This window comes from Rhinopithecus roxellana, chromosome 8 (assembly GCF_007565055.1).
Source record: "Rhinopithecus roxellana isolate Shanxi Qingling chromosome 8, ASM756505v1, whole genome shotgun sequence".
NCBI lineage: Eukaryota > Metazoa > Chordata > Mammalia > Primates > Cercopithecidae > Rhinopithecus > Rhinopithecus roxellana.
In genome coordinates, this window is record NC_044556.1 from 107,338,042 (window position 1) to 108,491,474 (window position 1,153,433).

A 1,153,433-nucleotide genomic window follows, 5' to 3' on the forward strand; every position below is an offset into this window, starting at 1 on the left:
TCTGCCTTTTGCAAGTTGATTTTTCACCAAACTTTGAGACCTTTCAGGGCACCTTGGCCCCCCCTCATCCCTCTCTGTGGTCTAGACTGTGAGATCATTCGCTGCGTCTTCTAACTGCTGCTGGTGACGTTTGGAAGGCAGTGGGAAGGCATGCAAAACTGCATTTGAAAATGAAGGACAAATTCAGACCAGACGAAAACTAAGAGAAAAGAGTCAGTCTTTGGAAAGCATTGTTGTCTATTTCTCCTCCAATGTGCAGAGAGGTAACCGTAAAGAATCTGAAAATGCATCAAACACACTTGCTCAGCAATACAGAAAATGTAATTTACTTTATATTTCCTTCACTCTCATTGCAAGTGAGGGGATATGGGAGCAGCTTAGCGAAACAATCCTATACAATTTAGTTGGAAATGGTGGGTGGATATTAACACAACCCTCTCAGGACGGAGAAGAAGCTGCTAGCCCAACCTCCACCTCCGCCTCCTGGAGTCTGGCCAGGCTCATGCTGCCCTATCCGGATATCTAGAGTGAGCAGCCCACAGGCACAGAGCCAAATCCAGAAGTAAGTCAAGTTCGACTTGATCGCAGGAGAAGACTGGAAATTCACTCAGAGGGAGGCCTCAGTGACTTATTACGGCCTAAAACATGAGGCCTCAGCAAACCGTCTTTCTCGATGGTCTTTGTGCTCTCTCAGGACTCAGAGCCTTTAGGAAAATGTCCTGCTGGACCCATGTAAGAAAGAAGGACTGCTCAGCGTTGCTGAGCCTTGAGTAAAACCCTGAGAACACGCCTCCTGTAAGCAGCTTTAGAAGATGTCTCTGACCCAGCCTTCTAGTAGCCCACAAGCCAGTAACCTATAAGCCAGTTGTGCCGGAGACGCCTGTTCAGGGTGATAATTCCAGGATTATACAACCCTCACAGTCTTTCCTAACATCTGCCTAACTCTGCCTAATATAGTGCCCTTCTTCTGTTCTTCAGAAAAACAGAATAATTTTCCTTCCCTCCCCTCCCCCGCCTCCTCTCTCCTTCCTCTCTCTCCTTTTCCTTCTCTCTTTCACACACACACACGCGCGCACATACACACGCACCCATTGGTGTTGCAAGCCCTTACATCTGTCCTTCTCCAAATCCAGGACACCCAATTAAATTCCTCCAGGCTGGGCACGGTGACTCACGCCTGTAATCCCAGCACTTTGGGAGGCCGAGGCAGATGAATCACGAGGTCAGGAGATTGAGACCATCCTGGCTAACACGGTGAAACCCCGTTTCTACTAAAAAAATACAAACAATTAGCCAGGCGTAATGGCAGGCGCCTGTAGTCCCAGCTACTCAGGAAGCTGAGGCAGGAGAATGGCGTGAACCCAGAAGGCGGAGCGTACAGTGAGCCGAGATCACACCACTGCACTCCAGCCTGGAAGACAGTGAGACTCCATCTCAAAAAAATAGTAATAATGATAAAAAATAATAAATAATAAATAAAAATAAATTCTTCCAAAGAAGAAGAGAAAAACAGCAAACCATCTCCATTAACTTTCTTCACTCCTAGATTGCACATGCAGGTATCTTATAAACCCACATGGCCTCAAAGACAGCATTCATTACTCTGGGCCTGCCAGGAGAGTGATTCCAGCCCTTTAGAAGGCTAGGGCAAGGCTGTCTTCTGAAGTTCACCATACTAACTTCTTGCCTCTGACACACCTTTCATTGTTAGTACTCGAAGAGGCACTGAAAAGTAAAAATAACTCTGAAGACCTGAGAGGTTGATAACTTGGCTACTTTGCAGCAATGTGCTGGCCTGGGGATTCACAATCTCTGTTTCTTTTCCAGGTCATTTAAAGGGACACATCTCCCGATGAGAAGATGTACCGTTCATCATGTCACCCGAGACAATCATGGCAGGGCAGTGAGTCCTGTGTATTTGTGTCATTCGTGTGGCAAACATTTCTGGATAATGGATACAATGCCCACCCTCTCTCCATCTATTCCAGCATAGAACAGGGTCACATCTAATGCACCTACAGAAAAGCTCTTGTGTTTAATGCACTGCTTTCAGTCCATTTCACCAGCATGTAAGAGCCCATTTGGATGATACATGCTTTCCCCTCTACTCTCCGTTCAAAGACATCATTTCTCTAAATAAAGTTTCCATCAGGACAGTGTGCCCCTAGCTACTCGGACACTGTTCCTCAGGCCCTTCTACTTACCCACACCTCCCACCCTGCTTATCTGACCCTTCCATTCATTTAGCCAGTCGTTCCAAGCAGCATTTTACGGGCACTTCCCGTGTGGTAAATGCTGGGCATACCCTGGGCCATGAAAATGAATTATCTCTGCCCACCAGAATGCCAGAGCCTAGCTGGGGAGACAAGTACGAAGCTATCATAATAACATGACACCTGTGAAAGAAGAAAGTCTCTCAAGATGCTATAGCAGTACAGTGATGGAGAAACTAACAACGTGAGTCAGGAAAGGCCTCTCACAGAAGGTGATAAAAGAAATGGTATTTACTATGGGACTGAGAAAAGCACAGATGCTTACCAGGTGGAAACAGAGAGGGCAGAAGGAATCAACACTGACCAATAACGACGGGGTCAGGCACTGGACACTCACCTGGTAGTTCCAGCATCAGATGAAGCCTCACTCCAAGTCCTTAAGACACTTGGCTTAGTCTCTGTACATTGAGAACCACGCACCTGCCCTCTCTGGGAACCTCTGGTTTAATTAAACTAGAAACCAGTACTCGGTGGAGAGGAGTGGCTTGCTCATCATCATCCCATGAGCGGTGTGTCTTGTTTTTTGTTCTCACTGACTCCTCTTCCAAATAAAATAAACCCTTTCTTAAAGCATTCTGATTCTTCATGTTAAAGCTTCCCTTGCAGAAAGAAAAGCATCCAAATGCCAAACACTTGTAGGAAACAATATAGAGGCCTTACCTCAGCCAGCAATGTGTGTAAGCCATTGTTAAATCTCACAGCAGCAATCACACTGGCACAGGCAGAAATCAGGAAAACTTAAATGTAATAAATATGGCTCTTTCTTTTTAGAATCGCTAGTACATGTTCAGTAGTAGCCAACTCATATCATTTAGGAAAACAATATTAGTTCTATCATTTAGGAAAATGATAATTGAATATTATTATTCAATATTCAATAGATAGAATACCCATGGCTGGAGAGTCAAGATCTAGAACAGTCTCAACATTGACTCCACGTGAAAATCACCAGGGAGGCTCTTTCTGTAAGACTCAATGCTGCAGGCCAGGCACAGAGACTCACGCCTGTAATCCCAGCACTTTGGGAGGCCGAGGCAGGTGGATCACCCAAGATCCGGAGTTCGAGACCAGCCTGGCCAACATGGTGAAACCCGGTCTCTACTAAAAACACAAAAATCAGCTGGGTGTGGTGGCACATGCCTGTAATCCCAGCTACTCAGGAGGCAGAGGCAGGAGAATCGCTTGAACCCAGGAGGTGGAGGTTGCAGTGAGCCAAGATCGTGGCACTGAACTCCACTCTGTCTCACAAAAAAAAAAAAAAAAAGGAATTAATGCTGCAAAGCAATGAAAACCTGTGTCTGGAGGTGGGGCCTGGGAATCTCCCCAGGTAGACCCAGCCTTCAGGCAAGGGGAGAGCCATGGGTCTTAGAGGACCTGGCCCAGGAGGAAGAAGACCAGCAAGGCCCTGGTCATGGGATGACAGTGAGCAAACCACTCCTCTCTGCTAAGTACTGGTTTCCTGATCTGTAAAATAAGGAGAAATCTGGTTGTTTACAAGGTTTTTGTATGAGTCACGGGAGGGAGTTTGGATAGAAATGCTTTATAACTATCAAGAATCCCTTAGAGAAAAGGAAATGGCGTCAATGAATAGCAACCCCTCTAATTGAAGTACTGGGTTATGGGGACATAAAGGTTGATATTTCTGGTAGTTGTTTATCTCAAATGCCTTGGAGGGAAATGGTATATTCATAAAAATGAGCAACGTGGAGGAGCATGTCTGTGGAGGTGAGTTACCAACCTTGATTTTCATGTGTTAATTTTGAGATGCAGGTAGAGAGGTCCACAAGAAAGGCAGTTGAACAGGCAGAACATAGCTTGAGAGAAATTAGGACTAAAAGTACAGATTGGGTAAATATCTGTGTATAATTTGGGTGACACTGATACTTGCAACCCATAAATCTGCTGCCTAGGCCGGGCGGGGTGGCTCACGCCTGTAATCCCAACACTTTGAGAGGCCGAGGTGGCTGAATCATGAGGTCAAAGGATCGAGACCATCCTGGCCAACATGGTGAAACCTGGTCTCCACTAAAAATACAAAAAATTAGCCGGGCATGGTGGCACGCACCTGTAGTCCCAGCTACTCTGGAGGCTGAGGCAGGAGAATGGCATGAATCCGGAAGGCAGAGCTTACAGTGAGCTGAGATCGTGCCACTGCACTCCAGCCTGGGCGACAGAGTGAGACTCCGTCTCAAAAAAAAAAAAAAAAAAAAAAAATCTGCTGCCTAAATGTCTTCTGAGCCTTCCAGGCTTTCCTTTAATAGTTCAGTAAAATGGCTCCGATTTCCATGTGCAGTCCATTTGAGATCAACTGTCCTGGACCTTGACTCTCCAGCCACAGGTAGAATATTCTATCTATTGAATTCTTAAATAATGATATTCAACGAATATTATATTCTACGGGAAACCCAGTGCTCCCATTAAGATTTCTGTAGATTCCCAGAAAATTAGGGGTGTGGAGTGCAGCTTATGTTTATTACAACTTTTCTTTCCACTAAATCTTCTATATCCTTTCTAATTGGTTTGTACTGACTCCCCAAAGCCCTACGAACACAATGTCCCACACTTTTTTTTTTTTCTGAGATGGAGTCTTGCTCTGTCACCAGGCTGGAGTGCATTGTCGTGATCTCAGCTCACTGCAAGCTCCGCCTCCCGGGTTCAAGCGATTCCCCTGCCTCAGCCTCCTGAGTAGCTGGGACTACAGCCCGGCTAGTTTTTGTATTTTAGCACAGACGGGGTTTTACCATGTTGACCAGGATGGTCTCCATCTCCTGACCTCGTGATCCACCCGCCTCGGCCTCCCAAAGTGCTGGGATTACAGGCATGAGCCACCGCGCCTGGCCCTGTCCCACACTTCTATTAGGTTTGGCAGTAATGGCAGAAGATAAAACCAAGACCAGGAACAACTTCACCTTGGCAGCTGGACATCCCATCCCACCCCAACCTTGGAAAGTTTCTCCTTGGATAGATTTCTCTGCAGTCCTCATCTGCTTCCCTGTTTGTAGCCCCCTTTCCCTACCCTGCCTGCACACTCTACTCAGAGCTCTCTCATTCTCTACACGTTTCTACTTTTGCTTTCAGTCCTACTTCCTGAATTGCCCATGGGATCTCAAAATTCTTCTCCCTTTATCATGCAGATGAAGTCAGTTCTATCTTATACTTAATGTCACCCAAATAGGTTGTGTCAAGGAGGCGTTTCACTTTTTGTCCATAAAAGGTCCTCTCAAGCTGCATCAACTCATATTCTTAAACAATAGAAATACCTACCCATAAAACAAGGTTCGCTGCTTCTGCAGATGACAAAAGCAGCCGCAGCTATCTTGGAAAAGACATATTTCCTTCCTGCTACAAAAAGAGAAGGCTGCCGTATTAACAATTGCAATAGCAATCTTTTTGTAAGCATATTCCATGGATGAGGGAAGAAAAGAATTGTGGTATGTCTTACAGGCATTCTACTGTTTGACTCTCACAACAAATCCATTTTACAGACAAAGAAACTAGGGTTCAGAGAGATTAGGCAATTTACCCAGGCTGACACGATGCTTGACGGAGACTCAAAGCTTACCATGCCATTCTTCAATGACTACAGCCTCACCACCGCACTCCGTGTGTGCTGACAAATGTTTAACAGCCGGCTCTACAAAGACAAAATCCTTGCGTTGTACAGTGTCAATTCCCACAGTGACAACATGCCTACCAAGACCAATTTCAAGTTACCAATGTGACATCACGGAACACAGAACTGGGAAGGGATAGACAGCAGCACATCTTTAGAGAGCAATTCTGTCGTACAGATACGATATAATAGACAAAAAACCCAAGAGCATAGATCACACGGATAAAATGTAGTCCAATCACTAGAAAGTGGTGAGTTTGGCCTGGCACGGTGGGATTACACATCTGTAATCCCAGCACTTTGGGAGGCCGAGGTGGGTGGATCACCTGAGGTCAGGAGTTCAAGACCAGCCTGGCCAACATGGCGAAACCCCATCTCTACCTAAAATACAAAAATTAGCCAGGCGTGGTGGTGGGCTCCTGTAATCCCAGCTACTCAGGAGACTGAGGCACGGAGAATTGCTTGAATCCAGGAAGCAGAGACTGCAGTGAGCCGAGATCACGCAACGGCACTCCAGCCTGGGCAAGGAAGCGAGACCCCGTCTCAAAAATAAAAATTTAAAAAGTGATATTTTACATATTTATTACCTGTTATAATATGTTAAATAAATAACATAAACATATATAAATAATATGTAAAGACTATAAGTTTAAGCAATTTTACTTTTTTATCATGGCTGGGTTTCATAACCAACTTGCAAAATTCCTGAAAATTTAACAATTGTTTCTAGCAAGCCAATATAAGCCATCTCTAGCACACACACAACTGCTCCTTGAGTGTGCCATAAATATAATCCAGACTTAGAGGAATTAGGGAAGGAAATAACATGAAGACGGAAAGAGAATTAGAAACGTGTTCCATGAAGAGGGCAAAAAAATTCAAGAAGCTGGGGCTGGAGACTGGGAAGGATAAATATTTTCTTAAGCAATGTGATAGTGTTTGGAGTTTAGATACATTTGTCATGAGTTCAAAATTCAATTCAATAGACAAAATGGTTAGGGGGCACCATGGGGTTGTTTGTTATTGATCATCTTAAAGCTATAAATAAAACAGGAGCCTAATGATATCTTAGAAAAATACCCATGAAATCATAATGAATGTCAGTACTCTGGGTTTAGGAAATAAATGCTGGCTTGGTTTGGGGAGCTAAGTTTTTTGTTTGTTTGTTTGTTTGTTTGTTTGTTTGTTTGTTTTACTTTATTTTAGGTTTGGGAGTACATGTGAAGGTTTGTTACATAGGTAAACACGTGTCACGGGGGTTTGCTGGAGAGATTATTTCATTAGCCAGGTATTAAGCCCAGTACCCAATAGTGATCTTTTCCGCTCCTCTCCCTTCTCCCACCCTCCATCCTCAAGTGGGATGTTGTTTCCTTCTTTGTGTTTGTAAGTTCTTATCATTTAGCCCCCACTTATAAGTAAGAACAGGCAATATTGGAGAGCTAGATATCTTAATCCACTCCAAATATCTTTTTATTATTAATTTTTAAATATTTTCCTATTGGAACAATCCTATGAGGATTTCATGCAGACTAAAGATCATCTTCCAAGACTTTTGGTGTCACACCCATCTGGTGTAGGGGGTGGAAACAAGGCACCCCATATGCCATTCCTGCTGTCAGAGACTGAGAAACAGAGACCAATAGAGACTAGCACTATCTAGTTTGGAGGCCTGAGCCCTGGATTCCAGCCTCTGTTTTTTCACTTGTTGACTTTTTGATTTGAGGACAAGGAAATTGACCTTTTTCAGCCTCAGTTGACATGCCCCCCAAATACTGATCATCATGACTGGCCTATCTGGCTATGTATCCACATGATAGTGGTGACAATGGTAATCGAAGCCAAAGTACCTGGAATTCAACTCACTTTGAGAAATACTGCCTGAGCACATAACTTTTGGTCAGGAACTAGGGCTAAAATCATAAGCAACAGAGACACAATCTCCGCCTGTAAGGAATGTTCAGTGGATTGGTAAAGCAAAGGGTGTTTAGAGAAGCACACATCTGTGTACTTTTGTGATTTGCTGTTCAAGAATATTCTTTGGCAAAACCAAAAATTTAAAAATAACCCATGGACCTCCAGAACTCGCAGGATTTTCTACGCAGCCTCCTAAAATCCGTTCACTGTGACGCCACCATCAGACTGGATGAGCTGTGTTTATATAATTAAAAGAAAGGGACAGAGTTACACTGAGATAACGATTTTCATAATAAAAAAGACCCATCATTAGTACCAGCTTCAAAGCCAAGACAACTTCTCCTTCTTGACAATTTTTTTTATTTTAAGAAACTAAATAGATGGTTTCATCACAAATAGACAGCATATAGAAGATAATTATATGGTGAAATAAAGCCAAGATAAATGCCTAAAAGTTTTTTCATCCTTCCTTATATGGCTGTTGTTGGCAACAAGGTTAGTTTTAAGTTGGACCCAGGGGATTTCACCTTGAATGTCTGGCTTTCATTTGCATAACAATAAGTTCTGGCTATTGTACACTCTGTCCAAAAATCTAAAACTCTATTATTACTGGCTTAATGGCCTGTGTAACCTAATTTAAAATAGGAAAGTGAACGTCAGGTTTTCTCTCTTCAGTTTACTGTGAAGTAGGTATTAGCATATCATTGTCTTCTTCTATCCTTCATCACTTACTGTGTCTCCAAGTGAGTTTGCCATGTCATGAGTTTGATTCAAAGATACTTGATGAGAATGGCTTAGAAGAACACAAAGGAACACAGTAGACTGTAGATGGGGAGGACGTGGGCTTTCGGAGGCACAGAAATTTACATTTCAATCTAGGTTCTACATTTCACTGATGACTCAATGTGACCTTGAGCATGAAGGCAGATATATCTGACCTTCAGTTGCCTTGTCTGTAAAATGGGACTAGTGACTGCAGTAGACAGCCTCTATGGGGGCTGCCCTCTCTGCAGACACAGGGGTATGGGTCCCAAGGGGTCATGACTGTACCAAGTAATCTTCCCACCTGTATTATGTATTAGTCTGTTTTCACACTGCTGTAAAGAACTGCCCGAGACTGGGTAATTTATAAAGGCAAGAGGTTTAATGGACTCACAATTCAGCATGGCTGGGGAGGCCTCAGGAAACTTACAATCATGGTAGAAGGTGAAGGGGAAGCAAGGCACCCTCTTCACAGGGCGGCAGGAAGGAGAATGAACGCAGGAAGAACTACCAAACGCTTATAAAACCATCAGATCTCAAGAGAATTCACTCACTATCATGAGAACAGCATGGGGGAAACTGCCCCCATGATCCAATTACCTCCACCTGGTCTCTCCCTTGATGCATGGGGATTATGGGGATTATAATACAGGATAGATTTGTGTGGGGACACAAAGCCTAAGCATATCACCACCCATATGCTACAACCCGACTCAGCCCGAGGCGACACCTGGCCCAATATAAGACAACTCAATTCTCTTTCCTGGAAATTGGATGTTTGTACAGAAAGGCAGAAACCTGAGAATCTTTGCTGCAAAAAAATAATAATAGTAATGCAAACAGATAGGGTTTACTGTGCACCAAACACTGTTCTAAGCACTCTTTTCTATTAACTTGTTTACATCCTCAGAACACATCTATGTACAATGTACTAGTAATATTATCATCTTTGCTTGCAGATGAGGAAACTGGGACCAGAAAGTTGGAATTAAAGTCATATTCCTAGTAACCTTTTGGGAAGAAGATGTACAAAGTCCTGCTGCTCAGGTCCCTGGGGTTGTCCAGGCTCTGACCCCTCCTGAATCTTGTGGTCCAGCTGTTAGGATTCTATAGGAGACCTCAATGCTTCCTGAAAAAACACCTCTGGCTAAAGTTGGCCAGCGTCAAGTTGTTTGTAAACATATAAGGCTGTGTGTAAACAAAAATAATAAAATATTTATGAATGCAATACTAACTATTATGGTTTTTAGAAATAGCTTAGGTAAAGCTGCTAACAAGGGGCCTAGCATAGGTACAGGAGAGATTCTAGAAAAATTTTAGCACTGAACCATCACAACTATCCAAGGTCCTCTAGTCCCCATAGAGTAGACCCTTGGGTTATAGCTATAGCTATAATACCACTAATAATAATCATTGTTGAAAGATTCCTCTGTGCTTGGCACTGTGCTTTGCCTGCATTATCTCATTTGATTCCTACAAAGCCTCTCTAAGGCAAGCACTTTCCTTCTCTCTATTTTATGTGTGGAAAAACACAATTCTGGTTCTCTTCATCACTCCCCTTCCTCACCCCTGAGTGGAAGCAGGGTCTAGCTTAGTATAAGTGAGAGATTCTGTGACTGTTAATGTCTGTGAGGATCTGACCAACATCAGCAAGAAAAGTTGGCTTATCTTGCAGATGCTATAATTTACAGAATGGAAAAGCCCTAAGGCCACTCTGACCTACAGTATCTGAATCTAGAAACACTGGTCATCAAGATGGGAAGCACCTGCTAGAGGGAGCTGGGACTCTGAGGTGCAAAGAGTGGACCAAGGAAGAGAAAAAATCAGAGGAGGAAGGCAGCGAGAGAAGGAGCTCCCCAGTACTGTTGAAGTCCAGTCTGGAGACTTGACCAGGAAAGAAGGGAAATCCTGTGGATGCTGAGGCACCCATCATTGTCAAAGCCAAGATGGTTTCCTAACTGATCATGAACAAGACCTGTGAGACACGATGGGCAGTGTTAGGAGTTTCCATACAAATGAGGACACTTTAGCCGAGAGATGTGAAGTGATCTTCTCACAGTCACACAGCCAGAGTTGATAGAGGGAGAATTGGAACCCAGGCTGCCTGATTCTGGAGTCCATGTTCCTCACCCACTATTCCACATTGTACCCTCTTCGGCTAGAGGTTGTTCTGGGTTTCACACCTTGGAGCTTTATTTGACCTGCATTTGTTCACATCAATCCCCAAAACCTTTTTGAAATTCTTTCAAAGCCATGCTCAAATGCCACCTTTTCCAGAATCTCCAACCTCAGCACCACTCTCTCATCCTGACCCCAAAATGTCTGTGCCCTCCCCCAAAATTCATATGTTACAATCCTAACTCCCAAAGCAATGGCACTAGGAGGTGGGGTCTTTAGGAGGTAATTAGGTCTTGAGTATGGAGGCCTCATGAATGGGATTGGTGTCCTTAATAAAGAGACCCCAAAGAGGCCCTTCCACCATGTGAGGACACAGAGAGAAGGCATCATCTCTGAACCAGAAATCGAGCCCCCACCAAACACCAACTCTACCAGTACCTTGATCTTGGATTTCCCAGTCTCTAAAAGTGAGAAATAAATGTCTGTTGTTTATAAGCCACCCAGTTTAAGATACTTTTGTTAATTTTCTACTTTTTATTTTTGTGGAGAGGGAGTCTTGCCATGTTGCCCAGGCTAGTCTCAAACTTCTGGGCTCAAGGGATCCCCAAGCTCAGGCTCCTGAGCAGCTGGGACTTTGGGTATGCCACCACAGCTAGCTAAGGTATTTTTGTTATAGCAGCCCAAACTGCCTAAGACATCCCACAGCACTTTACCTCCCTAAACCTCACAAAATGAATTCTGCTTGCCATGAGAGCTGGGTGGATGTGTCTCATCTCCCCTACTAATCGAGGTCCTCAAGGGCAGAGGTATTTTATACATTTTCTACTTCCCCCGACTCTATCCCAACACACACACCACCACTGTCACCAACAGGACAGTGCGCTGCGCTTGGCACTCAAGAAATAGGTATTGAAGGAAGGCAGATATTCGGAGATTTCAAACAACCACAAACACATCCCAGGCTCAGAGAAAATGTCCAGGTCAGTATCTGCTCCCGCTCCGTCCCTCAAGGCCAGAAGGCCAGCAGGAGTCTTGGAGTCAACTGTTTCGGGAAGCTTCTTCCAAAGATAGCGATATGGTATCTTATAAGTTATCTGTTGACTCTTTATATGTGAACAGTTAATTTGTTGTCTCATTCAAATGCACACACAAAGAGACCAGGAGGAAGCTCCTGTGGTGGAATCGATTTAATTCACCACATTTACTCTGGTAATTTCCCCTGAAGCCCATTTGATACAGGAAATGCTTTTCTAACCGCAGGTGCCTCTCAGCTCCCTGTTCCCAAGCTTCAAGCAGTGCCCGGGATCCCCTGGTGGTAACACAGCCAGCAGTCGCCCCTGAGGAGCCACCTTCCATGTGGCTCCAGGATGTCACCGCAGCTCCTCAAGTTCCATATGCTGAGCATCGGCCTGGGAGCGAACTACCAACTTTGGGAGGTGAAATATCTTCCAGAAGGAGTGTGGGAGAAGAAAAGGCATTATAAGTAAAGACCATCTTAGAACCTGTTAACTAAACCACCACAGATTAGTGTCAGTGAGTGGTGAGGATGGAGCCTTTAAGAGAAACTTCCATAAAGCCTGATTGAAAACAAGCTGGGGAGGCAGCCTGGGCTTCAGCTGACACCTTTGTGTTGCTGTTAAATTTACATACCCATTTGTAGGGGTAATTGCAAAATAAGAGAGGAGCTAAGAAGTGGTACCGGCTTTCTCCCTAGTGGTCAGGTCTTGCATTTGTTTGTTGTTTGTTTGTTTGTTTGTTTTGAGATGGAGTCTCCTTCTGTCACCCAGGCTGGAGTGCAGTGGCACGATCTCAGCTCACTGCAACCTCTGCCTCCAGGGTTCAAGCGATTCTCCTGCCTCAGTCGCCTGGGTAGCTGGGATTACAGGCATGCACCACCACACCTGGCTAATTTTTTTTTTTTTTGTATTTTTAATAGAGATGGGGTTTTACATGTTGACCAGGCTGGTCTCAAACTCCTGACCTCAGGTGATCCTCCTGCCTCAGCCTTCCAAAGTGCTGGGATTACAGGTGTGAGCCACCACACCCGGCCAGGTCTTCCATTTTACAAGAGCAAATGACCCAGGTGCAAGTCAGGGCTGGCCTGTCAGGCAAGTGGGCTCATTCTGCTCACCCTGCAAACCTCCCTAGTTCAGACTCAACATGAAATACCTGCTCCTGTGGAAATTGTTTTCTAAGAGCTTAAGGAAACACTTCCGTGTACAAAGTTCTTACATTAGATTGCATGACTGTGCTGTTCTGCCACTTACTTGACAGCTCTCTCATCCTCTTATGTGCTCAGAAGGTGAGCTGCCCTTTGCAACTCACACAGGTGTTAGCCTGTGCTTAGTCCACAGGCTCCACATAAGCCAACTCTGTATTTCTTTTTTTTTTTTTTTTTTTTTTTCATTTTTAGACACAAGGTCTTGCTCTGTTGCTCTGGCTGGAGTGCAGTGGTGCGATCATAGTTCACTGCAGCCTTGAACTCCTGGGCTCACGTGATCATCCCACCTCAGTCTTCCAAGTAGCTAGGATTATAGGCATGGGTCACCATGCCTGGTTAATTTTCAGAAAATTTCTGTAGAGATAGGGTCTCATTATGTTGCCCAGGCTGGAGTGCAGTGACAGGATCATAGTTCACTGCAGCCTCGAATTCCTGAGCTCAAGCAATCCTCCTACCTCAGCCTCCTGAATCCAGCTCTCTATTTCATATCTTTTTTGTGCTGTATCCAAAAAGTCATCCCAAAGCCCAGTAGCTGGAATTCCACTTCCTTGAAAATTTTTAGACCCCCATCTCAGAACTACCTAGAAACTACCTCCGGCTGTCCCTGGTGGCTCATGCCTGCAATCCCAACACTTGGGAGGCCCAGGCAGGCAGATCACCTGAGGTAAGGAGTTTGAGACCAGCCTGGCCAACATGGTGAAATACCGTCACTATTAAAAATTAAAAAAAAAAAAAAATTAGCCAGGCATGGTGGCGGGGACCTGTAATCCCAGCTACTCTGGAGCCTGAGGCAGGAGAATCACTTGAACCTGGGAAGCGGAGGCTGCAATGAGCCAAGATTATGCCATTGCACTCCAGCCTGGGTGACAGAGCGAGACTCCATCGAAGAAGAAGAAGAAGAAGAGGAAGAGAAAGAGGAAGAAGAAGAAGGAGGAGGAGGAGAAGCAGGAGGAGGAGGAGGAGGAGGAGGAGGAGAAGGAGAAGCAGGAGAAGGAGAAGCAGGAGAAGGAGAAGAAGAAGAAGAGAGACAGAGAAAGAGAAGAGAAGAGAAGAGAAGAGAAGAGAAGAGAAGAGAAGAGAAGAGAAGAGAAGAGAAGAGAAGAGAACTACCTCCCAAACCTAGGATTAGCAGTTGTAACAGTTCTGAGTAAATGCTCTAAAATATACGTTTCTTTGTATTGACTATCTGCCTTGTACCTAGCCCTCTGCTAAGAAGGAAGGCAAACCTAGGTGCAATGATGATGGTAGATGATTCAAGTCAGCCCGCAAGGAAGGGCTAAGCTATAGGTTGTATGGGCTGCAGAATCCAGAAGAGAAAGACAAATAAATGAAGCCAAGTAACAAGGATACGTAGAGAGAAGATTGGACTTGAGCTGAAAGTAGAAGAATGGATAGGCTGTAGATATGCAAAATAGCATGAGGAAAGAGCATTCTAGATAAGGGAAGCCTCAAAGGTGGGAATGAGCCCAGTGAACTCATGCTGCAGGAGACCACAAAGAGAACGCTGCCCATCATAGGGAATAAGCTCTGGAAAAGGAACAATATGGTGGAGGACCATGAAAGGATCTTAAAAATGTGCTTAGTGATTTAAAATTGACATATGGACTTTTCAAAGATTCCTCATCTCTCTACCTAAGTGGGCTAGCTCTTTTTACATTTTTAAATATACTTTTTACTTAAATACTGCACATCAAACTGAAGCTTTGGCAAACATGTCTTGAGTGTCAGCTGTGCCAGGGCCCTGAATGGGGCTAGAGAATTGTAGATGAAACTCCCGACCACACCCTCGAGGAGTTCTCACGTGTACGAAGAGGCTCGCCTCCACACAGTTATAAGTAGTGGTTGTCTCTAGGTGGTAGAATTTGGGTGGCTTTTGTTTTCTTGTTTGTAATTTTCTAATTTTTTTCCAACTTTCTTCAAAGAGAAAAGATTATATTTTTATAAAATTAACAATAATGTCAGCTGGGCATGATGGCTCACACCTGTAATCCCAGCACTTTGGGAGGGTGAGGCGGGTGGATCACTTGAGGTCAGGAGTTCGAGACCAGCTTAGCCAACATGGTGAAACCCTGTCTCTACTAAAAATACAAAAATTAGCCAGGTGTGGTGGCAGGTGCCTATAATCCCAGCTACTTGGGAGGCTGAGGCAGTAGAACCATTTGAACCCAGGAGGCAGAGGTTGCAATGAGCTGAGACCATGCCATTGCACTCCAGCCTGGGTGACAGAGCAAGACTCCATCTCAAAAAAATAATAACAAAATAAAATAACAATAACAGTAATGTCTATGTGAAAATCTGATGTGATATATAGGGTGGAGTTTAAAAACGGAGTGCTTGGGGAAAGGGATGCTATTTCCCTTGTGTCAAGAAAAAATAATAAAAGCTAAAAAACAAAACAAAACCATTCTCCAGATTATTTTCAAATAAATTCATAGAGAGATACTATATAAGATAGTTCTGAAGTTACACAAAAGAAAACGACAAGGGATGATGTTCTAAATAACTAAACATACTGTTGGAGACAGTGCCCCAGGGACCAGCCATCTGACGTATGTAACTCTCAAGGCCTTTAATAAAAGGTCCTCTGAGAAGGTGGCATTTAAAGCCAGGGACTCAGTGCTAGTTCCCTTTCTTCTCTTAGTAGCTCTGGGAGTGCCTGTCAAGAACAGCTTGAACCAGGGTTCCCTCCATTCATGCAGTTTTCTACCGCGGTCCGTGAACAGACAGCTCTTTAAATCACATCTGCCAAGGTCAACCAGGCAACACTAGTCTCAAAGGTAGAAGCAATCTTCAGAGAATACCTAATGTTCCCTCAGGTCTGTTACCTGCTCCTTTCACCCTTTCCTCTCACTTGCCCTTTCACATGCAACAGATGAGAAGGATCAGGGCTTTGGGTTCAGAGTTGAACTGCTTCAGCTCACTCTGGCTTCTCCCTCTGCTGACTGTGACCTGGAGCTACTTACTAACCTCTCTAAGTCTGCTAAGACACATTTTCACCTTTTGCAAAATGGGCATGTGGATAAAAGGATGGATGGATGGATGGATGGATGGATGGACGGATGAATAGATGGATGGATATAGAGATAGGTGGGTAGCACTTTGGGAGGCTGAGGCAGGTGGATCACTTGAGGTCAGGAGTTTGAGACCACCCTGGCCAACATGGTGAAACCCCATCTCTACTAAAACTACAAAAATTAGTTGGGTATGGTGGTGGGTGCCTGTAATCCCAGCTACTCAGGAGGCTGAGGCATGAGAATCGCTTGAACCTAGGAGGCAGAGGTTGCAGTAAGCTGAGATCACACCACTGTACTCCAGCCTGGGTGACAAAGTGAAATTCTGTCTCAAAAATAAATAAATAAATAAATAAGAGATAGGTAAGTAGATAGATTATAGATAGATAGATGATAGATAAAAATTGATCTTCCTAACTAGCTTCCTGCTTCCGGTGCTACCCTCAATCTCATTTTCAATTTAATCAGAATTATACTTTCCCATGCTTTTTTTTTTTTTTTTTTTTTTTTTGAGACGGAGTCTCGCTCTGTCACCCGGGCTGGAGTGCAGTGGCCAGATCTCAGCTCACTGCAAGCTCCGCCTCCCGAGTTTACGCCATTTTCCTGCCTCAGCCTCCTGAGTAGCAGGGACTACAGGTGTCCGCCACCTCGCCCGGCTAGTTTTTTTTGTATTTTTTTAGTAGAGACGGGGTTTCACCATGTTAGCCAGGATGATCTCGATCTCCTGACCTCGTGATCCGCCCGTCTCGGCCTCCCAAAGTGCTGGGATTACAGGCTTGAGCCACCGCACCCGGCCTCCCATGCTTTTTTAAAAAATCAAATAATTCTACAAGTCCTCTCACAAAACAATAGCATTCCCCAGTCATTCCTTTACCGTCCTATTTCCCCCTCTCTGAAAACAGCCACCTTCAATTTGTTTAATTAATCCATTGTATTTACCTCCATATCTCTGAATAACTCATTACTAGTCAGGTTTTGGCATTATCTATTGATTTGCTGCCGTGGAGAATGAGGCTGTGGCTTTTGTTCTCGGACTGCACCTCCTAGTTACCCTATCTTCACAATCCACTAATTTTGATTTAATAATCAGGATTTACATTATTATTACTCTGTAAACCAGTGATTTTTCTATCTGGCTCAGCAACGCCCGTAAGAAGAAATTTGAAGTGTGGGGCAGCATTTTGGTTTGTCAGAGTATTGGGTTAGGAGGAGAAACCGGATCAGTGGTGTCTAGTGGGTGAGCATCAGGGATGCTATAAATTCTGCAATATGCAGAACATTGCTGCACAAAATAATCCCCAAATATCAATAAGTCCTCCTGAGAAGCAGTTAACACTGTTTACTGCTAATCCATGCAGTATACAATGGTTACCTTTCTTTCTTGAGCAATGTTTTCTTTCCCTGGAGTTAACAATGGCCTTGATGTTTTCATTTTTATCCTCTGAAAGCTTTGATAGCCATCTCTTTGTTCCTCAGTATTCTGATATTTCACAATGTATGTTAGCACATTTTCATCCACAGCGTTGGGCATTCAGAGAGCCCTTTCAATCTGAAGATTTCTGTACTTTAGTTCTGGATTATTTTCTAAAACTGTTTCTTGATTTTTTTTTCCATCTCTTTTCCATGACTCTTTGATTAATTCATGTTATGTAAGTTTTGGAATTCCTGGTGCTCACCTTTTTGTAATTTTTTTTTTCTTTAACCTTTTTTTTTTTTTTTTTTTTTTTACAGAGATCACTCTGTCACCCAGGCTGGAGTGCAGTGGTGCAGTCTCGGCTCACTGCAACCTCCACCTCCCAGGTTCAAGCAATTCTCATGCCTCAGCCTCCCAAGTAGCTAGGACTACAGGTGCACACCACCACACATGGCTAATTTTTGTATTTTTGGTAGAGATGAGGTTTCGCCATAATGGTCAGGCTGGTCTCGAACTCCTGGCCTCAAGTGATCTGCCTGCCTCAGCCTCCCAAAGTGCTGGGATTATAGGTGTGAGCTACTGCACACAGCCTAATCTTTTTGTTTGCTATATTTCCAGGAAGATTTCCTCAGTTTTTCCTTTGAATCATTCCACTGAGTAGATTTTTGTTTTGTTGTGATGTTTTTAATCACAGCTATGGCGGTGGGTATAGGCCCCAAGATCTGTTTGTTTTCTAAAGGTTTCTATTTTCTAGCATTCTATCCCTGATCCACAGATGCACTATCTTCTTTTATCTTTTCAGGGAAATTAGTATAAATAACTTTTTGTCTGATTTTGCATTTTCTTTTTCTTATAGGGAAATCTCCTCCATGATACTTTGTTCTGCTTGTGCATTTGTTTGGCTTTAATAATTTATATTATAATATAAAAAATGGAGCCCAAATGTCTGGTGATCCTTGGCAGTCTGTGAATATTTAAATGAAGTGCTAAAAAGCTGGCTACCTGTGCACATAACTATAGACCTCCCCACAAGGTGATCTATTCAGACTATTTCTTTGGGAATCCCCATGTCAGTATCTGAACTTCTTTTCTTAGACTAGTACAGTTTCCCCAGAAAAAGCTTTTCTAATATCCTGCCTGAGGGTTATAAGTTTTGCTGTCAACTTTCTAAGAACTCATATGCTATGTAAACTTTCATTTAATTTGCCTGTTTTTATTCTGGTACCTCTTCTCCCACTGTGCCTGGGTAACTCTAGAGACCCTCAGTTTTTACCCCTTCAAAGAAGGAATCTTCAGTCTTCTGAAGAGGGCAGGAAGGACAGTCACCAGCTGCATGGAATGACAGAATCAATTTGCAAGTCTATTTGCTTCTTAAACTGACCATCAACCAATGCTTCAACGTTCACCTCGACCTCATTTCCAGAGGCACCTGATCTTGGTGAGCCCTGAGCCTTTGCAAGAGCTTTGGAGGGGAGGGTATCTACAGAACAAATCAGAACCTCTCCTTCTCCCATTGTCACCTCATACCTGACAAGTCAGGTTCTTCTTGGAGCTGACAAATCAGACACCACTCATCCATCTGTTTTTCAGCTTCTAAAGTAGTGTTGCCATCATGTCCTCTTTAACTCTCATCGTACTTACAGGTTTTACCTTTTTATTTAAATTTCTTAATGGTCATTTTAGTAGGGTGTTGGGGAGAAGCAGAGAGTAATGGAAAAATTGACCCACTGTCATCTTGCAAGTCCTATGATTCAGTCCTTACACAGCAGCCAGAGTGATATTTTTAAAATTCATATTAGATCCTATTACTACCTGGAACCCAAATTGTCAATGGCTTTTCATTATCATTACAATGTATTTCAAACTCTCTCTGGCTTACAGTTTACAAAACTCTACATTTCCTGGGCTCTGACAAATCTTTGGCCTCATTTTCTACCTCCTTGCTTCTTTTTCACTAGATCCTAGTCGTTTTGGCCTTTGTTACTCATGCCACGCCTGTTCCCACCTCAGAGCCTTCGCACTTACTGTTCTCCCTGTTGGGAAGCTTTTACCTCCAGGTCTTCCGGCAGGCTAATTTTTTTTTTTTTTTTTTTTTTTTTTTTTTTTTTGAGATGAAGTCTCACTCTGTTGCCCAGGCTGGAGTGCAGTGGCATGATCTTGGCTCACTGCAACCTCCACCTCCTGGGTTCAAGTGATTCTCCTGCCTCAGCCTCCTGAGTAGTGGGGACTACAGGCATGTGCCACCATGCCCAGCTAGTTTTTTGTATTTTTAGTAGAGATGGGGTTTCACCGTGTTTACCAGGATGGTCTCGATTTCCTGACCTTGTAATCCACCCACCTTGGCCTCCCAAAGTGCTGGGATTACAGGTATGAGCCACCACACCCGGCCCTAGCAGACTAATGTTTTGTCATCAAAGCTCAGTGTAAATGTCACCTCCTCAAAAAGACTTTCCATGATCACTCAATCTAAAAGAGCCAGCCAGTCACTTACCACCATATTATCTTGTTTAATTCTCTGCACAGGCTTGTGCATGATTTGATATCATTCTTGTTCATTTGTTTGTTTGCTGTGTTTATTATAAGAATGTAAGGTCGGTGAGAGCAGGGGCATTACTTTCTTATTCACTTTATCTTGCTGCATAGAATAATTCTTGTATCAGTCAAGGTTGTCAGAGAAACAGAACCAATAAGCTATATGTGTGTGTGTATAGAAAGAGAGATTAGTTATAAGAAATTGGCTCACGTGTATGAAGGCTGAGAAGTCCAGACCCAGGAGAGCTGATGGCGACAGTTCCAGTCAGAACCTGAGTCAGAAGGCAGGAGAAGACTGACATCCCAGCTGGAAGACAATCAGACACAGAGAAAGGATTCTTCTTATTTGGGCTTTTGTTCCACATAGGCTTTCAACGGCTTAGAAAAGGTCCATCCACATCAGGGGGAATAATTTACTTTCCTCAGTCTATCTATTCAAATGGTAATCCCACTTACTGAGTACAATGTTTATTATTTGAGTGATGGATACCCTGAAAACCCCGATTTCACCACTCTGCAATCGATGCATACAACAAAATTACACTTGTACATCATACATTTATAGAAATGTAAAAATAAAATTAAATTAAAATGTTAAAAATGTTAATTTCATCCAGAAACTCCCTCAGAAAAACATCAGTATTTGGTTAGAATATTGTCTAACCGGCCAGGTGCGGTGGCTCACGCCTGTAATCCCAGGACTTTGGGAGGCCAAGGCAGGTGGATCACAAGGTCAGGAGATTGAGACCATCCTGGCTAACACAGTGAAACCCTGTCTCTACCAAAAATACAAAAAATTAGCCAAGTGTGGTGGCACACGCCTGTAGTCCCAGTTGCTCTGGAGGCTGAGGCAGGAGAACCACTTGAACACAGAAGGTGGAGCTTGCAGTGAGCCGAGACTGCACTACTGCACTCCAGCCTGGGCGACAGAGCAAGACTCTTGTCTCAAAAAAAAATACATACATATATACATACACACACACACACACACACACACACACACACACACACATATATATTAGAATGTTATCTAACCAAATATCTGAATATTGTCTAACCAAATATCTGAGTACCCTGTGGTCCAATCAAGTTGACACATAAAATTAACAATTATAGTGCCTGACATTGTTCAATAAGTGTTTGTTGAAAGAACAAACAAATAAGTAGGGAGAGAGGGCAAGATGGCCAACTAGACACAGCCAGGTGGAAGAGCTGCCACCAAGGGACTGGGTTGACTGGCGCACTCCTAAAAGACCTTCAGAGGGAAGGCACTGAGAATGAACTGGGGGCACGGGGGAGGACACAGAAGCTGGGCTGAAGCGGGAGGAAACTGGGAACACTGCATGGGGCTACCATGCACTGGGACTCACTCCTGGCCCCCGACAACTCTGGGGGAATGAGTGAGTTGAACTGGCAAGGAGCAACCCACTCTCATCATGGGCCTCTGGAATCCTGGCAGGAGAAGATCCCTTGACCACCATGGACACTCGAGTTGGCAGGGAGAGCTGCTTAGAGAAGTGGTAGGAGCAGCATAGTAGCTGAAATCGAGCCCAGAGGGTTTGGTGTGGGACTATGTGTAGCACAACACAGCCAGGGACACCCATCTCCCTTGGCTCAGTTTGCACCCATAGGAGACTTTAACCCTAGGGGAACTGTCAGACCTGAACTCTGCATGGTTGTCTTGCATATCAAATGGGGCCAGTCTGATCTGAACCTGGCCTCTCCCAGGGTCCCAGCCTGGCCATGCCTACTTGCAGGGCAGCCTCAGGTTCCCTTGGAGCTCACATCATAACTTCTGTGCGGGCAGATCCTGCCTGTCCGGTGGACAGCTCCACCAGGGTGGCCCCCATGGCCACTCACCAGCCCACTTGCTCCCTCCCCACACTGCAGCCTTCCCCTGGATCCATGGCAAACCCCCATATCACTTTGCCAGCACATGTGTGCACAGGAAAGTTTTGCCTTCCTTGCCCCACCAGTGCACCTGTGTGCATGCAACCTGCCCTGCCACTGCTGCAGCAGGAGTACACGCCACCCTCACCTCCCCTAACCTGACTGCCATTGCAATTGGAGCCTTGGTGGGCTCAGAGTCAGACAGCCCCACCCCCACCAGCACCCTGCCCTTCTGCAAACACTGCCGCAGGAGCGAAACTAGACGCAGAGAACCATGGACCCTCCCCAACCCTGAGTGACCACCCCTGCCTATGGCACACAGAGAAAACACACAGACCTGTGCCTGCCAGCACCCTGCCCCCATGCTCACACCACCACCAGCACGACCATGTGCACAGCTGCCATCAGACCCTCCCAACCCCCACAGCCATGCTGCCTCTGCCATAGTGAATGCACCCATGGAGGCAGGCACCCTGGCAGCCACTAGCACCCTGCCAGAGCCATCAAGCATGCACCCCACCATACTGCCACTGCAGGCACATGCAACAAGGATGGATCCCATTGCTATCACATTGCAAAATGCTTTGGCTGACACCATCCATCACAGTGTAGTGCCCAGCAGTCTAGAAGTGCCTCAGCACCCCCAGCCCAGTGAATTCCTAACCTCAAGGAGCCAGAGAACAAAGCTGGGGCCTGCTACAAGTCCCTCAGAGTTAGAGCACACTGTCCAGGAGTTGGGAGCTGAGCACTGGCCTTCTAAAATCTTCCAGAAATGAAGCCAGTCAGCTAAATCCACCTTATACCACAATCAAACCCTCAAGGTCCTCAAATAGGATAAAAGGGGGAAAATCCCACCCAAAGACTGAAGAAACATCAGCCCACAAAGATGACAAAGAACCAGTGCAGAAACCCTGACAACTAAAAAGCCAGAGTGCCGTCTTTCCTCCAAATGACCACACCATTGCTCTGGCAAGGGTCCTGAATCATCGAGCTTTAGGAAAATGTTGAAACCCCATCCAAGGAAGCTAAGAATCACAATAAAATGATACAAGAGCTGACAGACAAAATTAGCCAGTATAGAAAAGAATATAACTGAGCTAATAGAGCTGAAAAACACACTACAAGAATTTCATAATGCAAACGAAGTATTAATAGCAGAATAGACCAACCTGAGGAAAGAATCTCAGAGCTTGGAAACTGGCTTTCTGAAATAACACAGTCAGGAAAGAATAGAGAAAAAAGAATAAAAAGGAATGAACAAAAGCTCCAAGAAATATCGAATTATGTAAAGAGACCAAATATATGACTCATAGGTGTCCCTGAAAGAGATGGGGAGAGTGTAAGTAGCTTGGGAAACGTATTTTAGGATATCATCCATAAGAACTTCCCCAAACTAGGTAGACAGGCCAACATCCAAATTCAGGAAATGCAGAGAACCCCAGTAAGATATTTCACAAGAAGATCATCCCCAAAATACATAATCATTAGATTCTCCAAGGTCAAAAAGAAAGAAAAAATGTTAAAGACAGAGAAAGAGAGAAAGGTCAGGTCACCTACAAAGAGAAGCCCATCAGACTAACAGCAGACCTCTCAGCAGAAACTCTATAAGCCAGAAAAGATTGAGGGCCAATATTCAATATTCTTAAAGAAAAGAAATGCCAACCTGGAATTTTATATTTGGTCAAACTAAGCTTCATAAGTGGAGAAATAGCAATCCTTTTCAGACAAACAAATGCCTAGGGAATTCATTACCAGAATACCTGCCTTATAAGAGCTCTTGAAGGAAGCTCTAACTATGGAAAGACCATTACCACCAACTACAAAAACACACTTAAATACATGACTAGTGACACTATGAAGCAACCACATATACAAGTCTGCGTAAAAACCAGCTAACATCGTAACGACAGAATCAAATCCACACATATCAATACTAACCTTGAATGTAAATGGGTAAACGTCCCAATTAAAAGGCACAGCGTGGCAAGCTGGATAAGGAACCAAGACCCATTGGTATGTGGTCTTCAAGAGACCCATCTCACATGCAGTGACACACATAGGCTCAAAGTAATGGGATGGAGAAAAATCTACCAAGCAAATGGAAAACAGAAAAAAGCAGGGGTTGTCATCCTAGTTTCCAATAAAACAGACTTTAAACCAACAGAGATCAAAAAAGACAAAGAAGGGCAATACATAATGGTGAAGGGTTCAATTCAATAAGAAGACCTAACTATCCTAAATATATATGCACCCAACACAGGAGCACCCAGATTCATAAAGCAAGTTCCTAGAGACCTTCAAAGAGACAGATTCCCACACAATTATAATGGAGACTTTAACACCCCACTGACAGTATTAAACAGGTTATCAAAGCAGAAAATTAACAAATATATTCAGGACCTCAATCAGCACTGGATCAAATGGACATGATAGACATCTCATCTACAGAATTTTCCACCCAAAAGCAACAGAATATACATTCTTCCCCGTGACACACATGACACGTACTCTGAAACTGACTACCTATTCAGACACAGAACACTCCCCAGCACATGCCAAAGACCTGAAATTATAATAACCACTCTCTCAGACCATAGCACTATCAAATTAGAAATCAAGACTAAGAAATTTGCTCAAAACCATAAAATTACATGGAAATTGAATAACTTGCTTCTGAATGACTTTTGAATAAATAATGAAATTAAGGCAGAAATCAGTAAGTTCTTTGAAACTAATGAGAACAAAGATGTAACATACCAGAATCTCTGGGACACAGGTAAGGCAGTGTTAAAAGGGAAGTTTATAGCACTAAATGCCCACATCAAAAAGTTAGAAAGATCTCAATTTAACAACCTAACATCACAACTAAAAGAACTAGAGAACCAAAAGCAAACCAACCCCAAAGCCAACAGAAGACAATAAATCATCAAAATCAGAGCTGAACTGAAGGAGACAGAGGCACAAGAAAAATGTTCAAAACATCAATGAATCCAGGAGTTGGCATTCTGAAAAAAATAAAAGAGATAGACCACTAGCTAGACTAATAAACAAGAAAAGAGGGAAGATCCAAATAAACACAATTAGAAATGACAAAAGGGATATTATCACTAACTCCACAGAAATACAAATAATCATCAGAGAATATTATGAACACCTCTATGTACATAAACTAGAAAATCTAGAAGAAGTGGATAAATTTGTGGACACATACACACACCTTCCCTAGACTGAGCCAGGAAGAAATTGAATCCCTGAACAGAGTAATAACGCACTTTGAAATAGAATCAGTAATAAACAGCCTACTACTCAAAAAAGCCCAGGACCAGACAGATTCACAGCTAAATTCTACCAGATGCACAAAGAAGAGCTGGTACTGTTTTTTGTTTTGTTTTGTTTTGTTGTTTTTTGTTTTGGTTTTTGTTTTTTTGTTTTTTGAGACAGAGTCTCAATCTGTCACCCAGGCTGGAGTATAGTGGCACGATCTTAGCTCACTGCAACCTCCACCTCCCAGGTTCAAGCAATTCTCCTGCTTCAGCATCCCAAGTAGCTGGGACTATAGGCATGCACTATTACACTCAGCTAATTTTTGTATTTTTAGTAGAGATGGGGTTTTGCCATGTTGGCCAGGCTGGTCTTCAACTCCTCACCTCAGGTGATCTGCCCACCTCGACCTCCAAAAGTGCTGGGATTACAGGCATAAGACACCATTCCCAGCTGAGCTGGTACCACTTCTACTGAAACTATTCTTAAAAAGTTGAGGAGAAAGGATTCCTCCTTAACTCATGCTATGAGGCCAGCATCATCCTTATACCAAAACCTGACAGAGACACAACAAAAAAAAGAAAATTTCAGGTCAATATCCATGATGAACACTGATGCAAAAATCCTCAACAAAATACTGGTTAATCAAATCTAGCAGTACATCAAAAAGCTTATCCATCATGATCAAGCAGGCTTTATCCCAAGGATGCAAGATTGGTTCAACATATGCAAATCAATAAATGTGATTCATCACATATACAGAACCAAAGACAAAAACTACATGATTATTTCAATAGATGCAGAAAAGGCGTTTCAATAAAATTCAACACTTCTTTCTTTTAAAATCTGTCAAAAAACTAGGTATTGAAGTAACATACCTCAAAACAATAAGAACCATCTATGACAAACCCACAGCCAACATCATACTAAATGGGCAAAAGCTGGGATTATTCTCCTCGAACCAGCACAAAACAAGGATGCACTCTCTCACCACTTTTATTCAACATGATTTTTGGAAGTCCTGGCCAGAGCAATCAAGCAAGAGAAAGAAATAAAGGGCATCCAAATAGGAAGAGAAAAGTCGAAATATCCCTGTTTGCAGGCAACATGATCCTATATCTAGAAAATCCCATCATCTCGGCCTAAAAGCTCCTTAAGCTGATAAACAATTTCAGCAAATTCTCAGGATACAAAATCAATGTACAAAACTCACTAGCATTCCTATACACCAACAATAGTTAAGCCAAGAGCCAAATCAGGAACACAATCCCATTCACAATTGCCAGCAAAGAATAAAATACCTAGGAATACAGCTAACCAGGGAGGTGAAAGACAAGGAGTGATAAGAACTACAAAACACTCCTCAAGGAAATAACAGATGATACAAACAAATGAAAAAACATTCCATGCTCATGGATAGGAAGAATCAATATAATTAAAATGGCCATACTGCCCAAAGAAATTTATAGATTCAATGTTATTTCTATCAAACTACCAATGACATTCTTCACAGAACTAGAAAAATCTATTTTAAAATTCACATGGAACCAAAAAAAAAAAGAGCTCGAATAACCAAGGCAATCCTTAGCAAGAAGAACAAAGCTGGAGGCATCATGCTACCTGACTTCAAACTATACTACATGGGTATAGTATTCAAAACAACATGGTACTGGTACAAAAACAGATACATAGACCAATGGAACAGAATATCAAGTCAAGATATAAGGCCGCAGGCTGGGTGCAGTGGCTCACACCTGTAATCCCAGCACTTTGGGAGGCTGAGGTGGGTGGATCACCTGAGGTCGGGAGTTCAAAACCAGCCTGACCAACATGGAGAAACCCCATCTCTACTAAAAATACAACATTAGCTGGGTGTTGTAGTGCATGCCTGTAATCCCAGCTACTCAGGAGGCTGAGGCAGGAGAATTGCTTGGACCCAGGAGACAGAGGTTGCGGTGAGTGGAGATTGCACCATTACACTCCAGCCTGGGCAACAAGAGTGAAACTCCATCTCAAGAAGAAGGAAAAGACAAGACAAAACAAGACAAGAGAAGAGAAGGAAAGAAAGAAAAAGAGAAAGAAAAGAAAAGAAAGAGAAAGAAAGGAAGAAAAGAAAAGAAGAAAAGAAAAGAAGGAAAGGAAAAGAAAAGAAAGAGGGAGAGAGGAAGGGAGGCAGGGAGGGAGGGCAGGCAGGCAGCACATCTTTATCTGATCTTTGACAAAGCTGATAAGAACAAGCAATGGGGAAAGGATTTTCTATTCAGTGAATGGTGCTGGGATAATTGGCTAGCCATATGGAGAAGATTAAAACTTTACCCCTTCCTTACACCATATACAAAAATCAACTCAAGATGGATTAAAGACTTAAATGTAAAATCCAAGACTACAAAAACCCTGGAAGACAACCTAGGCAATACTATCCTGGCCATAGGAATGGGCGAAGATTTCATGACCAAGATGCTAAAAGCAACAGCAACAAAAGCAAAAATTGACAAATGGGATCTAATTAAACTAAAGACCTTCTGCACAGCAAAATAAATTATCAATAGGGTAAACAAACAACCTACAGAATGGGAGAAAATTTTTGCAAGCACGTATCTGACAAAGGTCTAATATCCAGCATCTATAAGGCTCTTAAACAGATTAATAAGAGAAAAACAACCCCATTGAAAAGTGGGCAAAGGACATGAACAGACACTTTTCAAAAAGATACACATGTGGCTAAGAAACATATGAATAAAAGCTCAACATCACTGATTATTAAAGAAATGCAAATCAAAACCACAGTGAGATACCATCTCACACCAGTCAGAATGTCTATTATTAAAAAGTCAAAAAACAAAAAAAAACAACAACAAAAAAGAAACAGGTGCTGGCAAGGCTGCAGAGAAAAAGGAATGCTTATGAACTATTGGTGGGAGTGTAAATTAGTTTAACCACTGTGGAAAACAGTGTGGCACTTTCTCAAAGACCTAAAAACAGAATCCCCATTTGACCCAGCCATCTCATTACTGGGTATATATCCAAAGGAATATAAATCATTCCATTATAAAGACACATGTACACATATGTTCATTGCGGCATTAATCACAATAGCAAAGACATGAAATTCACCTAAATGTCAATGGTAGATTGCATAAAGAAAATGTGGTACATATATGCCATGGAATACTATGCAGCCATAAAAAATGAGATCATGTCCTTTGCAAGAATATAAATGGAGGTGGAGGCCATTATCCTTAGCAAACTAATGCAGGAACAGAAAACCAAATGCCACATATTCTCACTTATAAGTGGGAGCTAAATGACGAAAATACACGGAAACATAGGGGAGAACAACATACACTGGGGCCTACTGGAGGGTGGAGGGTGGGAGGAGGTAGAGGATCAGGAAAACTAACTAATAGGTACTAGGATTAATACCTGGGTGATGAAATAATCTGTACAACAAACCCCCATGACACGAGTTTACCCATGTAACAAACCTACACAAGTACCAGTGAACTTAAAATAAATTTTTTTAGAAAAGAAAGGAAGAACAAATCAATAAATTCTCTGATTTTAACAGTAGTAGACCCTGTTCAGGTATACTTGAAAGTGAGTGGAGTCTGTTTCCTTGTGTCTCCACACACCCTACCCACACACACAATGCTTCACCCGAGTATCCTCAGCTGCTTGCAAACTTAGCTCTAAACCTCTGCTTGGCATCAGGGCTAAGGCCAGTCTTCTCCCAGTGTCACAACCCCTGCCTTGGCGCTGTCATCATGCCATGCTCTGCAGAACATGCTCCAGAACCTGGCTTAGTTAGAGACTGCTCCTTTTGGCTCAGTAATCCCCCGCCCACCCTAGGTAGGGCCCACAGCAATGGAGAGGAGCATGTGGAGGGTTTGGTACCTCTGAGTTTCAAAAGGGGCCTTCTGCAGGGATGGTAGGAAATCTGAGAACAGAGGTTTAGAATGACTGAAAATGCCACCTCTGTGCTGTTGTGGGACTTTCAACAGCCCATCCCCACAGCCCTTCCTTGAACCACCACCATAAGCATCTCCCTCCATGATCCACATGTAAGGGCACATCTAGGAAAGCCTCTAATTGACAGGGCAACTCTTTCCTATGATGCTTTCCAACTGATGTGTCACCTATCAGTTCCTTTCTTCAAGCATCTACATATACAATTCCAACTCCTCAGGCTGTGCCAGCACTGATCAAAGCACTACCATCTAGTTATAGTAGTGACACTGTGGAAGAAATCAAACAGCATCTCCAGCTGCAAGATCGTAACTCTTCATAACTCTTCGGTTCGGCAGGATACAACCTATCACTGATGCAGTGGTACTTATGTGCTGAGTATTTAATTTATTAACCCACTGTGGCTGAGTGGGGAGAATGGAAAGTTCTGGAGTATGAAGACAACTTCTTGCATGTGGTTAGTGTATCTAAGAAACATGTATTGAAATAATTGGTGACTCAATAATCTTTTCACGCTTTAAATCTGAGTCCAAGGTACCCTCTGCAAGGAAGCTAAAATTCTAGCATTATGTTTCCTGATGTGGAAATACTCCTTCCTGAAGACCCTGGAATTCACACGTGATGGTTTTCTACAGAGGACACCTGTCCTTAAACCTCCTAGGAATAAAGGTCTTTGAGAACCTCCTCCTTTGTGCCTTCTACCTTTAGTAGTGCTTTATCCACACCCCTAGCACAGCATTTGCTCCAGGGATTTCTGGTGAGGTGTCTATTTCTTTGCCTTCCCTGCTAGAAGACTAGCTCCTAAGAACACAGACTATGCCTTATTAACTGTAATCTCCCAAATAAATGCTCAAGAATTCATAACCAATGGCTACAGTGAATCCAGGCAATAACCATAATTAAACCGAGAAGAATCATATTTCTTGGCCATCCAGAAAGTAGTAGAGAGTCCACTATGTTCATTCTTAGCAATAAGTAGCTATTAAGAAACCTTAGCAGTTATGTGCTAGGCAATGAATGGAAAATTAAAATAGCAATTGTCAGACACAGTGTGTTTTATGAAAAACTGCTTCAGAACACATTCCGGCAATTATGGGGATGGAAACACACTGGGGCAGTCACAATTTCAGTGAAGTTTTCTCCTCTGTTCCAGCCTTCCCAGTAGCAACCCTAAGCCACACATTTGAAAGGCTTACAACCATTTCTTTTTTTTTTTTTTTTTTTTTTTTTTTTGTGATGGAGTCTCTCTCTGTCTGCCAGGCCAGAGTACAGTGGCAGGATCTCAGCTCACTGCAACCGCCACCTCCAGGGTTCAAGCAATTCTCCTGCCTCAGCCTCCCAAGTAGCTGGGATTACAGGCATGCACCAGCATGCCCAGCTAATTTTTGTATTTTTAGTAGAGATGGGGTTTTGCCATGTTCGCCAGGCTGGTCTCAAACTCCTGACCTCAGGTGATCCACCTGCCTCGGCCTCCCAAAGTGCTGGGATTATAGGCTGAGCCACCGCACCCAGACACAACCATTTCATTATCTCTTCCCACCCTTCCCCTAACCCCCCATAACACAAAACTAGTAGGTATCATCCTCACCTTAGCAACATCAGATATTGTGCAATGGTTACAGCGTACTTTCTGGTGACTGCATTTATACCCTACTGGGTGTAGAATGAATTCATTTTCAGCCTTTCCCAGATAACTCCCGATTCGGAGCACTCTTTGTTCAGCTGCCAGAAGTAATAGTGCTTTTTATTTTAGGAATTCAAGAAGTTTCTTCTTTTAACATCCTCACATTTCACAAATAAATTGCTGAAGGCCATTTAAAAAGAATGTCCTATTTTCTCAGCTATTTATTTCCTGGAGCACCTACTTTTTCAGACCTGAAGACTTAATGCCATTCATTCATTAGATATACATCCAATCAAGCTCAAAATCCATGGCAGTCTTAGAAAGGTGCAATTTACCAGCCCCTATCTTGGACCTGGAGTTTACAAATATATAGAATCTTATCTTGTTAAGGCAGCTGAGGAGTTTCAAAGGAAAGGTGGAACTTGATATCTAGCCTGCATTTGTGAATCCTACCTGGAAGGACAGTCTCTCTCCCGGGTTGCCGATAAGGCTTTGCCTTGTATTTTGATAAGAAAACGAGAGTACCGGACTTGAACATAAGGGTGATGGTGAAGACTCCTCCTCAGAAAGTCATCTTCAGCCAAGCATGCCTTCCTAAAGTTAGCCAAGGCCAAGCAAGGTACATTTCAATTTACAAAGAACACAAGTGGAAACAGTGTAAAAGAGGGTGCCCGGGAGGAACCGCCAGCCAGGTGCACATGGTGGCCCACAAGCAGATGAGAAGTCAGACTCTTCCATCTTGCTACTTGTTACTACTCTTCAGTATCTATACACAGAAAGCGTAGAAGTCACAGATTCTTTTTAAAAATTCTGCTATTTGTTTCATGTCAGACTCCCCAGAACATTTCAGTTGAGTACGACAGCAAAACTTGCTGCTCTTTGCCTCTCCTTTAACCTTTACTCACTGGTGCTAATAAATTCAAAAACAGCCAAAAGGTGAGCTGGAAAAAGAAAATTGAGGACAAAAAAAAAGAGTTCAAATCAGAATAGCTGGTTCCTCGGCCCTTGTAAAACTTATTCCTCAATGAGTGCAGATGCCAAATGACTCTAGACTCATTAACTGATTGCACGTTGCTGACACCTTCCCTTCGAAAACTCCACTGACATTTCAAACAGTGCTGCCCACGAATCTTCTCAAAGAAAGATACCACTCACGCCTGTAATCCCAGCACTTTGGGAGGCCGAAGCTGGTGAATCACGAGGTCAGGAGATCGAGACCAACCTGGCTAACAGGGTGAAACCCCATCTCTACTAAAAAATATAAAAAACTAGCCGGGCGAGGTGGCGGCGCCTGTAGTCCCAGCTACTCGGAGGCTGAGGCAGGAGAATGGCGTGAACCCGGGACGCGGAGCTTGCAGTGAGCCAAGATCATGTCACTGCACTCCAGCCTGGGCGACAGGGCGAGATTCTGTCTCAAAAAAAAGAAAGAAAGAAAGAAAGAAAGATACCAAAGTAGAAAGGTATCTCTTAGAAAACCTAAGAAATAGATGGTACATCAGAAAATTATTATTATTATTTTTTTTTTTTTTTTTTTTTTTGAGGCGGAGTCTCGCTCTGTCGCCCGGGCTGGAGTGCAGTGGCCGGATCTCAGCTCACTGCAAGCTCCGCCTCCCGGGTTCACGCCATTCTCCTGCCTCAGCCTCCCGAGTAGCTGGGACTACAGGCGCCGCCACTTCGCTCGGCTAGTTTTTTGTATTTTTTTTTTAGTAGAGACGGGGTTTCACCGTGTTAGCCAGGATGGTCTTGATCTCCTGACCTTGTGATCCGCCCGTCTCGGCCTCCCAAAGTGCTGGGATTACAGGCTTGAGCCACCGCGCCCGGCCAGAAAATTATTTTTAGACCGGGCTCACGCCTGTAATCCCAGAACTTTGGGAGCCTGAGGCAGGCCGATCACGAGGTCAGGAGATCAAGACCATCCTGGCTAACACAGTGAACCCCGTCTCTACTAAAAATACAAAAAAATTAGCTGGGCTTAGTGTTAGGCGCCTGTAGTCCCTGAGGCAGGAGAATGGCGTGAACCTGAGAGGCAGAACTTGTAGTGAGCCAAGATCATGCCACTGCACTCCAGCCTGGGTGACAGAACAAGACTCTGTCTCCAAAAAAATAAATAAATAAATCATTTATAATCAAGCAAATCTTCTAAAGTCAACCTGAGCCGCCCCAGTGTGGATTTTGTTGATCAAATTTTTCTAACCAACGTAGAGGAGAATAAAGCAGGGGACCCAAGGAGAACAATCTCTGCCTCCTGTATTTTCATGAAATTAGAGCATCAGTCTCTTTACCTGCTGTTCAGAGATATCCAAAATGCCCAGAAGTAGTTCGTTTGCAGAGAAAGATATACTTAACGTGGCCAGCGGGAGGTAAGGGAGAGTTCTCTTTGCAGAACATGCAATTTAAAGGCTAGTTTGGTGCTTGATACACAGAGGACAATCACTCAATAAATGCTATTGACTGACAAATAACCTGAAAAGTAGTCTGAATGCTCCTGGAATTAATGATCTCTTATCCCCCTTCAGCCTGTTTTTATGTTGGCATTTGAAGCATCATCCTCAGGCCTCTGTTTTAAACAGTCATTTTAGATTCTTCTAGAGCTTTAAGATGCCTTTTAATTTCATGGACCTTAAAGGTTTAGGGTCAGACCACCAAAGATGATGAATGTGAATGGAGGAGCCATGGCTTCTATGATTTTAAATAATCTTTCTTCAAATTGGGCTGACAGTCACTGAGTACACAGAGAACTAAGTCATCTTTCTCCTAGCTGCAACCGATGTTCTGGCTGCCCTGGTAAATAGAAGATTGCAGAAAGCACAGACTGATGCCCATTTCCTCTTCTCATAGGTGCCTCTACCTCCAGTCTTGACCTGTCACCTCTTAATTTGTAGATGTATTGTGTGATGTCACCAGAAAAGCAACATTACAGCAACTTCCCCTCTTTTACATGTTAAGGTAAATTCTGTCTTTGTGAACTTTCTTGGATGTATGAAAACGGGGTAAGAAGTGACAGGAGGGATGTTAAAAGCCATCAAAGCGAGCTGAGTTTATTTACATGGGAAACGGCAGATAATTTTGGGTCAATGAATATAGACTAGAGACAGAAGGTAAGATGGCAAAAATAAAAAAAGAAAAAGGAGAGCCACCAGAACAGCGTTGGAAAGTTTCGAAAGAGGAAACAGCCCGGGCTCAGTGGCTCATACTTGTAATCCCAGCACTTTGGGAGGCCGAGGTGGGCGGATCACAAGGTCAGGAGTTTGAGACCAGCCTGGCCAAAATAGTGAAACCCTGTCTCTACTAAAGATACAAAAAATCAGCCAAGCGTGGTGGTGCACGCCTGTAATCCCAGCTACCCTGGAGGCTGAGGCAGGAGAATTGCTTGAACTTGGGAGGCGGAGGTTGCAGTGAGCTGAGATCGGGCCATTGCACTCCAGCCTGGGTGACAGGGTGAGACTCCATCTCAAAAAATAAAAGCTTGGCGGGGCGGGTGGGGGGGGTGGCGCTGAGTTCAGATAAAGGAGGAAAAAACTACAAGAGTAACTGTCGTGTTCGTGAGTTACTCACAAAGACAGGCAAGTGGGAAAAAGATTTTAATAAGCTTGCTCTGTATTGAGAATGATCTAGGGAATTATTCATAGTATTAAAATTGCTTTTCAAAAATCGCTGCTGAATGTCAGGTTGCTGCTCTTGCAAATGCCACACTGTGCCAAGCCTGGGCCACCAGGGAGCTCAGCTTTATAGGAATTAGACAGGTTGTCACAGTTTCGCCCAATTCAATACTCTACAGGTGGAAATGTATGTAAATGCACCATGTTGTTTTACTTGTCTCCACATTGCTTGCTAAGAAGTTCCTCTTTAAAACACAGCGCCACAGAATCTGAGAGCTGGGCGGGACTTCCGAGTGAATCAAAGCAGGCTGAATGCTCAACCCTACTGAATTTAATTTAAAAAAAGAAAAAGTAACCTTTTGTGATTTCTAAAGGTTTTATTAATTTTAGAACTTGGGGTGTACTTGATATAGTTCTTTTTATAATAAACTATTTAAATTCTCACACTCGCAAGTTATTGATTGATATCCTTTTTCGGTAACAGCTTTACTGAGATATAATTCACATACTGTACAATTTACCGATTTAAAGTATACAATTAAGTGCTTTTTAGTATATTCAGAGTTGTGCAAGCATTACCACAATTTTAGAATATTTTCATCACTCCAAAAGAAACCTCATACTGTTTCACTATCACCTCTGAACCCTGCTATCAGCTTTTTCCATAGCCAACCACTAATCTACCTTCTGTCTCTATAGAAAATCTGTTCTAGACATTCATACAAATACAATGATAATTTGTGGTCTTTTATGACCGACTTCTTTCACCAGGCATCATGTTTTCAAGATGTATTCATGTCGTAGTACGTATCAGTGATTTTTATGGACCCTTTTAGCCACATGGTATTCCATTGTACAGATCTACCACTTTTGCTTTACTCTTTCATCAACTGATGGTCACTTGGTTGTTTCCAACTTTTGGCTGTTTCAGCTATTATAAGTAATGTTGCTATGAACATTCAGGTATAGATTTTCATGTGGACATATGTTTTTATTCCTCCTGGATATATACCTGGAATTGCAGAGTCATTGAGTGACTCTATGTTTAACATTTTGAGGAGCTGTCAGACTGTTTTCCAAAGTGGCTGCACCATTTCCCATTTCCACCAGCAACATATGTGGGTTCCAATTTCCCCATATCCTCACCAACACTTGTTTGTATCTGACTTTTTTGTTACAGCCCATTCTAGTGTGTATGAAGTGATTCACTGTGGTTTTGATTTGTATTTCCATGATGACTAATGGTGTCAAGCATCTTTTTATGTGCTGTTAGCCATTTGTTTAAATAACGGAGAAATCTCTATTCATGTCTCTGTCCATTATTTGAGTTGGTTCTCTTTTTATTCTTGAGTGGTATGAGGTTTTTATATGTGTTAGATACAACTCCCTTATCAGATATATGACTTTCAAAAATTGGCTCCCATACCATGGGTTTTTATTTTATTTTATTTTATTTTATTTTGAGATGGAGTCTCACCTTTGTCACCCAGGCAGGTATGGTCTCGGCTCAATGCAACCTCCACCTCCTGGGTTCAAGTGATTCTCCCACCTCAGCCTCCCGAGTAGCTGGGACTACAAGCCCATGCCACTGAACCTGGTTAATTTTTGTATTTTTAGTAGAGACAGGGTTTCCCCATATTGGCCAGGCTGGTCTCAAACTCCTGACCTCATGATTTGCCTGCCTCAGCCTCCCAGTGTTGGGATTACAGGCGTGAGCCACCGTGTCTGGTGGGATGTCTTTTCAACTTCTTGATAGCATCCTTTGGAGTATGAAAGTTTTAATATTGATGAAACCCAATTGATAATTTTTTTAATTGATTGTTTATGTTTTTGCTCTATTTGGCCATTGCCAAATTGGGGGTCTTGAAGATTTACTTCTATGTTCTCTTTTAAGAGTTGCATAATTTTAGCTCTTACATCTAGGTCTTTGATCCATTTTGAATTAATGTTTGTACCTAGTGTGAGGCAAGGGTCCAACTTCATTATTTTGCATGTGGATAGCCAATTGCCCTAGCACCATTTGTGGAAAAGACTATTCTTTCCTTATTGAATGGTCTTGGCACCCTTGTTGAAAATCAATTGCCTATAGATGCATTGGTTTAATTTCTGGTCTCTCAATTCTACTCAATTATGGCAGTACTCTCTTGATTACCATTAGTTTATAATAAGTTTGAAATCAGGAAGTGTGAGTTCTCCTACTTTGTTCTTTTTCAAGATTATTTTAGCTATTCTGAGTCCCTTGCAGTTCTGAAATTTAGACTCAGTATGTCAATTTCTACAACGAAGCCAGCAGGAATTGTGTTAAATCTGTAGATCAATTTTGAGAGGACTTTCATCTTAACAATATCCCAGTCTATGGAAATGGAATCTCTTTCAATTTATTGAAATCTTATTCAATTTATTTCAACAATGTTTTGTAGTTTCCAGAGCATAGAAGCTTTGCACTTCTTTGTTAAATTTATTCCTAAGTATTTTATTCTTTTTTATGCTATTATAAATGTAATTGTTTTACTTTCCATTTAAGATTGTTTGTTGCAGGTGTATAGAAATATAATTAATGTTTATATATTGATATTATATTCTGAAATCTTGATGAACTCATGCATTAGTTTTTAAAGTGTTTTAGAGGATTTCTTGAAATTTTCTACATATGTAATTAGGTTGTCTGAGAGTAGAGACAGTTTGGTTTCTTTCTTCTCTATGTGGACGCCATTTATTTCATTTTCTTGATGAATTGCCCTGGCTAGAACCTCCAGCACAATGTTAAATAGAAATGATGAGAACAATATATCTCTGTGGGTTTTTCTGGATGTCCTTTAGCAGGTTGAGGAAGTTCCTTCTATTACTAATTTGTTAACTGTTTTTATCAAGAAATCATGTTGGAGTTTGTCAAATACTTTCTCTATTGAGATGATCGCACGGTTTTTGTTTTTTATCACATCGATATGGTATATTACATTAATTGATTGCAAATGTTAAACCAACCCTGCATCCTTAGGATAAATCTTGCTTCTCCATGTGCTTAGTTCTTTCTGTATGTTGCTGTTTTTTCTAGAATTTTCTTGAGGATGTTTGCCTCTATATTCACAAGAGATATTGGTCTGTGGTTTTCTTTTCTTTCAATGTCTTTGGCTTGGCATTATAGTGATACAAGACTCATAGAACGAACTGGGAAATGTTCCCTCCTATTCTACTTTTTAGAAGAGTCTGTGAAGAATTGATATTAACTCTTCTTTAAGTGTTTGATAGTGATCCATTCATTTTCTTATTCATAAATATTTGTCCAGGGCCTCCTAGGTACAAGGCACTGTTCTATACACTAGGGATACAGTAGTAAATAAGTTCCCACCCTCGGAAGGCTAACATTTTTGCCAATTTTGAGGGTTTTGTTTCGATACCTGAAACTTGAATATTTAGTTTATTTCTGCCCTTCCCTACATTAACTTAAGATTTAATAACAACAAAAGAAGTAGAAGATAAGGACATAGATAAATTTAGTATTCTGATTCCCATGGGCTCCATTCAGGATGTAGCATAAAATGAAATCTCTTACTCTCTTTTTCCTCTCTTCCCACCCCACACATACTCATTTTCTTTTTCTCTCTCTCTCCCTCTCGCTCTTTCTCTCCTTCTTAATTCTAAGCTCTACCTCCTGATCACTGCCCTGCCTCCCTGTTGACACTTACTCTTGCAAACTAATACAGGATTTTAAAAAATATATGAGTACCTTACCTAAAATAATCCCTGCTACTGTGTAAACTAGCAAATGTGTCGTCTTCCTTAGACTTCTCAGTCTTTGAGAAGTGATGAGGATGGCAGGTTCTACAGCATAGGGGAGGCACTCCTGGGTGTGCGTGGAGTGTCGAGGGCTTTCTTTATCACTCTAATCACAGCATCATGACAGTTTCTACTACAGGCAGGACTTGTTCCGACATTCCCTGTAAAGTTTTCCCCCAGGGGTTATAGGAAAGTTTATATTCAAAACAAGACGTCTGTATCTCTGCCACAGATTCTGGAGATGGTCAATGCTCCCTGAAATGGCTGAAAGGAACCTTTCAAACCGCGTCCCCAGCAAAAGAATATGATTTTTTCCCCATATAAGACATAACAGAGAATTCAATCCCGGACAGCCACAGGATCCCCTTTGACAGGTTGATTTAACGCTCAAGGAAGATTCTTCTAGACAGTATTATCATCAGTGACTGAGGACAGAAACGTTAGAAGCCGACTCTAAGGAAGAAGCAAATCTCTACAGAATTGACAACTCCCTCTTCTAGTGATCACAACCACAGAACCGGTACAATTCCTTCTCTGGTAATACATTCATTCACAGCCTTCAACAGACATTTGGTGACCACTTACCCTATATCCAGGACTGTGTCAAATAATTATGACGCTAAGTAAGAAAAGACTCTATTCTCCAAGACTCTGAACTTGTGGGGAATTCCCAGTCCAGTGTAGCATAGGGGACAAGGTACTTATTTGCTCCCAGTTCAAACTCCTCATGCTACCAGAGGACCTGGACAAAAAAACCTTATAATGGCCTGAGGTTATGAGTTACATTTAAAGTTTTAATACAATGTAATTAACATCATAACATAAACAGGAACATTCCAGGAAGTGTCTACACATCCCAGAATTCCATAATAAAGTGAATAAATGCCTATGAGCACCTCTTTGTGCCAGGGACTATGCCAAGTGTTAAAACACGACATTGAATAAGACACAATCCTTTGCCTTTGAAAGGGGTACATTTAGTTCAGTAACTCAAATAAGAGAGCAACTCTGTGAAAAGTGATAAACTTCTGAAAGAACCAAAGAAAACTATAAACCACAAGGATTACTGTTACAAAATACACTAAAGCCCTTGTAAGGCGCAACTTACTAATTAACAATGTTCTACAAAGACTCAAGGTCCCTGGCAATCTTCAAATCAAGTGTCAGATTACTCTCTTAATTGATTTGTTTTGTTTTGTTTTTCAGACAGAGTCTCACTCTGTCACCCAGGCTGGAATACAGTGGCACAATCTCGGCTCACTGCAACCTCCACCTCCCAGGTTCAAGCAATTCTCCCGCCCCAGCCTCCCAAGTAGCTGGGACTACAGGCCCATGCCACCACACCTGGATAACTTCTGTATTTTTAGTAGAGATAGGGTTTTAGCATGTTGCCCAGGCTGGTCTCGAACTCCTTACCTCAGGTGATCCACCTGCCTTGGCCTCTCAAAGTGCTGGAATTACAGGTGTGAGCCACTGCGACTGGCTTATCTGTGTCTTTTTAACTGAAAACATGACTAGAATGATACCTTTCCTGGATCTTGGTATCACAAACCATTTAATATCTTTAATAAGGCAGAAAGCAATGTAAAATAAAATCCCCTGTAGGTCAAGATGCATACTTAGCATAGATTTGTGTGGGGTTTTTTTCTGATTTCCACTATTAGTTCCAACATTTGCCTTGTACCCACTCTGTAGCAGTTGTACTGCAGAGCTGAGGGCTTTATAAGAGGAAGGAAAACAGCCCAGTGATGAGGTCGCAGCCTTGGAGCAGCCCTGGATCCTGCTCCAGGAGTTTATGGTCTAGGATGGGAGTGAAGACACCACTACAATATTTTAGGTAGAAAGTGAAGTCCTGATGAAACCCTGTTAGGGCAGGAAATTAACAAAGGAAGAAATAAGCTATACCCAAACCATATTTTTTCTCTTTTTTTCTTTTTTTTTTTTTTTTGGTTGTGTGTCAGAGTCTCATTCTGTCACCCAGGCTGGAGTGTGCAATGGTGCGGTCATAACTCACTGCAGTCCTGAACTCCTGGGATCAAGCGATCCTCCCATCTCAGCCTCCTGAGTAGCTAGCACTGCAGGGGTGCACCAACATGGCCAGCTAATGTTTGTATCTTTTGCCAAGACAGAATCTCACTATGTTGCCCAGGCTTGTCTCAAACTCCTAGCATCAAGCAATCCTCCTGCCTCAGCCTCCCAAAGTACTGGGATTACAGGCCTTGTGCCCGGCCCCCTATGATTAGCATATGTTTATTCATGTATTCTTATTAGTTGAGAACTCCATCTCCTATGTCAGAAGGCTACATGAAAAAAAGAAGATACTAAGACATACAAGATAAGCTACCAGGGATCGATACACAAGTTCTTAGGGCTGCTGGAAGGATTGTCCATCTGGGCTCAAGCCAAGCGCAAGCTTGGCACAGGGGAACTCAGAAAGGCATCTGGACCAGAAACCACATCCTCGTGAGGTGGTAGTTCACCATTTAGGTGAAACTAGAGGGAAAAATGTCAACAATGCTAATGATCATTTCAAATGTACAAAGTGCCACTGCTCACCACCCTCCCTTGTTCAATCCCACACACCCCTCTCCCCAGCCACACTGGGATCTTCTGGCTCCTGGATGTGACTAGGTTCTACTGCAGGGTCTCCACATATGCTGCACCCTCAAGTGGAATATTCTTTCCCCTTCTCTCCCTTGGGTAATGGCTACTCAACTGTCAGATGTTAGTTTAAATGCAACTTTTCAAAGCTCCTTTCTCTGAGTCTTTATTCTACAAAAAAGTGGCTCTGTTGGCCTCTCTCATGGCATCTTACATACATTTTCTTCAGAGCATTTTTTGCAATCTGTGGTTATGTATTTGTATTTAGATTTTAATCTGTCCCCACTACTAGACTACCTTAATGAGGGTGAGAATTACATCTGTTCACCACTGTATACCCAGTGCCTACCACATAGTAAGGTGCAAAAAAGTACATGATCCTAAATGGATTTCAGGTTTGAGAGAGATTTTCATAGGTCAGAGCTAAGACCAATGGAAAGAAGACTATACCAACACTATAAATAAAAAATTCTTATTTCCTTATTAGCATCATAACCAATATTAAATTTGTAATATAAATTAATTATAATGTATTTCTAAATTATATGCCCTAATCATTATGCTAAGTAAGGAACTTGCCATGTCAATAACCAATGAGATCTCAGACACCAACAGGGTTTGAGAGGAAGCAAGGTGATCCCCTTGATTCTGAAAACAAAGGGGTGTTGGGCATATGTATCAGCTACTTTGCTAGATGTTGAAGATACAAAAATAAATAAGAAAATATTGATGATCCCAAGGAGCTCCTCTTTGGTGATTGTTCTTTGTTGTTGCTTTTTTGTTTTGTTTTGAGATGGAGTTTCGCTCTTGTTGCCCAGGTTGGAGTACAGTGGCGTGATTTCAGCTCACCACAACCTCCGCCTCCTGTGTTCAAGCGATTCTCCTGCCTCAGCCTCCCGAGTAGCTGGGATTACAGGCATGCGCCACCACGCCTGGCTAATTTTGTATTTTTAGTAGAGATGGGGTTTCTTCATATTGGTCAGGCTGGTCTCGAACTCCCGACCTCAGGTAATCCACCCACCTCAGCCTCCCAAAGTGAGGGGATTACCGGTGTGAGCCACTGCGCCCAGCCAGTGATCATTCTTAAAGAAAACATTTAGACTAGAAGATCTACAATAATCTAGATGGAAATTTGTTGATCAGATTATAGAAGTCACCTAGCAAACTCCATTGGGACTGACCTGCAGACAGGTCCACAGTGATGGTGCAATGAGAACCCTGAAACAGCATCTTCTCGGCTCCCTCACGCCTGTCCAGCAACAGCACTTTAGGTGGCATGAGTTGATAGATGATCTCTGAATTGAATAAAAGGCATGCATCTGGAAGTAGAGATGGCCCCAGATGAAGCAATTCTGTGAGGAGACCTCAGAGATACAAGACAGTCCTTGCCTTCCCCATGAAGAGAGGGTTCCAGAAAGAGTGTATTAGTATGTAGCGGCTGTTATAACAAAGCACCGCAGCCTGGTGGACTTAAGCAACAGACATTTGTTTTCTCATTATTCTGGAGGGTAGAAGAGTGAGATCAAGGTGTTGGCAGGGTTGCTTTCTTCTGAGACCTCTCTCCTTGACTTGCAAAGGGTCATTTTTTTCCCTGTGTCTTCATATGGTCTTCCTTCTATATGTGTTTATGTCCTCATCTCCCCTTCTAAAAAGGATACCAGTCATATTGAAAAAGGCCCCATCCTAATGACCTCACTTAACCTTAATTGCCTTTTTGAAGATCGTGTCTCCAAATGTAGTCACTTTATGAGGTAATAACCCCTAGTAAGGGATTGGGACTTCGACATATGAATTTGTGAGGGAACACAATTTAGCCCATAGCAGCAAAGAAGCAGAATATTGAAGACAAATTGCCCTTACTTTCACAATTTTCACTTTAAAATCAACTTAGTCCCCTCTCCTTAGTCCTGTCCCTATTAAAATGCCACTGCCCAGAAAAGAAAAACAAAGACACCTGAAGCAGCAATGAGCTCATACTTACATTCACTAGGAAGGTGGGACACATTAAGCCAGTAGCTCCCAACACCTGACTCATCAAAATAAGATCTTAGGATCAATTTTTGTAATCTAGATTACTGGGCCCCATCATGTTACCAAAATGTCAGGGGTTCAGTCTAGGTCCTGCTGCTTGCCACATAGTAAGCCAACCAATCACTAACACAATGAGTATTTCTGAAGAAGAACGCTTTAATTGGGTGCTGTAGCCAAGGAGATGGGAGATGAGTCTCAAATCCATCTCTTTGACTAACTAAAATTAGGTGTTTATATAGCAGGGAAGAAATATAACCATGCAGGAAAACAGGAAATAGAGAGAAGTTAGAACAAGGAGTTGGTCAACAGAAAGCAGGTAGTCAGTTAGGCAATCCTGAAGGATGAGGGGTCTGTCATCTCATCATCCAGATGCAGTGATCTGGTAAGTTTCAGTTCCCTGAGAGGCTGAATAGTTGGTTTCCTGAGAAAGGAACTCAGATAAGACAAATGCAACTTTCTCAAGTTTCAAGACTAGGAGTGCCAATTTCCATGTTTATTCAAAAGAAACCATAAAAATCAGTTTGATGGGGGCCGGGCGCAGTGGCTCACACCTGTAATCCCAGCACTTTGGGAGGCCGAGGTGGGCAGATCATGAGATCAGGAGATCGAGACCATGGTGAAACCCCGTCTCTACTAAAAATACAAAAAATTAGCCAGGCACGGTGGCGGGCGCCTGTAGTCCCACCCACTCGGGAGGCTGAGACAGGAGAATGGTGTGAACCCAGGAGGCAGAGCTTGCAGTGAGCTGAGATCGCGCCACTGAACTCCAGCCTGGGTGACAGAGCAAGACTGTCTCAAAAAAAAAAAAAAAATCAGTTTGATGGGACAACTGGATCAGTTTCAGTCATAAACCAATGAATTAGAAATACCTAGTGAGTCTGTATTTCTCTAAATCTCCTTGAATGTTTCTAGTAATTAGTAAGGTTTGAGAACCACTACTTTTGACTTTCTGGCAAAATTAATAATTGTTTTCATGGAAAAAAAGTGTGTCTTGCCACTTCCATATTACTACTCTCCCATCCCCCTACCCCTGCTAAGAATGGGGATGGTTTGGTGGACACAATGTGGTCCCTGCCTTTGGTCCAGCTCTTGTATGTTTCTGTGCATAAAGTCTCCTGCTTTCAGAGGAGGCAATGGGATTCTTCAGCTTCTGGCTGCTGTCTGAGGTTTAGACTCATCAAGGTGAGGAATGTATTTGTTGCCAGGCTAGAGTGGGGAGCTTCTCTTGAGGGTTGTGGCCCGATTGGAAAGCCAGCCACAAATCATGCTCAGATTGATAGTGCTCTTAAAAATAAATTATCTCCTGGTCTTATGCTGCTGATGGTGTTGTCAAGAAGGACATTAATCCTATGCTCCCTTTAATCACATGCCAGTGTTGCGTACAAGCCAACTGAGACAAAAAAGGTACCTACACAGCTGGACACAGCAAACTGTTTAAATGACAGCCCTGGCTCAAACAGCTTTTCTAGAATGTGTGTGTGTGTGTGTGTGTGTGTGTGTGTGTGTGTGTGTGTGTGTGTGTATGTGAGAGAGAGAGAGAGAGAGAGAGAGAGATTCTCACTGGCATTTGCACATACATTTCCAAATCAGTACTAAGGGTAACCAATAGGCCTGGCCTGTTGGCCCAAGCCTAATAGTAAGGACATGGCATTTAACCAAGCTTAATTCCCCTGCTTGGTTTCTGGCTATTCAAAGATAACTCCAGTGTCCAGACTGTAGCAATCTTTGCTCCTTTCTGAATAATTGACAGGTTAAATATAATTGTGCCAATAGCCAAGGACACTAAGATATTCTTGATTCTTAAAGACACCAAGCAAGTGTGAAGGGGATGATGAAACACAGATTAGCCTCATCTAGGATACTGCTCTTTAGGCCGGATTTCCTATTGGTTAGTTGGGAGAAAGCAGATTGCCTTGTGGTTTGAGACCTGATATCCAGTCCAGTTGGTGCCCACAATGAGGAGATTCTTTGGAACTAAACAAATGGCACTTGCTCACTTTTATCTTGACCTCATGTTTATTCCTCAGCTCTTCCCTTGTCATGCAAAGTGGATCCTGTTTTTCTAGGACTATATTTCAACCTGCATCTGCTTCAGAACCAAGTAAGTCTCTCGCATTCCCCCTCCACCCCTTGCAGTAGTTTTTCTTGCCTCTCTAATGTGCAAGAAAAATTACATGACTGGACCAAGAAAAATGTACTTAGCCTTAAGCCAATGACTCCAAATGATCAAAAATAAACAGCAGAAATGCTAAGGTCATCCCTGCATTGGCCAAGAGCTCTTTATTTTTGCATACTCAGTGGAGCAGAGAAAAATGGATTCGAGCCTGGGAGAATGTGAGTATGTCTACTGTTCATTGATGATCAGCTACTGCTGTGTTTTCAATAAAAGGGTGGGTCTCTTCTCTCTGACCCTAGTTTGATTCAAATACTTTTATGCTCTAGTTCAGCAATTTGAATGAATGTCAGCTCCCATATCTGGGGAGAGAATTGGGGCCTGAGATAGATTAGGATATTCAGCCCTCAGCGTACCCCAGCAAGTTCTGACAATACTGTACCATCAGATGTAAGCCATTTTAAATTCCCACTTATTCTCTGCAGAACCTGACTCTCAACAGTAAATTACAGGAATAAAGAGCCATCCTCTGGAGGTAAGAAGTGGGAGATTAATAATAGAGAGCATAAAGACTAGTTAAATTTATTTATTTTTAATCTAAGTGTTGCTTTTATTACCAGATTTGGGACTCAGGAGAATAAGGAGGTCAAAGAGGTAGGGAGAATACACGTGGCTGAGATTATATAATACCTTTCTAACACAGTAATAAAAGTGTCATAAACCCCCTGACATTTAATGCCCTAAAGGACAGCTAGCAATCTTAAGGACTAAACAGCTTAGGAAATTTCCTTTAGAGATAAAGAGTGTGTCCTCAATCAAAGGGCTCTGGACTCGGTCCCTCCTTCACATTTTATGATGACATAGGATGATTTGCTTACAAATTGAGAAAACAAACCACGTCCGCAAGTGCCAGCTACGAGGCAAAACGGGGAAAACAAATCTACCTATATTGGCCATTTGAAATGAAATAAAACCTTTCTGATTAAGGTTTGCGGATTTCTTTCCTTGTTTTCATCACAAAGAAAAGAGAAATGGAAAGGAGGGAAGAAAGGCAAAGCCCACTGCTCCTTGAAATATAGATCACAAGGCCCACAGGACCATGTTTTTCTTGGATATATACATTTTTATACAATTAAGCATTCCTGGAGTTGGGCTCTGTTAGGAAATGTATCCAACAACCTGATCACTAGCCAGAAACCATAGAGTGAATGTTGAAGAAGCTGACCCACGTATTTCCAAGGTACCTTTAAAATACATCTTTTTAAAGATGATCAGTTCTTCTGGTGATTCACCTAGCTGGGCAGTGGTCCAACTTCACTGTCTAATGTCTTTTTCCATGAACAGTTTCTCAGCAGTGGACAGGGGAGCAGCATTGACCACCCAATGCTCCACTTGAGTTTAGGACATAGAAAGCCACAAGAGAATGTTACTGCCACCTCTACAACCAGAACAAGTGATAAGGTCTTCAAGAGGATACCATTTTTCAGCTCCTCAGAGAGCTGAGATTATAAAGTAACCTACTGAATTAAACTCATGCTACTCCAAAGACAGAGGAACATACAAGTTTTTCATTCCCAACGTAGGCCAAAAGTGGACATAATCTCCAAAGGGGGAAGAACTTGACAGGTTTCATCAACATTTCAAAACTTCCTCTCAAGCTAAATTGATTTAAAAATGGCTATTAGGACTGGGCACAGTGGCTCATGCCTGTAATTCCAGCACCTTAGGAGGCCGAGGCGGGTGGATCACAAGGTCAGGAGATCGAGACCATCCTGGCTAACACGGTGAAACCCAGTCTCCACTAAAAATACAAAAAATTAGCGGGGCGTGGTGGCGGGCGCCGGTAGTCCCAGCTACTCAGGAGGCTGAGGCAGGAGAATGGTGTGAACCCGGGAGACGGAGCTTGCAGTGAGCCGAGATCGCGCCACTGCACTCCAGCCTGGGCAACAGAATGAGACTCCGTCTCAAAAAAAAAAAAAAAAAAAGAAAAGAAAAACCTCTTAGATGGCCAGGAACAATAGTTCATGCCTATAATCCCAGTACTTTGGAAGACTGAGGTGGGAGAATCACTGGAGGCCAGGAGTTCAAGAACAGCCTGGGCAAGATAGCAGACTTGTCTCTACAAAACATAAAAAAAATAGCCGGGTGTGGTGATGTGTGCCTATAGTCCCAGCTACTCAGAAGGCTAAGGCAGGAGAATCCCTTGAATCTAGGAGTTTGAGGTTACAGTGAACTATGATTGTGCCACTGCACTCCAGCCTTGGTGACAGAGAGACATTGTCTCTAAAATAAAAATTTTAAAACCCTGTAAGTCACTCAACAATTATTTATAAATAATTAATAATGACTAGTGTTTAGCATGTTATATGCTAAACTTCATATATTAGACCTTCTAACTCTTGAATCAAATATTGCCACTGAAAAACTTTTTTAATAGGTAAATAACCCAAAGCTTAGCGAAAGTGAAATAATTTGCTCAGAAACTATTTTACAAAGCCTTTAGCCCAGACCAGGCTACTCTTCCACTGCTGTTTGTGATCAGAATGAAAATCAGGAGGTGCTTACATTGCTAAAAGTTTCTGAATATCTGAGGCAGATTTTCTTTTAAGTCCCAAGGAATCATTGTGACATTCCCCTTGAATTGCAAAAGCCTGAAGTTTTAAAACATATGCACGCTTTCAATTTAACTGCCCAAATCATCTGAATTGATTATGAAACCAGCCCAATATCCCTATAGAACTGAAGTTTATACGTTAAAAAAAATAAACATAGAAATGGACCCCTCTGGTCTTAAAACTTAAGAAACTTACATTTGTCTTATCTGAGTTCCTTTGTTAGGAAACCCACCATCAGGCCTCCCAGATAGTATCAAAGAACTGAAACTTATTAGATCACCGCATCTGGACAAGGAGATGCCAGACCCCTCCCTAATTCCCGTTCACCTACACATAGTTCCTGTTGACCAAATCCTCTTCCTTACCCCTCTCTAATTCTGTTCTCCAACGTGTAGTTAAATTCCTTCGCTATTGTATAAACCCCTAATTTTAGTCAGTTGCAGAGATGCGTTTGAGACTGGTTTCCCATCTTTTTGGCTGCAGCAATCAATTAAAGTCTTTTTCCTTGGCAATACTCGTTGTCTCAGTGATTGGCTTTATTATTATTTTAATCTATTCATTTATTTATTTTGAGGCTGGGCTATGAGACTGGCTGATTGTTGTATTTTTGGTAGAGACAGGGTTTCACCATGTTGCTCAGGCTTGTCTTGAACTTCTGGGCTCAAGTGATTCACCTGTCCCAGCCAGCCAAAGTGCTGGAATTAAAGGTGTGAGCCACTGTGCTCAGCCCCAGTGATTGGCTTTCTGTGCAAAGAGCAATAGGACCTAGATCGAACTCCCAACATTTTGTTAACAGTTATTTAAATTCTCAAAGGAATTGTGCAGGGAAATTCAAGATATGCAAAGACTAAACGTTACTTGAAATAAACATTTAGATGCCTAAGCCCCTCGTTGCATAATCACTCTTGACTTTTTTTTCCCTTAGGTGGCATATCTATGTAATTATTATAAAAGATATTATAAAAGTTAGAATTTAAAATGTAAATATTCATTCCATGCATGCTTTGTTCAGAAATGTTATAATGATTTAAAACTAGAATAAGCTACATCATCAATGGTATTTAACACACTACTTATAAAGGCTTAATATTTAGAATTCGACCCAATTTCTTTTTCAACACACTAGACTGAGGTGGTATCACTTTCCCTTCTCATTTAAACAAGTTGTAAGAAAGGCTGTTCAAAGGGAAAAACATACTTCCTAACATAGATAAAAGAGTATTCTGCATCTCAGCCAGCCACGGTGGTGGCTCATGCCTGTAATCCCAGCACTTTGGGAAGCCGAGGCATAGATCACCTGAGGTCAGGAGTTCAAGACCAGCCTGACTAACGTGGTGAAACCCTGTCTGTACCAAAAATGCAAAAATTAGCCGGGCATGGTGGCATGCCCCTGCAATCCCAGCTACTCAGGAGGCTGAAGTGGCAGAATTGCTTGAACTCAGGAGGCAGAGGCTGCAGTGAACTGAGATCTTATCACTACACTCCAGCCTGAGTGACAGTACAAGACCCTATCTCAAAAAAAAAGAGAAAAAAGTATTCTGTGTCTCTGAAACTGTTGTGGTTACCTCATGGCTACATATTTCCATTAGTTTCATACCTGTTTCCCATTCTTTGCTGAGAAACACGGGCTCAGAGTGTGACCACACTGGACCAACTGGGCTCCACTTTTAGGTCACAATGTTGTAGTTGGTTTTCAGTTGTCATGGACCACAGATTGAAGGTCACATAGCCTGAGCAGGCCCAGAGGAACAAAGTGTGCAACCACAGGGGAAACCTAAGGGCTCAGACTGAGGAGAAGGGACTGAATTCAGACTGGATACAACACGATAGGATCCAGGGTCTAATTAGATCAGACTCTGGCATCACCCCATGGCAGGATCCAGACAGATCCTACCTCCCAGCATCATCTCATTGCAAGATCCAATGAGATCACATCTCATCACCTTATGCTTATAAAACCAACCCAAACCCCAGCTCAGGGAGACAGATTTGAGCACATAATCCTGTCTGCTTGTCAGGCGACTCGCAGTAAAGCTCTTCTTTTCTCAAAAGCTAGTCCAATGGTGTTAGCCTCTCTGCACCTTGGGCAGTGAGTTCATTTACTCAGTAATGAGAGGACTTAACTAAGAGTTACTTAGCGCATAAGCCATCCCTGCCATGAACTACCTAGAAAGATGATGTTGATGGCAATGACGATGATGATGGATAATTATGAAATAGTCACTAAGTGGCTGGTGCAGTGGCTCATGCCTATAATCCCAGCATCTTGCCAGGCCAAGGCGGGCAGATGACTTGACGCCAGGAGTTTGAGACCAGCCTAGGAAACATGGCAGAACCCTGCCTCTACTAAAAATACAAAAATTATCTGGGTGTGGTGGTAGACGCCTGTAGTCCCAGCTATTTGGGAGGCTGAGGCACGAGAATTGCTTGAAACCTAGGGACAAAGGTTGCAGTGAGCTGAGATCACACCACTACACTCCAGCCTGGGAAACAGAGTGGACTCTGTCTCAAAGAAATAAATAATAAAAGTAAATAAATAAATAAATAAATATTCACTAAGTGTTTTATGTTAGATTATCTGGTTTAAAAGTCACAACAGCTTTCTAAGGAGGATATTATTATTGTTGTTATTCCAACTTTATAGATGAGGACACAGCAAAAAAGATCTGAAGTGCCTTGCCCAGGACCACATAGCTAGAGAGGATTAATACCTAGAGGCAAACTCAATAATCTGATTCCAAAGCCATGTCCTTTGCTCTATTGTGCCTCTGAGCCACTAGAGCTTACCATGTTATATAAAGTCTCTTGAACTCCTAGTCATAACTTGTTAAACAAGACCTTTCGTCTACTGGCTTCAGATTCTGGGTTCTCACAAATTTCACCCATGGAAATAAGGTGTGTGGATGCATAAAATGCACTGGAATACCCCTCACTTCTCCACCATGTCAATGTATTAATTAGCACGTGCTTATTGCATGGTGGCAGGCTTTAGCTAGATGCTAAGGAATGCTCCTACTTCAGGTTTTTAGCATCTGTTTAGAAATACTCATTTTACTGGGCCAGGCACAGTGGCTCATGCCTGTAATCCCAACACTTTGGAAGGCCAAGGCGGATTACTTGAGGTCAGGAGTTTTGAGACCAGCCTGGCCAACATGGTGAAGCCCTATCTCTACTAAAAATACAAAAATTAGCCAGGCATGGGGGTGCATGCCTGTAATCCCAGCTACTCAGGAAGCTGAGGTGGGAGAACCGCTGGAATCCAGGAGGCGGAGGTTGCAGTAAGCTGAGATTGTGTTGCTGCACTCCAGACTGGGCAACAGAGCAAGACTCTGTCTTACAAAATAATAATAAAAAGAAATATTCATTTTCCTATTATTCTATAAATTAGAAGTCACTTAGAGATACTTTTTGAAGCAAGTTCTTGTCATCAAAGCAACCCTCAGACACTCGGATCTTCAATGTTAGAATTTTTAAAAACATGACCATGTTCTTTTACAAAAAATCATCCTCAAACAGTTATCAACTGATGTCTGATCTCAATTCATGCAGCCAACTACCCTAAACTGCCCCATTTTGGATTATTTTTAAGCAAATCCCAGATATTAAATCATCTCACATGTAAATAACTCAGTGTGTATTGACAACTTCAGGAAAAAATTCCACAGAACCAGAATCTCATTATTATACTTCAAAAAAAAGTATTAACTTGTTACTATCAAGTATTCAGTTAGCATTCAATTTCTCTGAGGGTGTCCTAACTTTTTTTTATACTTTGAGTATCATGTTGTTCTTTGTGGTAATTAAAGGTTATCATTTCCCAAAGTGTCTTCTTTGAGATATTAATTGATGTTATGCAATTTTTAAAAAACATCTTGCGGGCCAATAAATTTAGAGAACACTGTAGGAAAACAGAGTTAAACAGATTTCTCACTGCAGGAGTTGCTTAAGCCTTCGATACATTAATGTGCATTGAGACCTTCAACAGAGGCACTTGGCCTGCAGCTCTTCCTAAATCAGTTTGAACATGAATATTTTTTTCTGAAACACACCTTAGAAAACATTGCCATGGGCAAGTCACTTGATTTTTGTCTCAGTTTTCTTTTCCTTGTGTGAAATTTAATGGGGTTCGTTTTGTCCTCCTAGAAATCTTAATGGAGACCAGTTTCGCCTGTACACAGCCTAAATTCTGTTAATGAAGGGATTGGTTCAGAACAGCGGTTACAGTGTTAGCATGTGAGTAGAGCAATGGCCACCATATTTTCTGCAAATAAAAGTTTAGTACATGCTGGATTGATACATGGTTTGAATACATGACTTAGCAAAAATGCAGAATATTTAAACCAGCACTGTTCTTAGAATTAAGCATATGTGATCAGGCTTTTGGATAAAATGAAGTTGTTCTTTAACAGGGAAACAGCCCATTCTTACTGCGCAACAACTTGCATAGTGACTGTGCTTTCCAAAAACTGATAGAACATATTGTATGAAATAGGATTTTTGTATCGCAAGGGGCTAGACGTAAGCGATCTGAGAAATATAGATTTAATTCCAAAAAGAAAAAGAGAAATGTCTAGGACATTTTATCGGTTTATAGAAACAACAAGGTAAAACATTTGAAATTAGGAGTCTCCAAGAGGTTTGAGATGTGCTGTCTTTGAATGAGAAATGGCCGCATAGACTTATCTAGTTCAGACACTGGATTTTCAGTTTCTCTTGAGGTACATGTTCTATGTCTAGCACTCACTCCATAATCCTAAAACCAATACCATAGAGGAAAAAGTGGCTCAATTTATGTTTCAAGATGAAAGCAGCTATACTGGCAGAGGACAATTATTTCCCATCTTCTAGCAATGAGGGCAAGGGAGAAAATGGAAGGCTGAAATCGTATTATGTTAGGATTGACTCAGTTGGCCCAGGTGACCCTGATGTTTCTGTAATATCCCCAGGATCATACCCTCCACCAAGGCTCGTCTTTCAAATGCCCCCTATCTTTTAATCTAAAGCAGTCACCATCCCTATGTAATGAGATGATGCATATCTACCAAGGACCTTTCCAAAGCCTGAATCTTTTAGGACAGTCGTATGAGTGCAGTAGCCCAGGGTTTATGTGTGGTTTCAGGATTTTACCTAGCTAACTTGCTTTCGCTTGGGCAGAAACAGCAATCAAATCAAAATGAGTGATGCTAATTGGGAGGCTGGTTGATTTCTATTTTCTTTTGCATCAACTGCTCTGAGAGCAAAGTTAGAAAAGTTTGTTTTCACTGGCAGGCGTCAGGAACATGACTGCAGTTACCACCCTCTCATTTTCCAAGCTAAGGCTATAAAGAGTGAAGAATGACAATGTCTTCTTCTACTGTGGCCACATTTTTTGAATTGCTGGTCTGTGCGAATTTCTCTGTTGCCTCTGGTTAAGGACCAGGCACCTGTATTGAGGCATTAGCCCCAGAAACCTGTGGGCACTGGGCTTGGCTACAGAGGTACAGAGTCAGGCCCTAGACCTTCAGGGGTTTGCAGTCTAACTGGGGAGAGATGGCTAAATTATCAATCATGGAGTGTGTGGTCTCCTTTCTTTCCAACCTTTTATTATGAAAAATGTCAACAGTCAGAAAAGCTAAAGGAATATACTGAGCACCGACATACTCGTCCAGTTAGATTAAAAAACTAACAGCTGCCATTAGTTGCTTTATCACTGTGTGTGTGTGATATTTTTGAACAACTTGAAAGTTGCAGAGATCATGACACTTAAAACCCGTAAATAATTCAGCTACATCTCTTAAAAATGAGAACATTCTCCTATCTAACCAGAGTACTACTATTATATCTAAGAAAATTTATAACTCCCTAATACCACTTAATATCCCATGTATATTCAAATATCCTAACTTGTCCCCAAAACATCTTTTGGTACTGTGTTGTTCTAACCAGAATGCAATTAAGGTTTATACATTAGATTTGGTTGTCATGTTTCTTTAGTATCTTTTTTTTTTTTTTTTCTGGAGACAAGAGTTTCACTCTGTTGCCCAGGCTGGAGTGCAGAGGCGTAATCTCGGCTCACTGCAACCTCTGCCTCCTGGGTTCAAGCGATTCTCCTGCCTCAGCCTCCAGAGTAGCTGGGATTACAAGCATCCACCATCACCACTCCTGGCTAGTTTTTGCATTTTTAGTAGAGACAGCGTTCTGTCATGGTAGCCAGGCTGGTGTCGAACTTCTGACCTCAGGTGATCCACCCGCCTCGGCCCCCCAAATTGCTGGGATTATGGGCGTGAGCCACCACACCCAGCCTCTTTAGTACCTTTTAATCTCAAACAGTCACCACTCCTCTTGTGTCAGGACACCAGCGCCCTGACTTTCGGAAGTGCTCAGGCCAGTTACAGAATGCGCTACTTTATAGATGTGCTTCATTGCCCCCTCATGGTGTCCGTTAATGATTTCCTCTTTCAATGTTTCCTATAGACCAGAAATTATGTCGAAAGTCTTGATTAACCAGATTAAACATGTTTGACAAGAAAACTTAAGTGCACATATGAGACAGTACAGCAGCTTTAGAAAACAATCTGGAAGCTCCTCAAAATACGAAGCATGGAGTTCCCGCCTGATCCGGCAGTTCTGCTCCGAGATATACACCCAAGAAAAATGAAAATGTGTCCAAACAAAAACCTGGAACAAGTGTTCATAGCAACATTATTGATAATAGCCAAAAACTGGAAAACAACTCAACTCTCCATTAAATAATAGATTTTTTGTTAATGTGGCATATTCCCTGGTGCGATGGCTCACGCCTGGAATCCCAGCACTTTGGGAGGCCGAGGCGGGCGGATCACTTGAGGTCAGGAGTTTGAGACCAGCCTGGTCAACATGGTGAAACCCTGTCTCTACTAAAAATACAAAAATTTACTGGGCATGGTGGCCCACACCTGTAATCCCAGCTACTCGGGAGGCTGAGGCATGAGAATCACCTTAACCCAGGAGGCAAATGTTGCAGTGAACCAAGATCACACCACTGCACTCCAGCCTAGGTGAAAGAGTTAGACTCTGTCTCAAAAAAAAAAAAAGATAAAATGTGGCCTATTTATACAATGGAATATTATACAAGGAATAAAGTGCTGATATCTTGAGGAACCCTGAAAACATCCTGGGTGAAAGAAGCCAGTGACAAAGGCCACATATTAATAATATATGATTCTACTTATATGAAATGTTCATAATAAGAAAATACGCACAAAAGAAAGTAGATTTGTGGTTGTCCAGGGCTGGGGGTGGGAGGAGGGAGATAGAGAAATGACTGCTCATGGCTATGGGGCTTCTTTTGGGGGTGATGAAAGTGTTCTAAAATTAGATTCTGGTGGTCACACAACTCTGTGAATATAAAAAGCCTTTGAATTGTATCTTTAAATGGGTGGATTGTGTGATATATGAATTATAGCTAAATAAATCTGTCAGAAGAAAAAGAAAATGTTCGTAGATGCTGCTGTGCATTTTGTAGGGTGTCACATCAAGAGGCTCCCAAGTTCACACCATCCCCTGTTTAATGATGCTCAACCTCTTAGTTGAGACGGTGACCTCAGGTCTCTCCAGAGGAAAGGTTTGCTTTCCATTTGGACAGAGCGAGCAATCTGTGGTGTGACAGATTGTAAGCACACGAACAGCCTGCTCCCAGCATCTTCCCACCTCATGCTTTAGCAGACACTGCTAAGTCTGGTAAGACACTGCTAAGACTGACAAGTCTTACCGGAATCAATCATTTCACTGGGATTACAGAACAGCCAACACTTCTTCTTACAGATTCAAAAGCTCAGATGGTTTGACAGACTTTCCAGAGTCACTAGACAGGATGGTAACAGAACAGGGACTAGAGCCCAGGGCTCCCTTTTCTAGCCCACTCCTGGTGCCACTGTCTTAGGCTGTAATTCACCTGTGTATAAAGAGAGCTTCCGCTGCACTGAGGGGCAGGAAAGTGCTGAATAAGGAGTATTTGAATAAGGAGTATTTCAAGGATCTGGCAGCAAAATTATTGCCTCACAACCTGGAGGAAATCCAGAAAGACTTCCTGGATGAGGTTGGGCTGTTGCTGTAGGCCTTGAAGGTTAATTAAGAAAACACAGGAGGATTCCAGCTGTAGCAGAAGCAAAGAGTCCCGGCAGGGGAAAAACAGGGGAGTTAGAATTAGTTATAACCTAGCACTAAAGGGGATGAGCTCTAGAGCCAAACTGTCAGGATTTGAGCACCAGCTCTGCCACTTACTGCCATAACCTCTCAGTACCTTGATTCCTTGGTTATGAAAAGGGGATCACAACCTCATGGGGGTTTTTATGATAGTTAAATGAGTTTGAGAACAGTTAGTCTATCTAGCAACAGTAAGTTGTCAAAAATATTGGTTATCTTTACATTGCACAAAATGTTTGGATGGCAATTTGCAAAGAATAGGAGTGCTATAGAAGTTAACGACAGCCAACTGCCTTTCCCTCTGGAAACGTGGCATTGCCCCTGCTCAGTAAGCCCCCTTGGGGACTGCTACTGCAAGAGGCAAAGTGGGTTTTAGGGAAATAAGTCAGGATTGAAACCAGGATATCTGGATTGCAATCTCCCATCTGCCACCAACCACTGAGTGATGTAGAGTGAGTCCCCTGTCTTCTCTGAGCCTGTCTCTACAGTGTAAAATGGAGAGGTTGGACTAGTACATGTTCAACGACCCTTCTGCCTCTGACTTCTGACATGTGATTCTAAGAGACTTCAGTGGGTATTTCAGCTCCTGCGTCCTGCTCAGGGCTGCTAGGTTATGTGGAGTTGGCTCCTAGAACTCTAAGGCATTACTTCTCTGAAGTCAGAGTTGGTACATCTCAGAGCATCCAAGGTTACGCAAGGTTACTGCCATTTATCCATTTATCAGAGGGAGTAGATTCTTCCCTCTGTTTGCACAGAAGATTAGTTCTAGAATCCCCACATATTCCACATTGACCATACTCAAGTCCTATAGTCAGCCCTGCGTACAGAAAAACTTGGTCCTCTATACACATGGGTTTCTTGTCCATGAATACTGTATTTTTGATCCAAGTTTGGTTGAAAAAAATCCACTTATAAGTGGACCCATGAAGTTCAAACCTGCGTTGTTCAAGAGTCAACTGTAGTTTTAAAAGACTCACCTGAGTTAATCAATCCCACGGTGAGTATGTAATTTTTTATAGTTACTATTATTGTGAGTCGTAAGTAGCTCATTGTGTCAGTGTCATAAAAGTTACGCTTTCTTTCATTGTTTTCTACTTTTTAGTCTATCTGCAACTTATAAATAAGCATATTGGCTAGAAAACAGAATTCATGGGGAAAAAATGTAAAGCTTTGTTTGCACAAAGGTTTCTTTCACGCTCGTAAGTACACAGCATGAAGCACATCTAAACATGTATGTTGTATTTATGATTGAGAAAGAATCATGTGAAAAACAGAATTCTGGTGTGTCCTCAACTCCACATTCCATATATAATATTTTCCTTCTTTGCATTTTCTGAGACATAGTAGTCAATCAGCAAAGATAACTGATTGACTGATATTATATTCTATAGTGGAGAAAGGGGGCTGAAAACATTTCCAAGCTGACCCATCCTCCCCTCCCCTCCGCTCAAGACAGGATCTCGTTCTGCCAGCCTGGATGGAGTACAGTGGCCCAATCACAGCTCACTGCAGCCATGATCTCCCAGGCTCAAGTAATCCTCCCACCCCAGCCTCCCAAGTAGCTGGGACTACAGATACATGCCACCATGTCTGGCTAACTTTTAGTTTTTTGTAGAGATGGGGTCTCCCTATGTTCTCCAGGCTGGTTTCCAACTCTTGGGCTCAAGCGATCTTCCTGCCTTCACCTCCCAAAGTCTCCACCAGCTCTGTCTCCAGGCTGGAGTGCAGTGGCGCTATCTCGGCTCACTGCAAGCTCCAACCCCCTGGTTCAAGTGATTTTCCTGCCTTAGCCTCCCAAGTAGCTGAGGTTACAGGCATGGGCCACCACACCCAGCTAATTTTTGTATTTTTAGTAGAGATGGGATTTCACCATGTTGGCCAGGATAGTCTCAATCTCCTGACCTTGTGATCCACCTGCCTCAGCTTCCCAAAGTGCTAGGATTACAGGCGTGAGCCATCATGCCAGCATATATATATATCGTGAAACTCCATCTCTACTAAAAATACAAAAATTAGCCAGGTATGGTGGTAGGCGCCTGTAACCCCAGCTACTTGGGAAGCTGAGGCAGGATAATTGCTTGAACCCAGGAGACAGAGGCTGCAGTGAGCCAAGATCACACCACTATACTCCAGGCTGGGCAACAGAGCGAGACTCTGTCTCAAAAAACTATACACACACACACAGACACACACACACACACACACACACACACACACACACACACATCTACAAATTCCTTGACACTTTTCCTTTCAAGAAGTAGAACTTAATTACTCTCCCTTTTAAATGTAGGCTGGATTTCGTGATTCACTTCTAATGAACAAAACAAAGCAGAAGTGTCTGGGCATGGTGGCCCACACCAGTAATCCCAGTGTGGGGAGGCCAAGGCAGGAGGATGGCTTAAGGCCAGATATTTGAAACCAGCCTAGGCAAGGTAGCAAGACCTCATCTCTACAAAAATAAAAATGTAAAAAGTATTAAAAATTAGCATAAATCAGAAGTAAAGGCATACAATTTTAGGGACTAGATCACAAAATGCACTACAGTTTCTTCCTCACTCTCTCTTGAATCTCTCAGTCTGAGTGGAAGTAGCTGACGTACTGTGAGCAGCCCTATGGCAAGGCCCACATAATGAGGAACTGAGACCTCCAGCCAACAGCCATGTACAGGAACCCTTGCAGAGCAAAATCCTCCAGCCACAGGCAAACCTTGAGATGACAGCATTCCCAGTCAACATCTTGACTACAGCCTAAGGAAAGACCCTGAACCAGGACCACCCAGCTCAGCCATTCTCACATTCCTGACCTTTAGAAACTTTACAAGAAGACAAATGATTGGTGTCGTAAACCACTACGTTTGGAAGTGATTTGTTATGCAGCAATAGTAACTAATACAGATGCATAAATGAAAAGAAAATGTGTTGCACATTTATGTACTCGAAGAATGCTAATATCCAAACATCTTTTTTCTTTTAAGTTCTCCAATTTATTCCTTTTTTGGTTGTGTCAGTAAACACACAATCCCATGGGTAATTTTGCGGTAGAGCTGTCAAAATTACAAGAAAAATATAATGAAATATATGATCTGATTAAGATCAAGTAAGACATGTGAGAAGTCTAGCAAACTAGAGGGAAAACCCTGAAAAGTCACATTGGTATGAGACACAATTCTCTGTCTTGCCTTCTCCACACTCATGCATAAGCTGTGAGTCCTCTTTTCCTCCTCTTTATAGGGAAGAAAGTTGCTTCCCCTGCTCCTTCCTTTTAGCTTAGAAGAAAAAAAAAAAGGCAAGCTGTAGATTTTTAGCAGCAGCAACCTGCTCTAAAGCAAGCCATGTTATCTAGGAGAAACAGGAACATTTCAATCAGGGCTAAGATGATTTCCTTAAGGATAAAGGGCCCAATATATCTCAAATGGAATTTTCCAGGAAAGGAACATATGGTGAGTCTAGCTCCCAAGTTAGTCCGCTGGCTAATACACTTGAGAAGCCAGGGTTACTGGTTGTATCTTTCCAAACCAGCATGGTTAGTTTGGTGGGTTTCAACATGGCATAAATAAATCCAAACTTCTGAGTTTAATAATCACAGTATTAGAGGCAACACTGACTGCTTCAACAACAAAATTAACCCCAAAATGTAGAATGGCTCTCAACATAATACAAGTTTATTTCTCACGAACATAAAGTCCAAAACACACATTCTTGATCAGTAGGAGGCACTTATCTGAGCCAGGCACCCAGACCCTTTCATCTTGTGACAGACATGTGGCTTCCCATCTGCTGTCTTTGTTCACATGGAAACAGAGAAGGCACACAAAGAACTGCAAGGTAGAGAGTCTGTGGGTCAGGCCGTGAAGTTGCAGGCATCACTTCTGCTCAGATTTTTATTGTCTAAGCCTCAGTCACTTGGGATCCCGACCACAAAGATCATTGGTAAGCACAGGAAGAAGGGGAGACAGATGCTTGAACAGTTAGCCCGTCTCTGCCATAGTAAATGGCACCACTTACTCCTGCACGGCCACAGATAACCTCCTCAGCCCTCTCCCCTCCAGAGCCCATTTCATTCTTACCTGCACCCCTAACCCAAGACAGATTGAACCCCCTTCCTCTCTGCTCCAGGGAACCTTGCACCCATCTTATCTCCATCATATTAATTATTGCTCAGTTGCCATTGTTTATGGGCCTGTCATTCTACTACTGTGTTAACATCTGGAGAGCAGAGAGCATGTCTTTTCCTCTGTATATCATGGTGTCTGGCATCGAGTAGACACTGATAGATTGAAGGATGAATAAAGTGTTACTCAAAACGAGTCCAGGTAAAATAATATGGATAATTGTGTGTTAAGACTACTCTTTGATAGAACACAAGGTTGGGCCCAAAGGCTCATGCCTGTAATCCCAGCACTTTGGAGGCCAAGGAGAGAGGATCACTTGAGCCTGGGAGTTCAAGACCAGCCTAGGCAACATAGTGAGACCTTGTTTCTACAACAGAAAAATAAAAAATTGGCCAGGCATGGTGGCAAGGACCAACTACTTGGGAGACTGAGCTGAGAAGATCACTTGAGCTCAGGAGTTTGATGTTACAGTGAGTTATGATCCTGTCACTGCACTCTGCCTAGGTGACAGAGCAAGAGCTTGTTTCAACACAATGTGAAAAGGAAATATAAGAAATAACAGAGCCATGCCATATTCAAAAACAAAGGGCAGCTCTTCTGGTTCCATCTCCTATCTGGGAAGTGTCAAGACAAAAACAAGAATTCTAGTATTTACGACAGGCTGGTCATGGGCCGTGCGAACTCTCACTTCAACATTCATGTTTTTAGGGAATCTAGGATGTACTGCCAGGGACCATAACAGGGTGAAATTTGGACCTGGGCCAGGCACGGTGGCTCACGCCTGTAATCCCAGCACTTTGGGAGGCCAAGGCGGGCAGATCACGAGGTCAGGAGATCAAGACCATCCTGGCTAACACGGTGAAACCCCATCTCAACTACAAATACAAAAACAAAATTAGCCGGGCGTGGTGGTAGGCGCCTGTAGTCTCAGCTGCTCGGGAGGCTGAGGCAGGAGAATGAGAATGGAGTGAACCGGGAAGTGGAGCTGAGATTGCGCCGCTGCACTCCAGCCTGGGCGACAGAGCTTGACTCCGTCTCACAAAAAAAAAAAGAAAGAAAAAGTTGGACCTGTAGGGGAAATGACAGGAAGGCAGACTCAGTCATAATTGAAGAAAGGAAAGGACATGGAGCGGACATCAGATGCTCTGAAGTTCTAGTGTTGGCTCTGCCCTTGGCTAGTGGTACATCCTGGGATAAATCATTTAATCTTTCCATGCCTCAGATTTCTTGCCAGGGAATGAATGAAGTTGGAGTAATTGGCCTTCTGCATCTAGAATCCTAAGACCCCCTTGAACTAGAGCGTGCAAACAAGCTACCTTAGGAGGCCAGTAGCTCCCCATCACTGGAAGTATTTGAGCAAAGATGAGATGACCTTAATAACCATGACAGCCTCCTTTATTCCGTGCTTACTATGTTTCTGGAAGTGTGCTAAGCATTTCTTTTTTTGCATGCTTCCTCTTAAGAATACTATGGAGTAGGTACTAATATCTTCCACATTTTACAGGTAAGGAAACTGTTTATAGAAGTCAAGTCACTTCCTGAAAGTCATTCTGCTGCCCAGTGGTGATGCCAGGATTTGAGCCCTGACTAGTGTCTTGTTTTGTGTCTGTGTGCTACATTTCTGTGCTTGAGTTAAAGGTCTGACTGGATGGCCTCATAAGGACAAACTTCCTTTTTTTTTTTTTTTTTTTCTGATATGGAGTCTCACTCAGTCGCCCAGGCTGGAGTGCAGTGGCACAATCTCGGCTCACTGCAACCTCCACCTCCTGGGTTCAAGCCATCCTCCTGCCTAAGCCTCCTAGGTAGCTGGGACAACAGGCACATGCCACCATGCCCAGCTAATTTCTGTAGTTTTAGTAGAAAGGGAGTTTCTCCATGCTGCCCACGCTGGTCTCGAACTCCTGACCTCAGATGATCTGCCTGCCTTGGCCTCCCAAATTGCTGGAATTATAGGAGTGAGCCACCCCACCTGGCTGGGACACTACTTACTTATGGAAACTATATGTTAAGAAATTGAGGGACTGGCCTGGAAGGGGACAGGGGAAACTCCTGAGCAAACCAACCTCTCCTATTTTTACGATCTTAGCATTTATAATTGCATGCTGGTCATCAGGCACGGCTCCCATGGGCCTAAGAAAGCTTTCTGAGCTGGGAGGAGGAAAGTAAATCAAAGTGTTCTGCCCAGCAACAGCGTGTGGGACACCGAGGCTCAGCTGAGCTGAAGCAAATAGAAGACTTGAAATGGCTTTATTTAGTAGGGGTTTGTTTAGTAGTTGTTGTTTTTTAATTTTGTTTCAGTTTGGCTTTTTGAGATGAAGTCTCTGTTGCCCAGGCTGGAGTGTAGTGGTGGTGCTATCACAGCTCACTGCAGCCTCGACCTCATGGGCTCAAGGGATCCTCCTGCCTCAGCCTCTCGTGTAGCTGGGACCTGACTAGTTGGCCAGCCATATCCCTCTAATATTTATTTATTTATTTAGGAAGAGACAGGTCTCCCCATGTTGGCCAGGCTGGTCTCAAACTCCTGAGCTCAAGTGATCCTCTCACTTCATCCTCACAAAGTCCTGGGATTACAGGCCTGAGCCACAGCAACTGGCCTTGTTTTGTTTTGGTGAATGAAACTGCCTTTTGAGGGAGCTACAGAGGCAATATAGCAGCTTGGGACCCAGGAAGCTTCCTTGGTCTTGTGTTTCCAAGGCTCCCAGGCATATTGTAAGCAACTGCTCCTGATGGAGGCGCTAGCGTATGAAGAGCTAGGTTCTGGAGCTAGACCGCCTGGACTTCTGTCTTGATCATGTGCTTTTGGGAACATGACCTATCCTGTCAGTGCCTCGCCCTCTTCACAGGCAAAGTAGAAACAATGACAGCAGCTGCCATGTCGGGGTTACTATGATGATGGATGTCATGACTTAAAACACATAAGGTGCCGACAGCAGCGGCTGACGCGTAATGGATACTTCATGGAGCCATTCCTTTCAGGGTCAATGGGGTGATGACTATTTTATTTTTTCTTTTTTTGTTTTATTGTTTTCTTTGTCTTTTTTTTTTTTTCAATTTGAGACCAAGGACTCAAAAAAAATTCAGGCCAGACGCAGTGGCTCATGCCTATAATCCCAGCACTTTGGGAGGCTGAGGCGGGTGGATCACTGGAGGTCAGAAGTTCAAAACCAGCCTGGCCAACATGGAGAAACCCCATCTCTACTAAAAATACAAAAATCAGCCAGGCATGGTGGCACACGCCTGTAATACCAGCTACTCGGGAAACTGAGGTGGGAGGATCGCTTGAACTCAGGAGCCGGAGGTTGCAGTGAGCTGGGATCATGCCTCTGTACTCCTACACCCCAACCTGGGGGACAGAGCAAGACTCTGTCTCAAAAAAAAAAAAAAAAATTCTGAAGTCATAAAGCGAAAGAGTGACAAAGGTGGGCAGGCGGGAACTACTCAGCAGCGTAGAACAGGCCCTAGAAGCAAGGATTATTCCAGAGTCATCTGAACTCAGACTCACAGGCATCACGGACTGGCCAGTCCTGCCTCGGCTCAAGCCCTGCTACTAGGGGGACCAGGCTGGGTGGGGGTGAGTGGGGGATGGCCCTTGCAAAACAGCCTCTACCCTGTGCAACAGTTTACAATTCAGCAGACAGTGTTTTAAGATATGTCCAACTGGATATATGGCATCGCTGTTGAAATTGTTTTTATTACCTTATGGAACTACAAGAAAGCCTAGGGATGTATTAATACGTGTAGGGTTGACAGGCCCATAACTATAAAGTAATAGCAGGCATTATCCATATATATTCATGGAAGTGGGAGTCCAGGGGCAGACACAGAACGTTCCCAGAGGGAGCTGACCCACTTTATTATTTTTATGTAGGTTCAGATATTATTTATTTCTCAGGTACAGCATAAAATGATGCTTTATTCCATCAACTATAACCCAGGCACACACAGTCATTCCATTTCCCAAAGGAATACAAGCAAATAAACCTTTAGGCAGCAGACGGAAATGCATTTTCTCTCCTCTCCCTGCCTTCTTTTGAGGAACAGAATTAGCAGGTTTGCCTAGAGTACATTCTTCTCTCTCGAACCACATCCTCAGTCCCCAAACGGGACAGTGAGATCTGCCCCCAGAGGTAGTTCAAAGCTGGGGGCCCTTTCATTTGTTAGGATCTATCCCAGCTTCTCGGGAGACTGAGGCAGGAGGATCACTTGAGGCCAGGAGTTTGAGAGCAGCCTGGACAACATAGTGAGACCCTGTCTCTACAAAAAAAAATTTTAAACTAGCCAAATGTGGTGGGGGCATGCCTGTAGTCCCAGCTACTCAGGAGGCTGAGGTGGGAGGATTGCTTGAGCCCAGGAGTTTCAGGTTACAGTGAGCAATGATGGCATCCCTGCCCTCCATCCTGGGCGACAGACCAAGAGCCTAGCCCTAAAAAAATTTTCTTTATTTAAAAATTTTTTAATCTTTAAAAATTAAAAATCTTAAATTTTTCTTTAAGATTTATAAGAGGACTCAATAAAGGCTGTGCTGGCATAACATCAAACTACTGAATTCTTTGAGAACTCACTGGAGATGATTATTTTGCATGACATAACTGAACATCGTAATGGCTGGCTTAATTACTTAAATGTCAGTCTGTGTGCTTTTGCTGTGGTAAGTACAAAGCTTAAAAATGTTAGTTTTAGGGCCAAGAGTGGTGGCTCACACTTGCAATCCCAGCACTTTGGGAGGCCCAGCCAGGCGGATCACCTGAGGTCAGGAGTTTGAAACCAGCCTGCCCAACATGGTGAAACCCCTTCTCTACTAAAAATACAAAAAATTAGCCAGGCATGGTGGCAGGCATCTGTAATTCCAGCTACTGGGGAGGTTGAGGCAGGAGAATTGCTTGAACCCAGGAGGCAGAGTTTGCAGTGAGCCAAGACCGCACCATTGCAGTCCAGACTGGGCGACAAGAGCAAAACTCCGTCTCAAAAAAAAAAAAGAAATGTTACTTTTAAAACAAAGTACTAGCTCATCTCTGAGCAGTACTGTTTAAGTAGGCAAGAGCCCCTGGAGGTAGCCTGAACTTTTTATAGCCTTAGCTGAGGGGACAGAACAGAAATGATATGGCATTTACAGAAACCCTTTGTGGCCTGGCCTCATTGGAATTTTTTCTGTTAGTTAAATAAAGACCATTTGTTTTTATTGATTAAAAACAAAATAATTCATATGATGGGTTCAAGAAAACAAATTATTTCGCTTATGGACAATGTAGGTCAGGATTAGAAGCAAACAAGGATCTATGACCCCTTCCACATCTCAGCACTCAAGCAAAAACTCAAATAAAACAATGATACTGATGGCCACGTCATGCACGGTGCTCACACAAGGATGCCAAGAGGCTTAATATGTGTTCCTTACCTGGACCCTTTTCACTGGGTCAGATACCCGGACGTCTTAGTCTAATAAACATCCTCTGCTAATGCATTTTAAATGATTGAATCAATAATTCGATGGGCCACTTTCTATAAGATACTACGATACCCTATGAAGCACTATTAAAATATTCCTATTTCTGCACACCAGATGTGGCCCGATTGTTCATAACCAATATTGGTTCTCTGGCAAGAGGACCAAAGACAACCCTCTAAGATACTCCTCACTGATACTCCATTTTTCAGTGGCTAGAGAGACATGAGTAGGAAGCAAAGCTGGGTTCCTGCACCCCTGATCTTGGTGCCAGCACAGTGCCGCTGCTGGCAGGTTCCCGGGCACCATCTGAGACCACCCCACTGTGATGCTGAAGGAGGCTGATCAGAACAGTAGTCCTCCACCTCCTCCCTGACTTCCCAAGTCACCTTCTATTTATGTGGAAGTATTCCCATAACTGGGGCCAGATGATCCCACCCTGGAAAGACTGGGGAAATTCCCAGAATGCTGACGTGAAAGTCCAGTTTTCCCAATGTTTCTGCTGTTCCCACGTCATAAGTCTTTGGGCAAAAATCTCCCAGGCTTGAGAGATTTCAATCCAGCCTGGATCACCTCTCCACTTCCTCCAGCCCAGAGTGAAATTAAAAATCCCGTCTACTGTTGATGAGGAGTCCCCTCAGGCTCTAAAGTTAAGGAAGAAGAATCCCTATCTTGTCTTCTTCACTGTCATCCCAGCACATCAGTTACTTAAAACAATCCAATTTCAAGAACCTATAGACCTTCATTTCTGGACATGCCAAAAACAAGCAAATTCCAGAGGACCGGCTTCAGGGTGGCAGAATGGAAAGAGTAAAAGCCAACCACAGGGTCGGGTGCAGTGGCTCAGGCCTGTAATCCCAGCACTTTGGGAGGCTGAGGTGGGCAGATCACCTGAGGTCAGGAGTTCAAGACCAGCCTGGTCAACATGGTGAAACCCCATCTCTATTAAAAACACAAAAGATTAGCCAGGCATGGTGGTGGGCGCTGGTAGTCCCAGCTACTCGGGAGGCTGAGGCAGGAGAATCACTTGAACCAAGGAGGCGGAAGTTGTGGTGAGCCGAGATCGTACCACTGCACTCCAGCCTGGGTGGTGAGTGAAACTCCATCTCAAACAACAACAAAGTCAACCATGGGATCTGTAGCACAGCTCTCACTTCCACCGTTAGCTCAGCCAGGACTGCTGAGGGAGTGCCCACTGGAGAATCTTATCCTCTGCTCCTTAGCTGTTTAGAAGTATAAAGCCTGAGGGCTTTGCACCTAATTAGGGTTTCAGAGTTTTGTTTTTCTCTCATCTAATTACATTTGCCCTGTGGGGAAGAGCCTCTGTCCAGGAGGCAGTGCTCTCTGAAAATGTCTCAGCCCAACAAAAGGTGCTGCAAGGTGAATAGCTCATCTCCCCACCAATGCAGTGAGATGCAGAACCAGGCCGCGGCTCCTTCTTGCTCCTCTCCTTTCATTATCTCTAACTCCCACGTCAGCCCTCAAGCAGTCCCCTGCTTTGTCACCCTTGGCAAGGTGGGGAATGTTCTCTCAACCTGCAGCTTTCGCCTTCGAGAACAAAGCACAACCTCTTAGCAGCTGGCAATCAACTCCTGTGCTCTGGGCCTTCCAGCCAGACCTTCCGCGGTGCACCCTGGTGGGGGGTAAATTATCCTGAGCTTGGAAAATATGACTGAAATGACCTCCGACCGAGGGAAAGGGTTTTCACAGAAAATGTTTCCTCACCTTCGGTTACAGCTCAATTCAACTGACCGTTTCCCACTCTAGATCTCAAACGAAATTTCGGTTTTGCTTCTGGGTTTGGGCCCAGGTGATAATGAAAGGTACTTAGGAAGCCGGGCCTAATGAAGCAGCGTAGCCCTCAGAGGGGCATGGCTGACTTGGCTAAGAGTAGGACAGGGTGTGGGGTTGAGGAATCCATGGGGACTCAGGGCATCCTGTCGCAGACACAGGAGCTGACCCAGCCACGGGGTCATAGGACAGAGTGCTACCAGCCTGTGTCACCACAGTCTCTGTGCAGAGTCCAGAGTTCACAAAAGAGATAAATGGACATTTGCTGACTGGGGTAACTCAGCATCTATTCACCCTATTTCTGGGAAAAGCCTCAATTTACATGTGGGAATGCACCACCCGTTTATTGTTATAGGAGTTATGAAGAAATTGTTTTAGGCAAACAGAGAGGAAAAGAGGTCCTTGGGAAGTTTTTGTCTCTTTTAAAGCAGATCCAGAAACCTTTCTTGTGTAACAGGAGAGCCCCAGCTCTAAGAGTCACCAGCAAGCTTTGACAGGCCATTAGAAACTGGGTCCACCCAAATATGGAGATTCCAGCCGTTTTCTTCCTCCCCCCAACAGATGCCTGGCAAGATGGCTGCCCCCACATATCCCCACGTGTTTAGAACATCAGGGCGCCCTGCATTTGCATCTTAAAAGGCTAGAGTGGGAGGGCCAGTTTTTTCCCAGGCTAGGTGAATGACATGCCTGGTCAAATCAATCCTCTGAGTCCTATGCAAGTCAGACACCGCCTCCTCCAGTCTCCTCATATAACTAGCCGCTTACACCACACACACCCCCTTCCCCCCACGCCCCCCTCCCCGCCAGGGTTTTCTCTCTGTTCAAATCTCCTCTCCCTCTCTGTACAGGGAAGCTGTTTTCTTCTTCCTTCCTTCTTTCTTGTATATTAAACTTTTCGCTCCTTAAAACCACTCCAGGTGTGTCCGTGTCATTTTGTCCAAATGTGTGCTAGACCAAGAACCCTGGTGTTCCTCCAGTCATCTGAGCCGTATCATTATCTCATTCTATTTTTGATAGCACTAATCACCACCATACCCTGCTCCATCAGAGCACTCATCCTCCTGAGCTCTGTAAATGGCCCAGGATGCATGAGTAAGAGAAAAATGTAGCCAAGTGAGGAGGCAGAGAGAAACTGCCTCCTGGTAACACAGTGTACGCCCCTGGATCAAGCCGTGCCTGAAGGCAGTTTATTCTGAACTTTTACAATAAGTGCTGTTTTTATTTAAATCATTTTGGATTGGGTTTTTGTTGACTTGTAAGCAAAAGCACACTATGATAAAAGCGGATACACGACAAGTATCACAAATCCAGAAATGGGGAGGGCCCAACCCCAGAGCCCAGGCCAGTCAGGGAAGTGAAGAAACAGACAGCATCTGAGACGCCTGTGCCCAGTATCCAGGGGCTGGGTCCATGATCTTTGAGCCTTAATATGCAGGAGATGCCTGTGGGGAACTTTATAACAGCGTAGATTCCCACTCATTCCTGCAGCCAATTCTGATCCTAGAGTCTGGAAGGTGAACCAGAGGTCTGGATTTTAACCAATATCCAGGCAATTTGGAAGCAGATAACACAGATAACACTTTGAGAAACACTTCCCTACACTCTGAGCTGGGAGTTAAAGGACAGGGTTCCAGTCTCTGCAGTGAGGCAGTGGCAAGAGCTCCGTGGGTGGGAAGAATATTAGACCAGAGCTTAGAACAGGACTGCAGAAGCAAGCGTGGAACGGAAGCGCATCTGGTGATTTGTCAGACACCACCTCCTCCTGCAGATCACAGGCAATGATTTTTGGAAACTCACCACACAACAGTTTGAAGCAGCGGGAACAGTGATTTGATCCAAAGTGCCATGTGAACACTTCTGAGTCTACAAATGCTTTCATAGGTCAGTCTAAGCTGTTCCTCCCAACCAACCTGCCTGGCAATGAGAGATTAGGAAATTAAAACTCAGAGTGTCTAAACAGCGTGCAGAAAGCCACACAGCTCACTGCTTCAGTAGCCGACACCTGGGTCCTAGTCTGTCTGACACCAAACCCCACACTTTTCAAATAATTCTCCCTTCCACTGGGGGGGAAGGGCTGGGTCTCAGGAAAGGTCTAAGGGACACGCAGTGTAGGGATCAGTGAGACCATGTTCAGCAGACCCAGATGAGGGAAGCGGGTGTTCTACCTGACTGCGTAGGAAGGCAGGGCCATTTTATTTATTTATTTATTTATTTTCACTTTTTACCATGATATGCAATTTACTGGAGAGACAAACTTCTCACACGAAGAGGTTTCAAGTGGATACTCACAAAACATAAGCTCATGCAATAGGAACAGTAGGTGGCTATGAAATCATTACAGCAGTACAATATGTACCAAAATGTATTTTATGCAGTTATGATTTAACACTGCCTCTTTACATTTGTTTATATTTCTCTTGACTGTAAATGATACCATGTACAGTCTGTAAGTATGTGTATAAGTTTAGATAAATTTCAACTTTATATAATAAATATATGTATATCTTGTGGTACTATATGATAAAATAGACTAGCATCCACATATATTTTGTGTATTCATCACATACCTAATTTTTTTCTTAATTTCTTTTTTAATATTTCTAGACTATACAGCCAATCTATGAGGTTTTTTTGAATTGTCACAAATCTTCAAAAAATGTTTCCAATGTATTAATTTTTTAAAACCTGTTTATAAAGGAACCCACACAATTGAGAACCATGTTGTTCAAGGGTCAACTGTATAATCAATTAAACCAGCACAAGGCTGAGTGCAGTGGCTCACACTTGTAATCCCAGCACTTTGGGAGGTCGAAGCAGGTAGATCACTTGAGTACAAGAATTCGAGACCAGCCTGGGCAACACAGTGAGAGTCTGTCTCTACAAAAAATACAAAAATTAGCCAGGTGTGGTGGTGCGCTACTCGGGAGGCTGATGCGAAAGAATTGCTTGAGTTGGAGGCAGAGGTTGCAGTGAGCAGAGATCATGCCACTGCACTCAAGCCTGGAAGACAGAGTGAGAACTTGTCTCCAAAAAAAAAAAGTACAACTCAATAAAAATAAAAATGAGCAAAGACTAAAAAATGATTACTAGGGAAAAATGGCTAATAAACCTATAGGAATATGAGAAAACATTAGTAATCAATGATACACAAAAGTAAATGAGATGCAATTTCAACCCCTCAAATTGGCAAAAGTTTAAAAGCCTGACCATATGGAGCAATGAGAGATCTTGTGTATTGTTGGGAGGGTAAAATTGTGCAATTGCTCTGGAGAAAAATTTGATCTTATCTAGTGAGGTGAAGATGTGCATCTTCTGCAATCCACCAGTTCCGCTCCTCAGTACATACCCGAAAAAATTCTCGCACAGACCACCATGAGACATGCACAAGAGTCATTGTACTATTGTTAATATCAATGAGTGGTTCATCTATAAAATGGAGATAAGTTTAATACCTACTTCATGGAATTGTTGCAAGAAATAAATGAGTTAAGGCATGTAAATTCTTTTTTTTTATTATTATACTTTAAGTTCTAGGGTACATGTACACAACGTGCAGGTTTGTTACATATGTATACATGTGCCATGTTGGTGTGCTGCACCCCTTAACTCGTCATTTACATTAGGTATATCTCCTAATATCCAGAACCTAGAAAGAACCCAATCAAATTTACAAGAAAAAAACAAACAACCCCATCAAAAACTGGGTAAAGGATATGAACAGACACTTCTCAAAAGAAGACATTCATACAGCCAACAGACAGATGAAAAAATGCTCCTCATCACTCGCCATCAGAGGAATGCAAATCAAGACCACAATGAGATACCATCTCACACCAGTTAGAATGGCAATCATTAAAAAATCAGGAAACAACAGGTTCTGGAGAGGATGTGGAGAAATAAGAACACTTTTACACTGTTGGTGGGACTGTAAACTGGTTCAACCATTGTGGAAAACAGTGCAGTGATTCCTCAAGGATCTAGAACTAGAAATACCATTTGACCCAGCCATCCCATTACTGGGTTTATGCCCAAAGTATTATAAGTCATCCTGCCATAAAGACACATGCATACGTATGTTTATTGCAGCACTATTCACAATAGCAAAGACTTGGAATCAACCCAAATGTCCATAAGTGACAGAATGGATTAAGAAAATGTGGCACATATACACCATGGAATACTATACAGCCATAAAAAAGGATGAGTTCGTGTCCTTTGTAGGGACATGGATGCAGCTGGAAACCATCATTCTCAGCAAACTATCACAAGAACAGAAAACCAAATACTGCATGTTCTCACTCATAGGTGGGAACTGAACAATGAGATCGCTTGGACACAGGAAGGGAATCATCACACACCGGGGCCTGTTGTGGGGGCGGGGGAAGGATAGCATTAGGCAGGGCCATTTTAACTTTGCAGCCTCATCAACTCATCTGGCTCAGGAAATCCCAGCCCAGCTTGGGTATGCAGAGTGGAGGAAGACAGAAGCACCCTTGGAAGTGAGGACTAAGCTCTGATTTTTTTTTTTAAATTGTACCCAAATTCCCTATCTAAAGGGTCTGGGGAGTGATGCCCTACAAACCATAAATTCTCATCAGATGGATTTTATTTAACCCTATATATTGTGACTTACTTTCCAACCTGACTCTGTCATAACATTATGACACAAAGAAGAAAATCAAAATATTTTACCCCAAAACATGGGCTTTTTTGTACATATCTTGAAATGGCCCTGTCCCTTGTGGGGGAAAATTTGTATCTATAAAGAATCTATTAACATAGCTAGATATTTTTCTTCCAGGCCCTCCCAATCCTAAAGAGATTAACTAAAAGTCTAGCAGTTTTTTGTTGTTGTTGAGACACAGTCTGACTCTGTCACCCAGGCTGGAGTGCAATGACATGATCTCGGCTCACTGCAACCTCTGCCTCCTGGGTTCAAGCGATTTTTCTGCCTCAGCCTCCTGAGTAGCTGGGACTACAACGCCTGCAACCATGCCTGGCTAATTTTTATATTTTTAGTAGAGACGGGGTTTCACCATATTGGCCAGGCTGGTCTCGAACTCCTGACATTGTGATCCACACCCACCTGTGCTGGGATTACATGCGTGAGCCACCATGCCTGGCCAAGTCTAGCACCTTTTAAAGATCTGAATAGGAAACATTTGTCATCTATTGTCTCTGAGGACAGCCACTACAAGACTTCAAAAGAACCTTGGTCTCCACCATCTTTTATCTTAACTTGAACATTTCCTTTCTATGGATCTCAGGTCTTTAGACAAACTCACTGAAATTTACCTATAGCCTGGGGGCACCCCTCTGCTCCCGCTTTGGTCCCACCTTTCTGGACCAAACCAATGTATTTTTTTTTTTTTTTTTTTTTTTTTTTTTTTTGAGACGGAGTCTGGCTCTGCTGCCCAGGCTGGAGTGCAGTGGCGCAATCTAAGCTCACTGCAAGCTCCGCCTCCTGGGTTCACGCCATTCTCCTGCCTCAGCCTCCCCAGTAGCTGGGACTACAGGCGCCCGCCACCACGCCCGGCTAATTTTTTGTATTTTTTAGTAGAGATGGGGTTTCACCGTATTAGCCAGGAGGGTCTCCATCTCCTGACCTCGTGATCTGCCCACCTCGGCCTCCCAAAGTGCTGGGATTACTGGCGTGGGCCACTGCGCCCGGCCCCAATGTATTTCTTAAATATACTTGATTGATGTCTCATGCTTTTCTAAAATACATAAAAGCAAGCTGCACCCCCACCACCTTGGACACTTGTTCTCAGGACCTCCTGAGGGCTATGGCAAGGGCCATGGTCACTCGTATTTGGTTCAGAATACATCTCTTCAGATATTTTACCGAGTTTGACTCTTCGTTTACAGGAGCAATGGAAATGATTTTCTTTGATCGCAGTGTCAGCTCCTGACATTGGGATGCGCCCATCTGTGCTGTTGACTCTTCCCTTGGAATCAGAGAGGGAGACGGCTCCCAGTGTGGTTGGAAGTCACCCCGATCCCCAACAACACAGTGCAGCAGGCCCCGGCTGCATGTCCATTCTGTTCAGGACATGTTTTTTGGAGCATCTACACTGGGCCAGGCCTTGGGCTGGGCCCGTCGGATACTGAGATGAAATAGAGACAGTTCCTGCCTTTGAAGGGTGTGATTTTCTGGTGGGGAGAAAGGAAGAGGCCTATTGTGTCTATGGAAGGTAAGAAGGGGCACAACCGCCATGGCAGAGGAGGGGAGTCACAAAGGAGGGGCATTCAGCCTGCCGGGAGGCCCCAGGACTTTCGTGGAGGATCAGTCCCCAAATTGACTATGACAGGGAGCAGTACTCAGATAACAGCAGAGGCCAGAATAAGAGTCTGTGAGTGAGCAGAATTCCCTCCAGGGTGGTGAGGGGAGCCAACTTCAGATGAGGGCATTTCATTCTTCTCTGAAAGGCAGCTGAGAACTGGTCAGCCTCACTCCCTTGCTGAGACCAATAGCAATCCCTGATGACCTCGCCGCAGGGCCAGCAGGTGCCCCATCCACACCTTGTCCCCAGCCCCTACCTGGAAGCTCCAAACAGGACACCTCCTGCCTCTTGTTATAGAACATTGATAAGGAAACAGGACTGAGTTCTAAGCTTCTTTCCATGTCAAATATTTAAAGGCAATATAATGTTCATGTTTAAATAATATTTCATGTGTAAACAATCCCTTATTGTTAAGTAGATGGGTTCCAATTTTAAACTACTATAATCTGTGTATGTGTCCTTGATTAAATCCTTAAGAGAAATCCCCAGAAACATCATCTTAGGGTCAAATGGTTTGGCCATTCTTTAAACTGCTGATATATATGGGAAATTGCCTTCCAGGAAGGTTATAACAATTTTCCTGGTCCCCAGCAGCAACAGACTTTACAAAGTACACAGTATCTAATGTTTAACTTTGATAAAGATAAGCTTCTGCCTTCTTTTTCACTTAAAATGCTGTGTCCCACCCACTTTTCAGTGTCTCTTCACACCGTCAAGACAGTTGGCAAATGCTCACACTTCAGAGCCTGCAAAGCACCTTTATATACTTTTAATCCTCGTAACAACTGTGAGAAATGGAGCTTACTGTTATCATCTGCGTTTGCAAATGAGGCCCTGAGAAGTTGAGTGATTTCTGTAAGGTCTCAGAGCAAATAGACACTGGTAATGAGATAAAACCCAAGGCCCCTTATCTTTGGAGCCCAGTGTTCCTTCCACATAGGTGGTTCTCCACCCAGGCTGCCCAGGAGAATGTGGAATCTCCAGAAGTTCTGACTTGGCCACTGGCCTGGTGTGGATGTCTGTGATGGGTGAACATTCCCAGGCCCTTTTGAGAACCTGATAACCCACTTCCCAGAAAAAAGAATGCACAAAGGCACAACAAAATAATTGTCCTGAGTGGGTCTCACCAAATCAAATGAACCCTTTAAATCTGAATCTATAGGTCAGAGACTGAGAACATGAGACATGCGAAAGAGATTCAGTGCCAGAGAAATCCTCCTACTGGTTTTGAAGATGGATGGCACCCTGTGTCAACAACCCGAGAGTGGCCTTGAGGAGCTGAGAGCACCCCAGACTGACAAACAGCAAGAAGAATATGGGGACCTCAGTCCTACAACCACAGGAACTGAATTCTACTGACAACCAATGAGCTTGGAAAGAGGACTTGGAGCCCCAGATGAGAAGCAACCCTGGCTACCCCTGATCTCAGCCCTGTGAGATCCTCAACAGACAATCCAGCCATGCAGTACCCCAACTTCTGACCTATAGAAACCCTGAGATAGTAAATGGGCATTGTTCTCAATCACCAAGTCTGTGGTGCTTTGTTACACAGCCATAGGAAGTGAACCGACCTGATGTATCTGAGCACCTACTAGGTCATCATTAAGATGACTCTTCGAAGGGAAAAATTATTTTTCAAAATGTTTCTGCTCTACCTTCCGTGAGCATCTGGTGATGGATGAACACATACACGTAAAGACAGACTGTGTTTAGGTGGGCATGGTGGTGCATGCCTGTGGTCCCGGCTACTCAGGAGGCTGAAAGAGGAGGGTCACTAGGACCCAGGAGTTCAAGGCTGCAATGAAGCTGTGATTGAACCATTGCACTCAAACTTGGGCAACAGAGCAAGACACCAGCTCTAAAAAAAGAAAAAGAAAAAAACCAACCTGCTGAACGCTATAAGATTAGAACCTGCTCTGCTTTTACAAGACCACTGTCACATGACCACTGACAAACAAGAAGACTGTGAGCTGGTCTCTGCAGGAAGCAGGGGCCTGGGCAGCTCTGGGTATAAGGATGGGAGTGCTCTGGGGGCAGAGGAGACAGGCCTGGGGCAGAGACACCTCAGGGCATTTTCAGAAAACAGCCAAAGCAACCGTTCCAGCTTGCCCAGGTAGATGGCAAGTCAATGGAAAATAATTCCAGAAAGGTAGGGAAAGGTGGAATTCTGGAGAGCATTGGACCTGAGATTGGGAGTCTGGACATCTTTCCATGTGCATCAGGAATTCATGGAAAATTCACAGACTGGAGCGGCTTTGGCAAAGGTGGGATTTAGGAAGACTGATCAAGGCACGGGATAGACCCATGGATGAATAGCCTTCTGGTCGGTTTGTCCCTGTGGTTTTCTGTGCTGAGGAGGTGGGAATGTGCTGGGTGAGTGAGCTGTGTATTTGTGTCCCTGCCCCACCTCATTTCCCACTGTCGTGGATTTGTTGGCTCATCTGTAGTGTGCTCCCTGAAGAAACACTCCATTCACTCAGCTTGTTTCTAACCCAAAATACTCTGCAGGGCCCATCCTCTTGTCCTTCTCTAGGGATGCCTTCCACCTTAGTACTAGTGGGCTAAATGATGACTGCCTTGCTGTCCCAACACCACCAATCAAAGGGAACACATCGCCACTGGGGCCAGTACAGCCCAAGTGACAAACTCTATTCCCTTCTTTCTCTCCATCCCATGGACCCTTGATTTGTTAAGTGGGAAGACACTTTCTCGTGGTTCAACATCACTTAATCTGCCCAATTTCTTCTGCAGGCTGACTCAGCCAGAGACCCTTGATATCTGGGCAAAAGTGCGTATAACTTTTAAAAGGATTACTACTGCTTTTAATATTCCATCTGTCTTGAGTCAGACCACCACCAAGGGCAGATCAGAGTTAATATTATAAGTAAAAGTCCTGCCATCAACCTGTAGGATTTATTACTAGCATCCGTCCACTCCAGAGCTATGAGAACCGATGGAATTGGATCTAAGGTTTTGAGTTGGCTCTTCTGCATGGAAATTTGATGCAAACACTCTAATTTATTGGCCCTAAAGGGCTTTGGCAAGTCATTTTGGCAAGTCACCCACTGAACATAGAGTGAAATTTGCAGACATTTCCCCTCTACTGGAACAGTGGCGTTCTCAGCACGTACAGGGAAGTTCTGCCCCTTTCCAGCCAGGTGAGCTAGGGGATTTTGCCTACCCTTTCTGAACCTCAGTTTTCTCATCCATAAGATGGGAATAAAAACACAGTCCTGGATACATGTCTCATGCTAGGCACCGAGGCAGGGTACTCTCTACTCTGAACACCTTGCTATTGACCCCTCACCAGTAAGGCATGCATCCATTGCACAGAAACTTAGGCATATGCCTGCCAACAAGCCCGATGTTGTGTGAGGCCGGACCTGTGTGAGGATGCACTTCCGTCTGTGTGAATGGATTCAGGAGACCCGCCCTCACTCTCAGGACTGAGGGCATTGGTGCTCTAATGTGGCTGAATATTGGAATCAGCTAGAGAGATTCTATAAATTACCGGTCCCATTCCACCCCTGAGATTCTGATTTCATTGCAGCCTGGTCGTTGGGATTTTTAAAACTCTCCCTAGGAATTCCAACGTGCAGCCAAGTTTGCAACTACACGGAGCCAGGTCAGTGGTGCGGTCAGCATGGTGATAATTGGGCTCAGGGACCCATGACCTCAGCTTCATCAGGAGACCTGCTGTAAGTACTGGCCCAACAGGAGGGAAAGGAGCTGAGTCAGATGATCCCACTGAGCGGCATGCGCAAATGAAAAAAACAGGAACCCAGCCGTGAAACTGGGTCTGAGTGTTGGAGATGCCACTCTAGAGACCCTGGTCTTAGCAATCCAGACTTTTCCCCAGTAGAAGGGAGACAGAGGCAAAGATTATCCTGGCAAGGACTGTGTAAGGCCTTTCAAGGTTGACCGTCCATCTCAGCCTGCTGTTTCCCTCCTCCCCTGCAGACCAGCCTTTCACCTGAATGCTCCAGGCTTTTGGTTAACAACCCCTGGTCTTTTATACCCATTCATACTCAAAATCAGGGGGAATTCCCTGAAGTGGTTAAAATGCAAAAGTGATATTTAGAAGCCCCGTGAATGAAACAACAAGCCAACAAAAAATTCCCAACACTTTAAGTAGGTGCTTTTGAGGCAGAGCCTTTAAATTGGCACTGTCCCAGAAGCTTCTGGAATCGTGTGTGTGTGTGTGTGCGTGCGTGCGTGTGTGTGTAGAGGATCAGATAAAGCAGCAACCATAAGGTAGCCTACTTCAGGTCTGGCACCTGTTTTCACTGCTGTCATGCCCTCTTCACTGAGATCCTGACTGAAATATGTACACATATGAATGCTGATTTCTTAGCATGAATTTTAACTCAGCTGCTGCTCGAGCATCAGTGATTCCCGATTCCCAGTTTCCATCAGAGTGAATGGCCCTTTCCTGGTCTCTGCAGTCAGTCCTCCGAAGCTGCTCAGCTGCACCCCTGGGAGCTGAGGGGCCAACTCTGACTCCCAAGGAGGTGACCCCTGTCTCCCTTCCAGGGCCGGAGAAGCAACATCACACACACACTGCCTTTGGAACGTGTGATTAAGCTTTTGGCTGCCAGTAGCCTGACAGCTTCCAGCAGCTTTGTCTGCCACTGTGTCCGCTTCTCTGTGCCAAAGTCGCTGAAACAAAGGGACTGCAGATGTTTCTGTGAAGTCCTTCCGATTCTCCAGGACAGAGGAAAGCACTACATTGGTGGGGGGCGGGGGGTGATGGACTGTGGGAAACCTGCACGATGGGCATGAAACAATAAAAATGAAGCTGATTTTCTTCACAGCATTTGCTGCCATGGAGATACATTTGTTTTTGTGTCCCTCTCACTGGACTGTAAACTCTCTGAAAGCAAGGACTTGGCTTATTGCTGTATTCCAAGAGCCTGACACAGTGTCTGGCACATGGTAGACACTCAACAGATGTTTGAGATATGAAGGGAGGGAGGCAGAAAAGGAGGCAGGGAGGGAAGGAGGCAGAACGGAGGTATGGAGGGAGGTATGGAGGGAGGGAGGAAGGGAGGGAGGGAGGGAGGGAGGAAGGGAGGGAGGGAGGGAGGGAGGGAGGGAGGGAGGAGGAGGAAGGAAGGAAGGAAGGAAGGAAGGAAGGAAGGAAGGAAGGAAGGAAGGAAGGAAGGAAGGAAGGAAGGGAAGGAAGGAGGGAAAGCAGGCAGGCAGACAGACTGGAATTGGATAGACTTGGCTTTAAATCCTTTCTGTAGCAATTCTAACTGTGTAAAAATACATAAGTGAGTCACTTATTTTCTTTGACTCTCTTTCTTCATCATAGTACCAATTAACAGGGCTGGGGTAAAGAGAGTGATATATGTAAGGTTGCTAGCACTATTGGCAATCAAAACATGAGAGCTACTTATTTACATTATGGGTATTACCACTACTGATATTATTAGTTCTGGACATTACTAATGATGTGCGTACTGGCCTTTCATGGGAGCTTACTGGATAAGGAACATTTACCATCTTGTCTCTGCTCATTGTGCTAAGGTTCCTTCTTTATCCAACAACACTTTCTTCTGTTTTCCCAATTTAGTGAAAGGATTAATCTTTTCACTCTTCCTGGTTTGTTTCCCCTAATACCAGTCCCATCCTTCCTCATGAGATGGGTATCTCAGCAATTGAGCCTGCCGCACCCACGTATTTGACCCTGATCCAAGACCCTCCCTTCTGGGAGTGAACCTCAGATCAGCCATGACAGAGGAGAGCTGGTTTTATCCTTTTTGCTTCTGACCAGGATTCAACAACTGTCATAAAATTTTCCCCAGCCTGTTCAGTGGAATTGTCAAAGCATAATTTTCAAAAAGTGAAAACATGATTCTTATATAAGCCTATAGGGAGTGCATATAAAGATCTGTTTACTTCACAAAAGAAAGAACCAGAGGATGGTAAAGCTGTTTGAAAAGAGAACTGGAAGGAGAAAGATTTGGATAGACCATCAGAAACAGCATGCTGACATAAGTTTGCGAATTTGGGAACCTCACTCATTAATGTCCTGTAGAGCAATAAAATATTTTTACAGGACAAAAATCATTTGCATCTCTACCAGACAAAAATTAACATGTAACTTGGCAGAGTCTGGGCCCTAATCAATAGTAAATAGTAAGTCAAACAAAAGTACATTCCCTTAGAGAGTTAAAAAACAGCTTTGGTGGTTTGTTAGGCAACCTTCCAGCATGGCATTAGAAAGACGAGCAGTCATCCTATTTTTACTTCTAAGTTTGGGATACATTTTTTTTGAGATGGAATTTTGCCCTTATTGGTCAGGCTGGAATGCAGTGGCGTGATCTCAGCTCACGGCAACCTCCATCTCCCCAGTCCAAGCAATTCTCCTGCCTCAGCCTTCCCAGCAGCTGGGATTACAGGTGCATGCCACCACACCTGGCTAATTTTTGTATTTTTTAGCAGACACGGGATTTTGTCATGTTGGCCAGGCTGGTCTCAAACTCCTGACCTCAAGTGATCTGCCCACCTTGGCCTCTCAAAGTGTTGGGATTACAGGCATGAGCCACCATGCCTGGCCAAGTTTGGGATACATTTTTAAAATAAAATTGGTCCCCCTCAGCCTGGTGGATGTCCCTGCTGTATGTAATACTATTATGTTCTAGATGCCTTAGGCTGTCAGTTCTCAATGGCCAGAAGAGGGCATCTGCTCAGATCAGCTCAGGTGTCTATCCCTGGTCCCATCGCCTGTGCCCAGGGTAGCATATCAGGTACACAGGGCTGTTTCTTCTCTGCTATTGGTAGAGCAGCTTTTCCAAGAAAGGGATAGGCTAGAATGGAAGAAAAGAGTCCAAAGAGGAAGGAACCACAACAGAAAGAGAATTGCTTTCCTTTCCATTGTGGGAGTGCCAGTTTAATCCCTCTTTTCCACATTTGCTCAGTAGAGGAAATGTTTGAGCTGAATGACAGAAAACCTAGGGTAGCCTTTTTGGTGCCTCCTGACAATCTCAGAAGCAGGCTGGCATCCCACCCAGATACGGTAGAGCAAGTGAGCCCACCTAGGTGGGAATCTTTACCCTCCTAATCCTGCAGGTTCACCTGCACAATCTTGTGTAGACCTTATACTTAAACCGTCATTTAGACAGTTATATGAAATGGGGTATTTTCTGGAGAAACGGACAATGAATGGGTTTTTTTTTTTTTTTTTTTGGTTTTTTTTTTTTTTTTTTTTCTTTTGAGACAGAGTCTCACTCTGTCACCCAGGCTGCAGTGCAGTGGTGCAATCTCAGCTCACTGCAACCTCTGCCTCCTGGGTTCAAGCGATTCTCCTGCCTCAGCCTCCCGAGTAGCTGGGATCACAGACACGCACCACCACACCCGGCTAATTTTTATGTTTTTAGTACAGACAGGGTTTCACCATGTTGGCCAGGGTGGTCTCAAACTCCTGACCTCCGGGTAATCTGCCCGCCATGGCCTCTCAAAGTGCTGGGATTACAGGCATGAGCCACCGTGCCAGGCCAGGGATTTCTAAGTCCACTTGGCTCTCTCCCCTTTGGGCCTCAATGGACAGCATTTTATCTGTAGCCTTTTTATCTTATAATAGTTTAAGCAATGGATCTATTTTGAGTAAGGACATGTACAAATCCTTTTGTGATTCCAGGAGATGAGAAGTACAAAGTGCAATTACAAAATTATCATTGTCACCATTATCTCCAATCAGCACATCATTCACAGTGACAGTTCTAAGAGCTTTATATGGGAAAAGTGTAATCTATTGCAAATAGAGGGCCATCATTACTGCCCTTAGGCTCCCTTTAGGATTAGGGATGCAAGTTTTCATTTAGACCCTGCGGTCTCCTGGAGAGGACAGGGAGCACCATCTCCATTAGTTGAAAGAAAGAAACGTAAACATTATGAGATGAGACTAGGGCGATGACTCCCTGTTCTTGAGACAACCAGTCCATTCAGTGTCAAAGAAAAACGCAATAAGCTCTGATGCCTTGCTCTTAACCCACAAAATAGGTAGAACCACAGAAAGAACACGGAGCAAAATGAAGAAACAGTTGAGTTCCTGTAAGGATCCTTTCATACCTATGCATTGCTTAATCCAGATGACTGATTTTTCAAAGAATCTCTTGACATATCTGATTTGAAAGCACACAAACTAGGTGGCTACTTCACACCTCATCTCTTGGCTCTAGGATCATATTGGGATCAGGCTTCCGGATCAGGTTCTTTGCAGATCAGAAATGGCATAGGTGAGTGTGCCGGGGGTCAGACTAACCTAAGCACACATCCAGATTCTGCCTTTTTTTTTTTTTTTTTTTTAGCTGTGTGGGAAAATCTCTTTTCTACTGCCATGGTTTGGCTCTGTTTCCCCACCCAAACCTCATGTTGAATTGTAATCCCCAGTGTTGGAGGTGTAGCCTGATGGGAGGTGATCGGATCATGGGGGTGGTTTCTAATGGTTTAGCACCATCTCCCTAGTGCTGTCTCATGATAGAGTGCTCATGAGATCTGGTTGTTTAAAAGTCTATAACACCCCCCACTTTAGCTTTCTTCCTCTTTCTCCAGCCATGTAAGACATGCCTCCTTCCCCTTCACCTTCTGCCATGATTGTCAATTTCCTGAGGCCTCCCGAGTCATGCTTCCTGTATGGCCTGTAGAACTGTGAGTCAATTAAACCTCTTCTTTTTTTTTTCTTTTTGAGATGGAGTCTCACTCTGTCACTCAGGCTTGAGTGCAGTGTATTGGCTCACTGCAACCTCTGTCTCTTGGGTTCAAGCAATTCTCCTGCCTCAGCCTCCTGAGTAGCTAGGACTACAGGTGCACGCCACCACACCCAACTAGTGTGTGTGTGTGTGTGTGTGTGTGTGTGTGTGTGTGTGTGTGTATTTCAGTAGAGACGGGGTTTCGCCATGTTTGCCAGGCTGGTCTCTAACTCCCGACCTCGTGGTTCGCCTGCCTCAGCCTCCCAAAGTGCTGGGATTACAGGCATGAGCCACCATGCCTGGCCCACCTCTTTTCTTTATAAGTTACCTGGTCTCAGGTAGTTCTTTATAGCAATGCGAGAACAGACTAATGCAACTACTCTGAGTTTCACCTTTCCTTCTTTGGAAAAATATCTCCATTGAAGTGTTATGGTGAAGATTCAATAAAATTAAATGATAAAATATATGTAAAGGTCTTAGCAATAATCCAATGGATAATAAGCAGTCAAGAAGTGGTAGCTATCAGTATAGTCAGCCTCTAAGAAGAGAGCAAATGTTTATTTTCAAGAAGAATTATGCAGAAAGGGCCACTTTCAGTCTACCATCCCCCCAAATTCCTTGAAGGAAGGATGATATGAGCAGCAAGGGAAGCAAGGAGAGAGGGCATGAAACACTATAGGTCCTGCTAGCAATGAAGTCCCTCTGTGTATGCCTATATCAATAATTTAAACTTACACATTCATGAGATGCACTGTGTTTATTAGGATGTACATGTGCCTCCCTAAGAAGCTGAGAGTTCCTGAGAGACAGAGACGGTGTCTTATTCATCTTCTCTCCACAGGTCCTGGCTTACTACCTGGCATTTATTGGGTAATGAATGTCTGTTGAATGCATGGGCAAAGAAAGGTAGGAAAGGTATGAAGGAGAAGATGGAGGTCCCAACCAGTAGAAATCTCAGCCATTCTGCCTAGACTCCATGTCATCTCCCTGCTATGAGGCCCATCAGAATGTAAGCACAAATGCCTAGAGAATGACAAGCTTCTTTGGGACTCTGCTGACCAGACATGACATAAGGCTGGGCAGCTCCTGGGGAACCTCCAAGAGCTGACTCCAGGCAAAGTGACTAATCCTAGGAGTTGCTGGCTTGGCTGCCTCTCTCCCTTCCTTATTTCCAAGATTGGTCAGCTCCTGCTCTGAAATAGCAATTGATTTTCAGACATGAGTTGATAGAGCCATGATTTTCTAATACTGTTCCAAAGGAGCTAAAGTACCTCTGAGGAGCAGTGCAGGCTAGGATCAAACTCTCCCTACCTTCCACTCCACTCTCTACCTTGCCCCTCCACCTCTGCCCACTTTCTATGTCCTCAGGCACAGCAGCTTCTACATTATGGATGACAAATTCTGGTCATCCACCTATGGTTGCATTAGGAAAAGAGTACTGCTACTTTCATTTTCTTTTCTAATCACTGCCCTAGAAGAATAACACCTCACATTCTCTGGTAGACTGAAGCTTGTAGCTGCAATGATGCTCAGAAAACCAGGCTTCTATTCATTGGCCACTTGCTGCACTTTCTGTCCCTTGATCCTTGCAATGTTCCTTTGAGATAGGCACAAAAATCCCCATTTACAAGTGAGAAAACCAAGGCAGAAGAGATTCCGTTTATTTCAGGCTCAAATGTACTTCCAATAGCTTATAGCCTCTACATCTAGTGTGTGAACCCAGGTCTGAAACAAATAGGAACGAGAAGGGGAGGGAAAAGAGGAACAGAAATTCTTTTCTATAAAACCATTGTTTATGCAGCCAGCATTTGTTAAAATCCAGTTTGTGCCTACAGACACAATCTTTGAATTTGCTTTGTTTCTTGATGAATAACTTGGAAGCTATTCAAATAACTTGGAAGCTTCCTTTAAAAGGAACATCAGGAGGTGATTTTTGACTAACCATAGGTATACTTTCTGAGCCAAATAGATTTGCAAATAAGAAAATGGGAGGACATGAGCTTGAGGAAAATGATAGGCATTCCAACCTCACCTGCTTGCTGACGACCTCCACATGATTTCAACAATGATTTCAAATATTTCACTTTAAGTCAGCATGACTTAAATATGAAATTGGCTCTCCCTAAAGCTCCCCTGAGGCCTAAACAGTCATCATTACCGTAGCTGTGACAGGGAGACTGTTGAATTTATAATCGATTGACCATTCACAGCATAGTGTATAAACCTAGCTCATGATTTCTTTGCAATAGAAGTGCACTTTTTCATCATATTCCCTTCACAACTTACTCACCAGATCAGACTTTGAGCTCTCCTCCTGGCTTAGCCTGGATCAATTGAAATAGTCATCTATTAGGCCAGGCATGGTGACTCACGCCTGTAATCCCAGCACTTTGGGAGGCCGAGACGGCCGGATCACGAGGTCAGGAGATCTAGACCATCCTGGCTAACACGGGGAAACCCTGTCTCTACTAAAAATACAAAAAATTAGCCGAGCGTGGTGGCGGGCGCCTGTAGTCCCAGCTATTCAGGAGGCTGAGGCAGGAGAATGTCATGAACCCGGGAGGCGGAGCTTGCAGTGAGCCGAGATCATGCCACTGCACTCCAGCCTGGGGCAACAGAGCGAGACTCTGTCTCAAACAGAAAAAAAATAAAAAAAGAAAAAGAAACAGTCATCTATCCTTTGGCCCCAATACCTCACCTAAAGTCTATGAACAATAAGATGATTTTCTTGAGTGGGACTTTTTTGTTTAATACAATAAGACATTAGATATTTCCCCTGATACAGGGCTCAATCTTTTTCTTTTTAAAGCAATATTTCTCAAAGTACACTTTTTTCAAAGTACATTTCACAGAACTTAAGTTTCATTAAGTACTTCACTAACAGAAGAATCTGTGATCTAATAAATTTGGAAAATATTGAGAATTAGAGCCCCCTCTTAGATATGTACTGTAGCCACTCAGCTTGTTACAGATGACGTAAACATTGTAACGTTCGCCCAGCTTTTGAATGATGTCTATTAACGTCACCCAGATGAGTATTCCATGGAATGCACTTTGGGAAAACCTATTATTCAAAAAAATTCTGGAGCATGAAAACTATTAATAAACCCATTCACAAAATCACACCAAATATCTGAAATCATGCCAAAAATCTCCTAGATATGGGTTGAATTGCCCACTTCAGAGACGAGGTGATTCTTTTGTAATAACGAGTATTGTTAAGTGAATACTTCTTATCTCATTGAATCCCAAGGACTACCTCACAAGGTAAGTATAGCTCTTTTCATTACTCATGACAAACAAGGCTCAGAGAGGTTAAGTATCTTGCATAAGGTCACAAAACTGCAGAGCAACAAAACTAGAATTTTGAATCTAAGCTCAAAGGGTCACCAAACCGAATTTGGGTCCACTCACCCAGCACATCAAAGTCAAGCACTGATATCGGCATTGGTGACACAGAAGTTGAGGCATTTATTGCAGGCAGCAAGCAAGGAGTATCAGGCAGCTAATGCTTAAGACCTAATCTCCCTGATGGCTTACGTGTAAGGGTTTTTTAAAGGTGGGAAGGCAGGGGTTGCAGGCAAGGTCATACAATACATGGAAGCTACATCTTGGTTTGGCCACAAAAGGCAAAACCACTCAAAGTGAGGGCCCACAGGATAGGTGACCATTGGATGAATTCAAAGATTTTCTGATTTGAGATGAGGTGTGGTGGCTCACACCTGTAATCTCAGCACTTTGGGAGGCCGAGGCGGGTGGATAAGTTAAGGCCAGGAGTTTGAGACCAGCCAGACCAACATGGCAAAACACCACCTCTACTAAAAATACAAAAATTAGCTGGGCGTGGTGGTGCACACCTGTAATCCCAGCTACTCAGGAGGCTGAAGCATAAGAATTTCTTGAACCTAGGAGGCAGAGGGTGCAATGAGCTGAGATCGTGCCACTGCACTCCAGCCTGGGCAGCAGTGAGACTCTTTCTCAAACAAACAAACAAAAACCCAAAGATTTTCTGATTTGTGATTGGCTAAGCTTTGGCTACAAACTTGGGGTCAACAGAAAGGAATGTTCTGTTCTGGCCTGTGAGCGTGACTTCCTCCAGGTCCCTCAGGAAGAAATTTACAACAAAGAAGAGTTGTCAGAGTTCAGTCCTCAGTTCTTCCTTATCTGAGATCTACATGTCAACAGGTGGTATTTTCCATTTAGCAGGATCTGGGTTTCCACAAAACAACTCAGGGACATACGTTAAGATGTTATCTCTAGTTTCTATAGGGAAACAAACATTTTGTGGCTCTAATTTTCTTGGCTATTGTTTTAAGCTATTAATACCTTCTGATCAGCGTGCTCATCTACTTCTTGAGGCTAGGCAGGTGGCTGGAATTTTCCTTGAAGGGACTCAAGAGTTTCCTTTATTTTTCATGCCTTAAACAGGTCTGTCCTCCCTCTTCAAAGCTCAAGCTCTTAAGAACTATGCTATTGTTGGATTTTTCATATTGGAGAAGACCTTCCCTCCTCCTCAAGAACATCCCTTCTTCAGATAGCCTGACTGGGTCTTCATCCTGGGAGAGCTCATGAAACACAAACCAGATCTTGGCCCTCACATGTGTCTAGGCAGAGCTGAGCCTGGGCAACACCAACCGTACCCCTGGTTTTACATCCCCCAACCAATCCAGACTCAAGATCCATGCTCAGCAACTTCCCATCAAAGTGCTAATGATGAAGGATGGGGATCAAGTCAGCAAACTCCAGAAACGGTCTTACACTAGGAGTCAAGCCTTGAGATCCCATCACACACCAGACTCATTCCCTGATTAGAGCTGCTGAATTCTTTTACTCTCACTGCACTCATACTAAGGTTTCTTCCCTCCAGCCTCCTAACCCCAGAGGAGGCTGAGCCATGATACCCATTGTCAAGCAATAAATATTTAAGGAACCCCTGCGATATGTCAAGCACCATCGTAGGTTCTAGGACAAGTGAATGTGACTGGGAAAGTCCCTCCCCTCTCAGAGGTTCTTTTCAAGTTGGAGGACAGAAAATACAGAAATATAGAGCCTAAAATAACAAGAGGGAGTAATAAACACTTTGAAGAAAAATAAAGTGGAATAAGAAGGTAGGGTTGCATTAGGGTTCTCTGGGCAGTCTTCTATGGGAAGCCCACTTGTTTGTGCAGAGAGATCTGAATAAAGTGAGGGAGCAGCAAACAAAAGACGTCTGAAAGGAAGACTATGAGCCCTCCATAAGTGCGTTCTGGTCTGCACACAGGGCAATGGGCATGTAATTTCCTACGATGAAGACCTAGAGTATGTACGATATTACTACAATAGACCCTGAGACTGACTTAGCATTGTTTCACAGCATCTGAGTTGCTCTGCTGGAGGAAAGTACATGTGATGGGCATTCATTTACTTCCCCCATCAGACAGAGTCTCTACCTTTGTCCTTCCTGCAAGATTCCCTAGGAAGCCAAGGCGCAGTGGCTCACACCTGTAATCCCAGCAATTTGGGAGGCCGAGGCGGGCAGATCACAAGGTCAGGAGTTCAAGACCAGCTTGGCCAACATGGTGAAACCCCATCTCTACTAAATATACACGAATTAGCTGGGCATGGTGACGTGTGCCTGTAATCCCAGCTACTCAGGAGGCTGAGGCAGGAGAATTGCTTGAACAGGGACCTGGGAGGTGGAGGTCGCAGTGAGCCAAGATCACACCATTGCATTCCAGCTTGGGCTACAGAGCGGGACTCTGTCTCATAAATAAATAAATAAATGATTCCCTAGGAAGCTGACTCCCACTGAATGTGCCACTCAGGAATCCCTGCTCTCTAGATTACGGGTGAGTTTGGTCAATGCAAGGCCCCAGCAGAAATGTTGAAAGTAAGAGCAAATATGTAGTTAGCCACTTTTTTTTTTCTTTTTTTCTGAGACAGTCTCGCTCTGTCGCCCAGGCTGGAGTGCAGTGGTATGATCTCGGCTCACTGCAAGCTCCGCCTCCCGGGTTCACACCATTCTTCTGCCTCAGCCTCCAGAGTAGCTGGGACTACAGGCACTCACCACCACGCCCGGAGATTTCTTTGTATTTTTAGTGGAGACGGGGTTTCACCATGTTAGCCAGGATGGTCTAGATCTCCTGACCTCGTGATCCACCTGCCTCAGCCTCCCAAAGTGCTGGGATTACAGGCATAAGCCACAGCACCCGGCCTCATTAACCAGTCTTTAAAACAACAATGGGTGTATCCTTCTCTGGCCTCAGTTCCTGTGGGGAAGCTCTGGTGCCAGTCCCTGGGTGCTTCACCATTTTTAGTTAGTTCCTTAACCTTGTAAACAGACCCTTCATTAAACTCTTCCTAGTTAACCCTTTGAGAGTGAAGCCATTTCCTGCCAGGACCCTGACAGATATAGAGAACCCACAGCCAACTGCTGGGTGTGTGGCAGACCTAGTGCATGGCTCCACACTGCCATCTTGGGGGCTGGCACAGGCTGGCACCAAGTCTGGGGAAGGGAGCTGGGGCTGGAGGTGTGGAGGGGAGGACCATGCATAGTTGCTTCCTGATCAGCTTTTTATTTGATTGAGAGTGAGGCAGGGAAGATTAGTGGGAAACTTGCAGTGGAATTCATAGTGGGAAACTTGCAGTGGAATTCAGGGCTGAGGCTGCTTTTCTTTTGCTCCTTGTAATTTCCTACAGTGTTGTCAGCATCCACATCCTTCTCTGTGGGGTTGGTCTCAGAGCCAGGTTACCTCGTCTTAGGTCCAGTGGCACCCTGACTGGCCTGGTGTCCTTGAACAAGTTACCTAACCTCTCTGTACCTCAGTCCCTCAGCTGTAAAATTAAAAAAAAAAAAAAAAAGAGAGTAAGAATACCTACTCTATAGCATTGATTTAAAGATTGAATGAGTTAGTATGTATACAATGTTTAGAAGAAGTGCCTGACACATAAAAAGCTCTCAACAAACACTGTCCTTTACTAATATCCTATGTGTCTGTATCAGAGTTGGGGGCGTGGGGGTACAGAAAGAAATGGGAGAAGGGAAACAGATGGGCAAATGATCTCTAAAATCTCTCTGGCACTAACACAATTCTTTATTATGTGTTTTGTCTGGCTCTTTATATTGATAGCTATTTCAGAGGCAATCAATACCTATTAGTTGGCTTTATTCTTATTTTTCTGTCTGATCTTACAGGGGAGCAAACTGAGGCAAAGCATGAACTTACTTCTCAGGAAATTAACCATTATGTTGGCAATCACTGTGATTATTTGAACGGCAGCATCTGGACAAATTTAGTCACCTGAAGTACAGACGAGAGATTTCTCATGGTTAAAACGAAGCTCTCTTTATTTGCTTCTGCTAATTAAAAAATCAGAGCTAAAGATACTTAAACACTACAATTAAAATGCCATGGCTGTCTATTGGCTTAATGAATTCTCTTATGAAATCAACTCTAAAATGTTATCCATCGTAAATCATGAAACACAATTTTTCTTATTCTCTTTTGAGCTTTACAGTTCATCTTAAAGATTAGTGTTTATATTCTCTTCTGTAGGCTGTACAATAACCTTTGGCCAGAAGAAATAAAAGTCTGGCTTTCTGACTCACAGTTGTGTTCCCTTAAAGGAAAAGGAAAATATGCCCTCTTTAAAATTGATGATCATTGGTCACCTCAACTTTATTGAAGTTCACTTCTGACCTCTTTAGATGTAGTTCTCTACATAAAACTGCCCACCAGAATTCTCCATCTGAATGCCTCCTCCACAAACAATATTTTAAGAACTAAAATCATCATCTTTCCTTCCAAATGTGTTCTCCCTATGTCCCCAGGTCTCTCCATGTGTAGAGCTGAGACCAGTTGCCACTCCGTTTCCTCACTCAATTAATTACAAGTCCCAACAACTTTCATTTTTTTTTTTTTTTTTTTTTTTTTTTTTTTTTTTAGACAGAGTCTTGCTTTGTCACCAGCCTGGAGTGCGGTGGTGCGATCTCAGCTCACTACAACCTCTGCTGCCTGGGTTCAAGCTATTCTGCCTCAGCTTCCCAAGTAGCTGGGACTATAAACGCATGCTACCACGCCCAGTTAATTTTTGTATTTTTAGTAGAGACAGGGTTTCACCATATTGGCCAGGATGATCTCAATCTCCTGACCTTGTGATCCGCCCACCTTGGCCTCCCAAAGTGCTGGGATTAGGGCATGAGCCACCGTGCCTGGCCCAATTTTGCCTTTTTAACATCCCTCAGCTCTTCAAACCCGTTTTCTTTTCTCTAACACCTCCTCCATTCCCCAGCTCATAGTGAACTCTTAAATAGATTACTACAATCACCTCCCAAATGGTCTTCCTGGCTCCATCAGCCTTGTGACCTTCAAGTTCATTCTCCACATGGATGCCAGAGTAACTTTCTAAAATGAAAATCTGACCATGTTCCTCTCTTGCCTAAATCCATCGATGGCTGCTGTTAGGAGTAAGTCTAAACTCCCAACCCTGGAACATCAGGTCTTCGTGCTCTGGTCACTGCTTCTCTACCTCACCTGCAACCAACACCACTCCCACATTCATATTCTGCTCACCGTGGATCGACATGAACAGGATGTGGCTGATTCAGTCCCCAAGACGACATGGGGCATTTTCAATCATCTGCTGCTGTGTAATAACCACCCCGCAAACAGACCACATGATTTAACTTTGCCAGGGTTCCTTCCTTGGGCTGTGTTCAGTGAAAGGGTTTACTGAGCTGGCAGGTCAGGTCTAAGATGGCCTCACTCACAGGACTGGCTGTTGATGGGAGCCTTGATGCTTTGGGGCTGACCCCTTATCCTCCAGTAGGTTAGAGCTTCTTACAGTGGTTTCAGGCAGCATTTGAAGACAGTAAAAGCAGAAGCTCCAAGGCTTCTGATGTTCTAGCCTTAAAAGTCACATCAACTTTGCTTCCTTCACATTTTTTGGGCAAATCAAGTTGCAAGTCCTGCCCAGGTTAGGGTAAAGAGGCTCCTTCTCTTGATGAAAGGAGTAGTGAAGTCACATGGCATGTCCTTGCAAAGGGACATGCAGACCACATTAGGGAGAATATGTGTCTGCATTTTGCGATCTGTACCATGGGCGTAAACTAAATGTTTTCTAAAAGGAATGTGGCAAAACCAAAAGGACTTTGACCACTCCTTTGGCCCTGAGTAAATCCAGGAAGCCTAAGAGTATGACTATCCTGAGGTAGAGAGAGGGTCACATGCCGGATAAGAGGGACCTGGGCTCTCCACTTACAAGAAGAGAGCATGGTTATATTTATAATCACCATTCCCAACATGCTGTGAGTGCAGGTAGCTACAAGGAAGACAAAGGAGATAACCAGGACAACCATCCACTCTCTAAATCTGTTAATTCAATCACATGGAACACTTCTATTTAAAATTCCTGAGGGTTAAGATGTAAGAATGCTTATCAAAGTAAACGCTGTTCGCTTTTTTTTTTTTTTTTTTTTTTTTTTTTTTTTTTTTTGAGACAGCGTCTCGCTCTAGTTGCCCAAGCTGGAGTGCAGTGGTGCAATCTCGGCTCACTGCAAGCTCCGCCTCCTGGGTTCAAGAGATTCTCCCACCTCAGCCTCCTGAGTAGCTGGGATTGCAGGTGTGCGCCACCATGCCTGGCTAATTTTTGTATTTGTGGTAGAGATGGGGTTTCACCATGTTGGCCAGGTTGGTCTCAAACCCCTGGGCTCAGATGATCAGCCTGCCTCGGCCTCCCAAAGTTCTGGGATTACAGGTGCAAGCCACCATGCCCGGCCTTGCTATTCACATTTCTTAGAGTGTCAGGCCTAGATCTCTAACCATCAGAAATAATAATATCAATAACAACAACAGCAACATGATGATGGGGCAATTTCTTTTTTTTTTTTTTTTTGAGACGGAGTCTCCCTCTGTCGCCCAGGCTGGAGTGCAGTGATGCGATCTCGGCTCGCTGCAAGCTCTGCTTCCCGGGTTCATGCCATTCTCCTGCCTCAGCCTCCCAAGTAGCTGGAACTACAGGCACCCGCGACCACACCCAGCTAATTTTTTGTAGTTTTTAGTAGAGACGGGGTTTCACCATGTTAGCCAGGATGGTCTTGATCTCCTGACCTCATGATCCACCCACCTCGGCCTCCCAAAGTGCTGGGATTACAGGCGTGAGCCACTGCACCTGGCCAATGATGGGGCAATTTCTGAATAGCACCATGTATTTTATCGATACATGTCCACTGCAGAAAATCCTGGTGACTCCAAAGAAGAAAATAAATGTCTTCCACAATCCTGTAGCCCAGAGCTAACTAACCACTATAAAGAATCCAGCGCGGTTTTAACTAATGAACCAAAAGATGCTCATCAAAGGCTCTCAGCTTTCCTGGGTTCCAACAGGAAACATCCAGCATCTCTGGTCTCTCCAAGGCCGCAGGGGTCTTTGCCCACAGTGTCTGATTTATGTCAGGGAAAGAATCGACCTGGGAGCCAAGCCCAGGAATCAGGACGACCAAGACGCACTGGACAAGGAGGGAACAAACCCATCCAAGGACACTCAAGGCCAAATCAAACACACGAATTCAGGGGAAACCTACTCATGGTCTGTTTTGCTGCTCAGCGTGGCTAGGAGGCATAGTGGAAGATCATACAGCCCACCCATGGGACTCTGCCGGAGCCTGAGCGCTCTCTGCTGCCCACAGGCTAGGGGTAGGACAGTTGGGATGGGTCCATGCCTTCCAGCTAGGCTGTGGGTCCCCTCAGTCTTGGGCATGGTGACAGCCCAGCATCAGACAGAGGTCAACTAGAAAATTTAATAAATGCTGTCAGATTTGTAGACCCCAGGAAAATGTAAACTGCCAATCATGGAGGGAAAAAATCTCTCAATGATCTTACCTTTATATGAGTCTCTTACTGCCTGGAAATTGAGATTTCCATGGGGATAATCTGGTCATAGGATTGGTGAAGGTGGAAGGGAGGCAACCTCCGAAGGTGGGCCCTTTGCTCACCTGAGACAGGGAGGGCAGGAGGTAGGTGTCTGTGCGGGCTGGCTAGGAGGGTGGGAGTGGAGTTTCCAGATGTTCCACTTTTATCCTCATTAGATAATAATGAATGGGTGATTTCCCTAGTCACTGCAGTGTGAGAAAATCTACAAAAGTAATTTCCCAATACGCTTTACAGGATAGGTGGAGAAAACCATGAAGCACAACTGCGGTGGGTTATAAAAAATGGCCTTTCAAGTTGAGCAATAAATTCATTCAAGCAGCCCTTCTGAAGGACAAATGTGGCTCTGTATTTAAGAGGGGCATTCCGGCACTTCTCTAGCCACTGGGTTGACAATGATTCACCAAAGCCTCTGGGAGCCACCACAGGACGCCCAGAGCGTATGTTTTAAAGCTGAACACCAAACTGCAGACTTCGGGAGTTAAGTGAGCTGACTGGTTTTTATTGTTTTGCTGCTTTTAACATTACAGTAACTGTTATAGGTTCCAGCAGGCTAAGTGGGTGGAAGGGAGTTTGGTTTCATTTAGTCTCTCTAAAGAGAAAGCAAGTCGGTAGACTAATACCTAATAAAAGCAAAGCTGCCAGCAATTGAAATTGCTTGGGCTGCTCTGTGTGCACCACTTGCATGGGTGTGGGTGCCAGTGTGTGTGCATGTGCATGTGTGTATGTGTGTGCATGTGCACACATGTGCATGTGTGTTGGGATAGGGTGGTAAGAAAACGGGAAATAATAAGAATGTTCAGTCCATAGCCTTTCATTATAAAAAGGTGAGCTGTAATAAATACTATTACCACATTTAGCCAAAACTACTTCAGCTAAAGGTGATATGTTCATCACATCCTGTGATTACTTTGTTCTTCATCTTTTATATTCTTCCTAGATGGGCTCAGAACATGCAAGAATTAAGCCCACATCTTATTTTCCAGTGATAATGCTACCAGCAAATTCTGTTGTTTGTATCAGCATCGGCCATGTTTATATAACTAAACTAGTGCTTTGTTTTGTCAATTCAGCAAGAAATTAGACCAAATGGTGGCTTAATGATGCATTGATTTGGCTATCAGTTTTTCACTTTTCTGCAAAATATGTAATATGTTATTAAGCTGAATTTTGCTGATGCCATGGTTGTTCTTATCTCAATTGTCTTAAAATTCATTTAATTTTTTTCCTTTAGCCTTCATTATTCAAATTTTAACTTCAGTTCTCAAGATCTTATTTGATGGAGAGATGGAGTCCATTACTAAGGACTCTATTGTGCCCCATCATGCCAGAGTTGTGAAATAGATCTTTTAAAGGAAATTTACTATGATTTTTTTCTATTTAAGAGCTTCTACTCCAGTTGAGCATATAAGAAAATTATACCAGGAGAATACAGTAAACTCTATGAGACAAGCTATAAACATGTAGAATTGTGATTAGGGCTGGTTCTCCTTCTAGAAACATGGGAGGATTGCAACCTCATACCATCCTGGGAGTTAGGGAGAGCCATGTGACTCATTTGGCCAATAAACTATGAGCAGAATGACATGTCACTTTGAGTAGAAGCTTTAAGAATCAGAGAGATTCATACATTTTCCATGTGCTGTAGCCCTGATACCCTACCCTACGCCTGGGTCCCAAGTGACCATGACAGGCAGAGCTCCCTGTTGAGCCATGGAGAATTGGAGAATGGCTGTTAATACAGCATCATCTAGCCCATCCTGACTAATCCAATATGAACATGTATAATAAAGAATTCTATCAATGCTGAGGGAAGATGATTAGCTAAGATCCTAGGTTGCAGGTCTCAAAACCTCTTCTAAGGATTGTAGACAGGAAATTAAATAACTCCTAATCCCTAGAGTTCCCAATCTTCTACCATCCCATCCTAATATGACAGAAGTAATTCCTGAGTTGCTTCTGGAACCAGAGCTTCCCTCAGAACCCTTAGCCTGCCAGATTGCTTCTTGGAGAGCCCTCACTCACTTTTCTCCTTCTGCTATTGCTGCTGATTCATTCCAGCTTTTAAAAATTCATCTTTATCCAGGAACCTCACTTCTAGAAAAGTCATACAGGTGCTTCCAGGAGGCTACATGAGCACCCATATTTCTCTAGCCACATTCATTAGACCATTGCAGCAGAGAAGAGAAGCCTCAATAATTATTATGACATGGCATGTTAGGATACCAAGTAAATTGCATTTGTAAGATGTGATTTTCTGTTGGTGTTCACTTCTACTCTACTGACATTTGGTAAGTATTATTGATTGACTAATTAACTAATGTGGTCATTAGTCTTCATAAAGAAAGACTCTATAAAAATGGAGGGATGCCCTTTTTCTGGCATTTAATACGTAAGAAATTGCCTCAGATAGAAACCAGAGTTGCCTAATTACTATCAGCACAGGAGAAAAGGATTCATGTGCCTTCCTAGTAACAGGTTTTTAGAAAGTCAAATATAAATAAGCTGGTCTATTTGTGTGTGTGCATGTGGTGGTGGGGAGGGAAGAAGAAAGAGAGAGGGAAAGAAAGAGAAATAAGAACCAAATTTATTATACTGCACTCGGGGAAAATTTCTCCCAAGACCCTAACAGAAGGGCAAAGTGCCACTGTCAACAACCTCAGTAGTGTTAGGGTTGCTTTTATTTATTTTTCCTTTTTTTTTTTTTTTTTTTTTTTTTTTTTGACAGAGTCTCACACTGTCACCTGGGCTGGAGTGCATTGGCGCAATCTTGACTCGCTGCAACCTCCGCCTCCCAGGTTCAAGTAATTCTCCTGCCTCAGCCTTCCAAGCAGCTGGGATTACAGGTGTCTGCCACCACGCCTAGCTAATTTTTTTGTATGTTTAGTAGAGACGAGTTTTCACTATGTTGGCCAAGCTGGTCTCAAACTCCTGACCTGGTGATCCGCCCACCTCAGCCTCCCAAAGTGCTGGGATTATAGGCATGAGCCACCCCACCTGACCAGGATTGCTTTTATAGCCATTTTTCTGGTGCCCACTGTAGGAACAATGTCATTTAACCCTTGGGATTATTCTGTGCTAAATCTGGATGATGACTAATCTTCAACACAGATATTCTCAGCTGAGAAGAGCAACTAGCAAATTCATAAATTAAGTGCTTGCTTTCTTGTCGTCAAATATAAACGTTTGTTAAAAGATATTATTTTGCTTTAAATTTTTTCTCTTGGAAATAAACAGATGTTTGAATTCCCACAGTGCTGCTGGAGCCTCACACCATGTCATCCTGCCAGGCACCCAGATCCAGTTCTAGAGTTTCACATGATCATGAGTGTTGGTTAATAAGTCAATGTGAACTGGGAGGGGATATTTTGCAGGAGTGCCACAGCGTTCTCCCTTTAATCACATACACTCCCTGCTTTTATTGGAAAGTGTACAGTGTTGTCAGAGTGCCCCAGAATGGAGCTAGTTGGAAGACTGCCATCATAGGGATGCCTTAGTGAACTAAGAAGGTTTTAATTTCTGGCTCTCAACCTTGTAGATGCAAAAGTTGGTTTATCAACATGTGAGAAAGGATGAATCTTTCTGGAGGTGATGTCATCACCCTCACTAAGCACACAGAGAATAATGTATGGAATCTGAGTGCCACGTTATCAAATTATACTGAGACTCTTGCAGTCACACGGGCTGATATGTAAGCATTGTCATGCCTAGTACAGACTCTCCCTGCAGATGAAATTATACGGGATGCTAAATTACAATCAGAACAATGTTTGGTGAGCCAAAACTACAATGAGGGAAGCTAATTGGATGAATTTATAAAAATATGCCTCAGCCAAAATAGCTTAATGCAGTCTCCCTTATCATAAGAATAATCTTGCCTAAAGGGACAGTAATATTAAAGACACTAGGAATGACTTCTGTACTTTGGACAGTAGACCTGCATGGCCCATTAGGCCTCAATGAAGTCTTATGCAAGACCAGAAGCCAATTTACCATTTTAAGGTGATTCTCCATGTTTCTGCTCTAACTGTGCTTCACAATACTCAAAACACTGAATCAGGATGTTCCCTGGAGGTCAGGGAGCTGTCCGTGGTCCTGAGCAGCTCTCAGCAACCCGAAGATCCTACTGACTCCTCATCAGACTTCTTTCTCACTGGAATTTTACACCTGGGCTGTTAACACCAGGCCAGGTCAAATTCAAGTGAGAGAAAAAAGGTCATTATGAATGGTAAAATCCAAAACATGATACATAAAAATATGTATGCACAATTTTTATACATAAAGATTTCATAAAGCTAAAAGATCAGGAAATGAAAAGAGCTATAGAAAGAAAAATGATGGTAAATGAGATATTAATTTACCCTTCTAATCTCATATCACAGCAAAAAGGTAATAAAAAAATCTATATGAGGTCCAAAAAATACACAAAAATTATGTAGCAAAGCCTATAGCCTGAAAAAGTAAACATTGAAATTTATATGTCCATAAAATATTTACAAAATTGAGTACATATTACACACCCCACCCCCAAAAAAATCTAAGCAAAGTAGAGAACGTAGAAATGCTACAGATTATATTCTCTGATTATGATACAACAAAACTAGAAATTACAGCATGGAAATTTAAAAGCTTTCTCTTAAATAATTCTATGTCAAAAAGAAATCCAGGCCAGGTACAGTGGCTCACACCTGTAACTCCAGTACTTTGGGAAGCCAAAGCGGGCAGGTCACTTGAGGTCAAGAGTTCAAGACCAGCCTCGCCAACATGGTGACACACTGTCTCTACTAAAAATACAAAAATTAGCTGGGCCTGGTGGCGCATGCCGTAATCCCAGCTACTCAGGAGGCTGAGGCAGGAGAATTCCTTGAACCCAGAAGATGGAGGTTGCAGTGAGCCGAGTTTGCACCGCTGCACTCCAGGCTAGGTGACATGGCAAGACTCTGTCAAAAAAAAGAAGAAGAAGAAAGAAGAAGAAGAAGAAGAAGAAGAAGAAGAAGAAGAAGAAGAAGAAGAAGAAGAGGAAGAGGAAGAGGAAGAGGAGGAGGAGGAGGAGGAGGAGGAGGAGGAAGCGGAAGCGGAAGAGGAAGCGGAGGAGGAGGAGGAAGAGGAAGAGGAGGAAGAAGAAGAGGAAGAGGAGGAGGAGGAGGGGGGAAGGAGGAGGAGGAGGAAGAGGAAGAAGAGGAAGAGGAGGAAGAAGAATAGGAAGAAGAATAAGAGGAAGAGGAAGAAGAGGAAGAGGAAGAAGAAGAAGTTCAAATAAAATTTCCAGAATATGTGGAAAACAGTGACAATAAAAATATTACACATGTGCAATCCCAGCATTTTGAGATGTCAGGGTGGGAGGATCGCTTGAGGGCAGGAATTCGAGACCAGCCTGGACAACATAGGGAGACTCCATCTCCACAAAAAAAATTTTTTAAATACCCAGGTATAGGGGTACTTCCCTGTAATCCCAGGTACCTGGAAGGCTAAGGTGGGAGAATCACCTGACCTCAGGAGTTCAAGTCTTTAGCAAGCTATGATCATATCACTGCACTCCAGCCTCAGCAACAGAGCAAGATCCTGTCTCCAAAAAAAAAAAAAAAAAAAAAAAAAATCACATGTGGGAAATAGCTATAGCACAATAAAAATGAATACACCAAGTATTTATAACAAAAAAGCTAGTAAAGGTTGAACAACTATCCTTAGGAAAGTAGAAATAATGTGTTAATAAATATGAAAGCAGGCTAGGCACGGTGACTCACATCTATAATCCCAGCAGTTTGGGAGGCCGAGGTGGGCAGATCACCTGAGGTCAGGAGTTCCAGACCAGCCTGGCCAACATGGTAAAATCTTGTCTCTACTACAAATACAAAAACTAACCAGGCATGGTTGTGCACACCTGTAATTCCATCTACTTGGGAGGCTGATGCAGGAGAATCTCTTGAACCCGGGAGGCGGAGGTTACAATGAGTCAAAATCATGCCACTGCGCTCCAAGTGGGGCAACAGACTGACACTTGATCTCAAAATAAATAAATAAGAAAGCAGAAACTAATAAATTAGAAAACAGAAACATAGAACTAATTTATAAATCAAAGCACTATGTCTTGAAAAGAGGGAGAAAACTTCTGAATTAAGGAAGGGAAGGCAGAGATCATTTAAGGAGCAAAAGCATGCGGAGAAGCAAAGCCCCTGAAAGACGAACAGGGCTCTGAAAGAAACGCTTGACTGCTATCTTTTCAAATGACTGCAGTTCCCAGTGACCTCATTTTTCTCCTCCCTGGAAGTCTGAGGCGCAGTTCACTTATCTCCTCCTCTCCCCTACACTCCTCACCCCACACTCAAAACCAGTCTATGCTCCTCTCCTTCTTATATGACAGATTTCAGATGGCATTCTTATTTCCCTGATTTCTTTTTGAGATAGCTTGCATTTCTCTCCTCTCTATAAAACCACCATTTATCAAATGCCTACATGGACCAAGCAGGCCATAAGGGCTTCACAGACAGTTTCACTAAACTCATGCCAAAACTTTCGGGCTTTTTTTTCTTTTTTGGAGACTGAGTTTCGCTGTCGCCCAGGCTGGAGTGCAGTGACGCGATCTCGGCTCACTGCAAACTCCGCCTCCCGGGTTCACGCCATTCTCCTGCCTCAGCCTCCCACGTAGCTGGGACTACAGGCGGCCGCCACTGTGCCCAGCTAATTTTTGGTATTTTTAGTAGAGACGGGGTTTCACCATGGTCTCGATTTCCTGACCTCGTGATCCGCCCACCTCCGCCTCCCAAAGTGCTGGGATTACAGGCGTGAGCCACCGCGCCTGGCCCCACTTTCAGGCTTTATACCTACCTTATAGATAAAGAAATTGAAGCTTACAGAGTTTAAGTAATGTTTCCAAAGCCTCGTGGCTAGTAATTCAAACCTAATTTCTGCCTACTCTAAAGTCTATTTTTCCTCATACTATACTGCCTCTCCATGGATAAAGACAGCGATCACATATTAATAAAATTTGCACAAAGTTGGCAAACTGTTAGAAGGGAAGGTTAAGATGATTAATAAAATCAAAAGCCAGATGATCTCAACAACCTGAAATAACTGGCTGACAACCAACTTGAATAACTCCCTGCTGGTGAAGTTCAAAGTACTATTTTGGGTTTTAAAAAACAGTTTGGCCAGGCGCGGTGGCTCATGCCTGTAATCCCAGCACTTTGGGAGGCCGAGGCGGGCAGATCACGAGGTCAGGAGTTCAAGACCAGCCTGGCCAACATGGTGAAATCCAGTCTCTACTAAAAATAAAAAATTAGCCAGGTGCGGTGACATGTACATGTAGTACCAGCTACTCGGGAGGCTGAGGCAGGAGAATCGCTTGAACCTGGGAGGCGGAGGTTGTAGTGAGCTAAGACTGTACCACTGCACTCCAGTCTTGGCAACAGAGTGAGACTCCATCTAAAAATACAAATAAAATAAAAACTACAAGTTTGATATATTCAGAATCAGGAGGTCTGTTGAAAACTTCCTCAGCGTTTTAGTGGTCTGTATGGTCCCTCTATCTGTCAGGGTCCTAGCAGGAAATTGTTGCACTCTCAAAGGGTTAAGTAGAAAGAGTTTGATGAAGGGTCTCTTTCCAGGGTTAAGGGAACTACTAGGGTTTGGGTATTTGACCATTCCAAACTCATGTTGAAATGTGATCCCATTGTTGGAGGCAGGGCCTAATGGGAGGTGTTGTGGGCATGAGTGAGGACCTCTCATGAATGTCTTGGTGCCATCCTTGGTGATGACTGAGTTCTCACTCTCTCTCTCTCTCTCCCCTCTTTTTTTGAGTGAGTTTCACTCTTGTTGCTCAGACTGGAGTGCAATGGTGCAATCTTGGCTCACTGCAACCTCCACCTCCAGGGTTCAACCCATTCTCCTGTCTCAGCCTCCTGAATAGCTGGGATTACAGGTGCCCACCACTATGCCCAGCTAATTTTTGTATTTTTAGTAGAGATGGGGTTTCACCATGTTGGTCAGGCTGGTCTCAAACTCCTGACCTCAGGTGATTCGCCCGCCTTGGCCTCCCAAAGTGCTGGGACTATAGGCGTGAGCTCACCTACTTCTAGCTCTCTAAATTTCCACAAGAGCTGGTTGTTAACAAGAGCCTGGCACAAACCCCTTCCTCTCTCGCAACATGATCTCTGAACATGCCAGCTTCCCTTCCCCTTCTGCCATGCGTGGAAACAGCCTAAAGCCCTCACCAGAGGCAGATGGTGGCACCATGCTTCTTGCACACCTTCAGAACTGTGAACCAAATAAACCTCTCTTCTTTAAAATTACCCAGCCTCTGGTATTCCTTTATAACAACACACACACACACACACACACACACACACACACACATACATACACACACAAAAGCAGACTAAAATGGGAACTAATTAGAAATAGTGAAGACCCCAGGGACTGGCACCAAGGCTCCCCAACAGAAACTGAGGCCATGGATAGAACGACACATTCATTGTTATTTTTTTCTAATGGTTAAGTAATTATTTGCTCTTACTTTCAAAATTTCTGCCAAGGCCTCCCATGGACCAAGCTCAACTGGAATCTAGAAAGCATTCGGTAGAAGTCAGCTTCCTAGGGAACCTTGCAGGAAGGATGAAGGTAGAGAATCTGGTGGGGAAGCAAACAAATGCCCATCACACGCACTTTCCTCCAACAGAGCGACTCAGATGCTATGAAACAACATAGCTAATTCAGTCTCAGGGTCTGATTGCAGTAACGTACAATTCAGGTTTTAATCACCAGAAATCACAGTCCTATTGTCTTCTGCACAGACCCAAACACACTTGGAGGTCATGTTCAATATGAATACCTCACAGAGAAGGACATTTACACACAAGAAGTACATCCAGAGAAAGCCAGCTGGCATGTCGACCATTCAAAAACTCAGGGTATTTAGGATAAAAAAGACTCAGGAAGACAAGTATGAAGCATAATCTGTGGCGCTCCACACAGCAGACATTAGACACATACAAGAGAGTTGTTGGAAAGAGGAATTTATCTTCATATAAACAAGAGAGTTGCTGGAAAGAGGAATTTATCTTCATATAAATAATACTGAGCTAAATCTCAGTATTTCAGATCTCTAGAACTATCCATCAGTGAAATGGATTGCCAACAGAAAGAGTAATAGCATGTCACTTAAGAATACAATCATGGACGAGGCTGCCACCTGCTGTTGGGGGCCACTGCAGAAGAAATTCCAGAACACTGGGCTGGAGAGCGTCTCACTCTAAGTTTCTGACTCAGTGACCTGGTGTCGGTACCATATAAACCAACACCCACTTGCATAGATGACTGTTCTTCACATTAGGCCCATGGAGACAGGGGTAAAATTCTGAATTTGCTCAGATACCTTCTCTGTTACTGACATCTAGGCATTACAGAATTCATCTCTTCATACTTAATCTTTGAAGTTTGCTACTTCTCAGAGAGACTAATGAGTAGTGACCAAATATCCTGAAGCTTAGAATGCTTCTAACTCCTCTCAAAACAGAATATTCATCACAACAGAGCAGTTCTGCACTTAACTTTAGGCCTTGTCTAATGCCTCCTTTCTTGGCAGTAATTGTGGCCAGAATAGCTCTTTCCGGGGACAGAGAAAGGACCTTTTGAAAGGATAAGATCTCTAGATAGAAAAGCAAATGCCTCATTCCAGAAGGTCTTCAAGAAAAAAGTGCTGTGGCGATAACAAAGATAACTGAGTATAATCTATTCTATTAAAAAAAGTTTATGAAACAGTATCTGTGTGTATACAGTCCATAAGAAGAGCTGAATATATACACACACACACACACGCTCAAATAAACAATAGTTTTCTCTAACTAGAGGAATTCCAGTTGCCTTATCTTTTCTTCTTTTTCCTTACTTTATTTTCTACGGTAAACTTGTATTTTTAACAAGAAAAGTATTTTCTGGTGTGCTTCTTAATTTTTTGTTTGTTTGTTTAACTGAGAGTGGGGCTACATAACTACATGGCTGGGAACATTTTTAGAAAACTTGGCTGCTCTGGAAAATTGACATATCCTGATTTCTTCCAGAGCTTGGATCTTGACCTACAGGGAAATATAAAAATGTTGACTTGAACCTGAAGGGTGCTATTTTCACTGCTGAAGCAGTTTCATGGATCATGAATTGGAGAAATGACTTCAGCAACATGGGTGTTAAAAACAGAAAGCACAAGTGACCTACAACAGATGATGGAGAACAAAGAGCAAGCTGGGAAAAGCAGTGGCCTTTAATACACACGCGATTAATTACCCTTTGAAAGGAAGCAACCCTCCACTCTGCTCCCCACATTCCCATATGCAACTATAAACTTCCAATGGCTCATTTTAGAAAACCCAAGGGTACCAAGTGATGTGCCAAGGGCAGGGTGGAGGGAGTGGTCAGTCCCCATGGATGCAAGAAGGCACTGTCTGCAGAAAATTGAAAAACAGTCATGACACTGAGTAAAACTGTGTCTGCCTTTGCAAAATCCTATGCATCAGCAATGCCACCCACCCTTGGTACCTGGCCAACGGCATCATAAAAGCCCCAGTGGAGAATTTGCGGATGGAACAAGGGAGTTTCTTCTCCAATCTTGAAGAAAGTAAGTTTTATGATTTTTGGTGTATACTTCTATTCCCCCTTACTTTGGTATATTTTCCTCCCTCTCTTAACTTCTCTTCTTTTGTCTGTTCTTGTTTGTTTGTTGGGTGGCAGGAAGAATATACATTCCTTTAACTAGAAATAGAGTTAGTGGGGTCACCTGTGTTACAAAAACCTGAAAAAGGGCTGATTTGAGACTGGACAACTTCTGTTGATTTGTTCCTTTCATTAGCACAACATTCCATTTTAACTGGATTTTAGGGTCATATTGCTTTCTTTTTCATTTAAAGAGTTTGCCCCCCAAATACGGGCATGGTGGCTCATGCCTGTAATCCCAGCACTTTGGGAGGTTGAGGTGGGCGGATCACGAGGTCAAGAGACCAAGACCATCTGGCCAACGTGATGAAACACCATCTCTACTAAAAATACAAAACTTAGCTGGGTGTGGTGGCCCTCACCTATAGTCCCAGCTATTCAGAAAGCTGAAGCAGGAGAACTGCTTGAACCCGGGAGGTGGAGGTTGCAGTGAGCCGAGATCGCGCCATTGCACTCCAGCCTGGCAACAGAGCGAGACTTTGTTTCAAAAAAAAAAGTGCCCCTCAAATTTCCTCTCTTCTTTGAAAACCTAGTATTTTTCTTCTTTTTTTCACTCCTATATTTATATGCAACTTTCCTATAAATATTGGGGTTTGATCACCCAAGGACAAATGCTTCTGGGATAAATTTTCCTTATTATATGCTGTATATTATTTTTCCAGGTATCTTATAATGTTTTTATGCCATAATGCTATTAGAATTTTATCACCTTGATACTGCAAGGCTAAGTAATTTCTTTGTGGCATCTCTGATTATATAAAGTTAATATGCCTACAGATTCCACAGGGCCTGAAATGCTTTCAAAATTGCAGTCTCTCCCTTTTCATTCATATGATATTTTTAGTTTTGAAATTCTTTTCAGGTAAAGTTGAAAACCAAGTACAGAGGAAACATCCAGAGGAACAATCCTATTCTTACAATCCTATCGTTTTAGTTCAACTGGATATATCTCATTTTAACGACAATGAAACTGAGACCGAAAGAGTACTTTTGGTTTGTAGACTCATATCAACCCCAGAATTCACACACCACACAAATAGCAGCAGGGAAGGCCAAGGCATTGAAAATGCTAGAACATGGTTCCAGAAGGACCCAGTGTTAACTCAGTTTTTAAGAGTAAACTTTTATTATTATTATTATTATTATTATTATTATTATTATTGAGACAGAGTCTTGCTCTGTTGCCCAGACTGGAGTACAGTGGCATGATCCTGGCTCACTGCAACTTTCACCTCCCAGGTTCAAGAGATTCTCCTGCCTTAGCCTCCCGAGTAGCTGGAATTACAGGCGCCTGCCACCACACCCAGCTAATTTTTGTATTTTTAGTAGAGACCAGGTTTTGCCATGTTGACCAGGCTGGTCTTGAACTGCTGACCTCAGGTGATCTGCCCGCTTTGGCCTCTCAAAGTGCTGGGATTACAGGCATGAGCCACCATGCCCCGGCAAGAGTAAACTTTCATAGCACTTTTTTCTTCTGGTATTCTTTAAAGATAATGAACTAGAATCTCTGTAGTATCGAATGTATTATCAGGTAGTAATGGAAGGTCCTGAAGGGAAGCACAGTCACACTGGAGACATCTAGTGCTCTGAACATGCCTCTTTCAGGTTAACTGATTTATAAAAAATAGCTGTACCATGGGAGCCATATTTTTTCAACAAAGTTATTTAGTACAGTTGTGTTGTGTGAATTTTTATCAGAGTAGCGAATCACTTAAATGGACACAACTTCCAATTAACCACAGAAACAAAGAACGTTTCAAAGATAATCCCCCTCTGACATCATTATGGTTCTTTACACAGCCATATAAAAGTACCTACAAATAACAAGAATTATTGTTATCATATATGCAGAGAGTAAAATGGTGGGGGTTACCAGAAGCTGGAGGGTGAGGGGATTAGAGAGATGCTGGTCAAAGGATACCAAATTTCATTTAGACAGGAGGAATAAGTTCAAGAGATCCCTTGTACATCATGGTGACTATAGTTAATAATGATATGTTGTATGCTTGAAAATTGCCAAGACAGTAGAATTTTAAGCATTCACATTTTTTATACTGTCACAATTTATTCTTACAATAATTCTGGGAGGTAAGTGTTATTAAGCGATTTAATGGTTGAGAAGAATGAGGCATTTTTACCCATGGAAATGCACTTCAATAATAATGGTTAATATTTGCTTTACCCTAAACAGTCTAGTATGAAGTATATTTTATATAATTTGACAAAGCTACTCACCACAAAACACAACCTAGTGACCTACAAAAACATAATGATGTGTTCATAATATGGGTTTACTGAGAGAACATCTTTAGCCCTAGAGAGAAGTTCTCTTATTCACGCTTATCAAACACTCCTTATATAGGACTAGTTTACTACCAATAGACTTCACATAGGTATTTAAAAGTGACTTTCCCAAAAGTTACATAGCAGATCGACAACCAATATTGGAACATAATACACGCCTCCGTACCTCTTATCCACTCTGTAAGCACTCAAAGGAGTCCTGTTTACTCAAATATTGTGAAACTGTTTTTTTGTTGCTTTTTTGTTTTCGAGATGAATTCTCGCTCTTGTCCCTCAGGCTGGAGTGCAATGGCGCAATCTCAGCTCACTGCAACCTCCGCCTCGTGGTTCAAGCAATTCTCCTGCCTCAGCCTCCCGAGTAGCTGGGATTACAGGCCCTTGCAACCACACCCAGCTAATGTTTGTACTTTTAGTAGAAACGGGGTTTCACCATGTTGGCCAGGCTGGTCTCGAACTCCTAATCTCAGGTGATCCGCCTGCCCCAGCCTCCCAAAGTGCTGGGATTATAGGCATGAGCCACCATGCCCGGCCTAAGACTACTTTTAAAAAACTTTGGACATAGTGCCTTAAATTAGTGATTTATATAAATATCTCTTCTAGTTTCATAAATGTTACTAGGAAGTAAAGTTCCAGGACACACCAAGAAATCCTCATATGAGTTTCTTAAATCTACGATGTCAGAGGCTACTAGTTGCTTCCCAGTATCTATTAGCTGGGCACATTGACATCTGGAATAAAAGACTTATTTTCTAAGATCTCTTGCAGTCAGGTGAGGGCCTATGAATAAGTTCTGACTAAAGACATGTAAGCAGAAGTGTTGAGAGAGATTTCCAGGAAGTCTCCTTTTCAGATTTGGCTTATCTAGGAAAAGTAGTCTTTTGCCCTTTGGCCTTCCTCATCTTCCTTGAAAACTGCAAGGAAGTCTGTGATGGCTGGAACCCAAACAGCTATTATGAACCCTGAGGTGACCACAGGGAGTAAAGCCACATACTAGGGAGGATATAAGATAGAAGGAACCTGATTCCCTGATGACTATGAAAGTGTCCTCCTAACCCTGGACTACCTATGTCAAGACTTATTTTATGAGACCCAGAGATAATAGTCTGTTCTGGGAGGCAGAGATAGAGATTCTGTTATATACAGCCAGCTAACAAATACAACCATCACCCAAATACAGCTCCCCACCCCACTCACCACAGGAAAACTGAACTGATAGGCTATCCCTATAAAAGTCCCCGCCCTAAAAAATGACAAACAGAAAATTAAAGAAGCAGACCTGTAATCCCAGCACTTTGGCAGATCACTTGGGTCAGGAGTTCGAGACCAGCCTGGCCAACATGGTGAAACCTGATTCTACTAAAAATGCAAAAATTAGCCAGACGTGGTGGTGCACATCTGTAATCCCAGTTACTCAGGAGGCTGAGGCAGGAGAATTGCTTGAACCCAGTAGGTGGAGGTTGCAGTAAGCCAACGTGGTACCACTACACTACACCCTGGGTGTGAGCAGGAGAAAATTATCAAACTGGAATAGGAAGTCTCCCTCTGTCAATGGTTAATTTAGTGGTCTCAGATCAGTTCACTGACACAGAACAACTAAAAACCCTGGACAAAAATTAAAAAAAAAAAACAAACAAAAAAAAAAACAAAAAACAAACAAAAAAAAACTAATTGTTTGAAGGTTTCAGAAACGTATGAAGATAGTGAGAATTTGGAGGGGCTAACATCCAGAAGAGGAAGGAATCCAGAAAGTCACATCAAGTGTCTGGGGCCACTTTAAATCTCATTATAACTGGTGATTCCAAAAGTAAAAGCAGCAGCCAAGAAGCAAAGGAACAGAGCAGAGGTATTGGCAATTTCACAGAGCTAAAAACATGAGAATTAGAGTTCAGGGGCCCTTGATGAGGAGAGTCCTGATAAACACCTCAAGATTTTTATTGGAACCCCAAAGAGCTATACCTGGAATAACGTTCAACTTCAGTCTCTATTCCTGATTCTGATCCTACCTTAGCCTAGTTGATTGACTGATGAATAAGTAGTCAATCAAAAGAGAGAGAGAGAAATTAAGCAGAAGAAATAGATCCCTGGAGCTTCATATATTAGAATTATAAGACTGGCCAAGGAATTAAAGCACAAGGTGGTACATTTTGGCAGAAAACTAAAGAATCAAATGGATTTTCTATAACTGAAAATTTCAATGACTAAAATTAAGATATTACCAGATAGGTTTAACAGAAAATTGCATAAAATTGGCAAGAAAACAAGTAAACTTGGACACAGGACAGAAGTAGAATAAAAGCACTGAGAAGCAAAGAATGCAAAATTTAGAAAAGAGCTTAAGAGACATATCAGACATGATAAAAAGGTTTAACAAAGTATAATCAAACTTTCCTAGCTCTATTCACAGAAAGGACCCAGAAGCAGTGACACCTCAACAGCAATGAGCACACATGCTACCTAGAACTTGGCTTCTAAAAACCATCCTCCTCTAAAGGGAAACAGAGCTCATTGAAGAAATGGTCATTTCAAAGCAAGAGCAGAGAAAGTGTAAGATGAGCCCAGAATATCTTTTTGTGCAAGAAAGTAAGAAAATTCTCAAAGAATGATGGAGACATAACCAAAAAAAAGCAGAGAAGTCAACTTGAAAAGATTCCAACAAGCCAAATATGGGACAATTTGAACATCAGAATAAATAACAATAACAGAATTGTAACGCATTAAGTAGGAATTCATGACACCATATTAATATAAATAATTAAATATATTGAAACGTTTTAAGGGGAATGAGATATTTACATAGTCTTAAGGTATCTTCTCCCAAATTATGTATTACTTACAAAGGGAAAAAGTGCAGGTTGGCAGGTGAGAATCTTGGCAGAACCACTTTAATTAAGAGGTTTAGTTGAGCATTATCAGTAACAGAGTAAATCAAAATCATGAGCCACTTGATAGATACAATGAGAAAATAAAGCATCACTTCAGTGATACCCCTACAAAATATGTATCTAATAATGAGGAAATATTAGGAAAAAACCAAACTGAGAGACATTCTGCAAATAAATCATCCTGTAATCTTCAAAAATTTCAAGGTTACGAAAGTCAAGAAAAATAGACAATTTTTTCCAAACTTCAGGGAACTAAAGAGGCATGAAATCTACATGCTTAATTCTGGATTTCATCTTTTTGATATAAAGAACATTATTGAGACTATTGATGAAATTTGAGTGGGGTCTGAACATTCATTGGTAGTAGTAAGCTCAAGTTAATTTCCTCACTTTGATCATTGTACTCTGGTTTTGTAGAATTTCTAGTCAACATGTAATATGCATTAAACTAATCAAGAGTGATAGAGAATTATATCAGTCACTTATCAATAAACATTTCAGAGAAAAAAAGTTACTTGCATTGTTACTGCAATTTTCTGTAAGTTTGAGATTGCCCCTCCAAAACAGTAAGAATTTTCCAAAGCAAACAAAAGATATCAAGCCACAGATTCAACATGCTATAAACTCCATGCATGATGAGTGCATTAAAAAAATTCCTACCTAGGTACGTCGCAAAAAAACCCAACCTCAGAGTTTCTAGCTCTCATGACAAATTCCTCCCATCCTGCCACTAACAGATTTCTCCAAACATCTCTGCACCTCAGAGTGCAAATACAATGAAACATTTCACTCTACCAAGGCCTTCCTCCTTTGTTGCTTCAAAATTTTTTATGAAAGGAACTTCCATTTTATTCAAAGTACCTCCAAACCTGCAATCCTAAGGTCCAGCAATTCAATCCCAAAAATCCACCATAGATGTCCAAAGGCTGGAGTGTTTAGTCTTCAACATTTTTGCCTTTATGGCTCCCAGTCAAGATAGAGCTGCACCAAGTCCAGTTCCATTCCTCAACACAGATGAATTTTTCCACTTTAAGATCAGAACTATACAACCTTCTTGCTTAGTGTCAGCATGCTGTTGCACCCATGGGCAAATTCTTAGGTAAGACAAAAACACAGCCCCGAGGGCAGGTAGTAATTTTTTCAGAAAAAGGTAAAGCAATCATTTATCTCAGTCTGCCCAGGACAGTCCCAATTTACACATGTATATTCTCCCAATCTGTAGGCTGTCTTTTCATTTCGGTGATTATTTCATTTAATTTTTTATTATTTATTTATTTTGTAGGGATAGATCTCATTATGTTGCCCAGGGTGATCCTTGATCTCCTGGCCTCAAGTGACCCTCCAATCTTGGCCTCCCAAAGCACTAGGATTACAGATGTGAACTACCACACCCAGCCAATGCGCAGAAAGTTTTCAGTTTGATGTAGTCTGATGTAGTCTCACCTATTCATCCTTGTTGTTGTTGCCTGAGCTTTTGGTGTGATATCCAAAAATATCATTGCCAAGATCAATATCGAGAAACTTTCCCCCTATGTTTCTTATAGAAATTTTATGGTTTCAGATTTTTCATCCATTTTGAGTTTATTTTTGTGTATAATGTAAGATGAGGGTCCAGTCTCTCCAGTGGTGGATGTCCAATTTTAACAGCACCATTTATTGAAGAGATTATTCTTTCTCCATTGTGTTTTCTTAATGTCCTTGTCAAAAACTAGTTGGCTTTTATATGCTTGGGTTTATTTCTGGGCTCTCTAATCTGTTTCATTGTTTTACGTCTCTATTTTCATGCCAGTGCCACAGTGTTTTGATTACTATAGCTTTATTAATATAATTTGAAATCAGAATGTGTAACACCTATAACTTTGTTTTTCACTCTAAAGATTTTTTTTTTTTTTTTTTTTTTTTTTTTTGGCCATTTCAGGTCTTTTGTGGTTTCACATGAATTTTAGAATAATTTTTCCTATTTCTGTGAAAAATGCCATTGACATTTTGACAGGGCTTGTGTTGAATCTATATTGCTTTGGATAGTATGGACACTTTAACACTATTAATTCTCCCAATCCATGAACATGAAATATCTTTCCATTCACTTGTGTCTTCTTCAATTTCTTTCATCAATGTTTTATAGTTTTCATTGTGCAGATCTTTCACTTTGCTGGTTAAATTTATTCCTAGAATTTCATTCTTCTTGATATTAGAGTAAATCAAATTGTTTTCTTGATTTCTATAAGTTATTTCTTATAATACTCATACTTCTCAGGCCTCTGGGCCCAAGCCTGCACATACACATCCAGATGGCCTGAAGTAACTGAAGAATCACAAAAGAAGTGAAAATGGCCAGTCCCTGCCTTAACTGATGACACTACCTTGTGAAATTCCTTCTCCTGGCTCAGAAGCTCCCCTGCTGAGCACCTTGTGACCACCCCCGCCACCCGACTGCCCCACCTGCCAGAGAACCCCCTTTGACTGTGATCTTCCACTACCCACCCAAATCCTATACAACAGCCCCACCCCTATCTCCCTTCACTGACTTCTTTTTCGGACTCAGCCCGCCTGCACCCACATGAAATCAACAGCATTGTTGCTCACACAAAGCCTGTTGGTGGACTCTCTTCACACGGATGCACATGACAATACTAACACTATTATTATTTTGATTTGTCAGATGGAAAAGTGAGGCTTGAAGAGGTTAGAAATAACTTTTCCAAGGTCACAGAGCTAATCATCACAATTAAAACTCAGCTCTAGTATGTGAACAAAGATTTTTTTTATACCAAACCAAAATCATTTGTTTCTACTCCACTATTCTGTCATGGTGAGTTTTAGGTGCTAATGGGAAAAGGTGCTCTATGATGGTGTCCAACAGACAATTAAAATTCAAATCTGGAAATGAAATCTGGACTGAAGATTTTTTTTTAAATAGCCCTCATCACATTTAGTCAGTTGTAGAAATCCTTAGCATGGCTGAAATTTTTCATATTAAGAAAAGACTAGAACTTGGCCAGGTGTGGTGGCTCACACCTGTAATCCCATCACTTTGGGAGGCTGAGGTGGGTGGATCACCTGAGGTCTGGAGTTCGAGACCAGCTGACCAACATGGTGAAACCCCATCTCTACTAAAAATACAAAAAATTATCCAGGCATGGTTGCACATGCCTGTAATCCCAGCTACTTGGGAGACTGAGGTAGGAGAATCGCTTGAACCTGGGAGGTAGAGGTTGCAGCGAGCCGAGATCGTGCCATTGCACCGCAGTTTGGGCAAAAAGAGCAAAACTCTGAAGAAAGAAAGAGAGAAAGAGAGAGGGAGAGAGAAAGAAGGAGAGAATGAGAGAGAGAGAGAAGGAGAAAGAGAGAGAAGGAGAGAGAAGGAGAGAAAAGAGAGAGACAGAAAGAAAAGAAAAGGAGAAAAGAAAAGAAAACAACGAACGAACAAATGAACTAGAAATCAAGCAGGAAACTGGGAGGACATATTGCTTAATGGGAGGGCCAAAGAAAGTAAGTTAGGGCAAGAGGCCAAGGTATGCCAGAGACCCAGGACAAAACACAGTGCAGAGTGATGTCACAGAGCCAAATGGGAGTGTAATCTATGGCAAGCCCTCCCAAGTATGTGTGGGTGAAATGTAATTAAATTCAGAATCTCTCAACCCCAAAATTTTCCACAAAGGAAGTATAGAAACAAAACAGTTCATTATTGAATAAGCATTAAACCAGAATGTGATGTGCACTATAGGCAACCCACAAAGACAGAAAGAAATCTCACCTTTTTTTTTTTTTTGAGACTGAGTCTCACCCTGTTGCCCAGGCTGGAGTGCAATGGCATGATCTTGACTCACTGCAAGCTCGGCCTCCCACGTTCATGCCATTCTCCTGCCTCAGCCTCCAGAGTAGCTGAGACTACAGGCACCCACCACCACATCTGGCTAATTTTTTGTATTTTTAGTAGAGACGGGGTTTCACCGTGTTAGCCAGGATGGTCTCGATCTCCTGACCTCATGATCTGCCCGCCTCGGCCTCCCAAAGTGCTGGGATTACAGGCGTGAGCCACCACGCCTGGCCAATCTCACCCTTTTATACAGCCAAGCAGAAACAACCTGTTACATACATGTTCTCAAAATAAACAATAACTAGTCCTCAAGTAAGAAGAATTGACAGTACCATTTGTCACACATAGTTTATCCTTGATTAACCTGGCAATTGGGGTGACTATGTTAGTTAATTTGCTTTATACAAAGGAAAATAAATGTTTCATATCTTTGTCACAGGAGGTAGTTTTGAAAGTTGGAACAAGGCACCCACTATCACCCAAGCTAGGCGTCTACACTTCCACAGAACCTGGGAGACAGGGGTGCTATTTCCTTTCTTCCTTGATGTTTAAATTCCAAAGAGATGGTTTCCATGTCTTTGAGAAAGACCTTACTCCTGGACCATAAAGCCGACAAAAAGGGCTAGCTAGTTTTCCAAAGGGTTTATATGCATTTCAAAGACAGGAGGGAGAATTTATAATGACAAGTTTTCTGAAGTAAATGCTCTAAGAAAAGGAAGGGGAGAGAAGTGCAAGAAGAGAAGTTCCTTTTCTTATTTTCAACAGGAAAAAAATAAGCCACTTATTTTTCATTTGTATTTGCATTTACATATGAATAGACACCTCCATGCATTCAATCAAGACTGAAACTGAAGTTTTTTTGTTTTGTTCTGTTTTGTTTTTAAGATTAAGCAATGCAATGGGTTGAGGAGTGAGAATATGAGAGGTATCAAGGACGGAGGGCCACAGTACTTTGCAATAAGTTTAATCAGGAAGAAAAATAGAGAGATGAGATTTATGCTAGAATATAATATTTGTAGCACAGATCCAACCAGGTTTATTTGCTAAGGGCATGGAGGCAGTGGAAAGGACAAGTTTCAAAGACCAGGAAGAGAGAGGCTACCAATGATGGTGAAGAGTTTTGGAGGAAGTAAGAAGAGGGGTAGTCAAGAGCTGGGTGGAGGGGTTCATTTTGGCCAGGAGAAACCCTTCCTCCAAGCACAGGCGATGGGAAATAAAGGATGAAAGGAAGGATGGGGATGTACAGGTTTGAAGGAAATGGTAGAGGAAGTAGAAAAAGTTTATATTTAATGGTTTCTACAGTCTCTAGGGAACTGGAGACAAAGAGATCCATTAAGTGGAGAATCATAGTTCTTCAACAAACCTAGGGGAAGGCAGTGTGGTACCTTTGGTTTATGAGCCAAAGAGATGTGAGTGAGTCCTGATTGATATAATAGCATTGTGAGACTGAAATTAGATGATTATAATATGCTCTCTTAGTTGTCTTAGACCACCATAACAAAATACATAGGGTGACTTAAACAGTTTTCAAACTTACTTCACAGTTCTGGGGGCTAGAAATCCAAGATTAGTGTGCTAGTATGATCCGGTTCTGGTGAGGACCCTCTTTTTGCTTTGCAGACAGATGCCTTCCTGCTGTGTCATGGCATGGCAGAGAATGAGAGCCTCTCATGTCTCTTCTTATAAGGGTACTAATCCCATTCATGAGGGCAGAGCCCTCATGACCTAATGACCTCCCAAAGGCCCTGCCTCCAAATACCATCACATTGGAGATTATGGCATCAACATATGAATTTTGGGGGTTCACATTCAGTCCATAGCATATGCCCAACACCTAGCGAGCAGCAGTCAGCCAGTAAATAGTAACTGTTAATATAACCCAAAGTCAGACAAGCATATGCTAGAGCCAAGACTAGACTCAGCACTCACTGTCCTTTCCTCTGTGCCAGGCTACCTTTTGCCATCTGGGTGACCGAGGCAACTTGTTTACTCTCTGAGTCTCAGTCTCCTGCAAAATTAGAGGATTAACTTTATTGGTCTAAGTTCCTTAACCCCTTTGCATCTTTGGCATTGGAGTAGAAATCCATCGGTCAACTGGCATCCAGAACCACTGCAAGAGGGCATGTTGGGGCTCATCAGTCCACAGAATGGAACAAGGAACCAGAAACGAGGAAACCTTGACACAGAAGCAAACTTCGTCAGCAGTTCAGTCCAACAAACTTTGTTGATAACCTACTGTATTCTAGGTACTGTGCTGGGAAATTGCTGTACATCATCTCATTTAATCCTCTTACCCATCTAGATTAGGTTTCATAGTACCCATTTAACAGATGAGGAAACTGAGTCTCCAAAATCATGCAACTTTTCCAAAGTCATGCAGCTAGAACAAGCGGGACCAGGATTCAAACTCAGATATATTTGACTGTAGAATTTAAGATATGTTCACCACTTCAGGCCCAGGAAAGGTTCTTATCTTGTGTCTCTCTGCAGAAAAATCAATCGGTCAAAGTCAAATTAGGGGCTATAAGTGACTCCAGAGGATGGAAAAACACCTATACACACACACACACACATATATATATATGCTCTTAATGTCTTAAATTGTAAGAAAAAAATCGAGAAAGACTTTGAAATTTAGTAGGCATCCTAACTGTCTCATCCATCTGGGTCATTCCTGCCCTTCATTGTGATTGACCAGACTATTGTACAACCCTGTGGAAACAGAAGTTACCTGTAGAAACATATTAGTAATGAAATAATTTCTGCCATACATAGATAAATTCTGTCCCATGGAAGTTCAATCGGCTTCTCTCCCTCAAGTGGAAGAAGACAGGCTTTTTTTTAAATGTGCTTTAATGTAAATACATTCAGCATGCTTAATAATAGACTATAATTGCGTCTGCTGTTTGGATTCTCCTTTGAACAATTTGTAACAATTTTCTAGTTCCCTCATTAATTAACGAGCAGATGAGCCAGAAGTCTGCCATGAGGGGATGCGGAAGTGCTGTGGGTCACCCGACAAAATACCAGATGCCAGGTAAGTTTGAATTTCAGATAAACCACAAATAATAATCTTTCATGTGTGTCCATTTTATATTTGTATGAGAGTCAGATTGTATCCTTTCTTTTTTTTTTTTCAGATGGAGTCTACGCTCTGTTGCCCAGGCTGGAATGCAGTGGTGCAGTCTCGACTCACTGCAACCTCCGCCTCCCAGGTTCAAGCAATTCTCTGCCTCAGCCTTCCGAGTAGCTGGGGTCACAGGTGCCTGCCACCATGCCTGGCTAATTTTTGTACTTTTAGTAGAGACGGGGTTTCACCATGTTGGCCAGGCTGGTCTCGAACTCCTGACCTCAGGTGATCCACCCACCTCGGTCTCCCAAAGTGCTGGGATTACAGGTATAAGCCACCGCGCCCAGCCTGTATCCTCTTTGAAAATCAATGTGTTCTCATCTTTGGTTGTTCCCAGTTTCAAATAGTCCTATAAGAAGAGATATCTAGCCTTTCCGGGTCATCATCTCTTCCTGTCACAGAAAGTACCCTGCCTGCCCTTAACCTAAGGCATCACATTGGATGCCTGTATCAAAATAACTCACGTACCCCATAAATATACACACCTGCTATGTATCCATAAAAGTCCTTTTAAATTAAATTTTAAAAGCACATTAAAAAAAAAAAAAAAAAAAAAAAAGACTAAGCCATGGCATGATGCTCATGTTACTGAAAAGAAGGAGAAGATGGAACAGAGGAGGTAAGTCTGATTCTTTTCCCCCAGTGAAGTGCAAAAAGGAACCTGGAGGTAGAGAAAGAACAAGGTCAGACATAAGCAGTCTCCTTTCCTTACTTCCCTAAGATTTGAACCTCACCTGGTGATGGGGCTGAGGAAATGGTGAGGTAGCTAGAAAAGCATCCAAGAAAACCAGTCTGTTTCCCTGCTCGTGGGTGGAGAGATACTGGCCTCTTCTGGAAACTTCATGTTCAGCCTCACAAATGCACAAGACCAGGATTCTGGCGGGGAGCTGACTAGAGAGCTTCCCGGGGTCTCCTCCAGGTTTCCACATGGTGAGCAGATGAGCCGGAAGTCTGCCATGAGGGGATGCGGAAGTGCTGTGGGTCACCCGACAAAATACCGGATGCCAGGTAAGTTTAAATTTCAGATAAACCACAAATAATAACAAGTATTACTGTTATTATTTTAGAGACAAGGTTTGTGCTGTATCGACTCAGGCTGGAGTGCAGTGGCGCAATCACACCTCACTATAATCTCTAACTTCTGGGCTGAAGTGATCATCTCACCTCGGCCTTCCAGAGGCAAACAATTTTTCAATATTCGTTTAGCTGCATGCTTATGCTAAAAATTATTTGGCGTTTATCTAAAATTCAAATGTAACTGAGTGTCCTGTATTTTATTTGCTAAATCTGACAACTCCCAGAGGCTCCACAGCCTCCTCCCTCCTGGCTCGACCATCACGGGTGTCCCGGAAACACACCCAGACACCATCCGGGAGAGGGACTGAGAGCAGAAATCTGAAAGTCCATGTTATCCTAACAGGATCATCCAAAAAGGAAGAGATTTTGTTCAGTAATTAGCAAGTTTAAAGTTATTGTTCCCACCCGCTCCTGCAGGTAGAGATTCCTGTAAAAGATTAATTGGATTAGGTGTAAAGAAATCAAGAAGCTGTTTTCCTTTGCACATCTAAACAGTATGGGTGTTAAAGTTTTGACCCTTGCTACGCTGGCTAGAAGAGATGTTTGGGGTAGGTGTATGGACAGGTCCTAAAACACAGGGCCAGGAGAGTGCCCATCCCCTCCTGAGAGAAGTACTAGAGGTTGCAGCTACATCCAGAGGCTGGGAGCAAATGGCACATGCCCATCCCTACTTGTACCTATTAGGGTAACTGGAAAGCATGTGGCTCCCCAACTTCCTATGATAAATGGTGAGAATTTGGGCTTTGTTTTATATTCATTGCTTTTGCTTATGGCACATCCAGAAAACCATAGGGAACTTCTACAAATGACTAATGGAGCAATTAAATTATATCCAGCAACTGAAATTTCCCTTAAACAAAAGCACCTGAGCTTCTCTCTCCTGGAAAGAATTACACTTTCTACTTCACAACAGTTTTATGAAGATTAATAAGTTGATGTTTTCAAAGGTGGTTGAGAACTCTGGATGGGATGGCAGTGTCTACATTGACTGTTTTAGAAATGTATGATAATTTGCATTACTACAGTACTTACGTTTAGACTCAAAAAAACCAGAGTCATGTCCTACGTGGTTAGCACCTTGCCACATGTGGCTATTGAGCACTTAAAATGTAGCTAGTCTGAGGAACTGAATTTTCAGTTTTATTTAATTTTAATTAATTAAAAGTTCAATAATAGTCTCATGGAGCCAGTGGCTACATATTATACAACGCAGCATTAGAACAATAACAAAATAGGAGCATTTAATATTTTAAGGGTCCAGCCCATGGTAAGGTTCTAGAAATAATCATTGCAATGACACATGATTATACATATTTTAAACATCTAGACAGAGTTTCCCCAACTGATTTTGCAAACAGCACTTTTCCCTCAGGAAATATTAAGTTTAATAAAATGTTTGATTAAACCAAATTAAGCAGAACTTGTCAGATCCTTTAATATTAATATGCATTATGCATATTATGCATATTTAAGCATAAGACATCATATGCAGGGTTTTTCAATGTTTCTTCCAAACTTATTTATTCCCAGAACCTCTTTTAGCCACAGAGTGCCTGTTCACATCTCCTGAAACTTGTGTTTGGGACGTCTTCTTAAAGACAGTTTGGGAAATGCTGGTGTGGAGAAAAGTGATGCAATAAAATGAAAATCTTTAACCTAACAGTACTACTTTTGAAATAAGCCTATGTCAGCATTAGGAGTTGATGCTATTCATTATTTTGTGGTTGATAACCTTTTTCTATCACTTTTTTTTTTTTTTTTTCTTGAGACAGAGTCTGGCTCTGTCACCCAGGCTGGAGCACAGTGGCGCCATCTGGGTTCACTGCAACCTCCGCCTCCAGGGTTCAAGCGATTCTCCTGCCTCACTCTCCCGAGTGGCTAGGATTACAGGTGTGTGCCACTATGCCTGGCTAATTTTTTGTATTTCTAGTACAGACAGGGTTTCACCATGTTAGCCAGGATGGTCTCAATCTCCTGACGTTGTCGTCTGCCTGCCTCGGCCTCCCAAAGTGCTGGAATTCCAGGCGTGAGCCACCATGCCCAGTCTTTCTATCACTATTCTTACCCCATTCATTGAACCTAAACTGGCCCACATATATTCTGTTGTGGCAATCACTAAGAAAGGTTTCCACAATAGTGTCTAAAACTGTTGTTTTTAACTTATTCTTAAGCATTGGAGCACATTTTAAAAATGTATTCTTACAGAAAATTTGACAATTTCTATACCTAATAGATTATGACAGTTATCTTATATGTGTATTTTAGACCTATATATTTACGATGACTTGTAATCACGGTAATTAATGAAAATAATAATAACAAAAATTTCCAGTTGGGGGCTATGGACATTAAAAGCCATCTTACATCTTTCTCAGTGTATAATTGATTTTGGTGTTTTGTTTTAGTTGTAAAAGTATTAAAAGGTTACCACTTATATGTAGAAGTAATTGAATGTGATAACAGGGCTTTTGTGTATTTTGTTTTGTTTTCTTAGTAGCTGTTTTACAATTACAGGATACTCTTAGGTTACACATATTTAGCAGAAAAAAATTTTACCTAAAAACTGATTTAAGCTTTCCACTTCTAGCCAAGATACAGTAATATCGACCATATTTATCCTTAGTAAACAACAACAAACAGGCAAAGTATATGAAGCAACATCTTTCAGATATTTGACATCAACCAGTACAAGAGAATGATACCTGAGAGGGGCTCCTACAGGTTGAGTCCTACAATCGTCCCAACTTACTGCCTGGAGAGTGTTCTCAGGGTACAACCCAGAGAAGGCATTATCAGTGGAGCCCAGCAGCCTCTCAGACATCAAGAGACAGAACTGGGAGTCCAGCATGCCAAGACAGTGACAATTCACAGGGCAAAATGCCAAGAAGAGAGAACTGAACAGAGAAAGAATTGAGGAGATCTACAGAGGATTCCCCCTCGATTGTTTAGCACAGTACTGATACTAATGAGCACATTTGTGTGAGAAAACTACCCAAGGAGCTCACATGGGGCTGGAACTTGTGTTTCCCCAGCCAGGATAGAAGAATCTCATAATTCATGGAACATTGGGTGTATCAGTAGGAAAGTTTTGCCTCAATAGAGGGATAAAATTAGCCCTAAAGACTGCTCTGATGCCACCTAGTGAAAGCAAGCCTCACAAGAATCAATGTTTCTAACTAACTGTATCCAAGAACAAAGTCCAAAAATTTCATAGAAACACAAAAATATTCAGTACTTAAAAAGGTAAAAATTCAAAATGTTTAGCATCCAATCAAAAATTACCAGACATGCAAAGTAGCAGGAAAGTACAACTTTTGAGGAGAAAAATTAATCAATAGAAATAGACCCCAAAATGGCAAAGATGATAGAATTGGTAGGCAAAACGTGTCAGAACAGTCATTAAAACTATTTCCCTATGTTCAAAAAGGTAGAAGAAAGATGGAGCATGCTAAGTAGTCATGAAAGTTATAAAGATATGTCTTAAGAAGACCCAAATTGAAAGTACAAAATCTGAGATGAAAAATACACTAGAGGGATTAATGACAGATTAGATATTGCAGAGGAAAGATTAGTCAACCTAAAGACAGCAGTAGAGACTATGTAAAATGAAACACAGCAGGGAAATGACTTAAAAAAATGAACACAGCATCAGGACAACTTTAAGGGGCCTGATATGTGTGGAATTAGAATCTTTAAGAGGTAAGTAGGAGTAATGAAATAAACATTGGAAGAAATCACCAAAAGCTTTCCAAATTTGATGCAAACCATCAACTCACAAACCTAAGAAAGTGAAAAACAAAAAACAAAAACCTCCAAAACCAAACACCAGAAATGTAAAGAAAACTACACTAGTACACATCATAATCAAATTGCTTAAAACAGTGTTACAGAGAAGAATCTCTTGGGAGTCCAAGGCAGGCACATCATGAGGTCAAGAGATGGAAACCATCCTGGCCAACATGGTGAAACCCAGTCTCTACTAAGAATACACAAATTAGCTGGGTGTGGTGGTGCGTACCTGTAATCCCAGATTTTTCGGAGGCTGAGGCAGGAGAATTGCTTGAACCTGGAAGGTGGAGGTTGCAGTGAGCCGAGATTGTGCCACTGCACCCCAGCCTGGCAACAGAGGGAGACTTCGTCTCAAAGAAAAATAAAAAAAAGAGACAAATCTTACCAGCAGCCTGTGAACCAGGAAGTGAAAGTCCAGCCCAAGCTCAAGACAGTGAAGTCAGCATTTGCTCCACCTAGCAAGCCCCTTCCTCTTCTCCAGAGACTCCAGACTTTGCTTCACCTCCTCAAAACCTTTCTTCTTACTTGGTTGGGAGGCATTTGACCATAGCAACTGTATCACTCAAGGTCAACTAGAAGTAGAAGCATTAAGAGATTTTTTAGAAGATAGAAATAGAGATATAGATACCGGTGTTAGAGATATAGAAATGATAGAGATAGATGAGAGAAACAGAGATGAGAGATAGAAATATAGAGATGACATGAAAATAGAGATAGAGATGGTAGAGGCAGAGATCATAGAGATAGAAATAGACATATACAGGGTTTTGTTAGAGGTGTGTAAGTTGTCAGAATCAAAATGGAGTCGCTTATGTTAAGATAACCTTGACAAATAGAGTCAGGGAAGGACAAGAAGAGAGGACTCTCATGCTTACATGCCTGCTAACAGAAACGACTACCAAAAACAATAAAAACTACAACTTTGCACAAAGGCTGTCACAACCTTACATAAAAAATACTCCTGCAAGGACATCTGCCTAGTGACTGCCTGTATACTCTCGGACTGGCATCACCCTTGCTATTGTTCTTCGTAGCCCAGGATAATTATTTCAAAACAATTATGTAATCCTCCTTATTTTTTCCTGTAAAAATCTTTGTCTTCCTTTAACCTCCCTGAATACCAACATAGTTTACTGTTGCATGCATATTTCCATTGCAGTGCTTTATTCCCAAATAAGCATCTTTTAGAGAGCTTCTCTCTGCTGTTTAGGGTGACAGAGGTATTTAACCTTAAGCAATTGTGGGAGCTGGTTAAATCATCTCTGAAAAGCTGTTTTTGTGTCTGAGGGAAGTTGACGTCTATAGGGTAGGCAGTTGAGAAGTGTGTTAGGCTGTTCTTGCATTGCTATAAAGAAATACCTAGGACTGGGTAATTTATAAAGAAAAGAGGTTTAAATGGTTCATACTTCTGTAGGCTGCACAGGAAATACAGCTCCAGCATCAGCTTCTGGGGAGGCCTCTGGAAGCCTACAGTCATGGCAGACAAAACAGGAGCTTACATGCTGCATGGTGAAACTAGGAGCAAGAGGAAGGGGGGAAATGCCACACACTTTTAACCAGATTTTGCAATAACTCACTACGGTGAGAATAGCACCAAGGGGATGGTTCTAAACCATTCATGAGAATTCTACCCCCATGATTCAGTCACCTCCCACCACGCCCCACCTCCAATACTGGGGATGACAATGCAACATCAGATTTGGGTGGGGCAAATATACAAACTATTAATATATCAGAAAGGAAATATGGATATTAAAAGAGAAAGAGCAGGCCAGGCACAGTGGCTCACACCTAATCCCAGCACTTTGGGAGGCTGAGGCAGGTGGATAGGGAGATCAGGCATTCAAGACCAGCCTGGCCAAGATGGTGAAACCCCGTCTCTACTAAAAATACAAAAAAATTAGCCAGGCATGGTGGCAGGCATCCTGTAATCCCAGCTACTTGGGATTACAGGAGAATCGCTTGAACCCGGGAGGCAGAGGTTGCAGTGAGCCGAGATAGCACTACTGCACTCCAGCCTGGGTGACAGAGCGAGACTCCATCTCAAAAAAAATAAAAAGAGGAAGAGCAATGTAAAACCACAATTATGAGCTGAGATGGAGCCCACAAAGATGGACTGAAGCCCTTTTCAGTTCTTGTTGCATCTGACCTTGATGGTGACCTTGATGTCCTGCAGTAACCAACACCATCCCAGAGCTAAACACATACTCAGGAGTGGGAGAAGCTGAGGCAGGCTTGGGAGGGTGGAGCAGTTTAAGGCCTGACCCCTGCCTCATGTGAACACAAGGTGAGCCAGGAGATGAGTGACGAGGTGTGTGAGCTACACAATGGCTTCAACTTCCCTTGCTTCCCACAAATCTCCTGGAAGAATCGGTTTTGTGGCCCATCCCAACCGAAAACCAATAGGAAAGATAATTTTGGGAAATGTAATTCAACCAAGCTAAACCAACACATTAAAAAAACCATCAGAGCAACTGAAATAGCATTTGTGGGATAGCAGAGAATTTCCATTACCCATGTTCTTTCTTCTCCCAATTAGCATTGACAATCAAAAATGTGTCTGTGGGTGGTCTATCCAGGTTTATCACATAATGAATTGTTTTACAATCACCTTTCCCTGTATTTGGAAATCCTGCCAGAACACCGTGATGAATTCTCCACGTAGCTCAAGCTGCTTTTTAATGGAGAGGGAATAAAAAGACTTACAGGAGAATACAAACCCACTAAATAATGCTAAAGAAAGATTCCATCTGTAGAGAACTTCCCCTCAATATCCAAGGTCACGAGGAAAGAGGTGAGGGTATCTGCTCTAAGAAAGAACAAGGTTGACCAACTGCAGAATGAGCCAGAATAGAAAGGGATAGTTAATGAATTTGAATTTTAGTTGCCTTAAAAGGATGATGATCCAAGCATGAGCTCTTGAGGTTAATGTAATCTGATGCAGGAAAGACCTCAGTGGTAACAAATTTTTTTCCTAGGGATGGCCCAGAGGTCATTTTCCATTGTGAGACAGGAAAGACCTGGAAACAGCTTAATTAGGACCCAAAGTGTTTTAGTGGTGCTCAAAACTGGTGAAAGCAGCGGCCAGAATCCTTCATAGACACAGGGGCAAAGGGACTCCATGTGTGAGAGCCAGACCAACTTCAATTGATCTCTAGCGGATGCACGTGTAGAGCCATCCCTGGTGGTCTGAAGGGAGAAAAGCAGCATCTGTCAATGGAACACCTGATGAAGACAGGCCCGCAGCGGAGAACAGCTGGCAGCAGAAGGGGCTGGGGGACTTCTCGTTCGGAGCCGGGTTTCTGGAAGCCAAGTAGGAAACACAAACGCACCACCACCACCACCATCACCTTCTTTGAAGGGGTAGGCAGCCCTGTAACAATAAGGGCTGCAAGTTCTAAGTGTTCAGAAGATTGTTTAGAAGCCATAAAGATGGAACAAAGGCTGGGTGCAGTGGCTCATACCTGCAATCCCAGCACTTTAGAGACTGAGGCAGGTGGATCACTTGAGCCCAGGAGTTTGAGACCAACCTGAGCAACATAAGAAGATCCCCTCTATAAATATATATTATTTATATATGTAAATATATGTATATTTGCATACATATAAATATATAAATATGTATATTTGTATACATCTATAAATATTTATGTATATTTGTATACATATTTATATGTATATAAATACACATATAAATATGTAAATATATTTGTATATAAATCTATTATATATCTATTTATGTATTTATATATTATATTATATATTATATACTATATATTTATTTATATATAATATATTCATATATAATATATAATTTACATATATGCATAATTGCATATGTATATATAAAAATCTACATGTATAATTTACATATATGATATATAAATATATATTTATATATTTATATTTATTTATATATAAATATATACATATATTTAATAAAGACATATTAAATATATAAATATATACGTATTAAATATATAAACATATAGATACATATTAAACATATTTATATATTATATATTAAATATATATTTATATATAAATATAAAAATATATAAATTTAATATATATATTTATGTATAAATTGGGCATGGTGGTACATGCCTGTAGTCCCTACAGGCTGAGGTGGTGCACATCTGTAGCACCTGAGCCTCCTGAGTAGCTGAGGGACTATAGGGAGTCCCATATTGCCCCAATTGTTCATCCCTCCTTAAATCTATAGTTTCTACTGTGTAAATTTGCAGTTCCTTCCACTCAAGATGTAAACTGCCCTCACTCATAACATCTGGCTTGGCCATGTAACTCCCTCCTACTTCAGCCTCCCGAGTAGCTGAGGGACTCCCTGCTGAGGTAGGAGGATCGCTTGAGCCCCAGAGGTTGAGGCTGCAATGAGCTGTGGTCACACCACTGCACCACAACCTGGGTGACAGAGAGAGACCGTATCTCAAAAAAAAAAAAAATAGGTGGACCAAGACATATATTGGGTCATTCAAGGGCCATTGAGTTCACAAGAGATGCAAGGAACATTGAGGATTTTGTGCTACTGGATTAAAGGAGAGTTCTACCTTCTCTACCTTAAATTCTGAATATACATGCATTTTCAATTTCTTATTTCCAGGGGATTCAGGAACTCAGATTTCTCCCCCACTTCCTGATCCCTGTAATAATAACAGACATACCCTTTCCATCCTTGCAACAGTCCTCTGAAGTGATCAAGGAGGTGGGATTTTTGGAACACTCAAGCTGATAAAAGCAGCCTGGGGATGGAGGCATGCTGAGGATCACTGTGTGATGGAATAGGCCTGGGTCATCACACGGCATCAATCCAGAATCACAGGCGGCCCGCGTCTTAAGTACCATTATGGACTAGAGACCTGCACTTAAGCTGTGCAATGAGCTTTCTGCCTGTTCACATAATTGCCTTTGCCCAGAAAGGACTAATGGTTTCTCAGGATGAAGAAACTGTAGTAAGATGTGAGATGCCTATTTATGGCTAATTGAAGATTAATGAGCTTTTAGTGCCATTTACCAAGTGTTAAATCGCAAACAGGTAATTTCTAGGCATAACCACATCAGGTCTCGGATTTCACTTCAATTCTCCAGGGGAGGTGTGTGATTGTGGGCAGCCACAGCTTTTCACTGCTCACACAAATCCCACAGAGTTGCAAACTGTGAGGACTGAGTATTCTTTTGTTTACTTTCTGTGTGTAAAACTACAATTGGCCTTCGATATTCTTATATTTGGCTTATGCAAGAATGTCAAATGTTACGAATTATCAAAAGCAGTCTTCATCAGCACATAGAGCTGGTAATTAGTATTATATGAAGCCTGCTAATGAATCTATGATGCTGGTAATTCACTGTTACCTTGAAACTGTCCTGCATCCCCATTTTCCCAATTCTGCCCTCCAGCAAGTATAAAAAGTTGCTTTTGATCATGAATTTCCTAGCAGTGGTAGATTGGACTATTGCCCCCGATTTTTCATCCCTCCTTAAATCTATCATTTCCTACCACGTCAATTTGCAGTTCTGCTCAAGATGTAAACTGCCCCAACTCATAACATCAGGCTTAGCCGTGTCACTCCTCTGCCTAAGTGAATGGAGGCAAAAGTGATGGTTTAGCTGGTTCTGTGCATAAACTTTCAGAGGCTACAATGTATTTTCCTTTTCCCTCTTGGGCTTCTGCCATTTCCAGAAGAACATGCCCTAGGTGGCCTGCTAGTTCAAGGGCAACGCAAGATACGAGGAGCAGAGATGGACCCAACGTGTGGCTGACGGCTAACCTCAGCTGCACCAAGTACAGATCGGCCCATGCCAGCTGGCTCACAGCTCCTGACCAAAAGTAAGACAGCTGTTTTAAGCCACTGAATTTTGGGATGGGTCGTAAAGCAGAGCTAACTGATTATTGATTGAACCTCTGTGATATTCTAGCCATGGGTTAGGACCAGGGCATACAGAGACATGCAAAACGTAAGTCTTTGCCTCCAGGAAGGGCCAGTCTCACCGGGACATTGTGTCACTTCCCAATGAGGTACTTCTGACTGGGAGGAAGGTGCGGAGGGCCAGGCTTCCAGACTCGTTTCCAGCATCACTTTATTTCACGAGTTCAGCGTCAGTAACGTAAATGATGACTGTCGTGGTGCTAATAGAGAAATCTAGTGAAGAGGTTATGGGAATTCTTACTAAATTTGAGCTTTTGTCCAAACTCCAGCGGCTGCTTTTTCAAATATTTTTTTTTTCATTTGCCAAAACAAAGTCATTGAAAGATCCCTATAAACCTGTGGCTCTCAAAAAGCTTCAAAAAATCCCAGTGGGCAGTGAGTGACTTTATTTGGAAATTCAGAATCCTCAGGGATTCCAATTCGGTCTGTCTGGGATTCGACACTAGAATCGGCATTTTTTTCATGCTTCACTCTTCTCCCTTTACCCAGCAAAATTGTGATGCTGTAAGTCTGCAGGCCACTGTTTGAGAAATCCTGCTCAAAATGGCAAGCTTCCTGGGGATGGTTACCATGGAAATGGACACGAATCTACGGGGACCTCATCCTGGATTTGTTGGCAGAGCTCTTTGGCTTGTCCCGACATTTCTGCAACCTTGTTTCCTGATTCCTGCCTCTTGACTTGATCGGCCTGGACTCTAGATATTTCTCTGAACTTAGTAGGTGCCTGCTGTGGTTTGACTGTCATCCCAAACCTCGTGTTGAAATTTGATCACAGTGCTGGAGGTGGGGCCTTATGGCAGGTGTTTGGGTCATGAGGGCAGATCGGTCATGAAGAGATTAATGCCCAGGGTGGGGCATGGAGTGGAGTGAGCTCTCACTCCATTAGTTCCCAGGAGAACTAGTTATGAAAAAAAGAGCCCAAACCAGGCATGGTGGCTCATGCCTCTAATCCCAGCACTTTGGGAGGCCGAGGCAGGTGGATCACGAGGTCAGGTGATCAAGACCATCTTGGCTAACACAGTGAAATGCCATCTCTACTAAAAATACAAAAATTAGCCAGGCATGATGGTGCGCATCTATAGTTCCAGCTACTTGGAAGGCTGAGGCAGGAGAATTGCTTGAACCTGGGAGGTGGAGGTTGCAGCGAGCCAAGATCGCGCCACTGCACTCCAGCCTGGGCGATAGTGAATTAAATTTAAAAAAAAATTAAAAAAAAAAAAAAAGAGCCTGGCACCTTCTTGCCCTCTCTTGCTTCCTGTCTTGCTATGTGATCTCTGCACACACCTGCCCCCCTTTGTCTTCCACTATAAGTGGAAGCAGCCTGAGGCTTTCACCGGAAGCCCAGTCTTCCAGCCACCAGAATTGTGAGCCAGATAAACTACTTTTTAAAATAAATTACCCAGCCTCAAGTATTCCTTTATGGCCACACAGAAGGACTAAGACAATGCCCAACCAATGTTTTTTAATTGAATTAATGAGCTTGTCACCACCTGGATCCAGATGCCTGCCTGTCTGTCCTTGAGCACTAACTGCTGTAGATCTGAGCACTGGCCTGATGCTGTGAGCTGGCTGCCCTCATCTGTCTCAAAGTTCTGGACCATCCTCATTTCTTCCTCCTCCACCCCCACATCCACCCCACTTGTCTTTCTCTGGTTCCCTAATACTCAGGGCTGACTTTCTGAGCTTCATGTTCATCGGGATCTACAGCCAGTGGGACATCAGCTGCCAGACCAGCATCTCTGCTATTATTGAGACTGGTCTGAACTCTCAAAGCTTCAACGTATCTTAACACGTCGTAAGGGGGAAGAAAGGTGGAAGGTTTCCATCTATAAATAAGAACTGGCCACCTGTGACTACACTGAGGCAAAACAGTATCAAATGCCATCCCAGCAATGTCACAGTCAGGGTGCAGCAGCCATGTTTACAATGCAGATCTAAATCATTTAGAATTATTGAAGTCTAGTCCAGAATATGGTGCTGCTGGCTTTTTAATAGGGATCGATAAATAATTTCAGCACATAGTGAAATTAAAACTCTGCACTGCCATCTGGAACTTGGTGTTCATATGCTGATTAGAAACCAACTAGCTGATGTAATTCTATTTCTCACAATATCCCTGAGCACAAAGGGATTTTTCAAAGAAGACACACAAGAGAGAATGAGGTTCAAGTCTGGTCTGTGTGTTTAGGAGCTGTTCTCAGAGAACAGGAATTTGTTTTGTTTTGTTTTTCTAAATGGAAGTCTGTTTAGCGACCCCTCCAACCTTGGGATTCTGCCTTTTTTAGATGCTGCGTAACATTAATTATCACTTAAACTCATTGTAACTTGGGGACAAATAAAAGGAGGTTATGGAGTGACATCTTTTACCCAGTAAACACATGGCCAAAGGGCTGCATGTAAATTCATTTGTGGTAGGTCAAGTGACAGGTTTGTTTTTGTTTTTGAGACAGAATCTTGCTCTGTCACCCAGGTTGGAGTGCAGTGGTGCAATCTTGGCTCACTGCAACCTCCACCTCCTAGGTTTAAGTGACTCTCTTGCCTGAGCCTCCCGAGTAACTGGCATTATAGGCACCCACCACCATGCCCGCCTAATTTTTGTATTTTTAGTAGAAACAGGGTTTCATCATGTTGGCCAGGCTGATCTCAAACCCCTGACCTCAGATGATCCACCTGTCTCGGCCTCCCAAAGTGCTGGGATTACAGGCATGAGCCACCTCGCCTGGCCTCGTGACAGTTTTAATTCAACCACAAAGGTTGTCATTTAGAGGAATCCTATGACAGATTCTTTTGTAAAATCAAAAATTGCCTTAAAATATATAGATGATAATAAAAGTTTCATATGGATGCACACAACACATTCCTGTACCTCTCTAAAGGCACATGTAAGTTTGTATTTGTTCTAGCATTTCTATGTAACTCTGTTATACCTCTGGCTAGTCTATTCACTCTTTTAGAATGGACCTTCCTGATCATTGAATTCTGTCAGCAGCTGTCTCATGCTGTGAACAAAGCAGGAACTTGTTTTTGTTAAATGAGTATCTGGAGGGTGCAATTTATTTTGTTTAATGTGGCAGCCAGGTGATATATGCCTCTCTTTGGTATCAAAAGATGACACCACCTGGAAACTTAAATCAACTTTTAAAAGAGTGTAAACTTGTGTTCAAGAATGACAGATCCATTGATGGTATTATCTAAAATGACATTGCCCAGAATTTTTTAGGACAGCTAGCATTGTCACATATATATATATATATATATATATATATATATATATATATGGGATTTTTTTAGACAGAGTCTCACTTTGTCACCCAGGCTGGAGTGCAATGGCACGATCTGGGCTCACTGCAGCTTCCACCTCCCAGGTTCAAGTGATTCTCCTGCCTCAGCCCAGTAGCTGGGATTACAGGTACACACCACCATGCCTGGCTAATTTTTGTATTTTTAGTAGAGACAGGGTTTCACCGTGTTAGACAGGCTGGTCTTGAACTCCTGACCTCAGGTGATCCACCGGCCTCAGCCTCCCAAAGTGTTGGGATTATAGGCGTGAACCACCGCACTCGGCCTCGCTCGTATACATTAATCTCGCTCAATGCTGTTGTCAGAAAAGGAATTCCGTAGTACATAGACCAAGGGTAGGAGGGCAGACGATGGGGAGGAGCAGAACTCATGTTCTGTCCTGGTGGGAATTGATCCACACGGTGAGTAACCATCCCCCAAGCCAGACTGGAAGTCAGGGCAAAGCCCCGATTGCATTCAAATCCCAGCCCCCAGGTGACAATGACAGAAACAAAAAGTTAACGATTCCAAATGAAGCTGTTTCTCCTACGCAAACTTATTACTTCAAACAAGCATTTCAGCATCTTTGAGAACACAAAACAGAAGAATTAGAATGAGTGGGGCTTTAAATGTGAAATGACTTTGTTCACATAATTCATGCCTTCAGTGTCCATTTTGAACACCTATCATGGGCTTGCCCATAAATCATTCCCGATCTGTGCCCTGGTGAAGCTCACATCCTGGTCAGGAGGAGAATCCAGTGGACATGGAAGTGCCCTGTGAGATAATAAATCAGTAACATGTGTGTGCCAATGCAAGGGCGTGGCAGGGAGGATGAAGCATGTTTTGCAGGATGTGGAGAAATGGCAGAAAGGAAGCAGTAGCTGATGTCGCTCGGTGGAGTGGACATGTCGGCGCCCATCTGTACCCCTCAGATCCCTTTGACCATGTCTAGCACCTCATTCTTGGGGTTCATATTTCTGCTTCTAATGCTACATGTCTCTGGCTCTTTCAGAGCACCGTCCTCAGACTGTGCAGGCAAAGCAGCCCCAGCACAGACAGCTGCAAGTACCTGGGAGTTTTAGGATACCCTGCCCCCTACTGCAAGCCAATGACTGATGGAGTACAAGGAACATGAAGGTCCAGATCCCCGCCTCAGGGTGGAACAACTCCAGGCCATCGCTTACTCCAGAGCCCCTGCAGGATCAGGCTGCCACCATCCTTCATGGGCCTTCACCTAAAATGCCACCGTTGTTTGGCTCCTTTCCTTTCCCTGTCCTGACTCCTCCACTCTCTTACTATTTTCTCCTAGGAGCATTTCCTTCTTCAATCCCTTGCATGTGCCTTCTCACCTCAGAGTACGTTTTGGGCCACTGGCCTGAGGCATATGAGGAGATTTTTCAGGAGAACATGGAGAAAATAAAGGGTGTTCCAGCCAGAAGGAAAAGCACTTGCAAAGGCTTCGGGGCATGAAAGAATTCGAAATGGTGGACTGTAGCCTGGGCATGTGTTGAGTTGCGGGGGGGTGGGTTGGATAAAATAAGAATAAGCAGAACCCTGTTGTGAAGAACCCTGTGTACCATGTTCAGAAGTTTCTACTCTAGCTCACAGGCAGTGGGGAGCCAAGGGGGTTTGTAAGCAGGAGACAGAAATAAGAGGGATGAATTTAGATCTAAGATTTAGACAGATGCCTTTGGTCTGTTATAGACTCAATGTTTGTGTACCCCTAAATCTCTGTGTTGAAGCCCTAACCGCTAATGTGATGGTATTTGGACATGGGACCATTGAGAGGCAACTAGGGTTAAATGAGGTCACGAGGGTGGGCCCCCCTGTGATGGGATTAGTGTCCTTTTAAGGAGAGACCCAAGAGGGCTTGCTCTCTTTTTCTCTCTCTGCCAAGTGAGACCACTGTAAGAAGGCAGCCATCTGCAAGCCAGGAAGAGAGCCCTCACCAGAATCCAACCATAATGGCACTCTGATCTTGAATTTCTAGCCTCCAGAACTGTGAGAAATAAATGTCTGTTGTTTAAATCACCCAGTCTATGAGAGCCTGAGTTGACCAATACAGCCTTTTGCATCTAAACATGTTTTCCACACCTACATTTTGAGATTTAAATAGTATAGCCATTATGTAAGTAAGTCTTGTATTTCTTCAAATCTAACATGCACTTTTAACCTTCAGATCTTACGGTTTCATGTGACTTATAACCCAAGTATAAAATGTGTAGGTTTTTGGCCGGGCGCGGTGGCTCAAGCCTGTAATCCCAGCACTTTGGGAGGCCGAGACGGGTGGATCGCGAGGTCAGGAGATTGAGACCATCCTGGCTAACACAGTGAAACCCCGTCTCTACTGAAAAATACAAAAAATTAGCCGGGCGAGGTGGCGGGCGCCTGTAGTCCCAGCTACTCGGGAGGCGGAGGCAGGAGAATGGTGTAAACCCGGGAGGCGGAGCTTGCAGTGAGCTGAGATCCAGCCACTGCACTCCAGCCCGGGCGACAGAGCAAGACTCCGTCTCAAAAAAAAATAAAAAGAGGAGTTCCCCCACACAAGCTCTCTTTGCCTGCTGCCATCCATGTAAGACATGACTTGCTCCTCCTTGCCTTCTGCCATGATTGTGAGGCTTCCCTAGCCACGTGGAACTGTAAGTCCAATTAAACCTCTTTCTTTTATAAATTGTGTGTCTTTATCAGCAGCATGAACGTGAACTAATACACAGGGTGAGGGAAGCCACCTGGAGAGGCATGTGGCCTTCTATCCTGCAGCTATGAGTTTAGGAACAAAAGGAAAGCAGATTTTGTTTTTTGCTGTTGTTGTAGTTGTTTTTTGCATGACTCAGCTCCCAAACTTAACTTTTCCCTTTGGCTTAGGGGGTTTGAGGTCCCAAAGATTTTATCTTCCTTTCACATAACCATAGAAGGCAAGGGATATCTTAACTCACTTGATTATGGTAATCATTTCACAATATATAAACATATCAAATCATATTGTACCTCTTAAATGTATATAATTGTATTTGCCAGTTATAGCTCAATAAAGCTGGAGGAGAAGAAATTTATCAAAAACACATAAAAAAAACAGGCATTGCTGTAACTGAGGTGGGGAAGGCTGCAGATAGAGTGGGCTTGGTGTAAGATGGGAGATCGGGGTTGAACTTAAAACATTGTAAGCCTGAAAAGTCTGTGGGATACATAGGCAGATTCCCAGTGCACCCTGGATGAAGTCCGTCTCATCTCCGCTTCTCCCATGTCACAGAATGTCCCCTGGAGCCAGAGTCAGCAGATCCAGGTGGTGATGTTGGCCTTACCACAAAGAAGCTCTTTGACTGCGGGGAGGTCACTAGTGCACTCCATCTCTCCTCATGTGTGCAGTGGGTCAGTAAAACATGCCAACAGAGTTATTCTGAGCATTCTGTGACATAAGTATATGGCAGAGCTTTGCCAATTAAAACATAGGATAGAAAATGGCCTGGCCGCTGCTGCTGCGGTTCACAGTAATGGTCTCATCAAAGAGGTCAGCTGGCTGCTTTGCGATAAAACACAACAAAAAAGTGGATCACATTTTCCTAGAGTCTCATGATCCCAGGTATCCAGAAACACAATTTGGAAACACTGAAGTTATTTAATTTTTCTTCCTTTGATGTGCTAATTTTTCATTCCAGCCTACTCCACTCTGGGCAATTCCCTGTAGAATTCCTTGAGCAACATGAGCTCTTTTGCTGACTCAGATAAAATTGGACATTATGTAAGGTCCTGTGACCCTTACCTGGAAGCTATCCCAGCTGGCTGCTGGGGTTCAGTCATACCCTTAGGACCAGGCTGACCCTGAGGCCTGGTGACTGCCGAGCTCCCTGTCCAACTGTCTGGAGAGCAGCAAGCACAGGTGGGAGCCGGACCCTGTGCAGTTTGGAGCAGCGGGACACTCACTTTGAGACAGACAGGCCTGGAACTGAGCAGCCACTTTCCACTTCACCATGTGGCACATGATGGATGTTCAGCAACAAATATCAGACTCCTGTCTTCTCCTGGCCCCTCCCCTGGCTCAGGCAAGTGGTGAGTTTCTGCCAATCCGCTCTGATTTTGGGCTCAGGGGAGTATAGTGCGGAGCAGCACGTGATTGCCTTCCAGATGTCAGTCCCAACACACCCCAAATCCTCTTCATTTCTCTCGCAAAACATTTTGACTCTGTCATGCATGGGTTACCTGGATTCTTTTTCAAGCAATTCAGCAGGATTTCATAGCGCCTCTTGGTGAGGGGATGCGCGTACATTTCCTATTGAAGCATAAAATAATTCTGCCCACTGTTTTATTTAAAAACCACCTAACTCAAGGCTCCAGGGATTTCCTTTCCTCCTGGTAGCCTGGGGTTTGGTGAACTCCTCAGGCTACCCACACTTTGGGCTGTGTTCTTCCTCAGTTTCCCTAGATGTACAGCCAACAGTTATAACTGGACAGTTGCAGACATGGCCTGTGTATTGATATTGACATTTCTAGCAGATTATTGCAGGTGTTTGTAAGACAGCCTTAATTATAAGCTTCTCATTAGGATCTTAGCAGCTAAGAGAAAAAATATTTTCGTGTATATTTTTTTCTTTCTCCAAATCCAGTGAGGGTGAATCATGGCTCCTTAGAGAATCCAAAGTTGAGGCCGAGCGCTGTGGCTCAAGCCTGTAATCCCAGCACTTTGGGAGGCGGAGACGGGCGGATCACGAGGTCAGGAGATTGAGACCATCCTGGCTAACACGGTGAAACCCCATCTCTACTAAAAATACAAAAACTAGCCGGGCGAGGTGGCGGGCGCCTATAGTCCCAGCTACTCGGGAGGCTGAGGCAGGAGAATGGCGTAAACCCGGGAGGCGGAGCTTGCAGTGAGCTGAGATCTGGCCACTACACTCCAGTCCGGGCGATAGAGCGAGACCCCGCCTCAAAAAAAAAAAAAAAAAAAAAAAAAAGAGAGAGAGAATCCAAAGTTGAAAATCAAGATAAATATTGCAGTTTAGACCAGGCATGGTGGCTCACACCTGTGATTCCAGCGCTTTGGGAGGCCGAGGAGGGTGGATCACCTGAGGTCAGGAGTTTGAGACCAGCATGGGCAACATGGCAAGACCCGGTTTCTACCAGAAGTATAAACAATTAGCTGGGTGTGGTGGTGCATGCCTGTAATCTCAGCTACTTGGGAGGCTGAGGTGAAAGAATCACCTGAGTGAGCCTGGGGAAGTCAAGGCTGCGGTGAGCCATGTTCATGCCACTGCACTCCAGCCTGGGTGATGGGAGTGAGATCCTGTCTCAAAAAAAAAAAAAAAAAAAAAAAAAAAAAGATGCAGTTTAGGCAACATATTGTCCTGATGAAGCCCTTGCACCATCACTATCCTTATAGCGCACACTTACAAAATGTAAAAGGGGAAAATGCCTCCTTTTTGCTTATTCCATTAAGGATGTAATAACTCTGATGGTCTTTCACGAACAGCATGTTCTCCAAATGCATTGCATCTGGAGACTCCCGAGGGGCTCTGGAACGGATTTACTGCTTTCTCTGAAAACTAGGACATGGCCTGTTTCATACAATATTATTTTATTCAAACACATAAGAATAAAAAATAACTTCTAGTGCTAAAAGTCAGCAACCCTGACGTACGGTTTTGCTCCCCGAGTGACGAGATGGGAACAACACAGTGGATTTGCCTTCTCTTGTGTGATTGAAGAAGGGAAGAGCTGTAGGTTTTTATTTCACACAACCCAGGAGATGGCTATTTTCACAGGATCGACCTGGATTGCACAAAACTTATGGCCTGGCTCCTATCCTTGGTCCATCTCTTACTCTAGCCACTGCTACAGCAAGCAGCTTCGAGCAGATGGAACCTCCCAACACCGCCCCCTGCTGCAGCACATCTCTTGCTTTTTGACACCACAGCATGGAACACCCGCAGCAACCAGCCCAGCACTCACACAAGCGTCATCCCAACGCACAAGAGAACGAGTGCCCCAAGAGCACCGCTTGAAGAACTGGAGCTGGAAACTGATGAATCAAGGCTCCCTCTGTCTTTCAGGCACACAGGCAGTCCATTCTGAGGTGCATTCTGTGGCTCATTAGGAGCCCCTGGGCAGTCATGCCCCAGCTGCCTACAGGAGTGACCAAACTGAGACTGTACTCTTATTCGCCTTCCTTCCTTCCCTGTGCCACCCTTGCCAATCCCTCAATCTTGTTTTCGGGAACACTCCCAACTTAGAAAATTCTGGAGGCCAATTAAGACAGTAAGCCAGGGAAATGTGTTATGTAACCCTGTGATGAACTCACAAGAGATACTTGGATACTTGGAGAAGTCCATATCCTGTGTCTAGGTGACACCACAGCTAAGTCACTGACCAAAGAAACTTTGTATTTAAAAAAAAAAAAAAAACTTAGAAAAATGAAATTCCAAAATCACCATTAGTAATTCTATTAGGTATTCAGATATTCACTGATATACATTCATCTAAATTTTCCTGAATGCAAAGCAGGAGATACAGAGGTCTGAATGTTGGATGTAAGAACTCATGTCTGCAATTGCATGAGCCAAAGAATAAGCTTAACGGATCTAGATTCTGTGATTTTATTCTTTTCAGAAGTGCTAGTTCAGTTTCAGAAAAGTTCAAGTGTCATTTTTTTCTTTTTACATTTATCTCCATCAAGTTTATGACAAGTAGATGCAACGATTTCCTCTCGATCAGAAATACTGGAAATTTACTCTCAATTTCAGTCCTTTAGCCTATTGGTATCCTTTAAACATAATGAAGGGGAAAAGGAAATATATCTTAAAACATTTTTTTTTAAATGTGAAACAATTCAGGTCTTACAAAAAACACAGAAAATGATAAATTCTGTGGTATACCACCAAGATCAAACAGCTATTAATATTTTATCTTATTTGCTTCAAATCCATCTTTTCAGTAAACAAGCATGCTATTTATTTAATAAACAATATATTACAGTCCAGCTCCTGCCTCCCCCAGTGTGCATCACCCTCTCTTTCCCCCCATCCCTGGACATAACTCTATTCAAAACTTAGTGTGTATCGGCTGGGCGTGGTGGCTCACACCTGTAATCCCAGCACTTTAGGAGGCCAAGGCGGGTGATCACCTGAGGTCAGGAGTTTGAGTGGCCAACATGGTGAAACCGTGTCTCCACTAAAAATACAAAAACTGGCTGGGTGTGGTGGTGGGTGCCTCTAATCCCAGCTACTGGAGAAGCTGAGGCAGGAGAATTGTTTGAACATGGGAGTCGGAGGTTACAGTGAGCCAAGATTGCATCACTGCACGCCAGCCTGGGTGACAGGGTGAGACTCCATCTCCAAAAAAACAACAACAAAAAAATTAGTGTGTATCATCCCCACATCTACTTTCATACTTCTTCTGCATAAATATACACCCATAAACAATATATATTAGTCCTCTGCATTCTAGCTTTTTGTGTTGCTATTAAGAAATCTAGGCCGGACGCGGTGGCTCAAGCCTGTAATCCCAGCACTTTGGGAGGCCGAGACGGGTGGATCACGAGGTCAGGAGATCGAGACCATCCTGGCCTACACAGTGAAACCCTGTCTCTACTAAAAAATACAAAAAAAAAAACTAGCCGGGCGAGATGGCAGGCCCCTGTAGTCCCAGCTACTCGGGAGGCTGAGGCAGGAGAATGGTGTGAACCTGGGAGGTGGAGTTTGCAGTGAGCTGAGATCCGGCCACTGCACTCCAACCTGGGTGACAGAGTGAGACTCCATCTCAAAAAAAAAAAAAAAAGAACTCTAGTTGAAGTTCTTGGTAAATAACCTTTCAATCATCTGACATATAATATTCATATAATATTATAAAGAGAGAAACAGATTTTTATTAATGCCTCATCAAAAGTAAGTTTTTCACCAGGAATATGCTTGTGAATGCAACATAAACATTTATAAATGTACCATTCGTCGGTTTTCTTTCCTGATGGGAATAGCGAAAAAAAAAAAAAAAATAGAATTCATCAGAACTCCTGTGCTGCTTTGGCACAGACTTATAGCAATACAATGAATAGCAAGCACACCTATGTATGAAGTCTTATTTTGTACACCTCAACTATCAAAACCAAACTTGATCAACTATGCTGGAGGGAAGACCGAGTCTCTTTCTCTTCTCTCCATGGAAAACTGATACTACAAAATTGTCATCACATATTGAGGTCAGCAAAGAGAATATAGCCAGATGACACAGGAAATGACATTTCTCAAAAGAAGACATACAAATAGCCAATAGGTATTAAAAAAAAAAAGGTTCAACATCACTAGTCATCAAAGAAAGGCAAATTAAAACCACAATAATATATCACCACATACCTGTTAGAATAGCTATTATCAAAAAGATGAAAGATAGCAAGTGTTGGAGAGGATATGGAGACAATTTTTATTTATAAGTTTATATAGTTATTTATATTTCAACACTATTGCTAGAAACATAAATGACTATGGAAAACAGTATGGGGATACCTGAAAAAATTAAAAATAGAACTGCCATGATACAGTCATCCCATTACTGGGTATCTACCCAAAGGAAATGAAATCAGTATGTTGAAGAGATATCTGCATTCCCATGCTCATTGCAGCACTATTCACAATAGCCAAGATATGGAAGCAACGTAAGCGTCCAGCAACAAATGAGTGGATCAAGACAATGTGGGATGTACAGCATATATACACAGTGGAATGCTATTCAGCCTTAAAAAAAAAAAGGAAATTCTGTCATTTGTGACAACATGGATGAACCTGAAGGATTTTATGCTAACTCAGATAAGCCAAGCACTGAAAGACAAATACCGCATGATCTCGTTTATGTGTTGTAACCAAACCCAGGTTCAGGTACTCACCAAAAGTCAAACATGAGATACAAGAGTTGGTGGGACAGGCTGGGTGTGGTGACTCATGCCTGTAATCCCAGCGCTTTGGGAGGCTGAGGCGGGTGGATCACTTGAGGTCAGGAGTTCGAGACCAGCCTGACCAACATGATGAAACCCCATCTCCACTAAAAATACAAAATTAGTCAGGCATGGTTGCACGTGCCTGTAATCCCAGATGCTTGGGAGGCTGAGGCAGGAGAATTGCTTGAACCTGGCAGGTGGAGGTTGCAGCGAGCCAAGAGATCAGATCTCGCCATTGCACGCCAGCCTGGGCAGCAACAAGAGCTAAACTCCATCTCCCCAACTCAAAAAAAAAAAAAAAAAAAAGTGTTGGTGAGACAAAAGCCGGGTTTAGTCACAGAGCCAGTAAACCAAGAAGACACTAGCATCCTAAAGTGCTGTCTTAAGTCAGGACAAATTTCAGTCTCTTTTTATGTTAAGAGCAGAGGGAAGAGATGGGGCTTGGAATCAATAGGTGACTGTTGACTACAGACATCTGGGTGCCAGTAAGGGTCCTAGAAGATGGGGAAAGTCTTAGCTTTTGGTCAGGTCACAACGCTCCTATAAGTCTTTTTATTTTATTTTTTAAATAGGATCTTGGTCTGTCACTCAGGCTGGAATGCAGTGGCATGATCATAGCTCACTGCAGCCTCAGGTTCCTGGGCTCAAGCAAATCCTCCTGCCTCAGTCCCAGTGGCTGGGACTATAGTTACACACCACCATGTGTGGCTAATTTTTCCATTTTTTTTTTTTTTTGTAAATATGGGGTCTCACTATGTTGTCCAGACTCGTCTTGAACTCCTGGACTCAAGTGATCCTCCCACCCAAAGTGCTGGGGGTATAGGTGTGACCCACTGTGCTCCACTCCTATAAATCTTTAACAAAACAGTTTACATACTTCTCCTTTAATCTCAGATGATTGTTTTTGTGTTTTATCTCAGAGCTCTAAAATTATCCCAGCCTATGTGCCAGAATGGGTGAAGACCACTTAAACAAAAATGGAGTTAGTTATGTTCTTTCGCTGTTTCGCTGTTATATAATTGAAAGCTAAAAATGTCGATTGCATGGAAACAGAGTAGAGTGGTGGTTACCAGGGGCTGGGTAGTTGGGGAGATGTTAGTTAACGAATACAAAATTTCAGTGAAATAGAAGAAATAAGTTCAAGAAGTCTATCGTAAAACATGGTGGCTCTGGTTAATAACAATATATTGGGCTGGGCACGGTGGCTCACACCTGTAATCCCAGCACTTTGGGAGGCCAAGGAGGGCAGATGAGCTGAGGTCAGGAGTTCACGACCAACCTGGCCAACACGGCAAAACCAGGTCTCTACTAAGAAAAAAAAAAAAAATACAAAAATTATCCAGGCAAGATGGCACATGTCTGTAATCCCAGTTACTCGGGAGGCTGAGGCAAGAGAATCACTTGAACTTGGGAGGTGGAGGTTGTAGTGAGCTGAGATCAGGCCACTGCACTCCAGCCTGGGTGACAGAGTAAGACTCCGTCTCAAAAAAAAAAAAAAAGCCAACGTATCGTATTCTTAAAAATTGCTAAGAGAGTAGATTTTAAATGTTTGAACTACAAAAACATGAACAGTATGTGAGGCAAGGCATATGTTAATTAGCTCGATTTAATAACCATTCTGCTATGTATACATATTTCAAAACAACATGTTGTCAACAATACACACATTTTTAATTTGTCAGTTGAAAATAAATGTTTTTAAATGCAGGAAAATTGTCGAGGTTTATTTTTCCTGGGTCTGGTGATGTTGTGGCTTTTCTCCCCCCAGGTTTTTGAAATTTTTGGTTTGTTGTGACTTCTTGTCTCTTTCTAAATAAATATTCACTTTACTGACAAATTTTGTATCCATACTTTTGTATTCTTTGTCTTTTAAATGGCTTCCTAAATGGTAAACATCATAGGCCCTCAAAATGTGCTCCACCCGCTTTGAACCGTAAAACCCCTGGGGACCCCTAACCCACACAGCTCCCACCCTCCCCAGCACTCTCCGCTGGCTGTGCCCGCAGGCTTTCTGCAGACGCCCCAGGCATGGAAAGGAAGGAAACCAAACGCTCCACGCTGCTGGGTGTCTGACTCCTGGAGCTGCAGCTCCCATGACTTTGCAAAGGGCATGCGCCACGCAGGGCATGTGCCCCAAGCACCAGGCATTACTCGCTGCTCTCTTGGCTTTCGAAAACGAGACAGCAGGAAGTGATGGCAAGCACTGTGGTCATCGAATGTGGATCAACTTAAAATTTGTTAACCAAATGGAAACACTTCGGGGAGTGAAAGTGGGGGCACTGTTCATTTTTTTTTTTTTTTTTTTAAGTCAGGATCTCACTCTGTGGCCTCAGCTGGGATTTAATGATGTGATCAGGGCTCATTGCAGCCTGGACCCCCCAGCTCAGCTGATTCTCCCACTTCAGCCTCCTAAGTAGCTGGGACAGCAGGTACATAACACCATACCCAGCTAATTTTCTGTAGAGACGGGGTTTCAACCATGTTGCCCAGACTAGTCTCAAGCTTCTAGACTCAAGTGATCCAGGATGCCTAGACCCCCCCCCCTAAAATGTTGGGGTTACCAGCGTGAGCCACTTTGCCTGGCCTTCATTTGCCAGATTGTCCCAGAGGAAGTGACTTTGGCTGAAACCCTGGCTCTGCTTCTTCTGGCCGTGGGGCCAGAAGTGAATAACCAAATCTCCCTGGGCTTGTGTCCTCACCGCAAAAAATGGCAATAAGAACTACCTCACAGGCCAGGTACGGTGGTGCACACCTGTAATCCCAGCAATTTGGGAGGCCAAGGCATGAGGATTGCTTGAGCTCAGGAGTTTGAGACCAGCCTGGGCAACATAGTAAGACCCCACCTCTACAAAAATCAAATTAGATGGGCATGGTGTCTCATGCCTATAGTCCCAGATACTTGGGAAGCTGAGGTGGGAGGATCATTTGAGCCCAGGAAGGTGGAGGCTACAGTGAGCTATGATCACTCTATTGTACTCCAGCCTGGGTGACAGAGCCAGATCCTGTCTCTGAAGAAAAAGAAAAAAAGAAAAGAAAAGGAACTACGTCAGTATTTTGTTAAAGGTTAAGGTTAGATTACCTAGATATAGCCTCTCTTTCTCTCCACATATATCTGTGTATCTATCTATATACACATATATAGTTAGAGCTATGTATAGATACACAGAGAGATAGGTATAGCTGTAGATAGATCTATATAAATATATATATAGACATAGAGCTATCTCTTTACGTACGGATATATATATTTTTATGTATCAATCCGTAATTCATAAACTTGGATATGCACAAAATATCACATTTTATCTAAACCAGCTTAATTTTTATTTCAAACGCCCCTTCACAGGAGGCTGGGAGGATGCTTGAACTCAGTCTTTTTGAGGTATCTCACTGCCCCCTCCAAGATACGCTACAAACTCCCACACTGTGTCAAGCTCTGCACAGGAGTTACCTTGGAGAGCCTGTTGTCCCGGGAGCCTGACCCAGGAGTCCTAGGGGTCCCTGCTGCTTCCATGTGGACATTAAGTCCAGGGGCCTCTTTCCCAGGCTGCCCAGACACACTGTGCTGCAGCTTTTCCTTGGGATGTTGTCTCCCCAATGACTCTGCGGTGACCTTTCTGGGGACCTAGGATCCTCATTTTTTAGTGTGGAAGAAATCCTTTCTTCACATTCAGCTAAAACATTCTATCAAAGCCTGAGAATCTGCTTCCTTTTCATTTCTCTTAAACAATCATATACATTCTAGGCTGGGCACAGTGGCTCACGCCTGTAATCCCAGCACTTTGGGAGGCCAAGGCGGGAGGATCACAAGGTCAGAAGATCGAGACCATCCTGGCCAACATGGTGAAACTCTGTCTCTACTAAAATACAAAAAATTAGCCCGGTGTGGTGGTGCATGCCCATAGTCCCAGCTACTTGGGAAACTGAGGCAAGGGAATTGCTTGAACCCTGGAGGCAGAGGTTGCAGTGAGCCAAGACCATGCCACTGTACTCCAGTCTGGCGACAATGTGAGAGTCCACCTCAAAATAAATAAATAAATAAATAAATTCATATACATTCTACTAAGGGCTTTGGTCCTGAAAATCTCAAAACTAGTGAGGACTGCAGTTGAGTTTTGCTTTCTACCTTGCCACATCTCTCCTCGCAGTGCATGAGCAATTGGGTTGGCCAATGGGAGAAATGTGGGGAAAACAAACTTTCACAATACTGCACTGGCCATACAGCACCTGCCATAAAGAAGGGGTTCGGTAAGTGCTTGGCCCTTTTCCTGGAAATGATACCATAATCACCAGGATATACTGATCCAGCCCGAACTACTGGCAGCCTTTACACGGGCAGAAGTGAAATGAGCAAAACATTACGGTGAAGCAATAAGACTGAACATTTCTGGGAGAAGCAGTTGAAAGAAGAATAACTTCTGGACAAAACAGTGAACACCTGGTAAGTCACCCATTAAGCAGGACAGGAAGAGAGGCAGAATTACTGACAAATAAAGAGCTAACAAAACGTTTCTTCCAGAAATTTGGGGGAAAAGAGTAAACAGAATAGCTGAAGTCCACAGAATAGCCACTAACAGCAAAGAAGATAACTTGGAGCTCAACTACTTAACATCATCCCCACCCCGTTTTACAAGTAATGAGGCTACAGCTGAAAGCACTTGCACAAAACCAGTAACACATTAAGTTTAGCTGCAAGATTCCTAACTCCACCAATTGGTTTTTTACTCTAATTACAATATGTTGTCTTTTTATGCCTGAAAATAGAGGGTTGAAAAAGTCAGTTGGACCAGGGTTAAGATTTTGACTCTCTCACTTACTTTGTAACCTAGAGTCTCTTCTTTAGCCCTAGCCTCTACTTCTTCTGTAACACAGGACTAAGAATTCTTGTGGAAGAGTCTGGGTTGTTGTGAAGATTAAATGAGGTACTGAAGGACCCAGTACAGTGTCAGCACATTGTAGCTGCTTGTTTTAGAGTGGCAATATTAAGATTCTTTCCAGTTCTTCCAGTATGATTCATTTTGATTAACTAAAAGTCTTCATGAGAAATATCCCATTTGCTTTTTTTTTAAAAGAACACATATCCAAGATTTTTTTAACCTTTAATTAATGAGGAAACCAATAATATGTTAAAACCAATACAAAGGAAAATCTAGAGGACACGTAGGCAAGGAGGAATGCAAATAAATGCAAAACTGGCCACTTTCATGCATGGTTGTGTCTTCACCTGACATGTATCCATTTCTACAGTGTTATAAAGAAATATCTGAGACTGTGTAATTTTTAAGAAAAGAGGCTTAATTGACTCACAGTTCTGCATGGCTGGGGAAGCCTCAGGAAACTTGCAATCGTGGCAGAAGGCACCTCTTCACAGGGCGGCAGGAAAGCGAGAATGCGTGCAAGCAGGGGCTTGCAGACGCTTATAAAACCATCCGATCTCGTGAGACTTACCCACTATCACAAAACAGCTTAGGGGAACTGCCCCCATAATCTGATGACCTCCACCTGGTCCTGCCCTTGACACGTGGGGATAATGGGGATTAGAATTCAAAGTGAGATTTGGGTGGGGACATAGAGCTAAACCGTATCAAGATGCATCATTCATTATTTTCTTTTATTGTTAACAGCTTTATTGAGAGATAATTCACATACCTGTTATAAATATATATGCAATAATGTAACTGTTGTAATTGTACAATTAAATGGGTTTTTTTGGTGTGTCTTTGAGACAGAGTCTTGCTCTGGTCACCCAGGCTGGAGTGCAGTGGCACGATCTCGGCTCACTGAAACCTCTGCATCCCGGGTTCAAGGGATTCTCCTACCTCAGCCTCCTGAGTAGCTGGGACTACAGGCACGTGCCACCATGCCTGGCTAATTTTTGTATTTTTAGAAGAGACGGAGTTTCACCATGTTGGTCAGGCTGGTCTCAAACTCCTGACCTCATGATCCGCCCACCTCGGCCTCTCAAAGTGCTGGGATTACAGGCGTGAGCCACCATAGCCAGCCAATTCAATGGTTTCTAATGTATTTACACAGCAGTGCAACCATCACCACAATCAATTTGGAATCTTTTCATGATGCCAAAAGGAAACTCTGCCTTTTAACCATAACTCTTTTTTTTTTGAGACGGAGTCTCGCTCTGTCGCCCGGGCTGGAGTGCAGTGGCCGGATCTCAGCTCACTGCAAGCTCCGCCTCCCGGGTTCACGCCATTCTCCTGCCTCAGCCTCCCGAGTAGCTGGGACTACAGGCGCCCACCACCACGCCCGGCTAGTTTTTTTTTTTTTGTATTTTTAGTAGAGACGGGGTTTCACGGTGTTAGCTAGGATGGTCTCGATCTCCTGACCTCGTGATCCGCCCGTCTCGGCCTCCCAAAGTGCTGGGATTACAGGCTTGAGCCACCGCGCCCGGCCTTAACCATAACTCTTAACCTGCCACTTCTATTCTCACCTCCAGCCATAGTCAACCCCTAGTCTATTTCCTGTTTCTGTAGATTTTCTCTCCTGGACATTACATGTAAATGGAATTGTACAATATGTGGTCTTTTGTGGCTGGCTTCTTTCACTTGACATACTGTTTTCAAGGTTCGTACTTGTTGGAGCATGTATCAGTGCTTCATTTTTTTTTTATATTTCAGTGATATTCTACTATGTGGCTCATTTTAAAATACTGACTGTGCATTTAGTGAGCTTTCATGAGAAGCAAAATACGGAGAACTCTTTTTTTTTTTTTTTGAGAGGTTCAGTACGTTTGTCTTCTGGCTCTTTGTTTGAAATTTATATTTGCTTTCATACAGCTTAGCACAACCTGGCTAAAAGTAAATCCCACTCACGCATTGGCCAGTTTTCCATGGTGGCAGGCACCGTGGACTCTTCTAGGAACTGCATGTCTGGAAAAACAACATAAAACAAAGGAGTCTCTAGAGAACATCCGTCAAATATTATAGTTTGATACGGTGACCTGAGGTCTGATCTGGGGGCATGTGCTTAGAAATATCAAAAGAAAGTAGGCAGCTTCAATTCCTCTTACCCTCTCAGCTGTTCCCAGCAAGCTGTGGATGAGTTGAGTTTGCCTCCCCACCTTCCCACTCACCCATTGTCTGCCCTTTTACCTGCTAGCACTTGGTAAAAGGCCACAGGGCTGTGGCCACTCCTTCCAATGAGGGAACATCTGACCAAACTACTGACTTAATAAGAAATTGCTGATTCGGCAGGAACTTTGTATATCCAGAGAGGAGGCCAAGGAAAGGGCCGTATGATTTGTAGACAGAATCTCTAACAGAATCTCTGAAGTCTTTTCCTTCAAAAAAAAAAAAAAAAAGTGCATAATCTTTTTCTTTCTTTTTTTTGGAGACAGAGACTCACTCTATTGCTCAGCCCAGGCTGGAGTCCAGTGGCAGGATTTCGGCTCACCACAACCTCTGCCTCCCAGGTTCAAGTGATTCTCCTGCCTCAGGATCCTGAGTGGCTGGGATTACAGGAGCCCACCATCATGCCCTGCTAATTTTTGTATTTTCAGTAGAGATGGGGTTTCACCATGTTGGCCAGGCTGGTCTCGAATTCCTGACCTCAAGTGATCCACCTGCCTCAGCCTCCCAAAGTGCTGGGATTACAGGTGTGAGCCCACTGGCCCAGCCCCAAGTGCATAATCTTAGTTCAGACACAACTGAGATCAGAATTCTGCTTGCTCTTTTTAGTTCACCCATTCATCCATCCATGCATCCATGCATCCATGCATCCATCCATCCATCCATCCATCCATCCATCCATCCATCCATCCATCCATCCATCCAATGAACATATTTATTCAATACCAGTTTGGTCAGTCTTCAAGCCTAGTGTTAGGTAGAAGGGAGCAATCTGGGCTGAAAACTTTTTCACAAATTGTATTTAAATTATGTATTTGCGTCTTGTGGTAGTGTTTGAACTTCTTCTTCCTTAAGGACAAGGACTGTATTCATTCCTATGAATATATAGATGATGATTACATAATATTCTTGATCATAGAGATACTTGAATAGATGACCACATGTATGTTTGGCAGTCAGCCTAGTGCTCGTCTGTTGGTGGTGTGGATGAGGAAGCCTCCCTGGGAACCAGGGATCTCTCCAAGTGGTAATAGACTACAGAAGCCAAGCTGACCACAGTCTGTTGGCACACTTTATTACATCTGCTGGAGCTAAATGAAAAGGAATACAGTTCAACGATGGCCCTTCACGATGACTGTTGTTTGCTTTTGTCCTGTGAAAGTCAACTTCTTCCCTCTGAAGGCTGCTTGATTCCTAGACTGACCCTGGAGAGGAAAGCAGTAACTCTGGAAAAGTCACGGTGACACTTCCTAGTAATAGGACGCTTTGGAGAGCTAAGAATCCGTACAGCAATGCAGGAGAAAGAGGTGACGTGCTCCCCAAAAAGCAGTTCGAGGAAGTAATTATGTGCATCAAAGTTATAGACAACTACCCGTGCCATTTTAACATGGATCAACTTTATTGAGAAATAGTTTACATTTGATAAAAAGTATCATTTTAAATGTACCTGGTGAGTTTCATGACATGTACTCACTCCTGTGAATAACTGTCGCCATGCCCAAAAAACTCGCTTGTGGCCAGGCGCGGTGGCTCAAGCCTGTAATTCCAGCACTTTGGGAGGCCGAGACGGGCGGATCACGAGGTCAGGAGATCGAGACCATCCTGGCTAACACGGTGAAACCCCGTCTCTACTAAAAAATACAAAAAACGAGCCGGGCGAGGTGGCGGCGCCTGTAGTCCCAGCTACTTGGGAGGCTGAGGCAGGAGAATGGCAGGAACCCAGGAGGCAGAGCTTGCAGTGAGTGGAGATCGTGCCACTGCACTCCAGCCTGGGCAACAGAGCGAGACTCCGTCTCAAAACAAAACAACAACAACAACAAAAAACTTGCTTGTGATTTTTTTGTAGGCAATTTCCTCTCACCTCCCATCCCCACTAGCACTGATCTCAGTCACTATCAGTGTTTTGTCTTTTCTAGAATTTCACATACATTGAATCATCAAGCATGCCCTTTTTTGGGTCAGTTGCTTTAGCTCAGCATGTTTTTGAAATTGGTCCATGTTACCCTGTGTCAGTAGCGTGTTGGTTTCTATTGCTGAACAGGATCTCATTTTATGAATGTTTCACTATTTGTGATGCATCCTATTTGGGATCCATTCACTTGTTGGTGAACATTGGAATGCCAGTTTCTGGCTATAACAAATACGGCTTCTATAAGCATTGTGTAGGGGTGGTTTTGTGGACATATGATTTTATTTCACTTGGGTAAAATACCTAGGAGTGGAATGGCTGGGTTGTGTGGTAGGTGTACATTAATGAGGAATTTCTAGTTTTCCAAAGTGGTTCGACCATTTTTTCTTTGTGCCTTTTTGAAAACGCTGTTCGTATTATGAAGTCTTATAGGGCAATTAAAAATTTAGGATAAATTGATATATTTTTTTTCTCTTGAAGGGAAGACTCTGGGCTATAACCATAGACAAGACTGGTAACAGGCAGCAGATGTGGCAAAGGTCACAGATCCTCCGTATGCTGGACATAATGGTCTTTGCCAAACAGCTGAAAGTCTTGGCCATGAAATGCTGCTTTTCTTCACTGAGTAGACACTATTGGAAAAGCAAGCGGGAAGCCAGAGCTCCAGAGACTTGGGTGCAAACACCACCATGAAAATAGCACAAAGAGACTTTGTGTTTTATTTCGTGTCAAATTTGGTGGAAATTTTTCTCATTCAAGAAAAATCCAACTGTCACTACCCTTGCTCATTATTGCAAATTGGCGTAGGAGCCCCCTACACTTTTTACTGTTTTATCTCTTAAGTGTCGGGTTAAGACCATGCTGCTTTCTGCCTTGCTACACTCCAGCCACTGTTCGTCCTGAGAGATTTCCATGGTCATGTTCTGTTAGTCCAAGGGGTGGTTTTTTACTCCATTTCATTTGGCCTGGCTCAGAGACAAGTGTTGTAATCAATAGCTTGGGAGGCAGCTCACTGGTCACACAGCTCGATGTGGACTCACCAGAGTTTCTATTGGCAGCCCTGGGTTTTCATCTCTTTAAAGCAAGTGGAGAGTACAGTCAGCTCATAAGCTGACGCGGTTCTTCACAGCATTCTTCCGGAAGCACCCAACATCCAGCTTTCAAGGAGACAGTTCATTATCTCTTTCTTTTTCTTTCTTTTTTTTTTTTTTTTGAGACAGAGTCTCGCTCTGTCGCCCAGGCTAGAGTGCAGTGGCCGGATCTCAGCTCACTGCAAACTCCGCCTCCCGGGTTCACGCCATTCTCCTGCCTCAGCCTCCCGAGTAGCTGGGACTACAGGCGCCCGCCACGTCGCCCGGCTAGTTTTTTGTATTTTTTAACAGAGACGGGGTTTCACCGTATTAGCCAGGATGGTCTCGATCTCCTGACCTCGTGATCCACCCGACTCGGCCTCCCAAAGTGCTGGGATTACAGGCTTGAGCCACCGCGCCCGGCCGTTCATTATCTCTTTCAAAGAATCTGTTTCACGTAACAGACATTCCTAGCATTTGGTCATTGCTTGTCGTCAGTAGAGAAGTTTACTAGGAGAAATGTCAGGATCCCCAGCTCTAGAAGTTCTACTCAAGAGCAGAGTAAGGGCCTGGTGACCTCTTCGGGTCTGTGGTCATGGGACAAAGCTGTGAAGGGTGAATACAAGTCACTTGGTTTGTCCAGGCTCTACCAGTTGTTTGCTGGGAGACAGCCCGTGGAGAATGGTTATAAAGAGTTTGGATTTCCAAGTCAAATACATGTGGATCAAATCCCAACTGGGCCGCTGCCTCCGTTCCTTCATCTCTAATGTGGGAATAATAGCTTATTAATGAGTTGTGAGCATTAAAAGGGACAGTACATGTAAAGCATTTATTCTACTGCCTAGAAAAACAGCCCCTCCCTCCTTCTTCTATTTGTTTCAATTGCCCTAAATATGACGTTGCTGAACTAGTGTTGAGCATTTCTAGAGCTAATGTACTATGCCTCAAAAGTTACAGAATTTTTCATCTTTCAGTTCAAGGTTAGACCTCACAGTAGCAGTAGTAAATTACAGTGGTAATAACTTTCAAATATTTTAATTAACAAAATCTACAAAATTGTTGTACCTTGCAGGATGTACAAGAGTTAAAGAGAACTAAATATTCAACAAGAATCAGTTCCAGGTGATGAGGTGTTGTGAGAGAGAGAATGTGGCTGATGGGGAACTTTTCCTTATGGTCAAAATTCAGGAAAAGCAGCAACAAATGTTAACAGTGAAACAGCAAAAGGACTAGCATAACTAATTCCATCTCCATTTAAGAGGCCTTGGCCCATTTCTGCAGGTAGGTTAGGATGCTTTCAGAGCACTGGGGTGAACACAAAAGCAGCAACCATGTAGTTTTTGAAACTAACTGCGATTAAAGCATGTAAACAACCACGTTCTGTTCAAGACTTACAGGAGCAAGCAGGCTTGGCTGCTGTCACATGGGAGACCATGACTCAAAGACAAAGACCTTTCATAAACCTCCCCCAAACCCTTGCTGGCAGCCAGATGTCTGCGGTTGTTGGCCCCCCAGCCTGTCCCCCTTACCTAAACCTAGAAGACCAAAAAAAAAAAAAAAAAAAGAAAAAAAAAAAGCCTGCATTTGTCTCCTATGTGGAGAGATCCCATTCTACCTTACCTTAGAGTGAATTGTTTACACAGCTATCTCCCAATAGACTGTTTCTTGAAAGTAAGTACATACATCTCAATTAATGCCGATTCAATTAAATACATTTTTATTTTGGTTTCTAAGAACTTTCTGTGTTATGCAAACACAATGAAAGGAAGATCATGACAAAGAATCAGAAAAAGCTTTTTGAAGGAGAACATTTCATACAGTCAGAGACAACTTAAGACTAAAAGGGACTTGGATAATAACACTGATGTCCTAATTTTGCAGATGAGAGGAAGGAACGCACTGATAGCTAGGAGGGAGTGGGTCTGGATCTCAGACTTCCAGGTTTGGTTTCCTTTTCAAGTCTGAATCTTTTCAGGCAGACGTGGCAAGCAAACCCAAGGAGATGAAGGAGGCAAAATGGCACAGATGTTTCAAAGCAAAGGGACTATCCAGGAAATGAAGATTACTTTAGTTACCAGGGAAGAAACGTGTATATGTCATGGGGGAAGGGAAGAGAAAATGCACGTATGTGGCACAGCCCTATGTGGTGCGGTCACGTGAAGGAAGCTGTATGAAGAAGTTGGTGGGACCCTGAAGAATGAAAGGGCTATGGTAAGCAGGAAGGAAGGGGAGGAAGATACAGGGTACACACAGAAGGATGAAAAGCTCATGGTGGTCAAGGAAGTTGTAAATGGTGGTAGATACTACGATGGGACACACAGGCACATAAGAAAAGGCCAGAACGCACCAAGTCTCAAAAGGTTAAGCTGTGAAATTTATAATTTTGAATAATACTGAGACATTCAAGATTCTTGAGCTTGAGTGATAGGATAACAAAGAAACAGTATAAATTGATAGTTACCAAATTTAAGATGACAAAGGTATTTTAAATTTCTACTTTATTCCCAACATAGATCACTGTCATAAAGCTTTCTGATGATCTAAAGCTGGTTAAAAATGAAAACCTTGTATAGGCACATTACTTTAGGACATTAAGCTAAGTGAATTATATTCATCATAATCTGCTAAGGAAATTTTTTTCTTTAAATAGTCAAACTAATAAGAGATTTCACAGTAACCACATATTAATAGAACTGGAGGATTCTTGCTTTTGCTAAGCCTTGGGAAATGGTTTATAATCATTTGATAAGTTGATGAAGTATTAGCAAGCAAGATGGTAAAATAAATAAAATATACAATCATTGTATAAAGTTCCAGAAACACTTTATTTAAAAATGGAGTTGTAAATGCATAACAAAATAACATAAGTAATAAATGTAACAAAAATAAATAAGGAGGATAATGTATTCATACAAAATAAAAATAACATAGTAAAAGGCCAAATGTTTATAATTGAACCAAACTGTGTAAACACTTAAACAAGAATGTAAGCAGAGTAGATTGTAATATTTTCCTAAACTCCTTACCTTCTACTTCCATGTGGATATAATCAGTACCCAAATATTAAATAAAAGAGGGAGCAATGCTGATTATTTTGTCCAACTTTTTCTTCAAATGGATTGACCCTGTTTTAACGTTTCGTTTATTCCTTCAAAGCATTTGTATCTTTCCATTTATGTTCTTTAAAACCTTTTTTCAGTCTTCCTTTATTAGACAGAATGGGGAATTTAGCTTTATGAGGAGAATAGTTCATTTACCTTTTTTTTTTTGAATTTAAAGAAAAATAGGGGATCCATTATACTTTTGTTTTTACATCTCTATAAAGTTTTTTGCATCTTTATTAATTGATCCAACAATACAGGATTTTAAAAATCCTGTAAAGTCTTGAAGTGTGTAGAGTTACTTTGTTTCTTAAAACAAATATAGCACAGGATTATTGTGGAAATATTAAAGACCATTTCATAAAAGTTGCAGTTTAACCTTAATAGACTGATGGGGTCAAGGGGGAAAATCCAGGTCTACTAATAATATTTAACTGAATGAAGATACACCCCAATTATAGTGTTCTGGAAACACAAAGGTAATTACTTTTCTTTTTTCTTTTTTTAAAGTTATCCAAATGTCAACTTACTGGAAAGAGAAAAAACAAGTTTAAAGAAGAAATTTTTCATAGGCTTCTTGTTTAGTAGCACAGGCCAAAGGCCTTTGTCGTCGTCGTCTTGCAGGGTCCTTATAAATGTGTAAGACAGACAGGATTTCCTATTGAGTCCTATAGGGAGACACACAGGAGCAATTCATTGCTTGGGAGCGAAACTATCAACTCATCTTACGACTACGGGTTCTCCACGTCCCCTAATGAAGAACATTTTAACCTCATGATCATTTCAAGGGAATTTTTTTTTCAACTGTCACATATAAACTTGGTAACACAGGACCAATATACATGTTCTGAGTTTTAAAAATATACTCCACCTAAACTATCTGTCTAGTTTAATCTTTCTAGTTATCGTTTAACCTAAAGTGAGAGACCAAATCTTATTTCCATTAAAAAAAATGAAAAAAAGTGCCAGATTGATCTTTTTGAAAGTGGAGTAAAACACTGTGGGGTTAAAACAAATACAGTATTATCAATCTCCTATGTACAAAAAAGACAGTTAGTCCTTATTGATATATAGATATGTCCACCTACCACTCCCAGCAAATCTTAGTGCAAACATAATAGTTAATTTCCGTAAACCCCAAGACAATTTACGTATCAACAAAGTTATATAAATCACATCTATGTTGGAAAATTTTAGGACACAGAGTGACTGTTGTGGAAGGTCTGCTTTACTGTGGAGAGTACTTCTGTCATTGTGTCCAATGGTAATGAGTACTAATATAAATCCTATTATTAAGAAGCAAATAGAATGGTTTAACAAATCTGTACAGATGAAGAAGTCCATTTCAGGGAGCAGCTTGGCACAGGAGACACAGGGGTTCAGAAATGTTGGCTATTTAGTTTGCTTGTAGGTCACAGCATGGCTTAAAAAAAAGAAAAAAGATCTATGAAGGGAAAGGGTGTAATCATAAAATTCAATTTGAAAATCATAAAACCACAAAAGGTGACACTGCCACAATCTGCTTTTTCCTATTTGTGCATCAAGTGGTTATCTAAATGGTTTGAAAGGATTGATATACTACATTGTAAGTCAAAAATAAATAAATAAAATTAAGAAGACAGGGATTCCAAGATTGTAGCTGACCAAGCTGTCTTGTTTTGTGTACGTCAACACTATGCTGCTTCCAATATTCCTAGTCATTCCACAGGTAATGATTTTTCAACACTCAAGAGAAAGTCATTCATGTACTGTAACATCTTCCTCTTCCCCATCGGGGTTGAATCTATTGAAATGTATACTGAAATCAGCCTCAGATTCAGCATTCTCAAATTCAGCTGAGACTGAAATAGCAGCAGGATGAAGAGCCCTAGCTTCTGGTTGGCCAAGTGTTGGTGTCTGACCCGGGCTGCTATGGTTATTCACAGGGCTGGACTTCTGTTTTGGTGGAGATGGCAACATAGCACTGGGAAATCCCATGTTGTTCAGAGCCTCCAAAGTTCCATCAGGATCAATCATAGCGTTGATTGCTAAAGGGAGGGAAAAGGGAATAATTCTAGATGCAGTTACATTCATGTATAAACACTGTTTATGATTTGGATAATACTTAAACTATCAGCGCATATGTGATCTTAAATGTGGCTAATCTTCCGATTCTATATTTAAAACTCCATTCTTAGTTATTCTGTAGTTATACTGTAAATTACCCAGCCCTGAATTCTTTCTCTGGGTCCTTTGATGGGTCACTGATGGGCATTTCAGAGACCTGTAAGTCTGGTATTTGAAGATGTAGAATTCAAGAAAAGACTTGTTGAAATTTGTCTTTATTATTGTGAGAGGATAGAGAAAATACTGAATATGATTTTTAATAAATATCTAAACCCTATTTATCACTCAGATAACTGAGGAATTAGCTGCTAAGTCAGGGTTCAGAGTAACCTCAAGGCTGGAGAGGCCAGAAGAATATCAGCATACTTTGAATGCTACCATAGAATATGTCATTTAGCCTGGCCAGAGTGCTAGGGTATCAGCTGTATATACCACTGAGATACGGGGGTTCCCTCAGAGCCTACAGACTAATATTGCAGGGCAGCTTGCAAAGCCAAACAGACTTGCTGCCTGTATGGGAGGGGTCAGTTAAAGATCAGCTTTCAATCCAAAAGATCTTTGGGTTGACATGGAAAGTTCACAGGCTGTGATTTTCAGTTTGGCACTGGGCAGAGTAGGGAGCTGGGAGAAGGAAGTAACACAGATGTAAGAATCATGTCGAAGGTACTTTTAAAAGTATACCCCAGTCTACCAGCTAAGAAGTGCTGTGTTAGCAAGCTGCTTTTACTCATGGGGTGTATCATAACCCTTAGGCATGTTGGGGCTGAATAAAGGGTAAAAATCATTTTGATATGATCCACATATGTACCTATGATTATTCAATAGATAAAGACTCAGTAGAATCAGCAGTGGACTATGGAACCTGCTTGTTGTACTACTGGGGACTTCTAGGTCAAGACATACGCAGGCGTTAACGCACAATCCAGCTCTGACACAAACCAAACGATGTCCCTTTCAAAGTTGAGAGGGCAGTCTCTTTCATGTTCTCCTCTCCTTTCTCTTCTGGTCTCTATGGCCAATGTGTACTCATTTCTTGTTAACTAAGCAACTATTATTTCTATTAGAATGTAAGTTTGTTTCAGGTTACCCAACCAACATAATTTAAGAATTGTCAAATCACACAAATAATGCTAATTAACACAACTTTATTACATATTTTTCACGTATTATTTATATGTAATACATAAAAAGTGTCAATTAGTTTATGACATCTAGCCTACTGTCAAACCTATGAACTAAAATATGCCCCACACATATCTTTATTATATTTTAAAATTTACACTGGGTTTAAAAAATTCCTTATGAGTAATGTGAATGTATAGAACTCTATATTTTATGTATGTCATTACATTTAATCAAATAATATGCTAACAATAAGAATATTTTAAGAAATACCACTTAGAAGGCACTTATTCTAAATTATTAGCTCTTTATACTTAATTCAGTAGTCAATTTACCTTGTAGCTGTTTTTCTACTCTTTTCAGTTCCTGTAAGATAGAAGAAATCTCCTGCAGGGAAAGCAATAACAAAAATTAGCCTCTACTTTAGCTAAATGGTATCCCTTTACAAGCAATGAATTTCACTGTCATTTTATTTGGAACACTTAATATTATCTACATGGTACTTACTACGTTAATAGCAACATGATATGAAATAATTATATCTAGTAAACAAGATTCAAACTAAAATATTTAAATTACAATGAAATAGAATGATTTTTTCAATGAGATGATTGTAGCAGATGAAAAGTTTAAAGTCATTTACTACTATTTAAGCAAAGTTTTTTTTTTTTGGAGACTGATTCTCGCTCTGTTGCCCAGACTGGAGTGCAATGGTGCAATCTTGGCTCACTGTAACCTCCTCCTCCTAGGTTCAAGTAATTCTCTTGCCTCAGTCCCCCAAGGAGCTGGGCTGATAGGTGCCCACCACAATGCCTGGCTAATTTTTGTACTTTTAGTAGAGACAGGGTTTCGCCATATTGGCCAGGCTGGTCTTGAACTCCTGACCTCAAGTGATCCACCCTCCTTGGCCTGACAAAGTGTTGGGATTATAGGCATGAGCTACTCTGCCCGGCCGCAAAGATTTTTAAAAATTCTTATTAATCAACCTTGCAATGACAATGTAAAAATGCCTTCAAATTATCTTTGTAAAAACATATAAACTGCAACCTCAATATTATAATTATATTCTGAGCAATGAAAATCTGTACAAATTCTTTTAAAAAGATAAGTATTACATTAAGTAAACAGAAATAACTTATGTCAACTTAATATTTTCATGTTAAATTTGGTTCTCTTTTTTTTTTTTTGAGACGGAGTCTTGCTCTGCCGCCCAGGCTGGAGTGCAGTGGCCGGATCTCAGCTCACTGCAAGCTCCGCCTCCCAGGTTCCCGCCATTCTCCTGCCTCAGCCTCCCGAGTAGCTGGGACTACAGGCGCCGCCACCTCGCCCGGCTAGTTTTTTGTATTTTTTTAGTAGAGATGGGGTTTCACCGTGTTAGCCAGGATGGTCTCGATCTCCTGACCTCGTGATCCGCCCGCCTCGGCCTCCCAAAGTGCTGGGATTACAGGCTTGAGCCACCACGCCCGGCCTAAATTTGGTTCTCTTTAAAAATTTCATGTTTCTAATGTTTATTACAAGAACAATATATACTAGTAAGAAACACAAAAGGCTCCTCCTTCATACCCTCTGCAACTCTGAAACAATCAACATTTTAAACCTGTGAGTCAGTAGAAGCAAGAAAATTTCCCAAAAGTTTGCATTTATATATTCTTTTGAAAAAGCAAATCAACGAATAGCTCAAAAATAAGGGTATTTTCCTTAAAATAAAACTCTACTAAAATGTTTTAATCTTCAAGAAAAATTACTATACCATGCTTGAGGTTTTCACAATAGGGACTTCACTTTCGGCTCTTAATTTGCTTTCTATGTCATCCCAGTTCCGATCTTTGTCTTTAAATAATATTCTATAAATCAAAAAACAGAAGCATATAACTTTTTATATTTTAAAAACTTATTTTTTTTTGTTAATGATACCAAAACAATGTATCTTTTCAAGGTACATGAAGAAAAAAAACTCAACCACTGCATAAATTGAGAATTAAAATACTAAGCCAACAATACCAATTAATTCATGTGTATGAGCTCCAATTGAATGCTTCTTAATACATGAATACATTTTTTACTGTTTATCTTATTCTTTATTGAAAACAAAATATAAAACAAATGTAAAGATGTTATGACCTCAAAACTTTAACATTTATAATTTACAATACAGGACTGCCCTCTTCTCTACGGTTTCTTTTTCCAAGGTTTTAGTTAGTGGCAGTCAAGAGTGGTCCGAAACTATTACAGTATTTCGGGAGAGGCAGAGAGAGAGAGAGAAAAAGACCACATTCACATAACTTTTTTTTACAGTATACTGTTATAAATCTTCTATTTTATTATTAGTTACCATTGTTAATCTCTTAATGTGCCTAATTTATAAAGTAAACTTTATCACAGGCATGTATGTGTAGGAAAAAACACAGTATATTAGGTTTTAGAACTATCTGTGGTGTCAGGCATCCATTAGGTGTCTTGGAACAACATGTATCACCTGATTATAAGGAGAAACAACTGTGTAACTGTCACTTATAAAGAAAATGCAATTTTGTTCAGACAGAATATATGGAGTATAGGAATAAGTGAGATGAAAATAGATTGAATTAGGTATAAACAATTGTGTCTGTAAAGACTTCTTTATATAGGAATAAGCACCTTATTGATCAAGAAAAGTGTGTATATTATTTTAAAGACTGAAAATTGGGAGTACTTACTGTGCTTTTCTTTAAAAATTGTTAATTCGTGTTAGTATATTTGTAAATAATAACCTATTAGGAATTAGGATGCTATCCTTTTAATAAAAACAATTGCCAATAAAGATAATTATTCTATCATTATCCTAACATCAAATAACTTATAAAATAAAGGACCACAACATTTTGATGTGTCTTCCAAATGTGGGACACTTTTCTCTCTAACACTTTAGAATCTATCAGACATGATTCAGCAGTTTTAGAAAGATGTAAAATACTAGCTACTTTTTTGGTTTCTTTTAAAATTTCTTCAGTACATCTGGAAATCTATTGTAAACACTATAAACCTCATGTAAATTTATTACTACTGGAAGCTGAACAGCATTTAAGAGGTAAACTAAGTGAATATTTGTGCTGGTATTTCCTCAAAGATCAACGTATCAGACTTACCTTATGTAAAATCACGAAATTCATTAACATCACATCGAGTCTGGAACATTTGCCTAAGGTGACAATGGGTCTAGAATCTGGTATAAGAATATTCTTATCGCCTACTTATTAAATTTTCTAAACTCAAAAAAAAAAAAAAAAAAAAAAAACACCCTTGCCAGCCATCTTTTCTAAACTATTATGTTCTTATAAAAGAGTCCTTGCAGCATTAGGACTGATGGAAAATAAGGAAATAATGACTATTTCATGGACCAACTTAGAACTTTAATGGACTTACACAATAAAGTAAGTCTCTGTTTAGCCACACAGTGCTAAAAATTCAGTGAATTTTTCCAGAGGACGGCTACTGAGTATAGTGTTTGTGGATCTAAAACCGTTAAACCATAGACATTTCACCATAGTTACCTATGGTCCCTGAAAAAAAAAATGTGCCACTGAAGAAATAAAAGGTTTACTTTAAAATACAGTTTGTTGGCCAGGCACAGTGGCTCATGCCTGTAATCCTAGCACTTTAGGAAGGCAAAGTGGGTGGATCACTTGCTGCCAGGAGTTCGAGACCAGCCTGGGCAACATGGCGAGACCTCATCTCTATAAAAAATACAAAAAAATTAGCCAGGTGTGGTGCAGATGCCTGTAGTCCTAGCTTCTAAGAAGGCTGAGGTGGGAGGATCACTTGTGCCCAGGAATGTCGAGGCTGCACTGAGTGAGTGAGCTGTGATCATGCCACTATACTTTAGCCCATCTCAAAAAAAAAAAAACAAAAATAAAAAAAAAAAAACAAAAAAACAAAACACAAAAAACAATTTGTAAATATAATGGTACAGATCTAAGAAGTCAAACTTGCCTTTTTTTTTTTTTTTTTTTTTTTTTTTTTTGATACAGAATCTCACTTTGTCCCCCAGGCTGGAGTGCAGTGGGTGTTGGGTGTGATCTCGGCTCACTGCAGGCTCCGCCTCCCGGGCTCACACCATTCTCCTGCCTCAGCCTCCTGAGTAGCTGGGACTACAGGCGCCCGCCACCGCGCCCAGCTAATTTTTTGTATTTTTAGTAGAGACGGGGTTTCACTGTGGTCTCGATCTCCTGACCTTGTGATCTGCCCGCCTCGGCCTCCCAAAGTGCTGGGATTACAGGCGTGAGCCACCGCGCCCGGCCCAAACTTGCCATTTTGACATTACGAAATAAACTTTAATGTAATACTTAAATACTAGAGAATCAGAAAGTTAGACCAAGAAATTAGTTTAGACCAGGCTATAATGATCAGAACTGGTTTTTGTTCAAAGGTCCTTATCCATTTTAAACTGAAAAATCATAGCTTTCAAAGTCATATTCAGATTACATTATAGATTTAAAATAAGCTAAACTTCAGCATGAACATACACAAAATTCCAAAGCTCATTTCATTCAACAGTTTAAGAATGAAGTTAGAGTACTTTTTGATGAAGCCATTGGTTTTGGGGAAAGAAACAAACAGAATTCTCAGGCTCCTATCCTACGAGCCAGAACCAGTTCTCTAGTACTAGCCATTAAAACATGCAAACGCGGAGTTGTGAACTGATGGCCTACCAATGCAAGGCCGTGTGACACAACCTAAGGGGGTCATTTTCACATGGAACGCGATGAGAATGCTGTACATACAACAGGAGTTCCTGTATAAATATTTAAAAATTGATTCAACAGACAGTGTTCATCACAATGTAAATACGCATGCCTCTAGGATGAACCCCAGTAGACATCTGAGGTTATAACTCCTGACACAAAGCTTAAAGACCAGTTGATGCTCAAACTACGCTGGCACTTTTCATGCAGAAGGCCCAGGTCTCTACCCCTTAGGTTTGGTTATCACAACTCAGGTCTACCTTTGAACAGTATCTTCTTCCCAAAGTCTTCCCTAATCATCCTAGGTGAAAGTGATCCTTTCTTTGCCTATATATCTGAGCACTAATCTATTTTATGCTATCTTGTACAATAGTTGATTTTATATGTGCCTCACCTTCCAACTATACTGGAAACGCTTTAATAATAGAAATGGTTTTATCTTCATTACCTTCCATAAAGCCTGCCATAGTGTCCAAACTCAACGCTCAAACTGAAGGCAATTCAAATACATTCAACATTCGGTATTTATGTATAACTTTATTGAGGCACTTTTATGCATCTTTTTTTAAACTTCATAAATTCTGTCACTTTCTGAGACAACAGAGTTTGTCAATCCATCAGCAATGTGTTCTTTGTTTTCAATTTTAATTCAATGTCAAAGCTATAAAAAATATTTTTCTTTGGGGGAAGACTACAGAATGTAGGAAAGCTGCTCTGTGGTAAGGAAGAGAATGGTACAGGGCAGGTAATCTGTGAACATCTGCTGAATAAATGAATGAGTGGTTAAGAATCCAGTTATCAGGGACGAAGACCTGTATTTCAGTAGGTAGGATGAAAAAAACATGGGGCATTTGTTTATAGGTAAGGAGACTCCAGGGTTTTCCAGTTGCAAGCCACATGACCACACAAGACTCTCATGATATTTTTATGGGTAACACTGGTGTATCAAGAGGACCCATATTGGATATATTAGCTTCCTATGGTTTTTAATGATAAAATCCAAACTACTTAACAAATTCTGCCCAAACAGATTCATCCTCATCTCTCTAGTGTCATCTCTCACCATACTCTGGCCCTTTCACTTCATGTAGTTTTTGACTAACTCCTCTCCTCATCATTCAGGACTTAAACTGCATGGCAATTTCTCTAAGAGTCCTTCTCTGGATTTCCAAAGTGCCCTTGCTATGGGCTTCCATAGTAACCATCATGTATTTCCCTGAACACACTGAACTGTAATTACCTGTTTACCTGCCTTCTGCACTAAAATGTGAGGACATCAAAAACAGTGCTAGACAAATAACATACAGTCAAAAATCATTCAATGAATGAATGAGTCTGGAGACTTTATTCCCACATAATATGATCTTAACCAATGTTTATTTCATTTATTTCTTTCTTTGGTTAATAATCCTTCCATAATGCCCCAGCTCTAGAAAATAATTTTAGTGGAACTAAAATAAAAATGATAACAATTATATATTACATTTAACTACAATGAATGCTTGAGCCAAATCTGAGGCATGAACCATGGTATTAATAAGCAGCTGTGTGATTGAGGCCTACAGATTTGTTTATTCATGTGTAATAACTAATAAGTTAAGCTTAAAATTTTTTTTCCCTACAAATTTCAGTGAGGCTTTACCCCAGGGAATGGTGGACTTCATTTGTCTCCGGTCATAGGGTATATTAGCAAATCATAGGTGAATGAGTTGCACGGTGAAGGAGATTTCTCTTACTTGTGAAAGAAGTAAACCTGGGAATGATGGAGTCACAAGGGGAAAACATGTACTATATCTTACATAAGACAATAATAGGGTGTTAATTACTTAATCACTGAGTGTGAGTAAAAGAAAAACAATGGACTCATTTATAAGCCCTATCAGGATTTATAAAATGTGGTATTTATAAACAGCATGCAACTACTTTAATTTCTCTAAAATCAATTATAACCCTTAAAATTTCTTAGTTAATAAGGTTCCAGTTTATACCTGAAATTAATAGTTATTATACTTTTAATCTCATCAATATAAGCAGTGATTTTAGTATTAAGAAAAAGTTGATGCAGGTAATTGGGCTTCAAGTGGAAACAGAAAATGTGAATAGTAAAATACAGGGAATATTCAAGTGAAATAACGGAATTAAGTCAAATCATGTGTCGACAGCAGAAATAGCTAACTTAATACAAGCTGATTGGTTTACATGGTATAGAATGTACATTCCATCAGAACAGGGGTCTTTGTTTTGTCAATGTCTAATTATAAAGTGACTAGAATGTATTTAATACTTATTTGTTAATAAGTAAATATTAAAATATTATTCTGTAGAAAATTAAGTCTGTTTAAAATTCATAAGAATATATAGGATTTGATAAAGGTTAATTCTCTTCAAAAAAAACAATGGATAGGTACGTAATGGCAGTCATTAAAAACACTTTTGACATTATTTATATGTACAAGGTACTCCTTACGAAAAGCTAAACATTAAATGTTCTATTGCTTTTTTTTGAGATTGCGTCTTGCTCTGTTGCCCAGGCTGCGGTGCACTGGCACGATCACAGCTCACTGTAACTCTGAACTCATGAGCTCCAGTGATCCTCCCATTTCAGCCTCTCAAGTAGCTGGGAGTATAGGCATGTGCCACCATGCCCAGCCAAGTTTTTTTTTTTTTTATCTCACTATATTGCCCAGGTTGGTCTCCAAGTCCTAGGCTCAAGTGATCCATCTGCCTTGGTCTCCCAAAGTGCTAGGATTACCAAGCATGAGCCACTGCGCCCAGACTCAGCTGTTTTTTCACTAAGGCAGCATGCCTCATATTCCAATCAAACATGGAGGGGTCTGTCAGTGCTTTTCACTCATACTCTTTGGGAAAAGTAAAGATCTAATTAAGAGAAAAGATCAAGGTACAAAAGTAAATAAAATATGTTCATATTTGTATAAACCTTTGAGAAATGAACCCAGAGTGGGGAAACACACCACTATTAGATATAATATACATTTTTCTGGAAGATTTATATTTTTTAACCATGTTCACGTACTACTCTTGCTAAAAAGACACACATTTTAAAATAAGTAGAAAAACGGGACAAGACAGTACAGAGTACATTATTTTTAACATAAGGAATTTTAAATTAATATTCTTTTAGGAGGCAATAAAGTGAAGAGAAGTTCTCGTACACCTTTAAGAATTTTTTTTTTTTTTTGAGACGGAGTCTCGCTCTGTTGCCCAGGCTGGAGTGCAGTGGTGTGATCCTGGCTCACTGCACGCTCCGCCTCCCGGGTTCCCGCCATTCTCCTGCCTCAGCCTCCCGAGTAGCTGGGACTACAGGCGCCCGCCACCTCGCCCGGCTAGTTTTTTTGTATTTTTAGTACAGACAGGGTTTCACCGTGTTAGCCAGGATGGTCTCGATCTCCTGAACTCGTGATCGGCCCCCCTCGGCCTCCCACAGTGCTGGGATGACAGGCGGGAGCCACCGCGCCCGGCCGCCTTTAAGACATTTTTAAGATACAGGCTCAAGACAACTTAAAACACATTGTTTTAAGCTAAATAGACTGTTTTTAAGAATACTTTAAGTTGGCCGGGCGCGGTGGCTCAAGCCTGTAATCCCAGCACTTTGGGAGGCCGAGACGGGCGGATCACGAGGTCAGGAGATCGAGACCATCCTGGCTAACACGGTGAAACCCCGTCTCTACTAAAAATACAAAAAACTAGCCGGGCGCGGTGGTGGGCGCCTGTAGTCCCAGCTACTCGGGAGGCTGAGGCAGGAGAATGGCGTAAACCCGGGAGGCGGAGCTTGCAGTGAGCTGAGATCCGGCCACTGCACTCCAGCCCCGGCGACAGAGCGAGACTCTGTCTCAAAAAAAAAAAAAAAAAAAAAAAGAATACTTCAAGTTTTAAATGGTGTTTTTGAAATTATTTTTGAAAAAATTTAATGGCTTCTTGGTCCTCATCAAACGCTGATAAAATATATTATTTCAATATATAAGCAATATAGAATTATATTTGTGTGGACTATCACAATTCACAAACCATGTTCAAATACTGTTTCATTACATTTTAAATTTTAATTATAGGAATCAGAAATAAGCAATAGCAGCATGGATTTCTGAAGTACTGTTAAATAAAATCTCTAAGTCTATTTATGTTTTGAATTAGTAATAAATTTAAAGTTACAAAGTAGTACTGGATAGATATTTACTTTGGGACAAATTTTTCCAAAGGTAAACACGTTCATTCTGATGATACATTTTTAGCCTTGAGAAAAAGCAACAAAAAGTAAAGTGAGGTGATATTAAAGTTAAAAAAACATAAGCTATATGTATATGTACCTGATCTTTCCAGCTGTCTTATCTATAGACTGTCTTATCTTCTTAGAGAACTGAAAGACAGATGACAGCAGCAGATTATCTCCCATGACCTGCAACAGCCAAAGAAAAATGTAGATATTAAAATATTACCCCTGTATTGTATAACTCCTGGGATCACCAGTCACAAGTCACTACAGTTAGAGGCAGTTAGTATTCATGCTTATTTTTATTATAAACCAATGAAGAATATAATTAATACGTAACTAAAATGAGAAAGTGAAGGAAACACTATTAACAAAGGATTTCTTTTATTAAATAACTTGTCAAGTTTCCGTGTTATTTTGGTCTTATCAGTTTCCAAACACAATCCATTTTATCCTCAGTTTATCTTCAATTACTATCATGATCCTGTCTCTCTTACTTCCAACTGAAGTATAAAAGAGAAGATACAAGTAACTTAGAGTACCAAATTTATTTATTCTTTCACCAAGTAATGTGAATACAGAAGAAGAGTACAATCCTTGTTCTCCAGCAAAGAGTCTAGTGGGAAAGATACATTTTTAAAAATTTACTCAAAATAGTAAGATTTTATACTGGGTGTTGGTATTACTCCAGCTGAGATGCATGGGCAAAACCAGAGGCCACCAACCTCTGTAAAGAGCCAGAGGGTGAAGGTTTAGTCTTTGAGGGACATAGGGTCTCTGCCACAATTCCTCAAGTCTGCCTTTGCAGTGTGAAAGCAGCCACAGATAATGAGCAAATCATGCATGTGGACATAGCTGTGTTGGAACAAAACTTTTACAAAACAAGTGACAGGCTGGATTTGGCCTATGGGCTGAAGTTTGCCAAGCCCTAGGCCAAATCATGAAAGGCAAAGCTAATGAAGCACAGTAGAAAAAGGACAAAATTTGAGTCTAGATCTGGTTTTCAAAATCAGCTCCTTATATTGTCAGTACTGTATGTAGCGTCTGAAAGAAAACAGAAGATAAGGCCCTAGATGGCAAAAAGGTTTAAAGATCACTGGGGGAGATGATGGTAATATACAAGGAATACAATTACATGTTTTATCAGAAAGCCTAAGGTCTACAAAACCAGGAGACGTTCAGATACATTTTGGGATTCGGTGCCGTAAGAATTCTAATGAGGCGGGGCACAGAGGCTCACGCCTGTAATCCCAGCACTTTGGGAGGCTGGGGTGGATGGATCACAAGGTCAGGAGATCGAGATCATCCTGGCAAACATGGTGAAACCCCATCTCTACTAAAAATACAAAAATTAGCTGGCCACGGTGGCGGGCACCTGTAGTCCCAGCTACTTGGGAGGCTGAAGCAGAAGGATTGCCTGAACCTGGGAGGCAGAGGTTGCAGTGGGTGGAGATAGCGCCACTGCCCTCCAGCCTGGCGACAAAGCGAGACTCCCTCTCAAAATAAAAAAAAAAAAAACAATAACAAATAATTCTAATGAAAGAGAGTTCACTGATGAGTGGCATAAATAAGGAAGTGATCATGGAAAAATGTGAACTAACTTCAGAATGACAAGGATTTGAATTTAGTGGGCAATAAAAGGTTATTTAGGTTGTGAAAAGTAACATTGTCAAGGAAAGGATAAATAAGTAAAATGGTTTTTGTGGGCCTTAAGAAAACAATCAAATACAGATGGAAGACATATACAAATTAGGAAGGCATGAGAAAGGGCAGGAGAGTCTAAGGTGAGATTACAACACAGAATAGGATATTTCTCTTTTCTTTGCTCATGAAGTTTAGTTTCTTGTCACAAAGCATTAAATAAATTCCTGACATCAACCTTGAGATAACTATCAATCTAGATGTTTCCATTCTCTTTAAAAACATAAACTTCTTCCACATAGTTTTATTATGTTTGGAGAAATTTGTCTTCCTAGACATCAGGACAGAATGAGTAGAGTAAGATTAGAGAATGGGCCCTTTTCCTGACACCAAGAACAAATCAACTATTAGGCCAAGAGAGATCAAGTATGCTTTAAAACTTTTTAGTATACTTCAATTTTAACTTTCAGGCTAGTTGCATACTTTTCCACCAGGTAGATCTTTTTCTACTCAGTACCATGAGAAACATACATATTCTTACATAATAATCTCAAGATCCTATTCCAAAATCCAGGCATCCACAAATATTAATCTATCATCAATCTCGTCTTGTCAACTGTTTCTTTCTACACTATTCCTGTACCCAGCCCTTAAGCATATACCACCTCTGTGCGTTGTTCCTAAATCACCTCTTTCCATAGTAGTATTTGAAATAACCACTCTTTGATGAAGGAGCTCCTATATATCCTTGAATTTTTTATTACTCTATAATTGTTCAATTTGGGAATATACCAGTTTATACATTCACTTTTCAGCCGGTGTAAACAGTTTCCAAGTTTTTGATACTGTCAACAATGTTACTATAAATGTAACTTCTACTGTCAATAAGAAAGGGTTTTTCCTGTACATATACTAGCAAGAAAATTGCTAGATCATGTGATGTCTTTATTTTCAACTTTAGGAGATAGTGTCAAACTGTTTTCCAGAGCCACAGCACCAACTTAACCTCCACCAACCACACATAAGAAAGCCTATGTATCTACATTTCCTCCAACACTTAACATTTTAAAACTTTTTAACGTGGCAACAATTTAATGATTATAATCTCACTGTAGTCTTGACATGCATTTTTCTGAACACTCGTTAAGTTAAACATGCCTTTATGTTTTCTAGGCCTTAAATATTTTCTCTTTTTTTTGTCATTTTTTTTTTTTTTTTCAGAGACAGATTCTCACCCTGTCACCCAGGCTGGAGTGCAGTGGTGTAGGTTCAGCTCACTGCAACCTCTGCCTCCCAGGTTCAAGCGATTTTCCTGCTTCACCCTGCTGAGTAGCTGGGATTACAGGCACGTGCCACCATGCCTGGCTAATTTTCGTATTTTTAGTAGAGACAGAGTTTCCCCATGTTGGCCAGGCTGGTTTGAAACTCCTGACCTCAAGTGATCTGCCCGCCTCGGCATTTTCTCTTTGGTGAAATGTTGTTCATGTCTTTTGCAGATTTTTCTATTGTGTTTTTTAATTGATTGGAGGGAGTTCTTTTTTTTTTTTTTTTTTTTTTTTGAGGCGGAGTCTTGCTCTGTCGCCCGGACTGGAGTGCAGTGGCCGGATCTCAGCTCACTGCAAGCTCCACCTCTCGGGTTTACACCATTCTCCTGCCTCAGCCTCCCGAGTAGCTGGGACTACAGGCGCCCACCACCTCGCCCAGCTAGTTTTTGTATTTTTTAGTAGAGACGGGGTTTCACTGTGTTAGCCAGGATGGTCTCGATCTCCTGACCTTGTGATCCACCCGTCTCGGCCTCCCAAAGTGCTGGGATTACAGGCTTGAGCCACCGCGCCCGGCCTGGAGGGAGTTCTTTATATATACTGTATACTAATCCTTCATAGGCTTTATGTTTTGCAAAAGTTTGTAACTTGTATTTCTACCTTCTTTATTATTTAATAAAGAAAAAGTCCTTAATTTTAATATACTCAAATGTATCAATTTTCTAAGGCCAAAACTTTTTGTTTCTCTTAAGAAATCACTCCCTAGTACAATATTGAAAGAAATTTGCCTGTATTTTTTAAGTAAAAGTTCTACAGTTTTTTTTCTTTTTTTTTTTTTTTTTTGAGATGGAGTCTCGCTCTGTCGCCCAGGCTGGAGTGCAGTGGCCGGATCTCAGCTCACTGCAAGCTCCACCTCCCGGGTTCACGCCATTCTCCTGCCTCAGCCTCCCGAGTAGCTGGGACTACAGGCGCCCGCCACCTCGCCCAGCTAGTTTTTTGTATTTTTTAGTAGAGACAGAGTTTCATCGTGTTAGCCAGGATGGTCTCGATCTCCTGACCTCGTGATCTGCCCGTCTCGGCCTCCCAAAGTGCTGGGATTACAGGCTTGGGCCACCGCACCCGGCCAAGTTTTACAGTTTTTCTTGCATTATTTAATAACTAAATTCGTTTGGAGTTAATTATTTGTATATGATGTGATGTCATGGTGAAATTTCATTGCATTTATTAAGGAGAATCACTTTTTCCCCAGCGCTACTTACTGAATGGTTCCTCCTATTCTCACTTACGGAACATGCTTCTTCTGCCGTATGTTAAAATTTATAGTTTACTTACTTCATCCCTGCTCCAGGTTCTCCGCCTTGTAATTGTTAAGTGATCAGGAGGCTCTGCTGCTTGAGATCTTGGATCACCAGATCGACCGTTGTTTCCTTCTGGTGTTTTAGAATGAACTAATGGAGGAATCTTTCGGAAGTTGAGGCTTTCATCAAAAACACGATCAACCAACTAATGGGACAAAAGCAAACCTTTATGAGAACACAGTAATTTGAAAAAGTACCAATATTGGCATTACAATTTTTATGATTAGACAGAAGTTATTCCATTCTCAAGTAGTAACAGCGGCATGACATCTTCAATAAACCAATTACTCTTTCTTTTTATAAGCACTTCAAAGGTATTTCCTTTATAAAATCGAGGTTTATCTACATAGGTTTTATTTTCAAAATCCAAAGTAAGTAACTATGTTAAATTTAATTCTTCCATGGATAAGATTTTCTCCAAATGGAAAACAGATGGTAAATAGAAAAAAAGCTGAGCCACGTAGACGGACAATGAGTTCATTTTACTCACATTGCCTTACCAGTATAAAATAATGTTTCTTTTTCTTTTAGTTTCCTTTTTTTCCTCCCCAAATCCAGGTGTCAAATTTCTTCACAAGATACATAAATTACAAATTCCAATTAAGTTTACAAAAGGAAAATGTTTTTTTAAACCACAAAAGAAATATTTTGGTCTTAGTCAGATAAACTTTTAACAGTGCTACAGAAATTATACATTCTAATAAAAATGATATACTGCCATCTACAGTGCAAATCACAGACATACAATACTAAGTAACTCGGGTTTACTGAAGAGGGAATCAACCTAGTACAATATTCTGAAATAAAACAAAAAAAAAAATGAAATTTATTCAATGGAATGTTTAAGTAATTTTACTGAGTCTGAGTGAATGTATAATTATGTTAGGTAAAATTTAGTTAGAAAGCTGAGAAAATAATATCTTCATCATTTTAAATGTACCAGAAGAATTGTGTATGTCTTGCCACCAGGACGATCCTTAAGGTTTTCATCAATAAGGATGATTTCATATACAGTTACATTTGATCAATGTGGTAACAAAACTCTACACAGATTGATGAAGTATCATTTAATAAGTTAAACAACACATTGAAGGAAAACAAACAAAAAAGTGACCATTAAAGAATCAGATTAAAGAATAAATGTGACAAAAAGCAAATGAAGAAAATATTATTAGCACAGTTTACCACAATTAAATTTGTCAGAAAGGCTAGCCATTTTTGCCTACTATTTAGGATGGTCTTGTAAAATTGAAGAAACAGAACAATCAATATCAGGGGCTGGCAAACTTTTATGCATAAAGAGACAGATAATAAAAGTTCAGGCTTTGCAGCCATACAATCTTTCTCTCAACTACTCAGTTCTGCCCCTGTAGCAAAGAAACAGTCATAGATGAGAGTTAAACAAATGAGTGTGGCTGTGTTCTAATAAAACTATTTATGAACACCAAAATTTGAATTTCATGTAATTTTCATGTTGCAAATTAGTATTCTTTAGATGTTTTTTCCTGGCATTCAAAAATGTAAAAACCATTCCTAGTTCTTTGGTCTGTATTAAAACTGGCAGCAAGGCCAGTTTGCCAGTCTCCAAACACAGAAGTTCATTCATTTAAATGCCAATCCTTTGCTTACATATCTGTCCCAGATGAAAACAGCCAACATGGCCAAAGAGTACCACTAATTTTGTATTATATGTTAAAGGCGCTGTCTGGAGCAATGTTATGCAAATGGTGCCTCCTGGAGTTGTACTGTAAGAGGCCCTGATATTGGATGGGTAATAGTCTACATATGCTAACTGGTATTCCAGACTTTATAAAAATGTTCTGAATATGTATTTGTATGTGTGTATATTACATACATATTTCAATTTTTCAAAATATCTTTAAGTATATGGGTATTTATCAAAAGAATTATTAAAGCAGTGAAACTGTAGGATTTTTCTCTTTCTTTGTTATTGGAGTATCATCTAGTTAACTAGCAATGAAAATACTTTTAATTAGAGCATTTTCATAGTCAAACTTTATAGAAACTTTATACAATCATTTATCAAATTTTGGGTTGCTTTTCAAGGTACCATTTATATTCACATTTCAAGTGAAGCTATGGACCAAGAATTAGCAGGTAAAATGCTGCTTCTAAAGAATTTTCCAGCTTCATGTTAATAGTAGACCAAATGTTAGCCTTCACTAGTTTCGTTACAAAAACATAAAATAAACTGTTAAAGCAAAGTTGGAAAATGCAGAGCTTCATGCAAACAGGGAGGGTGGACATAACTAAAATAAACTAAGCAAAAAGCTAAAAGCAAAAGAAATAAAGAAAAGAAAGAACCTTATGCATTTCTCCATGAAGATCTCCTACCTCTTCTCTAGTGTCTATGGCAGAGCCAGGGGTGGTGGCAGCAGTGCTTACTGTGGTACTAGGGGCAGTGCCTGATGAAGTCACTGAATCTATCTCTCCTGCTACATCGTTGATCTCCCGAGCAATGAGAGCAAGATCTTGGCTGATCCTGGTAATAATTTTAGAAAAGAAGTTTAATCCCTTTTAAATAAACAGCTCTAGAAACAATCATTTGTGAGATAATCAGTCATGTAAGTTGTATATCTAATTAAATATTTGTACCCCAAATTAACTATTAACTATTTTATAGTTAACATAATCAAACTCTTAAACCTTAATTCCAAAATTAAGATTGATGAAACTAAACTCCAAATAACCTACAAGACATCACCTTGATAAATGTACTTTAAATACCCTTGAGTAGATATATGCCCTTAACATACACTGTTAGTGTTAATGACTAGCATTAATATATTACAGGGGTTCTTAAACTTGGGGAATAATGGATAGAATTCAAGGAGTTCATGAACTTAACTGAGAAAAAACAATTACAATATCATTTTCACTAACCTCTAAGTGACGCTTAGCACTTCTTTCAATTATAAATACAGGCAACAAACCACAGTGGTATTAGCAATACTGGTGATTTTTGTCATCAACAGAGATCACATTACAGTGGCTACAGGTATCTTAAAACATCATTTATGGTCATCACTACTTCAAAATTACTGAAGTCATTAAACACACAACAATAACATTTTATTTAATGTTAATAAAGAACCATAAATTACTCTATTACTTTCAAATATTTTCATAACTGAATTTCAATATAATTGGATTTCTTTGTAATTCTTTTATGTTTACACCTGAGAAGGGTTCTACAAGCTTCACAAGATGGCCAAAGGGGTCTCCAGTAAAAAGAAATTAAGAACTCTGCACTCTTTAGTAGAGCACTTTACACTATGCACAGCACTTTCTAGTACATGTTGTGTCACTTGAGGCCCACCCAGTTCTTTTGAGGTAGGATTTATCTGACTTTATCACAGTCTCAGAGAACCTGAATGGCTTGCTCATGAGCACATATTCAGATGTAGCTAAGGCAGGACCGGATCCAAGCTTTAGTGCTCATTTCCATAAAGCCATTTGCATTTTTACCTACATGGACTGAAGAACTAAATAACTGTTACCAGTGATAATCAAAGGGGAAAACAGATTTTTCTTTTAGATTTTTTTTCAAGAGGGAGAAACTTACAAAACCTACCACTGATATTCTTGTTTTTTGAGAAACATTTCGTTTCAGTAAGATATTAACGTTTTCCAAGTTGCATCCACTGCCCATAAACTCAATGTGGCTATTTCCACAGAAAAGGTTTTGGAATGACAGAATATTATTAAAAGTATATGAAAGTTTCTGCAACTTCAAAATCCAAAGGAAATAAAAAGTAACTTTAAAAAAAAAAAAAAAAAAAGGAGCCTAGGAGGTCTGGCTATATTGCCCAGGCTGGTCTCAAACTCCTGAGTTCAAGCAGTCCTCCAACCTCAGCCTCCCAAATAGCTAAGATTACAGACATGTGCCTGGCTTAAAGCAACTTTTTTTAACTTACACAAAATGAAAGTTTGAAAGACTTTCAAGCACATTAGTAATTACATAAAAATTTAGATTTAAAAAGAGAACTAGGTTGAAGTTATGGACCAACAGAAGCAATTTATGGTCAATATATAAACTTTGTAAGAAATGACAGTTAATTCCTCATTTATTTATCAACACAAAAAGGCAGGAAAAACACCTACAAATATTTACCAATTCCTTATTATGTGCCAGGCACTGTGCTAAGTCTTAAAGACTACAACAATGAAGAAGCAGAAAGAGTCCTTGTCCTCATGAAGCTTAGAATAAATAGAAGGCACCATTATAATATAATGAGAACATTACAAAGCAGCTTCATATTCCTCAACTCATTTAATTCCCACAACCACTCTGTAAGAGAAGTATTACTCATCTTGTTTTACAGATAAGGAAAATGAGACACAGGAGAAGACATGTGACCATTTTTTTGGCCAAGGTCACAAATAGTTAAGTGCCATAATTGGATCTTTTCACTATGCCATGGTATATCTCACATGATCGCTGCATATATAATTTTAAAAAGCATATTAACTGTTGATGTGATTCTTTTGAAAATGTGTTAAAAGTGTTCCCCTATATAATATAGCAAATCCTTGCAATTCCCCAAAATAAATGAACTAGAATGAGAAACAGAGTAATAAAGCTTAATGAGAAAAAATACAGATGAGCATCAGTGTATCCAAAACACTATTTTTCATTAAAGTTTTTTTATGCAGATGATCTGTACAATGAAGTTTCTAATATTTGTGGAAAACAGTATAAAGTAATTAGAAAAAACACGGACAACAGCAATCTCCACATGTGATATAGTAAAATATGTATTAAAGTGAGCAATCTTAATGTATACATATATTGTTGATTTGAAAACCTAATTGATATTTTCACATTTAATTCCATTTTATTACAAAATTTAGATAAGAAAATAGCACCAAAGGAACAAAACAGAAACGAAGGGTTCATTTCTCTAACATTAGTCTAGTCTTTATGTTTTCCCGAGTGTCAGAACCACTGACTCAGTTTCAACAATTCCGTAGAAGTATGCATTATCGAAGAAAAAAAGGTGAGATAACATGATAAATGTACTTTAAGTCATAAAGTTTGTAATTTTTCTATGTAAACTATCTCAGTCATAACACTTTTTTTTCACTGAAAGGCTGTATACTGGCAAAAATAATTGTACATTTTGGGTATATTGGAACATTAAAGGATATATTAAAAACTATAGTTCTTGTGATATGCATACCCAACTAAATATACAATCTTTGCAAGATTATATATCATTACAACCACAATAGAAACAAACTATCGTACTTTACTGATTTAAAGTGCCAACACAACATTGTTTTAAATTAGCTATTTAAAAATTTGCCTTATTTATTATTATTTTTTGAGACAGACTCTCACTCTGTTGCCAGGCTGGAGTGCAGTGGTACGATCTCAGCTCACTGCAACCTCTGCCTCCTGGGTTCAAGCAATTCTCCTGCCTCAGCCTCCAGAGTAGCCGGGATTACAGGCACGTGCCACCACGCTCGGCTAATTTTTGTATTTTTAGAAGAGATGGAGTTTTACCATGCTGAACAGGATGGTCTTGATCTCTTGACCTTGTGATATGCCCACCTTGGTCCCCTAAAGTGCTGGGATTACAGGCGTGAGCCTCTGTGCCCAGCCAAAAATTTGCCCTATTTTTTAATAGCACATTAGTTTTCAAAAGTTTTTACATGTAAAACTTTCCAGAGGATACACACATGAACCACTGGAATTAAGTTTCCTTTGACATTACTGGAAAAAAGCAACTGGTGGGCTATTTATGAAGTATACTAGCTTTAGAATCCTAAAACCGAAGCTGATGACAGCAAGTCAAACCTCCTGTTACTTTAACATTGGCGAAGAGATCATAACTGTAATGACTCAGCTTTTAAGAAATAATTTCGTCTAGTTTGCAAATGACCAGAAGTGTTAAAATGTAAAATGAGTTTAAGGAGAGACATTTAAGGGTCGTTCCAAAAAGCTCATGATTTCCACATGATCTAGAAGAGTTTAGTAAGAAAAAAAAGTTTTGTAAGAGGAAAAAGGGCTAGCCAATTTTCCCAGCACCATTTATTAAATAGGGAATCCTTTTCCCATTTCTTGTTTTTGTCAGGTTTGTCAAAGATCAGATGGCTGTAGATGTGTGGAAAACAGTGTGGCGATTCCTAAAGGATTTAGAACTAGAAATACCATTTGACCCAGCCATCCCATTACTGGGTATATACCCAAAGGATTATAAATCATGCTGCTATAAAGACACATGCACACGTATGTTTATTGCAGCACTATTCACAATAGCAAAGACTTGGAATCAACCCAAATGTCCATCAGTGACAGACTGGATTAAGAAAATGTGGCTCATATACACCATAGGGAAATGGATGCAGCTGGAAACCATCATTCTCAGCAAACTATCGCAAGAACAGAAAACCAAACACCGCATGTTCTCACTCATAGGTGGGAACTGAACAATGAGATGACTTGGGCACAGGAAGGGGAACATCACACACCGGGGCCTAGTGTGGGGTGGGGGGGAGGGGGAGGGATAGCATTAGGAGATATACCTAATGTAAATGACGAGTTAATGGGTGCAGCACACCGACATGGCACATATACATATGTAACAAACCTGCATGTTGTGCACATGTACACTAGAACTTAAAAAAAAAAGAGGAAAAAGGGGATATCAGCTGAAAGGTACTCAGGAAAGCTGGAAAAAGAAAATAGAAGGAAAAAAAGTCTAAGGTCAATTATTCTAAGTGAAGTAACTCAGGAATGAAAAATCAAACACCACATGTTCTCACTTGTAAGTGGGAGTTAAGCTATTGAGGATGCAAAGGTGTAAGAATGACAGGAATTAGCTTTTAATCCTTGTATAAATTATGAACTCACTTAGAACATAGGCTCTGTGTTTCAGGTTTTTTTTGCCTCCCCAACAGTGGCAAATATGGTCAGCGATTCATAAGAAACATGATTTATAACAGGATGCACCAGGGAAACTTTGAATCTGAATAGAGATCATGGTAATGAGATACGGGAAGAAGAATGTAGAAGAAATTAGTGGTCCCTCTCCCTCCCAACTCCTTGCAATGGTATAAAAGCCAGTCAGCCAAACAATAAAGAGCCATATTATTTTTACAGAGTCAAGGATCCTGTATCGGGCCCCAAAACTTCAAAGGGAGGTATAAAGTAAAAATTCATAAGCATGTGGCTAAAAAGTTTTTTATTTCCATAGGTAAAAACAAATGTTGTTTCATTAAGGATTTGGTTTAGCTTGTATTTTTCCTTCTAAGTGATGAGCTCACTCATGCTCTCCCCTGCACCTCAAATAGAACAAGTATAGTGGTTTAAGGTTTACAAGGCATGGGAAGAAAAAAAAACAAACCCCGAGATATTAGCAAATTCACTTCATTTCATTTAAAATTCTCATTGCTTATACAATGCAGGAAAAAGTACACTTGTAAGAGACCCCGTAATAGCACACAGAGGGGGTAAAAAGTCAAGCTAGAAGTACACGAATGCAGGCACCAACTGGACCTATAAAACAGGACATATAAGGTTTTCACTTTGTGTATGAGCAAAAAGTTCTAGATGTTCTCTAACCAGTAAAGACCAACTGTGAATCCCCTGTCTAGAGGCAATCCAGATGGAATGCTCAGTATCACTGGCTACGAAGCATGAACGCTTAGCAAGGTCAACTAGATATTTGGAAATTCTATCTCCAAATAAAAGACAGAATTCTTATTACTACACTGCCTACAAATAAAAATACGGTACTTTTTTTTGGTATATAAAAAAGTACCCAGATGAGGCTTTAATGTGATAAGGCTGTAATTTTAAAAAATGTACATGCCTTGTAAATACTTATAACTACATTTTCCCCTGAAGGCTTTTCCTGGTTTTGGCCCATTATTCAAGATTATTTTTCTCAGCTGTTAAAAGCAATGAACATAACCACATTTATGTGATTCTGTCATTAACTGGATCTCTTCTTTCTTTTTTATTAGACAGCACCTAATTTTAATACAGCCTCTGGCTTGTGGTAAAGCCACATCTGATCTTCAGTTCTTCTTGACATGCCTTTCATACAGATGTGTTACCACTGTAAACAGCTCAAGCTGATCCTAAGAAATTCACCTAAGGTTTCCTAGAAATGTCATTCACATGAGTTCTGTATTTTAAACCATGACTTTGAAAATAAGCTATGTAAAAATCTTTGGAGTTTGACTTAAAAATTTTCAAATTGGAATCTTAAGCATTTAAACTATTCACGGCCTACTGATAATGAGCTAGATATCTTTTAAAAAACAAAAGAGGCCGGGCACAGTGGCTCACACCTGTAATCTCAGCACTTTGGGAGGCTGAGGCAGGTGGATCATTTGAGGTCAGGAGTTCAAGACCAGTCTGGCCAACACAGTGAAACCCCATCTCCACTAAAAATACAAAAAAATTAGCCAGGCATGGTGGTATGCGCCTGTAATCCCAGCTACTCGGGATGCTGAGGCACGAGAATTGCTTGAACCTGGGAGGCGGAGGTTGCAGTGAGCTGAGATCACGCCACTACACTCCAGTCTGGGTGACAGAGTGAGACTGTCTCAAAATAAAATAATTTAAAAAATTTATTTGGTATTTACAAAGCAATGGTTATGAATGATTTCATGATCTCACTGTACAATAAAGAATAAAAAGTTCAGTCAAGAGGCTTGAAGATTAATTTATGTATTGATTAACTCATATATTTGACTTACATACCAACTATAAGGAAGGTTCACAAAAAAGTTTCCTAATGAAAAGAAAAGGTTTTTCTCTTCCATTAGTGGAAACTGTCAGTTAATTTATTAGATGTTAGTGGCATTGTGATTCAATAATAGAAGACCTTAATGAAAAAAATTTGGCAAACCCCATTCTTTATGCAACAAAAGTATGGAGAACTGGGACAGAGCTACTCTGAGCCACAAAAGGTTTAGGATGGGATAATAATGAGTTGAAATCGGAGGTTTCTTTTGGGCAGCAAGAGCAATTTAATGAGTGACCTGATTACAAAAGCAGAGTTCGAACAAAGTATATGGAGTCTACTTCTAGCCATCAAGAGACAGGATTTAATTTTTTTTAAGGCACCTCAAATTATTGTCAATGAAATGTTTATCACTACAGATAAGTTACATTTGATAAAATGTAGAAAGATTCTAGTCTCGAAACTAGACTTATGAATGTGCTTCAAATAAGCAGAGAAAGTCACAAATAAAGAGGTAATTAAGAGGATAACTTTGCAGGTTTTAGCAAATCCATGCTATCTCCACCAATGACAAAATCAGTAAGTTAAAAGAAGATGGTCTGATGTCATGTGACAGGAAAGTACTTATTCAATAAACAAGACCTGAGATCGCCAGAGTAGTTTTAGAAACTCGGGTAGAGACTATGAGGAAGGAATAATGAAGTTTTAGGAAATGTGGGAAACTACAGAGAAATTGAAGAATCACTGTCATCTGAACCTATGGGCAGATGATTTATTTCCCTACTCTTGCTGTTTGGATCTGACTAGCCCAACAAAATAACAGGGCCTAGACTTTAGATATTATGAATCAATAAATTATGTCTTAAAACTGACTTAGCAGATATGCCTTATTCCTTGATTAAGGTAGTTTTTAGTTCCATAATATTTTCTCCAAAACAAAAAACATTTTGGTATTATCAAAGCTCACCTCCACTCACAACTTCAAATGTAGTATATCCTTCAATTATATTGTAATTAAAGACATGTTAGCTAAATTACAATACACAGAAAAGCATTATATTACCTTATAGACAATAAGAAAACCCATACCATTTAATTCTGACAACTAAATTGGTTCCTACCAACAAAATAAACAAAAAAAGCACAAAGCTTTCGATAATGTATTAAAATTACAAGTAATTTGGTTTCTTACTGTTAAGATTACCACTCATTCATAACTGTAACTGCAAATATTTTAGGCTTGAAAAACATAAACCATAGTTCTATTTTAAAATGTTTTCAAAGAATTTGATCAGTATTCTTTTTACTTGAATTTCACTAATAAAATTACGTGTAAATGGCTCAGTAATAATAAAAGCTTTTTGTCTTACAATGCCAAGAGTTTCATTTGGGGTCAACAAACCAGGGAATGGGACTGATAGGTGTTCTGTGATATATTTATTTTTTTTTAGACAGAGTCTCACTCTGTCATCCTGGCTGGAGTGCAGTGGTGCGATCTCGGCTCACTGCAACCTCCGCTTCCTGAGTTTCAACAATTCTCCTGCCTCAGCCACCCGAGTAGCTGGGATTACAGGTGCGCGCCATCACACCCGGCTAATTTTTGTATTTTTAGTAGAGATGGTGTTTCACCATGTTGCCCAGGCTGGTCTCGAACTCCTGACCTCAGGGGATCTGCCCACCTTGGTCTCCCAAGTGCTGGGATTACAAAGGTGAGCCACCGTGCCCAGCCGACACACCTATTTAATGATCACTTTAATATTAAAAAATAAGCCACTTACATACCACTGTTTTTACCAACAGGTCAAAAACATTTGTAATAATTAAGTTTGGACTGAAAATCTGAACAAAGCATTGGCTGGGATTCTTAAGCATAAATAAGGTAAGGCTAGCATTTTATAAACTGTAGGAATGTAATGCTGATTCTAAAATTCCAATTATATCTGGATTCTCATAAATTTAAATATGTGAGCTCTACAGAAAATTGAAAACTCCAAATAAAGTTCTAACTATAATCATAAACCACTGTTTTCTCTGTATCCCTCTTAAATATAACTAACATTTATTGACTGCTGACTATATGTCAAGCACTAGGTTAAGTATTTGCATCAACTTGTCACCTCTCTCAGGTTGGCACCATTACGTCCATTTTACAGATGAGATCACTAGAGCACAGTTAATTAACTCACCCAGGGTCACACAGACCTTGTGGTCGAGTTGGGTTTGAATCTCAGACCAGGAATACGGTCTGAGTCCACAGTCCATATTCTTCACCATTCAGCTACACTGCATCCCTGTCACTGAGGTTATCTCAGAGTTCAGCTGCATTTGCAGCTCCCTCACCATTCCCTGGTGATACCATCTATCCAAATATTTACTCTTCACGAATGACTCTACAACGATGAGTCTAGCTCTCACGGCTTCCTGTTTCACAGCCACGGTTCAACTGTCTGCTAGATTTTTTCACAGGGCTATCCTTTAGGCATCTTGGTGTCAGTATGACCAAAATACAACCTATCTTCTTTTTCCATACCTTCTGGGTTCCCTACTCTCACCAATCTCCCATCTGATCAACCATGGAACCATTTTAAATTCTGCCTTACTATTCCAGCAATCATCAAAAGCTAGGCCTCTTGTGCCACACAGCCAAGTTGTGGATGCAAAGGAAAAGCTTTTGAAGTAAATTAAAAGTGCTACTCTAGTGAACACAGGAATGATATGAAAGCAAAACAGCCTAAATAGCCTAATGCTGATATGGACAAAGTCTGAGTGGTCTGGATAGAAGATCAAACCAGCCACAACATTCCCTTATGCCAAACTAATCCAGAGCAAAACCCAAACTCTCTTCAACTCTGTGAATGCTGACAGAGGTGAGGAAACTGCAAAAGAAAAGTTTGCAGAGGTCGGTTCATGAGGCTTGAGGAACGAAACCATCCCCTTAACATAAAAGTGCACAGAGAAGCAGCAAGTGCTGATACAGAAGCTGTAGCAAGTTATCCAGAAGATCTAGCTGAGGTAACTGATTAAGGTGGTTATAATAACAACTGGTTTTCAATGTTGATAAAACAGCCTAGGACTTTCATAGCCAGAGAGAAGACAACGCCCCGCTTCAAAGCTTCGAAGGAGGCTGACTCTCTTGTTAGGGGTTCATGTAGCTGGTGACTTTATGTTGGAAGCCAATGCTCATTTTCCATCCCAAAAGTCATAGGGCCCTTAAGAATTATGCTAAATCTACTCTGCTTGTGCTCTACACATGGAACAATAAAGCCTGGATTACGGCATATTTCCAGTGTGGTTCACTAAATATTTTAAGCCCACTGTTGAGACAAACTGCTCAGAAAAAAAAGATTACTTGCAAAATATTACTGCTCATGGACAATGTACCTGCTTACCTAAGAGCTCTGACTGAGATGTACAAGGGGATTAATGCTGTTTTCATGCCTGCTAATATCCATTCTGCAGCCCATGGATCAAGGAGTCATTTTGACTTTTTGTTGTTGTTGTTGAGATAGAGTCTCGCTCTGTCCCAGGCTGGAGTGCAGTGGCACAATCTCGGCTTACTGCAATCTCTGCCTCCCAGATTCAAACGATTCTCCTGCCTCAGCCTCCCGAGTAGCTGGGATTACAGGAGCATACCACTGTGCCCAGATAATTTTTTCTATTTCTAGTAGAGATGGGGTTTCACTGTGTTAGCCAGGATGGTCTCGATCTTCTGACCTCGTGATCTGCCTGCCTCGGCCTCCCAAAGTGCTGGGATTACGGGTGTGAGCCACCGCGCCTGGCCCATTTTTGTCTTCTAAGCAGAAAATGTATTCCTTTATTTAAGAAATACATTTTGCAAGACTATAGCTGTCATAGGTAACGATTCCTCTAATATACCTGGACAAAGTAACTGAAAATCTTTTGGAAAGGATTCACCATTCTACATGCCATTAAGGACATTTGTGATTCATAGAGGAGGTAAAAATATCAAGATTAACAGGAGTTTGGAAGAAACTGATTCCAACCCTCATGGATGACTTTCAGGGTTCAAGACTTCAGTGGAGGAAGTCACTGCAGATATGGTGGAAATAGCAAGAGCGCTAGAAGGACTAGAAGTACAAGTGGAGCCTGAATATGGGACTGGATTGCTGCAATCTCACGAGAAAACATTAACAGATAAGAAGCTGCTTCTTCTGGATGGGAAAAGAAAGTGGTATCTTGCAATAGAATTTACTCCTGGTGAAGCTGTGGTGAGCACTATTGAGTTGACAACAAAGGATTCAGAATATTACATAAACTCAGTTGATAAGCCAGCAGCAGGACTGACTGCAGTTTCGAAAGAAGTTGTACTCTGGGTAAAATGCTATCAAGCAGCATTGCATTGCTACAAGGAAATCTTTCATCAAAGGAAGAGTCAATCAATGTGGCAGACTTCACTGCTGTCTTATTTTAATTAAGAAATCACAGCCGGGCACGGTGGCTCACGCTTGTAATCCCAGCACTTGGGGAGGCCGAGGCGGGAGGATCATGAGGTCAGGAGGTCGAGACCATCCTGGCTAACACGGTAAAATCTCGTCTCTACTAAAAATACAAAAAATTAGCTGGGCGTGGTGGCGGACACCTGTAGTCCCAGCTACTTGGGAGGCTGAGGCAGGAGAACGGCGTGAACGCGGGAGGCAGAGCTTGCAGTGAGCCGAGACTGCACCACTGCACTCCAGCCTGGGTGACAGAGCAAGACACTGTCTCAGAAGAAAAAACAAGAAATCGCCACAGTCACCCCAGCCTTCAGCAACCACCACTCTCAAATAAGTCAGCAGTCATCAGCAGGGATGTAAGACCCTATGCCAACAAAAAGCTGATGACTTACTAAAGGCTCAGATGATCACTAGTGTTTTTAGCACTAAAATATTTACTTGTTTAGGTATATATTTTTTTTAAGAAGCAGTGTTACTGCACACAGTATGGTGTGAACATAATTTTTATATGCACTAGGAAACAAAAAAAATTCTGTGACTTACTTTATTGAGATATTTGCCTTACTACAGTGGTCTGAAACCAAACCTGCACTATCTTTGAGGTGTTACTGTAGATAATCATCCAGTATAAGTTTTTGGTTAAATATATTTCATTTGGTCATCTGTAAAGCTGGTATTATAGCTCTATTTACCCTAATATTCATGAAAGTCTGCATCATGTCTTATATTCCTATTAGATGGAAGTTAATATCTGTATTCATAACAGAGAAACTGAGGCAGGAGCTAACAAAGCACATGCATCAGGGATACCTGAAAGAAACTTTCCCTCATCAAACTGAAGACCAAATATGCCCTATCTCGCTTATATACTTTATATTCTAAATGGAGCTTGCTTTTGTGCTTTAAATTTAAATGCAGGTAAACAGTTACTATGTACAGATTAACAAAGTGCTGATCAAGTGAAATAGCCCTAAATTCTGAACGGAAAAAGTAGGCTAAAGCCTAAAACATTTTGATAATAAATTAAAACTCACTATTATATTTTCCAAATAAAAGTGTCTTTACTACTCTTCAAATATTGCTCTTAGCACAGGAGTCTTTTAGGTGACAGTAGTAGTTCATGTAAATAAAATTATTTCTCATATGCTACTTAGTGATTCACAGCCATTTGAAAATGAATTTTCTCACGCTAAGCAAACTTATCACTGCCCTATAGAAACATTACATATCAACATTTCCTTCCATATTTTGTATTTTTCCTTCTTCCTTCCACTACCCTCTTTTTTTCTCCATATAAAATAAAACAAAAAAACCCCACTTCTCTAGCTTTGAGATATATGTCTGGAAAGTGTATGTTGAAAAATTAAAATCCCAAAGTCAAGTTTTATTAGCAGAGTGCTACTGACAAACTAGAGGGATAAGGCATGAACATCACTGGAGGTTAAATAGCCTGGCCTTGAAGCCCTGCCATAGATAATAAAAAGTACACATTGATAATAGTAACACTATGCACATAGCAAAATAGAACCAAGTGAAAATACAGTGTATAACCCTTATTCCCTCTTCTGTTTGCATTACAACTATGTTTTTATTTGAGGGTAGGGAAGTGTATTTGGCTCAGAAGAAGGGTTTTAGTCTTTCTAGTTTGGGGTAGAAGGAGCTCGAGAGAGGAGGCCTCCTGCCAGGAGGCATCTAGACATACAGGCACCACTGGATCTTGTATATGGACATCTTTTTCAAGGGAAGGGGAAAAATGATGAGATAAGAGTAAGACCTGTGGTTGCTAGCTGCGCCTGGAAGTACAAAAAATGTGTCAAGATGCTCTCACTACAAGCATTTTGTCGGCCCATAATGATCCATGGATGCCAAAGCACATATATGCCTTTCCTCTAACTAGAACAACTGGCTTAAAATGCTTCAGTAATTACTCTCCTAAAAAGCTAGTTGTATGTTAAAGCAAAAATGTTTTAAGCAGCACAATGAGATTAGAAAGGCATGTTTTCTCCAAGAATAAAAGCAATGACAAGTAAATAGTCTTTAAAAACAAAAAACTAAACATCAAACCAATGAGCCAGAAAAAACACAATTCACAGAAGTCAATGAAATAAAGGAAAAAAAGATGAACATTAAGATAGAGTAAAAGTTTGTTGTTTTTTAAAAGCATCTATGAAATATTATGTATAAACTCTTTAATAATGTTCTCAAGTATACAACTTGAAGATTAAGGTCTTAAAGACAGAAGTAAGCTTAGTATGTACACAGTGAAAATGTTTAGGTAACATATGGTATAGTGCAATAAAATTGAACATCTCACAAACTTTAAACAAAAAATCCTTATATTTTAAGTACTATAATATCTGCTTGAGTATAATCTCTCTTCAAAGTTCAGCCATAGTAAGTTATTAATTATAAGTTATTAATTAAAAATCATCTGCAGCACAAATTTTATTTTTTGTACATAATCTAAATCTAAAAGTTACTATAAACATATTTATTTAATCTTCAAAATAACCATATTTTGTTTTACTTACTAAAGGGTTGAACTGACCATACTTCATGAGCTCATAAAAGTATGAGTGAAAATCTGCTTACCCTAATTCTCTCCAGAGAGCATTAGCCACTCTAACAGGTATACTATTATATCTTTGGAAGTTTAAAGGAAAGTAATCCATAAATTGCCTGCACAGTTCTTAATTATGTAGATCTGATACTGCCTCCCTTTCAAAGTTATACTTACTTATCACCATCTATAAAAGAAATTCTTAAAAAGGGAGGAGAGGAGAGAGAGAAAAGGTCAAAATAAATCAGTTCTACAATATGTTAGTGGCACAGGCATAGAAAAAAAAGGAAAAAAGTTGGATAGAGAGTAATACTACTGACTAAACAGAGTTCACAGCTATCTGTGGATTTCAGTTCTTAGACTATTAGTAAAAATGAAGTACAAGCTAAACTTTGTTACCAAGTTGTAATGTTCTTAGAAATTTTCAGTTCTTAAAGATAAGTTCTGAAAACCAACCTGGCTATCTCTTCTCGGTGAGCAGTCCAATCCCGGATGTAGTCTTCCTGCTCTTTAATCCGGTGCTTGAATGAAGAACTAGTAGGCATTGCTGATCCAGCGCTCTGCAAGCGAGTGGTTTTCAGGGCTGGAGAAGTACGTAGACGGGTATGTTTAGGGGAATTACGGTTTGATCCAAATTCATCTTCTGAGGTGGAAGCATAATCAGTAGGAAAGCGCCTCCATCTTGAATTTACTAAATTAGTTTAATTATTAAAAAAAGAATTATTATATTATCATTTAAAGGAGGTAAAAGTCACGACTTCAAAACACCATGAAAGCGCACACACAGCACAATTTTCAATAACTGACATACACATACCTCACAAAAACCATAAGTCTACTACTCCTTAGAGATAGAAACATTACACTTTGGTGAATTAAAAACAATGAAGAATCAAAAACATTGACAGACCATGTTTTCCATAGTGTGGTGAATAAACATTTAGATGAAAAATTCCACTAATGACACACAACTAAGCAAGCTCTATCCATCGATGTGTAACTGGAGCACTTTTCAATTGCAAATATTTCTTATTTGAGTGAAAATATGAATTTTTCAAAAAAAAAAAAAAAGAGACAGTAACAACATCAATGACAACAAAAATAAAAACAAGGGAAAAGATTTCCTCATGCCACATGGACTTTCAACATGGAGATGGTAAAAACTCTCTTTTCCCAACACACAGATGTGCATAATTCCGGCTGTGGAAATTATGCCTTTATGGCAGAAAAAAAAAACATTACCTCTGTCATTCAACATCCTGTTACGCTATGGTTGGAAAAAATCTTTTTACATGGTAAAAAAACACAACAAAGCATCTTCAGTACAACTCTCTGCTGCTTTGACACTGAAAGCATATGGTGAAAATAGACAATGGCATAAAATCTACAAAAAGCAAAACTCTACAAGCTTTTGTCACAACCATTGACATTGAAGGCACAGGAGATACTGTGAAGAGTCACATTAAAGAAAGTGGCAATCACTTTCTTATTTACAGTTAGTAAAGACATTAAAAAAATGGTACTGCTGAAACATTTAAAAAATCAGAAGACAAAGCAGACACTTTACTACTGTTAATATGAGAATCAAACATACAAATAATTTGTGAAGCATAAATAGAGGTAAAAAAGAGAAATAAAGGCTAATTCCTGGTAAACTTCACAAGGGCAGGAACCATGTCTGTTTAATCCAATAATGTATATCTAGCACTTAGCTGAATGTTGGCTAGCAAATTTTTCACAAATATTTTGGAAAAAATGTAAGAATTCCTGGATATAAACACTTACTTTTCCGAAACCTAGTGAAAAGCATTAAATGTTATCGGCGTTTTAAAGTAATAAAACCTTAGCATCTTTTTCCTTTTCAATAGAAACTGATCCTAAGCTGCATAGAATCCAGAAGTTCCTCCACTCGAATTTTATGCCTTTTATGTCTTTTCCTCCAAAAAGTACATTTTTACCTGGGGATCTCTAAGGCTGAGCTTGCTCTCAGATAAAACTGGCATACATTGCCACTAGAACTGGCTTAAGAAACAGAGAACTCTATAATGAGGAATATGCCATAAATTAGAGCCTATTGATTTGTCCTTATTCACACCCCTATTTGGAGATCCTGATGTTTGGAACTAGATTCCTTCATAGATACTAGAGAACGAACATATGCAGACAGTCCATGGCTCTCTGTAAAAGTGTATGCAAATGCATATACTAGGTAATTAGTCATAGTTTTTTTGAGGAGCTTAAATATAATTTCTGATTTTAACACTGTAAGATAATTTATTAACATAGATAATATTTTTACCATGGTGATAATGTACTCATTTCTAGATATAAAAACTTCCATGAGTTGAAGTGATCCTGAGACTTGAAACCAATTTTAGGAAAAGTTTAGGAACAAGAGTAAAGAGGTTTAGAAAAAAATTAGAAATATGGCAGGCAAAATCAGAAATACTGTAAACAAATTTGTACTTTTCAAAAAAGCATTTCATTAAATGCTAAATGTGTGTTTATTTTGCTATTTTACAATAGTGTTCATAAGGAAGAGAAAAATCAATTGTCACATCAAATTTTCTGATTTTTGATTAGGCAACTGTGGTCACCATACATATGATTGGAAACTAGAGAGAAAAGAAAAGCAATTAACAAAGAGCTTTAATAAACTGGAGAACATATGAAAACATAAGTATGATAAAACTAAGACAGTTAATTCGAGGTAACTTAGAAAGAATGTCATTGATGGCTGACTACATGAAAGCAGAATGAGAGACTGAGTGCCAAGTACTGTTAATATATGTTAAATGTCAGGTAACCACATATAAGTAGAGCCATGCTAGAATTAACTTTAAATAGTCTGAGCTTAGGATCAAAAAGCAATTACATTTTGAGGAAAAAAAGTAAGAGAAAAACTTCCTTTTCACAAACTTTCCATCTCTTTTCATAGGCTGGTCTACCTCGAAGTCAGTAAGAATAGTAAAGCTACTAATAACATCTTTTAAAAGCAATCAGAGGCCGGGTGCGGGGCTCACGCCTGTAATCCCAGCACTTTGGGACACTGAGGCGGGCGGATCACAAGGGCAGGAGGTCGGGACCCTCCTGGCCAACATGGCGAAACCCCATCTCTACTAAAAAGACAAAAATTAGCCAGGCGTGGTGGTGCATGCCTGTAATCCCAGCTACACGGGAGGCTAAGGCAGGAGAATCACATGAACCCAGGAGTCAGAGGTTGCAGTAAGCTGAGATTGCACCACTGCACTCTGGCCTGGTGACAGAGCCAGACTCCATCTCAAACACAAAAAGAAAAGCAATCAAAAGAATACAGCATATTTTAAAAAGTAAAAGGTAACATCTTTAGGTACGTTCTTTTAAAACTGAGGAGGAGGCCGGGCGTGGTGGCTCATGCCTGTAATCCCAGCACTTTGGGAGGCCGAGACGGGCGGATCACGAGGTCAGGAGGTCAAGACCATCCTGGCTAACACGATGAAACCCCGTCTCTACTAAAAAATACAACAATCTAGCCGGGCGAGGTGGCGGGCGCCTGTAGTCCCAGCTACTCGGGAGGCTGAGGCAGGAGAATGGCGTGAACCCGGAAGGCGGAGCTTGCAGTGAGTGGAGATCATGCCACTGCACTCCAGCCCGAGCGACAGAGTGAGACTCCGTCTCAAAAAAAAAAAAAAAAAGGAATACAGCATATTTTAAAAAGTAAAAGGTAACATCTTTAGGTACGTTCTTTTAAAATTGAGGAGGAAACTGGATAAAATAATCAGCATATAGCATAGAAATAAAAATGTGATTAAAAATTATGAAGTAATTAAGAGCTCTCTTTGCCAGTGGAAAACACATCACACGTGGTGTGCTATGAAGAAAAGCTCCAGTTACCTCTGGACACACTGAGTCTGTGTAACAACCAACAGCAGAGCAGAGACTGAGTGAAATGATGGCTACTGGCGCAGAAGGAACTGGGAAAGGGAGTTCAATGCTAGGCCTTTTAACCTGTTATTTCTCAAAGAATTGATTTCAAAACTTTTTCTTTCTTAACATTTGCTTCCAAACTATAGCAGCTACCCAACTTTTTTTTTTCCTAAATTCCCTACCACCCGCTAATTAACACCAAAGAAACTTCAAGTTAAAATATTTTAAATTTTTCCCCATCTACTTATTTCATAGAATTTTGGAACAGAATGACCTTTGACATGAGTCTAAATTATTCCATTTACAGAGAAGAAACAGGCCCAGAGAGGTCTTACCTTGCTAAAATCAAAGTATAAGCCAGGTCTATGGACTCCCAGACTTCAAAACTAATTCTCTGAGATTCCAAGTGTTGTATACATTCTACACTTTTGTTTCCAGTAAGTTCTTTCTTTGAGATGGAGTGTCCCTCTGTCACCTGGGCTGGAGGGCAATGGTGCCATCTCGGCTCACTGCAACCTCCGCCTCCCAGGTTCAAGCGATTCTCCTGCCCTCAGCCTCCAGAGTAGCTGGAATTATAGGCACCTGCCACCATGTCTGGCGAATTTTTGTATTGTTAGTAGAGAGGGGGGTTTCACCATGTTGGCCAGGCTGATCTGGAACTCCTGACCTCAAGTAAACCACCTGCCTCAGCCTCCCAAAGTCCTAGGATTATAGGCATGAGCTGCCGTGCCCAGCCAAGTTGTTTTAAAAAGACATCCTAAATTTCTCACGTAATGATAGTTTTTCTGATTTCTACCTGTGTTGAAGAAAAACGTTCTTTCTCTTGAATTTTATTCAGCTTAAGTAACAATATATAAAAATAAATTAGATTTTCTTAATATATTATTAGGCTCATTTGATGGGTTGATATTACTAAGGCATTTAAAGGTGTTTGAAATACCAATCTCTAAGAGACTTATTGGTTAGTAAAGGCCGAGACAGCATATACATTAAAATGAAAGTTCCAAGATAGGCTTGATTAAGCTTGTAGCTAGAGCTACAGCATTCATTACAAAACTTAGTTTTTAATTATAAAATAGGCAACATTCCCTCTTGTGTTGTAGTACCAAACTACTATATTCACTACAAAAACATACTATCATTTATGATGTCTACAGAATTAAAAAGGAAAAAAAGTTGTTAGTATCGTATTTCTGTGAATGTTCCAATTTCTTTGTTGGCATTAAAATGTGCAACTATAGATTTTGCGAACACTTCAGAAAACACACATTGCATCTTCATACTATATCAGAATATTTTAGTGGAAAATTACCACAAACATGTTTTGCATGTATATTTATGAGCACGCAGCAATAAGATCAGTTGGGGAGAAAAACTGCTGACAATGCTCTGTTTTGTCCTTTGATCTGAAGAAAGAGTTAATTCAAGCCATGCATGTCCAACATTTAATTTCTACTGCCTATAAATTGTGAAGATTAGAATTGAAAAGGGACAGCAAACAGTCTAAAAAAATTTTAAGGATATTAACATAATGTTTTCATTTTCTAAAATGTGCACTTAAAACATAATGAAAACCAAGTGCTTTATTTTGATAATTCAAGGTCTTTAAATTTAAATATATCTTGCCAAAATAAATCTGGATATCTCAGTTACAACTTGATATCAAGAATCACTGAAGGAGGCCGGGCGCCTGTTAATCCCAGCACTTTGGGAGGCTGAGACAGGAGGACAGACCAGGCTAACCAATATGGTGAAACCTCGTCTCTACTAAAAATACAAAAAATTAGCCGGGCATGGTGGCACATGCCTGTAATCCCAGCTACTTGGGAGGCTGAGGCAGGAGAATTACTTGAATCCGGGAGGCAGAGGTTGCAGTGAGCCGAGATCATGCCATTACACTCCAGCCTGGGCAGCAAGAGCAAGACTCTGTCTCAAACAAACAAACAAACAAACAAAAAATCATTGAAGGAATGTTTTGGGGAAAAAAAAAACTAGTTAAACTCCTAGAAGCAAACTGCAAATTATATCAGAGAAACATACAGAACTCTTCTCTTAATGCTAAATCTGAGATTTCCAATCTTCTATTTTTATCACACACATTTCTTTAAAAAAACTCTTTTTTTTTTTTTTTTTTTTTTTTTTAATGGAGACAGGGTCTCACTTGTCCCAGGCTGGAATGCAGTAGTGTCATCACAGCTCACTGCAGCCTTCAACTCCTGGGCTCAAGTAATCCTCCAACTTTGCCCTCCCCTAAAATACTGGGATTACAGGCAGGAAACACTGTGGTGGCCTAAAACTATTTTAAAGACATCATCTAAAAGATGGAATTGGAAACATTACAGAATTATTTTTACATATCCAACTGGGACAATATCAAAGGTGCTAGGTTCAGATTATTTCCAAAGTCTTTAAAGTTTATACCGTGCACAGCAGCACTCATCAGTATGATTTAACATTCTTTTAAGTCATGTTTCAAAAGATAACATTTTTCTTTTTTTTCCATTCAAAATAGTATAATTATCTTAAACAGAAATGTTATAATATCAAAGGTACCTAAATTAGCAAAATCAAACAGGTATGTTTGTTTGTTTGTTTGATGACCTTCTCCATACAGCTATTATAGTATGTTCACACTGAATGAAAGATCCTGGCTACTGTGCTAGATAAGATGTAAAACTATAAATGGGTACCTTGAGAGAATCTGAATATACAATCCCAGATTACAATGTGGCTTTATGCTCATAAGGTGGAATAGAGAATATAAACTGGGTAAAACATCAGAATTGCAAAGATTTTAGTAAACAATACCAAAACCTTTATATTGTATATTGACCTTGCATATACTCCTGATAATAATCCAGTAGATTCCAGCTATCTTCTGGAAGCTTGCATACAAGTAAACACTCAAACTATTTCTTAGAGCTAGAATAAATATGGCAGAACAACAACAGGGTGGGGGTTAAAAGCCTTTGATTCTCATTCCGCCCCTGCCACAGCCATGTGCCCAGGGCAGGTTATTTCCTCTCTTGGCCTCAGTTCCCTTAAGGGAATAACCCTTCTAACTCTTAAATTCCATGATTCTTATTATTTAATATACTGCTAGTAAGTATGAAAAGACCAAAATCATATACTTCAATTTGTCCTAGGGAATTTCATATACAATTCAAGGTTCTTTTGGACATAGAAAACTGAGTATTTATCAAGTTCTGTATTCAAAGAAGCAGAAAATGAAATGTAGCTTTATATATAGCATCTTACAGTTGTTTCTTAGACTTGCTGAAGTCATCATATTTAGCTTGGCTCTCAAGCCTTATCCTAAATATCAAGGAATAAAACCACATCATGTGTCAAGAGGTACTCCAAGCTACCTGGTAACATGGAAATTACGTTAAGACAGGAAAATACACACATATCTTAATGGAGATGAGGTGATAAAACACGGAGTATAGCAGAAGAAATTTCTTCAGGAAATGCAGCAGAGATGAAATGTGAATTGAAGGAGTAGAACCATAAGCAACAACAGAATGAAAAAAAAAAAAAATAGTTAGTTTTAAAATATTTGGCGATAAATTTATGAACCACCAACTAAAGCTTCAAGTGTGGAAATGAGGACTGGGGTAATAAGGAAAATGTTGTCTAATTTTTTTTTGGAATCATGATTATATGTTATCCGGCTTCAGCCTACATCTATTTCTACCATAGACAGTGACGATCATTACCAAACCCACTGACCAGCAAAGAGAGAAAGCTGAATGGAGTGGAGGAAAGCAGCAGTGAAAAGAGGAAGAAAAGTGAAAAAAGTATCATATGCAAAGTACCGTTCCTTTAGGGTCTTGTAGGATATAGTGTGGTAGATGTAAACCAATCAAAAATAAAAAGATGAAATTTCATATCAATTTCGCCTCCACTTTTAACTCAAGACTTAGGGCTCACTGAGATGTCTGCCTACTGAAAATAATCACACATCTGCAAGCCTGTTATAACAGCTGGCCTCCCACACTGGCCTTTGCAGGCACGCCCACATAGGAGGCTCATTATGAAGCAATGAGAACACGCTTACAGGATACAAACAAATATCCACCTCATGACTCTTTGGTCACACATGTTTCTCAAAGGCTTCAGCTCTGAACACAAAGTACGTAAGCAAACAAATATAACAACATCAGTTAAATTCTGGTGGAGAGTAAGTAGTTTTTGTAGTTATTATATTCAATTATACCTAATTACTAGAGTTAAACGATGTAACAGCACTTTGTGAGATAATGCTCATAACCAGTGAAATTTCTACAGCTCAGTGTGGCCAATATATGCTGAGTGATTCCCCATGAATCCATCTTCTTCCACTGAAATAAATTAAGGGTTAGTTTTCCCCTGCTCCAACTATAAACAGATTTAACTTTAAAAAGTATAGGTAAAGTATGTGAGACATTTCAAAATAGGTAGGGAAAAAAAAGAACAAAACATTGATTATTTAACTCTGAAAGGAGTAATAAAGCATATGCTGCTTTTCTTCAAGTTCTTAAGGGCTTTGAATTATGGGAGGATATTTAAAGGTTAAACACACGCTTTTAGAAGCACAATGTTAATTCCTATACTTTAAACCAGATAATGCCAGATAATCTAATTTTGACACACACACATCCAAATGTATCACCAACTAGAAAATTAAAACTCCTAAATCAGCTCAATGAATTCCTAATTTTGAAATCACTATTTTGCCCCGGGACTTTAATTGGAAGTATATATAACTTCTGACTTTTCCATTTACTATGCTAGATAAAACTATTTTATAGAACCTCCCCTGCCACCTCATATATCATTAACTTTTGTTTTGAATGAGTATCTTGGGAAGACAACTAGACAATTTTTTTTTAAAAAGGAACCCCAAAATATACAACATGCTAATGCTATTAGAAATCTGGATCCAATTTACCTGAAGCAGAGCCATGAGCTGAGGTCATACTTTTGACCTTGGAGTCTGAGAGTCGAGAGATACTGTTAGCTCTAATTCTAGGAGAAAATTTATCTGATGGTACTAATCTGGCTCCACTTCTAATGATGGCTTCTGCGGTCCTCGAAGAGGCACTACTTCTAGAAATTGTTGCTTCAGAGTCACTACGAGCTGACAGTGAGCCAAGTCGTGTTCTACGAGGCTGAGCCAATAAATCAATCCGAGAGATGTTACGCCTTCCTGTGGGAGGTTTTGATGTAGAACTTGTTGTGGATACTTCAGAAGCAACAGACGCTTTGTCTGCATCGGCAAGTTCACTGTCTGAAGCTTCACCAAGTCGTGCTCTGCGCAAGAGGGAAGTCCTGGTAGGTCGTGGCCTTGGAAGGGTGGTCGATTTACTAGACGAACCAGATACTACCGGAGAAGTCTTAGATTTCGTTACTTTACTTCCTTCCAGTTTGGAATGTACATGCTCATCAGCGGAGGTAAGTGGAGTCCGTCCATGAGGTTTACAAGAGTAAGTTTCTTGATCAGATGACATAATATCAGAGATGGCAGAATGAGGTACACTAGAGGTTTGATCATCATCGGTTAAGTCTACCGAAGGCTGTCTTATTCTCCCACTGGATTGAACAAATTTACGACCATCTGCTCTTGAACTCACATCTGTGGAACGACTTTTTGTTTTCTTTTCCATTTTTTCCCTAGTACCTGAAGATGATGATTTTGTAACATCTTTGGAAGGAGAACCTGTGGAACACCTATCTTTATACAGGCTAGTGAAACTCTTTCGCTTTTGGGTTGATTTTCTTTCAGTTTCTCCAGTAACCAGACTGATTGTACTAGCTGTATCTACATCAGATTCTGGTGAAATAGAATTGTCTCTATTATAACTGGGAGTATCTGGTCCTTCATCAGTTTTATTATCTTCACGTAGTTTAGCTTCTAGAAAAGCCATGACTGCTTCTGTGTCTTTTAGAATAAGGGTTGTGTCCATACTAGAATCAGGATCTAAAGACTCACTTCTTTCTCGTATTCTACTTGCAGATGTTAATGCTAAAGAAGAAGGAGTAGAGGAAGTCTGTTTATTTATATGGGGAATAAGTTCTATGGGTATGTTTGGGCTGGGTTTTTCTATAGTGAAGCTCCCTTGTCGCACTAATGACTTGGAGGATTCCTTCTTGTCTCCTCCCTTTGGAGTCTGACTTTTCAGAATTTCCTCAGCTTTTCTTCTCTTGTTCTCACTTTGTGCCACTCTGTCTCCTTTGCTTGTAGAATGTCCTGAATTTTTTTCTGAAGGTTGTGATTCTTGTTTAAAAGGTTCCTCCCTACATTTATCTGTCTGACCTGAAACATTTTTGGAAGACAATTTAGTAGGTGTCCACTGAGCCTCCTCCCTTTGTTCTTGTTGTTGAAGTTTTGCTAATGTTTGCTTTACCAAAGAAGTTTCCTTATCAGTTTCATTTTTCTCCTTTCCAGGAGCAGAGCTGCCTAAGTGAAGTAGGGTTTTATTATCTCCACCAGTTTTGAGAGTCTCTCCATTTACTGCCCTGTTCATTTTACTCGAGGGTCTGTCGGCATCTTGTTTATCTTTCTGGTATACCTGTGTAGGTGCTTCTTTCTCCTGAAGTTCTGTGTCTTGTTTTTCTCCTATCTCTGACCTCGGTGTTATAACCTTTGCTCTGTGGCTCTCAAGAGACTTTTCTTCATTTGGAAGCTGGGGAAGAGTTCGTCTCCTTCTCTCTCCCTGGCTAGCCAAGGAAGTTGCAGAGCCAGTACTTCTCACTGTCATGCCAGACTCACTGATCTCTGTCTCTATAAAATAAAAACCACAAAGAGGGAATTGATTAAGACAAAAATAAATAAATAAACAAATAAAAGGAGCACCCTACAGTTGTCTGTCAGTATCCACGAAGACTGGTTCCAGACCCTTTCTTCCGCCAGGATACCAAATTCCAAGGATGCTTAAGTACCTTACATAAAGTGATGTAGTATTTGTATATAACCTACTCACACCCTCCCATATACTTTAAATCATGTCTAGATTACTTCTAATACCTACTACAATGTAAAAGCTATGTAAATAGTTGTTAATACTGTATTGCTTAGTGAATAAGTACAAAAAATAAAGTCTATACACGTTCAGTGGGGATGCGATCATTTCTTTTTCCCTCTCAAATATTTTCAGTCCTCAGGTGAATTCACAGATGCAAAACTCACTAATACAAAACCTATGGGTGCAGAGGGCCAGCTATATTACATTCCATTTTGAGATGTAATTAAAAATGACTTAGCATAAAAAACAAGTGAGCCAGTATTGTGACTAAGTAGTTTAAAAAGTAAGTACAATTTCAAGCTGCACAAATAAGCAATTCCTAGAGGGGTCAGGAAGGCCAATTGTATGAGATGAAAATTAGAGTCATCTGATCATTTTTCTTCTTTCATATATTTAATTTTCTATTTATTAATTGACAAAAATTATATATCTTTGTGGTGTATAACATGATGTCTGGATACATGTATACCATTATGGAATGGCTAAATCAGGCTAATTAACATATCTACTACCTCACAGACTTCTCCTTTTTGTGGTGAGAACATTTAAGATCTACTTTCAGCTATTTCAAATATACAATTCATTGTTACTAACTACAGTCATAATGGTATATAAGGGTCATCTGATCTTAAACCTAAATATATTGCTCTTCTTTCCTCTTAATGTGTTTTATAGAAGGAAAGTTCACTGTGTTCGTTCTCGCTTTTGTAACCTTCCATCCTTCAGGTTTGCTGAAAAAGCCAGAATCTAACTATTGTAGATTTATACAGAGAATGTCAAATAAACATTGTTTATTTTCTATATTTTCAACTACACAGTAGAGAAGAACAAAATATATAGTTTTTAAAAAGTATTATCGACTTCAAAGAATGACACTTTTGGATTTCCTAAGTAAAATGAAAACCACAGAGCTTTAACAACATTTCAAAAAAATCTATAGCTCATTAAAAGAATTTTAAAAATTGTAAGTATGAAATAGCAGAATTTTCATAATCAGGACATAGCAAAATTTTATAAATTGAGGAAGTTTTAAATTATAGTCTTCTGGTTATTAATGCCACATATGGAAATACAAAATCCCTTTCTTTTTTTCCAAGTAGAAGCCGATGAGAAAATATATATTTTGATTTTTCCACGAGAGAATTTGAGACAATTTAAGGATTTTCCTGACTGTTAAAAATGGAATGTATTTCTGAGAAAAGGGAGACATCTCTTCAGGGAAATATAAATTAACATATAAAGCTTCCTAATCCTTTAGGGATAAATGGAGAAAAGATACTAGATACAGCTTCTGTGGGTCCTTTTTTTCTCTTTATAATCCTAAAAGTTCAGCATTTAAATATCGTATCGATACAATGGTTATGATGGAGGAAAATCCTTACTGAACTGATAGATTTAACTTTAATTTAGTCATTAATCATGTTATATCTTGTTTTGTTTTTTCTTTCATATGTCTTATCTCCTTAGTACTAACTGAAGCATCTAGAATGTAATGGCTACTTTACCCTTTTGTATTTTTCTAGTATTTCTCATACTGCCCCCTCCTCATATACATTCAATATGTTTAACAAAAACATTTTACGATTTAAGTGTATTTATCAAGCTTATGTAAATAAGTTCATTTAAATATGATGAATAGAAATGAGATCATGAAAGCTAAGTGGTCTATTATTTTTTATAACGAGGGTAGAACTTTGCTTTTCACAGATAATACTTAATAATTTTATAACAGATTCTTTGGTAAGTTTATCTAGCCTTCTGTCTGGTTTCTTTGTTTCCTAAACACAGGGTATATGAACCAAATGACTCTGTTCCCTCAAAAGAATTTTTGGTAATACTATCAATAACTTCTAGATTCTAATATAAATAAATGATGTAGCTTTTCTAGTACACTGCTATGTAGCTTCCTCAAATATTTCTAATACTTACAAAATTCTTAAAACAGATTTTTGGGGTGCCACAAGCCTGAGACAAAACAAATTTCCATTTGCAACCAGAACGAAATTAAGAAAACAGATAAAAACCACATACAAAATCTCATCAGGGTCTTTTTGTTTTTTAACTATAAATGGGTATTTATTTTTCAACTTGGATACGTTTTTTATTTTGATTTTTTATTGTAAGTTGACACTGTATATTTGTGTATGTTTATGGTGTATAAAATGTTGACCATAAATACAATGCGAAATAATTAAATCAAGCTACTTAGCATATTCATCACCTCAAAGAGTACACATTTTTTGTGATGAGAACATCTAAAAGGTAGATAATGTAATACTACATTATTAACTATATTCACCATGCTGTGCAGTAGAGCTCAGGAAAAAACAAGCTTCTTCCTCCTGTCTAGCTGAGATTTTGTACCTTTTGACCACCATCTCCTTATCCCCCTTTCAGGGTCTTAACTAATGAACAAAATGTAATAATGAAATCCTTGAAGGCAAACAATTTCATTTTGTTTAAATAAATTTCATTTTGTTTGTAATAAAAATCATACTACATAGATTTGTAAGATTATTAATTTCTTTTTCATTAAATGTATCACATGAAGTAGGCACTCAGTAAATACCTGTTGTATTTATGAATGAAATCATTTAGACCTGTCTTCAACTTATTTTTAAATTTTAACTTATATATACAATATTTATATGCTTCATCTACATATGTAATATATATACACACATACATATTATGCTTCATCTACAAATTATTTTCTTATCTTCAGTTAAGATTATACTTTAATGAGAGCTGCATCATTAGTCAAAATCATATCTTAAGATATCAGCATATCAGAAAGAGTAGGAAGAATTTTTATTTGAAAGTAAAAACACAAAATTTAAAAACCATTCTTATTTTCAACAGCAGAAATTTACAACTAAAAGGAAAAGTGCCTTGGAATGAACTATTAAATCCAAGCTGGTGTCTGTTCACCTGTCCTTAGAAGTCTCAACTTACAAAGTCCACAGAATTTCTCAAAAAACAGTTTTATCACTTTGAATTTGTCCCCTGCTTAATATACCTCAAAATATACAATATCTAATAAAAATCAGCATTTTACTTATAAAATAAATTCATATATCAGCATGAGAATATGTGAATATGTTTATTTAGGTTTAACTTACTTCTTACTATATAGATTTGGCTTGTTTTTATAATAACAACTGATATATGATTCACAAAAAACAGAAGGAAAGAGTAAGAGAAAGAGAAATGGCGAAAGAGAAGAAAAAAGGGATAAAGAAAGAAAGGGAGGAAGAATGAAAGAGAGAAAGAGAAAGAATACCATTCTCTAAAGGAAGAGGTGCAGAAAATTCCATTATCCTTTCTTCTTGATCATGCCTTGTATGATTGGCAGCCAAACTAGCCCACTGTGAAACCCAACGTTTGCTTCCAGATGAAGATGTGCCTTCCTAAAAGGGAAAAATCAGAAAACGAAATCATGCAGCCTGGTCATATCCGAGTCTCATGAAACACAATTTCATTTAGTCACAATAACTTGTCATACAAACCCATAAATAAACCTCACCTTGCTATATTACCATTTATTACATTTTCTCTTACATAAAATAAAAATTCTCTAGAAAATAAAGATTTTCTCTGAAAACAAACTATGTTACTAAATGAAACTATGTTTTGTTAAATTCTCAATGAAAAATCTCTAGACAAGCCAAGGCTTCATATGAACACTGTAATGACAATTAGGGAGTGGAAAGCTATGACGGAAACTTTATTTTGAACTAGTCAAAACAAATATTTCATTGAAACTGTCAGATTTGGGCCGGGCATGGTGGCTGACGCCTGTAATCGGAGTACTTTGGGAGGCTGAGGTGGAAAGATAACGAGGTCAGGAAATTGAGACCATCCTAGCCAATGTGGTGAAACCCCGTCTCTACTAAAAACACAAAAATTAGTTGGGCATTGTGGCGCGTGCCTGTAATCCCAGCTACTCGGGAGGCTGAGGCAGGTGAATGGCGTGAACCCAGGAGGTGGAGGTTGCAGTGAGCTGAGATCGCGCCACTGCACTCCAGCCTGGCAACAGAGCAAGACTTTGTCTCAAAAAGAAAAAAAAAGTGCCAGGTTTAATAGATTAATAATGACAAGCTAAACACTGAAGAAGTGAAGACTTCAAATAGATAAATCACTACATGATTTCAAGAATAGTAAGTATAGGCCAAGTAAGTAAGTGGTTGCTCATGCCTGTAATCCCAGCATTTTGGGAGGCCAAGGCGGGTGGACCACCTGAGGTCAGGAGTTCAAGACCATCCTGGCCAACATGGCGAAACCCTGTCTCTACTAAAAACACAAAAATTAGCTGGGCATGGTGGCATGCACCTGTAGTCCCAGCTACTTGTGAAGATGAGGCAGGGAAATCTCGTGAACCCGGGAGGCGGAGGTTGCAGTGAGCTGAGATTGTGCCGCTGCACTCCAGCCTGGGTGACAGAGCGAGACTCTGCCAAAAAAAAAAAAAAAAAAAAAAGAAGAAGAATAGTAAGTATAGAGAATGACACACATACAGTGAAGCCTCCTAAGGATACCAAAGCCTGCTGCATCCTTAATCCCATCCAAGGTTTTCTGTTACCTGCCCACACTTCTGAGTAGTAAAGGTGGTACCAGAGCCATGTGGATCATGCTAAGAATACCAACAGTATGAGTGTCACTGACACATGCTTATGTAAAACCATAAGTGTTCCAAATGGCCTGTTAGGTAATTCCTACAGAAGAACCTACTAGGGCTATAGCTTTTGCTTGGCAGGGGTTCAGGGAATAGAGAAGAGAGTCTATTTAAGTTCACATTTACCAAAACCATTCCTGGGTTACTCAGAATGGCAACATATTGTCTCAAATAACTATCACCTGCTTTCAATAAGTAAATTAAACATCTCATAAAACAGAAACCAGAATTAAAATTCTCCCAATCATGGGGAAATAATGAGCACTAAAATACAGTAATTCCTTTGACAGTTTTCAGGAAGTAGACAATACAAAGAAACAACTTTAACATTAATAAACATATAGGTCTATTTATCTGTATGTAAAAAACAAATCTTATTTATACTTCATACAAATGTAACATTTTATTTATATTTTCTTTATACCTTAAGATTTTCTTCTTTTATATTTTATTTTTTTCTTTTATTTTCCATTTTATATTAATTTATATTTATATGTTACAAATTAGCTTATTTCCTGAGAGACACCATAGCATGAGTGAGAGAATGAAAGCTTCCATTGAATGCTAGCTCTTATTATCTGAGTAAATAATAATTAATACTTCTGCCTTAAATACTTTTTTTACATTTCTTTTTGACACATCAATGTGGTATGACTTTTTTTTTTTTTTTTTTTTGAGACGGAGTCTTGCTCTGTCGCCCAGGCTGGAGTGCAGTGGCCGGATCTCAGCTCACTGCAAGCTCCGCCTCCTGGGTTTACATCATTCTCCTGCCTCAGTCTCCCGAGTAGCTGGGACTACAGGCCCCCGCCATCTCGCCCGGCTAGTCTTTTTGTATTTTTTTTAAGTAGAGACGGGGTTTCACCGTGTTAGCCAGGATGGTCTCGATCTCCTGACCTTGTGATCCGCCCGTCTAGGCCTCCCAAAGTGCTGGGATTAGAGGGCTGAGCCACCGCGCCCGGCTGTATGAAATTCTAATATCATTTCTGATAAAGATAAAAAAACATTTGTTAAGTGCATAAATCTCAGGCAAGTACTACGCTGGATGCTTTATATACTTCATTAAATTCTCTATAAACAGATTTTATCGAAAATGCCATTTGTGTAGATGAGAAAACAGAAGATAAGGAAGAAGTGACTGATTCAAAAGCTCTGAGCTAAAATTGGCAGCTCTGGGTCAGATATTTCTAGCTCTACTATACATACTGACTCTGTAATTATCGTAACCAAGCCATCCTTAATTAATTTCATATTATTCTAATTATATCCTGGGCTGTACTGTATTTGCAGTTACTGAGGTATATAAATTGTATCTATGAGGCAGTGCCCCGTGCATGTTTCCTGGTATGATATACAGGAAACATACACTTCCAAGAAAGCATAAGCAGCATCTGTGTCTTGTTTTATCTCATAATGCCAATCAGAACCATGAGCATACAGCTCATTAACTGCTTATTGAAACATAATATTTTCCTCATTGACAAAAGAATATTTTTAAAACTTAATAAAAATTAAAGTTGAATTACTATAAAATTGCTTTAGGCTCTCATTAGAAAATAAATTTGTAAAAATTTAGTTTTTAGAAGCATTTTATAAGGATATACATTAATTGGTTAAAATAATGTAATTTACAAATGATAAGAATTCAGGCTGGGTGCGGTGGCTCACGCCTGTAATCCTCACAATTTGGGAGCCTCAGGTGGGTGGATCACTTGAGGTCAGGAGTTCGAGACTAGCCTGACCAACATGGTAAAACCCTGTCTCTACTAAAAATACGAAATTAGTCGGGCATGGCAGTGCACATCTGTAATCACAGCTACTTGGGAGGCTAAAGCAGGAGAATCACTTGAACTCAGACGGCAGAGGTTGCAGTGAGCCAAGATCGTGCCATTGCACTGCAGCCTGGGCAACAGAGTAAAACTCCGTCTTGGACCAAAAAAAAAAAAAAAAAAAAAGAATTTATACTTTATGCATACAAATAGGTACACAGAAGAGATGTATACCTCTGAGTGGTGAAATCCAGATGTAGTTAGTGGTTTTCTTTCTTCCATTACTGCTGCAGCAGAACTGAGGGCCCAATCTTTTATTAGATCTTTATGTTTTTCATTGATAATAGGCCTATTATAATCCTGATTGTCATCTACTCCAAACACCTAGAGGGAAAAATTATTTTATAAATGAAAATGAAAAGTCTGAGCATAAGATTAATATGTGAATAATATAATTAACTTCAGAGGCAAATAAAAATATTCTACTTAATTTTAATAGTTAATTTCAAAACTAAGGAAAACTTCTTGAATGACAGTAACAGCTAATTGTGATAGCTGGAAAGGAAAGCAGGAAGACACTGCTTATGTGAAAGTAATTATCCTTTTTTCTTTTCTCTTTTTTTTTAGACAGAGTTTCACTCTTGTTGCCCAGGCTAGAGTACAATGGCCTGATCTTGGCTCACCGCAAACTCCGCCTCCAGGGTTCAAGCGATTCTCCTGCCCCAGCCTCCCAAGTAGCTGGGATTACAGGCATGCACCACCACACCTGGCTAATTTTGTATTTTTAGTAAAGACAAGGTTTTTCCATGTTGGTCAAGCTGGTCTCAAACTCCCAACCTCAGGTGATCCGCCCATCTTGGCCTCCCAAACTGCTGGGATTACAGGCGTGAACCAATGTGCCCGGCTGAAAGTAACTATCCTTTTTTTAACATTTAGCAAATGTCCTGTTTGATTAAAAAAAAAGAAATATTCAAGACATATTTTACTTGTTAAAAGATGTAATACGCTGGGCGTGGTGGCACACACCTGTAATCCCAGCATATTGGGAGGCTGAGGTGAGCAGATCACTTGAGGTCAGGAGTTCCAGAGCAGCCTGGCCAACATGGTGAAACCTTGTTTCTACTAAAAATACAACAATTAGCTGGGCATGGTGCCACGTGCCTGTAGTCCCAGCTACTTGGGAGGCTGAGGCAAGAAAATAGCTTGAACCCAGGAGGCAGAGGTTACAGTGAGCTGAGATAAGGCCAATGCATTCCAGCCTGGGTGAAAAAGTGAGACCCTGTTTAAAAAAAAAAAAAAGATTTAATAATGTTGTTAAACATTACAATAATGCAAAGAGTTAGAAAAAAGAGTATCTCTTCAGTTTCTTTTCAGCTTCTTTGCTCTATTATTTTTGTGACACCTGTTGGAAAACTATGAACATGTGGCTCATTTTATCTGTTCCTTCCCCATCAAATGTTTACCATTTACATATCTGAGTTACAGTTACACATATAATTTTCTAAGATGCCATTTTATTATATAATTGCAACATAGTGGATAGCATAATTTTCAAACTGTATTTTGCCTAACAATCACTTAAAGACCTTTGTTTGAAATGCAGATTCCAGGCTTATTCAAGATTAACTGTTTCAAAAAGCAAGTTGTCAATGTCCAACACTTTTGAAAAGTTCTAAATACAAAGACAAACAATGGCGTGCTTTTCTTTTATGGGCAGGACCTGAGTCTTACTCATTTCCTGGCACATAATAGGCCCTGGATGTCACAGAACAGATTGGAAAAATTTTAGGCATATAAATTTTAACATTCTATTCTGCCATTAAATCTCCACTTTGTTCCCAATTTTTATTCTTTATAGTTATTGTTTGTGGCTCTGATTATTACAATCCAGAAAAATATGTGTTTGAATGAGCAATTTGCAGACAGGATCTTTAGGATATAACCAGAGAGCCTTCATTTTCTATAAGGAGAAACTACCTCAGGCTCAACTATTTTCTGCCATGAAGTTTTAATGGTCTTATAGTACAGCTATCTGATAAGCTCTGAAGTTCACTTTTAGTGAAACAGATATCAGACTTTCTCATTCATTAAAACTTGAAAATTTTACCACTAGATGGCCTTATTACTTAATATTTAATTCTAACATAACTATAATTATTAAGAATTATGATTTAATATTCCTTGAACTCCTCAATATTTAAATTATCTTTGCTTTAGGAGCAAATTATATATTATTTTAAATCAAATATGAATTTTAATACATGGAAGCACAGTGTACACAAGGGAAAAAACAAAAACTGCTTAGTTTTGCTTAACATTAGGGTGAAGTTTAACAGCAGTGAAAAAACCAGAGCATAACCTGTGTCCTCTACCTTTATCCCCCACGTGCACAGAAAGCAAATTATAGCTATTCAAGTTATTTGTGTCCGTCTTTAAAAATGTTAATCAGTCCTAACTCAAGTCATTGAAATCCAATTTTACTGGTTTCTTTCCTTATTTTATAATTTCTGACAAAGATCTAACTCAAGTTTGAAAGTAAAAATAACCACATAAGTACTTGCATTTTGGCATCTCTTTGACATGTAATTTAGAAATTACCTTGAGTGATTTTCTGATTAATATTTAATTCTAATCGACACTAAAAACTTGATTTCCTCAAACATCTAAGTACCAGCAGTTTCAAATAAAATACCATGAACCTCTCTAAATCACTTCTGACACCACTTTGAAATGACAACAAAAAACACACACAGAACTAATCCTGTGAGGAAGCGGAGCTGAAGTTAGACAGAAAATACTTGGATGACGCTCAACAGATTCCTTTTAAAGCATATAGAGACAGCTATACATACATTATTAAGTAACAATGATTTCTTCTCCAAACTTAGTGGTAGGGCCTGACCTACTACGGTGTGGGGAAAGAAGCCTTCAAGTTTCACATCTGTTTTGATAATGTTTTGAAACATTAATGATAGCAATGACTACCAGTCCAGACTGAAATCCGTATCTGTTTCTTCATCTAAGAAGAAAAACATCCACTTGTGACAACTTTTATGTGAAAACAAAGATATAAAGTTTATACTGTCTATATACTTAAAGTTAGTGTACTTCTCACACTTATAAAAGATACCTACAATCTGAAAAAAAGGGCTGACAATCGTACAAAACTTGAGAGCTCCTCAAAACCAAGACCAAGTATGCTAGGTTTTGTCACTTTTCATTCTAGATTCTGGTCCTAGGTGATTTCACTGTCATCCCACCTGCTGGAAGGGGCGCAAAGGAATTTTTTTTTTTTTTTTTTTTTTTTTTTGAGATGGAGTCTCGCTCTGTTGCCCAGGCTGGAGCGCAGTGGTGCGATCTCGCCTCACTGCAAGCTCCACCTCCTGGGTTCACGACAGTTTCCCAAATAGCTGGGGCTACAGGCGCCAGCCACCATGTCCAGCTAATTTTTTTGTATTTTTAGTAGAGACAGGGTTTCACTGTGTTAGCCGGGATGGTCTCGATCTCCTGACCTCATGATCCGCCTGCCTCAGCCTCCCAAAGTGCTGGGATTACAGGTGTGAGCCATGATGCCAGGCCTCAAAGGTATTTCAGACACAGTACCTCAGCTCTAGGCTCATGATTCTCTTCTCTGGTCTGGTCTCAATCAAAATCCCAAATATGTGATAGTACAAAATCCAAGTCTTTCATTCAGCTAGGAACTTCTGTAGGCTAGAAGTCCACAGTGGGGAAGGAGATGAGATACCTAATATTTATGCTTGCACTCCAAGTTTGTCAGTTTCTAATTCTTCCAGAGTAGGATCAAAGGAAGGCAGAATAGGACAGGAGTAGAAAACTTCTTTGTGAACTTGCACTTGCCCGTAGAGCTGTCTGGGCCTGGCAGACGTTTACAGACAACTCGTTCGTACTGGGGGTAGGAAGTGGCTTTCACATGTTCTCTCCTACAGTTCCCCTGATCTGAGTAGATACATCTCTATTTGTGGAATGAGCCGTGACCCCTCCCCCATGGCCTCTAGGTTTGGGGTAAGAAGGCAGTACCTCCCTCCCTATCCCACTCCAACAATCATGAAATAATCTTTTCTTCTGAATACATTTGTGTATTTGGTATTTCACGTCCAAAGCTCAGTGGCTACTGTAAACAATTTTAACAACCTGTTACTGAGGAATGGCACTTACTCTCCGCAGGCTACTCAGCCAGCCACTGCAGGGGATTACAAAATCTAGATGACGTCTTTGCTTTTGAGGAGGTTAGGTTTAATAAAGGAGCTTATAAAAAGAAGAGGATGCCACCTGAAAGAACCATGCAGGAATATTCTGTAATTAAAACCAAATATCCATAAGAACCAAACTAGACTTTTAGATTTCAGTTTTAAGTTTAAAGAGACTAAACATTCTCTAGATAACAAACTCGTACAATACAAACCAAACCTATGAAAAGTTTGATTCTGATTTTTTTCACTAGCATATTATGATCATAGTCATTATTATTTAAAAGCTCAATCTCTGCAAAGAAAGTCCACAGTGTCCAATTCTGAAATCAGAATGGTGAGGATGGGGGATACAGGGTCAACTTTCAGGGGGATAAATATCCTACCTACTGAATATTTGCAGAGAGGTCAAAATTTACACTTAGTAACATCAGATACAGGAAGCTTGCTGATTGTGACAGAAAACAGAGATCACTGTGTACGAAGAGAAGTGCCGTGGGGTAAGATGTAGGCATAGAACTATAGTAATCCAACATAGAGCAAAATAATTCAATAGCAATAGTGCTAATTTATTAGCTTAAAAAATATCCAAATCAGCTGGAATTCAGAATTCATCTTCCCACAGAAATGAGAAATATAATGGCAGATTAAATACCTCACTTCTACAGTCTTATTTTAAAGTAACAACAGAGTAATAGTATTGCATTAGTATATCAATCACATCAAGGTGTCCAAGTAGAAATGTAGTCAGGTTTCAACCTCAGATAACCAGAACATCTTTCTCCTCAATGAGCCAATGAGCAAAGACTTCCTGGGTAAGGAGAGCAGGGTCTCTGTTAGATCAAACCAACAGTAGAGGTTCCCATGGCCCATGAAAATAATTTGACACATAATTACTTTAAGAATCATGCAGAATTCTAGCCACTAGTGTCAAAGAACTAAATCAGGATGATTTAAGAGGAGAATTTATTTTTGTAACTGACCATGAAAACCTAATTTTACTTTTAAAAAGAAGAATCCCTTAAAATTCAATGGAATAAATTATTCTGAATATTAAACACTGTGATTTTTATCACATATTTGTAATCAACTTTTAAATTTAAAATTCAGACAAAATTATTAGAAGAGCACAGAAAGGGAGTCAGGAGAGGCATTTTATCATCTATCCCGGTACATAAATAAATATATGTACATACACATTCATAGCAGTGTTACAACAGCCAAAGGAAGAAGCAACACAATTATCCATCTGCAGATGAATGGATGAAGAAAATGTGGTTTATGCACACAGTAAGATATTTATTCAGCCATAAAAAGGAATGAGCAGGGCGTAGTGGCTCACGCCTCACTTTGGGAGGTCGAGGCGGGTGGATCACCTGAGGTCAGGAGTTTGAGACCAGCCTGGCCAACATGGCGAAACCCCCCCTTTACTAAAAATACAAAAATTAGCCGGGCGTGGTGGCACATGCCTGCAGTCCCAGCTACTAGCGGGGCTGAGACAGGAGAATCACTTGAACCTGAGAGGTAGAGGTTACAGTGAGCCGAGATCACGCCACTGCACTCTAGCCTGGGCGGCAGAGCGAGACCCTGTCTCAAAAAAAAAAAAAAAAATTAAAAAAAAAAAAAAAAGAATGAAGAGCTGATACAGGTTACAACACACGTGAACCTTGAAAACATTATTCCAGGTGAAAGTAGTCAGTCACAAAAGGCCACATATAGTGTGATTCCATTTATATAAAATGTCCAGAATAAGCAAATCCATAGAGACAAAAAGTAGATTAATGGGTACTAGGATGCCGGGAGAGGAAGGAATGGGAAAAGGCTGCTTAATGATGATGAGATTTTGTTTTGCAGTGGTGAAAATGCCCTGAAATTAAGATAGTGCTGATGGTTGCACAACCTTGTGAATGTACTAAAAGCCACTGAATTGTACACTTTAAATGGCTAAAACAGTCAATTTTATATTATGCGAATTTTACCTTATATTTTCTTTAAATGGGACTCTATCTTTTTTTTTTGGGGGGGGGGGGGGACAGGGTCTCGCTCTGTTGCCAGGCTGGCATGCAGGCTGGTGCGATCTCAGCTCACTGCAACCTCCACCTCCCGGTTTCAAGCGTTTCTCCTGCCTCAGCCTCCCGAGTAGCGGGGATTACAGGCTCATGCCAGATGCCCTGCTATTTTTTTTGCATTTTTAGTACAGATGGGGTTTCACCGTGTTAGCCAGGATGGTCTTGATCTCCTGACCTTGTGATCTGCCTGCCTCGGCCTCCCAAAGTGCTGGGAATACAGGCGTGAGCCACCGCGCCTGGCCTCTATCTTCTTCCTTTGCTCCTCTGTCTGGGTGAAAACATGTTCTTAAATCTTTGTCTTCCCTCTTAACCTAACTTGTGTCCTTGATTCTCCCCATTCCTTAGAAGTCTTACATACATAATCTCTTCCCTCCCATCCCTTCCTACATCTTTCTCAATTTGCTCTTTATTTAATATCTTCAAATTATACTTAGATCTCATCTAATGCCTCTAAAATTAAAATGTCCAATTTCTCTCCTCTTTATGGTTCATTCCCTTGTCATGCATTTCCTCTTATAGTCTCTACAAGCTGGCTGTTCATCAATAATCATATTTCCCTTTCCTTGCCAAGCAGATTTTCCAGCTAGAAGCTGCCAGGTAGGTATTGCTAGGAACTCAAAGGTAAGTCTAGTCTTTTTATCACAGCATCTCCCCAAATTTTATACATTTTTCTTCTAAGATTATCTATCTATCTATCTATCTATCTATCTATCTATCTATCTATCTATCTATTCATCCATCTATCTTTGCAGCTTTCATACTTAATATTACAAAGCTAAGTTCATAATACATAGAAAGTTTTAAACTATGTATTTTAACAAGTTATTTTGGAATCAAGATATAAACTAGTTTCAGAATATAAAAATGCAGAAAAATTTCTTTGTGGGGGCCTGGTTGGACTTAATCAATCTATAAGTTCATTGAAATACATTAGCCAATATACAATGAATCATATACAAATGCTAACAAATGTAAAAGCAGGTCACAAATTTTTCTTTCTCATTCATTCACATTCAAAAGATATTTATTGAGTGTCTATTACATGCCAGACACTGTTCTAGACACAAGGGATACAGATGTGAACAAGACAAATAACATCATCTTAGAGTAGACAAACAGAAAATAAACCAGATGGAAGTGAGTTCTATAAAGAAAACAGAACATGGTCATCTGATGGAGAGATATAAGAAGTGAATGATGGAGCTACTTTAAATCGAGTGGTGAGTAAAAGCCACTTCAAAGTGAATTATGAGATGAGTATAGAGTTTCCATTTTACAAGACAAAAAATTACAGAGATGGATGGTGGTGATGGTTGTGCAACATCATAAATGTATTTAATAACACTGAACTCTACACTTAAAAATTGTTAAGATGATAAATTTTATGTTATATATATTTTCCACAATAAAAAGATGGAAGGAATAAATAAAATGAATTATGAGAAGCTAGGCATGCCAAAAACACAAGGAAGAATTTATTAGATTGAGGGCACAGTAAGTGGAAAGTTCCTCAAAGAGGAAAATAGATAGAATTTCATACAATAAGAGAGAAAGGAAAATGAGGGCAAACCTATCATGTTAGGCCTGTGACTGAATAAAAGGTGAGGGTTCCCTCGTGAAGCTTTGGAAATTAACATCGCAGGAGAGGGTTTCTTATACCTAGGAAGGAGGCGGCAGAGGTGAAGAAGGGTTGAGGAGAATTGATCAGAGAAACCAAAAGTAAACTCTCTTGGTAGAAATTAAAAAGGAAAAGCTCTCAATATAGAAAAAATTGCTCAGTCAAAAATAAAAATGCTGACTCTTTTATCAAAGTCCTCTCCTATTGTCCAAGGCTCTTATTTGATCTTCTACTCCTTGAGTTCCCATGCACATCTAATTTTCTATTTGAGTGGACTTTGGACATCCTGCCTTCCTCTGAGTTCTATGTAGCACTGTCTACATAGATTTTGATTCTAGTTTATCATCATTTCCCTGGCTCTTACTTGGATCTCATCTTAAATCTTGCTGTGACTTTCAGGGTTTGGAATATTTTCCCAGGGTCCAGGTCCTCAGCACCGACTTTCTTGAGCTGCTTGACTCACTTCTGTAAATGTTCTTCCTCCCGAGTTTCTAGTTTTGTTACAGGTCTCCTGGCTCTAGATTCTTCCCTACCAACTGTTGCCTATAGAACCAGCAGTGACCAGGCCCTATGAGGGAAGAAAAGATGCTAATAAGAGGCTTTGTGGGGGAGATATATTGACACAATGAACAAGAATCAAAACTCAGGGCAAGAAAAGTATCTGGCAGAGTTGTCTATGGTATGAAATTTATGAGAAGAAGTATTTCTTTTAAGAGGATAGTTCCTCAAGCCCTCCACAATGATCAAGATTTTTTCTTGTTCATTTAACGTTTAGCTTTCTGTTCTTACCGCAAGTTTCTCCTATTTAGCTTAGGAGGCTAGAAAGTAACCCTGACAAGGTCCTCCTCTTGCCTCAGTGGTTATCTCTTTTGATGGAAGAGTGGAGAGAAGAAACTGCTACTGTGATGGGAAGGTAGTTATCAGAGAGGCCAAGGAGAGAGGGTTGGGAGAGATATTACTACTATGAGAGATAAATGCCTTTAGGCAGTCAACAGCACTTTCTTATAGTGTATTTCCATGTAAACTTAGATGTAAAATTTAAGAGGTCTTTATCAATATCAGGTATTTGTGTTAACATTTTAAAGGTGAATTTGATGACATGCATAAAATAAGGTAATCTATTGACAGAGACAGCCCCAAAATACAAACCCAAATGCTGTAATCTCATAACCTGGCGACAGAAAAAGAGGGTAGCTCACTATCTTTTAACTACTACCAGCGCAGAAAAATAAGGAGACAGCAGTTTAACTTGGTCATCTCTTTAAAGAAATCCTATTTTAATGTAACGCAACTCTTCCCAGGGTAAGATGCAAATACACGGTTTGTTCATCTTCTTTAGACCAAGAATGACAATGTATTTTGGAGAAAAACTGAAAAGGCATATTCTGTGCTCATCATAGTTAACATCATTGTATCATGTGATACTGCTGCTTACTGGCTTCTCTTCACTCTGCTTTTGATTCCAAGGTGCTACATATTCCTTTGGTTTTCTCTTATTCCTGTTTGATACTTTCCAGTTTCCTTTGTTCACTTTTCTCCTTTGTCCATCAATGTTGGTGTTGCTGAGATTCTCACACTTTAGTTCCTCTCACCCTACACATTTTCTCTGATTGATCTCATCTCTTATTTGGATTCAATTACTGCTATGGTTTGGATGTGGTTTGTCCCTGCCAAAACTCATGTAGAAGTTTAACTGAAAGTGTGACAGTGTTGGGAGGTGAGGCCTAGTGGGAGGTGTTTGTGTCAAAGAGGCAGATCTCTCATGAACATATTAATGCTGTCTTTTGAGTTCCTGTTCTCATGCGAATGGATTTGTTCCCTTCATAGTAGACTGTTATAAAGTGAGGCAGCCCCTCTTGTTTTGCCTTTTTGCGTATGTCCACTTCCTCTCTGACTTTCTCTACCATGTTTTGACCCAGCATGTAGCCCTTAACATAAGCCAGCCATATGTGCAGCTATGCTCTAGAATTTCCCAGCCTACAGAATTGTGAGCTAAGTAAACCTCTTTTCTTTATAAGCTACCCAGTCTCAGATATAGTAACACAAAACATACTAAGACAGCTGCCCTCTATTGTCTAATAATTCTCAGATTCCAAGATCTGGGCTATTTTTAGCCCAGACCTCTTACCTAAGACCTAGACAGTAGCTGATTGACTACTGGACATGACAGCAGCTTTTAGATTGCCTTCTGTGCTTCTGGCATTTCCAGTGTTCAATCCATACTCCACATTTCTGACAGTGACTTGACCATATCATTGCCCTACTTAAATGTTTTCAATGGTTCCCCACTGCCTTCGGCATTAAAGTCCTTAGTATGATATGTAAGGACCTTCAATAGCAAGTCCAATCTCGTCTCTTCAAAAGTAACTTGGTCCACTGAACAAGTCATGTGTGCTCCTGTGCTTTCGAATAGGCTGTTCCATGTTTCCGGAAAACTCTACCTAGTATGCCTGTTATGGGATTAATTACGTATGTTTCACCACTAGCTCAGTTGGCAATATTTATTGAGGACATTTTATATGCTGGCACTAGGTTCCTACAGTGATGGAGTTTACATTTGTTTGTGTCTCTCTCCAATGGGAGTGGGGAGGCAAATGAATAAACAGTGAACTAGTGAAGCAGTAATAAAGCCTTATGATTAAAATGAAACAAGTGGATGACAGTGACTACTTTTTTTTTTTTTTCACTAGATGACTAAAGACTTCTCTGAGGAAGGAATGTTCTCTGAGGAAGACCTGAGATCTCCTCTTGGAAGCTACTGGTAGCTTTCCTCCAACAACTTTCTTTTTAAAGTCTTGGTTTTCGTCTGTGTTTATCTATTCCAGTACACAGCCATTTCATGAGGGAAAGAGCTCAGTCTTTTCATTATGAATCACCCTCTCCTAGACACAAAGCCTGGCACATAGTTAATGTTGAATTAAAGTTGCTAAATAAACAAATCAATGAAATAGAACACATCTCAAATGATGACGTGAAAAAGAGGAGTTAGATCACATGAACGTTTCCAGGACAAAAGAATATTTACATTCAGACAAATAACAGCTGATGGCCCCAACTTCCATCCCACACACCCAGACTTCAAAATGGAGAAACTGGATGACAACACTCATCCAAGCAATTTGATCTGATGCCTGTATCTACTCCTATCGTCCCAAAGAACTTTTTCTGCCTTCCTTCTGGCTATTGTTGGTCTTTGTTTTCTTCATACCCACAGGTTACTTCATCTAACTCAGACATATGATTCCTGGTTCTATGCTTTTGTTTTCCCAGAGCCTGACTTTAATTAGCCCGAATTTGGCTTTGAGCTTTATGTGGATTCAAGCTAATGGAATCTTAGCTCTTTTTCTTTGGTAGTTACAAGATAATGTACTGAGCTTTGTTCTTCCCAGCAATATGGTCTCAGCTTCATTTTCTGGTTTATACAAACTAAGAAAGTCTTTGAACTATGTACCTGGGCACCTACTATCGTTACTCCTTTAAATGACTCCTGCTCTAAAGCCTTGAGTTTCTCTATCCATAGTGAGACCATATAATTTGCTGTCAAAATGGACTCTGAGAATAAAAAAATGATGCTTATGACAATTGTAGGCAACAGGTGTAAACCAGGTTTTGTGGCCACCCTCTCTATCCAGCAGTTTCCGAAGAGTTTCATTTGCTTACAGTGACTTCTTGGCTTTCTGCTATCCTGGTCAAGCTAGCCCCTCACACTGTCACTTCCCCTGTGGTTTTATATTTTACTCTTCCAGTGCTGAAAGAACATTCTGGGATTTGTTAATACTTGATGTAGAGATTCAAATGTGGAAACTCCTAATAACAGTAATGATAAAGTAACACTTATAAAGTAATATAATAAGATAGGTATTGTGATAAGCCTTTTATGTTTTATTGAATTCTTTTTATAATCTAGTGATACCTCTTGTGTTTCAGAGATAAAAGAAATTGAGGCTTAAAGAGGTTACTTTACCCAAGGGCACACACTACCACATGCAAAGTTTATATTTAATCCCAGATCTGTCTGCTTACAAGTGTTCATGTTCTTAAATTGCACGCTCTCTCTCTGTCTCTCTCTCTCTTTCTATCTATATATATATAATCCTTCACTGCAAAATAATCTTTTAATGGGAAAACATCAGCCATTATGATCAGTCATTAAGAAACATTAGATGTTTCTTAAACACTATACTTTTCTTATTAACAACTATAATATTGCTCACCTATTTCCCAGACAATGGGTCTCCAAAAGTTCGGAGTTGAGCAGCCCAGTGGTAAACTTTAAGCATGTACTCCACAATAAATGTATGCTTAGAAATTATACATACTCTTTTACAGTATAGTAAGAGATTTTATACATTATAGGACACAATCCAAAATAAAAATTTTAAATATGAAAATAAAAGTAAACATAAGTTCTAATATTTTTCCTGTATCCCAAAGGGTTATCTTATCTTGCCCTCCTCCCTGAGAGGCCATTCCAGAAACTTATCATCTACATAAGTGCATCTCAAATGTTAATGTGCAGGTTAGTCCACTGGAGATCTCATTTCTAACGTAGATTTTTGACTTGGTATATATAGGATGGGCCTGAGAAACTGCATTTCTAAAAGCTTCCAAGTAATATTTATGCTGCTAACCCATGGAGCAGATTTGAGTAACAAGAATTCAAACAAAAGATTAATGTTAAGCCAAACGGATACTGCTATTTTTCAAGAGGTAATATCAGGTTGGTGCAAAAGTCACTGCGGTTTCTGCCATTGAAAGTGATGGCAAAAACCGCAGTGACTTTTGCAACTACCTTGATAGCTGATTCTAAAGTCAACCTTTCATGACCATTGGCAAAACTGAGAAAAATTACTTTTTAAATAACCATGCAACAATCCTTATACATGCTAACCAGTAATATCAAAGAACATACTTGAAATGTAGATAACCATCATGACTGGGCATATACTTGGCTAAACCAGTAAACTAAATCATAAACAACTGATTTTGTTTTCATATACTTCTATCACCAATGACAGCAGTGAATATAAATTAAGAAAAAATACAGATGAAGAACAAAGCTAAAATATGTATTTTCATCTGCTTCCAACATGAAATCAGTAGGCGGGAAATCTGTGGTTAACTATCATTGGCTAATATCTACATTTATGTTAACGGAGTTACAGCAATGTTTGTTGGTTGGTTGCTTCTTTTTATTTTTAAAATAAATGCAAAGCAAGAATGTCCAAAGCATAATATTTTTAAAACCTATCTTTAACGTACACAAATTTAAAAGGTCCAAACCTTTTAAATGTACAGAGCTTTATGTATGAAACTCAGGCAAATGCAGAGTATCAGCAAATAAAATCACAAAGCATGTTGGTCTTACTGTTAGTCTTGCAGTTCCCTAACAAAACCCTAAAATTCACAAACCACCGACTGCATGACAACATCTCACACTGACTCTCCAATAATTTCCACCAGTCAAATACACCACACAATGACTAAGATCACACTCAAATTTCAGTTATTTACCTTGTCAATCATTTTTCTTGCTTCCACTTCCTCACTGTTGGGATTCTCTAACTCAATGGTATAAGTACCCTTGTCACTTTGGTCATCATCATTATCCTTTTCAGAAGTAGCAGAAGTTGCTTGATTTTTTAACATTTTATCCATCTCCTGGCTTGGTCTGTGCCCAAGACTCCCTGAACTTCTTAACAATGCAGTTTGTAGGAAGGGTATTGACACCGATGGCTCCTCTGATTTCTGTTTTAACAATTTCCCATGTGGAACACCATGCCCCCCTCTGTGATGCGCAGAGCTAGTCTGTAAAGACAAAGAAACCACTTTGGCATCTGCTGTTGGAGATTTTGCTTTCTCAAGTTTTGTATGTGGTGGTGAACATGTAGTTTCCTGACACAAGATTCCCGCACTTTGAGTAAAAGAATATGACCTTCTTTTTCTGGGATTGTCTTCATCAAAGAATGCAATCATAAAAGCAGTTTGACTTACAACAGCTTGGTCTTGATGCTTTTCAGTAGCCTGGACCTTCTGTAGCTTTTTGTGTTCTGAATGGTGGCGTCTTAAGTGTTCCTCAAGAGTTGCACGTTTGCTACAGCGCCTGTGAGCCCCAGCATTCTCTGAATCACTCTGCGTACCATCATCATGTTTATTTCCTGGATACAAAAAGAAACCACACAATAGAGAAGGAAAAAATTCCATGTAGAAATTTAGAAGCATATACAAAAGTGCTATTTGTTTTGCTCCCCTCCTCCTTTTCAATCCAAAGTCATATGTTCTCTTCAGTAACAGGCTCTGCAAACTTGCTCAATTGCAATGGTTACATTCAAATTTTATCAACTAACAATGAGGTCCTTTATAAATGACTGAATAGGATCGCCTTTCTTTCTGCAAATTTTAACTTTATAATGTTTCATCAATGTCTTAATAGATAATCGATGCTCTATTTCTGTGGTATTTGTATTCCTAACATCAATAAACATTAATTCTGCCTTCAAATTATACACACCATTTAGCAATAAAAAATTTGACTCTAGCATTAGAGATGAAAAAAGACAAGAAAAAGGGTAATGTCACTGAAATGCTTACTGTTACACAGGAAATGAGAACACAAGTATCGTAAAAATGTGATGAATCTTAAGCTTCACTGATGTTCAATACTTTCAGAAGCTCAGCATATTTTTTCCTTTTTATTAAAAAGATTCAAATTTGTGGTCCCCAATAATTATTGCACAATTTTTTCCAAATATCTTTCCAGTTATGAGAATTTTTGAAAACTACATTTGCATTAGAAACTCCAGTGGCTTCAAAGAGCTAAATAAAGCATGCTGAGAGGTCTATCGATGCAAAGGGTCATCTATGAAATCTCCACCTAGACCTAAGGACCCACTGGGCAAACAGCATGGTGCTAAATATTACCAGATATCTTCCCCATGAAGCATATCAGGTTAGAATATATTTGAATTTTGTAAGATCACCTCTTTAAAAAAGGTTGTTCTATTTTAGAGCAAGTAAAAGCCACTAAATAGCCTTCATGGTTCTGTTAGGTTTTGGATGTGATGACATAAAAATTAACTTTTTTCTGATTTAAAATTCTCATTACCTAAATAATAAGTATACGATAAAAATAATCAAATGATATTGTATTATTATAGCACAAAATTATTAGAAAATCAAGAGTTATTCTATGCATGTTTTAAATGGAATCACAAATCAGAGCTTAAACTAATTTTAAGCTTCTTTAGCTGTAAATGAATTTAGTCAACAAGATACATTCTACTGCTTCCAGGACTAAATCTGATTTTTAAATTTACCTGGGCTACAAATTTTAATGTGAACACTCACTGAATAATATGGTTCCAAACAAAATAATGATCCGACTTGAAAGACCTGGGGGGTGGGAGAAGCAAACAACCTATGTCTAGGGAAAAAGTTGAGTGTTAATGTTTCTAGGTTGTTCCTAATGAATTTAGGGATTACTAACTGGTCCCAATGATTTAGCACAGAAGCACTAGTTATAAAAATGTGGTGCATAAAAGGAATGAGAAGACACAGAAGAGAGAACTGCAGAACACACAGCAAAGGGTCACGTATTGGAAAAGTAACAGGCAAGGGAAACAAAGGGAGTAAGATCTAAAGGAAGGTGATTTGGAGATCACGTCTATCAAAGTAATGGTGACTAATACTATAAAAATCATATATGACAACAAATCTGAAGATCTTTCTTCAAATTGTTGACTATTCAAAATGTAATCTGAGAAGAAAAAATGGGATTAATTAATGAAATCCCTGCCTCAGGTAATTAAGCTAGGAATAACAGCAGAAGAAGGGCAAGCCCAAACAAACTCACTAGTTCAAATATAGACTTCATTAAAAACACTGGATTTTACAACCTATTTCATTGTTGTATTGGCTCTATTGAAAAGGAATCCAGTTTCTTTTTTTTCTTTGTTTTTGAGACGGAGTCTCGCTCTGTCGCCCAGGCTGGAGTGCAGTGGCCGGATCTCAGCTCACTGCAAGCTCCGCCTCCCGGGTTCCCGCCATTCTCCTGCCTCAGCCTCCTGAGTAGCTGGGACTACAGGCGCCGCCACCTCGCCCGGCTAGTTTTTTGTATTTTTAGTAGAGACGGGGTTTCACCGTGTTAGCCAGGATGGTCTTGATTTCCTGACCTCGTGATCCGCCCGTCTCGGCCTCCCAAAGTGCTGGGATTACAGGCTTGAGCCACCGCGCCCGGCCAAGGAATCCAGTTTCTAAGAGCTGAAGATAACTAAACTCCAATATTCGCTGCACCGTAAGAACAAAGAATAGATCCTGCACATACTGAACAATCTTAATGAAGATACCATCTTCACAGAATTTAATTCTGATTCTAATACATAAAATTTGGCACTTAGTGGTGTCAGGCCCTTTCAAATATCTTTCCTATAACTTGTAGTTCAAAACTTTTCTTATAAATTAGTCATTTTCCTTTTTGGAAAATTACCATGCCCTCTTGTATTTTGTTGGTGTTATACAAGTCAACATCTCATCGCAGCTGCAATTTTCTGTTTCTACTCAATAAAAAGGTCACTAGGAAATAGTCCTCACCGGCCGGGCGCGGTGGCTCAAGCCTGTAATCCCAGCACTTTGGGAGGCCGAGACGGGCGGATCACGAGGTCAGGAGATGGAGACCATCCTGGCTAACACCGTGAAACCCCGTCTCTACTAAAAAATACAAAAAACTAGCCGGGCGTGGTGGCGGGCGCCTGTAGTCCCAGCTACTCGGGAGGCTGAGGCAGGAGAATGGCGTGAACCCGGGAGGCGGAGCTTGCAGTGAGCTGAGATCCGGCCACTGCACTCCAGCCCGGGCGACAGAGCGAGACTCCGTCTCAAAAAAAAAAAAAAAAAAAAAAAAAAGTTATTTTCTTTCCTTTGCTTATCATTAGCTACGCCTAAGTATGTTGAAGTCCTTTTAATATTTTTAGGGTAGGTTAGCTATAACAAGTTAGTGGTGTGGCCAAAAGAAGTGGCAACTCTCCTAAAGGGCCAAAGTGTATGGGCTTTATTTTCCTCACTGTCCCAAAGCCCCTGCACTTTACTCTTGTAGGAGCAAAGTTGTTGTTTTAGTTTTGTTTTGCCTACTTTCAATTCTTTGATCTAAACAGTTGCCGAAAATCTAATTTTTGTAAAATTTTTATTATTTGCTATAATTACATTTATTTAGAGTCTGGCTATATACTTTTTTATATCCTAAATCATGGAAAATTGTTATCTAATGATGGAAGCTCTGACTTTTGGAGAAAGTCACATGTCATTTATACACATGTCCAGAAAAGTAAAATGAATCTATCTTGGATCAAAAATGAGTTATATTCACAAAAACACTACCTTGAATGGCTTGTAAAATGGTCTGAAGGCAAATCTAAAAGAAGAGTTCTCACACTGCCACCATACTGGAATATATGTCTACCTATAAATCAACTTTGAAGGACAACAGTAATATGATTACATAATTTCTAGTAAGGGCTTAAAATATCTAATCATTAAAATACAGATACAGTATACATGTGGACATTAATCCTTCTATTTGGAATGAGGCCCACAAATGGGTCTTGTGAGGAGAGAATGTTTTAAAATAATGGCTTAAAAATAATAGCCAATAAAGAAAAAAGTTATAATGACTAAAATAAGTTACAATATAAATGGGTTTAATAAAGATATTTTTAAAGTGATTATCTTTTAAAAGGATATTTTACCTCAGTTTTTGTTTATTAAGAGTGGTTTTAAAAAGTCTTAAGTTATTTCTAAATTCTCAAGGTTCAGCCACCTCTTATACTGTACTAGGATATCAATATTATTTATCCATTTCATATAAACATCCTATTTATTTGTGACTGTTAACCTATATAAATATAAATAAAATGTCTCAATTATGTCTTGTCTAGAAGTAAAAGGTCACACAGTCATGTCTCAAAAACACATATGCCAGGTAACTGCTGATAACTATAATTAAATATTGTAATAGGCTCCAACAAATAATTAGGTAATCACATCATCTCACTGTCCTGAAATGTCTTAGAAGCAAATCAGAAATAAGTATACAAACACTATTTCTTCATTACTTGATCAGAATGCCAGGACATAAGATACAGATTAAATCAGGGCCAGTCTTGTCATTGACAGAGAAATCACCCATTACTTATTCAAATTAGTACCTATCCCATGCTCGAGTACTAGATGAAATGTTAGGAGTACAAAAATTCCTAATGTAGTAACGGAATGCTCAGATACACATGTAACCACAATTTGCTCTAAATCATTTTCCTTATAAATAGCTTATTAAATAAAAGTAAGACAGAGTAACATAAATCTATATTCAATTAATTCTAAAATAAACTTAATTGGCAAAACCAATGAGAAAAAACTGATCAGCTGATACATCAATGTACAAACATCAAATTTTACTAATTTTGGCTAAGTTCTGTACAAACCAAGTATATATAACTATTTCAAAAATGAACATTCAACACTAATGTTCAGAAAGTCCTAATATTAAAAAAAATTTAAACTTAATTAATAGATCCTACCAAATATTTCTAAACCAAAAATCTTTGTTTTATGAGTAACCACTGAGAATACTTTGAAGCACTCCTATCAATGATGTGACTGTATTATACAAGTGGAACATTTGGCTCATACCAACTTAAAATGTCTTTCAGAATCTAGGTATTGATGATAATAGAGAACAGAATTGAATATAGCTTTTCCTTAAATCAAGAAAATGATGGAACTCATCTGCTAGGGAATTCTACTGGTGAACTTAATAAATTTTGTATTTCTAGAAGAAAAAGAAACATGTTTTCGGCATAAATAGAAGCTCATAAAACCAATCTGGTTTTGTCAAGAAAATGAAGAAAGACTAATTTGAGCGAGGAAGTTGGACACGGGTAGTGTGGCTTCCTGTTGAGTTTTAAAATTAAATATAACCTTTGAAAAAAGCAGAATGTTTTCTACCATGTAAGTATCTACTAGTAATATAGTAACTGAAGACTGGATTTTCTTTATCATAAAATAGGAAGTTCTGAATGATCAAATCACTTTACCTTTCAACCTTTTCAAGTACACCGGAACATCACTTTTAATGCTTTTAGAATCCTCTTCTGTTCTTTCCCATAGCATTTGAGGAGGGTTGTTTTGTGCTAGCCAGTCAGCGACTTTGTTTTCGGGTGCCATCATTCCTGTTTGAATCCCTGGCAAGTCTTGAGTTCCAGGAGAAGACTTCTTGGACTTGTGGCGCTGATCAGAAGTAAACTTTGTCACATGGTCTCTAATAGTTACCTTCCCTGGGGTACTGTCATCAAATTCAATGGTAAATGAAGCATGCCCTGCACCTGTTATATGGGAACTTGGTGTGTCTTTTGTTGGGATTTCATGAATAGTGCTTTCTGTTATTTGTGATGGTTGCTGGAATTCTTTTGTAGGGATTTCAAAATAACTTGGTTCCCTACAGAAAGGAAAAAGTACTTCTTCATTTGCAGCTGCAGATTGTTCCTCAACTTGCTTGACATCTATGCTGCACCCTAATGAGAAAAATAAGAGAAAATTCAAAATATTTGATTGCTGGCACTTGAAGGAGTCTGGTAATGGCCATGCGTACTACTCCGTGAGAACCAGAAGGCAGATCACAGTCTGGATGCAAAACCAATGGCATTTATATCACAGAACAAATGTCACAGAGAAAAAAGAATCTTGATTATAAACATGCTATTTGATTACCAACAGGGGATGCAAGATAAGCAGCAGCAATGGCAAATGAGAGCAAAGCAGGTAAGAAATGGATCTTGAATGGCTAAGTCCATATTTTTTCCAGCTTGGATCTAGAATTCATTAAGGCCCAAAAGAATTAAAATAAAATGCAGATGGAGATGCATGTTCAATGTATATATAAAAAGTGACAGAAAAACCATGAACTTCCTTCTCAAGTCACCAAGATGAGATATCTGAAACATATATGAACACATGTAGTGCTCCAAAGGAGAACAGGTGCTCAAATGAGAATACAAACATGAAGTAAATATGTAAGTGATCTTCTGGAAGTAATGATTCCACTTACCATTCTTCACCACTACATTCAGAAACATTACTTTCAGAATGACAAAGATATTGCTGAAGTGCGATCCTTGTAAGAAGATATAAACTTTTTATAAAGACTAAAACATGCGGTTTGCAATCCAAGCAGCAGTGTGAAAGAAATAAGGTTAAAATGGGAAATTCAGTTTCCAGACAATGACTCTGGAAGAAAATCAGTTTACTTTTCTCTACAGCAGAATATGCAAAAGTGTCAAAAATTCTTGGAGGAAGGCTGAATTGTAAACCTCAGATTAACATTAGTTGGCAGAAGGAGCAAGCAACTCAGGAACACTATCATTACTCTTCTATCGCCTCAGAGTCTAATACAACAGTCTAAAAACAGATGCATTTATGAATAAAATACATGAATAAAATGCATTTATGAATAAATGAAAATGACAACTAAAATGTTTTTGGCATGTTATTAGGTAGTGCAAATGCAAAAGAAGGCTCAAGCCTGTAATCCCAGCACTTGGGGAAGCCGAGACGGGCGGATCACGAGGTCAGGAGACCGAGACCATCTTGGTTAACACGGTGAAACCCCGTCTCTACCAAAAAAATACAAAAAACTAGCTGGGCGAGGTGGTGGGCGCCTGTAGTCCCAGCTACTCGGGAGGCTGAGGCAGGAGAATGGTGGGAACCCGGGAGGCAGAGCTTGCAGTGAGCTGAGATCCGGCCACTGCACTCCAGCCTGGGCGACAGAGAGAAACTCCGTCTCAAAAAAAAAAAAAAATTAAAGACGATATTGTCCTGTTGTTGAAGCAGCAAAGCATGTCCATTATCAAGATGAAGAGCAAGTTCAAATGAGATATATTTCCCTAAAGCTCGAAAATAAACTCTGCTTTTAAACAGATTAATGGAAAAATCATTTACAGACAATTTATTAGGAAAACAAGGCAATACAGGGAGACTAGGTTGTTTCCAAACATTTTCTAATTAAGTGAAGCATCTGATCTTTTGAAACATCTTTCCAAAGATTACATTTTAGTGGGATCTGTCAGGTACTATAATTGGTTTCTCGACAGCAGTCTGAAGATGAAATAATAAAAAACCTGACTGCGTTTAGGTTACAGAAGAATGATATAGTAACATCCCTTTGGTAATCAAATGTGTGGGGCAGGGTACTGAAGACAACAAACTCCATTTTCACAATAAATATAATAAGAATAAAGTGTCAAAAAAATCTAAACAGAAGACAAGGAGAACATGTAATATGAAAAAATATATTATAATTTTCACCGTAAAAAATTATCCCTTTTAAAATCTACTCAGTTTTCCTATCACTGAACACGAAAGAATAGTATTGGAAAAACTCTACATTATCAGAGAAATAATCATACATTTATATGACATGACCTACAGTTTTAAAAAAGTTTGATTAAATAAAGGGTTAATTTATCTTTTTCTTAAAAATAAAATGTTCAGCTGGACTTTTGAGTGTTTACTCTGAAGTCATGTTAGTTAAAATTTCCATTAGAATAAAATATTAACTACTCCTCATATATTAACAGTTCATTAATGTTATTTTTCTATTTTTTCAGACAGTGATTTTTTTTTTTTTACTATGTACAATGTACTGTACTTGATCAAGTCCACACAGTACAACTTGTTCATAAACCTGTCCTCTCTCCCTCCCCCCATACAGATATATACATATAGTTTGTTTTTGCTTTGCTCATCCTTCAGGTGACAGAACAAGGTCAAGATGGTAGTTTCTAATACCACCACACAGAGAGCCAAGTCAAACTGACCCACTACACAGAGCCAAATCAAACTGATCTACTACACAGAGAGCCAAATAAAATTGATGTGGCTCATCTATGAAGCAAGTAACACAAAAAAGCTGGCCAGGGATATAGCACTTATCAACCACTTGTTGCTCATGATTCAAAGGAATATTATCTCAATTTTCCTCCCTTGCAAAAAAAGTTCACATGCTAATATTGACATGTTTCAACATGTTTCATGCATTAAGACAGCTGAGATCAACAACTGCACTGCACTGTTTTGGAGGTTACCATTCCCAAGTTAGTACTACTTCACACTCGCATTTACTCAAAGCTAGAAACTTGAGACTTATACAAGTTAATAACTAATTCATCTGGAAATCAAGTACCTAACCATGTCAAGTAGCACAACGGAGCGGAAAGGCAGCATGTTATGATCTGATGATCATAACCAGGCAGCCTGGTTTCGTGCAAAGCCCAGACAAGATCTGAAATCAGATAAATCTTTAATCAGTCTGTGATCCTCATTTTCCTCATCATAAAGTGAGAAAACAGTATCTTCCCATAAGATTGTTGTGAAGATTTAGTGAGATGAGTATTAAGTGAGATCATGTAAGTTACCCAGAACAAAGCAGGTATGCAAATAAATGCTTCTCCCTCAACCTTCAAAAACAGCTGAGAATCAGGAAGACAAAAAGCTAATACCAAAATCTAACTTTAAAAAACCCAAGACAGATATGACAATGTCTATCCTTAAGTATTCATAAACTTTACTAACAGTTAAGATCTTCACTGAGAGATTTTTACTATTTACTCAGATCACATGTAGCAAATCTTGGGCAGGGTACAAAAGTGAGGATTAAGGACAGACAGACTGCACCAAGTGGTGGAGATAAGATGAAAAACAAGAGCAGACAAATGGCCCCAAAAACATGGTAGTCCAGTACCATTCAGTATATAGGGCAAACAGTCTTACATACTGTCTCCTGAGGACATTATTGTAAGGCAATGTCAGTATTATTATATTACTAATATAATGATTATTGATATCAATATTGATATTGCTCTTGATATATATGAATAATAATAGTGATACTGATATTGATGATTAATGATGATTCTGAGTCATAAGAAAAAGTTTTAAATTATGCTGAACCTTCTCTGCTTAAGAAGGTGGTAATATGGGTAATGAATTTAATAGAAACTTAGGAAATGGTTAAACTTTAAAAAAAACTATCAACTGTAAAAGTAAAGTTCAATTATCTGGAAAATTCATTATGTGGAAGGACTCATTTCCCTAAAGATGATAAAAACAGATGAAGTGTGGTCCAACTACCCTTGAGAAGTACCTAATAGAAAAACTATGAGGAGTCTTCTAATCAACACAGAAAAATAAAACACCTTTCCTCCCTCAGAACACTAACAGAACATATTCTGGAAAATTTAGAAATTTAACATTCATCTATCTTCAAAACTCATTTTGTTATACCAAATTAAACTAAATAATATAGTAAACACTTGTTTAGACTAATATTATATTATTAATCTCAATTACTACGTTTAAAAAATTATTTAATGACTATGCTGTAATTAATTCCATATATCTACATCAGAAAAGCAATTGGTGATAATCTGCTTATGTTCTTAAGGTACTTTATGACTGTGTTACCTTAACACAATGTATTATAAGGGATACTTATACTTCATCCAGAATAAATGTTCTTTTCATTCTTCTGTACTAAATTCAATGAAATATTAAACTGATTTGAGATGACAAGGACTATAATTATAACAGCTCATTCTGCTTAAGACATCCATCCAACCTAGTCTGTTCAAGTATGTCAAATTCAGAAGACCTGAGAAGCTCCTTTTGCTTAAAAGGAGCTACGACTTGAAAATTTCCAAATTTAGTTTCACTGGATTAAAAATCAATATAAGAGAGCCAAAAATCTACGATGCCCAGTTGCACATGCCATTTCAAAATGTGTGCAACAGTCAAAGGCCTTTAATTATAACCTAAATCAATTGTTGAGACCAAGTTAGGAAGTAGAAAAGCATAGCTGTAAATAAATTGAGGACAAATTTTCTGTCTTAATACGATTAAAAATAGTCACACCATTTCTGAGAACGAAATTGCTCTAAAGTAAATATGTGCTTAAACCAGGGCTTTTTAAACTATATGGCAAGTCTTCAGGAGTTTCTGGATATATATGAACCTACAGAGAGGGACGTTAAAAATTACTAGGTAGCAAACACGCTATTATACTTTCTGGAATGTAACTCTAAAAATTAATAACTAAGAAGCAAATCACTTTTTGCTTTCACCAAGAGTACGCTTACAGGGTAAATTATGAAACTAATCACGTATACTCCACAATTTGAAACTTAAAAAAGAACGTTTAAATTTTTAAAAATACCTTAATTTCAAAATGATCAAATTAAAGAACACTTGATATACATTTCAAATCCGATTCTACAATTTCTGCTGGCTTCATAAATTCTTTCAAGACAGTAATCTATTTCCCTCATCCTATATTTTAAAAAGCTGCAAATGATAAACCTGGAACAGTAATATCCTCATACTAACATAAGAAAGCAAGTGAGAGTCTCTTAAGGCCATTACTAACCAGACAGGGCACTTTAAGGAATTTGACACAAGACACAAATCACTGAATTATTACTCAAACAGAATGCCAAGATTATGAGACAGCTTTTGTTCATCTAGCAGAAAGAGCACACAAGCTGAGAATTCAGTTACATTCTTATAGATGAAAGTACTGCTGGATGCCTCACATTTGACATTTATTTTATTATGCTGAGCTACGAGGGATCAATTTTTATGGCTGTTTGATTTTGGAGTGTTTGTTTAAGTATCTGTACCCTATGAAGTATATGCTTTTAGAGTGATTGTGTTTACATGAGTAATGATGGCTGAAATATTAAAACTTCTTCTGCTTAAGAGCATGGACTCTGGAGTCAGGCAATCTAAGTTCAAATCCCAGCTCCATTATTTGTAGTTGGGTGACTCTGACAAGTAAATTAATTTCAGTATGCCTTAGTTCCTTTATCTACAAAATCACAGTAACTACACCTTTAAGTACTCCTGTGATGATTAAATAATTAAATGCATACAAAGCACTTAGAAGAATGTCTGGATAAAGTAAACACTACTGCAGTGTTAGCTATTACTGTAAATCATGGTTATGCCTTCTGTACAAAGATTACATATACACTTCATTGTATGTTAGAAGTTATGTGCTTCAGATTTCAAAAGCTGTTTTGTGTGTGACAGGGGAGGGCTAAAATTTTAATGGCAAGATAAAAATTAGTGATTTTCAGAGTTTGGTGATAATTATATTCAGCTATGTTTTCTTAATCACCTAACTGGTAAATCTTTCCCCCTCTCAGTAATAGGTGGCTCTAGGGCACAATGATAGTATATTATGTGGTACCCGAATAAGACATGTATAGTTTAGTTGTGGGGAGGAGGCATGCATACAACATACTGAATGAAACTGTAAAGTATTGATGATAAATATACAGACATCATTTAGAATGTATCTCTTTATCATCTAATGTATGTGTGTATTTATGTTTGTGGGAAAAGAGCAGGCAGGAATTAGCATAATTTATGGGGGATGCACTGGGAGAGAACACTCAAACAACTGGTAATGGGACATAAACAAACAACTGGTAAAGCGACCATGGAAATTGGGACAAAATTAGAAAACTTTGACATAGAAAACTTAGTTTAAAATCTATTTGGCAGGCAAAAGACAGTCATTGTAGTTTCTTAAGCAAAGAAAATAAAGATCAGTTTAAATGTATTATACAAAATAAACTGCAGGAGGGTTGAAACCAGGAGGTTGGTAGCCCAATCATGACTCAGGTTGGGGGGCAGTGTGGGGAAAGCAACAGACCTACAGACCTAAGGATTATACAAACAAGGTGAAGGGAAGGGAACACACAAAATTTACAAATAAAGCAGACATCCTTGGTTTTCTTTCAATATCCTTTCCCTGTTCTTTCCTCCTCAAAGGACTCCAAAAGTCTCTGGTATCCACTCTTTCCCGACACAGATCATGTGGCTTGGGGGAAAGCTAACACCACACACAGCTTCAAGGCGAGCAAGACTGGTTTAAAGATAATCTAACTTGCCTTGCCAGGGACTGGTTCAGAAATAAGCAGGTGACCCTCTCCTGAAGCTGTGAGAGGTCAATGAGATGAGAGAGATGTTCAGAACTTTTGGCAAAGTTCTTCTTCTAAATTCTGGAAGGTCTTCTGGAAGTAACATTTTCGCTTTTCTGTTGGATGTTATCAAAGTAGCATGTACCCCTTGCTGCTACTGGCAGGCAGCCTATGAGAGTGAGGGTAAACTCCCCAGTCGGCAACCACTATGAAGAGCAAGACTGAGAGGCGGAGAGAAGCTAGCTAGCTGATGACGACATTGCTGAGATGCTGAAGTAAACAACCCTGATGGGGATGAGTTATGTGAGCCAGGAAATTTCTTTCCTGCTTGTCTCAGGCAGCATTTGTTATTTACATCTGAAAGCGTGCAAAGTAATACTGTTTCTGCGCATGGGCATGATGAAAACTGCTGGTGACAGAAACAAATAAAGCTGGGATGGGAATTTATTTGCAAAGTTGACAAATTCAGCCTTGGGCACCGTAAGATCAAGTTGATAATGCTTGCTTTCTTAGACTTGTATCCATTAGAGCATACCTAAAGAACCAATGTTCTTATTCTCCAGCTAAGAAAAATGTCCTATTTATCTTGTAGAATTAGGGTGAAAAGTAGAAAATTGAGAAGAGTTCTCATGAAATTTATCCTTGTTTCAGAGCCAGACTTGGTCTTCCATACTGAGCCCAGGTGCCTGTACTTAACTCCTCCAGTTCTGGATCCTTATCTGCTGTTATCTCAAAAACTGGCTGCTCCATCTTTCTGTTCTCATGTCTTTGCAAGGTCCTTATGTGGCAACTGACACCTCCATTTATTTCCTGGAAGTCTTGATTTTCTGGTTTATGGACTGAACCACTCCATTAACAATATCAGAAATATCAAAAATATGTTACTTGACTATTACTCTGAGAATCTGACCCAGAACTATTTTTTCATTCTGGCTGCCATACTCAACTAATCCTGTTGCTGTCATTTCTCATCACAACGAGCACACTGAGGTTTTGAAGAATTTGTAATTTCATATCACATTTCTGAACAAAGTGGAAATTGCTCATTTAAAAATATGATTAAGCTGGACATGAAATGGTGTGTGCCATAATCTCAGCTCCTTGGGAGGCTGAGGTGGGAAGATGGCTTGAGTCCAGGAGTTCAAGACTAGCCTGGGCAACACAGTGCGATCCCATCTCAAAGAATAAATTAACTAATTTATTTTAAAAATATGATTATATGCTGGGGATCTAATAAAACACAAAATTAGAGCCTACTATTTTGGTCTAATTGATATATTTTAATAATTATTTTTATATACTTAAAATGCCTAGTTACATCATTAATCTGCTTTCCAAATCTTAACATCTCCTTTCAACTGTAAAAAATATTTTAAAGGTGCTTTATAAAGATATTAAAATTAATACTTATAATCACTCATCATTTTAAATTTTACATTAAAATAACAAGGCCATTAAAACATTCATCAATTAAAAAACATCAAATTACAGAATACTAGAGCATCTCTTTTCATGGTAGACAGCTGTTTGCTTAGATTACAGATGCTTCCCAAAATATCCATTTAATGTCACAGTGATTGAGATTTCTTACCTGACGTTCCGGCTTCATGATTTTTTTCTTCAGGTTTGCCATTTGTCTTGAAAGCTCTTTTTTCATCCACCTCATCATCCCCCCACCATGACGGTTGCCCATATAATGGAGTACCACGGGGCATGGCAGAAATATCTGGAAAGAGGTGGGAAAAATCTGTCTAGAGCAGATGAAACAGAAAAAAATACGCTTTCGCAGAATGCTAGAACTGCCTGGTTGATTACTTACAGTAAAAAGCAAAGTACAGTCTTGATAGCTAAAATGTAATCTATGCTGAATAGCTTTGTATTTGTGATAAGATCTTATCCAATGTTGGACATAACTAAATAAATACTATTTCCACTGGGTGGTATCTAAGTCAAACAACGTGCTACATATCCCAGTAGCTTTTTCTTCAAGTGTTATGAGTTGTTTGGTATATAACTGAACCACTTGTAACAAATGGCATTTTACTTGAATTTAGATAGAAAGTGACCTCAGAAGAACAAGTTTGTTGAAACTAGGCAATAATTAACTAGGGAAGAACAAAACCAGTCTGATCAGAAATGGCTCATTAAGGTTAAATGTAAAAGACAAAGCTAAAGTAAATGTTGGCATGAGCACCCATTTTCTAATTTTTTTCAAGCCCAAGGGCACACAAACTGTTCTTAACACAACTAACATATTTTTGTTTGAGCAAATGTAGTAATGCCTATCCATTTAAAAACTTGTTTCTGTTTGAATGGGATTATTTATGTGAGGCATTTTATAACATTCCGAGAATTATAAATTATATATGATGATACAGCTACATTTGATTTTTAAAAATTTCCTTTTAATTCATTTTTGTTGTTATGCTGCAGAAGAAAATGTAGACAAACATGAAATAATAAAAATATTGTAAGGTAAACTACACAGTTAAACTACACAGTTAACCCTCTGAATCTGTAGGTATTCTGCATCCATGGGTTCAATTAGCTGCAGATGAAAAATGCTTTGGGGGAAAAATTCCACTAAGTTCCAAAATGCAAGACTTAAATTTGCCTTATGCCGAGTACTACTACACAAATGAAGTGATGTGTATGTATTGTATTAGGTATTAAAGTGATCTAGAGATGATTTAAAGTTTTCAGGAGGAGACGTGCATAACTTATGTGCAAATACTATGCCATGTTACATAAGGAACTTCAGTATCATGAATTCTGGTATTCATGGGAGTCCTGAAACCAGTCCCCATGGATGCTGGAGGATGACTATATTTACTTCCCTTAAACATTTAAACATACTAAGCACACCTATATACAACTGCCATATATAATTATGTGTTTTATAATGTTTCCTAATGAAAGCACTGGCAGCATTAAAACACACTCTGAAATTATCACTATTATACATTATTTTTATATGGACATGGCCAACTTTCTGAGAACAAAGCATGCAGTGTCTTCAAGATCAAGTATAAAGACGGTCTTTAGAGAGAGGCCAGCTTACCCATGGCTTTCTCCTCAGATTTCAGTGCTTCAGTAGCTTTGTGCTGCACTTCACTAGCAGCGTCCGCTCCCTTTGAATCTATGCTTTTGGCACTTGCAGATTTGGATAATTCTGATTCTGAAGATTTTTGGGACAACTGAAGCTGAATGGTAAACTTCTCATGCTATAAAACATTTAAAAATGGAAGTGAAACATCAAGAAGTAAAATCAACCATAGTCAATAGTAGACTTGCAAAAGAAGTTAAGTAAAAACTGTTACCTTAAGAGCTTCTTCGGGGACCCTCATTTCTCCTTGTACTACAGTGAAAAGATTTGTATGTAAACGGGGCTAAGGAAGAATATAAGCTCAAATTTCTTGTAATTGAGCTAAAAATGAGCATCAAATATAATTTGGAAATTGTTCTATTTCAACAGGCAATTACAGCAGAATTATTATATTTCCCCTGAATAGTTAAATCTTAAAATATGCTCACAAATATAAACATTTTCATTTTAAAATACTAAAAACCTTAAGATCCAGCAAGTTTTCTAATTTTAAGTAAAGGTGGCCCTCAAGAAGCAAACAACTGGGTAATTTATCAGAGCACAGAGACGTTTTCAATTTTCACTAACAATAATATAACTACAATGAAGAAAATTACATGAAAACATATATATAAGAAAACATGCATCAAATTATATTGATAGCTAATCACAAAAATGTAAGGAAATACCTCATCGATGATTAATCAACAGCAATTCCTAAAAGAATTTGATTACTCAAACTTCATAAGCATTGATAAAAATATAGTTCACTTTGCAAGTACAAAAGAAATGCTATAATTAGGGTCCTTACAGCGACCACAGCCATGACTGTTCCCCATGAACTGCAATCAAGGTCATATTACATTATCAAACAATGGATTCTATACCAAGATTAGATTAGAACCAAGTGTTAGATATCATGAATGCCTTCATTATTAAGCCAAAAAGAACAATGCCTCTGTATATTAAAAAGATCTATTCACTAAAGAGTAGAGGTCACATTTCCCATCATTACTTAACTCCGTAATGAAAGGACTTTTATAACCATGTACTAAATTCTATTCTTTACCAGTTCTGAGCACTTATGACTTCAAGGGTAGAAAGCTGTAACTATCACGACTACTTGGGGAGAAAAAGATGACTTCCCAAGCATAAGGGAAGTAGGAAACTTGTGAGTATTTACTCTAGGTTTCTACTTGTTAAAATAATAAAAATTCAGAATTGTAAATATAAAGAGTTTTGGGAAATATTCTGTTCAATTCCATTAATCCTTCCATTTCATAAATAAAGAACTTGGGCAGCGGACGGACAGAAACCAAAACAAGAGTCTAGTCAACCGAATCCCAGGCCAGGGCTCTCCTATTCATCTATATTGCTTTTTCCTATAGCCTTGAAATATTAAAATTTTCCTTTTTGTCACATTCATACACTGGTATATATTTGCTGGTACATATGGAAATACACATCTCATAACTAAGTATATTTAATAAAAGATAATGTCTAAATTGCAAACATATGCAATCAATCTAAATGCCCACCAACTGATAAGTGGATTAAGAAAATGTGGTATATATATACCATGGAATACTACTCAGCCATAAAAAAGAATGAAATAGTGTCTTTTGCAGCAACTTGTATGGAACTGAAGGCTATTATTCTAAGTAAAGTAACTCAGGAATCAAAAACCCAAATACCACATGTCCTCACTTCCAAGTGGGACCTAAGCTATGGGTACACAAAGGCATATAGAGTGGTATAATGGACATTGGATAATCAGAAGTGGGGAAGTCGGAAGGGGGATGAGGGATGAAAAACTACCTGTTGAGGTACAATGTATACTACTCAGGTGGCAGGTGCACTAAAATCCCAGACTTCACCACTGTACAATTCATCCATGTATCCAAAACCTCACTTGTACCCCTAAAGCTATTGAAATTTCTTTAAAAAGACAAAAAATGTAGGCCAGGCGTGGTGGCTCAAGCCTGTAATCCCAGCACTTTGGGAGGCCGGGACGAGCGGATCACTGAGGTTAAGAGATTGAGACCGTCCCGGCTAACACAGTGAAACCCCGTCTCTACTAAAAAATACAAAAAAAAACTAGCCGGGCAAGGTGGCAGCCATCTGTAGTCCCAGCTACTCAGGAGGCTGAGGCAGGAGAATGGCTTAAACCCAAGAGGCGGAGCTTGCAGTGAGCTGACATCCGGCCACTGTGCTCCAGCCTGGGCCAGGACAGAGCGAGACTCCCTCTCAAAAAAAAAAAAAAAAAAAAGACAAAAAATGTGATTAAGCTATTACAAGAAAAACCCGGGGGTGGAGCAAGATGGCCAAATAGGAACAGCTCCAGTCTCCAACTCCCAGCGTGAGCGACACAGAAAACCGGTGATTTCTGCATTTTCAACTGAGGTACTGGGGTCATCTCACTACGGAGTGCTGGACAATCGGTGCTGGTCAGCTGCTGCAGCCCGACCAGCGAGAGCTGAAGCAGGGCGAGGCATCGCCTCACCCGGGAAGCGCAAGGGGGAAGGGAATCCCTTTTCCTAGCCAGGAGAACTGAGACACACAACACCTGGAAAATCGGGTGACTCCCACCCCAATACTGCGCTTTAAGCAAACGGGCACACCAGGAGAATATATCCCACACCTGGCCGGGAGGGTCCCACGCCCACAGAGCCTCCCTCATTGCTAACACAGCAGTCTGCGATCTAACCGCAAGGCAGCAGCAAGGCTGGGGGAGGGGCGCCCGCCATTGCTGAGGCTTAAGTAGGTAAACAAAGCTGCTGGGAAGCTCGAACTGGGTGGAGCTCACAGCAGCTCAAGGAAACCTGCCTGTCTCTGTAGACTCCACCTCTGGGGACAGGGCACAGTTAACAACAACAGCAAAAGAAGCAGGAACCTCTGCAGACGCAAACGACTCTGTCTGACAGCTTTGAAGAGAGCAGTGGATCTCCCAACATGGAGGTTGAGATCTGAGAACCGACAGACTGCCTGCACAAGTGGGTCCCTCACCCCTGAGTAGCCTAACTGGGAGACATCCCCCACTAGGGGCAGTCTGACACCCCACACCTCACAGGGTGGAGTACACCCCTGAGAGGAAGCTTCCAAAGTAAGAATCAGACAGGTACACTCGCTGTTCAGCAATATTCTATCTTCTGCAACCTCTGCTGCTGATACCCAGGCAAACAGGGTCTGGAGTGGACGTCAAGCAATCTCCAACAGACCTACAGCTGAGGGTCCTGACTGTTAGAAGGAAAACTATCAAACAGGTAGGACACCTATACCAAAACCCCAACAGTACGTCACCATCATCAAAGACCAGAGGCAGATAAAACCACAAAGATGGGAAAAAGCAGGGCAGAAAAGCTGGAAATTCAACAAATAAGAGCGCATCTCCCCCTGCAAAGGAGCGCAGCCCATCGCCAGCAACGGATCAAAGCTGGTCAGAGAATGACTTTGACGAGATGAGAGAAGAAGGCTTCAGTCCATCAAACTTCTCAGAGCTAAAGGAGGAATTACGTACCCAGCGCAAAGAAACTAAAAATCTTGAAAAAAGAGTGGAAGAATTGACAGCTAGACTAATTAATGCAGAGAAGGTCATAAATGAAATGATAGAGATGAAAACCATGACACGAGAAATACGTGACAAATGCACAAGCTTCAGTAACTGACTCGATCAACTGGAAGAAAGAGTATCAGCGATTGAGGATCAAATGAATGAAATGAAGCGAGAAGAGAAACCAAAAGAAAAAAGAAGAAAAAGAAATGAACAAAGCCTGCAAGAAGTATGGGATTATGTAAAAAGACCAAATCTATGTCTGATTGGGGTGCCTGAAAGTGAGGGGGAAAATGGAACCAAGTTGGAAAACACTCTTCAGGATATCATCCAGGAGAACTTCCCCAACCTAGTAGGGCAGGCCAACATTCAAATTCAGGAAATACAGAGAACGCCACAAAGATACTCCTCCAGAAGAGCAACTCCAAGACACATAACTGCCAGATTCACCAAAGTGAAAATGAAGGAAAGAATCTTAAGGGCAGCCAGAGAGAAAGGTCAGGTTACCCACGAAGGGAAGCCCATCAGACTAACAGCAGATCTCTCAGCAGAAACTCTACAAGCCAGAAGAGAGTGGGGGCCAATATTCAACATTCTTAAAGAATTTTCAACCCAGAATTTCATATCCAGCCAAACTAAGTTTCATAAGTGAAGGAGAAATAAAATCCTTTACAGATAAGCAAATGCTTAGAGATTTTGTCACCACCAGGCCTGCCTTACAAGAGACCCTGAAGGAAGCCCTAAACATGGAAAGGAACAACCGGTACCAGCCATTGCAAAAACATGCCAAAATGTAAAGACCATCGAGGTTAGGAAGAAACTGCATCAACTAAGGAGCAAAATAACCAGTTAATATCATAATGGCAGGATCAAGTTCACACATAACAATATTAACCTTAAATGTCAATGGACTAAATGCTCCAATTAAAAGACACAGACTGGCAAACTGGATAAAGAGTCAAGACCCATCAGTCTGCTGTATTCAGGGGACCCATCTCACACGCAGAGACATACATAGGCTCAAAATAAAGGGATGAAGATCTACCAAGCAAATGGAGAACAAAAAAAAGCAGGGGTTGCAATCCTAGTCTCTGATAAAACAGACTTTAAACCATCAAAGATCAAAAGAGACAAAGAAGGCCATTACATAATGGTAAAGGGATCAATTCAACAGGAAGAGCTAACTATCCTAAATATATATGCACCCAATACAGGAGCACCCAGATTCATAAAGCAAGTCCTTAGAGACTTACAAAGAGACTTAGACTCCCATACAATAATAATGGGAGACTTCAACACTCCACTGTCAACATTAGACAGATCAACGAGACAGAAAGTTAACAAGGATATCCAGGAATTGAACTCATCTCTGCACCAAGCGGACCTAATAGACATCTATAGAACTCTCCACCCCAAATCAACAGAATATACATTCTTCTCAGCACCACATCATACTTATTCCAAAATTGACCACATAATTGGAAGTGAAGCACTCCTCAGCAAATGTAAAAGAACAGAAATTATAACAAACTGTCTCTCAGACCACAGTGCAATCAAACTAGAACTCAGGACTAAGAAACTCAAATCAAAACCGCTCAACCACATGGAAACTGAACAACCTGCTCCTGAATGACTACTGGGTACATAACGAAATGAAGGCAGAAATAAAGATGTTCTTTGAAACCAATGAGAACAAAGATACAACATACCAGAATCTCTGGGACACATTTAAAGCAGTGTGTAGAGGGAAATTTATAGCACTAAATGCCCACAAGAGAAAGCAGGAAAGATCTAAAATTGACACTCAAACATCACAATTAAAAGAACTAGAGAGGCAAGAGCGAACACATTCAAAAGCTAGCAGAAGGCAAGAAATAACTAAGATTAGAGCAGAACTGAAGGAGATAGAGACACAAAAAACCCTCCAAAAAATCAATGAATCCAGGAGTTGGTTTTTTGAAAAGATCAACAAAATTGACAGACCGCTAGCAAAACTAATAAAGAAGAAAAGAGAGAGGAATCAAATAGACGCAATAAAAAATGATAAAGGGGATATCACCACTGACCCCACAGAAATACAAACTACCATCAGAGAATACTATAAACACCTCTATGCAAATCAACTAGAAAATCTAGAAGAAATGGATAATTTCCTGGACACTTACACTCTTCCAAGACTAAACCAGGAAGAAGTTGAATCCCTGAATCAACCAATAGCAGGCTCTGAAATTGAGGCAATAATTAATAGCCTACCAACCAAAAAAAGTCCAGGACCAGATGGATTCACAGCTGAATTCTGCCAGAGGTACAAGGAGGAGCTGGTACCATTCCTTCTGAAATTATTCCAATCAATAGAAAAAGAGGGAATCCTCCCTAACTCTTTTTATGAGGCCAACATCATTCTGATACCAAAGCCTGGCAGAGACACAACAAAAAAAGAGAAATTTAGACCACTATCTCTGATGAACATCGATGCAAAAATCCTCAATAAAATACTGGCAAACCGGATTCAGCAGCACATCAAAAAGCTTATCCACCATGATCGAGTGGGCTTCATCCCTGGGATGCAAGGCTGGTTCAACATTCGCAAATCAATAAACATAATCCAGCATATAAACAGAACCAAAGACAAGAACCACATGATTATCTCAATAGACGCAGAAAAGGCTTTTGACAAAATTCGACAGCCCTTCATGCTAAAAACGCTCAATAAATTCGGTATTGATGGAACATACCTCAAAATAATAAGGGCTATTTATGACAAACCCACAGCTAATATCATACTGAATGGGCAAAAACTGGAAAAATTCCCTTTGAAAACTGGCACAAGACAGGGATGCCCTCTCTCACCACTCCTATTCAACATAGTGTTGGAAGTTCTGGCTAGGGCAATCAGGCAAGAGAAAGAAATCAAGGGTATTCAGTTAGGAAAAGAAGAAGTCAAATTGTCCCTGTTTGCAGATGACATGATTGTATATTTAGAAAACCCCATTGTCTCAGCCCCAAATCTCCTTAAGCTGATAAGCAACTTCAGCAAAGTCTCAGGATACAAAATTAATGTGCAAAAATCACAAGCATTCTTATACACCAGTAACAGACAAACAGAGAGCCAAATCAGGAATGAACTTCCATTCACAATTGCTTCAAAGAGAATAAAATACCTAGGAATCCAACTTTCAAGGGATGTAAAGGACCTCTTCAAGAAGAACTACAAACCACTGCTCAGTGAAATAAAAGAGGACACTAACAAATGGAAGAACATACCATGCTCATGGATAGGAAGAATCAATATCGTGAAAATGGCCATACTGCCCAAGGTTATTTATAGATTCAATGCCATCCCCATCAAGCTACCAATGAGTTTCTTCACAGAATTGGAAAAAACTGCTTTAAAGTTCATATGGAACCAAAAAAGAGCCCGCATTGCCAAGACAATCCTAAGTCAAAAGGACAAAGCTGGAGGCGTCACGCTACCTGACTTCAAACTATACTACAAGGCTACAGTAACCAAAACAGCATGGTACTGGTACCAAAACAGAGATATGGACCAATGGAACAGAACAGAGTCCTCAGAAATAATACCACACATCCACAGCCATCTGATCTTTGACAAACCTGAGAGAAACAAGAAATGGGGAAAGGATTCCCTATTTAATAAATGGTGCTGGGAAAATTGGCTAGCCATAAGTAGAAAGCTGAAACTGGATCCTTTCCTTACTCCTTATACGAAGATTAATTCAAGATGGATTAGAGACTTAAATGTTAGACCTAATACCATAAAAACCCTAGAAGAAAACCTAGGTAATACCATTCAGGACATGGGCATGGGCAAGGACTTCATGTCTAAAACACCAAAAGCAAAGGCAGCAAAAGCAAAAATTGACAAATGGGATCTAATTAAACTAAGGAGCTTCTGCACTGCAAAAGAAACTACCATCAGAGTGAACAGGCAACCTTCAGAATGGGAGAAAATTTTTGCAATCTACTCATCTGACAAAGGGCTAATATCCAGAATCTACAAAGAACTCAAACAAATATACAAGAAAAAAACAAACAACCCCATCAAAAAGTGGGCAAAGGATATGAACAGACATTTCTCAAAAGAAGACATTCATACAGCCAACAGACATATGAAAAAATGCTCATCATTACTGGCCATCAGAGAAATGCAAATCAAAACCACAATGAGATACCATCTCACACCAGTTAGAATGGCAATCATTAAAAAGTCAGGAAACAACAGGTGTTGGAGAGGATGTGGAGAAATAGGAACACTTTTACACTGTTGGTGGGAATGTAAACTAGTTCAACCATTATGGAAAACAGTATGGCAATTCCTCAAGGATCTAGAACTAGATGTACCATATGACCCAGCCAACCCACTACTGGGTATATACCCAAAGGATTATAAATCATGCTGCTATAAAGACACATGCACACGTATGTTTATTGCAGCACTATTCACAATAGCAAAGACTTGGAATCAACCCAAATGTCCATCTGTGATAGACTGGATTAAGAAAATGTGGCACATATACACCATGGAATACTATGCAGCCATAAAAAAGGATGAGCTTGCGTCCTTTGTAGGGACATGGATGCAGCTGGAAACCATCATTCTTAGCAAACTATCACAAGAACAGAAAACCAAACACCGCATGTTCTCACTCATAGGTGGGAACTGAACAATGAGATCACTTGGACTCGGGAAGGGGAACATCACATACCGGGGCCTATTGTGGGGAGGGGGGAGGGGGGAGGGATTGCACTGGGAGTTATACCTGATATAAATGATGAATTGATGGGTGCTGACGAGTTGATGGGTGCAGCACACCAACATGGCACAAGTATACATATGTAACAAACCTGCACGTCATGCACATGTACCCTAGAACTTAAAGTATAATTTAAAAAAAAAAAATTAAAAAAAAAAAAAAGAAAAAACCTAGAGTTTGGTTAAGTATACATACATTCACATATTTATATAATATATAGTATGAATTTTATATAAACACGTATATATAATATAGAAAAACACTGGCACGACTATTGCAGATGTTATTGAAGTTTGTCATTCTCTTCTGAAAATGGCTCTTTATCTAACGTGGTTACAGATGTGAGTTCCCTGAAGCAGTATTATGGTAAAAACTTTGCTTTAAATATAATAATAATATTGTCTAGTAACTTTGTTTTATCCCCCAAAAACTCATAAACAGCTAGAGAAAATTCATAGCATTCCTACTTTTTTATGGGAATAAGGCATTAAAAATTGACAATCATTACCGTTTTTTCCATGGAAAACACAAGTGATTTCAGCCTGTTGTGAGGGTTTTCGGGTGCTTCAGGCTTACCTCCTGGGAGTGCCCAAAGGCAATTTCCCAGGGCCCATCTAAGGTATCCTCTTTCAACCTAGACACGCTTCAGGTCATGGAGAGCTTGAGAGGAGTCATCCTTCTAAGGTTCAAACATTTTACCTTCCAAAAAGGTTTGTGTGTGTGGAAACGAAGAAGACCTCAAGAAGCCTCTTGTTTGGGTCATTAATTCATCCGGGAACTCTGGTCTAACTGTGAGATCTGGAGACTGCTCTAGCCCCAGCTTTTCCCTCCAAAGCTACCATCTTTTTAGTGGTGCAGACCTATGTAGCTATTTTTAACTTGCTAATCAAAAAAAAAAAAAAAAAAAAATGACAAACTGAGGTACAATAACATATCAGTAAGCTATAAAAAGTTTGAATTCTTATTTATTAAAAATCATAATTTGATAGGTTATTTCCCCACTTCTTTATATAAGACTATGACTGCCATTGTAAGCCATCCCCCTGTATTGACCTAAGTCAATTTATTCAAGAAATGTTTATCTAAAAGTAGGACTGTGGACACTCCCCTGAACACTAGTAATGTGTTCTTAGACACGGTTCCTCCCACTCTTTTATTTTAATGACAAGATTAAAAACAGCAAAATTTTAAACAGCATTAGTTATTCCAAGGAGTATGACCTAAAATATGAAGTGTCAGATATCACTGTAAACATGTCTTTCAAAAATCATGTCAGATAAGTAAGAATACTTGAATACAATTATTTTATACAAGGAAAGATCAGAAAAACATATTTTTCAAAATTAATATATTTTATACATGTGATTTAAAAAAATATGTAATAAGGCTATCCCTAGAAATTCTTGAGATACCCAAAACTGTTTCCTTTTCATTAAAAATATGGGTATTTTCCCTCATTTAACAATAATTGATAATAAAACATACAATTATGCTAAATTAGAGTCCACAGAGTACTAGTAAGGTAGGTCCTCGGAGACAATAAGAGTTTAAAAGAAAGTTAAGAGCAGGAAACCGTCTAAGGAGAAAATTTTATATATTTGTTTAATTCTGCCTATACCTTCAGAAAAATGTATCATTTTATTTTAGGAGATGACTATCTTTCTAACTTGTAGAAGACCCTGTTCTTTAAAAACATAGTTTTCAAACAACTGATTTAAACTTCTCTATCACTTCATTCTTTCATCCAAAAAAGCTCATTTCCATTAATTTTTAAAATTTAGTTCTTTTAAGCTTTGAGAAATGTCCTCTATTTTTGAAATTTGAAAAATATTAACATGTTCATGTTTTGTTATGGATATCAACCACATAGATAAGGAAAAATCTTAACTTCTCTTCATGAAAGTTCTTAATTTTTGCTTACGTTTAACTTCCCCTTGATCATTTCAGCAGCCATTGTCTGGACAGCCCACCAAACAGTGGTACATATAGTGCTAGAAGTACAGATTATAGTTTTAGATGCTATGACATGTGTTGGAGTTTTCTTTAACCTGGTTTCCAATATGACTACCCAATCATTTTGTGGGCCATTATGCAGGAATATACAACTTTTTTGGGAAAATATATAGATCACAATTTTAAAATAGAAGGTACTGGGTTCTTACTTATGATGACTTATACTATTAAAATGATGAGGGGGTGGATCTTGTGATTCAAGATATTTAAGTAATGTGTAAATAATTTCCCATGAAATGTGGAAACCATACCGTACTCTGCTTTTCCTCCTAGCACATTAGTGGTTTCTTCCTAGTCTCTTTTACTGGTTCCTAATCTCACCCATCTCTTAATATTGGAATGTACCAGGTGTCAGTCCTTGAACCTCTTATCAATCTATATTCAGTCCCTTAATGATCTCATTCAGTCTTATGGTTTTAAATATGATTTATATAATAAAAATCCCCACATTCATTTATTTAGCTTCTACTTCACCCCTGTATACAATTTTACATTCAACATGCCCCAAATCAACTTCTCAATCTTCTGGATAAGATGGAGTAAAAAGAATTGGATTTATTCTCCTACATTAAACAACTAAAAGATGGGTAAAACACGACACAATGTTTTACAAGACAATTAGCTTCAGGCAACAAAAGACAATGATCTCTGAGAGAAGGGCAACAAAGCAAGAGTCCAATCACGGCCGCAACTCACTGCCCTGTGAAACTTTCTAGGTCACACTGCGAGGAAGAATAGTCCAGAGAGAGCCTGGCAGACTCCCTGAGCTGTGGTGGAAATGAAGTCAACAGACCAAGCAAATCAACATTACTGGAATTCACAGGACTGAGTAGTGAAGAGAAGCCTGCACAGAAAGAGAATTTCAGAGATATTCAGTCTCTGGAAAATAATATTAGAGATAATAGTACCCAGTGCCCACACAGCGCCAGGAGTACTACCTACTCCCAACAGCCAGACTGTAAAACCTCATGCATGATTCATGAGTCACTGGGTAGAGCACAAGTCAGCAAACTTTTCCTGTCAAGGGCCAGGTAGTAAATCTTTCAGGTTTTTCAGGCCATATGATCTCTGCTTCAGCTACTCAACTCTGCAGTGCAAAACAGCCTGAGGGCCAGATTTGGTCAATGAGTTTACTGACCCTCCTCCCATAGAACATACAGAAAGGTCTTGCCTCAGTAGATGATAATAATTAGCCCAGAATAATGTTAGAAGCCTAACAAATCTTAAAGACCCAAAGTGATAAAACTGTTTCCAGGTAACTTGTATTCCAGAACAATGCTCAAATAATATTGATACAAATACTAAAATACGCATATAACACTCAGCAAAGTAAATTCACAATGCCTGTCATCCAATAAAAAATTACTGTGAGTGTAAAAATTAATCAATGGAAATCAACCCAGAAGAGATGAACAAACTTTAAAATAAATAATGGTGGAGATTTTTTCTAAATTTGATTGAAACTATAAAGCCACAGGATTTTAGAAGGTCAACAAACCCCAAGAGGGTAATAAAAAAGCAACAAACAGAAAGAAAGAAGAAGAAGGAAGAAAAAAGAAAGAAGAAAGCTACACCAAGACACATCATAATCAAACAGTTCAAAGCCAGGGACAAAGGAAAATAATGTGAGTGAGAATACAGGGGAGCAACATCTGTAAAGTGCTAAAAATAAGAAAAAGCCAACCCAGAATTCTATACCCAGCAATAATATCTTTTTTTTTTTTTTTTTGAGATACAGTCTCACTCTGTTGCCCAAGCTGGAGTGCAATGGCGTGATCTTAGCTCACTGCAACCTCTGTCTTCTGGGTTCAAGCGATTCTCCTGCCTCAGCCTCCCGAGTAGCTGGGATTACAGGCGCCGCCACGCCTGGCTAATTTTTGTATTTTTAGTAGAGATGGGGTTTTACCATGTTTGCCAGGCTGATCTCAAACTGCCAACTTCATGATCCGCCCGCCTCGACCTCCCAAAGTGCTGGGATTATAGGCATGAGCCACCGTGCCCAGCCAATAATATCTTTCAATAACTAAGGTGAAACACTTTTCTAGACATATAAAAGCTGACAGAATTCATCACCAGCAAAGCCATAGTACAAGAAATGCTGAAGCAAGTCCGACAGGTAGAAACAAACTGACATTATGTGAAAATATGGATCTAGACAAAGGGATGAAGAGCACCAGAAACTGAAGCTTCATGGGTGTAAGACGTAAGTACAAAGGGTATAAAAAATGTTATTTCAAAATACATATTTTAATTATTTAAACTTCTTTAAATGACAATTGACTTTTTACTAATAACAATGTAGTATGAGGTAGGACAAAAGAAAGTATACTGCTTTTTATTTATTTATTTTTTTGAGACAGAGTCTGGCTCTGTCGCCCAGGCTGGAGTGCAGTGGCCCCAGATCTCAGCTCACTGCAAGCTCCGCCTCCCGGGTTCACGCCATTTTCCTGCCTCAGCCTCCCGTGTAGCTGGGACTACAGGCGCCGCCACCTCGCCCGGCTAGTTTTTTGTATTTTTAGTAGAGATGGGGTTTCACCGTGTTAGCCAGGATGGTCTTGATCTCCTGACCTTGTGATCCGCCTGCCTCGGCCTCCCAAAGTCCTGGGATTACAGGTGTGAGCCACCACGCTCAGCCCCAAAAGTATACTGTTGTAACGTCCTTGCATAATATGTAAAGTGGTATAATGTCACTTGAAGATAAAACTTGAAATTAAAGACAAATTTTAAGTCCTAAAGCTACCACTAAAACAACAAAAAATTATTGCTAATAAGCCAACAAAGGAGATAAAATGAAATAATAAAAACATTCAAATAACTCAAATGAAATCAGAAACGGAGAAAAAGAAAACATAAAACTAATAGGCCAAACAGGACACAAATTTCAAGATGATACATTTAAACCTAACCACAGCAATTATCACATTAAATGTGAATGGCCTAAATCACCAAATAAAGGCAGAAATTATCACATCAGATAAAAAAGTAAGAACTACATGCTGCCTACTTTATATGTAAAGACAAACAGGGTAAAAGTTAAAAAATATAAATAGACAAAAGAAAGCTAGAACAACTATAATATTAAGACAAACCAGATTTCAGAGCAAAGAATCTTATTATGGATAAAGTAGATCATTTCATAACGATACAGGGGGATAATTCATCAAGAGAACATAATAATCCCAGTTGTCTATACAACTAATAAAAGAGCTGCAAATGACAAAGTAAAAAGTTCTGCAAGAAGGAGGGGGCTAACTTGTAATTATAGCCTGAGATTTCAATACCCCCTTCTTATTAATTGAAAGTAAGAAGACAATAAATCAGTAAAATACAGCAGACCTGAACACCCACAAAGCCAACCTGGCCTAACTAACATTTATAGAACATTCCAACCCCCAAATAGCAGAATGCATATCCTTTTTAAGTACATATGGAACATTTACCAAGATAGAACATATTCTGGGCCACAGAACAAGTCTCAGTGAATTCAAAAGGATTTGAGACATACAAAGTATGTTCTCTGAGCAAAATGGAATTAGAAATCAGTAACAGAAATACAGCGGAAAACTCCCCAAATATTTGGAAACTAAACAAACATATCTATGACTCAAAGAAAAAATCAAAAGGGAAATTAGAAACATTCAAGTAGTAATTGGGGAAAAACTGATAGCTCTAAACACCAGAATGAGAAAAGAAAGGTCTCAACTGAAGGACCTCAGCTCCTACCTAGGAGAAAGTTTAGAATAAAGATAACAGAAATCAAATAGAAAACAGAAAAATTAGGCCGGGCGCGGTGGCTCAAGCCTGTAATCCCAGCACTGTGGGAGGCCGAGACGGGCGCATCACGAAGTCAGGAGATAGAGACCATCCTGGCTAACCCGGTGAAACCCCGTCTCTACTAAAAAATACAAAAAAACTAGCCGGGCGAGGTGGCGGCGCCTGTAGTCCCAGCTACTCGGGAGGTTGAGGCAGGAGAATGATGTGAACCCGGGAGGCGGAGCTTGCAGTGAGCTGAGATCCGGCCACTGCACTCCAGCCTGGGCGACAGAGCAAGACTCCGTCTCAAAAAAAAAAAAAAAAAAAAAAAAACAGAAAAACTGTGAAAACCTGGTTAAGCCTAAAGCTGGTATTTCGAGATGATTCTTCCCATATTCTCCACAAAACCTGTTCTGCTACTGAGTTCTCCATCAGTTATTAAAATGATGCCTTCCTTTTTCATATTGCTTAGGCCTAAATTCTGGTTCATCCTTGACTCTTTCTCTTACTCTACATCTAATCTAATCAGGAAATTTTATTGGCTCCATCTTCAAAATATACACTGAATCATTTCTACCTCCAGATATATCACCCTGGTCCAGACCTCCTTTATTGTTCACTGGAACTACTGGAGTAGCTTCCTAACTGGTCTCTCTTTTTATACGCCTGCCCACTTCACTCTTGGTTTTCTTTGAACAAGAGTAGCCAGAGGATCTTTTTACACATATGTCATTTATCACTCCTCTGATAAAAAACAAACCTCCAAAGATGACCCATTTCACTCAGAATAAAAGTCAAAATCCATATAATATCCTATGACAACTGATATATTCTGACCCCTAATATACTCAAGTTCTTTGCTGGCTCCGACCACGCTGGCTTTTCAACGCTATCCTCCAATATGTCCAACATGTCTATGCTTCAAGCCCTGTGCACTGTACGCTCATCTGTTCGCAGGACAGTTTCTCCGCATGTCCACATGGCTAACTTCTTTACTTTCTTCGCATCGTTGCCCCAGTGCTGGCTTCTCACTGAGGTCTTCATGAATATTCTTTTCAAAACTATAACTTCCCACTTAGCGACACTAGCTCTCTGCCTCCCCCTTTCACACGCTTTTCCACAGAACTTACCATCCTCTAATACCCTCACTTCTAGTGTGTGTTGTCAGTCCCTTCAATCCCATTAAACTGTAGGCTACAGGAGGACAGTGATTATCATCTATTTTATTCACAATTATATTCCCCAAACCACTGGGACTATGCCTGGAACATAAGAGATATTTAATAAATAATTAGAAAATGAATAAACTTAGGTTTCCTTATCAGTCTCATTTTTGGCTACCTGAAGATGATCACTTTCTGAAGTTTTTCTTGATTACTGCAGCATTGTAGTACTCCTCATGAGTTTACTGTCATTTTAAAAGCTTGTATATTTCACTGAGTATGTGCTTCTCCAAATCATTTATTTCTCCAGTTAGAAAAGAGACTTATGTTGCCTAATTCTAGTCTCAATCCATGTTAAATTGCTCCTTCTATTGCTGTAGCATTTTATTTTATTTTAATTTATTTATTTGAGACAGAGTTTCACTCTGTCAACCAGGCTGGAATGCAGTAGCACAATCTCGCCTCACTGCAACCTCCGCCTCCAAGTTGAAGCAATTCTCCCTGCCTCAGCCTCCCGAGTAGCTGGGATTACAGGTGCCCGCCACCATGCCCAGCTGATTTTTGTATTTTTTGGTAGCGATGGGATTTCGCCGTGTTAGCCAGGCTGGTCTTGAACCCCTAACCTCAGGTGATCCGCCTGCTTTGGCCTCACAAAGTGCTGGGATTACAGGTGTGAGCTACCGTGCCCGGCCTGCTGAAGCATTTTAATTAAAATCGTTTTTCACTCCAAAGTATAGCAGTTTATAGGTTGCCTATTAAGATTAATTTTAATTAAAGTACAAAAATGTCTTCTATCTAGTATAGCTAAATACAGACACAAGTAAATAAATAAAATCTGCTTTTAAAATTACATATATAATATGATTTCTGCCACTATAACAGATCCTATTTTAAAATAATAAAATTATATGAGCCTCCTCTGGGCATCCAGACAGTAGTTATGGCTCAACACTAAGTGTACAACCCTAAGAAAGTCTTTGGGACAAAACATTTGTCCCAACAATTTTAGACAGACATATTATGACCTGGTATGTAAGAGAAAAATGTCAGTTTGCTGTTAAGAAAATGGTATACTATCTGTAAAAGCATGAGGTTTCTTCCTCAATTGTTTCTTCTTGACATCAAATTCAAAGTTAACTTTAGAGTTTTACTAAAACTTGAATTTCCTAGTGTTTTCTCATGATTCGAAACAGTTGATGCCAAATGGATTAAAGGAGGTACCTAAATTCAAAATATACTTCTATTTGTTCTTGATGAAACTTAGGCTGGTAGAAAATGACAACCATTCATTAAGGCTTTAATGCTAATTCTTAATTATTTCACTGATGCATATTTTTTTAAAGACTTAAAATATACACAAGTATTACTATTTAATGGTTTGGCTTTTTGTATATTCCTTTGGCTCTACAAGTGTGAACATTATAAGGTATGCTACAAAACTTTTTTAGATTTAAACTTTAAAAAGTTGTAATATTATTTTTTGTAATTTTTTTGGTTTTTTTTTTTTTGAGATGGAGTCTCGCTTTGTTGCCCAGGCTAGACTGCAGTAGCGCGATCTTGGCGAACTGCAACCTCTGCCTCCTGGGTTCAAGCGATTCTCCTGCCTCAGCCTCTGGAGCAGCTGGGATTACAGGTGCGTGCCACCATGAACGGCTATTTTAAAAATTTTTTTTTGTATTTTTACTAGAGACAGGGTTTCACCATGTTGATCAGGCTGGTCTCGAACTCCTGACCTCATGATCCACCTGCCTCGGCCTCCTGAAGTGCTGGGATTACAGGTGTGAGCCACAGCACCTAGCCTATTTTTCATAAATTTCAAGGAACAATTTTATATAGTGTTAATACATTTACTTTGGGCATCGACTCTATTTAGCTGAGACTACACTTTTTCTGCTACAGTGACAAAAGTCCATCCAAATTGCTATGCTTAATACATTCTTTATTACCAAAGTCCCGATAAAAGTAGTAATTCAAAAAAACTAAAACTCAAAAAAAAAAAAATTCAGCATAATATGGAGTAGCTGTATTTTAATTAAATGTACGTAAGTCCTTTTTACAAAGCTTCTTGCCTACTATGAACGGAAATGTCTTCCTTCTTTGGCAATCATGCTCCTTCCCTTCACTAGAGATTCTTCACGCTACCCCATGCAGTTTAATACAATCATGTTCTTGTTCAATGATTAGATTCCTAATTTTAAACATAAGAATTTTAAATACACACTAAATGCATATTGTGGATTAATCAGAGAGCGTAGGTCTTAGAAGACACAGGATATTGAAAGTTTGTATTTAATAGGCAATATAGCTGTGATGCATAAAACAGTAACGGGAGGGATGGAAGGAAAAGTAGGTTTAAATTCTTACATTCATCCCAGGAGGCTGATTCATGCATCATGTTCCACCTGAAAGCAATCCCTAGGTTGGACTAAAATTAAACATTCCCCTGTCCTCTCCCCAGTTACATTCTTTGATGCTCAAATTATATATGCAATAGCACTTCAGTGAGACTGCTGCTGAAACTATATAAATAGAGAGAGAGAGAAAAAAAAAAAAAAAAACGCTGAGTCCACCAACTTTTCCAGGATTATTTTTAGGAACAGGCATAATAACTAAAAATACATAGGTATTTTAGTATAGGAAGGCACCCAATAAATAGAAATTCTGGCATATCTATATTGTGAATTGTGTTTCAAAAATGTTAATTTATATCACAGTAAACATATTTGAATAAATTTAATAAGTACATAAAACCATTTAAGGATATCATATCCAAATCTCAGCTTATCTTCAAGTTTCAAGGTGATATAAGTCTGTTCCGGAATCCTGACATCATTCACAAAAGTCTACAAGGAAACAAAAAAAGATGTTAGGTTACATATGAGGTATTAATTCTTACATTTTAGACAAGCAAATTCTCAAATCTGAGAGTTAAAAGTACATATCATATGGTGGCTAATACAGCCTGAGTATCATAAGATGTGCCATGCAGCCTGTAGGCTGATAAATGATTTTATACTAAGCCTTTTATCTCTATTACTGGTAACACACAAAGAACCCAGTGCTGCCAAGATGAATTTAGGCACTTAGAATAGTTCCTAAAAATGGTGCCAAGAAAAGCTCCTAATCTAAAGCTGGCGAACCGTAAAGGGTAAAATATTTAACTGTTAATATGCCATCAGGGTTTGCTCGACCCAATTTTAGCTTTTTGAGAAATTCTGACTATGTGTGAGCATTGACCTTTCATTACTTTTAGTTTTGGAATTATTATAAAGAAGAAGAAGAAAATTTACTTTAAGAAAATAGAATAAAAATGAATTCAGTTTGCAATTGTCATATGGGTCCTTTGGATCCTTTTAGGAATCTGAGATACATTATAAGGTTTCAGTGATCTTATTTTTCCGATATGTTGAAATTCTGCTATTTTATCACCCTAGTAACTATTTAATCTTTACTCATCAATGATTCCTAACAACGCTAAAAGTGACCCAAATAATAAGACAAAATAACAGAAGCAATAACCAACAAAAAATATCAGTAAGCCACATTTATTATTATATTTTCTTTCTTCTCTCTCTCTCTCTCTCTCGCTCTCTCTTTCTCTCCCTCTCTCTTTCTTTCAGGGTCGCAGTGGTGCGATCATGGTGCACTGCAGCCTTGATTTCCCGGACTCAGGTGATTTTCCTACCTCAGCCTCCTGAGTAGCTGGGACTACAGATGCATGCCACCATGCCCAGCTAATTTTTGTGTATTTTTTTTGTAGAGACAAGGTCTCCCTATGTTGTCCAGGCTGATCTCAAACTCCTGGGCTCAAATGATATGCCCATTTTGGCCTCCCAAAATGCTGGGATTCTAGGTGTGAGCCACCATGCCTGGCCAAATTATATTTTCTAGTGGGCACATAAAAAAGGGAACAAGATAGAGGTGAGATTAGTTTTCATAATATATTATACATTTCACCTAATATATCCAGAACAGTACCATTTCAGCAAATTATTTATATAAAAACTAACAAGATATTCCACATTCTTTTTTTCCTTTTTTTGGTACTACGTCTTTAAAATTTAGACTACTCCACATTTCAAGGGCTCAACAGGCACACATGGGTAGTGGCTATTGTAGTGAAAAGCACAGACCTAGAAGTATGATGCAATAGTGAAATAAATCACTATTTCATCATTCTTTAGTTATCTTACTGCAGTGGCCAAAATATTCATCATCTTTCCAAGAAGATATAAAAGACATCTGGAGATACAATCTTAATACATTTTGGGGTTTCTTTTTTCACCTATTAAAGAGCACAGTTGAAAATTCAGAATTTCTGATTTAACATTCATAAAGGCAAAGAGAAGAAGACAGACAGGAAGATATTTCATACTTATAAGATAAACACAAGAGGGTGGGATTCTAGACTACGATAATGATGATAAAGCTGACAGCATAAGCGAAATTAGTAGACTCTGTGTCTTCAGATGAAGACAGTCATAGACACATTTTCTCTAATGCAAGAATCAATGAGAAAGAATGTTTCCACGGGAAAAAAAAAGAAATTTTCATCCAGTTAGTCATTCAGTAAGAATCACGCAGTAGTTTTCAAAAAGAATATGAATGATTTTGGGTTCTGTGGGGATTTTGGGGGTTTTGTTTTTGGGGTTCTTTCTGAGACAGGGTCTCGCTCTGTCACCCAAGACGGAGTGCAGTGGCAGGGACCACATCTCATTCTGAAGCCTCGACCTCCCAGGCTCAGGTGATTCTCCCACCTCAGCCTCCTCGGTAGCTGGGACTAGACGCTCGTGCCACCACACCCTGCTAATATTTAAGTTTTTTGTAGATGGGGTCTCACTATGTCGTCCAGGCTAGTCTTGAATTCCTGGGCTCAAGCAATCCTCCCGCAGTGGCCTCCCAAAGTGCTGGAATTACAGGCATAAGCCATCGTGGCCAGCCTCATTTTAAAATAGTGTCATATTTTACAAGCAATATTGACAGCCTTCTTTCTTTTTTTTACATCTGTGTTCCAATACTTATTTGACATAGTATGTAAGTGGACATATTCTCAACACAAGTATCTATACAAAGGTGACTAGAAGGAAAGAGATGACATAGACATAAAATTATTGGGTTGAGCTTCTAATCATTGTTTATAAATCTAAAAATAACAAATGTTTTACAGTTATGGAGGAAAAAAGATGGCTATCCTATTAACAAAATTATAAGCTGTTAAGGTTTTTTTTTTTTTTTGAGATGGAGAGTCGCTCTTGTCGCCCAGGCTGGAGCGCAATGCGGATCTCAGCTCACTACCACGTCTGCCTCCCAGGTTTCAGCGATTCTCCTGCCTCAGCCTCCCAAGTAGCTGGGATTACAGGTGCCGGCCACCACACCTGGCTAATTTTTGTATTTTTAGTAGAGATGGTGTTTCACCAGGTTGGCCAGACTGGTCTCAAACTCCTGACTTCAGGTGATTCACCTACCTTGGCCTCCCAAAGTGCTGGGACTACAGGCATGAGCCACTGCGCCCAGCCAAAGTTTTTAAAACACTGTGTTTTGACCATGCAAGAACAAGAAGAACCAGAAATAATACACGAGAACCAACTAAAGGCACACAGTACTTGAGATCTGGAATCAGCATTTATAAGACGGATATATGTTCCAGGTGAATACATGTCAACTGATGAGCAGTTAGCCGCATTCAAACAACACTGCCCATTTTGGGTAGTATATACCTTTAAACACCAGGGAAACATGGAAGAAAATTTGAGTTTGTCATGTCTAATTTTTTATGAAAATTTCAAGTTGTTTTATTTCAAGTTGTTTTAATTACCCTTTTATTCTTACTTTTGTAAATTATTTTACAATATGTTTTTAATCTTTTGTAAATTATACAATATGTTTTTATTCTTTTGTAAACTATTTGTACAATACATTTTTATTCTTTTGTAAATTATTTGTACATATGTTTTTAAAAAAGGGTCCACTGGATACAAAAGCTAAATGGTGATGACCATCTTTACTGGCTTACTTAGAGTTAAGGCCCTAGAATTTGCTCTAGATTTACAGAACACAGAACAAAGGTTATGCTTAACTGCCTGTGCAGACATCAAATAAACACCCAACAAGTTTTTCTTTGATAAACTGAAATTTTAAAAATTACTTTATTCTTTCCTTTTTAATTCCATTTTTATCATCTTCTATATTACTAGATTTGAGATGGCCACAATAGCTTATTTGAGAAAACTGCCCTTCCATGGTGAGGAAGTTACAGTAAAATACATAAATGGATTAGGTTATTAAACCCTCAAATTCCTATGCATAAATAGCTCTTTGTAATATGCCATAAAATAACAGTTTTAAGTCTACAAAAGAAATTAGAAAAAGTTGCAATCTTAGTTTCAAGCATATATATGGAGATAGTGGAATATCATGAAGACTCTAGATTATATCTTAGAATGAGTTATGAGTTGTCCTAAATCACAAGCTTCCAACATGTTTTACAGAAAGGTTGAAATTGGAATACAAAGAAAATTCAAAGGCTTCTGAGACGTAAACTCTAACTTCAGGTTCATTTCCAAAATGAAGATTTCAGAGTGTTTCCAAACTTATGTCTTGAGTTTACCAAAGTATTAAGAGGATACAGTCATGCATTGCTTAACAACGGGGAAACATTCTGAGAAACAGATCACTAAGCGATTCACTTCACTGTACGAACATTACAGAGTTTACGGTACTTCCACAAACCTAGATAATATAGCCTAGTACACACTCAGGCTGTGTTGTATATCCCATTGTGCCTAGGGTACAAACCTATACAATACAGCGTGTTACTATACTGAATATTGTATGCAATTGTAACACAGACAGGAATTTTTCTGCTCCATTATAATCTTATGGGACCACTGCCGTGTATGTGGTCTGCCATTATGGGATGCATGATTGTAATTACAAAACAGGAGAAATGAGGAAAATGATGAAAAAGGATGAAAGAAAATGTTAATTTACTAACGTCTGCTAGGCAAAAGATAAACAACTAGATACAGTATTGAAGAGGAGTGTTACAGTTCTGAAATTCTGAGCCAATTTTATTTGAAACTGTCTCTAAGAACCTAAAATACCACATTTATTCAAAAGGCCTACGATGACCTAGAAGATCCATTTAAGTTTAAGACTGCATAACTCTCTTAAATATTAAACACCTGTTGCGTGTTGAACACGTGTACTCGGCACTTTCAGAGATGAAGAAACATATAATTTGAACATGCTGCCATTTATGACAGAACTATTCCCTAAAGTCTAAAAAGGCTTAGGAAATATGAGCCAGACACAAAGTTTCAGTTCACAAAAATGCAAGTGAAAACATCTGTGAGGAAAGTCTCCTGAAGGCCTAAAATTACCATTGGAAAAGAGAAAATGTCAAAGAGCAAGAGGAAAAATCATTTAACTACAGCCAATTTTAATAGCTTAGATACAGGAAAAAAAATGAGGTTTGTTTCTTTGTCAGTGCCATTTGAACACCCCTTTACCTGGTGGTGAGGAAAATGAGGCAAAGAGAATGAAGTAATCATTAAGAGCTTGGAGTCCGGAAGTGGCAATGTTGGGATTCAAACTCAGCTCTCTGAACTACAAATCCTATGAGCATTCCACATCAAGAAAGATTAGGTGCCCAAGCTAAACCAGCTCCCCAAATTCCTCCATTCAAACCACTAACCCCATAGAAGCAAACTAAACTTAAATAAATACCTATTTAATTTACATATAACTAAATGACATAATTGATAGTATAAAATCATATAGCCAGCATACATTACATTGATGATCTGGGAAAGTGAACAGAGTACAACCACCTCAATCTCTCTGCCAGCTACAAAAGCCTCCTTTCCTTCCCTAACCTTTCCTTTCAACCTTTAGTGAAGACCATTCTCTACTCTATACCACACAGGTCTGATGCTGGCAGGAACTCTAGTGTGCAAAGGGGACACAGTGTGGCTGGAACACAGACTGCTGATGGGGGCAGTACAGCAACAAATGGCGGGCTTGGAATGGCACAAGAAGGGTGTGGCAGAGGCCATGGTGGCTACCAGAGAACTGAAGGCAAACAGGGGTTCCCAAAGAAAGAGAACCTTCAATGGGCTTGCAGGAAAATGGCCCCATTAAAATATCAGCAACGGAACCGACTGTAGCTTTCTCAGGCAGAACAACCTCATTTCTGGCGGCAATTCCATAAATTGTAGATCTAGGTCCCTTGGGAGTGTATTCTGGGATAGGGTGAAAGGGGACAGCAGTGGAAATGATCATTTTTACGTTGAATTTAGTTGGTAAGTGATTTTTCTAAACAGTAACAGTGAATTCTTTGAAAAGTGTATAGGCTACAGGGTGTTAAACTTGTCTTTGCTGCTTTTCTTACCATAAAAAAAATAACTTACATTTACTGAATGCTTACTACGTACTGTTGTTTAAAATTATTAGCTTATTTACATCTTCACAACATACACAAAACACACAACCTGTGAGTACCATTTTATTATTTCTATTTTTTAAAAAATTGAGGAATAGGGAACTTAAGTAACTTGTCCAAGGTGACGTCAAAGCTGGGTCCATAACCACTATACGGTGTCCCCTACCTCCAAAATTACTACTTTTAACCTGATACTTGAAGTTCTAGAATAATATGGATAAGAATAGTAAACAGTCTGTGAATAATAGTCTACAAGTTCTCTTATGACTAAAATGCATGACAGTTGGTACTTCCTAGACTTTTGACACTTTTTGGCTGCTAAAGACCTTTATGGCATGTTTCTTAGGCTGTCATTTGGGTAACAGTATATTTATAATTTACGTAATTTTAAAGTTCTACACTAAGCACACACTCAAATGTACTGTTACATTTAATCCTCATAACAACACTACAGAACAGGAATTATTTCATCATTTAATAGCTGAAGCAAGATTCTGCACTGCATCTTTGCTTTCATAAACCTCAACTCATAACACGTTTACACACTTTGGAAGGCAGTATATATGAGGAAACTGAATTTCAGAGAGATTAAGTGATTTGTCCCAGATGACACTGCTGATACATAACATATCTGAGTTTCAAATCCTGGTCCTGATTTCTAACTCAAAACGCAGACGTTGCTCTCCATGAGTTATAGTATCTTTCACAGTATTATTGAGTATAATCAAATTATAAGAAAGATATCATTCATATTTCACCTGATTATTTTTGGAACCAACGCCAAGTAATTTCCATATTTGATCATAGTCTTTTAAAAGACTAAAATGCTGATGTAATTCCCACTTACCATTTTCCAAAATAATAATGTAAAGACATACAGACTAGCACTGTTCATCTGTTGTCAAGATGAAACTTTCTAGACTTAAAGACAATATAACATTGTTAAAATAATCCACATATAGAAGTTAAATTTTTCACTATAAATTCTTCAAGTAGAAAATTAATTCATTTCCACTTAAGGAAGATTTACTGGGTTCATGCACTGTGCAGAACTCTCTGCTGGCACTGTGTTCACAGAAGCAGAAGGCACATGAACTTATTCAGGAGCTCATAATTCAGCACAGCTACAGAGCTATAAAAGTAGATTTAATACCAGGCTAATCAAGCACACAAAGGCTTATGGGTGTGGAGAAGGAAGAGAGAAATTCTAGCAAAGAGGAGAGGAGTTGAGAATCAAAATTGCTAACATTCATGCCTACTGTTACAACAGTTTCTACCTACTTTGCCCATGTCTGTTAATTTTAACTCTTTCAACATGTCAACATCAGCAGGTTAAAATTCCTAAGTAAACAGGCTAAGTAAACAGGCCTCTGTTTCATCTCTTCAAAAAGAAGTAGAACTTGAGCTTTACTTTAAAAAATGTGTACAACTTTTCTGAATGGCAAGGGAGATGGGAGAAATAGTAGACTGAAGAAAAGCTAACAAGTTATTTGAAGAAAGACATAGTATAGCAGGAAGACTGCTATTCTGGAAGAAGAGCAAGAGAAAATGTAATGATGGAGCATCAATCTGAAAAGGTGAATAATACCAAATGTGAGAGATTTCAAGGCAAACATGAAGAACGTACACTTAATTCTATGTGCTTTGAGAAAAAAAAGGCTTGAATAAAACCGAGAACAAAAAAAAAGTCTGGAATAAAACCAACAGAAAAACATGCCTACAAAAAATGTGTATTTATCTCAAAGAATAAATATAAAAGTCCTTCAGTAGCAGGTCAATTCAGAATTGGTAAAAAAAAAAATGTATTACCATATTTGCCAAATTTCTGCATGTTCTTGTATATAATATTTGATGCACATTTGAAAAGCATGAGTAGCCTGAAGCAGTTGGGATATACTTATTTCTGTTAAATTCACTTTAAGAATTTCAATAGCACAGACATGAACAACACAGTATTTGCTTGTGTTTGCGGAACCATAAGAAAATGAAGAAACTGAAATAAGAGAAATAATTCAATACTTTTTAGCATTCTTTTTAGTTTGTGGCTACTTATATTATGCCAAATTTAGAAAGACCAAATGAAGAAATAAGAAAAAATTCACTTCAGTAACACAAAAATATATTCAACGTCTGAATTCCAAGAATAATGAACACTGGTGTTTAGATAATGTACTATATTTGTGAAGGCAAATAGTTATGTTGTTTCACCTTTTTTACTCTAGCAGAGAAAGTTGTCTACTCTCCGGCACCTTTCTATCTTTCTTTTCTTTTTTTTTTTTGGAGACGCAGTCTCACTCTGTCACCTAGGCTGGAGTGCAGTGGTGCCATCTTGGCTCACTGCAACCTCTGCCTCCCGCCTCCTGGGTTCAAGTGATTCCCCTGTCTTAGCCTCCTGAGAAGCTGGAACTACAGGCATGCACTACTACGCCCAGCTAACTTTTGTAGTTTTAGTAGAAACGGTTTCACCATGTTGGCCAGGATGGTCTCGAACTCCTGACCTCAGGTGATCTCCCCACCTTGGCCTCCCAAAGTGCTGGGATTATAGGTGTGAGCCGCCGCGCCTGGCTCCATCTTTATTTTCTAAAGTTAACCATTACTTCTCTGTCGTTGAGAGTACTTTTTTGCATTCTTACTGCCATGACTTTTTACCGTTTTCCCTCATATAAATTATAGCCATATAGTGAAGTCCAGCTTAGGTTCCAGCTTCTTAAAGAAGTCTTCTTTAGCCATCACAGACAATGACAACCACCTTCTGGACTCATCTGCTTATACAGTTTCTTTGGAATATGGGCTAGTTTCATATTCTACTGGATGGTCCCCAAAGTGCTATGTACCTGATAAGCATTCAAAAATAAAATACAAATTAAAGAAAAAGAAAATGTAGCTAGGAAATGTAATCTGATTTTTCTTCTTACAATATTAAACAAATGTTCAAAGAAGACAAAAAATAAACCCTTAACTTACCCCATTTAGACTGCCCAAATCTTTCACTAGATGTTCGTCCGTAGAGGCATCATAGTTGATGACAGCATGTTGCTTATCCACACTACGAGACTGAAAGAAATTTTTTAAGTTAATAAATACAAGAAAATACTAGAATAAATACCAATCACATTTTGGCTAGATACTAGCATTAACAGAAAAGTAAATATACAGAAATATCCAAGTTAACGTGGATTAAATGATATCAAAATAGTGCCACTATACAACAAATATTTTTAGCATCACTCCCCAAAGAGGAAAGCATTGAATTTGAAAGATATTCTTTTCTACTAAATTCACATGTTCCACTATTGAGAATTTACATCAGCTGACTTTGTTGAATGTATTAATTTTTTTTAATTTAAAACTGTTACAGAGAAATCACGTGAATTATAATTTTACCACGTTTTATATATCTTACTGTAAAAAAACTTACCTTGTAGGATTTTCTTCTTTCAAAACTAAAAATGAGCATAAACTATATGAAGAGTCCAAAGACTTAGAGGAAAAGAGACACAATATGATATGTTTCAGAGCAGAATTATCTTCACTTAAAATATGGGTTCTAAAGCTGGAATTCACGGGATAGCTCTAAGAGGGAAAGGGACTGGAAGTCAAAAAAAAGGTATTTTAATGGCAAACTGTGGTTTTTGAAAATTGCTTTTCTTTTCAAGTTTTCTCTGTCTTTCTCCAGAGCTTAGTAAGTTGTCTGCAGATGGAAGCACCCGAAAGAAGAACTATAAGCCTGTGGAAGCGGGTATTGAAAAGAAATATCATACAGTCACAGAAGAAACAGTCTGTGAGCCTGTGAGCCAATGAATCGGAACTTGATCACCGTGTATTACGGAGTTACTGTGTGAACCTTGCTATACTAAAAGCAAAGGGAGTATCAAAAATGGGGAACAGGCATGACTTCCACTTTCTGCTTCAACATGCAAAGAATTTGAAGTCATCACTCCCATCTTCATAAGAAGAAAAATGTTGAACAAACTGAAAACCAAAAACTCATGTTACTTTGATCAGAGACTTGAGGTCACAAGGCAAACTACCACCCTGAAAAGTAGAGAGACAAGCAAATACAGAGAGAATCACAGCTTGCCAGGAGCAGAAGCCACCGTGAGAAACGGCAACCGGTAGGCCAACTTAAAGGTGAAGTGATTAATTGCTGGAGACTTGAGAGTGAACCAACTTGAGATTTTAAAAAACTCTTGCATTAAATCTAAAAATTACTTAAAATTCATTTTTGTCTTCATTGTTTAAAATTTTTTTTTCTTCTGGTTAAGCTAATGAAATACTAAATTCAGTTCTTAAGTTGGTAAGAAGCAACATAGCACCACTCAACAAAATAATTTCACCACATTGTCGATTTATCAAGTTGATCTAGTCTAAGGATAAAACCTCCAAATGTTGTAAGAGAAGTGAGATTTCAAGTACATGTAGGCTCTCAATAAATACTTAATGGATCCTCATAAATAATCTGTCTCTGAGGAAAAGAGTACACAGAAAAACGGCAGAAATCCTTTGGACAATGGACTGAAATTCAAAGAAAAAAAATCAAATTAGAGTTGAGAAAAGGTAAATTCCAAAGTAAAGTGAAACGTTACTATTAGATACAGGAATAAAGGAGTCGAACAGCTGCTCATGGAGCCAGAGAATGGTGGCTTTCAAAGGAGTGTGATAAACACAGATCAGGGATATTGAGAAAAAATGATACGCGGAGGAAGTAATTTAGGACAGGCTGCTTCGCTATGTCTACAACTTGTTTGAAATCTGGAATATCCTTAATCTACAGTGTACCCTGCCCTCCAACTGCTTATGGTGAACACTGACAGTACATAAACACCTACAGCAAAAGATAGAGCACACTTAAGAGAACAACAGAGTCCACTGAGTCGAGTGAGATGCCATTACAACTCTGGGGATGAGGGAGTGAGGAGTGGGCCTGTTATGTGGGATCCCAAGAATATATCGTTTGTTTGTTTAATAAAGACAGTAACAACTTTTCAAGAAGAGTAGTCAGGAACTCAAGGCAAAGAAGATCAGTTTAGTATTCACAGAATAAGACAATCCCATTTGTGTAACTATTTTTTAAAATAAGCAGCCAATGAAAAAAAAATCCTATGTTTCTACTTATTATGAAATGTATGTCAAGTATTAATGTGTTTCAGCACCCACCACAGGAATTCAGCAGAAGACCAAGATTACAGAACATAATATGTAGTGATTGGGTCAAGGAAAACTGAGGGAACAGGAAGAATATGTAATGGATATCTAACCACTTAAGCATTCATCTGTTTTCATTTCTACATAATCAAATTCACATTTCCTCAAATTAAGCTTAACCAGAAGGTGCATGACAACTTGAGTTCACAACCCATTTGGATATTTCAATGAAAATGTAATAAAAATCCCTCAGAAATGTATAATTTACATCCTAACAAAGACTGCTAACTTAATCACGTTTCTGATACTAATGGGAAAACCTTAGCTGATCTGAGCGTAAAACTGCAAAGACAGACAATTTTGACCAGGCCTTTTTTCCTGTTAAACTTCTGGCAAGAATGAAAGACTCTAGTCCCTGTCCTTTTATAGCAGGGGTGTCCAATCTTTTGGGTTCCCTGGGCCACATTGGAAGAAGAAGAATTGTCTTGGGCCACACATAAAATACACTAACAAGAGCTGATGAACTAAAAAAAAAAAAAAAAAATTACCAAAAAACCTCATAATATTTTAAGCAACTTTATGAATGTGTGTTGGGCTACATTCAAAGCCATCCTGGGCCCCAGGTTGGATGAGCTTGTTTTATAGTGTTTTCCCTGAAGAGTCTATGCCTCCTCCATCTGATTCTAACTCCTAGAGACCCTCTTCCTGAGGCTGTGTACTCTTGAGGATCTATTTTACTTGGAGTAACTTACGGTAACTTTTATACTATCTGTATGTATCACATAACATCACATTGTATACCTTAAATATACACAATAAAATTTGCTTTTAAAAATAGTCAACAATTTTTACTTATGCTTGAACTCCTGGCAGGCATCATAATGAACGTCTCTAAAAGTGCTGAAACTAACTTCCTTTATCACTGAAGTATCAGTGATCAAAATTCAGTTTTACTCCATGCTGTACTGATTTTTGCAATGTCTTATTTTAAAAGTGTATAATGGGAAACTTTCTACTTACTAATAAACTTCCTTATTCTGAGAACTTATTTTTCAAAATACAATCCTCAAGACTTAGAACTTTTTTTTTTGGTGATTCAAGGGGACAAAAAATTAATTAGAATGATAGCTGGAGCTAAAAGGAGAGAAAGTTCAAATCTAAACAGCACTGTTTTCTAAAGGAGTAGAAAAAGATTATATACTAATCTCAAGTTTTAAATAAACACATACAGAGAAGGCTGACAAAATTACCTGCAACATGAGCTCACAGTCATCTCTTCCAACAAAAATCATTTCTCGTGGCAGCCTGTGGCGAGTGCCTCCACTGCTCACCAAAAACCAGGATGTTAAGCTCATTTTCTGCTTAGCTTCTAAGTCTTTGGCAAAGCTACGTCATCCTGAAGAGAAACATGAAGAAAAATATACATTCAGATATTTTCAGCTTTAGTGGGCTATTCACCAAACACTGGAAGGCCTAAGAATAGAACTGCATTCATTCACATTTATACTTGACTAAATGAACTGTCCACAGGTCCCAGGAAATATATACATATATACTAAATTCTCATCAGTGAAGTAAGCCCACAGAATTGATTAAGAGTACAATTAAAAAGGAAGAGATTAAGGTAGTAAGTAGGTGCTCAACTAGCAAACTTTTATAGTTTTCATACTTCTGAAAGCCTTTTAGCATAGTTTATAAAGGTCTATAATCCTCAAGTAAATGCTCATGTTAGCATCATGTTAGCATCAGAAAAATAGCAATACTGTACCAATAAATGTCTTAGGTACAAATGGTTTGAGAAAGACACAATGAATTCAGTGAGTATATATGATACCTGATTAAGAACTACGTTGACCAAATAAACTGCTCCTTTGTCTACCAAGTGTAAACCACAGAATGCAATTTCAATTTCTTTTTCCTCACGTGTACTTTATTTTCTTAATACATTTTCCTAGGGCAGCAATTCTGAAACATTCTGTTCTTGGGACCCTTTTAAACTCTTTAAAAAATGAACTCTAAAGAGCATTTGTTTACATGGGCAATACACACATATACATATATATATATTTTACATATTAGAAATGAAACTGGTATTTATTAATTCATTAAAAATAACAATAATCCAATTTCATTTAAAAATTACTAACATTTCTATGACAAAGTAGCCATATTTTCCAAAACAAAAATAAGTAAGAAAGGTAGCACTATTTTACATTCTTCAAATCTCTTTGATGTCTACCTTAAAAAACAAAACCTGATATCAGCTTTGAATTTAATTCATTGCCATATACTGCTTAATTGAATGATATATAAAGAAAACCTGGCTTCATACAAACAGATGGAAAAAGGAGAGGTATTTTAACACGTTTTTTCAAATAATTGTAATTATTTTGTAATTTCTTTGATACTACATAAAAATTATACAAGCAGTAGTTTCTTGAAGGTTATTTGCAATATGGAATCTGAAACCATATTAATGAACTTTTCACACAATTTTATACGAAAATCCATCTCATGGGTGGGCGTGGTGGCTCATGCCTGTAATCCCAGCACTTTGGGAGGCCGAAGTGGGCAGATCACCTGAGGTCAGGAGCTCAAGACCAGCCTGACCAACATGGAGAAATCCCGTCTCTACTAAAAATACACAATTAGCTGGGCGTAGTGGCGTGCGCCTATAATCCCAGCTATTTGGGAGGCTGAGGCAGGGGAATCACTTGAACCCGGGAGGCAGAGGTTGCAGTGAGCTGCAATGGTGCCACTGCACTTCAGTCTGGGTGACAGGGCAAGACTCTGTCTCAAAAAAAAAAAAAAATAAATAAAATAAAAAAAGAAAAGATAGACAAACAGATCAATGGACCAAACACATGGATAAAATTGAAACCTGGTTAGTAGTTTAGTAGTTTCTTCAGTAGCCAAGGCACATGATTCAACTCAGGTTCCTCTAAATGGTGGGAAAGGAGCCTTTGGGTTTCCAACTTGTACAGAATATGACCAAGGTCTTAACCAGAGGTGATAGCAGGTACATTTCTTTCCAGAATTTCTGGGTTACTCAGATAGACACGGGTTTTAGAGTATACTTTCTGAGTTAAATTACCAGTCTCTCATGCTTTCTAAATGACTGCAAAAATATATACATTATGTTTCTGCATTTCAGGTATCCCGCCTGTAAGAAAAAAAAAAAAAGCCAAGAAGATATCATCTAAAGATGCAATTGACAGAAATTATCAGAAGTGACTATTTTGGAACTCTGGCGTACAGTAAAAGAGGGTGATAGGCCGGGCGCGGTGGCTCAAGCCTGTAATCCCAGCACTTTGGGAGGCCGAGACGGGCGGATCACGAGGTCAGGAGATCGAGACCATCCTGGCCAACACGGTGAAACCCCGTCTCTACTAAAAAATACAAAAAATTAGCCGGGTGAGGTGGCGGGCGCCTGTAGTCCCAGCTACTCAGTAGGTTGAGGCAGGAGAATGGCGTAAACCCGGTAGGCGGAGCTTGCAGTGAGCTGAGATCCGGCCACTGCACTCCAGCCCGGGCGACAGAGCGAGACTCCGTCTCAAAAAAAAAAAAAAAAAAAAAGAGGGTGATAAATGTCATGGAATTTCCATCTTTCATGGTAGCAGCTATCACTCATTCCACAGCCACAACCCCACAGCTCCATGAAGCAGCCTAGAGACAGCCTCCTGCATGCCTAGTGTGGCTTCCTGGAGCCAAGGTACACAAAAAGGACCTAGTCTTCCAAATACTGGATTGCATGATCTCACTGCTGCTTTTGATTACCGAGGAACCAACACAAAAACCGGCCACCAGCACTTCAATACCCACGGGCCTAAGAAACTTCCAAGGAATTTATTACATAAAGAAATTGTAGGTGTGTTTTGTTTTTCTTTCTCCTTTTTGAGGCCAGATATTTAAAGCAATATTTATTAGGTCAATAGCTGACCACAGAGGAAACACAAGAAACTTCAGTGACCACATATAACAAAAACTACACACCTTGCAAAAACTGTTTACAAAAGTCACAGACAGATAATCACTTCAACCCTGAACAAGTAAGATTCAGCAATCCCTGGAGAGTGCAAGAATTACATTTCCAGATGTACCACAACATAATGTTTAAAAGGTCTAGTTCTCACCAGGCAGGATAGCCCATGTATGTAATCTCACCACTTTGGGAGGTGGAGGCGGGAGGATTCCTTGAGCCCAGGAATTCAAGACCAGCTTGGGTAACATAGTAAGACCTCACATCTATGAAAAATTAAAAAAAAAATAGCTGGGCATGGTGGCATCCAAGAGGTTGAGGCTGCAGTGAGCCATGATCAAGCTCTGCATTCCAGTCTGGGCAAAAGAGTGAAACACTGTCTCAAAACAAATGAATAAATAAAAATAAGATAAAAAGTACAGTTCTCAAAAAATAAAAAATAACATAATGAAAATAATGAAACAACAAAAAAGACTTGATAGAATCTCTCCTGTTAACACCCATTGTAGTTATAAGTCGAAGGTGTTACATCAACTATCTACTGTCTTTAATATGTTGAATGAGCTAAAGAAAACCATCAACAAAAAAATTAGCAAAACAGTGTATGAGAAAAACGAGAATATCAGTAGGAAGACAGAAATTATGAAAAGGAACCAAACAAATTCTGGAGCTGAAAAGCAGAATAACGGAAGAAAAACTCACTAGAGGGGCTCAAAAGCAGATATGAGCAGAGTTAGAAAGGTTCAGTGAACCTGAAGATAAGAATACTGAGGTTGTCTTATCTTCAATATGAGAAGCAGAAAAACAAATGAAGTAAAATGAACAGAGCTTGAGGCACCAGCAGGATATCATCAAATATACTAACATATACATTATAGGTGTCCCAGAAGGAAATATGACAGAAAAGTATTTGAAGTCTTAATGGAAAAATACTTCCAAAATAAATCACTACACACATCCTAGAAGCTCAATAAACTACCAGCAGATAAACTCAAAGAGCTCTACACAAAAAACATTACAATCAAATTGTCAGAACCTAAAGAAATAGAAAGAATTTTGAAAACAGTGACAGAAGTGATTCTTCACGTACAATGGAGCCTCAGCAAGATAAATAGCAGATTTCTTCTCAGAAACTATGGAGATTAGAAAGCAGTAGGATCAACAGTGGGAAAGGAGAAGAAAAAAAAAGACTGTCAACCAAAGAATTTTATACCCAGCAATACTATCTTTCAAGTATATATATGTATTTTATATATATATATATATATACGTATTTTAAAGCAAGCAGAAAGTAATACATTTCCAGTGAAACAATAGCTGACAGTTTTGTTTTTTTGCGTGTGCCAGTACAGTGCCCTACAAAAAATGTGAAAGACATTCGGGCTGCAATGAAAGGACACTAGACAGTAACTTAAAACTGTGATAAAAATGTTTAAAACCACTGATAAAGGTGTCTATAAAGAGAAATGTAAATCCACTGTTTTCATACTTTTCATATGGTTTGTAACTTGTTTTTCTTGTAGGGTTTAATAAGCAAGTTCATAAAGCAATAATTATAATCTGTTACTGGAAAGAGAATGTATAAAGGTGTAATTTGTGACAATTACAATATTACAGGGGAGGAATGGAGATGTACACAAATGAAATATTTGTATACTCTTGAAACTAAATTGATATATTCAAACTAGGCTTATAAGTTTAAGATATTAATTGGAATTGCCAAGGTAACCACTAAGAAAATACATTAAAAATAGACAGTAAAAGAAAGAAAAGGGAAATCAAAATGATACACCACAAAAAGTTAAATTTTTAAAAAGACAATAATAAAGGAATAAAAGAAAAAACACATAACATACAGAAGACAAATAGATCAATGACAGAATTAAAACCATCTTTATGCTGAGTGTGGTGGCTCATGCCTGTAATTCCAGCACTTCATTTAAAGTGATTAATAATATAACTAAAGCAAACCCCCAAATTTTTCCATTTTTCCATATCAGCAATCCTCACTGTCTTTTCTTCTTCTTCTTCTTCCTCTTCCTCTTCTTCTTCTTCTTCTTTTTTTTTTTTTTTACTGAGACAAGATCTGGCTCTCTATTGCTCAGCCTGGAGTTGGGTGGCAAGATCTCAGCTCTCTGCCTCCTCCAACTCCCAAGCTCAAGCTCCGGGCTCTCACCTCACCCTCTTGAGTAACTGGGACTACAGGTGTGCACCACCACACCCAGCTAATTTTTGTATTCTTTGTAGAAACAGGGTTTTGCCATGTTGCCCAGGCTGGTCGTGAACTCATGAGTTCAAGCAATCCACCTGCTTCAGCCTCTCAAAGTGCTGAGATTACAGGTGTGAGCCACCATGCCTGGCCTTCAGTATCTCTTCTAATACTGTAGTACTTATTCTCGAAAGCAGACTAGACATAATACAAAATTTTATCAGTCTCTATCTTCTGTGCTTATTAATTTCAGCATTTAGGAAATCTCAAAGAGTATGAGAAGGTACAAAACTAACAGATTTGCTTTTTGGTAAGTTTATTCCCATTCCCCCAGGGCACAGTTAGCCATTCTTTCCTCTGTAATCCCACAATATTTTGTTCAAACATTTATTATGCTAGAATTTAAACTATAATTTTTTGCATTAATAATTATATACTGTAACGATATGATTACACCTCAGGTTGATGAGCTCTTTGAAGGCAGCACAACTGTCTTCCTCCATCCCTCCCTTCTTTCAACAGCTATTGAGAAGGCTGTGGAATCCAGGCACTTTTGAGGATCAAGGACACACAAAGGTAAAACAAACAAAAAAATCTTGCCTCAAGGAACTCACTACCGCAGGGAACAGTAGTTAGCAGATGCCACGACAGAGATAAGCCTAGGGTGTTACTAGAACAACAGGAGGTTGTCATTACTCCGGACATGGATGGTGACAGTGGGGATGGTATCATTCTAAATCAGCACAGAGTTGAAATACAGAAACATTTTTTCATCATTGTATCCCTTGAGCCTACCCCAATGTTTCATCTACAGTGAGCATCTGACAAGCTATTTTCAATGAATGAGTAGCTTTGGAGCAGCTATAAGTCTTGAAGCGAGGATAACCTAGAAATCTCCAGGGGCAGGAGGTGAAATTAATCATCTAACCTTTGACAGCAATTAAATCTAGCCATTAAATCCTAGTTATAGTCCTCTTCGGTTGTCTCTTTCTTAGTCTTTATCTTTTTGTCACATAAAGCTGTTTTCACCAGCGATCTGAGAAAAGTTTAAAGCTCAGACACTTGGGTGTCAGAAAGATGTGAACACTGGCCCAGCATCATAGTTCCATTTACAGGGAACTATCATTACATTTACATTTAAAGCTATCATTAACTTTAAAAACTGACTTTCCTGCTAAATCAGAGTTCTTTTCATGATTTAATGGACTAAAATGTTAATATCTAAGTTTTACATTCTAAATAAACATGAAACAAAGAAAAACTCTGCAGTTATTGAGCAGAGCACATAGCTTCACTACACAGGTTTCAAAAATATGTACATTTTACTGCAAAATACTTTATGCTGGGCGCGGTGGCTCATGCCTGTAATCCCAGCACTTTGGGAGGCTGAGGTGGGCGGATCACGAGGTCAGGAGATCAAGACCATCCTGGCTAACACGGTGAAACCCTGTCTCTACTAAAAATACAAAAAATTAGCTGGGCATGGTGGCGGGCACCTATAGTCCCAGCTAACTGGAAGGCTGAGGTAGAAGAATGGCGTGAACCTGGGAGGTGGAGCTTGCAGTGAGCTGAGACCTTGCCACTGTGCACTCCAGCAGGGGAGACAGAGTGAGACTCCGTTTCAAAACACACACATATAAATATATATAGATATATAAATATAAATATAATATTTACATAAAATTTATATAAATATATATATTTAAAACGTTACTCCTAGTCACATATCATTTAAATTGAGGAACGATGGCAAGAGGGGTCTGAATGATGTTAATTACTATAATACTTAAGTCAAGACAGGCAATAATAAACAGTGCACTTGATATATGACAGCATTACAAGAGAACTACAAAATGGTGCACCACATCACCCATAAAAAGAAACTGGTTTACTCAGACTATTAAGCCTGAGAAAAAAATCATTACTATATAAATGATAGTCAGTGTATACAATCACTTGAGCTAAAACACATGTTAAGGGCAGTCTATCCTTATATCCTGGCAATTGGCTGGTTGATTCATCACCAGATGGCTTTACAGAGAATAAACCTCCTCTTACCCTACAACTCCTGCTATTGAAGAGAAAGAAATAGCTGGCCTCACCTTAGGACTATGAGTCTACACAGTAGAAAATGCTTTCCTTTAGTCTATGCATTTCTCATTTTAATAAGATATTATCTACTTAGGCATCCATGTGACAACTTTTCTTTTGGTACTAACAGGCATGAAAGGGTGACAATCATCTCCATGGGGTTGGCCCAGGGCCTCGCTTTGTTTCCTGAAAGAATAAATCGTAGGAGAAAGAAGATCCGGTTTTCTTAATAAAATCAATGAAAATATAAACAAAGGGGGGTAAAAGGGATAAACTTTACCTTACAAAATTGTAATCTGAACCAGGAGTAAAGCTTATCAACTAAAATAAACACACTAAGGGTTTGCATCAACTGGCATCCGTAATTTGGCCATGTCTTTTTACCCCATCATACAAAGTATCTAAAAGATACAATGTTAAACAAATGTATAAATTCAGGAATCCTATTTCACATTTTTACCCCTAAAAAGTCCCTAATAGAAAATATACCCTCAACACCAGAAGTCTGTCTTTTGATGCCACATATTTCTGAAAATGAAGGAAATAATTTGGGGTGGCATTTCCACTAAGGATTCATTATCAAATAAAGTCCAAACATATGTCATAATAACTCAGGATAAAAAAATGCAAATCACATATTATAAAAGCAAATGGTTTTATTCATAATTGGTAGCATTTATTGATGACTTAATATGAGTCAGGCACTGTTCTAAGAATTTCAAATATATGTGTGTATACATACATAATTGTTTTTAGCTACAAAAATTCTTCAAGTTCTAGAAAATGGACATAAACATTATATACCGATTATACATGAGGACCTCATTTTATAGAGTACTATAAAATAAAACCCAGTTTGTTTCTTCATTCACAAGTCGTAAGCACCATAAGATACTGGGGAAAGAGAGTGGATCAATATAGAAAAATTTCCTAATCTCATAGAAGCAAAATAAACAAATAGCTAAATAAATGAATAAGAAAACTTCAGGGGCGGTGGGAAGAAAGAAACACGAAAAAGCAAACAGGACAGGATAACTCAGGTGGTGCTGTTTCGGCTGCGGTGGTCTAGGGAAATATCTTTGCGAAACTAATGTATGCTTAGAACACATTCGAAAATTCAGCTCTGCTGTAAAATTAATGTGATCTGGCATACAGAATGAAATATAGTCTTGGAAAAAATTCATTTATTTTAAATCTCCACCCTTATTTATATAGCTACTCCAAAAAATAAATCCACAGCTGTGCTTTTTTTGGATACTTACCAAGATACTTGTTTCATGCTCATGTGAACAAACTCATTACTGGGAAAATTTCTGCTTTCATATGCTCATGATTATTCTGGAATGACTACTCTAAATTTTACCTTTATCATCTGCCATATATATCATTAATTCTTTTGTAAAAGGCAATTAAAGCAAATAGGTATAAAGAAAAAATATCAGCTGCAACTTAAATCTGAAATAGCATTAAAAATAAGAAAAAAAAAACACCTCTCACAAAAATAAGTGAAGATGATATTGCAAATGCCAAGCCGCACATTCTGTGTCTGAGTTTATTACATATTTTTCACAGAAGACTTAGATTTGACAGGAAAAGCTAGCAAGCCAGCGAGTTAATAAAAGATTTCTTCATAAAAACCATTCAATAAAATGCTTAAAAGAAAATACCTAAGAAAAAATAAGTTATACTTTTCTATAAATTATCTAGGCATTCATATTTCTTGCTAGGTTTTCCCTGCCAATTTATGAAAAATGTTAAGTATGATTTGTTTGCTTTTGTAAAACTGTACTACCCTTATTAAAGCATAATTTTGTTGCTTTACACCAAAAAATCAATTAAGACTTAGATTCAGACATTTATCAAGTACCTCCTTTGTGCCAGTAACTGCGCTAACTGCTTCTATTAATTACTTGCATTCTTTCATTTAACTCCCAAAACAAGCATTCAAGAAACATTTTTCCCTTAAGAAAACTAAAGTTAAAGGCTTATTCAAGGTTACAAATCTAGTATAAACAGCAACCACCTAGATTCAAATCTGGACCTTCAGCTACCAAATACGGGGCTTTTCCCACAAATCACTATCTCCTTTGTATTTTTCTTAAATATACCTTAAAATGATGCAGGTGATTACGCCAGTCTCAGATTTGGCTACAGTTGGATATGACTGACAAGGAATACGTTTTAACTTAACAAGAAGTTCTCTGACACTCTGGGCAATAAATGCTGACAGTTCATGTACATTTCCGCCTACTTTCAATCTTCTCAGCTTCCTGTTTGGCCACCAGCAGGCTCCAAAATTCTCTCCTTGAGAAGTTCCCAGACAAGAAAGAATCAATCAGTTATTAAAAACAAAAACCAAGAATCAGCTGACCAAAAATCAGCAGATCAATCTAGAGAAATGAGGCAAATTTAGTAAACTGGGGTACAGCATGGATTAGAAACCTAGAATCTGAAGGAATAGTAAACTATCTCCAGGTTCACTAAATAACTATAAATCTGAAAAACTGTCAGATCACAGAGCACTAGGAGCAGGAAAAGACATACAAAGTCATTTCAAAGAGCTGAAACTGTCTACAGGAGGGAGTGACACTGGGAAGAAAGTAGTCTAAGTTTAGGGTCTGTAAGAACCTGATAGCCAAGCGCTTTGATTCACTCTTCTTAGCTCCCTCATGACAACCATTTCTCTGTCATGTGCCTGCAATTAATTTTAGCATATCGCTAATTCTTGTGCCCTTTAAAAACGGTTTCTGTTCATCTTCAATACCTTTTCTGATTCACTACACATTAACTATCTGGGAGGTGGGTACAAATCACTTCCATCACAGCGTCAGTATAACATATGAAAACTGAATTGAAACTTCCAAGTGTAGAAACTGAAAAGTCTCAGGGTCTATTTTAAGCAAGAATGTATTTAGTGAATATATCACTAACACACTTTACTGTATAACAGTAAGTTGCTAATTACTAGCCTAAATTATGCAGTTTTCATTTTTATCTTCATGTTAAATTATAATTTTTATAAATATCTCTATACCAGCATTGTGCAACAGATTATGATGATGGAAATGTTCCTGTTCAATACATTAGCCACAAGCCATATATTAACTATTGAGCACTTGAAATACGGCTAATACAACTAAAAAGATGAATTTTAAATTTCATTTAATTTTAATTAATTTAAATTTACACATTCATACGTGGCTAGTGGTACTCTAGCTAGTTCAGTTCTCAAACCAACAAATGACACTATTATTTACCTTAAGGATGGCTTTCGTTAAATATCTCATACTTGCCGTATATAAACATGCAGAATAGCTGATAAAATAATGCATGAGGAAAATAAAAATTTAATCAAAAGAAAATTAAGTGCTTTTGTATTTTAATTTAATTAAGATAGTATCACTATAGGCCGGGCATGGTGGTTCACACCTGTAATCCCAGCACTTTGGGAGGCCGAGGAGGGTGGGTCACCCTGAGGTTAGGAGTTTGAGACCAACCTGGCTAATGTGGTGAAACCCCATCTCTACTAAAAATATAAAAAATTAGCTGGGTGTGGTGGTGGGTGCCTGTAATCTCCACTACTGGGGGTGCTAAGGCAGAACAATTGCTTGAGCCTGGCAGGTGGAGGTTGCAGTGGGCCGAGATTGCGCCACTGCACTCCAGCCTGGGCAACAGAGCGAGACTCTATCTCAAAAAAGATAGCATCATTATGACTTTCATACACCTTAGTAAATTATATAAACAATCGGGTCTATCTTTTGTCTAAAATTTTTAAATATTCATTGCACTGGCAAGACTGTTCTTTCATACACTGTAATTCTTAAGCTATGGATGTTTAAAGTGATTAGGTTTATCTTTACCAGAGGTATGTACATACCTAGGGCTATTACATATATCTACGCCATGAGGTATGTAATAGTCCAATGGAATTTCTTTGTAGTTTGATGGAGAAGGTGAAATACAAGAATTCTCTTAAGGGAGGGAATCGCTAGGCACAGCCAGCCTAAAGAATACTGAACTCTGGGAGGCCAAGGTGGGAGGACTGCTTGAGCCTAGGAATTCAGGACCAACCTAGGCAACAAAGTGACACCCTGTCTCTACAAAAAATTAAAAAAAAAAATTGCCAGGTGTGGTGACATGCACCTGTAGTCCCAGCTACAAGGGAGGCTGAGGCAGAATGATTGCTTGGGCCCAGGAGGTCAAGGACACAGTGAGCCAAGATTGTGCCATTGTACTCTAGCCTGGGCAACACAGTGAACTGTCTTGGAAAAAAAAAAAAAAGAATATTGATATATTTCATTTAGAGAAGAGCTTCTGCAACTTTGAGGGTAAAAAGAAGCTAATATAGATAAAAGATTATTGGCATTAATAGTCAACAAGTGGAAGTAACCCAAAACCTAATGGTAGATACATTTTTTAAAAATATAATTTTCCTCCTTATGCTTGAATTTTCTTATAGTAAACGTACTAGAGTGTATGGTGTGCATACATGTATTAAAGAAAAACTCAAATCACCTAAACAGAAAGTAATTTTATAACAGAACTCAGTCCACATATTAGTAAATTTTAATTTCTGAAGTCAAAGTAATGTTTGGAATTTGAACTATGGTGCTAATAGTTCATGGTTGAAAATGTCCTCCTAATTGTTAAATCTAATGATCTCTAGTATTGCTATCTTAAATTACCTGTCAATATCTTCGACCATTCTTGCCTTCTACAAACATCACTCTGGTTTCCTCTCACTTCTGTGGGCACTCCTCAATCTCTTTGAAAGTGTCACTTTTTCTTTAAATTCTGTTTTTAGGGGGCTACTCCCCTATACATAATCCCTTTGGGACTTCTTTGAAAACCCTGGGCTTCCAATATTGCTTATTATAATGTCACACATATAATGTCAAGTCAAAACCTTTTTGACAAGATCCAGACCTTCCCTCTAACTGCTTACTAGTCATTTTCAGTTCAAGGTCCTCACGGACTCCTCAGATTTAAGTTTTAAAAAACATGACCCTTTCATCTAAAGAAATGTGCCTTTTTTCCTGTTCTCCCTGTCTTAGTGAATGGCATCACCAACCGCCCAGATAGCTTATCTCCCACTCCCGCTTTCTTTATGTAAGTCATTATGTCCCTTTGATTCCACCTCCTAAACATCTTTCTTGGTGCCTTTCCTCTTATCCCACTGGTACTTACCAATGAATTACTGCAGAACTCTTTTACCTGAATCCCTTGTCTCTAGCCTCCCACTCTCCAAATCCTTCCTCCATCCAGCTATCAAAATTACATTTATAAAAGTAAATCTAATAATTTCACTCCCCAATTTTCAATAGCTCCCTGTAGAGTTCAAGATGGAATTCAAACTCTTCAGTTTTGAGTAAAAAGCCCTGTTATCTCCCCATGTTTTTCTGCCCCTCCCTTGTGTTCCATGTTCAACTGAATTTGAAAGTGAAAGCTCTATGCAGTCCTAAGACCTTTCATAGTGAGCTTCTCAGCAATCACTTCCCCCAGGAAAACACCCATAGAATTCCCAGCCTCCCAATTCTCATCACCTATGCTGCCCTTCATATACACCTACAGCAACTCCTAAACTTCTTCGTACAAAATATATTTATTTTTGTCTATTTTCCCTTATAAACTGAGTTGCTTGAGTAAAGTGATTATTAGTAATCCTGGTATCTCTTGTACCTTGTATGGATGCCTGAAACTTTAGTAAATGTTCAGCAAACATTAATAGGTAGTAGTGGCACAATACAAACTTTTTCTGAAGTTTTATCAAGAGGCCAATAGCCATATTAGAAATCTGACATAAAATTCATTGGGAATTTTCTGATTACTTAGTAATATGAATACAATCTGGCTGACCATGGTGATGGCTCACCCCTGTAATTCCAGCACTTCGGGAGGCCGAGGAGGGTGGATCACCTGAAGTCAGAAGTTTGAGACCAGCCTGGCCAACATGGTGAAACCCCGTCTCTGCTAAAAATACAAAATTAACCAGGCATAGTGGCACATGCCTGTAATCCCAGCTACTCAGGAGGCTGAGGCAGGAGAATTACTCGAACTTGGGAGGTGTATGTTGCAGTGAGCTGAGATCGCACCACTGCACTCCAGCCTGGGCACCAAGAAACTCTGTCTCAAAAAAAAAAAAAAAAAAAAAAAGAACACAATCCATTTAATATAAAATAAATCAGACTTGAATTGCAATAAGCAATCCATATGAAGTTTCAATATTCATCTCCTCACTTTGAAAGTGAAGCCGCTCACCACCACTGTTAGATGTTCCATCTTATTTCCTCAGAAGAACACCCTTGGTTAAGGAGGTCACCTTAAGCTAATGGCTCTTAGACCTAGCATCGCTTGTGGAGATTTGTACACACAAGCACACTTTTATGTGCGTATGTATTTATTAATGTCTAGGCTTCATACTTGAAGACTTCAACTTATAATATAACTGGTAAGGTATAGGTATCTGTATATATATTTTTTTAATTCTGTAGATACCACTGTACACAGTTTAAGAGGCACTGATTTATGTATTTATTTATTTATTTTGAGACAGAGTTTTTGCTCTCTTGCCCAGGCTGGAGTGCAATGGTGCGGTCTCAGCTCCCTGCTACCTCTGCCTACTGGGTTCAAGTGATTCTCCTGCCTCAGCCTCCCAGGCAGCTGGGATGGTCAAGTGCCTGCCACCATGCCTGGCTAATTTTTGTATTTTTAGTAGAGACGAGGTTTCACCATGTTCGCCAGGCTGGTCTTGAACTCTTAACCTCAGGTGATCCTCCCACTTCATCCTTCCAAAGTGCTAGGATTACAGGTGTGAGCCACCACATCCAGCCAGAAGCACTAATTTAAACAACAAAGTGCTTAATATTCCATTTTCACGCTATGAAAACAAAGTTCAAAGTTTTAATAATATCTAAATGAACAGGGAATTGCAGAAGGCAAATTTTATTTTGTGTAGGAGGGTACCTCTGAACACAAAAATGGAAAGTTAATGAAACACAACTTTTTGCATGAATTATTTAGAAGTACTAAGGAATATGAATATTTTGAATCACAGATTCAGTTCAGGCCAAGTGGTGCAAACTACAGGTGTGCTCCCCATTAAGACTACAGAACTAGAAAGTGCAAAAAACCAGGCACTACTAATTTAATTGCCTTATAAAACAATGTTAACAACATTCCTTCCTTTATCAAAATACCACTACAACTAAAATGACTGCTTTGTGAATGAAAACATAAGAATGCTTCACCTTCTATAAAGGTATTTTAAAATATAAAAGAAGGTGATGATATGATGACAGCTATAAAGAAATTATCCTAACTGTATCAAGAAAATGTAGGCCGGGAGTGGTGGCTGACGCCTGTAATCCTAGCACTTTAGGAGGCCGAGGCGGGTGGATCACCTGAGGTCAGGAGTTTGAGACTAGTCTGACAACATGGAGAAACCCTGTCTCTACTAAAAATACAAAAATTAGCCAGAAGTGCTGGCGGGCGCCTGTGATCCCAGCTAATGGGGTGGTTGAAGCAGGAGAATCCCTTGAACCTGGGACGCAGAGGTTGCAGTGAGCCGAGACGGCGGCATTGCACTCCAGCCTGGGCGACAAGAGCAAAACTCCGTCTCATTAAAAAAACAAACAACCAAAAAAAAAAAACCCCAAAAAACAAAAGTATATTTTCTAATCTCTCCAATAGACTCCTTCAGCTTGGACTGCATGGGCTGACAAGACGGGAGGGTAGGAGGAGTGGGCTATGAGGTTGACTAGGAAGATCAAAAAGAAAGAAACAGAAAAGATATTAGAGCACAGGAAAAGCACAATGTACTGATTTAGAACGCAGACTGGAGGAGGAGACTACAAATTGGGCCCAAGCACAAGAGAGTCCAACATTAGAAATCTTAGTGGCAAGAGCAGACATCTGAGAAGTAGATGAAAGCAAATGGTTGTCAACACAGCATTCTTTGATGAACGATTCTTACCCGTCATCTTATTATATTTGAAGGGCAGGGGATGTTAATTTGGAATCAACCCAATATCCACTAGGAAAAGGTGCCAGATTCTAGTGATGAGTTATGTTTTTTTTTTTTTGAGACGAAGTCTCGCTGTGTCGCCCAGGCTGGAGTGCAGTGGCGCGATCTCAGCTCACTGCAAGCTCCGCCTCCCGGGTTCCCGCCATTCTCCTGCCTCAGCCTCCAAGTAGCTGGGACTACAGGCGCTGCCACCACGCCCGGCTAATTTTTGTAATTTTAGTAGAGACGGGGTTTCACCGTGTTAGCCAGGATGGTCTCCATCTCTTGACCTCGTGATTCACCTGCCTCAGCCTCCCAAAGGACTGGGATTAACGGCGTGAGCCACTGCGCCCAGCCAATGAGTTATGTTCTAAATGTTACTGATAGTAAACACTAGACCTGCTTCTGCTAGATACCAAACGGTCCCATCCCCTTGTCCCCAGGGTATGGTACCCTCCCTAAAGCTCTAAATTTTACTTTAATTACCTTTCACCAAGTTGGATTCTATTTGTTCCTACCTCTCCAATTTATAAATTTTGAATTTTTTTTCCCCCTCCGAGGTGGAGTTTTGCTCTGTCACCCAGGCTGGAGTGCAGTGGCACCATCTCGGCTCACTGCAACCTCCCCCTCCCGCGTTCAAGGGATTCTCCTACCTCAGCCTCCCAAGTAGCTGAGATTACAGGCATGCGCCACCACGCCCGGTTAATTTTGTATTGTTAGTAGAGACGGGGTTTCTCCATGTTGGTCAGGCTGGTCTCGAACTCCCAACCTCAGGTGATCCGCCTGCCAAGGCCTCCCAAACTGCTAGGATTACAGGCATGAGCCACTATGCCCGGCCCTCAATTTTGAATTATTGATTCTTTATAGTAGATCCTTAACATTGCGGAATTTGTTGTACACCACTTAGAATCATAGGGTAAAGGCTAAGCGAGGTGGCTCATGCCTATCATCTCAGTGCTTTGGGAGGCCGAGACAGGAGGATCGCTTGAGCCCAGGAGTTTGGGGTTGCAGTAGGCTACGATTACGCCACTGCACTCCAGCCTGGGCGACAGAGTGAGAGGGAGGGAGTGAGAAAGGAAGGAAGGAGTCATAGGGTAAAACTTCAAGCAAGGGCTCTTATTTTTTACTAAATGGCCCAACATATAATTCCTTATGTAGGTAAAGAAGGGTAGGGGGATAGTGGAAGTGGAATGTAGTAAGATATAAAATTTAGAACAAATAATTTACTCCTGGATTAGATACTAAAGGGTAGAACCTCTGGATTAGAGAAACAACATAAGCTTCCCTAAATAGCTCTTTAGCTTTAAAAACAAAAACAAAATTCAACTTACCATTCGGATTTATTTATTTATTTATTTATTTATTTATTTATTTATTTGAGATGGAGTCTTGCTCTGTCACCCAGGCTGGAGTGCAGTGGGGTGATCTCGGCTTACTGCAACCTCCGCCTCCCAGGTTCAAGCGATTCTCCTGCCTCAGCCTCCCAAATAGCTGGGACTACAGCTGCGTGCCACCAGGCCCGGCTTATTTTTGTATTTTTTTAAAGTAGAGACAGGGTTTCACCATGATGGCGAGGCTGGTCTCGAACTCCTGACCTCATGATCCGCCTGCCTCGGCCTCCCAAAGTATTGGGACTACAGGCAGGAGACACCACGCTCGGCCATCATTCCTCTTTAAAAGTAGACACCACACACGCGCGCGCGCGCGCCCTACCCCCAAAAGGAATAACTCAATATCATCTGTGTCAATGTAGTTAGCTAGCTGTTTAGAGAAACACCTACTTCACCAAAACTACTGGAGTGAAAAACAGAATGTTCATTTTTTAACTGTGTTTTTTAATATAACAGTGATAGGTTGGAAAATATTTCAATAGTACATTCAGAAAATGTAAAACTGAAACATAATTAGCCTCAATTAATTTAAGAGCACTTTAGTCAGACACACACAAATACTAATATCTGCAATTTACTTTGAAATGCATCAAAATACAAGATACACTGATAAATGCAATGATGAATAAACGGCTAGGTATGTGATAAAACTGGTATTGTGTTACTGGTAGAATCAACATGGTGAGTATATGAGTGGTCACTGTCAAATTCTTTCAACTTTCCTGTATATTTGAGAATTTCCATTTTAAAAAAAGAAAAAATCTAAAATAACCACCCCACCAAAACAGAGAGCTCCTTGCATCTCACACTCACCCTCAAAAATGTATCTCCCAATTTAATTCTAGTGAAAAGAGGAAATTAAAAAACAAATAGTTTAGAAAGTAAAACCTTTGGGCCAGGCGTCGTGGCTCACGCTTGTAATCCCAGCACTTTGGGAGTCTTGGGCAGGCAGATAGCTTGAGCTCAGGAACTTGAGACCAGCCTGGGCAACACGGTGAAACCCCATCTTTACCAAAAATACAAAAAAATTAACTGCGCATGGGGGCGCGTGCCCTGTATTCCCAATTACTTGGGGGACTCAGGCAGGAGGATCGCTCGAGCCCAAGAGATCGAGGCTGCAGTGAGCCGAGATCCTCTCACTGCACTGTAGTCTGGAGGACAAAGTGAAACAAAAGAAAAAAAAGATAGTAAAAAGAAAAAAGAAAAAAAAAAGAAAGTAAAAACTCTGGGGAGTTATACAATAAACTGACACAGCAGACTATATGTGACTAAATACATTCTAAAAAAAATTATCAATTAACACATTTGTATGTAAAAATTCAAATCACAAACACGACAGGCATGAATTTAATAAAATTTTGGGTAGTGAGATTATTTCATAAGAAAAAGGAAATGAGAAATTTGATTACACACCTGTTAAAATCTTTGTTGGGTAAAAATAACAAATTTAAAAGGCAATGACAATCTGGGAAAAAATTTTTACAGTATCTATTACACAAAAGCTGTTACAAGTGAGGGTAGCAGGGTGATACAACAGAAGTATGGTGATCCTAGAATCTGTCACAAGTGGATATAATGATGAACAATCCTTCAGAAAAACAAGCAAAAGGAACACACACAAGCAATTCAGATCGGAAATACAATGGCCAATAAGCGTATTTTTAAAAAATGTTAAGTATTACCGGTAAGAGAAATTTAAATAAGGTTTTTTTTGGTTGTTGTTTATCAAAGTGGCAAAACTGTCCAGATTGGGTGGCTCATGCCTGTAATCCCACCACTTTGGGAGGCTGAGACAGGAAGACTGCTAGAGCCCAGGAGTCCGAGACCGGCCTAGGCAATACAATGAGACCTTGTCTCTATGGAAAATAAAAAAATCTTGGCCAGTGCGGTGGGTGGCTCAGACCCGTAATGCCAGCACTTTGGGAGGCTGAGGTGAGCAGATCACGAGGTCAGGAGTTCGAGACCAGCCTGACCAACATGGTGAAACCCCGTCTCTACTAAAAATACAAAAATTAGCCAGGTGTGGTGATGTGGTGGTGTGTGTCTGTAATCCAAGCTACTCAGGTGGCTGAAGCAGGAGAATCGCTTGAACCTGGGAGGCAGAAGTTGCAGTGAGCCGAGATCGCACCATTGCAATCTAGCCTGGGAGACAGAGCGAGACTCCGTCTCAAATAAAATAAAATAAAATAAAATAACTTAGATGGGCATGGCGACCCATGCCTACAGTCCCAGCTACCTGGGAGGCTGAGTGGGTAGGACCCCTTGAGTACAGTAGGTAAAGGCTGTAGCAAACCATGATCATACCACTCCACTCTAGCCTGGGCAACAGAGCGGGACCTTGCCTCAAAAAAAAGAAAAAAGAAAGCAAATTTTAAAAAAGATATGCAATATTCAGCACTGATGAAGGGTTGAAGGAACACACATAGTTTCATATGCCAGTGGTAGAAGAATAAACTGATATAAACTGGAGGTGGTAATTTTATTGAAGTTAGGAAAAGTTTAATTAGTAGAATTCTGCATTTGTATCTGCATTGTATTTTAACCATAATTTGTTGAAATCAAAGAAAAACATTGATTTGCACAGAAATTCAGAGTTAGAAATGTCCATTACAGTGTTGTTTACTTTTTTTTTTTTTTGAGACAGAGTCTCTCTCTGCTGCCCAGGCTGGACTACAGTGGAGCAATCTCAGCTCACTGCAACCTGTGCCTCCTGGATTCAAGCAACTCTCCTGCCTCAGCCTTCCGAGTAGCTGGGATTACAGGTGTGTACCACCAAGCCCAGCTAATTTTTGTATTTTTAGTAGAGATGGGGTTTCCCCATGTTGGCCAGGCTGGTTTTGAACTCTTGACCTCAAGTGATCTGCCGGTCTTGGCCTCCCAAAGTGCTGGGATACAGGCATAAGCCACTGCGCCCGGCCTGTTGTTTACAATTTCAAAAATGCAATTTTAAAAATACCTTTAATTTTCATAAATTGTATGTAAGTAGATGATATGTTTCAGAAGACAGATTCTATACCACCATTAAAAGTTGGAGCCAAAAAGTTTAACTTCATGATAAAATGTTACCAAATTAAACCAGAATAGACAAGATTACATAACACGGGTTACTGGCTAGTGGGATTATAATAGTACTTAATGGTAGAAAATCTTGTTTTCTAAATTTTCTGCCATGTATTAGGATTAGATTTTTAATATAAAAAAGTATTAAAAAATAAAAGGGCCTTCAATATGCAATGCATTATGTGCATTTCTTTTTATCCAAGGAGAAGTATGTAATGATCAACCACAGCAAATCATATTATATAAGGTTTGCAAGATACCTAAATGTTGTGCAGTTATAGCCCCGCTGCCTCCAAAAGCTGACTGCAGAAAGTCCTGTATTTGCGATGCTCCTTTTTCACCAAAATAAGTATTTTGCACTTAATCCCTATTATCATCAAGGGGACTCATTTCCCCTACCCTCCTGTTTCCTCAAATCAGTTTCTAGCTGGCTGCCAACCGTTCAAAACCCCTAACCAGTCCCTAAGCTTTGAATTTGCACTTTTTCTATTCCGTGTAACATGTGACAAACCAGTACTCAGTTGAACACCTTCCAGAAAAAAGTTAGTTAAAAGAAGAAAGTCTTCCTGGCTGGCCTAGGGAAAAAAATGTAAGCAAGTCTTTTAAATTGCTTACTTTTCTACCTAAAGTCTCTTTATTTGGACACTGTTTAGAATTAAAGGATGAATTCAGGATTGGGGAAAAAAGTTATTATCTTAAAACTTGGTTTTTTGTTTTTTTTTTTGAGATGGAGTCTCACCTTGTTGCTCAGGCTGGAGTACGGTGATGTAATCTTGGCTCACTGCACCTCCTTCTCTTGGGCTCAAGCGATTCTCCTTCCTCAGCCTCCTGAGTAGCTGGGATTACAGGCCTGCGCCACCACCCCTGGCTAATTTTTGTATTTTTGGTAGAGACAGGGTTTCACCATGTTGGCCAGGCCGGTCTCGAACTCCTGACCTTAGGTGTTCCACCCGCCTCGGCCTCCCCAAGTGCTGAGATTACAGGTGTGAGTCACTGAGCCCGGCCCGGTTGTTTTTATCCTCTTTCTAGCATCAAGCCCTTTTCTCTACCCTCAAGAATATTATAAAATGATGTGCAAAACTGCCTACGGGGATAGAATGCATAGGAAGTAAAAAACCATTCCTACAGACTCAAAATGAAAAATATTTTTATTTGCCAACATGGTTCTTCAAATCTAACACCATCAAGTTGGTACCACACTTGGGGCAGTAAGGGAAGGAGACCCCTACCTGCAATGATACCTTTCATTTGGCTGTTACATCCACCTCACTTGGCTACCACAACAAAGCTCTGAGGCAGTTGGCCTATCACTAGCTTCCTGAAAAATTCTTCCCATGCAACAGCATCGCTTCTCCTGTTCAAACATCAGAGGCAGCAGCAGCGGCCATACCCATCCACGCAGGAAACAGCATTGGCCTCTTTATGAGTAAAACTTTGTTCAGGGCTTTAGATTTCATAGTTTCCAGGGGAGAATAACTGTGAACATTCATGTTGATAAACCAGATGGAAGAAAGGAAATTGCTTTCTCAGAGACCATTCAGAAAGAAAGAGGATACTGCCTGATTTCTTAGGAAGTATTCAGGTAATTAAAGGTGATATAGGTCACTCCTTATCTCTAAAAATACTTCCTTTACTTGGCTTGTGGGACAATATACTCTTCAGTTTCCTCACACCTCACTGGCCACTTTTCAATCCTCCTCGATGGCACCTTCTCTTTTGCTCAGCTTTCCATGTGGAAAGTACCAATTCTCAATTCCCAACTCTCTTCTCCATCTAACTCCCTACCCAAGAGATCCCTTTAAGTCTACTGGTGATGCTTAACATTTAACTATCTTCAGTCCAAACCTCTCCTCTGAATTCTTGACTCATATCTCCAACTGCCTACCTGAGGTGTCCACTTGGGTGTTTAACAGACACTTCAAACTTAACATGTCCAAAATGTTTGACTCTTTAAAGCCAGAACCTAATAATTTTCACTAATGCCACTACTGTTGCTCTACTCTAAACCATTAACGTCTCTTAAACCAGATCATTCCAATCATTTCCTTGCTTATCTCATGGTTCCCAGTGGCTTAAAGAATACCCAGAGCCATTCTTTAAAAATATAACCCAACTTTTTGGCTTTGCTCAAAATCCTCCAATGAACACTCATAGTACTTAAAATCAACAAATAAAATCTCTGTGCAACCTCATTTCCTCCTATAAGCACCTTTTCCTCACTCACCTTCAGCCACGGTGTTCTCCAAATTCACTTATCCCGTTCCTGCCTCAAAACCACTGCACCGGAGTAGAATACTCTCCACTCAGATACCTACGGGCTTGCTTCCTTACCTAATGCAAGCTCTCTGCTAAATGTCACCTCAGAAAGAGGGATTCCCTAACCACTCTAAGACAGTTCTCAAGGTGTAGCATAGTGGATAAAGAGGCTATTTTTTTGTGTCATATAGGGGACACAAAATATATATTTATATTTGCTTGAGGTGAAGAAAAATTCATGGCCAGGCATGGTGGTTCATGCCTGTAATACCAGAACTTTGGGAGGCTGAGGGAAGAGGATCACTTAAGCTCAGGAGTTCAAGACCAGCCTTGGCAACATAGTGAGACCTCATCTCTACAAGAAATTAGCTGGGCATGGTGGCGCACACTTGTAGTCCCAGCTACTCAACAGGCTGAGGTGGGAGGATCGCTTAAGCCCAGCAGGTCGAGGCTGCAATGAGCTGTGATCCTGCCACTGCATCCCAGCCTGGGTGACAGAACAAGACTCTGTCTCAAAAAAAAAAAAAAAAAAAAGTCACTGAAGAATACATAAGAAATAATAAAAATAGCTACTCACTGGATTGGGAAAAGTGGTAACTCAGCAGATAAGATGTAGGGTGAAGAGGTTTTTCATATTATTTCTTTTCAACTATTTGAAAACTACCTGAATGAACACTTGAAAATAAATTTAAAAGAGCAGTCCTCCATCACTATCTCTTTACCTTGATTAATTTTTCTTCATCGCATCTATCCTTACGTGACTTTATATCATAAAAGAATTATCTATATCCTCCATTATATTGTAAACTTCATCTAACTCCTTTACTACTGGAGGATATAATGGTTTTCTCTTTAATTTAAAAAACAAAACAAGGTCAGGTGCCGTGGCTCACAACTGTAATCCCAGCACTTTGTGAGGCCTAGGCAGTGGATCATGAGGTCAGGAGATCAAGATCATCCTGGCTAACATGCTGAAACCTTGTCTTTACTAAAATACAAAAAATTAGCCAGGCATGCCTGTAGTCCCAGCTACTCGGGAGGCTGAGGCAGGGGAATAGCGTGAATCCAGGAGGCGGACGTTGTAGTAAGCCGAGACTGCCCCACTGCACTCCAGCCTGGAGACAGAGCAAGACTCCATCTCAAAAACACAAAAACAAATACAAACAAACAAAAAACCCCAAAAAACAAACAAACAAAAGCCATCCAAATGGTTCTCATTATTTTTGTGTCACCTTTCTTCCCAGCATCTTTTATTTATGTAACATGTATTCTATTTATAAATGTGCATGGCTTCGTCCTTGGCTATATTAAGTATATGGCCAGGATGAAGACATAAGAGTTTGGCCTGTTAAATTTATAAATGTCAAAAAGCCAGGAAGGAAAGCTAATCCCTTGGATGAACGAACCATGATTCAAGAAGATCCCAAGTTTTAACTATGGCTACGTTCACGGAGATGAAATTCAATAGGGTGCAATGGTAAAATACTGCTTTAAAAACATCATCGGTGTGTATATACACAATGGGAGAGATCTAGCTACATGTAAAAATGTTGATTTATGTTGACTACATCAGTGGTTTCCAGACCAATTTTCTAGAAAACAAAGTAAGAATCAACATAAGGCTGCCAACTTTTTATTGGTTAATTAGGAACACTAAAAGAAAACAAAACCCCACAACCAACATCAAAAGAAACTCAACACCTATCATTAACAGGTGTTACTCCCACTATCATTTAATAAAGGCCATTTATGAATATTAGAAAAGGAGAATAAAATCTCAAAAAATAATCCCTTGAATTACATAACTATAACTTGAAAAGCCATATAACGTTTCTCTCTCTCTCTGTTTTTTTGCTTTGAATTAGCAGAGATTACTGTTGTTAAAGAGTTGATACAATTTTAGACTTTAAACACAAGTGTATGGCTTGAAATAAGAAAAGGGACAATTTCACTGCACTCTGCATTCAGACCCTAACTGCAGAATTAAGTATGGCAACAAGATCAGAACACAAAGAATAGCACTGACAGAACTGATTGAATCCAACTGAGAGATGTGAGGGATGGCAAAGGAAACCACATGAAGTTGGAGGTGTTGTTAACATTTAGACAAGAGAAAATCTAGTTAATATACTGAGAAAAACCTTACTTCATCTTACTCCTAAAGACTGAATTGCAACCAATGGGAAGAAGTTATATAGTAAAAGCAGCTACTAGCTCAATTTAAGTAAGATCTTCCTATTACACGTTTTGGAAGCTAAACAGGCTTTTCTATGTCCAGGGAAGGGTTTGTGGAGAAGTTGGACCCAATAACATCTCAGAGATATTAGTAGTGGGTGGCACATTGTATGAGCTGACTTCTAAAGTTCCCCTGAATTCTAAAATTGTATGAACCAGAGTAAGGAAACAAGTGGTACTCTTTAACTTACTAAGATGAGTAGAAAGAATTTTGGCTTTAGCCAGAAAGACAAAGGTTCAATTATAGGCCCTATCAGTTAGGAATGTGTAACACAGAGGCAAAGTTATTCACTAACTTTATGCTTCAAATTTTTTCAATGTGTAAAATACCTTAATTTAGAAATTTGTTGCATAAATTAAATACACACATCACAGACACATACACTTCCTGGCACTTAGGAGATGCTCAATATTTGGTAGGTATTATTCAACTATTCAATAAATATTGTGTTTCAAAGGGTAATATTTTCTATATCATTTATTAATTATGGATATACCTAAAAAATGACTTGTTCTCTGCTATGTGTCATTTGTTTTTCAGACCTCAACAATGCATGCTTGGGATTCTTTTCCACTTCTACACTTTGTCGCAATCCCTGTTTGTACGTAAGTAGATTTTATGAGGTTTTCTTTAACTTTGCTTTTGCTGTTTTGTTTCTGCACCTTTATTTGATACAAAAGTGGGCTTTACCAGTAACACACATTGGCTATGTCACTGGCTTTGGCTACAACATTCCTGCTAAACTGTACAATATATCCAGTTTAATCAACCAGACTACCAGACAGATGTTTTTTATCTCTCACAATGGCTAACTCACTGCTGAACAATCCTTCATGAAATATTTGAGTAAGTAAATCAAAACCTAGGATATGTGATTAGAAATTTTGGTTATTAATGAGATAAAGATGGTCTGATATTTCTTCCCATCAAAAGTATCCCATTTCTTAATGAAACAGATCAACATTGAATGCTCCAGTCAATATTATCTACTCACCAAGCATTCTTCAAATGGCATGTAACTGCTCTTTTGTTATACTTCCAGAATAATTTGCAACTGTACAGATATTTTAGTTAGCAATTAAATATCAAGTTGTCTGTCAGATACTTAGTTGAAAAGTACACTGCTTAACATCCCAGTGTTTGGGACAGATAAGAAAGAAAAGTCTTTACATATTAATGAGTATAGAAAAAATATTTTTCAGGAATAGAATTTTGTGGAATAAAAAAACATTCTGACAAAAAAACTTAAGCATATACAATATTTAGTACTAGATGAGCATTACCTAATTGCAATCAGATACAATAATAAAACTAGTTCTTTTTTTCAGTAGATAAAAAGGGACAAGAAACTGATACTTAGAACAAATCAAACACATCGCGAAGCACAGAATTTTAAAAAGTACCATAGCAGCATTAATATGCAGAATGTATGCCACGGTTTACAGTATAAATTTCACTATTCTAATGTTAAAATAGGGAACAGGCAGATTATTTCCATACAAAATAATCTCAGAACACAATGAAATTTATCAGTAAAATACATTTAAAGCATGATTGAATATAATTCCACGTACTGAAATTTAGTTACAGATTTTTTTAAGTTGAAATTTAAGATAAATAATAAATCCTTTAAAGAAGTCTATTAAAATGCAATGTAAAATTAAACGATTAAAATTATAAGGCAATAAAAGAGCACTTTATGGCAAAATCAACCCAATAAAAAACAAAGTTAATATATCTTAAAATGTAAATTCTAGTTTAAGTTGAAAGTAATCACTAATAACTCATTAATGATTACAACTCATTAACTGTGGCAAAATAAACATCATAGGTTCTTGTTATGCGGAAATTTTATTTTTAACACAGCCTATAGAGTTGATCATCATATTATTATAAAATACTACTGATTTTCAAGAAATAATACTAAAACCTACCATTAAGTAGTAGGGAAAACACTGCAACACTTCGTTTTTATGAAAAGCACATGTTAGGACATCTTTCCTCATTTAGTAAGTTACTTTATACAACTAAAGGTCCATTTCAGGAGAATTACTACTTTTACATCACAAAGGCAAGAACTGATCAATAACTGTGAGAATCAAGTGCAGTGATAGTCACAGCCTACTCAAGGAGAGCGTAAAGAAGCTTTCTATACATTTTCACAGGGTAAAAGGGCTAGGCGGACACAGGAAGGATCACTCTGCAGAACGGACCTTGAGTTTCATTTGGCTCTGCCTTCCATTAACAGTCTGCCTTGGGCAGACAAGTCAGTTAACTTTCTGAGTTTTAGTGTCTTCCTCTGTCAAGTGCACTTGGGCTCTTCCGTGTTATCTACAAAGTTAGGAAGAGCTAAAGGCAGCCCTAGTTTTACTTTTTAAAAAATAATGACAGAAAAATACGTAACTTGCTATTCATCAGTGTATTGTTTCCAGAGCTGAATTCCTAAGCCTCTGAAGCATACCCAGTTAGGGTTATACCAGTGAAGATCCAGATACTATAGTCAAAATGTCACTCTCTCCTCTCCCATTATTCCTCCACCTGCTCCTCCCCATCCTGCTTTATCCTCTCTTCTGGTGTGTTTTAAGAAGCAACGCCAGCAAACGGCTCTATGCATTGTAAACTTGAGGATGAAATCGTTTTAAAAGATGCATTTTCAATCAAATGTATCATCTGCTTCGCCAAATTCCTCCCAAATGGCTGAATTTTCATTAAGAGAATAAAAATGAGATAACTTCGGAAACAGAAATGAACTGAGCCAGTTGTTTTGTTTGTTTTACTTGCTTAAAAAATAAAACGGAAAGATGTATCTATTCCCTCAGGAACATAAATGCATTACCCGCCCATTGAAAAAACAATTCTGCTGGTTCATTTCCCTGACACAACAGCTTCGTTGTCAGGCCCTCTCCAGCCCAGGCTCCAACGTCACCTAGTAATTTCATATTGATCACCTTGGCAATGCTTGGACTCCAGCAGGCATAGTCCCTGTCTCCCTTACATTCCTCAAAAATAAATTAAATAAATAAATAAAACTCTACAAAACACCACCGAACAGCGATTCTGTGACTTAGTATACAAATCCCACGTCTTCCCGCCCTGTGTTAGGCAGCTGCAAATGTTATTTTTTCATCGCTTGCATAAAATGGAAGCGAAACGTACCAAAACCCTATATTTGAATCCTAGGACAATGAAGCCGACAGGAAGCCACTCTCTCCTCCCCCGGGTTTACTACGGAGCCAGAGCCTCCGCGGGGTGCAGTCGCCTGGCAGGGTGCATGACACCGCGTCTTCCACGCCCTCCCAACGCGTCCAAAAGGCTCCTCGCTTGACCTCGCCAACCGCCTCACACCTCAAAACCAACCACACAAAAGGGATCGGCCCGCGGAACTGCTCCAATCGGGGAAAAATCCCTTCCCCAGCGACAGCGCAGCCATTCCCTCCAATGCTCCGCCCGCACCCCTCGCAAACTGCTACGGCGGAAGGGGGAGGGCTGCACAAAGCCAGGCGAAAGCTGAAAATGATTCAAGGCACTTAGGGGACGCGGAGGCGGCAGCAAGGGGCTCGGGAAAGCCGGGGGGCCGCAGGACTGGAGCACCCGAGGGCGGCGGGTGGGGATGGGAAGGGTGGTCCCGTCCAGCCCCCGGTCCTGGGCGGGCAGAGGGTGGGGGTGGCGGCGCCGCGCGGAGCATCCGGGAAGCGCTCCCTTCGCGGTCCAGCCCCGCAGCCCCGCACCCCCGCCCCGCGGCGGGCCGCGCCCGAGTCCTCGCTGCAAACCGGAGGAGCAGGACGTGGAAAAGCAGCTGCGGCTGCGGCGCCTACACCCAGCAGCCGATCGCATCACTTACCCCTCACAGTGGCGAGAGGGACCGGACGGGGGAGGCGGGGCGCGTCGCGTCCCGTGAGTCTCTCGCACGCCGTCCTCCCCCCACCTCGTCGTCGTCGTCGCCGCTGTTGTCGTCGCTGCCGCTGCGGTCGAGCTCCGGGGCCCTCAGCTCCGCTGGGCAATAACGTTATTCCACACACGCCCCACACATAGCGGTAACGGCAAAGAGCGGCTGCCTAGTGCGCAGGCGCCTCGGGAAAGGGCGAGGAGCCGGACCCTATCCCCTCCTCCTGCCCAGTTCCAACGATTCCTTACTGCGCAGGCGCCAGACACAGACAATGAAAAGGGGTTGTGCGAGGGTCTCACCCACACGTTTTTCCAGCTTGCCCACTGCGCAGGCGTGCCCCGAAAGACCAGCTAGAACAATGAAGTGGACCTCGGAGTTAGGTGGGACCGCAACCAACAAGGACTACAGTTCCCAGCGGGCAGAGCGCCAACTCCAAGTGGAGGTCCGGTTACTGGGCATGCTAGGAGTTGTAGTGTCGGCCGCCTTTACAATCTAGGCTGTTTGTCGGATTTAGAGCTTCTATTTCTTGAGGATTTATTCGACCGTTTATAAAAATATCGCAACCGAAGCAGGGTTCAGAGGTTCCTCTCTGCGTCCTTGAGTAACCTAGGGATCAACTGCTGCATATTAGCAAATTTGGAAGCGTCAAGGCCTTCAGTGAGCCCTTCCTGTCATTTGGGGTGGTCCAGGCGGCAGAAGAGTGGGATGGAGGCGGGACTAAACCAGGCTGGGCAGGAGGAAAAGGGCGGGGCCTGCAAGCCTGTCTCTTGGCAACAGGCTCTGGCAGCCCAACCGTCCGAGCTAGCGCCTGGTGCGCAGTGGTCTCTGGGAATTGTAGTGTAGCTGGAAGGCTCTCAGGATTGTCGAGCTTGGAGGCTCTGAACGTGAGGACTACAACTCCCGAGGTCCAACGCGAGGGCCAGTGGGTGGGAAGAGCCCCCACGAGCTTCGTGCGGGATTCTAGGCTCCCCTGTGACAGCCGCGGCAGGAAGCAGGCGGGCGCTCGCCGGCCACAGGCCTGCTGTTTTTCGGAAGGGAGAAAGCTGGACATTTTCCCACGTAACTCCCAGCTCTGGGCCTAGAGTGTGCATGGCGAAGTCCCCGGAGAACTCTACCCTGGAGGAGATTCTGGGGCAGTATCAACGGAGTCTCCGGGGTGAGTTGCTCCAAACCTCTGTCCCTAGCCCCGAGGTGTCCAGGGCCTAGTGGGCGGGAGCAGACCAGGTGCGTTTCCTAACACCTGGGTTCTGCCCCATCCAGGCTACAGAGGAGCAAGATGGATGTTTGCTGTGGTCTTCTGAGGAGGATGAAGTAGTTTGATTTAGTTTTTACAGTTAAGCAACGATGTTTCCTCAGATTCCCTTAGTTACCTGAATCAACTCCTTGATCTCGGCATCTTTCTCAACCAGCGACAGCAGAGACTCCTGCATAGCTCTATGCCATTTTTGCCCAGTTCCCATACTTTGCTGTTTAATCCAATAAAAGTCTGATGCACAGTTTTTACACATTTAAATTACGGCATAGTGGATTGAATGTGATTTACAGGATCCGTGGGGGGAAACACTAATAATTATTTTAATCACAACAGCCCCCATTTAATTGGTCTAGGCTATTTGCATATAGTAAATCATCTGCAGCTTACAACAGTCGTATGAATATTTTACACATGGGGAAATCGAAGCTCAGAGAGGTTGAATTACAGGCCAGAGCCCACACAGCTGGTTAGTTGCAGAAACAGGTATTATCAGGCTTGTTCGCCTTCAGAGCCTATCTAATCAAGCCATGATTACTATTATCAAAACCTTATTAATTCAGATTGTCTTACCATATTACCCTATGAGCAAGTATCTGTACAAGTCATGTCTGTATTAATTTTCTTTTAAGCTCTGTTGAACTTAATGTCTGTACTTTTAGATGGCGCTGTCACCTTGGACAGTATATATGACATCTAGAAATTTCGATTCTGTTATAATGGAAGTTATGGAATTGTCCATAGGGTTATTGTGGGGAGCAAATGAAATAATCCCATAAAGCAGCGATTTAAATAATCCCTTAAATCCCATTTAAGACTCCTTAAAATGTTTACCTATAGTAAGAAATAAATTTTATATGGGACATATGTGTACATATAAAAAGTTTCAGTGAAGAATTTTTATTCTACTAAATGTAATAAACTCTGCTTTCTATTCTGTTGCATTTTCATAGCCCTCTAAGTCATGACTGTTTACGACATTTAGAATACTAAGTTATGAAGCATATGTTGTTCTGCATAATATGCCTACTATGTGTCAGTGCCTCCTACTATGTGTTAAGCATACCAGGTGCTAGGCAGGCAGTAAGGAACAAGACAAAGTTCCTATCACCATGGAACTTCTAGATTATTTGGGGAGAAAGACAACAAAAATTATAGATTACTATGATAGAAAATAAGGGTAAAGATCACTGCTTATTTGACAAGCACTCATTAAATGTTAGTTGTTATTTATACTTGTTACTTAGAGCAAAGTGAAGGTTTTTCAATATTAGAAAGTTTATCTTTCCATGACTCTAGATTTTATATGGGTTACTATGCATTGTTACATCTGTCAATTGTGTTACAAACTGTCAACATTCTCAGTATTCAAACTGCAGGAGTAAAAAAATTGGTTTTAATGAACACGTTCCTCAACCTACTGATGTTTCAAGAGCTGTTAGATACAAAATAAACACTTCTAACTTTTCATTTGGAAGCAAGAAAAATACTGTGCACAATGATATGAGTAATTTTAATTTTTAAGATTGGCAAACATTTTTTGTTTTCATTGAAAGTTTTTTCTGATGCTTCTCTTCCTTTGACCTTATTTTAAGTCTTTATATAATTGTTGGAGGCTATTTAACATTAGGCATTTTAACGCAGTAGAAGGGTTCATTTTAAATTAATGTTATAGTAATATGTTTAATACTAGTGGTACTGCTTTCAATAATTACAGAATGAAGAGTTTCATTCAAGGATAATACATTTTAAAATTAGTTTGAAATAAAATTTAAATTTAGTGTGATAACAATATAAGGTAGTGGAAACGTTTCACCAAGAGTGAATGCAAGGGTTAGAAAAAGTTAAACAACTTTTAAAAAATATATAGTCATAATTTTAACAGTGAATCGAGAAATGTAGCCTGAAATGTTTATGGGCTTTTCAGGACATATCATTTATTTAGTAGCACTTTTATTTTTGTATGTTAGCTTGTATAACAGCTTCTGGAAGGAAACAAAACAGAATTAACCCTGAACTTAAGTACAGTCAGAAGTTCTTCACAAATATAAATTGCCGTTTTTGAGTAGTGTAATGTCATTTATTTATTTATTTATTTAGAGATGGAGTCTCGCTCTGTCATCCAGACTGGAGTGCAGTGGTGCCATCTTGGCTCACTGCAGCCTCTGCCTCCTAGTGGTTCAAGCAACTCTCCTGCCTCAGCCTCCCAAGTAGCTGGGATTACGGGCATGCACCACCATGCCCGTATTTTGTATTTTTAGTAGAGACTGGGTTTCACCATGTTGGTCAGGCTGCTCTGGAACTCCTGACCTCAAGTGATCTGCCCACTATAGCCTCCCAAAGTCTGGGATTACAGGTGTGAGCCACCGTGCCCGGCCGATAATTCCCTTTAAAGTAAAATATTCTGTTTCTTAATAAACAATGCTGGAGTTATGTGGAAAATCCTTATTTTGAGTGTGCCTAATAATTGAAGAATTGTATTACTATGTACTAAGATAAAATGCAGTTTAAAGTTCTATGCCTTAATTTGTTTTGGTTTTGTTGGTTTGTTTGGTTTTGTCTACCCACCATTACTTCCCCAAAATGCCTTGCATAGTTGATGATTAATGGAAACCTAGTAAACAGTCTTGGTCTTTCCTCACCGGTTATTCCTCTGGCTTGTAAGTAACTGCACGTGCGGTCACTGCTAATATCCCTTCATTGATATTCAGCTAGGAAGTAGCTGCGTAAAAATGCAAAACGCTTTTTCTATTTTCCATGATCATTCTTCCATTTAAAAAAAAATCTTTTCCTTATTTCTTTAATGTTGGTACTATTATGGCATATCAAGAATTTGAAGTTCTAATGTGAAAACTGACTCAGCGTTTACTTTCTTGTTTTTAAAATGCGGTCGGGCGCGGTGGCTCACGCCTGTAATCCCAGCACTTTGGGAGGCTGAGGCGGGTGGATCACCTGATGTCCGGAGTTCAAGACGAGCCTGAGCATATGGAGAAACCCTGTCTCTACTAAAAATGCAAAATTAGCCGGGTGTGGTGGCGGGCACCTGTAATCCCAGCTACTCGCGAGGCTGAGGCAGGAGAATCGCTTGAACCTGAGAGGCGGAGGTTGCGGTGGGCGGAGGTTGCGCCACTGCACTCCAGCCTGGGCAACAAGAGTGAAACTCTCAAAAAAAAAAAAGAAAAAAAAAAGATCTTTTCCTCATTTCTTTAATTTTGGTACCATTATGGTGTATCAAGAATTTGAAGTTGTAATGTGAAAACTGAGTCAGCATTTACTTTCTTGCTTTTAAAAGGAGATCCTTGCCTCATTTTGACCCTGGTGATCTTGGAGCAGCTCCATGTTCACCTTTCATCCATTCCCTTAACGCTTTTCAGTGATTTGCTCTTTGAGTTCTCTAAAGATATCTCTTGCTTTGGGTCACCTATGCCCCTTTACAAGAAATTGAAGACGTTTAATGATTCTTCTTCAAAACGAGAGTTCTGGCAGAAAAACCAGAAGGTTTTGTTGCTCCCACAGATCTGTTGTATTATTCCTACATAGTAAATGGTCTGAAAGTTTCCAGTGTGGTTAAAAGTGTATATATACTGGGTATCCTGGGAACCGCAGAATTTAATCTAGAACTGGGAGTGATTTGGGAGGTCTCTTGGCAGTATGGTTAGGTGCTCATTTACTCTATGGGTAGTTATAATTCAACACCCACAGAATGGCCGAGAACTACATTTGTAAGTGGGCAAGATAGCACATGCCCCTTCTCTAAATTCAATACATCATTGTATAAAGTCAAGAGGTATGAAATAAACTATTTCATAGCCAAGAAAGGGCGAAAAAAGCCACAATCACAGGCAATCCAGGCTCTATTTTAAGTACTGCACACTTGAGTGAAAGGAGAAAAATTGCTAGAAATGCAGTATCCTAGCCTTAATAGCGGAATCATGTCTCATCGCTTGCTGCAGCATTAGGAATAGATAACGGTTTTATCAACAACACCTATATACACGACTCACCTATTCGCCTAATTCCTAGCCACCTTTGGTTGGGTGAGTATAAGGAAAAATGAAACAGACTTCTTGTATGACAGGAACTCATAATTTTTTATATACATTTTGCGTTTTGGTTTTACCCTTTCAACATTTTGGTGTTTCAGCCTTTAGATAAACTTATGGCAAGAATGTGGTGGAGTCAGAGGAGAGGATGTAGAACTAGGCAGGTCACTGAACTTACTTTTGCTTTGCTGACAACCATCTGTGTAACCTTAGGCAAGTGAAAGCAATTGTTCTTGGATTCCCATTTCCTCATCTGTAAGATGAAAAGTTTGGACTGGATGTGAGAATTATTGCCATTAGGTGCCAAGCAAATGATCAAAAGGTATGATGGAGTCAGTGGAAGACATTAGAGAAAAGATAAGGCTTATGGCCAAATTGGGTAGTTTCTGCTTTTTCTCAAAACATTTCAGTTTCTTTCTTGCTCCCTCCTTATTTGCTTCCTTTTTTTTCTTTCTCTTTTTCCCTCTTTTCCTCCCTCTTTTCTTCCAAGAAGGAAGCCAAGCGAAACATACCCAGAGCCCGACTCCCCTTTAGACACCACTCTCTGACCCTTTGATCATTAATGTTCCTTCCATCAGCACTTGGTTGGATCAGATGAATGACAAGGGCTATGTTTTTGTCTTATGGAAATGAGAGTAAGGAGTTGAACCAGGTACACAGAAAGTGAGCGGATGAATATGGAAGAGAATATACAATCTCGGGGATGGGCTTTGTCTTTATGAATTGATGTAGTTAAGGAAAACCAAAGATAAGGTTGACTTTCTATGTTTTTCTTGTATGTGATTAGCACATCTTTCCAAATCTTGCAAAGTGGCTCACGATTGTAGAAGAGCTGTGTTAGTCTTACTGGCCAACAATTTGGTCAGTGTATTCGCCAGCAGTGATATCATCTGGCTGTCTTAAGAAAACGTGTGTAACTCAAATAAATGTTCGTGTTTTCTCATAAAACTTGTATTTCTTTTTTCTTCTTTTTTGTTTTTCTCAAATGTTTTCTGGATTTTTAAATATTGTTTGCCATAAACACTATATATGAATATATACACATAAACATGAGGGGTTTTTTGCCAATAAAATTCAAATTACACATATTTATTTTTTGTTTTATATAATCATGTGGCTTTTCTCTCTCTCTCTCTTTTTTTTTTTATCTCGGCTTGCCACAACCTCCATCTCCCGGTTTCAAGCGATTCTCCCGCCTCAGCCTCCCCAGTAGCTGGGTTACAGGCACGTGCCAACACACTCGGCTAGTTTTGTATTTTTAGTAGAGACGGGGTTTCTCCATGTTGGTCAGGCTGGTCTCGAAGCTTCCAACCTCAGGTGATCCGCCTGCCTTGGCCTCCCAAAGTGCTGGGATTATAGGCATGAGCCACAGTGTCCGGCTTTTTTTTCTTTTGAGACAGGGTCTTATTCTGTTGCCCAGGCTGGAGTGCAGTGACGTGATCTTGGTTCACTGCAACTTCTGCCTCCTGAGTTCAAGCGATTCTCCTGCCTCAGCCTCCCAAGTAGCTGTGATTACAGGTGCCACCACCACGCCTGGCTAATTTTTTTTGTTTTTAGTAGACACAGGGTTTCACCATGTTGCCCAGGCTGGTCTCGAACTTCTGGCCTCAAGTGATCCACCTGTCTTGTCCTCCCAAAGTGCTGGGATTACAGGCGTGAGCCATCGTACCTGGCCTCATGTGGCTTTTCTTAGTACTTTTAACTTTATGATCTTTTATTTTACTAGAACTTATATTTTGCTAGAACTTAAAAGTACAATCTCAAGTTTTCTTTCCTACTACTGATGAGATAAAATCGGCAAAAGACAGGATTTAGCAACCAGAAAAGAAATGAATGTTCTACAAGTAAATAGTTATCCCTGGAATAATCTAAATCAAAGCTATGTTTCAGTGTTAGGAGATTATAAGGGTACTTTTGCATGTTCTTTGTCAGAAATAGGAATAGGGTAAGTTTTTTTCAAACTGTTGAGATATGGGGAGCAATAATATTCTCTCTTGGGGTGTTTAAAGACATCCCAAGACATTGCCAGTTTGTGCTAAGGTTTTCACCGTTCTACTTGATGATAACTCTTCTCAGAGTCCCAAAGTAGACAGGGTAGCTAGAAATGCCCTTGTGCACTGCCTAAAGCAACCCTGATGATGGCGGAACTTCAAAAAAGCCCACTGGATACTTAAAGGGATGGCCTGAGGGCAAATATTGCTTTTAGGCCCTGAAACAAAATTAAGCTAAATATGAACTCTGAGCTCTTGCTTCTGATGGATATAACATCTATTCCTGACACCGGATCAGATGTGTCCCATCACGGCACTGTCAGTCTCAGGCTGTGTCCTCCCTACCAGCACTCCTGTGGCAGAATAGCTCACTGTCATGCTCATTTTCCATCAAGAGGCGGCAATACTTACAATGTAGTAGTGGTCAGTGTGATAGCAAGTCTCCCCTCAACACTGAAAACTCTTGTTTTATTGATCTTGTTTCATTGACTTGAAAAGTGTCTTGTTTAATTGATCTCGTTTTATTGATTTTTTTTTTTTTTTATTGTCACAATTGGGGGTGGAGATGAGTGCTGCTGGCCTCTAGTAGGCAGAAGCCAGGGATGCTATTAAACTGGCACAACACAGCCCCTTCCAACGGAGAATTATCAGGTCCAAAATGTCAATAATGCTGAGGTTGAGAAATCATGATCTAGAAGTACAGGTTTTGCTCGTAGACCTTGCTCTGCAAGAATCCTACTTTACAGTAATTACAAGTAAGGATATACAGATTGTATTTGCTGGTGATTTTGCCTATGTTCTTTGCCAGTCTGGCTAGGTTTACTTCTTTTATCAGTGGAAAGTGACAGGTGCATCAGTCCTCCCCGTTGGTGCCAAAGAAATATCAGGTGTATCCCTCAGAATGCATATAGCCAATCTCCTGGATTTGCCACCACGCATATATCTTTAATGATCTTCCAGATGTTGCTTTCTTAAGATGTTTACATTCTTTATCCGATTATCTTTTACTCCTGGCGCCAACCACTTTAGCATATTTTCAGTTATCAGAATCTTAGGATAGTATTTTCTTTGAGATTTAAACAAAAAAAATTCTACATAGTACTTGTAATCTCTTTCACAATTGTAATTGCCTTTCACAAAGCTGGCTTTGTCTGATTTTTCGCTTCTGCTGTTTGTATCTTGGTAGTGCTACCTGTTGGTTCCTTCATAAACAGTGACGGCAGTCTTCTGAACTAGGCTGAGGCCCAGTCAAGTGTGGACAGACATATGTATTTCTTATCTCACTGTGGTTTCATTTTTCTGCGTGTCTGCCCTAATCTAAGCTTGTACTGGGAGCTGCAGTGCATCTCGTGTCTCGGCCTAGGGAGGAATAGTTCATTGCATATTTTCTCAGAGACAGCTGGGCGCTTTGCAGGGAGTGGTCCCCCTCCCTGTCACCAGGGCAATTCTCTTTCACATCCGCCAGGACAGATGGAGAATGAAGAAATTAATAATTCACAGTGTGTATATAAGTGGTGATTCTTCCGAGACTGAGATGTACTTGCATTTTGTTCAAAAACATCTTGATGAAGAGAGGCCCAATAGTGAACTAAGAGTTAGAACATAGGAAATAGGGAAACTCTACTAAGAAAATGGACAAGACAGGCCAGGCAAGGTGGCTCACGTCTGTAATCCCAGCACTTTGGGAGGCTGAGGCTGACGGATCACCTGAGGTCAGGAGTTTGAGACCAGCCTGACCAACATGGAGAAACCCTGTCTCTACCAAAAATACAAAACTACCCGGGTGTGGTGGTGCATGCCTATAATCCCAGCTACTCGGGAGTCCGAGGCAGGAGAATCCCTTGAACCTGGGAGGCAGAGGTTGCAGTGAGCCGAGATTGCGCCATTGCACTCCAGCCTGGGCAACAAAAGTGAAACTCCTGTTGAAAAAAAAAAGAAAATGGACAAGACAGACTGAAATTAGCCAGCAGCCATTAGCTCAGGTACCGTTTAAGTGCTCATTGTACTGATTGATGTTTGGATAGTGCATTAGTAATATTATTTACTTGCACTTACATTCATGTGATCTGTAGGACTCAGGGGTCCTGTTTGTGTCTGTAGTCATAGTTAAGTTTATAGTCAGTTCCTGGTTGGTGCTGGGGAAAAGAAATCAGGATGCATTCATCATGAAATACCCTTACTCTCCTCTCAGGAGAGAAGAGGAAATGAGCGTGTTCTCTCTCTTGGTTAGAAACAGATAAAACTGTGTCCCATTAGCAATTGGATAGCAAATGATAACTGGAACCTTCTGTCTAATCTGGTTTCCTTAAATGTATGGAGCAGATAACTGCATCTAGGGAGTAGTGCTCTTAGTAAGGGTTATGGAGGCTTCAGTTGCAGTGGCTCCAGTTGAAGAGCCATGGGATTTTCATCTGTCCTGAATCATCTGAGTGTTATTCTTCTTCAGATTAACTGGGTTTATCTGTTACAGTATATAATTATGTTGCTTTGTTATATATTTGAAAAGCATTTAGCATATTTTGAAATGTAGCGTTGAAATGACTTTAAAATGTCAACTCTGTAGTTTTAGTTTTAGGGCACAGTTCTTGCAAATTCCTGCTTTTCCTCTCTGTCTCTGGTAACTCTGAAGTCAGTAGTTGCAAACAAACAAACCTTTTCTTTGGGATAGTTGTTGAATTCAATAGCTCATTATTTCACATAATATTGTGTTCATAGTACAATTTAACATGTAGTCTTTGAATGTTATAAATTCTAAAAGATTAAACAAGAATATTAGAAAAAGGATGAAAAGTGCTCTTAAAATGCTGCCCTAGACTGGGCACAGTGGCTCACTCTTGTAATCCCAGCACTTTGGGAGGTCAGGGTGGGTGGATAACCTGAGGTCAGGAGTACAAGGCCAGCATGGCCAATACTGTGAAACCCCGTCTCTGCTAAAAATACAAAAATTAGCTGGGTGTGGTGGCGCGTGCCTGTGATCCCAGCTACTCGGGAGGCTAAAGCAGGAAAATTGCTTGAACCTGGGAGGCGGAGGTTACAGTGAGCCAAGATCACTCCAGCCTGGGGACAACAGCAAGACTCCGTCTCAAAAAAAAAAAAAAAAAAAAAAAGAAAGGAAATATGCATAATAGGAATTCCAGGAATCTTATGGATTCTTCTTTTTAAGGTCCCGGTCACCGGGCGCGGTGGCTTATGCCTGTAATTCCAACACTTTTGGAGGCTGAGACGGGCGGATCACCTGAGGTTAGGAGTTTGAGACCAGCCTGACCAACATGGAGAAACCCCGTCTCTACCAAAAAAATGCAAAATTAGCCGGGTGTGATGACAGGTGCCTGTACTCCCAGGTACTCGGGAGACTGAGGCAGGAGAATCGCTTGAACCTGAGAGGTGGAGGTTGTGGTGAGCGGAGATTGTACCACTGCACTCCAGCCTGGGCAGCAAGAGTGAAACTCCCTCTCAAGAAAAAAAAAAAAAGTCCCGGTGAACTGTGGGCACAATGTAACACTTACACACTTAGGCTGAGTTACTCTCTGAACTAGGCAGTCATGTGCATAGGTTCCTTTGTGTGTTCGTGGTAATCGTTCAAATCTTGGATCCTTGACGATCCTTAGAGCCACTCGATACTTCTGCCCCAATTTCTCAATTTCAGCCATTACACAATCAGTTATCCAAGGGGTACACTTGGCATACAGACAGTCCATCATTGACTGCACTAAGTCCAATTTGACTTTTATGGAAAAGTTGATAAAGTTGGTATCAACGAGGATGTGGTAAGGGGGGCCCAGCTGTGTATTATATTGGAAAAATAAGCAGGAAGGGTGTTGGGGAACTTCTCTTTCCTTTAACGCGCTGGGATCCTTCTTTTCTGTCTCTTTAGGTTTTACTCTGTCCTTTTCTTTAAGCCTCTGATCTCTGAGACTAAGCATTCGCTTCATGGTTGCATAGTTCCTTGTTTTTTTGCTTCCTCATGGTCATGCCACACTCCTGTTTCTTCCGTAATCACCAACGGCGCAATACTTTTACCTGCAATACATTTTTATGTCAGTCAAACTGTCTCTGTCCTTTCTAATAGATTCAAAAAAGGTAAGTGTTTTATTCGTGGATTTAAGGGCATAAATCTGAAGCTACATGAACTGAATTGCTTATCATGTAACACTTGATTTTCCTTTTCCATGACCAAATCTCTTTTCTACTCTATTTTCTAATACTAAGTTATTGTAAAACTGTCACGGTTTCATATATTCCCAAAACCAGCAATGTGTCTTATCTGAACTTCCTTAAACTCATGATGAGTCAGAGGAGGCCAGTCTTCATTAGTAATCAGCACCAAATTCATTTCAAAGAAAGATCTGTGTGGACACAGGATTGGTATGGAGAAAAATGTGGTGATAAATTAACTGTGTCTCTTGTGTAGTTGAGTAACAGAATTTCATTGTCGAACCCTGACCTGAGATACCTGTTTTCTTTTATCAAAGTAGAAAATGAGTTGCTGTAAGTAAAGAAGCTGTATTAGATATTGTGTAACATGGAGATTTTTTTTTTCTATTAAGGACTAACATTGCTTTTGTTTCTGTTCCAAACTTTGAAATCAATGCACTTGGAGAAAATGGAAACTATTTTCCAAGGTCCTACAGAATAGATGTTTATGGATATATTTTCATACATGGTTGGTAATGAATCAGGTCTCTTTCATGCCATTGCAGTTAGAGGGCCTCTGGTGCTAGAGTCCTCCGGAGGACTGGGCTGTCGGAGTGGGGGCAGCGGGGTGCGTGCGGGGAGGGCTTTTCTCTTTCTTCATGGGGTCTTAGGGCCTCTCGTTTCCTCTCCACGTATGCTCTTCGCAGGTCTCTCCAGCAGGGTAGCCAGGTATCTTACATAGCGGCTTAGGGCTCCCAAAAGCAAACATTCCAAGAGGAAGCAGGAGCTGCCAGTCCTTTTAAAGACGAGGCTTGGGTCTGACATGGTGTGACTTTTATTGCATTCTATTGGTTAATGCAGATTACAGGCCCCGTCAGTTTCAGATTAGAAGACAACAAGGGAATGAGGCTGGGTTCCTTGGAGGCTGTTTTTTTTTTGTTTTTTTTGTTTTTTTTTTTTGAAACAGAGTCTCACTCTGTTGCCAGGCTGGAGTGCAGTGGTGTGATCTTGGCTCACTGCAACCCCTTGGAGGCTATTTTTAGAGATGAACTATCACAGTAATATACGTTAAAAATGCTTCATTTTAGACAGTTTTTGTGTGTTCTGGAGGTGGTCAATTGTACTAACCAAGAATCTGTGAGGTGTGGTTAGCCAGCAGTATATAGGAAGAGCTGTACTACCTGGGCTGCAACTATAAGCACCTCAGCTATGCAAATTTTGATCAAGACCAAGCCAGACATGTGGATGTCTCTTGGTGGGGGAGGGATTTCCTGTCCCCAGGGACAATGAGGCTTCCCTAGGTTGGAACTGGGTGTGATGCAGTCCCTCTTGCTGGCTCTTCCCACCTCCCCACTGCTCCTCCCGTCCTCCTCTGTCTCCAGGTTGGTAGAGAAGTCAGGCGTGAGGGGAAGGAGAGCACTTCCCTTAGCAAGTTATTGTTTAATGGGAGCTGGTGGGAAGAGTTCTGTCATTTCATACTCCTTGCTGGTGGTGCTATATGTAGTGAAATCAACTGCTACAGTGATAGGGACCTTAGAGATCATCAAGTCCTACCTCTACACCATGAAGTTAATCTTCTCTCACCATCTCTGGCACATCCCTCAGCAAGCTAGAAACAGAACTCTGCGTTTTTTCCATAAAGTATGAGAAATAATGATTTCACCTTTAAAAACTGCCTTCTTGAGCAAGTGTCCGTTTGGTCACCCAGATTTCATTGGTCCTAACTTTCATCAGGTTTTTCTTGCAGAACGTGCCAGTAGAAGCATTCACCAACTGAAATGTGCCCTGAAAGAAGGTGATGTCACTATTGGAGAAGATGCACCAAATCTTTCTTTTAGCACCAGTGTGGGAAATGAGGATGCCAGGACAGCCTGGCCCGAATTACAACAGAGCCATGCTGGTGAGTATGAAAGTCAGTCCTAGCCTGAACGATGCACAGTGAATTTTTTAAACTCCGTAGAATAATAGGTCCTTTCATTCTTCGTTCTGCTGCTATGATGTTATTCCTGAAACACAAATCAGATAATTTAATTCCCTTGCTTTATCTTTTTTTCCTTTGACTTCCCAATGCCTATAGGCTAAAGTCCGAAATTCTTAGTTACAAAATAACAGTGTTTTCCTAAGATAGCTCCAACCTGCCTCTTCAGCTCATCTTTGTATACTTCTCATGCTAATCATCCATCTCACAACTCATATTCTAGTTATAATGACCTCCTCACTATGCTTTTATGCTTTGACATGTGCAGTGCCTTCTAACTGGAATTTTTCTTATCCTTTTCTGCTTGGTGAACTCCTTCCTGTTCATCCTTGCAGTGTTATCTCCTCTGTGAAAACAAGCACAGTTAGGTGCTTCCTCTTCTTGTAGCACTGTGCACAGCTCTAGGTCTACATACAAACTTATTTTATATCAGTGTCTCTCTCTTCCTTGCTAGATTCTTAGCACTTAAGGGGTAGAAATTCTTTTTTTTTTTTTTTCTGATGTTGGTCTTTGTATCCCCAGTTAATAGCATAATTCTTGATGCATAATATATATCTCAGCAATTTTTATTAGTTGGAAAGATGGATGGGTGGTAAGAAACCATGGATCTCAAATAAGGTTAATAAACCCTCTGCTTTTGCTCTATAGTTAATCAGCTCAAAGATTTGTTGCGCCGACAAGCAGATAAGGAAAGTGAAGTATCTCCATCAAGAAGAAAAATGTCCCCTTTGGTAAGTATCAACTTTTCCAACTTGACAAAGCATTCCTATGTTTTACTGTACTGTGTCATTTTGTAGTACATGTTGCAGAAAAAATTTAAGCATGGCATGCTAATAGTGAAAATCATTAAAAGTAATTCTCTTCCCTCTAATGATTTTGACTGAAAAAATAGATTTCCATGGCAGAGGGAATCTTGATGTTTTTAATTTATTGTTCACTTGGAAAATGGGAGCAAGGGAATAGTTTGGAGAATTTATTTTTCAACTGTTAGCAAAATATGTAATAAAAATATACAATATATAATTATATATTTGGAAGGAGAATATATGTAAAAGATAAAGTAATGATTTTAGTAATTTCTTTTTTAGAGGGCCATATCTATCATCCATCATTTTTAGAAGTTACTTAATTATAATTGTAGCCCACCTTTGTAATATTTTAAAATTTTGAATGTCAAAATAATACATTTTGTTTTTAATTAGTTAATTTTTTGAGATGGAGTCTTATTCTGTCACTCAGGCTGGAGTACAGTGGCATGATCTTGGCTCACTACAACCTCTGCCTCCCCGCTTCAAGCGATTCTCCTGCCTCAGCCTCCCTAGTAGTTGGGATTACAGATGTGCACTACCACACCAGGCTAATTTTTTGTGTTTTTAGTAGAGATGGGGTTTCACCATATTAGCTAGGCTGGTCTCAAACTCTGAACCTCAGGTAATCCTCCTGCCTCGGCCTTCCAAAGTGCTGGGATTACAGGCATGAGCCACTGCACCCAGCCTCAAAATAATACGTTTTAATATGTAATATTCTTCTATATGTTAAGATATATGGTTATAAAATTGTATGATATATAAGAAGTGCTGTATTTCTTCTGAGGCTGTTTTTTTATTGCTTTGACAGAATATATTATTCCTGATTAAAGCATTTTATATGCCAAAGGCTGAGATAGATGTGAGTGAAAGAACCCTGGACCAGATTTAAGTGGCCAAAATAATAGTCAAGGGCTTAATTCTATCTAAGGTCTATCACATACTCTCTAGGATATTGTGCCTGTCTCATGGAGTTTTTGGAATAACAAGATAAGATTACATACTTAAAATTCTTTAGAAACCTAGGAAGTGTTATACAAACATAACATGTCATAGCAGCACCCTCACATTTTCAATGTGTTTTATAGTTCAGTGCAATGCCTATATGCTGAAAAGTATGGAGACATGTCACTTTCTTTTCTTCACCACTGAAATGTCAGAATATCACTCCCATACGAACACTTCATTCCAGGCTGACACAAACTTTTAAGCTTAATTCCCACTTTAGAGAAATGTACTTCATATGCATATTCAATATTTATAGATATAGATTTTATAATCTTAATAAAACATCTCATTATTTAATGAATTTATTACTATTGACATCTGGTTTCTAGCATGCTCTTAAGCACACACTGGTGGAATGCTTTTAAGTCTACCTAGATGCAGTTGCTTTTTCTGTTGAATGCTCAGACATGCTTATTCGTTTTTTAAAGCCTGAGCAAGTGATATTATGGAGCTTATTGAATCCAGACAGGCAGGAAGACCTTCATTAAGAGAATCAGTTTAGTACATACAGAGTACACTTTAAAATATCCAAGTCTATTTATATGGAGCTGTGTAAAAGAATGGAACTTAGACTCTAAATGTATACAGTCTACATGTAATAATTATAAACCGTAATAGTAATAATTAGCTTTTAGGATGCACTTTCATAGCCAGTATAACATATTAGAAATACATGCATATATTGAGAGTAAAACTGAGGCACTGTTGAGATGGAAAAGAAGTTATTACTTACTGTCTTAAAATGTAGATATCCAAACTAAAGCCCTTCAAAGGAGACACAAATGATTTCATGTGAACATTTTTCATACAATATTAGCTTGAGCTTTTTATTTTTCACATTGACTTCCTCCTGTATACTCATAGTAGTAATTTATATTTGCCTACCTTCTGAACCTATTTCTATTAATGGAGGATGATTCTGACTGTTTGATTTCTACTCATGACAGATAATTCATTTAATTAGAGTTACTTTGGTTTTTAAATATCTTCAATACACCAAAAAGCAGAGCTCTGTTTAATTTTATTCTGCCATGGTAGCTCGTGCTTGGTTGTCATTTAAAATTTCTGCTGTGCTGAGAAAGAGACACTGTGTCTCATTTCAAGCTTTCCTCTGGGTTTGTTTAACTGGGTGACCCTTGTTTTCCCTTTTCCTGATTTCCTCATCCTTTTAAAAAAAATCATGTGATGTGTATATGATTTTACAAACTATATCACAGTCACTTTAAGATAAGGTAAGATATACATTAACAGTAAGTTCCAGGAATGCTACAGAGCTAAAATAACATTAGTGTTTTTTTGAAATCTCTTCGTTGGACCCCTCAATGAAAAAAGTAGTAAAACTACTTTAGGGCTCTACTCTTGGAGGTTCTATGCTCCAGAACAGCATACGCTTGAATTGCCTTCCATACTAGAGTCAAAAATCAAAAACTATGTTTTGCTAATGTATCCTTTTTGAGATGGAATTTTATCGCATTGACACAGGCTTGGCATCAAACAGTTCCTAAAGAATCTCTCCCTCACGGAGCTGCTGCAGTTTTAGCTAGCAAATCCTCTTCCATGGCAGTTTCTTGGAGAGAGTTGTCCCTTGTATCTCAGCATTACTGAATGGAATGTTGTTTTTCCAATTTGTTAAAATAGTTCATTCCAAGCCAGTTATACTACTGCTACCCCAGCATTTTTCTATTCACTATATGTGCTTTTTATAACCACTTTCACCATCCATCTTAAAAAACAAAATGATATTCACGTCCATGAATCTTGTGTATTTGTGGAATTTATAGGATAGAGAAGCAAGTATTTGTGTTAGTCCATTCTCGTGTTGCTATAAATAAATACCTGAAGCTGGGTCATTTATTTGAAAAAGAGGTTTAATCAGCTCATGGTTCTGCAGGCTGTATAGGGAGTGTGGAACTGGCATCTCATTCTGGTGAGGGCCTCAGGAGACTTTCAGCCGTGGTGGAAGGTGGAAGGGGAGCAGGGCTCTGCAGGCTGTATGGGAAGTGTGGGACTGGCATCTTATTCTGATGAGGGCCTCAGGAAACTTTCAGTCATGGTGGAAGGTGGAAGGGGAACAGGCATTTCATGTGGTGAGAGCCAGAGCAAGAAGTGAGGAGAGGTGTCACATTCTTTTAAACAACCAGATCTCACCAAAACTCAGAGCAAGAACTCATTATCATGAGGATAGCACCAGCACTGAGGTATTCATCCATTCATCATGACCTAAACACCTCCCACCAGGCCCCACCTCCGATGCTGGGGGCTGCATTTCGGGGATAAGGATCCAAACTATATCAAGACTGTAAGCTACATTGTGATCAATTATATGTTTATATCACATCAGTGCACAACTGAGTATGGAGAAGGTAACAACTGATTCTTTGCTAAATCCAAACATGCTTAATTTGGCTTTTTAAAAATTATTTATTTATTTATTTATTTATTTTTGTCATAGAGGTCATTGGAACATGAGGAAGCCAATATGCCTACTATGCACAACCTTGTTCCTATTATTAATGACCAGTCTCAATATATTCATCATTTAGAGGCAGAAGTTAAGTTCTGCAAGGTAAGTTTCTCATTAAGAATTTAAAACTAAATAAATTAAAGCTTATATTAACTATATATTGTATACGAATTTGCTGCTAGAAATCTTCATGTTTGTAGCAATGCATTGACAATTGCTATTCTTACATGACTGAGAGACTGATGTGTCACAGGAACTTGTCAGACTTGGGAATGATGCTCTTGACCGTACCATTTCTGATTGCTTGATTTCCCAGTAGTTCATTACTATGTCTAATGATTTCATAATATGCTCTCATATTTCAGAAGTTTTCCTTCTCACCCCACTTGCTGTAACCCAGCAAATGGCAAATGCTTTGGAATACAAATAGCAATCATTCTCCCACACTTGTCAACCTATTGGGGCAGGGGTACAACAATCAAGGATTCTAAACTGGCAAGACCAGTTCTTCTCCACTGTCAGTATTAAGGCTCTTACTTTGACTTTGAATGAGAATGGTTCATAGGGTACTGACAGTAGTGATCAAGAAACCAAGCACATCATATATAGCTTGTGACACTAGAGGGTTATATGCTCAACTGTGTGCAGTTTACTAATGTCATTAATGCTAATAGAGCCTTTTCATCTCCCCAAAGTATGTCGTATTTTACTTCTTTTCTTTCTGTTTCTTTCTCTCCCTCCCTCTTTCTTTCTTTCTAGTTTCAGTGTATTAGATTGTATGATATTTTTATAGGAATTACTGATATCTCTTGTATCATGTTTTTATATATAGTATATGATATTATGTATTATATTGTTGACATTTTAAGATGATGCAAGGCCAGTGTGTAACTTAAGGGGGCTTTAGATGTTTCACTGTCCTGATTTTACCAGGGAGTTTCTGATCTTAACATGTAATTTCCTGTTTGTTCTTGGAGGACACAGTCATTAATATACAGGTGGTCTTGGATTACCAGTAAAGCTGAAATAATATCCTAGGAACTATTTCATTAACAAGGCTCTATTAATCCCTAAGATGTTGTGGATAAAACTTGAAAGATATAAAGCAGAATGTATTTACCATCTACTTGAGAAAACAGAACTATTCCCTATTAACACCATAAGCAGCACATTAGAGAATATAGTATAGGCCTTTACTTCTTGGTATAAGGTATAATTATAATAAGAGAAGAAAGTTAGGAAAAGCTAATGTCTTTGGGAATGTTTTTATGGGAGTGAGAGATCTTGAACCGGTCTTTTTTTTTTCTTTCAATTTTTAAAATTATACTTTATGCTGTAGGGTACATGTGCACAACGTGCAGGTTTTTTCCATATGTATACATGTGCCATGTTGGCGTGCTGCACCCATTAACTCATCATTTACATTAGGTATATCTCCTAATGCTATCTGTTCCCCCTCCCCCCACCCCACAGCAGGCCCCAGTGTGTGATGTTCCCCTTCCTGTGTCCTAGAGTTCTCATTGTTCTCCATATCCTCATTAGCATTTGGTGTTGTCAGTGTTTTACAGTTTAACTGTTCTAATAGATGTGCAGTGGAACCTCATTGCTGTTTTAGTTTCAATTTCCTGATCACAAATGACGCTGAGTGTCTTTTCATGTGCCTATATTCCACCTATATCACATCTTTGAGTGAGGTGTCTGTTCAGGTCGTTCACCCATTTTTAAAATCAGGTTGTTCGTTTTCTTATTGTTGAGTTTTAACAATTCTTACTGTATTTTGGATGCCAATCCTTCATCAGGTATGTCTTTTTCAAGTATTTTTTCCCAGTCTTTGACTTGGTGTTTACTTCTCTTAACAGTGTCTTTCAATGAGCAGAAATTTTTAATTTTAATGAAGTTTAACTTACCAATTTTTTCTTTCATAGATTGTACTTTTAACTTTGCATTTAAAAATTTGTTACCAAATCCAAGTTCACTATATTTTCTCCTTTCTTCTTCTAGGTATTTTATAATTGTTTATTTTACATTTAGATCATGTTTGAAGGACAGTTGTCCATATTTTGGGGTCTATTTCTGGGCTATCCTGTTCCATTGATTTACTTGTCAATTCTTTTGCCAGTATTACTCTATCTTGATTACTGTAGCTTTATATTAAGTCTTGAAGTTGGGTAATATCCGGACTCCAATTTTGTTCTCCTTCAATATTTTAATGAGTATTCCCGGACTTTTGTGTCTCCCGGTAAACTTTAGAATCAGTTTGTTGATATCCACAAAATAGGATTTGGATTGGAATTGTGTTGGATCTATTGATCAAGTTGGGAATCACTGGCATTTTGATACTATTGAATATTCCTATCCATGAACATGGAATATCTCTATTTACTTAGATCTTCTTTGATTACTTTAATCAGTGTTGTGGTTTTCCTCAAATAGATCTTCTACAAATTTTGTGAGATTTATACCTATTTTATTTTATTTTATTTTTGAGACACAGTCTTGCTCTGTCACCCAGGCTGGAGTGCAATGGTGCAGTCTTGGCTCACTACAACCTCTGCCTCCCGGGTTCAAACAATTCTTCTGCCTCAGCCTCCCAAGTAGGTGGGACTACAGGCATGTGCCACCACACCTGGCTAATTTTTGTATTTTTAGTAGAGATGGGGTTTCACTATGTTGGCCAGGTTGGTCTCGAACTCCTGACCTCATGATCCACCCGCCTCGGCCTCCCAAAGTGCTGGGATTACAGGCAAGAGCAACTGTGCCCAGCCACCTATTTTATTTTTTAGTGTAAATGGTATTATGTATTTAATTTCAAATTCCAATGATTTATTGCTAATATAGAAGAAAACAATTGACTTTGTATATTGACCTTGTATTCTGCAACCTTGGTATAAGTCACTTATTAGTTCCAGCATTTTTTGTTGATTCTTTGGGATTTTCCTCATTGACAAGCATATTATCTGCAAACAAAGACAATGTTATTTTCTCCTTTCCAATATGTTTAGATTTTGTGTTTTTTACATTTTTCATTTATTTTTATTAATTAATTTTTTTGAGATAGGGTCTTGCTGTGTTGTACAGGCTGGAGGGCAGTGGCATGATCATGTCTCACTGTAGCCTTGACATCTTGGGCTCAAGTGATCCTCCTACCCCAACCTCCCTGGTGGCTGGGACCACAGATGCACACCACCATGCTTGGCTATTGTTTTATTATTATTACTTTTTGTAGAGTTGAGGTCTCATCATGTTGCCCAGGCTGGTCTTGAACTCCTGGGCTCAAACAGTCCTCCTGCGTGGGCTTCCCAAGGTGTTGAGATTATAGGCTTTAGCAAATGTTCCCAGCCAGATTTTATTTTTTTAATTGTCTTATTGCATTAGCTAAGACTTTTGGAATGATGTTGAATGGTTGTGAGAAGGGGCCATCTTTGCCTTGTTCTTGATCTTAGTGGGAAACTACTTTCTTACCATAAAGTATGTTAGCTATAGGTTATTTGTAGATGTTCTTTATCAAGTTGGGAGTGTTTCCCTCTATTCCTAGTTACTGAGAGTATAGATGCCTCTCGGCTTACAATGGGATTGTGTCCTGATAAACTCATTGTAAGTTGAAAATGCATTTAATATACTATAGAATATTGGTTGTTTACGCCTGTGATTGCACGGCTAACTGGGAGCTACAGCTCACTGCCACTGCTGCTGCCCAGCATCATGAGAGATTATTATACTGCATATTGCTAGCTTGGGAAAATACCAAAATTTGAAACTTGAATTATGGTTTCTACTGAATGCATATTGCTTTTGCAGCATAATAAAGTCAAAAAAACATAAGTCAAACCATCACAAGTCAGGGACCGTCTGTGTTTATCATAGATGGCCGCCGCATTTTGTCAAATGCTTTTCCTGCATCTACGGTTAAAATTATGATTTTTCTTCTCTACATTGTTGATGTGACATTAACTGATCCTCAAATGTCGAACCAATGTTGTGTAATTAGAATAAATCTTACTTTATCCTGTTGTATAATTCTTTTTTACATTGTTGGATTTGATTTGCCAGTATTTTGTTAAGGATTTTTTCATCTACATTCATTAGAGATATTGATCTGTAATTTTCCACTTGTTTTCACTTGGTTCGGGTATTAGGTTAATGCTGGCCTCATAAAATAAGTTAGCAAATACTTCCTCTTGAATTTTATGAAACATGTTATAGATAATTGGTATAATTTCTTTCTTAAATATTTGGTACAATTAACTAGTGAACTTATCTGGACCTGGTGCTTTCTGTTTTGAAAGGTTGCTAATTGTTGATTTAATTTTCTTGATAAATATAGGTTTATTCAGATTGTCTGTTCTTCCCTCTGTGAGTTTTCATGGATTGTGTCTTATAAAGAATTGGTGCGTTTCATCTAGGTGACTAAATTCATGATCATGGAGTTGTTCATAGTATTTCTTTGTAACCTGTTTTTTAAACATTTCTTTATTATCCTTTTAATGTTCATGGGATCAGTAGTGATAGCCCCGTTTTCACTTCTGATCTTAGTATATGATAGAATCTAATTGGTATTTTCTCTTTTTTTTCTTAGTTAACTTGTATAGAGTCTTATCAATGTTATTCATCTTTTCAAAGACCCAACTTTTGATTTTGTTGTTTTTCTCTAATGATTTTCTATTTTTAATTTCATTGATTTTTTCTCTCTGATTTTTACTATATGTTCTTTTCTGCTTACTCTGGAATTAATTTGCTGTTGGTTTTCCAACTTCTAAAGTAGAAGCTTAGATTCTTTACTTGAAGTCTTTCTTCTTTTCTAATTTTTTTTGCACTCCTTTTGCTGCATCCTTTTAATAAGTATATAGCTTTTTATCAGTTGTATTTTAATTTTTACTTAGTTGAAAATATTTCTAAATGGCTTTTGATACGTCTTGGATTCGTGTGTGTCATTTAGAAGAGGGTTGTGTCATCGTCAGGTATTTGGGGAGTTTCCCAGCTGTCGTTCTGTTACTGATTTCTGGTTTAATTCCATTGTTGTCTGACCGCATACCTTCCTATTCCTTTAAATTTGTGAAGGTTTGTACATTGTAGTCTGCCTGGGTGAATGTTCTGTGTGAGCCTGAAGAAAACGTGTGTACTGCTGTTCTTGAATGAAGTAGTCTATAAATGTCAGTTAGATCCAGTTGATTGATGCTGGTGTTCCTTTCAATTGTGTCCTTTGTGATTTTTATCATTTCTGACAGGGGATGTTGAAATTTCCAACTGTAAGAGTGGATTCATCTGTTTTCCTTTGCCTCATACATTTTGATACCCTTTTATTAAGCACATATGCATTAAGACTTGTTATGTCTTCTTGGTGAATTGACCTCTTTATCATTATGTAATATACCGCTATATCCCCTGTATCCCTGATCATTTTCATTGGTCTGAAATCTGCTTTGTCTAAAATTGATATTGCTACTCCAACTTTCTGTTGATTAGTGTTAACATATGTTTTTTCATTCATTTATTTTTAATCTATCTGTGTCTTTGTATTTATAGTTGGCTTCTTTTTTTGTTTTGAGGTTATTTCTTTTTCTTTTTTTTTTTGGTTAGAAATGGGGTCTCACTATATTGCTCAGGCTGGTCTTGAACTCCTGGGCTCAAGGGATCTTCCAACCTTAGCCTCACAAGTAATGGGATTACAGATGTGAGCCACCTTGCCTGGCTATTATAGGCTTCTTGTAGACAACATATAGTTTGTTGTTGTTCTTTTTTTAACCACTCTGATAGTCTCTATCTTTTACTTGGTATATTCAGACCATTATATTTAAAGAGATTATTGTTATGATTGGATCAATGTATAACATATTTGTTACTATTATTTTCATTGTCTTTATTTTTTGTTTCTTTAAAAAATTTTCACTCTTTTTCTGTCTTCTCTGGCCTTTTTTTTTTTTTTAAAGAGATAGAGCCTTGCCCTGTTACCTAGGCAGTGACGTAATCAAAGCTCACTATAGCCTAGAACTCTTGGGCTCAAGCAGTCCTCCCACCTCCTCCCTGCCGAGTGGCTAGGGACTACAGACTTGCGCCACTATACCTGGCTAATTTTTATGTTTTTTGCAGAGATGGAGTCTCACTACGTTGCCCAGGCTGGTGTCAAACTCCTGACCTCAAGTGAGCTTCCCACCTTAGCCTTCCAAAGTGCTGCACTTACCAGGTGTGAGCCACTGTACCTGTCCCTTCTGTAACTTTGATTAAGCATTTTACATGATTGCATTTTATTTTTTATTTTTGGAGACAGAGTCTCTCTCAGTCGCCCAGACTGGAGTTCAGTGACACCATCTTGGCCCACTGCAACCTCTGCCTCCTGGGTTCAATCAATTCTTGTGCCTCAGCCTTCCTAGTAGCTAGGACTACAGGCGTGAGCCACCACAACCAGCTAATTTTTGTATGATTGCATTTTTTTCTTGTCTTAACATATCAGTTGATCAACTGTACTTCTTCGTCTTTTTTTTTCTTTACTGGTTGCCTTGGAGTTTGCAGTAAATATTTATAACTAACTTTACTTTCAAGTACCCCTGTGCCACTTCTTGAATAGTACAAATTCCTTATGACAGAATTCCCAAGCCCTCTCTCATCCTTTATAACATTTCTGTCATTAATTTCAGTTATCCATAAACTACAATTACTACAAACACTATTGCAATTATGATGTTGAACACAAAGTGTCATCTGTCAAATACATTAATAAGAAAATATTTTCTATCCACTTACTCCTTCTTTAATACTCTTTTTTTCTTTATGTAGATGGCAGTTTCTCACCTTATCATCTTTTCTCCTTTCTGAAGAACTTTTTTTTAACATTTCTTGCGATGCATATATGCTAGCAATAAATTCCATCAATTCTTGTTGGTCTAAGAAAATATTTTTCTTTCTCTTTTGAAGGTTAATCTTGCTGAATCCAGAATTCTAAGTTGGTGGGGTTTTTTTTTTTTTTAACACTTTAAATATTAGATTCATTTTATTCTCTTCCTGTTTGCATGGCTTCTGAAAAGTATTCCCAGGTAATTCTTATCCTTCCTTCTTTATAGGTAAGGTTTTTGTTTTTTTATTTGTTTGATTTTTGTTTTATTATTATTATTATTTATTTGAGACTGAGTCTTGCTCTGTCACACAGGCTGGAGTATAGTGGCGAGGTCTTGGCTCACTGCAATCTCGGCCTCCTGAGTTCAAGCAATTCTCATGCCTCAGCCTCCTGAATAGCTGGGATTACAGGTGCCCACCACCATGCCTGGCTAATTTTTGTATTTTTAGTAGAGACAGGGTTTCACCATGTTAGTCAGGCTGGTCTTGAACTCCTGACCCTCATGTGATCTGCCTGCCTTGGCCTCTGAAGGCATACATTCCCTATATGCTGGGAATACAGGCATGAACCACCGCGCCCGGACTGATTTTTGGGTTTTGTTTGTTTGTTTACTTTGGCTTGTTTTAAGATTTTTCTCTTTGTCTTTGATTTTCTGCAGTATGAATATGATATTCTTCAGTGTATTTTGTGGGGGTATTTATCTTGCTTGGTGTTCTGTGAGCTTCCTAGATCTGTGGTTTGGTGCCTGTCATTAATTCAGGAAATTTTTCAGTCATTATTGACTGAAATATTTCTTCTTTTCCTTTCTTTCCTTTTTTGTGTTCCTGTTGTATGTATGTATTTATTACACCATTTGTAATTGTACTGTAGTTCTTGTATAATTTTTCTGTCTTTAGTTTTTTTCCTTATTGCATTTCTTTTTTGGAAATTCTTCTTCACAATTCTTAAAGTTTACTAATGCATTCCTCAGCTACGTCCAATCTACTGATGAGCCTTTCAAAGGCATTCTTCATGTCTATTAATAGTTTTTTTATTTTGAGCATTTTCTTTTCATCTTTTTCATAGAGTTTCCATCTCTTCACTTATATTACTCTGCTGTTCTTGCATATAGTCTATTTTCTCTATTAGAGACCTTAGCATAGTAACCATAATTATTTTATTTATTTATTTATTTATTTAGAGACAGAGTCGTACTCTGTCACCCAGGCTCAAGTGCAGTGGCGTGATCTCGGCTCGCTGCAACCTCTGCCTCCTGGGTTCAAGTGATTCTCCTGCCTCAGCCTCCCAAGTAGCTGGGATTACATGCCTGCACCACCACCCCTGGCTAATTTTTTTTGCATTGTTAGTAGAGGTGGGGTTTCACTATGATGGTCAGGCTGGTCTCGAACACCTTGGTCAGGTGATCCTCCCACCTTGGCCTCCTAAAGTGCTTGGGATTACAGGCGTGAGCCACCGTGCCCGGCCTTAATTATAATTATTTTAAATTCCTGGTCTGATAATTTTAACATCTCTGCCTTATCTGAGACTGTTTCCGATGCTGGTTAAATCCTTTCAAACTGTGTTTCAGTCTTTTAGCATGTCTTGTAATTGTTTGATGAATGCTGGACATGACATGTTTGGTAAAAGGAACTGAGATAAGTAGGCCTTTAGCATAAGCTTTTATGTTTATCTGGCTAGAAGCGAGGCTGTGTTTGCTGTCACTATACATGTCAGAGGCTAACATTTCCTTCCGTGTCCTGGTCTTGTCTCTTCTGTTGTCTCTTCATTACCCTAGTGAATTCTTCCTAAATATAGTCTGAGATATGCAGTTCTTTCTGTTGAATTTCGCTGTTAATATACAGGAGCCCTAGTGATGTGGTCGTTAGATGTGGGAGTAGAGGGAAATGTTCAACAGGCCTATGACTAGATCTGAGTCTTTTAATAAGCCTTTGCCTTGGGCTGTGACATTCACAAGTGCTTCTCAGTCTCCCCTGCCCTTTAAGGTAGACAGGACAGCTAGAGGAAGCCGGAGGCCCCTTCTCCCACACTGAATGCAAGAGGGGGCTGGAGCTGGATTCCTCTTTGTTTAGGCCGGTTAGGTGACAGCAGCCCTCCAGTCAGTTCGGCTCTGGTAAAGCCGTTTCCCTTGAGTCAGGCCTGTTACAAGGAACACAACGTGCCGAGCGTATTTCAAACTGGCTGCTTTTCTTTTTCCTTTAGGTTGCATAAGGGGATTTTTCTCTAGTTTTTACTGTGAAAACCTGGTAGTGTCCTGGAGATAAAATTGGGGAAGCAGGGCAGTCCTCCTATGACTGGGTCTTCCTGGAATTTATTTATTTATTTATTTTGTGACAGAGTCTCGCTCTGTCACCCAGGCTGGAGTGCAGTGGCGTGATCTCCGCTCACTGAAACCTTGGCCTCCCAGGATCAAGCGATTCTCCTACCTCAGCCTCCCGAGTGGCTGGGACTACAGGCGTGTGCTACCACACCTGGCTAATTTTTGTATTTTTAGTAGAGATGGGATTTCACCATATTGGCCAGGCTGGTCTTGAACCCCTGACCTCGTAATCCGCCCACCTTGGCCTCCCAAAGTGCTGGGATTACAGCCATAAGCCACTGCGCCCAGCCCGGAATTTTTAACTCTCAAACTTGTTGACACTGAGCTTCCAGCAAGTCATCAGTTACGGTTTAGATTTTCTACCTCCTCCAGAGGTTCCTGATTTCCTCCTGTAAATTCTGTGTCTCAGCAACCACCCATCTCTTCAATTTTGGGGCAGCAGTTTTCCCTGTGACTTCAATTATCTAATGAATCTAAGAAGAAGTTGTTGATTTCCAGTTTGTTCAACGTTTTTGCTGTTGTGAAGATGGGAGTGAGCTGTTCCAGGCTCATTACATTCCAGACTGAAAATTGAAAGTCCACAATATTTTTTTAATTTCAGCTTTTTATTATAGCTTTGGGTTTAAAAATAATAATAATTGAGAGGAATTTTCACATGTTGTACGATAGCTTGTGATTACACTAGTAATGAATATTAGGTTAAGTATTATATGATTGATATATTGATGTTATTGTTTTTCCAGCGACTGAGGTCCACTCAATAGCTATTCTAATTATTGTTGACCTGTAATTTCTTATGTTACATCCTGTAATTTTAATTGTTATTGATTTGTTAATTCTTTACATTACATCCTGTGAGGCCAAGGAAATACTCTTTCAGAATTCTCCATGAAATGTTTTACTATAATTCTCTCCTATCTGGCTACCATTTCATAGGTAATCATCATGCCTGTCTATGCCTTTCTGACTCAAAGCCTCCCTCTATTTAATCTTCCATCAGTTTTTAACAGGTTGATGGTATTTGATCATTAGTAATAATATGTCTTAACTCATTTTTCAGAGTCTACTTCTTTAAAATTTCTTGGATAACTCTTTTAATTAAGGCTTTTCTTTGAGCCTCGATTCCTTGGAAAAAAGGAAATTGTCAGAAACGACACACTTTTGTGATATGCCACCTGCAGGCCCATTACCTTAGCCTTCTCTTTGGTATCTAGCTAACGTTTAGGTTGTCTTGTTTGTGTAAATACAATTATATTTCAGGAAAAGGAGAACATAAGTCTTCCATACTTTATATCATGCTGGGTCCTCTAATCAACAAATAAAAACACAGCTTAATAATGCTTAATGTATTTGGTGTTGCTTATTGTAGGAGGAACTCTCTGGATTGAAAAATAAAATACAAGCAGTTGTGCTTGAAAAGGAAAGCCTCCAGCAAGAGCTGAAATCTCAAAGACAGGAGGAGATACTAAGGGAACAAACACTTCTGGATGCATCTGTGAGCATTCTTTTAAATCATACATTTTATTTTAGTGTGAATATTCCCTTCTGCTCTCTGTCCCGCCTTCTTAGCTGCTTAGTTTTTCTCCTTGAAGTGTGGCCAAAGTACTATGTTGGTATTTGTTTGAGACCTCAAATACCAAATTTCACTGTGGTAGAATGAATTCTCAAATGAAATGATCTCGTAATATTTGCTACGGTTTCCTGAGCATACCATTTCTGCCTTACCATATGGAAAGAGCAAGTCTGAAAGCAGGAAATGTGTTATACAGGAAGGACTTTGCTAAGTCTAGAAACCATTCAGAACCTTAGCTTAGATTTCTGCTGGATTTCTCTAAATTGTCCTTAATATCTGAAATCTGGTAAGTCTAATTAATTAGCAGCATGATATAGCAGAAAGAACATTGGCCTTAGGGTCCGAGAATCAAAACGTTAGTCTTCCCATTGTCCCTAAGAAGGGTGGTGCTTAGCAAGTAATTTTAGAAGGCTTTATATAGCTTAATCCCATATGTCCTTTATTTCTTTATTGTTATTTTGAGAAGATTATCGTATACCAGGAGTTTTCAATACAAATTCCTGGACTCCAGGCCCTGTGAGTCTGATTCACTTGGTCTGGTTGGCTCCTGGGAATCTAAACTTTTATGAAGTTGCCTAAGTGATTCTAGTGTCAGTGGCCCAGAGTTTGAAGAACGTTGGGTCAGATTATCCCTATAATTCTGTGACAGAGAATTATTGTGGTGACTTTTAAATAGTGCTTAAACCACTTTCTTATGACTTATCAGAGTACTTTTGTCTTAAACTTTTTAAAACTGTTTTTCTGTAAGATATAGTCACAGCTTCTTCTGCTTTTTGAGACAAATGCAACTTTCCATGCGGAAGTTTTCATGCTTGCCTATTCCAGCTTCACTTTGCAGTTTACTTTGGTGGTTTTGACTTTGTCGTCATTAGTAAATCAGCTGTTAAGAAAACATGAAAGTCTTGATGTTTTATTGAGATATCCTCTAATTTTCGTTTTTGAAGTCTTTTTTTTTTTTTTTTAACCTGAATTGATAGCTTGTTTTTAATCCTGGAGTTGTATATGTTAGAGTCTGCTATTGAGAAGTATAGGAGTGTATTAACTCTGATAAACGAAATGGGCTAATTAGTATTTCAGTTTAATTCTCTGCAATTGCATTTAAGTTTGTGATCAATTCTTTTCTCCTCACTATATAACTGTTTCCTGAAGATTTATATAATTATTAATGGTAAACATTCCATCTTAGTTGCTTATTATTTTAATGTCAATTTGAAGAAGATATCACCATATATAAAATACTTAGAAGTAGCTGATTTTAAAAATATTCATTTGCTTTTCTTCCAAATATGTAGTCACTTAGCAAGCAGTGATTCAATTATTCATAGTCTTCAGTATTTATATAATGGCCAAGAAGTGGAAGAAAGGGAAGTGAAGTGAGAAAGGAAATTAGGCAGACGAGTGAATCAGAGGGCAAGAGAAATGAGTAATGCAAAAGGGGAAGGAAATGATGGTAAGAGCACACATGCCATGCAGCATGAGCAAAGAAAATGTGCTAAACAAAGCTACAGTCAGAATCATAGGAAGCTTCCATAAGGTTTTAGAGAGGTTTTGTCGTTTTTTTAAACATTCATGTGAGCTAAATGTAATGCAGATATTGAAATGATTACTGCAGATATGCCGGATGACCTTGATATCTATTTTAATGTTAGTCTCCTGTTATTTGTTGTTGTTGAATTGTTACCCCCACATTTGACCTGTGTAAGTGAATTGAAACATTTCAAGGCCAGATACAGCATCTTATGCATGTAATTTCAGCAGTTTGGAAGGATGATCATGTGAGTGGATGGATCACTTGAGCCCAAGAGTTCCAGACCAGTCTGGGCAACATAGTGAGACTCCATCTCTCTAAAAATAAAAAATAAAAAAATTAGCCGAGCATGCTGGTGCACACTTGTGGTTCCAGCTACTTTGGAGACTGAGGTCAAAGGATCCCAGGAGGTCAAGGCTGCAGTGAGCCCTGATCACGCCACTGCACTCCAGCCTGGGCAACAGTGAGTGAGACCTTGCCTCAATAAAAACAAGACGAACAAAAAACAAGACATTTCAGCAACACGTGCATTATGCTGTGGCAGAAGTTATAACATGGATAAAAGTGTTTAGGATATCTTAAATATAAAAAAAAGTCAAGAAATACTTTCTTTTAGGGGGATGGGGTTTTTGTAATGAGTCAATTAAAATATTGATGCTAAATCTTCCTTGCTGTATTGAAATTTGCTGATTTCAGCATAGATTTTCAGTGTTTCATAATGCCTTTTAAAAAAGATAATTGAAACATTTATATGGTGTATTAGTCAGGGTTCTCTGAAAGGGCAGAACTAATAGGATAGATATGTATAAAGGGGAGTTTACTAAGTAGTATTAACTCACACAATCACAAAGGCCCACAATAGGCCGTCTGCAAGCTGAGGAGCAAGGGAAGCCAGTCCGAGTCTCAAAGCTGAAGAACCTGGGGTCTGATGTACAAGGACAGGAAGCATCCAGCACGGGAGAAAGATGTGGGCTGGGAGGCTAGGCCAGTCCAGCCTTTTCCCGTTTTTCTGCCTGCTTTATATTTGCTGGCAGCTGATTAGATGGTGCTCACCCAGATTAAGGGTGGGTCTGCCTTCCCCAGCCCACTGACTCAAATGTTAATCTCCTTTGGCAGCACCCTCACAGACACACCCAGTATCTATCCTTTGCATCCTTCAATCCAACTAAGTTGACAGTCAGTATTAACCATCACATGCAGTGATAACTAACGTTTATTGTTGACTACGTAGTTATAATGTGCCAGGCACTACATCAAACACTTTATTTACATTATATTACTTCAGATTTGCAATAGCCACACAAGGCGGGTGTTATTATCTCTGTTTTCAGAGGAATAAATTAAGGTACACAACTGTTAAGTAACCTAAGTAATTGGCCTAATGTCACAGAGCTAGATAATGGCAAAGCAGGGACTCAAACCCAGGACTGTCTAAATCTCTAAATACACCCAGTAGAGCCTTAAATTATACGGGTTTTCTGTGTAAATTAGGAAGAGCTCGTCGACAGTGAACCAAACCATCTTTGTTTGCAGAGGATAGAAGTTTTCCCTGGCAGAAAAGAGAAGAACCTCCTTTTTATTGTCTCCTGCTTGTAGCCCTGGACCTGGATGGTAGCCTGCAAGACTTTCAACTTTTGGTCTAGTTTTTGACCTGGAAGTTAAAGAAGCAAGCCAATCAAAGTATATTTCATTGCTGTCCTGATTTTTCATCACTTTTCCTTCTCATAAAATATTTCCTCATGGAAAGCTTTTCTCTAGAGTTCACAAAATCACAATAATACAAAAACATGTTATTTATTTGACATTTTGTCATGTGTCCTCCTTTAAAGATCTAGAATTTTTTTTTAAGGAGAAAATTTCTGGGCCAATTTTTTTTCATGTTTGTTTTCATCCCCTCTCTTACCACCACCCCCCACCCCGCCCAGTTAAGAAATCAAAGGTCCTGAATGATCTTCAGGGATTTAACGTACTTAGATTTAAAAAAAAAAAATCTTAGTTAAGTAGCATTCAAGTTTTTTAAAGCTATCTGTGAAAGAACAAAATATCCATTAGACTAGCACTTCTTTCCCAAGAATGATAATATTTTATATCGTAAGTCAGCGATCTGTGGTCTCCATGCTTCCTCCAATTTCTCCGTAGAACATTAGTACCACCCTCCTTCATTGATCTCAAAAACAACTTTAAATGCAATAATATCTTAGGGGATTTGGCCCTACCTGGAGGATCTAGTGCAGACTCATTCCATGGTGTGGTATACTCTCAAGTCCCTTACTTGATTCTTCGTCTTCTGACATTCATCACCTTATATTTTGACCTCTAGTAATGTTGAATTGTCTAAGACCCCCCTGCAGGCACCATGCTATTCTATACCCCGTGACATTTGTCATGAGGTTCTCTCTTCTTAGAATGCCCTTTCCATCTAGCTTACCCTTACTCATCCTTCAAGGTATCACACCAGTGTCAATTTTTTTCTAGAAAACCTTCCTCGGATTTCTGGGTGCCCTTAGTATCCCTCCTGTGTTTTGGCAGAGGTCCCTGTGCACACCTTTAGCCTAGCACTCACATTATTACATCGAAAGGACCTGCCTAGCTGTGTGTCTCCCTTATTAGACTATAAACTCCTTGGAGCTTAGATTGATGTTGCTCATTTTTGTCCTCCAAGCTCTTAGCACAGTGTCTGAACACCATAGGTGTTACACAAATGTTTGCACTAAACTGAACTTCCAGAAGAATATGAAATAGAATTCAGAGTACTACTTTAGGTGAATGTAGTTTACCACGTTTTAGCATGATGTGACACTGCAGTATAGTTCAGTGTTTGGGGACCTGTCCTCTCTCGTGACTACTACCATATCCTCCATATCCTTTGGCCCTTAGCAAGTGTTCAATAATTATTTGTTGGATTTAATTAATGTAAGTATTTTAATCCTTCTTGTGCACATAAATTCCCCAGATCGTTGGGCTGCTTACTACATTGAATGTTGAGAGGGTGACAGAGGTTGCAACTAGTACACTAAATTCAACTCAGGCATGTTTGGTTTGTTTGATAAATTTTGAGCCAGTATTTAATAATGTTTCATATGAAGGACCAGATATCTGGTAATACGAATTTTCACTCCCACATGGCAGTGATTGACTGGAATTGAGTAGCGGCTGCTTCCTTGGGATAGTACACATTTCTGTGGTTTGTCAGAGTGCCTGCTCTTCTTCCTTTCTGAATCCCTGGCATGCAGGCTGCATGTCAACTCTGTTTATCACCGCACATGCACTGTTTCTTTTTACTCAAGATAAATATTTATCTGGAAAGGCATAAGATCATAATAATATAGGACATTAAAGGGAAAAAACTGTTTCTTTTTCTCATAATGCTTCTGACACCAAATGTTTGGGACTGTTGTCTCCTACATCTGGCCATTCTCCATTTCTCTGTAGATACCAACTAGGTGTCCAGTGATTCAATTCAATTCTGACACTCACTACACAGTTAGTATCAGACCCACAGGTAAAGGGCTCAGTCCCACATGACTACCTGCTACTTTAGATACCAACTGCAAATAGTAGGTCTCTTGGTTATCCACAATTCTGTCTGATTTGTTTGTAAATCGGGGGTTCCTACAATAATTTGTGATAATTTGCTATAATGGCTCGCAAAATTCAGGGAAACACTCTGCTTGCTGTTACTGGTCTATTATTATATAAAGGATATAAGTGAACAGCCAATTGAAGAGGCACACAGGGCAAGGTCCAGGCTGGTCCCAAGAAGAAGAGCTTCTGTCTGTGGAGTTTGGGTACGCCACCCTCTTGGCATGTGGATGCATTCGCAAATGCAGAAATTCTCTGAACTTCATCATATAGGATTTTTATGGAGGTTTTATTACATAGGCATAATTGGTTAAATCATTGGCTGTTGGTGATTAAGTCGATCTCCAGTCCTTTCCCCCCTTGAGGTGGGAGAGTGGGGCGACAAGTTCTAGTCTTCTAATCATGGACTTCAGCCACCAGTCATCTTATTAGCATACAGAAAGATACTCATCACCATGGAGATCCTGTAGTGTAGAAGCGTATGCTTTTTCTTTTCATCATAGGTAAGAATTGGTATTCTATTGGTAAGTATGCATGTTTATTTAAAGTTGAATTCAGTTGCAATCACTGGCACATTTTGTTTTAGGGAAACATGCAGAATTCTTGGATTACAACAGGTGAAGATTCTGGGGTGGGTGAAACTGCCAAAAGACCATTTTCCCATGACAATGCAGATACTGGCAAAGCTGCATCTGCTGGTGAGCAGCTAGAACTGGTGAGTATTTGGGTGCTTTTCTCTTATACATCTTTTTTCTTTTTCTCTTTTGTCCTTTTTTTTATTCTGGTAAAATATATATAACAATATTTACCATTATAACCATTTTAAGTGTACAGTTTGTCTGCAATAACTACGTTCATAATGTTAATCATAACATTATCCATTTTCAGAAGTTTTTGATCATCTCAAACAAAAACTCTGTGCCTATTAAACAATATCTCCATTCCCTTACCTGCCAACCCCTGGTAACCTCTATTCAACTTTCTGTCTTTATAAATTTGCCTATTTCAGATACCTGACATAAGTGGAATTAAACAATACTTGTCTTTTTGTGTCTGGCTTATTTCCCTTAGCATAATATTTTCAAGGTTCTTTTTGTTGTAGCATGTGTCAAAATTTCTTTTCAAGACTGAATAATATTCCATTGTATGTATATTACCAAACTTTATCCATTCATCTATTGACTGACATTGGGATTGTTTCTATCTTTTGACTGTTATGAATATTTCTGCTGTGAACGAGTATCTGTTTGAGACCTTGTTTCAATTATTTTAAGTATATACCCAGAAATAGACTTATTGGGTCAAATGGTTATTCATTCTTTTTTCTTTCTGCTCCTCAGACTTGATCATTTTAATTGTCATTTCCTAAAGTTCACCGATTCTTTTTTCTGCCTACTCAAATCTGCTCTTTAACACCTTTAGTAAATTTTTTATTTCAGTTATTATACTTCTTAGCTCCAGAATTTGTTTGGTTTCTTTTTATAATGTGTTTTCCTGATTTTCTTTAGTTGTTTGTCCATGTTTGTCTCTTGGCTTTTTGAGTGTATTTAAGACAGTCATTTAAAAGTCTTTCCCAGTAAGTCTGATGTCTGTGGTTTCTCACGCGTAGTTTCTGTCAGCTTATCCCATTCCTTTGAGTGAGCATGTTTTCTTGTTTCCTTGTATTCCTTGTTATTTTGTTGTTGAACATTGAGCATTTCACTATCATGTGATTACTCTGGAAATCTTTAACTCCTTCTTTCCTAGGATTTGCTGTCTTATTTTACTATTGAAGGCTGTTGTAGTCCTTTTGTTTTGAGACTTTTTCAAACGATTTTTGTGAAGACTATTCCATGTCATGTGTGATTATTAAAGTCTGCATTCTATTAGCTCATGTTCAGCTAATGTTTGACAGAGATTTCCTTGAATTCCTGGAGCTGAAAACAAATACCCCCCACTGCCCTCCAAAGGTGGAGGCGAGGGGGAGAGAGAGAGAGAGAGAGAACAGCCCACCTCTCCCAGTGTTTTCAGATTGGCTCTGTGCTGGGACATTCGTTTCCCATTTAACCAGGCTTGCTCTGAGCCTAGGGATCAGCCATAGGTGAAAGCTTACGCTCTTCTCACATTGTTTCCGAGTGTGTATCTTTCCTAGACATACTGTGACTTTCTAAATTCCCCTGTACACACAGCTGCTTTTGAATGTCCTGATTTCCCAAAGTGTCAAAAACAATTCTATTTTAAGACCAAATAATACTTTTCAATCCTTTGATGTATTTAACATAACTTTATTCTTCTTTTGGTAACCTGAAGTTTTCTTTGCATTAAATGTGACATGTCAGAGTTGATCAACAATGATGAAAGTGTGAGATTAACACTGTAAATGGAATGTTCCAGGGGAAGATACAGTGAATCATAGTTCAGGTTCTCGTTATCATCCACAGATGTTATTAGTTTTCTAAAGGTTCTTTCTGTCCAGTCGCCCTCCCCTGTCTTAGTCCCTAATCCAAGCTTCGTTCTACTTGGGAAATAGTACGCTTCTTCAAAAAAGAAAATTGGAAAGACTAAGTAAATTATATCTTTTTTTCCTTCTCTGAGTAATTTACAGTAGCTATTTAATACCTGTAGGATAAAGACCAATGTCTCAAGTCATCCACAATTTCTGTCAAACTAACGTTCGAGACTGGTTTCACACTCTTCTCCTGTCTTTTGTTTTTTGTTTCTTTTTGAGACGGAGTCTTGCTCTGTCACCCAGGCTGGAGTGCAGTGGTGCCATCTCAGCTCACCACAACCTCCGCCTCCCGGGTTCAAGCAATTCTTGTGCCTTAGCCTCCAAAGTAGCTGGGAGTACAGGCGTGCACCACCATGCCTGGCTAATTTTTGTATTTTTAGGAAAGAGGCAGGGTTTCAATATGTTGGTCAGGCTGGTCTTGAACTCCTGACCTCGTAATCCACCCACCTCGACCTCCCAAAGTGCTGGGATTACAGGCGTGAGCCACTGCGCCCAGCCTCACTCTTCTCCTGTTACAAATCTTATCTGTAGGCATGCAGACCACTCTCCAGTTGCTACTTCATAAATTTATAATCCACTTTCATTTCTCTTTGAAGAACTGGCTTTGGTTTATGCAGCCCTCCCTCCCCAAAATGTTCCCTTCTTACTCTCTACCTATTGAAATGTTTCCAGTCTTCAGGGTGTAGTTGAAATGCCCTCCCACATTCTGCTTTCCCGAATAGCGTGTCTTCTCTCTTCCCTTTTCTGCATTAGAATTCCTTTCTCTTTTATGCCTCCCCCAGCACTGTGTTTACGATTGTTGGAGACTCACCTATTTTCTCTGTTTGTGACAAAGGTCAATTTCTGCATTTGTGTGCTCTACATCACAGATGTTTTTCACTTTTTTCAAGGGTTTCATCCTTGCACTTTTCTTTCTCTTGTATCTTTTCCCTCTCAATGGTTTATTCTTTTTATTTAATTTAGTTTTTTGAGACGGGGTCTAGCTCTGTCACCCAGGCTGGAGTGCAGTGGTGCAATCTCAGCTCACTGCAACCTCAGTCTCCTGGGTTCAAGCAATTCTCCTGCCTCAGCCACCAGAGTAGCTGAGACTACAGTCATGCGCTACCACACCTGGCTAATTTTTGTATTTTTGGTAGAGATGAGGTTTCGCCATGCTGCCCAATCTAGTCTCTAACTCCTGGCCTCAAGTGATCCACCGTCCCCAGCCTTGCAAACTGCTGGGATTGCAGGTATGAGCCACCACGCCCGGCCAATGGTTTATTCTTAGCAGAGTACGTTCTTTAATAGCTCTCATAAAGCAAACAAACCCAAAATATATTCTCCTGACCCTATATTCACTTCCAACTATCACCTTTCATCTTTGTTCTCCTTTTCATATCAAAATGTTTCCAAGCAGTTGTCTATGTTTATGTCTCCACTTCTTTCCCTCCCATTCTTGTTTCAGTATGCTTCAGTTGAGTTTCGCCCCCCATAGTCCACCCCAACTGCTCTTCTTCCAGCTATCAGTTCTCATTGCTGTAAACCTTGTAGCCGCTTTGTATAACGTGGACATTGGTTGACTATACCCTCCTTCTTTATATTTTCTAATGATACAGTTTAACATAACATTTAGTAAAGTACACAAAACAAAAATTGACAGCTCAATGATTTATCTGTAAATGAACACCTATGTAATTATCACCACTTTATGCTTCCTGCTGGTTACTGCCCCTTTGTGCCTTTAAAGCTAATCACCATCCTGAATTTTCTGAAAAATACCCAAGTATGCATCCTTAAACATTCTGCGTTCTCTTTTTTCAATGTTATATAAGTCGAATTGTAGAGTATGTATTCTTTTGTATCTGGCGTCTTCTGTCCACCATTATATTTGTTAGATTCATCCATGTTGTCACATTGGCTGAAGTTTGTTCATTTTCTTTGGTGGGTCTGCTATATGAACATATGACTTTATCCATCCACTGTCAGGGAACGTTTGTGTTGTTTCCGGTTTGCAGCTATTGTGAGCAGTGTCGCTATGAACATTCTTTCATCTACTGGTGTGTATTGCACAAATTTAGGCTGCATATGTATGTTGGAGTGGAATTTTTGGTCTCAGGATATGTCTGTGTTCAACTTTAGTAGGTAATGACAACCTTCCAAGGGGGTTTTATCAGTTTACATTTCTCCCAGTAGTATATGAGTGACACGTTTGCTCCATGTCCTTACCGACCACATAGTATTGTCGATTTTTCTGGTGAGCTTATAGTGCTGTCTTGTGATTTTCATTTGCTTTCCCCTAACTACTAGTGTGATTCGCATCGTTTCCTACATTTATTGTCCATTTGATGCCTCTTTTGTGAGCCACCTATTCAGATATCCTTCTTACTATTTTTATTGAGGTATGTATCTGACATATTTATTTAGGGAGTTCTTTATATATTCTGGATGCAAGCCCTTTGTCAGTATATGTATTATAAATATATATTCCCACTCTGTGGCTTCGCTTGTAACTCTCTTGATAGTTTGCATGTTGCTTGCTTTGATGGCTAGAACTTCAGTTTGTTTTCCTTGATTATGTAGTTGTTTCCTATGTCCTTTTAAAAAGTTTTTTTTTCCAACCACAGTCATGAAGATATTCTCCTACATAATCTGGAAATTATAGTTTCTTTTTTTTTTTTTTTAAGACAGAGTCTCACTCTGTTGCCCAGGCTGGAGTGCAGTGGTGTGATTTCGGCTCACTGCAACCTCCACCTCCCTGGTTCAGGCAATTCCTCTGTCTTAGCCTCCCGAGTAGCTGTCATTACAGGCACATGCCACCAAGCCCAGCTAATGTTTTTGTATTTTTAGTAGAGATGGAGTTTCACCATGTTGGCCAGACTGGTCTCGAACTCCTGACCTTAGGCAATCCACCTGCCTCGGCCTCCCAAAGTGCTGGGATTACAGGCATGAGCCACCGTACCCTCCCCTGCCTTTTTTTTTTTTTTTTTTTGAGATGAAGTTTTGCTCTTTTTGCCCAGGCTGGAGTGCAATGGCACGATCTCAGCTCACTGCAACCTCCGCCTCCCGTATTCAAACGATTTTCCTGCCTCAGCGTCTCATGTAGCTGGGATTACAGGCACATGCCACCATGCCCAGCTAACTTTGTATTTTTAGTGGAGACGGGCTTTCACCATGTTGGCCGGGCTGATCTTGAACTCCTGACCTCAAGTGATCCACCCTCCTCGGCCTCCCATAGTGCTGGGATTACAGTTGTGAGCTACTGCTCCTGGCCTATGGTTCCACATTTTGCATTTAGATCTGCAACCTACCTGGAATTTATTTTTGTATATGGAGTCATAGTTTGTTCTTTTCCTTTATACATCCAAGTGCCATTTCTTGGAAAGGTAGTCCTTTGCCTTTACGATAGTACCTTTCTCATAAATAAGTTGTCCATATATATTTGGGTCTGTTACTGGACTGTGTTTTAGTTCATTGTACTAATACTATACTATCTTGATTGTTAGCCTGATATCTGGCAGACCAAGTCTTCCAACATTGTTCTTTATCCTTTGGCCTTTAGCATTTCCAAATACAGTTCAGAATTGTGAAGTTCCAAAAGTCAGTTTGGGATTTTGATTGAGATGACTTTAAATTATAAATTATAGGTCATTTGAGAACTAACGTTTTATGATATTATCTAATCCTTGTAAACTGCTATCACTCCACTTATTTGAGTCATCTTTAATTTTTGTCAATAACCTTTCATAGTCTTCTCTGAGTAAAGGTTTCATACATCTTTAATTAGAATTACTCCTTTTTATTTTGTATGCTATCATAAATGATACATATTTTCCAAATTTTTATTTTCTAACCCCTCATTGCCAGTATAGAGAAAAACACATGAGTTTTATATTTTGATTGAATGTCACTTTCTTTTGATTAGTGTTAGCGTGGTATATCTTTTCCCTCCTTTCACTTTTAACCTATTTGTATCGTTTTATTTGAAGTGGGTTTTTATAGAAAGCATATAGTTGGGTTTTGACTTTTTATCCAATCTGACAATATTTGCTTTTTTTTTTTTTTCTGAGGCAGAATTTCACTTTTGTTGCCCAGGCTGGAGTGCAGCGGCACAATCTTGGCTCACTGCAGCCTCTGCCTCCCGGGTTCAAGCGATTCTCCTGTCTCAGCCTCCCAGTTAGCTGGAATTACAGGCACATGCCACCATGCTTGGCTAATTTTTGTATTTTTAGTAGAGAGGGTTTCATCATATTGGTCAGGCTGGTCTCAAACTCCTAACCTCAGGTGATCCACCTGCCTTGGCCTCCCACAGTGCTGGGACTACAGGTGTGAGCCACCATGCCTGGCCATATTTGCTTTTTAATTTGGGTATCTAGACCACTGACATTTATTGTGATTATGTATACAACTCAGTTTAAATACACCATCTTGCTATTTGGCTGCTTCTTTACCCATCTCTTATTTATTCCTCTTTACCTCTTTTTCTGTCTTCTTTGAATTATTATTATTATTATTATTTGAGACGGAGTCTCACTCAGGCTGGGGTGCAATGGCATGGTCTTGGCTCATAGCAACCTCTGCCTCCCAGGTTCAAGCAATTCTCCTGTCTTAGCCTCCTGAGTAGCTGGGACTACAGGCGCTTGCCACCACACCCAGCTAATTTTTGTGTTTTTAAGTAGAGACGGGGTTTCACTATGTTGGCCAGGCTGGTCTTGAACTCCTGACCTCGTGATCCACCCATCTTGGCCTGCCAAAGTGCTGGGATTACAGGCGTGAGCCACTGTGCCCGGCCATGAATTAATCATTTTTTATGATTCCCTTTTGCTTTCTTTTTTGTTGTTGGTCTGAAAAAAATCTTTAGTACCAGTATTTACTTGATTGCTCACTTCAGAAACCCAGGATTGTTTTTAGTGTATTTTTCTGCCCTATATCTATTCTGTCATAAAATTCTGTCAGTTTTTCTCTTAAATATCTCTGTACTAAATCCTTTCTTTTTAATTCCTAGTGCTTGATTGCTTTTGTTCATGTGCTTATCTCTTACCTATGTATTTGTAATTACTGGTTTCCCTTTCTTCACACTTCAATTATGATTTAAGACTCAATTCTTATAAAAAGATTTCAGTGGCCCTCCAGTATTTCTTCTAGGGGGAAAGTACAGGAGACATGTGTACCAAATAAAAGTCTTGGTATTTTTATTCTTCTTGTGGTCCACCTTTACCTACTTTACCCATCTCCAACCACCCCTCCACCTCGCATTTTACATTCTAGTGATACTGATCTACTTACTGTTCAAATATATAGCATGGTTTCTTCAGCCTCTGTGCCTTCTGCTCTACTGGAAATTATCCTTCAAGTCTTAACATTTCCTCTGTGAGGCCTTCTTTACTTCTCTTTGGCTAAATTAGGAGTTCCTGCCTCTCTAAATTTTTCAATTTCCATATACTTCACTAGAGCAATCTATGAACAGTTGACCCTTGAATAATATGGGTTTGTATTGTGTGGGTTCACTTATATGTGTATTTTATTCAAGAAATATATCAGAAATTTTTTTGAGATTTATGACAATTTGAAAAAACTTGCAGATGAACCATGTAGCCTAGAAATACGAAAAAATTAAGAAAGAGGTATGTCATAAATGAATAAAATATATGTAGCTAATAGTCTATTTTATCATCTACTACCATAAAATATATACAAATTTGTTATAAAAAGTTAAAATTTATCAAAACCTATGAATACTATCACTTACAGACTGTACATGGAGTCATTCTCAGTCAGGAGGAATGCAAAAAAAAAAAACATGAAGATGCAGTATTAAATTGTAACAGCATAAAGTTAAATGTAGCACATACTGTACTACTATAATAATTTCATAACCATCTCCTATTGCTGTTGTGGTGAGTTCAGGTGTTTCAAGTGTCTGCTTAAAATACCATGTGACACTAGTTATCTCTGTGTAAGCAGTTTGTCTCTTCAGTAAATTGCATATTACAGTAAAAAGTGATCTCTTGGCTGTTCTCGTGTAGTTTTCATCATGTTTAGTGCGATACTGTAAACCCTGAATAACACCATGAGGCCCATGCAAAGTGCCACTAGTGATGCTGGAAGCGCTCCCAAGAAGCAATGTCATGACATTACAGGAAAAAGTTACATTGCTTGATACGTTCCATAGATTGAAGTCAGCAGCTGTGGTTGCCCCATTTCAAGATAAACTAATCCAATATGAGGACCATTGTACAAAAAGAAAAGAAAATTTGTGAAGCCATCACTGCAGCCATGCCAACACACATAGAAACTTTATACTTTTGCCCAATGCCTTTTTATCTGTCATGGAAAATGCAAGTTTTATGTAGGTACAGGATTTCTAAAGAAAAGCATACCTGTAGACTCTAATATAATTTGAGAAGAAAAAAGAAGTCATTTTATGACAACTTAAAAAAAAAAAAAGGAAAGTAAAGGATGTAAAGCTGGAGAATTTAACACCAGCAAAGGATGGTTTGATAATTTTAGAAAGAGATTTGGCTTTAAAAATGTCAAGATAACAAGAGAAGCAGCTTCTGTTGACCAAGAGGCAGCAGACAAGTTCCAAGATGCCATTACGAAAATTATTTAGGAGAGGCTGGGTGTGGTGGCTCACACTTGTAATTCCAGCACTTTGGGAGGCTGAGGTAGGCAGATCACCTGAGGTCAGGAGTTCAAGACCAGCCTGGCCAACATGGAGAAACCCTGTCCCTACTAAAAATACAAAAATTAGCTGGGCATGGTGTCATGTGCCTGTAATCCCAGCTACTCGGGGGGCTGAGGCACGAGAATCACTTGAACCCAGGAGGTGGAGGTTGCAGTGAGCCAAGATCGCACCAATGCATTCAAGCTTGGGTGACAGAGTGAGACTCTGTCTTAAAAAAAAAAAAAAAAAAAGGAAGAAAATTATTTAGGAGAAATGATATCTACCTGAATAGGTTTTTAATGCAGATGTAAGTGCTCTATTCTGGGGGAAAAAAATGCCAGAAAGGACTTTTATTAGTAAGGAAGAGAAATGAGCACCAGGATTTGATGCAGGAAGGGATAAGCTAACTGTACTGTTTTGTAAAATGTACTCAGGTTTATGATCAGGACTGCCCTTATCTACAGAGCTCCTAACTCACGAGACTTGAAGGGAAAAGATAAACACCAACTGTTAGTCTTTTGGTTGTGCCACAAGAAGGCCTGGACAATGAGAAACCTTTTTCTACATTGATACTTTGTCCCTGAAGTTAGGAAGTACCTTGCCAGTAAGAGACTGCCTTTTGAAGTTTTTTGATATTGCACGATGGCTCTGGCCACCCAGAACCCCATGAGTTCAACACTGAAGGCATCAAAGTGGTCTCCTTGCCTGCAAACACAGTGTCTCTAATTCAGCGTCAAGATCCAGGCAGCCATAAGGATCTTTAAGGCTCATTACACATGGATACTCTGTGGAAAGGATTTTCAACGCAATGGAAGGGAACCGCAGTAGCAAGAACATCATGAAAGTGTGAGAGGATTACAGCATTGAAAATGCCATCATTGTTATAGAAAAAGCCATGAAAGTCATCAAACCCATAACAATGAATTCCTGCTGGAGAAAACTTTGTCCAAATGTGGTGCATGACTTTACAAGATTTACAGCAGTCAGTCAAGGAAATCATGAAAGAGATTGTGGGTGTGGTGGAAAAGGTTGGGAGTGAAGGGTTTCAAGATAGGGATCTTGGAGAAATTCGAGAGCCAATAGACACCACACAAAGGAATTAACAGAAGATGACTTGATGGAGATGAGTGCTTCTGAACCAGTGCCAGAAAATGAGGAAGAAGACATAGAAGAAGCAGTGCCAGAAAGCAAATTGACATGAGATAATCTGGCAAAAGGGTTCTGATTATTCAAGACTGCTTTTGACTTCTTTTATGACATGGACCCTTCTACGATATAGGCACTGGAACTAAAGCAAATGGAAGAAGGGTTGATATTGTGTAGAAACAACTTTGGAGAAAAAGAAAGAGCATAACAAAGTCAGACAGAAATTACCATGTGTTTCCATAAAGTTAACCAAGTTCACCTGCCTCTCCTGCCTTCCCTCCCAACTCCTCCATTTCCAAGAAGACAAGATCAACCCGTCCTTTTCCTCCTCCAACTCAGCCTACTCTGTGAAGATGGTAGGGTGAAGGCCTTTATGATGATCCACTTCCACTTAATGAAGAAAATACCACTTTCTTTGCCTTCTGATTTTTCTAATAACATTATCTTTTCTCTAGATTACTTTCTTGTAATAATACAGTATATAATATACATAGCATACAAAATATGTGTTGTTTATATTATTGGTAAGTCTTCTAGTCAATAGTAGGCTATTAGTAATTAAGTTTTGGGGGAGTCAAAGTTATACATGGGGCCAGACTCAGGGTCTCGTGCCTGTAACCCCAGCACTTCGGGAAGCTGAGGCGGGCAGATCACTTGAGCCCAGAAGTTTGAGACCAGCCTAGCCAACATGGTGAAACCCCATCTCTACTAAAACTACAAAAATTAGCCAGGCGTGGTGGCATACGCCTGTAATCCCAGCTACTTGGGTGGTTGAGGCACAAGAATAGCTTGAATCCAGCATGTGGAGGTTGAAGTGAGCCGAGATTGTGCCACTGCACTCCAGCCTTGGCGATAGAGTGAGACTCTGTCTCAAAAAAAAAAAAAAAAAAAGAAGTTATACATGGATTTCCAACTGTACAGGGGTCAGTGCCCCTAATCTCCATGTTATTTAAGGGTCAACTGTAATTGAAATTCTTCATTTTTGTATTCCTTTCTGGGATATTTTATAAGTTCCTTGCAGTTCAAGCCACCGTCATCTTAGATACACAATAAATATTTGTTGAGTGAAAGAATAACCGGATACCAACAGAGGCTTTTAGGAGTTAGTCCATCATCATGTGATTTAAAACTTTACTTTTCATCATTCATCTAGCACATGTTTATTGTATGTCAAATATTCAACAGCTACAATGAAGGATTCTAATAAGATCTGATCTTTGCCCTAATGGACCTTGTGGGTTACAACTGTTTTTTTCCCAGAATCACACTTTTAGGGATAAGACCTGATATATGCAATTTTGAAAGAAAAAGAAAATCAATTTTATGACTCAGCAGTTCTTTGCAGGCATTCACACAATAAAAATAGAAAATTTGGGGTGGACTAGGAAAATATTTTCTAGGAAGACGTGTTTCCCCCACCTTGGGTAAAAAGAAAAAAAATTGAACTTAATATTAAAAATTAAAGTTTATGGGTGGGCACAGTGGCTCATACCTGTAATCCCAGCACTTTGGGAGGCCGAGGCTGGCAGATCATGAGGTCAGGAGATCGAGGCCATCCTGGCTAACACGGTGAAACCCTGTCTCTACTAAAGATACAAAAGAATTAGCCGGGCATGGTGGCGGATGCCTGTAGTCCCAGCTACTCGGGAGGCTGAGGCAGGAGAATGGCGTGAACCCAGGAGGTGGAGCTTGCAGTGAGCCGAGATGGTGCCACTGCCCTCCAGCCTGGGCAACAGAGTGAAACTCCATCTCAAAAAAAAAAATTAAAGTTTACTTATAAAACATAGGACATGGAGAAAAATGGGCTTTTATTTTTCTTTTCTATAGGAGAAGCTAAAACTTACTTATGAGGAAAAGTGTGAAATTCAGGAATCCCAACTGAAGTTTTTGAGGTAAAGTGAAATCGTTCATTTATAGTCATACCAAAAGCATAATGATCTTAAAGTATATTTGAATGTTTGCTGAACTTCTAGTTTTAGTCATTATCAAACTTACTTGATGACATTTTGTATACAATTTAAAAACTTTCCTCAGATTATTAAAGGATAAAATGGCCTGAAATTGAGTTATTTTTCAAATCACATTCCTATTTCTTCATCAGTTGTAAAATACTTGTGTTTTCTCATAAAAATAAGAATCATGGCTGGGTGCGGTGGCTCACACCTGTAATCCCAGCACTTTGGGAGGCCGAGGCAGACGAATCACGAGGTCAAGAGATTGAGACCATCCTGGCTAACATGGTGAAACCTTGTCTCTACTAAAAATACAAAAATTATCTGGGCGTGGTGGCACACACCTGTAGTCCTAGCTACCTGAGAGGCTGAGGCAGGAGAATCGCTTGAACCCGGGATCGCTTGAACCAGGAGGTTGCAGTGAGCTGAGACCGTGCCACTGCATTCCATTCCAGCCTGGTGACACAGTGAGACTCCGTATCAAAAAAAAAAAAAAAAAAAAGAATCACTAACTCACTAACTGGTCTTATAGAAATTATGATGTTCAAGTAAAATAATAATGAAAATAAAGCACTTTAGTTTTCAAATTATTAGTATTTTTCTCTCTGTAGATAGTCTTCATCTAATTTTAAAATTGCAGTGATAATATAATAGTTTGAGTATTTGTATGCATGATGAATTTGAGTATATATGATGAATCTTCACATAGTTTTTATAGAATCTATTAGAGATCCCAGTAAGACCTATATATTATAGATTAACCATTAGTGATTTACGTATAACGAGTAGAAAAAGACAGCAGGAATTAATGTTTTTGTTGTTAAATATTATTTTTAAGTAGTGGTAATGAAGTATTTTTAAATCAAATAAACTTTCAAATACTATTTATCATTTTATTTTAATAAGTCCAATTTGAAATAAATTTTAAAATCTTCCAGGCCATATCCTATCTAGAGACATAACTAGAGTAATACTAAGAGCCAGAACTCAGCCAGTTGCAATGGCTCATGCATGTAATCCCAGCACTTTGGGAAGCCAAGGCAGGTGGATCATTTGAGGTCAAGAGTTCGAGACCAGCCTGGCCGATATGGTGAAACCCTGTCTCTACTAAAAATATAAAAATTAGCTGGGTGTGGTGGCACACACCTGTAGTCCCAGCTACTCAGCAGGCTGAGGCAGGATCACATGAACCCAGGAGGTAGAGGTTGCAGTCAGCCAAGACCACGCCACTGCACTCCAGCCTGGGTAACAGAGGGAGACTCCATCTAAAAAAAAAAAAGAAGAAGAAGAAAAAAAAAAAAAGCCAGAACTCATAGCTTTCATTGAACATGCTTGTTTATTTTTTAAATGTTCTTATGTTTTTCATAGATTACCCTGATTAGTTTTAGGATTTCTCTAGAGATTTTGACTTTTTGTTTTTACAAAGAAACATAACATTTAAAAAATACTCTAATTTTTGCTTTCTTGCTTTTTGTCCTACTTTATTTTATTTTGATATTTTTTATGACTTGATTCTTCAGTTTTTAAAGTGATGTGTTTCTAGATCATTGTACTTAGAGGAATGTGACTTATTTTGTCTCATTCAGAATCCAGAAATTTCATCTTTAATTACATTAAAATACCAACTTGCAATGAACTAGACTTTGTTCTCTGAATCCTTCTGTTTCTTCATTTTCTTTTACTATAATTTAAGATTCTTTAAAGGGCATTTTCTTAAATAAAATCAGTCTTCTTTTCAACTTTCTCTTTTGCCATTGCCAGTAACCAAATCTACTTGAGTGTTTTGAGTTTGGACCTGACCAAAATTAGTAATGGGGACCCTTTGACTTTGGAATGTGCTTCCCAAGTTCTTTTTATAAAGCCTTTGAAAGTCAGACATTCTCTACATGGTATTGAAGAAGAAAACCTACCATGTTGGTGTTATTATTTTGGGGATAGGGTAGAAGCGGCTCCTTTTTTCCCCTCAACTTTGGAATGCCATTAGATTAGCTTTTTTTTTTAACCCTTAGATTGCCTGTGGGTCTTTTCTGCCTCTCCTCGGTTGCTTGAAAGCCCCCAAAATCTCAACAATTGTCTGACAGCCAGGCTGTTGACTTCTTCCCGGTGACAGGGAGCCAGTTAAGATGGCCATAGCCCCTGAGCATGGAGACTCTGACAATGACAATAGGGAGTAGACAGAGATGGAGATAAAGTTCTTGCCTTCAGTAGTCTCATTTTTCAGCTCGAAAGTTTTTTGTTTTTTTTTTTAAATAAGAATAATTAAAAAAACAACAATGGTACAAAAGAGCCATCTAGGCAAGGAAGCTCAGTCGCCAAGTTGACTTTAGCACAACTTTACTGGGATAAGGTAGGAAAATACAACCCATGTACCAGTCATTTAATCCTTAAAAAGTCACCTTGAAGAAAACGTCATCCAGAGGTGAGCTGATAAAGTAAAAACAAACAAAAACTGCACCCACACCCACACTCACACCTCCCCCCACCCCTACCGTTCCCCAGCCCTTTCTTTAGCAGCCTGTGTTTCCAGCTAATAGCTACTACCCCTGAAATCTTTTTGTTTGTTTGTTTGTTTTGTTTTTTTTTTTTTTTTGAGACGGAGTTTTGCTCTGTCGCAGGCTGGAGTGCAGTGGCCAGATCTCAGCTCACTGCAAGCTCCGCCTCCCGGGTTCACGCCATTCTCCTGCCTCAGCCTCCCCAGTAGCTGGGACTACAGGCGCCCGCCACTGCGCCCGGCTAGTTTTTTGTATTTTTTAGTAGAGACGGGGTTTCACCGTGTTAGCCAGGATGGTCTCGATCTCCTGACCTCGTGATCCGCCCGTCTCGGCCTCCCACAGTGCTGGGATTACAGGCTTGAGCCCCCGCGCCCGGCCTACCCCTGAAATCTTATGACTGGCAAGTTCTATGTAACTTCCTTCTGTAACTTACTTTCTTTTGAAACAGATCTTTGTAGAAGTTTGTTGTTAGATAATTGTCTATCTAATGTTTTCCTCCTGAAGAAAAATGGGCAGTAATAAACTATTCAAGGATAAAAATCCATGTTTTTTTACGTGAACTTTTAAGGTACTCTAAAAATTTTAAGAGGTTAATGCTTGAAATAGGTTATTTTCGTCACCTCAAGTATGTTGTCTTATATTACCCCACCTCTTTTTTAAGAAAAACTATTTGGGATTTTTATTTGGAGTTTTATTTTTGTGTTGTGGTTAATATAGTATTAATGGAGGTTGGATCCTGGAACAAGAGAGCCAGTATTGGGCAGACTCTAATCTAATATTAAAATCTTACAAGAACCTAAGCTAATTATTTAATATATTCAAGTCTCATGATATTCAATGTGTCAATTATGATCACCACACCAAAAGTTTCAGGGTCATGGTAAAAATTAATAAGGTATTGGATGTAAACTAAAGCATCAGGTGAATGCCCATAAATGATAGTAGTAGTTAACATTATGATGATTCATTTTAAAGTCACGTAATTTTACCTGGCCATTTTCTAGAATTTTTTCCCCCTCTTTTTAGGAAAGACTTAGCTGAATATCAGAAAACTTGTGAAGATCTTAAAGAGCAACTAAAGCATAAAGAGTTTCTTCTGGCTGCTACTACTTCTAACCGAGTTGCTGGTCTTTGTTTGAAGTGTGCTCAGCACGAAGCTGTTCTTTCCCAGAGCCATAGTAACATTCATATGCAGACCATCGAAAGACTGATTAAGTAAGTATGCTTCTACACACAGAGTCTTTGGCAATATGGAAAATTCTGCCTTTAAAGGACCATTGTGTTATTTTAGCCCTATGCTAGGTCACATGTGATTATTGTTAATCTTCAAATACAATGGATTTTAAAAAGTTCCTTCATTGTAGCTTCCTTGAAGACAAATGGGTAGGTTCTGCCTTGTCACCATGTCGCTTTGAGCAGAAACCCTGTCACTTTGAACAGATAATAGTATCTCTTAGTTTCAGTCCATCTTCAAGTGAGAGAATTGAACTGGACAGTTTTTACGATTTTGTCCAGTTCTGTGAATCTATAATTACAAATCGAATACTATTCTTAACAAAAGTGAGTGTAATAGAAATTCCTTTGGTTTTGCCATATCTTGAATTTTTCTGCTGTACTTCAGGTAGAATGAGTTATTACCATGTCTTTATCGTGTGTCTGTTGTAAGGAATATTATGAGGACCCACTGTGTCCCACTATTGATATTTCAGGGTTAACTGAGAACAAGTTACAGATAACCTTTTGTGTTGTTGAAGTTTTCATCTAAGCTGAGTGAAACAATTCTCTGTGTAGATCCGTTTTGTTCTGTTTTCCCTATTCCAGAGGGTACCTTTTCCTGTGAAAATTGTATTCAGTGGAAATTGAGAATTATTATGTAATATGGAACCCAGTGGCAGTTTATAGAGTATGTTCTTCTATGCCCCCTACTTTTCTATGTGCTCAGTGTCACCTCTCTCTGTCTGCTCTGCTCACTTAAATAACCCCAGATCACTTCCTTTTAGAAGAAGTCTGTCACCAGCCCTGCCCCATTTTGTCCTCAACTGACTTAGGTTTCTTTCTTCTGTGATTTTATAATATATCGTGTACACCTGGAGGCAGCAATTGTGTTTTATTTCCATAGCCTTTGTTCCTATGCAGAGTGTCTGGCTTTGTTCCAGCAGAGTGTCTGGCTGGCAGTAGGCACCCAGTACATGTTCGCTGTTCATGTGACAAGGCATTTTGGCATTGACTACTCCACAGTCAGAGAGCCTCCTGCTCGAACTGCTGTGGAGGGGTGGCATGACTGTGGTCATTAAGGTCAGACCGATTGTGCTCCATGTCCTGACCTTCAACAAATTACTTTTCTTCTCTGAGCCTGGAGTCTTCTGTTGTTTGGAGGAATAATACCTGCTTCTTGAGATTTAAGATCTTTTTGGGTTTTTACTAAGGCAAGTTAGCCTGTGACCAGAAGTGCTGCTTTTGAAACTGACTGCTTGGGTTCATGTTCTGGTTCTAATGCCAACTCACTATGGAACCTTGCAAAAGTTACTTAGCCTTTTTGTGCCTCAATTTTCTCATTTTTAAAATGGTGACGTAAGTACCTAACTCATAGAGTTACCTTGAGGGGTCACTAGAGAAAACCTATGTAGTGCTTAAAACACTTCCTGACATATAGTAAGTGCTCAATAAATATTAAAACCATTCTGTACCTTTCATACTCCCGAGAATGATCAATATGTCTTGTAGCTGTGGTTTCCACACATGGCTAACCCCTGGGGTCGGGGGCGGGTTGCTGTTGTTTTTGAGTTGCGGTCTCACTCCGTTGCCATGGCTGGAATATAATGGCATGATCATAGCTCACTGCAACTTTGAACTTCTGTGCTCAAGTGATCCTCCTGCCTTGGCCTCCTGAGTAACTGCAGACATGTGCCGCCACACCCAGCTAATTAAATTTTTTTTTTTTTTTTTGGTAGAGATGGAGTCTCACTATGTTGCGCAGGCTGTTCTTGAACTCCTGGCTTCAAGTGATCCTCCCACCTCAGTTTCCTGAAGTATTGGGATTATAGGCATAAGCCACCACACCTGACCTAACCTACTGATTGTTATATGAACAGAATTTCCAGTGTGGACTGACTGGTAGCTTTTTTGTTTGTTTGTTTGTTGGTTCGTTTGGTTTGTGTTTTTTTGAGACAGAGTCTCTCTCTGTTGCCAGGCTGGAGTACAGTGGTGCAATCTCGGCTCTCTGCAACGTCTGTTTCTTGGGTTCAAGTGATTTTCCTGCCTCAGCCTCTCAAGTAGCTGGGACTATAGGCACCCACCACCATGCCTGGCTGATTTTTGTATTTTTAGTAAAGACAGGGTTTCACCACGTTGGCCAGGATGGTCTCAATCTCTTGACCTCGTGATTCGTCTGCCTCGGCCTCCCAAAGTACTGGAATTACAGGTGTGAGCCACCACGCCTGACCTGACCGGTAGTTTTTATGATCTATACTGCTTGGTTCTGTTTTTGTTAAGTATTTTAAGTATTAAATATGTTGTTAATTTATTCATATGTGCTCAATATAACTATTAAATATTTATTAACTATTTTCAGATACAACTAACAAATGTAGTAAACATTTATTATATGTCAAGGACTGTGCTAGGCAATTTGAGAACATAATTTTTAAAAATCTTAAAGCATTCATGAGGTAGATATGATTACCCTCATTTTAAAGGTAGGGAAACTGGGGTTCAGAGAAGTTGAAAATTTGCCTGTTTATATTTGAAAAACAAGAACAGAACTGTACCTTACAAAAATAAATTCATGGTAGTTTTGAAGGTTCAGATATAATTCAGACTATAAAAGCATTAGAAATAAATATAAAAAATATCTTATAGTTGTGGGTTATAGTACTAAGGATGACATGAAAAGTGGAAGTCATAAGGGAAAAAAGATACATTTGTTTCTATTAAAAAATAAATTCCCTTACAATAAAACATTACATATTCAGTTAAAAGGCTGAGAAAAAAATATTTGCACTATACATGACAAAAGCCCGATAGAATAAATTTCCTTTGAAACAAACAAAAAGGACAAGCTGCCTAGCTGCAAAGTAGGTAAACAATAGAAATCAGTGAGCAATAAAAGAGGAAGGGGTCAGCATATGAGAATGTATTTATTCTATTAGTATTTGAGGAAATACAATCAAAAAATAAAAAACCAATCCATCAGACTGACAAAATAGAACTAGATTGATAATTTCAAGAGTTGGTGAGGTCATGAGTAAGCAAGTATTTTGATACTCTGCTGGTGGGTTCATAAATTGGTGGAAATATTTTGGAAGTAAATTAGTACTGTCCATTAATATTCAAATTGTGCATTTCACTTTTCAAAATCTACCCTCAAGAAAAAAAACTCATGTACATGCATAATGGGGTATGTATAGGGAATGCTTTTTGCAGCATTGTTTATAATTATATGAACAACTTAAATATCGTTCAAAGGAGAGTAACTAAACATGGTTTAGATAAACTATGACATTTTGTGCATAGTATGAAAAACGGAAGTAGTTCTACGTGTATTAATGTTGGACCATCTCCAAAATGTTGTTGCAGGAAAACAAAACATAATGGCTAAAGATACATCCAGTATGAAACCTTTTGTATTTTTTAAGTCCATATACAACTATACTACATTTTTCCCCTTCAAGGTTCATAGATATGCACAGAAAAATATTTGAAAGAGTAAGCACCAAATATTTAATAGAGATTACCACTAGAGAGGTGGACGAAGGCAACGAAGTTGAAAGGGTGTCAAATAGGCCTTTAACAATATTGGCAACTAATTTTGCAAGGAGAATATAGTTTAAAAATTAATTTTAGAAAGAAGAACGCATATTAAAAGTTGCACATAAAAAGAGCCAGAGCTTAAAACTAGGTAGTCTAGCAAAACTAATAAGCCAGGCACAGTGGTTCATGCCTGTAATCCCAGCACTTTGGTAGCCTGATGCAGGAGGATCACTTGAGGCCAAGAGTTGGAGACTAGTCTGGGCAACATAGTGAAACCCTGTCTCTACAAAAAATTTAGAAATTAAAAAAAAAAAAAAAGTAACCAACAAATAACAGGTTATTGTGTTGCCTTTTATATTATCCTTCTAGATTATGAAAAAAATATTTTTAAAGGAAGCTGTAATGTTTCAGTTACTTCTAAGCCTGGCAGTCATTCAGAAATTAAGATTCTTCATCAGTTATGTATTCCTTTGTCTCTATCCTAAATTTGAGCTCTTAGCCTCTTGAAGTAAATGTCAGTCTACTTAGTTCAATTTTCTGCCTTGTCAGCAGAATATCATTGTCTCATGTTCTGCATTAATATCAGAAAGGATATTAAACCTATTAACACTGAATGGTTTCTGCTTTTATTGTCAATGAATTCTTTTTCTGTATCAGTCTCTTGGCCTAAGCTGGTGTTCAGTTTCTTTAAACTTACTAATGCAGAGTGCTGAATATTGAGTCCTATGCTAACTTTGAAGAGTGTCCAGCACCTTTTGGGTTTGGATTTCTAGTTTTATGTATAGTTAGAAGCCTGACCCCTCTATAAGCTGTTATCATATTACCTGGATGACTTTAACATGGAATGTTTAAAAATGATACCTTAAATATGATAAATCGAAAGTTTCCTTGTAAATGTGGTATTGTGACAGCAGCTTTCAGCTCATTTGTTGCATCCTTTAGCATTTACTATTTTGAATATATATTCTTGACACGAGAATGGTTTGATGGCCAGGCATGGTGGCTCACACCTGTAATCCCAGCACTTTGGGAGGCTGAGGCAGGTGGATCACTTGAGATCAGGAGTTCAAGACCAGCCTGGCCAACATAGTGAAACCCCATCTCTACTAAAAATGCAAAAATAGCTGGACATGGTGGTGCACACCTGTAATCCCAGTTATCTGGGAGGCTGAGGCAGGAGAATTGCTTGAACCCGGGAGGCGGAGGTTGCAGTGAGCCAAGACTGTGCTATTGCACTCCAGCCTGGACAACAGAGGAAGACCCTGTCTCCAAAAAAAAAAAAAAAAAAAAAGGAATGGCTGGTACAGTTGACAGGGAGGAGGGAGGAGATGGGGCATGACTTGGAGACCAGGCCACCCATATGTTTCTGGTGGTTTCTGACTCAAGGACTTTTTGGAGAATATGCTTAACAACTGTTGATGACATTGGATATATTTTTTACGTTGACTTGAAGTCTTCATATTGTTTCTGACCTTTCGCCTTTCACTTGGCCTCTTTATGCCATAAGGGAGAGAAGAGTAGCAGTAACTTCTTTTTCTTGCTTAATGATCCAAATACCTTCACATGGTAATGAAGATGGAACTGCTTAAATTCTTTTCTGTAGCTCATAGTACCTTGGAGAAGTTTCACTGTACTTTTCAAAAAAGAGAAATGATTCCAAGGGTACTTTTCTGGGGCTTTAGTCCAGCTTGTGATTTTGGAGTGGATCGTTGGCCGTGCTCTGCATAGTTGGCTTTAAAAGACTACAGCAGGAACTTCCCAGAATTGAGGAACAAAGAAATGTTGTAGTCAGCCTTCCAGACTTTCTTTTTAAAAACGGTATAGTAACACTTACTAGTGATGCCTACTAATGCTTACAATTAATAATAACTGGAGTAATTTAGAAATTATAAGACATTTGTTAGCCACTCCACATTTCAAGATGAAGCTCATGCATATACATTAGACCAACTCTTTTGCTTAAACACTTGGCTAAGATTGTTAAGGGACTTTCTCAGTCCTTTTGGCCCCGATTGCTGCGCTAAGGTTCTTAAATATTACGTGCTCATTAGTGCATGTAAGTGCACGCTTTTCACCCCAGAACACTCGGGATCTTTACGTCATCTTTCTGCCTCAGCTGCTCTTTCATCTGGATCATGGAATGTTGCAGGGTTAACATGGTGTTGCTGGCTTTGCTTCAAGAAGCTCCTTGATTACATTGATCGACACATCCACAAGGTGTTTCCAAGCACAAGCACTCACAGAACATTTGCTATGGAAGATGGTAATGTGGAGAACTGCCCTTTCCCTTTCACATTGATATGCTGTGTGTATCTGTACAGCTTCCCACTGTGAGAGCCTCATTCAGGTGTGGCTCTGGGCCGGCCCTGTGGACTGCGGGATCTGGAGCAGGACTGTAGCTAACTGGGCAGTTACCCTGGGTGGCTGGAATCGGCTGTTTCTGAAAGGCAGATTGTATAAGTAGCACTGTCAGACCCAGGGGATAAGTGTGGGGCTAAAAAGGGAAAGCTCAGACAAGATGAAGCCAGATGGACACAGGAATGGAGCAGGAAGCAAGGCCTTGTGTTGAGGAGAGGGGATTGCCAGCCCAGGGCTCTTTCGAAAACAGTAATTTGTGGGGTTGCTTGCTGCTATTTGGTATGTGGACTGGCTGAGTCAAAACCAAGCCAAACCAAAACCAAGATTTAGTAACACCTGAGTGGATGATTAGACAATCCTAAATTGCCAAAATGACTACCTACCTGCAAGCTTCCCAGGTGGGCTCAAAGCTACCTTGAAGCATGCGTTGCATTTGCCTTACAGAAAGGTGGAGTGTGTCCGCCCAGTGGTTACACGGAGTTTGAGTGTAATCGTTTTGTGGTCTCACTGTCTAATGATGGGCTTAACAAGCTATCTGTATATTGGAGTTTTATCTTTGATAATTTTCTGTGGTTCCATAGTCTAAATTTGGTGAGTTAATATTCTGAAACACTTTTGAACCAGAGCAACTGAACTGTAGTTTCTAATTGAAAATAGGTAATGTTTTCAATTTAGATCATGAAATACTAGAACTGAGAGGGAGCTTTACTTCACGTCTTTTGACACCATCCTATAGCAGACTCTTTATTCATTTATTTATTTTCTTGTTGCTTCTTCTGTTGAGCATCTACTGTGTGACAAACATTACTCCTGACAAGAGCATGTTCTGAAAAGAGATAAAGTCTATTAGACGTAAGTTTCCCAAAGCAGCAAGTTTGTTAGATTTTTATCCTGTTGTGGATCTGTCTGTTTGCATACTTATAAACACGGAGCTTTTTTGACCATTCCTTTTTTTTTGAAATGGAGTCTCGCTCTGTCACCTAGGCTAGAGTGCGATGGCATGATCTCAGCTCACTGCAACTTCCACCTCCCAGGTTCAAGCAATTCTTGTGCTTCAGCCTCCCAAGTAGCTGGAACTACAGGTGTGCACTACCACACCCAGCTAATTTTTGTATTTTTCATAGAGACGGAATTCCAGCATGTTGGTCAGGCTGGTCTGGAACTCCTGCCCTCAAGTGATCTGCCCACCTTGGCCTCCCAAAGTGCTGGGATTACAGGCGTGAGCCACCGCGCCCGGCCTTTTTTGTTCATTCTTTTTCTTTGGAACTTTGGCTTTGGTGATTGCATGGTATCAGAAACAGATAAGAATCTCATTGAATAGTTACTTTTGCTCTTCATTAAGTCTTAGTGATGTAAGAAAGGTGACTGTAAGATGCCTATATTGACTTGCTGTCCTTACAGAGTGAATTTTTCTTTTCTTCTAGAATCATAGGTCCTAAGTGGATTGCATATCCCTGATGAAGCCAGACCCCTTTTATGTTATAGAACTTTGATGGAAATGTAAATAGATACATACTCAATTTTGCTGGTGTTTATTTTTTTACTTAACTAGGATAATTTAATCTTGCCTTGATTCTTCCACTTTTTTACATAGTAATTGTGTTTGATTCTATTCAGTTAAAACAATTTACTTCTTTTTTCATTTCCTTGGAAGAAAAATTACTTTTATCAATTTAAAAGCAAATCAGGAAATTCTAAAGTGAAGATCACTCTGCTTCCATGAATTTTATATTTGTAGCAATGTATTCTTTTTTAAATAAGAAAGACTTTTATGAAACTGCTAATAATTGTAACTTTGTTAAGTGTTACATGTTTCTTCAAATGTAGCTGCTTTCCAAATATCACAAATAGTTTATTTTACCTTTAAGAGATGTTTTAAATTGAATCATTGGTTAATCCTGAAAGTGATTCAAGCAGAGTTTATAATCCTCTAAACTATGACTCTTTAAAACTTGCTAATTAAAAAAAGAATCATAGTTGGCTCTTCTCTCACAGTTTAAGAACTTGGCAATGAGAAGGAAACTGCAAGCATTTATTTCAACTGATTTTGAAACCGTGGTTTAGTCTTCAACTCTTTAACAAAACGGGGAATACCATATGTAACAGTGCAACATACATTTTTTGCTTTTTGTGTCTTGAAAGTTTCCTGCCTCACTTTCTCTTTGGTGTACTGGAGATTTTTATTCAGTCAATAAATTGCAAATATCCTAGAATATTTTATATGAGACTTATTTAATCTATGAGATTGTATCCTTGCTATTTTACATGCCAGAGCATTTTGGCATTTGGTTCACTTCTACCCTCAATAAACAGCTTAGGATAGAGTACTTCTGAGAATTGCTGAAAAGGGGTGGGTCTTGGCAATGATCAAACCCAGTGGGATAAGATTGTGTTAAATTGTGAATAGTATATGCATAACCAGGAGATTTGAGGAGTTAGCAGTACTAATCATTGAACAACAAGTGTTCATAAGTAACTGAAAGAATGTAATTGAAAGAGAAGCGCAAAAAAGAGGATTGTGGAGAAAGATAAAAAGGAAGGGACATTTATTTGTTCAAGTAAATGAGAGGAGAATCTGCTGCATGGACAAAGCCTCAGTCCTTTCTTAAAATGTTGACTGCTACTTTGATTTACAATTCCTACCTTCCCTACTTTGCTGCATTTTTCCTTTTCAGCACCTCCCCTCCACTTTTTTTTTTTTTATAATTTTATTTTTTATTATACTTTAAGTTCTGGGATACCTGTGCAGACTGTGTGGGTTTATTACATAGGTAAACACATGCCATGGTGGTTTGCTGCACCCATCAACCCATCATCTACATTAGGTATTTCTCCTAAGGCTATCCCTCCCCCAGCCCCCACCGCCCAATAGGCCCTGGTGTGTGATGTTCCCCTCCCTGTGTCCATGTGTTCTCACTGTTCAACTCCCACTTATGAATGAGAACATGTGGTGTTTGGTTTTCTATTTCTGTGTCAGTTTGCTGAGAGTGATGGTTTCCAGCTTCATCCATGCCCTGCAAAGGACATGAACTCATTCTTTTTTATGGCTGCATAGTATTCCATCATGTACATATGCCACATTTTCTTTATCTAGTCTCTCATTGATGGGTATTTGGTTGGTTCCAGTCTTTGCTATTGTGAATAGTGCTGCAATACATTTTATAATTTTATTTCATATCTCTCTCCTGATACCCTCCACCACTCCTGTTTCCTTTTGAGAACTGATACTAAAGACAGTCTATTCTAGTGGTTCTCTACTAGAAGCAATTTTTCTCCCCTGCTGCAGAGACACTGGGAAATTTCTGAAAACAGTTTTGCTTGTCACAACTGGGGAGAAGGACACTACTATTAACCAAAGGGTGAAGTCAGAAATGTTGTGAAATGCCCTACAGTGCAGAGGAGAGCACCCACAACAAAGCCCTAGTCTATCCCATTTATTACCTCTTTTTTTTCTCCTGAGAAGTCACCACTATCAGGAAGTTAGGGTGAATTATCTCCCTGGAAATTTTCTTTCTTTTTTTTTTTTTTCCAGGTCAACATTTATTCATTCTGATGAATTCTGTCACACATATTTAGCATTAAACAGAAGCAAATTATAAACCACCAAATATTGGAAGAGAGGTATTTACTTTACTTGGTTTTTCATTAAAACGGCAAGAATGCTATAAAGACTCCCTATTCACAATAGCAGAGACTTGGAATCAACCCAAATGTCCATCAGTGACAGACTGGATTAAGAAAATGTGGCACATATACACCATGGAATACTATGCAGCCATAAAAAAGGATGAGTTTGTGTCCTTTGTAGGGACATGGATGCAGCTGGAAACCATCATTCTCAGCAAACTATCGCAAGAACAGAAAACCAAACACCGCATGTTCTCACTTAAAGGTGGGAACTGAACAATGAGATCACGTGGACTTGGGAAGGGGATCATCACACACCGGGGCCTATTTTGGGGAGGGGGAGGGGAGAGGGGGGAACGGATTGCGTTGGGAGTTATACCTGATGTAAATGACGAGTTGATGGGTGCTGACGAGTTGATGGGTGCAGCACACCAACATGGCACAAGTATACATATGTAACAAACCTGCACGTTATGCACATGTACCCTAGAACTTAAAGTATAATAATAATTAAAAAAAAAAAACATGAAAGACATTAGACCACAAACAGCATTCTATGTCTTATAATGGCCAAACCTTTTGAAACTAGTAAAACGTACAAATTTAAGGGAGCCTCCCCCCAACTTTCAAAAAACTAATTTGCTCTTTTCTGGGCTTTCCCTGCAGCTATCTCCACAATAGATGATTGTCCCACACAGATGCAGTCCTGCCACGAAGGCTCTTAGCCTTTCTGGCGGCTCTGCCTGCCGCTCGCCAAGTGAGGACAGAGGGTCTTTCTCTGGGGTGTGCTTTATTTAATATGTGCTCAGCCAGCCTACTCTGGCTCTTCTAATACATATTAATGCTTTTTCCTCCCTGACTTATGAAGACATGATCATTTGATCAATTCTTGTTTTGAATGTTCTTTTTGTGCTGACAGAGAAAGAGATGACTTGATGTCTGCACTAGTTTCCGTAAGGAGCAGCTTGGCAGATACGCAGCAAAGAGAAGCAAGTGCTTATGAACAGGTGAAACAAGTTTTGCAAGTATCTGAGGAAGCCAATTTTGAAAAAACCAAGGCAAGTCTAATAAGATGCAAATAAAAGTGTCTTTTTTTTTTCTTTTTTCTTCTGAGTATTTATTTGGTTATTCTTCTGTAACTAAACTCTGTTTTTCAAACACACAAAGTGAATTATCAGTCTGTTAATGTTGACTTTTCTGAATTAAACAAATTTGCTATTTGGAGAATTCTTTTTTTTTTTTTTAATTTTTTTATTATACTTTAAGTTCTAGGGTACATGTGCATAACGTGCAGGTTTGTTACATATGTATACTTATGCCATGTTGGTGTGCTGCACCCATCAACTCGTCAGCACCCATCAATTCATCATTTATATCATGTATAACTCCCCAATGCAATCCCTCCCTCCTCCCCCCTCCCCATGATAGGCCCCAGTGTGTGATGTTCCCCTTCCCGAGTCCAAGTGATCTCATTGTTCAGTTCCCACCTATGAGTGAGAACATGCGGTGTTTGGTTTTCTGTTCTTGTGATAGTTTGCTAAGAATGATGTTTTCCAGCTGCATCCATGTCCCTACAAAGGACGCAAACTCATCCTTTTTTATGGCTGCATAGTATTCCATGGTGTATATGTGCCACATTTGGAGAATTCTTATTCCTCTGCAAATACTGTTGTATCACTGTTCAGAGAATGTAGTACAGTATAATACTTTGAGAGACCTATATGCTTAATCTTTTTATTTGCTGATAATTTACAATGCTGCAAAAATCTTAACATCCAGGCATTTGTTTGTTTATGTTCATATATGATTAAAGACAAATGTTTTTCCCAATAATTGGGAAGTTTTGAGAAAATCCAAATATACCAAAGATAATAATATATACATATTTAGTAGCATTTCTTTCTTTTTTTTTTTTTTTTTTTTTGAGATGGAGTCTTGCCTTGTCGCCCAGGCTGGAGTGCAATAGCATGATTTTGGTTCACAGCAACCTCTGCCTTCTAGGTTCAAGTGATTCTCCTGCCTCAGCCTCCCACATAACTGGGATTACAGGCACGGGCCATCATGCCCAGCTAATTTTTGTATTTTTAGCCGAGATGGAGTTTCACTGTGTTAGCCAGGCTGGTCTCGAACTCATCACCTCAGGTGATCTGCCCACTTCATCCTCCCAAAGTGCTGAGATTACAGGCATGAGCCACCATGCCTGGTCTTAGTAGCATCTTTGAGTCTGGACTTACTGTAGGGTAACTCAAACATACCTAAGGAGAATAACAGTTTATACTTAGTGATCAGACGGTGTTATAGGCACTTTGAAGAATAGGAGGTTACTGTTGATTCATTACTGTATTTGGGGGCCACACCATAATCCGTTAAAGTTGCATGTATTTTCCCTAGACACACTAGCATAGAATTCAGGTTCTTAATGGCCACATGTAGCGAATATTGGACAGTGCAGATATAGAGCATTTTCATTATCATGAAAAGTTTTGTTGGATAGCACTGGTCTAAACCATATACTAATCTCAGTGTTTTATTAAAATATTAGGGCTACATTACTGAGTATACGCCCAGAGGAATAGAAATCATTCTGCCACAAAGACACATGCACGTGAATGTTGATTGCAGCACCCTTCACAATAGCAAACGTAAACGATGGAATTGATGAAATCAATCTAAATTGACGGAATCAATCCTAAATGGATGGAATCAATCTAAATGTTCATCACTGACAGATTGTATAAAGAAAATATGGAACATAGACACCATGGAATAGTATGTAGCCATAAAAAGAATGAGATCAGATATTTTGCAGTAACATGCATGGAGCCAGAAGCAATTATCCTTAGCAAACTAATGCAGGGACAGAAAGCCAAATACTACATATTCTTACTGATAAGTGGGAGCTAAATGATAAGAACTTACGAGCACAAAGTAGGAAACCACAGACAGTGGCATCTCCTTGAAGATATAGGGTGGGGGGAGGGAGAGGAGCAGAAGAGATCACTATTGGGTACTGGGCTTAATACCTGGGTGATAAAATAATCTGTATAACAAACCCCTGTGACATGAGTTTACCTATATAACAAACCTTCACATGTACCCCCGAACCTGAAATAGAAGTTAAAATAAAATTAGGGCTATTCAATTCTGCATTAAGCCTCTTGTCAGCCATTGCTATGTCCATTTTTCTTTATCCAGTTTGTCCATAACTCTTCCCATTTGACCCTCATGCCTTCTGAAACTTAGGTTCAGTTATAACCAAACTCCCCACCATATTGTTTCCTCAAACTCTCCTGTTCTTCATTTGTTCTGAGCTCTAACTGTCCCTCGATATCATGACTTTCAAAACCTTCCGCAAATGCCCTTGTGTCAGTCAAGTCATCTCGTGGGTGTGACGGAGGAAACCACAGTTACTTCACTCCCGACTGCCATTTCCAGGGCTTTATTTTGACACTTACTCTCAGGTCCTATTCCTCTTTGAAATTCAGCTACCACTCTATGTTAATCTGTTTTGCATTGCTATGAAGAAAGTGTGGAAACTGGGTGATTTATAAAGAGAAGTAAGTGGTTTATTTTGGCTCATGTTGTGCAGGCTGCATATGAAACATGGTGCCAACATATACTTCTGGTAAGGCCTCAGGAAGCTTTCACTCTGACAGCAGGCAGAGGGGAGCAAGCCTCACAAGGGAGCAGGACTGAGCGCAGAGGAGAGGGGCCAGGCTCTTTCTAACCATCAGACCTCAGGATAACTAATAGGGCACCAAGCCATTCATGATGGATCCACCCCCATGACCCAAACACCTCCCACCAGGCCCCACCTCCAACACTGGAAGTCACATTTCAACACGAGAGATTCGGAGAGGACAGGTATCCAAACTGTATCACACTCCTCTTTGAAATCAGGGTTGTCTCTCTTCTCCCTAATCAATAAAATTTCTCAATCGAGAAGGCGCTCTTTGACCCTTTCTATTTTATTTTAGTTTTATTTTTATTATCATTTTTTTGAGACAGAGTTTCATTCCAGCCCAGGCTGGAGTGCAATGGCGCCATCTCGGCTCACTGTAACCTCAGTCTCCTGGGATCAAGTGATTCTCCCACCTCAGCCTCCCAAGTAGCTGGGACTACAGGCATGTGCCACCATGCCCGGCTAATTTTGTGTTTTTAGTAGAGACGAGGTTTCACCATGTTGGCCAGGCTGGTCTCAAACTCCTGAGCTCAGGTGATGTACCCACCTCGGCCTCCCAAAGTGCTGGGACTATAGGCATGAGCCACCGCGTCTGACCCCTTTTTAAAAGTTTTAACATCTAACCCTTTTCCCCTTCATTCTGTCTCTTGTCATCCTTAAATGTTTGAATTTCCATGTTGTTGATACACAAAACACTAATACTCTTCAGCTTCCTTAACTCTACTATATCCCCTACTTCTACACCAACCTCCCGCATGAACTGAAGTGCCCCTAAGATCTCAAACTCTGAAACCACACTCTCTGACTAGGGCCTTTTCTCTTCTTTCCTCCCTGTCAAAGTTAAATCTGCTCCATGTCTTCATTTTCGCCTCTAGTTCTTCAGCATTCTTTTTATCTCTTATTTTATCTGTTGTGTCCAGGCTGGTCTTCTTTTCTTCCCATTTAAATATAAATTTTACAATCTCAAATTGAACTCACATATTCACTCTCCCAAATCTGCTGCCCCTTCTGTATTCTCTTACTGGATGGCACTTTTATCCACTAACATGCTCTGATCAGAAAACTGGATTTCATCCTGTCCTTCACCTGTAACTTTTAACCAGTCACTAAGTACAGATCTGAGTTTCTAACGTTTTCTTGAATTCTTTCCCTCATTAACACTTTTCTTATGGAAGCTGAGTAATCTCTGGATTTATCTACTACACTTCTTCCTAGCTTGCCTCCCTCCTTCATTCTACTCCCTACACTGCAGCCAGAAGCGATCTTTCTTAAAGACACATTTGATCATGTGACTCTGATTTAAAATCCTTTGGTGAATTTTCACTGCCTTCAAGAAAGTCTCCACATTCGTTCCCATGCCCGTGGTCTGCCATAATGTGGCTCCCTTTTGCCCTCCAAGGCTGCTGCTGCTTTCCTCCTCTCACACCCTGTCCCCCAGTACACTCAGCTATCGTCAAAGGCAGGAGCGTTTAGGGAGTGAACATGGGCTTACTAGAGTTAGCCAGACCTAGATTCAACTTCTGGCCCCACCATTCACTGGCTATGTGACCTTGGACAAGTTACTTTAACTTCTCTGTGCCCCAGTTTTTCCTCATCTGTAAAACGAAGGGATATGTGACACATAGGATTGTGAATGAGGACTGCATTTTAAAATGTATATTGGTTATCTTATACAAACCCAGGCAGGCACAAAATATTTTCTCAATAAGTAGTGGTAGTGGTGATAACCCTGCTGATTATCCCATCTTCTCTCCAGCCTCTGAGTCTTTGTACGTGCCATGCACATTCTTCTCCACTCCACTGCCTGTATATTTCTCTAGCCTTACCTGTCTTAGCCCACATGGTACTACCTCTAGGAAACCTCTGATCTCCCCTGCCTAGATTTGATGTAACCTTAATATGCCTTTATAGCAGGGTTTTTCAACCTTGGCGCTATTGACATTTTGGGCTATGTAGCTCTTTGTTTTGGATGCTGTTCTGCACATTGTAGGATGTTTAGAAGCATTCCTGGCCTCTACCTACTCAATTCCAGTAGCTTACCCTCCTCTCCCAAGTTGTGACAACCAAAAATGTTTCCAGACATTGCCAAATGTCCTTTGGAGGGCAAATTTGCCCCCATTTGAGAACCACTACTTATTATAGCATTTATCAAAATGTATTATTATTGCTTATTTGTCTGTATCCTTCATTAAACTTTTAAAAAAAATTCAGCTTTTATTTTCGATACAGGGGTACGTGTGTAGGATTGTTACATGGTGGACCCAGTGGTACTTTTGAGCATAGTGCCCAGTAGGTACTTTTCCAGCCCATGTCCCCCTCTCTCCAACCCCAAGTTGTCTGCAGTGTCTGTTGCTCCCATGCTTATGTTCATGTGTGCACAACGTTTAGCTCCCATTTATAAATGAGAGCATATGGTGTTTGGTTTTCTGTTACTGCATTAATTTGCTTAGGATTATGGCTTCCAGCTACATCCATGTTGCTGCAAAGCACATGATTTCATTCTTTTTTATGGATGTATACATTCCCCGGTGTATATGTACCACGTTTTCTTTATCCAGTCTGCCATTGATGGGCACCTAGATTGATTCCATGTCTTTTTTTTTTTTTTTTTTGAGACAGAATCTTGCTCTGTCGCCCAAGCTGGAGCATAGTGGTGTGATCTTGGTTAACTGTATCCTCCGCCTCCAGGATTCAAGTGATTCTTCTGTCTCAGCCTCCCGAGTAGCTGGGATTACAGGTGTGCACCATCACGCCAGGCTGATTTTTGTATTTTTAGTGAAGACGGGGTTTTGCCATGTTGGCCAGGCTGGTATTGAACTCCTGAAGTCAAGTGATCCACCCGCCTCGGCCTCCCAAAGTGCTGGGATTACAGGTGTGAGCCACCATGCCCGGCCTCCATGTCTTTGCTGTTGTGAACAATGCAGTGATGAACATTTGAGTTGATGTATCTTTTTGGTATAATGATATATATCCCTTTGGGTATATACCCAGGAATGGGATTGCTGTGTTGAATGGTAGCTCTATATTAAGTTCTTGGAGAAATCTCTGTTAAACTTTAAAATTGTCACCAAGCCAAGGGCTTGCTTCCCTATGCTCATAGAAGCCAATGCTATGGCACTGGCTTTTTAGGAAAGAAAAGGCTTTATTGCAAGTTGACTGGCAAGGAGGCAAGAGGCCACACTCAAATCTGTCTCCTCATTCTGCAGCAAGATCAGGAAGATTGGTCTCAGAGGCATTTCTGAGTAGCCCCAGGTGATACCAGTGCAGCCAGTCTGCCAGGCTGGTGGTATTCACAATGAGGAGGTTAAACATTTCATGTACCCCACAAATACATGCATCTACTATGGACTCAACAAAAATTTAAAATAAAATGAAAACAATTAGGAGGTTAAAGCTTTTTCCCATTGCACATGCCTGGACTACATGACTTGCAATTTTGGCTCAGTGCTATCTGTAACAACTTAAACAATGGTTAATCACTTTGCGCTAGTCCCTTGGTTACAGAATTTCTCCATCCTGATCACCATTAAATCCATAGCATCTTGCATAGATCTCAGCACGTAATAAATTGGTACTGAGTAAATATCCACTGAGGAAGGAAATTGCAACTCAGTTCTCACTAGCACTCTACAATTCCTTTATTCTTATCTTTCCAGCTTACCTACTTTGCCAGCAAAAGTACCCAGTGAAAATTAGGCCCAATCACACCTTTTTTTTTTTTTTTTTTTTTTTTGATGACTACTTTGAGCCTCCCAAGCATTGCTGAAGGAAGTCATTTAAGAAAGCCACTTAATAGCTGGGCGCGGTGGCTCATGCCTGTAATCCCAGCACTTTGGGAGGCTTAGGTAGGCGGATCACGAGGTCAAGAGATCGAGACCATCCTGGCCAACATAGTGAAATCCCGTCTCTACTAAAATTCCAAAAATTACCTGGGCATGGTGGCGTGCGCCTGTAGTCCCAGCTACTCGGGAGGCTGAGGCAGGAGAATCACTTGAACCCGGGAGGCAGAGGTTGCAGTGAGCTGAGATCACGCCCCTGCACTCCAGTCTGGCAACAGAGTGAGATTCTCACTCAAAGCCTGGCTTTGAACAAACTGTAACCTGATTTCATGTTGTTGAAGTGCTCACTTAATGATCACTGGTCACTTCCTGATTGCCACACCCAGTGACCTCATCTCAATCCTCACTGGACTCAAACTCTATAGATTTGGAACCCTGTTAACTCTCCTATCATAACATACCATCTCTTTCCCTTGATTTAGCTGATACATTACTCTCATGGGTCCACATTGTACCATTCTTGTCCACTCTAAAGTCTCTTTTAACTTGTTTCTTGTTTTCCACAAGCCTTAAGTGTGGATGTTCCTCAGAGTTAGTTCCCAGCCCTCCTCCCATGTTGCTTTGACTTCCTGGGATTCATTTCTCCTCACGTGGCCAAATATTACCAGTGAATATGCCCACATTATGCCTTTAGCTTTAACTGCTCTCCTGAGCCCCAGCCCTAGTGTTTTACTGCTACTAGATCTTTTTTATGGATGATACACTGCTGGTGTCTGAAACTCTACACAACCAAACTGTTCATTGGCTCCGCCTTCCCATCTACCACTCCTTTTCCTTCTACCATTTTCTCTATGATTGTCTTCAAACAAAGGCATCACCATCTTGACCGCAGCCCTGGCTTGCATTCGTTAAAACATCTTGGTTCTTCGCTATGCTTGCTCTTGACATTCCATCAGTTCCCAAGCTCACTCACTCTCTCTCTGCAGAGTCAAATTTCTATGTAACTATGCCCACCTTTTCATTCTTACACCACTGCCCTGGTTCAAGTCTTCACATCTTCACATGCTCTTTTTTTTTTTTTTTCGGAGATGGGGTCTCACTCTGTCACCCAGGCTTGGTGGTGTGATCGTATCTCACTACAGCCATGCACTCCTGAGCTCAACTGATTCTCCCTCCTCGGCCCCCCAAAGTGCTGGGATCACGGGTGTGAGCCACCGTGTCCAGTGGTATTCTTATACCAAGGATGCAGACAGTTACACTAGCTTTCTAATTGGTTTCCCTCAAATTTCATCTGATTCCAGCATACTTTTCACAGTGCTTTCATAGCAGTTATAATTCCTGAGTTATAAAACGCCCTGTGTAGGTAGCTCCCCTCTTGCAGTAGAATAAAAGACGAATCTGGCCCCACTCCAGCTTGGCTCGTCTTCTCTTTCATTCTCTACTCTTTCACTCTACTCTTTCTTACTACCCTCACTGTTGCCAGAACACTCTACTCTTTCGTACCACCCTCACTGTTGCCAGAACACTCTACTCTTTCTTACCACCCTCACTGTTGCCAGAACACTCTACTCTTTCTTACCACCCTCACTGTTGCCAGAACACTCTACTCTTTCTTACCACCCTCACTGTTGCCAGAACACTCTACTCTTTCGTACCACCCTCACTGTTGCCAGAACACTCTACTCTTTCTTACCACCCTCACTGTTGCCAGAACACTCTACTCTTTCGTACCACCCTCACTGTTGCCAGAACACTCTACTCTTTCGTACCACCCTCACTGTTGCCAGAACACTCTACTCTTTCTTACTACCCTCACTGTTGCCAGAACACTCTACTCTTTCTTACTACCCTCACTGTTGCCAGAACACTCTACTCTTTCTTACCACCCTCACTGTTGCCAGAACACTCTACTCTTTCGTACCACCCTCACTGTTGCCAGAACACTCTACTCTTTCCTACTACCCTCACTGTTGCCAGAACACTCTACTCTTTCCTACCACCCTCACTGTTGCCAGAACACTCTACTCTTTCTTACCACCCTCACTGTTGCCAGAACACTCTACTCTTTCTTACCACCCTCACTGTTGCCAGAACACTCTACTCTTTCTTACCACCCTCACTGTTGCCAGAACACTCTACTCTTTCTTACCACCCTCACTGTTGCCAGAACACTCTACTCTTTCTTACCACCCTCACTGTTGCCAGAACACTCTACTCTTTCTTACCACCCTCACTGTTGCCAGAACACTCTACTCTTTCATACCACCCTCACTGTTGCCAGAACACTCTACTCTTTCTTACCACCCTCACTGTTGCCAGAACACTCTACTCTTTCGTACCACCCTCACTGTTGCCCAGAACACTCTACTCTTTCGTACCACCCTCACTGTTGCCAGAACACTCTACTCTTTCGTACCACCCTCACTGTTGCCCAGAACACTCTACTCTTTCTTACCACCCTCACTGTTGCCAGAACACTCTACTCTTTCTTACCACCCTCACTGTTGCCAGAACGCTCTACTCTTTCTTACCACCCTCACTGTTGCCAGAACACTCTACTCTTTCGTACCACCCTCACTGTTGCCAGAACACTCTACTCTTTCGTACCACCCTCACTGTTGCCAGAACACTCTACTCTTTCGTACCACCCTCACTGTTGCCCAGAACACTCTACTCTTTCTTACCACCCTCACTGTTGCCAGAACACTCTACTCTTTCTTACCACCCTCACTGTTGCCAGAACACTCTACTCTTTCTTACCACCCTCACTGTTGCCAGAACACTCTACTCTTTCATACCACCCTCACTGTTGCCAGAACACTCTACTCTTTCTTACCACCCTCACTGTTGCCAGAACACTCTACTCTTTCTTACCACCCTCACTGTTGCCAGAACACTCTACTCTTTCTTACCACCCTCACTGTTGCCAGAACACTCTACTCTTTCTTACCACCCTCACTGTTGCCAGAACACTCTACTCTTTCTTACCACCCTCACTGTTGCCAGAACACTCTACTCTTTCTTACCACCCTCACTGTTGCCAGAACACTCTACTCTTTCGTACCACCCTCACTGTTGCCAGAACACTCTACTCTTTCGTACCACCCTCACTGTTGCCAGAACACTCTACTCTTTCTTACCACCCTCACTGTTGCCAGAACACTCTTTCTTACCACCCTCACTGTTGCCAGAACACTCTACTCTTTCTTACCACCCTCACTGTTGCCAGAACACTCTACTCTTTCTTACCACCCTCACTGTTGCCAGAACACTCTACTCTTTCTTACCACCCTCACTGTTGCCAGAACACTCTACTCTTTCGTACCACCCTCACTGTTGCCAGAACACTCTACTCTTTCGTACCACCCTCACTGTTGCCAGAACACTCTACTCTTTCGTACCACCCTCACTGTTGCCAGAACACTCTACTCTTTCGTACCACCCTCACTGTTGCCAGAACACTCTACTCTTTCGTACCACCCTCACTGTTGCCAGAACACTCTACTCTTTCTTACTACCCTCACTGTTGCCAGAACACTCTACTCTTTCGTACCACCCTCACTGTTGCCAGAACGTGACCTACATTTGGCCATTTGCATTAATTTGCTCAAGGTATATTTTTCTGCCTTGTATTAATCTGTGAAATATCTATTCAGTCTACGAGGCTCAAGTCCAGTGGCAGTCTTCCCAGAAGTTTTCCCCAGCCCCTTCTTGTTTGCATTAACTTCTTTTTCCTCTATATTCCTGTTGATGTGGTGTATAATTTTTGTAGTTGTTTACACAGTTTTCTCCACCAGAAGACCTTGAAATCAGGTCTATGACATCTATCATTGTATGTCACACATGACCATTTATGTCTTAATTAACAATAAATGTTTGTGGAATGGAAGTCAATTATTATTAATGTGAAGTTTTGTAATTAATTTTTTAAAAAAAATTTAGTAGTTGAGAGCAAGCAACGCTATTGTTCGTTAAGAATCTATAGCATTTTCAGTAAATTAGTAATAATGAATGCAAGGACAAAATGTATTGCAAGTCTAGTAGTTTTTATCTGGAAGGTATGTTACAACACATTAGAATTTTTGCTTTCTGAACGTATTAAAAAGTCAGATGGCATACATATTTTAATTTAAAACCCTACTACTTACATTACTGAGCGATGAAATGGTTACTTCGTTTAGTTCCTTGACGTTTGTTGCCATCTAGTGTGACGTTTGGGTATCACATGCTAAATAGAAGGAATTACGTATTTAACATTCATAGTGGCAGTGAAAATGCCTGAAGTGTATAATGCCATGCAAAGATTCTTGTGTGGAACTATCTTGGATAAACTCCCTACTCTTCCACTTTCTAGGTCTCTGATTTGGGCAAGTTACTGAATATCTTGAAGTACCAGTTTCTTCAGTTGAGTAATAAGAACCAATTAAAATGTATTTAGAGGGTTAAATAATCCATATATGCCACTTAGCAAAGTATCTGGCACATAGTAGGTGCTCAATAAATGTTTTTGTTTGAAAATGGAAGTTGTCTCAATTGGTGATAATTTTAAAAGAGGAAAAAAGTTCACCTGGGACTACATAGTGAGAAAAAGTAGAGGTTTTTGCAGTGACACCTTGATAAAGCTACAAGACACCTTGGTAAAGCTACGAGAAGCAGATAAAAAGGTTAACCATGCCTTAGGCCTGCCTACTTGTGTTGGGAAGGGAAATTGTTGAGAGGTATGTGGAAAGGCCTGAAGGTACAGGCTGTGCCATGAAGTTACCATAAGCATATCTGTAATGACATAACCCTCTAAGGAAAAAAATTTTTTTGTCTTTTTTACTCATAACAACTTGAGCAAAGTATTTATTTCAAATTTGCTAAGACCTATCCTGCCATATACCTTCATGGGTAAGTGGTGTGAACTTTTTTAAAAAGTTAATTATTATGTATACATAATAATTGTACATATTTATGGGTTACATGTGATATTCTGAATATTAGTTTTTAAAACAGCAACATGGTAGGTTGAACAAATATTTACAAAGACTTTTTTCTCCCTTTTGAAATATCCAAATTATTCTGTTTCTTGGATTACAGGGAGTCAGAAAGGCAGGAATTAGAAACCTGGATTAAAAATAAAATCAGAAAAGCACTGAGTTGTAGTCACAAGTATAGAAAACAATACTTCTTGATAGGCATGTTATCTGTCACAAAACAAAAACAAAGTATTAAGTATCTTGAAAAATGGTACACAGGGATAGACTGGTAAATTTCTGGTTAGCAAGGGTTTATAAATTAAAATCAATAGTTTGCATTATTTGTAAGTTAGATGCTTGAAATGTGTTAATCTTTTTAATTTTGTGGGCTTTATTATTACATAAAAATAAAAATGTTTATAAGCCTTAAAGTTCATATTCACAGGTGTGAGCTGTATAATTTCATAAGATCTTAATTCCTTAGTTATGAATTATTCTGTCACAAAGATTTCTTGAAAACTAACCTTAGCAGTTGGGAAGGACTTTTATATGGTCTACAATAGGTCTCCTGTTTTAAAATTTTAGTTGACTAGATATAAATTTTGTTTTTGAAAATGTTTTGACTGCCTAAGATAGTAGTGCCTACCCTTTGGTTTAATAAAACCAGGACTGGGAATATCAAGTCCAATAAACTGTGTTTGAAAAAAGTGTTAATATGTCAACATAGAATGACCACAGCTAAAGAAATTTCCCAGAAAAGAAAATGTACCTTCAGGAATGAGTCTGCTGGATGGGGGGAATGTGTAATTCCCCAACTTCCTAAGACCTACAGCCATTTCCACCAAGGAAAGGGCTGTGCTCAGGGAAGGGAGAGAAGCCAGGACTTGGGAACTACTGAGAGAAATAACAGCCGCAGGCCCCAAATTAACTTTGTTACCTGTAAAGATCTATCATTTAATGGCAATTGCCCATGTATAGCATTCAGTTACTATAAAGATCCATCATTTGATGGTAGTTGGCTTTTTACTGACCTAGCCTTTGAGAAGTCGGTTACTATGTCTTTACTGAATGGTTATAGGGGTACTCAATCGACAGGGATTCTGGAAAATAGGAGAAGAAACTCTAGAATTAAGAGAAAACTTTAATGGAAATAGTGTATAAATATTTGTTTACTACACCCAAATCTTTTAGTATGTGCGGTCCAGTTGAGAGAGTTATCTTTAGAAAGAATAAATCATTTTTCTGATTCCAAGTGTTACTACGCTTTTCTATTTTCTTCATTGTGACAAAGCATATATGTTAAAATCAAAGCAAATAAAAGTAAAAGCGATTTGTTTGTTTGTTTGTTTGTTTGTTTTTGAGACGAAGTCTTACTCTGTCACTCAGGCTGGAGTGCAGTAGTGTGATCTCGGCTCACTGCAAGCTCTGCCTCCTGGGTTCATGCCATTCTCCTGCCTCAGCCTCCCGAGTAGCTGGGACTACAGGCGCCGCCACCACGCCTGGCTAGTTTTTTGTGTTTCTGGTAGAGATGGAGTTTCACCGTGTTAGCCAGGATGGTGTCAATCTCCTGACCTCGTGATCTGCCTGCCATGGCCTCCCAAAGTGCTGGGATTAAAGGCGTGAGCCACTGCGCCTAGCCTTAAAAGCTATTTGATAATATGGAATTGTTGGTTACACGCTAAGAGACATCAATAACCAGTTTTTTGTTTGTTTGTTTGTTTTGTGTGTTTTTTGGGGACCAAGTCACGCTTTGTTGCCCAGGCTGGAGTGCAATGGCGCCATCTCGGCTCACTGCAACCTCCGCCTCCTGGGCTTAAGCAATTCTCCTGCCTCAGCCTCCCTAGTAGCTGGGACTACAGGCAAGCACCACCATGCTCAGCTATTTTTCGTATTTTAGTAGAGATGGGGTTTCACCATGTTGGCCAGGCTGGTCTCAACCTCCTGACCTCAAGCAATCCACCCGCCTCAGCCTTCCAAAGTGCTGGGATTACAGGCGTGAGCCACCACGCCCAGCCAATAACCAGGTTTTAACCTAATATTTGTAATCAGTGTTGTGTTGCTCATTACTCATCATCAACCATTGGTGGTGGCTAGTCCTAATAGAGAGAAGACCATCCACAAAACCAAGGCCTTAGCAGTGGTTTTGTTTACATGATTTTACAGCTTCTCACTTTGTGCTTTTCGCTGTATCATCCTATCTTGGCATTACACCTCTTGTCGTGCCAGGATTATTTACTGTTGCTTGTTCTTTAGTTGACTGAGTTCTTTGAATTGATTCTGTAGGTGCCTTTCATGGTAGCCTGGTTTTAGATCTTCAGTCTCTTCCGCCGTTCCTATACTTAATGATGTTGACTCCTGAGTTTTTGTTCAATTGAAAACTTTCTGATTGGATATATTGGTTTATATTAAGTAAGCATTTTGTCTATTCATACCAGTAGTATTCATTATATCAGGGAGAGTTATGAACATTTACTAGATTCATGTGAAATATTTTTCGCAAGAGCAATTACATTTTGAATCACAAAAGTAACTAATTCGTATTTCAAGCTCCAAGGGCTTAAATTATAGAAAAAGTATGCCTTTTCATTTATTTTAATATCTAATTTAAAATTTCCTTTTCCAGGCATTCTCAGTGGGAATTTGGACTTGGGACTAACTCCCTAGAAGAATCATTTTTACTCATTGTATTTGTTTATTAGTTAATCTGAGACAATTGAATTTTACCTTTATATTTTATGCCTGAGAGCATAGAAACTTTTCAGAAGAGACCAAAAGAAATTGGAATTTAATGCTTTCCAGATGAAGAGAGAAAAATTCACATATCCTAGATATTTATTGTCTGAATTTATTATAGCTTTCACCAGAGGGAAGCATAACTATGCATAAAACTTACAGTGCTTACTGAAGCTATTTCAGTCTCCATTAAAATCAAATGTGACTATGAAATTTATAATCACGCAGCATGTAAGTTATATAAGACCTGGGGTTCTTTCTGCCATTTCAGGAGAAAAGAGAGGTTACGTAGGTGGATATCGTACATAAGGGCCACTGGAATAAGACTATAAGATGCTATAGTACCTTACTTTTATTAGAATTTTTAAAAATTGAGATTTTACTATGCAATCTATGTATGTAACTAAATTACATTTGTACCCCATACATTTATACAAAAAAAGACCTCTCCAAATTGGGATTTTTGAAATCATATTTTATTATTGGGTGTTATAAATAAAGATATTGTAAAAGTGGCCAAAATGAAGTTAGAGAGTTTTTATTTCTGGAAATGCGGAGTGGGAAATTTACAGTAAAGGACAGTTATGAACTTTACCAGAAATGGAAGATCCTCATAAAACTAAGTAGTGAATACTGTCTTGAGTCTTTCCATTTAATAATTTTTACTTCAGTTGTATGTTTAAGGGGAGTGAACTAAATTTTCTCTTGGTTATGTTTAAGGAAACTTGATTATTATATAGTATTAAACAAAAGATGCCTGTGTGTAATGATATATTCAACATTTCATTTTAGTATTTTGATCTATCATTTGAAGTATTCCAATAATTTTTATCCATGAGCAAATAAGAAATGAGTTAAGTTGGATGCTTATGTGTTTCTTGTAGTAGAAACATGATACGTAATTGAAAATATTCGAGCACTTGGTTTTCCTGGTTCCCTTTTTTAAAATTCTGACTCATCTGTGGCCTTCATCAAGGTTCATTACCTGAATTTTGTCATTGATTAATTAATATGGCTTTAATCTTGAAAACTGAACTATGTCAATAAATGTAACATTTGGATACTCTCTTAGGTCAATAAGTGGTATTGATAAACAAATACAAAATTATTCTAATGGGCTTTATAGTGGATTTTAATTATTTTAAATATACTTAAAGCTTAATTATCTCATTTTCCCCATATTTTTTCCGAATTCTAAACTCCTCTTTCAATCTCTTCTATCCTGGCAGGCTTTAATCCAGTGTGACCAGTTGAGGAAGGAGCTGGAGAGGCAGGCGGAGCGACTTGAAAAAGAACTTGCATCTCAGCAAGAGAAAAGGGCCATTGAGAAAGACATGATGAAAAAGGAAATAACGAAAGAAAGGGAGTCCATGGGATCAAAGGTACTTAAGGACTCTGCTGTTATCCACATTGCAGAAGAAAGGATTTTTTATGATGCTATTCCATAGGCTGGAGTTCTTGAATGAACTTTAAATTTTAAAATTGTTATTATATAAGTAGTTAAATTTCTTATAATTTATAGTTCATAAAAATGTTTTATCATTTCATATATTTCTCAATAGTTTATGTTGATCTTTTCAGATAAAATAGTCAGTTAAATTCCATAAAATGAAATTACAAAATTTACTGTAAATCCTACCATTCTGTTGGATTCCCTCTGTCATGTTTCCCAGAGGCATGCTATGAAGCTACCCAGATTTTATTTCAACCTTGGCTAAATCAAGGAGAGATGAGTCCCCTGCTTTATCTCCTACCCCTAAATTAAACATGCAGAAGATGAAACACTTGTAAGAAACTGAGTAACCAAGAAAAAGTGATTATGCACTCTGTATGAAATCAGTTCTGACAAATTACATGATGAATAATGATGGTAACCAGATGAAGAGAGAAATTTAAGGCAAAAGGAACAGATAACATGAAATGAGCAGTCTTTGAAAACGAGTTCACAAACTAGAATACAGAGTTGAGTGGGACCTAGCTTTAAAACTGCTAACTAGACTCGAATTGAGCAAGTTGTGGTCCATCAAGTAACCAAAGCAACTGCGTTACATGTTTGTTTTTAAAAGTGGACTCACAGCTTGTACTCTAAATTCTATGTTGTTATAAAATTCCAATGTATGATAATTAACTCATTCAATAAATATATACTGAGAATGTACTGTGTGCAAAGCAATGTGGAGGCCTAAAGATACGTGTAGAGAAAAATCACAACTTCTGCCCTGTGAGTTTTAAGTCTTAATAAGAGTAAACTCGAGCATTTTCTGTAAATGTCCTTGTCTTCTTATCCATCCGTCTTTTAAAATTGTGTCTGTCAAAACCCTACTACCTACCTTCTCTGCCCTGGATTGGTGATCTCAGCTGGTAAAAATCGCACAGCCTTGCAGATGACACAGCTGTAGACTCCAGGTCTTCGGTGTCCATGGTTCTTTCAGTGCTTTCTAGCAGTCCTCTTATGCCTTCCTCTCTCTTCTTCATTCCACACTCAACAGATATTAACTGGAGGGGCTGGGAATGTTGTAGTCACAGGAACGATGCAGTTTCCTCATAAAGCTTACAAACTCATAGGAGAAGTAGACGTTACACAAATATTTTCATAAGTGAATTTTCGATCATCATTGCGATAAAGCCATAAGGTTCAGTTTAAGATACCGTGGTCATGTGTAACAGGAATCTGACCTCGTCTAGGCAGTCACGAAAGACTTTCCTGAGAAAGAGATGTTGAAAAGGAGACCTGAAAGCATTGATGAGTGGTCAGGTGAAGAGGGGAAGAGGGTTTCAGGCCCAGGAAAATAACATACCCAAGACTCTGGACCTGGAAAGGATCGCACTTCCTAGGAATTTGGAGAAGGCCCTGATGGCTGGAGCATAGAGAGAGAGGAGCAGGAGTAGTGGGAATGAGTTTGGAGACTTATGTTGGGATGGAATCATGAATGGCTTTAAAATCCATATGAAGGATTTTCAGTTTTGTCGAAAAAGGGATGGAAAGCCATTGAGTTGCTTTGAATTTGTCAGTGTCACAATGCCATTTATATTTGAGAAAAATCATTTTGTCAATGGATTGGAAGGAGAAGTAGAATCGATGCCTGGAGATCAGCTGGAGGTGATTCTCGTAGTCCAGGTCTGGAAGTGGTTATTGCAGTCCAGGTCTGGAGGTGATTTTCGCAGTCCCAGTCTGGAGGTGACTTCAGCGGTCCGGGTCTGGAGGTGACTTTCGTGGTCCTTGTCTGGAGGTGATTATCGCGGTCCCGGTCTGGAGGTGACTTTGGCAGTCCGGGTCTGGTGGTGACTTTGGCGGTCCGGGTCTGGAGGTGACTATCGCGGTCCCGGTCTGCAGGTGACTTTCGTGGTCCGGGTCTGGAGGTTACTTTGGCGGTCCGGGTCTGGAAGTGACTTTGGCGGTCCGGGTCTGGAGGTGACTTTCGCAGTCCTGGTCTGGAGGTGACTATTGCAGTCCTGGTCTGGAGGTGACTTTGGCGGTCTGGGTCTGGAGGTGACTATCGCGGTCCCGATCTGGAGGTGACTTGTGGTCCCGGTCTGGAGGTGACTTTGGCAGTCCCGGTCTGGAGATGATTTTGGCGGTCCGGGTCTGGAGGTGACTTTGGTGGTCCGGGTCTGGAGGTGACTATCGCGGTCCTGGTCTGGAGGTGACTTTCGTGGTCCCGGTCTGGAGGTGACTTTGGCGGTCCCGGTCTGGAGGTGACTTTGGCGGTCCCGGTCTGGAGGTGACTTTCGTGGTCCCGGTCTGGAGGTGACTTTGGTGGTCCCCGTCTGGAGGTGACTTTCGTGGTCCCGGTCTGGAGGTGACTTTCGCGGTCCCGGTCTGGAGGTGACTTTGGTGGTCCCCGTCTGGAGGTGACTTTCGTGGTCTCGGTCTGGAGGTGACTTTGGCGGTCCGGGTCTGGAGGTGACTTTGGCGGTCCGGGTCTGGAGGTGACTTTCGCGGTCCCGGCCTGGAGGTGACTATCGCGGTCCCTGTCTGGAGGTGATTATCGTAGTCCAGGTGGGAAGTGATGGTATCTTAAATGCATTTCTTTAAAGACTGTTTCACATCACTTGTTCTTCTCAAATTCTCTATAATACCACTTTTCCTCTTATTCTCAGCAGAGAGCCTTACTTCCCTAACACAGAAAATTAAAGCCACTGGGTGATGACCACCTCAACTATTTATCTTCCCCATGCCTTAAAATAAATTTTCACCTGTATTCCAACCCAGTCTGAATGGGAAAGGCGTCTTCCTAATCCTTTCCACTTCCCATGGACGCCGTTTCCTTCACCCCCTCGAACTCATTCCATTTGTTTGCTCCACTTTTCCGAATCAATCTTTCCTTCACTACAGTCTCTTTCTTATCCTCAGGAAAATACTTTCAAGTGTCTCTTACTGTTGAAAGAAACAATCTTTCTTGTAATCTGTGGTTCTTAATTTTTGCTACACAAGAAGTTCTAAAAATCTGATTGTCCAAGCAGTACCCCAAGCCCATTACATCAAAATGGCTGAGTAGCATCCAGTTGTCAGTGTGTTTGAAACTCACCCAGGTGATTCCAGCGTGCAGCCAAAGTTGGAAACCACTTCAGTAATTCCATCTCCCTCTTTGAGCTCTTTCTCTTAATAGTTGAGTTTCTTGAAAGATTTGTCCATACATGTTGTCTTTATTTTGTCACCTCTCACTTCAACTTCCATGCCACAGCCAATGAAATTACCTTGCTATGTTCACTGAAGATCTGTTTGTGCTATATTTATTGATTTTTTTTTCAGTTTTATTCTCCTTAAAAGATGCTCTTTCCTTTTACGATTTCTTTGAATTCAAATTCTTGATTTGGAAGAATGATGACGTGTGCTTTTTACATTACTCTGAGTTTAAAGTACGTTTGAGGCAATAAAGGAGACACATCCAGAAAGCAGCTTGATAGGAGGTTCTAGAGTTTAGCAGGGAGCTAAAGATTTAGGTGTCTTTAGCAGTACTGTGGCTTGAGTTCCATGTATATATAGCCTTAGGACCTAAAGCTTCAGGACTAAAGCTATTTGATTTCTAAATCCTTAACTGTACACTGAGCTCCCAAACCAGCTTTACTTTCCACCTTCCCTATCCCAGTGGACCCACTGTTTATCCAGTTATCCAGCACAGAAGTCTTGTCACTCTTTTCTCCCCCATCTTTCTCACCCCACACATCTCATCATCACCAAGCTCTAAGACTTAAGCCCCTGAGCATTTACATTGCCCTGTCTCTCCGTCCTACTGCTACTCATATCTCATCCTTGGGTGGTTCCTGTAGCCCCTGTGGTATCCTTGCCTGCAGTCTCACCTCCTTCCTGTCTGTTCTCCAAACTGCGGCTGGGACGATCTTTCTCAACATGTTAGGCTCTTGCTTTGAAATCCTTTCACGTCTCCCTGCAACCTTGGATAAAATTTAGGATCCTTTATCATAGCATGAAGACTCTACAATATTCTTCCTCTCTTCGGCTGTCAAGTCTTATGTTCCTTCATTTTTCTTCTTTGCACCCTCACCACACTGATGTACTTGTACTTCCCCAAGCATGCACATATGCCTGTCTTCCATACTGTTTTTTTCAGTGTAGGATTTTGTGTATGCTTTGCCCCCTGCCTAGAGGAATCCTCCTCTGCCCTCTTTCATTGATTCTTCAGGCTTGTTTGTATTTGAGACAGGGTCTCACTCTGTCACCCAGGCTGGAGCTCAGTGGGGTGATCACGGCTCACTTAGCCTCAGTCTCTTGAGCTCAGGTAATCTTCCCACCTCAGCTTTCCTGGTAGCTGGGACTACACAGGCGTACCACCATGCCTGGCTAATTTTTTGTGTTTCTTGTAGAGACAGGTTTTTGCCATATTCCCCAGGCTGATCTCGAACTCCTGGGCTCAAGCAATCCACCCTCCTTGGCCACTCGAAGTGCTGGGATTGCAGGTGTGAGCACTGTGCCTGGCCAAGAGTTTTTCTTGGTACCATCTCCTCTCAGCACCTGCCATAACTGAATTGGGATGGTCTCCTGTGGGCTCCCATAACTCAATTCATTACAAATTCATGTTGAATAGTTTGCTTCCCCTAGTTCAGTGAGTCCCTTGCGTGTAACATCCTCAATGCCTGGCACATTCCTCTCATATAAAATGTGCTCAGTATATATTAGATGAATGAAGGAATGAATTACAAGGAAAAGAAAAAAGTCCCTATGCCATTGGGAAGTTATGACTAAAATGCTGAGAGTTCAGAGGATCAGAACTGATTGTCTGCCAGAGATCGTGGAAGCCTTTGTGGAAAAGATGGCATTTTAATTGAGCTTCCAAGAATAGATGGGAATTAGAAACACAGAGTATGGGGGAAGGAACGCCACCTGTAACCAATATGAATAAGACATGGAAAGGAGATGAAGTTGCGAATTGAGTGTTGTGTAAGAGAGAATGGTATCAATAGCAAACACCAGCTATTGTTCACACCTAGGAAATTGATATTTTTTGGTTGTTTGCTGGAAACCATTTGCCTTGCTGAGTAGTTCTACTGTGTAGAAGTATGTTGATGAGAATTCCTGATAAGAAAGGAAAAATGCAGGCTGAAGTGTGCCTGGCAGTGTTCCAGGTACCTTCATATGTAACAGAACCTCTCTCTTGTGCTAACAGTTGTTTCATGAATAAAGGTGGTGACAGAAATGCAGCACAGTTTTTATTTATCATTTATTTATTTTTAACTTTTAGATTCAAGGGAGTACATGTGCAGGTTTTTTACTTGGTTACATTGCATGTTGCTGAGGTTTGGTTTACAAATTATCTTGTCACCCCCTACATGAACAGAGTACCCAATAGTTAGTTTTTCTTTTTTTTTTTTTGACGGAGTCTCGCTCTGTCACCCAGGCTGGAGTGCAGTGGCCGGATCTCAGCTCACTGCAAGCTCCGCCTCCCGGGTTCACGCCATTCTCCCGCCTCAGCCTCCCAGTAGCTGGGACTACAGGTGCCCGCCACCGCGCCCGGCTAGTTTTTTGTATTTTTAGTAGAGACGGGGTTTCACCATGTTAGCCAGGATGGTCTCGATCTCCTGACCTCGTGATCCACCCGTCTCGGCCTCCCAAAGTGCTGGGATGACAGGCTTGAGCCACCGCGTCCGGCCTATTTCTTTTTTTTCTAATAGACTACTGAATGTCCCTGCTTTTTTTTTTTAGACGGAGTCTCACTCTGTCGCCCAGGCTGGAGTGCAGTGGTGTGATCTCGGCTCACTGCAAGCTCCGCCTCCCAGGTTCCCGCTATTCTCCTGCCTCAGCCTTCTGAGTAGCTGGGACTACAGGTGCCCGCCACCTCGCCTGGCTAGTTTTTTGTATTTTTTAGTAGAGACGGGGTTTCACAGTGTTAGCCAGGATGGTCTCGATCTCCGGACCTCGTGATCCGCCCGTCTCGGCCTCCCAAAGTGCTGGGATGACAGGCTTGAGCCATAGTTAGTTTTTCAACCCCTGCCCCGCTCCCTCCCTCTCCTCCCCAGTCATGCCCAGTTCCTGTTGTTGCTATCTTTATATCCGTGAGTACCTCATGCTTAGCTCCCACTTGTAAGTGAGAACATGCAGTATTTGATTTTCTGTTCCTGCGTTAATTCACTTCGGACTATGGCCTCCAGTTTCATCCATGTTCCTGCCAAAGACCTGATTCCATTTTTTATGGCTGCGTAGTATTCAGTGATGTATATGTATCACATTTTCTTTATCCAGTCCATTCTTGATGGGCACCTAGGTTGATTCCATGTCTTTGCTATTGTGAATGGTGCTGTAGTGAACATGTGAGTACGTGTGTCTTTTTGGTAAGACAATTTGTTTTCTTTTGAGTATGTACCCAGTAATGGGATTGCTGGTAGAAAGGTAGTTCTCAGTTATTTGAGAAATTTCCAAACTGCTTTCCACTGTGGCTGAACTAATGTACATTCCACCAACAGAGCAGAAGTGTCCTTTTCTCTGTGGCTTCTCCACGGTCTGTTGTTTTTTAACTTTTGAATAACAGTCATTCTGACTGGTGTGAAATGGGATCTCATTGTGGTTTTGATTTGCATTTCTGTGATGATTCGTGTATTAGTCTGTTCTTGCACTGCTATAAAGAAATACCTGAAACTGGGTGATTTATAAAGAAAAGAGGTTTAATTGGTTGATGGTTCTGTAGGCTGAACAGGAAGAATGGCTGGGGAGGCCTCAGGAAACTTTCAGTCATGGTGGAAGGGAAGCAGGCATGTCTTCTGTGGTTGGAGCACGAGGAAGAGAGTGCAGGAGGAGGTGCTACACACTTTTAAACAGCCACATCTTGTAAGAACTCACTATCATGAGAACAGCAAGGGGGAAACCCGCCCCTATGATCCAATCACCTCCCACCAGGTCCCCCCTCCAACATCAGGGATTACAATGTGATGTGAGATTTGGGCTGGGGCAGAAGTCGAAACCGTATCATTCATGAGTGATCTTGAGCACTTTTTCATATGTTTTTTGACCATTTGTGTGTCTTCTTTTGAGAAGTGTCTGTTCATGTCTTTTGTTCATTTTTTAATGGGGTTGTTTTCTGCTCGTTCAATTGTTTACTTTCTTTTTTTTTTTTTTTTTTTTGTTTTTGAGATGAAGTCTTGCTCTGTCGCCCAGGCTGGAGTGCAGTGGCGCGATCTCGGCTCACTGCAAACTACAGCTCCCGGATTCACGCCATTCTCCTGCCTCAGCCTCCTGAGTAGCTGGGACTACAGGCGCCCGCCACCACACCCTGCTAATTTTTTGTATTTTCGGTAGAGACGGGGTTTCACCGTGTTAGCTAGGATGGTCTCGATCTCCTGACCTCGTGATCCACCAGCCTCGGCCTCCCAAAGTGCTGGGATTACAGGCGTGAGCCACCATGCCTGGCCAATTGTTTACTTTCTTTATAGATTCTGGATATTAGACCTTTGTGTGATACATAATTTGTGACTATTTTCTCCCGTTCTGTAGGTTGTCTGTTTACTCTGTTGATAGTTTCTTTTGCTGTGCAGAAGCTCTTCAGTGTAATTAGGTTCCACTTGTCAATTTGTGGGTTTTGTTGCAATTGCTTTTGAGAAGTTAGTCATAAATTCTTTCCCAAGGCCCATGTAGGATTGAGTGTTGTGTAAGAGAGAATGGTATCAATAGCAAACAGCAAACACCAAACAGCAAACAGCAAACCTGGCAAACACCAGAATATGGTGAAGGGTAAGAGCCCAGTTTCATTCTTCTGCATATGGCTAGCCAGCTATCCCAGCACCATTTATTGACTAGGGAATCCTTTCCCCATTGCACGTTTTTGTCAGGTTTGTCGAAGATCAGATGGTTGTATGTGTGTGACTTTATTTCTAGGTATTCAATACCACACATTTCTGAGCTAGAGTCATTTAAGACGCTTTTGTCCCTAGGAAGCCCTGGCTGACATTTGTCTCAAGATCCTGCTCTAAATAAAGATGTGTGAATAAAGAGCTGACAGTGGCCCTAGCACTGAGGTTCCAACTCTTACCAGGAAATGGCAGAAAATGGTTTTGAAGTAAAAGGATTTAGAGTTGAATCCAGCCTGACCTTTCTGTGACCTTGAACAATTCACTTAACCTCTCTAAGTTTCAGAGGAGTAAATGAAGTTAATACATCAAGAATTGATAGAATTAAGTGAGATAATGTTTAGAAAATATCTAATATAATGTCTGACTTACCATGGGCATTTAATAAAGTTTAGCTTGTGGCTATTGTTTTAGAGAAAGAGAGAAGGAGCCTTATTGGATAGAATTCTTGGCCCTTCATGTTAGTAAAAGCAGACAGACTTTTTTTTTTTTGAGACGGAGTCTCGCTCTGTCACCCAGGCTGGAGTGCACTGGCCAGATCTCAGCTCACTGCAAGCTCCGCCTCCCGGGTTCACGCCATTCTCCTGCCTCAGCCTCCTGAGTAGCTGGGACTACAGGCGCCGCCACCTCGCCCGGCTAGTTTTTTGTATTTTTTAGTAGAGACGGGGTTTCACCGTGTTAGCCAGGATGGTCTCGATCTCCTGACCTCGTGATCTGCCCGTCTCGGCCTCCCAAAGTGCTGGGATGACAGGCTTGAGCCACCGTGCCCGGCCACAGACAGACTCTTATATAAAGCCCAGCTTTACCTTTTACTTATTAGTTTGAATGAACTTGGGCAAGTTACTTAGTTTTCTGAATCTCATTTTTTCAAATAAAAATTAATTCCATATAATTCCTTCTCTAGGGGATTCATTTTTTATTTATTTATTAGAGACAGGGTCTCACTGTGTCACATAGGCTGGAATGCAGTGGTGTGATCATAGCTCATCATATCTTCCAACTACTTGGCTCAAGCAATCCCCCTGCCTCAGCCTCCTGAGTAGCTAGGACTACAGGTATGTGCCACCATGCCCGGCTAATTAAAAAAAAAAATTGTAGAAATGGGGTCTCATTTTGTTGCCCAGGCTGGTCTTGAATTCCTGGCAGTCCTCCTGCCTCAACCTCCAAAAGCAGTAGGATTCCAAGCATGAGCCACGCTGCCCGGCCTTTCTAAGGGGATTTAAAGAGAGAATGCATATCACACTGCCTGGCACAAGAACGTAATGACTAACCAATTAATTATAACATTGTAAGTGCTAGGTAGTTAAAGTTAGTGCTAGAACAAGAACCTCTGCTTTCCTAACAGTGGGAATACTTGTGAAACTTATAGATTTTCTTTGTTTTTTTTTTTAATTCCTCCCTTACTTTCTTTTTTTAAAAAATTCCATTTGTGTGGGAAACTGTAGGGGAACAGATGCCTTCTACCTAGACAGGTTTGAGTCACTCCCCATCAACAGTACTTGCTGTGAGTTTGTGTGCTATGTTCATTAGCGGTCCTGGGTTGCACTGAGCACTCAGCTTTGTTAGTTCATTCGGTCGTTGATCATTTATTTATTGAGCACCCCCTGAGGTCCACACATTTTCTCAATTGCTTTCCTTGACAGTATCCATTGTTAAAATCCTTAATCCTTATCTCTTGCATAGGGAGTACAGCTTCATACCATGTTCAATACACTAGGGACTGCTCTGCAGAAATTTCTATCAACCTCTCCCAACCTGGGTGTCCTTGTCTCTTCCTTGCCCCTGTCAAAGTTTAAAGGACTTACCTGATGTCAACGTCCTGGACATCCAGCAGTGTTGCAGCTGTGTCTGTGTTACTTCTGGCTCTGCAACAGATGTGGATGGAGAAGCTCCTGCCGTGTAATGTTGACTTCCAGATGGTGGGCGTGGGGAAAAGAAGGTGTGACAACAGGAGGGGAGACCTCAGAAAGTGCGCGACAGGAGGTAGCAGACAGGTAGTGGGCAAAGTAAGGAAATGACGGGTGGCAGAGGGAGGAATCCTAAGGAGCGGGAGAGATTTGTGACATGCCTTAGAAGAGAAATGGACTAGAATTTGTAATTAGCAAAATAAAAGTATATTTACTTCAAAAACCATACAATGTTAAGATGTTTACCGTCAGTTATATATGTCCACATAAATAAATAAAATATGATTTTTAGTAGCTGGTAATTAAAGTTTGTTGCTGTCATATGGTTCCAGAAAAACTAGAATTACACATTCATGATATGTGTACTCATGAACTCAAAATTTTAAATTAAGAAATTAAATTGATATTTTTGATTTGTTATATTTAACTTCTTTTCAACCTTAGGTTTATACTGTAATGTGCTCAAGAAAGTTTTTAGTTTGTTATTAGTAAAACTAATTATATGTGAAAATTAGATTTGTAGACAATCCTTTGATGATAGGGACATGTAAACAACCATAAGTCAAATATACAATTCTCCACTATGTTCAGAAAAGTTAATTAATATATCTGCCTAAATTATTTTCATAGGGTAAACTTTAACTAGTTCTGTAGTTCAAAGGCAGACACCTGTCTTTGTTTTATTGATCTAAGGGTCTTAATTTACTACAACTTTGGTTCAATGTTGATTTTTATCATAGAATTTTAGTAATTGATTTAAGTTATAAAACTGAATTCACACCCATGTTAGCATACAATGGTAAATTTCAAATATCATTATTTAAAATGTGTCACCAGTTCTTGTTTTAACAGATAACAATTGGTAGGTATTCCTATATATTTTGCTGCATCTACATTTTAAAAACTGCCAGTACAGTAAGCAATTAAGAGCCTAGAAGAGCGACTTCCTGGAAAAGAACAAAACGTAATTGGAAACCAAAAGCTATAAAAGATAAATCTAAGATCTAGAAAGCATTTCTAATCTTGAGAAGAAAAACTGAGAACCTAATATCCATAGAGTCCATTGGAAAGCCATTTATTCTAATTATTTATTCATTCATCAAGTATTTGGTACCTCTTGAGGAACTTCTACTCTAATGAAGAAACAGACAACTAAAAACAGTGGGATGAGTACTGTGGTCGAGGTACACAGAGGTCGTGGTGTGACGGAGGTATATATGCTGAGATTGTAGGAGCACATGCCATAGTGATATTCAAAATAGTAATCTCTACAGTGTGGGAAATGGTGAGAGTGGACACAGGCTACAAACAACAGGCATGACTGTCCAGTGCACACTAGCTGAGTATCAACCCTGAACATGGGAAGGTCACCTATTTTGTGCTGGGAACTGGAGTCAAGGAAGACTTCCTAGAGGAGAGGAGATAATGGCTGAGCTGAAACCTATAGGAGAAATGAGGGAGAACTAGATAATAGGGGGTTGGTTGGGGTTTTACCAACAAAGGGCACTGCACAGAGCCTCGTCTTTGTTGGTTTTGGGGGAAGGGTAGTGGGACCCACAGCAGACCAGTTGCTCTCTGTAAAGAACTTCCTCCCTAACTCTCCCCATCTGTTCTTTTATACCTTCCATGTGGAAGAAGGGTTTAAGAGTTGTCTGCTTCTGTATCTCCTCTGAATGTATCTATGGCACTCTGTTTCATAACTTAATTGGGTGTTTGATATCTGTCACCTTAGGGTTTCAACCAACACCTTGATTTTATCACCATGTTATACATTTTTCAAAATAAGGTTAGAGATCAGGGGGATGAATAGGAGAGAAGTACATGTTTCAGTTCACTGGGCATAGGTGAATAGAGGAAGGAGAAAAATGAACATACCCAATCCACAGAGAAATGGCTCACAGAGCCCAGTGACTGTGCTGAGATGCTATTAATTCAAGAGAAGTTTTAGTATTTGTTTTGTCAAATGACATTATTGTTTAGGACTTTTATTTTCCCTTACAGATGTTGATCTTGTCTCAGAATATTGCCCAACTGGAGGCCCAGGTGGAAAAGGTTACAAAGGAAAAGATTTCAGCTATTAATCAACTAGAGGAAATTCAAAGCCAGCTTGCTTCTCGGGAAATGGATGTCACAAAGGTATAGAAAGAGATTTTAGTGTAATCGTTACTTAAGGAAATATTTTCTTTGAAAAATATGTACAAAACTCTTACTGTTATCAGGAGGAAGTTTGGAGTAGAAAAGTTTTGTGATTTCAAGCATAATAAAAGGCCACCTAATGGTTACTCAGCAAACATTCAGTTACTGTATGCAGCCCCTTAATGGGTATTGCATGTACAAGAATGAATTAGACACAAGTCATGGCCTTGAAGAGCTTAAGGGTTGAGTGGCGGCGACAGACTTACAAATAAATAAGAGTTATATTACTTCAATTATTGAATATTTGATAAATCTCATTTTTCTAAATTAATTAGCAGTGCCTTGTTTTTTCCATAGATAGCATAGGGTTGGTGTTTACAATAATTGCCAAAGACATATATTTACAACTTAAAAGGTGTGCTTGACATAAAAAATCTTCCACTTCCTACTCCTTTTCAGACTTGGTCATTAAAGTAAAGATTCTAATACTACATGATCTTATTGTATTGGTGCTTAAATTTATACTTGAAAATACTACATTGTCTGTGCTATGGGCGTCACTGGTTCATGAATCAAGAACTAAAATGTTTAATGGTCTTTACTGGCAATGACTAAGATACATATTGTAAGAAATACTAGTAGTCCATTTAGATTTCAATAGTTAATTGCTTTAAAACAAAGAAACGAATAAAATCAAGTTTTTTAACCACTAAATACATAATTTGCTTAAAATACTCTTTCCATATTACCTTTTATTCCTCAATGTATTTTCCAAAATTTTGACATATTTGTAATGCCATTGTTGCTCTGTAATTCAGTAATTAAAATTAATTTTAACATATATTAGGAAAGGGAGCCATTTTCCCCTTTTTCTTGAGTTTCTATAATTCTCCATTTGCTTTTTAAAATTCCTATTAGCTAATGTAAAAGTGTAAGAAGCTCAAATTTTTGTGTGGAGATAGGGTGGAAGTGAAGGAGTTAGTTCAGAAGGATGGGAATGCGTAACCTAGATTTATAGGTGAAAGCTACGATAAGACAGTTTTCAGTTGTTAATAGAGAGGCAGCTTTCTGTTGAAGTTGGTACAGCAGAGAGAGAGTTCTCTGTCTCAAGAACTAGCTGAAAGGACATATGCATCAGAAGAGTGATCAGACTAAATCGCCTTGAAGTTGCTTCCAACGTGGAGATAATGTAGTTCTGGTTCAATTTAATGTGCTAATTTATTTGAAAAAGAATTTCAGTGTTGTGGATAAATGTAGCAAATGCTGAACTGAAAGTAGTAAAGCAGGGAATCGTAGGAGTAAAATGAAGGGATAAAATAATTTTAAATATGACCTGATGCTTAAACAGTTTTTACCTAACAAGTTTGTATTGGTGTTGGGTTTTAAACATCATGGTTGTATAATCATTATCTTCTGACATTGTCAATTCAGGGTTTTATTCCATTTTATTCATAGACATAAATAGTAATAGTGAACAATTGAGAAAGGAAATAAAGTATGGCTCCTCTCATTTTTTTTCCTGTCACTCTGAATTTGTAATTTTTATTTAGGTTTAAAATTAATAGTTTTTATAAATTTATAATTTTTGAAATGGGAAGAATAAACTCTCGCACACTGAAAGCATTTGAACTTTCAACAGAATTTTTAATAAGTTCATTATTGTTCTAGCTTTCTGAGGGCCACTGAGGAGAAGCCTGTTGACTTTTTCTTATGTCTTGTCACCATAGCTTTTAAACGTAGATTATTTTTAAAGTTACTTTTTAGGTTCTGTTTTGTTTATTTGGAGACAGGATCTTGTTGTATTGCGCAGGCTGAAGTGCAGTAGCTATTCACAGACACTAGCACAGTACATTGCAGTCCTGAGCTCCTGGGCTCAAGCCATCCCTCCGCCTCAGCCTCTAGAGGAACTGGGACTACAGGCATGCGCCACCATGCCCAGCTTAAATGCATATAGGTTTTATACCTTAGTCTGTTCTAATACCTCGGTAATGATGAAACTGATTTCTAAAGTTTCCAAAATCATTATTTTTGAAGAAATACCAAATACTTGAAAAGTTTCAAGAAAGCGTAACCATGAGATAATATATTAAGAGCCATATATTTGTAAATTAGAAGCCAGGTTAGCTGACTTCTACATTCACTGAACTTTCCATAGGTTCTCAGTTCTCTCAAAAGGCCCATAATCTGCTTATTTAGATTTATCTGCTAATAACACCTTCCAAATATATTTCCGTGTCTGTAGCAGCCCTAGATTGGAAAAAATAAATAAAACAAAGTTCTCAGTGTTAAGTATAGAGGATGATACGCAACACTTTTAAGATACTATGTATGTTCATTATTGATGCTATATTATAATTATTTCCTTTTATATTGAATGTTACAGTCGTAAGTGCATAGTCTGCTTAGTTCCAGTCTATGGCTTTTGCCAGAAAATCTTCTTTAACTTGAATACCTGGTGTTGTGTATGATAAGATGACATCTGCAAACCTTGCAGTCAATACTGGATACTACAGACCTAAATATCAATAGTATGTCTATCAGCAGACAAAAATTCCTGTATACGTTTCCTTTTAAAGAGCGTAACTGACGAAGTCTTTAAAAGAAAACTTTGTCATATAGAGTGAATGTTTAACTGTATCAATGTGAATGAATAATAACATAGCTTAACATTTTAACTGCTAACTTTACCTATTTAAGAGTTAGATGATAGTGCATTTTGGTTGATAATATGCAATTGAAACCGTTATATAAAATAATCTCGGGCACATTACTTAAATTCCTTAGTTATGCATTTATTTATCTATAATTTCAAGTTGTTAGAATTAATAATCCCTGATGTTTCTTCTGAATCTTAACAGGCTACGTTGAGTATTCTAGTAGAAAATGGCATTCTTAGAAAAGTTTTGTTGTATTTTATCCATATGACCTCTAGGGGGCACCAAAGGATCTAATTGCAGGCATTGCCTGGAAGATTCCAGCAGGTAATCATCCGGTTTTTACAATCTAACAGGTGTGTGGAGAAATGCGCTATCAGCTGAATAAAGCCAACATGGAGAAGGATGAGGCAGAAAAGGAGCACAGAGAGTTCAGAGCAAAAAATAACAGGGATCTTGAAATTAAAGATCAGGTAAGAGAGGACACAGCATAATTGCAGCAATTTAGATATGAGTAACATTCTTTCTCAAGTTGATGTTGTTTTATTCCTAAGTTATTTGTTTGTATTGTTTCTAACTAATGGGATGATCCAGTTTATACTGTTAGGAGAATTTCTTTTATAGTTGCCTAAAATTATCACCTTTCACATGAAATGGTGAGAATACAACAGCGTGCATGCACAATTCCAATCTGACAGGTCATAAATATACATTTGGATATGTGTATCTATTACTTACAAAAGTAAAAAGAAATGTTCTAATGCACAGTTTGAACCTAAAATATACATACATAAAGTTCTTGAAAGATGCCAACTTGAATCCAATTTTAAATGAAAAAGTTTAAAATTCGTAAGATGAGATGAGTTGATATGTAAATATGTCAATCAAATTGATTGTTGGCAGAGTGAAACCAGTTTTAGCTGAGATAACCATGAATACGTTTGTTCATGAAGCCTAAATACGGTGACATTAGAAATGTTAGTGGATAAAAGCTGCGTACTTTAACTTCAGTTTGAACAGATGTTTTATGTTATATCTTTATTGAGATGAAGTAGATACTCGAATTTTAGTTGACAACATGGTTAAAGTTTTTAGAGAGGCAGTTCTAATAGGCTGACTTTTGATTTTCTATTTTTATGTTACAGTACAGGACCTTGAAGGTTTTCATTCTTTATGTTCAATGAAAGCAGGTTGTTTATTCAATGAAAATAATAAGACTGGGTTCTTAGGGTCAATATTTTAAAATAATTGTTTTAGAATTTAGAAGGTCGCTCCAAATAAATTTTTTTCAAATATGTTTCTAGTTCGAGGTTTTTCATCGTATTTTCCAACATATTTTCTCTTTTGAGCCAATGAAGTCTTTACAACAAATGACGCAAAGACAATTGGGAAAAGTATTGAAAACGAAAGTGATAATGAAGATTAGTACAAAAAGCTTTTCAAGTCATAACTGAAATCCTTAGTACTAAATTAAAATCTTGGCAGCCCAAGTAAAATTCTGCGTTTGAACCACTATATTTGGTGTTGTGATAATGGGTTTTAAATTTTCAGAAGACTTTTAATTATTAACATGTGCAAATAATGAAACATTTTATTTCATCCAGTTGGGGGCGTGCCTGATAGTAGAATGGAAAATGCTTTCTATCAGGGACTGAAGGCCTAGGTCTACTGAGTTTATCACAGATAACTTTTCTTTCGTAATATATTGTAATTTTTTTTAAAGGAATCATATTGGCATACTTTTGGTCTCTTGTATTATTTGAGAGCATTTTGACAGCATAATATTTTGGACTAACTGGAAAAATACGTCAGGAAAGAGTCTCAGTTATTTAAAATTCCATTATAATTTTCTAGAGGAAAAAAAAAACCATCAGGAACAATAAGAGTATAATATCACTTGTAAAGGAATAACTTGTTTAGAAGCATTTGCAATATTAGAAGTATTTGCAGTATTAAATCTCATTTTAGTTAATCCGTGATGGTATGGAGGCTAAAGTTGCCAGATTTACAAGGAGCAGTTTTCATTTGTGAACATTTTCTGATAATAGTAAAACAATAGTAGTTTTCATAATGACATTTAGTGGTATGTTTTTAGATAGAGATGTGCCTTTTTAGGAGAGTCATAGCTTTAGGAATAAGACCTCTGAACAGTTACAAGATGTTTGTGATGTGATGTGATGTGATGTGCTTGTTACCGTTTTTTTTTCCCGACAGAATGTGAGGAAATCTTATAGGTCTTCTTTTAACTATTTTGTACTGAACAGACAGTTTCAGAAAAGAAAGTAGTGGTGTCTCATTCCATGGATGATTTGGAGGAGCAAAGCAGCAATTGTTCTTTGGTCTTTCAGCCATGACCTGACCTTCTGTCTGTGAGACCAAAGAACTACTTTGCTTGGCCACCATCTGCACTCAAGAGAGAAATTTACATTTAACTTTTAAAAGCGGGGCATGTTGAGCATTTATCTGAAATGCCTGCAATAATAGAAAGTAGATTAAATGTTGAAGTGTTGTGCATCTTACAACTCCACATCACAAGCAGGCTATCTGTAGGTTTGCAAACAAGGTGTTCTTCATAATATAGTCATTTTATTCATGTTTTAGTTCATCTGACCACTTGATACATTTTTTAAGTAGGTGGGAAACTGTGAGATTGGAATGTGTGAGAACAAGAGCCTTTTTGATGTATACAAAATAGGGCAAATGGTTGACCACCAAAATAATTTTCCTTGTGACCTGAGCCTTGGCTCTGGCATAATTAGAAGGAAAGGTTAGGAGAGTAACAATGGCAGCCTCTTCCACCCACTTTCTTCTTTTCTTCATTATATTGTGTCAGGAACCGATGGGCGGATTATCCTTCCCATCAACTCCTTTGTATCTCTTCAGCTTAGATAATTCCTGTCAGCCTCAGAGGATGCTTCTTGCACCAGAAAAAAAAAAGGCGTTTGGTATGGAGGAGAATGTGAAATATGCACTTTGATTTTTATTAGAAAATTTTTTAGGCAATGGTTATACACACACTCGATCAGGGGAATTTAAAAGCATATATGAGGGTGCAGGGAATATTGTAATGGGTCCTCACGTTTCCATCACCTACACTCATCATTTTTCCAATCCTCTTCCACAATCCTATTCCATCTATCTCACTTTTTTCTCTCCACTTCTGTCCTCATCATCACCTTCATCTTCTTTGTCATGTTTTTTCTGCTCCACCTTCTCGTCTTCATCTTCTTCCTCTTCATTTCTATCTTCTTCCTCTACCTCTTTTTCTTCTTTTGCAGAAGTATTTTAAATGGATCTCAGACCTTATGTTATTGTACTCGTAAATACCCATGTGGATCTATGAGGGATATTTTTACATACTATGTCATTATCATACCTACCAATGTTAACAATACTTCTTTAATATCAAGTAACACCCAGCCTATATTCACATTTCTTTGTCTCAAAAATGTTTCTTTTACAGTTGGTTTATTCAAATTAGGAAAACAAGTATGTTTTTGTGTGTTAGAATGATCTGGTGTTACCCTTTTTAATAGGAAATAAACAGAACTCTTAGTAAAATTTCATCTTTCTTTGTTGTTGTCTGTTACATTTTGTACATAATGTTTTGATTGTGCTTTATTTTTATAAAATGGCTCATTATCATTCTAAAGAGGCATAAATTAATCCTACAGCAAACTATTTGAAGGAAATGGCTACCACGCGGCATTCCCGATAATCACATCCCAAAAGGAGCTTCCTAGCATCTGAAACCCCAGATTCATCATTCATTTCAGAGCCTTGTGTTTAAGATTTGGAAATGTTGCAGGAAGCGCTAACGTTGCACGGATGAGCTGACCTGAAAGCAGTGATGCATACATAGAGTTTTTTGTCAACTTCCCTTTTGGTAAATGAATCTCAGAAAATGATTCTTTATAGCCCCTAACCTTTGATTAGGACCCAGTGCAAAGTGAAAATACAGAACCCTTTTGTTCAGAAAGCAGGAAAGAAGTGACAGTAAAAAGAACTAAAATATAAAGTCTTTTCCTTTCTTCTTCAGTCTGTCTGTCCTTGCCCCTCCTCCCTCACCAGCCCGGGCTGGACATGCCTCTTTTTATTTGCTATTTGATGTTAGGCTTCTTCAGCGTAGAGATGATAGTTACGGGGGAGTGCAGACCCCACAGGTGCCCATGACTGGGTGTGCACACGTGGCCTGTCAGCTTCTGGGTTCTTCTTTCCTCTAGCCACAGGATCTACATCATGTCCCAGCGTAGAGCAGGGGGGTCATTCTCCCCCGCCGCAAGGAAGTCAGACAGGTGACCCCTGAGAGACTGCAGTCTCCATACTGCAACACATTTGGTGTCTGGATCAGGGGTGGGTAAGAGGCTCTGCACGGAATCCACTGAGTGTGCTGTGGTACTGTCAGTTTGGGGTGGGAATTCTTACCTCCCTGTCCTGCTCTAAGATGCCAGGGATGGGCACACTTGACTCAGTCCTCTCTAAACACACATTCAGGATTCTGCCAGGGGCAAAAGACACAGCAGAACACACACCTCCCCCAGTGACATGCCCTGGTCCCACCCTGGGTGGAGGACCCCACCCCAGCAGCAGGGTAGGGCGGGATAAAGGAAGCTGGAGAGGAGTATATTTCTGAGAACTGCCTAGGGCTGCACTGAGGCAGTGGAAAGATGAGACCAGATATAGGAGTTCAGTCTCCATTGTTCCATCAGAGTACACCTACAAAACACAATTCTAGCGGGGCAGTGGCTCACACCTGTAATCCCAGCACTTTGGGAGGCCGAGGTGGGCAGATCACCTGAAGTCGGGAGTTTGAGACCAGCCTGACCAACATGGAGAAACCCTGTCTCTACTAAAAATAAAAAAAAAATAAAAAAAAATTAGCTGGGCGTGATGGTGCGCGCCTGTAATCCCAGCTACTCAGGAGGGTGAGGCAGGAGAATCGCTTGAACCCGGGAGGCAGAGGTTGCGGTGAGCCGAGATCGTGCCATTGCACTCCAGCCTGGGCAACAAGAGTGAAACTCTGTTTCGGAAAGCAAAAACAAATAAAACACAATTCTAAGATAAAATTGCTGCTAATTTCAAGACATTGACCACAGAGTGTTAAACTGCAAGTCTAAGCACCCTTTGAAATAACACGTGTGACTGCACTGGTCACGTGCCCAAGAAACTGCCATGACCAGGGGGTTGGGCAAATGGAGATTTTGCATACTAATATATGTGTATATGCCCCCACTTACATACACAGACACATATGCATACTCAATATGCTAATGTGCCCAGTATTCATAAAAAAGTGTTAGCCAGCTACAGCTCATAGGTCAAATCTGGCCTGCTATCTATGTTACAAATAAAGTTTTATTGGAAGTCGGCCATATCTACTCATTTCTGTATTGCCTATTGCTACTTCCTGCAACAACAGCAGACTTGAGGAGTTGTGGTAGAGACCATATAGCCCACAAAGCCTAAAATATTTACTGTCTGACCCTTTACAGAAAAAGTTGCCAATCCCTACCTTGAATATAGAAATACAACTGTATTTTTTAAGTTTCCTCTGAGTTACTAGGATGCTGAGCTTTGAGTTTGAAGACCCATGTGTCTTAAATAATAACAATGGTTTTAGAGTATTTTGCAGTACAACAAATGTGCCACATCTTTGGTCTCTTAAAAATCTAATGGCATTACCAAGTGAGTGTATCACTGATAATCATGGCATTCTCTTATTAGTGTCACATGACTTACTAGTAGCTTGAATGGGAGTGTAAATACAGTATTATTTTATATTTGATATTTACAATTTTGTTTTTAGGTTGGTTCTAATTTTATTTTTCAGAGATAAGGCTGATATAGAAAGCTTTTTTTTTTTTTTTTTTTTTACTGGTATTATATAAATTATAATTTTGGAGTTGTGGCTACTATTGAGTAGAAAACATCAAGTTTGAAATGACTTTAATGGAGCAATCAAAGCAAATATTTAGGGTGGGGTATCTCTACAAAATAAATAGATCTGAAAATTTTGGCTGGAAAAATGAGGGCAAAAAGGGATTTGAGGGTTGCTCATATCTATAGCAGTGTTTCAGCACTTGGACACTGACATGAAGGATGGAGTGTAGCGACACAGAAATTATCACCTAAATTCAGTTGAATTAACTAGACTGTTGGAAGAAGTGCATCTATATTGTATGTCTTTGTGTAAGGAGAAGAAGGCCTGCCTCCAAGCCCTAAAAGTCAGTCCTGTTTTCTTTTTTTCTTTTTTCTTTTTTTTTTTTGAGACGGAGTCTCATACTGTTGCCCAGGCTGGAGTGCAGTGGTGAGATCTTGGCTCACCGCAACCTCTGCCTTCCAGGTTCTAGCAATTCTCCTGCTTCAGCCTCCCGAGTAGCTGGGACTATGGGAGCACGCCACCATACCCGGCTATTTTGTTGTTGTTGTTGTTGTTGTTTAGTAGGGACAGGGTTTTACCATGTTGCCCAGGCTGGTCTTGAACTCTTGAGCTCAGGCAATCCACCTGCCTCGGCTTCCCAAAGTGCTGGGATTACAGACGTGAGCCACCACTCCTGGCCTAAGTCAGTCCTTTTTAAAGTTAGAGAAATATAAAAGCAATAAAGAAAAGTCGAAGAATTGTACCTTTTGCTTAGGGAAGACTTCAGCATTGCTTCATGTCTTCAAGGATTTGACAGATTATTTCAAGGAAAAAGTTAAACACCTGATTTGAGTCTTCAATGTGGACAGAACAAGAACAAAGGGATCTAACTACAGCAACTACAAATCACAATAGCCTGAGACAAGAATTTTCTGACACGAAGAAGATTGAAATGGCTGCAACAGGCCATGGAATCTTTTCCCTGGAATTTTTAGTTTTAAATAGTAGCAGCAATATGATTTACCCGAAGACCCAGCTTATGGACCTCTGAGGTCCAGTCTTCTATTTGATTCTGGAAGCGTCCTAGAAAGACATTGTTGTGTCTTTTAAAAGTGGATAACAGCAGTGTTAGTCTTTTCTACTTGAAACCTAGCACTTACAGATTAAAGTAAAATCCTCTTCCGTTCTATTCTCTGCTTTGTGTCTGTAAAGCTATGTACTCTTTTTCAGAAGGTTTTTGGGGAATATGCTAAGATAATGGATGACTTCTCAAGAGCCAGACTTCAGAAACTTATCCAAGTACCACCTGCAGTCTCACTTCTCCCTCTACAAAATGACTGGGAGAAGGGCCATTTGGGCCTGCCTTTGGTACATGTAATCACTCGGTCCTGGTGATGACAGAGTTGCTCTCCAGTATTCTTCACACCCTCTTTCAGTCTGTAGGCTTAGCACATTCTTGTCCCTGCTCCTCATGAAGACAACAGCAGTTCCAGAGGGCTTGGCTTACCCAGACCAGTATGCTAGACACTGTGGGGGTAATAACTAGGAGACCCAGATCCTACCCGTAGGGAGTTTATATTCTAGTTGAGGAGTCAGAGTACACATTCGAACATGCCTTAAGAATACTTGCAAAGCAGCATATCGACAAGTGCAAATTAATGTAGTGTGAACTTCATGCTGGCTACAGCCCATGAGAGGGAGAATCTGGTTCCATGTGTGTGATGCAATAAAGCTTTTTTATAGCATCTTCTCCTAAGTATGCCCTAAAGCATTGTTCAGCATACTTAGATAAATTTGTGTTCTTATCACAGCCTAACCAAGAATTCTGAGAAAATTCTTCAGCCTCACATATGTCTAATAAATCAGCCTCTTTTGTTCTTGTCCTGGATGATGCTTGAATGGGACAAGTAGGATTTATTGGATTATGCAAATAATTTAAAATATGTTCATTTAATTTCATTCATTTAATAAAAAGTCTAAGTTATTGATTGAACTTATTTTTCTAAAACACTGTGCTGAATTACTTTCTTCATTTAAAATCATCACGTTTTGGTAAAATCACAAAATTAGCAGTAAAAAATATAATTCAATTTTTCTGTCTAAAGGAGCAGTTCCAAATCAATCCAGCGAATAATACCGAGTTGGAGATCATTGGGGCATTTAACATTTAGTCACTTTGTTAATGATTTAGGCAGTTGTTTTCTGAGGCTGTGTAAGTATACCTCATTCATACACTGTGTTTTCAATTAACATGCTCAAAAAAGAATCTATTAATTCCTACTTGTCATTTGATTTTCCAACAAAGATGATAATGCTATTCAACGTAATAATTTTTTTTAAAAAATCAAATGTATAAGCAGAGACAATACCTCAGAAAATAGCAATTTAGGTATATTTAGAAGATAAGAGTACAAATCGCAAACAAAACCAGCTTTCTTAGAAATAATATGCCTTATAGGAGAAACATTAAGAAATAAATGTTTGCCTTTGGATGGGAGTAGAAAACTGTAAACTGGACTCTAAGAATATTCCTGTGTGCCCTGAAGAAATAGAATGTTTGCTATATTTTCAGTTTCAGTGGATGACATGTATTTTGGTTCTTTGAACATTTTTTTGCATGCTTGTTTTGACTGTAAAAGTTGACTCACCAGCCAACTGCCAACTTTGCAAAGTGCCTTCTCAGGTACCAACTCTGCAGTCTGGTAGCTACCAGGTAGTGGCAGTTCTTTGAATGCATCCATGCAGGCCAACAAGCTGAGAGACATTAGAGATAAGACAACTACGTATGCTTTCTTTTTGTTTATAGTCCAGAAATATTAGTACCAATATCCAATATTAATATTACTAATTACTACATATGTATACATTTAAAAACATTTATTGTATAAACATAAGTACATTAACAGAAGCCAGTAATTCCATCACCCAACAGTGCAAATTGTTTTTATTTTTCTGTTTTACCTTCCACTTTGTGTACATATGCATCTGTGATATTTGCAAATATAAATAGATTCTAGTTTTGGTTTTTGCATTTTTCATTTAACATTATCTTAACCATTTTTTCTGTGTTGTTCCTTATTCTTCATAGTGATCACTTTACTGTGGCCATTTCCATGTACTTTTAAGGGAAAATGATAGTAAGTTAGATTTTGAGAACGGCCACTATGACAGATTTAGAGCCCTTTTGCCCTAAACTTTGTATGTTGCTTTAATTCAATAACCATATATTATGTACACTCTACTTGGCTATAATCAATTTCTGTCAGAAAGGAGTATGTAAGCCAGGTATGCCAATAAATATATGTCAAAGAGAACATAGTAACTATCAGCAAAATGCAAAAGGCATGGGAATTTGGGAGGGAAAGATAACATCCTTGCAGGATGGTTAGAATGTTGCCCAGGGCCAGACATGGTGGCTCATGCCTGTAATCCCAGCACTTTAGGAGGTCAAGGCGAGCAGATCACTTGAGGTCAGGAGTTCAAGACCAGCCTGGCCAATGTGGTGAAACCCCGCATCTACTAAAAATACAAGAATTAGCCGGGCATGGTGGTGTGCGCCTGTAATCCCAGCTACTCGGGAGACTGAGGAAGGAGAATTGCTTGAACCCAGGAAGTGGAGGTTGCAGTGAGCTGAGATTGCACCACTGCCCTCCAGCCTGGGTGACAGAGCTGAGACTCCATCTCGAAAAAAAAAAAAAAAAAAGAATGTTGCCCAGCATGGATAAAAGAAGAAATTTATTTGGTTAGAAGTTTCAACATGGCAGCTTGAGCAAAGGAATGGGGGTGAGAAAGGAGGGTGCATTCAAGAGCATATGTGTCTTTTGATTCCATAGCATTTTTGTATAACTGACCTCCATATTTCAAGTGCCACTTCTCTGCTATAATAGATTGCCCATAGAAAAAAGGTTTCAGTAATACTCAGAATCCCAATATAATTGTCTACTTATAATATACTGCATGCCCTGCAGTCAGGCATAGAAGTCATGTTATCATTTGGGAATGTATGCATATGTATTTCATTTGGTTTGTAGTAGTTTTTACATAACGGAAAAATCTTAAGATTTTTCAAATTTCAGATAACATAAATAAAATGACATTTTATTTACGGTGTTAGAGTCATATAGGATTGTTTTCGTAGAAATAAAGAATTGACAATTATCTTGATTTGTGGAAGATGAGCACATGACTGTTGATGAAAGGTGAAACACAGATCATACAGGGTACTACTTTGCCTAAGGACCATGAGTGCAAAGACTTGACTTTCTGATTTGGCTTTTCCAGCTAACTTCTTTTTTTTTTTTTTTTTTTTTGAGACAAGAGTCTCGCTCTGTCGCCCAGGCTGGAGTGCAGTGGCCAGATCTCAGCTCACTGCAAGCTCCGCCTCCCAGGTTCACGCCATTCTCCTGCCTCAGCCTCCCGAGTAGCTGGGACTACAGGCGCCCGCCACCTCGCCCGGCTAGTTTTTTGTATTTTTAGTAGAGACGGGGTTTCACCGTATTAGCCAGGATGGTCTCGATCTCCTGACCTCGCGATCCGCCCGTCTCGGCCTCCCCCAGCTAACTTCTTGAGCAAACCTCTTGGAGCCTCGGTTTATTTCCCAGTGAAGTGAGAAGCTTGGACAAGTGGTAGCAAAGGTTTTTCTCTAGCTCTAAATTCTTAACATTTCTAGAAACACAGGGAATATTTCTTTGCCCCTTTTAATTGTGAATTCAATATTCATAAAATCAATAGAAATTGCATGGAGCCTCAAGTTTTACTCTGTATTTTCCAGTTATTCACTCTCATTTTATAAACATGACACTTTTGTTAAGATTATAAAAATGAATTTTGACTGTTACCTGCAATTTTAGATATTTTCGTTATGATTGGTAATAGAACAATAAAATGTCCAGCTTTGTAAAGAGTTAAGTCTACTTACAAGACAGACATCATCTAATTTGCAACAAGGATTAAAGCCCCACTCTGAATTAAAATTTCAGTTCTACTGGAAAGATTTGAGGCACCAGCAAAGTGTCAAAGGTAGTATTGTGGGGGAGTAGCCAGCTTTTACAAGACCTGTGAAAGTAAATCTCTTTGGCCAGAGTTTCTCAGGTATGTGAACTTATGATGATCAGGAATACACTGGTGGATTCCCGCTGGAGAAAGCATTAATAGTTAACGCTTTCACTTTCTGTTTTCACTTGGTGCCCTCATAAGCAAGTATGCAGTGAAAAGCTGTGGCAGTTCTGGACACAGATGACCTAGAATATGATCATCTTAAGATTTTGCTTTGGGGGGTTCTTTTTAAAATAAATCGTCAAAATGAAACCAGAAACAATTTTGCAATTGTCTTAGAAGTTTTACAGATCCCCGGCACGTTTTCCTGACCCTCACTGGAGTTCAGTGTGAGACAGAACACCCTACACAGAGATTCCTGATCTAACTCTAGGCTGCTCATGAGTGTTAATGAATTGCAAGGTGTTTAGAGCTTTCATATTAGTCTTCTTAACAGATGGTCAAGTTAATTTAACTCTTTTTGGTGTTAACATCTGTACTTAAGTGGATTTGTTACACTTACATTTAGGAAAAAGACAAGAAAGCCGCAGGGTCTTTATTTCTGGCCTGCCTTCTGCCATCCCTGAAAATTTCTGGAGTTCCCTATAGGAATGGAAAATTCTTCTTTGTATAAAATCTCTCTACATATAACTGAAGTCCTGATACCTTCTCTCTCTTTCTCTCACCCTCTCTCACCCTCTCTCCATGGGAATAAATTATACAAGTAGTAGTATTAGCCTCTCTTCATGAGTCAAGCTGTCAATGAAAGTTCCCATTAAAGTGCAAGGGGATGCTCGTATCTTTATAGAAAGTGTGGCTGCCAAGGAAACAAGGGAGGTAAAAATAAACTTTTAAGGAGATCTTAAGATGGAAGAGAAAGAATTGTTCTACTCGAAAGATCATTGCAAATGCTACCTTTTCTGTTGGACTCTTCTCTCTTTCTTTCTTTATTATTATTATTTTTGGATTTGGGGCTTCACCCTGCTGTCTAGGCTGGAGTGTGGTGGCTCGATCTCGGCTCATTGCAGGCTTCACCTCCTGGGTTCAAGTGATCCTCCTGCCTCCATCTCCCAAGTAGCTGGGACCACAGGTGCATGCCACCATACCCAGCTAATTCTTTTTGTTTTTTTTGTAGAGACCGGGTCTTACTATGTTGCCCAGGCTGGTTTCGAACTCCTGAGTTCAAGCCATCCCTCCACCTCTGCCTGCCGAAGTGCTGGGATTACAAGCCTGGGCCACTGCACCTGGTGTGGACTCTTCTTTAGCTTGCTTAGAATGTTCTGCAAAGAAATCTGAATTCACTCATATGGAGAGGTGATTGTCATATCCTAGTTTGCATTAGAAACTTAAGGTGTCATTTTCAACTAAATTTATCATAGAACTGTAGGAGGATCAGTGTTTCTTCTCTAATTTACTGAAGGTCCACTATGTGTATAGCAACTTAAGCTATGCAAAGTTTTATATAATAAGCACCAGACGTGTTTCATTTTAAAGGTGGCGTCAACACAGACTAACAAATGGATCAAATATCTGTATGTATTTTAAATCCATATGTAGATATATATCTTTCTATATATCTTATTAATCTATAACCTTAATGTGACTTACTGATGATTTTTCTTAAGCAGAACATGAAGTTTGAAGTATCTCAATGCTGAATTTGACATACCATAGACTTATTTCAATGGCTAGGAGAGCAAGAAAGATGCTGGAATTATCCTTAGTTATAAAAACAAGAAGAGAAAAGAAAAGTAGCCGGTCGTAGCGGGGAGCGGGGAAGTGGGAAGAGAAAATGGGAGAGATTTTAGAGGAAGACATTCTAAAGGCATTTATACTAAGAAGAATTGGACTTTTTTTTTTTTTTTCCTGTTTACACTGCTTCACCTTAAACAATAACTCAGAAGAGGCAAACGTGACCACATATCCATCAATATAATAATACATCAGGATTTTCAGAAGGGAACCACGATAATGGATTTTAAAAAACTATTACTGGTATGAAAATCCTTTTTCCCCTACAACCACTGCTGATTGTCAAGAATAACTTCATAATAATAAAAAATAAAAATAATAAAAAAAAAGAATAACTTCATGATGGACATGGTGGCTTATTCCCGTCATCTTAGCACTTCAGGAGGCTCGAAGCAGGAGGATCGTTGAGCTCAGGAGTTTGAGACCAGCCAACATGGTGTGACCTCGTCTCTACAAAAAAAAATCCAAAAATTACCCAGGTGTGGTGTCCTGTGCCTGTAGTTCCAGCTACATGGGAGACTGAGGTGGGAGGATCACTTCACACCCAGAAGGTCAAGGCTGCAATAAATTGTGTTCCTGCCTCTGCACTCCAGCCTGGGTGACAGAGCAAGACCCTGTCTGAAAAGTAATAATAATATATAATAATAACTTTATGTACCTTGGCATTTTTCAGAAGATGCTTCTTATCCACATAACAATGGAATTTATGAAAGTAACTTTTGGCCCAGGCGCGGTGGCTCACGCCTGTAATCCCAACACTTTGGGAGGCCGAGGTGGGCAGATCATGAGGTCAGGAGATCGAGACCATCCTGTCTAATACGGTGAAACCCCATCTCTACTAAAAATACACAAAATTAGCTGGGTGTGGTGGCACGCGCCTGTAGTCCCAGCTACCCGGGAGGCTGAGGCAGGAGAATCGCTTGAACCTGGAAGACAGAGCTTGCAGTGAGTTGACATCATGCCACTGCACTCCAGCCTGGGCAACGGAGCGAGACTCTGTCTCAAAAAAACAAGAAAATGAAAAAAAAAAGAAAGTAACTTTTGTCTTTAGTCTTTCCTATTTCAATGGCCTGGAAGGAAGGGCCTCACATAATAAAGAGCAATGGCTTGGTGGACACCAAGGGTCAAAAAGACTTTAATAACTTCGTCCACCCCTCCATTCTGTAGATGATAAGACAGTGAGTCAGCTGGGAGTAATTACCTTATTTCCATGCAGCCATTTATTTAACTAATAGTTAGTAATAACCTATAATGTGTTGCAAACACATAGGCATGGGGATTGCAATGAAAAATATAAATCTATTTACTGCTCTTAACAACTCTTACAGTCTGGGGAGGAAGGTAAATGTGATGGGGGTTCAGCGAAGGGTGTGGCCTACTGTGGTGGGAGAGGGTCCAGAAAGATTTTACACATTTACAGCCAATTGATTTTCAGCAAGGATAATAAAACTCAATAGAGAACAAACAGACTTTTCAGCAAATGGTGCTGGGAAAACCTGATACCCACATGTAAAAGAACGAACTTGGGTTCCTACGTCATAGTGTAGACAAAAATTAACTCAAAACGGATGAAAGACTCAATGTAACAGCTAAACTTATCAAACTCTTAGAAGAAAACATAGGCATACATCTTAGTGACTTTGGATTGGGTAATGATTTCTTAGGTATGACACCAAAAGCACAAAGAACAATAGAAAAAAATAGATAAATTGAATGTCACCAAAATTAAAAACTTTTGACCTTTAAAGAACATTATCAAGAAAAAACAACCCACAGAAAGGGAGAAAATTTTTGGTAACTCCTGTATCTGATAAGGAACTTGTATCTAGGATATGTAAGGTACACTTACAATTAATAATAAAAAGACGCCCCAATTTTTAAATGGGCAAAAGACCCTAATAGGGTTTTTTAAAAGAAGATATGTTAATAATAACTGTATTATTAACAAATGATGAATAAACATGTGAAAAGATGCTCAACATCCTTAGCTATCAGGAAAATGCAAACCAAAACCAAGATGAGAAACCATTTTACATCTACTTTAGATAAGTATAATAAAAAAGACAGATAATAACAAGCATTGGTGAGGATGTAGAGGAACTGGAACTCCCCCATACGTTGCTGGTAGAATTTAAAGTCATACAGACTGAAAAACATTCTGGCAGTTTCTCAAAATGTTCAACATAGAGATACCATATGATCTAGCAATTCCAGTCCTAGGTCTATACTCAACAGAAATCAAAACATGCTACTCAAAAACTTCTACGTGGATGTTCATAGCAGCATTATTCATAGTAGCCCCAAACTGACAACACCCCAAATGTCTATCAACTGATGAATGGGTAAATAAAATGTGGGGTGTGTGTATATACATACATATTACATGGCAGTAAAAAAGAATGAAGTAATGATACATTCTACAGCATGATAGACTCACAATTGAAAACATCATATCAGGTGAAAGAAGCCAGTCACAAAAGACAACATATTGTATGACTCAATTTATATGAAATGTTTAGAATGGGCAAATCTATAGAGACAGAAAGATTAGTGATTGTCCAGGTCTGAAATTGGGGACAAACGGGAGGGACTCCTGAGGGCCATGGAGTTTCTTTTGGGGTAATAAAATGTTCTAAAATCGATTGTGGTAATAGTTGCACAACTCCATGAATGTACTAAAAACCATTCAATTGTATACTTTAGGTGGGTGAATTCTATGGTGTGTGGATGATGTTAATAAAGCTGTTATTTTAGAAAAAATTATATATCATCCGAGTCGTATTTTAGCCCAGTCTGGAGGGAGCACGAGAGTGGGAAGTGAAGGCCATTCAGGCAAACGGGACAGAGTCACAAAGGCACTGTTCTGTGTGTACCTGGAGGGCACAAGGGGGTGCAACAGATGAGGAGGGAAAGACAGAGCCCCACAAAACTGAAATGATGTGCCAGAAGTGGCTGTAAGGTCCTTAAAGTCAGGGTCTTAGCTTACCTTTCATCGTGTGTCCGGTACTCAGCACAGAGGAGACTTACCGCAGATATTTATCTGTTGATTGAGTGAGTGCATAGTGAGCTGAGAACAAACCTTAAATACTTAGTGATAGTACCTAAATGACATGACTGAACTTCTCACTCCTAGGTCAGTCTTTGTTGTGCTATGTCTGATGGAAAATTGTAGAATCAAGATGAGAATAATTCCTTTTATAATGATATTCATGTATTAGCAGTTATATATGTTGAAAATGCTTGATCAGTCTTTTTTATATTTAGTTGTTCTAGTACGTATGTAATGGTATCTCATTGTGGTTTTAATTTTCATTTCCCTAGTGATGAATGGTACTGAGCATTTTTTTCAGATGCTTTTCTTCTGTCCATATATCTTCTTCACATATATCCACTGCTACCGTCGTGTTCAAGGTACTGTCATCTTCAGCTGTGTTATTGCAATAGTCTCTCTTTTTTTTTTTTTTTTGAGATGGTGTTTCGCTCTGTCTTCCAGGCTGGAGTGCAGTGGTGTGATCTCAGCTCACTGCAAACTCCGCCTCCCGGGTTCACACCATTCTCCTGCCTTGGCCTCCCGAGTATCTGCGACTACAGGCACCTGCCACTACGCCTGGCTAATTTTTTTTTTAATTGTATTTTTAGTAGAGATGGGGTTTCACCGTGTTAGCTGGGATGGTCTCGATCTCCTGACCTCATGACCTGCCCATTTCGGCCTCCCAAAGTGCTGAGATTACAGGCGTGAGCCACCACGCCTGGCCAGCAATAGTCTCTTAACTGGGGCTCCCTGCTTCTCCCCATCTAGCCCCTTCGCAGCATGAGGGCCAGAAAAATTCTGTTAAACCTATGTCAGCCGGGCAAGGTGACTCACTCCTGTAATCCCAGCACTTTGGGAGGCCGAGGCAGTTGGATCAGGAGGTCAGGAGTTCAAGACCATTCTGGCCAAGATAGTGAAACCCTGTCTCTACTAAGAATATAAAAATTAGCCAGGCGCAGTGGCAGGTGCCTATAGTCCCAGCTACTCGGGAGGCTGAGACAGGAGAATTGCTTGAACCTGGGTAGCAGAGATTGCCTTAAGCCGAGATCGTGCTGCTGCACTCCAGCCTGGGCAATAAGTGAGACTCCATCTCAAAAAAATAAAAAATTAAAATTAAAAAAAAAAAAAACAACCTATGTCCGATCTTGTGACCCTTCTGAAACCATCCAGTGGTTCCTACCTCAGTAACAGTCAAAGGCAAAGTCTAACAGTGACCTCCGAGGTGCTAACCAGTCTGCCCCCACAACCACTTCGGAGCCTTTGGACTCACTCTTCTCTTCGCCGGGTTCTCTGGGCTATCCTGTGGATCACAAGATTAACCCTTCAAGTCATCGCTGAAATCATCTCTGTGAGATTTTCCTGACTACCTTGTTTTACGTTGTAAACCAATTTCCAAGTGCTCCTGCCCCCTTTCTGCTTTATTTTACTCCATATCTTACTCATTTGTTTATTATCATCTTTCCTTATCACAACATTAGCTTCATAAAGTTATGCCCTCTTTAGTTCATACTCAGCACTTTCGCAAAAGCAAAACGTGAATTGCATGACATTGTTCTTCCATTTAGCAATTTGGAATGGCTTCCCATTTGCATTTAGAAACACGAATCCAAACTCCTTTCTACAGTTTACAAGGCCCTGCATACTCTCCCCACTGCCTGTCTTTCCACCCTCTCCTCATGCACCCTTCTTCTGTCCATTCACTGGAGCCTCCGTGGTTTGCCTTTAGCTTCTCAGACATGCCACGGCCTTTGGACAGACATCTTCCACATTTATTCTTTCCTTCTCTTCCTCTGCTTAACCAGCTCTTTTTCCTTCTTGTGGTTTCCAATTCAACGTCTCTACTTCACTGGCTACTAATGTATACTCTGTTATTCTCTCACAGCACCTCATTCCCCTCCTTCATGAAGCTTATTATAAGTTTTTATTATTTTATTGTTCATTTGCTTTTAAACAATCAGTTTCTTCCATTAGAATGTAAGTTGTTTGAGGACAGAGACTTTTACTGGTCTTATTCTCTTTTGTATTCTGGTGCTCCAGTGCCCTGATTGCAATTGGGGTCACAGTAATTGGATGGATAGGTGGGTGAAGAGATGGCCAAGTGACTGCCTCAAGTAAATTTCTCATTTTACTACCCACTACCTACTGAACCTGAACAGGTTACTGAAAATGTGCAAGCTTCAGTTTTCCTCTTTGTAAAATGAGGATAGATACAATTCCTACCTTATAGGATTTTGTAAAATTTTAGGTCATCTATGTTAACCTCATAGTACAATGCATGCCAGATAATAATTGCTCAAATCACACTAATAATTACTAGTTTTACTAATGTTGTGATTCTTACCTTTTCCACCTTCATCTCTGTCCCATTTGTGTCCCATTTTACAACATTCCTTTCCAGAGTCCAGAGTCGTGATGATTACTGAACATGAGACTGCTGGTATGAACCGCACAGTGTATGGCGCTGGAGGTATTGCCTAAGCTTATGTTCATCTAGCATCAGAGCCAACTAGCATTTGCCTTGTTGTTTATCGAACATGTTTCTTTGTACATTCTCATTAAGCTTAAAATTCAGTTAAAACCCCTCATGGCACGTATCTGCTGACCTACAACTGGGTAGTGAGTATAGACATTTGCATTTACCTGTCTGGAACTTGGTCATTTTCATTTGGGCCTGTTGTGTCAGCTTGTCCGAGCTCTCTTGGAACTTCTTTTCAACATATTGCCATAATAAATTATTCCTCTCAGGTTTATGTCACAGACACACTTGGTTAGCACATCGGTGGCATCCTTATTAAAGTCAGTGGTCTAAATAGTATAGCACAGAAAGCATCGCAGAGCCTATGACCTGTAGCTTCCTTATAATTTGATATTTGTGTATTACCAAAAATCATACCTAAAGCATTCTCACCTTTAGGCTCTTCCTTATGATCTGTTCTAATTGATGTTTAAGAACCAGGTCATGTTTGTTTTTCTGTTTAAGAACCAGACCATTGCCTTCTTCAAAATAATTCTAGTCAATTAAAAAAATTTATTTTTATGCCTACTATGTATAAGTAGTTTGCTTAGATAACGATGAACCATGCGACAGAAGCTTGCATTGATGGCAGGTAATGAAGAAATCGGGCATGGATGGCTAAGAACTCAAAGTGCCTTTGTAAATATGGAGCAGATTTGTAGTTTGGCAGGATATAAACCCGTGCTGGGAAACTCCCAATGAGAGGGCAAAATTAAAATGGGTCTGCCTGAAAATCCATTTTGTTCATCTAGATAACCTGGATATATGGGCTAATTTGGAAATTTTGGTCTTCAAAATCATTTATTGAGATTTCTCCTATTCATTCTATTGACTTACTCTCCATTTCAAAGTGTTTTGTCCTAATCATTTACCCTATATCTCTCTGTTCTATGCCTATTTTATTTTTCTTTATGAAAATGGGTGAAAGCAGGAATTATGCTAGTTTTCTAATTATCACAGCATGTAAATTCAGTAATGTATATGAAAGTGTTTTCTGAACTATGAAAAGCTGTATACATACATAGGAATAGAATGGATGGTCAGTAAATTGAAGAGATGAGTTTACTCCTTTGTATGTGGAAGCTGTTAATTTAAAAGAACACACTCAAAATATTAGCTAAAAATCTACTTCACATTTTGGTGCTGCTTGCTAAAATTAGTTAGAAAGTATAGGTTATTTTTGAGTTAAAACCAAATTCAATAAATTCTTAAGTTCCTCAAATAGAATTTTACAGAAATATTTACATAACCCACAGCTAAAGTGAGTTTTCTAAAAACTCCCCATAAGGTGAGATCACGTACACCATGTCTCAGTACAGAAGGATTTTTTTTCAATCAGTTATGTCTCTATAAATAAACCTAGTTTTGTTGTTAAAATTGCTGTTTCCTCTTCACATAAGAACATTTCATTAATTTTGGTGAAAACCTTCCAACAAAATAAGGTTAAATTGTCCAGTTTTCCAGTGGAAGAGGAATTATTTTGCGTCACCAACAAGCAGAGTAACAGCTTAAAGGTAAGTTGAACGCAGACATGCTGTTTGGGTGGTCAGAATATTTTGCATCCAAGCATAAATGTTAGTAGGACCCTAAAGGCGAGAATGCTTTAGGTATGTTTTTGGTAATACTTTACCTCTCCTGCTCTCTTTAGGATTTGGGAGCCAGAGCATTGATACTGATGTTCTCTGTAATTAGGCACACCAAGGAGTAACAGAAACTGGGTAGGTAGGTAGGTAGGAGAGGTGACCTCAGCTAGAGCCGGTGTGTTTGTGTAGGCAACAAGAGGAGCTGTATTCCGTGGTCTGAGGTGTTAAGTGATCCAGAGTACAAGAATATGACTTCCTTTTCTCAGTTATTTGAAGTTCATTTAGTGAAAAATTAAAATACCGTTTCCTACAAACCAAAATCATTTAGTTTGAAATGGAGGGCTGGGAGACCTGTAATGGGTACAACAAATGTTTGAGGTTTTCTTGGTTTGAGAGAAAATAAACATTTTCTCTTGTCCTAGTACCTATACCAAACAGTGATATTGACAAAAACCAAACCTAAGAAAATGCATTTTTTCACCTCTAAATTAAGAAATAATATGTATGGCTTTAAGATGCTGCTTAAAAAAAAAAGAGTAAGTCTTCACATTTGTTCTAGTTGTCAGAGATTGACAGAACTAATAAAGAGAATAAAAGAGCAAAACGAAAAAGTTCTTGTTGATTAACAGTTGTCTGAGGAGAAACAGATGATATGTTTTCTTTATTGCATTGAAAGTTAATTATTGCCAATAGAAGCTTATTTATGCTTGTAACTGAGTTAGCATTGTGGCTTGGCATTATTCCACATTTGAAGGGAAATGGGTATCGGCGAAGAGTCTGGAGCTTGAGTTCTAGTACAGTTGAGTGGGCTTAGTGAGTGGTTTAATTTCACTGGGGTCCCACGTTCCCACCTGTAAAGTGAGGGGATAGATTAAGATGATGACTGAGGTGTCATGTATCCCTAACTGCACGTTTTTTTCCTAAAGGCCTATTTTGTTTTTTATGAAACAAAATATTTTATGTTCGCATGGCAGTTTACTCCCAAATGTTTTTGGGACCATTTAGATAGGAGTACACTTTAGAAAAAAATATAAGCAGCACAGTATTTAAAGAACAGGAATTATATTTGCTAAATAAATACTGTGCATCAAAGCCTTAAAAGTTATAGGTACAAAATAACCCAAAAGTTTCATTGTATATTCCCTTTAGCAATCAGAATATTTGATTATTTTCTAGACAGTTTCTATAAGAGTACCATTTAGTATAAGAGTTTTAATTTGTGATAGTAGAAAAGTAATAAAAATGTGTGCACCATCTAAGAGACAAAATAGTTTTGCCAAAAATTTCTTTTTGTTCTGGTTAAGAATAAATGGGCCAGTTTCTTTTACACAATAATTTTTAGTAGCAGATACCATATCTAAAAAACTATATTTACTATGGCAATAGTAGCAGACTAATTATCTAGCTTTCTTTGGAAATTGTGGCTTTTGTAGTTGTCAGTACTTTTATATCTACACTAAAAAGTTTTTGGCTTTGAAAAGTATGCCTGCATATATGTTGGTTTTCCTGTAATTTTAGTATCTGAGAAAGTATTACATCTGAAGCATATGTAGAAGTATAGAAAATTGTTGAAAATTTCATATTGAAATGACCTTTAGGCTGCTATTCATTTAAGGTAATAGTGTCAATTTTGAACAAACTTTTTTGAAAAACTGTTTTTTAAATTTAGGATTATGAATGGCATCCTTGTTGGTTTTTAGGTATTTTTAACCTCATGATGAGAACCCGAGTGCATTGTAAATACATTTAATAATGAAAAAGATATTTTCTAAACTTGAAGTCAATAATACATTAACTTCTTGCGTTTAAATTGACTTATGAAGTTTTCTTAAGGCAAAACCAGTTATAAGTTTACTAATAGCAATATTTTCAGTTCATTTAAGTTTATTTTACTTTTATAGATAGTGAAAGCATCTTTGTCTTATTTGAAAGTGCCTGTCATTCTCTTATTTATTAAAATTGCTTTAGTGTGGTTTTTATATTTAGTCTTGCTTTTTGCTTGTGTTTAGCCACATTTCTACACATAGGGAATGGTGCAGGAGCTACACCACTGTAATTAGTAGTGGGCAATGTGACCAAGTGTTTTTAATCTTATATTTCAATATAATTTCAATGCAATTATTCTATTGAGTAATTAATAGCTTTAATGTTTAGACATAAGTGAATATAATTAGCCCAAAATATAACAACATAATGTGAAAATGATGTTTGGACTTCACTTAATATGAATCCTGAAGCCCTAATATTAATACTTATAATTTCCTGCTGTAAATTTTTATGAAAACTAAATAAGAGTAATATAAGAATTTCTGTTATTTACTGTAGCCCAGATGATTGTAAACTTGAGGAGGAAATGATGTAACTTAGATATGTCATTGGACTTGCACTTCTTTTTTATCTAAATGATAGGGAATCAATTAATATTTTAATAGTTATGAAAGAAAATAAAGTGAAGAGTGAAATAGCTTGGATATTATTCATATATAGTATATATAGTGTGTATATGTGTGTGCATATATGTATATGTAGATATCTATAAAATTATCTGGCCATCTGGATTCATATATATATATATATATATATTTAAAATGTCTGGCACATTGCACATAGCAGGCACATAGTGTGTGCTCAGAAATATTTATTGTATTGAATTGAGAGCTTGGGAAGGAATAGTTTAAGGGAATAAATTAACAGTTTGCTTTCCTAAACTGGAATTATTTTATTATATTTTATTTTTGCTTTGGATGATTTTCACAGTTGGCAAAAAAAACTATTTTCAAATGGTAATAAAAGTCAATAACTGTAATGAATATTCTTTTTATTATGCTATGATGTGTTTTCCTGCATTTTGGGTAACTGTTTAAAGATTATTTTTCTTTGGTAATTCTTTATCTACCAGCTTTTGTACTTTTTAGATTTTTTGTTTTATTGGCCATTGGAAAGACTGCTTTTTCTATATGGAGATGTCCCACCAGGAAAGATGTTTTCCTGTTTTTTTGCAGTTCATTTTGAAAGAAACAACTCCACGTTTATTTTTCATTTGAATACAACTAGTATAGCAAGAAAAAATCCTTCTGAAGTGCTTTCAAAAGGATTAGGTCAGGGTTAGGTGTAATTTTTTTTTTTTTTTTTTTTTTTTTACATTAAGTAAATTTAGAGTTGCTATTTAAAAAAATTGTGCCAATTTGTTAACAAACACAGGTCAAAGGCACCTTTACACTGGTGACTCACACCTCAGAAATAATGGGATGACCTTCACCAGCTACCCTCTTTCTGCTTTTCTACCTAGGGATCGTGGCTTGATCACAGGGAAGAAAAGAAGGAGTCTCAGTTTCTTCCTGGTACTTTTGTTTACTAATATACCAAGGGCTATTTTATTAAATAGCATTGTAAGTCAACTTGAATATGTTACATATATTTAATATGTGCATCTATATATAATATTAATATAATATATGTATATCTTAAAATAGATGCATATATCTAAATATTATATGTAAATATACATGTGTATAAAATTAGTCTTATATATTAACATTTTAAGTGGAAAATAATTTTTTCTTTCATTAAATTGGAATGTCAAGTACATGGCTGACATAATTTCCTTCTAGAAAATAAGAAGCCAGCTAGACACATTGGCTCATGCCTGTAATCCCAACACTTTGGGAGGTCAAGGCAGGAGGATCTCTTGAGCCCAGGAGTTCAAGACCAGCCTGGGCAACATGACAAAACCCCATCTCTACAAAAAAAAATACAAAAATTAGCCCGGCATGGTGACACACACGTATAGTCCCAGCTACTTGGGAGACTGAGGCACGAGAATCTCTTGAGCTGGGGAGGTTGAGGCTGCAGTGAGCTATAATCTCACCAGCCTGGGTGACACTAAGACAATGAGACCCTGTCTCAAAAGAAAAGAAAAAGAAGAGAAAAGAAAAGAAGGGCCAAACTGTTACTTTTTTGAGCCTTTCTTTCTTTAGAAATCATAACATTTGGGTGGTCATAGCATATTAAAGGATTCCTTTTATATGTATACCAAGCAAAGGAATATAGGTCTACATTAGTCTTTTTAGTTATGTTCTCTCCACAAACATTATAAGACCATCATATTTAAATGTCCCAATATAGCATTTTATAGTGTGTGCAGTAGAATAGATGCCATAGGATTACCAGCTTTGCAAAACAAGGAACTGCCAAATATCCAAAATGTTTTGAGTTTATTAACTTCATTAACATAGCTCTTGTGATGCAGCTCTGAACAAAACATAGAAACATTCTCTTGGATGATACTTCCTTTAGGTGGATTTGTAAGTGATTGAGCACCACTCCTGGGAAGTTTTTCCTACAGATACAGTAAACATTGTAGTCCTGCAGTAGTCAGGTACTAAAAACAATCAGCCCCCAGCTGAGTGAGGGGGAAGAGCGCTATTAGGAAGCCGCTTTCAAAATCTTTACAGTGATATCAGACTCTTGATATTTGTAGGGACAAATCTAAGATCTTCACAAATGAAGGCAAAAACAATGAATTTCTCCTAGTAAGTATAGTAAGGTATAACGGGTCCCTTCCATCTCCAGAATGTTTATAAACATAGAATAAAAATTATTTGTGAAGCCAGTGAAATAAATCCTACTAGTAAGATAAACTCAGTGTATTTCATCGCAGTGGCATGACATTTCAGGAGGGGGTTATGTTCCAAGTTCAACCTAAAAGGTTAAATATTGCATGTGATCAAAATTACTTTAAAACGTCTCATCCGTTCCTCATAATTTAATAGTCTACATGGATTTGTCTATACTGATTTCATATGCATTTAGAGCCCTATATTCCTGCCACATTGGAGACATTCATACCCTATCTCAAAGATTTTAACCCATATCATTTTACTTTCATTGTTGGGATAGATTGCTATTTAATCAAATGGAGAGTCGATAAACAAGTTGACTTCTGTTTGGCAATGTTTGTGCTTTGTATGAAAAATATACCTGTTTCGTAGATGAAATTACCACATAGTGTTGTCAGATGGTCATACTATGAAAGGTACACATGTACTGTGACCGACCAAGGGCTCAGTGGATTCATGTCTCACTCTTCATGCTCACCCCGAGGCATTCACTCATTGAGTTGAATGGTGGGTGGAGTCACCCATACTTCTTCCATTTATCTCTTTCTGTTATATGTTGCAGCTATACTACATGTTCCTATTGCAGTAACTGTGAACCATCTGATTTTATGATCATAATGTTTGAAGACAAGGATGAAATGTACCACATAGCAGGGTGATAAGAGATTGCATCTCTTGGGGGCCATTTGCATCAAACTCAAGAGCAGAAACAGGGAGCCTTAAAAGTAAGAAATGAAGGGTACAACCTGGGCAAGGGACAAGGTGTGCTTCTGAAGTGGTAGGTTCTTTAACATTGTAATTGATGGCTGTCTTTTACAGTTCAGCTCTTGATACATTTTCTGGTATTGAACCAATGCAAAACTTATTGTCAGACAATTTTAAAACTCCACACCATTGACAGCTGATAACTAGTGTGGTCAACAATTAGGAGATTTATATATTTGACTCCTTCATTATTTTAAGACTTTTCTATTTATTTCAACATTGTCTTCTTTCACTTGACCCCTTTTTACTCACAATTTCGGGTTGTCTTTATCCATTTCAATCTGTAATCTGAATCTACCTCTCCCAGTTACTCTTGGCGATATTCACAATACCTTAACAACTCTTTTGCAATGTATCATTTGAAAAATGTATCACCTCTCTTTTATAGCTTTCCAACAATCACATCTTATTTCAGATTTTTCCCTCATCCAGTGCTATCTTAATGTTCCTTTACAACTTTTATGTCTGCACCTAGCATCAGCAGACATAAAAAGTCAAGATCTCTATCTGTGTATGCAAATATGTCAGCATACAATACCTTGAACATTGTTAATGTTTTACTCATTTAAAACACTGAAAAAGCATGATAGGATTGGGGCAAAAAAGGCCCTATATTATTTTAAAGAAAAAAATTGCAGATTTAATGAATGGCCTGATATTTTGTCTATGATGATCAGAAACTTACATTCATAAGAATGCAAAGCAAGTTTTTTTTTTTTCACTTTTAGCAAACATAAAATCTTTATTAAACCTGTCCAAAAAAGTAGAGCTATCACCTGAACTCATTTTTGTAAACTGACCTCAGAGTTGTAATGATTCTTTTGCCACTGAATCTCCTGGCATGACAGAACAGTGGTGTAAACTTGGCTTAGTCAAAAAGTCTGCTTTATTGTCACAATGTAATACAGTCAGCTTTATATCAGATGTCTTAAATTCTTCTCTTCTTTAGACACATACTTTTAGAAAGGCACTTCTTTCCTGCCATAGTTCCATTTCATCTGTTTTGAACACTTGTTTTGGCTGAGAGCTACGTTAGCTCTGAGGAAGTGCTTCTGAATTTAAGTGATCAGTTGATGCTACTTCTGTTAACATTATGCAAAGAAAAAAAAAGTTTCTTAAATTCCTTAAAGAATATTTGCTTAGAGTAAGGATTGATTAAATAGCCACATTGGAAGCAATTGGAAAACTGAAAAGTTCCACAAAAATGTTGCATATTTTGTTGGCAAGACTGAAGGGTTAAGTTGCATGTTGATTCTTAGGCTGGCATGGAGTTCATCATGTTGTAAAAGGTGTAGACAGTGGGACCCGAGGCTAAACAAATCCAAACCTCAGGATGTCTTCAAGTCACTAGCCCTAAAGTCTCCAGGAGAAATGCTTCCTCAGAGTGAACCAGGCCCAGGGCTTTGCACATTGAGATCCTTGTGTTTGGTAGCATGATATTTGATCCATGTCCTCTGAGTTGTATCTTCTCCTGTTGTCTCTGTGCTATTTGTGTCTTCCACCTATGTCACATTATAGGCCAAGAGGTTTTAGAAGGCAGACTGTGTAATTTCCTCTTTATTTTCTGTTAGATCTAGGATTGTTTAGGGAGACAATATGGTGTAGTAGAAAGATTATAGGACTTGAAATCAGACGAACTCCGTTTTGAATTTCAGCTCTGCCACTGTATAATCTTATGTAAGTTACTTAACATCTGTGAGCTTCAGTTTTCTCATCTGTAAAACAGGAATAGGATACTTATTTTTATATGGTTGTCATGAACACAGAATGGAATTTTAAAATATAAAATGCTAAGACAGTGCCTGGTACATGGTAAGCACTCAAAAATGTTAACGGGTATCGGTGTTACTATTAAGTCCACAATAAAAGCATTAAGTCAGTGTTATGTGCAATCAACAATGGTAACCGTGAACAGGATTTCTAGAATGGTATCAGCAACCTTCTACATCTGCCACAGTGAAGAGGACAATCATTTTTGGCTGTTTCCAAAATGAGTTACTACTTATAATATCCTTTTGTTCACATAGGCTGGTTCCCCAAGTGTCTAGCTTGGAAAATGAGTCTTAGAAATACATTTTGCTATATTCTAGACCAGTGCTATGCCAAAAAATTTTCTGTGATGATGAAAATATTTTAAACCCGCACTTTCCAATATGGTAGCCATGGAATCACCATGTGGATACCAAGCACTTATACTGTGATTAATGCAAGTAAGGAACTAAATTCTTTATTTTAATTAGCTTAAATTTAAATAGCCAAAGCTAGCTAGTGCAGCTGTAGACAAAAATTTACTAATGATTTGACAAAATCAATCTTAACATCTGTAAGTTAATAAAAGTATGAACTGGTAAATACTAAATTTCCAACGAGTACTTTTTTTTACACACACAGAACTTTATATAAATGATTATTTTCTCCCAAGTGATAGGTTGTATGTTTCAAAATTTAGTATTATGTACTGCCTTGCTTTTGGAAATATATTCTTTGAATTCATCCATTGGCCTCTGAGTGATAGATTCACATTGTCAAAATTTGTCAGCCTCAAATCTACCAGTTCCTTCTTTTAACTTGTGAGGATTTTTGGATCTAGTCTTCTTACTGTACTGTAATTTTTTTTCTCCCCATTCTCATCTTCTCTTACACAAACAAGTCACCCTATGTTAAAGATGGCAAAATAATTTTTAAGTCACATAATGTTTAGTAGCAGGAATAAATCACTACCATTGAGGTATTTTAGTTTATGCTTCTTTTCTTTCCAGGCAAAGTTATCCTTTTGAATTAAGATGTTGTATAATGTTTCAAATAGGTTTTACATTCATTTCTTTGGATATTTTTTCTTAGGAAATCAGGAAAAATGTATAGTAGAATTTCTTTTAATGAAACTTTTTAGTTGGTTCTATTAATTTATGTAAAAAATATATTTTAATTATCTGAAGTATAGAATGCTTCTCAAATTGTAGGATTGTGAAATCAATTTTATAGATTGAAGCAGGAGATTTTTTTTTAAAGAAGTGGAATTGGCCAGGCATAGTGGCTAATGCCTATAATCCCAGCACTTTGAGAGGCTGAGGTGGCAGGATTGCTTGAACTCAGGAGTTTGAACCAGCCTGGGCCATATAGCGAGACTTTGTCTCCACTAACAATTTTTTTAAGACTGTCTGGGTATGGTGATGCATGCCTGTAGTCCCAGCTACTTGGGAGCCTGAGGTGGGAGGATCACTTTAGCCCAGGAGGTCACAGATGCAGTGAGCTGTGATCACACCACTGCACTCCAGCCTGGGTGCCAGAGTGTCTCAAAAAACAAAAAACAAAAAAAAAACACAAATAAATATGTAAGATAAGATAAAAGAAGTAGAATAAAATAAGATGGAATAGGAAATGTCAGAGTGCATAACACATCGTAAGAGTTCATATTGTTTCATGAAATGCTTCTTACATTTATATGTATGTATGTCTCTGAATTGTGATTTTAAAATGAATTTTTTACTATGGATCTTGGCCAAAAAATGTTTGAAAGCAACTGCATAAGTCATTGTATGGTGTGGTGAAGGCAGTGAAGTTAGAAGATCTGGTTCAAGGCTTGGGTGTACTGCTTTAGACAATTTTCAATGTCTTTGACCCAAAATTTCTTATATGTATAAACAAAGATACCTGCCCTGTATGTTTCATGCAATTGTTTCAAAGATCAAATAAAATTCTAAGGTGATGTATAGTTGTAACACTCCTTATTCCTTTCAAGTAATAATTTTATATTGACAAAACTCAGTGGCTTGCACCAACAATCATGTATCTTTATATTTATGAGTCTGCAGGTCAAGTAAGATTTGGCTGATCTGTGCTCTATTTGACTGGGTGTTTCTGCTTCAGGTTGTGGGTTGTGCGTTGTCTGGGCTATGGTTGGGATTTGGGTCTGATCTCCATGTATTCTTTCTGCGGTCTAAGCTGAGGGGGCAGCGGCTACCCAGTGCATACACTTCTCTTAGTTAATCACCAGAACGTGAGCTAAACGTAAACATATTTATGATTTTTGCTTACCTTGTAGCCATGCAAATTCCACTGGCCAAATGAAATCATATGGCTAAGCCCAGAGTCCCTGGGGAGACGTAATGTATTCCACTCTCAGTGGAAGAGAGATGGGAGTGAATATTTGCTGAACAACAGTCTAAATAAACTATCATATTACCCCAAAACTATTAAACCCACACGTTTATTGTCTCATTCTTAAATATAAAAGGATAGCCAAGTATTACCCTGTATTTGAGGAAAACCTACAACATAATGGAGAGTCCAAATCAGATAAACAGGAAAGGAACCTGGAGGAAACTGAGGCAACATATAATGAGCAAAGGAAAACATTTAAATACTGTATATTCTAATAGGTAAGATATTATATTCATAGATTAAAATTAGCATGCTATGTCAAAAAGTGTCAATAAAAACAAGAAATAGCTCATAGAAATACAAAAGGAGTAGAAAATTTTCTTAACATTCAAAATGAGGTGTCATCAGTCAAAGAAATCTTTCAGAAGTTACAATCAGAAGACAGAGATGGAAAATATAAGAAAATGAGATAATCAATCCAACAACTAATGTCCTAGAGCCAAAGTGTATGGCATCAAAATATTTTAAAATAGTAGAAGAAAACATCCTCAAACTGAAAAAAAAATAAGCCTTCAGATTGAAAAGGACTCACTGAAAACTCTGCACAAGAATGAAAAACAGCTCCATTCCAGGATTCAGCATTGCAAAATTTCAAAATGACAAGGAAAAAGAGATGACTGTAAAAGTTTCCAGAAAGAAAAAAATATAAATCATAGACCAGGTACTAAGAATCAGAATGGTACGGGGTTTTTCAGTTGTACTATTAGGATCTAGAAGACAGTGAAATAGTTATTAAAAATCCTGAATGAAAACTAATTTCAAAATAGAGTTTTATACCCAGCCAAACAATCAAATGTATGCATACAGTAATAGCATTTTCTGGCATGTGAATACTCAAAAATGTGTTTTTCGTGTACCTTTTCTTACGAAAGGTACGTGGAGATGGCTTTCATACCGAAAAAGGGAATAAATTGAGAAACATGATGACTTACGACCCAGAAAACAAAGAACTCTAAAAGAGTATGGAGAAGGCTTGACACAAGATAGAGATCAACCAGGCCATACATAAGGTGCCAAGAGGGATATATCCAGAAAATTTTTTAAAAAATAACTTATACTTTATCTAATATGTTTGGTTATTTGAAAAAATACTATTGATGGTTGTTTAACAGATATGTTTGAATATTTGGGGAAAAATGTCAGTTATCTAGAAAAACAAACTATTAAAAAACTAGGCAATTAATTCTAGAAATAATAAAATGATGTGTAAGAAAATTAATTTAAACAAGAGAATGCTTTTCTCAGCAGTGAGCAAATTTTTCATAATCATTATAATGTAAATGAACTACTGACTAATGCTTTAACCAAAATCATTATATGGGAGCATGAGATGGGTATGTAGGGTGGGGAGTACGAGACCTAAATTGTCACCCTTCTTCCCATAAGAAAGGTCTAAAATTGAAAACTTAAGAAATAGCAATGTAAGTTTGTCTTTTAAAAATATGAAGATAAACATCAGAAGAGCTAATGGTGTGTGCCATTGGAGATTAGGTTTGAAATAGGGAAGGTAGGTCATGGGCTCTGCGTTCCTTGTTATGAGCTATTTAGTACTATGTGACTTAAATTAGGTGCATTACTTTGATGGGCAAATTTAATCAACAATAAAAATAAAGTTACATATGCCCATGATGAAGAAAAAAACTTCCTACAGTGTGGAGGGATATAAATGAACAGCATCAAGTCTCCCCTTTTCCAAATTCGATCCCCAGTACTGTTTTCTAGCAGTGATCACTTTTAACAGTTTCTGCTTTGAGTTGTTCTGGTGGTTATAGTCATGACTTGAAAGATATCTTTTGATAAGGTGTAAAGCTAGCTGGACCTGCCTTTGCCCAGTTAGCCAAAAGATGGCCACATCGAACTGCACTGTAGACATGCAGGTTAATAGTGTGCTTTGAGAGTAATGTACGATTGGCCTATGGCTGTTGTTGGGCTTTCATCCCCAAGCTACTATATACAGCCAGGGAAGCAGCCCTGACCTAGTTGGGTGAGGCAAAGGGTTATCCTGCCAGTGGGAGCATGGCATTTCTGGCAAGAGATTTCTCTTCTAACGGTTGGACTTGGTGCCATGGCAGATTTTCCTGACTCAGGGAGTAAGTGTTGAGCCCTGGTCCAGCTGGTTAGATTATTTGTTGATTTTGATTATCTGCACCAATAAGCTCTTTCGCTGGCATGGATAATCAGAAGCAGGCAGTAATTTTCCATCTTCCTAACAAAAATGCATTTCACATTTTGAAATTACAATAGATGAAGTTTTATTCAGTTTTCACCAAAATACTGCTTTATTGAGAAGGGGGAAGTTTTATGAATTGAGAACTCTTTAGAGATAGTCATATATTCTTAGGTGGGTCATTTTTTCTTACCACTTTTCTGTTCTTGAAAGACAGAGGGAAAAATCAGTAATAATGATATTCGCTGTCCTTTATTCAGCTTTTACTGTGTGCTAGGCACTCTGCTAAGAATTCCTAGCCTAATTTAATCTTCACAACAGCTTTAGGAGCTTGTTATCTCTCCGATTTTGGAAGGAAGAAACTATATAATAGTCTAATGACTTGTCCAAGGTCACAGAAAAGTACCAGAGCTGTGTCTGGAGCCCTGATCTGTGATCCATGTTCTTTACCTCTGTGTTTGGACTGTCTTGCAATGCAACCCTTGACTTTTTATTCCATGAGAAAAAGAAAGCAGCTAATTTATACTTAAAATCTAATTACCAGTGTAAGGTACATACGTTATTATTGTTGCATAGTGCTTACAAAAACGGTATCTTTTCTTTTAAAAAAAATTTGGAATTTTGTACATTTTCTATTTCTGTCATTCTTTTGTCTTCTCTCAATTCAAAATTCTGGAGTCATCTTTGGTCTTCCGATTCCGCTCCTTTTACTTCCATAAAATCACCATGTTCTCTTTGTATTTCTGTTTTAAGTCCCTCCACTCCTCATGTCTGGAATACTGCAATTATCTTTTCATGGTCTTCCTTCTGCCATTCTTTGCCACCTTAAATTGATTGTACACATTGATCCAGTTTTCTCAAGCTCAGCCTCTGTCATATTGCATACCTGTTTAAACCATTAATGTCACCCTATGATCTATAAGAAAAAGGTAGTGTTATTAATCTACAATTAAAGAGCTTTCATGTGATCGAAAGTATCACTCCAGAGCTTTTGTGCCCTCACTTCTTTCTCACTTTTCTTGTTCATGCTAATATATCCCTCATCTGGCTACTGAGGCATGAATTTTCTCTATAACTCAGTTGGTGTTTTTATATGCTTTGCATTTTGATAGTCTTCTTGTGTATATATGTCTCATTTACCCAGATGAATTATTAACTACTGAGTTTAGAGATGGGAACTCTGAATTCATCATATTATTTAGTATAGTTTCTTGCATATAGGACTGTGTAAGAAAATTAATGAATTAATTTTTGAAGTTTTAAAGTTAGCGTATCTTTCCAATTCTGTAGTTCTTTGCTTTTGTTAATTTTATAAAGGTTAAACAATACACATTTAATACTCTTTATTTATTTTTATCTCTTTAATTATATTTAATTATGAAATTGGGAATATATGGGTTTAACTTTAATAACACAATATTTTAAAGAAACAAGTCAGTTTAACTTAGTATTTCAATTTGAAAGCTACAGAAAATCTACACTGAATGAAAATGATACAATTATTTCATAGGTTTTCAAATAAACCAATATTTGAGAACTGTACTAAGTTATTATATTGTTGGTTAATGTATGGTTTTGATGGAGATAAGCTGAATATTTATACTGTTATGAATACAAGAAAAAGTGTAAATGATTTATTTAATTTATCCTACATGATGTATTAAATGCAGTTGGAGGTTCAGAATATTGAGAAAATTTGGAAGTTTATTTAAATACTAAGTTTAAATCCCTCTACTTACACATAAGTTTAAATCCCTCTATTTACACATAATTTTGTTTTCCAAAAGGAGGTTGCATTTTTTCTGTATCAAATTTGTTTCTTGCTTTCTGCTGAATTTGAAAATATTTCTGCCCTTTCTTTTTTTTTTTCTTGTTTTAATAGCCTAAATATTTTTAAAGGTTCATCTTTTATTTTCTTTGACTTAATTTTACAGATGTTCTATTGATAAATAAATATTTCTACTTTAATATAGAAATTATTTAAAATTATGGCCTATATAAGGTATTTTTGCTTTGAAATATTTGAGTTTCAGTAAGATAAGGATAATTTCACCCTGAAACCAAAAAATAAACCTTCATATATTTTCATATTTATTAGTCTTAGAGTGTTCTTGTTGACTTTTAAAATTACAAATTTAAATGGAAATATTATTTTAGCTCAGAAATCTCATACACTCTCAATGCTTAAATTTCTCATGCTGTTTTTTTTCCTGGATTATTTTTTCCAAGTAATACTGAACATCATAATCATGCCATTTTTTACACCTCACATTTTTCTAAAAATCTCTTAAATTATTTATTTTACTTTAATTTGGGTTTCAAAACACCCAAATGAAGCCATAAATTTATCTTTTAGAATAAAAAGTACATACTTGATGTAAATCACTGCATGTGTCTGATTGAATCTCACACAAAAATGTTACATTTTAAAGGTAGTGACATTTTAAGTAAATATTACTTTTTAAAGGGAATAACTCTTAGAGTGAAAGTGCAATTATCCAAGTTGACTGCTCTCATTTAATCATTTCAGTTTTAAAATTAGACTTCATTTTACAATCCAAAATAAAATCTTACTCATGTGCATTTTTGGATGTGCTAATTCCTTTTGTCATAAAATGGAAGCTAGCCTAAATTTTCTAATAATTTTTTATCACATTGAAATTCATGACAAAAAACTAAAAATGAGCTAATTTTGAATTCAAGTGCCTGTATTTTATATGGATGCTTTCCCCCCTTCTCTCTACCTAAGGAAATAGAGAAATTGAGAATAGAACTGGGTGAAAGCAAACAACACTTGGAACAGGAGCAGCAGAAGGCAGCCCGGGCCAGAGAGGAGTGCCTGAGACTAACAGAACTGCTGGGCGAATCCGAGCACCAACTGCACCTCACCAGGTACTCCCTAATCCCATTATGCGCCATAGCACCGATTTCATTCCACTGATTTTTGCCACAGGCTTCCAAACAGTTGTTAGAGTTAGTCTTAGTCATTCAATTCACACATAGCTTTCAGGCATATTAAGAAAAGTGGAGATGTGGTAAGCAAAACACCCAGACATGTGAATGATAAGTGTGGCAGGGAATTACTGATAGATTACAAAACCTTTCATCTACAGTGCTCAAATATTTAGGTGATTCTCTATCAGTATAAGCAAAATGACATATTTCTCCTACCACCACTACTACCTCTTCTGCTAATTCTACGTCTAATAAAAATCTTGAACTGAAGGATGTGAGGAATTTATTTAGAAAAATAATAAATACTCTCGGTGAGAGAGACAAAGTAAATAAATTGTAAGATGCAAATTGAAATGGAACTGATACAAAATAAGGAATCTGCATCCTAAGGAGGTGTAAAATTTCGAGATGAAATAGATTGGCATTGCTCATGTTCAAATCATTATTATAACCAGGCTTACACTATTGAGGTTTCAAATTACTTTGTTTCCATCATGAGATTTTGTGATGTGATCATCATTGTCATCAACTTTAGTAAATATGTAGCTCGGCCCTAAATTACATTAAGACTCTTTAGGTTGTAAGCGTTGTGAATTTGCTGCATTGGAAAAACATACACACACACACACACAAATACACACATAGAAAGAAAAATTCAAACAGAGAGAGTAGATATTTCACTTTATCATATGTGGTTTCTTTTCACTTTGAGTTTTATTACGATTTTTCAGTGTTCACATCAAGCCTTTGGGGTTGCTCAGTTCTTAGAGTTTTTCAGTTTTTAGAGAGAACTTTGTTTAAATAAACATGTAAGTTTATGATATTTGGTTTGGTTTATAAATTAGAAAAACACTGGTCTTCCAATCATAGTAATATGTTGAATTTAAACTATGAAAGGGGACTGATCCCTTTTACATTAAATATGACAATGTAATTCTGAGCACGGTATGCTAACAGATGGAGAAAAGCACCACTTGAACAGCCTGCATTTGGAGAAAAAAATATTCTAGAGGTTGGTGAACCTCCCAAAGTTTTGGGTGAGTGTTAAGATGCCTCTGGTTCTGTTAAAATCAAACCTTGTATGAAACATTTTGTTATGATAATATTCCAAATGATTTTACATCTTCCCTTTTAAACAATAAAAGAAAGAGGAAAGAAAGAGAAAGCAAAGAAAGAAAATAAATTGTTTATACACGTATGGTATCTAGAAAAAAAATCCTAATAGATGAAACATATGAGAAAAAAATTGCTTAATATTGCAGAATAATAACTGTTCTTTTAATGCTCATTTAAAGTATTGTCATTGTGGAACTGAGAACCTAATGTTAGCATAATTCCTGTGGTTATTTAATCTTACAAGTTTCAGAATTTAGCTTCATCATGGTAATGTTAATAGTTTTTCTTTTCTGTCAGACTTCTATTCAGAACCAACCATTTGTGTGCTAAGCACTGCTAAACCTCAGAAATAGGACAGCTTTTAACGTCTCAGTGTGGCTGAGCTTCAGTAAATAAATATTAATGCTGGTTTTGCCCCTTTTGCCATTCTGTCTTATTCAGAGAGTTAATTTCTGAAGTCAAAGTCCATAGAGAGTTTTCCCGTGTAGTATCAATTTGTAGTGTTTGACAAGATCAATTTCTTGCAAGTAGAGCATATTAAGATGCAGCAACTGCTGAAAATGGACGAGTGGTAACTAATTCCTTTGTTCTTAAGAAAAACGGTTTTGCTTGGTTCCATAGAAAGCTTTTTTTTTGTTGAGCTTTATTTAAACCAATTCTACAAAAATTTAAACGTAGTTTTACAGGAAATAAAAATTATTTTCTAAGTACGGTACTCTTTTGTAAGCATTTTATGCTTAGTCTGTGTTCATGTTTTATAAAATCCACATTCATAAATTTAAAGATGACAATTAGAAATGCAAGGAACTGTGTGTATCTCCCCTTTGCACTGACAATGGGACTTGGTTGTTGGGCTATTTCTGATATATAGCACTTTTTTGTCTTTTTGTTTATTTGTTTGTTTTTTTAAGTTTGCCACCCCTCACCATGCTTTATTGATTCAGTATACTCAGGTGTGTGACTGAAAAATGTTGTGTCGTTCTTTTTCAGTGTAGATCAGCTGAAATACATAACTCCCACACAGATAACACCTTACCACACAGTCTCAACTTAAACACTTCAAATGGCATATTCTAAACAAAGTTTAAAATTGAATATGAAAGCCATGTTTAAAGTAATGATGAAATAAGGATCCAAATCTTTAGAGGCAAAGAAAATTTAAAAAGTGTAGTAGAAATCTGTACATCAACCTAAAAGAAAAATAGCCTACCACTTTTTTGGTGTTTCTCCTTGTTGGATTTTAAAACAGTAAATGGAGGCCAAGTGCAGTGCTCACACCTGTAATTCCAACACTTTGGGAAGCCAAGACAGGGGAATCACTTGAGGCTAAGAGTTCGAGATCATCCTGAGCAGCACAGTGAGACCCCATCTCTACAAAAAACAAAAAATATTAGGCAGGCATGGTGGTGCACCTATAGACCCAGCTATTTAGGAGGCTGAGGATGGAGGATCACTTGAGCCCTGAGGTTCAAGGCTGCTGTGAGCTATGATTGCACCGCTCCACTCCAACTTAGGTGACACAGTAAGACCCTGTCTCAAAAAAAAAAAAAAAAGGAAAATAGAAATTTAGCATTAATTAAAGGACCCAAATGGGTGAGTGTAACATTAACTTAGTCAACAACTATTTATTGAGCAGCTACTATCTTTTAAGTACTTTGCTTGGTCCTAGGCATAGAGAGAAAAAATAAAACTCAGTTTCTACCCTTAGACTGCTCATACTCTAGTAAAGAAGCCACATCTGTATATTCAAATATAATGGAGTATGACAACAGTGCAATGATAAAAGTGATGACTCTCACAGGAGCACATAGGGAGGAGGTCTGGCCCAGTCTGCACCAGAGGTGAAGGCAATAGTCAAGGAAAGCTGCTATCAGGGAAAGCTGACTGTGAAAAAGGGATAGTCAGGGAGGTGGAGATATTTGGCAGCAATCTTGATTAGTGAGTTCATGAGTAAGAATTCTGAAAGTGGAAAAAGGTGGGTTGGGTACCCCAGGTAGAGAGACCAATAAATACAGAGACATAAAGATGGGAGAAAACATAACTCTACTATCAGGTTAGGTGATTGGTAGGAAATAAGACTGGAAAGGGGAGCAGGGACCCAGAAGAGCCTTATGGGCCATCTCCGGAGTTTCGCCCATTCTGAGTTGCTCTTGATGCATTTTAAGCAGGGGTGTCAACGTGATTGAATTTCTGGGTTGGGAGCTTGACTCAGAGAACAGTGTGGAAAGTGAGCTTTGAGAGTTGATCTAGGAGACGAAAGACCACTTAGCCCAAGGTCAGCAATTGCAGCCAATGGGCCAAGTCTGACCTATCGTCTGTTTTTGTGTGACCATTAACCAAGGATGGTTTTTATATTTTTAAGTGGATGAAAAAAAGGGAAAACAATATTTTTTGACACATAAAGATTATACATCCATAAATAAAATTTTATTAGAAAACACCACCATTATCCTTCATTTATTATATATTTCTCTACCACACTTGGGTTGAATATGGTCCTCAAAGCCTAAAATATCTACTGTCTGTCCCTTTACAGAAAAAGTGTACCAACTTCTCAGTTAGGAGGCTGTTTAGTTCAAGTAAGAAGTCAAGAGGGCTTGAATAATGACAGATTCAAATACGTATTTAAAGAAGGTAATTGAAGAGCTTTGTGAAAAATGGATGAGTTGAGAAGAGATGACTGGCAGGGACCCCAATTAGAATATAAGCACCATAGTCCAAGGGGAGAGTAATGAAGCCCTTGGCTGTGGCTATCCCGTGAAGTGGAAAGGAAGTCGCATCTTCAGGAGGTATTTGGAGTCATGAATAAGAGAGGACAGAATTAAAGGTAACTGTAAGTTCTCTAACCCAAGTTGACTAGAGGATCTGTTAAGCCAACTGAGGAACTTAAAAGAGGTAGCCGAGGAAAAGAATACTTTTTACTGTGCAACCCCAGTGGAGATGTCCAATGTTGGCTTGGTGTGAGGAGAAAGGTCATGACTAAAGGCTTAGCTCTGGATCCCCTTTTACATAAATGTATTCGTTGTAGCTAAGGGAGTAGTTAAAAGCACATAGAAAGGACCATGTTTTAAAGTTCAATGGAGGAACAGCCACCAGCCAATAAGACTGAAATGAGGTCTTTGGATGTATAAGAAAAGAATAAAGAAGAATGATTCAAAGAGTATTTTTGGGTGGTTGGGTGGCAGTAACAATTAAAACCGTATGCTTTCCCTTAAGGGAGGTCCCCAGACAGCCTAGGATTGAAGAAACCTGAATTATAGTATCTTCTCTAGGCATTTACTCCAGGATTTCTTTGCAACTTTTGAGAAATCACTTAACTCTTTGGGCCTGCTTATATACCTATAAAATGAGGTGGGACTAGATGATTTATAAGCTTCCTTCTAGTTCTGATAATCAATGATTCCAATCATGATTTAAGACAACCCATTATTAACTTCCTATTTCTAGACATTAGGCATTTAAATTGCTTGGACGATCTTTTGTTTAAGGTATTTCCTTAGTTTGAAGTTCAGAAAGTACATTGAAATGACCCTCAGACCCACCACTTAAATTCATTGTAACTTAGGTTCTGCTGACCTCTCACAAAGGTTATCAGAATTGTCTCAACACTCTTCCAGTCTCTTTTGCTGACCATTGCCCGGTGAATATTCATGAGCCTCTGCCTTGACTCTGTTACTTACTATACTCTGAAAACCTTCCATGGTGCCACTCTATTAGAGAAAGGCAAATGACAGCATGGCATGCGAGGTCATTCTGATAGGCTCTCAACCTTCCAGTCTTATTTCATCCAAGATGAAACCTTCTTACCTGCTGATTTCCAGACAAATGTAAGTCCACACAGCTCCCCTTGCACTTTTGGAGGGCTTTTTCTCCCACTTGCTGTTCTCTATACCTAGAATACCCCCTCTGACCATCTCTAGCTCTATTATAATCTTACCTTCTTACCAAGGTCTCCCTGAAATCCTGATTTTTCTACCAAGGCCTCCCAATTGATTCTCATAAGAGGGAGCACTTCTCCCCTTGAATCCTTCTTCCCACTTTGAGCTGATGGCATTTGAGCAAATGAATTACTCGAAGGAGGAAAAAGCAAAATCTGGGGGGAAAAAAAAAGAGTATTTGGAAGTTTTTTGTGTACTTGCTATTTTTTGCTTCTGGAATGTGTTATTCTTCAAGTAGGAGGAGAGGTCTTATCAGTATTATATTTCTCAGAGCTCCTAGCTCGCCACTTTACAAAGAGTTGGAGCTCAATAAGTCATTAATAAAAATGGTGAATATATTCCAAATGTATGACTATTCTTTCTGGCTCAGTACTGCTATACAAATAAATATCTTCTCACATATATCAGAGTAAAAAGTATAAGAAGGTGATAAGGCTAAATTTTTTTTTATTGGGAATTTTACTTGTCCCTGTGATACTGTATTATGATTTTGTAATCACTTTTTATTTTTAACTTTGCATAAATATATATGTTTAAGTATATCAGAATCAAATGATAATCATTCTAACAATGCAAGTAGGTTTAGTAAAGTGCACCAGGCCTCTCACTTACATGTACGTGTTTAAAAACCACACACACACACACAGTACTCTCTCTCTTAAACTAGACTTCCCCATAATTAAAAGATGACAGTGGAAGTCATATGCTGTGGTGCACACCTGCAGTGCCAGAAATTTGGGAGGCTGAGGTAGGAGGGTCGCTTAAGCCCAGGAGTTCAAGGCCAGCCTGGGTAACATAGCATGACCACATCTCTGGGAAAAAAAGAAAAAGATGACAGTGTTTGAAACAAGTGCCTTGTAAGCATGAACGCTAAACATATCTAGCCTAGCATGTATGAAAACAAAGCAAGGCTGCTTTCTTCCAGTTATTACTGTTAATATTACTCAAACAACTTCTTCCTTTTCCATAATAGACTTTCAGGTACATTTAAAACTGTTCATCCATTTATTCACCCATTCTACATGGAGCATTTTCTGTCGTAAGACGCTGTGCTAGGGATGGTGGGAGATAGAAATATAAAGTGGCCTCAGCTACTGCCCTTCAGAAGCTTACTGGCTAGCGGGGAAGAGAAGAAAAGACATGAGTAGATCGGGTGTGGTGGCTCACGCCTGTAATCCCAGGACTTTGGGAGGCTGAGGCAGGCAGGTCACTTGAGCCCCAGGAGTTTGAGACTAGCCGGGGCAATGTGGCAAAACCCCATCTCCACAAAAAATACAAACATTAGCTGGGCATGGTGGTGTGTGCCTATAGTCCCAGCTGCTCTGGAGGCTGAGGTGGGAGGATGGCTTAAGCCCAGGAGGTCAAGGCTGCAGTAAGCTGTGATGGCACCACTGCACTCCAGCCTGGGCAACAGAGCAAGACCTTGTCTCTAAAGTTAAAGAAAAAAGGAAGAAAAAGAAAATACACATGTAGTTGGTAAGATAAATGATAAGATCCAGAAGGGAGGTTCTAGAAAAGGATTACAGGGAGAGAAACAGATTACTTCTTACTGATTCTGGTAGGATTTGGATGTAGGAAAATGGGAATGAAGGGCGTTCCGTGTAGGGGAATTGATGGTATTTTGGAGGTGTGCATGTACGCATAAGAGTAAGTTAAATACAGGACACACAACGATCATACAGACACCTAATGCTATCACCTCGGAATAAGAATATAGTCATCTTAGGCCAGGCATGGTGGCTCACGCCAGTAATCCCAGCACTTTGGGAGGCCGAGGCGGGTGGATCACGTGAGGTCAAGAGTTTGAGACCAGCCTGACCAACATAGAGAAATCCCGTCTGTACTAAAAATGCAACATTAGCCGGGCGTGGTGCCACAAGCCTGTAATCTTGAGCCGGGCTGAGGCTCAAGAATCGCTTGAGCCTGGGAGGCAGAGGTTGCAGTGAGCTGAGTTCACACCATTGCACTCCAGCCTGGGCAGCAAGTGAAACTCCATCTCAAAAACAACAACAACAACAACAACAACATATTGATCTTAGTATCTGCGTGGTACCATGCTACATGTAGCAACTCTTTAAAAAATAATAGAGTTATAGCTAACAGCAGTGGCTAACATTTGCTGAGCCTCTACTGTTCCAGGAACCAAGCTGAGAGCTTCTCATATAATCCTACCAATAGCTCTATAAGGTTACAGATTCTTATTTTCTGTAATTTACAGCTGAGGCAACTAAGGCACAGAGAAGGAAAGGAGTCATCTGAGGTTACACAGCTGATATGTTATCAAAGCAGGTTTTGAACCCCAGTAATTTGCCTGCAAAGCTTGTACCCTTATCCATTAAGCTGTGATTCTATGTAAATTACTAGAGAAATGGATTAATGCAATTGTTCTGAAAAAGACAACTTAGAAAATCAGTAACATTAATTTATAATAGAAATAAATGTTAGCTGCTTCTGGCCGGGCATGGTGGCTCATGCCTGTAATCCCAGCACATTGGGAGGCCGAGACGGGCAGATCACGAGGTCAGGAGATCGAGACCATCCTGGCTAACATGGTGAAAACCCATCTCCGGTAAAAACACAAAAAGTTCGCTGAGCATAATGGCCCGCGTTCGTAGTCCCAGCCACTCGGGAGGCTGAGGCAGGAGAATCTCTTGAACCCGGGAGGCGGAGGTTGCAGTGAGCTGAGATTGCGCCACTGCACTCCAGCCTGGGCGACAGAGTGAGACTCCGGAGTCTGGCTCTGTCGCCCGGGCTGGAGTGCAGTGGCCAGATCTCAGCTCACTGCAAGCTCCGCCTCCCGGGTTTACGTCATTCACCTGCCTCAGCCTCCCGAGTAGCTGGGACTACAGGCGCCGCCACCTCGCCCGGCTAGTTTTTTGTATTTTTTAGTAAAGACGGGGTTTCACCGTGTAGACCAGGATGGTCTCGATCTCCTGACCTCGTGATCCGCCCGTCTCGGCCTCCCAAAGTGCTGGGATTACAGGCTTGAGCCACCGCGCCCGGCCGCGAGACTCCATTTCAAAAAAGAAAGAGAGAGAGAGAGAGGGAGAAAGAAAAAGAGAGAAAGAGAAAGAAAGAAAAGAAAGAAAGGAAAGGAAGGAATGGAAGAAGGGAATGGAAAGGAAAGAAAGAAGGAAAGAAAGGAAGAAGAAAGGAAAGAAGTGTTAGCTGCTCCCTTATGCGTGATGCATGACGGTGAATTTTGGCTTGAATTTTTCCTAAGAAACATAGTTTCCTTTGGCCTATTATTTGCCATTGTCATTTAAACATGTTATAATGCAATTGTCATTCTCCTTTACTTCCTTACTTACTTTTCACTCAAGAAGAAAGAGAGGCTTTTATTAAAAAGTAGAAATTTTTCAAGTATTTGTTTTTGACATGTCCAAATATCTGTAAAGAGCTATAGGATTCAAATTCCTCTCATAGGACTACTATTTACACACACGTGGTCGGATTAATTTACGATATGGCTGAATAAAGCAACCACTTCTTAACTTTTATGTGACTCTTATTAACTGCTTACTGAGACATTCTTTTCCATACCTTTTGCCCATGTACTGAAACACATTTTTTTTTAATCCTGCATTTTTTTTTTTTTTCTTGTATCTGATCTTTAGGGGAACTACTGCAGGAAGCTTTCTTTTGTTTATTATCCAGAGAATTTAGAACTCGGATTGCCCTAAGTACAAAACCTTAAAAATTCTTATTTCTTCTTTTATGTAAGTGATCTTTTTAATAATATATATGTACTTCAAAGAATTTCTCAGAGCAGGAATCTAAGTGAGAGGTATTCTATTGTGACCTACTTTTGTGATCCAAATGGGAAGATCTGGCCTGTGACCTAGAGAGACAGCAGCCTGACCTATAGGATTTGTATCTTTTTGAAAGTGAGAAAAGGGTACAGCAGAGGAGTCACTAGGTTACCTTATTACGATGGACAGATCATGTGGGGAGAGTGATAGAGGCTGCCTTGCCAGGGCTTTCAGTTTCCACCTAGTGACTAGTACAGATTTTTTTTTTTTTTTTAATTTGAAGCAAGAGTCTTGCTGTGTTGCCCAGCCTGCAGTGCAGTGGTGTGGTCTCAGCTCACTGCAACCTCTGCCTCCCAGGTCCAAGCAATTCTCGTGTGTCAGCCTCCCAAGTAGCTGGGATTATAGGTAGGTAGCACCATGCCCAGCTAATTTTTGTATTTTTAGTAGAGACAGGGTTTCGACGTGGTGGCCAGGCTGGTCTCGAACTCCTGATCTCTGGTGATCTGCCTGCCTCAGCCTCCCAAAGTGCTAGGATTACAGGTGTGAGCCACTGTGCCCAGCCTCTAGTACAGATATTTTCTTGAAGTTAATTGTTTGACCTCCCAGCCTATCAATACAAGTCAGGACTTTTAGGGTTAATTGAAATCCAAAAAGGATAAATTGATAAATTTTTATAATGAGACCATGTACAATCCAGGTGCAGCTGACCTCAGTGTTTCCTGGAGCCAGCATGCTATCATATTCTCACTTTCCAGAACAGGGCTCAATTTCTATCTGAATTTTGCTAATTCTTTCAGATTCTTCCATACCATGGAGTAAAACATCCTTCATTCTGAAACTGATGATACAGGAAATACCCTTGATCTCAAACTGTAAGAATGTGACTTCCTAGCTCCTTCACTTCCAATTTCAAACCCTTTGGTTAGGATCATCCTTGGGCACACCCACGCACTTTTGGGTGCTGTGGCTGGTAGCCCCTTCAAAACCACATAGAATAAGGGAAGAAAGTTGTACTAAGTAAGGGGAGGTGCTCTTACTAGGGGAAGGGTGTCAGGGGTCCTGGCTGAGTAAAACACCCAATATCTGCACTATTACCCCTTGTTGTCTTTTTAAAAATGTAATTCCTGGTCAGGTGCCGTGGCTCACGCCTGTAATCCTAGCATTTTGGGAGGCCAAGGTGGGAGGATCACTTGAGGCCAGAAGTTCAAGACCAGCCTGAGCAACATATCAAGACCCCAGGTCTACCAAAAAAAAAAAAAAAAAAAAAAATTAAAAAAATTGGCCAGGCATGGTGGTGCATGCCTGCAGCCCTAGCTATTTGGGAGGCTACATGGTGGTGCGTGCCTGAGTCCTGGCTACTTGGGAAGACTGCTCGAGCCTGGAAGTTTAAGGCTGCAGTGAGCTTTGATTGCCATCACACTCCAGCCTGGACAACAGAGTGAGACTCCGTCTCAATAATAATAATAATAATAATAATAATAAGTGAATAAAAATGCAATCCCTGATTTTTCATCTAAGAAATGGTTTGAAGTGGAGGGAGGGGAGCGAAGAGCACATTTTTGTCCATGTACATTGGAACGTGATATTCTCCACTGTCAACATGTGATAGGTCCAAAGAGACATCATCAGTTCTTCACAACAGGCTCTCCTTGTTGTTTTACTTAGAAAACTCTTAGAATGTAAATAGAAAGATGCATGGCTAAATCTCCAGCATGCACATGTACTGTGCTTGGTCTCTGCGGCAGTGTTGTTCCAGCTGTGGCCCATGATGGGCTGCTTGTTAGCGTCTATGATAAGATAAGTACCGAAATCTATAGAAGTCTTTGGCAAATTTTATATCAATTTTTAATTGCCACAATTTTCAAGTGCATGATCAGTGAGCTTTATTTTTCTTCTGGTATCTTTTAAATTTTTTCTAGTAATTCATTTTTCTTGTGTTTTAGAAAACTATTTGCAAAAGATTCAAAATTAAAACAAATATGCTGATCATTTACCACAAGAAGCTTGAGATGCTATGCTTCTCACTGCTTCCATCAAACCTAAGAAAAAACAATCCTCTATAGATGAGGAAGCCGAGCCTCTGAAGGTGAAGCTTGAGGTTGGGCATCCAGGAGGGAGGAGAGTGGGCAGGGGATGAAGGACAAAAGCTGGTTTCAAACTGAGATAGAAATACTTTCGGTGTTGTAAAATCTCAGCACCCAGACCAGGAACCAGGGCTCTTTCATCTCTGTGCCCCCAGCACCAAGTTAGGCACAGGGTGTTTAGCAGATTTTCTATAAACATTGAATAAAGTTGCCTCTGCTCTTTATTGTTGGGAAAATGTAAAAAAAAAAAAAAAAAAGGAGGGGGTGGTGGGGAACTGCACTCATCTTAAGATAACAACCAACTTAGGTCAAAAAGCCAAACTCATTCTCTATTTATTTGAAGAGGATATTATAACATTGATACATATTCTTGCTATTTTACAGTGAACTTTTATCTTTTTTTTTCTCCTGAGTTTTATTCAAGAATTTTTAGCCTAAAGTTTCCATTTCAAAGTTAAGCTCAGTTTTTTTCTTGTACTCCTTTCATGAATAAATTAAGCAGAGAATGTGTCAAAAATAATTTTAAATGGATATATGTGCAACCAACATCTTCAAGGCTTGAAATAGATGGCCTTGGTGCTGTTTTAAATTGCGTCCTCTTTTCCTTCCCCCACCCAGTATCAGATAAAACAGGCTGTCAGAGAGCCAGGAAAGAAAAGGCATTTCATTCTGCTCTGGTGGACGCCGCACTGCCTGAGCCTGCTCTGCTCCACCTGTTTGAAGGGCTAAGAACCCTGGTCTCAGTGTGGCCCGGGGCGGGAGAGGTTCGAAAGTCAGGCACTGCCAGGAAATGTGTGTTTGCAGGTTTTGCTTAACGTTCCCTGGCTCGCTCCTCTCAGTTCTGTGAAGCCCAAATGTGAATGCAATGAAAATCTCCACTGGGGATGCACTCGTCTCCCCTGCCACATAGGCCCACAGCCTGGAGCATGGTGGCAGCGGCAGCCAACTCATTTCCTGAAGAAGCCCAGAGGAAGCCGAGAATGTATTGCCCACACCACTTGCCTGACTCAACAACAATGAGCATCAGGTTCAATGAAAATAGGAAAGAAAAAGCAAAAACAGAGAATTGTTCTCATAGTAGCCCTAAGCCAGAGTATATCTCTAAAACAAAGTTCTGCTCTCCAATATTATTTTGAAGTAAAAGGAATATAACAAAAGCCCATCAATTTGATGTTTAATTTCTTTTGGTGAATTTCTAAAATTAATTAACATACTTATATTTTAGAGGCGCAGTTCTCGCTGTATTGCCCAGCCTGGCTTCAAACTCCTGGGCTCAAGGCGAAACTCCCGCCTGAGCCTTTCAAGGAGCTGGGATGACATGTGTGTGCCGCTGTGCCCGGCTTTGATACTTAGTTTCTTCTCAAACACCTCCTCCTAGCCAATGTGTTCTTGACATCAGTTATTCGGCATTACTTCCCTTAATGTTTCCGTGATACCCACAAAGTATGTGGTGATTTGTTGATTGATACGTCTTGGAATTAAAACTCATGTTAAGGATCCTGAGCAAGTAAGAGGCTTGGGGAATATTCAGTCTCCTCAGTGCCCTCTCCCAAGCCATGTCTCATGGGAGACCAGGGCCTGCTTCAGGTAAACACATTGTTATTATGCTGCAACTCTGTTAGAGCCGCCAAGCAAAGGATGCAGTCAATCTCGGGAGCTCAGAGTAGGCACCAAACAGGTCAGAAAACGTTTGGAAGCAGCTTGCCGTCTAGCTGAGCTAAGACTCTGTTCCACCTTGGCTCTGTGTGGCCTCTCCCCAGCAGGCAGGGTCGCCTGTGATAGGGCTGAGCATCTCCTGCCTTGACCAAGCCATGGTGGGTAGGGAGGGAGAGCCACAGGCTGCTTGGGTTTCAGAGTATCAGTGGGGTTCCTTCCCCAGGGTGGGCGCCAGTGAATAAACAGGGCATCCCTTTGACACCTTTCGTGTGTCTAGGTTCAATAAGCCTATTCCTGACCAGGAGATTCACCAAAAGAATGAACCCAGTGTTGAGGAAATAACCATTAGAACCATATGAACAAAAGAGGTAAACAAAATAAAGAGCAAGTCTCTGTTGGAATGTGTGCAGGAGATGGGGGTGACAGGTGATCAAGGTGAAGCATTCACCGTGGGTTTGGGCAGTGGTTTGGGCAGTGCCCTTTGCCCAGTGGCTCATCTGAAGTGTGGTTCACCAGGCTGGATGTTGCTTGATCTTGACACTTGTCCTAGTTCTATTTCTGATTGTTTTTTGTCACCTTGGGGAAAATCCCCTATTGTACTTGATTTCCTACAGACCTTAACTGTGGTTTTATGAGGATATATATGAGTATGCAAAACCTTTTTAACTCATTCAGCGTTTGTAAATCTGAAGTATTGTTTTTCTTTTCAGGCACTCCAATCCTTTTAATATGAGTTCGGGTAAAAAATGAGTAGTCAGTGTATTGATCAGTCTAGAAAACTTTAGAGCAATTAAGGGCATGATCACCTGACTGAAGCTCTTTATGGCAAGGCTATGGTACTGAAAAATTGGGGGCACAGAGTCATATATTGTTAAATATATTATTTCTGACTTTCTACATCTTAAATGATCCTCTTTGTCTTTAGAGGGCAAACTCTCTTGCCATTCCTGATATGAACTCTTTGTCAAAACAGTATCTAATGGAAGCAGCGCTGTAACCTAGGGGCTCTTTAAGTTCTGCTTTGTTGCACTGATGGCAGTTCTCTATTCTTAACCTATTTCTGAAGTCAGGCGTTTATTCGGAATCACTCACTATTGAATTAGTTAACGATGTTTGGTTGAGGAAAGATGATAATGATATTAAGGAATGATAAAATCCATCTACAGTGAACATCGAGCCCAAATCAGAACTGTGGAGAAACCCAAATTCAGATCCTGCACTCGAACTGATTTGCACAAAGAATTATCTGTTAAAAGTGGGAAAAAGAATGGCAGCATGAGACAACTCATGTAACTAATAAACTTTTTAGATGCTGTTTCATATGTTTGCTTTTCATTAAATGCAGGAATGGTTGCAACTATGTTGTTGTGATTCAGTCAACATTTATTCCTATCTGTTTTTCATATACAAAGGCTGAGGGATGCCAGAAAATAAACTGTTAACGGAGAATTAACTTCTTTGGCATGCTTTCATACTTATCTTCCAAATTAAAGAAAATGAAATGGGCAGAAACAGAGTGTAGATTACCTCCTTTTTGTCAAAAATGGTGGGAATTTGAAAATTAATAATAAAAAAGGGAACAGATGCAGTAACATGCCAGAGGGAGATTAATGTGGAGAGTAAAATCTGTGAGCAACAAAACTGAAGCAAACTGAATCAGTGGGAGGTGGTTGTACAATCAAAATCAGGATAAAAGAGAAATTACAAACAACCCTGCACTTGTCAAAGTAGTAGTAATGAAATCCTGACTCTGCCAGCAGTGAGAACCTGTGTTAGCACTTTGGGGTAAGGATGGTAGCCGGGTGCCAGGTAGGAGGGCAGTGTTAGGTTGCTGGGCAGCAGCCATCTTGTGTAGAACAGATGGCACCGAAAGCTGGCAGGGGAGGGGCTCCTTAGCAGAACTAATCAGACAGTAACAGATAGGGCAGCTGGGAAGACTGACCACAGCGAGGGAGTCTGCGGGGTAGCCGAGTGCCATGATGTTTGCAGTGGTGTGCCCATTGGTCTGAGATAAGACCTTGCAATGTCTTTCCCATCTACAGAAGAACTGAAACTTTGTTCAAAAAGGAAAATTGAGTTGAATTGTGTCAAACTTGGAGGGTGGGGGTGGGCATTGGGGTAGTGACTGAGAAAGGAAGAATTGTCCATCTCTGAATTTGTCCTGTGAGTTTTCAGTCCCAGCTACCATGGAACCTTGATTTTTGCTGTTTGTATGGTTCTGCCAATCTAACGTAGACAGTGTGGCACATGGAATGATCACTTTATACATTTTATGCATCAAAGAGTTTGCAGTATCAAGGCTATAGTTAAAATTAGAAAAGATTTTTTGATATGCTTTCTACCACATATGTCTTTCACAAAATGAAAAACTAAAAAGAACCATGTGATACATGCATTCCTACTTAATAATTTTTCATAAGCTCATTTAAGCTGTGTTTGATTCAGTCACTTGCCCTTCTTTTTTCCCCCATGTAACTGTCAGTTGAACATCAAAATATAAGCATAATTCAGAGCCAAAAACCTTAAAACAAAAATCAAACCAAATCATTCTGCAAATAAAAGAGAAAACTGACCTGTTAAATTTTGGTAACTTACTAAGGAGTCCTGGTTCTTGAAGTATAGAGTTGGGACATTTTATTAAAATGATGACTTTAACAAAGAAATCCAGATCTCCTACATCTGCCTTTGAACTTGTCTATTTCTTTTTCTACAGAAGGTTTATAGCTTGGCTCAATTCATTCATTTTGGAGGGGGAGGGGAAAACCTTACAGGATTTGAAATAGGTGGTATAACATAGCCATATGCTATTTATGCAGCAGTTTCTGCAATAAATCTAATTTGGTGCTGTCAAAAAATTAGACTTATTTGATATAGCAGCACATTAGTAAATGATTGTGGCAGATTTAAAGTTGTCATTTAGTCTCTTCTTACTCTTAACAGAATCTCGCAAATCCATTTTCCCCCTTGATCAACTCTCTGAAAATATCCCAGTTCTTTGTCCTGCAGCCCTGAAAATATTTCCACATCTGAAAGAAGGTCTTGCCTTAAGGTAATTGAGGAAGGGGGTGGAAAAATGAATATCCTCTGTTGTTAAAAGACTTCATAAATATATAGGCAGAAAAAAAATAAACCTGGAGATAATTACAGTATTTTCATCATTTGCAGTTCTTAGAAAAGTGGAACTGCAAGTCTCATTCAGAATGTAGATAAATTAAGGTCAGTTCTTTATTAAGGAGATTAAATATTTTACCTTCCATCCTACGTCCATATGCTGTTTTAGGAAAACTGATATTAAAGAATGTGAGTGACATCAGCTCTTCGTCTTCACCTAGCAGTGCCCTTAGAAACGGCTCTACTCTTCGGTAGTGTAACCTGGCAACATTGCTTCAATGCCTCTTTTTCTTTTTTTCCCCCCCCTGTAAAATTTGTGTTTCAGGTGTTAGTATCAAACTATCTAAACTTTTTCCTAGTTTTTCTGTTTGAAAGATAAGATAAGCAATTATGCATTAAGCAGGTAAATATTAACAATATTCTCTGGATTCCTAAATCAGTCCATTTATAAAAGTAATGCTTTCGTTTCCCTTTTCTTTTTCTTGCGTGTTTATGAAAGAGAAAAGTGTATGTGTGTATCGCATTTATGCGTCTGTGTGTGACTGGAAGTGATGTTAAAACTGATTGTTTTTCATTTGTTTATGTTCGTATCGTACAAATTATCCAAAAGAAGGCTACTAGTGTGTTTTTGAAATGCAGTTTCCTCAGAATGAAGAGTTCCTTCACGGTGATTTAAGCAGCCTCTGTTAAACTAGCATCTTGCAAATGCTTCTTTCTTTTATATAGCAAATCAGACCATGGAAGTGATCAAATTACCAGGATTCTTTCAATGCTATTCAGAAGCAGGGATCCAGGTGACCAAACTACTGTCAAGCACAGATTACACTAAAGGAAAACATATCCAGAAAAGCTTTAACGAACTTGCTGGGTAAACTTAAGCAATATTTTTGAAATTTCCTCCACATGAAGAGAAATTATTTAGAAATGATGTTTTAGGAAGACGACGAAGAAAACACCCCCTAGAATTCATATTTTGAGTATAAAATCCATATATTAAATTACATTATATATTACATGAGAATAATTTATATGACACTGGGTATTTTGAAAGTCAACAATAAAATTGAAATTATAGCTAAGAAGCGTGTCTCAGTACTTAGATTTTAACCTATCCTTTTGGTTTTGTTTTTGTTTTTAATTTAGCCTCACAATTTTAAAAAATATGTCTGAAAAACTGCTTTGATAAAGTCCTTTTTATAAATTATAAATGTTTAATCAGAACTTTAAGATTTAAATTTTAAATTCCATGTTTTCTCCACTGCTTTTGTTAATAAAATTGACCTTCAATTTTATATCAATAAAAAATATTTAATTTTTATTTTTTCTAAAAATTTAGAAAATTTTACAGACTTGTTTGATTTTACTTAATACAAGCATCTGCCATAAGATTAAATCTTGGGATAATCTTTCAAAATATAAAAGCAGCCTTGTGAATGAAGTGCCATTTAGGTTCACATTTAAGTTCACATTTATAACGGTGTTACTTTTTGCCATGTCTTTTCTCCTAAAAAATGATCTTCCATTTTCTTATAAGAAATTTGAATTGAGTCATTGGTTTGCCCTTTTCCTAAAGAATATGATATCTAAAATACTAGTAAATAATTCAACATTGAGTGATTTCATGTCTGATTTATGAAGGGAGAGTAAATACTTGATAGCTATCGTTGCCACAAAATAAATTCAATTGAGAGTGTAATTTTCACCTAATTTCTATGAGTTTATATTTTTCACAGAACTAGACTATTGATACAACTTCTCTTTCTTTAGATAGATTATGTGTTTGTTTGGCAGCATATATTTGAACTTTATTGAAATGGAGCTTTGTTTTTTAAATGATGGAATTTATAATATACATGAATTGATTTGTATATTATGGGTTAAGTTTTTCAAAGCAGTAATGGAGCTGTGTGTTAATATATAGCTTATAATTGAAATGGTACATATTTGTACATTTTAAGCCTTTCAGTGTAAAATTTCTTAATTGGAATACTCTCTCCCTTGGCTAATTCATTAGTGAAAATATTTATTCCTCAAGTTAATGCTATCTAGTATGATGCAATTTTTACATAGTGTAAACTTGTTTATGATATTTTGATTTCACTTTAAAACTTTTATTTTGCTTCTTATACATATAGTTCACATTCAATATAATGAGAAGTGCAGACACACATGAAGAAAATACTTATCAGCTGTCTGGTTTTACAAATGATCATTAAAACACCATGTCTTACTACTTTGACTCCAAATTATTGTCTTCCTGAACCCAAAAGTAATTTTCACAAGTACATTACACAACAGAACTTCATCTTCTGCTGGTTAGCAGTAGAGGATTTAAATCCATGCCGACAGTTCATTTGACAATGACCTTGAGGGGCTTTGCTTCTTGAAGAAGAAAGCAGAAGCTTGCGGTAAACAAAGTTCACTTCTGACAGATGGATTGAATGACAGAAAGGTTGCGAGTGCCAGAATAGCCCTGGCAGAGGAGGAAATGTTCAGTGGAATCCAACAGGAGAGGAGGTGTGAACAGGTGCAGGGTTGCTGACGGAAGGGGAACCAGATGGAAGGAGCCAGAGCCAGTTTATTTAAAGGAAAAGGCAGAAAACATTGAAAGGCTGTGCGATCAGTGGCTAAAAGTGTTCATAGAGGAAGGTAAAAATTCACAAAGCAAAACTGCACAGTGGGGTAGCTAACACTTAGCATAATGGTAGTAATTTGTGAGTTTAGTTTGGAAGTTGCAATTGAAATACATTCATCTTGGCTCTTGACACCATCAAGTATAGATATTTGAAAGTTGTTTATTTTTTTTAAGTTTCTAAGCTTTTTAAAATCCATCCATTAATTTAATTTTTTCCAGCCAGAAGCTCCATTATGATAATACTAAAATTGTGTCGTCAGCTAGGAAAGAAAAAAATTTAAAGTGAAGGTTAACGTTCCATTCAAATTTATCTTGTGATGCCTCAGTTTTGTTCACATATGGGAAGCAAATGCATGCACTGTTGGGTGACATCTGTAATATCTAAGAAATTTGCAATGTTAGAATAGATGCTGTTGGTTGCTTTTGTTGTTTTGGATCTCTGTTCATTTTGTGAAGTCCGATTTGATTGTTTCAGTAGGAATAATGCTCTTTAAAATACACATTTGCCTGCCACAATCTGCAGGTGAATTTCTGCTGCTGAGGTTGACCTGATTTTCATTGACTTTCAGTGACCTGCCTTTGGGCAGACACCTGCAAACCCAAGTGTGATTTACAAAAAGAACAGTATACATACAGTGAAGCAAGAAATGAGGACTTTCTTGTTTTCTAAGACCGATTAAAATGTAACTTTCTCCTCTGCAAACCAAAGAGATCCCTGCTAATACTCTGTGTGGCCAATTCATACATACCACTTATGTGGGCCCTTGTCTACCACAGTTTTCCTTCAAAATTTTACTACGTTACATTTCTGACAAAGAGACGCCAGTAGAGGAGGAGCTATTAAGAAGCTATCACCAGGAAACATGATAAAAATGCACAATTATTTTGAGGTTTTAAAGATCTCGTAAATAATCCACAAAAGTTTCTGCACACTGTTCACAGAGATTAAAGACACAAAGTAAATGAGTACTGTATTGACATGCCTTGTTTCAGAACTGCCTGGATCAAATAGGTTATGTTTGATTAAGGCTGGATGTTCTGGGATGTTTTGAGTTTAGAGAGAATGTCTGTGATTCGTGGCATGCTTTTGTCAGTAGATACAAAGAACTGAAATTAGATTAGCAGTTATAGAAGATGTTGATTTACTCCTATGCTGTATATCAAGATCATCAATTTTGGTCTTTTTTTTTTTAATCTGGATGAGGCAATATACAACTATATTTTGAAGGAAAAATGGTAAGTGATTTCTTCTAGTAAATGGAAGTTGATGACCTGTATTTTAAAATCATCTGCAAAATGTACTTTTTTCTCCCACTTGTTAAGGAATTCTTCTTATTAATAACTTCTTATCTAATAACTTCTTATTAATTATCTAATAACTTCTTATTCTAAAATTTTATATAAAATTGATTGGAGTAGCCTTGCTTTGGTTATAGTATACTGATTTTGCCATCTCTTCCATCATAATTACCAAATTTATTTATATAATAATGCTACCAGCATGGTGCTGCTTTGTAAAATAATAACATAAAACTCACCTGAACTATGAGATTCACATTGAACGGCAGTAAAAAGAAACTGCAACGATCAGTGTCATCATTTGACAGTCATATCACAAATTAAATTGCAAACTTCTTATAGGCAGAACCAATAGCTTCCCAGAAATATGTAAATTTAGTTGTACCTAGTAAAGTGTCTTATATGATACGAGTCTTTAATTTTCTTGAATGAAGGGGTAACAAGTTGATTGCTGTTAAACAGGTATTCAGTCAACATTTATCGAGCACATGTTCTGTTCTAGCTACACTAGGCACTATGTAAATTTTCCAAATAAAGAGTCCGTGATCCTTTTTCACAAGTATCTTACAACCTACCAGACAAGGTGTATGTAATTACATGTACACATACGTGTGTGTGTGTGTGTAAAATCTAGAAAATAGTATATAAAGTTATAAACTTTCTGTGACTCATGATCATCTTACATGAATTAATGAAGCTCCCATCTAGCCCAACACTCACAATGTGTGAGAACATTGAGAGAAGCTAAGTGATTTGCCTAGTACCAACAGTGGGTGAGTGACAGCAAAAAGTGGAGTGAATTTCCTTTCACTGAGTCTAGTGCTCCTCCTGCATCCCATGTTATACTTCTTTGTTCTCATTGATGATATGACTTGTCTGAGAAACCCCATTAAAATCCTTCAGTGCAAGACTTTCACAGCCTGTTTTGGAAAGGAAAAAAAAATTAATTTTGGATTTTGGCACACAGTTACTGGTTCTTGAAACAAACAAAACACAAAGGTTCTTTAGCTTGCAAACAGTAATTACCAAGTTCACTTCTTGGAACTTTTTTTTTTTTTTTTGCTGGAGCCTCACTCTGTTGCCCAGGCTGGAGTGCCGTGGCGCGATCTCAGCTTACTGCAACCTCTGCCTCCCGGGTTCAAGTGATTCTCCTGCCTCTCCCTCCTGAGTAGTTGGGATTACAGGCATGCACTGTCACACTTGGCTAATTTTTGTGATTTTAGTGGAGACGAGATTTCACCGTATTGACCAGGCTGATCTCAAGCTCCTGACTGGGCTCTCCCAAAGTGCTGGGATTGCAGGCGTCAGCCATGGCACCCAGTTAGCCTGCTTCTTGGAACTACTTCTGGGAGGGGTAGTAAAGATAACCTCCCGCATACACGCTGCTTACTCTGTGATAGGCACATTCAATACCCTAACTCACTTAATCCCCACATAACCCTTCCAGGTAGATTCTGCCATAAACCCCATTTGACAGATAAGAAAACTGAGGTATTCAGAGGTTAGTACCTTGACCCAGGTCACAGTGCTACTAAGTGGTGCAGTAGGCACTTAAGCCTAGGCAGTTAGGCTCCTGCCTATGATTTTATCCATTACACTATATTGCCTCTGATGGTGGATGTTGTGAAAAATAACTTCTGTCACCAGTTCCTTTTGGAAAGTTGTATTCAACAGGCTAAACCAGGTTTCTTGACAGTAAGGGCTTCTCAGCACTTTTAATATGTTAGTGCACACTGTGAGTCTCTTAGAAAGGAATTTAGATTTCAGGGTTTCCCAAATTTGTATGACTTACGGAAGCTTTTCTATCAAATCTCCACACATCTTCCAGGAATCAGGTTTTTAGGAATACACTTGGGGAGAAACTGAACTGAATTAATTTGTAGTAGGACTGCTGAAAAGTATCATACAGGGATTATTCGTTATTGTATCTCATCAGTATTGTATCTCATTGTTATTGTATCTCATCAGTATTCATTATCGTATCTCTGCAACACCCTACTCCATCCCGCCCTGCCCCGCAACTTCACTTTCATTAGAACACAGATGGCTCATGGAAAGAGTAGATAGGTTGGTAACTTTCAATTTTCATTTAGTCATTTCTCTAAAATGGGAGTGTGGGGTGGGGAAGCATCTTTGACCAGACTTCAAGAGTAGCCAGACAGCTGTGCCAGAGTCATGTTCCAAGTTCTTCCATATCTTACTGTCCCAACTTTGCCTTTATGTGATAATTCTATTTATTTTAAATTATGTGTTTATTCTAGAAAACAAATTTGACAATTACCTAACTAGATTGCCAGTCAGTTCATTGAAGTCAGATGCCTTTTAAAGCATGACTCTTTGAATGAGATTTCATAGAATAGAATGGTATTGTGGTTGCTCTCCTGTATAAACATTTTAGACAATCTCCTGCCAGGAATTATTGACACAGATTTGAAGTATGGGCCCCTAAGTCAGACTCTGCACTAGATTTTATTTTTCTTCAACCCACGATATGGCAATATTCCTCCCTTTTATGTGTATTCTTTCCTGTGTTAGGAAGAAACAGAGCAACTCATGGGCAATAAGCTCTGGAAGTCGAGAAGTTTAGCACTCATAATGTGCTAATTTTTCTGTAAATACACTTGGAGGTGCCTATAATTTATAATTATGTCAAGCAGTTTCTACTGGTGAGGTTTTCTATAAATAACCGTCTTGTAACGATAACGACTGGAATTGTGATTCTCATGAAGACTATGTGTGGTCCTAGCTTTCCCACCCACCCCGCTTTCTGGGTTCTCAAATTACATTTCCTTCAACAAATCAACTCCAGCAATTTTTATAAAAGTTTGAAACCATTCACTGGCTTATTTGTATTCCTCAAGGTGCAGAAAATGTTTGGGAATAAGCGAAAACTACAAAGGCAACAGATTAACTCCCCAGGCAGTGGGATAGCTTCCTAAACTGGCTGACACATTGATTGACAAGCTAATACGACTGACTGCAAGGTCCTCTCGATGAACTTTGAAACTAGTCGTTTCTTACTAGAAACAAGTAATGAATGATATAAGGATGATTACTAGAGATTGAGTAAAGAAATCCATGGGGAAACATTTCAGAGAATCTATTTGCCATTTAAAAATTATAGAAAGACTGTCCTATGATGAAGATTTTCCAATTTTATTTACATTCACTTATTAGGAAGGAGTCTGCGACCCGGGTACATAACCGAACATTTTTAAAATAGTTTGCCAGCTTGGCTGTATGGATTAACTTTTTCATAATGCTTTGTAATTTAATTTTAAATGTGAATATGTATTTTGGGAGTTGCTTCAAACCAAATCAGATTTGCAAAAAAAAAAAAAAAAAAAAAAAAAAAAAAACCAAGGATCGTTTTGGTATATTATGGTGACTACTTCAGCTTCCGTTGTTCTTAGTGTTCTATCAGAATTCTTCTCCTTTGTTTCTCCTTTCAAATAGTAGGTGAGTGGCTGAATTAAATGAGAAACTTATCAAGGTTAAAAAGGGTCATTTTAGTAGTTTTTGAAAATTATGAGTTTTGATATCTTCATGAGGCACTTATGTTTAGTAGTTTTGGGCACCTGATTATTTTTATTTGTGGAATCAGGATTTAAAATGCTGCTTTGCTATAGGGTGGTAGACAAAGCAGTGGCACTCGGACCAGTGCTATCCAATAGAAATACAGAGGGAGCCACAAAGTCATGTGGCCACAAAGTCAAAGCCACATGTCATTTAAAATTTTCAAATAATCACATTTTAAAAAGTAAAAGGGGGCCAGGCACGGTGGCTCACGCCTGTAATTCCAACACTTTAGGAGGCTGAGGCGGGCAGATCATTTGAGGTCAGGAGTTCGAGATCAGCCTGGCCAACGTGCGGAAACCTTGTCTCTGCTAAAAATACAAAAAAATTAGCCAGGCATGATGGCGCACAACTGTAGTCACAGCTACTCAGGAGGCTGAGACAGGAGAATTGCTTGAACCTAGGAGGCGGAGGTTGCAGTGAGCTGGGCAACAGGCAAAACTCTGTCTCAATTAAAAAAAAAAAAAAAAGCAAAAGGAGACAGGTGAAATTAATTTTAATAACATAGTTTATTTAACCCAATGTATTATTTCAACATGTGATTTATATAACATATTATTAATGACATATTTGAAATTTTTTTCCTAAGTCTTCATACCCCTTCGTGTATTTTGCACTTACAGCATGTCTTGATCCGACCTAGCCATATTTCAAGTGCTTACTAGCCCCACGTGGCCAGTGGCTGCCACTCCAGACGTCACAACCCTACTTTTGTTTCTCAGTTTTCCACCTTTCCCACGATGCCCATCAGAGATGCAGTTAGATTCCATGAGCTTAAAACCCTGAATTGTTTCTACAAAAATGGGAACCATTTTATTAAAACAAGAAAATCATGTCATCTTTTTCTTGAATTTTGGAGGCAGTAGCCAGAACTCATATTGATTAGTCTTTTCCTGAAGAACTGCCACTTTGAGGAGGAGGAGGAAGAGGAGGAGGAAGACAGAGGAAGCTACCACTTACTGACCATTACTTGAAGAGCAGATGAATGATTAAATATACAAGCATCACATTATAATAAGTTCTTCTATATCTTACTGTCCCATCTTTGCCTTTTTTTTTTTTTTTTTGAGACGGAGTCTCACTCTGTCACCCAAGCTGGAGTGCACTGGCCAGATCTCAGCTCATTGCAAGCTCCGCCTCCCGGGTTCACGCCATTCTCCTGCCTCAGCCTCCCGAGTAGCTGGGACTACAGGCACCGCCACCTCGCCCGGCTAGTTTTTTTTTTTTTTGTATTTTTTAGTAGAGACGGGGTTTCACCGTGTTAGCCAGGATGGTCTCGATCTCCTGACCTTGTGATCCGCCCGCCTCGGCCTCCCAAAGTGCTGGGATTACAGGCTTGAGCCACCGCGCCCGGCCCCATCTTTGCCTTTATGTGTTGAAGAGTTGTTGAAAATAAATTTGACAATTAAATAGCTAGATTTAATTGTTAACTAGGATTAACAATCTGTTGTTAATGTGTTAACTGGATTTAGACAGTTTAGGAACCTTTCAAATGGTGATCTGGGCTGGACATTGCCAGTTGCCTTATGTGGAGCTTCTCACATAATCCCGATAATATCATTTGTTTAATGAGAAAAGTGAGGCTTAGACTGGGATGAGGGTCCGCCTTGACGTGACACACCTAGCACATGGGGGAGCCTGGGCTGAAGCCCAGCCCTGTGTGTGCAGTGCTGGGCAATGCTGCCTCCCCCTGTGGAGCTTACGTCAGTAAATCAAGGAAAATTTTTATTCTTTCCTCAAGGCTGTCTTTGAGATAATTATATTGATTGTTCCAGTTTGAGTAGTCATCTTCTAGGAAATAATAAGGATGACAATAATAAGTACTATTAATATTTTTTAACTTACTATATGTCAGTGGTATACTAACAGTATTTTATATGTAATATCCTCATAGTCCTCTGAGGAGAGGTACTGTTATTAACCTTATTTTTCATTCAAGAAAACTGAGTCGTAGGTTACGTGACTTACTTAGAGCAGAAGTTCCCAACCTGGGGCCACCTGAGCTCCACCTCCTGTCAGAGCAGCAGCACCGGATTCCCGTCGGGGCACTAACCCTGTTGTAAACTGCGCATTCGAGGGATCTAGGTTGTGCGCTCCTTATGAGAATCTAATGCCTGATGATCTGTCACTGTCTCCCATCACCCCCGATGGAACTGTCTAGTTGCAGGAAAACGAGCTCAAGGCTCCCACTGATTCTACATTATGGTGAGTGCTGTAATTATTTCATTACATGTTACAGTGTAATAATAATAGAAATAAAGTGCACAATAAATGGAATGCAGTTGAATCATCCCCACACCTCCCCACTCTGGTCCGTGGAAAAATTGTTTTCCACGAAACCAGTCATTGCTGCTAAAAAGGTGCCTAACCACTGACTTAGGGCACACAGCTAGTAAATGGAGGAACTGCGACTTTGATGGTAAGTCTAGCAGACACCAAAGCCTGTTCTCTAAACTTCTGCCTCCTTATGTACAGGTGCCCTGCTGGCAGTGGAGCTTACATGCGAAGGGATGAAGGCTGAAAGTATCCTATTGTTTTTAGGGGTATTTTAGGATTTCAGTTGCTTATACTTATTTTCTCAGAGCACAAAGTCCTCTGGTTTAAATATACTCAGGGCAGGCTACCTTGTGGAAATTAGTTTGAAGATAGATTTAGAAGGCTGGAAGAAGCAGGTCTCCAGGAATGGAAAGGGCAGCTCTGTAGCTACAGGAGTGGTGAGGATGAATACTAAGAAATGGCTAGAGGAAGAGAAAGATCCAGCAGACACAGGTTATTGAAGCAGAGGAAATAATTAAGGATGTAGATAAGAATAGTTTCAAGCAAGTATTACAAAGTCAAATAGAAATAATGTTAAATCATAAAATGACTAAAAGGCAAAATGTTTTGATGAAGAAAGGACTTAATTATTGTATCAAGAACAAGAATTTTCTTATTTAGAAGAGTGAGAATAGTGGAGTCGGAATCAGAAAATTTGGGCTCAGGTTGGTTTTTTTCTTCTGTAAATATAGTGCTTTTTACCTCTGGAATTGTGTGCAAAGATGGAGAGGTTACAGAGTTCTCAATCAAACTTTAAAAATGGACTACAGTGGTCTTGTTGCCAAGTCAAGGTTACTAGTCTATAGAATACAGCTGTAATTTCTGTATACATGCATGTTGGATGTTTGACCAAAGGCACACCATCTCAGCAATAATGAAAATTCTACTGTCTTGATTACAGAAGTTCTCCACTTACTCAAACTTAGACTTCTTTTTTTTTTTTTTCATTCTGAGACAGAGTCTTACTCTGTCGCCCAGGCTGGAGTACAGTGACACAATTTCAGCTCACCGCAACCTCCGCCTCCCAGGTTCAAGCAATTCTCCTGTCTCAGCCTCCTGAGTAACTGGGATTACAGGCACGCACGCCACACCCGGCTACTTTTTGTATTTTTAGTAGAGATGGAGTTTCACCATGTTGGCCAGGCTGGTCTGGAACTCCTGATCTCAGGTGATCTGCCCGCCTTGGCCTCCCAAAGTGTTGGGATTACAGGTGTGAGCCACCGCACCTGACCCAAACTTAGACTTCTGGCTAATTTGAAATATAGCTGTAAATTGAGGCATACATTGAAAAGCACTTTTAAGAAGTAAGTAACGATCACAAAGCCCTTGCACTTGTCTGTGCAGCATCTGTGGAACTATCGTGACACACTTTTAGATGTTAAAAAGCAAAAAGGAAAAAAATTAAAAACAAAACAAAAAACATGGCAGCAAATCACAGCAAACCAACCAATAAAAAATTATGAGAAGACCAGTATGCTTTTGGTTCTTTAGAATAGCATCTGAGACCTTTCTTGCAATGAATATTATTGAGTGCCTTCTGTTTCTAGCCACTCTATTAAGCACTTAAAGATCTGGCAATGAGCAATGACCCATAGGCGCTCACTAGCAGAAGGAATAGCAACAGTACGTAGGCCTACCTTGTTTTAAATTATGAACCTTAATTATTAAGGAAAGCTTATTGTATTTGGTATAGTTTGCTTAAGAAAACAGAGACATAATTAACACATTTTAGACATATTTCTACTGCAAATGGTCAGAATTCTATGGATCTAATACCTGGAAAATTCTCCTATGTGGAACATATTCTCAACATTCTAGATACATGATGCGTTACTCTGTCATACTCATAAAATATAATAAAAATATTTAAATTATAATTCTTACGATTATACATATTTCTGAATAAATTTTATAGCCACAAGGGAGCCGTGTTCCCCATTTAATAATATGCCCTAGAAATTAATTTGCAAAACATTTTAGTAATAGAATAGAAACTTTTCAATTAATTATGCTACAACTTGATAATAATGAATTTCCATTGACATGTTATAGAAATGCCACTAGAATGCATATTGATCCTACTGATACCTGATTTGAAGTTACTCATCAGAGGGATTAGTTACTGGGAATTTGTAGACCAAGTGATATTTTTCAGAGATGAAAGCCAGGAATGCATCAAAGTCATTAGTTTATATAGACAAATTGAAATGGAAAACATGAATTTTTGAAAATATGAAGATACAAAGGCAAAATCATGATCGAATTTATTTTAGGTAGTAGCATACTGGTCCTTATCATTTAGGGTGATTAACTGGGCACCGAGTGTTGTACAGTAGGACATGGTGGGCACTTGACTCTCTCAGGATCTTTGCCCCATGCAATCACTTAATGCATCGGGCACCCTGAGCTACTGAAAACATTTGAGGACTGAGAAGTAGTGAAGTGTGCGTTATCAAATGCACTGAGGCTGTTCAGTCTCAGTATCCACCTGTGGTATCTACTGTATCTAAAGAAACCGGTACAGAAATTGCTCTTACTAGTGCTGTGGTAATAAGTGCTCTCCCTGGTTCTAATGTTGTCCTTCCCCATCTGCTCCCCACACTGCAGCCAGAGCGATCTTTCTAAAGCATGAGTGTGATCACAACACTCCGCTGCTCAAAACCCTACATTGGCTCCCTGTTTCCCTCAGGACGAGGGCCTTAAAAATAGCTTCATGTTCTGGCTCCTGCCTACATCTCCAAGTCTCGTCTTTCTTCAATAATCTCCCCTCCACCAACTGCGCACTGCTGCCCCACAGCATATACCCTCCAGCATCCAGCCACGCCAAAACCGTTCGCAGTGTTCTCAGGGCACCTGGTTCTCTCTCCACCCTGAGTCTTTGCACAAACTGTCCACTTCACTTGTAATAATCTTCTTTATATTCTTTGTATAACAGATTACTACTCATATTTTAAGCTTCTGATTTTTTTTAAGCTTCCTGAAATCCTTCCTCCCTGTCCCCAGCCACTCCCCAATTCCTATCCTTTCCACCTGTATAATGGTAGGAATTTAGCCCTACTTTAATATTTACTATACCATGAGTTGTTTTTTTTCCCCAAAACTCGTTTATTTTGTTCACTAGACCATAGACTCTTTGAGGCCGTGGTCTACATCTTGCACACTGATGCATCCCCATACTTTTGTGCTTGGCACAAAGTAGTTGCTTAAGTATTTGTTGAATGGATGCGCAATCCACTGTTTGATTAAACAAACCCCATGTGAGGCAGTGCCATGGAATGGAAAGAACACTGGACTTGGAGTGAGAAGACAGATTTGGATTCCAGCTTTGCTACTTGCTAATACTGCATGGCTTTGAGAAAAATCTCTTAATTCCCTGAGTTTGAGACGCTTTATCTATCAAACAGGAATATCTGTTCCATCTCCCTGCCCCATAGAGATGTTATGAAGAATAGCAAGGTCGGTGCATTTGAATGTGCCTTTTAAAATAGAAAGTACAGACGTGCAAAGGATGATGTGATAGTAACTGGAGTTGATAGTAAGAGTCTGCGGTTTTGTTTTAAACGTAAATGGGATTGTGCATATGTAATAGAAACAGGCAATAGCTAGTCTACTGTACTGTCTTTTGCCTTGAAGGTAAGTTTTCAAATTATTTTGGAGATACTGTAAGAACATTTTTGGAGGGAAAATTATTTTTAGAGATGTTTCTGTTAAATATTTCCTTTCTTTTGTGTATATTCCCTTGAAAGAAGTTGACCTCCTTTCTGTTTCTGCTTTCCTCCCTAGACATGACTCATTCTCTGATCTGATAACTCATCTTTCAACATTGTGCTTGAAGTTCTGACATACTTTGCAGTGAAGAAAATAGAAGTAATTTACTCCAGGAAATATGTATGATGCCATTAAGTCTTTTGCATACTTAAGGAAGTAGAGATTCCAGAATCTCATTCCTGTGTTTTCCTTTCTGTTTCTTCTCAGTAGTTCTACATCTGCTCAAATAAGAGAATATAGCCCCTGTTAGCTGTAAATAAGCATAGAATTTTGGGTTCTTCTCAAACATGGAAGACATCATGCCATCTACCAATTTTATTATTGTTTTTGTTTTGTTTTATTGCCAATAATAATAATAATAAATTCTTGGCAAAAATAGGGATTATCTTATCACATTCTCTGACTGTAGTCAGGAGACAGGGTGATACTTACCCCTGTGAGGATACTTAGTACTTTCTGTCTTTTAGTAGTTGATCATTCATTCATTTGTTTATTCATTCATCAAATGTTCATTGACCACACAACTGTATACCAGGCACTATTCCGGATTCTGGGGATAAATTAGGGAGCAAAACGAAGGTTCCTGCTCTCCATGGACTCCATTTTGATGCACATTCCAGATTGATGCACACGTCTCATCTTTTCTAGAGTCTGTGGCCACTTGAGGCAGGAGATGTGTTTGTGGTACCTTTCAATGTTTTTGCAAAGGTGAATATATGTCTTTAAGAAGGACACAACTAATTGATGGTGTCATTGTAGGAGAAAGTAATCTAATAGCTTAGAGGACAGCAGGGCAAGAAGAAGGAGAACTAGTTGCTTGGGATTTGGCTGTTAAGATGGATAATATGGCTATTAAATGGCACACTCCCATAGAGATAATTGAAATAGAGACTTGTTATACTTTCACCCTTCTCTCATTTCTCTACATCCCTGATAAAAGAAGAGATTGAAGCGTAGTGATTCACCGTGGAGTGAGAGAGCCCTGGATTTCCTGACTATAACCTTTAAGAACTAAAGAACATGAACATACTGTATAACCTCTCTAGGCCCCCATTTTCTTATCTATAAAGTGAAGATACTAAGAGAACCTACTTTCTATGGTTGGTATGAGGATTAAATAAAAGAATGCATGTAAAGACCTTAGCTTATGTGTAAACATTAGTAATTGGTAGCGTCTTAAAATGATTAGTCCTTTAAGGTTGGATTTTTTGTCCTGCTTGAATGAAGTATGCCAGTATTAAAGGAAGAAAGTTATTTGTCTATAGTCACACAGGTGATAAGGTGGTGGCTGCCATGCTCTGACCCTCTAGCTCTGTGAGTTTTGGCTGTACTCCATTGCCTCTCAAGGTGGCATCTTCCCAGAGCACGAAGAGAATAAACTCAAAAAGTACCTATGCATTTGTTTAAAAAACAAGGCAAAACAAAACAAAACTATCAGCAAATATTTAATTCTACTTGCTAGTAGATTTGCATTCCATAGATTATTAATTTTGAAACTACTTTCTGTGTATTCCAAGTTTGAACAAACAGATAAGTATGTTGAGGATAATAGGAACCAAGTTTCTTACTACTGAGGAAAAAATTACAATTATGGAAAAAAGGGAGATAAGGTTCTATGTATGTTGTTGACTTGTAATTGGAAAGACCAGTATGAATGTGTATGCGTATATTCCTATAGGATACAGATAAATATTTATATTTATATTGACATTTATCAACTTATATATATATTCATATCCAGACTTAGTCCACCAAGGTGACCTAGAAGCAATGATTTTGCAGTAGCAGTGAGCACCACCTAGTGACAGATCCTGGTTTCTAAATACCATTCCCCATTAAAGGCACAAAAAGAGCTGCTTGTTCAAATGCTGATTCCAAGACTGGTACAAGGACATTACAAGACGAGCCTGCAACATTTTGTGGAGATAGAAAGTCACAAGAATAATAGAGATGTCACATAGGAACCACCTTGAAAGGGTTCCCCCTGGCAAAATTCGGGATAAATTGAGCATAAAAATAATAATCATAATGGATTATAACCCACTGAATATGATATGAACCCATGACTCCATGCTGATATTAATGAATTAATAAATGATAGAGAAGGGAAAGCTCTTTCTTATACTACAATGTTAAAAAATAGAGAAAGAATGATGGAGCAAAAAAGTCATTTTTGGATGTAAAACTATTAGGTGAGAGCTCGATGAAGAATAGGATGTTTGCATATTCTCAGCATCTCCCAACAAATTACCTCTTACTTATTAGGTTGGAGCAAAAGTAATTGTGATTTTTGCCATTAAAGGTAATTACTTTTGCACCAACCTGATACAAAGAGGAAACAGTAACTTTACAGTAGAGAAGCCTGGGAGAGCTCACCTAACTACTGTTTTGCTGAGTCTGACTTGTACCAGCTCATGAGAGCCAGTTATGTGTATTTCTTCCCAACTTGGTATTCAGTGATGTCACTTTGGTAGCTTACAGTAGAGCATGGTGGAAGTGTCTACACTGAAAATTGGTAAATACTACAAAAGAGGGATTTCCTGTCCCCCTGGAGGCCAGTCATTAAATATCATCTGGTACACCAGTGATGTTAATCAAGCTATCAAAGCTAATAGCACCAATATTGAGACAAATGTACATTTTCTGTCTAAACTCACATCAGTACCCAGCACCTCCATGCCCCTTCTATCTGTATTCCTTAATGATTTTCAGCCAATAAGCATATTATAAATTCTCACAAGTTTTTTCATACCTAGATGCTACTATCACAAAGCTCTCAATATTTTATCTTAAAAGGGAAACACCTTTTAACCAGAAGAGTTGTATGTCTCACACTGGAACTTTAGACATCAGTAAAAAGGTGAATAGGAACATGGAAGGTGGAATTGGTGCCTCAACACCACAACTACCCAGTCCTTGTTCCCAGACTTGAGCCTTTCATTGTTTCTGTCCCAGGGTTATTGTTGAGCTAAATTTAACGTCATTAGAAAATATACTTTAAAAAATCTGTTTAACAAATCATTTTTGCTCTGTGACATGAACATTTTTTAAATTGCAAGATTTAAAATAATAAATGATATGAAAAAGTTGAGTATCAAAAATATAAGGTTAACGCTTCAGTCCCATTTCTAAAAAAATGGGATGGTAAATATCATTGTGACCATTTTCAGAAAATGCAATCAACGAGAACTATAATTGGTAAAAAGGAGTGACTATGCCTCCCTGTATATGTAGTCTGTATTTGAGGCCTAGCCAGTCCTTGTTCACTCCTTTTAATTCTGAATTTTTATGAAGAAAACATTGACATGGCCCACACATGCCTGGATTGCAGGTGATGTAAGTAACTTGGAGAATAAAGGTGGATGTTCCTACTCTAGATCATTTGTTCCTTTAATTAATTAATTAATTGATTGATTAATTTTTTTGAGACAGGGTCTCACTCTGTCACCCAGGCTAGAGTGCAGTGGTGCAGTTATGGCTCACTGTAGCCTCGACCTCCCTGGGCTCAAGTGATCCTTCTGTATCAGCTTCTTGAGAGCTGGCATTACAGGCACACAACACCACATTTGGCTAATTTTTGTATTTTTTTTTGTAGAGATGGGATTGCACCAGGTTGCCCAGGCTGGTCTTGAACTCCTGGGCTCAACACTCAAGTGATCCACCTGCCTCGGCTTCCCAAAGTGCTGGGATTACAGGTGTGAGCCACTGATTTGCTCCTTTTAAAAATCAGCTTTATTGGGGTAAATTTAAGTGTAATAAAATATCACCAGTTTCTAACTGTGCAGGTAAAGATGGTTTGACAAATATATAGAATTGTGAAAAGATCATAGTCATAACGTAGAAGAACATTTATATCAACCCAAAACGTGTCCTTGTGCCCTTTTGCTCCCTGGTACCCCTCTCCTACTTCCAAATCCTGGCAGCACGGATCTACTTTCTATCCCTTAGTGTTTACTTTTCTTGAATGGCCTGTGAATGACATCATAATATATGTCTTTGGTGTCTGGCTTTTTAAACTACGTGTACTACTTTTGAGGTTCAACCAAGTGCTGTGTGTAGCATTGTTCCTTTTTATTTCTACTCTTCCTAGGCCATAGTATGACCTAGCCATAGTCTTGGTGTAAACTTCCAAGACTATACCACAGTTTATCCATTAAACAGTTGATGGACATTTAAGTTGTTTCTGGTTTTGAGTGATTGTGAATAAATATTTCAGCCCCATAACTAACAAGAAATTCTTTTTTACTCAGTGTTTTGAGTGGGAATTAAAGCAAACCAATTGGAGAGACTGGCTTGACTATCCTTCACCAGGCTCTCACACCCAGCTGGATTTGACTCTCATTTTGTTATGCTCTGGTAAATTTCCCCCTTGTACCTTTCTTACGAAGTATTTTACCATCTACTTTCTCTTTGGCCATGTTGAACTCCCTACTAGGGGCAAGGAGCATATCTTCTTTATCTTTATTTGACCCAGTGCCTAGCAGAGTGCCTTTCACATAAGAGAGTTATGATACATCTTTAATGCATTGATTTACATTCTTCTCTAGTCGTTCCCTGAATGCCTAAGTGCTTTTGATAATTTTTTGAATCCATTATTGTATTACCTCTCGAGCAGGTGTGGCCAATCTTTTGGCTTTCCTGGGCCACACTAGAAGAGGAAGCATTGTGGGCCACACATAAAAGACATTAACACTAATGGCAGCTGGTGCGCTAAAAAGGAAAAAAACAAAAAGGCCCGTGCATAAATCTCATAATGTTTTAAGGAAGTTTATGAATTTGTGTTGGGCCACATTCAAAACCATCGAGGCCGCAGGCTGAGTAAGCTGTCCAGCTGGCGGCCCAGGACAGCTTTGCATGAAGCCCCATACAAACTGGTAAACTTTCTTAAAACATGATGAGATTTTGTGTGTGTGTGATTCTCTTTTCTTTTCTTTTCCTTTTTTTTTTTTCAGCTCATCAGCAATCATTACTGTTAGTTTCAGTGTATTTTATGTGTGGCCCAAGACAATTCTCCCAGTGTGACCCAGGGAAGCCAAAAGATTGCATACCCGGGCTCCAGAGTATTATAAAATAGGTTTCCCTAAATAAAAATATTTTAATCCTACCTCTCTGCCTTTAAATCATTCACTGTGCAACCTATAAGCAGACTTCAAATTCTTTTGTGACCCTTGGGGATTTTTTAGTAGGCTTTTTTTTTTTTCTAACTGTAAAGTGAGAGGGTTTGATGAAACACATTTGAGGTTCCCTTTTAGTTCTAACATTCTGGGAATTTATAAAAAGCCTACCAAGTCAGAAAGAACCTGCAAGAGGGGAGAGAAGGCAACATGCGAAAGTGGAAGGGGAAAGGAGGTTGGAAAGCAAGACTATATCATGTTTCTAGGCAATGAAACATAATGTATAGTTTCCCAAATAGAGGGAAAGTTGGGGAAGGATTCAAGAAACATCAGTTGATGTGTAACTCAACATTTCTTTGCAGAAGTCTGTTAACTTGTTTTATTTTATAAAAAGGACTGCAATGATGACAGTTCTTTTCTATAGTCAGTTTATTTTTTATTTTTATTTATTTATTTTGAGAGAGAATCTCACTCTATCACCCAGGCTGGAGTGCAGTGGCACAATCTCTGCTCCCTGCATCCTCCATCTCTCAGGTTCAAGTGATTCTACAGCCTCAGCCTCCCAAGTAGCTGGGATTACAGGCATGCACCACCACTCCCAGCTAACTTTTGTATTTTTAGTAGAGATAGGGTTTTGCCTTGTTGGCCAGGGTGGTCTCTAACTCCTGGCCTTAAGTGATCTGCCTGCCTCGGCCTCCCAAAGTGCTGGGATTACAGATGTGAGCCACCGCGCCCAGCCTATAGTCAATTGAGAATATCAGTAATTAGGCAGCTTATTCTGAAAACTGATGGTGAGATTGACAACCCCTTTATACTGGGGAACTGTAAGTACCAGTTTGTGATGGGTAGTTTCAGTTATGACTGTTATCTTGATATAATTATTAGTAGTGCCCCTCTCACTCCCAGGTGGGTATTGGTGTTGGAGAATGCATTTATGTCACCCAATTGTTAGGGGTTGCAGAGCCCCAGGTTTCTGTCTCTGTCTCCTGCCCCAGCGAGGGGTCTGACTTTCGGATGGTTAGAGTCCACAGGGCTTTTTTTAAGCTGATTACTTTAGCAGCGTAGTCTCCAACTGGCAGAGCCATTAGAACCATTCTCTTCCAAGCACCTTTTTCTAACATGTCTGAAAAGTTTTTGCCTCCTCATGTAAGACTTAAGCAGATTCTCCGGCTACACATAAAGATAGCAGCCTTCCTTTCCCCTATGACAAGAGTATAACAACATCCAATCCTGAAATATTCACTGCCCACTTCCTGTGTGCCAAGCACTGAGCTGGACCGAGGGTATAGAGACAAAGATGACAAAGGAAGCAGGCATGTAAAGCAATAACTAAAGTGTGATAAATACTATCTTTGCACATTGTACACAACATATATTGAGGTCATTGAGGGAAGAATAGTGAATTCAGGAGGGAGGAAGGAGAGGGGAAGAATTTTGAGCTAGGCCTGAAGGGGGTAGTGGTATGTATACCTCTTACAGGGGGATTGAGTGAACAGGTGGCGGGGCTTTCCAGGAAGAGGAAGAGACATATGCAGTGATCCATGACCAGAAAATATGTAGTGTGACTGGGGAGGCAAAACGTTGCCTAGTCTGACTGTCCATTTGTTGTATATACTAGTTTGGAACTGAGTGCGACGTAAGACCGTGGACCACATCCCAGGGGGAGGTGGTGTTATTAGAAGTACCAGACAGGACCTTATTTCACATTTAGCATGGACCCCCGATGATTCCATTTGAGTGAGGTGTGGGTGTATTTTCATTCCAGAATTTTACACTACAACGTTACCACATGCATTGACCAATTTTAATACAGGCTTTCCTTATGTTGCTTTATAATTAGAAGCCAGTGAATTGAAGTTCCACAGCGGTACATAGACTAGTAGTGATAGCTTTATGGAATTGTTTATTTTTAGTTTGGCAAAGGCTAAGCAGTAAATATCTCAATTAGTAAACTAAAGCAGCATGGATGAGAAATGCCCACAAGGAGATCAGGAGTTAGAAATAACTAAGTCAGTTAATTAAAGGAAACTCTCATATCACTTACCCATATTTAGAGTTTGAAGAACCATCCTAATGTGTGTGTGGGGGGGGGGGGGCACATGTACATGCACACACACACTGTCAGTATATCCACGGTGCTGCCAGCTGCCAGCATTGAAGTCCTATGCATTCCCCAGGTTCTAATTGTTTAGGAAGTTTCTCTCTTTGGAGCCACTGTGCTTGGTTATTGACCCAGTGGGATAGGTCAGTGTCCTATCACAGTACGATGGGATGTTGTCTGACTACAGAAGCTTTTCATCCTGCAATTTCTTTCACTGTGACCCACGAGGGATTTTCTTATGAAGTGCTGGGGGAAGTTATTCATATTCATATTCGTATTTATGTTCACATTATATGGCCTGATGTGTGAAGATATTTAGTGAAAACATGCATGTGGCACTGCAGAATCATTTACTCGCCTCTAGATAGAGGCTCCTGCATTATGTTTAAGATTCCATTTTAAGTTTAGAGTGAAAACAGAAGTGGTCTACAAAGCTTAGTTTTAAGAATTTAAGTTTTGTTTAAGGATCGAATCATGCTGTTCCTAGAGTGCCAGTGTCTCTAGGAAATATTGACCACTCAGAAGATGAAAGATTCATTGGTAGTGTAAAACATTAAGAATGTTAGAGAAAAAAGGTTTGTGTTTTAAAGTGACAAAATACTGTTATTTAGTGGTTATGATTTTTTGACACTGCATACTTTAGTCCATTTGCACTCGTGGCACGTATTTAACGTCGTATGGAAGATTGTTTGGATTTTCCCTCTGAAGTGGGGGAGGGTCAATAGAAAGGTCATTGTCTTCTTAGGCTTAACAGTTTACTCCGTATCAGCTCTCTCTGGTCTATAGGGGACATGATGGGGGTTTGTGCATCTGCAGATTAAATTTCTGTATGTCTCCTCTCTGTTTTGCAGACAAGAAAAAGATAGCATTCAGCAGAGCTTTAGCAAGGAAGCAAAGGCCCAAGCCCTTCAGGCCCAGCAAAGAGAGCGGGAGCTGACACAGAAGATACAGCAAATGGAGGCCCAGCATGACAAAACTGGTAGGTGGTAGGGAAAGATTAGAGCCTGGGCACTCGCTCACAAGCCAGGCCCACGCCTTACTGTGAAATGACATCAGGAACACCTGTAACCTTTGGCTGGCCGAAGGGAGCAGATGCTAACTACACCGGAGATTCCGAATTACATATTAGTTAGCGTTTAAAAGAGAAAATGGAAAGTATTGCCCACTGTCTGTTGATTTCAGAGTGCTGCTCTCACATCTGTTGCACCATCTGGATTATGAGTTTATTTACCTGTGTTCAAGAAACGTAAAGCTGAGAGAGACCACAACAAAGTAGAAAAACAAAGGGCTTGTTTTTGGCTGGGTTTTCAGGCACACATGTTATATAAAGAAAATAGCATCAGAAGCTCTGCGGGAAATGCTCTGAGCTTACAGTTAGAGTCTCCTGAATAGCATTGAACAGTTCCCACAGTACACACATTATAGCTACTCTAAAAGCCTAATGAGTTTGCTTCAGCATCCAAACTGGAGAAAAGCTTTAGCCATTAATCGGTTCTTAATTCACTGTCGCAGCTGGATGTAATTCAGTGGCTCCAAATTGATATGTTCCTTTATTTAATCTTTGCAGCTTCGAACATTTTTAGCATTTGTATGATTTCCCCACCTCCCCCAACCCAATCTAGAGTGATGTTTAATCCTTTGCATTCTTCAAGTTCTCACAACTGCTGTTAAAATTCACTAATACAAGGCATTGACCACAGCTGGCAGCTTGGCTAAAAATTGCCATCTTTCATCACATTGGCACTATTCTGCAGACTGAGTTGGCCAGTAACTCTTTACCTTTAATTTGAAAGTAAAATGCACTTTGAAAATAGACAGTTTGATTTGTTCAGTCAGAGCATTATGTAGTTTCTTTCACTTTTGAGTTGTGTGTTCACAGACAGTGTTAGTCAAAACAAGACAGTGTCAGTCATTATAATTCCACGCCACATACTCCACACTGATTGTACTATTAAAACAAAAGTTTAATTGATCCTGTCTCTTCCAGAAAAATGTTGCTTAATTTTAGTGCCTTGATTTATTTTGATTTGTATGCTATATGCTTTTTGCCAATCATTGGCTAAAATTGAAAAGAAATAAAGGACTCTTAAAACTTATGCTTAGAGGTAATTTTAATATGATTTAACGTATTAATATATTGTATTTGATGGTACAGTAAAAATTATTTCTTATCCTATGGGTGAAAAATTGCTAACATGCAAGCCATTAAATAATCTATTTACTTATGAAGAGGCAAATGTCATATTGACTCACATAATTCCCTCTAGCGCTTTCAGTAGAGATTTTCTTCTAACAGCATTTGGCCAGAAGAAATGAAAATTCACCAGGTTTAGTAGATGTTTCTCCACTAAAAACAAAAAGAGGAAATTGGGGGATAAATTATTGTTTGCCCCCACTGCTGGCATGATCCTAGTGATCAGAGTCTTGGGCAGAATCTAAGCACTAGATTAGAGTGTATTTAACTTAAGGTTAAAACCATCTTAAGAACATTTGCTTTTGTACACACACAAAATCACACCGTTTTCAATTTCTTTGACCAGATCTCCATTGAAGCTCATGCTGTTGACAATGACATTAAAATTCTAAAGAAAATGCACATTTTTACCTTCACAATTAGAGAAGTATATGCAAGATTGGGGGGGTGGTAGTAAATCATGTGTGCAAATATGAAACAAAGCATGCATTACAGTGTGGAAGAGAATTCCTCGATGATTTTAGTTTTGAATTATCTGGTTGTGAGAATTTTTGACACACTGTTTATAGTAAAATTGTCAAAATTCAAATATAATATCTTGCATATTACAAAGATATAAGTGTCTGTGCTTCCACTTGAGGTATTTGACACTTTATTAACATGTCAAAATGTTACACCAAGCTGGTCTGATAAAAAGTGTTTCTGGTGTATACTTATGTTGAAAATAAACGACTCCCAAGATTGAGTGTCTTTCCAGATGATAAGTCCTTTGACTTAGGACATTGAAAGTGATCTAGTGGCTTATTGGAAATGTGTAGGGGTCTAAGCACTTTACCACTCTATGTATGGAAGCACTGCAGAGCGACAACCATAAACATCTTCTGTTGGTGGGGGTTTATTGTTATTTCTAGAAAATGAACAGTATTTGTTGCTGACCTCCCAGAATACATTTTTGACAAAGTTAAAGGAAGAATGCTGTACATTAGCCAAGAAACTGGAACAAATCTCTCAAAAAACCAGGTAGGTGATGTTATAGAATACTTTCAAGAGCACTGTTTGTGGATGACTCTAATTTTTCCTTAACAAACCGCATTTACCCTGTTTGATAATGTCCAAATTAAGTAATTGCTGATGTTTTCTTGGAACATATTTTCTACATAGGGACATTTTCTTAATTGTCCATACACTTTTATGTTTTTTCATGATGATGTGTGTACTATTATTTAACATTTTAATGTTTAGAATTGAAAACTGAAATTTCAGGAAAGAAAATATGGTAATAACATAAAGATGCAGATAAATCAAGCAGTTATAAAATCTTACATTGGTATGGTTAACACATTTTAATCTATTGTTACAATTCACCATGAACACAAAAGCTATCTTTAGGTTAAATGATAACAGATGAAATGTGTATATATAAAAATGAAAGTAGATGGTACTTTGAAATAAACACACCAAAACTATTCTTCTCCTAAAATTGTTGTATTTTAATAGAACAGCCATCATTCATTTTATAGGCATACTACTCTTTTATAAATCCATTGATTGGAATCTTAATGACTTTTTTCTACACACTTTCTAGTCAGATTATCTCAATGAATAAATTATTTTATATTCTAAATTGCAAGAAGCCTGACTCCTCATCTCAGCTCCGATAGTAACTGAATCATCTTGGACAAATGTATTTGACTTACTTGGACTATAGTTTCTTCTTTTGTCAATGAATGGCATTGGACAGAATCACTTGAAATTGAACTATAGAAGGCAATATTCACATAACTGATACGATGTCAAATATTACTTTATATGATAATGAAAAAATAGCCTGTGTGTCTTCTCTTCTGTATTTTTCTGAAACTTACGTAGATCTATTGAGAGCAGGAAATAGGTCTCAGCAAACAAACTGCTCACTTAGATGTTTCACTCGGAAAGGATTTCTGGGAGGATCAGGGCATATCTGATCACTCTGAGCTCCATCTTGGGATCCTGCATCAACAAGCTGTCTTAGCTGATAGAACCCCCATCCCTGAATCTTTTGGGGAATCAGAGGGCTCGTGCATCCAACTCTCCCTGCTCACAGGAAGGCAGAGGCTTCTGTAACCACCAAGAATGTACTCTGACATGCGCACCTTCCTAGCATATACTAAGATTGTATTTTGGTAGGGAAAACCTAGGTGCCAAAATACCAGATATTTCAAGGAGTTTTGACCATGAAAACTAAATGATTTTGTCATGAAAGAGACCCATAAAATATCTACAGTAGCTATTCTTAAACAGAAATACTTGATTTGCACCACATAGGTCCAAAGTAATTTGTTAGAAGCAAACAAACCAGATTATATCATTTAGGGATAAAATGATACTAATCTGGGTTTTATATAAATGTGTTAGGTCTAAAATTGGTTTGTGAATGATGACTGATCTTGCTCTCCAAGGAAACATAATTAGGGAAATTTATTATATAAAAGAGAGAAAAAGGTGCTTGGTATACATTATTTAATTCTCACCACAACTTGAGACAGAAATTATTATCTTCCAGATAAGGAAACCAAAACTGTTTAAATAACTGGTGAGTGGGAGAGCTAGGGTACTAACCTAGATATTTCTGGTTCCAAAGTATATGTTCTTTCTTACAGTAATCACAGTATTTTACATTTATTGCTAAAGAAAATTCAAGTCATAGTAGTTATGATGAGAAAGTTTGGGAAGGAAAAATTAACCTTTAAATTTCCGTGGAGAAGTAAGCGTCCTTGGCATGTAACAGTTAACTTACTCTTTGCCCCTAGGCCCTCTTTTTCCTCCTCTAGATCTGTCATCTTGTCCTGTACTGGTCTAACTCAGCACCTCTACTGCTTCTCCTGCTTCTCGTTCCTCCAGCTCCTGAATACTGCTTTGTAAATTGGATGTATTCTTTTGTATCTGACACATAGATGGCACTTAATGAATAAATGATGAATGAATGAAACAAATAGGTGTGGTGCTATTCGCACCTCCTGATCTGACTTTTGATGCCAGTCTGTTCCATTGTTGATGACTGGCAGTGTGCAGTAAAGAACACGTGGCAATTCAGAGGAACTAGGTTTGAATCTTACTCTCCCACTTGGAGCTTTGTAACCTTGGGTACATCGCCTCATCTCCCCAAACCCCAGCTTCTCCTTCTGTAAAAACATTTCTAAAGCCACGCTGCAGGATTGTTATGGGAATTAGAATTATATATATAGATACACATACATACACGTTATCAAGTGCCTAGCACAATGCCTGACACATCGTAATACACAGTAGCTGCTACTGTTTTCACAATAGCATTTTTAAGGGTCTTGACTGGAATTTGGGTATCACTTTACATAGCTATTGTCTTTGCCAGGGAAAATCTGACTGTCATTTGCTGATGGACATAAGTCCGTGCCACAATGAAAGCCTTTTTAAAACAGTCAGATCAGGAAAATGTGGATCTAGTTGTATTTTGTAACTCTGATGAATTAAAACAGGCACCTACTCTAACTTTACAGTTTGTCTCAACCAAGGCCTGGCAAGTAGTAAACACTTGATAAATTGTTACCTACTAGTTTTAAAACTCTTAAGCGCCGCTAAAACTTGCGAAAAGTGTATTTTGTGCACCTTGCAAGAGAGTAGTGAATAGGACAAATTGTGATTTTTAGGGTTGTTTGTTCTTAATTTCTTTTAGTTCTGGTTTCATTTCTCCCTGGCTTCCTACTATGACATTTTCAATAACTCATTCATGTTAAATTTAACATTCCGTGTTGATGTTACCTTCTGCTTTGAAACCACCTACAAAACTTGAAGGGCTCAAACTGCTTCTTTTAAAATACAAGTTATTAATGTAGTAAACCCTGAAGAGGCCCTCCAGGAGTGTGCCTCTGCGTACCCCATGCCAAACTATTGGGATAAATAATTTTCCCTGTGCTTTGAGGTAAGGAAAATCTTGAAGTTTCCAAAGTTTTGTTGTTGTGGAAATTCAGTCTCCAACTTTATATTTATCCAATCCGTATGGTAATTTTGGTCCAGCTTTCCCTCAGAGTATTACAGTAAAATTTTTATTGAAAGTAAGTGTATTTATTTTATATTGAACAATAATTAAGACATATTTTTCCCTCCTCTGTTACTAGCAACATTACTCTAAGAGTCTTATGTTATTCAAAATACCAACTAAACAAATGGATTCCTACCATTTAAAACAAGATTTTAAACAGGTCTAGTCGTTTGACTGGAGCCCATGCAGAATGACGGGAAAGCTGACCGCGCGGGCTCAGTGGACACGTACACCCTTACAGTCTGCCCCAGCCTCATGCTAGGCTGCTCTGTTGCTCTGTGAAAATGTTTTGAAATGGTACCTCCGTGTGTGGGTCTGTTGTATGTGTTTTCCCCCAAGTAGACCGTAAGTCGCATTATGGCAGTGATGACTGCTTCTGTTTTCTGGAAGCCTCCATAGTGATTAGCACAGTAGTTTGCGCACTGAGTGTACTCCACACTGCACGTAGTGGTGTCTGTAACCCTGGCATTTGTGAATGGCACGTCCCATTTTAAACTTAAAGTGAACTGCTGATTCTGTGCATTTTATATAGCTTGTTTTTGACCATCAGGCAAGAGAATTAATTCCATTTTGCTTTTAATTGGCACCAGGCAGGCATTCTGGCTGATTTTAGTTGAAGCTCACATAAACTTTCGCTATCCTTCCTTCTGTATTCCCCAGTACTCTGAGAGCTTATTACAGTTATGGGGTTGTTTCTTGAGGGAGGTAAACGGAGCTATTTAAATATCTTTGGTACAACTGTGATTTTTCTTTATCAAAGTGAAGGAAGTGTTCTCTCTCCCCACGCACTTAGATGAATCAGCAGTAAAACGTTGCAGTGCGGTTTGCAGTGCTATCTAACACCTGGCCTGGGAGAGCTTGGAAGGATTGGGTGCTGGCAAGGAGTGAGCCTCTGCCAGCCACAGAGTGGAGAGAAGTGTGTGCTAGGTTTTAGCTACCACCACTTGCACATTGAAAAGAACCGGATAGAGCGTAGAACCAGGGTCTATGTGGTTTTGCTGCTTTCTTTTCTGTCATTGTCACTTTCTGGGTTGTGAGGCTTGTGGACTGATGTCTAACACTGCCCATTGTGTATTTGTGATTTGCGTTTTGTAATTAAGAGGAACAATGGGAGTCCATGGGGCCTCGTTATATATAATGGTTGGTTTAATTTGTTTCACTTCTATCTTGTTAATTGTAAATTGATCATTAAGATTTGAATTCTAATCTGTCACCAGGGTTGTGAGTATTGAGGCTAGAGCAATGATCCTGGTTTTAATCACTGATGATGAGAAACAAATTTTATAATTTTGGTACATATTGCAGTTCATATATTTTAACACTATACTTTATGGTGTTATAAATATTGTTAAATGACTTTTAGTGTAGTTTTACTGTGTGGACTATAATGTATAAATTATATTACTGTTTTGGCAACAGTAGGTATCCAACTGTGTGAGTTTAATTGAGGTGAAGAACACACACCCGGTTGAACTGTTTTTTTCCTTTGCATGTTTACATGATGTTAGGTTGGGATACTATAAAAATTATATTTTCTACAAGAGGAGACTGACATTGGCCTCTGCTAATTGTTACCAAAAGTCAAACTAGAACCTAAAAGAATAAAAAATTAAGATATTATATTTCTCTTTGAAAGCAATTATCATTTTAATCTGAATTGTAGTAGTAAAATATATTTCATGCAAATGCAATTATACAATATAACTGGTATATAAAAATACAGGGGAAAGTTCATGCTTCTGCAAAGCCAGAAATTGCCTAAATTTTCTGTGAAAATGAATTAGAGTCAATTATCCTTTTATATGACACAGGATAATCATACCAGAAATGTATTTCCAAACTAACAGAAAACTTGTAAGTTTACTCTTTGAGCTTTGCAGACTACGGTTCTAGGAATATATCGTGAACTCCAGACAGAAAAAGGATGACGTGCAGGCATATATGTCAAATTTTTATTGAGAAATGGAAGTTGGTAGGCAAATTACAATTATAAATAAAGAAAAAACAAAAATATGCGAAGCAGATAAAAAGATTGTTGCAATAACACACTTGATAGTGATACGTACTTTATAAATAACATTTGTATTTTTGTGATTATGTAAGACATCCTCAATGCAGGGAATTTGGAAAATACAAAGAAGAATTAAGGAAAATTTCCTGTGCCACTACCATCCGGAGATAACTATTCTTACCTCTGACATATTTCCCTTCAGTCATTTTTCATGTGTATGTATGTGTACATTTATATTGTAATTGAGATTACACTGTATATACAGTTTTGCATCTGCTTTTTCATTTGATATCTAATGAACATTTTTCTATATCAGTAAATACTCTGAAAACAAAACTTTATTAAATGATTTGCATGGATAAGAATTATTAGGCTCTTAAGATGCTTCTAATTTTTAACCATTATGAATAATAATACAACAAAAACTTTGTACCTAAGTCTAAATTTTTTATTGTTTCCTTAATTGCTGTCCAAGACTATGAATCCTTTTAAGGGTATTAATGTGTTTTACCTTGCTTAAGTACTACACTAACTTCTAATCACTGTATATGTAGCCATATTAGTAAATAACATTACCAAGAAGTGAGATTTTTTAAAAAAGAATGAGAAGCAATACCGCACAGTGGGTGGAACTACCCCTCTAGAGGTGGACTAAGTAGTATTTGTATCTGGGCTTGCCTACTTGGATGACCTTAGGCAAGTCATTAAACTTCATATTTAACCTCACAGAGAAAAGAAAATAAACCCGTACAAGTACCTTATAGGAGTAATTGAGATCATGAATGTAAAGGATGGATTTCACTATTTGTTATACAGTGGCATGCAGTAAATATTTGGTGGTAGTATCTGGTTTTGTTGTGCTATTTTTTAATAATAGTGAAATTGAATATGTTATAAATGTTATTGATCACTTATATTTCTTCTGTAGATATTTTAAATATTTCTTATATTTTTAATTGGAATTTTGATGGAGAGTGCAGTTAGTGTTTCATTAAATGATGCTTTTAATGTTTGTTTGTCTTATTTTTGTAAATAATTTCCTGCTCTTTACATTGATTTTAATTAATAAGCTTTATTTTTTAGAGCAGTTTTAGGTTCATAGCAAAACTGGACAGAAAGTACAGAATTCCCATATATTCCCTGTTCCTTCCACACACAACCTCCCCCACCAGTGACATCTACATTTTGTTTTATTATGATTTTGTTTCAAAATCAGAATGAATTTATTTTTAAAAAATAAAATACATATCTATTTTACAAATTTAGAAAGTATGGAAAAGGATGAATAAAGAACAGAGAAAACATTCCCGATCCTACCATCCAGAAATAATCAGTATTAATAGTTGGTATACATGTCAAAATGTTTTTCTAAATTATAAAATGAAATCACATCATACATGCTGACTTTTAATGTTTTCTCTTTTTTACAAATATGTCACAGTTTTAGATCAATAAATATCACTTATAAATAACCACATTATCAGATTAATAAGTAACATAACCAGGCTCCTGTGGATAGATTTCTTGGTTAAGTTTCCAGATTATGGGTTGCAAAGAAAGGTTGTTTCTAGAAACAGTGCTACGATGAATACTCTCACACAAATCTAGGATATATTTTAAATATATGATTTTTTTATGTGTAAAAGTTTTGTATTTTTGTATTGTAAAATCTATTTTTTTCTTTGTGATTTTTCTTTTTAAAAGTGCCTTTTGCTTGGAAAGTGCCTGAGAGAAGATCAGTGTTCTGCATTTTTTTCTAATCTGGTTTAAGGATTTTTTTTTCTTCTTTTGGAATTTATTTTAGTGCATGGATTGGAAAGGATACCAGATCAAAAATTTATTATAACTGCCTTTAAATTCTTTTGTATTGTATGTGATTCTGAAAGGAGAAACATAAGTCATTATTAACTCCTTTTGGACTATTTCAAATATGGGTAGATTCTTATTAGGAGAAGCAAATGTAGATTGAGCACTTGATCTGAACTTGAAAATGAGATAATCCATGCTCTCATACAGAATCTGGTAGGAAAGACAAGGCACAGAGCACAATTTAAAAGAATAAATTATAAGCTAATGTATGCATAAAGGCTAGAGGTAGCTTCAAAAAACGTGCTGACATATTGAGAACTGCAAGGTATTAATCAGGGCAAGCTTCCCGTGGGATGACATTTGAACCAAGATGAAAACAAAATGAAGAATGAGGTGAACTAAAAGCAAGAGTTTTTGCCCCATACACGTGAGCAGCCTGGTCCTTGGGATGAACAATTTGTAAAGTAAAATTTCCCTTAGCAAATCCAAATCCTTTCCTGACCAGGAAGAAAAGGCTATCTTGCCTACTGGAAGAATCCTTTCTTTGAAAGGAATTAATTTTATGTCAGGAGTCTTCAGGAAACAAACCAATTATTAACCTGAAAACGACTCATAATATACAAGTTTTAAACTCTCCATTCTAACTGATTAGGCATTAGGGCATGAGGAGATGGTGGCAGTAGGCAGAAATTTAGAGTTTACTTAATACAAGGAAAGGAATATAATTTTTCTTGGATAAACATCTTTGTGATCTTCAAATTTTGAGACTTGGATTGTCACTTAAGACACGAACAACAGGATATTGCCATTTTGCTCGGGGGAAGTCAATCTTTTTTCTATTAAGACCTTCAGCGGATTGGAGGAAGCCCGCCGAGGTGGAGAGCGATCCGCTTTTCTCAAAGTCTACTAATTTAAATGTTAATATCATCTAAAAAACACCCTCAGAGAAGTGTCCAGAATAATGTCTGGTCAAATGTCTGGGCACCATGGCCCAACTAAGTTGACACATAAAATTAACCATTAAAGAACTATTTTTATTTTAACCGTGTGCCATTAAGCTGGTTATGTTAATTAAAAGAAACTCTGTGATAGAAATTAGGCCTCGGGTTTCTTCTTTGACAGCATAGTGTTTGGCCTATAACAAGCACTCAGTAAGTATTTGTTAAATGAACGATAGTCTTTTAAAAAAGAGATTTAATCAGTTATCATTTTTGTCTTGTTCCTTAGGGAAGCCATTTCTATTAGAATAAGTTGTTATTCCTTTTTCTGTCTAACACACGAGTCTCTACAATGTATCTTGCCATTTCTGAAATATTTTCTTTTGCAAAGGATATAGTTTTCATTGTACTATTATGTTTAAGTACGGAAAAAAAGATAATGTTAAGGTTATATAATAACAATATGCTCTAGTAATAAGAACCTTTAACATCTATTATTTTTGTGTTTTCACCTCTCTAGATCTGAAATAGCTCAACTCAGTCAAGAAAAAAGGTATACATATGATAAATTGGGAAAGTTACAGAAAAGAAATGAAGAATTGGAGGAACAATGTGTCCAGCATGGGAGAGTACATGAGATAATGAAGCAAAGGTAATCAAGGTTTCATGATCAACTCACGTGTCACGTATTGAATGTGTTTGGTTTACACGCAGAAGGGGAGTTGCTGCGGAATAAGTAGAATTCATCATCATTATGCCACTCGGGACATGCTCAAAATGTAATACTTTTATTTTATGTATTTATGCTTCCTTAATTTACATTGTTCTTATTATATACAAAGAGGAGAGTACATCCTCTTTTTGTTAGTCTCTGAAGACATAGAATTAGATTTGACATGGAAGAATGGAGGAAAGCCATTTTCCTTTAAGACGTAAGTTGGTAATATTGCAATATGGAGGAATTTCAAATCATCTCTCCTAGAAATTAGGTTTTATATGCTTTTTGTAAGGTAAAGCACATAGTAGGTCTAAAGAGGTTAAACATCTTATCAGAGGTTGCACTAATAGCATTGCTAGAGTCAGAACCTGGCTACAAACAAAACCTTTGCTTCTTTCTATTGGCGTTACTTTGAGCAAGTCACTCAAGTTCTCTGAGTGACTGTTTCTTCACCTATATATTGGCACTAATCATATCTACTTTGCATTTTGATAGAAAGATCGAATATAATATAGCAAAGCACATGGCTCATAAAGGCCACCCACTAAATGTCATCAATGATTATTCTCTTTTTCTTGATGAAGAAATTCAGCTCAGAGAGGCTAATAGGTTTGCTCAAAGTGACAGATGGAATAAGTGGTAGAGTTCAGACTTGAATCTTGATCTTGTGACTCCAAATCCTTTTCTTTTTGTGCAGTATTGGGGATTTTTTTTTTTTTTTTTGGCAATAAGCACAGCCTCTTATTATTTTTTATCCATGTGCCATTTCTCATTTCTGTGTGATAATGGATTCCCTGGGGAGAAAATAATCTCAGCATTTCACAGCAGACAGTGAATAGGTTTCTATGGACTTGGACTTCCACATGACAGCCGCGTACATACAGTTCGCGTGGCCTCCAGCTCTCTATCCCCACACCATTTCCCAGTCATCCCTGCCTTCTCTGTTTCAAAAACAGTTCTTGATATAATTGAAGGAAATGAAAGTATTTATAGACTCCTTGTATTTTTCAAATGTTAAGTAACATATTAGCCTGGGGAGGGGGGAGGTATTTTTATGTTAATTACTTGCTTTATTGAATGGAAGACAGGCAGTCAGATAATGGCACTGCTTGTCAGTTATCAAAATACCAAAATATGCATATATTCGCAAAGTAATAATTATTCATTCACTATTAAAATATTTACTTAAGCCCAGGCACTTCTGTAGGCCCGGGGTCTGCAGACGTTTTCTGTATAGGGCCAGAGAGTAAACATTTTGGACTTTGCAGGCCACACATGGTTTCTGTGGCATAGTCTTCCTTGTTTTGTGTTTTTTACAACCCTTTGAAAAAGTGAAGACCATTCTTAGCTAGAGGACCAACAAAACAAGCCAGAGGATTTGGCCATTGGGCCAGCCTTTGCCCCAGTCCTGTGCACCTGGGGCAGCTTTCCATTTATTTTCTTGCATTTGTGTATTGCTTTCGAGTTCTCAGAATGCTCTCACACTTGTTACCTTATGTACCTTGAAGCAGCCTTAAAAGTAGCTGTATTTATCATCTCCATTTCCAGATGGAGAACTAAGCCTAAGAAAGACAAACGTGCCGAATGAAGGTCAGGTAGCAAATTAATGATTCAATCATTCAACATTGATTGATTGATTGATTGATTGAGTGAGTGAGTGAGTGATTGCTACTATGTGTCACATTTTCTACCACATGCTGGAATAAAATAGCAAAGTAGATATAGTTCCCACTCTAATGGAGCTTATATCCTTATAGGGAAGATGGATGTTAGCAAAAGAATTTCACAACTGTTCAATTAATTATAGTTGACCCTTAAACAACACAGATATGAACTGTCTGGGCCCACTTATACACAGATTCTTTTCAATAAATTTATTGGAAAATTTTTTGGAGATTTGCAACAGTTTGAAAAAACCTGCAGATAAACCATGTAGCCTAGAAATAATGAAAAGAAGTTTTAAATTTAGGTATGTCATGAATACATAAAATATCTGTAGATACTGTTCTTTATCATTTACTACCATAAAAATATATGCAACTCTATTATAAAAATTTAAAATTTATCAAAACTTACACACACAAACACAGATCATACATGGTACCATTTGCAATTGAGAGAAATGTAAAATGTAAAGATGCAGTATTAAATCGTAACTGCATGAAATTAACTGTAGTACACACTGTACTACTGTGATAATTTTGTAACCACCTCCTGTTGCTATTGCGAGGAGCTCAAGTATTGTAAGTGTCAACTGAAAACCCTGTGTGTACTAAATCATCTGCATGTGAACAGTTTCTCTCTCCACTAAATTGCTTATTGCAATAACAAGTGATCTATTGCAGTTCTTGTGCATTTTTCATCATGTTTAGTGCAATACCATAAACCTTGAATAACACTGTGGGACCCATGCGAAGTGCCGCTATTGATGTTGGAAGTACTTTCAAGAAGCAGAGAAAAGTCATGACATTACAAGCGAAAGTTGCAGTGCTTGATGTGTAGCTTAGATTGAAGTTTGCAGCTGCAGCTGCCGTCATTTCAGATGATTCATCTTGTAAACAGACAGTATAAACTTATGGCATCAATATATAACAGTACAGTACTGTAACGGTATTTTCTCTTATGATTTTCTTAATATTTTCTCTAGCTTTATTGTAAGAATATAGTATATAATACATATACAAATATGTGTTAATCAACCATTTATGTTATCAGTAAAGCTTCTGGTCAACAGTAGGCTGTTGGTAGTTGAATTTGAGAGGAGTCAAAAGTTATGCATGGATTTTTGACTGTACAGGGGGTTGATGCTCCTAACCCCCATGTTGCTCAAGGGCCAACTGTACAATCATGACCAGTTCTATGAAGGAGAAATACATTTGGTGGTACAAGTACATTTAATAACGGGACTTGTTTTTTAAAAAATTATTTGTAAGAGAATATCTCACTCTGTTGCCCAGGCTGAAGTGTAACCTTGAACTCCTGGGCTCAAGGGATCCTCCCTCCTCAGCCTTCCAAGTAGGTGGGGCTACAGGTACATACCACCATGCCCTGCTAATTTTTTTTTTTTTTTTTTTTTTTTTGAGACAGAATCTTACTCTGTCACCCAGGCTGGAGTGCAGTGGCGCAATCTCGGCTCACTGCAACCTCCATCTCCTGGGTTCAAGTGATTCTTCTGCCTCAGCCTCTCAAGTAGCTGGGACCACAGGCACGCGCCACCATGCCCAGCTAATTTTTGTATTTTTAGCAGAGACAGGGTTTCACCATGTTGGCCAGGATGGTCTTGATCTCTTGACCTTATGATCCACCTGCCTCGGCCTCCCACAGTGCTGGGATTACAGGCATGAGCCACTGCACCTGGCCCTTTTTTTGTTTTTGTTTTTGTTTTTGAAACAGAGTCTCACTGTCATCCAGACTGGAGTGCAGTGGCGCGATCTCAGCTCACTGCTACCTCCGCCTCTGAGGTTCAAGCGAGTCTCCTGCCTCAGCCTCCAGAGTAGCTGGGATTACAGGCGCCTGCCACCACGCCCAACTAGTTTTTGTATTTTTTAGTAGAGACAGGGTTTCGCCATGTTGGCCAGGCTGGTCTCGAACTCCTGACGTCAGGTGGTACCCTTACCTCGGCCTCCTCTGGGATTACAGGCGTGAACCACCATGCCTGGCCTAATATTTAAAACTTTTTGTAGATACTAGGTCTTGCTATGTTGTCCAGTCTGGTCTTGATCTCCTCACCTCAAACCATTCTCCCACCTCAGCCTTCCAAATCTCTGGGATTACAGGTGTGAGCCACTGTCCCCAGCAGGGCACTTAACATTGATTAAGAAAAGCTTCAATGGAACATGACATTTGAATTGGTAAGCAGTGGGGTTAGATGATTAGCCTTTTAGATCAGGAATTGGCAAACTATCTCGCTCTCTCCTAAAAAGTTTTACTGACTCCTGTTCTAGAGAAAGAAAATCTATAAAATGGAAGTTCCTGAGATAAGAAAGCATAATACTTGAGGAAGACCAAGAACTGTGTGTCTAACATAAAGGGAAAAAGAAAGTGTGGCATACAATGAGGTTGGAGAGGTAGGCAAGGGCTGGACCTAAAGGCAGGGTCTTTATTTTTTTATTTATTTTTTTATTTTTATTATTAATACAATTTTTTTTTTTTTTTTGAGACAGAGTCTCACTCTGTCCCCCAGGCTGGAGTGCAGTGGCAAGATCTCAGCTCACTGCAAGCTCCGCCTGCCAGGTTCATGCCATTCTCCTGTCTCAGCCTCCTGAGTAGCTGGGACTACAGGCACCCGCCACCATGCCCAGCTAATTTTTTGTATTTTTAGTAGAGATGGGGTTTCACCATGTTGGCCAGGATGGTCTGGATCTCCTGACCTCGTGATCCGCCCACCTTGGCCTCCCAAAGTGCTGGGATTACAGGCGTGAGCCACCGTGCCCGGCCAGTCTTTATGTTTTTATCTTGGACCTTTTATTTTGTCTTGTTATTAGTGGGAAGAAAATGAGGCCAAGGTGGGTGGATCACGAGGTCAGGAGTTTGAGACCAGCCTGGCCAACATGGTGAAACCCTGTCTCTACTAAAAATACAAAAAGTAGCTGTGCATGGTGGTGAGTGCCTGTAATCCCAGCTACTTGGGAGGCTGAGGCAGGAGAATCACTTGAACCCGGGAGGCAGAGGTTGCACTGAGCCAAGATGGTGTCATTGCACTCCAGCCTGGGTGATAGAGAAAGACTTTGTCTAAACAAACAAACAAACAAACAAAAAATAATTAGGGAGCTTTTGGATGATTGCTCCCAATTAGGCAGCAGTGATGATGCTTGGGCTGGAGTGCTAATATTGGTGACAGAAATAAACATTGGTGAAATCTATAGGAAGTCGAACCAGCAGGAGTTGCTTGACTGGCAGTGCTGGGTGGAGAAGAGGAGCGTGTCAAGGATGACACCCATATTTCTGACATGCAATGGGTGCCTAGTGCTGCTACTTACTGAGAACTAGGGAACACTCTAAAGAAGCAGGTTTGTGGCTGAGATGGGCTGGGTTTGAGATGAGATCGGGCGTTACGTTTTGGCCATGACTTTAATGTTCAAATGCATTGTTTAAATGGATAGGTTGAATAGCAGTGGATGGAAGGATCTGAGCTCAGGAGAGAGGTCTGGACTGGATACAGAAATTTCCTCTGGCCTATAGAGGATATTTGTAACCTTGGGAGTAAATGAAGTCACCTAGAGCAAAAAAATAGAGTAAGAAGAAAGGAAGGCTTACTGACTCCTAAAGAACACTAATATTTTTAAAGGAAGCGTAGAGGTTGGCAAAAGGAACTGAAAGAAAGCACCCTGAGAAATAAGTGGAGACTGAAGAGCATGTTCTGATGCATGCTGGAGGATGGAGATGCCTCAGGAAAGAGGAAGTCCTCTACCAGATGTGCCCAGTGATTACAGAAGACTGAAAATGGCACGGTCATCACTGGTGACCTTAACCAAAACAAGTTTAGTTGAAGAGTCAGTGCAGAAACAAGATGAGAGTGGATTGAAAAGTTAGCAAACATCAACCACTTGTTCAGGAAATTTGGCTGCAAGGGAAAGCGAGAAGTAAGAGACACCAGTCATGGGAATGTATTGGGAGGGGCATTTTGGAGCAAGGAACATTTTGTTTTAAGTTGGAGTAGATGTGAGTGCATTACATTTTGATTGTAAAGATCATTCAAGTTGTAAAAATGAAGAAAGTTATATTTTCAACTGGTGGTTTGGAACCCCCGGTGTTCACAAAGGCAGTCCAGGGAATTCATGTTAGAGATGGCAGTGCCTTTTTTTTCCTCTTATTTTAAAGTAAGTATCAATTCACATCTTTCTCCATAGAAGATAGAGCTGTGTGAAAATCCCCCAGTGTATTCAGAGTGGACAAGCCCCAGAGCCAGTGGAGCACTGCTGAGCACCTGCGTCCTCTCATCTGGGCGTTCACTGTCACCAACTCCCAGCAATCCCAGGTGTTTCATCAATTACACAGTTGTACAGGAGTTTTTCCCACTTTTGTTTAAATTATATCCATAAAAACCATTGTCTAAAAACACAGCTTCTGACTGAAGTGTAACAATCTGGTAATGAGTTTAAAATAGGTAATTCTACTATAAACTAGATTCAGGATGATCTTTACCAAATCCATAAGTTCTGTGTTTGTGATAGAAATCTGATTCTTCAAAAGCCAGTGTTAAAAATACAAAATATAATATTGATTTGTATGTAATTAGACATTTTAATTCAGGGAATTAACACTATTTACTATTTTCAGAAAAGTGCTTGAAAATAGAAGCCTGAAATCTTAATCTTAATCTCATAATTTAAAAACAAAAAGAGTCCTTTGCAGGAACATGAATGGAACTGGAGGCTATTATTCTTCAAACTAGTGCAGGAACAGAAAACCAGATACTGTATGTTCTCATTGTAAGTGGGAGCTAAATGATGAGAACACATGGACACGTCAGAGGGAACAGAAGACACAGGGGCCTGCCGCAGGGGAGGAGTGGAAGAAGGGAGAGGATCAGGACAAATAACGAATGGGTACTCGGCTTAATACTAGGGTGACAGTTATAATCTCTTCACACTCTCCCATGACGCACGTTTACCTCTATAACATACTGCAGATATACCCCTGAACTTAAAAGTTTAAAAAAATGGGAAAATTTTAAAAAGAGAGAAAGCTGTAATAGTAGCAGTTGAATTTTACAGTCAAAAATCAAACGTTTCAAATTGAGGCAACAATTAATAGCCTACCCACCAAAAAAAGTCCAGGACCAGATGGATTCACAGCTGAATTCTACCAGAGGTACAAGGAGGAGCTGGTACCATTCCTTCTGAAATTATTCCAATCAATAGAAAAAGAGGGAATCCTCCCTAACTCATTTTATGAGGCCAACATCATCCTGATACCAAAGCCTGGCAGAGACACAACAAAAAAAGAGAATTTTAGACCAATATCCCTGATGAACATTGATGCAAAAATTCTCAATAAAATACTGGCAAACCGGATTCAGCAGCACATCAAAAAGCTTATTCACCATGATCAAGTGGGCTTCATCCCTGGGATGCAAGGCTGGTTCAACATTCGCAAATCAATAAACGTAATCCAGCATATAAACAGAACCAAAGACAAGAACCACATGATTGTCTCAATAGATGCAGAAAAGGCTTTTGACAAAATTCAACAGCCCTTCATGCTAAAAACGCTCAATAAATTCGGTATTGATGGAACGTACCTCAAAATAATAAGAGCTATTTATGACAAACCCACAGCTAATATCATACTGAATGGGCAAAAACTGGAAAAATTCCCTTTGAAAACTGGCGCAAGACAGGGATGCCCTCTCTCACCACTCCTATTCAACATAGTCTTGGAAGTTCTGGCTAGGGCAATCAGGCAAGAGAAAGAAATCAAGGGTATCCAGTTAGGAAAAGAAGAAGTCAAATTGTCCCTGTTTGCAGATGACATGATTGTATATTTAGAAAAGCCCATCGTCTCAGCCCAAAATCTCCTTAAGCTGATAAGCAACTTCAGCAAAGTCTCAGGATACAAAATTAATGTGCAAAAATCACAAGCATTCTTATACACCAGCAACAGACAAGCAGAGAGCCAAATCAGGAATGAACTTCCATTCACAATTGCTTCAAAGAGAATAAAATACCTAGGAATCCAGCTTACAAGGGATGTAAAGGACCTCTTCAAGGAGAACTACAAACCACTGCTCAGTGAAATAAAAGAGGACACAAACAAATGGAAGAACATACCATGCTCATGGATAGGAAGAATCAATATCGTGAAAATGGCCATACTCCCCAAGGTTATTTATAGATTCAATGCCATCCCCATCAAGCTACCAATGAGTTTCTTCACAGAATTGGAAAAAACTGCTTTAAAGTTCATATGGAACCAAAAAAGAGCCCACATTGCCAAGACAATCCTAAGTCAAAAGGACAAAGCTGGAGGCATCACGCTACCTGACTTCAAACTATACTACAAGGCTACAGTAACCAAAACAGCATGGTACTGGTACCAAAACAGAGATATAGACCAATGGAACAGAACAGAGTCCTCAGAAATAATACCGCACAGCTACAGCCATCTGATCTTTGACAAACCTGAGAGAAACAAGAAATGGGGAAAGGATTCCCTATTTAATAAATGGTGCTGGGAAAATTGGCTAGCCATAAGTAGAAAGCTGAAACTGGATCCTTTCCTTACCCCTTATACGAAGATTAATTCAAGATGGATTAGAGACTTAAATGTTAGACCTAATACCATAAAAACCCTAGAAGAAAATCTAGGTAGTACCATTCAGGACATAGGCATGGGCAAGGACTTCATGTCTAAAACACCAAAAGCAACGGCAGCAAAAGCAAAAATTGACAAATGGGATCTAATTAAACTAAAGAGCTTTTGCACAGCAAAAGAAACTACCATCAGAGTGAACAGGCAACCTACAGAATGGGAGAAAATTTTTGCAACCTACTCATCTGACAAAGGGCTAATATCCAGAATCTACAAAGAACTCAAACAAATATACGAGAAAAAAAACAAACAACCCCATCAAAAAGTGGGGAAAGGATATGAACAGACATTTCTCAAAAGAAGATATTCATACAGCCAACAGACACATGAAAGAATGCTCATCATCACTCGCCATCAGAGAAATGCAAATCAAAACCACAATGAGATACCATCTCACACCAGTTAGAATGGCAATCATTAAGAAGTCAGGAAACAACAGGTGTTGGAGAGGATGTGGAGAAATAGGAACACTTTTACACTGTTGGTGGGATTGTAAACTAGTTCAACCATTATGGAAAACAGTATGGCAATTCCTCAAGGATCTAGAACTAGATGTACCATATGACCCAGCCACCCCACTACTGGGTATATACCCAAAGGATTATAAATTATTCTACTACAAAGACACATGTACACGTATGTTTATTGCGGCACTATTCACAATAGCAAAGACTTGGAATCAACTCAAATGTCCATCTGTGACAGACTGGATTAAGAAAATGTGGCACATATACACCATGGAATACTATGCAGCCATAAAAAAGGATGAGTTTGCGTCCTTTGTAGGGACATGGATGCAGCTGGAAACCATCATTCTTAGCAAACTATCACAAGAAGAGAAAACCAAACACCGCATGTTCTCACTCATAGGTGGGAACTGAATAATGAGATCACTTGGACTCGGGAAGGGGAACATCACGCACTGGGGCCTATCATGGGGAGGGGGGGAGGGGGGAGGAGGGAGGGATTGCATTGGGGAGTTATACATGATATAAATGATGAATTGATGGGTGCTGACGAGTTGATGGGTGCAGCACACCAACATGGCATAAGTATACATATGTAACAAACCTGCACGTCATGCACATGTACCCTAGAACTTAAAGTATAATAATAAAAAAAAAAAAAAAATCAAACGTTTCAAAACAGATCATGAAATTGTTTTTATTTGTTATTGATTTTATAACATGGATTTAATTTCAAATCTATGTTTTAGAGTATCTTATGGTGTGAAGACATGTTATTAGCCAGTGGTGACTTTTTCTTTCATAATTAATTTGCTATGGATTTAATTTCTGTAAATGAAATAGTGGCATTATTTATTGCACAGGAAAATTAAAATTTTATTTTACAAAATTCAAACTTATGCTTATTTTAAATGTAAAGCTTTTACTTAAAAAGTTCCTCTTTATTATATATAGTAGTGAGATGATTTAATGAATTCCATGTGTTTCTATGAAAGGGGTTTGAGAGGCAAAAGAAATCTGGAGATGCTGAGGTAGACAAAGTGCGGCGTATAAGGTTCCTGAGAAGAGAGGTGGGTTGGGACACCAAGCGCTGAGCAGAAAATAATAGTGAACTGGGCAAAGGGTCACCTGCCCCGTTGCCATCGAGCAGCTGTAGCAGAGGAGATGGTATGAGCTGATAAATGCAGGCTTATGGATACGGTGCTGGAAAGGTAACATGAGGCCATACTTCGTTTATTCTGTGTTTATTGGGCATCTGTTTTTTACCATTCACTGTGCTAGGTCTGGAGACACAAAGATGTAAAAGATACACTCTGCCTGGGAGAACTGCGTGAACTCAGAGGGTGGAGGTTGCAGTGAGCTGAGATCGCGCCACTGCACTCCAGCCTGAGCAACAGAGTGCAACTCTGTCTCGAAAAAAAGAGATATACTCTGCCTCACTCCCGTGGCTGCAGACTGCCTCTCTGTTTGGGCTGGCCTAAGTATTGCAATTCTGCAGTGCAGAGTAGCCGTGGCAGCACCTGCCATCTCCTGGGAGGTAACTCCTGGCTGCTGCCATGCCTCCGGAAACGCAGATGCAAGGAGAAAGGCTCTCCTGAGGAACCAGCCTCCCTTGGCAGGCTAGACAGGAGTTGGCTGCCCTGAAAGTGTGTATCTGTTTCAGTCTCCTGTTCCCTGCTTTATATAAACCTAAAGGTCTGTTACGGAGATTTGGGTGTATGGTCCAAAACTTCCACTGCCCCTGGGGAAATGTCTTGAGTTGTTCATCCTTTGCTTAGAAAAGTGATCAAGGTGTAGACCCAAGCTCCCTGGGTAGTGATGAGCAGAAGACTCACCCCGAGTTATAGGTGTTTTTATCAGTTCTTATGGACAGTTTCAAAGTCTATTAAGTAAAAAATTTAAAAGTACTGAAATTTGGTTTTTATAAGCCAAAAGAACATACTGAGAATGCTTATGCAATATTCTACTGGCCGCCTCCACACCCGGCAGAGCTCGTGCGACATAGCCAGAGTGCTGCTCGCTTGACTAGTGATGATTTGCGGAAAGGATTCTATGACTAGGTTATCAGCGTTTTTCCGAGGCCATCTTCATTTTCAAATGCTGCTTTTCTTGCTTACTTTAGCTTCATCACAATAATTTAGTTTGTTTTGGATTGTTTTGTTAACCCCCTACAGTGCAGTATTGCGTACTTGCATCAGCCGTGTAATGGTTTCCCAATAACTACGTTTTAAGTCCCGTATGACTTGTAATTCAGAAATGAATCACCCTTTATCTGTTTTGCGAAAGCAGATATATGATCCCCGCCTCCTGCCACCACCTCACTGTAGAGAGGCACTCCTCTGATTTGCTGCTTGCAAATCTTTGTTTTTAAATAACTGCTATTAAGAGCAAATTAACAAAATTAGATTTATATGCCATTATTTTATACTATAAAGTTATACTCTTATGAAGACATGGTAAGAGATGTATATGCTGCTAGAAAAGAATCTTATGACATCTTGTTTGTTTTGAAATGTTGGTGTTATCCCTAGAGTTTGTTTCCCTGGACCACTGACATGTTTGGATTAGGGAGGCTGTCTCACCTGAGGGGTCTCACGACAGACCATCCGAGAGGACCACAGAGAAGAAAGCAGGAAGCTGTGAATACTGGAAATCACTTAGGAAAATTTATCCTTTTTCAAATTATTCAAAAATTGTAAGCCAATTGGGGTTCAAACCATCGCTTTATAATAAACCAGTTGTATGCATTGAGAACTCCCTGAGAGGACTGGGAGACATGTTTGTTTATACCGTAGTGGGAAGGCCAGATCAGACTGCTGCCCTCCCAATAAGTTGGGAGCTTTGCCACTCTGTGGGAGTTAGAATTTTGATCTGGGAATGGATAATGAGTTATTTAAAGCAGGCTGTGCGGTTACCTTAGCTGGGACAAGGCGGCTGCTGTGACTGATTACCAGGGAGAACATTAAATGGGAAAAGGAGGCAACAAAACAAAGTTGGGACAATGCCAAAGAAAGTATAAGTTACACTTTTGCCTAGGATGAGCCCATTGCCCGGGAAGAAGAAAAAGACACCCTTTGATGTATTCATCAAATATTGACTGAGTGTTTATACACTGCTGATGCGTTTGGGATACATCCGAGGACACGTAGACAGCCTTGTCCTTATGGAACTTACATTCTTTGAGCTACCTTCAAGATCTAGTCCTTTGTTTTTAAGACCTAAAGCCAAAAGGAGAGAGAGAGTCTGCACCGTGCTTAACAGCATCCATCCTAAAGTCAAAAGGAGAGAGAGAGTCTGCACCGTGCTCAACAGCATCCATCCTAAAGCCAAAAGTAGAGAGAGAGTCTGCACCGTGCTCAACAGCATCCATCCTAAACCAAAAGTAGAGAGAGAGTCTGCACCGTGCTCAACAGCATCCATCCTAAACCAAAAGTAGAGAGAGTCTGCACCGTGCTCAACAGCATCCATCCTAAAGCCAAAAGGAGAGAGAGAGTCTGCACCGTGCTCAACAGCATCCATCCTAAACCAAAAGTAGAGAGAGAGTCTGCACCGTGCTTAACAGCATCCATCCTAAAGCCAAAAGGAGAGAGAGAGTCTGCACCGTGCTCAACAGCATCCATCCTAAACCAAAAGTAGAGAGAGAGTCTGCACCGTGCTCAACAGCATCCATCCTAAACCAAAAGTAGAGAGAGAGTCTGCACCGTGCTCAACAGCATCCATCCTAAAGCCAAAAGGAGAGAGAGAGTCTGCACCGTGCTCAACAGCATCCATCCTAAACCAAAAGTAGAGCGTCTGCACCGTGCTCAACAGCATCCATCCTAAACCACATTCTCTGGGCTCGCCTCAGTTTACTTCTTGAGGCTGCTTTGTAGCTCCCTGAGCGAATTCCTTAATCTTAAACTTCACCTTCCTCACCTTCTTGATCTCCAAAATGCTACCTTGTAGGGTTGTGAAAATTGCCTAAGATAATCCCTAAAAAGGTCTTTAGAATAGTTCCTGGCACAACGTCAGTGCTCAATGAATGTTTCACATTGCTATTCATTCATATCCTTCACTCAACATATTTATTAGACCGTCAATACATGCTGAGCTCTGTTCTGGATTCTGGGATTGCATCAGGAACTTCAGAGACTTCGATTCTAAATGGTTGTTTATTTATATTATAGGTTAAATTGACTCTTGTGAGTTAGTCTGTGAACCAAAATACCATGTTTACATAATGTTATTTCTAAAGCAAAATGCCTTTTGAATTTTCAACAACTGATTTATGGAACGACATTTTGGACCACAACTTGGGATATGCCTATGATGTTCTAAGTGTTTGTGAGCATGTGAATGTGTGTGTCGTGTGTGTGTGTGTGTGTGTGTCCTCTATTTGGTGGTGAAAGTTTTCGGTATGAGCCCCAAATAAAATTTCAAGAGGGATACATCTATCTAGTTGCTTTTGTAAAATCATATTTTCAGCATAGTTAGGAATAAGAAACACTCTAAAAATTTTTTACACAAATTTTAGGTTCACAACAAAATTGAAAGGAAGGTACAAAGATTTCCCATATACCTCATACATGCATAGCCTCCCCCATTATCAGTATCCCCCACCAGAGTGGTATAATTGTGACAATTGATAAGCCTTCATTGGGACATCATAATCACCCAAAGGCCATAGTTGATGTTAGGGTTCAGCCTTGGTTTTGTACATTCTATGGTTTTGGACGAACATATGATATATATCTACTATTGAACATGCTCTGTATGATATACATATCATGATATATGATATACATGATATGGTATATGATATACATGATATGTATGATACGATATCATACAGAGCATGTTCACTGTCCTACAAATAATCGGTAGTCTGCCTATTCATCCTTCCCTGACCCCATGCCCTGGCAACCACTGATCTTTTTACTGCATCCGTAGGTTTGCCTTTTTCAGAATTCCCTATAGTAGGAATCATACAGTATGTAGCTTTTTCAGATTTGGTTCTTTCACTTTGTAATATGCCTTTCAGTTTCTTCCATGTATTTTCATGGTTTGATAGCTCATTTCTTCTTAGTGTTGAATAGTACTTCAGTGTCTGGATGTACCACAGTTTATTTATCTATTCACCTACTAACAGACATCTTGGTCACTTCCAAGTTTTAGTCATTTTGATGAAAGCTGCTTATAAACATCTATGTGCAAGTTTTGGTGTGGATGTCTTCAACTTTTGGGGGAAGTCCCGAAGAGTATGCTTGCTGATCTGTATGTTACGAATATGTTTAGTTTTGTTAAAAACCACCAAACTGTTTTCCAAAGTAGCTGTTTCATTTTGCATTCCCACCAGCAGTGAATGAGAGTTCCTGTTGCTCCACATCCCAACCAGCATTTGGTGGTGTCAGTGTTCTAGACGTTGGCTATTCTAATAGGTGTGTAATGGTATCTCGTTGTTTTAATTTGCATTTCCCTGATGACATATGATGTGGAGCATCTTTTTTTATGCTGATTTACCATCTGTATATCTTATTTGGTGAGGGCTCTGTTACAGTCTTTGACCATTTTTCAATCAGGTTTTGTCTTCTTACTGTTGAGTTTTAAGAGTTCTTTTAATAACTTAAATAACAGTCCTTTTATCAGTTGTGTCCTTTGCAAATATTTGCTCCCAGCATGTGGCTTGTCTTCTCCTTCTACTGATACTGTCTTTTGCAGAACAGAAGTTTTTAATTTTAATAAAATCCAGTTTATCAATTTTTTTTTTTTGAGCAGTGGCAAAGTTTATTGTGAAGAGCAAAAGAACAAAGCTTCCACAGCATGGAAGGGGCCCCGAGTGGTTTGCCCCAACTTTTTTTCATGGAGCATACCTTTGGTGTTGTAGCTATAAAGTTATTGTCATACCTGTGTTTACCTAGATTTTCTCCTATGTTATTTTCTATGAATTTTTTTTTTTTTTTTTTTTTTTTTTTTTTTTTTTTTTTTTTGAGACGGAGTCTCGCTCTGTCACCCAGGCTGGAGTGCAGTGGCCGGATCTCAGCTCACTGCAAGCTCCGCCTCCCGGGATTGCGCCATTCTCCTGCCTCAGCCTCCCGAGTAGCTGGGACTACAGGTGCCCGCCACCTCGCCCGGCTAGTTTTTTGTATATTTTAGTAGAGACGGGGTTTCACCGTGTTAGCCAGGATGGTCTCGATCTCCTGACCTCGTGATCTGACCGTCTCGGCCTCCCAAAGTGCTGGGATTACAGGCTTGAGCCACCGCGCCCGGCCTTTCTATGAATTTTATAGTTTTGTGTTTTACAGTTGAATCTGTGATCCATTTCAAGTCATGTTTTGTAAAAGGTATAAAGCCTGTGTCTAGATTCATTCTTTTTTTGCATATGGATATCTAGTTGTTTTAGCACTGCTTGTTAAAAACTCTGTCTTTGCTCTATTGTACTACTTTTGCTGTTTGTCAAAGATCAGTTAACTACATTTATCTGAGAGGAACACTCTTTTTAAATTCCCAATTGTAACTTCATTAAGTCTTTAGGAACAGAAAAATAAAAGGCTAACAGAGTTTAACTTCTACTTCTGGGAGGGAAAATTTTATGTTAGTGCTAGGAAATAACTAATGCCTGTTTGGAGGCAAAAATTCTGACAAACCGTTTATAACCTGCCAATTTTAATATTTTTATAATATTTATTATTTTTGCTTTTTCTACAATTAACTCTGGATAATACAAAAATATTCAATTAATAATGCTTGCTATACAAGTTAGCATTGTACAAAGAACCACAAGAGGCTATGACTGTTAAACATCTATCTTTAGAAAGGTCTTTTGCCAAAAAGACAGAATAGGTAAATTTCTGTTCTTATATTAGAGGGGGGAAAAGGTGCGTTTCAGTGCTGAAAGTCCCTGAAAAATTTCTTCCATATATCCAAAGTTAACCTCTTTTAGTCAGTTCACTCTCTAAAGCTGATTTTCTCTCTTTGGTTTATCTTTTTGGTAGATCTAGAACTTCTGATTAGAATTTTCATTATCTTAACTCTTAGACTTAAAATTTAACTTAGAACTCTTAAGTTAAATCGGATTTTTCATTTCTGTAGTTGTGTTTGTTGCTTTGCCTTAGACTCTATAATTTTAAACACTGAATTTTAAATTTGAAAACCTAAACTAGATTGCCTGGCTTTTGCTTTATCTTGCACCTTCTAACTTATTAATATATCCCTATATTTATTAACATGCATTCAGCACTAGGTACAAAAGGAAAAAAGACAGATTTACCCGTTAGAAGCTTCTAATCCAGTGCAAGAGGTATACAGTAATCATGTAAGTGTTATAGACTATGGTAAGAATAAACCCAGGATGCTATGTGTGCCCATCAGACTGGCATGTCACCCAGGTTTGGAGGTACAGGGCACAATTCTTTTGAGAAATAATATGTATCATCAAATCCTAAAATGACATGGAAGAATTCTTTTTTTTTTTTTTTTCCCATAACGGAGTCTTGCTCTGTTGCCCAGGCTGGAGTGCAGTGGCGCGATCTCGGCTCACTGCAAGCCCCACCTCCCGGGTTCACACCATTCTCCTGCCTCAGCCTCCAGAGTAGCTGGGACTACAGGCGCCCGCCACCACGCCCGGCTAAGTTTTTTGTATTTTTTAGTAGAGACGGGGTTTCACCATGTTAGCCAGGATGGTCTCAATCTCCTGACCTTGTAATCCGCCTGCCTTAACCTCCCAAAGTGCTGGGATTATAGGCGTGAGCCACCGTGCTGGCTATGACATGGAAAAATTCTTAACAGGAAAAAAGGTGTACATGTTTGAAGATCTTGGGGGTCAAGGAGAACATGGTCTCTTCAAGAACTCACTATTGCTTTAAAACATAAAGGGAGAAAGACAATAAATGAGGCAGAGACAGTAAGCAGGAGTTTAATCTTCCTTTTGTCTTTCTGTTCTTCTGGGACTCCATTATGCATTAGAAAGACCATGTGATGATGTCCTACATTTGATGTTGTCCCACAGTTCTTGGATGTACTGTTCTAGTCTCTTCCCCACTCCCATCCTCAACTTCTTTCTCTCTTCTTTTTATTTCATTTTGGATAATTTTTATTGGTCAATCTTCAAATTTAATGATTTTATTTTCCCTCTGCTGAATCCATTCTGCTGATAGACCCATCATGGGAATTCTTTATTTCTGATGTTGTATTCTTTGTTTTTTCATTTGTAGCATTTCTGTTTGACTCTCATCATGGCCTATGGTGGGGCTGGGGATGGGATTTCCAGCCACTTCCACAGTGTTAGATGCAGTGGTTTGCTGGAGCTAAATACTAAACTTTTAGAAATGTGTGAGCCATTTGACATCACATTGATAGTTTAAAATTGGCCATGGCAGAAGTAGGTACACTACAGAAATTTTCAGACACTATGAATCAGGACTTATTTTTCCCCCGAAAGCGGTTTTTTTGTTTGTTTGTTTGTTTGTTTGTTTGTTTTGTTTTTGAGACGGAGTCTCGCTCTGTCGCCCAGGCTGGACTGCAGTGGCACGATCTCGGCTCACTGCAAGCTCCGCCTCCCGGGTTCATGCCATTCTTCTGCCTCAGCCTCCTGAGTAGCTGGGATTACAGGCACCCGCCACCATGCTCGGCTAATTTTTTTTTTTTTTTTTTGTATTTTTAATAGAGATGGGGTTTCACTATGTTAGCCAGGATGGTCTGGATTTCCTGACCTCGTGATCTGCCCACCTCGGCCTCCCAAAGTGCTGGGATTACAGGTGTGAGCCACCGTGCCCATCCAGAAAGCTGTTTTTTAAACATTTAGCATCACACCACTGATGGATTTTGCTTTTGCCCTCCCTCAGTGACAGTTCACATTTTTCCTAGGATCAGGGGCAACAGGTTTCCACCCATTTCCCAGAGGAAGACAGCTTTTGCCTCTCACCTTCCCCTGGACACAGTGGGCCTTTTCCTGAGGTTTCTTGCCCCTCCCCCAGGAGCTTGAGGCTTTTGCTTCATGTGAAAAAATAAAGTCTAGTCAGTGGGCAGTGGGAGTGCTCATGTCCCACCTCAAAGTGGTGAAGCTGCCGGCGGGTTTTTTGCCCCGCCTCCAGTGTTTCCTGTGTGCATCCAGTGGGAGGAAGGCTGTGGAAAGTCTTCAATAATGAGTGCAGCTTTCTCTTGTCCTCTTGTGTTTGGGGCTCCCCGGGTTCCAGGCTGGCACACTAGCCCACACTCTAAGAACCCATTAAAATGTTGGCTGCTTTCCTTTAATCTACTTTTACAGTGGCCTTTTCCCCTTTCCATGCTATGCCAAAGATAAAACGGTTCAATTGTTCTGTCTTCAGAGAGACATGTCACCTTTTGGAATTTACATCAGCTAGTTACCTTGCAACCTCAGCTCTCTGATTGGCTCAAGAAAAAATATGATTTTGAAGATTATCTGGCTTTTGCGCACTGTTAGAGCGGGAGTGATTTTGTGTGTGTGTGTGTGTGCACGCACGTGAGCTCACACGCCTTCCTACCTCCTAGTAGGAAGTAGACCCCTCAGAAGTTAGACCTGGAAGAGTCTTTCTCTTGAACCATGTAAAAATGTTTAGGATTTCTTCTGAGCACTCTGAGAGGGTCCTTTGAAGGCTTTTAAACAGGGGAAAAACATTTCTGTGATGTTAGCGTTTTCAATACCATGAGGCTTTTCTCATCCTTGGTGAGCCGGAGTGGCTCCTGATAACTTTCTGCTGATCATGGCCTATCTTTAACTTTGAAGTTGGTTTCTGATCTCTGAGTTTATTGACATTTTCACCAGTGATTTTTCTTGCATTATCCAACTACTTCCATTTGTATGACATTCCTCTGGTTTGTATCTTTCCATTTCTGTTTTAAGATATGTTAATTAACCAAGTGAGTGACTTCAATGAAGATTCTGCCAATTCCTTCATTCCTACTGTCTTAGAACCTGCACAAGGATTAAATACGAATGCTTATTTTGGCTGCAGTCCCTGGGCAGTGAGAGTGAGGGAACGGAAGGTGAGGTGTGGAAGAATGAAAAACAATGTGTGATAATGTGTTACAATACTGGTGACTGCTGCTTCTTTTATTTTTATGTTATTTTATTTTTTATTTTTTGAGACAGGGTCTCACTCTGTCACCCAGGCTGGGGTGCAGTCATGCGATCATGGCTCACTGTAGCCTCAACCTCCTGGGTTTAAGTGATCCTCCCACCTTAGCCTCCCAGGTAGCTGGGACCTCAGGTGCATGTCACTGCACCCAGTTTACCATTTTAAATTTAATCATGTGGCCGGGCACAGTGGCTCATGCCTGTAATCTCAGCACTTCGAGAGGCCAAGGCAGGTGGATCACCTGAGGTCAGGAGTTCGAGACCAGCCTGGCCAACATGGTGAAACCCCATCTCTACTAAAAACACAAAAAATTAGCCAAGTGGGATGGTGGGTGCCTGTAATCCCAGCTACTCCAGAGCCTGAGGCAGGAGAAACAGTTGAAGCCAGGAGGCAGAGGTTACAGTGAGCCAAGATCATGCCACTGTACCCCAACCTGAGCAACAAGAGTGAGACTTCGTCACACAACACGCACGCACGCACACACACACACGCACACACACACGCGCGCACACACACACGCACACACACACGCGCACACACACGCACACACACACGCACGCACGCACACACACACACATCAGAGGAGCTGTTCTGTAGAGATAGTAGTATTGCCTTCTGTTTCTAGAGGGGGAAATTGAGGCTCTGAGAAGTTATATAACTTACCCAACATCACACAGCTAATATGTGGCATTGTTAGTCTAGGAGTGCAGGAGTATCTGAGGTCAGAGCCCATGCTTTTAACTACTGTACTGCAGTGCCTACCTGAGTTTCCCCAGCAAGCCAGCATCTCAGCGGGGCTTGGACTACAAGCCGCCCGACTCCCAGTCCACGAAGCTCTTTGGCAGATTTTCCCATCCCAATTTGGTAGTGATGGTGTTTGTTACATCTAATAGTCAAATTCTCTCTCTACTAGGGGCCTTTCAGGCTAATGTGCCTTAGAAAGCTTCCCAGGTTATAGCAGGACTAAATGAGCTTTTAAAAAGACTTTTTAATTGCTAATGGAGCATATGGTGCATAATGGTTAAGAATATGCAGTTTCCAGAGCTTTCTGCCTGGGTTCTAATGTCAGTCCCACCACCGAACACCCCTCAGTGAGTCAGTGTCTTCATCTATAGGAGAGAAAAACAGAAAAGTTCCCACCTCGTAGGGTTATGAGACTTAAATGAGCTTAGAGCTTGCCTGGCGTGTACAAAACAATGTATGTTTTTGTTAAATAAAATAGTTCTTCGGTTTTATTCTGCAATTCAAACTTAATAGTATATCATTATTAAATTAAAAAAAAAGGAAAAGAAAAACATTAAATAGCAAGTCTTCCTTTAAAACTAAATAAGCTCTGCTGCTAGACAGGACCCCACTTTTGTCTTAGGAAACACTCAATTTCAGGCTGCTTTTGAGAGGTTTTGTTCCAAGGCAGACCCTTTTCACCTGACTTGGGAAGGGCAGTTCAATTTGCCTGTCAGAGAGCCTATGGATCAGTTCCAAGAAGAATTCCAGGAATTCTGGGAAATGGCTGGAAGGCATTGACATGGGGTGGGAGCTGTGTGTAAGGCCCTGTAGGCAGCAGTGTTCCAATTGTGCACTTTTGATGTTACACAAAAGATTGAAATCTAGACTCAATCAAACATAATGAATTAACTGCTTTGTGGGATACCATGGCTTTTTGATATTTCTTTGGTAATTTTGAACAAAATAACTTCTGAGGTGATTGCATAAGGAAAGCAGTGCCTTTAGTGCTTTTGAAAAGTGTTTTCCTGTGTTGAGCTGAATGTGCATATTTAAGGGGAAAAAGCAATTTCGTGCATTGTTTTGGCCATGTGTAGCATGCAGTCTGCTGGTGGTGGGAATTTAGCAGATTAAAGTAAATGTTTGGTTTTGTGATCATATCTTGATGATATTTAGTGATATTTTCTGGACTTTTGTTTTCTAGAAATTAATTGGTTTAAAAATTTTCCATTATCCATAAAATAATTCATTTTGTATATGAACATGGGCAGAACCATTTTCTCCTTCTTATCTATGGAAAATATTCAGCTTTAAGGAGCAGGTATTTTAAAAGCATTTTGTATGAATATAGAAAAACAGCATTAAAGTGGCTTTTGAGTCACTCTTTTCCACTAAATGTAAATTGTAATATTTATATGTTAGGCAAATGTGTCATTAAAAGAAAGTAGGCATCCATCTAGCTGATGTATTCCTGACTCTGGCTGCTAAGTGAAGCTCACACAGTCCTCTGCAAATGTGGGTACAGGGGACGGATGGGTATTAAGATGCCAAATGTGCTGTTCATGCTGAATTGTTTTCTAACCAGCCCATGCTACTTCTCTGCTATTTCTTTATCTTTTTCTTTGTCTGATACTCCCCTCAATTTTACATTACTTTCCTGCTCTCTCTTCATAGTCCTGTTGCTTTGGTTCTTCATTTCTAGAATACCCACTTCATTTCTAGAAGGAAATCTGGTCAGAATGTATTCTCCTCTACAGTAAAATGGTAAATGGTGTGCCTAGGAGTAGCATTTTATTCAAATTCATACGGCTAGACTTATTGTCTAAAATCTGAGATGTACTCATTAGGGAACAGAGAATTTTAATCAAAAATCTAGTTGTCAGAAAACTCTAGGTTTGTTTAAAAAATGTATGTAAATATAGATACAGATATATCATACAGACTTTGAACAATCTTAGCATTGGGATTGTTTTATACGAGTCAGATCAGAACATAGGAAGAGTCACAACTGTCATTGATCGTAATTTATGACCCTTTCTAGACTTTCTGAATGTTGTTATAGAAAGAAATGCCTTATATTGAGCTTGATTCTTTAGCATCATAGAAATTCATTCAGGAAAGTTTGATGAATAACAGAAGAAATCTTTATTCACTGGCCCAAAGCTTAGTTTATACTCTGTGCTGTTGTAACATCTGTATGTGTGTCTGCATTAGTACTGTCAGTTTTCCATAGCAAAAAGAGGCTCTTTAAAGATGGAAATTATTATAATAAAACTTTGTATTTTTATAAAATACCTCTAATTGGTAGCATTCAAAATGAATTCATGTTGGTTAATAATGAGGCATAAACTTTGCTGTGTAAGTGAATAGTTCATCATATTACACCAACAGGTGATTTTTACATCGATATCAACAGTGTTTCTTGAGACTGAGGAACTGTGAAAAGGATTTTAGTAGAAGGGTGGCGATTTGCGGCAGATGGGTATCTGCACCTCTGGTATCACTGGTTGTAATGAAACAATAAAAATGTAGCAACCGTCTGGGTGGCAAGATGGCTAAAGTCGGCTCTTGCCTGTAACGGTAAAACACCAAAAGCAACGGCAGCAAAAGCCAAAATTGACAAATGGGATATAATTAAACTAAGGAGCTTCTGCACAGCAAAAGAAACTACCATAAGAGTGAACAGGCAACCTACAGAATGGGAGAAAATTTTTGCAATCTACTCATCTGACAAAGGGCTATTATCCAGAATCTACAAAGAACTCAAACAAATATACAAGAAAAAAACAAACAACCCCATCAAAAAGTGGGCAAAGGATATGAACAGACATTTCTCAAAAGAAGACATTCATACAGCCAACAGACACATGAAAAAATGCTCATCATCACTGGCCATCAGAGAAATGCAAATCAAAACCACAATGAGATACCATCTCACACCAGTTAGAATGGCAATCATTAAGAAGTCAGGAAACAACAGGTGTTGGAGAGGATGTGGAGAAATAGGAACACTTTTACACTGTTGGTGGGAATGTAAACTAGTTCAACCATTATGGAAAACAGTATGGCAATTCCTCAAGGATCTAGAACTAGATGTACCATATGACCCAGCCATCCCACTACGGGGTATATACCCAAAGGATTATAAATCATGCTGCTATAAAGACACATGCACACGTATGTTTATTGCGGCACTATTCACAATAGCAAAGACTTGGAATCAACCCAGATGTCCATCTGTGACAGACTGGATTAAGAAAATGTGGCACATATACACCATGGAATACTATGCAGCCATAAAAAAGGATGAGTTTGCATCCTTTGTAGGGACATGGATGCAGCTGGAAACCATCATTCTTAGCAAACTATCACAAGAACAGAAAACCAAACACCGCATGTTCTCACTCATAGGTGGGAACTGAACAATGAGATCACTTGGACTCGGGAAGGGGAACATCACACACCGGGGCCTATCATGGGGGGGGGAGGGCGGAGGGATTGCATTGGGAGTTATACCTGATATAAATGACGAATTGATGGGTGCTGACGAGTTGATGGGTGCACCACACCAACATGGCACAAGTATACATATGTAACAAACCTGCACGTCATGCACATGTACCCTAGAACTTAAAGTATAATAAAAAAAAAAAAAAGAAAAAGAGAGAAAAAAAAAAGTAAAAAAAAAAAAAAAAGAATGGAGGAGCTTTGTCTGATGTCCTAGACTCTGGATTATGAGAAGGAGACATGTGAAGCAGTAACTATGTGGCATGTGGCTGTGATACGTCTGCAGCCAGCCTCCTGGTGTGGCCTTCCCAAAGACAGGGAAGCGTTCCATTCAAGTGTGTCTCAGCGCTTGCATGACACAATGCCGCTGGATTTGACGTCAGTTCTGCCTTCAGGGAAAAGCCCTGATTTTCATAGGTAACCTAATCTGTAGGAAAAAAGAACATTAAAAAAAAAAAGTATAGCCACAAAAGTTCTTTCCACTCATGTGTGGATCTTTCCAGTTTTTTCAGACAGAAACCAAATGACAGCCTCGCAGTCACAGAATCTTGCAACACTGAAAGTTAAAGCTGATTTCTTTGTCATGGAGAAAAGCTTACAAACCTTTTCAGACTACTTTAGGATCAATTCTTGGAACCACATCTTCTTCCTGATTTAAATGTTTGGCTGTGTACCTCCAGCTAGAGCTATTAGAGTTTTTGCTGATTTGCTTGGCATATCTCCAGCAAAATAGTCCATTAAAATTCAAATCCTTTCCCAATAATTGAGACAATCAATTTACATTAAACAAGGCACAAATATAATTTTATGTACAATTTAAATTCTATAGAAAATAATCAGTATGCAATACAGAGGGACACTTATTTTGATGCAAAGAGATGTTTTTATAGTCTGCGTTAAACAAATCTTTCATATTTTCAAAATAGTGCCCTCATTATCTTTGCATAGAGGAGCTCCATTGTGTTTTATTTTGATGTAGGAACAAGTGTGTGTCCGTGGCTGCATGTTTGATAAGCAGTGTAACTTTCTCTCCGTGACATGTAAAGGAAAAGGCTTGAGATAGAATAAGGAAGGTACTTGCTTGCTATTTAACTTGGAATAATTCTTACAAAAAGGGCAAAGAGGATGCCTGGAGCTTTTATTGCCTTTGTACCAGCATCAGTGGATTGGGCATCGTTTGTTCGTCTTCACCCTTTTAGGACAGACCAGGTAGTTGTTGCTCTGCCAGAGGTTGTGTTAGGTCCTAGGCAGATCACTTAATGGGACTTGGGAAGAATGCATAGGATGGGGGCCATGTGCACACACATAATTGTGTGCCGTAGTGCAGAAGGTTCCTGGGAAAGTTTTAAACCCCCAGCAAGTAACCTCGCAAGGCAGCTAGCCTCCACCAATGTGCCTGAATCCTCCACAGTTCTCATTTGTAAGCTCTGAATGAGACCGGTATTGTCGGTCAGGAAATCTAGAATGCTGGAGAAATATTATTAGGAAGAATATAGTAAAAATAATGACAAGTTCGAAAACAAATCCTGTCAGAGCCCAAGAATAAATTTGGCTTCCGCTTGCTGTGTCTGTCTGTTTCCATAACGGTCCAGAATAGAAACCGGATGTTTAAAATCTCTCTCCTTTTCACATGCTCTCCTCCCCTCCTGTCTTCCTTCCTCTTCAGTATTAGTAGACTTACTATTTTTATTATTTTTTATTTATATTCCTAGTTTTCAATATTTGCCATTTGTGTGGATAACACATTAATTTTTAATGAAATATTTTCAGACTCTTGGAACTCTTGGAATAGCTGAATCATAAAAGAAAACTTGAAATGGATATAGACTCCAGGGCAGCACACAAACCGAATATTACACTTGTTTTATTCTTCCCACTGACAAATGACGAATGGTTATTCAAAAGGATCATGTGTACTTAGATTTAAACTTCTTATGTTTCTATATGAGACTAGTTTGTATAATTTTTGTGGCACAGAAGGTCATTCAGACACCATTTTAATTAATAATTAAAATGAAAGAACACCAAAACAATATGTTAGGTAGTGAGCTCCAATAATTTTCTTTTTATCTAGAAATACTTATTTTTGACAAGCCACATTGCTAGTAAGGGAATTCAGGTGTGATTTAGATTAAGTCTTAGGCTTAACTTTATTTTAATTCTGTTGTAGAACTAAAGTTGTTGTTGTTTTGTTTGTTTGTTTGTTTGTTTGTTTGAGATGGAGTCTCTTTCTGTTGCCCAGGCTGCAATGCAGTGGCATGATCTTGGCTCACTGCAGCCTTCACCTCCCGGGTTCAAGCGAGTCTTCTACCTCAGCCTCCTGAGTAGCTGGGACTACAGGCACACACTGCCACGCCCAGCTGATTATTTATATTTTAGTAGAAACAGGGTTTCACCATGTTGCCCAGGCTGGTCTCAGGCTGGTTTCAAACTCCTGAGCTCAGACAGTCCGCCTGCCTCAGCCTCCCAAAATGCTAGGATTACAGGCATGAGCCACCACGCCTGGCCAGTTCTAAAGATTTTAAAGTGGCATTTGTTTCTTTGGGTAATTTATTTCCACCAATCAATAATTGTTGTTAGTGAAATTAAAGTTAACACTGGATATTATTTAATTTTATACTACATACCATTCCCAGAAATGCAACTTGGTAATCTACTTTGAAACTGTAAATTAATAAGAATAGTTTCTTCTAAAAGTTTGTTTGTTGTTATAGCTAGCATGGACATTTAAGATATAACATCTTTTAGATCTTTTCTTATTCTCAAATTATAAGGATTTCAATTTCTATTTTATGTTGGTAACTTATATCTTATTTTAATCATTTATATATGCGGTTACTTTTGTATTTTCTTCTTTTTAAATTAAAATTCTTAAAAAAGTTTACTTATCTCAAGTAAATTTACTTATTCTCAACATTAATAACAAATATGTATTTTTCCAAATGTTGTTTTCTAATGTATTTCTAAAGACTAATAAATGTTTAAGGAGCTCTGCCTGCCTTATATGACCCAAGTTATATAGAATAGCATTTTATAGAATCAGAAGAGACTTGAAAGATTATCTAGTCCAACTTAATCTCTCATCATCTACTCCCAGCCTCCATTCCATCCCCATCCCCAGCACCACATTTTATAGATAAGAAAACGGAAGCCCAAAGAATCCAGGTCATGACTCGAATCTGTTTTCTGACATCAGGTCTAGTGTTTCTACTGTACCCACTCAATAACTTACATGCTTCCAGAAATAGGGAGGTGGACTAGTACTAATGATGAAAGGAAAATACAAAATGGACATAAATAATCAGATGTTTACCAAAAGCTATTTTGTCCAGTGACCTTGAGAACAGAAGTTGGATGGTTAATTGAAAGGTCAAAAAATACATGACAGGTGATGTATATGTGGGGCTAAGACATATTTTTTGTGTGTAAGGATCGCCTGATTTGGCATGCCATGTCATTTGCCCTGGATAAACACCCAAAATACATCTTTTATTGCACCCAATTTTGATTTCTCCAAACCCAGTGAGGACATGAAGACATTTGGGAAACAGCCTTCATGCAGAATTTCCTGTTTTAATGGCCTTGCCCACCAAATCTTTCACATTTATTTCAGGCACACCTAATTGGACAAACTTTTTGTGTTGTGGGGGGTGGAAATTCAGCTTTGTTGAATGTTTCTAAATCATTCCACTGTGTTTTCATAGAATCAGCAACTCTTTTTTTTAACACTCATATTTCTGAATTCATCAACCATGGAATTACGTTTATGTAAGCAGCACACATAGGCTTGGGAAGAAACACGGCTGACTTTAGGAAGTAGAGCACAACTGGTGGGAACACAAGCACCCATTTATGCTGGAGAGCAGCAGTCATTGGCCATAGTACTGAGTGTGCCGTGGACATCATTCATGTATTTGACAGAGGGAGAAGGAAAGAGTTTGTTGTTGGATGATCAGGGTAAGTGGTGCTCCATTTGGAGAGCTTCTACTGTCCTTTGGAAGGAACTACTTGAGTCAGACAAGTACAGATGTACAACATAAGAACTGGTTAAGAAGAATCTGCATTACATTCTCCATGAACTGTCTTTCCTCCTCCTTTTTTTAAGACAGGGTCTCCCTCTTTTGCCCAGGCCAGAGTGCAGTGGCACTATCACTGCTTACTGCAGCCTTAACATCCTGGGCTCCATTGATCCTTCCACCTCAGCCTCCCGAGTAGCTGGGACTATAGGCATGCACCACCACACCAGCTAATTTTTGTATTTTTTATAGAGACAGGGTCTCACTTTGTTGCCCAGGCTGGTCTCAAACTCCTGGGCTCGAGCTATCTGCCCACTTTGGCCTCCAGTTGGGATTATAGGCATGAGCCACTGCACCTGACCATTTTTTTTCTTTGTGTCAGAGAAAGGCCAACTTGGAGGCAGAAGAAAGGGAACTTTTATCTGTTCCCTTTCTGCTTTCTCTGTGCCTGGCTTAAGAACATCAGCCTCAACCCACCCAGAAGCTGGGCCAGTGGAGCTTTTATATACTGAGCAAACCATCCATAGCTACTTGGCAATAAAAGCAGTGGACACTGTTCAGCCTGGAGAATATACCTCATGTACGGGTTGTCAGGCGACCTGCTGCCCCGTTGGGGCTGCCTGGGGCTGCAGCCTGCTTTCTCGGATGGGGAGCTGATCTACTCCTTGCATAAAAGTCACGGAAGAACTACTTTCTTAGAAGACTGAATGGCTGAAAATACAAATAACTTCAGATGGGTTTAGGAAACTCTTGGATTAAGAACCCATGCTTGACCAGGCACAGCGTCTCACATCTGTACTCCCAGCACTTTGGGAGGCTGAGGAGGGTGGATCGCCTGAGTTTGATTTCGAGACCAGCCTGGCCGACATGGCAAAACCCTGCCTCTACTAAAAACACAAAAATGAGCCAGGCATGATGGCACGTGTCTGTAAGCCCAGCTACTCCCGAGGCTGAGACGGGAGAATCACTTGAATTCAGGAGGCAGAGGTTGCAGTGAGCCGAAATTGCGCCACGGCACTCCAGTCTGGGTGACAGAGCGAGACTTCATCTCAAAAACAAAACAAAATCATGCCTCAGTTCTTAAAAGACATTATGAATGCATTAAGACTCATTGCTAAATGAGGAATAAACAAATCAATAGGTAATGAACAACTATTCTCTCTCTAAACTGGGCGAATATAATCCTTCCACTTTTCCTTTTATTTTGGGGGGAGGAAGGGGATCTGAGCATCCATTCCATTTTTCTTCCTTAATTAGGTCTTAGTATCCATCAAGATGGTGATGCATACACTGTCTTAAATAACTACCTGTTTGCTCCTTTGCTACCCTGCTGTGACCCAAAGGGGTGGGGCAGCACTGTTGCAAGTGTGTTTTATAGACAATCCGTCCTTCACAGATAGTCTTTGAAAAAAGGATTGCATGATATCTTAGTTTTGGGATATACCGCGTAAGCTATGTCCTTTTTAGAGAGTCAAAATGTACATTAGGATATTAAAAGCATTGATAAGTCTTCAGAATTATTAACCATTTTTAAAATTTAAGTTATAGTTAAAATAATATAAATAAAAATATTTGTAAACATTTAAAACTTTACAAAGAAGGGTAAGAAGATATGGCATGAAGAGCTTCAAACTTCCCTGTGGGTGGTTGTTGGAGACATGTCACCTAACTAAGCGTGTAAATGGCTCCCTGTGGCATTTCTTAGAGGAGCTAGTTTCTGTGTGGCCTTGTGACCATCTTTCACCCTTCCTGTCCCAACCATGGCTTTTATTTTGACTTTATTTCCCTGATACCATAGTATGCAGCAGGATTCCTGAGTCCTTGCTTCCTAACTCATGGGCCGGGAGAGCTGCTCCTGGCTGTAGCTGCTGCAGGCGTCCGCATTGCTGAACAATGGGAGGTGTCATCCACAGGTGAAGCTTGAGGTGTGGCTCATCCAGGCTCCTGGGACCTTGTCAAGGCATAGGTTTAGACAGAAACAGGTCCTCCAGGGCTTGGTTATGTTCGTTACTAAATCTGGCTGTAGCAAACAAGGAGAGTAAACATCTTTTCTTTATAGTTCATGGACTCTGAAAAGGGATTTTCTGTTGTTCTGTTCTTCCTTCTCAGGAATCTAGAATCATGTGTGAATAGAAGTAGAGAGGTGGTTGGTGTTTGTTCATGTATTTATTTTATTTATAGTTCTTTCACTACATATACATACATTCTTCAGATATGTATTGCGTTCTAACAATGGTAACAGGGGCCTGTGGTGGGCTTCGGGGTTGAAAAGATATGTAACGCTTAACCCTTGTCTCTGAGAATTCACAGTCCGGGTGCTCTTGCCTGAAAGATCTTTTCCTCCCCTGCCTAGAGACCTCGTATCTCCCAAGACCCAGGTCAGCCGTCACCTCCAGTACAGCCTTCCTGAACGCCACTCTCTGTGTTACTCAGTACTTCATTCAGACAGCAGTTTGCTCAAACGTACAGGACATGATAATTATTCTTTGACTGTCTGACTTGTTTAGACTGTGAACTCCTTAAGGACAGGAACCATACTCTGGTCATCTTTGTATCTCTTGCCTGTATTTCAGATCCTGGCCCTTAGAAGGCATTTACTAAATGAATTTATAGTCCTTTTTATCTTCTTTTTTAAAATCATCATATTTTTATCTCCTAAAATTATAGAAGGATAAAAATGAGACAAAAGCAGAACTTGATGTGTATGTGCAACATTTAAAAAATATTTTATAACCTCTCATGTGCATCTTCACGCTTGGAAAACCTACTCAATACATGTGTGTCTAATTACTATTATTAAGTAATAAAAATCTATAGTTTTATTGTATAATGATGCATATCCAGTGGACACTCAATATGTATTAATCACACTATTAACTATGCTTTGATCTCATTAGAACTGGAATGGCCCCCTTGCTCTAGTTCGACTATTTAACAACTCATTGTGTTATTAGTTGATCCTTGTTTTTCAAGGTTTGTAGGTCATGTTTAATGGAACGACTTGCTAAGGTTGTTAGCAGTTACATAAATGACTCTGACTTTACAAAATTTATGATAGCCATTTGGAATGAATTATATATTTTCTAAGCTTTTGGTTTCCCCAGCGGCTGATACATTAAAGAATAATTGGTAAGTTGCAAAATTTGTGACAGTTTTGTTTTTTAAAAAATCAGCTAAATTTGGCCTCTTACATATTGCTAGTGATTTCTGTATCATAGATGAAGGAGACAGCATAGACTTGAGGCTGGGAAACACGTTTCTTCTTTCACATAGCCAGGCAGAACAGCCCTTGGAAGACGGTCCTTGGAAACACATTATCATTTCTTGTTCAAACCAAATATACTTAACTTCTGTATCTCTTCCACTTTAAAATCATTATTTTTGTGACCGATGTCTGGAAGTGCCCCAGTTTTTCCACATGGCCCTTAACACAGAGTGTTAGTGTTGCATTTCCTAGTTCTCATTTTGAATTATGCCACTGTGTTCACTAGCAGGGTTACCTCCTGTTAGGCCGGACTAGATCATGGAGTCCTGGACTCCCTTTGGCTTTTTGCCTAGAGTAGGGAGGCCTCAGTGACTGCAAATGTGGCAATTCGGACAGTCCCTTGGCCCTTTCCCCTTAGGTCCACACTCCCATCTTGGGATTCTGTCTTCTCCACTTCAATAAATGGCTCCAAGGAAGAGCTTGAAAATATGTTTGGGTCTGATTGCCAAATTTCTCACCAGAACTATTCTTTCAGGGTGGGATTTTTGAGGTTGGGTAGGGGCAAGGTTAAAAACATGAGCTTTCTCTAGAGGCTAACATTCCCTGATTCTAGGCAGTTAGTCAGTCCTTTTCCTATGGTTAATGTCTCTGTTTTCTAGCACTTAGAGCACTGTATTCACGGCATTCAATGTCCTTCTCTCATTAGATTGTGAGGTCGTCAGTGTGAACCATGTGTTATCAATCTCCGAAGTCCCAGAATATGAAACTGTATTGAATTAATGAATGATTCTGTAGGAACAGACATTGTTTTCATTTAAAAGTTCTTAGGTAGTGGTTAGGATTAGTATAGGCTGATTCCATATGTGTCCTCAGTTCTTTCTACCACGCCATTAGGGTTTGAACTCCCCTGGCTTCATTAGCTATTTTGCAACTCCTTTAAGCTACTGTATAGTTTGGTTCTTTTGAAACAGAAAACCAGCGAAAAATACAAAAGTGATTGAATACCTATTACATGATAGGAATCCTGCAGACCTTGGAGATATGGAAGATAAATCAGTCCCTGACTTCCAGGGGTTCTTGTCTGGTGGGAAAGCAGGTATTCTAGCCTTGCTAGCCCCTGTTTTAGCAGAGATATGCGTGGACAGCATAAGGTATGTATAACCTGTTTATTTTTGTTTGTTTGTTTTGTTGTATAACCTGTTTTTTTTGCTTGTTTGTTTTGAGACAGAGTCTTGCTCTGTTGCCCAGGCTGGGAGTACAGTGGTGCGATCTTGGCTCACTGCAACCTCTGCCTCTCGGGTTCAAGCGATTCTCCTGCCTCAGCCTCCCAAGTAGCTGAGATTATAGGTGTGTGCCACCACACCTGGCTAATATTTGTATTTTTAGTAGAGACGGGGTTTCACCATGTTGGCCAGGCTGGTCTCGAACCCCTGACCTCAGGTGATCCTTCCGCCTCGGCCTCCCAAAACGTTGGGATTACAGGCATTAGGATTAATATAGCATTTAATTCTAAAATGCTGCTGAAATGACTTGTTGAAAAAAAAGTGTTTATTGATATGACAAAATGTTCAAAATATATCCCCTAAGGGGAAATAGGATATTTTTCATATATCAATAGGATTTATTTCATCTTTTGCACACACAGAAGGTGTATAGTTATAGATCTGTAGATGGATATGTACCCCAAATGTAACATCTTCTTCATACTCTAGCTTGTGTATCTCACACGTGTAGACTCAAATTTTGCCCCATGTCAGTTTGCACATAGAACTCAGCATCTCCTTGAGTTTCCCAAAAGATTTCATAGGCACACATGTACTGCTGATCAGCATAGATTTTACTGAAGATATAAGAAGATGGAAAACATTCATGCCATACCTCCCTTAGAAACAACATAACAATCTCCATTAATACTTAGTTCTCCTTTCCCTGGTCCTTTCCTGGTTGCATTCCCAACTTGGAACTTTTTTTTTTCCTATCTCCCAGTTTCCTTAACCCTATAACTTTCTAATTCTTTGCCTTCTCATATTTCTAGGAGCCAGACATTCCTCACCCCCTTCTATTATGCAGGACCATCCAGTTCTGCCACAACTCTTGCCTTAAATGTGCATATTCAGAGTGGCCTGCATCTTGAGTAAGCACACATTGTACACACGTGCATATGGACACTTACATATATATACTAAAGGAAATTTAAGCCAGGCCCAATGGCTCACGCCTGTAATCCCAGCACTTTGGGAGACCAAGTTGGGCGGCTCACTTGATCTCACCAGTTCAAGATCAGCCTAGACAACATAGAGAAACCCCATCTCTACAAAAAAAGAAATACAAAAATCAGCCAGCTTGGTGGTGCGTGCCTGTAATCCCAGCTACTCAGGAGGCTGAGGTGGGAGGATTGTTTGAGCCCAGGAAGTAGAGGTTGCAGTGAGCCGAGATCATGCCACTGCACTCCAGCCTGGGCAATAGAGCCAGACTCTGTCTCAAAAAGTAAAATAAAAAGTTGATTGTGGCCTGCTAAAGTAATTTTGTAACCCACTAAAGGGTCATGACCCATAGTTAAAAAACCCTTCCATCAAAGGCCCTTTAACAACCACACAGCTGCTGAATAAAATTGTCTCCCTCTTGTTACTTCTCGTTACACCTGCGTGTGCATGCTCATGCATTTCCATGTGTGTGCACACACATACAGACAAGAGGCCACACACCGGAAAGGAATACGGTAGTGCTCTCTGGGATTGCTGGGGTGCCTTCTTCCACTGCACTTTCTGACCATTTCTAAGTTTTCTGCACTGAGCATGTGTTAATTGTGTAAAAGGAAATGCAAACAGTAACAGGCTCAGTTGAGGTTTTTCGTCTTCCCCTTTTCGTTGCCTCCCCTAGTAACCCTTGCAAACAGAGTTAGACTCCTCTCTCTCTTTCTCCGTCGTGCTTTTTTGACTTCTCCCTACCCCTGAGATGATCAATTTTTTTTTTTTTTGAGACAGTAGCTGGCTCTGTTACCCAAGCTGGAGTGCAGTGGTGTAATCACAGCTTACTGCAGCCTCAAACTCCTGGCCTCTAGGGATCCTTCTCCCTCAGCTTTTTGAGTAGCTGACACTGTAAGTGTGCACTATCACACCTGGCTCTCTCTCGCTCTCTCTCTCTCTCTTTCTCTCTCTCTCTCTATATATATATATATTTAGAACTGGGGTCCTACTGTGTTGCCCAGGTTGGTTTTGAACTCCTAGACTCAAGTGATCCTCCTGCCTCACCCTCCCAAAGTACTGGGATTACAGATGTGAACCACTGTGCCCAGCCTGCAATGAGATTCTTATACTGAAATGCATAGGTGGGCTGTGAACCTTCAGAAAATGTATATAAAACTTAATGTTTACTCATTTCTTTTCTGAGAAGCAGATCCAGTTATTCCGTGAGGGCTTCTGTTGTGCTGGGCAAGGTTCTGGGTCTGATCCTTTAGCAGCCTCTCAAAACACTGAAGAACTGAGTGACTCCCCTCACTCTGCTGTTTTCCTTCTTTGGGCTGTGAGTACCACGAGGCAAGGACTTCATCTGTCTTGCTCATCACTGGTTTCCTGCTGCCCGGTACGGTGACGGGAACACAGTAGGCACTCACAAAATGTAGTGTTCTGAGTGACTAGGCATTATGAGGTAGAAAATACATTGATCTTATGACTCTCCTTTTCCGGAGTTGATGAGATATCATGATGTTATTTGAGGGTGCATGAAGTAATCAAAAGTATTCTAGGACTCTGGGAATTCAGACTGGGGATCGCAAAATTTGGAGCAGGTTTCGATTGGCACTCAGGTGGGCATCTGTCTCCCTGTCCCACCAGCTGTACTCTGCAGTCGCTTGTAAATTACCCTCTTCTTGGTGGGCTCGAGGCCCCAGCCCAAGACTGCAGAGTCAGTGCAACATAAAAGTCCAGGTCTCCTGACTCGGAGTCGAGACTATGGCAGCACTCCTGAGCTTGACTTTCCCTTGGCTCCGTTTAATATGGTTCATTTTGTTTTTGAAGGTAGTTTGTTCCATAGAAACCAGACAGGGTGTTGTTTAAATAGTAGGCTGATGTCTCAATGTAACATATTGGCCCACTGAGCTCTACAAGAGTGTGAATCACAAACCCGCCTCTGTACATTTCTGATACAGTGTGAACGTTCTGGATGCAAGAAAATCCCGTTCCGAATGATCAGGTTATCTCATTTTGCCATCAATCGTATCTTGAAATGTTAAGTTGATAGAATAACTGCTGTTCCTGGCTAAATAGTTTCTCTCAACTACAGCAAAATATTTTTTAAATCAGGTAATTCAGCTACTTATCCAAATTTTATTTGGTTTGTTTTCTTCAGACTGTGTATATAATACTGGGACTGAGTGTTTAAAGTTCAGCTCAGTGTGTAGTAGTCCTGTGATAATTTCAGCACATAAAATAAGATGTTTACAAAAGCCAACCTGAGACCGATATTCTCCAGCAGTTTAGCAGCAAATTCCTACTCTGGGTATATAACAATCATTGGGATCTTTCTGTTGGCTTTACATAAACTCAGATTAGTAGTAAAATCTAAGTACCATCCCATTTGGCAAACTCTTAACTTCAAGCAGTCACAAATTTGCTTCTGATTGTGCTTTTCATTCGCACCTAGCTCAGATTTTTGCCTGATGCTTTTTTAAATCCTCTAATTTACATACTGTGGTAAATTTAAAATGAGAACAGATGAATGCTGCTAAACTTTTCTATTTCACTGATGAATATGGTATTTTGCTTTAACTATCTAGCTGTTATATATTCAATGACCTTTAAAACATGAAATAGATACTTCTTTTCATATATACTGTGCAAGATGAATTATTAGTATTGTCTTCCTTTGAAACTATGAAACTGAGACACAGAGGCCAAGCAGAGCATCTGGGAACTGATTTCCATAGGACTAAAATCAGAGTTTCCTATTCCCGGGACTCACACCCAGTCAGCCGGTCAGAGAGGCCTGGTTCACTCACGTTTGATTATCTTGGAAGTGTGGGAGGTAGTGCATCTACTCTGAATGCACTTCTTTCCTTACCCTACAGCCCCAGCGCACCACAGTCTACATCACTGTACCCGATTGGGCATGTTGGAACAAGTATGAGTAAGGGAAGAGGTCGCAGTTTTTGAGTGTCTAATAGGAGTTTGGCTGCAGCTAAGAATATGTTATCTCACATATTGTTGTTAATAATAATAATAGTCGTGTTCTCCAAAGGAGCGAAAGGAGAGTTGGAGAAGTTAAATTATGCAACAACTGAGATATCTAAAGCCCGTGCTCTGTACTATCTTCTGTTTGTCCCTGTTATCTTGTTTAGTGAGCAGCATAGCATTTTGCAAGAGTGGGCCATTCACCTGCTCAGGATTTTAGTCAACGTAACAAATGTGCCATCCACTGTGGTAGGTTTCTGGGGTAATCAGAGAAAACTTCCCAGATACGGTAGAAATAAACTGCTTGACAAAATGAATAGAATCCACCATCACATAATTTTCTAACTGTTCATTTTTTTCAACAACCAAAATCAATATTAATTTTGAAACTATATACACTACTTAGGATTAAAATGCCGTAATTCACAAGACAAGGAAAATCTAGGGCACATTTTAAAAGAAAAGTGTAATTTTGAAAGGAGGAAATCTATTTCAGAATGAAGAAATGAAAACTTTTGAAAGCTTTAACAAAAAATTCCTAGGGAATTTTGAAGTTTTATTTTGCCCTAACATGAAAAAAGTAGGCCAGTTGCTAAACATTAATTGCTTTACTTCCATCTATCTTTATTTGTATTTGTATTTTTTGAGATGGAATCTCACTGTGTTGCCCAGGCTAGGGTGCAGTGGTGCTATGTCATCTCACTGCAATCTCCGCCTCCTGGGTTCAACAATTCTCCTGCCTCAGTCTCCCAAGTAGCTGGGATTACAGGTGTCGGTTACCACGCCCAGCTAATTTTTGTTTTTTTAATAGTGTTGAGTTTCACCATGTTGGCCAGGCTGGTCTTGAACTCTTGACCTCAAGTGATCCACCTGCCTTGGCCTCCCAACATGCAGGGATTACAGGCAAGAGCCACTGCGCCTGGCCTACTTCCATCTATCTTGATCACTCTTGATCATGCTGAGAGACTAGAGGCTCTGAAATTTAATAAATGACCCTAATTCAAAATATTCTACTCCAAATTCAGCTTGATAGAAAGCCAAACTGTTGTCAATATATCTCACTTTTACCAAACCCAACATACATATTTACAAAATAGATTAGTTAAGTAGTCATTCTTCACTTAGCAACATAATTCATTGTAGTAAGTTCCCCTTGTAATGCATATAAATGTGATTTAGTTTATTAGAACCCTCTGTAAGTGCAAAGTACATTTGATAATGTTACTCAACAAATTAGTTTCTCATTTGTCCAAATATTTGGTTAGGCATTGTTGTGGCCCCTAAGGAAGCAAACAAGTGGGTCAGGACGGCCTCTAGATCGGAGGGATGCGTGTTCCAGGAGCAAGGACTGTTGGTGTGGGCTGATCGCTGGTCTACAGGCTGTGGGAGCTCGGAGCATGGACCCAGTCAGTTCAGTCTCCATCATCCTATTTTTCTGGATCTTCCAACTCCTTATTCATCGAATGAACCAGGAGCACGCAGAATTTATCTTGGTGGAAAGCCTTCTCAGTTTTCTCTCCCTGTTTTGGTTTACTGAACAGGGAAGCCTGACATAATTAGGTCTGAGAAGAGTCATCGGGTTCTGCTCTCATCCTTGATCCTGCCCTGGTTGGTAGGGAAATTCTCTTATTAATTCTGTGGCTGGCTTGGGTCATGCAGATGACCCAGGGTCACTGAGCTGTTCAAGTTGTCAAAAGCTAAACGACGTGGGACCATTCTGGGGATTAGTTTAATGAAGCTGCACAAATATAGTCAGATGACAAATTTGGAGATGAAGTGGCAGAGTAAATAGTGTTTTTTAAAAATGCATGCCTCTGAATGTAATAGTAAACCTGATGGGAGGCTCTGCTTAGAGAGAAATTAAGAGTGAGCTATTAGCAATGCCTATATGTTTATTTTCATGTAAATACATCAAGAAAGCTAGATTTTCTTGCTTTTATTTTTATACCAATATGCCTAGGTTAAAGTGGGTCATTCCCAGCATTTAAAAAGGGGGTAGAGGGAGGGCAATTTACTTGGTTTTGGTAAAGGGGCTGGGTATTATTTTTATTTTATTTATGGGGCAATCTTCCATCTTTATCTCTTCATTCTTATTGTGCTTTTCCTGGACCTTGTAATCTGATCATACTTAACTTTCTATTGTAGAATTGGGATGGAATACCTAGAGTTCAGCTTGAAAATCTTTTGGTAGATGCTATATCTTTAATAAATGTTAAATACGGGCATCACACTTTTAAAGAACATTTGTTTTTTAAGGGTCTTTGTGCATTCATCTGAGGAAAAAGCAACCAAATCTGTTTTATTCAAATTCCAAATTCTAGGGGAGCAGATTGTCACAGAATATACAGTGATCAACTTCCAAAAAGGAAAATGGGCGGAAGAATCGTAGGTATTTATCACGCATGCTGGAAACATTAATGCTTTGTGAGGAATCAACAGATCTTCCATTCTCTTTTGGTTGAGTGCACCTTATTTTGTAAAGAATTAATTTATTGATGATTTCCTATTTTTTTCTTTAAGGAAAAATCTTATAAATATTCATATTCAGAATAGCATGTGTCTATTCTGTTGATCCTGAAGCCATAAAAGAAGTTTCATTCTCAGTGTCATATTGACAATGAAAATTATCACAAAACCAAAAATAATTCATGTAAATGTCCGCATTGTTTCATCATTGGTTTTAGATCCAAAGCATCATTCTTTCTGTTTAAAGTGGCCATTCAGAACTGAAATTTTTAAATGACTTATAGGAGCCCTGTAGAAAATATACAGAAAGAATTCACCTTTTAAGTAAAAATACATTTGCTTTGCTTGGCCTGTCAGTTTCCTATTTGCAGTGCTTCCCGTTATTGACTAGCATCATGCATTGAGGATTAGGTTTTCAGATGCCGTGTATTTACTTCTGAACTTCTCTGCTGGTAACAGTCTGTGCATACGTGACATTTGTAATGCTGATGGTTGATTTCAAAGTATGGTATCTAAGTCCAATTTTTCATGCATTTTATGAAGCTTTTGTCCTTAACACATTGATTTAAGTCGCTCAAAATTGATTCTTAAAAGAGAGATCATTTCTATGTTTACATAATTGCAACCTCAAGCGTACTTTGCAAATTTTAGCTGGCACTCTACAATCCCTCTGTTAAGTGGTTATCAAGGGTGGTTATTACCATTTACAATATGAGGAAACCAGGAGACAGGGATTTTATTGACTTACACTGTAAGACAGCATTGCTGCTAGTCTGTTAATATGTGTTTTCTTGTCTTTTCTAAACAGATTTTAAAATTTGGCTTTAATATGCAAGGCATCACTCTCTGTCAGAAATATAATTGTCAGGTGTCCTGGTATGGATAGAGGTCCTGCAGAAACCTTCAGGACCCATCCGAAAATGAAGAAGACACAAGATACAGTTATGTTCTGTCCTCCTCTTGACTTTTGTGTGGGTCAGAGTGAGTTACTAATTTTAGAAGTGTTCTCATGAAGACATCTGACTATTCAGCACACACAATCTTAAGGTCTTTGCTGTAAGAAGCTCAACCATCCTTTAGCCTCCCTGGCCAGGGACCCTGGCCTCTGCTTTTGTGTTTCAGGAATTCTTGGTTCTGACCCTTTCCTTGATTCCCTAATTTCCACAGTTTGACAGCACTGAATGTTGTGTTAAACTACCATGTAAAAATTTCCTGACACCCCTTGCAATAATTGTTATTATATGATATATAATTATGTAAGATGTAACAACTATATAATAATCATCGTTGTAATTCTTATCACTGTTGTAGCAGCAGCTAACTTTAGAGGGTGCTTGCTGTATACCAGCTCCTCTTCTAAGCACTTACCTTTTAAACCCACTGAATTTTCATAACCACCACGTGAAGTGAGTACTAGCAATATCCCCATTTTACCAATGAGGAAAGTGAGGCACAGTGAGGTTAAGTAACTGGCTGAAGGTCACACAGCTACTATGTGATAGATGCCGAACTTGAACCTGGGCAGTGTTGCTGCCCATTCTGGGAAGAAGGGATGCTGCTTTTTGAAGAATCTTCACAATATTTTAGCTCCCATAATAGTAAAAATTTTAAGAAGCTCTTTCTGTGATTCCAATCAGATGTGGCATTGTTTTATATTCCCATTCTCAGTGATCTCTAAATGGCATTCCTGCCACTAAACTGCCACTGTTTTCCTACAAGGGACATCTGATCAGTTTCTGAATTGAGTCCCAGGATACGTGCCTTAAGCTATTGCATGAATCTCCTCTATGCAGGAAATTCTTGTGTTCTGATAGATGGAGAAAAATGTGGTGGAGATAGTAAAATATTACCAGTTTCAAATGTGTTTATGTTACCTTAAATTTGAGGCAGATTATGGACAGTGAGAAGAAAAAGAAGAGGAGCAATAATATGAAATGAAAGAGTGACAGAAAGGACAATTTGGTAAAGCCTTTCCTTCCCATAACGAAAAAAGTAGTCCCTAGTTATTGACAATTCACTCAGACATTACTGTACTTTACAATAGTCTTTCAAGGTTTCTTCCAATTTATGATTGAGGAGGTGGAGGCTCGGAGGGAGGAATTGTGGCTACAGCTGCACAGTCCTAGGAGGGAACGCTAGAATTTAAATAGGTTTGCCTGACTCGAAAGCTGGTGCTGTCACTGAACGACCATAGTATCTTTCTGCCTCTAAAGAGAAGATGGTCCTGTTGGACCTGGAAAATCAGTGGCTAACATGGGGCTTTTCAAGATGCAATAAGATGGAGGAGGCCAGAGGTTCAGCACATGCTGCCAGAAACAAGTCACTGAAGAATGGAGGCATGTTACAGAAAGGCTTGGGGCGTGGGGGGTAGAAATAATTGTACCTAAAATGAAAGAAAACACAACCTTTTGAATGAGTGGGAATGGAAGGTGATACTAAAACATTTAGAAAGCTAAAAAGTTTCTGTTTTTTAAGAGACAGGCTCTTACTCTGTTGCCCAGCTTGGAGCACACTGGCACAATCATAGCTCATGGCAGCCTTAACTCCTGTGCTGAAGTGATCCTCCCACTTCAACCTCCTGAATAGCTGGGACTACAGGCGTACCAACACCCTCAACACCGAAAAATATTTTTATTTTTTCGGGTGATGAGGTCTCACTACATTGCCCAGTCTGGTCTTGAACTCCTGGCCTCAAGTGATCCTCCCGCCCAGGCCTCAAGAAGCTAGTAAGTTTCTCATCAGTTTGCACATGCTCCTGAGTATGCTAATGCTTTTTTTTTTATTACCACTCGGTGGTAATAAATGGTGATGTGGTCATTCCAAGCTGTTTAGGAAAATTTGTGCTACCAAATGTCACTGTCAGTCAGGGGATCATTGCATGTAGGTCTGAGTTTGTTTGTTCTTTTTAAGGCTTTCTCTGCCTTTCTCCCTTCTGTTACCGTGGCAGTATTAATGTTATTGATCTGAGTGGAACATGGTGTTATTCATCAGTGTGACATACATTACATTTGTAAAGAATCTATGTATTAGAACAATTTATCAGGTGTTAATAATTCTCATACGTTTTATTTTTTGGTCACCCAATAAGAAGCCTCTATTGAGATAAAGAGGCATGATTTTTTCTCACAAAATGGATGATTTCTTATTTTAAACACAAAGTGTGTGTAGCGAGCACTACTTTCTCTAGGAGGATCTATGGGAGGATTCCGGTGGCATGTTGGTCAGCCTTCCCTGAGGCGACCCGCGGGAATGGAATTGGTGCCAGCAGGGAATAGTCACGCACAGGCCACCCAACTGACAACGTGACTGATCACCAGGCCAGCCATGTCAAAACTGGACATTTCCTGTTCGCAGACAGTTGAAGCAGGTCCATCTTGAAGAACATCTGATTGGACATTTAAAAATGGATAAAGATGATTCAGAGGACAAAAAGCCCAGTTTTCCATTTTCACGAGCTATAGGTAGAGTAGCCCTAGGTGACCAGAACAAAGTGTGACCGAAGCATGTTTATTATTAAGAAAGAGATGGAAATACTGGAGATGGGCATTGGCTTAACTCTATTTCAGTAATGTTGTGGTCACACCAGTAAGTCCCCAGCTTCCCTCTCCCCTGTGTAGCTTTTTCTCCTTTTTCTATTTGTTGCACCCCTGATGGCAGCGTGTTAGGCTTGCTCCGTTTCTCAGGTGGTGGAAGTCCGTGGCCTCTTAGCCTGTGCCTCCCAGCACACCTGAAGAAAACCACAATTCCCAGAGAGGCACTGACGCTTGTATCTTATTGCTTAATTATTATACCTATTTATTGCTACTTAGAACATTGTCAGCTGTTGAGAAAAGGTAATTATCACTAGTCAAATGAAAAACACTTTTTTGGCTGCCTTACGGATACACATTTTACTGGTACCTTGATACATAATGAAGCCTGATAGCAAAACTTTTGCTTGTCTCTCCTTCAAGCCACAGCTGTTTCCCTGCTAAATTCATCCCATCTGTCTTCCCTTCCGTAAAGCTGTAGGCAGTATAGCATAAGTACAGAAGCAGTTCAGTGCTATTTTGGATAAACATAGCTGAAATTTGAATCTTTGCCATTTGCGATGCACACATTTTGTTTTACTGCTGTAAAGGGAGCTGTCAAAATACAACTACATGGATAATTTACTAAAATGCAGTCAAATATAAGGTTGATCAAAGGGAGAGTACATTGGGTCACTCTGACTATTCCAGTCTGTGCTCTGAAAGGTGTCACTGACCTCGAGGTCCCCATGAATTCTGTTTGGGGAGAGTTAGCATCTGAAGTCTTTGCTTTAATCCTGCAGCATGGTTTTGAGGAGTTACCAGTTCCTTGTAACTGTGTCTGTGGCATGACTTTCAGAGTCTTTAAGAGGCTTCAGAAGTCCATTTTCTTCATCTTCAAAAAATTTGCACTGGTGAGAGATGTTTTCTTTTTCTTGGCACAGCCAGACGGAGCTGAGCTACATGACCATTCTGCTGAGTTCCGACATTTATTTCATTGGAACCTTTGTTACCACTGAGGCAGTCTGTTTCGTTTTCATCCCATTCCTTATTTCTGGACAATTGGTGCATCTAAATGTACCATGGTACATTTTTAAAACTCAATACTATACAATGCTTTAGAGTCGAGGGAGATGTTTTCTTGAATGAATTCCTCTTCTGAATTCTAAGAAGGTTCACCTGGCCCACAGCCCTCACACACATATTTACTGCTTTTTCCCATGTGCAAAGGTCTTTTCCAAGCCCAAAAAGGTCATGACCTCTTTGAGGGGAAGGGCTAATACCTAATATATTTTGGTAGCCACTGTGGTCAGAGCTCATAAGAGGTACTTGGACTTCAGGTAAGTGAAAGACAACATCTTTGGGATGAGATCTTATCCCATTGGTTCTTTACTCTAAGATTTCCCTTTATTTTACCCTCTCTCCACCACTTCTCAACCCTGCATCAGTGTAGCACAGAGGGAATGCAGGGGGCTGCAGGGAAGGTGTGGAGGCCAGGCCAAGGATTGGGTCCACTACTTTCTGCCCTTCCCCATTTGCCAGAACTCAGTCACCTGGCTCACCCAACTGCAGGAACTGGGATGCATGATCTAGAAGAGGAGGAACCTGTGGAGTGCTGAGCTCCAGTGTTCTTGTCGCTATCATCCCTGCCTCTAAAAATAACCCTTCATAAACAAATGATAGCAAAAGTCATCTCGTGCATATAAAGACATGACAGAAAGCAATATCTTTTTAGGTAAGGGGCTGTGTGGCTATGAAAGTAGGGACAGTAATCAGTGAGGTTTCGCTCCTAACGCTGTCATACACACATCTTTTTCACAAATGTCATCTTGCTAACGACTATGCAACCTCCTCGGAGTGCAATCTTGGCTGTCTTGTTCTCCACTGTATCCCAGCGCCCAGTAAAGAAGACATTGTAGGTGCTCAGAAAATATTTGCCGAGCAAAAATGAATGCATGAATAGTAGAACAAATTTACATTGCATTTTTTTTTTCACATTATCTTAAAATTCCTACCTTTGGTACAGCCAGAAGACACCGGCATCTATGTGTGCATTGTGCTTCAACAGCTTTAGCAAAATCACAGTGCTGTCGGGTCTCCAGCTGCTGCCAGTGAAATTGTTTACCTGGAAGGTCCCCAAGGCCTCTTCTGCACCAAGGCATTTGCCTTCTCTCATCTAGTTTTCTTTTGGCAAAGAAAAAAAAAAACCCTATGCTCTTTGGAAGATAAAAAAAAAGTATATGACTGTCACACATGCAACCAACTCTCTGCTTCGACCAAAGGTGGAAATGGTTTTGTCAGTGGTTCTTTGAAAGCTGTTTATTTTAAAAGATAAATAAATCTTTCCCCTTACCCTGTGAGAACATCTGATCCAGGGCCAACAGGAGCTTTCAAAAGACAGTCAAGTCCACTGATGCTGTTCTGAAAAATGCATTCTTTCATTCAGCAGCTGCATGTGTTGGACCCTATGCTGGATGCTATGGGTGCCAGCAGGATTCAGTCCTGACTCTCCTGACTCTCAAGGAGCTGACATTTTCAGTGCAGGAGGCAGACGGTCATAGTGCACTGTGGTAAGAGCCATGTATAGGGTACAGAAGAAGGAACAGGTAAGCATGAGGAGACCAAGAGGGGCTCTGTAGAGTGGTGACACTTGATGGCTAGGGAGAGGCAGTGTATGCAGAGGAGATTAAGGCCCTTTCTCTTCTGATATTTTTTTGGATTGCACACTTTAGAAAACGATTTTAGACTTAAGACCCACAATGAGAAGAAGCACATGACTTCTGGCTGACAGCCCTGACATCCCCAATATGCGGGCATGATTCTGTGCCTTGCTGGACCTCCTGAGTGCCCAGCCAGCCAGCCGGGGCTGCTCCTGTGTCTGTCCAGCCCCAAGACCAGCCTGATGGAAGCCGCTTCCTATAATGCCTAATGTAGCACAATCCACTCACAGTATGGGTCTAAAGCCAGATTTTTATCTTGGGAGGGAAAAAATAATATATGTGACAAAAATGTTATCCATGGTAATATTACTCATTAAATTCACCATATGATTAGTTTTTTGAGTTTTTTAGTAATCCACTGACATCTTCTCCCCGTCTTTGTGACAAGTCCAGAGCCTGTGCCTTTGACTCTGTTTGCATGGGTGGTACTCCGACATCTTTGATAGGGAGGGTAATGAGACCATTCTGCCAATAGGGCACATGGCCACATAGACCGTTTAAATAATGACATCTCTTGGCAATACCCATCCAAGGGATGGATGTGAACTCTTGGTGTTCCTGTGAGAGCCAGCAGGGGTAGGTGCCACTGGCTAGAGAGAAGGCTGAAAATAACCCCTCATTCAGAGCCTTGTGTAGAAAGTTGGGTTGTTCTGCTCATGTCCTCTTGACCCAAAATTGTTAACATGGTTGGATGAAATAGTGTTCCTAGAGAGGAACAGAAGTGGCTATCAAAATTAACATGGCCCTGTTTGACACCTGATCCTAAAAGTGATATTTATTTTTGTCAATTACAGTTGGAAGCATGTGGTGGCATTGATGGTGCTTTTTCTGAATGTTGTACACTTAGGTTTTCCAGTTACACGAATTGTTTTGGGGGAGCTTATACACCTGTTCCCATCCTCTAGGGTGGGCTAGTTGCTATGTTATGAACTTTAACCTTTGCATATACCTCTGTTTTATTCATGGGAGGTCACAACTTGGTAATTCTATCTGGTATTCAAGCAGATTATTACAAGTGCTTAGAAGACTAACATAGTTAGCATTTGATTTGAAAGAGACAAAGACCAATGAATAGTTCTCTGAAACTATACTTAATATTTCATCAGGCAAGTAAGGTTGCTGCCACTTAGTTAACTGGGATGCCAAGGAATTGCTAAAAAAATCAAATTAGTACACATTATTACACATATTTACACACATTGAACTATTTCAAACCAGTATTGCTGGAATAAAGACAAACTAATACTGTGTATTTACATAACACCATAACACCTTTCATCAGAAAAATCTCAAGCCTTCGCACACAAACCAAGCCGCACAACACCCTGTGAGGTGTGTGGGAAGTGAGGTAGAACAATGAACAAGAAGCTGATGAAGGGAAAAGGCAGGCAGGCAAGCGTGCTTGCATAGGGTGAGCGAGACTCCTGCTGGATGACCCACTGCATTCAGGTCCTGGTCGCCCCATCTTGAGGACATCTAGATTGAAAGCTCCAGTACCTGTCACAGCTGATGATAGACTTGAGTATTCTTCCAGGTGTTGTTTTTCCATTCTAATGTCTGCATTTGCATTGAATTGACTGGGCAGAGATACAGCATTCCACCTCTAGGGGGCTGTAACAGTGACTCCCAGTGTGACTGATCATTTGATCATTCTTTCACTTTCCCTAGGGCCGACTAAATACAGTTTCCTTTCTTTTTCCTTAGCCAGATGTTTTTTTACTCAAGTGTGACAGTTTATTCTCTAGAAATGCCTAGAGATGGCTGGGTACATGCTAGTCCCTGGCAAAGGCATGGGTGAGTCATGGTCTCTTTTGGGAGGGTCAGGGTTGGTGGGAACAAATTCACGCCCAGGCCTGCCTCAGTGGCTGCCATGCCCAACGCCTCCCATGACAGGCCTGGCCTGGCACCGTGAGCAGAGAGAGCTGACCAGGCCTTCTGTGGAGCATCTGAGACAGGCCTGGAGCTGGAGGCAGTAGCGTGCCAGGAGAACCAATGTGAACACAGGGATAGCAACAGGCCAATGGGAGTCGTGAATTTTGCTTTTAGGATTTTGGAAGAGCATACATTAACATCTTTAAATCAATTTTGAATGGACTCTTCTATTGCATATTCAAAAAGTTTAGTCCTAACACTTAGTACTCATTCAGTTATCCCATGCAAAGGATTTATTCACCTCATCCTTTGAGAAAAAGAACTTTCTGTATGTTAGTCTTTCACACAGCCTCTGCTTCGGCTTCACCTTTCAGATTTTCAGATAATTTAGGTGTCACAGATACCCACGATAGGATCGTTTTTCAGACACTATAATTTAAATGTCTCTGAAATGTAATAAATAGAGCTTTGTCTGGGTTTTGGAATAATGTTTTCTTCCCAAACAGCTGTTCGTTTGTATTAACAGTTTTTTCTGTCTCTAACAGAAAGGCAGCATTTCTTTTTTATGTCTAATCTCATCTGCCTTTTCATCATGTTAACTGTGTTCAGTCTATTGTGGTATTATTATTATTATTATTTTTTTTTTTTTTTTTTTTTGAGACGGAGTCTCGCTCTGTCGCCCAGGCTGGAGTGCAGTGGCCGGATCTCAGCTCACTGCAAGCTCCGCCTCCCGGGTTTACGCCATTCTCCTGCCTCAGCCTCCCGAGTAGCTGGGACTACAGGCGCCCGCCACCACGCCCGGCTAGTTTTTTGTATTTTTTAGTAGAGACGGGGTTTCACGGTGTTAGCCAGGATGGTCTCGATCTCCTGACCTCGTGATCCGCCCGTCTCGGCCTCCCAAAGTGCTGGGCGTGGTATTATTTTAATATCCTGGTGTACCACAGGCAGATGACTAGCGTGACCTCAGGGCTTTCTGAAGATACCCCTCATTTTTCCATAGCCTGTTCTAGGGCAGACTGTCACTCTCTCTCTTAGTGGGGCTGGTTAATTTCATTACCTATTCAATTCTTCTGAGACCATTCTGGTAAAAGCGTTGCAATAGCAATGCAGTAGGAGCAAGTCTTTTCTCCTGTATTTAACTGGCAAAGCAAAGGACTTTAGTTTTCATTTTGGGGGCCCAAGTTAACACCCAAAGGATGGCAATTTGTGAGGCCATGATAAAGATGGTGAGAACTGGCATTTGATATATAGCAACATTTGATTTATTTGATATCTTTGATCTTCTAACAACCTTGTGACGTAGGTAGAAGAATTATTGGTAAAATTAAATTTTACTTTGAAGAAATTCAGGCCCAGAGAGGCTAAATGTCGCAGATTCCTGTGGCTGGTAGGCTGGGCCTCATACCCTGTCCTACTTAATGCCTCTGAGACTCATCGAAGAGAAGAGTAGTTAACAGTGCGGGTTCTGAACCCAGACAGTTTAAGTTCAAATCCCGTCTCTACTATTTCTGTGCCATGCCATTTGAGGGCAAGCTCCTTAACATGGGCGTCAACTTCTTCCTCTGTAAAATTGTAACAGTTGTGTTACCTGTGTCCAGTCTTCTCTCAAGGACTGAATGAGTTATTACACAGAAATGTTAAGAACAGTGCAGGGCACATAGTAAGTACTCAACAAACATTAGCTAGGTGAATTGTTTAAAGTGTCCAGCACAGGAAGCAGCCTGTAATAGGAAATCAGCTTGTGTTATGCCTGGGAGGTGATATTCCACAGGTCCTATTCAGAATAGACAAGCTGACTAAGGAAGGTGCTCAAGTCCGGCAGGGAAAGTTCATTCTGCCCGTACTGTTAGCAGAGTTAGAATATAACAATACTTCTGTTTTTGCGGTACAACCCAGGACTATTCCAGCCTATTAAATTAATGAGAGGCAAATAATTGACAGTGTCTGCCACTGGGGAACCAGGTCTCACTCTGGGTGGAGCAGTTAATATGCAGGTCTCCACTCTGCAGGGACGGGAGTGCCGCTTCCACATGCTGCATTCCAGAATCCTTTCTAGATGCCTTCAAGATTTATACCCTTGAAGTTGGAAACCTGTGGGGCACCTTGTGCCCAGACAGCACTAAATTCCAAGTAACGCATCTCCATTCACAACCTATTGTGCACAGACCCTCCTGGACACTGCTATTGACCATTGACTGATTATGTGATCAAAGATTGATGAATCTGGAAGCCCTGGGGGGTAGCAAAGGCTTTCATTTTTTTGTTTGTCTTTTTAAATCCTGTTCCATGTTCCACTTTGAACTGGATTGAAGTCAGCAGTGAAATCAGGAGTGTGGAAGCTGTGGTACCAGAGGAGAGAACCAGTGAGAGAGACTTGGCTTATGGCAATCAGTCCAGCTCCAGTCAGATTAAGGAGACACCAGTGAGGGAGTGAACAGAATGATAGAGAACAACCCAGCTGAGATTCCAGCATCTTTGTCTTCTATCATCAGATACAAGAGGAGAGTTCACAAGAGAAGCCTAGTGGCTTCATTTAGAGAGAGTTGTCTGGTTAAGCACATATGTACACCAGAAATCCACATTTGAGTTCCACCGGTTTACATTTCTTCATGTCAGCATCTGATCAGGAACCTCCAAATGTTCTAGCCTCCTTTGCAAATAATTTTGATTTGGAAGCCTTCTCTGGATAGTTCACTTTTACTGAAAGACTATTCTCTTGGTAAGAAATTTCTGACAATTTTAGTGATGTTAAATCAGATTCCACATATATAATGACAGCTTTGTTGGTGTGTATTCGTGTGTGAAACATTGAAACACATGTCATGTCCTGCCATCTTATAAAGAACACTGCCTTAATTTTTAACTATGCTGTAGGGAGCACCCAGCATTCATACACATGTATGAGTGTGTGTCAACATACATAGGATGATTGAACCATGAACTCTGTAAAGTTTGGTAGCATACACAGAAATTTAGTAAGGAAAGGATTTTTGTGCTACAAAACTTCCTTGTCAAATGCCCAGTAGCTTTAGATGAGTTCCACCCAAGAACATTGTTGTATGGACAAAAGAGAACAGGATTTTCCAGCCATTGCTACAATAATAGGTTTAGAAGACAGATCTGGGATCGTGTTCCAGCTTTACCACTTACTACCCGTGTGAACTTAGGCAAGATATTGTAGCATCTCCCAGCCTCAGTTTCCCGCTCCATAAAATGAGGATCATAATATTATCAATAATACCTTCTTCAAAGGGTTGATGTTAATTTTTTTTTTTTTTTTTTTTTTTGAGACAGAGTCAGCTCTGTCACCCAGCTGAAGTGCAGTGGTGTGATATTGGCTCACTGAAACCTCCGCCTCCTGGGTTCAAGCAATTCCCCTATCTCAGTGTCTCAAGTAGCTGGAACTACAGACGTCCACCACCACGCTCAGCTAATTTTTGTATTTTTAGTAGAGATGGTGTTTCACCATATTGGTCAGGCTGGTCTCGAACTCCTGACTTCAGGTGATCCACCCGCGTCGGCCTCCCAAAGTCCTGGGATTAAAGGAATGAGCCACCGTGCCCGGCCCGATGTTAAGATTTTAAAATGGGGCCAGGTGCAATGGCTCATACCTGTAACTCGGTGCTTTGGGAGACCAAGGTGGGAGGATCACTTGAGCCCAGGGGTTTGAGGCTGCAGTGAGCTGTGATCACGCCAGTGCACTCCAGCCTGCATGACAGAGGAAGACCCTGTCTCTAAAAACATTAATTAATACAAATAAAATGGCTGAAAAAGCATTTAGCACAGTAACTGCACATAGAAAGGGCTCAATACATACTGTTTATTGCTTTTGCTATTTTTATTGCTGAATCACAATGACCTCATTCATTAGATAGAAGAAATACTTCCTACAGTAACAGAGCTGGGTGTCAGAGTTGACTGAGCTAATGTATGTGAAAAGCACTTTGTATATACTGTGAAGCACCCTGTGAAAATAATGATTGTATGTGTATTTACTGAGGATCTACTAAGCGCCAGTCACTTTATATACTCTCCAATTCTCACAACAATCTTGTGAGAGACAATAGTATTATTTTATATGGCAAATGGGGAAACAGGCTTACAAGGATTTGCTTAGGATCATGCTCAGATTTCGACCCAGATCTGTTTTATTTTAAATTCAAATTGATCCTTCTACATAGCCACATATCAATGATGATAACCTTGAGAATTGCTAATAATAGTTTCTTGACTTTATTAATGGTTGAATTGGACTCATATTATCTAGTTTAGGCTGTTTTGTCATTTTTTTGAGTAGTATAGCATCCACTGCTTGCTTTTTTTGTTAAAATATATGATTTTGATGAAATGCACTTAATACATCCTCACTCACAAATTGTGTATGTAGCTACCTACAAAAAATATTTGTACCACTAAGTCCTTGGCTATGAAGGGAGTTCCAAATAAAAGAACATGTCAGCAGAGTCCTAGGCAATGGCAGTGTGGTTGAAATACACACGCTGTCCTCAAGGTGAATAATTTGAAGGGCATACTTTTTTGAATGGATAAATTCTGATTTTTATTATAATTTTCAATGCTTTTTCAGTCACTCCTCATGTTTTTACATTTTAGTTACATGAATTTTCATTCATATTGTGGATTACAAGTAAACTGAATTTACAATTTGATGCCCCTGCCTGCATACTAATGATAACTAGCTTATTGCTCACCAGCTCACAGTGATCTGCTCAGATTGGCATATTGGACCCTGGGCATATTCATGAGGTAATGTATCTGCCTGCAAGTGCATGTGTGCATCTGGAACCTAGCGTATTGTAGGGAGATAGGCATGGCCTTTTCGGTTTGGTCCCTTCCTAGCTACAGGGCTTTGTGAACGTGTTCTTTTTTTTTTTTTAATCTTCTAAGCCTCAGTCTCCTCATCTATTAAATTGGAATAATGATACCCATCTCTCAGAATTTCTTGGCAAGTAAAGGGTGCTTCAGATAACGTGCACCATACTCAAAACGTGTAACTTCCCTTTCCACCCTTCTTTGTTACAAAACACAAGCAAGTGTAGCAACAGTAGAATATTTGCTTTGCCTTTTCACTGGATCATAGTCCCACACACATGAAAAACCATGTCTGGTTAACCAACCCAAGGTCTAAACAGATTTACAAGGAGACCAGATGCTTCGCCTTTCACCTGCCTGAGATGAAGGCACCAATGAGGCTGTCCCATGTGTGCAGTGCCTTCTGCCCAGATGTGGCACAAGTGCTCCAGCTGCCCCTGACGAGGCTGGGGCCTCAGAATCCCCTTTGCTCTGCCTTTTGGGTTTTTGCCGCTAAAGCATCCTGGCCATCGTCACTCACAGGTGCTTACCAGGTCTCCCTTCTAGTCCAGAGGAAACCCATACTTTCCACCTGTGTCTTTCTGATCCCTGGCCTGATGGAGTATTTTTCTAATGCCCCCACTTTTCCCAACTGCTCTAAGTTACAAATGGCCAGATTTCAGTCATTAGGAGAGTAGGATTTTTTTTCTTTTCCTTTTCCTTTTCTTTTCTTTTTTTTTTTTTTTTTTTTTTTTTTTTTTTTTTTGCAGCCTGTCTCACTGGGGGCTGGATTCCAAGGAAGCAGCCCGTGCACTCACAGGCCAGGAGAGCCAGGATTTCAACGGTGTCAACAATCTTTGCTCATCATACCAAAAAAGCCCTGTGTCGGTGCCGACTCATTAGCATACAGCCGTGCTGTGCTTGCTAACAAAGCAGGCTCTGGGTATCTGCTAGTTTCTCAGCTTGTCTGTCTTCCTTGACCGAAAAGAAGAGAAGAAATAGATTCAGGCAAGGGTGCTGTCCCCCTCCTGTGGCAAGAAAGCATCACAAGGATTCCCAGAGAGAGCAAGCTTTAAAGTGATTTTAAAGTCACCATCCTTGGAAGAAAGGAGACTGTCCACCCTTTTGTTTTTCTGATCTTCTTTTATAGCATCAACAAGCAAAAAGAAAAATCGCTATGTTCTCCAGTTAAAAATGATCGAGCCTTGAATGCTTCCTGGTCATCTTTCATTGTTGTTGTTGTTGTTGTTGTTAGAGTGCATAAGAAGAAATATCTGTATAGGCAGAGGTACACAAGCATGCTCTCCCCTCGGTCTGTCTCTCTATCCCTCTTTTGTTGGGGGGATGGAGGGAAGAAGAAACGTACAAGCAGATGTGCTGCTAGATCTACAGGCTTCTGCCAACCATATGGCATCTTAAGGAAAGATGGTTGGAGCGTCTGGATTAGCAGAGTCGGGATGGGAAGCCATGTGTCGTGTTGGTACAGGCAGTTGTTTGAGCTCTCTCTAAATGGCTTCAGGAGATTGTGTAATGGAACAAATGGTCCTGCGAGCCCAGGAACAGCCTTGCCACTGCTGGAGAGGCAATTGGCCCTCGGGCGGGTGCTGCTTCCCTTTTTCCCCCAGTATCATGTATTCTTCATTTAATGTTCTTCGAACTCTGAGACTTGACTCGGAACTTTTCAACTTATGACGCTCGTGGGTCCTGTCTGCTCTGTGTCTGCCTGAACTCTACTCTCTCTCTAATCTGGTAATTAATAATGCCCCAGTCCTCTTCTGTGTCCTCTCCCTCGGCCCTCCACAGGGAGTCCAGGCTCAGCAGGCCAGCCTCTCGTGCCTCTGGACAAAGGCCTTTTCGGAGGAGGCTGCCCTGCTATTCGGGGTTGGGGAGTGGAGGGAGGATGTATCCACCCTTCAGAATTCCCAGAAGCCTCAGGAGATGGAAAATCTTTCATTTCTTAATGAGTAAACTGAGAGCTTTGTGTGGTCCCAGGTGTTAAGCACATGAGAAATATGTACCGTCACTATTTTGGACCTCATGTGTGGCATTTAAAAAATGATTCTAATTTCATACTAGTGAAAGCATTGAACTATTAGGTCACATGTGCCATTTACTCAGCAATTGGAGACCTCAGGACTCTACTCTCTAATACATAATTTAAATACTGTATTAACTATACTGTAAATTGGAGAATTGAAACACTGTGAGGCTGGCAACACATGGGCAGTATTTCAACTGTGGTCAGGTTCTCAGGCCATTCTTATCTGGGGAGGCTGGAGGTGAAAGCAGCAGTGAGACCTCACAGCTAGAACAGATCTGGTGAGTTTCTTCTCTTAGGAAGGCTCTTTGGACATTTCAGCTGCGTATTAGGGCAAACAGATCTTGTTTTGTTCGTGTTTCAGGGTCGTTGCATATGCAGTGCAGTGTCTGTAGCTGCTAAAATAGTTAGGTCTGCCTCCTCCCTGGGATAGATAACTAAGCCTGAGGCTCCCGGTGTATCATACGTTGTGCTTAATGGAAGATAAAATGGCTAGTTGACTCAGTCAAAGAACCCGTCCATTTATCTGACTAAATCATCAAACCAGTTTGAATTAAGTCATCAGTTTGAGTCCCTGAGAGTAGTAGCTGGTCAGTACCTGGTGGGCATTTTTGTTTGGTTGTCTGTTTCTAAGTCCAGGACTGGAGAAAGAGGTCAGTACCTGGTTTGTGCTGCGCGCCATGGGGGCAGAGTGCCCTTCTTCCTTTCTCACAGGCAATGACCCCAACTGCCCAGGACCCCAAAAACGGGAGCAGGTAAGAAGTGCAGCATCCAGGTTAAAAATTAATTCACCTATGGTCAGCTGTGTCCAGGTTAAAAATGAATAACCTATGGTCAACTATGTCCAGGTTGAAAATGAGTCGCCTATGGTCGACTGTGGGAGATAGGAAGCTGTCATGCCTATTGCAGCTTCCCTCAAAGGTACTTTGAGCAATGAAAATACATTCTAATTTATTTGCTGTGGAACAATGCAAAGCCTTCCTCAAAAAAAAGAAATGAAACCTGGAGAATGTGTGACTGAACTCTAGTAGGAGAAAAGGACACAAGTCTAGAAATCTCAAGTGTCTTCAAACTGTTACTATTTTTATGGACTTGTGACTCCAGCAAACAACTTTTACTATCTTAAACAAGGTCATCTGAAAATCATTTGAAGATTGTTACCAAATTCCTTCATAAGTATTTTCTACAAGCATAAATATCAACCAGAAATTTCAGATAAGGTACTATTTCTCCTGTGTGAATTCTTTGTATTTAAAATTCATCTCATATACATAGGTTTTAAAACACGTTTTTAAATTTTCAGAGCTCATTTCATGCTGAACATGTTAAGTGCTAGGATATTCTTACTTTGTCTTCCGAGTTTAGGATCTGTGCGGGGGTGAGGGGGGTATCTGTAGAAAGCATAATTTTGATTGTTATCCACCAATTGGAAGAAATCACTACTTTAATCCCTTTTACCTTCCAAGTGTACATGGTCCCAAATTTGTCAGTCTTAGAATTTCTTGAAACAATGCAATTAAACTGCAACATATTTCCTAACATTCTTAATTAAGACAGTGACTGAAAAATGTAGATTAACAGAAGTTACTGTTTTTATCAACATATTCTCTCTCTTTCCCGCCACCATCACATCCCCCTCCCCCCACCCCTTTTTGCTTTAAATGTCTGATGTCAGTTTCATCCACATGTACATTATGCACATGGCACTGAAGAAACAAAGTAAAAAATTCTCTTTTAATTCTGAGCTGCATGCCCAGCGCCACATGCACTGTCTGTTACATGTCGCTTCTTATGAGGTTCATGCTGGGAAGTTTCTTTTTAAAGGCGAAGTGTTTCTGAAGGAAAGAGTTCAGGTTGGGCAGATTGTGTTAGAAAAATCTTACTGTCTCCGAGTGGAATTAATATACTGATTATTCTGTGCAGGCTCAAACTGGCAGCGTGTGCAAAAGTTCAAGAGTGTCTGGGAATTGAAATATGGAGGAGAAAGCGGGAGAGTGAGCAGAGACAAAGAATTGGAAGTAGGGCTCAGAAGTGAAACTAAACTTTGTAAGGAGGGGAAGGGAATTCAAGTATGAACAACTGTCATGAAGCAGTACTGACTGAAAATATTTTTATGGATTCAGGAAGCCCCATTTTCCAGGGCACTTTTTAGGAGTGCTCTTAAAAATGAGTTTGGTTATTGGAGGAGAGTTGACGGGGGCGGGGGGAGGGGAGCAGAAATACTTGTCTGAGTTCTTAAGGTCCTTGCCAGTTTCAATTCAGTCACATGAGAAGCTTAATCACTAACATAGAAATGTAAACGGGTTGCAATATTTCTTTGACCTGTTAGCCAAGATTTTTTTTTCCTGTTTATTAAAATTTGAGTCCTCCATGATCACTGACAAACAATGATTCATTTGTTTACAAATAAGGAATTAAAAGGTAAGAAAAGCAAATGCAATCACGCAGCACCTTTCCCATTGCGGGGAAATCAACCTTTTTACTCGTTGCCTCTCAGGGGAAAGAACTTGGGACGTGAGCATGGAGTTAATGAAGCTTTCACCCATCTCCTCCTCTCAACCGTCATCCCGGTTTAATCCTCTCCTTCTGCCAAAGTCCAGAGGCCCTGCGAGCCCCCGCGGAGTCGCCTGAGCCAGATGCTCCGCACCCAGCCTCCCCAAGTCCCGGCCGGCTGTCCTCCAGGTGCGGGCTCCGGGCCCTCGCGCGGCTTCGCTGCTCGGCGGAGCCCGGGCCTAGTATCCAGAAGCGAAGCAGTCGGGAGGTCTGGGTGGGCAGGGAGGCCGAGAGGACGCGCTGAGACCTGGCTGCCTAGGCCACCCTGCCCGGCAAGGGAGAGGGATGTCTCCTGCCTGGAGCGCTCCGCGGTGGCCCGAGAGCAGGTGCTAGCGTGCGCGGGAGGCGCACGTGGAGCCCTGCGGTCTGTTCCACCTGCAGAGGCACAATTGCCCAGCGTGGGGTGGAAGGCGGGCTGGGAGCTGCCGGGATGCGGCGTGGCAGCGGAGGGCTCGGCTAGATGCGCTCCTCGGACTGGCTGAGGAAGGGAGGAGGCTCATCCTGAGCGTGCACAGCCGCTCCTAACTCCCTCAACGGAGTTTCACTCAACTCCGAGACTGAAGCATTTTACTGGCAGCATTTAGAATGGGGAAAAAAATCTACCTTCTGTTTAGCGGTTGCTCTTTTCTGAAGCAGAAAATATCTCTAGGGATGACTTAGTAATAGGGTACCCCATTGCCATGTGGGTCAGGGATTGGGAGAATGTCCGGATCCTGCCAATGCACCTCTGTAAAAGGTGGCATTCAGCCTGGGAGGAGAGGAGCTGGCAGGGCACGCCGCCCCCAGACACGCACAGGCCCTAAGCCCTGTCCTAGAGTCCCTCTCCTGTTGTCATTTGCTATCAGGGCAGTTCTCCTGCCACTAATCCTTGCTTCTCCCAACACAACCAAGAGACAGGCATATAGCAGTGAATACTGTCTGGATGATTTAGCATGTCTGGGTGTGGGGTCTTTCTGTTGCCTGCAGGGGTTTCCTAGTCTACCCAGCAGGCGCTCACCAGGAGTGGGGGCTGTGACTGGGACCCATGGCCTGTGCTGTGAGGGGTGAGGGGCCACTGCGTACTGTCACCGGGAGCAGACCCTAAGAAGGCCCCTGCTCCTGCTTCCTTCTGGCGGCTCTTCCTCAGGAAATCTTAATGTGGGAAGGATGTGTGTGGGACTCCATAAGCAACACTAACCCAGTCCTGGGGAGAGGCAAAGCTCTTGCCCTCTATCAGACCGTCCTCGGAGATCTCTGGGGCCTCTGAGTTGAATCCCAGGCTCTCCCCTGCTTTCGCGAGGACGCAAGGCTTGTGCACATAGAGGGTTTCTGGTTGGAACACCTAAAAGTTGATTGATGACAGAGAGATGGTGCTAAACTGGCATATTCCAATCTTGTTATTTGTTGTTTGTCACCTTCCTCAAGGCTCAAGGTGCTTTTTGGGCTAAAATGGGGCATTCTGTGAATGTGTGCTACTTTTGAAAAATAGGGGAAGGAGTGTTGGAAGCCTATACTGGTTCTCTTGCCACTCCTCCAAAAGCAAAATTTTGCAGCCCAAATATTAAAAATTGACTCCGCGTATTCCTTCTCCCCCACAGTGGCACACAACTGGGCAGGCTCCATCTCGTCTGCTGCTGGAGCCCACTAGAAACGAAATGAGCCCTCCAGCAGGCCTAATCACTCTGATCTGTCATGGACCTTCTAGCTGGAAGAGTTATGCCATCATATTATCCCAACACTCATCACTGTGTGGAGGACCCCCTTTTACTAAATGATTTATTGCTCTTTGCAGAATTCCTTTGGCTGCAGATTTTATTTCTGAGTCACTGTTCAGCTCAATTGGTCGCCTTCAGTTACCGTGGCAACCAGCAGATGGGGTTCTTTGACAAGGGTCAGCGGGGAGGCTGCCTTGGTTTAGACAGAAGAGGAGCTAAATAAAAAGCTTTCAGCATTGACAGTTCTGTAGTGGATGGCCAGGAGTTGTTATCAAATTACTTGCATTAAAACCTAATTAAGATGTCTGCCAGTAAGTGAGCTGTAGTGATTGAATCTGGTTACTTAGCTGCCGTGGGCCCAATCTTATTCCATCACACCTCTGTGGCTGGTTTGACTATCCCAAAAATGGTCAAATATGAAGGAAATTGAGGAAGACCTCACCATAGGGTGGAACGTGATATACTCTGGGACCACAACAGGAGGGTTTTAGTCTCTGGGAGCACCAGGAAGACCCCATTCAAACAGAAACTTCCTGAAAACACAGCAGTGTGCCCCCCAAACCCGAGATGGCAATTGAACAGGACCTCCATGCGTCTGATAGTTCCATGTCTTCCGTTAAGACTATTGGTAATTTAATTGCAAATAGCATTCAACAAAATAAAACCGGCCTGTAATCACTCTGGGTTAAAGAAGTCTAAATAGAGACATGCCAACTGAGTATGAAGGATCTTTTCTGGAGTGGGAAGAAAGGAACATTATTGGGCCAGTCAGCAAGATTAGAATCCAATTCAGTAGGTTAGATGAAGCTATTAGATCAATATAAAATTGACCGCAGTTGTTAATATACTGTGGTTCTATAAGAGAATACCTTTATCCTTAGTAAATACACACTGTAGCATATAAGATAAAAGGGCAATGGTGCATGCAGCTTACTGTCAACTGGTTCTGTACACACACACACACACACACACACACACACACACGGAGAGAAGGGAGAGCGTAATAAATCAGATGGGGCGAAACTATTACAATAGGTGAATTTGGATAAAGGGTATGTTGGTATTCTCTAATATTCTTACAACTTTTTATAAGTTTGACATTATTTCCAAATAAACCAGTTTTTAAGGACGACTTTAGGGTGAGGTAGGGTATGGTGTGCATGGCGGTGTGGGTTTTCCTGCTGGTGCTTCTTTATGGCCTTGAGCCACATGCAGCATAGATACTACTCTGCAAAGATTCTGATTTTCAACAATTTCCATTCCTCTGTCCCATCTCCTTTGCACAGTGGGGCTATCCTCACCATGACTCTGTTCTTGCTTGAGACAAAGCTGATTAAGGTAACTCTTGCTTCAGGCAGATGGTCTTCTAGGTTCTTCAAAGTCTAAGATTCATAACGTGTCAGCTGCTGTCACTCTTGTTTCATGGTGTCAGGATCCTTTATTCATGCCCAGTCTTCCAAAGGTGTTACAAACTCAGCCTTGGTTAGATAGCACTCGTATTTTAAGAAGTTTACAAGGTAGTGATACAACAGATCTAATGGACCTAAGATGAAACTCTGCCTCCTTTTTGGTAGAAGCACTGTTTGAAGAAGTTGGTCTTTGACGAGCTTCGGTGACATTGTCAGAGGCTTTAGGGTCCTGTCAGAGGCAGCAGTGCTGGAGCTTGAAGAGCTGAAAGTGTCCCCTTGGCCATGGCCTATTCACTGGGTATTCACTGGGGGCCTCTGTGGCACTGTGGGCTTCCCAACATGGCCTTCCAAGCTTCTGGCCTTTTTTGCATCCTTCGTGCCAACACCAGTCTGTGGATGAGATCAATTGTGTCTTAAAGTGTGGTTTCCAGAGTACGGTCCTCAAACTGTTACTGGTCTGGGATGAGGCAAGAACTGAAATTGCGTCAGAAATTTTCAAAGCAATCAAACACTGCTTATTCCTTTTTCTTGTACTCCACAAAACCGTTAGACTGCAATAGATTGGAAATTTTAGAAGAATTAAAATCAAATCTGGTTCTCCTCACTGAGCTCATTGGAGAAGACCTGGCCTAGGGATTTCTCTCTTCTCTGGCCCCCAGGCCTCAGAAAAGGAGCTGGTGTGAGCTGCTGCCCGGAAGATTGCCCCGCATGTTCTCTCTCTCAGGGTCCTTCCCTTAAATTCTTATGTTTAACATGGAATAGAAGAACGTCGGGCCTTTCAAAAAAGGATTTTGAGATGCTGCAAAGCTCACTGGATTTGGAGTCAACAGATGTGGGCTGTAGCGCCAGATTTACTACAGACAGGCTGCCTGACCTCGGGCAAGTCACTTCTACTCTCTTGGTTTCACCATAATGGGCTGAACTGAGTGTTCTCTAAGGCGCCTCTCAGCCCTAACATAATATGATTCCTTTGATGAGAAGAGCAGAATTTGATCTCCCCCATCACTTGGGGGCATCCCCAAGGAGCCCCCTGTTCTTCCTCTGCAGGCAACCAAGGCTAATTAGGAATCTGAGAGAATGAACCAGGAAAGGGGCAGTACAGGACATACGTGCTCTTCATTGAAGGTGGTTACCCCGTCCTGTACTGCACAATCCTCAGGAAGAATTCCTCTATTGAAACCATTATCAAATAGGGTAGATTTAGGCAAAGGAAATTTAAACAGTAAACCAGCCACTAAAAGTGCCTTAATGTCACGCCTGTAATCCCAGCACTTTGGGAGGCTGAGGTGGGCGGATCACGAAGTTAAGAGATCAAGACCATCCTGGCCAACGTGGTGAAACCCCATGTCTACTAAAAATACAAAAAAAAAAAAAAAAAAAGAAAGAAAATATTAGCTGGGCGGGCATGGTGGCGTGCGCCTGTAGTCCCAGCTACTTGGGAGGCTGAAGCAGGAGAATCATTTATTTGAACCCGGGAGGCAGAGGTTGCAGTGAGCCGAGATTGTGCCACTGCACTCCAGCCTGGCCACAGAGTGAGACTGTCTAAAATAAAATAAAATAAAATAAAATAAAATAAAATAAAATAAAATAAAAAAATAGTGCCTTAATGTTCTGAGCGAGAATAATGGGCTAGAGCGTGTTCGGAAGCCTCAGCACACTGCTTGTTCTCGCTGATAGGACCTCGTTCATGAGATGGAATTATGTAAAATGCCGCAGCAATGGTTAAGTGTTAGAACGAAGTAATACAACTTTACATTAACATGGTTTATTCACTAGAATTAATGACCTAGAGCAGTAATTGCGTTTTCAAAACTTCAGCTTGCTGACTAGGTGTATTGCTATGTAAATAGCTAGTGATATTTGAAGATAGGAACACAGTAAAATCTGTAAAGTAATAGGATTGTAGAAATATGGAGCTGGAAGAGAATGTAGTCATCTTCTAGCCCCGAGGCTGGCAAACTTTAAAAGGTCAGGTAATAAATATTGTGGGCTCCATGGCCATATGGTCTCTGTCGCAGCTACCCGGCCGTTATGGTGCAAAAGCAGCCATAGACAAAACGTGAATGAATGGGCATGGCTGAGTTTCAATGAAAGTTTATTTAGGGGCACTGCAAGTTGAATTTCATGCAGTGTTCACATATTATACTCCTTTTGATTTTTAAAAAATCATTTTAAAATGTAAAAATCACTCTCAATTGGCAGATCATACAGAAACAGGCAGTGGCCTGTAGTCGGAAGTTTGCTGACCTCACTTCTAGTTTTCTCCTCTCATTTCACATGTGAGGAAACTGAGATTCAAAGTGATCACAGGATTTACTTCAGTTCTCATGACTGACGCCAGAGTATTTTAGGAGCAGACTAGGAGAGTTTTCATGTAGACGGTTGTTTTGATGATGAAAATTGAAGCCACACAAAGATTATTCTCCAGAAGAACTCATTATGTATGTGTGATTAATACTGTGAATTAGAATGTACCAGTAGTTCTCATACTTAAGTATTCATCAGAGTCATTCAGGGGGCCTTACTAAAACACATGCTGCTGGGCCCCACCCTCAGAGCTGATGGTTTAGAAGGTCTGGAGATCTTATATTCTTAATTTTACAAATGGAGAACCTGAGGTTGAGAGAGACATTCAGTTTTGGGCTTAAGGTAAAATAGTTAGCTTGTGATATAGGGTTTTGAACCCATGTCCCCCATTTCCAAGTTTAGCACTCATAGGATTAGGATTAGAGCTACAGGTAATCATCAAGCAGAGAGGCAGACTGGACTTTTGTTTAGAGAGATCCTTCTAGTCTAGCTGTTGTGGGGAGTATGGATTACAGTGGGCTGTGTGGAAGCACACAACTCTATGAGAAGGCTGTGCAGGAACCTGGATGTGAAGTGCTGGCAGCTGGACTTCAAGAGTGAAGGTCATGGAATGGATGGGTGGGATGGATGGATGGATGGATGGATGGATGGATGGATGGGTGGGATGGGTGGATGTGTGGATGGATGGGTGGGATGGGTGGATGGATGGGATGGATGGGTGGATGGGTGGGATGGATGGGTGGGTGGGATGGATGGATGGATGGGCGGGAGAGATGGATGGGCGGGACGGATGGATGGGCGGGACGGATGGATTGGTGGGATGGATGGATTGGTGGGATGGATGGATGGATGGATGGATAGATGGGTGGGATGGGTGGATGGATGGATGGATGAGTGGGATGGGTGGATGGATGGCATGTGTGGATGGATAGGTGGGATGGGTGGATGGGTGGGAAGGGTGGATGGATGGGATGGATGGGTGGATGGGTGGGATGGATGGGTGGGTGGGATGGATGGATGGGCGGGATGGATGGATGGACGAGATGGATGGATCGGTGGGATGGATGGATCGGTGGGATGGATGGATGAGTGGGATGGGTGAATGGATGGGATGGATGGGTGGATGGGTGGGATGAATGGATGGGTGGGATGGATGGATGGGTGGGACAGATGGATGGGCGAGATGGATGGATTAGTGGGATGGATGGATCGGTGGGATGGATGGATTGGTGGGATGAATGGATGAGTGGGATGGATGGATGAGTGGGATGGATGAATGGGGGATGGGTGGATGGGTGGGATGGATGGATCGGTGGGATGGATGAATGGATGAGTGGGTTGGATGGATGAGTGGGATGGATAGATGAGTGGGATGGATGGATGGGTGGGATGGATGGATAAGTGGGATGGATGGATGGATGGAGGATGGATGGATGGGTGGGATGGATGGATGGATGGATGGATGGGATGGATGGATGGGTGGGGTGGGATGGGATGAGATGGGAGAGGTTCAGAAGGCCTAAAGGGCTCATCTATGAAACCAGGAGACTGAGCCGTGGGGATGGTGACTAGGGGTGGTCCCACCCACATGAGAGGGCCACAGAGAGAGGAGCATTGAGAGATGACTCCACTGTGTCAGGTGGCGAGTTTGAAGTGGGCTTGGAAATGCAGGGGAGAGGCCCGAGGCTGAGATCAAGTGCTCAGGGTCCTTGGCCTCTCCACTTGGAGTCATGGGTGTAGATTTTAAAAATCATGCAGGCAGAACGTTTCCAGTCAGGAGAGTGCTGAGCCCAGCCCTGGGTCACACCAGCATTTGAAGGTCTGATGGAGGAGGAAGAGGTGCCTGAGACGATGGGACCAAAGGGGAGTGAGAGACCAGGACAGAGTCTAAGAAGGAGAGTGATGAGTCACACTGTGGGCCTTGCTCTGTGGCCTTGGTGGCTTAGGTAATCCTGGCTCTGCCTTACCTTGTGTGCGCTTGGGCAAATGATCGCTTCTCTGCACCTTGCTTCTCTCATGCATAAAATGCAGATGATAAATTAATGCGTAGTATTGTTATGAGGATTAAATTAGTTAAGGAACGTAAAATGTTTACAATGTGGGCATTTAGTAGATGCCCAGTAAACATTAGAGGAGGCCGCTGGGAGGAGTAGAAAAGTGAGTGCATATTTTACAGTTCGTGTATTTGCACCTTTGAAATCCATATGTTGTTTGAAAAATGTTCTTCATTTCCATGAGGAGGAGGCCACTCCCAGGGAAATAGTCTAAGCACTTTGAGAACACTTATCTGAGAGAAAGGATAATGTTTGCTGTAGTCAGAGTGACCACAGGGAGGAGGCTCTGGTCTGAAAACATTTCAGAACGAAAGATTTTACCATTACCACCAAAACAAAACCAAAACCAAACCCAAAACAACAACAACTAAAACCTTCCACTGTAGTCTGTAGGTAGCTCCCAGGGGGAATTGTCCAGTGAAGCAAAAAACTCTCATTGAAAAACATATACGCATGAGGATACGGGCCCCCTCTGGGGAAGGAAGGGGCTGGCCTGGAGAAGAAATCCATTGGTAGTGGCCCTGTGGGGCTGGTGCTAGGTTCCCAAGTGTTCATTTGGTTATTATACCTCATAACTTATTTATACATTGCATATATTTTGTATGTATCACATACAACATAAAAAAATTTAAATATATGTATTCACTTGCTTTCACAGTATTCATAGCAAATGAGTGTCTGAAGCATAGGACCAGAGCTGGCAGCTTGCACTGCTTCTGTTTTGCATAAGATATTTTCCCCAGCCCACTCAGCTCTATAAAGTTGTTTTGTATTTCACCACTTGCTCCATCTTATCTTGAAGCCTTGCATATTTTTTTAAATGCTAGTTCTGATCATGCTTGCAGGGTGTGGCTCAGAGGATCGCTGTTGGACCAGTGGAGATCTGTCTGGGCCCAGCACACTTATGAGTCCCCTGTGATTTCATCAGCATCTGCCTTTAGAAACCTGGGCGCGTTTGTTCCCATGGTAACTGCTGCCCCTGACACGCCGGAAATTCCTGGCCATGCCCTTGTGTGGAAGGGGAGCCCGTGATGCCCATTCTACCCCTGCATGGGGCAGCTGCTTTTCTCCACCAGGGTCCCCAGTCCTGCCCAGGCAGGGATGGCAGTTGTACATCTGCAGATCCTGAAGGACATGGACCCTGTGCCTGAGACGGCCACACCAGCTTGGGTGCGGGCTCCCTCAAGTGTCCTTCCTCATGGACCTGCAGGCCCTACCCTGTGTTGTAAGGGCCAGGGGAGCACAGGGGCTTCCTGGAAGGAGGACTGGCTTCCTGCCCCTGGCGGGGCCTGGCCACAGCTCCCAGGGCTCCATGACAGCACAGTGAAGATACCAGCCACATCCTGGGGGTCCTGGATGCAATCCCTGCCTGCTGCAAAGATGAGATAAAGGCAGGGGAAAAGAAGGGTCTGAATTAGGGGTTGAGCTCTGAAATTTGGCGATTCTGTGTTTCCTGCTGCATGGAGGGTGTGTGTGGTTCGCAGGCCGTGGGGCGCTTCTGGCAGCGGGGGCTGACGCCTAAACAGACTCCGCAGACCCCATGATGGCAAAACCGCCTCGCCTTGTTCATGACTTAATGCCTCCTAGAAGAAAAGGCTAAAACCAAGACAGAACAAGAAATTGCACTCTCAGAACGACAGTTGCTCTGAGACTGGAACGCTGAAAGAGGTTTCCAGGCCCGTGGCCATGGTGATGGGGGTGAAGGTCGCAGGTGGAGGGCACGGGGCGGCGGCTGCGGAGCCGGGGGAGGCGGCGGCAGGTGCCCGGGTCTTCCTCAGAGCGCGCCCCCTGAGCTGGGCGGCTGTCCCTGCCTCCCACCGGCGCCCTGGTCCCCGCAGCAGCTTCCCCGCTGCCTCGTCCCCTTTCTCAGCGAACAGTGGTGCCTGCTACGTGGGGGATCCTGGAGGCTGCTGAGCACCAGCGCCCTCCTCGACCCGCCCCTGCTCCTGCCTCCACTCTTGCCTCAGGGGAGGGTCTCAATCTTCTGCCTAAGGCACCCTCCTTCCTCGGGAAGTCCGCCGTCCTCTGCCGTGAAGATCGCCCCTCTCTTCTCCAGGGCCTCCTCCCCAGCGGCTCCCACCCTCCGCACCCCATCTTGCGACCTCCCCGCCAGCCCAGCCCCTCACCAGAAGAGCCTCTCTCTTCCAGCCCCTGAAATCTGGCTTCTGCCCCAGCCAGGAGCCTCTGCAGGGCGCTTCGCCACCAGGTGGCATTTCCCACAAACTGGCCACTCCGCCCTGACCCCTCTCCTCCCTGGACCTCCATCTCCCGGTTCTCCTCCCTCCAGGATCCCACTCTCAGTGTCTTGCCAGATTCCTGTCCGCTGCCAGCCCTTGAATGCGGTGGTTCCTAAACCCCTATCCTGGGGCGAGCCCTTCCCTCTCACTGCAGAAGAGCTTCTCAGCCAGGGGGTCTTGCGGGCCGGATATCTGCGTTTTTAACAAACTCCCCACACTGACAATCTCTGCCAACCCTTCCCAGGCAAATCTTGCCCCCACGTTCATGGCCTCGCCTCCCAGCAGGTTTGGCCCGCTCAGCTAGAGCTCCAGCTCGGCCCTTCCTAAGCCCCAAGCTGCATAACTGCCTGGTGGGAGCATGTTCCACAGGTACCTGGGACTCGCCCTGACCCCAGAACGTCTCTTCTACTCCAGGCCGGTCCCTCCTGCCATCCTCTGTCTGGTAAATGGCACTGCCATTGCCTGCAGGACGAAGTCCATACTTGTTTTTTTGGCTACAGAGTCCAGCATCACCTCCCTCTGAGCAGCCTGCAGCCTCTGGTCCAGCCACACTGCACAGCTTGCAGTTCCCAGACAGGCAGTGGCCTTTGCACTGCCGGCCCCTGGCCCTGGCCAGAACAGCACCCACTCATCCTTTCCCATCCCAGCTTGCCCGCTGAGTGACTTTGAATGAATAATTCATGTCGCCTGTGCCTCAGTTTCCTCATCCTTAAAGTGGCATAATAATTAGTTCCTGCCTCATGGAATTGTGAGTGCTAAACAGTAAGTCCAGTGCCCGACATAGTAAGTGCTCAGCATATGATGATGATGAGCCACGTCTAAGCAGGCGCAAGCCCTCCCAGGCTTCTCATCTGTAATATTGGCCATTTCTCTTCATGCCTCAGTGTCCTGTTTCAGTTGAGCATGTTTCTTTACAAGTGAGTCTCCTCCATTGGCCAGGAACCGTCCGAGAGCCGGGAGCGTTTGTCATTCTTGATGGACTCCCAGGACCTAAATTAGTACTTGACCCTTAAGAGGTGTTGGCTGGGTGCGGTGGCTCATGCCTGCCATCCCAGCACTTTGGGAGGCTGAAGTGGGCGGATCATGAGGTCAGGAGTTCGAGACCAGCCTGGCCAACATAGTGAAACCCCGCCCCTACAAAAAATACAAAAATTAGACGGGTGTGGTGGCATGCACCTGTTGTCCCAGCTACTTGGGAGACTGAGGCAGGAGAATTGCTCGAACCCGGGAGGCAGAGGTTGCAGTGAGCCAAAATTATGCCACTGTACTCCAGCCTGGGTGACAGAGCGAGACTCTATCTCAAAAGAAAAAAAAAAACAAAAAAACAAAAAAAAAAAAAACAAGGTGTTTACCAAGGGTTGGTTCATTTAGTGAATTAAGTGAGTTAACCACCATTAACAATGGTTAAGGACACCTGGGCACTGGCTGGATTTGACTCCAGGCTCTACCGATTACTTGTGTGACTTTGTGCAAGTTAATCAACATCTCAGCTTGTTTTTTCATCTGTAAAATGGGGATGATACTAGCATGTACCTCCCAGGACTGTAGTGAACTTTTAATTAAGATAATTATTGAATTTAATAGGTAGTTTATTGATTAATCAATTAAATTTACATAGGTAATTGTGGCGCAGTGACTCAGTAGGTGTTAGCAGTCATCAGAGGTGCTATTTGAAACTGTGGGTGGATGAAGAGGTGAACTCAGGACCACGCATATGAGAGAGCAGTAACCACCATGAAAAAGAAAAGAGAGCTTATGTGTCTAGGACACCCCGAGAAATCTCTTCTGAATGATGGCAGTGAAACATCCGTTAACAGAGGGGTAGGCTGGTTTGTGCAGGGTTGGAGGCTCTTCCAAAAATAAATAACTTTAAAAAAATCTCCCCCGGCTGCGGTGGCTCACACCTTTAATCCCAGCACTTAGGGAGGAGAGGTGGGTGGAGCATGAGGTCAGGAGTTCAAGACCAGCCTGGCCAAGATGGTGAAACCCCCGTCTCTACTAAAATATAAAAATTAGCTGGGCACGGTGGCAGGAGCCTATAATCCCAGCTATTTGGGAGACTAAGGCAGGAGAATCGCTTGAACCAGGGCCGCATAGGTTGCAGTAAGCCAAGATCGAGCCACTGTACCCCAGCCTGAGTGACAGTGAGACTCCATTAAAAAAAAAAAAAAAGTCTCAGGCTGGGTTCGGTGGCTCACGCCTGTACTTTGGGAGGCCGAGGCGGGGGAGTTCAAGACCAGCCTGACCAACATGAAGAAATCCCATCTCTACTAAAAAGACAAAATTAGCTGAGCATGGTGGTGGATTTCTGTAGTCTCAGCTACTGGGGACACTGAGACAGGGGAATTGCTTGAACCCAGGAGGAGGTTGCAGTGAGCCAAGATCGCACCATTGTACTCCAGCCTGGGCAACAAGAGCACAACTCTGTCTCCAAAAAAAAAAAAAGAAAAGAAAAGAAAAAAAATCTCTTTTCCCAATATTTGTAATATAGGGAGTCTTCAAGTTGGTTTAAAAATTGAGTCAATGGGAATCCATCCTCAGCTCTTCGCTGTGAAGGGAGGGCTGCCCCTCCTCAGGGATCTCACTCCTCACAGCAGGGGTGCTTCTGTGGAAACCTGGTCAGCTGGTCCCCTGCTGTCCTGCGGGGCTCACACCCAGGCACTTGATTCAGCGGGTCTGGGTGGTGCCTCCTTCCTCCTCCCCACCCCAGTAATCTCTATAGCTTTCCCAGGGCCCCAGGTTGCAAAGCACTCTGGACTAAGCCTCCTCCAGGTTCTGAGGGCTCCATAGGAGGAAGGTCTAGGCCGGAACTGGCCTAGAGCCACCATCGCTGAAGGTGGAGCCAGGGTGGCCTGCCATGCCCGGCGTTTATGCTGTGAGAGCGGCTTTGGCCCTGCCCATTGCCCTGGATGGGCTGCCATCCCTTTTCAGGAGTTCAAAACCACATACTGAACCCATTGGTCCAAAGGACCATCATCCCATTTGATCCTAGCACAGGGCAAGGGACCACATGGACAATGGCTGCTCGTGGCATCTTCTTGCTATGCAGTCATGTCGTGGTGTCATTTGTCACGTTTCTGTTCCATTATTTTCAAGCAAGCAGGAAGCCACGGGGCTACTACCTCAGTTGCTCTTAGCCAGTGGCTCTCTCCACAGGTAGGCCTTCATCGGAGGGGAAAAGCCACCTTAGGGTTCTAGAGCTCAAGGCCTAATGATGCTTTTCACCTGCTGATTTAAATACAGAAGCATCGGATTGTCTGCTTCTCAAGGAAAAGAGCTGTTACCATCTCTGTCTCTTCAACGGGAGCCACTCCTGGGCCCTACAGCAGGGCAGGTACTCCGATGAATCGTGGCCGCCTGCCTGTGTCAGAGGGTCGGCCTAGGCAGGTGCCCCAGCCCACTGGCCTGGGACGTCCTCCTCTCTCCCGGCCACTGGCTGCTAAGGACAGCCCGGGCTCCCGGGGCTGTGCAGGAGAGCTTCTGTGATCTGCCCCAGCGCGGTGGCTTTGAGAGTAGCTCCCAGGAAAGGCTGCCTCAGCCCCAGCGTGATGGGGACGGGTAGGGGCGGATGAGGCGTCCCAAAGCAGCTATGGCCTTAGGTATCGCCAGAAGGAAACTTACTTTTCCTCCAAGATCAGAGGGAAGGATGGGGTAGGATGGGGTGGGATGGGATGGGATGGGGTGGGATGGGATGGGATGGGATGGGGTGGGATGGGATGGGATGGGATGGGGTAGGATGGGGTAGGATGGGGTAGGATGGGGTAGGATCGGGTAGGGTGTTGGAGCATGACCATGTATATATGTCACACACACAGGGAAACACTCCTACTTGGATGGAAGATCTTTGCTGTTCTGTTGAGGCCAGCCTGATCCTGGAGGCAGGGCAGGGCCAGGCTGTTGCCCAGGCTTGAAAGAGGCGCCAGGGCGTCCCTGAGTCCTTACACTTTCCCCAGAACCTGCGGGCAGCAGGAGGCCCTTGGCGGGGTAGGGAGGGGCGGTGGTGGTGCGAATTGTGGGCGTGGCCACTCGGAGGCGCCCAGTCCGGGGGCGGGGCTTCCTGGGAGCATGCGCAGTGCCGGCTCTGCCCGGGCTGGGGCCTAGGCTGCGGCCCTCGCCTGCCCCGGCACAGGTAGGGCGCCCCACAGACCCGGACAACGCTGGGTATGGCTGAAAACAGGGAGTCACGGTGCGTTCTGGGGAAGGGCCAGGGCTGGGGCTCGGGCCCCTTGACCAAATCCTCCAGCCCAACCCAGCGGAGGCTGAGAAGGGCGGTGGGGCAGGGCCGGAGTAGCCGTGGGGAAATGGGAGGGCGTGGGCCGCGCAGCGCGGGAGGAAGGTCCGGACCATCGCCGGGTTTCCCAGAGGGCAGTGGTTCCTGTGCCCACATGTGCGGCCTTTTCTGTGAAGGAACCTATCCCAACCCCAGGGCCCGAACGTGTGGCCGTGTCAGTGCTTAGTAGTGCTCGGAGCCCCAGGAGAACTCGAACTGAGGGCAGCCAGAGGCCGGTGTCCGCAGAACGGCCCACAGGTCTTCGGCTCAGTAGCCTGGAGTTTGAAAGGCACCTTGAGCTTTAATGGCCTTTTCCTTGGGAGAATCCGAGTTAACGTGCCTGCTGGTGCTTTTGACGGGTGAGGACGTGAGGCAGGCCACACATGTCGCTTCTCTCCAGAACACTTCTGGGTAGTCGTTCAATTCCAAATTTAATCCAAAGCCAACAGTTCCATGAGTGAGTGTGCTGCTGGCTGTAGGAAGCCGACTGTGGACAGATGAGGATAATGGTCCGAGTCAATTAGCAAGTCTGGAGAGGAGCGCCCATCAGCAGAATGACAAATTTAGGATCTTTAAAGACATCTGGTCAGCGATGCCGGAGCTCGTGATTGACTGAGTGATTAATAATGGAAAACCCTTACTTCAGTGTTTCCACGGCCCTCACCCACTTCCCCAGCCGGGGCGGCCGTGTGCTCAGCCTGCCAGAGACCTTTCCAGCTGAACAATGGCGGCATTTAGGCCCCTCATCTTTGACCTCTACTTGTTAGTTCAAAGTTTCCTTTTTTCTTCCACTTACCCCACTTATCTGCGTGTTTTCTAATTGATAGCGTACTGAGATGGCTCCCAGTTCCCACGCACATTTGCTAGAATGTTACCTTCACACAGTGCGTACCAAGGGCCCACTGCTAGCCAGAGCCTGGCACCTCAGGGTCACTTAGGCGTCCTGCTTCTGGTTCCCTAGCAGGGGCTTCCCTCAGATACACACAGCCCCTGGGCCTGTTGAAAGGCTGACGTTATCCCTCTTTAATTCTGCGGTGGATTTTTCTTCAGGCTAAGGCAGCTGGATAAGCACAGCCAGGCCACAGCCCAGCAGCTGGTGCAGCTCCTCAACAAGCAGAACCAGCTTCTCCTGGAGAGGCAGAGCCTGTCGGAAGAGGTGGACCGGCTGCGGAGCCAGGTACTGTGCAGAACGCGGCGCAGGTGGGAGTCCGTGGGCGGGCTCAGCCCACCCAAGAACACGCGGGAGTCTTCCGGTGGGTCTTTTATGCAGCTCAACAGGCCGGCTTTCCCACGGATCACATCGGTTAGCAGTAAGCTGGGAGGGAGGTCCTGACGACTGTGCTGGGCGGTGCAGGACCCAGAGAAGCGGAGCCATGCGCCCGTCCTGGTGAGGGGGTTAAAGTCCGTGCAGGTGAACAGACCCAGGCCCGCGAATGAACGAACCACACCAAGTGCCAAGCTGCGCCGTGCAGGCCGCGGAGGGTGCGAGAGCAGGGAGAAGTGGGAGGACGACCGTGGGCGGCAAAACAGGCTTTTTGGAGGAGGGTGGCCTTGAGCTGCCTCTGAAGGTCGTGTATGGTTTGAATTGGTTGAGGAAAGAGGTGTTCTCAATTAGCAAAGTCGTCTTGAATGGAATGCAGGCATCTTGTCCTAAATTAGCTGATTACTGGGCTACTATCTGGAGTGCTTGCAGAGCACCCAGCAGTGTTACACAGCATGCATTAATCCCCTTTACCCTGGAACAAGCAGGCGGTGCTGACATCATTGTCTCCATGTTTTAGATAGGGAAACCAAGGCCCAGACAAGCATTACAGCTGGGAGGTAGGGACACCACAAATGGAACCTAAGCCTGACTCCACAGCTCCCCATTCAGGTGAGATCCAGGGCCACCAGCAGGGAAAAGGGAGGAAGGAAAGTGTCCGGTGAGTTTGGAACGCAGTATGAAACCTCTTGTTTTCTAAATCGCTTCTCTGCCTGTTAGAGAGGCTGTGCATTTTGCCCCATCAAGCAGTTTGTTAGGATAATGAGGTGGTCCGGGGGCTGACCAAGGCCTCCGCCTTTCATTAGGATTGCACCCGGGTGCTCTGTGAGCGCCCTGGGGACTTCAGGCAGTACGCGCTTGGAGTGATGAATAGGAAAAATGCATCTGGAAATGGAAACGAAGAGGAGTCTCGTTCTTCTTACAAAATGACCCTGTGCTCAAGGAACCTGTAAGTACTGACTTTTCCCACTCAGCCCAAAATCCCTCTGCAAAACGTGTTCACAGGCAGTAAATGAGCACAGCCAGGCGCCAGGGAGCTAAGGCCTGGAGGTGGAAACGCCTCTGCTGTCCCCATGCTTCTGAGACTGCTCACCGGACCGTGGGGGAGCAGGCTGCTCAAAGTCCTGGCCACAGTCGCACTGCCACTGCTAAGCGAGGAGGCGAGGCCTCACCTGGCGCGCTCCACGGCAGGGTCCTGGAACCTGAATTTCGCCAAGCTGGTGGGGTGATTCTGGAGGACACTACATTTTGAAAACCTTCGAAGTGTTTGGAGCTGGAAAGAACAGAGAATTATTCCAGTCTGTGTCACTATGCTGAAGCCCCCACCCCCGCTTCGGACAAGTAACTTAAGCCTTTTTCCAGCCTCAGTTTCTCCTCTGCACAGTGGGCATGGTGCACGCCTGGCTTCACGGGCTACTGGGTGTGCTGAGTGCAGGCGGGATGCCCCACAGGCCCTGGGGCACACAGGCTGGACATGTGAGGGTGTTTCCTTTCTCCCTCATCTTCACAGTGTCCTGGGAGAGGTTCAGGGAAGGCAGAGGCCTGCAGAGCAGCAGCCGCAGCCGTAGGACAAGCGGCACTCCCCTGTCCTCTGCTTTCAGGATGACCCCCTCATCCTCCACCAGACCCAGCTCAGAACCCAGCCCTGTGGGCAGGTCCTCAGGGAGAGCCCCAGCGGCACCTGCTTGAGGCCTGGCCAGCCAAAGGTCAGGGCCACTGGGGCCACTAGGTCTCCTGGCAGGTGACTAGGCTCTTGTCACGTAGGAGGGAGGGACCGTGACTCCTGGCATGCGTGAATCTTTGGCCTCTAAAGCCGAGAACTCTGTCAGGCCTCAGGTGTGGGGAGTCTTCCGTGGACGCTGAAGCGCGCGGCAGCCTCCTTTGGGCTCTGGGCTAGGTCAGGAGAACGTGGGCTTTGCCTTTTAACTCCCCATCTGCCTGCTTTACAGCACACTCAGATCTTAACATGGATCACCCGTGCTTAGAAGCCTCTTCCAGGGCTTTACAAATCTGGTTATTGCCAAGTGAGTTGCAGAATTTTCACAAAATGCATTAAAAAAACCCCGAACCTCAAAAAATCCTCAGAAAAACTAGCAGGTCTTTCTTCTTTTGCCTGAAGCAGCAGCAATGCTTTGCCCATCCTGTGCTATCTGATACTGGCCCATCTGGCTCATCTCTAAAGCGGCCTTTCAGATTCAAATATTACACTTGGAGTTATTTTAATATGAACATGACAAAAGAAATTTGGTAGAGGGAATGTTGGCTTTCAGTTGCAAATACTAGTGGTCAGAGAGGAGGCAGGGATCCAGGTTTGCAAGCACTCTGCGGAATATCTAAACCCAGAGCCCGCTTTTTCTGGCTAAGCCTGGCCTTCGCCTCTAGGTAGGGGCTGTCAGTGGGCTTCAGCCCCTGCAATGCCTTCTTGTCATGGAATCAGCGTGTGAGTTAGGCTTCTGCTGAGCCGTGCTGTGAGCAAGGCTGCTGTAGGTTCAAGCAGGTATTTTGGAGGAGGTGCCGCCTGAGGGCTCTGGAGTGCTCAGCCAGCCTCTCTGTTTTCCTGGAGTGGCCTGCAGGTCCAGATCTTGGGCAGCTGAGGTTAGAGCTGTCCTCATGTCCGGGTTAGAGATGGTTTAACTAAAGGCTTCCATTTTCTCAGCCTGGATGAGTTAAGCTTAGCTTAATTTTGCATGTCTAACTCTAAACATCTCTGTCCATTTAATACCCAGAAGAGAATGGGTCGGGCAGCGGTTCCAAAGCAAAGTCCACCCCTTTCCTTCACTCCCTGTCCTGGGTCCTGAGCCCCGCTGCCCCTGGTGGTGGGGCTCAGGCTGGCCTGTGGCCTCCGACAGCAAGTGTCTAGCCTGTTAGCAGGCTTCATTATTCTAACTTCTTTCTGCTTGAATTCTGAACCACTCAAAACGACATGGCTGGCAGAGGGAGACCCTGGTAGTGGTAGTTGCCACACGGATGCTTTTGGCCACGAGACCTGCCATCCTTCCCGCTCCCCTCCCCGGGGCTGTCTGCGGCGGGCAGGGCCCAGGCCACTGGCTACAGCTCTCGGCTCATGGCTTGGCTTGTGCTTTGTTTTGTTTTGTTTTTTGAGACGGAGTCTCGCTCTGTCACCTAGACTGGACTGGAGTACAGTGGTACTATCTCTGCTCACTACAACCTCTGCCTCCCAGGTTCAAGTGATTCTCCTGCCTCAGGCTCCCAAGTAGTTGGGTTTACAGGCACCCACCACCATGCCCAGCTAATTTTTTGGTATTTTTAGTAGAAACGGAGTTTCACCATGTTGGCCAGACTGGTCTCGAACTCCTGACCTCAGATGATCCGCCCACCTCAGCCTCCTAAAGTGCTGGGATTACAGGTGTGAGCCACTGCGCCCGGCTGTGTTTCTTTTGAGATGAGTTTTTTTCTTATCACCCAGGCTGGAGTGCAATGGCATGGTCTTGGCTCACTGCAACCTCTGCCTCCTGGGTTCAAGCAATTCTCCTGCCTCATCCTCTCAAGTAGCTGGGATTACAGGCGCCCACCACACCGGGCTAATTTTGTGTTTTTAATAAAGACTGGGTTTCTCCATGTTGGCCAGGCTGGTCTCGAACTCCTGACCTCAGGTGATCTGCCCACCTTTGCCTCCCAAAGTGCTGGCATTACAGGCGTGAGCCACCGCGCCCGGCCTCTTGGCTTGTTCTTAGTTTTGGGTGACTACAAATAATGGCATTATTGATCTCCTGCCTCACCCGGGGGAAACAACTTCAAGAAAATGGCTTTTAAATGTCATGAAATGGCTCTTTCTTCTCCTTGTGGAGAACAGACATTGAAGCATTTGCCCAGCTTTGCCTAGACGCAGTTCCCCGCACTCTGTATTGCGAGAGGGTCAGGGCCTCCAGAGAGACACTCTGGCCTGTCTTTTGTTTGAAACTGGGTAGTCACACTCTCACCTCTTCTTGAGAGGCAGGCCCTGGCTAGGGGAGGCTGAAACCTGGGTGTGGGGGTTGGGGGGAGGGGATTCGGGGGGAGGTCAGTGGGTCTTGGGGAAGTTTGGGCAGGGCCTGACAGCTTGGAGCAGGGTCAGGGGTCTGCAACCTAGAGCCTGGGGGCTCTAACATCTGGCTAGGAAGGTTGGAGCCGGCTGGTGAGGAAATAGGAGTCTTGGGGAGGATGGCATCTGGGAGAGGGGAAAACAGAAATTATCTGTCCACTTAGAGGATGGTCTCAACCATCAAGCTGATTTTCTGTGTCTGCGTGCTTATTTGGTAATGAATACGGTCTCAGCTGACTTGCATTTTCTGATGGCCGTCATATCCTAAGTAGGCTGTTTGGTGCTGTCTGCAGTGTTCAGTCTGGGGAGTGATTCCCTTTTAGTCCCCTCATATGAATCACTTACAGTTTAGAAAACAGAGTCGGAAACTGACTTGTCAGTGGTTCATCAGTTGGCCCTATGACTTTTAAGCATTCTTGGCAGTGAATTTACTTTCTAATTTGATTTAAACTTGTGCATGGATCCAGCAGCCATATGTGATTATATTCAAGATCATCGACATTATCTCATTATACCAAAGGACTCATAGAAGAGAGCCGAAAACAAGCAGGGGACGCAGAGACACAGAAGATGATGAAGGAGGAAAGGCCCATTGCGACTGGAAGCAAAGGGAGAAGGGAGGCTCTAGAAAAGTGGCAGCTCTAGGGACCAACACTCCCTGCTGGGGAGGCCTGTCTGCAAGGCAGAGCTGCTGCAGGCGGCCATGTGAGGCCTTGGAGGTGTCACCTAATTTACTGTGGTCCTTCCAGGAGCCCTGGGGGCCTCGCCCAGCTGACTTAGGAGCTACCACAAAGTTAGCTACCTGTAAGACAGATGGTGCTTGAATAGAACAGCAAATACACTGAATAAAATAAATTAAAAAGCCTCCTCCTGAACCAAGATTTTTTGGAAAGAATTCTAAATAGATGAAAACAAACAATTTGATTTCAACCAAATTGTTGTTTTTTTGTTTTTATCCTGATTTTCACCCGAATTGTCAGTCTCAAAAATAAACACTGATACATTCCCAGAAAATATTTTTCAAATAAAAACTGACTCTGTTAAAGTTTGCCCTGATTCTTTCAAAACTGTGTACAAGACACTGTCAACCAAAGTGACTTGCATATTTTTTTAAATAAACTTGAACATATGCAGCTAAAATGTCATTAACTCCCTGCTGCCTGAGTGTTTTTAAAGATGACACGAGACCCCGGGTGCTGCGTGTCTAACATAAGCATCTCGCGACCTTCGGCGAAACTTCCCCAGACACCTCCAACAGCAGAGAGTTAAACTTTGTGTTTTTTGACTGAGCACCCTGTGTCTAATATTGAAAAGCGCACAGGGCTTCAATTTAGCCAGACTTGCTCTTCCGTTAGCAGTTCACTTTGTCCAAGAGTGAGTACTTTCAGAATGAGAATCATGGGAGAAAAGTACATTGAATTTTATATTCCTTCAGATACATTTGCTCTACTTATTGCTTCCTGAGTCAGACATTACATTTTGCAATATAAATTCACAATCAAGATTTTAAAGGGAGCTAAATATTTTAATCCAATTAGACAAGTGAACAAAACACTGAATATTACATGTAGTGTAGATCAGTGGTTCTTGCCTTTAAAAGACTGTAATTCCGTCACATTACAACCCCAAATGTCAGTGTTGTCTTTATTTTTAACACTTTCAAACATGAGGCAGCCAGAGGCTCCACTCTCTGCTGTTGGTGACACTGTCTGTCCTTTGGGAATTCTTAAAATCTATTTACCATGGAAACATGGTTCATATAAAACACAGACCTGCCTGTGTGGAGAGGAAGTTCTGATGACTCAGGGGACTTGAGAAAGCTGGAAGATGACAAACTCAGACCCCATGGTTAGGAAGGAACCCTTGGGCTCGGGTGCACCCTGGGGAGGAGGCAGCACCTCAGAGCCAGGACCTCCACCCCAGCCTCCTGTGTGCGGGGGCCTCCCTCTCCCCCTCAAGTCCAGCTAGAGATGCTGTCTTATGGAAAGTCCCACTTCTTGTCTGCAAGGCGGCCTTCTCTGTGGCTACCTTACCATTTCTCTGGTTTCTACGGCCCCGTTCCTTTCTCAGAGCCCAGAAGCAGCAATGCCAAGGCCTGCAGTGGAAGGGAAGGAGGGCTTTGAACTCTGCCTGCCGTGTGGCTGCTGTTGTCAGAGGCCCAGCTGGGCAGCCAGGAGGGAAGAGTGGCCGCTGCCCTGGGATGGCCTTAACCATGAGCTCCTGCCCTGCTTTGCAGCTGACAGAGCAAGGTTCCTGGACAGCCTGACCTGGAGGGGATGAGGCCTCTCAGCGAGAACCTCAGCCACGGTGCTGGGGACAGCAGGGCCACGGGGGCCTGAGGGTGGCTGAGCGCCCCTCAGCTCTGTAGAGGAACACTCCCTTCTAACAGGTGGCTTCCTGCTCGAAGGCTGTGCTTCCACAACGTTCTGCCCAGCATGCTGAGGGCACCTCTCTCCTCACTGCATTGGTGGCAAGCCCGAGCTCACGTGGCTTCTTTCATCCAGGTTTCCTGCTCAATTTGGCAGCTGAATTCCGTAGATATCAAAGTGGTTCCCTTCATCTGCTAGAACAAGCAGGAGAGTCCTGCATGGGAGTCTGGACTCTGAGGGCAAACTGCCTGGGTCCCAATCTCAGCTCTGCGTCGCTTCAGAGACATGTGTTAGCTTCCATGTCCCTTGATTTCTGGCAGAGAAAAAGAAAAAAACCAGCTTCCCTTGAAAAGGAAGTGCCTGATATCACCCAGAGCCCAGCACGGATGGTTATGAAACCAGCAGGATTAGTGCTGAGATCATTGTGGGCTTGAAAGGGCCATTTGAGATAAATAACCATTTTGTACATAGAAAAATAAGGCTCAGAGAAATGAAGTGAATGGAATTGGGAAGTGGCTGGGCAGAGAAATGAACTTCTTCTCAGGCCACAGGATGTGTGGATGGGGGCAGGTACCCGAGCGGGTGTGGGCGGAGCCGGGCCTGGCTGGAACAGCTGCCGAGCCCTAGCCCTGGCGCCCAGAACACGAGGCGGAGGCGGGAGGCGAGCCACCAAGCGAGGCAGGGGCTGCCCTGGAGCTCTGTCAACTCAGGGCCAGCTTTGAAATGCCCCAGATGGAGATGGGGGGAGGGGTCTGCCCTCTCCAGTTACAAATGGATGCTTTATTGCCAGCCACACAAGGGACCAGGACCATGTTTTGACTTGGCCAAACAGAGGCAGCATGCCAGTGAGCAGAGCAGATAGCGGGGGGCGGGGGGAAGGGGATGTTACCTTCAGAAGGGCTGGCTAGAGCCACCCACAGAGAGAATGAAGTGGAAAGTCCAGGCAGGTCTCCCGTGAGCGGGGCGAGGGGTGCCACCATCTCCCCGGGCTGCCACCTCTGGCCTTTCCGGCTGGCTTGGAAACAAAGAGGCAGAAGAGGCTGGCTGGACCCACTGCGTGGTCGCCCGGGTAACAGTTCAGGTCACCCCGAGCAACTCATTTCTTACACTCAGAACTTACCAAACTTGAGAAATGAACGAGGCAGGGTTTGTGGAGAGAAGACTCCCATAGGATTTAAAGTGAGAACAAAGAAAATGGGTTAGCAGCTGTGCGCCTGCAGATGAGGTGCGTTTCCGCCACCTGTGGACAGCACAGGCAGGGGAGCAGTGGCCAGTGCGCTGCAGGGCAGCCACAGGAGGGCCAAAGCAAGGGCCACGATGACAAATGGAAAGGCAGAAGGATGAGAGACACTGGCTGAGGGCTCACGTCCCACTGGCATACGCACGCGCTTCTTTCCTGGACAGCGAGACCACGGTCACTGTGGTGCTGATGACAGGACTTTCTGGAAATAAGCATCATGGATATCTCTAATGGCAGATAAGCCAGATGTGGGCAGTAACTACAGCTTCTGTCTCGGGACGTGCTGCAGGGTCAGAGAAATGTGTGGTACTGAAGAGTCAGCAAACGGAGGCGACAAAACGGTGAGCTCCTAGGACAGATTATCCAGCCCCCCAGTGCTGACTGAACGCTCACCATGGGCCAGGCACGGCTGCAGGCATGGGGGCTTGAGCAGCGGACGGTGAGTTTGACAGTGTGAAAGTGGGGATGGGTATAGAGCTTCTCACCTGGGCTGCATAAAATTCAAAGCCCATGCAGACGGTCACGGCCGGTCTGCCGCAGGAAGGCATCAGGCTGACTTCCATGTTCCTGGTGAGGCCCACACATCTGTGTCACTCCCGTGCAGGCCCACTGGAATTAGGAGGTCACCTGAGTGCCAGCAGCGAACAGCTCCGATAATGATAAATTGCTAGGTGGCCTGGGAGCCCACAGGCGTTATGCAGACTCATCATGAGAATTGCCTGTTTCCTGGTTACTTTTATTTCAGGTTTTCAGGCCTATTCTGTATTGTGCGTATGTGGGTGTGTTTTCCACCCAAAATTCAATTCTTTTTTTCATTTATTTTTTTAAGAGACACGGTCACGATCTGTCACCCAGGCTGCAGTGCAGTGGCACGATCATAGCTCACTGCAGCCTTGAATTCTGGGCTACAGCAATTCTCCTGCATCAGCCTTTTGAGTCCCTGGGACTACAGGTGTGCACCACCACACGTGGCTAATTTTTACAATTTTTCTGTAGAGATGAGGTCTTGCTATGTTGCCCAGGCTGGTCTCGAACTCCTGGACTCAAGCGATCCTAGTGCCTCAGCCTCCCAAAGCGTGGGGATTACAGGTGTGACCACTGTGCTCAGCTGATAGTTGGGCTGTTTTGCTTTTGAAGTGTTATCTGTTGGGATTTATGCTTACCCTTTTTGTATTCAGAGTCATCCTGGCATTTCTAAGGTTAGGAAGCCACTGTGTCAAGAGCGAGGCCACCAGGCCACCTGCCCTACGTGGCCAATCCATGGAGCAGGGGTGGAGGGCCATTCAAACCAGGCATTTAGCAGGACTGTGCTGGGTCAGTTCGATCAGCTGGCCTGGAAGGCAGGTCAGCTTGGTGCAAACCATGTGTTTGACGATCAGATTGCATTGGTGGCAGTCTCTGCTGTGAGTATCCCACTGAAGATAGAAGGGAGTCCCCTCTGCAATGGCAGGGCTCTAGGGCACAGTGCACGGGGTGGACTCCACATGGGCCACTCAGAAAGGGCCTGGAGAACAAAGCACCCTGTGGGCCCAGGAAATAGTCCACCTGGCCCCACAGGCCTGCGAGGGCTGTGCGCATCGGATGGCAGGTTTACTAGGAGGAGTGAGGCCTCCTGCCGGAGCCCCACCTGCATTCAGCCTGAGGCCAGGCCCCCAGCTACTCTAACTACCCTGCTGAGACCACCCCACTACTCAACAGACCTGCTCGAGAAAAAGTTGTCCTCAGGGCCTCTCACACACTGTGAAATCTACTTGAAATGTAAACATTACTTTTTCTCATTTCTTATAAAAGGCAACGGGCTGATGTTCATGTATTTCTCTTGAATGAAGATTCGGTTTCACTCATTGTCCTGTCTTGGAAATCCCCACATAATGACGGCTTAAAGTAGGTTGACAGTCCTCCCTTGGAGTCTAGCTTGGAAAATCCTCACAGGGGAGGGGCAGGCCCACTTCTCTTTTTGGCAGACGGTTCCTAACTACAGAGGGACCAGATTGGGCGCCTGGCCCTGCAGTGCGGCCAGTGTAACTGATGCGGAAACCGGGATTTGGAAACCATTGGCTTTTCTCTGGACTTGACACTCTAGAGGGCGAGGACTGTGGCCCAGTCACCTTCCCACACAGTGCAGAGCAGAAACTCCAGCCATGTTTTGTGGAATAGAACCGTTTCCAGTGGCTTCTGACTGTAGTTCCTGATGTGGTTTAAACTAATTTGGGCAGCCATGGCAGCAGAGGCCAGGAACAGTATTCAGTACTTTCTGAACTTGCGATTCTCCCCCAACCCAATTCGCATGAAGCAGCTTTGGAACATTTGTATCTGTGTAAAACTAAGAGACCTCAGTACACCCAATCCCCTCTTCCAACACATGGGAGTTTTCGAGGTTTCCATGTGAAAATACTTTTTTATATGTTACAATAAATCTGGAGATGTTTCAGCTTGTTTTGTTTCAGGAGGAATTTCTCAGGGGCACTTGGCCTACACCCTGTTTTTCTTCTAGAATTACCTGCTGTAAGGTCAGAACAATTTTCAGTGAACGGATTCTGGCACAGATCAATGTGTCCTTTCCTGGAGAGGAGAAGAGATGGCTCTCTGGCCATGTCCTAACACCAGACTGTCCTTATTTAAGAAGCACGAGTGTCTGTAGTCTAGGTTGTTTTCAAATTTAACCCATTAAACCAGTTAACCTTATTTCGTATGTGACAAGGGCTTTGATGTGGACAAGATGAGGCACAAACTTTTCATATAATTTCCACATTTTTAGCAACAGGTTTTTTTCTCCAACAGTTTTCATCATAAAAGGTGACTAAACCAGCAAATGAGAAGACAAATCACATTGAAGAACATGAGCTATTGAAACTTACTTTTTATTATTTTTTCCAGTTACCCAGCATGCCACAATCTGATTGCTGACCTGGATGGAACAGAGTGAAATAAATGATTTACAAAGAGATATTTACATTCATCTGATTTAGACTTAATATGCCACAATGCACCACGACCTTCCCAGGGTGACACCGCCTCAGCCTGCAGGGGGGGCTGGTCCTCATCAGCGCGTGCGCCATCCCTGCACGCAGCCGGGCTGGAGCTGGAGTCTGACTCCAGATGAGCAGAGCTCCTGGTGTATGTTTTCAGAAATGGCTTGAAGTTACGTGTTTCAATCTGCTCATTTGTATGCTAGGTTGTACATATGATTTTCAATAAATGAACTTTTTAAAGACTTGAGTTGTAATGTTTCCTTTTTATCTTGTAGTGATGAACAAAACACACCAAAAAGGCACATATTTTAACTAGGCCAAAGTATATTAAGGACCAAACTTTTTTTCCTGCCATTCATTTTTCTTTTCATGATCTATATATCAATCATCCTTCACCTTTAATCAATGTCCCATCAGACTCCATTTTATTTATTGTCCTAATTTGTGCACAATCAATCAGGAGACACCAGGAAGCACTATGCATTACTCTTTCCATTCTGTTAAACAACGAAAACAGACAAAAAAGCATCTTTGGCTCGGTGGTGTCAGATTTTTTTCTTCAATATGCAGTATTTGAGAGGAGCCTAAAAACGTACTTAGTGAAATTAGAAAATTTAGAGTATATCAAATATCTGTACACAGATAATTATTTGTCTAAAATAGTATTTCTACTATACACAGTTAAGCCCTCAAATGCTTTAAAGTAATAAAAATGGACACTGGACATACTGTGTTGTGTCTGAGAATGACAAACACTAAAGGCAAGGCTGCAGTTGGGACAGGTCCCTGACCTTTGGCTACCCTGCTTGGCCAGCGAGCCATCATCCTCATCCCCATCTCAACACAGAGCTGATGTCACCATACGCTCAGCCTTGCCTCTCAGAAGTGGTGTGGACGAGGCTTTGGAGGCGGTGGCATGATCTACACACACAGACCATTCGAATCTCTTGAGCATGTAAAAGGCTCAAGCCTGAAACAGTAGAACTTCTATTCAGATTCAGAAGTTTTTTCATCAAATGTGCTAGACATAAAGGCTGTCACATAAGATATTTTAATTGTCCTTAATTCTGTTTTAGATATACTGTGAATAAATTATACAATATTCTAAAAATAGCACCTTTAAAGAATTATAGAGGTCACTTTATTTTAGCCTCCTGGATCTGTCAACCCCAGTGGTTTTGAGCGAAGAGCACATGTGAGAATGCTCTCAAATTTGGCTGTGTGACGTACACATACGCGCTTGACTCACTCTGGTCCCAAAAGCCATTCCTCTGTCTGGCTTCATCACAGGAGCAAAGCCAAGTTTCTACAATAGTAGCTTTATGAGGTAAAATCAGAAAAAGGCCCCATCCAGAATGATTCAACGTGAAGTCAGACTGCAGTCCAGCCGTCCTACCCATCTACATCACCCGTGTCTAAGTTTGTTAATTTGCCATGACATGTTAGAAATACACTCTAAGAAAGGAAGTATGCAGAGCAGTACATTATCAGGAAGACATTAATGACAAGCTACATTCCTTCAGATTCTGGGTCCAAACCATGGGTTGTATAGATGAGGAGGGTCTGAATGTCTCCAAGGTCTGAGACCTCCTCCATCCCTGGCTTCACAGAATATCCGTCCTAAATCCTGAGAGTCAGCGTCTCCCCTCGGAAGCAGCCCTTCATCACAGTTTGCATAACCGCACTACTGCCGTTCCACTGAAGTAAAAATGAGCCCCTCCCTATGTGTGTCTGAGCTACAAGGAATTTGTATATTTTCCTGTCACATTTTATACAAGGTAGGTTAATCCCAGCTGGGGCTATTAAAAATCTGTTTTCATTAAAGAAGATTTAATTTGGGGGGATTATAGAACCACATCCAACAACAAGAAACAGAGAAGTAGCAGATTGACATAGTGCTTTATTTAAGCTGTCTGCACGAAGGAAAATCATGTTCATCCCTATCATATACGTGTAAAAATACTAAGGATGTACAGTGTACAAAAACAGTTTCTCCTAGTTATTTCACATCCTCGTGGGCCATATACTTAAGGAAATAGACAGTTTTAGTGTGACCAACAGTAAGAGTAATACAGTTTCTTGGGTTTATAGTTGCATCTGCTTAAACCCTTAACCAGATGACTAGACCTTGCACAGATCTAATGAAAGAACTAGCAAGGTCAAGAAATGTCACAAACCATAAAGCTACAGGGAGGTAATTCAACGACCAATTTAGAGGTTTTCTTTTTATTTAAATAAATACTTTACATTTCATGCTTGCCTGTAATGCACTACCAGGAGCAAGGTGAGGAAATTCTACTGTGGACAGTACAAACAGTAGCAGCAAAGTGTGTACGTTGAGGTGTATATAGAGAGACCCTGCAGTTAGTAAGGAAGGCCCTTACTTTTGTTCTCTAGGAGAAGCAAGTGGCCCCTGCAAGAACAGTCAGCTTGAAGAAGCTGGAAATCAGGGATGGGAAATGGAAAACAATACTTGAATAATGCTATGTAATTAGTGTAGAAAGCAAAGCTGAGCGTGACCCTGCCAACAATCCAAGCAGAAATGGCCAATTTCCTCCAAGATGGCTGCATTATGACAAGAAGTCAAGCTTCATGACAGTTAGTATGGGCTGGAGTCTGCAAAGTATGAACTGTATTCTCATAGAATGATTCCAGGTTTCAGGGTGTTCCACCTGCCAGAACCCAAAACTACAACTATGGGCAACACAAGGGAAGTTTTAGAAATCTCCCTGTACACACATTTCTGGTTTTCTATTATTCCTCCATGGCAGCTAACAGATCTGGAAGTGAAAATAGGGGATTCTCAAAATCAAAGCCAAGAAGACACCTTGTGTGACCCCAGTGGAGTCTCAGAGGGTGGAATGGAAGTGACTGAGCCCCAGGCATGGCTGGGGAGGGACTGAGAGCCAGTGTGAGGAGTGGCCCGACTGGGGCAATGTCAGTGCCAGTCATTAAACTTTAGGAAGTGTCCTTGGCCAAGGTCACGGGAATCACTAAGATCTGGGGGAAAAAACCAAAACAACACAAAGCTCTGTGCTTCGTGTACGGCGTCATGGTTTCCCTCCAGAGGAGTAAGTGCTCTGAACACCAGCCAGTCTCAGCTTTCTGCTCTTCCTCCCACCTGTTTCTTTCTTATAGAATGGATGCAAGACAACTTAAAGAACATACCTTCTAGTCTACTTTTTTGTCAAAATGAAACATTCAACATAATTCCAAGTGAAAAAAAAAAATTAACTGTGTGTAAGTAAGAATGAACTACCATTTACTGTAACTTCCTACTCAATACTAAGGATGAACTTCACTCAGGTAGAAATATGAAAAATAAGAACATCGATGTCTGAATATGTCTTAGCTGCCTTAGTAAAATGCCCTTTAACCCCCGTCAGTCCCAGTGGCCCACCCACTGCCAGCAGTGGTTTTATAGCTATAAATCCACACTTCCAGCATCAAGAGGCTAAGACATCTGCATATGAATATGATTCATCCTACTTAGAAAGTCACTTGCTCTTTCATACAACGCAATCATAATACTACATCACGCTGTAGTCTTCCATTTGGGAGCTGTCAGAGAGTTTAACTAAAATACATTTCCATGATCACTCCACGGAGTGGGATGGCCTGCTTGCCGCAAGAATGGCCCCCAGCCCCTAGGACTTCATAGGCTGCTTTGGAAATTGTCAGCTCCTAGCACCAAAGGGTTTAATCTGAAGATCATCATTAATGAAGGAGAAAGATGAGGTTTGCATACATGCCCCCTTTCAGTGAGAAATGTTGGAATCTGGGGACATGAGTATATACAGAAAAAGAAAAGCTGGAGGTGTTCTCTTTTTTTGTTGTTTTTTCCCTGATGGCTTAATTCAGTGATGAATGTACCATGATCCCAAGAAACACACCAGGTTCTTAGCCTTCACTGCCCACTTCCTAAATCCTCAAGATGTGTTCATTTTGCCATGTAAAGATCATTTCTTATCATCACTCAGGTCTCAATTTTCTTCATTACTTTTTGTTGCCAGGTCATCATAATGTTTCAATTCTTCAATGAGCAAACGTCAACAGCTACTTGTTTCATTAACCCCTTGGCATGGATAGTTGGGGATTTTCTCATTTTCAGTACCAAGGGGTTAAATGACAGCATCTCTTCTCCCAAAGCCAAATTCTAACCAATATATTCCATTTCAGAGCCTTATCGTTTTTTAACAGAGGAGAAAAAGTGCATGATTCTCATCAGCGTGTACAATCCTTGCACATGGGTCAAAAGAAACTGCAGTAAGTCTATTTTATATAGGTTGGAGCTGCGTTTGCTGACATGACATACAATTCTCATCACTAAAAAATAAATACTACTGCAATATAAACAAAATCATAAAAGGACATTCAAAGTTTTAACATCTGAGAAAAAGCTAATTCACGTAGAACTGAAAGTAAAAAATTAAATAAGGCAAACACCTGTTTACCTTGGTGTACAAATTTTGGTGAAAAGCAGTATCATTATACCTGTCTACATTCTTCAGCCATCAGAGGTGATAAATGTCAAGAAGGAAAAAAGGTTTCCAAGCACGGGGGAAAGATGCTCTCTGGCGCAAACTGTTTCATAAGACCCTGTAAGTGACCTTGGCTGTGCATGTGCCTTCGTTTCTTGGTAGAAAAGTGTTCACTGGCTCATGATTGCCCAGGAGTCTCCACATCCACATGTGATATGGGCTTCTTCTACAGTATCCACCAGGAATTAAAAAATATATATATATATATATCTATATATCCCAACAGTTGTTCAGTCCTTCTACCAAATGCTTCCTAATCAATTCCAGCCACAGCTTAGTGATATATACCTACTTTACGCATGGATCTGATGTGCTTTACATATGCACGCCACCACCCTTCCACAATTGCTTGTTCTGAATTGATAAACTATATCTTCTTAGTCTAGTTAGATTTTCTCTTCTAGAAAGTTAAAAAATGTACCTAGAATCAGTGTATCTCATTTAGCCTTCACTGAGGGAAAAACTCAAAGATCGAAAGATGACAATTGGTGCACAAATGAACAATGGTGGGCTCATGACTTCCAAAGGCTGGAAAGTTACTTCTGAAATTTGCTATAATAGTAAGACAGTAGCAGCAACAGCATGAGACCTTAGACTGAGATACAATTTCATGCAAAAACAAAAACTGGAGTGTATTTGCGTGTATGTGTATTTTCATGAGGGTGACAGGTGGCGAGGGGTGAAGACCCTTGGCTGGTCTGGGATGTCGGAAGGTGCCCTGCCATGTGTAAGAGCTAGGACTGGTGATGTCCAGGAATCATTTGCAGTAATAAATTGAAGATGACAGTGAAGTAGCAGAATGAAAGAGACTTATTCTCGTCCACTTGCAGAGTAGGAAAACTGAGGGAAATGCGGCCGCCTCTCATTGTCCATGCAGTCCATACCATCCTCATCATCTGTGGGCAGGAAACATCTATTTTAATTTTACATTTATTTTTTGCAACATTATCTCTGGTCTATGTTTTGTAAACTGTGAACATAGGAAAGATGAACAGAGGCAATAGCTCCCATAAGCTTGTGTTTATCGATAAGCTATACAGTAATTATACTTCAAAAATCATCTGATTTTCATAAATACATAGTCTATGAAGAAATAATACTATAGAATCATCTCTAAGACATCAAAATTTCAAGACTCAATGAAACAGTGAGAACAATGGTATTGAAGAAAACAAGCGTTTAAGAAGGAGCAGTCTTCAGTAACCTTTAGTTTCATGTAACCACATATATCAAAACTGCAAGTCAGTGAAACCCACAGCATCCAAAGTCTGTATAGAATCCATCATCAAATGTCTTCAAGTGCTTGTATTTTTTCTTTGTGAGGCTTTAAGTACAATTGTAAAATAAAGCTTCCTATGAAATGTTATTCAGTATCTAACATCTGGCTTAACTCACCTTTCCCAATTTCCCTATGATAACACTTTAGCATGAAGGGGCTAAGTGAAAGAAAAAGAGGGAAGGATGTCAACGTCTGAGGCCTGGCTCATCAGTAAACAACCGAAGAGACTTGAAAGGCATCACAACAGGCCGCTTACAATCACAGTGTTCCTCCTCTCAGCTTCCCTGGTTTTCTGTATTTCAAAGATCACAGATGATCAGCACCCTCTTCTCCTAAGTGTCCTGTGATGACAGTCCTGTGCTGTCGGAAGCTCTTCCTGATATGTGGCCATACGGTCAGCCACTCAGTCAACATGCACTCCCACACATCTGCTCTGGGCTGAGCACCCCTCAGGCCCATGGACTGCAGAACTCTGAACAAAGCTCCCAAGGACCCCGGCCTCACAGTCTCCTGGGGGAGGTGCTCCATTTTAAATCCCCCGTGCTCTCCTCTAAGCTTAATTATATGCTGTCCTGCAATGGAAATCAGTGAATCTTTCCAATACTCAACCCTTTTCTCTTCAAGCAAAATAATTCAGTTTCCTCAAACCCATATAGGAAGTACATTACCAATTTTTTAAAAATATTCTAACCTCTCCAGGGAGCATCAGCTGGACGTGGGTGTAAACAAAGAAAGCATACAGGCCAGATCCCACTGCATTGAGGCTCTGACTCTGTCACCCTGAAGAGGAGGATGCTCTGCCTTTGTCTGAAGAATAAACACTTCCATTCTTGTCTCACTGTTTTTCTTTTCTGTATCCCACTCTTAATGCAGAAGATTCTAAGAAATGGGATTCAAGCTGGCATTAGCCCAAATGTTTGACCCCTAATGTATCAGAAGATATCCTTGCATGAGGTGAGAACTGATCCATCTAGAAGCATTTGTGGCTCCCTGCTCTGTGAAAGACACTGAACTCGGAGGCCCTCTCTCCTTCTGCAAATAGACCCCTGTAACTGCAGTCAGCATTTCTAGAAGGTATTGAGGTTTGGGGAAATCTCTACCTCCTTATAAAGTTATCGGTTCCAATATTTGTACCAAGCAAGTCACATGCATCTTTTCGATCAAACACCTTCGGCAGTTTTTTTTAGCTCCAGTCAAAACGGAAGGAGCTGGGAATGATGGTGTATCCGTGGTCGAGCCACAGAGTATCAACACTCTCTAGAGAATACAGGCAGCTAAAACCTTCATGTTCAGATTCTGACATGTGCCAATCACATTTCAAATAAACAATTTTCCTCACCAACAGCTTTATTTTGCTCAGTGTTTCTGCACAGCAAACATGCAGCTGGGTCTGGACAGCAGTGGGGAGCCTGGTGCTTGTCCTGCTCAGCCAGGAAGGGCAGGAGAGCTGCCTGGGTTCCTGGGGCCATGACCAGGACTCACTCTAGCCTGGGGAGGTTCAGCATCCAGGTTAGCCAGATGCTCCACAGGGGCAGGTGCTGGACACTCTCTTGGAAGAAGAGGGACACTTGTTGGGTGTCAGCTAAGAATTGAGAGACAGCCTTCACTCTCACTTCAGTAACACATTCCTCACAATTCTGAATCTAGGAAATTTCACAGATATCCCTGAGGGCTCCAATCCTTGATATTCTTTAAAGCCAATGATCCCCCTTCCATCATTCCAGCCCTTTTCTGTTGTCAGGCTTGGTAACAATGAGGTGTGAACATCTGATCATGGCCCTAAAAGAGCTGAGAGCCTGGGCAGGATGGTGGGAGGGGAGCTGGAGGAAGTGGCAGCTGCTTCTGAGTCGGAGCCTGTCAATGTACACAAGTTAGTTCCTGCTGTGAGAGGCTGTGCATAGGGAATAGTGATGATAATGAGCATGAACTATGTTTTTCAAAAACACTTATCTGGAAAAAGAAGACCATGATCAACTCTACATGCTACATCCCTTGAATCTCTGCACCCAAGGAACATCAGTTGCCTGATTTTCTTAGAACATTTAACAAACGTCATTATATGGCAGTAAAAGCGACCAGATCTCAAAGAAACCCTCTTTTTCTGTAAGGGGAAGGCGGAGGACCATCAATGGCAATAACGAAAGATGACACATTCCCAAATCTGTTCCATTATTAATGCCAGTGAGGACAATCTGGCATGTCACTGCAGCTGTTTGTAGAAAATGGAACAGTTTGCGTTTCTAACTGCTGATTTGTTCTGAACAATAACTGTACTCTGTTTTATACCAGCAAGGTGGCAAGTGGGAAGACAACTGCTAGCGACGGCGCTACCCTGGACTGTGACCAACGAAACCTCTGTGTGTTAGCAGTGAGGGAGCTGCAATGGTTTCTTACCAGTTAAACTTTTCTTACCAGTGAAACTATTGAAAGCGGCAAGAAAAAGGTTATGTTCAATGTAATCATCACTTTAAGGTTTCACTGATTCTCATTTTTATCTGCCCCTTAAGGGAATCTAGGATGGATCCAGGAACTGTCAAACTAAAAACACTGCCCCTTTGCCCTAGAAGAACTCAGAAGCGCAGTTCACCACCATCGAGGCTGCTCCCCTAAGACAGGAAGCCCAGGGCCCCACGGCCCCCAGTGCTGAGCGCTGCGCCGTGCTGAGCCACACAGACAGCAGGAGCGGCTGCTGAACAGAGGTGCCTACAGATGCGTCGATGCTAGTCTTTGCCTGGGCACACTGCTGAGCTCTTTCATCTGACTTTCCTTTCTACAGAGGTCCTGAATAGGGAAAAACGCAGTAAGTCCACAGTGCCCTCCCCACCCTCAATTGTGGGGTGCCCTGTCAAACACAGATGACACTGCTGGACTCTCGTTTCCATACTGTCCAGGGCCCAGGAGCAGGGCAGGACCACACCCCATTCTGACACCCACAAAAGGCAGACTTTTTTTTTTTTTTTTTGAGAAGGAGTCTCACTCTGTCACCCAGGCTGGAGTGCAGTGGCCAGATCTCAGCTCACTGCAAACTCCGCCTCCCGGGTTTACGCCATTCTCCTGCCTCAGCCTCCCGAGTAGCTGGGACTACAGGCGCCCGCCACCTCGCCCGGCTAGTTTTTTGTATTTTTTTAGTAGAGACGGGGTTTCACCGTGTTAGCCAGGATGGTCTCGATCTCCTGACCTCGTGATCCGCCCGCCTCGGCCTCCCAAAGTGCTGGGATTACAGGCTTGAGCCACCGCGCCCGGCCGGCAGACTTTTTTTTTAAAGACAGAGTCTTGCTGTTGCCCAGACTGGAGGGCAGTGTTGTGATCTCAGCTCAATGCAGCTTCCGCCTCCTGGGTTCAAGTGATTCTCCTGCCTCAGCCTCCCGAGTAGCTGGAATCACATGCATGCAGCACCACGCCTGGCTAATTTTTGTATTTTTTTGTAGAGAGGGGGTTTCACCATGTTGGCCAGGCTAGTCTCAGACTCCTCCTGACCTCAAGTGATCCACTCGCCTTGGCCTCCTAAAGTGCTGGGATTATAGGTGTGCACCACTGTGCCTAGACAAAAAGCCAGACTTTTGTGGGCCGACAATTGCAGGTGGATTTTGATAACCATCTTGGAAGTTACTACAATGTACAGGCTTCGTAAGTATCTCTGTCTCAGTCTAGAAGTGATCCTATGATTGTTTAAAGACACCAAGGTTGTAGGGCTTTTACAGCATGACCCATGTCTGAAAGGACATATGTTATTTAATAACGGAGTTGCTGTTAGTGGCAAAATATGACATGCCAGGAAAAACGTTCTTGATGGCTTTTATATTGCTGATTAATAAAGCCAAGGAACTAGGTTCAAATTATGTTCTAGAAACTGTGCTGGGGGACTTCTAACACTTTCTAACATTTCAGTCTCATTTTAGAAGTCCTAGAAATTGAGCAATAAAATGCAAACTGACGACAAATTCTCATCAGGACAAGTGCCCTGTGGGTGTGGTATAAGGAATAAGGCAGGTAAGATGAATTTCGAAGAGATTCTGGTCCTTGAAAGCTAGGGCTTTGAAATTCAAGTCAATCATGAAAAAATAACTGACTAAGAGACATATACAACAGTTTCTAATTGACCTTATTTGTAACCAAATCCATTTTGATTTGCTCTGGTCTTTCTAGTCCCACATTTCCAAGCACAGCATTAGTTGGCCCTATCCGCCAGCCCTCCACTATGCCGGCCCTCCACTACGCCGCTCCTGCAGCCAGGTGCCCGCTGGGTCGGGCCTATCGTCCCCCGAAATGGACTGGACCACAGCACAGAGTAATACTATGGACTAACCAATCTGGTGCTTGAGCAGAATTGAAAATGGGGTGATTCAAATTTGCAGAACTCTCGGTGCCTCTCCTAAATTTCTCAGGCACACAGGAGGACAAAAACAGGCCACCGAGAGAGTATCAGCCCTGCTCCCCGCTTTTGCAGAGGACAAAGTGACGGGCCATCGCCCAGAGCTGTAAGGGGCAGAGGCAGGACACAAGACGGGTTCCCCAGGTCTGAGTCCTGGGCTTTTTCAGCCTCACTCTGGGTCCCAAATTGGGATTTCACTTTTAGCTTTCTGAAGTAAAATATCTCCTCCTGATATGTTAGAGCCTTCTTATTTCTGTGACTTCCAAAATAACATATTTACTTGCTCTAAAGAGTACGCAAATGCCAAATGCTCTATTTAAGAACAGAAACTTTCTCAAAGAGGCTGAGACTGAGGACAGAGACCTGTCAGGACCTTTCCAATGTCTGCTTTGGATATTCAGAGGGGTGGCAAACCTGGGTGTCCTCCCAGCTCTGAAGTTCCGAGGCCCTCACCATCTTCTGTTTATTTAGGCACCCAACAAGTATTACTGAATATGCACACTGTGCCAGGCATCTAACTAGGAGCTTGGGCTAACAACGAATGAGACAACTAGATCCTTCCTCTCCAACCCACTGCACGTGAGTGGTAGAAAGAGACACTAAGCAAACAAACAGAAAAATACCAGCAAGTAAAGGTGCCAGTGTAGAGAATGAAGGGTGGGAGGGAGTGTTGTCAGACTGATGTTCTTCAGACTAGGAGGTCAAAGAAGGTTCTCTGATGGAATGACATGCAGGCTTAGCGCTGAAGGCCAAGAAGGAGCCGTCCATGTAAGATCAGGGAAGAAGAGCATTTCAGGCATGGACACCATAAATACTGTACCCAGAACCTGAGGCATGGTGACCTGTGGCATGTTCAAGGTGTGGCTGGAACCCAGGGACAGTGGGGGAAGATGGAACAGGAAGAGGTCAGAGAGGTGGACAGAGCCCAGATCAGTCAGTGCTATGCACACCAGTGTGAGCAAACTGGATTTAGAGTGCAATGGAATGGCACTGGAAGGTTTTAAGCAGAGGAATGGTGTGGTCTGATGACAGTTAGGATTATATCCAAATGAAAGGGCCTAGCAAAGGCTCTTTGGCAGGAACTGCCCATGGGCGGATCCAAAAACTCATTGGTGTTACCCAGCGTTTTGGACAATTCTAATGCCACAGTCCATGCTGAGGACAGAGACCAAGGCCTATGCCCATTATTTCTACTCAGCCCTGAGCTACTTGCCCATGACTCCACAGGCTTTCCAACACTGTCTGTCAGTGACTCTTAGTGATTCTAAAATTCTAGCAATGGCACAAGACTGAGTGGAAACTCTGCCTTACCACAGGACAGACCATGAGTAGCTCACTTCAATGTATTGGTATTTCACAACTTAGCCTGGACATCGGTCAAGTTGGTAAGCCCTGCTCCTGACTATGGCTGACCCAACTTCAGGACCTGGAGTACTTCAACTTTATGTGAATCTAAAGAAAGAAAAGCACACACACACAATTATATCTTCACTTTCAGGGTGTTCACAGTCCCCTTGTCGCTAGACCATGGTCCCCAGATTAAGACCTCTTGGCCCACATGACCCCTTGTTTGCCTCTTGACAGGAGAATCTGTCGCCTGTGACCATGTTGGGCACAGCATTAGCCTCCAACCTCCCCTCTCCTGGACACTGAGTCCACATCAGCACAACTGATGAATCTACCTCCGAAAAAGGAATGAGAAGAGAAGACATATAGGAAAGGAATCGAAAAGAAAAGGAAAGAAAAACTATGATGTGAACCAAAAAATGTGTGACTTGAAGCATCCTTGCAGCTCTCCACATATTGCCCTGAAACGCAATCGTATTCGCATTCCTAAGTTAGTGATGATACACACAGACCTCTGTCAGCATGAAAATGTTTATCAATTATGTCTGATCACCTTTTCCCTCATTACAGCTCCACTTCTTTATGGTATTTCTCTAAGTGTGAGACATACTACTGTATATGAATTGACTTGAAGTGGTACATGAACACACAGTTTTCATAAATATGTAATTTATATGTATCCAAAAGAACCAGCAAACTAAATTATGCCCTCACAGATAACGCTATTTAAGAGAGAGCTAGGTAAAAAGGAGTGACTCTAAGTGAATTTTAAAATCATTAAGTAAGTAGGAGGCCAGAATTGGCAAAATTCTGAAGGTGATGTGGAAATGAACGAAGTCTAGGAAAGAGGGCAGTCTCTATTTCACAATCCTTTCAGTTGGTGTCAAAAGAATCTATTGGAGAACAGTAAGGAAGGGCCAGTCTATAATTGCATCTACAATTTCTCTCTATATAATTTATCCTACCCAGAAAAGCATTTCTTGCAGTCCTTTGATATTACCTGTCTTTTGATATTTCCACTGGGAACTCAATGTTCTTAAATTCAATTCAATATTCAATATTCTTAAATAGAATGGAGTAAGTCACTGTGGAATTTGATCTTGAAAATATCAGATGAGTTTTTAGAAGACTGTTTTCTTCAATTACATTAGAAGAAATTATATTAGAAATTTATCAATTGCCTTCTAAATTTACTTACATTTTTCAGGTGGTGTTATTGTAATAGTCTGAGCTGTAAATTCTTCATCAAAATATCTAGTATCTGTCTCAGATGTTACTTGAGGTTTAAAAGGAGGTACAAGCTGTAAAAAGAAAGAAAAAGAGTTTTATTAACTGATTTCAATTCAGGAAAATTCCTTTCTAGGAAAAAAGCAGAGAGCACGTAGTTAAATGAACAGAACAAAAGTCTACAATGCTGAGTCGCTGTGTAAGGGGGACATGGTATTTGGCTTCCCGGTCAATAGTCTAAACAAACCGGTGGGTAATTGGTGGTTCTGTATAAAATCTAATGGATCACGAAAAACAACAAAGGAAAACCACAGAACAGGACGGGAGAGGGATATTGAAAAATCTGTCCTGGTTTTTTCCCCCAATAACAAACATACATGCTAAACCATATTGACAGGGAGCAGTGTGCCAGGATGTGGGCTCTTCTCCGGGCAGCCTCTTTCTAGTACTAGCTGAAGAAGGTATTAGTACAAATACAACTTAATAATACAGCTATCACCAGGTTACAGACGAGAGTGCTGCCTCTCCCTTCGTAAAGAACTACAACTTTGGACTTTGCTAAGAATTTGCTGATAGGAAATGGGCATTGATGCCCGCCCTGCTCTGGAAAAGGGTTTCTTGGCAGCCCCTGCAGTTACACGCAAATTTTTGCCCACAGCTTTCATCAGATCCTCAAAGCGGACCACAACCCAGAAGAGATTAAGAGTAGCTCCTCTGGGATTGACAGGGCAGGAATCATCTCATTCAAGTTGCACCTGCGGCAGGCATGGGGGTGGGGGAGGCGGGGGTGGAAGGAAAGTCTGGGGCTACCGGAGGTTTCGGGAGCCGGAGCCCTGTGAACCTCTGCTGGTTGGGAGAGAGAAGGAACTACCATGAGGCTTCTGCTGCTCAGGGCTCTAGCCTTCAGGGATAGGTGAAACCCACAGGTTCCTTCTAGCACAGGATGCCCAGACCCAGAGCATTAGGGTCAGAGTATGTGCTCTGCAGAGTATCATTCAGAACAGGGGATGCTGCTTTAGAATACAGTTCTCATGGGGATAGGAACATGGCAAACAGAATGACAGAAACCAGCATGTTTTATAAAAATTTTACAGAAACAGGCCGGGCGCGGTGGCTCAAGCCTGTAATCCCAGCACTTTGGGAGGCCGAGACGGGCGGATCACAAGGTCAGGAGATCGAGACCATCCTGGCGAACACAGTGAAACCCCGTCTCTACTAAAAATACAAAAAATTAGCCGGGCGAGGTGGCGGGCGCCTGTAGTCCCAGCTACTTGGGAGGCTGAGGCAGGAGAATGGCGTGAACCCAGGAGGCGGAGCTTGCAGTGAGCGGAGATCACGCCACTGCACTCCAGCCTGGGCGACAGAGCAAGACTCCGCCTCAAAAAAAAAAAAAAAAAAAAAAAAAAATTTTACAGAAACAAATACACAATTGGCTTGAGATCAGTGCATTTTTCTACTCTTTCTGTCACCAAATTTACATTAAATAATAAGGCGAAATCTTTAAATTATTCTCTAGACAGAACTGTATTTTTAAGAATCGTGGGATGAGCAGAATTAAAAGCAGGTTTTCAAAATAAAGGACCCCATTTCAGTTTATGGTGCATGCTACAAAGCATTCTTAATCTCTTCTTTTTATAATTCTTTCTGTTTGCCCCCAGCACACAGCTATTCTCAGGTCTTCATGACAAGCTTTGAGGATGAACCAACTCTACATTCCACTGATCAGCTGGTAATGGCTACTAATGCCTGACCCGAAACAAACTCCTCTGCTAGTGTAAGCAGAAGCCTGCCACGGTGCCGGACCATGTTTCTCTCTAGCTGCTCTGCTGGCTCCCTGGACATGAGCAAGCAGGTCACTCCACTGCTGGAAACCCTCCCTCTGACTCTTGGGCCAAGTGCACTGTCTTCACCAGCATCACATATCACATGCACACGCACGGGGAACACCAGACGCGACAGAGGCTGGAACGATTTTTTTTTTTTTAATTTAAGAAAACCAAGGTGTAATTGCCCCTATCTGACAGGAAACTGGAAGACTGGAATTCTGGTTGGGTTTTTCTGATTACTATTCTACAGATGTTCACAAAATAGGTCTTTATCCTTCCAATCAAAAGTTAACCACAAGAAATTCCTGTGGCTGGAACCGGCTTCTCTTGGGCACTAGGAGTAGGTTTTGCTTACCTCTGCCCCGCTCCCCCCCCGCCCCCTGCCCTTTTCATCTGGTTCTTTGTGATGTCAAACATTTAAATTTGCCTTCAAGTTAGGGGAAACTTGTCCTTTTAGATGAGAGAATGATCACCTGTAATTTTAACAAACTGAAACCTATCTTAACAGTTTTCAAAAGATTACAGGGGAGCTTAAAATAGTCTCTTTCAAATGCCACATGTACTGAGGACTTTCCCGACCGCTTTCTTCTATTAAACAGCTATCCTCCTCCTCACTTTCTAGCTTCACATTGCTTTTTCTTCAAGACTTTGCGACATCTGATACACAGGCACGTATACCACATATGATATACGTAGATTTGTTTGTTACCGTCAATGTCATCATCAATAAAATATAAGTTCAACGAGGGCAAGGACTTTAAAAAAAGTTTATTGATGCGTAATTAACATACACTAAACAGCACATGTTAAGAATATACAACTTGGGCTGGGTATGGCAGCGTGCGCCTGTAGTCCCAGGTACTTGGGAGGCTGAGGTGGAAGGATCACTTCAGCCCAGGAGGCAGAGGTTGCAGTGAGCCAAGATTATGCCACTGCACTTCAGCCCAGCCTGGGCAAAAGAGTAAAACCCTCTCAAAAAAAAAAAAAAAAGAAAGAAAGAAAAGAAAAACAGGCAGCTGATATGTTTTGACATATGTATATACCCATGAAACTGTCACCAAAATCAAGATGGTGAAAACATCTACCACTTCAAACGTCTTCTTGTGCCCATGTGTGCTTCCATCCTCCCGTCCCTGCAGGCCATGACTGGCATACTTTCTGCCATAACTAACTTGCTTGTATGTTTAAGAATTTTATGCAAATGGATCATATAGTATGTACTCTTTGTCTGTCTTGTTCATTTAGCATGATTCCTTTGATATTCATCCATGTCACCACATGTATCAATAGTTTACCCACTTTGCTGGGTAATATTTCAGTATACAGATGTATCACAATTGACCCACTCATCTGTCAATGAACACAGGGGCTGTTTCCAGTTTGGGGCACTTACAAACAAAATTGCTATTAACTTTTATGTCCAAGTCTTTGTGTAGACATATGATTTAATTTAGGACAAATACTAAGGAGTGGAATGGCTGGGCCATATGGTAGGTATACATTTGACTTTTCCAGAAACTGTCAAATTGTTTTCCTTTATGTTAAAAAACAATTCTAATTCCTAATTCACTCAGAGCATTTCATTTTTTGTTTAAATAAATTTTTAAAAGGATGGATTTTTCTTGATTTTTTTTTTGCATCATTTGATATAATCATTTCCTTCTTACTCTGTTAATAGGTGAACTATAGTGACTGGTTCTGAATGTTAAATCAATCTTATATTCCTAGAATAGACCACATTGGTAATGGTTCTTTGTATCTATTGTTAGATTTAATTTGCTAAAATTAAATTAAACATTTTAGCATATATGTTCATTAAGAATATTGGTCTATAGCATTCTTTTAAAAATCTCTTTGCAGGCCAGGCATGATGGCTCAGGCCTGTAATCCCAGCACTTAGGCCGAGGCAGGCAGATCACGAGGTCAGGAGATTGAGACCATCCTGGCTAACATGGTGAAATCCCCATCTCCACTAAAAATACAAAAAATTAGCCGGGTGTGGTGGCGGGCGCCTGTAGTCCCAGCTTCTCAGGAGAATGGCATGAACCCGGGAGGCGGAGCTTGCCATGAGCTGAGATGGCGCCACTGCACTCCAGTCTGGGCGACAGAGTCTGAGACAGTCTGAGACAGACTCTGTCTCAAAAAAAAAAAAAAAAAAAAAATATCTTTGCATACTGATGTCAAGTTAGTACCTGCCTCACAGAATGAATTGAGAAATATTCTCTCATCTTCAATTTTCTGGAATAATTTGTATAGAATTAATATTCCTTAAATGTTTGGTAGACTTCATTGGTGAAAATATGTGGGTCTGGTGTCTTTGTCAGAAGGATCTTAACCACAATTATAATTTCTTTAGTAGGTACAAGGCTATTCATGACATATATTTCTTCTTGGTAATTTGTATCTTTCAAGATACGTGTCCATTTCAGCCAAAGAGTTGATTTTATTGGCATAAAGTTATACATAATGTTTCTATATTATCCACTTAATACCAATATAATCTGTAGCAGTGTCAACGTTTATTATTTGTCTTCTCACTTTTCTATTCAGTCAGGTGAGAAATACATCCATTTTAATGATCTTCTCAAAAGCCCAGTTCTCCTTTCATCAATTTTCTCTATGATTTTTTGTTTCTGTTTCGATTGCTATCCCAATCTTTATTTCCTTTGTTCTGTTTACACTGCGTTTGATTTGTTCTTATTTTTATAATTCCTTTTTCTTCTTTTTTAGAGACCAAATCTGGCTCCATCACTCAGGCTGGAGTATAGTGGTATGATCATAGTTTACTGAAGCCCCAAACTCCTGGCCGCAAGCAATCCTCCTGCCTCAGCCTCCCGAGTAGCTGTGACCACAGGTGCACACCAGTATGCCCAGCTAATATTTTGTTATTTAGAGATGGGATCTCACTATATTGTCCAGACTAGTCTAGAACTCCTCTACCTTGGCCTTCAAAAGTACTGAGTATAGTTGTGAGCTACTGTGCCCAGTCCTAGTTTCTTAAGATAGAAGCTAAGGTCATTAATCTTATACTTTTCTTCTTTTCTAATATTTAAAAATATCTTTTAGTACTATAAATTTTATTTAGTACTATAAAGTATTGCTTTAGCTGTATATCACAGCTACACATGTTGTGTTTTCATTTTCAGTCCATTCAAAATACTTTCTAATTTCCCTTTGATTTCTTCTTTGATTCATGGATTATTTAGTATTTAGTTTCCAAGAACTTGGGGATTTTCCATATATCTTTCTGTGTCTTTTTAATTTCATTTCCTTCAAAGAGAATATATTTTACAGTACTTAAATCCTTTAAAATTCATGGAGTTGTTTTGCTCAACATATGGTAGACTGTGGTAAATGATCTGTGACCTTGAGAAAAATAAGTGTTCTTATGTTGTTGGGTAGCGTGTTTCATAAATGTCAATTAGATCAAGCTGATTGACAGTATTGCCCAAGTTGTCTATAATCTTACCAATTTCTCTCCAATTGCTGTATCAATTATTTGAAGATGGGTATTGAAACGTCTAATAGTAATTGTAAACTTGTCTATTTTTCCTTGTATTAGTTTTTGCTTCATATATTTTGAAGTTTTGTTATTAGATGCATAACTAAGATGGTTAATACTTCTTGATGAAATGACTCCCTTATTATGAAATAATCCTCCTTTTCTCCAGCAATATTACTTGCTTTGAAATCTTCTTCTTATGATTTAATATAGCACTCTAGTTTTCTTTTGATTAGGGTGAGCATAGTATATAATTTTCTGTTCTATTACTTCTAATCTACTTATATCTCACATTTAAATTTGATTTCTTATAAGCAGCATCTAGGCAGTTCTTGCTTTTTACCAAGTCTAATCTCTGTCTTTCAATTGTGGTGTTTAGAACATTTACATTTAATGTGATTATTGATATAATTAAGATTAAATTTACCATCTTGCTATTTGTTTCCCACTTGTCTCATCTGGAACTTTGTGTTGCACTAATGTGATATTCCCAACCCCTAAAACAGTCTTTGCCACATAGTAGCATTCAACAATAGTTGCAAAATAAATGAATCAATCATTAAATCTTGGAGTGGAGTAAGATGTCAGTGAGCATGTAGCATATCTTTTTAGAGATTAGGAAATTAAAGCTGACACTGGTTAAATGGCTTGCCAAAAATTATACAAATAAGAACTGGCGTGGCAAAAACCTAGGTCTCTTGATCTCAAGGTCTTTTTACTGTAGCATTTACAACGTGAAGGCTTTGAATGAAAACTACTTTTGCTTTTGATTGTTTCTCTACAAATTAGTCAGTCAAGATATTCATTCTGGGAAGCATTATTCCCCCTTCCACTCCCCCTGTCCCTGAAGGTGAAGACAACTCAGTGTAATATAAACATTTGTAGAGGAAGCAAAGACCCTACATTATGAAGATGGGGCACGTTGTGGGGTAGGGCTTGTAAAAGACAGCCTCAGTACGGTTGGGCGCGGTGGCTCACGCCTGTAATCCCAGCACTTTGGGAGTCTGAGGCAGGCAGATCAGGAGTTTGAGACCAGACTGGCCAACATGGTGAAACCCCGTCTCTACTAAAAATATAAAAATTAGTTGGGTGTAGTGGCGCATGCCTGTAGTCCCAGCTACCTTGGGAGGCTGAGGCAGGAGAATCGCTTGAACCTGGGAGGCAGAGGTTGCAGTGAGCTGAGATTGTGCCATTGCACCCCAGCCTGGGTGACAGAGCAAGACTCTGTCAAAAAACAACAACAAAAAAAATGGCCACAGTACTTGAACAGAAGCAGTCCCATAAAAATCATCAGGATGCCCCAACTTTAGATTTCATTACAAATTTCTAGAATATATAATATTCCTGAGTAGTCTTCATAAGGTTTATGGAAAATGTGTATTATGAAAACACCATGCACAGATTTCAAAAAATTTCTGCACCAAAATTAACTCATACTAACTTGTTGTAACATGTCTGTACAGGCTCAAGTTTGAGGCACTAAGGAGGATAAAACATCAGTTTGGAAAGAGCCCCTGTAAGAGCAACATGAATTCTAAAATCGAAGCAAGAACAAACATTAAATTCATGGTGAAGCCTGGGTGGAAGAATGATTAAATCACTGATGCTTTATGAAAAGTTATGGGAAGTATGCCCCAAATAAATCAGCAGTCTAAAAATGGATAACTTATTTTAAGAAGGGACAAGACCATGTGGAAGATGAAGCCCACAGCGACAGACCACCCTCATCAATTTGCAAGGGAAAAATTCATCTTGCTTGTGCCCTAATTTAAGACGACCAATGATTAACAGCAGAAACAATAGCCAATACCATAGACATCCCATCTGGTTCAGCTTACAGAATTCTGACTGAAAAATTTAAGTTGAAGGCCAGGCGCGGTGGCTCAAGCCTGTAATCCCAGCACTTTGGGAGGCCAAGACGGGCGGATCACGAGGTCAGGAGATCGAGACCATCCTGGCTAATACGGTGAAACCCCGTCTCTACTAAAAAATACAAAAAACTAGCCGGGCGACGAGGCGGGTGCCTGTAGTCCCAGCTACTCAGGGAGGCTGAGACAGAAGAATGGCGTGAACCCGGGAGGCGGAGCTTGCAGTGAGCTGAGATCCGGCCACTGCACTCCAGCCTGGGCGACAGAGCAAGACTCCGTCTCAAAAAAAAAAAAATTTAAGTTGAGCAAACTTTCCACTCGATGGGGACCAAAACCATTGCACCCAGATCGGCTGTAGACAAGAGCAGAACTTTCCATGGAAATTTTAAACAAGTGGAATAAAAATCCGGAAGCATGTCTTTGAAGAATTGTAACAGGAGTTGAAACATGGTTCTATCAGTATAATCCTCAAGATAAAGCAACACGTATGAAGAAGTGGAAATGGTCCAGTCAAAGCAATATTGGACAGGTCAAGGGCAAAGGTCATGGCAATAGTCTTTTGGGTGCTCAAGGCATTTTGCTTGACTTTCTGGAGGGCCAGAGAATTATAACACCTGATTATAAGCACTTGGAGAAAGTTAGCCAAAGCTTTAGCAGAAAAACTTCCAGGAAAGCTTCACCAGAGAGTCCTCCTCCACCAGCATAATGCTCCTGCTTAATTCCTCTCATTAAACAGGGGTAATTTCATGAGCTTTCATGGGAAACCATTAGGCATCCACCTTACAGTCCTGATTTGGCTCCTTCTGACTTATTTTTCCCCTAAACTTAAAAAAGCTTTTAAAGAGAACTAGTTTTTCTTCACTTAAAGACTGCACTGACATAGGTAAATTACCAGGACGTTCAGCTCTTTAGGGACGAACTAACTAGCTGGTATCGTGGCTTACAAAAGTATCTTCAACTTGATGGAGCTTATGTTGAGAAATAAAGTTTATATTTTCTGTTTTTATCTTTTAAAACAATTTTCCATGAACTTTTTGAAGTCCCCTCTCATATTTACTTTAAATAATAGCTGAACAAATTTCAAATATTACATTATTATAGGTTGAAATGTGTCCCTCCAAAATTAGTATGTTTAAGCCCTAACCCCAAGTACCTCAGAATGTGACTCTATCTGGAGATAAGGCCTTTAAAAAAGTAACTGCATTAAAATGAGATATAAGGGTGTGTCTTAACTCAATCTGGTATCTTTACAAGAAGAGGAAATTCAGACAGACAAGTAGACACACTAAGGAAAAACCACATGAAGACACAGGGAGAAGACGGCCTTCTCCAAGCCAAGGACACCTCAGAAGAAACTAACCCTGCCTGTACCTTGATCTTGGACTTTAGCCAGAAATGTGAGAAAACGAATTTCTGTTGTTTAAACCACCCAGTCTGTGGTATTTTGTTACAGCAGCCCTAGCACATTAATACATTAATTTCCTATTTCAGCTTTAAACCAGAATCTTCATCTTTTTTCTCTAACCACATCTCTCAAAACATTTCTGTATCAACAGAATGTAAATTCCCATTTAGAAAGGATAGTCATAAATATTTCTGTAAATCTCAGCTACTTTTATGGATCAACTCAATGAATAGCTATAGTGTCATTAACTGCAAACAACGTATTTTTCTGACAAATGCACTAAACTTGAAACAAATCTTTATTTGAAAAACAATTTGCTTTCAGAAAATGTACTATCCAGTGATCTTAAACAAGATGATAAAGTTTCTGGGTTCAAGACATCAATTTCATTTCACTGAAAATATGCAACTTGAAGTCCATATGGTGACAGCAAAGTTGAAGCACCCTAGATCCTTTCCACACTGATCTTTTATCAAATTTGAAATGTTATGAAATCATTCTACCATTTACTATCTTCCTAAAAGTGTCAATGAAAGAACAGAGACAATTTTCTGAAGGTTGTTAGAGTAAGTCACATTTGATATTTCTGGTATGGCTGGAATGACCACACGAAGGTATACATGAACACCAAGGTCTCTGAAGGTAAGAGACTCCACAGAACTTTCTTAGCAACAGGTCACAGTGCTACTATCAGATATCTATATACTTTCTTCTATTGTTCCTTTCAGGTGCTTAAGAAATAGAGCGGAGAACTTGAAACTTTCTGGGGCAGCTGATGTAGACAGTGATTATGGTATCTTAATTGCCTTAACAACAGTGGTTATTTCCACCACTTTGTGTTGGCTTATAGGGTTCAAAATCAGCGAAAATAGATGTTTGCTGTAAAGAATTGCCAACACTATTGCATGTTTAGATTTCCCAGAGATAGTAATCTGGTGCTGTAATTTTCACTTCTCTGAAACAACATGAGAAAGTAGTCAATCATAGGTGGAGATTCTGGTTTATTTAATTTCTATTAAATACTGGCTTCACGCTTTGTATATATGTAGGTGTGCACGTAGTGGAAAAGCAGGAGTATAAAAGAGGATTTATTTCTAACAAAACTAATGGATATATGGCATACATTATTTAGTTACATTGTATGCTAAGCTGTGCCATACCAGTGAATTCTTCTTGACATAAAACTAGACATGATAATAATTATATTTCATTTTTACAAAACTACACAGTAATAATTGAAGCTCAAGCTATTAATCTTGTGCCTATATAAAATGTACCAAGGGACCCAAGGTATATAACAAATTAATATACCACTATTGTATCATAATATTAGACCTGCCAAAATGAGTACTTTAGCTATAAAAGATATTAAATGTTTAATTAATACACCTGCTTTCCTTGCTGGAATTCTGAAGCGTTTGTTAACACATGATATGGATGATTTGCCTTACTTTAAAAAGTAATCCCCAGAAATTGGAACTTGTATTTTCTTTTCTGTGATACATTTTTCTCATTCAAAAATGACTTCATAAGCACCCATCCTATTGATTGTGGGTCTATGCACAGGTGATGCTCTTCACAATATCTATAGCTATGATACATTATTTGAAGATCTCAATTATACCTGGAGAGGCTTCACCTATAAATTACAGTAAAAGAGCTCTCATTAATGAAACACTGGGAGCCTTTTTAAAAGGCATGATAGGGTAACAAAAATACTTTGCATTAGTAGTGTTTATGGACAAGTTGCATCTATTCTAACTATCGGAACTTCACTAAGAGCCTAGTGAAACAATCTACTTTCTCCCTTCTTCAGCTGATTTTATAGGCACTGTCCAACATCAGCAGTGTGGCAGCCATTAATCACTATTTCTCATGAGAAATATTCAAGAACATGAGCTGGGGAGAAATGATATAAAGGCTATTTCCAACTTACAAGCTAATTTTGTTATAAAAGCCTATATAGGTAAGGCTGGGCACAGTGGCTCATATCTATAATTCCAACAATTTGGGAGGCCAAGATGGGCAGATCACTTGAGGCCAGGAGTTCAAGACTAGCCTGAGTAACACAGAGAGACTCCATCTCTACAAAAAAATTTTAAAATTACCCAGGTATGGTAGTACATGCCTGTGATCCCAGCTACTTGGGAGGCTGAGGTGGAAGGCTGAGGGTGAAGTGAGCTGTGATTGCGCCACTGCACTCCCCTGGGTGACAGAGGGAGACCCTGGTTCAAAAATTAAAAAAAGAAAAGAAAAATGCAGCCTACATATAAACTGGAAAAAACTTGGGACCTGTTTCAATAGATACACACATATACACACAAAGGCTATATAATGTAGGCAGGTAACTAGGCAGTAACATTAAGGTCTATTAAACCAGAAATATATAAAAATATAATACTAAAGCTTCTAACAAGTATCTATTATTTTTATAGAGAAATTTATATTATATTTCTGTAAAGATGATGTAACTAAGACCCTCTCTCTCTCTCTGTCCAGGTTCTAGCACTGACAGCCACAGCCACTCTCTTAATACCACATCAGATGAATGCTGGAGAGACCCAGTGATAGGGAGTGTTTGGGTTGGGGGGTGAATTTGTGGTGAGAAGGAAAGACAGGGGCTTTAAAAGCTGAGGAGGAAGAGGCAGAAGTTCAATTTGAGGCACAGGGGCAGGCAGCAATTTCTATGTGCGGCAAGGAAGCTACTGGGGAAAAGAACCTGTATTTATCCGGAGCTACTATGCCCAGACGCTATCCTAATTGACTGAATGCGGGAAACCAACTGGAGTTTTATGAAGGACACAGAAGATGCAAGCTATGTTTTCAAGCTCTGGCTCCAAAAAGGGGTGACAGAATAGCAAGGTGGGCAGATGAGGTTCTAAACACACACACACACACCCCGCTTTCAGAAACCAATTGGATATCCAAGGCTTCCCTTGCAGGTGTGTACTGGGCAGCTAAACATCAGAACAGGAACAGGCAAAGAAATCACAAGGAGTACTTCCGGTTAGCCTGGTATTCTCAAACAGGACTGTACATGATCTCAAATACTCTATTCCCTAACAAGAAAAAATAAGTATGTTTTTTGAGCATCTCTTCAATGTGTCTTTAAATAAATGACAAAATAGTCACATTGAAAATAATCTTACAGATCTAGTCCAATCCCCTCATTTTAAGATGAAAACACTGAGGCCCTAAATATTCATACTAATGTCATCCTAAAGCATCACAATATCAACTACCACCCAATTAATTTTAACCCAATCCTAACTGCAGCCTCTGTAACAGGTCCTTTACTCTTAAAATCTGGGTCAGGCAACCTCTGAAATACTTCTACCACCTCTGAAACACAACTCACATCACATGAAAATGTAAATCGCCTGCTTATTTATGCCTCTTCTACTAAACTGTAAGCAACTTGAAGACAGGGACTTTATCTTAGCTATCTTTGCAACGCTAGCTGTTGGCATAATACTTACCACAAACTATAGTTTGTGGTCGCTTAGTGACAGGGATCTCTTCTGAGAAATGCATGTTAGGTGATTGTGTCATTGTCAAACATCATGGAGTGTACTTATATACAAGCCTTGATGGTGTAACCTACAACACACCTAGGCCATATGGGATGGCCTTCTGCCCCTAGGCTACAGCCCTGTACATGCTACACTGCTGAATACGGTAGGCAACTGTAACACAATGGTAAGCATTTGTGTATCTAAATGTAGAAAAAGTATGGTAAAAATACACTATTATAATCTTATGGAACCACTGTGGTATAGGCAGTGTGTTGACTGAAGCATCGTCATGTTGTGCATGACTTAATAGATAAGCACTAAATATTTAGTGAGTAAACACAATAAAATCTTCACAGGAGGTTCTCTGGTGTTTCGGCCATTGATGCCTACTCACCAGGCATCAGCCTCTGCTGACTCCTGAACCATGCATGCACAGGGCAGCCTCCAAGCTCCCTAGTGAAGTCTAAAAGGCATTGTCAAAAGGTAATGAAATTACACATTCTCTAAAAAGAGGTCTGAATTTGTTACTGAGAATTGAGACAAAAGAGAAGGGGAACAGCCATGAATTATGTTTTGGCTGCACTGAACTAACCATAACATTCACTGGTAATTCACACTGTTTAAATAAGCTCTCTCACACAAGCTCTTCAGAATGTTGCACAAATGTGAATCTATGAGATATTTCCTTGCACGAATACAAAACATTGCTGTGTCACATGAAGAAAAGGTATACATCTGGCATGCAATAATGCATAATTAAGAACAAATACTCAGTTTCACTTCCAATCATGATCAAGCAGCTCCGATTGGATTAACCCTCCTGCATGTAACTGTAACCTGAGGAAAAAAACATGAAAACAATCTAAGGGTTCTGGGAAGCAACTGAAAACAGGCAGGTATTAAAGGGGAGGTGGGCACTAGGAATAAGGAATGGTACCAAATGAATTTCTCATTTTTATGGCTTTTGGCCTGAAGGTGGGCCCCAACTTATGCCATTTAGGGTAAAAATCTTAAATGAGAAACCCACAGTTCTACTGCCATGAACGATCAGAGGACAGAGCTTGAACAAGTACAGCAGCTTTAAAGTGAGGGAGGTGAAATTCCAGAAAAGAGGCAGCCAAAGAGAAAAAGCCCTAAACTCTCAGTATAAAGTCTGCCCAAATCTCTGCTGACTCCTAAACCACACATGCAGGGCAGGCTCCAAGCTCCCTAGTGAAGTCTAAATAAACAAACCTGAAATCTTAACCCACTGGAAAAAAGAAAGCGTTTGCAATTTGAGTTCATCCATGATGACTGGCCTAGGAAAATACAAAATTCAGTATTCTTTGCTGCAACCTAATCGAATTCAGAGGCACAACATACCAGTCACAATGCCCAGGACACATTCCAAAATGACTCAGCATTAAAAAAAAAAAAAGGAAACAGAACCCATACACTGGAAAAAGACATCAAAGGAAACTGATGCTCTGATGATCTCATGTTGAAATTAGTAGACAAAGATTTTAAAGCGACTTTGTAATTATCTTCAGTGACGTAAAGTAAAATATGTTCATGAGTAAAAAGGTTGAAAATCTCAGCAGAGACACAGAAACTATTAGGAAAAGGACCAAATAGAAAAACCTAAAATAAATAAAAATAAAATATCTGAAATAAGAAATTCTCCCTATGGGCTTAGAGCACATTGGAGATTATGTAAGAGTCAGTAAACTTGATATACCAGCAGAGATTATTATCCAATTTGAATAGCACAGGAAAATAATGTGAAAAAACAAACAGAACTTTATACGTTTTGGACAACTTCCAAAAGTGAGGAGAGAGAGAGAGAGAGAGAGAGAGAGAGAGACAGACAGAAGGGGAGAGGGGAGGGGAGGGGGGAGGGGAGGAGAGAAGGAGAAGAAGAGGAGGATGGAGGGGGGGAGGATGGAGAGGAGGGGAGGAGGGGGAGGAGGAGGAGGAGGAGGAGGGGGAGGAGGAGGAGGAGGAGGGAGGAGGGGGGGAGAAGGAGGAGGAGGAGGAGGAAAGATAGATAATAAGACAGAAAATATATTTCAAGAAATAATGGCTAAAAGTTTTCCAAAGTTAAAGAAGGATATGCAAGAAATTTAAAAAGCTCAGGCAACTCCAAGCAGAATAAATAGAAAACCTCACCTAAACACATTATAGTCAAAAGGCTTAGAACCAGAGTCTGTCCCGGTTCCATGAGAGAAGCAGAACTACTCTGTGTGTGTGTAAAGAGATGACAAGGAATTGAATTTACCTGATTGTGGGAGCTAGTTGTGTTGTCTCTGTAAGGCTGTTGTCTCCAAGTTCACTGCTGGGGTTTGATGTCCATAGGAGAGTAAGTTGAGAAGGGAAGATACAAGCAAAGCCAGGAGAGGAAAGATGAAATGGAATCTAGAAGCACAAGCTGGAGCCCAGGAGGACAGACTGAAACCCGTGTTAATTCGTACTGCCTGAGCTTGCTGGTGTGGATATCCTGCAAAAGCTGGGACCTTCATCATGGAACTAAACACACACCCCAGCCCAGGAGGCTCAAAGGCTAACAGGATGCAGGAGGAGGTGGAGCTGATGCAGGCCTGACCACTGTCACGTGACAATAAGATGGTCTAGGAGACAACATGAATGAGCTACAAAATGGCTGTTCCTTCACGTCTACCCTCCAGATCTCCTGAGACTCTTAAATAGCAAAGGGAATCCTGGGAAATGTGGCTCAGTCTAGTCAACTGACATATTACAAAGCCATCACACAAACAAAAATATCTTGAAAACAGTCAGTGAAATATACCACATAACTTGCAAGGAAGAAATATTTAAATATGTACTCACTAAACTATCAACCCACAATTTTATATTCAGTAAAAATATCCGTTAAGAATGAAGGCGGCAGAGCAAGACTCCGTCTCAAAAAAAAAAAAAAAAAAAAAAAAAAAAAGAATGAAGGCAAAATAAAGACATCATCCCATAAAAGAAAACAAATTTTTTGCCAGCTGCACTACAAAAAATGGTTAAAAAAAAAAATCGACTGAACGGAAATTATTCCAGAAGAAAACATGTATCTTCAAGAAAAAAATGAAGAAATGAAAGTGTTCTGAAATTAGACAGCGGTGATGGTTGCGCAAGTCTGTCAAGACCCCAAAAACCATGGAAGTGTATACTTTAAAGGGTGAATTATCTCAATAAAAAATTAACCAAAGAACATTGGAAATAGCAAATATCTAAGAAAATAATAAATACTAAGAGTCCTAACTTAGAATCTGGGACAGATATGAAGATTAACCTTCAAATAGAAACACAGATGTTTAATGAATAAACTGAAACACTTAAAATTAATATAGTAAGGTCTGGAATATTCACTTAGGCCCTTTCAGAGGAGACATTATTTCATTGAGGCCTCTCTGTGCCTTGCACATGACAGATAAAAATACTACTTAATCAGTTGCCATCCCATTGAAATGAGTATCAACCAAGTGACCAAAATAAACTATAAAGTACCTAAATTACTCTCTAGAGGCAAGATTTTTCTTCTTTTCTGAAGGAAATCTCTGAAGGATAAGTAGGAATGCAATAAGCATTAAGATCCATTTCAACATAAGCCAAACATTCTAAATCAATCTTCCTGGAATACCTCTTAAATCTTTTCTGTTTTAAGTTGTGCTTTATATAATACTTATATAATTATGTTTTATAATCATTATAATTTTTTCTTTCAAGGAACAAAGCTTTAGCAGTCAGCGTAAAATTGAGCTTTGGGATTTTCAACCTCAGCTGGGCCTCCAGCAATCTATACCTCTTTATTGGTCCCTACTTGGGTTTCTCTCTAGCTCCCTCTGAGCCTCTCAGCCTCTGAGACGTGACAGTCACTGTCTTAAAATTTCTAATATCAACCATAAAACACTCTTCTCACTCTTAATAACAAGGCAGAACTTCTGCCATAAAGATGGTGGGACTTATACCTATAGTCCCAGCTATTCGGGAGGATTCCTTAAAGCCAGGAATTGGAGGCTGCAGTGAGCTGTGATCGTGCCACTGCACTCCGGCCTGGGCATTACAACAAGACCCCATCTCTGAAAACACACACACACACACACACACACACACACACACACACACACACACAGAGAAATTGAGGCCTTCGTTCAGAAACTACCATAACTTTCTGACTAAATGCTTATAAACACTTCTGCTCTGGTGGGCATCTTACTTCTTTCCAATTGATGTCACTACAAGGGTATCCCACCTTTCTATAGGTTAGCTACGCTTCAGAGACCTTACATTTTTCTCTGTATTTACTCACTTTACATCTCACTATCTGTATGTTTTTATCTTAAATATTACTTTTTGCTATGTAGCTCCAATTTTACACTCCCTTTTGGATCATTCCCGAGTATGAAATAAATATCACCCATTCTATGTGTTCCCTTTAGCCACTGCTCCTTCTTTCTTTACTCTTCAATTTTCTCTATGTTTTAGATTTTAGGTTGAGTGGTACACATGCGGGTTTGTTACATGGGAAAACTGCCTGTCTTGGGTGGGGTTTGGTGTACGTGTTGTTCCATCACCCAGATAATAAGCACAGTACCTGGTAGGTAGTTTTTTGATCTTCACCTTCCTCCTGCCCTCCACCCTCAAGTAGGCTCTGGTGTCTGCTCTTCCTCTCTTTGTGTTGATATGTACTCAATGTTTAGCTCCCACTTATAAGTGAGAACATGCGGGATTTTGTTTTCTGTTCCTGTGTTAGTTTGCTTAGGCTTATGGCCTCCAACTCCATCCGTTTTGCTGCAAAGGACATGATTGTGTTCTTTTTGATGACTGCATGGTATTCCATGGCATATCTGTACTACATTCTTCATTCAATCTGTGATTGATGGGCATTTAGGTTGATTCCACGTCTTAGATATTATGAACAATGTTGTAATGAACATACGTGTGCATGTGTCTTTATGGCAAAATTTACATTCCCAATAATAGGACTGCTGAGTCAAATGGTAATTCTGCTTTGAGATATTGCCAAACTGCTTTCCACAGTGGCTGAGCTAATCTGTATTTGCACCAGCAGTGTGTAAGTGTTCCTATTTCTCACAACCTTGCATCTGTTATTTTTTGACTTTGTAATGAGGGCCATTCTGACTGGTGTGAGATGGTATCTCACAGTGGTTTTAATTTACATTTCTCTAATGATTAGTGATGTTAGGCATTTTTTCATATGCCTGTTGGCCACATGTATGTCTTCTTTGGGGAAGTGTCTGTTCATGTCCCTTTCCCACTTTGGAATGGAGGGTTTTTTTTTTTTTTGTATATTTGTTTAAATCCATTATAGATTCTATAAATTCCTTATAGATGTCTATAAATTCCTTATAGATTCTGAATATTAGACCTTTGTTAGATGCATAGTTTGCAACTATTTTCTCCCCTTCTGCAGAGGTATGTTTACTCTGTTGATAGTCTCTTTTGCTGTGCAGCTCTTTAATTAGGTCAAGTTTTGTTTTTGTTGCAATTGCTTTTGGAGTCTTTGTCATGAAGTCTTTGCCAAGGTCTATGTCCAGAATGGTGTTTCCTAGGTTATCTTATATGGTATTTTTTATGATTTTAGGTTTTACATTTAAGTCTTTAATCTATCTTGAGTTGATTTTTTGTATATGGTGTAAGGAAGGGGTCCAGTTTCCACCTTCTGCATATGGTTAGACAGTTATTGCAACATCATTTGCTGAAGAGGGAGTCCTTTCCCTATTGCTTCTTATTGTTGACTTTGCCAAACATCAGATGGCTGTAACTGTGTGACGTTTCTGGGCTATGTATTCTGTCCCACTGGTCTATGTGTCTGTTTTTGCACCATTACCATGCTTTTTGGTTACTATAGCCTGTAGTATAGTTCACAGTTGGGTAATGTAATGTCTCTGGCTTTCCTCTTTTTGCTTAGTATTGCCTTGGCTATTTGGAATTCTTTTTTGGGTCCACATGGATTTAAAAATAGTTTATTAATTTATTTATTTTTTCTAATTTTGTGAAGACTGTCATTGGTAGTTTGAATAGGAATAGCACTGAATGTGTACATTGCTGTGGGCAGTATGGCCATTTCAACAATATTGATTCTTCCTATCCATGAGCATGGAATGTTTTTCCATTTGTTTGTGTCATTTCTGATTTCTTTGAGCAGTGTTATGTAGTTCTCACTGTAAAGATCTTTCACTTGCCTGGTTAGTTGTATTCCTAGGTATTTTATTCTTTTTGTGGCTGTGAATAGGACTGCATTATCGATTTTGCTGTCAGCTTAGATGTTGTTGGTGCCTAGGAATCCTGATTTTTGTACATTGATTTTGTATCCTGATATAATGCTTATGTTAATTTGTCAATTGTTGTTAGGTTGTTTATTGGATTATAGAGCTTTTGGGCAGAGAGGATTGGGTTGTTTAGGTATAGAATCATACTGTCTGCAAACATGGATGGTTTAACTTCAGCAAATTTTAAAAACCTGAAGTCATACCAACCATACTCTCAGACCACAGCGCAATAAAAACAGAAATCAACACTAAGAAACCCTCTCAAAACCATATAATTACAGGGACATTAAACACCGTGTTTCTGAATTACTTTTAGGTAAATAATGAAATTAAGGCAGAAACCAAGAAATTCTTTGAAACAAATGAGAACAAGATACAACATACCAGAATCTCTGGGACACAGCTAAGGCAGTGTTAAGAAGAAGTTTATAGCACTAAATGACCACATAAAAAGTTAGAAAGATCTCAAATTAACACTGTAACATCACAACTAGAAGAACTAGAGAAACAAGAGCAAAGCAACCCCAAAGCCAGCAGAAGACAAGAAATGACCAAAATCAGAGCGGAACTGAAGGAAACTGAAATGCAGAAAAAGTACAAAAGATGAACAAATCCAGGAGTTTTTTTGAAAGAATTAACAAAACAGACTGCTAGCTAGAATAAATGAAAAAGAGAGATGATCTGAATAAACACAATCAGAAATGACAAAGGGGACATTACTACTCTTCAATTTTCTTGAGTAGCCTAAGCATGGTGTTCTATTTCTTTTAACTTAGACTTGAATTAAAAATTAAAAAAGAACTATTTTAAGCATTAGGAATAGAAAATAAGATAATCAAGTCTAATGGATGTTAACATTGGACCATATGTATTTTCAAACATGTTTTTTTCAGATGTAAAATAGTTACTGCTAAATACCGATTTCTTCCTACTCATTGATGTTCTATCTATCTATCTATCTATCTATCTATCTATCTATCTATCTATCTATCTATTTTTTGAGACGAGGCCTCATTCTGTCACCCAAGCTGGAGAGGCAGTAGCGTGATCACAGATCATTGCAGCCTTGATCTCCTAGGCTCAACTGATCCTCCCACCTCAGCCTCCTGAATGGCTGAGACTACAGTCTTGCACCACCATGCCCAGCTAATTTTTTGTGATTTTTAGTAAAGGTGGGGTTTTGCCATTGGTCTTGAACTCCTGGGCTCAAGGAAACTTCCTACCTTGGCCTCCCAAAATGCTGGGATCACAGGAATGAGTCACTGCACCTGGAAATGTTCAACCATTTTAACCTGTGAGAATGGCAATCACCTATGATTCAAGCAAATATTGTCCTGAAGTTACTTCATATCATTTGCATGCAAGTTTTTATACTTTTCTCCCATATATATATTTGGCATAAATACAATGCTTTTTATGGTGCATTTTCAGTTTTTGTAGTATGGTATTATGTAAATATCCTCAGTAATCTGTTTTTCTGTGTTTGTTTTTTGAGATTTATCAATATTGATACTTATAAATTTGAGTTACTTTTTTTATTCTTGAATAATATTCTACCATAAGAAAAAACTGCACTGAGTCTGTATTATCATTTTGAGTACTCTCATCTTAATATTAAATATCCAATATATAAACATGAGATGGCTTTCCAGTCATTTATGTCTTCTTTCATTTCTTTCAGTAATGTTTCATAGTTGGCAGTGTACAAGTCTTGTGCCTCCTGGGTTAAATTTATTCCCAAGACATTTTTTGATGCTATTTTGAATGAAATTGATCTTCTAAGTTCCTTTTTACATTGTTGATAGCTAGTATATAGAAATACAATGTATTTTCTAGCTTGCTTTTGCATCCTGGAACTTTACTGAATGTATTAATTCTAAGAGAGCACAAGTGTGGTGTGTGTGTGTGTGTATGTTTTAGGGTTTTCTACATACAAGATCATGTCACCTATTAGTAGGGGTAGTTTTATTTCCTCCTTTCAAATTTTATTGCTTTTTATTTCTCTTATTTAACTCCTCTGGCTACAGCTTCCAGTGTCACATTAAACAGAAGTGTTAAAAGTAGGTATCTTTCTTTTCTTCCTTATCTCAGGGGAAAATCTTTCAGTCTTTCACCAATGAATATAATGTGAGCTGAGGGTTTTCCAAACTATTGAAATGATCCCTTAAAGGACAGTCTTTCCAAGAGTTTTTAATATATGACCTTTATCATGTTGTGGCAGTTTCCTTCTATTCCTAGTTTTGTGTGTGTGTGTGTTTATCATAAACCAGTGTTGAATTTTGTTAAATGCTGCCCATCAGTTGAAATGATCATGCAGGTTTTCTCCTTCATTCTATTAATGTGGGACATTACACTGATCAATTTTTATACGTTGAAACATCCTTGCATTCCTGGAATAAATCTACTTGGTTAAGGTGTACAATCCTTTAATTACACTGCTGAATGGTTTGCTAGTATTTTGTTAAGAAAGTTTGCATCTGTATTCATTAGGGACATTGGTCTGTAGCTTTCTTTTCTTAAAATGCCTCCAGTTTTGACATCAGGATAATGCTCCCTTCACAGAGCAAGTGAGAGAGTGTTCACTCCTCTTCAAATTTTTGGAAGAGTTTGAGAAGAACTGGCATTAATTTTTCTTTAAGTGTTGAACAGACTTCCCCAGTAAAGCCATCCGGCCCTGGGCTTTTCTTTGCTGGGAGGTTTGTGATTAGTGATTTGATTTCTTTAAGAGTTATGGGGTCTATTTGGATTTTCAATTTATTCTTAAGTCTTTTTGGTGATTTGCGTATTTCCAGAAATGTGTCCATTTCATCTAGGTTACTCAGCTTGGTGGCATATGGTTCTTCAGAGTATTCTCTTATAACCCTTTCTATTTCTCTAAAGTCAGTAGTAATATCCTTTTTTTCATTTCTGATTCAGTATTTTATTTTTCTCTTTTTCCTCCTTAGTCAATCCATTTAAAGTTTTGCCAGTTTTGTTGATTTTTTCAAATAACCAACTTTTGGTTTCAGTCACTATTCTCCATTGCTTTTCAATTATAGATTTCATTTATTTCCATTGTAATCTTTACACCAATAAATTGGTTAATCAAAATAATGAAGAGGTAAAACTACCAAAAAGATATAATAATACTACAATTTTGATATATCTAAACATGGAACTAAAAAAATGTCGAAACTGATAGAACTATAAACAGAAATAGTCAACACCATAATTATAGTTGAAGGTTTCGCTTCTCTCTTGGTAACTCAGTAAGAGCAAGCCACTAAGCTATCAGTAAGGATGCAGAAGACTTAACACTATTAACCAGCCAATTCTATCAGTGACATTTATAGAATATTCTACACAAAAACAAAGTACCCATTCTCTTCAAGTGCATATGATTCAACAATATAAACTCTCTCTCTATATATATTTGAAATGGAGTCTCGCTCTGTCACCCAGGCTGGAGTGCAGTGGTGCCATCTCGGCTCACTGCAAGCTCCGCCTTCCAGGTTCATGCCATTCTCTTGCCTCAGCCTCCCAGAGTAGCTGGGACTACAGGCGCCCTGCCACCACGCCTGGCTAATTTTTTGTATTTTTAGTAGAGATGGGTTTCAATGTGTTAGCCAGGATGGTCTCGATCTCCTGACCTCATGATCTGCCCACCTCTTAAATAAATCAATAAATTTTAAGCATTTTGAAATAAAGTTGAATCAAAATACAACATACCAAAATTTACAGGATGCAGATAAAGCAGTGTTGGGAGGTACATACATAGCACCATATGACTCTATCATAAAAGAAAGAATTCAAATCATGAATACAACTTAATAAACAAAAATAAATAAATAAAAAGCAGAAAATATAGAAAAAACAGAAAAATAAAACAGAAACAAAAATAAATGAACATAAAGTCTAGTTCTTTGAAAATAATAAAATCACTTAATTCCAATAAATCCAACAATGATATAAAAATTTCAAATTCCTTGAACTACACACAGACTACCAAATCTCATTTAAAAAAAAAAAAAAAAGGATAACTATAATTACCCTATATCCATTAAAGAAACTGACTTTCTTTAGTTCTGGCCCAGAAGTCCTCACAGGAGAATTCTGTCAAACATTTAAAGAAGAAATACATCAATTCTATGCAATCTCTTCCATAAAACAGAAGAGAAGGGAACACTACTCGTTTTATGTGTCCAGCATTCTTGTGATTCTAAAATCAGACGTATAAGAAAAGTATAACCCAGCATCTCTAATGAATATAGATGCAAAAGCCTCAAAATATTAACAAATCAAATTTAGCAATATATAAAAAAGGTAATATTCTGGTACTGTTTTCTTCTAGATATGCAAGATTAATGTAATACTAAAAAATCAGGCCGGGCGCGGTGGCTCACGCCTGTCATCCCAGCACTTTGGGAGGCCGAGACGGGCGGATCACAAGGTCAGGAGATCGAGACCATCCTGGTGAACACGGTGAAACCCCGTCTCTACTAAAAATACAAAAAACTAGCCGGGCGCGGTGGCGGCGCCTGTAGTCCCAGCTACTCGGGAGGCTGAGGCAGGAGAATGGCGTGAACCCAGGAGGCGGAGCTTGCAGTGAGCTGAGATCCGGCCACTGCACTCCAGCCTGGGCGGCAGAGCCAGACTCTGTCTCAAAAAAAAAAAAAAAAAAATCAATGTGATATGCTGTATTAACCAATTAAAATAGAAATAAACATAAATACAAATCCAGAATCCATTCATAATAAAAGTGCTCAAAAAAAAGGGAATATTGGAAAATTTTGTCAACCCAAGAGATGGCATGTATTAAAAACCTACAACTAATGTAATACTCAATGGGGGATGCAATGTTTAATCTCACCATTTTGAAACAGCATGGTTCCGGTAATCCTGATCAGTGTAATAAGGTTAAAAAAAAAATACAATAAAACTCAGAGTGGAAATAGATGAAATAATCATCTCTGCAGACTATATCCTTAAATTAAAAAAAAAAAAGGGTACTAAAATTAGTAAGTTAGTTGAGCTGGCTAAACTATCCAAAGACATATAAAACCTCCACTGGAGGGTTATTTACGTCACTGTCTTTCACCCAGTACTTATGTACATGTTCAACCAAAACTTACATAGCATACTAAAAGACAAAAAGAAGAAAGTTTAAAGCACAAGCATCAGAACCAGATACAGATACGGAATTATTAGACTATGAATTTACAGCATCTATGATCAATATACTAAGGGTTTTAATGGAAAAAAGTGGACTACATGTAAAAACAAATGGGTAATGTAGGTAGAGTTATGGAAACTCTAAGAAGGAATAAAAAGGGAATGCTAGAAATAAAAAAATCACAACAGAAATTAAGAATGCCTTTGAAGGACTTATTTAAATAGACTGAACATGGCCAAAGAAACAATCAGTGAGCCTGAAAAATTATCAATATAAATTTCCAAAAATGAAACACAAATAGAAGAAAAGAATGAAAAGGCAGAACATTCAGAAACTTCAGGATAGTTATAAAAGGCAAAATACATTTGCAATGAAAATATCAAAATAAGAAGAGAGAAAGGAACTGAGAAAATATTTCAAGCAGTAATGACTCAGGATGATTTTTCAAAATTAATGACAGTCTCCAAATCATAGATCCAGGAAGCTCAGAGAAAAGCAAACACAGGCTAGGGGCAATGGTTCACACCTGTAATCCCAGCACTTTGGGAGGCCGAGGTGGGAGGATCATGAGGTCAGGAGTTCAAGACCAGCCTGGCCAACATGGTGAAATCCCGCCTCTACTAAAAAAATACAAAAATTAGCCGGGCTTGGTGGCAGGTGCCTGTAATCCCAGCTACTCAGAAGGCTGAGGCAGTGAGTCGCTTGAACCCGGGAGGCGGAGGTTGTAGTGAGCCGAGATCACGCCACTGCACTCCAGCCTGGTTGACAGACTGAGACTCTGTCTAAAAAAAAAGAAAGAAAGAAAAAGCAAACATAAATACCTGAAGTCTACACCCAGATCTATCATTATTTGAACTGCAGAAAAATCCGAGACGAGATAAAATCTTGAAAGAAGCCAGAAAACAACAACAAACAACCTTAAAAAGAAACAAAGAATTAAATTGGATTTCTCTTTAGAAATCATGCAAACAAGACTAAAGTGGAGTGAAATACTTAAAAGCATTTAAAGAAAAACCCACCAAACTTAGAATTCTATATCCAGCAAAATCATCCTTCAAAAGTCAAGGAAAAACACATAATTTCTCAGACAAAAACTGAGGCAATCTGTTGCCAGTAGACTGCCCTGAGGGAAATGTCAAAAGAAGTTTATCAAAAAGAAGGAATATAGGCCAGGTGTGGTGGCTCACATCTATAATATCAGCACTTTGGAAGGCCAAGGTGGGAGGATCCCATAAGCCCAGGAGTTCAAGACCAGCTTGGGCAACATAGTGAGTGAGACCTTGTCTCTACAAAAAAATAAACAAAATAAGCCATGTGTGGTGGCCTATGCTTTCAGTCTCAGCTCTGTGGGAGGCTGAGGTGAGAGGGTCGCTTGAGTCCAGGAGTTTGAGGTTGAAGTGAGCTGAATACTCCAGCCTGGGCAACAGAGCAAGACTCTGTCTCCAAAAAAAAAAAAAAAAAAAAGGAAAATAATATAGGTTACAAATTTGTATCTATGTGAAGAAAAGAAGAATATTAGAAAAGGAATAAATAAAAGTAACATAAAATTCCGTTCTTACTATTCTTAATCTAAGATAACAGTTTGCTCAAAATAATGATAGCAACAATGTATTTTTTGATTACAGCTCATGGGTAAGTGAAATTTATGACAGCAGTGTTATAAGGGATAGGCAGGAGGATCAGGGAATACTGTTGTATGGCACTTGTACTATCTGTGTAATGTTATGGTGCTATTTAAAAGAGGACTTCAATTAGTTATAAATGTATACTTCAAACTCAAGGGCTGGCAGTTAAAAACAGTTAAAAAAGTATAATTTACTCAATTAATATGCTATGAGAGGGAAAAATGTTGTCTTATACAATGCTCAATTAAACCAGAGAAGGCAGAATAAAAATGGGATACACACACACAAAGAAACAGCAAGGGCAATGAATAAAAACCTGTAAGAAATATGGTAGATATTAATCCAACTGTATCAATCATCATTTTTAATGTCAGTAGTCTAAAGACATCAGCTAAAAGACAGAGACTGTCAGAGTAGATTAAAAAAAACAAGATCTAACTATATGGTCTACAAGAAACCCACTTTCAAAATAAAGACAGTGGTAGATAAAAAGTAAAGGGATGGAAAAAGATAGGCACACACAGTAATTTAAAGAAAGTGGGAGGAGCTATATTAATTTAAGACAAAGTAGGGCAAGGAAAACTATCAGAGATAAAGAGGGGCATTACATAATGGTATCTGGGCCAATTCTCCAAGAGAACATAATAGTTCTTCATGTGTATGTGTCTAGCAACAGAATTAAAATATGTGAGGCAAAAACTGATAGAACTGGAAGGAGAAACAGATGACACTACTATTATAGTTGGACACATCAACATGTCTCCCCAGTCAGTTAAGGACATAACTGAACTAGACAGCACCATCAATCAGCTGGATTTAATATCAACATTTGTGGAGTATTTTATCCAAGAAAAGCAGAATACACAACCCTTCTCACACAGAACATTCATCATGATAGACCATGTTCTGGGCCATAAAATGCACCTTTAACAAATTTTAAAAAATCATATAGAAGTATGGTCTCAGACCACAGTGAAATTAAACTGGAAATCAGTAACAGAAAGATAGCTGGAAAGCTCCAAAATACCTGTAGACTAAAGAACACATTTCTAAACAACATACATATTAAATAATTCAATAAAACTTAATACTATTTCTAACTAAAAAAATAAAACATCAAAATTTGTGAGATACAGTTATTTTTAATGCTTAGAGGAAAATTTATAGCATTGAATGCACAAATTAGAAAAGATCTAAAACAAATAATCTAAGCTTTCAGGTTAGAAAACTAGAAAAAGAGCAAATTAAATCCAAAGTAAGGAGAAGAAAAGATATAATTAAAATTAGAGCAGAAATCAATGAAACTGAGAACAGAAAATCAGTGGAGAAAAACTAACAAAAGCAAAAGCCAGATCTCTATAAATATCAATGAACTGATAAACCTCTAGACATGTTAAATAAGTGTATTTCTATCTGCTCCCTTGCATTAAAATTTTTAATATGTTTTAAAAATTTCAATAGCTTTAGGGGTACAGTGGTTTTTAGTTACATGGATGAATTGTATAGTGGTCAACTCTGGGCTTTAGTGTACCTACCACCCAAATAGTGTACGTTGTACCCAACAGGTGACTTTTCATCCCTCACCTCCCTCTTCCATCCTCCCCTCATTCTGAGTCTCCAGTGTCCACTCTACTACTCTGTAGACCTCTGCATACACATAGCTTAGCTCCAACTTCTAAGTGAGAACATGCAGTATTTGATTTTCTGATCCTGAGTTACCTCATTTAGGATAATGGCCTTCAGTTCCATCTAAGTGCTGCAAAATACATTATTTTGTTCTTTTTTATGGCTAGTGGTATTCCAAGGTGTGTTTGTGTGTGTGCATTCCATTTCCTTTATCCACTCACTGGTTGACGAGGACTTAGGCTGATTCCCTATCTTTGCAATTGTGAATTGTGCTGCAATAAACATATGAGTACATGTATCCTTTTGTATAGAATGACTTCCTTTCCTTTGCGTAGATACCTACTAGTGGAATTCCTGGATCGAACGGTACGTCTACTAGTAGTTCTTTGAGAAATCTCCATACTGTTTTCCATAGAGGTTGTATTAATTTACATTCCCACCAACAGCATGTAATCATTCTATTTTTACTGCGTCTACATTAACATCTATTGTTTTTTGACTTTTTAAAAATGACCATTCTGAATGGGATAAAATAGTATCTCCCTGTGGTTTTATTTTGTAGTTTCCTGAGGATTTGTAGGGATGCTGAACATTTTTTCCTATGTTTACAGACCACTTGCATGTATCTTCTTTCGAGAAATGTGTATTCACGTTGCTTGCCCACTTTTTAATGGAATTATTTGACATTTTTCTTGCTGATTTGAGTTCCTTATAGATTCTGGGTATTAGTACTTTTTCAGAAGTAAAGTTTGCAAATATTTCCTCCCAATTTGTAAGCTGTCTATTTACTTTGTTGATGATTTCTTTTGCCGTGGAGAAGCTTGTGAGTTTAATTAAGCCCCATTTATTTATTTTTGTTTTCACTGTATTTGCTTTTGGGGACTTCAGTCACGAATTCTTTGCCTCGGTAAATCTCCGGAAGAATTTTTCACAGGTGTTCTTCTAGAATTTTTTATGGTTTCAGGTCTTATGTCTCCAATTCATCTTGAGTTAATTCTTGCATTTTTAATAGTGTTTGTTTTGTGCATGTAGATGCTGTTACTTGGTGCAAATAAATACGTTTCCTCATTTATGCTACAAATGATCTACTTATCATATTTAATATCTGAAATCTACTTAGCCCCAAATTATTATTGTTGCCTCCGTTTACTTTTTGTGTCATTTGATTAAGCTTCTCCTCATTATTTTTTCCAGTTTGCTGTGTAATTTTATTCTAGGTGAGATTTTGTAAGGAAAATCTAGTTCTATTTCCTAACCCAATTTGAAGGCTTTTAAAGCTTTACCTGTATACATTTCATGCCAGAAATAACACTGGTTTTGACAGCTGTTTGTGTTTTTATATCCTAAGTACAAGCCTCATGACCAAAAGAAGACATTGATTAGAAGGTTTAGCCATCAGAATGTCTAGCAGATATTTGGAACACATCTTTCTTTGACCCAAAGTTTAAAAGTGGGCCATTATTTGATTGTGATAAGGAAAATATCAAATAGAAACCTATTTTCAGCCTTTTATTTCTCTTCCATTGGTGCATCTGTTCTACTCCTCTGGCCCTGCTTCACTTGTGAAAGTAGTAGCTTACAGTCATTAACCTCTGCATAACTGCCATCAATCACCAAGCTCTTCAGGCTGAATATCTCAACCAGAAAGTAGAAAGTCATGACTCAGAAAAGTTCCACTTCAACTTTGGCATGATGCTTCACAAATGATCTTGATACACTTCGCAAAAATGTGTCCTCAAACCAACTTCCATTATTGACCATGACTATTTTCCAGCACTCAATCCCAACCTTCCACATTCTCATTGCTTCCCTCCTTCCTGACTTCCCTTTCAAATCTTCTCTTCCCTCTCTCCTATCCATTTCCTTAGCCCTCTCCTCCTTAATCATTTCCACAGCTCTAATTAAACTCTGATTTTCCAGACATACATACTTCCATTCTCACTCCCAAAAGTTAGTGCTATATTTCTAGCCATTAGACAACTCTATCTGAAATTAATTACTAAAACCAACTATAATCCTCTTCCTTAAACTTTCTCCCAGTATTTTCCCCAGTATTGCTAGACTTAAAATAGGAGTCCTCAATTTCTTTATAATTTCTGTGGAATTCACACTTCCTTTCCCTTCGTTGCCTATGTTCTCCTTCAGTAAGGGCTCTGTCACTTAACACTGTATTACTGCAGTAGTCTCTTAATGAGATCCCCTTTTCCAGACTCTTCTCCCTACGAGTCTATTCCAACAAAACTTGAAAAAAATCCAATTACCGCATGTCATTTCCTTACTTCAGCATCTACAGTTCTGGTAAGTAGATCAAGCAAACATATGAGGTCAGCTTTCAAGAAGCCGCACTGTATTCACAGGCCACCTGTCCGCTGTTTACATCCAGATTCTATCCGCCACAGATTCCAGTTCCTCCAGTCAGCATATCTTCATGCACTTCTCTTGTTACTACTTTATTTTTTTCTCACATTGTTTTCCCATTCTGAAATGTCACATTTCCTTCATTTCCCAATCCTGTATTCCTTCAAACACATTTTCCCATGAAGGTTTCCAAACCCAGGGAGGTGGAAGTGGAGTTAAAGGAGCCTTATAGTAAAGAAAATCAAGAAAACAATGATGGCAGATAGAAGCATAGTCTATATAAAGGAATGGAGAGTGCTAATAATGGTTAATGTGTAGCATTTTCGACCACTTTAAAATATAATTATCTAAAGCAAAATCTAATTACCATTACCATGTATTGTGGTGTTTATTAACATATGTGAAAGTAAACTGTAAGAAAATAATAGCCTAAAGAATAGAAGGAGGACACAGAAATACGCTATTGTATGTAAATTGGTTATGACTGAAGGCAGACTAAGTTAAACATGCGTACTGCAAACTCTAGAAACAACCTCCAAACAATAAAACAGACATACAATGAGACAATAGCAGTGATAAAATGGAACCATAAAATATTCAACAAATCCAAAAGAAGACAAAGAGAAAAAAAAGGAACAAAGAAAAAAATAAACAGCAAGATGATATATTTAAACCCAACTATGTCATTAAGTGCATTAAATGAAAATGGGCTACACATTACATTAAGTCATAGTTTCTAACGAATAAGAAAAAAACAAGAATCGACTACATGCTGTCTAAAAGAATATCCACTTACATATAATTGGCATAGGTTAAAGGTATAATGACGGGAAAAGATATATTACACAAAAGCAAGAGAAAGGTGGAGTACTTATATTAATATCAGATGAAGTAGGTTTCAAAACAAAGATTGCTGCCGTCTATACAGAAGAACATTTCCTAAGGATAAGGAGGTAAAGATGAGTGCAGTGATGTATGCCTGCAATCCCAGCTACTCGAAAGGCAGAGGCAAGAGGACTGCTTAAGCCCAGGAGTTCAAATTCAACCTGGATAAAATAGCAAGACCCCCATCTCTTAAAAAAGAAAAAAAGAAAAAGAAAAAAAAAGATGAGGTAAATTCACCAAGAAAACAATCCTTAATCTAAATATGTATGCAACTAACAATGGGGCTTCAAAATACATGAGGCAAAACCTAAAAGATAAAGTTCACGATTACAGTTGACGATATCAACAATCCTTTTTCAGAAACCAATAGAACAAGTAGGCAGAAAATCAGTAAGAATATAGAAGACATGAACAATACTACTAGCTGTCTTGACCTAATGAACACTAGTAGAACAATTTATGCAATACAAGCAGAATACAGCTGACCCTTGAACAACATGAGTTTGAACTGCATAGGCCCACTTACACCCGAATTTTCTTCTGCATCTACCACCTCTTGAGACAGCCAAGTCCAATCCCTCGTCTTCCTACTCCTCCTCAGCCTACTTACCATGAAGACAATGAGGAGGAAGATCTTTATGATAATCCACTTCCACTTCATGAATAGTAAATATATTTTGTCTTCCTTATTTTATTAATAATATTCCTTTCCTGTAGCTTACTATATTATAAAAATACAGTATATAATACACATAACATACAAATATGTGTTAATCAACTGTTCATTAAGGCTTCTGGTCAACAGTAGGCTACTAGTAGTTAAGTTTCTGGGGAGTCAAAAGTTACTGGGTTTTGAGCATGGTGCCCCTAACTCCCGCATTGTTCAAGGGTCAATGTACAGATTCTTTCAAGTGTATATAGAATATACAGCAAAATAAGTCATTTTCTGGGCCATAAAACAAATCTTCTAAAGTGTAAAACAATTAAAATCATATAAACAATGTTCTCCAACCATAAGAGAATTAAGCTAGGAACCAGTAACAGAAAGATAACTGAAAAAATCCATATATTTGGAAATTATGGAATTACGGAAAATTGGAAATATTTGAAAATTGGAAATTAATCAACACACTTACAAATAACCCTTAAGAAGGAATCACAAGGGGAATTAAACCTCTTTTGAAATAAAAACACAGCACATCAAAATGTGCAAAGCATGACTGACAGTCCTTAGAGAGAAACTTAACTAGATGACAAACTCCCTGAAAGACACAAAGAGCAAAATCCATCTGATTAACAACAGATAACCACAGCAGCCCTGCAACTATTAAACACATTGAATTCACAGTGAAGAACTTACCAACAAAGACAGAACTCCAGGTCCAGGGAGAGCTTCACTGGTAAATCCCACCAAATATTTTGTTAATAAATAACACAAATCCCACAAAAACAATTCTATAAAATCAAAGAGAAAGGAGAAGTACTTCTCCTTTTGTTTTTAAAAAGCAAACATGGTCCTGAAGTGAAAATTATACAAAGACATTTTAGGAAAAGCAGATGACATAGTAATATCACTCAGGACTTCAGGATGCAAATATCCTTAGAAATACAATGTACCAATGCTAGCAATATATAATAACACATCATGAACAAGTGGGTTTTTCAACAGGAATGCAAGGTTCACTCAACTTTGGAAAATCAGTGTTAATTCACCATTTTAATAGGACATAAAAGAGAAAAGTCATATGATCATTGCAGTAAGTGCAGAAAAAGCTTTAATAAAACTCAATACCCATTCATGATTTTAAAAACTCTCAGTAACCTAGGTCTAGAACTTCCTCAATCTGATAAAGGAGGTGTAAAACACCTATATTAACATCATGTTTTTATAATATATTATATTCAAATAATTCTGGGCTTAGAGAAGACTTACAAAAATATAGTACACATAGTTACCATATACCCTTTACCCACCTTCCTCTAATGTTAGTACCTTATAAAGCCATAGTATGAATATCAAAACAAAGAAATTAACATCAGTACAATACTAAGTTTCTAAACTACCAACTTTATTTCGATTTCACCAGTTTTTCTACCAATGCCCCTGCCTAGTCCAGGACCCAACCCAGGATCCCACATTGCAGTTAAGTCATCATGCCACCTTAGTCTCTCCAATCTATGAGAGCTCCATCATCATTCTTTGTCTATCACGAGGTTGACACTTTTGAAGTTATCAGGCCAGGTATTTTGAGGAATGTCCTGCCATGTGAGTTCTTCAGGTTTCCTCATGATTATATTGAGGTTATGCATCTTGGAGAAGAGCACTTCAAAAGTGATGTGCCGTTCTCAGAGCATCTTATCAAGGGTTCCATGAAGTCAGTATCTTACTTACTGGTGATGTTAACTGTGATCACTTGGTTAAAACTGTGTTTTCCAGATCTCTCCACTGTAAAGTTAGTCATTTTACCTTTGTAAATGATAAATATTCACAGGGAGATATCTTGAGAGTATGGAAATATCCTCTTTCCTAAACTTTTGCTTACTAATTTTAGCATTCATAGGTGAATCCTGAATGAGCAATTTTCACTCTGGAGTTCTAATGGTGATTTTCTACTTTCCTCATCTCTTTTACATTAATTGGAATTCATCTGTAAGGAAGACATGTCCCTCTCAACACTTTATTTATTTAGACAATCAATCACTTATTTATGCAATATAGACTCATGATTACATATTTTATCCTTTGGGTCATAAACTAACACTATATATTTTATTACTGAAATTGTTTCAGCTTTCGCCAGAGGACTCTTCAGGTTTGGGTACTTTCTATGTCTTGCTTTTTTTTTTTTTTTTTAAGGCTCCCTCCTTACTTTCTGACATCACAAAATTCTCCAGACTCATCTTTTTTTCTTCCCCCATACTAGCGCTGAAATCAGTCACGCCCTCAAGGAGCCTTGATTCCTTTTATTGGAGAATAATACTTAGAAACCCAGATCTGGCTGCTAGATGTGCTCATTAACATCATATTTAATGGTGAAAGGTGCTTTTCTCCCTAAGACTAGAAACAAAGTCAGGATGCTCACTCTTACCACTATTCACATTATAATGAGGGTCTTAGCCAATACAGCAAGGCAAAAGAAGAAAGAAAATGCATACAGATTAGAAATCAAGTAAAACTTTATTTACAGAAGATATGATTGTCTGTGCACAGAACTGTAAGTAATCTACAAAAAAGGTTACTACAACTAATTCTTGCAAGCCTGCAGGAGAAAAGGTCAATACGAAAAAATCAACTGTATTTCTATATAGTGGCAGCAAAACAAAGTGAAAATGAAATTCTAAATATCATTTCCCTTGGAAGACATGAAACACTTAAGGATAAACCTAACAAAATTTGTGTAAGACTTAAACATTGAAAATTACAAAACATTACTGAGAGAAATTAAAGATGACTTAAATAAATGGAGATAAATTGCATTCATGGATCTGAAGACTCATTGTTAAGATGTCAGCTCTCCCTAAATTTATCTACAGATTCAACACAATCTCACACAAAATCTTAGCAGACTGACAGAGTGTAAAATTTATGTAGAAATCTATATAGACATTAATCTAGATAAATTCATGCTATAAAACACCCTGCTAGAGAATCTTAAAGCTTGAAGGTACTTAAAGAATCATATCTTTTGCATGAGTAAATGACCTGTCCATTTCCACAAAGAAAGCAAGAAGCAAATCCAGGACCAGGATCCAACTTTGTTCTTTCATGTTTTGACACTGTGCTCTTTAGAGTGGAACATCATGCTACTTGTAATTCAGATTACTTCACTTTTTACTTTGCCTAGAAAGAGATTCAGATCTCCTCAACAGATGCCAGAATCTCTAGATGTGCCATCACCTCTTGATGTGCAGCAATAAGTAGAAAAATAGCCAAAAATTATGTGATAATAAATTAATAAGAATAAATTTACCAAAACTTATTAATAAAAATGTAACAATAATCCCTGATCTTAGGAATTAATTGACTTTTACAATAAATTACACATTTTAAAGATATAAGGACTCCATAAAAATGTTTTACTTTATAAATGATTTAGTAATTTACTGAAACACTGAAATTTTAACTGAATTCATTAAAACAGCTACTAACATCAGGCTGGTTCTCAAAATTAATTTCGTGTTTGTCTGTCACATGATACAAACCCAGATAGACTCAATCACATTTTCCTTTCAGAAAGAAACTGAAATTTAAAAGTGCTGCTATAATAAAGTTGCTTCTTCAAGTATGTATGGGGCTGCAGAGAACACCAGAGCCTTGGGGGTCACACAGATGCCGTGAGTAAGCCTGTAGATGGCATCAATCCATGACCAATCTATTGTTTACAGAAACAGTCATTTTTTGGGTGTGCTTCTTTATGCAAGATATTTAACACTTTTGCTCAAATTAAGTGGCACCCATTAAAAAAAAATAATTATAACAACTTGAAGGAATTTATCTACATACTTCATCAGAAGTTGTTTTGGCAGCTCCTCCTCCCTGCCAGAGCTGCTGGCTCCCCTAATTCCATTCCCACATGGTAGCTGCTGGCTGTCTTACTATCACCTTTACACTGGGCGTGTCTAGCCCAGTGGAGCCGAGATAGGATAGGCCTTGCTTCCTTACCGGTATACTGCTTGGGCTCTCAGAGCTTTCTCCAGGTGGGGCCAAACTCTCATTTAACATGAATAGCTGAACACTGAGATAAGGAAACTCTGTAGCTAATCTTACTGTCCTCACAGGACTAAGGAGGTCCATATTTTGGCCTTTCTTTGAATTTACAGGGCCACATGGGTACCCCAACCATCGTCTCTTATAGAAATGGTTCTTTTCCTCTTCTTTTTTTTGGAGTAAGTCCTCCTAGAAGAGGGTGTCTAGAAGGGATGATATTTAGTTGTAGCTTATTACTAGCTATTTATTAAAAATAAAACCATGCATGATTTCTGGGAGACACAGCAAGCCCTCGTCTCTTCCAGGTTCTTTTGTCGTGTACTGACACGATGAAAACAGTACACAGCTCATTAGGGGCATTCCTATATATGCATGCAACTCATAAGGAACATCCTCAGTGATACAAAGTGGATGTAAAATTGTCTATAAGAAGATAATAAACATTTAGCACATTTAAGACTGCTCAAATGATTCTCATCAAAGTTGTGAAGGATTCAGTATTTAACATGGTACTTTACACATAGAAGAAACTCAAGATATGTGAGTTGAATCGAGTAGAGGTGTCTAACATGAGGCACCTATTTTAAATTCCTAGTTACAAGAAACAGAAAATCACCATACTCCCAGTGACCAATAACACAATACAGACATGATATTGTGTTACTTCCTCCTAACCCATCTGATTCATATGACCTAATTCTGTCTTTACCTTAAGGCTTAACAGAGAAGAACACCTGGCACATAACAGACCTGAAATAAATGTTGTTGACTAATAAATGTTTCGGAGAAAAATATGAAATGTTGGAATACACTGAAATGGATGAACTAAATTACAGAAAAATTTGGAGTAAATTATTGAATGAAAAATATTTCATAGTAAAAATTTTATATAAGCATCTGAAAATCAAAATATCAAAATCAATGAATGTACTAACAGTATCTGAGGTAGTATAAAAAAAAAAAGCGGGGAGCGGGGGACAGACATAATAATATCCCGCTCTTGAACTTAAGCAAAAATTGCAGTATTTAAAACAAGAAGGGTGGGTGCAGTGGTTCACGTAATCCCAGCACTTTGGGAGGCCAAGGAGGGAGGATTGTTTGAGCCCAGGAATTCAATACCATACCGGGCAACATGGCAAAACCTACAAAAAGTACCAAAAAATTAGGCAGGTATGGTGACTCACACCTGAGGTTCGAGTTACTTGGGAGGCTGAGGTGAGAGGTAGAGGCTGCTGAGCTGTGATTGTGCCACTGCACTCCAGCCTGGCCAACAGAGACCTTGCCTCAAAAAATACATAAATAAATAAAAACAAGTAATAAGCAGATCACAATAAAACTAAACATACATAATTAGTAGTGTTTTGTTTTTTTTTTTTTTTTTTTTTTTTTAAAGAGATTGGGTCTCACTCTGTCATCCAGGCTGGAGTACAGTGGTGTAATCATAGCTCACTGCAGCCTCAACCTCCTGGGCTCAAGCGATTCTCCTGCCTGCCTTAGCAGCCTCCTCAGGAGTGTGCCACCACGCCCAGCTGATTTTTTTTTTTCTTGTAGAGATGGGGTCTCACTGTGTTGCCCATGCTGGTCTCAAACTCCTGGCCTCAAGTGATCCTCCCACCTAGGCCTTCCAAAGTGCTGGGATTACAGGCATGAGCCACCATGCCTGGCCTAGCAGTATTCATTTTGTGGGCAATAAAGTTCTGTTTCAAATGACAGAGAAGTCCAAAATAAGACATTGTGTTTACTAATTCATTAAATATTAAAAACAAATTTCTTTAAATTCCTTTTAAAACAAAGATTTGTATAAATGAATCTGAAGTGTTTACTTTAAAATTAAAGACACAAGGGCAAATTAAAAATTTTTAACTAGTTTTCTTAAAGAAAAAATAACACTGGGTATCTTTTTTAAAATTAAAGAAATAACAAGAGGCAAACTAACAAATTATTATGGGAAAAAATAGAAAAATAAATTCTGTGATCATGTTGAGTAAAATTTCAAGAGGCATTTAGGGAGTCAAAATTATAAGTAAAATTTTGTGCACAGAAGTTCAGTAATCACTTAAATGTCGGTAAAATGGAAAGTATCATTACATCATTAACTTTTAATCACTTAAAATATTTTTGCTATAAATTCATTTTAGCAGTGCAGCCAAAATATGTACACACTATGCCATAAAGATATCTTACCTTTTTATCATATACATCTTGCCAGTTTACTCCAGAAAAGAAACTGTGTCTCATAATTTCTTTTGCATCATCTGGTCCTCCACCAAGGCTATGAGAACAGAAATAAAATTAAGTATAAAACATTTACATAAGCTCAAAGCATAACCAAAAAAAAAAAAAGGTTTTGTGAAAGTGTAATTTTCTGCACAATAAATAGTTCTTGGGATAAACAGCTCTAAAAGTAAACAGCTTTTGCTATAAGTTCAATTTTTCCTAATATGCTTATAAGAACTAGCTTCAGAACAGTATAGTATTTGCAAAAGAGCAGAGGCTTTGGAGATAGATCTGGAAGAGGCAACCATCTCTGGCACTTATGAGATGTGTGACAACAGAAAAGAGGCTTAACCTCAGTTTTCTAATCTGCAGAGTGAGGAATAATAACATTTGCTGGTGGGTCACTGTAATGGTTAGAAACAACATAGGAATATGGTTTGGCTGTGTCCCCACCCAAATCTCATCTTGAACTGTAACTCCCATAATCCCTATGTGTCATGGGAGGGACCAGGTGGGAGGTAACTGAATCATGGGGGCGGGTTTTTCCCATGCTGTTCTCATGAGAGTCAATAAGTCTCATGAGATCTGATGGTTTTACAAAGGGCGGTTCCCCTGCACATGCTCTTGGGTGCCGACGGGTAAGATGTGCCTCTGCTCCTCCTTCACCTTCTACCATGATTGTGAGGCCTCCCTAGCCAAGTGGAACTGTGAGTCCAATAAACTCCTTTTTCTTTATAAATTATGCAGTCTCAGGTATTTCTTCATAGCAGTATGAAAATGGATTAATAATAGGTAAGGAAATTCTGGTGTTTTCTGGCTTATTCAATTTAATATAGTACATATTACTAAGAATAAAAGAGCTTAAAGTGAGAAACAGGAAGAACAGCAGGAAATGAGGGAAAAAGAACAAGAAAAGGAAGAGAAAATAAACCTATATATCTGAATTTAATATAGTAGGCTTTATTTGAACTTGTTCATTATTAGAAATGATACGTACCGGTAAGTGCTTAACAACCAGCTCTCTGTGAGCAATCATGCATTTATACAAATATAATTTTTTTCTTTTTTTTTTTTTTTTTTCAAGGGCACAGTAGATACCAGGTGCTCAGAGCAGAGCAGCCACGGAGCTACTGGGACCGAACCTTGCCTGACCTAGCCACCACCACACCCCAGACATAAAAATTTAAATTTTACTGATATAAAGAATGCAAAACACAAAATTTACAAAGATCATAGAATATACAATGTTGTGTATTGTAAATTAGTCACCTGATTCTCACAGAAAACTTGTTAATTTTTGTTGTACTCCAAAGCCACTAATGGATGCAACTTACGATTAGTTCCAACATGAATACTGGTTGACATTTTCGTTTATGTTAAAGTCAAAGCTGAAAGTGATACAATGGAGACTTCAGAACTTCACTTGTCAGTTATGTGAGTGACTTCTTTGCTAAATGGTTAATAACTTTGGGACAGTGGAAGAAGACTCACTTTTTGGTGCTATTTACAATGTAACGAATATGGACACAACAGACTTTTAAATTTAATCTGCATTATTAACATTTTCTCTTAAGTCTAAACAATCAACAAGACAGTAAGTCCAGCCCCAACTCATAGTATTGGCCAATTCTGGTGGTATAAATTCTCCCACCGTGGCCAATTTTGAGCTACCAATAAGATGTCACTGAACATGTAGGCAGAAAGAGATGCATCGTACCAAACCATTATATATTATGTCCATACAGATACAACAGACATAACTAATCTCAAAAATACAGATAACAGTGAAACATAACAAATTAAGAAGTAATGAGTTTTGAGTATTTATGACCTTTGCTTTTCCTATTCTTAACTAGTAAATTTATATAATTTTTAATAATGACCATAATCTACAACCAGCTCACAAAATTGGTGAAAATTTCACAGTTGGTTCTTGAAAGCCGGTATATGCTAACTCCAACACATCACTGGGTTGGAAGAAAACCAAGTAGGTCACAGAAAACAAATACAGATGCTCCTAAACTTAACGATGGGTTATGTCTAGATAAACCCACATTTCAACTTAAGATGAGTTTATCTGGATGCAATTCCATCATTAGTTGAGGAGCATACTAAATAAGCATCACTTTTGCACCATCATGAAGTCAAAAAATTGTCAAGCCATCACAGGTCGGAAATCATTTATAATTATATAATTCTAATGACTTCTGGTTATTAGATCTAAGAAACACATGACTGGGAAGGACCTAGGACCCTTTGACACATAGTCAAAATGGAAAACAGTCAACTGATACCTGAGTATCTTTAGTGATGATAAATGATTCACACCAGCTGGGTCTCCAACTCCCAGATCCTTATAAAATTCTCTAAATGAACTATACCCCAGAGATGGGACTTTTAGGTTTGATATAATAGTGCTGTCTGATGATTGTATTTGGAATTTTCAGACTGGTAGTTCTGTATTCAGTGAGAGCTCAGCATTTCAGACCCTGCCCTCTTTTTCATTCTATTTCAATTGTGTAGGTTTCTTCCCCGGGGGACTGCAAACTCCTTTGAAGACAAGGAGAGTGCTGGATTATCCAAAAGGCATTCTAAGCTTGTGCTTAGGGAACCAGAGAAGCAAAAGCACCAAAACACATTTCTGAAAAGCATTTAATATTTTCAAGCATGCATCAACATAGTCTGCATGAGAAACATCAAAGCTCCATGGCATTTTCTTACAGTTATGTTATAGTTTATTTCAATACTGTTTTCATTTGAATTGTACTTGAGATGGGAGTTGGAGTGGAGAATCATAATCATTTTGTAAATAAAATGTTTTAATCCAGCTTCAGTTATCCATTTTTGTAACTCCTCAAGTTTTCTAGCAATACTTTGGTTTTGAACATAGCCAGCATTTATTCTATATTTATCAAATACATGTAAAACTAAAATATCAGCTATGAATACTATGCAAAGTCTGAGAATACAATCAGACTTCCATTTTAGAAGCTAGGAGAAATTCTTTAACACACTTCCTCAATGTGTGAAACTGTCAAAAATTTCAGTGTCAATGACTCTCTAATATACAATTTAAGACTTCAAAAATAATAACAAAATATGCTTTGAAGTAAGATATTTATATCTAGAATACTAAACTCCAGTATCAGAATGCCAAACTAAATCCTCAGCTACTATGAATTCCTTTACTATTAGGAACATCACAGAATTCACATTTTCCTAATGTCACTGAATACATGAGGTCATGCTTTTCCTATCAACTCTGCATAGGAAGATAAAGGAAGGGCTAACAGAATGAACATAAAGGAAGGAGAGTAAGAAATAAAACCAAAATGATAGTTGACCCTTGGATAGCACTAACAGCAATTCAATAAGACATACCAGAAAAATTCCAGTAGTATTTAAAATAGCTGTGTAGAAAAAAATGAAGAGTTGTATTATAATGCTATCATTACTTATGTTTCCAAAGACTTTTCAAGATCCTTGTTAGTTTTCTTTTCTTTCTGCCCCTGAAACTGAGGTTCCCTAAGATTCTGTCCTGAGGCCCTCTTCTCCTTATCCACTACTCTCGCCACTACTGCCTTGGCTCTAGCTACCTCCTAGATAGAGTTATGGCTCCCAATCCATATAGTCAGTTACTGTGTTTTTTAAAGCATTGATTCTATTATTTCCAGCTGCTCACTTGACATTTCCATCTTGGTTTTATATAGAAGCTTCAGACTCAGTGTACGCAAAGTTATTATCAACATCTACCCCCATCAAGTCTCCCTGGTTTGCATACCCTGTCTGTTAATCACCCTAGCTGGAATCCTCAGAGGGATTCCTGACTCCTCCTACTTCCTCACAGTTTCTAGTTAATCATAACCTCTATCACTTGTGTACTACTGCTTCAGGAAGGATTCCATCTATTATCTGAACAATTCCATAAATATTCTTTAAAAAAAAAAAAAAAAGACAGAGACTCACTCTATTGCCCAGGCTGGAGTGCAATGGTGTCAACTTGGCTCACTGCAGTCTCGACCTCCTGGGCTCCAGCGATTCTCCCACCTCAGCCTCCCAAGTAGCTGGGACTACAGCATGTGCCACCTCACCCAGCATTTTATTTTTTTTAACAGAGATGAATCTTGCTATGTTGCCCAAATTGGTCCCTGAACTCCCAACCTCAAGTGATCTTCCTGCCTCGGTCTCCCAAAGCGCTGGGATTACAGGCGTGAGCCACTGTGCCCGGCCCAATAAACACTTAACTGCTCTGCCTGCCCCTGGATCCTCACTCATCTAATCTGTCCATGACAAAGCTGCCAGAGTTATCTTTTCATGACACAAATCTGATTATACTATCCCTTGCTTTAAATACTTAAGCACTATTTCATCCTCTTCTGAATAAAGATTAAATATTTTCTAAGAAACCTAAAATCCTTATAATCTAATATCAGCTTCATTTCCCAATGTTACCCAACTCATATTCTACACTCTAGTCACTGAGCTTCTCAAATGCCATGTTCTTTTGCAGTCCTAGCTAAACTCTACATGTAAATTTCTGTGCTTGAGTGCCAATGCAAATTTGAACTCCTTTCTGATTCAGCTCAAGTCCCCCAATCCCCTAGACAAAGCCAATAATTTCAACAGTACTTTGTATGTAGTTTGACCTGAGCATCTGTGAGTATATGTTTTGTGCCCCAGATTATTCTATGAACATCTAGAGCAGAGACTGGTTCATCTCACTCATCCTTGTATCCCCTGTTTTTGCTGCAGCAGTGGAGGGGCTTGACACATCTATTATAAAATAAATTATTAGATCATTGAAAATACTGCATCTTCTCATTAGATCAATAACAACCTCCTGGTGAACAAACAGGAATTATTCTATTAATACATACCAGGCAGCTAACATTCTAAGAATTTGCCTCACATTCATTCAGTAGTTCCTAAGTACTGACTATGTGCTATTCATGGAGTAGGCTGACAAATTAAAAAAAAAGAAAAAACAATGAGACATACACATGAAAACCACAAGTAAATTTTGTTCTGCTAGCCATTTATATAGAGGGCCACAAAGTAAAGGGTGGTCAAAGTTGCCTGCTAGAATAAGAAAAGGATAAGATAAAAATTCACTGCCTTGAATACCAAGCCAAATATTAGACCAAAAAATCAAATAGATAAAAGTTGGCTGGACACAGTGGCTCACGCCTGTAATCCCAGCAACTTTGGAAAGCCAAGGTGGGTGGAACACGAGGTCAGGAGATGGAGACCATCCTGGCCAACATGGTGAAACCCCGTCTCTACTTAAATATTAAAAAAAAAAAAGAAAAAAAGAAAAAAAAAAAAAAGCCAGGTGTGGTGGTGTGCACCTGTACTCCCAGCTACTCAGGAGGCCAGGAGGCTGAGGCAGGGGAATTGCTTGAACCCAGGAGGTGGAGGTTGCAGCGGGTCAAGATCGTGCCACTGCACTCCAGCCCAGATGACAGAGCGAGACCCCCTCTCAAAAAAAAAAAAAAGAAAAAAAGAAAAAAAAAGATAAAAGTCACTACTCTGTTTAAAGGTTACCTATCACCAGGTGCTGCTCCTTACTTAATTGTAAAAGAATACTATTAAACGGAACACATTTCAAAACCTGAACTAAGAAATTGTTGCACTGTAAATAAGATACATACGAAATACCAAATAGGCACCAAGAAACTTGATTTCTGCTCTTGGTCTGCATGACTGTTCTGAGAGACCTTGAATGAATCACCTAACCCTCTCTGGGCCTTTGTTTTCAACTCAATGAAATGGAAATGAGAATAGTATCTCCCCTATCCACCCAGAAGGCTACTGAAAAAGCCAGGAAGTTAATATATGTGAAAGTGCTCTGAAAAAGAAAACAAAATCACTTTACACATATAAATAATGTCTCTAGCTAGGATTACAAAATGATTCTTGAATAATTCTTCACAAAGCAAAAAGACAGTATCTCTTTTATTATGTTTGCTTATTTCTGCTGAAGATAAAGTCATGCTCCTTATAAGGTTAAAAGCTAGAAGAATGCAATGAAAACCATTTCTAAGATAGACTTAAAAATCCAACTTTTTGGGATTCACTCATTAATCCAGTCAGTATATACATATACATATATATATATATATATATATATATATAAGCATCAACCATAAATAAAACATTTTCATAAAACCCTATGTGAGGTATTATAAAAGATTCAACAATATGTGAAATCATCTATGCTTCAAATGAGTAGACTCAGAGAAATACTGATATGCATAGATACCTAGATGGGAAGGCAGATATATAAATATACAAACACACATATAAGAGACATTTTGAAAATTAATAGTCATTTCACATGATTTACGAATTTATAAACATGAATGAATGTATAAACATGAATACAAAATACTGTAGTTCACTGAACAAAGCAGCAAGAGCCATAGGATTCTTGAAGTCATAGCCATAGCTACAAAAACAGAAATACAAAGTGTGTACAATTTTTTTTGCCATCAACCCTTTTAGCTATGCATAGAAAAGATTATTTTCAAATGACAAAAAAGCAGTTAGAGGCTGGGGGCGGTGGCTCACGCCTGTAATTCCAGCACTTTGGGAGGCCGAGGCAGGTGAATAACTTGAGGTCAGGAGTTCAAGACCAGCCTGTCCAACTTAGCAAAACCCCATCTCTACTAAAAATACAAAAATTAGCCAGGTGTGGTGGGGGTGTTTGTAGTTCCAGCTACTCGGGGGCTGAAGCAGGAGAATCACTTGAACCTGGGAAGCGGAGGGTGCAGTGAGCCAAGATCGCGCCACAGCACTCCAGCCTGGGTGGCAGAGTGATACTCCGTCTCAAAAAAAAAAAAAATGCAATTAGATATGTTAACACAGGCTGCGGATGGGAGGAGAGTATTGAAAAATAGGTCTATTCCTTTTATGAGAAATACAAAGGCCCAGAGACTGAAAGAAAGAAAAGGGATTCTCCTATCCCCACAAGATCAAGTAACAGAGCAATTAAGACATTTTCACTCATAATACGGGTAATGAAACTCTCAAAATCCTTATTTGGCAAATCTGCATAAAAGTTCCAAGTTAGGAAAGAGTCGAGAAACATTTTTAAATGTTCTATATTATGCAGTTAAAAATAAGTCAGGATCTCAGTGGGAAGATGTCTACACCAAATACACTGCTTCTTGGAGTTAGTTATATTTGAATTAATTTCCATCTCTCAATTTTTAACCACATTCATCAGTTATTCGCTGAGCGTCAAGGCTTACCGTTTATTTGGATCCTTTATCAAGAGCCCTGAAAGCAATGATTTTGCATCTGAAGAGAGTGTTCGAGGAAATTTAATGTCTTCCATTAATATTAATTCAAAAAGTTTCTCATGGTCCTGGTTGTAGAAAGGTAACCTCCCACACATCATTTCATACATGACAACCCCTAGGCCCCACCAGTCTACTGCTCGGCCATAGTCATTATCTTCTAACACCTAAAAGTGAAATCAGTAAAAAGATTAATTATTATATGTTAACTTTTAAAGCATTATTCATAAAACATAAGATTTTTATATAAAAATGAATCTTAACTTTCAAAGCCTAGGTAGTCTATTCTGAGATCTTGACATTTAAACTGTGAAGCATCCTACAAAAAACACAAATCGCATCAAATATGTGGAAAATTCAATATATATCCAGAAATGGCCAGTGTACAAAAAAGGGGCAGGTCGTACAAAAACAAAATCCCAAGTACATGAATATACATAAGGATCAAATGAAAAACGTTAGCTAGCATATTTACATATTTTTTCTTAGGCCTAGTGACTTTTTCATTCTGGTTCCACCCATGTGGACTTTAAGTAACAACTCAGAGCTAGGGTGTGCTGATTATAGAGCATATAACATGCACTACACATTCTTGCTTTAAGAAGAACTAAGTAATACAAATTAAACAGTGAAAGACAGTAGTAAACAAAGGCAATGTAATGGAGAAGTCTACAGGGCAAGACAATCATTAAGTTTGAAAACCTTTGGAGGTCTCTATATGTTTCAACTCTGTCTGGAACTATTTAATTGACAAAGTGAATATAATAGCTTATGGTATGAGCTATAATAAACTTTAATAGCCACAGCTTTGTACCTCACAACAAAAATTTCTGTTACAGCAAAAAAATTGACTTAATATCTGTGTGGTATATGTCCTTAAATTTTTCCCAAAATATATTACATGCAAAATAAATTTAGTTAGAAATGATATAAAAGTATCCGTTTGCCTATGTTGGAGCAACCTGTTCAAATGGGAACATGGTAACTTACCATTTGCCCCAGGAAAAATTTGGTTTTATCTTTTTATCAGATTTGTTCTTCATCCAATGGAATATTCCTCACCCATATGCAACTTTGAATATTTTATTTTAAAACTATATTTGATAATCTTAAAGCTTACTTTATTTGATCCTCTCAGCTTTGGAAAACCAGATCAGGAAAACCACATATATGAATTTATCAATTTAAAAACACTTATAACCGATTACAAAAGAGAACATTTGATAAGGACAAAGTAGTACTTGTGTTCCAAACTTCCTTAGTTCAAATTAAATATTTTCTGGAAGATTACTCTTACATGACTTTTATTTAAAATTTATCAATAATCTCATAGAATTACAGGTGATATTTTTGACAGTTACATTATGATTACCTAAAAATACTATGAAAGGCACTTTGGTAGGGTATTGAAAGACATAGGATATAATTTATAAGAAAAAATATGTTACTTAAAAGATCTATTCAGTAAGCATTTCTATTATGAAAAGATTTTTAATTCAGTTATATCAATGTTTGTTTTACGGCTAAAAAACTGAAAACTTCACTGGTAGGATATGAACACAAGTTTAGATCCTATGCTCTTCTAGAAATGTTTTGTAAATCACAAACTAACAAAAACATTTTCTGGAAGAACAACAAATTCTAGTTTTCATCATTAGCCCAAAGAATGTCATATTTTACTTGTTTGAAATGAGTAATCTGAGAACAAATAGAAAACAAAAAAATAACCTGAAAAAGCAGAAGAAATTCTACTTACATATTTATGTTAAAGAAAATGCTGCATATATTATTTTAAAATACCAGTGACTTCTGATGATTCAAGGATCTATCTCATGGCCAATTAGTAGAATGCACTGTTTGTGGGCCTTTATCTAACTGACACAAGATTTTAACTAATAACGACAAAAAAATTTAAATGTAAGTAACCTTTAACTGCATTCCTACAACACCAACAAAACAGTGGCATATACGGAAAGGAGCCAAATGTGGTTTTTAACCTCTTTTTTCATAAAACCATAAAAAGCATAAAAGCTGGATTAACTGCCTCCCGAACCCACATTTCACCAGCCGGGTTCTCATCCCCAGCTGGCAAAACTGGCAATCCTTTATTTTTGTTTAAATACCTGGTTTGCAGCCAGAAGGGAAAGTGAGTACATAAAAAGGGGGTTTTTTATTTTTGAAGAGAAATAAGCAACTGAAAAATAAAATTGCATTGTAAAAAAATCTGTTTGATAAAATTAAATACATTTTATTTAGCTTTGTAAAATGAATATTGATTCTTAAAATAAGTGATTTTGCCTCTGAACATACGTGCTTTAATTGATCTACAGATACATAATGCTATCATTAGAACTGTTTGCCGTATCACTTTGTATTGAACAAAACTGATGTAACGTATTGTCTTCTTGACGTGTAAACTTAAGCAATGATGAGGAGAAAACATCCTAACAACTAAAATTCCTCTTTACCTAAGAGATTTCACTACCAATTAAAAAGATTTTTGTCCAAATCCTATCTCCAAACAGCTATAAGATGAAACATACATAAATAAAAATAATGATTACACTATCTTACATGTGGATATGTATGTTCCCACTATTCAAACAGTATCCTTTCTCTTTCCTGAGTCTACATTATTTCAAAACACAATACTTTTAAATACTCTGGAAATCCCACAGTCAAATTAACCAATTTGAATCCAATAACCTCTTTCAGATTATTTTAAGAAGACAATTTTTCTCCCTCTACTCAAAGCACTTATTATTCTATAAATACATAACATACACAATTTACATTTTTTTAACTTAAGGATTGCAAAGTCTTTCTGGTTACCTCTGAGATTTTTTTTTTTTCTAGCTAAAAGGCTAATTTATTTCATGGTTATTGTGAGGGCTGGCTGAAAGATATGATAAACTGTGGTATAACGGACAGGTACAACAATGGTAGAGCATACTTCAACTTCATTAAAAGGTAATTTCTCATATAATTTGGATATAAATACAGATCAAAATATGCTCCTGAAAAAATCCAATGAAAGATTTATCTTGAAGAAATAAACTTGTGTCTCTTTTCCATAAAACCAACGTTACTGACTTTTAAATGAAACCCAAACTTTAAATAGGAAAGCAGACATTTGGTATTTCCTCTACCCCTACAGTCCTTTATAACCACAGATGTAGTTGTACTTTATACCTACCTTCAACATAAATGCCCAAACAGAGATGAAAGAGGGGATTTGGAACATTAAAAAAATGTAATTGTTAAAGACTGATGACAGGTCACATCAAATGAAAACTCAAACAGAGCACGAACTCTAGAAAATAAGGCTTTATTTCTAATAGGAGCCAGAAATTGCTTTACTTTCTGATATGATAAAACCTAAGACTCAAGGAGGTTACAGCAGATACAAACTAACATTAAATACCCTGGAAATATCTGATCAAGATTTGATGAAGACACTTACATTTATAAAACAGCCAGGTGAGTTAATAACAATTCAAGAACTAATATGTTTTAATTTCAAAGAATGATATTGAATGAGAAACTATATATTTTTAAATTATACTATCAATTCAAGTTACCAATGTAAATATTTATTTGGCTAATGGGCCTTTTAAAACAGAATCTATTCATTCCAATATTCTTTTACCAGGAGGATTTACTAGGAGGTTAAAGGAACACCTCCCTCAGCGTACCCACCAGGCCACACAATGCACCCAAGGCAAGCAATTATAAGGAGGCTATGTATGCCCTGGGGTGGCTTACTGCTCAATCAATAATCCTGACAGAACAGATGGGGGAAAAAATTAAACATCTAAACAAACTGTCTGCACACCTATGTTGTGAAAGTAAACTGCGAACTTGGATGAACCAATTTACCACTAATTCAAAAAAAAAAAGTTTTTTCCAGTAGTCTTACATTTCAGGTAACTGATAGATGTGTGTTTTATACCTAAACATACATCTATATCATTTATCATTTATGGGAGCCCTTCATATATTCTTAACATCACAGGTATGGGCTAAGGAAAAAAGACCTACAAATCTTCTCATTCAGATTTTAAAGTAAACTGCAGCTTCAGGAAAAGTATCCACTTCAATACGTTAAGATTATAAATTCTACAGTTGCTTGGTATGTTCTTCATAAATACATATTTTATAACTATTTCTCAACTGCTTTAATAATTTTTAAGTGACAGCAACTGCCAATGACATTTGCTATGAATTATATGAAGGCTGTACGCTTTATGGCCACCTCTCCTAGCACACACAAATACTTGTACACGGTTAACATCGTACTTTCAAAAGCAAACTCTGGCTAGCACAGGAAAAATCCTTCGACAAGAGAAAGGCTAAATGGATACAATAATGATAATTAGATCATACTTACACACATCTTCCAAGAGATTTCTATACTTCTTTTTTATCTGAAGCAATAGACATTATGGGATTCCAAGAAACTGAGCCTTTATAACCCAAGTAACAATAGCCATTGTAAAATACGATAGGTAATCACTAGTGTTCCCAGTTAGGGTTAGTTTTGTATATGTTCTCATGGTACAGAGAATTTAAAATTAAACTTTGTGCTTAAACTAGAATCATACCAAAGTACTGAATGCAAATATTCTGTTAAAGCCAAAAGACCATATAACATTGAAAAGAAGTTAGGGCGAAAAATAGCTACTTTAAGAACTGACAGACCTCTAAGTAAGTACAAGATGCCACTTATAAACATTGAGAGGCGTTAATTCCATTTTAGTTCATATTTAAACAATGTCTAATTATGAGATAAAATGGAATGGCTTGTAATATTACCCAGAAAATCATATAAAATAGCAATATACTATAGAAAGAAATTAAATATACTCAACTAAACAGTAAGCCAATTCATATGAGAGTTAGAAGTTCTTAAATATGAATTCTAACTATAGAGCAGACAACTTCTATCTGAACTCATCCCTCTACTCCTTTAATGTTCCCTTTAATCATGGTGATGAGATCTTTTCTGAATTACCAGGAATATTAAGGTTTTCAAAATTACCCCAGGTGGATAGATATCATATGAATTATTAATAGGTAAATAAAATGCTAGGGTTGTCCACAATTTTAGAAAGGCTACTAAAACAACTCTTTCTTTTCACAGAAAGCACAGAGATTCTAAGACTAGTTTTACAATCTGCTGGAATATAGTAGAACTTTGTGCAAAGACTAATCAGAATGTAACTACATGTGCTACTATTTTTACCTACAGATTAAATGTGCAAACATATGTAACTTTAGCCTCATTCATTTCTCTTCAGATATCCTAAAAACAATATTGGCAGCACCCACAAAATGACATATTTTACATTTATTCTTTGTTGGATTTAAAATAAAGAAAATTCTATTTAATACATTTCGAGCAAGTTAGCTTCTAACTATTTCCCACACCTGCAACACTAGTCCACGCCCTGGCACCTCCTTTACTACCTTTTCTGGAAGCTAATATATATCTTTGATTTTTAATTTATATAGAATTTAATCTCCATTTATACTATGACCTAACACAATGACTTTGAGCAAATCTTTGTATCAAAATAGTTACCAAAATATTCTCATCTATTTCAGCTATTTTAAAAATGTTACATTATGTTACATTATATGTAAGATATTAAAGACGGTAGGTTTCAAAGAAAAAAATCAGGAAAATTAGAGCAAGTGAAATGTTTTCTAAGAATGGGACTCTAAAAAACTAAAAAGAATGCATCAAATACTGCTTCAGTAACTGGAAAAACAAATCATTTTACATTTAGATGAAATAAAATTATATACATTTTTTTCTCAATAGCAACCACAGCTAGATATTATATATTTCCCAACAATCAAGTCATTTTTTGCAATCTTTGTTAGTTCTAACTCGACTATCAAATAATTTTTATTTTTACACTATTACAGAAGTGCATTTCTCTAGGTTTCCAAAACCACCTTATTCAACCTTCCCCATCTGTCACCATCTGCTTCTTTTTAGCATGTACTTTTTGTGTGATCACATAAGCATGTGAAAAATAACTAACATTCAGATGATTATCTGCTGGTACATTTGAGGACTGGGCATAATAAAAGTGAACTGCCAAAACGCACTTAACACTTTTAATTTTGTTGGGTCTTGCATGTAAGCTACATTTGATTTTCAAACTGTTTTACAGTTGGAAAGTTGATCAGGTACTGCTAACTCAAGAGCAAAGCTGAGACTCTAAATAATTAGCACTGCATAAAATGGTTTGGATTCAATAGGAGCCAAATCAAATAATAAAATTTAACAGTAAGAGTTTATATGTGATTTCTAATTTCTTTTATAATTTCTAGGTGTGAAAATACAGCACAGATTATAAAAACAAAATCCCCTCAAGATATCATATGATCCATAATTTACTATAAGTTTATTTCCTTCTAATGTACAAAAGAGCAAAGGTACATTCATTTAAAGCTACACATGCAAATGTAGTTTTCAGGACGTAGCACACTAAATGCATAGTGCATATGCCAGCTAGAACTGAACCTCTGTAACCTGTTAAAAACACAAAACAAAACAAAAACTAGCCTTTTCTACATCAACAGTATTGTTAAATGCTTCCCAAGTTGGAAAACTGCATTGTAAGCTGCATCCTTCTTCAAAAGAACAATACCTTAAAAATATTTTTTTCAACAAATGGCACATTTATACTGTAAGTTTTACGTTTTCCTCATTTGCCACAAGAAACAAATTAAGTTCACTTAAAACCTAAGTTTATTTTAAAACCTGCCATGTATCTGACATTGAACATTTAATAAACTGGCTTTAAACTGATTTTTAACAGTCTTTGTGAAGTATGTTCAAAATACCCTTCACCCGTCTTTATACCAGATTAAAACAACATAAAAGGTGAAGGAACACTATTGCTAGGTGAAGTATAGGTTGCAGCAAGATTCCTACATAATGTGTAAACAAATCTTCTGTAAAGACAGAAGGGAAGATGTTGACAGTGAGTCATTCACAAGAGAAGCAGTAGTCAAGAATGTATTACAGATTTGATACACAACTACTACTTCTAGTACTGTCACAAAAAGCCCAGCATTACTAATGGTAATGTACTAGAAATTTCAAGGTCCAAAAAAAGTGAGAGACACCATCTGAGGTAAAAGGAAGAGGCTGGCTTCAGCTGCTGCCAATCCCTCCCTAACACTGACCATGTAAATCTGATCACAGTATCGCCTTGCTCTCAATTCACAAGTGATTTTTCCTAGCCCACAGGATCAAATCTAAAACTCTGTTACATTTCAATCCCTATCTATGTGTCCAGCCTCCTCTCCTCCTGCTTCCCCTTTTCCGCTACCAGACCCTCCCTGCAGGCTTAAGCACGTTTCCTCTTCCTTCCACTCCACTGTACGAAACTAGTAAAGCAGTTATTTTCTTGCACAGTAATAACTGTTTTCCATAACTTATCACCTTAGTAAACAGCAAGCCACTTGAGGGCAAAAGACATTTTCTACCATCATTGTATTCCCAGTACCTAAGGTAATGCCTGATACTTTAAAAATATTCAATAAATAATTATTTGATGAATGAGTGAGTGTTCTTCAGTAAAAATGGTACCAATGAAGACCAGAATAAAGGAATTAATTCTTATTTTTTAAGGGTAAACACAGTCAAGAGTTTAAAAACGCAAGACGTGACACGACATTTAAAATATAAAAGCTACAATTTCATAAGTTGTTTCAAGATTTCTCATACTCAAATAATAACAATAATAATCATTCTTCCCTATAAAAACATGGTGTCAAGATTTTAATTATGAATCACTGTGTATCAACCATGGATGGGTATATAAACTGTTTTTAAAGATCAGACTTTTGAAGTATTAAAAAAGGTATACAGAAATGTTTTCTTGTCTTTAAAGAGAAACTCATAATTTTGTGGGAACTATAAATTTTCCATTCAGAAACAAGTGTACTCTTCTTGCATTAAATTCTTAATTTGTTCTTCAGCTGATGACATTGTGTAGGAAATAACATCTTTGTTTCTCAGATCATCTGCTTCTTGAGATGTATTCATCTTCTTCAGAAATAATTTACCCTAATTGTGACCTAACTAATTTTGTTATTCTAAATATGGCATATTTTTTTCCATAGCAAATTTATAGCAGGGGTAACTGAACTCCAGAGAAACAAATAATTTTTTGTGACATTTATAAAAACAATTCTATTCTAGAAAATATTTTATTTGAATAAACAAGAAACAGTGTTACTACAGTTTTACCTAATTCAACCACAGAAATAGAGAATTCTAAACTACAGATTTTTAAAGAGAGAAAATTGTATTTTTGGCAAGAATATAGTAGGAAATTTATTGTATTTTAAATAGTAGCACTTATTGACAATAATTTAACATTGTTGAAATGTAAATGTAATCCCGAGTTGAAAAGAACTATTAGAATAATAGACTAGCATGAGTTACTATATGTATAAGGAATGCGAACATCATTGGGGATTTTACTTCCTAATTTCTTTTTATTACATTTTCCTGTTGGGCATTTACAAAGTATTCATTTAAAAATTATGATTATTTATATTTGTAAGTGGTCTTCAAATTAGGATTTTTTGAGGCCAGGACATATGTAGTTTAAAAAGTAAAAGTGGGCTTTATAGTCAGACAAACTAATTAGAATCTTCATTATGCTTTCACCACTTCCCGGTTGTGTACAGATAATATTTAAACATTCTGATCTCATATTCCCTCACCTTTAAAAAAATTGTATTTGCTACCTATCATCAAAGATTATTCCAAATGTTAAAAGAAATAATAGATGTAATGCACTTACACAGCATGTGGCACATAGTAGACGCTCATTAAATAGTTACGTTCACACATCAAGTATTAATACCTCCCTATTTGCCTATAGCCACAAAAACTGTATTGGAGTTTGAGGGGAAATGGAGCACTAGCTGCTCTCTTTGGAAAGCTCTTCTCTTTTACCTTTGCGATAGGTACCATCTCTTTCCATCAACCATCACTTTCCCTGAACATACTGTCTGTGAAAGATGTTATTTTCCAAAGATGGCTGCGGCAGTATCTCCCATCTCACATGCTCTTCTGCAACGTAAAGGTGTGGTCTCTGTCTCCACCACTTAAACCTGTGCAGGCTTACAACTGCTTTGGGGAGTAAGGGTATGACAGAAATGATGTTGTGTGACTTCCGAAAATAGGCCATAAAAGGAGATGCATAAACAAATGTTCATAGCAGCAGCATTATTCATAGTAGTCAAAAAATGGATGCAACCCAATGTACATCAGCTGCTGAACAAACAAACGAAATGTGGTTTATCCATACAATGGAATATTATCCAGCCATAAAAAGGAATGAAATAACAATAACATGCTAAAACAGGGAGGAACACTGAATTTTATGCTAAGTGAAAGAAGCCAGTCACAGAAGACTCCATACTGTATGATCCCATTTGTATGAAATGTCTACAACAGGCAAATCTACAGAGACAAAAAGTACATCAGTGGTTGCCTACGGGGGAAGGAAGAATGAGGAGCTAACGGGTATGGGGTTTCTTGCTGGAGTGATGAAAATATTCTGGAAGTGGACAGTGGTGATAGTTCTACAACTCTGTGAATGTACTAAAAATCACCAAAGTGTGTATTTTAAAGAATAAGTTTTATGGTATATGAATTGTACTCCAATTATAAAAATATCTATGAAATCAAACTTTTAAAAAGTTAATAGTCTTGATGGTTTACTAGGTGGAAACAAAGGTACCATGCAGCTTCTAACATGTTCCTAGGACATCTGCTTTTAGGGCTCAGAGCCAAAGAAGTCTGACTGCATTGAAATTGTCATTATGAGGAAGTCCAGACCCATGGAGAGAAGGGCTACATATAAATGCTCCTGCCAACAGCCCAAATAAGTTACCAGTGGACAGCCAGCAGAATTGTCAGACATGTGAGTGAAGATGCTTCCGGACGACTCCAGTCTCCAGCCATAGAATCATGCTCTCACTGTAAAGTCTTTCAAGCTGAGACCTCATACACAGTGGAGCATAAATTAGCTGTCCTTGCTGTGCCCATCTGCATTCCTGATTCAGAAAATCCGTTATTTTATATAAAATGGTTGTTTTCCACTGATAAACACTAGGGTGGTTTGTTACACAGCATTAGTAACTGGAACACCGTCTACAACAGCCACACCACACCCTTACATTTAATCTTGCTTTTTTTTTTGTTCATGAAACTTAAGACATTATGTTATTTCTTTTTTTATTTTTATTGTCTCCCTCCACTGAAAGCTAAGTTCCCTGAGACTAGGATCCTTTTCTGTCTTGCGCCTGTAACCCCATTATCCAGAAAAGTACCCGATATACAGCAGATATACAATAAATATCTGTTGAATAAACAAATTAATAAATTATTGTGGAACCCTTAGCACAGGGAGGTTACCAGTTTGGAGTTTCCTTTGACATAAATTCCAAAATGTAGCTTCTGTCATTTCAATAATTTTCCCAATAAAATAATTTTAAATAAACCCACAATACTATAAATTAAAAATCACTGTTGTTTCTAAGGAAAGTCCAAGATGGTTTGTAAAAATATAAATATTCTTGCTGAAATCAATTGTTCTATTTTAATAAATGAATCAAAATGGGTATAGCCAAGATAAAATGGATATGGCCAAGAAATAAAAATTGATTTAATCGACTTTAGTTAGTACCTTTGTGCTTATAGTTTATAAAATTTAATTTCAATATATTCTTGATCCTACCATATCCCATTATAACAAATTAAGAGCAAAAAAATTTTGATTCAGGTTGAAATACAGATAAAAGTAGTAGATACTAGAGTTAACTTTTAATACTTAAATGGTTTACTTTGCAAAATATTATGTCAATGTTACTTTCCTATTAATGGAACCGAAGCCTACCTCTGGTGCCAGATATTCTGGAGTGCCACAGAATGTCTTCATGGTGGCTGCATCTGTGATCCCTTCTTTGCAAAGTCCAAAATCTGTAATTTTTATGTGGCCATCTTTATCCAGCATTAGATTCTCCAACTGTGTATTAAGAAAAATGATATAATTTGTTCTACAGTCTTCAGCAACAGGAAAATACCATTTTGAAAAACTACTGAATGCTGAGTAAGGTATTTTGGAAACAGGACATAGTAGTTGTAGCTAATAGAACTTTCAGTACTTACAAACCCTGTTGTTTCCATGTAAAAAGAAACATTTTTTATTAAATACTTCAGGATGATAAAATTTTCTGTTTTTAAACCATTGGGAATGAGTGATACTGCTTTAAGAGCCATTATTTTGTAAGTTCTGAAAATTAAAGCCTAGTCAACTTTTCAAAGCAGACACCAATCCTCTCTTTTTTAAAAAAAGAAAATGTGATCTAAACAATCCCAAAGAGATGAGCATCCTCTTCTAGATATTTATAGATGGTTTTCAACAACTTCTCCTGGGAATCTATTGCTATTATAAAATATTCACTTACAGAAATGTTTTTTGGTAATGCTTGTAAATCAAACCTAAATCTTATTTTGTAAGGTAAGGCGATATCCTCTTTTTCAGTTCTTTGTAATTAAGAAATACCAACCCTTTTAAACATAAAAAGAAAAAGAACATCAAACATTCAACAGTTAATAAAAATATATAGCATAAATGTTATAAAGTTGGACTCTCTTTGAACCCATTAATTCAAAACATCAAAGAAAATCTTAAAGATTTAACCAAGTAACAGGATCATGTGCCTCAAGTGGAAAATTATGAAATGTAAGAGAGGAGGAATTTGTGCAAAGCCAACACAATTAGAAATAACAATGTAATCAGCCAGTTCCCCTTGAGCTAATTTGAACCTAAGATTATGATTATCATCACACAAAGATACAGATGAGTTCTGAGTTGTGATCATACAGCCTTATGTATTCAGGGCCCATAAAACTTTGCCTAGTCATGTAGATACAACCTAAAGGTATTTCTTTTGTCATACAGAAAAAATATATAAAATGTGAAAAGTGTATTAACAGGATAAATGGTAGTTAACTTTCATTTAAGGAATAGATTCTTATTCTACTCCTTAATGTGATGACATTTGAAAGAATGTACCTGGACTCTGATGTTAATATCGAATTTAAAACAGATCTCCACTTAAGAACATAAACAGATACCAGTCATACAAAATATGTTATCATACTCTCTGCCATATTGTCAAATGTCTTATAAACCAGACACTAAATACAGTTAGGCAAGTTGTGTTCACTGAAGCAAAGATCAGAATAGACAAAAGTCCTTTTTTATAGTACTTCAATGTGCTATCTAACTAAACCAAACGCTTGATACACATTTCATGTATAGCATATCTCACAGAGGTAAGTCTGTCTTCAATTTTTTTCTACAGAAAGCTAAATGAACCCTAAATATACTGCTGAACCTTTTTAAAAATCACAAGCATTCTTATACACCAATAACAGACAAATAGAGAGCCAAATCATGAATGAATTTCCATTCACAATTGCTTCAAAGAGAATAAAATACCTAGGAATCCAACTTACAAGGAATGTAAAGGACCTCTTCAAGGAGAACTACAAACCATTGCTCAGTGAAATAAAAGAGGACACAAACAAATGGAAGAACATACCATGCTCATGGATAGGAGAATCAATATCGTGAAAATGGCCATACTGCCCAAAGTAATTTATAGATTCAATGCCATCCCCGTCAAGCTACCAATGAGTTTCTTCACAGAATTGGAAAAAACTGCTTTAAAGTTCATATGGAACCAAAAAAGAGCCCGCATTGCCAAGACAATCCTAAGTCAAAAGAACAAAGCTGGAGGCATCACGCTACCTGACTTCAAACTATACTACAAGGCTACAGTAACCAAAACAGCATGGTACTGGTACCAAAACAGAGATACAGAACAATGGAACAGAACAGAGCCCTCAGAAATAATATCACACATCTACAGCCATCTGATCTTTGACAAACCTGACAAAAACAAGAAATGGGGAAGGGATTTCCTATTTAATAAATGGTGCTGGGAAAACTGGCTAGCCATAAGTAGAAAGCTGAAACTGGATCCTTTCCTTACTCCTTATATGAAAATTAATTCAAGATGGATTAGAGACGTAAATGTTAGACCTAAAACCATAAAAACCCTACAAGAAAACCTAGGTAATACCATTCAGGACATAGGCATGGGCAAAGACTTCATGTCTAAACACCAAAAGCAACCGCAACAAAAGCCAAAATTGATAAATGGGATCTAATTAAACTGAAGAGCTTCTGCACAGCAAAAGAAACTACCATCAGAGTGAACAGGCAACCTACAGAATGGGAGAAAATTTTTGCAATCTACTCATCTGACAAAGGGCTAATATCCAGAACCTACAAAGAACTCAATCAAATTTACAAGAAAAAAACAAACAACCCCATCAAAAAGTGGGCAAAGGATATGAACAGACATTTCTCAAAAGAAGACATTCATACAGCCAACAGACACATGAAAAAATGCTCATCATCACTAGCCATCAGAGAAATGCAAATCAAAACCACAATGAGATACCATCTCACACAAGTTAGAATGGCAATCATTAAAAAGTCAGGAAACAACAGGTGCTGGAGAGGATGTGGAGAAATAGGAACACTTTTACACTGTTGGTGGGATTGTAAACTAGTTCAACCATTATGGAAAACAGTATGGTGATTCCTCAAGGATCTAGAACTAGAAGTACCATATGACCCAGCCATCCCATCACTGGGTATATACCCAAAGGATTATAAATCATGCTGCTATGAAGACACATGCACACGTATGTTTAATGCGGTACTATTCACAATAGCAAAGACTTGGAATCAACCCAAATGTCCATCAATGACAGACTGGATTAAGAAAATGTGGCACATATACACCATGGAATACTATGCAGCCACAAAAAAGGATGAATTCGTGTCCTTTGTAGGGACACGGATGCAGCTGGAAACCATCATTCTCAGTAAACTATCGCAAGATCAGAAAACCAAACACCGCATGTTCTCACTCATAGGTGGGAACTGAACAATGAGATCACTTGGACTCGGGAAGGGGAACATCACACACTGGGGCCTATTATGGGGAGGGGGGAGGGGTTGCACTGGGAGTTATACCTGATGTAAATGACGAGTTGATAGGTGCTGACGAGTTGATGGGTGCAGCACACCAACATGGCACAAGTATACATATGTAACAAACCTACACGTTATGCACATGTACCCTATAACTTAAAGTATAATAATAATAATTTATAAAAAATTTTTTTTTGAGACTGAGTCTCTGCCACCCAAACTGGAGTGCAGTGGTGCGATCACCTCAGCCTCCTGAATGGCTGGGAACACAGGCACGTGCCACCATGCCTGGCTAATTTCTTAATTTTTTATAGTGACGAGGTCTCACTTTGCTGCCCAAGTTTGTCTCGACCTCCTGGGTTCAAGTAATCCACACACCTCAGCCTCTCAAAGTTCTGGGATTACAGGCATGAGCTACCATGCCTAACCAAATCAAAATTTTTTATTTTGTCCAAACTCAGTTATCTTGCATCTTCCTAGTATTTCTCTACCATCCAGAACCTATAAATGAAGCCCAATTAGCACAAATGACAGTAAGTCTTGTATAGCGAAACCAATCAGAAACATCAAGAGTCTTCATCTCTCCTGTTTTCTCTTTCTGCCTTGGTCTGTCTCTTCTCAGCCTCTGGTTTCTCTCTTTTTTCCACCTCTTTCAAACCTCTCTTCTTCCTCCCTCCCACTTCGCCATATTAAGAAACGTTAAGTATATACTAAAGCTTCTGTTGTTTTACTGAATAAAAATGTATATGCCCTGTTATTAATTTTTAAAAATATGCTTAATACATAAATATAATACATAAAATGCTGAAGATGTTTAGTGAATACTCTTTTACTAATACCTTAACAATTCTTGTAAAAAATCCAAATAATACATAATATTGAATGAAATGTGAATGTACTTTCTACACCATTCCATTCCCATTAGTTTGGTGTGTAATGTGCCAATACTCCTCACATGCTTTGTATGCATGGGAAAGTCTTCATGGAAACATGACAGACAGGATGCACTATTTCTCCACATTTTGACAAAGTTATTTTTGAAGTGGCTGGATACAGAAAGACCAAAATGTATGAACACTGCTTTTTAATACCAAGCTCTGTGTGTGTGTATGTGTGTGTAAAATTCTGACTTGCATCTAATTCTGTAGCCTCGTATCTCATCTCTGAGCCTCAGATCATGGTTGTGAGATGAAGAATGAAATGAGATGCGTTTGGGTAAGGAATAGGCTGAGGGTGACCAACTCCCAGTTTGCCCAGAAATGAGGGGTTTCTCAGAATGCAGGACATGTAAGTGCTAGAACTGGGACTGTCCTGGAGAAACCAAGACGGCTGGTTACCCTACTTGTTTTATAAAATAGCTTTTAAAAAAGTTACAATGACATAGTAAGAAATAAGATAAGCCTAAGGGATGATTGCGAGAGATGCGGTAAGGGTCATGGCCATGCGGAACGGTAGTATACTGTCTGGGAGGCAGTAGAGAGGAAAATGGATAAGACTATGGGTTCAAGTCAGAGGGTTCATATTAAAATTTGAGCTTTATTCCTTATTCACTGTGTGACCGTGGGTATATTATTAATTTCTACGTGCTTCAATTTCATCTATAAAACAAAAGTAAGTAACAGTAACAATCCAATGTGATAGTTTTGAAAATTAAATGAGATGTTAAAGGCAAATTTAACATCCTATAAAAACTGAATAAATGAACTGATCTTTCCTTAAAACATGGTTTATTTGTAAATCGTCATGATGATGGCTCTTCTAAACAACACTGTATTTTAAAGAAAAGAACAAAGTTCAAGAGTGGAACCTCATAAAACATTTCTGTCGGCCAAATGACTGCATTAAAAATACTTATCCATATGCAATAATTATTTAAGTAACAAAACACAGGCTGGGCACAGCGGCTCATGCCTGTAATCCCAACAATTTGGGAGGCTGAGGCAGGCAGATTGCTTGAGCTCAGGAGTTCGAGACCAGCCTGGGTAACATGGTGAAACCCCGTCTCTACCAATAATAGAAAAAATTAACTGTGCGTGATGGCATGTGCTTGTGGTCCAAGCTACTCTGGAGGCTGAAGGGGGAGGGTCACTTGAGCCCCAGGTGTGTGGGGAGGTTGCTATATGCAGAGATGGTGCCACTGTACTCCAGCCTGGGTGACAGAGTGAAATCTTCTCTCAAAAAAAAAAAAAAAAAAAAAGTTTTATAATTTTCTTTCTTTCTTTCTTTCTTTTTTTTTTTTTTTGAGACAGGGTCTCGCTCTGTTGCCTAGGCTGGAGTGCAGTGGCACAATCACTGCTCACTGTAGCCTCAACCTCCCAGGCTCAATTGATCCTCCCGCCTCAGCCTCCTGAGTACACAGGCGTGCACCACTACCATGCCTCACTAGTTTTTGTTTCCTTCCTTCCTTCCTTTCTTCCTTCCTTCCTTCCTTCCTCCTCCCTCCCTCCCTTCCTTCCTTCCTCCCTCTCTCGCTCCCTCTTTTTCTTTCTTTCTTTCTCTCTCTCTTTCTTTCCTTCTTTTATCTAAGAGATAGTATTTTGCCACGTTGCCCGGGCTGGTCCCGAACTCCTGGGTTCAAACAGTCGGCCCACTCTGCCTCCCAAAGTGCTGGGATTACAAGCTTGAGCTACTGTGCCCAGCCTCATAATTTCTCAGTTATTTTGAAGTAGTGTCCACATTCTTCTATCAATTATTTTGTGTTCTCTCACCAACCTAAAATGTCATTTTGCTGAGCATGAGTAACTAAAACTTGTCCACCAAAAGTATGAAATAGAGACGCATTAGCTTAAAAAACAATATCCCCAAATCTAATCTTGTATAAAGATAAATCAGGAGATAATAAAATGTCCAGTTCTGTTATACAATACATGATAATTTTACTCAGGATGCGTTAACAGAGTTTCTGTAAAATACAGGAACCATTAGCAGGGTGATTCGTAAACCTGCAGACTGCACAGAAAGTCTTTCCAAAGCGTATCAATGGCCTAGATATATTAGTAACACCTGGAAATCACTGTGTTGGTTCATTTAACACTAACATAATGTAAGTAGTATTTACATTATTTACAGTAGTCATACATTTTTAGGAATCTTTCTACTGTGTAAAGGAGGAAGAAAAATATTTACAAATGATCTTTCTTTAGTCTTCTCTTCTAAATCACTTTCCTGCTTCCCTTTGTTAGCCACATAATATGGAATGCATATTGTCACTGACTGCTCAGGTACTCTACATTTACAAAACTTTACATGCATCTGTGTGATATTCACTGTCAATCTTAGTTTCCAAGATGGAGAGCAGGGCAGCATGCTTATGCTTATGGATGCATCCACTAACAAAAGTAGTTATGAAGTCAAATATGAAATCATAAGAAACAAGATTGTGTATTAAATATCTAAGTAGTGCTTACTATTTCTATCAGAGGGTTGTTATCTAAAAGTTCATGCTTTTGAGGACAGAAAAAAAAATCAGATATAGAATTTGTCTGATTTTTTCTCAAATTCTCACAGACAAATTCCTCATAGAATTTCCACCAAAAGGCCGGGCGCGGTGGCCTCAAGCCTGTAATCCCAGCACTTTGGGAGGCCGAGACGGGCGGATCACGAGGTCAGGAGATCGAGACCATCCTGGCTAACACGGTGAAAGTATACTAAAAAATACAAAAAATTTACTAAAAAATACTAAAAAATACAATAAAAAAATTTTTTAGTATACTACTAAAAAATACAAAAAACTAGCCGGGCGACGTGGCGGCGCCTGTAGTCCCAGCTACCCGGGAGGCTGAGACAGGAGAATGGCGTGAACCCGGGAGGCGGAGCTTGCAGTGAGCTGAGATCCGGCCATAGCACTCCAGCCTGGGTGACAGAGCGAGACTCCGTCTCAAAAAAAAAAAAAAAAAAAAGAATTTCCACCAAAAAAAAAGGGCAACATTTTTGGTCCAGCCGAAGTGGACAGGCATTATCTGACAGAAGGTCTGGATTCAGTGCATATATGAAGAAATGGTAGATTTTAAAACCTTTTTTCCTGTGCTCAGTGGGCACAAAATTGTAACAAAAATTACTATGATTCCTCCTGTTCTTGCTGATGGCTAGCATAAAATTAAACTTTAAAAATCCTAGCTGTCTTAATACAATGCTTCCCCACCTTTTACATTTCACAGTAAAATAAAGATTGAAAGTGGTGGGGCATACTAGGCTCACTGGACAAGATACTTGAAACCAGAACTCACTGGCCTGGAGGCTTCTCTGCCAAGGCACGGTTGTAACCTGTTTGTAGCACCCAATCTGAGAAGCTATGCTTGAATGTAGGCCAGACTAAATATTTCAAAGTTTAAAAACACCATACATATGGTATCATTTTAATTAAATGACTGACATTGTGATTAACCAAAGGAATGAAAATAGCAGTTCCTGAGGGCTCTGATGACTACTGCAGCAATAGCAATAAACAATTCCTGTCACTCACTCTTAACACCGCATTTGAGCCCACATACATCAAACTCAGTTTTAGGCACCAAGACTCACTCAGGCCCAAGAAGGTAGTAAGGAATTCCTACTCTGAAAATTGCAGGTTTAAGTTTATGGGCATCCAGTGCCAAAATGTCACAAGCTGACCTGCAGAAACTGAATGACCATGGAATGAGGAAAGTGTGCTGCAATTCCGAAAGAGGAACGTTTCTTCACTTCAACCTCTTAATCCAGAAAAGGACTCATCATGTAAATCAACCCCAAATGGGTTGCCAGGCTATTTACAAATTTATTATGAATAAGGAACACAGTCGAATACCAGTACAATTTGATTTTAGAAGTGGAAGGAATGAAGAGCAGTGGCTTAAGATTTCTATATAGGAGGAATCCAGTGACTGTCCGGTTAGCAGTGGGAGCTGGGGAAAGTGTCTTCAGACTCAGCAAGCAAAGCAAGCGTGCTTTTCCCATCCAAACTGCATTTATTTGAGGTGAACACGAAGGAGCTGACAAGGACAAGGAGGGCTATGGTAAAACTCCCTGAAGTCACCCCTTCGTGCCATTACTGAGTGTTAGAAAGTATCTAAATTTATTTGGTGCTTTCTCATATTAATACTGTAAACGGTTAACTATTCTCACATTAGGTGGGAAACAAGATTAGGTGTTCTACAAATAGGATATAACAACAACTTATGTATTATTTTCTCCCATAAACTAGCGAGAAATTAATTCTTAATGAATTCCAGTATCGTTATATTCACCTTTGCAAATAACCCTGTTCAGCCTACGCTGTGCTTAGATGGCCATGGTCATTGGTTGTATTTGTAAAATAAGAGATTTTAACATATGAAAAGAAGATTTTAACATACAATTTGCACTACTGAAGAAGTCTTTGAAGAGATTTCTTCGAATTTTTAGGCAATCATGAAGCAACAGCAGTTTTCCTTAAGTAATCACAAGGAATTTGGGTCCTTAATAAAAATAAATCTTCATTACATGATGTATATTGACAAATTAAATGAACTTACTTTCTAAAGTACAACGAAGCCTTCAATAATTTTTCTGTTGCTATAAACACTAATTTATTAGGAAACAGGAACTGATAAAATTATCTTAAGTGAACCTGCACATAAAAGAAGGCTTTGTCTCCAATGTTGAATGAGACAGTGGCAAACGGGTATGGATCTACTTGAGAAGTAAGTGCTGCTACTGCAGGCATAGCAATTGGATTTGCATTTGAACAAAGTCAAAGTTATTAGTAATGAGAACAGAGACAAATCTGAGACCGATCAAAGCGAGTACCTAAATCAGTTCGTGATAATGTTCTTTAATACATCTGGTATAAATATATTTGAAACACTCATTCTCTTACCTTCTGCAGTTTAATCTGCAGTTTAGGCTTACAAAGATTCCCAAAGTGAATCCAATGCACCCCCCATATGCATCCCCCCACTATAATTTCATTTCAACTCTAGAAGTCAGAATGATATAGTGACAAGAACACTCAATAAGGAGCTAGGATTCATGAGTTCCAAAAATTCTTACTGCTATCAACTTAGGTCATTACTTTTAGTAAGTCATTTGCTAGGCCTCTAGGTTTGAAGGACATCACCTATAAATTAAAGACCAGCTCGAAATTTCTGTGATCTTACCTAAAATATGTCATTGTATTATAAATAATCATGTTACTATGGATACAAATAACATTTGTGTAAGTTTTGGATGTTTTATTTCTTATGTTACATGGATTTTTCTAGGTGTACCTTTACAGTTTCTGTCCTATGCTAAATATATACTTAGATCTTTAAGTTGAGGCTATTTTTTTTTTTAAGAAATAAACTCAGGGAGCAGAGACCACTTAATTGTCAAGTAAGGTTGGTGAATTGTGCATTTGGTAACTAATTGACTGATATTCATATATGAAGTAAGTACTTTATATTACAGTTTAACAAATTTAGTCTAATTCCATCATCAGAAAGAATGGGGCAGTGGAACTCACTTCATGAGCTTCCATATACCAGTATGTTGGCTGGGCACAGTGGCTCATGCCTAATCACAGCATTTTGGAAGGTTGAGGTGGGTGGATCACGAGGTCAGGAGATCAAGACTAGCCAAACTTGGTGAAACCCCGTCTCTATTAAAATTACAAAAATTAGCTGGGCATGGTGGCACGTGCCTATAATCCCAGCTACTCAGGAGGCTGAGGCAGGAGAATCGCCAGAACCAGGGAGTTGGAGGTTGCAGTGAGCCAAGATGGCACCACTGCACTCCAGCCTGGTAACAGAGCAAGACTCCATCTGAACAACAACAACAACAAAAATACATACACACACACCCCCCCATACGTTGATTCATTTGATCAGAAATGATTAAAGAAATACTAACCAAGACCATAATCAATACTGCAATCAAATGAATGTTCTTTTCTTTAGCAGTCTTTAAGCTAATAATTCAATCTTTTGAATTTAAGCTTTCTGGATGTTACCTATTACTTTAAAATTGTTCTAATTTCCCTAAATCTAGGCCTCTCTGTTTCTATCCTTCCTCTTTTCACCCCTACAAATAGGATTCATAAAACACGTAGTGGGAATGCGAGAAGTGGACTGAGGAAGAGCAGAGCTAACTACTTCTAAGTATATTTGGAAAGTTAACACATATTTTGTCATACCACATAACTAATTCCTTCAGAAAAATCGATATTTAAGACATTTAGACAGTATAGGATTATCTGGCCATGCAGATAACACGAATGCTGAATTCTGCCATATTCCTAGTTATAAAAAGATTCAGGCTAAATACAATCAAACTACTAATTTGCATTAATCTGTAGCCTGTTTTGGCACTTAGACAGTTGGTCACCTCTGATCTAGATGTTTTATAGGTACATAGTACAGTTTTTCCTATAACAACATCTTATAGCTTCTATATACCCCATTTCAAACAAAACAATTTCATAAAAGCCTCATGTAACTTCTGTTTCTACCAATCATTATAATATGTTACATGAAATAGTATTTGATCAATAAGGCAATTCTGTGTCAAATTTTATATACGATTTGCTTCTTACAAAAGTAAGACTGTAACAACTAGAATTTATTCAAAATGTGTCATGGCACAAATTCCTTTAATGTAGTCAACCTAATTCATAACACTGTCATGAGAATTACTATTACCTTGTATGAGTTACTCCAGGGATCAACAAATGACAACCTGTGGACTAAACTGAGCCCATCACCTATTTTGTTTACTGGAACATAGCCAAACATATTCATTTACATACTATCGGAGGCTGCTTTTACACTACACTGATGGAGTTGAGTAGTTTGCAAAAGAGATGATATGAACATCAAAGCCTAAATTATTTTATCTGCCCTTTACAGAAAGTTTGCCAATCCTGAGCTATCCTAAGGGTTTCATCATAATGGAACTCAGAGCAGTCAAGACACTATTACCAACAGAACAAACAGAGTGCTTTCATAAATAAAAAACTAGGCACATTAATAAATGGTTATTATGTTAAAATGCTTCAGGTATTTAAAACTACCCAAAGCCAGGGCTAAAATCAAAATGAATACGTTCCTTCCAATAGTCTTACTATGTTTCTTCATAAAACATTTCTGTAAACATAATAAAACTTGTTTTAAATGTAACTTGTAAAGTTATTTGACTTAATCATGTTTAACATTTTTATTTGATCAGAGCAGTCGAGTAGAAATTACTTTGCAAATCAAAAACTCACACATAAATCAACTACATACATGTTAGTGAATAAAATTTCCTTCAAATGTAGTGAACTAAATTTTTAAACATAGTGCTTTTTCCCCAACTAACTCTGCTTTTCTCAAAGCTGTATAACTTTGTAATTACTTTATGTTTGTCCCTATAGTCTCTGCAAAAACAAATTTTGATTACATTTTTTTTTTTTACCTTGAGATCACGGTACACAATCTTTCCGGAATGTAGATAGTCCAAGGCAGAGACAATTTCTGCACCATAGAAACGTGTGCGGTCCTCAGAGAACACCCGCTCTCTCGACAAATGGAAAAACAGCTGCAGGGTAAACAGCAGGGACAGGATTGTAATAATTACTGATTTAGTGGGGGAAATTAACACAAACATAAAACACCTCTCATCACCATATTGTGATGATAGATAGTGTACTCTCAGTGGACACTGAGCACTCCTAGACAGCAGCTGGCTTATCTTTTCCAGGTTTCCAAGGGGAAACTGCGAGCTGTTAAATCAGCGTTTTAATCAATATACCAATCTTGTTTAAGGCATTCTGCTTGCTACCCATTTAACCTTCAGTTACCAGAGGAAAAAAGTATGCATCATCAGATTGCAATTTCCCTCTCACTATACTGTTGCTTCACTCTTCAAGGATTAGGTATTGAGACATTACTAAAATAAATGAACACAAGCATAGATATATTTTCTACTTAATTATTTGATTTCAAAGACAATACTGCCAATTTGCTGAAACTGATTTACGTGAACTTGTTATATTCCACAATTTTTGATTCATCATGGTATCTCTAGAAATATTTTCAAAGTCAAAGTCAAATTATTATTGAAAATAGAAAATGTCAATAATTATTATTGACAATAAATAAAATTAAATAAATAAAATGTCAATAATTATTGACAATTGTCAAATTATTGACATTTTCTATGATGAGAAACTTTAAGGTTTTATGTTTTTAATTTATTTTAGTAATGCCCAAAAGGAACTGAGAAACATCCATTATTCCCATCACAGTTCTCAATGTATATTCTATTTTCAGTAATAATTAGCTACAATGCCAATCCTTTCTCATGTAATCACTTAAAACTATAAGCCCATCCATTTCCTAGTTAACCACTTAAAACATATACCATTCGATAGTCAACAAACATTCACTAGGTGCTTACTGTGACCAAGCATCCAGCTCTCCAATAGGCCACTTCTTCATTAAAGAAACTACTAATATTATCTCTCAATTGGACAACATACATGAAGAAAGACCAGGTTTCAGGCACTAGGAATTGACTATCAATCTTTGTTGTTGAAACATGCTTAGAACAATGAAAGATCGTTCACAGTGCTGAGTAAATTGCCAGATATCATGTTATTAATAGATACACAGTACGTCTGTGAAAAAAATGAACCAATCAGTCAATGCACTCTTGACAGCAAGATCAGAAATTATTCCCTTACATGGATCATTGACTCGTAAGGTTTCTACAAAATTGATGAAAATTATGGTTAACTAAGATTAACTAATTATGGCTAATTATGGTTAACTAAGATGTATTCTTCCCCATTCCCACCCTCACCTTCGCTTAACAGCGTATTATTAAGATAAGCTTTATACATGACCCACTGGCATAGTAAAGAGAGAGAGAGAGAGAGAGAGAGAGAGAGAGAGAGAGAAGATCTCACCTATAGCCCCAAAAAGTGTAGCACAACAATAATTATATTAAAACTAAAATATTTTTGCAGTCTCTAAACTTTAATGCTTCCTACTATATTACAGTATTTTATCAAATCTCATATGCTACCAATTGGGGCTGCATCATCATTTTATAAAACACCAAGGAAAAAAAAGGTTGTCAATTAAAACTATAACACATGATCTATTCTAAAAGGCATTCTGATTACAGAAATTTTAAGTATGTCTTCCAAATAATCAAATATAGTATGTGAAAAATCAAATCATTTATACAATTACTCAGGGATAGTTTTAAAAATTCATTCATTTTATATAGCTAGATATATACTATCTATTATCAGCCTAATAAGGATAGAAAGTAGAAGGAGCCACGTTTTCCAGGTTAAAATAATTTCTGCCATGCAAACTATCACTAACTTTGATGAGAAGATTGTGTGATCTCCATGTGGAGTTGTGGTAGACTTCTAACGAGATGAAAATAGTGATTAGGTTTCTAAATTTTCTTAAAAGAATGTCAAGTCCACTATCTACTCATTTAACTTTACAAAAAATATGGATCCTCCCTAAATCAATATAATATATGCAAGATTCTAGATCTTTATTTAGACTATGTATCTTCAATGTGTCTGCCAGCCAACTTCTATAAAAATATCAGCTAAAAATTATATTTAAGGGAAAGAATTTACTTCTCAGTCTGCTATCTGATGTGTACCCTTACTACTTTATGGAACTTATTCTTAAGATAACCAACAACCTCTTAATCACCAAATCCAACAATCTATTTACAGTCTGCACTGCTTCTTCCAATTCTGAAGCTTAGGACATCACCTACTGCCCTCTTTCTTGAAACACGTTTCTGGGCTTTGGTAATACGACTCTCTCCTGATTTGCCTCCTCACTTTCTGGATAATCCTTCTCGGTTTCTACTTTGGCTCTCAATCAACTTTTCAATTCAGCATTCATTTACTGAGTATCAATTATTTTAAAGTCACTGCTGGGCACTGGAAAAGAAAAAGAGGGAATACAATGATAAGAGGAATCTTTTATGTTCACAAGCATTGACTATGGAAACGTTCTCATGAGTATACACTTAACTCCATACTCATCAAGTTGTTTCTATTAAATATATATAGCATTTTGTATATCAATCGTAACTCGACAACGTGGTTTAAACAAAAGACATAATTCCTGCCATTAAGCAATATGAATGAAGAGGATACAGGTATTGATTTTAAAAAAAGAGGGTTGTGATAAATTTCATAACTCAGATATTAAAAGTACTTTGAAGGCAAAGAGGGATTAATCTGTGCTGGCATCATGTGAGGAGACTTGATAGACAAGAAAAAGCTTTACTTAAGTTTTGAAGAATGGGTTTTTCATAAATGGAAAATTTAAGGGAAAAATCCCCAAAAAAGTGCTACTCAAGTTTTATTCATTTGTATTTCCAACACACCCTAGGACAGTACCTGCACACAGTAGGTGATTAATAAAAATTTAGAAAGCTTAATACCAAAGAGGAAAAACACAAATGGCAAGAAAATATATGTAGGGAACACATGTATACAAAAAATAATACACACTCAGAGAAATAATAGGATTTCTGGAAAAAAAAGATGAGATCAGATTGGTTAGGATCTGTACTAACATGATATAAGCATGAATTTTTTTTCTGTAGATAAGAAGTATGAAAGAATTTTAGGTTAAAAATTAGCATTATTTGGTTCCACATACTGTAATTCATAACATAAACAGAACACAAAAAACACATGATTATCTCAATAGACACAGAAAAGGCCTTCAATAAAATTCAACATTGCTTCATGTTAAAAACTCTCAATAAACTAGATATTGAAGGAACATACATCAAAATAATAACAGCTATTTATAACAAACCCATAGCAAAAATCACACTGAATGGGCAAAAGCCAGAAGCATTCTCCTTGAAAACCAGCACAAGACAAAGATGCCCTCTCTCACCACTCCTACTCAACATAGTTATGGAAATGCTGCCAGGGCAATCGGGCAAGAGAAAAAAATAAAGAGCATTCAAATAGGAAGAGAGGAAGTAAAATTGTCTTTGTTTGCAGATGGCATGATCCTGTATCTAGAAAATCCCATCCTCTCAGCCCAAAAGCTTCTTAAGTTGATAAGCAAATTCAGCAAAGGCTGAGGATAGAAAATCAATGTGCAAAAGTCATAAGCATTCCTATATACCAACAACAGAGAACCAAATCATGGATGAACTCCCATTCACAACGGCCACAAAGAGAATAAAATACCTAGAAATACAGCTAACAAGGGAAGTGGAGGACCTCTTTAAGGAGAACTACAAACTACAGCTCAAGGAAATGAGAGAGAACATAGACAAAGGGAAAACATTCCAGGCTAATGAATACAAAGAACCAATACTGGGAAAATGGCCATACTGACCAAAGTTAATTTATAGAGTCAATGCTATTCATAATAAACTACAATTGAAATTCTTCACATAATTATAAAAAATGATTTTAAAATTCATATGGAACCAAAAAAGAACCCGTAGAGCTAAGACAATCCTAAGCAAAAAGAACAAAGCTGGAGCCATCACACTACCTGACTTCAAACTATATTACAAGGCTACAGTAACCAAAACAGCATGGTACTGGTAACAAAAACAGACACATAAACCAATGGAACAGAACAGAGAACTCAGAAATAAGACCAAGTATCTACAACCATTTGATTTTTAACAAATCTGACAAAAATAAGCAATAGGGAAGGACTCCCTATTGACTGATTGACTGATTGACTGATTGAGACAGAGTCTTGCCCTGTCACCCAGGCTGGAGTGCAGTGGCATGATCTTGGCTTACAGAAACCTCTACCTCGCAAGTTCAAGCGATTCTCCTGCCTCAGCCTCCTAAGTAGCTGAGATTTATGGTCATGTGCTACCATATTGGGCTAATTTTTATATTTTTAGTAGAGATGGGATTTCACCATGTTGGCCAGACTGGTCTCAAACTCTTGACCTCAAGTGATCTGCCCACCTCAGCCTCTCAAAGTGCTGGGATTACAGGCATGAGCTACCACGTCTGGCCAGGACTCTCTATTTAATAAATGGTGCTGGCAGAACTAGCTAGCCATGTATAGAAAACTGAAACTCCCCTTCCTTATACCTTACACAAAAATTAACTCAAGATGGATTAAAGACAAATGTAAAACCCCAAACTATAAAAACCCTAGAATAAAATCTAGGCAATACCATTCAGGACATAGATATGGGCAATATTTCATGATGAAAACATCAAAAGCAATTGCAACAGAAGCAAAAATTGACAAACGGGATCTAATTAAACTAAAGAGCTTCTGCACAGCAAAAGAAACTACCATCAGAGTGAACAGACAACCTACAGAATGGAAGAAAATTTTTGCAACCTAGCCATCTGACAAAGGTCTAATATCCAGAGTCTACAAGGAACTTAAACAAATTTACAAGAAAAGAACAACCCCATTCAAAAGTGGGCAGAGGATGTGAACAGACACTTCTCAAAAGAAGACATTTACGTGACCAACAAACACATGAAAAAAAGCTCAACATCACTGATGATTAGAGGATGAAAATGAAAACCACAATGAGATACCATCTCACACTAGTCAGAATAGTGATTATTAAAAAGTCATGAAACCATAGATGCTGGCAGGGCTACAGAGAGATGGGAACGCTTTTACGCTGTTGGTGAGAATGTAAATGAGTTCAACCATTGTGGAAGACAAGTGTGGCAATTCCTCAAAGACCTAGAACCAGAAATACCCTTTGACCCAGCAATTTCATTACTGGGTATATACCCAAAGGAATACAAATCATTCTACTACAAAGATACATGCATGCATATGTTCATTGCAGCACTATTCACAATAGCAAAGTCATGGAATCAACCCAAGTGCCCATCAATGATAGATGGATAAAGAAAATGTAGTACATATAACCCATGGAATACTATGCAGCCATAAAAAGGAATGAGCTCATGTCCTCTGCAGGGACATGAATGGAGCTGGAAGCCATTATCCTCGGCAAACTAATGCAGGAACAGAAAACCAAGCACCGCATGTTCTCACTCATAAGTGGGAGCTGAACAATGAGAACACATGGTCACAGGGAGAACACCACCACACATTAGGGCTTGTGGGGCAGAGTCAGGGGAGGGAGATCATCAGGAAAAATGGTTAATGCATGCTGGGCTTAATACTTAGGTGATGGGTTGATAGGTGCAGCAAACCACCATGGCACACATTTACCTATGTAACAAACCTGCACATCCTGCACATGTACCCTGGAACTTAAAAATAAAATGAAATAATTAGCATAATTTTAAAAAGGCAATTCGGGTGAAAATGAGAGAATCAACTAAAAATGCCTGAGACTACAGCCTGCTAAACAATTTTTAAACTATAACAAAAAAGTTACTGACGCCACTGTTGTGAAAAGCTGCAGACAATGAGACACAATGAGAGAAAACCGCACCAATCTGTAAGGACATCACTATCTGGTTACAAGAGCCAGATACATAAACTTTTCTACTGAAATTAAGGTAATTATTATAAAGCAGAGAAGACACTTAAAGAATAAGCATGTTTGGAAATATCAGAAGTTATATTTGAGCTCGCTGCAGAGAGCTGCTGAGGGACATCAGCTAAGGCAGTAACAGACGTTTAAGGAGAATCAATATTCCAGAGGGAACTAGCTTTTCCCACTTGGGTCAAGGGAGAAATCAACAATGTTGAGGTTTTTCTATGGCTGACTGAGTAGATGCTGATATAAAGGAAAAGAATGGGAATGGGGACAGAGGAGCAATGGGTTTTATTTTGACATGCGGATATCTAAATAGGCATTTAATAACACAGTTTTGCAAGGTCATGAAGAATCATTCATAGAAAGGATATTGTTAAGACCAAGAAAGCAAAGAATAGGCCGGGCGCGGTGGCTCAAGCCTGTAATCCCAGCACTTTGGGAGGCCGAGACGGGCGGATCATGAGGTCAGGAGATCGAGACCATCCTGGCTAATACGGTGAAACCCCGTCTCTACTAAAAAAAAAAATACAAAAAACTAGCCGGGCGACGAGGCGGGCGCCTGTAGTCCCAGCTACTCGGGAGGCTGAGACAGGAGAATGGCGTGAACCCGGGAGGCGGAGCTTGCAGTGAGCTGAGATCCGGCCACTGCACTCCAGCCTGGGCGGCAGAGCAAGACTCCGTCTCAAAAAAAAAAAAAAAAAGAAAGCAAAGAATAGTCTAGGAATTCAGTAAAAACTGAAAAGATAAGTGAAGGTAGAATCTCAGGGTACTACTATACATAGGACAGAAAAAAGAAGCAAAATAGGACGTTGATATGGAATACTAAGAGATGTAAAAAAAGGAAGCAAGAATACAAGAAGTGAAGGGAAAACAAAGTTTCAGAAAGACAGGAACATTTGCTGAACTTAGGAATTAGATCATCTGTAACTTTTCAAAGGTAAGTTGTCATATTTAGGTGGGCTGAAAAGAGAATGTGAAGGTAGAAATAATACACCATTCCTTTAGAAAAAACTGAATGAGGTGAGCTAGGGTATTATTGAACCAGAAGGTTTTTGGTGCAACCTATTAAATAGTGCCTTCAAGAAAAAGGTTTGTCTAAAGAAACTGACCTATATAACTACAATTCATATGGAATAGGCACACAAATTAAAGACCAAAGATATAATGAAGCAAGGAACAGGTTATTTTAGGTTATAAAAATTTAATACAGAATACTTGAACATGACAATATATGATAAGGATTATGGGAAAATGACTAATAAATAGTGCAACAATAATTAACTCTGAAGAAGCATAAAATGTAATTTTCACCTCATATCATAACAAAATTCGTATTAGTCAAATACAAAATTAAAAACTAGAAAACATGTATAAGTAGTTACGAAGTCTCAAGATGAAGAATAATTTTCTAAGCATAAAAGAAATGGAAGAAATAGACTTTTCGCTTTTCCCCAAGATGGTGGATTGGAGGCTTTCTGCATGCCTCAGCCACTTGGACATAGCAAGATAAAGATAAACTCTGTGAGCTGTAATTCAAGAAGGGAAACAGGAATGTACTGGAATCACGAAGTACACCCCAGATCCCAGAGAGGAGAAGGCTTGCAAATAGCCCCAGTGATGGCATCCAGCTGATAAGTGAAGCCCCAGTGCGTGGGAGAGGAAGGGAGCCTCCCTCTGTGACTCACCCTTCCACTGGGGATCCAAGCAACCCAGGCCCAGGGAGAGCACTTCATTTCTCTCAATCCTGGAGCTAACCTGGGGAGTGGCTTGGAGTCACCGTGAGGGGAAAAGGTGCAGGCATTTTCCCAGACCTGGGAAAAAGAGCAGGACAATGTTTTTAATTTGGGCACATAAAAAGTCAGCCATTCCTTGGTGACCCAGCAGTGTGGCTGCACAGGCATATTAGTCTTGGACCAGAGATTAAGACACCTGCTCTGGAGTGGGACAGGGGCTTCACAGCCAAAACTGTGGAAAGTGTCCCAACAACAGGGCTAGAATTGTGCGTTCCCAAGTTGCAAGCCTGGGGCAGCAGGAGAGCTGCTAAAGCTGCAGTTTCTCCTGGGCTGCAAAACTTGCAGTCACGACCAGGTTGGCAACCTGGAACAGATTTGCATGTGCCATTGCTGGGTACCCCACTCTGTTCTCCTGAGATCGTGGTGCAGTAGGGCCCTTGCTGCGACATCTCCAAGCATATCTCCGGCATCCAGAGAAACCATTTGCCTAGTTCAGCAGCCTAAGCCACGGCACTCCTCCTGGACACAGGTTATGGTGAAGCAGAGCTCTCTCTGCTCCATACCCAGGCAGATCTCTAGGCATGCAGAGCACCTCCTTGCCTGCTCCTGGAGTTCAAGTCACCCCACCCCTCCTATGCAGAGATCTTGGTGCAGGGGGCCTCTGCTCCATGCTCCAGGTATCTTGAGCAACTACTCTCCTGGACTAGAAGTTCAGACCATCCCCCATCCCTGTGCAGAGAACTTGGGGTTGTGGAGGTTTCCCAGCTACACTACTAGGCATATCTCTGGGTCCTTGGTGGCCACCCACTGAATTCTCCATTGGCACTAGTGCCTGTGTCTGTCATCAGGGGACCTGTACGTGGACTGTCAGGTCTGGCCCTGCCATTCCTGCCCTCTGCCAACCCCCCAACCCTGGGGCTGGGCAGTAAGCTCAGACTATGGTACATTCCATGAATTGGCCATTGCCTATGGCAACAAAGAGCTTCTGCCAGTAAACAAGTATCAAGGTATACACTAAACCATGCTGACTGCAGTTGGCTCTTACCTCGAAGTGCCATCTACAGGCTTGCAGGTCAAATGCCACAGCCCAAAATAAAATTGGCCAAAAGAAGCACAGACGACTAAAGAAACAAAGTCAAAGACCCTACCTAGAATTCTCTATGGTCACATCCTGAAGGGAGGGGAAGAAAAGGGAAAGGAGAAAAATATATAATAAAATCATAGGAAAGGAAAAGAAAAAAATCCTACCCGCATGAAAATAATTACAAAAGTTACAAGTGTTAGGGTCTCCAGATAAGAAAAAAGCAGCATAAGAATTCTAGCACTATGAAAAATCTGAATGTAGTGATACCACCAAAGGATCACACTAGCTCTTCAGAAATGATCTCTAACCAAAATGGAAACTGAGAAATGACAGATAAAGAATTCAAAGTATGCACTGCAAGTAAGCCCAATGAGATCCAAGACAAGGCTGAATATCAACCAAAAAATACTTCTAAAGTAATCCAGGAAATGAAGGAAGAAATAAGCATCTTTAAGAGAAATCAATCAGACTTTCTGGAATTGAAAAAAATCACATAAGGAATTTCAAAATACAACTGAAAGTTTTAACAATAGACCAGATCAAGCAGAAAAAAGACTTGCAGAGCCTGAAGACCAGTATTTCAAACTAATCCAGTCAGACAAAAATAAAGAAAAAATAATTTTAAAAAATGAATAAAGCATTCAAGAAATAAGAGATTACAAAAAGTGATAAAACCTACAAATTACTGGTATTTCTGAGAAAGAAGAAGAAAAAGTAAACAATGTGGAAAATATATTTGAGGAAACAACTCAAGAAAACTTTGGTAATCTTGTTAGGGAGGCAGATATCCAGATATAAGAAATCCAGAGTACAACTGTGAGATACTATACAAAATAAACATCACCAAGGCACATTGTCACCAGACTGTCCAAGGTAAACACTAAAGAAAAAAAAAACATCTTAAAGGCAGCTAGAGAAAAAGGGCAGATCAAAGGGAATGCCATTAGGCCTACAGTCAACTTCTCAGCAGAAACCTTACCAGCCAGGAGAGACTGGAGGCCTATTTTTAGCATTCTTTTTTTTTTTTTTTTTTTTTTTTGAGACGGAATCTCGCTCTGTCACCCAGGCTGGAGTGCAGTGGCCAGGATCTCAGCTCACTGCAAGCTCCGCCTCCCGGGTTTACGCCATTCTCTTGCCTCAGCCTCCCGAGAAGCTGGGACTGCAGGCGCCTGCCACGTTGCCCGGCTAGTTTTCTGTATTTTTTAGTAGAGACGGGGTTTCACCGTGTTAGCCAGGATGGTCTCGATCTCCTGACCTCGTGATCCGCCCGTCTCGGCCTCCCAAAGTGCTGGGATTACAGGCTTGAGCCACCGTGCCCGGCCTATTTTTAGCATTCTTAAAAAAAAAAGAAAAAAAGAAAAAGAAAGAAAGAAATTCCAATGAAGAATTTCATATCTAAAGCCAATCTAAGCTTTATAAGTGAAGGAGAAGTAAAATCTTTTCCAGACAAGCACTAAGGGAATTTGTTATGACTAGATCAGCCTTATGAGAGATCCTTAAGAGAGTTCTAAATATGGAAACAAAAGAAAAATAAATGCTACCACAAAAACGCATGTAAGTATATAGCCCACAGACCCTATAAAGCAACCACACACTGGAAAGTATAAAGCAACCAGCTAATAACTTCATGATAGGATCAAAACATCACATAACAGTATCAGCTTTGAATGTAAATGGTCTGAATACCTCACTTAAAAGACACAGAGTGGCATGTTGGATAAAAAAACAAGACTCATTCCATCTAGCTGTCTTCAAGAGACCCATCTTATACATAATGACACCCACAGGCTCAAAGTAAAGGTTTGGAGAAAGAGCTACCACACAAATGGAAAACAAAAAAGAGCAGGAATCACTATTCTTTCATCTGATAAAAGACTTCAAACTAACAGCAGTAAATTAAAAAAAAAAGACAAAGAAGAGTATTATGTAATGATAAAGGGTTCAATTCAACAAGAAGACTTAACTATCACACATCTCTATCTTCTCTCTATATATATATATCTTCCATATATGTATATATCTTCCATATATATATATATCACATGTATGTATGCACCCAATATTGGAGCACCCAGAGTCATAAAACAAGCACTATTAGATCTACAAAAAGACATAAATAGCAACACAACAGTAGTGGGGGAGTCCAGCACCCCACTAGCATTAGTGAAATTGAGGCAGAAAACTTACACATTCTGGACTTAAACTCAACACTTGACCAACCAAACCTGAAAAACATCTACAGAACACTCTCTCCATCAGCCACAGAATATACATTCTTCTCATGTGCACATGGAACAATACTCCAAGACTGACCACATGCTCGTCCTTAAGTCTCAAAAAAGTTAAAAAAAAAAAAAAAAAAAGAAAAGAAAAAAGAAAAAACAACAACCCTGAAATCATACTAACCATACTCTTGGACCACAGTGGAATAAAAACAGCAATCAATACCAAGAAGATATCTCAAAACCATGCATCAGTTACATGAAAATTAAACATCTTGCTCCTGAATGTCTTTTGGGTAAACAACAAAATCAAGGCAGAAATAAAAATATTATTTGAAATAAATGAAAATAGGTACACAACACACCAAAATTCGAGGGATGCAGCAAAAGCAGTGTTAAGAGGAAAGCTGAAAGCACTAAATAACTACCTCAAAACATTAGAAAGTTCTCAAATTAATACTCTAACATCACATCTAGAGGAACCAGGAAAACAAGAACAAACTAACCCATAAGCTAGCAGAAGAAAAGAAATAACTCAAATCAGAGCAGGACGGAATGAAATTAAGACCTAAAAATACACATAATGAAGTGATGAAGCCAAAAGTTGGTTCTTTGACAGGATAAGGAACACTGCAAGACTGCTAGTGAGATTAACAAAGGAAAAAAGAAGATACAACTAACCACAATCAGAAATGACAAAGATTACGTTACAACTGATCCCACAGAAATACGAAAGGTCCTCAGAGGCTACGTGTCTACACAAACGAACAAGAAAAGCTAGAGGAAATGGATAAATTCCTGGAAACAAACAATATCCCAAGACTGAATGAGGAAGAAATTGAAACACTGTACTGACCAATATCGAGTTCCAAAATTGAAACAGTAATAAAAAAACCTACCAGCCAAAAAAGTCCCAAACAAGACAGATTCACAGCTGAATTCTATGCGAGGTACAAAGAAGAGTTGGTAAAAATTCTACTGAAACTATTCCAAAAACATCATTTTACAAAGCCAGTAACATCCTGATACCAAAACCTGGCAAAGACACAAGAAAGAAAATCACAGGCAATATCCCTGATGAACATAGGTGCAAAAATCCTCAACAAAATACTAGCAAACTGAATTGAAGAACACATCAAAAAGTTAATTCACCATGATTAAGTAGGTGTCATTCCTGGGATGCAAAGGTGGTTCAACATATACAAATCAATAAATGTGATTCACCACATAAGCCAAATTAGTTTTCAATAAAATCCAACATTACTTTACGATAAAACAAACTAGGCATCAAAGGAACATACCTGAAAATAATAAGCGCCATCTATGACAGACCCACAGCCAACATCATACTAACAGGCAAAAAGTGGAAGCATCCCCCTTGAGAACTGGAACAAGATATGGATGCCCACTCTCACCACTCCTATTCAACATAGTACTGGAAAGTGATAGCCAGAGCAAATCAGGCAAAAGAAAGAAATAAAAAGGCATCCTAATGAGAAAAGAAAAAGTCTAACTATCTGTCTTTACTGATGATTCAATACTCAGGAAACCCTAAGGCCTCCACCAAAAGGCTATTAGAACTGATAAATGATTTTTGCAAGGTTTCAGGAGAGAAAATCAATGTACAAAAATCAGCAGCATTTCTATATACTGATAACATCCAAGCTGAGAGCCAAATCATTTACAATAGCCACACACACACACAAAATATCCAGGAAGACATCTAACCAATAAGGTAAAAGATCATTACAAGGAGGACTACAAAACACAGTTAAAAGAAATCACAGATGACACAAACAAATGGAAAAACATTCCATGCTCATGGATTGGAAGAATCAGTATCAGTAAAATAGCCATATTTGCCTGCCCAAAGCAATCTACAGATTCAAGTCTATACCTATCAAACTACCAACATCATTTTTCACAGAACTGGAAAAAAAAAACTATGCTAAAATTCACAAGAAACCAAAAAAGAGCCAGAATAGGCAAAGCAATCCTAAAAAAAAGAAGAAAGCTGGAGGCATCACATTACCTGACTTCAAACTATACTGTAAGGCTACAGTAACCAAAACAGCATGGCACTGTACAAGAAAACAGACACAAAGGCCAATGGAAAAGAAATAAAGCCACCCACCTACAATCATCTAATCTTTGGTAAGGTTGACAAAAATAAGCAATGGGGAAAGGACTCCTTATTCAATAAATGGTGCTTCGATGGCTGGTGAGTCATATGCAGAGGAATGAAACTGAACCCCTATCTTTTACCATATACAAAAATTAATTCAATATTGATTAAAGATTTAAATGTAAAACCTCAAACTATAAGAATCCTACAAGAAAATCTAAGAAACACCATTCTAGACATTGGCATTGGAAAATATTATATGACTAAGTCCTCAACAGCAATTGAACAAAACCAAACATTGACAAGTGAGACCTAATTACACTAAAGAGCATCTGTACAGCAAAAGAAACTATCAACAGGGTAAACCTAAAGAATGGGATAAAATATTCATAAACTGACAAAGGTCTAATATCCAAAATGTATAAGAAAGTTAAACAATTGAACAAGCTAAACACAAGTAACCCAATAAAAAATGAGCAAATGACATGAACAGACGTTTCTCAAAAGAAGACATACAAGCAGCCACCAAACATGAAAAAATGCTGCACAACACTAATCTTCAGGGAAATGTAAATCAAAACCACAATGAGATATCATCTCATACCAGTCAGAATGGTTATTAAAATGTCAAACAATAATCTGTCTAATAGTACAATAACATGTTGATAAGGCTGTAGAGAAAAGGGAATGCTTGTAACACTGTTGGTGGGAATGTACATTAAGTCAGCCACTATGAAAACTGATCTTGAGATTTCTCAAAGAACTTAAAATGAAGCTACCATTTGACCCAGCAATCACATTACTGAGTGTGTACCCAAAAGAAAACAAATTGTTCTATCAAGTAGACACATGGACTTCCATGTTCATCACAGAACTATTCACAATAGCAAAGACATGGATAGACCGGATTAAGAAAATGTGGTGTATATATATGCCATGGAATATTACACAGTCATAAAAAGAACAAAATCCCATCCTTTGCAGCAACATGGATGCAGCTGGAGGCCATTATCTGAAGTGAATTAACACAGGAACAGAAAATCAAATACTGCTTGCTCTCACTTATAAGTGGGAGCTAAATGGACATAAATATGGTAACTATAGAAACTGGAAACTACTAGAGGACGGGAGAAGGGTGGAAAAACTAACTGTTAGGTACTATGCTCAGTACCTGGTCATGGGATCATTTGTATGCCAAACCTCAGCATCATAGCTACATACCCAGGTAACAAACCTGCACATGTACCTTCTTGAATTTAAAATAAAAGTTGAAAAAAATAAAAAAGAAATGGAGTAATAGAGGGAAAATCCAGTAGATTTAGCCATATAAAGTAGCAAAGACAGAAATAAAATGGAGTATTTATAACATGTGACAAAGCTCATATCCTTAATATAAAAAAATTAAAAGACTAAAACACAAGAAAATGGGTAAAGGTGTAATTAACCTGAGAGGGCAACAAATTTTTAATGTATATGAACATAGGCCACCTTATAATAATCAATGCAACAGAGACAAAACTTAAAAAATGACAATTTTAAATCCATGAAATATTTGCATTGTCAGTGAAAGTGAAGTGAGATAAGCATCTTTATACACCGTTGGCTGGTATGTAAACAGATACTCTTTTCAAAACAATCCGGCAATAGATAGCAAGATAATTTTTACAGTTCAGTAGTTGCTCTCCTAGAAATTTCCTTAAACAAAAAATAAAAATATACGCTGGGTACAGTGGCTCACACCTGTAATCCTAGCACTTTGGGAGGCCGAGACAGGTGGACTGCCTGAGCTCAAGAGTTCAAAACCAGTCTGGGCAACATAGCGAAACCCGTCTCTACTAAAAACACACAAAAATAGCTGGGCGTGGTGGTGGGCGCCATAATCCCAGCTACTCAGGAGGGTGAGGCAGAAGAATCGGTTGAACCCAGGAGGTGGAGGTTGCAGTGAGCCGAGATTGCACCACTGCACTCCAGCCCAGGTGACAGAGCAAGACTCTGTCTCAAAAATACATACATACATAAAAATATAGAAGCCATCTTCTACACAATGATATTTTTTTCAGAAGTATATATAGAGAGAAAAATGTGAAAACGGCCTTCCAACCATGTTGAAGAAAAATCAGATTTTTATCTCACAATATAGTACGATAAATTTCAGATTTTTTTATATTTTAAATTTCAAATTTTTTATATTTTTTAGTTAACTACTAGTTAAAAATCAGAATATATGAGTGAAAAGTCAATGGGACTGAACTTACCCAACTGCCTTAAACATTTGATGGGCATATTTAAAAGAGAAAATGAAAACTGAGCAAATATATAATAGAACACTCATTAGATACTGGACAACAGGAAGTGCATGATGATGGTCCCTGTTACAACAGAAACAAATGAGGTGAGCTATATGATTATCCTCCTTTTGTTTGGGGGCACTTTCTGACACATTATTCAGGAAGAAAAATCATAAACCTAATTCAAGGGTTTCACTGCTGAAAAGATAAACATCAGATTTTCAGGATGATGAGGTAGATGCCATTTGCAGGACAGAACACTAGTGAGGAGAAAGCTATACAGAATCTGCACAGTTGAGTCTGCTGTTGAATACCAAGCAGTGCATGTGTGAGGTTAAACTTTATGAAGACAAGCAGAGAAGGAATGGAAAGCTGTATACATGTAATAGTTCTAAAGCTCACACAGAGCTGAGAGACATTCAACTTCTAAGCAGTCAGAGGAGAGTCATTACTGAACTCTAAGGCATTCAGTATATATCTCAAAAGAGTCAGAGTGAAACCTGAACTTACACGAACAAAACTAACATCAAGACTGAAATATCAATCATATTTGTAAATACTGCCTTCCAGAATAAAAACTAACACTCTGACAGAAGAAAACAAAATCCAGTAACTCACGTAAAACTCAAATTATCTAATCAATGGAAGAGAATCAAAGGCCAAAAATAAATCCATGCCTATATGGTCAACAAACATTTGACAAGGGTACCAAAAATACACAAGGGAGAAAGAACAATCTCTTCAATAAATAGTGCTAGGAAAACTGGATATACACATGCAGAAGGATGAAACTGGAGCCTTATCTTTCATCATATTGAAAAACCAACTCAAAATGGATGAAAAACTTACACGTAAGACCTGAAAGTATAAAACTCCTGGAAGAAAACAAACCAAAAAAACCTCCTTGATATTGGTCTTGGCAATTATCTCCTGGATATGACACCAAAAGCACAAGCAACAAAGGCAGAGAGAAATAGGTGGGACTACTATTTATCTCTGCCGGTGTGAAGTAAATAAAACAATCAACAGAGTCAAAAACCTATGGAATGGGAGAAAATACTTGCAAATAATATATCTGATAAGAGGTCAATATCCCAAATATATACGAAACTTGGCTGGGCACGGTGGCTGACGCCTGTAATCCCAACACTTTAGGAGGCTGAGGAGGGGGGATCATGAGGTCAGGAGTTTGAGACCAGCCTGACCAACACAGTGAAACCCCGTCTCTACTAAAAATACAAAAATCAGCCGGGTGTGGTGGCAGGTGCCTGTAATTCCACCTGCTCGGGAAGCTGAGGCAGGAGAATCGCTTGAACCCGGGAGGCAGAGATTGCAGTGAGCCGAGATCGCACCACTGCACTCCAGCCTAGGCAACAACAGCAAAACTCAATCTCAAAAAAAAAAAAAAAAAAAAAAAAAAAAAAAAAAAGAAAGAAAAGAAAAAAGAAAAAAATCTGATCAAAAAATAGGCAAAGGACCTGAATATACTTTTCAAAGAAAATATATGAGTGCCCAAGAGATACATGAAAAGGTGCTCAAGACAGATCATTAGTCATCAGAGAAACGCAAATCAAAACCACAATGAGACATTACCACACACCTGTTAGGATGGCTATTATAAAAAAGATGAGATGGCAAGTGCTGGTAAGGACATGGAGAAAAGGGAACCCTTGTGCACTGTTGGTGGAAATGTAAATTGGTATAGCCATTATGGAAAACAGTATGGAGGCTCCACAAGAAACAAAAAATAGAACTATCATATAATCCCACAATCCCACTTCTAGATATATATCTATCTGAAGGAAATGACATCAATATTTCAAATAGATATTTGCACTCCCACATACACTGTAGCATTTTTCACTGAAATTAAGGCAGGACTGCAGGTATCTCTATTCCAAGAATGGAAACACTCCCTATATATAGATTTTATGGATATGAAGAAGAAACATCTATCAGCAGATAAATGGATAATGAAAATGTTGTATATTTATACAATGGAATACTATTCAGCCATAAAAAGAAGGAAGTCCTACCATTTGTGACAACATGGGTGAACCTTGAGGGCATTATGTTAAGTAAGATAAGTCAGAGATGACAAATACTGTATGATCCACTTATATGTGGAATTTAAAAGAGTCAAACTCACAGAAACAGAAAATAGAATGATGGTTGCCAGGAGCTGGGGTAGGGAAGGTAAGTAAAATGGAGAGATACTGGTCAAATGGTACAAACTTCCAGTTATGAGTAAGTTCTGGGGATCTAATGTACAGCATCATGACTATAGTTAATGATACTGTACTGTATATTTAAAATTTGCTAAGAGAGTAGGTCTTAGGTATTCTCATCACACATACACACACACAAAGGTAAATGATAGGTAACAGATGTATTCACTAATTCAATTGTGGCAATCCTTTCCAAATACATACATGCATCAAATCACTACATTGTATACCTAAAATTTATACAATTTTATTTGTTCATTATACCTCAATAAAGCTGAGAAAAAAATTTTTTAAAAATCCAAGACAAATGATTTAACATCCAATCAACATTTACTAAACATGACAAGATGCAAGAAAATATGACCTATAACCAAGAGAAAATCAGTCATTAGAAACATACCTAAAAATGACAGAGATGATGGAATTAATAGATACTGACTTTAAAATAGTACATGAACATAAAAAAGAGATAAAGGGAAACAGAAACAAATGGGACTGTAGAGATTAAAAAAAAAATCTAAAATAAGATTCACTAGATGGAATTAACAGATTCGACACTGAAAGAGAAAGGACTTAGGAATGTGAAATCATAGCAAAATAATCGATATTAATTACAACCATGAAAAAAAAGCCTCAGTGACCTGTTGGACAGTATCAAGGAATCTAACACATGTGTAATATAAATTACTGAAAGGAGAAAGACATTTGAAGAAGAATGCCCGAAATTTTCTAAAATTGGATAAATAACTAAATGCACAGATCTGCAGTTGCCCAGGAGAAAAGGGAAATGAATAAGGTGATAGCTATAGTTACTCCAGCTTGCTACCTGGAAACGATGTCCAGGCTGTAACACAGGGAGAGGAAAAGAAAATGAAACAAAAAGAGCCTATGAGGATCCTCGATTTAATGATGCAGAGTTCAGAGACTGGGGAGACCAAGGTATCTAATTCATGAGACACGTAACTAGAAAAAAGACAGTACCAAAGATAGAGCTCGAGAGATCTACAATGGATTGCCTTGGAGTCTCATTGAGCAGCACCTGTATGTGGGGAAAAGACTAAGGCTAGGGAAAGAGCCACTGAAAAAGACCAGATGAAACAATCACTCGGCTCACACAGAGGTAAAAATACTTCATGTTCTCACATGGAAAAATAGAAAGATCTCCTAAAAACTATGGCATCTAATAGAGTTTTAAAAATATACCGCCTCCTTAGTGCAGCTATGTTAGTGCTAGAGCTAAGGATATTCTGGACCAGTCTTACTAAGCTTAAAAGCAAGCACTGATAGGCTCATACCGTTTATACATAAGAACAATGCCTAAATATATTTTTTAATCACTAAATTTCCAGCATCCAACAATGTAAAATTCAATGTCTGGCATCCAATAAAAAATTAAAGGACATAAAAGGAAACAGGAAAATAACCTATAATCAGGAGAATAATCAATGAATAGAAACAGACTGAGAAAATGACACATAAGATATAATTAGACAAATATCATAATAAAACAGCTGCTGAAAATAGAAAAGTTCAAAAGGTAGAGGAAAGCACAGTAAGATGAAGATGAAAAAAAAAAAGTCCCAAATCAAATTTCAAGGGATGAAAATGTCTGAAATAAAAAATATACTAGATGTTACTAGACACTGGAGAAGGAAGTATTAGTAAACTTAAAGATACAAGGGGAAAAAAAACAAAATTAAAGACAGAGAAAAGACTGAAAGAAACGAAGAGACCATTAGTAAACAGTGGGATAACATGAAGATATCTAAAATGTATATAAGTAGATTCTCAGGATGGAACAAGAGAAATGAGTAACAAAATACTTAAAGAATGATGTTCAAAAATTTTCCAAATTGAATGAAAACTACATGCTTACAGATCCATGAGGCTTAAAACACCCTAAGCCTGGCCGGGCACAGTGGCTCACACCTGTAATCCCAGCACTTTGGGAGGCCGAGGCAGGTGGATCGCGAGGTCAGGAGATAGAGGCCATCCCGGCTAACATGGTGAAACCCCGTTTCTACCAAAAATACAAAAAATTAGCTGGGTGTGGTGGTGGACACCTGTAGTCCCAGCTACTTGGGAGGCTGAGGCAGAAGAATGGCGTGAACCCAGGAGGTGGAGCTTGCAGTGAGCCGAGATCGCCCATTGCACTCCAGCCTGGGCAACAGAGCCAGACTCCATCTCAAAAACAAACAAACAACAACAACACCCTAAGCCAAAGAACTGTGAGGGAAACCATGCCAAGGCACATCATAATCAATAGCTGAAAGGAAAAAGTTTAACAGTGACCACAGAAAAAAAGACATGAAGCATCAAGGAACAAATCAGACTTCTTGACAGAAACTGTATAAGCCAGAAGAAAGTACAATGACATCTTTATAGTAATGAAACGTAAAAATGGCAAATTAGAATTTTATACATAGCTAAATGTCTTTCCAAAAATGAGAGGAAAATAAAGCCATTATCAGACATGCAGGTTAGAGACCTCACCACCAGAGACACTGAACTAGAAATTGTTCAAGAAAATGTTTCAGAATGAAGGAAAATGTTCAGCCTAGGCGACAGAGTGAGACTCTGGGTCTAAATAAATAAATAAGCATATGATCATCTCAATGGAGGCACAAAAACCTTTAAAGAAAAGTCAATGTCCACTGACAGTAAAATCTTCTAGGAATAGGAGAGAACTTAACCTAATAAAAGGTACATATGAAAAACTTATGGCTAATATCACACTTAATAATAAAAGATTGAATCTTTTCTGAGATAGAGAACAAAAACACAATGTTCACTACTTCTGTTCAACACTGTACTAGCAGTCATAGGCAGTGAAAGACACATAGACAAAGAGACAATTAAACAGACAAATATATACATGCCATACAAACTAGAATGGAAGTAAAACTGCCATTATTCACAAAGAGCAAGACTATCTACATAGACATTTCAAAGACATTTAGAAAAGGGGTTTCTAGAACTAATAAGTGAGCTTAGAAAGGCCATGGAATACAAGGTCAATACATAAAAACTAACTATATTCTTATATGCTAACAACAAACAAGTGTAAATGGGGAAAAATGGGAATATGTAAAGAATAAATGAAAAATTATACAAACCTATATACTGTAACTACAGTGTTTCAACAGACATTAGAGAAATCCATAAGCAAACAGAGTGTGTGTCTGTGAATTAGAAGACTCAATATTTTTAAATAGATTTACTGATTAAATGCAATCATAATCAAAGTTACAGAGGCTTTTTTGTAAAAATTAACATGACAATAAATTTATATGAAAATGCAGAGGACACAGAAGAGTCAAAACAATCCTGAAAAAATAACAAAGTTTTCCTCTATTTCAAAATACACCCCCAAAGCTACAATTATCAAGTTAGCGTGGTACTGATGTAAAGAGAGACTCAAAGATGAATTAAACAGGATAGACTGTGCACAAACAGACCCATATGTGTGACAAACTGATTTTCAACAGAGGTACCCAAGTCATACAATCAGGAAAAAACAGTCTTGACCCAAGTTATACAATCAGGAAAAAACAGTCTTTTTATTCTGAGACAGGGTCTTGCTGTGTTGTCCAGTCTGCAATGCAGTGGTATGAACATGGATCACTGTAGCATCAACCTCCTGGGCTCAAGCAATGCCCCCAAGTCTGCCTTGTACCACCAGGCTGGGCTAATTTTTTAAATTTTTTATTTTGTAGAGACAGGGTCTTGCTGTGTTGCCCAGGCTGGTCTGAAACTCCTGGACATAAGTGGTCTTTCTGCCTCAGCCTCCCAAAGTGCTGGGATTACAGGTATAAGCCACCATGTCTGACTAAAGGACAGCCCTTTCAATGAAAGATAGTGAAAAAACAAGATTTCTATATGGGGGGTGGGGGGGGAATGAACCTCAACTCTTAGCTCACAGCATACCTAAAAATTAAAATGGATCTCAGACCTATACATGTAATAGGTACAACTTAAAAAGTTTTAGAAGAAAATACAGTCATGCACTGCTTAATGATGGGGATGCATTCTGAGAAATGTGCAATTTGACCAATTCATCACTGTGCCAACATCATAGGGTTTACTTACATAAACCTAAATGGTATCGCCTACTACTTCTAGGTACAGAACTGTATAGCATGTTACTGTACTGAATACTCTAGGCAGGTGTAACACAATGATATCTGCATATCTAAACACATCTAGAAAAGTACAGTAAAAATATGATATAGAAGATTTAAAAATGATACACTTGTCTACTGCACTTATAATACTATGAATGAAACTTGCAGGACTGGAAGCTGCTTTGAGTGAGTGGTGAGTGCATAAGAAGGCCTAAGTGATTACTGTAGACTTTATGAACACTGTATACTGTATAAAATAATTTATGAAAATTATTTTTCTTTCTTCAGCAACGAGTTAACCTTTGCTTTCTATAACTTTTTCACTTTATAAACTTTTAAATTTTTAAAAACACCTTGACTCTTTTATAACAGTTTAAAATATGAACACACTGTACAGCTATACAAAAATATTGTTTCTTTACATTCTTTATAAATATTTTTGTATTTTTTTTTAACGTTTCAACTTTTGATTAAAAATGAAAACACAGCACATACATTAGCCTAAACCTACACAGAGTCAGGATCATCAATATCACTGTCTTCCACCTCCACATCTTGTCCCACAGTAAGGTCTTTAGGCATCAAGTTGTCATCTCCTATGCTAACAATGCCTTCTTTTGGAATATCACCTGAAGGACCCACCTGATGCTGTTTTACAGTTACCTTTTTTTTTTTTTTTTTTTGAGACGGAGTCTTGCTCTGCCGCCCAGGCTGGAGTGCAGTGGCCGGATCTCAGCTCACTGCAAGCTCCGCCTCCCGGGTTCACGCCATTCTCCTGTCTCAGCCTCCCGAGTAGCTGGGACTACAGGCGCCCGCCTCGTCGCCCGGCTAGTTTTTTGTATTTTTTTTAGTAGAGACGGGGTTTCACCGTATTAGCCAGGATGGTCTCGATCTCCTGACCTCGTGATCCGCCCGTCTCGGCCTCCCAAAGTGCTGGGATTACAGGCTTGAGCCACCGCGCCCGGCCACAGTTACCTATTTTTTAAAAATAAGTAAAAGTAATACACTTTTAAAAAACAATGAAAAGTATTAATACATAAAATACATAAAGAAGTAACATAGTCATGTACTATCACGATCAAGTATTATGTACATAACTGCATGTGCTATATTTCTATACAACTGGCAGGACAGGTTTGATTACACCAGCATCACCAAAACATGTGAGTCATGCACTGCTGTATGACTTACAACATTTACATCACTAGGCAATATGAATTTTTCAGCTACATTATAATCTTATGGGATTGTCATACATATGGCCCACTGTTGACAAACACTTGTTATATAGCATGTGACACATAAATAGGAGAAAGATGTGTGACCTGGGGTATACAAACATTTCTTGGACAGTACACAAAATAGTGAAAACCATAAAAGGCAAGACTTGATCGATGAGACATCAAAATTAAAACCTTCTGTTCCTCAAAAGACATCACTGAGAAAACGAAAAGGCAAGCTACACTCTGGAAGAAACCATTTGTAATACAAATATTTGGCAAACTATTTGTAACCAGAATATCCAAAGAACTCTTATAATTCGGTAAGAAGATGCACAACCGCAACAGGTGAAATATTTGAATAGATGGGTCACAAAAGTATATGCAAATGGCAAAAAGTATGAGTAAAGACATTTACTATCATTAGTCGTAAGATAAATGCAATTTAAAACCACAATACCATACTTCTACATACTCGCTAGAATTACTAAAATGAAAAACATTGACCACAGCAAGCACTGGTGAGGATGCAGAACACCTAAAACTCTCATTACACTAATGCTAAGAATGTAAAATGACACAACAGTTTTAAATTTTTGTAAAATGTAAGCATATGCTTACCATAAACCCAACAATCATACTCTTCAGTATTAATTAAAGAGAAAAGACACAGGCCTATCAGCTTTATTCATATTAGGCAATGACTGGAATTAATCCAAATGTACATCACCAGTAGGAGAGATTAACAAATGGTGGTATAGCTGTGCAAAGGATAATGACTTCATAATAAAAGAAATAAATGAGAAATGCAACAAAGTTAATAATCTCAAAAACATTACGCAGAATGAAAGAAGCAGATACAAGAGAGTATATATTGTATGAGTTCATTTCTGTGACATTTTTTCAAAGATGAATCAAATCTTTAGTGTCTGAAAGCAGATCAATGGTTACCTAGGGCCATGTGTGGATGTACTCTGGGTACAGGAAAGACTGACTGCAAAGAGGCATGGCAGAACATTTTGAGGCAATGAGAATGTTCTATATTTTTATTGTGATGGGGGCTACATGCATATATATGTTTTTCAGAAGTAATCTAATCATATACTTAAAATGAGTTCATTTCATTATATGTAAATTATACTTAAGTTGACTAAAAAATGAAAACAACCTAGATGTTCAATGATTTGATAAGGTTTTAATAAATTAAAGCACATCTAAATAATTAGTAGGCAACAAGTATATATTTTAAAATGATAAAACTGAAAATATTTATACAGTATAAAAAGAAGAAATATATTAACATGGTATTAGCAATTATTTCTAGATGGTAAGATGTACAGTGGTTTTCATCTTCTGTTTTATACCTCAAAAATTACTTGTAACTACTTAGTATCCATTCCCCAGAATACTATGCTTTTTTTTTTTTTTTTTTTTTTTTTTTGGTAACAGGGTCTCACTCTGTTGCCAAGGCTGAAGTGCAGTGGCATAATGATGGCTCACTGCAGCCTCAACCTCTTGGGCTCAATCTTTCTACCTCAGTCTCTCGAGCAGCTGGGAGCACAGGCACTGGCTACCACACCGGGCTAATTTTTAACTATTTTGGTAGATACAGGGTCTCCCTATGTTGCTCAGGCTGGTCTTGAACTCTTGGGTTCAAGTGATCCTCCTGCCTTGGCCTCCCAAAGGGCTGGGCATGAGCCACTGGGCCTGGCCTATGCCCTTCTTAAATGCAGAGATCATCTGTCTTTCTCATATAGTATACTAAGCACATAGCACAGTGCTTGCCCTCGAGGACAGCAGCATTCAATAAGTACTTTTTTGACAGAATTAAAACAATCTTTTTGACTTTTTGAAGTTCTCTGTAATGAACGTACATTATCACTTTTGTAATAGAAAAAAATTATTCAAAGATTTCAAATAAATGTACTAATAATTAATGCACTGACTTATGCTTATTATAAATTTAATACTCTATTTTTTTCTTGGCAAAGGCATAGAAAAATGAGAAAATTGTAACAGTACACTATATCTTTGCATCTTCAGCACCATGCCTAGTATATGACACATTATATTCTTCAGAAATATGTATTGCAAAAACTAAAATTCAGAAATACTTCTCAAAAAATTATAAGAAAAATCATCCTTAAGGTTTTTGAGGTAAAATATTTTCATCAGAAGTATTAAAAAACATATATAATAGTTGAATAATCTTGTCTTTGTTCAAAAAGGAAATGAGTTATTTGCTGCTAAAATAGGGAGCTTATCTTTCTCAAGTTAAGTTCCTTTATAAAGGCAAAGACTACATAGTTTTTTTTTTATTGTTAAGCTTAGCCATGCTATAGGAATACAGTAAAGTAAATGCATTAACTCAAACTACTAAATATAGAAGCGTATTTCATCATTCTATTAGGAAGAAATTTTCTCCACAACTCTCCCTCATAATAGCCTAACAGGAACTACACTAGAGTGCAGCTGAACTCCCACGATTTAGAAGTGGACAGGTATTCAACCCATTCTTGCAAAAAGATGACTGCATGTATAGCCATGCGCTAAAGTCTCATTCTCAACAGGCTTTTCTCATCAGGGCACAGGAAGTTCCTTCCCACATACCCTTCAAATGTCAATCTAATACTAATACCTCAAAGAGATAACTGAATTTATAGTAGGTTCTCCATTATTCTCTCTCATACTACAGAACTCTGTTGCCATTGTATTTATTGGGTTTATTTTGTTTTATTATTTTATAGTATGCATCTCCTTCTAGAAATCATGACTGTTTTATTCATCTTAGCGAACTCTATGACTCAGACACAGTAAGCATTTAATACATACTTTTGAATGAATGAACTAACCTTATTTGGAGAACATATCTGTCCTTCAAGATTTAGTTCAAATGTACCTTTCCTCCTAAAATCTCCTGTATAGGAGAACATTTGTGGGGATGTTCATTATTTTTATTGTGGTGATGATTTCAAGGGTCAAAAGTTATCAAACTGTACACTTTATGAGAAAATTATTTATAATTTGTTATTACACTCAGTAAAACTGTTCTAAAGAAAGGGAGACATCTCAAGACAAAATGTAGATTTTTTCACACAAACAAAAACTAACAAAAGTTATGGCTATCAGACCTGCACTACAAAAACAAATGCTAAAGGAAGCTTTTATGCAAAAGGAAAATGTAGTAGATGAAAATGTACACCTACACAAAGGAAAACAGAGCGCTTAAAATGACTACTTTATGAATATAAAACATTTTTTTGTATTACAAATTATTTTAAAGATAATTGCTTAAAGCAAAAGCAGTGTATTGTAAAGGTTAAAAAATACATAGAAGTAAAATGTCTGAAAACAGCCACACAAAAGAAGGCAGGGAAACAGATGTATGCCTTTTAAGGTTCAGATAGAAGGTAAGAAAATAGACGTATGCTATTATAAGGTTCTTACAGTACAAGTAAAGTGACAGCATATTGTTTGAAAGTCTACTGTGATGAGAAAAGATACATATTCTGAACCCTAAAGCTACCACCATAAGAACAGAAAAGGCAGAGCTAATCAAACTAAGATTATTTAAACTCATCGAATTACGAATAGAAATTCTTCAACTTAATATAAAAAGCATCTACGAAAACTCTACAGCTAACATCATGGTTAATGGTGACAGTATGAATGCTTTTGCCCTAAAATTAAGTATAAAGCAAGGATATTTGCTCTCATCCTGCTCTTTAATACTGTTCTAAAGGTCCTGGATAGCTTAATAAGGTAAGGAAATGTACGCATATTAGAAAATAAGAGTAAAACTGTCTTTGTTCTCACCTGACATGATCATCTACATAGAGAAATCCAATATATTTAAACAAAAGACTACTAAAACTAATATTAGAATGGCTAACAAGTAAATATCAACTGTATGTCTATATATTAGCAAGAATCAATTACAAGTTGAAATTTTTAACAATGACTGATAAACCGTTTATAACATAAAAACATAAAATAATTATAAAGTATCCCTAAGGATAAATTTTAAAAACTTTCAAGACCTGTACACTAAAAACTACATAATAATGTTGAAAGAAATTAAAGACTTAAATAATGGAAAAACATATGCCATATTTATGAATCAGAAGACAATACTGTGAAACTGTCAATTCTCCCCAAATTGATCAACAGATTTAACACAATCACAATTAAAATGCTGTAGGCTTTTATGTAGAATTCAACAAGCTTATTCTATAATTTATGTGGAAATGCAAAGGAAATTGGATAGCAAAACCAATTTTAAAAAAGAATAACAAAATTGAAAGATTCTAGCTGCCTGATTGTAACACTTATTCTAAAGTAAGTGTGTGGCATAGTGAAGACAGTGTGGTATAGGTTTCAGGATAAATATATAGACCAATACAACAGAATGCAGAGTCCAGAAATCAACCCACACATATATGATTGATTTTTGACAAGGGTACCCAATCATTCAATGGGAGAAAGACAGTCTTTTCAACAAATATGCTGGAACAATTAGAGATCACTTTGCAAGAAACAAATGAAACATGACCCTTATATAGCAGTATACATTAAAATTAACTTGAAGTGGACCATAGACCTAAATGCAAGTGTTAAAACTATTAACACTTCTAGAAAAAAGCATAAAAGAAAATCTCCCCGTCCTGCCGCAACCAACAGGTCTAGCTTTGACTTTAGAAAAAAATCTTAACAAACTTGAGTTAGAAAAAGATGTTTTAAAAATAAAATGTATAAATCATACGAGAAAATAACAAATTGTGTTTCCTCTAATTTAAAGGTCTGCCCTTCATACTGGTTGGAAAGCCTATCAGTGATTTTCAGAGTGAGAGTGATGGGAGAGCATTGACAATAAAGAGACATGCAAGGCTCTGTTGTGGTAGAAACATTCTAGATCATGATTGTGGTGATGGGAAACTGCTTTATACAGCTGTCAAAACTCACTAAATTGTACAGTCAAAATTGATTAATTTTACTGAATGCAAACTATGCATTAAAATGCTGATTACAATATTACAACAAAAATATATTTTGGAAAAATTCCCCACTATGAAAAGACAAACTATAAAATGGGAGAAAATATTTATAAAACATATATATGATGAAGCACTTATATGAAATAAAGAAATCTGACAACTCAATATTAAGACAACAACCTAGTTTTTAAAATAGACAAAAGATTTTAACAGATACTTCAAAAAAGATGATGTTTAAATGGCAAATCAGAACAAGAAAATAAGTTCAATACCATCAGTTATTTGAAAAATTCAAATTGAAGCTACAAAATACCACTATACATCCACCAGAACGAGTAAAATTTTAAAAGACTATCATGCCAAGTGTGGTGATGTTGTCAAGTAACATCCTGGGAATGCAAAATGGTACAGCTGATTTTGAAAAGAGTATGCAGTTTTTAATGAAGTTGATCATAACAAATGACACAGAAATTGCATTTCTATGTATTTACCCAAGAAGATTAAAAATACATATTCACACAGATTTGTACTGGAATATTCACGAGCTTTTATTCTAATAGTCCCAAACTGCAAAGAACCCAAACATCTATCCAGTGGCAACTACATAAACATACGACTGTATATCATACAATGGAGCAAAGCCATAAAAAGAAACAAACTACTGATACATGGAACAGTATCTATAAATTTTAAAAGTATTATGCTAAGTGAAAAATGGAGAACACAAAAGCCTATGTTTTTAGATTATAATTTTTCATATTTAAATACTGTTTTGTGTCACTGTCCTGTTTTTCCTCCTCAAGGATTCCAATTATACATATGTAGCTTCTTCTGTTTTCCCTCCCTTGAAATACCCACTCTGTGGTAAGCCAGCTTTTGTATAAGAAGTCTGACTACCCTGAAATGGCCATGCTCTGCCATAATCACATGGAAAGGAATCATGTAAATAGATAGATGCCTGGTAGGCCCCTGCAGTTTCAGCCACTTGATCTGAGATTTTAGATTTGTAAGCAAGCATGTTACATGTTCAGGCTTGTCACGTCTCCTAAGAACTATATTCAATGCATTCAATTACATTTAATGCAGTGAGATACTGGTTTAACAATTCATTCTTTTAAAATGTCTTTGGAATTATAAAATTATATATTAAAAATGCTTCCCAACTTTATATTGCCCTAATTTAGATGCTAATGTAAATACTGTAATGCATCCTTCTTGACTTGGGAATTTTGAAAAAGCATTGCATGAAAGACAGGATTCTGATATAACCTACATAATATATTAATAACTAAAATAGTTGGCAAAGAAATTAGCTTGTCAGACACCTGACAATAAAGATGTTTATATACCTAAAAACTACGTAAAATTTTAAAAATCATCACTATGAATATGAAATGATAATTAAATTAATTTTAAAATCAGCCAGATCACACCTCCGTAAATTAGTAAGGAGAACTGGTGCTTTTGTCTTATGTGAATTTAAAATGAGATAATTTTGGTTCACTGATAACAAAATGGCAGCCAAATGAGAAATCTGAATAACCATGAGAATCTCAAGAAAGGCATGAAACTGAAAGCCACATTGCAAAAAAATCAAATACACATTTTCAAAGAAATTAATCTAGAGTTTACAACAAACTAAGTATGGACAAAAATAGTAGCACACAACTGAAACTGTTGGCCTCATTACAACCTACATAAAGAAAATAGAGGAATGTGAAGAATTTATCAGATGAATAGCATTTCTACACAATGATTTTCCTTTACTCCCCTAATGAATCTTTAACTTCAGGAAATTTCAGACTTGAGAGAGACCTGCAGAGGTCCAACAAATAAGCCTGAAATAAATGAAGCTATGAGTAAGATTTTGGAAACAAGTCCTAAGTAGAGACTTCCTAAACCAAAGGAAACAAAAACAGCTCCTTAGTCAATTTTGTCTACTTTATTCTCCCAGGATATTTTTCTGTTTCCCATGTAAATTTAGTAACATTTAAGGAATAAAAAGAGAGCTGCTTGGATATATTAGCAGTATGATTGGTCATATTACTAGATAGATCTTACAATCAGTTCTACAAATGCCCCCACCGAAATTGCACTGAACTCACTCTTACAACCTTGTTCTACTGGGCTCCAAACCAGCCCTTGTATATTCTGTACCACAGCCAAGGTGCATACCTTGTACCAACCCAGAAAAGGAAGAATCCCTGGTAGTCTCCCGAGGAACTATTAGATGTCAAATCCAATGAACAATTCTCAGTTATCATTGTACAGGATTTAATATACTCTGTTGTACCTAATCTCTCCTTAACTTCTAAGGCTTCTCTTGTCTGGCTCCACCTGCCCAGGATCCTCCTTAGGCTTCTCTCTGCATCTGCACCTCCAGACTAAAGTCTCACTGCATCTACAGCTGTGTCCATAGCGTGTCTTACTCTGGCATGTCCAGGCACCATTCTTGGCCACTGATGTTCTAACTGTACATACTTTCCTCACATTGGATATTTCCTCACTTCCTGGGTTTTAGCATTGCTCATGATGCCTACTTGTATCTCTGACTTAACTCTCCCCACTCCTTGGTTGCCACACTAGGTGCTTCAAATATAGCAGGATCTGCATAACTCATTCTTCTTCCTGAATTCTCTATTTTTATAAATACTCCAGTATCCACAATTCCCCAAGCAGCAAACAGGAAATCGTATGATACTTCTCTGTGTATTTATTCATTAAATCCTGGTGATTCTAACACCTAAATATTACTAGAATTTGATTCCTTCTAACACTGCCTCAATTAATAACTTTATCTTTTATTTTTTATTTATTTATTTTTTTTTTCTGAGATGGAGTTTTGCTCCTGTTGCCCAGGCTGGAGTGCAATGGCACAATCTGGGCTCATCGCAACCTCCGCCTCCCAGGTTCAAGCAATTCTCCTGCCTCAGCCTCCTGAGTAGCTGGGATTACAGGCATGCACCACCAGGCCTGGCTAATTTTGTATTTTTAGTCGAGACGGGGTTTCTCCATGTTGGTCAGGCTGGTCTCGAACTCCTGACCTCAGGTGATCCACCCACCTCCGCCTCCCAAAGTGCTGGGATTACAGGCATGAACCACCGCATCCGACGACCTTATCATTTTTATAATTGAATTACTGAAAACCTTCTAACTACAGCAGCCTCCCAAGTATTTTCCTTGCTTCCACTTTTGTCCTCTCTACTTCAAGCTTTATACTGCTAAGTATTCTTTCTAAACATTTCCCCAAAGAAATTCTTCCATGATGCTCCACTGCCTTCATCTACATGACTGGAGAGTGAAGATCTGTCTTAATGTGATTCTGACTACCTGTGCAGACTCTCTGGCTTTCCTCTGCAGAACTCTACGCATTTTCCATACTGTGCTGTATTCAGGGAGTGGGGGAATCTGTCTGCTCCTGTGTACTCTACACATGCCATTTTACCTGTGTAGGAATGCTCTCCTTCCCAACCTTAGTGCTATAACGTGTAGTTATTCTTACGTCTTAGCTTAGCAACCACTTTTTAAGAAGAGTTTCCTACTCTGGCACCCTTTGCCTTCCTTTCCTCTGCTCCTTGAGATTCATTAAAGTGCTCATTTTCTCCATGCACAGTAACCAGTATTATCAGAGCAATCATGTCACTGTAGTGTATACAAGTATTTTCTCATCTATCTCCCCAGTTAGTCACTCATCAAAGGAAAATACTAGGTTCTCCTTACTTATGAATCTTTGAGGTCTAGCCCACAGAAGTTGATCATTAAATATTTAATAGATGAATGAACTATAATGTACTAGATTATAAAGTTAATCATAAAGTATCAAAAATAATCAAATCATTCCCAAACATTCCTTAGAACGGTATTACACTGGAGACCGACATACTGTCATCTCTTGACATAGGTAAACCCAGGATGTTTTTCTGTCTTTGGTACAAGAATATAGTCTTTTTTCTTTTCTTTTGAGACAGAGTCTCACTCTGTTGCCCACACTGGAGTGCGGTAACACAACCATGGCTCCCTATAACCCTGAGTTCCTGGGCTCAAGTGAACTTCCCACCTCAGCTTTCCTGATTAATTTACTAGGACTATAGGCACACATCACCATGCATGGCTTTTTTTTTTTTTTTTGACAAGGGATCTCACTATGTTGGCCAGGCTGGTCTCAAACTCCTGGCCTCAAGGAATCCTCCTGTCTCAGCTGCCCAAAGCACCAGAATTACAGGCATGAGCCACCAGGCCTGGCCAGAATATAGTTTCTCTAAATGAACACCTGCAGTTACAATGCACTCAATGACATTTTATGAAAGCTTTGTATTTTAAAACACCAGAGTTTATATTGCATGAAGCTCTATGCATGGAAAGCAGGAAGTAACAAGGAGTAAAGAATAGCAAATTTATATGTCTCATCCTAAGGTCATTCTGTAAATACACTCATCGAGAAGAAGAGCAGAATAATCACATCATTTAAATCAACTTGTCTATCTCAGCTATACCTTATTGAGCCCACTTCTTTGAATTCACATAAATTACATGCAACTATGATGAAATTCCATTGTACCAATACGACCGTAAGAAGTTAAGGTTGATTTTTCACAGCCAACAATTCTCTCACAATTCACTTCCATCAAGAAGTTTTAGTGCTCTAAATACAGTCATGCATCACTGAACAACTGGAATATGGCCTGAGAAATTTGCTGGTAGGCAATGATACGGTTTGGCTGTGTCCCCACCTAAATCTCATCTTGAACTGCAGTTTCCATAATCCCCATGTGTTGTGGGAGGGACCCAGTGGAAGGTAATTGAATCACAGAACTGGTTACCTCCATGCTGTTCTGCTGACAGTGAGTGAGTTCTGATGAAATCTGATGGTTTTATAAGGGGCTTTTCCACCTTTGCTCAGCACTTCTCTCTCCTGCTCCCATGTGAAGAAGGACATGTTAGCTTCCTCTTCCACCACGATTGTGGGTTTCCTAAGGCCTCTCCAGCCCTGCCGAACTGAGTCAATTAAACTTCTTTCCTTTATAAATTACCCAGTCTCGGGCAGTTCACAGCAGCATGAGAACAGAGAACAGACTAATACAGTATGTTGGTACCATGGAGAGTGTGGTGCTGCTGTAAAGATACCCAAAAATGTAAAAGCAGCTTACTAACCAGGTAACAGGCAAGGCTGGAACAGTCTGGAGGGCTCAAAAGAAGACAGAAGAATGTGAGAAAGTTTGGAACTTCCTAGAGACTTGTTGAATAGCTTTGACCAAAATGCTGACAGTGATATGGACAATGAAGTCCAGGCTGAGGTGGTCTCAGATGGAGATGAGGAACTTACTGGTAAGTGGAGTAAAGGTGACTCTTGCTATGCTTTACCAAAGAGAATGGTGGCATTTTGCCCCTGCCCTAGAGATCTGTGGAACTTTGAACTTGAAGGAAATGATTTGGGGTATCTGGCGGAAGAAATTTCTAAGTGGCAAAGCATTGAAGAGAATGCAGAGAAGTAAAGTTTGGAAAATTTGCAGCTTGACAATACAATAGAAAAGAAAAACCCATTTTGGGGGTTGAAATTCAAGCTCACTGCAAAAGTTTACATAAGTAACAAGGAGCCAGATGTTAATCACCAAGACAAAGGGGAAAATGTCTTCAGGGCATTTCAGAGACCTTTGCAGCAGCCCCTCCCATCATAGGCTCAGAGGCCTAGGAGGGAAAAATAGTTTTGTGGGCCAGGGCCAAGGCCCAAAAGTAGGGCCCCCCTACTGCACTGTCCCATGTGCAGCCTTGGGACATGGTGCCCTGCATCCCAACTGCTTCAGTCCCAACTGTGGCTAAAAGGGGCCAATGTACAGCTCAGGCCATTACTTCAGAGGGTGCAAGCCCCAAGCATTGGCAGCTTCCATGTGGTGTTGGTCCTGCTGGTGTGCAGAAGACAAGAATTAAGGTTTGGGAACCTCCACCTAGATTTCAGAGGATGTGTGGAAACAACTGGATGACCAGTCTGCTGCAGGGGCAGAGTCCTCATGGAGAACCTCTGCTAGGGCACTACAGAAAGGAAATGTGGTGTTGGGGCCCCTACACAAAGTCCCCACTGGGCCCCTGCCTAGTGGAGCTCTGAGAAGAGGGCCACTGTCCTCCACACCCCAGAACGGTCATCTACTGACAGCTTGTACCATGCACCTGGAAAAGCCACAGACACTCAACACCAGCCCATGAAAGTAGCTGGGAGGAGGGCTGTACCCTGTGAAGCCACAGGGGTGGTGCTGCTCAAGGTCACAGGAGCCCACCTCCTGTATCAGCATGATCTGGATGTGAGACATGGAGTTAAAGGAGATTATTTTGGAATTTCAAGGTTTAATGACTGCCCTGTTGGATTTGACTTGCATGGGACCTGTAGCTCCTTTGTTCTGGCCAATTTCTCCGATCTGGAATGGGTGTATTTACCCAATGCCTGTACCCCCATGGTATCTAGGAAGTAACTAACTTGCTTTTGACTTTACAGGCTCATAGTCAGAAGAGACTTGCCTTGTCTCAGATGAGACTTTGAACTTGGACTTCTGGGATATTGATGAAATGAATTAAGACTTTAAGGGGCTGTTGGAAAGGCATGATTGTGTTTTGAAATGTGAGGATATAAGATTTGGGAGGGGCCAGGAGCAGAATGATATAGGTTGGCTGTGTCCCCACTCAAATCTCATCTTGAATTGTAGCTCCCATAATCCCCATGTCATGGGAGGGCCCTGGCAGGAGGTAATTTAATCATGGAGGTGGTTACCACTACACTATTCCTATGATAGTGAGAGAGTTCTCACAAGATTTAATGGTTTTATAAGGAGCTTTTCCCCCTTTGCTCAGCACCTCTTCCTGTCACCATGTAAAGGAGGACATGTTTGCTTCCCCTTCGGCCATGATTATAGGTTTCCTGAGGACTCCCCAGCCCTGCGGACCTTTGAGTCAATTAAACCTCTTTCCTTTATAAATTACCCAGTCTGGGGCAGATTTTTTTGTAGTATGAGAACTAATACAGGCAATTTCATCATTGTGTGAATATCATAGAGTGACTTACACAAACCTAGATGACATATCCTACTACATACCTGGGCTATATGGTATTATAGCCTATGGCTCCTAGGCTACAAACCTGTGCATATTTGTCTTATGGGACTACCACTGTGCTGTCCATCACTGACTGCAACATTGCTACGTGGCATGTGACTAATATTGACAAACACATAAAAATCACAAGCATAATCAAGAGCATGCTAAATCCCTAACTCAAATTATAATTCAAGGTAAACTTTCTTGAGCATAGACTAAAGCAGCTCATCTTAGGGCAAAAACTTGATATAAAAAGATTTGAGTGTGCTGCCATTTGGGTATTTTGAACCTACCAGAGCTTGCTTACAAAAGGCCAATATTCTCAGGCTCAAGTCCTTAGATGCCACACAGATACTATCCCACTGGCTAAGTCGTGGTATTTGTGTGGATTGTGCTAGTGTGAAGTGTTTATGTGTGCTTATTGTTTCCCTTACTTTAATCCTCTCTATTTCAATCCTATTTCAAAAATACAACTACTATGTTTAATACTCTTTCTATAGCAACTAAGTTATCTGCATTTTTTTTTTTTTTTTTTTTTTGAGACAGAGTCTTGCTCTGTCACCCAGGCTGGAGTGCAGTGGCGTGATCTTGGCTCACTGTACCCTCTGCCTCCTGGGTTCAAGCAATTCTCCTGCCTCAGCCTCCCAAGGAGCTGGGATTACAAGCACCCACCACCACACCTGACTAATTTTTTGTATCTTTAGTAGAGATGGGGTTTCATCATGTTGGCCAGGCTGGTCTCGAACTCCTGACCACTCCTGATCTGCCCACCTCAGCCTCCCAAAGTGTTGGGATTACAGGCGTGAGCCACCAGGCCTGGTCGTTTTCTGCATTTTTATAAGGCATCCCTGGGCAGAACAAATGGCAAGGTGAACCCAAAGCAAAACCAAAATTAAAAAAGTTGCCACAAGGATAAACACATTAAGCATAGATTTCCTCCCCAGCCGTGATAAATCAAGAATTGAAATAACCCTACTATACTCCAAGAACTAAATAACTATTTTAAAATACATCTAATAATCTAAAAAAAAAAAGATTGTGAGGTTAAATACACACAATTCTATTTCCTACTAAAGTTATTAAATATAAATAATTTTTCATTTTCTCTGTCTCTCTCTCTCTCTCTCTGTGTGTACCAACACTGTAATTACCTATGCATGTTAAAACTATATACCACATACAGGGAGGCTGAGGTGGGCACTTGAGGCCAGGAGTTCAAGACTAGCCTGGCCAACATGGCCAAACCCCATTTCTACTAAAAATACAAAAATCAGCCAGGTGTGGTGGCACACACCTATAATCCCAGCTACCCAGGAGACTGAGGCATGGGGATCGCTTGAGCCCAGGAGGCAGAAGTTGCAGTGAGCCGAGATCGCACCACTGTACTCCAGACTGGGTGATGGAGTGAGACCCTAGAGAATCAGTTCACTTGCTTCAAAATATTAAATAATATAGTACTTATCTATAGCCCAATGCAAAAGAGAAATTCTGAAGGAAAAAAAAGATATGCTGAACAAGAAAAATAATGTAGGAGTACTAATGCTAAAGAAAATCATCTGGCTAATCTGAAAATCTGCTTTTAGTGTAAAATTTTTTCAATAATCATCAATTAATTCATCTCAAAGTACTCTGGGTTTAGAAAAGAAGTGCAGATGCCAGGTAGTGCCCTCTAGGAAGCTTTCCTTCATTCCATCAAAGTCCCACAATCTATCTATTATGATAGAAGTGATAATTATTTCACACTCAGTATTATTTTTGTACCCTATCTTTCTCCAGTAGATTATAAAGTCTTTCAGGGCAAGATCTATGTTTAATTCAGATTTCTATGCCCTAGATATCTACCAGAGTGCCTTCCACAAAGACTTAATATATATGTATTTTATAAATACAAAGATATCCTCTCCTAAATTTACACTTTCAGCTTTTTTAACAAAACAAACTGTATACTACCTCACTTTCTATTTTTCTTCCTAATCCTCAGTAGTTCCTATTGTACCACTTTTAGCTAACTTCTCTTATCCCTAATCCCTGAGGGAATGTTCATCCATTTGTTCACTTATTCATTCAAATAATCCAATGAATATTTGTCAAGCACCGACTATGTACAAGTAGTGAATAAGATGCTAGAGTTATACTGTGAACACACCTCTTAGGAAGTTAACACTTCGGTGGGAAAGATAGACAAGTAAATAGGTAATTGTAAAACAATGTGAAAACTGCTACTATAGACATGAATACATAATACTGCTTAAAAAATAGAGACACTTAAGAGTGTTTTTCCAAGTTTTTGTCTGTGGACTGTTTTATCTGTCTTATTGTTTCCCTTGGTCATCCATTCATCCCTCCATTTGTCTGTCTACTTTCAACTATTAGATAATACGTATATGTGGCACAAAACACAAAAGATACAGAAAAATACAAAACAGAAAAGTCTTCCTCCATGTTATCCCCAGCCACTCAGTAGATTTTCCCAAAGACAAGCACTGATATCCAGTGAATAATTTCAGAGATATTCGATGCATAGACAAACATATATACACATGTTCACAATCTAATTTTAATACAACAGAAGTATGCTTTATACTCTGTCTGCACCTAGTTTTTTTTTAACTTCTATAAATGCCCATAGTGAGCTGTCTCATCATTCTTTTAGATGGATATAGAGATTCCACTGCATGAATATAACTTTATTTAAGCAGACTCCTTACTGAATGCTCATTTAAAGTACTACAATGCTGCAATGAGTATATTTATCTATATATCATTCTGTAGTGCATCTGTATGTCTGCAGGACAAATTCATAGAAATGAAATTGCTGAGTCCAAGTATAAGCGCATTTTAAATTTTGATAGATACTGACATAGAGGTTTCATCAATTTCATTTCCACCTCCATAACTTAAATCATAATCTTTAAGGGAATGGCTGCCAAAACTGCATCCACAGTTCTGACTATTCACTCTCCATCATAGTTCCACATACATATTACTTTAAAAGCTTAGGAAAAACTTTTTCAAAACCAAATTTATAAGGTTAACATGTTCTTCGTAACTGCACTGTATCTCCTAAGGCTCCCAAATTCCAACCAAAAATCACTTTTCATTGTACCTTTTTGTTTCTACCAAGATCTAATTAATTGGTCATTAAGATGTAACAATATGGCCAGGTCCGATGGCTCACGTCTGTAATCCTAGCCCTGTGAAAGGCTGAGGTGGGTGCATCACTTGAGGCCAACAGTTCAAGACCAGCCTAGGCAACATGGCAAAACCCTATCTCTACAAAAAAATACAGAAATTAGCCAGGCATGTTGATGCATGCCGTAGTCCCAGCTACACAGAAGGCTGTGATGGGAGGATTGCTTAAGCTTAGGAGGTGGAAGTTGCAGTGAGCAGAGATGGCACCACTGCAATCTAGTCTGAATGACAGAGAGAGACCCCATCTCAAAAAAAAAAAAAAGATGCCCCAATCCTACAGGTTCACAACATCCATTTTCTTCACATTTTCTCAGACATCTTACTGCAAGGGCCCAGTTCTGTATGCTTGGGTTATTATTATTTAATTATCTTGTCCTATCACCCACCAGTGATTCTCCCCATCCCATCTTCTCTGCCTGAAACAACTTCTCGATTCAGTTCCCTGGGTGAAATCTCATTAAACCTACCCTAAGTGCTAGATCATCCACAAAGCATTTTCTTTTATGATTTTATTAGAACTTAAGTCTTTCACTACATTCTAATTTGTAATACACTAAGGAAATTTACATACTCCTTCACAGCAAGGATAACATCTTAACACATTTTCATAAACCCATACTGCCTAGGCACTCAAAATGTGTTTACCAAATTAACGAATTAAGTTTTGGGTTTTAATTTTTTTTTTTATTTTTATTTTGAGACAAGGTATTGCTCTGTCACCCAGGCTGGAGTGCAGTGGCATGATCACGGCTCACTGCAGCCTAAACCTCCCAGGCTCAAGTGATCCTCCCGCCTCAGCTCCTGAGTAGCTGGGAGTACAGCAGCTGGGAGTGTGCCAATACGTCCAGGTAATTTTTTAATTTTTTGTAGAGACAGGCTCCCACGAAGTTGCCCAGGCTGGTCTCAAACTCCTCTGCTCAAGTGATTCACCTGCCTCAGCCTCCCCAAGTGCTGGGATTACAAGTCTGAGCCACTATGCAAGCCCTGAGTGAATGAAGTTTTGCAACAAACAAATTCCTGCAAATCAGATAATTCTACAGGAAAAAAAATTCCCTAAAGGATATTTAATTATTTATTTTGGAAAATAAAAATATTTTAAGTTCATGAGACACAGACCTTATTTAACAATTAAATTTATTTCAGAAAGTCCACAATAAAAATATTTCCAGTTAGCCTTTCCAGTAAATTTACTTTTCCCTCACATTGACTGTGATCAAAACCAAGGAAGAGAAAGGAAAAGAAATAAAGGAATGACTGAAATGTGCTAATAAAAATTACAAAATTTATCTCCAAAACTGTAAGATATTGTCAGTCTCTTAAATATTGTCATGGTAGGCTGGGCGCAGTGGCTTATACCTGTAATCCCAGCACTTTGGGAGGCTAAGGCAGACGGATCATGAGGTCAGGAGATCAAGACCATCCTGGCTAACACGGTGAAACCCCATCTCTACCAAAAATATAAAAATTAGCGGGGCGTGGCGGTGCGCCCCTGTAGTCTCAGCTATTCGGGGGGCTGAGGCAGGAGAATCGCTTGAACCCGGGAGGCAAAGGTGATAGTAAGCTTAGATTGCACTGCTGCACTCCAGCCTGGCAACAGAGCGAAACTCTGTCTCAAAAAAAAAAAAAAGCCTGTAATCCCAGCACTTTGAGAGGCCGAGGCGGGCGGATCACGAGGTCAGGAGATCGAGACCATCCTAGCTAACACGGTGAAACCCCGTCTCTACTAACAAATACAAAAAATTAGCCAGGCGTGGCAGTGGGCACCTGCAGTCCCAGCTACTCGGGAGGCTGAGGCAGGAGAATGGCGTGAACCCAGGAGACAGAGCTTGCAGTGAGCCGAGATCGCACCACTGCACTCCAGCCTGGGCGACAGAGCGAGACTACGTCTCAAAAAATATATACTTAAAAATATTTAAAAATATATATATTTAAAAATATATATAGTCATAGTACTCTAACTACTATAAAGAAGAAGAGAAAACTCAGCCATAATGTGCCCATGGACTATTGTTCCAATGAGTTTAGAATATGGGTAAAATAACTTTTCACAATGTTCGCAGCCTACTTGAAAAGAAACTTTGTAAAACATAATAAATCCTATATTTCTGGTTTTCAAAATCTAATAACATGGTTTCAAAAATCATACTTCTGTTAAAACTTTTTACATTTAAAAACACAGGAAAAAGAATATTATGCTTTCCAACATATAAATGTAGTTACATAAAAACAATCATTACATCTCATCAGAAATAATTTCCTCCCACCCATTCAATAGTATTAAGAGCTACACAAATTCCTATCAAGAAATGGAGAACTGCTATATTAAACTTGCATTTTAAGTAATGTTTTTAAAATAATGAAAATACTACCATGCAAATACTGGATTTACTTCATGACTCACCTCTCCCCCATTAACATATTCCATCACAAAACACAAACGGTCTTTTGTCTGGAAGGAATATTTCAAGGACTTGAAATAAAAAAAAAGAAAAAATGTTATATTATAATCCTGTATTCTTATAATAATAATTGTACTAAAAATAGAACACTTAGAAATAGTAAGCATGACTGATGAAAAGAATTGTAATTGTTTCTTAAGAGTTTATTTACCACTTAAAAGTGCTTAAGAGTTTATGAGAAACATAAAACAAATGTTTAGTTCACAATAGGTATTATTACAAGAAAAATTAAAATTAAAATTTCAAGTAAAAGTAAACTTAATTTCAACAAGCACTTCTCAATCTAATGTGCCACTGATTTGAAGCTGCATTAGTACTCGAGGTGCTCATCCATGCAACCTCACAGTGTGGCCAACAAATTGCGCTAGTTGAAGCTCCTTAGGAATCTAGCTACAGTTGTTAAACTCAGGTTTCTAATACAATGACAACATCACTTTTTGCATATTGACTGCATAACAGAACCCAACCCAACAGAGTTGGTTTATATAATTTTGTAGGTTATATATAGGTTATTAAAAAAATACCAAAAGGCTATCTTATTATACTAGACAATAAATACACCAAAAAAGGTAGCAAAGTAAGCCTAGGTATCTACTGACAGCTCTGAAAATGTCTATTTCAGATATTCCAAATAGTGCAAAGGGTTCCACTTTTGAAAGTCTAGCTATTATTTTTAATCTCAATATAGTTCATTGGAACGAGGAAAATACAGAAACTACCAATTATCCCTATATTACAAGGAATCTAAGAACAGAACTAAAAAATCCAGTTTCTTTCAAAACAACTACATTGTAGGCATATCATATAATCACAGTTTATTCTCTGTCTCGTGAAAAAAACGTAGCATGGCTTATCCCCCTCTAATGTATTTAGCATTCCCATATTTCTTAAAGTACTCTATCCCTCAAAGAAGTCTCATTGCTATAAAATATTTTCAATAAACATTTCTGCCTTTCATATTTGAAGAAATGCTTCTGATCATTAAAATATTTATCAGAAGCCAATAAAACAAACATAAAATCTTGACACTTAAGAAATTTTTAAAAATCTGTCATCTCCTCAATAGTCTCCTTAAAACGCCAGAGGTAATCTATTAATTCTATGGTTTGTTTTTGTTTTTAACGGCAAGAGATTCATGGGAGAAAAAAAATTCTCAAAAAAAGTAATAAATGCATAATGGGAAGAATTATCAATGCATACATACTGTAAAAATCCATACATTCTAATAAGTTATAGGAAATTTGACTATGGTCTTTTTTTTTTTTTTTTTTTTGGAGACGGAGTCTCGCTCTGTCGCCCGGCCTGGAGTGCAGTGGCCGGATCTCAGCTCACTGCAAGCTCCGCCTCCCAGGTTCCCGCTATTCTCCTGCCTCAGCCTCCCGAGTAGCTGGGACTACAGGCGCCCACCACCTCGCCCGGCTAGTTTTTTGTATTTTTCAGTAGAGACGGGGTTTCACCATGTTAGCCAGGATGGTCTCGAACTCCTGACCTCGTGATTCGCCCGTCTCGGCCTCCCAAAGTGCTGGAATTACAGGCTTGAGCCACCGCGCCCGGCCGACTATGGTCTTTCCACAAAGAAAATGGGTATCTAAATGAATAGTATTTTTCACAATTTAATTTCTAACACAAAATTCCTTAAATTTCAAATGTTATAACATCTGTCCTCTAGTCACTTACTGTTAAAAAGGGATGTCTAGTGTTCTTTAATACTCTGCTTTCAGTTAGAGTGTGTGCCACTTCATCCTACAAAAGAAAAAAAGCAAACCTTCAATATATGTTTTGAGCACTGATAATAATAATTTCACTATTTCTCTAAAATTGTAAGCGGTTAAGCCCAGAGATTGAAAAGGATTTTAAAACACAGTGGCATGCCTCCTTTACCACTCAGCATTCTCTCCACCAAAATACAAAAAAAACTCAAATTAATGATTTAATTCATATGGCTGTATAAGTTCATATAAATTCAATCATACTTAATCAAAGTATATCAAGAATGATATAAAAATCAGCCAGAAAATTATCAGGGAGGATTTATCAACTAATATTTCAGCATGAGGTAATTTAATATCTCCATGTTTATAATCCATTTTATTCAGGGGGATGAAAGGATATATTTCACAATAAATATAGAATCTAAAAGTCTCCTACTTTAAAGAAATTAGTTCTTAGAACACAGAATACACAAGCAATATTTAGTTCTAAATTATACATTTTAGAAATAGAAAGGAACAGAGTATAAAAATATATACCTTTCTGCTTGTGGCTTTTTGCTTTTTTAGTTTGTTGTTTAGAGACAAGTTTTTGCTCTGTTGCCCAGGATGGAGTACACTGGTACAATCATAGCTCACTGTAACCGTGAACTCCTGGACTCAAGCATTCCTCCTGCCTCAGCCTCCTGAGTAGCTGGGATTACAGATGTGAGGCGCCATGCCTAGCCTTATGCACTTCCTTGTTTATTTTTTTAGAGATAGGGTCTTGCTATGTTGCCCAGGCTGAGCTCAAATTCCTGAGGATCAAGGAATCCTCCAGCTTCAGACTCCCAAGTACCTGAGGCTACAGGATTTTTTTCCTTTGGTTGCGGTGGGGGCGGGTGTTACACATTTTTTTTTTTTATTTCAATAGTTTTTTGGGAAACAGGTGGTGTTTGGTGATATGAATAAGTTCTTTAGTGGTGATTTCTGAGATTTCGGTGCACCCATCACCTGAGAAGCATACACTGTACCCAATGTGTAGTCTTTTATCCCTCACCCTGCTTCCATCCTTTCCCCCAACTCCCCAAAGTCCACTGTATCTTTCTTATGCTTTTTCGTCCTCATAGCTTAGCTCCAGAGAATACAGGTTTAATGTGCTTCTTTAAAAAATAAAATAAAATAAAATAAAGGCTCACAATCCTCCTACTGTAGGTGATCATTTTAAAATATAAGTATATTTCAAACCAAAAATAAACTAAGAATGTTTTCCCCAACTTTGGGCATAATCTCATATTGCTATCAAAAGCAAACTAGTGTTTTCTCCAACATATGGAGAACTGGAGTTAATGTTTCATATTTTAGAAGTAACACTATCTTAAAGAAGAAACGAAAGGAAGATAACTGCTGAAGCTAACAGAGCATCTCTCTTCTTCAATTCTGGCAAGATCTTAAAGCCCTTGCTGAATCAATTTCTTAACACTATCAGAAAATCAAAATTAGATATAAGAAAGACATGAAAAGTAAAACATCAGGACACTGCATTATATTTGTTACCGTTATAAAAATATTTGACCTTAAACTCAAAAGATAATAACTAGATTAATCAAAGAAGCTAAGATCCTACAACCATTCCCAGAAGGTCAGATCAATTGTGTCTGAACAGAAAGTATAATTAACAACAAGTGAAGGAAAGCATAAACATCAAATCATCTCAGTCTTAGTTGTTTTATAGGAGTCTGTTTTAAGTGCTCAATTTGAAAGCCATTGTCATATCGTACTATAGTCCCTAAGTTAATTAGAATAGCAAACACTGCAAAACAAAATAAATCAGAAGCAGAAATGACACCAGAACTTACTGATTTCCATATGTACTGTGCCCAACATAATGGTAAGCATACAGCAGATACTTAATAAATGTCTATTGAACTGAATTGTGTATCACAGGAAAGAATTCCAAGATGTCAAGTGTGCAAGAGTTCACTTCATTCATTCATCCAGCCAGCCATCCAGTCATCCACCCAACTCCTTCAACACATATGCAACAAGTATCTTCTGGGTATTCATCTGCATATCAGAGACAGGACACTGAAAAAACAGACAAAATTCTCTGCTCTCATGGACCTTTAATTCTACCTACCTGGTGACCAGTGTAACGGGAAAAACCAGAGAAGGGGATACTACTGTCAGTGATCACAGAGGGAGTATGAAATACACGATTAAGCATTATACAAGTGGCTATTTTGTGATATACTGAACCAAGTCCATTCACTTAAAAAAAAAAAAACTGCTGATGTGCACTCACTAATTGCTAAGAATAGTGCTGGTATAAAGTAACTTAATAAAAAAGATAAGATTCCATTGCTCATGGAGTTCACAGGCTAGTGGAAAACACAAGCAAGTAAATTATCCAACTTAAACAATTACTCCTTCTGATAAGTGGTATTAAGGAAAAAGTGGAGGTTATCCACTATTGTCAACGGGGCTGTAAGGGAAAACCAATGCTACTGGAAGAGTGTAAGTTGGATATTGTGATGGTGTGGGACATGGAGAAAGTGATGGGGTGTGGTTAACATAATGTTTGTAAAAGTCTATTCATGTTCTTCTAAGAAGGATCAATTAGGAGAGTATTACAGTACCCCAAGAGAGAAGTGAGGATGGCTTGGACTACTATGGTGGCAGCAGGAACAAGAAAAAGGGGATAGTTTTGAGATATCAAGTTAACAGTAATAATATAAAAGTTACATGCCTCCAACATGAGAGTGAATCATAGAAATTTGTATAGGCAGTTCAGAAAGAAATTCACAGAAGATAACATTTACCTGTTATGGTTTAAGATGTTAAGTGATCTGGGTCAATAAATTAGGAAAAGACTAAGGAAAAGTATGTATGAAATTTATTCGGAAGTAGAAAAGATATTCTAGTGCCTTGAAAAATGTCAGTGGGGTATTACATTCTATTTTGTTAAAACAGGCTTATCACACATAATAGTTATTTCTCTAAATCACTTAGTAAGTTTCATGAGGGAAGACTTTTTTATCCCCTAAATTTGTAATCTGACCACATGCAAGGAACCAAGTAAAGATGTATGGAGGCAAAAGCAAAAACAGTATTTCTTTGTTATGAGAATGGAACTGGAATGAACACCATGTACATATCAAAATGTATTTTCTAACATATTTTATAGCTGATCAGATTCGAATTTCTTCCCATTAATGCATATTTAATGGTACTGTATTTCACATACTAATTAGTTTCTGCTATGAAGATAAGGTATGCGCAAGCTAAAAAGTAAACACAGATGCCAATAATTTTTAATTACAGTTAAAAGCAACATGTCAAAACAAAAAGTTAAAAATAATGGTAGTGAAACAGTGACTAAAACAATGTGATGCCTTTCAAAATATCCATTTGTTGATCATAATTATAAAGAGTTCTAGCAATGCTTGGGTATGCAATATATTTTTTTTCATGGAAAAGCTTTTGAAATACAAATTTACATATATTATCCATGATAAAATAATAAATAATGAACTTTTAAATCTAATTTCTTTCATGGAAAGAAGCATTAGGGGAAATGGGATTTTATTTCTTGAGGCAGAGGAATAGTCTTCCTTTTAATATTTATTTTCCTGATCCTCTCCAATTTATCATTCACCCTCTACTACACATGATCTAAAGTTCTCCTTTCATCTGACCCTCTCAATGTTTTGTGGTAGTTAGGTTATTTGAGGGAATGAGGTGTAGGAGATGGCAAAGAAGAGGAGAAAAAGAAAATTTCTACTCTTAATTATCAAGAACACCACGAGTGTCATCTCCTTTAATCCCTGAACCAACTGATTCCACATCTAAGTTCAACATTAAAGGTCATTTCCACTTCAAAAAACTGCCTTCCATCTTCAGACAACCTACTATTTACTTCACTAGGTACTCTGCTCACATTATTTTCTCCCAAATTGACCACAAATCTAGATGAAATCAAGACACATTCTGTCTAAACCATTTCCTTCATCCACCCAGAGCTACACGTGAGACCTAGAGGAAGACAGGAATCAGGTGGGAGAAACAGGAGGAAGATAGTAGAGAAGTGTTACTTTGGCACATATTTTTTGATACATAATAGTTGTATACATTTTGGGGTTGTTTTATGTTGTTTTGACACATTCCACATGTGTAATGACCAAATCAGGCGTAATGGGGATATTCATCACCTCAAACCTTTAACTTTTCTTTATGCTGGAGACATTCAAATTCTTCTCTTCCAGCTATTTTTAAATACACAGTAGATGGTTGTTAACTATAGTCACCCTACTGAACTATCTAACACTAGGTCTTATTAGAACTATACTTCTGTATCTATTAATCAACTTCATCTCCCCATCCCTGTACCATTCCCAGCCTCTAGGAACAACCAATCTACTTCTACTTTGATGCAATCCCATTTTTTAGCTCCCACATAAGAACAAGAATGTGCATGCAATACTTGTCTTTCTGTGCCTGGCTTATTTAACATAATGGGTTCCATTTCCATCAATGTTGCTGCAAGTGACATGATTTCATTCTTTTTATGGCTAAATAATATTCCACTCTGTATGTTTATCACATTTATCCTTTCAGTCATTGATGGGCACTTAGGTTGATCACATATTTTGGCTGTGGTGAATAGTGCTGCAATAAACCTAAGGGTGGAGATGTCTCCTCGATACCATGATTTCGTTTTGGATATATATATGGTAGTTCTATTTTTAGTTTTTGAGGAACTTTCATATGGTTTTCTATAGTTGCTATACTGATTTACATTCCCACCAACAGCATAGGAGAGTTCATTTTAGCATCTGTGATTTTTTTTTTTTTTTTTTTTTTTGATAAAAGTCATTGTAACTGGGGTGAGATGATGATACGGTCAGGTCCCCACCCAAGTCTCATTTTGAATTGTAATCTCCATAATCCCTAAATGTCGAGGGAGAGACTTTCTGGGAGGTGACTGGATCAGAGGGGCAGTGTACCCCATGCTGTTCTTGTGATAGTGAGTGAATTCTCAGGAGATCTGATGGTGTTATAAGTGTCTGACAGTTTCTCCTTCACACACTCGCTCTTTCTTCACCTGACACCACATAAGACATGCCTCTTCCCCCTTCCACCATGACTGTACGTTTCCTGAGGCCTCCCCAGCCACGCAGAACTGTGAGTCAATTAAACCTCTTTTCTTTATAAACTACCCAGTCTTGGGCAGTTCTTTATAGCAGTGTGAGAATGAACTAATACAGATGATATCACATTGTGGTTTTGATTTGCATTTCCCTGATGATGTGACACACTTTTACAAATTAAACTACAATGATTATCAGTGATTATTATTTACTTTTCCACTGTCTCAACAAGCCATATGTTAGCAACCTATACTTTTTTTTCCCCACCAGAGGAGAGATGTCACACTTATCAAGCTCTAAATTTTGGATTCTAACTTTTGTTTCTTGAAAACTTGAGCACTGGCCCAGATAATGACTTCTAACACTTCTTCCATTCTCCAACTGTCAGACTGTTTTCTGTTCCTTGATTTCTATTCCTTTTTTTTGAAGATTTCTCACCTTGATGGAGAAGATGAAAGCACCATTGTTCTTTGTTAACTACAAACATTATTGCACCTTTCTCGAGCATTGTGTTTGATACTTTGTTCTCGATGCTTCTGTTCCAAATATTCCTTAGATGGAGGGCTACATGAACTCCTTTGACTTCCATCATGATATAATCACTTTGGACTCCCGTCTTTCTTCTGCCTCTCTCATTCGCAGTATTGGGACAAGTTCATCTCTACCCTCTTAACTCTGTATTTCACATCTAAAGATAAATTTACACAAACATATTGACTAACACTATTGGAATCTCCCGCCAATCTCAGTTGAATCTTCTGAGGCCTCTTTCACCCATTGCTACTTAGGTCATTTTTCATTTTCTCAGGATGGTTGTTTCAAATATTTCCCAGGCCTTCTCCCTTGCCTGGTATGTATACTTAAATGTACACACTAACCCTTACCTAGTCAAGCTACTAAGCTAAGACTAGAACCCAGGTCTGTGCTGACTTCTAAGCACAGAGGCTTTTCATTCATTTGTCTCTCTTTATCTCAACCTCACTCGTTCACACTTTCAAAATGCAATCTTACTTCCTACTGAGAAGAGAAGCCATAAACATAACATTTAACACATTTGATTCCTCCTTCCTCCTGAAAACATGTTCTTCTCTTGGGTGCCAGGACATCCTAATCTCTTCATTTTCCTCCTCCTCAGTGACTGTCTTTCCTCAGTCTCAATTGCTGCTTCCTTTGCTCTGAAACCCTTATTCTGTAAGCATCTCCAGGGCTCAGTCCTCAGAACTCTCTTCACTGGGTACACTCTTCCTTTGGTGAACTCATTCAGACTATGGCTCTAATACAGGATATATGCTGACAGACTACCAAATTTATACCTCAAATTTAGACTTCTTTCCTAAACTCAAGAAATGCCTATTTGGCATGGATGTATAATCAATGACATAAACTGGAGTATCTAACAAAAACAGCAAATATGACATGTCTAAAACCTAATTCCAAATCTCCCTTTGAAAAGTTTCTCCTGCAATCAACTTCATTGTAGTGAATGGCAACACCGTGCTTTCAGTTGCTTAGACCAAACATCTTAACAATGATCTCCAACTCCTTTTTTTTTCCGCCCATACTCTACATTCAATCTGTCAGGCAATCCTGTTGGTTCTTCATCAAAATACACCCAAGATCTCATTATCGTCACTACCTCCACTGCTACTACCCTAGTACAAGCCACTATCATCAATTATCTAGATTATTGCTGTAATTAGCAAACTATCTGCTTCCAATCCACAGTCTATTGTCAACACTGCAGCCAAAGTGATACTGAAAACTAGGTTGTGTAACTACACAGCATAAAAATTTCCAAAGGCTTCCCACTTCATTCACAGTAAAAGCCAATATCCTTACAAACAATCCTACACCATTCTTGTTCCACACCATGCTAGACTCCTAGCTATTCAAAGAATGTGTTAGAATGTGCTAAGTAAGCTCCCTCCTCAGGGCCTTCTCAATTGCTATTTCCCCTTGCTGGAACATTCTTCCTTCAAAATATCTAAAGGACTTGCTTCCTGATCTCCTTCAAATGCTTGCTGAAATTTCACCTTTCAGTAAGCCCTTCCATAACCATTCTATTTAAAACTGCATTAAGTCCCAAAAATCACTACCATCATTAATCCCTATTTCCCTACTCCAGTTTTCTCTGTGGTGTGTGTGGAATAGTTTCTTACATACTCTATGGTTTATTTATTTATTATGCGTATTATTTATTCTCTAATTCCTGACTTGAATATAATTTCCCACAGGAGAAGAGTTTGTCAGTTGTATTCTTTCAAATGTTCCCAGTGCCTAGAGCAGTACCTAGCAAATAACTAGGTGTTTGCCGTATATTTACTGAAATAATGAGTGAATGAACTAGTAAATAATGAATAATCTTGTTACATGCTGCTGAAGAACACAAGCTACACAAACTGCATGAAATGATTCTAGAACATAAATCAATGAAATCATACTCCCAACAGAACAATGACAGCTGATGAAGGTATGAAGGTATAGCAGATCAAACCATTATCTGCTTCCTACAATAAACTACAATCATTGATGCAATGTTTAATATGGAGGTTCAAAAGATTATGAAAGAAGAGAACAAAGTAACTGGCTGATCACGTTAAGAGATTTTGGTTAAGATTCACCAGTAAGAACTTAAGAGTCCAAGGAAAAAGAGATGCCAGTAATCAAGCAAATGCATTGGGCTGTTATTTTAATGGCAGAAAAAGGGTAACATATCAGGCCTGGGTTGCCCAAACTCTACACATTCCCAAAAGTCAGTCTTCAGAATTGGCCCTTGGCCAACTCCTGGGAAATGAATTCTGAGCCTCTGAAATATTCTGCCTGGTCAGCGTATTTTTGTATGCTGGAGATCTTGGGCCACATGGTACCAGTTTGACTAGATAGTTTATGCTAACAACAGGATGTATGTTTAACACTTCGTGCCTGATTTTGCTCTGAGAGGTTGGAATCTGAGCATCTCAGGACAGTCATGCAGCTACTGCTTGCCCATGTGACTGACTTCCAATAAAAACCCTGGACACCAAGGCTCAGGTAAGCTTCTTTAGTTGACAACACTTCACAGCTGGGAGAATTAAGTGCATCTGTGACGGTAAATTTTATGTGTCAATGTGACTGGATTAAGGAATACCTACAGAACTGGTAAAGCATCACTAATAAATGTGTCTGTGTTTCCAGAGGAGACTGGAATGTGAATTGATGGACTAAGTGATGAATATTCACCCACAATGTTAGCAGACACCATCCAATCAACTAGGGGCCCAAACAGGGACAAAAAAAGCAAAGAAAAGGTGCTTTCCTGGAACTGGACACTCTTCTTCTCCTGTCCTTGGACACCAGAACTCTAGGCTCTCTGATATTTGGACTCCAGGATTTATACCAACAACGCCACAGTTTCCCACCAAAACCCAGGTTCCCAGCCCTTAGCCTCAGACTAAGAATTACACCATCAGCTTCCCAGGTTCTGAGGTTTTGGAACTTGGACTGAGATACGTTACCAGCATCCCAAGGTCTCCAGCTTCCAGATGGCCTGTCTTGGGAATTTTCAGCCTCCATGATCACATAAGCCAATTTCTCAGTGAATCCTCTCTCATATATGTATATGTATCTGATTGGGTCTCTCTGGAGACCCTTGACTTCACTACATCATCCATGTGACTCCACTGGAAGAAGATACCTTAAAGCTTGCACTTGGTTTCTCCAGGATTTTGTTCCATGTGGTTTTCCCTTTGCTGATTTTAATCTGTACCTTTTCACTATCATAAACAATAACCATGAGTCTTTTCTGAGTCTTGTGAGTCATGACTCACTGAGCCTGAGAGTGGTCTTAGGGACAGCTGACACAGTTGGCATCATAAGTAGGACTCATTAAAGCATGGCAAAAACATTGTTTCAAAAATGGAAGAATGACAGGGCAGACAATGATAAACTCTGATGCCTAAATGGGTATACAGTCACCAGTGGCATGAGACGGCAGCTATACTGTGCTAAGTTACTACATATAGAAGTTGTCAATGGAATTTAGAAATGACAGACCAAAATCTCAAGGACTTAGATCACCAGATACACAAAGAAATGCAAAATGATGAGAAACAAGCTAAACACACAATCCACTGGTAACTTGTACTTTTTTCCCCACATGTAAGATTTTTATTACAATTTGATTTGCATTTTAAAGGAAATTATAAAATGTATCCACTTTTTTTAAAGACAAAAATTTAATTATAAAACATGATAAACTTCCAGGTTAAAATTAGGTTGATTGGAATAACAAACTCTTAAATCACCATTTTCCACCTCCACACCAAGAATAACCATCTAATCAACCATACTATAACAGTGAGATAGCACTGAGACTTGAGTAAATAGGAAAACTAAAGAGCTCTTCCAGCCCCAGACCATGAATATTTTTATGCCTTCTTATAGTGCTGAACGGCAACCACATCATCACCAAAAGTTAAGTCATAACCATTTCACCAAACTTCTCTTATAAAATGTTTCTTTGTCATCCCATTTCTGTATGTGAATGAGTTTGTCTCTACCCAGACTAACAACAAACTTGCAGTTTCTGTCATCTGTAGTGGTTTTATCAAACTCTTCTCCCAGATGGAAACTAACCTCTGTGTTCTTGAACATACTTCGAATCCTGATCACCACCTTTTGTGTCCTTCTTGATTGATAATTACTGTTGATTTGTTCACATTTCCCACCTGCCTAGTGACAAAGCCCATGCCTAGAGCCTTCATGTACTCATCAAAGTTCTGTCGGCCAGCTTCCAAGTATTACAGAAAGCCTCCTCCATCCTTGCCCTTTCCCCACTTTAGAGACAGAAGTGAGGAGCTTCTGGTCTTACTGCCACTGCAGTCTGTTTTTTTTTTTTTTTTTTTCTTTGAGAGGGAGTCTCGCTCTGTCTCCCAGGCTGGAGTGTAGTGGCATGATCTCGGATCACTGCAACCTCTGCCTCCCGGGTTCCAGTGATTCTCCTGCCTCAGACCCTCAAGTAGCTAGGATTACAGGTGCACCTGCCACCAAGCCAAGCTAGTTTTTCGTATTTTTAGTAGAGACGGGGTTTCACCATGTTGGCCAGGCTGGTCTCAAACCCCTGGCCTTGAGTGATTCACCCGTCTTGGCCTCCCAACGTGCTGGGATTACAAATGTGAGCCACTGCGCCTGGCCCAGTGTGCTGTATTTTAAAACAGCTAAAATGAAAGCAAAAGAGAGTGTTAAGGAAATCCTGATGCTCAAAAAGCTCGGATTTTGGTTAAGCTGAGCTATGACTGTTAGCCTCCAGGATACAACCCAGTGGAAAACTATGCTGAAAAAAACGGACAGCATTTCTATGGCCTGTAACCACCAGCAACATTGTCCAAATGGTGGGTGACAAAACCATGATACTACTGGAAGCAGGGGTTATGTGTGAAGGGGTTATCTCGCCTTGTGAATTGGTATTCATCGGGTTCCTGAAAAACAATTAAGAAAAGAGATTGTGAGAGTGACTAACTTGGGAGCAGTATCTTTGATTCTGAATGTTGCAGAATGAAGAAGTCTGCTTGGAGTTGATGCAGGAATCACAACTTACTACTGAACAATCATAGATGGTTGTACATGATCCAAACACACAACAGATTGTTCCTAAAGGGACAGCTAGTCTGCTGGACTGGGTAAAAGCCATTGTGAAATTTGTTTACCCTGAAAAGGGAAATGGTCCTTCCCCTCCTTTAAATGCCAAGTGGCGCTCCATACATTACATAGCTGATAAGCTACATACGCAAACCATGCTGGATTAACTTCATGGTCATCAAGATGTTTGTTCACCCTTAATATGCCCTTTAGATCATGGTAAATACTGTGACTAAAAGGGCCCCTCTATGCCGGCATCTGATATAACTGCTGCAAAATCTATCAATGATCCAAGAAATGTGTCGGATTTGTTGTCTCAGCTTCTTACTATGGGTCTTAGAGATGCTAAGAAAGTAAGACTGAATCACAAGTGAATGGGTAAAGACAAAACAGAGAGTCAAGGAAGTCCCAAGCAGGATGAAATTTTAAACAGTTACTAAGAGATGGGATGAATAAAATGGACACTGATGTTAACACAAAGGTCTTAATGCTGCATTATCAGAAGTTAGGCTTACCAATGGGAGCTCCTCTTAGTCCCCCAACACTGAAGGGCCCTAAACAAACACACTCTATATACCCTAATTTCAAGCAATGCACCAAGCTGGGAGGCAAAAATGACAATGAAGAACCTCAGTCCAAATCATCAGAGGTGATGGGCTACCAAATTAATCAGGATGAGGATTGACACAGAACCAGGGTTTTTTTTTTTTTTAAGTAATCTCCAAGTAGGAACTGAAGGCCATAAGCATACCTGTAGGTACAATAGAAGGTAAAAAGGAAAGCTTCCAGGGGTTCCTGACACAGAATTCAGTGCCTCTGATTCCAAAACCTATTGGTAAAGTCCTAGCAGGGGCAATAATGAGAAAGACAGGATATGAGGATGAAATGGTTGACAGGATTCAATTAAAATTTGGATGAAACTTAGTATGTTTGAATGAATCATGTGAAGTACTTGCATCCACATTACCCGAATATGTTTTGGGGAAGGATATTATTCCGACCAGGGAAAGCTTCAGCTACTATACTGCAGAAATCTTGCTAGTTTTCCCTTCAGTCAGAACATGCTAAATGAGAATCTATGGAACTTGCCCAGCTCACATAGGTTGTTAATCTGAAACAGTATCATGGTTGACCAAAAGAGATTTAGCACATTAATTAACAACATGTTCGACACTGGAGTGCTATTACCAACAAATTCTCTGTGTCGTGCATGAAAAAGGTGAATGACTCATGAAAACTCACAGCAGATAATCAAGACGTGAATCATGTAGTGTCATCTACAGCATCAGCAGTCTCTGACATGGTTTCAGAAGTTCCCAAAATAAAACAACCTAAAAGAGACATACTCAGCCGGACATAGTGGCTCACACCTGTAATCCCAGCACTTTGGGAGGCCAAGGCAGAAGGATCACTTGAGTCCAGGAGTTTGAGACTAGCCTGGGTAACAAAGTGAGACCCTGTTTCAATTTAAAAAAAGAGAGAGACAGAGAGAGAGAGAGAGAGACTAATTGATCTTGCCAATAATTTTTCTTGGTCCCAATCTCAGGAAAAAACCAACTGCACTTTGCCTTCAAGTGGGAATGATCCCAATTTACACTTACTGCACTGCTACAGGTTTATCTGCATTCATCAGCTTACCATTATAATTTGTTTTGAAGGGATTTTGACTTGATACAGGTCCAGAATACAATAATATACTCCAGTGATGACATGATGACGGTACCAGAAACCTAAGAACAAGCTAGGGCTGACCTGAAAATAGTGGTGGCTCACAGGAATACCACAGGCTAGAGGATAAATCCAGCAAATACCCCAGGATCTACCAAACTGAAATTCTTACGAATAACCTCGGCAGGAACCACCCATAACGTTCTATAGGCAACTAAAATTAAATTGCTGTTATTACACAACCATGAAAGTAAGCAAGAAGCATCCACTGTACCTGGTTTGTTTGAGTTTTGCAGAAGAAAAATTCTGTATCTGGGGACTAGTGCTAAATCCAATATGTAAAACTACCTGAAAGGACACATATGAATGGAGACCTAAACTACAGCAGGCTATTATCTAAGTTGCAGCGCATCAATTAATGCCTTTGGATCCTTATGATATACACTCAGATATGATTTTAGAAGTATCTGCAATTCACACTTAAACAGACTGGAGCTTATGGCAAAAAGCCCATGAATGCTGTCCAGCAGCAACCACTGGGATCGTGGGCCAGACAAGAAAGTATAGAACACATCATTAGAGAGATGATAAAAGAGAACACATCATTAGAGAGACGATGCTACTGGGCATTAACTGAAACTGTCTTTATGACTAAAGGATATAACATAATCCGAAAACTGAAAATACCCATGTCTTGGGTAATGTCAGAGAAACACTCTAACAAGTACCTATAACAAAATGAAAATGGCTTCACAGGAATGTACTGAGGAATGCAAGAAGATACTTACCATATTTGATAGAAGAAAACCTTTTTTTTTTTTTTTTTTGAGACAGGGTCTCACTTTGTATCACCCAGTCTGAATACAGTGGGGGCAATCACAACTCACCGCAGTGTTGACCTCCCAGGCTCAAGCAATCCCACATCTCAGCCAACTGAGTAGCTAGTATTACCAGATGCATGCCACCACACCTGGATAATTTTTATTTTTTGTAGAGATGAGGGTCTCACTATGTTGCTCAGGCTGAGTCTGAACTCCTGGACTCGAGCGATTCTCCTGCCTTGGCCTCCCAAAGTGTTGAGATTACAGCCATGAGCCATCACATTGGGCCTCCTCTTTTCTTCTAGACCAACTTTGGAACCATCTGTGAAGCTACCAGATAACCTACTGCCATATCCTACTTTTCAAATGTTAGTGTCTTACAAAGACCTCTCACTGGCCACCAAAAAGTGGCTTGTTTTACAGATGATGGCAGTTCAAAGGTGATCAGCCAGCATCCTGTTTGGAAGGCTGTCACACTGTGACTGACTGATGTGAAACTGATTGAAGAACAAATCAGCTCAAAGGGCTCAGTTGTACACTGTTTTTCTTGCAATGATGGAAGAACTAAACAAACATAACCATGAAGTGTGGATGTACACTCATGAATGCGCTGTGGCCATTTGCCTGGCCATATGGTCAGGCTGATAGGCAGTGAAAAACTAGACTATTAAATGGATGTGCCAGGCATGGTGGCTCAGCCTGTAATCCCAGCACTTTGGGAGGCCGAGGCAGGTGGATCACCTGAGGTCAGGAGTTTGAGACCAGCCAGACCAACATGGTGAAAACCCGTCTCTACTAAACACAAAAAGTTAGCCAGGTGTGGTGGTGAATGCCTGTAATCTCAGCTACTTGGGAGGCTGAGGCAGGAGAATCTCTTGAACCTGGGAGGCGGAGGTTGCAGTGAGCTGAGTTTGTGTCATTGCATTCCAGCCTGGGCAACAAGAGCGAAACCCCATCTCAAAATAGATAAATAAATAAAATAAATAATAAATGGATGGATTATTAATAGGAGAATCTCTTGAACCTGGGAGGTGGAGGTTGCAGTAAGCTGAGTTTGCATCATTGCATTCCAGCCTGGGCAACAAGAGCGAAACCCCATCTCAAAATAGATAAATAAATAAAATAAATAATAAATGGATGGATTATTAATGAGGCATGGCTCTATGAGAATCATTATGGGAATTTAAGGGGTGAATTAAAGTAGGACATGTTGATGGTCATCAAAACAACTTCCTTCAGGATCAGGAGATGATTGGAACCAGCAAGTGGATGTCCCAGCATGCTTGTCTGAGGTGGCTATCTGGGTCCCCAAAATGAGTAGATATGGGAGATATGCAGCAATGCAGAGATAGGCTGGCCAGTGATGTATTCCTCTTGTACCCTCTGATGCACAAAATTCCAGAAAGAGCCATCCTGTCTGCCAGAAAGGGAGAGAGAGACTGCAGATGACTATGGCATATAGTCCCAAGAAAAAAGTCCCCCCACTCCCATGCATAGTTGGCAAGTACACTACACTGAGCTACTGCCACTATCCCCAGGAGACTATAAATGGTCATTCTTGGAAATAGACATTTACACTGGATTGAGCTTTGCATAACCAATGGTAGATACAAAAGCGCAAAATACTGTAAGATGACTGGAACAGGAGGTACTGCGCCCCCACCAAGTTACATGTCTTCAGACCAAAGAACATACGTTATAGCCCATACTATCCAAAAGCAAGCAAAGAGGTTATCATATCAAATAGACGTATCATGTCAGATATCATCCTCAGAGTAACAGTCTGATAGAGAACAGAAATGGGAAATAAAAACATTTGTTGGCTAAACAAATGTACGCTTCACAAATGTATGCTCACACTCAACCTGAGGATGGCTAAAGGAAGGTCCCCGCTCCCTAGATTCCTCCACTTTTCTGGACATGGGGAAGAAGGGGTGGAGGAGCATGATGTTGTCGCTACAGAATTCTTAGCTACATCACCTCAACTTTCCTTTCTCCTACATAATGCAGTGGTCCTGGGAGTGGCAAGACAATTGTGGATGCCCAAAGCAGAAATGATCCCTAAGCAAGAAACTCTAATTAGACTTTTCAACCATTATTCCAAAACTCCTAAAGGCCTAATGGGATGGACTGTGCCTTCACCCCATGTGGAGCTGACAGTGAATGCAGCTGCACTGCCTAGTAGTCAAGAGAGTCCTCTAGCCCGGTAGCCACGCAATTCAACCCTGAAAGAACATGAAGGCACTGAGGAAGAGGCACTTAGTAGACTACTATCACTGCAGGCAATCTGACTCAGATGTCCCTTCCAAAGGCACTGAGGAAGAGGCACTTAGTAGATTACTATCACTGCAGGCAATCTGACTCAGACGTCCCTTCCAAAGGCACTGAGGAAGAGGCACTTAGTAGACTACTATCACTGCAGGCAATCTGACTCAGACGTCCCTTCCAAAGGCACTGAGGAAGAGGCACTTAGTAGACTACTATCACTGCAGGCAATCTGACTCAGACGTCCCTTCCAAAGGCACTCAGGAAGAGGCACTTAGTAGACTACTATTACTGCAGGCAATCTGACTCAGACGTCCCTTCCAAAGGCACTGAGGAAGAGGCACTTAGTAGACTACTATCACTGCAGGCAATCTGACTCAGACGTCCCTTCCAAAGGCACTGAGGAAGAGGCACTTAGTAGACTACTATCACTGCAGGCAATCTGACTCAGACGTCCCTTCCAAAGGCACTGAGGAAGAGGCACTTAGTAGACTACTATTACTTGCAGGCAATCTGACTCAGACGTCCCTTCCAAAGGCACTGAGGAAGAGGCACTTAGTAGACTACTATCACTGCAGGCAATCTGACTCAGACGTCCCTTCCAAAGGTGGAAAAGTTCACATTTCTGGGTACCTGACTGTATTCATTTCCTGTGGCCTCTATAACAAAATACCACCAAAACTTGATGGCTTAAAACAACAAAAAATTGGCCATGCGCGGTGGCTCACACCTTTAATCCCAGCACTTTGGGAGGCCGAGGTGGGCAGATGACCTGAGGTCAGGAGTTTGAGATCAGCCTGACCAACATGGAGAAACCCCATCTCTACTAAAAATACAAAATTAGCCAGGCCTGGTGGCACATGCCTGTAATCCCAGCTACTCAGGAGGCTGAGGCAGCAGAATCCCTTGAACCCAGGAGGCAGAGGTTGCAGTGAGCCGAGATCGTGCCATTGAACTCCAGCCTGGGTAATAAGAGCAAAACTTCATTTCAAAAAACAAAACAAAACAAAACAAAAAATCACAAAAAATTTCTCATAGTTCTGGACACCAGAAGTACAAAATCAAGACTGGCAGAGACATGATCCCTCCAGAGGCTCTGAAGAAGAATCCATTCCATGCCTTTCTCTTAGCTTCTGGAAGCTGCTGGCAAGTCCTTGACATTTCCTGGCTTGAAGCTGCATCACTCCAACCTCTGCCACCTTTATATCACCTTCTCCTCTGTATAGGTGAAATCTCTATCTGCATCACTCCAACCTCTGCCACCTTTATATCACCTTCTCCTCTGTATAGGTGAAATCTCTATCTGCATCACTCCAACAAGGACGCTTCTCATTAGATTTAGGTCCCTCCCGGATAATCAAGGATGATCTACTTAAGATTCTTAACTTAATTTTATCTGCATAACTATATATGCATACACTCTTTTTCCAAATAAAGCAAGAGTTAATAGGTTCCAGGGAATAGGATGTGAACATATTATTTTAGGGGCCACCACTCCACCCACTATAGTTCATTCCATCCTAACATTCACCCCACCCCAATATCCCCAAAAGTCTCAAAAGTCTCAACCAATACAGTATCAAGTCTAAGTCCAAAAACTCATTTAAGTATCATCAGCTCACAAGTCCCAAGTGTTATCACCCAATCAGGAGTGGGTGAGACTCTGTACATAATCCATCCTGGGACAAAATTCCTCTAAATCTGTGGACCTCTCACACTAGAAAACAAGTTATCTGCTTCCAAAACACAATGGTAGAAAAGGCCTAGGATAGATATTCCAATTCAGAAAGGGAGAAGTTGGAAGAAATAAAAACATCACTGATTCCAAGCAAGTTCTAAACCCAGCAGGGGAAATTCAATTTCAAGGTCTATAACTAATCCTCAGTAATTTGCATTTCTGTCCTCTAGGCCCACGGTGGCTCCATCACCCTCTGTCTCTGGCCACCAATTCATTCTTGCTTTTTTTTAAACTATAACATGCTTTCAGCTGACCTCCATCCACTATAGCATTTCTTTTACAATGACAGGATTCATAACATTTTCAGTCTGTTCTGTAACCACACTTGAGTCTTCGGTGCTTTGTCTTTTGATAAATTCTAAAAACGGAACACTAATTTGGTGTTTGCGATGGTGTAAGTAAATGACTATTATTCATGGGACAACCAAATAGCATGGTCAGACCTGTAATGAAGGAAAGGTTACACTACATCAATAGACCTGGGCTTCTCAAGAAACAATGTTTCATGTCTCAACCAAATAGCCTTTTTTTCCCTCCCCCATACAGGCATACTTCAGGTTTCATTCCAGATCACCACAACAAGAGTATTGCAATAAAACAAGTCACACTAACTTTGTGGTGCCCCAGTGCATATAAAGGTTATGTTTACACTACACTATACTGTAGTCTATTAAGTGTGTAACAGCACTATGTCTAAAGAAATGTACATACCTTAATTTAAAAATACTTGATTGCCAAAAAAGGTGAAGGGTCATCTGAGCCCTCAGCAAGTCGTTATCTTTTTGCTGGCAGAAGGTCTTGTCTTGATGCTGATGGCTGCTGAGTGATCAGGGTGGCAGTTGCCAAAGGTGAGAGTGCCTGTGGCAATTTCTTTTTTTTCTTTTTTTTTTTTTTTGAGACGAAGTCTTGCTCTGTCACCCAGTGGCACGATCCTGGCATTCAAGCAATTCTCAAGCATCAGTCTCCCAAGTAGCTGGGATTACAGGCACCTGCCATCACACCCAACTAATTTTTGTATTTTCAGTAGAGACAGGGTTTCACCATGTTGGCCAGGCTAGTCTTGAACTCCTGACCTCAAGTTATCTGCCTACCTTGGCCTCCCAAAGTGTTGGGATTACAGGCATGAGCCACCATGCCCGGTGTGGCAATTTCTTAAAATGAGAAAACAATGAAGTTTACCATATTGGCTTTTTCTTCCAAGGAAAGTTTCTCTTTTGCATGCCATGCTGCTTACCCACAACAAAACTTTCTTCACAATTGGAGTCAATCCTTTCACAACCTGCCACTGCTTTATCAACTAACTTTATGTAAGATTCTAAATCCTTTGCTGTTATTCCAGCAATGTTCGTGGCATCTTCTCAAAGAGTAGATTCTATCTTAAGAAACCAGTTTATTTGCTCATCCATAAGAAGCAAATCCTCATTTGTTCATGTTTTATCATGGACCTGATAAAATTCAGTCCTATCTTCACGCCCCACTGCTAATTCTAGTTCTCTTGCTATTTCTACCACATTGGCAGTTACTTCCTCCACTGGAGTCTTGAACTCCTCAAACTCATCCATGAAGATTGGAATCAACTTCTTACAAACTCCTATTAATGTTGATATTCTGACCTCCTTCCATGAAGCCTGAATGTTTTTCAAGACATCTAGAATGGTGAACCTTTCCCAGAAGGATTTCAATTAACTTTCCCCAGATCTATCAGCAGAGGAATTACTATCTATGGCAGTAATTACTATCTATTACAAAATGTATTTCTTAAACTAAATAATAAGACTTGAAAGTTGAAATAATGGGCTACAGAATGGACATTGATAATGAGCTGCAGAACTGACACTGGGTCAGCAGGCATAAAAACAACATTCATCTCCTTGTATATCTCCATCAGAGCTTTTGCACAACTGGCGCATTGTCAATGAGCAGTAATATTTAAAAAGGAATCTTTTTTTCCGAGCAGGTCTCCACAGTGGGCCTAAAATATTCAGTAAAACATACTGTAAGCAGATGTGCTTGTCATCTAAGCTTTGTTGCTTTACTGATAGAGAACAGGCAGTGTAGAGTTACCATAATTCTTAAGAGCCCTAGGATTTTTGAAATGGTAAAGGAGCAACGGCTTCAACTTAAAGTCACTAACTGCATAGCCACTACTGACAGAGTCAATCTGCCCTGGGAAGCTTTAAAGCCAGGCACTGACTTCTCCTTTCTAAGAAAGTCCTAGGTTCATCTACAAGGAAAATCTGTGGTTTTGTGTAGTCATCTTCACCAATTATTTAGCTAGATCTCTGAATAACTTGCTGCAGCTTCTGTGTCAGCACTTGTGGTTTCACATTGCACTTTTATGCTATAGAGATGGTGTCTTTCCTTAAACCTCACACACCAACCTTTCCTAGCTTCCAACTGTTCTTCTGCGGCTTCCTCACCTCTCTCACCCTTCACAGAATTGGGAGAATTAAGGCCTTGCTCTGGATTAGGCTTTGGCTTAAGGGAATGTTGCAGCTGGGTTGATCTTCTATCAAGACCACTCGAACTTTTTCCATATCAGCAATGAGTCTGTTTTGCTTGCTTATCATCAAATACAAGGGATCCCTAATAAGATTATCAAAGACTTCTCATCAGAAACACTGAAGGCCAGAAGGCGATTGGTTGATACATTCAAAGTGCTGAAGGAAAAAAAGTAAAGCAAAAATCCAGCAAAACTATCTTTCAAAAATGAGGCAGGTATTAAGACAGTCCTAGGTAAACAGAAACTGAGGGAGTTCATTAGCACTGGACCTGTCATACAAGAAAAGCTATAGTGAGTCCCTTCAGGTTTAAATATAAACCTGCGACTTTAGACAGTCACTTAAAGCCAGATGAAGAATTAAAGATCTGGTAAAGCTAAATACATAAAAATTATAAAAGCTAGTATTACTGTAAGTTTGTGTTATAATACCACTGTTTGTTTTCTACATGATTAAAGAGACTCATGCATTAAAAAATTAGTAGTCTCATTTTTGGACACACAATGCATAAAGATGCAATTTAAAGACACCACCAGTTGAAAGGAGTGAGTACAGAATTGTAAAGAAGTAGAGTTTTTGAAGGTTAGTAAAGTTCAGGTGGTATAAATTCAAATTAGAGTACTATAACTTCAGGATATTAAATATAATCTATACAAAGAAAGTAGCTATAGAATATACACAACAGGAAATGAGAATTAAAATGTTTCACTCAAAAATCAATTAAACACAAAAGAAGGCATTTATGTAGAAAAGGAGGGACAAAAAGCAATGAGGCATATAAAAAATAAATAGCAAAAGGACAGAAGTAAGTCCTTATCAGGACTCACTTTAAATGTAAATGGATTAAACTCTCCAATCAAAAGAAAGAGACTGGGAAAGTCGATTAAACAAACAAACAAAAAGCATGATCCAACTCCATGCTGTCTCCAAAAGCCACAAACAGGGTAAAAGTGAAAGAGGAAAAAAAAAATTTCCATGAAAATACAGCAGTTCCCCTTATCAGTGGAGGATATGTTTCAAGATCCCAGCAGACGCCTAAAACCATGGCTAGTACCAAATTCTATAAAGTCATTCCTTGATATCCATGCAAGATTGGTTTCAAAATCCCCCAGCAGATAATAAAATCCACAGAAGCTCAAGTCCCTAATATCAAATAGCATATATGCACATCTTCCCATATTATTTTTGAGTATTTTAAATCCACATTGGTTGAATCCATGAATGTAGAATATGGAGCGCCAACTGCATATACCATGTTTTTTTCCTATACATACTACGTATGATAAAGTTTAATTTGTAAATTAGGCACATCCTTTATAAATGGATATTAAAGTAGATTAGCCGCTACTATTAAAAGTAAATTAACAACAAAATAAAATAGAAAAATTATAACAATATATTGTGATAAAAGTTATTGTGATGTATGTGGTCTCTCTCTCAAAATATCTTATTTTACTATACTCATCTATATTTAGGCTGTGGTTGATTCGGGATAACTCAAACTATGAAAAGCAAAACTGCAGCTAAAGGGGGTACTACCATAGTAACCAAAAGAGAAAACGGGTAGCTATATTAATATCAGACAAAACAGACTTTAAATGAAAAGGCCAGAAAAGACCAAAAAAAATTATTAATAAAAGAGTTAATAGAGCAAAATATAACAATTATAAACACTTACATACCTAATAACAAGACCATCAAAATATATGAGGCAAAAACTGAAAGAACTGTAGAAAGCAATGACCATTTTACATTAATAGTTGGAGATTTCAACACCCTACACTGTCAGTAATGAATACAACAACCAGACAGAAATAAGTAAAGCAATAGAAGACTTCAACAACTCAATGAAGCAATTAAATCTAAGAGATATACACAAAATGTTCTATTAAATATACACAAAATACTCTACCTAACAACAGAATCTACAGTATTTTCAAGTGCACAGGGGACATTCTCCAGGATAGACCATATGTTGGATTACAAATTAAGTCTCAATAAACTTTAAAAGACAAATACAAAGTATCTTCTCCAACTACAACATGAAGTTAGAATAATATAAAGAAAACAAGAAAACTCCCAAATTTGTAGAAATTAAACAACAGACACAATCAATGACAAAGGAAATTAGAAATACTTTTGAGACGAGTGAAAACACAAACACGACAGACTAAAATTTATGGGATGCCGCAAAAGCAGTGCTAAGTGAGAAATTTAAAGCCATAAATGCTTAAACTAAATAAGAGAGATCACAAATCAACAATCTAACTTTATAACTTAAGGAACTAGGAAAAAAAATAAACTAAACCCAAAGCAAGCAGAAGGGGAAAAAAAATGAAGATTAAAGCAAAGACAGATAAAATAGAGAAAAGTCAACAAAGTCTAAAGTTGGTTCTTTGAAAAGATTAACGACACTGATAAACCTTTAGCTTAATTGACTAAGAATGTATAAGGAATGAGGAAAATAGAAAACCACCATTAAATACAACAGTAATAAATTATTATGGGCAAAATCCACTGATGTGGATGTTAAAATTAGTACAAAGAAGTTTAAGAAAAAATACGTTATTTATATAGTCTCAGAGTATTTCCTCTAAGATACTACTTAGTTTTGAATGGAAAAATCGCAACTTTAAAGTGAAGAAACACAGTAGACACCACTGTAGTCAAGCAATCAAAGTTAACATCACCAGTAAAAAGGTATCAACATCATTTCTTCCCTGATATGTTGCTCTGAGAAGGGCAGGCACATCAGGAACCAATTCCCAGGTCTTGTCACACCCCACATCTTCATAGTGTTAATCATTTTGCTATAAATGAGCATATTTTCTTTAAAGAAATGATAAACAGATTTGTTGGGAGAAAGCAGCAAGGTACTACATCAATCAGAATAGTCTATCATTTGTGAAATACACCAAAATTCTGTACGGTTACTCAGAAAAGTTAAGTAGTGAGATAAGACAGTGTCTAATAGGATATTCCCCAGTCTGATGAACAGAAATTAAATAGTGGGATACAAGTGTGGCTAGTATATAAAAGAAAAAAACAGAAAGGAACAGATATTTACTGATGCTTGATACACAGTAGGTAGTAATAATACACAGTAGATATTAAATAATTATAGCAAAAATTTATAACAATAGCATATTTTAATTTCATTTGATTTGTAATTTAATTTGTTAAGTTTATTTAATAGTGATGGCATGTACTATTACATGTATCTATTCATTTAACCCTGAAAATAACCATATGAGGCAAGTACTACTATTAGCCCCACTCTATAGATAAGAAAATAAAGGCATGAAAAGTTGGATCACTTACTAAGCAGCAAAACTTACCCGACATTATACTACCTCCCAGAAAATATCGCTTAATTAATAATAAGTGCCCGCTAGGATGCTAAATACCTTACATATCCTAATCCTCAAAATATTCCTGTCCAGAGGTTTTATTATATCAATTTAAATGAAAAAAACTAAGGCTCTGATTGGCTGCCCAACACACTGCAAGATATTTAGCACATTTGGCTTCTACCTGGTAACTGTCAGAAGGATCCCTCCTCCTCAGTTACTGTGATAAGTAAATACATGCCCCCCATGAACATTTCCAAATGCCCCTAAGACAGCAGTACTTCCCCAAAGTACTGCTTTAAAAAGTACTGGTTGTTAAAGACTATTAGGTGAGATGTGAACCTAGGTGTGTATGACTCCAAAGTCAATGTTCTTTCCAATAGGGGTACTGACTTGTAAAGGAGCTGACATCAAAACAAATATAGAAAGATGGGGAAACAAAGTTTCACAAAGTGTGTGAGGCAATACACTCCAGATAAGGAAACTATAGTTGCAAATAACTGGAAGTTAAAGTAGTCCATAAAGTATAACAGTAATTTATGTCATTTGTTGAATTAAGTAAGACATAAAGCAATTTGTAAAGTATATCTCCTGAGGGAACTGGGATTTTGTTCAGAACTCTGAGTGAGAACTGACATCATTAACATGTTATTTATTTAAAAATGTCTAAGCTGAATAAAGGTATGGGGGTAGAAACTAAGTCTTCCTAAAATAATTTAATTTCACCATTCTAGTATTTTCAAATCTATTTAGTATGTTTTTCCATTCAGTGTTATATAAGCTTTAGAATTTATTAGTAAAAATCATCTACACTACTCTAGTCAATCTAAATAAGAAATTCAGGACGATAGGGGAAAACATTAAAAAGTAATCCTAGTATAATTATGATATAGACCACAAAACATTCTCCCAAACACGCAAACATAAACATTTCTATTTCCTTAAGAGAATCGCTTTAGTATGTAATACACAGATATTATAAATGTCTGAAAACTTGTAAAATTACAAATATTAATATACAAAAATTACTGTAGCAGTAGTCTACAACCATATTTTGGTTGTTCAATGGAACTTGCATACATTAGCATGTAAATTCATGAGCTCACAAACACATGCACACTGCAAACAAAAATTTAATAATCAACTTTAATAATCAGTTACCTTTGCAATAATGACTTCTTTCTTCAGAATCTTCATAGCATAGTATTTTCCACTTGCCTTCTCTCGAACCAAAATAACTTTCCCAAAAGTGCCTTTACCTAGTAGTTTCAAATAGTCAAAATCATTCATTGTCTGAAAAATACAAATTAAAAAAATTTAATATGAAGTATTTGATGCAATTTATTTGTTAGCATATAAGCATGTGTTTGCAATATCCACTCAAAAACAAATTTTACCAATTTATAAGTACATTTAAATGAAAAAGAATCAGACTGGCATTGGCTGTCTCATTAGCAACCACGGATGCTGAAAATAATTTAAGCAGTTCTCAGATGCTGGAGAAAATGATTTTGAAACTAGAATTCCTCAGCCAAATTATCAGTTATGTAAAAGGGCAAAGGAGGAAAAAAATTATTTTCACTCATTTTTAAGGACTCAAGTTTTCAAGGATTTAGTAGTGCTGCTACCCCCAGAAAATGTGATAATCAAAAATGTTCCACACAAACATTTCCAAATATGCCTTAAAAAGCAATGCTTTGGAAGGAGCTATCTGAGAGTTTACTCTAGCAAAATAAAGATAAAATCCAAGACAGAGAGAAATATAGGATATATTTATAAGAAATGTTGAGAACCTCGTATATTTCAGTTAAAATAAATCAAAGAAAGCAGTTGTTATTCCTGAGAGAGTACCTGATGCAATTCAGAACAGCAAGGCAGGGAGCTCTAAGAATAATATCTTTAATTAATCTGCCTGTTTTCAGTTTCACTTCTCCTTAAGTCAGGTAATTCTGAGGATTTTGCCAATCACATGTGCACTTGTTCTCTACAGTGTCCTCTGTGTACTCTTTTCCTGCTCTGCTCTATCAACATTCTTCCAGAAACTTACAAACTTTTGAAAGCACTGGTGCCCTAATGCCCCTCCCAGACCCAGCTTTTCATTTTTGTGGACTTGCCTCCTTTTGAAATTCCTTTACTTTCATATTAATAGGTTTTTGAACAGAAGAAAAGTTGATTGTATATGATCAGTTTACTTAAATTTAAATTCAGTTTAGAGGTTTATAAATATAAAAATAAGTATTTGGGTTTTATCTTGAAATTACAAGTCATTGAAAATTTTAGTGCCTTTTATAACTTTTTTTTTCTGTTTATCATTTATCTAAAGTAAATGTGAGAAATGTTTCAAATCAATGGCTTCAGCTTCTACCCTAACTTAAAAAAAAGCAAGTTAACCAAAAAGAATTAGAAGAAAATGATAAACATCAGAGCAGAAATCCATTAAATTTTTAAAAGAAAAACAGTAGAGAAAAAAAAATCAGTGAAACCAAAAGCTAGTTCTAAAACACCAATAAGAATTGAGAGGCCTCTGGCCAGGTTGGTCAGAAAAATAAAGAGAGAAGACACAAATTACCAATACCAGGAATGACAGAGGTAGCATCACCACAGATTTTACAGACATTAAAAGAAACATAAGAGAATATAAATGGCATTTTGACAATAAAATTGACACCTCTGATGAAATGAACAAATTGCTAGAAAGTCTCAACCTATGAAAGCTCACCTAAGAAGAAACAGATAATTTGATAACCCCATATTTATTAAGAAAAACTGAGTTTGTGGTTAAACACCTTTCATCAGAGAAAACTCCAGGCCCAGATGGTTTCACTGGTGAATTCTACAGATATTTAAAGAATAAATAACACCAATTTTATACAAACTCTTCCTGAAAATTAAAATGAGGAATACTTCTCATTCATTCTGAAACAAGCATCATCCTGATACTGAGATAGGAGTGTGGCAGGTCTGGCTTCATAAGATGCAGGTCACAAAGACCCTGCTGGAAAAACAGGATATGGTAAAGAAGCCAGTCGAAACCCATCAAAACCAAGATGGCTATGAAAGTGCCTTCTGGTTGTCCCCAATGCTCATTATACATTAATTATAATATATTATCTTGCCAAAGGAACCTCCCATCAGTGCCATGACAGTTTACAAATGCCATGGCATCTTGGGAAGTTACCCTGTATGGTCTGAAAAGGAGGGAAACTGTCAGCTCTGGGAATTCCCTGCCCCTTCACCAGAAAATCTACCCCTTGTTTAGCACATAATTAAAAAATAACCGCAAAAATAGCCAACCAGTCAACCAGTAGCCTTCAGGGCTGCTCTGCCTATGGAGTAGTCACCTTTTATTCTTTTACTTTCTTAATAAATTTGCTTTTACTTTATTCTGTTGCTTGCTCTTGAATTCCTTCTTGTGTGAAGCCAAGAACCCAGGTGGTTTCCCAGGCTGAAAGCCAATTTTTTTAACAATACTAAAATTAGAGGAAAACAATGCAAGAAAACCACATCCCAATATCTCTCATGTATCTTATATACAAATTCTTAAAATTTTAGAAATTAATGCCTACATTTACTTTCAACATTTTTTGCTGTTCATAATTTTGATAATTTTCCCCAAATGTCAAATTACAGTGTCTTACATTCAATAATATCTCTAGTTCAAAGGAAAACATAAAGTAGCAAAGAGCAGGGAAAATAACAAGATATATTAATTCAACTAAAAATCAAACATGTAGTTCTAAATATCAAATCCAGTAAATCAGCTAGTGTCATTTGAACAAATAATAGGTAATAGTAGATAGATTTAATTGCATTAATAGAACGGAAAAAATCAGGGAATACTACATAACAAGCTATTTATGCTAGGTAGTCTGCAAAGATGGCTGCCACAAATTCCAATTTCTCCCTGTATGCACATTCCACTCTTCCACAAAGGGGTGGAGTCAACTTTCTCTCTCCCTGGGCTATCCCTGTATCTTGCTTTGAACACATAATATGATCAAACTGATACTATGCCAGTAACAGACAAAGCCGTTAAGCCTGGCAGTTTATGCGTTCTCTCTCTTGGAAAGCTCTAGAAAGTCAGCTCCAATGCTGTTAGTTAGTCCACGTTATCCTGGAGAGAGAGGCCATATGGAAGGACCTTGGAAGAAAAATTACCACTCCAAGAGAGAGGCCAAGTGGAGGAGAACCAAGACACCACAACCAACAGTCAGCATCAAGGCCCCTGACACATAAGGAAGGTATTGTTGGATTTTCCAGCCCACCCATGTATCAGCTGTAGGCAGCTGCTTGAGAGCCATGCATGCAACAATAGAATGGCTCAAACTACAAAATCATGAGATATTTACATGGCTATTGTTTTAAGACATTAAATTTGAGGTAGTTTGTTCCACAGTGTGAGGGTTAATACCGAGTGTCAATTTGATTGTATTGAAAGATGCAAAATATTGATCCTGGGTATATCTGTGAGGGTGCTGCCAAAGGAGATTAACATTTCAGTCAGTGGGCTGGGAAAGGCAGACCCACCTTAACCTGGGTGGGCACCATCTAATCAGCTGTCAGTGTGCCTAGAATATAAAGCAGGCATAAAAATGTGAAAACGCTAGACTGGCTTAGCCTCCCAGCCTACGTCTTTCTGCTATGCTGGATGCTTCCTGCTCTCGACTCCAAGTTCTTCAGCACTGGGACTCAAACTGGCTTCCTTGCTCCTCAGCTTGCAGATGGCCTACTGTGGAACCTTGTGACTGTGTGAGTTTAATACTCCGTAATAAACTCCATATATATATATATATATACACACACACAATTAGTTCTGTCCCTCTAGAGAACCCTGACTAATACATATGGCAAGTAACTCAGAAACATTATTTTCGTAACCAGGCCAGAGTGTCAATTTATTGTTCAAAGTTTCACTTGGACACTATGTTCCTCATTTTTTATTTAAAAGCACTAGAAAATAATACTTGCTGTGCCCTATTACTAAATAGCATAGAAAATGAAACTGAATTATTGGGGGGTAAAAATTAGAAAACAATTTGTAAAATCCTTTATGACATTTTCAGATGAAAGGCAGTATTTAATTATAAAATATTACTATATTTTGTAAGAACTGCAATTCTTGACTAGGTGTGGTGGCTCAATTTGAAAGGTCAAGGCATGGGAATCACTTGAGGGCATGAGTTTGAGACCAGCCTGGGCGTAGACACGGCAAAACCCTGTCTCTACGAAAAAATACAAAAATTAGCCAAGTGCGGTGGCAGGTGCCTGTAGTTCCAGCTACCTGGGAGGCTGAGTTGGGAGGATCACCTGAGCCTGTGAAGTCAAGCCTGCAGTAAGTCATGATTGTGCCTCTGCACTCCAGCCTACGTGATGGGAGTGAGACCTTGTCTCAAATAAAAATAAATAAATAGTAGTAAAATAGCAATTCTTAGGGCAATGAGGTTAAAAAAAAAACAGCATGACAGCCTTCACTCTAAACTTCACAGCTTGTCAGTTTGACTCTCAATCTTTTTTTAGAAAAAGGGAATTAAGGGAACTTACATAGAAATTATTATTAGTTTAAAAGCACTGTATGTGATAAAATCAGAAACAGATTTCACATCTATTTTGACAAAACCTGAGGAAATTAAAAAGGTAAGGTATCTTTGCTATCAAATGCTCATGTTCACAATGGTACACACAATAATTGTGTAGTCTTTACAAATGAAATGTAAGCTATTACAAAATGTTTTGTTCTTCTGAATGATGTTATGGAAAAAGATACAGTAAATCTTTAATGAAAAAAACAGGAGTATGAATACTCTCCAGAAAAAAAATCCTCCTCCAAAGCCTGATCTTAAGAATTTATTGGGGAAATATTTTACAGTTATACTCTTCCCTTTACATGTTTACGTGGCTGTTTTAGGTTAAGAGAGACAGGGGCATACATAACAAGTGCTTAATAAATGTGTTCAAATCAGGCACGCCAGAATATAAGACATTGTCTAGACCACAAATTAGATTAAAAATAAACATATAATCAATGAGGAACATAAAGAACTTTTAAGAATACCACAGTATTAGCATATTTGGTCAAAAAAGATAAATTCCAGATACATTTACAATGTAACAGCAAAACCAAGTAAGTAAAAAGAGAACAGCTCTGATGAAGTTCACTCCTCTGCCTCCATCTCTGCCCACTTCTTCGGGTGCTCTTTCTCATGAGAAGAGGTAGAGCTAATGTTATTAGTCAACTTCTACATAGGGTATATCACTTCTCCCTTTTAAATAAGCAGATTCATGCAGTGTGAAATCATGAGATTTCAGCAGGTCTGGCCATTGTCTTTTTTTCCTTCTCTTTTTCTCTGGATACTAGCCACTGGTATGAGTTACTGCAGCCAGGAATTAGGTGATACAATCCCAAGAACTGGAGTCAAACTTAATGGGAAAGCAGGAGGCACTGCTTATACTTTAAATGTAAATCATGAGCTTATAGCCAGTTGATCCCAGAGACGCCTATGTTAAGCCAGTTAAAAATTAAGGAGAACTTTGACTCTCACTTGGCTTTTTATCCTTTTATGCTACGCCCCTTCACATACTTGACAAGGCAAACGAAAATGGTAGCTTGGCTGACCAATTAGGCACTTCTGGGTTCTCTAATCAAATTCCTTTGAAACACTATCTTTTAATTAAAACATAGAACCACATTTTCTTTTAATTCAAACACAGAAGAGCACTTAAATCTGTCTGTGAGGCCCTTGCCTCTTTATCTACTACCCAACATCCTTCCTTTCCAAGTGAGTTTTTAACTGGCAGAGCAGACACTGTGGCGACAATCTACCACTAAGGGAGGTAATGAACCCTATTTCATGCAAGAAATAGCAGTCTGACGACTCTCACCATAGCCACCATTATCAGTACCTATTTTTTAAATCCTATGCCATTTGACAAAAATTAAAGAAGGAAATATATTCTATAAATTATTAGAACAATATTCTTATTTCAGAATGTGTGGTTATAGTATTAAAAATAATCCAAACTTCTGCAATTCTTTGCATGATAATTGATATACATAAGGGTATAGTTCTAGAATCATTTATCTTATGAAAATGACAGTAATATTTTACCACTTGAGGCTAAGTCATTAGGACTGTTATGGAGTTAGTAGTGGTACAAATGTTCTATTTCTGTACTAACTTCTGAAGTAATTTAGAACTATTTTAAATTATTTCAAAAAAGATAACAGAACTTCAAACATATAAGATCTTTTCATTGTATACTGTAACACGTCAACACACAGCTTCTTTCTTTTTCTTGGTTCATATATCTTGAGCCTCTCTAATCTCTATAATTGTTATGCTTATAATGAAGTTATACTAGAAACAAAATTATGCAGATATTCTCTTATGATTATACTCTGTTTCTCAAAATATTACGAAAAACTGTCCTTATATGACATTTCGATATTAGTTAATTTTAATTTATAATAAAGCTTGTAAACTCTTGGAAAAATCATTAGAACTTTAGTATTACAACATAGTGCTAGAAAGTGAGGACTTTAGATCTTACTGCCTAGGTTTAAGTACTGGTTCCCACCCTGTGTGTAATTATGGGGAAAATTTCTTAATCCTTCCATCCTTTATTTCCCTTAACTATAAAATGGGAAGAATCATAATGGTACTCAACTTATAGTTGAAGTTCAAAATGAAAAAAAAATTGTTTAAAGTATTTATGTAATATGTGCTCAATAACTACTAGCTATTAAAGTTAGCTACTATTCTTTCTCCACATAAAGATTAACCATAAACATCACTCTAAAACAGATTCTCGTAGAATTTTTTACTCCAACTGAGTCTCCAAAAATAAAAACTCGTAGAAGTATTTTGAATTTGAGGTTCAATTACTTAATCATATCTGATTTATACTATTCTTGATATCATTTCATTTTAAATGAAATAATTTACATATGTACAAAAGAAGCTTTCTTATCTCTGAGTAGGTAGGTGAGTGTAGCTAGACTTTGTTTTTCTTTTTGCAATGACAGAGGAACAAGGCAGGTTAAACTGACATAAAAGAAAAGAGGGATTCAGTTCAACAAACAAATAGAGAAGAAATCTACAACAAAGACAGAAAGGGATCTCAGACATTTGGCCCAGATGAAGTATAGAATATTATTCTTATTCACATAAGGAAAGGATAATTAACTTTATGTTGTGACTGTATAACTTCACCAAGTCCACAAGTTTAACGTGGAAAAGGGAGGATATGAACTCAGGCAGTCTATCTCCAAAGAGTTCTTAATCACTGTGCTAATACCAAATTTCATGGATAATACCTTGAAAATTTGTGTTTTCTTACCTGAAGATTAATTAACAATCTATTAAACCAAATATATTCTAAAGTGATAAACGGCAAGCTTATCTCAACACCTCTATCTTTAGATTAATCATGAAAATATCATTTTTGTAATAAGGAAATTGCTTTTCAATTTTCTATAGCAATGAAAAACAAAATTTATATTTCTCATAAAAATATAAATTGGTACTTATTATGCTGGAGCACTGAGAGAAGGAAAAGTCTACTTCCCTACTGGCTCAGAAGCAGCCATTAAATAAGAGTTATTATTTCCAAGACTGTTCACTTTCCTGCTGACTTTACTATGACTGAGGGCACCAATCAGGAAGTACACCTGAGCCATTACTGCACATGGTTTTTAGGAGAATATGAAGTGCAAAGTGGAAAGGAACAAATCATCAGGGAAAACATTTTATTACAAAGTTTCTAAAACTGTATTAAAAATAATAAGGAACAACGCAAATTATAAAGCAGTATGATGGCACATCAGTCACACATGTGCCCTATCAGCATTCAGCGCTAAAGTGCTGAATCACTGAAACGATGTTCTCACTGAAACGATGTTCACCTACTTGGTTTTAAACAACAACAAGTATTTCAGATTCATGTGAATAAAACCCACCAACATATTTATGTATCATAAGAAAATTGGCTGACATCTTTCTGCAAATGGTAGTTTTTAGTATGTTTCTTCCAGACAAATGAATGCTGTGCTGGGAGTAAGTTATTATTTTCTACCTTTCTTTTATGATGGGTTGTAGAAGCATCCATCTCTTCCTCTCCTATATTATCAATTTGTGAAGTTGGACTACAATTCATTCTCTCCTCTTCTTGCCTCTGCAGTCTGTCCGCTACAGCCTGGATAGCTTCTGTCCATTCTTCCCTACAAAAATGAGTAAAATGTCCCATTAATAGATGATGGCAAATGATTTAAATATTTTCCTTTTATAAAATATAAATTAATACAAATAAAATCTATTTGGAGATCAAACACACACAACACACATAAGCACACACTCCCGCCATCACCCCAAAATGAAAATAGTACTAAGAGCATTTCACTACAGGCCTAAAGTCTGTAGTAGCATTTTGTGGAAGTATGTTAAAGAAAAAAAGAGAAGAAAAAAATTGTTGAAAACTCAAGTTAAAATCATTTACATGAATAGTTAAGTTTTATTTGTCTGTATATATCTATCCTACTGTGTTTTTTTTTTTTTTTTTTTTTTTTTCAAACAGTCTCACTGCTGCCCAGGCTGGAGTTCAGTGGCATGATCTCAGCTCACTGCGACCTCCACCTCCTGGGTTTAAGCAATTCTCCTGTCTCAGCCTTCTGAGTAGCCAGGATTACAGGCGTGTGCCACAGTGCCCGGCTAATTTTTGTGTTTTTAGTAGAGACAGGGTTTCACCATGTTGGCCAGGCTGGTCTCGAACTCCTGACGTCAAGTGATCCTTCCACCTCGGCCTACCAAAGTGCTGGGATTACAGGCGTGAGCCACCGCACCTGGCCAATCCTAACTATTAAGTTGACCCTCTAAAAGTTTGCTGCAGTTTTTTGCTTAGCTATTTTAAGTCCATCATTGACATCCTCAAGATTTTTATCAGGTCCAACAGACATTCCAAGGAAAGGTTTCAAAGCCAAAACCCTTAATTGTTTCCAGATTATAGTAAATTTCTAAGAAAAAAAAAGGATTCACCTTGTAGTTTGAACAATCAGTCTCAGGAGCACTTATATCAAGTTTTTATTTTTAGACATTTGGCTATCAGACCAAGGATCATTATTTTTCCAAATAAATTTTAAAATCAGTTTGTCTACTTCTTGAGGTCTATTTGGATTTTGACTAGAATTACATTAAATCTATAGAAAAATTTTGGGAAAACTAACATCTTAATCATTTAAATCTTCTAATCCATGAACATGGTATAGCTCTACATTTATATAGGTCTTTAATTTCCCAATGCAATGTTTGTAATTTTCTGTGTGAAGATCTTTCACATCTTTAACTGAATTTATTCCTACATACAATCATGGACCACATAACAATGTTTCAGTCAATGATGGACTGCATACACAATGGTGGTCCCCTAAGATTATTACACTATATTTTACTGTACCTTTCCTATGCTTATATGTTTAGATACATGAATACTTACAATTGCATTACAATTGCCTATAGTATTCAGTACAGTAACGTGTAACAGGCTACACCACATAGCCTAGGTATGGGGTGGGCTATACCATCTAGGTTTGTCCAAGTAATAGGTTTATACAATGTTGCCTAATGGCATGTTTCTCAAAACATATCACTGTCATTGACACAAGACTGTTCTTTTATGCTACTGTCGAGGGTTTTATTTCACTTTCTAATTGTTCTTGTTAGTATTTAAAAATACAATTGATTTTTGTATATTGACTTTGTATACTGCAACTTTACTAAATTCATTTATTAGTTCTAGTAGCTCTTATTTTTCTGCATTTTCTACACATGCAATCATGTGGTATGCAAACAAGAGCAGCTTTACTTGTTTCCAATCCGTATGCTTTTTACATCTTTTTCTTGCTTTATTGCCCTAGATCAGACCTGCAGTACAAAGTTAAATTAAAGTAAAGAGAGCAGCACACATGCTTTGTTTCACAAGTTAGGAATAACATTGAGTTTTCACCCCCCTTGAATATGATGTAAGTTGTAGATCTTTTATACATACATTTACTTAATCAACTGAGTAAGTTCTGTTCTATTTCTAGCCATCTGCATAATCTTAATGAAAGTTTGTTGAATTTTTGTCAAAAGCAGGTCAGGCGTGGTGGCTCATGCCTGTGATCCCAGCACTTTGGGAGGCTGAGGTGGGCGGATTACCTGAGGTCAGGAGTTCAAGACCAGCCTGGCCAACGAGGAGAAACCCAGTCTCTACCAAAAATACAAAAATTAGCTGGGCATGCTGGCAGGAGCCTGTAATTCCAACTACTCGGGAGCCCGAGACATGAGAATCGCTTGAACCTGGGAAATGGAGGTTGCAGTGAGCTGAAATCACACCACAGCACTCCAGCGAGGGTGACACAGCAAGACTCTGTCTCAAAAAAAAGAAAAAGAAAATTCAATATCTCTATACAAAAAAAAGAAAAAGAAAATTCAATAACTCTATAAAATGATCACGCAGATTTTTACCTTTATCATATTAATATGGTGAAATTAGCTTAATAGTTTCCAGATGTTAACACAACTTTGAATTCTTGGGATAAGCTCCATTTGATCACATAACTTAAGCTTCTATCCTTTTTACCTATTGTTTAATTTGTTGATACTTTGTTAAGAAATTTTGCATATGTTCACCAGTGTATTGGTCCATAGTTGTCTTTTCTTAAAATAGTTCTGTCTGATTTCTGAAATGAGGGTGACAGTGGCCTTATAAAATAAGTTGAGAAGTATTCCCTTCTCATTCTTTTCTGAAACAGCTTGTAGAGGATTGGTCAAATTTCTTCCTTAAATGTTTGACAGAACTCGCTGACAAGGCTGTCTGGGTTGGAACCTTTGAGGAAAGGTTCTTAATTACTAATTCACTTCCATTCATTGATACTGAGTTTTCTAATGTTTTCTTGGGTCAGTGTCAGTAATTTGTGTCTTCTTTCTTTTTCTTCTTCCTTTAACAATACTCCAAAACGTTTTTCAATTCTATCTTTTTTTCAAAGAAGTAGTTTTGGTTTTATTAATTATTCTCTACTATTTTTCTGTTTTCTATTTCACTAATTTCTGAATGCTATTGTTTCTGTTTTCTTTGGGTTTATTTTTTCTGGTTTCTTAAGACAGAAGCTTAAGTTAACAATGTAAGAACTTTCTTCTTTTCAAATACAGGTATTAAAGGCTATAAATTTCCTTCTAAGCACTCATTTAGCTACACCCCACAAATTTTGATATGTATTTTTTTCATTACTGTTCTTGAAAATTACTTTCTAATGGCTCTTGTGAGGTTTTTGACCCAATGATTATAAATAATTATGTTAATTTCCAGTAATTGGCATCTTTTGTCTCAATGCTGATTTCTAATTAATTCTACTGTGATTATAGAACATACACTGCATAACTTTCATCTTCCAAAACATACTCAGAATCATTTATGACCAAGAATATGTTTTTATACACACACACACACACACACACACACACACACACACTTTAAGTTCTGGGGTACATGTGCAGAACGTGTTGTCTTACACAGGTATACACGTGCCATTGTGGTTTGCTGCACCCATCAAACCGTCACCTATATTAGGTATTTCTGCTACTACTATCCCTCCCCTAGCCCCCCATATCCCGACAGGCCCCAGTGTGTGATGTTCCCCTCCCTGTGTCCATGTGTTCTCATTGTTCACCTCCCACTTATGAGTGAGAACATGTGATGTTTGCTTTTCTGTTCTTGTGATAGTTTGCTGAGAATGATGGTTTCCAGCTTCATCCATGTCCCTGCAAAGAACATGAACTCATCCTTCTTATGGCTGCATAGTATTCCATGGTGTATATGTGCCACACTTTATTTATCCAGTCTATCACTGATGGACATTTGGGTTGGTTCCAAATCTTCGCTACTGTGAATAGTGCCACAATAAACATACTTGTGCATGTGTCTTTATAGTAGAATGATTTCTAATCCTTTGGGTATACACCCAATAATGGGACTGCTGGGACAAATGGTATTTCCAGTTCTAGATCCTTGAGGAATTGCCACACTGTCTTCCACAATGGTTGAACTAATTTATACTTCCACCAACACTGTAAAAGCATTCCTATTTCTCCACATCCTCTCCAGCATCTGTTGTTTCCTGACATTTTAATGATTGCCATTTCTAACTGGTGTGAGATGGCATCTGATTGTGTTTTGATTTGCATTTCTCTAATGACCAGTGATGATGAGCATTTTTTCATGTTTGTTGGCTGCATAAACATCTTTTGAGAAGTGTCTGTTCATATCCTTTGCCTACTTTGTGATGGGTTTTTTTTTTCTTATAAATTTGTTTAAGCTCTTTGTAGGTTGTGGATATTAGCCCTTTGTCAGATAGAAAGATTGCAAAATTTTCTCCCATTCTGTAGGTTGCCTGTTCACTCTGATGACAGTTTATTTCGCTGTGCAGAAGCTCTTTAGTTTAATTAGATCCCATTTGTCAATTTTGGCTTTTGTTGCCATTGCTTTTGGTGTTTTAGACATGAAGTCTTTGCCCATGCCTATGTCCTGAATGGTATTGCCTGGGTTTCTTCATACTATTTTTATGGTTTTAGGTCTTACGTTTAAGTCTTTAATCCATCTTGGGTTGACCTTTGTATAAGGTGTCAGTAAGGGGTCCAGTTTCAGTTTTCTGCATATGCCTAGCCAGTTTTCCCAACACCAATTACTAAATAGGGAATCCTTTCCCCATTGCTTTTTGTCAGGTTTGTCAAAGATCAGATGGTTGTAGCTGTGTGGTGTTATTTCTGAGGACTCTGTTCTGTTCCATTGGTCCATATCTCTGTTTTGGTACCAGTAGCATGCTGTTTTTGTTACTGTACCCTTGTAGTATAGTTAGAAGTCAGGTAGCATGATGCCTCCAGCTTTGTTCTTTTTGCTTAGGATTGTCTTGGCTATGAGGGTTTTTTGGTTCCATATGAAGTTTAAAGTATTTTTTTCCAATTCTGTGAAAAAAGTCAGTGTTAGCTTGATGTTGATAGCATTGAACCTATAAATTACTTTGGGCAGTATGACCATTTTCATGATATTGATTCTTCTTATCCATGAGCATGGAATGTTTTTCCATTTGTTTGTGTCCTCTCTTATTTCCTTGGGCAGTGGTTTGTAGTTCTCCTTGAAGAGGTCCTTCACATCCCTTGTAAGTTGGATTCCTAGGTATTTTATTCTCTTTGTAGCAATTGTGAATGGGAGTTCACTCATGATTTGACTCTCTGTTTATTACTGGTGGATAGGAATGCTTGTGATTTTTGCACATTGATTTTGTATCCTGAGACATTGGTGAAACTGCTTATCAGCTTAAGGAGATTTGGGGCTGAGACAATGGGATTTTCTAAACCTACGATCACATAATCTGCAAACGAGAAAATTTGACTTTCTCTCTTCCTAATTGAATACCCTTTATTTCTTTCTCTTACCTGATTGCCCTGACCAGAACTTTCAATACTATGTTGAATAGGAGTGGTGAGAGAGGGCATCCTTGTCTTGTGCTGGTTTTCAAAGGGAATGCTTCCAGTTTTTGCCCATTCCGTATGATATTTGCTGTGAGTTTGTCATAAACAGCTCTTATTGTTTTGAGATACATTCCATTGATACCTAGTTTATTGAGAGTTTTTAGCATGAAGGGGAGTTGAAATTTGTTGAAAGCCTTTTCTGCATCTATTGAGATAATCATGTGGTTTTTGTCATTGGTTCTGTTTATGTCATGGATTACATTTATTGATTTGTGTATGCTGCACTGGCCTTGCACCCCAGGGATGAAGCCGACTTGATCGTGACATTTTCTTTTTTTTGTTGTGTCTCTGCCAGGTCTCACCAAGGTTAAAATGAAGGAAGAAATGTTGAGGGCAGCCAGACAGAAAGGTCGGGTTTCCCACAAAGGGAAGCCCATCAGACTAACAGCGGATCTCTCTGCAGAAATCCTACAAGCCAGAGGAGAGTGAGGGCCCATACTCAACATCCATAAAGAAAATATAGCGCCGGGCGCGGTGGCTCAAGAGGCCGGGCGCGGTGGCTCAAGCCTGTAATCCCAGCACTTTGGGAGGCCAAGATGGGTGGATCACGAGGTCTGGAGATCGAGACCATCCTGGCGAACATGGTGAAACCCCGTCTCTACTAAAAAATACAAAAAACTAGCCGGGTGAGGTGGCGGCGCCTGTAGTCCCAGCTGCTCGGGAGGCTGAGCCAGGAGAATGGTGTGAACCTGGGAGGCGGAGCTTGCAGTGAGCTGAGATCCAGCCACTGCACTCCAGCCAGGGTGACAGAGCAAGACTCTGTCTCAAAAAAATAAAAATAGAAAAAAAATTTAAAAAGAAAATATATATATATTTTTTTGAGACGGAGTCTCACTGTTGCTCAGGCTGGATGGATGGAGTGTAGTGGTGCAATCTTGGCTCACTGCAACCTCTGCCTCCTGGGTTGAAGTGATTGTCTGCCTCAGCCTCCCGAGTAGCTGGGAGTACAGGCGTCTCTCACCATGCTTGGCTAACTTTCTTGTATTTAGTAACATTTCACCATGTTGACCAGGCTAATCTCGAACTCCTGACCTCAGGTGATCCACCTGCCTCGGCCTCCCAAAGTGCTGGGATTACAGGCAAGAAAAGAATTTTCAACCCAGAATTTCACATCCAGCCAAACTAAGCTTCCTAAGTGAAGGAGAAATAAAATGCTTTATAGACAAGCAAATGCTGAGAGATTCTGTCACCACCATGCCTGCCTTACAAGAGCTCCTGAAGGAGGCACTAAACATGCAAAGGAACAACCGATACCAGCCACTGCAGAAATATGCCAAATTGAAAAGACCATCAACTCTATGAAGAAACTGCATCAACTAACAGGCAAAATAACCAGCTAGCATCATAATGACAGGATCAAATTCACATATAACAATATTAACCTTAAATGTAAACGGGCTAAATGCCCCAATTAAAGGACACAGACCGGCATATTGGATAAAGAGTGAAGACCCATCAATGTGCTGTACTCAGGAGACTCATCTCTCGTGCAAAGACACACACCGGCTCAAAATAAAGGGGTGGAGAAATATTTACCAAGCAAACAGAAAGCACAAAAAAGCAGGAGTTGCAATCTTAATCTCTGATAACACAGACTTTAGACCAACAAAGATCATAAAAGACAAAGGCATTGCATAATGGTAAAGGGATCACTGCAACAAGAAGAGCTAATTATCCTAAATATATATGCATCCAACACAGAAGCACCCAGATTCATAAAGCAAGTTCTTAGAGACCTACAAAGAGACTTACACTCCCACACAATAATAGTGGAGACTTTAACACCGTACTGTCAATATTAGACAGATCAACGAGACAGAACTCAGCTCTGGACCAAGCAGACCTGATAGACATCTACAGAACTCTCCACCCCAAATCAACAGAATATACATTCTTCTCAGTGCCTCATCGCACTTATTCTAAAACTGACTGCGTAATTGGAAGTAAAATACTCCTCAGCAAATGCAAAAGAATGAAAACCATAAGTCTCCCAGACCACAGTGCAATCAAATTAGAACTCAGGACTAAGAAACTCACTCAAAACCACACAACGACATGGAAATTGAACAACCTGCTCCTGACTACTGAGTACATAACGAAATGAAGGCAGAAATAAAGATGTTCTTTGAAACCAATGAGAATGAAGACACAATGTAACAGAATCTCTGGGACACATTTAAAGCAGTGTGTAAAGGGAAATTTATAGTACTAAATGCCCACAAGAGAAAGCAGGAAAGATCTAAAATTGACACCCTAACATCACAATTAAAAGAACTAGAGAAGCAAAGGCAAACACATTCAAAAGCTAAGAGAAAGCAAGAAATAACTAAGATCAAAGCAGAACTGAAGGAAATAGAGACATGAAAAAATCCTTCAAAAAAAAAAAAAAATCAATGAATTCAGGAGCTGGTTTTTTTGAAAGGATCAACAAAATAGATCTAGCCAGACTAATAAAGAAGAAAAGAGAGAAGAAGCAAATAGACACAATAAAAAATGATAAAGGAGATATCACCAGAGATCCCAAAGAAATATAAACTACCATCAGAGAATACTGTAAACATCTCTATGCGAATAAACTAGAAAACCTAGAAAAAATCGATAAATTCCTGGACACATACACCCTCCCAAGACTAAATCAGGAAGAAGCTGAATCCCTGAATAGACCAACAACAAGTTCTGAAATTGAGGCAGCAATTAATAGCCTACCAACCAGAAAAAGTCCAGGACCAGACGGATTCACAGCTGAATTCTACCAGAGGTATGAAGAGGAGCTACTACCATTCCTTCTGAAATTATTCAGAAATTCAGAAAATGAGGGAATCCTCCCACACGCATTTTATGAGGCCAGCATTATCCTGATAAGAGTATGTTCCATTCTGATCAATGTACCATGTTTACTTGAAAATAATGTCTCTTCTGCCACTTTTGAGTGTAGTGTTCTACAAATATTAGGTATATCAAGGTGGTTGATAGTGTTATTCTATGCCTTGGCTAACTTTTTGTGTAGCTGCTCTACCAAGTGCTGCGAATTTTTAAATCTCCAAATATGGTTGTGGAATTGCCCATTTTTATCTCTTTACTTCTGTTATATGTGTTGATGACTGCTATATCATCCTGTTCAACAGACACTTCTCTCATTATAAAGTATCAGAGTAATCTACGGTAATACATTTAATTTGAAATGATATAATATAGCAATCCATCCTTCTTATGCTTACTGTTTCCACGACCGATCTTTTTTAATCTATTTATTTTCAACCTATATCTTTATCTTTTTCTCCTTTCCTGCCTCTTTCTTAAATTATTTTACATTTTTTCAGAATTCAATTTTAATTTTCCTCTTGGCTTTTTAGTCATCTTTTTTGCAATTACTTTTATATATATCCTTAGCTTTACATGGTCCACTTATGTAATATATGCCAGAATAATTTTTTTTCTAATTCCATTTCTCCTCCAATTAGCCTGGTAGCCATCATACTCTATCCTCTTACTAGTTGTAACTGAAATTATAATATTTAAATTTGACTTCAAAAAGTCTAATATGTCCATACTTTTAACTCGTACCAGAAAATACAGCAACCTCACAAAAAATTAACCCCATTTTTGTCAGGACCTCAATTTACGTTATTATATCAGGTATTTTTCTTTTTTTTCTTTCTTTTTTTTTTTTTTTGAGACGGAGTCTGGCTCTGTCGCCCAGGCTGGAGTGCAGTGGCCGGATCTCAGCTCACCACAAGCTCCGCCTCCCGGGTTTGCGCCATTCTCCTGCCTCAGCCTCCCGAGTAGCTGGGACTACAGGCGCCTGCCACCTCACCCGGCTAGTTTTTTTTGTATTTTTTTTTAGTAGAGACGGGGTTTCACCGTGTTAGCCAGGATGGTCTCGATCTCCAGACCTCGTGATCCGCCCATCTTGGCCTCCCAAAGTGCTGGGATTACAGGCTTGAGCCACCGCGCCCGGCCTACATCAGATATTTTTCATTTATATAATTAAAGCACAATATAAATTATTTAAAAATCAATGCTTATTTTTATTTATTGATTTAAGCATTTTGCTTTTCATTCCATTCTTTTTTTTTTTTTTTTTTTTTTTTTTTTTTGAGACGGAGTCTCGCTCTGCCGCCCAGGCTGGAGTGCTGTGGCCAGATCTCAGCTCACTGCAAGCTCCGCCTCCCGGGTTCACGCCATTCTCCTGCCTCAGCCTCCCGAGTAGCTGGGACTACAGGCGCCCGCCACCTCGCCCGGCTAATTTTTTTGTATTTTTTTAGTAGAGATGGGGTTTCACCGTGTTAGCCAGGATGGTCTCGATCTCCTGACCTTGTGATCCGCCCGTCTCGGCCTCCCAAAGTGCTGGGATTACAGGCTTCAGCCACCGCGCCCGGCCTCATTCCATTCTGTATTTATCCTTCAATCAGAGATTATTCTTATTGGGTCTAAAGAATAATAGGACACGAGGGCGCCCAAGATGGCCGAATAGGAACAGCTCCAGCCTCCAGCTCACAATGTGAGCGACACAGAAGACGGGTGATTTTTCCATTTTGAACTGAGGTACACACCGACACCTCACACCTCACACAGCTGGGTACACCTCTGAGACGAAGCTTTCAGAGCAAGAATCAGACAGCAACACTCGCTGTTCAGCAATATTTTACCTTCTGCAGCCTCCGCTGCTCATACCCAGGCAAACGGTGTCTGGAGTGGACCTCCAGCAAACTCCAACAGACCTGCAGCTGAGGGACCTGACTGTCAGAAGGAAAACAAACAAACAGAAAGGACACCCACACCAAAACCCCATCAGTACATCACCATCATCAAAGACCAAGGGTAGATAAGACCACAAAGATGGGAAAAAGCAGGGCAGAAAAGCTGGAAATTCAAAAAATTAGAGCGCATCTCCCCCTCCAAAGGAATGCAGCTCATCGCCAGCAACGGAACAAAGCTGGACGGAGAATGACTTTGACAAGTTGAGAGAAGAAGGCTTCAGTCCATCAAACTTCTCAGAGCTAAAGGAGGAATTACGTACCCAGCACAAACAAACTAAAAACCTTGAAAAAAGAATGGATGAATGGATAACTAGAATAATCAATGCAGAGAAGACCATAAAAGAACTGATAGAGATGAAAACCATGACACGAGAACTACGTGACAAATGCACAAGTTTCAGTAACCGACTTGATCAACTGGAAGAAAATCAGTGATTGAAGATCAAATGAAGGAAATGAAACAAGAAGAGAAGTCTAGAGAAAAAAGAGGAAAAAGAAATGAACAAAGCCTCCAAGAAATATGGGATTATGTGAAAAGACCAAATCTACGTCTGATTGGTGTGCCTGAAAGTGATGGGGAAAATGGAACCAAGTTGGAAAACACTCTTCAGGATATCATCCAGGAGAATTTCCCCAACCTAGTAAGGCAGGCCAACATCCTAATTCAGGAAATACAGAGAACGCCACAAAGATTCTCCTCGAGAAGAGCAACTCCAAGACACATAATTGTCAGATTCACCAAAGTTGAAATGAAGGAAAAAATGTTACTTAAGGGCAGCCAGAGAGAAAGGTCGGGTTACCCACAAAGGGAAGCCCATCAGACTAACAGCAGATCTCTCCGCAGAAACTCTACAAGCCAGAAGAGAGTGGGGGCCAATATTCAACATTCTTAAAGAAAAGAATTTTCAACCCAGAATTTCATATCCAGCCAAACTAAGTTTCATAAGTGAAGGAAAAATAAAATCCTTTACAGACAAGCCAATGCTGAGAGATTTTGTCACCACCAGGCCTGCCCTACAAGAGATCCTGAAGGAAGCACTGAACGTGGAAAGGAACAACAGGTACCAGCCATTGCAAAAACATGCCAAAATGTTCGATGCTAGGAAGAAACTCCATCAACTAATGAGCAAAATAACCAGTTAGTATCATGATGACAGGATCAAGTTCACACATAAAAATAGCAACCTTAAATGGACTAAATGCTCCAATTAAAAGACACAGATGGGCAAACTGGATAAAGATTCAAGACCCATAAGTGTGCTGTATTCAGGAGACCCATCTCACATGCAGAGACACACATAGGCTCAAAATAAAGGGATGGAGGAAGATCTACCAAGTAAATGGAAAACAAAAAAAGGCAGGGGTTGCAATCCTAGTCCCTGATAAAGCAGACTTTAAACCATCAAAGATCAAAAGAGACAAAGAAGGACATTACATAATGGTAAAAGGATCAATTCATCAGGAAGAGCTAACTATCCTAAATATATATGTACCCAATACAGGAGCACCCAGATTCATAAAGCAAGTCCTTAGAGACTTACAAAGAGACTTAGACTCACACAGAATAATAATGGGAGACTCTAACACCCCACTGTCAACATTAGACAGATTAACAAGATAGAAAGTTAACAAGGATATCCAGGAATTAAACTCAACTCTGCACCGAGAGGGCCTGATAGACATCTACAGAACTCTCCACCCCAAATCAATAGAATATACATTCTTCTCAGTACCACATCACACTTATTCCAAAATTGACCACATAGTGGGAAGTAAAGCACTCCTCAGCAAAAGTAAAAGAACAGAGATTTTAACAAACTGTCTCTCAGACCACAGTGCAATCAAACTAGAACTCAGGACAAAGAAACTCAATCAAAATCGCTCAACTACGTGGAAACTGAACAACCTACTCCTGAATGACTACTGGGTACATAACAAAATGAAGGCAGAAATAAAGATGTTCTTTGAAACCTACAAGAATAAAGACACAACATACCAGAATCTCTGGGACACATTTAAAGCAGTGTGTAGAGGGAAATCTATAGCACTAAATGCCCACAAGAGAAAACAGGAAAGATCTAAAATTGACACTCTAACATCACAATTAAAAGAACTAGAGAAGCAAGAGCAAACACATTCAAAACCTAGCAGAAGGCAAGAAATAACTAAGATCAGGGCAGAACTGAAGGAGATAGAGACACAAAAAACCCTCCAAAAAATCAATCCAGGAGCTGGTTTTCTGAAAAGATCAACAAAATTGATAGACCGCTAGCAAGACTAATAAAGAAGAAAAGAGAGAAGAACCAAATAGACACAATAAAAAAAATGATAAAGGGGATATCACCACTGACTCCACAGAAATACAAACTACTATCAGAGAATACTATAAACACCTCTACACAAATAAACTAGAAAATCTAGAAGAAATGGATAATTTCCTTGACCCTTACACTCTCCCAAGACTAAACCAGGAAGAAGTTGAATCCCTGAATAGACCAATAGCAGGCTCTGAAATTGAGGCAATAATTAACAGCCAACCAACCAAAAACAGTCCAGGACCAGAAGGATTCACAGCCAAATTCTATTGGAGGTATGAGGAGGAGCTGGTACCATTCCTTCTGAAACTATTCCAACGAAGAGAAAAAGAGGGAATCCTCCCTAACTCATTTTATGAGCCAACATCATCCTGATACCAAAGCCTGGCAGAGATGCAACAAAAAAAGAGAATTTTAGACCAATATCCCTGATGAACATCGATGCAAAAATCCTCAATAAAATACTGGCAAACTGAATCCAGCAGCACATCAAAAAGCTTATCCACCATGATCAAGTGGGCTTCATCCCTGGGATGCAAGGCTGGTTCAACATACACAAATCAATAAACGTAATCCAGCATATGAAAAGAACCAAAGACAAAAACCACATGATTATCTCAATACAGGCAGAAAAGGCCTTTGACAAAATTCAACAGCCCTTCATGCTAAAAACTCTCAATAAATTTGGTATCGATGGAACGTATCTCAAAATAATAAGAGTTATTTATGACAAACTCACAGCCAATATCATACTGAATGGGCAAAAACTGTAAGCATTCCCTTTGAAAACTGGCACGAGACAGGGATATGCCCTCTCTCACCATTCCTGTTCAACATAGTGTTGGAAGTTCTGGCTAGGGCAATCAGGCAAGAAAAAGAAATAAAGCGTATTCAGTTAGGAAAAGAAGAAGTCAAATTGTCCCTGTATGCAGATGACATGATTGTATATTTAGAAAACCCCATCGTCTCAGCACAAAATCTCCTCAAGCTGATAAGCAACTTCAGCAAAGTCTCAGGATATAAAATCAACGTGCCAAAATCACAAGCATTCTTTTACACCAGTAACAGACAAACAGAGAGCCAAATCATGAATGAACTCCCATTCACAATAGCTTCAAAGAGAATAAAATATCTCGGAATCCAACTTACAAGGGATTTAAAGGACCTCTTCAAGGAGAACTACAAACCACTGCTCAGTAAAATAAAAGAGGACACAAACAAATGCAAGAACATACCATGCTCATGGATAGGAAGAATCAGTATTGTGAAAATGGCCATACTGCCCAAGGTGATTTATAGATTCAATGCCATCCCTATTAAGCTATCAATGACTCTCTTCACAGATTTGGAAAAAAACTGCTTTAAAGTTCATATGGAACCAAAAAAGAGCCCGCATCGCTAAGACAATCCTAAGTCAAAAGAACAAAGCTGGAGGCATCACACTACCTGACTTCAAACTATACTACAAGGCTACAGTAACCAAAACAGCATGGTACTGGTACCAAAACAGAGATATAGACCAATGGAACAGAACAGAGCCCTCAGAAATAATACCACACATCTACAACTATCTGATCTTTGACAAACCTGACAAAAACGAGAAATGGGGAAAGGATTCCCTATTTAATAAATGGTACTGGGAAAACTGGCTAGCCATAAGTGGAAAGCTGAAACTGGATCCTTTCCTTACTCCTTATAAGAAAATTAATTTAAGATGGATTAGAGACATAAATGTTAGACCTAAAACCATAAAAACCCTACAAGAAAACCTAGGTAATACCATTCAGGACATAGGCATGGGCAAAGACTTCATGTCTAAAATACCAAAAGCAACCGCAACAAAAGCCAAAATTGACAAATGGGATCTAATTAAACTGAAGAGCTTCTGCACAGCAAAGGAAACTACCATCAGAGTGAACAGGCAACCTACAGAATGGGAGAAAAATTTTGCAATCTACTCATCTGACAAATGGCTAACATCCAGAACCTACAAAGAACTCAAACAAATTTACAAGAAAAAAACAAACAACCCCATCAAAAAGTGGGCAAAGGATATGAACAGACCCTTCTCAAAAGAAGACATTCACACAGCCAATGGACACATGAAAAAATGCTCATCATCACTCACCATCAGAGAAATGCAAATCAAAACCACAGTGAGAAAGCATCTCACACCAGTTAGAATGGCAATCATTAAAAAAATCAGGAAACAACAGGTGCTAGAGAGGATGTGGAGAAATAGGAACACTTTTACACTGTTGGTGGGACTGTAAACTAGTTCAACCATTGTGGAAAACAGCGTGGCGATTCCTCAAGGATCTAGAACTAGAAATACCATTTGACCCAGGCATCCCATTACTGGGTATATACCCAAAGGATTATAAATCATGCTGCTATAAAGACACACGCACATGTATGTTTATTGCAGCACTATTTACAATAACAAAGACTTGGAATTAACCCAAATATCCATCAGTGACAGACTGGATTAAGCAAATGTGACACATATACACCATGGAATACTATGCAGCCATAAAAAAGGATGAATTCGTGTCCTTTGTAGGGACATGGATGCAGCTGGAAACCATCATTCTCAGCAAACTATCACAAGAACAGAAAACCAAACACCGCACGTTCTCACTCACAGGTGGGAATTGAACAATGAGATCTCTTGGACACAGGAGGAGGAACATCACACACTCGGGCCTACTGTGGGGAGGCGGGAAGGGGAAGGGATAGCATTCGGAGATATACCTAATGTAAATGACGAGTTAATGGGTGCAGCATACCAATATGGCACATGTATACATATGTAACAAACCTGCACATTGTGCACAAGTACCCTAGAACTTAAAGTATAATAATAATAATTTTTAAAAAAATACTAGGTTAGTTATTTCAGGTGTGCTAGTGAGAAATCCTATCAAATTCTGGCGGCGGGGGGAGTGAGGGGAAGTGAGAAATCCTATCAAACTTTGGCGGCGGGGGGAGTGAGGGGAGTAGAGACAGAATCTCACTATGTTGCCCAGGCTGGTCTGAGCTCCTGGGCTCAAGTGATCTTCCTGCCTCAGCCTCCAAGGTGTTGGGATTATAGGCATGAGACACAATGCCCAGCCTCTATCAACTGTTTACTGAAAATATTTTCTTTTGACTTTTATTCATGAAAAAAAGTTGTTTCTTAGCACTCATTTTCTTTCAGAATTTTGGGGATATCATTTCATCATCTTCAGAAATATTCCATTATCATTCCATTATTTGGGAACATCATTCCATTATATTTCATTATTGTTCCATCCCACATATTGATACATTACCTTTTGGTCTAGGTGTTGCTGCTCTGAAAGCAAAGTACATTTTTTCTCTATCTATATTGGGGATTTTTACACTGTCTTTGTTTTTGAATAGTCTAATGAGATTAGGAATTTGCTTCATATTTTTCCTACTTGAGATTTATAGGACTTTTGAAACTATGGTTTGACATCTTTAGCCATTTTTTTAAAAATTTCAATCATATTTTCAAATACTTTTTGCTCTATTCTCTCCTCTCCTTCTGAGGCTCCAATTATATATGTAAGACATTCTCACTACATTGTTTTTATCTTACATTCTATTCTTACTTTTATTTTCTATCCTCTTATCTTTGCATGTTTCATTATAAACGTTCTGCTCTGATGTATTTTTGAGTTCACTAATTGTCTCTAATGTGAGGTCTAGTTTGCCATTAAAGACGTCTGCTAGAACTCACAATTCCAAATGTTTTGTTTTCAATTTTAGAATTTCTATGGGGTTCTTTCTTTTTAATTTTACCTTGATTACAAATCAAAGCTATTATCCATTTGTTTCTTTTTTATACTTTCCCTCTACAGAATCACCCGATCTTAATATACTTGAACATACTAATTAATGCATAGTTCTTTTATCTAGAGTTCCTATCATATATTCCTATGAATATAATTCTATTGTCTGTTTTTTCCTGTTATTTTGGCCACATTGTGTTGAATTTTTGTGTACTCATTTTTTAACAAGTCCTGGACGTAGCACATGAAAATTGAGGTAATGTGAGGTCTAGGAAGATACAATATTCTGTTAGAGAGAATTTACATTTGCTTTTAGCAAGCTCCTGGAAAACTAGCAAAGTCGAATCACCTTCACTCAATTTCAGGACTGAAATAATTTATAGTTATACGTCAATCCTCTCAAAGCAAATCTATTTCCAGTTTACTCTTTCTTATAGGGCACAATCCTTTAAGCTACCAATACCAAAAAGTAGTGGTTTACCATGTCTCCTCTTTGGTAGATCCTAGATTCCAAAATATCACTCCTAGCTCTGGGAGCTACTCAAAATGTCTCCATCTCCAATACTACTTCAAGAATTAGCAGGTAACCCAAAGGGAAAAGTAGGTTCACTCTCTGGGTTTCTTTCCTCAATAAAGTTTTGGCCCCATAAATCTTAGCCTTATCAGCTCTCTGGTGCCTTTTTAAAAAACAAAAACTAAAGTCTTTTCCAGCTTTACTCGTGGTAGTTAGCTGGACTACTGACCCAAATTACCTAATTCATCATAATTCATGATACTTAAACTATAACCCTACACCATTTGGTGAGGGTGGAGGGGTATGGGGGGTAATTCCTGCAAAAGAGTATCAGGCCAAAGTACCTGACTAACTGAAAGAAGGCATTCAATCTTCTAATTCCTAAGTAACATTTAAAAATGTAATTAATTTGAAAAACATAATGGAGACCTCTATGAAAGAAGTACATTAATATTTTAAAAGTACATATACTACTTACACAAAAATCAAATAATTTTCACCAACTGATTATTCACTTACTAATAAATATTTAATTAAATGTCTAATACATATGTGCTCCTAAAGTTTAAATAAGGAATGGCTTAGGAAGAACTTACAGTCTGATGGGGAGGGGCCTTGGTATTATGAGGAAGTATAATAAAATGTTACGGATAAAATGATACAACTATATACTGAGTACAGTGGTGTTCTAACAATAATAGTTTGTGATGGGGACCCAAAGAAAAAGGTAATTCTTGAATGTAGATGTGCAAAATGAATTGGTACTGACCAGAATGAGCAAGAGACAAGCAAAGGATATGAGGTGTTCCTAGCAGTAGGGGCAAAAGGGCAAGAAGGGAAGAGCTACAGGTAATGTAAGAGCACAATATAGCATTAGTACTTGAGAAACAACAAGGAGTTCAACGTATCAGGAACATGGTTGGGGGCGAGGTATATGTGTGCGCATGTACATGTGTCTCTGTATGTTTGAGTGTGAGTGTAATGGCCATGGTTGTGACAGTGAAAGTAGTTAGCTGTAAGAAAGAAAAATCATCTTTGTCTATATTGTGGATGGTCATGTGCAGCGTAATAAAGTACATATACAAATCATATTTAACAGTAAGTAAGTGAAGTGTATCCAATAAAATAAGGAAAAAAGGTATATGTGCTATCATCAAAATTACTAAACATTGCTTAAAAACACGGAGAAATAATACATAAAACTATCAGAAATGAAGAGATAAAATTATTATTGTCTGCAGATACTAGATCTACAAAAGAATAAATGTTTTGGGTTACTTAACCCCAAAGGTGATGGTATTAGGAAGTGGGCCTTTGTGAGGTCATGATAGAACTCATAAATTAAAATAGAGCATTTATAGAAAAGTCCTCAGAGAGTTCCTTTGGCACTTTTACTAGATGACAATATAGGGAAAAGATACCTTCTATGAACCGTGAAGAGGGCCCTCTATAGACAGTGAATTTGCCAACATCTTGAACTTAAACACCTGGCCTCCAGAACTGTCAGAAATAAATTTCTATGGTTTATAAGCTACTCGGTTTACGATATTTTGTTGTAGCAGCCCAAAGGGACTAAGGCAAATACCATTTACAAAAGCATCAAAAAGAATAAAGTACTTTAGGAATAAAGTTAACCAAGAAGGTGAAAGATTTGTACCCTGAAAACTACAAAACACTGCTGAAAGAAATGAAAGGAGACACAAATAAATGGAAAGACATCCCATGTTCATGCACTGGAAGGTTTAATATTGTTAAGGTGTCAATACCGCAAAGTAAGCTACATATTCAATGCAATCCTTTTCAAAATCCTAAAGCATTTTTGCAGAAACAGAAAAAACAATCCTAAAATTCATATGGAAACCATAAATAATCCCAAATAGCTGAAAAAATCTTGAGAAAGCAAAAAGCTGAGGGCTTCATACTTCCTGACTTCAAAATGCATTCTAAAGCTTCACTAATTAAAACAATTTGGTACTGGCATAAAGACATACAGACTAATGGAACAGAACAGACAGCCCAGGTAATAAAACCATATATGGTCAAATAATCTTTGAATTGTGTTAGTGCCATGACTAACACAATGTGGAAATATTATGGTGCTGGGAAAACTGGGTATCAACACGCAAAAGAATAAAAGTGGAGCCTTATTTTACACACACAAAACGAACTCAAAATGGATCGAAGAATAAATATAAGACATGAAATTACAAACTCCTAGGAAAAAACCACAGGAGAAAAGTTTCATAACTTGGTCCTTAGAAATGATTTCTTGATGCTGACAAAAGCAATAAGAGATGAGTAGAACTACATCAAAATAAAAAGCTTCTGCACAGCAAACAAGAGAACAAAACAGCAAACTACAGAATGAGAGAATATATTTACAAACCATATGTCTCATAAGGACTTAATATTCAAAATGTATAAGGAACTCCTACAACTCAATAGCGACAACAAAAAAAAGAAACACAAGTAAAAATTTGGCAAAAGACTTGAATAGACATTTCTTCAAAGAAGACATACAAATGATACACAGGTATTTGAAAAATGCTTAGCATTATGAATTATTAGGGAAGTTCAAATCAAAACCACGATGAAATATCACCTTACACCTGCTAGGATGGCTGTTATTTTTAAAAAAACAACAACATAAAAAATAAATACATAAGTATCAGCAAGGATGTGGAGAAATTAAAACCTTGTACACCATTATTGGGAATGTAAAATAATGTAGATGCTATAGAAAACAGTATGGAGATTCTTCAAAAAATTAAAAGTAGAACTACCATATGAACCAGCAATCACATTTCTGGATATTTATTCGAACAAAGTCAAATGAGGAACTTAAATAAATATCTGCCCTCTCATGCTCATTGTTGCATTATTCACAATAGACAAGAGGTGGAAACAACCTAAATACTCATCAGCAGATGAATGAAGAAAGAAAATGTATCGGCCAGGAGTGTGGCTCATGCCTGTAATTCCAGCCGAGGGAGGAGGATTGCTTGAGGCCGGGAGTTCCAGACAAGCCCTGGCAACATAGAGAAACCTTGTCTCTACAAAAAAAAAAAAATTTTTTTTTAATTAGTTGCATGTGCAGCTATAGTCTCAGCTACTGGGGAGGCTAAGCTGGGAGGATCCCTTGGCCCCAAGTTCCAGGCTGCAATAAGCCATGATCACACCACTGCACTCCAGCCTGGGTGACAGAGCAAGACCCTGTCTCAAAAAAAGAAAGAAGGCAAATGTGTTACATACATACAGTGGAATATTATTCAGCCTTAAAAAAGAAGAATATCCTCTACTATGCTGCAACATGGATTAACGTTGAAGACATTATACTAAGTGAAATAAGACAGTAACAGGACAAACATTGTATGATTCCACTATGTGACGTGTCTAAAGTGTCGAATTCACAGAAGCAGACAGTAGAACGGTGGTTTCCAGGGGCTGGGGATAGGGGAATGGAGAGCTGTTGTTCAATGGGAACAGAGGTTCAGTCATGCCAGATGAAAACGTTCTAGAGATCTGCTGTACAATAATATGCACATAGTTAACAATACTCTATTATACCCTTCAAAATGGAAGAGGATTTCACATTATGTAATTTTTTACCATAATTTTTTAAAAGAATGCACTAATGTAGCTAAGATCATTTTTATTAAAAAAAAATTAAGGGATATGTTGCTATATTAACAGTTAAAAATTTTATAAAGTTTATCTAATTAAAGCCATGTGGTGTTAATGCTAGAATACAGAAAGGTCAAAGGGGAAAAAAAGACTAAATCCTAAAAGCCCAAATATGTATATGTGTTATCCACAATCGGTGAGAAAAAAATGGATTATCTAATGAATGGAGATGAGACGATGGGCTTGCCATTGAGAAAAAAATACAGTCCAACCTTATATCATGTACTGAAATAAATGTAAGATAAGTAAGAGATATACATTTAGTTTACGACAGGTAAAAATTTTAGACTGGGCAGAATACTAAAAACAGAGAGTTTTTTCTAACTCACACTAACCCTCTCTAAGTCTTCAATGATATCTAGAGTCATATAGAATTTCCAAACACCAGATTCTAGAGGTATATAGAAATGCACAAACTAATGGCAAAGATAAGTATGCTGTTTTTCATTTGTACTAATACTGTTTTTTCTTATAGTTATAAATGCAAATGAAAACTGACGGTTCAAAATAGTATATTATTACAGGAATAGCAGAGGACTTTAGAGTCTTAAGATCTGACAGAAATCCAGCTTTGTAAACATAAATGGCAAAATGAATTGTGCTTCAACAGATGTTAAAAATCCACTAAGAATAACATTTTCAAAGAATATAAATTGACATGGGAAAAGTTCCATTTATCCAGCCAGTCAATAAATACTGTGTTGGGCCATGGACTATGTGCTAAAGATTTTTTAAATGAGCAAGGAAGCCATGATCTTTGCTATCAAGAATCTTAAAGTTTAGTGAGAAAGGCAAACAAGGATTACAGTTATAATATACTTGATAGAAAAGGTACAAAGAAAAGTATCTAAGTACCTAGCAGGGGAACCTGCCTAGTCTATAAGAGTCAGAGGTTTTGTAGGAAAAATAACATTTTAAGTTCAGATCTGAAAAGATACATAGGAATTAGCCCAACTTAGTGGTTATGGATTATGGGTGGACATATCAACAAACTGAAAGCTCAGTATTAATTATCAAGGGAGAAAAGGCCCAGGATCAATGGTTGGGAGGGGAGGGTGTACAGGGAGGGGAGGGTATGCGGAAGGGGTGGAGCTCAGGGACCCATACCCAGAACGGTATATATACTAAAGGCCTAATAACATCTGCACAGAATAAGATTGGAAGTACACAAAAGGAAGTATTATCACTGCCTAACTCTTTTCTATATTTCTTAATCAATCATACATTACCATTTACTCTACTGATCAAAAGGGTTATTAAAACAATACTTTACCATTGTGCTTTTATTAAAATTTTAGACAAGGCTGTTAAAACTTAATGTATTCATTTGGCAAATAAGGCTAATAACATTTACCTTCACAAAGCTTCTGATTAGGATCAAATATAACATGTGCAGGATAACGGTTTTGTGACTGTGGTGGCTGGACCTAACTCAGTATCAGAGTGAGCGGATATAGAATTGGGAAGTAGTTGTAAAAACTGATAGATCAGGAGGAAAAAAAACGTGGACCCGATGAAGTTGATGAGTTGGTTACTACAGTGTTGTCACTACCCACTTTAGCAATAATGACAGTCAATGCTAATTAATCCTCCCTCCCGCTCCTTAGACCCAATCTCAGAATCCTTAGCAACCTAGTGCTCCAGGCAGCCACTTGCAATTAATTTAGAATGACATGTTAATTGCAATCTTTTGCTATCACTAGCCTCAGAATTGCAAGTATGAATACAATCATACAATTTTTTTAAAAAGGTAGTTTGGCTATAAAAATGTCTCTCTTTTTTGAGACAGAGTCTCTCTCTGTCACCCAGGCTGGAGTGCAGCGGTGCGATCTCGGCTCACTGCAAGCTCCATCTCCCGGGTTCGTGCCATTCTCCTGCCTCTGCCTCCTGAGTAGCTGGGGCTACAGGCGCCCACCACCATGCCCAGCTGATTTGTTTTATATTTTTTTAGTAGAGACAGGGTTTCACCGTGTTAGCCAGGATGGTCTTAATCTCCTGACCTCATGATCCACCCGCCTTGACCTCCCAGAGTGCTGGGATTACAGGCGTGAGCCACCGTGCCAGGCCAAAAATGTCTTTTTAAATGTATATTTTAACATTTAAATGTTGTTTCTCTGAAAGTATACCTTCCAGTATGCCCAGAGGTTCTGATGTATTAAGTATTATTTTGTAAGCCACTGTTATTCATGTATTATACCAGAAAACAAGAATTTAGAGACTATAGCATTTAAAAAATATATTTACATATATTTACAAATCATAAAGTCAGACACAAATACATTAGATGGAGTGTTGCTTTTTCACAAATGAAAACAAATGAATTTCTTACCTTTCCTCTGGAGTGTCTACATGAAATGTTCTCTCTATAACAGTGGTCCACTGGAGACATCTGATTATAAATGTGTTTGGCTTTGGTCGTTCTGTTTTCATTAACTGGCATTCTAAGAATAAAATAAAATGTTTCTTTAAATATGGATATATTTAAACCAAGAAGTAAATAATTCAGAACTACAGAGTTCTATTTTAAACAAAACCCAGTGTGAACTCACAGCTTTCTATGGATCTCCACTCAGTATTATTCACAACCTGACCTTAGTCTTCCTTTCCAATCCTTCACCCATTCTGGCCACATTAACCACCTCAAATGGACTATATAATTTTCCCCAAACACATCTTACTCTTCCCTTTATTTATGCCTTTGCTCCAGCTGTTCTTGTCATCTGAAATACTTCCCCCACTTATTTTATCTCTATCCATCTGCATCACCTGCAGTCACAATAATTCTGATCCTGGAAGGTCCAGATCAAACATTATTCCTTCCATGAAACCTTCCGTAACACCTGGCCCTAGATTGGCCATTTCATCCTCTCAATTCTCATTACTTATTACCATATCCCTCATTTGTCACTTACCATAAACTATCTTACAGTATTACTTATCATTTTAAGAAAATTACAAATATCACTTATCCTTACCTAGATTATAAGCCCTTTGACAATATAAACTGCCTGTAACACTTAGTATCCACAGCCCCAAGAGCTAGTCAGTCTAAATGTGACTGAATTCTGTTAGTGAATAACTAGGAAGATGTCAAAGAACATGAGCCTAAAAGTATGGATTCTGACACTGGTGTGCCTGGATTCAATTATTTTTTCATACCATTAACTATACAAACTTGGACAAATTAATTTAACTCTCTAGTCTTCAACAGTTAAGTAGGAAACAGTATCTACATCATAGAATTGACGTAGGAATTAATAATAAACTCATGTAATATTAGCATAATATGAGACCTATAAGCTTTCAACAAACATTAACTATTATTTGGCATATATCTGAGTTGGATTTTAAAGGATAAGTGGTATTGGACACCAAGAAAAAAATAGGGTACAGTTGTCTGCTGACTCTGCTCTTTTGAAAGAAACTAATTTATCTCCATTGAAAACTTCAAGTCTTTTCTCAGTGCTTATCTGCTGTGTCCTATCTCCATCATTAGCAACTATCAACCACCATTTCTGTCTTTACAGTTCCAATTCATTACTCAGATTAGCTGTGGTTTTTTCTTTTTCTTTCTTTATTTTTGAGACAGAGTCTCGCTCTGTCACCCAGGTTGGAGTGCAGTGGCGCGATCTTGGCTCGCTGCAACCTCCGCCTGCTGGGTTCAAGTGGTTGTCATGCCTCAGCCACCCAAGTAGCTGTGATTACAGGCGTGCACCACCACACCCAGCTAATTTTTCTAATTTTACTAGAGACGGGGGTTTCACCATGTTGGCCAGGCTGATCTCGAACTCCTGACCTCAAGTGATCCACCCGCCTTGGCCTCCCAAAGTGCTGGGATTACAGGCTTGACCCACCGTGCTCAGTACCAGATTAGCTCTTTACTGGCCCTTTACACTGAGAGAAATGATTCACCCAAGGGTCTCTGCTTAGCTTTCTTTTCTTTTCTAACAGTTTTCATGTTTTCAGCAATCATCTCTCAGTTTACCAAGATCAAAATCCAAACTTTTTTCACCATGGAGTTCTACTTTAACACACACATGTCTAAATATGTAGTGAATATTTCTACCTGGTTGAATTACTGGACTACCCCTGAAACCAAACTCAGTATTTTCCCCCTAAAATGCATTTCTCCTCCTGGTTTGCATAATTTTTCCATCACCCAGGCTGAAAGATAAAGCGATCTTCCTTTTTGATACTGTTACTATGTGTCATTACAGGTGCTCCTTGACTTATGACTGTGTTACATTCCAATAAATCCACTGAAAGTCAAAAATACTGTAAGGAAAAATGCATTTAATACACCTAGATTACCCAAGATCATAGGTTAGCCTAACCTACTTTAAACATGCTCAGAACACTCACATTAGCCTAGAGCTAGACAAAATCATCTAACACAAAGCCTATTTTGTAATAGAGTACTGAATACTACACATGGATGGATGTTTTGTCGACATGATGAGATGTGAAAACACAAAAAATAAGAGCATCCAGAAAAATGCTGGCAACACAGTACACTGTAGAGTATCTACTGTGCATGTTGTGATCACGTGGCTGACTGCGAGCTATGATTTCCTGCTGCTGCCCACCATCACTAGGGAGTATCACACAGCAAATTACTAGCCCAGGAAAAGACAAAAATCAAAAATTTGAAATACAGTTTCCATTGAGTATGTATTGCTGTCAGGAGCATGGTAAAGTAAAAGACATCATTACACTTAACTACTGTAAGTGGGAGACCATTCATAACCGGTTTTCCACTGCTGTAATTCTAGTTCAGATTCTCTGTGCCCAATGCCTAAACCTCCCAGCTGCCCTAAGACCAGATTCTTCCTGTTTAGAGATGCTGAGTGACTACAGAAGTTAAAGACAGAAACTGTGCTCTGGGAGACATCTGAACATGTCCGAACGTGAACTCTTGATCTCTCTCAACCCTGATCCTCTTTCTGCCAACCTCTGCTATGGCTTTCTCTATCTCACACGACACCTCCATCCTTTCAATTGCCCAAGCTGAAAATCCAAGAATCCCCTTGGAGTCCTCTCTTCTCTGACATCACATTCACTCCTGCAAATCCTGGTGTTTCTACTTTAAAAACATAACCTGCTTCTGATAACTTCTCACCACCTCCACTACCTCAGACTAAGCCATCACTGTCTCACCTGATGATTCCAAAAACCTTAGAATAGCTTTTCCCTGCCCCTCATTGCAGTCTGTTCTCAATACAGCAGCCAGAAATCGTCTTAAAATGAAGATCTGCAAAAAAGTTCTGCAGTGTTTCAGTTCACTAAGAATAGGAGAGTAGGCCTTTAAGTGATCAGCAGGTGTCCTACGTGATCTGACCCTCCCACCGACCCTACACAAGTTTCTGACCTACTTCCCTAGTACTCTCTTTCAGGCTGCTCTGCCAGCCACCCTGGCTTCCCCGCATTTCCTCAACAATGCACTACACTCTTTCTGCTTTAGAACTTTTTGCCCTCTGCCTAGCACTCTTCCCACCCCACACATCCGCACAGCTGCCTACCTTAAACATCCTATTTAATACTGCAATCTGCACCCCTTACCTAGGACTCTCCCTCCATCTTCTCTTACCTGCTCTATTTTTTATTTTCCATACCATGTTACTATTTTCTAACATTTGATATGAAGTTTTTTTTTTTTTTTTTTTTTTTTTGAGACGGAGTCTCGCTCTGTCGCCCAGGCTGGAGTGCAGTGGCCAGATCTCAGCTCACTGCAAGCTCCGCCTCCCGGGTTTACGCCATTCTCCCGCCTCAGCCTCCCGAGTAGCTGGGACTACAGGCGCCCGCCACCTCGCCCGGCTAGTTTTTTGTATTTTTTAGTAGAGACGAGGTTTCACCATGTTCGCCAGGATGGTCTCGATCTCCTGACCTCGTGATCCGCCCGTCTCGGCCTCCCAAAGTGCTGGGATTACAGGCTTGAGCCACCGCGCCCGGCCAGATATGAAGTTTTTTAGTATCTTTTTTGCTTACTGTCTTTTCAACTAGATTGTAAGCTCCATTCACATATTCTTAGCACTTGGATCTATGCCAGACATATAGTACTCAATAAATATTTTCCAAATGAATGAATTCTGGTAGTAATAATCCAACAAAGAAGGTAATTTTGATGCTACCAAATGATAATTTCTAAAGCAATGTTCCTACAGAAGCAAGAAGGGATTAAATTTACTAGACAAGTAAAGGGGTAGCTCTAATCAGGAGTATAAATAGTTTAGTAATGAAATAAGAGAGAAGATATAAGGGCCCAAATGCAATTAGGAGTACAGAAGCAAGTAAAAGCTGGTAGAAATTATTTTCTCACTGCTTCTGGTTTTTTTCCGTGAATTAGGATATAAAGCCATCGGAAATAGGTTGCAAAAGGATCCATCGGGCTTTGAAGAAAAAAAGATACGAAATAGCACTCTGGGAAAACAAAAGTACAGACCAGGGAAATCTACCATGACAGCCAAGAAGGATGAAGGACCAATCTGAATTTAATAATGAAGAATTTAAAGTAGTAACAGAGATCATGGTTGTGTATTTTCTCTCAAATATATTCAGCTGCATGTGTACAGGTGAGGAACACAGAGTAATGAATTTAAGCAAGGCTGTATTTTAACCAAGTAAGTTTGTCAAAGCAAGAAAACAGAAAAGAATTGAGAATCCAAGGCAAGGGAGCAAGGCAAGGGAGTAATTACGATAATCAACCAAGAAATTTAAAAAGGGTATGGAGGAAAGTGAGAACCTGGGGATGTGCAAAATAATGAAAAGGTGGTAGAATCAACAGGTCGTACAATCTATTATATCACAATTCAACTCTGTATAGCAGCATTACATACCTTTTGAAATATGAAAGTTAAAAAATACAAAATATAGTATTCCACAAAAAATAAGCAGAAACAGTGTTCATTTGAAAGATGTAAGTTTTAAAATACCAAAGACATACTAATTTATACTAATAAAGAGCCAACCAATTCCTGTGACTGACTCTGCCCATCAGTCTGATTCTCTTTGAAGCCAACTGTTACTCCCCATATCCTTCTTTTCAAAAGTTATATTAAATTTCCAGCCAGTAGTTCATGAGCTAAATTACTTGAAAGTTAGGAATTGTGTGCACAGTTCTTCTTATAGCACGTAGGACAGTGATAGGACACAGGAGTATATAATAAATACTTGATGACTGGGCAACTGATTGGCTTTAAATGTAAAGAATGGAGGACAGACACTTAAATGAGGGGCGTACCCAAGAGAAATACTCAAGAATGAACTATGGGGTACAGAGAAATACAGCACAGAAGCAAAGAAAGAATGCCCAGTGTGAGGTTCACTATTTCAGTTTTACTTCAGGTTCCCATTATGATGATATAAGGTAATTAAGATAATGGACTTTGCAATCAGAATAAGAAATTCAAATCCAGGCTCTAACACAATCAGTGGTGTGATCCTTTTGAAAGTACTTTACATCTAAGCCCTCAAGTTCATCATCTTTAAAAGCACTATCATGAATTAAAAGCATATTTTCAACACCATATCTAAATGAAGTTTAAATGCTATAATTTAAAGAACTTCTCAACACCAGACTTTTAGGAGTTACTTAAAGTGCTGTTATCAGATTCCAAATATCAATTACCATAATTTATAAGGCTGCTGAAAACAGTAAAAGACATTACTTTAATTACCATTCTCAAGCAGATCACTGAAAAGGAATGGCTTAGACAAGAATAAAATTCTTGTATTTATGTAGGCAGTGGTTTGGGAAAATTTTAAGAGTAACATAATGACTAAGTAGTTATGCACAACTTGACTGTTCTTACTAAATTTGCTAAGTATCCATGAACCAAATGATGTATATGAAATGTCAGTTATGGGCCAGGCACTATGCAAAATGCTGGGCACATAAAAATGAATAGGAAACTCTGTGAGCTCATAGCACACACCATACTACTAATCACTTTACCCATGTAATTATAAAGTAGTATTTCATTTATGATATAAAGGATTTAATCAGGTCCTATGAATCCTCGAGTCCAACAAAAATAATGTTACGTGTAATTCCAAAAAAATACTATAATAGAAATAAACCTATATTTTATAGGTCTCAGTATGAAATACTCTACAAACACATTCAATCTGTCTACTAAGATATTCAAGTGGTAGTTGAATCACTACCAAGAGAATATCACAATGTCTTATGGTTTGTTGCTGTACAAAACAAATATAACTTAAAAAGCTGAATCCAAATTCAAAAAAGTTAAAACTCTAAATTACCATGTTAAAACCAGTGATCGAGTAAATAGAAAAACTTTTGAGTTCTTGCATGTTCACAATAAAGAATCAGAAACACATGATTCTTCAAGGAAATGGTGGTTAATACATGGATTAGCCAATACTTCTTTAAAAGAATATTTTCCTTTTATTCCCAAAGCAAGGTAGGGCAATTTAAATTTTAAAAGTCAGAAGTAGAGTTCTTTGTAGATTCTGGATATGTCAGATTTGTCAGATGAATAAATTGCAAAAAATTGTTCCCATTCTGTAAGTTGCCTGTTCACTCTGATGACAGTTTCTTTCGCTGTGCAGAAGCTCTTTAGTTTAATTAGATCCCATTTGTCAATTCTGGCTTTTGTTGCCATAGCTTTTGGTGTTTTAGACATGAAGTCCTTGCCCATGCCTATGTCCTGAATGGTATTGCCTAGTATTCTTCTAGGGTTTTTATGGTTTTAGGTCTAACATTTAAGTCACTAATCCACCTTGAATTAATTTTCATATAAGGAGTAAGGAAAGGATCCAGTTTCAGCTTTCTACTTATGGCTAGCCACTTTTCCCAGCACCATTTATTAAATAGGGAATCCTTTCCCCATTTCTTGTTTTTGTCAGGATTGTCAAAGATCAGATAGTTGTAGATGTGTGGTATTATTTCTGAAGGCTCTGTTCTGTTCCATTGGTCTACATCTCTGTTTTGGTACCAGTACCATGCTGTTTTGGTTACTGCAGCCTTGTAGTATAGTTTGAAGTCAGGTAGCGTGATGCCTCCAGCTTTGTTCTTTTGACTTAGGATTGTCTTGGCAATGAGGGCTCTTTTTTGGTTCCATGTGAACTTTAAAGTAGTTTTTTCCAATTCTGTGAACAAAGTCATTGGTAGCTTGATGGGGATGACACTGAATCTATAAACTACCTTGGGCAGTATGGCCATTTTCATGATATTGATTCTTCCTATCCATGAGCATGGAATGCCCTTCCATTTGTTTGTGTCCTCTTTTATTTCGTTGAGCAGTGGTTTGTAGTTCTCCTTGAAGAGGTCCTTCACATCCCTTGTAAGTTGGATTCCTAGGGATTTTATTCTCTTTAAAGCTATTGTGAATGGGAGTTCATTCAAGATTTGGCTCTCTTGTTTGTCTGTTATTGGTGTATAAGAATGCTTGTGATTTTTGCACATTGATTTTGTATCCTGAGACTGCTGAAGTTGCTTACCAGCTTAAGGAGATTTTGGGCTGAGATGATGGGGTTTCCTACATAAACAATCATGTCATCTGCAAACAGGGACAATTTGACTTCCTCTTTTCCTAATTGAATACACTTTATTTCTTTCTTCTGCCTGATGGCCCTGGCCAAAATTTCCAACACTATGTTGAATAGGAGTGGTGAGAGAGGGCATTCCTGTCTAGTGCCAGTTTTCAAAGGGAATGCTTCCAGTTTTTGCCCATTCAGTATGATATTGGTTGTGGGTTTGTCATAAATAGCTCTTATTATTTTGAGATACGTTCCATCAATACCGAATTTATTGAGCGTTTTTAGCATGAAGGGCTGTTGAATTTTGTCAAAGGCCTTTTCTGCATCTATTGAGATAATCATGTGGTTTTTGTCTTTGGTTCTGTTTATATGCCGGATTACGTTTATTCATTTGTGTATGTTGAACCAGCCTTGCATCCCAGGGATGAAGCCCACTTAATCATGGTGGATAAGCTTTTTGATGTGTTGCTGGATTCAGTTTGCCAGTATTTTATTGAGGATTTTTGCATCAATGTTCATCAGGGATATTGGTTTAAAATTCTCTTTTTTTGTTGCATCTCTGCCAGGCTTTGGTATCAGGATGATGCTGGCCTCAAAAAATGAGTTAGGGAGGATTCCCTCTTTTTCTCTTCATTGGAATAGTTTCAGAAGGAATGGTACCAGCTCCTCCTCGTACCTCTGGTAGAATTTGGCTGTGAATCCTTCTGGTCCTGGACTGTTTTTGGTTGGTAGGCTATTAATTATTGCCTCAATTTCAGAGTCCGTTATTGGTCTATTCAGAGATTCAACTTCTTCCTGGATTAGTCTTGGTAGGGTGTATGTGTCGAGGAATTTATCCATTTCTTCTAGATTTTCTAGTGTATTTGCGTAGAAGTGTTTATAGTATTCTCTGATGGTTGTTTGTATTTCTGTGTGATCTCTGGTGATATCCCCTGTATCATTTTTTATTGCATCTATCTGATTCTTCTCTTTTCTTCTTTATTAGTCTTGCTAGCAGTCTATCAATTTTGTTGATCTTTTCAAAAAACCAGCTCCTGGATTCACTGATTTTTTGGAGGGTTTTTTGTGTCTCTATCTCCTTCAGTTCTGCCCTGATCTTAGTTATTTCTTGCCTTCTGCTAGGTTTTGAATGTGTTTGCTCTTGCTTCTCTAGTTCTTTTAATGTGATATTAGGGTGTCAATTTTAGATCTTTCCTGCTTTCTCTTGTGGACATTTAGTGCTATACATTTCCCTCTACACACTGCTTTAAATGTGTCCCAGAGATTCTGGTATGTTGTGTCTTTATTCTTGTAGGTTTCAAAGAGCATCTTTATTTCTGCCTTCATTTTGTTATGCACCCAGTAGTCATTCAGGAGCAGGTTGTTCAGTTTCCATGTAGTTGAGCAGTTTTGATTGAGTATCTTAATCCTGAGTTCTAGTTTGATTGCACTGTGGTCTGAGAGACAGTTTGTTAAAATCTCTGTTCTTTTACTTTTGCTGAGGAGTGCTTTACTTCCCACTATGTGGTCAATTTTGGAATAAGTGCAACGTGGTGCTGAGAAGAATGTACATTCTGTTGATTTGGGGTGGAGAGTTCTGTAGATGTCTATTACGTCTGCTTGGTGTAGAGCTGAGTTCAATTCCTGAATATCCTTGTTAACTTTCTGTCTCGTTGATCTGTCTAATGTTGACAGTGGGGTGTTAAAGTCTCCCATTATTATTGTGTGTGAGTCTAAGTCTCTTTGTAGGTCTCTAAGGACTTGCTTTATGAATCTGGGTGCTCCTGTATTGGGTGCATATATATTTAGGAGAGTTAGCTCTTCTTATTGAATTGATCCCTTGACCATTATGTAATGGTCGTCTTTGTCTCTTTTGATCTTTGTTGGTTTAAAGTCTGTTTTATCAGAGACTAGGATTGCAACCCCTGCCTTTTTTTGTTTTCCATTTACTTGGTAGATCTTCCTCTATTTTTTTGAGCCTATGAGTGTCTCTGCACGTGAGATGGGTTTCCTGAATACAGCACACTTATGGGTCTTGACTCTTTATCCAATTTGCCAGTCTGTGTCTTTTAATTGGAGCATTTAGCCCATTTCCATTATTATGTGTGAATTTGATCCTGACATTTACAAGAAAAAAAAAACCCCATCAACAAGTGGGCAAAGGATATGAACAGGCACTTCTCAAAAGAAGACATTTATGCAGCCAACAGACACATGAAAAAATGCTCATCATCACTGGCCACCAGAGAAATGCAAATCAAAACCACAGTAAGATACCATCTCACACCAGTTAGAATGGTGATCATTAAAAACTCAGTAAACAACAGGTGCTGGAGAGGATGTGGAGAAATAGGAACACTTTTACACTGTTGGTGGGACTGTAAATGAGTTCAACCATTGTGGAAGACAGTGTGGCGATTCCTCAGGGATCTAGAACTAGAAATATCATTTCACGCAGCCATCCCATTACTGGGTATATATCCAAAGGACTATAAATCACACAGATGTAAAGACACATGCACACGTACGTTTATTGCAGCACTACTCACAATAGCAAAGATTTGGAACCAATTCAAATGTCCAACAATGATAGACTGGATTAAGAAAACGTGGCACCTATACACCATGGAATACTATGCAGCCATAAAAAAGGATGAGTTCATGTCCTTTGTAGGGACATGGATGAAGCTGGAAACCATCATTCTCAGCAAACTATTGCAAGGAGAAAAAACAAACACCACATGTTCTCACTCATAGGTGGGAATTGAACAATGAGATCACTTGGACACAGGAAGGGGAACATCAGACACCAGGGCGTGTTGTGGGGTGGGGGGAAGAGAGGAGGGATAGCATTAGGAGATATACCTAATGTAAATGATCACTTAATGGGTGCAGCACACCAACACAGCACATGTATACATATGTAACAAACCTGCACATTGTGCACATGTACCCTAGAACTTAAAGTATAATAAAAAAAATTTGCATATATAGGGTTAAATAAAATAAAGTATTAAAATTTAAAAAAATAAAAAAAATCAGAAGTAGAAACTTTGGATAAGAGATTCTAAAAACTATTAACCAATTGATTATCAGTAAAGTAAATGTGCTTATACAAAATGCCAGGTAGCTAACTTTTATTATAACATACTTCTCAGTGTTATTTGTTACACCGTTACTTACATTAGATAGTTATACACTAGTTAAACTCTCCTGAGCAACATGAACCACAAACTGAATTTTAAATGTTCTGCTTACTTTACACATTCTGAGCCACAGATGACAAAGTTTGTTCAAAGCTGTAATTACTCTGCAAACCTGAAAGCCAATTAGAAAGACTGCAACATGTCAGATCAAGAAATACATACACCAAAGAAAATTTTTAGAGATCATCTGTTTGGATTTTACTAAAATGTTTAAAAGTTTCATTTCAACCAACCTCTTCATTTAAACACTAATTTTATTCTTTCTAAAATAACATCCAATGTGAAAAACAAAGGCATAATAAGAGATTCCATTTTTCATTAAATCACAGAATGAAATAATGCTGGCTGTGAGTTACGATGACCATAAATCAAGTTTATTGTTCAGGTCTTAAAAGTATGATACATCATGGAGGTTCTTTGAATGGGACAAAAAGCATTTCTATCTTTTGTTTAATGTTTTCTCTCTCTAGGGGCAAAAAAGCGTAATACCTATTTAGGATTCAATACATCAATCTTTAAGAGATTCATTTAATCCACTGAGCGAGGGTGACTTAGGTGAGGCAGGTGTCCTGGTAGACAGCAATTCCAGCAGCAGATAACTGTGAAGCGATCACTACATTCCAGGCACTGCACAAAGAGTGGTGTACAAATGTTACTCATTTAATCCAAAGGAAAAACCTAAAAGGTGTTATTACCTTCCATTTTAAAAATGAGCAAATTTAAAACATTCAGGCAATCTAAATAACTTGCCCCAAAACACACAATTGTGAGTCATTATATAAGGATTTATTCCAAGTCTATCCCAATCCCACGCTCTTCTGAAGAGAATACACTGCTAGGAAAAGTGCCTTAAAAATCAGTAATCATCTGTCAAAGCCACAGTACTGTCTTGTTCCCTCTTCTATACCTTCTCTATACGTTCCCTGTGCTTGGCCCTTCTCCCATCTATGACACATTTTCTCATATAAGGAAATCCAGGATAAGTTTCAACTGATAACAGTGTTTGAGCTGGTGAGGGCTCCAATGTGTTTGTCTTTGGTTCTCTCCACAGTATAGGGATGGACAGGAAAGAGGATTATCCCCTAGCAGGATGCTGATCTTTGATATCTCGTTTCTCCAGGTAGGAGTAATGAGAGGTGGTTTAGAATGAGAAGCTGAAGGGAAAGAAAGTGGTAAGGATAGCAGAAAGGCAGGCAAGAGAACCTTTGGGCTCTTTCCCTGCTGGCTCTCACATTCTCCAATGCCAATGAAGTTAATGATTAAAAAAGTTCAATTACTAATAATGGAAAAGTGATCTGCAGGCTCGTATCAATCCAACTCCACATTGCTATTTCTGTCTGAACCATTTGTTTATTTATCACCCAGACTCAGCATATCTCTCTCCACATAAGCCAATAGGAGAGAAGACAAAGTTATTACATTTGATTCCATAATACAAGGGGTTCAACAAATAATGGGAGTAAGACTGGATTACTAACATTACATTTCCCTCTAGAAGATGTTTTTCACTTTATCATCCACATTCCAAATTGTGACATTTTAATTATCATAAACCACCACTTTGGAATTAACATGAAATACTATTTATGAACTTGAGTTGAATTTTAAGTCACGATATGTTAATGTGAACTTCTCCTAACACATTTTTTCTTTTTTGAATATGGTCACTACAAATACTATAATTTACCAAAAGCACATTTACAGAGCCAATATTTTCCCCATCAATATTTCTCTATCTTGTTTACCTATCGAATACTGCCTCTAATTAAACAAACATACACCTCAAGAATCTTCTGGAACAACTGTTCTTTGCATACTTTTTGCCTACTTGAAATTACAAATAAACATACTGTGGTCATTTTGAGACAATAGTTAAAATATAAAAACAACATAAAGCATTTACTAAAAGAATTATAAGACGCATGCAAACATCTAGTGGACTCAAGGATTAGGCATATTGGTTTTTTGGCTTTGATTTTAATTTTTCCAGTATAATAGCCACGGGCTTTTTAAAAAGGTAGTAAAATATACATAACATAAAATGCACCATTTTAACCATTTTAAGTACACAGCTTGGTGACATTAGTAAATTCACATTGTTGTGTGGGCAAGTTGGCTTTCAAACATATTTCTCGATTTACTTTCACTGTATAAATCATCCATGCTTAATACAGAAAAATTAATAAATAAGTATAAGCAAAATAAAAATATTCATAATCCTACCATTCAGGTATAACCATTATTAGTGTTTGAACACATACATTTTTAGACCTTTCCTAAGCACTTTTTAAAAATAAAAAGGAAACCATGATTGATGATATTATAAGTTTTGGATATTTTCCATTTCAGTAAATAAAGATCTACATCATTATATTTAACAGTGGCATAAAACTCCATTGTACTCATACACCAGAAAAAGCAGTTTATTTATAGTCATAATGCATGAAACAGAAGTAAATCATTCAGACGTACACAGGATATCTAACCATTCATTACATAACATGCTACTGAATAACATGGTAAAATCTGAAAAATAATTATGAGTTTTTTGGTTTGTTTGTTTTGAGACGGAGTCTCAATCTGTCATCAGACTCTTTCATCAGTGCAGTGGCGCGATCTCGGCTCACCGCAACCTCTGCCTCCTGGATTGAAGAAATTCTCCTGCCTCAGCCTTCTGAGTAGCTGGGACTACAGGTGTGCACCACTAGGCCCAGCTAATTGTGGTATTTTCAGGAGGGACAGGGTTTCATCATGTTGGCCAGGATGGTCTCAGTTTCTGGACCTCGTGATCTGCCCACCTCAGCCTCCCAAAATGTTGGGATTACAGGCGTGAGCCAACGTGCCCGGTCTATTTTTAAGAAAAGCTATTTATATTTGAAACATGATGAACTGAGATTTGATAACAAAATATTTAAACAATCCAACAAGAATGTACATTAGATTGAAAATTCCCTTAGGGGAAGGTCCATACTATTTGATTTCTGGTACTATGCCTAAACAGGGCTGGTCTCCAATAAATAAACAAACAGAATGACTAATATATTGCCCCAATTTATCTGTGCCTTGGCTAACTGAAATCACATGTTAAAAAACAGCTGGCCGGGCGCGGTGGCTCAAGCCTGTAATCCCAGCACTTTGGGAGGCCGAGACGGGCGGATCACGAGGTCAGGAGATCGAGACCATCCTGGCTAACACGGTGAAACCCCGTCTCTACTAAAAATACAAAAACTAGCCGGGCGAGGTGGCGGGCGCCTGTAGTCCCAGCTACTCAGGAGGCTGAGGCAGGAGAATGGCGTAAACCCGGGAGGCGGAGCTTGCAGTGAGCTGAGATCCGGCCACTGCACTCCAGTCCGGGTGACAGAGCGAGACTCCGCCTCAAAAAAAAAAAAAAAAAAAAAAACTAAAAGATAATCTACCCCTAATTAAATAATTAATTCAGGCAAAAATCACCAATGGTAAAATCATTTGGTAAATAAAAATTAAGACTAAATATTGCATAGTGCCAACATGTCAAACCACAGATTATCTGGTAACCACAGGAGGGAAACTTAAGTTTATAATGAAGAGACGACGCGGTCACCACCGTAACCCAGTGAACAACGATAGTATTACTAACAGCTGGTCAACTAAATACTAGGTACCTCTCGACATAATGCAATATGAAGTACACAGACTCACCAAGGAAACAATCTTGATAAAAATTCTGAATATGAATCTGATGGAATCCTTAGATCTAACTTCCTTTTACAGTAAATACAGAGGTAGAGGAAAAGTTAAATGACACCTTGTAGAAACAATCAGAGAATTCCAGAAGCGAGAACTTTCACAGGACAAATGACGTAGTCTCTTTAATAAGCAAATGTACCCAAAAGTGGGGTGAGGAGGGTAGTCTAATACTCTGCTGGACTACTAGGGACTTAAAAGATTTATAAAAACCAAATGCAATGCGTGGTCCTCCTTAATACATTTTGGTCTAAACCAGTTTCAGGCAACAAGTGGGAAATCTGAATATGAATTTGTACTTGGTAATACTAAAGATTAGTTTTATTAGATATGACTGTGATACTTTTTAAAAAATTTTAAATTCATGAAGTACACGTGCAGGTTTAATACATGGGTATACTGTATAAAGCTGAGATATGGGCTTCTAGTGAACTCATCACCCAAATAAAGAACACAGTACTCAACAGGTAGTTTTCTGGTCCTTGTCCCACCCTTCCCCTTTTTGGAGTCCCCAGTGTCTATTATTTCCACCTTTATGTCCATATGTACCCACTGTACAGCTCCCACTTAGAAGTAACTTACAACTTAAATGCCTTGAGATTTCCATCTGTACAGAGACAATTTCTACTCACATAGCTTCAAAGTAGCTTATCAGTGCTTACATACCACAGTGAAATAAAGAATAAACATATACAAAGACCAAGATGCAGATCCAAAGTCACTTTTTTTTTCTTTTTTTCTTTTTGAGATGGAGTCTTGCTTTGTCACCCAGGATGGAGTGCAGTGGCACAATCTCAGCTCACTGCAACCTCTGCCTACCGGGTTCAAGCGATTCTCCTGCCTCAGCCTCCTGAGTAGCTGGGATTACAGGTGCATGCCACCACGCCCGGCTAATTTTTTGTATTTTTAGTAGAGACGGGGTTTCACTGTGTTGGACAGGCTGATCTCAAACTCCTGACCTCAGGTGATCAGCCTGCCTCTGCTTCCCAAAGTGCTGTGATTACAGGCGTGAGCCACCACACCCAGTCTCAAAGTCACTCTTTAAAGCACTTGTATTAAATGCTGCTCCTCTTCCCCCTAATTGCCCCATTCCTCTCCTTCATTTTGCTGGTAAATCACTCAAAATAATCTACCAGGCTGGCTATTGTTACCTATGCCTTAACCAATTAGCTAAATTCTGGTTTCCACCACTCTACTGAAGTCTCCTTTTCATCAGATACATTTTCCTTGTTCTCATTTTCATTTCTTTGCAACATTTGATGTTCTTGGCTCCCTATCCTTTGAGTCCCTTTTCCTTGACTTCCATGACACTGACTTGCCTGGTTTTACTACCATCCCATACCATTCATTAGTTTTTCTTAGGGCCTCTACTTCCAAATGGAGTTGCCCTCTTAGGCTCAGCCCTTTCTGTTATGCTTTTATTTTTGACATTTTTTCCCACAGTAAATCTAGACATTAATTACACAATATTTGTTAGGTACCCACAGCGTATCAGCCAGTAACCTAGGCATTGAATAGCGACCTCTTTGGAAAGCACTCTCTAGCTTCTTTAAACTGTAAGGTGAAGGTATAGACGTGTTTTACTTGCGTTCAGGAATTCTGACTCCAAATAAGGTAACCTGGCCTTGAAAGATGGTTCCAACCACAGACATAAAGAAGCCTCTTGGGTATTTACTACAGCAACAACAACAACAACAACAACAAAAACACTTCATTTTAAAATCTGGTTTGATAGCAAGCTATACGAACTAAACTAAAAGAATCAGTTCATTCACTGATCTCTAGAAGAATAAGGGGAAAAATCTCATCTTAAATCTCTGCCAATTTAAATCAGTAGGAAAACTTTGCTTTCTATTATATCTTTCTCCAAAATTTATTTTTTAAATAGTAACTACTAAATAATTATCTTAGCATACATATTACCAATTGCTTCACAACATTAAGATTTCACATACATTATTGCTCAATTAATCCTCTCAGTTGAGTTCTAAAGTATGGTCATTTCCAGTTCAAAAATTTTTTTAAAAAGAAGCTATTTAATGTTTAAATCACTTATTCAAAATCATCAAGCCATTAATGTGGTAAAACTGAGTCTCAAATCCAGGTTTTCTAGCTCCAAATTCATGTCTCTTTTTCTATCACATTCTGTTTTTAGGATGTTGGTTGTTAATGAAAGCAAGTAAAGTTTTCTTTCTTTCTAATAACCTTTATACAGATGACTCTTGGAAAACACAGGTCTGAACTGCGCAGTTCCACTTATACATGGATTTTTTTCAATAATAGTACACCAAGTGTGCCTGTCTCTCTTGCCTTCCCCTTCCACCTGCTCCACATCTCTTCATCTCTGCCACCCAAGACAGAAAGACTAACGCCTTCTCTTTCTCCTCCTCCTCAGCCTACTCAACATGAAGACAATGAGGATGAAGACCTTTATGATGACCCACTTCCACTTAATGAATAGCAAATGTGTTTTCTCCTCCTTATGACTTTCTTAATAGCATTTTTCTAGCTTACATTATAAGAATACGGTATGTAGTACATGTAATACACAAAATATGTATCAATTAACTGTTTAGGTTATTGGTAAAGCTTCTGGGCAACAGTAAGATATTGGCAGCTAAGTCTGGGGGTGTCAAAAGTTAGAACATGGATGTTTGACTACACAAGGGTTGAAGCCGCTAAACTTTGCACTGTTCAAGGGTCAACTGTATTTCACTTTCTAGTTTTATGCAAATAAATTGATACAAACAGGTGACAGAGAACTGAAATGTTTTCTCCCAGAGAAAACTGACCAATGTTTTATTTAGTATTCATGCATTAAAAATAACTGCCATCTTCACTGACATAATATTTAAAAGCACCAACAAGCTGTGATCACATGATAATACAAAGTTCTGTAAGTGACAGATAAGCTGTCAAGTATTATTATACTGCTTCAGGACTTCTTTATAGAAGTTTTATTTGAATAATGTCTTTCTGTCAATACCAGATTATTGGAACAAGGCTGAGAGCACATTTAAAGTGTTCATTGGCCAAAATGTTAAAAACCTAACATGAATTAACATGTAATTAAAGTTGCCAGGAGTCTAATATTGGAATTTGTTGAGGCTTGTCAGTCTAAGCCAACTTTGCTGATTCCTTAGTCATAATAAAATAATCTGTCGATAAAAATAAAGACCCATCAATAGGTAAAGAATAGAGATGGAATTCCTAGAGGCATAGAAATATCCAACGATTTATGAGGCAAACAGTAAATCTGTAAATAATATAGTTTAACAAAAATATTTTAATAAAATGCTCCACAGGACTAAGGTGAAGTTCAAAGGAAACAACGCATATGGAATAACGCTGTAAAGAGTATTACATGTTTATTTTTAATTATCTTATAAGAACACCCTACAGAGACAGAAACTTTATCAGTGTGCTTTTGGAAGCAATAACTGTTGCTGGTTGGATGATTCAGTTATCATGAACTATTCTGGCAGGTTTCAAAAGCAGTGCCATTTTAAAACATTAAAAATGTCTAAAAATGCAACCATAGTAATAGATTCTGAGTGCATGGGTTGGGGGGTGAGGGAGAAAGACAATGACAAATTGGTCCAAAAGGACACTGAGACTTCATAGTTGGAAGACTATTGTGCTGACAATTAGTAACAGAGGAAGCAGAGCACAAAACAAATGAATGAAAAAAGCTGAACTTGCAATGAAAGACCTTATTATAGTTCAGAAACATTATTGTAATAAAGGGGCAATGTACTCTCCTCTATAAAACTTCCAAACAGGCACCCTAGTCTCTTTTCTCTTCCCCTGCATTTCATTTTTTCATTAGCATCTGCTTGATTATGTATTATTTCCAACTCAAAAGAACGCCTCTATATCTTTCCTAAATTCCAAGGCTTAAAGGTCCTTCCTCCCAATGCGGCCTTAGGCCTCATTTAACTTTACTCAAAGTATAATAAATGCTTTTAAATTAAAATAAAGATAAAGGGGTGAAAAAATCAGAAAGCCTGTAATTTAGCAAGTGTCAACTCAGAGGAAGCAACAAAACATGTCCCTCAAGTTCAATTTGTTAAAAATGCAATGATTATATAACTTACGGCAAATATTCAGATGATTCTGCCTCTTAAGAAAATCAGTGTCTCCCCTATGGCTTCTATGACTTAGCTGGAAAAGCAAGGCTGAAATTTTCACATACTAGTGAATCATCTACATTAAGGTGCTGTGTCCCTAAATGGAATTATCCAAAAGCTCTCAAATACATTTTCATGTGCTAGTCAAGAATGACAAGATCCGATCCATGATACGGACAGAAAGACTAGTCTAGAGGCATGGAAAACCCATATCTTCCGAATTCGCCCACACTAGAAAACCTCTCACCTCAAGGCCCTAATGTAAGGTAGTCAAAGATCCTTTAGTTAACTAGGAACATGGAAAAAGCACTGGTCTGGAAACTTGAAAGCTGCGGGTTTATCTCCCAGCTCCGTCTCTGAAAGAATTGCTTGCCACTGGGAAATTCCATGAGCCTAGCTTCTCTAGCTATAAAATAGACTGTTTGTCCTCCAAGGATGTTAGTAAGACTAAATATATCTTACTAATACACACATGTATGTGTATGTATGTACATATATGTATGTATGTATGTATGTAAAGTACGAGGCAGAAGGTACTCAACAAGTGGTAATTTATTACTGTACTACTCCTCAATATACTCAATATTTCAAGAAATTATTATCTGCTGCTGATAGGCAAACCACTGAATTTAGAAGAAAGGACTTTAGAGATCCTTCACTCTAACTTCCTCACTCTACAGATGACAAAATTCTGAGTCCCAGGATGGTTAAGCGACCGGCTCAACATTACATAATAAAACTCTATCAAATTTATCAGCCACCCATCTACCACATCTATATTTGTTCCTTTGCTCTAGCAGAAAGAAGTATCGCTATTATATATAATACAACTCTTGACAACGAGGGTCCACTATTAAGCCACTGGGTGACACTCGGCATAGCACAAAAGTTCCGTGGATGCTGACTATGTATTACGTGAAGACAGTTGTCATCTCTGAACCCCATATATGACTACACACATTCAAACCAGGTGTTAGATTAGAGTTCAAATCACAGTTCTGCCATGTACTTGCTTTGAGGTTCTGGGAAAGTTTTTCGGTCTCTCTAGGTCTCAGATTCATTATCTAGTTTTTTTTTTCCTTTAAGTAATATTTATTACATGTTTTTCATGTAATGACAAAATGCAATTACACAAATAAAACATCTTGTAAAAAGCAGGCTCTTTAAAAATTTTAATTTTCTTCCCTTACTTCCTTAATTGCCCTCCTAATTTCTGATGTATTAATTATAAAATGGGATCAAAACACCAAATATGGTGTTTTGATCAAAATGGGCAACAATCATCTTTCTAATTACAATTTCAAAAACTACACACAATCCTCTTTCTAGAAACTCAACATTTAAGTTTAAAATGACACACTAAAAAAAAAAAAAATCAACAAATAAATCAAGTAGTTATCTACATTCAACTTAATCAAAATAATCCATACATTTAATAAGGTCATAAAAAAATTATACAGTAAATATACTACAGTTGCCTTCATCCACAGGCTGCAGGTACCCCACCCTCCACTTCCCATCCACACTACTCCAACTTCCCTACATAAAAGAAGGCAAATTTTTTAAAATTAAATATATAAAGAGATAATGTACCCCTTTCCAAGCTTTCTAAATTTTAAAATTTAGCTTAAATTTTAAAAACTCTGTAGGTAGGATTTTAAAATGGAGTGTTTGTCAGTAAAATTATTTTATATTCTACTAGGAGAGAAGATGAACAACAATGTTACTACAGAAACTACAAATAAAACACAAGGTAAGCTAACACACAGGGTAGCTAGTGCCTAACTGTGGCCCCAAGAAAACAATGTCTGACATGATTAGGGCATTCTGCTAAGTATTTCAAATGCCATATTTATTCCTTTCACTTATTCTTTTTCCTCATTTGATATTTTTCACTCTATACAGGGATAAGGAAATAACATACCATCTGGAGCTTTCATTCATTTCTGAGGATTTCATACCCACTTACTTCGACAAGATGAAAAGAAATTCAGCCCAAGTTTCTCAGAAATAATTTTTCAAATTAATGCTATTCTTGTTACCTAGAAAGTAACTTTATCTTTTGAAATATTACCATTTCTCCAATCAATCTCAATTTCCAAAGAAGCTTCTCTTGATGATCCCGTCTTTAATGATACCTCTTTTTCCTAAATTGTAACTGCATATATAGCAAAACTCACTTCAGAACTTAGCCGCAAAACATCTCAAAATACCAATTCCTAGGGTCTGTGGCATATTTTTGCTACTAGACTATAAATTCTTCAAAGCCAAGGGCTAGATCTTGTATCTATGGAATAAGAAAATGAACACAAAACTCTAGGTTCACTCTGTTAGACATGGGTTCATGCTGTGGGCTCTGCCACTTGCCAAATAGTGGCCTAAGCAAGTCATATAACCACTCTGAGTTTCTTTAAAATGGGGAGCATAATACATACCTCACAATGTTGTGGTGAAGATAAAATGAGAAAACATATGTGAAAGGGCTTGATACACAGTAACACTCCAAGAAAGGCTGGTTTCCTCATTTCCCTCTTTTTTCCCCTCAGTACCTGGTACAGTGTTGAGAACACAATAATCCTCAATAAAAACTTTCTAAATATTCATTAGAATTTAGACTTCCTAAAAAACATATTTAAACATTAATTTTGATGACTCCCATGCTTCCAATTTGTGTTACTTTAAGTCAAACACATACACACAAGGTAGAAATCTTCAAAATACAGTAGGTGCAAATGGTTGTTATTTGAGATGAGTAGAAAAGAAAATCAAGGAAGGAGTCAGAAGTATTTAAAAATAATTGAGTGATACTAATGATATGTAGAGTGTTCCCTTACTTAAGCACCTATCACCAAGTAATAGTTGATTGCTGACCTTCGGAAAAGTTGAGTGAGAGAGAAGAGGGGGAAGGCAGATACAGAGGAGAAGAAGGAGGGAAAAAGAATGGAATAAAGGAAGGTGGTCATGCTGGAATCTCTTCTATGTCCTCAATATAAACTACTGAAGCTGGTAACTACTTGCCTGCTTTCCTTTAAAAACAATCCCCATTGCATCCTCCACCTTTCATAAAAGCAATAATCTAGGAAGCAAATTACCTTTAATTTTTCCTCCAATGGATGGGATCCTCTTCAACCAGTCAGAAAAATACTGAAGGATTGTATTACTTTAAGAAAAAAACAACTTCTGACTAAAAAGGGAATAGCAATAGTTGCACGGGTCTTTCTCAGCCTGCAGCAACTTTGTCTTCCAAAGGCCAGGGTTTCAAGAATTTGGTCTATACCCCATTCCTCTTGCCCTCACCCCAAACTCTTCACTCTGATCCAATGGTGTGAGATCTTATTTATGTATTTATTTATGTATTTATTTAGCAATCAATATATGCTAATTGAATACTCTTTTTTTGTATTAATGTTTTTTACATTTTTTTTTTATTATACTTTAAGTTCTGGGGTACATGTGCAGAACGTGCAGGTTGGTTACATAGGTATACACGGGCCATGGTGGTTTGCTGTATCCATCAACCTGTCATCTACATTAGGTATTTCTCCTAATGCTATCCCTCCCCTAATCCCCTACCCCTCAACAAACCCTGGTGTGTGATGTTCCCCTCCCTGTGTCCATGTGTTCTCATTGTTCAACTTCCACTTATGAGTGAGAACATGCGGTGTTTGGTTTTCTGTTCCTGTGACAGTTTGCTCAGAATGATGGTTTCCAGCTTCATCCATGTCCCTGCAAAGGACACAAACTCATCCTTTTTTATGGCTGCACAGTATTCCATGGTATATATGTACCACACTTTATTTATCCAGTCTATCATTGATGGGCATTTGGGTTGGTTCCAAGTTTTTGCTATTGTGAATAGTGCTGCAATAAACATACGTGTGCATGTGTCTTTATAGCAGAATGATTTATAATCCTTTGGGTATATACCCAGTAATGGAATTGCTGGGTCAAATGGTATTTCTAGTTCTAGATCCTTGAGGAATCGCTGCACTGTCTTCCACAATGGTTGAACTAATTTACACTTTCACCAACAGTGTAAAAGCATTCCTATTTCTCCACATCCTCTCCAGCATCTGTTGTTTCCTGACTTTTTAATGATCACCATTCTAACTGGCATGAGATGGTATCTCATTGTGTTTTGATTTGCATTTCTCTAATGATCAGTGATGATGAGCTTTTGTTCATATGTTGGTTGGCCACATAAATGTCTTCTTTTGAGTAGTGTCTGTTCATATCCTTTGTCCACTTTTTGATGAGGTTGTTTTCTTCTTGTAAAATTGTTTAAGTTCCTTGTAGATTCTGGATATTAGCCCTTTGACAGATGGATAGATTGCAAAAATTTTCTCCCATTCTGTAGGCTGCCTGTTCACTCTAATGATAGTTTCTTTTGCTGTGCAGAAGCTTTTTAGTTTAATTAAATCCCATTTGTGAATTTTGGTTTTTGTTGCCATTGCTTTTGGTGTTCTAGACATGAATTATTTGCCCATGCCTATGTCCTGAATGATATTGCCTAGGTTTTCTTCCAGGGTTTTTATGGTTTTACAGTTTTAGGGTTTTTATGGTTTTTTGGTCTCATGTTTAAGTCTTTATTCCATCTTGAGTTAATTTTTGTATAAAGTGTAAGGAAGGGGTCCAGTTTCAGTTTTCTGCATATGGCTAGCCAGTTTTCTCAACACCATTCATTAAATAGAGAGTCCTTTCCCCACTGCTTGCTTTTGTCAGGTTTGTCAAAGATCAGATGGCTGTAGATGTGTGGTGTTATTTCTGAGGCCTCTGTTCTGTTCCATTGGTCTATACCTCTGTCATGCTGTTTTGGTTACTGTAACCTTGTAGTATAGTTTGAGGTCAGGTAGCATGATGCCTCCAGCTTTGTTCTTTTCACTTAGGATTGCTTTGGCTATATGGGCTCTTTCATGCATTTCCTTTGAAAACCAGCACAAGACAAGGATGCCCTCTCTCACCACTCCTATTCAACCTAGTATTGGAAGTTCTGGCTAGGGCAATCGGGAAAGATAAAGAAATAAAGGGTATTCAAATAGGAAGAGAGGAAGTCAAATTATCTCTGTTTGCAGATGACATGATTGTATATTCAGAAAACCCCATCATCTCAGCCCCAAATCTCCTTAAGCTGATAAGTAACTTCAGCAAAGTCTCAGGATACAAAATCAATGTGCAAAAATCATAAACATTCCTATACACCAGTAACAGACAAACAGAGAGCCAAATCATGAGTGAACTCCCATTCATAATTGCTACAGAGAGAACAAAGTACCTAGGAATACAATTTACAAGGGATGTGAAGGACCTCTTCAAGGAGAACTACAAACCACTGCCCAAGGAAACAAGACAGGACACAAACAAATGGAAAAACATTCCATGCTCATGGATAGGAAGAATCAATATCGTGAAAACGGCCATGCTGCCCAAAGTAATTTATAGGTTCAATGCTATCCCCATCAAGCTACCATTGACTTTCTTCACAGAATTAGGTGTTACTTCTTTAGCCATAGTGACATCTTCTTTTTTGGTCAGAAGAAGGCCATGAGCAGGGTTTGGGAATGTACCTCACTTTGTTTAGTCGTAAGAAAGAATAGCCCTGACTAATCAAAGTCCTAGGCATTAAATGAAACTAGAAATTTTCCTCCAACCAAACAATAGCATTTGGCCTCAACTGCAAGAGATTGTTGTAACCAAGTTCTCTAAAACCTTTAAGACTCTTTAAAGAAAGCTCAGTAAAGTGGTTTCCTCCTCACTCCAATGTAATTTAGCTAAAGAAGGAAGAACGACTGCCAGTTAATTCAGCAAACATTACTAACTACCTTCTATCTTATGTTAATACTATTTGGATAGCATTTTACAATGTACAAATTGTTTTCAAATATATATATATATTTTTTGAGTCAAAGTCTTGTTCTGTCACCAAGGCTGGGGTACAGTGGCATGGTCTTGGCTCACTGCAACTTCTACTTCCCGGGTTCAAGCAATTCTCCTGCTTCAGCCCAGTAGCTGGGACTGTAGGCGTGCCCCACCAAGTCCAGCTAATTTTTTTATTTTTAGTAGAGACGGGGGTTTCATCATGTTGGCCAGGCTGGTCTCAAACTCCTGACCTCAAGTGATCCACCCACCTCAGCCTCCCAAAGTTCTAGGATTACAGGCATGAGCCACACCACCCGGCTATATGATCTCACTTGCTCCTCACTGTAAGCCTGTAAAGAAGGTATTATTAGCTCCATTGTTCAAAGATGAGCAAAATGAAAATTAGAGAAGTTATGTGATTTGCCCAAGATCACATAGCTAGTAAAGCAACAGAACCAAGTCCCAAAGTCAGGTCTTCTGACTACGAATCCAATGATGTTCCAGTATACCAGATATTATAATAAATGCTGTGGGAATTTCTTAAAATGAGTATACATGGTCACTGTCTTCTACAAGTTTACCATTCCCTTTGATTCTAAATAAGCCCCCACATTTATTCTTATATTCTGATGAAAGAGGTTCAGCAAGTAAAGACTGTAACTAAAAAGATTAGCTTGGGAATACAAATCAGGAAAGGGCTGGGAGATCATGGAAGCTACCAGAGAAGAGGAAGCAGGCTCTAAAACAGAAATCTGATCACGTCACCTGTAGTGTTATAAGGAAGGAACTATTAAAATAGTGAGATTATTTAATAAGAAACTCAGATGATACACACAAAAAGTTATGATTATAAAGGACTTAATACTGATGAAATCTTTCAGAGATGCAGAGCGTTGCCTTCACCCCTAGCAGCTGGATTTGAAACTCCTGACTGCCGCAGTCATTTCCATTAAGATGGGATACACTTTTTCTGTTTTTTTTTTTTCTTTCCACATTTGTTGTGTAATGTAAGGAAAAAGTATGAAAGAATGAACATTTTGTTGAATTTTTGTTCTTTTCAAATTGGAGTATGATTTGAATTGGAGCCTGAAGGAAATATGTGACATTGTTACATTATAATTTTCTTAAAAATGATCTCATTTTAAAATAATTTTTACAAAGGTTTTCTCCATTCCCAATTCTAAACTTGGTTTAAGGTTAAATTCTGCAAATATGTGAACATAACCCCACCTATGAAAATAGAAGCGAGAAGCAAAATTTGATTACATTTACGGTAATTCACTTTTTAAGATAAGGCAACTATTCCTTACAGTGGGATACACCTGTTAACAGACGTAACTTTCCATTTGTCTAACAATGTGATAGCATAAAGAAAAAACAAGTATCTAAGGTGATAGATTTATCAATTACCTTGATTTCATTATATGAATATATCAAATAATCACATGTACCTGAAAATATGTACATCTAATACGTATCAATTAAAAATGTTTTTTAAATAAAGTAAATCAAGAAAAAAAAAGAAAGTACCAAATCAAATGATTAAATGATCTAAAAATCATTAAAAAACACAGGGTTAGGAATTTTGTATGTAATTAAACCGGACTAGAATATAGCAATGTATGTCAAGAAGAAAATGTATAGAACATTAAAAAGTAACAGAAAAAGAAGAATGAAAAGATACAAGGTATAAACAGAGTTATTATTTGGGCAAGAGTTTAATTGCGGATATATATTAAAAAATAATTCAGCTTCTCCTTGTCAAAAATGGAGAACATCTGAAATTTTTCTAAGCAAAGAGAATGGTAGTTGCAAAGGAACTTTTTTTGGAGATGAATCTATCCTATGTATTGCTTCCAAATATTCCAGAAAAGATAATATTTGAAGGTAAGAGCTTGATTAGGAGACTTAACATAATCCAGAAAGGAAGTGATGAAGAACTGAGCTAGGATGGTAGCAGAGAGACTGAAAAGGATGAGGACTAAATAGTATCTTGCTGATTGACTCACGGCCTGTTTGTTTAAGGATGTATCCCCTCCACTGCACACTATAACCAGATAGGTCCTTTAAAAAAAAAAAAGAATACTGATCTGGAAACCAGATGTTCAAAAATTTCATCACATTGAAATTCAAGACTTTCCATAATCTGATTACTAACTCTCTAACCTGAGCTTTTATTTCCCTCCAACATAAATTCTCCATTCATCTAGGATACTGCCTATACTATTCACAAAACAAGCTACTCCTTAATACTTGCCTTCATTTGTTTGCTTTTGTTGTTAACCTCACTGAGAATGTCCTCTGTCTTCCAAAAACATAATCAAATCCTCTTCTTCAGGGCTCATGTCAACCCCATCTCATGAGTATATTCTTAGTCACCCTCGCTAACACTTACCTATTGCTTCTCTCAACTTCTATGGCAGCTACTTTCTACAGAATTCATTTTGGCAATTAATCCCATTTTTCCTCCCATTGCTATATGTTCTATGTGAATGTCTTCCATAGTCAATGACAAATTCTCACATATAAAAATTTTATTATATACTCCTTTCACTATCAGGTATGGGTATAATGATCAATCAACACTTCAAAAGTGAATTATTCTGATCTCTCATAATTCATGTACATTTATATAGTATACACTTACATAGCTTACAGCTTTTCTAGAATTACAAGGTTACTATTCTAGGTTGTATAATCTGTTACACAAGACTAAGAATCAAGTAATAAGTTTTTTCTGTATCCCCACGTATTAGAAGCATTAATAGGAATCAACTGACTTTTCTACATATTTAAAATCTCTGTAAATAATATTTAAAGATTTTTTTTTTTTTTAAAGGCACAGGGTCTCTCTATGCTGCCCAGGCCGGTCTCAAATGATCCTCCCACCTTAGCCACCCAAGTAGCTGGGATGAGATAAAGATGTTCGTTAGTAGGTTTAAGTCCCATAAATTCCTTACTTTCAAAGACAGAAAAGTAGGTTAGAGAGTAAATATTTTGGTCATGCACAGTGGCTCATGCCTATAATCCTAGCACTTTGGGAGGCCAAGGTGTGCATCACTTGATGAGTCCAGGAGTTCAAGACCAACCTGAACAAAATGGTGAAACCCTGTCTCTATAAAAAATTGGCCAGGTGAGGTGGCACGCAGCTGTAGTCCCCACTACTCAGGAGGCTGAGGTGGGAGATCACTTAAGCTTGGGAGATTCAGGCTAGAGAGAGCTGTAATTATGCCACTGTACTCCAGCCTGAGTGATAGAGTGAGATCTTGTCTTAAAAAAAACAAAGTTAAAGAAGAAAGAAAAAAAGTAAATATTTCATTTCATCTTTTAAAATTGGGCTTACAAATGCAGAATGACCTATATTTTAAGAAGGGACTGAAGAAAGGTTTCAGAGAAGAAAAGAATATTGTCAGGATGGGGCAATATTTGCAGCACAGAATAAGGCAGAACTCTAGGAGAGGCTTCTTACGACACAGGCTGGCACTTCTCCCACCCCACCACAGAGAGTAAGAAGGAATTCATCAGAAGTAGCATAAGCCCCAGACATACGGGCAAATGCACATGTCCTCCATGTGGGAACTATTCCCACTTTGGCACTGAGCAAGCTAGTAAACTCAAGAGAAGTTCATATAAATTGTCAAAATGTTAGCAAGACCATGACTCCTGGATAGACAAACTGTTTTACTCAAAGTAAAATAAAATGCAGCCCTGAGACAATGTATGTATCCTATATTATCTTTTAAAGTGCATGTTTCTTGTGTATAGATTATCTCAATCTACAATCCTCAGAAATCCATCAAACAATAATTTTGATTAGAGATGTACTATGCTTGCAAACCCTTGTTTTTACTTATATTTCTGTAGCATTACATTGGCAGCTACACATGAATAGTTCATATGTGATCCACCCAAAGAAGGGTGAACATCAAATACTGCTATCCACATTCTGTAGGGCTTGTGCAGTTTCCATTCTCCACGCCAAGATACCTAGTAATTTCAGTGTTGGAAATGGGGCCCAAAATCAGGTCTCATCACTGTAAATCTACGGAAAATGTCATAATATGGGGGTGGGGGAGGGAGTAATATTTAAATGATAGTCAAGACATGTGAGTTTTATTCTTGATACTTAACTACCACTACCTAGTAAGGCAACCTTAAAAGTATCACTAAATTTCTAAAGGCTTCATTTTTCTCACCTAAAAAAGGAGAAATCTGGACTAGATGTTTCAGACATTCACTTAAAAACAGTTATTAAGTCATAAAATATAGGCACTAGGAGATATGACATAAATAAGACTAAGTTCTTTCCCCTAAAATAACTTGCTGGTCAGTGAATGAGACATGCACAGGAACAAGATAACCAAGAAACAACGTGTTAACAACAGAAGACAACAGATTTTAAAAGGGCAGAGAGGAGTAATTTAGCAAGGAATAGGGACGGGAATTAAAATCTGAATTAAGTCTTAGAAGACAGAAAATTATCCAGGCAAACAGAGGACCAAAGGACATTCCAATCAAAGGGAACAGCATAAACAAAGCCTCAGAGTGGAAAAGCAGCACAGGTTGTAAAGGGAATTATAAACAGTTCAGTATTGTTGATATATAATTGTAGAGCAGAAGAGAGATGTTGCAAGAGTTGAAAGTAGAGGCCAGATTGAAGAGATCTATGATGCATTAAGGAAGCTTAACTTGGCCGGGCGCGGTGGCTCAAGCCTGTCATCCCAGCACTTTGGGAGGCCGAGACAGGCGGATCATGAGGTCAGGAGATCGAGACCATCCTGGCTAATACGGTGAAACCCCGTCTCTACTAAAAAATACAAAAAAAAAACTAGCCGGGCGACGAGGCGGGCACCTGTAGTCCCAGCTACTCGGGAGGCTGAGACAGGAGAATGGCGTGAACCCGGGAGGCGGAGCTTGCAGTGAGCTGAGAGCCGGCCACTGCACTCCAGCCTGGGCGGCAGAGCAAGACTCCGTCTCAAAAAAAAAAAAAAAAAGGAAGCTTAACTTTATCCAGTAGGCAATGATGATCCAAGGCAGGGCTTTCACAGGGGAATGGCATAGTTATGATATAATTTTACAAAGATCACTTTGACACCCATGTGAAGAAAGAGTATGAGTGGTACAAACTAGAAATAGAGAAGCTAGTTAAGAATCGACGAGGCCTCATCATATCTGTGGTGATTACAGAAAAGGATAATAGGTTCAAGAAATATGCAAAATCAGCAGGACTAGAAATGGATTGGGAGTGGGGTAAGGATGTGAAGGAGAAAACCATGTTTTTGATCAGGCAAAGACAGAACTCAGATACTGAGTATAAAGGAAGAAACAGACAAAACTATCTTAAGTTTAGCTTAGGACACACCCGGTCAAAAAATATCTAGGTATAGATGTCCAACAGCCAACTGAACAGAGTAACCTAATGCTCAGGAGAGAGGTCCAGTCTAGAAATTTAAGTGTGGGAGTAAGCTGCAGAGAAGGTTGTAACTGAAATCCCAAAAGTCAAGGTGTCCGCGCAAGGGAAGGTACAAAGTGTGAAGGGTCTTCCACCAGAACCCTGTTAAATACCAGAATTGTGCATTAGCCTAAGGGGTGGGGGGAACAGGAGAGAGGTATACCCCAGAACACAGTGGTGAGAGTAGTCACTCCAAGAAGGAGATGTATATCAACAGTATAAAATGCAGCCCAGATACAAATCCAGGAAAAATAACAACTGAAAAATGTCTACCAGATTTACTGACAGGGTTCATGACATGATCTCCCAAAAGACAGCACCTTAGCATTTGAGAAAACAGCAAAAGCAGAAAGGTCATTCTTACCGTCCTCTCATCCTTCTCACCTGAGACAGGTCATAAAACTTGGCAATAATTTTTTTACCTTCCCCTGAAATACGTCATAAGATCCCCATATGAGAGATATCCACCCTATACCCAGAGGAAAGGAATATCCTTATTTCTGAAGAAACAGGGACAGAGAAAAGAATCTGACAAACAAGACTTACTAAGTTCCCTTCAGTTTATTACCATTATAATGCCTTAGTCCCTGTGACTATCCACCTCTTCATCAACCCTAAGCATAAAAATACACAAGTTTGGCCAGGCACGGTGGCTCACTCCTGTAATTCCAGCACTTTGGGAAGCTGAGACAGGTGGATTACCTGAAGTCAGGAGTTTGAGACCAGCCTTAGTTTGAGACCTACTAAGGTTTGAGACCTTAGTAGAGATGAAACCCCATCTCTACTAAAAAAAAAAAAAAATACAAAAATTAGTCAGGCATGGTGGTGTGCGCCTGTAATCCCAGCTACTTGAGAGGCCCTGGGCGACAGAGTGAGACTATCTTAAAAAAAAAAAAAAAAAAAAAAAAAAACAGTTTATGTGTGTTTGTTTGGGTCTTCAATTCCAAAGGCTGCATTGTCACATAAAAGTTTTATTACTTAAATTTTGTGTTATTCTCTTGTTAATCTTCCTTTTGTTATAGGAGCCTCAGCCATGAACCTAAAATAGGAAGAAAAGATATTTCTCTTCCCCTACATTAGCAATTAACTGGTCACTCAATAATTTATTATAAGTAGTTTCAATCAAGTGAGTAAGGGAGGAAGCTAGACTGCAGTGAGATACGAAGTGAAAACAATGAGTATAAGACTAGCTTTTTGAAAAACTTAAATCAGGAGGGAAGCAATTCAAAATTTAATTAAGATTGAAAGTTCTCAAGCCCCTTACAGCTCTCGTACTCTGTTTTTTTCCATATAGATAAAAAGCCTATTTTTGTAAAATTTCATTAAAACCCATATTGATTAAATATGAAATAGTATCTTTAATTATCAGAAAAACAAGGGACTCGAATTGTAGCTAGCAAAGGGATACATATGTATATATGTATATACATATATGTATATATACGTGTGTATATATATAAAAAAACATTTCCCAACATATCTTAGAAATACCTTGTAAAATTATCTTTTTAAAAATGCACTAAAGGGGGCTAGCTAGGGCAAAGGGAAAAGCAACAGTGAAGTAACCCTCTCTTGCACCAACTGTTCTTTCCTTAATTCCTCATAAAGACATTCTTCATTGCCCTCTGCCTGGAATATCCTTCTTCTCTGTTTTAATTTGCTTAACTCCTACTCACTCTTCAAGGACCTGCTCAAAGTCCACCTCAGAGAATCACAGAATGTCAGGGAGAAAAAGGGCCTTACAAATCCACTGAATCCAAATGTTTCTAACATGCTGATGAAGAAACTAAATACAGATCAGTTTCAGAGAATAACCTGCCCAAGGTCCTATTATGTGTAGCTTAAGGCCAGGTTGGAATTTGAACTTCTTCAACTAGTACCCATTTCGGTAGACCCATTACTTCCTCACGTAATTGTTATTTACAGAATTTAAGACTGCAGTAAGTCAAGCGTTAGTGATAATCAATTTTTAAAAATTTATTTAGTGTAACATCCATGTTACTAATACTTTTGAAAACTAAGGAGCTGACCTACAACTTACTTGTTAGTTTGAGTCAACTACCTACAGCTACTTGATTATACAAGATTACAGATGTCAAATAATATTTATTTCGTGGATAAATAAGCTGACTGTCAGTCACTAAATAGGATCCTTCCCCAAGAGTGCAGCATTTATTTCAGCCTCTGCCAGTGGAAGTGTTGGAGCAGATGTTGGCAGACTGTGACATACAGTATGTCTTTAAAACTCGTTGGGGTGTGAAATTTCATAAGGTCAAAAAATGCTGCATTTTGATCAGCAGATACAAGAATTCTGTACTTTTATAAATTATTTCAGAAAAACCAATAACATTTGCTGGTAAAATAGATAAACTAAAAAGCTACACTGGCTTTAGGTAGGGCATTGAGATAATATATGCTGCTTATGTTCTAAAAGCTAATTTCTATCACTTTAAAGCAAATGCTCACCCAAAAAGTCTTTAAAATGAAAATGTGTTCTTAAGTCAATACAAAATACAATATATTATTTCAGTTGACAATAGGGTTTAAAAAATAATTTTCTATTGAAAGAAAGCCATTATTATCTAATGAGCATTTTGGTGGAAAAGAAGATGTTTTTCTTAACACATATACTTCACAGTGATCTCATTTAAAAAAATATCTATATAAGAATCCACTGATATAAACAGAGAAAGGCTGTTTTTTTTTTTTAAGTTAGTATCCATATCGTTCAAATGACTTCACAAATCTTTTAACCCTTTGGTTTATTGTTTCATCTTTTTCTTAAAAAAAAAAAAAAAAACAGTAGCCATTCTAACCCACTAACAAGGGCTAACCTGAATAAAACAATAGGAGTAAAAAAAGATCAGGGCTTTTATAATGGTAAAATAATAATACAAATAAAAATATTTGTAATATTCAAAGACTTATTTTCTTGAATTTTTTGTTATATTATTGCATTTTTTAGCTTCAAATATCCCTTGTATCTTTTTTCCCCCAAATGTGGCTAATAGATAACATATAACCAAAATCAAAATTAAGGATATTATCTCAGTAAAGATTTTAGCTTATTAATACAGACTAGCCAGATCTTAACACAAGTTTATTTAACTTAACGTAATTTAAAACACTTTAACAGTGTTTTAACACTTTAACACTTTAACAAAGAACACTTTAACAAAGAAAGATTCTCTCATTGATTAATTAGTAAATTTGAAAAGTCAGAAGAGCCTGGTAATAACATAACAATAATAATCATTGTCATTATCATCATTGTCATGTTTCAGTTTATTTTGTGCTATGTTCATGCAAATACAAAATTTCTAAGTAAGTTTTAAACATTTTTGCTAGATATTTGTAAGGAAGAAAAATTTACGAACATAAAATCTACCCAGAAGATGATTTCTAACATAAATCACCTGTTTCTCATCACACAATCAAAAGAGCTAAGATTATGACAGGAAACTGATTAAAATGCATTAAGTACCACAACATCTTATAACCATGCTAAATCTAACAACCAAGTTCAAAGGTCCTTGTTTTTATTTTATAAAGAAAAACTTGAAGTATATATTTGGGGAATTATATTTATCGCATTCAAGTTCTACATAAAAATATTAAATTCTACTGCATTGTATAAGACCAAATATTATCGATAACCTCTATGGTAAGGAATTGAAATTCTATCAAAGCTGGAAATTTCTCTATTAAATATAAACCCAAACTTTTTCACAGGTTTCTCATATATCTTAAGATATTTGACACATAAAATCATAAAAATAAATAAATACAAGGTGAATCAACAATTATAATTAACTTACTTGCCACTGAAAAGTTGTTGAGGGGATAAGGTAAATCCACATCTTGAGGTTTCTCTTTATATCCTATGAATGAGCCATCTGTCTTCAAAAGGAAATATCTTGGCCTCCAGTTTTTTATATATTCTCCTACATGAGGAAAGCACGCATGTTAATGCTGAAAAAAATGAACAGCAGCTTTTATGCAAAAAATAAATTATGGTACAATATATGTCCTACAACACTGGCCTCCAAAAATTTAGTTACGCAATTTTCTTTTAACTTAGCTTACAAAAGAAAATACATAAGCCTACAATTAAGATTCAATAAAAACCCAAACATGCTTTGTTTTTAATGATTTCACACTTTGATAATTCATTTGCACCATTATTCCTTCAGAGAATCATCTGAGTACACATTTTGTTCAGTTTTTCATTTTATCAGATGGTTGTCAGAGTGTATTTTCAGCTGCTTTACAAAGCCTTGGTAAATCATCCACACAATATCAATGAATTTCCATTAAAAACACTTATCATAAGAGGGGCAAGAAATAGATGTTTCTCTTCCACTAATTGTGCCTTTTTTTCAAAAAAGAAAGAAAGAAGTCTATTTTCATTAATAAATCTTGACTATAACTTATTTAAGCAAAATTTTATTGTTCTTCATAGAAAAATAACCTTTTTGCAATGCTGTACTTAAGAAAACGAAAGAACATGGGTTAACAGGGCTTTAAACGATATGCAGACTCACACATACACAAACATAACAACTATTAATATATGGTACAGTGTCAAGTACATAATAGTCAATAAATGTATACTTTATTAGAACTTAATATAAGGTACCACCTAGCCACCAAAATACACATTTTTAGCAACCACACTACCATTTGCTTACCTACTAAAGGACAACTTCTAATTTTAAGCAACAGAGGTGCTCCATGATGCTACAAGAGCTAGAAGGCTATCTGGTATTGATTCGGTTCTCTACTGGTTATTTCTACCTGCTGATTAAATCTCAAATGCTTAGGCAAAGAATTACAAAAAAATTGAAGACAGTTCAATTTTCCCTATAAATCAGCTTCTTCCTGTGACCCAAACTCAAACCCAACATCTGACGGTTCCCCTCATCAGAGGTCAATACTGCCATCAAAAGTCTCTCTGATTGAGCCCAATTGAACCCTTAATATGTTATATCTACCCTTCTGTTAAAACTGTTTTTCCCCACTCCACTCATTACCCACTTCCATCCTAATGTATCTATCACCTCCAGATTAATCTTGTGTATACCACTTTATCACTTTTCTGCTCAAAATATCCTGTGACTCCTTACTACTTACTGTAAAGTGCAGTCTCTTACCATAAAGTGTAATCCAAATATTTTACTATAAAAGGCACTCTCACCCCAACATGTATTTCAGATGTGGAATCATTCCTCTCAATCAGCAATTCTTAAACTTCTTATCTTAGAACCTCTTTATACCCTTAAATATTACTTACAGCACCAACAAATTTTGTAGATTTTTATCTATGTTTACTGTATTTGAAATTGAAAATATTTTACAAATTTTTACTTCATTTGAAAATAAATGTATTACATATAACAAATAATACATTTTTATAAAAAATAACTATTTTCTAAAAACAAAAAGAAGAAAGAAAAACGCAAAGACTGGCACTGCTTTCCATTTTTACAAATCTATTTAATGTCTGGCTTAATAGAAGACAGCTGAATTTTCTTAACTGTTCATGCCTTCAAACTGTTGCAGTATGTTGTTTTGGTTTAAATTTAGGGGGAAAAATCTGGTTCAAACAGATATGAAGCTGAAAAAGGGAAAAATATTCAGATAGTTATGGATATCATTCTTTGATACTACACCAGAATTCAACAAGGGATAGTTTCTAAAAGGTTAGTTGCAATGTAGAATTTGAAACTTTATCAATGAACTTTCTGTACTGTTATGTGAAAATCCATTGATCTATATTGGACTTTGAATGAATCTGTAACACTGTATATAATTGTATAACATTATGCATTGGTCACATAGAAAACACTGGCTTATCGTGCTATGCTGATCTTCCTAATGTTGACACATTTCATTATACAATCACATTTGTTATCAATACCAGTCTCATGAAAAAAGTAAACATTGGAAAGCTGACAAGCTCATGACAACAGATCTGTTTTCCCAAATTTAATCTTTGCTTAAAAGCTCAATTTCCATCAGTGACAGCATATACTGTCAGTTGTTTTCCTTGCAGTGATAATTCTCCACATGCCCAAGCTGGTACCTACCACTTAATGCTCACTCATGATTTATTAAACAAAAGAATAAATAGAGGATATGTAGATCAGTGTCTTCCACATAAGTAGGTAAGGGCAAAAAAGAAATTTAAAGAAAAAAGAAAAAAAAGTGATGCCCCTCTTCACTTCATTTTACTGAAAAAATATGGCCCTAATATTAATAAGCACATGACTTAATAAGCCAAATTTATAAAACTAGAATGCCTAATACACAATTCCCATGTTGAAAAATAAAATAATTCCTAATTGCTCTTATTTTTCCATTTATTCCCATATAAAATTCAAAATCATTAGGTATTAATTCTCCAATTAATGACATATTTAGACTTCAAATGATGTACAGCAATAAGAGATTTATACTGGTACAATATGCTTTAACTCTGTCAAGGTAAATAACAATAGTTTAATAATTATACCAAAGATAAAATGAAACAAATCCATTTGAAAAATATAAAAGAAAACATGGAATAACACCATTTATTCTTATTTTAAAATAGTACTGAATACACTTATTCAAGAAATGTAAAATTAAAAGAAATCAAATTTTCAATTCTAAGCATAATTTTCCTCTGTACATCCTCGGATGAAAAACACAAAAACATCATTATATAAATCTTATATTGTTTTTATTAGGCCAATTTTTTAATTTTTAAAATATTTCCTGTGATCTATAGCAGGACTTCTGGTTGCCAAAAAGCTATTTAAAAATAAATGTATTATGCATCCTTTAAACATAATACACTATGCCAAGACAGTGATATACTCACTCACATAGAAAAAAAATTTAAAGGTAAAAATTTCCCTTCTCGCTTAAAAAAAGTATTATTTCTCACAAACTTTCAAATAATTTTAAATTGAGTCAGTTAATCAACAATTATACTGTCATACTAAGCCAGAAACAGACCTCAAACTTTCTTTTTTTTTTTTTTTTTTTTGAGACGCAATCTTGCTCTGTCGCCCGGGCTGGAGTGCAGTGGCCGGCGCCGCCACCTCGCCTGGCTAGCTTTTTGTATTTTTTAGTAGAGACGGGGTTTCATCCGTGTTAGCCAGGATGGTCTCCAACTCCTGACCTCGTGATCCGCCCGTCTCGGCCTCCCAAAGTGCTGGGATTACAGGCTTGAGCCACCGCGCCCGGCCTCAAACTTTCAATGAAGACTCCTGAATCTATTTTCTTGTCATTTTGCATCTATAATACGAATGAACTTTCTGAGAAGATGCTTAGAATGCATTCATTATTAATTTGTTACAGAGGCTGGACCAAAAAAAAAAAAAAAAGACAACTTAATAGAGCTTAATTCAAGCTTAATTCAAGTATTATACCCGCTTTCAGGTGCCTAACTGTTCAAAAAGGAACCGAACACTTCGTCTGTAGCTCAGAAGTTGAGGCAGTGAGAGTTCAGATAAGGCACGTGTTGTCAGGTTGTTCTAAAATATGGACAGAAAGTCCTAGCTTTTATGAGGCTAAGTACCCAGAACAAAGTACCCTCCCTGCCACCAATCCTTTTAAGACGGACTGCTAAAAGTCAATCTTATATTTTAAACACAGAATTTGTATCTAAGTTTACACATGATGCATTAAACCCAAATTGCATCGTACTTTTATGTTTATGGTCCATAGGTTTCAACTAATTTAAAACACAACCTGGTTATAATGGAAAGTCTTGCCAAAAAAGAAGCATTTATGATGTGCCAAGTATCCCAAAGAGATTGTTCTATGGACACCCAATATACATCTAAATAGTAATGGATAGTCAAGATAAACCTTCAGCAAGCACAGCAATCACAACTGGTTAAGACTTTCAACCCAACCTCTAACCTCTTCTACTATATATATATATATATATATATATATGTATCTTAAGGGGTGCTTCCACTTCCTTCCCACACTCTTTGGCTGGAAGCTATATCTATGTTGAAGTATGCTGTTATCAATACCAAAACAAATATGTTTCCCAACAAGGACTCTGGTATACTGGCTTCTGGTAGTGAGCTGAATGGTGGACCACTGAAAGATGTATATACCCTAAACCCAGGACCTGTGAATATTACCTTATGGTAAAAAAAAAAAATGAATATTACCTTATATGGCAACACATGTGATTAACGATTAAGGATTCTGAGAAGAGGGGCTTCCCCTGGAGAATTACCTGGGTAAGCCCTAAATCCAATTACAAATGTCCTGTTAAGAGTAAATTGAACACACAGAGAAAAGGAAGGGGGAATGTGGCCACAGAAGCAAAAATTGGAACTATGGGCCAAAAGCCAAGGAGCACCTGGAGCCACCAGAAGCAAGAAGAGAAGACGAGTGGGTTCTCCCCTGGAGCCTTCTCAGGGAGTGTGAACCTGCTGACACCTTGATTTGTAACTTCTGGCCTCCAGAATTGTAGCAGAATAAATTTCTGTTGTTTTATGCCACGCACTTTTTATTAATTTGTGACAGCAGTCCTAAGAAATACAGCTCCTAAAACTATGACCAATGGCTTGCTAACAGAGCCAAAAACTACTACTTATTCATTGAGTTCTTGGCATAGGACATGTACAGATTCACAGTTAGTACCTTCCGAATGCAAAGAGGAAAATCCACATCACTACTGTAAATGGTACAGAATCCTATTTGTGAATTATGAGGGCGGAAGAAACTGTTTGCTAGAATTCATGGTTTTACTTAGTCCTAATTAACTTCAGATTCTGGACCTTTGCCACCTTTCTTACTTCACTTAATAACGTATTCCCTGTAGTTTGTTAAAACAAACGATCTCAATGGCTTTGAGTAAATTTTGGCCATAGAAAACATCCTGACTTTGCACAGCTGAGTAAAAATACTGCATTATTTTGGAACTCAGGCTTAGTCTTTTTTTTTTAGACAGAGTCTTGCTCTGTCACCAGGCTGGAGTGCAGTGGTGCGATCTTAAATCACTGCAACCTCCGCCTCCCAGGTTCAAGCGATTCTCCTGCCTCCGCCTCCCAAGTAGCTGAGATTACACGTGCACACCACCACAACCACCCATTTTTTGTATTTTCAGTAGAGACGAGGTTTCACCATGTTGGCCCGGATGGTCTCGATCGCTTGACCTCGTGATCCACCCGCCTCGGCATCCCAAAGTGGTGGCGTGAGTCACCGCACCCGGCCAGGCTGAGTCTTTAATAACAACCTGACATGGGACCGGGTATGAGTTTAGATTCATGCTCACTTTCCACCTAAAACATATGAATAGGATATTCAAATAGATTGTCTTTATCATGGATTATATACATTCAAACCAGAGCTCACCAATAAAGTTGACAGTGTTCACTTCCTACCATTCACCTGATAACATAAAACTGTATTTTTACTTAATAATCTTCAACCTAAATTAGTCCATATATAAAGATTTTATTTCATTATTCATCAACACTCTACTGAGAATCACATCTTGATTTTTTAAAAGCTGAAGTCTTAAGTGCCAGAGCAGAAGCCAAAAGTGTATGTCTCTGGTCTAAACAGTGATTAAAATGTGCAAATAGTCTTTCATCTAGACTAAGGAATATCTAGATTTGTTCAGACATGCAAATGGAAAGACTCTCAGAAATAATTCAGCCTTGTGACCTCACAAACAGATCATGTTGATGAATATTTGATTTCATTTTAAGGCTACATTGTGTTCCAGAACCTAGTTCTAATTCTAACTTCATGAAAGGTAGAAAGATGTGAGGTGAGCTGGGTACTGGTTGAGAATACTGAAGAAATACTCATCTCTACCTTCAACTGTCATGGACTATGCTAAAAACACAATCAGGCAGATTCACTGAGATGTAATTAAACAAATATAGATACAATCCAACTGAAAAGAAATCTATAAAACCATAGCACTGTTTTTCACAAATCCCATAAAATTCATTTGAAATTCATTTAGTTCATTTAGAATTCAACTAGAAACAACACAATCACCATTTTAAAAATATGCTTCTTACCTAAGATAAAATGCAAAAAAAAATCAAGACCCTAATTACCAAGAGTTGTTTAGCAAACAAAAATTCTAATTTTCCGATACAGGTGCTAGCTTTTTAAGATACCAATGCTCACTCATACTTGTTGTAACAGGCTTCAAAACTAATCACTGCATAAGGAAGACGGTGGGAGCATCCTCACATGTATGTCAGGAATAGATGTTACTGCTTTATCATAAAGCTAAAACAAGTATAAGCTTAGCTTTCCTCAGAATGCTGTATTTTAAATATTTAATTTTCATGTTTAATCACAATCAAAGTCACAAACAAAGTTTTTACCATGTATGATTATTTGTCCTTATACATCTCTGAGGGAAAAAAAAGTATAGTTTTATCATGTATGATTATTTGTCCTTATCCATCTCTGAGGAAAAAAATGTATAGATTACATCTATACTTAATGCCTATGTTAATGAAAAAATAACCTCTTTCGCAATCTTTATTATTTACAGAGGGAGCGAGTCATAGAATTTATGCCAAAAAAAAAAAAAAAAAGAAGTTGGCCATACTGTCAATGTGAAAAGCATGTGGTCACATTTTCAGAACGAAATAAATTTTAATTTAAACAAATGCTATGTAGTGTAACAAAAGGTACAACAAATTGTCGTGATCAATATGAGGTCAATAAACTTCTCAAATTACCCTTCAGTTTCTTTCCCACTCAACCTCATCATTAAAATGCTCTAGGTAGAACAATGTAATGGTTAAGAGAAAGGATTCTGGAGTCACACAGCTTGGGTTTGAATCCTAATCATATCATTTATTAGATGCACGAACCTAACCTCTCTACATCTCAGTGTCCCCATCTGAAAAAACAGAAATCATAGTTTTTATCCACCGAAAGGGTTTTTGTAAGGACATAAAGTAAAAGCCCTTAGAACATTACCTGGCATATTTGAAGTATTTGATTTGTTTGTTATCAAATGATACTAATACCACTTATAATGTAATTTATAATCCATCCACAAACCACACATTAAATTTTCTACTAATCATGATTGCACTTATTCAGAAGTATTTACATAAATGAGGCAACAATTAATTTTTTAAAAAATTAATTTTATATATCTGACACTTTGGCTAGTGTCAGATATATAAAACATGTATCTTATGTAAAGAAATGAAGAGGTTATCCAACATCTAAACACAGTATTAATTTGGCTAATACTTTTACTTCTTTTGGATAACAGAGGGGTAAACTAGTCTCCCAAAGAGCAAAAGTCAGATTCTTCTGAATTTTTATAAATGATACACACAAATGTACTATACCATAAAAATATAAACATTTTATGATTTTCAAAGAGCAGCTTTAAATCAAAAAAAGGCAGTTTTCAGTAAAAACAAATGTACATGCTTTAAGAAACTATCTTTGGCAATACTCCTTAAATAAAAGTCTTCATAAGTCAATTTTTACCTAAGACAAAAACAGATATAATGTTAATTTCAGCATAAAATCTATTTAATTTCATAATTCACAATGTAGTAAACATTTAGTTGCTTGTTGACAGACACCAAATTTTCACATATGAACTACCTAAAAGAATATGGCAAAATCTTTTCTACTAATGGATTTCATAATATTAGCACAAAAAATACTGACTATATAGTCCATAATTATGCGATATATCTTATCAGTAATACATTATAGTTACTGAAGAAATGCATGATGATAAATATAAAACATTTGCAGTCTTTAAAATTACCAATTACAGTTTTATACAGAGGAGTACAATTAGCTCTAAGTGGAAGCCTATTCATGTCTCTTGGGGAGTCAAAGAAATGTGCTTCTCACTCAACTTATCATAACCTTATTTTATTGACATCTTAAAAATAATCATGGGCCAGGCGTGGTTACTCACTCCTGTAATCCCAGCACTTTGGGAGGCTGAGGCAGGCAGATCACTTGAGGCCAGTAGTTAGAGACCAGCCTGGCCAACATGGCGAGGCCATCTCTACTAAAAATACAAAAATTTGCCGGGTGTGATGGCAAGCACTTATAATCCCAGCTACTCGGGAGGCTGGGGCAGGAGAATCGCTTGAACCCAGGAAGCAGAGGTTGCAGTGAGCCAAGATCACGCCACTGCACTCCAACCTCACCAACACAGTGAGACTCTGCAAAAAAAAAAAAAAAAAAAAAAAAATCCTGAAGATTTTTGTTTCTATTATCTACATTGCAATAAACTAGTTTAAGTTTTCAACTGCACAGGGACAATATGAAATGTAACTTTTTAAATAAAAGTAGGTCAGGCACGGTGGCTCACGCCTGTAATCCCAGTACTTTGGGAGGCCGAGGCAGGTGGATCACCTGAGGTAGGGAGTTTGAGACCAGCCTGGCCAACCTGGGGAAACCCCACCTCTACTAAAAATACAAATATCAGCTGGGCATAGTCGCGGGCGCCTGTAATCCCAGCTACTTGGGAGGCTGAGTAATGAGAATCGCTTGAACCCGGGAGGCAGACATTGTAGTGAGCCGAGATCGTGCCACTGCACTCCTGCCTGGGAGACAAGAGCGAGACTCCATCTCATAAAAAATAAAAATAAATAAAGTGATTTTGCATTTTATAGGTATTTATTAAATATATATTGATTAGCTTTTCCAACTCCTGAAAACCTGAATTTTTAGGTTATCATTTATCTTTTACTGAGTCTTGAAACACGTTCTTTCCTTGCCCTCAAGCAACTTAGAGTGTTAAATTCTATTCTGATGTCTACGCAATGTCTTGGGCCGCTTGTCATCAACCAGCTTTGCGTGTGTGCTGATAGTCTGTGAAAACTGAGCAGTGTCTAAGCATTATGAACCCCTGCCCAGCTCGCTCATTTTAAGGTGCTGCTGCTCAAGAGCACATAGATCAAAAAAGCCACTTTAAACATCTTCACTTAGATTTAAGGAAAACAGGCGAATAGTTATTCAATCAAAAATACTCAGTGAGTGTCAAAATATATACAAGCACTAAGAAGGCAGCAATAAATGATACAAGCATAGTTCCAGCCCTCGTGGAGCTTTAAGTCTAGTAGGCAGCTGTGAGAGGTGGAGAAGAAAAAGGGATGAGTTGACTGACTAAAATTTTAAGTGAAAATTTCTCCCATTTCTTTAACCAGTCTTAGTGATCCGGAATGTCATACTGGGGGATGGCAACAGCCCCTATTCCTTGGCATTTCTAAATAGCATCTCAGGTGGATTCAGAAAAAGGTAGTCGATGATATTTGTTGGTTTGACGTGTAACTGTGGGGAAGGGATTGGGAAGAATATCAGCGTAGGTTTCTTCAATTTGCTGCTATGTTGATTCCAAGATGAGGCACTGCACCCATTCCTCCTTGAAGCCTCATGATAACACAAGCAAAAGCATGGTAATAGGTTTATGATGCTTTCATCTAGAATAATAAATAACATATCTTTACGTTTCAGGTTTTAAGATATTGCCCATTCTTGTCTTTCTCACTGATTTCTGCATAATACTGATTAATATGGTCAGATTTGTAAACACCTGAATTTCTCTTTATGGTTATTTCACCCAGGTGAAATCGGGGTCATTGAGATGTTTGTCTGCTCTTGGACTGGTCAGTGTTGCCACTGCAACTGGCCACATGGAAGGTGTTTACAATTTTTGTGATTTTTGTGTTGTGCTTCCAAGATGCCTTGAAGGCTTTCCAGATGTACCCACATTCCTCTGCTTTGCCACATATGTTCCTTCATGATTATTTTGAAAAGTATATTATTGTCAAGAAATTCTTATTCTAATGCATAATGCATGAACCTGTCATTTTTACATTAAGTATAGTTTTTGCTTGATCTTAGCCAAAAGTCCGAGAAGCAATACTATAAAGTATAGTTTTCATATCTGCTTCCTAAAGAAAGCTGGTGTCCATGTTTTGCTTTGAAGCTGTTGCGATGATGGGAAAAATACCTATGCATTGCATACCAACCAAAAGATGTTAGAATGCCAACTTCTATAAGATCTCAATATGGCTGGTTTCTTAGTACTTTTAACTGCTTTACAATTTTCTTTTGTTTTCCAGAAAACTGCATAATTACCATCTACGCGTAAGTATTCTGGTATTTGTTTCATGATATTTGGTAAATTGGTTAATCAAATCTTTGTTCTAGTTGTTTTTAGGAAACATTACCTTTTTAACCAAAGTGATGCTTTTATATTATTCTCTTAAACACAGTAACATCTTAATAGAGTTATAGTACCCAGTTTTACTCTAAGAGAAAAGCAAGGTGAGTAAGGAAGGCATAGGGGCGTTGGGTGGAGACACAGAGAACAAAGCATGCCCACGGACTAGCCAACAGAAAGCATCCTGGCAATTTAATGAAGAATAAACCGTGACTGTAGTTTATACAGCAGTAGATATGTTGTGGAGAATTACTCAATCTATACTCAGCTTCCTGCTGGGTTAAATGTGAGCTAAATTATTATTTTGCTTACATTTACGCCCTTGTAGGTTGTGAAAGCAGAGCTTTCTTTTTAAAAAATCTGTCTTCTGCATTATAGCAAAGGTTCCAGTTCCACACACCGGATTTAACACAAAGTCATTCTTGCACTATTTTCAAAAAGTATAGTCACAGAATTTTAAACTATTATAAATATAGACCAATTTAAAAAGATCATTTCATCAGAAACTTTAAAACTTCCTTATTGTAAATATTTCCCATTTTACCACCTTACACTATCTAAATATAATATCACACATGGTATATACACTGCAGTAAATAACCTTAGTGAATACCAAATGTGGAAGCAGTGAGTCCATAACACAAGCAACTACCACAGAGGTGGGCAATAACCATTAATTCAATGACTAAATAAATCTACCATCATTTGAAATAAAGACTATACTCCTGTCAGAAAAGCTCTCTCAAGCAGGGAAGTCTCTCTACAGCACAACCTCGTATGGCTCAATCCACTTTTCTGTTGGAACACACCTGATGGATGTGACAAATAACAATAATGGTGCCTCACTACAGCAGTAACTGGGAGTCTGCAGAGAAGGCAGGCTGCAGTGCTTGCGTACCAGGAGGTGGCCTGTGCCATCTGAAAAAACTCTCAAGTGGTTCAACCCACCCATCCCACTCCTATACTAACATCAATGCTCTACAGAATAAAAACTAATAGGATTTTATCTTAGACTCTTACCAATGAGTTTTTCCTCTACTAAAAGTCTAGTAGTATGGACCGTAAAATGACATTGCATCAAACCGAGAGCTTCACTATTCTGAGGATGAATCCATGCCCTTCAAAACTCCTCTCTTTCCTCCTTTGTTTTCCTTAGACAATGTACTGATTGAGACTTGTGCCATAGCATGTTAAGTGGTGAAAGGAAGAAGTGGTAAGAACAAGGAAGAAAAGGAAATGAATGTCCTCAGTCAGGCACTGTGTTCAGGCTTCACTTACAGAGCCCTCTTCACAGCAACACTGAGAGACTGGTGCTGCAGTATTCTCACTTTTCACAGTTAGCCATACTGAGGCTCTGAGACACTGGCACAAGCTAGTAAAGGACAGAGTTAAGATTCAAACAGTGGTTGGGAGAGCACACTCTCAAGCCAGACTGCCTGGGTTCAAATGCCAGTTCTGTCACTCACTAGTTGTGTGAGTGAGACAGTGAATGCCGTTTAATCTCTCTGGGTCTCAGCTTCCTCTTCTGGAAAATGGGGACAATAATAATGGAGAAATAAAGTTTGTAAAGCATGTAGAACAACATCTGCTCACAGCAAGCATTATGTAAGCATTTAACTAAATAAAACATCTCAGAGTGAGGCTAAGGAAACCAATCAAAGAAGAAAAGAGATTTAGTGAGTACCTAATATGCACACTATGTAAGACTACACAAAAGTAACTAGAGTGTTTAAAATAAAATAGAATTTATTTAATTTGTCTAGACTATCACTATTGCACATTAGCTGAGCAAAGGAGGTATTGATTTTTTGTGGATAAAATTTGTATTTTTGTTATTCACTTTGCTTATGTCCTGTCCTCATCCCTCATTATTACTAAGAATAATGAACTGAGTGTCACTTATGTTTAACTAATTGAAATCTCTAGTGAAAAACTGACAATACAACTGTCACAGAAATCATCTTTCTTAATTCAATAACAAGTAACCATAGGGCAAAAAAATCAAAAGCCTTCTACTGAATTTACTACTAAACGTTTCAATGTTTCTTTCAAATTATAAGAAAGTTACTCCATACAGAAAGAAAAAAGGACACACCTCATTACTCCATTTTTTTTTTTTTTTTTAATTTTAGATTCAGAAGGTACATGTGCAGGTTTGTTACATGGATATACAGCATGATGCTGAACACCTCATTATTTTGACATCAGGCCTTCCCCACTCTTCCTTTCTTATTACAAAAATTAATCATCATTTAATCCCCAATACTCTGAATTCAAAGAAGTGTCAAGCCACACATCAATATTAGGCCTTTACCTCTATTTTAAAAACGTATGCTTTTATAAGTGCACAGGAATAACAGTATATTTCAACTTCTAGTATATTTATATATAGCCATTGCATATACAGCAAAGTAAATTACTCTTGATTCATATTATATTTGAAAGACGTGATTATGCTTAAGTTTTTAAAACTGAAGGAATCTATGCCTCCATTTTAATGAATACTGCTCTATATTCAAAAGTGTGGCTTCAAATAATTTTGAATACTAGAATATCTGCTATCAAAGACAGAAAAAGTAAAACACACCCGCCAAGTAAAATCATCTTAACTTTTCCAGGTAATTTTATTATACTCTCTATGAACCTACCTAATTTGACAATTTGTGGCCAGTCATGTTAACATTTTCTTAGAATAGAACTGAATGTGTTTAAATGATATCGTCGAATTGAAGGGCATGGATATATCTAACATTTTAAAAGAACAGAACAAATCAAAGAAATGCAACCACAAATCAAACACTACTCAATTACTCAAATAAATAATTTTGAGCACTCCCCAAAGAAAGCTTATAGATAATATCAACAGAAAAGCTGCTTCTCAATGTTAAAAATGAATTTACTTACCTTGGCCCTCTGAGGGCAGTATTACCTAACACATAGACAGAAATTTCAGAAAACAATCTTTACCTATCATTCTAATAAAAACAAAATTTTTAAAATGAAATGGGCATATTTGCTCATTATACATACATATTTCTTTCCTCATCATTATCTGTACCTCAATAAGCATAATAATGTTGTTTTCAAATGTTTCCAGTGACTCTGAAAGGAAAGATTTTTTTAAAATCAAGGCATCAGGAAGGAAAATGCATGGAAGCATCAGTATCATTGAAGTCATCCAAAATACAATAAAATAAAGAAGTATGTAAGAATTTTACATTGCATAAATACTCTAAGTTCCTATTTTGCTCTCTGTAGAATAGCTTGTTTTTAAAAACTGCAGGACATCAAAATATACAATCTTTCAGTAATGACAAAGTCATTTGAGGAGAATAACAATTTAGTTCCAAAGTGTCTTATTAAAAGCAGTCAATACCAATACACTCGTTTGTTACAAATCACTCATTTATTAATGAAATATAATGCAAATGACAAATTGGCAATGTGGAGTTGAAGCACCCACTGAGTTTTCATAACTGATTCTTACACTAAGAATCTACGTAGCATAAGAATTATCCGTTCTAGAATCTAAGTCAATCAACGTACACTGGGTGTTTTATTCCTTTTACTATTTCACAGAGAGGAAAAGTTTTCTAGCATTCACTTATCAAAGTTTTTTTCTGATATACAAAACACTGAGTAACTAACCCTATATAATCCAGTGGCATGATAGACCTTCAGTTTAAGAATATAGAATGTGCTAATCTTTATGTCAGAGTTTAACATCTAAGTTCATTAGTAACTATCCAACTTTCCAGGTTCCACCACTTCTCCCACATAGAAAAAAACAAAACAAAAACAAAAAACCTAGCATTAAAAGAAAAAAAAAAAGCCTCTATTGAAGGAAGACAAAAATTATTACAAGCAGGTAAACAGTAAATTTACTTTCAAACAGCAAGATCTCACATGGATGACACTGATTGCCATTTAGTAAAAATGTGTTTTTTTAGGTTTTGTATTTACTTTTTCAAAAAAGTCCTTGCTTCTATAATTTAAAGTATAGTTCTCCACTCAGGAACTATGCCATTATCTAGCAAAACTTTGAGTAAATTAGATTTTTAAAATTTGAACTACTAGAATTAAACAGTTTTATTCTTTTTAAAGTATATATTATGAATATTTTAAGATCAAAACAATTTAAATTAAATTTCAAATCCTTTTTTACTAAAACAAAAGGTAAAAGGAACTAGCTTAACAGTTGAAAATACTACAAATTCAGGGAAGGGAAAGAAGGTCATTTTATAAAATTATTTTCTATAATAAATATATATACTTACATTTAAATATCTCTTCAAAAAGATGCCAGGAAACAACAGCTGCTGTTCTATGCGTTCTTGCTTAAAAGTATAAAATTACGAACTTTGATGATGTGTTCCAGTCTCAAGCAAATAAATAACTTGCTTGGCCAAAAAAACAGACAAATTTCACGATTTATGCTTTTCCTGCCTCTGTATCTTAATCATCTTCTGTTCTAAAAAGCGCTATCACGTTTACTCACATCTTTAATCAGACTTTTTTGAACTAACACACATTAAAAAATTTAAGCCAAAACATTTAGCAAGATGCCTCAGAATATGTCAGACAGTGAAATACTCTGTTTTCAACATACTGGCCAATATTTTTAAAAATTACTATTCATGCAGTATTTTGACGAGCCACAATTCAAATATACATTAAAGCTAGAAGTTTCTGAAGTTTTCTGAATTATCCTGAAAACACACCAAGTACAGTTCATTTATTTGTGAAAATGTCCTCACAGTTTCATCCTCATCTATGATACATTTCATAGGCTATGGATATTTCCACTTCTTTGCTACTGTAAGTTTTTTTTAATAAAAAACAACAAAAATTATTTGTTTATAAATTTAGATTGTAACACTCAACTATCTGTCTAGAAATATTGGCATCCATCACCATGTGCCATAAAACATTAAAATATCCTTATATGAAGCTACTAGCACTCCATTCAAAAGCGAGGGTTATTTTTCTAGTGTAATCAATTTATTCTTTTAAACCAAAATAAAAGTTCTTAGTCACTATACCCAGTCCTATGAACGACTCTTAAATACTAAATTAGGTAGCTCTCCTAGGTACAACATCCCTTGACTCATCATCCAGAATTATTGAGTAATATTTGCTAGCGTGAATGCCGGAAGAAAACAACAATTTGAAAAGAAAAATGTGAAGAACCATCACCTACATCTGTATGGGAATTAATCATACTCGAGTTTACTGACTTTCTCATGTCGACCAAAGCCATATCCTCTTTACTTCTCTAAGAAAACACTTCTGCTTATCTCAGCACTTTCATCCCTATATGAGCTTGATTAGTTTCTTCATCTGCAAAATAAAGAGTTGTGACAATCAAATAATGCTTTAAACCTCTGTGAGGAGAAGAAATATTATTTTTAGCTATGTGTTCCAAAGTCTCATTTCAAAGATAATAACCCAAATACAGCTTAAGTATTGGCCATAGCAGAGCAAAATTCAGCTCCAAAATAAGTTGAGGTTACTTTTTTAAGTAGAAAGATAATTTTGTAGAATTAAAATGTGAAATCAGCTGGCCAGGCACAGTGGCTCACGCCTGTAATCCCAGCACTTTGGGAGGCCAAGGTGGGTAGATCACAAAGTCAGGAGTTACAGACAAGCCTGGCCAACAAAGCGAAACCTCGTCTCTACCAAAAATACAAAAATTAGCCAGGTGTGGTGGCACGTGCCTGTAGTCCCCGCTACTCGGGAGGCTGAGGAAGGAGAATCGCTTGAACCCCTTGAACCCAACAGGTGGAGGTTGCAGTGAGCTGAGACCATGCCATAGCACTCCAGCCTGGGTGACAGAGTGAGACTCTGTCTCAAAAACAAACAAAAAAAAGAACAAAATGTGAAATCATCATCACTAAGTAACCACTAATACCATACATCCAAAATACTTTTATCCAACTGTTTTCTTTTTTCTTTAAATAATTTCCCTCCATATTTATAAAACAATCATAAATCCCTAAATAAACATAAGGTTCCTAGAAACAACCTTCTATCTGTGACCATTCTCTCAAACAGCTCTGCAGCTTGGTATTCTTATCCTATAACAGTCAAAGCATTACATAAATTCTCCAATTGTAATAGCTACAGAGCTCTAGACTTGCACATAACACCTAATAAAAATACTAACAGCTACTACTGAATTCATTCAAGACATTCTAAATATATTATCTCATTCTGTCTCACAAGATCCTTGAATAGCACTTATTGTTTCCTTCTTTCAAAAGATGAAGGAATTCACATTTAAAGAGTTTAAGTGACCATGAGTAAATTCACTCATCTAAGTTAAGTGATATTTAAATCTGGTCTTTGTAACTTCAAAGACATTCTGCCTTTAATATTTCAATCACCTTAACATGTATACTTTCCTGTACTACTAAGATTTGGCAAATGGCTCTGAAAGAATCAGAAGTAACATATGATTAATAAAAGCAGAGACCTGCAAGTTTGCTTGTGTATAGAAGTTGGTATAAGCTGGCTTTTCCCAGTCACTCATTAATATCCTGACCACTGGCAAACCATACTCTCTCACTTTAATAACAAACACCCTCTACTTAAAAAATGACATACTACTTGCCTCCAAACTTAGTAGGGATATTAGGATTGACTATGAAACTACAAATACATGGACATAATCCTACACATAAATATGGATATATTCATGGCCACCTATATAAAAGAAAGAAATACATGAGACAAAGGAGAGGTCACGGTGGCTGATGATTTTCTATGCCTTTTCAGCAAACACGGATTAGTCACTTGAGTAAAAACTGACGGTGAGAGAGAAAGTTTTTCTAGATAGACCTGACCTCTATTTCTTTATGAAAAGTAGAAAATAACAGATAACCTTCCTTTAATCCCTTCAGAGTGACATTACCCTGGACACAAAGCTCTGTCAGTACATTGGCCTTTCAACCACGCTTTAGGCAATTTCTGCTTGATAATTACGCAATAGAACCTTAAATGTTTTAAGAAGGCATGAGTTCCAAAAGTCAAAATAAGCACTTTTTAATTCTCCACACATATTTTTTTTGAAATATAAGTCCACACTGGGCGGAAAAAAGAAAAAGGGAGAAAAGTCAGAGTTTCTCTTTTTTGTTTTCTAGTTATTCCATTCATATTGATTGGTTTTGAAATGTTACAAAAATTTTTGGTGTTCTAGGAAATAAGTAATGTGGAAGTTTTACCTAAGGTTACTGTTTCTTCTCAATTATTTAAGGTGAAAGTAATAAACCAGACATTTAAGTAAACATACTCACTTCCATGTAAATATAAATGTTATCATAGCATTTGAAAACATTCCAGATATATCAAATCTCTAACACCTAATGACAAGAATGTATCAGAAGGAAATATACAACCAACTCGTTAACGCTTGATAAAAATGCACGCTTGCCATTTATAGAATCCATGAAAAACATGAGAAAGAGTATGTACTGATCAAAAAGGCCAGGTTACTATATAACTTTGTTTCACAACTAAGGACATTTAAGTTCAAAGTATTATGGAATTACTTACAAAATAAACTGGGTACTCTCTACCTCACCCCTAGTGGTAGGCTATAAAACAAATCGATTCACTTTAAAATAGTTTATGTGCTGACTAGCATTAAAACGTTCATGTATGCATTAAGATCATACCAAATCACCTGACTGATTTCTTAATCAAAAGCTCCTCTTGTCAGTTAGCAATTCACACCTAACATTAGCCAAATAGGTTATCTACCATCAACACGGAGAAATAAGAAAGTTTGTATTGCCATTTAAAGAAGTTGCTTTCTAAAACTAGACATGAATAAGGGAGAGAAGAGGAAGTATTAAACCCCTAAACTAATTAACGAAATAAGGGAGGGGGGATGCAGGAAAACAATGATAATTAGTATGTACCCCTGGTTAACCAAATCCACACATACATTCATTCTGTATATGCACAAACATCAGCAGCATCATAAACCGTCTCAAGTTCTAGCCATTATTCAGTTCGACATCTGCACATGTTTATGCGTCTCTCCAAACAACCTCTTGAACACCCTGCTGGAGCTGTCATTTTTTTCTTCTCCCTATCTGGCAGATGGCAAGTCAACAATCGGCATCAACAGCAGCCGAATATCTCCCCCTCCATCCTACCCCCCTAAACAGACACAATAATAACTTCTTTGTGCTTCCCCACAATGCAGCTGCTTAAACCATTTCGCTACAAGGCTGCTTTGCCTTAATAAAAAAAAAAAAAAAAAAAAAAAAAAAAAAAAATCCCTTCTGTCAAGTCTAAAAAGCAGCATAATGTTAAGCAAGCTAAAGCCACAGCACAGCTGCAAACGGGCAGACACATTGACAGCTCCTCCCTTAACAAAGCCCTGTGAATTGAAGGGGGTTCATCTGAGGCTCACACAGTAATTAGTATAAAAAAGTCCGACAGCCTCTATTATGCTAAGGGAAAAAAAAAAAACTGGACAGAACTGGGCTGCTGTTTTGCGTCAAGAGTTCTGCTGCAGAGTAGATAAATCATGTTGGGTTTTTTCCTCTCTTTTTAAAGACAGTAATAAGGAGGATGAGAGAAGCTAATTTGAAAACTTGGACACAGTAATTGTACCATATGGTGAGCATTTATCCTTTCTGAAATGCGCGCTAACAGTCACTTACACGCACACTGCTTTGTTTTACAGTTGTTATTCTCTCTACCATATTCATCAAATGGATCTGAGTATGTGATACTCAGAGAAGTTGTGTGTAATTAGCAACAGAACTGCCTAGGTTTAATTTATTGGCCTTGCACTGCAATCTAGTAAAATGCAAAACAAAATTAAACAATGTGTCCACTTTGTAAAAATATTTTTTCTTTAACTCAACAAAAAACTAATGAACACAGGTTCACTGGAGTGTTTCTAAGTTAAGGTACAGTATATTTTGAAAATTCCAACAGAATAAACTATAGCTGTTGATAAGATTTCTACTTATTTTTCAAAGATTATGCCACCATAAGAATAATTTTTCAGAAAGATCACCTGGTTTAATTTCGTATTTCACTGAAGCAGATGTAACTCTTCCTCATATATATCAGTAAACCTAGATGCAACAGAATTTCCTTGCATGTGTCCTAAAAATTTTAGGACAAGAAATTCTGTCATTTATTAAATAATTATTAAGTACTATGTGCCAAGCACCTATCTGGCACAGAGAGGAGAATATAGAATAGTTTTCACCTTTTTAAAAATCTAAACATAAATTGACTGATTTTGTCTACTTCAAAATTCTATAAAAATCTGTCTACTATTTGAAGAAAGACTTTAATAAATCTAGTAGTACGCTGGTTATCATGACACAGTATATATCAAAATGACATTTTTCTGAGAAAAAAGTCACACAGGGAACAAGATCAGTTTAATTAGAAGTAAATTCACTGTAATGACATCTGTGTGTCCCTTGTAGGTAAAATATTCTGTGTTTACTCAATATAAACTATGTTCTAAAACTGACATATTCAACTAGAACTCATATGAATCCTTTAAATTTCAAGTGGAATAAAATCACTGGTCTGAATTTCTACAGCTTCCATGTGACCACAAGTATCCTTCTGATCATTATTTTGGGGACATGAAAAAGCAAAATATTTTAAGGTATTATTAGTTCAAGACAGAACTAAGCATCCCTACTAAAGCTTGAAGTAATCTGTCTTTAGAAGAAAGACTGTGACTCCACTCAGGAAATTGGGCACAATTACATTAAGGAATGGTTTCATCCAAAAAGTACCAGTAATAATTTTCTATACTAAATCTCCATTTTGGCTTAACAGAAATAAACTTTGTCACCCACTACTAGTATAGTGGCTTCCCTTTATGCTACTAGTATTGGGCCATATGACCAATTTACACCTTGGATAAAAATATTCACTTTTGTATACAGATTTACAGTTTACTAAATATTTTCAAATACTAACATGGGTCTTAAAAGTTCATTATACTGGGTTGACTTTGGTTTTGACATAGACAGATGTTTTGATTGAGAAATATGTGACCAACAACACAAGTTTGATTCTGCATACTTTGAATCCTACTATATTAACAACGTCATGATACTATCTGGTGTTAAAAAATGGGATCATTCTCTACAAAGTTGGGGGAGATCATGCTTTTTCTAAAAATTTTCAGAAAAACATTACATAATAACTCTTCTTGTTAAATGAGGGAAAGAAAAAAGTATGTTTAGAAGAGAAAAAGTTCATTATTTTGAAAATAGGTTCAAAGGTGTTACCAAATGACTTAACTTTTTATCACATATGAATAAAAAGTCATTCTTAGCGGAGAAAAAAAATTGTTTCCATTTAGGAAAATCAAGTTAAGGATATGTCTGTAAGCTGAATACTCCATTTAGTGATAATACTTAGGGTAAATGGGATGTGAATATAAGATCTGAAAATTTAACAGAATAATGATGGCTTTGACTTCAGGAATGGTGGTGTTACAGCATTTGATCAAAAGTTTTTCTTAGTTAAATCTGTCAACAAATTGTGAACTACCTGAAACCATTTTGATTATATCAATGACAACACTGCAGAAAAATCTGTCTATAAGGAAAAAATTAAGACTGTTTTAAAAGCTTCTAATAAGAAATATTTGCCAAGAGTACATGATTTTTAAGAAGAATCCTTCTTCATATAATCACAATTCTGATATCCTTACCTAAGGGAGAATGGGGATAATTAAATTAGAACAAAGCTGTAAGAAAATGTTCATAGATAAGAATTACAGAACCAAATGATCCTAGTGGGTGTGGTAAACATATTTTTATTTACCTACATTGCATCTTTTAAGAGCTCATATGTGACACAAAAGTAACAAGTTGCTGTTTTCTTATTAAATGTGAATAATTCCTCATAAGGTCTAGCAGGTACCAAATACAATTTAATTTATAATGCATGGGGTACTATTAAATACTTGCAAATATTAAGTCAAAGACTGACATACCACTAAGAAAATAATGCAGTGGTCTATTGATACGCTAACAATGATGGCAAAACCTAATCCAAGACTTTGAGACGCAAAAAACCTAACATATGGATATGGACTTCCTCAGCAGAAATTCAAGTAATGCATAGTTTAAAACAAACTCTTCATGTCTATAATAAACACAAATCAAGCAATGAGAATACCTAATATAGAATTTTAAATTCAAAAAGACAAGAAATTAAAAATGAATGATTACTTCATATTTTATAATGATGATGCGGAAAAAAGAATGAAAAGAGGAGAGGTCATGTCTAGAATAGCATTCAGAAGTAGGCCTCAGCCAAATATTTACCCCTGATTCTTGTCTTTAACCTTAGTGCTCTATTAGAGCTCTTTCAGTTACCAGGAACAAAGACCCACTGAAGCTAATACAAGAAAAAATGGGTCATTCTAATAATGCTAACATTTCTTCCAAAGAATATAGAGTAGCCCTTTTGCACGTTGGATCTGGAAGGTGATTAAATCATTTTCTTTATGTTCAGGGATTGTGTCAAGTCTGGTTTCTGTCTCTGGTCTCTTTCCCATTCCCCTCCCAGGCCTGGATGGATCTCAGTCTGTCTGCTCCATCTTCCACACTCTACCCACCAGCTCCTTAGCTTACTCAGAAGTTTTGTTCCTTCATAAACTCAGCTTGCTGCTACCTCTTACAGGCAATGCTACCCACGACACATAATACATTAAAAAATGTGGTTTAGTGTTACTTTAGAAATGTTTAAGTAACTTCCATATAATTTCAATTTGTATTAAAGTCTTTTAGTTACTATTATTGTATACTAGGTAATAGAAATGTCTTCCCAAGAAGAGTCATGCCCAGTGGCTTTTAAATTGTGGGTCATGATTTTTAATTTTCAAGTACTAGGTAGTATCAAAAATACTGGAAGCACTGGCAGACTTCACCTAATAAATAGGCTGGGTTCCAATGGTCATTACTTTGTCAGAGATTTAAAATTTAGTTTATCATTTTAAAAAATCATTAATACAAATGGTAACTAGTTCCTACACGTCATTAGTTGAAAAAGCACTGTATATCTAAATACTACTTGATACTTTAAAAATTTGCTTTCATTCTCCTTACTTCATATGAGTGAGATAAGTCAGACAGTAATATTACCATCAGTATTCTATGCTCAAGAGTTTCAAAGCTATAAGCACCTGATTAAAGAATGAGACATTGAGCATCCTATCATCGGATGGCCACATATGAAAGATGTTACCAAAGAAATTTGAGTTTTAAGTTAAAGGTGTTATCAAATTGTCCCATAGGTTACTTTCGACACCAAGATTCTAGTATACTGGAGATTTTACAGATTAGGAAACCAAGATTTCAAGTTAAGAGACATGTTATGGAACCAGTTCTTTTGACTTCAAGTACAGCTAATTCCGATCATAAAACATACGTTCTACATTATACTTGTAAGAAATCCTGGAATCTAAAATCCCTTTTAATAGTACTTTTATTTTTAAAATAAATTATAAGTTAGAATCCAGTTATGCTGAATATGCAACATTTCTATGATTACACTTATTAAAGTATGGGAATAAGAGTAAGGTCAAAGAGAGCTACATTCATTTTACATTGGATGCTATGCATAAGAAAACAGAGGACCTTTCCTCTTCAGTTAGAGGTAGCAATTGCTTCTGTTTGTTTGTTTGTTTTTTTTTGAGAAGGAGTCTCGCTCTGTCACCCAGGCTGGAGTGCAGTGGCCAGATCTCAGCTCACTGCAAACTCCGCCTCCCAGGTTTACGCCATTCTCCTGCCTCAGCCTCCCGAGTAGCTGGGACTACAGGCGCCCACCACCTCGCCCGGCTAGTTTTTTTTTTTTTGTATATTTTTAGTCGAGACGGGGTTTCACCGTGTTAGCCAGGATGGTCTCGATCTCCTGACCTCGTGATCCGCCCGTCTCGGCCTCCCAAAGTGCTGGGATTACAGGCTTGAGCCACCGCGCCCGGCCTAGCAATTGCTTCTGAAACACCACCCAAGGCTTAGTTGAGATGGTCTCTTACCACTTGTTTAGAATGGAATCTGATCTGTAGCTGAAGTGATTATGAACAGGAGGTAAGAAAATCCCCATGTCTTATAACCATTTCCAACATATACACAACTGGGGACATGGGTGTCCATAAGTCAGTGATTGTATGTATTCTCTGTATTGTTATTTACATAGGAGATGAAAATTGGAAACATCAAGTGAGACGTAGTGTATTTTTAATTTATAATTATTAAATCTTCACTTTAAAGTATTAAAAAAAAAAAAAGCTATCTAAAGCCACAAACATTTTACCTATCTACTGCTTTGTTGTTTTTTTCAGACAGTCTCGCTCTGTCGCCCAGGCTGGAGTGCAGTGGCATGATCTTGGCTCACTGCGATCTCTGCCTCCTGGATTCAAGCGATTCTCCTTCCTCAGCCTCCCAAGTAGCTGGGATTACAGGCACCTGCCACCACAACTAACTAATTTTTTTTTTTTTTTTGTATTTTTTTTTTAGTAGAGGCGGGGTTTCACCATGTTAGCCAGGATAGTCTCGATCTCCTGACCTCATGATCTGCCCGCTTCAGCCTCCCAAAGTGCTGGGATTACAGGCATGAGCCACTGCGCCCAGCCTCAGCTTCAATTATGAAGAGTAAATGCTAGCAAAATGACTTGATGAATTTTTTTCTTTTAAAATATTCTATCTAATATTTTGCATGTCCAAAACACTAGGTAAGTTCCACCTACATTTAGGTGTTGTGGAAGTCCAACAAACTGGATGTCATATATGCACAAAACAAGTCATAATCCAATTATTTTCATGGGATAAGTCATTCCCTAAGAGAATGACTCATTAGGGAAATTATTCAAGTAATGAATCTAACTCCCCGCAAAGAAGATATATAGGTATGCAGTTGTATTCATTTAAACATTCCACCTTTTTCTGAGTATCACGTATGCCAAGACAGTCATTGCAAAAACATTTGCAAGCTGCATGTGGAATGTGGCAAAATTCCTTTTCAAAAAAACCGACAGTGTTTAAATTCTATCCAACTCTCAGAGACTTTTCTTATTTCATAATGCCCCCTACTCCAACTCCCAAAGATTACTCTAATTTATTCATGCTATAACTCTCTGCTAACTTTGTTTTTTTGTATCAATTCCCTAACAAAACATTCCAAATTGTTCTCATTATCTTGTATTCATCTCATCAAGTTTCACACCGAGTCTTCCACCAATTGGAGTCACACCCCAACTTCTCACTCCTCAGTTCAACTTTAGTTTTCTTGACTACCAATTCCAATTCCTAAGAAATGAGAAGTACATTTTGAGTAAATTAAATTGCGTACTCAAATCACTGTTGAGTGTATCAGTGAAGGTAATGCTGGCTGCTGAGAGAGGTAAATCGTGACAACTTAGTGCTTTACTACAATCAAAGTTTGTTTCTGGCACACGTAAGGTCAAAACAAATGTTTCCTTTCAATGGTAGTGATTGAAGGACCTAGACTCCTCCCTTTTAGAGGCTCTTCCATCTCCTTGGTTTCATGACTGCCATCAGAAGGGAGAAGAGAAAGAACACTGAACACAGATGTTTATGACCCAAGCCTAGAGGAGGCATGCATTAATTCTGCTCACATGTGAGTGGTCAGAACTCAGTCTTACGGCCACATCTAACTTCAAAGACAGCTGCGAAAAACAGTCTAGATTGGTGCTGGGGCAGAGTAGGCGTAGTATGTGCAAATGGATTTGGCCAATCTCTGCTACACTGAACATCTCTTGAATGTTCTTAAATACTTACTTAATAACCTTGGTATTAAGAGAGACATGTAAGAAATGAAAGCAACTGTATATCTAAAAATGGTGGCCAGGCGCAGTGGCTCACACCTGTAATCCCAGCACTTTGGGAGGCCATGGTGGGCAGATCACCTGAGGTCAGGAAGTTGAGACCAGCCTGACCCCATCTCTACTAAAAATACAAAATTGGCCAGGCATGGTGGCACATGCCTGTAATCGCAGCTACTCAGGAGGCTGAGGCAAGAGAATCACTCGAACCCAGGAGGTGAAGGGTGCAGTGAGCCAAGACCATGCCATCACACTCCAGCCTGGGCAACAAGAACAAAACTCCAACTCAAAAAAAAAATTAAAATAACAATGGTTAAAATGGTAAATTTTATGTTACATACATTTTGCCAAAATAAAAAGGATCTTAAAATCTTTTTGATGAGACCAAAAGAAATAGTAATATATATATAAAGTTCTAAATCAAACATGAGCAAATGTCAAAATATAATTAAAAACTAAGTATAATATAATCTTCATGTGTTTTATCAATACTACATAGTGTTCTATTTTTATCATAAATAGGATCTCAGCCTGACTTGGCCTGTCTGCTTTGGTCTAAAAGATGTGAGGAGAAAAAGACAGACTTGTTAATATCACAATATTATCTTAAACCAGTAATTTGAATAAAGAGATTTCCTCAAATATTAGTATCTTAAAATTATAAAGTAGATAAATATTAAGCGTTAATGCAAGTTGGAGCCAATCAAAATGCAATAATCTCTTGTCCTTTTCCTTTTTTTTTTTTTTTTTTTTTTTACGTATTCCCAGATGATCCAACTATTCCGAAAAGCTCACAGTATACTCTTGGGAAAATGAGTATGTAAACCATTCTTTTCAAGTACTTGCCACACCATATTCCATTGGCAAATAGGGCTAATGCTGGAGCTCAGAGAACAATACTCCAAAATATGGCACTTCAGCATGCAAAGTACTTTGCACTAAAGGACACTGGAAGGCATCAGAAGCAGCCTCAGAACCCAGATCTCTCTCATCTTCTCCTGCCCTCCTGCCTCTTGCCCCTCATTCTCCCCCAAAGCAAGTATAGAAACCAGAATTCCTCCTCACCAAAACAGGTAATAAAAACTAGACTCTCTTCTCCAAAGCCAGCCACAAAAACGACAATTACTACTCTAACCTTCCCCTCACCTTTCTGTCTAGGAACTGGCCTAGACAGAAATTCTGTCTAGAAATTCTCTGACCTACCCTTGTCCAATAACATAGGTCATAAGACCCTCATTCCAGAGGGGTCCTGTCCCATAACTGGGAGGAAGAAACATTTCGAGAGAGGCCAAGAAGAATCCGAACAGACAGGTCCTGGTGAGTTTTTGCACGCAGTCTATTAATATTAGATCATAATCTTTTTGTCCAGTCCTATTTCTACATAACTGTCCACTTTTCACTGAACCCAAGCATTGAAAAATGGATAGCCGTCCCATATCTTTGGCGTCTTCACGCTGAAGGCTCCTGTGTCACGTAAAACTATGATTAAATAGATTTGTTAGGCCTTTCTCTTATTAATCTGTATTTTGTTATAGGTGTATTGGCCATAACCCTTATGATGGGGAGGAAAGGGAGCATTCCCTTTCCACTACTATACTACCAAATATAAACTAGTAGTGCCTTTATAATTCTTCTATTTTCTTACTGTTATTTTACATAATGGAGAGAAAAAGAAGTTAATAATCCTGGGAATTTTACCATGCCAATGTAATCCTACCTACTTTTAGAAGGTATCAAAATATTTGTAGAATTAAAGAATGTCACTGCTAAAAGGAAACAAATTTGTCTAGTATTAGATAACACTTCTGTTGCTCCCAGACAAGGCACATCAGAGGTGAGATTACCCTGCAGGTAACTTTTTTAAGAAAGGATAAAAGTAACCTAGGTATTATAATTTTCTAGATAACTTTTAAGTCACATAAGCATTATAATAATTTTCAATTTTTATAGCAGATTTAAATTTCTACATATTATATAATAAAATCTCTAAAGGAGCCAAGCATAAGATATTCCAAATAATTTCCAAACACATTTTGGCTATGAATACATTTTAATTTTATAGTCATTAAAATTTACACAGCTTAGCAGAAGTCACAGTAGGTGTTACGTTCTTCTCACAAACAAAAGTTTAACATTAAGAACAATTCGGCCGGGCACGGTGGCTCAAGCCTGTAATCCCAGCACTTTGGGAGGCCGAGACGGGTGGATCACGAGGTCAGGAGATCGAGACCACCCTGGCTAACCCGGTGAAACTCCATCTCTACTAAAAAATACAAAAAAAAAAAAAACAGCCGGGCGAGGTGGTGGGCGCCTGTAGTCCCAGCTACTCGGGAGGCTGAGGCAGGAGAATGGCATAAACTCAGGAGGCGGAGCTTGCAGTGAGCTGAGATCTGGCCACTGCACTCCAGCCTGGGCAGCAGAGCGAGACTCCGTCTCAAAAAGAACAATTCATATATTTTGACACATCTGCTATATTCGTGTTGCAAGGACTAGACTGTGAGCTTAAGGTTTTATTATATTATGCTTACATTTTAACTGGTTATCATAAAAAAGAAACATTATACTATAAGACTTCAGAGAAAAAGATACACATTAAAACAGCAACAACCTAAACGTACTTTATAATACAAAGTTCCATTAAAGCAGCTCCATCTAAATTTTAACATTTCTAAATATTCTGTGCATGCTTCTGAGGACATGCATATGAATAAAATGCTAAGGGAAAAACAACATAATTGCCAAAATTTGTTTTATAAAAGGCATTTCCCCCATCACAAAACTTCACCATTTCTAGTGATCATCACCCCCGAGACCAAAGCATGACGTTAAAGAAGGCCCTTACAATACACATAGAAAGTCAACAACTTCCTTCAGACGAAGAAGAACAAATTCTAAGCTAGAGAACTCTGAATGAGAATGACCTGCCCAATCCCCACTGAAAAAGATGGAAAATTTTTTCCTAAATGGAGAGAATCACGTAACAATTCATGTCTTCAATAAAACATCAACTAACTCAGAAAAAGAAATACCATGGCAAATTACACCTCAAATATGATGTTAGACATGCACAATATAAAAACAACTATCACCATAAGAAACTTGTCTAGGAAGCAATTAATCTTTCTCAAGAAATGCAGTAAGTCTGGGCACCCATTTTCAAAATTATCAAGGCCACTTTTCATTTAAACATTAAGATCTATTATTTTCATTTAAAATGTTCAAGGTGAAATTGTTAATATGTGTTTTAACACATTAGTTTATAAGTAATAATAAGGTCTGAAAAACAATTTATAAAAATGACTGTTATGTTGTTATAAATCATAAATAGTTTCCCCAGCTCACACAGGCCCTTTATCTGAGGGATTATTACAAAGCAACTAAAAACTCAATCACAATATAATGAAAATAATGTTAGCTGGCATAGGAGAGTGTTTTGAAGTGCTTTCTGAATACCTCAGTCTCACACTCAAATCAGGAGCATCTGTCCACCAACTGTCAAGATAACGTCTAGCCTAGGAGTTTTCCTGAATTCATCACTATTCATAGATGCCTGTTGTCACTATTCAGAAAAAGAAGAAAGAAAGAGCCATACTTTCGAAGCTATTTTCTTTTTCTATATGTCCCAGTAGAGGCGAATATAGAATTTATCACTTTGAAGCCAATGTAGTCTGAATCAACCGGCCCTCCATCTCCAGATCTAAGAATCCAAGTTAAATGTTTTCCAGAAATTATAGATAATTCACTATGTCACATTAATACTTCTCACTTATATTACTACTGATTCAAGGATCTGATCCCTAGACTCAAAGCCTTTACCTCACCATTACTTTCACAACTACAAAGTACAATCCAGCCACCAACCCCTATGGAAAATGGCACAATCAAGAATAAAGTGTTTCCACTGAGGCCAAGCACTGTTGTTCATGCATATAATCTCAGCACTTTGGGAGGCCAAGGCGGGAGGGCTTGAGGACATGACATGAGGTAAAGAGCCTGTCTCTACAAAAAACACAAAAAAAATTAGCCAAGAATAGTGGAGCCTGCCAGCAGTTCCAGCTACTTGGGAGTCTGAGGTCGAAGACCATTTGAGCACAAGAAGTGGAAGATACAGTAAGCCATAATGCACCAGTGCACTCCAGCCTGAGTAATATCTGTCTGGGAAAAAAAAGTGTTTTCATTGGCTTCGTTTTAGATGCTACTGCAAAATTCAAGTTAAAGCTTTCTCTCTCAAGAAACTTCATTTAAAATGAATTCCTATGAAATTTACATCCTTATTTTCCAAGTCAGATACAACAAATTTCATTTTATAACAAACATATAAAGAATCCTCAAGTTACTCAGAAATGCTTTACTAACCCACTGTAACAATGCTGTGTGACACAGGAGAGGAAAACAAGACCCTCATCCCTGCAGTCCTCACAAGAAAAAGTTACACCAAACAAACAAATGAGATAATACAAGCTAGGCCAAAATCTAGAAAAATTGAGGAAAAAAAGAAAACACAAAGAATCCAGAAAAAGGTAAGTCTACGCATTACTGAGTGTGCAGTTGTACCATTTTCTGCTTTATGTACTTATTATTTCAGTCAGTAATATCTCTATTTTTAGTTCCTTAAACCTACATACATCAGAGAACTATTAGGTGGGCAAATCAGTAATAAAGACCAAAAACTGAGACTCAATAAGGAAGTTAGTGTCCAAAGGCATATTTTTTTCAAATGCAAAGGGAATTTTTTTCTACATTATAAGACTTATGGTATCTTAATGTTTATTGATTTCCATAATAATTTAAGGGAATGAGTCTTAAGTTTTCATGTAAATATGACTTACCATGTTACTTAATACAAATGCAGCCATCTTCTAGGCTCCAGACCTACCAGTTCTATTTTCATTTTCTGGAGAACTACATTTTTACCAAGGATTAAGGGGGTTCTAATACAGGTGGACTATTGCCTTCCCTTTAAGAAATACTAACTTAAGAGCTGAGTATCTCCTGGGAGAAAAAACTGAATTTTAAATTAAAATTATTCTTAAATCATTCAAATCTCTGGCCAAAAAAATACATATCCGTTTCTGAGGGAAAAAAAGATGAAGAAAAGGCAACTATTGTTATAAAATATCCTACAATATAGAAGGAAAATCAGGTACACAAGAAACAAAAGTAGGGCTGGGCACAGTGGCTCACACCTATAATCCCAGAACTTTGGGAGGTTGAGGCAGGAGGATCACCTGAGGCCAGGAGTCCAAGACCCGTCTGGGCAACATAGCAAGACCTTGTCTAGACAAAAACAAAAAAAATTAAATTAGCCTGGCATGACGATGCATGCCCGTACTTCCGGGAGGTTCGCTTGAGTCCAGGAGTTTGAGGATGCAGTGAGCTACGACAGGGCCACTGCATTGCAGCCTCAGAGACAGAGCAAGGCCTTGTCTTTAAAGAAAAAGAGAGAGAGAGAGAGAGAGAAAGAAATGAAACTGCAATAAGTTCTGGAAAGTGCTGACAGTTTCAGAGGGAAGAGTTTACTTTCAAATGGTGACAAGGGAAGACAAGATAAAAAAGGTGAAACTTGACCTATAACTTGAAGGGTTGATGAGTAGGACTTCACCAGTGACTAGAGTGAGTGAGGTATTCCATGGGGGCACCATGCTATCTGCAAAGATGCAGGAAAAAAAATTATAACACCACTCTCCAGGAATATGTGACTAATCTAGCAGGATAACAGAACAGAACTCAGCCATTTGTGTGTCTCTACTTCAGAGACAGGAATAATATACTTCAACAGTAACACTGCTCACTGCATAAGGAGATTTGCAAGGGTTAAGGGTCAGGGCATAACCACCCAAATAAGGTCCTTGTGACAACTAAATAAGATAAAATATGTTTCAGATCATTACATTCCTTTTGAAGGTCACTTTGACTATTTCAATACACAGTTCCAATATATTTAATTCTTTCAAAACACCATTGCCAAGAAAAATTAGTGAAAGCGATAACTGGCTTATATAATTTGGCTGATTTAATGAAAAAAAGACATATGCCACATATACAGTGGCTAAAAGATGTCACAGTTGATTCAAAATGGATAAGCAATATATATGTTGTTACAATTTTCAAAGTAATAGCTAAAAGTACACACAGAAAGGTGTTTATTCACATTCACTCATTTATCTGGCACTTCACAGAATAGGAAAGCTTGAACTTTTTAAAAGGTTAGTTCTCACAAATGCCTAGTGCAGGCAGATCTGGAATTTAATACCTCCAACATTAATGTCTAGTGTGCTGGTGGGTACTACTCATCTTTTCAAATCTGTTTTAATTATTCTGTTGCTGGGCATTATAACGGATCTTAAGTTTGATAAATTTAGAGTTCCAACTGGAGCATAACCCACGCCTCAATATGTAAGCCAAATCCATTTCAATTATTTATGAAAGGCAGATAATAACAGAACAAGACTGATTATTTAGGTATTAAAGGATGTATAAGTAAATTCCAGTGATAAAATCTGGAAAAATTATCAGGATGAAGAGTCAGGTGTTTTTTTAACCTGTCAGAAAAAAATGTGGGGTTAGTATTATTTGATCTACCTACTAAATGTAAAAATATTTTACACCTATAAAGTGAACTCAATGCAGGGAATAACCTAAAATATGGCAAATATTTAATATGGTTGTTTGGTAATATTTAAGTTCAGTTTCTATAACTTACAACAGTAAATTCTCAAAAGAAGTTATCAATTTTCCTGAAAATCTTAGTCTGTAGCTTCTCATCAACCAACATTCTCTTTTTCAACCCAAGAGAAAGTTCTTTATCTACGAACAAGCACTCAGTCCCACAGCCATGACAGTTGTCAAAATAACAGGAAGAAAAATGGACCAAGGATATATAAAGTTGAAAATGGGTCAGAATGCTCAAATTAAGAATCAAATTTATATTTTTATTTTTCTTGCTTTTTCTTACAAGCCAGGGCATCCTCATAAAAAAGCAGGTAAGAATATGGCAAGAATAGGGATACAAAGTAAAAAGAAACTTGTTTTCCCAAACATCTGGCATCCTTCAACAAACTCTAGCAATGAAAAGTCAAAGCAAAGCAGATAAGATTCTGCCAATCACCTTCTACTTAGGCAGTGGCAATAGGTGGCCTAGCCAAGGCTCCCTGCCTGAGCTGAGAAGAGGGATGTCAGTATTGTGGTAAAGCCTACTTCCTTGGTCTTCAACAGATTTCTTCCATACCCCCAGGTTATGACAGAAAATGAGCAATTCACACAAACATAAATGTGAACCATTAACATTTAAAAGGAGCCTAACCTACATAATAAGTGCTGAGGCTGAATACACACTGTGGGTCAAAATCAGGACGAGGCAGCTCAACTCAGCATCTGTTAAGGGAAGAAAAATAAAGGGCAGACAAAAGACAACATTTAATCCTAGGGTCAGCCTTCATAAACCAGCCTACAATACCAAAAGTAAGTTAGTTGATTGATTGATTGATTGAGACAGGGTCTTGCTCTGTTGCCCAGGCTAGAGTGTGACGGCACAACCTCAACACAGCCTCGACCTCCCGGTTCAAGCAATCCTCCAAAGTATCTGGGATTTCAGGCACACACTACCACGCGTAGCTAATTTTGTTCACTTTTTGTGGAGACAGGGTCTTGCTATGTTGCCCAGGAAGGTCTAGAACTCCTGGCCTCAAGTGATCCTCCCACCTCAGCCTCCCAAAGTGCCAGGATTACAGGTGTGAGCCACTGCTTCCAGCCCCAAAAGTTTATTATTATAAGGACTCTTACTCTTCAAATTTACAGGTTGCAATTCCAAAACTGAAAACCCTATTCTTGCAACAATAACTTGGGGTATTTAGAACTCATGAAACCAAGTTTCACATCCTCTTTCTTAAGTCTACAGAAAAGGAACCTCCACCCTTAGAGTTCAAAGTCTTTCTAGCAAAGAAAAAAAAGAGAACCAAGAAAAAAATCATAACTATTTTGTAAGTATCAAACTAAAAAATTTGATATAATCTTAGTAGTTTACAAAAATAATAATTATAATACTGATTTGACATTTAGGCATAGAGAGATTTTGGCGTTTTATAAGAATTGACCTAACTATAAACAGCACTCAGCTACATCTCTCAAAAATAAGTGAAAGCCATTCTAAGAGCTTGAAGTAATATGTTGTAGTCCTATGACATTAATAGTTTAACGGAAACCACATACAACTTGAAGACTAAAACTACCAACTCCCTAAACAACTCACAGTGTACACTAACATGACTTGACTATTCAGAGAGAGCCTCACCCTGGCAAATGGTTTGATTGTTCATTACAGCAAACTCCTGAAACACACATCAACTTTTCAACAGAAAGCCCCAACAGCATGTAAGATTCTTTGAATCCCTTGCTGTTGGATAATGGTCATCATCCAATCCTAATCAAACACACACACCCCCAATATTGACTCAACCTCAACCAAACTTTGATTCTCAGCACATATATCCTTGCTTTCTTCCCTCCAAGACACTGCCAAAGTTCTAACTAGGTGGTGTTTGCTCTTTCTGTGACAGGCAATAAACTCCTATCTATAGGTCGTGAGGGAGACACTTGCGCAGCTAGAACTTGATACTATGCCAGTTTAAGTTTTAATCATTCAGGAATAGAATGCAAGGAGTTCTTGTGAACTTACGGCATGCTAATGCATCATACTAGCAATTGTGAATTTAGATCATACAACTTTTTATTTCACCTAACACTTTACAGGAACAGATAGGACAAGACAGGCAATCCCAATGCTTTTGCAGAAAAACTGTCTGGTCATATGCTATCAGTTCTTCATGATTTCCAAGAATAACCTCTTGAAAGAAAATTTTCAAAAATCTAAAGCCTTAATAAAACTAAGATCAATGAGTTTTAAAGTACATGTCACTAAAAGCACAAACTCATTTGCAGTCTTGCAGTCTACACACTCTAAGGCAAAAGTCATATGCCAGACATCCCAGAAGAGGAAAAGAGTTATTAGAGACCAAAAGGACTTCAGGGAAACTTAGTTTATCCTTAGAGAGAGGAGTCCTAGATGGAGTCACATGGCTCTCCAATTCGCGGGCATCAGGTAGTGTATCAAGAAATGATAAAAGACCAGAAAGGAAGAGCCAATGAGTTAGGAGAAACCAAGACTGGGTTTAGAGAATTGAGTTGCTACTTGTGCTGAATGATATTAAGAGATGGAGAAAAAGAACGAGAAAAATGTTCACGCAGATGTCAACGATTTTTACTAGACTCTTCAGAGGGTAAGAAATCCAAATAAACTAGAATTTAGAGCAGAAAATTAACTACAAGGTGAAAATATGAAAGATGCCAGTGTGGACAAACCATGTAATAAATTTTATTAAAAGGAAAGCAGAAATAGAGGCAGTAGTGGAATGGGAAGTAATGTGTCAAGAGGGGGCTTTTCTTTTTAGGATGGAAGATACTATTGTACCTTTATATGCTGGTGTGAACGATAAAGCAGAGAGGGATAGACTGGTAACAAGAGAGGGAATACTTAAGTTGAGATTTTGAAAAGATTAAAAGGATGGAATTCAAAATACCAGTGAAAATAAGAGCATATGCACTGAGTTTAAAGCATGAGAATATGCTGAGAACATAAATTGGTACAACCTTTCCAGTAAAAAAATCAAGTGCCTCATAGATTATAAACAGACATGAAAGTAACCATATCCTTTGAGCCAGTAATTTCACGCACAAAAGTCTACATTAAGAAAAAGTTCTGAAATCTATCTTAATTGTCTAATGATCAGGGAGAACTGTTAGGTAAATAATTATAAAATGCTATTAAAAGTCCTTAATGATATGGGAAAATGTTTACAATATTAAGAGAAAAAAAGCAAGATATAAAATTCCAACTGTTTGATTTTAAAAATATAAAAATATGTGCATAGACAAAAGATTAAGGAGACATAAAATATTAGTAGTATCTCTGGACAATATAGATTATAGTGTTCTTCTTTATGTATATTTTTCATTTTCCCTAATGAGAATGGGTTATTTTATTACCAGAATAATTTACTTTCATCTTGCCTGTATTTTCCAAGTCTCTCTACTGACACCTTCCTAACAGCTTTAAATATCTGTGTATTTCAGAAATAAAATTGTGATAGTGGCAGGAGGCAGACAAACTCCTAGGCAGATTGGGACAGGTCCCCAGTGAAACCCAACCTTCAGGCCACACACAGCATGAAGCCTGAAAACCTGGCTGTCAGTTCCAGATGGAATCCACAACCTGGAGGGAGAACTTCCTTTATGCCTTTCAGCCAATCAAATGGTGTTTTTTCCAGGTCCACCCATGGACCACTCAGCACGCACTTCCTCCTGCCCATGCACCAATCAGCACGCACTTCCTCCATTCTGTGCCCATAAAAATCCCAGCTTCAGCTGAACTCAAACACAAGTCAGGAATACCCTTAGGAGCTGTCTGTCTCCTTTGGGTCTCCTCTCTGCTGAGCTGTTCTGTCACTCAGTAAAACTTCACCTTGCTCACCTTCCAGTTGTCCACATAACCTCATTCTTCCTGGACAAAGGACCAAAATTCAGGACCCACCCAACAGTGGGCATGAACAGGGCTGCAACGCTTTCCTGGACAGCTCACTGAACTGTGGGTGGTGACATGCTCCCATTTACTGGACCGCAGGAGTGAAGAGCAGTGACACTTCTGGGGGCCCAGACCTCAGGATTTCCTGAGCCAGAGCTGTAACACTATAGACCTCCTGCCTTCTGCCTGCATTGGACAGCTGCCCCATGTGACAGGAAGTGGCGGTGGAGCTGGGCCAGCCTGGGAGCCACCGGCTGGGGTGAGGTAGTGGGACTGAATAAGCTGAAACATGCTCCCCCTGCTCGCCAAGCCGCGGGTGACGAGAATGAGAGAGCATGCCTCACCCACTCCTTGAGGCTCTGCAGTTGCTGGCATCCCCAAGTTTGTGGGTGCCACCGCATCCCCCTCTTCCAGGCACCTGCACCAGAAACTGCGTGTGGCACGCCTGGTCCAGCTGCAGTCTGGCAAGGAGCTGGCACCTGTGCCAGCACCCAGAGTTGCCCGCCCACCACAGCAGCCAGCACGCCTGGCTGCGCACTGTAGCTGCAACCTGTGTTAGCTCTCTTCACACACCCTTCACTGCTCTGAGCCTGGCTTGCCCTCGTCAGGTGTGCGATCCAGGTTGGGCAAACTGAGTGCAGCCTGCCAGGCTGAGTGGGTGGAATGAGCACAGGGGGAGTGAGCGAAACTCAAGCAAGAGCGCCACAGGCCACAAAGGTTCCCGGCTGGCAAAGTGACACCTGAAGGATCCCATGACATTTCGATTATTTCTGCTCATAGCATAAAATCTTATATGCAAGTATCTACCACAAGCCAAAATGAAAGCAAAAAAATATATAATAGCCTGCTGTAGATATATATTATGATGTTGTAGCAGTTCATGTTTTCTACCATCCATACTTTTAAGGTAAATGGCATGCAGTATCACCAATAATAAGGCAATAGAGAACAAAGAGTCTACAAGAATTTAGAAAACACTTGGTTTGATATACAACAAGAACTAAGGGGCAAGAAGAGGTAATGAGCAAGCTCTGAGTCACTCTTACTGGATGGTCTCAGTAGAGCAACAGTAACTAGCATAAGCCAAGGCGTCTTCTATGCACACAGTGAGGCCAACTTGAGACAAGGAAGTACATAGTTGCAGACTTGGAAACTAGCCACCGCAGCTATTTAAAAATCAATAGAGAGATTTTTTTTTAAACCCTCTTTATCCAAAAAGAGTGTTCTGTGAGGAGAAATAGAAGGCACTAGAAGTGAAGCACTGAAAAGTCTAAGTTCATGGAATGATCGCATTTGTAAACTAATAGTTTGTGCCTCTTTTTAGAGTCAAAAGTCAGTAAGTTCAAGTCAGTAAGCTCAAGTCAGCAAGCTCTGGGTTGGAATTCTAGCTCCCGTTTATTAGCTGTGCAACCACGGACCAATCTACTTCGCTAACCCTCAGAATCCTCATTTATAATGTCAGGATTATGATATTGTACTTATAGAGCTTTGAAGAGGATAAAATGAAATAAAATGGGAAAACACTCAGTGAAATGCCTCATATGTAATTACCATGTAACAGTTTTTCCTTTCTTCCTAATTTCATTTACCACCTTCACAATTTGTGTTATATTCACGTCATCTACATTATTTACTTAATATTGTTCTTCATATAGATTTACATTTTTTTCTAAATAAATTTCGCCTCATCTTAACAACACTACCCACTGAGAGGCTGAATATAAAATGGACAACAGTGAGATTATGTGTAACCACAGAACTCTGAGCCACAACCTTTGCAACCAACACAAGATGGCAAACCACAAACTCTGCAGCCAAGAGCCCAGAACAGTCAGGACTTGGGCAATAACAACCCAGAACCAAACAGAAAAAGCTAAGATGCTCCCCAGACCAGTCACACAAGATACCCACACCTCCAGCTTTCCTATGCCAACAGCCTTCCAACCAGAGCATACCTAAAGCTGCCTCTTTTTCCCATTAAAAAGCTTCCCCACTCCCTTGCTGAGTCTACCAAAGGGAAGAGATGGTGGCTGACTGGATGTTTCTCAATCTTTGGAATTACTAAATACAGCAAATGGGTTTTTAAATAATACCCTGAGACTCTAGGTAGTCTAGAAATTTACAACACCGCCTCTCAGTGATGACAGAGTTGTTATATAATACACTGGTTTATTTAAAGGAACAGAAAAAGAGTTTGTGTACTGATAATAAAAATGTAACTCATGTTGAGAAAAATAAATAATAAATACCAATGAACAAACAACAAGCACTCTCAAGGACTATATGGTCACACATCCATTGTTACATGCATTTGCCTATCAGTATTATTATGGTTCTACAAGAATCCAGTGCAGCAGACTGTAGCTCATTATGTACATTCAAGTGATTAGCAAGCACTTGTTGCCTCTTTCACACCACCCTCCAAACAGCAGCCTTTGAGAGGAGAATAGACTGCAAATTTATTGAGAGAACACTGTTAATCCTTTGGGGAGAATGTAAATGTAAACAGGACTACTCTACATCAAGGTGCTTTGACAACAACGATCATCTGCATAAACACATGCTCAACAACAAACAGGTGTTCTATTTCACAACTAGCACCCATTTGATGCTTTCAAGTAAGCATTATGCACAAACTGTTAGAAGTACTTTGAAACCAGCTGCAATTACTATAATTAGCTGCTTTCCTATACTTTGTTTCCTTTTACCTGTTCAGTACTGTGCTATGCCAATTCATACACTCCAAGTAAAATGACCAGTTCAGGACTTTTACTGGTGAGGTATGAAAAGCTCACAAACTAGACTCAATTTAAACTAACTCAACTGGAACTTTCTGGAAAATATCAAAAATACTAAAGGCAAAATTCAAATACTTCTATTTTAAAATATACATTAATGAGACAAAAGATTGTTCTTTTTCAAAGCTGTTTAAAGTTTTGACTCATAAGAGACCTCAATTATTGTGGTATTAACTGACTAGACGAGGGAAAGGGGAAATACTCTAAAAGTCTATCAAAGAATAAACAAAAAGTAGTACTACATATTCAAATGGAATACTATACAGCAGCTAAAAGGCGTAACCTACCAATAGCTTTGGCTACAGCTGTAACTACACTGCACACGGACAGAGCACAAAAACAATACTAAGTGAAAAAAGGAAAATTTCAGAATGCCAATAAGTATAACCTAACAATCATAAACATATGTAGTGACCAAATCAAAATCTGTATACAAGTTATATCTCAGACAGCTTCTGGGTTCAGTTAAAGACCTCTACAATAAATATGGCAATAAAGCAAGTTACATGAAATTCTGGTTTCCCAGCTCATATAAAAGTTATATTTACACTACACTATAGTCTATTAAATGTGCAACAGCATTATGTCTTTTAAAAAGTACGTATCTTAATTAAAAACTTTTTGCCAAAAATGCTAATGAAGTGAGCATATGCTGTTGGAAAAAATGACACAGACAGACTTGCTCAACAGAGTTGCCACAAACCTTCAATTTGTACCAAATGCAATATGTGCAAAGTGCAATTAAACAAAGCACAATAAACTGAGGTACACCTGTAACCATCAGTCTAATTCTAAAACCAAGATTTTCAAATGTATTAATATAAATCTCAGAAAATCCAAAAGTCAAATATGGCATGAACTCTCAACAGAAAAAAAGTAGCTAATTCTCTTAAATCCAATCCAATGATAAATGCACTGTCAAGTCCATGAGGGCTGTGACTATTTCAGCAGTGTACTGCTGTATCTCCTGTACTTCACTGGCACTTCCAGTAAATAATATTTCATCAATAAAGAATTTATGAAGGAGTGAATGAATGTATGTATGAACGTGTAAATGAGTGCACAAATCAAAGTTCACAAATAAACTGAAACGCTGAAGTACTATTTAAAAATATACAGTGCGAACTATGAAAAGGAAAAAGAATACCAGGTCACATTACTCCATTACAGTCAGCATTGCTTAATGATGGGGATACATTCTGAGAAATGCATCATTAGGCAATTTCCTCACCAAGTGAACATCATAGAAACACCTAGATTTTAGGCTACAAACCTGAACAACATGTTACTGTACTGAATACTATAGGCAGTTCTAACACAATGGTATCTGTGTATCTAGACAAATCTAAACATAGAGAAGGTATAGTAAAAATACAGTACACAGGGTTAAAAAAAAAAAAAAAAAAAAGTGGTACACCTCTCTAGGGCACTTACCATGAATGGGGCTTGTTAGGACTACAAGTGACTCTGGGTGAATCAGTGGTGAGTGAATATGAAGGTCTAGTATATTACTGTAGACTACTGTGGACTTCATAAACACTGTACACTTAGGCTACAATAAGAAAATATTTTTCTTTCTTCAATAATAAATTCACCTTAGCTTACTATAACTTTTTTACTTTATAAACTTTTAATGTTTTAGCTTTTTGACTCTGGTAATAACACTTAGCTTAAAGCACAAATACACTGTACAGCTGTACAAAAATATTTTCTTTCTTTATATCCTTATTCTATAAGCTTTTTTCTATTTAAAATTTTTTTTTTTACTTTTTTGTTAAAAACTTAGATATAAACATACATATTAGCCTAGATCTACACAGGGTCAGGATCATCAATATCACTGTCCTCCTCCACATCTTGTCCCAGTGGAGGGCTTTTGGGGGCAATAATGTGCATGGGGCTGTCATCTCCAATAACAATGCCTTCTTCTGTAATACATCCTGAAGGACCTGCATGAGACTGTTTTACAGTTAACCTTTAAAAAAGGAAAAAAAAGTAAGTAGAGAGAGTACACTCTGAAATGACAACAGTATAATAAATACATAAACCAGTAACACAGTCATTTATTATCAAGTACTATGAAATGTATAAAATTGTATGTGCTATACTTTTATACCAAACTGGCAATGCAATAGGTTGGTTTACACCACCATCACCATAAAAACGTAATGCACTGTGCTATGATGTTATGTCACTAGGCAGTAAGAATTTTGTAGTTCCATTATAATCTTATGGGATCGCTGTCATATATGCAGTCCATCACTGACTGAAACCTCATTCTGCACCACATGACTATTTTTCAAGATGTTTCTAAACATATCATCTAAGTATGATATTTGAAACTTTAACAACAGGCTACTCACACCAAAAGCAATTTGTAACATTACTTTATACCCAGAAAAATATTTTGTTGTGTTTCCTCTCATAATGTTTTTCACCATTTTTCTTTATTACAGTCTACTGTGGCATACCTAGCAACAAACGTTAGCATGAGTTAGCATCCATCTTTTTATTAGACAGCTGCAAAAATGGGTGCATGCTTGCCACAATCACCTGTGGGAAACAAATGTAAACCCAACTAATGGGTCAAACTGTAGAGGAGAGAAGCCAAAGACATGTGTTTGAGACAGTGCCATGGAAGAATAAATAGAATGGGAGAATGAATTTGAAGTTCAAAGTAAGTATTTCAAATATTATTAAAAAGTAAAATTACTTCCTTTTGCTAGTGCTAAACACAAAATACATCCTAAATAAATATTAAGTACAGTGGTAAGTAATTTAGGGGGAGATGCATTTAGCCTTGGTTATATTTAGCCTAAACCATCTGCCACATACTTTTTTTAATCTGTAAAAATAAGAAAATGAAAGTGCTAGACAGAAAGCTTGAGATGGGGGTAAAAAGTATATGCTCTGTAGTCAAATACATGGATTCAAATCCTGGCTCTGTCACTTATTATCAGTGTAACCTGGATAACATTAATCCCTCTGAAACTCCCATTTCTTTCACTAGAAAACTGGATGATAATAGTTTGGTAACACCTACCACAGAAAGTTGTTATAAAGCTTAAATTATTTTATATAAATCAGTTAGCATAGTGCCTGGCACATACCATAGTAAGCAATCAATGTTAGAAATTACAATTACTAATCATTGTCAGCAGTGATAAATCAGCATTCACATTCCAAAAAACTGAGGTCAGGAAAAACACAAAAGGCCTTAAATGGCTGTACTTGATGCCCAATGTTAATGGAATTTACTAGAAAGAAAGGAACTAAAGAAGGCTAAAGGAATCATAGTCCTGGAAGAAAATGAAAAGCAAGAATTAGAAAAAAGAACGGCTCTACCAATAAAGGTTTAAAAGTCAGAAAAATAACAACTATAGGGATATTTTGTTCTTAAAGCTGTTTCAAAGGCAAACCAAAACAAGAATGAAGTGAATGGTATTATACGGCAATCTTAAAGAAATTAGGAGCCTTGCAAGTACTAAGCTCAAAGATAAGGAAATGGGCCGGGCGCGGTGGCTCAAGCCTGTAATCCCAGCACTTTGGGAGGCCGAGGCGGGTGCATCACGAGGTCAGGAGATCAAGACCATCTTGTCTAACATGGTGAAACCCCGTCTCTACTAAAAATACAAAAAAAAAAAAAGTAGCCGGGTACCAGAGTCCCAGCTACTCGGAGGCTGAGGCGGGAGAATGGCGTGAACCCGGGAGGCGGAGCTTGCAGTGAGCCGAGATCGCGCCACTGCACTCCAGCCTGGGCGACAGAGTGAGACTCCGTCTCAAAAAAAAAAAAAAAGATAAGGAAATGAAAGCCTCATAACAAAATGAGAAAGTCAGGGCATATGCTGATTTGAAACAAAACAGACGTACTAAGACTTTGCTTAAGATTCATCTACTTTAAAACACCTCAAAGTCAATGTAACTCCATCTAGATGTATGCCTCCCCTATTTTGCTATTTTCTTTCCACCTTCCCAACAGATAACAGCCATGTAACTGGCATTTCATAGATACAAGTATTTGCTGAATAAATGAACCATCACACACAAATAACATATGTAAATTATCTGAACACAGAGTAATATTTCCAGCATCATTTCTCACTAGTCCCTTTCTCACAGAATCTCTCAAACCCTGCTAATCTACTTTCACTTCCAGAAAGGTGCAAGAGTCCTTTCTGTCACACTTTTGCTGGTCCCTCTTCCCATAACCTGCTTCCATTCGCAGTGTACCAGGCAACTCTTACTCTACCTTTGGATCTCAGCTTCACACTCCAACCTTCTAGAAAGCCTTTCTTGGCTCTATCATACATAAAATGTGAGTTTGGATAAGTCACTTTATTTCTCTGTGCCTCATACTCACCTGCAAAATTGGGATGTTAGCGCTTTCCTCATAAGGTTGCTGTGAGAATTAAATGAGATTAATTCAGGTAAAACACCTAAAATAGTGCTTGGCATGTAGTAACAGCTCAGTAAGGCACGAGTGTAACTGTTATTCCCTGATCCTAAATCCAGGTTCGGAGCCCCGTCTGACATTCCTTCTTCTTCTTACTAGCATTATTTCCCTTTCCCTGCCACAGCATTTATCAAAGTGGGGGTTCTATAATGTTTGGCTAAGATAGATGAAAAGCAGAAAGAACTAAGGAAGAAGTAGAAAGCAAAAGAAAAAGTGAGCACTCAATGCAGGGATGAACAAACAAAAGAAAGTGAAAAGGAGAAAAGGGACAGGGTAGACTTCCTTAAGACATCAGTAAAACAAAGCAATTCTTGTTTTAAGGATTTCAATAGCTTTCCTCTTGAGCCAAAAATTCTACAATAAATAGGACAACTTATGAGAATCCACTGGGAGAAGTCATTGGATGACAATGATTAGAATGATATTTTGTTATAAATCAGATGAAATAAAATCAAGAGCAAAAAGGATTTCCCATCTAATCTAGAATAAAAATCACATATAAAATTGATCTAGACTAAAGTAGAGCACTTATAAATTATGAAAAGATTCCAAAATATTGAAGTACTGTGGTCTCTTCCTACAAATTAACTGTTCATTTTAAAGTAATATAGGGTAGCATTATGACTGAAGATAACTAATATACTCAAATTGCACCAACTACATCCCTGGCCCAGAGAAGTTAAAACAGAAGAAAGCAACAATGACTAGACTCTTCACCAAAAAAGAAATGTTTGTTTTTGCAGGTTAGCTCCACCATTTTCTTCACATTTGCATCCTAATAGTTCTACTTGGTCTCTCCATTATGCAACAGTTCTTTACAATACAGCCAGCTACCCTGACAACTGGGTTCTTTTGCCAGAGTGGCTTTGTCTAAATCCTAAAGCTGTGCTTGGCTTTGCACTGAGCCCAGTGGCTGCCTGTGATCTGAATGCCAATGAAGAGTACAGACCCTGTTGTCTAACAAGCCAGAGACTAAAAGGTCTCTTTGGGGTCAACAAACTGTCTCGACTACTTTCATAAGCTTAAGAGACTGGAAAATGAAGCTAGAAATGCATCTTATTTCTTAGGAGGACAATGAAGGAAAGTAGTAGACGTTTAACATTCATCAGATACTGTTAGGGCTTCAATTTTAGGGAGGGGTCTAGTAAACCGTCACGTGTAAATAAAGTACTTGTTCTTTTAAGAAGGAATAAGTTTCATCTTAAAGAAAATGTAAATAAATTTTATATTATCAAATGTGAAAATGTTTAGAGAATTTATGTGCTCAAAAGTATACATAAACGTCTCCAGTCCCACTTCCCACTTAGTACTGGCTGAAGATGACTAGAAAATGACACGGAAATAAAGACGGTAAACCATTACGTTGTAAAATCTAGTGTTCAGTTACAATCTAAGACATGCAAAATTATGTAACTCTAAGGAAGCAATTAGTAGGTAGTATATACTAAAAAGCAAACATTAAAAATGCTAAAATCCAATGGTAGAAGAGTACTGTTTTAACCTATGTTATTTTAGTTTGTCAATAAAAAATAACGTGCATTGTTTTTATTTGTTTACATGTCTGAATCTGCGATTTCGCTACCATATATTTTCTTGTATTTTTGTGCTTGGAGGTTCCCTTTTCCTTCCTGGTAACAAATTCACCATCTCTCTCATTTAATCAAATGGCAAATCCTGTGTTTTATTTCCTAGATCACTCCCAAATTCACCCACCTTATGCTGCTGCCCCAACCCTAGTACAGATCATGGTGATCTCTCATCTGGATTCCTATGAGAGCCTCTGAACTGGTATCGGGCCAGAGTAGTCCAATAAGACACATAATGTGACACATACATACAATTTTAAATTTTCTAAAAGCCATACATAAAAGAGCAAAAAGAAAGAGTAAAATTAAATTGAATAATATATTTTACCAAATACATCCAAAATATGATCATTTCAACATACAACCAATAGAAAAAATTGAGATATTTTACATTCTTGTTTTTTATATCATGAACTCAAAATCAAGTGTGAATTTTACACTATAATATAGGTCAATTTAGACTCTAAATTTTCAATAGCTTACATGAAATGTAGTCCAATCAAAATACTAAAGTTAAAGGAAAACATATTGCCCAAAATTGTAAGTTAAATTTTTAAATCAAAATTAACTAAACTGTAAAACTCACTCCTCATCGCACTAGTTACCTTTCAGGTGCTCAGCAGCCACTTTGGCCCATGGCTACCTTATTGAACAGTACAACTATAAGTCTTCAATTTTTGCCTCTTCTAACCTAGACTGAATATATTCAAAATTAGAGCTCATTCACATCATCTTATGGCTTTAAAGCCCCTCAACCACGTCCCACTGATCTGACAAAACCCAAGTGCTTACAGAGGTTTTGCAACCGAGGCTCCCTCCTCCTTTTCCAGCCTCAGCTATCTCCACTTTCCCCTTACACTCTGTTCCCCAGGTAAACGATGCTTTCTCCAAATCCCGGAACATGCTGAACTTTGTCCCCTTTGGCATGTGCTGCTAGTCCCTCAGGTTTTGAATCAGAGATCACTTTTTCTTTTTAGAGCCCTTTCTGTTACACAGCACAAGCTCTTGTGAGGGTAAAAACTGGGTCACTATTGCTCATTATTGTATCCCCAGCATTTATCCAAATACCTCATACTTTGTAGGCACTCAAAAAATATGAATCAATCCACAGAGTAATCTGAGCTACCCAAAATATGCCAAAGGCAAGTCCTCATGTCACATGTGGCCGGAAGAGGAAGGTCTTCCCGGGAGCTCATTACATGGTTTTACTATCACTAACCAAAAAATAAGAGAAACTATGCCAAAATTAGCACCAAAACACTGAGACTTTCAAGTTTGGAAAATGCAGTACAAAGTAATACTTTGTGTTTTATAGGTTCTTCTGAGTCCACTGGATGGGCAGTATACCTGAGTAACAAGAGTAAATTCTAGTGTCAAGGGACTTGTGAGAAAAGCATTGGCCCCACTTCTTATAAGGAGAGCTCATTTGTATTATTTCAGGTTTCTTTCTCTCTCTTTACTCCCTCTAATTCTGGTAAGATGGAGTATTTTATCCGGTGAAAAACGGGTGAGGAAAAATCCTTGGTTTGCAGGATTCTGCTGGGCCCCTTTTTTCCTGTTGAAACTATAGGCTGCAGAAAATGCAAATGTGCCTTTTTCTTCTATGCAAGAGATCAGCAAACTACAAAAGGCTGATGCCTGTTTTTCTAAATAAAGTTTTATTGGAACTCTCATTAGCTTACCTGTTGCCTATCTATTTTCTTGCATTACAATCACAGAGTAGCTACAATTGTAACAAAAACCACAACGCCTACAAAGACACTTACATCTGGCCCTTTACAGAAAAAGACCCCTGCTCTATGGCACAGTCTTATTTATGAAGTGTGCTTGAAAAAGTTGGCCTGGTTCTGCAATTCAATCAGCAGGTCATTTGGCTCTCAAACTAAGACCTCCACTTGGACTTTTATCATTAGTTGGTACATTCTGGTCTCTATCTTTGCTCTTCATTTTGTATCTGATATTGTACAAAGGCCAGGTAGGAAAGAATGACTTACACCATGACCTCTAGAAACCCCAATCCTTCATCTACATAAACTTTCCAGGCACATTTATTAAGTTCTAGGGTATAAAACTTGAGTGGAGGGGTCTCATAAAATATTTGTTCAAGCTATGAAACACCTGGAAATCTGATTTTTGAAGGAAGTGTTAGCCCTACATCTGGGAAATGTGTATCATTAATGTTCATTTCATCACATATATAACTGTATGTTCCTTATATCGTCAGTAAAGAATACTAGCAGTATAAACTCCAGCCTAGTTCTTCAAAGACTTTTAGTATTTTCATGATAGGACCTTTGTTTCATGCAAGCAGGTACCTGTATTCTCTGCAGAAATTTTGTTACTCTTTGTTGATTTTTGTTTCCTTGAGTGTTTCTCTGTTTCTCTCTCAAAACAAATCCACATGACCCAAAAAGTGACACTAAATCACCCATTTCCAGTAACACTAATAAATAATTATTTCAAAACTTTATTAAGAAGCATTCATCTGTTTCTCATGCCAATATTTTTAAAAGTAAAACTTTTTTACAGTGACAATTCTATCATACATATTTGTAAAAATATACACGTAAGAATATTATTCTTGGCAATAACTGTAAGGAGTTAAAGAGAGGGAATCAAGATTTCCCTTGTAAGTTTATAGGACATAGTCCAACAATAATCTTATATAAGCTATTTTAATTAGGTCAATAAGAGTTGCATATTTTCATAACATGCTTTTTATTCATTTCAATTTCTTAACCAGTTTTGTTCCATTTAGATCATTTCCTTGTGTTAAACATCTCATATTTCCAAATTTCCTATGATAAAAAGTTACTTAAGTAATTTAATAGAAGAAGACTAGCAGACATGATAAAATGTAAAATACTTCCTACCTTGGTACAAACTCAGGCTTACTTTTGGTTGCTGAGAATTCTTTCTAAAATGAAACCAAGTATAAGAAACAGCTTTTCCAAAAAATTACTTTTGTGCAAAGAATTAGAAATTAAAGATGAAAAGGACTTTATTTTTCTAAATATGTTTATTCCCATTAAACTGTGAGTAATCTGTGTATTAACAGTATTCAAAAAAAACCTGTAAACTACAGTATTTTTCCATAATCCTCAGTTTGTGATAGGCCATTCTGAACCCAAGTTTCTCATCCACAGATTCAAACAACTACAGATAGAAAATTAAAAAAAAAAAAAAAAAACAGTAAAAAATAACAATAGAACAATATATGCAAATGTTATGCCCGACTTGAGCATCTTTGGAATTTGGTATCCCCAAGGGACCTAGAACCAATCCCCTGTGGATACCAAGGGGCCACTACAGTCTGTGTCATATGCCTCTCTGATAGTTACCACCTTCCTAAATTGAATTTTTAAAAAAAAAAAAAAAGCAAAACTAGTTAATATCACCTTAATGTTATGAAAATAATCGGATTTCATGTAAACAATAAATATACTCTGAGATCAGGCATGGTGGCTCACACCTGTAATCTCAGCACTTGGGGAAGCTGAGGCAGGCAGATCACCTAAGGGGAGGAGTTCAAGACCAGCCTGGTCAATATGGCAAAACCCCGTCTCTACTAAAAACACAAAAATGAGCCGGGCGTGGTGCTGGGTGTCTATAATTCTAGCTACTTGGGAAGCTGAGGCAGGATAATCGCTTGAACCCAGGAGGTAGAGGTTGCAGTGAGATGAGATGGCACCACTGCACTCTAGTCCGGGCGACTGAGCAAGACTCCATCTCAATAAATAAATAAACAAACAAATAAATAAATAAAACTCTGATAATCAGAAACCTTAAACATTTCTTTTTGTTAAAGTTTTCTTCTCATTTGGTAGAATGATAAAACAAACGTTTGTCCTTTTTCATTTTCCCATCATAAACCAACTTCTCTTCGTAAGCATATTCTCCAAACCCTAGTATTTTTAAAAAGCAGCACTCTACTCCCAAAAAATTATAGGCATAAAAATATTTCAGGGACTCTAGTGTATTTTTTTTTTTAATGTGTAGACCATTTACTAAAATGAAACTCTATCAGGTCATTTAAAATTGACTGCAACAACAAACACTAGCTTAATACATAAAACTTTAGAACATGTACATGTTCACCACTGCAACAGAAGAGGTCAGAAGGAGGTAGCGCTTAACTGCCTCAGGCCAAAGTGACACATACTATTTTCACTCCCAATCCACTGGCCAGAAATTAGTCACAGAGATCCAAAGGAAGTGCACGGAAGGCTCAAAAATGTAGAAGCACATAGAAAAGTTGCTCTCCATCTCAAAAACAGCTCTAAAACACTGCTCAAGCATCTTCCAAACTCTGTGTTCAATGATAAGATTGTAATTGGCCAGTAAACCTAAAATTAGGCAGATCAACTTTTAATTATACCCTCTGCAATGCCTAATAATTTTACCCTGGAAGGAAAAAATTTGTATATAAGGGACTTGACCATCCGGGCAAAGAAATTCCCTGGAGAGGACTTCCCTGGAAGGAAAAAGTACTGTTTGTTTAAACCACTTCATTTTTTCTAGTCTTGCTTTCAAAAATTACTATCAATAAATAGTTTTAATAACACTTAGAAGGTAGCATTTGAAATCAATTTCATGGTTTGAAATACAGTTTTATTAAGTAAAAAAAAAATTTCAAAGAATTTCACAACTTATCAAATACCGAGACAGACTGAATGATTATGCCAAATGTTTTAGAAAACAACTAATTTACAACATCCCTTCTTAACATAGGAAAGTTTAATATTTTAAAATGCAAGTGTCATAAAAATTTTTTAGTACTCCAAATGAATAGTAAATACATGAAAAAGTGTTCCACTTCATTAGTTATTAGGGGAATACAAATTAAAACCACATTACTGGCCAGGGGTGATGCTACACCTGTCATGCCTGTAATCCCAGCACTTTGGAAAGACTGCTTACACCCAGGAGTTTAAGACCAGCATCGGCAACCATAGGGAGAGGCACATCTCTACCAAAAATGTCACCAAGTGTTGGTGAAAATATAGAACACATGAAACTTATAAACTGCTGCTGGAATATAAAGAACAAACACTTAAGGAAAGCATCTAGCAGCATCTACAAAAGTTGAACATATGCACATTCTATGATCCAGCAGTCCCACTTCTAGGTACATGGCCAACAGAAATGTGTATGTATGCACACCTAAAGACATATACCCAAAATGTAAAATCGAAACAAATCCAAAAATAGAACAGATAAATTGGGGTCTAGTCATGTAGTGGAAATATAATACAGCAATGGGCCTGAATGAACTGTTAGTACAAACAACATAAATAAATCTCACAAATAAAATTTTGAAAAAGCCGCCATATGATTTCACACTCAAAAGCAGGTAAAACGAATATATGCTGTAGAAGTCATCCCGTTTGCTTGGTGGAACATAGTGACTAGAAGGGTAGAGGAAGGGAAGGCTTGCTTATAAGGTAGTGGTAATATTCTGTTTTTTAAATATAGGTGTTACATGGTGTGCTCACTTCATGAATATTTACAGAGCTGTATTCTTATGATTATTTTACTCTTATGTATCTCATACTTTAAGAAAAAGTTTACCTTAAAAAATTATTACATGTAACAGAAACAGACTCTCTTGATTTATCATATTTTGCACCACCAACTATTAGTTCCAGTATTCTTTACTATGTTCAGCTGTAATTTCTGAAATGGCTATTCTCATCACCATGAGGGGATCTCATTTGTGATCACTGTATTCATGAGTCCTTGCTCATTAGAAAAAAAAAAAAAATAGTGTTTTAATTTCTCAAAAAGATGTTCTTTTACAAGTAATGGGGGAGGTTTTAAATTTTCCTGTTATGATCTTACTGAAGCTCTCAGTTCTAAAATAAAAGTAGGTTGGGGGCAGTGGCTCAGGTCTGTAATCCTAGCAGGATTTTTTATTTTTTGTGGGGGAGGCTGAGGCAAGAGGATCACTTGAACCCAGGAGTTCAAGACCAGCCTGGGCAATATGGTGAGACCCCATCCTCTATGAAAAAATTAAAAATTAGCCAGGCGTGGTGGTATGCACCTGTACTCCCAGCTACTCAGGAGGCTGAGGTGGAAGGATTGCTTGAGCTCAGGAGGTTGAGGCTGCTGTGAGCTATGATCATGCCACTGCACTCCAGCCTAGGCAACAGAGGGAGATCCTGTCTCAAAAATAAAGTAAAAGTATTGGGCATATCACTTTTTAAGAAAATTAGATAAGACATCAAAATTATTTATTTTAAAATGATCATAGCATACTAAAACATGTACGGATTTAGAGATCTGGATTTTGGTCAATCCTTCTTATTTTACAAAAACAGGAAAAGTGATTTGCCCAGGGTCACAAAAGTATGTGGTAATAGATTGATATCAGTTAGTACTTAGCTTTCTGGAATGAGAATTTGTCCCTATTCCCTTTAAACCAAGCTTGTCCAACCTGTGACCCTCAGGCCACATGCAGCCCAGAACAGCTTTGAATGTACCTCGACACAATTCACGAACTTAAAACACTATGGGATTTATTTTGAGATTTTTTTTTTTAGCTCATCGTGTAGCCCAAGACAATTCTTCTTCCAATGTGTCCCAGGGAAGTCAAAAGACTGGACACCCCAGCTAAACCATTCTGCTGCTCATTTTATCACTGGCACTAGGAATGGAGGTTTGATTATGCAAAGGAATTTCCGATACATGCCTTTGAAGTTGGATTTAATTAATTCAAGACACATAATTATATAACGTGAGCATCTGCAGTACCCATAGTATTCATCCTGAAAATAGTTTCCAAAACTCGATGCATTCAGAACTTCAAAAAAATTAATGTAGCAAAATCTGCATTAACTCTAAAATATAGCTTTAATGCAGGTATCAAAAACTTCAAAAAAAGAAATTCCCTATGTGGAATCAACAAGATCTTTCAGGTTCATTCGATGATTTTTTTTTTTTTTTTGAGACGGAGTCTCGCTCTGTCGCCCAGGCTGGAGTGCAGTGGCCGGATCTTCGATGATTTTTTACTTTGCTTTGTTTCTATTTCCATTTAGCCCTATTTCAATGCTTATTTTACTAAACTCAAACATAGGGAGTACTTTATTTTCTAACATGTCTGTCTCCATATATTTTTTTCAATAAATTAACATCCATTTCTAACTTGCCTATCAGTCCCAGGTCTTTTTATAGATCTTTCTCAATTATGGTTGTTATTCTCACAATATCTAAATCATATCATAAGTAATTGTTCTATTAAAATGTATTCTGTCTTTACATTTCAATGAGCTAAACATGCTTTATCTTGAGTGATGAATGTTTTTTCCCCTAAATAATACCAGCATAAGCCTATACTTGATACAGCCAGTTAAAGTTAAAACAAAAACTTTAGAGAAAATTTCTGGTCAATTTAGTGTGTCACTGAGTTAATAAATCATTTAATTACCACTTGCTTGGGTTATTTGTACCCTCATTTTATCAATAAAGAATATAGTATGACATAAGAAACTTCCAAGTTTAAACTAAGTCACAGCCAGGACCTCTGATTTCTAATTTACCTGAAACTAACATACTCTACAGAAAAGATGAGGGATCTCGTAACCTCTGCATATTCAATGCTTTGATATTCAATTGTTTGTTTTGTTTTTAAAGAAATTAGTTTATTAGTAGAGACAGTAAAGCATGAGACAGACAGAGAGAATGAATCTTTCCCTTGATAATCTCCACTAACTTTATAAATATGCTTAGAATGGAAATGAATGAGAAGAAACAGAGGATGAAAGAGGCATCAGAAATTTTCAGCCCTGGGTTTTACCTCTGGAGAATTCTTATTGTTATGAAGAACATGAACACGGGGGGCGGGGGGCAGTACAGGAAAGGAACAACTGCAAGCTGCCATGCTGAGTTTAACAACAATCATCAAAAGGGGCTTTGGGAGCTCACCAGCTGCAAAGTTTTTGTATTAGGCTGTGATTCCATTGAGAGGATGGGAGCCCCTAAATAATGATGTCAAAAGGGTTTTTACATGCCCAGGAAGCTATTTCAAGCAAACAAAAATCTACATTTGTTCCTAATGGAGGTTAAGGCCTTTGAGGATTAGAGATAGAGAGTGTAGATGGCTATTATCTAAATAAACTTATTGTTCCTAGCACAACAAAGGAACATATTCCTAAAAAGAAATACAGGATATTTTCACTGTAAAACTGCAAAGAAATGAACACTTTTTCCAAGAACAAGCAAAAATGTCAGAAGTTTCATTTTGAAAGTTATATAGCAAAGTGAATTTGAGAATTAAAAGGGAATTAGAGGATAATTTCAAGAGGAATTTCATTAATGGAGATTTTTTGCATATGTTCATGCTTTTTTTTATTATAGAGTGTAATTCTTAATGACTACTTCAACAAAATTTGGGGAAAGTGAAATTACATTGCCATTGCTGCTAAGTTTTAACTGATCTTCTCTCTTGTACTTATATTCTACCCAGCACAGCCCAGCAAATGCAGCATGTTCACGTTCACTTGTCCAAAGCAAAATGACTTCTTTCCCAAGAGAAAATGAAGAGATTAAAGGGAGATATCTTCAATGAACAGACGAAAATGTTACCCAACAACATGTAGTCTTAAAAAACAATAAAAACATAAGTTTTTTCCACAGTCAAGGGGAAGTCTGACAATTCTCAAAGCAAGCTGCAGTGCATCTTCTGTCAGTTATTCCAAACAACATATTTTTTTCCTTCATTGTGGCTTACCAAGTTTGTGCCATGGGTTTTGTTCCTGGCTACCTGATGCGAAGTGCTTTCTTAATATTTGTTTTTACATAGATTATAATCATGCTTAGTAAATAGGTACTTTTCCAAATGAAATTCTTAGTATTACATTGGGAGTTACCATAGAAAACCACATTAGACTTATTATAAACTGACTTTATCCACAAACACAGAAAAATTCAAAAGGGATAAATTTAAGACAGTTCACTTAAGACATAGTATAGGTTTCTTGCAAACACGGCTAAAAATTACTTAAGATCATAATGAATCACAAGGATCGGTAAGAGTCAGTAACGAAATGATGTCTGAAGCAAGCACTGAAATATACCTACGCACAGGACATGCCAAAAATGTGATACTATGCTTTTTCCACCATAATGACCTGCAAATTGTTTTACACTAAGGCCCAATGGTTCTAGCAATGCTATATAATCTCACATCTTTCCCCTGTCAAATGAAGAAAAAATTAAAAGAAGATACACAAACATAAATATATCTTTTAAAACATATAGTATGCCTGGGTATTGTTTATATGTTTCTGGACAAATCAACATGGTTTGTTGGTGTGTCTGGTTTTTTGCGTTTTGTTTAATAATTATATTGCATAGCTATCCAAAATTGTTCAGAGGTTTTGAAAGAATCAAGTTGTAAAAAATTGTGGATAGGCAGGAATTCTGACAAGCTTTCTAAACATGACCCTTTATTTCAACATGAAGATAAAGAGGCAAAGCTATACTGATTGGGTAGAAAACAAGAATGGGACTTAAAAAATAAATAAATAAATAAAATAAGAGCTGGACAGATAGTGTTCTTCCTTCTAGTTGATAGGAAGGCCACACAGAGTAAAACTATACTCACAACTTTGGTGTTCACATGCACAATCTTGACCACTTAGAAAGAAGCAGCTTTATTAGTGCTTATAAAAATTCATTAGTCCCTATAAAACCAGAACCAATTCAGCAGACAAGTAAATAAAACAATATAAAGAAAATAACTTCACAAACTTCGATGTAGAATTTCAGAAAATGTTAAAGTTCACTGAGAAATACTATTTAGTGTGATTAAGATAATAAAAATCAATAATGCAAAGACAGTATTAATCACTTGTTTTCAAATTTGAGGGTTTTTGTTCTAATGAAAATATTCTCTCAAAAGTGGTTTAGTTACATGAATAAGATTTCTGGATAACTGATCTGCATAGGCTATAAAAAATTGCCTGTTTATACAGGTCTGACTTTCAAAGCCCCAATCTTGAGTACATGTCAAGGTTAGCCTTACCATACGAATCAGAGTGACATCTAGTGGCAACTCCATTGAAGTACTTGGTACTTCATCTGTTGTAAATACAAATGAACAGTACCTAGCACATGGCAGGCCCTCACATACTGTTGCATGAATACTTTAACTTCAACACTTTAAACTAATATTATAATTTCCTCAGTTCTACTGAACTTCCTCCTTCCATTTCCTTACCACTTCTAGTCCTTCATTCTCTCCCTATTTTCTCAGTTGAAAAGATCCCTTTTACTTGTCTCATTCTCTCTATGGAATCCCTGATCATTCTATATTTTTCTAATCCATTTTTTCTTTCAGTATTAACATCTTATCAGTCTCCATCCTAGGTATATGATATAATCTATTTTACGTGGAACTCTTCTGAATACTGCTATACTAAATCATGAAACTAAACCAAATAAATCTATCATAATTAATGCAAACCTGGGAAATTATTTCATTCATCTCTAGTTGACTTGATCATGACTGTTTTCTAAAGGAATCATGCCACATCTTCTTTACCCCTCTTCAAACCCCTATCCCCCAACCCCATCTTTCTCATGTTATAATACCCTTACTTCCTAGAAAACAGGGAAACCATTAAATGTGAATAACTTCAACTTCCCAGCTCTCTACTTGAAACATTCGGAATACCCCCTTATACCAAAGGAAGTCATATACATTCTACTTTTCAAGAACTAACCCCTCTTTCTTGTGTCCCATCTTCATTGTCGTCTAAGATTTGATTATGTCAAATGATGGTCTCTCTCTTGGATCTTTTTGAATTTCCCTCTGCATTTTGACTCCTTTCCTTCAACCTATGAACATGCTCAGAACACCCAATCCAAAAATCATCTTTCTTTGGCTTGCTGTAATCTATTTTCTTTCCTTTTATCAAAAAATAACTCAGAAGAAAAATCTATGATGACTGTCTCCATTTCTTCAATATCCATTCACTCTTCAACTCCTGGCAATTTGTTACTTACCATCACTACTACTGATCTCCACAAAGTCACCAATGAGGTTATCAGTGGCCCCTTCACAGGACTTGTTGTCCCTGAATCCTGAAATAATGCTGTAATAATTGCTCTTGCTTGGCATCTAAAGTGCAGCGATCTTTTTATTCTCTTCCAAACTCCCTCATAACTCCTTCTCTCCTTTCTTCTCCTTCTCATACAGGCTAAATGCAATATGGCCTCGTATACACTTGAGCAAATAAAGAGGCGAAGTCTTGCTTTTATAAAGAAAGTGCTTCAGTTTCTAAATAGAAATTGATTTGCCTATGAATTTAGCTCAAAATTATGTGCTGCTTACTACCCTCCTTTCCTTCAAAGTAATGCTTGAACCCTTCTTTGTTTAAATTTGCCCTAATTATTTCCAATCATAATTCACTGTCCCTAATAAACCAAATTTTATCTTGCATTAACATACATTTTGTATCCTCTTTAGATGTGTCCTGAGGTTTTTAAAAATTCTCTATTATGTTAACCTGCAACTACTGTATGCCTCCCTCTCCCACTTTCTCTCCCCTCTCGCATGCACATACACACATACACACACACACACACACACACACACACACACACACACACACACGGTATCTTACAAGGACAGCAAGCTCAATGCCCTTCTCCTCCAACCACTTCTGGGTATTTCTTCAAAATGTTTTAAATCTGAATATACTACTCTTTACTGGTAAGATATTAGTAAACACTTGTTGATTAAGGTTAATCCTTTTTTTTTTTGAGACAGAGTCTTGCTCTGTCACCCAGGCTGGAGTGGAGTGCAATGGTGCAATCTCAGCTCACTGCAACCTCTGCCTCCCAGGTGCAAGCGATTTTCCTGCCTCAGCTTCCCAAGTAGCTGGGACTACAGGCGCCCGACATCACACCTGGATAATTTTGGTATTTTTAGTAGAGACGGGGTTTCACTATGCTGGCCAGGCTGACCTCAAACTCCTGACCTCAGGTGATCTGCCCGCCTTGGTCTCCCAAAGTGCTGTGATTACAGGTATGAGACACCATACCCAGCCAGTGAAGGCTAATACTTCAATAACTGTTCATTAAAAAGAAATGATAAAATAATGTTTTTTAAAAGAAAAAAACTGACTTTTGTTTTAGCTGTTTGACTGATACTATTAGTCTATAAACACTATAAACACACAGAAAGTGAGATAATGCTTTGGAAAAAGATTAATTTTCTAATTCTGAGCTAACTGGCCCAATTTTACTTGTGAAAACTGCTCTGTAATTTGTCACAACTCTAATTTACACCAAACTCAACATAATTTTTTTAAATGCTTCTCAAAAAAAAAAAAAATACTCTGAAAGAGAAGGACGGACTTCTGGAAAATTAGCAGCACAGAATCACGAAGAACAATATTTGAAGCATCTATACAACTTTTATAAAACATTTGCCACAAGGCAAGTTTTGGTGTGTGCAAAAATCCATTTGTAGACCAGCTGTGACAGACTCTTTAAAGCATATCCGAGGCAATGATAAATGAAGCGGACATTCATGCCAAATTCTTGGATTTAGATTTACATATCAAGAAAGCATTAATAAGTAATCCTACAAGGAGTACAGTTGCATCTACATTTTATATAAGTAATAGTTGCTCATTTCTTTTTAGGGGAGGGAGGAATGCTATATTCATCTTTTAAAATGATAAATTCTTCATTTTTGTTTTGTTATTTTCTTTTTCTCCTTAGTCTAGTGAAGAGAGAGTCAGACAGGATATTCTGCTAGAAGGCCCTGGCAAATCTACTCCACTGTTGTGGGGAGAGGGGCACTTTGATCTGGAAGATACATAGGGACTCAGATTTAGAAATGCAGCCTGGAAAAAGCATTCTATTGCTGAATGACCTTTGTCTACAGGAATAGTTCCTGAGACATGCATGGAAGAGCTGAAACAGGACCCAGCCTACAGGGGAACAGAGCTTGCAGGGAAGGTGGGCAGGCGGACACAAAAGTAGGCTGTAGCTATTCCAGGTGAGTTCTTCGGTATCAAGAGAGTTTAGGGAGGTTGGATGTCCTCCAGGAACTTCAGTTCTGGAGCCTACAACTATCTAGGACCATTTTAATTAGCTAATCTGCTATTCACATTTATATCCCACTCAACCAAAACTCCACTAGCTTCAGGGAAAGGTGGAGGACACTACAGAATTGGTACTCTGATTGGCTAGCCAATCACAGTCAGCTGTTGATCTGGGTTAAATGTTGTATACAGGGTCCAAAACAGTGCAGGTTGGGCGACCTCTGTTTTATTATTTAAGATAACTGAAAGTTTCTTTGCTTTTGATACAAAACCAAAAATCATTAACTGAGAGAACATTTTTAACTAAGAAAAAAATTTTTATACTGAAAAGTACAAAAAATATATTTATCCAAAATCAGGCATATATGCATCTGAAAGGTGTATCTACTAAAGTGATATGACATAACAATTCTAAATAGTCCTGAAATGTTGAATTAATTATAGTAACCATGAGCAGTGCTTTCCGAACAGCTTTGATTCTGAAATGAACATTCTTTGTATTTGATGACACTAATTCAGCCTTTTTGTGGTCGATGCTATAAATGTTACGGAAATTATGTACTGCCCATGTTCATTACCTAAATTTCACATAATAATAGGTTTGTTAAATTAATTTTTCCCTAAAATAGATAAAACAATTACTCCTTATTAAGGATTAATCACTTGCCAAATTTAATTTTCTAAAACAACCTCATTTCAATTACACAAAAGTCTTAGATTTGGTTATTTTCAACTTTTCATTTTATTTTTTCAAATTCAAGTAGACTTTAGATTTTAAAATAACAGAAACACTTCGCAGGTAGTCCCTTGGTTTTTAAGTGGTGTGAAATTCACTGTAGCTTCTGGGTACTCTAAATGCTTTGCTCCAGAGAACAATTATATAAATAGTTAACTCTGAGGATGCTGTCATAAAGGCCTATTAACTTGGTTTAGCAGTACTAGTTATACCATTAAATCAGCTCTAACTCTAGGCTCTTGGGATGAAAGTATGGGGGAAAGGAAATTAAAGTTTTCATCCCTTTTCCCAGGCACAGAATTCGTCCTAAGCAGACATTTGAAGTGGGCAAATGGAACTCTGGCATAATTCCTACCCCCCTTTCCCAATACATATTATTTTCCTACATCCTTTTGTTGTTTCTACCATTTGCAAGGTCTTCATGCTTCCTCCATCATGTTATGCCATTTAAATTTGCCTTAAGTTCTCCAAATGGCCCATATTTCAAAATTTAAGCTCTACATCACCATCCGATTTCACAGGCAACACAAAGAATGCCAACTGCTTCTAAGGAGTAAGTGAATGAACATGCCTAAACCTTTTTAAAAATAATTAAGTACCATGACTATGAACTTAAATAAATGTGTAATCTATGGGGTCTTAAGTAGTGTAAAAAATTAAAGTAAAAGCAACATTTCAAAAAGAAAGCTAGGGAATATAAAGCAAGGTATTTGGATGCAGAAAGTTCCTACGTAAGCAGACTAGCACTAACCTGAAAGTGTATGCTTTTTCACTTTCCTACAGTTTCTTCCCCTTTTCCCCCTAAACACACAGTTTCTCAAAATCTAGTATCTTCAGAACTGATCCTAAAAGTTGAAAGAGAAACAAGCCAACAATGTCCACTTAGATATATATATATAAATGATCCTAGGAAATCTGTTTTCAATAAAAAAACTTACAGAATTTGGCTTAAGAAAGAAATGTTTTTTCAGTATGTACATCCGATAGTCGTATAATACTGTTCTTTTGTACCTTGATGCTGATCAAGGTTGGTAGAGAAATGAATGTTTCTTCTACGAGTTGTAACCATTTCATCATGATATATTCCTCAACAAGACTCTCCAGTTGTTCTCTATTGTCTGCTATGTCAAACACAACTCTTGAACAGGTTAGGGGCTTAGGTAGTAGAGTGTAAAATAACTGAATAGGAATGTTGAGACATTTTATGGCAAACCTCCAGAACTAAACTGAAGAGCTAGAATCCCATCTTTTCCCATGAAGCCTTCTATACAGCAAAGATGGAGAAGTAACATCTTCTCTTCTATAATGTGAAGATTATTAGCATCTCTCTTCTAATAATGTGACATCGGTTGGCACCTAATGTACACACCGTCTTGAATTATTCTCTGTGTGTTTCCTATCTTGGTCTTACTCTTTGAGTAGATAATGAAAGCATGGAAGTAGATTATGTAGACTTTGCCCCATCTCTATGTATTGTCCCAGTTTCATTACTAATAGAGTACTCTATCACTCTCAAAAGGGTACTGGTTTGGAAGATACACAGCCAGCTTATCCTTAACGTAAAAGACCGCATCTTAAGTTTCTTTTCTCATATCAAATACCTACTATATACTCAAGAGAAACTTTGATTTGACTGAATTCCAAATTCATTATGGAGTCATTATTTTCTTGGTTACAGTCTCATGGCCCTCTGTACTTTCCATAATTAGCATTTATCACAGTTGATAATTACATTGAATGATTAGCTGTAGAATGTCTGTATCTGCATTTGGTTTTACCGTGAGCAGTGGTACTCAAAACCAGGAGTAGTAATGTGCTCCCCACCTCAGCAGACATTTGGCAACATAAACATTCTTGGTTACTGCCAATGTGCTGAGGGATGGAGAGATAGGAGGTGCTGTCATCGAGTGCAGGGTCCCCCACCCCTGGGCCGCAGACTGTGGCCCGTTAGGAACCAGGCCACACAGCAAGAGGTGAGCAGCAGGTGAGCGAGCATTACCACCTGAGCTCCACCTCCTATCAGATCAGCTGCGGCATTAGATTCTCATAGGAGTGCGAACCCTATTGTGAACTGGGCATGCGAGGGATCTAGGTTGCACACACCTTTGAGAATCTAACTAATGCCTGATGGTCTGAAGTGGAACAGTTTCATCCCCAAACCATCCCCCCTCCACACACCACCCAGGTTCATGGAAAAAATGTCTTCCCTGAAACCCGCCCCTGGTGCCAAAAAGGCTGGAGACAGCTGATCTCACGGGTAGAAGCCAGGGAGGCTGCTAAACATCTTATAATGTACAGTACAGCTTGCTATGACGAAGAAGAATTATCTGGTTCAAAAATGCTGAAGTGAAGAAACTATTCCATGAAGTCAAGAACTCTATTTTGACTCACGATCTTCCAGCAGAACAGCTTGATATGTATGAAATCATCAATAAATACTTGCCAAATTAATAAATGTATCACTCAAGTCCTTATTATTATTATTATTATTTTTTTTTTTGAGACAGAGTCTCGCTCTGTCCCCCAGGCTGGAGTGCAGTGGCACAATCTTGGCTCACTGCCACCTCTGCCTTCCGGGTTCAAGCAATTCTCATGCCTCAGCCTCCAGAGTAGCGGGGATTACAGGCAGGTGACACCATGCCAGGCTAATTTTTTTTTTTTTTTTTTTTTTTCTGTAGAGACAGGGTTTAGCCATGTTGCCCAGGGTGGTCTCGAACTCCTGAGCCCAAGTCATCTGCCCGCCTCGGCCACCCAAAGTGCTACGATTACAGGCATGAGTTGCTGCACCCAGCCTCCTTTTTTAATTCTTATACTGGTTCCTTTTTATCTTGCCTGTCTTCTGTCATATGTGCAAACCCACCTGAAGCACTAGAAATTGAGGGTTTAAAGTGTAAGCATATCTTTGAAATTCTCCAATTACCAGTATACTGATAGATTCGCTGATAAGAAAGCAAAACTATTAGCTAAATTTAGAGCTTCGTGTTAATCATGTTCTCTATGTTACAGAATTATAAATAATAATAAATTACAAAGAAAACTCTCAGGAGTCTCCAGAGTGTTTTCTTATAATCTTATCATAACAAGCCTTAAGTTAATCGTAAGTTTAGAAAACAGCAAATCATAAAGACCAGAATAAAACTCTAAGACTCACCCACATCATCAAAAATGGACAGTAAAAGACCCTTTTATCATAAAGCAATTTCACCTAAAGTTCAAAGCATAAGCTTTGGTGGGATATGGGAATCCCCAAAGTATGCATTAAAATGTGAAGACCTTTCTTTTCTTAAGTATTTAGGCATGGCCAAAGGAAGTAAGAATCCGCTGGTACTGTAGGGGGAAGCTAGGAGAAAGGGTCAAGCCTAATCAAGGAAATGACCACAAGAAGTAGTGGCCAGCATGATTGAGAGATTGGTTCTATACAGGAGATGAACCATATAAGTCATATATTGTAGAAAACTGAACCCCTGTTTCTCACTGGAAGTTACAAATATAAAAAGGATGAAGCTAGAATGAACTCTTTGGTGTGAGACAGAAATTGAAATATCAATGCAAATTCAGTTTTTAATATACAGATGCAGAAATCATAACCATCAGTGAGTATGTCATACAATTATTTCCTAATTTTATTTTTAATGAAAGAGCCTGACAATAGTGACACTCCAATACAGGGAACACAATTAATACCCAGATTTAGAGTTCTAAATATCATTCTTCACACAAAAAGGAATCAGGATTCCCTGGAAAACTGCTGATTCCGGGGCTGAAGCAGGGATATCACAAGCAGAGCCTGGAACATCTTATTGTGCCAGAGAGTAAGAAGGTGCTCAAAGAATGATGGAGACATGTTAAAGGACATAGAAATTTGAAGGGAATCCCACTGGCCAAATCTGAGACAATCGGGACATCAAAAAACCTAACACTAAAACATTATGACTCATTTGTTGAATAAAAGAAGAATCCATGAGCCCATATTGATATAAATAAATAATGAATCTATGAATGGAGAGATTCCCTATAAGAGAATCCCAACTAATGAATGTTGAAGAAACAACAAATTAGAAAGTCACCATTTGACATTCATCTTAATCACAACTAAGTTAGGCAAGAAACATCAATAAATGCTAAAACTAATGAGTGAAAGAGAAACATAATAATTACATAGTCTCAAAGTACCTCCTTAGAAAATAATAACAAAGGACAAAAGAGTACCTCTACAGTGGAGAAAACTAGTAGTCACTACCTTCAGGCGATCAAACTTAGTATCAGTAACAATGGAATAAATCAAAATTGAGTATCAATTCAGAGTAAGAACAAAATATCACTTTTGTGATATTGCTGCCAAAAATGTACAACCTACATCTAATCAGGAAGAAACATTAGACAAACCCTAATTATGGGATGCTCTACAAAATAACTGGCATGTAATCTTTAAAAGCATAAAAGTCGTAAAAGTAAAGACTGTGAAGCCATTCCACATGAAGAGACTAAAGAGCCCTGACAATCAAATGCACAGATCCTGGGTTAGAATTTTGCAATGAAAGACATTATCGAAAGAATTGGCAAAATCTGAATGGGGTCTGATGATTAGATGGTAGTGATTGATATATCACTTTTATATCTTGCCTTAATAGTTATACTCTTTTTACATAAGAGAATGTCAATGCTACAAAAATGCACCAAAGTAATCAACAGTAACGGAGCATCTCACTCTCAAATGGTTCATTAGAAAAAGCATTATTGAGCAAAACTCCGTCTCAGAAAAAAAGATAAAGAAGAAAAAGTATTATTCTTAGAACTTTTCTGTAAATCTGAAGTTATTTCAAAATAAAAATAAATGCAATGTCAAAGTTCTTACATTTGCAGTCTCTACTTACTTTTTGATACAGATTTATCTAATTAATACTTTTGGTCCCCCCCGCCCCCCCATACGGAGTCTTGCCTGTCACCCAGGCTAGAGTAGAGTGGCACGATCTTGGCTCACCGCAACCTCCGCCTCTCGGGTTCAAGTGATTCCGGTGCTTCAGCCTCCCGAGTAGCTGGGACTACAGGTACACACCACCAAGCCTAGCTAATTTTTTTCTATTTTTAGTAGAGATGGAGTTTCACCATCTTGGCCAGGCTGTCCTCAAACTCCTGACCTCAGGTGATCCGCAGGCCTCGGCCTCCCAAAGTGCTGGGCTCACAGGCATTAGCTATCTAAGTAATACTTAAAGCTCTTAAATAGGTTATGGTAATAAATTTCATTCATTTGTTATTCACTTGACAAATATTAAGTGTCAGACTCTTTTGACAGGCACTGGGAGGATGGTAGACAAAAATCACTGCTTTCATGGTGTTTCTATTTCCATGAGGGAGAAAAAAGGTTATATAGTATGAAAAATGCTAGGAGAAAAACATAGCAAAGAAGGGAATAGAATACTTTGGGGAGGACTAAAGTAACCAAGGGAAGTCTCATTGAGAAGGTAACTTTTAAGGAAAATTAAAACGATGTGAGGAAGCTCGATGTAGACATCTGTGGGAAAGAGCTTTCTTGACATAGGGAATAGCAAGGCTTTAAGATGGAAAATGCCTAACATGTTCCAGGAAGACAAAAAAGCTGCAATGATAAGAGCATGAAGCAAAGGGAGGAAGTAGTAGAAACTCAGATCAGAGCCATAATGAGGAGCCAGATCATCTAGAGCAGCAGTCCTCAACCTTTTTGGCACCAGGGACCAGTTTAATGGAAGACAATTTTTCCATAGACCTTGGAAGAGGTAGGGGGAGAAGGTGTCGGGCTAAAACTGTTCCACCTCAGATCATCAGGCATTAGATTAGTTAGATTCACTAGTTAGATTTAGTCCAAGGAACGTGCAACCTAGATTCCTCGCATGCAGAGTTCACAATGGGGTTCGCACTCCTATGAGAATCTAACACCGCATCTGATCTGACAGGAGGCGGAGCTCAGGTGGTAATGCTCCCTCACCTCTTGCTGTGTGTTCCAGGTCCTAACAGGCCAGGGACCAGTACTTGCCCACAGCCTGGGGGTTGGGGACACCTCATCTAGAGTCTATAGATCCCTGAAAGGACCTTTGGCTTTTACTGAGATGGGATGCCACAGGAGGTTTCTGAGCAGAAGAGCCAAATCATTCTGACTGAAGTTAAGTAGGATCAGTGTGGCTGCTCCCTGAAAAACAGAATAAAGGCGGATGGCTCATGCCTGTAATTCCAGCACTTTGGGAGGCCAAGGCAGGAGGATCACTTGGGTCCAGGAGTTCAAGACCAGCCTGGGCAAAATGCCAAAACCTCAACTCTACAAAAAACTACAAAAATCAGCTGGGCATGGTGGTATGCAACTGTAGTCCCAGATACTTGGGAAACTGAGGTGGGAGCAGAGCTTGAGCTCAGGAGGTCGAGGCTGCAGTGACTATGATTGGACCACTGCACTGCATTCCAGCCTGAACAACAGAGTAAAACCCTGTCTCACCAAAAAATGAAATAAAACAAAATAAAATAAAATAATACAAGGACAAATTTGATGAGAGAATGTCTATCAAATTTAACTTTTTCATGACAGCCAATCCTGTATTATAAAATACAATAAAAACTTAGGTGAAAGCTAAATTACTAAACCATATTTTATGCTATACCTTTCCAAAATAACATGATGAGTAACGAATAATTTTATGAATTAAAAAGAAAAAAAATAAAAATTCAAGATCTTGTTCCAACGTCCAGATTTATTTTTAAAATCAATGAACTTATTTCTTACATCATCAATCTGAAGGCCGTATCTTAGTGTAAGTCTAAGAAATGTACTTAAATGAGAACAGTTATTTAATCTTATAACAACTATAGTAAATGCTTCACAAACCTAGGAAAGGAGGAGGAAAAAGAGGAGATGATAATATGAAAATCACAAGGCAGGAGAAATTAAAATTAAGAAGGATAAAAGGAAGGTTCTGCTTCTGTAAATACCAGATTAAATAATTGAGATGAATAGTCCACTGAGAACAATTTAAAATGTAAGACAATATTAGGACTCTGATAAATCAATTCCCACATTAAGCTGGAATCACAAATGGCTAATCGTTAATGTCAATGGGGAACCAAAAAATATACTAAATCTTGCACAGATCTACACCTTAGATTCATGTCAACTAAGTAGACCAGCAAACTTTAGGCTTTAAACTTGGGTTAGGCTACTCCTGGACTGCTAATGCCTCCAAAGCATCCAGCAGATACAGAATGAAGATAACTTTACTCAAGGTTTCATTTTGTTTTCGTCTTTTTAGAGACATGGTCTCACTCTGTTGCTCAGACAGGAGTACAGTGGTATGGTCTTGGCTGACTGCAGCCTCAAACTCCTGGGCTCAAGCATCCTCCTATCCCAGCCTCCCAAAGAGCTGGGACTACAGGCATGTACCACTACATTTGGTTTTGGTTTTTTGTTTGTTTGTTTGTTTGTTTGTTTGTTTTTTCATGGAGACAGGATATTGCTATGCTGCTCAGGCTAGTCTTGAACTTCTGGGCTCAAGTGATCCTCCAGTTTCAGCCTCCCAAAGTGCTGGGATTACCATGGGAGCCACCATACCCAGTCCAAGGCTTCATATTTCTACAAATAATTTTCAAATACCATGTCCAGCAAACACATTTAATACTCATTATTCATGGATTCTGTATTTGCAGATTCACCTACACACCTAAAATTATTTGTGATAAAAAAATCTGGGTGCTTTAGGGGTCATTTGCAGGCACAGAGCAGCAAAAAATTTGAATAACTTGATGCCCATGTTCTCACATGAGGCTGAACAAGGTGTCACTCTTGTTATGAATTAAAAAGAAAAAAAAAATAAAAATTCAAGGTCTTGCTCCAACGTCCAGATTTATTTTTAAAACCAATGAATTTATTTCTTACATTATTAATCTGCTTGCTTCAGATTAAGCCCCTCTTGCTTCAGCTCTCCTATTACAAACAATGTCCTTTTCGTGGTATATTTAGTGCCATGTTTTTCATATTTTTGTGCTTCCTGTTGGTGATTTCAGTTTAATGGCCCTCAGGTACAGTGTTGAAGCCTCATCTAGTGTTCCTCAGCAAAAAAAAGCTATGATATGCCTTATGGAGAATCAATGTTTGTTTAAATAAGCTTCATTCAGGCATGAGTTACAGTGTTCGTGGCCATGAGTTCAATGAATAAATGATATTAAATAAGATGTCTTTAAACAGAAGCACGCGTAAAACAAGGTTATGTAATTGATCAGCTGATGAAGATGTGACCAGAGACTTGCAAGAACCTAGCCCTGTATTTCACCTAGAGCAATGGGTCAGTATCTGTGGCCCCTTTATGTAACATAACTAATATGAATAATAACCAGCATGGCCAATATTTATAACCAGCATCTAATAAGCCAAGACACCAGAGCAGGGACTTCAAATACTGAAAGTATCAGACACAGAGTGTAAATGAAACAACTACATTTACTCTATGTACAAGAAGACAGAGGCCAAAGTTGAAATTTTCCTCAGTGAAATATAAAACTATACAAGAGACATGTTTAATTTGGAAGAGAAACAAATTTTGAGAACTGAAAAATACGATGTCCAAAAATAAAGACTCAATGGACAAGCTAAATATCATAATTTAGATAGAGGAATGTTATCTTCGGTGAATAAAAGAAAATAAACCCTGACCTAGAACTGTCTTACTCAGTAAAAACATCCTTTAAAAATACAGAAAAAATAAATACATTTTCACACAAATAAAAACCAAAAGACTATCAATGGATAAATGGATAAACAATACGTGGCATATACATACAATAGAACATTACTCAGCCTTAAAAAGGAAATTTTGACACATGGTACAAAATGGGTGAACCTTAAAGACATTAAGCTTTATAACCTCATAAGAAATTAGGATGCTAGGACAATTTCTAAAAGTCAAAACAACAGATTTTGGTCAGGATACCTGGCAACTGTAAATGAATAAAAACATCTGCAGTTACCCCCAAATTTCTGAAGAATATGTTTAATATCTTCTCAGTAATTCTGAGTGTCTAAGAAATTCTGGCATGTATTTAGTGACTAAATCATGTGAAATGGATACTTAAATTACGTTTATTAAAATTATCTTTCATTCCTACAGGGGAAAAAACAATCATTTATTATGTTTAGATTGCTGATCATCTGTTACTAAATTTATGTCAACAGAAAATACTAAAAATCATAGACAATAAATTTACTATGTAATATGTTTATTAAATGCCCCCTCTGAAACTCCTTTGTAATAATTTGATCAAGCTCATACACATTTTTCAGAAGCAAGGTATTTCAGGAAGAAGAGATAATGTCAAAATTATCTTTTTTATCTGACTGATGTATAATCAATGATCCACCCTCTACAGATGGCTACGAAAGCATCCAAAAACTGTTTCTATGTGACAGAGTGCATCATGCTCCAAACGGACTGTTTTCCGTACTATTAATAAGACTATTAACATACTTTCTCTCAAACCCTTCATTTCAATCGTAAGTCCCCCTTCAAGACTCATGAAATAATTTCATAAAATAAATAAGATATGTGAATGGCTAAAACACTGACCTAAGCACATCTGGCAACACAATGTATGCATGGCAAGGTAAAGATCACTGACACTGTATTTAAAATGTAAATCTTCTAATCTCCCAAAATCATGTACTCACTGTTCCAGAAACATTTCTAGAATGAACCAGAGCTTTCAGGATTAGGGCCAAGTGTATTATAGTGAATTTTAATGTTGGCTTATGGGTCTGATATCTGTCATTTACTTACTTTATGACCATAAAGACAGACTTATCTGAGTAGAAAATATTTTAACAACTTATGAAAGCAAAAAATTGGTATTTCTAAGTAGAATTACTCAACTATGAAATCAAATCAAATATCAAATTTTTCTACCGAATGAAAAATTATCCCCTCATTCTCCATTAAGTATTGCCTACTAGCTATACAAAATTGTACGGCTTATTACTCTAACAAAGAAAAATGATATAACGTTTATTTTGCTACTGTTAATTAATGAACTAAAACCAATTTCTAAATCACCATTTTATTCTACTGAAATTCCCATACATTTTTAAAAAGTGAATAAATAGCCTACTCAGTAGAACTTTTGTTTCTCAAGATTCTAATAAGAACAATCTTATCAATTAAAAATGACACAAACTTTACAGCCTCAGAATACATCCCCCTAATTTTCCAATTGGTAAGCTATATTTCAGAGAACTCTGCCGTCTTTAAAATCCTAATTATAGAGTAATACAAATTTTCTCAATTGTACTGAATGAATGAGAAGCTAGTGCTTTACTGTGAATCACTTGGAAGTTCGCCTTAAAATTTACCTTTAGGCTTGAGCTCAAAATCCATTCAGGACAAAAGACTCTACCAGCCCTTCATGGATATCTGTTTATCACTATTGGCTAAAAGCATGCCAACTGACAGGGGAAAATTTTGCAATAGATTTAAAATAAGGAAGGAGTCACAGAGCAGATGTACACATCAAAATTCTTCATAGTATACTCAAGTTTAAATGAAAACGACTACAATAATGTCAAAAAAAAGTTTACTAAATAAATTTGGGACGTTTCTGTACTTATCAGAACCTCATAACTGCATATAATTTTTAATTATATTCAAAATTACAGTTATTACTGACTAGTGTCTTTGAGTAAAAAGCAAAAGAAAGTTATTTGCTTACTAATTTCAGAATTTAAATATCGTATTTCCTTTAAGGTTTAAAAGTCTTTTCCTTTTCTGTTTATTTCCATTTTAGACACGAATAGTACTTTTGCTTTAATTTCAAAAGACTTGTAAATGGATGGTCTTCACTTTTTCATCAATCTAATCAGCAGAATACTGAGACTAAGAAGTTAACATGAACACCCTCCAGTGGCTGACTCTGCAGCACAACAGAAACATTTTTACCCTGAACTCGGATTTCACTGTGGATATTTCTGAATGATAGAAAATTTGGGGTTTATACAACAGATTACAATCATATAAATTTTGGTAAAATTCCAACCTTTAAAAACAAAAACATAAACTGTAAGTCACTACTTTATGCCTCTATTTGCAAAATTCTCACATCAAAATTTTCTCTACCAAGGTGTTAGATACTATTTTAATAAGATATAAAAATAATTTTAATTCCCTTTTAATCTGTTGTCATTATTAATATTCAGAAACTGAAATAAAACTATAAAGTAAAAGGGGCTGGAAGAAAATTAGTCAAAATGCAAATAATGAATCCTTATGGGAAAAAAATACATTTGTGCTATGTATCAAAAGTAACATTTTTTAAGTCCTCATTCAATAGTAATCTGAGTGAAACACTGGGTACTGAGAATGCAATTCTCTATACATTTGATTTAATCTTAAAAGTGTAATACACAAATATGTTGGTAGGAAATAGCTGTATTTTTAAGAAAACTTTCACTAAAATTTATTTCCATTTCAAAGAGAATTACTGTATTCCTATTAATATTTTAAATATAAATTGTTAAAATCCCAAGTACTGACCTCTAGTATAGGAAACAAAATTGGTTTAAAAATACACAGTAACAAAGAATGGTAATGAAATAAATGAAACCAAAAAGTCTATATTTAACTGGCTGCTCAGTCATTAGAAAGGTGCCCCATAACTACCATATGTTACTCAAATATGTTATCACACCTACAATCTCATCATATGTCTCCCAAGAAATTAATTAGCTCTAACTTTTTCAACTTTGACAAAAACGTCTGCATCAGTCAGATTACTAGCTGTTGCAAACATTTCAAAATTCAAAGCTTTCTTCAGCTTGTATTTAACCTTTTAATTACTATTAATCATTTAGCAACATTTAGAACAGCATTCATTAGACAGATGTCTAATTCTAGAATTCTGAATAATGTAAATTCATTTATACATATATTTACTTTTGGTGCATATTTATTGACGTTAAAAATAAAATTAATCCAAAACCACGTATTGATACATCATTTCACAGCTGTATTTAGGGTAAGGAGAAAAATACCTAAAATTTTTACTTTTTCTAAAAATCTAAAAAGTCCTAAGTATTTGAGATTATATGGCTTACAGTAATACATTTAATGAGTATAAAACTTATTTAAATTTTAAAAAGAAACAAAAGGACATGTTTAATTTTAAAAGCTTTTATAAGTTACCAGCAGTAAAAAGAAACAGAAGTGGCTAAGAAGAGAATTTTCATAAATATCTTCCTTACCATCAAACTTTCAAAAGGAAAAGAAAAAAAAAACTACTACTATTCCTGTTTGATTTTGAACCACAAGCCCAGGCAACCCTCAACCATGTAAACCAGCTTCCGCCTCCACCACTTTATTTAAACTACCCTGGTAAGGCTACCAATGACTTCCTAAGTATTCATTTCATAAATATTTATTGAGCAAAGAACAAAAATCCCTTCTTACAGAGTTTACATTCTAGCAGGATCGAAAGAGCAAATTAACATGATAAGTAAGTTATATGATGTATTAGTGCGAAGTGCTAATGTCTCCTGATTCCCTTGTTAACCAAGCAAAAATTAAATGATAAAGCTTGAACTGGCTTCAGTAAAGTCACATAAAATATTATTAAATTCTCTTTTCAATTATCTCTGCTAACAAAATAATGGATAATCTAAAAATAATCTCTATTTAGTAAGGAATTAGATTTAAGTTCCAAAGTTACTCCTCAGGCTGGAGTAAACATTCAAGTTAATCAGAATGAGGGCAGCCACAGGAACAGCCAAAAATACCCTGCTGGCAGCTGTCTTCTCTTTGCAGCTACCCAGGTTTTTACCTACTGCCACAGAAAAGGGCATCTGTGAATTATACAATTTTTTGGCTGAAAAGAACCTTAAAGATATCAGGTATCCTCTACAAAGTTTTTCTTGGCCTGTCCAAGAAGACTTAAGCATTTCTTCCTCTTTATTTCCAAATTCCACAAAATGCAAAAATTATGTCTTTATCTGTGCCTGTATTCCCAAAACTTATTGTAAGTCTGGCACAGAGTAAGCTTGAGTGAACTTTTGAAAACACTATTTTAGAAAGATCAGTCTGGTAGCAAATAGAGCAAAGGCTTAAGGTTTGTAATCACTGTTAAACAATTTGTATTATATACATGTGCACTGCTCTCAACTGGTGAGGAGGGGCATCCATTCATATTCAATAAATATTTACTAAGGTCCTACTGTGTGTAAGGCTACCATTACAGAGGGTATTCCAGGGGGAGAAAGAAAATAAAAAAGAAAATTAATAATAATTTAAAATTGCAATTAGTCCTATGATGGAAATGAAATGTACAGGATACTTTTAATAGTCTACTGTCTTCATTGGCTTCACAAAGAATTAAGATTATACACAATGTTCTGCCAGGGAAAAGCAAGACCTTAGGTAGATATTGCAGTAACACAGGTAAAGAGATTAGGAGTTCAATTAACATTTAACCAACTTTACAATGTCTCATGTTCTATGGCACAAACATAAACAATACCCAATCTCCAATCTCAGCCACTCAAGAGCTTGAATTCAAATGAAGAAAAGACACATAAATATATTATCTTGATTGTGGAGAACACATAGACTTTATGGAATCACGGAGATAAACACTTAGCCAACCAGAGTAGTGAAGAAAAGTTTCCTATAAGAAGAAAATGCCTAGAATAGGCAATAAATGAAAACATATAAATAACATATATTTTGAAGGAATAATTAACAGTAGAAGATAATAGTACATGCACAGGAGATTGAAGGAGGTGGAACATACGAATGTTTCTAGTCTGGTGATTTGTCAGTAGAGGAAAGCTGAAAGGGAATTGATATTAATGAAAAAGAAGATAGTCTCAGTTTGTAAAAATCTGAACTTATGATGACAACGGCATATCCATAGGGAAGTTTTTTCAACTACAACACTAAAGAGAAGTTCTTTGATTTGTTATTTTAATAAGTACCTGGAATTCACTGATACACAAAGAAGATTTGTAGCCATGACAGCAGAAGAGCTAAGAATTTGTAGAGAGCAGAAAAGGCTCAAGAACAGAGTAAGGATGAGATATAGTCACATTATGTAGGTATCAGAAGAAAATATGTCAGTAAAAGAGCACACTCCAATGTAGGGATGAACCAGGAAAGCCAAACATCAGGGAAGCCATGGGAGATGAATGTTTCAATAAGGAGGGAGCAATCAGTAAATTAAATGATAGACACACCCAGAAGGCAAAACAGAGTTAAGGCCATTGGTTATGATAAAAGGAGGTAATTAGTGGCTATAGAGAAGAGTTTTATCATGCCCATGGTTTCCTTAATCATAATCACAAAGATGAGCATAGACTAATATATGAACCACATTCTCATAACCTCAATTTCATTATTTTTATAAACGTACCTAGTATGTATTAGAATGGATATATAAGCAAATAAAAAATTATATAGAGTATTTCCACTAACAGATAATGTTTTAAATAATACTTCTTCACAAGAAAGAAGTATTTTCAAGTTAAAAAATAACCAATAGTATGTTTTTTTAAAGATTTGTCATTTAGAGATAATAAAATTCACATATGAAATGACACAATATCTGAAATTTGCTTCAAAATTATCCAGTGGGTAAAGGAGTAGGTGGATACATAGATAAAATAAGATTGGTGATGAACTGAAAATTTTTGAAGTTGGTGATGATTACACGGATGCTGATTATACTTGCCTCTCTACTTTGGTATAAGTTTGAATTTTTTTCTTAATGTCTTATTGCCTATCAGGAAACAGAAATATTTTAATTTTCCCTACTTATATTTACTATTTGCTTACAGGGTTCTGAAACTAATCTCAAACTGTCAAAAGTAATGAAAACAGTAAAATTTCTATAGGATGAAAGGTTAGAAAATTGCCTTATAAAATATATAGGGGGAAAAATCAAGCATAAACAAATTCAAAAATTTGGTTCTGGTTTCAAGAATATTTAAAATTACAAAATGCCATATACTATAATTTAAAAATATTTAGAATCAAAAAATAAAAAATAAATGCCCTGTTTTACCCAGAAGCTAGGAGATACACATACATATATATACATATATATATTCTATAAAAAATATTATATTGCTATGGTTCTCCATGGGAAAATTACACTACTTAAGGCAAAAAGTCTTTGACAAAATCTTACATAGCGACAGAAGTAGAAGCTTATACCTGTTACAGCTAAAATTGGCTTTCAGCTGTTAATTTTAACTAATATATTCTTACACGTTTCCTCATTTCCATTGCTAACAGTTTTTTCACATGAGTAACTCCAATTCGTTTTTCAGGTCTCTGTTGAAATATTACTTATTTCAGAAATCTGCTGTCAACTTCACACAGTAGGGCAAAATGTCATTCTGTATCCTCCTACAGAACCCTTTTCTATCCCTATCAAAAATAGTTCATTTTAGTTAGGTGCCACATCTTTTGAAAAACTGAGATATAGGCCAGGCGTGGTGGCTCACGCCTGTAATTCCAGCACTTTGTGAGGCAGAGGTCGCCAGATCACAAGGTCATGAGTTCGAGACCAGCCTGATGAACATGGTGAAACTCCATCTCTACTAAAACTACAAAAATTAGCAGGGTGTAGCGGCACATGCCTGTAATCCCAGCTACTCAGGAGGCTGAGACAGGAGAATCGCTTGAACTCGGGAGGCAGAGGTTGCAGTGAGTCAAGATTGCACCTCTGTACTCCAGCCTGGACAACAGAGCAATCCGCCTCAAAAAAAAAAAAAAAAAAAAAAAAAAAAAAATATATATATATATATATATATAATATATATATATATATATATATACACACACACACAATTCACATACCATAAAAATCACCATTTTCAAGTATACAAGCCATAGTTTTTATAATATTTACAAAGCAGTGCAACTATCACTACTAATACCAGAACTTTTCATCACCCCAAAAATAAATCCTGAACTCATTAGCAGTCATTCTCCATTCCCTTGTCCCCTCATCTCCTGACTATGAAACCACTTTCTGTCCCTATGGATTTTCCTATTTTGGACATTTCATATTAATGAATCATACAATATTGTAGCCTTTTGTGTGTAGTTTTTTTTTTCACTTAGCTGAGCTTATCAAGGTTATTTCATTTCTTTTCTGTCTGAATAATGCTCCATTTTATGGATAATCATAATTTGCTTATCCACTCTACAGCAGATTGGACATTTGTGGTTTGGGAGGCAATTATGAATATTACTACTACAAACATTCACATACAAGTTTTGTACAAACATATGACTTTGATGGCCTTAGAAATACACTCAGGTGTAGACTGCTGAGACCTATAACTCTTGTTTTAAGTTTTTGAGGAAATGCTGTTTTCCAAAGCAGCTGTACCATTTTACAAATCTACCAGCAGCGTATGGGGATTCCGATTTCTCCATATCCTCACCAACACTTTTTATCATTGTTTACGGACATCCTAACAGGTGAGTTGATATCTCACATGATTTTAATTTGCATTTATCTGATGGCTAATGATGTTGAGCATCTTTTCATGTATTACTGGCCATCGGATTATCTTCTTTGGGGAAAATTTTCAGATTGTCTATTCAGATTTGTTAATTGGGTTGTCTTTTTATTGAGATATAAGAATTTTCAATATATTATGGATACTAGGCCCTTATCAGATTCATGATTTACAAATATTTTCTCCCATACTGTATTCTTTTCACTTTCTTAAAAACTGTTGTTTGCTGAAGACCTTTTCACTTTCTTGACAGTGGCCTTTGACATACAAGTTTTTTATTTTGATGAAGTATACTTTCTTTTTCATTGACCGCTTGTGCTTTTGGTGTCAAATGTAACAAATCACTGCCCAACCCAAAATGACAAAGATTCATCCCTATGTTTTCTTCTAAGAGTTTTAGTTCTTATAATTTAGGTGTTTAATGCACGTTGCATTAATTGTTATATGTGGTATGAGGTAAGGGGTCCAAATTCATTCTTTTGTATGTGGAAATTGGGTTGTACCATCATCATTTCTTGAAGACTATTCTTCCACACTGAATCACCTTGCTATCCTTGTTGAATTACCAATTGGCCATGTATGTATGGTTTAAATTCCAGATTCTCAACTATATTCCATTGATCTACATCTCTCCTGTATGTCTCTTTTTGACTGCACCTGGCACAGGGCCTGAAGGTGGGAAGCACTCAACACAGATTTGTCAGCTGAACAACCAACTCCATCAATAATAAAATGACAGAATTTCTGAGGTAGGAAAAGCCTTAGAGGGTGTTACCCTATCCCATTATTTAATAAACAGGAAAACTGAAACCTAAGAGAGGTTGACTGACTAGCTCAAAGAGAACAAATTAATCATAGGTCAAGGTAGGACCTGAATTTCAGTCTCTTAATTCCAATCCAGAGCTCTTGCCATAATATCATGCTGTTTTTCAAGTAAAACTAATTGCTTTAACATCCACCAATGTGCTTGTCTGGGAGAAGCTGCATGTATATGAGAAGACAGAGATAGGCATGTATATGTAAGCTCAATCAGAGTGGAATCCTTTGTATCACCCAAAAGCCTCACAACCAAAATGTGCCAGAAAATAGTATACCACAGAACACAATGTTCCTTTCCAGACAGCTGTTTCCTAACTTCATTTTGTGTTTGAGAGATACCTAGTCACACTTTTAAGCCTGGAGATTATTCTAAATAGAAGAAAACCATTTTTGTGACAGCAAAAACGATCAAGTGCTCAGGAACCTAATTCCATTACCCTGTTCTCTTCCACATTTCCCACCACCATTGTCATTCTTCATTCACTACTGTTTTAAAGATTGCAGAAATAGAGTCTGCCTGCTTTCAAAAGCCAGAGAAATTTAAAAGCTAGAGAGCAGAGAACTAAAGGGAAACAACTGAGAAGCTCTGAGAGAAGCCTTCTAAAAAGATATATGGGGTAAGGAGAATCTACATGATTACATATGATTTCGGGGAAAAGGAAGAGGCTAGATGTTCAAGCGAAATACTGCATTCATATGTACATGTGAGGGAAATGCTGTATGTGCAAATGTTGTACATGTAAAATGTACAAGCAGACTATGAATTTTCTCGTAGTCAAAATATTTAAGCCTCAGTTTAAACTACAATCTCTTCTCTGAATCTTTCCCAGAGTCCCTCAAACACAGTTAACTATTCCTTTCCTATAGCCCCCACTCTTCCTACTACACACCTCCATTACTGTGATTATTAGAGTGCATTCTATTAATTACATCATGTGTGCCTCCCTCCTAAACTACCTTCTCACTGAGGGCACAGACCATGTGTTTTCCATGTTCTATTCTGTGCAGAACCTAACACAGCCCCGGCACATGTAAGTACTTCATAACTCTTTGTTGAATGGATATTTTAAGACTGCTTATAATACTGAATACATCCATTCTAAAGTGTTAATAAATTTGTTAATTCTTGCTGTGATAATTCCAAACATTATTGACACATAACTTGCCAATACTTACTTGCTCTAAGTACAAACTTCAGAGTTAGCTAATCTGCAAAAAAACAAAACAAAACAAAAACCTAACAATATATTTAGAACTGAATATTGTAGTTGTCAGTCTTCTCCGCTAATAAGGCATTTCTATACACTCAACTAAAAATACCACAAAAGGCTCAAGTAAGACTAATCAATGACAAGCAGAATGGTCTCACATGGTGATTCAAAAAGAAACTGGAGAATCATCTCTTTAGAGGCATGTAAAGAAATTCTGGAGGGTAAAGATACTGTCATGTTCACCAAGTATGAGTAAAACAGAAGAATAAAATAACTATGAAATACTGGCTTGGTGGTAAAAGTAAAGGCTTTGAAATCTGAAATTCTGATTTTAACAATTTACCTCCACTGTGACCTCTTTAGGAAGGTCACTTCATCATTGTGCCTCTTTTAGTTTATCTCTTATAAAACTTGAATAAGCTGTAGTCCCAGCTGTTGGGGAGGGAGAGGTGGGAAGACAGCTTGAGTCCAGGAGTTCCAGGCTGCAGTGAGCCATGACCACAACTGTGAGTAGTCACTGTGCCCCAGCCTGGGCAACACAGTGAGACCCCATCCCCCCTCAACAAAAAAAAGTTTTTAAAAATAAGAATAAGAATGTCCTACTCACAAGCTCATTGTGAGAATCAAATTATACTATGTATGACCTAGCACAGACACCCAGACACTAGCATATAGTAAGTATATAGCAATGTTAATTTCCTTCCCAACTGACAAGAGGTTGTAAATTAAGGGGCATACTCAAAAAGCTCTCTTCTCTATAAATATCTCCCCTAATAGATATCCATGTTTGAAGTTTTACCATGAGAAAATTCTGTTGGACTTTCAAGAGCCCCAATTAAATGTGAAACAATCCATCAATACTTTGGTGTGTTTATTCATCATTTTAAAGACAACTTAACAAGACCGACAGGTCCTGGAGACCTCTTTTGAACACAGTGAACAGAGAATGATCTACGGATGGTGACCACTACATGAGGGGTTTGAAAGAGCAAGAAAAAAAAGGCCATAAAAGGGTCCTAGAGACAAACTTTTCCTACTTTATAGTATTTCTTACAGTTAGCCCCATCTAACAGAATAACCTCCAAATAAATTCACCAAAAGTTCATAAATTCATTAGTAAACCAGTGTATCAATTTATTTTTTACACTGCAAAATATAAACACCTGCCATAGCTCCACACACTCCAAACTTTTCCCTTTGTCATACAGTTCCACATTTGCAGGCTCCACTCCTTTCACAACGAGAATTTTTCCTGTGTTTATACCATTGCTACAATACTGCTTTGTGTATAAAACCACAGCTTTGAGTTAATGTCTATAAAGTTGATCTTGGGCACAGATCATTTTTCTTGTGAAAAGGTTTGTCACCTGATGGTTATTTTATGTTCATGTTAATTAGAGACTGTCTCTCCATAATTGTTTGTGTTTTCTCTCAAGTTTGATTTCTGTGGTTCCAGAAGCATACCTGCCTACTTATCACAAGTAAAATAGTGTTTATTAAGAGTTGAAATTTTTGTTATTTTAAAAAAAAGCCCCAAACCATAATTTAAGGATATCTTTTTAACCACTACAGCCAAAGAAAAGATCTAGTTAGGATACACTATTTGCTCTAGCTCTGTGCTCTCCCGGACTGTCAACTGCATGCATTGTGGTAACATCCTAGTACATACAGAGGGCATGAGCGCTCTGCCATATAAATCATTAATAAAATTAACATAAAGAAAAAACTCAAAACCATTACATTGTATTTACAGATTTCACCAAGACAATGTAATGTCCAAATTTCACATTTTATTCCAATCATTATTATTATTGAGACAGGGTCTTGCTCTGTCACCCAGGCTGGAATGCAGTGGTGCAAATATGGCTCTCTGCAGCCTCGACCTCCCAGGCTCAAGGGATCCTCCCACCTCAGCCACCTGAGTAGCTGGGACTACAGGTGCGTGCCACCACGCCTGGCTAATTTTTGTTTTTTTGTAAAGACGAGGTTTTGTCATGTTCCCCATTATGGTCTCACACTTATGGACTCAAGCAATCCTCCTGCCTCAACTTCTCAGAGTGCTGGCATTACAGGCGTGAGCCACCGCACCAGTCCTTACTTATATTGTCTGTCTGTCTGTCTGTCTGTCTGTTTTGAGACAGAGTCTGGCACTGTCTCCTGGGCTGGAGGGCAATGGTGCGATCTCGGCTCACTGCAAGTTCCGCCTCCTGGGTTCAAACGACTCTCCTGCCTCAGCCTCCCGAGTAGCTGGGATTACAGGTGCCCGCCAAAACGCCCAGCTAATTTTTTTGTATTTTTAGTAGAGACGGGATTTCACCTTGTTAGCCAGGCTAGTCTCAATTTCCGCACCTCCTGATCCGCCCGCCTTGGCCTCCCAAAGTGCGGGGATTACAGGCGTGAGCCACCGTGCCAGGCCTATTCCTATTATTAAGGAGCAAGCACTACCACTTTCTTTCCCCAAGTTCCGGCCCAAATTCTTTTTTTTGAGATGGAGTCTCGCTCTCACTCTGTCGCCCCGGCTGGAGTGCAGTGGCGCGATCTCAGCTCACTGCAAGCCCTGCCTCCCGGGTTCCCGCCATTCTCCTGCCTCAGCCTCCCGAGTAGCTGGGGACTACAGGCCCCCACCACCACACCCAGCTAATTTTTGTATGTTTAGTAGACACGGGTTTCACTGTATTAGCCAGGACGGTCTTGATCTCCTGATCTCGTGATCCGCCCACCTCGGCCTCCCAAAGTGCTGGGATTACAGGCGTCAGCCATCACACCTGGCTAGTACTAACCCCGATTCTAAGTCACTCACCCACCTGCCATCTTATGAATCCTGTGTGTAGGGTCCAGTCCCACAGGATCGGTGGGTATTTCTCCCCTCGTGCGGAGATGAGAGATTGTAAAAATAAAGACGCAATACAAAGAGATAAAAGAAAAGATAGCTGGGCCTGGGGGACCACTACCACCAAGACGCGGAAACCGGTAGTGGCCCCGAATGCCTGGCTGCACTGATATTTATTGGATACAAGGCAAAAGGGGCAGGGTAAGGAGTGTGAGTCATCTCCAATGATTGACAAGGTCACGTGACTCACGTGTCCACTGGACAGGGGGCCCTTCCCTGCCTGGCAGCTGAGGCAGAGAAAGAGAGGAAGAGAGAGAGAGACAGCTTACACCATTATTTCTGCATATCAGAGACTTTTAGTACTCTAATTTTGCTACTGCTATCTAAAAGGCAGAGCTAGGTGTACAGGATGGAACATGAAGGCGGACTAGGAGTGTGACCACTGAAGCACAGCATCGCAGGGAGACAGGCCTCCGGATAACTGCGGGTGGGCCTGACATCAGGCCCTCCACAAGAGGTGGAGGAGTAGAGTCTTCTCTAAAACTCCCCCGGGGAAAGGGGGACTCCCTTTCCTGGAGTGCTAAGTAGTGGGTGTTTTTCCTTGGCACTGAGGCTACGGTTAGATCACGGTCCGCTTGGCAACGGGCGTCTTCCCAGATGCTGGCGTTACCGCTAGACCAAGGAGCCCTCTGGTGGCCCTGTCCGGGCACAACAGAAGGCTCACACTCTTGTCTTCTGGTCACTTATGTCCCCTCAGCTCCTATCTCTGTATGGCCTGGCGTTTCCTAGGTTATGATTGTAGAGCGAGGATTATTATAATATAAGAATAAAGAGTAAATGCTACAAACTAATTATTAATGATATCCCTATATAATCGTATCTATTATCTATATCTAGTATAACTATTCTTATTTTATATATTTTATTATACTGGAACAGCTCGTGTCCTCGGTCTCTTGCCTCGGCACCTGGGTGGCTTGCCGCCCACACTATGCTTCCTCCCCACCTGTGGGATCCACCAAAGAGAACTCTATAAGGCAAATGTGGAGACAATTACTGCCAAAAACGAAAGAATACGAATTCTTAACAGCTCCAGAAAAGCTAATAAAATCAGTCCTGGACTCATTAACTTAGAGAAGAAGAAGTCTAAATTCAAAGGCTAGAGAACAGAAACTGATTATAGTCTAATTTTAAAACACCAAAATATATTTAAGATCCAAAATATTTAATACAGAGCTTTACAAAATCCAGCAAAATAAATTTAGTATTATTTATAGACAAAGATCAAAATGGTACTTCTGCTTTCCCAGGCTCACTGAAAAACCCAATCTATCAATTAAATCAGAGAAAAGAAAATAAAGATGTGAATAAAAACTAATTAAAAGACTGCATTTTAAAGACCACATAGATATAAAGAATACTAAAGCATCTCTTTTCTTCTATTCACAGCATTCTGAGGATTCATCCATAAACCTGAGGTAGACAACCATCTTCTTCTCTATTGCTACAGTGAAGACAGCATCTCTCCACAGCATGCCTGCAACTCTCCCTTTCTTCCTACACTGCCCTTCTTAACGAATGTCGTCACATACTCTCCATCAATGAAGAGCAAAATCACCAAATTGTTTCTAATTTTTCTCCACTATCCCACATGCAAAATTTTACGCCAAGTCAAAATGATGATGATGATGATGATGATAGGTTAAATAAAACATTTTTGATGTTAGAGGCACACTGCTGAATGCTTTCGATAAATTAATTAATCCTGCTTGACTGTCCCCACTAAAGACTGTAACAAAATCCGTATGTTGAAGCGCTAACCCCCTAGTGTGATGATATCTGAAATGAGGCCTTTGGGAAGAGATTAGAGTTAGATGAAGTCAGGAGAGTGGGGCCCTCATCCTTGTAAGATTAGTGCCCTTATCAGAAGAGACCCAAGAGAGCTTGCTCACTCTCCATTATGTGAGGCACGGCAAGAAGCCAGAAAGAAAGCCCGTACCAGAAAACCATCATGCTGGCACCTTATCTCAAAGATCCAGCTTCCAGAACTGTGAGAAAACACCTAGACTAGGAAATTTTGTTATGGCAGCTTGAACACACTAATTCAGATAGAAACTATTATTTCCCCCATTTTACAGAAGAAAAAATTATATCTTACACAGACTAAATAACCTCCCTACACTGGATCCAAGAGACAGTGATAGGGCCAGAATTTAAACCTAACTTTTAACCAATATTATTCCACTGATGTGTGTGATATGATTGAGTACCTAAATGTATCATGAGTTGTGCTAAGTGCAATAAAATAAATAAATAAATAAGGTGTCCTTAAGGAATTCATACATCTAATGATAATCAAGTAGTATAGTCAAACATATGAACTGACAAAGAATGACTTCCTTGAGGTCTGGCACCTAAGAAATGTTTGGTGAAACATTCACCAAATGTTTGGTTTGATGGTGAAATAAACAAAAAACCATCAGACAGTAATACAATGTAGTAAGTGTTATACGAGTGGGTTACATAAAGTAAAACAAGGGTTTCCAGGAGGGAGCAATTGTGGGTGTGATTAAGGCAAACACTGTAACAGCAGTCCTCAACCTTTTTGGCACCAGGGACCGGTTTCATGGAAGACAATTTTTCCATGGGGTTGGAGGAAGACGGGGGGTGGGGAGTGAGGACGGTTTGGGGATGATGCAAGCGCATTACATTTATCATTAAATTCTCATAAGGAGCGTGCAACCTAGATCTGTTGTGTGCACAGTTCACAATAGGGTTTGCGTCCCTATGAGAGTCTAACGCCACAGCTGCTCTGACAGGAGGTGGAACTCAGGTGGTAATGCTCACCTCCTGCTGTGTGGCCCGGCGAGGGGCGGTCCTAACAGACCACGGACTGGTACTGATACCCCACTCGGGGGTTGGGCACCCCTGCACTTTAAAACAGGTAGGGTATGAAAAAAATTGTAACAGAAATAAATACAATGCAGTCAGAACAGAATACAGTTAACAACATTTGGAAGGCATTTATCAGGGATCGCTAGTGGAAGTAACATATAAGTTGTCTTTCTCATGACAACTTGAGATGACTAGAATCTCACTGCTTGAATGAGACATAATTCTAGGTTGAAGGGACTATCTGGTCAAAAACATGGGATTTGGAAATGTGGCTGGCTGTTCCTTTTTTGATCCCATATTCAACACTGTACTTTATAATATAAAATATATTAACAGGTGCCCCATCTCTCCTCTTTTTTGGAAGACACTACACAAAGCATAAAATCACCCCGAAAGTACAGATACTGATTCCTTGTTCAAAAGCATTCAATAGTCCTACTCTGCCCACAAGATAATATTCAAATTCAAATTCTTTAGACTGGAATGTTAGACCTCTCACAATCTGTCCCTGTTTTTCCTTTTCTCCCTGATTCACCTTGAGGCATGAATCCTTTATACTGAAGCTACCCCCACATTATCTGGGGCTCCTAAATAGGCCCTGTCAGAATGTTTCCATCTGGACTCTGGGACCATCTTTAAGATTTATTTCAAAGACTGGCGTTCTTTGAAAGTATGACCTTGCTTTATTATACTCCGTCTTATGTCAGTTGCATTCCTGCATGACTCCATTAAAGACTATAAGCTATTTGAGGCATGGCACCTACCCTGCAGAAAAAGACATCAAAGAACATACATTAATGCTTTTCTACTGGGAATACAGTGAAAAAAATACACTAAAGCAAATCTTTGGGCATCTATGTCTAAGCACAAAAAAGAAGCTAATCATTACAATGCAATATAAGAGCAATAATAGACAAATATACAAAGTATTATGACTGAATCGCCCAACTAAGCCTTGCAAGGGTTGAGGCCAGCTTCCCAGAGAAGATGACACAAACTGATTCTTAAAAGATATGAAGAAGATATAGGTAAAGCATACACAAATATAAAATGGTACCACATGTGAAGAACTACTACCAGAAATTCAGTGTCACTAGAATGTAAAGGATGAAGCTGGAAGTGGCAGAGTATCATCCTATAGAGACAGACAAAAGGCTTTCCATACTATGTTAAGAATACTGTGCTGTAGGCCAATGGTTTAGAGGTACAAAGTGTAAGTGTGTGCTATGTCAAAACTAGGTTTAAGTTATACTGAAAATCATTTTTTAATTGAATTAAACAGATAGTATATGTATATGTCAAAAATCAAACATTAAAAAGGTATACAGTAAAAAGTCTCATCACACTCATCCATCTGCCCTGTTTAACCCTGCTTTCTGGATAAAATATTAGTTGTTTTTCATTCCAGAGTTTATGACAATATAAGCAAATACAACTATATCATCTTATTTCCTCTCCTTTACATAAATTGAAGTGATTTTTCCATGATTTTTCCATATAAATACTATTCTTCCTATTCTTTTTTTTTTTTCTTGTCACTGAATGGACCTCATCCTACTATTCTTTTTCAACTATGTAATATTCCATTGTATTGCTGTACCATGATTTACTTAACCAATTTCCTATTAATTGACATTTGGGCTTTTCCCTACTCTGCTCCTGTATGTTGTCTTGGCATATATGAAGAAAATCCAGCCGCATGCAGATATGAATAGAAAAAGGGAGGAAAATGTTAACAAGGATTACTGTTGATAACATTCAAATCTCTTGCTGTTACACGCAATAGTTGTAGGAATCACCTTGTATATATCACATAACAAACATTCCCAAGTTTACCTACAGGATCCACTTCCAGAAATGAGAAGATACATTTATAAGTTTGATATATATTGTCAAACTGTCCCTAAAATTTGTAGGGATTCCTACAATGTAGATTCTCCTCCAGCAATATCTGAGCAGTGACAATGCCTGGTTTTCCAGAGCAAAAAGAGAATCCTAGGGAACGCTACCTTTTAAAAACCTCATCCAGGAAGAATTCAAAAGAAGAATGAGAAGAACATTCAAAGAGGTCAAAAAGAAACAGGAGATCATGAGATTCCAGGGGACAAGCAAGAGTGGTTGCTCACCCGTGTCAGATACATAGAAATACTTAATAAGATAAATAATTAACCAAAATACAAAACCTAAATGATTAAAACAGTACGGTACTCGTGCAAAAATAGAATGGATCAGGACAAGATAGGGAAAAGAAAAACACTGTATGAAGAACAAAAATAATTAAGAATAAAAGAATTAAAAATAAAGGAAAGTTAATACTATTCTCTACTAAGAAGAACCAGAGCTCCCTAGAGAGCTGCTTCTAGAGCTAGGAAAGTATATGACGAGCCTGGAATATCTTGTTGTCCCAGCAAGTCCTCAAAAATTGATGGAGACATGTCAAAAGAATTGAAGAGCTAGCCTGAAAGTACTTTCATGGGCCCAATCTAGAATCATTTAAGCATTTCAAAATAAATGATGATAGTAAAAGATTACAGCCCATTGAGTAAGACACAATTCATGAGAAAGAAATTTCCTCCTTATAGTAAAAAGCCAACTAAAATGAAAAAGGAATGTCAGAATTAGAAAATTACCATAAATCATTAACAATGTATTCAAGTAAGAAACCTAAATGAATGCCAAAATTGGCGGGCCAAAGTTTGAGGAACAACCAGATATTCTCAAAGAAACCACATAATCTCAAAGAATCATACAAGATTCCTATTAATTATAAACAAGGAAAAATAATAACTTTATAATGAAGAAGAAACTTGGTAGACACTACTGTAACCAGGTGATCAAAGTTAACATTACCAGGACTAGGGCAAATCAACATGATGTGCCTCCTGATTAAAGATGATTAGAAAGACATGGCAACTGAATTCAACATATGACTCAAGATTATTTTTTGTAGAGTGAGAGCTATAAAGGTGATTATTGGCAATATCTGCATAACCATATTATATCAATGTTAACTTCTTGATTTTGGTAACTATAATTATGTAGGATATCACCTTTGTTTCAGGAAACATGCACTTAAGTATGTAAGACTAAAGGAGGCACCATGTCTGTTTTACCCTAAAATGGTTCATGAAAAAATTCTATATATTTGAAAATATATTTAAGTATTTTAAAATATGCTTAAAATCTATATAAATATATTTAAAATATATACAGAAGGGGAGAGAGACAGAGAGAGGGAATGGAGGGAAGAAAGGAAGAAGAGGAAAAAAGAAAGATAATAAAACTGTGGAAAAATGTTAAAATTTGAGTAATGAGCATACGAACTTTGCAATTGTTCTAACTTTTATATAGGGCTGAATTATGTCAAGATAAAATTTTCAGTAGATCTGGAATTATAACCTAGATTGATTCTAACTCCAATTTCCATCAAATATTCCTTTGAATGAATCCTTCCACTGAGTGAAAAATGTTAACAGCACAATTGTTCCTTTCTAGAGATTACCACTATTTAAAACAATAAGTAAATAAACTTACGCCTAGGAAAAAAAACAAACACTAAGGGGAACTACACCAAAAATGTTTTATATTTAACTGCAAAGTAGGGCATAATTCTTTTTAAAAAATCCAAATAATAGAGTTAAAGTCTCTTCTCTGGAATATTCCTACACTCTTGGTAACTACTGTTAATAGAGCTATATAGCCTTCTAAAATTTTTTTCTATGGAAAAAATTATGTACATATAATTTGTTTATAAACATGATACCATATTATATAAACTATTGTTTCACTTTACATTTTTAAAGTTAACCTTAGACCTTCTTTCATGTTAGCACATAATCTTTTTTAATGGTTGTTTAGAATTCCATAGCATGAATGAATTCATTCGCCCATTTGTCTTTTGTTGAGTACTTAAAAGACTGTCTCCAACTTTTTTCATTTCATATACAATGCTGTAAGAATGAGGAAGCACTGGCTCATTTTGTTTTACTTCACATTTTCCTCCTCTTTTTAGCCATTTATACTTAGCCACTTGTACCTCCCTCTGTCGAATGCCTCTTCATATTCTTTGTCCTTTCTTCTATTGGTCATTTATCTTTTTCTTAATGATTTATAGAAGCACACTGTATAAGAATATTAACCCTATTTTTTACCCAGTATATATCTTTTGTTGTAGAGATGATTTCACTTTTACAATATCAAATCTTTATGGATTCCTAATGCCACAATAATGCTGATGTTTGGGTGATGGGCCTATGGATTTTTTAACAGTTTTTTAAATGTATCTAATACCTTTAGTAAATATCTATTACTTTTTAAGTTAAAAAGGTCGTATTTTTATGTTCCATAAAATAAGCAAAATTCCAACAAGATTTTTGATGAAACCTGGAAAACTGATTCTAAAACTCACATAGATTGATGGATTTATTTAATCACTCCTTTTTTAGACAGGGTCTTGCTCAGTTGTCCAGACTGGTGCACAGTGGCACAATCACAGCTCACTGCAGCCTCGACCTTCTGAGCCCAAGCAATCCTCCTATGTCAGCCTTCTGAGCAGCTTGGGACTGCAAGTGCACACCACCATGCCCAGCTAATTTTTACATTTTTTGTAGAAGTGGAGTCTTGCTATGTTGTTCAGCCTGGTCTCAAACTCCTGGGCTAAGAGTGATCTGCCCACCTTAGCCTTTCAAGGTGCTGGGATTACAGATGTGAGCTACTACACCCAGCCAACTAGTCTCTCTTAATGGCCCTTTGGAGACAAGAGAACCAAGCCAAACATGAAGAACAAAAAGGGTGAGACTTGCCTTACAGAGATCAACACTTGTAAAGTGGTATTGGCATAAGAACAGAAAAACAGGCTAAAGGAAAGCATCTTAAGCCTGCTTGGGCAACTAAAACTAAAATACCATAAAGTAGGAAGCTTATAAACATAAGAAACAACTTGCCGGGCGCGGTGGCTCAAGCCTGTAATCCCAGCACTTTGGGAGGCCGAGACGGGTGGATCACGAGGTCAGGAGTTCGAGACCATCCTGGCTAACATGGTGAAACCCCGTCTCTACTAAAAATACAAAAAACTAGCCGGGCGAGGTGGCGGGCGCCTGTAGTCCCAGCTACTCAGGAGGCTGAGGCAGGAGAATGGCGTAAACCCGGGAGGCGGAGCTTGCAGTGAGCTGAGATCCGGCCACTGCACTCCAGCCTGGGCGACAGAGCGAGACTTCGTCTCAAAAAAAAAAAAAAGAAACAACTTATTTATTTCTCACAGTTCTGGAGGCTGGACGTCCAAGTTCAAGGCACCAGCAAATTCAGTGTTTGGGAAGGGCCCATTCTTCATGGATGGCACCCTTCTTGTTGTGTCCTCACATGGAAGAAGCAGCTAACTAGTTCACTGGGGTACCTTCTTGCCCCCATTTGTTCGAGCAGAACCCTCATGACCTAATCACCTCCCCCAAAGCCCCTTTTCTTAACACTATCATATCTGGGATTAGGTTTTGACTAGGAATTTGGGGAGGTAGGGAGGCACAAACATTCAGATCATAGCAGATTAGTACAGAGAACCCAGAAGCAAACCCATATATAAATGGAACAATGGTGATGAATTATTTAACAAATGGAATTGGGACAATTAGTATAACTCTGAAAGAATAGTAAGATTAGATTCCTTTAACACCATACATAATACATGTATGGGCACTCACACGTGCACACATACACACCCCATTCTGGGTGGATTAAAGAAGCAGTAAATGTGAAAGAACTTCAGGAATTTTATAAGGAAATATATGAGTCTCTGGTAGCTACCCTCCAAGATGGCTTCTAATGATCCTCACACCCTGGTATTCAAGCCTGTGATATTGTGATATTGCAAGAAACATATATTTTTATCTTCCTTCCCAAGCTTCTGGGTCCTTAGCACAGAGCTCCTAAAACTCTTCCTGCTTCCTGAGTGATAAAGCATCTTTTGTTATAAATGGGGTCCCAGTCCCCAGTTCCTAATACAAGAGCTTCTAAGAATTTCTGGAGTGACAAGAGTGTTTTTTGTATATCAGTGAAGTGAACTGGTGGGTGGGGTCCCTAGATCAGTTCAGGATAATGGCCAGTGACTAGAAAGCTTGATTAGAGGGTTAGAACTTTCAGCTTCACATCACCCTGTCAACCTCTGGAAAGGAAAGATGAGCTAGCAATTGAGCTGACCATCAACGGCCAGTGATTTGATTAATCATGTTTACACATAAAAGCCAAAACCATGGGGCCTGAAGAACTTCTGGGTTAGTGATGGCATCCATGTGCCAGCAGGGTGGCATACCCTAACTCCACAGGACAGAAGCTCCTGTGCTCAGGTTCCTTCTGTACCCCACCCTATGTCTTCACCTGAACTAGGTATACCTCTGGGTAAGTAGGGAAAAAAGAGGAGTAAGATGAGAGAAGAATGCATAAACTTCAGTTAATCAAAGTGAATTTTTTAAAAAATTTAAAATTTGTAAATTAAAAGTTAACAAAATAATTTTTAATTCTTAATTTAAAAAAAAATCTGGTGACAAAATATGACAAAGCTAGGACATGGGTACTTTAGTGCTCATTTTATTCTTCTCTATAGTCTTCTGGCTGCCTGAATAGTCCATAACAAAATATGTTTAACCAAAATGAATGGTAAATAATAACTTAGTCAACATTTTCAGCAGAAAAGATCCAGAGTTTATACAATTGATAATAGAAACCAGTACCATACACAAACACAAAATTAACAATAAGAAATTATGCTAGTATTATAAATAAACACATGAGAAAATGTACAAATTCCAGCTCTTTAGTAATTTTTCATCCAAAAAATATACCTGTTGAGTGCTAATAAGTCCAGGCATTATTCTAGACTTTGGGAAGACAGCAGTGAACAATACAGCTCTCATAATAATACACTGAACTTACATTCTAAAAGGCAGAGACAGCCAACAAAAATATAAACAAATAAAAAAGTAAGATGCTGATAAATGCTATGAAAACAAAATGGATGATGTGACAGAGATGAGGGAGGGAGAAAAGATACTTTAGATTGGGTGTTTTAAGACTCTCTGAGAAGATACCTGTCCTGAGAAGTACATCATGAAAATCCTTCAAAAAGCTAAGGAAAGAGGAGCTCAGGCAAGTGCAGAAATCCGGACATGAGAACAAACATAATCCATTGAGGAACAGAAGATTAAAGTGCCTAACTGCAGGGAATGAGGGGTGAGTATGAGACAAGATTAAAAAGGCAGACAAGGAAATCCAGGGCTGAATTCAGGTTTCAATGGAATTTTAAAGCTTATAAAATTTGGGGAAAAACCCTCTTTAAAAAAAAGGAACACAAAACCATAAAAACAAATTTAGGTCCTAAATTGAGTATTTATTCAGAATAAGAAAGGAAACGACATCAAATTACAGATTTTTAGAAGCTGCCAACCACATTAAAAAACACTAAATAAGAGTCTGGCCCCTCCGAGTTCTGGCACCAGGCAAGCTCACACCCACAGCCAGCGCACCAGCATCTCCCTCATCCTGGGTGTTATGCCAGCTCTCCAGGCACCATGATCTCCCTCATGCTGGGCACTGCTCTCTGGGCACAACCATAGCCCTCACCCTGCACACGCTCTTGACCCATGTACAGTAGCAACAGCCACCAGGGCTGGCCTTCACGGCCTCCTGTGCTCGCCTTCCCACCCCTAGGCTGGGGTGCAGTGGCGCAATCATAGCTCACTGCAGCCACAAAGGCCTGGGCTCAAGGGATCCTCCTACCTCAGCCTCCCAAGTAGCTGGGACTACAGGAGTACACCACCATGCCTGGCTATTTTTTATTATTATTTCTTTAGAGACACAGTCTCACGATATTGCCCAGGCTGGATTTGAACTCCTGGCTTAAGTGATCCTCCTGCCTCAGCCTCCCCAGTAGCTGGGATTACAGGTGCAAGCCACTGTCCAATTTTTTTTTTTTTTTTTTTTTTTTTTTTTTTGAGATGGAATCTTGCTCTGTCGCCCAGGCTGGAGTGCAGTGGCACGATCTCTACTCACTGCAAGCTCCGCCTCCTGGGTTCACACCATTCTCCTGCCTCAGGCTCAGGTGTGAGCAGCTGGGACTACAGGATCCAGCCACCATGCCCAGCCTTTTTTTATTTTTTTTTTTTTTGTATTTTCACTAGAGAGGGTTTTCACCGTGTTAGCCAGGATGGGCTCGATCTCCTGACCTCGTGATCCGCCCACCTCGGCCTCCCAAAGTGCTGGGATTACAGGTCTGAGCCACCGCACCCAGCTCCAACTCAATTTTATAATATACGTTTCTACAGAGAGAACACAGAAAATAGTTCAGTCTTTTGTTTACCATAGAGAATCAATGTTTATTTTTTACTACTTAGAGTTTAGAAAAGTTTCAGCTTCACAACTATAGGTGATGCCATGTAAATGTCTCAAATTACTGAATTTGTGAAAACCTCTCATGTTTCTTTCACATGTGAGTTATAAGATTAGAAGAATATTTTTAAAAACTTGCAAAAAGTCAATCCTGGGTTCTCGTCCATTACCCACAGTCTTCCAGTGTTGGCTAGATGTGTCATAGGATGCATTCATATTGCTATGCAAACCTTCGGCCAAGCACCCTATGACCATGCCAGCCGCACTGGCAGAGTGCACAGCCAGAAAATTCCTGGAAGCTGTTCTTACATGGAGTCAGCTAGCAACAACTCAACTTTAAAATGATTGCAGGTCACATAAACATATCCCACTCATCTTCTCTTTAGGACTCCAGAATCGCCTTTGTCCATCCCAAGACAGCCTGAAAGGATAAGGTGTGTGACAGGAAAGAAGACAAAGTGGAAAACTACAGTGGCCTTAACCAATTCAGTCCAGCTTCAGAAAGATACTATGCAAGTGAGAGAGGCCTTACGCTTTATGAGCTTCAAGGTAAATACCTCTGTCCAGATCATTCTGAGCCTTAAAGATCATCAAGAACAGTTAGGATTTTTTCTTCTTCATGAGACAAGAAACCACTGGAGGGTTTTAATCAAGGGATCTGAACTATGTTTTAACAAAAACACACAGGGAAATGCACTGACCTAAGGCTATCCTCTAACCCTGATCAAAAAGAGGTACTCAAGCACAACATAGAACAAAGTTATGCTTCCCTCTCCTGAAAATCTGGGTTTCCTCTTTTTCCTTATCTCTGGATTACAGATATACACAAATCCAGTCATCCCATAATTTTCCCGAAGACTTCTAACTGAAAATAGAAGCAATAATTTCTCAACCTGCAAGTTTGTAAAAAAAGAACAGCAGTCTTTAAAAGCGGGATACTCAGTGACTAAGTGCTGTTCTACTGCTGTTTCAGGAATGGCGGTATTGTTGTTCCTAGCTGTGCAGCCCGAATCTTAATAGCCTGGCCTTCCCATCAGCTCAGGAGACCACAGATATCTTCAATCAATTCCTTTTATACTTAAATTAGCAAAATTTAACTAGTAAGTTCATTTTTACAAACAATTAAGAGCTCTGAATCCAACAAGTATGTAATAAACAAATAATAGTAAACCAGTCAATCATGAACCCTGAAGTTATTAAAAGCACAGGGGGAGGGGTGGGGTGGAGACGGTAAAAATGATTAGAAGCTGTTGAACCAGAAATGCTGGAGGGTGATGGCATTCCTCAGCCCTTCCATCCATAGGTCTCCTGTTCTGCCCTTCCATCCATGTTCGGGGAGAAGGGTCAAGAGAGAAGCGCACAGTAGCTTCTCACCACACAAAGTAAGCCCTGCTACTGACATGCTAAAAAAGCTGTGAAGAAAAGGAAATTAAAGAAGACAAAAAAAAGAAGAGGTCCAAGTAAGAACTGACCTGAGAACACAGAGGGTAATGTAACATGCACGGAAGAGCATAATACAGACACAAAGTTTAAAATTTAGGAGTGGGAAACACAGAATAAAAGGACTGTAGGATTAGGTTAATCTAGACAACCTTGGTCCCACAGTGGTTGGTGTGGAATAACTGCCAGTCATCATCTCATCCGTAAGATCTTTGTAACTAAATCATAAAGGCAATGACAAAGTGAATTTACATCTTTCAAATCCAATTACACACTGTGAAACTTTAACCTAGTAAGACAACATTTCAATGAGAAGCTAAAACAACTGTAAAAATTTTGATCTAGAAAAATATCTGATAAAGGTAAAAATAAATGTTACCCATGCACATTTTTTTTAATTAACTAGATCTACAAGGCTCATTATGAACAACTAGTCCCAGCTCCCTCTCCAATATTTCCTTTTCCCAAAAGCTTTCCTCAGTCTATTCAGTGACTGTCGGTTGAGGAAGCCTGAGATATAGTTGTTTCCTGGTCCTGGCATCCTCCACACTTCCCACCCCTGACGTCTCAACACAATCCTAACTTTGGTTAGATCAATATTTAAGGCTTGTATCATTATAACTACATAAGGTGTTCAGAGATGAATAATTACTTTTCTTTTCCTTCATAACAGTTTGTTTCCCTTGCACTAACTGGTTTCTCATTTATTTAGTTTTCTACATACTTATCTACTATACATTTATCCCAATTCACCCCAGACTCAACAGCCTGACAAAGCTCCTTTGAGTATATTAATTTGCCTCAGGTTTCTATCAATGTTATCTTCTGGAAGAAGTCTCTCCCTGTCTTCAGACTTGCTACCGTCTGGACTGAGGAACCTGGGCCAGGTACACAGCTACCGTTCTAGGTGTTCCTCCCACTACTCTCCTACATTAATCATCTTCTTCCTAAAAATACCACTGCCACTCTCTCCCCCACCTCCATTCCCCTCAGATCCCACCACAGAAGTTTCATGAGAAAAAAAAAATATGTTGACAAAGCTTGGAAAACCTTGCAACATATAGTCACTTTCTGGAATTCCCTAATGTATACATTTGAGAACCCTATTCTAAAAAACTTTCAATTTTGATTAGTCCAGGTATCTCTGAAACTTAATCAGAGACAATAATCTATTTTTGAGGAATACCTACCTGCTAATGATGTACACTTTGGGAAACGGTACGTGGATGATAAGCTACTTGAAGGCAGGGAATATAGTTTATCCTTTGCAAACTCATGACATCTAACATGGAACAAAATATAGGAAAAAAAAACATACTGAAACAAACACAGGTTTACGTTAATAGTAGATATCACATATCTTGGTCATATTCTAAAAACTATTCCAAAATACCAATGATCATCCTAGGCATATTACAACAACTCTATATACATTTCATAGAATCTCCGCTATCAATTCATTATGTGTGAGTGCAGCTATCCCTGGGTATTTGTGGGGGACTGATTTTGGGACCCACTAAGGATACTAAAATACACAGATATTGAAGTCTCTTATATAAAATGGTAGAGTATTTGCATATAACCTACACACATTATCCTGTACACAGGCATACCTTAAGACATTGCAGGTTCTGTTCCAGACTACCATAATAAAGTAACACAAATTTTTTGGATTCCCAGTGCATATGAAAGTTACGTTTACATTATACTATAGTCTTCTAACTGTGTAACAACATTATGCTTTTAAAATGCACACACCTTAATTAAGGATCATCTGAGCCTTCAGCAAGTCATAGCTTTTTTGCTGGTAGAAGGTCTTGTCTTGATGGCTGCTGACTGATTGGGGTGGCAGTTGCTGAAGGTTAGAGTGGCTGTGGCAATTTCTTAAAATGAGACAATAAAGTTTGCCATATCAATTGACTCTTCCTTATGAAATATATCTCTGTAACATGTCATACAATTTATTCACAGTAAAACTTTCTTCAAAACTTGAGTTAATCCTCTCACACCCTGCCATTGCTGTATCAATTAAGTTTATGTAATATTCTAAATCCTTTTGTTGTCATTTCAACAATGTTCACAGCATCTTCTCAAGGAGTAGAATCCATCTCAAGAAACCACCTACTTTGCTTATCCATAAGAAGCAATGCCTGGCCAGGGGTGGTAGCTCACACCTGTATTCCCAGCACTCTGGGAGGCCGAAGCAGGAGGATTGCTTGAAGCTAAGAGTTCGAGAACAGCCTGGGCAAGAAAGTGAGATCCTGTCGGTACAAAAGATTTAAAAAAAAAAAAAATTAGCCAGGCACAGTGGTGTGGGCCTGTAGTCCCAGCTACTTAGGAGGCTGAGAAGGGAGGATCGCTTTAGCCAGGGAGTTCAAGTCTACACTGAGCTAGGATCATGCCACTGTATCTGCTCCAACCTAACAGAATGAGACTTTGTCTCTAAAAAAATTTTTTTAATAAACAGATAAAAACAGCAACTCCTCATCCATTAATGGTTTATCATAATACTGCAACAATTCAGTTCCATCTTCAGGTTCCACTGCTAATTCTAGTTCTCTTGCTATTTCCACCACATCTGCAGTTACCTCCTTCTTTGAAGTCTTGAATCCCTCAAAGTCATCCATGATGATTGAAATTCAACTTTTTCCAAACTCTTGTTAATGCTGGTATTCTGACCTCCTCCCACAATTCATGAATGTTCTTAATGGCATCTAGAATGGTGAATCCTTTCCGGAACGTTTTTCATTGATTTTGCTCAGAGCCATCAGAGGAATCCCTGCCTATGGCAGCAGTCATACCCTTAGAAAATGTATTTCTTGAATAATAAGACTTGAAAGTTGAAATTAGTCCTTTTGGGCTGCAGAATAAATGTTGTGTTAGCAGGCACGAAAACAACATTCATCTCCTTGTCCATCTCTATCAGAACTCTTGGGTGACCAGGTCCACTGTCAATGAGCAGTAATATTTTGAAAGGAATCTTTCTGAGCAGTAGGTCTCCACAGTAAGCTTAAAATAGTAAACCATGCTATCAACAGATGTGCTGGATTCCAGGCTCTGTTTTTCCACTGATAGAGCACAGGCAGAATACAGATTTACTGTAATTCTTAAAGGCCTTGGGATTTTTGGAATGGTAAAGGAGCACTGACTTCAACTTAAAGTCACCAGCTGCATTAGCTACAATCAAGAAAGTCACTGTCCTTTGAAGCTTTGAAGGCAAGCATTGACTCCTCTCTAGCTATGGAAGTCCTGGATAACATCTTCTTCATCAAATAGAAGAGTGTTTTGTCTACACTGAAAATCTATTGTTTAGTGTAACCACCTTCATCAATGATCTTCACTAGTTCTTCCGGATAACTTGTTGCAGCTTCTACATCAGCATTTATTGCTTCACCTTGCATTTTCATGTTACGAAGTCCGCTTCTTTCCTTAAACCTCACGAATCAACCTCTGTTAGTTTCCAACTTTTCTTCTGCAGCTTCCTCACCTCTCTTCATAGAATTAAAGAGAGTTAGGGCTGGGTGTGGTGGCTCAAGCCTGTAATCCTAGCTCTTTGGGAGGCCGAGGCGGGCCGATCACAAGGTCAGGAGATGGAGACTATCCTGGCTAACACGGTGAAACCCCGTCTCTACTAAAAGTACACAAAAATAGCCGGGCCTGGTGGAGGGCACCTGTAGTCCCAGCTACTCGGGAGGCTGAGGCAGGAGAATGGCGTGAACCCAGGAGGCGGAGCTTGCAGTGAGCCGAGATCCGGCCACTGCACTCCAGCCTGGGCGGCAGAGCCAGACTCCATCTCAACAAAAAAAAAAGAAAAAAACGAGTTAGGGCCTGCCTCTGGATTAGGCTTTGGTTTAGGGAAATATTGTGGTTGGTCTAATCTATCCAGACCACTCAAACTTTCTCCTTATCAGCAACATGGCTGTTTCGTTTTCTTATCATTCATGGGTTCACTAGAATAGCACTCTTCATTTCCTTCAAGAAATTTCCCTTTGCATTCACTTGGCTCAAGAGGACTAGCTTTTCGCCTGTCTCGGCTTTTAACACAGCTTCCTCACTATGCTTCATCATTTCTAGCTTTTGATTTCCAAAGAGATGTGTGAGTCTTCCTTTCACTTGAACATGTAGAGGTCATTGTAGGGTTACTGACTGGACTAATCTGAATATTGTTGTGTCTCAAGAAAGAGAGAGACAGGGGTACAGCCAGTTGCTGGAGCAGTAAGAATATACACATTTATTAAGTTCATCACCTTACATGGGTAAACGTTTCAGAGTGCCCCAAAACAATTACAACAGTAACATCAAAGATCACTGATCACAGGGCACCATAACTGGTATCATAATAATGAAAAAGTTGAAATACTGCAAGAATTACCCAAAATGTGACACAGAGACACAACGTAAGCACACGCTCTCGGAAAAATGGCACTGATAGACTGGCTCGACTCAAGGTTGCCACAAATCTTCAATTTCATAATTTCACAATTCAAGTTCATAATTTAACATGTTTATTACAGTATGAGTACATATACTTTATGTTAACGACAAGAAATTAAATGAGACAAAGGATAAGTGGTGAAGAAATTTTGCCCCCTTCCTTCGTAAACAATTCCGGCAAACCTAAATAAGGGGAGTCACTTATTCCAGTCCCCTTCTCTCAGTAAGGAGGAGAGGAAGAGAAACATTCTGCCCCTGGGCGGCATAAAGAACACACTGTGCTCCTGCAAGCTTCAATCAGCAGCTCTGGACCAAATGAATCAACATGTTTATCTGCTAATACAGCTGAGCTCATTTTAAAGTGTTATGCACTTAAAAGGAAACAAACTTTTTTAAAATGAAACTAGTAAAAATTAAAAACTTTTTGTTGTTTTAGCGAATTTAGTAATGTTGTTTATGAAGACCAAACAGAGTAAACCTTCCACTTTGTCAAAATGTTTATTCTCAACTGAAGAAGATGTAAGGAAACTCAGGCTGGAAAACATTTGATCTAGGGGTCAAGGACAGTCTGACTTCTTAGTTCTGCCAGCAGTTTTTTAAAGCTGCTTCCTGTACTAGGGAACGTTCACTGTTCTTGCACAAACAATAATAAAAGTCATTTATACAAACACCTTCATTATTCTTTCCTTTTAAATGCACTGTTCGGTAATAACAAAGGCTACAATCATGATTCTAATAAACATTTTGAGCTTTTATTTACCATTAAATTTCTATTAATGTATTATTTGTGGGGAAACAAGTTATTTGCTTATTCAAAAATATATCCCCAATGCTGCTACTCATGTGCCTGACACTGTGGATAAAAGTCAGCAAAAGAGATGCTGCCACTGCCCTCCCAGAGCTTCCAGTTTTGCTGATGAGATATTATGAAATTATACACACATACATAACCCAGACTATGAAAAGGGAAAAATATACCATGAAAGCAAATAATATGATCTGGCCCTGGGGGTCAGAGGATTCCTTTGGCAGTGATAAGTAAGATGAGATTAGCTTTACAATCACTAAACATTTGAAACACACACATTCCAAATCATCCTAGGGGTAAGAATGCTTACAGCTACGTGGGGGAGGGGAGAAACGTTTATAGAAGCCAAGGTAAAATCCATGACTTTAAAAATAAAGGTGAGAGCTTCATGTGTACAACACCAAGAGATCCCTTATCTCTGTAGGAAGAAAAGCAATGGCCACTCGTAGCATATTTCCACTCAAAAATAGATTTCATAGCTAGAACTATTTTCCAGTAATAAAGCTAAACATCAGCTATCAATGTAATAATCTCCAATAATCTCAAGTCCTTCAAACACATTAAGATTTATAACAGTAAATGTATCACAAGCCTCAACACCCCCATATAAACCCAGTAATGAAAAAAGATGTCTTAAGCTTCACATATCACAGGTCACCTAATGTTAGAACAGAAACAAACTTCTAGAAATCATCTTGTAATAAAACACTTTTCACTGTGCAAATCAGGAATAACACCCAAAGTGAAGAAGGAGCATGTATAACATCACACATCTAGCTTATAGAAGAACAGGAGGTTAGCTAGAGCTTGGATTGCCTGAGTCCATTCTCTACGCTTTTTCTACCAGCATATAACAGCAAATGTATGACAAGAAACACACGTTGCAAATAAATAAGGCAGAATTTTAAGACACAAATTCCTTTTCAAAATTTTTATTTTTAAATTTTTAAAAATATTTTTAGGGACAGGGTCTCGCTGTGTTGCCCAGGCTGGTCTTAAACTCCTGGCACAAGCAGTCCTCCCTCCTCAGCCTCCCAAAGTGCTGGCATTACAGGCATGAGCCACCGTGAGTAACTCAAAATTTTTATACATTTTCAACTGACCCACATATGCTGTAGGCTCTAGAAAACAAATGCTCCCTCTTACCACATACCACAGAAGAGTAAAACTGAAAACAGCTGGGCACAGTAGCTCACATCTGTAATCCCACATGCTATGGGAGGCTGAAGAGGATCTCCTGAGGCCAGGGGTTCAAGACCAGCCTGAGGAACATAGTGAAACCCTGTCTCTACAAAAAAATAAAATTAGCCAGACACAATGGTGCACACCTGTAGCCCTAGCTCCTCAGGAGGCTTAAAAGGAAGGATCCCTTAAGCCCAGGAGATCAAGGCTGCAGTGAGCTATGATCACAACACTGCACTCCAGCCTAAACAACACAGCAAAATTGTTTCTTTAAAAAAATTTTAAAAAAGTGAAGAAAACAACTATTTATTGACTCCCTAGGGTCTAGGAGCTCGACTGAGTGGCTTATCTACTTTAATTTCCATTAATCATCACAACTACCCTCTGATTAGATATTATTCTCATTTTACTAAGACCCAGAAACATTAAGTAATTTACCTATGGTTACATAGTAGAAAAATGGCAGAAGTAGGATTTGAATTCAAGTCTAAATCTAAATCCATGTAGCCATTTTACCATTAAAAAGCATTTTTTCTTTTTTTGAGACAGGATCTCATTGTGTCACCTAGGCTAGAGTGCAGTAGCACGATCATGGCTCAGCTCACTGCAGCCTCAACCTCCCAGGGGTGGGTAATCCTCTCGCCTCAGCCTCCCAAGTAGCTGGGACTACAGGCGCATGCCACCACTCCCACCTAATTTTTCTGTAGACATGAGGTTTCACCACGTTGCCCAGGCTGGTCTCAAACTTCTGGACTCAAGCCATCCATCCACCTTGGCCTCCCAAAGTGCTGGGATTACAGGCATAACCCACTGTACCCAGCCAGTGTTTCCTCACTAAAAAATACTATACAATGGGGTTAGGTTTCCCTGGGAACTTAAAAATGCCCATTTAATTGCTAATGAAACATCTTTTAAAGTTTGGTCTAGGATAACTGCAATTTATAACATTATATCAAAAAGAACCACCAAGTTTTAAACAACTACTTTACAAACAAAACTTGGAACATATTCTCAAGTTAAATTTTATTCATATTTTCTTTTATAACATTCTTTTCAACCCTGCTGTCAGTGCCACCAGAAACGGGTGTTATCTACACCTATGAAATGTTGGCTCAGACACAGGAAGAGTATAATGCATGACTGCTTAAAAGAACCATAAAAATACAAGAACTACATTTTAATCATTCTGATTTTTCCATTGGTGGACAGCCCATCAACAGCTTCAACTGGGAGAGAGCATACTGCTCAAAAATAAGAACCGAGCAGTCCAAATAGAGCAAAGCACATCATTAATTAAAAGAATACCAATTTTTACACAACTACCCACACCATAGGACTGTTTCTGCTTTCTCAGCTCTGCTAAATTCTGTTACCACTCACGCACCAGGTTCTCAGCTTCCAATATTTAGTTGACGTTGTTTGCCTGCTGTCATCTCTCATCCGTTCTCTTTACCCTCATGGATTTCTGCTTTTATATGTGTTCACTATCATTTTAGTGGGGAGGGAAATACATGTTTCTCTGATAATACTGGAGATTTTTAAAGTTTTCTTTTGATCCCTTATGGTATCTGTTTTCTCCCAGTGTTCCAAGTGTCACTCCCTCTTCTACCTCTCTATGTCTACCGTTTTTTTTTAATGTTGGAGTTGTCCCCGAAATGACCAAGTCTTGGATTGTTAGTTCATATTTAAGAATAAGCCCCTGAAAAGAACTGACTGAAAGATCTGTGTGGGAGAACAGGGTTTAACAATTGGTAGAATTCACTTAAGGTACTCTCAGCAGAAAGCCTATCAGTATCTGAAGATGCTGTTATCTTCAGTCTTCCACAGGAGAAGGATGGGACAGGTTTGACTGTGGAGTTCTGGAAGGAGAACAGAGGACGACAGCTAAGAGTTCTACAGTTCAGGCATAGGTTTCCCTTAATCTCCTTGTTTTAAACCAAGCAACAATCCACTGCCCCTGGTTTCGAAGTCCAGACACCTCTTCATGAATTTTGCAAAGAATAAACTTTGTTCTCCTGAGGACAGGGAGTTGGTAGTGAAGGAACTCACCCATCTACAAGGGCACATAGGGAGAAAATAATAGGATTCCACCTGTCAGTGTACACAGATTTTCTGACCAGCTTCCCTGTTTTCAGCTCCATTTCTGACCCCTATCTTCCTTAGTATCTGGTGCCTCCAAATACTGAGCCTCTTGGAAGCTTCAGACACACACAGTATTGCACTTCTTACAGGTATTGTTGTGCACTTACAGGTACTGTGTGATTCCTCTGCAAAGTCAGTGACCACTTGTCCATCTGCTTATTTCAAAAAGGTATAGCAGCGTCTGCCTCCTGTTGTAACCTCTCCCAGTCTCTCTGTTTTTTCTTCCATTTAGGCAGGGATTAGGAAAGGAGAGGAGATACAGGTGTAGCCAATCTGTCATTTTTGGTCAGCAGCCCTGAGAGAGCTCTTCTGAAATCAGCTATCTCAGGATACTGACTTACGGACTAAATTAGTATTTCTCAAAGTCCGAACACAGATCTGCATTAGAATCCACAAGGATGCTTGTCCACACAGCAGGCTGGGTGATTTTTGCTTTTGCTGTTACATGGAAATCAGATTAAGTCACTACCCCACTTAAAACTTCCTAATAAGCAGCTTCCCACTCCACTTAAAAGCCAAGGTCTTTCAAAGCCTAAAATGATATGGCCAATGTATGTCTATCTCTGATCCCATTTAATACCATTCTTTCCAGCCACTTTCTCTACTATTAATATATCCTGACAACACAGGCCTTCTGTTTATTCCTTGACCAACAACCAGTTTATTGCTATCTCAGGGCCTCTGCACATGTTCTTTCCTCTGCTTGTAACATTCTTCTTCTAGTTCTTTGCATGGCCCTTTCTCATTCTTCAGATCTCAGTTTAAAGGTGGACAGACAAAATGTGGTACATTCTTATTATGGAATGTTATTTAGCCTTAAGAAGGAAGGAGATGCGGACACGTGCCACAGCATGGATGAACCTCGAAGACACTACGCTAAGTGAAATAAGCCACACAAACACGGTACGATCCACTTACATGAGGCACTAGAGCAGTCAAATTTATAGAAACAGAAAGAATGGTGGTTGTTAGAGGCTGAGAGGAAAGAGAAAACAAAAAAAATTACTGTTTAATGGCTGCAGAGTTTCAGTTTTACAACATGAAAAAAGTTCTAGAGGTAGATGGTGGTGAATGGTTGCACAACAGTGTGAATGTACTTAATGCCACTGAAACGCACATTTAAAAATGGCTAAAATGGTAAATTTTATGTTATATATATTTTACTACAACTTAAAAAATACTTTGTTTTTTTAAAAAAAAGCAAGATAAAGAATAAGAGTTATGTCTTCAAAAGACACTTCCCAAGATTACTCTATGCAAAGCTCTCTCTCCTTTCCCCTGCCAGGTAATTCTCTGGCACGTATCATGGTATACTTTCTTCACAGAATACCACTATATAAAATTACCCTGTTTGTTTATTATCTGTCCTCCAATTACAGAGTAGGCACCTGGGATGTCTTCTAACACTACCCGCACAATATGGTAATAAATATATTGGAAGGCACTCAATATACATTTGGTGTCTAAATGAATTAACTGGCTTCTAGATCTCAACCCAGAGCTACTAAATGAGAATCTTGAGATTCTCAGACATTGCTTTATTGGAGAGAAAACTTGCTATTTATGACCCAAACAGCACCTCCCAATCCCAACAGCTAGTTAGGACAATTTGACACAAATGGCCCTTAAAATAGATATTCTCTGTTCTTACTACAGAGTATGTGCTTTTGATTGGAGGGTTGAACAGTGGGGAAGGTATAGATGAAAGAGGAGCTTCTAACATTTTCATATAGGAATGCCTGATAACATGACAATATAGTTCCTTTAATTTAATTATTCTTAAATGATTTAGCATGTATACCTATTAGAAGAGCTTCCACATAATAAAATAGATCACTAAACATCTTTATGAAGTAATTCAAAGTTAGGATGAAAAAACAAAAAAAAAGTTTTTTTTGAGATGGAGTCTCGCTCTGTCTCCCAGTCTGGAGTGCAGTGGCGCAATCTCGGCTCACTGCAAGCTCCGCCTCCCGGGTTCATGCCATTCTCCTGCCTCAGCCTCCCGAGTAGCTGGGACTGCGGGCACCTGCCACCACACCCGGCTAATTTTTTGTATTTTTGGTAGAAACGGGGTTTCACCGTGTTAGCCAGGATGGTCTCGATCTCCTGACCTCGTGATCTGCCCGCCTCAGCCTCCCAAAGTGCTGGGATTACAGGCCTGAGCCACTGCGCCCGGCCTTTTTTTATTTTTAAGACAGGGTGTCACTGTGTCGCCCAGACTGGAATGCTGCAGTGGCATGACCACTGCTCACTGCAGCCTGACTTCCTGGACTCAAGTGATCCTCCCACCTCAGTCTCCTGACCTCCCACGTAGCTGGGACTACAGGCATGCACCACTACACCTGGCTAATTTTTAATTTTTCTTTTTTTTGTAGAGATATGGTCTCGCTATGTTACCCAGGCTGGTCTCAAACTCCTGGGCTCAAGCAATCTGCCCGCCTCAGCCCCCTAAAGTGCTGGGATCACAGGCATGAGACTTTGTGCCCTGCCTTCTATTTATGTTCTTGATATTATCTCATTTCCTACAGGATTTTGGTCTTATATCTTCTCTCTCTCTTATCTTTCCATCTCACCTGGACAGTTCTATAGCTCACTCCTAGACAGCAAACAAACACACTTATCTCCCCATTCTAAAATATATTCACTCGCTCTTACTACACATTCAACCTCTAATTTCTCTATTCCTCTCCACAACATCCAGCTTTTTTGAAGTCTACTTTCTCATTTCCCATTCGCTCCTTAACCCTCAACCCCACAATGGCAAACATGGTCATCAACCCCTTAACACAGCAGTTGCTCTATCATTAGTCACCAATGAGTTCCTTTCTGTTACTCATCATACTTCCTTCACTGTTTTAATCTTGTTCCTCCTTTTAGATGACTTAAATTCTGTTCATCCTTAAAGTACGAGTGGAAAGTGGGGTAGTGAACCCAGACAAGATTGGGTGTGGCCCTGGCTTCAACAGTTATTGCACTTTTCTGAGCTGGCTGACACAGGACTGGTCTGTCTTCCTAAGGGATAAATGAACTAGGGCAGGCACTAGATCCTCATTCAATCTTTATATCCTTGAGCTCTTTATATCTTTATATACTGTGTGCTTGACACATTAAGTAGACACTCAATAGGGCTGTGGAAGGCAAGAAAGAAGGAAAATGGGGAGGGAATGGGTGGGGGAAAATGCAGGAAACAATTTTACTCATCTTTTTATCCCTAAGTACAAAGTAGAAAAGTTAACCATAAGAGAACCTCAATTAATGTTTGGTGACTCTTACTGAATACATATATACCACCTATTGCATGGAGATTTGGGTTTTGTTTAATTTCATTGAACATTTACATTTAAAACTCTGAGAACTGCACATTTACCACAAAGCTATGATTATAAAAACTATACTGTTAATTATAGTTGCTGACTCATTAAGCAAATTCATAGTTTTAGAAACATAGTTTTAGTCAATGAAGCAATAAAATATACTTTAGCATTCTTCAACATTCAGACTGGGGGTAGGGGATGATAAAGAGAGACAGTGAAGTTGGACTCAGCATTAAATGAGGTAGAAATAATAAAAACAACACTGAAGTCTGGCCATAGGTTGGTTAAAAGGCTCTATAATTTTCCTAAAATTAACTTTCAAATCTAAGACAAAACTATCATAAATAAGTCTAGGTTTAAAAAGCTTTTTTGAAAGTCTGATTTCTGTTACTTAAGAAAAAATAAAATGTCTCTAATTTTTAAACAAAGCACACATAAACAAGGTGATATCAATAAATGCTCTTTTACTATATTTCACAGGAAAACTATCTAGCACTTTGGGGCACTTATTAAACAGTGAAAAGAAAAATATTTTTTTCCAGTTAAAAAATGATGAAGACAATTCTTGGGGAGCGGGGGGACCCAAGTAACTGAATTCTGTATATAACTTAAAGTTCTTTTTTTTTTTAGCTTATTCTCTGCCTCATTTCCAAGTTTCTATTTCCTTTACTTGCTTTTAAATGTCAGTATTCTCCAGAGTACTATCCTCTCATCCTTCTCTTAAACATGTTCACTGAGCAATCTCATCTGTACCAGAAAAGCACACCATTTAGGAGTATACCTTCTAGGACCAAATGTGCTTGTGTTTGAATCCTGACCCTACTACTTGCTAGGTGTACAATCTTAGACAAGTTACTTAACTTTTCTGTACCATAGTCTACTCATCTGTAAATCAAGGATAAAGCAGTGCCAACCTTACAGGGCTGCTGTGAGGCCTGAGTTAATATATATAAAATGCTTACAATGCTGCCTGGCACATAATATGTTTTCTAACTAAGAGTGTTAGCTGTAAGAAGACCATATAATTTACCCAGGGCACTTCTAAGATTTAAAGAAAAGATTATGGGCCAGGCACAGTGGCTCACGCCTGTAATGACAGCACTTTGGGAGGCCAAGGTGGGCAGATCACAAGGTCAAGAGATCAAGTCCACCCTGGCCAACATGGTGAAACCCTGTCTCTACTAAAAATACAAACATTAGCTGGGTGTGGTGGCACACACCTATAGTCCCAGCCACTCGGGAGGCTGAGGCAGGAGAATCACTTGAACCCGGAAGGCAGAGGTTGCAGTGAGCCAAGATTGCGCCATCACACTCCAGCCTGGCGACAGAGTGAGATTCAGTCTCAAGAGAAAAAAAAAGAGATTACGTATTAATAATCACACTGGAGCATCAATAGCAAACCAGAACTATCTCAGGCAAATTAAGACAGTGTCACCTAACTAGTTAGGATAAGCCATAAAATACTGTTGATATGCACCATTTCTGCCCTGTAAATATCACATAACAAACCTAACAATGTTCAGTTCCAGTTAATGAAAACCTAGCAAATACTTAACTATTATTTCTGAAAGTGGGTTCAGTAGGGGTGATGGCTGAATAGGTCAAAACATTTCAGAAACATCAAGTTAAATAAAGCTAAATATGCTGGAAAGATGAAGTTTACCATCTAGCCTACCCAAAAGTCACTGGTGTGCTAATTGACTTTATAGCTTAAATTTATTTTATTTTGCAACAACAAAGTTATTCTGAAAAGAAATTAAAATGAGCTACTAGCTTTTTAAAATATAAGGTATGTTATCTATGTTATTCCTCAGGGCCTATCCCATAATGAGTATTAAATAGACATTTCTTGAATGAATGAATGAATACTAAAAACAATTTCTATTATCTCTGAACTATGAGAGAGATGGAAATTGTAAGAATGATATCCTTAAAAGAAAAAACAGTAATTCAAATTTTCTTGTTCACTACTTAAAAATCATTAAAAGCCATTTTTGACCTAATAATTCCATCAACCCATGTATTTCATATGTAAATGATGAAACAGGACTTGCCATGCCATGGATAAAGTTTTAAAAATGGTAATACAAATCTTTTCAGGGTTATTAAATATTTTATTTAACAACTACTGATGTTTATCCAGCCAACAAAAAAGTATAATAGGGCAAAGACCACCTTCTGAATACTCCCTAGAGGCCAATCAGCCAGGTGTGAGAATTCTGAGGTTAGGGACACTCTTTGAAACAGAGTTCAAGAAGAGCTACCTAGAAATAAAGAAACAGGCCGGGCACGGTGGCTCAAGCCTGTAATCCCAGCACTTTGGGAGGCCGAGATGGGTGGATCACGAGGTCAGGAGATCGAGACTATCCCGGCTAACACCGTGAAATCCCCGTCTCTACTAAAAAATACAAAAAAAACCTAGTAGTCCCAGCTACTCGGGAGGCTGAGGCAGGAGAATGGCGTAAGCCTGGGAGGCGGAGCTTGCAGTGAGTCGAGATCTGGCCACTGCACTCCAGCCTGGGCGACAGAGCGAGACTCCATTTCAAAAAAAAAAAAAAAAGAAATAAAGAAACAAATTCAGATCATGATAGCCATAAAGCAGACTTTGCAGAAGGGTGCATCAAAAAACCAAGAGCGGTTTGGCATATTTACCAATTTAATCAACTCTTTCAAAAAAGCTGAAGCACTAGTCTTACAGTAGTGGTCTACAAAAATTACCCAGCCACATTTAGTCAAGAACAAATATCCAGTGGAAAATCTAATGCAATTTTTATATGGATGCTACTGGAATCATATCCAAAAAACTGAAGAAGGCCAACCGAAACCCAAACTACCATTTCATTGTTTATGATCTTATGTTAGTTCCTGAAATCTGATATGAGGAAAAATATTCCTGTAAGATAAAAACAATAGCGGGAGCTAATATATATGCAAAGTACTATGCTAATAAGTTTGCGTACATTATTTCCTTTGGTTTTCACAATCATCTTAAATACCTGGCTTGACTGCAGGAATCTTGACTGGGGCCCCAAGGTCACAGCTCATTTCCAAATGCCTGGTCAGAATTTTTCTTTTTGTAAGTTTGTATACTTTTTTGCTGGCATAATTTCTCTTTCCTCAGGCATACTCCAACACAATACGCTATCAAGCCTAACTACTGGTAAGGTAGGGTAAAATTCTGTTATGAAAAGGTCCATGGGAGCCCTCTACACTACACAACCACATGGTAGCAAATGAAACCACGACAGCCAGCTGTGACTCAAGTAGCTATACATATACAATTTAAAGTAATACTCCTGGATAGAATTTATTGGAAAGGAAATATCAAATACTGGAGCTAGAAGAGACTTTAGGGACACTAATCAAAACAAAATTTTATTGAACATAAATAAGATGCATTTTTACGGTAAACTTTCCAGTCATTATTGTTGTTCTTAAAGAAACAAAGTTTGGCAAGTTTGGGAAGAGAAGCTAGAATTCTTGGTTTTACATCAAAACCAAGATCATTAATTTTCTCACAGTATACTAGGATTCCTTCAATTTTGTATTTTTCTGTAACCCAAATTACTCTATTAAATAGTAGAAATTTAGAGCTAGACAAGATTTCTAATCCATCCATTTATTTTTACAGGCAAGAAAACGAAGGCCCAGTGTGTCAAGTAGTTTTATATTTTGGTTGCATACAGTTGGTCACCAAAAGAGTTAGGACTAAAACCCAGGACTTGATTCACATCCAGTGGTTTTCAGCATCACAAAAAAGTCAATGCTTATCAGTAAGAATTTTAACAGGCCAGGCACAGTGGCTCATGCCCATAATCCCAGCACTTTGGGAGGCCAACGTGGGAGGATCGCTTGAGGCCAGGAGTTTAAGACCAACCTGGGCAACACAGCAAGACCCTATCTCTACAAAAAATTTTAAAATTAGCAGGCATGGTTGCATACACCTGTAGTCCCAGCTACTAGGGAGGCTGTGGCAGGAGGATGTCTTGAGCCCAGGAGTTCAAGGTTGCAGTGCGCTACGATCGCACTCCAACCTGGGTGACAGAGTGAGACCCTTTCTCAATAAATTTTTTTAAAAAATTATAATAACAGCTATCACTTACCAAGCACCTATTATGAGCCAAGCACTACTATATTAAGGAGTCTATGTAATTATCTCAAATCCTCACAACAACGTTAAAAGTCCAGATCTATCTGCCTCCAAAGCCAGCTGTACCTTCCCTTCCATCATACTGCTTTCACAATCCCAAGGAGAAATCCAGGTTGGTGGGGCAAGTGGGGGACAGGATGGTTGTTTTGTTTATTTCTGTTACTACTGAAGTTATCCATGTAGAGTTACTTCATTTCTGTGAAGGACTTACAAATATTAGGTTATGTACTTGAAAAACATTTTTACTTATAAAAAAGAAAAGGCTTCCACTGTATCTTTATGAAAATATAAACTAAAAAAGTTGTGAAGACTCACTTAAATAAGCAATCAAAGACTAATTCCTTCCCCTAAGGAATGTGATTTCAACATAAGGTTTTCATTTAACCACTTGGTTTATTACAGAACAAAGATGTACATGTACATACAAACATATATATATATACACACCCACGCACACACACATATATACACATATATATATACACACATATATATATATACACATACACACACACACAGACATACATAAGACTTAAAGGAAATGTGCCAAAAATGTTAAAAGCCACTACTCCCCTACAACTCATAATCACAGTGACCTCCTTCAAGAAATGAGCACATAACCCAGGACCCAGACGATCAAGTGTGCCGTCCCCCTGACTCCTGGCTACCGTGATACATTAAGGGATGAAAAACTGACTTAAGGAGGAAGAGTCACCTCTGAAATTTACCATATAACTGGTAAGAAGGAGTCTATCTTCCTTTCAGACAGTGAGCCGTGATGATGTTGCCCTAAGGCTACAAGCACACAACAGAAGCCTGCTTGAGAATGAAGTCACAGCAGGTGGAAACAGAGCCAGCCCACATAGCAGAAGAGGATCCTTGATATCATCATCGTGGTTCTAGACCCACACATGCCTGAGATCAGTCCATCTTGGACTCCCATTTACTTAATCTAATATATCCACTGTGTCTTAATTTTTTGCTTGACTGCTTAAGCTTGAGTTGGATTTGTGCTGCTTAAAATTTTAATAGTACTGTCTATTCTCAGAGAGAAGTCCTCAGTTAAAAATAACACTACACTGCAAAATTTGAAACGTTTTAAAATTAGGTCAATTAATCATTTTATCTATCTAAAAAACACTTTTAAATCACTGTAACAAAACTTTTGAAATTAAACCAGTAATACATTTAGTGTTCCTAAATAAGCTTATTCTAAATATTTATTAGCAATAATTGCACTTATTTACCACATACAACATGATGTTTTGAAGTATATACACATTGTAGAACAGTTAAATCCAGCTAACAAATGCATTACCTCACATAGTTATCATTTTTGCGGTGAGAACACTTAAAATCCACTATATTTGCATTTTTCAAGAATACAATATACATTATTAACTGTAGTCACCATGCTGTACAATAACTGCATTTTTAAGTAGTATTAGAGTGTTACAGTGTCTGATATTTTGTTTGCATTAACATTTTTCTAATGGTAGAACACACCGCAACTCTGCTCCCTTGGCTTTTCATGCTTCTGCGATACCACTCACCAACTATAGGTTATGTTAGGTGGGTCGAGATTTCTTCATTCGCACTCCCAGGATACACAAATAGAAGAGGAAGTTCTAAAACTGTGATGATTTTGCCTTCTCCAAATTCACAGAGAACATCACAACCATCACAAAGAAGTTTCCTCTTTTTTCCTCTTCTGTTTCTCAGTAATTCTTCCTTCCCTCTGCTCATCCCTCATGCTCACCTTCCCTCAGGATCAATGGGAGTTTGACTCTCCTCCTTTCAAAGACTAACCACGTCACCTATGTTCTCACCTCCTCCCACCCTCCATTCCATCTTATTCTTTCTCTGCCAGCTTTAGTATTTCCTACCACACTAGCACGTTCCCCTCTGCTATCACATATACAGAAATTTTCTCTAACTTTAAAAAAAAAAATTCGCTGCTCACTTTATTGCTCTCCTACTTTTCACTGACAGATTTTTCAAATGAATGGTTTCAATCTGATATTTAAGCATCACTCTTTCCTTATTCCTCAAAAGTCTAGCTTCCTCCCTCCCCTCAAATCCCTGAAACTGAATCCATGGTATTTCTTTTACTGTCAAATCCAATGGCCCCTTTAGCTTTCATTTCCTCGCGCACACTGCTGTATGTGGCGTTATTTCACTATCCTCTTGTAAAATCTTGCCTGCTGGTTCAATGACATTATAATCCATTTTAGCTCTCCTGCTTTTGGACTTCTCTAAAGAGGTCTCCTTTTCCTCTCATTCCCTGAATAAAGTATGCATTTCTCATGTTCATTCTTCAGTCCATTCTTCAATGTTCATTTTCCATATGCTTTCTCAGAAAAATTATATCTACCATTAAAACTGTGTTGTTCTCCAATATAAGGCAAAATTACCACACACACACAAAAGGCTGAATAACCATTTTCCCTCCCAAATTATGACTACTCCCAAATTTTCTGAAAATGGCATCACTTGTCTCCCCTAAAACCATAGCATGCACACACACACTCCTCAGCACGCTTCCTATTTTCTATTGCCTAGAACACCCTTCTTCCTTTCTCACCTGAAAAAATTCCTACCTGTCTCAAACTCCCCTTCCTCTGTGAAGCCTTTCCTGCCACACACCCATCACCCAATGAACATGACTTCCTAGTTCTCCCTTCTACAGAACCATGGCACTAAGTAGATACCTTTACCATAGCACTTTTTAAATGATTTTAGATTCCTGTGTTTCTCATCTCACCCAATAACCATGTCCAGGTGCAAGGAGCACGTTTTATTCTTTTTGTTTCTTTAGTTGCTGTTACATGACAGGCACGCACTTGGTAAGTATTTATTCAGGAAAAAAACGCTTGAAAGGTCCGAGTTCAGAATGTCAACACACTTCATATACCTGCAGTGCTTTGCACGCGTCAAAGCTGAAAGTGCTAGCTTTGTGAATACCAAAAGCGTTAACTGACTACACCAGTCATTCAGCATTTTGGTTTCCTGCCACAAATATTCTTCTATCTTTACATGCGTATGTGTCTTATCTTCTTAAATGGGTAAGGACTTGCAGACTACAACTTCTAATGTTAAGTACATTATATTATCTAGTGTGTTTCCTTGTACCTTAGCAGGCTCTCAATAAATATCACACAGCTATTTGATGTGTCTCACTGTTAGGAGTTCTAAAACTATCTGAGAGATCTGTCATTAACTTATTGTTTTAAATTAAATCAACGTTTTTCAAAATTACTCATTAAGGAAAATAAGCATACATGGAACTCAAACAACAAATACCTTCAAATCCATGATCCAAATATGCATTAACTTCTAAAAAGAAAAGGCAAGAGTGGGTTCTTTCAGTGGTAGTAATGCATCTTTCCTTGCAAATATGGATCTCAAATATGGATCTCTTACATATGGCCATTAAAAAGCAATTTCCCTATAATTCATAACATAAAAACTGATTCAGGCAATATTATCAATGGAGGTAAAAGGCTATTGAGAACTATCATCCCACAGATTTACAAATGAGAAAAATGTATCTTTACAGTGAAGAGATCCAGCAGTCACCTTCTTGATTAAGTATGTATCATGTATGCAGTATTCTCACCAAAAAAGGTTCAACCTGAATCTAATAATGAGGAAAAATTGGACAAATTCAGAATGTGGGATATTCACAAAACAAATGATATAAAATCCTCAAAAAAAGTAGAATCAAAATCTGGTTCGGTGTATATTGCTTGGGTGATGGGTGCACCAAAATCTCACAAGTCACCACTAAAGAGCTTACTTGTGTAACCAAACACCACCTGTTCCCCAAACGTCTATAGAAATAAAAAAAAGAAAAAAAGTACATAATAAAAAAAATTAGAATCAATGTCATAGAAAGCAATATAATGTTAGATTTTTACTTTCTGGAATAAAACAGTCTCAGGTGACACAACCAAATATATTGTAAGGACCCTGAATTTAAAAAATTTTATAAACTTTTACGGACTACCATATCAAGCATAATTATGAAATATGTTTTTTCTTAGTTGTGTTAATGATACTGTGATTATGAATAGCCTATCCTTGGAAATACAGGTTAGAAAAACTTAGAGATAAAGTGGTATCTACAGCTTCCATTCAAATATTTCAATTAAAAATTTTTTAAAGTATATGAACTGGGCACAGTGGCTCACACCTGTATTCCCAGCATTTTCGGAGGCCAAGGCAGGAGGATCACTTGAGCCCAGGAGGTCAGGATTAGCCCGGACAATCTAGTAAGACCCCATCTCTTAAAAATTAAAACATTAGCCAGGTGGTGGTGCACACCTGTAGTCCCAGATACTTGGGAGGCTCATACAGGAGGGTCACTTGAGCCCAGGAGTTAGAGGCTGCACAGAGCTTTGGTCCACTCCAGCCTGAGCAACAGAGTGAGACTCAGTCACAAAATAACACAAAAATTTTAAATATATGTAAAGCAAATGTGACAAAATGTTAAGGGTGTTTTTGTGCTCATGAACACAATACATTAAGCTTTTCTATATATTTTTAAATCTTCAAAATAAAAAGTTAAAAGTGAAGGTAATTTTCTCTTTCTAATCACTGTAAATATTAGTAAATTGATAGAGGGGCTCATCTTGAAGAGATTTAGTTCAGATTAAGTATAGAACCCTACTATATCTAACATTTATTTTAAATATTTTTACAAAATAAATAAACTAACTTGAGAATATAAGCTATGTAAACATAACTTCACAATCTAAGTATAAAACAAGTAGAAAAAAATTCTTCCTCATTCTACACATAAAATTTTGTAGCTCTTAGAAATAATTATTGGTCAGAAACATAATCATAAAACTCTTACCAATGTTTTTAATAGAACATATATTCATAAATATTCTTGTGTTTACATCTTCCAATGATACACAGTCATCCCATGATTCTAACAAATCATGACCTTTGGAATCAGAGATCTTATTTTTACTCTGCATCAAATGTTCTCCCGCAACCCCACTACCTGCCTCTGTTGCAAGGCTGCCATCTTATCAGCCTCCCAAATTCAACTTAACTGTCACTCCATTAGCTATCTATCAACAGATTACCACAAAATTTAGTGCTTTAAAATAACAATAAGCCTTTACTATCTCACAGTTTCTGTTGAGTCAGGAATTCAAGACCAGTGATGCAAAAGGCATAGGAAAACTCCGCTCAGCACTCCTGTTCAAACAAAGGACAATTAGGAGGTGTGTGGGAGTCACTGATCCATAGCAATTCTGAAATCCAGCAGGTGTTCTGAGGCAACACCTCGGATCTTCCTAAGATCTTAAAGGACTTTAAAGTCACAGCTTCAAAACACCTGGATATTTCTAAGGTCGTAAAGGACATTAAAGTCACATCTTCAGCTTGATCTGTAGATCATGCTTTCCCCATGAGTGTCCTAGATTGGATCTTTTCCAGAATCCATTTCTTAATTCTAGTATCAATGATCATATGAAGAGGCTGGGAATTTTCCAGCCCTGCAGTTCCTTGCTCTTTTTTCTTTAACAGTATTTCATTTCGCTTCTCTCTCTCCTTTTACATTTTATATATAAGCAGCAAGAAGAAACCAGGTAGCTTCTTCAACGTTCTGATAAGAAATCTCCTTAGCTAGATCACTTATTCATAGCTTACATTTTTCTATTTTCCATCTTATTGCACATGACAGAGTTGCTAAACGTTCTGCCACCACAGAACAAGGATTCCCTTTCCTTGAGTTGTTTCTGTTAATATTTTTCTCACTTTCCTTTAAGCCCTCAAGCAAAGCCTTCTCAAAGGCTTCTATTTCTACATCAAACTTCTACTAACAGTCAACTCAAGGTTCTACATGCTTTCACTAATGCTTCAAAATCCTTCAAGCTTGTAGCCACTTCCAAATTCAAAAGACAGTACTCCATTTTCGTTACAACAAAACAAAACCACTCTGATACCAAAATCTATATAATATCTTTTTTTTTGGGGGGGGGGGGGCGGATCTTATTCTGTCACTCAGGATGGAGCGCAGTAGCACAATCTTAGCTCACTGCAACCTCCACCTCCCAGGCTCAAGAACTTAGATAGCGATCCTCCCACCTCAGTCTCCCAAGTAGTTGGGACCACAGGTATGCACCACCACGCCTAGCTAATTTTTGTATTTTTTTTAATAGAGATGGGGTTTCACCATCTTGCCCAGGCTGATCTCAAGCTCCTGAGCTCAAGTGATCCACCCACCTCAGCCTCCCAAAGTGCTGGGATTACAGCTGTGTGCCACTGTGCCCTGCTCAAAATCTCTATTATCTATTGCTATAATTACCCCCCAAAATTAGTCTTTTCAATATAACAAGGTTTTATTACACAGTTTCTGTGGGAAAGAAGTGGCTTAGCTAGATGGTTCTGCCCCAGGGTCTGTCATGAAACTGCAGGCAATATGTTAGCCAGGGATGCAGTCAATCATCAGAAGACCCTATTTGGTTTCTACTATGGCTTGCTCACATGATGGAAAAGTTCGCAATAGCTTTTGGCTTATAATTCCATTTCTGGTGGGAATAGGAGCTTAACTGGCCATTCCACCTTTACATAGGTCAAGATGGTGTTTTTCTAGGTCACACAGTAGTTTGAATTGCTTTTTGAACTAGTATATCAACAGCTTATCTTCCACGTTTTAAATCACATTTGAGTAATTCATACTTTCACTAAAACACGTAAAAACTCAGTAGTGATGATCAAAAGCTGAGGGTATCTCAGGCAAAAGGGGATATCTGGTCATGTTCCACTAGATCCCTAAATCAAAGACACAAAGTCTTAATGTCACCAACATCACATGGTAGGCGCCACTCTACTGTTTCCGACACTACCTTTAGTTCTACTGCTGTACCTATTATTTATATTCTGAGAAAAAATTGTAAATGCATTACATAAAGTTAAAATTAAATGATATCAAGAAAAGGCATCTAAAATGTAGGATACATGACTAGTACACTAGAAAAGATAAGAAAAACACATAGGCAAAGTAAAACAACACAAAGGCAGAACAAAAATCCACTGTTGAAAGAAACAGTTTGTATCAAGAGAATAGAAATCTGAGCCAGTGAAACAGAAAACAAACTACAAATATTCATGGGAAATTAAGGAAAAAAGATAAAAAATAAAACTTATAAGGGGAGAAAGGGCAGATAAGGAGGATAGGCTACAGACATCTAACCAAAGATAACAAGGTGCTATGCTCTCATGGTGCATTTAAGGAGGCCACACATTCCTTATCATTCTTCCTATGAGGAGTGGGCTCCATTTTTCCTCCTCTTGAATCTGAGCTAATGAATCTTGTAATTTGTTGCACAAATAAAATGTATTGGAACAATGATCTGCCACTTCTGCAACTAGTCTTTAGAAGAGCTGGTGGCTTCTATTCTTAGAAGTTAGTAACATGCTCTCAAGTAATCCAGGCTGTCCTGCTAGAGAGAGGTAACATGGAGGAGAACTGAGGCACTCTGAGCCAACATTCAAGCACCAAATCTGGGAATAAACCACTCTAGCATCTTTCAGTTCAGTCCAGCTACCTTCTAAGTGCAACCACAGGAATGACTCTAGGTCACATCTCCAAGAGAACCATGGACTCAAACCACAGAATCATGAAAAAAAAAAAAAATTATAGTTTTAAGGCAATAAACATTGGGGCAGTCCATTACACAGCACTGGTAATCGATGCAGCTACAATGATCTACAACAACACAACACTGCCAAAATATATGAATAATATCTGTAGTCTGTAGTATAAGATACTTGTATTTCAAGACCCTGCCAGAAAATAATATTTTAAACTGTTTGAGGTGAGGCATGGTGGTTCACACCTGTAATCCCAACAGTTTGGGAAGCTGAAGCAGGCGAATCACTTGAGGTCAGGAGTTTGTGACCAATTTGGCCAACATGGTGAAACCCCACTTCTACTAAAAATGCACAACTTAGCCAGGTGTGGTGGCGCATGCCTGCAGTCCTAGCTACTGAGGAGGCTGAGGCAGGAGAATCGCTTCAACCCGGAAGGCAGAGGTTGCAGTGAGCCAAGATCGCTCCACTGCACTCCAGAATGGGTAACAGAGCGAGACTCTGTCTCAAATAAAAAAATAAGCAAACAAACAGTTTGAAAACCCAGCTTGTTTCAAAAACCTAGCTGAAAGTAACAGCTTTTTCATTTCTTAAACTATCTTCCATTATTTACTTACTTGAAAAACTATTCTAAATTCTATCCATGAATTAACTCAGGCATGGAAGATAAATGCTAAATTGTAACATTACATCTTCCAATTTTATTGACACCTATTTTAAGATGTTTAAAGAAGCTGTCTTAACAACCCCACTTAGGTTAAGTATATTCTCATTCTTTGCTTCATTCATTCATTCAACAGTTTGTGAGGACTTACTATGCACAAGGAAACTATGAAGTAGGATTGAGAGCAGATTAAAACTGGATCACTTCCCTAACTTTCTAGAAAGTCAACCGCTGCTTAGTTTGCACTTCCACAGCACTTCATACAAATCTCAATTTTGTAGAAATAGTAACAGCAGCCAACATTTATGCAACACTTACTATGTACCTGGCAAAATTCTAAGTCATTATTACATAATTTAACTCAGTTACTCCTCACAATAACTTCATGAGATAGACAGGTACTATTACCCCCATTTTACCAATGAGGAAACTGACTCATCTTGAAGTCTTTTTTCCCCACTAGACTCTAGACTCCATGAGGGCAAGTGTTTCTTCATCTCAGTATCTCACACATCCCAGTTTCTGGCACGTATTTCGCTAGAAGTAAACAAAGAAATCAGTTTGTCCAAAAACTGGATACAAATATGCTCATTTACTTTACAAGAACAATTGTTTACTCCTCAAAAGTATAAGGCAATAACACTTTTTTGGACTAAGAAAAAATGGCTTGGTGTTGAATAAATACAGTATCTCTAACTGGTAAGAAAGATTAACATAAAGTTTACCCAACAATTGATGAAAACAATTAAGACTTAAATTTTTTAAACAAGTCTAATTTGATAATTTTATTCAGCAATATGTTATGCAGAAGTCCATAAAAAACACAATGACAGGGGACAAGATGGCCAACTAGAAACAGCTGCGGCCAGAGGCTCCCACCAAGAACAAAAACAGCAAGTGAATTCTGCACTAGCAACTGAGGTATCCAGGTTCTCTCACTGGGACTGACTAGGCAGTTGGCGCAACCCACGGAGAGTGAGGAAAAGAAGGGTGGTGCAGTGGCCCACATGGGAGCCACAATGGAGCAAGGGGAGCTCCCACCCCCAGTCAAGGGAGGCAGTGAGTGACTGTGCTACCCTGCCTGGGAATCCATGTTTTTTTCCACAGATCTGTGCAACCCATGGATCAGAATATCCCCCTCATGAGCCGATGCCACCAGGGCCTTGTGTCCCAAGCACAGAGCTGTGCAGATGCTTGGCGGCCACTCAACTGGAGAATGCCTAAGACTACCAAATTCCCAGGGAAAGGGGCCATCCTCATCACTGCGGCTGCCTGCTGTCCAAGACAACTAAGCTCCCCAGGGAAGGGAGAGCAGCCATTACTGCAGCTGCCCGCTGTCTAAGATGACTGAGCTCCAGAGGGGCAGCAGCCAACACTGTAGCTCCAGTTTGCCGTTTTTCCCTGCTGGTGCCAGGGAGACTAGACGGTTTGGAGCCAGGAGAAATTCCCCACAGCAAAGCACAGTGGCTGTGGCAGATCATGGCCTGACTGCCTCTTTAGGCCGGATCCTGACCCATCCCTCCTCACTGGGCAGGGCCTCCCTGCAGGAATTTTAGCAACTCCAACAGGGGTTTAGGAACAGAACTCTGCTCTCCCTGGGACTCAGCCCCTGCGGGGAGAGGCAGCCGCTGTCTCCGCTGTCTCTATGGATCAGCAGACTTAGTCTTTCCCCCTGCTGGCTCTGAGGAATCCAGGTAGTCCAGAGGAGTGCAATAATCCCTAGCACAGTGCATCCCCTCCGCCAAGGGGCAGCCGGACGATTTCATTAATCAGGTCCAGGATCTTGTGCCTCCTGACTGAGGGAGAACCGCCCAACAGGGGTCGCCAGATACCTTATACATCCGACCTCATGATCCGCCCGTCTCGGCCTCCCCAAGTGCTGGGGTTACAGGCATGAGCCACCGCGCCCGGCCCTAACTGTTAAAAGAGAAACAAACACAAAACAACAACAGCAGCATCAACAAAAAAGTCCCCACAAAACTTCACCTGAAGGTCAGCAGCCTCAAAGATGGAAGCTGGATAAACTCACAAAGATAAGAAAGAATCAATGAAAACAACATTGAGAACCCAAAAAGCCAGACTGCCTCTAGTCCTCCAAATGATCACAACACCTCTCTAGCAAGGGCACACAACTAGATGAATGCTGAGATGAACTGAGAGAAGTAGGCTTCAGAAGATGGGTAATAACAAACTTCACTGAGCTAAAGGAGCACGTTCTAACCCAGTGCAAAGAAGCTATGAACCACGATAAAACATGACAGGAGCTGTTAACCAGAATAACCAGTTTAGAGAGAAATGTAATGACCCAATAGAGCTGAAAATACAATAGGAGAACTTCACAATGCAACCACAAGTATAAATAGCCTAAGAGACCAAGTGAAGGAAAGAATTTCAGAGCTTGAAGACTATCTTCCCAAGATTAGAGAAAAAGGAATGAAAAGGAACATAGGAAACTTCCGAGAACTATGGGATTATGTAAGAAGACCGAACCTATGACTGATTAGGGTGCCTGAAAGAGATGGGGAAAATGGAACCAAGTTGGAATATATACTTCAGGATGTCATCCAGGAGAACTTCCCCAACCTAGTAAGACAGGCCAACACTCAAATTCCGGAAATCCAGAGAACCCCAGTAAGATATTCCATGAGAAGATCAACCCCAAGACACATAATCATCAGATTCTCCAAGGTCAAAATGAAAGAAAAAATGTTAAGGGCAGTCAGAGAGAAAGGCCAGGTCACCTACAAAGGGAAGCCCATCAGACAAACAGCAGACCTCCCAGCAGAAACCCCACAAGCTAAAAGAGATTGGGGACCAATATTCAATATCCTTAAAGAAAAAAATTTCCAAACCAGAATTTCATGTCCAGCCAAACTAAGCTTCATAGGCTAAATAAGGAAAAACCATTACCAGCCACTGCAAAAATACACTGAAATACAAAGACCAATGACACTATGAAGCAGCTACATCAACACGTCTGCAAAACCACCAGCTAACATCATGATGACAGAATCAAATTCACACATAACAATATTAACCTTAATGTAAATGGGCCAAATGTCCCAATTAAAAGACACAGAATGGCCACCTGCATAAACAGTCAAGACCCATTGGTGTGCTGTATTCAAGAGACCCATCTCATGGGCAAAGACACACATAAGCTCAAAATAAAGGAGTGGAGGAAAATTTACCAAGCAAATGGAAAGCAGTAAAAAGCAGGGGTTGCAATCCTAGTTTCTGACAAAACAGATTTTAAACCAACAAACATCAAAAAAGACAAAGAAGGGCATTACATAATGGTAAAGGGATTAAATCAACAAGAGCTAACTATCCTAAATATATATGCACCCAATATACAAGCATCAAGATTCATAAAACAAGTTCTTAGAGACCTACAAAGAGACTTAGACTCCCATACAATAACAGTGGGAGACTTTAACACCCCACCATCAATATTAGATAGATCATCAAGATAGAAAACTATCAAGGATATTCAGGACTTGAACTCAGTTCGGGATCAACTGGACCTGAAAGGTATCTATAGAACTCTCCACCCAAAGACAACAGAATATACATTCTTCTTGGTGCCACATGGCACATACTCTAAAATCAATCACATAATTGGAAGTAAAACACTCCTAAGCAAATGCAGGAAAACTGAAATCAGTAACAGTCTCTCAGACAACAGCACCATCAAATCAGAGCTCAAGATTAAGAAACTCTCTCAAAACCACATGACCACATGGAAATTGAGTAACTTGCTCCTGAATGACTCCTGGGTAAATAATGAAATTAAGGCAGAAATCAAGAAGTTCCTTGAAATCAAGGAGAACAAAGAGACAATGTACCATAATCTCTGGGATGCAGCTAAAGCAGTGTGAAGAAGGCAATTTATAGCACTAAATGCCTACATCAAAACATTAGAAAGATCTCAAGTTGACAACCTAACATCACAACTAAAAGAACTAGAGAACCATGAGCAAACAAACCACAAAGCTAGCAGAAGACAAGAAATAACCAAGATCAGAGCAGAGCTGAAGGAGACAGAGATACTACAAACTCTTCAAAAAAAAAAAAAAAAAAAACTAATCCAGGAGCTGGTTTTTTGGAAAAATTAATAAAGAATAGAACGCCAGCTAGATTAGTAAAGAAGAAAAGAGAGAAGAATCAAGTAGATTCAATAAAAAATGATAAAGGGGATATCACCACATCACCACTGACCCCACAGAAATACAAACTACCATCAGAGAATACTATAAACACCTCCATGCAAATAAAACTAGAAAATCTAGAAGAAATTGATAAATTCCTGGACACATACACCCTCCCAAAACTGAACCAGGAAGAAGTTGAATCCAGGAATAGACCAATATAAGTTCTGAAATTGAGGCAGTAATAAATGGCATACTAACCAAAAAAAGCCCAGGACTAGATGGATTTACAGCTGAATTCTACCAGAGGTACAAAGAGGAGCCAGTACCATTTCTTCTGAAACTATTCCAAATAACTGAAAAAGAGGGACTTCTCCCTAACTCATTTTATGAGGCCAGCAACAACCTGATACCAAAACCCAGGAGAGAGAAAACAAAAAAAGAAAATTTCAGCCAATATCCCTGATGAATACCAATGCAAAAATCCTCAATAAAACACTGGCAAAGTGAATCCAGCAGCACATCAAAAAGCTTATTCACCATGATCAAGTCAGTTTCATTCCCAGGATGCAATGCTGGTTCAACATATGCAAATTAATAAACATAATTTATTACATAAACAGAACTAAAAACAATGCCACATGATTATCTCAAAAGACTCAGAAAAGGCCTTTAATAAAATTCAACATCCCTTAATGTCAAAAACTCTCAATAAATTAGGTATTTATGGAACATAGCTCAAAATAATACAAGCCATTCATGATAAAACGACAGCCAGTATCTTACTGAATGGGCAAAAGCTGGAAGCATTCCCCTTGAAAACTGGCACAAGACAAGGATGCCCTCTCCCACCAATCCTATTTAACACAGTATTGGAAGTTCTGGCCAAGGCAATCATGCAAGAGAGAGAAATTAAGTGTATTCAAATAGGAAGAGAGGAAGTCAAACTGCCTCTGTCTGCAGATGACATGATCCTATATCTGGAAAACTCCATCATCTCAGCCCAAAAGCTTCTTAAGCTAATAAGCAACTTCAGCAAAGTCTCAGGATACAAAATCCATGTGTAAAAATCACAAGCATTTCTATACACCAACAACAGACAAGCAGAGAGCCAAATCATGAATGAACTCTCATTCATAATTGCTACAAAGAAAATAAAATACATAGGAATAGAGTTAACAAGGGAAGTGAAGGACCTTTTCAAGGAGAACTACAAACCACTGCTCAAGGAAATCAGAGAGGACACAAACAAATGGAAAAACATCCCATGCTCATGAACAGGAAGAGTCAGTATCATGAAAATGGCCATACTACTCAAAATAATTTAAATATTCAATACTACTCCCATTGAACCTACCATTGACTTTCTTCACAGAATAATAAAAAACTACTTTAAAATGCCTATGGAACCAAAAAAGAGCCTGAATAGCCAAGACAATCCTAAGGAAAAAGAACAAAGCTAGAGGCATCACACTACCTGACTTCAAACTATACTACATGGCTACAGAAACCAAAACAGCATGGTACTGGCACTAAAACAGACACATAGACCAATGGAACAAAAAAGAAATCTCAGAAATAAGACCACAGGTCTACAACCATCTGATCTTTGACATACTGACAAAAACAAGCAAAGGGGAAAGGATTCCCTATCTAACAAATGGTGCTAGGAGAACTGGCTAGCCACACGCAGAAAACTGAAACTGGGCCCCTTCCTTACATCATATACAAAAATTAACTCAATACAGATCAAAGACTTAAATGTAAAACCCAAAACTATAAAAACTCTAGAAGAAAATCTAAGTAATTCTATTTAGGACATAGGCATGGGCAAAATTTTCATGATGAAAACATCAAAACCAATTGCAATAGAAGCAAAAATTGATGAATGGGATCTAACTAAACTAAAGAGCTTCTGCATAGCAAAATAAACTATCATCAGAGTGAACAGACAACCTACACAGAGAAAATTTTTGCAATCTATCCATGTGACAAAGGGCTAATATTCAGAATCTACAAAGACCTTAAACAAATTTACAAAAAAAAAAAAGCCCCATTCGAAAGTGGGCAAAGAACATAAACAGACACTTTTCAAAAGAAGGCACACATGCAGCCAACAAATATGAAAAAAAAAAAAAAAAGCTCAACATCACTGATCATTCGAGAAATTCAACTCAAAATCACAAGGAGATACCATCACATGCCAGTCAGAATGGCAAGTATTAAGAAGTCAAGAAACAACAGATGCTTGCGAGGCTGTGGAGAAAGAGGAACACTTTTACACCACTGGTGGGAAAGCAAATTAGTTCAACCACTGTGGAAGACAGTGTGGCTATTCCTCAAAGACCAGACCTAGAACCAGAAATACCATTTGACCCAGCAATCTCATTACTAGGTATATATCCAAAGGAATATAAATCAATCTATTATAAAGATACATGCAGGTGTATGTTCATTGCAGCACTATTCCTGATAGCAAAGATGTGGAATCAACCCAAATGACCATCAGTGACAGACTGGATAAAGAAAATGTGGTACATATACACCATGGAATACTATATAGCCGTAAAAAGGAACAAGATCATGTCCTTTGCAGGGACATGGATGGAGCTGGAAGCCATTATCCTCAGCAAACTAACACAGGAACAGAAAACCAAATAACGCATGTTCTCACTTCCAAGTGGGAGTTGAACAATGAAAACACATGGACACAGGGAGGGGAACAACACACACTGCAGCCTGTCAGGGATGAGGGGAGAGAGAGCATCCGGATAAATAGCTAATGCATGTTGGGCTTAATACCTAGATGATGGGTTGATAGGTGCAGCAAACCACCACGGCACACATTGACCTATGAAACAAAACTGCATGTCCTGCACATGTATCCCAGAACTTAAAAAAAAAAATCACAATGACAACTATTCAAATCTGCATCATAAAGTATTTTGAAAGGAGTGACAGAGGAATAAGAAAATAAGGGATAATAACCATTAAAATATGTGGATTTAAGAAAATCCAAGTAACTGTAACACCTAATACTTCAAACTATGTAATTTGGATATTTTTGGCTGACCATTATTTGGGTTGGTAGAGGTGGAGTCATAAGCTATAAAACATGTGACTATCCATTTCATTGCATACTGTAACTTAAAAACAAAAATGAAAACCCTTACATAATTGACTTGTGACATTAAAAATTCATAATCCTCAGATTACTGGCTAGAAACAGGAATTTGGATTCTACAAGTGGAATAAAACTAATTGAAATAATTTAACAAACGTACCCCATAATTCATTATCACCTCAGGATACCAAAACTATCTTTCTTTTATGAAGGGAGCATAGCCGGGCACAGTGGCTCATGCTTGTAATCCCAGCACTTTGGGAGCCCAAGGCAGGCCTGAGGTCAGAAGTTCAAGGTCAGCCTGGCCAACATGGCGAAACAACATCTCTACTAAAAATACAAAAATTAGCCAGGTGTTGTGGCGGGTGCCTATAATCTCAGCTACTTGGGAGGCTGAGGCAGGAGCATCACTTAAACCCAGGAAACAGAGGTTGCAGTGAGCCAAGATCGCACCACTGCATCTCCAGCCTGGGCGACAGAGCGAGACTTCATCGCAAAACAAACAAACAAAAATAAATAAAAAAAAGAAGGGAGCATAAACCTAGTACTCCTAGGACCTAACAAAATGGCTACATTTCAGAATAACCCCCAACAAGAGTAAATTTTAGAGAATGTTGGTGTGCCAAAATCTCAATCTGACCTCTGGAAAGACTACTGTCTCTCCTGAATATCGGATTGAGAGCTGAAGTACAAACGTTAGTTATATTTACCAAAACTTTCTGTAGCAGACTGCTGGTTGTCTAACACAACATCAATTACCAAACCCCTTTACTCTTGCCATTTCCCACTACAGAAATTGAAAGCCAAATATTCACTTTCTAACAGCTAGGAGTGGCACATAACCCAGTTCTGGAAAAGTAAGTCTGACAGCAAGCTTCTGAGAAAGCTTCTGCATTCCTAACAAGGGACAGTGTGGCTGACGCCAGCCATCTCCCATTTGACTGCCTTGAACAGAGATGTAATGCCCATTATTACTACAGCCATCTTGAAACCTTGAAGCAACCAGTATATGAAAAGCAAACAAGCTAACAGGTGATGAACCAGAGATAGCTTCAATCTTTGATGATTCTATCCTGATCTGCTAACTATAACTGCCCACCTATACCTTTGTTGTTACCGTTGGCTAGGTTTTCTGTTATTTTCAGCAGAATGCCAACCTTACCAAGCATGCAAAGACTATGATGTACAATTCCTTTAATTTAAAAAAGTTCTAGTAATTGCACAATAAAAAGCAAACATTCTGGTGCCAAATAAGTGTGACAAATTAAACCTGTGACAAATTAAATTAAATGTTAGGAAGTCCTAAAAAACTTCTCTTAATAATTTTTATATAAATTAATAAAATACATGCATTTTAGAAATTTTACAAAATACAAAATAATATAAGGAAGGAAAAAAACTCAATACCCAGAAATAACCACTTATAATATTTTGGTATTTTTCCATCCAATCCACTTGCATTCATATACCAATATATAAAAGTATGCTTTTTTGTTTATAAACTGTAATCATGTAGGATGTTTTATTAACTAATACATGTAGAAAGTGGTAACTCAGTAGTACATAAAAGCATGTAAGACTCAAAAATAAAAGTATCTCTTCCACCATTTCCATATACACAGGACCACATATACACAAGCCCTCCTTCTCCATTCCACTTCTCAAAAACAGCCACTTTCAATACTTTTGGCATTGTGGATATTTCTTGATTTATCACCTATTAACCACATCAACTGACTTTTTTTTTTCTTTTTTTTCTCTTTTTTTTTCTTTTTTTTATTATTATTATACTTTAAGTTCTAGGGTACATGTGCATAACGTGCAGGTTTGTTACATATGTATATTTGTGCCATGTTGGTGTCTATAAAGATTGAGAAATTAAGATACCCTCTGCACTTTCTTCCCAATTTTTGTTACTTTCATTTTCATTTTTAGCTTTTCTACTGGCTTGCATTCTACATTAAAAAAATACACTTAAGCCTCTATTTCTTGACCCAGAAATTTTAGATGGAATGTCTTAGCTCCCAACTGTGTAAGATATGGAAATTAGTGTTCTTACACAGCAAGCATTTTTAATCATAAAGTTTAACCAAAGAATTAAAATATGACTATTTGGCCTTACCCAATCCTGAATGAGAGGAAAAAGATGTATGTATTACTTATTGCTTTAGTACTATTCAACAAAAAGTGTTGAAAAATATAGGAGCAGTACCATAATGAAGACCAAATCTAGAAAACAACTATTAGAACTTGGAAATCCTATAATGAATTTTTCTAATTACTATAGACAAACATGAATTTTTAAAATATCAAAGATGAAGCCTGAGGAAGCAAGTACACCATGAAGTCCAGCTGACAGGAAAAGAATACTGATTAACTCCTCCTTTACAGTGGTCTTCTCCAAAGAGAAATATCATAATGAAAACACTGATATTGATAGTTAGCATGCAGCTTATCACTTTGAGTTCCAGTCAGCATCAGTGCTTTTTGAGCAATGTAAAGCATCTGAAGGATGTTTTTTTAAAAAAAAAAAAAAAAAAAAAAAAACTTAAAAGGGCAAGTATCCTGAGTGTCTATATAGAAGTAAAGAATGGGTGAGTTAAATACTAAATATTAGTAAAGTTGATGTCAAACTAGTAATATTCTACAGATTATTAAATAATTATTTATGCCGGGCGCGGTGGCTCAAGCCTGTAATCCCAGCACTTGGGAGGCCGAGATGGGCGGATCATGAGGTCAGGAGATCGAGACCATCTTGGCTAAAACGGTGAAACCCCATCTCTACTAAAAAATACAAAAAAAAACTAGCCAGGCGAGGTGGTGGCGCCTGTAGTCCCAACCACTCGGGAGGCTGAGGCAGGAGAATGGCGTAAACCCGGGAGGTGGAGCTTACAGTGAGCTGAGATCTGGCCACTGCACTCAGCCCGGGTGACAGAGCGAGACTCCGTCTCAAAAAAAAAAAAAAAAAAAAAAAAATTATTTACTATTTAATATGTACCATGCAGTTAGATAAGAGCTAATCGCACATTATGAGCTTTGATTCTTATACCTATATAAAGTAGGCACTTTCATCATCTCCATTTTACAGATGAGAAATTTAAGACAGATGAAGGACTTTGCCCACAGACACTAATAAATGGCAAAGCCAGGATTTGAAATTCAGTCCCATCCTCTTAACCATTACACTCAAATGACATATATAGGTACCGCTGACCCTTAATAACATGGGTTTAACTGAATGACTCCACTTGTACCTGGATTTGCTTCTGCCTCAGCCACTCCTGAGATAGCAATATCAACCCTTTCTCTTCCTACTCAGCCTACTTGACTTGAAGACATCAAGGATGAAGAGATCCACTTCCCCTTGATGAAACATAAATACATTTTCTTAATAACATTTTTTCTCTTACCTCACTGTAAAGAAACAGTACATTACACATAAAACATATAAAATGTGTGTTAACAGACTATGTTATCAGTGAGGCTTCCAGTCAACAGTAACCTATTAGTAGTGAAGCTGTGAGGGAGTCAAAAGTGATATGCGCATTTTTGACTGTGCAGGTGGTCTGTGCCCCTAACTCCCGTGCTGTTTCAAGCATCAGATGTACTTTGAAATTGTAGATGGACAAGAAGTAAGAATAGATTCACTAAGAGCAGGTTAAGTCAAACTAGTCACTTTTTTCTTTTTCGAGTTCCAGGTTCCAATGGCATGGATAAATCTCTAAGACATAGTGATTACAGTATCATTTATGTAATGTGAGGCAAAACACAAAGATGCAATGTTTATGCCGAATAAAGTGTGAAAGTCTCATTTCCTTAATTATTCCCCTTCCTGTCCCTGCCTAATCTCTTCAATCCGAATCTCTTGACAAGGGGTAATACTACCTATAGTTTGGCATTTTCTTCTAGTTCTTAAGTACTTTTTAAAAATTTTAGCTTTATATTGGCATGACATACTTGGCAGTGGTTATTTCTGAGAAAGAATGTGGAAGTAAAGGAATTACACCATACCCTATATATTTACTGCTTGGCTCTTTTAAAGGAGAACACATTACTTAGATAATACAAAATGTTTTCATCATAATGATGCTCAAAGGAAAAAGGTGAAGAGTTTGTAAGTATGACCTCAATGGTCTCCTTGAGTGGGAAAAGTGTGACATATTAAACTACTTAACAACTAAAAAATTCTACAAGGCAAAAATATACTATAATATTAAAAGTTATATTCAAACTAGAAAAGTATTCACAACAAAAAAGATTAATCAAATAAAGGTATTCTCAATACACAAAAAGCTCTAACGAATAAATAAGAACATAAAATTTATAAACCTGCTTAAGGATAGGACTCATATTTAAAACTTAAAGAACAAGAATAATCATCATTCATTTAAGAAACGTTAAACCTCAGTAACAAAGAAATGTAAAATAAAACAGCAATATAATGGCAAAAACTAGAAAGAGTAACACCCAGCAATGGCTACGGTATAAGAAAGTAGAAACCTTCACATATTAGTGCTAGGAATGTAAACTGGCAGTGTCTGGACAATAAACTGACTTTGTAAATGATTTATATAATCAAAATATAATAAAAGTTCCCTTAATGAGTAAAACTGAAAAAAAGTGGCTGCAGCCTTTAACTGCACTGAAGTCTCCTACAGTGACAGACTATGAGAAGAGGCTAACAGTCTCACTGCGCTTTTTCCCTGCACCGACCACATCTGCAGTAACACATTCACTTCTGGGCACTACACTGTAAGAGAAACATTGACAAACTGAGCTATTTCCACAGTAAGACACCAATACAGTCAGCCCTCCACATCTGTGGGTTCCCCATCTGTGGATTCAACCAACCACAGATCAAAAATATTCAGGAAAAAGAAATCATCTGTACTGAACACCTACAGACTTTTTTTCTTGCCATTATTCCCTAAACAGTACAGTGTAACAACTACTTACATAGAATCTTTACATAGCATTTACAGTGGATTAGGTATTGTAAGTAATTTAAAGATGATTTAAAGCATACAGGAGGGTGTGTGCAGGTTGTAGGTAAATACTACACTATTTTATGTTAAGGGATTTGAGCACTGGCAGATTTTGGTATCTCCAGGAAGTCCTGGACCCAACCACCCATGGATACTGGGGGACAAACTGTACTATGTATGAGAGGGCTGCAAACTCTGTCTTATAATAATAAACATAATAAAGAATTGAGAACACTTTGCTTAGAAAAAGAGATTTTAGGGAAGACATGATAGCAATCTCAAAAAATCCGAAGGCCTGTAAAATGGAAAACAACTTGTTTTAATACTGCTCAGGAGAGCAAACAAAGATCACCAGTGCTCAGAGCTGTTAAATAATGGAACAGATACAGTGCAACTTTAGTTGCCCACAATATCTAAGTGGTCCATTAGAAACATAGTAGAAAAGATTCTTCTTATAGGCTTAGAAAGTTCAGTTTCATGAAATCAGAGGTACTTTACAGTTCTAAGAGTAAAGCAAAAATTACCCTGAAAATATGCATTACTCTTCCAAACTATAAACACTACAATATTCCCAATCTTTTATTCTACTTACCTAATTTAGACACCTTATTCACTAGTCCATTCTGGGACAATCAGGGTACAGCCCACCATCTTTGTCAGGAATAACCATTCAGTCAAATCTACCAATTCCTACCCTGTCAGTTCTGTTTTGCTACACACAAAAACTTGACAAATATACAACATGGTTCTAGAATTCCAGTGCTGCCCGTACCAAAATCCTCTCCTGAACATTAGGCTGCTTTCATAACTGTGATCTAGTCTGTGTTTCCTACCTTGCCTCAGCTGTCCCAATTCTAGTTCCTTGCCCTAATATCTGTGGCATACTGGTATCTGAACTTCTAGAATTGTTATTTTCTTCCCCATTCTTGCATCACATACTGATTAAGAGACTACTGTGCTCAAGATAATGAACTGTATTTCAGAAAGAAAAGTATAAACTGTATAAAATATAAAGTTGTATTAGACACAGTGCTGTCAAGGAGTTTACAACAGAAAGGAGAAATAACAGATCTATGCAATAACAAGGCAATAAAAAGTCATAAGGAGGTCAAGACAGGAAATTGTTGCAATATTATACAGACAAAAGAAATCATTCTAATTTTGTAAGACCATGATCTGGGTAAATAATTTGGCTCTGAAGGACATAGGAGATTTTCACTTAAAAAGACAGAGGGGAAAAAACATGCCAAGCAGAAAAACTAGCATAACCAAAAACAGAAAATTGGTGGTAGGTGCAGGGCTATCACACATCAAAAGGTAATGTGACTGATTATAAAATGCCAACACAAACTAAGGAAAGTTTCTCTATGTCAAAGGATATAGTAACTATGGAAACACTTACTCAAAGAGAGAAAACACACGTTCAAGAGGTACAGCTTCTCTGCATTCTCCACTGGGAAGCAGAGCACTGAACAATATTACTGAAACAGTACGAGGATTCCACAAGGTGGAAGATACGCCCCCTTTTCCTTACTCAGAGGATTTTAAATCTTTCCACCCAAAACTTCTGAGCCCCTCCCCAACAAGATACAAAATATTTTTTGAAGAAATCCAATCTATTTCTAAATGTCAAGAAAGAAACAAAATACGAAGTACCTAAGATCAGCAATAAAGAAATCTCAGGTAACTAGTCCTGGCTCTATACCTACCTTGAAATACGGCCTCAGGTTTGAAATCTGTCAAATGAATGGATGTAAGACTACAGCGGCCACCAACAGTGGCTCCTGCCTGTAATCCCAACATTTTGCGAGGCCGAGGCATGAGGACTTCTGAAGGCCAGGAGTCTGAGACCAGCCTGAGCAACATAAAAAGACTCATCTCTATTAAAAAAAAAAAAAAAAAAAAAAAAGGCTAGATAACTTTTAAAGTCTCTTCTAGCTTGAAATTCTACATATGAGCTTAAGAAAAAGCTATCTTTCTAGGTAAGTGATTTGAACTCAGTTGGTTTAAACTATTGGTTTCATACTCCTTATAACTTGTAGTCCTCATAATTCGATATATTTTTATAACCTGCATTCCTACTTCTCATAAACTTCTTCTCCTCATAATTTAAGCATTAAATTGGAATACAACAGTATGTGAATCATGAAGCTTAAATAAATGTGTATATCTATACATCAAAACACATACCTAGCAAAATTTCACTTCCAGCAGTAGTATGGTAACTTGTATCAGACTAACCCTCCTACATATAAAATTATAAACTGTATAAAATACAAAGAATGACAATTTGAAGGCAGTAGAAAAGCTGCAAAAGCAAGCAGAAATCAAAGGAAACTGACTATAAAGAAGGGAGTTCCAAATGAGATTCGCACTGATACAGCTTTTTGCTCAAGGCGCTCTCCCATTCCTTGGAACTAGAGTGGAATGGCTAGAATTCAGAAAGCCACAGTCTTACTAGTTTGAAGAGACGGAGTTCAGAGCTGCCAAAATAGCTGGAAAGTGAGAGGGAGATCTCAGTACAGCATGTTACTGTACTCAATACTGTAGGCAACTGTAACATAATGGTAAGTATTAGTGTATCTAAACATATCTAAACATAGAAAAGGTACAGTAAAAATAGGGTATTATAATCTCATGGGACCACCGTCATTAGCAATCTGTTATGGACCAAAACATCATTATATGGCTATATTAGTTCATTTTCATACTGCTATGAAGAACTGGCCGAGGCTGGGGCCAGTGGCTCACACCTGTAAACCCAGCACTTTGGGAGGCTGAGGCGGGCGGATCACCTGAGGTCGGGAGTTTGAGACCATCCTGGCCAACATGGTGAAACCCCATCGCTAATGAAAATACAAAAATTAGCCAGGCACAGTGGTACACACCTGTAGTCCCAGCTACTTGGGAGGCTGAGGCAGGAGAATTGCTTGAACCTGAAAGGCAGAGGTTGCAGTGAGCCAAGATGGCACCACTGCACTTCAGCCTGGGTGATAGAGCAAGACTCTACATTTAAAAAAAAAAACCTGCCGGAGACTGGGTAATTAACAAAGGAAAGAAGTTTAATTGACTCACAGTTCAGCATGCTTAGGGAGGCCTCAGGAAACTTACAATCATGGCAGAAGGTGAAGGGGAAGAAAGCACCTTCTCCACAAGGCGGCAGAAAGGAGAAGTGCCGAGTGAAAGGGGAAGAACCCCTTATAAAACCATCATATCTCATAAGAACTCAAGTCAGTATCACGAGAACAGCATGGGAGAAACCACCCCCATGATTCAATTACCTCCACCTGATCTCTCCCTTGACACGTAGGGATTACAATTTTTAAGATGAGATTTGGGTGGGGACACAAAGCCTAATCATATCAATGGCACATGACTATATAAAGAAACAGTAAGTCAAAATAACAACAGGTGACTTTTCATCAGAAACAATGGCAGCCAGAAGAAAATGAAACGACATCTTTAAAATGATGAAAAAAAATAATTATCAAATTAGAATTCTATATACAATTTAAAAAGTCCTTCAAAAATGAAGATGAGCCCAACCACAGTGGCTCACACCTACAATCCTAACACTTTAGGAGGAAAAGGTGGGAGGATCGCTTGGGGCCAGGAGTTTGAGACCAGTCTGGACAAGATATTGAGACTCCATCTCCATAAAAAATAATTTAAAAAATTAGCCAGACACATACATGATTTTTTAAATTGTATATAGGATTCCAATTTGATAGTGTGGATTCTAATTTGAGCCCCTCTGGCTGAGCTCATCTTCATTTTTGAAGGATTTTTAAAATTGTATATAGGATTCTAATTTGATAGCGGGTGGGAATGTAAATTAGTTCAGCTGCTGTGGAAAGCAGTTCGGCAATTTCTCAAAGAACTTAAAACAGAACTGCCATTTGACCCAGCAATTCCATTATCAAAAATATGACCAAAGGAATATAAATCATACATGTATCATAAAGACACATGTACACATATGTTCATCACAGCACTATTGACAACAGAAAAGACACAGAATCAACCTAAATGCCCATCAACAGTAGATGAAAATGTGGTACATACACACCATGGAATATTACACAGCCATAAAAAAGAATGAGACCATGTCCTTTGCAGCAACATGGATGGAGCTGGAGGCTATTACCTAAGCAAATTAATGAAGGAGCAGAAAACCAAATACTACATGTTCTCACTTGTAAATGGGAGCTAAACACTGAGTATACATGGACAATGTATACTCATTGTTTTGAGTACACACTGAGTACACATTTGAGTACACACTGTCCTTTAGAGAATATACACTGAGGGTGTATTTTGAGGGTGGAGGGTGAGAGAAGAGTGAGGATCTTAAATTTATCTATAGGGTACTATGCTTATCACCTGGATGATGAAATAATCAGTATACCAAACCCCTTCAACACTCAATTTACCCATATAACATATAACCCATCATGTATTCTGGAAACTAAAAGTTTAAAAAAAATGCTAAGGAAAAGTTTTTCAGGTGAAAAAAAAATATCAGACAGAAAATGAAATCTACAGGAAAAAAACTTTTTAACTGCAAATAGGTATATTAAGTGTGAAAGACCATACTTTTCCTGCTCTTCTTCAAAAGACGTATGAATAAAGCAAAAAATATGTAACATTATAACACAGAGTTTATAACATGTTGATATACTATACAGGAGAACAACAGCACAAGGCACTCTCAGAAGTGGGGGCAAATATAAACATAGTATTGCAAGAGTCTTATATTTTATATGGAGCAGTAAAATACTAACCCTATACAGACTGTAATAAATTAAGAATGAATATTGTAATATCAAGAACAGAGTTCCTAAACCTTAGCACTACTAACATTTTGAACTGGAAAATTTTTTGTCGTTGGATACTGTTCCATCCATTATAGAACATTCAGCAGCATATCTGGCCTCTAGCCAGTAGCAATCCCACCCCCGCAACCCACCCCCCCCCATCTCCAGATATTGCCAAATGTCCTCTGGGGACCAAAATCACCCTGGTTGTTCTTTAGAGAGGTACACACTAAGGATGTATTTTGAGGGTAGAGGGTGGGAGACAAGTAAGGATCTTAAAACTACCTATAGGGTACTATGCTTATTACCTGAATGACGAAATAATCTGTACACCAAACCCTTACAACATGTAATTTACCCATATAACAAACCTGCACATGTATTCTGTATTCCACTACCTTAGAACCATATCTAAAAAAGCAATGCAAGCTGAAATGACAACAGAATTGTTTATCAAAGCTTTTTCCTTGGCTCACCTAAGGAGCCTCTTTAGAAAACTCCCTCTAAATCATTCTGTTCCCCACCAAGAAATGTTAATACCACAGATATATCTGTTTATATAATGTGATTGGAGAGCCACAAATAATTGTAGTATAAAAGGATATTCTGTACCCTCTTCCAAGAACCAATGATTGCCCTATAGGAGAGTTACCACTCCTGTTGAAAATGCATACTGTTAGTGGAATATACTGAAAAATATTCAATTAACTCAAAAGAAGACAAGAAAGTATGAACAGAGGAATTTTTTAAAAAAATAACAATACGCCTAAGTTCAACCACACCAACAATAACATTAACTATAAATTTTTAAATTGCTTTAAAATAAGACACATAAATAACAAGCCAATAGGGGAGATAAAATAGGATACTGAAAAGATACTAAATCCTAACAAAGGCAAAAAAATAGGAAAAAGATACAAAGAACACATGACACAAACAGAAAACTCAATCATATCAATAATTACATTAAATATGACTGTCCTAAAAATTCCCATTTAAAAGCTAAAGATTGTCAAATCAGATTTTTTAAAAAAGGCAACACCTAAACATATGTTGTCTATGAGATAAACAATTTAAATACAAAACAAAGACTAAATATAATAGGATATTTGAAAAGATATAAGATGCAAACACTAATCATAAAAAATCAGGAGTGATTATATTAATAGCACACAAACTGAATTCCAAGATAGAGTATCACTTGAGAAAAAGGTGAACATTTCGTAAGGATAAAAGCAGCAATACATCAAGAAGATATAACAACAATAAAGGAGCTTCAAACAATAATAATAGAGCTTCCAAATATATAAAATGTAAAACGTAGACTAAAGAGAGAAATGAATACATTTCACAATCATAGTTGGAGACTATAACACTAAGTGACAGAACTAGAGAGAAAAAAAAAAACCAGTCAGTAAAAACATAGAAGACTATGACCCATTACCAATCATCTGGACTAGATATTTATAACACTATACCCCCAAAAAATAAAAGACCAAATGATAGACCACATAATGGATCATTTTTAAAAATCATTAAAAAGTTGGCCAGACGCAGTGGCTCACGCCTGTAATCCCAGCACTTTGGGAGGCCGAGGTGGGTGGATCACCTGTGGTCAGGAGTTCAAGACCAGCCTGACCAAAATGGAGAAACCCTGTCTCTATTAAAAAGGGAAAATTAGCCGGGCATAGTGGCGCATGCCTGTAAATCCCAGCTACGCAGGAGGCTGAGGCAGGAGAATCGGCTTGAATCCAGGAGGCGGAGGTTGAAGTGAGCTGAGATTGCGCCACTGCACTCCAGCTTGGTGACAGAGCGAGACTCCATCTCAAAAAAAAAAAAAAAGTTTCATAAAATGCATAAACTCCTAGCAAGATTATCAAAGGAAAAAAGAGAGCAAGTACATAATTTACCAATATCAGGATTTAATAAGGAGATATCACTAAGATCCTACAGACATTCAAAAGATAAGGGAACCTGTAATCCCAGCACTCTGGGAGGCCAACGTGGGAGGATCACTTGTGCCAGGGACGTCAAGGTCAGCCCAGGCAATGGAGCAAATCTTTGCTCTACTAAAAAAATAAAAATAAGGATAAGGGAATATTAAAACCTTTACACCCAGTAACTTAGAGGAACATCTTGGATGAAAAGGAAATCCTTAAAAAGTACAATTTGCCAAAAATGACACAAGAGGAAATAGAAAATATGGATAACCTTGTATCTAAAGAAATCTCATTTATTATCAAAAATCTTCCCACAAAGAAAGCTCCAACCCACATGGCTTCACTGATACATTTTGTCAAACACTGAAGAAAAAATACAATCCACCTTATGAGAAACAAGTGCTTCCCAACCTATTATATGAATCCAGCATAACCATTACATCAAAACTGAAAAGAAATTTACAGATCAATACTCTTGTAAATGCAAAAAACCCTTAGCAAAATGTAAGTCCAAATTGGTAATATATTTTTTAAATACATCATGACCAAATGGAATTTATTCCAGCAACGAAATGAAAGTAAGTACCATATTAACAGAATAAAAGGGGAAAAATCAAATGACCATTTCAATAGAAGCAGTAAAATCTTTAGAAAAACTGACCACCCACTCATGATAAAAACTATCCGAACTAGGAATAGTAAAGAATTTTTTCAACCTGATAAAGGGCAGCAATAGAAAAGGAACAGCTAATGTGACACTTAAGTGGTAAAATAAATGCTTTCCCAATAACATGAGCAATAAAACAAAATATCCACTCTTACCACTTTTATTCAACAATGTACTAGAGGTCCTATCCAATGAAATATGATTAGAAAAAGAAATTAGAGGCATAAAGATTGGAAAGGAAAAAGCAGAACTGTGGATGTCTACAGATAACTTGACCATCTATGTAGAAAATCTTTAACTTTAATAAGTGAATTTCATGAGACTTCAACTTACAAAATCAATACATAAAACTTGATTGTTGATTGAGGAGCAAGTGAGTGTGTTAACAGCAACTTTACAATTCTATATAAACTCTAAAATGTATATGAAAGCTTATTTGACGGTTTGTTCCATGTGATTCTATTGGTTGAAACTTTCAAAAATAATATATTGAAACTCTAAGAAAAGCTAATTTCACAGTATTGTAAACACATTAGTTAAATCTCAGAGTTTCAATACCATTAGAAAATAAATTTAATTTTCTTATGTTTACTCTCTATGTATATCCTCAACAGTCAAAGTGAGCTTCTCTAATGTACCATGTGGTTTACACAGTCACTACCACAGCTCTTTACTCTCTATGGAAAAAGCTTGCTGCTGGGTAGTAAACAGGAAATCACACTGTCATTTTCTTTCTACTAATCATTTTATAATTTATTTCTAAAGTCATTTTGTGAATAAAAACAAACAAAAAAAAACACATGCATGTACAAAATAAAGGAGAAGAAAAGGCCCCTGGATTTAGATAAACACTCAAAAATGTAAATTTTGCTTTCTGTAACAACTTGTTAAATTTGACTAGATAACAACAATCACATAACCAAGCTCACAATCTTTATGTTGCTGAAGTATATTTTGTGCAGTGGAATTAAGCTATCTTGTGAGACAACTCACAGACATAAAATTTTTACCCTGGAATTACCAGATACCAACACTGTAGTTCATCTAAAGAAACCATTTCATGGAATATAGGAAAAATATTATTCAAAGGACAAAGTCAGTACAAGGAAAACTAAGGGAAAAAGTTATTTGAAAGCCAAAACTGGTTATACATAGAGAATACAATATGAAAGTTCAATCTGTTAGATACTAATACAAAAAGTAGAATAAAATAACACTTGCATGCAGCATTTTCATCAAAATGCTTTTAACGACAAAAACCACCTCTTAGATTTATGCCAATCTCAAAACAGTAACATTATGAATTGACTAGTTATACGTTATATTTTAACTTATTATCAAGAAACTAGCTTTCCACATTTATAAAAGACTACTTAGGTTTCTATGAAAGTTTTATTAAGCAAATGAAAGTTAATAAATTATAATAAGCCCTTAATTAATACCATTGCAATTTATTTAATTCTATAATTTAGACCTTTAAAACTGGTTAAATTTCCTACTTTATTAATACACTAAACACCTTCATAGCAAATATTACCACTAGCTATAAGGGAAAAAATTAAGAGAAGTGCTGAAATCGAATTTAGAGATTTAGAGTCACTAGAACATACGTACAGGCTCGTCTTTGAGCAAGATAATTTGATAAGTATTTAATATACACACAGACGCCTCCTATGTTGATGTGCAACTAAGTTGTAAGGAACTGTCCTGGATCCATCAAGGAGGAAAACACAGACAATACTTTACTTGATGTTTGCTCCATGATGTTTCTTTTACTGCCATTTATAACACTAACAATACTATCTATGGTCATGTGTTATCTCAATTAGTACTTATCATTTTCCACTGTCCAGAAAAGTGTAAAAAAAAGGATTTCACTATTAATATATCACTAATAACCAAGGTTAGGAAAGCATTTACCCTACATAATAATGAATATTTACCATTCAGCCCGTTTTTTTATTTTCTAAGAAGATACTTACTGAAAAGCAACTTATTCACATTAAAAGTACAAATCAGATTATATCTGGAAAGGAGATAACAAGAATTGATGCATAAATATAGTCAAGAAAAAAAGACTAATATTCAAAGTAATAACTATAGTATAACTTTATTACATCAATTTTTTTTTTTTTTTTTGGAGACAGAATCTTGCTCTGTCCCCCAGGCTGGAGTGCAGTGGCACAATCTCGGCTCACTGCAAGCTCCGCCTCCTGGGTTCCCGCCATTCTCCTGCCTCAGCCTCCCCAGTAGCTGGGACTACAGGCGCCCACCACCATGCCCAGCTAATTTTTCTGTATTTTTAGCAGAGACAGGGTTTCACCGCGTTAGCCAGAATGGTCTCGATCTCCCGACCTGGTGATCCGCCCGCCTCGGCCTCCCAAAGTGCTGGGATTACAGGCATGAGCCACCGCGCCTGGCCTATATCATTATCTTTTATTGAGCACATAATTTTAAAACACTCCTCTATGCACATTATCTCAAAAAGCTTAAAACCACACTGTGAAGTAAAGAAGGCATATCTTATCACATTTATTTTCAGATGAGTACACCAAAGTTCAAGTGATAATATTCTGCCCAGGATAAATGAGCAGGAAATAAAAATGCTATTCTGAAAGAAATTCTTTGAACCAAAATTCAGCCAAATTACAATGAACTATATAATCAAGTTTAACTGACTAAAATACAAAATTATTGTTAAAATAATACTGAAAATCTCTAAAGGAATAAATTAAAAATAGTGGAGGAAAAAAATGTCAAATTTAGTTTCCTCTAGTATTTCAATGAATGCTTTCAAGAGTACGGTTAATTACTACCATCACAAATCCTCATTCAGTGAATCTAACTTGTTATAAATACAGGGAAAAATAAAAAAATAGAGGGTACTACTAGTGAATCTAGTACTTTTCATAAATGTACAGGCAAACAGATTACCAGACATGTGAAGAAAACACCACCCAAAAGAGAACTGTAACAAATTGAAAAGTTATTCAAAGAGGAGAAAAAAATGTGAAATCTATGTAGTATCCCAATATTAAAGCTTACATCTATAAGATAAAAGCAGATAACTATGAACTAGAAAAAGTTCCCAGAAATATAAAGTAACAGCTGAAATAAACAAATCAGTAAAGGGCTGGAAGAAAAAGTAAAGGAAATCTCCCATTTAAAAAAAGAGAGAGAGAAAAGGAAAAGACATGGAAAATGAAAGAAAAATTATACCGAAGCTCCAGAAAAATAAAAACAGAAAAGATACAAGGAAAGAAGTAATCAAAGAATTATAGAAGATTTCCCAGAATGGAAGAAAAACCTAAACTTTCATATTCAAAGGGTTCACCAACATTTACAGGATGAATATAAAAAGGACTACAGCCTGTAGTCCTACCTCGGAGAGGCTGAGGCAGGAGGATCTTGCGTACAGGGGTTCAAATCCAGTCTGGGCAACACAGCAAGACTATCTCTAAAAAAATAAATTTTTAATTTCGAAAATAAATAACAATTTTAAAAAGAATTGTAACTCATCCTCCTTAATTTTTATAATTCCAAGGAGGAGTCATCAACACAAAAAGCTTCTAGAGAATAAAATCAAGTTACATACAAAGAAATGGTTCATATTAGCATCAAATCCCTTATCAGTAAAACTGATTACTAAAAGGGAGCAGAATGAATGCAACCTTCAAAATTCTAAAGAATTATTTTAAACTTGAATTCTGTATCCAGCCAATGTATGTATCAGGTGTGAAAGTGAAAAAGACATTTTCAAACATTATATTGACAAGCACCCACACACACTCCTCCCGAAAAAGTTACTTCAGGAAGTACTCTAGAGAATGGTAAAACAAATCGAAAATGGAAAGATGTAAGATCTAAGAAAGTATAGAATTTGTCCAAGAATTAAATCAAATAGCATGATGTTAGATGAGCATCATATCCAAAAAGAAGTAACTTCATACTAGAATTTCAACAAACAGAACAATTAAAAAGCTGGACAACCAGGTGACATAATGAAGGCATGAACTCTTCTACCAACAGAAGGCAAATGTGGCAATTAGAAAATACAGGATGTGAGCTGAGATTGCACCAATGCACTCCAGCCTGGGTGACACAGCAAGACTCCATCTTAAAAAAAAAAAAACAAAAAACACAGAAAATACAGAAAAAGGACCTGGTGCAGTGGCTCACGCCTGTAATCCCAGCACTTTGGGAGGCCAAGGCAGGCAGATCACGAGGTCAGGAAATCGAGACCATCCTGGCTAACTCAGTGAAACCTCGTCTCTACTGAAAATACAAAAAATGAGCCAGGCATGGTGGCAGGTGCCTGTAATCCCAGCTACTTGGGAGGCTGAGGCAGGAGAATCACTTGAACCCAGGAGGTGGAGTTTGCAGTGAGCCGAGATCACCCCACTGCATTCCAGCCTGGGCGACAAAACGAGACTCTGTCTCAAAAAAAATAAAATAAAAATAAAGAAAATCCAGGAAAAATAGCCACAGTCCAAACTAGAAACCAAATTAAAGTATGGCAGCTCTGGAGTACAAAAAGAGTGTAAGAAATTCATTTGTTCTCCAATGAGAACACATGGACACAAGGAGGGGAACATCACACACCAGGGCCTGTCGGGGGTGGGGGGCAAGGTAAGGGAGCGCATTAGGACAAATACCTAATGCATGGGGGGCTGAAAACCTAGGTGATAGGTTGATAGGTGCAGCAAATGGCACATGTATACCTATGTGGTAAACCTGCACATTCTGCACATGTATCCCAGAACTTAAAGTAAAATAAAATAAAATAAATCCATTTGCTCTCTAAGAATCTCATCATACCACTTTGTTTAACCGTATTATTTATATAATGTAATATTTTAACTGCTTTTCAGAATCAGCAAGTATAACTTATAAATCTTGACATATAAAACAAATGTTATAGTTGACAAACCAGAAAGGGAATGTGAGGAATTCAACAGAAAGATAAGGAGGAAAGCTAATTTTTTTTTTTACAAATTATGAAGTGACAAGTTTAGAGACAATGTCTGAACACTCTAAAGTTAACTGTCAAACAGCTGTAAGTTTAATCATAAAGGCGACCAAAAAATAAATAAAAGGAAGATGGTAGAATCAGTATTAAAAGTTAAATCCTTCTATTTTTCACAATGGGGAGATATTAGGTTACTGAAGGTTAAAGTTTACTATATTAAAAATTGGCATAATGGTAAGATTAAAAATAGGAAAAAATCATTCTAAAATTATTATCTCTGACAAAGGAGGTAGAACAGATAGGAAGTAGATTTTTATTTTTCATTTTATACCTTTGTGTATTAATCAAATTCTTATGTTTATGCGACTATTCATCTCAAAATAAACACATACACATTATTAGAACCCCTTTTCCTGATTACTACAGGAAAAATGATGGGAAATTCTTATTCATTTTTTTTCCATAATCCATGGACTAAATACTTTCTATTATGGTATTTCAAAGATATAATTAATTAAAGAGACTCAAGAATCATCCTAAATCCTTGATAAACATGTGGAGATAGCAACAGCTTACACTGTTAGAACTGTCAGAATACATCCACATCCATTATCTCATTTAACCCTCAAAACAATCTTGTGAAAGCAGATTTTAGAGATAAGTAAAACTCAAAAAGGTTCAAGTGATTTGCCATCCCCCTCCAAAAAAGGTAGGAAAATAATATAAATATGATTAAAAAGTAAACCAGAAAAGCCTTTACAGAGCACTAAAATCTGAAAATGCTTTCCTAATTTATAACAGGAGAATGACATTGAAAGAAATTACACTTGACAATACAAATGGTCAGGCACATCGGAAAACAGCTGGGCAGTTTGTTAAACATATACTTCTTATAAAGTTAAAAATACACTTACCATATGACCCAGCAATATCATTCCTAGGTTATTACCCAAGATAAATGAAAACACAGTACACAAAGACATGAACTCAAATGTCCAGACTCTATTCATACTAACCAAAAGCTAGAAGCAGCCCAAATGTCCACAAGTGATTAACAGATAAACTGTGATATATCCAGACCATAACTACTACTCAACCATAAAAAAAAAACTAATGATATACAAGACATGGATGAATATTAAAAGTATTATGCTATGTAAAAGAAATCAGCCACAAAATAACTATGTATTGCATGAGTCCATTTATATGAAATTCTAGAAAAGCAATTATAGTAACAGCAGATAAAGTAGTTGCCAGGGTTAAGGGATGAGGACTGGGCTGCAAAGGGAGAACAAAGAACTTCTTGGGGTAATGAAAATAACCACTATATCACGATCAGAGTGTTTGTTACACTACTGTATATATCCGGCAAAACTCATCAAATTATAACTTTACATTGCTTAATTTTATTACAGAAGTTACAACTCAATAAGGTTCATTTAAAAAATAATTCATAATCACATTTAACTATGACAACAGCTTTTCAGCATAGGTATTTACTACAGACCATCAAAGAATATTAAAATCAATATTTAGGAGGGAACTTTTAACCATGCAGTAGATATACAGGAACTAAAAAGTTCTGAGAATGGAACAGTCCTCATCCTACTCAACTTGGCCATGTGGGTAAACAGTAGTTGCCTAGCAACTAATGTAAACTCTAAATTTCTAATAAATACATTGACCACATAAGCAGGTGATCTCACAGATGATAAACCAAGCTTTACATAGAAGGGTTCTTCCTTTAATAATAAAAAATAATAATGTGCTTAAGTTATTTATCTAAAGTAGGAGTAAACAAGGTATACTAAACCTAGATAATGAAAAATAAAAATATGAAATTAAACATAAACATACACACACACAAAATCCTTGTCCTCGTTTGGCCTCTTACGTCAGGACTTTACTTACCTAATTTATGGGATTAATCCATGAATTTGTGGGTGAATCCTTTCCCCTTTTCTACTTTAAGCCACTCCCATACAGCCATTCAAACTGGCTTAATTCTCTTATTTACATGTGATTAAATGCATACAGGATAGTACTTTTACATATATTAAATGATTCTAAAGGTATCTCTCCAGATTATAGAACCTGTAGACACCACAGAAAAATACAATACCTTCTGTAACATGCATACACACAACATACCAGAAACTCAAACCTAACTTAACTAGATTATAAATGTTCAAAATCAAGAATTACAAAGAAATCCCTTAATAACAAGCAAATTCCTAACACACATGTTAAACATATCATTTCTCTCTTACTAGACATAGCATGTCATAGGTTAACAGCATCAGAAAAAAGATCAACTTCTAAGACGTCACTCACTGCTAGCACTCTTACCAACCGTAGTATTTTTGGTTTATGGAGCACTTACCCCTCTTCTGAACCCAACCTTCTTTCACAATGGTAACATCGCTCATGATGACTCCCCTCTGAGCCCCCAACTTGGAGAAATGGTACTTTGTGATATCAGCTTTAGGGTTTGGATTCTCTGCTGCTGCTGCCCTTCCCACTCTCTAGTGATGACTCAGCCTGGAAGGAAGTATTGAAGAAAGAATTTCTTTTTTTTCCATTCTTGCAACTCACAGAGCAATAACAAACAACTAATTCTTTGTAAATGTCTTCAACTGGCCTGACCTCACATAAAAGTCTAGCTCTTCAAACTGGGGAACTTATTTGTTAAATAGTTCTATAATGAATGCACTTCCCTAGTCTTGTGACCAATTTCAAATGATAGTGAAACTTTTAACCTACGAGGGTGCAACAAAAGTCTTAAGAAAACCAGTCACGCCTACCCAAATAATATAGAAAATTTGTTTGGTGATGTGTATTTGGGGTAAAGAGGGAAGAGAATAAAAGTTAATAGCCCTAATTGTGAATACTTCTTGTTGTTGTTTTTTTTTTTTTTTTTTTTTGAAACGGAGTCTTACTCTGTCCCAGGCTGGAGTGCAGTGGCACAATATCTGCTCACTGCAACCTCCACCTCCCAGGTTCAAGCGATTCTTCTGCCTCAGCCTCCTAAGCAGCTGGGACTATAGGTGTGTGCCACAACACCTGGCTAATTTTTGTATTTTTAGTAGAAATGGGGTTTCACCATATTGGCCAGGCTAGTCTCAAACTCCTGACCTCATGATCCACCCACCTCAGCCTCCCAAAATGCTGGTATTACAGGCGTGAGCCACCACACCTGGTCGTGAATACTTTAATTGATACAAAATGCTCAATCATCATTTATGTATTCTTACTCTGCCTGTTCCAAGAAATATTTTAGGGAGATTAAAAAATAATTGATTTCATACTATGTACTTATAAAGTAAAGTGAAACAAAGGGAATATGAAAGTAGAAAAAAATACTGAGTATTCAAGATGTGCCAAGAACCATTACAGGTGCTTACATCTATTACTCTTATGTGATCTTGATAACCTTATGATGATACTATTAACTCCATTTCACAGATAAGGAAACTGAGGCTCACACAGATAAAGCAACTTGCTCCATTTCAACACACCTAGTAATTGTGGAGCCAAGATCTGAAACCAGGCTATCTGACTCCGGAGCCTGCATTCCAAAACTACATTGCCTTAAGATAAAAAGAAGTCAGAGTAAAGGCATACATATTGGGGAAAGATAAGTCACAAATCTGGCATGGAGTTCTTGGGAAGACAATGCAAATAATACAACAGGTTTTCCTATTTACAGTATCCAAAAAAAAATTTTTTTGAGATGGGATTTCCCCCCATCATCCAGGCTAGAGTACAGTGGCACAATCATAGCTCACTGCAGCCTCCACTGGGGCTCCAGCAATCCTCCCACCTCAGCCTCCTGAGTAGCTGAACTACAGGCAGGCATCACCATGCCTGGCTAATTTTTTTAAAAAATTTTTGTAGAGATAGGGTCCCCCTATATTGTCCACGCTACACAAATGTTTTTAAAAAAGGAAAAAGTTCCTCAGAAGAAATACAACTTTTCCTGGGACAAAAATCAAATTTATCCCACAGGTCTTCTTCATAAGATGTATGCAGGAAAGTCCTCAAAAACATCCTCCCATATACACCAATGAGTTTTACAGGGTCACTGCTTATTGTCGCTCTCAAACTAAAAAGGAAAATGCCAACGTAACATTAGTAAATCCATTTGCACCAAAGGGGACCAAAAAATGTGGTCCAGGTACACCAGTGTTATGTGGTCAAGAATCATATGCACAAATTTTAGATAACTAGAAAAATGGATAGATGGACTACACAAACATACTCTCTCAACTTGGGTTGTGATAAATGATATACAGCAGTTCAGTTCAGTGTTAGACTCCCAATCTAGTGCTAAATTAGATTACAGGTCTTTCTTCAATGCAAATTAAGTGTGGAGCCTAACCATTTAGCAGTCAGGAATCAAGACTAAACATTCTCTATATAGCCTGACTAAATAAACTGACAAAAGCTATGTAGCTGAAAGCAAGACCACCGGCCTCACGTATTATGAGGTCACAGGCAGAACCTATAGGTAAGGCTGAGACTCCTCAAAATCACCATGAGTCTGTTGCTGTAGAGAGTCAAAAAGGGATATTAGCTTGTAATCCCAGCACTTTGGGAGGCCAAGGCAGGAGGATTACTTACGTCCAGGAGTTCAAGGCAAACCTGGGCAACAAAGTGAGACTATGTCCATACAAAAAAAAAAAAAAGAAAAATTTAAAATGAGCTGGGCATCAAGGCACACACCTGCAGTCCCCGCTGCTGGGGAGGCTGAGGTGGGAGAAATCACTTGAGCCCAGAAGTTTAAGGCTGCAGTGAGCTATGACTGCACCACCACACTCCAGCCTGGGCAATAGAGCAAGACCCTGTCTCTTTAAAAAAAAAAGGGGGGGGGGGATATTAGAATATGGCAGTATTTTCCCAAAATACATTTGTTTGACAGAATACTAAATTAGAGAAATTCTAGAAAAATAATGAAAATAAAGATGAAAAAGAGAAATCCTGTGGGCTAGTAAGTGGGAAATTCCACAAATCATATTCTCTTGAAACGTCACTATTGGCATATTAAAGGTTCTAAAAGCAATATGTATAACTTTATCTCAGCAAAGCCTAAATTTATTACTGTCATAGGAAATGGCCACATAATAAGACTTATTTCACCACACACGTTAAAAAAAAAAGCCAAAAAACCTTCAATAAAGAATCTAAACATCATTTTAATGTGATGTAACATCCTAAAGAATCCAACATGGCCAACTGCCTACATAATATAGAGCTACATAACTGAAAGGGTTAACTACTTACACTGCATAAAGAATTATAAGTCAAATGCCAGCAGACACTGGTGCATGATATCTCTAGAAGAGCTGCACTGTAGCCCTTCTCTTTGGTAATACTTGTAGCAAGGGGCTCAACATCTATTAAGGCCATTCCTGGTTTTTTACTATACAACTATATCATATGAGTAAAAAACAATTCAGATCTTACTATTCTTAGAGTGGAAATGAGAGAGAGATCAGGGTAATAATTAGTAATAACAAAAAATAATATATAGCCAATAAACATATATAAAATACATAATTTCCTATCAAAATGGCTTGTATTATGGTATCTTTTTAAAGAACACTAAAAAAAATTTACAGAATTGATTCTGTATTTCGAAGTGAACATTTTATTATCAGAATGTTAAAGCTGGAGCGACCCTCATTTTATAGTTGAAGAAACAGAGACCAAGACAGATGAAGTAACTTGCCCAAAATGAAACAGTCACCAAATGGCCAACCAGGACCAGACAATCAGGCACATGCTCTTTCCACTCACATTACTTCTTCAGTATTAAACAGGACACTGAAATATCCAGACCAACCCAAAAATCTATGAATTTTGTTTTGTAACGAAACTGTTTCTAAAAATTAGTGTTTCAGATAAATGTTTTTATCAGTGCTCATATGTATAAGATTAAACTGTGAAAATGTATGTTAAATCAACAGGACAGAATTTATAATCTTCATCAGAGGCAGTGAACCCAAGCATACATTATAGAATGGCTTTACCCATTTTCACTTAAAACTATTATCAAATATTACCCATAATTTTCAGCTTTAAAAATTGTCCCTGGGTCTTTACTGGCTAAAATGATACATTCTTTGAAAATAACTTAAAAGATGTCACAGGTACACTACTCTGGAATTATGGTAAGTTAGAAATAAACAGTTCTATTGACTAGTAAGCAGCAAACCATGTTCTTTAATTTTCCTATAGCGGCAACACTCCTGCACAACAGCATATACACTGTCCCATTCAGTATTCCATATTAACTAAAAACACTAATCCACAAGACAAGCTGGAACTTTGTCGTGTTTCCTAGGGCAGACAAAAGTTCACCTCCTTCTATATTCCTAACTGTTCTACAAGTGTGTTCCATCCAACAAACTATAACAAAATTGGGTTTATTTTTCTTTTAAGCTTATTGCATTAAACATTTCATTGCTAATTTTTCCCATTCTTATAAAGTTTCACACAAAATTCTTGACAGATTCCATTTAGATTTTACTCCTAAAACAGTTACACAAAAGGTATCTTCATTCAGAACTGACTGCTTGAGAGTTTGATAATAGTAATAGCATTTGAATGTCATTTTATAATTTACAAAACATTTTGCATATTTTACTTCATTCAATCACATTATAATTTAGTAAAGCAATCTGACACTGCCTAGCACTTACCCAATGCTGGCAAATACGGAATAAATGAATGAGTGGATGAATGATGAAGATGCGGCCTTAGATAACTAACAAAGAACAGGCTATGCAAACAAATATAAATCAGTAGAGAGAATGGTCTTAAGCCATCTTAAAAATGAAACTGAATTTAAACATTAAAGAAGCACCTATATATAAATTATAATTAAAATTATAATACTCTGCCCTATCCTTAAGGTATGTTTCCTATAGACCTCCATTAATTACAAGGACTAGAACACAATAAACATATCCTTTTTTTCCTGATAGCTTTTCACCATTTTTGTTGAGATCAAGTTTCAACTTCAAACAAAACCACCACCAATACTATAAATACATATCGATATATTATCAATGTATCGATAAATATTATAGCATTAAGCTAACCAAAATGATCAATTATGGGAAGAAAAATGGGAAAGAATGGCATATTTTTTTAATGATACTTTTAAGAATTTGTAAAAGACACCTTTGCTTGTAGTTACCAGCCATTCAATTTTAAGCAAAAAGTAAATTTCTTCAAATATCTTTCGAAAATATTAACTCAAAAAAATATGTAACATACATATACTTATTCAGTCAATAAATTATGTATTGATTGTCTACTCCATGACAAGGACTATTACAGGTTGGTAAGAAAAACTAACTGGTTTCTTTAAAAATCTTGTCCAAACTTGTAACTTATCAAAGAGCTTTCACATATATCAATTCATTTGACTCTAAAAAACAAATCTGTGCTGTAGCTATTACAGCCACAATTTTGAACCTGTGACCAACCAATAACATTACTTCCCCTAGTTACAACAAGTTAGCAATAAATAAAAGGAGGGACTACCTGCAAGTCTTCCATCAATTTGCTATGTTTTCTACCAAGTAACACAATATGAACTCTCAAAAACATGTAATTAATATTTGCAAATAGTTCTGAACATTTTTTCTGTATCAGATTTTTCAAAAGTCCAAAAAGCAAAACATTTTTAAATAAATTAAAAATTAAATATAACTAAGGCATCACAAATGAAATAACAGAAGACTAAAAGTAGGTTTACATAAAGTTAAAAGGCTCCCAACTCTTTTTTTTACGAATAAGGACAAAATTCATAGGTTAATAATTTCCTATAAGTGAATTTCTAAGTTAAAAGCCAGAATACAATTCAATAATACAACTTTCTCTAAACTCTTTGTAATTAATACTATGTGGAATATATTTGCTTCCTACAATTTTTTAATATTATTTATGTATGACAGCCAAACTGAATTAGTAATGGACATCTGAAGTTCAAATACAACAGAATGTTGCTAGCTTGAAAAACAAATGATGGTCAAGGGTAACCACAATATAATTCTATGGTATTTTCTGATTTCAAGAAGTAAGTGAAACTAATATATACCATAATAAATACATAGGGCTATATCAAACTTTTAGAAGGATCTGAGGGACAAGAAACATTCTGAAATGTAAAGGAAATTCAAGGTAATTTGCTCTGTACTTCAAATAATTCCAAGGCAGTCTGTCCCTATTTTCAGAGTTGTTATCCTGTTAAAAAAAAAAAAACATATCATATACAGAAAGTGAGCCACATAAACAATATACTTTGGGTATCTTTTCTAAAGAGCACTTTGTGGGATTTTCTTAAAGCTCTTTCTATAGATAATATCCCTGAGGTTCAGAATATGGCAAAATACCTGAATAGGCAAAATTTCCAACTTTCAAACAACATATCAGTTCTTCCAAACTGCCAATTCTGAAAAATCGATTTTATTAACTTTAAAACATTTCTACAAAAACATGAAGCATTTTCCTGGCCGTTTCCCTACTCCTGTTTAGGGCATCTGAGTGCCATTTCAATCAACACGATTATTAAAAATAAAAAAGCAACTTGTACTGCGTGATATACTTAATATTTTAATTTGAAACTAATAGAAAAATGCTTATTAGATTCCTGTTTCACCTAAATCACTGAACAAGCTATTGATAAATTATTCCCTCCATTTCTCATGTAAAGTGGAGGCTGCCTCTATGTGAAGGCATCTATAATACCACAAACAGGTTGGGGACTGCCACTAAAAGAACTTCAGGTGGCCAGGCATGGTGGCACACGTCTGTAATCCTAGCACTTTGGGAGGCTGAGGTGGGCAGATCACTTGAGCCCAGGAGTTCACAACCAGCCTGGGCAACATGGCAAAACCCCATCTCTACCAAAAATACAAAAATTAGCTGGAAGTGGTGGCAAGCACCTGCAGTCCCAGCTACTCAGGAGGTTGAGGTGGGAGGATCATCTGAACCCAGGAAATCTAGGCTGTGCTGAGTGGTGACCGTGCCTGGGTGACACAGCACAGTGAGAACCTGTCTCAAAAAAAAAAAAAGAATTTGGTTGCACAGTTGGTCATATTTTTCTAATATACATATAAAACAATTTTAAAATTTGTCTTGGGAGACTAATTATAAATTTTTTTAAATCCATACATACATATAAAATGCAATTGATATGTGGTCCATTAAATACCAAGAATCAGCTTGACAGAATTTACCCCCAGATTAAACTGAGCTAATCAATAGGTATGGAATCCTATAACAAGGTTCATCACAATGGTGCATTAGGAAGAGCACCAGAAAGACCAAGAAACTTGGGTCTCTGCCCCACCCAGAGTGATGCTGTATAAGGTCACTTTAATTATCTGTGCCTCAGTTTCCTGAGCCATAAAAATAAAAGTGTAGCATTAGATGAACTCGGAATAGCTTTATAGCTCTTCCAGAGCTGACTCTGCAAGTTAAAATCTGCGGAGTATCTACGTCATATATAGATGGCATCATAAGTGAAAGACGTGATTATACATACATAGTTCATGTCCTCAAAAGTTTTATAATTAGAAGATAAAACATTCAAACAGCATTTCAACTAAGACAAAATTTGGGCTAAGCTCCATTATTGGAAAAATACTATCCTCCTTCCCCTCCCATCTTTTAGTCCCCCAAATATAGTCAGAGGCTTTCTTATCTAATATAGATTCCAATATACATGTAAAATCCTCCTAAAATCTGTCTTGGCAATCTCCCTAATTATAAATTTTTTAAATTCATCCAGATATATAGGAATTATCTAATATAGGGAAGAAGAATTCTCATTTGAAATTCTAGTGTTTTCTTCTAGTAAATCTTTTTACTTTCCCCTCATAATATTTAGAAATGAGAAATATCTGTAGTTGATGATAGGGTAATGAAAAGAAACAGAACTAAAAAAACACATCAACAAGTCAAGAAGCATATATTAATTTTATCTACCCATTAGTATTCAAGGATTACTTGGCAAAGAAAATGAGTTTACATCTAATTTGATGAAAGACTATGATGCTATAATAAAGTATGTAAACATTTGAGGTATCTAATTTGGCATTTTAAACAAACGAAAGGGGATGTTAATGGGCCAGTCAATACACTTTATTAACTTGATACTATGGAAATTATTGTACCAAATTATGCAAATTTAGAATTGTCACTGTTAAGTCTAATAATAGATACAAACAAGAAAAATACTAAAAGTGTTGCAGAATTAGGAAAGTTTAAATAACAGGTATTTTTAGAATGCCACAATAAGTTTTTCTTACGTGAAAATCACTTTCAAAAGTGTAGCAGGGGTTGTTTGAAAGATTAAATGAATACAGGTAAAGCACATATCACAGTGCCTGGCACATGGCAACTGCTCACCAGGCATTGGTTAGCAATAACTCTAAACTGAATCTAATCCTATCACATGTAAAAGATCAGGACAAAGTATTTGTTGTCAGAAGATTCAGGACTATCTTTCCAAAAGAAGGTATGCTGTGTGACCAGGATTTAAAATACTGACGCAGACGCTGAAATCTGGAGGAACACAAACCTTCTAACAAAAATTGTGTGTATTATTAATGCATATTAACTTAAAAATAAAAATGCAAGTCAGATTACAAGACTGATTTGCTCAAAACAAAATGAAAATGGTTTTGCAGTTCTTGCATTTTGTTGCTCAAATCTAAGATAGTCTTAAATTTTTCAACACTTCAAAACTTAATCACACTATAAAAACAAGCTCCTATCAAATCATGCTAAACATCCAATTAACAGTGGTTAACAGTGATTGCCTTATCTTCCCAAGGACAAATTCTTGAACTAAAAGATGTAGTAACAAAAGCATGGCTATCTTTTCACGAAAATACACAAAGTTTAAGTAAAAGCTAAACTTCCACAAAATAAATTTGTAAAACAGGTTCCTCATTTTAAAGAAACCCAGACAGCTGGAAATTTCCACTGAATTTTTATGAGAAAATTTCTCACATGTTTACATCAAAAGCTACAGTTTAAAAAATAAGTCCTTCCTTTCCACAAGACTCTACCCTAAGTTCATTTGTTCCCTAGTAAGTTTAATCAACACGTTTATTTAGATTTGCAATGATTCTGAAAACAAATTCCTTCTGACAGCGATTTTCTGAATGAAATGTAAATATTAAAAGTTTTTAATTAAACCAGCACAGTTCACACTCCAGTGTTTGTTAAATATCTTATTTAAAATATTTTACATCTTTAAAATTTTTAAAAAGTCCAAAGCAGAACCTTAAAAGTACTATGATATATACAACTTGGAGTCAATGTCAAGATTATCAAGCCAAAAATTAATTTTAAATTGGAAAACAATTCACTCAAGTAATAATTATGGAAAGAAAACCAAATGAATACAAATAATAATTTCATAATTTTTGCAGGATTACTTTGGACTATTTTTAAAATGCTAAGAAAATATGCTGCAAATCCACAATACAAACACACATCTGGAAACTAAAACCCTACATTCATCTAAATTTCAACATTGTCTCATTCATGTAATATTTGTCCTCCCTCACTTTAAAATTGGAACCTCAAGCCAATCAGAGATATTGGGGTCAACCCCAGTAAGGAAAACAAAAAGATCTTCAAGTACTATCTCCCTGTAAACTTTCAAGTACAATCTCCTTGGTAAACTTTCCAAGTCAAGATAATGTACGAAAACAATTACAGTCCGGATATATATCTTGCAAAAGTGATTGTGCATTAAATCATAAACCTTGGAAAACTAGTAATTTAGTAGTAAGTTGCTATTTTAATTATAAAATATTTTCATATTTTAGACAACCACCTCCTGGAATGTTTGTATTCGTTTATACATATTTTGCAAGTGATACTCGAGTTCTGAAGACTAGTCTTCATTTCCTACACCATCTTTATTAGACTCTTCCACCTTCGGTTTCCTAAGTAAATATACAAGCTAAACCAATGAGTTTCACTTATTTGTCAGTTTCAACCTCTGACAAAACCCAGTGGTTGCCTAGTGATTTATAGTACTAAAAGATATATACGACCATGCTTTACCAAATATGGAACACGTCTAAACTGTTGACTTGAGACAACTGTCAATGTATTAACTACAAAAAGCCATTATATCTTCAGCCTCAACTAAAATCAAAGTGTGAACATTTTATTAGAGCTAGAAATTACCCAATACAGATACATAGGTTTCACTGTTGACTTTCTATTTGGAAACTTCATCAATTGCAAACTACGAGGCTTTCAACCAAAATGCCACACTGGTGAAATGAGTTGGTTTTATTTTCATAACAACATTATTTTGATGGAAGAAATGTGAGCATCCCAGCTTTGACTTATGGGTAAGCATTTCCTCTGCTTTCAGAACATAAACAGTAAATACCGGTATTGGAAAAACCTGGCCCCAACGAGATTCTTTATCTCTAGGCTAACTACAGATTCCCGGGAAATCCCAAACAAGGGTCGACCCCGCCTCGGCGTCAGGGTCAACACAGCAACCAGCTAGACTTCAACTTTGGGCTCTGAAGGGCCCCACCGGCATCATGGCTGATGCAGACCGATGCGCCGGAGGAGGTGGACAAGGAAGAGGCTGGTTTGTTTACTTGCAGCCAGCTCTGCCGCCGCCGCCAGCAGCGACAGCATCACTGGATCAGCCAAACCCAGCATCTTCCGCACATTTCTATTCTTAGCACACAACTCCCAAGCGGATCAAAACCCCACTACTATTAAAAACACAGAGAAGCACGTTACCCAGCTCCCACACACACACACACACCCCACCCCACCGGTGCCGTCTTTTCCTGCGCGCCAGTGGCGGGGAAGGGTGGGGAAAGGAAGGAGACCCCAGGGACGCCTGTGCATCCTCGCCTTCACCCCACCCCACGCGCAGACAGCCTCAGCGCCAGGGCGCGCGGCAGACGGCTCCCTCCCCCCAACCCAAACACACTGACACCGGCGCTCCACGCGTTATATAACCTCGCCGCCGCCCCTGGTCCAGGCGGGCGCCCCCTCCCCACGCCGCGCGGCCCGGGCGGGGAGGGGAGAGGGGAAGGAGCGAGAGTTGCGCAGAGACTGGAGGCGCCGAGCCGGGGCAGCCCAGACACAGACGGTACCGCTAGGCCGGGAACACCCCTCCCCCGGCCCGCTGCGCACCGCCGCCCCCCACCTTCCCCCGGAAAGCTGGGGGTGTCGGTGTCAACCGCGCTGGGCATCCCCCGGCCTCCACACCCACACCCACGCCCGAAGCCTCCGGTGACCCAGCCCCCGCCCACGCCCCCGGCGCGGTGACAACCCAGAAGCCCCCGCCTCACCCCACCCCGCCGCCATCCCCCGCCTGAGGGAGGCAGGGAGGGAGGACCGGGGCCCGGGGCCCGGAGGGAGTGGAGGCCAGGCGGGGAGGGGGCGAGGTGGGGGGCGGTGGCTGTTACCTGCAAAGGCGGCGGCGGCGGTGGCGGCCCCGCAGCTGCTCGGGCGGCGGCGGAGGATGGAGCCGTGGGGGGGCGGGGGGAGGAGAGGGGGCGACTCGGGGGTCCCCCCTCCCTCCTCCTCCCCTCCTGTCCTCCCCCCACCCCACAGAGCCTCTGGCCTCCTGGAGCCCGGTGCGGCCGGCGGGAGGGCAAGCGAAGGGCTGCAGGGGAGGGAGGGAGGGAGCCGGCCGGGCCGGGCCGCGGAGCTGGAGCGGGAGGCGGCGGCGGCGGCGGCGGCGGCGGCGGGAGGGGGAGGGAGGAGAGAGGGCGGCGGCGGGGAGAGGAGGAGGCGGAGACTCTACATGGGAATCGGATATCGGCTACAAATTCATCACCAGAAAACACCGCTCGGGCGGGGGCCGGGTCACGCCGGCGGGGCGGCGGCTCTGGGCCCCGGGGCGCGCCCGGCGCGGGGAGGGGGTCTGCGGCCTCCTCCCGGGCTGCGCCTCGCTGAGGGGACCCCCGCCGCCTCCCCGCCCCCTCCTTCCTCCCGCTCGGGGCCGCCGCCGATCGGTTCTCGCCGCCGCCGCGGGGCTTGTTGTTGACTTTGAGGAAAACTCCTGACGTCAGGGGCTGGCTCTCGGCGACTGGCGGGAGCGGCTTCCCCGCGTCCCCGGCCCTGCCCGCCGCCTCTGCTCCCCTCCCTGCCCGGCCCTCGTCCTCAGGCTTCCCCGCGCCCCCAAACCCGCGGCGCCCCGCGCCCCCTCTCCTCTCGCGAGAACATCCCCCTAGCCAGCCAGAGCCGGGAGCGGGGGCAGTCGCTCCCGGGCGGGAAGTTCTGGGTTTCCCCCGCGCCCGCGTGGCCCTTGGCGGGCACCCGAGGCCTGAGAGCGGAGGCTCCTCGCCCCGCCGTTTCCTCGGCGCACCCACCCACCCGCCCTGGCCGCGGACGCGCGCGCGCGCGCCAGGCCCGGGGCGTCTCCTCCGGCCCGCCGCGGCCCCTCGGGGAGATGGGCCCGGCGCTAGGGCTCGCACCTGGAAGCCCACGAGGTGGGCGGTGCCCAATGAGGAAGGAACCGTAGAGCGCGGAGCGGTCCAGGAGCCGACCCCACCCACTGCACCTCGGGGAAGAGGGAGCCCGGGTCAGTCTGTAGCACAAACCATTCCTGACTATCCCAGGAGACCACTGCAGACCAAGAACACCTCTCCGAACAGCCTTCCGCACCGCTCGCTGCAAGCATTCGTCCACACACGGTACACAGATAGCGGGCGGATGGTAATTCACTCTTAAAATCACACCCTTTTTAGGGATATTCGTTTTCAGTGACTTTGGGAAAGCCACGAGGTACTACATTCAGTACGAAGAGGCCGTTTCTTTATTTTGAAGTCAGTGACTCCTGAGACTGCATTGGGGACACTTTTTTGCAGAATGACCATATTTTACCATGCAGCGCACTTCAGAAAGTTACAAAAGTTTACCAGTTTTGTCGCTTCTGGAAACACCTGGCCAGCATCCCTATTATCGCGCCACGTGGCTCTAGCCTTGTTGACGGACCTGTTATTTTCCCCCATTGCAACATCTTTGTTAATGTCTGTGGCTTCTTTCTGCAGAAGAGTTCCTCCTGCTGACATGCACTTCATTCTGTTTTCTATGTCATGACAACTCTCTGATGGTAGTCATTTTTTTATACTATAGCCCCCCTGGTATTTATGTACTGTGTGGTGTTAATATACTTCCAGGTTCACGTCTTTTATGAACTGTGCATCTGTTGGGATTGTGGACAGGAGTAGGAAACCAAATAAAAGGGTTTAAAAAAAATTAATTTTATCTGTTTGTAAGGGAAGCTTGTTTCCCTGACCACCCTGGAGCAAAATTTGCCGTTTGGAGATAACACAGTCCATCTGAAAGTCCTCCACCATGCCTTTCCCTTTTTCCCGTATTTCCCAGCATGCTATGAGCTGATGAATAAACAGACTTCATCCTATTTTCGTTTTATCTATAAAATATACATAATGTGTTTCCATAATTATCAGACTTCTCACAGTCACTATTGGTAAAATTACTGGGTTACAGGTTTCTTGCTGTAAAACACAAAAATAGGTCATATTTTTATTCCATAGTACCCCAACTTGCTTTTTATTTTTAAGAAAGTAGTCCGTTATGACACCAGCACTAAAAAGAGTGTCTGAAACTTTAAATACTTAACTTTTGAGAGTCGGGGTATCCAGAATTACTGAATTACTAGATACCTCTTATCAGCGAGATGTTCTTTTGTTCCCAAATTTAGCGTCAATATATTTACAAGAACTGAATGTGTCATATGAGCCATACTACCTCAAAATATTTCTCCCAGTCTGGTCAGATAGCATTAAATCTTAGATGGATTAAACCCTAAAATTCAGTATATGAGAATGGTTTATATACTCTCGGCTTCATGAATTTGAAGAATTATAAGTTTTTATTTCTGCTCTATTTTTGCTTGTGGACTATAGTAGTTTCATAAGTTTCCAAAATAAAAGCATGTTTGATTTTATTATCGAATTACTATTATTTAGGACTATTATTTAAATAACATTGTTCTTTCTGTTAGACTATGCCGATATGAATTTGGCAGAATCTGCCGATTGTGGTGTGTCAGTACTCCGTACAGAGTGTGTGCTAGATTTCTTCCCTATTTTGTCATCGCATCCAATAATATGGAGTGCAGCCAGCATATTCATCCATGGGAATGTCCCTCCTAAATTTTGCAAAGTAAGCCTTCATTCTTTATTACACCAAATATTCTTAAGATTAACATTTCTCAATAGTAGTTATTTATGCATTTTAAGAAAAATGTTCATTCTTCCTTACTACCAATGACTAAGTTTGATACTGAGCTGTTTCTTGGTACTTCCCCCATTTCTTGGGAGTAACTAAAACTGGAAGGCTATTTAGAATTTCAGAGCATCTAATGTCTTAGTCCATTCAGGCTGCTATAACAAAATACCATCAACTAGGTAGCATATAAAGAACAGAAATGTATTTCTCACAGTTCTGGAGGCTGGGAAGTCCAAGATCAAGGCACCGGCAGATTTGGTGTGTAAAGAGGGTTCCGTTTCCTGGTTTGTAGCTGGTGACTTCTTGCTGTGTCCTCACATTTTAGAAAGAGTGAGGGAGCTGTCTTGAACCTCTTTTTCTTTCTTTTTTTTTTTTTTTTTGGAGACAGAGTCTCATTCTGTCACCCAGGATGGAGTGCAGTGGCATGATCATAGCTCACTGTAGGCTGGAACTCCTAGACTCAGGCAACCCTCCTGCCTCAGCCTCTTGAATACTTGAATAGCTGAGACTACAGGCATGAGTTAATGTTCCCAGGCTTCTTGAGCCTCTTTTATACGGGCAATAATCCCATTCTTGAGGGTTCAAACCCTCATGACTTAATCACCTCCCAAAGGCCTCATCTACTAATACACTTTGGAAGTCAGGATTTCAATCTATGAATTTGGGGAAACACAAAAATTCAGACCAGGGCATCACATAACAAAAATTAAGTTACTGCTCTTCTGTCATAATAGAAATGGTGTGTTGTCCTAGAAGAGGGCATGGAACAAAGCAGGCACAGAATACGTGTTGGTGGAAGAAATACATGTTCTAATGTTCTAAGGAAGGCTCTAATAAATCTGTGTACTATGTACAGTGTATATAGTATTTTCCTCTTGGGATGTAAAGTGATTTATTGGAAAGAACATAGAAGTGCTTTGGAGACTTGCAGACCAGAGTTCAAATCCTCTCTCTGCATAGTTTGTCTCATCTCAGGCAAGTTGCTTAATTTTTCTAAGCCTTAATTTCCTTATTTGTGAAATGGCAGTTACAACTACTTCAACAACTTATGTGAATTAAATTCTATGAAATACTAGTATCTAAAACACAGTGAGTGGTCAGCAAGCTAAGATTCCTTTACCATAAATGTGAATATGTTAATCTAACAATAGCTGCTACAAACAAATACAAAAATCTGTATTGGCACTCTCTGCCACAGTTGGTTCTGAAATAACCACGTTAAGTCTACAGCTGTAATTAGTGAATATATCCTAGATGATTAATAGAACAATTTCTAAAAGAGTATAGCTAAAATTTCTGTTGGTTAAGCCTCCCAGTCTGTTATATTTTTCTTATAGCATCCCGAACTGACTAAGGCGTACAGTTCATTACAATAGTTATCAGTACTAATTGTCTTTTTCTCCCTTTCCCTGATTGATGTCTTTCTTTCTTTCTTTTTTGTTTTTGTTTTTGTTTTTTTTGAGACAGAGTCTTGCTCTGTCACCAGGCTAGAGTACAGTGGCATGATCTCGGCTCACTGCAACCTGCACCTCCTGGGTTCAATTGATTCTCCTGCCTCAGCCTCCTGAGTAGCTGAGATTACAGGCACATGCCACCATGCCCAGCTCCTTTTTGTATTTTCAGTAGAGATGGGGTTTCACCATGTTGGCCAGGATGGTCTTGATCTCCTGACCTTGTGATCTGCCTGCCTCAGCCTCCCAAAGTCCTGATGTCTTTTTTAAGGTACAGTGCCTGTACAAGAACATATGAGCATAGCCAAGGGCCAGATATATCACTAATCTGGTGCTGTGGGATATTTAAAGCCCTGTGGAAACCTCCTTCTTATTTTGTCCTCGGGTTTTATTTTTCTGCTATGTTATTAGAGTATGAATGAATTTTTTTCGTTCATATTCTCACTGTCAGACAGCTAAATCTGTTAGCAACTAAAGCAATCTTTGGACATTACATTTAATATTTCAGGACACTTGGGTCACAGAAAGTTACTGACCGCGAATAAATAACTGCTTGTGGAGCATCGAGCTAGAATTCATGTTCTAATTCCAAAGCAACAAGCATACACAATTATTATTTCTGGCTGTGCAGGAGAATCGTAGTATGCAATAAATTAATACATGTTCTAATACTACAGCCTCATTTTAGTATGTAATTTTAACTTCCTGAGGTGGTGTGCATTTCTAGTTGTTTCTGAATCGGCTCTATGGGGATTGGACTTCCCAATGCAACAGCTAGCAGTGAAATAACAACAGTAAATTTCCAACCTTCACCTGGATAATTACCTCAACTTCTTCCTTGGTTATCTCATGTAAATACTGTCCTGTTCCAGAAGGTTTCCCCATCCATTTTAAAACACAGTTTCTTCTGCTAATGAAAATACTTCCACAATTGACTGAAAAGTTTCAAATCTACATCTCACTATTTTAACCCTCCATGAAGTCCTTCAATTGTTGATTCTGTGCTATTTCATTAAATAATACTGGCTTTTTATAGGAGGAGAAAATCAGTCTCAGAATTTTTCTGTTGACTACACAGAACTATGACCATTTTAAATTGCAAACACTATCTCGATTCAGTAATTGGATTTGAATCAAAGCTCCGAATTTGATTTAGAATCAAACTTTGTAGTGGGGAAAGCAGGCAGGCTCAGCTTCTCTATTTCCCTATCTTATTTTCCCCTTCCACTCCACAAGTCAGTCTCTGGGTGAAGGACAAAACAGTTCTTACCCAGCTGGTACCATTGTCAGCCAGCTTTGCTCTCTCTCAGCCTAGCACACAGAACCAGCTACATGATTTGCAAGGCCCAGTGCATAATGAAAATGCTGGGCCCCTTGCTGGAGAAGAGTTAAGAATTTTAAAACTTTGAGAGCAGAGTGTTAAGCCAAGTACACAAGCCTGTATTCCGTACAGGTAGCACACCCATGAGGCTGCTGGCATGTGCTTAACGCTAGCTGTCCAGGGGCTTTTCGGAGAGTTGCTTCTGGGCTACTCTAACTGCAGTCTCTGTGATGTGGGTAATGCACCCTTACCTTCAGACACCGCTCCTAATGTCCCCTCAGCTTTGGAGTCTTCTCACCCCTCTGGGAGAAAGTCTCTTAGGCGCAACTCCAGATGGCTCCAGGCAAGTTCTATCCCTCCCACAGGACTCTGTCTGGGCCACAGAAACCATTGAAACATCCTTTGCCTAGCAGGCGATTCTCTTCCAAGCAGTTGGGCAGGCTACTTCCCAATTTTCTGAATGGGAGTCAGATCCCGGTCCACAAAATGCCCCTGCTCTGTGTCCAGCCCCCATTGTAGGAAACACATTCCAAGCTCTCCACACAATCCGTGGAAACCCATGGAAGCCCCCGGCCTAAGCCGAAGAAGCGTCCTCCATTTTCTCTGCACAGAAGGTGATGAGCGCAAGTCTCCCCTTCACAAACCTCTTCTATCTCAAATTTTCTCAACTATTTTATATGTTTTAAGTGGATGAGAGTGTGTGAGTCATAGATTCGATTTTGAATTCTTTCCTTCATAATAGTGACCAAGCTTGAAGTTTCATACTTTTGTATCTTGAGATCTCAGTTGAAACTTCAATTTAAAATTCCTATTAAAAAGCATATTCTCTGCCAGGTGCAGTGGCTCAAAATGCAGTAATCCCAGCATTTTGGGAGGCCAAGGCAGGAGAATCAATTGAGCTCAGGAGTTCAAGACTACCCTGGGCAACATAGCAAGACCTTGTCTCTGCTAAAGTTATTTTTTTTTTAATTAGCCAGGCATGGTGGTTCACGCCTATAGTCCCAGCTATTGGTGGTTGAAGGGGTTGAGGTGAGAGGATAACTTGAGCCTGGGTGGTTGAGGCTGCAGTGAGCTATGATTGCACCACTGCACCGCAGCCTGGGTGACAGAGAGCGTCTCTATCTCAAAAAAAAAAAAAAAAAAAAAAAAAAACAAAAAACACTTCTCTGTGCTATAACTATTTTCTCTGTTGCTTATTTAGATGTGTGCTCACATGTATTAAAAAATTATCAGCTGTTGGCCGGGTGCAGTGGCTCACGCCTGTAATCCCAGCACTTTGGGAGGCTGAGGCAGGCAGATGACAAGGTCAGGAGATCAAGACCATCCTGGCTAACATGGTGAAACCCCATCTCTACTAAAAATACAAAAAATTAGCTGGGCGAGGTGGCGGGCGCCTGTAGTCCCAGCTACTTGGGAGGCTGAGGCAGGAGAATGGCATGAACCCGGGAGGCGGAGCTGGCAGTGAGCTGAGATCCGGCCACTGCACTCCAGCCTGGGCGACAGAGTGAGACTCCGTCTCAAAAAAAAAAAAAATTATCAGCTGTTACAGAATAAGATATTTAACAGGTGTTCAAGGCACAAAATTAATTAAAATAGTATCTTCTCTACATGTTTGTATTTCTGGTTGATAAATATGTTCCAATAAATTGCCTTTTTCATACATTATTACCTACATTACTATTAAATATTTTTAGAGACTCTTGCCCTTAGGTAATTTCTCAAATTTTTTATTAAGCAATTTAAAGTTGGACACTTTGAAATTTTATCTCGGAAGATGCTGTGATATAGATGCCACAAAATCAAGAATGAAAGGTTGAATGTGCAATTTGTATGAGAGTCAGTCACTTGCACAAACGTCATGCTGAGCTATGAAAACCTCTACATACAGGCATGAATCATAAATGATGGATTTTTACATACTTTTTTTTGTGTGTGTGAGATGGAGTCTTGCTCTATTGCCCAGGCTGGAGTGGAGTGGCACGTTCTTGGCTCACTGCACCCTCCGCCTCCCAGGTTCGAGTGATTCGCCTGCCTCAGCCTCCTGAGTAGCTGGGACTACAGGTGTGTGCCACCATGCCTGGCTAATTTTTTTTTTTTTTTTTAATCTCTAGTAGAGACGAGGTTTTGCCATGTTGGCCAGGGTGGTCTCGAACTCCTGACCTCAGGTGATCCGCCCACCTTGGCCTCCCAAAGTGCTGGGATTATAGGCACAAGCCATCACGCCTGGCCAAATTTTTAAAAAATAATGTAAGACTGCCTTGATTTCCCTTTAATGTCTATGATTACCAAAGAGAGGTGTACCTTCCTTTGTTCTTTATCAAGGTATTAAAAATTGAGAAAATAGTGGACTTTGGGGCCTACTTTAAACTCCTTAACTTTTTCTTTCTTCATTCAAAGTGCTGTTGGGATCCTTGAGTATACAATGTTCAGAGAATAACAATTTGCTAAATACGCATGTCATGCTTGCCTACCTTGTCTCTTTCCACCCCTCATCTTTGAAAAGTTACTTCCTTATAGCTGTCTTCTTCTTCCAAATATCTGAGAAAGTCTTTGAGTTACGTGACATCTAGAAATCATATTTATGAGCAGAAGTTTCTTCATATAATCCATAAGGGAAAATTTGTGAAGAGTGAGGAAAAAGACAATCTCCAAATTTCATTACTCTTTATGCACTCTCTCCTTGATGATGGTTATGATAACCCTCTTTTTCTTAAATCTCCACTCAGGGTATCATAAAACTTATTTGCGTATTTACCTAGTCCCATTGTCTTCCCTGATAAAATGCTTTAAGCCTTAGATCGTACAGTTCTTATTTTGGCATTCACTTCAACTTAATTCCATAAACTTCTTGACTCTCTCTATAGGTGAAAGTCTAGAGATAGATTTAAGTTCAACACAGAGTCTCCTTCCAAGGAGCTCCAGCTATCAGGGAGACCAACATGAATAAGTGACTATAAAACAAATAAGTGCTATGAGAGAAATATGTATAAAGGGATATGAGAACACACCATTGGGAGCAACTAATAGTGAAATGAGAGAGAGTAGGTCAGGTCAACCTAAAGACAGGTTATTGGTATTTTAGCTAAGCATTAAAATGAGGTCTGAAATCGATCAGGTGGAGGGAGGAGGACATTTCTGCAGTGAAAAGAGCACCCCAAAAAGCACAAGAGAGTAACACTGGGGACTCTAAGAAAATAAAATGGGTACAGGGAAGGTCTCAGTGACATGAGCGATATGATAATTCAAGTCCAGTTTGAGCTGTCTAGATGAATACAGGAGCAGTGGAGAGGGAGAAGGAAGACTCTTGAATAACTTGTGATATAGAATCAACAGGAAGAGGCAGTCAGATGGTGGGCAGAGGGGTGGTAAATAGAAGAAGGAGTGAAGGATGATGCCCAGAATTCTCCCCTCCCTGGCACTGGAAGGAGGAATGGACTGTGTGTGTGTGGATGAACATGCACACACTATGGTTATTGTTGCTAATTTTGGAGAATAAGGCTGGCAAGAGACCGGGTTATAAAGAGAAAAGAAGATGAGTCGTTTTGGACATGTTAACATGCAAATACACCTGTGAGACTTCCAGGTAGATAGAGCAATCCACACAATAGCTAACACGGTTGAGTTCTTACTTTGTGCCAAGTGCTCCACTGGGCACTCTATTGATTTAATATCAGGTTCATTTTTGAATATGGAAATTGAGGGGTCTGACTAAAAGACCTGGTCTGGATGTAGGCTTGCATCAGAGCATGGGGTAAGTGTCTCTGAGCAGCAATGTGATCTAAGAGCCAAACTTTAGGAAGCACTAACACTGGAGGGCAAAAGGAGATGGAGGAAAACAAGTCAAATAGGTAGGAAGAGGAATAAAATGAGTTATGAAAGCCAAGGTGGGACAGAATGTCAAGAAAGGGTAGCGTTTGGCAGTGGGAATGTTGCACAGAGGTAAAATAAAAGATCAACTCTGATAAGCGCCTACTGAATTTTACAATTGGGAAGTCATCGCTTACCTTGGTTGAAGTAATTTCGTGGTGTAATGGGACCGAAAGCTTCGTTGAACAGAAAATGGCAAACTGAGGAAGAGGGAAACAAGGAGAGACGAGGGGAGAAACTGATTATTTAGGGAAACCTACTGGAAGCCAAGTTCCGTGCCTGCACTTTGCTTACATGTAGCCGCACGTTACAGTAGTCCGGGATATTAACTGTTGTTCCCTAGTTTCTGACTCCCCATGGGCCTTACTGGCTGTTGAGTGAACTAGAAGATCCTTGGCTCAGGAAGCAGATGACAGAGCAGAGAGATGAGGAAAGGACCTTTTCTGGCTTTTTAGTTTCAGAAGCCTAGCCCTCAGTGGGAAATAGAAATGACTCAGGGGCTTAAAACAGTGGATGAGGGAGAAGATGTGATGCTGTAAGAACAAGGTTTCATGCACATCACCACCACTAGAAAGAATGTCAGTCTAGCAGGAGGAAGAGAGGACAGGAGTAGATGGGTGAATCCTTCTCTGGGGAAGGGTTGGTTCTATTACCTGCCCCATGGGGACAGCACAAGAAAGAGGATGAGTCAACAACCTGACAGGCTTCAGGATTTCCAAAGAAGAGGGAAGTTGTGCTTCCTTTCCCTAAGGGAGCCTGGATGGAAGGAAGGACCAGACGTAGACATGTCCTGATGGTGAATGAAGGCAGTCATGCCCCTCAGGGCATCCTGGAGCCAGTGTAACCTGGGCAGCAACACAGTAATCCCGGTGTGATCAGGATTTCTGAGTTTGCACAGGCTTTAGGACAATTTCTGAGATTCCATGCCCTACAATGGTGCAGGATCAGCATCATGGTTCCAGCACACCAGCAAATGGAAATGAGGGGACAGAGGAACGTATCAGAAGTAACTTTGAGGACTGACAATCAAGGGACAATCAAGATGACCAATATCTCGGAGGACAACAGTATGAACAGACAACCAAGACAAGTAGCCCTTCTCTGTCCAGATGAATTGCTCGCATGCAAGTCACTCTCCCCACTGCCTTGCCTCCAGAGCACCATCACAATCCCAGGCAGATAGGCACTTTCCAACCACGCAGCCAACCGGAGGCTCAAAATAGAAATGGAGTTGAGTTCTAGAAATAATGTTACATTTCCTACACACCTGAATTTGGGAAATGAATGATAGCCAGAAGGGGATCCAAGGTGATGAAACTTCTTTTTTAAAAAAATTAAGAATGAAGAGCTAGGCATGGTGTTCCAGCTACTCGGGAGGCTGAGGTGAGAGGATCCTTTGAGACCATAAGTTTGAGGCCAACCTGGGCAACACAGTGAGACCCCATCTCTTTAAAAAAATTATGAACAAATTTTAAAAAAGAATGAGAGAAACTAGATAATATAAATGGGGGAAAGGAAAGAACTAGTTGAGAGGGAAAGCTTGAAAATGAAGGAAAAAATGGATCACGTACTAAGGAATGATTCTGAGGGGTATGGTATGGAAGGAAAATCAATAGAAAGGGATGCACCTTGAAGGGAAGGCGTACACCTCTGGAAGACAAGAGTGAATGCGAAAAGGATGTGCATAGAGTTCTGTAGAGAGCTGGGAGAAATGTAACAGGTTTCATGCTTCATGGCATGAAGGAGGAAGGGTCACGTGGCAATGCTTGTTGGATGCCTGTTGGAAATAACGTAGGATGAAGACAGAACCATAACACAGTTGAGTTCCTTGAGCGTTTGGTGGTATATGTCTTGTGTTCGGCTTCCTTCAATGAAGTAGTGGATGCCGCAGTCGCTACCCGGATCCACAGCCCCCTCCTTTCAAGGTGGAAGCAGCCACTTCACCAGTTGCTGGAACTGTTGGCCACTGACACGTAAGTCCCTTTTCTAGGAATTGCCATCTACTGAGAGAACCACTCTACCACAAATTACACCCCCTTCTCAGTGACCGTGCAGTCTGAAGGTGGAAAGTCCAGCCCCCTTGCCTCAGTTCAGGAGGAGTCTGCTGGCCTGTATAGATGGGCATACTGGGCATGACTCTCCCATCCCCCCAGCCCCGACCAGGAGATCAGCTGGGGTCTTTGTTGTGACTGCACAGCACTTCCCCCCTGCCCAGCCTGCCTTCTTCACCCCTGACAGGCACTGATTGTGAGAGCACACCCCACCAACTTCCTGCAGCACTGTCTCCATCCCACAGTCTGTCTCACTGGGAATCCAAACACATCAACCTTGTGACAGCACCGGCCCCTCAGAATCACAGTCAGTACTGTAGGAAGGAACTCCAGCATGCCTTGGGAAAATCCAGGTTTAAAGAACAGACAGCTCTGCGGTAGGACAACCTCCTTTCCTTCTGCCCTCTTATTTCCATGTGGATGAAAGTTACATTCCTGGCCTGTGTCATCCCTGACTCCCGCCTCACCAGAGACTTACCTGATGGAGGAGTCCGGGGGAAAGTACTGGGCCCTGAGCCCATTCTAGGGCCCCCTATTTGGAAGACAGGTTGGCCCAAATGCTCCCTCCTACCAAAAGAGGCCTGTCCTGTGGGTGTGGCATGTACTGTTCTGGTTCTAGGGGAAAGTGTTTGCAAGCCCATTTGTCTGTAGGCCTAATACACATCCTCCCATCCAATTTTTACGAATGTCAAGCTGCTATTTTCTTTGCCAGTGTCCTTTTTTTTTTTTTTTTTTTTTTTTTTTGTATTTCTCAGTTGGGATCCACATTTACAAGGGGGAGAAAGGGTTAGCTATTTAATTCTCTGAAACCTTTACTATAAAGAAACATCATACAGACAGAAGATAAAGAAAAATACAGTCGTTTCAACATTTAGAAAATATCCATGAACTCTAGTCCTGTAAGCAGGTAATTCCTGTCTGAGAAGGAGTGGATCGCAAATCTACCCAGTCTCCCAGTCATTGGAGTTAAATCATTGTTGCTTTATTCTCCAAATGTTTGGCTTCGTTCAAGAGGTTCATAAAAAAACCAAGCGTGTTGGCTCTGTTACACAGAAAAAATGCATCAGCTTTTTGCTAAAATCAGTTTTATCATGAAGTTAATGACATTTTATTACCAAAAGATACGTATGCTAAATGAATCCACATATCACAACATCTATTATAGGTTTGTAGAAGTGATGGTAGGGATGGCACTATTGTTATTAATGTCTATTTTTAAATTACCTTAATTTGACCTCATTTTACCCCAAATTGCTCCTTGAGATGATTTTGCAGGCTGAGTCCCAAATTAAGGATGGCTCTGAAATTTTTCTGTAGCAAGAAGTTAGGTATGATTTCGTTTGTTTTGAGAATAAACAAGATTAAGAAAAAGTTACATTTTGGACCAGTCAAGTACTTTAGATGTCGTCTTGTACAGATTTCACATTTAATATAATTCTACTCCTGATATTAAATTTTATTACTCTACAAACTAGCCAAAAGTAATAAGGTTCTAAGAGCTATAAAACATGTGTTTGGCTTTTCTCATCTGTTTGAGGCAATGGTAGAATTTCTGAGGTACCCTGAAGTGTTAATAAAATGAATTCATAAATCATTTGTTGCTTGTCAGTCATATTGCTTATCAATAATGCTATTATCAATTTCCTCTAAAGCATGTAGATTTCATACAAAAATGGAAGCTACGTAACTACAATTTTTCACCTTTTATAATAACATTGTGGGGTGCAGGAAGTGGAGGCACAGAGGGGCCTTCAACTTCTCCATCCTACTGTAGCATTCTCTGGCATGTCTGGGATGAAGGATGTATCAGAGAACAGGAGGGTTCTGCTCTCGGAGGTGATGATGGGTTTGTGCTGAGCTATCGACACTCATACCTGGGCCTCTTGTGATCAATGACACTCAATTTGGAGACGGCTGACTGGGGTTAATGGTGCAATCTGTGGCTTTGGAACAGAGTTCTTCTCTATGTGAAACTAATTGGCCCATATGGGGATTAAACTGGTAACAGTGTCCTCATTTGTCAACCCATCTATTCAGCTTTTGAATCTAGTTGTATTTGAAGACCGTCCCAAATTTAGTCAATGTCTTTTCAAATCGTAATACCATGACTTCAGAAAGAGGAAGAGGTAAATTTTTAAATATACAAGTTATTGATCAATCCAATTCACTGTAAGAAAATCATTATAAATTAAATAACAATTATTCTATTGCCAATTATTCTTAAATGAATATACCTGTGCCATGGGAAACAACAGGAAGCAAGCCTGTTTCCCATTAAATACTTTATTCCAGAATTACTTTTAAAATTTTCAAATCATGCCTTCAGACTCCCACCCCTGACTGTCCAATGACTGCAGCTACCCCCAGCTCTTTTCCAAAACATCAGATTTTAAGATGGAACTGGGTTTTCCCTCACTTGATCTTCCTTTGTTTCTATGTTCACCAGAAGCCTTTCCTAAATCCTGATGCCAGAGTGCTTTTTAAATCCATTTACCAATTACATGATTCATGTCCTGACTTTGAAATAAAAAAACACACCCCTATTTGCCACATCCTTCAATTCAGACTTAAAGGACATATCTCAACAATACAACATATTCAAATTCAAAAATTCTTTCTAGATCCATTTACATTTTCTCTCCTTTTATTTCGTAATTAACCTGATGCTGTTCTCCAATTCACCCGATACTTAATATCTAACTAATGCATGTAAAAACAAGCCCCAAATTGTTAGTTAAGTGTGCTGTGGTCGAGACTACAACATGGTAGAAATGAAAAGATTAAATAGGAACCCTAGAAAGGCTGGATAATGATGCACCAGGTGACAACATTTATATCCAGTTGAAAAGCATTTTCATTACCTAACTTTCCAGTTAGAAGCTATTTTTTCCTTCCAAAAAGATTTTTAAAGGAAGTGATCTTTGAGCAGTCACAGAAACAAGGAACATTTCTCACAAATAATAAAGAACCAAACATGAGGAAGTGGCAGAGAAGCGTAGACCAATAAAAGTAAAAGTGTGAGATACTAGAAGAGCATCAGCAGAACTTTGACAAAAAGAGAAGAGTTAAACTGGACTCCAAAAAGAGATTATATTTTAGCCCTACTGGCTAAGAGTTTTCTTTTTTTTAAATTTTCAAGGTTTTTAGAGACAGCATCTGGCTTTGTTGCCCAGGCTGGAGTGCTGTGGCATGATCATAGCTCACTTGCAACCTCAAACTCCTGAGCTCAGGTGATCCTCCCACCTCAGTCTCCTGAGTAGCTTGGACTACAGGTGTGCACCACCACCCTCAGCTAATTATGTTTAAGAGGATGCCCAGACATCTAGTGAGCATTCTTTCTGGGTGTGTCTGTAAAGGGGTTTCTGGAAGGGATTAGCATGTCAATCAGTAGACTGAGTAAAGCACTTGCCCTCCCTGGGTGTGGCTGATCATAGTTCCTCCCATAGAAGGCCTGAATGGAACAAGAAGTGGAGGAAGGGAGGAATCTCTCACTCTGCCTGATGAGCTGGAACTGCCCTTGGTGCTCCTGGTTCCCAGAACTTCGGACTAGGACTAGAATCTACAGGGGTGTCCAATCTTCTGACTTCCCTGGGCCACATTGGAAGAAGAATTGTCTTGGGCCACACACACATAAAACACACGAACACTAACGATAGCTGATGAGCTAAAACAAAACAAAACAAAAATCTCATAATGCTTTAAGAAAGTTTACAAATTTGTGTTCAGATGCTTTCAAAGCCATCCTGGGCCACATTCCGCCCTCAGGCCACGGGTTGGACAAGCTTAATCTACACCATTGACTCTCTGTTCTCAGACCTTCCAACTGTCCTGCTGACATTCCTCGGTCTTCAGCTTGCAGAGGGCAAATCATGGGGTGTCTCAGCCTCCATAATCATGTGTTAATAACTTAGAAAAAAATGCTTTTGTTAGAATATGCAACATACTGTGTTCGAATGAGAGAAAGAACTCATGAGTGAAATAATGTACCCACATGACACTCTTTTTAGTTCTGTGTTGTTTATTTTTTAAAAATTATGAAATGTAAAATTTATGTAGAAAGTATATAAAACATGTACGTAGATTGGCAATCATCTTTTTTTTGTTTGTTTGTTTTTTGATTTTTGAGACGGAGTCTTGCTCTGTTGCCAGGCTGGAGTGCAGTGGCGCGATCTCGGCTCACCGCAAGCTCCACCTCCTGGGTTCAAGTGATTCCCCTGGATTCCCCTGCCTCAGCCTCCCAAGTAGTTGGGACTACAAGTGTGCACCACCAAGCCCGGCTAGTTTTTTTTTTTTTTTTTTTTTTTTTTTTTTTTTTTTTTTGAGACAGAGCCTTGCTCTGTTGCCCAGGCTGGAGTGCAGTGGCACAATCTCGGCTCACTGCAAGCTCCACCTCCTGGGTTCACTCCATTCTCCTGCCTCAGCCTCCCAAATAGCTGGGACTACAGGCGCCCACCACCACACCCAGCTAATTTTTTGTATTTTTAATAGAGATGGGGTTTCACCGTGTTAGCCAGGATGGTCTCGATCTCCTGACCTCATGATCCGCCTGCCTGAGCCTCCCAAAGTGCTGGGATTACAGGTGTGAGCCACCGCGCCTAGCCAGTTTTTTGTATTTTTCCTTTTTTTTTATTTTTAGTAGAGACAGGGTTTCACCATGTTGGCCAGGATGGTCTCCATCTCTTGACCTTGTGATCCGCCCAATCCAATCATTTTAAAGCAAACACCTATGTAATTCTTAACACCACCCAGGTCCAGAAAGCAGCATAAGCAGAACTCCAGGATGCACTGTGCTCTTCTCCAGTCATAGACCCTCTTCCCTCAAGAGTAACCACTACTCGCTCCCCCATCTTTGGGAGAATCATTTCTTTAGTTTTCATCATGGCGTTTCCTCTAATGTATCAGTTCATATGTAAGTTTATGTTTAACTTTCTCCTTGTTCTCAATAATATGTATTTAAGTTTCATCTATATTGTGAGGGGCTGTATTTTTTCATTTTACTGCTACATGATATTGGATGAATATATCATGATTATTTTAGGAATTTCTCTATTTCATTTAAACCCAAATTTATTGACAAAGGTTTTATAATACTTCCTTATTTTCTTTTTAATGTCTGGGAATCTGTAATATCCTCTCTGTCATTCCTGATGTTGGTTGTTAGTGCGCTCTCTCTCTTTTCCCTTCTCCTTCTTCTGGTTGATTCTCACCAGAGGTTTGTCAATTTTACCAATGTTTTAAAAAATGCAAATGTGGGGTTAGTTGACTATCTTTATTTTATACTTGTTTTGTAATTCATTAATTGCTGCTGTCTTTATTATTGTCTTCTACTTTCTTTGTTTCATTTTGCTGTTCTTTTTCTAACTTCTTGAGATAGATGAATAGCTTACTCACTTTCAGCCTTTCTTCTGAAACAATCCTCCAGCCTTGGCCTCCCAAAGTGCTGGGATTACAAGTGTAAGCTACTGTGCCTGCTTTCTTTTTCAACATATGGATGTACATCTATACATTTTTCTCTAATGACTTATTTAGTGATGTCTTATATGTTTGAGATGTCATATTTTAATTATCTTTTAGTTCAAAAACATTTTTGTGTGATGATTTCTCCTTAGAATTTTATTTCTCAATTATCCAAAATATGAGACTATGCTTTGCACGATTTCAATCCTAAAATTCATTGAGGCTTGCTTTGTGTCCCAGCCCCAGCTTTTTGTAAACTTTTGTGAATATTCTACATGTGTGCTTGAAAATCCTATGCATTCTGCAGCCATTGGGTGTTGTGTTCTACATATGTCCATTATAACATTTTTAAAAAATCATAATCATATTGTTAAAATATTTTATATCTTTACTGATCTTTCTTGGTCTCCATAATCTATCAATTACTGAGAGAAGAATGTTAAAATCTTTTTCTTGACATTTTGTCAATTTTTAATTTATGTATTTTAAGGCAGTGTTGTTAGAAACACACAAATTTTGAATTCTTATGGCTTCCTGATGAATTGAACCTTTTATTATTATGAAGGGACCCTCTTTAATAATGCTTTTGACCATAATATCTATTTTCATTTCATGTTAAAAACTGCACACACATACACGCACACACACAGACACACAGTCATGTGCCACATAATAACATTTTGGTCAATAATGGACCACAGATATGACAGTTGTCCCATAAGATTATAATACTGTATTTTTACTATACCTTTTCTATGTTTAGATACACAAACACTTACCATTATGTTATACTAGCCAGTAAGCCTATGATATTCAGCACAGTAACATGCTGTACAGGTTTGCAGCATAGGAGCAGTAGATGTGTAGTAGGCCTAGGTATGTAGCAGGCCATACCATCTAGGTTTGTGTAAGTACATTCCATCATGTTTGCACAATGACAAAATTGCCTAATGAAAGATTTCTCAAAATATATCCCTGTCATTAAACAATGCATGACTGTATATGTTCCTGTGTGTTTATGTGTGCACACGTGTGTGTGTGTGCATAAAGAGAGACAGAGAAGAGAGAGCACAACAGAACTATACACACATATATGGTTATAAGTGTATATACACACACGTATATACATATATGTATATACACGTAATATACATATATCTATATACACGTAATATACATATATATCCGAGTGTGTGTGTATGTATGTGTGACTGTATCAGCTTTCATCTGGCTAGTATTTACATAGAGCACCCTTTTTTGTCCTTTTATTTTAAACTTTTTTGTATACTTATGCTTTATATGGATTTTTAAAGTGAAGTCTGAAAATTTTGTCTTTTAACCACAGGATTTAGTTCATTTACATTTAAAATAACAATTGACAAAACTATGTTTTTAAAAAATCACTATCCTATTTGATAGTTTATATTAGCTCTGCCTATTCTAGACTTCTTTTCCTCTCCTGTTAAAAGAAATGGTCCTAATTTTCACCTTCACTTTCTGTAGCTTAACAAGCAGCTCATTTGGAAGAAACTAGCTCAATAAAAGCACATCAAGTTTCCAGAAAATACTATTAGCTGAGTTCCAGAACCCCCTAACCTAAGATCATTTTCTTGACCAGGAAATCTTGACTATTAGAGGGCCTCATTGGTGACCCCTGCCTCCTTCCATGTCCCTCGTGAATACACAGAATCACAGAGGACAGGATCCTTCTGCTGGAGCTCTGCTCCTCAGGTGTGCCTCTCTGTGTGAATACTGAGAAGTGAGAGCTTGGGTGGTGTTTTCAGCTGCTCTCTGCCTTCAAGTTTCCCTAATATACCTGACTTTGCATTTGTGTCCTGGCCTGTTAGTGGTGCATGTGCGTATGACCCTTAGCCTGATGCTGTTCTTACCTTTCTTTTGACTGATTTCTTCTCGTCATTTTCTTTCCTCTATCAATTTGGCAACTAATCTCATTGTCTATTATTTTAGTAATGACTTTAGAAATCACAACATACACAATTACAGTTTTGAAGCCTAAAGGTAATCAGTACCTTTACCCTCTTCCCAGAGTGATGGAAGGGATAAAAACCAGCAACAAAAAAAATATTTTTTGGTCTCCATAATCATAATGTTCGAACCCTATTATCTCCACACCTACCAAATGAATATATTTTTGCAACAGTGTATCTTTAAATATCGTTTTTTAAAATCCCCATAAGATATTATTATTAATGTTGACACAGTCACTAATTGTTTTGTTTATCCAAATAGTTACCATTTTCTTTCCTCTCCATTATTTCATGCATCTTGGATCATCCTTCCGGAAGTACCTCCTTTAATAGAGTGCTTCTTAAATTATCTGTGGTGAAAGACCTGTCTTTTTTTTTCTTTTAATCATCACAGCCCAGTATTTTTGAAAAGTACAATAACATGAAATACGAGGGGAAAAAATTAAATGAAAAAAGACATACAAAATACAAACCCCAAATGTTTATTTTTGGATTCGACAGACGTAAAAGTACTCTGTCAAACTGTTGTAAAGTTTTCAGAATGCTTCCTTTCACTTCCTGAACTTCTGTCTTCTGGACCGAAAGCAAACACTCACAGGCTGATGTTAATCCATGGACCTGACTTTGAGGAGCACTGCTTAATATTTTCCTTAATGAAAAGTTTCCCGAGTTCTGTGAACCGCTCCAGCAAATTCAGAACGCAGGAGGGGGCTGTAAGAATCCCAATTTATAGCCGGTTAGAAGAGTAAGTGACAACCTACTACTTATGATTGGCATCTGAAGTTGGGGGAAGTCTTGTAGGACCGAACCCTCAACCTAGAGGATGTAATGCTATCTCCAGGTAGATAGTGTCAGAATTGAATTGAATTAGAAGACACCCAGCTGGTGCCCACAGGAGAAGTTATGAAGATTGCTTGGTAGGGAGAAATCTCCACAGATTTTGGTGACTGAGGTCACAGAAATATTCTGTGTTGATTGTTGAGTGAAAGACTAGGAAAAAACAGTTGGTGTTGTTTTGTATCACAACTACTGGAAACAGGAATTATTATTACTTTGTATTTCATAGGAGGGTCTGTTTTTCCAGGTTGATTAAGAATTCCTGCTTAGAAATACATTCAGAACTGTAATATAAATTTTATTAAGTTCCAAATTTGTTTTGAGTATAGGAACTCTGAAGCACATGTGTGTATACATATTTATAAGCATAACAATTTATAGATACATTGTTATATTTGTCTTATTAATAAATATTATTTTGCCATTTGATAACAACCACTTTTTCAGTAGCCCACCTTACATTGGTATACTATGGAGGAACAGTGTTATTCTCTAAATATGTTAATTACATAATATTTTCTGTTTCTCTATTCTTTAGTTAGATCATGGAGTTTAGGAGCTGGGCTGCCATGTTACACTTGTTAACAGTACGCATGTAAAAGAGACTCTAATCCTGTGAGCACAAAATGAGGGAAGTCATAAGAGATTCCTAAGAAGAGAAACTTGAACTGGGGAGAGACTTAATGCATTAAAAATGTATTAAATAAGTTAAGGACTCGAGGGTTCTATGCTGATGCTAAGTACAAGACTATTCCTGTTGAACAATAGGAAAAAAGGAAATTAGATGTAGCTCGAGATAACTTGCTCTTTAATTTCATCATTGTGTTAAGGAAGGAGAGACTTAGGATTATTAATTTTTTCTTTTTAGAAAAACCTGTTGATAACTATAAAATGGAATGGATCAGACAAAGGATTTGAAAAGTTGAGATCCTGGTTTGAGTCCCAGATTTGCTATATAAGAGTTATGTGGTGCGGGGGGAGGGATTGCATTGGGGAGTTATACATGATATAAATGATGAATTGATGGGTGCTGACGAGTTGATGGGTGTAGCACACCAACATGGCACAAGTATACATATGTAACAAACCTGCACGTTATGCACATGTACCCTAGAACTTGAAGTATAATAAAAATAAATAAATAAATAAATAAATAAATAAGAGTTATGTGAAATTGGGAAAAATATGTAATGAGACTTCATCATAAAATTGAGATAATAATAGTACTTAAATCAATAGTTGTTGTAAAGTTAACATAAGAGATGTGTCAGAAAACTTGGTGTGATTATTAATTTTCTGGGTCACAACTGGACTCAAGAAGGCCCAGAGAGCCAGTAACACATTGTTTCTGGGTGTGTCTGTGAGGATGTTTCTGGAAGACTGAGTAAAGAAAATTGCCCTCATCAATGTGGGAGAGCATCATTTAATCTGTTGAAAACTCGATAGAACAAAAAAGGTGGAAGAAGGACAAATTCACTCTTCTTGAGCTGGGTCATCCATCATCTCTTGCCCTGGGACATCAGAGCACTTGGTTCTCAGGCCTTCAGACTCCAGAACTTACACCAGTGCTCCTATCCCCCACTCTCTGCTTCCCCAGCCCCGAAACCCCTTTCTCACACTTTTAGACTTGACTGGGAGTTACATCATCCACTCCCCTGGTTCTCAGGATCATGGATTTGGACTAAATTACACGACTGGCTTCCCTGGGTCTCTAGCTTGCAGATAGCAGATTGTGGGACTTCTTGGCCTCCATAATCATATGGACCAATGCCTTATAATAAATCTCCATATATATATATACACACACACAAACACGTACATTATACATCTTACATATATAATTATACATAACATATATATTTATATTTATATCTCCTATTGGTTCTGTTTCTCTGGAAAACCTTGGCTACTACACTTGGTAAACTGTAGAGCAGAATTCTGGGTCACAGATATATGACCTTAGTCTAAAAGGTTTTTTTTAAGTTTTAATTAGGTGTCACTTTTTTAAACTTTTAATTTTATTTTTAATTTTTTTTTCTGTAGAGAGGACATCTTGTTATGTTGCCCAGACTGGTCTCAAACTCCTGGCCACAAGCCTCCTGCCTCAGCCTCCCAAAGTGCTGGGAGGACAGGTGTGAGCCACCACACCCAGCAAATGTCACAGTTTAAAAATTTGAATTTCTAGCTTCTTTTTTAAAAAATCAACTTTATTCAAGGATTATTTACGTAAGGTACAACATCTTATTTATTTATTTATTTAAGACAGGGTCTCACTCTGTTGTCCAGCCCGGAGTGAAGTGGCGCAGTCATAGCTCCTGCAGCCTCCAACTCCTGGACTACAGTGATCCTCCTCCCACCTCAGCCTCCCAAGTAGTTGGGACTACAGGTGAGCGCCACCATGTCTGGCTATTTTAAATGTACAGTCCCAAGAGATTTATACAAATGTATAGACCTTTATAACAATGACCATAGTCAAAATAAAGAGCATTTCCACCCACCGAGCAAGGCTCCCTTGTGCCTTTTTGCAGTCAACCTCTCACCGGGAAACTGGTCCCAGGGAACTATTTATCTGCTTTCAGTAACTATAGCTTTGTTTTGTCGTTTCTGGAATTTCATATAAAGGGAATCATGCAATATGTACTCTTTTGTATCTGGCTTTGTGGAGCATACTGTTTTTGAGAGTCAACCATGTTGTGTGTGTCAGTTATTTATTCCATAATACTGCTGGGAGTCATGGTGTGGATATCCCAAAATTTGTTTATTCATCTATTGATGGACATTGTAGTTATTCCCAGATTTTGGTTATGATGAATAAAACTGCTATGCATATTCCCATACAGGTCTTTGGGTAGAAGTATGTTTTCATTTCTCTTTGGTAAATACCTAGGAGTGCAATAGCTGGACTATATGGGCCATTTGCTTAACTTTATTCTGTCGCCCAGGTTGGAGTACAGTGGCACAATCACGGCTCACTGCAACCTTAACTTCCTGGGCTCAAGTGATTCTCCCACCTCAGCCTCCAGAGTAGCTGGGACTACAGGTTGCTTTACCACACCCAGTTAATTTTTGTATTTTTTGTAGAGCCAGGGTTTCACCATGTTGCCCTGGTAGCCAGATTGGTTTCTACAAACAAACAAAAAAATTAACTGGGCATAGTGGTGCACACCTGTAGTCCTAGCTACTCAGGAGGTTGAGGTGGGAAGATCACTTGAGCTTGGGAGGTGGAGGTTGCAGTGAGGCAAGATGGCACCACTGCACTCTGGCCCAGGTGACAGAGTGAGATCCTGTCTTGAAAAAAACAAACACACAGACAACAACAAAAAAAAGCAAAAAAGAAATCAAATTTCTAGGAAAAAAAGGAATTGAATTTCCACTTCATAATGATGGCTCATCTCACTGATAGAGGCAGTTTAAATTGTTCCTTAACATTTTTTTTTTCAGTTTTCAATTTACAGGTCTTACATAGACTTGTTCATTTTATTCTTAAGTATTCCATGGTCTTTGAAGCTATTATAAATGGTACTTTTTTAACAAAGTAAAAAATTTCAGGTAATTTGTTGCCAGCATATAGAAATAGAATTGATACTTGTATATTGGTCTTATATCTTAGGACTTTGCTAAATTGACTTATTAATTTCTAAAGCCTTTATGTAAGCTCCTTATGTTTACGATCTTGTCATCTGCAAACATCAGCAATTTGATTTTTTTTTCTTTCAAATACGTATCATTTTTATGTCTTTTCTTTACCTCATTATTCTGGTTAGAATCTCCAGTATCATGCTGAATAGAAATGGTGAGGGGAGGTGGGGGTTTTCACCATTAAGTAAAATGTTAGTTGTAGTTTTTTCACTGGGGTCTTTTATAAGGTTGAGAAAAATTCCTTCTATTCCTAATTTGCTAAGAGTTTTTATTAAAAATTTATGTTGAATTTTGTTCAAAGCATTTTTTTTGCATCGATTGGGATACTTATTTAGTTTTTACTTTTGTTCTGTTAAGATGGTAAATGATGTTAGTTGATTTTTGAACGTTAAACCAACTTTGCCTTCCCTGGATAAATCCCATTTGGTCACAATGTATTATCCTTTCTATATATTGCTGATTTTGAGTTGCTATTCTTTAAAAGAATTTTGCATCTCTATTCATAAAAGATATTGGTCTATAGTATTCTTTTCTTGCAAGGTCTTGTTTTCAGGGTTATTTTGTCCTCATAAAATGAATTGCAAAGTGTTTCTTTTACTCTATTTTCTGAAAGAGCTTGTGTATAAATGGCATTATTTCTACCTCAAATATTTAATGGAATTCACCAGTAAAGCTCTGTAGGCATGGAGTTTTTTCTCTGGGAAGGCATTGAAAAATTCAGTGTATTTAATGGATATGGAGGTATTCAGATTTTCTGTTTCATCTTGTGTCAGTTTTGGCATTTCATGTCTTTTAGTAAATTTTTCTATTTCAGGTAAATTGTTGGCTTTATTGGCATGAAGTTAATCATAACATTCTTTTACACTCCTCCTAAAATCAGTATGTTTATAGTGAGAGCCCTTCTTTCATTCCTGATATTGGTAATTTGAATCTTATTTATGTTTTATTCATTCAAGATGAAGTTTATTAATTATAATACAAATATTATGGCTTTTAAAAGAGAAAAAGAAAAAGATTTTAAATATTTTCATAGAACCATAGAACCATCTTTTGACTTCATTTTCTCTATTGCGTTTCTATTTTCTATTTTTATTGATTTCTGGTCTTGTCTTCGTTATTTTCTTCTTTCCAATTGCTTTGAGTTTAATTTGTTTTAGTTTGTTGAGATGGGAGCTGCCATGGTTTGGCTCTGTGTCCTTACCCAAATCTCATCTTGAATTGTACTCCCTTAATTCCCATGTGTTGTGGGAGAGACCTGGTGGGTCCTAACCTCAAGTGATCCACCTGCCTCAGCCTCCCAAAGTGCTGGGATTACAGACATGAGCCATGGCGCCTGGCCAAAAGAAAGAATATTTTCTGTTTTTGGATATATCGTTTTGCAAATGTCAGCTAGGTCAGGTTTGTGGTTCATGTTATTTGAGGCTTCTATATCCTTACAAATTTTTTATCTACTTGTTTTATCAATTGCTGAAAGAGGGGTGTTGAAATTTCCAAGTATAATTGGGGATTTGACCATTTCTCCTTTTAGTTATGCTATATTTTCTTCATGTCTTTAGTATCATTGTTATTGGGTGCATACACATTCAGGATTATAATATCTTCTTAACAAATTGATCCTTTATCATTATGAAATGTCCCTTTTTACTAATGGGCATATACTTTTTCATGATGTCTACTACATCTGATATTAGTATAAACATTCCAGCTGCTTCAGGATCAGCGTTTGCATGGTATATTTTTATTATTCATCTACTTAACCAATTTGTGTTTTTATATTTAAAGTGTCTTTCTTGTAGAAAGCATATAGTTTGATCTTGCTTTTTTTTTTTAATCCCTGTATGATAACCTCTGCCTTGTAATTGGAGAGTTAGACCAGTGCTCATTAATGTGTAGTCTATGGACTCCCAGAAGTATCCAAAGGCCTTTCAGGGGTGTTTGTGAGATGAAAACCATCTCCATGATAATGGTAGAAGGTTATTTTCCTTGTTCATGTAGGGACATTTGCACTAATTGTGTAAAAGTGATGGTGGAGAAAACTGCCTTAGCATAAATCAAGGCTTTCACAACAAATTACAGTGTAGCCAGTGCCATTTAACACATACTTGCCAAAAAAAAAAAAAATCAAATTTCACTTAAAAATCTTCTGGATCAAGGAGAAAAATATTAATTTTATTGAATACATGTCACTTAAATATTCTATTTATTGAGTTGGAAATACACATAAGGCACTTCTGCTGCATATTAAAGTATAACATCCTAGTAAAAGCATTTGTGGGATTATTTTAGTTGCAAGCTGAACTAGCCACTTTTTAAACGTTTAAATGGAACACCACTTTTACTTAAAAGAACAATTAACAAAAGATGGTAATTCAAACTTGGATATATGGCAGCGATTTTCTCAAAAATCAATGTAGTGATCCTGACACTTAAACAAAAATTACTGCTGCATTTTTTGCCAATGGTAACATTGGAGCTCTCAAGTAAAAATTAGAAGTTTGGAAAAATTGTACTTGTCACCGTGAACTTGACAGCTTACAATAGATGAGATCAGTAATAATATGAACAAGTATATTTTTCAGTGTTTTATGTTGTAATACGTCAACATTTTGAAGATCTACAAAACTCAGTGAGCCAATACTTTCCAAATGATGAATGCATGATGCCATGTGGGTAAAAGAACCATCCAAATTGCTAGATAGACAAATGGATTTTAATGTACTTAACAATGAGAAGTTCAATGGATCTGATTTCATTTCCCACATTGTAACTAACCTTTAAGCAACTACCCCTTGCCAAATTTTAGTATAGTATCAAATCGAAGATGAATATCCACATGTACACAAAAAAAGATACTAACATATTTCTCTTTTCCCACCTACATAACTGTGTGAAACCAGATTATCTTCACATACCTCAACCAAAACAACATATTGTAACAAATTGAATGCAGAAGCAGACAGGAGTATCCAGTTATCTTACATTAAGCCAGACGTTAAAGAAGTTTGCAAAAATGTAAAACGATGTTGTTATTCTCCCTAAATATTTTTGTTTTGAAAAATATAGTTATTTGTCCAAAAAGTATGTTGTTTGTGTTGTGTTATTTTATTTGATTAATTTATTTATTTTTATCTTTTGAGATGGAGTCTCAGACTCTGTCACCCAGGGTGGAGTGCAGTGGCGTAACCTTGGCTCACGGAAACCTCTGCTTCCCGGGTTCAAGTGATTCTTGTGCCTCAGCCTCCCGAGTTGCTGGGATTACAGGCTTCTGCCACCATGCCCAGCTAATTTTTTATATTTTTTGTAGAGACAGGGTTTCAATATGTTGGCCAGGCTGGTCTTGAACTCTTGACCTCAAGTGCTCCACCTGCCTCAGCCTTCCAAAGTGCTGGGATTACAGGCGTGAGCCACCGTGTCCAGCCTGTATTTCTTCTTTGAATCAAATGTTGTTAACTGAATTTTTCTGGAGGAAAGAGCTTTCTGTTTTTTTTTTTTTTAATTTCATTATTTTTTAGTTGGATTGCATTATTGTCAGACAATTCTTTGGAATTTGTTGAGGTTTTCTTTATGGCCTGATATGATCATTTTTCATGAGCATTGATGAAAATTTAAGAAGTAGGTAGTTTCTAGTAATGGACTTGAGAGCTCAATATATGCCTGTACATCTGCCTCACTGATTTGTGTATTCAGGTTTTTGGTGGCTTCACTAAAATTGTCATCCCTGTGATCTGTCTTGGTTTGAGAACTATGTTAAAATTTTCTGTTATTTGTATGTTTCTTAATTCACCTTTTCTGCTCTTTTCTATTGCTTTGGTTTCTTCTTTTGGGTTCCTATTGTGTGTATGTTGGCTTTTGTCTATCTTCTATATCTATCTCTTTCTTTGAAGACTCTGCTAAATTTTTCTATTATTTGCATGTTCGTTGATTCTCCTTTCCTTTTCTGTGTTCCTGCTCTGTGAAAATTCATGCTATTTTATTAGGTATATAACTATCAATAACTATTATATCTTCATTGTGAATATAGCCTTTAACACTATAAAGTACTTTTAACATAATTTTAATGCTATTTTATTCTGGATTTGACCTTGTAAGGTCATGATTGTAGACCCTGTCATTTAGTCTCAGTTCTTCTATGACTATTTACTTACATAAGGCTCAACATTAGTTCTTGGTCATGATTGCAGACCCTGTCATTTAGTCTCAGTTCTTCTATGACTATTTACTTACATAAGGCTCAACATTAGTTCTTGGTCATGATTGTAGACCCTGTCATTTAGTCTCAGTTCTTCTATGACTATTTACTTACATAAGGCTCAACATTAGTTCTTGGTCATGATTGTAGACCCTGTTATTTAGTCTCAGTTCTTCTATGACTATTTACTTACATAAGGCTCAACATTAGTTCTTGGTCATGATTGTAGACCCTGTCATTTAGTCTCAGTTCTTCTATGACTATTTACTTACATAAGGCTCAGCATTAGTTCTTGTTTTGATGGTTCTCTAGTCTTTTTCGTGTTTTGAAGCTCAGGTGGATTTTTCTGGGCGTCCCTATGGGAACAGTATTATGTGAGTTCTTGCCTGTTTGTAGCAATTTACCTGTGACCTTCCTACTTGAAATTAATTTTTCCTGGATATTAAATCCATGATTTACATTTTCTGCTGTTGAAAAGTCTGATGACAATCTGCCTTTTATCCTTCCTTACAAGAGCCTTAGTTTTTTGTTTGATGTCTGAAGCATTGTTTTTACAAAAAAATCCAACATTTTTGCTAGCTGTGTACCCTTTCAAGATATAGTTTCAAGTCATTTTTTATTTCAAAAAGTTTTCTTGAATTAAAGAAAACCTGTTTTTTTTTTTTTTTTTTCTTTTTGAGACAGTCTCGCTCTTGTTGTCCAGGCTGGAGTGCAGTGGTGCAATTTCAGCTCACTGCAACCTCCACCTACCTCCTGGGTTCAAGCAATTCTCCTGCCTCAGACTCCTGAGTACCTGGGATTACAGGCGCCCACCACTATGACTGGCTAATTTTTGTATTTTTAGTAGAGATGGGGTTTCACCATGTTGGCCAGGCTGGTCTCAAACTCCTGACCTCAGGTGATAGTCCTGCCTCGGCCTCCCAAAGTGCTGGGATTACAGACAAGAGCCACCGTGCTGGGCCTTGAATTATAATTTTTAATATTTATTCTGTTCTATTGTTTTGATTTTCTCTTTCAGGTTCCTATTACATGAAGGTTAGCCTTTTATCTTCTATATTTGTCTTTCAAATTCTTATCTTTTCCTTAATTTTTTTTTTATTTTTTAAAACTTCTGCGTTTCCATTTTCTATTTCTCTTAAAGCATATGTGTGTTCCTTCTGGTTTTGTTTTTATTTCTAAAATTATTATTTTTTTCTAATTCTTTCTTGAGCTCTGTCACCTGTTTTCTTAAATATTTGTTTTCAATAATTATCTGATTTTTCAATGTTTCTAATTTTGATATGTGTTGTCATCTAATAATTTTTACTATGCTTTTTTTTAGTTTTTAAAAATATTAAACTATAATTTTCGTGGTTTTTTATGGGCTTGTTTTTGTGGTATGATTTTATTATCTACAGACATGTTATTCTACTCTTATTTTCTTTTTTGCTTATAATAACTTTGTATGAAATTTAACTGTAATCTTTTTTCCTATACTTTTAGGAGAAGCGCAGAAGAGGTTTTCTTGCTCTATAGATCTAGAAAGTCTGTGTGGATTTTCTTGCTCTATAGATCTAGAAAGTCTGTGTGGATTTTCTTGCTCTATAGATCTAGAAAGTCTGTGTGGATTTTCTTGCTCTATAGATCTAGAAAGTCTGTGTGGATTTTCTTGCTCTATAGATCTAGAAAGTCTGTGTGGATTTTCTTGCTCTATAGATCTGGAAAGTCTGTGTGGGGTTTCCTTCCTCCAAAGTGACCAAAAGTAATTTCTGAGATTTGTCTCCTTGTTCTCCTTACTTTGCTTTCCAGTTTTTAACTAGATCTTCTCTTTATTTGCCTTTGTAGTTCAAATCCTGCCTAATCTGGATTCTCTTTTCAGTAGTTTACCTTCAGTGCAGAATTTTGTTTGTAGAGGAGATTTACTTTGTTGATTTTGAGAGTTTATGAGATCCAGACTGCTCCATTCGACCTTTTCTATCATTAGGCCTAATTACAACATGGTTCCTGTGAATTTGCCCATGAGTTCTATCCTCCAGACCGCCCTCTCAGTTTCAGCCATTGTTCTCAGATGAACTTGTACTTTGTAATGAGTACCACACGGTGATTTTTGCTGTTGTGATCTCAAGACCATTAGAAGCTCATTGGTCATTACTTTTTTCCTCCAGTGCAAATATTTAGAAGCTCATTGGTCATTACTTTTTTCCTCCAGTGCAAATATTGATACTGCTCACATCCTGTAGGTGAGGGTGTTGTGTACTTGGGGGACCCCAAAAATACTTGTCACCTAGATTTCTTGTTAGAGATCACTCATGAGTCTTCTGTTTTGCTGTTTTAGTTGCTGTTTATGTTTTTCGGGGAATTTAAGGAGATGATACTGTCTTGGATGCCTCCTTCTTACTAATTCTTTTTGATGCCCAATTTGTACCATTTTAAACCTGTGGAAATACATTTGATTAGGCTTCTATTTCCTTTAGACATGATCCCCTTAGTTCTGGATAATTTTCTTACTTTATGGCACAAAAAGACACTAAACGCTTATCTTCGTCATCACCTGCTCCAGTCTTTGAATGAGCATTTCTACAAAGAGCTTCCATTCCTTTTACCCATCAGACTTTTACTTTATCTATCTCAGCTGTGAATCATTATCTTTCTCTTTTATTTTTAGTTTTTGGGTTGGGGGTGTACAGGGTCTGGCTCTGTCTCCCAGGCCTGAGTGCAGTAGTGCAATCATAGCTCACCACAGCCTCAAGCTCCTGGGCATGCACCATCATACTTGGCTTTTTTTTTTTTTTAACTTTTTGTACAGATGGAGTCTCACTGTGCTGCCCAGGCTGGTCTTGAACTCCTGGCCATAAGCAATCCTCCTGTCTCAGCCCCCCAAACTATTGGGATTACAGGAGCATAAGCCATTGCACCCAGCTAAATAATTTCCTTTAAAAACCTAAGCAAAGCATTGGAAAAGGGGCAACTGAAATTTTCAAAAAGGAAAAAAAAAGAATTTTACAAAACCCCCAAAACTTAAGCAAGTCCTCTTCAAGAAGGTTCATAATTGTAGAAACTCTCTCGGTTAAAGCCACTGTACCTTGACCAAAAAAGAAGTGTTATATCAAAGAGAAAGGGGAAAACCATGATATAATGGAGCCAGAATTGTACCTGAAACCCAGGTGAAAATAAGGATTCATCACGTAATGCAGTACAAAGTGGAAGAAAAACAAGAAGGAAGGAAAGAAATTAATTTTCACTCCGTGTCTGTCATTTGTCAGGTTGAGGGTTGGGGTTTTCACATTATACCTTGTTTGACCCTTAGAAAAACTCAGTGGGCATGTAAAGTATAACTATCCCAATTTTACAACTACAGTCACAGAAGTTCAGAGAGTTTACTCAAGGTCATCCCACTAATACACAGACTAGGTAATATAGCAGAGGTACAGAAATATTCTTGTCCTAAATTAGTGGCTTCAAAAATCATTAAAACAAAACAAAGCACCTAAAGATTATAGTAATTTTACCAGTAAATAGATACATACATACATATATAAACACACATAAATTTTCAAATTTTGAAACTTTTTATTTTTGAAACAGTTGTAGAGTGACAGCAAATTGCAATGATGGTTCAGAGGGGTCCTCTGTATTCATCACCCGGTTTTCCCCATTGGTTACATCTTATGTGACAATAGCACCATAGCAAAACCAGGAAATTGACACTGTCATACAGGCATGTATAGTTCTATGTCATTTTATTACATATGTAGATTCATGTAACTACCATCACAATCAAGATACAGATCTATTTCATCACCATGAAGATCTCCTTTATGCTACTGGTTTCTAGTCACACACACACCCTGCCTCCCCACTATCTGTAACCCCTGTAAACCATTAATTTGTTCTTCATCGCTATAATATTTTTTCATTTTGAGAACATTTCATGAATGGAATCATGAAGTATTCCATTTGAGATTATTTTTTTCCCACTCAGCATAATGCTTTTGAGATTTATCCAAGTTGTTACGTGTGCTAATATTTTGTTCCTTTTTATTGTGGAATCGTATGCCATGGTATGGATGTATGACAATTTATTTAACTCTTTACCTATTGTAGAACATTTTGGTTGTTTCCAATTTGGGGCTATTAAAACATCCAGTTGCTATGAATAATCATGTATAGGTCTTTGTGTGGATATAAGTTTTCATTTCTCTGAGATAAATGCTCAGGAGTGCAATTGCTGAGACACTGAGTAAAATGTATATTTAGATTTTAAAGAAACTGCTAAAGTATTGTCCAGAGTGGTTGTCCTATTTTACATTCCCATCAGTAATGTAAATGTATGAAAGATCCATCTTCCCTGTGTCCTTGTTAGCATTTGATGTTGTCACTATTTTTCATTTTAGCTGGTCTAAAAGATACATAGTGATAGCACATTGTAGTCTTAGTTTCCATTTCCCTGACAGCTAGTGATGTTGACTGTCTTTTTATGTACATATTACCATTCACATATCCTCTTGCGTGAAATGTATTGTCCTTTGTCTACTTTCTAATTGGATTTTTTGCCGTTGTTTGGTTTTGAACCATTGAGTTTTTAAAGAACTGACTGTTCTTTATATACTCTAGGTACTAGTCCTTTGTCAGATACGTGAGTAAAGGAGATACAGAGAGAGAGAGAGAATGCTGTAAGAAAAATAGATGTGCTTTAGTCAAGAACCGGTCAAGGCAGACATCTGGGCCAGTGTAACTCAGCAAGTTTGGAGCACAGGCGCCCAACTCCACTCATTATATAACCTGTTTGTGTAAGCTCATACTTACTGTGAGCCACTGTTGTCTATAAAGAGTATAACTGCCATGCCGACACTGTACTTACAGCTCACATGCAGAGAGAGAGAGTGAAGCTGCTAACCTTGTAAGGAAAAGCCGTAGGGGTGGCAGGAGCCGCAGAGCCAGCTGCTGAGAAGGGCTGCAGCTGGATTGCGCAGCCGAGACAAAGGCTGGCAGAGATAGAACATAATAAAAGCCGTATTTCACCTGCTTATGGCCCCCCGAGTGTTCTTTCAGCTATCCACTACCCATCCACCCACTGGGGCTGGAACCTGAAACTTGGCAGGACACATGCACATGTGCTAGTTCTCTGATGTCCCTTCTTTTTTTCTTGAGACAGCATCTTGATCTGTTGCCCAGGCTGCAGCCTCGACCTCCTAGGCTTAAAGTGATCCTCCAACCTCAGTCTCCCAAGTAGCTAGTACCACCAGTTTGGTGTGCCACGAAACCCAGCTAATTAAAAAAAAAAAAAAAAAAAAAAAAAAAAGGTTCTTTTTATAGAGACAGTATCTCCCTAGGTTTCCCAGGCTGGTCTCAAACTTCTGGGCTCCAGCGATCCTCCTGCCTCAGCCTTCCCAGTTGCTGAGATTACAGGTGTGAACCACCACGCCCAGCTTGGTGTCCCTTTTTATAAGGACACTAATCCTATCATATCAGAGGCCCACCATTATGACCTCATTTAACCCTAATTACCTTTGTATCGGTCTCATCTGAAAATACAGTCACTTTGGGTGTTAGGGCTTCAACATAGGAATTTTGTGGGGACACAATTTAGTCCATAGCATGATGGATGATCATGGAAGCCCTGAATCTCCTCTACTGGCTTCTAGGCCTCCCCTGACATAGCTCCAGAGGAGAAACAGAGGCACGTCCATCAAGTCAGGGTGATCTTTATCGACTCCTAGTGCCACAAAGATGATGGGGACAGTTACTCTTGTGAGTATACATTAGGTTTTATGGGACTCTACCTTATCAGAATGGATGAGGTGCCCTGCTGCCCTTGAGAGGCAAGGCATCATGTCGTGAAAAGGCCTGTGAGGGGGCCACATGGCAAGGAACTGTATATGGTCTCTAGGAGTCACGAGTGGCTTTGCTGAAAGCCAGCCCCAGTCCTACAGCTTCAAGGAATGAGAGTGTGCCAACAACCACATGAGGTTGGAAGAAGGTCCTGAGTTTCGGAAAGGAATGCACCCCACCCTGATGCCTTGATGGCAGCCTAGACCCTGAGGAGAGGACTCAACTAAGCTATGCCAGACTCCTGACCTACACAAACTGTGAGATAATACATTTATGTTGTTTTAAGCCATTGTTGTGATAATTGGTTACAGTGTGATAGAAAACTAATACAGCACTCCCATTTCCATGACTTTCCTTTGTATCTGTGATCTACTTATCCCCCACCCTACACACTGCACCCATGACATAAAAAGTGGTAACTATAAACAGTTTTTGGACATACTTAATTTCCCTATAGCGAATGCTGACAAAAACTTGATACATTTCTTGCCATATGAAGTAAGTGGGCTTATTGGAGAATGGTCTTTTCTGCCAAAAGTTGCAGGAAACAACAAAGGGTAATAAAATTTAATATCTGAGGAGATGGTAACAGATGGACTGTAGGCTTTTAAAAAAATGAATATTGAATCTCTAAGGTGAATGAATCTTTTATGACTAAATATGGAAGACAGGTTTTATAAGTATACAGCAAAAAAATAAAATAACAAAGCAAAGTTGAAATATCATGAAAAAGATGGAAAATAAAAAGTTAAAAAGGCACAAATCTATGATTAGCATAAAAAGTACATCTGTGCCAAAAAGTTAATCAAATAATAAAATAAAACAATTTTAATAAGAAAGATCATAATAATGAAATGTCTCATGTTAAGAAACATGAAAATCAAGATACAATCAGTATGGAGCAAATAACGATAATGCTGGCATGGGTGCTAAAATATCACCAAAGAAACAAGTTTTCAGTCCAGAAGCACAAACATGTCAGTCATTTCTTGCCCGTTTCAAAATTCCAAAAGAAGTTGGGTCCAAGATACAGCATGAGTTTCATGCTAGCCAAACATCATATTATTTTCTCCTCAATTAAATCTTCTCGGTGAGCTACAAATGTTTCTTTTGTCACTAATCACTCCAGGTGGGCCTTGTTAGCTCCCAGTTTATTGCCAGATTGCTAAGCCCACTGCTCAACTGAGTGCTGTCATTCCCTCGTCTTCCCACATTTGCTACCTCCACGCTCTTAAATCACAACTGCTTAACACTCCCACTCTTGCCTTATACTTCCACCTCCTCGTGTGCTTCCACATGGCCCTAGATGGTGGAAACAAAATTCTCTTATCCATCTGACATCACCTTTTTCCTACGTATTCCTTCAAAAAAGCTCACCTCTTCTGAGGAGGTGATTCTGAAATGATTTTAATGACAAATTTAAGTAGCATAGAACCTACTAATAAAAATAGTCTCTCTTTGATCTCAATGAGATCCATACTTCCCTCTTTAAGTGCAACCTCCTCCTTTCCATATGCCCCTGGGTCTTGACTGCTATGCAAATATGAATTACAAGCCCAAGAGGCAGAGATGAAAGCCATGAGAATAAGTGCTAGGTAGTGTCTCCTGTTGTTAGAGAAGAACAAACATAAATTATAGTTGACTGGTAAAGACATTATTGAGAACAGAGCCTCTAGTTTTGAAAATTACATTAACTGATTGATTCAATCACTAATTCAGTAAGTGCTTCTTGTGTGCGGATTATGTGCAAGGTGTAGCTTTGTGCTATATGTACCCTGAGGGGAAACAGAACTACTAGTGTGGGAAGTGATCAAGATTAAAAAGTAGCAAAAATACAAGCTGTGATAGGTATATAGAATAAAATAAAGAGAGTTCAACAATGGGGAACAAGATAGGAAGGCAGCAAGGTAGTCAGGAATGTAACAATTAATTTTATGTGTCAACTTGACTTGGGCAAAAGGATACCCAGGTAGCTGGTCAAACGTGATTTCTGGGTGCATCTGTGAGGATGCTTCTGGAGGAGATCAGCATTTGAGTTGGTAGACTGAGTAAAGAAGATTTGCCCACACCAGTGCAAGTGGGCATTGTCCAATTCACTGAGGACCCAACAGAGTAAAAAGGTGGAGAAAGTTAATTTGCTCTCTCTTCTTGAGCTGGGACATTCATGTTTCCTAACCTTGGACATTCGTGCTCCTAGTTCTCTAGCCTTGGACTTGGACTGGGACTTACAAACATTGGCTACCCTAGTTCCTGGGGCTTTGTGTTTGAATTCAAACTATACCACTGACATTCCTGGGCTTCCAGCTTGCGGATGGCAAATTGTGGAACTTATCAGCTTCTATAATCACCTGAGCCAACCCCTCATAATAAATCTCTATCTATCTAATCTCTCTGTCATCTATCTAATCTATCTCTATCTATCTATCCATCTATCTATCTATCTATCTATCTATCTATCTATCTCTCTATCTATCATGTGTCTATCTATCTCCTATTGGTTCTACTTTTCTAGAGAACCCTGGCTAACCTCACTAAAATTATTTTTAGTGACATTCTTGTTACATGCCTTTAAAAATTTTCTTTCTTGGCCGGGCGCGGTGGCTCAAGCCTGTAATCCCAGCACTTTGGGAGGCCGAGCCGGGCGGATCACGAGGTCAGGAGATCGAGACCATCCTGGCTAACATGGTGAAACCCTGTCTCTACTAAAAAATACAAAAAACTAGCCGGGCGAGGTGGCGGGCGCCTGTAGTCCCAGCTACTCGGGAGGCTGAGGCAGGACAATGGCGTGAACCCGGGAGGCGGAGCTTGCAGTGAGCTGAGATCTGGCCACTGCACTCCAGCCTGGGCGACAGAGCGAGACTCTGTCTCAAAAAAAAAAAACAAAAAAAAAAAAACAAAAAAAAATTTTCTTTCTTTTATTTTCTTTTTCTTTTCTTTTTCTTTTCTTTTCTTTTTTTTTTTTAAGAAACGAAGGTCTCACTATGTTGCCCAGGCTGGTCTTCACCTCCTGGCCTCAAGCAATCCTCCAGCCCCAGTCTCCCAGTGTGCTAGGATTATAGGCATGAGCTACCATGCCCCGCCTATGTGTGTCTTGTTTGAGCTCTGCTCTTTGTCTCTCTGTTCTTCACAACTTCCATTCATTTTCCACTTTCACATTTCTAACCCATATTAGTTTCCTTTCCTTCTTGCTCCTCAGAAGATAGTACCTACCTGCTGCTTATATTTCAAAAAAAAAAAAAAAAAAAAAAAAGAGGCAAATTTGTACCGTGTGATCCTGGACAGAGTGGGCTCTGGGGTCAGATCTCCTGTAGCCGGGAATTCTGGCTCTGCTCCTTGCCAACTGTGCAAACTTGTGCAAATTTCCTTTTAGTTTCCTGAGATATAAAATGATGATAATTATGGTTCCTAGATTCTGAGGTAGTTGAGAGAATTAATTAAAATACAACATGCAAAATAATTAATACAGTGTCTGCCATATAGCAAAAATCAACGGATGTTAGCTGTTCCTGTTATTTCATCTTGCCTGCATTTAAGATAAGCTGCCTTTATAGGTATGAGTGTGTGTGGAGGGGGTGCAGATTCATGGTACTTCAGCCCCCGAAGAGCCAAGAATCCCATAAGCATAACTAACTGAGTTAAAAACATTATTAATTTTAATCAAATATATTTTTATACAAATGTATTTCTTAATTGCAAGGGCTTTGCACACACGTGAAAGAGTAACAGAGTCAGCTGGACTACACCAGAGTAAAACGTAAAGGAATAGAAATACCGAGGCAAATATAGCACCTTTACAATTAATCTATTTGTAATCACGGTTTCCTCCAGCCCCAATTTTCCTTTAGAATTTGCAACAAGCAATAGAAGGAAGGAAATCGAACTCAAGGATCGTTAACTCTTTTGGAGTCAGACCACTTCTACGAGAATTCTGAGACTTTAAGCCAGGTTGGCATTAAAAGGTTTCTGGGTTACAAGACTCAGCTACTCTAATTAAGAGGGGACTTTATTATTCTCTTTGATTCCACCGCACTCATCTGCTTCGGCTTGTGTGAAATATACTTGGGCTTCTACACAGCTCCTGAACCTTGGTGTTTAAGTCCCCATGGACTCCTTCATGGCACGTGTTATGTGTTCTCAATCTGCACATTGCTTTGCTACTAAACTGATTCCCTGAGGATTTTTAGCATCTTTCCCTTCAAACTTCAACTTTTGTTTTCAAGTAAAGATTATGGCCACACTATTTTCTGTATTTTTAGTAGAGACGGGGTTTCACCATGTTAGCCAGGATGGGCTCGATCTCCTGACCTCGTGATCCGCCTGCCTCAGCCTCCCAAAGTTCTGGGATTACAGGCATGAGCCACTGCACCCAGCGGTTTTTTTATTTTTTTAAATTGAAAGGTTATTTATCATTAGCCCAGCTGCCTCTCTTGTTCTGAACTCTTCGCCCTTTAAAACTAGAGGTGGCTGGATGTGGTGGCTCACACCTGTAATCCCAGCACTTTGGGAGGCGGAGGCGGGTGGATCACAAGGTCAGGAGTTTGAGACCAGCCTGGCCAATATGGTGCAAACCTCGTCTCTACTAAAAATGCAAAAATTAGTTGGGTGTGGTGGCGGGCGCTTGTAGTGCCAGCTACTCGGGAGGCTGAGACAGGAGAATGGCAGGAACCCGGCAGGCAGAGCTTGCAGTGAGCTGAGAGCACCACTGCACTCCAGTCTGGGTGACTGAGAGTCTGTCTCAAAACAAACAAACAAGCAAACTAAAAACGAGAGGCTTGTAATTTCTAGTTTGTGCACAAGTCACTCTGCAGCCATTCCCGCATCTTTTGAAAGTCTTTGCCCTGATGCTGTTTACACAGCCACCTCTATACTGATGAATCTCTCTGAAGACAGAGACCATGTCTTCTTCAGTCACCACAGCACTTACAACAGTGCTGGACACATAGTAGGTGCTCCAGAAGCTTTGCTGAATAAAGAAAGAAACAATGCTTAAGTGGATTCATATACTTGCCGCCGTCTATAATAAGAGCATTTCCTTAACACAGAGTCAGACCTGCTATGCCAATCTAATTAAGTGTAAAATTTGACAAAGTCTAAAAAACAGACGTATAAATGGTTTGACTGTATTTATAGTTTAGTAGATGGTATTTCAATGGGCAGCACAGACTATCTTTCTTTCTTAAAGGTTGTGTTAAACGTTGAAATGGTTCTCAAGTGTGGCAAGGGAAGGTGCTAGCCTGTTTGTAGTCCTGAGCAAATCAAAATATACTTCACTATTTGTATGTCTGGATTATCTATCAAGGTCCATTCCATGTCTGTGACTTAATACTGGATTGTGCATGTATAAACACTATAACATACTGAAGAATTGAAACACATATGGAGAAAAACTATTAACAAGATCTAGGCAGAAAATTAATAAACCTTAACAAATATTTTAAAAATACAGTCCATCTGGGAGAAACATAAATTTTATTTTTATTCATTAGGGTGATCCACTCACTGACTCATTGTTCTAACTTCCTCTACTAATTTGGAAAAATTGGTCACTCTAGGTGGTGATGTGAACATTGCAACTAAAGGTTTCTTTATGTTTTCAATTTGCATGATTTGTGAATACTACCTATAAATACTAATAGTTTCCTCAAAGTTGGAAGTTACATAATAACAAAAGAAAACTCAAACCAACTATCAGGGTAACGTGTAGAAATTTCTTTTAAAGCCTGGCCATGGTGGCTCACACCTGTAATCTCAGCATTTTGAGAGGCCGAGGCAGGAGGATTGCTTGAGGCCAGGAGTTTGAGACCAGCCTGGCAGCGTAGTGAGACCCCATCTCCACAAAACATTTAAAAATTAGCTGGGTATGGGCTGGGCATGGTGACTCACGCCTGTAATCCCAGCACTTTGGGAGGCCAAGGCAGGCGAATCATGAGGTCAAGAGTTTGAGACCAGCCTGGCCAACGTGGTGAAACGCTGTCTCTACTAAAAATACAAAAATTAGCCAGGCGTGGTGGTGCACACCTGTAATCCCAGCTACTCAGGAGGCTGAGGCAGGAGAATCACTTGAACCTGGGAGGTGGTGGTTGCAGTGAGCCGAGATCATGCCGCTGCACTCCAGCCTGGGCGACAGAGCAAGACTATCTCAAAAAAAAAAAAAAAAAAAAATCAGCTGGATGTGGAGGTGCACAACCATAGTCCCAGCTACTGTGGTCACAGGAGGCTGGTTTGTGCTCAGAAGCCTGAGTTTTCAGTGAGCTATGATCATACCACTGCATTCCAGCCAGGGCAACAGAGTGAAACCCTGTCTCAAAAGAAAAAAAAAAAAAGAAATTCTTTCAAAGATCTTAAACAGAAAGTTTTATTTGAAATGAATTCAAGAATAAGAGGCAACTTTTGGACTAATCAGTGTTTTCCTTAACAACATTCTGTATCAACATCCACACTTTCAGTAAAACGTTTACCTCTTCCCCTTACTTGCCCTCCCCAAAATAGACTTCATAGGAAAAACAGTATTCTAGAAACACCCTGCCCTTTTCACACTTCCTGGGGGTTACTTTCTCCCTCTTCCTGCTATAATTTTATACAAACAGGTAGTACTTATTCCAAGACAGAGGCGATAGCTTCCCATATACTTGTTTTTCCTTTGAACAGGTATTCCCCTTAACGTAGCCTTACTTGGGAGTGAGATGGGGTAGGGTAGAGTAGATTCTAGTTAAAGCTCTTCATATAAGTTTTGACGGTTGAAATATTTTTTCCTAAACTTATTCCAGAATATTTTCCTTGAAAAATGTACTAAAGCTATCCAATACTATTATTGTCTCTCAGAAGCACTTACTATCCAGAATATCACTATGGAAAGGAACAGAGAGAGAAAGGACAGAGGGACAAGTTTCACAGAGCAAGTGGGGTACTGAAGAGATTGGGTTTCTGTAGAAAAAGGAACAGATAGAAATTTTAGACACATCATTGTATTGTGTCTGAGCATTCGGTTCCGTGTGTCAGGCTGCCTGGTGCATGCTTATTTCTCTGCACTGAACCTTAACAGAAGAAAGCTGTTTTGCCTCCTTGCATGTGGAGTGGTGGTATTACGGAGTCTGCAGCAAAGGACTTGTTTACAAATCTTCTGAAGATGCTGCGGGCTTGCAGTGTGCCGCATTGCATTATTTCTCTGAGGAACTTTGAAGATGTACGACTGAACTCCTGAGCGAATGTTTCAGTGGTGACCGCCTTTCTCTGTGAGGAGAGATCGTATACTGCAGAGCCACAGTGTGAGTTACAGTCTCTGAAAAGCCAATTGCCAAGAGGCAACTTGCTCCAAATTCCCTGGATTCTGGATTCAGGTTTTAGTGCAGAGAGGAATGCTTGAGAACGCATGAGTCATGATGCACTGTTAGTAATTTTGCTAGAACATCAGGAAAGAGGTGCTTGGTGTTGCATACTGCTTGCATCTGGATGGAATGAGAGCTTTTAGCTTTTCCTCAAGAAGGGCTTATTAATAGCAGAGGACTAAAGTAATAAGTGTGTTCCATGTATAGCACTTGAGGAAATGAGCAATGCCAGAGAAGGTTTATCAGGACTCACTGCTGGTTCTTTCTCTACCACTGGGGACACAGATCTATTGATCAGATTCTTGCAGAAAAACAGCCTGTAATGGGTTTACTGTGCTGAGATATCATAGACCAGGAGTGTCGTTTATGATAGCCCAGAAACTATCCTGTCAGAAAGACTTGAAGGGCTGCTGACCTCAGTGGCGAAAGGAAGGGTGTAACACACAGGGAAAGTAAAAGATGTCAGGGTTGATTTCTGGTTTAAATTTTCTTAGCCTGGTAAGTTAAAATTGCTGGCTTTGGATACATCTTACTCAAAATCATTTTATTTCAAACATAAGGGGTCATTAATGAAAATCACCTTAAAGATTAACCACCTTTTCTTCCTCACCTCCCCCTCCACTAAATCTACAGCACTGTAAAATAGATCAGAAATTAAAAACACTTCGTGCAGCTATGAAATTGGAAATTGCACTACACAAATGCTTAAAGATAGCAGTAACTCAATAACAAGCTAAGTGGGCACGACATAAGCCACATTGTTTGTATATATGCATAGAAGTTATAACATTTTGGTTTTTTTCCTTGACTGAACCCATACATATGGAAACACACAAGTGGATATCAGTCCAGAAAATAAATGTGTTGGCTCATATAATTGAAAAGCTCAGGGAGCTAGCTTCAGGCTGACCTGGATCTAGCAACTCAATGTTATCCGAATTCTCTTTCTCCACCTTTCAACTCCGCCTTACTCTGTACTGGCTACATTCTCAGGAAGTTCTCCCCATAATGGTTTCTAGCAGTTACAAGTTTACATTCTTAACTTGGTAAGAATGTAAAAGAAAGCAAGTTTATCTCTTTCAATAGTTTCAGCCAAAGTCCTAGAATTAAATTTCATTAGCCTAGCTTGGGGTTAGGGCCCATCCCTGAACCAATTATTGCAGCCAAGGGTGATGGAATGTGCCTGGTTGATCTGGTCTGAGTTGTGCACTCCCCTTGTTCCAGCCCCAGCCCTCCCCAGGCTAAATGGACTGAGAGGGGGTGAGAGGGCCTTTTTTTTTTTTTTTTTTTTTTTTAAAGGAAAACTGTGTACTGTTATCAGAAGAGGGAAGCAGCAGGTTTACACTTCAATTGGTAAATATTTTGGGTATGTTTAGGGACATGAAACTCTTTTTTTTTTTTTTTTTTTTTTTTTTGAGATAGTACTTTATACCCAAATATGAGCAGCCCCTAGAAGAAGCTATATATTTGTTCAAATCATGTTGTCTTTGGCTCAACATATTTTTGGAACTCCTTTTTTGAATTGCCTCCTGAGTTATTATTTAAAAATAAAGTAAAATTTTGTCTCATTGGTGTGTACAATTACATAACATTTTACCATGAAATACCCAACCATATTAAATAGATTAGGATTCTTTCCCACTGTTTGAGAATAAATATGCAACACAATGTGAAAGAAAATTCCAAGAATGGAATTTTTTTAAATGACACGAATAGAAGAACTGTTGGATTAAAACAGACCCTACTTTGAGAGGGACAATACTTATTTGCGTAGATAAGCTATCTTATCATGTGGTCCTTGCCCTTAAAGAAAGCTTTACTGTGGTTCTGAGTGCCAAAGGAGCCAGAACTTTGATACACTTCTTCCCGAGATGGAGTTTCTTCCTGTGTATTTGGAAGATGGCGTGGTTAAATATCAAGGAGCAACTTGTCTACCAGCAGAAGCATCAAAAGCACTGTGCTCCCCCATCCTCAATAATGCCAAGATTCGGAGAAGGGTGCTCCTGAGCAGATGGTTTGACAGACTAAAGCATTAGTTTGCTGAGTCTCCGTGCTTGCTAATTAATTCTTCAGTTTACTAGGATTTAAAATGATTGTTCAAAACAAGGCATCCCTTAAAATAAATGCTAGGTGAAAGTCTCAACACGGTATTGATTATTAAGGTGGTTATTTCAAACAGATGGGGGTTGTCATTAAATAACAGAATTGCCTTACCTGCTCTGTTGGTTTAATTAAGCTATTTTCAATTTGTAAAAAAAGATTATCTATAGTCTTTTTTTTTTTTTTTTTTTGAGACAGAGTCTCGCTCTGTCGCCCAGGCTGGAGTGCAGTGGCCGGATTTCAGCTCACTGCAAGATCCGCCTCCCGGGTTCATGCCATTCTCCTGCCTCAGCCTCCTGAGTAGCTGGGATTACAGGCGCCCGCCACTGCGCCCGGCTAATTTTTTGTATTTTTAGTAGAAACTGGGTTTCACTGTGGTCTCGATCTCCTGACCTTGTGATCCGCCCGCCTCGGCCTCCCAAAGTGCTGGGATTACAGGCGTGAGCCACCGCGCCCGGCCTATCTATAGTTTTAATCTTTGTATTCACCAGGATTGTATTTTTCCAATTTTTTCGTTAAGGCAATAAATGGAATTCTATGGTAGATTTCATTTTACAATTCAGATAAATAATATAGTTGACATTTATAATCAGGAAAGCAGACTTTGCAGGACTGTGGCTTGAACAGCCTGAGTATTAAGAATTAAAAGTTGTAAATTCTAATTTTGACACAGCTGCTTACCACGTTACCACAAATCACCTGATTTCCGTGTATTCCTTCATCCCTGGAAAGAATGAGAACTGAATACGGACCTGTCTCACGCAATGCAATGAAACAATTATGAAGGATATTAAGATCATGTGGTATTTTCACTCTATAAAAGCCTTAGGCTTTTTTTTTTTTTTTTTCTTTTTTCTTTGGAGACAGAGTCTTACTCTGTTGCTCAGGCCGGAGTGCAGTGTTGCGATCTTGGCTCACTGCAACCTCTGCCTCTCGGATTCAAGCGATTCTCCTGCCTCAGCCTCCCAAGTAGCTGGGATTACAGGCACCCACCAGCACATCCAGCTAATTTTGGTATTTTTAGTAGAGATAGGGTTTCACCATATTGGCCAGGCTGGCCTTGAACTACTGACCTCAGGTTATCCACCCACCTCGGCCTCCCAAAGTGCTGGGATTACAGGCATGAGCCACCATGCCTGGCCTTCAGATTTTTATTGTATAGAATTCTTAAAATTTATTAAAGGGATTTTTGGGTGGGTTCTTTTTATATTGGCATCCTGATATTGAAATTGTGTGCAAATATGAGCCATGCAACTATTTATTTAGAGCAACTGAAGGAATCTCAAGAGCATTTTTATAATAAGACAGGCTCTCCATATATATATTATTCCCTTAGAAAAATGAGCGCATTTTGAAAGATGTAATAATTTGCATAGGTTGCTAGGCCATTGTTGTCATTTGAAAAAGAAGCACCATAATCTAAAGGCCTGAGAGCTGAAAAAATTCAGGATACAATCAATTTTTTAAAAATAGCATCAGACACACATCATAAAAATAGGTTCGTGTGCCTGGGGAATGGAGAGATGTTGGTCAAAGGGTAGGAAGTTTCAGTTAGAAGAGTAAGTTCTGGAGATCTGTTGTACAGCGTGATGACTCTAGCTAATAATGATGTATTGTATCCTTGAAAATTGCTGAGAGGAGATTTTAAATGCTCTCATCACATACACAAAAATAGTAAGTATGTGGGGTGATGGATATGTTAATTATCTTGACTTAGGCATTCCACAATGTTACATATATCAGAATATCAGGGTGCACACCATAGATATATACAGCTTTTTTGAGACGGAGTCTCACTCTGTCACCCAGGCTGGACTGCAGTGGCGCAATCTCGGCTCACTGCAACCCCCGCCTCCCGGGTTCACACCATTCTCCTGCCTCAACCTCCCGAGTAGCTGGGACTACAGGCATGCACCACCACGCCTGGCTAATTTTTTGTATTTTAGTAGAGATGGGGTTTCACCATGTTGGCCAGGATGGTCTCAATCTCCTGACCTTGTGATCCGCCTGCCTTGGCCTCCCAAAGTGCTGGGATTACAGGCATGAGCCACTGCCCCTGGCCACAATTTTTATTTGTCAATTAAAAAAACAGATTATAATAGGGAGAAAATAGGTTAGTGGGTATAAATGAAGTTGAAATACATCGTCGTCTTCTCTTCCTACTCCATTTTCCATTGTCATGAGCATCTCTCTTCCGGAGGGATCTTTAGAGGACATTTGTAAAAGCAGTTGCTTGTGCTCTCTTAATCTGGGCAAGTGGGAGTGGGAATCTCATGAAAATATCAAATTCCTAATTGGAACTAGGGAGGAGAATCTTTATTACTCTTTATTAAAGTGAAAATTGATATAATTTTTATAATTTTAATAAAGCTTGTGTTCTAGTAACTTATGAAAACTATTAGAAAGTTGGGTTATTCATAAGCAGCTAGCAAACCACATGCTATTATCATGTTCTAAAACACTACATTTGCCTCTCAACTATTCAACACTTTTTTTAATGTTCACTGTATACTGAATAAGAAGAAACCCTGATGCTTTAACGTTTTATTGTACAGAATTATTAAAATTTATTAAAGTGGCTTTTCATTGGGTTCTTTTTATTTTGAAATTTTGTTACTGTGACTGGGCATGTTTGATGCTGTTTGCTTAAGTCTCAAGCTCAGACCTGCCTTGTTTGGTCACCTGCTGAATTGAATGTCTTGCATGTACCTGGTACTTCACCTGGCCAAAAGAGAATTCTTCATCTTCTCAAACATGTTCTTTACCCAGGATTTCTCTTTCTCAGAATAACATCACCATCCACCCTGTTCCAAATCTGAAACCTAGAAATTATTCTTGATACAAATCTCTGTCAACCCTACTACATCAGCCGGAGTTCTATCAGAGAACAGAACCACCAGAAGATTTGTGTGTGTGTGTTTTACATATATATAAATTTATAGATAGATGTAAATAGAAAGCACACATATACATACACACATTTTAAAGGACTCGTTGCAGAGATTTGATCTTACATAGTGTTATGGTTATGCATCTCTGAAAGGCTACTCTCTTTGCATTTGATGCTGGAGCTTAAAGTCCTGTAAATGGGCAGTCAGAAGGGAAAGGTAGATGTAAAGAGGACAACAAAAATAGCCTGGAACCCATAAACGTGAGCTGGATCCCCCTAGGACAGACTGAGACAGGGTCACGTCTTGTTGTCTCTGGCCGTGGTAGTGTGAGCTGTTGCGTGGACACTCACAGCTGGATCAGCAGTGGGAGAAGCCACAGGAGGGTCCAGGAGAGGGTGGAGCAGTAGCAGGCCCGGCCACTACCTCCACCAATGAAGTGTGTATGAGTTACAAGATGGCTGTCACTTCACTTCCATCCTCCAAGTCTCCCGCCAGAATCTCTCTCATGGGCCACCTTCATGGGAAATATACACAGAAGGGAATTCCAGGACGGGTAGTTCAGCTCAGCCAAGCTGACACATTACAAGGCCACCACACCTACATTGAACCAGTCACCAAGTCCTGATCATTCAGCCCCTTCATCTCCCCATTTCATTCACTTCCCTTACCTCCACTGCCACCACAGATTACCTAAGTTATTCCAATGGCCCTCTAACTCACCTCCCTGCCTCACATCTAACTGATACAAAAGCTAGTTGATCATTGAAAGTAAAATCAGATTCCCTGATTAAAAGCCTTCGCTGGCCCTTAGAATAAAAAATGCTAAGTCAGTAGCATGTCCCAAACACCCGCAGTGGGTTGACTACTGCCCTCTCCCACCTCATCACCTGCCACTCACCTTTGGACACTCTAAGCTCCACAGAGCTTATTTTTTTTATATGCAAGTACCAAGCTTTCTCTCACCTTAATGATTTTATATGTGCTGCCTACTTTTCTGCTGACATCTTTCTTTGCCTTTTCCCCTTTTCTTCTTTTGTCAAAACTTTCCTGTGGAGCCCTGCTCCTCACTTGGGTCTCATGTGAATAACTGTAGGTTACAACGCCCTTCGCCAATTGTGCTGTTGCCTCCCACGTCCTCTCTTCTGCCCTTGACATAACACCCACCACATTGTGTTATTGAATGCCGATTGTCCCTGCCACGCCATAGCTCTGGGAAAGCAAGGACTATGCCTGTCTTGTTCATAGTTGCATCCTCAAAGGCTCGTGCATGTAAGTGTCCAGTAAGTATTTGCTCAACAAGGGAAGGAATTAAGGCTGCTAGGAATTACTAAACAAAGCCCTGCCTTCCCATTCCAGCTGGAGGCAGACTGACTACAAGTTTTTGAAGGTTTACGATGTGCATGTTGATCGCTTTCATGGGAGTCTGTAGAAGGCACTGACTGGGAAACAGTGTTAATGAGGGAAAGGTGTTACCGAGGGAAGAGTGTGTGAGCTGAAACTTGAAAAACGAATTTATCAGGGGGACAAGAGGGTAGATTGAGGCCGAAGGAAGTGTGTGTAGAGTCAGGCATGTGAGCGAGCACAGCATAGGCTAGAGTTCACCTGGACTGGAGTGTAGGCAGAAGCCTCGGACCGGGGAGAAAAGCCAGGGCCAGATGGTATGACATGCTCAGGACTTGAGATATTTGTCCTGTGAGGGAGGGGAAGTTTTAAGGAATTGTGAGGCAGGAGCGAACCCCATGTTTGTATTTTGGAGACTCATTTACAACCATGTAGTAGATGGATTGGAAGAGGTCAGCAATGTCGGGCTCCTTAGAGGTTTAAGCAATAGAACCTTGCTTAATTCATGGGGGATGATTGAAAGGATTCATGGGGAGAGTAGGGAAGACATCTAATCATGTCTATCACTGCACAGCCAGACCTCATAAAACCAGGAATGACGTTGTTCCTGTTTTTCTTGTTTCCACAGCTCTGGTCCCTGTGCTGTCCTATTGCCCATTCAGCGTTGGGCAGTCCCTGGTGCCTCCTCATGCAGAGATGCAACTGCTTTTTGCAGCTTCTTTGTGTGTCTTAGCTCTCCAAGAGGGATGATTTGATTGGCAACCACTTTTAATCCAGTGCAGAGCACCCCCACTGTATTAGTCTATTCTCATGTTGCTAACAAAGACATATCCAAGACTGGGTAATTTATAAAGGAAGGAAGTTTAATTGACTCACCGTTCCACATGGCTGGCGAGGCCTCACAATCACGACTGAAGGAGAATGAGGTACAAGATCACGTCTTACATGGCAACAGGCAAGAGAGCTTGTGTAGGGGAACTCTGCTTTATAAAACCATCAGCTCTTGGGAGACAGTATTCACTATCATGAGAACAGCACAGGAAAGACCTGCCCCCATGATTCAATTACCTCCCACCAGGTCCCTCCCATGACACATAGGAATTATGGGAGCTACAATTCAAGACGAGATTTGGGTGGGGACACAGCCAAATCACGTCACTCACCCCTACCCACTTTTGGGCAGGTCTCTGATGCTGGATCTCCTCCTAGGTCTGTGATCCCTCAGCTACCACTGGGGCAGATTCTTTCATCAGCTGTGGCCAGGTGTGGGGCTTGTGGTAACATAACAAGTAATTTGGCTTAAGAATGCCCTAGGAGGAGGGTAGTGGGTATAGCAGGCACTTCGAAGCTTCCCAGAGACAGTGTAGCTGAAAGACCCTCCACCTGGCCTGTGTAGCTCAGGGGCTTAGGCCAGGGGCAGGAGAGTAATTGGAAGACTTTTGCACCAGTGAGAGGTGGCAAAGGCCGGAACTGACAGTAGCAATGCGTGCGAAGAAGAAGGGGTGAATTAAAGCATATATTGAGAAGGTAGAATTGGCAGAACTGAGGGACTTGATTGATTGGCTTTGGGACCTAAGAAAGGATGACTCCTAGGTAGGAACAGGCTGATTTGATCTAGTAATATTTAGTGAGTTAGGAAGCATTGGGAAAGAAGCAATAATTTATCACGGGGGAAGAGGTCAGTTTGGCTTCAGATATGTTTGTTTTCTGGTATCTATAGAACCCCCAGATTGATCAGCCTAATAGGCAGTTGATTAACAGGTCTGGAGGAGGCAGTTGATTAAAGGGTCTGGAGGAGATCGGGGTTGGCTGTCCAGTCCTCAGCATTCAAGAGAAAGTTCAAAGCAAGAGAATGGATGGATGCCCTAAAGAGAATACGCAGAATGAAAAAAAGAAAAAAAGCAATCCAGGGAGCAAGTCACAGTGGGCAATCCAATGGAGACTGAGATGAAGTAACCAGGCAGTTATATCTGAGAAAAATACAAAACAGTTACAACACTAATATTTTAGACATTGATGAGGCAATTTATCAATTAGTCTCTGGAAGTATTTAAAAATTAGCACATTTATGTCTTGGATTTTCCTCTGCTGCTTCATGCAATGTTTGGACATATGTCTGAAAACTTCTGTGTCAGATATTTGCATCACCTCAATCTTCCCTTTAGACTGTAAAAGATGTAGTGTGTAAGCATGGCAAATGGAAGCAGAACAAAAGATTAAATTTAAGGAATTTTTATCTGTTCATTTCTTCCCACATATACCATCATTTGCTATATAATCAAGGCCTTAGATTTACTACGCTTTATAAAGTGGTACCTAATTAGAGCTACGCTTACCACTTGCATGTCAAACAATGTCCCATATTTTCAGATGAGCAATATCTTTCTTAAGGTAGATCAGGCGAAATACTCCAACATAATTCAGTAATGTCTTTTGTTTTTATGTCCAATATGCTTCTTGATATTTTTAGCGGCTTACAGAGCTACAGCAAAAGACTCCCAGACTGCTGTTTTTCAAATTGCAAATTGTGACTAACTAGTGGGCTGTAAAATCAACTTAGTTGGCCCTATCAGTCTTTAAAACAAATTAAATGAAATAGACGAGAAAATAATGTGGTGCATCACATACAGAAAGAGGAAGTTTGTTTTGTAAAAATTTTGTTTCAGTTGAATATGGTGTGCCTGTGTTTGTACAAGTACCTGTGTATGAAGATGTGTATATGCGTGTATACAAGTACAGGGTTGAGATATTAAATTTATTTCTTACAGTAGATTGTGGTTTAAAAAAAAGTTTTGACTTTGAGAAACACTGGCCTGACCACTTTTGGATTGATACATGCCAACCTAGATCCCACCACACTGTGAACTCTTTTTTTTCACCTTGGTAACCCCAGAATTTAGCACAGTGCCTTGCATAGGGTAGACAGTCAGCAAATGATGGTCGAGTAAATGATTGAATGAATGTATAGTGTAGTATGGGTTAATTTTCCCTGAACTCATTATCCTACATTTGCTGATGTTCAGGATAGGCTGTAATATGGGGAGAAAATAAGGACAAGAAATCAACTCAGTCCCTCCAGGAGCTTTAAAAAAGGAAACCTGATTTAGACAGAAACAATTATTATGCAGTTCAGCCTCTCTACTGGGCAGAGAATGCCTAAAACATGAAATGAAAAGGCTATGTGTAGCACATTTATAAAGTTCTGAATATTATCACACAGCCACAATCTTGTTCATTCCACTTATAGGAAACACATTAGTTGTTTTAAAAAATTCTTTGTTCTGTTGAGAAACAATTTATCATGATTCTTGTGCTTCTGTGTAAAATGGCCCAGCCTAGTAAATATCTGATGATGGTTAGGAAAAACAAAGATGGTATTTTCATGTATATTTTTCTCTTTCCTAAGGAACAAAACTGCAGAGCTTGTATTTCTCAGACACCTAGGTCATGAGGCTTTATCCAGTGACACCTTCCCAGTGGGAGCTGTTCTCTCTAAAATGAGCTAAGTTTAGTCGGGCTCTCAGATGGAACTTGAATGCAGAGAAACTCACAGCTAATAGGAATAGAAAACAGCAGATGAATTCCACACTCCTGGCAAAGAGCAACTGAAATCACCGGTGCAACATCCTGAGAAATCAAACCTGCCACCTCCTTACACCTGGGGGAAAATGTCGAATGTCTTCTGTTACAATATCTGAACAACTTGTGCAATTTTATCAGTAGAGAATAATCTGCAATTGATTTTTTTCTAGTTTCCTTTCTGTTAGCTATTTAAGTGAATTCATTGTATGATGGTGAGTAACCAGAATTAAGTGATGAAAGTATCAAACCGTTTTTCATCAAAACTCTCACTGATGGCAGAGACTCTCAAAATTTGAAGTCATCCATAGCTTTGCAAATAACTGCTCACATGCTCTAATTGAAAAGTGGTATTTTGTGCTAGAAAAATAGTAAATAATTTTGTTTAAATATGTTTATGTGATCATAGTATCTTCAGGTTGAAAGGGCTTCCCAACTACTACCAAATATTAGCCCAACAACAGGTGCTGGCCTCAGAGGAAGATTTTCAGGTTCACAATAAAACAAGAACTCTAAGGACAGTGTTGTCAGTTCTTCAATAAAAGCTAAAGGATTATACATATGCTCCTTGACGTATGATGGGGTACACCCTGATAAACCCATCGTAAGTTGAAAATATTGTAAGTTGGAAATGCATTTAATACACCTAGGCTACCAAAGATCATAGCTTAGCTTAGCCTACTTTAAACATGCTCAGAAGACTTACATTAGCATATGGTTGGGCAAAATCAGCGAACACAAAGCCTACTTAATGACAAAGTGTTGAGTAACTCACGCGATTTATTATATAATATACTGACTATGAAAAAAAGAATGGTTGTATGGGCACTTGAATGGTTTCTACCAAACGGCATATCACTGTCCTACCATTGTGAAGTGGAACCACTGTTAAATCAGGGACTGTCTGTGTTTGGACGATTGTTGTTTAACCTGTGATTACACCTATTACACTTCTTCAGTGTTAAGAAACCCTTTGCATTTTTTTTAAATGAAACGATGGTGATAGATGATGATTTTTTTTTTAACTTGGGGGAAAAGGTTGACAAGCTGAAAATGGTAACTGCTGATCTAACCCAAACCTTGATCTAGTATTTGAACCCCCTCCTCCATTCTTCTGTGGTGAGTTCATTTAGTGTTTGCCAGAAAGGAGGAATGGGCCATCTCCTGAAGAGCATGCCTCTGAAGACAATGCCCTCAGAATGCTCTTTAATGTCTCTTAGAACATCCAAGTACTCAAATACTCTTCACTGAGGATGTATCTCTCTAGAAATCTCCCTAATGGTCCTATTATAAATTTGGTACCTGAGAGGAGGTAATTAACCAGAAAATATGCAGAACTGTTTCATTTTTTGGTAAGGTTTTTCAGATATATTCTAGATAATTTTAATCATCCTCTTTACCATATATGCATTAGAAAGAATATTGTTAAAATGAAAAGATCTTTGTTGAATCAAATTACTTCCTTCCCCTTCTAATGATTTTTCAGTTTTGAACAATTCATCCAATGGAATAAAATCCCAGCAGGAGAAAATTGAAGTGTATTTTGAATTTATTATAATAGTATTAACTGGTGCTTGGGAAAATAGGTTGACAATAATTTAAAGTGGCCATCTCGGAACTGTGATCCTTAATCCTGACAGCTTGTACCATTTCATAGCCACCGTGTTAAATTATTATCGTAGTTGCCAATCCCTTGCTCTGTAGAGTATTTTAGTTTACAAAGCTGGTTCATATTCTGGGCTCACTTAATCCTGATGATAATCCTGAGATATAGTCAGGAGAGGTTTTTACCTTTATTTTGTAGGTGGTAAACTAGAGCTCAAAAGTAGTCAGTCACTTGCCTATGCTCCAGCAATGTAGCAGGGCCAAGGTTCAATCCCAGGTCCCCTGATTCCAAATTCCTAGCTTTCCCACCAAACCAGAAAAACCTCTCTCCAGGTACAGGGATAAATACTTTTCTTCTTATCTTCAGGTTTGCTAACATCTGATGTTAAATCCACGAAAGAGAAGGTACATCAAAGAATACATGATCAATGATGAATCTCTGGTAAACAGACTTTCAGGTCAATTTGTTCTATCTAAATAGAGCCAAGCAAACAATAAGATCAGCCCTCTACTGTTCTGTGTACACATGAGCCCACAGTAAATATTGTTGACAGGCTGCTATGACAAAGTTAGCACACAAAACTTGTAACTATAAAGACATGATACTTCTGACTTGGTACAAACCCACAGAAGAATCTCAGTAGAAATTCTGGAGATATATATATGTTTATACATTTACATTTACATCTGTGTGTAATATCTATCTGTCTATCTATCTATCTATCTATCTATCTATCTATCTATCTATCTATCTGAGTACATGTATATAGGTGGCATATAGAATTTCTCCCAAGTTAACTTGGGATTTCAGAGTGACCAACCCAGAATGAGCTTTCTCTCATATTTTTTTCTTTCACAAGAGAGATCAGTTCAGAATAGTAATAGCAATTAGTATTCTGTAAGCAGCAACCCATCTTCAGCTGCAGTGGCAGGATCCAAACAGCCTAAGCCAGAATCCATATGACAGGAGCTCAGTTCTTTTTATTTATTTATTCTAAACACATGTGGTCTCTGCAACTCAGTGGCTTGGGATTGTTATTATAAGGGCAGGATGACAATTTCTGCAAAGGAAAATGGTTATTTGCTTAGCTAAAGTTTAAGGCTGCTAAACAGACTACTATGAAATATAGAATTAGCTTATCCTTTTACCTGCTGGCTATAGCAAGTCAGCTATGTTCAACAGTTTCTCAAGGACAAGAGAGAATTCGTGCTGGCTTTCTATCAAGAAGCTAACTCCAAATAGACAAGAGAAACAAAAGCAAGAGCAGGACCAATAGATAAAAGAGCCCTTGTTAGTGGACTAAAGCGGTTGCTACAAATAGGACAGCGGAAGGAGAGTTGGGAGGGGGAAGAGTGAAGCAAGGTCAAAGAAGGATGATATCAATAGAATATCTCCAAATAGCACAGAATGCAGCAAGAAGTAGCAGCAGATGTCAGTCCAGCCCAATGTCAACCCCCGTGGAGCTATGTAGAAAGACTTGGAAAGAAACAGCATCGCTGCAGTTGGTATTAGGAGTAAAGAGACAGCAGATGATACCTTTCTCCCCATGAATTGAAAGCCATGACTTGCCACTGGCCACAGCCTCATCTCCTTTCTGCCTGGCCCCTTTCAAGCTTTTAGGGTATTTTTCTCTTTATTTCAGATCTTTACTCCCCTCCTTTCCTTTTGATTTCTTTTCTTATTCCAGACTCTCTGGCTGCCAATTCTGATTCCGATCGTCACCCCACTGGCTGTTTCTTGCCTATGCCACCAGGTACCCTGGTTCCAGATGCTTACTCTGGCCTCAGCAACATTCCAGGACTGATGATACATATCCAGGAGAATATATTTACTGCGGCACTCAAAAAATTCCCATCGTGATTTTAGACATTACTGGCATGGATTGACTTTCATAACTGTGGAGAAAAGCCAAAAATGTATAAAGGAAGTCTGTTTTCAGAGTTCATATCCCTTAATTTTAGTGAATGGATGTGGGTGTGTTGAAAACTTAGTTTCTTAAGAACTGCCTAAATTTCATAATTATTTCATTTTCATCCGCTCACAGATGGCTTTGCCCTGGGTGTAAAAATTGAAGAGCCAATATAAAATGATGCTACCTTTACTCTGGCAGTTAAATTTTAAATTTCAAACATTGGTTTTCAGAACCTTGGAGAGCATCAAGCTCAGCCCTCCATTTCCCTCACTGGAGCCAGCTCAAGTGTAGGCTGATTTCTCCTGTAAAAATGTGAAATAAGAAATAATGAGATAAGTTGACAGTGAAGCTAGTAAATTCTGTAACAGAAATGCCTTCCGCAATGACCTATTTTTATAGTTTAAGTTTCCGTTATATAGTGTTGTGTAGCGCTTAAGAGGATGGATGTGGAGCCAATGAGATATGACTCAAAGCTAGATTCTGCCAAATCCTAGTTATATAACGCTGGGCAAGCTGATCTCCCCGAGCCTTAGCTCTTCTAGTCTGTAAAATGGAGCTGCAAAGAGTAGCTACTTCGCAGTGTTGAAGTTCTGATTACATGAGATAATGCCTGTAAAACCTTCTGTATCTAGGTGGCACTCACTGCTTTCTCCATGCCTTCAAATGAGTTGTTTCTGGTCTGCTTGGCAACAGCTGTAGTCACCAGTACTGCGGGCTTGCTGTGGGTGGGGGATCTGGACTGCCAGTAGAGATGACATACCCAGGATGTAAGGAAGCAGACCAGTGCTAGCCTTGGCAGTTTCCACGTGTGTTGGAGGAGGAACTCCATGCTAACTCGTCCACTACCTCTAACTTTCACTTGCATGTGCTTTCTGGTTTGCCCATGTCAATCGTGTTATTAGCTATTGATAGTGTTTTCCTGCTTTTCCCTGTGTCCCAGAGACAACTGGATCATACATTCATTTGTTCATTTCACATATATTAGTTAAATATTTACTTAGTGATAGGTATCATGCTAAATGCTTAAAACTCATTTATGCTGGAGGTTGCAAATTTTTTTGTGTGTGTGAAAAATCAGACCTTGGCGATGACCTTGAGCAGTAAGGTATAAATAACTCCCACAAGCTTAAAGTTCCAATAATGGAATACTAGGCATAAATGGTTAAGATCTGGTGATGAACAAAAAAAACCCGGCCTTTTTCTTCTTAGGAGGAGATTTCTCACCATGGGAATCTTGGTGCAAGTTAGATCCCACCCTCACTATTGAGGAGCTAAAAGAGTAAGACTACTCATTTCTCAGTCTTCCTTGCAGCTGGCGCCTGGCACATGACCTAGATTCAGCCAATTGGACTCACCTGCTGCAAATTTCAGATTAGGATCTGGTGATACAAAAATGCAGGTAGAGTGAAAGATTCTTTCTGGTGGCAGCAGTGGTAGCTGCAAAATCCGATTTCCAGGGTATCCAAGAGCAGTGGTACTGGCATCAATGTCCAGTGCTCAGTGCTAGCATTGTTGGGGCTGCAGGTTGCGCTCATGTCTAATGTGACTGCACATTGGAATCAGCCAGGCTGGTATAGTAGCATGATTGGGCCTGTGGTTCTTCCTGCATAGTCTCCCTTTGTTCCTGTTCACTTCTTTTTTTTTTTTTTTTTGACAGTCTCTCTCTGTTGCCCAGGCTGGAGTGCAGTGGTGCGATCTCGGCTCACTGTACGTCTGCCCCCGGGATTCAAGCAATTCCCCTGCCTTAGCCTCCCAAGTAGCTGGGACTACAGGTGCCCACCACCACGCCCAGCTAATTTTTGTATTTTTAGTAGAGATAGGGTTTCACCATATTGGCCAGGCTGCTCTTGAACTCCTGACCTTGTGATCCGCCCGCCTCAGTCTCCCAAAGTGCTGGGATTACAGGCATAAGCCACCTTGCTCGGCTGTTCCTGTCCATTTTCTTATGGCTGTTTTTGTAGCCCTCCTGGAAATTCCATATCATCTTTTAAACTATTTTTTTCTTTTCACTAAAACCGGCTAGTCAGTTTCTATTTTTGCAGCTAAGAATCTTGACTGCTTCACCAGAGACCCAAATCCCAGATCCATACTTGAAAACCCTTGGGCAAGTGACTTATTCTCTACATGCCTCAGGCTTCTTATCTGTCAAATGGACACTATGGCAGGGGAAAGAGTGTACACGAAGTGTTTTCATATCATATCTGGGACATAGTAAGTGCACAATCTATGTTTGCTCTTATTGACATGTTTAAAAAATCATGAGGACAGGACAATTCAGAAAGATGGCAAAACTTGTGAGCAAATCTCTTGACTGTAACATATGCTACTCAAACAGGGAAGAAAATGACCAACTTTATTTTAAATTATTTCAGTAATTGAGAATATGAGTGCTCTATAAGGTGGCAGGCTTACAGTGCTTTAGGCTAATATAATTTCTTTCTCTCTTCATGGCATTAAATGAGGTTTCCAGATACCTGTTTTTTTTAAATCTCAAATAGACACTAGATAATAATGACTGATTGAATTTTTAAATTACCACTCAATATTTAAGGATACATATATACAGATGTAGAAGGCTCAGGTATAAGGACCCTCAAAAATTCATCTATTACAAGCTCCCGTGATTAGCTAGTATGGTCCTAAACATTCAGAATTTAAATTTGCCTCTCCTGTTTGCAAATATCTCCATTTATGATTCTCACATTTCCTGAAAAGAATTGAATGTCCACCATTGTTCCAGGGGTGGCTGTGGTAGCCTCTCGTTATTCTTGAGCCTTTCTGTTCTGGAACTTGTGTCTTATATGCAAGCTCAATCTTTTTATAGCTAACAAAACCAAATGTGCTTTGTACTGTTTATTGTCAAAATCAGCTTAAACCAATAGATGGTAGTCTTTTGAGATATTTTGTTATGGAGAACCATGACAGACATGGAGATAGAATTAATATAATAATCTTTCACATGAAGCTAACATCATTTTCTTTTTTTTCTCTCTTTCCTTCCCCTTCCTTCCTTCCTTCCTTCCTTCCTTCCTTCCTTCCTTCCTTCCTTCCTTCCTTCCTTCCCTCCTTCCTTCCTTCTCCTTCTTTCTTTGGCAGGGTCTCACTCTGTCACCCAGACTGGAGTATAGTAGTATGAGGTGTGAACACAGCTCACTGCAGCCTCAACCTCCTGGGCTCAAGTGATCCTCCTACTTCAGCCTCCTGAGTGGTTGGCACTACAGGCACATACCACCACACATGGCTAATTTTTGTATTTTTTGTACAGACGGGCTTTCACCATGTTGCCCAGGCTGTCTCAAACTTCTGGGCTCAGGCAATGTGCCCGCCTCAGCCTCCCAAAGTGCTGGGATTAGTGAGCCACCACACCTGGCCAGCATCTTTTAATACTTAAAAAAAAAAAAAAAAATCCAAACTTTAGTGCAAATTATTGCTTTATGGTTTGATATGGCTGGTTTTTTTTTCTATATTACTTAATTCTATAATCTGTATAGCAGTAGTAAGTTGTGCAAACCTTTTGGAAGTTGTATAAGTGCCTCGACTTAAGGGAAAATAACTAGAGTGTTAATGAGCCTGGGAGCATCCTGAGGGTATCAGTACCCAATAGTCTTCCCTCAAATTAACCTCTTTTCTGTAACTAGCCACCAAACCAAAGGAGCTTGATTGGGCAAAAGCCCTAATATGGACAAACAAAACTAGAGCATGAAGATTTAAACAGCTGCAGGAACGGGTTGATTGGAATGAAAGTCCTAGGTTATTGCCTATGTAAAGACCTTTCCTTCCTTTCCTTCTTTTCTTTTTTCTTTTCTTTCTTTTCTCCTTTCTTTTCTTCTTTCTTTCTTTCTTTTCTTTCTCTCTCTTTCTCCTTCCTTCCTTCCTTCCTTCCTTCCTTCCTTCCTTCCTTCCTTCCTTCCTTGCTTCCTTCCTTCAGAATCTCGCTCTGTTGCCCTGTTGCCCAAGTTGGAGTATAGTCACAATCTTGGCTCACTGCAACCTCTGCCTCCCAGGTTCAAGTAATTCTCATGCCTCAGCCTCCCAAGAATCTGGGATTACAGGCATGCACTACCACACTCTGCTAGTTTATTAAAATATATTTTTAGTAGAGATGGGGTTTTGCCACGTTGGCCAGGCTGGTCTTGAACTCCTGGCCTCAAGTGATCCGCCTGCCTCGGCCTCCCAAAGTACTGGGATTACGGGCGTGAGCCACCATGCCTGGCCCATGTGAAGGTGTTTCTAATCAGAAAAAGAATGTAATTTTTAGAGCAGGGAGATGGAATGTGGAACAGTATTTGCAACAGAACCAAACATTGAGGAATAGAATGGCAAATGATTTTTTCTTTTTAATTAAAATGAGAGACTTCAGGATAGATTCACATAAACAATGAAGGGTTGCTAAGTAATAAGTTCTTGGGGAAAAAGGTTTCCCTTTAATTAAGAAACTGGTTTCAAGGGCTTCGATCAATAAGAGATTCCCTTCTAACATCAGCAGCTGTTTGGGGTTCTTTAACAAAATCCTATTATCCAGGGGAAAAAAAGGTGACTATGGGTCAAAATTGTGTAGGAATAACTGGGTGGTGCTTACAATTTTTATCTTTGAGCACCCGCAAATTATTAGGTTTTTCACTGAATAGAATGCCTTAGTGATTCACATTTTGTAGTTAGGGGTTAGACTATAACTTGACGTCTTATCTGTATTTATTTGAAGTTGTAATAACTTTTATTAAAATTACTAATGGAAATCACCTATAATGAAGGACTTGTATCTGCATATTAACTCCAGTAATTTGTTCTCATAATCCTGAAATTCTAAAAAAGAAAGAAAAAAAAGAGTCTTTCAAAGGGTAAAGCCACCGGTTTGAAATCATTGCTTTTCCTGTTTCCTGAACATTTTCATGTCACTTAACCAACTGGAAAAGAATGCAGCCACACTTTCATTTTCCACTTCTAATAAATGTTTAGATTCTCATTTTCTTTTTTACGTTACCTCTTGATCTTTTTATTCTTTCTGAGATTTATTTTATTCAGGTGCTTTCTTTTACTCCAACGCTCATTTCTTCTTTTATTCCTGTTATTTGACATTTTTTGGAAGTATGGTTTGAAAATACCCTCTTCCTTTAGACAAATTACTTTTTTAAACGTAAAAACTTCAGGGTGCTGACGTGTCAAAATAGTGTGCAGGAGGTAAAAGCTCTGAGGCTGTTCTTTATCAATGGGAACTGCGTATCGATTTGTGTAGAAAGATTTCAAAATTACCCCTAAAGAACAGTGGGAGTCTAAGCTGAATACAGATATAAATCCAAGTCAGCATGATTGCTCGGGAAAGGATTCATTCAAATGCAATGCTAGCAAGAAAGAAATAAATTTGTATGGCATTAAAAAAAATTTTGGTAAATTCCCCTTGTTTGCAACTGCCAATTCTGTAAAGTGTATGGATTTTTTTAAAAAATCTTCATTTTTTCTGATATTAAATACCATAAAATAAGACAAAATAGGAACTCTGCAAGGTTCCTTGCAACTGTAAGTGCTTGCTTCTTTTTAGGGGACTCACTGTAGTGGCAAATGGAAATGATACTATATAGAGAGTTTACTATCTGTACTCTAAGTGTTATCCCACTCAGCATTCACAACGTGTAAGGTACATGTTGTTACCCTTGTGCACAGCTTAGGACGTTGAGGCTCAGAGACATTGAATAAATTGCTAACATACTATGTTGGGAAGGAAAGGAACAGGGACTTATATCCAGGCAGGATCTCCTCCCTCCAAAATGTGTATTCTTTCTGATCTGCATTTATTTTAGCAAATGGACCCTGCATTCCCCAAAGGCATTTCTATGTGTGCATGCCGTATTCTCTTCTGTGACTTCAATTGATTTCCAGTTTTGTGTTTGTGTCACTAGGAGGACGCATTTGTCAGACCAAGCACGGATCCTCTCTGTGGTGGTGGTGGTATTATGAGAAAGCGAGTACTCTGTTGGGGGAGAACTGACTGAGCACTCCCCATGAGGTGGGACAGTTTGAGGGATGAACTTGCATTGTTTTGATTAATCTTCAAAAAAACTGCATAGTAAGTGGCTGGTTACGCATTTATTCATTTAATACATTGCTAATCGTCTCTTATGCGATCAATGAATGAGACAGACAAGATTCTTGCCCTCATGGAGCTCACATTCTAGTAGGGAGAAACAGACAAGAAACAAGCAAGCAACTTGTGTGGAAATACAAGTGACAGGTTGGAAAATATGCTGTCGATGACATTTAAGCTGAGGCCTGAAGGATAAGGAAGCGAAAGACACAGGAGAATCTGGGGAGGCAAAAGGAAGCAACAGTGAGTTCAATGACCCCAAGAGGACAGCAGGCCTGGAGGGTTCAGGGACAGAAAGGAGTTCCGTGAGGTTGAGTGGAGTGAACAGGGCCACAGGAGGTTCCAAGGGGGTAGACTAAGAAGTTGGCAGCTGTAACTTACAGAACTTGTTAATGGGGGATGAGAGAAAGAGAGGGAGGAATGAAGAATGACTCCTAGGGATGGGTGTAAGCCACTGAATGGATGATGGAACCTCTATACTGAGATATGGGCAGCAGGTTTGGGGAGGAAAATCAAGAGCTCTGTTTTGAATGAATTAACTTTGAGATATTTATTAGACAGTCAACTAGAGATGATAGGAGAGAGTTGGCTTTATCAATCTAGAGATTGGGGAGGGGGTTAATAGTAAGAATAGCCCCCCAAAAGATAATCTTATATATAGTAATATCTATGGGTCTAATAACTACTATAATTTTGAAATTGTGATGAGCATTGAGATGTACTTTCTCTTTGGAGATATCCATAAAACTATAGTGCAATAGCAAAACATCTGTGATTTCTATTACTCAGAGGTAAACGTCTTGCTAATATGACTGTGGTTTGTTGGATTAGTGGAAATAGAGATGTAATATTTTTCCCACCTAAATTCACAAAACATCTGAATTCTCACCGTGAGCCTCTTGTGGGTCTCTGGACCCCAGATTAAGAATCTGGCTTTTATCATTGCTTTCAGTAAACTAACACAGGAACAGAAAACCAAACACCACATGTCCTTATTCATAAGTGGGAGTTGAATAATGAGGACACATGGACACAGGGAGGGGAACATCACACACCTTGGCCTGTAGGGAGGTGGAGGGGAAGGGGAGGGAGAGCATTAGGAGAAATACCTAATACATGTGGGGCTTAAAACCTAGATGAAGGGTTGATGGGTGAAGCAAACCACCATGGCACATGTATACCTATGTAACAATCTGCACGTTCTGCACATGTATTCCAGAACTTAAAGTGAAATTTAAAAAAAAAAAAGAAAAACTTTAATTAACAATGTTATACCAGTAATAAAAGGGTTAGCCCTGGCAAAAAAAGAAAGAAAGAAAAATAGTCTTCAATGTGTGACAGTTCCAACCTCATCACAAATAAATAAATAAATATATCAAAATCCGGCTTTTAAAAGAGCAAGGAAAGATACTTCTTCCATTATAAATGTAGTGATAGAAAAGATGGTAACTGGCTGGGCACAGTGGCTCAGGCCTGTAATCCTAGCACTTTAGGAGGCTGAAGTGGGAGGATCGCTTGAGCCCAGAAGTTCAAGACCAGCCTGTGCAACATAGTGACACCCACATCTGTATCCCCTGCCAAAATAACTCCAAACAAAACTTAGCCAGGCATGGTGGCACACGCCTGTAATCCTAGCTACTCAGGAGGCTCAAATGGGAGGATTGCTAGAGGCCAGGAGTTTGAAGCTACAGTGAGCCAAGTTTGTGCCACTGTACTCCAGCCTAAGGGACAGAGCCAGACCCTGTCTCTATGAAAGAAGGAAGGAAGGAAGGAAGGAAGGAAGGAAGGAAGGAAGGAAGGAAGGAAGGAAGGAAGGAAGGAAGGAAGGAAGGAAGGAAGGGAAGAGAAAAGAAAGAAAGTGAAAGAAAGAAAGAAAGAAAGAAAGAAAGAAAGAAAGAAAGAAAGAAAGAAAAGAAAGAAAGGGAAAGAAAGAAAGAAAGAAGAAAAAAAGGAAAGGAAAAGAAAAGCTGGGAACTGACGAAGGCCAGTTTATAGATTTGGTGGCTTCTAGTTTCTTTCGGAAGGCAAGGTCATCAGCTGAGGGGAGGGAGGGAGGAAAGGGGTAAAGAGGTGGGAGGTATAAAACGCTCAGCTCTGATGGGGAATACCAACTTTTAGGGAAGAGTAACAGGCTTTCTGGGCTGTACATGACTGTCATTAAGAACAGGATGGGTTCAGAAGGCAGTCATCTGTGGTTTGAATCCAGGCTTTGTCTTTTTTTACTTTATGACCTTGAGAATGTTATTTAACATTACTCTATGTGCCTCCATGTCCTCATCTTTAGAATCTACATAGTCTTTGTGCCTACTACATAGAGTCGTACTCAGAATTAAAACAGTTAATACGAATCAAGCACTTGAACTGTGCCTGAGATGAGGTAAGTGTGTACTAAATGCCAATCTTTATTTTTAATAGCACATCGATTCAAAAGATACAAGTCTCGGAGATTAATTTGGTAGAAGAGATGGATAGGAAGGAGTCAAGACTGGTTTGTCTGAATAACCTAGTAGATGGCGGTGCCGTTTTCAGTCAAGGAGAATAGTAGAAGAGCAGGCTTATGGTAGTGGATGATGAGCCCACAGTGGATGATGTGACCAGTGAGCCACTGCACAGACAGACCATGCACTCCCGGACCCCAAATACTGAGGCCCGCAGTCCCACAGTGGATCCCCTCTGTTCATAATTATGGCTTTGGAGTTTGTTTTAATGCCTTCATTGGAAGCACACTCTATTTTTTCTTTTTTTCTATTTGAGTCCATCCCTGTTCAGGTTAGATATGAAGAAACTAAACATGGATTTTTTAATTTTAATTTTTATTTTCTTTGAGACAGAGTTTTGTTCTTGTTGCCCAGGCTGGAGTGCAGTGGTGCAATCTCGGCTCACCACAACCTCTGCCTCTCGGGTTCAAGCCATTCTCCTGCCTCAGCCTCTGGAGTAGCTGGGATTACAGGCACGCGCCACCACGCCCAGCTAATTTTGTATTTTTAGTAGAGACAGGGTTTCTCCATGTTGGTCAGGCTGGTCTCCAACTCCTGACCTCAGGTGATTCGCCTGCCTCGGCCTCTCCAAGTGCTGGGATTACAGGTGTGAGCCACCACACCTGGCCATTGGGATACAGGTTTTTAATCTATGTATGATGTAGTCATTGGAATTTTATTTCAAGATACAAATATCATTTACACAAGACCAGACAGTTGGTTTTTAAAAAGTTAGCTCTGTAGGAAAATGTTATGAGTTGAATTGTGTCCCCTTAAAAGATACATGGACGTCTTAATCCCTAGCCCATCCAAATGTGACCTTACTTGAAACAGGGCTGTTGTGGTTGTAATTACTTAAGGTGAGGTCATGCTAGAGCAGAATGGACCCTTACTCCAATATGGCTGGTGTCCTTACAAGAAAAGCAGAGAAACACATGAGGAAAAGATAGGCATGTGGTGATGACACTGGAGACTGAAATGATGTATCCACCAACCATGGAATGCCCAGGACTGCCAACCAACACCAGAAGTTAAAAGATGTAAGGGAGGATTCTGCCCTATCGGTGTCGGGAGCATGGTGCTGTGAACACCTTCATCAGATTTCTAGCCTCCAGAATCGAGACAATATATTTCTGTTGTTTTAACCCACACAGTTTGAGGCACTTTGTTACTATAGTCCTGAGAGACAAATACAGTATATATTTGTGATTTTCACAATATCATTTTTTAATTCCTTTTTATTTTTTAAAGAGACTAAGGTCTTACTACGTTGCCTGGGCTGGTCTCAAACTCCTGGGCTCAAGTAATCCTCCAGCATTGGCCACCCAAAGTGCTGGGATCACAGGTGTGTGCCAGCATGCCTACCTTGTTTTATTGTTTCTTTTCTTTTCTTTTTTTTTTTTTGAAAGGGAGTCTCTTGCTCTGTCGCCCAGGCTGGAGTGCAGTGGTGCGATCTCAGCTCACTGCAAGCTCTGCCTCCTGGGTTCCTGCCATTCTCCTGCCTCGGCCTCCCCAGTAGCTGGGACTAGAGGCGCCGCCACCACACCCGGCTAATTTTTTGTATTTTTATTAGAGACGGGATTTCACTGTGTTAGCCAGGATGGTCTCGATCTCCTGGCCTTGGCCTCCCAAAGTGCTGGGATTAAAAGGCGTGAGCCACCGTGCTTGGCCATTTTATTGTTTCTTTTAAAAAACGGATCTCTGGCTTGTTTCAGTGACAGTTAGAATCTTCCAATTGTGAGGTCATACCTCCAGAAGCAGAGACTTAAATCTGTGTTGAATTTCTTTTCCCTCTTAAAGCATCCCAAACTAGCTCTGATCCAGGCGGTATCAGACTGTGTCTTTCCTAAGCAGCTCTGTGGTTGTCATGTATTTGGCATCTGTGATAGAACAAGTAAAAGCAGAGTCCTCCGATGGAAAAGGAGCTTGGTACCTCAGCCGCCTCAGCAGTTTCCAGGAGCTCAGTTTAAACATCACTGCTCTGGGGGATTTCATCAGGAGGGTCAACACACAGAGACAGTGCACAACATTCAAAACCTCTGCAGCAAGGGATTTCTAGAAAAGGTATTTTTCATATGATCTCTTCATTTCAAACCCAGAAGGAAGTCAAGGGTAAAACATGAAAGCATAACTCAGGAAAGGCATTTCTGTGGAGTGCTCGTTGAATGAGGTTTGCACAGAGCTAATGATCTCACCGCTGTGCAGTTAAAGTATGCTAAGCACACCTGCAGGAGCAAGTGGTCAGCAAACCGCGTGGACTGTCTTCTGTGAATATCACTTCTCTTGGATAGGCATTGGCCAAGCATTGGATAACAACACTTTTCAGTTAAATTCCCCAGTGTGAACCTAAGACCCGTGGACTCTCTGTTGTTGACTGAAGGACATGCTTTTGCATGGGTACCTGACACCCATGTGGCAAGATTCACATTCCATGATGAAAGTCACGTCGCCAGATGAGTATTCTCACCTCCTTGGAGGACTATCCTGCCTTTGAGTCAGAGGCTGCTCTCATCAGTTACTAAGGAGAAAGAGAAATTTGTTTTTTCCTCAAAAATCAGTATTTCAATTTTCTTTATTACTCATACAATAGGTACTCATTGATGATACATTGGAAAATATGGAAACACAGGAGAACATAAAACTCATTCACAGCCTTTAAGCACAGTTAATATTTTACATGTTCTTCCAGACATATTTCCTTATACTTTTTTTTTCAAAAAAGGTACTGTGATATGCAAATTTGCTTTCTTTCTGTTACCAATATATCGCCAACAGTTTTCGTTTGTGTGGATTACTGCAACATTTCTGAACAGTTCCCTATTGATGGGCATGTGGATCTGTTTCCATTCTTTTGGAATTAAGAACAGCACATTGACTCTTCTTCTATCCAAGTTATCTGGCATATTGTAAATTATGATCTTAGGATAAAACTCCATAAATAGAACTAATGGGTCAAAAATACACATATTTTGAGGCATTTGATAAGTATTTCCAAATCACCTCTTAAGTGCACTCCCACCGGCAATATTTACATCATTAGATCTTACCTCCACTCCCTGCTTCATAGGTGAAATCTGATATCTCTTGGCTGTTTCATTTCTTTAATCTGTAATGAAGTTGAAACGTCCCCCTCCCCCTGCTCCAACACATTCAACACAGTTTTCTGACTCATGCTCCAAAATCTTAACAAATCTTCCTGAACTTTCCGGATTTTGTTTCCTGCCTTGTTGTTTTGGAATTATTACATTATTCCCAGGTATGCAGCATATTATTTCCGGTATTTTCCAGAATACCAAGGAGATCATTTGTCATCTATTAATAACCCCCCCTTTCATCCATGTTTGTCACAGCTTGGTTTTTAAACCGCCTTCTCAGAGGTAAAGATTCTTCCTCAGTTCCTTGAGGGGAAAGAGGAGCCGCTGGAGGTGGGAGCACTCATTGAACCTGCGCCTTTACTGAAGCAAGAGAACTTCCACCCGGGCCAGCGTTTGCTGGTGGAAAACGCTTTGATAAACTAAACTGTCTCTTCCACGTCTTCTCCATTTGACTGGCATGTGAACTCGCTGCTCTCTCTAAATGAGGCCGTTGAGATGGAAACATAGACGTGTTTATGACAGGGTGACAGCGCAGGTTACAGGGAAGTCCTTGCTAGTGACATCGGCAACTTGTAGCTTAGTGGTGGAGACAGCGCGCTCTGGAGGCCTGGTTCCACATCCAGTGCCCCCTGGGATCGTGTGTGCCTCAGTTTCCTCATCTGCAAAATGTACCTACTTCACAGAGTCGTTACAGTTCAGCCACTCCGTGCAAGGCTGTTATAACCTGGTGCATTGAAAAGTGCGAAGAGGCTGGAAAAGGAGAGAGGGGCGGAGAAGGGAGGGCTTAAAAAGTGGGAGAGAGCCTGGGTAGAGCAGAGAAGCGAGCAAGAACAGGTTGGAAGAAAAACACCAACCTGAGCTGTCTTGCTTTTTTCCCTTTTCTCTATGCAGCCAGCACTTTCCCTTCTCACCCTCCCCAAACGCCCACACCCACCCGCTTCTGCCCCGAGAACCTCGAGGCGCGCACGCACGTGGAGGTGACGCCAAGCCCAGCGGCGAGGTCGGGGCCGGGGGTGGGGGAGCCGGCGTCCCGCGGGCCTCTGTGGCCGGGGAGCTCCGCCAGCGCATTGTGCGAGCGAGCTGAATGCAGCCGAGACGTGTGCGCGCGGGCTCGCACGGATTAGCAGCGCTTTCCCATGAACCACAAAAGAATGCCCGAATCTGGGACATTTGTCATCAAGGGGCAGGCTGCTCAGGATGCAAGGTAACCAGAGCTTTCCCCGGACGGCTTCAGTCTCTGGGGACGCGGGGTCACCCTAATCCTTCCTGTTTATATTGTGAACGCGTCGGCAGCGAGACTTAAGCTGGGCGATGGTCAATAAGCATCACCACGCGGGCATTCCTGAGCGGCTGCGTCCTCCGGCTGCGTTCTCGGTGTTTTGGAAGAGGCAGCGTCGCCTCCCGTGTGTTCAGCCCCCTCACAGCAGCGCGGCTGTAGCGCTGCGGCAGAAGCGCACCCCAACGCTGCCGGCCCGTTTTATTTCTTTTTTCTGCATTCATCCACTTTGCCCTCCAATTAGGGCGACGAGTTCAGAAGATTGTTAATATGCAATTGTCCAGACACGTCTAATCGAAGAGTTAATTCTCAGAAAATGACAAGTTTATTATGGTGTTTGTGGAAGCCAGGAGATAAATTGGTAGAACCCTATTAAAATGCACTCAGAATTCTCCCCCAAATCACACATGTTTCTCTTTCATTCAAATTTGATGCCTTTCAGAACCTGGACTCTCAAGGCTGCAATGTGTGCAGTTAAACGTCTGTTGTTAAAGTTTAGTACTGTGTTAACTCCACTCCTAGTCAAAGGAAAGCGAAAGCATCCTGGAGTTGAGGCTGAAGTCAGAGCTCACAGAAGAAGGGCCGTCCCCGTGGCGCTGCAGGGAGGGGGTCTGCTCCTGGAGACAGAGCCCACCCGAAAGCAGCAACATTAGAGGGTTCCAGCAGACACACCTGAGTACCAAAGGACCCGCCCCCAACTAAACCTGTTTGTCTTCAAGAAATAGTGAACGTGTTCTTCTTAAGTTGTGTATTTATTGATTCATTCCACAACCATGTATGAAAGGTTCAAAGATTCTGAGCCTTGTGCTAGGAATTAGAAGAGGAATCGGATGGATCTTCTTTGGAGGGGTTCATGGGGGAGAGGAGGAGGAGAGGCAGGAAAGCACATGGTTGGGTGTGCTGAGTGCCCAAGTCAGATTACAAATAGATGATGTTTAGGAGAACAGACAGGAAGCTGAGAGGATTGGGTGAGATTTCCAGAGAAAGTGGTATTTGGAGAGGGTGTTAGCATTGGTTCTCAATTTGCTCATGCTTTGGAAGGAGCTTAGGAAGGGGACAAAAATTCATATGCTGTGCCCCCACTCCCGTCCCAAGTTATAATAGAATCTCCGAAGGTAGGGCATGGAACCTGCATTTAACAAGTGACTTCGCTGACTCTATGGTGGTCAGCTGAGCCTTCGGTCCCATTGAAAGCATGAGTAACAGTGGTGTGAGGGGAATGGTTTGGGGCTAATGGAACAGCATGTGCAAATACAGCAGGGGTGAGAGAGACCTTATTTGGCCAATGGTGAGTTGTTAAACCATTCGTCTCAAGAGCCTATGGTTGGTACTCCTGCAACAACTGTGTGGAAAGCCTTCCTTCTAGAATTTATTTGTTCCCTTAGGTTGACAATTGTATTACCCTAGTAGGAATCAATGGAGAAAAAACACACATTATAGTACAGTTAAGGCTTAACTAGGTTGAGAGCTCTTGGAAACTGAAACTTTAAGTGAAACGGAGTATAACAAAACTATTGACCATAGGCTAAATGATATAAACAAGCAAATTATTACGGCATATTTCTGGTCACAAAAACATTACCAAAATTCTAAATAATCAACGCCCTTGTAATATTAAGTATTGAAATAAATGTGAGCTATAGACACACTTAAGAAAGATTAATAAAAACAAGTAAGAATTATTTACCTGATTATTCCAGTTCAGGATTGAGGGTGGCCAGAGCCCCTCTTGGTTGTTCAGGGCAGCAGTTGGGAACCCTCCCTGGACCCTGGATGGGATGCCATCCCATCGCAGGGTGCACTCACACACACAGCCACATTAACACTGGGATACTGTAGACACACCAGTTTATCTAATGTGCACATTTTTGGGATATGGGAGAAAACTGAGTACCTGGAGAAGACCCATATAGACATGGGAAGACTGTGCAAACTCACACAGTGGCCCTGGTGGGAAGCGATGCTTTTTCGTCATCAGTGTTTTTGTGAGACAGAGCCTTAATCTGTCGCCCAGGCTGGAGTGCAGTGGCATGATCTCAGCTCACTGCAACCTGCACCTCGTGGGCTCAAGTGATTCTCTTGCCTCGGCCTCCCCAGTAGCTGGATTACAGGTGTGCGTCTAGCTAATTTTTGTATTTTTACTAGAAACGGGGTTTCGCCATGTTGGTCAGGCTGGTCTCAAACTCCTGGCCTCAAGCAATGCCCCCCCCACCCCCCTCGGCCTCCCAAAGTGCTTGGATTACAAGCATAAGCCACCACACCTGGCCTTTCTCATCAATGTTATTTTGAAAAGATGTTGAATCAAATGACGGTATTTGAGGACCTGCCATACTTGATTTAGGGCCCCTCTCCAGCAAGACAAGCACACACAAACACACTACTGAATGTATCCAGTTAACATAATGAGAGAGGCCTGTTTTTCTGAGGGATGCCAGGTATCTCATACAAAGTCTTAGATAAAAGGTAAATTCTTATTTTGAAAACACTAGATTAATGGCTGAATATTTATTTTATAAGTAAATAATTATTTTGCAACTATATCATAAAATATGTAGTCATAAAGGCTTTCCATGTAATAAGCTGTGACAGAAAAAGCTTTTGAGATGCTTGTGGGGGAAAAGTTATTGTACAGAACTGAATTGTAAAGCAACTGGCCCTTTCTATTTTAAGCCTTGTAACTAGCCAGTGATATGAAGTGTTGAAGTATGAGAATGGAGAAATTTATTAAATTTTCTCAACTAAGGAGGTATTCAAACTTGATTTTCTGTTTCATAATTAAAGCTTCAAGTCTTCTGACAAACACTACTGCAATACATGTCACCTCTGGTTATTTTTTTCTTCCTTATCCTTAATTCATTGCTGAATGTTTTAAATAAGTCATTCCTTCTGTCTGCATTAACATTTAAATCCACACCTGCATGCAAAGATTTCCTTAAATCTAACCTTCCAGTGGAACTTTTTCCAATTAAATGAAGGGAACTTCCTTCTCAGCTGTTACATTAAATAGCCCGTCCTCAGTAAAACCTTTTCTGATTCCTAGACCTTTCTTGGATCCTGGCCCTCATTAGCACTTATAAGTCTTCTCCTGAATTGCCCATAAATCTAGTGTTTATTTGTTTAATGTTTCTTTTTCACCCCCTTACGCTCCTGAGGATGGAGACCTTATGTATCAAGTTCAACAATGTGTCCCCAAATCTAGCACATATAATTGTTCAATAATATTTGCCAAATTAGTGAATAACTACAGATTTTCATAAATTGGAAATACCATCCTTCCTTAGACCAATAACTCCTTCGGAGAGGCCAGGAGACATGCTTTTCTACCAAGGGATACAGGGGGACTTACCAGACATTTATTGTCTGCTATTAGTAATCAGAGATATACCTGTGTTTTTAAAGTCTTTTATTAGACCAGACTGTTGCTTTTGTAAGGATCTGAATGGCCATGTCAATTATCGTCTAGTGAGCTGTTAAACACTCAGCCCTCTGTTAAATAAAAATGCAACATTAAATTTGGTCCCTACCCTCAGAGATGTCATTTTTGGTAATTGTTTTTCTACTCATTCTCCCGCATACTCAGGGAAGAAGCCCCACCTCACTACTGGGGTGAATTTTGATTGGTCCAAACTATTCCGGCTGGTCTGTTTCCCCTTGTTAGTGATTGGCTAAGCAGGGGCATGTGATACGTTTCCCAATTCTGGTCAACTAGATATAAGGAAAATGGCTGAGTGGTGTTCTTCTGTGAAAGGATTTTTTTTGTTTGTTTTTCAAAAGAACACATTAGAGAAACTTCTCCTTTTCCTACCCCTGTGTGTTATTGTATAAGGAGAAAGTCCTTGGAGCTATCACAGACATCCTGGGACCGTACGGCAATCACCCTGAAGACAAAAGTCACTGCACTGAGAAAGAAGGAAAGATTCCAGGCCCTTAATTGCATAGAGGTGGGTCCAGTCACTGATTAACCCTAAAACTGTTCCACCTGTAGTCTTTTGCGAGTTAGTACCAGTTCTATGGTTTCAGGTACATTTAGCTGTGTTTTCTGTTCTTGTAACTGAAAGCACCCTAACAGATACATGTAATCCAGGGAAGCACTGTGACATGTACATTAGTCTTGTGATGGAAGCAGAAAGAGTCTCTTAATTTTTTTCTGTAAGACCCCGAGTAAAAGTAGAGAGAAGTTTTATTTGTTGCAATTCCATGGTTCCATTTTAGGTCACACCTACATGCACAGAAGGCTGTCATTTATTGAATACCTATTCTGTGTGAAGTGCTTTATCTTATTAATCCCCATAACAACTGTAGACCTACTTTACAGACGAAAACCGTGAAGCAGCAAGATTTCAAGGACAAAGCCCTGCTAGAAGGTGGTAGAGCCAGGATGTGAAACCAGATCAAAGTTCGCTTTAATAGCTGGCATTGCTTCTCAGTCATCAGGGTTGTTGATATCTGTTGCATAGTGTATCCATTAAGCAATTTATGACAAATAACAAAGCACCAATGTTGAAATGTGTGAAGACAGATTCAAGGCTAAGCCTCCATAAAGTCGCTCGCATGAACTTGCGTTCCAGTGTGTTTGCCTTCTGTTGTGGGGGGAGAGGGTGGAGCTCTTTCCAGCCCTCAGAAAATTGTGCTCACCCTACAGCCCACCTGATCTGTGCAGCAGCCTTGAATGTGGGAATGAGTAGAAGAAGAGGCAAGGCAGGTGAAGGTTTTGCCCCCGAATGTCCTGGGAGAAAGTGCTAGGAAATTCAGCCATAGGACTGGGATACAGGGCTCTTCTTTGTCACCGTAAGGTAATCTTGATTCCTCACTCCATAACTAGAAGGGGTTCTGGTATAATTGTGATCTTAAAAGCAAAGCCTTTACATGTGTTAAAAGTCATAGAGCGATGTACCAAAAAAAAAAAAAAGTCAGTTTTACTTAACGTAAAGAGAAAGCCAAGCGGGGTCATTGCAAAGGTGTGCCCCTCTGGAAATGTGGTTTCCTTTTCTTGACACCACCAACAATAAGTATCCAAGGACATGGAGGTCCTGGTCACAAATCAGCGCTCAGAAGACAGGTTGAGGGGCCAGCAGCAAAAAGATGCTCAGAGTCAGGGGTGTTGTCAAGTGGCAGGGAATTAAAGAGAAGTAACCAGTTTATTAAACAGGTCAGAACTTCTCAAGAGGCAGGTAGGAACTGACTTCATTTCACCCCAGTGATCCCATTGAACTTACTCTATGACCTCACTCTTAACTTGCTCTTTGGAAGAAGTCTGGGTCAGATCACATAACCTTGGTGGTTATTATTTGTTTCTTTGTTTAAAATTTTTAAAACTTTGTGGTAAAATATGTGTAACATAAAGTTGACCATTTTAACCATTTTTAAGTGGCATTATGTAGATTCACATCCTTGTACAGGCATCCCCACCACCTGTCTTCAGAACTCTTTCCATCTTCCCAAACTGCAACTCTGCACCCACGACCATTAGCTGTCCATTCTCCCCTCCCCCAACCCTCGGCAACCACCATTCTACTTTGTTTCTATGAGTTTGACCGTGTACTTCCTACAAACGGAACCAGACAGTGTGTGTCCTTTTGTTACTGGCTTATACTACTTAGCATAACGTCCTCAAGACTCATCCGTGTTGGAGTGTGTGGTGGAATTTCCTTGCTTTTTAAGGCCAAATCCTATTTCACTGTATGAATGTACCACGTTTTGTGTGTCCTTCGATGTGTCGTTGGATACATGAGTTGCTTCCTCCTCTCGGCTGTTGTGAACCCTGCTGATGAGAACATGGGTGTGCAAATGTCTTTTTTCAAGTTCCCTGCTTTCCATTCTTTCGGGTGTATACCCAGAAGTGGAATTGCTGAATCATATAGTAATGCTATTTTTAACTTTTTGAGAAACCGCCATACTGTTTTCCACCAAAGCTGTGCCATTTTACATTCCTGGATGGTTATTCTTAGAGAACCAAAATCCCAGGCCAGTCTGACAATCATATGTCTCTGGTTCAGCCCGGTGCAGTTTCAAAATGTGATATTTTTATCACACAACAGCTTCTCTCCTCTGCAGCTTGGGCCTTCTTTCTACTTAGAAACCCGCCAGGGAGGGACACGGCCGCTCATTCTCCCTCCTTGCTTCCCGTCATCTGACGCTCAGTGGCTGGCTGCTTTGGCTCCCCAGGGTCAGTCACTGGGTGGGGTGCAGGGAGTTAGTGACACCATTGACGTCTGGCAGTGGTCCCCTCTGGGTGGGACTGCTGTCCAAAATGACTTTCTCTCATTGAGTCCTTTTGCGAGTTTCTCAGAAATCCTTTCTCCAGCTATTGGGGAGGCTGAGGCAGGACTGCTTGAACCTGGGAGGTCAAAGCTGCAGTGAGCTATGATTGAACCACTGCACTCCAGACTGGGCAATAGAGCAAGACCCCATGTCTTTAAAAAATTCCTTCTTGGAATCTGTTTCTGGCAATGCGTTTCCTCTGGCTATGTGTGGGTCATGCTCAGCCCCTGGGATCCTAGCAATCTGTCCCTGTGCAGGGCGTGTTTGTTTCTCCAAAGGCTCCTTATAGGTAGAGTCCTTTTTTTTTTTTTTTTAATGGCATCCCTAGGCCAGCTCTTTTGTGCTGTGGGGAGAAGTGTAGCTTCCTCCCTATGAAGCCTTTCCTCTGGTTGCTCTGCCAATGCTAGTCAGCCTCCTGTGTTTAGATGTGTATCCTGGAAGAGCCGGTTACCAGCTCCTCTTTCTCCTAAATTCCACAGGACCCATGTCAAGCTGCTGGTATGGATTTCTTGAAGTCTGCTCTTACTCAGGCTTAATGTGGGGTAACCACACCCTCCCTCTCCCATGAGCTGCAGTGATCACTGGTGACTTTCTAATACGCAGTCCTTCCTGCCCTTCTTCTCCCCTAGAAGCCTCCAGGTTGGTGATGGTGATGGGCTCATGCTAGCAGAATCAGATCCACAGTCCCCTGTTTTTCTTACAAAGGTGAACTAGTGTCTTCCTCCAGGGCAGCATTTCTCAACCACAGCCCTACTGACATTTGGGGCCAGAAAATTCCATGCTGTGAGGCCTGCCCTGTGCATTTCAGGATGTTTAGCAACATCCCTGGCCTCTGCTCACTAAATTCCAGTAGTATCACCTCCAGTTGTGACAACCAAGAATGTCTCCAGACATTGTGAAATACCTCTTGGGGGGCAAACTTGCTCCTGGTTGAGGAGTACTGCTTGGGGCGTCTTGAGCTGCTTTTGGCCTTTGGCGTTCCACAGAGCCCTCTTTTGTTACTCTGTGGTAGAGGGCTTCTGATATAAAGGAGCTAGAGCCAGGCTGCAGGCACACCCTGAGGAAACTTGCAGGAAGCTAAATTGGAGTCGTTTCTGTTTACTGCCATCTTCTTGTCTCTTTAGAAAATTCTTGTTTATATGTTGCAACCTGGCCTCAGCTGTAACCCAGGAGGTCAAAAGGCAGGTGACATGGGCACACGGGGAGGGAATGCAGCCTCTCTGCCGACCTGCCCCGGCAAGGCCAGCCTTGGTTGTGGGGCGGTTGATAATTAGTGAGCCTTCACAGAGAACAATAATCTGGGCTTCAAAATCCTGCTGCCTCTTCCTACAGGGAGAACCTCCCTTCTTTGTTAACCTAGGCAGATCTGGATTTCTTTCCTTTTTTTTCTTTTTTCTTTTTTAAGGAAATCAGCAGTTTCCTTATTATGTTCTATTGGGATTGGATAAACCCTAAGAGCCAGGGTGTGGGAGTTGAGCTGTTTGAGCCTGTCCTGCTTCAGGTCAGGTTTGTTCTTGGGCCCTGGTACAGAGCTGGGCCCTGCATGGGGGAAGGGGAGGAAAGTAGCTGTTATTGACTGGACAGTCTGATAGGAACCATTCTTTCAAAGATTGTGTGTGTGTGTATCCCAACTAAATGTGTCTGATAGTTGCTCATGAGTGATAAATGAGGCAGGGATCCTCGTGGGCTTCCCAGCCCAGTCGCAAGCCCCTATAGTGAGTGCTGAGCTCTGGCCTCTGGCCCCTGGCCCCACCCCCCACTCTCTGTTGCCCTCGAGAGCACTTGGCCAGGGAACTTGTCTTGCTCTTCACAGCTCTGATCCCAGAGACCGAAGTGACAGCTTTAGCAATATAACCCTGAATATAGGAGCCATAAGCAGACTTACCTGCATTTCTGTACTTTTAGTGAAATAGAAGTATAGGATGAGTAGATGTACAAGTAAAAGATTATTTAAACATGAGAGGTGATAGGAGAGAAGGCTCAGAGACAAACAAAAGAGTAAGAGACAGATGCTGCCAGAAGCAAAATTACATACATAGACCAACAGAAGAATGAAAAATAATAGGAAAATATATGGAAACGCAAAAAGGAAACAGATTTGAAATATAATATCCCACCTGGTGTGCAGCTACTTTACATGAGCCATTCTTGAGGAGGTTCAAGGAAGCGCCATGGGATGGAAGGGTTTTGGAGAATGAGGAGGAGGCGACCTGGGCTATCGAGGTAGACATCGGGATAGGGTTCCCTGCCTATGCAATAGCCATTTGCCCATAATTTGCCTCCCACCCCCCACCTCCAGCAGGAATTGGGCAAATATTTTATTCCAGGAGTGAGTCATGATGGGCCTGAACTTATCTTCATTTTGTTAAGTGATTGATCTAGGTATGGCCGTGAGACCCAGTGCAGCCAATAAGATGCAAACGGAAGTCTACACAGGGCTTCCCCTCCCGAATCCAAAGGGGGCCCAGCAAGGGCAAAATGTTTTTGCCTCTGCCCCGTTCTCACTTGCTGGGGATGCCCGTGAGAGAATACGATACCAGAAGATTTGTTAACTAACTTTGGACTCTGAGCTGACAAATATTAGAATGAAAAACCAACCCACAGAGCATGGTGGAACAGAGGAGCAGGAACAGTCTGGCCCGTTGAGCTGCTGCACTACCCTGCACCCACCCACTCTTCCAGACTCTTGTGAGGGCAACAGTGAATAATCCTTACAGTTAAGCCGTGGCTAATTGTTTTTTTCCTCCTGATCTAACACATGCTAAGGGAATGCACCAAGCAACTCCTATATTATATGTTTCCTATTTCTTTAAATGGTCTATTAAACCAAGTTCTTAGGAAATGACTTACATTTTTCTTAAAAAAAAAAAAAACTTAAAAAAATCCTGAGAGCTAAGTAAAAGGTTATGGAAAAATAGAATTCTTTACAAAAATAACACACTGCATACATATTTGCTTGATATTGTGAGAACTGCTCAGGCTTAGAGAAACATTTTATAATGTCTGGTGTTGTTGATCTTGGACATGGTTATCTTGCTCTCTGTCAAATGCTGGATTCCCACCGAGAAGCAGCCGCTTACTTTTCCCTCGCTTTTTGTTCTAATGATGCTAACGATCCCTTGCATGACAGACACAGAAAAGAATGCAGGACACAAATGGGGGAATGCATTCAGTTCACATAAGAATTTAATGAGTCAATCCAGATTACAAGCCCCTCACTGGCAAGGTTATATCTTTGTAGTGATTTGTTCTCACCTCTTTCTATCATTGTTTACTTTCTCTATGCCAGCAACAGTAGCCACAGATTAGAGTGACTCTCGCCGTTCGCCAATAGAGGTTCAGTGGCCTGAGGTTTCGAGCTGTGGCTTTTGTTCCAGCTAGATATTTTCATGTAGTTTAAATTAATAAAACATGAAGGAATTTCCAGTATAATGCATGTGTGCTGCTTTGCTCTTCAATTGCATATTAAGTGTATGCATATGTCTTCCTTCTAAGGAAATAGAATCACATAGCTCTCAGCTTTCACTTGCTCACCAGGGTCCTGTTGATTCTCCCTCCATTTCTTTTTTTAGGAGAAAATATGTAATAAAAGCAGGGACAAGAACTTTGGTTTTTCTTGTTGTTAATAACAGAGAATTACCAGAGCCACCCTTTCTCTCATCCTTCATCATGGGAAAGAATGATGCTAGCAACGCCTGGGACTGAAGGTCACGTTGCCTGGCTTTGTAGGGACAGATGGCCATTGCTCATCATGTTAGCAAGGAGCTTGATGCTCACTTCTGGACATCAGCTGCTCACTATGTATATTAAGTGATAATTTAGCTTCAGGTGGCACCGACCCTGGTGCTGTCTCATCTCCTACTACCTTAATGGGAAATATTCAGACAGCAGTACCTTACTTGCCAGTCTTCCATTATGAAACACAAGCAGACTCTTTCATATACCAAATAATGATAATAATACGTACTAGTGCTTCTTATCATTCGGATTTTGCTTTGCCACCTAGACATTGTCAATTCAGAAACCCAAGGGACAATTTTGTAAGTTATATGAAAAACAAACCACCTTGTGAAAATAAAGCAACAGGAGCCACGGGGCTGAGGTGGGTGGGAAGGAACAGAGCACGGCAGGGGTTGGGGCAAGGCCATATTCATCAAGAGCTGGACCATTGCTAGGATTCAGAAGACAACGAACTTCTTTGGTTGTTGGGGCTTTACTGAGAAATTCTCTGCTTCTAAAGTAGCTTGCAGTTCTCTGAAGCAGCTGCATCGTTAATTCTCACTGAATTCCTATAAAGTCAATGTCTTCATGGGTAAGTAGAAGAGCCAGGATCACAGCGCCAGCCAGCTTTTCTTAGATGTTTGTTAATCCCAGAGTCCCAGGTAGATGGTCCTGGAAACATTTATTTTATTTTATTTGTGTGTGTGTATATATATATATATATGCACACACACACATATAAAACCACATTCCATGATGGACTGGGTACAGTATCTACAATATATATTATATAGTACCAGGACAAAATATTGAATCAGGGCTATGGAAAATATGGATAGGATTGGAGGACCACAATCCAAACATCATAAAATCTTACACTTCTGCTAAAATGGACTGACAAATTTGGATCTCAGTTTCTTGGTTACCAGAGGAAAATGGGAAATATGGTAAACTGTAAAATTAAGGAACATATTCTCAATTTCAGAATTCACATTTTCATACAGAAAAAAGCATGTTGCTTTTTTAAAAGATGCAAATTTTTCCTGACTCTCAGGTCTTCATAAGAGTTCTAGCTTGTGACCAGGTGCAGTGGCTCACTCCTGTAATCCCAGCACTTTGGGAGGCTGAGCTGGGCAGATCACCTGAGGTCGGGAGTTTGAGACAAGCCTGACCAACATGGTGAAACCCCATCTCTACTAAAAATACAAAATTAGCCGGGCATGGTGGCACATGCCTGTAATCTAAGCTACTCAGGAGGCTGAGGCAGGAGAATCACTTGAACCTGGGAGGCGGAGGTTGCAATGAGCCGAGATCATGTCATTCCACTCCAACCTGGGCAACAAGAGCAAAATTCCATGTAAAAAAAAAGTTCTGGCTTGCATCCTTTTTTTTGAGATGGATTCTTGCTCTATCACCCAGGTTGGAGTGCAGTGGCATGATCTTGGCTCACTGCAACCTCCATCTCCCGAGTTCAAGTGATTCTCCTGCCTCAGCCTCCCAAGTAGCTGGGATTACAGGGGTGCACCACCATGCCTGGCTAAGTTTTGTATTTTTAATAGAGACGGGGTTTCACCATGTTGGCCAGGATGGTCTCAAACTCCTGACCTCAGGTGATCTGCCCGCCTTGGCCTCCCAAAGTGCTGGGATGACAGGCATGAGCCCCCGCACCCAGCCTGGCTTGCATTTTCATAGGCCACAGATACTGATGTAATAGGCAACAGGCAATAACTTTACCAATAAATCCATTAAAAGGCTTCCTGCTGTGTGCATGGAGCAATATTCACAAGTCCGAAGTACACTTGAACCCATGCCACAGTGTACCTCGCGGAAGCCATTTCTTCCAGAGGCACTCTATTATATGGGCTTAGATCTTCGTTTGCCGGTTCTAGAGTTCTAGGGAAGCGTTTGCCTTCAACTATGTTGCAGAAGACACACTCCGTTTCCAGGCCAGATATATGCAGAATCTTGCATGTTCCCTTTTTCTTTCCAGAAGCATCTCTACCAAGCTTTCCTGACTGGTTTTCTCAGACATGCCCTCATACAGGATTTAAAAGGCAGGGGTGGGCCCGAGAAAACCTCACCCCAATCATTCTAGAGCTGTGACCAGAGCAGCAAATAAAGACATAGTCAGTGACTTCGCTAGCTCAGCCACCAGGCTTAAAAAAAGCCAGGCTTGTTTTTTGTTTTGTTTTGTTTTGTTTTGTTTTTGCTTTTCCCTAGACCATGTTATTAACCATAGAATCACCATGATGCCTGCTAATTTGCTTCTAAGTTATAAGGAAATACCTGTGGGAGGCAACTGAAATTCAGCAGTATATTCAACATACTAAAGAAGGAATTCTGTTAAAGAAGGAGGCCCCCTTGGAAAATGGGCTTTTGCAATGTCTATATAACACATGGTGGAGGTAGAAATTTCTCTGATGGATGATGAGTACATACGGGTGCCCTTCTCAGCAGATATGGTTAAGGCCTTCCCTCCAGGGATGGACTAGGATAATGGGAAATTATTTTATATTTGCTAAATCCTTTCTACTTTGCAAAGTTCATGCAAACACATGATCTCATTTGATTTTTACAACATACCTGAAAAGTCAACAATTATCACCCTCATTCCTGATGAAGAAACTGGGGCTCAAAGAGATTATGTGGCCTGTGTAAACTTTGGAGCTAGAACTTTCCTCAAACTGTTGAATTCCCAAGGGACTGCCAACTAGCCAGGTTTTGCAAAACAGACAAGGAGTGATACTAAGCAGAGCTCCTCCATTCAATCCCAAATTTGTTTAACACATACCTCTGCTTTGGCGCCCTCATCTGCAAAATGGGAATAACATGATCTATCTCACACTCAGAGAATGTGGTGCAATTCCAACCCTACCTGTACCTGGCATCTAGATCTAGATAGTGTTCAAGGAAGGTTGCTATCATTTTTTGTTTGTTTCTTTCTCTGTTTCTCTGTTGTTGTTTGTTTCTTACTGGTTGCCAACCTCCACCTTTGAATCTTTCTTGCTTGCTTGCTTACAGAGTCTCGCTCTGTTGTCCAGGCTGAAGTGCAGTGGTGGGATCTCAGCTCACTGCAGCCTTCGTCTCCCGGGTTCCAGCGATTCCCCTGCCTTCGCCTCCAGAGTAGCTGGGACTACAGGCACCCGCCACTATGCCTGGCTAATTTTCGTATTTTCAGTAGAGACGGGGTTTCACCATATTGGCCAGGCTGGTCTCGAACTCCTGACCTCAAGTGACGCACCCACCTCAGCCTCCCAATGTGTTGGGATTACAGGAGTGAGTCACCACGCACCCTGCTGGAGTCTTTCTTTCTGCTTCTCTCTTGAAGGCCTTTCTTATTCTAAGTTTTACCCGGTGGCATCCTGTGGAATACTAGGGACAATAGTCATCCCAGGAGTAGAAAATTCAGTCCCAGCTGCCCTGTTTTCCTCCTAACCATGCAGTTTTGGACCGGATCCTGCCATCCTGAGCAGTGCGAGAGTCTGAAAGCGAGGGCTAATTCTAATCCTTTCCCCGGGACCTCTTAACGAGGATTCCGGTTTTGTTGCTGGTGTTGTGGGTTTGTTTGAGCAGAGCCACTTTAACTTTTAAGGGGCCCCCAAAGTGTTTTCCTGCAAGGGCTGGGTTGGGAGGCCCCCTCTCAGACCCCAGGCTGTGGCCCGGCCACTGCCTCCCCTCATCAGAATGCACCACCACCTCCAGACTGGAGAGTGTGGGAAGAGCTGCTTGGGACTCTGTGGGTCGAGGAACTCGCTGGAATCTCTGCCACGGGGCCCAGAGCTACCCCATGCATGACAGAAAGCGACTTAACGAATGAAGGAGGCTGGTCTCCTGCGCGTCTTTGGACCTGGAAAGGGAGAGGAATTATAAATGACTCAGGCAGCACAAAGAGGGGATTATGGGCCTGGCTGTGAAAGGGAGCGAGCCGGCTGATAATGCACTGCTGCAGCCTCGGCTCATTCCGCTCATGCCTTTGAAGATTTCCCTGCAGCCAGTGGCGCGGGAACACAAGCCCGTGGACTGAAGGGCACCACCGCGGCCCCTGGCAGGCCCCACCTGCAGCCGCTACGCCCTCCCCGCGGGCACCGGGTTCTGCATCCAGGAGGCTCCAGGAGGCCCAAGGGCCTGTGAGTCCTCTCAGCTCGGTCCATGGTAGCTGCCCAGGCCCTCCTCCTGATTCCAAATAGAGGGGAGCGCGATGCCCATTCCTTGTTTCTTTCTGATTGCTTACCGCCCCGGGCCAGCTGCACAGCATGGGACCGAACTGCGGGGGGTTAAGGAGGACAGCTTATGAAAAAGGTAGGTGATGTGCAAAAGAGAAAACTCCAAGCATACGCTGGGGTTCTCTTAAAATGCAGATTCAGATCTGATGGGATAGGGATTTCACTCTGCTGCAGACCTTTCGGTGACTCATCTTAGAACGGAACAAACATTTGATGCTTGGCCTTTTCTGTGCATAATCCATCAGTTTACAGGTAAGAGGACTGAGGTGGAGAAAATAACTACATGACTAGGATTAGAACCCGAGTCTCTGGCTTACTATTATGCCTTTTAAAGTAGGTCACCCGGCACTTTGGAATACCGAGGAGGATCGCTTGAGCTAGGAATTTGAGACCAACCTGGGCAACACAGCAAGACCCCCTCTCTACAAAAAATTTAAAAAGTAGCCAGGCATGGTGATGCATCTGTACTCCCAGCTACTCCAGAGGCTGAGGCAGGAGGATCACTTGAGCCCAGGAGTTCAAGGCTGCGGTGAGCTAGGATTTCACCACTGCACTCCAGCCTGTCTCTTAAAACAACAACAGGCCGGCGGCGGTGGCTCACGCATGTAATCTCAGCACTTTGGGAGGCTGAGGTGGGCGGATCACCTGAGGTCAGGAGTTCAAGACCAGCCTGGCCAACAAGGTAAAACCCCATCTCTACCAAAAATACAAAAACAGTTAGCTGGGTGTGGTGGCGGGCAACTGTAATCCCAGCTACTTGGGAGGCTAAAGCAGGAGAATCACCTGAACCCAGGAGGCGGAGGTTGTGGTGAGCTGAGATCGTGTCACTACACTCCAGCCTGGGCAACAAGAGCTGAACTCTGTCTCAAAAACAAAAACAAAACAAAACTAAACTAAACTAAAAAACAACCAACAACAAAAGTAGGTGAGTTGAAGCCTGGTCACTCTGAGCCACATGACCTCAGGTCCTTTTGTGCCTCTGTCCATGTAGCCTTTGGAAAATTCAGAATGTTGGAGTGGATACTGAACCTGGATGGGAGTGGGTAGGTGAGAGAGAAGTATGTGGGTGTCTGAATTAGGTTCTTAGTTTAACATTTTATGTGTCTGTGAGTGGTATGAAGTTAGTAACCTCTCACTGCTGCTGCATTCTAAGTGGGTCCTCTGAATTTCAAATTCCCTTTGGCTAGAGAGAAGGTAGGGCAGGAGATTGTGAGCTTTGGGCAGTAGGGGATAGCTGCGACTGACTTGTCTGCATCTGGGCATGTAACTCCTCATCCACGCTATGGACTATGGACAGCAATCCCTTCCCACCTGGCCCTCTGCTCTCAAACAGCTCTGTTCCAAGCTCAGAGATAGGCAGAAGTGCACTCCCACTAAAAACCAGGGTTCTAACTGGGCATGATGGCATTATTTCCCACAATAAAACCAGCTGACCAAACAAATGTCAGAAAGACATCCTTTAGGTCTTGCAGACATTGAATCTATTCTTTTTATTATAGCTAGGAATAAAATGTGATTTTGTGGAAGCTCTTTTTTAATAATTAACTTACTGTTTTTTTTTTTTTTTTTTTTTGAGGCGGAGTCTCGCTCTGTCGCCCGGACTGGAGTGCAGTGGCCGGATCTCAGCTCACTGCAAGCTCCGCCTCCCGGGTTCACGCCATTCTCCTGCCTCAGCCTCCCGAGTAGCTGGGACTACAGGCGCCCGCCACCTCGCCCGGCTAGTTTTTGTATTTTTAGTAGAGACGGGGTTTCACCGTGTTAGCCAGGATGGTCTCGATCTCCTGACCTCGTGATCCGCCCGTCTCGGCCTCCCAAAGTGCTGGGATTACAGGCTTGAGCCACCACGCCCGGCCACAACTTACTGTTTTTGATGATTAGTCCAGAAGAATAAGCAGGAGAATGAGTTTCAAACCTTGGTCCTAGCTTTTCCTTTCACTACAAGCTTGGGACAAGGCACTGACCCCCCTAGTGTTGGCCTGTTTATATGGAAAATGAGAAAAATGCATTGATTAACCAAAAAGAATTAAAAATCTACAACGTGGCAGTTACTAAGCCTGGAGACATAGTTCTCACATGGAACTTATATTCAAATGGGGAAAACAGATACTAGGTAAGAGACACAATGAGAATTACATATTGTGGTGAGTACGATGACGAAAGTGACCATGGTGAGCCGCAATCACAGGGGACCTTTTCGGAAAGAGCAGCACTTTCCAAAATGTGGTCTGCAGACTCTTGGCAGGGAGTGGTGGTAGAGGTTGAAACCCTTTCAGGGAGCCCACACAGTCAAGATAATTTTTATAATAATGCTAAGATGTTTTCCTCCCCTTCCCTTTCCCCTCCCCCTCCCTGCCGTTCCCTTCTCTTGCCTTCCCTTCCTTTCCCTTCCCTTCCCTTCCCCTCCCGCCTTCTCCCTCCCTCCCTTCTCTCCCTTCCCCTCCCCTCCCCTCCCCTTCCCCTCCCATCCCCTCCCTTTATCTCCACTTCCCTTCCCTTCCCCTCCCTTCCCCTCCCTTCCCCTCCCCCTCCCCTTCTCCTCCTTCCCCCTCCCATTCCCTTCCCCTGCCTTCCCTTCCCCTTCCTTCCCCTCCTTTCCCCTCTCATCCCCTCCCCTCCATTTCCTTTCCTTGTTTTTGAGACAGACTTTTGCTCTGTTGCCCAGGCTAGAGTGTGGTGGCACAATCGTGGCTCACTGCAGCCTCGACCTCTTAGGCTCAAGCATTTCTGTCATCTCAGCCTCCTGAGTAGCTGGGACTACAGGTTCATGCCACCATGCTCAGCTAATTTATTTATTTATTAATTTTTTGTAGAGACAGGGTCTTACTATGTTGCTAGGTCTCAAATTCCTGGGCTCAAGCGATCCTCCTGCCTCAGCCTCCCAAAATGCTGGGATTATAGGCATGAGCCACCATGCCTGGCCTCCTTTTTTCATTGTATTTACATTTGCACTGATGAAATAAAAGTAATAATGGGTAAAACTGCTTACACATCAGCAAGAGTCAAGCAATACCACCAAACTGTGCTAGTGCTAGTAGTGATTGTACCTCTTACCGCTATACATTCGTAAAAACAAACAAATAGTATGCCACTTTTATCTGTATGTTTTCTTGATGAAATACTGAAGTGTTTAAATTTTATTAAAGCTCAACCTTTGAATACACGTTTAAAAAATGTTCTGGAGGAAAATGGGAAGTATGCATATAGCATTTCTGCCACATACCAAAATACTCTAGTTGTCTTGAGGAAAAGCATTTGTGCATTTGTGTAGTTGTTTGAGTTGCTAGCTAAACTAGCTGCTTTTTTCATGGAATACCACTTTTACTTAAAAGATCATTGACAGAAAAATTATTGTTATTCTGACTTGGGTAACTGGTAGACGTTTTCTCAAAAAAAAAAAAAAAAAGAAAGAAAAAAGAAAAAATGTAACTGAAAGTATTTGTTGCCAGTAATAAAGTTTGAACTTACAAGTGAAAATTGGAATTTTAGAAATCTTATATCTTCCACCTTGAACTTGACAGAATCTCAGTGCTTAAATACTTTTCTGATGAGATCAATGTTGATATTAATGAACCTGATTTTTTAAACTTTGTGTAATACAATGTGTCAACATCTGAGAGATCTCCATAGCTCAGTCAACTACTATTTTCAAATGATCAGTGCACATGTTACAAAACCGTAAATGGGAAAAAGATCCATTCTAAGTGCATGTGTGCCAATGGATTTTAGTGTAATAGAGTAGAAACATTCATTGATACAATTTCAGATTCCACATTGCCGCTAAGCTTTTAGAAACTCCCACATATCAAATGTTGGTATAATATCAAAGAAAAATATACACAACTATCTGAAAAAGCTATTAACATACTCCTCCTTTTTCCAGTGATACAACTGCACAAGATCAAATTTTCTTCACATACTTCAAACAAAAGAATACATCCCAGCAGACTGAATAATGAGAGAGATACTGATGAGAATTGAGTTGTTTTTCTCTTAGGCTAGACATTAAAGAAAGTTGCAAAACTGTAAACCAATGCTACTCTTCTCACTAACTGCTCTGGACAAATCTACTCATTTCTAATAAAAGTAGGTGATTTATGTTGTCATGTAATGAACTTGTTATTTTAAGTGGATTAACAGAATTGTTTAAATTTCTCAGTTTTAATTCTTAATAAGGAAATATTGATGGGATATAACCCATATAAACAAAATCACTCTGTCTTTTTGGTATGAAAAGAGTCCTGAGAAACAGTCAAAATATTTGAGAACCTTGAAATGAGGTATCCAAGGGAGGCCTTTCTGGGGAGTGCTGAGACCCACAGGAAGAGCATTCCACAAAAGGAAACATGAGAACAAATGATTAAAGATGGGAAAGAGCTTGAGACATTCAAGGGAGAGAAAGGATAGCCACGCAGGTTCACAGAGATGATTAGTTTAAATGAAAAAATGTGCATGAAACTCCTTGGCATTGTACCTCACACATAGTGTATGTGAACTAAGTAGAATCAGGTGCTGGGAGGGCTGCGTGGTAGTGGCTGGGGCTTTGCAGTGGGTCCACATAACTTTTGTGCTCACGGATAGCTCTTCCGGTCATTGGGTAGCTGCATCTTGCATTCTTTGCTTTTTCCTTCTAGTTCTTGGACTATGTCAAAAGATCCACCTTTCAATCCTGGTTCTACAAAGTTTAACTCTGGACCAGAGAGTTGACCCTGCAGGACCTCAATTCTCTCTTCTGTAAAATGGTGATAATAATCCATGCTTCCTTCCCAGGATTTTATGATGGTCAGAGGAGAAGGCATAAAAATAATTCAGAAAATGTAGAGACCAAGTACTCAGCACTGCTTGCACCTCCTAAAGGCTCAATAAGTGTTTGAGTAAACTGTGTTTGAACAACACACACAACAGTCATCCCTCAGTATCTGTGGGGGAATTCATTCCAGGACTTCCTGCAAATACCAAAATTTATGCATTGTCCAGTCCTTTATATAAAATAGAGTGGCATTTGCATATAACCTATTCACATCCTCCTGCATACTTTAAATCATCTCTTGTTACTTATAATATCTAATATAATGTAAATGCTATATAAATAGTTGTTATACTGTGTTGTTTAGAGAATAATGACATGACAGAAATGTCTGTATCTGTTCAGTATACATTTTTTCCTGAATATTTTTGATCTGTGATTGGTTGAATTCATGGATGCGCAACCCACAGATACAAGGGGCTACCTGTACTTTGTTCCGCCGAATAAATGTATTTGAAAATACAATCTCATGAATCAAAAGCCATGCCTGACCCTCCGCAGCACAATATCTGGGGAAGAGTTCTTCCTTTGGCTCATTGAGTGTCTGCAGGCTTCATGACGGCTTTCTGGAGCCCACAAACATGTAGACGTGTAGTCAGGAATAAAGTTATCACCCTCAAATCTTATGATTTGACTTCTAAGAAATTACGTAACAAGATAGTGTTACAATTACTTACTATGGTTGTATGTTACTTACCAATATATTCTTTTACATCACTGCAGTAGAAAGGTAAATCAGCCAGGTAGACTATCGATTCCTTCCAAACAAACATGTATGGATTGCCTACTATGCACCAGGCAATTGCTTTTCTGGCGTCTTTGCAGAAGGTATTTTGGAGGAGTTGAAAATTGCTCTCTGCTTTGAGATTAGGAGGGTATTTTTGTATTTATACCCTTACTATAATCTCTGGCTTTATTCATAGTCTTTTCAGGGTTATTCCTAAGGACTGCCATGCTTAGGAGTAAGCTCAGAACGCCTCAACCTTTGGTGCTGCTTGAGGGAAGAGGCATTTTGCTAAAAGCCAGATCAGTTAGTGAAAAAGAATTCAGCCTACCAGGCAGGAGACTCATGGGCCTCTCAAGTGTATATTCTCTCGTGCCACATGACAGGGAACAGATGTCACAGAAGAGACTGGAGGTGATGGTGCTGTTTTTTACTGTTGTTTGTTTACAACAGCTTCTATTTTAAGGAGTCTTATTTTATATTTTATGAAAACATTTCATCACCTATTTAACTCTAAATTTTACTTAATTATTCACTGTAATTATTTTACAGGTTGCTTCCCTCTTTCTAGAAATTTTGTTTCAATTTAATTTTTGTTTTGTTAGAGTACGTCCTTGAGTGAGTTTTTCAGAAAGAGAATAAAGTGGAATACATTTAGAATCCCTGCAGAACAAAAACGTTTTTAGTTTGACCTCACGTATGAAAAATTTGTTGCCAGGCATAGAAATCTTGGATCAGACAACTTTTTTTCCTACAAAGTCTGAAAACATGGCTCATGGGTGTTAGGGTTGAGTAGAGGATTGTGCCAAATAATTTTCTTTGCTTTAAAAGAGGAATGCCCTCTTGTCTGAGACTTGCAAGATATTGACTCTAGAAGAAAAACTGTCCCAGACCTGGTCTGGGGAAAACTTTTCTCATGACATATGTTCCATTTCCTTCTGGTAAGAAACTAAAATTTCTGATACAATGCTTAAGCAATTTTAAAATAGACTTTAATGAGCTTAGAGAGCCTACCTTTGAGAAATTAGCATTCTACCCGCCCAGTTCACTGTCAGCCAAGAATTTAATGATTTTGAACCAAGTCTTCTTTTCCAAAAACCTCTCTTTGCCCCTACAAATGTGTCTACCAAGAAAGAAATCCTTTCAATTGTTCCGTTTCTGGACTCTTCTTTTTAATCAAGTTTGAAAGAAAACTTTGACAAGTGCTCATGACTCAATTTCCTAAAAAGTTTTGTTTTTCTTTTTAATCATCATTTTTGGAGTTTAGAAATTTCCCTGGGACATGTCAAAGTGTGAAGGATGACATTGCTGTTGATGAATCGCAAATAAGGAAGGCATAGGAAAGCCATCGATTTGTTCCAGAGTTGTTATTATTATTATTATTATTTTAGACAGGGTCTCTGTACAGCAGATGCTGGAGTGCAGTGGTGCAATCATGACTCAATGTAACCTCAAACTCCTGGGCTTAAGTGAACCTCATGTCTCAGCCTCCTGAGTAGCTGGGACTATACATGCCCACCACCATGCCCGGCTAATTAATTTTTTTTTTTTTTTTTGTAGTGACAGAGTTTCACTATGTTGCCCAAGCTGGTTTTAAACTCCTGGGCTCAAGCGATCCTCCCACCTCAGCCTCCCAAAGTGCTGGGATTATAGGGTGAGCTACCACGTCCACCCTGTTCCAGGATGTTTAACCTGTAAGTAAAGAGGAAGCCATGAAGTTGTGGAGGAGAGGTCTTCGGTGGTGGCAGAGACAAAAGCAGAAACATACTCATATCACACTAAACACCCTAGCAGCTGCTTGTCAAAATTCTGTACTTAAAAAGTCAGTTGTAAGAGCTGATTTGAACCATGTTTTTATCTCCTCCAGAGGACCTGAACTCGAGCCCCACAGCAGACCAGCTGAATAAAAATTTCTTGGGCTGGGGTCCAAGTATCATGGCTATTATTTTTCAGTCTCCTCAGGTGATTCTAGGGGCACCCAGGGTTGAGAAGCACTAGTACAACTACTTTGCTGCTGCATCGGACCCCTGCCATTATTATTTTCAGACACAATCCCCAACTGCTCCTGCCTTTGTTCAATTTCCCCTCTACCTGGTTGCCATAAAGTATCTCCACTCAGATGTATTTTTACCCAATTTAGTCATCAATGCAACAACTATTTGTAGAACTTCTTTTTGTGCCAGAATCATGCTGCATGATGGAGGACCTCTTTAGAGGATTCCAGATAGCATGACTAAGCATTCTCTTTCCTTCCTGCATGACTAAGCATTCTCTTTCCTTCCTTATTTGGATCCCAAAAGCGCTGTTCCCAGACTCTCACTGCCATTGCTACCTGGGACATAGAATGCCTTGCTTGTCCCTGGCTTCTTAAGAATAATGTTTCCCTGTTCTCATCCCTGAATGGACTGCCACCCGATTACTTGTACTCATGATTTCTTGACTGCATCCCTACTACTGAAAGCAGTAGACAGGTAGGGGCAGCAGCCTCCCCAGACAGCTATTTATTGGGGCAAACCTATTCTGGGCTGAAACAGTCTTTCGTCTTTGCAGCATATGCAATACCAGGGACTCAGAATGAGCAGAACATCCATGTGAATGCAGAAGGGAAAAAAATGGCTCCGAGATGGACTCTCAGAGCCTCTTGACCCATATAACACTCCTTTCTCCAATCATTCCAGTTTTCTGCCGTCCTTTTCTCATGAATAAGCTTCGGGGCCCTTTCTCCTTATCTTCTTTGGGTAGACGGAGCCAGGAGGCACAACAGAGTGACTGCAATTGGCTGAGTGTAAAAGGGAATATACAATTTTGTGGTCAATTTATTTTCACCTCATTCATTCTCAGGGGTACATGGTTTTCGCCTCATTGATTTTCTGTGTTCATTGACTTGAAGCTGCTGCTTATGGGAGGTTACTTCACGTCTTCTCAAGCCATCTTTTTTTTTTTTTAACTGCCTTGGCAACTCTCTGCTTTCAGCTTGAACTAGTTTAAACTAATCTCAGTGGTTTACCTACTTAATAAGGATACTTGTCTTTTTCATAGAAGTATTATATGATATAATCTTTTTATTATAAATGTTAGAGTTTGAAGGGATCTTACAGGTTATTCTCGTCCAGCTCCTTCATTCGATATGAGGACACTGAAAACCAGGAGGTTAAAGGATTTGCCCAAGGTCACACAGCTGGAAAAGCAGAAGAGCTAGACTGGGAAGGAAGGAAGGGAGGGAGGGAGATAGAAGAAAGGAATGAAGAGAGGGAGGGACAGAGAGAGGGATGGAGGGAGGAGGATTTTACTCCAGATACAACAGTTGGATGCTTTTGGCTGCAAGTAACATTTGATTCAAACTGGCTTAAATAATCCGGGTATTTATCATCTCGCATATCAAGAAGTTCTGAGGCAGGGCAGGCTCCAGGTGTAGATGATTAGGGCTCTGGCTCTGCCTCTCAATGATTCCTTACCTAACCTGTCTCCATGCATCAGCTGTGTTCTCAGAATGGCTTCCCCCATGGTACCCAGATGACTACCAACAGCAACGGGGGAATGTGCTCTTCTGTTTACGTCCAGATGGACAGAGCAAAAGCATGGATCAGGGGTCCTGTCCTTCAGACTGATTGATCAACTCGGTTCACACTCATGTGCCTGTCCCTAGGCTAGCACAGTTGGTAAGGAAGGCCATAAGCTTGTGTCTGCATTCCCCAGCTCATCTCTGGCAGGGAGAATGTGCTCACTATAATTCATTTAGACCCATCAGCACCTCGCTCTGGAGACGGATTGGAGTCCATTGCCCATGTGTCACTTGAGTTTCATGGGGGAGAGGTTGGTCAGTATTCCCTTAGGAGGAAAGAAGAGAGGCGTGGATGGGTTGGGTGGACAACCAAATGTATCCCCCACACAAGAAGCCAGTAGGCAGTATCTCCTAGGTGAAGCACACGGCACAGAGCCCGTATGCAGCAGATGGTAAATGACCAGCCCTTGGGGCCGTTCTTATTCTTTGTTGAGCCCAGCTGACATGTGGGACTAACTATACCTTTTAAACTTTACCTGTGTTGGGGAGGGAAGGGATGAAGTGGGAAGGGGACCAGCCATACCTCCTCTTGCCTATGGAAACTCTATCCTATAATGAGAGTGGCCAGCAGGAAAGAAAATAAGGAGGGCACCCCATCTGATCTGTAGAAGAGGTACCTGTGCCAGCGTCAGGGTGGAAGCAGGTGCATATCTTAGGGCATGAGCTGTGTAGGAACTCTAGCCTAAGTAGGAATCCTTACTGTCTAAAGGGATTTTTGAGCTAGCATGAAAGAGAAGGAAGGTTATGAGCTTCACCTGAAAATCCTTCCTCTGTTTTGTTTTGGTTTTGTTTTGTTAGAGACAAGGTCTCACTCTGTCACCCAGGCTGGAGTGCAGTGGTGCAATCCTAGCCCACTGCAGCCTTGAATTCATGGGCTCAAGTGATCTTCCTGCCGCAGCCTCTGGAGTAGCTGGAACTACAGGTGCACACCACCATGCCTGGCTAAGAAAATTCCCTCTTGAATTAATTATAATCCTCTCCTGCCAAAAAGTCATCCTTTTCAGGTGGGGCTGGCAGTGTGTGGCACCTATCAGAGCAACCATGAGACTCCCGACCAGCTGTGTGCTTGCCCTTCCCCTGGGTTGTGCTTTTTCCTTCTTATTGAAGTTTTGATTTATGGCATCCACGAATGCCAGTCTCAGGGTAGAATTCCCTCCCCACCATGGTGCATTGTCTTGGCTTTAGGTCATCCCTAGAACTTTGTACTATTCTGAACACTACTCATCTCAATGTATTCTCCTGGCCTTCTATGGCTGCTCCATTGGGTATGTTTGATGCGGGGAGTGCTTTGAGGTTTGTGAAAAGCGTTTTTGAGAAACTTGCAGTTAGATAACATCCCTGGGTCTCAGTGATTCTTTTTTAAGCACCACCATCATCTACATTAATCATCCTGTTTTTGATGCATAGACAAAGGATGTGGAACTGTTTCTGTAGGGCTTGGGGAGAGGGCTGTTTCTAGGAGCTGTTTCTCCCAGTCTGGAGACGCAGCTTCAGTCTGAGTTGTGGGGGCGGCGTGGCAAAGCTTCTGGCTCCTGAATTACAATAAGGATTTGAATCAAGAGAGCCCACAAAGATTCTGCCCATAAAGCTGCTTCACTCTTACTTTCTTTTTTTGGAAGTGAGGCCCCAAGTATTAATGTTTTCCCCCATGGAATGCAATGATGTATGTAGAGTGCAAAAAGAGGGGAAGCTCAGAAATTATTCCATAGCTCTATTTTTTTTCCCCCTGAATAACTTACTTGAGTTCTCAGAAGCTTTGGGAGCGTATGCTGGTGTGTTCTGAGTCTGAGTGATCCTGTCTGATGAGGCTGAGGTGTTCTGCTGTTTTCTCAGGCTTGCCAGCAGCGCCTGGTGGCCTCCACTGCCGCTGTCTTCAGTCCCCCTTGCTGACTGTTCTGACAGCCTTGCTGGCGGGCTCCGTCTGGCCCCAGGTCCTAGAATCGATCCTGATGATAGAAAGATGTCTGCAATCTCAGCCCGATTCCCCATCCAGTAGCTCTGAGAATTCAATCAAATGCCCCTGCAGATTCAGAATGCCACGCTGTGCCACGTCTGCTAACTTTCTATGCCTGCCAATGTCCTTTGCTGCCAACCAGCTCCAAGGGTAAGCCCTGATCTCCTGTATGCCCCTTGAATTTCTGCATCCCACTGTGCCCTGTGATGCTGCATCCATCGATGGCTGCCTGCCTTGTTCTAGCACCCCTACCTCTAATAGCCTCTACTAAGCAGAGTCCTGCCCTAAGCCCCAGCCTCCCGGGGGGATTTCTTGCATGGTACATGGCTCTCGCCAGCCCCCCTCCCTGGAGCTGATCCATGGCCTGTGCCTCCTCAACACTTGGTCCACAGTCTCAGCCTCTGCCTGGCTTCTGGTTCCTGAGGGGAAGGCTACTGCCTGGGTTTGTCACCACATTGAATAAAGTGTATTGATGGCTGCCTGCATCGTTCCTGAAGGGCTAGACCCTTTGACATAGTATGTTGGACCAGTGGTTAGAACATGAGGGCTGTAGATGCCTGGACAGTGCAAGGGCGTTGCAAAGAATTTAGGCATCTACATATCCACCAAGATTTATATGTGGAATGGCTTACGGAAATATCTTCATTATGTTTTGAAAATGTGTACAGATGCTCCTGTATCTAACGAGATAGCGATCCATTTAAAAGCATTACTGAATTCATAGCATCTTTTTGTCGCTGTATATCTTCTCAATCAATCAATGGATGCCGCAAGTCCAAGTACAACACAGCACAGCGTTGACATCTGAGCAAGGCCTCTTACGCAGGTGTTGTGTGCACTGTCCAGCACTCACGGATCTGCTGGCTCCCTTGGGTTGCAGCACTCTGTCTGCAGTGGCAAAACTCCTAAGAAACAGTTCATTCTGCCTTAAATGTGACCCTTTGCTGGAAGTTTTTCCTGCCAGCTACAATAGGCAGGGGTGTGAGAGTTCACCCTCTCTGAACTGTCTCTATTGCTCTCTCAGAGCAAATGGGCTGCAGAGTTATACTGGCCCCAGAGCCACTAACCATGTCATGATTGCCTTATGGGGACAGTTCCAAGGGGAACAGTTTCTGGTTCCAAGCCATGTTTTGATTCAAGTCTCTGAGTATGTCCATACCCCTAATGGCTAATAGGGGAGTGGGGTCCTCGAGCTTCCCAGGACATATGAAGAGCCTACTTTGTTCCCATTAATCTTAGACGCAAGCTCTAGCTTCTGAGATATCTGAGCCAGCATTCACATAAATACCCCATTCTGTAGGAACGAACAGAAGGAAAAGGCAGCCGGAACAAATAACTTCCAAGTTAATATTTTGCCAAGACTCACCCAGACTGGACTAGACTGTAAATTCCTGATGGAAGAAGCTGGGATTCCCCTCCTCCACCCCATCCCCCTAGGCCCCCCTATACTCCATTCTTCGTGTACTCAGGTGTAAGTCTGAGATACTACATTCCAAGGGAGAGTCCCTGAGCTCAGGGGCTGAGTGAAGTCTGGCCTTGAACCCAGTATAACCTTCTAGTGGCCCTCTGAATCTCTGAGGCTATTACAGGGGAAGAGGGCCCCAGAACCCTAACAGAGGAGTGAGTGGGACACAGGGCTGAGGCCCTGGAAGCTTGTTCCGCACTAGGGCGGAAGGTTTGCCTGCCCTCCTTTCAGAAGAGCTGTCCTTGGTGTTGAAGCAAACCTCGGCTGCTTGTGTCCTCTGCAGGGGAGAGTTATGTAAATAACGCCTGCATCTCTGGGAACGCCACTGTCCCAGGTAGTGGAGGGAGCCCTCGGTGGAACTTGGTGAGGCCAAAGGAACGCTGTGCATCTCCTTTGGCCTGCCCCTGCTGAGTCAGTCTGCAGGCAAGCTTGTTGGGGAAGGTGTGTGTAGGAGAGAAAATAGAGGCCTTGGAGATGCCCCACTAACACCAGGAACCTGGCAAAGGAAAACTCCTGAACTCAGAAAGAGACGTTGATAATAACTAAGTTCCCTCGTTTCTGACTATTTAGGGAGAGCTCTGCTACGAGCCTGGGACAAATGTGCTGCGCCTCTGTTGTCTGGATTGTGAAAAAAGCCAGGACAAGGGGAATGATCTGGCCTGTTGTCATGGCAATAGCAGCCCTTCCGCAGCCATCGACGGAGAGCCTGTAGGCTAGAGCCTATGATGTGTGCTGCGGTCACAATGCAGGAAAAGATGGCCTCAATTCTTGCCTTCATGGAGCTTATGGTATAAAGGAAGACTCAGAAAAAAAGAGAAGGAAACAAAGAAATACCTATATAATTATGTAGTCTGAGAAGGAAACAAACGTGCCCTGGAGAATGACAGCAAATTTACTGTAGACAGGGAAGATGACTCCTCAGAGTGATGTTTATTTATTTATTTATTTTTTTGAGACGGAGTTTCACTCTGTTGCCCAGGCTGGAATGCAGTGGCGTGATCTTGGCTCACTGAACCTCCGCCTCCTGGGTTTAAGCGATTTTCCTGCCTCTGCCTCCAGAGTAACTGGGATTACAGGTGTGCACCACCACGCCCTGCTAATTTTTATATTTTTGGTAGAGACAGGGTTTTACTATGTTGGCCAGGCTGGTCTCGAACTCCTGACCTCGTGATCTGCCTGCCTCGGCCTCCCAAAGTGCTGGCATTACAGACGTCAGCCACAGCGCCCAGCCAGAGTGATGTTTAATAATGTGCTGTGATGGATGAGAAGGAACCAGCCCACTCATGAGTGTGGAATAAGAGTACTTTGGGCTGAGGGAAAAGTGAGTTCAAATGCCCTGGGGTAGGAAAGAGCTTGCTCCTTTGACGAACTTAGAGAAGGCTTCTCTGAGATGACGTCATAAGAGCTGCTTCCCTAATATCACCTAGTGGAAGGAGAGATGCCCAAACGAAGATGGACTCATTGAGTAACTGACGTAACTAGTAATCTGAAGTTTAATCCAAATTATCATTTCAAAGGGAGACACAAATGCTCAGGAATCTGTCTTAACCAGGCTGACCTTGAATTCTGCTGCCTAATTTTACATTAAGACTTTCAGGCCTGGCACCCTGGCTCACGCCTGTAATCCCAGCACTTTGGGAAGCCAAGGTGGGAGGATTGCTTGAGGCCGGGAGCTCGAGACCAACCTGGGCAACAGAGTGAGATCCCATGTCTACAAAAAAATGCACACACGCACAAAACTAGCCAGGCATGGTGGTGTGCATCTGTAGTTCTAGCTACTCAGGAGACTGAGGCAGGAGGATTGCTTGAGTCCAAAAGGTCAAGGCTGTAGTGAGCTAGGATTGCACCACTGCACTCCAGCCTGGGTGACAGAATGAGACCCCGCTTCAAAAAAAAAAAAAAAACAAAACAAACCTTTCAGTAGTTCTGTGATTTTTACTACCAAACGGAATTGTATTTTGTATCAGGACATGTGCCTTTAAAAACAGGAGAGAACTGTGGATTCTCCATGGCAAAAAAAGAAAAAAAACTAGAAAAAGGAAGTCTTAGAAAAAACGAAGAAGCAAGCCAAGGCAGAGACAAAGCTCTTATCTGCACAACCCCAGATTCTGGTCAAGAAGAGCTCAGCAAGATCAGAGAGGAGTCGTAATCTGTGATAAACAGATGGGGAGACATGGAGGGCTGTTGATGGTGGGACCCGGGAAGAGCCTGAGGGATTGGATTTGGAGAATGGAATTTTCTAGGCCAGGTCAGGCTGCCTGACAGTGTAGTTAGTCCAAGAAGAGCTTTTATGCGAGACCAGGAATGGATCCTGGCATGGGGGCCAAAGTTTATAGAACATGTGTCTATGTACATATGTCTGTGTTTACGCACATCTGAAGAACTTTACCCAATGAGAAATGCAGTATTGCTGAGCACCTCCCAGAGCCTCCGAAGAATCCTCAAGTGAGGATCCCTGAATCTTAAACCGCATTTGCTCCATGCTACCTCTACCTGTGTACCAGACACCTCATCCAAGGTCATATGACTTCACTTTGCTTGGCATGGAGAAAAGGCACTAAACTTGGATCACACGTTGAGTCTCCGCTGTGATGGTGAAGTAAGAGTCTGGGGAGAGAAAAGAACCAGATAGGTTGGAGTTTAGTGTCTCAGAGGCCATGAGGGCAAAACTGGAACACAGCTGCTGCCTGCTGCAGGGACAGGATGACGAGAGGGAAGCAAGCAGACAGGTGACGAGTCTTCCGAGTCTTCCGCCACCTGCCTGCCTCCGCTGCATGGTAGCAGGAATGCTTTCTCAACTTAGGAACTTCTCTAGCTTCACCTCTAAAAAGAGATTGTCATTGTTGTTGGTAATTAGCACATGAGAGGTATGCCTTAGGATGATACCCTTAAACTGGCCTGATCTGCTGAGAAGAGCAATAGTAGAAACAGCCTAAGTCATTTATGAAAGTGGAGAAATGCTTGTTTCCAGGGCCCCAGTGCCCCCTAGCGCTCACCCACCCCCACTCCAACCCTTCGTCCTACTCTTCTGGCAATTAGAGTTTGCAGTCAAACCCATAATTTTCCAAAATGGATCCCTAAACTTTAACTCCACCCTTGTTGCTGTCCCTATGAAAACATAAGCACACAAATCACATCTCATTGTCTTAGTAATCTGTGAACTAACTACTTTGATTAAACTCTAATACAGTGAATTTGTACTCAAATTGGAAAGGCAGGCCTCATATACTGTCTTTTCTAGAAACAGTTTTTTTCGTTGAGCAAAAATTTACTGAGCATTTAGTATGCATCAGATGCTGAATTCCGGCGTGACTATGAGAAGGTCCCTGCCTGGAGGAATCTGTCACCCAGAGGAAAAAGCAGACTCAGTGATCCGTGCAGAGCACAGTCAGGGCATTTGGAAAGAGCATCCTAGGAAGAAAGCAAGGGTGACTGTTAATTGTTGAGAATCTTAAATGCTAGTTCCAGCTGGCAGGTGTCTACTCTAGGATAGAGAAGTCTCAGCATGTGCTTTCCGTGCTCTCCTATGGAGAGTCTCCTAGTGCAGCTTGGCCAATCAATGTGATGGGCACTGACTTGGGATGCTTGGTTCATAAGTCTTAAGTATTTTCTGCCCCTGTCCAGACAATGTCTTTTCTCTCTGTTTTTTTTTTTTTTTTTTTTCTTTTGAGATGGAGTCTCGCTCTGTCGCCCAGGCTGGAGTGCAATGGCTGGATCTCGGCTCACTGCAACCTCTGCCTCCCTGGTTTGAACAATTCTCCCACCTCAGCCTCCGCAGGAGCTGGGATTGCAGGCACCCGCCATCATGCCCAGCCAATTTTTGTATTTTTGTAGAGACGGGGTTTCACCATGTTGGCCAGGCTGCTCTCGAACACCTGACCTCAGGTGATCCACCCACCTCTGCCTCCCAAAGTGCTAGGATTACAGGCATCAATCACCGCACCTGGCCTGTCCAGACAACTTCTGAGGTCTCTTCTTCCATTTAACTGGGCACAACCTTGTTTGGAACTATTTCACAGGAGCTCAGATGAATGGCAGAAAAAAACGGCTGCTCGTTTATTCTTTTTAAATTGTTAATTCATTAATTTATTTTTAAAAACTCATTCACTAAAATCATTTATTCTTGAGTCTTACTCTGGTAGAGAGCAGTGCACAGTGAGACTGACTTTAGAAAGCCAAAGATAGACTTGGCCAGTCCTGCTGTCCTTTCTATTTGCAATGACTTATAGATATTAGTGGGAGTGACAGAGCCCATCTTCAATTTCAGAGTGGCTATAAATCCATTTGTTCCAGATTCTAGTATCCAGGGGCTGATCCTCACCTGTTTAGCTCCATGAGAAAGTCAGGATTGTAAAAGTGACTGTCCGGGCAGGGTGTGGCCCACAGAAAGTGAAATGCTGCAAATTGCTTTAAAAACATTTTACTGTGGAGATGTGAGAGCGATTTGGTGGTGGTGTAAGAGATAAGCATGTCAAAGCATAACATCTATGGTAATTCTTTTCCAAGCAGCATGGAGTGTGTCTTTGCTAATTTAGATCACGTATCTGGTCTTGGTATCAATGATCAGTGCTTAGTTATGTGAGGCACCCACTGAATTTCTTGTGATTGACACTAGGACAGTTACAGGTTGCAAATATCTATATAACCTTAGTTTCCTGACTCTCTGTGCCATGTTTCTGCAATGAGAGTCTTAGATGTTTAAAATGACTGACAGGATATGGAGGTGCTGAAAGTATTACTGCCAATTCTTAATCTTTGGGGGCTCAAAGAATTGTTTTTACTTCCGCTTCCATGTCTGCACAGTGATCCCCACAACTGCCACCCTATGGGGGTTCTGTCTCTGTACGTCTCCATCAGTCCTATTAGCATGTTTGACTCACATGTTAAAAGTTCAAAATAAAATTAAGTAATGCTAATAACATTTTCAAATTTGTGGATTTTTAAAATTATTTAGAATGCATTTTAAAATTATGGTAAAATACCTCTCTGCTCACATAACTTTGAAACTTTTTTTTCCTTAAAATTTGCAGCCTCCAGGATTTGTAAAAAAATAAAATTTTTATGTCTTTTGTGGCAAAGAACAAAGGTCAAAAAACCTGCAGTTCCCTTCTATTGTGGGTTGAAATGCGTCCCCCCAAAAAGATTTAAGTCCTAACCCCTGATACCTGTGCATGTGACCTTACTTTAAAACAGGATCTTTGAAAGTTAAATAAAGTTAAAATGAGGTTGTCCTGGGTTAAGGTGGGCACTAATCCAATGACTGGTGTTCTTTTTTTTTTTTTTTTTTTTTTGAGACGGAGTCTTGCTCTGCCGCCCAGGCTGGAGTGCAGTGGCTGGCTCTCAGCTCACTGCAAGCTCCACCTCCCGGGTTCACGCCATTCTCCTGTCTCAGCCTCCCGAATAGCTGGGACTACAGGCGCCCGCCTCGTCGCCCGGCTAGTTTTTTGTATTTTTTAGTAGAGACGGGGTTTCACCGTATTAGCCAGGATGGTCTCGATCTCCTGACCTCGTGATCCGCCCGTCTCGGCCTCCCAAAGTGCTGGGATTACAGGCTTGAGCCACCGCGCCCGGCCTGGTGTTCTTATAAGAAGAAGGAAATTTGGACATAGGGACACAGGCACACAAGGCCACAAACCAAGGAATGCCAAAGATTGCGAGCAATCACAGAAGCTAGGATGGCAAGGAAGTCTCCTCCCAAGGAGCCTTCGGAACAAGCATGGCCCTGCAGACACCTGCACGTTATCAATGAGGACTTCAATCTTCCGGAATTGTGAGAGGTTAAATATCTGGTGTGTATGTGTGTGGTTTTTTTTTTTTTTTTTTGAGATGGAGTCTCACTCTTGCCCAGGCTGGAGTACAGTGGTGCAATCTCAGCTCACTCCAAACTCCACCTCCTGGGTTCAAGCAATTCTCCTGCCTCAGCCTCCTGAGTCGCTGGGACTACAGGCACGTGCTACCATGCACAGCTAATTTTTGTATTTTTAGTAGAGACAGGGTTTCAGTCTGTTGGCCAGGCTGGTCTTGAACTCCTGACCTCATGATCCACCCACCTTGGCTTCCCAAAGTGCTGGGATTACAGAGCCATGGCGCCTGGCCAAATATCTGTTGTTTTAAACCACTCAGTGGCACTTTTACTGTGGCGGACCTAGGAAACAAACACACTTTCCTTCCCCTAAATTCACCTATTAGATACTGGGTCCCTAATACAGTGTTTACCTTTTGAAGGGTTTATGAACACCTGTGCTTACTTCCGAGCCAGGCATGTTGGATCTTACAAATGACTTCTTGTCTTATGGGACACACAGAATCCCAGAGGAATGTTAGCAGCCAAGAGCCAAAGTCTCAGTTTACTGGGCCCTGGTGAAACAGCCCCAGGGATGAGTCAGGGAGGATTGCAGTGCTGTTTGTTACCCAAGTTGAGAACTTAGGCTCACAATAGTGCTGCTGTGCTGTTAATAACTGGGGAATTTCCATTACAAGGTGTCTGATCACCTTGGGATACCAGTGAAGGATCTGAGTTCAATCAAGTGATGACAACACAGGCTGCCTGGTTTATCTTCAAGAAATGTAGCTCCTTGTTTTGACCAGTCCCAAAGTGCTGGGATTAATGAGTTCCATAAAGGAGGTGGTGGCATTTGATATGATTTTATTGTTTTATAATTTGTGGTTTGCAAGTTTCTGTAGTCAGGAGATTTATTTTGCTCCCCTTCGCCCCGCAAGAGCCTCCTCTGCAGTCTGGACAGGCTGTGTCATGATGCCTGGTGGTATCTTGTCTCATCATTGAAATAATTCATATGTTTTGCACAAGATCTAGATGACAACCACATTGTATTTATTTTATTTTATTTTATTTTGCCAAAATAGCCATTATCAAACCACATAAACATACTGGCCATAAAATAGCAATGAATAATCTTATAGCAGGTGATAAGAAAATAAACTCCTCGGTACAGTTTGATCTTTTATATAGGAGATTCCTAAGCATTATATAGTTATTTAAGTTTCAGTCTTGTACTCAGACGCTTCTTAAAAAATAAATTCCATAATTAATTTGGAGAGTATAGGCTGGGATGGAAGGGATACCTCAAAAACTCAGAACATCAAGTTGAGTCATAAGAAGATGCAGGCTTTCTCCCCGGCCCACAGAACAGGGGCCCCTCTGTGACTAAATATGCTAAATAAATATTCACCAGCCCAGCTAGAGAGAACGTGTGTCCACAGAAAGGATATGGTCAAAACAGGAAATAGGGTTCGAAGAAGCAGAATTTGTTCCTGGGAAAAACACTGATGATTTTTGTTTGTTTTGTTTTGTTTTCCCGCCCAGGCGGGAGTGCAGTGGCAGAATCTCAGCTTACTTCAGGCTTGACCTCCCAGGCTCAAGCAATCCTCCTGCCTCAGCCACCTGAGTAGCTGGGACCACAGGCACCCGCCACCATGCCCGGCTAATTTTTGTATTTTTAGCAGAGACGGAGTTTCACCATGTTGGCCAGGCTGGTCTCTAACTCCTGAGCTCAAGTGACCCGCCCTCCTCGGCCTCCCAAAGTGCTGGGATTCCATACGTGGGCCGCCGTGTCTGGCCTTGATGACTTCTTAATGGATATCTCCATTCCTGTTGCCCTTTGAGCTTGATTCATGTTTAAGATGAGTTAAACTAACATTTCACCTGGGTACTCTGATGGCACTCAAAACCAACAGGTCCCAAACTAGCACAGTTCAGCAGGTGCTAAAGAAATATTTTTGACACAAAAAATTAGCTGGGCATGGTGGCGGGCCCCTGTAATCCCAGCGACTCTGGAGGTTGAGGCAGAAGAATCGCTTGAACCTGGCAGGTGGAGGTTGCGTTGAGCTGAGATGGCACCATTGCCCTCCAGCCTGGGCAAGAAGAGTGAAACTCTGCCTCAAAGAAACAAACAAAAAAAGAAATATTTTTGAAAGATAAATGAATGAACGGCTTATCTGTCCTGCCCCAAACCCAATTGCTTAGAATTTCCTTTATTCGTGAATGGCACTAATGTTTGCATGCTAGAAACCTCTAAGTTGATGATTCTTCCATCTGATACTCAGCGTATCACATCAATCACCCTACCAAGCTCATCAAGTTTACATGTCCCTGAAATAAAAAGCACACACTGTCTAGTTTGCCTGAAATGGGAAGGCCTGGTGCTTCCCCACCACATGGCTTGAGCAGAAATCTTCTCCACCTCACCCAGGCAGCTTGAATTCCTCCCTCTATTAAAATTCTCACGAGCTTCTACGGTCATTATTATATGTCTCCCCAGCCTGATTAAAACCCCTCAACCAGAAGCCCCATCTTATTCACCTGTAAATACCTAGTGCTCGGTCTCCAGCCTGTTGAGATACAGTGGATGATGAGGACACGCTGATGAAAGCAATGAGAGGACACAGTGCCGGCCGAGGGGAAGGCAATGGGGCCACCAAGTGCAGTCTCTGCCATCTCTGGCTGAACCCAGTCTGAGACGCAGCCATCAAGGCCTCGGAGAAGCACTGAGTTCAGGGATGGCACAAAGCAGACGCAGGAGCGGCTGACTGGAAGTGGAGGGGCTGAGGTGGGCAATGTCTGTTGTAATCCATGGCAAGTCTTTTTTAGAAGCAGATAAATGCCCATTTGAAAGCAATTGGCACCTGAATTACAATACTTAGGTGAGCTCTGTCCTTGTCGTGTTCATCGTATTCTGCACTCATCAGCAGGGTGGAGATGCCGCTTCAGGGACGGAGTGACCAGCTATTAACAGAGGCAGCTGCAAGTCTTCTCTCTTCCCTGGCCATGGAATGCACCTTACAGGATGCAGGGAAAGCTCCATATGGCATGGAGAACAGCACCTGGGGCAGGGGGCACAGTCTTGCCCCTGAGAGGAAGACAACTGGCACCCCACAAACACTGGTGGACGGCTCCCAGGAGGAAGCAATGGCCCTGCCTGGAGTCGTTCTTTGTCCTGAATTCTGTGTGCATACGCTGTCCTCCTCATCAGCATCACTAAAGAAGTCCCTTGATGAAAGTCAGGGTACCATGATAGAGCTTCACTCATGCTTGAATGTTTCTGTTTTATCATCCAGGACTGGAGAGCTCTGAAATAAATGGGGCATATGATAATTCGGACATTCCTGGCACTGAGCAAGTTCAGGAAGCAGGCGAGGGGGCGATAGGGCATGGTGAGCCTCTCCACCCTGTGGCATCTGCAAGCCTTGCTCCAGTCCTCAGCAGTACCCCGGGTGCCTTGCACCTCTTTAAAACATGGGGCTCATGGGCATGCCAGCAGATGCAGAATTCTAGTTTCTTTTAGTTAATTGTTCAGTAGACCCTGAGCCCCAGAACATTTTCCTTTGAGCACAGACAATATCCAGGGTAAGATAAAATCATCTTAGCCTACTAGATTGATTGGAAGGAGCAACTGCCCTAGCGCCTAAGTGAACGTTGGCAGAACTCAGGCTGGTCCTCTGAAGACCTGGGGGCTTATTCCAGGGATATCACTGACAGGTAGATGGACTGTGGTGGAATCATTTTTATTCTGTAGGATGAAGGTTGCCTAATGCTGGCCTGTGGAAAGTGCCATTCTGCGACCAAGTTATTGATGCTTCACAGGGAGTAGAAGAGAGACTATGGAGACAATTTCTCCATTAAAATCGACGGATTCGGTTAGTCTGAGATTATATCCTTCTTCTCTATTGTCGAGTTTTAAAAAATGCTCTTTCTACCTGAATCAGTAAATAGGCAAATTTAGAATGTGGAGCATTCTACAAGACAACTTCTCTTTCTTCAAAGAGTCAAGGTCATGAAAAACCATTTTTTTTTTTTTTTTTTTTTTTTTAATGTGCAGGGAGGATTCTAGGTTGAAGGTCTTATGGAGACATAACAACCAAGTGTAATAAATGGAAGTGGATTCAATCTTGGAAGGAAAAAAAATCTATAAGGACACTTCTAAAACAACTGGGGAAATCCAAACATGAACTGTCTATTAGATTATTAGAATTTATGCTAATTGTCTTAGGTGAAACAACAGTATTGCGATTGTTTTGGAGAATTTTTTTTTCTTTAGAGATGCATGAGAAAATATTTAGGGGTGAAGTGACATGACTTCTGTAACTGTCGAATGGTTCTTTAGGAAGTAAAGTTAGATGGAGATAAAGCAAAAATGTAAATGATTTGTGAATATAGCTAAGGGGGCTATTGATAGTCATTGTGATTATTTTCACTTTTCAATAGGATTAAAAGTTTTCAAAATAAAATTCAGGAGGAAAAGATTCAATTCCTCTTGTGAAATCTTTTATTGGTACCGTATCTTGGGGCTGCAGGCTCTTGCATGATGTAAAGGACTTTAAAATGAAAGCATTTTCGAAATAGCACAACAATCCTCTTTCTTTTATGGAATTATAGTCACAGATGATAGTTTCTTTGTATTAATATTCAAAATAAAAACGTGTGAACCCCACATTGTTACTGCTGCTGCCTCCTCCTCTTCCTCTTCCTCTTTCTCCTCCTCCTTTTTCTAAACATGATACTGGTCTAGGAATCTGGATGTCTAGAGAATGCTGCTCCAGTGCTTGACTTGTGCTATTCAGGGGTCCAACATTCTTCACGTCATGGCACATACAGAAGATGGTAATACTTGGCCAATGGAGTGAGACAGCTAATGTCTGAAGGCTACTAGCGCAGAAGCTCTGGTTGTCCCCAGGATGATGGGGTCACTATCTTGGCACCCCCATGAGTCATCTGGGCCACATAAGTGTGCCACAGTCCACAGGTTAGGAAACTCTGCTTACATGCACAAAAGTGCTATGAATTGCTTTCATTATGATTTGAAACATTTGCTTGGAAAAAGTTATCTAGTATATGTCCAATACACTATGGATTCCTACTTTGATGCTATGAATGAGGTTTAGGTATCACTGTGTATTTGTGATAGCACTGAATACCAGTGCAGTGGCCCGCCTCTCTAACGCATTTCCGTCTGTATCATCACTCATCACAAGACTTGTTATAATGGATTTTGAGTTGTAACAAGGTTAACAGAGATGCAAACTCCTACAGGAGCATATGGAGGTAACCCAGGAGCTAATGTTCTATCTCTAGCTTTTGAGATTCAGTCCAGCTTGAATGGATTCAGATGAAGCAGGAAAGAAATCTGAGAACAGGAACCTAGAAAGGAAACATTAACCCAATTTAATCCAACCTTTTCAATGAAGCAAAGTTTCATGTTTGGAGTTCAAACTTCTGAAGTTCTAAATAATTAATTTAAATGCATTGAAATTTCTCTGTTTAGAGGCTGCTCTCATGAAGAGACTGAGCTTAGAAAAGTGATTTCTCAACCCTCTGGGTGCATCAGAATAGCCTGGCAAGCTTCTTACAAACACAGATATGTGGTCTTCATCCCTAAAACATTGTGAGTCAATTGGTCTGGCGTTCTATTGTTCAGAGGCTGCCCACTCAGGGGATTCTACTGTGCTAGCAAATACTGAAGCCTAGAATCAGAAGATCATAGTAAACAACTGGGAAGTATAAAGTGCTTTGCAATTATGAGACATTATTTTTATGATATGCTACTATCATTTCTTTTCTGTCTTCTCCTAATTTCTCAACATGGTTAACTCATTCCATTTTGAGTGGAGTTTTTTTTGGTTTTTGTTTTATTCTTCCTGGAATCCCTGTGGCCTCGTTCTTTCTATTGCTCAGCAAGAACCCACATGCCTGTGACCCGTGTATCTTCCTGGGCACGTGTGAGAGTGCTACTGATGGAGTGTGTGCTTTCTTTCTAAAGCCAGATAATACTGTTGTGTCATTTCTCAGTCCAGATTCATCGAGACTTTGCTTCCTTCCATTAACTTGGACACTTTGGAGTCCCCTCCGTCAACTGGATGTCTGCGTCCTGTGCCAGAGAGTACACAGGAAATCAAGTGCTGGGGCCATTGCTTACTTCTAGACTCAGATTCCAACTTCTTTGTTCATAATGCAAAATTTGATGGTCAGAATAAAACTATGCAAATAAGATGATCCTATAGCCCAAGATAAAAGTAGGACTTTATTTATTTTAATATTTTTTAGAAACAAGGTCTCACTCTGTCGCTCAGGCTGGAGTGCAGTGGCGCCATCATAGCTCACTGCAGCCTTGAACTCCTGAGCTCAAGCCATCCTCCTGCCTCAGCCTTCTGAGTAGCTAGGACAAAAGTAGGACTTTAAATTGATGCTGAGATTTGCAAGATTCAGTTAGTAGGATCCTAGAAAAGTTAAATCACACAGGTTGAAATATCCTAATGATGATGATGATGATGATGATAGCTAACACATAGTGTTTACAATCTGTCAGGCCCTAATCTAAGTGCTTTACTCCCATTAACTCATTTAATCTTCACAACAACTCTATGGGTTAGGTACTATTATTATCATCCCTGCATTTCAGATCAAGAAACTAAGGCACAAAGAGATTCTTTCGAGGCTTGATTTGCCATTAATGAGTTGTGTGAGCTTGGATACACCACTTAACATTTCAGGATCTCAGTTTTCTGGTTGCATTAGTGCATTTCTACAACTCCTTTCTACTCGATGGTTCAGTAACTTTGTGAGTCATTCATTCCTAATGATCTCTGATCTCTTTGTTTCATTTAACCAGGACATTCCACTTCTGCCCTTATTGATTTGGTGCAGTGATTTATTCTTTTTCTGTCCTTACCCTACTTTGTTTTCTATTAACCTCTGTTTCTGTTCCTTCAAACTCTTCTACATTCTTTTCCTTATTAAAAACATCTGGAGAATCTTCTACATTTTGATAAATTTTTCATTTCTAGAGGTAGAGAATTTATCTCTGTACATCAACACTGGAGTTTGAGGACTTCCATGTAGAAGCCAAATGCAAATCTTAGAATTTTAGTGAGTCAAATAGTGTCATTTTCCTAAAAAATTAACAGTATAGAAATGAGTGAGAAAATGATGACAATGAGCTGAAATACTGAACTGAAGCACATAGTAACTGAAGTAGCAGCCGGATCATGGTACCCAGTGTAAGTCGTTGCACTGACACTATTTTAGTGAACACATTTTACATTATTTTCACGAACGTTAATATAGAGCTGCTACTGTGCTTGTGATTTAAAGAATGATGTTTAGAGCACATGAATACACCCAATAACGATGCAATGAAGAAGCTAAGATTTTCCATTCTCTTCCAAATTTGAAAGTATGGACAGTGAGATTGGGGAAGCAGGTAGAGCAATACTTGAGAAATTGAAGAGGACTGAGGTTCTCTGTTTACTCCAGATGTCCAGAGGACCAATAGACAGTCTTTTTCTCCGTGGTGACTTACTCATTCCAGAAAAACAACTATCTAAAAAGGGAAGCTAAACGTAATGATTGCACATTTCTATAAACATTCAGGGCTTTTTCTGCTTTGCACTGGAACCTGAAATGTGTGATTTTCTATTTTATCTGCAAATCGGAAGGTTCTCATGGTCACCATATTAAGAGTTTATATAAAAGAGGCCAGCTAGATGAAAAAGAACATTCTCAGCTCTGTATGCTTACCTGGCACTTCTAACACTCAATTCTCTATTTTCCATGAAACCAGGAAGTTTGTGGATTCCTGCAAGGATTCAAGTGACTCATATGAATGAAGGCGGTGAATATGTTGGGCCCAAACACCACCGGAAACATTTTTGTCAGGGGGAGCAGAAGTTATATTAATTAAAATGTACGGAGAAGGCACAGGGTGGACTCCCAACAACTTACAAATTATTTTAATCCTAAATAAGGATGTTGCCTCCTGGCATGTTGTATTGCAGGGAATTAGAAGAGAGACGTCGTTGGCATTTCTGGAAGTAGGGTCAGCAGGCTCAGATGGGATCCCTCAAGTTAGGAGCTGAGCACATTTTGATAGAGAGCCACCATTTTAATTAAGTGATATTTAGTCAATCTCCTCTACGTATTCAGAGAAGATTAGGAAAAGGTTCAAAGTGAAAGGATCAGAAACAGATAAAACTTGGAGAGAAGAGTGAAGGACTCGGTATATTAAGAAATAATCAGTGGCCAGGCGCGGTGGCTCACGCCTGTCATCCCAGCACTTTGAGAGGCCGAGGCGGGCGGATCACCTGAGGTCGGGAGTTGGAGACCAGCAGGGCGTGGTGGATGCGTGTAATCCCAGCTACTCAGGAGGTGGAGGTTGCAGTGAGCCGAGATCGCGCCATTGCACTCCAGCCTGGGTGGAGAGACGAGAGAGAGAGAGAGAGAGAGAGAGAGAGAGAGAGAGAGAGAGAGAGAGAGAGGGAGGGAGGGAGGGAGAGGGAGGGAGGGAGGGAGAGAGAGAGAGGGAGGGAGGGGAGGGAGGGAGAGAGAGGGAGGGAGGGAGGGAGAGAGGGAGGGAGGGAGAGGGAGGGAGGGAGGGAGGGAGAGAGAGAGAGGGAGGGAGGGAGAGGGAGGGAGGGAGGGAGGGAGGGAGAGAGAGAGAGAGGGAGGGAGGGAGGGAGGGAGAGAGAGAGGGAGGGAGGGAGGGAGGGAGGGAGAGAGAGAGGGAGGGAGGGGGAGGGAGGGAGGGAGGGAGGGAGAGAGAGACGAGGGAGGGAGGGAGGGAGGGAGGGAGAGAGAGAGAGAGAAAATGAATGAATCACGGACCCTATAAAGGAAGAGTATGATTGAGTGCAAGGTGCTGGGCTCCTACCGGAATACTGGCACACGCTGAGACAGTTGCCACGCGGGGCTGGCGCCTCAGCATACAGACCTCTGTCTGGGAAGATAAGACATCACCGGGATTTTTTAACCAAAGACCTTGATAAGTTCATTCGTTTTAGAGGAACTTGGGGATTCACTGTGGAAACTTTTCTTGTTTTTCTTTCTTCTTTTCTTTCTTTTTTTTTTTTTTTTTTTTTTTTTTTTTTTTTTTTGAGCCGGAGTCTCGCTCTGCCGCCCAGGCTGGAGTGTAGTGGCCGGATCTCAGCTCACTGCAAGCTCCGCCTCCCGGGTTCACGCCATTCTCCTGCCTCAGCCTCCCGAGTAGCTGGGACTACAGGCGCCCGCCACCTCGCCCAGCTAATCTTTTGTATGTTTAGTGGAGACGGGGTTTCACTGTGTTAGCCAGGATGGTACGCCCAGCTAATTTTTGTATTTTTAGCAGAGACAGGGTTTCTCCATGTTGGTCTCAAACTCCCGGCCTCAGGTGATCCACCCGCCTTGGCCTCCCAAAGTGCTGGGATCACAGGTGTGAGCCAGCGCCCGTCTGAAACTTAAGTGTTTTCTGTGTGGATTCTGAAAACCTAATAAAGTTGTTGAGATATTTCCTCACTGCGTGTCATCACATATATAGACCCAGTGCAAATCTTTGGACATGATTGTAAGCTGACTTATTATCCACTGTCAAGAATGTTATCATTAACACGTTCAAGCATTAGTATATGGGTGCAACTTTCATTATTGGAGAGAGCAAGTTAAATGATCCAGGGTGGGCAAATAGGAGGTAGCCTCGTGTCCTCCGGACCGCCTATTCTTGGTAAGCCCTGGCTTTTCAAATGGCAAACGCTGGGCTCAGCCTCCACATCTGCAAATGATTTGAGAAGAAAGAATTTGGGTTAAAATTCATAGAAGAATGTTAGCATGCCTTAAAAAGACTTCCCTGAATGAGAAAGGAAAAGAAAAAAACGCTGTTTTTTGGTGTGTGGTGATGGAGAATATTAGGGTTGTGAGTAGGAAAGTACTTTTTTTTTTTCAACTGTAAAGCTGGAAGAGCGTATGAATAAGAATGGTTTGTGCTGGCAGCAGCAGAACTGACATTTGGGAGAGGAGAGAGAAGCTAGCTTCAAGCCGGAGGACCAGATTTTGAGCTTGCTTAGTTCTACCAGGAAACAGCAAGGGCAGGCGGTCTGGCCCTACCACCCATGTGCACCCGTGGTTAATACTCTCTAGAGCAGAACCGAGAAAACGGGAGTCTATAACATAAACATTAATCCACTTGTATAATTCTGTCAATTAAAAGACCAATAAACAGGCAGCTTAATAGGACATTATGCCATAGATGACTCTAATCGGCTCAACATATTGATTTCCGAGCATTCTCAATTTGTTTATCAGGACCCAGTGTATTCTTTTTTCATTACTTTGCCAACTTATCCCTATGTTGCATGGCTTTTGCAATATATAGTCTTACACGGTAGCAAATGCTGTACCACACTTAATATCAGGCTGGTTTAATAAGATCAGAATAACGTTGACCGACTTCATGTTATCAGATATAAAGTTGGGGTTGCAAAAAGATGGATAGATGCAAAATCATTGAAAGGGGGATTTTGCCTGGATTCAATGAAAATACAAATCAAAAAATTGTAAAATAGAATCTACCAGCTAAAACTAATGAGCACAAAACTGCATTGATTTGGCCCAGGGTGGACAAATAGAACATCTGGCGTATTTGGCACCAATGACACAGCTGGCATTGTTGGAAACATTTCTGCAGAAGGTGCAGATGCAGAAATGGGAGAATTGGTACAAACAGTGCAGATGGAACAGTTGGAACAGATGACAGTGGGCAGAGCTGGCGATGCTGGCACAGGTGTCACAACCTCAACAGCTGGCACAAGTTGTGACAATCCTGGGATTTCTTAGTACAAGGCACATGTTCATTTTGGCTTTGGCTGCAGAGAGATAAGAGCATTTTATAATTAGTAAATGTGCCATTTAAAAAAGAACTTTTTTCCCCTCCATCCTTAAGGACATCCACCTCCAACTGTTAAAGCTTGGAATATGGAACATTTTTGCAAATTAGAATTTCCCCGAGAAAGCCATAATTGATAAATACAGATTTCATAGAAGAGGTAATTAGATATTTTTGTTCTGATATAGATAAAATTCGTGAATGGGATTTCTTTATAGGAGTTTTGTGAAAAATAAAGGTCAGATTTTTGGAAATGAAAGTACACTTTGCGTTTGAACCAAAATTTGTTTGTTATCAACTTAGAGGGTTATTTGTTTCTGAAATATCGTGAGTATTCCCCAATTATATACAATTTTCTGTAGAATCACACTTGAAGATGTGCTCCAAAATTGGAAACCTGTCTACAGAACAGGTTGGGAAAAGAGAAAAAATGCTGGAATACAAAATATGGAGAAATCATGATATTGCCACTTTCAAATACCAATGGGACTTGGCTCTAATTTCCTCTAAAATGCTGTAAGTTGGGCTTGAATAAAAATACAATATAGTATAATCTTTTGGGTAATGACATTTAATATCAGATGTAAAGTTGGAAGAACAAAGCAACCTTTTTGTTAGTGGCTAGAAATTATTTTCTTCTAATATTTTTTGTTGTCACTAAAGTCTAGTCATGTCACAGGAAGGCTAAAAACGATTACTTTGTTAAAAATAATAAAACCAAAACAAGGGATTAAACAATGGGTTCTTAAATCTATAAGCACATGCTCTTGAACATAGTAGGTACTCCACAAATTCTTGTGGAAAAAATGAACCTGTGGTCTAAGAAATATCAATATTCAGAATTAAAAAAAATCACCCTCACTAATAATAACTAAACTTCTATTAGGAAGAAACCAAACAAATCAGGCCTCAGTCTTCCTTAAAGTCTTAAATTTTATACATATATTTTAGCTAGCTTCTTTCCCCCATGGGAAATTATAAACGAGAAAAACTGGTTGGATGTCACCTACTCTATGTCTCCAAGGAAATCCATAATTATTTAGATTTTCAGTTAATATTGAACTAAATCAGCACCATAAATCGGCTTCTATTCACGATTATTGCAGCACAGTGAATGTTTTAGATGTATTTTGAGACTTTTTGGGGAACCATTACATTAAGGGTTAATTAATTCTCCCTGGTGTCACGTCCTTGACCATTAACAACATGCTGTCTTTATTTCCAGTTGGCCCTGCATATATTACCTTATTTGATTTAAAAAAAAAAAAAAACCCAGTAAGTTAAAGGCATTTTAACGTATCATTGTAATTTCTCCATTACTTCTACTTTATTATAACCTCATGTTGAACCCAACGAAACTATTCTTATTGTTCAGAACTTTAGTTCTATCACTTAACTCTAGTTCATTTCTTGACTGAGCTGACAAAAATGTTTCTGCTTAAAACAGATACATTAATTTGTTAATTGTACTTTTGTGACATAGACAAACTAAGAGATGGAGGAGGTGGTGAGAGGGCTTCCTGTTCTCTTGGGCCACAAAGATGATGAGAGATAAATCAGTTTGGAGGAAGAGGCTGGACATGTCCACCCTGTAGGTCTTGCCTTGGTCTGAAACACTACTCTGTGGCTGAACCAAATGAACGTTTCTCCTCATCAATAAGTACTTTATAGAAAATGATCAATTCAGGGGAGCAAATGAGGATATTTCCAGGCCTTGATACTTGAGGGGTCAGCAAAAGTTTTTCTGAAAAATGAGGATGAGGGTGAATCATTCCCTTGAGCACCTGCCTTCTTCAGGAATTAAATGAAAATTAAACATGAAGCATGCAATTTGTTGGAGTAATTCGATTCCCCTATGCTTGTCCCAGCCACTGTCTATTTCTAAGCACATTGAACTTCACGATGTATTGGTGGCTCATCTTGTGTAAATATCCTTTTCCTTCTCTTAGCTCCAAGACATCAGATGTGCTTTTCTTCCACCCTTCAAGTGGTTGCTCTGGATTACACCTCTCTGCTATCCCTGCAGGGCTTCTGAGTACTATGTGAGCTGGGATTTATGGGAACGGGGTGTGAATGGGGACGTTTTCATATGGGGCAGCTTGTCTTTTCTGCCCATGGTAAACTGGAATACATTTTTTTCCTAGGCTTAAAAAATAACTATGCTGAGAATCAGAACAGAAAACCAAACACCACATGTTCTCACTCATAGGTGGGAATTGAACAATGAGATCACTTGGACACAGGAAGGGGAACATCACACACCGGGGCCTATTGTGGGGAGGTGGGAAGGGGGAGGGATAGCATTAGGAGATATACCTAATGTAAATGACGAGTTAATGGGTGCAGCACGCCAACTTGGCACATGTGTACATATGTAACAAACCTGCACATTGTACACATGTACCCTAGAACTTATAGTATAATAAAAAAAATAACTATGTTGGAGAGCTGGTGAACAAAAATAAAGCCTATTTACCTAAAATAAAACCATCTACAAATGCAAAACAAAATTAAAGGTAAACTTATGTATTAATTTTAAGACCTCATCTTCTTCCACTTTCTCTGCATTCTCCTGATGCATCAGCTACAGACCCCTAACAAGACCCCAGTCCCAGCTCTTCTTGGAATGATAAACATCAATTGTGGATCAGGTATAGCCCCTAGGTGTGTTAGCAATGAGCTTGCTGGTGCTAAGGCACTGTTTTCCCTCCCTTGCCCTACCAGGAGGGCCGTGGGATGGTTATGAAGATGCAATGATGTAGCTGTAAAGCAGCTCATTCTTGCGAGTCTGCTGGAAGTGGGAAAAGAGAAAAAGAGAGATAGGTAAGAATTCGTGTTTTTTGTTTTGTTTTTAATAAAAACCAGAGTAGTCCTGTATGGAGATTACTGGGCTATTGTTTCACTACAGTTAAAATTGAACTTATTGATGATTCGTGGTTTAGAACTTGCAAGCAAATCAAGAGTTAAGCTGCCATCTATTCCCCTGAACTACTGTGCTGATGTCTATCACCGTGTTATGTAAATAAATAATTAAATGGAGTGTAGATTCATTTACTCATTTAAAAATGTTTCAGTGTGAAAAAATGTAAAACATACTAAAGAAGTAGAGAGTAGACAGACTCAGATACCCATCACGTAGGTTTAACCATTACTAACAGTTTGCTAACTTTGTCTCATCTTTCTCCCTGCCATCCACACACATATTTTCTCCCCACTTTCCTGGAGTGTTTGAAAGTAAATTTGAAATGTCATTTTACCCTGAAATACTTCAATATTCATTTTTAATGGGCAAGGGCAATTTAAAAAATACAACAACCCAGAATAATATTTCTTCAACATCATCTAATTCCTAGTCTAGCCTCAGAGTCCTCTGTTTGTCTCAGTGGTACATTTGTACAATTAGTTTGTTCAAATCAGGACCCAAACGAGGTTCTGATAGTGGCTCTACAGTTTACTTTCTCTCTTTTTTTCATTGTTACTGATTAGTTGGATAAACTAGATCATCTGTCCATAGAACGTGTTGCATTCTGAGTTTGGCCCACTGTTGGCTTGTAAAGACATTTAACCTGGTCTTCTATCTCCTGTATTTCCTGTGAATTGGTATTTAGATCTCTAGGCTTGTTGGGATTCAAATTCAATTTTTTTAGGCAAGAATATTGCATAGCTGGTGGTGTACTTCCTATTACAACACATTATGGGGCAAATGATATCTAGTCATCCCGTGTTTAGTGGTGCTAAGATTGCTCAATGCATTCAGCTGGTATACATTTTTGATGCTTAAGAATGTATTCATCTGTTTTCAAGCTTCTTTTCACATATGGATATTGCTAATTTTATCTCAATCTTTTTGTATAATCACCAGGGAGTCCTTCAATTGTTAACAAATACTCTTTGATATTCATTTTATTACCAAACTTCCAATGGGCAATACCAACTTTCCATACACACACACATATATCTGGAATTTTTCATAGCACATTTTACATGTATTTTTCTTGCCTATATCTCGTTGGAGGTTAAAAATAAATTGTAACACACTTTGTGCGTCTACATGCATGGCCATTTGCAGGTTAACCAATGAATACTAGGTTAGATCAATACGTGATCAGTTAACAATTGCAGTAATCAGAGTAAATATTTGTAGTCTGGGTAATTTTCATCATATTTGCAACCAAAGTTCATCAATGGTTCATTGATATGTAACCAGTCGAAAAATGGTTGATCCAGTTGTTGCAGGAACCTAAGTTAAATGAACTTAACTATACTGCTGTATCATTCATTGCTTGGCAATTCAACTATGACTATCAAATGTTTGGTAATTTCAATATAGTCAGTATTGCATGACTTGCTTTTTCCTTCCCATCATTGGTAATAAGTATGTGGTCATAAATAGAATACACGGGCCAGGAGCAGTGGCTCACGCCTGTAATCACAGCACTTTGGGAGGCCGAGATGGGTGGATCACCTGAGGTCAGAAGTTCGAGACCAGCCTGGCCAACATGGTGAAACCCCATCTCTACTAGAAATACAAAAATTAGCGAGTTGTGGTGGTGGGCACCTGTAATCCCAGCTACTTAGGAGGCTGAGGCACAAGAATCACTTGAACCCAGGAGGTGGAGGTTGCAGTGAGCCAAGATTGTGCCACTGCGCTCCAGCCTGAGTGACAGAGCAAGACTGTCCTCCCCCCCCCCCCAAAAAAAGAAAAGGAGTAGAATACACGGAAATATAGCAAACTACTTAGAAGCAGTTAAATGATAGGGTAATTCCAAAATATAAACATTCATAATTGAAATCCTATGAAAAATGCATACTAAGTTGGATTGTTTCAAATAGATTGTTACTGGATAAATAGAATCAGAATTATATGCAATGAAGTATTAAATAGACATTTTGAATATTTTAAATATTTTTAATCCTTATTTGTTCCCTTGTCTGAAAATGGAAGTGTTAATATCATTGGTTTAGGATTAATAAATACAGAATTGAATGTTTTTCCAGTGGTGATTAATAGTAACCATAAACACTCTCAGTAACAATAAACAGTTTCAAGTTGTTGTGAAATCTTTTTTTTTTTTTTTTTTAAAGAGGCAGGGTCTCACTCTGTCACCCATGCTGAAGTGTGGCGGCACGATCATAGCTCACTGCAGCCTCAAACTCCTGGGCTCACGTTATCCTCCTACCTCAGCCTCCCAAGTAGCTGGGATTATGGGCCACCATGCCTAGCTATTTTTTTTTTTTTTTTTTTTTCTGGAGAGATAGGATCTCACTATGTTGCCCAGGCTGGTCTTGAATTCCTGGGCTCAAGTCATCCTCCTGCCTTGGCCTTCTAAATTGCTGGCATTATAGGCATGAACCGTCAAGCCTGGCCATTTTTTGATAAATCCTTTTTTCTTTTTTGAGACAAAGTCTTGCTCTATCGCCCAGGCTGGAGTGCAATGGCACCATCTCGGCTCAATGCAACGTCTGCCTCCTAGGCTCAAGCAATTCTCCTGTCTCAGCCTCCTGAGTAGCTGGTATTATAGGCACACACCACCACACCCAGTTAACTTCTGTATTTTTTGTAGAGACAGGGTTTTGCCATGCTGGCCAGGCTGGTCTCGAATTCCTGAGCTCGGGAGATCAGCCCTCCTTAACCTCCTAAAGTGCTGGGATTACAGGCGTGAGCCACGGTGCTCGGCCTTTTTGTGAAATCTTGATTAGGAGAAATGTCTTCTTTCTGTATGAAGTTTGAGGTTTCACTTCCATTAATTCAATTGATCATCACTGTAATCCAGTGGGAGAGGATATTTGAGTAGATTTAACAGATGAGAAAGCTGAGACAGGAAGAGAACAGATATCTTATGTCCAAGAAAGGACAGAGCCAGTACTCACAGTCAATGCTCTATCTAATTTGGACTTACCTCATTTTGTTCTTGAGAAAATATTTACTTTACTTTCACCTACAGATGTTCTGAAGCCTAGGTCTGTCCAAGGCATTGTAGAAGCTTCCAGTTTGAGCACACGCCACTTGCTTCAGGGTTCCAGGAAAGTTTGGTGTCAGAAGTTTTCTACCATCTGTTTTCAGCTTACCTGATAGAGAGCATTTGGTTGTCTTCGTAATTCTTGTCTCTCTTGGACATCTCTGTCTATAACCCTTTTCTTCCTTTTTATACTCACAGGAAAGCTGGATTTTTATGTAGTTTCCTACTTCATTTTCCTTATTGTATAAGAAGAGAAGAAAGTTGGAGAGAGGTAAGGTACAAGACTTTTGTAAACTATTCATTAGATCCTGTAATGTAATTTTCTCCCAGAAAAATATGAAAAAGTTTTCCCTGGCAACCATCCTTTTAGTTCATTTCTCTCTCCTTCCTGATGTTTATACAATCTATGTTGGGAAGGATTTCTTTATTAAGCTCCATAAGTTTCCAACATGACTTCTGCCAGAGACCTGATTTTAAAAAACATATTGCCTTTTCTGTGCTTCTGCTTCCATATTAAAAATACATTTAATTAAAAAGCATTCTCATTAAATACATATTTAAATGGAGATACATATTATGTTTCTTATGATGTTTTTCTAATCTTTTGATAAGACCATAACCATTACAATTGGGAAATAATATTTTCTCATTGGTTAGTAACCCACTTTTAGATCTTTTCACTGGATATGGAGAAAGTATGTGTTGCTTTTGAGACAATTGTTAAAGTGAATTTAGCAAAAGATCAAGAACTTGAAATTACTGAGCCCAAAGAAGAAACAGTAAAAGGACATCTCTTCAAAGCCCTGTGATTTGTAATCATTCTGAAATAGATCTTGCCTGTCATCTTATTTACTTTAAAAAACAAAGTGGATTATACTTAAATTATAACAAAAAATCAGAGAGATATAATACAACACCTTAAGAGTAATTGTTTATTGTTGTTGTTGTTGTTTTGAGACAGAGTTTCACTCTTGTCGCCCAGGCTGGAGTGCAATGGCATGATCTCGGCTCACTGCAACCTCTGCCTCCTGGGTTCAAGTGATTCTCCTGCCTCAGACTCCCGAGTAGCTGGGATTACAGGCACGTGCCACCACGCCTGGCTAATTTTTCTATTTCTAGTAGAGATGGGGTTTCACTATGTTGGTCAGCCTGGTCTCAAACTCCTAACCTCAGGTGATCCACTCGCCTTGGCCTCCCAAAGTGCTGGAATTACAAGGCATGAGCCACTGTCCCTGGCCTAAGAGTAGTTGTTTAAATAGCAGAGCATGATTTTAAGAAACTCTTGGAATCTTTAAGAACAATGAAAAGCAATTGTTGGTCTTTGATTACTAGAAATCTAGGAGATGGGCTGGAGGTTTACTAGAAAAGCAGGTCTGCATTTTTCCCTCCCTGAATCTAGGAGTTTCGTTGCTTTTCAGAGTCCCCTGTTTGGGTCCACTCCCTTAATAGGGTTGAAATCTTTTTAGCATCTGACTCTAAATTTGGGTCATTTCTTCGCTCCTCTTCCTTCTCTCAACCTCCATCTTTACAATGACAGACTGCATTCCGTAATTGCTGTCTTTTGTAATTGTTCTATCTCCAAATTGGCTGATTAGGGGAGAGACACAGCTGTCCATCAAAATGGTGTAAAGTGGCTGAAACAGCCATCCCCTGAGTCGGAGAAAGTTAATTGCACTTTCTGAGGCTATCCCAGTAGGAGAGGAGCTGAGAAGGGCCCCGGGAATCCCTGTTAGTGCTATTTTTTTTCTGAGCATGTCCATTTCTAACGTGAAAAAATAAAAAAAGTAGTAAACAGCATGTTAATTAGATTTGCAGATGAAATTAAATCAGGAAGTATTGGAAACACACCAGTGAATAAAGAGAAATGCTACACAGGGTTTCTGAGGTTAAAAATATAGAAGGGATCAAACAAAATTATAATTAAGTCAGACAGGTGTAACCTCAATGATTTAGAGAGGGGAAAAGCTGTAAAGGTAACCAGCAAGAGGGAAAAATCCAGAACACAGTAATGCCAGAGGGATTGGGGGAGACTGGACGACAAATTAGACAAGTTTGCAATATGCCACAGAAGCTAATGTGATTTGGGGCTGTATGTGTAGAGACATCACATCATGAGGGAGAGGTGGAGTAATTTAGTGCATTTGGCAAAGACATACCTGGAATATTGTGTTCAGGTCTGTGGATCTTGGGAGCAGACAGATATAGAAGAACTAGAGGGAAATCAGCATAAAGCAACAAAAGTGATGAACACGATGGGCTGATTTATGAGAAAAATGGACTGTGTGATTGGGCCTAAAAGTAACAGGAATGGAGCATTGAAATGGAAGAGTGTTTTCCTGATCTTTTATCTGGAAAACTCAAGAATGATTGAAGTGTAATTAGCGTGAAAATATATTGTAGTTTAAAAGGGAGAACTAAAATTTGCAAGGGGGGAAACTAGCTATGAGATTATTAAAGTGTCTTTTTAGGGGAGTGAAAGAGGGGCCATGGCTGAAAAAAAGTGAGTTTACATTGTTATCATACTTTTCATTCCAAAGCTGTTAGATTTACCCTGACTACGACCCTTCAACACTGAAGAATTAGGTGGAACTGATCATCTATCAGGACCCCAGAAAGCTTCCTGGATACTTGTTCCTCTACAAACTTCCTCTCAGAAGTCGCCATTTTAAAACTTGGTTTTAGTAATGCTCCCCAGACAAACGCTGGTGTCAGATGGCTTCGCTTTTCCTTCTTTTTAGTACTTGGATGTCAGCAAAGGCAGTGACCAAAAGCAACAACTGATCTGCCAATATTATCTCTATGTGTGGCTGAAGGCTGTCATTTAATCTGAGAACTGGCTTCTGATGGCAAAGGGAAGATAAATCTAATTTTTAAGGATCTCAGAATGATAGCTGGAGGAGCAGCATTTTGCACTAGCTAATGAGGCTAATTTGTTCTTAAAATACAAGTTGCTGTGCCTCTTAAATTAAAATTCACTTCTGATGTAAATACAGAAGATATAAATACAGAGAAGAGATATATGCTGTAATTTTTATTTTGCAATTTGGAGCCTGTTCTAAGAGGAGCTGTTAGGAAAGTGATTTTTTTTTCTCTAAATCTGAGGAGATCTTTACTTCCAGGCTTCAAATCCATGGGAGGACAATGATTAGCATTAATTTTATAAGAAAGAAAACAAACTAAGATGTTTTCTTCCTGGGTAGAGATTACAAAATGCATTGTGCTGCAGATTATTTCCTAAATCATTGTGATTCTCCACTTTCTCATCTGGAAAATGAATGTGGGGGAGTGAATTGCTTTCAAAGTAATTAAAGAGTCCACTGACAAATGCTTTATTAACATTTAGATATTTAATTAAATCTACCGGGGAGAAAGTTCGTATTCCTAAGTCAAGGGGTTTCTCTTTTTCCTCCTTTCACTGTGGTGGGGACAGTGAACATTCTCGCGCGGTCTTCCTTTTCATTTTGAATGTGACACAGAGCAGAGCAGGATCTTAAGATAAATTAAAGCAAACAATAAGAGACCTTGAAAACTAAATGGCATTCATTTTCTAAGTAGTCTTTGATCAGCTATTTAAAATAACAGTTTGAACCACAATCTAGAAGAAATAGATACTCTCTTAATGGGGCAAAGACATTTAATGCCTACATTAACAAATTATACAGAGTGAAGCATTTAATATCTAGTTTATCTAAGGGATTTATGCCACCCTTTTACTCTAGGTTTTGCTTCCTAACACTGGACTCTGATTTTTTAGCACATAACAGAGAAATCGGCTGCCCTAGTCTTATCTGAGTTTAAGTTCAGGTCATGGAATAAGGAATAAACTACGTTATTTATGTAAAAGAATTAATGAATTGTATCTGGAATTTCAAATGGGTCTGTAACAGATAAACTTCTCCCTTTCCGATACCCAGAATTCACATTAAAGCAATTAAAACTGTTACTAAAAGGAACTGAATTTGCTGTTCACTGACCAATCTTTGTCATCTTTAACACACCAGATGAGAGCCACCACAGCTTTAAAAATAGGAGCACAGGGACTAAAGATGTATTTTTTCCCCTTTCCATCTAGATTGGCAAAGTTTCTTTAAAACTTGCTTCCTTCCTCTGCTTTTTCTTCTTTAATTTAGCATTGTTGAAAAATCCTGGTGTAGGCAATTATTGTTAAAGTTGGAGGAAGTGTCTGCCATGTGAAAGGAAGGAAGGATCTTCGTGGGGAGCCCAGCCTGCGGTGTGAGTTGCTAATATGTTAGACATGTTTTCATCATCAAATGCAACCTCCTTACCATGGTCCCCAAGGCCCTGTGTGATGTGACAGCTGCCCACATGTCCAATCCTGTGTTGTACCCTTGCCTTCCTTCTCTGGCTTGAATATTATGCTCTTCTCTGCCTTAGGAACTTTGTACTTGCTGTTGCTTCTACCTAGAATGGGCCCCCCAACTTTTCTTTTTTTTTGAGACGGAGTCTCGCTCTGTTGCCCAGGCTGGAGTGCAGTGGTGTGATGTCAGCTCACTGCAGCCTCCGTCTCCTGGGTTCAAGTGATTCTCCTGCCTCAGCCTCCCGAGTAGCTGGGATTACAGGCATGCACCACAACAACTGGCTCATTTTTGTATTTTTAGTAGAGATCAGGTTTCACCATGCTAGTAGGGCTGGTCTCGAACTCCTGACTTCAGGTGATCCACCCACCTTGGCCTCCCAAAGTGCTGGGATTGCAGGCATGAGGCACAGCGCCCAGCCCTCCCCTGATTTTTAAGTGCTGGCTCTCTCCTCCCTTTAGGTCTCAACTTAAATGTCACTGCTTCAAACAGGACTTTCCCACATGCTTAATCTCAGCCCTGGCGCTGCCACCTTTTTCTCTGTCATATCCCCCGTTCAGCCTCCCCCAGCTTTCTGCTCGGCCTCTTCCTCATCCTTTATTCCCTCATAGCACTCAACACAGATGATCCTGCTTGTTTGGTTGTCGTCTGTGTATCGGCCGTTTATCCCCTTAGAATGCATGTTCCACCAGAGCGGAGGACTTGTCTGCTTTGTTCTTTGCATTTTTTCCTGTGCTGAAAACAATGCGTGGCCCCCCAAATGTGGGCTAGTCATCCTTAAATGTTGGACATGATTTTAAGAAAACATCTCATTGCACATTTCCAAACATGTCAACTTGTAAAAATGGAGGAGAAAAGAGACATGACAAATCATTGTTTTGGAATACATTCAGGCATGTTTCTTAACTACAGCCACATTAAGCTACAAGGATAGAATAAACATTGCCCACTTCAGCAAACTTGTCTGCATATGTACATGGCTGCCAGACTATTACCAGCAGAAAGACAGCCAGTCAATAGGTAGGGTTCTTGTCAATGCAAAGGAAATTGAAAGACTAACAAAAGGATACAGGCTAGAAGGTCCTTGAGGCCAAGAGCTTTCACTTCAGTGATTCTTTTGGAGGCTCTAAGACAATTGTAGGGCACAGAACACATCCACGGCCTAGGATATGGGGGTAAGATGGAATGGAGCATTGTCAAGAGAGATGCCAGGGAAAGGCCAATGGGAAGGATGTGACGTAGGTTCTATTCTCAGTCAGAGGCATTACCAGCACAAGGCATTGAAAACTGCCTTCTTGCCTTTCCCACATAACAGAAGCCTGAAAGGAGGGATAAATCCATGGATACAAAGGAGAGAACCTAAGTCTGGTGTTTTTTTTGTTTGTTTCTTTTCTTTTCTTCTTTCTTTCTCTCTCTTTTCTTTCTTTCTTTCTTTCTCTCTTTTCCTTCCTTCCTTCTTTCCTTCCTTTCTCCTTCCTTCCTTCCTTCCTTCCTTCTTTCCTTCCTTCCTTCCTTCTTTCTTTTCCTTTCTTTTCTTCTCTTCTCTTCTCTTCTCTTCTCTTCTCTTCTCTTCTCTTCTCTTCTCTTCTCTTCTCTTCTCTTCTCTTCTCTTCTTTCTTTCTTTCTTTCTTTCTTTCTTTCTTTCTTTCTTTCTTTCTTTCTTTCTTTCTTTCTTTCTTTCTTTCTTTCTTTCTTTCTTTCTTTCTTTCTTTCTTCTTCCTTTCCTTCTTTTCTTCTTTTTTTTACACAGAATCTCACTCTGTTGTCCAGGCTGGAGTCTGGAGTGCAGTGGCACAATCTCGGCTCACTGTAACCTCCGCCTCCCAGGTTCAAGTGATTCTCCTGCCTCAGCCTCCCGAGTAGCTGGGATTACAGGCAGCCACCACCACACCTGGCTACTTTTTTGTATTTTTAGTAGAGATGGTGTTTCACCATGTTGGTCAGGTTGGTCTTGAACTCCTGACCTCAGATGATCCACCTGCCTTGGTCTCCAAAAGTGCTGGGATTACAGGCGTGAGCCACTGCGCCCGGCCCCTGGGCCTGTTTCAATGGCATATGGAACAGAAAACAAAAACGAAATCTCCCAAGCCCCGTAAGTCTAAGTGCTCATAAGGACTCCTGTCAACCGTGTCGTGGATCTAGAAGAAGCAGAGAAATCTCTCAAGGGTCACTGGCACAAGGGCAAGGGGAAAATGTGCCTATAGGGCAGCAATGGCCAGCAGGCCCTTTCCAAGGGTCAGGTAGCATCTCAGTGCTGTGCGTACATTAACTCGGGCAATCCCATCACGACTTTGTGAAATATCTACGGTTATGATTCCTGCCTTCACAGATGAGGAAACTGAGACACAGAAAGGGGGAGCAAATGGACCAAGGTCCATCAGGTAGTAAGTGGCAGAGCTCACATTTGGACCCGGCCAGGCTGCCTCTAGAGCCTGTCCAGACAGAACTTTCATGTTCTTTACTCTGAAAGCTTAGTTTTAAAAGGAATGCTGTTTTAATTTTTTTGTAGCCCTCTTGGGTATATCCTGTTATCTCTGGAAGCAGGAAAACCAGAGTCTAATATTAGGGAATAATTTAAGGCTAATCATGCCTTAAAATGCCTGAGAACATGATAGAAAGAGTATGTAGGAACCCAGCTATACCTCAGCTGCCTCCCCAGGGGTTTGGTGGAAAGGTGGCTTGCTTCTTTCTGTGAACACTGCAGCATTATATGTAGGGCAGCGTGGAATGCATTTGTGACATCCCAAACAGGTCCACTGGGGTCTTTGTTTTGCTGTACTGCAAGCGATGCTTCATCTCAGCCCTTGTCTCACAGGTCCTGCACTCGCCAGGAAAGGCAGCAGAGCAGGGAAGAAAGGGTGGAGATGTGGATGGAGGCAGTCCTGGATTGAAATCCTGGCTCGGCCACCAATTAGCTGCATGAACGTTGGCAAACTGTTTCACCTCTCCATACCTCCATTTTCTCATCCACCAGATAATGTTAGCAAGATTCACCTTCTAGAGCTAGCATGGGCGTGATGAATGAAATAAGACCTGTGCAAATGTGTAGCCCATGGAAGACATTCAACAAATGCCAGCTCTCCCTCCCTGCTACCAGGCCAAATCCTCACTTGTGTTTGTGATTATGTTTAAGATCATGTTTAGGATCTTGCATGGTGTCTGATTGTTTTTCAGCAGAGGCTAAGGAACATGCCAAATTAGTTTACTAATTTGCAGTTGCATGATAGAAATGGAGGGCATGGAGCACAATTTGAATTCTAAGTCCCTGTGATGCACATCAGTTTCATTACTGAAGGCACAGACCCAGGTTTAGTGACATAGGCAGGCGATGAGGGGTGATGGCGAACAATGCTTACCCTGATGGCAACAAGAGAGTTAAGGCAATTAAACTAGATTTTACCCCTCCAGAGTCCAATACTTGTTTCTCCAAGTACAGTGAGTTTCAGAGATAGCACATAATGTACCAATAATGAAAATAACTCTGTGAACAGCACGGAAGTAAGTTGGGGCTACTTCCACCCACACAGAGATGAATTTTATGTGCAGAAGCCCAGTGGAATATAAATGAACTGCTGTATATGAGAAATAAGGAACAAGAAGCTGAGACTCTGGGATATACCTCAAGAAGAAACCTGCAGACTTTTTTTTACCTCTCTCTCCCCAGAGTAAAAGCATGGAAATAAGGATTTCCTCCTTGCAGGGGTATGGCTGGTTGTCATAAATGCCATGCACAGCAAGTGAGAGTCATAATATCAAGAGCCTCTGATTCTCATGGCAAACTCTCTAGATGCTCCTCTGAGTGTCCTTATTCAGGGCACGAGTCACTGGCAGCAGGTGTTTGTTCATTTTGATAAATGTCAGCTTCTTAACACTCGCTCTGGAGAGGGAAGGAGGATAGACACTGACCCTGCTCTGGCGGAACTGAGGGCACGCTGGAAGGCAAGCAGCTTCTACGCATCAGAGCCACGTGGGCTAGAGCTGGCCCCAGCCTCCTCTCCCCTTGTCAGTGTAGGGACAACTCAGCACTGGCAGACGTGCTCCAGATGTCCTGCCATCATCTGGTTGATGTAGACTCTGGGGACCCCCCAGCCTCCTCTGATATACAGAGACAGGAAGCCTCAGGCTTCCAAGTGGTACCCTAGGGGTTTCTGAAGTGCACTAATGCACTAATTGAGTATCACTGTTTTGCCGTTTTTCCTGCGGCGCCCATCCCTGCCCACTCCTCTTCTCCTAGTTGTTTGCTGTCTGAAGGCTCACTTAATCAAATATCCTACTCAGTCAATTGAATGAATGTTGAACCACACAACGTGCCAAGGCGCTGTCCAAGGTATCAGAGTTCATTACTGCAAATTGCTGTTTACTACCAGAGGGTATGCTCTGTTTTTGCTTCTGTGAAATCTCCTCCTTACAAATGTGAAGCATAATGAAGAATAAAGAACAAAGTGGGGCCAGGTGCAGTGGCTCATGCCTGTAGTTCCAGCACTTTTGGAAGCCGAGGCTAGTGGATCGCTTGAGCCCAGGAGTTCCAGGCCAGCCTGGGCAATATAGCAAGACCCCATAGCTACAAAAGAAAAACAACTAAAAAAGTAGTTGGGTGTGGTAAGATGCGCCTGTAGTTTCAGCTACAGAGGAGGCTGAGGCAGGGGAATCGCTTAAACCCAGGAACTTTAGGCTGCAGTGAGCCACGATCATGCCACTGTACTCTGGCCTGGGTGACAGGGCAAAACTCTACCTCAAAAAAGAAAAAAAAAAGTGGTTAAGTGGTATTAATTGAGAATTTTGAGATAAAATGCAGTAAGATGAGATTTTATGATTTTCCATGAAGCTGCCTTCCAATATTTATTTAAACTTTTAAGAGAAGCGTCAAATTGAGGTATGTTTTATAAAAAGTCTTTTTAATCCATAATTATTGATGTATGATCTGCTGTGCTACAGTACTGTTAGAAGGCTTGAGAGAGACTTAGAAAAGGTTTAGACATGGTTTAAGCTTTCAGGAAGTTTCTTTCAATGAGTTAGGAAGATTTAATGTATACATGTGAAACAATCCAGGCCGTATACAGTTAAGTGGTACATTTTTAAGGGAAAAAATCATATAAGTGCTTTATTTTTAAACTCTTTAGACTTAAGCATGGGCTTGGTTAAAATAAACCCATACTTTTTTCTAATTTTTTTTGGTTGGAGTAAATATGCATATAAAATTTACCATAAACTTTACCGTTTTTAAGAGTACATTCTGTGATGTGAGTGGTAAATTTTGTTGTGCAGATTAGCACAGATGGAGAAATTGGGAAAGGTGGAAGATCAGAGAAGTCTAATGCTCTCCTAGGAGGTATGACTTGAACTTTTATTCAAAGAGGGTGGTTAGGACTGGGATAGATAGAGGGGCAAATGGAGGTATGTTTGTGGCACACCAAGATTTACCTGAATGTCCACATCTAGGATTGAAATATATGTAAAATATTTGCTTTTATCTTTTGTGGCTGCTTGAATGGGAAATAATAAACTATGAAACAAGAATGCTGATATATGTGGAAATTTAGAATAAAATGTCTTATTTTAAACAAATTAAGAATTTGAGAGTCATTTTGCAATCTGGTTGCAGCTTTTGTTTTAATACATGGAATTTTAAAAAATCCCGAGTGGCTATCTCAAGGAATAGCTCATTAAATATTGCTGTTCAACAAAGCTGGTTTCAATCTTTTTATTTTTCTATATAATAAATGGTCCACTTCTATAAAGGTGACAGTTGCTGTATCATCTATTTGCAATGGGAATGGCTACTGGAAACTTCAGATTTTTTTCACAGTGAAGTTATCTTTCTAGCAGCAGCAATGACCTGCTAAAGACGATGCTATGATACATCAAAAGGTTTACAGATATCATCCTCAGGGAAATGCAAAGCAAGGCAAAACAGAACAAAAATAAGAACGAATTCCATGGCCACATCGGGAAATTCTGATCCGAGTTTGTTATGAAGAGCACTTGGGTGACGGCTCTTCATAACAAACAAGGAACAGGGAATCGGAAGACCTGGATTCTGGTCCAGATTCCGGCGCTAAATCACCTTGGCAAAGTAACTCAAGTGGGCCTCAGTCTCCTCGTCTAAACCAGCCACGTGGGTAACGCGCCTTCCTCGCCACTACCTGTCGGGCGAACTTACACAAAACGGAGACAGTGCCTGTCCTTCCTAATTTGGAGGATTCTGGGGAGTGTCAAAATGGATCATAGTATAATAACAAGATGGAAAATGTCATTATTAACCCAGAAGCCATGCCAGAGTAAATGACATAGGGAAACCAACAAACACCATGTTAGGAGTTTTTTCATTTGGACCACAGAGGTAAACACTGGACTCCTACTAATTCTGGGCATCATTTAAAAACTGCCACCCATGTGACTTTGGATTTTTTTTTTTTCTAGATAAGCTTGTTTACATATATGTTCAACCATGACTCCCTCATTATCTTTCTCCATGCAAGGGCCCTCAGGTGGCATTTGCACTGAGTGGAGCGATTTTTGTTTTCTAAGAGGGAAATTTTACCAACCGTGCTTCACTTTTCTTTCAGCTTGAGCTGTTTTCTCCTGGGAAAACAGCTTTTTGCTTGGCAAAAATGGATGTGAGGCATTGGCGAAAACGAAAGGCCGTTTTCATTGCAAAGAAAACTGCCTTTTGCTTTTGCCAAAAAAAAAAGCAAAACATATGAGACAAAACCACAAATATTTCCCTGTTTGCAAACCCTGTGAAAACGTGATTTTTCACCAGTGGTGAGAATATTTTCTCACATTACTCCTTCCATTTCTAGAAATTATGGTTTCAATGGTGAAAGTCGTAAGTTACACCTGCAGCACCTCATGACTAGAATCAAATGTGATGAATATTGTTGTTAAACATGTTGGACTTATTTTCCAGCAAAGGTAACACTGAAGGAGATGGAGCCTTTGCTTTAAGGTTAGGGTCTCAACGAAGTAGAAAGAGAAAAGTATTGAACCACCGGGGACCACGGACACTGAGCAACGAGGCTCAAAAAGGTGTTTGGGGTTCAACTGAGATTTAGTATAGAGGGCGCAGCTGAAGGAATAAAGACTAAATCCAGCAGCGAAAGAGCATAAAACGGTGGCAATAACACAGTACAGCAGATAGAGAGAACGTTGAAATAGCATCGGGGAGATGTGGTCTCCCTCCTCAAGTGCGTAGTCAACTGGCTGTGCAACCTTTGCCAAATCAGCTCCACCTCCTGGGGTCTCAGGCGTCACCTGTGAAAGTGCTAGGATTCAATGAAATGACCATTCGGATTCCTTTCCAACCTAAAGATGTCCAATGAGATTGGAAGTGCATTTGAAAAATACAGAAATTGTGAATATCAAGAGCTCTCCACTAACTGACTCCCTCAATTCTGAAACAGGCTGCTAAAGTCAGAAGCTACTTTGGTGTCTAATGATTTATACGAAGGCATTCACATAGCAAATTTCATTTCTTTGTGTTTGTGACTGCCCTTAATACCAATATGCTCTTCCTCATGCCTATGCTAAGCCCTTTTTACTAGAATTAAGCTAATTTCTTGTCATCTTCCCCAGGGAAGTAGTGAGCATCCATTCGCCCTTTTTCTATTATTAAGATATTTAAAATATTAATATAGATGTGGATCACTCCAAGAAATAAATTTGCTCAGGGAAGTGGCATGTAAGTAAATTTGTGATCTGCGGAATGATATCTTGAAAAAGGTTTACTTTTTAAAGCAATTCTATAATGACTTTTTTATCAAGTAAGAAATCACTTTATCAAAATAGATTCCCCAGATGAATTTATTTTATAAAAATTTATTTTTACAGATATTGTCAAGAACCCTCTGCAGTTCTTTGCTGTTCTTGACCCACCTCCTTCAAACTTGGAGTTTTTGTTTCTCTCTTCTCCTAAGAGCTGCCTGCTGCCTTAGTAAGTGACAGTCATGAGGCAGACACTGGACTAGGCACGTTCATTCTTGTTCCGTTTATCAGTTATTGACTGCTGACAACATGCTAGACACAGTCGGACACTTGAAATATGTTTTCTCATTTATCCCTATAGCCAGCCCTAGGAAGGAATCATTATCATCCTTGTGTAATCAACACTTTTTTTTTTTTTTTTTTTTTGAGACAGGGCCTTGTTCAGTTGCCAAGGCAATGGTGCCATCATGGCTCGCTGCAGCCTCCACCTACTGGGCTCAAGCAATCCTTCTGCCTTAGCCTCCCCAGTAACTAGGACTGTAAACATTCACTACCATGTCTGGCTACTTAAAACATTTTTTTTTGTAGAGATGGGGTCTCACTATGTTGCCCAAGCTGATCTCAAACTCCTGGCCTCAACAGATCCTCCCACTTTGGCCTCCCGAAGTGCTGGCATTACAGGCCACAGCACCCAGCCTCCAAGGCGGTCTTCTACACGGCTTCAGCTGCTAAGACAGTCTGCTGCTTATTGGGTACTATGCTCACGACCTCAGAAAAAAGGGGGAAAAACGTCTGCTACTCTGGCCCCAGGGGCTGTGCTTGATCTGAGTCCCCGCCCACATCAAGCTTGATCTGCTTGCCTGCAAGGCTCTAACCCTCTTGGTAGAATGTTGACAGGAATGTCTGGGATGGGGTGGTGCTTGGGGGAATCTGGACGTACCTTCTGCTGCAAAGGGACAATGCATGGTGTGAAGAGGCTGTGCCGGGAATCACTTAAAGTGCAAAGCTGGTGAAGCCCGTACCTCCTGTAGCAGTCGCTGATCCCAAGCAGCTTCTGCTGTACAGTGCTGGCAAATGGTCAAGGGTGGACTACCCCGCTTTGTTATGTTTCATGGAAGGACTGTGGCCTACATGCCAGAGCTCTTCGAACAAAAACACTTTCAATCCCCTCATTCTTATTTTGTGGGGTTTCCAAGCTGAACTGGCCTGGCTCTTTGGGAAAAGTTTCCAGCCCCATAGCTGCATTGGCCAGGAGTGTGGGGGGTGGGACAGAAAGTACCCACGAGGGTGGCGGGTGGGGCCACTGACCAGGAGTGTGGGGGGTGGGACGGAAGTTACCCACGAGGGTGGCAGGTGGGGCAGATGCGAGGCATTGCGGGTAAGGCAGCTCACAGGCAGACAATGAGCATGCTCTCCACGGAGCTTGCTTTCTAGTGGTGGAATTAAACAAATGAAAACAGAGAGAAGTGGGAAAGATCCCAGTCAGCGAGACCACATCCAAGGATGGCTTAGTTGCCTACCAGCCCCACTGACCACAGAGATGATAGTTGGAGCCAGGCTGGTCGTGGGTTCCTGTAACCCCAGCTACTCATGAGGCTGAGACAGGAGGACTGTTTGAACCCAAGGGTTCGAGGCCAGCCTGGGCAACATAGAGAGACCTCATCTCTAAAAAAAAACTCCAAAAAGTTTGCAATGCTCCGTTTACTACCGTGATATAAAATTTATAGAAAATATATCTCCAAATATAATGCACTTTAAATATAAAGTGTACTTATCAATATATTACATGTAAATATACAGCAAATAAAAATGAAATATTTTAAATGTATGTATTGATATAAATGTATTTTATTTATATGTGTGTCATGTATATATAGAATATGAATTTATTAAAAGATTAAAAGGGCATAAACAAAAGGAAAATAATTTATCAAAAAATGAATATTTATTATAATGTGTGAAAAATGTTTGGGTATACCTACACCAGATATTGCTGTTTCTCTGGTGGTTATCCCCCGCTTTATTTAGATTTCCACTTACATTTCTTTTTCCCTATCAATGCCTAAAGTGTATAAAAATGTATATCTTTCCCCTGAATAAGAAGAAACTCTTAATATGTACCATTGTTAGCCTATCTCCTCCAAAACTCATGTTGACATGAGTTTTCCTTAATGTGACAGTATTGAGAGGTAGGGCTGTTAAGAGGTGAGTGGATCATGAGGTCTCTGGCTCCATGAAGCCATGGGTTAATGGATTAATGGGTTATCACTGTGTGGAACTGGTGGCTTTTTAAGAGGAAGAGAGACCTGAGCTAACAGGTAGCTCACTGGGCCCCCTGCCACGTGATGGCACTGCCTCTAGACTCTGTAAGAGCTCCCACTAACAACAAGGGTCTCACCAGACGTGCTGCCTCCAACCTTGGACTTCTCAGCCTCCAGAATGGTAGGAAATCAATTCCTTTTCTTTATAAATCACCCAGTTTCAGGTATTCTGTTAGAAACAACAGAAAACAGACTGAGACGGTATGATTTTTGGTCTCATCTTCCTTCACCCTGCTTCCTGGCAGTTGCTATTCCCTGGAGCTCTAAGACTGGTCTGCTGTAGATATTTGTGGTGTGTGGGGAGGTGGAAGGGAGAATCATTCCTCATGTGTTTTTTTGTTTTGTTTTGTTTTTTGGTACTGTGGCAAAATCAAATTTGCAGTAATTTCATCTGTTTTTGGTTTTGGTTTTGGTTTTAAGAGACAGGATCTTGCTCTGTCGTCCAGACTGGAGTGCAGTGGCGTGATCATAGCGCATTGTAGCCTCGAACTCCTGGGCTCAAGTGATCCTCCCGTCTCAGCCTCCCAAGTTGCTGGGATTATACGTATGAATCACTGCACCCAGCTTATTTCTGTTTTTAAATTGACTTCCCTAATATTTATTTTCTCTGTTTATTTAAAAATTATTTTTAAAGTATACAGTTCAGTGGTTTTGAGTATATTCACAAAGTTGTGAAGCCATCACCACTATCTAATTCCAGAACATGTTCACCACCCCACAAAAGAAACCCCACACCTATTAGCAGTTACTACCCACCTACTCCCCTTGATCCCCGACAATCACTAATCTACTGTTTGTCTCTATGACTTTGCCTGTCCTGGACATTTCATATAAATGGAGTCAAATATTATGTGGCCTTTTGTGACTAGTTCCTTACACTTACCATAGCATTTTCAAGATTGCATTACGTTGTATCATGTATCAATACTTTACTTCTTTTTATTTCCTAATGTCTTGTTGCTTCTTTCTGGATTAATTTCCCTTCTTGAAGTGTATCCCCCAAGAATTCTTTCAAAGGCGCATAAACTATGGCATAAATTTCCCTTAGACTCAGTATGATTAAAAACATCTTCATTTTGCACTCACGTTTAAGTAAAAGATTGGCTGAATATAAATGTTTAGGTTCAAAGTTCCTTACCTTCACTATTTTGAAGATGTTTTTCCACTGCTATCAAGAATCCTCATAGCAATCTGATTCTTGCGCTTTTTAAGGTGACCTGTTTCTTCCCTCTGTCAGCCTGTAGAATTTTCTCTTTAGCATTGGTATTCTTACATTGCACTGTGTAGTATCTAATTTTGTTTTTCCCCACCCTTTTTGATCTTGTTTAACACTGGATGAGACCTTTTCATCTGAAGCCTTCAACCTTTCTCTAATTCTGAAAATTATTTCTTCAAGTATTTTTCTCCCTGTTTACTTTTTTTCTTTCCTTTGAGGACTCCTGTTGTGCAGAGAGTGACAGCTTTACTTCTGTTTTCCACACTGCTTAGCTTTTCTCACATTCCTTCCTTTCCTGATGCTTTCTTTGGGAGTTCTCCGACTTGATATTCCAGCTCACTACATCTTTCTGCATCTGTATCCATTCTGATATTTAATCTACCAGCGAATCTTTTCCTTGGAAATTATACATGTCTGTATGCAATATTTCTAATAGTTTTATCTTCATAGTCACTTGTGCCTCTTGCAGGTATCCAAAGTCCTCCCACTTATGTTGGAGGCTATTAATTGTGCTCGTTTAAAATTCTTATTCTGTCTTTCCTATTACTTTTGCTTCCTCTGGAGCAGTGGTTCTGTTGTTTTTCTCTGTGAACCCATCTTTTATTCCGTTGGGACTCTCAACTGCATTGGCTCCAGTGTTTGCCTTTAGCGGGAGACGGGAGAAAGCCTTGCTTGTGCTTTTGAGGCTCCTTTCATTTTGGGGAGTGGGGCTGCCTCTACAGTTGAACAGACCCTCATTGTATACTTGCTCCACTACTTTCTATTTTCCCTATTTTCTGCACCATCCACCCCCCAAGGAACTACCCAGGACTTCTGTCTCAGTTAAGGTGGTTGTAGGTGGGTGGCAGGGAGAAGATGCTGAGACTCCCGCCAGCCTCTGGCTTGCTTCCTATTCCAGCAGGTGCTGATGTTACCCTCATGCTACTTCTCCAGCCCCACTTTCCCTAGGCTCTGCGCTAGCGTTCCTGTACAAGGGGATCTCTCCAGGCAGATACAATGGAGGGAAAAGGAACAACAGGAGAGAAGGAATCCGGTGGCTCTGGCTGCCTTCCGTTCCAGACCACACTGTACCATGTTAGTTGCTGAGCTTGGCTCTGCGGTCCTCCAGACTCAGCCTCCTACCTCTTCTGGAGTGGCTCCAGGTTAGGGTCAGTGGATGGGGTCAGCATCCCATGCTCCCTCGCTATTTTCCAGCCCTAACATATTATCATTTGTCTTTCCAAATATGAAAGAAATTGTCATTTGACTTAAACCAAAGCTCTTCCAACATTCGATTGGTAGGGCCTTAAGAGTAAAATCTGAAAGCCGTGGTACCTTAAGTGTACTTGAATAGCTTCTAGATATAAAAAGAGACCGTTTCAAAACACAATCAATGGTCTGATTAATATTTCATCTTATCAGAAGCCAAGACACTGAGTCCAACCAGTAAGTCTGCTTTCAGTCAGATAGGATTCAGTTGCTTGGTGTTTGACCTTCAACTTCCAAATATAGAAAATGGAAAAGTGCTTATGAGGACATCCACGCAATTGTCAGCCCTGATTTCAAAGGCAACCCATTAATGTAACTTTTGGAGAGGGTGTTTTTTGGCGGAGGAGAAAAACTTTAAATCATTTCTTCATTCAAAGAATATTTATTGAGCATCTGTACTGTGCGAGAACCTATACTAATATCTTCATAAGATGTTCTTTTATGTGAGGGATACTCAGAATTGTAAAGTGTAAACTGATCACATGTTTCATGATAATGACGACACAATCTGAAGAAAGGGTTTCGTTTCTTGTTCTATTACAACTCTAGTCCCAAATAGAATTTAGACTATGTTATCCACGAAACTATAGTTTGTCAGTACTTCATGGTTCTAGAAACACTGTATTGGAGGGAGAACTATTTCTTTTTTCTTTCTTATTTATTTATTTACTTTTTGAGATGGAGTCTCGCTCTGTCGCCCAGGCTGGAGTGAAGTGGTACCATCTCAGCTCACTGCAACCTCCACCTCCCAGGTTCAAGCGATTCTCCTGCCTCAGCCTCCTGAGTAGCTGGGATTATAGGCGTGTACCACCACACCCGGATAATTTTTGTATTTTTAGTAGAGATGGGATTTCACCACGTTGGTCAGGCTGGTCTCAAATTCCTGACCTCATGAGCTGCCTGCCTCGGCCTCCCAAAGTGCTCAGATTACAGGCGTGAGCCACTGCGCCTATACAGGGATAGCTATTTTTTTAGGCTATACCCTTCAGACTTTGGTATAGAAGAAGGTGCCATCTGGCCTGCAGGTACAGGGAGCTGAGAGAAGAGAATTAGCAGAAGGCACTCATAGGCAAATACCTGGGGTAGGTGCTATGGTCTAGATGCAGCACAATACATTATCTGGAATGCTAGTTAAAATGCAGATTCTGGAACCCTTCCAAGAGACACTGAACTAATGTCTCTGGGGTTAGGGACCCAGACATCTGAAAATTTCAGGTCCTTGGCTATGTGTGGGTCTTTCCCATGCACCTAGGTTGAGCTAGGTAGGGGCTGCCCATGTGGGGAAAACAAGGAAAGGAGGGGCCCAAGGGATGAGTAACATTGGAGGAGCACAGGAGCCATGATAGATCATGAAAGCATATTTAGAAGACAACCAGAATCCTAAGTCCTGAGAAGTAAGATTATGCATCAAGAGAAATGCATGAGGTGATCCAATTGTTGCCAGGGTGGGTTACAGAAAAAGGAATCCAAGGATCAAGTGTGGGATGTATGAGGAGAGTGCTTTGTGAACTGAGATCCACAACACTGGGCCACAGTAGGACTTAGTTTTTAATTAGAGCCTTGTGTCTGTTGTCATGGCATGAAGACTCCTTCAAGATTCAGCTGGTGGCTGGAGAGATTTTGCAAAGTCCTAAGGGGAAGTCCTAAGGCATACTCATCCCTCTACTCACTCATTAATTTATTCATGGATTCAACAGCTAGATGTGGCATATTCATTACTCAACACCTATTAAGGGGATCCCCTATGCACCAGGCACTGTGTCAATGTCGAGACTGTGCAAGGTCACGTGAAGTTTCATCTTTGTCCTAAAAGCAAATGGCAGTCACTGGATGCTTTTAAGAAGAGATGTAACACAATCAGATGGCACGTGGAAAGGCCGCTCTGCCACAGTGGAAGGTACGGGCATGGCCACAGGCAGGCCAGCTGGGAGGCTGTCACAGGTTCCGCACGAGAGGTGATGGCTTGGACCGGGGTGGTGCGGAAGGTACGGAAAACAGACCAACGTGAGAGATCCTGATGTCCTAAACTTGAATGGGTAGGACATAATGCTGGATTGAATATGGGAGAAGGGAGGGTTTGAGAGAGAGGGAAATGCCAGAAATTACTCCTGGATTACTGGTTTGAACCACTAGATGGATGATGGTGCTATTCATTGCAAGAGGGAACCCTGAAAGGAGACAGGTTATGAATTGGGATGCTTATAGTCAAGTCATTTCCTCTTGTTAGTCCTGCTCTCCTATTGCAATCATAGACCACTTTGACTACCTCCGTGGGCTCCTAATGGGCCACTTTGGTTACCTCCACAGAACATCAACTCATTGCTCAGAGCCTTGCTCTAGGAAAGTGTGCTTTTTAAAAAAAAAAAAAAAAAAAAAACATTTTTATATATTTAGGAAGTACAAGTGCAGGTTTCTTACCTGCCCATATAGTGTCGTAGTGAAGTCTTGGCTCCTAGTGCACCCATTACCTGAATAGTGAGCGCTGTACCCAATAGTAGTTTTTCAGCTCTCAGCCCTTCCCACCCTCCCACCTCCGTGCCTTTTGTAGGAGAAGAATGTTTTCTAAATAAGTTGGTGAACGCGATGGGAAAACCATTAGGTAAAATAACCAAGAGGGGATCTGAAAGTCCTATCCCAGCAACAGTGGGTAGGGAAGAACCTGGATGGGTTTAGTCTTGGCAGTTCTTCAATATGGCTACTGAGCCACTAGCGTCAATCTTTCTGGCTTTCATAAGCTCTTCCCACCACCCAGCCCCACAGAGTCTGTTCCACACATCTATCAGTGCCACCTGTTTGATGGTCCTTTCCTTTAGTTTTTTTCTGACTCCTTTGGAGCTTATGAACAGAAAAATGTTGAAAAGGCAGGCCAAAGACATTACTCAGCCAGAGAGTGATATTTATTAAGCCAACTGTGCAAAAACACTCCACTAGTGTTTTATTTGTTATTTGTCTGTTTGTTTGTTCGTTTGTTTTTAGACAGGGTCTCACTCTGTTGCTCAGACTGGAGGGCAGTGGTGCAATCACGGCTCAACTTCCCTGGCTCAGGTGAGCTTTCTACCTCAGTCTCCTGAATAACTGGGACTACAGATGTGCACCACCATGCCGGGCTAATTTTTGTATTTTTTGTAGAAACACGGTTTTACTGTGTTGCCCAGACTGGTGTCGTACCCCTGTGCTCAAGCATCCACTTGCCTCAGCCTCCCAAAGTGCTGAGACTACAGGCGTGAGCCACTGTGCCCAACCTCTACCAGGGATTTGAAGACGTAAAAAAGAAATGGCTCCCCAAAAAAGAGAAGGTAGAAGCAAAACATCTGGGTAGTTCACAAATGGTACAACCGATTCCTGAAACACAGAAAAAGGTGTGGTTGATTTTTCAGGAGTTTCCATGTGCAGAAGCTGGGATCTCAGCATAGGGAGGTGACTGAACTCCCAGCTGTGCTATTTCAGAAGGGAGGGCTGGCAGGCACTTGAAGCTCTAGGGGGTGCTGATGCTAGGATTTTACAGACTTTGACCATGTCACTTCCTCTCACATTTTCACTGGGAAGGTCAATGAAAACTCCTTACAGGACAAATGAGCTGTTGATATAAATTACCAAAGTTACAAGGACATCTTCCTGGAAAACATCCCCCTTTTATGTGTAATTTCAAAGAAAATGAAATTCATTCCCTCGTCTAGTGAGTGACTTGATCACAGAGAACTATTTAGGTAAAGCAGAACATGTTCACAGAATGTTGCAGTGTAAATTATGAGGATAAGGGCCTTCCCTTACTCTAGGACTCGTCATAAAAGAGTCGATCCACATTTGGGGTCTAATGACCCCTGAATCTTTTTTTAAACAATGTCATCAAACTTACTAGGGCCCAATTGTGGGAAAATGAGGTAGGGGCTTGAAATACCATTTCCTGGCCATGTACTGCATACCTGAGTCAGGCACTGCAGGAGCTTCATAGACACTAGTCACTTAATTATCACAGCAACCCTGTTAACCAAGTATTATATCCCCAGTTTTACAGAAAAAAATTGTTTTCAGAGGGACAAAGGCATTGGCCACACAGCCAATGCAGGACAGAACCAGATCCAAGAGTTCTGCCACATTCTATTGTCTGTGATATTGTGTTGTCTCCTGTTGCCAGTTCCCTTTCCACCCTTTTAACCTTTTTTCCACTTGGAGAAAATTAATCTTCCTGAACCCCATGAGCCACACCAAGAAGTTCCTGCTGCAGCCTCAGCATCATCTGAAACTTGTTAGCCATCTAAACTCTCAGGTTCTGCCCCAGAACGTCTGTTTCAGTCTGTTTAGGCTACCATAATACAGTACCTTAGACTGGGTGGCTTATAAACAACAGACATTTATTTCTCACAGTTCTGGAGCCTGGGAAGTCCCAGAGCAGGCACTGTGTCTGGTGAGGGCCCATTTCCTGGTTCACACATGGCGCCTTCTTGCTGTGTCCTCACATGGTGGGATGGGCAAGAGAGCTCTCCAGAATCTCTTTTATAAGGGCACTGATCTCATTCATGAAGACAGAGCTTTCGTAATCACCAAAGTCTCCACCTCCTAATAGCATCACACTGAGGGTCAGGAATTCAACAAGCATTTGTTCTGTAGCAGCCACTGAAGATGAAACTCTGGGGTGGGTCCAGCAATCTGTGTTGTAGCAAGCCCTCCAGGTGATTCATAGGAAATGAATGACTTGGAGGGATTCCTTGGGGATCTTTACTAGGACATGTCCGAGAAGTACTCTGGAGTAATTCAAGGAAGTAACCAAGAACTCTTCAGGGCTCAACTATCCGTGAGTGGCAGATCACTTCCTGGGGGACTGCAAGGGGTTCTCTGTGTTTACATGAGTTGAGGAACTGGGCTGGAGGGAGTGACCACCCAGGACCGGCTGTGCCTGCAATCTTTGCCTGCAACATAGGCAAACCTTCTGCAGTTTTCATTTCATAGGGACTCTAGCAGCCCTGGTTCTCTCCAGGTATTACAAAATAGGCCAACATAGTTAACCCTTACCATTGCAGGGTAGTCCAAGCTGAGCTTTTCTTGTCACATTTCCCACCTGTCTGAGTTCTCTTCCTGGCAGGGAGGCTGGTACTGTGGAGGACAGCAAGCTGTTCTGGTGGAAGCTCCTCCAGGCCTTGGCTGGTGGTGGGAGGCCTCCTGTTTGAAGCTGTTGGTGATGCCATACCTGGGGAACATGTACACTTGGTGAGAAGTGGGTAGGGAGCCAAAGATGGTAAGCTGGAGAGAAGACTCTGAACAAACCCCTAGACAGGAGAAGATGCAGCTGTCCAAGGGTGACCTGAACACCAGAGGGCTGAGAGCAGGGAAGTAGCAAATGCCTGGGGTGAGTGTCATGGTCTAGGAGCTGCACATCAGAATTATCTGGATAAAATGATAGGTGCTAGAGCCCTTCTACAGGTTACTGAATAAGAAACTCTAGAGTTGGGGCCGAAGAATCCATTACAAAAATTTTTTTAGGGACAGGGTATGTCTGTGTCACCCAGAGTGGAGTGCAGTGGTGTGATCATAGCCCACTGCAGCCTTGACCTCCTAGGCTCAAGAGACCCTCCTGCCTCAACCTCCCTGTAGCTAGGACTCCAGGAGTACAGAACCACGCCTGGTTAATTGAAAAAATTTTTTTCTAGAGTTAGGGTTGTGCTGGGACTCCAGGCCCACTGCATCCAGCCAGAATCCATTTTCTTTTTCTTTTTTCTCTTTTTCTTTTTTCTTTTCTTTTTTTTTTTTTTTTTTTTTTTGATGGAGTTTTGCTCTTGTTGCCTAGGCTGGAGTGCAGTGGCATGATCTCAGCTCACTGCAACCTCTGCTTCCTGGGTTCAAGCGATTGTCCTGCCTCAGCCTTCTGAGTAGCTGGGATTACAGGCATGCACCACCAAATCTGGCTAATTTTTGTATTTTTAGTAGAGACGGGGTTTCACCATGTTCAGGCTGGTCTCGAACTCCTGACCTCATGATCTGCCTGCCTCGGCTTTCCAAAGTGCTGGAATTACAGGCGTGAGCCACCATGCCTGGCCCAGAATCCATTTTCTAAGAAGCTCCTTAGCTGATTCTGATGTGGCTAGCCAAGCCATGATCCTGGGATTTAGAAACCATTGCTGCCTTCTATAATACTACGTGAGCCCACTCAGTATAAAGGCCAGAAATAGGGTGGGTCCCCTGGGAATTATGTGCACTTTCGGGTACAGATTCAACTTTTCAATCAGTTAGTATATTTGGTGTGGCTGTTTTAACAGAGATGGAAAGCAGAGGGTTAGACCAGATGGTAGATTTATTTCTCTTTTACATGAACGTCTGAGGTGGTAGGGCATCCAGGGTGGCACACTGGCCCTGCTCTACAGGCTTATCCCAGAGGCCCAGACTCCTTCTCTGTTGTCACCTGCTATCCCTTGAGATGCTGTCCCATCCAAGAAAACTGGCTCACAAGCACCACATCAGGGTTCCAGCCGAGATGAGGGGAGAAGAAAGCGCAGTGAGCAGCTTCCTTGGACCAAAGTAATGCAGAAGTGGCAGGTGTCTCTTTCACTCACATCTCATTGGTTGTAATCTGCTCATATGCCACATCTGTTGCTGGGAAGGTAGGGGAAATAAAACCCTTGGCTTGGTCACCATTGCCTTGCCAAATTTGGGAAGTTTGGTTATTAAAGGGAAAATAGATATTGAAGGTTAATCAGATACCTCTCCAAGTGGCTTGGAGTCACTATATCCCTTATACCAAGCTAACATTGTGTATCATTATGTTCCATTCGTAGTCGTCCCTTGAACGCCACTTTCCTCTGCTTACGTATTATGGCCCTAGACATCATGGAGGTTGTGATAGGGTCTGTAGCTGCCACACAGGAGGTCATATTTTAAGCTGCCCAGGGCTGTGCTTCCAGGGGTGGAGCGGAAGGGTGAGGGTGGGTATATTAGTCTGTTTTCAACCTGCTGATAAAGACATACCTGTGACTGGGCAATTTACCAAGAAAAGAGATGTAATGGAGAACTCAGAGTTCCATGTGGCTGGGAAAGCCTCACAATCATGGCGGAAGGCAAGGAGGAGCAAGTCACATCTTACATGGATGGCAGCAGGAAAAGAGAGCTTGTGCAGGGGAACTCCTCTTTTTTTTTTTTTTTTTTTTTTTTGGACAGAGTCTCGCTCTGTCACCAGGCTGGAGTGCAGTGGCAATATCTCGGCTCACTGCAACCTTTGCCTCCTGGGTTCAAGCAATTCTCCTGCCTCGGCCTCCTAAGTAGCTGGGACTACAGGTGCCCACCACCATGCCTGGCTAACTTCTGTATTTTTAGTAGAGATAGGGTTTCATCATGTTGGCCAGGATGGTCTCGATTTCCTGACCTTGTGATCTGCCCGCCTTGGCCTCCCAAAGTGTTGGGATTACAGGCATGAGCCACCGTACCCAGCCTGAACTCCTTTTTTTAAAACCATCAGGTCTCATGAGACTTATATCATGAGAACACCACAGGAAAGACTTGCCTCCATGATTCAGTTACCTCCCACTGGGTCCCTCCCATGACCCGTGGGAATTCAAGATGAGATTTTGGTGGGGACACAGCCAAACTCACTATCAGAAAAAGAGAGCTCATGCGGGGCTCCTCTTTTTAAAACCATCAGGCCTCATGAGACTTATTCACTGTCGTAAGAACAGCACAGGAAAGACTGGCCTCCATGATTCAATTACCTCCCACTGGGTTCCTCCCACAACACTCGGGAATTCAAGATGAGATTTGGGTGGATACACAGCCAAACCCTATCTGTGAGGTTAAGGGGTCAATAAATGGCAGTGGGTTCAGTGGTCCTGGCTTCACTCCTAGCACCTGCTCACACATCAACTTAAGGTACTTCTCTGGATTCTTAAACTAGGGATTCCCAGTTCTGTTTGTTCGTTAACTCTCATTGAATCAGTACACATTCACCTACAGCTCTCACATCATAAACATCTGTGTTGCCACAGAGTAAAATGCAATATTTAGCCTATGGCATCTTACCCATCATATATTTGTACCCAACAAAAATTCTTCAATGTATGGGAAAATCACTCAACAAAATGTTATAGATTGTGGGCTATGAGCCAAGAAGTGTTTATGGTTGGATTTCTAGCATCTGACACAACATAGGCATACAACAAACATTCTTTGAATGAGCAAATGATTGACTGTGAGGATGTGGAGATGAAGCAAACTGAATGAGAGTTCGTCATTCAGTGGGAAAAATGCACGTGCAGGCAAGACCTCATAATACCACTCAGGGAGGCTTCAGGTTCCCTGTTCCTCTTTCACGTCTCAGTGTTGGAGCATCGCCCCATCACTGGGTCAGTCTGCTTACCTCCCTGCAGGTGTGTTTTTGAATTAGCACATTCATCAGTAGCACCGTTGACATTTTGGATCTGTCAGTTCTTTCCTGGGGTTGAGGGGGAAAGGCCTGTCTCGTACACTGTAGGATGTGTAGCTGCAGCCCTGGCCTCGACCCACCAGATGCCAGTAGCACCACTCTTCCAGTCGTGACAATCAAATATGACTACAGAAATTACCAGATGTTCCCTGAGCGCCAAAATTGTCTTCTTTTGAGAACCACAGGGGTAGACCCATTACACATCTCTTTTACAAGGTGTGCCACAGATGCAAATTGTGGCACCGACCAAGCACTTGTGCAAATACTTAAGGACGAGTCAAAGTTTTGCTCTCAGGGATACTTGCTCTTCCCACAGTCCCCCAGCTCATGCAGGGGAGTGGATTTCTGTCTTGGTGAAAATATACATCTTATTCTTAAAGTTTCACAACAAGATGACAACTTTGCCTCCCTCACATCTGGTTTTAGGGTATGTGGTTCTCATTCTAACCAATAACACCAAATCTTGTATCAAGTCGGTGGTTAAAAATTTATTCAAGAATTAATGAAATCCAGAAACTGGCCGGGCGCAGTGGCTCATGCCTGTAATCCCAGCACTTTGGGAGGCCGAGGCGGGTGGATCACAAGGTCAGGAGATCGAGACCATCCTGGCTAACATGGTGAAACCCTGTCTCTACTAAAAATACAAAAAATTAGCCGGGTATGGTGGCACATGCCTGTAATCCCAGCTACTCAGGAGGCTGAGGCAGGAGAATGGCGTGAACCAGAGTGAGACGCCATCTCAAAAAAAAAAAAAAGAAAAGAAAGAAAAGAAATCCAGAAACTGTTAGGGTTCACTATGAACATCTGAGATTTGAGAGGCAGGTTAATCATCCTTGTTTACATCCTTGTACACATTGTTATGTACAAACTTTAGTGTACAGCAGAAATATTTGGGGAGTTTGTATAAATGCATGTTTTGATTCTATTTCTAGAGATTCTGATTCAGTAGATTTAGGGTGGCGCTCAGGAAGCTACACTGTCTGAAAAGCTCTTTTAAGTAATCCGTAGGCTACACTTTGAAAAGAGATATTAATTTCTCCAAGTATTATTTCTGGATGAAATTAGACAACCAGAAAGAAAAACTCTCTTGAAATCTAGTAACGTTAAGTCCTTACACTTTATTCCTTTTCAAAATGTTTTTGACAATTATAGAAACTTTGTATTTCCATTCAAACCACCTTGTCAGTTCCTACAAAAGTATCTTACTGTTGTCTAGTCACTGTCTATTTCATTGATTGATTTTAATTCTCTGCATAGCACTTAAGTACTTTTAAATTATCACTGATCTCCTCCCACTAGAATATAAGCTTCATGAGGGTAGAGGAATTATCATTTCTTTTTTTCTTCACCATATCTCCAGTTCCCTGAGTAATGCCTTTCACATATTAGGTTCTCTATACATATTTATTTTATTATACTTTTATTTACTCATTTATTACTATTATTTTTTTGAAATGGAGTCTCTCTGTCGCCCAGGCAGGAGTGCAGTGGCGCAATCTCGGCTCACTGCAACCTCCACCTCCCGAGTTCAAGTGATTCTCCTGCCTCAGCCTCCCAAGTAGCTGGGACTACAGGCGTGTGCCACCATGCCCAGCTAATTTTTTGTAATTTTAGTAGAGACAAGGTTTCACCATGTTAGCCAGGATGCTCTCGATCTCCTGACCTCGTGATCCGCCTGCCTCGGCTTCCCAAAGTGCTGGGATTACAGGCATGAGCCACCGTGACATATTTATTGAATAAATGAAAAAATAAAAATCAATAAGAGATACCGAATGTGTGTACTCAAGTCCAGTTTAAGGGTATTTTACTGGACAGTAACCTCTAACTTTCTATTAATCATTTTATTTTCTTAGCCAGAACACCTATCTGGTTAAACAGTTACCTTGTTTCTAACAAATAGGAAAATAATTCATAGCTAAATGATGGCCATGTCTTGTTCCACGGTGGCTGCTTCTCATTAACCTTCATAATATGCAGATCTGCTGTTAAAACGGATGGGTTTCGGGTGATTTGATCAGCCTAATGAAGTGTAGCGCAAGGGTTTTGTAAAGGGGTGCAACTGTCAAGACTCCCTCTGGCAGGAAGGCAGACTCACTGAGATGGCAGTGCGGCACCCAAGACCTGTGCTTTCATCTTTCTCTCAAACTCACTATTCCTCTCCCTCTTTTTCTCTAGCACTGTTTCTTGACTCATGCCTGGAACTCCACAGATTCAAGGTAAGTGTCAGGACTGTTAGTTGCAGGTGAATGAAATCCCAACTCAAATGACTGGAGCAAAGATGGGAATGCAGGGTTAAGAGAGGTGACGGTTGATATCTGGTCTGGTGGGGTGTGGTGCTCAAGTGGTCTCCCAAGAATCCTGCTCACATTTCCCCTGGGTTAGCTTAGTTCTGGGGAAGCACTCTTTTCACGGTGGTAAGTAGATGTCGGTATCTATGGCCTTACCAACACTCACCTTCTCATGATGCCCACAGAAAGAATTCCCCTTCCCCAACAGTTCCAATAAAAGCCTTGGAATTGGGCCAGGCATGGTGGCTCATACCTATAATCCCAGTGCTTTGGGAGGCCAAGGCAGGAGGATCTCTTGAGGCCAGGAGTTGGAGACCAGCCTGGGCAACACACTGTGACCCCATCACTACAAAATAAAAAAGAAATTAGCCAGGCGTGGTGGTGCATGCTTGTAGAATCAGCTACTTGGGAGGCCAAGGCAGGAGGATAGCTTGAACCCAGGAGTTTGAGGCTGCAGTGAGTTATGACTGTGCCATTGCACTCTAACCTGGGCAATGGAGCAAGACTCTGTCTCAAAAAAAAAAAAAAAAAAAAAAAAAGGCTTTGAATTGAGTCTCATTTGTTCTAATTGTCCTGGCCTGGATAACTTGACCACCCAGATGTCACTGTGGCCACTGCACGTGGTGCTCTGCAGGGACAGCCTAGGTCTCACATCCATTTCGTGGGCCAGGAATGAGGCTAGCCCCACAAAACCCTGGTGGATTGAGGGTGAGAAGATAGGCAGACATGGGGCAGAAAAAAGTGCAAATGTCCACTTGAGCACTAAAAGGGGGCCACAGTTGATGCCTTTCAAAGGTGAGGCCTGAGAGGGGGTGCTCCTTGCAAGTCTGCCAGTGCTGTGTCTTTCCACATGCTGAGTCCTGGCTCATTGGAGCCCTTGGGAAGCTCCTGGATGGGCATCTCAGGTGCATGTTGCCCTCTTAGCTCCAGACCTTCGGTTTTGATGGTGCTCTTCCATTTGTACCCTTGCCATGCATAATATTGTGATATAATAAGAAATATATATTTGGTTTTTGTCCCCAGTTCCTGGCACAGAGTTCCTAAAACCCTTGGACTTTCCATTGTGTTAGGGTCACCCCTAACACATCTTTTGTTACTCATAACAAGTGCCTTTCAACCACACCTTAGTTTATGTTAATGAGGTGGCAAAACTCCTAAGGATGAGGGCTAGTTTCCAGGGGAACCATGTGATTAGAGGTCGAAGCTACTAGCCCCACCACCCAGGAAAAGGAAAGGAGCTAGAGATTGACTTAATCAACAATGGCCAAAGATTTTATCAATCAATCATGCTTGCATAATGAAAGTAATGGAACCTATATAAAAACCCTAAATAATGGGGTTTGGAGAGCTTCTGGGTTGGTGAACCCATGGAGGTGCTGAGAGGAAAGCATGCCCGGAGAGGGCATGAAAGTTCTGTGCCCCTTTTCCTATCTCTTGCCCAGTGCATCTCCCCCATTTGGCTATTGTTGAGTTGTATCCTTTATAATAAACTAGTAAACATAAGTAAATATTTCCCTGAGTTTTGTCAACCATTCTAGCAAATTATCAAACCCGAGGAGGGGAATCAGGGCAACAGCTGATTTACAGTCGGTCAGTCAGAAGTTTGGGAGGCCAAGACCAGATGGGGTGAGTGACTGGCATCTGCAGTGGGGATATATATTTGTGGGGTACATATATTTTAAAATGTATGATGACATTATCAACTATCATCACCCTGTTGTGCAGTCAACTAGTTTGTCTTATTGTGGGACTGAGTCCTTAACCTAAGGGGTCTATGCTAACTCCAGGAAGTTAGCATCAGAATTGGGTTAAACTGTAACACACACAGTGTTCACCAAGAATTGAAGAATTGGTGGGTGTGGGATAACTCTTCTCCCTTTGGTGTCAGAAGTGTAAGTGTAGTGATAACAGTGTGGTCCTTGGGTGCCCTCCTGTTCTCATTTCCAACTCTGACTTTAATAGCCACCCCCACTCAAGCAACATCACCCAAGTTGTCCACATGCTATCCCTGACCATATGCCTAGAGTTTCAAATGTGACAACCCAGCACTTCTGCTGACAGAGTAGGATGTATGAAATCTGGATATGGATGGCTAATGGGTACATTAAAAAATAGAATGAATAAGACATGCTCTTTGATTGTACAACAGGGTTACTATAGTCCATAATAACTTAATTGTACATTTTAAAATAGCTAAAAGAGTATAATTAGATTATTTGTAACACAAAGGATAAGTACGTAAGGAGATGAATGCCCCATTTTCCATGATGTGATTCCTACTATATACCCACACATTTTTTTAAAAACTAAAAAGAAAGCAATATGAACATGATTCTGCTGGAATCTAAATGTCATCCACTGGATTCATAAGACACCACCACACGTCTCTACATAGAAAAACAAGGACAAGGCCAAGAGTTGGGGATTCAGGAACTCTACCCGCCCCATCCCCTTCCCTTTGGGTTCAGTGTAGGCACATCCTGTCTCTCAAGGGCCACAATGAAAGTGTCTCTGGCCATGACCTTCTATTATTTTTAAGTAGCTATGGCTGAACAAAAGACAAAAACTTTCTCTGCTTGACATTAAAAAAATGACTGGCATGTCATATGGTAATTCATTAAAGAATTCTCATTCATCAAAACAATTCATTTTTGTTTGAAGAGGCTGAATAAGCAGTTTCTTGCTGATTTCACTGTGAGCCTCTCTGGCCACATGTGGCTCCGGTTCGTATGTGGTAATTTTATTCTCAAATATTAAGAGCTTTGGGGGGGCATATGTGGAACATTTTAAATCACATGGTGCTATTTTACTTAGACACCTCCATACAAGCTCATTTCCCTCTTTATGTTTTTTTTTTTTTTTTTTTTTTTTTTTTACAATTCTAACACCTAGAACTTGCATTCAGTCACTTTTTTAAAGATGGGAAAATACACACCAAATGGATTGATTTGAATCTGTTATTGAACTGCATATAGGAAAATTGTCTCAGGGTAATTTTACAAGTTTTTCTTTATAATATCCTAACGTAGGGGGAATTATTCCAGAGTTTCCTGGAATTCTGAGCATAATTAACCCTTGTAAACGTGTGCTTTACAAAGTCCTTTATGATAAAGAACACCCAGTTCATTTTTTATGGTAGTTTTGTTTCAACACCATAGAAAGGTAGCTTTTGGATTTCCCCAAAATTTTTTTCTCAGAAATTTTTTTTTTTTTTTTTTTTTGAGACGGAGTTTTGCTCTTGCTGCCCAGGCTGGAGTGCAGTGGCATGATCTTGGCTCACCGCAACCTCCGCCTCCCAGGTTCAAGCAATTCTCCTGCCTCAGCCTCCCAAGTGGCTGGGACTACAGGTCCACCACCACGCCCAACTATTTTTTTGTATTTTTAGTAGAGACGAGGTTTCACCACGTTGGCGAGGCTGGTCTCGAATTCCAGACCTCAGGTGGTTCATCTGCCTCAGCCTCCCAAAGTGCTGGGATTACAGGCGTGAGCCACCATGTCCAGCCTCAGAAATCTTTAGTCAGGATGATTTCCCAACGTCTAACTTGTGCTATTCATTTAATAGATTTTACCTTTTAAAAGATTCTTTTCCTTTTTTAGCCTTTCAGCTTCTTCTTCCATGAGCCCAGTTTCCTTGGTGAAATCTGAAATCTTAATGCCTGTGCCTCTGACCTCTCCTCATTTTCTTTCCTCTCCTCCACAGAACAGAGACTGTAAAGTCAAAATGCTGAGGTCAGATAGGTTTTTTTTTTTTTTTTTGAGACGGAGTCTGGCTCTGTCGCCCAGGCTGGAGCGCAGTGGCCGGATCTCAGCTCACTGCAAGCTCCGCCTCCCGGGTTCACGCCATTCTCCTGCCTCAGCCTCCCGAGTAGCTGGGACTACAGGCGCCCGCCACCTCGCCCGGCTAGTTTTTTTGTATTTTTTAGTAAAGACGGGGTTTCACTGTGTTAGCCAGGATGGTCTCGATCTCCTGACCTCGTGATCCGCCTGTCTCGGCCTCCCAAAGTGCTGGGATTACAGGCTTGAGCCACCGCGCCCGGCCATAGATAGGTATTTTAAATGAGTAAATAGGTTGGGAATGACAGAAAGGAAGCAAAGGGGTATATGGGAGCCCTGGAAACCAGAGATCCTAGACTAAGGAGAAGGTTGCCACCATTTAGCGTCAGCTAAGAGTCCCCATAAGAGATGATGACCACCGAGATTGCCAGAAGGTACACTTCCAAGAGAAACCAGAGACCTAGGTTTTAGTGTGAAATGTTGAGGTTTTAGAAACAGTCAATTATTTTAAAAGTTTAGGACTACCCCTTCCCAAAGCCTGTACATGTCCCATAGCCACTAGAAATTCTTTTACTCCATGCTTTCACTAAAGTTACTTCCATTAAAATCTGATTAGGCCATACTCCTTTTTTTTTTTTTGAGACAGAGCCTTGCTCTGTTACCCAGGCTGGAGTGCAATGGCGCAATCTTGGCTCACTGCAACCTCTGCCTCCAGGGTTCAAGCGATTCTCCTGGCTCAGCCTCTCAAATAGCTGGGACTACAGGCGTGCACCACCACGCCCAGCTAAGTTTTGTATTTTTAGCAGAAATGGGGTTTCACCATGTTGGCCAGGATGGTCTTGATCTCTTCACCTCGTGATTCGCCTGCCTCGTCCTCCCGAAGTGCTGGGGTTACAGGCGTGAGCCACCGTGCCCGGCCTAGGCCATATACTAATTCTTACTCTTCCCCTCGCCTCCTTAGTAGTTGGGCCAGAGTTTTGCAAGTTACAATAGTAACCTGGTAAGTATCTAATGATGAGAGTCCTGCTCCTCCCCGCTGGTTATTTCAGGCATTGGGACCAGAGTTCTTCCTGGGAAATAGTGAATTGGGACCAATTTCCCTTGGTGGAGTTTGCCACTGGCCTGTGGACAGAGACTGAGGAGAGAGTTGCTGATTAGGAAAGAGGTGGCTCTGCCCTTAATGCTGGAAAAGAAAGAACAGCTCAATTCCAGCCTCCATCTGTCCACTTCCCCCTCTAATCACTTGGTACTTTTCCCTCTGCCTTTGTTAATCCAGCACCTCTGCCACCATTGTCAATACCGGGAGAGGCTAGATACAGGCTCATCCCGTGTACCCCGTGTTACCCCCACACACCGCACACACATAGACACACACAGACATATACACATCCACACAAAGACTCACACACACACATAGACACACACATATCCAGACGTAGAGACACATACATTCACATACACACAGAGACACATTCACACATACAGTGACACACACATCCACACACAAAAATGTACATTCACATCCACACATATACACACACACACACACAGACACAGACACATACACATGTACATACATTCACACACACAGACACATAGATACATGCATCCACACACAGACACACAGGGAGATACACACACATCCACATGCAAAAATATACACATCTACATCCAGACTACACACACACAGGCGCGCACACATACACACACACACACACACAAAGAGAACTGTCATGCCCTGACTCGTTTTCTTCTCAGCTGCTGTTGATGTTCATTTTTATTTGATTTAAACACAGAAAACGTGGTGTGTCTGGGATTTCCAATGCTGTGAACAGGACCGAAGAAGTGGTGTGTGCGTGGTTAGATCATCCCCCAATTGGTCCACAAGTGTGTGTAATCAGGAGTTGACGGTATTGAATTACACCTGGTTTTTTGACAGTACTTAAGTTTTTAAAACATTTTTGCAGTTATCATTTTATTTTCAATTTTACAAATAAGCCCTGTGGCTCCGGTAGCGAAATATTGTCCCTTTTGTTTTTAACAGATTTCAAGACTTATCAGTAAGGCTCAGAGGCTTGCTTGATGATACTGGGTGATCAGACATATGAGGGTCTCCGAAGACATCTGGACATCAATTTTTTTTAGATAGAGTCTTGCTCTGTCGCCCAGGCTCGAGTGCAGTGGCACGACCTTGGCTCACTGCAACCTCCGCCTCCCGGATTCAAGCAGTTCTCTGCCTCAGCCTCCCGAGTAGCTGGGATTACAGGCGCCTGCCACCACGCCCAGGTCATTTTTGTGTTTTTAGTAGAGACGGAGTTTCACCATCTTGGCCAAGCTGGTCTTGAACTCCTGACTTCGTGATCCACCTGCCTCGGCCTCCCAAAGTGCTGAGATTACAGGCGTGAGCCACCGTGCCCAGCCACATCAAATATTAAAGTATGATATTGGCTGACATGAATTTTCACTGAATTGTGTGTGTGGTTTTACTTTTCCTATGATTTTATTTTATTTCTTAACAAAAGTGATTCGTTACCAATGGTAACTACACAGGTGACTGAATATTTATAGTGTAGTTAACTATGGTGTCCCAGTTTTTGGTCTTGTTAATTTGATCACTGTATTTATGATGCCACTCAGCCAATTAGTAGGAGATCAAAGACCAGTATTCATTTTCTGACTATGATGATCTGTTTGTTTGTTTTTTTTTCTAATTAGATTGGGTCAAACAGTACAAAAAGAAGGGTAAATATAGGGTTTCCATGCAGTGTTCTTGTTTGTGTATACCTTGCTAAAAAATTTTAAAGCATTACCCTGCTAACTTATTGCAAACTTATGATCTAGCAAACTCTTCTTTGGGGGAAGCTTTATCAATCGGGATTTTTTTTGGCTACAAAAGCCAGAAAACCCAACTGAATATAGCTGTAAAAATACATAATATCTCTCCGAACAGTCAAACTTGGAACAATTTTAACAACAAAATAAAGTAGTACTGGATTGCAACGTAAAGTATAAAGTAAATATCCAGGAATCCATACCGATATAAATAAATGCTTGCATAAATAAGTCAATAAATGGGGGAGAAAAGACAACTCCTTGCAGAAGAATTCCAAATAATTTATGTAAATACTGTGCCCTCAAGGAGGTGGGTCACGCTTCACGCTCCTTCAGGGTGGACTGCCCATAGCAACTTCTTTCTCAAGAATACAGTAAAGAAAGGGGTGGGAGGAAGAGTAAATTTACAGTGGAGAAACCTCACAAACACTACCCCAGGCAGGAGGTCAAGATTAGTATCAACAGTGATAAACCATGTTGAAAGCGTGTACCCTTGATACGATGTGATGAAAATGGCACTTTACCTCTGGGGTCTCCCTCCCCCAAACACCATAACCCCAGTATAATTGTGAGAGAAACATTAGACAATCGCAGGACAGAGGTACCCTACAAACTACTTCACCGTTACTCCTCAAAACTGTCAAGGTAAATCTGAGAAGCCGTCACAGCCCAGAGTAGCCTAAGGAACCATAACAACTAAATGCAATGTGGTGTTCTGGGGGATCCTGCAATGGAACATCAGGCAAAGCTAAGGATATCTGAATACACTCTGGGCTTTAGTTAGTAATAATATATCCAGTATATGGGTTCATTAATGGTAACAAATGTACCATACTAATGCAAGATGTTAATAAGAGGGAATCTGGGTGAGGGATATATGGGAACTCACTATACATCTTCTCGATTTTTCTGTATATCTAAAACTATTCTAAAAAATGAAGTTTTTTTTCTTGTTTTTGTTTTTGTTTTTTTTGTTTTTTTTTTTTTGTTTTGTTTTTTTGAGACAAGATCCCACTCTGTCACCCAGGCTGGAGTGCAGTGGCAGGATCATGGCTCACTATAGCCTTGAACTCCTGGGCTCAAGTGATCCTCCCACCTCAGCCTCTTGAGAAGGTGGGACTACAGGTGTGCATCACCACGTCTGGCTAATTTTTTAATTTTTAAAATGTTTTGTAGAGGTGAGGTCTTGCTATGTTGCCCAGGCTGGTCTCGAACTCCTGGGCTCAAGCAATCCTTCTACCTCAGCCTCCCAAAGTGCTGGTGTTACAGATGTGAGCCACCATGCCCAGACAAGTGTAGTTTTCAAAAAGTCTTATCTTACCTAAAAGAGAGGACTTGCAGGACGTGGCCAGAGTCGGTTGATTAAGCAGAGAAGCAATCCTGGAAGCTCAGGTTCTTTCCGCCTGCCTGCTCTGCTCACCTGACGTGGGCTGATCTCGGCTAGTGGGTCTCATGGTTGTAACAGAACCACTGCACTTACCAGGACACAGGCAGACACAACAACATCCAACAGGAGGCAGAAACCATTTTTCATTATGTTTCTTTGTAAGTGTGAAGGTCCTTTCCCTAGCAGGCCCCAGGAGGTCTCCCCTTGAGACCACTGGATGGAACTGGTGCCATATCTGCTCCTGAACCATCACTAACAAGGGAGTAAGATGACCCCAGCGTCTGACAGGAACAGGACTTCCCTTGAGTGTCATGGTGGGGATGTCTGAACCAACTGGGCTCTTCCAGCCCCTAAGAATAGGCTGAGGAACTGGCCACATTGCTGTGCAAGCTGAGGCAAAGCAAATGACCTTCCTACTTGGAAGAGTTGTGGTTGTATCTGCTTCCCCAGGTTGAACACACCACTCCAGTCCCTGTTAAACCCCATCCTCTTTGTGTGTCCATTTCTGCAACGTGTGTGAGTCTTTTTGAAGGTTAATGCTTAGGTATTCTATATTGAGCTGCGGGCATATTATTTTTCTCTTTTCTTTCCAGTGGCTGCCTAATGGCTTTACTACTCACTGTAACTCTTCCCATCTCTCAACATGAATAGGGAAAGCTGCTTGACTCAGCTCCCAGCTTTGCGTTAGTTTGGAGGTACGTATCTGCAGTACTCTCATATCTGTGCTCTGTTTTCAGGGCTCATACGGAGCTCTGCTAAGGAAAGCCGTTTTCCCCCTGCTTGTCATCAGAGAAATGTAGCTGACAAGTGCCTGGATAACAGACCCTTCATCAGAGTCCTAAACATCTTGCCAATGCCCCGGCACTATTAGGCCAGTGCATCCTGTCACTCTCAGTCTCTCTAAATGGTGTTATATATTATTAAGATGCTAGATTTTCTACTTGTAGTAATGTGGTTCCTAACAGGTTATGGAATAATTTTTGTAAATAATTATGATCAGTAATCTGGGTCCCACAGTCTTGTTTACAGAGGCAAGAGAGGAGAAAATCCTTCAAAATGATATAGGTAAACCTTTTATATCTTCCAGTGAGAATAAACATTGACAGTAACCACAGTTGCTTTCTCTCCTAAAACCAAGAAAAGGCAAAAAAAAAAAAAAAAAAAAAAAAAAAAAAAAAAAAAAAAGAAAGAAAGGAAGGAAGGAAGGAAGAAACAAGTGAGAATAAGAGAGAACTAAAGATCTAGATTCCACAAATGTACTTGTCAGAGAGTGGTGAGTCCTATGGTAAAATAAATCCAACAGGTTTGGAAGCCTGGCTATGCTCCTGAGAAGGGGTATATCAAGGAGACTTTATTCAAGAAGCAAAACCAAACAAAAACAGAGGACGAGACTGAAAACCACATTATTTCCTGGTGAAGAGTGTACATGGAATTGGGTGAAGGAATATGGACTCAAGAAAACCCCTGGGGGAGCATCGGCGCTTCCTCCTAGCCCCCACCCCGCTTCCTTCTTCCGTTTATCTGCCAATGTAGAAAATAAGCCAACAATAAAACCAGCAAAGCAACCACTATCTAATGATAATTTCTGAGCCTTCTGTGCCTCTTTTTTCTCACCCAAATCCCTACAGAGGTGGTGGTGTGGACATGAGTTTTATAATAGCTGATGAACTTGTTCTGAGAGGAGTGTATGTGTGCACGTGTGTGTGTGTGTGTGTTGTGCTTGTACACACGTTCATGCATAAGTGTGTGTGCCTGAGTGCATGTGTGCATGTGTGTCTGTGTGTGTGGCTGAAGAGAGGAGTGGAGGAGTGAGAGACACAGAGAGAGAAACTATGGGGGCACCTGTACTTATCTGATTTGAAAGGATAATGTTTTGAGCCGAAAGGGTTTGATCTCTACCTCATCTAGAAGCTGCTTTAGAACCACAGAAGCCTGGATTATCTCTACAAAGGGTGCAAGATAAAGGTGTTAGGACAACTTAAAGAGACGGGAGGTGCTAGGAATCGGCAGGTGCCTGATTGCCAAGGCAAGGCTTGAGAATCCTGCTCTCCCCTCAGTCTCTCCCAGGTATTGTTCTTCCAATGCTCCCTAAGGCCATTCTTGCATGGAAATGTGTCTCAGATCTATTGCCTGGTAGAAGACAGCGCCAGGAGGCAGGTCTAAGTGTACCTACTCTGAAATGGGCTTTGGGAATTAGATCATCCACAATCCCCTGGCATAGTTAGTGGGCAGTTATTAATATTTTCACCAGTGATGAATTGAGGGGTCCTCAGGTGCTTGAGGAGTTTGGGGTATGGGGGAGAACAGTAATGAAAGTACAGTGACATCAAACAGCTCTTTCTGAGCGATGCCAATACACTGGAGAAAGACAATGAAAGGCTGTGAGTGAATAACCACCAATTTAAGGCAAAGTGTGAGAGTTGGAGGACCTCCTTGGCAGCACGTGAAGAACTCCCCATCTCCTGAAGTCAGAGGCAAATAATAAGAACAAATAAATTGAGGATCATGCCTAGGACTCAATTACAAGGTTAGTGGAGCTCCAGAGAAGATGGGATCCTCAATCCCAGCAAGTTTTCTCTGCCCAGATCATGGCCCTGGTTGGGAAGAAGTGGGAATCTGAGACTTGGGATGGGGATATCTGGGTCGATCACTCTTGAGTGAGCCCTGAAAAGCTGGGTTCCCTGTAGTCCTCGAGCCTGCAGAGGTGGCCCACTCCTCCCTGGTAGAGGTTAGCACCCCCACCCCTGTGTCCATGAGAATGATGTGGAGGTCTTCACCTTGCAAGGCAGCACCTACCCCTCTCCACCTCAGGATCCGCCCCCACTTCCACTCCCTGTCAGATCAACCACTAGGACCAAGTCAGAGCATAACCTGGTTGGGGAAATGTTGGGCCTGGTGAGGGAAGAAGGGAACTATATGTTGAAGAATCCATAGGAACTAGCAAACATACAATAGCAGAAGCTGGGAACGTATGTATGGGACTGGATCCTGAAAGTGCGAGATCAAGAGGGAAAGGATTATAAAGTTGGACAAGGGAGTTTGTTGATATGGGAAGTCTCTCCCATGCTGTGGAATTACACATCCTGGCAAGGACCTGGGAGATTATGCTCTAGGAATACACTGTTAGGTTGGCACTCAGAAGTATAGCAAGAGTGATGAACTACCAGGACTACTAGAACTTCTGTGGAAAATGATGGAGGAAGGGATCAAAAGGCTCAGATAAGTGGGCATGCTAGACTGGGAATACTATTCAATCCAGAAAATTTACCAGCTGACTGTGTTATATGGGAGTCCTCTGATGATGCTGCAGAAAGTGAGAGAGAAATCCCATGAGGATCCAGATCCACATCAATGAATATATAGGGATCCAGTACTCTAAGAGATCCCAAAACATCCCCTCCAAAGCAATATGGAATCTATTGATAAAAGGGGCTTCTGTTATGGTGGAGAAGCTCACTGTTGGTTGCCCTCTGCAGGCAGGGACTGATGGCAGGAGATGTTGTTACAGAACTGGGCTTCCTGATAGCACTGAGGATGAAAAGATTCCAAAACAATAGATTTAACCAGCAGAATCAAGGTGGGTGTAATTATTATAATGGGCATCTGGGATAGAGTTGGGAAGGGGGTGCTCTGCAGAGAGCTATGGTAATGGTTAATAGAGCTTGGTATTTCTAGGAGCAAGATAGATTGGAGCCGACAAGGGTATTGCTCAATCTGTACCTTAAAAGAAATTAAGAATGAGTGATTAGGAGGCCAAGGGCAGCCATCCCATTAAAACATCATGATCCCTTATTAGTTTCTACATGTGGGTCAGTTTTCAGACCTGGAATCCATTAACTGAAGGAGAACCTGGGTCCTTAGGAGGAAGGATCCTGTATCACCATGGCAACTGTATATGATGATGATTTGTCCAATATTTCTCCAAAGGAACCTATAGCCTTTGACTGAGGTAATCATCTGGTTGGGGAAGAGGGATACCCGGACATTTCCAGGATTGTTGGATGCAAGGTCTGTGTTCACATTAATACCTGAGGATGTGCAGCATCATCGTGCTCCTCCTGTTAGAACAGGGTGCATGAGCATCGCGTGATTAATTAAGACCTGGGCCTGGACTGATTCACAGTGGGTCCCCCGGGTCTTCAAACCTACCAAGTGGTCATTTTCTTAGTCTCAGTATATCGTCGGAATGGACATACTTGGTCTTTGGCAAAACCCCACCTTTATTTCTTCATTTGTGAGTTTGTGGAGTGATAACTATTGTAGTAGTGAAGGTTAAATAGGAAAACTCTGGCCGGGCACAGTGGCCCACGCCTGCCGTCCCAGCACTTTGGGAGGCCAAGGCGGGTGGATCGCTTGAGTTCAGGAGTTAGAGACCAGCCTGGGCAACGTGGTGAAACCCCATCTTTACCAAAAAAGCCCCCCAAATTAGCTGGGCATGGTGGCACACATCTGTAGTCTCAGCTACTCAGGAGGCTGAGGTGGGAGGATCACTTGAGCCCAGGAGGTCAAGGCTGCAGTGAGCCATGATCACTGCACTCCAGTCTGGGTGACAGAGCGAGACTTTGTCTCAAAAAACAAACAAACAAACAAACAAAACTCTGAAACTGCCCCTCTACCCTGGCTGAAAGAGTAAATGAAAATGAAATCAAGATTGCATCCTAGGGAGAATGGTAGAGATTAGTGCCACCCACAAGACTTCAAGTGTCCAGGAGTACTGGTTCTCATCATAGACCCCACTTAATTCACCAGTCTGGGCCCCACAAAGACCAGAAAGATTCTGGAGGATGTGAACTATGCAGACTCAAACTCAACCAAGTAATAGTTCCAATTTCTGATATTATTACAGACACAGTTTTGTCATTGTAGTTGTTTTTGCTAGAACGTAGTAACACATCCTCAGGTATGTGGTATGTGGCCTTGGTTTGACAAATGTGTTCTTTGCTATTGCTGTCAGAACAGAGTACCAGAAGCAGGTTACATTCACATGGAGTGGATGACAGTACACATTTACCATCTCTCCCCAAACATACATTAACTCTTCTCCCTGCGGTAATTTAGTCCAGAGGGAACTTGGACTGTCTGGACACTTGAAGAACATTATATTGGTCCACTAATTTGATGATGTCAAGTTAATAGGTTCACACTAACAAGATGTGGCAAGTAATTAGAGACCTGCTAACATATGTGCTTCAGAGGAAGTGAGAAAAACCCCACAAACACTCAGGTGTCCATCATATCCATGAACATTTAGTACAGAACAGCTAACTGCATTTCATATTTCCCTTCACTAAGAAGACAGCATATCACCTGGTAAGCCTCTTTGGGTTCTGAAGGCAGCATTTTCCTCCTTGGAAATATGACTTTGATACATTTTCCAAGTGACATAGAAGGCTGTCAGCTTTGAGTGGGGCCCAGAGCAGGAAAGGGCTCTGTGTCAGGTCTAGGTTGTGATGCAGGCAGCCCTGCTGCTTGAACCGTATGATCTGCAGACCTTCTGTTATTAGAAGTATCTGGGTGGGAAAGTGTGCCATGTGGAGTTTATGGCAAGCCCAACAGGAGATTCACAATGTAGACCCCTAGGGTTCTGGAGCAAGGCCATGCCATCTGCAGCAGAGAATTATATACCATTTGAAAGAATAGCTCCTGGCGTGCTAATGGACCTTGGTTGAAATGAACATGGGACATCAGGTGACCATGTGGCCAGACTGCCCATGATGATCTGGGTTCTATTCAACCCAACAAGTCATAAGGTCAGGTGGGCCTAGGAGGAATCCATCGTAAGATAGAAGTAGCACATCCAGAATCGAGCATCAGCAGGGCAGGTGGACACAGGGCAGCTGGATAAGCAGGTGGCCCAGACCCTCCTGTCACCCACCCCTGCCACACAGCCCCTCTCACTCCATTCATATTTATGATGACCACCTGCATGACCGTGAGGGCTGCAGGGCCTCTTATTAATCAACTGATGGAGGAAGAAAAAGGCCAACCTTAGTGTACGGAAGAGTCAGATTTGCTTGTGGGTGCAAGCCAGAATTGAACAGTGGCTGTGTGCCATCCCTCCTAGTAGTGTCCTTGAAAGATAAGGGGAGGGGAAAATCCTCCTCCCAATAGGAGGAGCTTTGGCCTGTGTTATCATTCACTTTTGAGAAAAAAAATGTGACCTACACAGAGATTTATGGGTGATGGCAAAAGGCTAGGCCAGGGGCCTGGGAGGAGCAAGAATGGGAATATCAGGGACAAGGACTCTGGGGAAGAGGCATGTGGATAGAACACTGGGAGGAGGCCTTGAGTCACCTTTTAATGCCCACCAGAGAGCATCTGCTACAGGAGAAGCACCGAACAACCAAATAAACACAATGGCCCATGTATTGTACCTATGGGGACACAGCACTGTATAATGGTCACTGACTTAGGGTCCTAGAGGATGGTGTCCCAAGAATGCAGGGTTTCATCTTCAAGCTGGTAGCTAATCTGCTCCTTTAAAAGCTCACCTCGTCTCTCCATTAGGTCAGCAGCTTCTAGGAGATATAATAAGTGACAGGATGAGTAGAGCCCATGGTCAAATGCTCCCTGCTGGAACTTCTTTGCTGTAAAGCAATTCCCCCGTCCATGTCAGCTAGCCTCTCTCATGGCCACCTACATGCTGGTACAGTTGGTGTATAAACATGGTGGCTGCTACCGCAGGGATGGAGGGTCGATGTAGGCTCAGCAGCATGGGCTGTCACTCATTAAGGCTGATTTAGTCATTACTACTTCTCAATGTCCAACCTGCAAGTCATAGAGACAAATGCGGAGCCCCAGATGGAGCACCATCCCGCAAAGAGACCAAACAGCCACTTAGCAGGGAGTTGATTCCTTGCATCCTTTCCACTCCAGAAGAGGAAATGATTTATCTTGATTAGAATTGATCCATATTCCAGGTATGAGTTTAGCTTTCCTGCCTATAGGGCCTAAGCGACTATCTGAAGGCCCACAGAGTGTTTGCTCCACTGACATGGGAGCCCACATCACATTGCATGAGACCAAGCAATCAGTTTTACAGCAAAGGAGGTGCAGCAGGAGCACTGGACCATGGGCTCTGCTTGTCCTATCCCATATTCTACCTCCCAGAAGCTGCTGGTCTGGTGGAGAGATGAAACAGGCTTATAAAGGATCAGTTCAGGCACTGCCTTGAAGATGATACTCTGCATATCCTCCAGGACCGTAAGTCAGTGACCATTATATGGTACTGCGCCCCAGTAGGTAGAATTCACACATCTGGGAACCAAAACGCAAAGGGAGGCATAGTCCTGCTCACCATCCCTCCCAGCAGCCCACTTAGGGAATCTGCGCCTCCCATCTCTTCTACTCTGGGATCTGTGGGGTCAGAGAGTTTGCTTCTGAGTAGGGGATGCTTCAAGCAGGCGGCAGAGCAAGAGTCCCTTTCAACTTTAAGCTGCCAGGGGCCGGGCGTGGTGGCTCACGCCTGTAATCCCAGCACTTGGGGAGGCCGAGGCAGGTGGATCACTTGAGGTCAGGAGTTTGAGATCAGCTTGGCCAACATGATGAAACCCTGTCTCTACTAAAAATATAAAAATTAGCTGGGTGTGGTGGCACACGCCTGTAATCCCAGCTACTCAGGAGGCTGAGGATCACTTGAACGTGGGAGATGGAGATACCATTGAGCTGTGATCACGCCATTGCACTCCAGCCTGCGGGGCCACAGAGTGGGACTCCACCCGCACACACATACACACATACACACATACACACAAACACACACACACACACACACACTGCACTCCAGCCTGTGGGGCCACAGAGTGAGACTCCACCCACACACACACATACACACACACACACACACACACACTGCACTCCAGCCTGCGGGGCCACAGAGTGAGACTCCACCCACACACACACATACACACACAAACACACACACACACTGTACTCCAGCCTGCGGGGCCACAGAGACTCCACCTGCAAACACACACACACACACACTGCATTCCAGCCTGTGGGGCCACAGAGTGAGACTCCACCCACACACACACACATACACACACACACTGCACTCCAGCCTGCGGGGCAACAGAGTGAGACTCCACCTGAAACACACACACATGCACACAAACACACACATACACACAAGCACACACATACACACACACACACACACTGCACTCCAGCCTGCTGGGCAACAGAATGAGACTCCACCTGAAAACACATCACACACACACACACGCGCACACACACACACACTGCACTCCAGCCTGTGGGGCCACAGAGTGAGACTCCACCCACAAATACACACACACATACACACACACACAAATTTAAGCTGCCAGGCATGGTGGTGCCTACCTGTAGTCCCAGCTACTCTGGAGGCTGAGGCGGGAGGATCCCTTGAGCCCAGAAGTTTGAGGCTGCAGTTAACCATGATTGCACCACTGCACTCCAGCCTGGGTGACAGAGGAAGACCCCAATCTCTCTAAAAAAAAAAAAAAAAAAAAAAAACAACAAAAAAAAAACAAAACAACAACAACAACAACAAAAAAAAAACAGAAAAGAAAGAAACGTGAAGCTATAGCTGCCACCAGGTCTTCCAGGACCCTTGTGCCCAGAAACTATCAGGCAAGGAAAAGAGTTTCCCTCCTGGGAGGAATAATTGACTCTGGTCATCAGGAGGAGATAGGGCTGCTATTTATACATTGGGGCAGGAAACAATATGCTTGCTATGCAGGTGATCTATTTTGGTGTCTATTGGTGTCCCCTGGCAAATTGTGATGATAAGCAGACAAGTTCAGTATGCACAGCCTGAAAGCACAGGTGACCAGGGTCCTAGGGATGAGGCTCAGTTTCACCCCATTGTGTAAGCCACCTGCATCAACAGAGGTGCTAGCTGGAGGTGAGGGGAATATGGAATGGGTAGAGGTGGAGTGAGGGGATGGGTAGAAGTTATAGAGTCAAGACCAGCTATAGCTACAGAGACTATAGTTCCTCCCACTAACCTTCCTTTTGAAGTTTCTGCAGGACAAGATAAAAAGAATCCTGAAGGCATGGTTCCCAGACGGGGTGAAATAAATAATACAGAGTAAGTAGATTCAAGCATATGAGAGTGGATGTGGTAACTTACAGTCCAGACCCCTGCTCAGGACCCAGGCACCATTTCCCCAGCCTTTGGGAGGGTTTGCAGTCAGCTCACAGATGTCCCTCAGCCAAAGGGAACTCCCCACCCAAGCCTGCACTCCTCCCCAGTGGCAGCTCATGCCAAATATACTGCCAAATATAGCAAACATCATGTCCAATGCCTGATGGATGCAGGGGTGAAAAGACTCAGCCCCAATGTCTCAATTCCATCCAACACTAAAGGGACATCCCAGCTCGGAAGCACCCCGTGTGGTTGGCTGAGGCCCCGGGTGCAGCTGCACCAGAAGTCAATGTCTCTTTCCACCCAGTCTTGTGCTCTAACTCCGTCACAGGTGACTCACCAACACGCCTCACTTAAGTGTGCTGCAGGCTCATCTCCGAATCCACAGAGACCGGTTCCAGGGAACTTTAACCTGAGACAGACTGAGACAAGATGGATCTCCAGTGGATAACCAACAGAAACAGAACAACAGCTTCTGGTTCCATCAGAACATCGATGGCATACTTTTCAGCGTTGTTCCAGCCTAAATTGGAACACTGGGTTCAGTGCTGAAGAATGATATTTGTTGTTTATCGTTTTGCAGAATTCTTCTAACTCAGACCCAAACATCTCCACATTGCCCCCATCCTCAAGCCCTGCCATCTATTCCACCCCTATTTGTACAGGAACCATTATTCGTTTGGCAGTTTATTTGTGCTGCACCAAAAAACCAGAGAAGCCAAAACAGAAAGAAAAAGGAAAAGCAAAAAACCAGAAATGGAGAAGTGTCCCCTTTCCAGACAATCATGTAAGCATCCATAATTACCTTATCTCCTTTTATAGAAGTCATGGATTTTTGTGTTTAAACACTGACCACAAAAAGTGACTAGTAAAATCTCTGAAAAGTTAAAGGAAGTGCTTAAATTCCAATTTTAGTAAACTTGTGTCCAATTCAATTTTCTGTGATTTTTAACAGAAATGGAATGTTGGGGAGAACTGGGAAAAAAGCGTAGTATTCTGGTTTGCATGGTAGACCCCATGTGAACAGGTGTTTAAAGTTCACTGCTAGGTAAGCTAGATTCAAATTCAAAACTTTTGTCGAGCAATGAATATTTCAAACTTTTACTTTTTTTTTTTTTTTTTTTTTGCTGACAAAACCTTGTTTTTTTCCCCCGTCCTTTTTTTTTTTTTTTTTTTTTTTTTTTCCAGCAGGAAGGCACAATCATTCTACGATACTGCCAAATATAACAAACATCTACAGATGGGTTGGTCTGCAGCTGGAGGCTTTAACTTTGTAGTATTTATTTGAAATATCCAAGCCAGCAGAGCAGGGCTAAAGCACAGTGGGCACAATTCACAATGTTTTGGCTCTGGAGCAAATAGCAGTTGAACTTAGTTTTTTCAGCTAAAATGGAATTTATGCAGATGTGCTTTGCACTAAATTCATTAAACAATTACATCCTGGTGCAGTTTTCACATTTTTGTAAAGGATTTGCATAAGCACTAATTAGATCTAAAACAATGTTACTGGGCAAATTACAGTGCCGATTGTTCGCCTCGGCTTGCATTCCACATCTGCTTTGCAATGATGATGATAATTTAGGTGCAAGCAATACAAATGCTGGTTTTTGTTACATTTAATAGAAATATTTATTTAAAACATACTATAGATTAATTGATAATGTAACCATTTTTAAAGAGCCTCCAAATGTTTTCTCACGGACATTGAGTGGAAAAATGCAATCTGTGAAAATACAGTAGCTGAAACTTCTCACAATCGCTAACTGGCATTTCCTCAGTGAGGTTTGCTATTGAAAGGCAACTTTGCATTTCATTTGGCTTCAAGTACAAGCTGGGTTCGCTGAATTACAGCAGTGCCTTTGAGAGTGCAGCGGCATTTGACATAAAGGCATAAAGACTTTCCTAAACAGCTCCCAGTCGTGGCAACCCACGCTACCTCTTCTTTGGTCAATCAGTTTCAAAGGCTGACTTAGTACTGGAAAATTATTTAATGGCTTAAGTATTTCAGATGTTAGAGTATGTTTTCTTTCTTCCATATTCATCTTCTGTCTACTTTGTATATCATTAAGTATAAGAAGGCATATTAACATTTAAACATAAAATCAATTCTGCTGAAGCGAGGACATTCAGACAGGGTTTCTATGGCAACTTTGAATGTACCAACTTAATTCAGCGTTTGCTCCAACCCAGAGTCACCTCCATTATCGCTCTCACCCTAGACATTTCTTTAACTCGCCTGGCCAACCATGTAGTCGGGAATCCTGAAGTGCGATCACTCTGCTCAGGCCCAGGCTAACGGCGGCGACCAGCTAGCATTATCTCTCTCCCTGGGAAGGAAGCCAACCTGGTGAATCAGTTTGGCTTCTGGTTTCCTAAAAACCACTCCTGTTGTTTGACTTTTCAAATGGGTTACTTTTATTGTTTGATAGAGCCAGACATACAACAGCAAGCTTGGTGCCAGCGCTGACAAAGATGAAAAGGCAAAATGAAACTCCAAGTGTAATTGTCACGAAAGTCCAAGTTTGGACGTATCTCCTCTCTATGAGGGAACACTGTGCTAATTATTAATGCAAAGCACAGCCAGCATTCATGGTGCTCTCAAAATTTAGCATCCATGTTCATTCACTCAGTTTACTGGAGTGCTTCCCTAACCTTTATGCAGGCCTTTCCATTTCATTCTGTGGTTTTTGCTACGTAAGAGGGATTGGAACTAGAAGGGTGATAATTTCTTCTACAAACTTAATTGGTAAGCCTGAAAATGCTGTGCTGGTGGAATATGAAATTACATCCTCTTTGAAGGAAAACATAATTTAGCACTGGGGCTTTGGGTAGTTTAAAGGTAAAATGTATTATGCCTGTGGAAAAGGCAAAGCAATATTTGTAATAAAAAATGTCACTTTTTAAAGACTCAGAAAAAAGAGAATAATTAGTATTTCCTAACTTGAACCCAAAATTCTTCTTGATTCACCCTGGGAAGGTGTTTGGTTCTATATTTTATTTCTATTTTGTGTTTTATTGTAAGAGGGAAAGAATGAGGATTTAATTTTGACCAAATTAAAAGTAATGTGAGAGTTATTTCCCAAACTCCCAAAAGCTGCCTTTGGACTGATGGAAAATGGAGAAAACTCTAATCAAAACACTGACATGTATTTATTTATTAATTTGTTACTTATTTGTTTACTTAAGTATTCATTTGAGACAAGGTCTCACTCTGTCACCTGGGCTGGAGTACAGTGGTGCAACCATTGCTGACTGCAGCTTCAGACTCCTGGGCTCAAGCAATCCTACCTGTTCAACCCTCCGAGTAGCCAGCACTACAGATGCACGCCACCACACCTGGCTAATTTGTAACAATTTTGTAGAGACAGGTTTTTGCTATGTTGCCAGGGCTGGTCTTGAACTCCTGCGCTCAAGCGACCCTCCCACCTTGACCTCCCAAAATGTTATTGGTGTGAGCCACTGTGCCTGGCCAAAGACACTGAAATCTTAGAAAGTTATGAACAATGGGAAGCGTCTTATTATGGTAACTTCTTCAGTCATAACAGCATTAATCACTCCTGTAGCTGATAAAAAGTTTAGGTTAACTTCTGAAGTGATAACTAAATGAAATAACAGAGCTCTTGGTAAAACTGACTTAATGCAACTGTTGTATCTTTTGGCTAAAGGGAATCTCGTTTGTGGTTTGACGGCACAGACGATACCATTTGCTGCTCCTAACTTTCTAAGTCACTGGATAGTGACCATCTATGGCCCTATGGGGCCGGAGGCAACTCTGGGTTCTATTTTATCCCTCTCCTTCTTTCCTGACCTTCTTCTTTCTTCCATTCAACAAGAGTTTCTGGTTCTTTCTCTAGACCACGGAATCTATTAGGCACTGTAGAAGCAGAGATGAGTGGAGAAGCAGAGATGAGTGGAGAAGCAGAGATGAGTGGAGAAGCAGAGATGAGTGTGCCAGAGGACCTGCCTTTGTGGATTCACACTCTGGTAGGAAGAGTCATGCATCCTTATCCAACAGGGCACACACTTGTCATCCCTGATAGAGGTCCGAGGCCATGTCTTGGCAAAAACCCAGAGGTTGGGTGGCTATGGTAGTTAGGAGAAAACTTTATTTCCTGGACTACTTTGTATTCGCTGGACCGAACTCCTGAATTTTATTAGTCAGGACATATTATCCAATATAATTTTACATATTATTGCATATCTGATATAATATTACATGGATGATCTGATCCACTAATGTCCATCAGGAAACATACAAATTAGTTGTAACTGAGGATGCTGATCACTGAGGATGCTGTACTTCAGTTCCCCAGAGTGTCTCTTCACACTGCCTCGTAGAAGTTGCCAGCATTAAAATTCCCTCTTAAATGAATCTTCTGTAAGGAGCTTATCCTTTTAACCAGTTTAACTTTATATTAACTGGATTAACTTTAAATCATCAGCACTTTGAGGCACTTCTGGTAGAAATTTGCCATTCTAGATGCTGCTTCTGTGCTGGTCGAGTGACTACGTCTCTCCTTGTAGTGGTGTCATCTGTGTGTCCCAGACAGCAAGAGCTCCTTGCTGTATATGAGAGGAGAATCTCACATTTGGACTTCTGTGTCAGAAAGGCTGACACTATAGAGAAAGGAGCATAGGAGAGATTTTATTTTATGCATGTATGTATGTATGTATGTATGAGACAAAGTCTTGCTCTGTTGTCAAGGCTGGAGTGCAGTGGCACCATCTCGGTGCACTGCAACCTCCGCCTGCTGGGCTTAAGCACTTCTCCTGCCTCAGCCTCCAGAGTAGCTAGGATTACAGAAGCTCACCACCACGCCCGGCTAATTTTTGTATTTTTAGTAGAGATGGGGTTTCACAATGTTGGCCAGGGTGGTCTCGAACTCCTGACCTCAAATGATCCACCCGCCTTGGCCTCCCAAAGTGCCAAAGGTGTGAGTCACCACGCCCGGCCAGGATAAATTTTAAGCAAGAAAGTGTAACGCTGAGTTTCTGCTTAATCTAAAAGGAATGAATTTCTTTAATAAAACCACTTCTAGCCATTGCTTTGCAAAAGAAAGGGGGAAATATTGTGATGGCAGCAGGAGCCAGGAGCCCACGCATAGCTAAGATAACATTGGGTATCTGAGGACTGGTGGCCCTACAAGAGAAAGCTTAAAGGGTGGACGTGAGACTAAAAGACACACTTAATTTTACCTGGAATTTGTCCTGCCCGTTAGCTTCTTTAAAACACTCAACAAAACACACGTATTAGGAGGAAGTTCAGAACTGGGCTGGGCTGCCCTTTCTCTACAAATCCGACTCTGGTTGGTTTGACAGTATTTTAAAGCACTTACTATGTGGCAAGTTTGTATTATGCTTTGAGGATATCTCAAGGCTCAAAAACTATAAACTATGATTCCTTCTTGCCTTCAGACTCTGCTTAGTGGGAGCAGGAACCATATATGTTGTTCTGCATAGCACAAAGCATAGCACATTATCTGGCACATGGTAGGTGTTTTCTGCATATTGGAGGTAGACCCCTAACAGATCATTTCAATATAAAACAGTAGGTAAGATAAGCAATGAACGTCCATAGGAGAGGCCCCAACCCAATCTCTTTGAGTTCTAAAGGATTTGGATATGTTAACTGGGGCCAAGAAAACTGGAGAGGGCTTTCAGACAGACGGAATGGCATAAACAGAGTCGTGGAGATATGAAAAGACATAGTGTTTGGAAAAACTACAAGTAGTGTGGTGTTATCAAAACCTAGAGGTTGGTGTGGATCATTGGGAAATAAAACTTGAGAAGCAGATACAAATCAGACTTGTGGGCCGTACAGAGGACCCTGGGTTTACTCTGTAGGCAGTAAGAAAGCACTTGAAGTGTTTTAAGCACCAATCACTCTCATGTATGATATTATCTCACTGCCTTGTAATAACAACAGCTCATATGTATTGAATGCTGTTTACTAGTTGCACATCTCAATGCTTTACAGGCCTTTTCTCATTTTACAGATGAGAACCTTGACACCGAGAGATTGAGTAATTTGCCCAAGGTCACAATTTTAAATGCAGAGCGTGGACTTGAACCCAGGTCTGTCACTGCAGCAAGAGGAAAGGAGAGTGTGCAGGATTTCACAGAGAAGTATAATAATACCATGGTTTTTGACATTGTTAGTCATCACTGGGAATGTAAATCAAAACCACAAGGTACCACTTTATACCCACCAGGATGGCTAGAATAAAAAAGTCAGATAACACGTTTTGGGAGGATATGGGAAAGTCAGAACCCTCATATATTTCTGATGCAAATGTACAATGTTTCAGTTGCTCTGGAAAACAAGTCTGGCAGTTCCGCAACTGATTAAACATGGAGTTACTATAGAATTCAGTAATGCTGCTCCTAAGTGTGTGCTATAGACTGAGTGTTTATACGTTAAAATTCATATGTTAAATCCTAATGCCCAATATTTGAAGGTGAGGCTTTGGGAGGTGACTAGGTCATGGGTGACCAGGTCCCTATGGATGGAATTAATGTCTTTATAAAAGAGGCCTCAGGGAACTCCCTTTTCTTTCTACCATGTGAATTTATATCAAGAATAAGGCCATCTATGAACCAGAATGTTGGCCCTTACCAGACTTGGAATCTACCTGCTATGCTTTGGTTCTGTGTCCCCAGCCACATCCGTCTCAACTTGTAACCCCCACGTGTGGAGGGAGGGACCTGGTGGGAGGCGACTGGATCATGGGGACGGCTTCCCCATGCCGTGCTCATGATAGCGGGTGAGTTCTCATGAGACCTGATGCTTTGAAAGTGCAGCACTTGTGCTTTGTGCTGCGAGTCAATTAAACCTCTTTTGTTTACAAATTACCCAGTCTTAGGTAGTATCTTTATAGCAGTGTGAAAATGGACTAATATATTGCCAGTACCTTGATTTTGGACTTTCCAATCCCTAGCACTGTGAGAAATAAATTTCTGTTGTTTATATGCTGTCCGGTTGACGGTATTTTGTTATAGAAGCCCAAAGACACTAACACAGCACATAGCCAAGAGAAATAAAAACCCATGTCCACACGAACATTTGAACATGAGTGTTCAGAGCAGCATTGTTCATATAGTCAAATGGTGGAAACAACCCAAATGTCCATTAAAATGTGCTGTATTCATACAGTGGAATTTCATTTGGCCATAAAAGAGAACAAAGTATTGACATATGCCACAACATGGATGAACCTTAAAAACATTATGCCAAGTGCAAGAAGTCAGTCACAAAAAAACTATATACTATGTGATCCAATTCATATGCAAGTCCAGAATAGGAAAATCAACAGAGGCAGAGAGTATATTAGTAGTTGCTTAGGGGCAGGAGGAATCGGGCAAATAAGAGGCAATGGCCCAAGGGTACAAAGTTTCTTTTTGGGGTGATGAAAATGTTCTAAAATGGACTATAATGGCATTTGCATGTATCTGTGAGCGTACTAAAAACCACTGAATTGTACACTTTAAATGGGTGAATTTTATGACAGGTGAATTATAGCTTAATAAAGCAGGTTTTAAAAAGAAGCTTTAAAGTTCTCTGAAAGGAGTCATATTCAGAAGGTCTCATGGTACAACACATTTTTAATTACCCTCAAATTGATCAACTTGAGTGGGAGGGTGGTGGTGTTTTCTTTTCCTTTGTTTTCTTTTCTTTTTTTTTTTTTTTTTGAGATGGAGTCTCGCTCTGTCACCCAGGCTGGAGTGCAGCAGCGCCATCTCAGCTCACTGCAAGCTCTGCCTCCCAGGTTCCTGCCATTCTCCTGCCTCAGCCTCCCAAGTAGCTGGGACTACAGGTGCCTGCTACCACGCCCAGCTAATTTTTTTGTATTTTTAATAGAGACAGGGTTTCACCATCTTAGCCAGGATGGTCTCGGTCTCCTGACCTCGTGATTCGCCCGCCTTGGCTTTCCAAAGTGCTGGGATTACAGGCGTGAGCCACCGCGCCAGGTGGTGGTGTTTTCTTATGAAGCTCCACTGAAAGGGTCATGTGTAGGAATCAGAATATTTGGGTTTTTAGATAGTGAGTTTACAATAACTCTTTTTTTAAAATTTTTTTTTTTTTTTTAGAGATAGGGTCTCACTGTGTCTCCCAGGCTGGAGTGTAATAGTGTGATCATAGCTCACTGCAACCTTGAACTCCCAGGCTCAAATGATCCTCCTTCCTCAGCCTCCTGAAAAGTTAAAACTACAGGTGTGCGCCACCACGCCTGTGCAATTTTTTTCACTTTTTTTATGGAGATGTTGCCCCATCTCACTACGTAGGCTGGTCTTGAACTGGCCTCAAGTGATTCCCCTACCTTGGCCTCCCAAGTGCTGGGATTACCTGTGTGAGCCTCCATTCCCTGCTGGAGTCAGAATATTTGGATTCAGATCCCAGCTTTACAAGGTTTCATCACATTGGACAAGTTACTGAACGTCTCTCTAGGCAGCCTTTTCCTCATCTGTCACGTGAAAACAGTACTGGTGAGCGTCTATTTTGTAGGGTTGTTGCAAGGACTGAATGAGAATGGTTGCATAGCACCCAGTTGATGCCTGGTTCCAGTAGGTGTTCAGTGTACACTACTCATTACTGTTAGTAATAACCATGTCAGCGTTCATTATAATAGTAATAGAATAAACAACTGTAAAATCATCTCTTCAGATTCCAACAAAACAAATAATTAGATTAGTAAAAACAAAATCAACTCTAATAGTTTATTTGATTTTGTCATGGAGACATGGATTTTGTCCTGGAGCCCTCCTCACATCCATTAGGAAGACGACTGTTTTTAAAACAACAGAAAATAACAAGCGTTGGTGAGGATGTGGGGTATTAAAACTCTAGTGCACCACTGGTGGGAATGTAAAGTGGTGTAACCACTGTAGAAAACGGTATGGTGGTGTCTCACAAAATTAAAAGCAGAATTATCATATGATTCAGCAATTCTACTTCTGCATATATACCTAAGAGAACTGAAAGCAGAGTCTTGAACAGATATTTGGACACCCATGTTTATAGCGATACTCTTTACAATAGTCAAGAGTTGAAAGTAACCCAAGTGTTGATCCATGGATCTATGGGTCAACTAAAATGTGCTATATCCATACAATGGAATACTATTCTGCCTTCAAAAGGAAGGGAGTTCTGACACACGCTACAACATGGATGAATCTTGGGGACATTATGCTAAGTGAAAAGCAAGCAGGTCACAGGAGGACAAATACTGCATGACTTCATTTCTATGAGGTATCTACAGCCGTCAAATTTATAAAGATAGAAAAGAGAATGGTGGTTGCCAGAGGCTGACCAGAGGAAGAACAAGAAGTTGTTGTTTTGTAGAATAGAGTTTCAGTTTTACAAGAGTTCTAGAGATTGTTTGCACAACAATGTACTGTGTACAATGTAATGTGAATGTACTTAACACTTAATGAACTGTACACTTAAAAATCGTTAAGATTTTGTTACATGTATTTTACCACTTTTTTTTTTTTTAAAGCAATAGTTGCCTGCATTATTAGCTCTATGTCTGAGAGGTGATACAGGGTCATGATGAAGAGCTGCTTTGGACTTCCACAGACCTGGATCTAAACTCTGTTCCACTGCAGTCTAGCCAAATAACCCTGGTCACCTTCCTCCAGACTCCACTTTTCTAAGATGGAAACTCTATCAGGTTGGGAAAGACTGCTTTATCCAACACTGAAATGATAACTAAAGAAGACTATGCCTGTGCTACCTATTTAATTTTTTTTCTAAAGTTTTTTAAAATGGCTGTCTTAACTGTTACTAATTTTTATCAAAACAGACTTCCTTATAGTGTTTCGGGGCACCATCTTTACAATTAAAAATTCGCTTTTGGGCCGGGCACAGTGGCTCATGCCTGTAATCCTAGCACTTTGGGAGGCCAAGGCGGGCGGATCACCTGAGGTCGGCAGTTCAAGACCAGCCTGACCAACATGGAGAAACCCCGTCCCTACCAAAAATACAAAATTAGCCAGGCGTGGAGGAGCATGCCTGTAATCCCAGCTACTCGGGAGGCTGAGGCAGGAGAATCGCTTGAACCTCGGAGGCAGAGTTTGCAGTGAGCCGAGATCGTGCCATTGCACTCCAGCCTGGGCAACAAGAGTGAAACTCTGTCTCAAAACAAAACAAACAAAAAAAATCTGCTTTTGAGGAAAATGAAGGGAGGGAGACATTTCACAGATGCTACTGCAAAAAAGACATGTTAGTCATGCATAACCACAATGACCATACCTCTAGGGTTGCCAGGTAAAACACAGGACACCTAATTAAATTTGAATTAAACATAAACAATGAACATTTTTATAACAATTTTTTAGTCTAAGTCATGTCCTAAACATTGCATTATGTCCCATACAATATGTGGAATATACTCATATGAAAATATTAACTGGGTGTTACAGTTTGGATGTTGGTCTCTGCCAACCCTCCTGTTGAAATATGATCCCCAATGTTGGGGGGCGGCTAACAGGAGGTGTTTGGGTCATGGGGTGGATCCCTCATGAATAGAAGAATGCCCTCGGGGGTGGAGAGTGGTGAGTCAGTGAGTTCTCACTGTTAGTTCCCTTGAGAGCAGGTTGTTAAAAAGAGCCTAGCACCGGCTGGGCATGGTGGCTCACACCTGTAATCCCAGCATTTTGGGAGGCCAAGGCAGGCAGATCACCTGAGGTCAAGAGTTCAAGACCAGCCTGGCCAACATGGCGAAACCTCGTCTCTACTAAAAATATAAAACTTAACCAGGCGTGGTGGTGCGTGCCTGTAATTCCAGCGACTTGGGAGGTTGAGACAGGAGAATTGCTTGAACCCAGGAGGTGGAGGTTGCAGTAAGCCGAAATCACGCCACTGCACTCCAGCCTGGGTGATGGAGGTCTCAAAAAAAAAAAAAAAAAAAAAAAGCCTAGGACCTCCCACTCTCACTTGCTTCCTCTCTCACCATACAACCTCTGCACACACTGGCTCCTCTTCACTTTCCATCATGAAGCAGCCTAATGCCCTCACCAGACGCAGATGCCCAGTCTTGAACTTTTCAGCCATTAGAATCATGGGCCAAATCTACCTTTTTTTCTGTATAATGTACTCAGTTTCAGGTATGAAAAGAAACTAAGACACTGAGTGTCCTGTATTTTGTTTGCTAAATCTAACAACCCTACATATAACATTATTGTTTTTATAGCTCAAATAAGTGACAAAAGTTAGCTCTAAGGAAGAGGAATAACTAGTTTTTTTTTTTTTTTTTCTAGTACTACAGCAATTCTTCATTCTTGTCCCAATGTTTGTGTTTGGCTATTATCAAAGAGACATGCTAGGCATATGGCTTGATGACTAAAATGGCAGCTGATAATGGGTCTGAATATTGATCTTTTATTTTGTCTCCTAATTATGATGGCTTTGAAACAAACAAAAATATACATGGCCTAACTGCCTTATTTTCTTTTCTGCCTCTTATTTTATTAAAGCATCTGAAATGTCCTTTACTTTGTGCTGTGTCCCGCTCCCCCCATTTTCCTCAAAAGCAGATTTTTAATTGTGAAGATGGTACCCCTGAAACACTATAAGGAAGCCCTGTTTTGATAAAATTAATAACAGTGCAGACAGCCATCTAACAAAATTTTAATTAGGGAATTCTCCTTCCATCTTGGAGCGCCTACAGTGTTGAATGTGATTTAAATACTGCTGGCCCCACTTGTATTCACCAGACAGTCTCCTGCTGGGGACAGTGCTGTGTCATTAAAATGGAGTCCACTGAGAGAGACAATAGTCACACGGTACAAAGCATGAAAGCCATGGCAAGTATTTTTCAGCCTTATCGCAAGACAGTCATGTAATATGTGCTTACGGATTTGGTTGATCTGCTCCATGAGACCCCTCTGCTTCTCCATGAGAGTTTGTGTTTGATTTCTCTGGACAGTGGAGTGTGGTGGTAACAACCTGAGAACCAGGAACCAGGAGGCACAGAGGCCACCTCAGGTTCTGCTGCCTGTAGGCCTGGGACTTGAACGTGTCACCAACCCTCATGGAGTGTCAGCTGCCATGGCTGAACAATTGGGGCTGATGAATGCACTTGAGGGCAGATGAGAAGGTACCCTCAAAAGAGCTCTGAGAATAGCACCAAGCTGAAGCATGTGTGCAAAGGGCTCTTCTGTTTTCTGGGGCTCCAGCCTCTCTCAAGGTTGATGGGTGGCTGCCTTCTCCACTCCGCGCCATCCTCCCTACCCCGTCGGCCCCTCTCCTTGCCTGTTGTGGCACCACTAAGCCATCATTCCCACTGAAAAATGACCTGACTCTGGTCTTCTTTGACCAACTCAGTATCAAAGACGCCCAACAGTGGACCTCATGGTTGCTTAAAGAGTTGAGAAGCCACCTCCCCACTTCTTCAAGGGACACAACAGACCTGGGCATTTTCGTGTAGTATTTAATTTATTAGAATGACAAATGTAAAAGCCCAGTTTCCTAAAGCCTTTTTTTCTTTTTCTGTGGAGACAGAATTTCACTATGTTAGCCAGGCTGGTCTCCAACTCCTGGCCTCAGGCAAATTCTCCTGCCTCTGTTACCCAGGCTGGAGTGCAGTGGCGCAATCCTAGCTCACTGTAACCTCAAACTCCTGGCCTCAAGGGATCCTCCCCCATGAGCCCCTTCCAAAGCACTGGGATTGTAGGCATGAGCCACCTCGCCCAACCCGTTGAGTAGTTTTTGACTGGCTTGAGTTGAAAGGACTAAATTCCCCTTAAACTATTAGTGCCGTTTATGCTAATTATTAGTTTCTTTTAAGCATTTTAAACTGCAGTGATAAACTTAATACACTTAATTAGCTTTCTAAGCAACTCAAATATCTGCTCTGGCTTAAGTTAATAACCCTAACAAACAAAACCTTGCAACGATTTTAAAGTTTTATAAATCTGGTTAAATTGGGACTTATGAACATTGTGACTCTCAAGTGCTATCAAGTATTCTAATAGTGTTTAAAAGTTAGTAAAATTATCTCATAACATTCAATTTACCACTTAAAAGTCTCAAAATCACACTTATAAAATTGTAGTCAGTAACTTGTAGAGCACGAAAGAGGTGCAGGGCCAAGGTGACCTGGGTTCTGGGTTGACAGAGACTATGTCTTACAAACAGCTGGAGTGTGTACATAGGACAGCAGGAGGGTGGTGGGGGCAGAGAGAGAGGCGGGAGGAATTCTGATTTACATGCAAATATCGAGAAGTGTCTAGCAGGCAGCTGGAGATATGGGACTGAAGGTTGAGGTGAAGATTTCATTGTCAGAGACAGTGTAGGGAGAGGAAAAAGCAAAGGTCCAACTGAGCCCAGGACATTGGGAGCCCCACACAGGCTCATGATGGATCCAGAGAGGAAATCAGGGGAACAACTCAGCCAGTCCACAGCTCTGGGCCCTGTGCTTTCAACCTTTTGGAGGGGAAAGGCAACACCGGAGGAGCTGTGGCTTACCTTGCACTTGCCATAGTCTTACCGTGTTATCTATGATGTCTTTAACTTTGGGGCTCAAGTTTCCCTCTCTGTGGGACTGAGATGATAATAATGGTTTCTATGGTAAGAGAAGAAAAGAAATTGTTATTCAAAGTCCAACTGACGTCTAAGGAAAATGGCTCTTTAAAAACAGAAATTGACTAAGCAGAAATAGGTCCGGGATATAGGAGCGGATACCAGGGAGGGGCTTGTAAAATCAAGAGGAATTTGGACTTTCCTGGGACTATTTGTGAGCGTGGTGAGGAAGGGTTCAGGAAGGGAGGCTGGGGTGGAGAGAAGACCGGGTTGGCCACTGAGGCAGCCAGGAGCCATATTTGGCTACTGAGCTCTTGCAATGAGCTCAATAAGTGTGAAATATACATTGTGTTGAAAGACATTATGAAAAAAAGAATGTTAAAGAAAATCATTAATACTTTTAAATATTGATTACATGTTGAAGTTCAAGTTCCCAATATTGGATAAAATAAGATAGGTTAAAATCAATAAATTAATTTTTAATACCACTACCAGGAAATATTAAATTGCATGTGTAGATTGTTTTTCTGTTGGATGGTGCTGGGTTACAGCTATTAACAAAAGGAAAAATCCAATATGCCCTATAACAGAGTGGGTGATTTTATTTTTAAAGCACTGTGATGTCTAATATTCAGTTTGAACTTGTTTTGAGTCATAGCAAAGTAAACATCCTCTTTGCCTCCCGCCAGATCTTTACATAAGTCTATTCCATACTTAATTTGCTGTTTGTGAGTGCATTTTCTGGGAGCAGAAGTTAAGTTTCACCTATGGGTCTCTGGTACAGTCCAGTGAGAACACTTGTAGGAAGAGGTGATCATGAGAAAGACAGATTTTCTATACCAGGAATTCATAGGTTCATTGGGGAGGGGTTTTAACTTCTGCAGGATGAGAATTTGGAGCTCTGAGCCAAAATCATCTAAGTTTCAAGAGGTAGCAGCGCTCCTGCAGGCATCTGGGTGGCATCGTTTTGTAGGAGTTGTTAAGTTTATGGGTGAGAAGTTTAGAAGGCACCTGGTCTAATCCATAAGAAAGATCAGCGACGAAAGGATCCAAGCCCCCATGATGAGTGGGAGGAATTGCCTGCCCATCACTTTAACTATTATTGGCTGCCTTCTGGGACGCTCTGAGTAAGCAAGGTGGATGAGATTGGGGAAGGAATTACTGACCAAATGCAAATAGAAATGTGGTGTGGGAGGCAGCAGAGCCTTTCTGTTAGAGCAGTTTGTGGTCTATACACCTCCTGTGTAGAGTTGATATTTCCGCACTCATCCCCAGACACCCTCTTATTCTTTAGGGCCAACTCTCAACCCATGGATTATTGAGGGAGGGAATATTGCTGTTGCTAAGACTCTAGGGTTTGATCACCCATGCCTTCTGTATCTCAGTTTCCATCCAGACACCTGTTACACATTTTTACAGCAAGCCTCACACTCACACAGCAGTAGTTTCAGGAGAAAACTTCCTGGAACTATTACAATATTTTGTCAAAATCTGTCTCTCTCTCTCGTTCATTGGTGGCTCCATCCTTTTTTCTACCTTCTGGCTTTGAGGTGGCAAGAGAAGAAGATTCCATGAAGCTCACATTCCAACACTGGAGACAGCCTGTAGCTGTCAATGACCTCCCCATTTCCAAGCAGAAATCATCACATGTAAGAAGGCACAGGTTCATAATCCCTCATCTGAAATGCTTGGGGCCAGATGGGATTCGGAATTCAGGACTTTGCAGATTTTGGAACATGGTGTGAAAATCATATAACATGACATCTTAGGAAGGCTTGGGGCAGCACTCATAAGCAAACTCATCAATGTTTCTGGAGTGAAACATATGAAGATTCACTCGGTGAAATAAATAAAGACTCCAAATAGCCTCATCTCAGTTCAGGACAAGTTTTGATGCCAAATGAGTTTGTTCTTCACTTACGAAAACAAACAAACAGACAAATCTCTTTGACTGTCAGAGCTCTTGGATTCCCTAATACAGAGGTGAAATGTGGGTGCACCACCAATGCCAGGGCTTGGTTGGTGCTCAGCTGAGCTGGGCATGGCAATGTGAGCTTTACTCCCACTAGCAGTGCTCCAGTAGATTCTGCTGGCCCTAGAAAATCTTTAGTTTGGCATATTTGAGGGAGTCATTTGCTGTCATTTAGTTAGCCAAAGCCTCTGAGAGTCTTCTGAATTTGAGTTCCCTAAACAGCCTGTACCCATCACTCTTATGGAGGTCAGCCTAGGAATGTTTTCTTTTCTGCTTTCTACCTTGGAGTATTATGGAGAATCAAGAATTTGTATTCTTGGTGTTTGACTTCCCAGGTAGTTCATGAATTTTTTAAATTTTTTTAAGAGATGGGGTCTCACTATATTGCCCAGGCTGGAGAGCAGTGGCTACTGATAGGCACAATTATAGCACACCGCAGGCTTGAACTCCTGGGTTCAAGAGATTCAGAGCAGCAGGGACTACAGGCGTGCGTCACTGCACCTGGCACTTCATTTCTATTTAACTAACAATTTAATTGCGTGCACTATATCAGTTACTTCTTTAAGACAGGGACAGTTATAATCTTCGTTTTACAGGTTAGATAATGCCCAGGAGGGTTGAGGAACTTGCTCAAGGTCACGTAGGTAGTTAAGTGATAGAGGAGGAATTAAAACCACGAATCTACCTTCAGAGTCTGTGCTGTTAACCACTATATCATACTCCCCTATGAAACACTGCGTTTACAGAAGGTTAAAAAAAGGGTACACATGGCCGGGCACAGTGGCTCACACCTGTAATCCTAGCACTTTGGGAGACTGAGGCAGGCAGACCACTTGAACCCAGGAGTTCGCGACCAGCCTGGCCAACATGGCAAAACCCCACCTCTACTAAAAATACAAAAATTAGCCAGGCATGGTGGTGCACTCCTGCAATCCCAGCTACTCAGGAGGCTGAGGCACAAGAATTACTCGAACCCAGGAGGTGGAGATTGCAGTGAGCCCAGATCGTGCCACTGCACTCCAGCCTGGGCAAGGGAGTGAGACTCTATCTCAAAGAAAAAAAAAAAAAAGGTACACATAAGAAGAAAGTTTCTTTAATTTTTTTTGAACCAGAAATAAATATGATTTACTTCTTCCAGAGAGTTAAACTGTAACTTGAAAGCATTAACTTTCCATCTGTGATCACCTTCTTCGACCTCAAAATAAGATTCAATATAGATTCTTTATTTTTAAAGAATTGAAAACTAAACAAAAGTTTATTGCCCCAACAATTATATATTTTAACAGAATAATTTGAAATTGAGTCATATTTATAAGGGTAAACCGAATTTCTAGAACTCAGGAATCATTTACATTATAAAGAACTTCCTTACTCTCTTCTGTGCATGAATAGACTTAAAATACTGCAATAACTATTATTGTTCACAATGCTATAGCTGTTACTTGGAACACACAAAGTGCTCTAGCATCACAAATTAATTGTTAATGAGACTATTGCTATTGAAGAGTTGTGTTGTTAGGAGGGAATATGATTGTTCCATGGAAAAGATGGTGTCTCCTATGTTGTAATCTTGGGTGGATAAGCAAAGCCAGTATCTGGCCAAGTCATGAGGTACCTCAGACTCCCCTTTCTGTTTTAGGTATGTTTGAAATGAACGCGTTCAGGATGCAGGGATCAAAACACATCTTCCCAATGTTATGGAAAAGGAGGATCAAATACACTTTGATTAGAAATCTACACTCAGCAAATCCATCTGTTTCTATACATTTGTACTTATTTTATCTCCATTTCTTACTAATGAAGTTTCACTTGGAAAATCCCAATCTTGCCTCCACTAAACTGGTAAGAAAAGAGATGTGGACATGCTGAGGCTGGACTACCTGAAGGCATCAGGGTGTCCAGAGGGCTTGAGGGAGGCAGCAGCTCTAACACCTTAGAGCCTTGGGAACAGTCTCTGTGACAGCTACACTGAGAGGAAAAAGCACAGCGGGAGAAGTTGATCTCTTTCCACTGGGAGATTGATCTGCACTGGGTAAGTCTATTAATCCATAAAGCCTCTTCATCTCTACAGAGTCTGTGATTTCTACTCTTCGCTAAAAGTCCTAGGCAAAACAGACATTTATTAATGGTATTAAGCAGCTACTATACTGCAGTACAAAACAAAAGCAAAAACAAAAAACAACCTCCACGTCTCAGTGACTTAATGGCTTTTCTCACTCCTGAGTTCCACCGCAGGCTGGGTGACCCTCCCCGGCATCCGCCCTTCATGCTGTAACGCGTGCAGCTCTGCCGTCTCGGCAGGAGGTTTCCTTGACTGCCTTGGCAAGGGATGAGACAGCTGGAGCATTGGGCGCTGCCTCTTCGATTCCGACCTGTAGGATTCACAGGTCCACAGTCCATCAGACAGAATTAGTCACAAGGCTCCACCTAAGGGAAAGTGGGTGAGCAACACTGTCACACTCATCAGAAAGAGAATCATTTATGCAAAAATGAATAGGTTCCAACCCCTTTCTCTTAGGGTAAACTCAAGGAACTGCAGTGAGAGTGGTGTATTTGTTTGCAATATTATTATTCATAGATGCCAGGATGCATGGAAGTGCTAGAAGGCAGCGTGGTGTTCTTTGTGTCTTGATATCCCTCATGCCTGCCGCAGTACATGGCATGTGAAAAAAAGCTCAACAAAGTCTTGACAACTAAACGAATGAATAAGGTATTCTATATCCTTCACTTCCCAAGGCATTTCTTTTTCTTTTTCTTTTTCTTTTTTTTTTAATTGAGACGGAGTCTCGCTCCATCCCCCAGGCTGGTGTGCAGTGGCATGATCTCGGCTCACTGCAACCTCCACCTCCCTGGTTCAAGCAATTCTCCTGCCTCAGCCTCCTGAGTAGCTGGGACTACAGGCATGCACCACCACGCCTGGTAATTTTTTTGTATTTTTAGTAGAGACGGGGTTTCACCATGTTGGCCAGACTGGTCTCAAACTCCTGACCTCAGGCAATCCACCCACCTCAGCCTCCCAAAGCGCTGGGATGACAGGTGTGAGCCACCGCGCCTGGCCCCAAGGTATTTCTTACTGTTCTTCCTTCCTGGCCCATGTTAGGTATATCACATCAATAAGGCATTCTGTATGTCCAAATCGCTTCTGATTTGCTGCAATTCATCTTGATGAAATTGGAAGCTTTGGTTCTGCAGCTTTGGCAGCAGTTAGGTAACTGCCAGCAAAGCGGTAGGAACCAAGCAAGGTGCATTTTGGTGTTAGCTGAAATTGCTGCCATAGTTGGTCCCTTACCTGACTCTCTTTCCTAAGAAGCAAATTGGTCTTCAGATAAATTTTGCCTGTTAGATTCCTTGGCCAGATCTTTAGCCAAACCAACCAGTAAGCCATGCTTTGAATATCAAATGCCCTGATCACCATCAGCAGTTATGCTCCTGGCTATTTTTCTCATAATAGCAGTGGGCCTGTGTTAACCACACATTGTCTCTCCTTTGGTTCCCTGGGTGGCGGATGGCACTCCCCTTGTGAGGCGGTTTGGCCCTGCAGCCATGCCTGGATAATGGCCTATCTTGATATCTTGGCTTTGGACTTCTTAAAGCACACTCTCATGAATGAGCAAATGGTCCTTGGCCAGACTCCTAAAAATAACTTGTTTTGCCTGCTGCCTCGGCATCTGACTGCAAAGTTGGTGATATGTATTATTAAGTAAATGTGAATTTAACAAAAGTGTGCTGTGGTTTATGCACTGTTAATCTTATGCTGTGCTTTGAAACAATGTCAGGGTTTCTATGGACTTCTTTGAGTTTACATCTGAATTTGGATATACCGGAGCACTGGGTTCTTTCACTTATCTCTGTGAAATCTTTTATGCAAGGGTTGGTTTTCTCCTCGAGGCCTGGTGTCATGCAACAAAAACTGTGTATGTGCATGGTCATATTTTCATCTGTGTGCAGGCTGCCCCCTTGGGGTTTGAACATTAGTATTTGCTGATTTTTCCGGCCATATACATTTAAGTGGAAAGAGTTTCATTTAGATGTAGAAAGGCCTGGAGGTGTGAGGAGGTGTAATTTTTCAATAATGAGCTTAGTATGTATAAAAAGGTAATGGGCAGTTTTATAAGGACTATTTATAAACTACTGAAGGGGAAAAAAGCACACTTCATTCTTGTTATTAGGATGAGGCAAACTAGATGAAAAGACTGTTCATTCCAGTTTAACTGATCTATATCAAAAGACTCAGAATAGATGAAAATCGGTATTTCAAAAAGACAGCAGGCTAAATAAAAAATTCCATACAATGTTCATCCCAAGTAGTCTTTTTTTCCCTTTGTGTCTGTAGTTTGAGCACTGGTGATAATAAAGGAACTTGAAAAATGATAATCTCATTTTTTAGTTATTTGATAGTCTCATAAATGTAATCCAGTGTTTTGTTTTGACATTGACTGGCCTCTTGTTTGAAAATATCTTTGGTTACAGACTAGGTTGTTCTGAACTGGAAATGATCCACTTTCTGGGTTTTCTAAAGAAAAAAACTTAGGCATATTTAATAAAACTCTAACCACTTATTTACCAAGAAATGCATTAATTCTTTTAATGGTGTTAAATGAGTATCCAGACTGTTACGGTTTTTGTAGTTGTTAATAGCCCACCTGCACTTACTCAGTCTTTCTTTTTTTGAGTGTTCATATGTTCACAGAAACTCAGTCCAGATGGTTAGGAATTGGGTAAGTTGTTTAAGACAGTGGCACGTTATAAAGATACCCAGACTAGTCCCTGCCTCTTAGGGGTGGAGACAGAGACTGCAGTGAGGTTAAGCATTTCACTCATGATCACACAGTCACTGGTGACTGAGGACATGAATTTAGTCTTTTCAGATCAAGCTGGTGACCAAAGTCTGTGACAACTGCATTCAAAGCCTCAAGTAACAATACACTTCGTTCAACTGCAGAGGTAAGCCAGGACAGGGCTTCTTGATCTTTGACGAGAAACGGCTTCAACAGGGAGGCTTGAAAAGGCACATATCCTCAGATCCCATGCCAAGACCCTACCCTTGGAGATTTGGGTTCAATAAGTCTGAGGTGGGACCCTGGTACCAGTATTGTGGGAAAAGCCCCCAGGCGATTCTGATGAGCTTTAAAGGTTGTGAATTAGTGATCGAGGCCCATGGTCAGATCTACAAGCCTGGATACATGGAGAAGGGTTTGAGGGAAAGAGGGGATTAGTCTAGTTCTGCCTCCATGCCAGAAGGCACAGGAGGGCTGAAGAATTCCTGATGGTTTTCCTGCAGCTCAGAGCTATGGTCAGGCAGTTGAGCAATCCCTCCTCCTTCCCTAAGCCACAAACCTCTGGCAGATGCTTGGTGATTTCCTTGTGGTAGACGTGAGTGGAATAATCACACCATTACATGTTAGGAGCTTTATCCTCTACATCTCTTTAGAGATGCTAGGGCTCCCTGTGGGCTGCAGGGCTAGGCATTCTCAGGCAATCTCTCATTCCTCACCAGAAATGAAGACCACCCCCAGCCTCTCAAGTCACCCTCTTTGTGATCTTCTTCTCTCAGTCCTGTGGGGTCCTGGTTATTCACATTCATGGTTCAAAAACGATTTCGGTGCCTGCTCTGTGCCAGGATTGTCAGACGTGTGACCCCAGTAATCCCAAACCCGAACAACCCCCAGATGGGGCTTCCTTGAAACATACAGAAAACAAATGAAAAGTCTTTTCGTTTATAACTTCAAATTGTTTCCCGGTTTTAGAAAAGCATTTTGCACCATTTCATCTCGTACCCTAAATAAACATCAAGACTTCAGATTTTAGTTAATAGAAAAATTTTAAATTCATTTTTGTATTTCCAGTGAACAAACCAAAGTGTTAAATCTTGCTTCATTTTCCCCCTAGGAAATAGGCAAATCCGCTCAAATTTACCTTCTGCCTATCATGTGCCTTAAAACTCTGAAAAAGAGTTGAATTTCAAAAATCAAACCATCAAAGGAAATAACAGTGAACAGTAACAACATCTTCTGGACAGTTCTGAAAATAGAGGCTCTAAAATTTTTATAAAAATGCAAGAAAGAGTCTCATGATAAAATGTGATGGATAATAACTTGCCTTATGATGCAGGCCACAAACTCATTATTAAGCCGAAATGGAATTTTAAACATTATTGCTTTTGCATCTATTATTTTTATCTCAATCATGTTTCCGGAAATGGATTGTCTTTGGTAATTGTCCAGAATTTGTGGGAAATGTTGGTTCAATAAAACCATCATGATTGATATTTTGGAGGAAAATAGAATTCTATCTATATATCTGTCTGTCTGACCGTCTGTTTCTGAAGTGTCTAACCCTGTTAAAAAAATACCCTCAATGATCTTATTTTATACAAGTATCAGGTGGGTTATAATAACAATAGCCTACAAAATACACAACAGTAGTATAAAAGGAAATGAAAAAGCTCTATCTGCCTCAATGATCCGTTGTTGTCTCTAGCAATATGCTCACAGACTACCAGTTAAGTGAATTTTTTTTTTTTTTTTTTTTTTTTTTGAGACAGGGTCTTGCTCTGTCTCCCAGGCTGGAGTGCAGGGGCACAATCAGTGCTCACTGCAGCCTCTATCTCACAGGCTCAAGTGATCCTCCTGTATCAGCTTCCCAAGTAGCTAGGACCTCAAGTGTGCACCACCATGCCCAGCTAATTAATTTTAAAAAATTTTTTGTTTTTTTAGAGATGGGGTATTGCTATGTTGCCCAGGCTGGTCTCAAACTCTTAGCCTCAAGTGATCCTCCTGCCTCAGCCTCCCAAATAATACTTGACAATGATGCTAAACCCTGAATAGAGAAATTATAAGCATGAGCCACTATGCCCTGCTTTATTTATTTATTTATTTATTTATTTATTTATTTATTTATTTGAGATGGAGTCTCGTTCTGTCACCCAGGCTGGAGTGCAGTGGCACGATCTCGGCTCACTGCAAGCTCCGTCTCCCGGGTTCACACCATTCTCCTGCCTCAGCCTCCCAAGTAGCTGGGACTACAGGCGCCTGCCACGACGCCCGGTTAATTTTTTGTATTTTTAGTAGAGATGGGGTTTCACTGTGTTAACCAGGATGGTCTCAATCTCCTGACCTCGTGATCTGCCCGCCTCGGCCTCCCAAAGTGCTGTGATATAGAGCCCTGTGGAAGCTTTTCTTAATGTCCTCTATAGATGTTCAAAAATTACGCCTCATCATGGGAAAAACACACAAACAAAGAGGAAAGGCAACAGTAAGAAGAAGAACAGCAGCTGGCCAGGGCTTGAGATTAAAGCCACAGCATTTTGGAGAGTTCATCTTCCATTATTAGAAATGTTTGAGTCTTAGATGCTTCAATATTAAGATGACCTAAGAAGACGATTTTGTGACATAGTGAGTTGTATCCTTGAGCGTGTGGCCCTTGTTAAGTGGGCCTTTAGAAAATAAATTTAAAACGGAGATATTGGAAACTATATTTTCTGTTTATTTACTAGGTAAGAGAAGGCTATGCTCTTGTTTCTTCTTTCTGGGAATACAGCTAGACTAAATTTCTCAGACTCTCTTGCAGTTAATTTTGGGCCATACGACGGAGTTCTGGCCAATAGCATGTCGGTAGAAGTGTCAAATGCCACCCTAGGCATGGACCGTGTTAAATCTCCTTGTATATAATCTTGTGCGATACCTATTTCTATTCTGTGGGGACTTGGGAGGCCAGATATGGAAGATGATTGGAGTCTCTGATGGCTGAGATGGGAAAAGATTGGTCTCTGAATAACTGCATGGAACGGAGGGTCCCACATTCTTCTCCCAACCAACCAGAACACATTGGGCTTGTCTATCCTCAGAAACAAACCTTTCTGCCCTTTGATCAACATCTCATTCTCTTCACCCCTGGTAACTACCATTCCATTCTCTATTTCTAGGAGTTCAACTTTTTAGATTCCACGTAGAAGTGAGATCATGCAGTATCTGTCTTTCTGTGTCTAATTCCACTTAGCATGACAGCCTTTCGGTTCATCCATGTCACCAATGACAGGATGTCCTTTGTAAAGGTTGACTAGTATTCCATTGGACATATACCATGTTTTCTTTATCTATTCATCTGTCGATGGACACTTAGATTGATTCCATACCTGGACGATTGTGAATAGTGCTGCAATGAACATGAGAGTGCAGGTATCTCTTCAACATATGGACTTCATTTCCTTTAGATGTATACCCAGGAATAGGAGTGTTGGATCATATGTTAGTGTTATTTTCATTTTTTTAGGGAACCCCCCCTCACCCTCTGCCACACAGTTTTCCATAATGGCTGCACCAATGTATATCTCCACCAACGTTGATTTATTTCTCATAGAAACGAAGTTGGGAAGGATGCAGTCCTGGGCTGGTATGGTAAATTTAGGAAGTCATTAAATTAAGAAGCTTCCTCCAACTTTCCTCACCAGCCTCCTTACAATGTGGCTCTCATCCTTGTGGTCCATCAAGTCAGCCCAAGCTCCAACCATCACATCCATATTCCAGACAGTGGAAAGCAACCAAGAAGAAAGGGTCAAAAGGCATATTCATGGTCTTTTAAGGAGGCTTCCTGTAAACTGCACAAAACACCTCCATGTGCATTCATTGTCCAGAATTTGTCATAGGGAGATATCTAGCTGCAAAGAAAGCTGGGAAATGTAGTTTTTACCTGGGGGCAGTTATGTACTTGAGAGTTTTGTCACTAAAGAAGAAAGGGAGAACAGCTATTGGGGTAGGAGACCAGAAGACTTTGCTATAGTTAATAACTGCAAACTTCTTACTGTGAGGGAAAAATCGGCTTATATAAAATGCAATTTTAGACACACACACCTGTGTTCATGTGCACACTTCTTTGTTTATACTTTAATATATGTAACATACATAGCTTGCCATTTTCACCCTAGTCTTAGCCCATCAGAATTCCTCTGTAGTCAGTGAACTAACTATTTCCAGTGTTTTGGGCATAAATGTAACTCTACCCAATGGCAAAAGAAAAATAAGGATACTTTACATTTTGTGTATCAGCATGCATAGAAATACAGTCATGGGCCACGTAATGATGTTTCGGTCACCAATGAACTGCAAATATGATGGTCCCATAGGATTATGAGCTTAAAAGTTCCTATCAGTTAGTGACATAGCCATTGCATTACACACATTTACAGCGACGCTGGTATGAACAAACCTACCTGTGCTATCAGTTGTATAAAAGTACAGCACACGCAATTATGTACAATAAACAATACTTGATAATGATACTAAACAATGATGTCATTGATTTATGTTTTTACTACGCTATACGTTTTACTATTATATTTTAGAGTGTACGCCTTCTACTTATTAAAAAAAAAAAGGTTAACTGCAAAACAGCCTCAGGCCAGTCCTTCAGGAGGTGTTCCAGAAGAAGGCACTGTTATCACAGGAGATGACAGCTCCACGTGTGTTACTGCCCCTGAAAACCTTCCAGTGGAAGACGGTGACACGGATGATCCTGACCCTGTATAGACTGAGGTGAATGTGTGTCTTTGTGTCTCAGCATTTCACAAAAAAAAGTGTAAAAAGTAAAAAATAAATTTTAAAAATAGAAAAAAGCTCATAGAATATGGATAGCAATATTCTTGTACAGCTGTACAATAAATACATTTGTGTTTTAAGCTAAGTGTTATCCCAAAAGAGACAAAAAGATTTTTAAAAAACGAAAAGTTTGCAAAGTAAAAAAGTGACCGTAAGCTAAGGTTAATTTACTAGTGAAGAAAAAAAATATTTTTAAATAAATTCAGGGTGGCCTAAGTGTCCCGTGTTCATAGAAAGTCTACAGTAGTGGACAGTAACATTCCAGGCCTTCGCATTGACCCACCCTCAGCCACTGACTCACCCAGAGCAACTTTCAGTCCTGCAAGCTCCATTCATGGTACGTATCCTGTACTGGTGTGCCATTTTAAATCTTTTATACCTTATTTTTACTGTTTGGATACACAGATACTTACCACTGTGTTACAGTTGCTTACACTATTCAGCATAGTAACATGCTGCACAGATTTGCAACCTAGGGGCAATAGGCTGCACCTGATAGCGTAGGTGTGTAGTAGGCGATTGCATCTGGATCTGTGTGAGTACAGTCTATGATGTTTACACGACGACAAAATCGCCTAAAGATGCATTTCTCAGCACGTATACCTGTCACTAAGTGATTCATGGCCGTAAGTAATTACATGCATATGTCAGTATAACACGCTCTGCTACTGTTTCAATGTAAGCATTGTGCTCATAGTATTGGATTTAGGGATGGATATTCCCTATTCTGAGTCTGTTTATGTCAGTGCATGTGTTTGAGTGAATGGCAAGAATGAGCTATACCTTCCATTTCTATAGTGCCTACTACTTTATAGAATTGTGGAGACATCCTGTAGAACAAATATAAAACAGATACACTGTCTTTACATTGGATGTGTGGTACATACCATTATCACGTTTCCTGTGTACTCTATTTCACAGGCACATAATATATACACCAAATTTCTTCCCTATTTTCTACAACATCAAGGACAATGCCCTGCCCCCATGTAATATTATATTATTTTATTTTAAAATTGCGTCTTCTCTCATTCCCCACCCACCTATCCGGGTACACTCCAACATTGTATTTGTCCATGCTACCACACCCCTAATATAACAGAATAAGGCAAGTTTCAAACCAAAGATTTAGGATTTTCAGTACCCTCAGCGATCAGGTGTTGGAAGCATCCAAAAAGAGACCTCTAGAAAACTAGGACTAAATGGTTTACATTTTACACTGTCTAAATGCTTTACAAAGGACTATCTCTTAATCTCCCACTCACCCTATCATTGAAGTGCACACTATCATCATCATCCCTGTTTTTACAGAAGTGGAAACTAAGGCTTGCCTAAGTTAAAGTACGGTTACATAGCTAGGGGCAGCCTGACGCCAACTGCAGATGGTCTGCCCCCAAAGCCCACGGTTCGAATCACGATGCCATGATTCAGATCATCAGCATGGCCCCTGACGGTCGGTATCCAGGGTCCCCACAGAGAAGCTTTGCCAGCCACACACATTTGGGGAGCACCGCTTTGCACAGTGTGCTCTGCTCAGACACAATCCCTCCCTGGGAAGGCCTGCAGTCTGGTTAGGAAAACAACGTGATCATATACAATGACTGGAATATCGAACACCCTATCCACAAGAATCCGCTGATCTCCAGGCTGAGGCGGGCTCGTGACTGCAGAAGAATTAAGAATCGTAGGGGGTTCGTGGCTGCTGACGTACTGTTGCAGACCACCTTGCCTCACTATGAAAGATGCAGTAGTTTGAGGCAAAGGTTTTTCGTTTTTTTTTCTTTTCCAGGCAAATTGTGTCTTCCCATGAATTAACCACCAGCCATTTTCATGTGCACTCACTCATCCCCCTGCCACCCCAGTCATTTATTTGCAATCACGTTCGCATATTCTGGGCACTGGAAGTTGGTTCAGTTAACAAGGAAGAAGGAAACTGATAAAGATATTGTTAATGGATCTCTTTGTGCATAAAAAGAACTCCCATCTTCCCTCCCACATGCTGTCCTGAATTCCCCTTTTCCTTCTTCTCAAAGTTTTACTTTTTCTCGGAATGTCTGTGTGTGCCATATGACAGTGATTTTCTGTGGTAATTGCTTTATTCTTCAATAAGAACCTTTACAATAGCAAACTCCTACAATACTTATGTGTAAATTAGGGCTGTTTCAAGGCAAAAAATTGAAACTTGCACGTTGTCATTTTTGATAAATTAAAAAAAAAACCCTTGAATGTGAGAATATTTGTCTTGTGCCCCCCCCAAAAAAATTAATTATTTTCTGCATCTAGAGTTTCATGCGTTTGGGTTTACATTACTGGATCTCAGAGAGAACAGATCATTAATTCATTTCAACAGAGTCAGCTTACCAAGAAAAAGTGTTTCATTCTGCTTTATACAAAAGTCGAGTACAATTCTATAGAAATGCAATTTTACAATTAGAGTTCTCTCGGGCTTATGAACAGTGTTCACAAGTCGGCTGGCTGTGGAGGGTCGAGGGTGGCTGCGTCCCCAAACAGCAGGGCCCAGCACGAAGGAAAAGCCACACACCTTCTCTGAGGGGCCCCAAAAGAAATGATCACGGTAGCAGTAGCTTTATTTTGCTCACTTGCAATAGCAACAACAAAATGATGCCACAGACGAAAACTGTCATGTCCCACCCGCTCCATCTGTCCTGTGCTGTGCACCCTCATTCTACAAATTAATCTTTCACACATTTTTTAACAAAAAAGTGTTCATGTTATAAAAGAAAAAAAAAAAAACAAGGAAAACAGAAAAGGCTGTGTAGAAAATAAATTAAATTTAAATTTGATGGCAGTTATGACTTTTTTTATTGACTATAAGAGCAAACAGTCACATCAAATTGGTGCCACTGGCATATAATTAAAACTACAGGGCACCCTTAATGATCTCTGACAATGATCGCGTGTGTTTTTTTTAAATATAGCACGCACATTTTGTCCAATTTGGGCTCTTTTTTCCTGTTGCTTTTGTCCTCTTTCTGAGTGGATATTATTCATGAACTGAGTCTTTATTATCTATTTGGCCATCTGCATAGCATTGGCCATAGTCCCCTGTATTGTAATTTTGAGTGAAAATAAGGACTGCTGGAGATTGCAACACTAAAAATAAATAATAATAACAACACGCTTTAAGAACTCAAAAGTAAAAAGCATAAAGAAAAGCATTTGGGCTGGAGGTGAGCTTTGGAGGTATGTGGCTTGAAGGTGGGGGTGAAACAGAAATCATTCCATTCCCTCATTCAGCATAATAGAAGCTGGATATTCACTCTGACCAAACTAACATCTAGTTGCCTTGATAAGATAATATGTAATTCTGAAAGCGATGCCTCCTCATGCTGGATTGTCTTTGAAAGAAAACAAATATTTGTTCTCTTGGTACTCTCTTGCTTCAGAAGTCCACAGACTTCTTCGTGGAGGGACAGCCAGTAGCACAGCCTCCTCTGGCTATCAAGATTTTAGCCACTGAATATTCATCTTTACCACGTATTAGGTCCCTTGCTTTTAGTTTAGTGAAGGCAGATTTTTTTAAAAAGTTAAAATAATAGAACATATTTCCAATTAAAAAAATATGCGTGGGGGAAAATGAACTGAAAACTAGTATAATTGTTTTATTTCTAAAACGTTGTCTAATTTTATTTGGTTTCCTCCATTCTTCCCCCCAACCTTTTGGATCTTTTTTTTCTCTCTCTTTCTGAAATTCTCTTCATCAGGGTTTACTTACCTTTATTTTCTTTCCACTTGTCAGATCTTCCCTGCAGCCTCTGGAAGGCCATCAAACCAGCTGATTGAAAGATGAATATGAGTTAGCAAAGAAACATCTTCCTGAACAGAATAAATATGCAAGACTATAATATATGAGAAGAACACTTTTGTTTCAAGTGAAAATATACACTATTCTATTTGTTTTTTAATGTTCCTTGATTTTTTTTTTTTTTTTGCTTGTAGTTTATTCCTATTAAACTTGAGGAATATTCAATTAAAGCTTTGCTTCCTCTCTCTCTCTTTCTCATGCTTTCTTTCTCTCTTTTTCATGCACACAAACTGCTTGAGCTTACTACCAAAGGAGAATGAATTCTGTCAATTATCTCATTATTTAGAAAATGAGTTATTTACTTGCATTGAATTATGGTTTAAAATAACTTTCTTGTTGTATTTCTCTTTCCTTCCAAAATTGGTTCATGTATGTATACAGTAATAACCTGAATGGCATAAAATTTCCAAATTTGGAAAGTTTGAGCTAATCACTTTAATATCCATATTGATTTACCTAAAAATAATGAAGAAGTTCTAAAATCAAAAGAGATAACCCAGTTTCCAAAATAGCCCATGTGTACTTGCTCATGGCAGATAAAATTTAGGGCATATGTATTTATTTATTTTCATACCTAAATAACTACTATAGAGAGGGTATGCTGGTCATTTTAAAAAATGATTAAGAGTTAATTTATAGCTTTTAAGACTAATTTAATGACAAATATTCCAATAGCCCCATAATACTAAACTTTTGTATCTAGCATTAATGTTAATTTTAATTATTATATGTTTATATATTAATATTATATCTGTTAGTTACCTCCATGAGATCTGCAGAAAATAAAAATGTCATGATATTTTACACAACTGTTTTAAGCCACATCATTCCATTTTCTCTAAATTGGTGTGATAATCATTGATATTTTAAAACCTTATCCAGATGTGCATTTAATAATACAGTACAGATTTCTCTTTAACAAACTATATTTCAAGTCTGATTCTCTAAAACAAAAAATTCCTCCCCCCAAAAAGCAAAATCCATAGTCTAGAGTATGCACAATTGAGAGTCAAAATTTCCACTCTTCTAACATAAGAATAAAGTGATAAAAAAAAATCATGTCCTTAAAAATATTCTTTTAGCAATATGATATAATACGAATACTTTAAATAATACTAAAAGACATTACACTTGTGTGAAATGGTCTGGGCCAATATCACGTCTCAGTCATTCCTTTGTATTGTTCCTCTAGCCCCCACCTCCTGCTAAAGTATTATACCAAATGTTATCTGATACTAAACATTAACTCTTAACCATAGCTTACAACTGCCCTGAGTTGAACTAGAAATTCCAAGGCAGAATAACAAACGGGGCCTCTCTCTCCACTCACTTTCTGTGGGAGTTTTAGAGTTGTTTAGGGAAGCAGGATTTGAAGAATGACATCCTAGCGTGCTTAGGTAAAGTATGTTCATTCTAGAATATTTCTGTAGCTGTTTGTAAATGTCACAGACTGATCATCTCAGAAGCTGTGTAAGAAGAAGGGATCTCAATCAAATGTCTGACCAGATCCCTCCTTATGGCCGTAAGAGTTTAATTTTCATTTAAACAACAATAAATACAGGCATAAGGGTTTGAGATGAATTATGTAAGCCCCTTAGCTACAACCATTACATTTTGCCACCAAATGAGCTGCTGTTCTCACTTTGTTTTATGGGTTCTGCGTAGCCTGTGTTATTATATCTGCCAAATAAAACCCAGCAAACCATGCAAATGAAAATATAATCTTTTATCTCTCGTAGTCACCGGATGCACCCAAATATATAATTTTATCAATTCCTCTGCACCAAATTTACTGCTATTAGGACCCTACTGTCTTAATAGGACCTACAGAAAGGGAAAACATTTCTTGCTTGGAGGTATCTTCATTTATATCCACCAATAGCATATGTCTGTAGTTGAGGCTGCACTTGAAAAGTCAGGAATAATTCCTTTCATTATATTTTTAGCTCGTTTATGTGGCTCGATGGAGATCATGGATGTATCCTCAAAGATAAACACCCAAATGACTGTGCGTTTTCAAAGCATGGCAGATTCTAATTTGTTTAAAAACAATAGAGTTTTTTCTTTTGATTTCAGAGTGGCCTAAATATCTGAAGAAAAATGACTTAGTGAATTGTTGATGAACAAGCTCTGCAACTCACCAATCTTAATTTGGGGACTTGGACAAGTCACTTAGCCATTCCATTTCAACATTCTCCTCCAAGTAATGAAAATAACAACACATCTTATGCCTATAAGTGATGTTTGAGGAATAACTTACCTCTAAAATGCCTCAAGGATGAAATACCTCTTCTATATCCTAAAGAATTGCTATGCTTCTCCCAGGAGTAAAGTCTCTACCATATCCATCTGGGGATATTTCTAGGTTGGGTCAGAGTGCACCCCAAAAAAGTAAATAGATGCCTTTGTGGTAGTCTACATAATAAGCTCTCCTTCATCCCAAGTTTAAAGGGAACAATTGAACATGTAAAGCATTGCTATTCCCACTAGCCTTGGAAAAAACAAAGGTGTAAGTTATTTCTTTTCACTATCTCCCTTCCCTTCTCCCCTCCTTCCCTTCTCTTTTCCTTCTCTTCTGCCCTCTCTCTTCCTTCCTTCTGTTCTCTCTCTCCCTCCCTCCCTTCCTAGAACATTTCTTGAATGTTTGTTATGTGCCAAGCACCATTCTAGGTGCTAAGGATATTATGATAGAAAGAGTCCCCATCCTGAGGGACTTACATCCCACCAAGGAAGACAGGAAACAAAAAACAGAGGCCGGGCGCGGTGGCTCACGCCTGTCATCCCAGCACTTTGGGAGGCCGAGATGGGCAGATCACGAGGTCAGGAGATCGAGACCATCCTGGCTAACACGGTGAAACCCCGTCTCTACTAAAAAAATACAAACAAATTAGCCAGGCGTGGTGGCGGGCGCCTGTAGTCCCAGCTACTCGGGAGGCTGAGGCAGGAGAATGACGTGAACCAGGGAGGCGGAGCTTGCAGTGAGCTGAGATTGGGCCAGGGCACTCCAGCCTGTGCAACTGAGCAAGACTCCTTTTCAAAAACAAAACAAAAAAAAAAACAGAGTGGGTATCTTTGACTATGGGAATTTTTCTGGTTCACTTTATCAAAGTAGTTCAAGAGTGTTTCCTTCCAATGCTAGTTCATGCATCTGGTGATGAGCCAGGCCAGATGTTTTGTACAGAGGCTGATGTAATTCCAACCAGGCCTGATGCATGACAGGGATTCAGTGGCTGTTAAAGGAATGAATTTATTTCCGAAATGTGATTAGTTAGGTTAACATATAATTCAAATTACTCAATGAAATGTCAACACATACCTCCAATTTCCCTATAAGGTCAACCTAAAACTACGCAATGAATGTGCTATGAAATTCTTATCTCTATTAAGAAAAATCTAGTTCATATTAAGCCAATCTTACCAGAAAAACCAGCCAAACTAGTGACTTAGGTATATGAGTGTGCATGTGAGTACACACACACACACCACACACACGCCTTGCCCTGATTGTAGCAACCTCATGTCTGGAAAGAGTTAAATGCTGAGTACAGCCGACATTATTTTTTAAAAATTCTTTATTCTTTTATCAAGTGATCTCTTGGCAAAATCAACTGAGTATATTCTAGTCTTCTTTACTTTGGGGCCAGCTATTTCATGAAGTATTATTTAAGAGTAATTTGCAAGACAAAAAATAGTGGCATACATCAGCAGAGCCAGGAAGAAGTATTCACATCTCTGCTTTATTTACCTTGCTGCTGCCACCACCAACTCTAGCAGCACCATCACCACCACCATGGCCTCTACTGTAGATCACTTCCCACTGGGATCTTTCCTTCTCTTTCCCCCTCTTCCATTTTCCTTCTTCTATACTGTCACCATTTTCTCACCATTCTTCACAGCCCTCTCGTCCCTATAAAGCTCTTGTCCCATATATTGCTCTACTCTGTCGTTTGTCTCTGTCTAAAATGCCCTATTGTGCATGTGTCTCTGTCACACAGTCTCTTGTCACCGTCTGTTTTAGTGAGCCTGTGTTCCTGCATCTGTCCCATATCCCAAGTGCTAAGGTATGGCATGGCATTGCAGACCAGTTATGAGTCTGGTTTCTTTTTTTGAACCCCAATTTTTTTTTTTTTTTTTTTTTGCCATGACCTTGCTGAGCAGCCTCAGTTGTATAAAGTGACTTCAGAGCAATAGGTTTTCAGTTAAACCATGTCACAATGCATTTATGTACAGAGACAGAGAACAAAGAAAGCTTCCAGGCCCCTAGAAGGAATGTGAAATGTGTGTTCTCTGAGTTCATATTCAAGAACCACTTTTCCTATTGTCTCCCATAAAGCTATTACTGCAGCTTCAATTTAAAATGCTTATTTTTACTGAGTTTAATTTAGATACACATTTGCATTGTAAAATGGGTACTTCAAAAATAATCATTTTAGTCTTAGGCATAAATGCTAGTTCTTTGTAAGAGAAGTAACTTCCTGAGTTGCATGTTATTGCTAAGGGCGAAGTAAATTTCTGGAGTGAGATTTAACCTTCTGTCTGTTCTTATTACCGGGAATAGTCTGAATTTGGTACGTATCAAGACTTTTGTGTTAAATTTATAGAATTTCTTTATAACCAAAGAGTTGTATTAAGACAATTTTATCTTATTACAGTAGTTAGGATTGGTAAAAACTTATCAGGCATCAGCAACATATTAGTCACTGAAAGAAAAATGAAATCTCATCTTTGTCCAGTGGATTCGCAATGACATTTATATATACATAATGAAGATATAAGAGGGAATGATACCATTTCATGTATTGTTGGCACCTAGCACGTGGTGGAGATTTAACAAGAACCATAATAATGCAGTTTCCTGTTTCTCTAACATATACTAAGTTCTTAGTAAATAATTTCTAGATTTATCATTTTCCTTTCTGCTGGTTTAAATCCAAGAAGGTGCTGCACTCAAGAGTGAAGCAAGCACAAAAGGAAAGGAAAAATCTCTCCCTGGAGGAGAATGCAGACAGACATGCTGTTTGAATCTTTGGGTCTGAAGCACAGCAACTAACACACAGTAGGTGTGAGGCATCAATATTATCTGGTAACCTCTCTTGTTCTGTTCATTTCACCTTTTCTAAGTTCATTTGCAACCTGAATTTCTACAAACTCCAATTTAAGCAACTTAATACAAGTGAGAGTATTAGTATTCAAATATTTAGAAGTTTTATCCTCTCATTTTGAACAAAACAACTTCTATTTACTAATATTGTACAACATTTAAGCACAGTTGATACCCCTGAAGACTTCCATTATTGAAGAAGAGGTTCTGAATATCAAAGGTTCATATTAAATCCTTCTTCAATAGAATTTACTCATCCGGAAGTCACATGTTTAGTTGGGTTGTTTTAAATGGTAAATCTTAAAAAGCCCACAGATGAAATGAGTGCATCTTTTAATTATCCAAAGTAATGCAGCCTTCGACACCACAAATGAACTCCAACATGTGGTATTTGAAGGCATGTGATTTTTAAGGATGGTAGACTTGCCTTTAGAAATTTGTTTTGTTTAGGATAGCCTTTAAATAATTTTTAACTGATTGAACTCCCACCAGTGAATGACACAAAGGCATTCTGTGTAGCAAGGAAGCCAGCCAGCCTGGGGTTCAAAAGTGGCCTGGGATTATACACAAAGTGAATGATGAATATATTTATAGCACAAAGTGAGCTAGAAAAGCCATCATTGTGTGCATGTTTTTCTTCCATATGCTGTAAGGTATGATGTATTTTATGGGGAGACTGGAGGAGATAGAGGGGAGAGAGAAAGAATGAAAAGACGGTTGTGAATTGGGTGGTTACTGAAATACCTCCTTGCTTTTTTCCTAAATTATTTGAAGTGGCCTGTCTTAGTCCCAACCAAGCTTGAACTATTGGCCTCCTTCAGCCATTATGCTGTCTGTAAAAGCACTGATTTACAGCAAGCAACAAAAAACTGGCTACACAGGAAAAAGAGTTTTAGGGAGGCTGTATCCTTTGCTCCTCTCTGTCCTTAAGCCTCAGCAGGTTTGAATCAGTGGTGTAGATTCATTCTGCTTTCATTGGTATACCACCAATGCCTGCTGCAAACCTGCTAAGGACTTTTCATCAAGAGTTTATACCATTATTTCTGTCTTCAGGGCTGAGAATCAGGCTGAATTATCTCCAATTTAGGGCTTACCACAGTTTAGGAATTTAATAAATAGATTCAAGTATCATAGAATTTATAACCCAGGGAATGATTTGACATAGAATGTGCTTTGCAGAATTATGAATATATTTTATAGATAAGATTAGAATATATTATAGAGAATTATAAATGCATGAAATACGCATTTTAAGAAAGATGCTATATAAAATACGCTCCCCGTCCACTTTATTGTGATGTGTGTTCTGGTTTGTTCATTTACTTTTTTTAAATCACTGTCTCAACTGCGTTTCAGTGTTTCCTTTTCCCTTTAGACGGTATCAACCTGTTCATTTCCACATGCCAGAAGAGAGGCAGAGACACAGAGAGAACAAATCTAAATAAGTTCATAGAATTTCATGTATGCGCTGATATTGAAAATGAGTGGGCTTAATAGAAGCTTGAACAAACTTTCCAGTTTAGTGTCTTTTTCCTCTCTAGGTTCAAAATCAGGTTCACCTCTACTTACATTTTGTTAGATTTTATAGTTACTATATTATCAATATAATACCTTCAAATACCTGCTATTTTACTATTGTTTGCCTCCCTAATTTTTAAAGAAAAATCCCATTCCTATATGAAATTAATACATTTATAAAATATCAATGTCCAAAAACTAGTTTCTGAGATAACTTTTTCAATGTGACCTATTGCATAAAGTGTAATAAAAACACTGAGGTTTTTCAGAGATTTGAGCTGTGGTTCACACTTGAAAGTCAGACCTTCATTTTATGGAGTTGCTCATCAAATTAAATTTTATTTGATCCATCAACATTTTATACTATCAAATTGTTATTAGTTGAAATGAATATGTTATTAGCACATAAAACTTGTTCCCTGGCAAGGAGGATTCATTTGTATCACTTTTAATTTCAGGACACCTAGAAAAGTATGGATTAACTGGAACTGTACAGGACTGGATTCCTCCCAAGAGAAAGTATGGTATCTTTTCCCAAGAGCTTAGAATGTATACTTTTTGCCCTTTCCCCCCCCACTGTGGGGGGCAGGACAGAAGTATAGATTATTAGCTAAAAAACAAACAAACAAAAAATGACAAACTCTGTCAAGTAGCTTTGCGTCATGGTAATTTGCTAAGCCTGTTATATCGTGGTAAACACCCTACTTTGAGGTGCTTACCTGAGGGGATATTTAGACTTTGACTTATTACCTTCCATGGTTCCAATGGGCATTAAATAAAAATAGTACTCATTCTGTATTACGACTCCTCTGATATCAGCCTACTTTTATTTACAATTTTCATGGTGATAACTTTCCAAAGGATTAAAAGTATCATTTGTACAATAAGTTTATAAGACAGTTTAAAACAAAGAGAGTAAAAACAATTTATTTAAATGTGAAAAAAAGGGCATAAAAGACAGTCACACTATGGCACTCTGGATAAAATGGTTGTAGCAATTGAGGGGCAACAGACTTGCTTCCTTAAATATCCATTTAATCTATATTTCCTGGCCACACTGCTCAGTTCCCAAAATGGATTCTAGTAATGGCTGTTAGGGAAACACAGTGCGCACGCACACACACACACACACGTTAGTTTTTGATGTAGCAATGTCTCCTCCTGCACATCTTTGGGGCTGTTATTCCACTTGTAGGTACATTCTATAAAACATTTTGTTACAGCTATGCCTTGGCTTTAGATGCAGTAGTGCTGAGTTTCTAAGGTTTTTGGAGATAATGAGTGTCCTAATATTTTCATGAATTGTTCAATATCCTGACACTATCAATTACTTTATGTCTACTCATCTAGAGATCTGTCACTCTCCTTAATTTTAACTTTTAGTAGATGAGAAACAGCTTTGATAATGCAAACATTTTTTTCCCTGAATTTGTTGGTGAAACATGCACTTTTCACATCTCATTTTGTGTGCCTGTATATTTCATCCGTGAATAACATTTATTCCCTACCTTGAAACAGGTCACACTGAAATTGGGCCTTCTACTGCTAGACTGAAAAGACCTAGAATTCATCGACAGCACAGATACAACAATAGCCTTCATGGAATACAAAAACTCTAGTTCTCACAGGATATCCTTGACCTCAGAGATGAATCAAGAGAGCGTAGAGGGTTGAGAAAAAAGTAGACACATCACTACTGTTTCTAACAAGATATCCCAAAGCTATTTCAGTTCCAGGAATTCTGTCTGCTCCTGTTTTTACTTCATTAGCAATTCAACATGTCTGATTTGCCCACACAATACTTTCAAGCTACTTTACCCATTTGACCTGGAACAAAGTGAAAGCACATTTTGCCCAGTTGAAAGGTCTCCTGGCAAGTTGGTTAGCAACAGGCTTGCCAGTCTGGGTTCTGTTAGCAAAGACTGAACACATTTCATTAGACAATTACTAGTGAACTGACTTCCTCTCTATCAAGTTGGGTTTTTTGTTTTTTGTTTTTTTTCTATTTTCTTCAGCCATTCCCCCTCCCCCACCACTTGTTATTCAACTTTTTACTTGTAATTCTTGCCTCAACACGATTTCCAATTTCTTGACGGCAGACAGTTCCACGTCTTTGTGGCTGTGATTAACGCAGTTTAATTGCCAAGAACAGGTACCGAGTAAAAGTTTATTTGAAGGAAAGAAAAGCGACACAGCAGTCTTACAACGTCCCTCGGCAGTTTAAAGCTGTGGCTAGATACGTATCAATTAAGGAATCAAGCTGAGGCATCTGCAAGTACCAATTTTACTGTAATGCTCTAAAATTTGGTCAGTTGGGGAAGTCTTTACTTGTAACAGTGTAAGTACACAAGGGACAGGAGGGTTTTGTGAGAAAGGCAGGCGCTCTGCCCTGTTCTGCCCGTGACATGATGACGTAAGAACGGCTCCCAGAAACTGCCTGAGTTGCTCACGTCCCCAGCTCCCCGATGTGCACCTGGGCGCGGGACGCCGCAGGACGGAGGGAGAGCGCTCCTCGGTCCCGCTCCCCTGCGCACGGGCAGGCGAGGGACCCGGGCGTCGTCACCCCCACGGGAGGGAGCAGAGAGAGACACCCGAAGCGGGCCTCGAGTCATCCGTGTCCCCGGGTGCCCTGCCTCTCCAGGATACCTGCGTAACTCGCAGCAGCCAAGCCCCACTACGTTTAAAAGTGTATTTGTGGTCGTCACGGTGCACACCGAAAAGCTCGCTCCGCACCCCCAGAGTGCGCGGGGCCTCTGAGCCTGGAAACAAGCCCCTCCCAGCGCAGCTGTCGCCGCCGCCTGCGGGCTCCTTTCACTTTCTCACGGCCAAGTCACCCAGAGGGGCGCCGCTGCTGCCACCGCCGCTGCGCCCGAGGACTCCGCCCCGCGCCTCTTCGCTCGGGGGCCCCGCCCGCCCGAGCCCCGCCCACCCCAACAGTTGCTGCCTGCGATTGGCACGCGCGGAAGGGCAGCTCCAGCTCGCCATCCCCATTGGCTGAGCCCCCTTGTCAGTCCGACGACTGCCCGCCACCCCCTCCGCCTTCCCGAAGAGCCGCCCTCCCATTGGAGGAGTCTGAGGGCTGGGGGCGGGTGGGGAGCGCCGGTCCAGCCGCTTTCGGTCAATCGCAGAAGCCCAACGCCCGGAGGGAGGGAGGCAGGGGAAGGAGAGGGGCGGACTGAGGGTGGGGGGAACATCTGGCCGGCGCCGCCGCGTGCGTGCGTGGTGCGTCCTCCCGCCCCCTCCCTTCCCCTCCCCCGCGCCCGCCCCCCCCGTCCCCCGCCCCCCCACCCTGCCCGGCGGCTCCGCGCTCGCTCCCTCGCTCGCTCCCTCGCTGTGTCTGGCAGGCTGCGGCCGCCGCTGGGCTGCTGCCATGGGGAGCCGTTGAGAGTGGGGCCCTCTTCGCTCCGCCGCGCTCCTCCGGCTGCCAGCGGGGGTGGGCGGGAGGGAGGGGCGGGGGGGGAGCGGGCGACGGAGCCGGGATTGGGGGGCGGGGGGGCCGGGAGGGAGGGGGGCAAGAGCCGGAGGAAGCCCACCAAGTCCGGCGGCGGCGGCGGCCGGGAGGAGGAGGAGGAGGAGGCGGAGGACGCGGCGGCGGCGGGGACGCGGTGACTTAGGGCCGCTCCGTGTGAGTCCCGGCGCCGGCCCCTGGCCCCTGACCCGGCGCCCCCTCCGCGCCCCGGCACCCCGGCGGGCGGGGGGCGCCAGCTGTGCGGCCCCGGCCGGCTGAGCGGCGCGGGCGGAGGGCGGGCCGGGCCGGGGGCGCCCCCGCGAGTGGAGTTAGTTTGTGTGGTTGGAGCTGTTGGGGCGGCGGGGGGCGGCGCAGCTGCGGGAGGCCCGGCCGCGGGGACGGGCCGCTGCAGCTGCGGGGTCGGGCGGGGTGCGGGCTCCCGGCTCCGCGCCGCGCCCCCGCGGGCCGGTGCAGCTGCGGCGCGGGGCGGGCTCCTGGCCGGTGCAGCTGCGGTGGCGCCTCTCGGGTGCGGAGGGCGGCGGGCTGGGGGAGGGGGCTTGGGATCCGCCGCAGCTGCAGTGGCGCCCGGGACGGCCGCGGCTCCGGGGACCGGTGCAGCTGCAGTGGCGCCCGGGGGAGGAGGCCGGCAGGGGAGGGGGCCCTCCCGGGCTGGTGCAGTTGCCCGGAGGCCCCGGGGGCTCGCGCGTCGCGGCGTCGGGGAAGCGGTAGCAACCACCCTCCTCCCGCTGGCTGCTTCTTACGACTTTTCTTTTGTTGTTGCCGTGACCCGGGTCTGTTTTCTCCTCTGTTATTGAAGGTGTTTTCCTGCTGCACCGGCTCTACGCCCTCCACCTCCTTCCCTGTGGTTTTAACCTTCCTCTTTCCCCGTGTGTTTTATGCACGGCGAACTACGTAAAGATTTGCATTGCTTCCTCACTCGGCATCCCCGCCCCCACCTCTCTGAAAAACAAAACCCCAACCTCACAAAATCTCTGTGGATCCGCGGTAGCGAGACGTGAAGGGGTTGATTTGTGGAGTGGGAGTCGCTGGCCCATTGCGGTGCTTGGGACTCATTAAACTGTCACTCACCCCCTACCCCACTGGGTAAATGGGGTGATTAATGTCTGATATATTGGAATGGGGCGAGGGCATTTGTGGAGAATAGGTGGTGTGGCTGGGAAGAAATTGATCGCCCAAGGATGTCTCCTGGACTAAGCGTTCATAATTATGTCATTCACCGCAAAGTTGGAGAAAGTTAGGTTTGTGACTTTGGGAAAGCGAGGAGGACAGGACAGAGTCGTCGGGTTTTGTTACTATTTAACTCCCCTCCACGGCTTTCTAATGGGAACGAAGTGGTTATCACCAGGGCTGGGACGCTGACGCCTCAGGCCCCAGTTCCTTTTCTACCCCTCGCCCTCCCAAGAGTCTGAGGAGATGTATTTGACATTCAGAGATGTCGCAGCACCCTGCCCGGCACCGGTCAGCCCAGCCCGGGTCGCGTTACAGTTTCATCAGCTTTTAGAAAAGACCCACAAACTCTGGCTGAAAAGTTCTCAAACTAACTAGACCTGGCTTCCCCCCACACAAAGATTTTCTTGTGATCATTAAACATTACAGAGTGACCCCCCACCCACCACAAAAAAAGATTGTTAAGGGACACAGATCAAGGGGAAGGCAAGGTTCTGCTTTTTCTGAGCAGAAAGATCAGATATGCAGGTGCAGCATTCATTTTAAGTGACTGTAGCAGGTTGTATCAGTTTATTAATTGGTCTCGTTGAACTGAAGTACTTTCCAGGATTTCAGAAAGTGCAGTTTCAGTTTGTTGGTACTGAGAATTGAAATTTGCATTGACTGTGGCAGTGTAAGAAATTTTTCTGAGAAGGTAGTTGTAGATAAGTAATTAAATAAGAGTGAAATAATAAAGTGAACCAGTCCAAAGTAATGGTTCTGAAGAAGTCTGCCAACATTTGAGACATGTATACCATTATCTCAGCAGAAAAAAAAGTGCGGTAATAATGTTGAAATGGGACTGGAGATGTCAAATGGGTTGGTTTAAAAATATCCCTAAACTGCCTTAGAAGCTAAACGTTGGAGTTAAATAAAAGTGTATCTGGATTTCCTGAATAGCACCGTGGCTTGAGTGTGCTGTCAGTATGTAAGCCAGTCCACCAACTTAAGACAGAAGTGTTGCTATTCCATAAATACAGTAGAACTCCATATGCTGAGTTTTTCAATTTCTTCTGTTAGAAAGTTTGGAAAAAAAGGAAGACTTTGAAGTATTTTGTTTATACTAACAGAAGAGAAAAGTTCTCCTAAGAAAAAGCTGGTGGCAGGAGTGTAGAGGAGTAGCATATGGCATTAAAAGGAGCACAGCTGGAGGTAGCATTTCCATCTGAACATGATGTCAGAGCAGCTGACAGCCTGCCATCCCTCAGCCTTTTATTCTAACACACAGACAGGGAGTTAGTGTGTGCGGATCTGTGGTGGAGAAGGTATCTCATTCCTCTCTAACATCATCTCCACTTTGCATCTGTCTCTCTTAGTCTGCTTTTTTTCCACCGATGTAACAGACCTGGAGCCAGCAGGACTCAGAGGAAAGGACTTAATCAGGTTTATGTGTCCTAAAGGTAGGAGTAGCAAGAGATTAGATTGAGCATATTTCTGTTTTGGTGTTTTGTTTATTTAATTTTAAAAATCACATTACTTTTCTAACCCAGTTTAGGAATAATATATGAAATTGAGTATTAAATGAACATCTTACTGGAGTTGAAAGTCTTGAGCTTGTTTAGTTTTAATTTTTTATCCCTTTTACTTGAGCGAGTAAATAACTTTAATACACAGAAATATGTCAAGTTTTGAAATGTTAAGAAAGGCTTTAAAATACTGCTTTTGGAAATCACGTTGGATTAAAATGCTTTTTTGTTGTTCATTGCTATTTAGATTTGACTGGGATGGTGGTGGTGGGGAAATACTAAACTGTCTGGAATCCAGCATTCAAACTTATATGAGAAGATTATTCTAGTTAAGAAGCTAGATTGTTGTGTAATTAATTCCACTGTGAAACTTTATTCTTCAAAACATTGAGCAGCACTGCTGAAACATACAGCTGTAGTGCTTTTGAAACTGAAGGTTTTTAAGAAGAAGAAGAAAAAAAAAACTTTTGTCCCCAGGAGAATAGTTTGACTGGTTTCCTCACTTCTCTTTCAAATATATATTTAAGAGATCTTTTATTTCAGCATAACAATAATTATTTGCAGGAGTTTTTGTGTTAGCGACTAATTTAGAACTTGTAGATTTGAGCTGCCTGAATTGGCCAGACAGCTGTAATCGCACTCCTCTATTCTTAATCTCTTTATCTGGGCAGCAGCTGCCATATGGCCAGAGTCAGCTGGATCAGATGTTTATAAGCTTCCTTCTTCGTCCCTCTCTGTCCTCTCAGCCTCCTAATTTGATCACGGCTACCTTGTGAGCTGCCCTCCAATCTTTATTTTTAGCCTTCTCAAGGATTAGGATTGATGTTAGCTGTGGGGCACTTAAAGTGATTGTATTGTAAATCTTAGTTTATTCTAGCAGTGGCATCTTGCAGAATGTATTTGGGGTTAGGATAAAGTTTTAGTCTGTCTTGGGCAAAGTGTAGAAGAAGAATAAGAAGGGAAGTAATTTCTGAATATTAAATTAAGTGTATCTATTCCCAAAATGCACTTGCTGAGATGGGTGGTGTGGAGCCTTGCTTCTGGTCACAGGAAAGGGGAAGTCGGGTCTTTCTTTTTCAGGAGTTTACCCACTGCAATTGAATTCTGACCCTTTGTACATCTTTGCCTCTCCCCTCCGTCCATTTCACTCTCCCTCATCAGAAAACCAGGGCAATGATGAATATTTGCAAGAATAGACGCTAGTGGGAAAACAAAAATATATCAAATTATACTGAAACAAAGTATTTTCTGTTGGCTGAGGTAAGGCAGAACCAGGGGGGGAAATAAAGTTTCTTTTTTTCTAAAAAGGCTTTAAAAAAAAAAAAGTTGAACCTGTAAAGCTTCTGAGTTTTATTTAAGCATTATATGCCTTTATTTTTAAAAGTTAGAATTAATTTTAATAGGAAACTCATTTTGCCTTGCAACGGATCAAAGTTTAGATGAGAATTTTCAGAGTTAAATAAAGCCCCTCTGGTTCCTAATATTCTAAAAGTACAGTTTCTATGAAGAAATACAACAATTTTTTTCTCAGTTCATTTTGAAAAATCTTTGGATTTGTTCATAGTAAAGATGATCTTTTCCATCTGCTGGTGCAGCTCCTGATCTCGCACATGTGTGCTGTACCTGCAAATCTGAAGGCATTAACATCTGTTTTTATACACAGGGCTTTTGTTGTACCACTCTGACTTTAAAAGTAAGTTGTTTGCTAATTTCTGGACTAATTATGCTATTTCATTTTTTTTTCTTGAATCAGCCAAATGTGTGTGTGTGTTTAAACTGTGCTTTCTAAGTACAGTCAAGTAGCAAAAGTAATAAAAGGAAAAGGATGGTTGAACAAGTTTTCTTGTATGTTCCAGGATATGTTTGGGACTTTCTTTGTTTATTATATGAGTTGTTTCCTTTGAAATTAAAGCTATTTTGTAGGTTTTGTAGGACATAATTTGATAAATAGAGTTAGTTAAATTTCTTCTGAAAGAGATCTAAATTCTTATTCTTAGTGAGAGACTGTAGTTAAAGGAAGGCTTTGAAAGCTTGGGTTCAGGGAAGATGGAGATGCGTCGGAGGCTGTCCGGCGGGGGTAAGGAGTTGAGAAAGTGCACGTTTTCCTTCTCGCGTTTAGGTCTCGTCCGTGTGATTTGGTAGTGCTGGGTCATAAGCCTGATTGAAATTCAGGGACATGTACCACGGCGGCCAAAGCGGAATTAATTTTTTTATATGGGGACTAGAGCACTGAAAAGTTGTTCCTGACCAGGCTCTAATGAGAAATTCCTCTCTCCCCAGGTTATGAAGACAGTATGGAGTTTCCAGACCATAGTAGACATTTGCTGCAGTGTCTGAGCGAGCAGAGACACCAGGGTTTTCTTTGTGACTGCACTGTTCTGGTGGGAGATGCCCAGTTCCGAGCGCACCGAGCTGTACTGGCTTCGTGCAGCATGTATTTCCACCTCTTTTACAAGGACCAGCTGGACAAAAGAGACATTGTTCATCTGAACAGCGACATTGTTACAGCCCCCGCTTTCGCTCTCCTGCTTGAATTCATGTATGAAGGGAAACTCCAGTTCAAAGACTTGCCCATTGAAGACGTGCTAGCAGCTGCCAGTTATCTCCACATGTATGACATTGTCAAAGTCTGCAAAAAGAAGCTGAAAGAGAAAGCTACCACGGAGGCAGACAGCACCAAAAAGGAAGAAGATGCTTCAAGTTGTTCGGACAAAGTGGAGAGTCTCTCCGATGGCAGCAGCCACATGGCAGGCGATTTGCCCAGTGATGAAGATGAAGGAGAAGATGAAAAATTGAACATCCTGCCCAGCAAAAGGGACTTGGCGGCCGAGCCTGGGAACATGTGGATGCGATTGCCCTCAGACTCAGCAGGCATCCCCCAGGCTGGCGGAGAGGCAGAGCCACACGCCACAGCAGCTGGAAAAACAGTAGCCAGCCCCTGCAGCTCAACAGAGTCTTTGTCCCAGAGGTCTGTCACCTCCGTGAGGGATTCGGCAGATGTTGACTGTGTGCTGGACCTGTCTGTCAAGTCCAGCCTTTCAGGAGTTGAAAATCTGAACAGCTCTTATTTCTCTTCACAGGACGTGCTGAGAAGCAACCTGGTGCAGGTGAAGGTGGAGAAAGAGGCTTCCTGTGATGAGAGTGATGTTGGCACTAATGACTATGACATGGAACATAGCACTGTGAAAGAAAGTGTGAGCACTAATAACAGGGTACAGTATGAGCCGGCCCATCTGGCTCCTCTGAGGGAGGACTCGGTCTTGAGGGAGCTGGACCGGGAGGACAAAGCCAGTGATGATGAGATGATGACCCCAGAGAGCGAGCGTGTCCAGGTGGAGGGGGGCATGGAGAGCAGTCTGCTCCCCTACGTCTCCAATATCCTGAGCCCCGCGGGCCAGATCTTCATGTGCCCCCTGTGCAACAAGGTCTTCCCCAGCCCCCACATCCTGCAGATCCACCTGAGCACACACTTCCGCGAGCAGGACGGCATCCGCAGCAAGCCCGCCGCCGATGTCAACGTGCCCACGTGCTCGCTGTGTGGGAAGACTTTCTCTTGCATGTACACCCTCAAGCGCCACGAGAGGACTCACTCGGGGGAGAAGCCCTACACATGCACCCAGTGCGGCAAGAGCTTCCAGTACTCGCACAACCTGAGCCGCCACGCCGTGGTGCACACCCGCGAGAAGCCGCATGCCTGCAAGTGGTGCGAGCGCAGGTTCACGCAGTCCGGGGACCTGTACAGACACATTCGCAAGTTCCACTGTGAGTTGGTGAACTCCTTGTCGGTCAAAAGCGAAGCACTGAGCTTGCCTACTGTCAGAGACTGGACCTTAGAAGATAGCTCTCAAGAACTTTGGAAATAATTTTATATATATATAAATAATATATATATATATATACATATATATAAATAGATCTCTATATAGTTGTGGTACGGTCTAAAAGCAGTCTTGTTTCCTGGAAATAAAAAGTTGGGATATTAACTTGTTTTTGCACTTTAGAATAGCATGAGAATCTCACTAATTTAGCATTCTGATAAAAGAAACTTTAGAGCAAGTCCGAATAGAGAGGTGTTTTTCCTTTGAGGGGGTAGGGGAAGTAAGCCAATAAGAACCTTTTAAACGAATCGTCCTATCACAAAATGCTTTCATATGGCTTCATTTTGTCAACACTGCATTGTCTTTTGAGCTCTTTTTTCCCCCCAACAATTTTTTTTTTTTTTCAGTAGAAATTCCCTCCAGTTTTATTAGCCTCTTTATATGTCTCAAATTGCATGAATTTTTTCTGGCTGTTGGAAACCTGAATGCTTTTAGACCCAAATGGAAAATTTCTGAAATGCTGGATTATCTATTTTTAAACAAGCAGTTGACTTAAAACTTTCTGTGGCAACTTCTGGTTTTCTGACGGTTCCCAGTGAGAGAAATGCTGAAAGTACACTGGGATCACTGGGACACTGTCTTGTGAAGGTTTGCTTGGGATGAAAAAGGATATTGCAGCTTCAGCAGTGTTGAACTGTGTGTTTAAAAATGTGAATTACTGTTATTGTATACTGTAATTGATTACATGGGCTGGGGGGGTGTCAAAGAACTTGACAGGTTGTGTTGATGCTCTTAGTTGAGTCTTGAAAAGTAAATATTAACGCTACAGAAATGCATGAGTTTCAATATATTTTTTGTCTTTGTTTGCATTGTATAACTTTAACGAGTGAGTTTAAAATTATTTAATTTCCTTAGAAAAATAGCACCATTTGGAAAAAAAACTGGTGTTATGAAGAACGTAAATGCACTGTTTTTATTTTTATTTTATATAATTTAAATTGACTTTCCCACTGTCTTTAAGTTGAAACTGTTAAGCTGAATAAAAACTTAAGCTGCAAATTGATAACTTCGCTACATAACAAGGAAAATATAAATGTTTACAAACGGCTTAAAGATTTGCATGTGCAGTGTGCATTTATAACAAACTTCTAATTGCACAAAACCCATGCCAGCTCAGAGTTTAGGTGTACACATTTACCCAGTTGAGCATTTTTAGAATAACTACTGCACAAGTTGACAATAGGTCATTCTCTCTCTTTTTTTTTTTTTTTTTTTTTGTTTGCTCCCTTTTTCTTTTTCTCCCCTTCTTCCTTACCCTCCCTCCCTTACTCTCCCCCCACCCACCACCCTCCACCCCCAACTCATGAAAAGATTCTATGGACTGAAAAAGCCCCAGGCTGAAAGGACTGGACTGCCTTGATTGACATGGGGAAGGGGGTTAGTAGACTATGTGGATTGCGGCAGCAGAGGCTGCAGCCTCACGTGTGGTTTTAATGACCAGCACGCAAGGCAAAAGCATTTTGCACAGTGTTTGTTTTCCTGTCTTGCACTTACAAATAAGGTCTATGGGAGTAGCATGGAAAACGTTTGCTGTTTTTCCCTTTTTTTTTTTTAATTGCTTTTGTTTAAAATTTGATCGCCTTAACTACTGTAAACATAGCCTATTTTTGTGCTTAAGATACTGAATGGAAAACTCCATTGTGTGTTGCTGGACTGTTTTGGAAATATTTGGTTAAATGTGTGTTAATTTGGCTGTAATGGCATTTAAAGCAAACAAACAAACAAAAAAAAAGCTGTGAAAATGGCCTTGGAGCATTATCTTTAGTTACTTGAAGAGTTTCTAGTTTTTTTTAAATACAGTTTATGTTAAAATAATTTTTATTAATTTAGAGAAGACAATCAATGTCTGTGAGAAAACGGACTTTCTTTTGGATTTTCTTTTTGTGGTCATTGTGAGTGATTGCTTTTTTCTTTTCTTAGTTTCACATTCTTCCTTTGTTCTAAAACTTAGACTGACATCTAGCTTTGACAATCATAGTATGTTTTATTTTCCTGAGGGGGGAATAACTTATAATGCTGTTTAGTTTTGTACTATTGGTGTGTTGGTGAATTTTTAAACTGTGTGCTAACTGCAATAAATTATATGAACTGAGAATTTCTTGTGTGTATTTTTTATTGTGATTATGTAGTGTGTAGATTCTAAATATGTATCATAGCTGGCATCTTTAATGTCAATTGTGATCGGAGTTCATGAAATTATTAGAATGCCTTAAATCACTCGAATGGAAAATGTGCAAACATTCTAGTCACTTAAGAAGATACTAAATGCACGTTTAAAAAATGTGACCCATTTTCACAATCTAGATCAAGAATGTTGAGGTAATTCCCTAGAAACTCATGAATCATGAAACTACGTGGCAACATAGATTTTTAAAAATACACTGTACAACTACTCATCCATATATACCATAAGTCACTTTTCATGTGTAATTTTATCCTAAGTTGATTGGTCACATCTATTCTCCTGTGTTCTGGTGTAAGTGGAAAATTGAAGGAGACCGGATGTTTTAATTTGGAAGACTGCTTGGCTAATGACTGGAATTCTAGGCAATTGAATTAGCAGGCATGCAATTGTTCACGATGAGCTATAGACATCCTTTCTGTTGCTGTGAGAACTCGAAAGTTTCCAGGTTTTAATTCTCCAGTTTTAAACATGTAATTAAATACACGGACCTTTAAAAGAATTCTGTTCCCTACTTTTTGTGATTGTCCCAACTTTATGCGTACCCAGTTGGGTACACGTCAGGGTGAGAAACATTGCTGGTTGACCTGGGTAGGGAACTGACAGAAGGCTCACACATGCGGATGATATGCTAGGGGAATTGTCGCAAACAACCCTGAGTGCAAGCAGTCAGGTAGCAGGCACAGAGAGGTTTTGTAAATCTGCGCTTGTCTCCAACTTCCAACCTTAAATAGAAATACGACTATGAAATTTTACATTATTACTGTCAAAGGTAAACTATGTTTATATCCAATGGCCTATAGTAAGGTCAATATTTTTAACCTCTACATAAGTGGGGTATAAGGTCTGAAGTTTGAAAATATACCATTTACGAACTACCTGGTGGCTTTGGATAGGAAGCCACAGGGATTTTGTCACGAAGTATAACATAATTTGGAATCCTAATTTTCATCCCCCTGCCTTTTTTTTTTTTTCTAAAACAATTTTTAAAGTATGTAACTTACCCTTGCTTTTAACCAGCCAAATATTGTTTCACATGAAAGGGGAATGTACATTTGACCCTCATAGAATAATTTCTTGAGCAGTTACAAGCTTATAAAAAAGGGAGGGAAGGGGACTTTTTATTTTCAGTTCCTATAGTAACTGGTCAAAGTATCTCACAGTTTCCTGAAGATGTTGAGCGTTTACTTGACAATTTAGTTCCATGGACTAACATCTAATTTTAAGTGAGGAACATTATCTTAACAATCTTAACTGGATATACTTACAATATTTTGAAATGATTTGGAAGAAATAGCTTCTTAAAACTTTCTTTGCAAAACTAGAACAGAATATTAATGACGCAAACTGCCACATTTGATAAGTGAAATGAAGGAATCCTTTATTTGCCACATTTAAAAGAGGAAATTAATTTGTCATGTAATCATGTTGGAAACCATTAAAACTGATCCCTCCTTTGACATCTAGCTGATACATAAGTATATTTTAAATATATAGTTTTAGTTACTTTTGAAAAGTTCTTTTTCCTTTAGATAATCAATTATGGACTAGATTGATGTGGTTCCAGCATTGTGTGCTAGGGGTACCCTAGGGAAGCTCCAAGAAGTATAAAGTGTTAAGGATACTAGTTTCGGATTTCCTTTCTGGTTAATTATGCTATCAGATTAATTGGTGAATCAAATGGAGTTTCTCTTTAACATTTTTTATGAATATCTACAAATAGGTTATTGAAAGGCTGGAAAAAGGAGAACACTGTATTAACATTTTAGCACAGGTAACATTAAAATGGCAAAAATACTCATTTTCCAAGTAAATCTTTCAAACTACCATCAAAAAATCTTTTTTTTTTTTTTTTTTTTTTTTTTTTTTTTTAACCAAGAAGTGGCACTACTTAAAAAATCTCGAACTTCCACATGTTACGTATAAAACACACACGGACTCTTTGAAGCCTTGACTTAAGAAATCCCATTGCACAGATAAGATTTTTTTTTTAATGGTCTTAAGACCTCAAACTTTACTGCATTGCATGACTATTTTATTCCTATAAGGCTTAAAACAATTTTTATTCCTATAAGGCTTTAAACATTCTTAAAACATATAGTGATTTCCATTATAACGAGGAAAAGTTTCGCATGCTCTGACTAGGAAACTGAGATAATTTTAGATTTTAATTTGTAGATACTGACCTAAATTTTTGTTATAATTGTTTGTTGCAATGCTTGAATTTGCTGATAAGGTACAGTGAATTGTGTGTGAATTTGAAATGCAGCAAAGAGAAAGCTCCGTCCTTTTCACTGAAATTACTTGACATTAAAATGTTAAAGATACCATCTTTAAAAATAAAGGAATAGTTTTATTTTTTAAAAGCAAAGAGCTTTAGGAGTTTCATTTTGGCTGTAATCCAAGTTTATCACACTGACAGGATTTTGTCCCTTATGTTAAAATTTTTCTACCTTTGCCTACAAAAACACGGCAAAATATCTTTGTATATGACCCCTTGGTTTAAAATGTAGAACCACTTATCTTTCGACTCCGAGTAGGTTTACTTCCATAAAAAAGAAACATTTTAGATGTCTAGGACCTTCACCCTTGCTTACATTTCCTTAATATTATAAAAGGATAGCTAAAGTAATCAGATCTTATTGATGACACGGAAGGTTTTTAGAAATATTCATTTTCAGAGGCACTTTAGAAATTAGACTTTCAGTATTTTTGCGAACCAACCCCTTAAAAAAATCTTTACTAATTAACTTTTGTAATTCTCGTGAAAGAAGCTAAACTCCAAATTTAAAACACTGTAGTCAGAAAGGATGAGGTCACAGAAATGAAACAATGGCATGAAAAGTTTTTTTTTTAAGTCTAAATACTTTATACTGTATCTGCTTACACTAAATAAATTGTTGAATTAATCATCCAGGTAATTTAGGTTCATGGAGTAGTATTTGTCTAAAAATATTCAAGAACTTGAAATAAATCAGCATTTTTTTTGAGAGGGATGAATTATCCAGGTAACTTTCCTGATTCGATTCTAACATTTACTGACTTACTGTGCATCATAATTCCTAGGTTTATGTGGTCACGATACTTTTCTTTAGCTGTAGGTACTTTACAAAAAAAAAAAAATTCTTTGAAAACCAAAATTTTTCTTGACTTTTGGGCCACATATGGCCAAATAAGGTATCTCCTTTTCTAATTTTTGGAAATGGGTTTGCAGTTAAGCTTGCAATTTGCTATAGGAGCATTCTCTAGTTAGTTTGGCAGGAAAGGAGTGAAAACCCCATTTGGCTTTAAAATGTAGCACATTAGTCAGTAACAGTTTCAGTGAGGATATTTAGAGTGGCTTTGAGAGGCCCTGTGACACCCAGACAGAGTCCATTCACGGAAATGACTTATTTACAGTTTGTTATAATCTCTGTAGTTAATCATTAAATCAAGTAGCTTTTATTAAATGTCAATATGTATGGTTAATATGACTACATAGGAATTTTAAAAAGTCATATTGCCCCAAATATTCATGTTTGTAAAGGGTATATTTGTAGTTAATTTGAAGTGGAGCTTGGAAAATGTATTTGAATATTGGTAAACATTCATAGGACAGATTACATTTGTTGTTTCAATACATAATGCATACACAATGGTCTGAACTTGAAAGAATAGCATAATCTTATTTATGGATGCTAGGCAAACCAGAGCTAACTTTTGATATGTGGCAGCTTAAAGGGATGTATCCTTATCATGTGTGATTTATAAATACATATTACTTAAAACTGTAAAGCAGGATACATTCATTTTATTTTAAAAATCATATTTAATGCAGTTTGCCTTTGAGACGATTGTTAAAGACCCTAACATTTTTGTATGTCTAATGCTCTGAAATGATCTTTGATCAAAGTGAGAGCATTTAGATTTTTTATCTAACTCTCTTAAAATTTCTTTTTGAAAACAACCTCAAAATATACATATACCTTTTCTGTGGACCATGTCTTTGGAACTCTATCATGTAAATTAGCTGTTTGGTAATATTGAAATGCCAATTACATGTTTACTAGGCAGCAAAGCTTCCTAAGGATGTCTATTGGGATAATTTTTGGAAAAGCACAACAGTGCAATAATAGATAATTAAAACATTTAAGAAACGTAGTCGTCGTTTGTGAGCCACAGTTACCATAGATGTTGGTGCCAACGATTTGTATTTAGTGTTAAAAAATCCATTTTTTTCTAATTATAATGGTTTCTGAATGTCACTTAAAAGCTTTATGAAGTAGAAGAAATTTGAGCAGAGAACCATAGCTCAAGAAAATCTAATTTATAAAAGTTATTTTTATAACTACCTGTTTTTGAGAAAGAAGGTCGCATGCTTACACATGTGACGGAGGAGAATGGGACAGGTTTATATTCAAAGCATAGTCATTATCCAGGAGCCCTTAGCATAAAATTCGTTTGAGGTCTCCAAAATCTCCGAGATTTTCCAACTGAATAAACTGAAAGAAACTGAAGTCTGGCAGATGGAATATTCCTTTAAGTTCTGATTTTTGTTGAGATGCAAACTAAAATTCATACTTTATAGTCGGTTCTCTCTGTTTCTCAATGTCCTTTTATTTACTATAGGAGGGTAAATTTTATGCATCAAGTGATTTTGACACCATTGCACAACTGAATTTTCAAGCCAAGTTTGTTTTTGTGTCTGACTTTCTACCATTCTGAAAAAAAATCGAAACAAATTTAAAATGAACACTGTATTTGAAATGGGCCCTATTTACCACTGGGTACCAGCGAACTGCATATTCCCACTGAGCAAGGGCTGAGCATGCAGATGAAAGAGCTGAGGCATTTTCCAGGGGCTCATGACAATACACGACATTGAATTGGATGAAATCCTTAGGTTAAAAGAAAAAAATAAATTAGGGAATATGTTGGGTCACAATGAAGTTTTGCTTTTCATAGTAAGTGTGAAGTCTAGAAAATGTGGTGATTTCTCACATTCTATTTATATGTTATTTTACTTGAGGGATGCCTCAAAGCAGTACTAGAATCACTTCTGTGCAAAAGGGGGAGGAAGGGAGGGTTTGTCATCATGCATTCAGTTTGCTTTGTAAAGGTGCTTATCTTGCAGTAAAAACAATATTTTAGTCAAAGTATGACAGGCGGTTTGTAGGCCTGACCAGCATGGAAGGATTTTAAGTGATTGGAGTGTTTCTGTTTAAAAGTCAGTCAAGCAGCACCCTCAAAGATTAAGCCGATCAATCCTCCTATTGTTATTCTTGTTTAGTAGTACATATATGCTTTTTTTCTCTCTTCTAACATAACAGAACGTTTAAGCCTTCTAACCAAAAACAATTCCAAGCTTACATCTGTACCCTGAATTTTAAAATTTGCATTCTGGCCTGGTGGCTTTTGAAATAATAAACTGATTCTGTTATTCAAATTATAAAAATTCAGTGGCCAGAATGGCCCAATTGTTTTCCATTATTTGTAGACCTACAGTATATGCCTGATCATCCCCATTACAGACTGCTGCATCACACGCTTTTCCACAGAGACTGATCGAAAATCACAAAAACTTACAGCTGGAAGGGGCAACAGTGACTTCCAGGGTCATTCATCCTGAAAGTGGAGGAGCAGGCATGGGGAGGTGAATGGACTCAAAGCTCTTTGCAAACATTTCATATCTTCCCCAAACCTTTGGTATCTATCATTTTATAGATGAAGTTTTCTCTGTTTAGAGGCACACAAAGGCTGAATTCCTTGCTCTGGGCACATCTTTGATCAAGTCTGAATCTGAAATCAACATTCTGGTTATGCCTAAGTGATAAAATTTGCATTATGCAAATATCTATTTACCATGATTACCCGTACCATTGTCTGCAATCTATGTTTACCAATGGAATCTAAGATGGGATTGATACTATTTCTTTTCCTGACTTTGACCCTATCAACTATTTAAAAAATACATACAGGGGAACGTTCTCTGATGGTGTCAAAGAGGACATGTTTTGGCCCATCTCCTTCCGGCTCACCCAGAGCTAAAACCCTGTCAGGATTCTCCTGACCGACACACACACTCTCTCTCTCTCTGCTTCCAGCTACGAAAGGGTTGCTTGGGTTTCCAAAACATGTTATTTGTTCAACCACAACGAGGCACTGCTCCTTGCAGCTAGTCACTGCAGGGCTGTCAGAGCTGTTGCTGGACGTGCGGAAGGGAGAGAGGAAACATGGACCGAGGGCAGCAGCCAAACGGGATCCTCTAAACTTGTTTGCTGCTGAAATGGGAGAATTGAATATTTTTCCACTTAATCTGAAAATTGGCCTTGGTTTCCTGGAATGTTTCTCACCTCCTCTCAGCATCATCTACTGGAAAGAAGGCTCAAGAGAAAGTTGGGGAAGATGTATCAATGCCACACCCAAGGAAACCCACCCCGATACCTTCATTTCTCCATTTGTAAGACCAGCATAACCACAGCCGTGTCACCTTTTTCTTTAGAATAACATGAAAATGAATATGCAAAAGCATTCGGCTTTCAGAGAAAAGATGCTATGCAAATTTGAGGTGATCTCACTATTACAATAATAATTTTTTTTGGCACTAAGATGAAATTTTTCCTTATCCTAAAGCCTTCCTACCAAGGTGGACTTTTTCCAATGTGGGTTTTTGTGATGTAAATTCACCAAGCACTAATAGTTTCAAGTTTATTTCAGTATTAAGCAGGAAAGCAGTTTCTGCATGAAATGTGAAAATTAAAATGCCATAGTAATGAAAAAGATTCCACATCCTCAGGTGAGTTTTGTAGGTGTGTACGTGTTTAGCTATGCACATCTCATATAACTTACATTGTACTTGTAATTCTTTTCTCAAATCCCAAATCTCTCAAAGCCCTTTCAAATCTCTATCTGATTAACTAGTCCAAAGGCCAAGTTGGATACAGATATTTTTTCTCTTCAGGCTGAAGAAATCAAGACTGAAAGCTTTGGTTCATGTTTACTCTTGTTTCATAAGTATTTTAAAAAGTATGATTAATACGTATAATAACAAACAGGCACAGATCCCCAGGGAGGCACATATATTAAAATGATTTACTCCACTCTCACCAGGAGAAGGTGGCCCATGCCACAGCAGAGCTCAGAGCATCTCAGTCTCAGGCCTTGCCTCATCTGTGTGCTCTTTTACGTGCGGGTGCAGCCCACGTTGTGGTGTAATGCAAATCTATGGCTATACTGTATCACAGTGAAAACATCCATTTGGAGGAAGAGGCACCTGGTGAAAGGCCACAATGCAATGGAATGCAATGCTGCTATGTGCAATGCTGCTTACAAGAAAACCTTTGAGTAAATATTGCACGGGTCAAACTTACGATCCAACTTTTTCACGTAACATGGCCAAGTATTGGATGCCTTCAGAATCCCCATTCAGCATGTCCACTTTGCTCTTTGATGCAATGCCACCTCACAAAAGCATTCGAGCCACAGTCATCTATTTTTTTCCTTCTTTCTCCCCTTGCTATAATGACCCGAATCTCCCTTTTTATTTTGTAATTTTCATAAGTTTTTTAAGGCCATGACTATAATAATTCATGTTTGGTGAAATAATTATTTTGGCTGATGTATTTCATAGTTTGGTCTCTAAAAAAAAGTTAAAAAACAACAACAAGAACCAAAAACAAACAACCCCCCCTCAAGCTTCCCTCTGCTTGATGCCATAGACAAGAGTCCAAAGGACATTAGCTGCTCCATTGCACACATTGGAAGGGAGAGTTTGCTGTGAGCTCAGTCCTTCTAATAGACTGGCAATTTTGTAAAAGGTTTAGAGAATTTTGTTTAACCATTTCTGCATGTGTTTTTAATGAGCTCATGATGGTTTGTAACAAAGGCCAGGTTGTGTGTTTTCCAGCACTTTCTGACCTGATTTCTCCCTGCTGACTTGGGGAGTGGGCACCTGTGCTTCTCTCCTGGCTCACCTATGGGAGTCAGGGTGGTGGGGCCATCTCCGGGCCTGTCTTCATGCCAGGGATGAATCATGTAGTAGGCAGAGTGGAAGGAGTCTCTTTGTTGACAGCTTTCCATCTGGACTTTGGATACGGCTGATAGGTTCATGGAGAGCCTTGGTTAGCTGGAAGGGGCTACGCCAGACAGCTCCTCCTTAAGGGATCAAGGGTGTATAAAACATCAGGAAAGAATGCCCGGGATTTCATTTGCAAAGCTTAGAGAAGCATTTTATCCTCTGAGTTTCAGGTAGCCAGGGTTGTGAATGTGTATGACTGCAGCTTTGACAGGTCGGTCTTTCATAGTCAATAGGATCATTTATAGCCTCGTTCAGATAATCCAACTGGAGTACACCTGAATAAATACATCAAGCTCAGGTGGCTAAAAGCTAACCCCTTTTGAGTTTAATAATTAAAATAAACAGAGCTGTGAAGATGAATTTCAGTTTGTCATGCATAAATGTAAGAAGCTCCATAAAGGATGGTGCCCTGTGATTCATATAGGAGTATGATGGATGTATGATACGTTTTCCACAGCTATTTAAGAAAAAACGATTATCTTAGTCATGGGGTAAAGTTATGTGAAGCATTGCACCATCCAGGCTCTGTCTGGGCCAGTACAGATTTTTTTTCTTTTTCTTTTTCTTTCTTTTTTTTTTTTTGTGAAAGATTACTTCTTGGCAAACTAGATATGCAAACGCCAGAATACAGTAAAACCACATTTAATTGGACCTACTTGCCAACTTCTTGAACACAGCTTGGATTATTCCACTGCAGGCTGCTTCTGTTAAAAGCTGGGGGAGGAGGAAGTGGCATATTGACAAGACTTCAGATAATTTTTTTCACTCGAAGTACAATTATGCAATGAGCCAAGTTTGGAAGTATTTTACTATGTTTAATAATTATTATTAAAGATATTGTAAAACATATGCATTTGTTAAGTGGAATGTAATGGGAGTAAAATCATGTCATCAATTTTCCTTTGGATTTATTTTCCCATTTTGTGTTTTATTTGACAGCCTTCCAAATTGATTCTAGCCAAAACCATGCACTCTAATATATATCATACTTGATATTAAAGTGAGAATGCGGGTAATTTATAGAATCTGAGTGAGAACAGTTTTCTTCTCTTAGCCAGCCTATATGGAGCTGCCACCTCTGCTCAGGTAGCAACCGACACATGCCTTGGACACAGAAAGGAAAATAATAGGGGTCGAGAAATCCTCCACACATTCTTCCTGATAGACGCTCCAAAACCCACATATCCCAGGCATTGTTCAGCGGGAGATCAGGGGCAAGGAGAAGGATAACTATTTCTTTATGTGTATGTGAATCTAGAGGAACCAGACTCGTCTCTGGAAATGCCAGTGGGAAGTGGGATTCACTGAGAAGCCATCATTCTGCTCAGGGGAGTCCCGACTTCAGGCGAGGCATCCTAAAGGGGACACCATGATCCTTCACCTGGAAAGCCAAGGAGGCATGATATCAGCGTGTTTCACGCCCGAAGCGTAAACCAACGTATATTGTTTTTACCACCTCTTTTTCAAGGGGGAACACTGCCCCTGAAACTGCACTCCTTGAAACCGAACAAAGGTGCCATCACTAATGATTAGCAAGATGCTCCGGATGGTTTGCATCGAACTCCACCTGCTATGTGAAAACCCCATGCTTTTCTCACTTTCCCACGCAAGCTGCTTAGCAGTTGGGTCCTCTCCTCCGAGTGTGGTTATGTGTCGGTTTGACTTCTGCATGCCCTGCGATTTCATTGTTTTCTTCTGCCCTGCCACAGCAAATGACCAATGGAGGCAACCCGCCGACAGAGGAAAAGGGCAGGTCCCTGCATCCATCTCAGTGCCCTGCAGCGGGCAGCCTGTCCTTTCAGGCGGGAGTTCCCAGTGGCATTCCTAGGTGTTTTGAATGTGTGCCCCGGGCTGGGGAAAGCCTCCTGCAGCTCTGCTGCTGCAGGACGTAGAGGGGACTGGAGGGGACGGGAGTAGTGTGAGGCTTTCATGTGCAGAGGGGACATGAGGACATCTGGATGGCATCCCTGCGAGCAGGGCTCCCGCTGCAGGCCTTTGAAAACCCTGCTGCCCCGGCTCCCAGTGCCTTGGAACTTTCTCCCTGGAGAATGCAGAAAAGCTAGTGATTTCTTAGACATCTACAGCTTCGACACATGCAGGGTTGTCCAGGAGCAGTGAGGTTCAGGGTGAGGGCCTGAGCGCTTTCTGAAAAGTGCTTGTTTCTCAGAACCTGGAACTAGGAGTGAGGAGTGACATAAGCTCTGCCCTCGAGTCCTCTGATAAGCAGCTGTGCAGTCTTGAACGGATGACTTCATCTCTTCATCTTTAAAATAAACCTTTTAGGCCAAGTGACTCGAAGGTTTTTCCAACTCTATTTTTTTTTTTTTTTACCTGTTTAACTGAAATGCTGATTGAACTTGGGCTGGGAACAAAGAAATCTTTTCTAATTAGAGTAGAAATGATGACTAATATACTGCTCAGGCTTCTGAGGCTCATTGGGATCAAAGGCACACTCACTCGGATAAGGGAGGGCACGGACCGGGCTGCTGAGCGTTTCCACCAGCCTTTGGGTTTTAATATCTAACTATGGTTATGCCCACACATGCTGGCCATGTGCTAGACACATGCTTCCTTTTCTTTGCTCAAGTCTAGTGGCTTTTGGTTTATTTGTATTTTTTAAAGGAGAAACCTGAGAGATCCTAAGTAGATATTAGGCAAGAGTTTGTCTAGTTCCATGTTTTGTTTTGTTTTGTGTGTTTTGTTTTGAGATAGGGTCTTGCTCTGTCACCTAGGTTGGAGCTCAGTGGTACGACTGTGGCCCACTGCAGCCTCGAACTCCTGGCTCAAGCCCTCCTCCCATTTCAGCCTCCTGAGTAGCTGGGCCAACAGGCATGCGCTTCCTGGCTAATTTCTTTTTTTCTTAATTTGTAGAAACAGGGTTTTGCCATGTTGCCCAGGCTGGTCTCAAACTCCTGGGCTCAAGCGATCTGCCCTCCTTGTTCTCCCAATGTGCTGGGATTATAGGCATGAACCACCGAACCCAGCCCAGTTCCATGGTTTTTTAAAAATGTTAAACACCTCCCTTTAAGAAAGATGATGAGACAATATCACCTTTGTTTTTGTTGCTGTCGATTAGAGAGAATGACTCCTAAGGAGTCATTCCTATGAGCCTTGCAGAGTGGTTTTCTGTTTGTTCAGCTCCTTCACAGAGTCTTGGTTGGACAGCTCCCGGTCACCTTCCCCGACAGGGCCTTACCTATGGAAAGGCTAATTCTGGTAGACAGGCAGCTTCAACAGGAAGTGGCACACCAAAGACCGTCGCTTGTGGATGTGGTTCATGGGATGTGGAGTGTCCAAGGGGATGCTGATAGGCTTAAAGATCAGAGACCATTCGACTTCTGTAGATTGTCAAAAGAGAACACATCACAATCGTAAATGGACTTTAAAATGAGAGAAAACCAAATTTCTAGTGAAAATCAGAAAAACGCCACAATCCACCATGGACAGCCACACCACCGACCTAGTCATTTTTTTATATTTCTAGCTTGTACTTAATCCATTCCAGCATGGGGCATAACGCTACCAGTGTTCTGTGAAGAAACAGTCCAAGAGAATGATTGCAGTCTAATTTGCATAAGAGTCTAACTCAAATATTTTCACTTTTTTTTTTCATTTTGAAGTCACAAAGTAAAATGGTTGAGGAATTTAAGATTAGCATGTAAGCGAGACTGAAATAGGACTATGTTCTCATATTAGTTAAAACTCTTTGGTTGCAAGGAAGAGAAATCCAACTTAAGAGAGTTTAAGCCAAAAAAGAATTTTATTATAAGGCTACTTGGATTCAATGGAATCCAAAAGAGGAATATGGCTAGGCCTTGCAAGCAGCTAGAACTAGAAGCTCAAATGCCGTCTGGATGTGCTCTCCTCTCCTTGCCTCTGACTCTCTTTCTGCTGATTGGCATTTTCTATTCCTCAGTCCACATGGTGGAACAGGGCTGCCAACTGCTTCTGCATTTACATGCCTTCATTTTCAGACACCCAGAGAGAGACTGACTTCTTTTGTCAGTTGCAGTTCCCAAATCCTGGGGGAGGGCTCTGATTGGCCCGTGTGGATCAGGTGCCCACCTCTTGACCAATGGTCGGTGCCAAGGGCGAGGCCCGTTGTAGCGAAAGTTAGTTTCCCATAGTGCCATATTGAAGGCAGCGCCTATGCCCGGGGGCACGGGAGCAGAGGAGACAGTTCCCCGGAATGCGGCTGGTGCTGAGCTGACGAAGCAATGCGGGCTCTTTACATTTCTCAACGAAAATTAAAGGGAAATGAGGAGAAAATGTTATTTCTTTGGAAGTGAGAATAGGATATTCTCCCTTTTGGTGTTTCCAGAGTTCATTTCTAACCCGTGGCTAAATGGTTAAGCGAAATAATGTTTTTTTGGTTTTTTTTTAAGTACAGTAAAATATTAATTACTTTTCACTTAACTTGGCTTATGTAATCTTTTTGCCTTATGACCTTACAGTCTTGGAGCATGTTCACATACATTTTTCTGAAACCCTTACTTGGTTCATGCTGCGGAGGCCATGGGACTCAGTTGCTGAGCTGACCCTTCAGCTTTTTAATATTGATCCAGGTGCCCTGTGAGTGGGACAGGGGGTGATCAGACAGCTGCACCCGTGAACAAAGAAGACATCTCCCCTTTCCCCGTGTTCGGGTCAGAGGAAGGAAACTCTGTGTCACTGAAGAGCTCTGTATTCACAGCAGGGGTGGAATGTGTGTTCTCCACCTAGAAACACTGGAATCGGAGGCAAGGGTGTGGAGGAGTCGAGAGCATCAGTGTTGGTTAGTGGGAACCAGGCTCTCTGAGCCTGAGCGCCCGGGAGCGTCAGCCAGGGTACTGGCTACTGACAAAGTCATACTCCCCTTCTCTTGTGCTTTCAGTGCCACTATCTGAAAGTGAAGCTGTCCCTTGGAAGTTCCCTCCTTCCAGCCCCTGGGTGACCTGGCTTTCCTGAGCCAAGAGCAGAGAACCACTGTTTCGTTTTTCGTTTATTTAAATTTTTTTAAACTTTTTTTGGTATTTTTAGAGATGAAATACTCTCTTCCTTGCAACCAAAGAGTTTTAACTAATATGAGAACATAGTCCTATTTCAGTCTCGCTTACAGGCTGGAGTGCAGTGGTGTGATCATAGCTCACTGTTACCTTGAACTCCCGGGCTCAGGTGACCCTCCTGCCTCAGCCTCCTGAGTACATGGGATTACAAGTGCATGCCACCATGCCCAGCCCCACACAGTTTTTTTTTTTTTGTTTGTTTGTTTTGTTTTTTTTGTTTTTTTTTCTTGAGACAGAGTTTTTGCTCTTATTGCCCAGGCTGGAGTTCAGTGGCACGATCTTGGCTCACTGCAACCTCTGCCTCCCAGGTTCAAGTGATTCTCTTGCCTCAGCCTCCCAAGTAGCTGAGGCTACTGTATTTTTAATAGAGACGGGGTTTCTCCATGGGGTTTCTCCATGTTGGTCAGGCTGGTCTTGAACTCCCAACCTCAGGTGATCTGCCCGCCTCAGGTGCTAGGATTAGAGGCGTGAACCACCGTGCCCAGCCCACAGTTTGTTTTAAATGGCAGACACAGGCTGGGCTCTGTGGCTCATGCCTGTAATCTCAGCACTTTGGGAGGCTGAGGCAGGAGGGTTACTTGAGCCCAGGAGCTCAAGACCAACCTGGGTAACATAGTGAAACTCCATCTTTACAAAAAAAGCCAAAAAACAAACAAAAAAAAATCCGACAGGTGTGGTGGTGTGCACCTGTAGTCCCAGCTACTCACCGGGCTGAGGTGGGAGGATCGCTTGAGCCTGGGCTGTTGAGGCTGCAGTGAGCTGAGATGGTGCCACTGCACTTCAGCCTGGGTGACAGAGCAAGACCTTGTCTCCAAAAATAAAATAAATAAATAAATTAAATCAATGCTAAACACAGGTTGTCTGGATGTGTGGCTCATCACTCTTCAGGTACTCATGGTCCCATCACTAAAGACGCAAAATAATCAGAATCCAGACGTGTAAGAGATTGAAGAAAGCTCCTGTTTAGAATTAGGTCCTCAAGGTCAATGCGGGGACACATTGATTCAGGGTGTCACAGACTCTGGAGGAAACAAGGGGGGACATTTCAGGCACCATGGGTTTTGTTGTTGCTGTTTGTGCTCTGTGCTCCAATTCGTTTGTTTTTTCTTTTTGATGGAGTCTCGCTCTGTCACCCAGGCTGGAGTGCCATGGTGCGATCTCTGCTCACTGCAACCTCCACCTCCCGGGTTCAAGCAATTCTCCTTTCTCAGCCTCCTGAGTGGCTGGGCTTACAGGTGTGTACCACCACGCCCGGCTAATTTTTGTATTTTTAATAGAGATGGGGTTTCACTATATTGGTCAGGCTGGTCTTGAACTCCTGACCTCATGATCTACCCACCTTGGCCTCCCAAAGTGCTGGGATTATAAGCGTGAGCCACTGTGCCTAGCCTGCACTCCAAGTCTTGTGATTTGTATTCGGAAGGCTTTCAGGCCTGACATTGGGCTGCTGTCTCTCTTCAGGCCTTTGTTGATCTTCCCGCCTGCCTGCTGCGTGGATGGGGTGCAGATCCCAGTTTGCCCACTTCACGATGATGAGAGCTTGGGCACATGACAAGGTCCCTTGAACCCCAGTTCCTCACTAACATAGGGATTTCAGCAACTCTCTCTTAGAAAGGCCATGGGGACGTGTGAGTTGGTACCTTTCAAGCAGTGGAAGCATCATCTCTGCTAGGATCCTTTCAGTCACAGCTGACCAAAAACAGACTCAGACTAGTGTGAAGAAAGAAGAGACTTTATTAACTCACACGACCAGGAAGCCCAGGAGTGGCGCTGGCCTCAGGGGTGACTGGACACAGGGGCTGAAGATGACACTAAGTTCTTTCATTCTCTGTTTGCCCTCCCAACCCTATTTTCATGGGTTCGCTCCTGTATTTCTGGCTGAAAATGGGCTTTCCTCACATGATGGGGGAAACTTGCCAGAGTTGGAAATGGAACTAATTTAGAGGGAAAATGTTGGTGAAGCGGCTACTGCACACTTGGGCCTGGGGATACAGCAGTTCCTGCCCTCATGGAACTTACTTACCAGCCAATGAAACAATGAAAAAAATATTACCATAAGGTATCATGAGTGTGAAGTGACTGCAAGTGGGACCGCACTGTAAGTGGAGCCCGACCTGGCTGATGTGCCAGAGAAGACTCTTCAGAGGAAGTGGCGGGAGAAGAGTCAGCCTATAAATAAGGGGGTGGAACAGTGTTTTGGGCAGAGGGATCAGCATGTGCGAAGGACCAAACAGAGAACTGGGCACATCTGAGGAACCTGTCAGATCTGTCTCAGTCCAATCAGTCTGGACAGAGTACTATGGGAAGGGTGCTTTTCCCAGGGCTGCCAAACAAATCACCACCAACTGGGTGGCTTCAAACAACAGACCTTTATTCTCTCATTGTTCTGGAAGCAAGAAGTTCAAAAAACAATTAAGAATCTGGCAGGGCCATGCTCCCTCCAGAGGCTCCGTGGGGGAGTCCTCCCTTACCCCCAAAGTTCCAGTGTCCGGTGGTTCCAGGCGTTCCTTCTGGCTGCACCACTCCAATCTCTGCTTCTGTCTTCACGCGGTCTCCTACTCTCTGTCTGTGTCTTCTCTTCTGCCTTTTTTCTTTTCTTTTTTTGCGACAGAGTCTCACTCTATCACGCTGCCTGGAGTGCAGTAACATGATCTCGGCTCACTGCAGCCTCCACCTCCTGGGTTCAAGCGATTCTCCTGCCTCAGCCTCCCGAGTAGCTGGGATTACAGGCGCCCGCCATCACACCTGGCTAATGTTTCTATTTTTAGTAGAGATGGGGTTTCACCATGTTGACCAGTCTGGTCTCCAACTACTGACCTCAAGTGATCCTCCTGCCTCGGCCTCCCAAAGTGCTAGGATTTCAGGCGAGAGCCACTGTGCCAGGTCTCTCTTCTGCCTCTTAAAGGACACTTGTCATTGGATTCAGGGCTCACCTGGGTAATCCAGGATGATCTCCTCATCACAAGATCTTTAACTTAATGGCATCTGCAAAGACCCTTTTTCCAAATGGGGTCATATTCAGAGGGTCTGGTTGTTAGGTGTGGACATATCTTTTGGGGGATCACCATCCAATCAAGAGAGATGCTGCTGGGCTGGTCAGCCAGGCCAGGTCCTAGGGGATCTGGGCCTCACCATAGAGCAGGAGAAAAACATTTCATTTTGCACGCCAGAAAGAACACTATGGTTGTGGAAGTGCCATGTGAGATGCAAGCAGGATGGCTGGCCTGTCAGGAGAGGACCGCTGTGGTCCAGGTGAGAGGTGATGGAGGAATGGGCTGAGGCAGCAGCCGAGCCAGGGATGGAAAGAAGGGTTTGGGTCCCAGGCAAGCTTAGAAAATCAAGTCAACAGGACTTGGGGACTGATGGGGCTGGGTGGCTGGCAGCAGGGTGGAGGCAGGGTATCATTGGATGGTGTGTATCATTGTGATACGTATCCCTCACATTAATTTTTCCCAGGAGACAGTGCTAGGCGATGGAAAGAATATTGTCTTTGAAACTGGCGAAACCTGGGTTGAATTCCCAAAGCTCTTTCACTTTCCAGCTTCTTGACCTTGGTTTTGTGTTTCTTATTTTGTCTGAACCTCAGTTTTCTCCTCCATAAAATGGAGATAATAATACTGACTTCATAGGGCCCTTGAAAGAATTATATGACAGACTTTGTGGCCTCGTGGGCTCTGGGTGGCCACGTGAGCACCACAGATGTGTTCATTCCTCCTCCTTCCTCCTGCCCGACCAACGTCCTTTCCTGCCCGGGGCTTCCCCGGGCGCTCAGCTGCACCCACCTCCTACTTCTCTCCCACTTGCTTCCTGCATGGCTGGCTCCACCCCACCTGCAGCCTTTTTTTTTTTTTTTTTTTTTTTTTTGTCTCCTGGGACCTGCTCACAAATTGCCCTCTCCACTGTCCTGGAACCTTCAACAAATATTTTTTCACCTGTTACCCCTAAGTAGCCCAGGCTGTGAAAGGAACAAGCTGTAAAACGGGTAGTCTCAGCGCCTTGAAAGGGAACCTGAAGGGCTTGCTGAGTTTACTGCCGGCTGCGATGTGTTCGTTCACTGCTTTATTCCTGCAGCTATGCATCCACTCCCTCAACAAACACATAGAGTGGGCGAGGCATTGTCTCGCACCGGGAACACTGAGTTCTCACCTCATGAAGTTTACTAATTCTCCCAGGCAATCAGCCCTCTCTGAGCGCATGAATTTTCTGGAGGCACTGATTTAATGGCTTCACTCTCTGGCTTTGACACCTCCACAGGTAAAGAGGGAGACCTAGGAGGAGCATGAATTCGATTCCCCAGTCTCATCCGGGCTAGGGGGACATCAGGACACACAGACAGGCTCCCAGGAGGTGGAACACAAGCCGGAGCTTCCCTGAGAAAGCAGATACCCCATCCTACCTCTCAGACACATTTCCGCCTTCACTGGTGACATTTTTCTCCACCCCGTTTCTTGCCACTTGCCATTCATAATCATTGCTCCTGGTCTGGTAAGCGGAGAGGGCAGGACCAAAATTTGATTTACTTACAATGTTTTAAGAGCTTGAGCATAAAAACATGTGGTTTCCTGGGACTGGCCAGCCCAGGAAGTTGGCTGGAACGTTAAGGAGCTGGCTGACACAAAGTGTAAATGCCTACCACTTCCTACCCTCCTGCGGGAGGCTTGCCTTGCCCTTCTGAGCACTTTCTACCTTCGGGCTGTCTGGAGCCTCGAGGTTCTCCGTGGAGACACTATGCAAATACATGTGTTCTGACACAAGACGCAAATGTCAGGAATCCTCTTTTGAAAGGGCCAGTCTCTAAGACTTGCAAAAAAGGCGACCAGAGACTGATCTAAACCTACCACGTGGAAGAGATGTTGGCTGTGAGGAAGGGAGAAACAATGAAATATGAGATGGTGTGAACTCTGGAAGGCAGAACCTTAGGGAAAAACGAAAGAGGAATTTCGTTCATTGATGAATTCATTTGTTCTACTAAGTATTGTGCAGAGCACTATAGGGTTTACCAAGAATAAAAATTGTCTGTGTCATGGAGGACCTAAAAGAGACCAGAGAGAACATTTTTATTCTTGGTTTACCAAGAATGACAATTGTCCCTATCCTGGAGGACCTAAAAGAGACCAGAACTTCAGGGAAAAATGAAAGAGTAATTTTGTTCATTGATGAATTCGCTTATTCTACTAAGTACTGTGCAAAGCACTATAGGGTTTACCAAGAATAAAAATTGTCCCTGTCCTGGAGGACCTAAAAGAGACCAGAGAGAAAAAGGCAAGTACACATGAGCATATGTTTTGCTTTGAGAATCGTGCAAAAGAGCTGACATGAGGCGGGTACCTCCTGTTTAACATACTTTGCTTCACTCGACATAAATTCATGCTAGCTTCCCTAACAAAGCTTCAAGGTAGGCACTAACACTGTTTTACAGATGAGGAAACTGAAGTTCAGAGAGTAATGTTTCCAGGAACCAGGGTTCCAACCTAGATCAGCTGACTCTGAAGCTTATTAAATCCACCTGTGAAAAATCAAGTTAAGAAACAGATGAAAGGAGCCAGGTGCAGCACTTTGGGAGGCTGAGGTGGGCGGATCACCTGAGGTCAGGAGTTCGAGACCAGCTTGGCTAACATGGTGAAACCCTGTCTCTACTGAAAATACAAAATTAGCTGGGCATGGTGGCGTGTGCCTGTAATCCCAGCTACTCAGGAGGCTGAGGCAGGATAATAGCTGGAACCCGGGAGGTGGAAGTTGTAGTAAGCTGAGCTCAGGCCACTGCACTCCAGCCTGGGTGACAGAGTGAGTCTTCTATAACTTTTATGATACAGTTTTCAATCAGCTGATTTACTTCCATGATTTCAGGAACACCCCGGCATGTTGCACAAGGCTTTGCCTGCTGGAGCGTCTGTTGTTCAATCTAGACCAGCACACAGCCACAGTTTTTCTTGGCCTCCATGGCTGATTCCAAAAGTTCATGTGAGAAGGGGTGAAGAGGGATTTTAGAGCCAGAAGGGAACTGAGCTTCCTTCAGCCTTATAGAAGCATGGAAATTGAGACCCAGAGAGGTTAAGTGCCTGGCCTAAGGTCACACAGCTAGTTAGTGGTGGGGAGACGACACTTGGTTCTGTCCAGTTCTCCTTCTGCCATCTGTCGCTACTCAGCATAGTAAAGGAGATGGCACAAGTCATCTGTGGCTCACAGAAGTGCTAGAGCAATCCCATTCACGTATTTGATGGTACCTACTGGAGCCCCATTATTTCCGATTATTTACATGCTCCGGGCACCCGCGGCCAATCTATACGTGCCCTTTCCTGGGGTCAGACTTCCCTGGTGCCGTGTGGACTCAATGCAGCACGCAGCCTCAGCCGTTTCGTCTCTTCTGTGCATTAAGGGATCTGTTTACATTTAACTGAAGCTTGGCATGCTCTGAGCTGAGGCGGCCTTGCTTTGGCCTTCTGAAAAAAGCATGCAGTTTTGGCCTATGAGTTTGAGTTTCATAGAGTAGCTTCCAATACCGGAGGGAAGCTGGCCTATTACTTTCTGGAGTCTTTCTGAATTGCACAAAACCTCCGTGTATGCCTTCTTTGTTGTTCCTTTCCCAGAAGCATAAAGTCCCTCAGATTCCAAGGCGGTGTGGCTGGGAGAGCCCAGGTCCAGTGGGGGCCCGGGATCCCTCCACGTCAACACACGAACAAACCCTCCGCGGTCTCCCGTCCTCACGGAGAGGCTATTATAGCAGAAGCTCCCGCGGCCCCCTTCCCCACCTCCTTGGAGTTGAGGAGGAAGTGAGAAAGGGCTTGGCTTGGTGCCTGGCACACAGCAACCCTCCATAAAAATGCCAGCTATTACTATTGCTATTGTTGCTATTATTCTCACGACTTCTCCATCTTCTGCACCACCCACAGGCTGCTTTGCTGTGAACACGGGGACGTGGAGAAGAGTGAATGAGCTAGTGGGATGGGAGCGACTGAGTGTGAAGGTTAGGGAGGGAAATAAAACAGCCCACAGCTCTGCTGCACTCAGCACCTTCTCCCTGCCTGCAAAGTCCTTCCTGGCATCTCTGGAAATCCTGATTGCCCCACAAGGCTCCCACCTTCTCCCTCGTTTCTGCACAGCCACTTGGATTGGTACTTGCAACTCGAGCTGCTCTTCTCCTGTGCTGCCTTCTCTAGGGCCCACTCATGCCTGTGGCTGTTGCGGCCCTACTATGTGTCATGCATTTGACATTGAACATCTTATTTATTCATTTATTTATTTATGGCAGGGTCTCACATTGTCTCCCAGGCTGGAGTACAGTGGCATGAACACAACTCACTGCAGCCTTGACCTCCTGGCCTCAAGCAATCCTCCCACCTTAGCCTCCCAACTAGCTGGGACTACAGGCACATACCACCATGGTCAGCTAATTAAAAAAAAAAGTTTCTTGTAGAGATGGGGACTCTTGCTATGTTGCCCAGGTTGGCCTTGAACTCCTGGGCTCAAGCGATTCTCCTGCCTCGGCCTCCCAAATTGCTGGGATTCATCTCTTTTAAATTCTCACATCAACCTTAGGAAGGAGGTGTTTCCCATTAACCATGACAGATAAAGACACAGGGCTCAGGGCAGTTAAGTGACTTGTCTGAGGTCACCATAGAGTGACAGGGCAGAAAGGCAGGCTTGGGTCTGTCCAGATCCAAAGCCTGTGCTCTGTCCACGCATCTCAACACTTGCGGTTGCTGTAGCTGCTATTGGCTAGCCCTAAGGTGAGCCATGGTCACAGACCTTCGGCCCACAGCACAGTCAGGGGATGTGGTCAATTTTCTTTTCTTTTCTTTTTTGAGACAGAGTCTCATTCCATCACCCAGGCTGGAGTGCAGTGGCGAGATCTCAGCTTACTGCAACCTCCACCTCCCGGGTTCAAGAGATTCTTGTGCCTCAGCCTCCCTCCAGTAGCTGAGATTACAGGTGCGCGACACCACGTCGGGCTAATTGTTGTATTTTGTATAGACGGGGTTTCACCATGTTGGCCAGGCTGGTCTCAGACTCCTGGCTTCAAGCGATCCACCTGCCTCTGCCTTCCAAAGTTCTGGGATTACAGGTGTGAGCCACCACGCCCGGCATCGACTTTCTTATTTATGCATTTCTGTGTTGACCATATCTTTTTCAATGAGCTTGCATTACTTGTGTGCTGTAATTGGAAATAATATTAATAATCACTGACAGCACCCTGGACAAGTGTCAGCTCACTGATTCCTCACATAACTCTGGGTGAGGATCTTGTGATTATCATTCTTGTTTTCTAGAGGAGAAAAGCAAGTTGCAGAAATGTTAGATAATTCACCTGCTGTCATCCAGTCCATAGTGGCAGAGCTGGGGCTTAGACCCTGGTGGACCTGATTCCCAAGACCTACTGTTGAGCTTACTGCTTCCATGTGGAAGAGAAGGGTTTTGTCTTAAGAATACAGGAAGCATTTCATTTATATGAAATATCCATAATCAGCAAATCCACAGATACAGAAAGCAGATTTGCAGTTGCCAGGGCATGGGGTGGACAGTGGGAGATGCAGAGTGACTGTTAATGTGTATGGCATTTCCTTTCTTCTTGTTTTTTTTTTTTCTTTTGAGACGGAGTCTTGCACTGTCACCTAGGCTGGAGTGCAGTGGCACGATCTCGGCTTACTGCAACCTCTGCCTCCCGGGTTCAAGCGATTCTCCTGCCTCAGCCTCCTGAGTAGCTGGGACTACAGGCACGTGCCACCACCCCCAGCTAATTTGTGTATTTTTAGTAGAGACGTGGTTTCACCATGTTGGGCAGGCCTTGGTCTCCATCTCTTGACCTAGTGATTGGCCCTCCTGTTACTAAGCTGTTCCTGAGTATTTCTGGAGGCAGGTATATTTTGGAAGCTCTTTTCTTTCCTGTTTTTCTTTTTCTTTTTTTTTTTTTTTTTTTTGAGATGGGATCTCGCTATGTCGCCAGGCTGGAGTGCAGTGGTGTGATCTCGGCTCACCTCAACCTCCGCCCCCCAGGTTCAAGGGGTTCTCCTGCCTCAGCCTCCTGAATAGCTGGGATTACAGGCACATGCAACTACATCTGGCTAATTTTTGTATTTTTAGTAGAGACGGGGTTTCACCGTGTTGGCCAGGCTAGTCTTGAACTTCTGACCTCAAGTGATCTGCCCACCTTGGCCTCCCAAACTGCTGGGATTACAGGTGTGAGCCACAGTGGCTGGCAGGAAACTCTTTTCAAGAGAGAAAAAAAAAAAAATCTTTGGCCGGGTGTGGTGGCTCATGCCTGTAATCCTAGCACTCTGGGAGGCTGAGGCAGGCGGATCACGAGGTCAGGAGATCGAGACCATCCTGGCTAACACACTGAAACGCCGTCTCTACTAAAAATACAAAAAAAAAAAAAATTAGCTGGGCATGGCGGCAGGTGCCTGTAGTCCCAGCTACTCAGGAGGCTGAGGCAGGAGAATGGCACAAACCCGGGAGGCGGAGCTTGCAGTGAGCTGAGATCACGCCACTGCACTCCAGCCTGGGTGACAGAGCGAGACTTCGTCTCAAAAAAAAAAAAGAAAAAGAAAAAACAATCTGATGAATGCAGAAAAAGTAGCAGCAGCAGCCCATGGGGATGGGAAACCCTAAAAACAGCATAGGAGCAGATGACCATTGGAATTACCTACTCTACCAAAGGGGTCTGCAGGTGGAAAAATCATGCTAGTTAAGGGTTACAGTCTGCTAAACGCTAAGTTCTTTATGTTGATTATTTCATCAAATGTTCATCAGAACCCTGGGAATAGTTATTTTTATCATACCCATTTCACAGATGAGGAAGCTGAGCTGTAGAGGGGTTAAGTGGTCATCACGACACTAGTAAGTGGCCGGGCTGGGCTTGATTCCAGGTGGTCTGACCTCCAGGTCGACACTGTCACCTGTGTGTCCTGATCGATTACCCGTGAGTGCAGCACCCACAGGCAAGTCCCACTTCACTTCGAGAAAACATTCCCATTTTTATTCTTCCTGCTTTCCGCAGTAACTGCTTGTCCAGCAGGGGTAAGTGTTTTGGAAACACTGAGCTCGGTGAAACTGCTGAACACAGGAGCCCCGGTGAGACTCTGCCGGATGATGACAAATCATGTTCACATTAACCTTGTGCCCCGAAGATTGCCTTTGGTGGGAAGCGGCAGAGAAGACGTGAGTTTCTTGCCAATTCCACCCGGTGGAGAGCCTGCCAGGCCTCCTGACTTGTGGTCCTGTCTCTGGCCGGCATGGTGGCTGCTTTTCCTAGGCAAGTGTGTCATAATGTCTCTCCCTGTGATGGCCAGTGCAGCTGCCCAGGACAGGTGTGCAAAGACACAGCGCCACGGAGGCAGGGTGAGAAGAGAGTCTTGAAGATTGAAAAACCAAATAAAAAGCCAAATCCATAACCTTCTGCCGTAGATATTCTTTAAAGTCCTGGGGGAGGGGGTGGGAGTTATTGTGCTCTGTGTGTGTGATGAGATACCAGGGCGAGCCACTGTTAATTTTATAATTCAAGTTCTGTTGGAATAAATAACCATAAAAACAACGATAATTACTCCATGCTCTGCAAATATTTGCTCTCCACGCAAGTATTTGTGGAAAAAGCATGAAGTCTTGGGTCCTCAAACTTCAGAAAACAGAGTACAGATCTCAGGGAAGCTCCAGGCAGAAACTGAGGGGGCTCCTGGAAAGTCTCTGAGTGTAAATGATACAAGCGCCATCCCTCTGTTGGTTGGCAGTAGGGGAATAATTATATCCTGGCCATTCCGGATTTATTTATTTTATTTTATTTTATTAACACATTTATTTTGAGACAGAGTCTCCCTCTGTTGCCCAGGCTGAAGTGCGGTGGTGTGATCTCGGCTCACTGCAACCTGCGTCTCCTGGGTTCCAGTGATTCTCCTTCCTCAGCCTCCTGAGTAGCTGGGATTACAGGCGTGTGCCACCACACCTGAGTGATTTTTGTATTTTTAGTAGAGATGGGAGGTCTCACTATGTTGGCCAGGCTGGTCTTGAACTCCTGACATCAGGTGATCTTTCTGCCTCAGCTTCCCAAAGTGCTGGGATTACAGGCATGAGTCACCGCGTCTGGCCCCATTTTAGATTTAAATTCCAGAGCCATCCACAACCATTTCCCCTGCTCTGCGCGTGCCCCCACTTTCCCCAACCCCAAATCTAATCAGTTGATGGGATCCATCAATGTGATTTCTGCATCACTTCTCCCCCGTCTACCTTCTCCCTGCCTGTGTCCAGTGCAGTGTCTCATTACCTCCTGCGTGGACCATTGCAAGAGTCTCCTACCTCGTTCTTCTAGAAACAAGAGCAAATTTTCAAAAGCATGGGTGAGGTCAACTTACTCCCTCGTTCCAAATTCTGTAGTAGCAGCATTTTACTTCCAGAATAAAACACGGACTCCCCAGCCTGGCATGCAATGCCCAGGGTGATCTAGCTCCATCAGTCTTTTACTCACTACTTATTCAACACGTATTCACCGAATTCCTCCATGCACCAGGCATTGGCATCCCCTCTGTGCACACAGTGCTGCCAACAAAGTCTTCGTGCCTTCTCTCAAGGACCCCAGAGGGTGGTGGGGGTCACACCAGGATGCTAAGGACTTGCCCAGCTGGAGCCCCTGTGAGGTCAGGGAAGGCTTCCTGGAAAAGGTAACTTATCTAAAGTCACTTGAAGTCACCCAAAGAAGGCACAGGAGGGAGCCAAGAAAAGATGGAGTGGGTGTGGGATGGGAAGGCAAATGGAGCAGGTGCAAGGCCCAGGGGTAAGAGGGTGTGGGCAGTTCAATATAGCCATCACCTGTGAGAGGGAAAGTGAAGACAGGAGGAAGTGGGTCTCCCTTACAACAGGCTGGAAGAACCTGTCTGGGAGTTCAGGCTTAATCTTGAGGAGTGGGAGGCCATGGAAGGGTTTAAGCAGGAGAGTGCTTTGAATTGATTTGCATTTTAGAAAGATCATTCTGTCTGGAGTTTGGAGAAAAGATTGGAGAGGGGAGAAGAGAGGCAGGGAGGTGGATATGCGCCCCTTCAGGAGTTCAGGCAGAGGGTGATTGTAGCATTGGGGACGGTGATGTAACGAGTTGACAGAGGTAAGAGGTATTGAGGCGCTGAGGGGTCTTGGCAATTCTGTGAAGGGTGAGAGATAAGGAGGTGACAAGCCCACATCACAGGTCTCTGGCTTGGGTACGCATGCAGGTGGTGGTGCCGTTTTCTGGGATGGGAGCACAGGACGAGCAGGCCTCAGGTCTGGGTGACGGTGGGGAAGCATGAGAGGGTGAGCTCAGGTTTGGACATACTAAGAGTCAGTGCCTGTGAGACACACCAGGAGAAATACTGATTGAGACTGACAGAAACAGAAAGGTTGAGACAAAAGCCGAAGGACACCGGTGTCGAAGGAGAGCCTTCGAAAGAGATGGAGAAGGAAGAAACACAGAGGCAGGAGGAAAACCCAGGGAAGTGGGTCATCCAAGGCAGGACATCAAGTAAAATCAGGACAGAAAAGCACTTCTTGGTTGTCCTGAGTCAGGAGGTTGTTAACAACCTTGACAAGAGCAGTGTCCCAGGAGTCCGTGCTGGTATGCGGAGGATCCAGGTTGGGTTGACAAGTCGTCCGAGGTAAGAATGTGGAAGCAGGAAGTGAATACCAGGTCTGTCAAGAACTTCAGCCATGAATAGTGGAGGAAAAGAAGAGGACTGAGTCTGGGGAGGGACAATCTTCAAAAGAGGTTCCCGCTCCCATTCCGCCCCTCCCTCTCTCCTTCCCTCCCTCCCTGCCCTCCCTCCGCACTTCTTTCTCTTTCAACAGGGGGATGAAGGAAGGGGCCAGAGGAGCTGGAGCAGGTGGAGCTCCAGATTCGGGAAGGAGAGGGAATGATCCACAGGGAAAGTTGTAGGGGAGTGGCTCCCAGCCTGGGTGGAGAGGTTGGCCGTGTGGGAGGAGGGATCCCTCTTTCACTGTTGCCAAAAGGAGGAAAGGAGGGGGCAGATGCAGATAAGCCTGGGGGTTGGGGCCAGGAGTTGGGAAAGTCATCTCCTCATCCTTTCTGGCCTTGAACTTCTCCTGTGCATCGGGGCCACACTCTCTCCTCCCAAGGTGTGCTGATCTTTCTCCGTGTCACCCTGTGCATTTGCTCAGTGAGTTCCCCTTTTTCTGCACGTGCTTCATTCCATCTTTCAATGCAAAGGCATATCCAGATTTTGTGGAACCTGAAGTGTACACAATTTGGGACAGTTTCTTTAAGAAAAAGAATGCTAAAATAGATTACTTTGGCAAATCTTACAAAACTCCATGGAGATGTGAAGGCAGCTCTACGGCCCTTCCTGGGACCTTGAAGTGGATCATTGTAAACTCCTGCACCTGAGGGTTAAGCTTCATTCGCTTTATGTTAAGTCTTCCTCCATTTAAATGTGAAAATCCTATCCAAACCTCAAACTTGAACAACAACAAACAAAATAAAACGAAGAAAGAAACCTCAACACAAACAAAAAACTTCCTCCCTGAAGTTCCTCCCATTGGAAAGAGGTAAGGAGAGCCTTAGTTTCCCCATCTGGAGAATGGAGCTAAGAGCCTCTATCTCCAAGTCCTGAGGACTTAAAGAGGCAGCATACGGACAGAACCTGGCATAGTTTCCCTCCCATAATTGGTGCATACAAAATGATTGCTGAAGAAACAAAGGGATGTATGAACCTAACTCTCTTTTCTCATTTATCACTGTTTTTTTTTTTTTTTTTTTTTTTTGTGAGACAAAGTCTCACTGTGTCACCCAGCTGCAGTGCAGTGGTGCAATCCTAGCTCACTGGAGCCTCAAACTCCTGGGCTGAAATGATCCCCCCACATGGGACCCTCAAGTAGCTGGGACTACAGCTGCACATCACCACATCTGGCTAACTTTTGTATATTTTTGTGGTCACGGGGTTTCACTGTGTTGCCCAGGCTGGTCTCAAACTCCTAGCTCAAGCAATCCTCCTGCCTCAGCCTCCCAAATAGGCACAAACCACCACACCTGGCCTCACTTATCACTTAGACCTACATGTTAGTTATCTGCATGCTCATCTTATCTTTCCTATTAGACTCCAAATACCTTGAGCCTGTCTTATTATTTCTGAGTCCTTCCCAAGGTCTATCAGTGTGTCTTACATATGGTGGGTATTCAATCAATTTATTGAATGAATGGATGGATGAATGAACGGAGAGTATGAATCACTTCATTAAGAAGGAAGTTCATTGTTAGGAGAGTTGCTTAGAAATTTGCCTAAATGAGTTTTCCAGTTGAGGCTATCAATTCTTGGTGTCCGCATTGGTGGGGATCGGTTAACAAAAGAACAGGAAGGACTGGAGCTGTGTCTTAACAGATAACACGCATTCGGTTGAGGAGGCAGAATGTGGAGAAGTCAGGGCTGGAGACTTCAACAACATTCAGAGTTTAGTTGGTGCTATTAGGAGCCTTCAGCACAAGACAGTCTGCAGAGTGCTGCTTGGGCTAAACACGATAAACTGGAGTACCCCTAAACTAGGCAAAAGCTGTCAAACGCAATTCAGGAAGACAAGTGTAATGAATATGTAGGATAATATGGGTAGATTTCTTACCGGATGCATTTTGAATATATTGCCGCTTAGGGAGAGCTCCTTTCCCAGAGGTACCCACATGGGGGAAACTGCTTTTTTTATTTACTTCTCAAAGGGCTGTTGTGAAGATTAGATGGAAAAAAAAATGTAAAAGTGCTTTGTAGACTGTAAATGCCACACCAATACTCTTTATTATCACTGTTATTGTTGCGTTCCTGGCCTTCTCTCTCTCCTTCCCCGCTCTTCTCAGACTCTATATTCCACCAGTTTCCTTGAATTATCATCATTCCCCAAGCACACGAGTGTGTTCCTAGACCCCAGGGTAGCCTGTACCAAGTGGGATGAGACATATATGTGTGTCCGCCTATTCCTCAGATTCATTTTTACCCCTCAGTCCTGAGCATGATTCCTGGCACAAAATAGGAGCTTGGTAAATGTTTGCCGGATAGAAAATGCTCTCAGGAGATGGGAAAATAGTTCTTGGGTCATTTCATCTGGCCCCTTTGGTTTCATCTGACTTTGGTTGTGTGGTCTTCCTAAGAAAGGCGAGTCTAGTTTCCAAGACACTAAACCTCTTTATTATTTCTAGGACGTCAAGGCCAAACAAATGCCTTGTTACTCTACAAGTCTTGAAAAAAATGACCCTCCTGGAAATTCCTGAAAACCAGGAAACCAGAATATTCTCGTTCTGATGTAACTTCTAAAAAATTCATAATATCAAATTAAGAAAGACGATGTTTTTGTTCCTTTGTTCCTTTCTTTTTTTTAGTGGAAAAAGCCCCAACAAAATATCTGAGAATGTGGGTTTGGATCTATGTGATCTTATCCAGAGCACTTGACTACTTGGAGTCTCCATCTCCTCTTGTGTAAAGTGAAGATAATAATTCTGTCTTGGCTTCCTTATGGGGACGTTTTCAAGATGAATCGGATAATGCATGTATCTCCTGAAGCCCTGCAGCCTTATGCTTCATCCTCTCAGTGCAATCTTTTTAGGCAGGGCCCTTGGTAGACACACAAGACATGTATTGATAAACATTGGAAAAGGGTCACAAAAAGGAAATAGTAAGAAAATATGGAATAACAGCTCTCTCTGGGGGCAGATCAGTTGGTAGCTGTTAAGAGGTGGATTTCATTCTAAGACTGGCAATGGGGACCATTTGGCAGGAAGAATGGGGATGTAAAGCACAGAGGAGAGAATTCTGGGGCCTACACCCATCTACTCCTCCTTCCTTCTCTTACAGAGCCGCCTGGTCCCAGGAACCCACCCTCTCCTGTCGAATTGTGTCATAGGACCCTGCAATATGCTTGCTGCCTCTGTATTCAACATCCCCCTCAAAACAGTGGCTCCTTTCCACTGATATACTCAATCTCCACCATCTTAAAAAATATCCTCCCTCAACCCTGTAAACCTTTGCCTCAATTTCTCCCTTTCATTGCCCAGCAACTCAATGGAGTTGAATACTCACTGTTTCTAAATCCAATGAACACTTTCCTGTCTTCATCTTATTTATTTATTTATTTGTTTTTTAGGACATAGTCTTACTCTGTTATACAGGCTAGAGTGCAGTGGTGTGATCCTGGCTCACTGCAGCCTTGAGTTCCTGGGCTCAAGCAATCCTCCCAGCTCAGCCTCCTGAGTAGCTGGGACTACAGGTGTGTGTGGCCATGCTTGGCTAATTTTTTTAAAATTTTTTTATAGAGATGGAGTCTCACTATGTTGCCCAGGCTGGTCTCGAACTCCTGGACTCAAGCGATCCTCTCTCAGCCCTCCCAAAGTGCTGGGAGTCACTGTGCCTGACCTCTTTATCTTATTTATGATGCTCGCTCCTTTCTTGAAGTGCTGCTTTCCTGGGGGCATCCAGTACATTACACTGTCCTGACTTTCCTCCCATCTGTGGCTGTTCCTTCTCTGTCTCTGTTATGGGTTGAATTAGATTCCCTCCAAAAGATAAATTCACATCCTAACTCCCAGCACCTGTGAATGTGATCTTCGGAAACAGGATCTTTGTAGATGTAATCAAGTTAAATGGAGGTCCTGTTGGATCAGGGTGGGCCCTCATCTGATAACTGGTGTCTTTATAAGAAGAGGAAAATTTGGACACAGACACACACAGAGGGCAGACGGCCACGTGGTGAAGAGGCTGAGATTGGAGTGATGTGTCCCCAAAACGAGGAATACCAACGATTGCGGGGAACCACCAGAAGCTAGAGTGAGGCCAGGAAGGATCTTCCCCTAGAGCCATCGGAGAAAGCATGTCCCTGCCAACACCTTGATTTCTGACTTCTGGCCTCCAGAAATGTGAGAGAATAAATTTCTCTTGTTTTCTGCCATGGAGTTTGTGGTACTTTGTTACTACAGCCCTAGCCTCCTTTCAGGCCCAACCTACGTTACATGTGGATTTTCCTAAATGCTTAGTTCCAGACTTCTAGTCATTTCTCCATGTATCTTCCCTCCTAGGCGACCTCCTCCACATCTACCCTTCAGCTGGGGCTTCTCTCACCTGTATATCCTACCCATCTTTTAGAGCACAACTCAGCCCTTCCTCCCACAGGGAAGCCTTCTGTGGCAGATGCTGCTGGTGCCCACCCACATCTCCTTGGCACGCCTCACTCCCAGTTCAGCTTCTTACTGCAAGCTGCTCCTCTCTGCCCGAGTGCTTTCTCTGGCTGCAGGAGTGCGTGGGGGCAGAACAGAACGGCAGAGAACTGACACCTCCAGGATCAGCCTCCAACAACAATGGATGGGAGTTGGAGAATATATAACCCAGCTCCCTCACCCCCCACCGGGGACCTAGCCTGTCTCCTGGAGGCCCCACGGGACTAAGCCTCCCTTGCCCGGTGGGTAACCTGCTGATTAACTCGCCACATATTGGTTTTCTTCTTTGTCTCACTTCTCTACCCTCATAACTTGCTCCTGAGATTAGCCTGCTCATCCTCAAATCCTTATCTCAGGGTCTGCTTCTGGGGAAATCTAACCAAGACACCTTAACTGAATTACCAGCCTGGGGCAGGTTCTCTGATCATTCTTTCTAACAGCACGAGGAGCCTTGGCTGCTCAGATGTGATTGCAGTTTACCTGCACACATTTCTTTCTGTGATTATTTGAGTAATGTCTGTTTTTAGTGCTAGAGCAGGGATCAGCAAACAACAGCCATCAGGCCAAATCCAGCTGCAACGGCTCATTTCCGTATTGGCTATGGCTCCTTTTGAGCTGAGTAGTTTCAACAAAGATCTTATGGCTTGCAAAGCAGAAGTATTTACTACCCGGTCCCTTACAGTTTATTGACCCTTGTGGTAGGCTATACTTTTGTATCAGTCAGCTTGGCTGCGTAAGAAACTACCCAAAACTAAATTTTTGAAACAACTACCATTTATATAGCTCACAATCCTGTGAGCTGACTGGGTAGCTTTTCTGGTCTGAGCCCCATCAGCTGATTTCTGCTGAGCTCTGTCAAGTGTCTATGGTCAGCTGGTGGGTCAAGTGGCAGCAATGGTCCTAGGATGGCCTCACTCACATTTTAGAAGGTGGTAGCTATTGGCCAGTGAGACACTGGCAATTAGGTAGGCCATGTGTCTCTCACCACCCAGCAGGCTGCCTTGGGCTTCCTCATACAGCAGTGGCAACAGGGGTTCTATGAGTGGCCAGACAGGACAGAGCACAGACATTATTCAAGCCTCTGCTTGCATATGTCTTCTAACATCCCATTGCTCAAAGCCAGTCACATGGCTGAGTTCAGTGTCAAAGTGGGGTGGCATGGAAAGGGAACCCACTGAACCTATGGCTACTTTTACAATTCACCACGAAGCTCTGTGAGGGCACAGACCCTGCACGTACTTGCTCACCATTCTACGTCAATGAGCGAAGCACAGTGTCTGGCATAGAGTGGGCGCTGAATAAATGTTCATTAAGTAAATGAATACAATTTAACTGTTTGAATAACAACGACCTTTTATTGAGCCTTTGCTATATAATTGGAGTGGTTTTAGATACTTCACATGCATTAGCTAATGCTTACCTAAGAGGCAGACACCAGTACCACTTTACAGACAAGACAGCCGAGGCTCATGGTCAGGAACTTGCCCTGTATAGCAAAGGCAATCTGAGGAATCAGAATTTTAAACTAGTTTGTTTGATTTCAAATCCTGCTCTGTTAACCATTACCCCCCTCCTTTTATTTTTCACTCAAAGCGTTAAATTTTGTATAGTTTCAAATTTCTTCCTTTATTTTACGATTTTATTTTATTTCTTTATTTTACTAATTTCATTTTAAAATTGGGAGCAGAGTGTTTCTCTTGGCTTCCCCAGCCCTGTTTCTTTGGTGGCCCAGAGGTCCTATTAACACCTCATAACCAACCTCCATTTCAGTGCTGGGTGGTATTTTTGACTTAAAAAGTTAGCTTGTGGGACAATCAACAGCCACACACCTAAAATCACCTCTTGACAGCTCAGCAAAATTGAAGGCCAACATTTCACTCAAGAAGGCAATAAATCCAGCCCCCAAGGCGGCTGCTGAGAGGCTCTGAAACAGCGCTGTTATCTTATCTCTCAGACCATTCAGGCCGTACATGAGGGAATCCATGGATCAAAAGCAAAAAAGTCTCCAGAGAACATAGTCCTCCAAATGACCATTGTTTATTCAGAGTTCAATAATTAATCAACCCCACAAACCTTTCTTTAGCACTTACGGTATTCCAGGCATTATGCTACTCACAATGGGAGAACAGAAGTGAACAAGAGTCCCTGCCGTCAAGACTCTCGTCTAAACAGACAATGATTTGGCATTGTATCCAGTGTTCTGGTGAAGATGTGCCCGAAGAGTACACAAGGAGGGCGGTGAGCTCAGTTTGGGCGGGAAGCTGAAGGGGAGAATAGGAAAGTCTCCTATACAACCTTAGGACTCTAATTCAGGTTTGAACAAGGTTGGGCTTCCAAAATGGTACATTGGGGTAGTTAAGCTCGTGGACTGAGATATTTATTTGCAGATTTGTTATTTCTGCCACTTGTTATTTGTGCAACTTTGGAAGAGATGACTTCTCTAAGCCTTAGTTTACTCATTCATGAAATGGGTGAGAATATTATCTGCCTTAGAAAGTTCTTGTGAGGATTAAATTAAATATATCTATATTGTGCTTAGCCTGATTTTGTGCTTAGCCTGGTTTTGGGCACGTAGTCAATGTTCAACGAGTGACAGGTGTGATTAGTGGTTGTTAGTAATATTATTGCTGGTAGTGGCATTCTCACCTATACTGACCATTCCTTCATTCATTTAACAAATATTTGCTAAGTGTCTGCCATAGCTCAGACTCTATGGGGGACACAAAAATGACAAGATGCACATGAAACCTTTCAAAAGACTTACAGCTTAGTGTAGAGAAGACACATGCAGAAGTAGCTACCCTCCTGTCCGGAGCTAGGTTCGTATCCAGTAAGACTGGGCCTGGAATCCTCCTGCACTTCAGGACTGGTTTCCCTGGAATACACACATTTGCTATCTTGGACCCCTTCAAATCTTTTTGATTTCAGATTTATCTCTCATTTTTCATTTGTAGTTTCACTTTTGTCTCTCTGTTTTGGTGCTTGATACAACTCTACTGGTACTGACCTCTGGCTTTCATTTTTGGCTAGGGCTGATAGTCTCCCTTTGGATGATGTGATCTAGGGCCACTCTAGGCAAACATCTTACCTGAGCTAGCCTGAACGGGAGCCCGATCCAAGCTGAGTCCTCAGGAGCCCACCAGATGGCAAATTGAAGGTAGCGATCGAAAAGCGTCTCCAAGAAAAAAATGGAAAAGTGCTATGGAGAGCCCAAGGGAGAGCCAGCCTGGCCTAGACTCTACCACAGTGGCTTGGTGGACAGAAAGCAGCCGGCTCCTGTGTTGTAATTCATTTCTGTGCAACACAGAGCTCATCCTTGCAGCCTCCTAGCTGACCTCATGTGACTCTGCATATACACACCTCTTGTTAATTCAGCCAGTGCCGTGAATTGCTTGACTGTAACTAGACATCTCCAACAATCCATCAGTTTATTTATTGATTATAGCAAACTGGTCTCAGCCACAGAAAATTAGAAATGAAGTTTTCAATAAGCCACATCTCCAGGAATAGTTCACAAAATCAAAAAGAGGAATACCTAGCCAATCTAAGTCATTATCACAACCAAATAGTGCTAAATGGTTCTTTGTGGGATAAGCTTAAATTAAGAAATTGTATTAGCAGCTCTAATCATTATTGATTATTTAATTATCAGACATTTAAAAATCGTCTCCAGTTTTGAGATTATGGATCCAATTGAGATTTATAACATCCTTCTTTAGTTCACTCTACCCTTTAACAAGATGTATTGCAATGTTTTTGAGTTAGCACTGATCTTACCTCAATCCCCGCCATAGTTCCTTCATTCCATGGCAACCTGGAGCAAAGATAATAATAGCTAACATTCATGGAGTTCTTATTATGTACCAGGAAAGTGTTTGAGTTCATAAATAACTCATCAATGAGAACTCATATATACTCCTAGCACACGTTGTGATTGATTATATTTATTAACTTATTTAATCTCCATAAAACCCTACAAAGTAATTATTATTACTCCCATTTTATAAATAAGAAAACTGAGGCACAAGGATATTTAATTGAAGTGTTCACAATGAATAAGCAGGAGAGCAAAACTTTGAGCCCAGCTAATCTGGCTCCAGGGCCCTAGAATCCATACCTAACCACTAGGTCACTTCACCTCTAATGCCTCCTAGCTTAGTGTTCATTGCTTGGCAGGTACTCAATCCAGCCAACCATTGGAGTCGCCATCAGATTGTAGGCTGTTTTGAAGACAGCATGGTGTATTATTTACCTCTGTATCTATCCTTTACCATTGCTAGCACTGAGCTTTGAATAATAGAAACTCAACTCTCTCTCTCTCTCTCTCTCTCTCTCTCTCTCTCTCTCTCTCTCTCTCTCTCTCTCTCTCTCTCTGTGTGTGTGTGTGTGTGTGTGTGTGTGTGTGTGTAATTGGAAGGGTAAGATTGAGGGAGGGAGGTAGCAAAAAGAGTAAGATAAAGATTTTACTGATTCCAAAAGTAGCCTGAAGTCTAAAGATGTTACAATCTCCACTCAGAATCTTTGGGGGTAAGCATCTTTAACACATACGAATATATCAGAGCCAAGCTACACCCTGACTTAGAAGACCCCAGGTCTGAGAAATCAGGGCCTGGACATATTCTCTTTGAGAAATGTTAATAGGTAACAAAGAAAGTCGGAACGGTTGGTGAGTTAATATCTGAAATGCAATTCAGATGAAGTCATATCCAGACTCTGCCAACTTTCAATTGCTTCCAGCATCTTCAAACACCACATGCCAAAATCTTCCCTCTACCTCACTCACCAACACCTCTGCTTCCCAGTCACTGCAGCGCAAAATCCCGTCTTTGAATCCTCCTTCTCCCTGTTCCTCTCTCCCCTACCTCCATCTACCCAATCTGCAAGACCACAGACTCAACCTCCTCCTTATCATGCCCACGGGTCCCCAACTCCTCTTTCCCTGCCGAGTCTCCTGACTGGCCTCTCTGCCTGTTCTCATCTTTCCTCTATCATCTGTGTACCACTGTTGCTATTATTTTTCTAATTACAATTTTAGTCTATCCTTCTCCTCCTGGAAGATATGTGATAAATCCCCACTCCTGCTGGAGTACATAGTCCTTTACCTTGAATTCATGGGGCTTTTATCGTATCACTTGATTGAGTAATGTAGGTTTTATTCCCGCCTCCCATCCCACATTCAAGTTCACAGTCTCCACTCTAACCCAGGTGTACTATTTCTAGACCCGCACGTGTTACCTGCTCTTCCCTCCTGCCAGGTCTTTATGGACCGCCGCTCCTCCAGCTGAAACCTCCTGTTTCCTGCCTGCCTTTCAATTCACATAAGCTTATTGCTTTTTACCAGCCAAACCCAAAGAGACACGTCATTGAGGGTGGTGAGGCTCTTTTAATTTCTCTTCTCAAAAGACACATTGTCTAGCAGATTATATTCATCAGCCGTCAGGACACATGCCTAGCTTCTTTATTACCTGCTGTGCTTTTATGTCGGCCTCCTCAATGGGTTGTCTGTCAAATCTGAACTTTGTCTTTCTCAGGGGCAGGTCTCTCTCAGCCTTACTTGTTTACCTCATAGTCTGTGTCGATTACTTTTGAAGACGGCCACTTTGGAAGAAACCTACCTAGCTATGGAGATGCCTCCAAGGAAGGAGGGCAGAGCCAGCAGCCAGGACCATGAACCTGGAGCTGGATGGCCCAAGATGGGATGGGAGGAGCAATTGGGTCCAGGTGCCAGGTGCTCATTCCTTTTGACTCCCTTCGACATACCTGTTATTCCTCAAATGCCTTGAATAAAACAACCAAGTCAAATTCTCTTCTTCCTAAAGGGGATCATGATAGACCTCAGCAGATTTTGGACTCAGCCAATAGAGAATAGGCATTTTTAGTACTTAGAAAATTAGGCTCACCAGCCGGGTATGGTGGCTCACACTCGTAATCTCAGCACTTTGGGAGGCTGAGGCAGGTGGATTGCTTAAGCACAGAAGTTCGAGACCAGCCTGGACAACATGGTAAAACTCCTCTCTAAAAAAAAAGAAAAGAAAATATGCTTACCTTTGGCTCACCTATGATAGAATGGACATGAGCCTTATCCTAGTGACAACTGACAAAACTCATTTCATCCATTTCTGCATTTTTAAGATGCTGAGTCACTCTTGGCTTGGGATCCCATAATCCCATCTGCTTTAGATAGATGCTAAGTAGGTTATTTATTCTAGAAGTCTTTAACTTCTATCCTAAGTAGTGGAAGCCATTTCTCGCCACGCTATTTATTCCAGGTGACCCTAATAAATGGTTCATTCAAGAGGAACTCAGAGTAGGAGCTCTCCCTTACCCAGAATTTTCCTCAAGATACAGACCCCTTAGTTTGCTATGGATCCCGTTAGAACTCCGTGACAACTCTCTCCTTAACACATTTCAAGTCTGGGTCTTTAATATTTTGTCCCAGGACTATCACAAATCTAGGTGCATTAGTCCATGACCATTGCCTGCTCTACGGTTTCATTTCAACAAGGAAAAGACTGAGAGTACCCTTCAAGTTTTGCCGAATAGCCTTTCAAATATCCACAGTCTCACAAAGGGAGGGTGATGTGGTATGAAACAAGCCATACAACCTCGGAATCAACAAGCAACTGTTAATATTTCTTCAAAGACAGAATCGTCACTTAACTGTAGTTAACTTTTCTGAATACCAGTATATTCACAGCACTTTCCTAGGCACTGAGAAGAGGGCCAAGGTGATGATGGGAAGGTGAGAAAAGAAATAAA

The 1,153,433-nt window shown here is 39.8% G+C and overlaps 4 protein-coding genes, 1 long non-coding RNA gene and 2 pseudogenes across 29 annotated transcripts; 2 read left to right on the forward strand and 5 right to left on the reverse strand.

Annotated features, from left to right (window-relative positions):
• Positions 1-82,571: 82,571 nt before the first annotated feature.
• LOC104654181 lies at positions 82,572-84,176 on the reverse strand. Its single transcript, XR_746797.2, has 3 exons — positions 84,117-84,176; positions 83,157-83,423; positions 82,572-83,019 (listed from the first exon to the last, which is right to left on the reverse strand). It is a non-coding gene; the product is annotated as an uncharacterized LOC104654181 (long non-coding RNA).
• Positions 84,177-151,444: 67,268 nt separating this feature from the next.
• Positions 151,445-288,968, reverse strand: CEP170 (centrosomal protein 170). Of its 12 annotated transcripts, XM_030935736.1 has the most exons (21): positions 288,179-288,968; positions 260,364-260,509; positions 256,933-257,022; positions 248,290-248,368; positions 230,507-230,565; positions 230,248-230,410; positions 228,778-228,912; positions 220,245-220,721; positions 215,155-215,318; positions 214,675-214,968; positions 201,500-201,649; positions 198,111-198,237; positions 192,754-194,586; positions 184,371-184,605; positions 170,503-170,680; positions 168,152-168,322; positions 164,014-164,102; positions 156,718-156,811; positions 155,303-155,354; positions 153,641-153,766; positions 151,445-153,162 (listed from the first exon to the last, which is right to left on the reverse strand). In XM_030935736.1, the coding sequence occupies exons 2-21, from the start codon at positions 260,466-260,468 to the stop codon at positions 153,152-153,154; spliced, it is 4,632 nt and encodes a 1,543-aa protein (XP_030791596.1). In that variant the 5' UTR covers positions 260,469-260,509; positions 288,179-288,968; the 3' UTR covers positions 151,445-153,151. The 12 variants fall into 12 exon arrangements, with proteins under 12 accessions (XP_030791596.1, XP_010351562.2, XP_010351561.2 ...); XM_010353260.2 differs by having other exon boundaries at positions 151,445-153,766; positions 170,584-170,680; positions 184,371-184,497; XM_010353259.2 differs by having other exon boundaries at positions 151,445-153,766; positions 170,533-170,680; positions 184,371-184,497.
• A 176-nt stretch (positions 288,969-289,144) lies between these two features.
• SDCCAG8 (serologically defined colon cancer antigen 8) lies at positions 289,145-542,498 on the forward strand. Of its 9 annotated transcripts, none has more exons than XR_004058745.1 (20): positions 289,151-289,379; positions 301,391-301,543; positions 302,270-302,352; positions 305,888-306,001; positions 316,415-316,540; positions 322,315-322,443; positions 333,833-333,897; positions 337,476-337,664; positions 348,103-348,241; positions 363,565-363,717; positions 375,538-375,672; positions 378,683-378,799; positions 412,563-412,705; positions 450,086-450,213; positions 452,340-452,448; positions 460,764-460,895; positions 531,422-531,548; positions 532,439-532,581; positions 539,573-539,722; positions 542,161-542,497. XR_004058745.1 is itself a non-coding variant. In XM_030935738.1 (20 exons), the coding sequence occupies exons 1-20, from the start codon at positions 289,313-289,315 to the stop codon at positions 542,207-542,209; spliced, it is 2,433 nt and encodes an 810-aa protein (XP_030791598.1). In that variant the 5' UTR covers positions 289,151-289,312; the 3' UTR covers positions 542,210-542,498. The 9 variants fall into 9 exon arrangements, 6 of the variants coding, with proteins under 6 accessions (XP_030791600.1, XP_030791598.1, XP_010351569.1 ...); XM_030935738.1 differs by lacking the exon at positions 539,573-539,722 and adding an exon at positions 492,285-492,416 and having other exon boundaries at positions 542,161-542,498; XM_030935740.1 differs by lacking the exons at positions 532,439-532,581; positions 539,573-539,722 and having other exon boundaries at positions 289,145-289,379; positions 301,378-301,543; positions 542,161-542,498.
• Positions 298,627-299,459, reverse strand: LOC115899104 (annotated as a pseudogene).
• Positions 532,808-907,861, reverse strand: AKT3 (AKT serine/threonine kinase 3). Of its 4 annotated transcripts, XM_030935744.1 has the most exons (15): positions 907,658-907,789; positions 896,560-896,717; positions 752,689-752,814; positions 719,353-719,464; positions 696,468-696,612; positions 688,557-688,688; positions 664,276-664,341; positions 662,541-662,609; positions 621,796-621,918; positions 610,228-610,356; positions 599,240-599,454; positions 591,954-592,041; positions 554,993-555,095; positions 542,142-542,191; positions 532,808-532,905 (listed from the first exon to the last, which is right to left on the reverse strand). In XM_030935744.1, exons 2-14 carry the CDS (start codon positions 896,603-896,605, stop codon positions 542,148-542,150), a joined length of 1,398 nt encoding a protein of 465 aa, XP_030791604.1. In that variant the 5' UTR covers positions 896,606-896,717; positions 907,658-907,789; the 3' UTR covers positions 532,808-532,905; positions 542,142-542,147. The 4 variants fall into 4 exon arrangements, with proteins under 4 accessions (XP_030791604.1, XP_030791601.1, XP_030791605.1 ...); XM_030935741.1 differs by lacking the exon at positions 532,808-532,905 and having other exon boundaries at positions 542,128-547,692; positions 907,658-907,861; XM_030935743.1 differs by lacking the exon at positions 532,808-532,905 and having other exon boundaries at positions 542,131-542,191.
• LOC104654185 lies at positions 673,744-674,234 on the reverse strand (annotated as a pseudogene).
• Positions 907,862-1,107,705: 199,844 nt separating the features above from the next.
• ZBTB18 (zinc finger and BTB domain containing 18) lies at positions 1,107,706-1,116,331 on the forward strand. 3 transcript variants are annotated; one of them, XM_030936050.1, is made up of 2 exons: positions 1,107,706-1,107,842; positions 1,112,639-1,116,331. In XM_030936050.1, exon 2 carries the CDS (start codon positions 1,112,653-1,112,655, stop codon positions 1,114,219-1,114,221), a length of 1,569 nt encoding a protein of 522 aa, XP_030791910.1. In that variant the 5' UTR covers positions 1,107,706-1,107,842; positions 1,112,639-1,112,652; the 3' UTR covers positions 1,114,222-1,116,331. The 3 variants fall into 3 exon arrangements, with proteins under 3 accessions (XP_030791910.1, XP_030791909.1, XP_030791911.1); XM_030936049.1 differs by lacking the exon at positions 1,107,706-1,107,842 and adding an exon at positions 1,108,364-1,110,292; XM_030936051.1 differs by lacking the exon at positions 1,107,706-1,107,842 and adding an exon at positions 1,110,336-1,112,051.
• Positions 1,116,332-1,153,433: the final 37,102 nt, after the last annotated feature.

What these genes read in the sequence shown, in the direction of transcription:
- CEP170 (XM_010353254.2), bottom strand. Translation starts at nt 260,468, where the DNA reads ATGAGCTTAACATCCTGGTTTTTGGTGAGCAGTGGAGGCACTCGCCAC. An exon ending in TCATGAAGCCGGAACGTCAG is followed by an intron (nt 220,722 to 228,777) that starts GTAAGAAATCTC and finishes TTTTCTCATTAG; the next exon opens with GGTGCAGCATAGATGTCAAG. An exon ending in CAAGAAAAATGATTGACAAG is followed by an intron (nt 201,650 to 214,674) that starts GTAAATAACTGA and finishes TTTTCCCTCTAG; the next exon opens with GTGTTTGGAGTAGATGACAA.
- SDCCAG8 (XM_030935738.1), top strand. Translation starts at nt 289,313, where the DNA reads ATGGCGAAGTCCCCGGAGAACTCTACCCTGGAGGAGATTCTGGGGCAG. An exon ending in AAACACTTCTGGATGCATCT is followed by an intron (nt 316,541 to 322,314) that starts GTGAGCATTCTT and finishes ATTTTGTTTTAG; the next exon opens with GGAAACATGCAGAATTCTTG. An exon ending in CATGAGATAATGAAGCAAAG is followed by an intron (nt 460,896 to 492,284) that starts GTAATCAAGGTT and finishes ATTACATGATAG; the next exon opens with GAATCCTGCAGACCTTGGAG.
- AKT3 (XM_030935741.1), bottom strand. Translation starts at nt 896,605, where the DNA reads ATGAGCGATGTTACCATTGTGAAAGAAGGTTGGGTTCAGAAGAGGG. An exon ending in AAGAAGTCATTATTGCAAAG is followed by an intron (nt 664,342 to 688,556) that starts GTAACTGATTAT and finishes TTTCTTTTGTAG; the next exon opens with GATGAAGTGGCACACACTCT. An exon ending in CTAGACATCCCTTTTTAACA is followed by an intron (nt 662,610 to 664,275) that starts GTAAGTGACTAG and finishes TTTTATTTCAAG; the next exon opens with TCCTTGAAATATTCCTTCCA.